At 42.7% G+C, this 1,153,433-nt stretch overlaps 8 protein-coding genes, 3 long non-coding RNA genes and 1 other non-coding gene across 39 annotated transcripts; 6 read left to right on the top strand and 6 right to left on the bottom strand.

Moving 5' to 3' along the window:
* Nucleotides 1-66,279: 66,279 nt before the first annotated feature.
* On the bottom strand, nt 66,280-69,939 carry AMER2 (APC membrane recruitment protein 2). Its single transcript, XM_005286699.5, has 2 exons — nt 69,021-69,939; nt 66,280-68,846 (listed from the first exon to the last, which is right to left on the bottom strand). Exons 1-2 carry the CDS (start codon nt 69,853-69,855, stop codon nt 67,966-67,968), a joined length of 1,716 nt encoding a protein of 571 aa, XP_005286756.2. The 5' UTR covers nt 69,856-69,939; the 3' UTR covers nt 66,280-67,965.
* Nucleotides 69,940-142,264: 72,325 nt separating this feature from the next.
* On the bottom strand, nt 142,265-175,696 carry MTMR6 (myotubularin related protein 6). 2 transcript variants are annotated; one of them, XM_065581439.1, is made up of 14 exons: nt 175,543-175,696; nt 169,503-169,619; nt 166,161-166,323; nt 163,474-163,631; nt 162,603-162,731; nt 159,843-159,977; nt 157,707-157,839; nt 155,081-155,190; nt 149,171-149,296; nt 148,248-148,297; nt 146,405-146,605; nt 145,249-145,383; nt 145,022-145,162; nt 142,265-143,477 (listed from the first exon to the last, which is right to left on the bottom strand). In XM_065581439.1, exons 1-14 carry the CDS (start codon nt 175,564-175,566, stop codon nt 143,471-143,473), a joined length of 1,629 nt encoding a protein of 542 aa, XP_065437511.1. In that variant the 5' UTR covers nt 175,567-175,696; the 3' UTR covers nt 142,265-143,470. The 2 variants fall into 2 exon arrangements, with proteins under 2 accessions (XP_065437511.1, XP_005286754.2); XM_005286697.4 differs by having other exon boundaries at nt 145,036-145,162.
* A 9,424-nt stretch (nt 175,697-185,120) lies between these two features.
* On the top strand, nt 185,121-239,096 carry NUP58 (nucleoporin 58). Of its 2 annotated transcripts, XM_005286694.5 has the most exons (16): nt 185,121-185,367; nt 187,054-187,193; nt 189,091-189,126; nt 193,116-193,268; nt 195,595-195,729; nt 198,466-198,576; nt 201,075-201,099; nt 201,855-201,920; nt 202,295-202,469; nt 207,225-207,304; nt 207,901-208,019; nt 208,951-209,033; nt 211,403-211,604; nt 217,298-217,396; nt 220,669-220,764; nt 238,671-239,096. In XM_005286694.5, exons 1-16 carry the CDS (start codon nt 185,255-185,257, stop codon nt 238,838-238,840), a joined length of 1,803 nt encoding a protein of 600 aa, XP_005286751.1. In that variant the 5' UTR covers nt 185,121-185,254; the 3' UTR covers nt 238,841-239,096. The 2 variants fall into 2 exon arrangements, with proteins under 2 accessions (XP_005286751.1, XP_042698807.1); XM_042842873.2 differs by lacking the exon at nt 220,669-220,764.
* LOC135980904 (uncharacterized) lies at nt 235,614-238,247 on the bottom strand. The gene is made up of 2 exons (XM_065581438.1): nt 236,843-238,247; nt 235,614-236,235 (listed from the first exon to the last, which is right to left on the bottom strand). The coding sequence occupies exons 1-2, from the start codon at nt 237,381-237,383 to the stop codon at nt 235,733-235,735; spliced, it is 1,044 nt and encodes a 347-aa protein (XP_065437510.1). The 5' UTR covers nt 237,384-238,247; the 3' UTR covers nt 235,614-235,732.
* A 22,801-nt stretch (nt 239,097-261,897) lies between the features above and the next one.
* SHISA2 (shisa family member 2) lies at nt 261,898-268,351 on the top strand. Its single transcript, XM_065581437.1, has 2 exons — nt 261,898-262,333; nt 264,663-268,351. Exons 1-2 carry the CDS (start codon nt 262,030-262,032, stop codon nt 265,214-265,216), a joined length of 858 nt encoding a protein of 285 aa, XP_065437509.1. The 5' UTR covers nt 261,898-262,029; the 3' UTR covers nt 265,217-268,351.
* Nucleotides 268,352-294,372: 26,021 nt separating this feature from the next.
* ATP8A2 (ATPase phospholipid transporting 8A2) lies at nt 294,373-925,560 on the bottom strand. Of its 6 annotated transcripts, none has more exons than XM_005286691.4 (37): nt 925,331-925,560; nt 834,181-834,325; nt 803,595-803,694; nt 802,523-802,621; nt 799,138-799,183; nt 794,570-794,610; nt 792,139-792,212; nt 787,786-787,855; nt 783,507-783,634; nt 781,450-781,561; nt 779,047-779,212; nt 774,415-774,542; nt 773,016-773,093; nt 767,904-767,992; nt 766,761-766,805; nt 763,665-763,740; nt 751,883-751,988; nt 749,602-749,684; nt 748,072-748,121; nt 737,689-737,758; nt 735,293-735,377; nt 733,275-733,414; nt 729,326-729,464; nt 720,561-720,625; nt 631,836-632,008; nt 526,298-526,481; nt 519,198-519,308; nt 461,337-461,411; nt 453,191-453,313; nt 451,943-452,021; nt 444,392-444,453; nt 443,985-444,041; nt 438,130-438,237; nt 342,330-342,418; nt 327,818-327,922; nt 309,581-309,672; nt 294,373-294,827 (listed from the first exon to the last, which is right to left on the bottom strand). In XM_005286691.4, exons 1-37 carry the CDS (start codon nt 925,404-925,406, stop codon nt 294,730-294,732), a joined length of 3,567 nt encoding a protein of 1,188 aa, XP_005286748.2. In that variant the 5' UTR covers nt 925,407-925,560; the 3' UTR covers nt 294,373-294,729. The 6 variants fall into 6 exon arrangements, with proteins under 6 accessions (XP_005286748.2, XP_005286747.2, XP_005286749.2 ...); XM_005286690.4 differs by lacking the exon at nt 925,331-925,560 and adding an exon at nt 855,788-856,118; XM_005286692.5 differs by lacking the exon at nt 925,331-925,560 and adding an exon at nt 834,698-834,776.
* LOC135980903 (uncharacterized) lies at nt 486,310-493,621 on the top strand. The gene is made up of 3 exons (XR_010597830.1): nt 486,310-486,924; nt 490,753-490,844; nt 491,537-493,621. It is a non-coding gene; the product is annotated as an uncharacterized LOC135980903 (long non-coding RNA).
* Nucleotides 534,169-534,241, bottom strand: TRNAN-AUU (transfer RNA asparagine (anticodon AUU)). Its single transcript has one exon. It is a non-coding gene; the product is annotated as a tRNA-Asn (tRNA).
* LOC135980902 (uncharacterized) lies at nt 660,569-663,056 on the top strand. Its single transcript, XR_010597829.1, has 2 exons — nt 660,569-661,492; nt 662,487-663,056. It is a non-coding gene; the product is annotated as an uncharacterized LOC135980902 (long non-coding RNA).
* On the top strand, nt 685,074-690,452 carry LOC135980901 (uncharacterized). Its single transcript, XR_010597828.1, has 2 exons — nt 685,074-685,542; nt 688,453-690,452. It is a non-coding gene; the product is annotated as an uncharacterized LOC135980901 (long non-coding RNA).
* Nucleotides 925,561-961,140: 35,580 nt separating the features above from the next.
* RNF6 (ring finger protein 6) lies at nt 961,141-974,420 on the bottom strand. 14 transcript variants are annotated; one of them, XM_042842869.2, is made up of 6 exons: nt 974,001-974,420; nt 973,215-973,439; nt 968,316-968,514; nt 967,570-967,782; nt 966,776-966,883; nt 961,141-963,677 (listed from the first exon to the last, which is right to left on the bottom strand). In XM_042842869.2, the coding sequence occupies exons 4-6, from the start codon at nt 967,760-967,762 to the stop codon at nt 961,912-961,914; spliced, it is 2,067 nt and encodes a 688-aa protein (XP_042698803.1). In that variant the 5' UTR covers nt 967,763-967,782; nt 968,316-968,514; nt 973,215-973,439; nt 974,001-974,420; the 3' UTR covers nt 961,141-961,911. The 14 variants fall into 14 exon arrangements, with proteins under 14 accessions (XP_042698803.1, XP_023961207.1, XP_065437493.1 ...); XM_024105439.3 differs by having other exon boundaries at nt 968,316-968,517; nt 974,001-974,375; XM_065581421.1 differs by having other exon boundaries at nt 967,570-967,777; nt 968,316-968,517; nt 974,001-974,375.
* CDK8 (cyclin dependent kinase 8) lies at nt 970,849-1,129,921 on the top strand. 8 transcript variants are annotated; one of them, XM_065581429.1, is made up of 14 exons: nt 985,781-986,141; nt 1,022,156-1,022,302; nt 1,031,138-1,031,213; nt 1,052,033-1,052,143; nt 1,054,734-1,054,874; nt 1,092,859-1,092,916; nt 1,095,790-1,095,921; nt 1,102,075-1,102,218; nt 1,104,652-1,104,721; nt 1,106,160-1,106,232; nt 1,121,573-1,121,670; nt 1,123,430-1,123,508; nt 1,123,628-1,123,783; nt 1,128,643-1,129,921. In XM_065581429.1, exons 1-14 carry the CDS (start codon nt 986,014-986,016, stop codon nt 1,128,766-1,128,768), a joined length of 1,539 nt encoding a protein of 512 aa, XP_065437501.1. In that variant the 5' UTR covers nt 985,781-986,013; the 3' UTR covers nt 1,128,769-1,129,921. The 8 variants fall into 8 exon arrangements, with proteins under 8 accessions (XP_065437504.1, XP_065437502.1, XP_065437503.1 ...); XM_065581428.1 differs by having other exon boundaries at nt 1,123,625-1,123,783; XM_065581432.1 differs by lacking the exons at nt 985,781-986,141; nt 1,022,156-1,022,302 and adding an exon at nt 970,849-970,869 and having other exon boundaries at nt 1,123,625-1,123,783.
* Nucleotides 1,129,922-1,153,433: the final 23,512 nt, after the last annotated feature.

Here is a 1,153,433-nt window from a genome sequence, read left to right as displayed (position 1 = left end):
ATTATTACACATTTGTTTAGACAACTTCACAGATGGCAGCATTGTTTGTTTAGTAGTTTAGGGATCAACTCTGCAGCCCTTCCTCATGGGCAAATCCCGTTGAAATCACTCAACTACTGAATGCAGGGTAACCACAAAATCAGACACTTATCTGTTCCTTTAAACAGCCAGTATATGGATTGATTAGAATTGCTGGATGCTAAATGTCTGGTCTTGTACCATCTCTTACTCAAAAACTCATCATGGTGCTCTGACATTATTTGAAATTGAACAATAAGTTTTATTTTTATCTGCTCTGAAAAGTATAAATACCGTTTCTTTAAAAAAATAAAATTGTGGTCTGTGATTATGGAAAAAAGTAAAAAGCCTGCAAGTCACATCTTTCATCTCCAAAATCATGGCTGTAACAAATGTACAGGCTAGCAAAGTTTTCTTCCCAAATTAGTAAGGTCTAAAGATGTGAATTTAAATTTTAGTTTAAAAGGCATTGAAATAGTTTCGCTAAGATTGGTAAAGAGTGTGATTGACACTTCCAGCAGATTGTTTCTTTTTGTGTGATTGAAGGATGATGCACCATCAGAACTAATGAATGGTTGAGTTGTGTCTCATTAAACTGGGAAATACAACGATGTAACCAGATTGGACAGTTCATTCCTGATAGGATGCCTAACTCTTATCAAAAGGTTTCCTGTCCTAACATGTTTTAGAAGAGAGGAACCTCACTTATGTGGATGTTTTCCTCCTCTGTGGGAGGCCAATTATTGCCTATCACATCTCAAGTAACTGCTACTTTGCACACAAAAGCCCAGGCAGATGTCACATCCTATTCTCACAATCAAACCAGCCAATCAAGAGAAACATGGAAAATCCAATAGTCCAGCATCTGCTTGATGAAAGAGCGAGTCTGATTTAGCAGCAATAATACTGGTTTTCCCCCTTGGTATGAAGATGCCTAACCAGTCATCGTCAATAATATATCTTCCTGCATGTACAGCCACTGTCCCATAGAGAAACAATAAAATAAAGGATTACAGCTTCATAGTTGTATGCAGGTTATTTTGCTCAGTGTGTGTGTGGGGAAGGGGAGAAAGGATCAGTTCAAAAGTGTAGGGTAATGGATAAACAAAACCCTAGATCCAAACCTTCCCTATTTCTGGGAAAGCTCAGATCCAAGCTTTGGATCTTGGGTTGTCTCTAATTGTAACAGCTGGGTTATTAGAACAGTGACTGATACAGATTTAAGCGTCTGTCATGAATGCTTTTCTCTGGGATTTTCAAAGAGTTTGATTACAGGTCATTAACGGCTTTCAGGATTTAGTTGCTAAATTGTTCCCTTCTGTGGAAAAATCCAAAGAAAGGTTTCTGCAAAACAGCGTCTCACTGTTTAAGATTTTGTTCTTGAAAAAAATAAATGTGTAGAGTTAATGAACTTAGATACATTGACTTTGCCATGTTTCTTCCCAGTTTTCTTCTGACTGGGAGATATCAGCTTCCCACTTCTCTTTCATCTCTACTGTCAGTGGATATGACAGACAGCTAAGCCTGAAACATATGCCTGAAAGATGTGGCCTTCATTACCAGCTTTCTTAAAATCTATTATTAGTTATGCTTTGTATTGTGGTAGTACCTATGGACCCCAATCAGCACAATGGGGACCTGGTTTGTAAGTACTGTATGAAAACATAACCAAAAGACAGTCCCTGTCCTACAGAGTTTACAAGTATAAGATACTGGAGCCATTTGTTTATTTGTCCGTGAATAGACTAATTGCTGTGGTATATCTGTCATATACAGAAAGTGGTAGGGGATATGTTTTGCATAAGAAATGGAAGAAATTCAATTTGTCAGTAAAAATTAAACAGCAAACTCATGCCCCAATCTTGTAAAATATTCCATGCGATCAGACCCTGGCATCCCTGCGCAGCCCATTCATTTCAGTGGTGTTCTATGCAAGTACAGGAATCTCGTCACACAGACGGCTTTCAAAATCAGAGCCTGAGAGATCTGATTTTCAATCCATGTGTTTTAATTTTTCTGATCTTAAACTTTGGATTGTCCCCCAGGGGGCTGAAAATGAAATCTGAGTTGACAAGTGGAATCAGTTGTTGTAAGATACTGGCAGGTTGTATTAAATAAGGGATTCTCTCTCAAGAGTACTGGTAAGTTTTTAACATATGGAAATGTCTGCAATGCATCAAATGGAATTGCTAAATCATTTTTTACACTGGGCCATGATGGTATGTAATGGTATGTAGTGAAGAAAATTTGACAAACCAGCACATGGTGGAGGCTGTGGAGGCTAAGGCACAAATTTAGGAGCTCCATTCCCCATTTCCTCCAGGATCTTCTCAGTATTGTGTTTGACTATTTCTTTTCCCCTAGAAGCCTACACAACTCAAAATGGCTTTATTTAAGCATTTAAAAATATCTTCTAGGTAATATTCCCATAGACTATAATAGTTTGGGTCCTACATGTGTATCTAGCAAATTCATGCAATTTAATAGCAAGACGTTTGTGTCGACGTGCAATCTCTTTAAATACTAAATCTTGAGAATATGAAAAGAGACCATGGTATTAGCTAAGTTAGCACACAAGCTTGACTCCTAGGTGTGTGATCACCACTCATGCTGGAATGGAGAAGTATTGGCATTGAGTCTAGTCTAGTCTTTTGGAAATATCTATTAAATTAGCTGCAGTCTAGTTAACTTTATAGCTAGATAGACGTCCAAATTTCATGATTTGGTCAAGAATTGAGGTCAAGATAGGGGTGTGTTCTTAAGCATCATCAGCATTCAAGTTTTCTTGACAATACAGGATTTTGCCTAATAGTTCCAATGACAATTAAATCAAAAAGGGAGACACCATTTACTGGTACCTCTGCTATGAAGTGGATGTTTGCCCATTTGTTAATACTGATACTAATAAAGAATTATATAGAAGTCTTATCTGCTCAGGATAGTGCTATTGTAGCATGATCCTTCATCTGAGCACGATAAGTGAATGAACAATATTTCTAGTATTGTCTGCTGTGAGTTTTCCTTTCACGAACCCCACCTGATCTTTATGTATAAGGTCATTAAAAATCTAGCTACTTATATCTCTACTGGAATCTTGCATTCTATGTTTAGCTGTAGAGTGAAATTCTCCACAGTTCTGACCTGCCTTGTCCTTTTTGATCAGGATGGTACTTAAGGCACTTTTCAGGCATGACACCATTCTGGCATAGTTGAGAGAGGTAGTTTCCCAGGACTGGTCTTACCTCTTTCCAAAATGTCCTATAAAATCAGCTTGGAATCCAATTGATTCCAGGAGCTTGGGCAGGTGACGAGTGTTGAATAGCCTTTGCTATCTCTTGAGTTGCCCATAGCATTATCCTAATCAGGTTGTCATGTATTAAAGGAATTGATTAAAATCTGCTAATTTAACATCTGAGGTATAAACAGATTTTACAATGCTAAAATCAATGGAGTTGTACTGGTAGAAATGTGTAGTAAGGCAGTGACAAATCAGGCTCTAGGTCTGCATTTCACTGGACCCTGAAGAACCACCACCACAATTGTTTATTGGGTATACCTGTCCTCGGAGGATAGCTATTGGCAAGGGAATGAGCATTTCTTCTCACCAGAAGGCCTGAGACAGTAGACAGAAGCAGATGCATGAACATCCTTCTCCCTGTCTGACAACTGACCAAGACTTACTGCTTTACTGCTTTTTGGAGATCAGTTACAATCTCTATGAAACTAGAAGAGACAGAATTAGCTGTGAGTTGTTGTCATGGTGGATCATAAATTTTTGAATATATGGGGCCAGATTTTCAGCTGGTGGAATCAGCATAGCTTCAATAAAGACAGTAATAGCAACACTGAATTACAGTAGCCAAGGATCTAGATCATGATATACACCACAAATATCCACTTGAAGAAACTTTAATCTGTGGATATAGGCAGGAGCCAAGAGGCATACTTATCAAAAAAAAAAAAGGGAAGGTTACTTGTCTTACAGTAACTGGAGTGCTTTGAGATGTGTGATCCCCATGGGTATTCACTGTGGGTGCACATACACTCCGTGAGCCTGGGACTGGACATTTTTCAGTAGCAATGTCCATCAGTCCAGGCCTGCATGCTATGCCTCCTTATAAGGGCATAAGTGGTGGCACAGACTGACCGCCTCTTCAGTTCCTACTCTGCCATGAATCACTCTAGGACCCAAAGCAGAGGAGAAGGAGGGTGAGGCGTGAGTACCCACACGGACTACACATCTAGAAGAATGTCAATCACTATAAGGTAAGTAACCTTCGTTTCTCTTCAGTGCTCTTTCCTATGGGTATTCACTGTGGGTGACTCCCAAGCAGTGACTAACAAAGAGGTGGGTGCAAGGAAGAGTCTTGAACCACAATGAAGAGAATTGCTGACCTGATGGAAGCTTCCTCCACCAAGGCTTGAATCATGGAAGAGCACCTGGTGAAATTGTGTCTAGAGCTCCAGCCCTTTCAAAGACTCCATGGAGGCTGCCCCTGCTGTGGTCAAATGAGCTCTGATGGATCAAGAAGAAGGAGCTCCTACCATTTTATAACAGAGAAGGATGCAGCTGGAAATCCATTTTGAGAGTGTCTCTGGAAGCAAACTGCTTCTCCTTTCATCCTCTCTGCTGTGGAGATGAAGAGACATGATTGTTTTCTAAAAGCTTTCATCCTAACAAGAGAGAGTGCCTGTCAGGGTTCCACCCCCCAACTCTGAACTCTGGGGTGCAGATGTGGGGACCCGCATGAAAGACCCCCTAAGCTTATATTCTACCAGCTTAGGTTAAAACTTTCCCAAGGCACAAATTTCTTTTTTTGTCCTTGGCCAGTATTGCTGCCACCACCAAGTGATTTACACAAAAATTCAGGGAAGGGTCACTTGGAATCCCTATCCCCCCAAAATATCCCCCCAAGCCCCTTCACCCCCTTTCCTGGGGAGGCTTGAGACTAAACTACCAACCAATTGCCTTAGCAATGTGAGCACAGACCAGACCCTTTGTCTTTAGGACATTAAAATCATTCAGGTTCTTAAAAAAGAACTTTATAAATAAAGAAAAAAAATAAAAGAATCACACCTGCAAAATCAGGATGGAAGGTAACTTTACAGGGTAATAAGATGTAAAACACAGAGGATTCCCCTCTGGGCTCAGCTTCACAGTTACAAAGACAGGAATAAAACTACCTCTGTAGCATAAGAAAATTCACAAGCCAAAACAAAAGATAACCTAATGCAGTGGTTCTCAAACTAGGGCCGCTGCTTGTTCAGGGAAAGCTTCTGGTGGGCCGGGCCAGTTTGTTTACCTGCCACGTCCACAGATTTGGCCCATCGCAGCTCCCACTGGCCGCGGTTCGCCGCTCCAGGCCAATGGGGGCTCCGGGAAGGGCGGCCAGCACATCCCTCGGCCCGCACCGCTTCCCGCAGCCCCCATCGGCCTGGAGCAGCGAACCGCTGCCAGTGGGAGCTGTGATTGGCCAAACCTGCAGACGCGGCCGGTAAACAAACCGACCCGGCCCGCCAAGGGCTTTCCCTGAACAAGCGGCGGACTGGCTTTGAGAACCACTGACCTAATGCATATCCTTGCCCTACTTACAATTTCTGTGGTTTTAGATGGAGTATTTCAGGTATATTTTCAGGAGATATTGTGCCTGCTTGGCTTCTCCCTCTGTCCAGAGAGGGAACAACAAAAGACACCAACAAACAAATCCTTCCCCCAGATTTGAAAGTATCTTCTTTCCTCATTGGTCCTTCTGGTCAGGTGCCAACTAGGTTATTTGAACTGCTTCCCCTATATTCATGACAGTGCTCAAGCTCTCTACACATCTAGCAGCAGAGCTTCATGGCCTCCCTATTCCTGCAAGGCTTCAGGTAAAATACAGGTAAGTGGACTGTCCAGTTTAACTGAAAATCAGAGGGAACCTTGTGAATGAGTTTTGGATGCAATTTCAGGTCTTTGTGAGATGGAATAAGTTGGATCTGCCATGAAGGTCCCCAAGTACTACTGCTACCCTTCTAGCCAAGGTGATACCCATGAGGAAGGCAACCTTAACTGATAAATGTAATAGGGAGCAGAAGGCCAAGGGTTCAAACAGTGGGCTCATTAATGTAGAGAGCACCAGCTTCAGATCCGAAGATGGTGCCAGCCTTGATAATTATGGAAATGTTCTTATGATACCTTTTACAAGTTTTATTGTTATACATGGGTAAAAACTGAACAATTTTCCACCTGGGGAAGGAAGGCATTAAAAACAGCTGCTATACACACACACACACACACACACACACTGCAGTGAACTGAGTAAGAGGGCTGAAGATTTTGAGAGGAAATAGTCCGGCTTGAGAGGAAATAGTCTGGCTAAAGGGGAATTTCAGATTCCTCTGGAAGCAATTGATGCTCAAGGGACCATAGGGAAAAAAAGTGCTTCCATTTGGCTGTGTAACACTTCCTCATGGAGGACTTCCTACTATTGAGGAAGACAGCTTGGACCTCCTGCGAGCAGGATCTCCAAGTCCATTGCCCACCCAAAGCCAGGCTGTCAGATGATGGATGCCAGAGTCAGAACCACTCACCCCAACCTCTTCTGACACAAGAGGTTCAGAGATGTCCATGAATGGGAGGCCATTGGGAGAGCCATCGTGAACTAGAACTACCTCAGACACCAAGGAGCTATTATGATTACTCAAAAAGAAGAACAGGAGGACTTGTGGCACCTTAGAGACTAACAAATTTATTAGAGCATAAGCTTTCGTGGACTACAGCCCACTTCTTCGGATGCATATAGAATGGAACATATATTGAGGAGATATATATACACACAGACAGAGAGCATAAACAGGTGGGAGTTGTCTTACCACCTCTGAGAGGCCAATTAATTAAGAGAAAACAAACTTTTGAAGTGATAATCAAGCTAGCTCAGTACAGACAGTTAGATAACAAGTGTGAGAATACTTACAAGGGGAGATAGATTCAATGTTTGTAATGGCTCAGCCATTCCCAGTCTTTATTCAAACCGGAGTTGATTGTGTCTAGTTTGCATATCAATTCTAGCTCAGCAGTTTCTCGTTGGAGTCTGTTTTTGAAGTTTTTCTGTTGTAATATAGCCACCCGCAGGTCTGTCACTGAATGACCAGACAGGTTAAAGTGTTCTCCCACTGGTTTTTGAGTATTTTGATTCCTGATGTCAGATTTGTGTCCATTAATTCTTTTGCGTAGAGACTGTCCGGTTTGGCCAATTAATTGGCCTCTCAGAGGTGGTAAGACAACTCCCACCTGTTTATGCTCTCTGTCTGTGTGTATATATATCTCCTCAATATATGTTCCATTCTATATGCATCCGAAGAAGTGGGCTGTAGTCCACGAAAGCTTATGCTCTAATAAATTTGTTAGTCTCTAAGGTGCCACAAGTCCTCCTGTTCTTCTTTTTGCGGATACAGACTAACACGGCTGCTACTCTGAAACTTTTCATTATGATTACTGTTACCTTGTCCATCTTGATTTTCCTGAGGATGCGTAGTAGGATGGGGATGGGAGAAAAGGCATGTACCAGTGAGCCTGACCATTGCACTAGGAAGGTATCCCCTCTGGAGCTGTGTCCCTGTGTATTTCAAGAGCAGGACTCTGGCCACTTGTTTGCCTGGGTGGCAAAAAGCTCTCAAAATGGGAATCCCCACTCATGAAAAATATGAGCCATGGACAAGCAGAGCTCCCATTCCTGATCCTCATGAAAATGGCTGCTGAGGCTCTCTGCTAGGGAGTTCATTACCCCAAAAGGTGTACGGCTGAGAGGGTGATCTGATGAATGCACAAATTCCACAGCTGTACAACCTTCTGCAGAGTGGTGTGGACCTTGCTCTCCCATTTGTTTATATAATAAACAGTGGTCATATTGTCTGACTTGACCTGGACATGAGTGGAGCAGATGAAAGGTAGGACTTGCTGGCATGCTGTGTACTGCTTGCAACATAAGGTTGATCTGAAGTGTGGACTTTTGTGAACCCACTATAAAGTGAAGCAACTTCTTGTATGTTGGGTGTGTATGTGCGCACACGCTTGTCTCTTTTAAATCGAGAGCCATCAAATCAGTAATGTTTATTTAGGGTGGGGAACATAGTGACCAGAGTAATCATTCTGAACCTTCTGAGACATATTAGGACATTAAACTACCTGCAGTCCAGGATTGGTCTCTAGCCCCCCATCTTCTGGGGAAGGCGGAGTTGGCGGCGGGGTAGACAAACTCAATGGTATAACCAGTTGAGATGCTGTCCAGGACCATTTATCAAAGGTTAAAGACCACCACCTCAGAAGGAAACAGGCCAGGAGGCCACCAAAAGGGAACAAGAATGGTGATTTGACAACTGGTCAACAGCTCTCAAGCATCCTATCCATACACCTTTATGAGCATCTATTGGGTCTGGAGTGGGGACAGTGGTGGAGCAATATTTGCCTCTCTGCAACCTCTGGTGCTTTCTCAGTGGCTCATAGGTCCTCTGGTCGTAGAAGGCTGCAGAACTTGCCACAGCCTATGCTGTGCTGGTCTGGAATACTTCCTGTGGGGTGTATATTTTCTGGGAACAGAGGGTGACAAGAGAGTCTGAGTGAGTGAGTGAAGTGACTTTTCTGTCTTCTTGCTGAAGATGTTGGATACCTTGAAAAGGGAGATCCTCCACTATCAATTCGATTTCCCTTGGGAATCCCCAAAACTGCAGCCAGGCAGTCCACTACATGATGACTGGGGTCACAATGGAGCGAAAGGCTGAGTCCGCTGCATCCAGTGACACTTGAAGTAATTATCTGGCCACAAGCATCCCCTCATCCAGCATAGCCTAGAATTGTGTCTCACACTCCAGAGGTAGTTCATTGGCAAACTCCAAAGTCTTGTTAAAGTTCATGAAGTCATATCTTGACATGGGTGCCTGGTATTTCGTGATCCAGAGGAGGCGGCTAGCCAAAGAGAAATTCTGTCTGCCACCCAGAGGTCTACCCTCTTGGCATCCTTATCAGAAAGAATGGCTTTCTGTTGGTGAAGTCTGTTCCACTCTGGGACTGCTTGGACAGAAAGTGTTCGGGTGGGAGAATAACTATTTGACCCGTTAGGGGGAATATATATATTTTTGGCCCTCTTTGGGGAATGGGCACAGGTGCCTGGAATCTGCCAAAATGTCCTTGGCTGGTTCCAAAATGGCCTCGTTTGTAGGCAACCATTGACTGGAGGATCTCCAGGAACCTGTGTGTGGGATCCTGACCTCTTTCAGCAGGTTCTGGAGGATTTCAGCAATCCTCCTGAGCAGTTCCTGATACAGACTCTAGTCCTCTGGCACAGTGGGGGAGACTGGCATCACGGCCTCTGGAGAGAATGAAGAGACCATCAGCAGATCCAGCAGTACCAGCTGCTCTTGCTCTTCTAATTGCTCCAGCAGGAACTGAGGCTCTTCCACAGGAGGCAGCCTGGGATAGGGTCAGTGCCCCAGCTGTTCAATCTCTGGAGCTTGCTGGTAGGGATCCCACTGGTCCAGTATTGCCAGAGGGTAGGATTGTAGAGGTAGGATTGTGGACCCCAAATTTATGGGTAAGGTCTTGACCTCCGTGGACACTAGCCTATTGATTTTGGTGAAAACTGGAAAAAGCAGAAGCGAGAAAAACACAGCTTCAACCACCTCTGCAATTGTCTCTAGGTTAAGAACTGGTTGATGGCATCCATTAACACCTTGCACCATAACAATACCTGCCATCTCACCTCAGCCCATCCTCCCAAAAGCTTAACATGTTGACACCCAGAATGACTTCTCTCCCACACAGAAAATAGAAACAATGGTGTGGGAAGAGGAGCAAATAGAGCCTCTGGCATGGAGGGAATGGTGGATCACAAAACCTCTGGTGGTGGGAAGAAGTGAATGGAGGACCTTGGCATGGGAGGGAAGGGGGAAACTGGGGGCATACAGAGCCCCTGGCATTGGGGAGGAGGGAACGGAGGAGAGGTCACACAATCTCAGGCGGAATGGGGGACCCTGATATGGTGAGAAATTTTGAAGAGAGGGTCTGGGGAGGGGCATGAAGATGGGAATTGGGGCCATGGCATCACTGATGACAAGTGGTCAGTACTTTGGTTTTACTTCTAATCCAATAGAGTGCATTCTCAGCTGCGTGTCATGCGGCAGTATTCATAGATTCCAAGGCCAGAAGGAGCCATTGTGAGTGTGGCCTCCTGTATAACAGGCCTTAGAACATCCCAAAATAATTCCTGGAGCAGATCTTTTGGAAAAAACATCCAGGTTTGATTTAAGAATTGTCAATGATGGAAAATCCACCACAACCTTTGGGAAATTGGTCCCATGGTTAATTACTCTCACGGTTACAAATTTACACCCTATTTCCAGTCTGAATTTGTCTAGCTTCAGCTTCCAGCCATTGCACCATGTTATACCTTTCTCTGCTAGACTGAAGAGTCCATTATTAAATATTTGTTCCCATGTATGTAGGTACTCACAGATGCCAGGAATTATTTTGGGAAGGTCTATGGCCCGTGTTAGACAGGGGGATGAACTAGATCACAATGGTCCCTTCTGGCCTTTGAATCTATTCTGTTGATAAATAGTCCTGCTACAGACACCTGTCTCAGACTTTTTGTGGGATTTTCTAAATTAGTCTTCACTGGGACACCAGAAACTGTAAGGCAGCACAGAGTAAATAATGATAATACAAATAAAAAAAATAGAGTTTGGATTGAATAATCACTGACGTTCAGTTACCTTTCACCTGGTTGTTTTAATTGTATATACTGTATAAAATATTTAGAGCAACATGACAACTTTCCTTAAGACAGATAGTACGCTGGTCTCTGCTAATATAAAAACCCACATGATTTTTAAAAGCACGCATGCATACAAGATGCGTTCTACTCTTGATACATACATAGAGCCCATTAAAATGAAAGCAAGTCACACCTGCAGTGACTGAAGAATAGACCCACGATGTTTGAATGCCGTTGACGACATTATATTTTTTTAAAAGCGTACATTTTTCAAAACCAAACGGGTTTTGCAACTTAACACCTGCAGGCAAATCAGACATGAATGATGCTTTACTGCTGCCATCTGCTGGCAGTGAGGATAATTGCAGATTTGAAAGCTTGAAACCAACCCAGGGGGTGAGGGGGAGAGAAGCTTTGTTATATTAGGGTTACCATATTTTGAGTGTCCAAAAAGAGGACACTCCACAGGGCCCCGGCCCTGCCCCCAGCCCCGCCCCCACCCCAACCCCACCCCTTCCCCAAAGTCCCCGCCCCAACTCCACCCCCTCCCCTGCTTCCCGCGAACATTTGATTCACGGGAAGCCTGAAGCAGGCAGCAGGTAAGCGGGGGGAGGAGGCGCGGTCCAGTCTGCCCGCCCCCCCCCCCCCCCCCGCAACTGAGCGGCTCCCTCCAGCGGCCGGCCCCGGCCCCAGCCCCAGCGTCTCCAGCCTGACTCGGCTCGGGCCCTGGGGTGCCGGCCCCGGGTCAGCCCCCGGCCGAGCACCCCCAGGGCAGCACCACCGGTCCCTGGCCCAGCACCGCCGGCCCCCGGCCTGGCACCCCCGGCCCAAGGCCAGCGGCCCCGGCCCGGCACCCCATGTCCGGGAAAATCCTGACGTATGGTAACCCTAGTTATATTTGTCTTCAAATAGATGAATTACTTCAGTGATAAAATGTAAAAGGATTGTACCTGTGTCACAGGATGCCCTGCCATGGAGCACCCCTCCTGTTCTAGTGTGATGCTGCAGGCACTCCCTGCCTCAATTTTCCTTCTATGAGGGGGCCTTAGAAACCCCTCAAAGTCCAAAAGGGTGTAAGAAATTCCCCTCCTGGGCTTCTACTTTATTAAATACAAATACACTTGGGCCCAGGGGTTGAAAGCCCTCCCCTTCGAGGCCTGCGGTTTCTCGAAGCTCCTCACCCTTAGAGGGTGCTGCTCAAGAGCTACTCTTTTGAGTCCTGATGGCCTTTTATCAGGCCCAAGTGCTTATTATTCAAACAACAAACTAGGACTCATTCCCCTTAAATTAGCTCATCACAGGTAGCCTTGGCCCACACTCCCTTTAAGGTCCAGAAACCCCATGACAGCATCATTTTGCATTGTAGGAAACGTTTACAGAGACAAATCATGGCTGCTTGAAGTGTACTTAGATGTCCCAGAGGTACTAGAGATGGGAAAGCTGAAATCTAAATTTGACTCTGAACTTTATGGCCCAGGCTGTTTCTAAGAGGAGCACAAATAAAAGGAAAGGTAGCCATTTAATGTCATTGTTCATGGATTTTTATTCAAGTCAAGATATAACATGACCTTTTGGTAAAGGGGTCAGGCTGTGAAACAACCCTCAGAGGAAATCAGGAAAATCCAGAGTCTATCTTTAGGAGACACTGCAAAGCCTTGCTTTTCGAAAGAGCCTTTTCTCCACGAGAATGACTCACAGCTCTGACACCTCCCCCATCCAATAAACAACCCCAACCCCCCCCTCAGCCCCCCAAAAGAATCTAAAAAACCCCAGAACAAGACAAATGCTACCTCAGCAGAGTTTTCACTCCAAAAAGGGAGAAGAGCCAGAGACTCCATTAAGTAAACTGCAGACTTTATTATTGTTATTGAATTTATATGGACGCTGCACTCAGATACTACAGTGATGGATGGCAGGATAAAACCTTAAGATAGATGTATGTGGTTAGGGCTCAGCTATGTAAGCCAACTAGTTGAATGCAGTTGAAACACCCTTTATTTAATCGGATATTAAAACCAGTAGTTGCCTACAGGCACCGTTGTGTAAATATCTCACAGGACCAGGCTGCCATGTCCTACTCAGATATATGGATTCCAGAGCAATGCTCCAGAGAACAAAGTCTTATGGCAAATACTATTAAAAATGAGGGTGATGTCTGGCATTTTTTAACATGTGCAGTAGCCTAATTCCTTGCTCATTGTGATCTGGGCTGATCCCTTAGCCCTGCAAAAGGCGCACAACTTGCCATCCACAGTTCATGCTTGGCTTTCCAAGTGTTGGTATGACACCTGCATTTGTAAGTGTCCATCAAGTGAGTACATGCCGGGCTTCACTGAACACTTTCCTTCACAGTTATGCCTGAGCCCTGCAATATGCACTCTATCCATAGCTTTACATGTGCACTGGGCACTGAGGCATAGCTAAACGTGACCAAAACCCTTTAAGGCAGACAACCCCACAATGATCCACAAAATGTAACCCTGCCTTTGGGATTTTATCACACTGGAGTTTTTAAATGAAGATTTTCAGTCCTCATGAAACGAGTCTGATTGGTATTCTCCCAGAGGCTGTTATCAACTGCAGCACAGTTTTGCAGGCTTTCATATACTGCCTCTTCAATGGGTCCCTCCCAGTCCTACTGTTTGGGCAGGAAGTGTCCGTTACGACACTCATTACTGGGAGCTCTTTAAAATCGAGGCACTGAGACTCAATAGGAACATTGACCACATTGCACTGTTTGAGTATTCACCCAGCAGTAATTCAACTCCCAAAGTCCTGTCCCAACATGCACTGGGCTTAGCAGAAAACCTGGGATGGACTCTCCAGAGGCAGTCAGTTTCTTGGCTATTCCAAAGTCTTGGTTAGGATATGGAGGGAGTGTCCCCAAGACATTAAAGTAAACCCTTTAGAAAATACAAGACAGGTATGGTTAGACACAACAACGGAGCAGCATCAAGCTCCATCAAAGGATTAAGCATTGATAAGTCATCATGAGGGTTATGCCAACCTAATATTCACAAATGATCATTGCTCATTCCTCCAGAGGAAGGTAAAAAACACAACCTAGTCCCCCATTAATATAATGGAGGAAATGACATCCTGAGTACAAACCTGGAAACTCATCCTCGGTTATCTGAACAACGATCACTTGTGTTAAGTATTGGAGAGAGCATGATCCAGTGTTTTGAGCACAGGAATGGAAAGGCTTCCATTTCTGGCTCTGGCATTGACCTGCTGTGTGTTGGAGTCACTTAACTTCTCTATGCCTTGTTTTTTCCTCTATATGTAAAGTGGGCATAGTCATGCTTACCTGTCTTTGGATAGTCATGCTTACCTGTCTTTGTAGAGTACTTGGAGTTCTATGGACGAAACCATTACATAAGTTCTAAGTATTATTCTTCAGTATCTCACCGACTTTAAGGTCAGAAGTGACCATCATGATCATCTAGTCTGACCTCCTGCATATTGTAGGACACAGAGCCTCGATCACCCATTCCTGTAATAGGCCTATAACCTCTGGCAGCATTTCTGAAGTCCTCAAATCTTGATTTGAAGACTTCAACTTTAACTCAGATCAAGCCTCACACTGCAAAGGAAAGCAAAAAAACAAACAAACCAGGATCTCTGCCAATCAGACCTGGGATAAAATGCCTTCCTGATTCCAAATATGGCAATCAGTTGGATCCTGAGTATGAGGGCAAGACCCACCAGCCAGACACCTGGGAAAGAATTCTTTGTAGTGACTCAGAGCCCTCCCCATCTAGTGTCCCATGTCTGGCTTTTGGAGATATTTGCTAATAGCAGTCACAGATGGGACATATGTTATTGTAGGCAAGCTCATCATAGCATCCCCTCCACAAGTTTAGTCTTGAAGCCAGTTAGGTTTTTTGCCTACATTACTCCCCTTGGAAGACTGGTCCAGAATACCACTCCTCTGATGGTTAGAAACTGTTGTCTAATTTCAAGCCTAAGCTTGTTGATGGCCAGTTTATATCCATTTGTTCTTGTGTCAACATTGGCACTTAACTTAAATAACTCCTCTCCCTGGTGTTTAGCCCTCTGAGGTATATAGAAAGCAACCATACCTCCCCTCAGTCTTTGTTTAGCCTAACAAAACAATCAAGCTCCTTAAGACTTCTCTCAGGGTTTTCTATTTCTCTGATCATCCTAGAAGCCCTTCTCTGTAACTGTTGCAGTTTGAGTTAATCTTTCTTAAAGATGACCAGAATGGCACACAATATCACTAGTACCTTGTATAATGGTAATGACACTTCCCTATGTCTACTGGAAATACACACCTACTATTTGTGCAAAGATCATTAATGAGAATATTAAATAAGATTGGTCCCAAAACCAATCCCTGAGGAACTCCATTAGCTACCGCTCTCCAGCCTGACCATTCACCTTTCAGCATGGCCCACTGAGTCTTTTATCCAGTTCCCTGACCCCCTTACAATTCTCATGAATCCTATCTTCTCCAGTTTAAATTTTTCATGTGAAACTGCACAAAGGCTTTTCTGAAATCTAGGCCAATTAGATCCACTGCATTTCCTTTGTCTAGAAAATTGGTTATTGCAATATTACCCAGGGTACAATGTGGACTGATGAACATCTGTGTCCCCTCAACTTTCCAGTCTGGGGTGCCTTTTACACTGCTTTGCTATGAGAACAACCGCTCCTGACCAGTTCACTCTAGCATGTGAAAAATATCACCCCCTGCTGAATTATGGGAGTGCTTAGAGTCAGCCACTCCTGACTTATATTGCAAAGTGACACCAGCAAACTTATCCCAAACTTGTCCCAGTCCCAGACTTGTCCCCAGAGATGTGGGTCTTGTACTGCCCAGCACCCTCCTGGACAATACAAGCTCATAGAAATTCTGTCATTTCACCCATGGAAAATGATATGCACAAATACTGTTATCTCAAGTGGAGGTTCCCAAACACTTCAATCAAGTACACTGGTTTAGCTAAGACAATAAAGCAAGTTTATTAACTACAGAAAGATTTTAAGTGATTACAAGAAATGAGGCATTAAAGTCAAAATTGGTTACAAAGAAATAAAAAGGTAAAATGCAAACTAATACCTAACTTAACAAAATAAGAAGAACAGGAGGACTTGTGGCACCTTAGAGACTAACAAATTTATTAGAGCATAAGCTTTCGTGGACTACAGCCCACTTCTTCGGATGCATATAGAATGGAACATATATTGAGGAGATATATATACACACATACAGAGAGCATAAACAGGTGGGAGTTGTCTTACCACCTCTGAGAGGCCAATTAATTAAGAGAAAAAAAACTTTTGAAGTGATAATCAAGCTAGCCCAGTACAGACAGACAGTTAGATAACAAGTGTGAGAATACTTACAAGGGGAGATAGATTCAATGTTTGTAATGGCTTAGCCATTCCCAGTCCTTATTCAAACCGGAGTTGATTGTGTCTAGTTTGCATATCAATTCTAGCTCAGCAGTTTCTCGTTGGAGTCTGTTTTTGAAGTTTTTCTGTTGTAATATAGCCACCCGCAGGTCTGTCACTGAATGACCAGACAGGTTAAAGTGTTCTCCCACTGGTTTTTGAGTATTTTGATTCCTGATGTCAGATTTGTGTCCATTAATTCTTTTGCGTAGAGACTGTCCGGTTTGGCCAATGTACATGGCAGAGGGGCATTGCTGGCACATGATGGCATATATCACATTGGTAGATGTGCAGGTGGTCCCACCTGTTTATGCTCTCTGTATGTGTGTATATATATCTCCTCAATATATGTTCCATTCTATATGCATCCGAAGAAGTGGGCTGTAGTCCACGAAAGCTTATGCTCTAATAAATTTGTTAGTCTCTAAGGTGCCACAAGTCCTCCTGTTCTTCTTTTTGCGGATACAGACTAACACGGCTGCTACTCTGAAACTTAACAAAATAAGTGAATTTAAAGCAAAGGTTTTTCTCACCACATGTTTAAGGAAATCTGGCTGGATCTTTCCACCAGGACACCTCTCATACTTCAATTATGCTTTTGTCTTTAAATGTTGTTGATGCCAAGAATAGAGATGAGGGGAGAGAAGTGGTTATTTGGGGCCTCTGTTCCTCATTTTTATATCTTTTCAAGAATAGTCTCCATCTGGGGTTCAGGCAACAGCCAGCCTGTTTAAACAGGAACCTCCAGCTGTTCCATTGCCAATATGTAAAGTTCTCGCTCACGCTTTTCTTCCTGCCAAAGAATGACCGCTTAACCAGGTGATAGTCCATTTGATTATGTTGACACTTGGCTGAGCATCAGTTTGCCTTTTGTCTCTGAGGAACTGGTTTGTGCCTGCTTTTCTAAACTTGGAGCATGTCTCAGTAAAGTCATACAGTAGAATTATAACTTTACATACAACCTTGCCACACACATTTCACCAGAACAATAATGATCAGCAAATTATGAGTTTTCAAAGGATACCTCACAAGACACTTTTGTACAAAATTTATCATAGTCTTGTAAAAAGGATGAACATAATGGTACAGACTGTTTTTGTCATCTCAAACGAGGACCAGGTTGGTCTGGCATGATCTACGTTTTATAAAACCATGTTGTGTTTTATCCCAATTACAATTTACCTCTGTCCTTAACTACTCTTACTTTCAAGATTTGTTCTAAGACCTATCATACAATCGAGGACAAACTAATGGGCCTGTAGTTTACCAGATCACATTTTCCACCTTTCTTAAATATACGTATTATATTTGCAATTCTCTAGTCACAGTGTACGATCCCCAAGTTCATGGATTCAGTAAACATTGTTATTGGCTTGCAATTTCATGTGCCAGTTTCTTTAATATTCTTGGAGGGAGATTATCTGGTCCCAGGGGTGAAAGTAACTTAAAGGACTTGCCGGTACTCTGGAGTCCTGGGGAGAGGAGGGGTCTCCACCGAAAGAGGCATGGCCTCCACCAGAAGAGGTGGGGCCTTTAAATCCCCAGACCCTTTAAATCAGGATTTAAAGGGCCTGGAGCTAGGGCTGTGGTAGCAGCACCTGGGAGCCCCGAGCCCTTTAAATCACCCCCTGAGCTCCCAGCTGCAGAGGTGTCTGGGAGCCCTGGGGTTTGGGGGCAATTTAAACGGCCCGGGGCTCCGGCTGCCACTACCCTCCAGGGCCCTTTAAATCATCTTCGGAGCCCTGCTGCTGGAGCCCTGGGGGTTCTCCGGTGGCTATTTAAAGGGCCCGGGGTGGTAGAGGCAGCGGGAGCCCCGAACCCTTTCAATAGCCACCCGAGCTATCCCAGGGCTCTGGGGGCTATTTAAAGGGCCCAGGCTCTTTAAATTGTCCCCAGATCCCTGGGGTAGCGGCAGTGGGGCTCCAGCGGTGATTTAAAGGGCCCAGGGCAGTAGTGGCGGCAGGAGCCCTGGGCCCTTTAAATCGCCACCAGAGCCCTGCCGCCACTACCCCAGGGCTCTGGCAGTGGGGCTCTGGTGGCAATTTAAAGGGCCCTGGGCTCCAGCCCTTTAAATTGTTGCCTCAGGAAGCCGGTCCACCCCGGTATGGCGCACCAGCTCTTGCCGGCAGGGGCGGCAGGTTTGTAGAAATTTTGGTGGTGCCCAGAACCTACCCCTGCCCAAACTCTGCCCCCCCCAACTCCACCCCCCACCTGCCCAAGGCTCTGGGAGGGAGCTTGGGTGGGGGAGGAGGTCTGGGGTGCAGGCCCTGGGCTGGGGCAGGGGACTGGAGTGCAGGAGGGGTGCAGGCTCCGGGAGGGAGTTTGGGGATAAGAGAGGGTGCAGAGGGAGGGGATGCAGGGGTAAGGGCTGTGGGGTGTGGCTGGGGGTGAGAGGCTTGGGGTGTGGGAGGGGACTCAGGGCTGAGGCAGAGGGTTCGGGTGCATGGGGATGAGGGCTCTGGCTGGGGCTGGAGATGAGGGGTTTGGGGTGTTGGAGAGGCTCAGGGCTAGGACAGAGGATTGGGGTGTGGGGGGGATGAGGGCTCTGGCTGGGGGTGTGGGCTCGGGGGTGGGGCGGGGCTGGGGATGAGTTTGGGGTGCAGGCAGGCTACCCTGGGACTGGAGCCAGAGAGGAGGACTCCCCCCAGCCCTCTCCCTGCCAGCAGCAGCGAGCTCTGGGGTAGGGACCCCTTTCTCCCCTCCGGCAGCACACTCACCCACCTCTCCCCCCCACTGTCACTGCACATGCTCCTAGGGCCCCTCTCAGGTCCAGGAATCCCCCTCGCCTCCCCTGTGGTGGGTGCCATGCTGGGGGGGGGGGGCTGCTATCACATGTCCACGTCCTCCCCTGCTGCTGCCCTTCACTGTAGCCTCTAGCCTCACTGGGGGTGGGGGATGGGGCTGCTCCTTGCCCAGCGTGGGGCAAGAGCAGTGACTGCAGGCAGGGGGGGCAGCTGTGCTGGTGGAGGGTCCCACCGGAAAATGAAAGGGTCTGAGGGCGAAGGGCAGCCTGCCCATGCAGTAATGGAGGGGGGGGCACTAGGACCCTGCGGCAACAGTTACTGCAGGCAGGCAGCATGGAGCTTCAGGGGAGAGACACCTAAGGGAGATACATGGGGGCAGCAAAGGGGGGCCAGCCCACACTCAGGGGAGGCATGGGGGGGTGGGGCCAGGGGTGTAGCCCTGGCCCCAAACATTTGTGGAGCCGGGCCCCCAGACCCTCAATATTGCTGGAGCCAGGAGGAGGAGTCAGAGAGGGAGAGAATGCTCCATTTTCTTGCCGGTATGCTACTGCACCTTTTCTTACTGGTCCTCCGTACCGGCCCGTACCAGCTTACTTTCACCTCTGTCTGGTCCCCTCACTTCGGCCCCATTAAGCTGTTTGAGTTTGGTGCCCACCTCAGATTTGGTAATATCTACTTCCATAGCCTTGGTCACATTAGCCACCCTGCCACTGTTCCCAAGCTCCTTGTTACTCTTATTAAATCTAAGTCAAAGTATTAATTTAGCTGTTCAACCATACATACCTAGATTATTTTGAAACTCTACTGAATTCTCAGTGCTTAATAGTCCTACTTCTTTCCTTGTTTTCTTTTTATTTATATGGCAAAAGAACCTTTACTATTGTTTTTAGTTTTCTTTGCAAGGTCCAACTCTGTTTGGCTTTTGGCAGTACTCACTTTCTGATCTACAAGAGGTAGCTTTCCTTGCTGATCAGTCCCTTCTTGGCTTTCTGCTTTCTCTTAATAAGCAGTTTCAGATGTTTGTTCATCCAGTTTGGTCTGGCATGCCTCCCTGTGAATTTTTTCCCCTTTGCTTGGGATGTAGGCTTCAGATACTTTAAGTCAAAGTTGCAGAAACTTAGGGCTGGATTACCCAATAGGCAGACTAAGCACGTGCTTAGGGCACCAGCAAAGCAGGGGGCACCAAAAACAAAGATTAAAAAAAAATTGATATTTGATATTTCAAAAAAAACATCAAAGTAGTCATCATGGGAAAAATAAGAATTTTGTTAGACTTCCTTACACTCCACTATACACTCTTCCCCCGTTTTTCTGTTATCTTTTTATTACTTATCCCATCTAAACCAGGGGGGCGTCCTACTAACGTAGATCGAAATAATGCAAGGAAATCAGATCCTTTCATGTATTGCAATACATTTATGTTTTATTATTGATATATTCTTCTGAGTTATACGTACTTGATTCGTTTTTTTTTCCTTTCATATCTATATTATATATACACACACAAAAATAGTGTACGTTGTGTAATTTTTTTTTTTTTTTTAAGTTCAGATAACTGAGATAAGGGGCAGGATGAAACGTAACCAACTGAGTGGAGCACAGAAACGTAAACTGGAAGAAGAAAACAAACAAACTAGTGAAATTTTCCAAAATCTTCCAAAGCTGACATTTTTCAAAGCGAATCCATCAGAAGCAACATCTTCTCTCAGTAGCACAGACATCGTTCCAAAACCTGTAGGTGGTTTCAGAGACTGACCCTTCTTCTATTGGTGAAACAAACACCATTCCAGAACATGTGGATGTGTCAGATACTGTAACTGATCATCCTACTCTTGGTGGTAAAACAGACATTGTTCTAGAAGGTGTGGATGTGTCAGAGACTGAACCGGCTCATGCTGTAAATAATAGGAGAAAAGATCCTGGTATGTGGGTTGATTTCAGTACTGATGATGTAGCTTACTGGATAGATCGTGGACCAAATGACTGTCAACACCACACTGGGCCATTTGAGAAATCATGTTGGACTTTTACCAAGTGGCAAACAAACAAGATATTGTCCACAAAAAATATGTTTCAGCATGAAAGCAAATGGTGAGAAATACACTCGAGAATGGCTACTGTATTTACCATCAACAGGGTCTGTGTACTGTTTTGTTTGCAAACTTTTTGCATGTAAACCTTCAACATCCTGGTTTGCTGCAAATGAATTTAATGACTGGCGGAATACTGTTTTAATTGAACAACATGAAAATAGCACTACTCAGAGATTCAATGTTGACATATTTAAATCGAAGACAGGGCTTTGGATTGACACAAAAATTGGAAGAACAAATTAAAGGGGAGTGTGAATACTGGCAACATGTCTTGCAGCGTATTATAGCTGTTATTCAAACATTAGCTGAACGTGGCCTGCCTTTCTGGGGATCAAATGACACATTTGGACCATTGCAGAATGGAAATTTCTTGGGATTGTTGGAGCTTGTGACTCAGTTTGACCCATTTTTGGCATGCCATATCTCAAAATATGGGAATGCTGGCAAAGGTAACCCATCATACTTATCCAAGACAATATGTGATGAACTCATTGGTCTAATGAGTGACAAAGTTCATTCAGCTATTATGGATGAAATAAGTACAGCTTATTCAGTTTATCTGTCGACTCTACACCTGATCTTTCACATATTGATCAATTGAGTATTGTACTAAGATATGCGTCTCCCACAGATGGAAAACCAGTTGAACGATTTATAACATTCCTCAATTTGAAAAGCCACACTGGTGAAGAAATGGCAAATCAAGTACTGCATTATCTGTGCCAAGTTTGCAAAATAGATTTCTCAAAGTGCAGAGGTCAACACTGCCAGCATGTCAGGGCATTATCAAGGAATGCAGAAGAAGCTTTTAGAACAGAACAAATATGCCATATTCATACCATGTGCTGCACACTCTCTCAATCTTGTTGACCGCAGTGCTGTTGATTGTTGTCTGGGGGCAGTAAGGTTTTTCTCAACAGTCCAGTTACTTTATACATTTTTCTCTGCCTCAACACACCGATGGGCAGTTCTTAAAACATATTTGGCCAATGATCGTGTGTTGAAATCTCTTTCTAATACTCACTGGGAGGCACATGCAGCGGCAACAAGTGCAATTCTGGAGTCCTACTCAAAGATTGTGGATACATTAGAAAGTATAGCTGAAGACCAATCACAAAAGGGAGAAACTATATGAGAGGCAGAAAACATTGCAAACAAGATGCAAGAACTAGAGTTTGTATTCATGTTGACCATGTGGAATGAAATTTTACAACACTTTTACCACACAAGTCAAGCTCTCCAAGAAAAAGAATTGGATTTGAAAACATGTGCAGACCTGCCATCTGTGGCATCTGGGGGCTGCAGGGGCCGCCAGAGGTGGCGGGGGTACCCCACAGCTCCTGGCCCCCGCAGGTGACGGGGGACCCTGCAGCTCCCCACCACTGAAGTCATGCAGGTTGCTGGAAGTCACAGATTTCATGACTAAATCGTTGCCTTATTCATGATCACTCAAAGAAAGGTTGTCCTCTACAACTAGTTCTTCCATGAGGTCCTTGCTACTCACTATACTAAATCTAAAATAGCATCACCTCTTGTTGGTCCAGTGACTTTTTAATGAAGAAATCTGTTGACTATCACATATCCAGGAATATTGGTCCCTACCATTAGTAGTAGTACTTGTCCTCCAATCTATATTCAGGAAATTAAAGACTCCTATAAGCACAATTCCCAGTAGTATTTATTTCATTAAAAATACTAAAAAGGTCTCTATCCATATCCAATTTGGATCCTGGTGGTCTGTAGCAGACCCCAAGCATTATCCCAGTGCAGCCTGGAACCTCTCTTCCCTAAAGTAATTTTGACCCAAACAGTTTCCATTTTATCAATTCCATCACTTCTAATTTTTTAGAATCTACCTCATCATTAATATAGAATGCTACCCCCCAACCTTTATTTGATCTAATCCCACTTTCAGAATATGAAGAGGTAAATAGCAGTGTCCCCCAGAAATTTGTACTGGGACCAGTGCTGTTCAACATATTCATAAATGAGCAGGAAAAAAGGGATAAACAGTGAGATAGCAAAATTTGCAGATGATACAAAATTACTCAAGATAGTTAAGGCCAAAGCAGACTGCAAAGAGCTACAAAGGGCTCTCACACAATTGGGTGACTGGGCAACAAAATGGCAGATGAAATTCAATGTTGGTAAATGCAAAGTGATGCACATTGGAAAACAAATCTCAACTATACATATAAAATGATGGGAGAAACATCTTGGAGTCATTGTGGCTAGTTTTCTGAAAACATCCACTGAATGTGCAGCTACAGTCAAAGCTAACAGAATGTTAGGCATCTGTAGGACAGGGATAGATAGTAAGGCAGAAAATATAATGCCATTATATGAATCCATGGTACGCCCACATCTTGAACATTGTGTGCAATTCTGATTGCCCCATCTCAAAAAAAAGATATTAGAAATTGAAAAGATAAGAGAATGGCGACAACAACAATTAAGAGTATGGAACAGCTTCCATGTGAGAAGAGATTAAAAAGACTGGGACTGTTCAACTTGGAAAAGAGACAACTAAGGAGAAACATGATAGACGTCTATGGAATCACGCATGGTGTAGAGAAAAAGCGTTATTCACCCCTTCACATAAACAGGAGTCACCCAATGAAATTAATAGGCAGCAGGTTTCAAACAAAAGGAAGTACTTCACACAACACACAGTCAACCTGAACCTGTGGAACTTGTTGCTAGGGCACATTGTGAAGACCAAGACTTTAACTGGGTTCAGAAAAGAATCAGATAAGTTCATAGAGGACAGGTCTATCAATGGCTATTAGACAAGATGGTCAGGGATGTAACTCCATGTGCTGGTTGTCCCTAAACCTCTGACTGCCAGATGCTGGGCTGGACAACAGGGGATGGATCACCTGACTGGTCCTGTTCTGTTCTTTCCCTCTGGGGCACCTGGTATTGGCCACTGTCAGAAGATAGAATACTGTGCTAGATGGACCATTGGTCTGAACCCACTATGGCCACTATGCCCCAAGAAACACCATCAGTATCTTGGAAATTGTCAGTTATCCATGACACCCAGTAATGTGGATTCTCCAGAGCAGAGAATGTCAAACACGGATTACTCTCCCCCAGGGGAAAAGCCCCTTTGTGTGTTTTATCTACATTTTAGATTTTATTAATTTCCAGGTGTGTTTCCTGTTACTGCTCAGTTGAGACATTCTACTTCCATGTCCTTGTGCCCCCTCTAAATTCTTCCTACTCTGCAGGAGCCTATTTCCCAGTATTTGCTTACTATTTATGTTTATTTTGTTCATTCCTTAAGCACTCCCTATTTTCCAGCAATGTTAATGATACTAGTGAAGGGAAATGAGGCGACTATAGCTTCAGCCCTACTGGAAACTGCTCTCATATTTGCATACACTGGAAGCAGTTATCAATGGCAGTTCTAGAACTGGAGGAAGGTTGCAAGGAGTCTTTTAATATAAAATAAAAAACAAAAACGTAGTATTAATAGTACTTTGCACTTCTCGGGTGCTATTCAGTATTATACACTAGTATGGGAAGCATCATAGTTTTCTCCTGCTGTGAAATGGTGATTAAGAGACAGAAGTAAAATTATTTACCCAAGGCCATGCAACAAATGTGTCCCCAGTTCTATAACACAATCCAGGACTCCTGATTCTGAGTCCCTTGTTCAAGCCACTAGATTCCACTGCCTCTAAAATAAGCATGCTTGTTCAAAAACAGTGGACTAAAAGGGAACAATTTATGGAAAAAGAACATTTTTGCCTTATTCTTTGCAAAATCCTAGGAGAGTTTCAAGGCAGAAACCACCATTGAAAAAGGGAACAGGACACAAAAGGAAACTTTGGTCCCCTTATAAATATCCACGTTTTCCCTCTTTTTCAAATCTCTTGTTAAGGTGTATCTCTGTCAGGAATCTCATAAGAAGTCAGTCATTTAATGAAAGCAAGGCTGACAGAAAGGTGGGAAGAGTTGGCACATACATTTGCAATAAATGTTATCTTTATAATTAGAGTATGTGACTATTGTCTATATTTGATTGGATCCCTCCCACTCACAACTCAAGATGTACCAGGTAGCTCTTCCTACATTGTAAACTTTTTGGTCTTCATATAGGTTTGTACAGCACCTAGCACCCCAAGCCAACTGGGGCCTTTGAGAGTTGTGGTAATATAAATATTAAATAATTAGTAATAGCAATAGTAATACAATTTCCATTATCTTGTCATGGCAGCAGATTTCTTCTGTATGTTTGGTTGCTAGAAAACATACAGGGTTTGCATTGCTTGTATAAAGCAGGAAGTTTCAACAGAAAGAGATAACAGTTCTGCTTGGAGGCAGACACTGTAAAAATGGAATGCACTAGACAGTTATTTCCAAAACAGTGAATTTTACTCTGTGCACAGCAATTGCTCCTGCTGTCAGCAGCCCTGGAATCATCCAATCATAGATGTTAGGGATAAAATAGGTCATGTAGTTAGTCTCTTTGCCAGAGCTGTGTTGTTTCCTGTGCTTTGTCCAATCTAGTTTCAAACAGTTTAAGCAATGGGCTTTTAGCTCTTTCCTTGGGAAACCATTCCACAGTCTAACAGGCTGCACTGTAACATTTACTAGCACTAGAAAGCTTCACAAGTCAAGAGGATTCATGAGAGAAAGATAGGGCATAAATTGTACATAAATGAAACCACCCCTGCATAGCAGCCATCTCCTCAAGTGCTTAATAGGAGGCGCACCAGACTGGGAATCAGGAGATCTGTGAGCTCTACTTTCAGCTCTGGGTAACCTTGGGCAAGTCACTACATCTCCCTATACCTCAGTTTCCTCATCTATGAAATGGTAAATCGTATAAGCAGATTCACTAGCAGGGAGGGAAAATACAGTCCCAACTACAAGGCACCCCAAGTCTCTATCTTCAGGGCTTGCTCTAGTGTCAATGCAAGGTCACAAATCAAGAGCAACTAAATTCAAGATACTGGGTACTACCTCCAGGAGGCTCTCTCACCTTCCACCAGCTGAAGGGAAGAGAAAGGACCTTCCCTTTTCTTAGCCCTTCTTGGGCCTCTGGAGAGAAGCCATCAACTTCCCTGAGTGACCCTTTGTGTTTCCTGTCTACTACCTCCGCCTACCGGGCAAGAAGGCTTATATCTGGCTTCTTCAAGGTCACATGCTCACTCCTAATCGTGTGCCCCACAATACCAGTGCCCAGTTTTTAAGGGCTCAAGGTTCATTGAGATGTGAGCCCACACCCCAGTGCATTGTTACAAATGGAAACAATAATACTTTCCTTCCCTCCCAATGCAATTGCTAGGCTTACTCGTGAACATTATTAAAATCCTTGTATGGCAGGTGTTAGAGAACTGTAAAATATTGTTAAGTTCATTATTGTATGGAGTCCAACAGAGTCGGAAGATAGGCACCCATCAGTGTTGTGTCTACACTCTACAAGTTCCAGTCTGTGATGTACTGAGCACCCTCCCCTCCCAGGGCAACCAGTGGGCATTGAGGGCACTCTGCACCTTGCAGGATTGAGCCCTAATCTCTGGGAAGGGCAGGGTTGTGTAAATTCTATATCTGCATTTAATTATTGCATAGCAACAGTGGTTTGGTGCCCTAATAAAGATCTTATTTAAGAAGTGCTGAGCATCTGTAACTCAGATTGCAGTCAGTGAGAGTTGTGTGTTCACCACCTATCCGAAACAGGATCTGAGACTAAGAATCAATACATTAAATGCGTTCACATTGTAAATGTGAAGGACATGTGCAGCCCTTTAACATGAATCGCACGGATTCTCCAGACACTGAGAATAAGAGTTGGGAGTTGTGTAGAGTTTTTCTGTACCTCCTTCCTGGATTACAGTATACTGAGTACATGCTGTCTGACACCCAGGACCATAGGCAGCTTCCAGATCAGAGGCAGATGGATTATGTAAATGACAACTCAAATGCAACAGATCAGTGGAGAGATCAGATAGAATTTACCCTAGAGCTTTCAGAATTAATAGGCCATTGACAATCATAATGAAAAACTTAGCAAGCAAAGTTTCAGATTGAGACACTCCAAAATGTATGAGAAAACAGCACAAGACTGCTCATTTTTAAATTTATAGACTGGGAAATAATGCCAGTTATACCGAGAACTGTTCTAAAAGAAAACATACCTCTAAATTTATCATGCAATTGTTTCAGTTATTTAAAATTAGAGCCAATTGCCTGTGACACTGTAATATTGTCCAGGATGCTTTACAGAAACAAGGTGTGTGAGGTGATCTCTTTTGCTGGAGCAACTTCTGTTGGTGAGAGAGAAGCTTTCAAGCTTACATAGAGCTCTTCTTCAGGTCTAGAAAGTGTTCTCAGAGTATCACAGCTAAATGCAGAGTAGAACAGATTGTATTGTACTATTTTGTTCCAACATGTATTTACCTGTGAGATTCTAAGAACACTTCCCAGACCTTGTGTCGCTCAAAAGCTTGTCTCTCTCACCAACAGAAGTTGCTACAACAAAAGATTACCTCACCCACCTTGTCTATCTAATGACAGGTTTCAGAGTAACAGCCGTGTTAGTCTGTATCCGCAAAAAGAAGAACAGGAGTACTTGTGGCACCTTAGAGACTAACAAATTTATTAGAGCATAAGCTTTCGAAGAAGTGGGCTGTAGTCCACGAAAGCTTATGCTCTAATAAATTTGTTAGTCTCTAAGGTGCCACAAGTACTCCTGTTCTTCTTGTCTATCTAATATCCTGGGATCAACACAGTTACAACACTACTGTATAGACAATGACATTTAGAAATACTGTACAAATAGTTTAGCCTCTGCTTCTTATTTCCCTTCACTTCTCTTAATTGTAGTCATTATAGCCTTGATATAGGGAAACACTTAAGCACATGCTTAGGTCTCTCCTCACCCAAGAAAGCACTTATGCACACATTTAACTTTAAGCACGACTGAAGTCATTGGAATGTAAAGTTTAAACACATGCTTAAATACCCTCCTTGACCTGGGATGCTTTCCTGAACGAGGGCCTAACCAATGAAGGTTACCTAATGCTTTTAGGTTTTTGTAGGTCATCTAGTGAAGATTTCAGGACCGTCATTCCACGTATGTGTTATTCTGAAGCAGAGGTTGTCTGTTGATTCCATGTGAAGCAATGGGAAGAGGTACAGGCATGGCTGACAGCTCTTTTTGTTTAGAATAATCACCAAGCTAAGTCATCACTCGTATTCGCAGTCTGTTACCATCCAATTTTAAAAAGTCAAGTTGACCCAGGCTCAGGGGTGTGGAAAAGTCAGTGTGGTCAAGCCAACCTAACCCCCAGTGTAGAGAGCGCTAGGTTGATGGAAGAATTCTTCTGGCATCCTAGCAACCGCCTTTAAGGGAGGTGGATTAACTACAGCAGTAGGAGAGCCCTTCCTGTCACTGTACCGAGTGGCTACAAGAGAAGTGCTACAACAGAGCAGCTGCAGCTCTGCAACTATAATGGTTTAAAGTGTAGACCTACTCAGCCATTTTAGGCTTTTATACATATGACTTTATGAATCACACCCATGTGACTGCATGAGCTTTCAGCTACTAGTAGTATGCACACCCCCTCCATTGGTTCATCCTACTATACTTCTGCAGCATACTGCTGCCAGTTCTCATCTCCCACTTCAGTATATCTGCTACTTTAGCTCTGAGCTGTTCCTCCTTTTGTGGGGGTTGTCCCTCATTTCACAGGAGAAATTCTAAAGCAGCTTCCACAAAAGGATCTCAAACTCATTTTACCAACCTTAATGGAAATGTTTAGATTAATCGAATGATTGATAGACTGACAAACATTAATACCCTGACAAACATTAATACCCCCACTTTACATTGGAGGAATATAGAAATTAGATGACTTGCTCAGACTAGCAGATCTATGTTGGGAATAGGTCTCTGGTCTCCTGATTCCCTGCCTTGGGCCAAAACCACAAGACTTATCTTCCTCTCCTATATCAGGCCTACACACGCCTTGCATTTTCTCTTTTTACAAATGAGAAGCCATGAAGTGGAGGACGTAAAAATGCTAGAGATGCTAAAGGATTCTGCAGCATTTCAGGCTTCTTGCGGCATCCCTCAGCTTGGGACATATTTGCATTCCGACAGGGGTTCAATACGTAGACCAGGATGTGGCTGGTAAGTAAATATTCATTTACAGGGAACTTCCTTTACCAAACCTCCTTCCTTTATGAAAGAAATCTCTATAGCACTGGAAGCCATATCTGCCTCCTAGGGCAACGAGGTGATCAGATACTATAATAATGGGTGCAATATAAAAACCTAGACAGAAAGGTTGGACTTTCTCAACCTCTTCTTTTGCTCAGGGGATGGGGCCTTGTGTGGAGGGAGGGGAATGATTTGCAGCAGAGATGTGGAAGAGGAGACAGGAACAAAGCTTGTAGTGTGCTGTTCTGAGGGAGGACCAGGGAGTGATCACGAGGGACTAAGACAGGGAAGGATCCTCAGCTAAGCGGTAATTCTGCTGATATTTTAGTGTGATTAACTAAAAGAAATAAAAATAAATTGTCTATAAACCCATAATTAAGAGCTGGGTCAACAATAAAACCAGACAATATCCCAGAGCTGTAGAAGAATTGATTTTACTGTTAGATGGAAATGGGATACAGACTCAAGCGTACGGACCTATATTGTTCCACTAAGTGACCACGTGGCTGTATCATTGTAACCTTTGCCCTCCCAACCCCTTTCCCCTTCCCTACACCATTTGTTGTTCTCATTAACTATGCCTTGCCTTAGCCTTATTTTTAGATTGCAAACTCTTGAGGCTGGGAACAGCTCTGTCTTGGTGGTTCATGGTGATTTCCTTGTTGTGAATACGTGAACTTAGCGATAGCTCTTTTTTTCTATTATAGAAATTTTATTTTTACCTTGGGGGGGGGGGGGGGAAATCATTTGTCCAACCTACCCTGTCCTCCATTTTCTCCCTAGAATCATCAGCCCTGCCAGAATGGCTAACATGGGGTGCTGCTGCTGCCTCTTTAAGCCCTCATATAGTGTGGGAGGAATAAGGCAAATTAACAGCAGCTGGTAGAAGTGGAGCAGAATAATGGGGCTTTTTATAAATGCAAATCCTATTTTAAATAGTGAACTAGAAGGGAGAACTGTGCTCAGATACCATGCCACAATGATGGATGTATTACAAATACATATGCACGGGAAGTAGGTAGATCAAAAAAAGAAAAGGGGTGGGGGGAAAGAAAATGAGAACCAGTTTTTTGGTGTCCTCCAGTAAACACACCACAAACCACCACTGTCATGACCAAAACACTACAGTAGCACTGCTGGGCAGGCTGCAGCATTTGAGACCATTAGAGCTGAATGCTGGAGTATTTTAGAAAGGATGTTGCTAGTTCTGTTAAGAGCTTTTGGCAATTGTTTTTGCTTCCCCAACAGCAAACCCAATCAGCAAAGTTAAGTCATTACATGTTAATCTGTTTCTGGTTATAAACCAGACCAAACAACAATGCTTATTGGAATTTCTCAAAAAGGCTTTTTTCAGTTCCAGTTAAAAGGTGACCTGCTAGGGAAATAAACAGGGTTTGTGCTCTCTCACTTAATTATATAGTAACAAGGCCTGAAAGGATTTTGCTTAGTTGCAAAATTTTCTTCCTGCTTACTTTACCTGACTGGAGGTCTCAGAGCTGTGGTTACCCAGTCCTTGACTGAAAGGACAGAGAGTTACCAAACCTTTAACCAGGATATCTTTTCTCCCAAATATTATTGGGTGTTAGAATTAAGTGGGTGTAATTAAAAAAGCAAAAAAACGCACCACATTCTTAATAAATCAGGTTTCACTTATATAGTATCTCTGATATCATAATACTCCAGTTGTCCTGGAAGAATCTATGGACAAGCCCTTGATTTTTAATGCAAGAAGGGAAACATTTTTCCCCCACACAATTCATATTTTATAAAGGGGAAAAGAGGACAAACCTGTCTTCTCTCTTTACACATCACATTTAAATGGAGCTCTAGACATTTACTAGTGACATGAGAATAAATGGATCATTGTCTGATTAGTAAAAAAATCAAGAATTCCCAGTTTGGTCTGTACTTCGACTTGTGCCATCTTCAATCTGCTATAAATGATTGGCAGACAGTTCTGCAGTCTCGTTACAGCTATTGATAAAACAAGACCTGGACAGCAATGACCTGTGAACAGAAGCTGTTGCAAGTTAAATTCAACAGGTCATTGATCTTGCTGACAAGTGGCAAATGAGATTGAATCTCAAGTGAAACATGCATTAAAAAACCACACACCCCAAACAATAGATGTACTATACATCTAGAATGAATGGGATTACCACAAAGCATGACAGCTGAAAAGGCCTGTTCGTAAAAGAAACATTGTAAAACTCCCTGTATAGCAATTGACTAACAAAAGCTCAGATACAGAAAGCACAAAAGAAAAGAAGCCTGAGGAAGTTGCAGAATTAAATATAAAAATGGCATTAATGTAACAGCTATGAGAATTATACCCATAAACAAGCAAGATATTCAGCTTTAGTGTTCCCATAGGAACACACTTCTCTCTGATCTCCTAGTTAAGGCAGTGACATGGTTGTAGGTCTTCCTGTTTTTGAAGAATGTTCAAAATGTTCCTTGTTTCACTCTGTTCTCCTGTGTCAGGAAGCAGGGTCAAATTCTGCTCTCACGTAAACAGGTAAGAATCCAGAGTCACTCCACTGCAATCACAGTCTCTCAGTCCTTAATACTCCGTCAGTCCTTAATAATGGAAATCAGCGTGACTCCAGATTTCTATGTAACAGAATTTGACCCAGAGTCAGGGAGCCCATATGTGGATGAAATCTGGGAATATATGTGGGAAATGCTGTATCCATTATGGCACTCAGTTCCACTGGATCTGCCACACCACTGCGTAGAGCCTTACTCCGAGTATACTCCCATTGATTTCAATAGGACTATTTGTGGATTGAGGTAATAGTTAACATGGGTGAGGAACCAGATTCTGGCCCTTAGTGGGATGCTTTCCTGGGGCACCCAGGATTGGGAGGCACCTTGCAACCACTAGCCCTTACTGTGAAAAAGCCTTGCCTGTGTGTGCCATGAGTCAGTTCCCTGACTCCAGTGCTCACAGGCCACACAAATACTCTCTCTGTGAGCCTATGCAGGTCCTGCTATCCCTCTGCAGGTTAGCAATAGGCATGCTCCAACGTCCAAGCCCTCTGAGATTCCCCCTGGAGTGACCAGCCCCTGGTCCACTTGCTGCTCCCAAAGAAGCAATGTATGCTAGTTTACCAGATTCCCTTTAGGTCACTGCTCCCTTTAACACACAGCACTTAGTTTTTTATAGTGGAAAATAAGTCAATTTAACAAAAGGATAGAGACTCAAAACGATAGAAAATAGAAATATTGGAAATAATTAGTTGTCAAACAAAACCATAGCATGCATTCTACAGCCTACACTTAATTAATCAAGATACTTCCCTGTCTAATGAAATTTAGCTTTGCGAAGTTTTTCCAGCCAGATTGGCTGTGACCCTCCTTTCATAAGGCAGAACATGCTAGCAATTCCTTTCCTTGGTGAAGGATATTGTCTCTCTCCTTGCAATTCCAGATATATCAAAACAGTCCTTTGATCTATATTCATAAGCCAGACCCCCTCCTGCTGTGTTCATTTCTGGAGATTTCACAATCTCTTGTCAATTTTGCAATCTTGATTAGTTGGTGGCTCTATGTTGCAAATAGACTTTCAATGTGAGACACACAATACACACCTGACCAGACAGAGAGAGGTGTCTCCTACCCCCTGCCTGAACAGAACCTGTCCAAGACCTGCCACCTCCTGGGGATCTGCTTTTAACTTCAAGTTTCTTAAATGTTATCAGTCTATACATATCACAATGACTATGATGACCAGTAAGTTCCTGACTCTTGGTAGAGACTTTACAGGTTACCCTTTGGTGAATTATTATGCATATACCAGCCCCAAGGGATCCCTGTAAACTCCTAGGAGCCCCGTGCCATCTACCAGTTGATGCCAAGAGGTCCCTGGGTCACAGACAGCAAACAGGAAGCAACACAGCAGGTATTTGATGTCACACACCTAGGTGTAGGTGGTGTGACCTAGAGGTCAGAGCAGGAGTCTGGCCTAGTAGTCAGGGCAAAATGAGAGGACAGGACTGGAGGAGTGGCCAGGAAGGCAGGAGTTCAGAAGTAGGCAGGGACTAGGCTGGCATGGAGCAGGCTATGGGGGAGCCAGGGCTTGACAGGAAGCAGATTAGCACAGCTGCAGGCATGGAACATTGAGCAGCCACAGTGCTGCTGTTGCAGCAGATTCATAGATTCTAGGACTGGAAGGGACCTCGAGAGGTCATCGAGTCCAGTCCCCTGCCCGCATGGCAGGACCAAATACGGTCTACACCATCCCTGATAGACATTTATCTAACCTACTCTTAAATATCTCCAGAGATGGAGATTCCACAACCTCCCTAGGCAATTTATTCCAGTGTTTAACCACCCTGACAGTTAGGAACTTTTTCCTAATGTCCAACCTAGACCTCCCTTGCTGCAGTTTAAGCCCATTGCTTCTTGTTCTATCCTTAGAGGCGAAGGTGAACAAGTTTTCTCCCTCCTCCTCATGACACCCTTTTAGATACCTGAAAACTGCTATCATGTCCCCTCTCAGTCTTCTCTTTTCCAAACTAAACAAACCCAATTCTTTCAGCCTTCCTTCATAGGTCATGTTCTCAAGACCTTTAATCATTCTTGTTGCTCTTCTCTGGACCCTCTCCAATTTCTCCACATCTTTCTTGAAATGCGGTGCCCAGAACTGGACACAATACTCCAGCTGAGGCCTAACCAGAGCAGAGTAGAGTGGAAGAATGACTTCTCGTGTCTTGCTCACAAAACACCTGTTAATGCATCCCAGAATCAGGTTTGCTTTTTTTGCAAAAACATCACACTGTTGACCCATATTTAGCTTGTGGTCCACTATAACCCCTTTCTGCCGTACTCCTTCCTAGACAGTCTCTTCCCATTCTGTATGTGTGAAACTGATTTTTTCTTCCTAAGTGGAGCACTTTGCATTTGTCTTTGTTAAACTTCATCCTGTTTAACTCAGACCATTTCTCCAATTTGTCCAGATCATTTTGAATTATGACCCCGTCCTCCAAAGCAGTTGCAATCCCTCCCAGTTTGGTATCATCTCCAAACTTAATAAGCATACTTTCTATGCCAGTATCTAAGTTGTTATGAAGATATTGAACAGAGCTGGTCCCAAAACAGACCCCTGTGGAACCCCACTCATTATGCCTTTCCAGCAGGATTGGGAACCATTAATAACAACTCTCTGAGTACGGTTATCCAGCCAGTTATGCACTCACCTTATAGTAGCCCCATCTAAATTGTATTTGCCTAGTTTATCGATAAGATCATCATGCGAGACTATATCAAATGCCTTACTAAAGTCTAGGTATACCACATCCACAGCTTCTCCCTTATCCACAAGACTCATTATCCTATCAAAGAAAGCTATCAGATTGGTTTGACACGATTTGTTCTTTACAAATCCATGCTGGCTATTCCCTTTCACCTTCCAAGTGTTTGCAGATGATTTCCTTAATTACTTGCTCCATTATCTTCCCTGGCACAGAAGTTAAACTAACTGGTCTGTAGTTTCCTGGGTTATTTTTATTTCCCTTTTTATAGATGGGCACTATATTTGCCCTTTTCCAGTCTTCTGGAATCTCTCCCGTCTCCCATGATTTTCCAAAGATAATAGCTAGAGGCTCAGATACCTCCTCTATTAGCTCCTTGAGTATTCTAGGATGCATTTCATCAGGCCCTGGTGACTTGCAGGTATCCAACTTTTCTAAGTAATTTTTAACTTGTTCTTTTTTTATTTTATCTGCTAAACCTACCCCCTTGCCATTAGCATTCACTATGTTAGGCATTCCTTCAGACTTCTCGGTGAAGACCGAAACAAAGAAGTCATTAAGCATCTCTGCCATTTCCAAGTTTCCTGTTACTGTTTCTCCCTCTTCACTGAGCAGTGGGCCTACCCTGTCTTTGGTCTTCCTCTTGCTTCTAATGTATTGATAAAGTCTTCTTGTGTCCCTTTATTCCTGTAGCTAGTTTGAGCTTATTTTGTGCCTTTGCCTTTCTGATCTTGCCCCTGCATTCCTGTGTTGTTTGCCTATATTCATCCTTTGTAATCTGTCCTAGTTTCCACTTTTTATATGACTCCTTTTTATTTTTTAGATCATGCAAGATCTCGTGGTTAAGCCAAGGTGGTCTTTTGCCACATTTTCTATCTTTCCTAACCAGCGGAATAGCTTGCTTTTGGGCCCTTAATAGTGTCCCTTTAAAAAACTGCCCAAACTCCTCAGTTGTTTTTCCCCCTCAGTCTTGATTCCCATGGGACCTTACCTATCAGCTCTCTGAGCTTACCAAAATCCACCTTCCTGAAATCTATTGTCTCTATTTTGCTGTTCTCCCTTCTACCCTTCCTTAGAATTGCAAACTCTATGATTTCATGATCACTTTCACCCAAGCTGCCTTCTACTTTCAAATTCTCAATGAGTTCCTCCCTATTTGTTAAAAATCAAGTCTAGAACAGCTTCCACCCTAGTAGCTTTTTCAACCTTCTGAAATAAAAAGTTGTCTGCAATGCAGTCCAAGAACTTGTTGGATAGTCTGTGCCCCGCTGTGTTATTTTCTCAACATATATTTGGATAGTTGAAGTCCCCCATCACCACCAAATCTTGGGCTTTGGATGATTTTGTTAGTTGTTTAAAAAGCCTCATCCACCTGGTTAGGTGGCCTGTAGTAGACTCCTAGCATGACATCACCCTCGTTTTTTACTCCTTTTAGCCTAACCCAGAGACTCTCAACACTTCCGTCTCCTATGTCCATCTCCAACTCAGTCCAAGTGTGTACATTTTTAATATACAATGCAACACCTCCTCCCTTTCCCCCCCCATCTATCATTCCTGAGCAAGCTGTATCCATCCACACCAACATTCCAATCATGTGTATTATCCCACCAAGTTTCAGTGATGTCAACAATGTCATAGTTGTATTTATTTATTAGCACTTCCAGTTCTTCCTACTTATTACCTATACTTCTCGCATTTGTATAAAGGCATCTAAGATACTGGTTTGATCTTGCCTCCCAGTTTTGTCCTGAACCGCCTTTCTCTCTGCCAATATAGCCCATACTCCCTCTCGTTTACAACCCATCTCCCAGGTCTCCATGTTCCCCACTTACCTGTGGGCTTTGCTCACCTGTCCCCGTCAAACCTAGTTTAAAGCCCTCCTCATTAGGTTAGCCAGTCTGTGTCCAAATAGGGTCTTTCCCCTCCTCGAAAGGTGAATGCCATCTCTGCCTAGCAGTCCTTCCTGGAATAGCATCCCGTGGTCGAGGAAGCCAAAGCCCTCCTGGCGACACCATCTTCGCAGCCACGCATTCACCTCCAGGATGCATCTGTCTCTGCCCGGGCCCCTACCCCAAAAGGTCCCTGGGTCACAGACAGCAAACAGGAAGCAACACAGCAGGTATTTGATGTCACACACCTAGGTGTAGGTGGTGTGACCTAGAGGTCAGAGCAGGAGTCTGGCCTAGTAGTCAGGGCAAAATGAGAGGACAGGACTGGAGGAGTGGCCAGGAAGGCAGGAGTTCAGTAGGCAGGGACTAGGCTGGCATGGAGCAGGCTATGGGGGAGCCAGGGCTTGACAGGAAGCAGATTAGCACAGCTGCAGGCATGGAACATTGAGCAGCCACAGTGCTGTTGCAACAGATCTTAAATGATGATCTCTTGGCTCTTCTGACCAATCATTTAGTGAGTTTATTCGGCCCAGCTGAGCTCATTGGGTTACTAAGCAACCAAGCACAGAGGCAGCTAAGTTCCTGACATTTGGCACATCATACCGTTGAGTTCATCCTTCTGATCCCAAATGTCAACAGACCATTGGGAAGCATCATGAGTCACTGCACATCACCCTTCAACAGCAAATAAAAACAAAAAGCAATTAGGATAACTTCAAAACAGCTCAGTTTGGATCAAGTTCTGGGTGAAGAGTCAGGTGGATTCTTTTATCATCCAGATTCGTTCACCCACATCTCTATCAGATCACAGTTCAATATTCTGCATAAATTGGGATAAAATATTAATTTCCAGTCCTGAACACAAAAGACATCTAAGCACTGCCATGTTCCTGCTACCTTTGTATTAAATACTGCACTGGGTATTGGTTTGGCTTGTTGGCTAAAGAACTCCAAAAAGAAAAACGTCTAGTTTCAGCCTACACTAGTGGAGGAAGGAAGTGCTATAAAAGCAGGGCCGGCTCCAGGGTTTTGGCTGCCCCAAGCAGCCAAACAAACAAAAAACAAAAAGCCGCGATCGCGATCTGCGGCGGCAATTCGGCGGGAGGTCCTTCGCTCCGAGCAGGAGTGAGGGACCGGCCGCTGAATTGCTGCCGAACAGCTGGACGTGCCGCCCCTCTCCGAAGTGGCCGCCCCAAGCACCTGCTTGGTAAGCTGGTGCCTGGAACCGGCCCTGTATAGAAGAAACTCACTCAGCACCTGTAGTTAGAAAGCACTTTACAAATTCCTCTAGCTAACCATTTCGATGCCAGACGAGGTACACTGAGCAAAAGTAGTAAGAATACCTAGATCTTATATAGCACTTTTCAAACATAAATCTAGAAGTGTTTGACCAAAAAAAAAAAAAAAAAAAAAAAAAAAAAAAAAAAAAAAAGAGGCAAGCCTCATTATCCTCATTTTATAGACGGGGAGACTGAGGCACATGGAAGTGAAGTGACTTGCCCATCCAGCTACTCAGTGGCAGAGCTAGGAATAGAAGCCAAGTCTCTTGAGTACTAGTCCAGTATTCCATCTACTCTGGCCAACCCCTGAAACTGGGTTAGTCCCTCTTCAAAGGTACCTTTGACCAACGTACAGAAGCTGCATCAAGCAGCAACAGTGAAGGAGTTGTGGAAAGGTGTCAACGTGCTGCAAAGCAAATTCTGTCTGTTTCTACCACAAGAAAGGAGGTCTCAAGAGTGATGGGGTTAAAGCTGAGAAAATTGGATTGATCTGAAAACCCTGTCAAAGATCCAGATTATCAGCCACACAGTCCTGGGACAAATAGAGTTGCCCAGGAGATGCTCTAGTTTATGCCACTAGAGTAAGGTTCCTTAGGGACATTTCTCCAGTGGAGAATGTGTATGGTAAAGCTCCACACCACTGTGCCCTCTTTTCCCCCTTGTTCTGTCCACACACCACCCCCAGGACACCCCTCATGCCCCCTTCCTCCCTTTGTGTCAGGAGCCTGAGGGGTGGCTGTCACAGAAATTCAAAGAGCTGCATCCAAAGGAGCTCTGTTTGGGCAGACTGCTCCACTGCACCAAAGAAAATTCTCCACTGGCCGTCTCCAGCCATTGTAATGCCACTCTGCTGAGTGATTTTAGCTAGGGTTACCATATCTCATAAATAAATAAATAAATAAAAAAAAAAAAAGAGGACCCTCCACGGGCCCTGGCCCCGCCCATTTCCCCACCCCTAGCCCCGCCCCAACTCCGCCCCTTCCCCCACCCTAACTCCACCCCCTCCTCCCTCCCACTCCCAGCCAGGGGGAAAGGGCTGCCCCAGTGCTACCAGCTTCACGGTTTCCCGGGCAGCCCCCAGACCCTGCACCCCCAGCCAGCGCTTCCCCAGCGCAGCTGGAGCCCGGGAGGGGAAGCGCCCAGCCGGGGGTGCAGGGTCTGGAGGCTGTGTCATTTCTGCCCTGTAACCTGGGGTGCCCTTTATACTGCTTTGCTGCTGTAGCCTCCAACTTGGACTGCTCACCAAACATCCTCCAGCATGTAAGGGCTTGTCTACGCTTACTGGGGATTCAACATGCGGTGTTTGATGCATTGGTGGTTAATTTAGTGGGTCTCCTAGACAGGACAAAATATATTAAGTCTGTAATTCCTTTAAAATAATGAGCTGGTGTATGATTCCTTTAATGAGAGTACCCAGACACTTCAATTTAGACATATTGGATTAGATAAAACAGTAAAACAAATTAACTATAAAGAGATTTTAAATGTGTATAAGTAATGAGGCATAAATGTCAAATAGTTACAAGATAAAATACTTATAGTATCTATCCCCAAAACACACAACTCGCCACATGCTCTAGCAGATTACTGAACAAGCTTTCAGGTCAGGACTGCCCCCAGTCCAATAGCTGTTTATTTTTATATTCTCAGGTTCAGTGAATGCAATGGGCAGGGGGAGAGAGGGGTGCCTTGGGTGGTTTGTCCCTCTTTTTTATAGTTTCAGTCTCCCCCTTGAAAGGGATTTCCAGCTGAGACCCAGGAGACAAAGTCTACATGGAAGGATAGTCCCTGATGTTTTCCCCACATCTCTTTGAACTTCCTTTGTCTTCCCTTCCTGCTTGATGACTGTTTACTACTTAAATTCAGATTAAAGGCAAGTATACATTCTTTCCTTTGCTTAGGACAGACCTGGCTTCTGCCTGGGCAAGGCTGTGTGGGGTTTGGAACATGTGTTAAGAGCCTACAGTGGAATCTTAACTTCACATACAACATTGCCACATGTCTTTAGTAAAATGAAACACTGACCAGTAAATGTGTGTGTTTTCAAAGGATACCTTAGAAGGCATTCTTTGTACGAAGATTACTACAAGAGTGTAGGGTGTGAATACAGGGGTGTATTCTGTCATAGTGTGGACCTGGTTACAAAGGGTTAAGCAAATCTACTTAATGAGGATGAGAGACAGGGAACTGAGCAAGCTTAGCCATCCTAGACATCTGCTAGCAACTCCCCTGTGGTGCACAGCCCACAGGTTGGAAACCATTGAAATACATAGAGCATTTTCAAATTAATTATATAGAGAGACAGACAGAGACACACACACACACACACACTATTCATGAAATCCTTAATCCAGATTTCAGATGGGGGAGGGGGGAGAACAGGTTTTTACAAAGGTTCATATAATGAGCATGGCTGAAGGGTATTGAGAAATAGAACCTGAGCTGGCTGAGTGATGCCCCATCACTCCCCAATGTGTTTCAACAATCCCACTGGTTAATGACAGCATCAGTTATTCAAAGAGAAGCCACTAGAGAGAATGTGCCAATGTTTTAAAACTGTGTTTTCAAGTTGCTTTGCTGACAAGAAAAACACTTATTGGAGAAAATTTAGGGCAGGGCTCTGACTCCTCATCATCCTCCCTAGCAGAGCTGGTCCTCTCGAAGCACTCAGACACCCATGAATACGATTTTCCCCTCACTTGAAAATCCAATACTAATTAGATCACAAGACTAATTTTCAGAGGCAGCAGAAGGTGCCCAGATACCCTTTATCTTGTGAGAATGGTGTTCAAAGAAGGGTTTTGTTGCATTTAGATGCGAGTGTCATAAATATACTGTGTTCATGCACTTGTGTATTTAAAACCCTGTGAGAAGGGGAAATGGAGAAACATTTGAAGAGATGGTCAGCCTGTGATGCCTGGCTGCCTCTTCACAGCTGACTGGGCACATGACAGTGGAGTGAACTAACAGATGAGAGCACTAGAGTTTAATTGTTTCTAATGAGCGGCACTACAGCCGGGGAAGGGGGAAAAAAAAAAAAAAAAAGGAGTGCAGATTCTGGGATTGTCTCTGAAATGACAAATACTTCAACCCTTTTGGGTTCAGTTCCCTTCGCTAAAAATCCAATGGGCCAGAAAAGAACACACACACACAGGGACAGAGAACATTTATACTGCAATTAATGGTCTAAAACTGAGCCCTGGATTCTTTAAAAGAGGAATCATTCAAACTAAAGTCAACAAACCTATATAAACAAAGAAACAGTGGCCTCATTGTGGGATCCAAGGCCTAGTGTAGTTTTTAACTGAATCTCTGCTTTTCATGAAGGCTTTGTTTTTTCTTCTCATGTAACCTACCTGTACACTTGTCCTGCATTACTGCAACTACTTGCTAGACCAAGTACTGCTTTCCTAGCAGCATAAATCAAGGGCAACTCCATTGAAGTCAAGAGATTTAGTCTAGATTTACACCAAGGTAAGTGAAAGCAGAAACTGTACCTCCTCAGTCTGGAAGGACAGCACCTTCTCTCTCCTTCCTCCTCCCCCCAAGTTAATATTCTAGCCACATGTTGACTTCAGGGAGGTTGCATGAAGCAGAAGTCAGAGCAGGATTTGGCTCAGTTTCTGCAGGGCAGTTAGGAGAGGCCAGGGAACCCTCAGGGGGGTTGGAGTTCAGAAAGAAGTTCCTGTTTTTTCTTTCCCTGTTCATCCAGCCCAAGTGTCAGTCCCTGCTTGTTGCCTCACACCTTAAACAAGTACAGGATTCAACCCAAGGGGTCACACTTGGAAACGCAGAGCAAACTGGTCTTTGTGCTTTCTTTAAAATCCAGCTTCTTGTCCCGAGGGCTGTGTTCTTCACATACCCTTGTCATAGGTCTTGGATAACAAGTATTAGTCTGCTTCCTTGGGCCTAATGCCTAAATGAATGAATAGTTATTCCAACACCAACTGTCTGTTCTAAGATTTGCTGAAATAAGCCTCCCAGTGAGAGTTGGGGGTAGGGTGACCAGATAGCAAGTATGAAAAATCAGGATAAGGAATGGGGGTAATATGGGCCTTTATAAAGCAAAGCCTCAAATATCAGGACTGTCCCTATAAAAGCGGGACATCTGGTCACCCTAAGTGGGGGTGACACTGCTTACTGCTATCCTTGTCCCTCCCCAGGCCTAAAAGAGAAAGTATAACAGGCAACTGAGGTTTTGTTCTACCTGCAGCATCAAGTCCTAGTCCCGGGGTTTATGTTCAACCAGGGCTCAGGCACCTTGAGGAGATGGGACTCAGCCACCCATGACCAGCAGCATAAAGCAATCGCACAATTTAAATGGCAAAGCTTCCAGCTGCTCTTAGCAAGCAAACAATATTCTTACCCCACACACAGAGCCAGATTCTCTGGTTTGTTAAGGTCACTTAAGCTAGCCTCTATGGAGAATTTCCCCTGCGTACAACAGCCATTCACCAAATTTCAAGATAATGGAAGCTACATGGCCAATTCCTGTGCTAGCCACCCTCGCTATCCCCCGTGTAAGGGGAGGTAGGGTGCATGGGGGGCCATTCTGTGCGACACAGCATGGAAGAGCAGAGTTCCACTACTTCTGAGCTTCTAGTGAGTTAGAATTGCTTCTGTGCAACCAGCTCCTTCTGACACCAGGGACTATGGCCCATATTCAGTCTGTGATCTCCACTCAAGGCAGCAGTGGGGAGAATTCAGCCTACTGACTTCAGGGCACATTAATTAGAGCATCAAAGCACTTACAAGTAGGAGAGGCTGCCCTTCTTTCACTTGGATATATGAAAAAAATTAAGTCCTTGCATTGTAATGTCAGTCAAGGCATCTTCCTCTTTCTCTCTGACCCACGACACACAGCTTTGAATATACATACGGTTATAAGCCCTTGTGGCAGAGCATTTCTGAATCCCTGTGATTAATTTAACAATCTGCTCCAGAAATCCTTCCTTAAGGAGTCTGCTCTGAACAACAGAGCTGGGATTGTTATTGTCTCCCTGAAGATGCTACAGGACATCTCTCTGCTGATAATGGACCTGATCCTGTGGTCCTTATTTATGTAAGCCCATTAAATTCATTCATTTTGTATTGTTTACATTAGCCTGTATCTGGACAGCATATATCTGGATATGTCTTATCCAGTGCCAAGCATTATTAGTAATATTTGTTAGGTGCTGACAATAATAAAGAATATTCTGGGAGCAAAGGTACCAGTGGTCACTATTCAGAAGTCATCAGTTGCCAACAGATCATAGAATCATAGAATATCAGGGTTGGAAGGGATCTCTGGAGGTCATCTAGTCCAACCCCCTGCTCAAAGAAGGACCAATCCCCAACTAAATCATCCCAGCCAGGGCTTTGTCAAGCCTGACCTTAAAAACCTCTAAGGAAGGAGATTCCACCACCTCCCTAGGTAACCCATTCTAGTGCTTCACCACCCTCCTAGTGGAAAAAGTTTTTCCTAATATCCAACCTAAACCTCCCCCACTGCAACTTGAGACCATTACTCCTTGTTCTGTCATCTGCTAGCACCGAGAACAGTCTAGATCCATCCTCTTTGGAACCCCCTTTCAGGTAGTTGAAAGTAGGTATCCAATCCCCCCTCATTCTTCTCTTCTGCAGACTAAACAATCCCAGTTCCCTCAGCCTCTCCTCATAAGTCATGTGCTCCAGCTCCCTAATCATTTTTGTTGCCCTCCACTGGACTTACCAATTTTTCTACATCCTTCTTGTGGTGTGGGGCCCAAAACTGGACACAGTACTCCAGATGAGGCCTCACCAATGTCAAATAGAGGGGAATGATCACATTCCTTGGTCTGCTGGCAATGTTCCTACTTATACAGCCCAAAATGCAGTTAGCCTTCTTAGCAACAAGGGCACACTGTCGACTCATATCCAGCTTCTCATCCATTGTAACCCCTAGGTCCTTTTCTGCAGAACTGCTGCCTAGCCATTTGGTCTCTAGTCTGTAGCAGTGCAAGGGATTCTTCCATCCTAAGTGCAGGACTCTGCACTTGTCCTTGTTGAACCTCATCATATTTCTTTTGGCCCAATCCTCTAATTTGTCTAGGTCCCTCTGTATGCTATCCCTACCCTCCAGCGTATCTACCACTCCTCCCAGTTTAGTGTCATCTGCAAACTTTCTGAGGGTGCAGTGCACGCCATCCTCCAGATCATTAATGAGATACCACTTAGTCACCACAGTTATGTGCTAATCTAAGTACAGTGACACTTATGAGAGACCATTCTTATGAGGGAAACATCTTAAGTAGTCTGGGTCAAAAATGCAGCCTGCCCAGGCAAAAATTCCAGCTCTATTACAGACATTTTACCTATATAGCATCAGGGAAGACATGAGAAGTCAACTAAGGAGAGTTTGAATTTGTCTGTGCTCAGAGACCAAGGTCTAGAGAATGTCAATTATGATTTAGCTCTTCCCCAACACCTTCCATTGGTCACAGCAAACATTGGAGTAAGACTGTAGGGTGGGTCTGGGGAAAACTGAAGGGCAACACCTGAATCTGCCTGCACAAGGTCCTATAGTAATCAATGTCAAAGTTTCCTGACTCCCAATCCTAAGGGATAATCACTAGAATACAATTCCTTCTTTACCAGACAACAGAGAAGCAGTAGGTGAATTATCCATATTTTTTATATATTGTGTGCAATATGTATAAACACCACAATATTATTTCTGCATCTTTTAATCATGTTCATATATAGATGTAGAAATAATATTTTGATCTGATAAGTTAAAATCCAGAAGCAACGCAATTCCTACATGGCGTAATTAAAATATATTTCAAAATGGTTCTTTATTTTAAAAGATTAACTTTATAAATTTCAAGTAAACTTCTTTTTCCAGTGAAAAAAGCAACTAGTTTCTGAATAAATAGGTTTACTGGGTGATACTATTTTGTATGACAAACACATGCTCTGAAGTGACCCAAGCTTGCCCTTATTTTGGTGGGGAGGTATGAGAGAGATTACTACTTACCTTAAAAAAGTCTTCAAAAGCAGTTTATTATAATTTTAAAGTAGAAATATGGATACAAAATACAAATACAAAATGAGCACTTAAATAGATACACAAAAGGAGCACTTAAAGACGATAAAGTCATTGCGGAGAAACTAAATGAATTCTTTGCTTCAGGCTTCTTGGCTGAGGATGTTAGGGAGATTCCCAAACCTGAGCCGTCCTTTGTAGGTGACAAATCTGAGGAAGTGTCACAAATTGAAGTGTCACTAGAGGAGATTTTGGAATTAATTGAAAAACTTAACAGTAACAAGTCACCAGGACCATATGGCATTCACCCAAGAGTTCTGAAAGAACTCAAATGTGAAATTGCAGAACTATGGTTTGTAACCTGTCCTTTAAATCGGCTTCTGTACCCAATGACTGGAAGATCACTAATGTAACGCCAGTATTTAAAAAGGGCTCTAGAGGTGATCCCGGCAATTACAGACCGGTAAGTCTAACGTCAGTACCGGGCAAATTAGTTGAAACAATAGTAAAGAATAAAATTGTCAGACACATAGAAGAACATAAATTGTTGGGCAAAAGTCAACATGGTTTCTGTAAAGGGAAATCATGTCTTACTAATCTATTAGAATTCTTTGAAAGGGTCAACAAACATGTGGAAAAGGGGATCCAGTGGGCATAGTGTACTTAGATTTCCAGAAAGCCTTTGACAAGGTCCCTCACCAAAGGCTCTTACGTAAATTAAGTTGTCATGGGATAAAAGGGAAGATCCTTTCATGGATTGAGAACTGGTTAAAAACAGACAGGGAACAAAGGGTAGGAAGAAATGGTAAATTTTCAGAATGGAGTGGGGTAACTAGTGATGTTCCCCAAGGGTCAGTCCTAGGACCAATCCTATTCAACTTATTCATAAATGATCTGGAGAAAGGGGTAAACAGTGAGGTGGCAAACTTTGCAGATGATACTAAACTGCTCAAGATAGTTAAGACCAAAGCAGACTGTGAAGAACTTCAAAAAGATCTCACAAAACTAAGTGATTGGGCAACAAAATGGCAAATGAAATTTAATGTGGATAAATGTAAAGTAATGCACATTGGAAAAAAATAACCCCAACTATACATACAATATGATGGGGGCTAATTTAGCTACAACTACTCAGGGAAGAGATCTTGGAGTCATAGTTCTCTGAAGACGTCCACGCAGTGTGCAGCAGCAGTCAAAAAAAGCAAACAGGATGTTAGGAATCATTAAAAAAGGGATAGAGAATATCTTATTGCCCTTATATAAATCCATGGTATGCCCACATCTTGAATACTGCGTACAAATGTGGTCTCCTCATCTCAAAAAAGATATACTGGCACTAGAAAAGGTTCAGAGAAGGGCAAGTAAAATGATTAGGGGTTTGGAACGGGTCCGATATGAGGAGAGATTAAAGAGGCTAGAACTTTTCAGCTTGGAAAAGAGGAAACTAAGGGGGATATGATAGAGATATATAAAATCATGAGTGGTGTGGAGAAAGTGAATAAGGAAAAGTTATGTACTTGTTCCCATAATATAAGAACTAGGGGCCACCAAATGAAATTAATGGGCAGCAGGTTTAAAATAAATAAAAGGAAGTAGTTCTTCACACAGCGCACAGTCAACCTGTGGAACTCCTTGCCTGAGGAGATGTGAAGGCTAGGACTATAGCAGGGTTTAAAAGAGAACTACACATAAATTCATGGAGGTTAAGTCCATTAATGGCTATTAGCCAGGATGGGTAAGGAATGGTGTCCCTAGCCTTGGCTTGTCAGAGGGTGGAGATGGATGGTAGGAGAGAAATCACTTGATCATTACCGGTTAGGTTCACTCCCTCTGGGACACCTGGCATTGGCCACTGTCAGTAGACAGGATACTGGACTGGATGGCTCTTTGGTCTGACCCAGTATGGCCGTTCTTATGACAGCTGTATAACTGACTCCAACGTGAAACTGCAGAACCAGAATTGATTTGCAAACTGGATACCATCAGATTAGGCCTGAATAAAGACTGGGAGTGGTTGGGTCATTACAAGACCTAAACTTAAGTTCCCCATTACTAATTTCTCCCTACTGTTACTCACACCTTCTTGTCAATTGTCTGTAAGGGGCCCCTCTCTTACCACTTCAAAAGAGATTTTTCCTCTCTTGGTATCCTGCTGTTAATTGATTTATCTCATTAGACTGACCTCACACTTGGTAAAGCAACCCCCATCCTTTCATGTGTTTATACCCACTCCTATATTTTTTACTTCATGCATCTGATGAAGTGGGTTCTAGCCCACGAAAGCTTATGCCCAAATAAATTTGTTGGTCTCTAAGGTGCCACAAGGACTCCTTGTTGTTTTTGCTGATACAGACTAACATGGCTACCACTCTGAAATCATTCCAAGCATTATTAATAATGGAATGTGTCTTTAAGAAACTGCAGGCTGATCTAGGGACAGCAATAATGTCCTTCTACAGTAAAGGAGAAGTCTCTCGTTAGCAAACTGCCTGAGTGCTACTATCAAAGCACTAGTGCAGCTGGCATAGATTCTGAGAATAGAATTATTCATTACCATGGTTACTGATGTTAGAAATATTATCCTCGGCAATCAATGTAAACAAAGATTCTTTTAAGACAGTATAAAAAATTGGAGCACTTTAAACAATTAATGGAAATTATAAATTGAGCAGAAGCTGAATTCGCACATTGTATGCAATTTGGCTTTCCAGCTCTGAAGGGGAATGGGCGCTCTATTACACCAAGGGTCTGATCATATCGCCATTGAAATCAATTGCAAACCTCACATTTGTGTCAGTGGTGCAAGGTCTGACCCCCATTCACCAGAACTAAAGAGAACAATTGTGAAAGTAGCATGAATGCCTTAAGAACCAACATCACTCTTTATGTGGTCAATAGAAAGAACTGTTTTTAAAAAATGCCTCAAATGAAGCTTTGCTACTATCTTGAGATAACAAGGTGAAATTATCAAAACATGTTGTTCAAGTATGATTGTTGACAAGGTGTCACAGGGTCTACTCACTGTTAGGGACACCTCTTGTTGGCTGCTTTGAGGATTAGCTTCTTCTAGGTGCTGTCCACTCCTCTGGAAGCCTTTCCACCCATTATCCTCTCTGACCAGGAGCTGCAGCTTCTACTTTGTGACTTGGCTCTCCAGCCATGTCACTCCCCTTCCACAGTATCAAAGTATTTTGGGGCAACCTGTCCCAGTTAGTCTACTCTCCTACCTGCCCAGTGGCTGGTAGGGGAACCCAGGTCCACCCTCTACTCCAGGTTCCTGCTCAGGGACCCTTTAATCAACAGCCAAGATCTGTTCCATCCTGGACCTTACTACCTTTTCCCCCAAACCTCTCTTACTTTTCTGGCTGACCTCCCTCGCTGGATTTACCAGCCCAGACTCCCTCCTCCTAGGGAATGGGTGCAGACTACTTCCCCGCATGCCCTAGCTACACTCAGCTCCTGGGCTTTATACAGGCCCCTCCTGTTCAGCTGAGCCTCATCTCTAATTAATCCCTGCTCCCTGGCTCCTCCTCCAGGTGCACCCAGGGCAGCTAATCAGCCCACCTAGCCACTTTAACCCCTTTAGGCCTTGCGTGGGTGGACACCCTGTCACACAAGGCTTCCCTGAGAAAGAATGTTTAGGGATAAGTTATATAGGTTCAGAAAGCCTAATCCATCAGTCTTTTCCCATAAGGATCCATGGGACTAGAACCCAAGTCTGCAGATAGGGTGACCAGATCACACAGGTGAAATATCGGGACGCAGGGGGGGGCAGAGCAAAAAAAAAAAAAAGCGGGCAGTGGAGCAAAAAAAAAAAACGGCTGCCGGAGCTCCACGCCCCACCTCCCGCACCAGCATGCCTCACCAGCATGCCTCTGCTCCGTCTCCACCTCCCCACTCCCTCCAGTGCTTCCATACAGCTGATCAGCTCAAGCCTGGAAGGGAGGTGGGAGGAGGAGAAGGAATCATAGAATCATAGAATCATAGAATATCAGAGTTGGAAGGGACCTCAAGAGGTCATCTAGTCCAACCCCCTGCTCAAAGCAGGACCAATTCCCAGCTAAATCATCCCAGCCAGGGCTTTGTCAAGCCGGGCCTTAAAAACCTCCAAGGAAGGAGACTCCACCACCTCTCTAGGTAACGCATTCCAGTGTTTCACCACCCTCCTAGTGAAATAGTTTTTCCTGATATCCAACCTGGACTTCCCCCACCGCAACTTGAGACCATTGCTCCTTGTTCTGTCATCTGCCACCACTGAGAACAGCCGAGCTCCATCCTCTTTGGAACCCCCCTTCAGGTAGTTGAAGGCTGCTATCAAATCCCCCCTCATTCTTCTCTTCTGGAGACTAAACAATCCCAGTTCTCTCAGCCTCTCCTCATAAGTCATGTGCTCCAGACCCCTAATCATTTTTGTTGCCCTCCGCTGGACTCTTTCCAATTTTTCCACATCCTTCTTGTAGTGTGGGGCCCAAAACTGGACACAGCAGCGTGCTTGGGGAAAAGGTGAGGCCAGGGCGGAGATTTGGGGAGGGATCCAATGGGGCAGTGAGGGAGCGGGGCTGCGGGCGTGGGGCCAGGGCAGGGATTTGGGGAGGGATCCAATGGCGGAAGGAGAGGGCAGAGTCAGGGTGGGGAGGGGGCGCGAGTCCCCTCCGGGCTCTGCTCCGCCTGTGAGCAGAGGCAAAATATCGGGACAATTTGCATCCTGACCGAAGGTAGGTCGGGACGCGGGACAAATAAGCAAATATCAGGACAGTCCCGATTTTATCGGGACATCTGGTCACCCTATTTTTAGTATGCTAGTGCAATCATAGCTAAAACAGGTATGTCTCCTTGAGCTGAAAATTACACTTTCCAGTTCTAATGTAGATATACCCTTAGAGTTTATATGTAGGGCAGAGCTAATTCATAAAGGGAAGCACAAAGGCCATGTGAATCCTTGGTGTAACACCATTGGAGATACAAAAACAGATCCCCAAAACAATAACTTCAGCTGAATTCACAAAAGTTTGTTTCCTACAAGGTCTAATACACAGGGAACATAAATCCCTGCATTTTCCCTTAACTACGAGGGGACAAACAAAGTGCTGGCCCTTTAAAATGTCTGATAAATAAATCAAACTGAGGGACAATCGAAACTAGCAGAGCAAGAAGTTCCACGTGATTTGAAAATAAATTTGTTATACATTAGGTTTCTCATTACGTCAATTCCAAATGTGCATGCAACAGCTATGGCCCCAGAGAGAAAGAGAGCACTCAGTGGAGGAAAGTTCAGATGTGTTCAGGATGATCTCCAATCTGTATTTGTCTGAAAGCCCGGAGATCCCTTCTGTATTCAGACTCACAAACCTAGAAATGAAGTGTTTGATCTTACAGTTTTAAACTACAATGAACTATTCAGCCATCAATACTGAAAACAGCCTCAAACATCGCATTAGTCACTGCTGAAATTTTGCTAAATGATACCTCTGAAAAAGCATTCACAGGCCAGGTCCTGCATCCCTTACTTTTGATTGTAGTCCCCTAGGGTGAAGTTCACCCTGGCGCAGAGGATCAGTGCAAGACCCTCTGAATCAGCTAAGCCATGCATGGGAACTGCCTGGGTGGCCATGCAGGGGCATCCACACCACCCACTCCTCCACCATGGAAAAAGTTTCCATGCTGATTTTACACAGGCTACAGTCATAAGCTACAGTCATGGCTGGGAGTGGTTCAGGGTAGAACAAAAAGGACATCACAAATCTGATGAGCCCTGCAACTGGTACAGAGGGGCTCTGGCTTTTATTTCAGCTCATAGGCTGGAGTAGCAACAGCTGGGGCCAGCATAGCAACCCTTAACCTGGCCCTGGATTGAAGGGTGGATTTCACTTCTCCAGCCACTCCACACCCTAACTGATTGGTGCCTGAATACTTGTGCTTTATGTGGGTGGAGCGAATTTCTTGCACAAACTTTATCAGATTACTCATGTGAGTAAGGGCTGCAGGATGAGATTCTAAATGTGGAGGGAAAATGGACCAAGACTGATGTCAAAGCAGATCAAGTTCCTCATTATATCCTCAATCACCTATGGATCTAAGACATGATGTTAGACTCCCTAAAAGACAAGTGGCCTCTGAAGGCAACAGTGCCTCAGTATAAAATTGGTTTCAAATATAGCCAAGTCCCAACCCATTCAAAGCCTGGAAGACTGATGCAGCATAGGGAAAATAAGTGATGATACTTTTATTATCACACATTTGGGGGAAAACAGTATAAATTACTAGGTGTTCTCTCACTCATGAGTAATGCAGTCATTTCAGACAAACTCCTGGCAATACAAACTTTATAACACACTCACATATCATCAAGCATTCATTCACCATCACATAGACCAGGGGTCAGCAACCTTTCAGAAGTGGTGTGCCGAGTCATCATTTATTCACTCTAATGTAAGGTTTCACGTGCCAGTCATACATTTTAACGTTTTTAGAAGGTCTCTTTCTATAAGTCTATAATATATAACTAAACTATTATTGTATGTAAAGTAAATAAGGTTTTTAAAATGTTTAAGAAGCTTCATTTAAAATTAAATTAAAATGCAGAGCCCCCTGGACTGGTGGCCAGGACCCGGGCAGTGTGAGTGCCACTGAAAATCAGCTTGTGTGCCGCCTTCGACACACGTGCCATTGGTTGCCTACCCCTGACATAGACAGAATGTAATTAGCCACATTTAAATTAGGTCAGTTTCACAAGGGGATGGAAGGCAGGAGAATGGCTATCTAAAATTTTCCCTGCAGTTTCAAGTGTATATTGTGCAATATTATTTTGTGCTGTTCAGCAAATGCCAAATCAAATCCCAGAGATGGTTGCATTTTGGTGGGGTGGTGGGGAAAATGAGTGATCCCTACTGTGACAGGTTGGATCACAGAAACCCCCTTGGGAGCTGCCACCTAATGTATCAAGACTACTTCTGTTCCTGTTTTCCCTGCCAGCTCAGGACTCCGGCACGCTGTCTTGCTGAGCCAGACTCTCCCATCTGCTCCAACACAGACCCAGGGTCTGAATCACTTGCCCCAAAGCTGCAAGTTTACCTGAAAACAGCTCACAGAACTGTGCTTGTCTATAAATCCGTTTTACCCTGCATAAAGCTTATGCAGGGCAAACTCATAAATTGTTCGCCCTCTATAACACTGATAGAGAGATATGCACAGTTGTTTGCTTCCCCCAGGTATTAATACATACTCTGAGTAAATTACTAAATAAAAAGTGATTTTATTAAATACAGAAAATAGGATTTAAGTGGTTCCAAGTAGTAACAGACAGAACAAAGTAAGTCACCAAGCAAAATAAAATAAAATGCGCAAATCTATGTCTAATCAAACTGAATACAGATAATCTAACCCTCAGAGATGCTTCAGTAAGCTTTTTCTCAGACTGGACACCTTCCAGGCCTGGGCACAATTCTTTCCCCTGGTACAGCTCTTGTTGCAGCTCAGGTGATAGCTAGGGGATTCTTCATGATGGCTCCTCTCCCCCTCTGTTCTCTTCCACCCCTTTATATATCTTTTGCATAAGGCGGGAACCCTTTGTCCCTCTGGGTTTTCACTCCCCCCTCACTGGAAAAGCACCCAGTGCTGATGGATTCCAGTTCAGGTGACATGATCACATGTCACTGCAAGACTTCATTACCCACTTGCCAGCACACACATATACAGGAAGACTAACAGGTAAACACAGCCATCTGCAGACAATGGTCCTGGTTAATGGGAGTCATCAAGATTCCAAACCATCATTAATGGCCCACACTTTACATAATAACAATAGGCCCTCAGAGTTATATTTTATATTTCTAGTTTTAGATACAAGAGTGGTACATTTATACAAATCGGATGATCACACTCAGTAGATTATAAGCTTTGTAATGATACCTTACAAGAGACCTTTTGCATGAAGCATATCCCAGTTACGTTATATTCACTTATTACCATATTTTCTAAAACTATCCCAGTTACATTATATTCACTTATTATTATGTTTTTATAAAAACATATAGACTGCACAACGTCACACCCTCCTCCTGAACTTACTGCCAGAGACTTGGACACTGACCATGGCGGAGGCAGTATACCTAAAATTCGCTTTTGGGCTCTCCTATGGGGCAGACACTCCTGTGTACCCCCAAAGGGAAAGAGACCCTGATCCAGCTGTAGGCTCACAGCTACCAGATATGAGAGACCTTTCGCTGGCCAGCAAAATCCCCCCCTTTCACTCAGGTTGGGTTTGCTTCCAGCTAGAGTCCTTGAGGTTTGTTCCCACCGCAGCAGTCATCAGGACCCCAACTTCCAGCTCCAGGATACATGTCTCTGTGCACCTCTTCCACTCCATTACAGCCAGGTCATGCTTCTGGGTCTTAATTGCTTTGTCTCTTAAGTCCAGGCTGGTGGGCAGCCTTTTCTTTTTCCAGGTCAGGCTTTTCCCGGGCAAATTGTATATCAATTTCCATTTGTCTTTCCTTGAGACCATCACTCAACGAGCTGGGATACCACAGAGAACCCCCTCCTGCCAGAACAGGCACCCCTCCACTCCTGTCTTGCTAAGTTAGACACTTCAGTCAGCTTCAGCACAGACAGAGGTTGGGCCACACCCATCTGCAGTTCACTGAAACTGAGATGCACTCAGCTCAGGGGCTTCTTAGTTAACAGAGACTTTCCCAGCACCCAGTGTTCAGTCTTTCTGGGCAATTTTCACCTTGTGTAGTTTTAGCTTCTTTTGAAGCTATATAGACTGCACAACGTCACACCTACCATCAACCTATCTGGAAAGGTGACAGTGATGGAGGAAACAGAACATTAATGAAAACCAGAGAAACATCCAAGCTGAATTTTTCTCTCAATAAAACTAAATATAAAGATAAGGAGGTTGTGGTTTCAAGTCAAAGATCTGCAAAACACAGTAAAATTATATATAGTTTAAAAAAAGAAAAAGAAATCCAAGATCTCCAGCTAGGACTGAAACAGTAACAGGCTAGATATGAGGAAGAAGATACTACTGCTCTAGTGCCTTCCAATGCAAGGATCTCAAATCACTCCACAGACATTGGATAGACTGTTAATGCATTTAGCCTCTCAAAACTCCTCTCAGTTAGGGAAATACTACTATCCCCATTCACAGATGGGGAACTGAGGCACAAAGAGGTTAAGTAAGTTGCTGAAGGTCACACAGGATGCCTGTGGCAGAGCCAGGAATGGTCATCTGACATCCAGCCCTATTCTTTAACCACTCATCTTCCTCCCTATGGAGGCAATTCTTCTTAGACACTGTAATGGAAGGATTGGGAAGCCTAAGGAACCTGTGCTATTAGAATGGAAAGACTTTAGAGGAGAGAGAGTACATTAAATGATATGGATCAAGCCAAGAAAACAATTGGACTGAACAAGCAGTTGCACAGAACAAAGTGATACTTACTTTTATTCTGCTGTTGGAGAGGGGCTGTTACAAGAGGCACAGTACATAACTCCAAAGCACCTTGCTGCAAGCACCAACAATCCATCTGGAAGGTTTGAAACAGGCCGACATATCTGTAGGTTGGCAAGCTCTTGAAGAAGCATTACGTGACATGTCTAATGCACATCATCAGCCTGGAGAAAACCAGATGTGACAAGATGACACTGACATGTATTCCCAAAGGGAAAAGAAAGATTAAGAAGCTTGTTAAGAAGCCCGCTACCATCTGGAAGATGGTAGGAGATATAGATCTGTGAGAAATCTCTCCTGGGAGAAACTAAGTTACTTGCAACTGACAGAGCAAGATGAAAGGATCATGACTACCTTATATGCCTGCCTGCTCTGGAGATTTTAAGGACTAAAAGAGGATGGGAAAGTTGGTCTTCATGTTCATGAGACTGGATGGTATATACTAGTTTCCAAAATGATGACCTTGCAAGCTTTGTAAGTTTATCAAGCTTCTATGTATGTCAAAGGCTATTGACCTTCATATGAACATTAACATAGCAGGCCAAATAACAGCACTGGACAAACAAGAAGGTAACTGAGCACACAATTCAGATTTTAATCTGTTAATAGGAGTCTTAGTGCTACTTATCAGTTTAGAGCCATCTCCTAGAATTCTATCCTTTATTTCTCAGTCATGATTAACTACCACCAGTGACACAAAATGTGTTAAATTTACTGCTTGTGTATTTAAAAACAACAGTAAAAGCACTCTTTCTGGATCTTCTGAAGTTCTGAACTTGGTAGCTGAATCACTGGGTGAGGGACTGGCTGTAACTAAATAGACCTGTGCAGTGCTAACAAATGTTACTTAATAAGTGGTTGGTTTTCTACTATCAGCGGGTCTATAATTCATCCCAAAGAACACGAGCTTCATCCTGGATTTCCCTTTTGGAAACAAAATACAAAAGCCTTTTGCTTTTGGTTAGTCATGTAGATCCTCAGATGAAGGATATGCTAATAGAACTGTAGTAAAGGACTGTGCTATAAATAGTGCCGTGTGTTTATCTGAACTGATGCAGAAATGTAGAGTTTCATAGCTCAGGTTGAGATCTCAGTTCTCTCTGTGCTAGGGGTTGACATTTTGCCCTTATGGATTTGTCCTGTTGTCTGCTTTATTTCCTATATAGTCATTTGCTTTAAGTCTGTCTGAGTACACGTTACATACTGAGGAGTTATGCAGGCAACCTTAACTTAACCATGTAATCTTGTCCTGCTGTTTTTCTTAAAACTTGCAGAATTCTGAGGCACAATCTAGCAGAGCATGTAAAACCATAGACACATTTCACCTAACCTCGTGTCCATACAAACAAATGTCTAAAGCTTCTGAGAAAGCTGCAATAGACAGCTGTCTGAAAGACTTAGGCCCCAATTTATTCAGCTGTTTAGTAAAAGCAATTCCTGCTGATTTCAATAGAAGCTATTCATATGCAGTGGCTGCATAATCAGACCCTAGATGTGGCAAGGTAATGACTGGATACTGTCTAATTGGAAGGATCAAAAGCTTAATTTATTAATCAGAAAAAATACAGATACCCAGGACAAAGGATTGCAGGGATGATTTCTTCCCTTTAAATGATACATTTTTATAAGGTTTGTTAAGTGTCAGCAAACAAAATCTACCAGTGCAGAGGCATGAAGCGGGAGAGCCCAGGGAAAAGATACAATTAGATGCAACATATTCCCATCATAGACTCACACTAATACCAACTGCATCTGAGGAGTCTATTTTCTGTAAAGTAATCATCTAAACAGCCCATTTGATTTTTTTTTAAATCTTCATTTTTACAGTGCTCTAGATTGTCCTTTTCATAGAAGCCTTTTTAAAATAAGCTGTCCATTTTAGGCTGTAGCTTTTATCCAGTTTGTGTACAATCAAAATCAAAGGTATGGCCAAAAAGATTTTTCTCAGCCCATATTTATTAAAACACATTTTATTGTACTGATATGCTTAGTTCTGTTTGCATATTTGTGGTTAATTGACTTAGGTAGGCGAGAATATATAGCACAACATTTGTTTTGCATATCTACTGTATCTACCTCTGGTACTTTCATGGCCCTATTGCTGTAGGATTTGAGCACTTCACAGACTTAAGTATATTTATCCTCACAACAGCCCTGTAAGGTAAGGAAGTATTATTATTCCCATTTTACAGATGGGGAACTTAGGCTTGGTCTACACTAAACCCCCAAATCGAAGTAAGGTACGCAACTTCAGCTACGTGAATAACGTAGCTGAAGTCGACGTACCTTACTTCGAACTTACCGCGGTCCACACCCGGCAGGCAGGCTCCCCCGTCGACTCCGCGTACTCCTCGTGGCAAGCAGGATTACCGGAGTCGACAGGGAGCACTTCTGAGTTCGATTTATCGCGTCCAGACAAGACGCGATAAATCGAACCCAGAAGTTCGATTGCCTGCCGCCGAACCAGCGCGGTAAGTATAGACAAGCCCTTAGAGTACAGAGAGACTAAGTGACTTTCCCAAAGTCACACAGGAATCCCAGACCCAGGCTAACTCCCTACCTGCTGAACCCGCCCTCCTTTAGGTATGGCAGCTGGTTACTAACCCTCCACCTCCCACGTGTTTGCATTGAGTAGTGCTGTGTAGGTGGAGTTTGTGAAGTGCTCTGAGATCCTTCAGGACAAAAGGCTCTAGACAAGTGTAAAACATTTAGTAATAGAAGTAATACTTGTTATGCTACGGACTAGCTATGGGGACCTTGCATCACTGCAGCTCCCCTTTTCCTCCTTGCAGTTGTCTCACTTCATTTACAATTTTCCCTTTAGCATTCCATCATTAGGTATATCTTTTCAAACACAGCCATTCCCAGAGCTGTCAAAAATACACACCTAAATAACCAAAGCACTGCACACACATTATCTCAGTCAGTGCATCTCCTCCCTATACCTCCTAGTGCACAGCGCAGCAGTGGCTCAGCCTCTGTTTCCCCTCCCCCAGCAATACTCCTCCACCAGGCCTCCCTTCCCTCAGCGAGGCCCTGTCAAATAGCACTCACTAGTCTAACAAGCACAGAACAAAAGAATCACCCACTCCTCCCACGCTACGCTTCCATCCTGCTCACTAAGGGTACAGCTACACTGCAAAAAATCCAAAACAAAACCAAAACAAAACAGCAATGGGGCTCAGAGCAGAGGTCAACTGACTCAGCCTTGCGGCACTCGTGCTATGGGGCTAAAAATAGCAGTGTAGATCTTCCCACTTGGGCCAGAGCCCAGGCTCTGAGATCCAGCAAGGGTTTATTAAGGGCTGAAAATGTTCTCTTCTGTCATTTACCTGCCACGTTTGCAGAATGGATGCAGCAATCAGCTCCACAGATACTTCGGAAAGAGTCACATTCGCACTTCCCCACCTGCAGGTACCTTGGGATTCCATTTTCCAGTATCGTGATCCACCAGAATCTTAGAGGTGCTTTGGTTTGGGGTTTTCTTCATTTATTTTAAAGTGGAAGGGAACTATTAGCTCAATGATAAACACTCAGCCTTATTACTTTAGAATTTACTCTCCATCCAGGATTCCTGGTCCTATTGCTACTTCTTCCCCACAGATTCATTCACAACTGTTCCCCCGGGTATTTAATCTGTTTTACTGAACATGTTAAATGCTCCATCAACAGTGTGTCTGAGAGTCATTCAGCTGAAGTCTTCATGAAGCAAGGTTGCCCTACTCCGGAGCAAAAGAGAGTGGCGGCTATGCATAGGCACAAGTAAGGTAACCACCAGGCAGTCATCTGCACTGAGCAGCAGTAAGTCTCAGGTAATCTATTTTCCCATTCTTTTTCTCCCAAGTGCGCAGGACAAAAAGAAAGGATGTGGCGTATGTGAGAAATGGGTAGGTGAGGAGGCATGGGCATGAATATGAGCCCATTGCACAGATAAGGAGCTTAGCTACACATTCATCTCTTAGGCCTTATTACCGCTATCTAATAGGGGAGCAGCACTCTCATGAATGCAGGATCAGGTTACCTTGCACTTCCTGTTCTGCTCATCATTTTTACACTGAGCCTCTTATATGCAACTCTTCACATGCTTGTTGTGCAAGAAGAAGGTCTTAGTATGAATTGAAAATCATTAGGTGATGGTTAATCAGGTGAACATGAGCTCCCCATGCAACAATGTGGCTAAAAGGGCGTACAGGATCCTTGGATGCATAAACAGGGGACTCTCAAGTAGGAGCAGAAAGGTTATTTTACCTCTGAATTTGGCACTGGTGTGGCTGCTGCCAGAATACTGTGTCCAGCTCTAGTGTCCACAGTTCAAGAAGGACATTTATAAATTGGAGGGGGTTCAGAGAAGAGCCATGAGACTGATTAAAGAATTAGACAACCTGCCTTATAGTGATAGACTCAAAGAGCTTGATCCATTTAGCTTACCAAATAAAAGGTTATGGGGTGACTTGATTACAGTCAATAAGTACCTATAAGGCGAATAAATTTTAATAATGGGCTCTTCAATCTATCGGAGAAAGGTGTAACACAATCCAGGGGCTGGAAGTTGAAACTAGACAAATTCCAACTGGAAAGAGGCATAATTCTTTAACAGTGAGAGTAATTATCCATTGGAACAGCTTACCAAGGGTCAGCTTACCATTTTTAAATCAGGATTGGTTATTTTTCTAAAAGATCTGCTTTAAGAATGATTTGGTGGAAATACTATAGCCTGTGTTATACAGGAGATCTGACTAGATAATCACAATGTTCCCTTCTGGCCTTGGAGTCTATGAATCTATGTATCACAGCAGGCTATTTATCCTGATGGGTTTTATTATTTTCTAATTATCCTGTGATTTGTTAATACACTCATTGAAAACTTCAGGAAAGAGTCTGTTTAGGTTCTTATTCTAGTCAGGTCAATATTTCAATGAACAAGCAAGCAAGTTCAGTGGTACTTGAGGTATGTAAGGAAAATGCTGTTTAACCAGTAAAAAGGAGATCTGATGTGACTATTAAAAAATCAGTTTACATTATTGATGCAAAAATAAATTGATCCCAATTCTATTTTTCAAATATTGAAGAATAAGTAGCTCTTTCTAAAACAGAGACTACTCGTTTATTGAGTAAATGAAGATAAGGTGCCACTTTAAAGGAGTACTAGGCCAGTCTGGAATTTAAGTTTGGGAGAAGAAACCTACAGCTAGAGCTGAATGAATAATGGAGGCTGAACTGAAAAATAAAAATAAAAATAGAAATCTGGTTCAAATTTGAACTGAAACTTTTTTTTATTTTTCACCAAATCGAAAAACTCTACAAAAAAAAAATCTAGTTTTGAATCAAACTTTTTAAGTTGACTTGAAATTAAATTTTTTTCCAAGTTTTTCCATTTTGATTTGGCTGTTTCTGGTGTTTTTCACCCTTTTTTTTTTTTTTTAAACTGGCCAAATTTGAAATCAAAACACTGTCTCAAATTGAAAATTTAAAACAAAACCTTTTCACTTTTTCAGAACAAAATTTTCAAAATGAAAAAGTCAAACTGAACATTTTGACTCTTTAGAAAAAAATTTCAACCAAATTCAGCAAAGTCAATCCAAACTGACAAATAGTTTTCAGTCCCCAAAACATGCATTTTTTGGAAAAAACAATTCATTGAAAAAGTTCTGCCCAGCTTTGCCTACCACAAATATTATTAATAATCATAATATTTTATGAGAATTTTTTAAAGATATCAGTGGACATTATTTTTGGCCTGCATTTCCACATACCATTTGCAACTCACATGCTGTGGTATAATGCTAAAACCAGAGAACCAGGAATTGAAATTGACTTGAAATAAAAATGAAACTGCCTAATCTACTTTCATCATCCAAGTGGAGTAAAGGGGGGGAGGGGAATTAAACCAACAGAACAAGTGGCCAAAAATTAATTTGCTTTTTAATTTTTTTTTCAAGTTTTAAGCAATTTTTTTGAAAAGTTAGTTTCATCAATCCAAGTTGTGTTTAGTAACATACATAAAGGCATTTATACATTAAAAATAAATATTTTTATCATGAGTGTGTCATCTTGGGAACTACCCATGTCTTGTTTCAAAAGCATAGTATTTTTCAATTCACTAAATATGTCACTGCTATCATTAATTGGGACAACAATAATGAAAAGTAACAACTGAATTTATTAATTGCATTAATCATGACATATAACATGGCAGTGGATATATTTTTCACGTTAAGGTTTTTGAATGAAAGAAGGAAAGTGCAGTTAGTCAGAGTTCCTTACATTCGTTAGAAGGGTGACTACCAAAACCACCAACATTCACAATGGTACATAAGCAAACACCAGAATCAGTGCCAACACATATACAGAGTACCCAAAATAAATATTTACAAGATTAAAAATATAAACATTAATCAATCTATCCCATTTAACTGTCGGGGAAAAACCCACCTATTGCTATTTGTTATATTTTAAATAAGTTCTTTAACAGTAGATGTATTTTTCAAAGTTTGTTTAAGTGGAAGTGGGTGTCTTAACAGTCTATAAAAATACCACCTAGAAAGCTTCTAAGCTTTTACTGTCTCTGCTCACACAAAGTTAGTGAATTTGAGTTTACCAGATACTCAGAAAACTGATCAATTACATGAAGTGTGGAGTTCTGGTTTTTCTTGCTCATCATCTTGAACAGGCCATACGTTATTTCACTGCAGATGGCTCAACACAAATACTAATGGGAAAACCTGCAGTTAAAAATGAAGTCAGGTATAACATCTCTCGTTTAAAAAAAAAATCAGTATTTTATAACAGTTAAATCTGTCCTATTCAGCACGTAAGAAACAACTTTTCAGCGTCAGATGCAGTGCTGAATACTCTCACCCACTTTTTCCCGAGTCCCACTACTGATATATAAATCAAGACTGGATGTGATGAAAGATTAACACCATCACATATTATTACAATTTTATTAGATTTATTTTTCTTCCCACCAATTTGTTGATTTCCTTTTTAATGTATAATCAAAAATATTTTTCTAGCATTGTATCTGTACTTTCTCTGGGGGGTGGGGCTTTTTTGTCATCAGCAGTATAACTTGTATTCCATAGTTTAAGAAAGCTGGAAGCTTCGAGACTAGCAGAACTTTTGAGTAAGATCCTGCTGATAGATAGAACAGCGCAGATCTAGAGTGCCAGATTCTGATCCCTTTACTCATACTGAGCAGCACCATAACTCCACAAACTGTTTCATTGACTTCAGTGAGACTACTTGTGGAATGAGGTGTTATTTAGTGGGAGCAAGGGTACTGTAGTCTGGCCCAGATCACTGGAGTTACTCTGATTTTACACTGTTTAACTGAGAGTCTAATTTCACTATTCCTCTTGAAAAGGAGAGTGAAACTGTTTAGACTGCAATGCCAGAACAATGTCATATACCTGAGTTTGTCAGCTGCATTATAATTTTGATTTGATGTATCTATGACCATTTACATGTATGTACATAGCAACTTCACTTCTGCAACTCTTGGGCCATATTGTTCCCTCCACTTTTAAGCAGAAGACCACACTGAAGTCACTGATATAGCCCCATTGTTTTAATACAATTTTTTAAAATGAGGGTTGAAATGCAGGAGAAAGTCTTTGAGCAGTGCTGGATCTGTGGAAGTAGACGTGCTAAAGCTACATGTTAAATGAAAGTGTCACATCCTGCTCACCTTACTGACCCAAACAGTTCCATTCCCTTTACAAGACAGCTAAAAATATACTACTGTTAACACTGGCTTCAGTAGATCTATTATACTTCCATGAACAAGGAGAGCAGGATTTGGCTCATAGTTTGGGTGAATATATTGTCACTAATTGTAGTGCCAGTACAATGAGCCAACTCATCCTCCTCAATCCACACATGGAGGGAAGCTTCCACATGTGGCGCTCTTTTCTTTCACAAGGAAGGGAAGTTCAGCCACAACTGCTGCATCATGCCCCCCAGCTCCAGACCACCTGGAAAGTGGTGGAGTAGGCTGAGGGAGGAGTGGGCAGGACAGGGGCATAAGAGATGCACATCATCCAGCCTCCTCTCCCACAGAAATTAAACAGAAAAGAAAATGTGTGAGTCCCAAGAGCAACCAAGGGAAGAAAAGCTAAGATACTGGGGAGAGAAGGGGGCTCTCCATGGGGCCAGAGCTGGTTCACAGAGCATCTGGGCAGATGTTCGTGGCCTCTCATGGATCCCCCAAGATCTGCCCATTTTGAGAGTGAGCCCCACAACCTCTTCCACAAGGGACATGCCTCTCCCTTGTGATCAGATCATTTGGGGGTGGGGAGGAGAAGGCATCCTCCACAAGTAAATCCTCACTATGATTTAGGGTGACCAGATGTCCTGATTTTATAGGGACAGTCCCGATTTTTGGATCTTTTTCTTATATAGGCTCCTATTACCCCCCACCTCTAGTCCCAATTTTTCACACTTGCTGTCTGGTCACCCTACTGTGATTTCCTCCCTTCTGCACGGTGTCCCGTGGGCAGGGATTATCTGGGCCTTTGCATTTACTGCCATTAGCGGAGAAATGGTATCAGACTTGTAGCTCTTTCATTCTAAGGTCAGATTTAATTCAAAGCAGATACAACCAATTTTCTTTTATGGGCACATTATACTCTGCATAGAAAAAACAGTTGAAATGGTTTGATGCTGAAATGGTGATCATTTTAACATAGCATAGCCTGAAGTAATAAAAATCTGTGTGGGTCCTTACAAACCAAAACCAACATCTTGTTTTTGCTAAAAACAGATTTTACTGAAACTGCAATTAGAGTTAAAAGGAAAAACATACTGGTTAACAGATTACAAAACACGGGCAGTGACGCAACAGAGCGCACACAGGATTTACTGCACTTGAATGGATCTGGTCCCACGTCTGCCATCACAAGTTAAATTCAGGATGGCAATGATTGCATTAGCTGAAATTTGGACATGCTGAGCATTGGGGTCAAGCCCTGGAATGGCTGTTGTCAAGATGGAAAAACAATGAAAAGATGTGTTTTGCATTTAGATGAGGGGAAATATTAACACACCAATATAGACGATTGCATGGCTAGCTGTATGATCTTAAAATGTTCACCTTTAAACAGAAAGGAAGTGCACATTTAGGGAGCACTTACTAACTGTTGTACTATTCTGCATGGGCAAATGGGTTATGTCAGCGGAATGAACAATTATAAGAAAAATTGCAGCAACTGTCATGTATAATCTGTGCCAAGACTTAGTTCTGCAGCATCCTTCAGCTGGTATCACTTTGTTTTTCCAAGAATTGAGAAGAAGCAGTAGCATTTCGTATCAATGGCCATGAAAATAAATTCCCAGGCCACCTTGCTTAAAATCCTATACTGTTTGCTGTTAGATAACCATTTGTCTTATAAGTGGTTATTGTTGCAGTGAACTGTCTCCTTCATACCATTAACACAATGGAAAGCCTTTTCAAAAAGCAGTCTATTACAGCAGGCAAAAAAGCTTCAGAGTGAAGCCAGATAGCAAAATCAATGGCTCCCGTTGAGGAGCAAGCTCTGGCAGTACCATAAATTTTAGAACCAACTAGAGTTTTGCTTTGCTAAGCAAAAGCTTGGTAATTTGGCTCATCTATACTTTAAGCACTTTCCTGAAAATGCCATCTCATTCAGACATTTTTTGAAGACTTTGGCACAATATTATTTTAGCCTAGATAAATAATTTAGTGAGATTCATTAAAAAATAATCAGGGAATGCATTTCCATAGGATATGTTTACATACAGAATTCTTCAAATTCGGTCCTCAATAATCCTAAATGATGGCATGGATGTTCATAGGGGATGAAGAAGATAATGATGATATATGGAGTAACAGTGAACATGGATTCACCTTATTAGTAGGTGTGTAGTCTCCTCTTAAATTTGTTGCATGTGTTCAAATCCTATTACTGTCAATGTCTCAGTTGCAGACCACACCTATAGCACAGCAAACTTTACTTCTATTGTGACAAAATGAGTCCACAAAAGACAGCATATCATGCTACTAAAAGAAGATCCTCTGATATTTAGGAAAGAAACACATACCACTGAAGATACCATAGGTAACTATAAAATGTTATGCAATATATAGAAATATCCTAGGGACATATAAAATTTACCAGTAGTGACCTGAAAGTGCAAAGAGTATATAAATGCTAAGATGTGGTCTATTAACCTCTTTATGTGTTATGTACAGGGTCATACCTATACAGCATCATCCCAAGCACAATTCTAAACAAAGTGTTCTTTAAGGAATAAAAAACATGACAATATAGAAGAATGGCATCTTTGGGACCTGGAAGATCATTTCTACCTTGATATTTAACAAGGCCATGAAAACATTTGCTTAAACACAATAATGTCATAAATTAGAATGCAAATCACTACAGAATGCCTCCAAGACTATTACCTCTTTATGTTTCAACCCATTAAATCCAGCAAGTCATCAATTTTTCAATCATTAAGCATATCAGTGTCCCTTACATGTGATTTAAAGGAATTAAATGTACATTTAAAGAAAGCCTTTTAAACTGCCTTTTAGTGTTTTGTTTTAAGCCTTGTGTGAAGTTATAACATACAAATATATTTCTATTATAATAAAATAAGTCCTGGTAACTACTACATTTCAGATTATTAATTTTTGAAATAAAAAACATAATTGGTTTTGAATGTTGTGAATAAAAATGTAGAGCTAATTTAAGTGTTAACTTGTGTTTAAGTTTATTTACTCCCACACAATCGCTGCTCTCAATCTGAATCAATGCCACTGTGTTGTTATGGTACAATAATACTGATAACCTACTACACGTTACTTTCCCACTCTCCTTTTAAGGATATGATTGTCCTTTGTACATCGCAAGCAGTCACATGAATCATTAACAGGTTTGCAAAACCTACTTACATTAGGTATAGGGCATAAAGCTTGAGAAAGTGATTAGTACCTAGTCTCTGTAGGACAAAAGAGGCTAGGCAGGTACCCCTCCCACCCTGAGCACTCTTCCCACGTGAAAGCTTCAGACCTCCTTGCCAGAGAGTAGCTGTTTAGATTGTATTTGCCAGCCAGCACGCAGCAAGAGGAGTAAAAAAAGGATGGAAATGAAATACAGAGAGAAAATGAAGGAAAGGCAAAATATTTTAATGGTGGTTGTTGTTAGTTATAAGTGTGAGGGGACTAATCTAAAATTATTCAACTGTTTCTTGCTATATACAGGCCACAATGCAAACAAAATGCATATGAAGAAAAATTGCCACAAACAAGTACTGTATAGGTGGTAGATCATTTCTCCTAGTGTTTTAAATGATGTACAGCTGCTACTATCTACTCTTCTCACTTTAAAGTATGTCACAAGATCACAACATCCTCTCTCCATCTCAACTTTCAGTTCCCTATACAATCCTTCTGTACAATTTGTCCTTAAAACAAAATGGGCAAACATGAATTTTCTGTATAATCATCATGCAAAGAACAACATGATCCTTACAGTCAGATGGGGGGGGGGGGACAGGATGACTGTTAGTTTTATGGCTAGGATTAAAATTCCATGTTCTGTACATTCATCCTTTTGAGAACTGTAGCTTCTAAAAATACAAGCAGAGTCAGGTCAAATGCAAATCCCTTTCTCAGGCAAAGAAAATAATCGCCAACAAGTTTTGAGATAGATTTACTGTATGTCCCCTCAGTCTGTGCATAGGAATGTACATGCCTGGTAGTGTTTGCATGAGAGTGTGTATGTACGAGTGTGCATGTTCATTTGTGTGCCTGTACAGTATATGTATGATTATCCATGCATATGTACAACTTGTGTGTGTGAGTGGATGTGGCTACAGCCATACATATATATATTATGAAGAAATTACATAAAAAATAAACTTCTTTGAAATATATTGAGGTTGTGACACAAACCAATAAAGCCAGGAAATTGAATGGAAAGGATAACTTTTCCTCCTGGACACCACCATTGAGGTTGCGCAAATTAGTATTAAGTAAAGTGACCATTTCAAAGCTAGATCTCAATTTTACCCTTATTAGCTAAATGGGCAACACCCAGTGATACCAATGGGAGCTGCACTCATGTAAATGGAGGAACAACTGAGCTCTTAAAACTGTATTTCCTAGCTTTTCACAGTTCAAGTTACAACCTTAATATTCTTTAAATTTATATTTTGTATATCTAATTTTCTTTTTTATTAAAAGGAGAAGATAAAGCAAACTGTCACGTAAGATTCACTTACATAAATTTAGGATTCTCTTCATAATATTTTTATAATTTTTTTTAAAATGTGTATTTCCAGATTCATTGAAACATCACCTTCATATCACTTGCAGTCTGTTGACTAAATACAGATTTTAAAATATTTTGCAGATGCATAGTATTTACCCATTAGACTTTAATGACCTTTGGAGCTGTTTCAGAATATCATGAAAATATGTCTTTAGGCACATCATAAAATCCCTATGAAATTTCTTTGAAATGTTGTTAATGCCCATGTACAGTAGCCACTTTTCAAAAAACATCTCAGCCATTAACAATTTTTTCATAGCACCCAGGTTGTCTGGCTATTTCCTGGATCACTAACCTACCATGTCTTTTTTCTTTCTTAAAGTAAAATCACTTGGAAGTTATTAAGACTGAAACTGAAAGTCCAAAACTTTCTTTAAATAGCCAAAACTCATTTTATATATTTTAAAAAATAATAATTTAAAAATGTGTCTCTATCCTAGGTTTCTTCTCAGCCAGGTTTGAGCACAGCATAAGTTGTATAAACCCCTGAAAATAGAGGTTTGCAATGGCAATGCTGTCAGAACCTTGGCTCTGGCATGATGAATGTGTCACTCTAATAAAATTAGCATAATAAACTTGTTATTCTGGGGAAGCAAGAGCCCATATAAAACAGAGTTTTGCTCTAGTTTAAGGTACGGTACTTAAAAGAAGTTCCATAATTTTAGAATTGTAAAATTATCTAGCTATAAAAACTAACTTTTGCTTAAACTCTAGATAATACAGACAGACATTTTTATATAAAAAAATTGTAGCATTGAGTAAAACTGTTAAAATATGCCTCTATCTACACATGAAGAGTAATTTATTGTATAAATGTGAAAGTTGTGTATATATTGGCTTTTAGTAAAATGATTCCCTGAACCTGATTTTTATGCATCAGACAAATATTGAAGTAAACATCTGAACTTTGCCAGATGTCTCTGTTATCCATTTATATTGTAACAGATCCAAAACAAAACAGACAAACAAACAAAAATATCTGTTCTAGTTATAGAAATCCACCTAACTCATTAATTAGCTACTGGACACATAAGTTGAGTCTGCTGCTGACCAGCACTGCTGTATGTACATCAGGTAAATAATTACCTGTTGGGTTGTTTGTTTTTTCTTGGCATTTTTCCACATAATTGTAGAGCAGACACCATTTTACAATTTAAGCAAAAACAAAAAACCAGTAAAAGCTAACTGTATTGGAGAATTCCTGTTGTTCATCTCTTTCTGTATTTCTGTCCCCCTGAAGAACTCATGGCACTAATTTGCATTAGGGGAGATGCTCATTTTACGTTCATAATCAAAGTCCAGCTTCCACAAAGGCATGTAAAAGTGACCTCCTAAGTGTTTAGTGCTTCAGAAAAAAGATACAAATTTTTCAAAGTGCTTGAAAAGAATTTGACTATTTTTGTATTTTTATATACTGTATATCAAGAAGAGATTCAGAAGTGCTGGCCCCCAGAATACACTTATGGGGCCCTTTTAGGTGCCTTTCTTTAGGTGCTGCAAACATTTTTATTAGTGTTTTCCTATAAAGACTTTCCCACCTCTAACTCACTGTCCATCTTTGTCTCCAGATCTTGTTCAACTACTTTTTGGCATTGTCCTGGAATGTGGTGGCTTTAACCACCGTTCCCGCTAAACCCCTATTACTGACCCGGCGTACAAGTACTTTAGAAACAGGGATTTTTGTTCTGGGAATCTCACTTTTGGTTGGGTGATGGTGTGCAATGTGATGGCTGTTACTGGCATCTGTTCCATGGCTGGTGGGAAGCGATGTAAGATGTTTAATGCTGATAGGTATCTTGGAGTCCTTGACTGAACCTGCAGGTGTTTTAAGTGAGCATGTGGTTGTTACTGGAGACACAGGTTTGGAGCGTGATACACAGGTGACTTCTTCATCAGAAGGCACCCCTGTGATGTTTTCATCTGTATCAGCATAAAGATCATAGAGGGCATCACCACTGTAGCTGTCCCTGGGGATGCTCTCTTTTTGGACACTATTGCTGCTATCTTCCTCAGGACCAGGAGTAGTGGAATCCCAGTAGCCCTCATCACTGTTTGGGATGCCCTCTGGCTGCTCATATTCCCTGTTCTTCTGATCCTCTTTGTGGTTGAGATGAATCGGAATCTGGTTGAGACCAATGCGTTTCACCATTGAACCATCCTGTGCCCCCTCAACACACTTGGTCTCTTTTTTAATCTCAGATGGTTTTGTCCCTCCTTCTTCTCCTCCCTGGGTCTCTTGGACTTGCTCCTCTGTTTGTGATAACATATCCCAGAACTCCTGAAGGTAGGTGTCATCCACTTGGTCTGGGCTTGCCATCTCTTCTCCTCCTCCCTGGTAGGCCACCATGTTTGGGTTCTTTTTAGAAGTGCCTGGCTTGCTGGCCCCTGGGGTGCTCTTCTCACAGCCGCCACTGCTGCTGCCCACTTCATCCTCCTGGTCTGCAATAATATCTCCACAGCCTGTAAGAGAGTCAAAGCTTTTCAGTGAAGTCACGTCAGCAAACATCAAACAAATACGATCTATCGATTGCTCTGAGGGTGGATCAATAGAGGAAGGGTCAGGGGCTGCTGCCATCTCTTGACCACTAAGACATTCAGGTTCAACAAGGGGAATAGTCTTTATTGGAATGTCACCTGTTATAGCCGTATCCTTCGCAGTCCCAACCTCTTCCACACACGGATCTGGCAGCTCAGGGCGGTTCTCCTCATGTTGGTTTCCAGCGGCAGCAGGATCCTCTCCCTGTATGCTTTTGTTGTTCTGCATTTCCCCAGCATCTCTAACTTCAGGCTCCTCTGCCGTGGCGTGCACATCTCCACTGTGTTTATCACTAGACAATTCAATGCTAATTTCTTCTGTGGCATATTGAGGCTCAGACAAAGGTTTTGGTGCCTCTTCTTTGATGCATTCCAAGCTGGCAGTCAGAGAACCTGACATAATAAGGCTGGATTGAATTTCTGATGTTTCCCCCCTTTCCTCCTTGCCATTTTTATCCTTTTTATGCCATCGCATACTGCTGAAGATCCCTTTCAATCCTTTCTTTTGTCTGCTGCCCGCCCTCTGATCTGCATTCTCTCCCTTGCCATTTTCTGATTTCCCATTCTTCTTCAACAGAGAGAAGAAACTGTGTGACTTAGCCACGGAGCTGTTTGATGAAACATTGAGGCCGGCTACAGTCCTGGTGTTTATATCCCTGTTCAGCTGATCAACACCACCGCCACCTCCAAGGCTCGATTCTTCCTTCTTGCTGCTTTCCAGCACAACATCAGCTAATCCATCGTGAGTCTTGCTCCTCACCATCCCAGCTTTACTCGAGCCTTTCCCATCCCCGCCTTTGTTTTTCACCCCAAATATGCTGGGCATGGTGCCCCCAGATTTCCTCCTCTTAAATAATTTGAAAGCAGTTTTATTAATCTTCCCGGATGGTGGCTCGACTGCCGGAGTCTCGGCACAATCGCAATGCAAGTCCATGTCTGCTGCCTGCCGTGTCCCTGATCCTGCCTCCTTCCCCTCCTGCAGACCCCCACAGATGCCTGATACTGATTTCCCTCACTGACAGCCTCTCTGCCACTGCTGCCTCCTGCTCATCTCCATGGCAACCCAGAGAGGGATAAGCAGCTTTCCTCAGTCATGGGCCTGCGCCAGGCCACTGTCATCCATTCTAAATCAACCTGAGCTGCAACAGCAACACCAATAGAGTTTGCTCCTCACCCCTCCCTAAAAGGGCTTATGTAACTTAACCCATTTCGTGCTGCTGCTCTTCACTATCATGTGTGCAGTGCAAGGTTTATTTTGGATGAAAACAGTGTGTGCTATTTACACATTCCACAATGGCATTTTGGATGCTGAAATTCAGGCTCAGCTCTCACAGTGCAGCACTGCACTGCCCCAAGACTGATAATAATAATCAATACTAATAATGCACATAGCACATTTCATCCCACTATACACACAAAGCATCATTTTATACCACTGCACATCCTGCACAGCAGAAACGCTCCCCAGTTTTCTGACTTTCTTTGTCATTCTAAAGCCCATTTCAAAATCTCTCTCTCTTCCACTTTGTAATGCTCCTATTTCCTCTCTTCCACACAATATTTTGTTCTCACAGACACACAGATGCCACAGTGAAGGCTCAGATACCATGATTATGACAAGCATGGTATTAAATGCCTGGACAGACAGGCCCATCCATCCACTGTTGACTTGTTTATTTTTGCGGTCAATTATTGCTATGTTTTGCACTGTCTCTGTCATCTTTGCTGAGCACCTTGGAGCAAAGATGTTATGTAAGCAAATAAAATGCAACACAAGAACATACAGCACCACATTTAAGGTGGCATGGGGGCAACCAACTGATGTAACCATCTGTACAGCAAAGCAGGGCTTGTGGAAAATTTGGACCCAGGTCTTAATAATTCAGGCTGACTTTAGCACATGATGGCTTTGTTTAACAGTATGAATGTAAAAGAGGCATGCAATATGCTTACCCCTAGAGACCACTGCAATGAAGTAAGAATGGGAGTTCAAACCGATTCTCCTAGGGCCAGATCCTGGTGTAAACCCTCACATCTCTGTTGATTTAAATTGAGCTCAAATAATTTACATCATCTGGTCCCTGGTATTTAGAAGACTTGATTCTGGACTTCTTAAATGAGCAAACCTAAACAAACCTAAACTGTTTTAAATTGCCTTAAATTTATATTTCATACAGAATTATTAAAGAAGAAGAACATGATCATACTTAGGGCTAAATTCTGGTCCCAATGAAGTGAATAAGAATTTTATCACTGACTTCACTAGGATCAAGATTTGACTCTGTTACAGCATCTTTCATTCTTTCCATTCAGCTATTAAGTTCTTTCTTCTGACTATTTACCCAACGAATTTAACTGTTTTTTTTTTTCTGTTCATGAATTATCCATGAACAAGTTCCAATTTGCATTCATTATTCCTAATAGTTCAATAAACAGGTTACCTTAACATATTTCAACATATACATTTTCTCTCCTCCTTTATTAACAGAAAAAGGTTAAAACAAAATAAACAAAGTCCATGACTGTGACTGGAAGGAAAAGAGAGTGAAATACATCTTACTGTGTATACTTTATAAACATTCCTGGTACAAGCTATGGAGTCAGAGGGCATATAAGAAACTAGAGAGATAGATATGGGTGGCTCATCAACGGTTCCCTTTGACTGCATCTTCAACTATTCATTAATCATGGTATGTGACTGGTCACTTAAGTCACCTGGTATTGTTTCTGTTCTCTAAGTGGATGACTGAAACTTTATAAACAAGGAGGAGAGGAAGATATCAGATGTTTACATACAACTACAGATATTCACACATGGAACTGTCATTTCTTGAAAGTTTGAGCAAACAAAAATTCACGTTTTAAAAAAGTTAACAAAACAGCTCACAAATATGGTTGGATGGGATGGATGAATTTGAACAAATGTTCACAAATTCAACTCAGTATTTTGTAGCATTTCCCCAACTCTACTAACAAGAAGTAAGAACTCAACTGAACAAGGGTTGCACAGATGTAAATGGTAGCAGGTTTTATTGCTTCACAGCCCCATGAAGCAGGTAAGTTATTGTCCCCTCTTTTTTTTATTATTCATGTATCTGTACTATGTGCTGCCATTGGCGAGGGGTCCAGCAGAGCATTATGAAAGGGTGGCCAGCTAGGCAAATGGTTCCTGCCTCTGCTGATGCAGTAGGGTTCCAGGATCTCTAAAATATGTGGTGTTGAGGGCCAAGACCCTTTGCCAACTCTATCACTCCTATTCTCCTCCCACTGATGAGGGGCCTCTCAGGACACTACCACAAGAATCTCTTGGAGGTTCCTGCCCCTTTGGTCCCCATCTCCTAGATGATTTCTCTGGGACCAGGTAATATGGCCCTGTATTTGCAAACTGTAGAAAAGATATGGACTCACTTATATGAGGAATGCAAACTGAGTTCCAAGAATATCCAGATATGTTTCTGAAAGTGGGCAAATAAGAAGATATGATGAAAGAGCAGGAGAATGGAATTGGGATAAACTGAAAGAGGGCAGAGGCTTTTTGACCCCAGTGGACTTTTCAGTTGCTCCATATTTTTACATCCTAAGAAGCCTACACAAAGCCTACATAAGAACTAAGTATTAGTATTATTCCCACTTAAAACCCACCTTAGGGGTCTCTTTATGACTTCCTCACTCATAGGCTTAAAATGAAAGTTTGTCCCTGACTGTGAGACCCATGTAGCTCTCTTCTGGCATGAGAGAGAAAAAGCTCTGATAGACATCTTTTACAGAGAAAACAAATCAGGAGTTAGGTTTAAAAATTATTGTAAGAAATCCCTAATCACCTTGGAATTTGATAGCTATCAAAATGCTGCAAAGAATGGCCACGCAGTTCAACCGCAAGGATAAAACTCAGATCCGGGGCCTCCAAATACATAGGCCCCAACTGGGTTAGCCAAAGGAGAATTTTTAAGAGCCATTAACAGCAGCAGATCAAGTATAGTCAAGCTTATTATAATAAAATAATAAGACAAACAGAATTTGGCCCTCAGTATTTACCCAGTCATTACTCTAGGCAAACTTTCACTGGCTCCACTGGGAATTTGCATTACTTAGGATTTATTCAATTAATATTGAATAAGAAGCTCAGGATTTAGCCTATAGAAATTAGTGATGGAAATGACTGCTAGTAAGTCATCTATTCCATTCTTTTGGCAGAGACTTCTAGGTTCTGTGAGCTTTTCTTTCTATGTCTAGCCTGAGCTCTATATTAGAGCAGAGAATACAGCACAATATGACAGAAGTGTCTGTAAATCCTACTGGGTGAGCAGGAATTTTTCATGTCATACATCGTTTATAAATAGCTGTAGTGAATCCACAAAGTCAGCAGCATACCTCTCAACTTTCCCTCATTACCAAGAACGTGCGTAGTTTCAAACCAAAATGTACCCCCTTTCTGCTCAAGTTGGGTGTTGTCTTGCTTTTTCTGTGGTAAATTATTTACAGTCCTGATTCTGTTCTCATTTACATCATCGTAAATCTGGGACAAATCCACTGAGTTCAGTGGAGTGCCCCCCACAAAAAAACCCCAGCAATAACTGATGCCAGAAGCAGACCCTGTATTTCCAGAACAAAACAGTGAATCTGAGGTTGCAGAACATGTTGTATATGTCAGAGAGGTGAATCTCACATCATATGAACATTTTCCTACATTATGATTTTTCCTGTGCCTGGACATTTGAGGACTTTGGCCAGCATTGTGCCCTGCATTTGGATCCTGGTAGGTTGAGTGGTATGGTCTGCAGACTTTTTAAAAGTTATAAAGCATAAGCATGAAATAATCAGGGATTTAAGATCCAATACAATGAAGTCCAGGGCAATAATAACAGGCTCACAAAGGAAAACATGTTCATTATTTGAAAAGCTGGATCAAATCCTGTGTACTCCCCCTACATGCAGTCAGACGTGCTACTGGACAGATGAGAGACTTCAAAACACTAGGGGATTTGAGAGGCAAGAGGAGAGCATTGGCTGGATCAGAAGGAAAAGACCAGACCAGGAGATGCCCAGGATTTTGCCAGGATCTCAAGATATGCTCAGGGAGTCACTGACATGGCAGCTGAGACCATGGCCAAGTCAGGAAGAGAAATCAGGGGATGAAGGGCCCTCTGTAGCATGTATGCAGTGCTAAACTTCATGACTCTATGACTGGAATATGTACCAATGGGGCTGATTTTGCAGGTGAGGGGGATGAGGGAAGAGTTTCCTGGGTTCTAATATATGCCACCACTAGTGCACATGCAGTCTCACAGAAAGATGGAAGTGGCCCTCTCCCGTTGGGCTCCACCAGTTCCCCTCTTCTCTACATCTGCAGAAGCTGTTGATACCCTCCCTGGACCACCTGGTTTGTTCCACCACCCCCATAATTCCACAGATTTGGCATCCCCCTCTGCAACCTAAGCTCCAAAATCAGCTGCCCAGCTCAGTCTGTGCAGCAGTTGGTTGAACCATGCCATGTGACCAGACTCAAAACGGTGGACAAGCAGGGGAAAATGTTTTTAAAGGCAGCCAAAAATATATCAAATAAGAAATGACATATTGGGCATTACAGCCACTGATGTACATTACACTGTCAGTCTATTCATTGCACCATCATTAGCAACATGTTTTCATCTACCTCCAATCACCATTTCATTCTAGCTTTTATTTAATACATGAAAATCTGTCACTGGCATACTTTTATAGCAATGTAATGTATAAATAACTCAGGCTATGGAAGTTAGGGAATAATAAAAACATGTCCTTCCAGTCTGCTGAGAGACAACAAATTATTATTATTTATTTGTTTATTTGATCTGTGCTCTACTGTGGTAGATACTGTACAAACATATAGTAATGAGAAGTCCCTTCCCCAGAAAGCTTATAATCTAAATGAACAAGAGAGACAAAGTGGGAGGGGACATAAAAAGAGGTAAAATGACTTGCCCAAGGTCACAGGGCAGGTGAGTGACTGATCTGGGACTAGAACGCAGATCTATTGCATGTAAACCCACAAGTGAAGATATCAATTAATTCAGGGTAGCCAGCTACAGAGCAATCTCCTCCTTGGTGAGTGGTGCTCTCTTCATGAGGCTCTGTTTGGCATGCAGCTAGCTCACCAGGTAAAGAAAAGTCTCCCTCCTCCTTCTGAACTTATGGACCCACTGCTTCTCATCCCAAGTCTCAAGAATGATTCGTTCCCACCAGTCTTTGGATGGTTAGAAACCAAAAGCAGCACTCCACCTGCTGAACATCATATTAAAGCACTGAGCTAGCTCCTCCAGTGGCGAGGTATGTGCCATCATTGCAGCAATAATTCCATTAAATACTCATCTCAGTATTTGGTTCTCTGCTCTGTCCAGCACAAGCCTATGCAAGAGCTGAGCATTCATCTTGGACTCCTTTTTTAGAAAAGAACTTGGAAATTATGCCAGCTCCCAGCAACTTATGGGAGGTTGGCCTCTTCTCAGAGAATTCCCCAGTGCACCTAGAAGAATTTTATAAATCTCCCAGGAACCACTGCTTCAGAGACATATATCAGAAACTGTGGAAATGATAATAAGGGGGCAGAGCAACTGCAGCAGCATTGTACAGTACAAATGTGATGAGACACAAAATTGCACCCAAACCAGCACTGCAAGACTGGTGTCACTAAACCACTGGTACACTGGTGCTGACCAAAATGTTAGATTACCAATGGTTCAGTTATCTGAACTGACATAGCACTGAATGCAGTATATTAGACCAAAAACCCATTCTAAAAACTTTACTGAGTAAGCCTTGTAGCATCACTGAAACCCAGACCCTGCAAGCCCTTGCTCATATAAATAGTCTCTTTGAAACCATTGGGTTTACTCATGAAGCCCCTCATCTGAGGTATGGCTTAAACCTCCTCCTTGGTCTCTCCCAGGTGCTTGTTATCACCAATATTTGGAGAGGCTTCTCCCCTATCCTCATATGGGTCAGGTCCTGGGTTCTTTTTTGGCACCTGGTGCCTCCACTCAAACTGATGCCTCACCGCGTTATATACGCAGGGGTGCTTTCCCTTGAGACATCAATGACAATTCTACTAGCTAGCAAAGAGAGTAAACAGGGGACAATAAAGTAAATAAAACATTACACAGGGGACAATAAGGTAAATAAAACAAATGCCAGCAAAGGAATTACACCAAAAATAATAGTGTAACAGAGAAGGTGACTTAACTGAAAACAAGAAAATAGGATCTGGGGAAGGAAGGAGTTCAAGTTAACTAATAATTAATAAACACTTATAAAGAAGCCAATTCCCCATCTCCTAAAACTCACAAACTCCTCCTCCCTGACACCTCCCCAAGGCAAATGGCATGGCCAAGATAGTGTGACCTGAGACGGAGTGTTGCAGCACTGTGGTGTTGGCTGTCTTCAACAAAAGCCACATTACTTTATCTTCATCCCTGGGCAGGGAAAGGTCCTTTCCCAACTTCAACTGGGCTCACTGGTTCTAGTCTGGAATCCTTCTGGGGTCTCAGCTGGGTCTCTTTATCCAGAGCCAGGTCAAATTTCTCTCTGCTCTATGTGGGTCATTGCTAGGGGGAAGGGAGGGAGGGAAGGGGGCGGAGCCAAAAAATAAAAAAGCCGGTAGGGAGGGGGAAAAAAAGCACGAACAAGCGGGAAGTGCCTAGGCTGGTGCCGGCCACACGCAGATGTAAACAGCAGCCCCCGGGTCCCGGGATGCAACAACCCCCGCCCAGAGCCCGATGCCGCGGAGATGGGCACGGACAGGGGGAGCACCCCCGCCAAGTCCCTGCGCGGAGACCATCCTGGGCTGGCCGCGGGCGCGCCAGCATGTGGCAGCCCCTTCCCTGGCAGGCTTCAGCTCCCCGCGGGCCCGGGAGTGCAGAGCTGTAGCTACCTTCGCGCCACTGGGCTACACCCCGCTGGAGAAGCGGGACCTTGCCGCGGCCCCCAGGCCGGGACTCGCCCAAGCATCGCGGGACGGGATCGCCTCACCTAGGGTCGCACACCCAGCCAGGCATGCACTGCTCCCCCCCGCCCTGCCCCCCGGAGGCAGACAGACTCACAGATTCTAATTATCCCCAGCACTGCGGCGGAGCCGCCGCCCGACCGGCCCTTCCAGCCGCTCCTCCGCCTCTCCCTCGCCGCATGTCAGGCAGAGGCATGTGCCTGGCACCCAGCGCCAACTACACCCCTCCGGGGCCGGGGCGCACGTGGCGGAGGTGAAGCCCCGAGGAACCAGAGTCCCCACGCGGACAGCTGCTGCCCCCCCACCCATGGGCGCGTAGGGAGCCGGTTCCCCAGGCTGGACCCGGGGCTGCCCCCCTGCAGGTACCCCCCGCCCTCCTGCCTGCGATTGGGCCAGGGCCAGGCCGGACTCACCCCGCTGTCCCCCAGGCCTCCTCCCTCCAGCGCTTGCCTGGGAGGGAGGAGGAATGCGGCGTGCTTCGGAAAGAGGCGGGGATTTGGGGAGGGATCCAATGGGGCAGTTGAGGGGGTGGGGCCAGGGCGAGGATTTGGGGAGCTATCCAATGGGGGAAGGAGGGGGCGGAGTTGGGGCGAGGGAGGGGGCGCGAGCCAGAGCGGAGGGCAAAAATTGCTTGTTTGTCCAGTGTCCCGACCAAACATTGGTCGGGACGCGGGACAAACGAGCAAATATCGGGACAGTCCCGACAAAATCGGGACGTCTGGTCACCCTAGTCATTGCAGTACTGGAGCTGCCTGATCCATGCAGCTAGATCTCACAGTGGTGCAAGAACTCCCTGGGCAGGGGGTGGGGTTCGGCATACTCCATGAGCTGAGCAGTCTCTCTCTCAGCTTCCAAATTGAAACCTGAAACTAATCTCTCTGTGTAGAGTCAGGTTGTCCCCTTGCTGGGAGCCCTGCAACCCTGGCTTGTCACAGGTCCAGTGGACTGCTCCTCCAGCTCACCCTATGCAGAAGCCTCCTGATTGGCCCCAGTAGGGATTTCTAGTCCTTTCTGTTCCCACTCCTAGCGCCAGGCATGCTGGGAAATGAGGTCAAAGGGTTCTGGTGGCCTCTGACTTGTAGTCCTTTTAATAAGGCCCCCTAGAGGCTGTCTGGAGCTCCAGAAGCTGGAAACTCCAAGGGGGGGTTACTCTCACATGAATAAGAGATGCAGGATCAGGTCATAAACAGACCATGAGTTTCTTGCACCACGGCAATTCCTATGTTCCAGTGCCTCTGCTCCCTACCCGAAGGGGCACTACAGAACGAGGCCCAATTCCCTAGTCAGTCTCTAACTCCCTTTCTAGTCTCTACATAATTTTCTTCCAAATGTAAAACCAACGAAAAATTATAAACATGGAGATACAAAGGATCACCAATGGTGACTAAAACTTGTGCAACTAAAGAACTACTAGTGTTTGTCGTACCAGATAAAACCACTCACCCACCAAGTCCGTGATCTTGCCTTCAGCAATGGCCAATATCTGTTGCCTGAATAGAAAGCCTGACAACTTGATATATCCATAGCAGCACTACAGCTGCTTGAAAATTTTCCAGTGGAACGGTTTTCCTTTGGAAAATGCTGATTTGACAAAATCAAAACATTCCTTTGGAACATAATGATTCCATTGAAACTTCTGGTGGAAACTAGGTGTGGTTTCCTGCCAGCTCACCCACTGCCTGCCTGCCTTGTCAGTTCCTCAGTAGTCCACCTGATGGGCTGATGGGGACAGGAGCGTGGGGAGTCCTGACTCCCAAGCACCCCTCCTGGCAGACTGTCATTGCGCTGGGACTGGAAATTAAAAACAAAAATCCAGCTCTAATGAGAATCTGATGCCACCTCCTTACTACCACTCACCCCATAAAAAAAACATTTCTTAAATGTCTTTAAAGTATACATAGAGTATGTCCCATTAAATATTTATTTGTGTGGACAGAAAACAAGGGTAATTCTGGATATTTTTTTCTCCCAACAGTAATTTGGATCATTACTTGTCTGAAAGCTAAATACAAATTAAAAAGATGTGCAGTTCGTGTAGTTACCAAAGGGAGATATTTACTTCTAATTAATAATATGCTGATACATTGGTCCACTGCATTTAAAAACCTTCTAGATTAATCCTGCTATAGCACTGTTTATGTTGTGGTTAGCCCCCCTAAGAACTACTGAAGTTCAATCCCAGATTTACTTCCACAGTGATTACTGGAAATGTGTGGGATTTAATTTCTTCCATCTACTGGATGGAAAAGAGAAATTGCCAAAAAGAACTGTAAATACCATTTTTTAAATGAATATCCAATAATTAATCTGATTCTTTGTATGTTCACAGATCCCAAGAGGTAAAGAAGCCCCTTTGCCTCTAACTGTGCTAGACAGACTTTCTATTTCAAAAATTAATGAAAAGAAAACCCAGGATATGAAATCCCTGCAGACAGCAGAACAATAATATCGCCAGAAGGATGGGTCTTACCCACAGCTTTTGATTAGAAATCCCAACTAATAAGGTAAATAGGATGCTGGGACCCTGGGGAATATAAGGACTGAATGTCTTTATCAAACAGATCAGAATGCTTTTTGAGGGGGTAGGGCATTTTTACTAGTACAAGTTAAATATTCACATTTGTTTTACAGCTAGCTAGGGGCTGAGTTTCCTCTCACATCAGTTTTACACAGTGCATCTCCATTAACTTCAGTGGAATTATTCCTATTAACACTGGTGCAAGTGAGATCAGAATCAGAGCCCTAATTAAAAATCCAATCTTTTTAAATAGAACACCAAGACCGATCAGACCATGCTTTTTTATTTTTACAAGCAGCGCTTCCCAATTCCTTTGTCAAGAATATTGCTAGAAGCAACTGCTAGGCATAGATAAATCCTCTTTTCATGATGGCTGCTAATGAACACCTGGTTAGCCAGGATTTGGGGACTTTCATCCCACTTTCACCTATCTCCTCCCCCCATACCCATTTTTATATGCCTTTGCCACTGTAAAGGAAATAGCTTGTGGACATATACTGAACCCAGACAGCTTCCCCAGCATTGTGGTAATGGTTGTACATACGGAAGCCATCTGACTCAGTAGAGGCTAAGGCAACATGCAGATTCTTTTTAAGCTGCTTTGTAAATATGGCCCAGTGCAGCTTCCAGGTTCATTAGAGGGGCAGTAAATCCCTATCACAGGGAGGACACTCAAGCTGCAAATATAAATTAGACGCATTGATTAGAAATATATGTCTGGGGAAACAGGGGAAAAAGACTGTGCCAGTTACGATGAATTACCAATACTAATGATATGACTCACCATCTGGGTTTTTCTCAGGTATGTCCCAAAACTGCAACCCTGACTAACGTCAGTAGTTCTTACACACGTATTATTACTAATGCTAGTAGGATTTCATGTTTAAAGTACCACTCAGCAACCCCTATCAGAGTTGAGTGTGAGATGCTGTAAAAAATTCGACCCCAATCCTGCAAATAAACCTTAGGGACGATTGATTTCAATAGAATTAATACCAAAAGTGTTTTGGTGTTTGCCAGTTTTTGACCATCATTTTTCATTTTCAATTTTTCTTTTTCTTTTTTTTACAAAAAAAAAATCAAAATTTTCCACAGAAATCAAACCTTTTCCAACCATCTCTTATATACAAATTCACATTGTTCTCTCTATCTACATTTGACAGCATTTATTTTAGCTTTGATTTCAGTGGGACAGTGTCTGCTCACATGAGCAAGGGTTTGCAGGATTGGGTCTGTGGTTTTGAGTTAAGCCACCAGCGTGGCTTCATACAGCTGCATTTAGTTTTTATCAGTCATTTAAAGCTGTCTGATTTCTTTAGAAACGCTCACATGATTTATTCATTCTAAAATGATTCCTAGATACACACCAGTGAACTCATTAGCTTGATATAATCATAGGAGACCTGGTATCTTGTAGTGAAAAGCATGACTCATTGTGCACCCAGCCATTATCATTGATCTCTGTTTAATATTGATCTCTGACGCTATGCACTTGGTAAAGAGCGCTGTGCAGTAAGTGGTATACACAAAATACCATACTTTTTCTAAGGGCTACCTTTGAGGTATATAAAATCATGAGTGGTGTGGAGAAAGTGAATAAGGAAAAGTTATTTACTTGTTCCCATAATATAAGAACTAGGGACCACAAAATGAAATTAATGGGCAGGAGGTTTAAAACAAATAAAAGGACGTTCTTCTTCACACGGCGCACAGTCAACCTGTGGAACTCCTTGAAGGCTAGGATTATAACAGCGTTTAAAAGAGAACTACATAAATTCATGAAGGTTAAGTCCATTAATGCCTATTAGCCAGGATGGCTAAGGAATGGTGTCCCTAGCATCTGTTTGTCACAGGGTGGAGATGGATGGCAGGAGAGAATCATTACCTATTAGGTTCACTCCCTCTGGGACACCTGGCATTGGTCACTGTCAGAAGACAGGTTTCAGAGTAGCAGCCGTGTTAGTCTGTATCCGCAAAAAGAAGAACAGGAGTACTTATGGCACCTTAGAGACTAACAAATTTATTAGAGCATAAGCTTTCGTGGACTACAGCCCACTTCTTCGGATGCATATAGAATGGAACATATATTGAGGAGATATATATACACACATACAGAGAGCATAAACAGGTGGGAGTTGTCTTACCAACTCTGAGAGGCCAATTAATTAAGAGAAAAGAAAAAAAAAAAACTTTTGAAGTGGTAATCAAGCTAGCCCAGTACAGACAGTTAAGAAGTGTGAGAATACTTACAAGGGGAGATAGATTCAATGTTTGTAATGGCTCAGCCATTCCCAGTCCTTATTCACACCGGAGTTGATTGTGTCTAGTTTGCATATCAATTCTAGCTTAGCAGTCTCTCTTTGGAGTCTGTTTTTGAAGTTTTTCTGTTGTAATATAGCCACCCGCAGGTCTGTCACTGAATGACCAGACAGGTTAAAGTGTTCTCTCACTGGTTTTTGAGTATTTTGATTCCTGATGTCAGATTTGTGTCCATTAATTCTTTTGCGTAGAGACTGTCCGGTTTGGCCAATGTACATGGCAGAGGGGCATTGCTGGCACATGATGGCATATATCACATTGGTAGATGTGCAGGTGAACGAGCCCCTGATGGTATGGCTGATGTGATTAGGTCCTATGATGATGTCACTTGAATAGATATGTGGACAGAGTTGGCATCGGGGTTTGTTACAAGGATAGGTTCCTGGGTTAGTGGTTTTGTTCAGTGATGTGTGGTTGCTGGTGAGTATTTGCTTTAGGTTGGGGGGTTGTCTGTAAGCGAGGACAGGTCTGTCTCCCAAGATCTGTGAGAGTAAAGGATCATCTTTCAGGATAGGTTGTAGATCTCCGATGATGCGCTGGAGAGGTTTTAGTTGGGGGCTGAAGGTGACAGCTAGTGGTGTTCTGTTATTTTCTTTGTTGGGCCTGTCTTGTAGGAGGTGACTTCTGGGTACTCGTCTGGCTCTGTCAATCTGTTTTTTCACTTCAGCAGGTGGGTATTGTAGTTTTAAGAATGCTTGATAGAGATTTTGTAGGTGCTTGTCTCTATCCGAGGGATTGGAGCAAATGCGGTTATATCTTAGAGCTTGGCTGTAGACAATGGATCGTGTGGTGTGTCCTGGATGGAAGCTGGAGGCATGTAGGTAAGTGTAGCGGTCAGTCGGTTTCCGGTATAGGGTGGTATTTATGTGACCATCGCTTATTAGCACAGTAGTGTCCAGGAAATGGACCGCTTGTGTGGATTGATCTAGGCTGAGGTTGATGGTGGGATGGAAATTATTGAAATCATGGTGAAATTCCTCAAGGGCTTCTTTTCCATGGGTCCAGATGATGAAGATGTCATCAATGTAGCGCAAGTAGAGTAGGGGCGTTAGGGGACGAGAGCTAAGGAAGCGTTGTTCTAAGTCAGCCATAAAAATGTTGGCATATTGTGGGGCCATGCGGGTACCCATAGCAGTGCCGCTGACTTGAAGGTATATATTGTCCCCAAATGTGAAATAGTTGTGGGTGAGGACAAAATCACAAAGTTCAGCCACCAGGTTAGCTGTGACATTATCAGGGATACTGTTCCTGATAGCTTGTAGTCCATCTTTGTGTGGGATATTGGTGTACAGGGCTTCTACGTCCATAGTGGCCAGGATGGTGTTTTCTGGAAGATCACCGATGGATTGTAGTTTCCTCAGGAAGTCAGTGGTGTCTCGAAGATAGCTGGGAGTGCTGGTACCGTAGGGTCTGAGGAGAGAGTCTACATAACCAGACAAGCCTGATGTTAGGGTGCCAATGCCTGAGATGATGGGGCGTCCAGGGTATCCAGGTTTATGGATCTTGGGTAGCAAATAGAATACCCCTGGTCGGGGTTCTAGGCATGTGTCTGTACAGATTTGTTCCTGTGCTTTGTCAGGGAGTTTTTTTTTTTTGTCAGAACACCACTAGCTGTCACCTTCAGCCCCCAACTAAAACCTCTCCAGCGCATCATCAGAGATCTACAACCTATCCTGAAAGATGATCCTTTACTCTCACAGATCTTGGGAGACAGACCTGTCCTCGCTTACAGACAACCCCCCAACCTAAAGCAAATACTCACCAGCAACCACACATCACTGAACAAAACCACTAACCCAGGAACCTATCCTTGTAACAAACCCCGATGCCAACTCTGTCCACATATCTATTCAAGTGACATCATCATAGGACCTAATCACATCAGCCATACCATCAGGGGCTCGTTCACCTGCACATCTACCAATGTGATATATGCCATCATGTGCCAGCAATGCCCCTCTGCCATGTACATTGGCCAAACCGGACAGTCTCTACGCAAAAGAATTAATGGACACAAATCTGACATCAGGAATCAAAATACTCAAAAACCAGTGAGAGAACACTTTAACCTGTCTGGTCATTCAGTGACAGACCTGCGGGTGGCTATATTACAACAGAAAAACTTCAAAAACAGACTCCAAAGAGAGACTGCTGAGCTAGAATTGATATGCAAACTAGACACAATCAACTCCGGTTTGAATAAGGACTGGGAATGGCTGAGCCATTACAAACATTGAATCTATCTCCCCTTGTAACTATTCTCACACTTCTTAACTGTCTGTACTCGGCTAGCTTGATTACCACTTCAAAAGTTTTTTTTTTTTCTTTTCTCTTAATTAATTGGCCTCTCAGAGTTGGTAAGACAACTCCCACCTGTTCATGCTCTCTGTATGTGTGTATATATATCTCCTCAATATATGTTCCATTCTATATGCATCCGAAGAAGTGGGCTGTAGTCCACGAAAGCTTATGCTCTAATAAATTTGTTAGTCTCTAAGGTGCCACAAGTCCTCCTGTTCTTCTTTTTGTCAGAAGACAGGATACTGGGCTGGATGGACCTTTGGTCTGACCCAGTATGGCCATTCTTATGTTCTTATGACAAGGGCTGCTGCTCTGACAGCAGATTGCTAAATCAGTTAGAACTGAATGTGAGCCAAAGGACAGCTGCCTTGTGCCTCCCTCCGTCCCCCATAAGAAAAATGAAAGCAGTGGACTTTGATTTTTGATAATCTTGCTTAAATACTCATTGATTTCAATTCAGATTAGGAAGCGATTAGCACTAAAAGGCTGGCCAATGGGCCTGATCCTGTACTCCTCTTCCACTCCTTACTCAGTCAAAAATCCATTGGCTTCAACAGAGGCTTTGCCCAAGTAAGGAGTGATTAAGAACTCTATTTACCAGGCCCTATGTATTGGCATGTGGGATACCCAGGGTCAGGATAGACCTTGGAACAATCATTTCCTAGGTGATTTGGAGCCCGGGATGCCACGGTGGCGATGTTCGTATCCACCAAAGCCAGATCCTGCTTCCTTTGAAGTCAACTGCAAAACTCCCACTGACTCCAATGGTACTGGACTGGGCTCCAAAGGAAGGCAAACTAACACGGAAATCAGGTTTTTGCATTCTCGCTCTTGGTACCAGTGGCTTCTTGGGAAGGCCACTTCCCACAGTGAATGAGGGGCTCTCTTAACATAAATTCCTGCCTTTTGCTTAGAGTCCCCTGCAGTCAGCAAAAACAAAAACAATAAACTCTGAAGTCCAAGTGCTCTACTGATCCAAAAGATGTAAGGATGTCACCTCTGTCCTGTACTAAATGGGATGACCCTACATAGCTAGGCTTAGTCATGGATTCTACCCAGAATACCCTACAAAAATATGTAAATAGGCAACATTAGCAGGTGATATAAGATTGTCTAGAAGATGGTCTGCTTTTTTCCACAGCGGGTGTCCATGAGCAACCTTTCCATTTTTACCAACCCCCACGCATACACACACTCACACACAAATAAGCCCTGAAGCATTGTTTGACAGGGATCCCTCTCTCCCTTCCACATTTTTGTCTCTTCCCCCCATCTCTGAAGAGGGATTCTCCCCCTTCAAATAAAAAAGAATTTTCCACATTTTTTAAAGGACAACTGTTTCTATAGCACACTAGAAGGCAGGAGTGGTGACTGAGCTGCATCCAGCGCTAACACTGATCTCAAATCAATTGGTAATCCTTTGTCAGGCTGATTGCTGTCAAAACCAGGACAGGCAAAGGCATTTATCATTCCCACTATCACAGCTGTCGTCTTTCCCTGTTAGCCTAATTAAGCATAGAGAAAAAGGAAGAACACCATATCAAAGCCAGTTTGTCTTGGGACATAAATTGTCCTCTTTAATTTGTCTGTAAATGACACTAAGAACAACAAAATAATAATATAAACTCAAATATTGTGCTGACAATACAAAGGAACCTTTTTTGGTCTCTGACTGAATGTCGTATCCAGGTCTAACAATCCATGACAGGTGCCCACGTTCCATCCACAACGTTTGGCTTATACACAGTACACACACAACCCCACCTTGCCTGCAGAATGAGGGTATCACACACACACACACCATCCCATTTTGCCTTAAGCTTTAGGCTATTCTGGCAACCTTTGTGCTCTCAGAGACAATTCATAGTCTCTAAATCTAGATCTGAATGAAATCCGACTTCTTTTCCCCCCCAGGAGTTTTAAAGGTTTTTCTACATCCTGTCATCAAAGGTGGTTCCCCCACCCCCATCCTTTTACTTCCCTGACAGTTGGCAACAGACACTCACACTTTTTAGCTCAGAGGACAGGGGATCAGTAATTTTCTCTGCAGTCATTTGCCAAGGCCATTCTGGAAATGAGCCTAGAGCATTACTGTAAGAGAAGCATAACTGGCTCCTGGCAATGAAGACCAAAGAAGCACATCACCCTTGTGTCATGCTGTATACGAGGCAGGAGATGGAGACACCCTGCTGTGTGCTGGATTGTCATGTAAAATCTACACAGATGCAGCCATTTGCTTTAGCAAATTTATGTTTTTTAACTCTGCTTCTGAGCAATAGAATGAATTATAATGAGCTCTTATTAACACAAATAGTCTCTTTCTAACATCAGGATGAGCAGATTAAGTACCCTAGCTCCAAGCTAAATAATAAAATTATATTTAGCACTTTTCAGCTTCACAGCAAATATTAACAAATTAATCCTCATAGCACCTCGGGGAAAGCAGATATTTATTATTGACCTTATACCCCAGAAACTGAGGCTGATAGGTCACATGTCCTCCCCAAGATCATACAGAGGAGAGTCTGTATCAGAGGCAGAATTAGTTCAGTTGGCTCAGTTCTTGGCTCCCAGGCCTATGCAACTGGATAATGTCTCTCCTATTGATAACAATCTTCACCTCTTTATGGCACTCTTTAGGGTGGATTCTCTGGTCTGGGTGGCTTATGTTCAGTACCAGACTTGAGGGCAATACTTCCCCTCTCACAAGTCTGAGTGTAAAAAATAAATTTTTACTAAAAGGAGGGAAGTAACAAGGCAAGAATTTGGGAAAATGCCGCAAGCAGGATTCATAAACATAAAACCACAAGCAAAACACTCACCCTAGAGTATGTTGGGCAGTGTCTTTTGCCTCAGGTTCTTGAGTCCAACAACCAAAAGTTCCTTTAACGTGCCCCTCCCTTGTCCCTTCACCACACCACTCACAGTGGTTGTCCTTGGTTAGTGAAAACCCAGAGTTCATAGGTGCATCTTCCTCGCTCCACTGTCCAGGCCCTGGCCCTGGCATCAGCAGCTCTGCTGACTGCCCTGCCAACCATCACCACTGCACACCATCACCTTCTGCTTCTCTGCAATGACCTCTGGGTCAATCTCTTGAGGATCCACCCAGCTCTCAGTGATTATCAGTTCTCAGTGAGAGAACCTCACTGCTGAAGCAGGCTGGGCAGAAATGCTGTCCCACAACAGATGATTTCAACTCTAGTGATCACTTAACAAAACAAAAACAGAGCCTTAATTAGGTCTATCTTTGAACAGCAGAGAAGGGAAGGTTAAACCATGCCTAGGACTCTTAGGTAGAGCCTAAGCAGGAACACCTATCCCACCCACTCTTGCCCTTCACGGGGGTCTGGCATCTGAGCACACTGCTTAGCAAGTTCCATGCCGTTGAGGGTGACCCCCTCAATCAGGACAGGCTAAGCACAGTTCTGATACCCTTTACTTGTACAGTAAGGATAACAACATTTCATTACCCCAGCAGTCAATAGTGATTTGTAACCCAACATCAACAAAAATTGGTCACTTTGGCAACACATCTCTGTCTGCTGGATACCTAGGCAGAGTGAGTGTGTTCATGTAAATACAGTCTGGTCCTGAAGCCTTTTCCCCTCCCCAACTCATCACTAGCTGTCAGGGGAGAGCTCCTTCAGATCCTGCTTATATGGAGAGTGCATGTAATTCCAGAACAATATTTGAATCTGAATAATTCAAATCAAGTTTTAATTACATTTATTGAGAATCGGTTTAAATCTGTACTCTGTCAGCTGACCCTCGATCTTGGTGGCATGCAGTTTACTATGACAATACTGAGCAGATTTTAAATCCAGATATAGGATGCTGTTAAATTATTACTTCTTTGGTTGGTTAATTACTGGGTACATGTGGAACCTAAATACACTGGCCCAGATTCCGCTCTCACAAAAGCCAATGTCCATTGAAGTCAATGAGCTTGATTCTTATTTACTCAAAGGCCTCTTTACACTTCTCTGGCAGTGTAAATTATGCCCATTTTGGATGCCTTTACACTGTTATAGGAATGTAATTAAGAATGAAGGAGTCAAGTTCAAGGTCTCAGTCTTTATCTTCAATATGCTCAATGACCTGTGCCTGGGATATCTAAAATATCACCAAAACCTTGTGTATGAGGATTGGTGGTCAAGAACCCCACTCCTCTGGTACAATGGAATACTCCTGGGGAAATTCTGAGCTATTGCACACATGCAGAATTCATGCCCTCTGCAGATTTATTTGCTTCCCTGCATAAAATGATGGGGAAGAAAAGGGAAGCTGTGCAGAGTGGCGTGGAGCTGAGGATGTTCGTAGGCATAGTTTGGGGGGTATTGCCCTCCAAACAACAGAGGTGAGGTGTGGGGAGGGGCATGTGGGATCACATGCCGCTGGAGGGGATTTGGAAGTGAGGGGAGGAGGATAGTGGGAAGAGGAAAGGGGAGGGAATGTGTCAGGGGACAGTGGGGAAGGGGGATGGGGAAAAAAGAAGGGAATAGGGGAATTGAGGGGGGGAGAAGCAGAGCCCAGCATGTTGCATCCACTTGGCAGCAGCGGCAGCAGCTGGGGCTTCCCCATTGAGCAGGCCCATCAAACCCTCGCGGATGAGCCCCCCTTGCACCTGGACCACCCCAATGAGCCCCCCTGAACCCATACCTCCACCCCCTTGAACCCCAATCAGCTGCTTCCAGACCCCCACCCCACTATGCGCCAGATCCCCAGCACCCAGACCAGCCTGATGAGCCCCGCACACCTATACCCCCCCACTGAGCCCCAGACCCTCACATCCAGACCCCCCTGCTGAGCACAACCACCTTCACGTGGACCCCCCCCTGCAGAGTCCCATTGCCCCTGCAATCAGAACCCCACAACGAGCCCCTATGCATCCAGATCCCATACACACCCAGACCCTCTACTGAGCCATCCACACCCAGATTGCCCCCCCACAGAATCCTCTTACCCCACACCAGGATCCCCCCCACACTAAGCCCATCTACACTTGGATCTTGCTGGGCTGAGCCTGTCTGCCCACACCTGGTGCACGTGGCGTCGAGGGACAGGGCTGTTGGATGTTTGTGGGGCAGGCCCAGTCCTTGTGCTGTGTCAGTGTCGGGAGCAGCCTCACCCTCCTCATTTATTTATAGATAAATAAAATTTGCAGAATTTTGAAGAATTTTAAAATATTGTAGGCAGAATTTTTATTTTTTTGGCACAGAATGCCCCCAGAAGTAAATGGAACTTTCTTCTGTAAAGATAAAAGCTTATCTGGACAATAGACAAAGCCTTCTTGGGGGCCAGTCCAAGGCTGTGCAAGGAACCAATGACCATAACAAACCTCAGCACCTTCTGCTCCAAGTACAAGGCACATTTCTGTGACCTGCCTTCTCTAACATCAACATGTAGCAGCATATACACTCTTTAAAAACAACCCTATGAAAACAAAACACTTCACTGTGCACATAATTCTGCCCTGATGACAGAAAATAAACCACATATGATGGATGTTAATCAAGATGCTTAATGCTGTATAGAATGGAAAAACAGTGTAAACTGGAGTGCTCCATTACAAGTCTGCTGTCTTTTGAACCCCCTCCATAAACAAGGTGAAGCACTTTAAGAGAATTAGGATTTTTATTAATCATGTATAGCTTTTATAGGGAGTATTTGCTGTAGATTTTGTTTTTGCGCTAAACTATATGGCTCTTTGACTGTGACAAACTGTTACAAAGTATTCGGTTTCTGGAGTAGTTTCCCTGAAAAATGAAGTGTCATTTAGCTTGAAGAAATGCATTAACTTGCTTCCAATTAATGAAGTATATTAACTTCCAAGCGTTAAAAAGCAGCAATCAAATGCCTTAATCCTCCATTGTTTCAAATTAGTAGCACATTTCATTTCCTCATCACATTTGAAAGAGAGACAATTGTAGCAAATGCTATTTAGAACCCCTGTATAATTCTCACTTTTCTCCCAACTGAGGGTTTCCCAGTATAAGTTACAACAACGCAGTAATGGGTGTGTTAAATTACAAAAGCACAATTGTAAGAGAGTAAAATCCAACTGTTTTTATATGTCATCTGACACACAAAGGTCAAACAAAACATTTGGGAGCGGATTAAAGTCTATACAGAGAAGCCTTAAAAGAGCCATAGAAAGCTATATATTCTGGTAATTTACATAGAGGGTTTTCAAAATCACAGGCACAAAGTACCTAGTCTACTTAGATGCCTGAAACTAGGTACCTACATTCACATTTAGGCACTTAAATAAATGGCCTCATTGTCAAAATGCTCAGCACTCATGGCTCCCATCAACGTAATTGGGCATTAGATCAGGCCCCATGAAGCCATCTTTCAGAGACAAGGTAAGTCAGAGAGAGTGAATGTTCAAGTTAATGAGATTGTATTGTAGAAGACACGCTGGATACAGCATAAAGGATAGGTGGTGACTAACCCTTCATGGATGCATAAAGAAGTAATGCACCTGACCTCTTCTCCCAAACCTCATGTTCTCACCCAATCTCTCTTCCCTGCAGACCTCCCGAGGACTATAGGGAAGTGGTTCCTTTTCTACAGATGTTCAGGAGATCGGAAGGTGGCAGCTAGAGAGACCAACAGGCTTGTGGCAGAGGGGTTTCCCTCTTGGTCTGCAGGAGGAGACAGCCTGTACAATCCAAATCCTTTGAAGTCCTTCAGCACAGGGAGTGTGAAAGACTAGTGCCAACCATGGGACTAGCCTCCCCAAAGGGGAAAGGAGAAGGCAGACCCATGATTATGCTCCCTCTGTGTGTAACCCCCAAGGTGATTACCTAGATTCCTGGGACTCTGTGTGCTGGTAGCTCTGGAAGAGATACACTGTCCCTGGTAGGGAAGGGGAGCCAAGGGCAGACTCAGGCCTGGTCTACACTAGGAGATTATGTCGAATTTAGCAGCGTTAAATCGAATTAACCCTGCACCCGTCCACACAACGAAGCTATTTATTTCGACATAGATGTCTCTTTAAATCGATTTCTGTACTCCTCCCCGACGAGGGGAGTAGCGCTAAATTCAACATGGCCATGTTGAATTAGGGTAGGTGTGGATGGAATTCGACGTTAATAGCTCCGGGAGCTATCCCACAGTGCACCACTCTGTTGACGCTCTGGTCAGCAGTCCGAGCTCGGATGCGCTGACCAGCCACACAGGAAAAGCCCCGGGAAAATTTGAATTCCTTTTCCTGTCTGGCCAGTTTAAATCTCATTTCCTGTTTGGACATCGTGGTGAGCTCAGCAGCACTGGCAACGATGCAGAGCTCTCCAGCAGAGGTGACTATGCAATCGCAGAATAGAAAGAGGGCCCCAGCATGGACTGATCGGGAAGTCTTGGATCTGATCGCTGTGTGGGGCAATGAGTCCGTGCTTTCGGAGCTGCGATGGAAAAAACGGAATGCGAAGATCTACAAGAAGATCTCAAAAGCCATGACGGAGAGAGGATACAGCCGGGATGCAACACAGTGCCACGTGAAAATCAAGGAGCTGAGACAAGGGTACCAGAAGACCAAAGAGTCAAACGGACACTCCAGATCCCAGCCCCAGACATGCCATTTCTACGAGGCACTGCATTCCATTCTAGGTGCAACTGCCACCACTACCCCACCACTGTCCGTGGACTCTGACGATGGGGTATTGTCGATGGCCGCTTCCTCGGAGATGTTTGCGGACGGGGAAGATGAGGAAGGAGATGAGGAGGACGAGGCAGTTGACAGCGCTTTCAACGCTGATTTCCCCGACAGCCAGGATCTCTTCATCACCCTCACGGAGATCCCCTACCAACCCTCCCAAGGCGGTAACCCGGACCGTGAATCAGGGGAAGGATCAGTCGGTAAGTGTTTTAAACATTTATTTTGAACAGAATAGGAATGGTATCTTAACAATGGGTTTTTCATGATTAGTTTGCCCTAGGCGCTTTAGTTTTTAGTCCTTGCCAGTGCAGCTACTGGAAAATTCTGTCAATATGTCTGGGGATAGAGCAGAAATCCTCCTGGGACATCTCCACAAAGGTCTCCTCGAGGTATTGTGAAAGCCTTTGCATCAGGTTCCTGGGAAGAGCGGCCTTATTGCGTCCTCCATGATAGGAAACTTTTCTGTGCTAGGCTAGCAGCAAGTACTCCGGGATCATTGCCTCGCAAAGCATGGCGGCATACAGCCCTGGTGCTTGCTGGCATTCACGCAACATGCGGTCTTTCTCTGTCTCCGAAATCCTCATCAGAGTGATATCACTCATGGTGACCTGCTTTGAATTAGGGGAATATTAGTATTGGGACTGATTGCCTGTTCCTTTACATAACTGTAACCGGCCGTTTACAGCCACGCGGTGGAGGCGTGACAGGGGAAGCATGCAGGGATCTTTCCCGGGGACAGCCGCGAGGGGGGTAGGACAGGGGCAGAGTTCATGGTGGCCAGATTGCCGGCAGCAGGAACTGGTCAACGCTAGGAGCATTGCTTGGAACATGAAAGGAGGGCACTGCTATAAATTAAGCTTTAAGCAGCCAAAAGTCTACGGCTTACCATGTCCGCCTGCTAGCTGAATTCCGTTGTCCAGCCCCGCTTATGTGATCTGTACAGCAAGACCCCAGGCACTCAATGGGAAGGCCGAAAATTCGACCTTGTACTGAGTGTGCATGTGATAGGTGCTGTGCATGGTCTTGTTCACAGAGAAAGACTATATTCATTGTTCGCAAAACTGTATCTTTCTGAGGAATTCACTCCCTTTTTCCCATCCCACAGCTGCGAGTGTCTCCCGAGCTACCCCGGCATCCCCCTCCCAGAGGCTGGCGCAGATCAGGCGACGAAAGAGAAGGACACGGGACGAGATGTTCTCAGAACTTATGGGCTGCTCCCGAGCCGAGACGGCACAGCAGACCCAGTGGAGAGAGAACATGTCGCAATACCAGCGATCACACAGCGAACGGGAGGACAGGTGGCGGCAGGAAGACCAGCAGGCGACTCAAACGCTGCTTGGACTAATGAGGGAGCAAACGGACACGCTCCAGCGCCTTGTAGATGTTCTGCAGGACTGGAGGCAGGAGGACAGAGCCCCGCTGCATTCCATCTCTAACCGCCCTCCCCCGCCACAAAGTCCCATATCCCCCTCACCCAAAGTCCCAAGAAGGAGGGGTGGCAGGGGCCGTGAAAACAGTCACTCCACCCCTGCAGACTGTTCATGTAACAGAAGGCTCTCATTCCCAAAGATTTGATAAGTCCTTTCCTTCACTCCAAAAGCATCTCACCCAAGCCCCCGTCCCAGTTTCATCCCCTAACTGTGTAGTTGTTAATAAAAAATACGTTTCTGTTAATTACTGTTTCCGTCATGTTCTTTTAGAGGAGAGTGTGTTTGAAGCGGGGGAAGGGGGTTGGTAATTGGAGAGGACAGTCACCTTTACCAGGGTAAAAAGAAGAACAGGAGGACTTGTGGCACCTTAGAGACTAACAAATTTATTAGAGCATAAGCTTTCGTGGACTACAGCCCACTTCTTCGGATGTACCAGGGTACAGACACGGGGGCAGGTTCAGCAGAAGGTCACACACACATTGCAGTAACTAGGCACCCTGGTCAGTCTGGGAGGTGGTTTTCCTGTTCTGTGTGAGGGGGCTATGTGAGTTTGTGGCGGGGGAGGGCAGTTACAGATCTTATGCAGCGGTCCTTAGCCTGGATGACAGAGCCACGCAGCAGGGGATCTGTAACCGTCCTCCCCCGCCACAAAGTCACATAGCCCCCACACACAGAGTCCCGAAAAGGAGGGGTGGCAGGCGCCGTTGAAACAAACAGTCCACCACTACGGACCACTCTAGGAGCAGGAGCCTGTCATTCCTCGAGTTTAGAAGCGTCCTTTCCATCACTACACCCGCTCCCCACCACAGTCTGCGTCCCAGTTTCAACACTTTACCACGAAATCCTTAATAAAGAAAACGGTGTTAATGAACAAAGTTTCATTTATTTTATTGTTAAAGGTGTGTTGGAAGGGGGGAACGGGGGTTGGTAACTGGAGAGGATAGTCAACATTAACTGGGTAAAGAAACGGGGGCAGGTTCAGCTTCTGTTTAAACAAACTTAATAGTCACAGGTTACCCTGCTCACTCTGGAACCTAGCTTTCAAAACTTCCCAGATGCACAGCGCGTCCTGCTGTGCTCTTCTAATCGCCCAGCTGTCTGGCTGGGCGTCATCAGCAGTCAGGCGATTTGCCTCAACCTCCCACCCCGCCATAAAGGTCTCCCCCTTGCTCTCATAGAGATTGTGGAGCACACAGCAAGCTGCAATAATAATGGGGATATTGGTTTCGCTGAGATCAGAGCGAGTCAGTAAGCTTCTCCATCTCCCCTTCAGATGTCCAAAAGCACACTCCACCACCATTCTGCACTTGCTCAGCCGGTAGTTGAAGAGTTCTTTTTCACTGTCCAGGGTGCCTGTATAGGGCTTCATGAGCCAGGGCATTAGCGGGTAGGCTGGGTCCCCGAGGATGACTATAGGCATCTCCACATCCCCAACAGTTATTTTATGGTCTGGGAAGTAAATACCTTCCTGCAGCCATCTAAACAGACCAGAGTTCCTGAAAATGCGAGCATCATGAACCTTGCACGGCCATCCGACGTTGATGTTGGTAAAACGTCCCCTATGGTCCACCAGTGCTTGCAGCACCATTGAAAAGTAGCCCTTTCGGTTAATGTACTGGCTGGCCTGGTGGGCCGGTCCCAGGATAGGGATGTGAGTTCCATCTATAGCCCCACTGCAGTTTGGGAATCCCATCGCAGCGAAGCCATCTATGATCACCTGCAAGTTTCCCAGGGTCACTACCTTTGAGAGCAGTAGCTCAACGATTGCGTTGGCTACTTGCATCACAGCAACCCCCACGGTAGATTTGCCCACTCCAAAGTGATTCGCGACTGACCCATAGCTGTCTGGCATTGCAAGCTTCCAGAGGGCTATGGCCACTCGCTTCTGGACAGTCAGGGATGCTCGCATCTGGGTGTCCTTGCGCTTCAGGGCATGGGACAGCAACTCACAAAGTTCCAGGAAAGTTCCCTTACGCATCCGAAAGTTTCGCAGCCACTGTGATTCATCCCAGACCTGCAGCACTATGCGGTCCCACCAGTCCGTGCTTGTTTCCCGGGCCCAGAATTGCCATTCCACAGCATCAACATGACCCATTGCCACCATGATGTTCACGGCGCGGGGTCCCGTGCTTTGTGAGAGGTCTGTGCCCCTCTCAGACTTAATGTCTTCACCGCGCTGCCGTAGCCTCCTCGCCAGATTTCTCAGCATCTGCCTGTGAAAAAGGTGGATGATAAGGTGCGAGGTGTTGACAACGGCCATAACTGCAGCGATGATCGCAACGGGCTCCATGCTCGCAGTGCTGTGGCGTCTGCGCTGTCAATCACCAGAAAAGTGCGCGAACTGATTGCCCGCCGGCGCTTTCACGGAGGGAGGGCGGGAGTGAGAGTTGAATGACGACAGTTACCCAAAACCACCCTCGACACATTTTTGGCCCCAGCAGGCATTGGGGGCTCGACCCAGAATTCCAATGGGCAACGGGGACTGCGGGAACTGTGGGATAGCTGCCCACAGTGCACCGCTTCCAATGTCGATGCTTGCCCCGTTAGTGTGGACTCACAAAGTCGAATTACTATCCTTAGTGTGGATACACACGTTCGACTTTATAATATCGGTTCCACAAATTCGCTTTAAGTAAAATCGAACTACTCTCGTAGTGTAGACATACCCTCAGAGTCTGCTCGGCAACCCAGAGGAAGAGAGGAGAGTCACTAGTACAACAGGGGCCATGTTGGTTTGGGGGGAGGATTGCAGACATGCCTGCTCGGAGGAGGGGACAGAGTCCAATGACCGAGAAAGGAAAGCACAGGAAGAGGACCTAGGTTTTTGACCAGAACACCCAGTCAAAAAGGGATCCTGGCAGCTCTGGTCAGCAATGCTGACCGGGCTGTTGACTGTCCGGTTGGCGGCTCCACACAGTGGGGCTGGCAGGCTCCCTGCTAGGCTCCTGGGAAGTAGCTGGCATGTTCCCCCTCCGGCTCCTATATGTAGGGGCAGCAGGGGGCTCCGCACGCTGCACCTGCCCCAAGCGCCAACTCCACCGATCCCTTTGGCCGGGAACTGCAGCCAATGGGAGCTGCAGGGGAAACGCCAGTGGACAGGGCAGCGCGCAGAGCAGCCTGGCCGTGCCTCCGCATAGGAGCCAGAGGGTGGACATGTTGTTGCTTCTGGAAGCTGCTTGAGGTAAGTGCCGCTTGGAGCCTGCACTCCTGACCCCCTCCCAGGCCCCTGCCCCAGCCCTAATCCCCCTCCTGACCTCTGAACCCCTCGATCCCAGCCCAGAGCACCCTCCTGCACCCCAAACCCCTCATCCCCAGCCCCACCCCAGTCAGAGCCCTCACTCTCCCCCTGCACCCCAACCCCCTGCCCCAGCCCTGATCCCACTCCCACACCCCAAATCCTTCATCCCTAGCCCCACATCAGAGCCCGCATCACCAGCCGGAGCCAACGCCTCCCCCACCCTCCCGCATCCCAACCCACTGCCTCAGCCTGGAGCCCCCTCCCACATCCTGAACTCCTCATTTCTGGCCCCACCCCAGAGCCTGCAGCCCCCCGCCCCCGGGGCCTTCACCCCCTCCCATACCCCAGGCCCCTGAGCCAGCACGGTGAAAATGAGCACACTTCAGTGTAGTAGGGTCCACTTTGATGGCATCCTGGAAGCATTATGCCTCAGTCACTCATAATACTACCAGTAGCCTCCTACACCTTGTGTAATAGGGATCCAACTCACCATCAGCATAGACAGTAGTTTACTTTACCTAGACTTGCCCTAATATTAATTAATATCTTAGCTCAATAACGTGGGGAGTAAAGGAGAAATGGTTTGTCTGCCATAGAACTCATGTAAAAAAAGATTAGGACTCTACTATATTATAGTAAGTGTAGTAGAAAGAGAGCCTGAGATATAAGGCCTTGAATTAGGGGCCTTCTATGGGGCCTGAGGCCTGAATTAAAGTAGTGGTCAAAACTTGCTGCTATAAAGCTAAGTTAAGTTGTGAGCAAAAGGTAAGGCCTGCTCACAGAATCTGGCAAGAACAGGGCGGATATTGCAGGAACACATATTCCTAAGTAGTCCTAGGAACAAGAAGACACACACACACATTCCAGAAGGATGGTACCAGATCACCCTGATATCAGCATATTCCCCAGAGATAACAGGAACATATTGACCCACCTAAAGATAAGGTCAGGATGACAGCAAGATAGAAAGAGATGTTTTGATCAAACCAACAGATACAAGGCAATGGGTGGCACTCAGATATGTCAGAGGGGCAATATACAACTTGTTTGTACTGGTGTATAAAAAGATATCTCAGAGGGAGTGTCTTTGGCTGGCCTAGGGGATAATGGAAAGTCCTGCCATTAAGTGCACTAGTCCATTGCAACAGGCATACATGTGTGATATACCTGTAACCAGTGGCAGATTTAGAGTTAGTGGGGCCCAGTGCACACCTTCATTTTCAGGGCTCCCCCCTTGGGACCCAGCCAAGAAAAAGAACATTATCTTATTCCCCCCCCCCATTTTTCATTCTTTTTTTCCTTCATCCTCATCCTATAAGTAATAGGAAGTAAATGAAAATAAAGTGAGGTACTTTGATTGGGGCAGAGGGTTGGGATGCAGGAGGGGGTGCAGGGATCAGGCTCTGGGAGGGAGTTTGGGTGCTGGGTGCGGGCTCTGGGCTGGGGCAGGGGTGTGGGACAGCTGCAGGCTCTGGGAGAGAGTTTGGGTGCGGGCTCTGGGCTGATGCACGGGGCTAGGGTGCAGGAGGGGTCGGGGGGTGGCGCGGCTCCCAAAGCAACCGGCACACCCCTCTGGCAATGGCTCCTAGGTGGGGGGGAGCCAGGGGGTCTCTGTGCGCTGCTTCCCACAGGCGCTGCCCCCACAGCTCCCATTGGCCGCAGTTCCTGGCCAATGGGAGCTGCGCAGTTGGTGCTCGGGGTGGGGGCAACTCACGGAGACACTCCCTCCCCCCAGGGACCGCAGGGACATGCTGGCTGCTTCCAGGAGCAGCATGGTGCGGAGGGAGTGAGGCAGCATGGTCAGGGAGCCACCCTAGCCCTGCTGCACTGCTGCTGGCACGTCTATGCGTGCCCCTTGTGGGGAGCGGGGCAGCAGGTCTCCATGCGCTGCCTGGGGCGGGGACAGCACGCGGATCCGCCTCCCCCCCTACCAGGGGCATGTAGAGACATGCCAGCAGCCGGCCACTTCTAGGAGCTCAAGGGGCCACCGGCCACGGAATGCAGGCCGGCTGCCTGCCTGAGCCCTGCTGCGCTGCTGGCTGGGACTCTGGGGCAGGTCGTCAGATGAGATTTGTCCTGTATTTTGTGGGGGCCCCCTATCATTGGGGGCCCCGTGCCACTGCACAGTTTGTTTCATGGTAAATTCGCCTCTGCCTGTAACCATTGAGCCAGGGCATTAAGACCGTACTTCATTGACAATAAACCTGACCAAATGCCTTTGCTACAAACTGAGTCTGTGGTTATTGGGCAGTTCGATGGAGGTCTGCTGTGCCAACTATCTGCACAGATCCGGGACAGCACACAGAGAAAACCCACACATAGCCATCATCTAGTAACATCTATCTACAGTAAGTACTGCACCAACATGTACTAATCAAATTTTTTTCTCTTAACATATACAGAGAGATCAACATCAGAGAGGTACATGGTGTATAGTGTTCATTGTACAGGACTGAATACTCCTCATTGTAAAGGTGTTTCACCATCAACAACAGATGGCCTCCATGTTCATTTGAAGTATTTAATCTGTAAAAATTCAATTTGGAATTTCCTAAAGAGACTAATCCCACCAAACCAGTTTAATCCATGCTTGCTTTATCTGTATTTCTGAGTCTCAGAATGATTTAATTAGTAACCAGTATTATAGCATAGACAGATTACTGACCTATTAACCTGAAGGTTTTTTTAATCTGATTATAAAAAATGGTTGGAAAACTGATTTGCTTTAGCCATGCCTCAGTGCATTTAATTTGACAAATGATTGTTCTAGAGTTTTTAAAAAGTTCATATATCCAGGAACTTTTCTCCACTATTCACCTAGAAAAGGGTTTTCTATGGAACTACAGACTGGTATTCCTGCACATTCTCATTCTGTTCCTCAAATACCTCCATAGTATACACAGCATCGGGAATCATGAGATATCTATTAAAGAGATATAAAATGAAAGTGGCTGATGTTAATTTTCATAGATTCATAAATATTCAGAAATGTTAAGGCCAGAAGGGACCATTATCACCATTTTGTCTGATCTCTTGCATAGCACAAGCCATAGAATTTTTTTCTACTGAAATCCTCTATTCTTGTCCTTTCAAAGGCCAAGATCATGGCATTTGTTTATTACCTCCCTTTCCCCTATCCTTCATCTGTCTTTTTCCTTTTCTGATTGTACACCCTGTGGGTCAGGGGATGTAGCAATTAACACAATTGCATAATTCATTTTTTTTTTTTGCTACTGTGTAGGGAAAAAACCCTGGAGGATGCAATCCCTATCTTAAGGAGGCCTGTCACCAGGTAAATTAAGGGTTTTTTCCCCCCAGTCAAAAAGCCCACAGGAAGGGTGATGAGTCCCTTTATGTATCAGAGGGGTAGCCGTGTTAGTCTGAATCTGTAAAAAGCAATCTGAAGAAGTGAGGTTCTTACCCACGAAAGCTTATGCTCCCAATACTTCTGTTAGTCTCAAAGGTGCCACAGGACCCTCTGTTGAGTCCCTTTATGTTCACCAGGCTTGTTGAGGGAAACAGTGAACTTCAGGAGGCTCATTTCTTCCCTCTTGCAGACTTTAAGAGGGCCACAGGAAGACAGGAATGGCCCCGACCTCATCACCTTCTACATCTCTTATTCTCGTCCAGTCCCTCTTCCCTGTGGACCTTCTTATATCTATAGGAAGGGGCATTTTCTTGCAGACCCTAGAAGATTAGAGGACGGGGAGGCCTGGGGGGAGTAGGAGGCTTCAATGCAGGGTGGGATTCTCCCTTCCGGTGGACCTTATGAGAGCTGCAGGAGCAGAAAACCTTCCAGTTAGCCCTTAGGATGCTCCTTAGCCCCATCAGCAAGACTTAGGCCTTGGCTACACTTGCAGATGTACAGCGCTGTGAGTTAAACCTGACTTCATGCAGCTGAGTAGGAAAAGCGCTGCAGTCTGTCCACACTGACAGCTGCCCAGCGCACTGTCGTGGCCACATTTGCGGCAATTGCAGCGCTATTGGGAGCGGTGCATTATGGGCAGCTATCCCACAGAGCACCTTTTCCCATTCTGGCGCTGTGGGTTGTGGGAAGGGGGTTTGGGTGCGGGGGATTCTGGCTCCTGTCCCAATGCCCCGTGATGCATCGCTTCGCATCCCAGAAATCCCTTTGTTTCCGTCCACCTTTGGCGCCATCTTTCAACGGTTTCTGTGCAGCGCGATCTGTCTGCGGGAAATGGAGTCCGAACAGCTGAGGCGTATGCTGACGACTCTCGCCAGCACGTCACGTTTGGCTGTCGAACTATTCCTTAAGATCCAAAGTGACAGTGAGAGTGAGGGTGAGGAGTCCAACGATGCTATCGAGCTGCGTAACGCGTACGACACGAAATTGCTTGTGGCATTCACAGACATGCTCAGCACCGTGGAATGACGCTTTTGTGCTTGGGAAACAAGCACTGAGTGCTGGGATCACATCGTCATGGAAGTCTGGGATGATGAGCAGTGGCTGCAGAACTTTCGGATGAGAAAAGCCACTTTCATGGGACTGTGTGAGAAGCTTGCCCCCACCCTGCAGCGCAAGGACACGAGATTGAGAGCTGCCCTGCCAATGGAGAAGCGGGTGGCTATTGCAATCTGGAAGCTGGCAACTCCAGACAGCTACTGGTTGGTCGCAAACCAGTTTGGAGTGGGAAAGTCGACCGCTGGAATCGTGTTGATGCAAGTTTGCAAAGCCATTAATCGCATCCTACTCAGAAGAACCGTGACTCTGGGTAACGTGCAGGAAATAGTGGATGGCTTTGCACAAATGGGGTTCCCTAACTGTGGAGGGGCGATAGATGGGACGCACATTCCTATTCTGGCACCACCCCACCTAGGATCCGAGTACGTTAATCGGAAGGGGTTCTCCAGGCGCTTGTGGATCACCGTGGGCGTTTCATTGACATTAACACAGGCTGGCCCGGAAAGGTGCATGACGCACGCATCTTTCGGAACACTTGGCTGTTCAGGAAGATGCAGGCCGGGACTTTTTTCCCAGAGCGGAAGATCACGGTAGGGGAAGCTGAAATGCCCATTGTGATCCTTGGAGATCCTGCTTACCCATTAATGCCGTGGCTCATGAAACCCTATACAGGGAGCCTTGACAGCAGCGAAGAACGGTTCAACTACAGGCTGAGCCGGTGCCGAATGACTGTGGAGTGTGCCTTTGGCCATTTAAAGGGCCGCTGGCGATCTCTGTATGGGAAGCTGGACTTGGTCGAAAACAGCATCCCCGCGGTTATATCCGCGTGATGTGCCCCCCCATAATATTTGTGAAGGGAAGGGTGAAAGCTTCACTCAGGCATGGACCTCCGAGGCTCAACACCAGGAGGCTGAATTTGCACAGCCAGAGAGCAGGGCTATTACAGGGGCCCAGCGCAGGGCTGCAAGGATTAGAGGTGCCTTAAGGGAGCAATTTGAGGCTGAAAGCCAGCAGTGATATCTGGTGCCCTGCACGGGAGTGAAATGCAGTAGTTCCAATCTTTAGGAATCAGTGTTTGCTAAGCAGACAAACAGACTTGCAGTGCCTGTTTATTTCCTGGGCTAAGGAGTCTTTTACTTTATGCAATAATAAAGAATGTTTTCAAAGCCAAAGAATCCATTTATTGAAAAGAAAAAAAAATATTTACTGAAAAGAAACAAGGGGGTGGAGTGGGGAACGGTACAATCACAGATTCGCATATGTCCTGTCTGGTGTGCTGTGCAGTGAGTGCTGCACTTCAGGACAGCTATACTGCATGGTGATGGGGGTTGAGTGCAGAGGGTAAGGGTCGTGGTTTTCAGGGCTGGGTGGTGAAGATACTGGTGTTGGAGGCAGCCGGTGGCGTGAAGAACACGGAAGTTGGGGAAAGTGGGTTGGAGGTGACAGTGGGGCACAACGGAAAGAGTTTTGGGACAAGGGCTGTAGGGGGGGTGGCATTTGCGATACTGCTCCTCTTTCTGCATGGCTACGAGCTCCTGGATGCGATACTGCTCCTTTTTTGCTTGGCACTCCAAGATGCTTATGAGCCTATCAGTGCTTTGCTGCCGGTGCGTGGTGCTTTGCCACTGGTGCACTGCGTTTTCCTGGCAGATCCTGCTTTCTCTCTCCCTCCAGTCCTGTGCTTTCTCATTCTCTTTAATAGATTGCTGCATCACTTCTTGCAGCATGTCTTCTTTGCTTTTTCACTGTCTCTTCCTGAGTCTTTGCAGTCTCTGAGCAGGTGATAAGAGGGACGGCTGAGGCCTCAAGGTTGATGCAGCTGTATAGGCAAAACGCAACATTTAACAGAGGCAGCATTGTTTATACCAGACAGAGTAATGATTCCCCCCGCACTTAAGGAGTAGAAAACACACAGGGTCTACACAATAGCATAAGTTTCCCGTCCGAAACAGAGCACACATATCCCATGGGAGCCTCAAAATGGTGAGTAAGGGGGACTGATTGTTTCAGGGCTGCACTGTCCTCTAGGTTTCTGTGCTTTGGGGAGAGCCAACAGCTTCAGGGGGCACCTACACTGAACACTGTCCCAACATTTTCCACAGGAGTTCGTCCTGGACAATATCTCACTGCTGAGGGTGACCTGGGAAGCAAGGGAGGGTCTTCTACTGCAATGTGGCTTCCGCCCTGGCCCATATGCAGCTTGCCTATGTGCAGCAATGGTCCCCCCCGCCCCTCGCAGCACAGTGGCATGGACACATTAGCCTGGCTGGGACAAGGACCATAGTGGCTCATTGCACACGTTCTGGATGAGAGATTCGAGGAGATTACCAAGGCTGATTACCGCGATGTGATAAACCACATCAATGCACTATTCCGCATCTAGGCATGCATGCCTAACCCTCCTCTCCCAAAGAGCCCGCACCGAAAAAAATTCCTTCCCGAAAAAAAAAACCGCTTACCGGGAACCTGCTCTTCTGTTTGTCCTCCACCACGTACCGGCCGCTGTGACTGGCTACCTTCCTCCTGGCTCGAGAAGAGCTCCTGGCTGCATGGCTCCAGGGATTCCGGGGTGTCTCCATCTGGCCCACCACCATCACTCCCATTTTCCTCCTCCTCCTCCTCTTTCTCCTCCCCCGCCACACCGGCTCTGAAGTGTCCATGGTGGTGCTCGGAGTGGAGGTGGGGTTAACCCCAAGTATTGCATCCAGCTCTTTGTAGAATCGGCAGGTCGTTGGGGGAGCACCCGAGCGGCCGTTTGTGTCGCGGGCTTTGCGGTAGGCACTCCGCAGCTCCTTCACTTTAATCCTGCACTGCAGGGCGTCCCGGTCCTGGCCCCTTTCCATCATGTCCTTTGATATCTTCCCGAAGGTATCATAATTCCTACGGCTGGAGCACAGCTGGGACTGTACAGATTCCTCCCCCCAAACATTGATGAGGTCCAGCAACTCGCCATTGCTCCATGCTGGGGCTCGCTTGGCGCGTAGAGGCATGGTCACCTGGAAAGATTCGCTGATAGCACTCCACACCATGCCGGGCTGAGCAAACAGGAAGGGGATTTTTAAAATTCCCGGGGAATGTAAAGGGTCAGTCACATGGTTGGTTACCTGAGGCCAGGGCAGTAGAGTTTGAACTGATGACCAGAGTGGCTAGAACAGGCATTGTGGGATACTGCCAAATAATTCTGGAGGCCATTCACAGCGCATTGGGCGGCCACACTGGTGCCGCAGCACTGCAGTGGCAGTGCTGCACTCACTATTCCTCTCGGAGAGGTGGAGTACATGCAGCGCTGCAACCACGGAGATACAGCGCTGCAAATGCCTTGCCAGTGTGGACGGGGAATGAGTTACATTTACAGCGCTGCAACTCGCAAGTGTAGCCAAGGCCTAAGGAATTCACTGGAGGCCTCCCCCATTTTCCAAAACTTAGATTCTCCAGGGGCTCATCTGGGCCTTAGACTCATTGGGGGAGGGAGGGCTCTCCCTGCTATGAGCCTAAGGCACTCATTGAGGCAACTACCATCCCTCAATGGGCCATAGGCTCATTATTTGTTTTGAAAAGGACCATACCTACTTTTGGTGAATAGATTATGAGTAACATTTTCAAAAGTACCTACATGACTTAGGAGTCTAACGACCAAGGGAAAGTCAACAAGACTTAGGAGCCTAAGTCACATAGGCACTTTTGAAAAATGTAACCTAAAATAATGGCTGAGGTTTTTGAAAATGAATAGTAATTTTGGGTGCCTTAATTTTTAACAATCCTATTTCAGACACCTTAAAGGGGCCTCATTTTCAGAAAGGACTAAGCACCCACTCTCTGAAGACCAGTCCTCTTTAAGGAATCTATGTTGGACATCCAAAATCTCTAGTCACGTTTGAAAATCTTGGTCAATTTTATTAGCAACAACCAAAACCACGGGATTGGCTTTAGCGTGGATTCATGGGTTCAACTGCACCCACAGAAATCATGAAACCAAGGATGCAAAATCAGGCAAACATACACTTAGAATCATAGAATCATAGAATATCAGAGTTGGAAGGGACCTCAAGAGGTCATCTAGTCCAATCCCCTGCTCAAAGCAGGACCAATTCCCAGCTAAATCATCCCAGCCAGGGCTTTGTCAAGCCGGGCCTTAAAAACCTCCAAGGAAGGAGACTCCACCACCTCCCTAGGTAACGCATTCCAGTGTTTCACCAACCTCCTAGTGAAATAGTTTTTCCTGATATCCAACCTGGACCTCCCCCACTGCAACTTGAGACCATTGCTCCTTGTTCCGTCATCTGCCACCACTGAGAACAGCCGAGCTCCATCCTCTTTGGAACCCCCCTTCAGGTAGTTGAAGGCTGCTATCAAATCCCTCCTCATTCTTCTCTTCTGGAGACTAAACAATCCCAGTTCCCTCAGCCTCTCCTCATAAGTCATGTGCTCCAGACCCCTAATCATTTTTGTTGCCCTCCGCTGGACTCTTTCCAATTTTTCCACATCCTTCTTGTAGTGTGGGGCCCAAAACTGGACACAGTATTCCAGATGAGGCCTCACCAATGTCGAATAAAGGGGAACGATCACGTTCCTCGATCTGCTGGCAATGCCCCTACTTATACAGCCCAAAATGCCGTTAGCCTTCTTGGCAACAAGAGCACACTGTTGACTCATATCCAGCTTCTCGTCCACTGTGACCCCTAGGTCCTTTTCTGCAGAACTGCTACCTAGCCATTCGGTCCCTAGTCTGTAACGGTGCATGGGATTCTTCCGTCCTAAGTGCAGGACTCTGCACTTGTCCTTGTTGAACCTCATCAGGTTTTTTTCGGCCCAATTCTCTAATTTGTCTAGGTCCCTCTGTATCCGATCCCTACCCTCTAGTGTATCTACCACGCCTCCTAGTTTAGTGTCTTCTGCAAACTTGCTGAGAGTGCAGTCCACACCATCCTCCAGATCATTAATAAAGATATTAAACAAAACCGGCCCCAGGACCGAGCCTTGGGGCACTCCGCTTGAAACCGGCTGCCAACTAGACATGGAGCCATTGATCACTACCCGTTGAGCCCGACGATCTAGCCAGCTTTCTATCCACCTTACAGTCCATTCATCCAGCCCATACTTCTTTAACTTGGCGGCAAGAATACTGTGGGAGACCGTATCAAAAGCTTTGCTAAAGTCAAGGAATAACACATCCACTGCTTTCCCCTCATCCACAGAGCCAGTTATCTCATCATAGAAGGCAATTAGGTTAGTCAGGCACGACTTCCCCTTCGTGAATCCATGCTGACTGTTCCTGATCACTTTCCTCTCCTCTAAATGTTTCAGAATTGATTCCTTGAGGACCTGCTCCATGATTTTTCCCACTTCTCCCACTCATATGGACGGGGGGGGAGAGGGATGGAGTAGGGGTTGGAGAGAGAGCCTGCTCCACACTCGCCCCACAGTGGCAGCTTTTGCCATGATAAAGCAATGGCTGGGCCAAACCTGCGTGGTGCTTCAGTGCAACCCCATGTGCCACGCAGGGCCGGCCGAGAGTGGGTTCAAGCCCCGGTTGAAAAAAAATTTTTCGGGCCCCCCAGCAAGGGCGGACCGGCTAAACAGGGCCGACGGGGGGGAAGCCGGACCCCCTTCCAGACCGCCGGGACCTGGTAATTTGTACCGGCTTCCCCCCGTCTCGTCGGCTCTGGTGCCAGCTCATGATGCCTGGACTTTGGAGCCAGGCACAGCCCACAGACAGGAGCTACTGCTTCAGGTTGAATGTGAAGCTGGAGAGTGAGCCTGCCCCACACCAACAGGGCCTTCCGTCCATACTGGGCTGGGATTAGGATTGCAGTGCCAGGGCAGAGGGTGCTGCCACGGGTGGTCACTGCCCCCCTTGGAAGTTTAGTGTAGGGCATCCATTGAATCAGGAGGCTACAGCTGCCCCTGAAAATACATCTATTTTCTAGTGAATTTAGCTAGGGGTAAAAAGCAGCTACTTCAATTATTTCTCTTATTTTAACAACCAAAGAGGTTCCGTTCTCTTTTGATTTCTTCTAATGTTGGGCAAACCCATAGCTTGTAATGTGAATTATTACTGCAGCAGTTACCACCCCGCTTTTCAAAACAAAATGATCACTAGTTGCAGAGGAGTGAATACACATACTTTGCAGACATTTGTTTTTATGCCTATTCATAGTGGTATTGCTGTAGAGGAACTTGTGTATCTGACACTGCAAATCAATCTACTTTCATTGGGTTGGTGTTAAAATCAGAAATGCAGAAACTCAGTTTGCCTCATTTTGAATCTAGTTGAACATGGGAGGTTTGAAAGCTTAGACCTGAATGTTGTTGGCTTTGCATTCCACTTAGAAAAAACTGAAAGAGGGAAAAAAAGCAGGAGGGGGCACAGAAGGAAAAAAACCACACAGTAGGATCTTCAGCTGACAAATTGTAATAGCTCAGTCAGATAGGGGAACCCCAGGGTTAGGGATTGGATCTCAGGTCCCAGCTACGCACTTCTGCACAAACACCAACTCCCCCTCCTAGAAGGCACCAAACTTAACAAGAGAACACTTTTAGCGAACCCAGGCAAAGTCAGGAGTACACCCAAGTCAGGATCTTACACAGACTCTCTTGCTCCTGCTACAGGATGCAGTGTGCAGCATCCCCACACCTGGCTAGACACACACAGACTCCCTGCCCCATGCCAATGCACCCCTCCACAGACCTTGGAGTCAGTCCAACCTATCCGTGCACTCTGTTGCTGGTGAGCAGTCTGAACTCAGAATGGTGGGTCCTGCTGAGTGGTCTCAGCTGTCCTGTCAGCTCCAAGCCCGTGCTCCAGTAAGACTCCTCTTTTGCAGCTGGCTCTCATCCAAACAGCTCTAGTTCCAACTCTGCACCCCTGCTGTCTCTCTGCCCCAGCTCAGCACTGCAGCTTCTCAGCTCTTTCATTTGTTCTCTCCCCAAAACTTCCTGGGTTCTGTTCCCCATCCCACCTTCCCCACCATCTGTTCATTGGCTTAAACCCTCCCAGGTGGTCCATAGTTAATTCTGTGTCCTTGTTTTGTAGTGGCACTCCAAAGGAATAGGTCATTACATAAGTAAGATGGCTACTATATTGTAAGTAATGCTTATGTGCTGTAGTTGCTAGGCTTGATTTGTTTGGCCTCCGATTGACCTAACCAGGAAGTAGGGGGCACCAGGGAGTGATCAAGATCTGGTTAAGACCATTTCTAACCAGTTTTGCATTTTGGTTCTAGCTTTCATTTGCTCAAGCTGTTCCATCACCTGCTGGGTTACTGATCACTCTGCGTATTAGATCAGATTAAATATGCGGTGGATGTTTATATATCTTGACTTTAGCAAAGCTTTTGATACGGTCTCCCACACTATTCTTGCCAGCAAGTTAAAAAAGTATGGATTGGATGAATGGACTATAAGCTGGCTAGAAAGCTGGCTAGATCGTCGGGCTCAACGGGTAGTGATCAACGGCTCGATGTCTAGGTGGCAGCCGGTATCAAGCAGAGTGCCCCAGGGTTCGGTTCTGGGACCAGTTTTGTTCAACATCTTTATTAATGATCTGAATGATGGGATTAATTGCACCCTCAGCAAGTTCGCAGATGACACTAAACTGGAGGGAGAGGTAGATATGCTGGAGGGTAGGGATAGGGTCCAGAGAGACCTAGACAAATTGGAGGATTGAGCCAAAAGAAATCTGATGAGGTTCAACAAGGACAAGTGCAGAGTCCTGCACTTAGGACGGAAGAATCCCATGCACCGTTACAGGCTGGGGACCGACTGGCTAAGCAGCAGTTCTGCAGAAAAGGACCTGGGGATTACAGTGGATGAGAAGCTGGATATGAGTCAGCAGTTTGCCTTTGTTGCCAAGAAGGCCAACGGCATATTGGGCTGTATTAGTAGGAGCAATTGCCAGCAGATCGAGGGAAGTGATCATTCCCCTCTATTCAATACTGGAGTATTGCATCCAGTTTTGGTCCCCCACACTACAGAAGGGATGTGGACAAATTGGAGAAAGTCCAGTCGAGGGCAACAAAAATGATTAGGGGGCTGAGGCACATGACTTACGAGGCGAGGTTGAGGGAGATAGGGTTATTTAGACTGCAGAAGAGAAGAGTGAGGGGGGATTTGATACCAGCCTTCAACTACCTGAAGGGGGATTCCAAAGAGGATGGAGCTAGGCTGTTCTCAGTGGTGGCAGATGACAGAACAAGAAGCGATGGTCTCAAGTTGCAGTGGGAGAGGTCTAGGTTGGATATTAGGGAACGCTATGTCACTAGGAGGGTGGTGAAGCACTGGAATGGGTTACCTAGGGAGGTGGTGGCATCTCTATCCTTAGAGGTTTTTAAGGCCCAGCTTGACAAAGCCTTGGCTGGGATGATTTAGTTGGTGTTGGTCCTGCTTTGAGCAGGGGATTGGACTAGATGACCTCCTGAGGTCTCTTCCAACCCTAATATTCTATGATTTTATGAGGAGAAGTGCCTTGCCCTCAAAGCTGAAAAGAGGGAGAGACGGAAGGAAAAAGAAAGAACTTTCTCCCAGCAGGCAGCTGACCCATCAGGAAATGTCTGTACCTACTGCGGGTGGATCTGTGGTTGCAGGATCAGATTCCTGAGTCATCTCAGGACCCATAACTAAATCTGGGGTAGAGATCATCCTCGAATTGAGGGATCGCCGATGCTGGTGGTTAGCAAACTGATCACTAGTCCCACCCTGGCGTGGTCAGTGGGGTACATTGAAGGCAGAACAGGAAAAGGAGATGGCGTTGATTCAGGAACCCCCTGAACTTCTGGCAGGTCCCATCAAAACAATTGGCAGGAGGGATAGCTCAGTGGTTTGAGCAGTGGCCTGCTAAACCCAAGGCTGTGAGTTCAATCCTTGAAGGGGCCACTTAGGGACCTGAGGCAAAATTAGTACTTGGTCCTGCTAATGAAGGCAGGGGGCTGGACTTGATGACTTTTTCAAGGTCTGTTCTAGGAGATAGGGATATCTCCATTAATTCTATTACCATGGGAACCTTTTTGGAGGGCAGTGGCCCAACCCGATCCTGGAGCATGGACTTCTTTTCTTGGGACCATGCTAGTTGCTCATAGAGTATCTGATTTTCTGCTAGGAGCCGTCCACTTGGGACAACCACAGCACATGGCTCTTGGTTTGGAGTTGAGCAACCCGCTTTTGCGGATCTGGTACCCAATGGGTTCCGCTGGGTGGTGGTAGACCCACCCCGTTCCATGTCCCTGCTAAGGGGCTTCCATGGAGGGGTCAAAAGTTGGTCTGGGCAACTGTAAAGGACTGGGGCATAGGCAGTCTGGCCTAGTGGTCACACCTGGGCTGGTATCCAGAAGTCCAGGACAGCCATGAGGCAGTAGCTGGCAAGCAGGGATCAGAGTAATTGCTAGGGCTGGGATCAATACACAAGAGTCAGAGTTAGGCTGGGGTCAGAGACTAAGATCAGAAGCCGCGTGTGGTCTGGAGTCACAGCAGGCCAGAAGTCTATGAGAGTGCCCAGACAACTTCCTGGGGCACCTGCCAGGGTTAAACAGTACACTTGGCCAATCAGAGGGCCAGAGGGTGCTGTCACGCTAGAGTCTAGACCCTTTGGCAGTAGTGTTGGAACAATTTTTATAGTGGGGATGCTGAAGGCAGAAGCCACGTATTTGGGTTTTTACAACTTCAAGCCAGGGGGTGCGGCAGCACCCCCAGCTCCAACACCTATGCTTGTTGGGCAGTACATCTTGCAGTGCCTAACCTCCACAGTGCTCTTTGGAGGGGGCCCTATATGCCCTTCTGGTGGTGACAGGGGCATGTCAACTGTCTCTAGCTCTACAGACCCAGGTTCTAGTCTTATGGGCCCTTATGCTGGGACAGCATCAAGATCTGATTAAAACCAGTTCTGTTTGCTCTGTACCAGGTATATTTAAAAAAAAATTACATGTTACTCAGAAGGTCTGTAGAGCACCTTGATAGGTGGTGGGTTGTACTTCCTGCCCTTCTGTAAGTGATTGATCATCACTTATAGTGGTGAAGTGGGGATATTAAATTGATTGTTCTATGTCCATGCTATTGGGCTGATCAACATTTTAATTAATAAAGGCTTTTTCAGTTAACGTGTCAATTCCTGAGCCTCACTGGGGATAAACTGGACACCCCAGGGATAGAGTGGAAATCCAAACACACACACACACCCTCAGCCAATTAGATTTGCACACTTGAGAGGGGAGAAAGGAGAGAAAAGGAAGCTCCATGGAGTTCAGGGGCTCCATGCTAACTTACACTGCTGAGAGTCTGGCTAAGGGAAGGAAAAGGGAGCAGAGAAAGGGCAGAGTGAAGAAAAAAAAAAAAAGACGGGGGGGGGGAGAAGAATAGAAGGCCCCATTGCTGCCCTTGCCTTTCTAGGAGGGGAGAGGAGTCCCAGTCTTCCCACAGAGAAGTGGTGGCAGACCCAACAGATGGCTCCTGTGCAGATAGCTCCTGCCACTGCAAGTAGGGGCTGGCGCCACAGTGCAGGCAGGGCCACGGGAGGCTCCATACCCTGGCATGCCTAGGGTCCTAGATTGCTTGAATCCACCAGTGCTGGGGAGCAGGAAGGGAGCATGCTTTGTGCCCCACCCTGTAGGGGGGTACAAATACATTCCCTACCGTAGCTGGACAGCAAGTGAGGAGGATTCAAGCTCATTACTCCTTTTTGGAGTGGTTAGCAAGCCAGGAAGTACTAGCAATCCCTGCCCTCATGGTTGGCCCCTACATGGGGATGGGTGGGGGAGATGTGGGTGGGGGAAAAGACTTCTTGCATCCTTCCCCCTTGTGATTTCTATGCAAGGCCCAGCCAGAGTCTGGTCATAGTGGTTTCATTGAATCCCCTGTGGAAAGAGGAAATATTTAAATTAGGAGACATGCAGTTCCCCAACTAAAACTACTGTAGTTCAGTGTACTTTGTTAAACCAAAAAAATAGTTCCATTCCTAACTCTACAGGTATCATTACCAACGTGAGCTAGACCAAATCACCTATTACCAATACCCTGAGACATACAGTCACTCCTTACAGGATCTTTGTTTTTTATTGCTATCATAAAGGCAACAGAATGAGGACATGCGTCTGATAGCATGGGAAGGGGAGGTGCTTCAAAGAAATCCCAGCTAAAACCCCCATGTGATTTTTGTTTCTGATCAGTTCATTGGTTGTTTACAGCCACTTCTCAGTTGTCTCCTTTAAAAATTCCTAAGGAAAAATAAACCTGTAAAATTAGAACTATCTTTGATCCTCTTCAAGGATGCACGTGGAACAAAGATGCTATCATCACTTCTCCTCCCACACATCTTGATGGAAGAAATTACTTTAAAAACACAAAGCTTGACATCCTTGCCCCCAAAAGCAGCTGGTAGCTAGGTACTGTTTGACTTGCAGTAAAGAGAAAACAAAAGGAATGTTAAAACACACACACACACACACACACACAGAGGATTTCCTTGAAGGCCAAATGGACAAAGTGCAACTGCATGTGGAGGGACAGCACAGCAGTGCTATGAACAAGAAGCTACAAAGTAGAACAAAGCAGCATTTAAAAAGGGCTGTTGAGAGGGCCAGACCAATAAACAGAAGAGTTAGGAAAGCAGGTGGAAAGCCAGAGTTTGAGGCTAAAAATAACGAATTAGCTAGACTTAAATTCTAAATCCCCCCTCCTTACAAGATACCAGTACCTAGGATGACCCATACAGCATAGACAAAGCTTAGAAGGGCTCAATTAGACAAATACTGGGGCAAGCTCTGTCATTTGGAAGAAAGACTCACTAGACATGGAGTGCATTTTGAGAGCAGAACAGATGAACAAAGCAAATAGTTTGGAAAACAAGCTAAGCACTCAGATACCATGGTGAGGAGCCCAGTGTAGACAGACAGGTGCCATATATTAATTTCCTGGGGCGGGAGGAGGCATTTCTTTTCTTTAAGCAACTGGCAGGTTTATTTTGTTCTTCACCCAGCCATTTATTAAAATTCCACTAGCTATCTATTGGCCAGATCCACAACTGCTGTAAATTGACATAGCTCTATTAGAATAATCAGAAATATACTGATTTAGGCAAGGTGAGGATCTCACTCTGACTTTGTGAGTGATCATGACTGACCAAATTAATCCCTGGTGTAACTTCACTGACACCAGGGAATTTGATGCATGTGTGGTGGACTGTGGGAAAATTGCAAGTGAAATCAGCAGCCCGGCCAGTATGCATGCCGATTTCAAAACTGATGCCTTCACAATACTGGAGTGTAGCTAACAAGACACTTGTTTTCAGATCTGAGGACATGTTATTAAAGAGACAATGAAATTAAACATCCTATATATCAGTGATATTAGTACCATAAGCAGTCTGGAATAGAGTGCAGAGGGCCAGAATGGAATATCTGGAAAATAAAAGGGAAACAGACTACTGGAAAAGATGAAAGCTCAGAATTTTTTAAATGGTCATGACTCTGAGAACTAAAATGGGAATGCAAAGCACCCACTAGAAAGACAAGCAACCATAACAAAAAAATTGGCTTGAATAGATTTGACTTAGTTAATCAAATTGGTGTTTTGTTGCTTGCCCAATGTGATCTTATATGTTTACATGGTAAGTAAACAACTTTCTCTTAACAGGAAACACTAAATAAATCAGAAGACTTGATATGTATCTGTCTTATGTTCCCATTTTTCCCCGCTGACTTGATGTGTGACGTTAGGCAAATCATTTCACTTTCCCGTACCTCAGTTTCTCCAACTGCAAAATAGAATAGTAACAAGGCTTAGTTGGACTCTGTTGCTTTTTACAGATCCAGACTAACACGGCTACCTCTCTAAGGCTTAGTTAACACTTGTAAAGGATTTAAAATTCCTTAGGTTAAAATTTGTTATATAAGGGAAAGCATAATTAGTATGGAAACGCTTTATGCGGACAAAACTTACTGAGGTTGTGTATATAGATTTTTTTCCATTTTCCTTTAGCATTTCTGAGAACTCAGCGTGCCTGCAAGTGACAGCAGCCATGTTGTACGCAGAACTGTTGCAGTCTGAGGACACACACAGACAGTGCTCTCATGGACATATATTTTTGTTCTTTCTTGTTGCCATTTCTTTAATCTAAAACAAAAGCCATTTTAGACTGAAGTTTGTGCATGTATATATGAATCTCTCTCTCAAGCAGATTTCTCACTCTGTGTTTGCAAATATAATAACTGCTAGTACCACAGCTGCCATATTCCTAAGGTTTGATATGACAACCAGCACATTTGTTCACTGATTTATATCTGATTAGTCAGGGCTCAGCATATTCTATAAACAAGGTGTGAAATGGAGAATAAGCCTCATTATAAACCTCAATTTACTAGTATTCTTTTTCTTCATAGACAAAGCTAGGAAACAGGCATCCATTCTTAATTTATTGTTATCTCAACCCTGCATGTTGTCCCTCTGTTCCAATTACTCCCTACCGATATCTATTCAAAAGGCTGGGCAAACAGAAGGAAAACTGTTAAAGCACTCAGAAATGGGTTGGATTTTCTTTCTGTATTATTTGCCATCTGGGAAGGGTCACCCCCAGAAAAAAAATCTCCCTTCGGCCACGGGGTCTCCTGCATGTCCTTCACTTCCATTGAAGCAAAAGAAAAAGCTGCACGCTTACTCTGCTGCAAATTTTCCTCTTTCCACCCCAGCTCCCAGCTTCAATGTTCTTTGTCAGGGCTGCTGCTTTGATGTTGCATCAGGCAGCTTTGAAACAAAAACTTGAAAACGGAATTAAGGCCAGCCAAGGGTAAAACGTGCAGCAGATACAGCAGTTATATCGGCACATGACATGACTACTCATGGAAACTGCACAGGCGTTTGAGATTCCAAGTGAGAGGACCAAATTCTGTTGGTCTGACTCTCATGGGTATTCTCATTAAAGCCAATGGGTAAGATAAGCAGAATTTGGCCCTGTTTTGTAAGCTGCCCTTCATAGTTATGGCTTGCTAATAAAATGGTGTTTGTGTGTCCCAGATGAAACCTGAGTAATTATCATTCTGACTACGGATTGGCAATTATTTAGCTTCCCCTACTACAGGAGTTAATTTAGTTTACCAATTACCCCCACATAGTGGCCCTTTCACAGTGTTCATTTTCCTTGTTTCCCTATGCTGAGTTTGGTTTGCCTGCACTGACTTTGCCCTGTTTTTGTCTTCCAGTTTGGGGCTGTTTAGTTCTCTTAGCTCAAATGATTCAGAAACAGCCCTGCCGGAGTTGTCCTCATATGTTATTTCTGAACAATGGAAGATTGGGAGAATACCACTGATTGTGTGTGTATTGTCAATACGGAGTCTTAAGAGGTGAGCCCTGGTGAGGTACTCAGGAGAATTAAGTGCAGCAGATTTCTGGGTGAAATCTGGTTAGTGTTGATGCAAAAGGTTGTGGGAGGGAGCTTTTCAGAGGCATAAATAGGAGCTAGGAGCTGGGCATCTAAAGACTATTGATTTTCGCTGGGAGATGGTGCGTAACTATGCTTTGTACCTTTGAAAAAAATCTCCCCCTAAAGTACTGAAAGAAGAGAGGAAAGAGACCAAGAGGAGACTGACAGAAGGGGAGTGACTGTGACAAATGCCATCCAGTGCTAACATGAGGGTCCTTAAGCACCTAGAAACACAAAAGACCAGGTTCTCCACTGCCTTGCATCTTATGTCATCATTCACAGCTGTACAAAGTGATATAAGACCTAACAGTCCTGATTCCCCTCACACTTACCCTGTTCAAACTCAATAGAGTCATACAGGTGTAAAACTGGAGGGGAGATCACAACCAGGTCCTATCAGTCCAATTTGGCAGCAATTTACACACACTTCTGCATAGGTACAATCAATTACATGAGGCACAAGGCAATGGAGAACCAGCCAATAGTATGTAGAAATGTGCTATTGATATTAGATATGGTAGGACAAGAGACAGTGTTAGATGGGATAGTTTTAGGGAGGCTGTGAAATGTAGGAGCTACGGATCTTACTAATAGTCAAGAAATGCTGGCTGTTACTCCATAACACATTTTGGTTTTGTTTTTTTTCCCCCCAAAGACGGGGGATGGGGGGCGGGGGGGGGAAATAGGTCACTATTTCATTTGCCAGAGCTCTGATTAAGGACGTTAAGGAAAAGGTGTACAGTATATGCTATGCTGCTCAGGAGGCAGCTAAGGATTCAACATGCAGGACACAAAAAAGCTGGAGTGTTGACCATGAAATGTAGGCATCTCATCTGTATGCTGAAAGAAAAGGAGATGTCATGTGGACTGAGATGTCAGGTTTGCTGAGTATGTGAGCAGAGTTCTAGGGAGACAGGATTTGTTAATTAGATGGTATCAAACTGAAGATGTCAGACACCTAGCTCACAAAAACTGGAGGATGATGTAGAATGGGATGGGCTGCAACAGAGGACAAGAGGAGGCAATTAAACAAATGTGGTCTGATTTGAGGTGTTAGGCATTCACAAATTCTACTGAAGTCAATAGGAGGTCAGTGCATTTAGAAGCCATGCCAATCAGCTCTTCAAAATCATGAATGGAGTGTTTAGAGAGCAGCCTCTAGAAATTCATATTCATTGGATGCAACAAGCATTATCTTATCCTCAGAACATGGGGCATTTTGCCTATCTCTCTCTATATACTGAAATGATAATTATACCCACTAAACTGTTCAGGCATTTCTAGTCCAACAAGAAGGGAGAGAACATTATTTAAGATTGGTTGGTCTAAGTGAGGATTTAAAGATTAGAAGTTCTTAAAATGCCTAATGCCTCAGAATCAGACAAGGAAGCGAGGACAGAGAGGGGAGAAGATTTAACTAAGATTTTTTTTAAATCTCATTTCACGATTTCAGGAAAGACTCCTGGAAACTGGGGAGTGGCTAATATTTTGCTGAAAGGAGTTTGGAATATGTCAAAACTTAATAAACTAGTTTCGTTGCATTTAACTGGCTGGCATTGTTTGCCTGAAATTCCTCACCCTGCTAACAGGTGTTGATGCTGCTGGATTATTCTAAATGAGCTCAGAGGAAGGTGGTTTGTTGCTTCATTTGGATGAGCGTGTCAGAGAGATAGCTGAGATACCAATATTAACAAAAAACAAACCTTTCAAATCTTTTAAAAAGGAGCTACAATCCCCCTCCATCATCAGACTGCCTTCCCCTCTGTCTACACAGAAAGTTCCTCATGAAGCATCAGTAAATAAATGTCCCTCAAAATAGTTGCATGTAGTGTTGCTGTAGCCATGTCAGTCCCAGGATATTAGAGAGACAAGGCGGGTGAGGTGATATCTTTTATTGGACCAACAGAAGTTGATGAGAGAGACAAGCTTTCAAGCTTACACAGAGCTCTTCTTTGGGTCTGGTAAATAAAGCATGATTCACACCCAGTCTATCTAGGCATCTCATTGGATAAAACTCTCACATATCATAACCATCTTACAAAGACAGTGACTAAGGTCAAAACATGCAACAACCTGCCCAGAAATCTGGCTGGTATGACATGGGGTGTCAATGCTCAAATGTTACACACTTCAGCCTTGGCACTCGGTTATTCAGCAGCGGACTATTGCACTCCAGTCTAGGCTCGCTCATCTCACACAAGGATGATCGACGTACAACTTAATTCCACCATGCGTATTATTTCAGGCACACTTAAATCTACTCCTCTACCTACCGATTCTCTGCAATATTGTTCCACCCAGTGTTTGCAGAGAGGAAAGTATAGCAAAGCTTGTGATGAAATTGTGTAATATGCCGCATCTACCATTAAAGACTTACTTAATCCGCCACATGGTCATCTTCCCTCACGGCGCTCATTGTGGATAAGTTTACCGGGTGAGGGATTTACAATAGAGGATGCATGGCGAACTTCATGGCCCACAGAAAAAGTGACAAATAATTATCTTATTTTATATATCGACCCGGGTTTGATTTACCATGAAGGCATGGTAGGCCGTCTCAAATGGTTTTGAAGGCAACGGAGCCGTCTCAAATGGTTTCGTACAGGACATGGAATTTGTGCTGTAGCAGAATTTCAGTGGCATTTTAGAGACAGTTGACTATGTTGATACACATTGTACACATGCTACACATTGTTGAGGACTGCAAAATGACTCAACTTCCTGGGGTCTTTGTGCCTTGAACATTGTTGATAAGAACGCTGTGGATTGGCTTGACCAGGCTGCATACACTACATTAATTAATTCAGGTCTGAGAAACTAACTCAGAGTGTCATAGCTAAATACAAGGTGGAACAGATTGTTTAACATAAATAGTTAACACATAGTTCAAGGAATCATTCAAGGTGAAGTTAACACCTCTCCAGTCATAGGGTGGAAAGGAAGGGAAAGGGGTGAAATGCAAATGTGCCACAAAAGCAGTGACATACCTGAGATACATTGATGATATTTTCCTTCTTTGGACAGACAACTATGACGTTACCTGATTAAAATATGCCTATATAGATCATTGTTGCAACCTCTATAATATATTTGCAATGAATCTTGTACAAAATGTGGCATGTAAGATATCTATAAAAAGATTATGATTTGCTGGTTATGATTATGCTATCTGTATGCATGTATCATTTTTGTATTTGAAGTTATGAATATTGGTTCTATACCTGGATTTCAAATGTTTGCTCCGAGGGTAACACCCACGAAGTAGTTAGGCAGCACATCTTGGAAGGACTATTCAAATTGAGTGACCCATCAAAAGTACACTTAACTCACAATGGACCATGGGAGACGCCCATCTACACTGAATGGACTGTCCTATAAACATGCTGTTGGGAATATAGGTAATGGCTTCCTGTAGTGACTGAGCGAAACTGGGCACAGACATGTGACTTGCCCATGTGACTCCAAACACTATCTGGTCACCTACAATTCTCCACTACCTGTGCTGAGGTTTTTGTTTGAAACAATGGGTTTTCCTCCACATGGCAGAGGGTATAAATGGCCCTGGAAACCCCTCCATTTTGCCTCTGTCATGCTCAAATCTCTGGACTGTGGACTTATACTAATGGGAGCATTCTAACCAAGGAACTGAGGTCCTTCCAATGATCTGGAAGCAACCAGAGACTTATTAAGCCAGCAGTTTATTACATCACTGTTACAAGCCTGAACCAAGAACTTTGCAATTACTGTATGTATTTGATTCCTTTAACCAAATTTTAACTCTCACCTTTCTTTCTTTTGCAAATAAGGCTGTAGATTTTAGATACTAAAGGATTGGCATTAGCATGATTTTTGGGTAAGATCTGAGTTATATATTGACCTGGTTGTATGGCTGGTCCTTTGGGATCAGAAGAACTTTTCATTTGATGAGACTGGTTGTAAAGAACCACTCATATCACCACCAAAACCACTGGATTCAGAGATAAGAACTGGAATGCCCAAGGAAACTGCTTTTAGGACTTCTTGTTAGCCAGTGTGGTGAAACAGAAGTTTACTTTTGTGGCTGGTTTGGTATATCTTTTGAAAGAATAACCACCAGTTTTGGGTTGTGTTTGCCCTATTTCTCAACAGTTTGTCCTGAATTTGGCATCCTCAGTTGTGACCCACTGAGGAACAGATACAACAACTTAAACTCCCTCATAGATTTCAACCACAACTTCAATAGTCACCATCCCTCCATTAAACTCTCTCTGGAACATTCCTACACCAGCATTAACTTCCTGGACACCAGTCAGCGTCAACAATAGAACCCTCCGGATAGTTATATACAAGAAACCCACAAATCACCACACCTACCTTCATAGATCCAGTAAGTACCCCAATCACACCAAGAAATCAGTTATCTACAGCCAGGCACTCAGATACCACAGAATATGATCCAAGGAGAAAGTCCAGGATATACAGTACACTTTAACACACACAAATCTACCTTCACCAAACAAGGACACTCCATCAGAGAAATAGATTGCATCATGGAATGGACCACCTAAATACCCTGAGAGAACCTGCTTCAATACAGAAATAAAAACCTTTCAGACCACACACCCCTAGTTGTCACTTACCACCACCCCACACTGGAACCTATACAGGTTATCAAACAACTACAACCCATACCTAATGGGGACCCCATCCTAAAAGAAATCTTTCCTGAACTCCCTCTTCTAGCCTTCAAACCGACCCCTCAGCCTCTCCAAGATCATCAGAAGCAAGCTCCTCACAGATCCGGGCACACCAACTCAAAGCAGCACCAGACCTGCCAGAAAAAGAGATGCAAAACCTGCAGACATATCTCCACTGCTACAATGATCAACACCCCACATACCACACCTTTAAAGATCCATGGGTCCAACACATGCCTATCACAACATAGGGTGTACCTCATCCAGTGCACTAAATGCCCCAATAGCAACTATGTGGGTAAAACCAGACAATCACTACACTCTCAAATGAACTCACCCAGGAAAATGATAAAAGACAAAAACACCACATCACCTGTGGGTGAAAATTTTTCACAAAGCAATTACTCTATACCTGATCTACCAGTTCTCATCCTCAAAAGAAACCTGCACAACACTTTCAAAACATGAGCCCGGGAGCTTAAATTCATAATTTTTCTAGACACTAAAAATCATTGAGTAGAGACACTGGATTTATGGCTTATTACAACAATCTATAACCCACTAACAACTCCCCCAGCTGCTTCCCTTCTTCCCCACCACCTTTCCTCCCTAAGATTGGAGAGTGTTAACGGGCCACTTCACCTTGAGATCCGTGTTCAATACTTACACTAAACAATCTGTTCACCTTGTATTTAGCTGTGGCATTCTGAGTTAGTTTCTGAGACCTGAAGAAAAGCTCAGTGTAAGCTTGTCTTCCTCAACAACAGAAGCTGGTCCAAAAAAAGATCTCATCCACCTTGTCCCTCAAAATGGTGGCAGTTCCCATGTCTAGTATAAGAGGTAGGGAAAAAAGCCTCAGTACCTACTAAAACAAAGAATGAGAGAGTCAAACTTCCAGAGGTCAAAGGCATAAGTCATCCTCCGGTAGTTACTGTATGATTAAGAGTGACGTTGAACAGATTCATGGCAAGTTTTTCCCCTTTCATCAACTGGTGATTAGTTTTGACATTTAGATGTTTTTGTCGTGTCGTCCCGTTTCCCCCCTCCCCCCGATCTCTGAATGGAACCATCTAAATCTTTCTTGATTTAAAAAAAAAAACATTTACTGTGTTAAACATAATTAATTGACTTTCTAGCCATTTTCATTTTCTTTTTATGAAAAGTTGTTTCTATTGCATCTGAAAGTTACCTCAGAAAATTTCACTCAAAGAGAAAGGACCAGTGAACATCAAGGTATTAAATATTTAGTCTTTATTGTTTTTCTTAAAAAATAGTTTCTGTTGGTACATGTAATACCATAGAACATTACAACCTAGTTTCTACATAAACTGACTTTTCCCTGTAATCTCCTTTCAGAAATAACGTAACATAACAAATTAACAGCCATCCCTAGAACGAAATAGTGCTCTGACATTTCTAAATTCTGATTATGTAGATATGGAAACAACAGTTTGCCAGATGCATAGTAATGTTGCCAGTTAATCTGATGATACTACACAGCTGCATCTTCATAAAGTCCTTGACAGAGCTTGTCAAATAATTCCACAGGAATAATATTCATTGTGAATTTTAGTATGTTTACATTTAATAATTTCTCATTATCCAAACTACCCTATAGTACTGCCTTGAGGCCCCCATCAAAATCAGGACCTCACTGTACCCAAATGTGAGAGACAGTCCCTGCCCTGAAGAGTTTGCAATCTAATCAGGAAATAGCATCTGCATTTTACACATGGGAATGTGAGGCACAAAGAGAGTCTGTGTGATCTTAGGCAAGTCACTTAAAGCCTGTAGCTGGCCCAGGAATTTAACCAGACCTCCTGAGCCCTGTGCCTTAACCCTGAGACCATCCTCCTGCTCATACAATAATAAAAGAGAATTAAAGATAGATAAAGGAATATAGAATTACCTCTCGCTATAATCTGGGAACTACTGTATTGCTGCTAAAAGAATCCACAAATCTTCCTCTAAATCAGACCTCACATGATAATGTAACAGCTTTCCAGAGAGTGGGGTTACTAATAAAGTATACTCAATCTAAAGGCTCTGGTATAAAGGAATATTTATGAACTACTTAAGATACTTTGTTGAAAGTGAAGCACATAGGTCATAAGCATGTCATCATCTGCTTCATTAGACAGGCCATAGGAAACACCACTTTGTGTACTGTTCATTAAATTATTCCACAATTATCTTGAATTGAGTCTCTTTCATGATAGCTGAAATTAATGCATAACAAACTAAAATTCCATGTACGTTGCATTATTATTGGCCATCAGAGAAATGTTGATTTATATCTGCATGCCTCAGACTCTGTATGTGGAGTAGGGAGAAAAGAGAAAGGGGGTCGTTTCTTATGTACTCAAGGGGCTAAAAATCACCCTCATTTTCTACAACAGAAGAGGCATTTTCATAGCTGAGGGAATACAAGAATACATGAGGAACTCATTATACATTCTAATGGAGTCAGCACCTCAACAGAGTCTCATTTACCTGCTCTATTACAAAACACAAACTCTGCTTTTCTACTTCCCAGTGGAATGTATTTAAATACAGGAGTCATTTCCTTGTTTTTATTAAGTCACATTTATCTTGGCAATTTGCTGAAAATACTAAAAGGCTTACTTCAGTGTCATGTCTCACTGGCAGAACAGAAAGCCCTCCACAGGCAAGAAGTTTGCCCACAAGGATGTTGAGAGTATGACAGAGCCCCATCTCAGACCAGGCCCTCTCACCGCACAATGTGGCCCTGGAGTGCTGGGCAAGGTTCTCCCAATAACTCATTCACAGACCAGAGTACTTACAGTAACATGCCACTGCTTGGGGTCCCATTTGTAAAGCCTTTATAAAATGGGGTCTCCCTTGGCCCTTGAGGCCCTACCTCGTCTCCTTTGGGGCTCCCAATTCACCCTGGTTCCAAAGCTTTGGGTGCCCTTTCCCTCCAGTTCCCTCTGATCCAGGAAACTCTCCTTGTCCCACTGTAGACCATGGCCTCTCTGGAAAGTCTTTCCCACAAGTCTCTTTAGCCCAGATCCGCAAGGGTATTTAGGCACCTAAATCCCATTGAAATCCATAGGAATTAGGCACCTAAATACCTCTGAGGATTTGGGCCCTCCTGCCATGGTCTCAGAATGACTTCACCTTGATTAAGGGGTTTCACAGACCTCCCTCTTGGGGCCAGGCTGTGATTTGAGAAGGCTTCCCCAGTCCACCAGTAGCTGGGTTCCAGCTCTGCTCCACAGAGCCATTCTTAAACTCACACACTTCTTCCTCTTGGTTCAAGGGCCCCACAGCCCTCCTTAGGGTTGTAGTGTGATTCAGGCAGGGTTCCCCAGCCCACCAGTCATGCTTCTGGCTCTGGATCCCATCCCAGGCAGCCTCTCTCTTACTTGATGGTCCCCTGCAATTCTCTTCTTCAAGCTGTCCACCCTCTCCCGCTTCTGGGAGTCACTTATGTTCAGAAGGTAGCTACCTAATTAATATCTGTCCCCCATTCCCCAGTTTGTCTGCTCCCTTGAACAGTTGTTTCCTTAAAAAGACCACGTCAAGGAACAAGGGTTGGCTGGCCCTGAGCCCCACTATTCCTTAAAGGGGACAGACTACCCTGTTACACAGGACATAAGGCACAACCTCCATTCCCTGCAGGGCATCTCTCATTTGGCCTCTACAAGATTAGAACTGAGCACTGTTGACTAAGAAGAGGACATAACCAAGGTACTGGAGCAGGCTAGCTGAGTAAGGCTTCTATGGAAACCTCTGTTGTCACTGTAACCACCCAAAGGTGTGGCTCAAGCCTCCCCCTTGGTGTTTGCTTCTCCCCTCTCCTGGAATAGGGTGTGTGCATGTGTGTGTGTGTGTGTGTGTGTGTGTGTGTGTGTGTGTGTGTGTGTGTGTGTGTGTGTGTGAGAGAGAGAGAGAGAGAGAGAGAGAGAGAGACACAGACACCTGGTGCCTTCACACAAGGTGACTCCTCACTGTGCCCAGGACACAAGGGGTGCTGGCCCTTCGGGAAATGAATAATGCTACCACTGCTGGCAAGGAGTATAAAACTCAGTACACAAGAAACAAAGTACACCAAAGCAATCCCCAGCAAAGATATGACACATCCAAATATAACAATAGAACCAAGGGGCACTTTACTGGGAGCAGGAAAAATAGGCTCTGAGGAAGGAAAGTGTTAGGGTGAACTCCTAAGTACTCAAGCCTCAACAAAAATTTCCTGCCTCCCAATACTCACAGCTCTTCCCAATCTCCTTCTCCCTCCCTGGCACCTTCCCAGGCAGATGATATACTGAGGATGAGTCTAGAGAGGAGTGCTGAAGCACTGTGAACATTGGCCACCTTAAACAAAAAAGTTGGGGAGAGCCTTGTACAGTGTGTCTTCACTCCTGCATGGGGCAGGATCCTCTCATGGCTACCTGGTCTGTAGTCCTATGGAAATCTCACCTGGCTCTTGGTAACTATTGCCAGATAGCATCTCTGCCACTCTAGACACTGGTCTCTGCAGGGCTGGAATTTCCTGACCCATGCACTTGATCCCAGAGCAGTTTAAAAACTCCCTTCATGGGGAGTGGGAGTTAATCAGAAACTCCCTGAGCTGTTCTGCCTCCCTCACCTCCCTCTAAACCGAAAATAAACCTTATCTCTCAGTCAGATTGTACCCTCTCACTGAGAGGCTGAATATCCCCAGCTTATCATTGGTCCAGCAAATTGCTTGGCCATATCATCCATGCAGAAACCTCCCCGTTGGAGGAACAGGAGTTCCTAGTCCATTCTGTCGCCACCCCTAATTCCAATCATGCTGTGAAATGGTGTCAGAGGACCTTGGTAGCTATTATTGTTGAAGTCCCTAGTCTAGGACTTCCTGGAGGCTCATTCCAGAGTTCTAGGAGCTAGCAAACTCCAACGTGGGGGGTTACACAATTTTAAGCTGCTCTCCCCAAGAAAGTCCCAAAGGGAAGGTGATCACGTAGTTCCCCAGTACCTATACATGCAGCAGTTCCACTAGCATCCAGGGATAAAAGCTGCATTTACATTCCCCTGAATTAGCAAGGGCGGATTGAGCCCTGGGCACATACAGTCTTACAACACTCAACTTTTAAAATCAGTTAAAAGTGATAAACTCAGGACAGACATCTGCAAGGGGGAGGGAGGTAGAAAACAGTCCCAGAAGATTAAAAGGCCCTCCTCCCTATCTACTGAGGAGGGGTAACTACAGGTCAATCAGGTTCAGCTGAGAAGGGGTTACCAGAGACTCAATTAGGCTCAGCTGAGAGGGAATTACACTGCTCTACAGCCAAAATGCTTCTGAAATAAATGTAGTCAAACTTTACTAATTCTGGGTCACTGAGAACGAAACTGATGCTTAAAATTGTTGATTGGCTCTAGTTTTCAAGATATGCTATTGGGTCAGTATATACGACCCTTGACTTGGGAATGGCGGAGGATAAGTGAGTTATAAAGGGAAGGGATCTCAATATAAACCAGAAATTACTAAAATACATCTTTGACTGGATCTATGAATAAATTTATGACTGGGTTTGGACAGTACTTGCTTTTTAGGCAAAACAATGAATGATGCAATCTGAAGCTGGTATTGAGTCATACATGATATGAATTGCATCATGTTAGAAGTCATGGATGATGCAATCATAATGAAGCTTACATCACTCTGCTGAACAAATTGCCCTATATCAGCTCTAGAAATCATACAGTGTCGTGCTCTCTTATTTGTCAGTGTTTGATTTTGCAAAGGGACACATTTCTGTTTAGCCAAAGTGAGCAGAGATGCCTCGTACTTGTGTGAACAGTGCAGATAACTTCTGCTATGTTTGTGGTGAAGTGACTTTTGCATCACAAAAGCGCAGTATAACCACTATGGTTAAGAAAGCCTATCACCTTTATTTTGGCTGCAAAATTGGAGATCAGGACAAGAGGTGGGCCCCACACATATGCTGCAACACTTGTGCAACAAATCTTCGCCAATGGTTGAACAGGAAAAGGAAATCTATGCCTTTTGCGGTGCCAATGATTTGGAGAGAGCCAACAGATCATACCAGCAATTGTTACTTCTGCATGGTGCCTCCAGTTGGGAAAAGTGTGTCAAAGAAGAAAAAGTGGACAGTGCATTATCCAAACATTCCATCAGCTATAAGCCCAGTACCCCACGGAGAAGGACTGCCGGTTCCTGATGCACCAGAATCATTCTCACTTGAGTCAGATGAGGAAGAGGAAGAGGATGAGGATGAAACTTCTGGTCCTGAACCATCAATGTCACAGGACTCACATTTTCTCCAGTCCTCCTCCTCTGAACCACACCTCATAACACAAGGTGAACTGAATGACCTTGTCAGGGATTTGGAACTACCCAAGAGTAAGGCAGAGCTGTTGGGCTCCAGACTACAGCAGTGGAATCTCCTGGCAGGTGATGTTAGGGTTTCCATGTTCCATGACCGTCAAAAGGATCTTGTCCCGTTCTTCTTCATGGAAGGTGATCGTGTGGCCTGCAACAACATCGATGGTGTGATGGCAGCCCTCAACGTCGTTCACGATCCAGATGAGTGGAGACTGTTCATTGATTCATCAAAGACGAGTCTTAAAGCTGTTTTACTCCATAATGGCAATGTTTTGCCATCAATTCCAGTTGGTCATGCAGTCCATATGAAGGAAACCTATGACAACATGAAACAACTTTTGAGGTGCATAAACTATGACCAACATCAGTGGCAGCTTTGTGGCGATTTGAAGGTTGTTGTTCTCTTGCTTGGTCTGCAGACTGGATACACAAAGTACTGCTGTTTTCTCTGCAAATGGGATAGTCGTGCAAGAGATTCCCACTACATCAAGAAAGATTGGCCACTCCGACAGTCATTGGAGCCTGGGAGGAAAAGTGTTCAGCATCCACCACTTGTTGAATCAAGGAAGATTTTGTTACCATCCTTACACATCAAGCTGGGTCTGATGAAGAACTTTGTCAAGGCCATTGACAAAACACAAGCAGCTTGCAAGTACCTCTGTGGAAAATTTCCAACGTTAAGTGAAGCTAAGATAAAGGAAGGTGTCTTTGTTGGTCCTCAGATTCGTGAACTTCTTCGAGATGATGCATTTGACCATGCACTGCGTGGCAAGGAAAAGACGCCATGGAAAGCCTTCCAGTTAGTGGCAATAAATTTTCTCGGAAACAACAAGGCAGACAACTACAGGTTGTTGGTGGAAAACCTCCTCAAGGCATACAAAAGCCTTGGTTACAACATGTCACTAAAGATACATTTTTTGCACTCTCATCTAGATTTTTTTCCACCGAACTGCGGAGCAGTGAGCGACAAGCACGGCAAGCGATTTCACCAGGACATTGCAATAATGGAGAAACGCTACCAGGGCAAATGGAGCCCATCAATCCTTGCAGACTATTGCTAGACAGTGACAAGAGATGCTCCATTTAATGAATACAAGAGACAAGCCAAGAAGCGCCGAGTAGACACTGAATAGGACTAAACTATGTACAGAATAGTTTTTTGCCTTTTGTTTCATAATAAATTTTATTTATATAACCCTTTTGCTGATTTTAAAGTGTTACATAAACAGGACAGGTGAAATATTATCATGTAAAGCAACCATAAACACATGAAAAGACCTAAGTTTACAATTTATGATTAAAACTCTACTATCTACACAATATACATAGACATAAAATGTAAAAACTTAAATATCTTAGAAACAGTAGCCAATCAGTTGTTTTAATTGTCATATTTGAATTCAGCACATCAAAATACATAATAAATAGCACATTTGATCTCTGAAGCAGACGACTTCTCAAAAATTGTAGACCAGTGTTACCCGAGCTCAATTAGGATCAGCTGATTCCAACTAAGGGCTTCCTGAGATCTTTTTAAACCCTCCCCTGTTGGGAGCAGGGAGGGGAAGAGAGAGAGCGTGAAGGTATAATGTTACCAGTGGACTAGGAGTAATGAGACTCACCAGGAGGGGAGGCTGCATTCCCTTGCATAAGGGAATAAAACAAGCCCAGAAGACTGGTGGAGAGAAGGAACAGACTGCCCCTGTACAGCTAAAAGGGACTGTTTTACCCAAGTCTGTCTCACCAAGGCTAAAAGCAGTGGAGACTGGTGAGACTGAGAAGGTGCCTTGCCACATTGTTATAATCCAATCATAATATTACGGTGAAGAATGTGAGGTGCAACATGGGTGGCACAAGAACTGCTGGTTGGGAGAGGCTAGTCCCCAGCCCTACCCCTTCTGCTGTCCTTCTCTTTCCAGCCCCCTCTTAGAGCCCCCTGGCCACCCCAGGCTAGGCTACCCCAGCCCCAAAGGAGCACTGGGAGGGCAGGTGGCACTTGCAGCCTCCCCAGCCTAGGAGTCCCAGGAAAGTTGGTAGCATGTGGCTGCAGCCTCCCCAGCTCTGGAGCACTGGGAAGGTGGGTGGCACGTGGCCCCAGACAGAGCACTGGGGGTAGGAGGACTAGAGCCACATGCAGGGAGTGGTGGTAAGTAGGGGGCCATGCCTGGCTGTTTGGGGAGGTACAGCTGCCCCCAGCCTATGTGACCAGCCACCCATGGAGTACAGTGTCAGTATCCAATCTTGTTGACCATGATGGGACCTAAAGACAAATGTGGTGCACTGTTTGTGGAAATATGGATTGTTTTGCTGGCTATCAGATTCCCGGGTGGGTGTTTGGGGCTCATGAGATGACTGACTTCCTGTACTCCACTGCTCCCTCACTTGCCTCTACAGCTACTCTGGTAGCTCCTCTTTCTTGGTTCAACTGTCTCATACTTCACAGACAGTGTCCTGCAGTTCCTTACAAGTACTACTGCTTGTCAAGCTATTCAAAATTCAGGTGGTTAGAGAGAGAGGCAGCCAAGGAAGAAAAGATGGACAGAAACTGGAAAATCACCCTTAGCCTTTGGGAAAAATATGGGGCCTGCATGAAGTCTGCATATAGGAGATCCTGCCTTTCCGAGCACGGGACTATACTGCAATAGCCATTCTACTGAGTGAGGGATTATACTCTATGGGCCAAATCCTACATCCTAAGTAAGGGTCATGGAAGGCGCTGAACTAGCTGAACAGGATTTTATCAGGCCTTTTGTCTATGTATTAGGCCAAAGCAAACCCAGGCCTTTGTATCCTGGCACTTTGCAGGTATTCTTAATTTGGTTTCAAAATCTGCAGCTCAGACAGAAAACTAGACTAGGTGGAGACAAAAACCTTTTAGGGTCTCAAAAAAGATTCTTGTTTTATCTGAACCCATTTGCCAATTCCTAATTAATAGTGCTAAACATTTCCAGGTGAATTATACTCCCAGTACACGTAATTCTGAATAACTACATGCTGTGACAGACCAGGACCATATCCTCTATACACAAGGGTCTGGCCATGCACTGCACTTTCCTTCTGCTTTCAACACTGAATACTATACCTTCATGTAGCCTATGTTATCTTTGTCAGCAGGTCAGAGCTGGCTATCATGCCTTTAAAAAAGTGCGCTGCCAAATCCAACCATCCAGAGGGTAGGGATTGGGATTTTACATGAGATTTCCTCCCAGGTTACCTCATCATTACTGTTGATGATTCAATGCTATAAGTCTGCCTGGCACTTTACAGGCATAGCTCCCTACCCCAAGGAGCTTACAGCCTAGGTTACACAGGGAGAAGTGATACTAAGCAAAGAGCTGGAAGGATCTTTGTGGGGATTATATACCCTCCTTGCAAGGCCCTCCCACTCCATCCTGTAGTTTGTCTTTTCTCTCCTGTGGACTGCTACTGCCCATCTCTCTTGTGCTTCCTGTTGGCTGCTATGGAGACAGGACACGCTAGAGACCATGCTCAGGAATGCTTTGAAGAAACAGCTAGAGGGAAGGAGGGCATTATCTAGGGTTACCATACGTCCGGATTTTCCCGGACATGTCCGGCTTTTGGGAGCTCAAATCCCCGTCCGGGGGGAAATCCCCAAAAGCCGGGCATGTCCGGGAAAATCGGGAGGGAGGCAGGGAGGGCGGGCTCGGCCGGGGCCTCTTTGGCCAGGGCCGGTGCGGGGCCGGGGTCGCGGGGCCGGGGGCATGGTGCCGGGCCGGGAGCCGGGCCGGGCGCGCGGTGCCGGGCCGGAGTACAGGGTCACAGTGCCGGGCCTTTGGCAGAGCCAGGGGTTGAGCAGTGAGCACCCCCAGCACATTGGAAAGTTGGCACCTGTAGCTCCAGCCCTGGAGTTGGCGCCTATACAAAGAGCTGCATATTAACTTCTGAAGAGCCGCATGTGGCTCCAGAGCCACAGGTTGGTCACTCCTGGATTAGTACTTTTAATTCTTTAACAATTGAATTCCTATCAGTTTTTTCATTAGTTCTTCCAGCACTGATGTCAGGCTATCCCAGGTCATCCCACTTGCCTTTTTTGATTATTGGCACAAGATTGGCACTTACCCAGTCATCTGGAATTTCCCTGGTATTCCAAGATGGCCGCAGACAACTCTGAATGGTACTGACCTTCTGTGTTCTTCTGACAGCATGGGGAGGTCTGAAAAAGCAAATCAGAGACCTGATCCTCACCTGCATGTGTTTTTCATGAATCCACATTATTGCCAAGCTGACTGTGAACATAAACTTTCCAGGGAATTAGATACCGATGACCCACTGCACAGAATCTAGTGTGTAGTGCAACAAGAGCAGGGTTCCCATTCAGATTGTTTTTTAAAGTGAGACTAAGTGCCCAAGCTTTAACTTAGTAGAATGAAAGACTGATATACCCCACAGATGCAACTCCTCTGGCTCTAATTTTATAAAATCTTACGAGCTAAGCAGAGGCTATACCCGGATGGGAGAACCCCAAAGGATATCCAGCACTGCAGGAAGAGTTCTGATCCATTAAGTGACAACTCAGGCAGAGTAGGTACTCAAACATAAGATGCTGACAAGTTGGGTTTAAAAACACCATAGCACTTTTTTCTATATTGGTAGATGTTAATTTCAAATGGACACAGCACACATGACTTCCTGCCTTAGTTATTGTATAGTGTTACTGGGCGCTTCTCAACAGTTCGCAGGGTTCCGTGGTGAGAGAAATAATTGCTGCATGGACAGTTTGCAAAGCACTTTGGGATCCTTTAGAATGAAAAGGTGCTATATAAATCAAATGGATTTTATAGCAAGGTGAGAAATGATGGTATGAGTGGTAGATTTGCTTGCAAACACACTTTCTCAATACAGCTCTTATTGGATAAAACTTTCACATCTTCAATTCCTTGCTTAAGTTCTTTGGGACAGGAAGCCTCCTTTTGTTCTGAGTTGGTACAACAGATAGTACCATGGGACCCTGGTCCATGACGGGGGCTCCTAGATGCTACCAAAAAAATCCAAATAAATAATACCTGTGATGTTTCACTCCATATTCTTTATGAATATAGGCTTACAATATGAATGACATAACTGAGATATACTTTATGCAAGATGGCTCATGTACAGTATCATTGGAAAGGTTATGATTTACTCAATGTGTTTATCCAATTTGTATGTATGTATCATTTTTGTATCTGAAGCTGGGAATATTGACTATGTCTCTGTATTTCAAATGTACCATGCTGGATGAGGCCAACTAATGTTAGTGGCTTAATGAAGAAATGCATACAAGCATAAGGATTAACCCAGAAACTGTATGCAATAGAAACCTCTCAGAGACAGCACTACACAATGGGGAGCGTTTGACCCAGATCACAGCAAAAAAGCTTTCCAGCAAGTGTGGGGAAGATACAAAAGAGAGACAATGACAATATGAAGGGGCCTCACTGTCTCTACAACAACACATCTGAAAACACCTGAGGAACAAAGACTGAACGGTGAGAAGTGATGGTTCCAGGCTAAGTTCTTTAGCCTGTGTAAGAAAACCTGGGAAAGCCAAAGCAACTGGTGCTTTAAGAATCTGCCAGCCTGTTTATCACCCTGGGTGAGAATTTGTATCTTACCGATCTAGCATGTTAAGCTCAGTCTGTGGCTTTTATTTACTAAGATAATCTGCTTTGTTCTATTTGCTATCCCCTTAGCCACTTAAGTTTATTAACTACAAAAGATGAATTTTATTCCTTGTTTATCATAAAACAGTTTGTAATTTCTGATGGGGCAAGTCGTCATGCATATCTCTCTTCACACTGAGGAAGAGGGTGGATTTTTATGAGCTTGCGCTGTGCAGATTTTTCTATACAGCGCAAGACAGTATTATTTTGGGTTTCTCTCTCAAAAGGGGTATACACCTGAGTGCTGGGGGAGTCCTCTCACACAGAGCTGACTTCAGTCTGTGGCTGCAGCTGGGTGTGGCCGGGTGTGTGTGTGTGTGTGTGTGTTGTGTTGCAAGAGGCCGGAGAGACTAATTCAACAAAACAGGGAGAGGGAACCCAGGCTGATTGAGTAAGAGAGGCTCAGTGAAATCCCAGTACATCAGGTGGTACCGCAGAAGGAGGGTCCGTCCAACCCATCACAATACCAGTAAAGATATTAAATATACATGATGTTAAGGGAAAGCATGGCCCAGTAGATAGAACATCAGATTCTGAATCAGGAGATTATTCCCATCTCTGGCATTGGCTAGCTGTGTGACCTCTGGCAAGTTACTCAACCATCACTTTTGTTCTCAGTTCCCTCTATAAACTGACACTGATAGTACTTACCCACCCTTCTGTATAGACATGGAGATGTGTAGATGAAAAGCACTAAAGTGTTACGTGTCATCATCCCTAAAACAGGATGTCAAGCTATTCCACACTGCTTATTAGGCCTTCCATCCTCCTTTTAAAAACCATTTTTAGATATCATTGTGATTACCATTCTGTCATCACTCCTTATAATTGGTGTTTAGTGAGCAGAGCCATCTAAGAAAGAATGTTTCCAGTGAAGTTGAACATTTATTTTAATTCTTTAAATTGTTTAAAAGACCAATTGGGTTAACATTCCTGGGCTCTACCTTAATAACAAAATATGCATAGTGCTAACGGAACTTGAACTTGCTGCAGGTGTGATTTGAGACAGACAACACTGGTGGGTGTTTATATATATTTGACTTTCATGCTGCTTATGAAATAATTACTGAATAAAAATCTTCCCTTATGTATAAACAGTAGTCATTTTTCTTCCACTAAACATTTACTTTCCAGCATGCCTTCATACAAGCTGTCAGTAGTCTCCTTTGAAATCCCTTCCTACACCCATAATGAGCTTTTTAAAAGTCATTCACATAAATATTTTAAGTAATAACTGGTCCATTTTTCCTGTTCTTACGCAGTCCTTACAGCACTCAAGATCCTAAAATAACCCGTTATTAAACATCCTACACCAGCTTGATAATCACACATTAACTTCCTTTCTGTGATCTCCCTGTTAAGTATACTGCAGACCAATGCTGCATTTACCTGTGAGCCAGATGAGCCAAGGAACAGGGTAACAGTAAATGAGTTTGCTGTCCCCATAAGTCAAGAAATAAAACAAATATTCTATTGATACTAGACAATCTCCTCTTCCACCACTGTATAATTAAAGTAATAACAGATTACTGAAACAGATAAAATAGCTAAATAATATGGGATCAAAGTAAAAGAGGAGGAAGGGTCACAGATTAACATGGGAAATGCCTATGACAAGTGTTACAGACACAAGGTGGGTGAGGTAAGATCTTGTATTGGACCAACTTCTGGTGGTGAGAGAGACAAGCTTTCGAGCCACACAGAGCTCTTCTTCATATCTGTATGGCTGAAAAGCTTGTCTCTCTCACTGACAGAAGTTGGTCCAATACAAGATATTACCTCACCCACTTTGTCTCTCTAATACAGTGGTAACCAACAGGTCAATTGTGATCTCTGGCGGCACAGAGGGGCTGCCGCTAAGACAGGCTCCCTGCCTGCCTGCCCGCCCTGACCCCACACCGTTCCTGGAAGCGACCAGCATGGTTCCGCGGACGGGGGCCAGGGGTCTCCCTCCACGCGCTGCTCCTGCCTGCAAGCACTGCCCCCGCAGCTCCCATTGACTGGGAACAGGGAGCTGCGGCCAAGGGGAGCTGTGGAGGTGGTGCTTTCAGAGATGGTCAGTGCGCGGAGCCACGTGCCACCTGCCCCCACCCCAAAGGGAGCATTGGCCCCTTCCGGGAACGGTGTAGGGTCAGGGTAGGCAGGGAGCCTGCCTTAGCGTCAGCAATGCTGCATCACCAACCAGGAGCTGCCAATGGTAAGTGCTGCCTGGAGGGATGCCATACCCCAACCCCTAGCCCCCTCCTGGAGCTAGCACCCCAACCCCCCTCCTGCATCCCAATCCCTAGCCCTGTGCCCCCTCCTGGAGCCAGCACCCCATACCCCCTCCTGCACCCTGAACCCCCTCCAGCACCCCAAGCCCCAGCCCTGACCCCCCTCCCTGAGCCAGCACCCCATACTGCCTCTTGCACCCCAACCCCCTGCTCCAGCCCAGAGCCCTCTCCTGCACCCAAACTCCCTCCTAGAGCTTGCACCCCTCACCCCCTCCTGCACCCCAACCCCCTACTCCAGGCTCAGTTCCCACATTGCAAACACCTCAGCCCAAGCCCAGAGCCCAGAGCCCGCATCCCCTCCCACACCTCAACCCTGTAACCCAGCCCGGTAAAAGTGAGTGAGGGTGGGGGAGAGCGAGTGCTGGGGGGTGGGGGGGGGAGATGGAGTGAGTTGGGTGGGGCTTTGCGGAAGGGGCAGAGTAGATCCTGGGTTGCCCTTAAATTCAAAATGTGATCTTGGGCATAAAAAGGTTGGAGACCATTGCTCTAATATCCTGCATCTGACAAGTGTTCCCAGCTGCTTTTCAAAAGCAGGCAGGCAGGGCACGTGCTGCAGATGGCCCCCAGAGGAGGGTGTTCCAAACTCTGTGAGCCTCCATAGTAAATGTACAATCACACTTACCTAACCATCAAAGCAGAACTCAATGATGGTAGCTGGTATCAAATCAAGAATAATGTAAAGACAAGGCTCAAGGAAGTAATCTGTAACAGAGCCAAGGCTTACACTGGGCCAGACTTTTACAAAAACAGGGCCATCTCGAAAATCAAGTCTGTCATATTACATATAGGCAGCTAGTTTTCTGCGGGTGGTGCAGAAAATACACAGGATGGGTGGAATATTGTTGTAACTGCTCAAACCTGTGAGAATATCCATTGAATTCTACACTAGCGGCAAGTGGTGCCAAAGCCCTGAATCAGAGTTGCAGTATCAGACCTCCTGGGCACAAGTTGCAACTGCAGAACAGGTAAAACATAAGGGATATATAAATTTTTCATAACATGTTTCTATTTTTGTCTTGATGGGACTGAGGCATGTGTTTTATGTCCCACTCTCTAAGCAGGTGGACATGGTGTCTTATGTATTCTCACAGATGGTTGAAATTTTGTCTCTCTACCAGGTGTAGCACCAATGCCCTAGGCAACTTCAGGTAAGGGACATGTATATTATTTCCTAAATGTAGGCAGCTTGAAGCTAAGGCAATAATTCTATTTGATTGGCCTGGACCAAGACTAAATTAAGCCAGCACAGACCAAAACAAAACAGAAATAGTGGAGATGTTTATCCTTTCCCACCATTTGCACAACTAGCATTAGAATAGATTGTGATAAACTATAAAGGAAAATACAGCATTAATTTTTGAAGTGAGAACTATTTTTCCCACAACCTTTAAACAGAAAAACATTATTGGATAACTCACTAAAATCAATTTTCCCCCACGCACTATTGAATTTGATTCAGTTGTAGACAAATGTGCTGATGCCACATTCTGTGCCCAATTCAAGAATAGTGGGCATGTGCTAAAATTCCAGCAATCAATGAACATGCTCATTGACTTTACTATTCATTTCAGTTAGTTACTGTTGCCATACAGAGAATCCAATCAATGCCTATTACATCTTTTTGTAATCTTTAGTTAAAATTATTTTTGTTTGTTTGTTTTTAGAATGAGTCACCATAGCATCATCCCCTGCAAGGGATGATGGGACATGAGACAAGCTTTAGGAATTGGCATTGGTCTGGGGCTCTACCACAGAGCAGCGCCAAGGGTGAAGCAGGGGGAAATGCTCAAATAAGGGTTTTAAAATAAACCACCACCTTTAATGTTTCAAATCTGGCCACAGAAATCTCCTTGTGTCCCATCTACGGTGGTGACTATGAGCTGATTACAACAGAGTTCTATTTTGTGGCATAGCTTAGGACATTAATTGTGTTACTAAAGCCTTGGATAGTTCAAGGCTTCAGCGTATTAGTTTCTCCATCTGCACTACAAAATGAAGCCATGTTGTAAATAGGTCCCTTAGAGATGTAGACGGGGCTTAAGAAAGAGAATTATATGGGCGACAAGCAAACACCAACAGCTGCCACTGCCAGAAGTCGGTGTGAGTATTGCCAAACAAATAAAATGGTTATCACAGGTGGAGTTGCACTTCAATTTCCTCAACAAAACACATTATGAAGTAATGAATTCAACTATGTTCATTAAATGGACAACAACATTTTCACTTCTATATAGCCTCAAAGCACCATACAAACATTTAATGAATGAATTCTCACAACACTGGAAATCAATATTCTAAGGAGCAAGGCTCACTTTTCAGAAATGGCCTCTGAAAAACAAACTCTTGGTGTCTAATTTGAGCACCCAAAATTTGAAACAGAAAATTCGAGGCCACTTTTGAAAATTCAGGCCAAGTGACACACGGAGTCACGGTGTGATGTTGGGTGTGCACCTAGAAGCTCTCCTCTTCTGAGCCTGTGTTCAACTCACTAGATTAAACTGTTTCTCCATAGCTAACTTGACCAAGATTATGCTACCAATGTAACAGACCCTGTAATACAAATGTGGTCTTCTGCAGCTAAAAGTTTTTGAACCAACCTATATAATGATTGGATAGACTACTGATGTTCTGTATTGTCATCTGGTATAAGATTTTTCCAAAAAGTAATTTTGATCAACACTTAAGACTATTCACTGCCATTGTGTGTGTAGATCTGGAAGTAAATGAACTCGTAATCCCACTGTCAGATTTGCAAGATCATGTTTTTTTTATTTTAGACCTTGTTTATGATTTTTAAAGTACATACAAATAAAATAGTCATTACAAAATTCTGCTTGCTAAATTTTTTCAACTGGTCTACATCAAAGCGTGATTCCAGGACAGAGGTATAAGAGACTTTTACAGGATGTGATATATAGCGCAATAAATAAAGTAGCTGGTCTGTTTGCATGGGATCCTACATATGAAGATAGTTTTCTCCTCCTTAACCACATGCAGTATTTGTTGAATATTTTTCCTTTAATCAGCTGCATCTGACATTAAAGTCTAGAGGCACTAGCTCCTTTAAACTCCAAGCCCTGAAAAGAAAAGGCAAAGCAAATGTTTTTCAAGTTCACTAGTTCAGAGTAAGATCCCTGAGAACTGGAAAAGGGACACTAAGTCAAGTTTTCCTAGAGGGAAACATGTTTGTTAAAGAGGTTACAGGCAAGCTGTTGAAAAGGATCAGACAAATAGATAAAGCAAACAAGCTAGTCAGGGTTGCTGCTTTTGAAAAACATAAGTGCTCTTACCACGAAAAACAAAACATTTACCAACATTGTCTGCTTATGTGCAAAAGAAAAAGAAAAAACCCCGATATGAAGATAAAGGGGAGTAAATATATTCATGTGGCTGGAAAGTTAGCTAGAGATTAGAATACATTGTGTAAGCATCCCCTTTGTCAAAATGGAAAAGACTTTCATAGTAGGTATCAAAATTGTAACCCCCTTTGTTTATAAATGTTGCATAAATGACCAGGATAGTGAAACTGACAGCAAGATTTCAGAAAATACTACACTATTTTGAATGCTGCCACCACCAGAACATACCAAAAGATTTAAGTCATTTTCTACCTGAAGCTAGTAGGTGAAAAAAACAGCTCCATATAGACTTGGAATATAAAGTACTCAACCTCAAGGATGCCTGATGTGCTCTGGGGTCCAATCTGGACTTCCAACCCATTCTCCTCCATCCCTGGGCTACAGGTTGTGGTGGATATTTAAGTAGTGGCGTCCCTTGCTCACATTTCAAGTAAGGTCCCAGCATTTTCCTGCTCTCTATGTAGCTAGGGGGCATAACGAGTGCCCTGGTCAAGCCTCTTTACTTAGGTCTGGTCTATACACAAAAGTGTCATGGATTTGCCTGAAGTGGTGATTTAACGAAAATGGTGCAACTCTATGTGTAGATTGTATTTGAAAGGGAAAACTACAAAGATAAAGCCAGGCTTAAGCATGTTAAAATGTCCAAACAGTTTGCATTAGTGCAACTGTGCGTTTAGACAAGGCATTAAGAGTGCTAGAGTGCATAACTGCAGTGCTTCTGTGACCTTGTGCCAAGCCCCCAAGTACTGGGATGCCCACTGTGCTTGAATGATACACAAATACCAAGCACTGCAGTAAGTTATGCTTTGGGCAGCACTCTCCTCCCTTCTTTCCTAGTCATATTATGGTCACGGTGGGATTCTGCAAAATGCCAGGATCCAGCCCTGAAAGCTGGAATAAAGTACAAAGGAGATCACACTTGGTCCATGGTCTTCCATTTGTGCAGATCTGAATGGACTGCATAGAAGATCCTTAAAGCCCTGAGCACAAAACCTGAATAAGCACTCAGATCGTCACCGAGCTTTAGACAAGTTAGCATTAGAGTGAGCAACTATCCACTTTGAAAATAAGAATCTGAATAATTTAATAGAAACCCCAGGGGTTTATCTTCCATGAGTAGCTCTACTGCCTATGCTATCCTTGTTCGGTGGAGTGAGGCCTTCAGCATCCATTAGGGCCAGCCCCATATGTTCCACAAGCATTCACTTAAAAAAATATATATATCCCACAACTACATGGAATTTCTTCAGATTATTTATGGCACTTTTCATAAGAGGATAGTGGATAAGCCTTGGTGTCCTGGCCTCATTCCCTCTCTTGATAAGACAGCTGTGGGGTCTTTTGTTAAGTCCATAATGGATGCGCAGTTGTTAGAATGTACCAGTGTCAGAGTAATGAGTTATCTCAGAGCTTTACAGATGTGTGTACCACTGTGAGAGTGTGATTATAAAGGCCTTTGAAAACTGCTACAGAAAGGATACATAATAGCCATTTCTTACAATTACTTTCTACTATACATTATCCTGTGCAGTTAAAGCAGTAGCTTATCTTCTGCTTTAATTTTAGTCTTTCATCTGAAACAGTCATTTACATTAGGATGACTGTTCTATGGAAAATACAGGGATGGACAGCTTGGTGGAAGGTCTGCTTTTGCGTATTTTATTTTGTAAATAGACATGCTAGACTTCAGGCTGTTTCCCCCCTAAATTTAGGTCACTAGGAATTGGACGTGTGTGGAAAATGCACAAGCTCAGCTCAGTGTTGCTTAATTTCTTAGTATGCTGATTTGGCAGTTGTCCTACAAAACAGAACAGTTGGATATTTAAAATGGTAATAAAAAGGACAGCGCCACTATAACTAACTTCCACCCCCATAAACCAAGCTCTTTTCGTACAACTGCACCTTCCACCCAAGGCCACTTTAAAATTAAACCCAGTGTCTCGTGACAGAAAGCATTTCCTTCACAGATTTTCAAAGTGGAATTTCTGAGTAACAAAAAAGGACACTACAGTTGAGTCACACTCAGTTTATCTATCATTATTCTACACAGCCAAAGTATGACACCCTCCTTCTCCCCCTCCCCCCCAAAATCACACTCCACTTCTTAGAAGATCTAAAATCCTTATTAACAACTTCCCAAATTGGAACACAGCCTTGACAGACTCCAGCTGCAGTTGCTCCATGACAGATGAAGCAGGACCTGCCAGATCATCCTTACAGTACCTGGGACAAGTTAAAAGTGTGCATGCTGAATTGGTCTATGCACCAACCCACAGGACCAGAGACCAAAAAAGGAGAGATCCAGGGCTCTCTATCCTGAGCATTTCCTGTTGGAGCAGCATTTCTACTAGCAACAGAAAGGCCCATCCTCTTGAATACTGTAAGACAGTAGAATTAAAATCCTTTCCCTTGCTCCTCCTGGAAAACTTCTGTCACAGCTCTTCATACCACCAGTTCCCTTAATTTCTTCTCTAACCTTCCTGAAGGACACTGCATGGCCCCACCAGGCTAACTGGCTAGCTCATGGGAATAGTGCCAAAGTTTATGCTGGAGCTTACTTTGCCATGTTCTGTTTACTTCATCACAGGTCCCATGTGCTTTGGGTGGTTTTGGCATAAATCTACGTGGTGAGAGGAGGAAGAGACAACTGCCTCCCTCCACGGGCTTCTTCAACTGGTGACTCTGGAGGCTGAGCTGACGGGCTTTCAAAAGAGCTATCTGGGCTGAGCAAAAAGCTTCTGTTCAAAACAGCCTAACAAAATTCTATTCATCTACTCATTTGAGGAGAGTAATTTTTGTTTTGGACAGGAAAGTAAAAGATCATGTCTTCACCAAGAGAGTAGTCAAGCACATTTTGTGCTTGAGCATGTAATTTTTAATTATATTTCAAGGCTGACTTAAGATGCCTACCCCAAGATCTAAAATACAGTGGGACATACTGATTCCTTCTGTTCCAAAAGGCGCCCCTTCGACAACAAAAGGCCAAGAAGAATTGGTAACAGGCTGATTTTAGCATCACCAAAAGGAAACAGGTTTGCTCCATGACAGCCATATCAGTACACATGTATTTAAAGATCCTGACTAAAAAATATCATCCCACAATGTTTTCCAAAACAGAGGAGTTTAGTAAACTACAAACTTTAGAGTCTGTTATCTCTAAGCAATAACTACAGAAAGCAACATATGTGACACGCCACCATAAAAGCTGAAAGTAAAGACAAACAGTACAAAGTGATACACATACCCTGGTTATTTTCTAAGTCTTCGTTTTGTGACTGTAATGAGAAACAAGGTTAATACTAGAGATCTGTAATGGGAAACTACAAGTCCGAGATGACATAGCAAATGGGGCTGGCCAGTAAGGCACAAAGCCTTCCTTTGCACATTGGTGTCTTACAGGTTTGCAGCCAACAAATTCAACCAATGGTTGAAATGGAAAAAAATGTGCAGTCTTACTGTTTATATAGAAGGATGTTGTTTTCCCCTTTTACTGAAAAGTGATGGACGACAGGAAGGTCGTTGAGTGATAAAAAGCTTCTGACAAACATTCATTTACACACCAAGTTTTGTTTTGTAATGGGGTGAGTGAAATGAGCAGCTGATTTATACTCTGGCTAGATGCAGGCAAACACGGTCATATTTTTCTAGACAGCTTTGCCAATGCAATTTGATCATGACCTGCATTGCCCTTGTTATTACAATCCTGAATCTCATTTAGGGCAGAGAGAGACTGCCAATTGTGGCAAGCGGTGTGTGGTATGCTGGCAATTTTAATAAGAGAGACGTTAGGAATTAGGATGAGACTAAACTAATTTTCACTTATAGCCAAAAGGGATTTGAACCCAGAAGTACAAAGCCAGTGGCATTAACCTACTATACCACCTAGGGAGTTTAATACCTTGGCTTGTAACGTTTATACGTCTACTTAAGAGCTGGCACTCACATTTCTTCTACTACTGTTTTCAAACCTAATTCTCCTCCTGACCTGGGCAATAGAAACAATTGAGAAAGTGTTGCAAACAACAAGAGACCCTGGCAAAGCCTCTTAATTCAGTTAACATGAAAGGCAATCTAGGGACACAATTTTATTTTACCTCTGTGAGAAACACAGTACGTTCCTTTTTACCAAACCTTCCTGTTAACTAAAGTACAGTTATGTCCCAAGGCTTGTATTCTCTAGATGAAGCTGTTAAGTGGCTTTCCAAAGTAAGTGGCTTCAAAGGGACTGTGCTTCAAATGCCATGACCCTTCTAAAGCCAGCTGGTTTGTAAACCTGGCACTTTCTCCTGTGCTCCCTACTCATGGGCCACAGCAGTTTTTTGACTCTCCCCCCACAATCATCCAAAACTGACCATCTGCAGATTTAGGTAAGTGGGATTGTGTTGTCTTGTAAAGTTAGTCTCTTTAAAGGGGACTTTCACTAATAATTGAAACTTATTGAAATGAAAGACTAATTTAATACAAAAATACCTCGATTTCTCATGAGATACAGATTTCTTATGAAAGGATGGTCTAGATAATACTTAGTCCTGCCATGAGTGAAGGGGACTAGATGACCTCTCGAGATCCCTTCTAGTGCTATGTTGGAATTCTGTTAAAAATCAGCAATTTTGTTTGAAAACTATGCAAATCACTAAATGCTGCTCCTAGAACTTTCCCTTCTGCCACTGTAACCGGGAAAATCTTATGCAGTTGCAAACTCCATAGCAGGTCTAATAGCTAAACAGCCTGAAGAGAACATGACCATTGTTCAGTTATTAGCAATGTGCTAGTTTAATAAAACCTCTCCACATTTTTAATCCTTTGCACTGGTGCCCAAGTAACAAATCTTGCCACAATTCAACATTTTAAAAACTGTACACATGAATCAGTTTCAATTATGCTGTCAATCCATTAATCCTCTAGGTTGACAAAAGTTGGCCAATCTATTATCATTTTAAACAACAAAGGAATAGGAAATATAAGAATAATATTCAGCGTAAGATTTAACATTCTTATAGCTTCATTTGCTGATAGCATCACTGTTTAGGCTTTTTTACATTTCCTAAATCTGATCCCATTTTAAGGAGCAAGAACAATTCAAGCAAATACAAATGTAAACAGAGTCATGTTACAGGCTGCAATAGTCAAGGACAAGAAGGCAATTGATTTGACAAATTTAAGGCCAGCTATTTATAGTTTGAAGTATACTGTACTTTTTCATGGCACTTAAAACACCAAAAGTTAGCAGTGAGAGTCAAAATTAAATAGGAGTATACATATTTATACTGTATGCTATATATACACAACTGGTTTCTAAAATAGAATGTTTGTCAAGTTTTTCCTGCCCAGCTAAAATTGGCTCTGAAAGCCCATTTGTGTTTGGCTTCCATGCACACATCTTAAAGTAATGTCACTGTTTTACTCACTCTAGAGCAAACTGTGACTAGTTAAATCCAAAACAGACCACTCCTTAATTGGTTAAGTCACTAAGGATCATTAAATGCCCCAACGTTTTTTTCTTAAATACAGCTAAATTCAATTATTTCTCAAGAGAACAGCAAACACTTTCGTTAACAATTAGCATGCTGTTCTATTCTACAGCAACAAAGCTCACTATTATACAAATCAGATTTTGGTCATGCAGCAATAGACCATCCTCACAATAATCTGTCTTGTATTTCAGTCAGTATAGAAAAAAGAAGCACTGTTCAATGTTTCACTAACAGGTCATCCTTGCCACTCCATACTCCAAGCTGACAACAGCAGGCTCAGCTTTTGACAACTCCTCCATGTATTCACTGTAGCGATTGTCTGCTGTGTTGCTGCCCTCTATAGTCCGAATGGAGTCATTCATCGGTAACAGAGGCTGCTCCTTCTTAAAGCTTGGAGAAGTTTTAAGTGCTGGTGAAGCAGGATGGACAGACTGCAATGGTTCCTTAGTGAGGAGTTCTTCTGGTTGCCTGTTTCTTTGTTTCATTTTCTGAAATATAACAGGATCTATTAAAATTATTTTTCCTAATACCCATCATTACCTGGGATAAAAATAAAAATTAAAAGCCAAGCTAATTAGACGACTTTCAACACACTTGTCCAAAGCCTCGTCCTGACTGGTTGGTTTGGCCTTTTGAGCAGTATCATAACAGTATACCAACTCCCAGCTACGCAGAGTGGAATTTTCAAAGTCGCTAGAGACACCGATTGTGTAAAAATCCTGCTAAATGTATAACAAAAACTATAACAAACCAACCATTTCTCAACATTCAACCCAAGAATCTGGCCACATAAGGAAGCCAAAACACTCCCTTTCAAAGCAGAGTATAATAAATTAAAATGGGTCAAGATTCAGTTGCGAATTTCCATGCAACTGTGGATAATTACTAAAAAAAACAATCAAGATGTTAGGACATATAAAATATTTGAGATTATGTCTTAGAATATCAAGATTTTAGATTAAATTACAGGCTTTAAAGAGGAGGTTTTCAGATTATTAATCTGAGACATTATGACAGGATTATCCTAACAATCCTTATATTAAAAAGCTTTGCTTCCCAAAGTATCATACATAGGAGGGGAGAAACTTCAATTTGGCATTCCAAGATTTTTTGCTACAAATAGCAACACTGATTTGTTCCTTTGAGAACTTTGGATGGTTAATGACATTTTAATTTCAAGTTTTCAGCATCTTAATTGATCACTATAAAAAAGTTTAGTAAAATATAACTTAAGAATCAATCAACTCTAAATCCTGCTTCACAAGTTTGAATAAGATGACAATACTTGGCTACAATAGACTTGCCAGATACCAATTTAAAGGGCTGCACAAAAAGCGCCGGGTGGTGGTCACACTGTGGGCATGTTGTGGCCCGTGGTAGGCTGACCCATCTCCAGTTGGATCTATTCTAGTCCTTACAAATCCCAGCCATATTTTAAAGAGACATCTTTCCAGAGACATCCTCCCCCCGCATCCCAACTCCCTGATCTTCAGGTTACTGTAATGGTGGAACTAAAGAAGAAAAGGACCAACAAAAGGCAGCAATTGAGCATGAGTTAGATTACCCAGTTGGAAGATCAGGAGAGAATGATGGAGAGAGGAGGAAAGGCACCTGTGTCATATTAACAATGACTCAGGTAATTAAAAGATTTCTGTCTCCTTGGTAGATATTATAGAGAAAGGATGCACAATTGTAAGGATGGGTGATTAGTCACACAGTATATATCTATCTGGGAGAGAATTTAACCAGTATTAAATGAACTGCTCTTCTGGTGTGAAGCTTTTCCTGCTAACAAAGGACAATGCATAGTACAACGGGACAGAATGATTTCAGTTTAAGAGCAAAATGTTTGGAGCCTACGTAATCTTGTATGACTACCCAATGCCAGACACACAACAAAATCAATGCAAACTAAACTTTACTTTAAAAAAGTTACACATAATAAGTGCTGTGTCATATAATAAGGCTATAAGTTTCATTGTTGTAAGATTATGAAAATGAACTTAGATCTCAGAGTAAGTTTATTTCTTACTTTACAATACTCACAGCTTCCAGTTCTTTAAAGTCTTTCTCCAGTTGTTTATTTTGTTCACTCATGGTCATGATGAGATTAAATACAGATTGCCTGGGGTGCATAGTTCGGTCAAACTGATGGTACATATTTCTCCAAAACCTGTGTGTACCAAAACATAAAACTGTTTTAACAAGCTAGTCTAACAATAGAAGTGAAGCAAATATAATGTACTTAATGAAACTTACTTAAAATTGAAGGACGCTGTGTTAGGCTCCAAGAGGACAAGTTTCTGAGAAAAATCTCGATTGTATAGAGGATTAAGATACTTCTTTTGTTCATCCAGAAGGAATGGCCATAAGGAATAAGTTTTCTCTTTCAGTCTTAAGGTAAGCAGAAATGAAAGTCAAGACACTGGGTGAAAAGTAGTAATACTAGCTCTCAGTCTTACAGTTCACCTCAGTCAAAACAACAAATCCAGACTAGACTGTTGCCTTTCACCTCCACAATTACCCGAAATGCAGTCATGAATTTAGAATGAGACAGACTACCCAGTTCTTCTATCTGTCCATCTCATGAATTTATAAAACTCCCTTTCACCTGGGTGGCCAAGCACCAAATATTCTTGGAATAATGGAATTTCTGAAACAGTTCTCACATCACCAACTACTTCGAGAACATTTAACTTATTATATACAATATAGGTAATAAATCTGAGTGATTATTTTAGCCACCACCACATTCTTTATGAGATTTATAGTAAGATGTATCATTGCAGGGTGTAATCTTCCCCCCTTTTAAAAGAAGGCTTAATATAAGGCTCCTTGGACCTCTCTCCAGGCCTTTTGTCATACATCTTGAACTCAATAACACCTATACCTCAGTTTTAGCCATATCCCAGGAATAAACAAAAATACTAATTTTATTATTGGGTTTAGAGCTAAATAGTGCTTTAGGAAACAATGCTTTGCATAGTTGCAAGAAATGACTCTGAGGGGAAGAAAAACAAAAGAACTTGGGCACTTCAGATTACTGGACAAAATAGTACTAAATGTACAAGGAGGAATAATTCTAAAATAGAAGGAGAATGGGCTCTGACTTAAGTTTTTACCCCTCATTAACTTAAATCATTTTTGAAAAAAATGCTGGGGGTGGGAAGTCTAAAAATGCCTTGATTTTTTTCCTTTATGAAATATGGGTATATGTTTTTTCCTTTCAAAATTAGAAAGAGGGTCTTTAGTATCAGACATGTGAGAATCATTGCTGCTTTCCAATGCAGTTCAGCTATTCTTTCCCCATTATAGATCATGTCTAGTTGCTTTTATTGAGAGTCCCAGCTGAAGATTTATACAAGTTCTTAGTTTACTGGAGTAAATGAAGAACATTTGCAATAAGTCAGCTTACTTTAGTTCTTCTCGTTCTTTTTGGCAGTTTCCAAGGAAGTTTCCAAATTGGCATGAATGGACGTGTTCATGGATCTGAAGGAGAAAAGCTTCATTGTATTCAAAGGCTTGTGGAAACTGCTCTGTGAGATGCCACACAGCTTCTAAAAACTGAGTGAACACTGGAGAGATTTCCTTTGGGTCACCATCCAATTGACCACATCTACAAAAAATTCCACAAAGACATCAGGGAAATCCAGAAATTGTTTTAAAATGTGAATAAGCTTTAAAAAACAAACAAAAAACACTGACAAAATCTTCTGCATTTATTTAGACTGGACAATCAGGAAATAAATATGTACCTTATTGAAATGAATGTAAGACCTGTAGGGCAACTCCACCCCAGATAAGTCATGATGTGGAAGGACACTCCAGGACAAAACACCATGTTTCATGGACTTACCTGGCTAGAATGGCAGAGCCACAAAAGAGACAATTTTGTTTTCAATTTTTAATTTAATTAACGGGCTCAGTTTACGCAGCTCAAGAGTAAATGGCCTGGTTTTAGAGGAAAAATGGTGTCAAATTTGGCTTCTAAATCCATGTTGAGATAATGCTTCCTTTTCATCCTGAGTTTTCAGCATCACATTATGGACATACAATTATATTTGTAGTGAATAATATGCAACAGAAGGCTAGTTAAGTAGCTCTTTAACATCTGGTATTGTGATAGGCCTCAGTACTGCACGTTCAGAATCTACCAACTTGAAATAATTGGTAGTCTCCCCACTGTCTTTGTCAGAGCAGATAGGGTATGCCTGCATTGCATCTAGGAGTGAGAATCCCAGTCCAGGTCCAGTGACTTCTGCAAGTGGGGCCTGTGCTAGTATGCTAAAAATAGCTATGTAGATGGTGCTCTGACATTGTGGCTTGGGCTCTGAAGCCTGGGGGTAGGAGGGGGGCTTCAGAGCATGAGCTTCAGCCCAAGCCACAACGTCAAAGCACCACCTATGCAGCTATATTTAGTGTGCTAGCACAAGTCAGTGGACCTCGGTTGGGAGGCTCACTCCCAGATGCAGTGTAGCCATACCACAGGTTTACTATGTGAACTACCACAGCTAGCAGGATTTGCTCCAAAACACCAAGAATAAAAAAAGACCAAAAAGAATTGGGAATTTACAGAACCGATAATAAATTATTAAATGTATATGGAGCTTATCCACCGAACATCTGACAGTTAACAGCAATCATTTAAGTGGTATTTTCAAATTCATTAATATATTTTTCAAGAAAAAAAAATACATTGTAACAAACTCATCAGCTTCCTTAGCCTACAGCACAACTCAGCTTCATATATTCTGAATGGCTGAAGAAAAGTGATGAATCAGTGCTGCAGTCTCTAAACACACACATGCAGCTCCAAGCCATCAAGCTCAATGAGTTAGATCCCCAATTACTGCAGGATTCACAGTTCTAGGGCAACAAAAGTGAGGCTCAGACACCACAGTGATGGACACCCATAGGAGCCTCACTTGCTAACTTTTATCAGTTTTCTCTATTGTCAGCCAATTCTTGGTAGCCCTAAAGTTTATATTTGTGATATGGAAACAATTATCCCATGGCCATTTGAATAAGCAGCAGGTAACAAAACACACAGCCTGTTGCAGAGCTGGCTTACTCAGAATCACAGAATCCTAGCAACACTGCAGCAGTAGTTAATATAAGTATTAGAGGTTCCATAAAATATTGATGCAGAATACTGAGTCCTGTTTAGTAGCATATTTACAACTCAATTGACTGTGTGATACCTTTGCACTAACGGGCAAATCTGTAAAATTCTATGTTAGTTGAAAAATGTTGTCTACCTGTCAGAAAATTTGTGTCCAAAAGCGATCCAGTCCTTCTCTATCAAAACCTAGAAGAGAGAGGCATCAAATGTAAAGAAATTATGAACTTCTAGATCTGTGCATTTATCCTGATAGATGATCTATCTATATGTTTTGTTTTGATTTAAATGTATTCACTGTGTGTTACTGCACTTTACACCACTTTGCATTTCTTTTGGTTTCTTGGCATAGTCTTCAATACCTTCAAGGACCCTCTCAAAGGACAGCTGAACTAATACATTTGTAACAACTCTGAAAACTTTGTTTACATTTTTTTAAAAAGTTTTATTGTTAATCGACTGAACTGTCTGCCTGATAATCATTATAATGGCTATGTTAAACCAACTGCACTTTTTAGAGTAAAAAAGAGCCTCATTAATTCACATAAATGACTGGGAAACAGATTGTTAATAGCTGATGTTTGCAAATTAGTGAGTAGGTGAACAAAAACGCAAGATGAATGTATTACCATATGTAATTCATCAACAGTAGTTTTAATTTATAATACATAACAGTATCAGAATAAAATGTAATTTAGTACATTTGTAATAATAAAATCTTGGTAACGTTAGGAATGTAGAGACTGCCCCATCAGATCAGACTGGCATCCTGCCTGCTAGTGGCCAATACCAAGTACTTCAGATAGTTCAATACATAATTACTTTAAATACACACTTTGCTGCTCACTGACTGTTTTGATTAAGGGTATAGCGCTCTCCTTTAGAAATACATTAAACTATATGGAAAAGAACTGCAAGATTTCTGTGCATCAATCTAATCATTTTGGTTTTTTTTTTTTTACAAAAGGCATTCGTTTATGCTGTTACATTGCATGCTTAGGACTCTTAGATTTAGCGTGTGAAAACAAAAAGAACCATCTAGTTATCCGAGTAGATGCTTACCATGAAGCCTCTGATTGTTCTATAATGCGAATCCAACAAGAGAGATCCAAGGGAACAAACTTGGGAAGTCCTGTCCCAGCCATCAGAGCAATGAACTAGCACAGTCGCATTTTCAACTGCTACTGCCTGTAAAGTGGAAAACAAAGTCTAGTAATGTGTGTTCCAAAAAGAGGTAGGTTCCTAGCATAGCCCATATTTAATAGCAGCACTTGAAACTCATCTGGCAATACACACAGAAATTATTGTATGTGTGAAAATGTGCTGCAGTCAATTAAAGCTGGGATCTCCCCTTTGCAATGCTATAATGCTCCCCATAAAGATCACAAGATCCAGTTTCCTGCTTGCCCACTGAAGGGGCAAGAACTACTAAGGTGGCTTCTCATTTTATTTTCCACCTTCCACCACTTCCAAGAAGTTAAAGTACCCAGAAGCATCTACAGTCTCCATGGACTGCTAGAAAAAAGCCTGACTACACATCCCAGAAATCCAAAGCAAATAAGGACTACTTGGCTCTTTTTTTTTTTTTTTTTTTTTTAATCCTCAGTCTACTCCACCCCTCAAGAATATGGAAGCATGTAGAGCAAGTAGCTTGGACTCAGGGATTGACTACACTACAAGTTATGTCAGTATAACTTATGTTGCTCACCCCCCCCGAGTGATGTAAGTTACACCAACATAACTGCCAGTGTGGACAGTGCTATGTCAATGGGAAACGTTCTCCTGCTGCCATAACTACCACGTCTCGCGGAGGTGGTTTTATTATGTCAACAGGAGAGCTCTCTCCCATTGGCATAGACTGTCTTCACCAAAGGCGCTACAGCTGCACCCCTGTAACACTTCTAGTGTAGTCTAGCCCTCAGTCAAATAGGAATTTATGCCTCATTCATCTAATCATTTGCAGGTCACATTTAAGAGATGTGCCAGCATTCTAACCTCTAAATCGCCTCAAGCACTACTTCAGCTAGGAGAAAGTTTTGAGGCAAGAATTAGTGCTTCACAAAATACAAAGTATTTTCTACTTTTTATGAGCCTCATGTATATGTGATTGTGCCAGATTCACGTGCACTGAGACATGTTTTTCCCCAGAGCTCTATCAGCAGTATCCCACAGTATAAATATAGGTTTCCAACATGCCAAAAAAAGTACACACATAGTGAATTCATCCATAGATGAAGTCATGCATGTTAGATTTAGCAGATAAGAGACAAAACAGCATACGTAAAGAGTGCCTCAAGGTGACAAAGGTTGCAAGGCGTAAACACCTCAGAAAAACACCAGGTACGTTAAGAGCCCCAACACACTGACATCCCTACTTACAGGTTGATACCCCTCTTAAAATGTGACCTGCAAATATTTAGATGCAAAGAGAGCGGCGTACATACAGATTTGTTCTAATGAACAAGGGCACTCAGTATACAACCACTTCAACCTAAACCTTTCCCTGCCCACTAATTCAGGTCCCCTGAAGTCACAATCAGCTATCTACTTCAGTGTCACCCTAACACGTTTCAGAGTAGCAGCCGTGTTAGTCTGTATCCGCAAAAAGAAGAACAGGAGTACTTGTGGCACCTTAAAGACTAACAAATTTATTAGAGCATAAGCTTTCGTGGACTACAGCCCACTTCTTCGGATGCATAGAAGAAGTGGGCTGTAGTCCACGAAAGCTTATGCTCTAATAAATTTGTTAGTCTTTAAGGTGCCACAAGTACTCCTGTTCTTCTTTTTACCCTAACACATGTTGTTCTGTGACAAAGTTATCACAGAACATCACTTGTAGCAGCCTATGAATGAGTCAGGGTTTTAATCAGGGTGGACAGAAATCAATTTTTTTTTTAAATAAAAAAAATATCGGATTTTTTTATTTAAATCAATTTTTTTGATAAAATGCTTGAGGAAAACACCTATCTAAAGATAGTTTTAATTAAGAAACATTATAGCTCAAAGATATCTCCTCATGGAATAGGGATTATAAATTCTATTTCTATAGTATGAGACAATATATTCATGTAATGTTTAAGAAATGTTTTGTAAATGAATTTCAATAATTCATGGATTAGGGGCCCAATCTTATGGGATTCCAGGGGCTTCTGTACAGATTATTTAGGTTAATCTTTCTATCTACCCAATGGGACTCAGTACTCAGTCTAGAAGATACCATCAGAGATGCTTAGTTTTGCAGTTCTCAAACTGTGGATTTGTGTCTCCAGAGATAACATGCTTGTTATCAGCAAAAATGTTTTTAAATAAATAATATATAGAGGTGAAAAATAAAACATCAACCCTATTGTCCCTCTGCAAATCTGTGTACACAGAGTCAATCCCTTTCCTCTCTCTAAAAGTGCAAAGTTTCAAAAAGTTCAATGAATAGAAGATTGTTGGGGGCAGAATAGATCTGGACAAGGAAAAGAAGTCTGGAGATAAATGTGAGAAAGGAGGAACAGGCAGTAGAAACAAAAGTGAAACTGTTTGAGCAGCATATTCCAGAAGTCTTGAGGTCTTTCTGAGTGTAGCCTTCATAGATTTGAGATCTACTATACCATTCTCTCACTAGAAGGAAAAACCTATAATGGCAGCAGGCCGTAAGAGAGACCCACTTTGGGAATATTTTAATGAAGTTCCTCTACCTGTGGGTAAGACAGGCATGCGTGCAAAATGCAAACAGTGCAACAAAGAAATGCAAGGCCTGGTTGCCCGAATGAAATATCATGAGACGTGTTCCCTCTCAGGAGGAAGCTGCAGTGAAGATGATGAAAGGAACATGTCTGAACATGCAGGATCTTCAGGTTGGTAAACTTTTTTATTTCATACTTCATTCTTAAGGACTGCCTGTCTTCCTTCTGGACTATTCTTGAATTCTCATGTTTGAGCAAAAAATATAGTTGTTACTCTATGGTACTATCATTTTAGATGCAGTTGTGATAAAAAATAAATAGCTGAAATAGGCAGATCTTCCTTTTACAATTTCACCTTTACTGAGTGTCAGTAAATGCAATGAGTAATACTAAATGAGCAGTATGTAATAATAATTAAATAACTGCATTGACTTATTTTGTTTAGGAGAATCCATCCTCGACATACAGGATTCTGAAGACTATCCACCTTCAAGCTCATCATCATTTTCTATAGTTTCAGAGTTATCTGCCAATGATAGTGTTTCAGCCACATCATGTATGTCACATAACCACAGTATATCACCTGTAGCAAAAAAAAAAAATCTCCATCATCCAGAAACAACCATAGAGAAGTTTGTGATAAGACCCAGCAGATTAGAGGTAATTGATGAAAAAATTACCTGGTTTGTTTATGCAACAAACTCTCCTTTCCATATGATTGAGAACCCACACTTCATTAACATGGTTCAGTCATTAAGACCAGGATACAGTCCACCCAACAGAGCAGATGTCGCAAGCAAATTGCTGGATAAAGTGTATGAAAGAGAAATTGAGCAGTGTGCAAAACGTCTAGAGGGTGAAATTGTTAACCTGAGTCTTGATGGGTGAAGCAATGTCCACACTGATCCTGTTGTATGTGCCTGTGTGACAACAGAAGAATGGAATGTCATCCTTACAGAAACAATTGATACATCAGGAAATGCACACACAGCAGAATACTTACAATACTTATCCAAGATAAGAAGAAATTTAGAAGAGAGTCCCAAGCTAATAACGTACGGATGCAGTGTTCATTTGATGCACCTCCTAGCCAAAGACTTCAGTGTTCCAGAAAGAAAGGCTAATGTTGTTGAAATTGCAAAATACTTCCGTAACAATCACTTTGCAGCAGCTGCTCTGAAAGAAGTGGAAGGAACCAAGCTAACCCTGCCACAAGATGTGCGATGGAACTCAGTAGGGGGCTGTTTTGAGCACTATATCAAGAACTGGCCTAATCTGATGACAGTTTGTGAACAAAATGTGAAAAAATAGACAGCACTGTCACAGCCAAAGTTCTCAACATTGGGCTTAAGAGAAATGTTGAACACATACTGAGTACCCTGAAGCCTATTTCTGTAGCCTTGAACAAAATGCAGAGAAATAGCTGCTTTATTGCTGATGCTGTTGAAATTTGGAAGGAACTGAATGAGATCTTAAAAAAAGAAATATGCAATGACAGAGTTAACTTACAAGCATTAAAAAAAACAAATGGGACAAGCACTATCTCCAGCTTATTTTCTTGCAAATATTCTCAATACTTTGTATTAGGGTCAAACCTTAACTGCTGAAGAAGAGGAGTTGGCTATGACATGGACATCCAGCAATCATCCCTCCATAATGCAAACTATAATAAACTTCAGAGCTAAGGGTGAACCATTCAAGAAATACGTTTGCTGATGATGTTTTAAAGAAAGGTCACACCAGTGAACTGGGGGAAGTCATTTAAGCACTTGGATTCAGAGACTGTTGAAGTGATAATCTCATTTTTAACAGCAGTAGCTTCTTCTGCCGGTGTAGAAAGAATATTTTCTTCCTTTGAACTAATTCATTCCAAATTGAGAAATCATTTGGGACCCAAAAAAGCAGGAAAGCTTGTTTTTCTTTTCCAGACTATGAACAGACAGGAAAATGAAGGTGAAGACGACTGAGTTAGCTGCAGAAGCGAATATCAAGTTTCTCATGTTGACCTAGCTGACATAGTCGATTTTTTTTTTCAAATATTTCATTTAACTATTTTAGTTAAAAACAATTTTAACAAAAACAAACCAGATTTTAAAAAATTTGAATGTTTAACTAAATGCAAAAATTCATATGCTTGTTTTGTTAAAATATTATGTTTGCTGTTGAAGAAAAAAATCCAGAATACATAACGTTGTTGTTTTAGTTAAATAAAACAATTTAAATGTCTGTCTGGTGATGTTCTCCTCCTAATACAGCATGGCAAGAAAATCCACCAAATATTAATGATTAACCTGTTGAATTGGAGATATTTATGAAGTCATTGGGAGGTGAACTATCTGCTTCAATTACCTTTGGTAAATGAAATAACCAAACAATCATTCATTTTCTGATATAGCTATAAAACTAAATCTGAAAAGTTTTCAAAATAAATCACTTTAAAAATGTATAGTGTGTACTTTCTAAAAATGAAACCTATATCTATCCCTGAGTTGTGAAGAATATGTATTACGGTTATAACAACCAACAAGAATGCACTTTTATGTAGAAATCCATAATTAAATCGAGTCTTCCTGAATAGTGATTTAAATCATGATTTAAATCAATTTGATTTAAATCAAATCCACCCTGATTTTAATTATTATATGATGTGGATTTGCAGAGATTTTATATCTCAAGAGATATAACAAAAATAGCTGTTTAAAAACTGCAAACCACGCCATGTAATAAAAAAAAATTGCTTACCCTATCCCTATAAGTCAGCGCCAGTGCAGTTCTTTGATAGCTGTGTATCAGAGTATGTTGGGGGGGACTCTGAGTAGGAATTGGCTGATTTGATTCTGAAAAGACTTGAACTAAAAGGAAAGAAAGAAGTAAAGTTAGAGTTGTGGAACTGGTCCGCTGCTCACTCCTGCTATGTGGAACACTCAGAACATTTAGCTTCCTCCATCCCCATATTCATATATTTACAGGTCAGGTGATCTCTAAACTACGGCTACGTAGCACAAAACTTGGGTAACCTAACATCCTTTCTTCACACTGGTAGGTGGGCAGCCTTCAAAGAAACCTAAAATATTAGGAGGCACATCTGTTCTCTCTAAATATACAGAAACATGTGCTGTTTACATGCTGATGTACTTGGTGTGTAGTTATTTCTAACATAATTAAGATTAATAAAGAAGCAAAACATCAACCACTGAGATTATAGCAGCAGCCATCCCCAGTTTACACCAGACAGAATGGTTCTGCCTGTCACCAATCACCATCCCTCCCCCAGAGAAAGAAGGAGCATATGAATTACTTTGGCTAAGAAGATAGCAGCATCCAATACAGCTTTGATATGACGCAGCCAGCCAGAGTTCTCCAAACCAGACAAGAAACTGTTGACAGACAAAGCTTTTGTACCACTGACTGAAATAGAAAGAAAAAAGGCGTTAGAACTTTCTATGGAGCTGTAGCTCTCTAGGTGGAGAAAAATAAAATAATTACAGGATAGGCTGATATTCCTCCGAGTTTAAAAATCTATTTGAATTGTTCTCCTCTTTTGGTAAAAGTGTCAGATTCCTAATGTTTCAGAAATGCAAACATGAGTAATAAATAAAATCCTTCAGCTAATATAGATCTTGCAGGTATCTGATCACGAGTTACAGAAGTGAAGAGATACAGTAACTCCTCACTTAACGTTGTAGTTATGTTCCTGAAAAATGCGAGTAAGTGAAATGATGTTAAGCGAATCCAATTTCCCCATAAGAATGAATGTAAATGGGGGGGTTAGGTTCCAGGGGAAATTTTTTTGCCATACTGTATAGTACTATAGTTGGGAGGTGCCCTCACCTTACCCCACACAGGCATAGCCCACTGGCACTGGAGACAATGAGGCAGGCATGGAGGCTGAAGGTGCTGTAGGCTAGGAGCAGCACGTTGCACAGCAGCAGCTTCCCCTACTCTGCAAGCACCGGGGTGGCGGGGCTCAACCCTTGGCCCGCCCACACCTCCCGTTCCCCTAAGCCCCCACCCTTAACCCACCTCTTCTTCCCCGCCCCCCCCCCCCGCACGCCTTTACTCCGCACATCGGTCCTCGCTCCTCCCCCTCCCTCCTCTGCCTCCTGCCCACAGCAATCAGCTGGCTTGCAGCATTCAGGAGGCAGGAGGGAGGGGGGAGGAGTGAGGACACAGTGCGCAAGCTCCCCCTCCCTCCTGAACACCGCAAGCCAGCTGATTGACACAGGCAGGGGAGGGAGGGGGGAGGAGCGAGGACGCGGCGCGCAGTCTCCTCCCTCCCCCCTGCCCAGGGCAATCAGCTGTTTTGTGGTGTTTGGGGGCGGGGAGGAAGCCTGCGCACCAAGTCCTCTCTGCTCCCCGCTCCCTCCTGAACACCTCAAGCCAGCTGATTGCCACGGGCAGGAAGAGGAGGGAGAAGGCACTGATCCGCAGGGTCTGCCGGCGGGCGGGAGGCGCTGGGGTGGAGGGGCGTAAGGGAGCTGATAGGGGGGTTGCCAGCTGTGGACAAAGCATTATAGCAAAGCATTGCACAACTTTAAGTGGAGCATGTTCTGTAATTGAGCAGGGACGTAAGATTGAAACAACGTTAAGCGAGAGGACGTTAAATGGGGAGTTACTGTACTAAGTCACCAGTGTGGTCAAAATGTAAGGACAACATTCAAGGAAATGGGATTAGTGGTGCCCAGTAGGAAGATCTACCTAATTTAACAGAAGAAGGACAGCACAAGATAAACATGTCACAATCCCAACAGCCTATCAAAAATATTTACCTGGGGAGTAAGTCACATAACCAGACAATGTTTACAGTTTTGAACAGTTATCAATGATTACTCCAATAAATCACTTTCTTTAAATAATAAAGTAAATGTAGTGCTTGTATATGCAATGAACTGACAACCTTGGACAGTGAAGCCCTCTATGTATCTGCAGAACAGATGTGCTGCCGCTTCCTTACTGTAAGTTCCTCCATATTGCCTCACTAATGTACCTCAGATGCAATACAGTGGAGGAGGGAAATTAAGGGGAAATCATTAATAGGAGAGGGTAGTTCTCCCTCAATCATTCTAATTTCTCCCATCTTCTGAGAGTATCAATGTGGGTGCTTCATTGCTGTTGAACATGAAGGGCTATTTTTTTTTGTGATGTGCACAATTGTCAGTCCACAAAAAAACAGGACTTCGGACATCAAGTAATCATAAGATGGTAACAGCTTTTTGCCTGTAATTCACTTTGAATCACACACATTACTCTGACTGCCAAGCAACCAGTCTGGCTTGAACCAGGTCAAGTAAATCAAAATAGTTTTGCACTATTGATCCTGGCTGATTGAGAGGTCTGGGCATCAAAATGAAACAGCTACCCACTTGGCTGCTACAAGATCACATGACCATGTGAGTTAAGAGAATTTTTAGTAGAGAGTGAGTGAAGATGTAGCAGTTAGTGCAAAATCAATCCTTTTAGAACTGGTCTCTGATTTCTGAGAGTGAAAGTAAGTGCAGGTACATTTTATAGCACTCAGATGTCAGAGTATTTTATCTGTGAGTGCAATCAAGCATTTCAACATTTAAGTCCTATTGAAAAATCAGGGGTAATACATGCATGTTATAAACCCCAATGGTTTTTTCCTGTAAGCCATCTGACATGCTAACAGAATTTGCCTACTTCCACCCAAGACACATTACATGTTAAACTATTTTCCTTAAGACAAATGACTGACAATTCATGAGAGCTCATTGCCCCAGAATTGTGATTAACACTAGCACCTGCCCCTCAGAACTCAATAACAGACACTAAATTCACTGCTGTCGGTAACAAAGTTTGGAAGTTCCTTGGTGTTTTGCATAGACTAACAATAAAAGACCAATGACATGATAAGGTCACTTATCCTATTTTTAATCATATTCTGTTAGAACAATAAAACATACCTTCTAAAAGTTTCTGCAGGCTGGATCTCATTACGTGAATGTTTTCAATTCCAACAAACTGGAATCTAATGTTAGCATAGTTGTCTTCATTTTCATAGCCTTTACCTGCTGCTCTGTTTGCCATTGCATTAAGCTTAGTGAAGGAAAATGCAAATATTTAAAATCAAGAGTTAAAAAGTAAATTGTAAAATCAAAATATAGATTAAGTAACCAAACATCTTCAGCAGGACACTCAGTTAAACAAAACTAACACATCCATAAAGATGTTTATGGTATGTATATCAGATTTGTGGCAGACTAATCTGAAAGGATTATTCTGACATGAGAATGACACAACATGTGGGGGCATGTGATATGTAGAAGACTATGAAAAGTAAAAACAATCAGATGTTGAGAGCTGACAAACATGTTGAAAGCTGACAAATCTGAATACTATATCCTAATTCTCCTTTTCCCAAATCATAATTGCTTATTTGAAAGATGCCACACAGTAATTAGCCTAAAAGAAAAAGTTAGTACTATGAAGTGTTAAGATACCTGAAGTGTGTAATTTGAAGGGAAAAAAAGATCAGTGTATCCTAAGTAATATGATATCTACAAAATTATGAGATCCAGCTGGGCTGGTTCCATTTCACTCAACAAGCCAGCACTTTTTTCTGGAGGCTTCCTCTTGTGCTCCAGAATCTAATGTTTTACAATTAAAATTTAATCTTCTAGTCCTTATGATCAAATAAATTTTAAAATAAGAACTTTTGAGTGGAACCAACAAATATATCTGCCAAAGTCTGCAACTATGGTCCAATAAGTTTGCACTCTTTGCAGTGCAGTGCTAATGCTGAACTTTAATAGCTGATCAGATATGAACAATTAACTATTTTATTGCTGACCAAAACATGTAAAAAAAGAGATCTACAGTCTACTTTAAGTGACATCTCATTTTGATATCACATATGGATGGAACTTGGTTATAAGCAGAGTTTAGGAAATAATCATCACTTGATATGCCCACCCCACAATCTGATCAGTGACCAAAGAAGTAAAGGTGTAGTAATGTGAAATTGCTTATTAAAATGTGGTATCTAAACAAACTCTAGGGCTTGAACACTGTCCTGCAGATGCTCTCTCTAGGTTTTACAATTTCTGTCTCCTAATTTCTCCATGCTCCATTAAGGCATGCTCACTATAATTCTACAGCCCTCCAGCTCTGCATCCAATGCTATAATAAAGTCCAGATCAATGTTACACATTTCATCCCAGTTAGATAGCTAAAAGAAGTTTTAAAACTCAAGAGTCTAAAGAAATGGGTGCCCAAATTTGACTCCTAAATCTGTCTATGCACCTAAATAAGTGGCCTAATTTTCACAAGCGTTGAACACCCAACAGCTCTCATTAACTTCAATGGGAGCTACTGGGTGCTCAGCACCTTTTAAAATAACATTTATTGCTTGAATATGGAGTCTTGCACCGTAGGCACCCAATTTTAAAAATCTTCACTCAAGTTCATAGGTGAAATGTGTGTTTCTTCTTATTCAGGTAGCTAACCAAAATGAGTTAGCTAAACTCATCTCACATAGACCATGATCATCATAGGAAACAGTAATACTTTTGGTCATTCCCCTGGGACAATTCTGAATCCAATTCTGAATCTAGAGCAGTGGTTCTCAACCTCTCTCTTTATGAGGCCCACCCAATAAAAACTGCATGGCCCACCTGTGCCACAACTGTTTTTCTGCATATCCAGCTGATTAAAAGCCAGTGTCGGCATTAGGGGGTAGCAAGCAGGGCAATTGCCTGGGTAAAATGCCACAGGGGGCCCCGCGAAGCTAAGATGCTCAGGCTTTGGCTTCAGCCCCGCATGGCAGGGCTTGGGCTTTCTGTCCTGGGCCCCAGCAACTCTAATGCCAGCCCTACTTTCTGGTTTATTTTGGCAGACCCCCTGAAACCTGCTCGCAGATCCTCTAGGGACCTCGGACCCCTGGTTGAGAACCGATGCTGTAGAGATTAAACAGCATGATACAGTACACTCCCAGCACCTGAGCCACATAGTGCCCCCAGTAGCACTTCCATATGTATAAAGTGATCAAGTAAAGGAATTTAAGCTGAACCCTAAGCTGCAGCTCTGATAAAGGTACATACCTTAGGTCGAGTGTCCATGACATACATATAGTGATGAGCAGGGTTGGCTATACTGATCGCATGCAGCATATTTTCATCCTCCAGACACCTGGCACTGAAACCTGAGAGAGGTTGACTGCATCTGCAAATGGCAGCCTAGTACAGAAAACAAAGAATCAGGTAGCAACAATATATTAAGTAACACCTCTAAAAGAATGCTTCAGACATATGTATTCTATAGAGCTGAAACACAGTTAATTCTTTTATTCTGCAGACTATGAAGTGAAAGATAAGCTGAAGAACTAAAGCAAAGATGCTCTAACTTTTTAAATCAAAGTACACTTTTATAGTAGACCTTAAATTTAAGTCCCTGACTGCTGTTCATGGACTTAAAAGATCACGTGGCACTTTGATAGTGTAAAGGTTTACCAAATTTTGGAAATATGTCCGAAGATCTTAGACATCTCAGTTTACTTCCTAAAAAAATTAAGTTTATAATACACAGCCATTTTTCTTACAATAAATGCCTGTCGTGTCTCTACACTCTCAGGATGTTTTCTATTGAATTATTATCTCCCTAAATACAAGACGAATCTACATTTATAATGAAGACAGTCATTTTGTGCTCTTCTACACATCACTTAGGGTATGTCTAGGTTGATTTTATAGAAGTCGATTTTTAGAAATTGATTTTATACAGTCGATTGCGTATGTCCACACTAAGCGCATTAAGTCGGCGGAGTGCGTCCTTACTACCATGGCTAGCACCGACTTACAGAGTGGTGCACTGTGGGTAGCTATCCCATAGTTCCCGCAGTCTCCGCCGCCCACTGGAATACTGGGTTGATCTCCCAATGCCTGATGAGGCAAAAACATTGTCGCGGGTGGTTTTGGGTACATGTCATCAGTCGCCCCTCCCTCCGTGAAAGCAACAGCAGACAATTGTTTTGCACTAGACAGGGCGATTAGAAGAGCACAGCAAGGCGCGCTGCACATCAGAGAGGCTTTGAAAACCAGTTTCATGACTGGCCAGGCTTCGGTGTGACAGTTGTGTGTGTTTCTCCTTGATGCAAACCCACCCCCTTTTTTAATTTTAATTCCCTGTAAGCCAACCATCCTCCCCCTTCGAAATAAGGTAACTATTGTTTTGAAACCACGCATTCTTTCTTTATTAATTAAAAAAAAAAAAAGAGAGAGAGAACAGACAAGGTAACCCGGATGGGGTGGGGGAGGAGGGAAGGACAAGGCCACATTGCTTATTGGAGCCACACTAAAAATCAAACTGTTTGAATGACAGCCTTCTGTTGCTTGGGTCATCCTCTGGAGTGGAGTGGCTGGGTGCCGGGAGCCTCCCCCCCTGCGTTCTTGGGTGTCTGGGTGAGGAGGGTATGGAACATGGGGAGGAGGGGAGGCGGTTATACAGTGGATGCAGCGGGGGTCTGTGCTCGTTGGCTTTCCTGCAGCTCTAACAGACGCTTCATCATGTCCGTTTGCTCCCCCAACAGATGCTTCATCATGTCCGTTTGCTCCCCATTAGCCTAGCATCACGTCCTGCCTCAGTTCTTCACATGCACTTAATTCTTTTCTGGCCTCTGCCACTGAATGCCTCCATGCAGTAAGCTGTGCCCTATCAGTGCATGAGGACTGCATGAGCTTGGAAAACATGTCATCGCGAGTGCGTTTTTTTCGCCTTCTAATCTGAGATAACCTCAGGGACGGAGATGATAGGGGAGGGATGATTCTGGGGGGGCTGCATGGTCACCTGTGCTGCTGAGTTCGCCACGCTGACCAAACAGGAAATGAAATTCAAAAGTTCTCGGGGCTTTTCCTGTGTATCTGGCTAGTGCATCGGAGTTCAAAGTGAGGTCCAGAGCGGTCACAATGGAGCACTCTGGGATAGCTCATGGAGGCCAATACCATCGATTTGCATCCACACTACCCCAAATTCGACCCAGCAAAGTCAATTTTAGCACTACTTCCCTCGCTGGGGAGGAGTACAGAAGTCGATTTTAAGAGTCCTTTAGGTTGACAGAACGGGGTTGGTTGTATGGACGCATTCATTTTTAAATCGACCTATATTTGACAGCTAAATTTGACCTAACCCCATAGTATAGACCAGGCCTTAAACTCCAGCCTGGCCAATATAAAAACTGTAATTCTCTCCTTGACAGCAGTATTCTTTGAGGGGTGTAACGCACATTCCCTGACAGGTAACACTCACAAATACATCCACTCTGTGGATACAACTGGCAGTTGCCTATGTGTAGCTTTACAATACTGGCCCTTCAGAAACTGCTGAACTCACAGGAGCAGTTGATATAACTGCTATTCCCTCAGATATATATCAGGATTGAAATGGACTGCTGCTGCTCCATACAAACAACCCTCCTCTATGGAGTCCCACAGGGCTTGATTTTCTCTCTTCCTGCCCTCCTTCCCTCTTTAACAAATTATTTCCATGGTTCATAGCATTTTGGAACAAAAGGATTTTATTCTTGATATTCCAACAAGTACAAAAACACAGAGGATTTGATCATCAGCTGACCTTAAAGGCCCTATTTTTGGAAGTTTTAAGAGATTCAATTGACTAGTGAAGAATTTTACAGTTGGCTAAGCAGGACCTAAGCATCTCATTAGCCATCAGCAGTGTCCGAGATTAAGGAACTAGCATTGTTCTATGAACCTGGGTTATTATACTTACCTCCCTATCTTTCCTGGACCAGTGGCATCTGTTGAGAAATAGTTTTAGCCCACTTGTGCTGAAAAGAAATCAGACTGTACCTCTTTATCTCTGTGATAATATGATAACACTGGGAATCTTCCTTTGCTTCTAAATTTGGAGCTACCAACGATTACGGGCTTGCTTGCAGTTCTGGGAACATAAAGTTCTCTGGGATAGGAGTCACAAATCTGCAGGACAAAATAAATGTACAATGTAAGTGTTTCATTTACAGACTATATCAAATCTGGTGCAAGATTTCTAACAGTGGACTGCTGTCCTTGCATGAATCATGACAGCTTTGTGGATAAGAAGGTGGTTATAGCAGGGCTAGATGACACAGGTAAAAACACTTGCACCTGACATACAGATATATGCCCATAATCCTTCCTAATGTACACACACCAGAAGTGATACATGGATTAAAGGGTATGAAAGAATGATTAAATGAAAATCATACGCTGTGGAAGGGGACTGAGACACCAGTGTACAGTCTATCAAAATGAGATCACAGAGAATAATTCCACAGTAGTAGTATAGAAAGATCACACCCCTTGCACCTATCCCCAACGTCACTAATGCCAGGGTAGGCTTCTCCCTCACTGAAAGAGTTGTTCTGCTGCTCCTTTACAACAGGATTTCCATGGCTTACCCTCAAAATAGGACTGTCATTGAGGGAAAATGAGAAAGAAACCATGCTATCAAAGACTATCCCAACACCAAAAAACCGAACGGGGAGGGAGAGAGTCACAAGTAGGCTCTCCCATCTTCTGCATCCTTTCACTTTAGGCAGCAAACTCATGACTCAAAGGGTATGTGGTTTGCAAGACATTGCAGATATTGTGTTGGACTGGAATCAGAGGTTATAAAATCAAACAGGCATAAAAATAAACATGTTTCCTCCACTGCAACAGATTCTCTATTATCCTTTACCTCATAATCACGATTAGCATCGGACAACTGCCAGTTAGAGTTTGGCACTCCCATCCGCTTATATTCTTCTGCTAGGTCAATGAGCTGCCAGCCTTGCAGCCGCTTCGACTCATTTTGTTTTGGATTGTAAGAGAAGGCATACAGTTCATTGTAGCTTGCTAAAGGAAACAAGAAAATAAGATATTATGCATGGAGTCAGATCCCAGAGTCTTTTTTGTCAGAAAAAGGGCAGGAATAGTTGAATTCATCATCTGATTATCTTTGTAGTTCTGTAACTGGGCAAGATATTTTATAAGTATTCATGGTGGGTAAACTTTTCGAAAATGCCTACGTCACTTAGACTAAGCGACTTTGGTGCTTTTGAAATATTTTACTCAATATGTAACTTCTGCCCCAAAGAGTTTACAATCTGAAGTCACACAGGTACCATACAGTTAACTGACAAAAAAAGATGAATGGACATCAGCACAGGTAAGTTTGGTGGAATGTAGGTTTCAGTATTTTCTGAAAAATAGGGTGGTTCCTAGCCATACATCAACTGTAACATTTTCAAGGTTTAAGGGGCAACATTAAGAGTAGCACAAAGTTAGGAGTGGATTAGAGATAAAGCAGGGGTCTCAAACTCAATTTACCTTAGGGCCAGTGCCAATCCTCAAATCCTCCCAGCAGGCCAGTAATGTCACTCATGCCACCCAGAACCCACCCCCCAAAACTCTGCGCTGCCCCCCCGCCTAAGGCTCTGGGAGGGAGTTTGGGTGGGGGAGGAGGTCTGGGGTAGGGGATTGGGTTGCAGGCTCTGGGCTCGAGTTTGGGTGCTGGGTGCAGGCCCTGGAAGGGAGTTTGGGGGCAGGAGGAAGTATGTGGGGAGGAGGTGGGGTACAGGCTCTGGGAGGAGGTTGGGGGCTGCGGCACTTACCTGGGGCTCCAAGGCGGGGCGGGCTGGGGGGGCCTCCGCGCGCAGCTGCCCCCAGGCACCGCCCCGCAGCTTCCCATTGGCCACAGGGGTGCTCGGGTGGGGGCAGCACACGGAGGCACAGCCCCGCCCCAGGGCCGCAGGGAGGGGCAGGCAGACATGTGGAGCAAGCAGGCAGATGCCGCTCAGCTCTCCTGTGCTGCCGGGGACCCGGGCCATGTAAATCGCCCCACGCACCGCCCCCGCAGCTCCCATTGGTGGGAACTGTGGCCACTGGGAGCTGCAGGGGCGGTGCCTGCGGACAGGGCAGTGCGCAGAGCAGTTTGGTCATGCAGAAGCCAGAGGGGAGACATGCCACTGCTTCCGGGAGCTACTTGAGGTAAACACTGCACAGAGTCTGCACCCCTGAGCCCCTTCCGCCCCCCAACCCTCTGCCCTGATCCACCTTCCTGCTCTCCAAACCCCTCGATCCCAACCCAGAGCCCCCTCCTGCACCCCAATCCCTCATCCCCAGCCCCACCCCAGAGCCTGAACCTCAACCCCCCACCCAACCCCCTGCCCCAGCCCGGAGCCCCCTCCCGCACGCTGAATTCCTCATTTCTGGCCCCACCCTAGAGCCCGCACCCCCAGCCAGAGCTCTCACCCCCTCCTGCACCCCAACCTGAATTTCATGAGCATTCATTGCCTGCCATATAAATTTCCATACCCACATGTAGCCCCTGGGCTAAAAAGTTTTCCCACCCCTGTTCTAGAAGCTGGAAAAATGTATAAAAGAGGGACAGTGACATCACCACTTGGCCTCTCTCCTGCCCTATCTTAACACCTACAAGACTGTTTGGAAGACAAAAGACTCTGAGCTGGGGAGATTGGTCCCAGGCTGAGAAGGGAATTCAGCCTGTGTATTAAGAACTGTAAACTGCCTGGGACATCCAGTGGGGTGAGAAAAAGTTGCTGGATTCAAATCTTGCTTAGTTTGTTAAAGTTTAGACTTTAGACTGCAATTTTATTTTTATTGCCTTATGTAACCTACTTTGACCTCTATGGCTAGCACTTATAATTTAAAACCTATCTTGCTTTAGTTAATAAACTTATTTTAATGTTTTATCCTTACCAGTGGGTTTATCTAAAGTGCTTGGGTAATCTGTTCTGATTACAAAGGCTGGTGCAAATCGTCTGTCCTTTGACAAACTAATCAATGAGATTGCACTGTTCAAGAGAAGATCTTCAGCAGTGTAAGACAGTACATTTCTAGGGTACAAGGCTTGGGGGGTGGAGGAATTGGTTGGAGTCTCCCTCTGTATAATCCATGAATGGCTTAGAGAGCATTCATGCAACTCAGCTGGGCATGTCTCTCCACAAATTGATAGCTGAGTGATCACAGCACTTGGAAGGGTTTGCTGCTTGTCACTGGCATAACATTGTGAGAGACAGCCCAGGCTGAAAAGTTTAAGGGGACTCAGTGGTCCCAGAGTCTAGGTTGTACCCGAAGGGATGTGACAACCAGCAGTGACTTTTATAAATGCGGTTTCACAATCACTTAAGATCTCACCCTCTCCCATACCCGTACATCAGCACACTCAAAACTACACACAGAGTAACAGCTACCAAAACTACGCACAGTAGATCAATGGCTTTCTGTGTTTATGCCGCTCAATTTCAGAGACTTTACAGAAGCCTCACATTTAACAACAGAAATAGCACAAAGTCCAGAGTTGTTTTGCAGAATGGTGGCATAAACATACACTGCAAGGTCTTGTGCACTTGAAAGTCATACCTGGTTTTGACAGTTGCAGCAAAGAGTTGTAAATGTCATGACAATCCCTTTCTCTGGGAACAATAAAGTGAACTACCCTGAAGTTCTTGCACTGGATCACAAGAGGGCAGCCTGAAGTAGTCAAGGCAAGTTTCTCCACTGTAGCGATATGATGATGCAGTATCTATGGCACACAAGAATTCATAATTCAAGTCTTACTGTAAGATGTTAGTTAATAGCACTTTAAAATATACTTTTGAAAAGAGACACAAAGTATATTGTTAAACATAACTGAACAAGCTAGTCAAAAATCCTTATACAATAGGTTTAATTTGTTAAAGAAATTTCCGACACTGGCATTTTGGTCAACCTATCCCAGGAGTAGGCAACCTATGGCACGTGTGCCGAAGGCGGCACGCGAGCTGATTTTCAGTGGCACTCACACTCCCTGGGTCCTGGCCACCGATCCGGGGGGCTCTGCATTTTAATTTAATTTTAAATGAAGCTTCTTAAACATTTTAAAACCCTTATTTACTTTACATGCAACAATAGTTTAGTTATATATTATAGACTTGTAGAAAGAGACCTTCTAAAAATGTTAAAATGTATTACTGGCACTCGAAACCTTAAATCAGAGTGAATAAATGAAGACTCGGCACACCACTTCTGAAAGGTTGCCGACCCCTGACCTATCCTAACCATTAATTTGGAATTATGCTCCTTCTCTTCCGCTAAACTTCAAAGGATTACCAGTATGTCACAAACTTCAAGCGAATATCTTTCTTCACACATAATGCAAAGGTAAATCTTCAAAAAGGCAGGTCAATCACTTTCTATAAAGCTCCGTTGCCTGAAAAGCTGTATCCATTTAGGTGTTGGGAAGATATGTGGTTGGTTGCTTTCCATGTCTGGGAGAGCTCTTAAGTTCAAAGCATCAAAAATAGCAACCAAACAAAACAGCTAAAAGTACAGAAAAAGTTATTTTAGTTAACCTCTTAACTAGATTTAGTTGAACATTTTTCATCAAAATGATTTTCTGGAAGGGAAAAAAAAGTCTTTTTTGCAAAAGTGAAATTAAATTTTGCAAAAAAAAAAAAATAATAATAATAATAATTCAATTTTCTGTCCTGAAAATCAAAAGGAGGGTTTCTCAGCTCCTTGTCCAGAAGGCTTTTGTCAATTTTGCTTTCCTTCTGTAGGCTGTGAAATTGACACAAAATTTTCCAGGAGGGCTGCTTAGGTTGAACACCTTAGCTTTCGGCCTCTCCATCACCAGAGCTGATGGTAGTGAGGGAGAGACAGGAAGGCTGAGCACCCTGCTCTTTGACAGCAGGCCTGAGAGGCTATTGTCAATTTCATTTTCTGCCAGATCCTTCCATGCCAGCAGCTGAGAAGGCTAAAAAGTTTTGGTTCTCCAGAAACAATTTTTCTTGAAACCCCTTTTTGTGAAAGAAAAAAAAAAAAAAAAAACAGCATTTCACCTCAGGTCAGGAGGAAAACATGGAATCTTTTGCAGGAAGGGATTTCCATTATCAGCCATCTTTAATCTTAACACAACTCAGTTTTACTATCCTCAAACTTTAGTTTTAAGCAGTTGGACCAGTACTTGACATGCAGAAGATGGACTTTCTAATGAAGAATGTGAAGGTTACCTTACATTTATGCCTATAACTGTAGTTTATGTTAGTGCTCTTTACTTTTGACATCAATTCCTAGAATCAGCCTCTCTTTACCCACAGTGTGAGCTAAGAGGCAGCATAATCTGTTCATGGGAACAGGATGAAAAGAGAGATGAGAAAGATCTACTATGAATTATTCTACAGCTACTCATCTGGATGATCTAGATGTTATACCCAGACTCCAAAGTCAGTTCCATACAACTTCTCTCCCACCAAACCACCACCTCAACCACAATACATGTCCTTTGAGGGAAGAAAGAATTAACATAGGAATTTTACTAATTTTTTAACACAAACATGTAAACACAACAGACCAAATATGAAAAAATGTATGTGTGATTTAACAGTTGTTTTCCTATGCAGGAAAGCCACAGATACAGTCTGCTTCATCTGAGACATTGAAAGGAACATATTGTTCAGCCCTCTTACTACCACAGTTGTTTTCTCCTCTTAAGACTCAAATAAAATTAGACAGGAGTTTAAGAAAGCATTTTGCAAGACATGTATTTGAGAGGAAGAGACTAGATTTCAACAACAGAATTTTATACAGTGGAACCCAGTTTATCCAATCTAATTGGGACTGGGGCCAAATCAGATAATCAAAAATCCAGGTAATATGGAGAATGGGCAAAGAGGTTCAACCCCTGGCAGCAAGGCCCAGGGCTGAGAGCAGGAGCTGAGCCCCGCCACCCGGAGAGGTGTGATACGGAGAGCCAGATAAATGGGGGTCTACTATACTAACAACGATTAAAGATGCTCTTATATATACTCTGTCTATAAATTTACTTCAGTACAAGTTGTACTGTGGATACAACTGGACTGACTTCAAGGATATTAAAATGAAGTAAAGCACAATGGGAACAATCAGTGCTTTTGAACTTTTTTTTGTTAACATGTACAGCACCTTTCATTCTGAAGAATTCCAAAGCTTCTTCAAAACTATGTACTGTATCCACAGAAACAATGAAGTACAGATTCCACTGAGACAACGGGCAGCAGCTAGCCAAGCAGGTAATCAGGATACAGGACTAAGGTCATAGCTGAGATGCTCATACCTTTTTTAAAAACCTACAAGATCTTCAGTGTTCATGCAGAACTGACACCCTTGGGTTTTGCGGTCTCATTTAAGGCTACAAGGATTTGAACCTCAAGTTCAAGGTAATCTAGATATGTTAAACCTGATGCTTAGAACACTAAACAATCTCTTCCCATCTGATAGCACAGAAAGTCAAAGTGGTAGAGATCTACACAAAGTCACCATACACAAATGAAGAACTAATTGGCATGACCATCTTTTAATAGACAAGAAATGGAAATTAGCTGCATAGTGACTTGATTTTCAGAGATACCAAGCACCCACAGCTCCCACCTTTGAAAATCAGGCAGCTTTTTAAGTGCTTAAATAATATGGATTTACTTTAGACTCCCAAGTTTTAAAATATTAGCTATAATGACAAGATGCAGCACTTAAGCCTGGTCACTGGCACTATAAGAGTATAGATTGTGAATCTATTGCTTATTGTTTGTGTGCATCATGAAGTAGGGGGAAATATTTGAGAAACTATATCCAGTTAATTATTTATCTTTAATTAGACATGCACAAGAAGAAAAAAAAGGAAAAGAAAACACATTTGGAGAAGCTATGCATTTTCAGGCTACAAGATAATGCATCTGATATCCTTACCCAAGTCTCCTTCTGGCTAGAGTCTATAAATAACAGATGCGTTGCTGTAAGGTACAGAGTTCCCATTAACGATTTGTTGCTGGTGCTGAAACGGTCTATTAATTTCACCTGCTCTACCTGCAGGAAGGGGGGAAAAAAAACCACATTTTACAGGAAGTAAAAAATGACTGAACATTGCAGGGAAAACCTTCCCTGACAGTGAGATCTATCAGCCTGTGGTGTAATCTTGAAAGTGGTGGAAGCTCAAATACATTGCACATTTAAAACTACACCGGACAAATACTAGGAAGCAAGCAATAGCAAACAAATCTGATTTGCCAGGAAGATTAACTAGGTAATCCCATTCAACACAATGTACAATAAATACACAAGGCTAGGAACATAAGTAAATTCAATTATCATCTGTAATGTTAAAGTTTTTCAAATAAAGAGTCACGTTCTGTTCTGCTACGTATTAGGGATTATTTTCCACTGGTGTTGATCGGTGCATTTAAGAACCATTTTGAAAGCAAGAGGTATAATTTGCTAAAAGTAGAAAACATGTAGCATCCAAGTCTATCTGAAGTATAGCAGCAAATCCTCAAACAACAGTAAGTATATTATCCTGTTATGTAGAAGTCTCGAGTATTGAATTAACTTTTTTTTTCCTTCCGAGGTTTTCTGTATCCCTGTCAGAGCCCACGGCCCAACCTGTCCTGACTTCATTTTCACTCCCACTTTGTACTGTTCCCACCCTCCAAAACCTAGGTCATGGTGTAATGACTTGCTCTCTGGTAGTGAACTGGAAACTCCCAGTAAAATGGAAACAAGGGCTACTATCAGCAAAAAGACATTCTCCTAAAATAGCAGAGGACTTGTTTTTAAAATAGAGAGCCCTTGCGGGGAGAGATCTCTCATGCTGGCACCCAACCAAAAATCTTCCCATTCTTAACCCCAATAAAGGAATATTTCATAAAAAGGGGTTTTAGATAGCCCACAATTTAGCTGGCATGAACAAAGCCCTTTAAAAACTCCACACAGTTTGTTTTACAAGAAACAAATGTTACATGACCCTATATGTGAAACACCACAACACAAAAGCACGACAGTGAAAGGCTGGTCTGTGCAGTTCTCATTATTTCTTGGCAGGACTGTCTCATTAGTGCCAAGTTAGAGCTGTGTTACTAGGGGCCCAACGCTGTTCCCATTAAAGTCAATGGCACAACTCCCAATCACTTCTATGGCAGCAGGATCAGTACCCAGGAGAGGTGGCTGTGACAGCATAGATAAAGGCCTGGATCAACAAAGCAGGCATCTGCATTTCCTAGATATTACCTCGATAATGCAGGCACAGATAATGGTATCATTCTAGATGACTGGAGCACTGCTTTACCGCATTATATCCGAATTCGTGTTATATCAGGTCGCGTTATATCGGGATAGAGATGTAGTTTGGAAGCAATATTTTGACAAAAAATAACATTGTCTCTAAGAATTGTAGAGAGCTTTCAATAGCAGGATGGAAACCAGTCACCCCAACAATATATGAAATCTATTTACAGTGACCAGAGACACAGAAGAGGACTGAGTACTTGATTGGGACTGGTAGTGATGATCAAAGTCTGCATAACAAAGGACATGTCTTGAATGTTCTCTAGTAAGATGGCTAGTATATCACAGAAGAAAAATACAACAATCTTAAGTCTTGCCTTGCAAGTGTTTAAAAAGCGATTAAACTCTGAGAAGTAACTAAATATTGTATTCTGTCATTCCAAGTTTACTGTCTTGCCATGACTCCATATCAAATTTGTTCAGGTTACAAACAGATTTCCTGCCCCCCAAACCCTTATTAAATACCATGCCTGCAAACTCATCCTGAGATCCAACAGCCAAGTTGTCTCCTTCTGACAAAAGTATTACTAGTAAAAGACCCTACAGTGGAATGGACTCAGAAGTACTGATGATTTTTGAAGCAGAAATTAATCCCATAGCTCTATTGTTTTCCAATAGTAAATAAACTAAAAAGTACTACAATTGAATTCTTTCACTAAAAGAAGATTTTAATTGGAATACACATAAGAAACAAATCTGTGGTGCTCTTTTCTGAGCATAACCATACTATTTCTTTAGTCTAACCAAAAAAAAAAAAAAAAGACTGACAAACTGTCACTCCTGTACAATGTAAGCATCTAAGTACATTACAAAAGCTTGGCCAGACACTTGTAGAGTTCATTTCAGATTTGTTTAAAAAAGTAAAGAGCACCATAACTGGAAAGTCCGTCCACAGGCTGAATACAGTTATGTGTATGGCTTTATAGATCACAAAGTCAGTGATAAGAAGACTGGATGCATGTGTCAACAGTTCTCATTGGTAGAATACTGGGCCCAACAGTCGCTGCTCTTTAAATATTCTGTGACTGTGTGGGTTAGGCTCTAGTGCACCACTGCTAAGGTTCCACTGAGCACTAAAGTGGCACTACTAGGGGAACTGAGGCAGAAGCACAGGGACTGGGCTCTCCTAACCCCACTTCACATAAAATCCATCTCACTCACACTGCCCTTTATCTTTATTTCGCATGTTTAGTTCGAAGAGGAACAATGGATAAAATTTTGAAATGTATGTAAGGATTTAGGAGCGTAAATCTCATTGAAAGAGAATGGGATTTACGTTCCCAAGTCAATTAGGTGCTTTAGAAAATTTTACTCAGTATGTGCTGTAACAAGGGCAACTCCAAAGTTCCAAAGAGAATTTACAATTACAAACTCAATCCACAATAAAATAGCCTCATTACTGAGACTGGAAAGGAAAGGGAAGGAACTTCATGATTACCTCTTCAGGTTAATGTTCTCACTGCCAGCCCATTGGTCTAGATCGGCGTGTCATTGCACTGTTGCCCCTAGACCCCCCTATAAATTTTGCCTTCAAGCCAGGATTCCATTTGCAGCATTCATAGTTTGTTTAGCCATTTACTATACCATCCACGTGGAAAAACAAAATCTCCAAAGAGCAGTCAGATTAAAAAAGTAAATATGCCTCCTATAACAGTCAGAACAAAGTCCAGCCTAAACTATTATGCAGAAGGAATTTGCAAGATATTTATATTTGAATTGCCCCACTTCCCATAATAGATCTGCTTACATTTATTATCAACTGGTATATGCCTGCTTGCCTGCCTTCCTCCACTCCCATGCACATTATATCCTCCAAAGTTTATTTGAAAAAAAAAAATCCAAACAAACAAAGCAAGCACATTAGTAGACATGTTTCATAGTTGAATAGAGTCCTTTCATAGCCAACCTTGGTCATTCCTGACAATTCAATCCCACATTTTAATGTGAATTGTTTCTAGCAGGATTTAAAAATAATATTAGTCTCTGACAGAGCACCCTCAAAAAATTCAGGACATACCATTTAAATTTCCTTTTTAAAAAATTAAATTTCTCTCTCTTTATCTGATTATATTTACAGATAAAGGATTTTTTTGACAAGAGAGAAACTTAGGCCCAATTCCTGCAATTAACTCTGCACAGTCAAATCCTGTACTCATCCTGAGCCTCATTGATTCCTATGGGATTGGGCCTACACAGAGCTAGGTGGAGGTTTGGTGCCAAAATAACTACTTGGAAATCAGTGAACCTAGCTAACCCAGTTTCCTGTCAAATGTAAAGTTAAAAGTAAAACATATCTATATTCTGGATTGCTACTTTTATTTACAGGAGTTAAAATTTGCTGTAGTAAAAACAAAATTCTCAAACATTACTTTAAAAATGACAATGTTTCTTTCAGCCTATTCACTTGTCTCTAGTATGTTAGTTTTGTGTAGCATAGTAAGTCTTAATTTATGTAGCTTTGTTGGCAAGCAGCTGACTGATCAAACCCTCCCCAGCCATAATGAGTTTTATATTGATGCATAAAAAAAATTAAAAACCGATAACCTGCTCCCTTAATTAAATATTGGCTATAACTACAGTACTTTAAAACTGGAACGTGACATCATCCCCTTCCGCCATATGTCTATAAATCTTTATGGTCAGACTGCTTGTGAGGTGATGGCTTCTGGGGAACTGCAGATAATGCAGTCTTCAGCAGCCTTTGCAGACAGCAGCCTCCAGCAAGGAGAGAGGGAGTGCTGAACTGCAACTCATTCTGCATATCAAAAAAACACCAGACACCACAGAAACACAGACATCAAGTAGTTTCAACTAGGAACATTTTTGCTTCTGCCATTTGCTTCTTTATAACATATAAAGAGGGCCTGAACGTTTTGTTTATATTAAATTCCCCTTACTTCTTTTCTTTACCATAGGAAAAATATCAGGAATGTCTACTCTGGCCTAAGTGGTTTTTCTGGAGATGTCTCAGAGAATGCATTCTATTAGCTCTCACACTAACTGAAGGGGCAAGGGTGATGAATCTTTAACAAAGGCATTCTTTCTCCAAAGTATGACCTACCTAAGTTAGAAAACAGATGCACACAAGTTTTAAAAAGTTACTAAAAATCCTCTCGCTCATCCTTCACTCTCTTGATTCGTGATATCATTGGAGTTGTTTTGCAGACATCATCATCTACACTAGGGACATTTTCTAAATATTTCCCACCATAACAACAACTCATGTCAATTTGTGCTTACAATGTTAGAAATAATTTTTTTCACGTCAAGGTCCCAGAAGCAAAGACAAGGTTTTCATCTCGAGGCCAAAAGACCAAAAACAACAAGACACTTGATCACGGCCTTGGATAGACCAAGAGACTACCTACACTTGACCAGAGCTCGGAGAGTACTAGAGTAGACTAGCAGTCAGCACTTCACTCATTGACTTTGCTCAGAACAAATCTAATTGACATGGTATTAAAGATCCTGGCAATCTGTCTACACTAGAGCCATGATCCAGCATGGGCAGTCCCTTATGCCCGTGCAGGGCTCTACTGAAGTCAACTGGGCTCTACACTGGCGGATAGATGGCTATGCATGAATCAGCTTGGACGTTGACTGTTTACAGGCCCCATCAGTTGTGTTCTAGCTCTACTGGGAACCATAAAGAACTAAAAATTGGTTCAAATCCAGTTTTTTCCCTTTGCAGGTCATCTTTAAAGAGGAATCATCAATTTAAAAATCACATTTCTGTATGAATTTTCCCTACTATTCATATAAAAATAAATCATAAAACCAGAACGGGGAAGAGAGTTTCCATTTCTTTGCCTGTTTACTTTGTACACAAGATGTTGTCAGATGCACAACCACTTGCACCATTTCCTCTGCATGACTTCTGTTTGAGTCTTTCACCCAGCAAAAGGAAAACATTTAAAAAAAATTTTTTTTATTGTAAAACCACAGGAACTGACAGAGAAACACACTCCAGGGGAACTTGGCAACTATTTTAACCCCCTTTGAACATAATTATATTTCCAGCTGACATGTATAGTGTGTACACTGAATATTTTCCTTTGGTGGGGTTATATCCTGCTCTAGCTGGGGAAGACAGGAGATGACTTGATCTGGAAAGTCTGCTCTATCTCTACCTTCTGTGATCCGTGAGGCACAGGAGGAAAAATGCGTCCTGTGACCGCTCCCATCGCGGAAACCATATCAGCGCGGAGTGGGGAGAACACAGGCAGAGAGGGGGAGGTGGCTTTGCAGAGAGACTTTCACCACTCCCCGTTTTGTTTGTACTTCACAAACCTGCTGCACCAAACCGGCCGCGACTCCAAAGAGTGACGGGGGGGGGGGATCCTGCCAGCAGAGAGCGGCCCCGGCCCTGTCTGTACCCATGTCCCTCACAGCTCCCCCAACGCAGCAGAGACTCACCTGCCATCCTCCCGGCAGCATCTCCCCAAAGGTCCCCTCTCCTATCGCCCCCCACCGCCCTCCCGCACCCAGCTCCCTACTACCTACAGCCCCCCCGTGACCCCCGCACCCTCCATGGCCTCCCACTTCCCCCAGTGACCCAACCACCCCTATGGCCCCCCACAGTGACCCCCGCACCCCCATGGCCCGCAGCGCCCTCCCGCACCCGGCCCCCGATTGCCCCGCAGCGCGGGGAGGGGGCGGCGGCGGGTACCTTGGTGGTGCGGATGTGCTCCATGGTAGCTCCCGCCGCCGCTCACAGCTGCCACCGCCCCGCTACGCCCGGCGTCTCCCTGCCAGAGCCGCCGTCACCTAGAGACATTTCCGGGAAAGGGGGGGAGTCGGCGAGGGAGCGGCCCAGAACTGCCTGGGAAGAATCCGCGCAGCGCCCCCTGCCGCCTGGGGGACTCATCGGGCTCTTACAGGGCCCCGGCTGCGGGTGGGAGGCTGGATGTGGTGGGTGCTGAACTCGCCTCTGCGTTAAAGGCAGCAGCTCTGTGAGCCAGCCCCCAGCCCTGCCCAGCAGCATCTCGGTCACCACGGTGGGAACCACACAAAACTGTCACTCCTCCTTTGCCCAGCTAACACTAATGGAGAGATTAGCCCCTGTGCAGGGCAAGGCCTAGCAGGTACCAGTTAACCCCACTTCAGACTGGGGATTCTCCCCAAAACCTCAAATAAACCTGAGGCCCCCCTCCATGTTATCCACCCTAGGTAAAATAACCCAGCCCTCAGGGGCTGACACCTTGGAGACAAGAGCCTTAGCCACCCCAACCCACCTTCTCCTTTAAGAGATGCCCCTGACCCACTTCTCCCTGTTTTGGCGCTTTACATGCCATATCACATAGCAAGTCAATATACAGATCACTTTATTTTATGTTGCTGAACATCACAATATAACTGTTTATTTGTTCATGGGAGGTATCTGGCGCATGAGACACATCTTGAAAATCTAAAGAAAGAATTAAGGCCCCAGTCTTACAACAAGCTGTGTGTAGATGCAGGGATCTATCCAGGTGGATCTCAGGGTAGGATCATGGCCCACATTCCCAATCCACCAGCCTACCTCTTCCCAAACAACTGAGGAAAGTGGGGAGCTTTGCAGTGTACTGGTCCAGGCTGTGGTGACTCGGGGAGCAAATTCCAAAGCTGATAATAATGATTATAATAATGCAGATCATGAAAGGCTGTAATAGATAGATAGATAATATCATTTGGACCACAAATAAAGCGTGGTGTGTTGCTTCTTAAAAATAAGTTTTGGCCTTGATCTTCTATATAGAGTTGTCCTTCACTCCCATGAAACACTGCTGACAGCCCTACCTTTAAATCTCCTCTTTGTGTCACACGATTAGTGTTATAGTCACTGATCTATTAAATTCACCAGTTTTAATGTTAAATTTCTCAGCCACAGAGCCCAGTGTTGAAGGTCCCCTGGCGCATCCTCTGACCACCTCTTACCAGGAGGCTTCTATGAAATATAAAGCTGTCCTCCTCTAATAGAACCTCCCTGAGGAAGTCAACAGTGGAAACACTACCTCTCCCCTCCCCAATGAATCAGCCCATCTGGCACAGCAAGTCAGTACCTTCCTGCTCCCAAGAGTGAGTGAATTTGGACCAAAGTTTCTAAAGATTTTTGAGAATGGAAAGTGCAATAAAATTATTATTTTATTAGTTATTTAAACATAGTTATGCACACAGATATGACACAGGATTTCACAGCTGCAGACTGAGGCAAATACTACAGATGGATTTTAAACTAAGATTAGATCATTTTACGTCCATCAATAACATTTGAAGCTCAGTAAGCCAAGGCATGTAATAAAAGTTATCAAAACTCAGACTTCAACAGTGTCTAAGAAAAAGTACTTGAAATTCTAGATATGGAGTACATCACAGCCCGAATCAAACCATCTCAAGACTTGTTTCAAGAAAGATGGGCTCCAGCAAACCAGTTGCTCATGACATTTGAAAATATACCTACTGACAATCAATTATCAACAATACATTCAGGCTCCAAGGTAATGTTGAAAAATGAGGACTGGTCTCTCCAGACTGTCGAAAGCATGTTCTCACACAGACCACTCCACCGGGATCTTGGGGTGTGTGTGTGTGTGTGTGTGTCATGAATCACCAACTTCCTGTAAGTCTCCTTCCTGTGTGATGCCTTTCCACCAAAAGGCCTTATGACTTCATATTTATTTGTAAAAGAAAGTTTAAAATAAAAAATTAACTATTCCAGAACCAAATAATACTCAAAATACCTGTTTGTATACTTCCCAATGGATTTTCAGGGGGCCACCTGAACAAGCACAATGTATGACCCTGCAAAAATCTAGATTTCTGAGTCAGGGGCTGGCAAAAGAGGCTGGGGTCTATAAGCAAAGAAGCTATTTCCTGTTTTTGGTTCCTCCTGCATTCAGAAAAGAAAGACTTTATACATTCCTTGTAATTCATCAAGATTGTATCAAAGAAAATACCTGACTCTATCATTAATTTCTACTCCCAACTGGAACAACCTCAGGTCCTAAAATTTTGACTAGCTGCTAAGATCAAAAAGGGGCAACACTATGTATACACAAAGTATATACTATACCCAAATATATACAAACAATATATAAATATATATCCTTGATGCTCTGGAAGATGTGAAGGGAATAGCTACCAATGGGCTTCCCCAAAGATCTTCTTAAGCTAAAAGAGATGTATGGGCCATCAACAGCCTCCTTCTGAAGATCCCACTATCCCTGGAAAAGGATGTTGAACCTGCCAGTGACATCCCTCTTACAGATATTTTGTGCATAGAAAGGGAAGAGGGACACTGGACAAAAGGGACAGAATCATCTCTGATGATCCCAGTGCTTTGGAGGAAAGGCTGATCCACTGCTCTCCATTCTATAAAGATCCAGGTGTCCCCAAGGGGAAGTGAGCTGCCAGAAACCTCCTCCAAAGTTACTGCTTCAGGAGGGATCAGGCCACCAACAGTTGTCCACTGAAGAGCCTGCTGCTCTATTCGGGGGGTCAGAACACCAGGAACATCGCGAAGATGTACTTGTTTAGGGGTCTTCACCAGTTCACTAGCGGTCATCCAGCTACTGAACACAGCAGCTACCTAAGCTCTTTCCACACTATGTCTGAAACCATAATATCATCAAAGAACATAGGACACAGGACTGAAAGGGCCTCCTGGGTCGTCAAGTCCAGTCCCCTGCTATTACAGGCAACCCCAACATAATCCCATTCACAAAAATTATCAAGCTACATTTTAAAACTAGTTAGGTTGTTTGCCCTCTCTCCCCTCCTCCTCACTCCAATTGGAATGCTATCACAGAACCTCACTCCTCTGATGGTTAGAAACCTTCTAATTTCTGGCCTAAATTTATTCACGGCCAGTTTATATTTATTTGTCCTTGTGTTGACATTGTCCTTTAGGTTAATTAGCTCTTCTCCCACTCCCTGGTCCCTTCCTTCCCTCCTTTTCCTATTTAGGAACATCTTTTCCTATTTTATTACTATAATGACCACCCCCAACATGTTATGACTATGTTTGTCTGGTTTTGTACTGTCTGATCTTGCAGCTTTGATGAGTTGTAAAACTGCATAATTCTATTGGAGACCCTGTGAAGCGTGCTGTGTTCAGAAACATAAACAAACATACATTCCCACTCAGCCTTCATTTTGCTAGGCTAAACAAACCAAGCTCTTTTAGTTTTCTATTGTTTCTATTAGTTATTCCATTTCCATGATCATCCTACCAGCCCTTCTGTGCAGCTTTCTAGATTGAATTCATCTTTATTGAACATGGGTGATCAGAATTGTACACAGTATTCCAGATGAAGTTGTTGGAATTATTAATATTTATGCAGAGTATTACCACAACCCTAATTTAACCATAAATTCCTTTATTAAATCTGAAGACCAAATGGTGTTTATACAATTGCTCTGAACAAGCCTAAATAATAAGCAATTTACTATACCAATGCAGTAACAAAACATTTATCAACAATTGATCAAGAATCAGATACTTACAAATGAGCTAACCCCAGGGGTGTTTAAATCAGGGGTGGGCAAACTTTTTGGCCCGAAGGCCACATTGGGTTTCCGAAATTGTATGGAGGACCAGTTAGGGGAGGCTGTGCCTCCCCAAACAGCCAGGCATGGCCCGGCCCCCGCCCCCTATTTGACTACCCCTGCTTCTCGCCCCCTGATGGCCCCCCCGGAACTCCTGCCCCATCCAACCCCTCCCGTTGCCTGTCCCCTGACAGCCTCCCCGGGACCCCTGCCCCAGCCATGCCCCCCTGCTCCCTGACCGTCCCCGGACCCCTGCCCCCCACTGCCCCATCCAAACCCCCACTCCTTTCTGACTGTCCCCCCGGGACCCCTGCCTCCATTCAACCGCCCTGTTCCCCACCTTCTGACTGCCCCGACCCCTATCCACACTCCGAACTCCCCTGCCCTCTATCCCCTGCCCTCTATCCCCGCCCTCCCCTGCCCCCCTGCTCCCTGCCCCCATCCAACCCCCCCTGCTCCCTGCCCCTTTACCACACTGCCTGGAGCACTGATGGCTGGCGGCGCTACAGCCGCACCACCCAGAGCACCAGGACAGGCAGCCGTGCCGCCCAGCTGGAGCCAGCCACGCCACCGCGCAGCACAGAGCACCAGGTCGGGCTGCGCGCAGCTCTGAAGCTGCCCGGCAAGAGCTCGCAGCCCCGCCGCCCGGAGCATTGCGCCGGCGGCGCAGTGAGCTGAGGCTGTGGGGGAGGGGGAACAGCAGGGGAGGGGCCGGGGACTAGCCTCCCAGGCCAGGGGCTGGGCAGAACAGTCCCGCGGGCTGGATGTGGCCCGCGGGCCATAGTTTGCCCACCTCTGCTTTAGATCCACGTTGGTCAGCTCCAACATGGTCAGGCAGTATTAGCATTATACCCTTCAACAAACAAGTGATGTCATTGCCAAGTACTGACTTCACCTAAAAACCAATTGGAGACAGATCACCCTTATTTCCAGTTTTAATCCCGATAAGATTTACAACCTCCTTCCTTCCCTAGGACTTTCCTCCCCACCTTCTTGCTAACCAGCAATTTTTCCATTGCACTTTGATTCACATAAGTGTTAACACTGGTGTGTGGGATGGGAAGGGTCATGTTGGCTCATTTTAGGACAGATTCTCTTTATTTAAAACCATCTGCAGTCATCCCTATCAGTCAGAGTCCTTCTTTTTAGAAACTTCCCCTTATCTCATTAGTTATTCTTTGAAACAGACATCCTCCCTACTTCATTCCTTCTGGCCTTATAATTAATTATTTTCAAGGCCTTTCCTTCTAATTGCTAGTCAGGGCCTTTCTTTACAACACATATTTATTTCCTTTACCAAACTTAAACTAACTCTAATTCTTAATTTTATATTTATCCTAGAGAGGTCTTACCAGTGCCTTGTACAATGGCATTTAATACTTCCCTATTTTTATTGGAAATACCCCGCCTGTTACATCCTCAGATCATATTTCTATTTAACAGCTGCTTTACATTGGTGGTTCATAGTCATCCTGTGATCAACTAATACACTGATGAACCCTCAGCTCATATCAGAATTTCTTGTTATTAGTCAGTAAGTGCAATGACCTTGCACTTTGTACTATTAAATTTCATCCCATTTCTATTACTACAGTCCTTAAGATCATCCAATGCTTCCTGTATAATATTCCAATTCTCTGTATTGACAATGACTCCCAAAATTGATCTTTGAGGAAATCCACTAGAATCTTCCCCCACACTTAATAGTTCTCTTTTCTGCACAACCCATTATCATCCACCAAATTAGCCAGTTCCTAACCCACCTTACAATTCTTGTGCTAATCTCCATTGTAAGAAATAATTTTTCATGTGGCACCATATCAAATGCAGTTGATTAGATCAACTGCATTTTCCATGTCTAAAAAAATCAGTTAACTTATCACAGAAAGATATCAGGTTAGTCTGGCACAATCTACCTTCAGTAAACCCAAGTTTCAATTTATTCTATTTACCTCCATGTTTTTATTCTTTCTTTCAAAATCTGTTCAATGTCTTACATTGAGGTCAGACTGATGTGTCAGTAGTTGCCTGGATCAATCTTACCCTTCTAAAATATAGGTACAATGTTTGCTATTCTCCAGTTATACAGTACCATCCCTGATTTGACAGATTTATTAAAAATCATTACTACTAGACTTTCAGTTTCATGTGCCAGCTCTTTCCATATTCTGGGATGGAGATTGTCCAGCTCCCCTGACTTGAACACGGTAAGTTTTGCTTCTGTGCAGTTTTCCTGACCAGTGTGCACTGGGATTTTCCCTCTGAGGACCATCTTTATGAAATTATACTACAGACTATTTGGGGTGCCTATGTTGGTGGTCTATAGAATACAGTAGTTCTAAAAAAAAAAAAAAAAAAAAAAATCTGTCCACACTGGTCATGAAAACTGTTCTAGATTACAGTCATGTCTGTCCAAGTCTGGGGATTGCTAGCAGAGTCAATCATAGCGCAGCTAGAACTTTAACATGAAGCTTCCCTGATGTTTGGATTTTGTGCTGATGTACTGCTTACAGACTGGTAAGTACAAATGCAACATTTGTGACATCATGATCCAGTTGGCAAGTCAAGATGTGAATTTCAAACAATGGAAATGCTTAGGGGCATCATCATGTCGATGTCATCTAGACCAAACTAGGAAAAAAGGGGTAAAGGTTAAAAAGCTGAAGGGACTACACAGAATCTTTAAAAAATAGTTGACCTGGTCAAAATCCAGGCAGATAAAAACTGCAACTGCACTACTTGTGGGGGAGACTGGGTCACAGTCACTGCCATGTCAAGAAAGAAGGATCTCTTTTGTCTGGGGCTATGTTGTAAGGGTGTCCCTCAGACTGATTCCACAAGTAGGTAAGAAACATTACTTCAAACTCCATTGTCATCAAGAACCTAACAGGCAATGGCATTTTGCCTTCTTGTGTCATTGACCAGTCTTGTTCAGGCCTCTTCAGTTAGCTGACCTAATGGTGGGTCACTACAGGCCAGGAAGAAAACTCTGTTGAGCTTAGATGTTGGACAACATCTGTGTAAAAGAGGAGTCTATCTTCTTTGTCCATGGGTAGTCTTTTGGATTCCACAGGCTGTGGAGATACAGGCAAGAGCCCCTGAAAGCTGGTGTCACAGGAACCATAAAAAGGCTATCCCTCAAGCATCCAGGTGTAAATATAAGCACAGGCCAACCAAAACACAACCATCCAGTGCAACTACCTAGTACACTCTGCTTTGCAATAAAGACTTTGCAGCAGACAGGGAATCTTCAGTTGCTTGTTTGAGGCATGTTTAAGCCCCCTTTCCACAGGTATGCAGTAACGTTCTAGCCAAGATTCTGGCCTCTGCCTTATATGCATATAGAATCTCAGCCCTAACATTGTATTAATATATTTTTTGCACTAAATATCCTTTCTTTCTTTTTTTAAAGGGCATATGGTTGTTGATTACATGGTACTTTTTTCAATGTTAAATTGTTGCAATACTTTGTATTATGGACCTATAGATATACATGATCATAAACTAAGATAGGTACATATGTTTATTTGGAACTCCATGTCTGTGAATTATAGAAAAAAGGATACCATCGTGGAAGTACGCATCTCTGTGTTTACAAGATTGGAGTGATTGTTGAGGCTGCAATCTAATGCAGATTTCACTCCCACTGTAACTTAAAGTAATAAATAACTTCTTTAACATTTCAAAGTTTGCTGTAAGGTGAATTTTCATATGTAGACTTTTTCATGGACTGCAAGATTATGAATAACTTTATATACTTTCCACCAAGTGGTTTAGACCAAGACCCCAATCCTGCAAACACTTATGCATGTGCAAAAAGAACAGGAGTACTTGTGGCACCTTAGAGACTAACAAATTTATCTGAGCATAAGCTTTCGTGGGCTACAGCCCACTTCTTCGAATGCATAGAATGGAACATATATTGAGGAAATATATATACACACATACAGAGAGCATGAACAGGTGGGAGTTGTCTTACCAACTCTGAGAGGCCAATTAAGTAAGAGAAAAAAACTTTTGAAGTGATAATCAAGATAGCACAGTACAGACAGTTTGATAAGAAGTGTGAGAATACTTACGTGGGGAGATAGATTCAATGTTTGTAATGGCTCAGCCATTCCCATTCTCTATTCAAGCCTAAGTTGATTGTATCTAGTTTGCATATCAATTCAAGCTCAGCCGTTTCTCATTGGAGTCTGTTTTTGAAGCTTTTCTGTTGCAAAATTGCCACCCGCAGGTCTGTCATTGAGTGAATTGATATGCAAACTAGATACAATCAGCTTAGGCTTGAATAGAGACTGGGAATGGCTGAGCCATTACAAACATTGAATCTATCTCCCCACGTAAGTATTCTCACATTTCTTATCAAACTGTCTGTACTGGGCTATCTTGATTATCACTTCAAAAGTTTTTTTCTCTTACTTAATTGGCCTCTCAGAGTTGGTAAGACAACTCCCACCTTTTCATGTTCTCTGTATGTGTATATATATCTCCTCAATATATGTTCCATTCTATGCATCCGAAGAAGCCCACGAAAGCTTATGCTCAAATAAATTTGTTAGTCTCTAAGGTGCCACAAGTACTCCTGTTCTTTTTGCAGATACAGACTAACATGGCTGCTACTCTGAAACCTGTCATTATGCATGTGCGTAATTTTAAACTCGTGACTAGTCCAATTGATTTCAATAAAACTACTCATATGCTTAAAGTTGAGCAATTGCGGAAGACAGGGACTTGTCACCTCAGTCTGTGTTAGGGTGACCAGATGTTCAGATTTTATAGGGAGAGTGCCAATTTTGGAGTCTTTATCTTATATAGGCTCCTATTACCCCCCATCCTCGTCCTGATTTTTCACATTTGCTGTCTGGACACCCTAGTCTGTGTCCCAGGACAGGATGGCAACACTGCTGTTATCAGTGATATTAAGATGTCAGGTTTCAGAGTAGCAGCCGTGTTAGTCTGTATCCGCAAAAAGAAGAACAGGAGTACTTGTGGCACCTTAGAGACTAACAAATCCATTAGAGCATAAGCCTTCGTGGACTACGGAAGTGGGCTGTAGCCCACGAAGGCTTATGCTCTAATGGATTTGTTAGTCTCTAAGGTGCCACAAGTACTCCTGTTCTTCTTTTTATTAAGATGTCAGAAATGGGACAAAAGAAACCAAGGTGACAGTTATATGCTGGGTGGGACATCGTCGCAGCAGTGCCCTGATTTTGGCATCGTGCTTGTCAGAACCCATGGGGCAAATTAGGCGACGGGGGTGATATCGCACCGGGACGCTGCAAAATCTACAGGAGGGGGGCGCAGCGACGCCCTGGGCTGTTACCTCAGCGCAGGATCCCGCTGGAATTTCACGCCAGGCCACGTGCCGGGGCGGGCGGGGCGCGCTTGGGCCTGGTTGCTATATTGGTGAACCGGGAAGTGGGCGGGCTCACCCGCCCACTGCTAAAGGCCCCTCCCCCAGCCTAGCGGGAGGGACCACTGGACCCAGAAACCAAATAATTGCTTGGGACAGCTAATAAAAAAACAGGGAGTCGGGCCTGGTTGCTGCTGCTGCCCCGGCCCTAGGCGCCCTGCGCGGTGACCCGGGGAGCAGAGCCCCGGCCGCCCGGAGCGAAGGGCTCAGCTGGCTGCCTGCCGGCGTTACTGTCCCTTTAAGTAAAGTCCGCGCGCAGCCGGCTCCTCCACTATCCCTGGGTGCATTGCGGCGGGGGGGAGGGGATATTGTCGCTGCGCTGCTGCGTGTGGGGACGGGGAGTTACTCGCCGCGCCTGCTGCCCCGGTTTGAAGTTGGCGCCCGGGAGCGATGCGGCGCTGAGGCGAGGGAGGCCGAGGAGACACAGGCCGCCGCCGCCATGTCTGCGGGATTCTCCTTCGGGGCCGGCACGCTGGGCTCCGCGGCCGCCGCCGCTGCTGGGGCGGGAGGCGGCGGCGGGGGAGGCTTCTCCTTCGGAGCCGTCCAGCCGAGGTAACCGCGGCCCGCCCGCCTGCTCCGGCCCGGGATGGGCCCTTCCCGCGTGGGGCGGCGAGCGCCCGATCGGGCCCTGCCCGCTGCGGCCCCACGTCTCTGATCCTGGCCCCGCTTCCCCGCAGGCGGAGCTGGGCCCCGGGAGCGCCTCCCCATCAGCGTCCGGGCTCGGCCCTCATTTGCGCTTCACGTGTCTCCCCTCCCGGCCGCCAGCGCCGCGCTGCTACGCTCCGTGTGTCCCCGTCCCTAGGTGGGAGTCGTGTGTGACTCGGGGGCCTGGTGGGGTTTCTCCGCCCGCTTCTTCTGCAGCGGCGGCAGAGCGCTCCGGAGGAGACAGGCCCCTAGCGCGGGGCTTTGGGGGGTTGATGAAACGCCCCTTTCTGCCCAGTCGCCCTCAGGCTCCGCTTGCGCAGGAGCGACTAACGGGCTTCATCGAAAGTGGCGTCCGCAAATGCAAGTGTGGGGTTGCATTTGGGGGCCGGGGGCGACGTCCCGTCCAGCCGTATGCTCCAAAAGGAAAAGTGGGAATCAGTAACCAAGTATTTGTATTCTGGAAATCCCCTTTCCGCTCTACTGTGTACCCTGCTACTGCAACAAACAAGTCCGCCCCCCAAAGGCCTAGGCTTGGCATTTAAAATCCAAGATCTGAATTCTGTGTTCATCCAGAGAGAAAATAAAAAATGCACGTTTCTAAGGAGAGTTGAATTATTGTCCCATAGGTCTCCACATGCAGTAGAAATGAGGGGCTTAATATGGAAAGGTGTAAACAATTTTGTTTACGAACTGGCGCAGCTCCAGCCCCTGCAGGTTAGAGTATATTACGGCTTATATTGCTGGGAATGCAGGTGGAGCTGGACTGGTACAGAAATCTGCTTACAAACCATCCTAGTGTAGTTAAAGATTCAGTGAGAACATGGCAGTCAAATTTCATTTGACTATATCTGCGCTTGTACACTTCTCCACAGTGTGTGGCGGCCTTCCCTCTTGCTAAGGATCACTGTGTATAGCCCATTGGAGAACCCTACAATGCTACTTCCTTACAGTTTCTTTGGTGTCTCACACAATTTAAGCATATTAATGTCCTAACTAGTATGTAACATATTATATACTATTAATGATGTACTGAAATACCCTCTGCTTATTGGTGCTTTTGACATTTACTGCAGCTTATTGTTTTACATTAAGGATTTTTTTGCTCCTAACAATACACTTTCTAAAATGTAAATACCAAAAAACCCGTATTATTTTGTAATGCTTATTAGGGCCTGATTTATAAACTGAGTTTTGATGACTCAGTGAATATGCTCACAAGTGGGGATGTGCAGTAAGTTGTCAGGAAAAAAATATGAAGGAATTGGGGGCACAATTTGTTTCCAAGTTGGACTTGCAAAAATGGAGGCTTAATTTGGAAGTGAGGATTTTAGAGTTTAAGAATCCGTGAGTGATCAACTGAAAGTAAATTCACTTTTGTGATGGTTTGGTTATTGGCAGTAAAGTTTGATAGCTATATCTTGACAAGCCAATTACTTTGGAACTTACTTTTAAAGAGGGTGTAGCGTTTTAATGGCTGAGACCTGTTCGCTGTGCTTGGGGAAGAAACGGGTGAAATAATTGCAAATATGGACATATAAAATGGGTTAGTTTGCAAAATAATTGATGCTAATAGTCAGTATTGTCTTGTAATAGCTCAACTGGAGGGCTTAATTTTGGAAACTTGGGCGCCTCGACTGCTACAGCAACTACATCAGCTCCATCAGTGGGCTTTGGAAGTGGACTCTTTGGTTCAAAATCTACCACTGGGCTTGCTCTAGGAGGTACTAATACAGGTAGGAAATGCATGTGAATTTATTCCTTTAATGTAGCAGAAATTTGGGCTTTTGCATAATCTGTGAGTTTCATGAATTAGTAAATGAACAAACACAAAAAGGAAGACTAATGCACCACAAAGTGTGCTGAAATGTTTTTAACTATAGCTATATATATTGTTAGTAAATCTCTTATCTCTTTTAAAAAATAAGATCTTAATAATGCATTACAGCATTACTATTACAGAAAACCCTGATAACTGAACCTTTTAATAGATGAATGTACTTGCCATCTGAAATTTTTATCTAGTCCTGTGTATGAATTTTGTATAGGAGTTGGAATTTTATACTATGAAACACTGATTTTTACGGAGGCTTTGGCCATTCCAACAAGACTTCCCTAAAATGTGGATCTACCTGTATATTTCCTGGAGATTGGGAGAGGCCACCAAAATTTTGTGTGGATTATAGCTTGCAGTTGAATACAATATGGGGGTTCAGTGCAGTGTGGGTTTAAGGTTGTACTGTACTTTGTCTTTAAGGATATTCTGAAAATCATTGCTAAGATGCCATAAACACATTCATTTTCTATGTTGTCATTTACAATGCTATAGTTCTTATTGATAATATGAAGCGCTTATAATAATTTGGCCAAAACTTCCTTTCTAAGTTTGGGCAGTTGTGTACTCTCTCAGGCTAAGAGAGACCTTTTCTTCAGTCTTGTACAAACCATTCTGTGGGTTATTTAACAGGGGTACAGAAGAAAACTTGTACCGTTTTAAAATCGGCCATCACACATGCACAATAGCTAATATTAGTGAATTGTGTTGGTTTTTGAGAATGCTGTCTCTTTCATACACTCTAATGTGATTGTCTAAAGTTACCTCTTACAGGGAATATTTGTAACATTGTTACATCATTGGATATTATAAATAAATTGCCTGGGGAGATTGTAGAATCTATGTCATTGGAGATTTTTAAGAGCAGGTTAGACAAACACCTCTCAGGAATGGTTTAGATGATATTTAGTCCTGCCAGGAGTGCAGGGGACTGGACTAGATGACCTCTCGAGGTCCCTTCCAGTTCTTTGATTCTATGATATGGGTTGCATTATCCCCTTAGCTTGCCTCTCTGTTTGAGTGATCCATTAGAATCATAGACTATCAGGGTTGGCAGGGACCTCAGGAGGTCATCTAGTCCAGTCCCTTGCTCAAAGCAGGACCAATCCCCAGACAGATTTTTGCCCCAGATTCCTAAATGGCCCCCTCAAGGCTTGAACTCACAACCCTGGGTTTAGCAGGCCAATGCTCAAACCACTGAGCTATCCCTCCACCTTTTCCCCATTAGTTATTGTCCTCTAATTGAATTAGAAGTAAGTTTCTTAGAAGCTGAAATTGCATAACTGTAATGAGTGATCAATTATGATTTTAAATTTATATGGGGAAGAAACTAATTTGAGACCCAGTATTCTGCGTAGACCATGGACTCTATAATCCTTTCCACTATAATGCAAAACCACACTGTTGTGCATGTTGGCATTCCTGACAGCATGTAAATCTGGAGTTCAACCCATTTAAAAACTCTGGTGTTTTTAGTGGCTTTAATTTCATTTAAATTGTAGTGTACTGCTTAACTGGCATTTTAATTGCATAGTCACTATTTACCAATGGCTCTTCAACACAAATGAGTTCTGTACATTGTTGACAAGTTAATTGTGCTTTCCCAGGAGGGTTTGTACTGCTAATACTTATTTGAAACCTATTCTTATTTTGTGTTTAAGATTCTAAACCAGAGTAAATCTTTTATGTCCAAAAATACTTTATAAAACTTATTCCACAACTACTAAATTGTGTGTGTGAAGCTTGGTAAAATATGATATAAAGTTGATTATGGATTTTTATTTTGTTTTTCTTGGCAGGAACAGCTACAACTATTGCTACAGGATTAACACTGGGTAAGAGCCACATATTTAGAAGCTATTAGTATTTGGAGACAAACAAATATGCTCTAGACCAGGGGTTCTCAAACTGGGGATTGGGACCCCTCGGGGGTCGTGAGCTTATTACATGGGGGGTCACAAGCTATCAGCCTCCACCCCAAACTCCGCTTTGCCTCCAGCATTTGTAATAGTGTTAAATATATAAAAAAACCTTTTTAGTTTATAAGGGGTTCGCACTCAGAGGCTTGCTATGTGAAAGGGGTCACCAGTACAAAAGTTTGAGAGCTACTGTTCTAGACCCATTGTTCTCGTACTGTGAGCACTTGCTGAGGCAGAGACCTGGTAGCCACATGACATGGGTTCTCCTCATATTAAAGACGGCTAAAAGTATATTACTATTTCTCCATGTAAGGAATTATTGTGGTTGCCACAGGTTTAATGCTGCCATTGATGGGAGATCAGGTACACATGGTTATGAGGAAACTTTTGGCTCTTTTTATGGCAGTGTGCTTAAACTGGTTTTGAAGGATTGATATACTGTTGGCTGAGACTAATGAGGCCATGGGCTATATATGTGGTTTTGGAACAAAGTGCACTGAACTGAGGAACATGGGTGCTCTGTCTAGTTCACATTTGCTCATCCTTAAAGCTCAGCAGGCCCCAGAAATTTAGGAGCCATGTCAATGCTGTTTGAGATAGAGAGAGATATAGAGAGAGAGTTTTGGGGTTTTTTTGTTTTGTTTTGTTTTTTTTGCAGATTGAGGCTCTTCAGGGAAGCATTCATGTTTCTTCACAGATATTCTTTTAGCGATGGTTCCTTCCCATACCAAAGTTTATTGTACATCTATCAACCTTAGATATGGCAATATCCACTCTGGTGTTCTCCAGCAGAACTGCTGCCTCTACACAGTTGAGGGAGTACAGAATCCTTTCAAGACCTAAAATTGTTGACTTCCTGCGTGGATAAACCACTTATTGTATAATGTTTATGTGAATGCATATTGCCTCTGTGGATCATGCACAAAGAGAGCACTGTCTCATTCAGTGTTTCTTCATTCAGTGTCAAGATCCATTTGGTTGTGGAAAGCTGTCTTTTGGCCTTCCATTCAGTATGACTGAAAGGTGTTAGCTTGTTCACCTCAAGTGATATTACTGTCTTTGGTGACGAACTTGCACTGGTAAACTGAAATCAACAAATATTATCATTCTAGTTAGGTTGGGGCCCATTGTTCTGGGCACAGTATATTTTCTGCCCCAAAGAGCTGACAGTCTAAATAGACAAGTTAGACAAAGGGTGCGAAAGGAAACAGGTGAAATAATATTGGATTCAAAGTTTGTAGGTTCAGATCCCCATGGAGTCTCCAATAGAAAGACAAGTGATTTTGTTGTTTAAAAAAGAAATTTGCTGCCTACCCTTCTCTTGAGTGAACCTGGCATGAACAGACTTGTTCTCTAACTCCTTTTGATGGACGGACAAAAAGTGTTGAGCTGGGAAGGAGCCTTCGGAAGGTATTTCTACCTTCATTGTTTCTCTGATGCTTCTTTAAATATTCCATATTTCTCAGTCACGGTGATGGCAAGAAATACAGGTGTAAGGGTACCTATTCCTGAAAGGCAGATAGCAAAGCAAAATAGCTCCTCGCCCAAAGCAGCAGCTGAGTCCTGGGTGAAATTAAAGTAAGCTATACCACCATTCAGAACAGCATGAAAGGGGATACAATCGTATTCTAGCATCAGACAGTTTTGATGCTGTTCTGTGAACAAGTTCAATGAAAGAGGAACAGTGTAATAGAGGAAGATAGAACAAATCAAGGGAAAATCACCTCCAGAACAGACTGCATGATCCCTAGAACACGTGTTTGGAAGTGGTGTCCTCTCCTGTACGGAGAAATAGTCCCTCATTTCATTGGGCAAACTGGCAGTTACCCTCCAGTTACTTAAGTTTAGCTTCCTTAGTCCTGGCCAAAAGACCTTCTCGCCATTACTGTTTCTATCCAAAACAACACAGAATTAAGGAGAGGGCTGTAATGATTCTGGTGGCATCATACTGGCTGCAGAGAGTATGATTGTCAGACCTAATAACATGACACTAAAACCTGGTCTGACAATGAGGTGTGCCCACTATAAGAACCTAGATAGAATCTCAAATGCTCCTGCCCTTCAGAAAGGACCTATATACATACGGTCCCATCGTGTTACCTAATAAAGCTGTCTTCCTGGCATTTGAAAGGAAGCAACTGAAGGAATTATATTTGGGCAGAAAATCTCTATGCTTCCAAATAAATTCACTAACTTAGTGTGCTCCATAATCTGACTAAAACCTAAAAGCTGATGTTCAGTAAGTAGTTACAGCAAGTTTGACAAAAATAGAGAACCTACTAGAGTTCCATCAGGACTGTTTCACTATGAGTTTAAAGGTGCCCAAGTTAAGGCACACATTAAAAGTATCCCATGTAGGGGTGTCCAGAGGGAAGAATCTCTCCATCTATATACTAAAACTTCTTCAATCCGCTTCTCAGATAAACTTCAACAGAACTCTAACCTGGTGCTGTATGCCCTGCACATGACCACACTTTGAACACTTGGTGGACCTTCTTACCAAGTCATTCTTTCAGCCAAGCAAATACTGGATTTGGGAGTTCTGCCTATAAAGGACAGGCACCGTGTTTTTTATTATTATAATTTTTTTTGTATGATCTTGACATTCATCCTTAAAGTCTGCTCCATATGTTACTCTACTACAATCACACGTACAATCTACATGACTGATGGAAAAGCTATGGCACTCCTTTCCATTCTGTATGGATTTTTACATCCTGATGTCTGTGCAGCACTGAAATGTCTAGACAAAACTGAAGCATGTAGAGTACACCCTCGCTGTAACAAAGCCCTGGGGATCCAAGCCATTTTTTCGGTATATCCAGGGATTTGTTCTAGTGATAGGAGGGTGGGGGAGAGGAAGAGATTCTCCAGCCGTGTCTGGGGCAGAGTACTCCTTCAGCCCCGGGGCTGCTGCAGGAGCTGACAGTGTTCCTCTAGCAGCCTCAGGGCCGGAGGTGGGATCCAGCAACTGTATTCACTGTAGCCCAAGTTTCACTATTGCGAAGGGCGTTCTAGCAAGGGTCTACTGTATTCTAACTGTAAGGGACAACAAATACAAGTCAAAGAATTTACCTTATCTGTGCTGAGCACACTTGAACAGGTGTAGCAGTTTTCTGGGTGGATCCATAATTTAAAGAAATCTGCCACATGGATTCGTGTCCCTCCCTGCATTCTGTATCAAAATGCATATCCGCTTTGAAGTAAGTCTCATTCAGTCCTGTATTTGGGATTATAATGTTGCAGGACATAATAAGTATGTCAGTAAATCAAAACAATCTGTGTGCATATTTGAGTTTGCTTATATGTTAAGTTAATTTCTCTTCATAGCTACATGCTGATGGATTACCATTGTGGGATTCTGAGGACCTTCCTTTTATGAAGAACAGTAAAACTTCCTTTCTTCAAGTAGTAATGACCAAACCATCCTGATTTAATAGAAGGATCACTACTCAAGAGATAAATGAATAACATTTAACTCTCAATTTAAATGAGAAGGACACAATTTTCATTACATCTCTGACAGTTGTCAGCTAGTTCCCTCTTCAGCAGAAGGGTATTATCCCTCAGCCAGTGACTGACAGGTCTCGGTTTTGACTGTACAGATACAAATAAACAAGGCCCATTGTAAGATCTGTGGACCTTCCTATTTGAAGAGAGGAAATGCTGTGATCAGCTTTTATACATAATCTTATTGTCTTCCTTGTGTAGAAAGGAACCAAACCAAAATGTGGGATTCCTTCAAGGTCTTTGTCATGGCATTTAATTGGTAAAATTCATTTTGAGGGTGATAAGTTTACTTTAAAATTTTGGTGTTTAGAATGCATGACACCTGGTGACAAAAATGTTAACTTGAGCATTTATGCCTCAACAAAATGTCTTAAGAATGATGTTCATTGTTGTAGGAGCTCCTGCCGCTACATCAGCCTCTACCACAGGTTTTAGTTTAGGGTTCAACAAACCTGCAGGATCGGCCACACCATTTGCTTTGCCTATTACTTCTACCTCAGCAGGTGGCCTCTCACTTTCTTCTGCTCTTACATCAACTCCTGCAGCAGGTAAGGAAATACTATTTTGTACTCCGTGCTGCATTTTGCATTCAGGCATATCAAAGTACTTTACAAGCAGTCTGAAATAGATGAGCATCCTTACTATTCATATTGTCATTGCCTGCCTTTTACATGGGACTAATCTGAAACACAGAATTTAAGTGACTGGTTGAGCTTCACTGGTGTTTGTTAGGAATCCTAGCATAGATGGGTCAGCAGGTATTATCGTTGTTTTAAGCCCAATATTGATTAAATGCTCAGAGTTTCTTTTAAGCACCACATCATCTGGTAGTTATAGGTGATGTCTCATCTACACCAGAGTTTCTAATGTTGCCAATACCAGTGGAGCTCAATTGTGTTGGCAGTGGTGGGAAATCGTTTTAAAAAATGATCTCCCAAGTGTAGAAAGGGCATCATGTTGAAAATGGTTAATGTCTACTGTCAATGAGACAAATGGTTTTGGTACTGTTAAAGCATGATGGAGAATATGTACCTCTGGTAAGATGTCCCATGCTTAACATACTAATATGTAGTTGGCACCTGCTCCATATATGCAGTTTACACAACCATATTTTCCATAATCAAGTGTTCATTGAAAGGCCAGCTACACCAGCTAACCGTATGTGTGTGTGTGTACACCAAAGCTGTTGATCACACTTTCCCACATTCTCGTTTGTCAAGATGCCACTATATTCCACCTCTTATTCTCTGCCTGCTCCAAAAACTCAAATCATCCATTGAAGTAGAAGCTTTAAAGTCACAATTAGCTGTTGTTTTTAGCCTCTACTATGTGAGATACTTTGATGTTCAGCTGGATCTAATCATGTTCACCTACATGCAGAACTAAGACCAAGATTCCACTTAATTTGCAGCAACCAGTGCCTAAATTGTCAGATTCTGCAGCATTCTAGTGGAAATTCTTAAAAATTTTTGGTAGCTTCAAATAAACTTGAATAAAGGACGTTTTGATTGAATTACATTTTTAAATGAATATTACAGTCAGTACAGTTTCCCCCTGTTGGTGATGATTAGGGCCCTACCAAATTCACAGTCCATTTCACAGCCAGCGGGTTTGTAAATTGGACAATTTCACATGTTTACATCTGGAATTTTACAGTGTTGTAACAGTGGGGGTTCCGACCCAAAATGGGATTATGGGGGGATTGCATAGTTGTTGGGGCAGGGGGGTGGGGTGGCAGTCCCAAGATTGCCACCCTCTCTTCTGTGCTGACTAGGCAGCAGCCTCAGAGCTTCCTGCAGTTAGAGGAGGTTCGTGGAGGTGGGTAGGATCTTCCCCCATACTGCTAGGAATGCCCGAGCCAGGGGCTCCTAGCTGCTAGTCCAGGCCAGTGACCAATTAAGGAAGGGGCCCCCTGGAAAAATGGGTGCCCAGCCCCAGAAGACACCCCAGGGTGGTACCTCAAACCATGGCTTGGAGGCCAAATCCCTGAGTCCAGGCTGCCCTGAGACTGGGCTGGAGCAGCAGGGGTGCTGCATCTGCTGAGGAGGGTAGAAGCCCCAAGCCCTGGCTGGAGTGGGGTGGAGAGTGCAGAAGCCTTGAGCCCGGGCTGCCCTGGCAGGGGCAGGGTGGAAGCCCCAAGCATGGGCTATCTCAGCTGCAGCCAGCAGGCGCGGAAGCCCCCTGCCAGCGTTGCTGCAGGAGGAAGCTCGGAGCCGCGGGGGTAGGGGGAGGAGGGGCAGAATTCCTGATTCTGGGCTGACCTGGCTGGGGGGACCGGGAGCAGAAGCCCAGAGCCTTGACTGTGGGGCTGCCCCAATCCTTGACTGGACCAGGGGGAGGCTCCGAGCCCAGGCTGCTCCGGCTGCAGCTGCCAGGAGCAGAAGCCCCCAGCATGGCAGGAGATACTGGGGGAGGAAACCAAGAGCTCGGCGCTCAGAGCTGCAGCAGGAGCTGTGGGGAGGGAAGAGGGAGAATGGAAGCCCAGAGCCCAGCGTCTGGGCAGCTGCAGCGCAGAAGTGAGGGTGTACCACCCTCATTTCTGTGCTGATTCTGGTAGCAGCCACGCAGGGGAAGGACAACTCCTGCCCCTCCCAAGCGTGGCTGGACTAGCAGCTAGGAGCTCCAGGCTCCCAGCATCAGGGGAGATCAGATTTCATGGGGAAGGGCTGATTTCACGGTCTGTGACATGTCCGTGAAATTGGTAGGGCCCTAGTGATGATATTAAATTTAGTTTATTGCTGCAGATTTCATTCAGTGTTAACTCTCCTTTATGATGAATGAGGCAGTTCACACCTGTAAGTAATTATTTTAGGCTGTCTGCAGACTGTACAGTCCATGTATTAAGGATGGTTTCATTCTTTCTTTTAACTTCAGGTTCTACTGGCTTTACATTAAATTTGGGTGGGACAGCTGCCCCAACTACAAGTGCATCCACAGGCCTTTCACTGGGAGGAGCCTTAGCTGGTTTGGGAGGTACACTCTTCCAGAATGCAACCACAGCAGCAACAGGTGAAAATAGTTTTATTCTTTTCCCACTTCTATTTCAAAATGCTGAAACACAAGTAACACCATGTGGTTACTATAAAACTTAAATAATTCCCTCTGAAACTTTTGCATTTTCCCTGAATGTTACTGGTTTTAGCAAGTCATAAAATACCAGACAATACAATTACCATCTAAATATTCTACTTCTTCCACCTTAAATTAATTTAACTTTAGCAGCTTTCTGCAAGAATGTAAGTATTCTTCCATTACTTCTGGGGGAATTCTGCAACAATGCACGTGTGCAGAATTCATGTCTCCCACAGATTTCTTTGCTTCCCCGCAGAGAAATGACTTTCTGATGGGGAAGCAAAGGGAAGCCACAAGAGTGGTCATGCGCCACTCCCCAGCAGTGCAGGTGTATTGTTTTGGGTGCCCGGAGCAGCCAGCAGAGAGGTAAATCACTGAAGGGCTGGGGGTGCTCCAGCCAGTGGCTCCTACCCTGTGCCAGGCTAAGCTGCTCGTCCCAGCTGGGCTGGGGAGGACAGAACTTTCTCTTCCTCTGCAGGGAGCAGCCAGAGCTGGGTCAGACCCACCCCCAGAAAACTCACTGACTGCAGGAATCTCTGCATAATTCCCCCACTTGCTTCCCCCATCGCTCCTCAGCCGGGGGAGGGAGGGGCGAGGGGGGACGGCTCCCACATCTGACCAACCCCCGTGCATCCGGACCCACCTCATACCCAGATCACCTCACCACCTGCACCTAGAACCCCCTCACTGATTTCCCCCCAAAACTGCACCCTAACAAGCCTCACTCTTTGCATCCAGAGCCCCCCTGCACTCAGACCGCCTTGCGAAGCCCCACTTCCCTGCAGCTGGACTCCACCCCTGCACTGAGACCACTCTCCGCACTTGAACCCCCACCCCATCTGCACCTGGGTGACCCTGACTAGCCCCCTGCACTCAAATCCCTGCTCCACTGAATCCCACCAAGCCAGTACCTGGACCCCCCTACTGAGCATTTCACACCCAGACCTCCACCCTGCTGAGCCCCAACCACCTTCACCTGGACTCCCCTGCAGAGTCCCATTGTGTCTGCACCCCAGTTCATCCAGATCTGCCCCTGCACCCAGATTGCCCCACACAGAACCCTATTATCTAACACCTTGATCTCCTCACACTAAGCCCCTCCATACTTAGATCTGACTGGGATAAGCCTGCCTGCCTACATCTAGTGTGCTTGGCACAGAGGAGCAGGGCCCCAGGGTGTTTCTGGGGCAGGCCTGGTCCTTGCAGTGTGTCAGGGTTGGGTGCAGCTTTACCACCAAGTCCATGTTCCAGGCAGAGGGTGAGTGGGAGGGCAGGATTATCTCCCACCTCTGTGCAGTCAGTGGCTTGTGCTCCCTACTGCTATGGTGGAGCCTCCACATTTATTTATTGACAATGTGCAGAGTTTTGCAGGATTTTAAAATATGTGCAGAATTCTTGATTTTTTGGCACAGAATTCCCTCAGGAGTATTCCATGAAGTAGTTACCATAGCTGCCATAGGGGTGTTACGTGATCATAAATGGAAGGGGAGGTGTTCTATAAAATAATCTCTTCATTAATAATGTGGTTTGCACTATGAAATGCTTTGAGAACTCTTAGTATAAAATAGTCACTGGTCCCTTGTTTTAGCAGTGATTTTTGTGAGTGAATTTAGAAAACCTTTGAGCTACAGTAGTGTAACTTTAAATCCCTTTTGTTAGATCGGGACTCCCTCCAGCTCTGATGTCCAGGGACAACAGCTTGGAGAAAAATGTAGTATATACCCCTCTATCCTCTGCTGTTAAAAGGGAGGGTGCTGTTCCTGGATCCAGTGTGGGGTGGAGTGAGGAGCACTCCAATCTTTCATATTGGCCTTAGGTGTCTAATAAATATGGTATTTTTCCTCTTTTTATTATATTGCAGTAGTGCCCTGTGACCTTAGTCAGGCTTGAGCCTCCAGTGTGCAGGGGTTGTAAAAATACAGGAATTCATTTTCTCTATTCTGAAATACTTAGTGTAGTTGCTGTATGGAATGGAGAGCTTTACTTTCTTCCTTTGGCTGATGTGGGAAGGTGAGATCTTTTCATACCCTTTCCTAGCTACTTGGAGAAATGCCTCAAATCGTTACTTTCTCCAAAAAACTTATAGAAACGGGGATGAGAGATTCCCACTGTCACCCTCCTGTTCACACTCCCCCAAAATAATCGTCAGCTGTAGGAAATGGCTAGCTGCTAAGTGATGTTTATAAGAATGTTGTTCACTGCTTCTCAGAGAGCTGGGGACGGCCTCTGTGAAACTAACAAGATCTTTTTGTAAACTCTGGTCAATTGCTGTCTGTTGGCCACTGGCCATAGGAAAGACTAATGGCTCAAATTTTCAATGCTGGCTGCTTTGCATTGCATTCAATGCAATCTTGCATATAAAATGCAATTAAGTGGATATTGCACACTCCTTTCACTGTGTGGAAGTACTGTTGAAAAATAATGTATTAATCCTGAGTGAGGTAACATGACACAATATGCAGTGATGGTGCAAGTGATGAGGCAGGTAAAGATGTTAAAATTAGATATTTAGAACATTTAGTTCATAGAATAAATTGTTTTTCTTCTTCTCTTTACATTATTTTAGCTAAACAAATCCTGAAAACAAGATGACATACATAAATCTAATCACAATATATTGAAGCTAAAACACTAAATTATGTGTTACTGAAATACTTTTTGGGTTATTTGTAGGACTCGGACAGAATGCTCTGAGTTTGACTCTGGGGACGACTTCTGCTCCTTCAACTACTGTTAATGAAGGTCTTGGTGGCATAGATTTTAGTAGCTCTTCAGATAAAAAGAGTAAGTTATTGATACAATATTGTTTTTCTGTAATTTTTATGAAACCTTGCAAAATACTTAACTATAAAAATTCTGTTTGAAAGCACTTAGTTGAAAGATGTAAGTGAGGAGGCATTGATGGCTTGGTTTTTCTAACTCTTAATGGACACCATAAAAATAAAGTATTTTAAAAATGTCTTTAATAATCAAGGGTTGTTTTAAGATTGATAAAGTTAAAAAAGAAATTACGCAATGTAGTTGTTGCCATTTTGGTCTCAGGACATTCAAGAGACATGGTGAGTGAGGTAATGTTTTATTGCACCAACTTCTATTGGTGAGAGAGACAGAGCTCTTCTTGAGGTCTGGGAAAGGTACTCCCAGCATCACAGTAAACTGCATGGTGGAACAGATTGTTTAGTATATGTAGTTAGTACATGTTGTAAGGAACCGTTCAAAAGATGAGCTAGAGGGCTTAAATTCATTACTCTGCTAGACATAGGCACTGATTCGGTGGGAGCTTGGGGCTGGAGAACCCACAGAAAAAAATAGTGGGTACTCAGTGCCCACTGTCGGGCCCCGCCAATCAGCTCCTCCCCCCAATGTCTCCTGTCCACCACAATCAGCTGTTCAAAGGTGTGCAGGAGGCGCTGGGGGGGGAGGGGTGGAGCAAGGGCATGTTCAGGGAAGGGGGCGGGAAGGGGTAGGGTGGGGCCTTAGGGGAAGGGGTGGAGTGGGGGTTGGACCTTGGGGCGGAACGGCGGGTCAAGCACCCTCGGGGAAATTAGGAAGCCTGAGGAAGTGCTGCTAGACACTAAAAATCACAGGTTGAACACTAGATTTATGGCTTATTACTACGATCTGAACCACCTAACCTACTCTTTTTATTCTATAACTGCAGAGGTGTTAACAGGCCATGGTACCTTGAATAGTCCCTTACAATATGTGCATTTTGCGGTGACGCTGGGAGTACCTTCCCAGACCTGAAGAAGAGCTCTGTGTGTCTCAAAAGCCTCTCTCTCTCTCTCTCTCTCTCTCTCTCTCTCTCACACCAACAGAAGTTGGTCCAATAAAATATATTACCTCACCCACCTTGTCTCTCTAAAAGAAAAATAGTAATTTACTCTTTGCACTTCTCTTGCTGTGGCAATTTGACTAAGTTTTCAACTATTTTAACTTGTAGATTCTTCTACATAAATACAGTGCAACAGCTTGCAAACTTGGTGTAATGCAATGCCTCTGGGTGGATTGTTGGCAGCAAGGATCAAACTTGGGATCTCTGAGTCTTAAAGTATGAATCTCTACAGGTCTGTTGCCTCAAAGGCTGTGTCAGGCTCGCACATGTCCACATGTACTCTGACCACTTGGGAGTGCGGGGGAAATAGCGCTAGACTATAAGTGTGTGTTACAAATGCAAAGAACCTGTTTGAAAGCAACTTTCTTTCATTACAATGAATATTAAAAGTCATGGAAGCATTTCTAATCATTTGGGGTTTATGTAATTCTCCTTCAAAGTTGATTAAAATAGTCTGTAATCTTCTTATTGTCTTCCTAATACTTTACAGTAATATACTTTTAAAATAATTCCTTAATAAAATATTATATCAAAAGCAATTACAAAAAAGTACATTAGTGGTTACAGTACACTTTTTGCCAAGTAGTAAGTAAGGTTTATGGTGTTGATATGAGCATACATTAAGGGGGTTTGGTCTTCCATTTCCCGTGTCAGACACTAGCTAAACTAGTTATTCCCAGAATCTTAAAGCAAAGATGATGCATTTTCTTCAGTGTTCACATTATAGTTGAGTAATCTCTTGGTTTTTTGGGGGAGAGGGTAGTTAAGAGCAGTTGTTCAGGGTAGCTATTCCAAAGGCTGAAATAGTAGAATAGCAGGTTAGAAACCATATAAAATCCACCTTTGTGAATCTTACTTGAGCCAGCAGAAGTTTTATATTGTTGAACTATTGCTCTGTGACCCTGGTGGAGGGTATGTATTGCATGTTTTGTGAAAGAAGACTTTGCTAGAGGAGTGTACTGGTACAGTGGGAGATGTGGAGGAGGCCTATCACTTAAGAGCCATATAATTACCTATTACCATAATATCTGAGTGCCTCAGAATTATTCATGAGTTTAAAGTGACTCGCCTATGGTCACATAGGAGGTCTCTGGTGAAGCAAAGCATTGGGCCATAGTTTCCAGAGTCTCAGGGTAGTGCCCTCTATGCCGAACCATCGTTCCTGTTCAGGAGATCCTTGTCTGTAAAGCGCCATGCACCACAGTTATGCTGTCTAAATAAGATAAACTGTAAGTGCTGGGGGGCAGGGAATAGAAACCTGTAATGAAGGAGGAGGGGAAGAGTCAATTAAATTTTCTTCCAAAGGGGCTGACCTAATGCTCTGAGCCAACATGCACTGAGGTGAGTGATAGTCATCAGTCCTTCCCCGAAAAACTTCTTAAGGCTTATTTTGCTTGACAGTTGTTCAAGGTATCAATTCTTATATAAAATTATCTGTATCTTCTAGGTGATAAAACAGGAACAAGACCAGAGTAAGTATGTTTAGTATTCCTCTTTACATTCTATAGGTTCTTAGAAAATAGTGAAGCTTTAAAATGTTTCTCCTGTTTTTTCTTTGGCCTTTAAAAATGCCTATATACTGTGAAGATGCAATTATCACTTTTAAATACATTATGGGAGTTGACTGTTCTGATGAAATTTTGTAGGACTCAAATAGGTGGAGAGGGGGTCACTGTCCCATAAACCACAAAATACAGATCCAATGTTTCTGGTTATTACTAATTAGTTTGTAATAGCACCAAAAGTGTGCTAGATGCTTTCCAGGTGCAGAGGGGGCATAGTCCCTGTCTAGAGGCATATGTAACCTTAAATTTGCTTAGTTTAGCTTCATGTAGAAGGTGGTATTTAGTAGCTGGCATTCAGAACAGAGATAGGACTCCTATGGTCTCTCTGTTCCTGACTCTCTTGCAGACTCATTACGTGGTTTTTGGAAAATCTCATCATACTCATCTGTAAAATTAAACTCTTGCAAAACACTGAAATTGATCTAATCAGATATTCCTTCACCCATCTTACCTCAGTGAAGAATTAAGTAAGTTGGTGCAGTTCTTCACAATTGGTTTTATAAAAGGAAATTCAAATCATTATTACTTACTATAGCATTCATAAATTAGATACAAACGTGAAAAGCAGAATGAATATTTACAGCTCTTTGGCTGTTTAGTAATGGGGTAAAATTGTTTAGCAGTACTGTGTGTCTATGAATGCATATGTTATGTTTTGGCAGAGATAGTAAAGCACTGAAGGATGAAAATCTACCTCTACTAATCTGTCAAGATGTAGAAAATCTCCAGTAAGTATTTTCCTTATACTAGTTGGGATAACCAAATAATTATGTTGTCATGCTTTAAAGTAATGAGTGGTTTAATCACACTTTTAAACATTGTTTTAGATAGTGAGGATACACTGCTTATCTTTTGAAGGTACAAGATAACCCTTCTAAATATCTTCTGTTGAAGTTCCAGTTTTAGAATGTTGGGGGGGATGGTGAAATTATAGTATACTGTAGTTCTATAAAAGAGGCAAACGCTGAAATTATCACTCAGTATTGGTGGTTTGGGATTTCATCAAGCTTAATTTTATTTTTATTAAAACAGTACTCAAGAGGTAGAACATTTGTGTGCTTTAAATGTAACAAATTAAACTTCTACTTCCAACTTTTTTCAGGAAATTTGTGAAAGAACAAAAACAAGTGCAGGAAGAAATTAGTAGAATGTCTTCCAAAGCAATGCTTAAAGTACAGGAGGATATTAAAGCTTTGAAACAGCTTTTGTCAGTGGCTGCTAGTGGACTACAGAGAAACACTCTTAATATTGACAAATTGAAAATGGAAACTGCACAGGTATGTTAACAAACAAGTATGGTTTTATTAGCTCAAATCAGTAAGCATATGATCTCACATAAGGTGAGAGGCATTCAGTGCTGTCAATCACTCTAATATTAGAAGCTCAAATTATTTGTATATTGACCAGAAAATAGAATCATAGACTTTCAGGTCAGAAAGGACCATTATGATCATCTAGTCTGACCTCCTGCACAACACAGGCCACAGAATCTCACCCACCCACTCCTGTATCAAGCCCCTAACCTATGTCTGAGCTATTGTAGTCCTCAAATTGTGGTTTATAGACTTCAAGGTGCAGCTGATTGGCGTGGCAAGCCTGGGGGTGGGGGAAGAAGCTGGGGCGGGGAGCGGTAAAAGCAATTCCTCTCCCTACCCTGATGTAACGCGGTCTGACCTATAACACAGTGAGATTTTTTGGCTCCCGAGGACCGTGTTATATCGGGGTAGAGGTGTACCCTGAGATTCCCAAGAGAAGAACACTTAAAATAGAAATCCTATAATCACTTGTCTAGTCAGATGTAGGGATATTAATTACGAAGTCAGTAAAGCAGCAGTAAAAATTGAATTTTCTTTATTAAAAGCATGGCACTTAAGTCTGGATCTAGTTTATTTTGTCACCTTCTTATATTGCTCACTTGAGAAATATTTCTGCAGGGCAGTCTCTCTTAGTATAGAAGCGGATTAGAAATCGTGCTTTGATTATCCTAAGTGGAAGCAAACAAAATGAATTGAATCTGCATTTTCTTTCATGTTTGACATTTCATAAAATCTAATTATCACTGTAAACATTAGACTTTATTAAATGTGGCCTTTTCAAATCAATCTGGAATGACACAGGAATACCTTATCTCCTGTTTATTAGCAGTTGTGAGAGCTAGAAATAACTTCCTTGCTGTCAGGCTAGTTTGTGGTCTGTTCAATCCCAGCTTACTAGTATCTATTTTTTTCAGTCACTGAAGGTTCTAGGTTGTAAGAAAACAATGAAGTAAACAAACGCAAGGGTTTAGATAGTTTTCACTTTGTCTGGCAATTGGACATGGTTCTATACAACGTACACTTGGTATGTAGCTAACTTTAAGTGGGATGCTTGTCAGTCTAAGTCTTCACCTGGGGAGGACTGTGACAAGGTAAACACTGCTAGCACTTTCTTAAATTCAGAGTTAAAGGACCTATAGCACTTTATTTTCGACTACACTCTTAAGGATTTTGCTTGCTTTGCTACTACTCACTGTGGTATGTAACCGATCACTTAAATCAGCCTCTGTAGCAGATGACTATAGGATAGCTAATGTAGTGTCAATTTAAAAAAACGTCACCAGAGGAAATGCTGGCTGTTACTGAAATTAGGCTTATTTGCCTGTATCTGGCAAATTGGTTGAAACTATAACAGAATTATCAGTTGCATAGATGAACACAGTATGTTGTGGAGGAGTCAGTATGCCTTTTGTAAAGGGAAATGATGCCTGGCCAATCTATTAAAGATTTTTGAGGGTGTCAGCAAATATTTAGGAAGGAACAATCCGTTTCACACATACAGAATGGGAAGAGACTGTCTAGGAAGGAGTATGGCAGAAAGGGATCTAGGGGTTCTAGTGGATCACAAGCTAAATATGAGTCAGCAGTGTGATGCTGTTGCAAAAAAAGCAAATGTGATTCTGGGATGTATTAACAGGTGTGTTGTGAGCAAGACATGAGAAGTCATTCTTCTGCTCTACTCTGCGCTGGTTAGGCCTCAGCTGGAGTATTGTGTCCAGTTCTGGGCACCGCACTTCAAGAAAGATGTGGAGAAATTGGAGAGGGTCCAGAGAAGAGCAACAAGAATGATTAAAGGCCTTGAGAACATGACCTATGAAGGAAGGCTGAAATAATTGGGTTTATTTAGTCTTCTCTTTTCCAAACTGAGGGGGGACATGATAGCAGTTTTCAGGTATCTAAAAGGGTGTCATAAGGAGATGGGAGAAAACTTGTTCATCTTAGCCTCTAAGGATAGAACAAGAAGCAATGGGCTTAAACTGCAGCAAGGGAGGTTTAGGTTGGACATTAGGAAAAAGTTCCTAACTGTTTAACCACCCTGACATTGGAATAAACTGCCTAGGGAGGTTGTGGAATCTCCATCTCTGGAGATATTTAAGAGTAGGTTAGATAAATGTCTATCAGGGATGGTCTGGACAGTATTTGGTCCTGCCATGAGGGCAGGGGACTGGACTTGATGACCTCTCGAGGTCCCTTCCAGTCCTAGAGTCTATGAATCTATGTGGACAAGGGTGATGCACAGGATATATTTACTAGAATTTTCAGGAAGCTTTTAACAAGGTCCCTCACAAAAGGCTCTTAAGTAAAGTAAGCTGTCATGGGATCAGAGGGAAGATTGTCTTATGGATCAATAAGTGGTTAAAAGACAGGAAACAAAGGATAGGAATAAACTATCAGTTTTCAAACTGGAGAGAAGTTAATAGCAGAGTCCTCCCCCCAGGATCTGTACTGAGACAGATGCTGTTCAATATATTCATAAATTATTTGGAAAAAAAGGGGTAAACAGCGAGGCGGCAAAATCTGCAGATGATACAAAATTACTCCAGATAATTAAGTTCAAAGCAGACTGTAAAGACTTGCAAAGGGATTTCACAAAACCGGGTGATGGAGCAACAAAATGGCAGATGAAATTCAGTGTGGATAAATGCAAAGTAATGTACATTGGGGAAAAAATCGCAACTGCACATATGAAATGATGGGATCTAAATTGGCTATTACCACTCAAGAAAGATATGTTGGAGTTATTGTGGATAGTTCTTTGAAAACATCTGCTCAATGTGCAGCAGCAGTCGAAAAAGCAAACAATGTTAGGAACCATTAGGAAAGGGACAGATAATAAGACAGAAAATATCATAAATGCCACTATATAAATCCATGATACACCCATACCAGTGCTAGTTGCCTCATCTCAAAAAAGATAGTTTAGAATTGGAAAAAGTACAGAGAACGGCCACAAAAATGAGTAGGGATATGGAACTGCTTCCATATGAGAGATTAAAAAGACTGGGACTGTTCATCTTGGAAAAGAGATGATCATGGGGGGCGGGGGGGAATATGATCTATAAAATTGTGAAAGGTGTGGAGAAAGTGAATAGCGAAGTGTTAGTTACCCCTTCACATAACACAAGAAGAACCTGGGGTCACCCAATGAAATTAATAGGCGACAGTTTTAAAACAAAAGGAAAATACTTCTTCACACAATGCACAGTCAACCTGGGAAACTTGTTGCCATAGGACAGTGGTCCCCAACCTTTTTTGTCGGGCGGACGCCAGACGATGAGCTACCACGGACTGTGGCCAGCGGATGAGCATCTGCCAAGAAGCAGCAACGTCAATAGGCGTCACCACCAACAAGCAGCATCATCCAGAGGCGTCGCTGCTGATTTTTGGCGGCAACGGCTCTGGATGAGGCTGCTTGTCGGCGGCATTTCGTCGGATGCTCGTTCGCCGGCCAATACGCCGGTGCGCTCAGATGTCCAAGCAGGCGCCATGGCACCTGCGGGCACTGCGTTGGGGACCACTGCCATAGGATGTTTAAAGGATAAAAGTATAACTGTGTTCAAAAAAGAATTAGGATAAGTTCCTGTAGGATAGGTCCATCAATGACTATTAGCCAAGATGGTCAGGGACTCAACCCCCATACTCTGGATGTCCTTAAGCCTCTAAGTGCCAGAAGCGGGGACTGGATGGTGGGATGGATCATTCATTAATTGTCCTGCCTTGTTCATTCCCTCTGGAGCATCTGATATTGGCCACTGTTTGAAGACTGGATACTGGGCTAGATGGACCAGTGGTCTGATGCAATATGGCCGTTCTTATGAAACCAGTCTACATGTGATTTGTACTCTAAAGTGAAAATGATGCCAGTCCTATGTCTTGTAATAAAGTACTTTCTTCAACTAATAAAATAATAGTGGTTTCTAGAAGTTCAGTGGTATGTTCCCATAGAAGAATACAGTGAAGACAATTTTTTTCTTCTGCTTCCACAGCGATGTGTTTTCAGATGTTGACTAGTCAAAACAGCTAAGAATAAACAAGTACAGAACTAGATAACGAGAAATTCTTATTACTACAGTTATTAGAAGGTACTACAGTCAAATCACAGAAGTGTGTATCCTGTGATTATAATACTCTGGGAAGGCCGTCAGGAAGGCTTTAGTGGAAATGTTAAAAATAAATAAATAAATAAATTGTAAACTATTGGCTATGCTCTCTTAAAAATAGACAATTGGGTAATCTGTTCCCTTGTTCCTTCCTTTTAGGTGTGCTATTTCCTCCCATTCCTCTAATCTTCCCTATTGAAGTCTAGAAAAAAAATTAAAATTATTTTAGATGAAGTGTAAATTAAAATTTAGTTGTGATAGTATAGTACAGGATTTCCTAAACTTTTGAAAACTGAATCCCCTTTCAGGAAAATTAAACCAATTGTTCCCTCTTCAGCATTGCTATGTGTTGTGTTAAAGGCCTGCCCATCTTAAAATATATGTCTTTGGCAACCCTAGTCCCTGACATTTCAGGTTTTCTAAATGAGAGATTTTCCAGATTTATGCATCCGTGCCTGAAGGTTTAACATTAAACACTGCATGCCAAAAACACATCCAAGGAAAGAGCCCTCTGTGAAGAAGTAGTAGCGTTAGATTTTTTTTTCTTCAGAATTCATCTTTCTTATAGAACTATAGCATGTGGTCCTTTTTTTATTCACTTCATTTGCTTATTTAGGAGCTGAAGAATGCAGAAATAGCATTAAGAACACAGAAAACTCCTCCTGGTCTTCAACATGAAAATTCAGCCCCAGCAGAGTAAGTTACTGTATCTAACAGAAACCTGTATTAACCATCAAAAATGCATTACTATCTGTCTTATAAATAGATTTGTATGTTGCAATGTGTAATCTATTGCTCCTTTGATAGAGGCATCTGATAACAATATTTAAGTATAGCTATAAAAACATAACACATTAAATAATTAAAATCACAAATTGACCCAGCATCAGAGGATTGAAACATGGTATCCTATCCCCTACATTGGCCAGCAGTGGAGAGGAAACCATCTTCATTTAGTACTCGTTGTCTCCCTTTAAAATGTGAACACTTCTCTTTTATGGTAAACTGTTTTAACATTTTGTTCTATACCTTATTGCATTTACTGCATGTTTTACTGAACAAATGAAACCGTAAAAAAATCAATCTTAACAGATTCATACATCACCTTCAGGCAAAGGAAACACACTTTCTCTAGCATTGGAAGAAGAGTAATATAAAATAGGTTTACTGGAATACTGACAACAGCTTAAAATGATATTGATAAGTCCTGCAATTGGTGTAGACCTAAATAGTAAAAATGAAGTTGCAAAGGAGGGAAATTCAACAAGTGTGATCTGATTCTTCTATTCTAGCTACTTCAGGATCTTGGTTGAACAGTTTGAAGTACAGCTGCAGCACTACAGACAGCAAATTGAAGAACTCGAAAATCATCTTGCCACTCAAGCAAACAATTCACATATAACTCCACAAGGTAAAAAGTTCAATTTTAATGTTTTTACAGAAATCCTTAGTGTGTGTGTGTGTGTGTGTGACATGCATATTAGTTAGTTAAAGAGTAAAGTATCAGGATTCCTTAGTTAACTTTCAGAAATCATTGTTCATATGGATGTTGAAGTCACCCAATACAGTAAGTTTTAGGAACTTAAGCACCAGCTCAGACAACTTGACAGGAAGCCTGGGGCCTGAATTCCCACTTCAATTCTATCTTGGGACTTGCACCAAGTGGATACACTGAAAGCATTTCAGTTTTGTTCCGGAAGAGACCTGCATCTGAAATGTTATGCAAAAACACAGCTATCCTACTTATTTGACCTTTTTGGCTTACTGAGAAGAGTGCCCCTGTGAACAGAGCTAAATTAACATTGGACCAGTGGTTGTATCTAGTCATGTCTTGGAACTACATGCAGAATTGAGGGCCTCCTCTGTGGCTACATCATGAGCGGTTAACTTTTTAGTGAACTTTGAATATTCAGAGTCATGAAATTTTGAGTTTTAAATAAGCATTCCCAAATACAAGAAAATTTGGCTCCTTTTGATGTATCTTTTATTAGTATTGGCAAGACATACTGGTCCAATAGAGTTAAAATTTGGGCAGGTGAAATTCAAGTAAGAGGAGAAATGGGCAAAATTTTGTGAATATCATTCCGAAATTCTGTCGTCCGTTCACTTGTTAATAAGTCCAGACTCCTCTTTAAATAGAAAATATTACTTTATTCCCACACAGCTCCATTTGTTTTACAGGAAATATAGTGCTTTTTTTGTTTTTGTTTTTTCTTCATAGGTTTGCAGCAAGTTGCATCATAGAGCTGGTTGTTTTACCCTTGTTGCAGTATAAATTAATTATTTTGTCTCAATATTGCAGTAAGACTATGAATTTATTTGCTGATATACATGTTTTACAGATTTGTCTATGGCTATGCAGAAAATTTATCAAACATTTGTAGCTCTAGCAGCACAACTTCAATCAATACATGAAAATGTAAAGGTAGGTTATACTTCAAGAATAATATTTTCATATGTATTTCATAACCAAAAATGCTGCAAGCCATTATTCATGTCAACATTTCTATAACACTTCTCCTTTCTGTTTTTAAACAGAGTTGATTTAAACTATTCATTTAAGCTTTTTAAAGTGATGCTGCTAAATAAAAAGTTCATTCTCTGATGTGAGAGCTGGAACATATGATGTTCAAGCAGTGCGATAGGCTGGCTTAAACCACTATTATAAAAGTGGCAGAAGCTGTGACCACTGTATTTAAGGTTACATAATATTTTCCCTTTATTCCACTGTCTCTTCAATTGCTCGTAACTTTCTGAAATTTTGGGGGCTGACATTTTCTATACTTGCTGTTTGCCTAATGAGTGTTTGTTTTTATTTATTTATTTTTTTGTTTGACAATTCAAGCAAAAAATGAGTTAGTTGAATATGAGCAGAATCAGGGGAAGATACCGCTTTCCAGTTATAAAGTAATTTTGCAAAATAGCCCTTGGGTGTTCTGTTGAGAACAGCATTCTGGGTTCATTGCTGATTGAGATTCAATGGCTTCTTTAAGGAGGGCTCTAGTACAGCCTCTGCACACACAAAAAAAGTATGCAATATGGCCTATTCTCATTCTTACCCACAAAAAGATTTTTTTAGATCAGTAGAGAAGTCTATAGTAAGACAATTCTCACATTGTGTAAATTCCTCAAATTTCACATATCCTTGTTGTGATTGGGGCTATGTCTGTACAACTTTTGAACTCGTGTGCCAGGCTGTAAATTTCATTTTGAGTGTGCAGCCTTTTACCTACTCTGTGATCTGCTTGCCTGAATGTTGGGTTGAGATTCCAGAGGTCGGTGGTAAAAGCATAACAAAATAGTCATTGTGCGGAAGTGCTCTTCATTGAAATGTAATTGCTCAATAGGCTAGCTCCTCATACCCAGGAGAACTCCTTTTGTCAAGGGAGATGATGCCATGGCAATGAAATCAGGTGGCAAGGGTTTGTGCTCCAGTTGGGAAGCTGGCAGGGATGTCACATGATAAAGGAGGGGCTAAAAGATTTAAAAGGGCAGAAGCTGGTCTGCTCAGGAGCCATTTTTCTCTAGTCCCTGAGGGAGAGACCAGCAGCTTAATTGCTGATCACTAGAGCCCTGCAAATCCGCGGATATCCTCTTTGTATCCACAGATGCAGATACCCACAGACCGTTTTTTTTTTTTTCAGATCACAGCATGGCTGCAGATACAAATTTTGTATCCACACAGGGCTCTGCAGCACACACTAACCCGAACAGAGCGGCTGTCACCCAGCCTGCAGGCTGTAGCTCAGTTCTCTGAATCATGCAACAGCGTGCTGGGCATTCTGGGAGTTGTTGTCCCCAGCTTGCTTGAAGGGAGGAAGTAAACTACAACTCCCTATTGGGAGTGAGCCAAGCACCATTTTGAGGGTGGGGTTGTTCTTTAAATAAGCAGGCGGCAATGGCTGCATGCATTAGAGGGTGCGGCATAGGGGTGTCCGAGTCCTCCACGGGGAGGGCGGCACTGCATAGAAGGCCCCAGAATTGTAGCCTCCCTGCCCAGAGTGGGGAAGGAGGTATGGTGGGGCAGAGTGGGTGGCAAGGCAGGAAGTCTGGGGAAAAGTGGGACTGGGGGCAAGGGGCAGTTGGGGGCTTGACACAGCCCTGCATCACTGCTGCGAAGTGACCTATGGAGCTGTTTAGAGTCCAGCAAATCTGTGGATATGTGACGCAGATACCTGCAGACCATTTTTGCGAATTGCGGATACACCTTTTTGTATCTGTGCAAGGCTCTATTGATTGCTTGAGCAGATGAAATGGGGGAGGGGTGGGAGTGAATCCCAACAGGACTGGGAAATGGGAGATGCTGTATTTCCTTCAGTACAGAAAGAAGGAAAAACATAGGGAAGAGGGGAAAAAAACAAAGAAAGCAAAGGGCAGCAATAGAGAATTCTGAAGTTCTGCATGTTTTCCCACTCGATGTTACTGAATGCCAAAATAAGATATTTAATTTTTGTTACCACATAAAGATTATATTCTACCTGGGACCAAATCCTGCCCTGATGTAAATCAAGTGCAACTATATGGATTTATACCACTTGAGGATTTGGCCTCGATCTGTGTGGAAAGTCTTTTAGTTGACATCTGTGGTTAGCTCCAGATTGGAGGTAACATGTAGTCAGAAAATTAATTCAATCCTCTCCAAATCATGAGTTTAACACCCCTAAACTAATATGAAAAATGTTTATTTAATTATATTAAAATGTATTTAACTGTTAACTTGCCCCATGACTAAACTATTCAGTGCTTACCTCAGATGTACTGAACTAAAATGACTTCCCCCTCCTTCTCTTTCAGATGCTCAAAGACCAATACCTTGGCTATAGAAAAACCTTTCTGGGAGATGCTATGGATGTGTTTGAGGCAAGACGAGCAGAAGCTAAGAAATGGCAAAGTGCCCCACGTGTTATTACTGGACCAACCCCTTTCAGCAACATACCAAATGCAGCAGCCGTTGCCATGGCTGCCACACTTTCTCAGCAGCAACAGCCTGCTACAGGTCTGAATGCATTCAAGTTATAGATTACTAGTGTTACTACAATAGTCAATTTGTGTAAATTTTTATATAAGGTCTTCCTTTGTGTTGGCTTAAAAATAAAAAAAATTGTAAGTTATCAATACATAGCTAATAAAAAATGCAGGGTAGACTTAGCAATAATTATATACCAGATAGATATTTAATCTTGTGAATTTATTTGTATTAGTGATATTTACTGTATTCCTCTAATTACCCCTTGGAATGTGAGTCTTCATTCTTAAATGACATCTCTGAATATGAGTAATATAGCATCTTTCCAAAATTGTATAATTGTATAGTAAATGATTTTCAAATTGGGGGGGGGGGGGGAGGGAGGAATGAATCCAAATGCATATTGCATTTTTCTTATGTAAAATGAATGATGCATTTTTATATAGCACTTTGGAATTGTAAATTAAAATATGCTACAAAACAGAGGATATTGGAGCTTAAGTATGTAGAGTAGAAGGAAAGAATGCTTGGCCCATTGTTTCTTGTTTTTCTAATTTCTTCGGAAGGATGGTACTAAAACAGTTGCTAACAGGCCATTTGCTGTTGTGACTGAACAAGAACAGAAAAAGTGTGTGTGTGAAACACATCAAGGATGTGTGTTTTGGCCCGATGTACAGGTGAGGTGACTGGACAGGAAAGGAAGCCATTTAGGCTGTCTTAGTTGACATTGTCAAAATGCACTCCTAGTCATATTAACCAAAATTTTCAAAGCTGGGTGCCTGAAGATAGGCATTTTGATAGAAGTGGCCTGATTTTTTTTTTCAAAGGGACTGTGCACCTCACATGTTACCTTTGAAAAATCCAACCATGTTCATGGCAGATGCACAATCCTTTGAAAAAATCATGCACTTTTGTTAAGGAGCCTGAACATAGATTTAGGTGCCAAACTTCAGACACCCAGTTTGCAAATTTGGGATCTACCTCTATTTTACCATTTGATTTCCTCCTGAAATGTTCTTTATCCTAGATGTGCTAATCACCTCAGGATCTTTTCCTCTTCTCTGTGCTCCACCTTTGCTTTCTTTGCCCACAATGCCTTCAGTGCTGGCATCTGACCAACCAAAGGAATATATGGCTTTGCCCAGAGTCATTCAAAAATCATCTGTAGGGATTGTTCTTAAGTAATGAGGCACTCCCTCCCTTATCTATGTAGGTAGAAAGCTCTATATACTTCTAGCCCTGGCCCCTGTGAAGAGTGAGGAACCAGGTCCAATTACATGTAAACCAGAATACATGGATCACAACAAAAGGGAAATATAGATTATATCTAAATATTGACTGTAATCCACTAAGAGTGTTTCTACTGGTGGCTATAACTAAAAATTGTGGAATTCTTCTCTAGATGCATTGACATATACAGTAAACTTTTTTAAGGATGTAACAATCTGAAATGCCTTCCAATTCTCATGGTTTTTTTTTTTTTTTTTTTATAGAGGGATGTGTGGATTGTGCAGCCCTAATAGTTACCAAAAACTGCACCTCTCCACTCACCTTTTTCTTGTCTTTTAAGATCCTTTCATTAGTCATTATAGGATTGATTGTCACACTACTTAAGATGTCCTAATCATGTGTACTCATTACCACTGAGGGGTTTGAAGTTCTTTTTTTGGCTCCAGAGACAAAATAACTACCAGTTATCACATCAATAAAGTAATGTCATTGTTAGAACTTTTTCAGTATGAATGTCCTTTCAGCAGGATGGGTGAGAGAATTGAAAAGTTGAGCTATGCCAACCTCTGTAGGATAAGGCAGTTTATATCTTGAGGTACCCCCAATAACTTTTTTGTGGATAGTAATAAAGTCTTTGCTCCTATTTTGTTGGGTATCTCAGAAGTGCCAACAACTATGCCAACTATTGATGTGATCATGGTCTCTGATGCAGATGGACTCAGGCAATCAACCTTTATCCCGTATGCCACCAAAAAAGAATAGGTGGCAATGACTTTAGGTTATCACTAATGGGGTCAGACTATTACCAAATGCACTCATTGTCTCCCCATAAAACACATATATAGGACTTGGCTGTAAGCAGCTGAGGCGAATAGATGTTTGGATCACTGTCTGTTTAGCAGAGGAAAAGATGCCATTTGGCCTTCTACTGCAATAAGGTTCCAATCTTGCAAAGACTTAAAGCATTCACTTAACTTTACACACTGCGAGTAATCTCATTGACTTCAGTGACTACTCACAGTGCATAAAGTTAAGCAGGTGCTTAAATATTTGCAAGATCAGGGCCCAAAAGAGCAGGAATATAAGGGATGAGAGGAGGGCAGGACAAGTGTTTGACTGTATGTGTGTGTGAGAGAGCGATACCTGATCTACTGTTCTTCCCCGTGATCTCTTCACAAAGACTTTTCTAAAACAAGAAAATTAATCTGGGCTTTTAAAGTTTGGCTAAAAAAAAAAAAGTAACAGTACTCTAAATGTCAAGAGTAAGGACTTTTGTTCTTGTGTCTAAAAATATATTGATGTTTACATGGTATAAGGCTATTCCTTAAAGTTAATTTAGATTTAGCAAGCTACTCATCTTTCTCTGAAGGAAGGCAGAGACCGTAATTTATTTTTAGTTCACATTCAGAAGTCAAGGGTTTAGCGTTAATAAAACTACGCTTTAGCTATGTCTGCACTAAACTTTTCTCTTAATTTCACACTGTTACTCTTAATGCAGCATTACTGTTGGTGGAATGCTGGTTGTGCTAGTTAGATCAGCAGCAAGCGCTTTTACTACCCTCTCATTTAGACCTGCAATGAGCAGTCTTTAACAACATGGTAGTTAAAATGCCAGGGGGGCAGTCTACTCTTAGTGCTACTGGTGGCAGTAGAAATTGTGAGAAACACTAAGGGAAAATAAAAAGCCTCGTGTCATTACAGCCTTACATGCAATAGGATGGAACCGATCTAACATTCTGCTGGTAAGGCTAAGTTCGCTTAACCAAATGAATACTTTCCTTCATTTCCCCCAAAACATTTAATTATTCTTGATTTAGCTGGGGGGGGGAAACTAAAGTCAAAGCATGATTAAGATATTAGCTATGTTTTGACTTCTCAACATGAAATTTAAGTGAGAATGGGATACTTTAATAAAATCTTTACAGCACTTAGAACTTTATTGTATAATTTGACCTTGACCTAGGTAAAATTTCAGTGTATTACACTCAGAATGAAATTTGAATTGTGACACTAAATTTGGTCTTGTGTTTGAACCAATGATGTGATGAACTCTGTAAAATGTCACAAATTTAATCTATGGTATCACTTTGGTAGGGAATCCTGTTGACCTATTGTCTAACTGGGTTCTTAGTAGTGAGTCTTTATTTATTAAACTAAAAATGCTCTACAGGGCAAAAAATAGCAGGTTTTAAAATATTGTTAAAATTATTGTTTTAAAGATTTGTCTCATAACTTATAATAGCCAAAGGTGACTATGTTTGCTGGTACTTTTGGCATGGAGGATCTTTATCACTAGTCTTTTGCTATTGAAAATTATGTATGTTTACCTAAGAGGTTTATAAATTATGACAATGCCTTCAGAATTTTATGGTACAAAATGAACAAATATATCACAGGCCTGTTCAATGAAAAGCTTGTCAGCTTTTGGAATGAAATCCTGTTTTATATAACTTGAATATTATAGGTGTTTTAGAATAATACTGTTTTACTGATCTAAAAAGCATGTTACATTTAAAAACAAGCATGTCTTGGAGGACTCTGGTGTCTTCATTCTATTCTAAGGTCTTCCACCAACAGTGCCTCCTATTAAGGTAGAAAATTGATGCACTCTCTTTAAATGAGAAGGAACTGGACACATTTTTCTGTTAGTTTTTTTAGTTTTAGAGGTCTAACTGACATGGTTTTTTGTTTTGTTTTGAATTTCCTTTGTACTGACAACATTTTTAAAGGAGCTGCTAAGTAGATATTTCCATATTTAAAATAAACTGGATGTAAACAAATTAGTTTGAGATTAATCCATCACTTTTATTGTAGAAAAATACTTTAAGGCCTTAGCTGGTATGAAATACAGTGCATACTTCTTACTTGGAACAATGATAGAACTTGAGTTCCCAAATAGCTACTTAATCGCAGACTGCAAATTCGCAGCTTTAGTTGCCCTTATAAATTTTAGTTTAACACTACTTTGAGTAGGCAGACCTCATTTTGCATTGGATCATTTAAGGGCTTTGTTGTGTTTCTTGCTAAAGTGTTACCACTTAATAAATACAGTGCCTTCTACTTAATTCAAACACTAGTTGATTCTCCATTTGACTTTCTCAATTTCAAGAACCAAATACTTTGTATTCAAAATACTACCACTAGCTTTTTTTATTTTAAATCACTTTAGACGGAAATTGCTGGTTATAGAAACTTTAACAAGTAAGGCAAAAATTCTGAATAAGAACCAAAAGATAACAACAAAAATAAAAGGACTACAAGATCTTACTTGTTCCAACATTGTTGGCAAAGACATTACCACGTACATTGCATTCTGTGCTATGTATGCTTGTGACCATATGGCTTACAGTATTGCCTTTTTAAATTATAAGAATGTACTTAACTTGGTTAAGAGGTAGGCACTGTATTTTATCTTGACAACCCCTTCAACTTTCTAACTAATGCACTGATGACTGTGTTTGAAAAAGACAGGAATATGAAGATTGTACTGTGAAAACTGTTGAATCATTTTCATAAATTATTTATCAGCGTTAATGACTTTTAGATTTTTGTAATGTTAGTAACAGGAGGGGCTAGCAAGGTGATTCTATTCTCCACAAGAAAAACAAACTAAGGCTATAAATTTAAGCTTGGCAGACTGAAAATGGGTTTTTGACAATCCTGCATTTTAGTGTGAACGTGCAGGGTAATTGCTGTCTCTAAAAATTTTTAAATGATGGGACAAACTTCTGAATTTGAAATTTTGAATGTATCTAATTAGTTAAGGTACACAAAATTGTGCCTTTGTAAATGTTTATTTAAACAGGTGGTTGGAATGGTGTAATGTAGCAAAGCTTAACAGAACTCAGTTATTTTGTGTGGAAAAAGTTTGAATTGTCATGTTGTGTAATTGACTTGCTTTAAAATGAACAATAAATTTAATAAAATAAAGTCATTGTCTTGTTTTTTATCTATTTAATGTTTGTTTAAATTTGGAAAAATACTCAAATGAGTAGCTTTGAAGGTTTCTAGTTATTAAATATATTGGCTATTGGTAACACGATGGTTTTTAGTCATGTTAGTGTCAGTTCTCTTCTTTTAATTGGAACTTGATACTAACTATTAAAGTTAGATTTTAAAAAAGATTCTCCTTCTGCTTTCAACAGAATGTGTGTCAAAATAGTGTCACATTTAAGTGTAGTTCTTAAAAGATTTTAATAAATTATTAAAATAGGTTTATACGGTTAGACTGAATTTGTAACAAAAATACTTCACTATATATTGTAACTAGCTAGTTTTAAGTAGCTTCACCTTACATTGTGTTCAGTATTTTCTTAGATTTACCAGGTGGACATAGAGGCAGTTTGGGGAAGAATTTTGAAGAGGTAAAGTTTGGGGGACTTTAATGGAATTTGTTAAAAGCAAATAATGTTCACTTTTATCAAATAATTACATAAAGGATCTCTTTATCATGAAAGAGTAAGGCAAGTTTGTTTTCATTTTTTTTATACCAGGGCCACAGCCATCTCTGGGAGTTAGTTTTGGAACGCCATTCGGCTCAGGTATTGGCACTGGCTTGCAATCAAGTGGCTTAGGTTCTTCACACCTTGGAGGTACACTTTAACTTTTCTAATATTTCATTGAATTATTATACAATACATCTGAATTTATTACAAACTTTAAACTTCACTAAGAGGATGATCTGTTTCAGAAGTAAATCTTCAGTTTGGCAAAAGTAAGGCACTTGAAGGGAAAAAGTCATCTGCATTGTAGAGCGAGAGTAAGATAAACCACAAAGGTTAAATCTAGTGTTGACATTTTTAGTGAACCCAAAGAAGCAAGAGAGATGGGCATAAGATAAGCATGTTGGGGTTGCATTTTTTTTTTTAAACCAGGAAAGTACCAATTATTTTGTAACTAGGACTTGAATTTATTTATAGTTTACTAAAGGCTTTAAAAGTAGGTACCCACAGTTTTAAAGACAATCCCATTTTATTTGGATTTGAAATAGCAGCCAGAAGAATGTATGTTAATCTAATTAAGAAATTTCTCCTGTGTACAATTGAGTTCTAACTCTTAAAACACATTTCAGCTTGTTGATCAGTTCAAGGATTTAATAAGAAACTGTACTGGAAAACTATCTAATTTGCACTTATTCAGGGAACCTGTTTGTCAAAGCATAATTATGTTCTGCTACATAGCTTTCTAGTACAGAATTCAGCTCTGTAAAATGTTTGCCTCTTAATGCTGAGATCCAAAATCCTTTTTGTCAAGCTATTCAACCTCACAACTTCTGAAAATGAGGAAAATTCTCTTTTGTTTAAATCAAATATTTTTTGACTTACTGGAGGGAGTAGGTAGGAGAACCTCCAGGAGAGGAGCTGTGCCTTAAAGAGCAGGTAGTGATGTAAAAAAGATAGTTTAAAATTAATGAATATTGCTTTCTCACTTGAAACATAGGATTATTATCAACAGGTGAACTGTGAACTGAAAAGTGACTATCAACATGTAAATTTCACAGAACTATATAGATATTAAAATTCACTTGCTGTTAATGTTGTGTGGTGCGGTGTATTTACAGTAGTTTGAGATCTTTAAAATGAGTCATTTAATATGAACTACTTCCAAAGATAGTCTTTATAAATTCCAGAATGGTCCTCATCAGCCAAAGTGTAAATTTGACTATCTATGGAAGTAGATTTTGTGTGTACCGATAACAGGAAAAATTACTAATCTTCATAGGTGGACTAAAAGAAGTATGTATTTACATTACTTGTTTTGAGAGGCCCCATAGCATGTTAGGTGCTGTACAAACATAAAGGGAAGGCCTGGTCCCTCCCTCAAACATGTTGTAAACTACAGTTTGTTCAGATACACTTCTTTAGAAATTTTGCTGATGCAAGTTACACAAACTTGTCCTAGCAAGTAAATAGGAGCTAACTACTGGCTAGATCTTGAAGCCTTAATTTTTAAACTTTCTTTAGTAGCCCTTTGCTTAAGAAGGCAATTTTTTAATAACTTTTTGCCATAATTGTATATTATCTTGTAAAATCCTTAACTCCTTTTGTTTGGGTTTGTAATTTATTCTGCAACATACAGACTTACGACACGTGGTGAAGAATAATTTAACAAAGAGAACTTAGTACAGGGGGAAGAAAAAAAAACATCGAGAAATGGGGTTCTTGGAAATAAATGGACAAAGTGAATACTTCAAGGTTTCAGAAAATTAAATACTTAAATCAAGTAGTGTAATCATAATGGGTTATTAGACACACATTCTCCAAATTACATTCTTCACTTGCAAAATTTCTTACTGGTCATATTCACAAGTTAGTCTTAACAGTTGCATGTATAGTTAGTATTCCTGGAGTGTAGATGCCTGCTCCTTCATTAATTAAAACAACATTCCAGTACTAATGGTACTAACACGTATCTGATAATCCATTTATAATTAGATTGGGCAAAAAATGGGAAATGTTGCTCCACTGACCAACCTTACACTCATACAATATGTGGTATTTGTTCACCTGTAAAATAGAGAGATTTCTCTGGCACAAAGGCAAAGTCCCCTTGTCTATAGAATCAATATTTTGGAACTTTACATGTCCTGAATTACTACAATTATAAACCTTAAAATTCATATTTGTAAATTAAGACCTGTAGATCTTACAGTTCTGCTAAAAATGTGAATATTTTTCGTAGCTTTTTAACTAAAGCTTGAAAAGAAGGGTGTCATTTAACAAGTTTGAATGCTGTTATCTTTTAAAAAGGATCAGTTAAAGCTACTGAATGGATTTTTAATCTTTCCTATCCCATAGCCTCTTCCTCAAACATCAAATGTGTGCTTACTTTTCCTTGTATACGTTAATAGTGACCAGTATTTCAAAAATCTTACATTCTAAGCAAATTTTGAATGGTCTAGTCTCAAAATATAAACATCTCAGAACTACTAAATCAAATTGTTCCTTGAGATTACATAATTATAGAGTAAAAGATGGCTGCCCTTTTTCTGCAAGGATGTAGTTGAGTAGTTCTGATGAAATCCTATTTCATACGAACTTAGTAGTTATAAGGTTATCAGAGCCTGGTGACCAAACTAATTTAATGTATTTGTTTTCCTGTTACAGTGATCTCTACCTCTAAGAGTGCCAAATACTTTATTATCTTAATTATTAGAGCTTTTTACCTCATACTTTTCATCTCAGCTAAAGTCTTGTCTACACAAGGAAGTTGCAATTGAAGTGTGGCTTATTTTGATTTATCTTAAACTGATCCCTAATTGATTTAAGCTGAATTGAAATAAGCAGGGTTTAAACCAAATTAAAGGTGTCCATGCAGCCTTTGGCACCCATTTAACTAAATTTGGTTTTAAATATTACCTTTAGTTAAAATGGGGCAATTTTTTATCATGTAGACAAGTCCTGAGGTTACTGGAGCTAGAATTCCTAGCCTATTCATGTAATTTAAGTCTGAATTTGCTTAGGTTTTTAACCTACTGGTGGTGGAGTGAAATTGAACTCATCCTCTTTGTATTTTAATAGCTATAGAATAATGTGACTGACCACAGACATTTCCATTTAACTGCAGTCATTGTTTATAGCTTAATACTTACCATTCAGTATCTGATTTTTAAATAAAACTACTAATAGTTTTCTATGATTCTCAGATGCTTTTCTGTTTGAGCATTGCTGGGGGCAGGGTAGAGGGGTTGTTTTTTGCAGAATTCAGTTAGTGCTGCATTTAGATCAGGACACTTTGAGTAGTGAAATAGATTTACTAAAAAATAATTCTTAGCTTTTAAATTATTGTCTAAAAACTATAAATTGCAGTGTTCTATGTTACCTACATTTTATGTTGTTGCATGTTTTTACTACTCTTCCGCTAGGATTTGGAAGTAGCTCTGCTTTTGGAAGCACTGCCACAGGCGCACCATCGTTCGGATTTGGAACTACAAATAAACCCTCAGGAAGTCTTAGTGCAGGTTTGCTTTTATTTGAATTCAAATTAGTCTTAAAAGTACAAATGTATAATCCAACTGCAGGTTTCACTTTAAAAAAACTAATTGAAATAATATCATGTACATGCTTAAAGTTGCCTTTACAATAAAACTGTTGAAAAACGTTATTTTAACTAAAGAAATATTTGCTTTAAACTAAATTGATTATTTTAGAGGGGAAAAAAATCAACCCCTAAAATGCCCCTTTTTGGATGCTGTCTCCCTAGAAGGGAACTACTGATTTCAATAAATGATAGCTCCCGTTTTTCTAATAATTTACAGTTTAAAAAAAAATTGCATCAGATGTAGTTTGAGGCACAGGAGACACGGCTTGCTATTTGAATACAAGGGAAAGGTAGACTTTTTAAGGTTATTTTAAGTTTTGTTGTTTTCTAAAATGTATTCTGCTTAATTCACCAATAGTTAGATGCTCTTATTTTTTTTAGTCATAATTTACCTTACAATAACTAAACTTTAAGGTTACCTTTGTAAAACTAAATGCCTACATTTTATATGCAGAAAGGCAAATTATGTATGCAATTGTCAGTTTGTACGTTCATAATTCCTATATATAAATTAAGGATTTTATTTTGAAAACTTGTCTCATTCTGAGGCCTCTCGTATAGTTCAACATCTGAATATATTTTTTATTTCATACCGCTGTCAGTTTGGCAACTTCCTACTTATTACTCATTTCATTCTTACACTTTTGTTAGTGATAAAATAGATGTAGAATATTGGACCCATTGCTCCCAAACTTTGGGTATTTGAAATCTGACTCTTTCATTTGGCACCCATGTCTAATTTTGTAATTCGCTTTAGTTATTAGAACATATATTTATCATCACTTTTGCTTTCTAGAAAACTAGAGTAGATGTCTGCCTTCCAGGATTGGTTTATCATAGTATTTTTTTGTTTTTACTTTTGTTTTTCTAATTACAACTGTTTCTAAAAAACAAGCGTTTTCAGTAACGCTGAAATAATATTGCTGATTTTTCCTGTGGACTCCTCTGGCTCATATTAATTTATGTATTACATCAAATAAGGACTGCATTAATTTTGACCTCTATTGTGTAGCATCCGTGCTTTTTCTTTCTTAGTTTAGGATGATTCTTCTTTCAAATGAGACCTAAAGAATGCTTTAGTTTAAAACAGCACATTACAAAATGGAAATAAATATTTGCTTGATTTGGGTGGCTAATGCTCATGAATGCATAACATCTTGGTAAAGTGCATGTCATTTCTGTTGGTAGAATCTGCATATTGCAAAACTGGAACGCTAGCATTCTTTGTATTTAGTAACAAATGCATATTTTTATATAATGCTCAAATCTTTTTACTTTTATAATAATTAAATTTTCTTAAATTCCTGCTGCTTGAACTACATTAAGCCAAAAATAAGTTATTTACTAATTTTTCATATATTAATGATAAAGATGTCAAGTTCTTCTTTGAATGATTGCACATGTGCATTCCACCCTAAGAATGTACATGCCCCAAGCACAGTTGCTGGACATTTTTCCCTCAGTGGTACCCGTTGGGGTGGCTCAAGCATCCTCTGGTGCTGCATGCCTATAGCGCTGGTATAAAGTGCCCAGCCAGCCCCATGCCCTCTCAATTCCTTCTTAACACCTGTGGTGGTCGCTGGAACTGCTATCCTTGCTTTGGCAAGTTCTCTGTGGTCTTCTTTTTCTTATATTTATACATAGTTCATAGAATTGTAGGACTGGAAGGGACCTGTAGAGATCTTCTAGTCCAGTCCCCTGCACTCAAGGCAGGACTAAGTATTATCTAGACCATCCCTGACATCCATTATCCCCTTCCTAGATCCCAGGGACTGGTATGCTGCCCTCAATTTAAGAGATGCCTTTTTACATATATCAATATACCAATATGTCATCAGGTTTCTCAGATTTGTAATGAACCCTCCTATTCGGCCTATCTGCAGCTACACGGATGTTTACAAAATGTCTGGCGGTAGTGACAGCCTTCCTGAAGAGGTTAGGGGTGCAGTTCTAACCTTAACTAGACCACTGGCTAGTCAAGGGCTGGTCCAGGGCTCCGGAAGTGTCCAGCGTTCAGCTTATGCAGTCGATGTTCAAAGCCCGAGACCTTCTGATAAATGTAGAGAAATCTACCCTCGCACCAGCGCAGAGGATAGAGTTTATTGGAGTGGTGTTCGACTCTACTCAGGCCAGATCCTACCTCCCAGACGGTCGTTTCCAGACAATCACATCCCTGATGATTCACCTCAAGAGTCGTCCAGTCACAACAGCCCAAAATTGTCTGAGACTTTTAGGTCACATGGCCTTGTGCACATATGTGGTACAATAGGCAAGACTGCACCTCACACCCCTCCAGACATGGCTGGCCTCAATGTACTCACCAAACCGCTACCATCTGGACTTCGCACTCATAGTACCTCCGTGGGTCCTCATCTCCCACAGTTGGTGGTTGGATCTGCTCACTGTTTGTTTGTGCGGGCGTTCCCTTTTTACGGCCTTTGGTCTCTGGAGGAACTTTCACTCCACATCAGTGTCAGGGAACTCAGAGCAGTTCACCTGGCCTGTCAGGCCTTCCTGCCACACATTATGGGCAGAAACTTGTTTGTTCTTATGGACAGCACTGCAGCCATGTTTTATCTTAACAGGCAAGGAGGAGCTTGCTCTTCCCTCCTATGTCAGGAAGCGATTCAGTTATGGGAATTTTGCACAGCCCACTCAATCAGTCTTGTGGCCTCGTACCTTCTGGCAACGCAAAAAGACCTGACAGATCACCTCACCAGGACTTTCTCCAGTCACCACGACTGGTCCTTTTGCCCAGATGTGGCAAGGGACGTTTTCCAGCAGTGGAGGACTCCCCAGATCTATTTGCAACCTGGTACAACAAAAAGTGTCACCAGTTCTGCTCCCAGCGAGGTCACAGTCCAAGTTTTATTATGGACGCCTTTTTGATATCATGGACAGGACATCTTTATTATGCTTTTAACTCTATCCCGCTCGTGCACAGAGTACTGCTAAAGATCACCCAGGACCAGGTCCGAGTTCTTCTGATGGCCCCAGCATGGCCCCATCAACACAGATTCTCCACTCTGCTAGGCCTCTCAGTGATGACTCCATCCCGCTTCCATTACACCTGGACCTGATCTCTAAGGATAATGATCAGCTGCTCCATCTGAACCTGAGCTCCCTTCACCTAACAGCCTGAAAGCTCCATGGCTAACTCCCAGAGAGCAGGCTTGCTCAGAGCAAGTTCATCAGGTCCTATTAGGTAGTAGAAAGAGCTCCACCAGGGATACTTACTTTTCAAACTGGAAGCGGTTCTCTGTCTGGGCATCCCAATGCAGGGTTTCACCCACACAGTCATTCTTACAAGAAATTCTTGAGTATCGCTTATACCTGAAGCAGCAAGGCTTAGCTATTTCCTCTGTCAAGATTTACCTTGCAGCAAAATCAGCTTTCCACTCTTGGGTGGATAACCAGTCCATTTTTTCAAATGACATGTCTGCTTGATTCCTCAAGGGCCTACAAAGGTTATACCCTCAAGTAAGAGAGCCTGTTCTTCCCTGAGACCTGAACTTGATCTATCAAAGCTTATGGGACCACAGTTTGAATCTTGGGCAACTTGCTGTTTGTTATACCTCTCCTGGAAAGTGGTTTTCTTAGTGGCCATCACTTCGGCCAGAAGGATCTCTGATCTCCATGCCCTCACATCAGAACCTCTGTACACAGTCTTCTTTAAAGATAAGGTGCATTTACGTCCTCACCTATTTCCTCCCAAAAGTGGTTTAGCAATTTCATAGCAGTCAGGCAATCTACCTACCCATCTGTCTTCTACCCGAAGCTGCATGTAAATAGGGAGGAACCACATCTTCACTCGTTGGATGTTAGATGCACTATGTGGCTTTCTACATAGAAAGGACTAAACTGTTCCAATAATTTACCCAACTGTTGTAGCTGTATCTAATATGATGAAGAGTCTCCCAGTCTCTTCACAGACAGTTTCGTCTTGGATCACCTCATACATTCATACTTGTTATGACCAGGCAGGTGTTCTGCTATCAGCTAACCTGACTGCTCATTCCACAAGGTTGCAAGCATCAGCAACAGCATTCCAGTCACAGATCCCTACTCAGGATATTTGTAAAGCAGCAACCTGGTCATTGGTGCACACATTCTCCTCCCATTATATCATCACTCAACAGTCCAGGGATGATGCCAAATTTGGTCGAGCTGTCCTGCAGTCAGTATGTCCATGAATTCTGATCCCTCCACTGCTTTGGAGTCACCCAGAGTGGAATGCACATGTGCAATCACTCAAAGAAAGAAAAACCGTTACTAACCTTCTATAACTGTTGCTCTTCAACATGCATCGCACATGTCCATTCCACGACCCACCCTGCTGCCTTTCTGCATCAGAGTTTTCCAGAAACAACTAACTGAGAGGGTGCAGAGTTGGCTGGGCACTTTATAACGGCGCTATAGGTGCATGGCACCAGAGGGCATTCTAGCTGCCCCGGTGGGTACCACTGAGGGAAAAATCTTCCAGTGAGTGTGCTTAGGACGTGCACACACATGGAATGGACATGTGCAACACATCTCACAAAAACAAGTTACAGAAGGTTAGTAACCTTTTTTCCCATTGAATTACTACAAAGTGCAAAACTTGCTTAATCTTCTTCATAAGCAACTTTTTTGTTACTCTAGTATTAAACATTTTTAAATGAATGGTATAAAAGGCTTAAGGCATGCAGTACTTTAACGTTTTGTATTACAAAGCGGAAGTGTTCATTAAAACCCTGATTCGGCAAGGAACTGAAACATATGCCTAACTTTAAGCATGTGTTCAAAAGCTTTTCTGAACTGGGAGATCGATAAAGAAATGTTATGAATCACTTAAACCATATTGCAAATCTAAACAATATCATTTAAATTGAAGAGATTATGGAAATCAAATCTCCAGATAACTTTGATAGTGTATAAATACGTTAATCTTTGTGTCAGATGGCCTCTGGATTGAATGTGATTTTACAGTATAGATTTACTTTATGGAGTAACTGGGCTTGGACACACTTATTTAAAAAAAAAAAAATACAATCTGTCATTTAAGTCAGTCTTCTTCCCCAGGCACTGTTTGCAGTACTTCAGCACTGAGACCATTGTTTTGTAGAACCTTGTGATTGTCCTAGGTAATGAGAATTGTATTTTGTTTCTGCAGCTTTTTCTTTAATCAGAGTCAGTAGGGTGGTTTGGGTCTAGGGGAGTATGTATGTGTCATTATTGCAGCTCTTGAATTTAGATCTGACTCCTCTTCCCTAAGATATGTTACCATAAATTTCTTTCTAATCTGCCCATGTCAGGGTATACCCCCTCCCCCCCCCCAATCTGAACTCAGGGGTTCATGAGACCCCCTAAGCTTATCTTCTACCGGCTTAGGTTAAAACTCTTCCAAGGCACAGTCTTCTGCCTTGGACAGATATAGCTGCCACCATCAAGTGATTTTCACAAATATTCAGGGAAGGGTCACTTGGAATCCCTATTCTCCCCCCCACACCCCAAAAAAAAGCCCCTTCACCCCCTTTCCTGGGGAGGCTTGAGAATAAAATACCAACCAGTTGTCTTAGCAATGTGAGCACAGACCAACCCCTTGTCTAAGGACTTTGGAATCAAAGGATTCTTTTAAAAAAAGGTAAAATTTATTAAGAGAAACACATCTGAAAACTTAAGCTTTAGGGATTAAACACCAAAAATAACTTTCTTGGGGTTCAGCTTTAAAGGTTACAAGCAAAACAAAAGCACCTGGGGTTAGCACAGAGGAATCCACAAACCAAAACAACCAAAAAGTTTCCTAATCACATCTGTCTTAACTTTTCCTATGCTACTTACATATCTGGAGTTCCAAATTAAGAGTTTTCTAGGTATGATGTTGATGATTTCCCATAACTGGCTTAAAGCTTACAGCTTGTTGCTGCCTTCCCCTCTCTCCAGCCTGAGGGACCAAGAAAAAACCTCCCACACCCAGCAGTTTTTTTCAATTTGAAAGGGTATAGCCTTCTTATTGGTTCCCCTGGTCAGGTGCCAACTCAGGTTAAGCTTCTCTTAACCCTTTACAGTTAAGGCAATTAGGGTACAGCGGCTAAGAAGGATTCTATAGCTACTGACTATGGGTGCCCATAAAAGGGAGCTACCCCCCGTCATTTATTACAACCCATCTCTAGGATTCACAGATAATTCCCAACTTTTGATCTATCCCATGTCCAATTTAATTGTATAGTTTACACTGTCTTAGAATGAAAAATGTAGTTCCCCAAGTTGATCCTTTCTGGGCCCCACTAGCAACTTTCCCTCACTTTAATACAAAAAAATAAATATATATATATATATATAAATATACACATACACACACACACACACACACACACACACACACACACACACACACATTGTTTAATATTTACTCACTGCTTCCAATGGCAGCCAACTTTTTACCCATACAACAATATATCTAGTAATGCAGTATCTTTCTATCTTATTTATATTTTATGCAATATTGTATCAAGTTTTCTTCTTCGATTGTGTCCATGTCGGTCCTACTTCATGCATGTATGCACCGGATGTGCACGAGATCAGAGCTTTGGAATAGTGGTATCTGTTAGGCCACGCTGTACCATGCGTGTTCTCTTGCCCCCATCTGAGAGCATAAAGGGCAGAGCAGCAGGAACCATTCCTCAGTTTCTTCTTAGTACCCCAGCAATGAGATGGAACAAGCAGTGACTACCCACTACCTCTTAGCAAAATTTGCTTCTTTTAGTCAGTCAGTCATGATTAATTCCCCCTCTTTTCTTTGTTTTACTGCACTGTTGCCAAAAGGGGGGGGGGGGGAAGTAACTAACTTTTTTCTCTCCACTTTTTGCTTAAAATGGCAGATTCAAAGCCCTCAGGCTTCAGAGCATGCCCATCTGTGAGGCTCATTCCATTTACAGATGGCCAGAGCCGCTGTCTTTTTTTTGTCTTGGTGGGAGCCATGTTCCAGGCTGCTGCATGGGATACACTTCCTTTTTGGCCAAGACAAGAAAATCCAGGGACAGTTGGATAAATGTATAGCTCCTTGAACAATCCATGAGAAGGACTTCAGGCCATGAGAAGAGACCAGTTCCATCTTGGGAAGGGATCTCAAACTCAAATCACCACGAGGGCCACATGAGGACTAGTACATTGGCCCGAGGGCCGCATCACTGACACCTTTTCATATAAAGGTACAAAACCCCGCTCCCACTCCACCCCTTCCATGAGGGTCCGCCCCTGCCCCACCTCTTCCCACCTGTAGAGGGGCGGACTCACCCCTGCAGTGCCTCCTGCTGGTTGTCTCCGGGAATTAGCTCATTTCAGTGTTGGAGTGCCCCCTGCAGGCCGGTGATCTGCCTGTCCTCTGGCCTCCGAGTCCCTCCCCGTGCCCTTTTATCTGGGGTGCTGCCCCCTGGCAGTACACCCCTTAGTATTAGGGTCTCCCCTCCCTGGGGAACCCCCAACCACTATCCCTACTTCTCCTCAGAATAAGGCCACTGCCAGTCACCAACTAGCCCCCGTTCCCTGGGGCAGACTGCAGTATAGGCCACTCATCACAGGTAAGGTTGGGTTTGGACCTGCTGCCTTGGCCTACCCATGGGCTGCCCTCTGCAACCCCCAGTACCCCTTGGCCTCCTAGTAGGCCGCGGCCTGGGGCTATCCAGGCTGGAGCTCCCCAGCTCCTCAGCCTTTCCCCAGCCCTGCTCCACTCAGGTACCCTGTGTCTAGCTCGCTGCAGCCAGGCCCTTCTCCCTCTGAAGGCAGAGAGAGACTGTTGAGCTCCTGGCTCCCAGCCTTTTTATACAGGCCAGCTGAGGCCTGATTGGGGCATGGCCCAGCTGCGGCTGCTTCCCCAATCAGCCTTGTAGCTTTTCCTTTGCCCCAGCCCTGTTCCCTGGCTGTTTTAAGCCCTTCAGGGCAGGAGCAGGGGACCACCCTGCTGCACCACCCCTTCCCCGCCTCCATTCCAACCCCTTCCCCAAAGTCCCCACCCCAACTCCAGCCCCTCCCTGCCCCTATTCCAACCCTTTCCCCAAATCCCCACTTCAGCCCTGCCTCTTCTCTGCCTCCTCCCCTCAGTTCGTGGCTCCCCATTCCTCCCCCCTCCCTCCTGGAATGTGCTAAGTGCTGCCAAACAGCTGTTTGGTGGTAGGAAGCACCTGGAGGTAGGCAGAGGAGTGGGGAGCGGCATGCTGCGGGAGAGAGGGGGCTGGTGGAGGAAGGGAGCTTGTTACTAAGTCCCAGTCATCCAGTGTCCCTGCCAGCCAGCACACAGCACCCCAGGTCAGTACTAGCAAGAAGTCCACAGCACTGTCAGGCAAGAATATAGGACCATTGAAGACTACCTCAGTATTGGTTACCACCATGGCACTGAAGACTGTTATTGCCTTCTCTAGGGAATGAATATCTAAACAGACAAATGAATATTACTCCCAGCACCAATCCCCCTCTGTCCACAAGGAGACATTCAAAAACTCGTTCTCCTCTGGGACTGGAGGACTGCGCCCAAAGACACATGACACCAACTTAATTTCTGGCTCAGTACTGAAAAGGCACAGGGCACCTTCTGTGCTTACTCATGACAATGCTGGAAGCTATCGACGTTGGCACTCCCAATAGAAGCCTTAATTAATGGTTAAAGGTAGAAGCTAAGTCTCTGGCACCACATTCCACATCAATGTCACTACGGTGGGCACTCGTACACACCTCTGGTCTCTTGGTACTGAGTCCTCCTCAAGATCAGTGCCACCTCTAGAGAAAGTTTTCTCTTTTTCTCCTTCACTGGGGAACACCTTCATTCTGCCGTCTAGCGGTTTCAGTCACAGAAACCAGGAGAAAGCCTTGCTCTACAAACCAGGGATGCTCACTTCAGAGCCTTGACTCATCCATCTCAGGCATGGCAATGGTCTGATCAGCGTTACCAGAGCCAGGTGGATCCCTGTTGGTCCTATTGGGCATACTGACGACCTCCATCTAGAGTATCCAGGAGCTGGTCTCCATCTTACCACTCAATAAAACACAGGTCATGGTCCCTTTCTGAACCACACCCCCATCTGTAGACAGGGAGGAGCAAGAACAGCATTCACAGGAGAAACAGTCAGGTCCCAAGCTTTCAGATATGCTGCATTCTTCTGCTCCTGCCAGAATAGCACTGTCAATTAATGAGGGCATCTTAGAACCAGCTAAAACTCTATCAGGTGTCAACAACTTTGCTTCAGTCTGCTTAAGGAATGGAAAAGGAGTACCAGTTACCCCAAAAGGGACAAATTTTGTAACCACCCAATTCCAGGTTCATTAATGGTCTCTCTTCTGCCCACAAGAAATCTAAACAGTCTAAAAACCCTCCAAAAGACCGAGAACCAAATAAGCCTTTCTTCCAAAAAGGTCTAATTTATTTGTCGGCGTCACCTCAGCTACGAATACAAACCTATCAAGTTGTCTTTGCAAAACCCTGTCCCACATCAGATAACTCCTGACGGCTCCAGAGAAGAGTTGAAAACCGTCATTGCTGAAGGTCACCAGTGATGCCTTACACTCCCTAAGGCCTCCAGGGCCAGACTTTGCTCATTGAGCATCCTGTGCCTCAGCCCCAAATGACAGGCCCTTTGCGATACCAAGGGCAGTCTCAATAGAAGACCCTTACTTACCCTTAGCAACAGTCTTCTGAGTAACTGCCCAGAAAGAAACCAAGGTTCTCTCAGAGGAGCTAATCTTTCTTGGTCTTTGATCAGTCTTAGTCTGCTTCCAGACTGCAGGTATGACACAAGGATTAAGAACCACAACAAAATCAGGCAAGAGTCATCCCCAGATCCTGCCTTCGGATTCTGGTTTGCTTTCCTCCATCAGGTTTGTACTGCAATTACAGCTGAACCAATGGATGCTGGAAGTGGTCTCGTATGGTGCTCCATCCAGTTTGTTTCCTTGCCCCATTACCCTTCCCCATCCCTCTTCATGAATCCTTCTTACAAAAAGCTAAAAAATGGCTTCCCTACTTTGCTTGTGAGCCAAAGAGGAGGTACCTCTAGAGTACAAGGGAAGGGGTTTCTGCTCTTGATATTTTTGTTTCAAAACAAAAAGGGTGTCTTTGTCCTATCCTAGACTCGAGAGGACTAAACATATACACTGTCTCAGATTTAGGATAGGAATGCTCACCTTCTTCATCCCTTTCCTAGGCTCAGGACTGGTTTGTGGCTCTCAACCTCCAAGACTCCTACTTTCATACTGCAGTTCAGGTAGCCTACAGGAAATATCTACAATTTGCAGTGAGTCCCAATCATTACCAATAGAATGTTCTACTGTTTGGTCTTTCCAGAGCAGCGACAGTTTTCACTAAGTGTCTGGGAATAGGGGCAGCACAGCTGAGGAGATGATGAGGCATTCACGTCTACTCATATTTAGATGATTGGTTGATCAAAGACAGGTCTCATCAGGAAGTCACCACAGCCTGGGTCTATGTCCTTCACCTTTTCAGACAGCTGGAGCTCCATTGAGAATTTTTATGAGAAACTATTTCTGTTTATCACAGACAATAAAATTTACAGGTGCCTTAGTCAATTGCAAATCATTAAAGGCATATCTTCCAACAACAGAGTTCTGTCTATCCAAATGATCATTACCAGTATCAAAACAAATCCATCAACTGCAATAAGAAACTGCCTCAAACTTATTGGCCACATATCAGTTTGGCATGTATGGGACACCACTAGCCAAACTTTACCTATGCCCATTACAGTGTTGGCTAAAGTCTGTGTATCACCCCAGGAGAAATAAAATGGGTATTTAAATTATGGTCCCTGCTCACATTTTATCAGCACTGACTGGAAGGTCAGACCTCAAGAGCATTCCACCCCTCCTCCTACAAAGATACTGATCACAGATGCATCAAGAACAGGTGGGGGCACATGTCTTGGCCAACTCCATATACAAGGAACTTGGTCCCTAAAAAGTGTGACTCCACCCATATACGTTTTAGAATTGCAAGCAGTCGGATTAGCGTGCATTGCATTCATACGTATTTTACAGAATTCCACGATTCAGATTCTCAGAGACAGTACCATCAGCAAAGAGGTTCTTGCTTATCACCCCTGTGTCAGGAGGCAATGAAAGTTATGGACGTGGTGCCAACAGCGGATAACCCAAGTAACTCTTCATCTTCTAGGAGTTGGCAATGATTTAGGAGACCTCCTAATCAGCCAATCCATTACCAGCCACAAATGATCTCTGAAGAACTCCATCATGTCAATATTTCACCAATGGGAATATCCCATTATAGACTTGTCATCAAACAGCACATAGTGTCCAGCCTTTTGCTCCAATGGAGACATGAGTCCAGGATTCTAAGACACTTTTCGTGTACCATGGGATCAAAGACTCATGTTTTCACCCATTACTTTGATAACCAAAGTGATATGCAAAATTCATACTGATCCTGATAGCCTGAATTGTCTCGGCCAATAAGGAGCTAACAGATCTCCTCAAGACATTTATTCAGCATCTAATACCACTTTCAGACTGTCCAAACCTAGTATCACAGAATCAAGGTCAAATACTAAATCCAGACCTGAAATTGTTACATCTGACAGCCTGGATATCGGCTGGTTGAGTGCTATTGATTTACTGTTCTCTACAAGTACAGAAGATCCTACTGCAAAGCAGAAAGCATTCCCCAAGAAAAATTTATTCCTGTAAATGGAAAAGATTTTCAGTTTGGGCAGCCCCACACAACCTTGACCTAATGGAGGCTCCTATACCTAAAGACCTTGATTATACTTTGTATTTGAAACACTTTGGACTCTTAGTTCAGTTATGGTCCACCTTATAATGAGCTTAGCATTTTATGACTCTTTTATACTTGTAACTAGTACTGGTTAAACTACTTGTTATAAATAGTGCTCATTAAGGGTTTAGCTCCTTTTCTGCCTGTGAATAGTTTGTGAACCAATCCTAATTTCTGTTAACGTTTCAATTATTTGTGTTCAGTAAATGATTTTTATCCTTTTCATGATTGTTAAATAGATTAATTCACATATTCGTTAACGTGACCAATCACACGCAATCATCATCTCCCTGAAAGTTGTTAAACAGGAGAAGGATGAATAATTAACTTCTGCTGTGAATTGCAGTTACGAATCATGCTAATCTTTCAGGGTATGTCTACACTACGAAATTAGTTCGAATTTATAGAAGCCGGTTTTATAGAAATCTGTTGTATACAGCCGATTGTATGTGTCCCCACATAAAATGCTCTAAGTGCTCTAGTCGGCGGACCGCGTCCACAGTACGAGGCTAGCGTCGACTTCCAGAGCATTGCACTATGGGTAGCTATCCCACAGTTCCCGCAGTCTCCGCCGCCCCTTGGAATTCTGGGTTGAGATCCCAATGCCCGGATGATGCAAAACAGTGTCGCGGGAGGTTCTGGGTACATGTCGTCAGGCCCCTCCCCACCCCCCCACCCCCCGTCACAGCAACGGCAGACAATAGATTTGCGCCTTTTTACCTGGGTTACCTGTGCAGACAACATACCACGGCAAGCATGGAGCCCGCTCAGCTCACCGTCACCATATGTCCTCTGGGTGCCGGCAGACGTGGGACTGCATTGCTACACAGCAGCAGCTGCTAACTGCCTTTTGGCGGTAGACGGTGTAGCATGAGTAATAGCCGTGGGGCTGGCAGCCGTAGGGCTGCATTGCACCAGCCCCTTGCCCTTTGGTAGGAGATGGTATATTATGACTGGTATCCATCGTCGTCGTACTGGAGTGGCTGTCAATCATGGCCACCTGGGCAGACATGCTACTGTTTCGATGATGATGGCTACCAGTCGTAGTATACTATTTTCTGCCAATTGCCCAGTATTGTCTGCTAAGCACCCAGAAGAGGCCGAGGGCGATGCTGGGTGCTGGCGGACGTGGGGCTGCATTGCTACACAGCAGCAGCCCCTTGCCTTTTGGTAGACGATGGTATATTACGATTGGTAACCGTCGTCATCGTACTGCAGAGGCTATCACTCATGCTGCACCGTCGGCTGCCAGCTTAAGATGTAAAAAATAGATTTGTTCTGTATTCATTTGCTTCCCCTTCCTCCGTGAAATCAACGGCCTGCTAAGCCCAGGGTTTTCAGTTTAATCTTTGGGGGGACCATTCTGTGTGACAGTTGTTTGTGTTTCTCCCTGATGCACAGCCACCTTTCTTGATTTTAATTCCCTGTTCCTGTACCTGTATGCCATGTCGTCACTCGGCCCTCCCTCCCTCCTTCTCCTGGTCCATCAGATACTAGTTTCGCGCCTTTTTTCTGACCAGGCGCCATAACTAGCACTGGGATCATGGAGCCCGCTCAGATCACCGCGGCAATTATGAGCACTATGAACACCACGCGCATTGTCCTGGAGTATATGCAGAGCCAGGACATGCCAAGGCGAAACCCGGACCAGCCGAGGAGACGATTGCAGCGCGGCGAAGAGAGTGATGAGGAAATTGACATGGACATAGACCTCTCACAAGGCACAGGCCCCAGCAATGTGGAAATCATGGTGTCACTGGGGCAGGTTCATGCCGTGGAACGCCGATTCTGGGCCCGGGAAACAAGCATAGACTGGTGGGACCGCATCGTGCTGCAGGTATGGGACGATTCCCAGTGGCTGCGAAACTTTCGCATGCGTAAGGGCACTTTCATGGAACTTTGTGACTTGCTTTCCTGGCGTTTCAGGGCAGGGGATACCAAGATGAGAGCAGCCCTCACAGTTGAGAAGCGAGTGGCGATAGCCCTGTGGAAGCTTGCAACGCCAGACAGCTACCGGTCAGTCGGGAATCAATTTGGAGTGGGCAAATCTACGGTGGGGGCTGCTGTGATCCAATTTGCCAGGGCAATGAAAGACCTGGTGATAGCAAGGGTAGTGACTCTGGGCAACGTGCAGTCAGTAGTGGATGGTTTTGCTGAAATGGGATTCCCAAACTGTGGCGGGGCCATAGACGGAACCCATATCCCTATCTTGTCACCGGAGCACCAAGCCACCGACTACGTAAACCGCAAGGGGTACTTTTCAATGCTGCTGCAAGCCCTGGTGGATCACAAGGGACGTTTCACCAACATCAACGTGGGATGGCCGGGAAAGGTACATGAAGCTCGCGTCTTCAGGAACTCTGGTCTGTTTCGACAGCTGGAGGAAGGGACTTTCTTCCCGGACCAGAAAATAACCGTTGGGGATGTTGAAATGCCTATCGTGATCCTTGGGGACCCAGCCTACCCCTTAATGCCATGGCTTATGAAGCCGTACACAGGCAGCCTGGACAGGAGTCAGGACCTGTTCAACTACAGGCTGAACAAGTACCGAATGGTGGTGGAATGTGCATTTGGACGTTTAAAAGCGCGCTGGCGCAGCTTACTGACTCGCTCAGACCTCAGCGAAAAGAATATCCCCATTGTTATTGCTGCTTGCTGTGCGCTCCACAATATCTGTGAGAGTAAGGGGGAGACCTTTATGGCGGGGTGAGAGGTTGAGGCAACTCGCCTGGCCGCTGATTACGCGCAGCCAGACACCAGGGCGGTTAGAGGAGCACAGCAGGGCGCGGTGCGCATCAGAGAAGCTTTGAAAACGAGTTTTGTGACTGGCCAGGCTACTGTGTGAAACTTTTGTTTGTTTCTCCTTGATGAACCCTCCAAACCCCCCTCCCCCCCAGACCCGGTTCACTCTCTACTTCCCTGTAAACCAACCACCCCACCCCACCCTCCCCTCCCCAATTCGAGCACCGCTTGCAGAGGCAATAAAGTAATTGTTTTTTCACATTCATGCATTCTTTATTAGTTCCTCACAGAAGTAGGGGGATAATTGCCAAGGTAGCCTGGGATGGGTGTGGGAGGAGGGATGGAAAAGGACACACTGCATTTTAAAACTTTAACTCTTATTGAAGGGCAGCCTTCTGATGCTTGGGCGATCATCTGGGGTGGAGTGACTGGGTGGACGGAGGCCCCCCCACCGTGTTCTTGGGTGTCTGGGTGAGGAGGCTATGGAACTTGGGGAGGAGGGCTGTTGGTTACACAGGGGCTGTAGCGGCGGTCTCTGCTCCTGCTGCCTTTCCTGCAGCTCAACCATACGCTCGAGCATATCAGTTTGATGCTCCAGCAGACGGAGCATTGACTCTTGCCGTCTGTCTGCAAGCTGACGCCACCTATCGTCTTCAGCCCGCCACTTGCTCTTTTCATCCCGCCATTCAGCCCGCCACCTCTCCTCTCGTTCATATTGTGCTTTTCTCATGTCCGACATTGACTGCCTCCACGCATTCTGCTGTGCTCTATCAGCGTGGGAGGACATCTGCAGCTCCGTGAACATATCGTCCCGCGTCCTACGTTTTCTCTTTCTAATGTTCACTAGCCTCTGCGAAGGAGAAACATTTGCAGCTGGTGGAGGAGAAGGGAGAGGTGGTTAAAAAAGACACATTTTAGAGAACAATGGGTACACTCTTTCATTACAAGGTCGCATATTTCGGCTTGCAGGCAGCCATGGTAGGTAGGCCACAGTGTTTTGGCTTTTTTAACCTTCTTAACATGCGGGAAAGGTTTCAAACAGCAGCGCATTTCCCATATCAAGGATGAATTAGGTTGTCCATTTAAAATGGGTTTTCAATGTAAAAGGAGGGGCTGCGGTTTCCCGGTTAACATGCGGCACAAACCCAAGTAAACCACCCCCCACACACACACACACGATTCTCTGGGATGATCACTTCACCCCTCCCCCCACCGCGTGGTTAACAGCGGGGAACATTTCTGTTCAGAAGAGCAGGAACGGGCGCCTCTGAATGTCCCCTTAATAAAATCACCCCATTTCAACCAGGTGACCGTGAATGATATCACTCTCCTGAGGATAACAAAGAGAGATAAGAAATGGATATTGTCTGCATGCCAGCAAACACCGGGACCATACGATTGCCAGGGAAAATTAATCATTAAACACGCTTGCTTTTAAACCATGTGTAATGTTTACAAATATTTACAAAGATACACTCACCAGAGGTCTCCTGTGTGCCCTGAGGGTCTTGGGTGAGTTCGGGGGTTACTGGTTCCAGGTCCAGGGTCACAAACATATCCTGGCTGTTGGGGAACCCAGTTTCTCCGCTTTCTTGCTGCTGTGAGCTACCTACAGTTCCTCCATCCTCATCTTCCTCATTCCCCGAACCGTCATCCCTGTGTGTTTCTCCATTGATGGAGTCAAAGCACACGGTTGGGGTAGTGGTGGCTGCACCCCCTAGAATGGCATGCAGCTCCGCGTAGAAGCGGCAAGTTTGCGGCTCTGCCCCGGACCTTCCGTTTGCTTCTCTGGCTTTGTGGTAGGCTTGCCGTAGCTCCTTAATTTTCACGCGGCACTGCTGTGTGTCCCTGTTATGACCTCGGTCCTTCATGGCCTTGGAGACCTTTTCTAATACTTTGCCATTTCTTTTACTGCTACGGAGTTCAGCTAGCACTGATTCATCTCCCCATATGGCGAGCAGATCCCGTACCTCCCGTTCCGTCCATGCTGGAGCTCTTTTGCGATCCTGGGAGGACTCCATCACGGTTACCTGTGCTGATGAGCTCTGCGTGGTCACCTGTGCTCTCCACGCTGAGCAAACAGGAAATGAAATTCAAACGTTCGCGGGTCTTTTCCTGTCTACCTGGTCAGTGCATCTGAGTTGAGAGTGCTGTCCAGAGCGGTCACAATGAAGCACTGTGGGATAGCTCCCGGAGGCCAATAACGTCGAATTCCGTCCACACTACCCCAATTCCGACCCGCAAAGGCCGGTTTTATCGCTAATCCCCTCGTCGGAGGTGGTGTAAAGAAACCGGTTTAAAGGACCCTTTAAGTCGAAAGAAAGGGCTTCGTCGTGTGGACGTGTCCAGGCTTAATTCGATTTAACGCTGCTAAAGTCGACCTAAACCCGTAGTGTAGACCAGGCCTCAGAAACTCTTAAGATTCTCTAACACTTTCATAAATATCCAACTATTGTCCAAATACCTATGCATAACTAATGTGACCTCTCAAATCTGAGTGAACAGAACTTGGAGTTTTTACTTGCTTATTATTGCAAAACAGTTAGTATTTGACCAGTTCTATTTTGTAAATTCTTGAACAAAATTTCTCATGTTCACTTTCAGTCTAAAGGAAGATTGATGGATTTCATTTGTTTACTTTAGCAACATCTTCTGAGCTATTCTTTGTTTTTTCCAAAGCTTGCTGTCTTTTGTACACAAATTCAAAAGGGCTTTTTTAAATAGCTAAAACTTGGCATGGATGTTTAGTGTTTACTTATTTCCCTTTTAGGTTAGGACCTGTGTTGCACATATTAGGAAGACTATGTGGTCTTGTTAAGAGGGCACAAGACTGTTAGCTCTCTTCCAGATATGCCATTTATCTGCTGAGAGACCACAGGCCAGTCACTTCACCTGTTTGTGCCTCTACTTCTCCCACCCTTTGTCTGGCTTGTCTAGGTAGATTGTAATGCAGAGACATGGACAGACGTGCACAGTGCCTTGCAGAGTAGGGCCCCAATCTCAGTTGAAAACTCTAGATGCTACTGTAATACAGATAATAACGAAGTGAAATAACTATTATGCTATAGGGTATAGTAACTTAGATGTTACAGTGCAAGCACTGTATGCCTCTGACTCAATGCAGCAAATCTAAAACAATGTGTTAGGAATGTGACATAGTATTGTGGGTCCACTTTGATATCTTCAGAGTAGTGTAATTACTAGTAATTCAATAAGTAACTATCCCTGGTAAATTTGGAGTGAGGGCAAATCTGAAGTTATGATTTAACTGACTTCTAATTTTAAAATATTTTTCCTTCCCATACAAGGCTTTGGCAGCTCAACTACATCTGGGTTTAACTTCAGTAATCCTGGCATCACAGCATCGGCTGGCTTGACATTTGGGGTGTCTAATCCTGCATCTACAGGTTTTGGGACAGGAGGGCAACTTCTTCAGCTGAAGAAACCTCCAGCTGGAAACAAGAGAGGGAAAAGATAGACACACTGTTGGGGAAAGGGGAAGTGAATCAGCTTTGTTCATCCTAAAAGTCTATTTTTCTAAATGAATGCAGTAATTAAATTGCATCCCAGGAGATTTATAAAATTTTGCTACGTTTCCCTATTCTGGAATATGAAATGTAATCATATTGAACAACTATTTTCCTGTGAATAGAAACCCATTTATGTATTTTTATTTTGGTTCTAGTTTTAGAAATGTTCTATACTGCATTATTAAAGAATCTTGTAAAACCATCTATTTAACCTAATGGTAGTAGCAGAATATTTTTTGTTAATAAGCTTTATACCTAATGGTAGTAGCAGAATATTTTTTGTTAATAAGCTTTATACCATATGAATATATGCATATTTGGGTTTTTTGTACAGATAAAATATATTCTAGTACAAATACTAGAGTTCATATCTTCTGTTCCTGGATATGGCCTTTAAATCTACTTCAGGGTGTTTCTTTGTGAATATAGATGTAAATATATATATATATCTATATATACACACAGTACAGTGCACACATTTGTGTGTATGTATTTGTATATATAATAAAAACACGTGAACTTTGCCCCATAGACAAAACTCTCCATCTTTCTTTGCTTTGTGTGTTCCCTTTTCCATGTTGTTTTAGGCTTCCACATCTTGATGCTCATAGGAATATCAAATAGTAGTACCAGGCTGTAATATTTTTGCAGCTTGTTTTTTAAAGACAAGCTGAAATACTGTTCACTATTGTATAATTCTGGCAAATAGTGTTTAATTGCCTGTTTGTCCTCAACACTTTCCTTTCTTCAGCTAGCAATCACTCCAAAGAAGAATCTGGAGAGACTTTCAAACAAAGGTGTTGTCACAGCTGGTGTTGCCAAACAGATCTCTCCTGGGCTGGGCTTCATTTCTGAGGCTGCTAGGCTTCAGGAGATTTCTTGGGGGCAGTAGGGTGACCAGATGACAGAGGTCAAATATCAGGACGCGGGGGGGGGGGGACCGAGCCAAAAAAAAAAAAAAAAAACCTAGTGGGCGGCAGAGCAAAACAAAAAAAAATGCCGGAGCACAGGAAAAACTGAGAACCCACAGGCAGCTCCACACCCCGCCCCCCACCAGCTTGCCCCCCACCAGCTTGCCTCAGCTCTGTCTCCACCTTCCCCCTCGAGGAGGGAGGGGGTGAGCATGTAGGGCCCCCCCCCCCCCACCAGAGGGACATGCCAGGGGGCCAGGTGAGTCCCAGCAGTGCTAGCCTTACCTGGAGTGGCTCCCAGGGAGCATCCAGCAGGCAGGTCCTGTCCCTCTGGCTCCTAAGGTTGCTTGGGGCGGGGACAGGGGCGGGGGGCTCACTGCCGGCGCCTACAAGCCCCCCAAACCCTGCAGCACACAGTGGGGAGACCTCCTCGCCGTCTCTGTGCATGCTTGGGGAATGGGGCTGCAGCACTCTGCAGGCTCCTGCCGGCCGGCGGGCAGGCAGGCGCTGGGAGTTCAGCTGAGCTGCCTCAGGGCCCAAGAAGAAGAGGTGAGCGGCGTCAGCAGTGCCGGTTTGCGTCTTCCACCAGACGGTCCCCTGATATCGGGACAAAGTGCGTCCCAACCAGTGTAAGGTCGGGACGCGGGACAAGTCCCCTAAAATCAGGACTGTCCCGATAAAATCGGGACGTCTGGTCACCCTAGGGGGCAGAGAGTTGTGAAGCCGATGGTCTCTTCTCTCTCTGGGTGGTGGATGCAGACTGTGCCACTCTAATGAAAATTGTAGCTAACCATTCCAAACAGAGTTGATTCACACAGGGCTACTGGCATTGACTCTAAAAAGAGTTGCTTACCTGCTCTTAACACCCGTCGCTGCTAAGAAATAAAGTAAAACAGTATACTTTGAGGGTAAGCTATTGTAACAATAGAAATAGTACCAGTCTTACAAGTGCAGCAAACTTCATGTCAAGCAAACTTGGCACATGGGCTGCATCTCCAGTTCAGAGTGCATTAAAACAGAAACAGCAGAAAAATCTCTTACAGAGTATATATGGAATTTTGGAGATAAGTGTAGCTTTTAATATAGAGGTTGTTTTGTACATAATGTGCATCTAAGTGAATATTCACAGTCCCTTTCACCAACGCACCTTTTTTCTAAAACAGGTATTACGCATAATTTTCTAGTATGAAGTCAGTTGCTTTCAATTGTAAAAGTGTTGTCAAGTACTGTTTTGTATGTTCTGGAAGTAATGTCTGCATACAGCAATTACTGGCCTTTGACAAACATGGGGTTTTCTGTTTGTGTTCAGAAATAAGCATATTAGTTTTGAACACAGAACTTTTCACTTTTGTACACTTGTATGTTACTGCATCTAAGAGATGAGCATTTTCTTTGGGAGGCAATTAATGATGTGTGTGTTTTTGTTTTTTAAGGCAGAATTAAAAGCTTAAAAGTCCATTTCAACTTAAACCTTTTTCAAAACTTGCATTGGGCTGCAGTCAAAATCCTGCTATTTGTAGTTCTTTGTTACTGCTTTTTTTTTTTAAAAGTTAAATTTAAAATGTTGAACCACTGGACTTTCTTGTAATGTATTAATTTGTGAAACTAATTTTTTAAACTGTGTGCTGTCTTGTCCACATGTGCAACCTACCATTGTGTAAAACAATAAAAGAAATGAATGCTGTGATCCTAGTCATAATTATTTGTCTATTTGCAGAATCTGGTCCTGTCACCTTAGTTCTCTTGTATGTCATATTTTTAAAAAAACTGCTGCAAAATCATGTTGATTTATTTTGGATAATGTAGACTTGCTCTTATTAAAAATTGAGTTTTGATCTCTGAATTAAAATCTTAGGACTCTAGTCCATAATCCTTTATCTTCTCCCATATTATGTGAACCCAGATGATACCATACTGCAGCACAATGTGTGCTCTTGCCTTCTTATGAATGGGGGCTTTGCACTGTAAATTTAATTTCAAAACAAAGTGTTAATTTGCATTGGGTACTATAGTCCATTGTCAGCAATAGTTTTGAAAGCTATAGAATTTTGGACTGCACTATGCAAATAAGCTGCAGCACTGGCTAATTCGACAAATGCCATTAAGACATCACGCAATAAGCAGCTGTGCCTAAGTGTCTCTTAAAATGAAATAGTTTGAACATTTGGTCTAATCAATTTTTCTTTTAAAATAAGAAACCTACCAGAGGAAAGGAAAGTATACAACGTTAACAACTGATTGAGCTCTCTACGTATATAGGGCCTGATTTGCATGTATCTTAAGGCCCCTTTACACCCATTTGCACTACCAGAGACCACCATTTTGTCCATGTAACTCTCACTACAGAATAGCTAACTGCCAGAGAGTAATAGAGCTACCACTAGACTGGCCATTTCCTTAGTGTCCTTGCAGTCCTTCCATACTCCTCAGTTTCTGTCTCTTCCCTGTCCAGCTGGGGTCCCGCACCATGTGTGCCAAACTCTCCTGTTGTTCACTTGTGCTCCTGCCAAGCTGGCTTTTTCAGCCCCACCAGTTTTTGTGCTCCCTTGGAAATTGGGGTAGAGGAGGTGGGAGGGAGGTAGCTCTGCACATCTTCCTTCTCACAGGGCCCTCTAGAACCTAGGGCCAGCCCTTTACATATACATGTAAGTCAAATATTTGTTAAAGTACTAAAGTTGTATTTTGAAACTAAATTACTTCCATATTACATTTTTAAAATGTGGTTAAGGTTACGATTATTTTAGCTTTGCTTTTTTATGCTTTTGTCATCAGGGACAACTCTTGTACGGTTCATTTATCCCCAATCTTTCATCATACTGTATCAATATAAATAATCCAGCATCAGTAATGCCAGCTCTCCTATGATTAGTTCTAATATCTCTATAGTGAATGGCCAAATAGGAGCTTTGGGAGAAGCAGCTTCTAGGTTTTAACCTAGGAATTAAAGGCATTTACCTCCCCAGTGTATTTCTGCCTGTATTTGTAGAGTAGGAATCAGCATGACTTAGACCATGCATTGTATGCAGAGCCCCAACATAGCATAAGAGTCAGCCTAGTCTCCCTCTTCCAAAGCGCCTCTTCAAATTTAAAAGAACAAAGATTTCACCATATGGGATCAGATTATTTGTCCATCCTGTCTAGTACCTGCTTCCAGCACAAAAGAATGGTGCTGCTGTTAATAAAATTATTCACCTTTTTCAAAAATTCAGCTTGGGATCACTAATTATGAGCTTGGGGCTGAATAAATGCTGTTTAGATGTTTAAATTTTCCTTATAGCACACAGGAGGTTCTTTGTCATCCAAAATCAAACTAATATGCAAGGTAAGTTTCAGTACTACATTAAGCACAAAATAAGGATTTTAGAAATTTTATCTTTAATGTAGGCTACAGAATGTATTTTTTGTTGTTGTTGTGAAAAAAAGTTAATCACATAGTTGGGGAACACAAAGTAAGTAATAGATATCCTTGTTCTGGGACCATTTTTTCTGTGAAGATCTTTCGTCTTAGCATCTCCCTTCAAGGTTTGCAGCAATTTTGCAATACAATACTTCTTTCGCCAGGTGGCAGGAGACTACTATTTTTCAGTTTGCCAAAGATGTCATTATAAAGCCCTGTATGGCATTATTGCTGCCACATAGTACACTAGCTTTTGTTTCCAGATCGTTTACACAAATAGTTTCTTTGATACAATGGAATTTTGAAAATTTCTACCAGTCACAGAGGGTCGGATCAAGCTGTCCCATGTGAATTCAGTACTTGGGTGCCTTTTACTGAGAGCCCTCCCACCTACCTCTAGGAGTTCAACCCTTTTAGCCAATCACAATTACCATAAAAGGGGGCACAGAGAGAAACCGTTTGGATGTACAATTTAGATACCGAAGATAATCTATCCGAGAGCCTCTAGTGATTAACAAGCACAATTCCCACTGACTTTCAGTTGAACTTATGCTCCTATGTCACTTAGGTTTTTTTGAAAATTCTGCCTCTATCTGCCATTTGGAGGTAGTTTTAATCATTTTCCAAAGATCAAAACAAGGTGGGTATGTTTTTTCTGGGCTGGCTGTTATGATTTGTAGATGCCTGTTGGGCTCAAAGAATGCAGTATTTATGCAGAATTTCTAAGAAGGTTTTTGGTTGAGAAACTTACAGGCAAAGTCTGCAATGTGCTCTGATGTTGTGTCTACCTTTAACAGCTGATACTTTGTTCTCTGACCAGCCTCAAGAACTTTTTTCTGCGATGGTACTAAAATCTCACAATCTGAATTGTTTTCCTCTTTTTCTTTTCACCTCAGGCATCCATGTACAGCATTTACTGGGCCAGCACAAGTACAGTAACATCTTAGAAAGTAGTGAAATTGCATCCAAACTCCGGTTCTGATCAGGGACTAGTCTCTACCTGCTGTTCAAGAAACTCCCTGTTTCTCACATCTGTGTGTTTTTAATATGGCATTGTATTGTGACAGCAAGACGTGCCTCTGAATTGCTTATCTTTTATCATTGTTATGAAAGCAAGCGAGGGTGACTAGATTTTGATAACACATGGTATTAACCCGGAGTAAGCAGAGACGGAAACAAGGACTCAGCACTTTTTCAAGAATCCAGTAGCTATTAAAATAAACCTATTAACACACTGAAAAATTACATAGCCAGGAGATTATAAGTAATCTGGTAAATTCAAAATATTGTAAAACCACAGTTTGAATAATCCATAGTTGGATAGGACTCTAAAAAGAAAAAAGTATTGGCCAAAGGTAACAAACCTGAGTGCCCAAAGCTAACTCCATATTTAGATGCCTAAGTAAAAGCTGCCTGACTTTCAAAGATGCTGAGTGCTTCTAGCTATCTTTGACCTCAGTAGGATTTGTTGCGTGAAAATCTGTCCACCTTTATTTCAGTATGGATAAATATGGATATAGGAGTCAAATTTAGGCATTCAAGTTTGAAAGTTTTGGCTACAACTTTCAACTTCCAAATAAGGATACATTCTCTCTAGGGATCTTTGTTAAAGCCAAACTTTTTTTTCAAGCTTTGGTATTTATACTGTCCATTTCTGTCACTGTTGCAAATGTGGACCCTGGCCCTGCAGTTGGATCTGTATGGGCAGACCCTGGTGCCTGCATGGAACCTCAGTGAATGAAGGTCAGTAGGTTCTGTGAGGGAAGAAGGGTCTATCCACACTGATCCAATTGCAGGGTCAGGAGTTTCACTTAATGTTCTGTTTAAATTATCAAAGTAGTCGTCAATGGCTGTGTTTCATTTAGAACCGCAAGATTATCAGTTACCCTCATTGGAAGTGAAGCATCATATTGGAAAATACTTCTGAATAGAAATATAAGCCCCTACTAACTGTATAGGCTGTGGAAGCAGAGAAAGAACTGACAGGAAGGGGATGCAATGCATGACGGTTCGTTAGCAAGAGTCAGGCTAGCTGTACCCAAACAAAAAGTGAGAACTCTGTTATTCTCCGACAAGGCCAACATTTACAAATGAGCGCTTAAAGTTAGGCATGTGAGAGAGATTTTCCAAAGCGCCTAAGGAGTTTAGGAGCATTTGTCCTATTGATTTTCAGTGGTGCTTATGCTCCTAAATTCCTTGGGTGTTTTTGAAAGTCTCCTAATTCCTTACTAAGTAAGTGGCACTGGACACCTTTGAAAATCAGGCTACTTAGTGCCTAAATCCAGACTTAAAAGATAAATATTAGCTTAACTTTAGCTCTCCCTCCTCCCCCCACCCTGGTATTAAAATTCTGGCATGTACATCTGATAGCTTGTATATATTCAAAAGTCATTTTTAATTTTTATATATAACCCATGGAATATTCTCATTCCTAATTGCACCTTAACTGGAGATAGGTAGACCTTCCCCTGCTTTCAATGTTTTTTGATCAAGTACAGCAGAATTAGACAGGGAGAGAGACCAGGAGTGAAAATTTTGCAAGGTGATCACCTTGGAGAAGCAGAATTACAGGTTAGTAACTGTCCTTAATGGACACATTTATTCCTCAGTGTGATATTGGCTAATTTAATAATTGTAACTGGCAGGAAGCCTTTAAATTAGTTAAAGGAGAGGTAAATTTATGTGGTGTTAATTGCAAACATTTTAAGGCACAGTTCATATTAATTTTAAATTGCAGGCAGTTTTATATTAGTTTATTACCTCTTCTATATCTATGCTGTGGATAAATAGATTACTTTATTTTCCAGTGCTCTCAATTTGGCACTTTCCAGAAGTACTATGGTCACTTAAAACAAACCTTTTTTTTCTTCTCCCTGTTCCCAATCACATCTGCAATCCATGGTATAAAGATTGCCATTGAAAATTAATTAATTAATGCATTAAATGGTTAGAATTAGCGCTAACATGCCAGGTATTAACTTACCTGCAATAATAATTAAAAAAATAGACATTTCTAGGGGAACTAAAAAATTTTCTCCACAAAAATTGGTTTAAATGTATTAATACCTGCACTTTCTCAGTGGTGGTTTTTTTTTTTTTTTTAACCAGTTAATATTACTTCCCCACCTCACCTTTATCTCCATTTCACAGATGGGTCAATTTAGAGAGATTAAGGGCCAAAGGTGTGAGCCTGGCTTATATGAAGTCAATGGCAAAACTCCCATTGACTTCAATGGGTCCAGGATTTTGCCCTAAATTTGCAAAAGGACCTTTAACTTTGGATACCTCACTTACTGGTTTTCTGACTTTAGACATCTTGTGCCTGATTTTCAGAAGTAATGAGCACCTGTTGCTCCCATTAACTTTGCAGTGGAGGGTTCTCAGCACATATGAAAATCAAGCCATAGATGTGTGAAGTTGAGCTCTTCAGAACTGATGCATCCAAAATTAATTATCAGAGGGGTAGCCGTGTTAGTCTGAATCTGTAAAAAGCAACAGGGGGTCCTGTGGCACCTTTAAGACTAACAGAAGTACTGGGAGCATACGCTTTTGTGGGTAAGAACCTCACTTCTTCAGATGCATGCCACAGGACCCTCTGTTCCAAAATTAATTGCTGCTTTTGCAAATGTTGGCCTACAGGACTTGTTTATAGCAACATAGTAAGTCAGGAATAAAACCCAGGTGTTCTAATACAGAGTCCCCTTTTCTAACCACGAGATCAGAATCTTCCCAATTTAAATTCAAATTATTCTTAATTTATTCGTAACATTCAGAGCATGTTAAGCATATTGGACCAGCTTCTCAGCCACAACTGAGGTGTGCTCAGGAGAGGGAGTGTACTCCCCTATTCCTGGGCAGGATCTGCGCTTGGCTAGCTCTCCAACATAAATTAGGGCACTCTCAAAGCTGCTCTAAATTTTATGCCAGCTGCCGGAGGCTAAAGGGGCAATATTGTAGCTGAGGTGTTCAGCAAAAGAGGCTTTTTCCAGCCATGCCTCCTATGCCAGCAACAGGAAGGTCATAGGGACTATGTTGCTCTTGTGTGCTGCAGGCTTCCCATTACACTGGGATGATTCTCTGTGGCCTGCTGTGCCAGCTTTCAGGCATCCACCAGCAGTGTGGCGCAAAGCGGCTGCACGCCGCATCAGAAGATGGACTGTAGGACGAAAGTCTGTATTCTAAGAAAGTAACTCCTTTGTTCTCTCTCAAAGCTTCTGCTTAGTAAAGCACAGTTCCCAGATGCATTGCTTTCTCTTCACAATCAACACTAACACCTGAAGGTAGTTCTAAGTTAGCACTCACAGGGAACAGAACAAAATGCCAGGGATAAGAGAGAGCACAAGAAATGCCCAGTTTTATTGCGATGTAAATGAGTTTTAGCAGTATGTATTATTCAAATCCGTTTCAACTAAGAAAAGTCTAATTGACTGGTTGCATATTTACCTTTAGCAGTGGCTTCTGACTGAAACCATGGGCTGTCTGGAAGAAATAATCAAAACATAAATATTTTAGAGAAACACTGACAACTCTTATCATTATTTCTGCTGCTGCTAGTTCCTGTTGCTCCCATAGGAGCTGACTTCCCCTTTTTCATGTGGGTACTCGATCCCCTGTCTGCCCTCAGCCCTGCCCCATTCCACCCCTTCAATGAGGCCCTGCCCCTGCCCTGCCTCTTCCCACCTTCTCTGCCCCCATTCCAACCCCTTCCACAAAGTCCCTGCCACAACTCTGCTCCCTCCCAGCCAATATTCCAACTCCTTCCCCAAATCCCTGCCCCAGCCCCGCCTCCTCCCCTATGCGTGCCACGTTCCCGCTCCTCCCACTCCCTCCCAGAGTGTGCTAACATTGCCAAACAGCTGTTTGGTGGCAGCCAGGCGGGAAATGCTGGGAGGTAGGCGGAGGAGGAGGTGGGGCGGGGGAGTGAGGGGAACTTGGCTGCTGGTGGGTGCAGAGCACCCACTAAATTTTTCCCCGTGGGTGCTCCAGCCCCAAAGCACCCACAGAGTCAGTGCCTATGGTTGTGTCTATTGCTGTGGCAGACAGAGATTAAACCACCAGGAGAGAATTCAACAAAACAGCCTGTGCTCAGCACCCTTGGCAATCCAGTGAAGAGCAAACCTTGGCTACAATGGGAATGAGACCGGATTTCTGCCATGAGCACACAGCCTCCAATGCTAAAATTCCCATTGATTAGAGTGGGGGTAGAGTGAACGTGACAGGAGTGCTTTTGAAAATCCTATTCTTAGGGTAGACAGGGAAAGCCACAATTTGCACCAGTACCAGTTAGCCTGGTTTCAAGCAGGGATACTTTCTATCAGTGCAAATCACAGCTTTCCTTAGCTATATGTATGGTTTGCAACTAGTGGCTAAAATCATAGAGAAGGCCATAGGCTCTGATCATTAGCATCCTGCAGACAATCTTATTTGCCATAATGGGCTGCAGGATGAGGGCTAGTATTTGAGGGTATATCTACAGCACAAATGAAGGTCAGGTTGCCGGGCAGGTAGACATACCCCCTTGCCCCCAGCTTTAATCTAACTGCTGCCGGTAGCAATGTGAATGAGGACATACTAGTGTGAGCTGGCCACCCCATACAAGTCTGCAAGGGACTCGGGGTATGTTCTTGGGTTGCTAGCCTGTGCCAGGGTCTGTGCTGCCACATCTTTACTGCTATTGTTACCTGCCCTCGTTCAATTATATGGATATGCCTGCCTACCTATGTTGCAATCACACCTTTGACTGCAATATAAATGTATTCTCAGCTGGGGCTCAGCACGAGTGCCTTTTCTTAAAAAACAACTTTGTGCTTTTCCTTATTTGTATTAATGTCTGTTTGGAAGCTTAAAAATGTTTTCCCTACTCGTTTTGTACTTTTGAGTTTAAGAAATATCACTCTCTTCCCCACCCACCTTATTGCTAGTGCAACAGCAGCCAACATAGTCATAGCTTCTTTCTTTGGGTACGTCCAGACTACCCGCCGTATTGGCGGGTAGCGATCGATTTATCGGGGATCGATATATCGCGTCTCATTAAGACGCGATATATTGATCCCCGAACGTGCTCACCGTCGACTCCGGAACTCCACCGGAGCGAGTGGCGGTAGCGGAGTCGACGGGGGAGCCGTGGCCGTCCATCCCGCGCCGTGTGGACCCCAGGTAAATCGATCTAAGATACTTTGACTTCAGCTACGCTGATTGATTTCCACCCCCCCCCCAGTGTAGACCAGCCCTTTGTGTACCTGCTTTACTCCAGTGTTTGTTAGCTAGATACTGCTTCAGAGCCAGCAGGGGGAGAGCAAGAGCAAAAAAAGTCTAGATAAATTCAGGGGATCATAGATAGCAATGGAATTCCAGCTCCAATTCAAATAGTGGTGTTAAAAAGCTCCATTATGGAATGGTGGATTTCTTCGTTTAAAGTCAACATTGAGAATGCAAGGAATATTCCTCTCCACATTATACCATTTTTAAGGTAAATCAAATTTGGAACTATACTATCGATGTTATGTAAAATAGCAGTGCTGAGAATGCAAGATTTTTTTTTGGTCTGTTTCAGCTAGTATTTTCCTCTATTAATGTTAGGTAGATGACCATACGTGTGCTATTTTTGTTTGCTTTCAAATAGGGCTATCGATTAATCACAGTTAACTCACACGATTAACTCAAAAAAACTAATTGTGATTACAAAAATTAATCGTGCTTAATTGCAGTTTTAATTGTACTGTTAAAAATAGAATACCAATTGAAATTTATTAAATATGTTTTGATGTTTTCTACATTTTCAAATATATTGATTTCAATTACAATGCAGAATACAAAGTGTACACTGCTCACTTTATTTTGTTTTTATTACAAATATTTGTACTGTAAAAATGATAAACAAAAGAAATAGTATTTTTCAATTCACCTCAGACAAGTACCAAAATGCAATCTCTTTATTGTGAAAGTGCAACTTACAAATGTAGATTTTTTTTTTTATGTAACTGCACTCAAAAACAAAACAATGTAAAACTTTAAACCCTACAAGTCCACTCAGTCCTACTTCTTGTTCAGCCAATCACTAAGACAAACAAGTTTGTTTACATTTATGGGAGATAATGCTGCTGGCTTCTTATTTACAACGTCACTTGAAAGAGAGAACAAGCATTCTCACGCACATTTGTAGCCGGCATTGCAAGGTATTTATGTCCAGATATGCTAAACATTCGTATGCCCCTTCATGCTTCGGCCACCATTCCAGAGGACATGCTTCCATGCTGATGACATTCATTTAAAAATGTGTTCATTAAATTTGTGACTGAACTCCTTGGGGGGAGAATTGCATGTCTCCTGCTCTGTTTTACCTGCATTCTGCCATATATTTCATGTTATAGCAGTCTTGGATGATTACCTCGCACGTTTGTTTTAAGAACACTTTCACTGCAGATTTGACAAAACGCAAAGAAGATACAATGTGAGATTTCTAAGGATAGCTAGAGCACTTGACCCAAGGTTTAAGAAGCTGAAGTGCCTTCCAAAATCTGAGCAGAACGGGGTGTGGAGCATGCTTTCAGAATTCTTAAATGAGCAACACTCCAATGTGGAAACTACAGAACCCGAACCACCAAAAAAGAAAATCAGCCTTCTGCTGGTGCCATCTGACTCAGATGATGAAAGTGAATATGCGTCAGTCTGCACTGCTTTGGATTGTTATCAAGCAGAACCCATCATCAGCATGGACATGTGTCCTTTGGGATGGTGGTTGAAGCATGAAGGGACATATGAATCTTTAGCGCATCTGGCACATAAATATCTTGCGACACTGGGTACAACAGTGCCATGTGAACACATTCTCACTCTCAGGTGACATTGTAAACAAAAAGCGGGCAGCATTATCTCCTGCAAATGTAGACAAACTTGTTTGTCTGAGCGACTGGCTGAACATGAAATAGGACTGAGTGGACTTGTAGGCTCTAAAGTTTTCCATTGTTTTATTTTTGAATGCAGTTATTTTTTGTACGTAATTCTACATTTGTAAGTTCAACTTTCATGATAAAGAGATTGTACTACAGTTCTTGTTTTAGGCGAATTGAAAAATACTATTTTTTATAGCACAAATATTTGTACTCAAAAATAAATATAAAGTGAGCACTGTATACATTGTGTTCTGTGTTTGTAATTGAATCAATATATTTGAAAATGTAGAAAACATCCAAAACTATTTAAATAAATGGTATTCTGTTGCTTAACGGTGCGATTAATCACACAATTAATTGTGATTAATTTTTTTAATCGCTTGAAAGCCCTACTTTCAAAGTAAAATAATGGAAATGATTTATCAGATAAATAAAAGCTGTGTGAATCAGTGGTACTCGGCTCTACACTGCTGAGGAGCTATTTTGCCTTCCAAGAGAGCTAATTGCAGCAGGAAGTTCTGATGTTGCATAGTGATATTTGCTCAAGATCTTATACTGTAGAGCCTCAACATCATTGTCTCATGTTGTAATGCTTCAATGTAAGCAAGGGCAAGACACTGGACTGCAATTATTTTTGTGGCCCCCCACTCACTACATTTGATACAAAGGTATTGATTGTGATCTCACGTCAGTATAAATTTGAATGAATATCTCTGCTTGAAACTAGAGAGGAAGGCTTGTCGAGTGGTTAGAGCATTAGCTAGGCTTTGGGAGACCCAGATTCAGTTCCTTGCTCTGCCACAGACTTCCTCTGTGATTGAGCAAATCACTTAGGGCTAGATCTACAGAGAGATTTAGGTGCCTAAGTCCAAAATTTAGATAGTCAAAAACCCCTGCTAACTTGCCATGTAACCCTCTAGGCATCTCAGTTTTGGCCAGTAAAGCCCCTATAATTTCCACCAGTGCACATAGAACCATAGAAATGTAGGGCTAGAAGACACCTGCTGAGATCCTCTAGTCTATCCCTCCACCCATCTGCTGAGACAGGTGATTATCCCTGAGAGGTGTCTGTCTAATCTGTTCTTAAAAACCTCCAGTGATGGGGATTCCACAATCTTCTCAGGTAACAAACACCTGTCAGGAATGGTCTAGATAATACTTAGTCCTGCCATGAGTGCAGGGGACTGGACTAGATGACCTCTCGAGGTCCCTTCCAGTCCTATGATTCTATGTTCCAGTGTTTAAATATGCTTATATTTCGAAAGTTTTTCCCAATATCTAACCTAAATCTCCCTTGCTGCAAACTAAGCTGATTACTACTTGTCCTGCCCCTGGTAGACATGAAAACAATTGATCACTGTCCCCTTTATAATAACAACATATTTGAAGATTGTTGTATCCCCTGCCAGTCTTCTCTTGACTAAACATGCCCAATTCTTTCAACTTTTCCTCATAGATCATGTATTCTAAACCTCTTATTTTTGTAGCTTTCCTCTGGACTCTCCAGTTTGTTCACATCTTTCTTGAAGTGCAGTGCCCCAACCTGGATGCAGACTCCAGCTGCGGTATTTCTTATGCTAAGTAAAGACTGGAACCTGGGTTTCCCAGCTGAATTTGCTAACCAGTAGGCTACAGAGTCATTCTCACTCTTTCTCTGGTCCAATGAATATTTAAGTATTTCATGCAAAGTGGAACAGCTTCCCGGGTTTAAATTGCTGCTCTGAATTAGGCAGAGTGGGGATCTGAACTTGCCTCTTGCACATCCTGGGCAAATGCTCTAATAACCAGTGGGCTATTGGCTATAAGGGAGTGGCAGATGGTAGCACCTCAGTCCCCTCTGAGTTTGGGGGGAAGAATTTCAAAAGAAGACTAACTTGGCTTAGGCACCGAACTCCAGGAGAGGAATTCCAAGCAGAGATGGCTGCATCCCTCTGACTCAGACATCTAATTCACCTTGAGGGTCAGGATTCTAGGCAGGAGTGTCAGAACAGGGGAGCCAAGGGGCTATGGCTTCCCACTTTTTACCAGCCATAAAGGTGAACGATGGGAGGGTGGGGGTCTTGGGAAGGGCAGCATGGGAACAAGGCCTTGGGGGGAAGAAGCGGCACTAGGATGGGGGCTCGGAGAAGGGGCAGGGCCTCAAGGGGAATGGGAGGTGCAAGGGCAGGGTCTTGGGGGGGCAGGGAGGCACAGAGAGGTGGGGCCATGGGTCGGGTTGCTGTGTTCCCCCCTCCCCCCCCCCACACACACTTTTAGGACACTTCCACTGCTCCTGGCTCTAGGCCACCCTTTTCTTCAGCATTTCCTCCTGGCTAGTTTCGGCACCTCCTTCCTCAGCATTCTGGCCTCTGTGAATTCTATTCTTAGGCATCTAACTCTCCCCACATGTAGTCTGGGGAGGTAGGCACCTAACTCATGGCTGAAGATTCCACTAGGCAGCAAGGCACCTAACTTTAGTGCTGAGCCTAAGTCACCTGTGTGGATCTAGCCTCAGCTCCCCATTTGTAAAGTGGAGATAATTCCCTGCCTCCAAGGGGTGTTGTGAGGATAAACCCATTAAATATTGTGAGGTGGTAATGGGGGCCATAGAAATACCGTAGGTAGATTGAAAGTGTAAAAATTAAACTTTACTTTTGTTAATGTGCTTTTTTATTGGCTGAGAAACACAGCAACTTAATTGTCAGAGTCAAACGAAACATCTTTTGTATAACCATAGAATATCAGGGTTGGAAGGGACCTCAGGAGGTCCTCTAGTCCAACCCCCTGCTCAAAGCAGGACCAATCCCCAACTAAATCATCCCAGCCAGGGCTTTGTCAAGCCTGATCTTAAAAACTCTAAGGAAGGAGATTCCACCACCTCCCTAGGTAACCAATTCCAGTCCTTCACCACCCTCCTACTGAAAAAGTTTTCCCAACATCCAACCTAAACTTCCCTCACTGCAACTTGAGACCATTACTCCTTGTTCTGTCATCTGCTAGGACTGAGAACAGTCTAGATCAATCCTCTTTGGAACCCCCTTTCAGGTAGTTGAAAGCAGCTATCAAATCCCCCCTCATTTTCCTCTTCTGCAGACTAAACAATCCCAGTTCCCTCAGTGGCTCCTCATAAGTCATGTGCTCCAGGCCCCTAATCATTTTTGTTGCCCTCCACTGACATCCTTCTTGTAGTGTGGGGCCCAAAACTAGACACAGTACTCCAGATGAGGCCTCACCAATGTTAAATAGTGGGGAATGATCACATAATGGTAGAGAACCTAATTGTGCAGTCCCTTTGGTCTGTAGGAATGGGCCCCTACTGAGCAATTCTTCCTCTTCTCCACTGGAGCCTAAAAGATGGTCAGATCTCTCCCTATTTTACTGTTGTTTGGAATCATTTGATATAGCAGAAATAGTCATTGGATCAGGAAGATGCAACTCTGCCACTTTGAAAACAAACATTTTAACTTTGTTTGCCTGCTCTTATGCTGTAGCAGGAGTCTTCTGTGTCCTCAGTTACGAAGAGCACTTTAAATAAATGCATGGAGACTCACTAGTGAAGCCCATAACTATCAGCTTTATTGATTACCTCTGCACTGTCTGAGTAGTCACATCCCACTAGCAAACTCCCAGAGCCCTGTCCTAGCATGCAGTGGTCTCAGTGTAAAAATTGGAAAGGAGTCTCGGGGGGAGGAGGGAGTCCCTTCCTTAGTTGTTCCAAAGTCATTTTCCTGAATCTAGAGGCAGATGTCCCCAAGAGTTTATAGAGACCATTATCATTCTCTTTAACTTACATTTCTTAAGCCCCTTGTTTGACACAATGGTGCATTGCCAGAGCCAAACTTTTGATATTGGAGATGGCTGCATTTACTGTGATAAGCAGGGAGTGCTGTACTGACTACGGGTGTCACTCTTCTATTGCCCATGTACACACAATCAGCTGTGATATTAGAAGCTGAGCATTAGTATGTTACTCTGGTCTGTGCCATTGTAGCCCCTGAAAATAGGCAAGCACCATTATGCTATCTCTGTGCTCACAATAACTTTGTCTCTCCATATTATTTTACAGCCTGTTGACTTTTTGTGGGATTTGTTTTGGATCATTTAGTTTTAAATCTTTTCCAGCCAGTTTGAATCAATCAAAATGCCCCCCAATGCAAGAAAACATTCAGTTGTGAAACAAAAAAGTATATATTTAGAATATACCTTAAGCAGAGAGATCCCATGCTCTGCTTATTAGAATAATGCTGCTCTAACCCCGATATGAACCCCCTAACAGAAGTTAGAAGGCTTATCTACACACACAAGTTGTCCCACTTTAAATATACTGGTAGAGTCCCACTAGTGAGAATGCAGCTATGTCACTATAAAGGTACTTAATATCTATATAGTTAGGAAGGAGAATAAGCTATTCCAGTGTAAAACACCTTCATCCTGGCATAACTGAGTCCACACTAAGGATTACACTGGTACAACTATTTAAGTAAAATGACACCCTTAACTGAAAGAGTTATCCATATGAAAACTCTATACCAGTCCTTAGTAACCTTACTGTTCCTACAAACTTCACATAGGGGGCAGCAACTCCTTGTGATGTCAGTGCTATAGTACAGTCCTATTTTGAAAAGTGACTTTGCAAAATGAATATTTGTTGCCTCAATGATTTTCACATCCAATCCACTCAGTTCATAAGTAAAAATAAAAATACTTTTTTAACTGACATCTCTGCAAACTCAACCTGCAATCTGAAAGCCAAGCTGGGTTCTTTCTGCCTCATGCAACACCAACAACAAATATTCAGCAAGAGGAATCTAGTTAATAATTGTGTTGATAATATCCAAACTGGAATAGAACCTAGCTGTTGTGTTAAACCCTGTCCTGAGTTTGTTTTAAATTGTCCACATAAAAATATGGCAATTAATAATACCTCTCTCCTGCAGCTAGTAGTGGGTGAAAGGTTTTGGGATGGTTGTTTTAACCTATGCACATGTTCTAAAGCTTAATATTGAAAGAAAGCAGAGGGCAGAGAATTATGCTGAGTTTGAACTAAAGATTTTCAAGGCTTCTGGTGAGGTTACAAATTTGTTTTAAGAACAGAATATACTCTGTAGAGGAGAGGAAGAGACATATATGGACTGTAGGAAATTCATCTCGAATAGGTCAAATTTGATGGGTATGAAGTTGCCACCTATTTTGACATTTCTTTTCTATGGAGCACTTGGCAACTTACTGAGAGTGAGCTTTAAGTGTGGGAGAGAGAGCAGAGCATCATTAGCAGCAAAATGACATTGATCAGCATCAACTATGTGCTGGGCTGTTGGGCTTTCCTTTTCCTGATCCCAAAAGACATTTTGGCCAAACCAGATGAGATCGAAGAACCAGATGACACTACCATCTGCATGGCTGTGTCCTGAGCAACTTCGAAGATGTAACCCAAAGGTTTTTGTTGTTCCCTTGTTATCTATTTCCAGCTTCATTTTATTCATCCTATCTTTCTAATTTTTGCTTTCTGTCTAATAAAAGTCTGGCTTATCCCACCAGAAAAATTATATTTTTGTGATACTTCCCTCTCCCCCTTGTCTGTGTATGTATCAAGAGCACAAATACCATGGACTTTTAAAGGGAGTTTGTGCTCCTAAATCACTTAGATACATTTGAAAATTCCACCTTTAAACAAGAGAACCTGATAGATATAATCTAAAATCAACTCCCTTTTTCTCAAGAAGGACATTTAATACTATTAGAAAGCACCCAAGCCAAGATATTCTTCTTGGAAGGATTCTCATTGACTTCAGTGGGCACTGGATCAGACCCAAAATGAAGATTTACTTCATCTTGTGTGTCTTTAATGTTTTTACTAGTACAGTGTGTTTGGTACTCTTCATCTTCAAAATGCTTTTATAGCCATTAACTAGTTTAATCCTCCCCACACTCCTGTCAGATAAAAGGGTAGTTAGTATTTTCATTTTTACAGACAGAAGCTAATATAGACTTGGACTTGCAAAGTGGTGAGAGCCCATTGAGATCAAACTGGAAGTGATTTGCCAAAGGACAGAACCAGTATATCAGCCAAGATTAGAACTCAGAAGCTCCTAGGACTTAATCATGTGTTTGGGTCACTAGATCGCCGCTACAGGTGATTTGAAGCTGGAAGATATTTACTATTTTGATATGACTAAAGGTTTTCACCATGAATGTACAGGGATTTAATTACCTGATAACAAGTAGAATCTTGTGCAACAAAATTACATTACTGCTGTTTAAAGAGATGCAGCGTACTGACAATCAACATGACAAACTAGTTGGAGGATGAGCTGGAGAAATATTTTACTCACTAAAAATGTGAGAGTGAAGGCATTGCTATTCTTATTAAGAAGAGACTATAAGTTCAAGTGGGATTAAAGACAATGGACATGCAGGGAGAAGTTAAATGAATTCAGGGGCATGACAGATGCTATTTTCTCACTCCCAGCTGTCAGGATGACATTGCCACCAGTTACTGATATGAACCCTCAGTTTAAGTCCCTCTCTAGACAGTTCACCTTCCCTTGCCGTGCCTCAAGGCTAGTTATCTTGCATTGGCTACACTATAGTTTTTCACATACAGTTGGCTTGGGTAAGGCTCACCCTGACTGATGTGGATTGCTTGTATAAAGAGAAAGCAGTGTCTCTCACTAGAGATTGCAAATGCTAAAGAATTTATTAAGAGCAACAGGGATGTACTGATCAGTCTTTGAGATAGAACTAACAACCCTCATAATTGAAATCCACACAAATTTCTTCTCTTTCAACTGTACAATTTGAATGCAGCTTAGTTACTATCGCTGGCCATAGAATCTGTCCTACAGGCACTGCAATTCTACCAAATAAACAGCAGCCCTTTGCAAATGTTTACTATGATTCATAATACCCTAATGAGGGAGGTTAGGGTTAGGGATCATTTCTTCACCCACCATGCAGTGCAGCAACTTCTGGAGGGGAACATTGCTATTTTGCAGAAGTCAGCAATACTACTAAACTGTAAGGCAGCAAGTAAGGAAGAACACCGTAGACAACTGAAACCTCAGAAGTAATGTGGGTAGATGGGATGTAATTACCTGAGTTGGAATTTGACTAGAACACTGGGACTAACACCCATCTGGGCGCATGTGTGAGAACTGCTGAAAGTGAGTGGAGAACTGAAGGCTAAAGGGGTTGAAAATGGAGTGTATGAAGCTAGTATAGTATTTCCTTGGTAGTTAAAGAAAGATGATAACTAACAACTTCAAAAGTACTAAGAAAAGCAGAGAATTGAAAAATCTCAGAGATTTATAGAATTTTGCAATCAACTTTATTGCAGTCAGGTAGAACTCTGAAAGAATGGAAATTATCTCAGTTGCTTTCTTTCCTTCTAGTAAAGGACACATTTTTTACTTTAACATCATCTCATAATCAAAATGCACACTGGTAATATCCATGCCAATTTTCTAAAAAATGAAAGAATTAACTTAATGGAACATTGTGTTTCCTGATATATTACCCACTATGTGATCCCAGTGGCTGATCTCCTGACTGCGGCTGGCTCTTGTTTAAACCTGTAATGGATTTGTCAGTCACTCACATAGAGCCACTAACAACTTTCTTTGATTTCACAGCTGAAAGATAAAATAAATATGTGATTATATTATTTGCATCCATTTCATTTTGTTAAAAATGTTATTTGAGCTCTCTCCACTAAAACGCCAGTCACAGAAGCTGATGTACAGGAATGGACGTTTTACCACATGCTGAGCATCCGGCAGCACTGAGGCCTAACTACAATAGTCTTCATCACAATTCCTTTTTTTCAGGGATAACTTATTACTGTTTGTCATGTATTCATTTAAAAACCAAAAGGACAAATAACATACAGAAAACTTTGACAAGTGTACTTGGGGTGGAGAGTAGGGGAGCTGTGGTAATATAAAGAAAAAGGAAAAAAACATCATAATATAGTCATACCCAGATAAAGATATAGATTCTTTGCCATAAAAAATTCCTTCCACTAGAAACTTGTTTTACAGTCTCACCAGAGGAACAAGTGTCTTTACAACTGAGTGTTAAATTATGAAGTGTAGAAACAACTGAATATGAGGGAAATTACCAATGTCAGGTGCTGTTTTGTATGATGGAGAAAAATCAGTCTTTTAATTAAATTAAATATAGATGTTGTAACTCTTTTCTTTATGAACTGATAGAGCCTCTCAACTACAAACTACACATGCTTTAAAGCTTGTCTAGGTATACTGCATCTCAAGTTGTCATCTGCTCAGTTTGTGTACAGGATAGGTGGTTTTGGATGGAAGACTTGAAGGAAAAAAGACTAAAACAAACAGATGCTTAGAAAATAGTATAAGTGGCTTGATACATGGCACGTCTCCTGAATCAGCACTGGAACAATGTCCCTGCATAGCATTATAGGGTATTGTACTGGTGTGCATCTTTCAAAGAAAACATAAAACTGGCACCCTGACTACTTTTGTTCATTAGAAATTCCATGTCACTTTTTTGCAAGACTAGTAGTGTCAATCCCAGTTTTCTAGCCAAATTCCAATGTAAAGTTCATTCTGACTACTTAAATTCCACTGCAGTTTCAACCTGCTAATGGTTGTATTTTATGCAGTGTTGTATACTTGCCAACAGTTATCCTGTTGCACCACAGAGATGGCTTCTTTTAAGATGTAAAGTTTGCAAAGCATTTTCAAAAGGGATCATTCTCCTCACACACTTAGCAGTGGCCTGGTGAAGATATTACTGGTAATTGTGGAAATAACATGCAGGTTGAAATGTTAGGGCATTAGTGCTCATTCAGATTATATCGAATTTGTAATAAAAATAACAATTAAGGAAATAAAACTAAAAAAGGTTAAAAATACTTAACAAACGCTGGTTTTCTTTGACTCCTGCCTAAGGCAGGTGAGTATGAGAGGACAGGGCACTTGAGAATCGCTCTGCAGTAGGTAAACACAAAGCTTGGGTAAGTAACTCACTCTTTGAGTTTCGTACTGTCAGTTTCCCTCTTGTCAGACTTTGAAATTCACTGTAACTTTTTTTGGTGGCTTAACATAAATGCCATTTGCTTTAGTAGCCGATTCTCTTTTAACTGAACGAGCTAGTGTCTTCTTAATCCAGAAGCTGCTAACTTCTTTTTCAGCTAGGTTGGGAAGCAGCTATGTATCCTCTCATGGACTTTGCTGCCTCATTTTTTAACCTTATTTTCGCTTGCTATTGGGTGGCTTGACACTTGAGCTGCTCTTTGATTTAGCAGACTCTGCCTTGCAAATTCAGCTCGGTTCCCCCAGCCGCTCGCTTTCCCCCATCAGACTGAGCATGTCTGGCTAGTGGAGTTGAACTACGACAATCAAACGCTGCTCCCCTGCCCCACTCCTGTCCCCTTGCGGGAGACTAAGGCGAGGGGGCTGGCTGGGATAAGACGCATGCGCGCCTAGAGGGTGTTGGGTGCCTATAATAACACTGAGAAAGCAAGTGCGAGACGCCCGAGCCCTAGTGGCTACTTGTCTCGCCGGCAGAGAGCGACACAGCCCGGGCGCCAGCGGCTGCCGCCCGTGCTTCTGCCGCGCAGCCTGAGGAGCGAGGCCGAGTAGCCAGCGGCACAGCAAGGATCCGGGCGGAGGGCGCCGCGGGAGACACACGCCGGGAGGCAGCTCCGCGCCCCCTACCAGCCCCTCTCCCCCAGCCTGCAGCCAGGAGGGCGCCGCGCTGCCCCGGGGGGTGTCGGCCCGCAGCGGAGGGATGTAACTTGGCGGTGCCAGGCTGGCGGCTTCGGCGGGCGCGCCGAGGTGAAGGAGGAGTCGGGACAGGGGCTTTCCCCGCTGAGCAGCGCAGAGGGACTGAGCCCCGGCACCTCCAGCCCGGCGGTGCCCACTTCGGATGCGGCTTCGAATCATGAAAGGAAAGTTTGAGCGGGATGTCCGGGCCGAGGGAGCGGAGTAACAGCAGCTGCCGGTGCCGAGTGGCTGCCCCTGCGGAGCTCGGCTCGGCTGCCCGGGGACCCCGGGGCAGCCTCCCGCGCCCCCGCGGGCTCGGCCCTGCGACCCGGACGGGAGGTCGAGCTCTGCCGGCGGCGCTGGGACAGTCCCGCCTCTGATGCTCCTGGAGTTTCCTGCCGCATCGCTGCCCCCGCCGGCGTGTGGATCTGCCGGCCGGGCACGGCGCCCCGGGCTGGGGGTGGCTGCCCCGGGCGAGCCGCGGCCAGCTCCCACTGCTCCCCCGCCGAGCTGGTAGCGATGGGGAAGGAAGTCCTGGCTCTGTGAAGCGCTTCGCCAGACCCGCTGCCCCGGCTGCGCGCTGGGTGGCTGGAGAGGGGCAGGCGCCAGCCGCGGAGACAGCCTCCTAGGGCTGCCCGTGGGTTTCCTTTGAGCTGACCAACGCCGGAGCACGGAGCGCCGGGCACTTCGGGAAGAGCCTCCGACTCCCCCTTCCTGGCGGGGGGCTGGCAGAAGAGCCCCGTGGTCTCCCCACTTCTGGCTCCCCTGCGATCAGATGCTTCTCCCCCCTCCACGAAGAGCCGTGTTAGTAGGAGACCCCGCCACCTCCACAGCGGGGTGCTGTGTCCTTAACCCCCCCCGACATAGCGGGGTGCTGTGTCCGCAACCCGCCGCCCCCCCCGGCATAGCGGGGTGCTGTGTCCGCAACCCGCCGCCCCCCCCGGCATAGCGGGGTGCTGTTCCTGTCCTTAACCCCCCCGACATAGCGGGGTGCTGTGTCCCTGTCCTTAACCCCCCCCGACATAGCGGGGTGCTGTGTCCACAACCAGCCCCCCCCCACACACACACACACACCCGGGACAGCTGGGTGCTGTCTCCCCCCCCCCCCCTTGCACAGGTGGGCGCTAGCAGAGGAGCCCCGTGCGTGCTGAGGACACCCCCCCCCCTTTTCTGCCGGGCGCGCTGCTGCCCCGGACGCCGCCGGTGAGCGGTGCCATGTGGAGCGGGCGCTGCTGGCTGCTGCTGGCGGCGCTGGGCTGGCTGCTGCCGGCGGGGGCCGGGGCCAGCGGCGAGTACTGCCACGGCTGGCTGGACGCGCAGGGCGCCTGGCGGGACGGGTTCCAGTGCCCCGAGCGCTTTGACGGCGGGGACGCCACCATCTGCTGCGGCAGCTGCGCCCTGCGCTACTGCTGCTCCAGCGCCGAGGCCAGGCTGGACCAGGGCGTGTGCGACAACGACCGGCAGCAGGGGGCAGACGAGCAAGGCCGGCCGGACAAAGACGGCCAGGATGGCGCAGCAGGTACGCGGCTTCCTCCTACCCCTCCTCCTTACCCCGTCCTGGCCCAGCGCAGCCCCCTCCGGGAGCCCTGGCGGCTCTGCAGCGTGTCCAGCCCGCGCGGGGCAGCCAGGCGAGCAGGCAGTTCAGCCCCTCGTGGGAGGATGCTTATGGGACAGCCAAGCTTAGCCCCCGGGCCAAAGGAGGCTGTAATCCAGAGTGCCCCCAGCCAGTCTGGCTGCCAGGTGTCATGGTGAGCCCAGGCTCTACCTTCACAGATACCCGAACATAGGTCTGAGATCAGCCGCGGGCGAAAGGGCTAAGAAATGCCGATCTAGGGCACCTAGTGCCTGCCTCGGCCCTGCAGGGTTAATGGCGTCAGCCTATTGGCTAATGACCTGGGTACAAGCCCTGAGTGCAGAGACTTCTTGGGAGCAGGGGCTGACTGGCAAACATTCCTACATCTCTGACACATCTTTTAACGAGGGGAGCTGCAACCCCTCATTTTCAGCCCTGCCTATGACAGCCGAGCCTTTAACTGCTACCTGGGATGTTGTTAATAGACCTGTAGGGAGTTTTGCCATTGACTTCGGAGGGACCAAGATTTGGCTGGTCATGGTGAATCCACATGTAGTTATGGGTAATCCCCCTTAGTTTTACAGTACATATTTTTTATTACTAATACTTCTGGCAGTAGGATCAGTTGAAAAATGAGACAAAATAAGAGAATATGTTTCTGCCTTAAATGTAAATCAAACACTTTTTTTTATATAACAACAACAGAAGGACATACACACACATATCCTCAGTTTGTTATCTGGGTAATGATAAAAGTAGGACAGAAATGCAAATGTCAAATCTTTGGATTCCAAATAAGAAACTTGTCAATTAGTCCATCATTTGCAACTATTAAAATCAGAAACATGGAAAAAGCTAAGTTACTGTCAAGGAGTTTGGATACTTTACGAATGACAAAACCTTTGATTGTTTTTTAAGTTCTGCATTTATTTAAATGACAACACCACTTGTCTCCAGAATGTCTTGGACAAGTTGTGTCAGATCGATATAGCAGCAGTATACTTAATCATTCCTTCAGCTTTGTTTGCACTTCCAATTAAAAAGAAAGGGGAAAAAAACTTTGAAAGGGAACAACTGTTTCAGGAAAAGTAACTTCTATTACACAGGATTTCAAAATGACTTCTAACCAATCACGATAATCTAATTGTATACATTCTTCAAGCCTAGATACCACCTTTTAAGGCTGTATTTATGACTAAATGTCAAGGATAAACTAGAGTCTTTTTACTGCTGTTTGGGAAAAGCCTCAGTGGCTCTCTAGTACATTTGCTGGCCATACACTAATACTGAACACACTAGAACTAGCCTGAAGTGGTGTTATAATTAGGACAGACTTGGAAAACTTGTGTGTTGCAGACTGTAGCAAGTGCAGGCACCTGCTAAAGAGCTACAGGATTTGGCCAGTGCAGAAATAAACAATGATACTAGAAACTGTTTGTTAAAAGGTGTTAAAATTGCAAAAAATGATAGGTTAAACAGTCTTTAGTTTAATAATTATGCCTATGTAAGTGACTCTAATGTTAGCCATTCCAGTTTCAATGAAGATAAGACTCTGTTAAAAACAAGTCATTTTTTCTAAAAATCATGTATTAGATTTATTTGCTGCTCACCACGATCTGATAGCTGTCACTAGTCTTTGTGATTGTCTTGTCCTCTTGACCTTGTGTCCTGAACATCTCATTAGTAATCGTTCCAGTTGATGTGGTCAGGTAATGCCATCTCAAGAGTTAGTAATACTTAAGTCTTGGGGCTGACAGTCTTAAATGAAAAGGATGAGTCCCAGCCATGTTGGCTGTAAGAGATGTGGTCCCCCTTTTTGTAGCATTTTGAGCATCTCATAGTCTTTAAGACAACCTGTGAGGAAGAGTAGTAGCTAAGTGGGACACAGAGAGACTGATGAATTTCCTAGTTAATTTCCAAAGATCGCACAAGGAGGCAGTGGTAGAACAAGGACTTAAACCAGGTCTTGGAAGTCCCGGCCTACCACCCTAACCGCTGGGCCATCCTTTCTCTGTGGGCAGAGCTCCAATTTAAGCACTTTGAAAATCCCAACCATTAGTTTTTGCAGCATCTATATTTTCTTTAGTCCTTTTATTAAAAGTAGCAAGTGGAATGTTTAGTTTCCAGAATCATTTCTCCCTGGAGGACTTGAGTATATTAATGCTGAGTGACTGAAAGAAATAAGCATTTTTCTTGTTCTCTTTGTATAACTTTGTTTTTTAGGTTTGGCCTTCGTAGCAACTCCTAATAACAGTGGTTTTGTTTCTCTTTGTAGTGCCCATTTATGTGCCATTCCTTATAGTTGGATCTGTTTTTGTTGCCTTTATCATCTTGGGGTCTCTAGTAGCAGCTTGTTGCTGCAGATGCCTGCGACCCAAGCAAGAGCCACAGCAGAGCCGAGCACCTGGAGGTAATCGGCTGATGGAGACTATTCCCATGATTCCAAGTGCCAGTACCTCCCGTGGTTCCTCTTCTCGTCAATCAAGTACTGCTGCCAGCTCCAGTTCCAGTGCCAATTCAGGTGCCAGAGCCCCCCCTACTAGGTCACAGACCAACTGCTGTTTGCCAGAAGGGACCATGAATAATGTCTATGTCAACATGCCTACTAATTTCTCAGTACTGAACTGCCAGCAGGCTACCCAGATTGTGCCACATCAAGGGCAGTACCTGCACCCACAGTATGTAGGTTATGCTGTTCAACATGACTCTATGCCTATGACCCCGGTGCCACCTTTCCTGGATGGTCTGCAAAGTGGATACAGGCAGATTCAGTCTCCCTATCCCCATGCCAATAGTGAACAGAAGATGTACCCAGCAGTGACTGTGTAACTTAAAAAAAAAATCACATATTTTAGCACCTAAGCAGAGGAGAAATACTTTTGGAATGAAGCTTGTAGAACCTCATTTGTAAATAATTTTGAAAGACTCATGCATGTCAGACAGTGTTTATAACCCATTTCTTTACATTGGATTCAGTTGCCAAAAACTGTGTAATGATATCTTTGAATTACCATTTCCAGATATGCTTCCATTCCAGTCCATGATTAACAGTGGCAATGGATTATGTTGAAGATGCATATGCATTTCAGATAACTGTGTGTGAGAGATAAATTCCTGAGCCATTAAGTGCCCTTCAGGTATGGCACGGTCAAAGCATTTGGCTACTTCATAAAAAGAGTTTTGTTACACTGTACAAGATCACAGTATTTAAGAAACTTCTCTTCTCCTCCTCTCTCCCAACTCCTTTACATTTCATATTGCTTTACAGACAATCACATTGTCACTGGAAGACTAAACCGTGCAATTATTGTAAGTTAGAAACCTGCTACCAAGTCCTATGATTTCTTACTCACCTTAGGTTCAAGGTGGAATGAGGTGTTATTCTTAGTTTTTCACAAGATTATTTTCTTTGTCCCTTATATTTATGTAGGAATTAGAAGTGTGTAAAACATTCAGCTCTAACTTCCAGTGCACTTGGAATCATTCTCAATTTGAGTTTGATTCATGTTCAGGAACCAATAGGGGTTTGCACAGTCTTTGTTTATCTCAGTGAACTGTAATAAAAAACAGATATGAAGTTCTTGCTTTGATCAAAATCTTTGATACTGCCGTTGTCCTGTGCATTTCAAGTTTGAACTGTGCTTGCAGAGAAAGGTCATGTAGTATCTTCAAATAGGGCTACTAATCCCACTTCCTGTGAAACATAAACCTATGTGAATGTGCACAAACATGTCAAACCAAGATCTTACCCATGGGTTTGTAATGCAATTCAACCATGGGAAAATGGGATTCATTCTAACCCAAACCTTTCTGAACTCAAGGGGCTGCTGACCCGTTCTGATGCTAAAATATTGCCAATCCAAATTGAATTTGGAATGATTTGCACAGCTAGACTAGGAGTCAGTTTCTGGAAGAACTATTTTTTTGTTATTTGCGTTGAAAATGAACAAAAGAACAACCAAAACACTCAAGTCCTAATAGCTTTTCATTTTGTATAATTGCTTTATAAATGAAATATTTCTGCACAATGTAGAAATCTTTAAGCCTTCAAGCAGATGGCATGTTGCAGAGGGTGACTTTGCACTAAAACCTTTGATTCCATTTGTGATAAAATAGATAATCTCCTGAATTTAAAGAAGCAACCAATATACAGTAAAAGCTGTGTTATCTGGCCCCGTACCAACCGGAAAGCTCTATAAACCGGCATTTCTAATCTTCATAGAAAGTCCAGTTTATAGTCTGGTTGGCATGGCGCTGGCAGGTTCCCTACCTGGCTCCGTATGGCTCCCCGAAAGTGGCGACCTGTCCCTGCTGCTCTTGGGGGGGGGGCGTGGCTAGACAACTTTGCGCGCTGCCTCCCCCCACAGAGTCCCCCTCCCCAGCTCCCATTGGCTGTGGTTCCTGGCCAATGGGAGCTGCAGTGCCATGCTTGGGACAGGGCAGGGGCAGCGTACAGAGCCACCTAGCTGCGCCTCCACCTAGGAACAGCAGGGACAGGTTGCTGCTGGTGGGGAGCTGCCCGAGGTGAGCGCCCCCTGGATCTGGCACCCTGCACCCTCCTGTGTCCCAACCTCCTGCCCCGAGCCCCTTCCCACACCCAAACTCCCTCCAGGGCCCACTCCCCCTCCCGTGCCCCAACCTCCAGCCCTGCACCCAAACTCTCCCTCTTAGTTAACCAGAATTTTTCACTTACCGGCACCCCCCACGCCACCAACATGCTGGATGAAAAAGCTTTTACTCTACAAGGAATAATCTGTTTGTGTTAATTGTAACATGCATTTCATACTTCTTTAAAACAAAACCCACAATGTCTTTAAGGCTGCTTTCATCGTTTTTAAATTAATCTGCATTTCAATCAATTTGTTCTTTATGTTTGGAATGACAGTATAGTATTGAGGGCATACTGAAAACATTAAATTGCTTTAACCAGACTAGAACTGATAAAATATTTTCTTATTGTCTGATACTGATTCCTTATGTTGCAATGAATCTGATACTAACAATTTTGTTACATGGACTGTATGTCAGATCTAATGGTTTATTTGTAAACATGCAACACAAAAAAGCAAAAGGAAGAGATGTTCTTTACCACTGAAATAAGAAAAGGAGTAGGTATTTTACATCAGGTCTGCTACTGTTGGCTGATACCATAACAGCAGTACAGCATATATAACTTTTAAGAAAGAGGCATCCTTTGAGCCACTTTATTTCTTTTGACTAGAAAAGACTGGGGCTGATCTTGAGAAGTGCTGGGTACCTCCTACAAAGCATTGAAGCCCAAATTTTTAAAGGTATTTAGACATTGCTCTGCTCAGCATTTTAAGTCTTAAGACTATTAGGCACCTAGTGGGATTTTCAAAAGCACCTAAGCACCCAACTCCTATGGGAAGTAGGCATCTAAATAACTTTGAGGAACTAGGCCTTTCAGTGCTGTACAGAGCAACGTCTAAATACTTTTAGATCTAGGCCTAAATGCCCTCAACTTTTGTTGGCTTCAGGAGGAATTAAAGGTGCTCAGCATCTCACAGGATCATGTCCATTGTTTCTTTTCTGGAAGACAGTTTCCCAGAGCCTGATGTTAGCTTTTTCAACTGTGAATAAGTTAGCTCTCTATTTCTCTCTCTCCCAGAATGCACTGCATTCATTGCACATGCCCTGTTAAGGACACCTGCTCTGATTTATGAAATTCAGGTGAATCACTTTGTAAATTGTTTACTTGTTTAAAACTTTTAAGTTAAATTTAAGTATGTAGAAATTAATTTACAACTGTTGGGAAAAAACCAAACCCTGAGCTGTAATAAAAGGAAGTTTGTGAGATGTGGTGTTTTATATCTTGTGTATAATAATGTAAAATCAATGTTAACATTTGGTAAAGTTTTTAAATCTCTTACAGGGCACTTGACATAAAGTGTTTCTTACAAGTGAAGAAAAAACCCTTTGTTTAATAAATATTTTATGCTGTGATTTTTTTGTTGCTGTCAAACTAATAACATATTCTTCAGTTGTTGACTTAGTTTTCTTGACTAAGCACAACTCTCTAGCTCTCTAATGAATAGCGAAATGCATATTTTAGCAAACAATAAGGTTTGATCCTTTAAATTTGATTTAAAAGAATAAAAAATATTGGAAAATGCCATTCTTCCTCATGCTCACAGTGTAACTGAATTAGTGTGGCAGAATCTGGTCCATAATACATGCATTCTGTTACAGAGCAGCTTTAAGTCTGAGAGAAACACCAACTGCAGGTAGTGTGCAGAAACTAAATCAAAGGAAGGACAGCTTTTGTGCCTTGAATTAATTTGAAAATAGTGCTCCCTTTCAAGGGATTCACCAAGGGACTTCATGTGAGTAGTCCCCACTGGTTTCAGTTAGTCTGCTCAGGTACTTAAATTTAAGCACTTGCTTAAGTACCTTGTTGATTAGGGTCTGAGCTGTCTCATGGAAGGGTACTGTATTCTAGTTCCCAACTGCATCCAAGTCATCTAAAATCTTTCATGTTATAATCTACATCTGGCAATATCACACACTGGACCAATCCTGCCTCTATTGAATTCACTGAGCACTTTGCCATTAACTACATCTGTAGCAGAAACAGAGTCAGTACTTTCCTCTCTACAGGGGAAAAAAGTGTGATATATTCAGTTTAAGTTTTGACAGTTTCTTAACCTCTAGTTTGCATGCCCAATTAGTGATGAAGAAACAATAGCTGTTGCTGGTGATATTAATCTCTATAATGGTAGACAATTGCTTCGAGATTAGTTAAATCTACAGATTTTCATTAAAATTACACTTAAAGTAATCATGTGAAAATGATGCAGATGTGTCCACAATTGCTTTCTGTTCCATAAATAACTTACCAGCTCCTCAGAGTTAAAGGGTGGAATTACAGAGCTACCTGTTTCTTGATGGTCTAAAAGTTACCAAAAGGTGGGATGAAAAAGCTTTAATTTTGGGTTATTACCGTGGGTTTTTTTTAAGAGGAAATATTTGTATTATGATCATATTTATCAGCTAAGAATTTATTTCTAATATTTCATGGTAAAATTTTATGCCTTCTCCCTTTCCTTCCTAAACTGAGATGAAGCTTTTCATTCAGGTCAGTAATCCTTTGCCAGTTAAAATATTTTTCCTAAATAAAACAAAAATTCCATTGTGGTAAAGTGGCACATTTCAGTACAGTGGCACTCCAATATCTGAGACTAGAACTAGGATTTTGAATTCCTGGTGCTTGCTACTTCATTCAGTTTCCAGATGTTGGTTAGACTGGCATAGAGATTATTGACATTTGTGATGAGAAGCAGGGCAGATGTTCTGCTGGAAGCAAAGGAGGAAAAAATTGTATTAATAGGAAATTGGACCCTGTCACTGATAAATGCTGTTGACTGAAAAATGGGAAAGAACAGTGTGGGAAAATTTACACAACCATGGTTGAGTGGGTTTAGTATACATATCTGAAATATAAAAGCATTCAGAACTCTTCAGAGATTATAGGCACAGGGTAGAAACATTCTATGTAGGGTGTTACAAAAAGCTAGCAGAGGAGGGAGTGGTGCATGGTTTGTAGAGACCATGTTAGCTTGATGGATGTTCAGAAGTAAGGCTGGCTGAAAATTTTCCATCATGACTTTTTCAATGGAAAATTGGGGTTCTGACTAAACAAAAATGTCAAAAAATATCTGCTTTCTGTGGAAAATTTTAATTCATTAAAAAAACAAAATATTTCAGTTTTTGGCCAAAAAAAATTTGATATTCAAATTACAGCTGAAAAAAAATCAAAATGTTTCATGGAAATGTTAGACAAACATTATATTTTGTTTTGTTTTTATCACAATTTTCTCCAGAAAAAAAACCCTTATTTTTTACTGACTCTACCCAGAACAACAACATACAGACCGATCAATATTTCAATAATTTTTCTGATGTGTAAATTAGATCTTTTCCTGCAGTTAAGAAGTGAGAGCAGAGCAGATGTAAATTGCTTTCAGAATGAGGAGTGAGCACAAATTATTACACTTTTTACTGAAGTTGGAAAGATAAGGGAGCCAACTGTTCTTTAGTGCTAAGCTGGGTTTGTTTACTTATTTAGAGAGTATAAGATATTTATATAGTCAGAATTTGTGTGGTGTTTTTAGTACAGCTCAGAAAGAAGAGCCCTATTTTCAACATTGTAACTTGAAAGAATTTAGAGGATTATAGTAGCTACCAGATATTGATGTGACAAATGTCCAAGAATTTGTGTGTGTGTGTATAATTCACAAACACACTACTGTATTTAGCTAACACCCCTATCATTAAATATCTAAAAGGGATAAAATGTCTCAACTTTGTGTGTGGTTTTAGCCATGTTGCTCCCTTTACAGCTAAAAAGCCAAGCACCACATACAATATTCACACTGAAGAGTGTGACAAAACCCAACTGGGACTAACCTTCTGTCTTTCCCTCTTGTAGGCCTGCGAAGGGGTTGACAGACTCCACACTAAATCACAACAAGGTATTGAGCAGTTCTGGGCTAGCTGAGGTCCTGTGTCTCCCAATAGCTGCAGGGCATGCTCCAGCTGGAGGGAAAGTTAGAAAGGGCTCTGGTAGCACAGATGCAGGAGATACAGGCTGCACCAGGAAGTGAGGCTGATACTTGGAGCTGTGGGATAGGTGATTACAACATTACTAAGGGCCCTTGAGAAGCAGTGATCCATACCCACTCTGGACCTTTTGGAGTTGGGAGCCATGAGAGGCCTTGGAGAATGGGACACTGTCTTCCTGGCAGACTAAACTGATATCTAATACTATGACCTTGCCCTAAATGGAGGAGCAGTAGACTGGTAGGAAGTGAACTGTGGGGATGTAAATTGGGGTGGACCAACAAATGGTCTGGACACTGCAACAACCCTTTAGGGCCTTGTGTCAGGTCCCACTACCCTGATCCTCCTCCTCCTCCTCCTCCTCCAATGGGAGAAGAAGGGACACACAGGAGGGACTGAGGCCTGCCAATGACTCGTCAGGGCCACCCCCTCCAGAACAGACTGAAGAGAACTGTGGAGCCATTGCCTGACCAGTAGGCCAGCTGGATATTGTATTGACCTGCTACAAAGCCCCAGTCCAATTCCCACTGACGTCAGTGGAAAGACTTATTGGGTTGAATTGGGCCCATAGTAAAGATGAAGTGGGCCCAATGGCTTGACTTAAGGCTGAAACATCAGTCCTTAACTTCAAATGTTGCAGATTGATGTCTAGTTTTTCTTTTTTGTGTTGAGAAAGGATAAAGTATTAGGTTTTAAATACAACAGCTATTCTAGACCAACTGTATAGCATGTAAATACATAAGCAGCCACACAGACTCATAAAAAAAATCAAGAGATGGTAAAGACCATTAGGTCATCTCGTCCCTCCTGCCAGTGCAGGATTGCTCCCTACAGTGTATCCTGAAGCATTTGGTTTGGTCTAGTTTTAAATGCCATTCAGGAAATGTCTGAAAGGCAGCCTGCATCTTCGTTTGCTCAGTTTGATCTCATTACTCAGTTTCACCTTTTCAGACCGCCCTAAATAATTCCTCTTTCTTTTATATTTACACCCTTTAGATTTATGTCTTTGCTTAGTCAGAGTTACCAGAGATACCTCTGAAATAATTCTTTTAATCTTTTCTTTGTAAATAAATTGTTACTTGTTTATGTTGCTTTTCTATAAAATTCTCTGTGACATGGCCTCTTTCTGGGGGTGCAGAGATACCAGGTAGTGCAAACCGTATTCTAGATGTGGCCTCACCAGTGATACGCAGGAAGGAACTGTTGCTTGTTCCATGGCATAATGCCTCTTTATATGCATTCTAGACTCATTCTGGCTGTTTGAACTGCTATATACCATTAATATGCTATATACCACTATAAATCCATAGAGTAGTACTTCGGCATTGCCTTTTGAAGAATCTTAAAGCATTTTGCAAGCATTAATGAAGTGATCCTATAATACCCAATGGTACAGATAAAAACTATTAATACACACAAAGTTTAATTGTGAAGCAGTTAGGGTTTCGGCACATGCACCTGACACAAAGCCACAAACATAAAGAAATTAAGAGTTATGCCACCTAACAGAACCCATTCTCTACTCCAGCCCTTGACCATATCATAACTACTGTACACCACAGACACACATCACAACCTTAACTCTGTCCCCCTTTTGCCTTTATGCACATACTGCTTCACTAGATTGTTTGCCAACCCTAGCAGTTGTGACTATTTGGTGTAGTGATTGTGTTGAGAGCGGGTACTTTGGTAAAGGGTGTGTGCAGGACAGTTAAACGGGGTACCAGGGAGCTGAGTTACAGCTGTGGTGCATGACCTGTGGTGTACGGCAGTTGTGGTATGGTCAGGTGTGGGCCTGTGGTGGAGTGTATGTACTGTTAGGTGACTCAACTTTTAATTTCTTTGCTTTTGGGACCTGTGTCAGGTATGCGTGTGTACACCAACACTATCTGCTTCACAACAAAGGGTTAGTGTGTATGTGTGTGTTAATTTCCTAAAAGTTTTAAAGGTTTAATTATTGGTAGCATTTTCACTGAGAGTGGGAGGATGGGGCTAGGTATCATTTTATCCATCAACAGCTACACATGAATCCTTCCTGTTGGAATAAAATCTGACAGAAAAATATAGCTCTTCACACATCAGTTGGACTGGCATGTGCCCAGTACCTCTGCCACCAGTCAACCAATCAGGCTTGCAAGCAAACAGCCTCGATTAATCAGATGTAGAGCATATAAACTTTCAGTTATAATGTGAATAACAGCTAAAAATTATCCTAAAATCCAATATAAAAGAGAACCTCCCCATTGGCCCAAATCTGGTTACCCCTCTATGAAGTTTTGCATAGATACAGAACACGTTTTAAGAGAGATCAGACAACAGTGAAAAGTGGGCCTGCCAAGAACAAATTTCAGCCAGAGCCCAATGCAGACTAGCTATTAAAAATAAATCCTGAGAAATCAAACAAACTACAGAGAAAATTCAAAAGACATAAAAACTAAACCTGTGTGAAATTTCACATTGATTAGCCACTCACTTTTGGAGAATAAGAATTTATGCCCCATTTTAAGTCTATATTATATACAGCTATGGCGTTTTTATGAGGCATCTCCACGTTTTATGGGAAACTGAGGCGCAAAGAGATTAGGTATGTTGCTTAAGGTTTCTGCAAGAAGCCTGTTTCAGAGTCAGGAATAAGCCAGATCTCAACTCCCAGCCATGTACTTTAACCACAGCACCACTGTACCTCTCAAAAATATCCAATTTGCTGTTCACTCTCAGGCCATGTCTACACTACGGAGACTATAGCTGCAGCACTGTAGCTATGCCAGCATAATCCCATAGTGTAGACACAGCCTGCACTGATAGAAGGGGGTTTTCTGTCTCTGTAAGAACCTCCCTGAGCGATAGTAGCTATGTTCATGGTAGCATTCTTTTCAACTGCCAGGGGTTAGGTTGGCATAGTTATGTGGCTCAGGATGTGAATTTTTATGCTGTAGCTATGTTGACCTAAGTTTTAAGTGTCTTTAGTTCTTTTTCAGAATTCCTGCTTTCCAAGTATCTTCCTCCCACTGAATATTTGTTATTAAATATTACTTCCCATATGTATTCACTTGTATTTTTCCAAGCTGAATCTCATTATTTCTGGCTCGGATTTCTCACTTCTCTGTAGGTCCCTTTGTATTATTTCTCTGTCCTCAGTGGGAATTGCAACACTTCTCTGTTTAGTATCACTTGCCAATTGAATGAATGTGCTGTTTAACCCTTCCTCTAGATCACTACAGTTCCGTGCCTAATAAAACCAGGCCCACCACCTGTCACTGGGCTAACTGTCCACCCTCACACAATTTGGCATGGTGCTGCTGGTCAGTGACTGCTGTTTGCAATTCTTTAGTCTGTTTTCAATCCATGTGACAGTGCTTCTGCCCAAGGCAAACGGAAATAATTGTTCAAATACAATTGTGTGAGGCACTGTATCAAATGTCTGCCTATACTACAGCAGAGACTCATTAATGCACACTTTCAGGGGAGCCCCATTGCAGGCTAGTAAGGTCTGTGATTTGGCTCAAGGCTAGTGGAGGTAATGCCATTTGGGAGAATGCCATGTCATCCCTGATCCCAGGAATGGCTGCAGCCCTGACCCAGGCAACTTACTGTGCTCCTTCCTTCTCAGGCGGGAGCTGATTCTCCCTGAAGCTGTTGAGGAACTCAGCAACCACTGTGAAGCTATCAGGAGTGAGAGAGGCCATTAGAAAGGCAGCCTCCGTTGTCCCTCCTCCCCTTCAACAGCAGCTCTTAAGGGAACCACCAGAATTTCAGACCAGCTGTGGGAGTCAGGTAAAACTAGCCACCACTTCCTCCATGCAAAAGGGAAAGGACATTCACAGTCCTGAGCCCTCCTAACCTTTGTTAAGAGAGGAAGAAGAGGTGGCACAAATGGGTTAAGTTCCTTCCCCTCGGGCAAGAGGTGGCAGCCATCTTTAAAATAGAGTTGTAGAATTTAAGGCCCGAAGGGGCCACCAGATCATCTAGTCCAGTGGTTCCCAAACTGGGGTTCGGGAACCCCTAGGGGTTCGCAAAATGTTACAGGGGGTTCTCAGGAAAAAAATCCCTAATTTTAGTGAAAGGGGTTCACAAGTTGTTAAAGTTTGGGAACCACTGATCTAGTCTGACCTCCTGTACATCACAGGCCACCAGCATCCACACACCAAACCCAGCAACCAAAACGAAACCAAAGTATTACAGCCCCCAGGAACCTAGACTGTTAGGAGGGACTGAGGGGCACCAGTGCCTGAGGCCCCCAGTATGGCAGAGAAATGATTGAGAAATACCCAGATAATCCAGTCATGTGACCTGCCCCCACACAGTGCAGAGGATGCCAAACTTCCCCTCCGCCGCAAGGTCACTGCCAATCTGATCCGGGGGTGAGGGAGGAGAATTCCTTCCCGACCCTCACATATGGTGATCAGTTAGACCAGTAGTTCCCAAACTTTAACAACCTGTGAACCCCTTTCACTAAAATGTCAAGTCTCACGAACCCCCTCCTAAAAATGAATATTTCCAGGGATTTTCTCCTTTACCTGAGTATAAATTATAAAAGCAGTGAGCTTGGAAATATACAATTTGTTTTTATGACATGCTTATTACACACTATTTATTATTATTTATCATTACAGTATTTTTATTACATTATGAAAATGGCAACACTCTTCCAAGATCTCATAGCTTTTATTACTTTGAATAAGCCTGTTATAAGACAAGGCTCCTATGTTTGATCAAGGAGTATCAGATGTGAAACAGCATGAAGATATTTAAGAAGCCAAATCAAAAAGTTCCTCCTACACAAGCATTCAGGTCTTGAGCAGTCCGGGCAAACGACACATTACAACAAAGCTTAAACTTGGTCTTCATAATAATTTTAAAAACAATACTAGCTGCCTATTTAATTTTAAAAACAGCAAAAAATATCCACCTCCCTTTCCATTTCTTATACGGAGTCTTGAAGTTTAAATCTCCTCAGTATGATAATTATGCTTGCTTTGATCTGCTTAGCTCTTGGAAGTCCAGAACCCCCTGTAACATTTTGTGAACCCCCCAGGGGTTCACGAACCCCAGTTTGGGAACCACTGAGTTAGACCCTGAGCATGTGAGCAAGAACCAGCCAGCCACCTGAGAGAGAGACAGTTCAGTGGCACCTTAGAACCCTGTGCAGTGTCCCATCTCCAGCTGTGCACATCCCTGATACTTCAGAGGAAGGCAATAATTAATAATTAATATAATATACACCCTCCATGGCTGGACAGAAAGGCAATGACTGCCTCCAAAGCAGCAGCTCTTAAGGAGACAAGTGAGACACCAGAGATGGCCTTTCTGAAGACCCTCTCTACCAGCTACTTTTCTATTCCTATAAAAAGCCTGATCCCGCCAGCTCAGCAGCAGTAACATAAGTAACCTCATCTCAGGGTTTTAACCCGTGCCAGGGCAGGGTTGGGGTGACGTGTCACTCTTCCATTGGCCTGAAGAGAGCATGGAGGTATGTGAACTGTCCCTGCTCCTAGACAAGCCATAGAACTCTGTTGATTATGTTAAAGGAAAGTGCAAACCTGGAAATCTGCTTTCAGCACAGGTTTACCACAGCCTGGATTAGCGAGGTGTTAATGTACATCCACTGCCTTCCCTGCACCCACAGATCTTGTAATTTGATCACAAAAAAGCTATCATGTTTGACTGGCTCAATTTGTTCTTTATATCCAGAAAAATCTCCCACACACTGATCCTGGGCTTTTTTTCATGTTGCTTGTTAGTGGTGCTCATGGGCATGCACCCCCTCATGTCCCTCTACCCCGCCTCCATACTGGGCATCGTTTATTTCCTTCTATGGCTCTTGTTTTCCTGTGTTACCCAACCACTCGGACGTTTGTCTGTTCTGCATTACATAAAACTTTCCAGATCGCCCTCCTTAGTAAGCAAGGGAGTTAGAGCTGGAAGCATTGCAGCTCAGCTGAGGGGAGCTGCTGCCATATGCATCCCCTTGTAGTTGCTCCATTAGCGAACCCTAAAATAAACAAATGGGGCAGAGGCATTGGTTGGTGGTGTTTTATTCAGGTTATCATAGCCAGTGAACCCTATCCTAAACAGCAGTTCAAGTCACTGCCAAACGCTTATAGCTTACTAGAAGTGGCCTTTATATGTGACAGCAGCAATGTGTCCTGGTTTGGGGACATGAAGAAGCTGCCTAAAAAGGGTGGTGTCCTATACAGGTTACACTGCATTGTAAAAGTATGTGCAGACATTCAATACACTAACATTAGACTTTTTATTGTCAAGATTTTCCAACTAGTATTAGCCAAAAACTAACAGCGAGAAGGCAAATGTTTCGCTTGCAATGGCAGAAAACTTACTAGGGGTGTCGCAGGCTGTCTCTGGCTATGCCCTCATTTTCATTTACAAAAAAAATCCTGGCTGTACTAGCACACAGCTGGCAAATAGCCAAGAGACAATGCCTGCAGGATTGTGCTGGACTGGCCAGGGGCATTGGTTAGTTTTATTTACTTTTAGTATTTGCCCTCTCCCCTGGGACTTCTTGATTATGTTTTCCAATGTGCAGACAACATTCCTAACAGCAACTTTTAGGATGTTGCCTTCTAAAGTTCATGATCCTGTGGTTAAAGGTGACCTTCAAAAGGAAAAGGGGTTGTGGTTCCCTCTCCTGCCCCCGCCCCTTTTTGCTTCTTTAGGGTGTGTAATGAAGGAAGGTCTGTAAGGAAAGCTGTTTGTTTAAATAAAAATCTCATTTTTTTTATATCAAGTTTTTTCTACCTCATTTTTCACGAGTGCCTGGAATACTAGTAGGATTATGACATCAGAAGGCAAAGAAAGTGAAGCTTGGTTAAGTAAAATGGTTGGTTTATTTTATTCAGACTTAAAGCTCTGTGTTTTTTTTAATTCCTATTTAATCCAGATGCCCAACAAAGAGTGGGAATAAAAAGCCTCACTCCTTAAAATTCACTCCTTCTCTCTGGGCACCAAGGAAATCTTCAGCAAACCTAAGGAAGTAAAGACTTGATATCTCTAAGGTAAAAATCAAGTAGAAGAATAAATAAATAAATAAATAAATAAATAAATAAATAAATAAATAAATAACCAACCAACCAACCAACTTTTCAGCCTCTTCAGTATAATTAATGCAGAAACATGTAAGAGCACAACCCCAATTATTTTTCCTTTGTTAGACACCTTCAAAACACTGCAATGGGAATAAGGAAATATGTCTTCCATACCTGGCTCTGTGACTTTAGGCAAATCACTTCACCTCCCTGGACCTGTTCTTTCCCATCCATAAAATAGAGATGAAAATGCTTATCAGTCTCCCAAGATGTTAGAAGGCTTAATTCATTAAAGTTTGTCAAGTGCTTTGAGATCTGAGGGAAGGAGCTAGTGAAGTGTTTGAGACTGTTAGACACAGAGCCAAATTCAGCTGGGCAACAAACGCCACTGACATCAATGGAATTGTGCCCACTTATGCCTGGGTTGAGTCTGGCCGACAATTTACAGGATGTAATTGAGGATGCTGATTTATTTTGAAGTCACTAATAAGATTTATTACCCTAAAGGTAAATATTGTCTTAAGCAGCTGCTAATTCCCTCAATATTTACTCTAAGAGAATGACTCGTATTGATTCAAGATACTAGACAGTTTGTGTATTGTTCTGCACATTTGGTTCATCTCTCACTTGCACCAGTGCAGTTCAGAAGCAACTCTGTTGAAGTCAATGGAGTTTTAAAAGTGTAAATGTAGTATAAAGTCAGAATTAGGCTCTACATTTTAAAGTAAAATAGCTACCTTCACTAGATCTATATAGTATTTTATATTCATTGTACACCATTTTTTAATGGCATATGTACAAGATATTCAGAGAGATTAGGATTCAGGCCTAATGACCTGCAATGATGGTGCAGTTTGGTATCAAGCTGCCCTTCAGCCTGTCCTATCAGCTGCATTCAGATATTGGTTTTTGTATCTAAATTCATAGAAAAGTAGGCTCACGTTAATTTTTTTCTGGCTAAAATACTAAATTAATTGCTTAGAGGTAGCTCCCTTTCAAGATCAGCAAGTTTTTTTTCAGCCCCAATTATAAATCCAATATATTTTTTTTAAAAATTCCTTTTCCTCCAGTCGCCTTCCTCCCATAAAAAATGTGCAGGTGGCTGCTGTTATCCACACTGAGGGCTTGTCTACACTTGAAGTGCTACAGCAGCACAACTGCAGCACTGCCACTGTGCTGCCGTAGTACTTCAGCGTAGACCAGTGCAGGAAGCAGGTGCTTGGGGCGGCCAATGCAAAGGGGCGGCACGTCCCGGTCTTCGGCGGCAATTCGGCGGTGGGTCCCTTGGTCCCTCTCGGAGGGAAGGACTGGCCGCCGAATTGCCGCTGAAGAATGAATCGGCGCGGTAGAGCTGCCACCGAAGTGCCGCCGAGCACGGCTTTTTCTTTTCTTTTTTTTTTCTTCTTTGCCGCTTTGGGCGGCAAAAAAGCTGGAGCCGGCCCTGGCATAGACGCTACCCAGGCAGGCGGGAGGGTCAGCGTAGTTAATCCATCTCCCAGAGAGGTGGATAGCTAGGTTGCCAGAAGAATTTTTCCGTCGACCTAGCATTGTCTACACTGAGGGTTACGTCAGCTTAACTATATTGCTCAGGGGGATGGATTTTTTACACCTCTGAGTGAAGTAACTGGGTTGACATAACTTTTTAGTGTAACCCAGGCCTGAATAACAGAGGGAAGAATAGTTAGCTCAACAGCTTTGTTCGAGTCTAATGAACTGTTCCCATTCAACTGACAGTGGGAAGCAACACCCACCATTCAAGATCCATTTGTAGATCAATTTCAGGACTGCGGTTTGCCAGTCAGTAGCACCACATGATGGATATGTTAACTTGTGGCAAAAGAACTTTTAATCCGATAAATAGCCTATTGTGCATAAATTAACTTTTTGGAACTTGGAGGAAAAAGCTGCTTGACATCAGGGGTAATCTGTCTATATAATAAAATGGAAACCTCAATCAATTGGATTGCAACTCAGCAGCACTCAGAAAAACCTCAACACAAACCCACAGAGTAGACAACTTTATGGGGCTGATAATTCAAATACTACACACCACATTTCCAAAGGTGCCAAAGTTACTAGGAGCTTGTCTTCATATACAGTGGCACAGCTGTATTGATAAAGCCTTTAGTAAAGACACTACTACCCCGGCAGGAGAGCATCTCCCATCAGCGTAGTTAATCCACCTCCTCGAGAGGCAGTAGCTATGTTAACAGGAAAAGCCCTCCTCCCTCAGCATAGCATTGTCTACGGGGGGGGGGGGGGGGGTAGGTTGGTATAACTACGTCGCTCAGAGTGGGGATTTTTCACACCCCTGAGCGATGTACCTATACAGATAAACATAGGTGCCAACTACATGAGTGCAAAAAAATAGTGGGTGCTCAGAACCCACTGGCAGCCCCGCTGATCAGCTCCTTCCCCTCCCTCCCAGTACCTCCCACCTGCCACCATCAGCTGTTCCGTGGCATGCAGGAGGTGCTGGTGTGGAAGGGGAGGAGCAGGGGCAAGAGGAGGTGGGGGGAGGGGCAGGAAGAAGCGAGGTGGGGTGGGGGCTTGGAGGAAGGGATGAGTTGGGGGCAGGGGCCTGGGGCAGAGCAGAGGGTTGAGCACCCCCTGGGATCTGAGTAAGTTGGTGCCTATGCCGATATAGGTCTGTAGTGTAGACTTGGCCTTAGGCTGGGTCAGAACTATGCTGACAGTCCTCTTCTGTCAGCATAGCTGTGTCCATGGACAGGTCTACATTACAGCGCTACGTCGGCTATGCCGATGGGCAAGCACTCTCACATCGGCATAATTACTTCACCTCGGTGAGAAGCGGAAGCTGTGGACCGCGTGAAACTTGCGTCGCTGGGAAGGGCTTTTTCACACCCTTGACATAAGTTATATTGACTTAAGGTTGTAGTGTAGATCTGCTCTATGCTGGGGGTTTTGCTGCCATAGCTATGTTACCAGCACTTCTTTCACTGAGACAGCTATGTTGGTAGAAGTTTGAAATGTAGACCAGCCCTAAGGCACTTGTGCCCACATTTTTAGAGGTGTTTCCCATGTAGGCTCCTAAGTGCTTAAATCATTTTTGAAAATGAGCTTTGGGCTCCTAAATCAGTTCAGCATTGCAACACTGAGCGCAGAAATGCCTAAATAACTTTAAAAATCTGGGCCTTAGGGCTTAAGTCTAGGTGCCTAACTCCCCCTGAACGCAATGGAAACCTAGGTGCCTAGGCACTTCTTTGAAAAATCCCACTAGATGCCTGTTTGCATCTTTGGGTGCCGAAGTATCTTTAAAAATCTGGCCCTAAATCCTGCTTACTTTCAATGACTCTCAAGCCTGGTATACCCTGGATTGACCTAGCTATGTCACTCAGGGCTGTCAAAAATGTAGTACACTGTGCAACATAATCAGGGCTACCTAACTCCTGGTGTAGACACAGGTAGCTTGACTGAAGACCTGGCTACCACCACTCGGAGAGGTAGATTGACTACATTGACGGACCAATCCCTTCCGTAAACAAAGGAAGCGTCTATGCTACAGTTCTGCAGTGGCATATCTGTAACGCTATAGCATTGATCAAGGGTTCTTCTCACAACAAAATTTTTGGTGGCCTCAGTGTGTGGTCACCAATTCTTGCTGGTGGCCGCTCTGACAAAGTTTCCTAAAATACTTAATGAGCTTTAGAAAAAACAAATAAATATGCCCTTCTACATGTCCACATCACTGTCATTCATTTAGGTAGGGTTGTTTTTTTCCTCCAGACTCATGAATAAAAATAATGTACAGTTGTATTTTGGTGCCCCTGGCCCCTGCTGCCTGCCCCCGGCCTCCCATTGCCCCCTTGGCCCTGCTGCTTTCCCCTTCCCCACATTGCCCCGAGTGCCCTTCCGTGGCCTTGCACTGCAGGCTCACCCTGCGCCTTGAGTCTGCCCCTGCAGCCCCTGGGCACTGCAGGAAGGGGCTGCTGCTTTACCTCCTCACCCATCTCTGCTGAGGAGGCTGTCATGGTCACAGGAAAACCCCCTGGTAGCCGCATGCAGCCAAGGTGACCGCAATTGAGAAACGCTGGTGTAGATGTACCCATAGGCTGCTATGTCACTTAGGTGCCCTTGGAAATTTTACCTGACGTTCTTGTGTTACATTCAGTTGTAACGCTTTTATTTCTGTCGACTGTGTAGCATTATGGAACCCAGCACCTCCTGGAAATCTTGTAGGTTTTCATTCAAGACGCCCACCATTTTTTAGTGCAAAGAGGAGATAAGGGAGAAGATGGTATCTGGCTAAAAGTCTATGCGAAGACAAGGTTCTAGGATGATAAGATACAGTAGAAATGGATATCAGGGAACGGGATTTTTGTTTCTGAAATCTTAGCAGTCCGAAACTGGACCTTTCTAAGTTATACTACATACATCCGAAGAAGTGGGTATTCACCCACGAAAGCTCATGCTCCTATACGTCTGTTAGTCTATAAGGTGCCACAGGACTCTTTGCTGCTTTTACAGATCCAGACTAACACGACTACCCCTTTGATACTAAGTTATACTGTTTTCATGCTCCTGTCTGAGATCGAGCATGAAGCTGAGGGTGTAGACTTTGATTCCATTTTGGTCTGGTATGAGGCACTGAGAAACGACAGCCTTAACAGCTGCTCCAGCAAATATTTGGCTCCAGGATGTGAATATTTAACACCAACAGCCTTGCAGTAGAGCAGTTTGAGGACTGAAGGGCTTGGCAGTGAGCAGAGGGACTTAACTGATAGAGTTGATAGTTACATCACTTTTGAACATTTTTTTTTACCATTTCAGCTTAAATTTTTTTTTATTTAGTTTCTTAACAGTAGCACCTCTGGACTAACACCCTGTGTGAGAAATGGCAATGCAAGGACTAGGGTTCACTAAGGAGCGAGCGTTAACAGCAATTGTCTTCAAGTTTTACTATGAATACTGTTTATTATTAATAATAACTGAGATGGCACCCAAGTGCGTGCCAGGCACTTTGTAGACAGTAAGCGAGGGGGTAAGGATGCTGCTTGGAGGAGTTTACAATCTAAGCAGACTACATGCAGGTGGGGGAGAGAGAGGGCATGTCCTAAAAAGCAGTGTGAATGAATCAGAGCGCTGCGCATGTGACTTCAGTGCTGTGACTTCTGTTTAGTGTGTTGCCATACGTTTGTTTGTTCTTTGAGCAGGAAAGCAGGTGTTAGAGTATTTTGCTTCTTGCATAAAAGTATTTTAAAGCGGTGCGTCCCATATGGTCGGTCTTCCCACAACAGGGGGGCTGGGTGTGGAGGGGAGTCCCCTGCTTGGAGGGTGATTGGAGAGTGAGCCTTCCCTGCACTCACCCCACAGCAGCAGTTCTTGTCCCATTGGGCTGGGCCCAGCTCCCCTCTCCAGGTGTTGCAACCTAGAACATGAGAGCCCAGCGCCATTCAGGTTTGGCCTGGCCACCCCTCCACAATGGAGGAGTTGGCAAACCAAATCTGAATGGCACTGCACTGCGACCCCTGTGCACCAAGTCACAATGCCCAGAGGAGAAGCTGGGTTCAGCCCCACAGGTCAGGAGCTACCACTATTGGGTGATGGCAGGGTGGGCTCGCTCGCCATCTCCCCTCCCCAGAGACCTCCCTTCTGCACAAGGCTGGGGTTAGGGTTGCAAGGGTAGACGGTGCTACTACGGGTGGTGGGTGTCCCTTGGTAGGAAGAGGTGCCAGCAGCAGAGGAGACGGATGCTGGTCTATGAGTTTGGTGGGGGGCTGCCCCTATGAATTTGGATGTGAGGTGGGTCACCAAGAAGCCAAAATGTAATTGGTGGGTCACTTTAAAACAGTGGTTCCCAAAGTTTTTACTAAAGTGTTTTAAAAGGTGACTTGTTACTACAAAAAAGCGGGGTGGCGTGGGAATTGGGCTTGCAGCCTTTTTTGCTTCTTTACAAAGTCCAGAGAGATTGTTTGTAGGGAAGGCGGCTTGGGCTTTTTGTTCATTTTTAAATTAAAAAATCAGGTTTTGCCACCCCTTGGAAAATCTGTAGTGACTAGAGCTCTAGTTAAATCATGACAGCATATGCGCCTGAACGCTGAGCAACTCAGAGGGGCAGGGATTTTTAGTCACACTCTTTCAAAAATCGTTTGTTTTGGTTTTGTTAACACCTATTTTCATTCTGCTGTCAAATTACAGTTGGGAGACAGGATGGCTTGTTACAAAGCAAACATCAGCACCCTTCAAGGAAGTTGGAGAGCTCACAATATGCGCTCCTCGAGCCCTCCATTAAAACTTGGGAGGGCTAATCTTGACTGCAAAGTTCACTCATTGATTCTTGCTAATGCAAATTCCGTCCGCACACACAAACCCTCAGCTGAAGTGTGGTGGTGCTTTGCACTCAAGCTGGCTGGCCTGCTGTGGGTCAGAGGGGGAGGAGAAGTTTACAGACTAAAGCAGAGGTCTCAAACACAAGTTATTTCCTGCAGCCCGCCATAGGCGCCGACTCCACCGGCAGCCAAGCTCCCCTCTCCTACCCGACCCCCCTCCCCCCAGCGCGCCATGTCCTTGCTCCTCCGCCTACCTCCCAGTGCTTTCCACCGCCAAACAGCTGTTTGGCAGCACTTAGGACTTTCCAGGAGGGAGGGGCGGAGAAGAGGCGAGGCTGGGGCGGGGATTTAGGGAAGAGGTTGGAATAGGGTCAGGGAGGGGGCAGAGTTGGGGCGGGGACTTTGGGGAAGGGGTTGGAATGGGGACGGGGAAAGGGTGGGAAGAGGTGGGGTAGTGGTGGGGCCGCGTGTTTGAGACCCCTGTGATAGACTAGTATCAGGGGGTAGCCGTGTTAGTCTGTATCTACAAAAACAACAAGGAGTCTGGTGGCACCTTAAAGACTAACAGATTTATTTGGGCATAAGCTTTCGTGAGTAAAAACCTCACTTCTTCGGATGCAGTTAGGGGCACAGGGCACCATCCCCCATCACCCAGGGGTCTCTCTGTTAGGGGTGCTGGGCACCCAGAGGTTCCCCCCCCCCATTGGGACAATGGAAAGTGTCTGTGACGAAGTGGAAATTTTCTGTAACATTTTTATAATTCCTAGACGAGCCTCAGTTTCCCTCTCAACTTTGTGCTGTGACCAGGGCGGTGGAAAGGGATACGCAGTGCAGGAGAGAGTCAGCGCCTATTGCAGGCTGCAGGAAACGGCCCGCATGCCGCATGTTTGAGACCCCTGGTGTATGTAGCTCATCATCAGTGTTACTGACCACACAAGGAATAGTTACAGGTGTTTATATTTTATTAAAACCCCTCTTCGCATTGCAGTTTTAAAAAAGTTAATACATTGACTTTTAATAGCATACTATATTACTCTTCTTTTTTTTCATTTTTGACTATACTTTTGTATGGTTGTATGAAAAGGTGTCAGTGATGCGGCCCTCGGGCCAATGTACTAGTCCTCATGTGGCCCTCGTGGTGATTTGAGTTTGAGATCCCTGAGTGAGGCTAACTGGGGTGGAGACAACTTGAGTTAATGCTTCACTGAAGGCACACCCAGGGAAGAGCAGCCTTAATATTTCTGATCAGAAAAAAACCCAACAGACCGTTGTTGGAGAGAGACCCTCTTTGGCCTTCTTTCCACATCATTAAAAAAAACAAGGAAGGGCATAAGCCCAATGTTAAAAACCATCCACTGTTCCCCGCACATGCACATGTCTGTCATTCCAGCTTCTCCATGTGGGTTTGAATATGCTGATGGGTCAGTAAACTGCCTCATCCTCACAGACATCGCTGTCCTTTAGTCAAGGAACCCAAAGGTAGTGGTAAGAGAACTCATCAGGCCGCCACCTAGTTTTGTAAAGAAGGCAGGTTTGCCCTCTGGCTACAGTCAGAGGCCATTTGAATAACAGGTGCAAGCTGCAAAGCAAGCCAGTGCCATTCTTATTTTAATTAGCTAATGCTGACTTTCGGGGCCTGATCCCTTCAATCATTGGGAGCCGGAGCAGCCCTTAAAAATCACCCAGTAAGGTAATGAATGAGAGAGACCACAGCAGATTTGCGGGCTAAAACTTGACTGCATTTAATATTGAACTTCTTTGCTGTAACATTCAGGGTGGTGAAGAAACAAAAAATAAAAATCCCCCCATCCTCCCATCCAGTAATAAAAGAAATATTGTGGCCATACACCAATCAACAATATGGTTCAAAACTACACATTTACTAAGTTTGCCAAACCAGCTAACGGTACAAGTAAATGACCTTCATTTGTATTCACTTTGGGAGGGAAACAAACTCTACTGTAATGCACTGCTGCTGTGTGGAAACTACCAGAGGACATTAATAGAATGTGAAAATGGTAACACTTCTAGAAGGAAAAAACCCACACACCAGCGCAGCTCTTGTTTCTCTGCTGGGAGCCAATTAAACATTCCCCCACAGCATTGCTCCGCTCTGCATATCCAGATTAAAACCTGCCCATCTGAACCAATATTTAAGCAATTGGCACACAGATATGACAGCCAAGAGGGCACACGACTTTGCTCACTGATGAAAAAGATGCTGGTAAAGAGCCTGTCACTCAAATGGCTGAATATTTGACCTCCAGGAACAATGGGCTACACTGCAGTTGTAGAGAGCCAGGTTATGGTTTCAAACAGAATGGAATATCTCCCATTCTTGCACACACACTCACACACACACTCCTGTCTCATGAGGCCTAACTGACTAATTGTTTTGCTTGCTCAAGCGCCCTGGTGTAAAAGGGATGAGGACAATGTCGAGCAGCTTTTCCAGTCTAATACCTGCTGCTGATGAAAGCTGTAAGCATTCACATGCATTTCCTGACCAAAGAGCCAGACCAGTGGGGAAAGCAGAAGTGTACACAACAGCTGTTGAATTCTGTTTTCCAAACATCCCTGCAGATGTTTTGGAATTGCTTCATCAATGCCAAAATGATGTCTGGAACAGTTTCTCCCTGAAACCACCCAGCAAGGTAATCAGGCTTTAAAACACTCACAACCCAGTGCTCGTGTCGGCTTTCTTTCCTTTTGCTTCACCACTTTATAGCTGCAAGTTTGCTGATGTCATCAGCCAAGTAGAGGTGTACTTATGGCAGTCTCTCAGGCTAGCTTTGATCACTGGGTTTTTCACAGGGCATCTCCATACTCAGGCCTGGCCATATGGAGGCTGTCGCTTTTCTGCTTTTTAGTTCCAGCTTGTGCCCATAAAATCCCTTTTCCTGACATTATTGTCTGTCTAGAAAAAAGTGTGGCCGCTGCCACCCAGAAACAGGCCTATCTCCTGCAGTCCCTGCTGAGGTGAGCTGCAAGTGTCTCTCCTGGGCTTATGGCTTCATTGCTGAGTTAACTTGAGTGCTTGGTACGCCAGTGTGTCCGCTTGACTGAGTTCACACAGCGGCTGCACTGTCTCATATGAGGTGCTAGGATTTCTGGGGGCACATCCCATGGTCCTTAGTGCAGCCATAAACTGAGCTGCTTCATGAACCTTTCCCAGAGTATTGTGAGAGAGCTTCTTGTTCGGCCTTCTATCTAGACCCATGGGGGGAGAGGAAATGGTGGGTAGGTACTGGAGGATGTGCTTGGCCTGGTTTAGCCTTCATCCACACTGGCAAGAGGGTAGAGCCCAGCCCGCGTGAAAGCAACACTCAGTCTGTAGCCTCTGGACGGGCCGGCAAGCCGAGGTTGGCAGCACCACCACCCTTGTGACAGTTTTTGTGTGTGGCCGTATCTGTGTCCAGCTGAGAGCTAGGATAGAGGCCTGAGTAAGAGGCCAAGTTATTGCTGCAGTCATGAAGCCCTATCTCTCTTGTCTTCAGTATGACATAACTCCAGAGTTTTCATTCTTTTTGGGTCTACAATGCAAACACCGCCCAAGAAATTGGTCTGTTGCCTACTCTGTCCCAAAGAATTGTGGGTGTTGGCTCACAGGTAGAAACAAGGGGAAGATTTTGTGTGTTGTTGTGTGTGTGTGTGGGGGGGAGGATGACTGGTTGAGGATACTGCTGCAGAGAGCGGGTGCTGGTGGGGCTCTGGCATGGTGCTCCTCTTCCTTTCCCCAGCCCATCTGCACAGTGCTCAGCTCTGGAGCAGCATTTGTTCACAAGGCATTACAGCCAGCGCCACAGCCTCTGGAAGCAGCACATCGCCCATCCCAGAGCGAGCCCTGTGTGCTTGTGGAAAAGAGCAGATGGGGTGTGTTAGCCTTTTGTTTGGAAGCAGGAGGGAAGGAGTTGCTCCTCCCCTTGTGCCCAGCTGCAATATTCTGCCAATTTTTTAACATTCTTGACCAAGTGAGGTGTAACCCACTGGGCCCGCCAGGCAGCCATCTTGAACACACATGCCATGGTCTGATAGACGCCGAGGCTGGAATGTGTTAACTGTGGAAGACGTGACCTCACTTGGGCATCACGTGTTGCCTGGCAACGGACTGCGCCATTCTGATTTTAATCTGGAAATAACAAGGGTTGGGGGAGCTTCCTTGACCCTACAGCACAGAATCTACTGAACTGGCTAGAGTCTGAGGGTACCATCGCCCGAACTGGATGGAACAGAACTAGTCATCTATGTGTCATAGGCTCCCTTTCTCAATGAGAATTTCCTCGAGCTCAGCTGGTAGATGGACTAGCTTTTTGAATCAGGAGTTTCTGAGTTCTGTTGCTGTTGTTCTAAGTGGCCCTAAGGAGCAGCATTGCTACTAAGTCTATTAAATGGCAGTAGCCGCTGGTGTGAGCAGCGGAGGGGCGGGGTTTGAACTCCTAGAAACCCCTGATGCTCAAGGACAAATTTTGTCTAACTATGGGTGTTTCTGAGCAACTGTGTTGGGCTTGATCTTGCAAGATGCAGCGTCCTCTGGGCCTGAGCCAGTGATGTACTTACAGACGTGCTTAATGTAAATATATTCCCACTGCAGACAATGGAACTGCTCCCATGCCTGAAAGTTAAGCTAGTGCAGTGGCTCTCAAACTTTTTTACTGGTGACCGCTTTCACATACCAAGCCTCTGAGTGCGACCCCCCCCCCCAATAAATTAAAAACACTTTTAAATATATTTAACACCATTATAAATGCTGGAGACAAAGCAGGTTTGGGGTGAAGGTTGACAGCTTGCGACGCCCCCCCCCCATGTAATAACCTCGCGACCCCCTGAGGGGTCCCGACCCTCAGTTTGAGAACCCCTAGTGCATTGCTGAATCTGAGCCAAAATGCTCTGCCCCCCCCGCTCTCAGGATTGAGCCCTACATGCACCATGCTCTCCATTCTGGATAGACTCAGATCTGCTTCATTGTATGTCAGGCCCTATTCTGCTAATGGCGCTTCTCAAGGAATTAGGCTCTGTGTTCCTGAAGCAGGATGTTCTAGCTCCACTGTTTCTGGGAATATTCACGTGACCATGGGTTGCAGTATAAATAATAACCATAGTTTCTACGTGGCCGTAGACTTATTAGAACTCAGTATACCAAAGCCCAGCTACCTGATGGTTCACTGGCCCCACCTGACTCCTAAGAAGCTAAATATGGGGCTAGGTCTCCTGTAGAAAGGGCACTTGAGGGAAGTGAGTGAGGGAGGGAGGAGCATGCTATAGAACAGGCCTCTGCTCTTCGGTCATTCATTGGGCAAGTGCATATACACTCTTGTATGATGAGCCTTTCACTACATAAGGGGGTCCAGACTGGTAGATAGACTGATAGAGCGCTGGTAAGAAACCCAGCTGTCATTTTCATAATTATCTGCCAGTCTTGTCCTATCTCCGACTTTGGCTTTGAAAAACATTGGTGTGCACAGCAGTAGTTGCTAGTTGTACTGGACACCCAATCATCTGGATTTCAATTCACAACCCCTCTTTCTTTGCACATCAGTGTGTCAGGTACTGCCCTGGTTACAATGCTCTTTTTCATCACTCTCTCGCTATATATATTTAGGGTCATCAGCAGATGAAGGCCTCATTACAACAGGTGACTGAGTTTTAAACTACTGCCTCAACTACTTCAGGTCTGTGACCTCGCACAATGCGTCAGAACTAGGCTAAAACATTTTGCCATGTTTCAAAACTAGGCGAGAGCTCATCTAACTCCACAGGGTTTCTTGGGTGTGAGTCCCATTAAAGCAACTGTTTCCAGTTCAAATCCCTGAGTGCTAAGCGTAAGGGCAAGAGCACACTCCCCAGAGTAGTTTAAAAATGAAATTAACATGACATCCATGCTAGTTATAAAGCCATGGCTGCTTGCAGAACAGACACCAGAACTTCACTGATTCATGCTGAAGCATGGGAGAACCAGTGCAAATTACTACATTTTTGTGAATTAACCCGTAAGGGTGAAATTAACCTCTGTGACTAGGGTGGCACCAGGCTTATGCCCCACTTAAGTCTTGTGCTGGCCCTCTGTACAGGGCTGAATGTCACCCTAAGTGAACAAGCACAAAGCTGGCATCACAACATGGACTTTTCATGTATTTTGCCCATCTTAGTTTAGTTTTCGTTATTTATGATAATTGATATTCTCCTAGCAAACACAGTGTAATATGTGCTGTAAAAATTATGTAATCTCAGTAATAGGAGACTTCACTGCAGCATCTGCTATTAACTGTTAGCTGAGTAGTGGCGAGAGAATGCACATTTTTGGCAAACATTAAAAAGTGTGTGGTCTAGTGACTTGCAGATTAGTGAGGTTTGACTGTTATCTTAATTTACAGCCCATATAGTTTATGTTAACTCCAGATACATTTTTAAATATATTAGCAACTTAGTTTGACTCAGATACTTTTATTAGTTATTCACTGTTCCTCCTTGACAAGTTATTACTGACTTCTTCTGCTTGCTCCCTACAGCAAGACCTGAAGCTCTTTCAAGGAAACAAAAATGTCAACAGACTTTTCAGCAGCGCTCGGCTCAAAGCCTAGTTCACCGGTTTTAATTTACTAGGCATTTTGTTAAAGAAACAGTCGTTTCCATGGCCCCCTCCGGCTCGTGCATTGTATTGATCCGAAGGGACAAATAATGTCTGTTTTTCACAAAGGAGCCCAGGAAGAGACACGTCAGCTGTCCCCCAGAACTGGCAGATTGGTCAATGCAGAGAGCTGCCAACGAGTCCATTTTCTGGTCAGCACTGAAGTGTTAATACAGACTGTCAAGCCGAAAGCTTTAGCTTATTCTGCTCTGCTCCCCTGTCTAGTTGATAACATTTTCACCGCGTTGTTTCCAAGACTGCTCCTGCTGCTATATGCAGCTCTGTGATTGCACATGGAATTTTGTTGATACAGAGCTGTTGTGCTTCTCTTTTTTGCTAATATGTGCTGGAATACACCTAATCACTGTTCACAAAGACAAGGAACTAAAACAGCCAGGATGTAGCTTACTACAATAGATCAGTGCTTGTAATGACTCCGAAGGACAAGAAGAATGCCAGGTCTTGACCTGGGTGGGTGCTACAGGATTAACCCAGATCCACAGTAAGGTCCTACACTAATGATAAAATTTGACCTACCAGTCCCCATGTCACATACTGTATAGCTGTGTGATCAGGCCCAGGTGTAGTTTTCATTGAGCTGACATTAACGTATGTATCTCAGTTCAATCCACTAGTCACTTTAGTGAGGGTTTGTGTGTGACACTCTCTGACCTCCATGTAGAGCTAGGTCAAAAAGATACAGCCCATAGTCAGTGCTAGTAACATAAATCACAGCAGCTGACAGCTGCTCCTCCACAGCATCCCTCATTTTGCTGTACAAAAGTTTGTTGCATTAAAAAAATAACTGAAGCGAGTACGGGGTCTTTCTATGCTCCCCTAAATGCGCAGGCTTAACTTGCATTACTGTTTGTACAATTTTTATGTACTTTTTCACATACCTTTAAAAAACCCTCTGAAAGTACTTAAATATTAATATTTTCAGTGTAGTTTAGAGTACAAAGGCTTATTTTTGTCCATGTAGGAAGTTAATTTTACTCTGCGGTGTTGGAAAAGGAAGAAACAGCAGCTTTGTCCAAGTGCAGATTTACCTTGTGTAATTCTTAAGCAGGACTAGTTTCTGAATAAAAAGAAAATGTTTAATATGTTGGACTGACACAAAAAGGTTCTAATACGCCTGAGATCAGGTTTTGTCTTTTGTTTATTTGCCCTCTCTGTACTCTCTCCTTTATGCCTCATCCATGTCTCTGTCTGTCTGTCTCACACACACACATATGCACACACACACACAGAGCGAGAGCGAGCCCCTTGACATTTATGCCTGTGGCAAATTACTTGCAAGTTTCCCTCATTGCATAATTCCCTCATTAGCACTGTAACTAGAAGGTGGTGACTTTTCCCTCCAAATCATCACCCTAATCCAAGACCAATCCTGCATGGTGCTGTAGGACCAGAAAATTTACTGTTCAATGTGAGAGAAATCTAGGCCTTAGAGGTGGCACTGGGAATTGAACTGTGGTGTTCAAGTGCTGGAGATCACTCAAGACCCTTAAGTCAGTGAGCCAAGCTAGTGTTTTGCTCTTGCTTGCTGAGCATAAATATTCATATTTGAATTACTTTCAAATAGACTTAAATCAATAAACGTTCTGGATGATGGTCAGTAGGGCAAAAACAGTGTCGGCTTATTAAGTGCACATGTATAGCTTATGCAATAACTGAGAAAGTTGGCTGAACACAAACTGCGCAGCAATATTTACTTTATGCTATTCAAAAACATGGTTTGGTGACTAAAATTAATAGGCCTCGTCTGGAGGACAGTGTTAGCTTTCTAAGGGCTCTATTCAGTTCTTACTTCTCCCCCACTTCTTTCAGATTTTTGCATACTTCCAACACAGGCAATAGCAGGCCTGTCCCATTCAGAAAGTAAGTCAGTACAACCAGGGCTGACGAGAGCTGGGGGGGGAAGCCGGTACAAATTACCAGGGCCCGGCGGTCTGGAAGGGGGCCCGGCTTCCCCCCCACCTCTTGTTAGCCCTGTTTAGCCGGTCCGCCCTTGCTGGGAGGCCCGAAATTTTTTTTTCACCGGGGCCCAAACCCGCTCTCGGCGGCCCTGAGTACAACCAGCATTCCTTCCAGCTTGCTGGATTCAGAACATATCTCAGGAAATCTGGGGAGTACTCAGTTGTTGGATCAGATCTAGGAAGGGAACTGGCCCAGTTGAACCCACAAACAGCTGGCCTTCTCTTCCCATCATGGCTAGTAATGCTTTTATGTGACAACATGAACTGGTGCAATCATCCCTCACTTACTCTAAAGCAGCTGTGGCAGTGCTCGGGGGTGAGCTTTTCAAAAGGCTGAAATGTGCTCAAACAATGTCTCCAAAGCATTGGGCAGAAAGAGGCTTTTTTTCCCCGTTTCAAAGTTGGGTTTTTTTGGGTACGAGTTCCCTCCAGACTCCATGGCCACAGAGAATTTGGTAACGCGCACTGATCTTTTCTACAGCCGTTCCCTTCTTGCGCAGACATTATGCACATTTTGGCATGTGACAGTCCAAAATGTATTCTTGTCCCATGAGTTTACATAGAATTCACCAGCAGAGGATGTAAAGGCACCAGATTTTCAGACATTAGAAAGGAGAATGTGAACCTCAGCACTGGGAGGAAATGTTGAAGCAGTTTCTGTCCCTGCTCACTCCTATGAATCCCAATAATCCTTGCACTACCCAACTCTTTGCTGGAGGTTGCTTCCTTGCTGCAGAATAACATGGAAGATACACTGAGCATTTCAGTTCTTGATGTTTTGTTATATACTCCTCTACCTCAATATAACTCTGTCCTCGGGAGCCAAAAAATCTTACCGTGTTATAGGTGAAACTGTGTTATATTGAACTTGTTTTGATCCACCAGACTGCGCAGCCTCCCCCCCCCCCCCGGAGCACTGCTTTACCACGTTATATCCGAATTCGTGTTATATCAGGTTGCGTTATATCGAGGTAGCGGTGTAGTTTAAAAAGGGATGTCTCGTGCCCAGATTTGAAGTTCTCATCCACGTACAATGCACAAAACTGTTGGAAAGGGTTGTATATTTTTGGATATTCCCTGTGCAGAACGCATGCAATCACTGCACCTGTCCTGCCATGCGACCCGAGGGATCTATAGATACTTTCCATGTGAATACGTTTTTTAAAGAAAGCTAAGATAAAGAATCCTGTAAAAGGTCATGAAATATTTTATAGACTGAATTGCCATACTGTGTTAATTTGTCAAGACTAGGTATGCAAAATAAGCACTTAACTTTTCCAGCCTACCATATACTGTGTTGTTTTGTTCAATCAAAAAGTTTATACCTAATTTGTCCATTTCAAAATTCAATCAGCTAAAGTAAACAGTGAATGTTATAGAGTAAGACTCACATGCAGCTCTGTGTACTTAATCTGTAAGTAACAAAACAGGAAATGTCAGTACCCCATTCCAATTAAGCAAAGGCCAATTTCTCATGGAACATAAATTCTTTACTTTTCTCCCAGAACAATTTATACTGCTGTTTTAAATAGTGGTAAAACATAATGTTTTTAATTTCACACCTCACATAGCACAGTCAAATGCTTCATAACAACATAAACAAAAGTTAGGCGGAGCACTGCGCTAGATTTAAAACAATGATTTCCCCACAATGTGTGCTCAAGGTCTGCAGGGGGAATACATAATAAATGTGTTGGCTAAGGCCACAGAAATGAGTGTTCCGGTGTTTTGGCTGCTGCTGCCAACCTTAGTCAAGGATGCGTTAACAGTGGATGCATTGATCCAAATCTCATTACTCCCACCACCAATCCAGGAAAGAACTGTGTTATTCTACTCCAGCTCTCTGTTTGGTAGTGTCGTAGGATCGAACAACTTGAGACTGAGAAACAACTCCATGTTCTTCTTGAGAAAATGCATACCCATCTGAAAAAGTGAGAACAAAGGCACAATGGAACCAATTAGAGATGATAATCACAGTTAGACATTACTATATTACACTACTGGCGCGGTGGGGGAAGAGCACGTTTGGTTTTACCAGCGAATTAGATTTTTGTGACGTGTCTCCCCTCTTCTGGAACATGGGCCGTGTCACCAATGTGATTAGGACAAGCTGCTGCTAAGTTTTTGTCACTCTTCCCTCGTCTCTAGAGCAGCCCACTCTAACCAGGCGATAACTCTCTTTCTATGACAACCTAACTAATAATATACATCTGTAAAAGGAGGCAAATGATACTGATCTCTTTTGTCTGAAAAGCATTATGTCAGAGCTAGATATTAATTACTACTGAGAACAAGCCAATGGGTTGGTTTCTTGGTGGAGAATCTGTAAAGACGTCACAGAAATAGAATTCTCTGATAAGTACAAATTTGCCTTTCTGCTCAAGTCTCTCATCGTCTGTAATATCATACCTAGCAGAACTTGAGAAACCCAGACTGTGTGAGATGCTAAATCCGAGAGGAGACTATGATTAAGGCTACAATTTTTTCACGGAGGTTGTGGAAGTCACAGAATCCATGACTTCCAGCAACCTCCTCCCAGCTGCTGGGAGCTGCAGGGTCCCCACGCTGCCTGCAGCGGCCAGGAGGTGTGGGGTACCCCTCCCCGCCTGGAAGGGGGTCCCCGGAAATCCTGACTGCCGCGGGGGATCTCCAGAGCTTCCGGCCACCATGGGCAGCAGGGGTACCCCAGAGCTCCAAGTGGCTGCGGGCAGTGGGGGCCCATGTAGCTCCAAGCTCCCATGGGTGGTGGGGGCCCCAGAGCTTGGAGTGGCCCCCATAGCTGCCGAGCAGCTGCAGGCGGTGCGGGGCCCCGCAGCTGAGCTCCCCATTTTGTCACGGATATTTTTTAGTAAAAGTCATGGACAGGTCACGGGCTTCCGTGAATTTTTCTTTATTGCCCGTGACCTGTCCGTGACTTTTACTAAAAATATCCGTGACAAAATCTTAGCCTTAACTCTGATTAGTGTTTCCAGGGGACTGTTCCCACTACATTACAGTTAGCTGCAACATCTGAAGACACTTCTTCATCTACCCTAGAGAAATGGGTGATTGTGTAGATATACAGGTGACAGCCTGACAAACCTTATTGATTTTTCTCAGTCAAGAGGTTAACGTATCCCAAGTGGAGCAAGCTTTAATATTCTGGGGTAAGTCTCCGAGATGCATATCCTTTTGGCCTGCACAAAACGGGAATCCTTCTGACAAACACATTTTGATTTTTTTTTAAACTCTCAAGTTCTGTTGAGAAAGAATTTCAGGTCTCTGACAACACCCAGGGGATGCCAAATTATTGATATAGTAAAAGGGAAGGCTCAAGAACTGACTCCTGTGAAGCCTGGAACTATTTTAAAATGAGGCTTGTCTGGAATATTAGGAATGAGAACGTGCAGCACTGGGCAACAATGTCTTTGACACCTAGTCAGCCCTGGGGCCAGGTGGGGGAGTCCCGCCCAGCTGTCAGTGCCCCAGACTTCGGCTGTCAATGCCCCACTTCAGTCAGTGCAAGGGCTCCTGGTGAGGACACGCACCACCGGCGGAAGGGGGGGTACACCAACAGCTGATGTAATTACCACGGTGGTTGTAGGTCGACCTAACTTAAGTCACCCTTATTTTGTAGTGTTGACAAGCCCTAAGTAACTTCCATTTCTTCTTCGAGTGATGGTCCCCAAATGTATTCCACATGTGGGTGACTGGCAAATGGTGTTCTGACTGGAGGAGGGTGAGGGGAAGCTGGTAGCAGAAATGCTTGTAGTACTGTCATCCTTACAGCTGCATCCGCAGTTGCGGCTTGAGTTAGAGCAGAGTGTGTCGTGAACGTGTGGAAAGAGCTCCAAGTTGCTGCCCTGCAAATGTCCTGCAGTGGAACATCCAATAAGGATGTTGTGGAGGCAGCTTGTGTTCGCGTTGAGTGAGCTGTAATACTAGGGTTACCATATTTAACCAATTAAAAAAGAAGACCCTCCACGGGGCCCGCCCCCCCCCCATTTCCCACCTCAGCCCCGCCCCAACTCCGCCCCAACCCCGCCCTAACCCCGCCCCCTCCTCCCTCCCACTCCCAGCCACACGAAAAGGGCTGCCCGAGCGCTACCGGCTTCACGGTTTGCCGGGCAGCCCCCAGACCCTGCGCCCCCGGCCAGCGCTTCCCCAGCGCAGCTGGAGCCTGGGAGGGGAAGCGCCCAGCCGGGGGCGCAGGGTCTGGAGGCTGCCTGGCAAACCGTGAAGCTGGTAGCGCTTGGGCTTCGGGCAGCCCCTATGCCTCCGGACCCTGCGCCCCCGGCCGGGCACTTCCCCTCCTGGGCTCCGGCGGCGCAGGGTCCGGAGGCCTGGGGGCTGCCCGAAGCCCGTAGCGCTGGGCTCTTAAACAGAGCCAAAGAGTCGGGGAGGAGCAGAACCGCCGCGGCCGGAGGCTCTGCTCCTCCCCTGACTCTTCGGCTCTGTTTAAGAGCCGAGCGCTACCGGCTTCGGGCAGCCCCCATGCCTCCGGACCCTGCGCCGCCGGAGCCCGAGAGGGGAAGTGCCCGGCTGGCGGCGCAGGGTCCGGAGGCAAAGGGGCTGCCTGAAGCCCATAGCGCTCGGGCAGCTCGGCTCTTAAACAGAGCCAAAGAGTCAGGGAAGGAGCAGAGCCGCCGCGGGAGGGGAAGTGCCCGGCCGGCATTTTCCCGGACATGTTCGGCTTTTTGGCAATTCCCCCCGGACGGGGGTTTGATTGCCGAAAAGCCGGACATGTCTGGGAAAAACCGGACGTATGGTAACCCTATGTAATACCCCCAGGCTAAGTTCCCTGTAAGCTGTGTGGCTGCACAGCAGCCTATTTAGCCCTGTGCAGGGTCTCAGAGAACCTGCCTAGGGGCCTGCCGGGGCGCTCCTCCCCCAGCCCCAACAGGGATGCGGCCCGGACCTACTGCGGCTGGGGCGCTCGGATCTTCCGGGGCAGCACGGCCCAGCCCCAGGCACAGCCAGGGCAGCCCCCCCCCCCCCGTCCCAGACCTGCTGCAGATGGGGGAGAGGCGCCTATCCTGCAGCCCCAGTCCCAGACACATCGCAGCGGCAAGAGGCGCCTCTCCCCTCCAGCCCAGGTGCTGCTGTGGGGAGAGAGAGCTGGGGGGAATCCTCTCTCTCTGCTGTAGCCCCAGAGCACCCTCCTGTACCCCAAACCCCTCATCCCCGGCCCCACCCCAGAGCCCACACCCCCAGCCAGAGCCCTCACACACCTGCACCCCAACCCTCTGCTCCAGCCCTGAGCCCCCTCCCAAACTCCGAATCTCTCAGCCCCACCCCCACCACATGAATTTTGTTATGTGCACGGATATGAAGGTGACACATCACCTCCATATCGGTGCACATAACAAAATTCATTCCGCACATGGGTGAGAAAAATTAGAGGGAACACTGCCCCCAGGACAGGGAAAGTTTGTTGCCATGGTAGAAAGATCTTGGGATCAAGCCATATCCTCAGAGAGGATTTCTAAGTGAGTTTCAGGATGCTTAGAATGCTTCAAAACAGCAGAGTCTCAGAGATTGTGTGAGGGGTTTGGTTGTTTGCAGATAGAATGTCAGGGCACACCTGACAATGAGGGAGTAAAGTCTCTTGTCTTCAGCAGAAGCATGGGGTTTTGCGAAAAATACAGGTAAATGTATTGATGGATTGATGTGAAACTCAGCAGCAATCTTGGGGAAGAATTTGGGGTGTAACCTAAAGGAGACCTTCTCTTTGTGAAATACTTGTATGAGGAGGGTCTGCCATCATGGCTCCTAGCTCACTGACTCTTCTGGCCAAAGTGATGGCAACTAAGATCACCACCTTCATGGTCAGGTGGGTTATCATGGCGCATGCTGCCATAAGTTCGAAGGGTGGACTTGTGAGCATTGACCGAACAAGGTTACGGTCCCATTGAGGCATAGGGTTAATGATCGGTGGGAAGGTCCTGCTCAAGCCCTTCATAAATCGCACAGTAGCCAGGTGCATACTGACAGATCATCCCTGCACTGGAGAGAGGAAGGCAACAATCGCTGATGGGTGTACCCAGCGCGAACTGAGGGCCAGATCTGAAGGCTTTAAGGAGAGGAGATAATCTAGGATAACTGGGATGCCCACAGTATCAAGCGAATGTTGGTGATGATGTGCCCAGGCTGAAAAGCGCCATCACTTAGCCAGGTAGCAGGTGCTAGTAGAATCTTTTCTACTTTGGTTAAGGATTTCCTGAACGGGGTGGAACCTGAACATTCGATTTCCGATGCGCTTCCAAACACCAGGCCAGGAGGTGGAGTGGAATGCTTGATTTTCCCCCTATCCTGGGTTTGGAAATCCTGATAAATGGGCGTGCAGCCATCATTAGGAGTTCTGTGAAACAGAACTGTCTGGTCCAATAGCATGCTAGGATGATGGTGGCTCTGTTGCAATGGTTCTTCCAAACAACTTGTAGTAGTGGGGAGATGGGAGGAAAGGCGTATCTGAGGTTGTCCATTCAGGAGAGCGTCGCCTTGGAAATCGTAGCCTGTGGCTCCCATGGAGCAATACATAGGAAGTTTCCTGTTCATCTGAGATGCAAAGAGGTCCCATAGTGGAGTGGCCCATTGTGTGAATGTGTTGGTTAGAACTGTGTCGTGGATCTCCCATTCAAGGTCTACAGAGAAGCTGCAGCTTAATTTGTCTGCCAGGGAGTTATGAACACCTGGGAGATATGTGGCCTGTATTCTAATGTGGTTTCTGATACACCAGTTCCAAAGTCTGACTGCTTCCAGGCAGAGGAGACGAGATCTCACTCCTCCCTGTTTGTTTATATAGACCACTGTGGTGATATTATCTCCACATGGAGCGAGCATATGAGGAGAAGGAAGGTCTTGCACGCAAGCTGGAACTCTCTCAGTTCCAGTAAGTTTATGGGTAGCCTGGCCTCTCTTGGGGTCCAGGTATCCCAATCAATGTGGTAGTCCAAGTGAGCACTCCCACCCAGTAAGGGAACTTCTGTCAAGATGGTGGCCCTTGGTATGGGAGGGCTGAAGGGAATCCCTGCCATGACTTTCTTTGGGTTGGACCACCAAACGAAGGAGGTGAGAACTCTGGTGGGAACAGTCATGGGGGAGTCAATGCGATGCCTGTTTGGTTGGTAGGTGGAGTGGATCCAAGCTTGGAGGCACTACAAGTGAAGTCTGGTGAACGGCACGCAGGTGCATGCAGCCATGTGGCCTAATAGAGATAGACACCAGTGCACCGCAGTTCACTGCCTGCTCCACCAGCAACTTTTTTAGTCAGAGCTCTTGGGCCTCTCTAGTTCTGGGAAAGAAGGATCGACAGATACTGCACTTTGCAGAGAGATCTGCCTCACCCAGACAGTACAGGGACCGTGGATGCTCATCTCTGATGGAGAAGGAGCAAGGGCAGAAGATGCAATTCTTGAACCCTGGGACTCTGGGAATAGTCCTGGGGCCAGGGAGGATTTCCCTTGACTTTGCGGGGGGTGGGGGGGGACGACAGACATGACTATTCTATACTAATTATATACTATACTAAGTATCAGAGGGGTAGTCTGGATCTGTAAAAGCAGCAAAGAGTCCTGTGGCACCTTATAGACTAACAGACATATTGGAGCATGAGCTTTCGTGGGTGCATCCGAAGAAGTGGGTATTCACCCATGAAAGCTCATGCTCCAATACGTCTGTTAGTCTATAAGGTGCCACAGGACTCTTTGCTGCTCATACTATACTAACTATAACTACTACGCTAAGATATAAAACTATTTACAAGGATTTTACTTTACAGGTTATGCATGCATTGAAGAAGGACATGATTCTGACTCAGGCCATATGGCAATAAGAAGGAACTAGAGAAGCATCAATCCGCACTGTCTCTTATATTCTCGGTCGGGAGCATGAGGGAGGCTACTGTGCATGTGCGGGTCAACGGACACGGTTCTGAAGAATTTCCGGACCCAGGTGCATGGCATGCATGCTCATTCACATGTGGGATACACATCGGGATCATCACTTGAAGAAGAATTTAATAGTCATACTCTAAGGAACAATGGGAGAAGGAGTTCCAAGTACTGTAATATGACCTGAAAGTTGATGGGCACTTGGACTTGAGGAGGGTCCCGTTTAATTTTCTCAGAGATCCTGAAACCTCTCAAAAAGAACAGGAGTACTTGTGGCACCTTAGAGACTAACAAATTTATTAGATGCATCCGAAGAAGTGGGCAGTAGCCCACGAAAGCTTATGCTCTAATAAATTTGTTAGACTCTAAGGTGCCACAAGTACTCCTGTTCTTTTTGCGGATACAGACTAACCCGGCTGCTACTCTGAAACCTCTCAGGGAGTCCTGTTCCTAAATCAGGCATTGAAGTGAAACTTGGCTGGAGAACAGTGTAGAATGGCCCCTGTGATAGATGACCAGGTGCTACTGGCATATCTGTTGAGAAGAAATATAGTCTCATTGTGCTGGGGAGAAAATTCTTTTCATTGTGAAGCTCCTTAAGAGCTTGATTCAGCGACTCGCTGGAGAGCTTCTTGCCAATGTGAGCTGCTTGGAAGCAGGAGACGGAAGCTGGCGGGAATAGTGGAGTTTGGAATGGGGGAAGAAAAGCTCATCCCCTGAATTAGCCTTTTTAAGGGTCCATCTCAACAATTAAATGAGTTCAGGGTTGAGACTGGAGGCTCAAGGTTCCTGGCTCTCATAAGAACAGCCATGCTGGGATAGATCAATGGTCCATCTAGCCCCGTATCCTCTCTCTGACAATGGCCAATGCTAGATGCTTCTGAGGCAATGAACGTAGTGTGACCAGACAGCAAATGTGAAAAATTGGGACAGGGGGTGGGGGCAGCCTATATAAGAAAAAGACCCAAAAATTGGGACTGTCCCTATAAAATCAGGACATCTGATTACCCTAAATGAACGGATCAGGGCAATTCTGAGTGATCCACCCCTGTCATCCAGTCCCAGCTTCTGGAAGCTGGAGTTTATGGATGGCCCGAGGATGCGGCTACATTCCTGACCATTTTGGCTAATACCCATTGATGAACCTATCCTTCCTGACCCTATATCATTCTTTTTTTGAACCCTGTTATATTTTTGGCCTCATGACAACAAGTTCCACAGGTTTACTGTGCATTGTGTGAAAAAATATTTCCTCTTGTTTGTTTTAAACCTGCTGCCTATTAATTTCATCAGGTGCCCTTTATTTTTCATATAAAGGCGTAAATAACACTTCCTTATTCATTTTCTCCAGACCATTCATGATTTTATAGATCCCTGTCATATCTCACCTTTGTCGTCTCTTTTCTAAGATGAACAATCCCAGTCTTTTTAATCTCTCTTGGCATGGAAGCTCTTCCATACCCTTAATCATTTTTGTTGCCCTTCTTTGAACCTTTTCCAGTTCCACTATATTCTTTTTGAGATGAGGTGACCAGATGCTAGTAGAAATATTTATTCCAGAATTTGTTGGTTTTTTTTAGTTTGCATTATGTTTGAGAATAGACCTCTTCCCATTGGGGCACTTCCAGAATCCTGTGCAACTCAGATCCAGTAAGATAACATGGCTCACTGTGTTTTAACATAAGCACGGTTACATGCTAATAACATGGTAAACAGAAATACAGGGTGGACTTCCCTGTCTGTAACTGAAGGTGCACAGACTAATTTACAAAGTTTAAGACATCTTTTAGCAAAGAACACATTCATACTGGATGCTAGCAAAGGAAAGAAGATTTACAAAACATTCTTACAAGGGTGGATTCACACTTGCAAACAAATGCTTTAAGTGGCCAGAATCCTGCAATCTTTAGGCAACAATCTCAACGAAAGTCAGCTTGGATAAAGACTGCAAAATTGGCCTTAAATAACTCAAGGCAGCGGCCCATATCCTGCCCCAAATTAGGGCAGCTTTGCATTGCGCCCTGGAGCTATCTTCATTGACTGTAGGATTACCCCATATTGCAAGATCCTCAGGTGGTATCCAGCTGCCAAGCTCCTTCACACTCCAGGCAATTACCCACAGACAATTATCTGTCATTACCCTGGGACTATTTAAATGACACTGAACAGAGCGTCTAGTTACTTTTCAATACTTGACTTTTTAAGATGCATTTAAACAGTAACAAAGTCCTATCCTGCTGCAAAGTCAGACAAAGTACAACAAAAGAGATGCCTGCTTAAACTGTTTCATGCAAGGTTAATGCCTGTGGGACACACCTTGCCTTGGGAACTCCTTTTATTGTGTTTAAGAGAACCAAGGTAGCCATCATAGGGCCGTTGATCCACATAGGGATCACTCCTTGGCATGTCCTTTCTGTGGGCAGATCACGGGCAGGGCACGTCCCCCAGTGTCACTGATACAAACATATTGGTGACATCTACATTACTTTTGTCTACATTACACTTTTGGTACGAGTAGCTAGACGCCACAGTGGGAAGCAGGCTTCATTCACACTGTGGTGTGTAGCTACATGTCAGTGAAAAGCTCTGGCAGGGGGAGGCAGAGGGGAAAGGCTGAGCTGGGTCACAGAGCCTGGGCTCCAGCCTGAGCCCAAACATCCACACCGCAGTTAAATAGCCTCATAGCCTGAGTTCCATGAGCCCGAGACAGCTGACACGCGCCAGCCGCGGGTGTTTAGTTGTGAGCTGAGGGGTGAAAACATTATCTATTATGAACTGGAACCATAAACTCACTGAACGTTTAATCTCACCAAATGAGGGTCAATCCATCCTCATCATCTTATCCAATCATTATACTCTACACTGAACAACGTACCCTAATATCTCAATGTCTGTACTTTGACCCGTCAACCTTTTACCCCCAATCGGGGATATTGCAGATTATGTATTCCTTACGCCAGCCGATCTTAAACTGAACTTCACACCTCTGGATAATCTGTACGTTATTTCCTGATAAACCCAGAAACATCTATGCTTAAACTCTGTAACGTTCACTTTTTAAAAACATCATCTTAATACAATTTTTAAATATACCCTAGGAGGCATGGCTTGGGTGAATGGAGAGCCATGCAGGGTATGTACACACGCACACTCTTCAGGCGTGTCTTTACTCACCTAACCCATGCCGCACCAGCTGCACTGCTATTTATAGCTGTGCTGGGGGGTAGTGGGGGGCTACAGGGATATGCACACCTCCGAAAGACGCGTGCAGTGAAGATGCACCTATTCTCTCCACTCAGCCTGGGCTCAACATTTGACAGTTTATTTTACTTTTACCGTTGATCTCAATAGGCGATGGTTATTTCACACTATGCAGTTCTTTAATCAACTTATTAAAGCTGTTCAGGCAGCTAATTATGCCTCTAGCAGAATCAGAATGTGATTAAATGCTGTTGATTCTCCTAGATCTGGCTAACTGGGTCTTTCCACTATTCCCAGACACCACCCAAAACAATGAAAGTTTCCATGGCCCAGTTACAATGGGACCGTTCGAAAGTCTGAACTTCTCTCAGCTCTGGCTTTTAAAACCACACCTCTCATTCTGCACTGGGAACAAGGCCCCCATTGTTCATATCTTTTCCAGCAGTCCTAGCAGAGAGAGTGCTTCTTTGGAATTTTCAGCGCAGAATCTAGTCTCTACGGTTTCAGAAGTGAGACCCATCGTATTCCGCATTCTGAGCCTTTCAATTATTTGAGACTTTAAGTCAGGAGGATTTTAAAATATCTGATGGCTTGGTTCATTTGCTGGGAAGAGGGGGTCACATTCTAATCAAATATAAGGTTTCACAGATTCCAGATATTATCAGGCTACCTATTGAATTTTAAACGCATCCAGTTTGTTACCTTTCATGTTCTGCTGCGAGGAGATCTGAATCTCGTCTCCCATTACTAAGTTTCTAGTTGAACAGTACCTTTTTCAGTATACTCAGCTGATTATTTTGTTCTATACAGCGCTGTATTAGAGACATAAAGAACTGTAGTCCACATATAGGCCCCAAACCTGCACACCTGGATGTAGGGGTCCACCCACACACTGCAGCTTGCAGAATCCAAGCCTGAGAATGTCCTGAACAATCTGTTTATTTCAGGAAATCCGTTGGGGAAGTTCATGCATTGTTACGTATTTAAGGGATATTCTTTAGCGATCATCTCTCCTCACGCTCTCTTATTTGACAGTTGAGCTCAGGTCCATTGGGAAAGGATGTTCATGGATTTGTTTGGCTGATGGCTGGGGGCAGAGCAGCTCTCAGCAGAAACTTATTAACTCTGGAACTTGCTTCCATGCCTTGGTCCGACATAACCCAATAGTGCAGACCTTCAGAGAATGTGGGAAAGTCTATCTCCAATTACCATTAAACACCAGTAATGTCTTGTCAATGGACAAACTTCACACAACTCTTTGGGTTTGTCTACACTGGGAAAATGAGTAGTGTTATATCATGTTAATTAATGCATTTTAATTAACACATGCTAAAAGACCACTCATTTGCCCAATGCTGACAAATAATATTTTAAAAAGGACCCAAGAGGAAAAAGTATGACGAACATTCAGGTTTTGTTTGGTTTCTCTAGAAACCAAACTATTCACATTCAGGAAACATGAGACCAGTTCTAACATCATTAAGCCCATCTTCTTCTTGCTACTCCTTTTCTTTTTAAGTAAATGTTAAAAGATCCCAACATCTTCATATTCAACTAATATCACTACAGCTACATTTGCTGTATGGAATTTGGCCAGAAAAAGTGCTGAAGCCTTGATACCCAAAGAAAGAAGGTAATGGATTAATAACAATAAAAGAATCCCACGAAGTAACCTGATAGTTTTTCAGATCAACATGCACCAAGAGGAAAGTAGCAGGAAGGCAGCCTCTCTTAGGACACAATAAATGGCAGGATTAGAGCCTTCAGCATGAACACATTATTATTATTTATTATTCTCCAACCCCCATGCTGTGAAACCAACTTGAAATGACAGGTGTTGTTTCTTTATTGATTAACAAGGTATAAAATGTACTCTCTGTGTTAAGGCTTACCCAGTGCAGTTACTTTACACTGTCAAAGGAAGGGGTGATTTCCTCTGCCAGCATAGGAAATCTGGGCCAAATTCTATAATCCCTAGTCAGGCACAGCTCCTCTGGATTTCAGTGGGAGTTCTGTGGGGGGATTAAGGAGCGCAGGATTCAGCCTGCTGTTTTTAAGTACGTGCTAGCTAGGTCAAATGACAGCCCAATGCTGACAGGAGGCAGACGAGGAGTGTTTTGAATTATGTCAGCCACTATACTTGTGGGATCATATGGAATAATCCAGGTTGCGTCCAGGGGCTGAGGGGACAATTGTTCAGTGGATTCCTGGAGCATGTGGGGAATGCCATCTTGGTAACACTGTTCTCCTTTTTGTCTCTAGAAACCTTTTTCATGGGGATTCTGAGAGAGTTGGGGATCCAAGCCAGGGAGGGGAGTAGCCTGGAATTGGGGAGGAGAGCTGCTTTTTGCAGATATCAGGCCCCAATGAGTTCTTGAGTAACTGGCCAGGAGAGAAGTCCTCCACACTGTTGTCAAAGCAACAAGAGAGCTGTGTCATTATGGGATCAGAAGAGGGCAGAGGAGGCAGGGGCTAGAGTGGGTGGAGGTTCAGGAGCCTCATGGCAAAAGCCCTGTTACCAGCAGATTACCTGGTATCCATGAGTTTTAGGAGCCAAACTACTTCTCCTTCCATGGAAAAGCAAATCCCCCTACACACACTCGAGGGAATGATGATAAGCAACATCTGTGAGGGGAACCTTGCAGCATTTCCTGCTCTCTCTGAGAACTATTCCCACTTGTGGGCCAATCTCCCCTCTTAATTAGGGGGTCTTGATGCTTTTTCTATTGCTGGGATTTTAGAAAGCAGATGGGAATGGGAAATCTATCCGCAGACGTTATGCTGAGCTAACCAGCACTGATTTCATACAGGTGTCTCAGACAGGAACTGTACCAGCTCCTAGAGGCTAATGCCGTAATCACTGCACCATCTACTCATTTCCATTAAAACTTTTTGGGCTGCAGAAATGTTCAGCACGTGAGCTTGACAAAAGGCACAAAGCTCTTCTACTAAAAGCCACAGGATAAATGAAATCCTAACTGGCATTTGCATCAAAATCTGAAGGTCAGTGGAAAATCTTTGTTCATTTTCATAAATCTTTCAGAAAGCCACGTCAGTCAGAAAAGAACGATGTGAACCTTGAGAGCACAGTTAAACTATAGAACATCTCTGGCATTTCATCTGACGCTCTCAATTCATGAACACAAAACCATGGCCATAAACAAATTTAAATGGTTTTAGGGGTTAAAACTTCCAAGCTTCCTCCCCCGATCCCTGAGGCCATTAGAAGTAGCCCAAAATCCACTGTTCTTGTGTGTGTTGTCCTAGAACTAATGTCATTCCCATGTGCTTTGAGATCAAAGGTTTTTAATGCAATTTTATAGCAGCGAATCTTTGAACAGTTTTTGCCCTGCCCTTCCCCCCAAGCTACAGTATTGATTCTGGGTTATTTTACAACTTCTGATGGGAAACTGCCTTTATTCTCCCCCTCCCATTAACAGGGCAATGGGTTTGTCTCAGCCTTGTCAACCAGAACAAAATGAATGATCTTTGATGTGTTAAATTCAAGTGTCCCGGCCTGAACTGAAGTCACATGATCAAGTTTTGGGATAGGCTGAACTCTTTGGGTGGGAACTTGGAAGCCCAGTGGAATCACAATGACTAGAGAGCCAGTAGGGTGTGATTCAAAATACATATCTACCAGGACAAAACCACTGCCTTAGCCGCCAGCTGCTTGTTTTGACAATTTTCACTATTTATACAACAGTTGTACAATTTAGGTCTGTGAAACCAGCACATGTGTTCATATGGCCCTGCACATATAGCAGCTGTGCAATGTTTGAAAACAATGTTTGACAAGGGATGACAGAAGTTTTAGAGAATCATGGATCTGCTATAAAAGCCTCTTTTAGTCTTAACAACTTCACAATGAAAATTTACATTCATGTGAAAAACAGACATGTGATTGGAACTTGTCCTGACTGGACTGACTCATTTAGCACTTAATCATTTGTATTTATGGGGAGCCAGTTAACTGAATCAAAGTTTATTTTGATATCTTATTCTTGTTTCCCAAAGCTTATCAGCCAATTAAAAACACAAAGATGCATTCTACAAATTGTGAGCATGTGGTTCAGATCTGACGGGTAACACAAGCATGCTGGTTTTCTGCACTGTCTGCAGACTGGTTCATAGGTTTCCCTGATTCTTTTTTACAGGCTTGTTCTGCCAGTCATCTCCTATGGAATTGCTTCAAAGTGTCTCCATAGATGCGTGAAAGAGAGATAAAACCAGCACCCTTTACCTCCGGACACAAAGGAACAAATCTTGGAAGCAGAGCACAGCCAAGCTGAGCTTCTCTGTGGGGGTGAAGGAGAAAATGGCCTTCTTTCCAGACCTTACAATGGCAGTGGAGCTGGTCTGCAGAAGTTACTGCACTCTCAAGACTGCTCTAGCCCCTGGAGCCAGTGCACTCTCCCTTCTGTGGAGGAGAATGACCCAGTGGATCTGAACAGTAATGGATCTACCAGCCTTGCTCCTGTCCTGCTCTGAATCACCCCTGAGGATCTGCAGGGGATCTCTGCACCCCATGTATGAGATTCTTAAATCCTACCCTATTTCTGCAGCAGAAACACCCCAGTTCTTCTGGGTCAGGGCCTTCTGAGCAGTTATGATTCTGCTGAAGAAATGGTCACAGAGAAGAGATGAAATTTGGCTGTACCCCACCTGCTGAAATCCTGACATGATACCGATCTCACCTTCAAAAACTCTCATGTTAAATGGATGATTTGGAGTGAAATGTGTTTGTCTTAGCGCTATCCTGCAACCAGCACCATTGCTGTTGATGGGGCTATTTCCCTTAGTAAGGTGAGAATGTTGTTGGTCAAAAATCTGACTGCAAAAGACAATCCACCCCAGTAGCAAGTCAACATTTTTCTCTTAACTCTTATTGGCTCATGGCTCCCTGGGGGTTCTGGTCTGTGGAGTTCTATTTTAATGCTAGGGAAGCCCTGATGAAAATCCAGAACTAGCAAGTAGAGATGCCAAAGACGCTGGGCCTGTCTCATGGACTTATGCCGTAGGATAAACTGATGAGCTCAGATGCAGTGTGAGAGATACTGTTCCTTTCCTTTAGCAGCAGCAGGCAGGTCTAGGGTTGCCCTTAACTTCCACAGAAGAGGCCAAGAAGAGGAATACACAGATGGCAGCTACAGGGACCTCCACCTGCTTATTAAAAACATTTAGAACTTTTCTCAAATGGCACCACTGAGCTATTTCTGTATTTTTAAAACCATAGTTAATAGCTATCATTTGAAAACACAGTCACCATTTAAAGCAGAGCTCTATTTCAACATTTTTTTTTTTTTGGTCCTGTCAAATTTTACAAGATCTTGAGAATATCAGGATTTTAAAGTTATGGAATTTCTGCACTGGGATTTTGTCATTGGGACACTTGATTGGGTCCTAGGGAATTATCTACATGCAAGTTCTACAAGCCTGGGGCCAAATACACTAATTCCCCTTCCAAATTTCTGACTCTTGGTTGGCAGCTCAGCCTCTGTACCAGATTATCTCTATCTACAATTTAATTTAAAAAATAATCATCTTTCCCTTCATTCATCTGGGACTGACTGCTGAGAGACACACATCTGATCAGTTACTTACGTGGTACACCATGCTGGACAGAATGAGCTCGGAAAAGGCTCGGAGGAGTTTTTCTGCCGAGCCTTTTTAACAAATGATCACGTTCGTTCAGGCTGGAAAAAAACCAAATAGACACAGTGAGTCCCTAGATAATTTCACTGCATCTCGAGTGTATTTAACGAAGTACTTTTGCTTTTAAAATAAATCAGTTACAGTGTGTAAAAAACAATTCTTTTAACTTTCTTTATAATGGACACCACCATCAGGGATCTATGATGACAGGACTCCTTCTTTTTAAGGCATAGTGGTATACGTGTACATCTACGCTGTCTATCTCTGAGATGACCATCATTGTGGCATCTGGGTGCCTGATATCTTGGCCTTGGACATAACTGTACTGAACTTGGCATCCCATCTTACTTGAAATATATAATAAAAACTTCCTTTGTAGGTCATGCCCAATTCTTGGTTCCCAAAAACTGCCTTAGAGAGAAGGAGCAATGTGTTTTTACTTAGTGTATGGTAAAGGCTTCTATCACACCTGCAGCATTGCTTGAAACGACCAGAGAAGAAACCCACCATAATTCTTTCATGAATACAGCTCTGTTTTTTTCCCAATGGAAACTACAAATTATCTCCCGTTTTTGATAAAAAACAAAACAACAACAACAAAAATCTTCAGTTTCCACAATTTAATTTCTAGCCCTGTGTGGATCTAAAATTAGCTTTTTAAAAGTTATTCAATTTTTACCACATGCAAATGCAAACTAGAGGAGAAAAACAAACACACTGACCAACCAAAAGAGGCAGAGACAAGTGAATAGCTATAATGAATCTCTAGAAAGCTATACACGAGAATCAATAGCTACTATCTGCCATGGATAGTTGCACAAAACTATTATTTCAGTGTTAGTTTTGTGCACAGAATAAAAGGATAATACTGACCCTGTGGCCCTGATCCTGAAGAGCACTTAAGCATGTGCATAATTTTAAGCCCATGATAGTCTCATTGACATCGGTGGGATTTCTTATAAATTTAATATAAAGAATGTTTATGTGTTTTGCTGGACTGGGCCTTAATGATAGGCCTATACATCATTACATAGTGTTCTTATTATGAAATTATATATTAGCATAATCTATTTTAGTTCAAAATGATAGGGGCCCTGTGTTTTCTCTCACACTCACGTAATCGTCCTGTTTGTAAAGTTATTCCTGATTTACACTAGTGCCAGTGAACAGAGAATCAGACTCATTTTTATTAACATGACTCTGTTGGCATGGTCTCCTTCATACCAGCTTTATGCTGAATTTTCAGAATTCAGGGCCTGATTCTCTTCTCACTCCATTTTCCCAACCTCCACTAACTTCAGGGACTGACACTGGTTACACTGAGATCAGAATCAGGCCACGTATAACTGTGCAAACATATCTGGAGTGAGGACCTAGATATCTTTTCTTGCTGACACTTAGGATTTCACATCCATGAAGTATGTGAAATTTGGACTCCAAGGGGCACTGCTGGTATTGCTGTAGACAAGTCGATTGCAGTTTTAACAGGCCACTCTCTTTCACTGAAACAGTTAACTGCTTTAAACAAGAAGATGCCAGCCAGAATTTCTGAAATGTCTGTAATGTCCAATGCCTCTTTGTGGGCTTTCACGCCACCTAGAATTTCATTAGATTCATCTCAAAGGTCAAATCCTCTCACAGCAGACTAAACAGTGGGGACATCCATGGAGGACAAAGGAAATAATCACCTGAAGTCACTTTGTGGCAACTGTTCCAGTCATGTGAAGTGGGGGTCAAATAGCCACTGGATCCTTTCCTAAATCCTTACAGTGCAAAGAGGGCTCAGACCCCACTATGCAGGACCTCAGACTCCCCCTCTTGCACAGTGAAACTACACTTGATGCATTACAAGGTTTCCCCTGAATCCACAAAGGAGGAGGCAAGATTTGTCTCCAAGAACAGAAGTCTGTGCAGCTTATGACTATTAGTCTTAGCCCTGTCTACACTGGGGAGGGGGGGGAAGGGAGGAGGGGATCGATCTAAATTACGCAACTTCAGCTACGTGAATAACATAGTTGAAGTCGATGTACTTAGATTGACTTTTCACCGCGGTGAGTCAACTGCTGCTGCTCCCCTGTCGACTCTGCCTGTGCCTCTTGCCGAGCTGGAGTACAGGAGTCAACGGGAGAGCGCTCGGAGGGTCCATTTATCGCATCTAGACTAGACGCGATAAATTGATCCCCGCTGGATTGATCGCTGCCCGCCGATCCAGCGGGTAATGAAGATATACCAGACATGGGCAAACTATGGCCCGTGGGCCACATCCGGCTCACGGGACCATCCTGCCTGGCCCCTGAGCTCCCGGTTAGGGAACCTAGTCCTCAGCCCCTCCCCCGCTGTCCCTTTTCCCCCAGAGCCACGCCACTGTCCATGCATTACTTGCATCTGAAGCAGTGAGGTTCTTACCCACAAAAGCTTATGTTCCCAATACTTCTGTTAGTCTTAAAGGTGCCACAGGACCCTCTGTTACCCTTCATCTCAGTTTCTTTTCCCGAGGGGGCAGGGATGGAGAATGCTAGAGGCAGGATGCTCAGCCTCTGTAGGAAAAGTGAGCCAAGTGGCTCCCTCACTGGTGTCTCCCTCTGGCAGATGAATGGAGTTTTGGCAATGGGCCAAAAAGTCAGGCACCTCCAGCCATTTTCTGTCAGATGGAAAGTTCCAGCATTGTGAGGCGTTGGAAGGTTGGAGGTAAAGAGGAAATATAGGGGGAATTCTTGGGGCTGTCAGAAACACTTGAGATTACAGTTCCCCTGAGAAGTGCACTGTGTGAAGTACTTCGTCACACAATGCACAGTCAACCCCTGCAACCCATTGCCAGGGGATGTTGTGAAGGCCAAAACTATTACGGGGTTCAAAAAAGAATTAGCTAAGTTCATGGAGGATAGGGCCATCAATGGCTATTAGCCAAGATGGTCAGGGACAGAACCCCATACTCTGGGTGTCCCTCATGTCTGATTGCCAGAAGCTGGGAGTGGACAAGAGAGGATGATTGCCTGTTCTGTTCATTGTCTCTGAGGCACCTGGCATTGGCCACTGTCGGAAGACAGGATACTGGGCTAGCTGATTGGTCTGACCCAGCATGGCTGTTGTTAAGTTCTTATTTAGCTTTTCCTACTGATCACAAGACTTCAGACGTATTTAAACTATGGGTTTTCTAATTATCTATCAGAGCCTCACCATTATCAAGTATAGCAACCACTGAGCAAAGCTGGCATGAGGCAAAATACTTTCTGCATTGCCCTTTGTTTGAATAAAAATATTTTTATATCTTTTTGAAATGGCCAAATTACTTTGTTGTTGCTTTCGAAGAATTCCCACTGACCTACAGATAAAGGCAGATGAGTCATATACCTGTACGGAATAAACCTGCCTGTTCCCAAATGCTGTTATCAAGCCACAGCACCTTCCAGTTTATTATTTTGGTTTCAGAAAGTGGAAACCTTTGTAAATTCTCTCTCATCTCCTGGAAACAAATATAAGGAAAAAATAAAGAGATAATCCTAACAAAGTGCGCCAGGACACCCAGGACAGAGACACAAGACAGTATGAATGGTGTTTTCAAACCATGTGTGTCCAGGAATCATTCTGGACTAGATCCATAGATTCCCACAAACCTAGGAAACTGGCATTTGTTATCCAAGGGAAGGTGGCTATGCCTTGCAGGATCCTTGTCTGTTTTTGTTCAGGTTCCAATGTTGTAGAAAGTCCCATAGTTTGGAAACCCTTTGGCTGCAGAAATATATTTAATTATTTCGGACACAGAATCTTCTCTAATGCATGCTCAGAGGTTTGTATTGTTTTTTTTTAAATGCTACTTGGAAGAGCTTTGGTTTGCATCATTTTGGAAAAGGCTTCCAAAGCTTGAAAAACAATTCTCACCGTATTATTAATTATTATTTATATTAGTGTAACACTCAAGGGCCCCAGGCAGGATCAGGTCCCATTGTGTTAGGTGCTGTATATAGACATAGATAGGAAGAGCCAGTTCCTGCTTAAGGAGCCTATATTTTAAAAAAGACAAGTGACATATGGTGGGTGGGGATCGGAATATAATCAAGCACACATGTTTATATAAACACATGAGAATACCTGCTGCTTCTCTGCCTCTTTCTTTCTGTAGGTGCTGACACCAGAGTCTAGATGTGTCAGGAGCAGCAGAAAAAAGGCTTTTTTGCACTGCTTTCCATTTCTTCCTGCTGTGGTACTTCAACATACACTTACTGAAAGATCACCCTGGGCTTGTGTTGGCCAACTCACTGAGTACCTCTTGGTGTTAAAGGGCTAGATCCAAAGCCCAGTGAGGTCCAGGGAACCATCTACTAACTTACATGGGCTTTGGATCAGGCCCAGTCAAGTACTGAATCATGAACTTCTACATTCCGATCTAATTACCAGAAAGCTCTTTTGAGAGGAATGTGTATCTAATAACCACAACCAAAAACTTCATTTAAAACCAGGTAAGGCTGCTTAAGTGTGACATCACCTGACACAAACCCTTACAAGTAAGGAAATGCCAAGTTAAGAGACACCTCTTTACTGTACTCTAATGCCCACACTGCTATTGAAAGACTCTACACCTCCACAGGGAATTTCTTTCTGCCTCCACAGATAAAGAAAACACCTCACACCATAGCATAAAACCTTAACCACAGTCTCATGCTTGTCCCAGAGACATGCACTATGCCACACACTTAATTTGTGCATGCCTGTCACCACTGAACATTTGCTGAGGTTGCTGGGGTCACAATTGCGGGTTTGTGGCTGTAAATACTGCTTCTGCTTTCAGTGAGACTCTGTGCAGGTGTGTGAATTGACCCACATGGAACATGTGCAAGACTGGGCTACAGACTGCAACGGAAAGTGCATCAGGGGGCAGAGAGATGACAGGTCTATAAACATATCTGGTGAGACCACACCGGGAATACTTCCTACAGCTCCGGGCACCTCAATAACAGGACGACGTTACCAAACTGGAGGTAATCGAGAGAATGCTCTTATGGGGGCCAGAAGGGCAGATTTATGAGAAAGAATTAAAAGAATGAAACATAGAATCATAGGGTTAGAAGGGACCACACAGCTCAATGTGTTGCTTGTTTAAACAATGACTTTGTGAGAGTTGAGGGGGAAGAGATATAATAATTGTTTACCACTATGTGAAGGGTAAAAGTACAAAAGGTATAGAGGAATTGCTTAAAGTGATACAAAGGAGTTATGAAGTAAAACCAAAGCAACGATAATTTAGGATGAATAAGGAAAATGTCCTTAGAATGAAGATGAAGATTGTGGAACAGTCTTACGAGGAAGTGGTACAAAATTAATCATTTGAGTTATTTAAAACAAGACATTTAAAACAAGGGGTCCTTCAGGGATTGGTTCTTGGCCCTATTCTATTTAACATATTTATCAATTACCTGGAAGAAAACACGAAATCATCACTGATAAAGTTTGCAGATGACATAAAAATTGGGGGACTGGTAAATAAGGGGGCGCACAGGTCACTGATACTGAGTGATCTGGATCATCTGGTAAGCTGAGCACAGGCACACAATATGTGTTTTAATATGGCTAAATGTAAATATATACATCTAGGAACCAAGCATATAGGCCATACTAACAAGATGTGGGCCTCTATCCTGGGAAGCAGTGACTCTTAAAAAGATTTGGAGGTAATGGTAGATAATGAGCTGAACATCAGCTCCCAATTTGACGCTGTGTCTAAAAGGGCTAATGCTATCCTTGGATGAGTAAACAGGGGAATCTTGAGTAGGAGTAGAGAGGTTATTTTACCTCTGTATTTGGCACTGATGCAACTGCTGCTGAAATACTATGATAGTTCTGGTGTTCACAGTTCAAGAGGGATGTTGATAAACTGGAGCAGGTTCAGAGAAGAGCCACAAGAATGATTAAAGGATTAGAAAACCTGCCTTTTAGTGATAGACTAAAGGAGCTCAATCTATTTACCACAACAAAGACAAAGTTAAGATCACAATCTGTAAGCACCTACTAGGGGAATAAAAATTTGTTAATGGGCTCTTCAATCTAGCAGACAAAGGTATACCATGATCCATTGGCTAGAAGCTCAAGCAAGACAAATTCAGACTGGAAACAAAGTGCAAATTTTTAAGTGACAATAATTAGCCATTGGAACAACTTACCAAGGGCTGTGGTGGATTTTCCATCATTGGCAATTTTTAAATCAAGACTAAATGTTTTTCTAAAAGATCTGCTCTAGTTCAAACAGGAATTATTTTGGGAAAGTTCTATGACTGGTGTTATTCAGGAGGTCAGACACAGTGGTCCCTTCTGGCCTTTGATTCTCTGAATTAACAATAGAGAATATATTGAATAGGGAATTTCCCTGCACTGGCTGCCTGAGATGGTCAAGACAACCTACTAGGTCTTTACCATTTCCAATGTGTATGATTCTTTTTGGACTATATCAATAACATTGCACTTGTTTGTTATATTTGATAAGGAATTGAAGGGACATCTTAAGGTGATATGTTATCATTTCAAATGATGACTTTTTCTATCCCATGCACAAAGTCACTTTTGCATCCTGGGTCTTAATTGTTCTAAGGTGTCAGCTAAGATGCTTATTAACTGTGCTAAAAAAGTGTTTTTGTCCTTTTTTTCCTCCAACAAAAGCAAACAGGCCCTAAGTATGGGCAACAAACATCTGGCTTTACACATTCAAATGAGGAGCATCAAAACAAACAGAATAATTCACAGCTGACCACAAGGTCCCGCTGGCTCATTTGTTTGAGTAATTAAAAAAAGATGAGCTTCACCACCAATTAACCTACTGAGCACTAATTAGCGTTAATGAGGATTTGAGGTACTTGGTATAGCTTGACCCAGAAAGTCCTCCAGAGTTCACTAATTGGCTGGTGGCAAAAGCAGGGCTCACAAAGAAGTGAAGGTTAAAGTGGCTGCAGATGTCTCACTTAAAACAGAGTCTCCTTGGAAAATACAAGCACTGGTTGGGTTAAACTTTTTTTCAGAATTGCATCAGAATGTCAGTGGTGATGTGCTAGCAGAGCTGCAGAATATAGGCAGGTTATTTATAATGGACAAGATGATTTAGGATTTTTTCTTAAACTAACGTGTTTGGATTATTTAAAATGTTTAGTCCAATACAAACACAAATATATGAGATGGTTTGTTTTTCCCTGCCCCTGCAGTATCCTGCAGGAAGAAATGTAATATTTGTAATTAAAGCCTTGACAGAGCCATAAAATCTGCAAACAAATTGTAAAAATTTAAAAATGTGTGTGTATTCTGGCTGCTATCCCTCTACCCTCTGAATACATAGTAAATATAAGGCTAAAGTATGACCCACAGACTCCTAAATATCATAAAATATAGAGGATTACACACAGAAGTTTGAGCCAACAGGACAGGAAAATGCACAGCTGTTTTTTCTGTGACTTGAATAACTATGAATCCCATTACCCTTCTATCTGCAGGTGCTGCATCACAATTTCTTCTATTCTGTGCAGTAGCAACATTTAAAACATGGGAAAGCTGTGATATAAACCAGAAAAACCTCATAGTTCAAGCTGAAATTCTGCCCCCTTTAAAGGGACTAGTAAGTGGGTCCTGATTTAATATGTTGCTTTCTGCTTGTGACACATCTTGTTACATATCTCCTTGTCTGAGGTCTCTTCCTCGGCTCCGGTCCTTCTCGCTCAGAAATAACTCCTCTGAAGCCAGGGGTGGTACACCAGTGCAAAGCAGGTGTGAGAGGAGAATCAGATCCCCTTAACTTCAGCTAACTGAAGTCTTTGTTGTGAGTCCGATAGTTTCCCTTTGTAGCTTTTCTAAAGTTCAGAAATAATTTAAAAAGTACCTCAACATTTCTGTTGCTAAGAACTTTTGCTATGGGTTGCATGATTTTTAAACCTAGTTATGGGTTTCATCTGCCCCTTCCAACCAATAGTTTAGCCTGGATTTTGCTGTTTCTGTGTTGACATCAGTTCTGTTGCTGAAAATAACATTTCAATACACTGTTAAGAGAAGGAGAAAAGAACAAAGCCTCATGTTGAAGAGGTTCAGGTTTTTCTTCCAGCTTTGGTCATCTCTAACAGTCACTACACCATTTACATGTGGATAATTGTTTTTCATAGGTCCCCTTGCTCCCCTGAATCAGCCCATTTTCTAACAGTAATTTCTACTAAAGGTTAATCAGAGGGTTATACACAGTGAATTTTACAGCAGCACGACCATGGCACATGGGGTTGGTTAATAGAGTCCTACCCAGCTATTAGAGTGTACCAATTATTTTGGAGGATTCTTTCACTTCTTTACCACACTCATCCTCTCCCCCGCCCTAAGATCTATATAAGGTTTTTCTATGTCATCCAGCACCAGCATAGTATCTAAGCACTTATGGTGTCCTGGTCACTGTTGGATCATATCCCCCATTCAGAGCCCATCAGCATTGCTTCCTAACTGGCCATAGGAGACTGATTCACAGGAGGACCCCTCCCCCATATATCCCTGATGTCTGAGTGCATTCCCTCTACACTATCACTAGGCCACAAATGCCAATTTAATTTGTTTTCCTGTTAATAAAGATTTAAAAAATTTGCTGATTTAAAAAAAACAACAACTGTATTATGTGAGTTCCCAAAAGGGGAAAAGCGAAGATGGAGCTATGCAATAGCAAGAGAAGGCTGAAGAAGAGGGGCATGAGGTGGCTTCAGAATGAGTAGAATGGAAAGGAAGGTTCTTATGGACTGCGAACCTAGTTAGATTAAGCAAATCCTGTGAAATTAGTTTAATGTGACATTTACCCTGGTACTGAGGACTCACCAAGACCCTGGGCATTACTTAAGTCCCACGTAAGCCCACAACACGGATCTTAAGAGGAGCTGTAAACTGTGCCCATTTATGAGAGAACCCTGTACAGGTGTGAATTTCACTCTCAGTGAATAGGTGAGTGGGTATTTGAGTACTGATCAGCTGGGTTTTTGGCGTGTCAAGAAAAACAATGACCCTTACACGTCATGATGATACGCACAAGTAGCCAGGGGCTTGTGTTGGTTTGTCTCTCAGTCGCAGTTCATGAAGGGGAGGTGTTATTTTTGGTTATCTTGCATCAGGTTGATGGAATGTTTTACTCTGTGAGATCAATCTGGGTAGGAGGTCTTTTTAATTTTAAAAGCAAACAGACTTTACTGATAATGAAGCTGCTATGTAATCAGCAGAGATCTCCAGAGAGGTTCTTGAGGAAGTCATTTATGGCAGGGGTGTTTGATACCAATATCTGAAGTGTATAATCGAAATCTTCAGCCTTTTCTTTGCAAAGTCAGTCTCTAGGCACATAATCTATATGTCACTCAAGTAGGGAGACTGAAATAAAAACTAGCCAAGTGCTTTCTGTTTCTTCCTGTAAATATGCAATGAACCATCAACAAACACTAAGCACCAGAGTATGGCTGGGGCACAAAGTATAATTGGATAGTGCAGAGAAATGCATAGTGTTGCCCTAGATCAGTAGGTGAGTGATCCAGGAGCTGGGCATTTTTTCTTCTTTACAATTCTAGTAGATTTTTCAAAATTCTCTGAGAATAGAATGACTAGTTATTTTAAACACAAAACAAAGACTTATCAGTAGCCGGAGAGTGTGAGTTTAACAATTGATTGTATTGTTGTCCTCTCCCTCTTTCTATGTACCTTAGAGACCAGGGGCGGCTCTATGTATTTTGCTGCCCCAAGCATGGCAGTCAGGCAGCCTTTGGCGGCGTGTCTGCAGGAGGACTGCCGGTCCCACGGATTCAGCGTACCCGCCGCTAAATTGCTGCCGAAACCGCGGGACCGGTGGACCTCCCGCAGGCTTGCCGCCGCCGGCTCCCTGACTGCTGCCCTCATGGCGATTGGCAGGCCGCCCCCCTCGGCTTGCCACCCCAGGCACGCGCTTGGTATGCTGGTGCCCGGAGCCGCCCGTTAGAGACGATGACAGTGTAGCAGTTAGGTTTCTAGAGGTTAAACATATGACACCTGGGTCAGCTTAGCTCCCATATAGCTTTACCATATGTTTATCCTCATCGGATGTTACGAAGCTTCAGAATATCACACAACGTACATGCAGGTGTTGCAGTAGCAATGCGATTGTTATGGTTTATGAAATAGCTTGGGAACAGGAGGCCTTTGTTTTACTGTATTTCAAATGCTTGACAGTTCCTTTTAGCATTGTACATAACAGTTTACACAGAAACTGTATTATATGAATATTTGGGGCCAAATTCTTCTCTTTTTTCTACCCAGGCAACCACACTCAGGAAAGTCTGCAAGGCTGCATGGGTAGAAGTGATTTTTAGGGTTAGGGTCCTTTTTTTTGTTTCAAATTATGTCTTGATGAAGATAATATTTTCCTACTCATAGCCTTGTAAAGACCACTAGGATCATCCTTCATTTTGCAGGTTGTTATAACTGGAATTGTATTGTAATCTTAACTATAAAGGTACTACCAAGCACCGGCTATAATAAATGTAAGTTACCCACCTAGGAAAAAGAAATAGACAGCACAGATACAAATAAAGCAATAAGCCTGAGATAGTCATAGCACCTTTTATTTCAAAGTGCTTCAAATATTTTATCTACTCATAGGTGTGTGTGTAGGTGGGCACGTGTGCATTACTATTAACTGTCCCAAAACGTCACCAACACAGAGTTAAGATTGCTCCGTGCTGCTTCAGCTAAATTTAAACCTTTGAAAACCAGGAAATGAAGAGTGATTTATTGCTTCCCAACCATCCTCACTTTAGTATCAGTGCCCCCGTTTACTTCTTCTCCCTAAGTGCATCACTTGGCACTTACCATGGGTGCTGGTAGTATCCTCTATAGATAAGGTTGCAATACAGTTCCAATTATAACATGCTTTTCCTACACACTCCTATGTTTCGGACACAGTCACCTTTGAGGTTGAAATTTTCCATGCTTGGTCTCTGCCCAAAGGTGATTTGTTATTGGAAAGTATGAACAAGAGCTATTCAATCATTTTTAACTTTGGTAAGGGTAGGAAATATACTTTTCTTGTTAATTACTCACCAGGGCTGGCTCTACCATTTTTGCCGCCCAAAGCAAAAAAAAAAAAAAAAGCTTGGACTACCAAAGCAAAAAAATAAAGCCACTTGGACTGTGCTGCCCCAAGAATGGACAGAATGCTGCCCCTTAGCATGTGCCGCCCCAGACACGTGCTTCCTCTGCTGGTGCCTGGAGCCGGACCTGCTACTCACCCTCCCCCCAACCCATCCCCAACAACCTCTTTTACCAGATTTTTTTTGAATGCCAGCTGTAAAAATGGCTGAATTTTGACACTGTCTGGGCATAGTTCTCAGTGCAGGCTACGGCATTTGCTTGGTTTGAAAAAAAATCTGGTTTGATTGAGTATTTGGTAACAGCCTACTGAGTATGTATACAGTGTAGTTGTAGCCATGTGGGGCTCAGGATATGAGAGAGAGACAAGGTGGGTTGAAAGCTTGTCTTTCTCATCAATAGAAGTTAGTTCAATAAAAGATATTACGTCACGCACCTTATCTCTCTACTGGGTATGGAGTATTTTCCATGTAGCCTTCCCTTGTTAAATGCAACCCTTAAAATAGCGCTTTTTGTTCTTGTCTACACCACACAGCTTTTAGCAACAAGGCTGTGTTGACACAGCCTTGTCGCTAAAAATCAGTGTGTGTGAACGCTCTCTGTCGGTATTTTGTCAGCACTTTTGCTGACAAAATACTTCCATCCCCGTGAGCGGCGTTAGCTTTGTCGGTAGGAGAGCGCTCCTGCCGACAAAGCCGCGTTCACACTGCCACTTGCATCTGCAAAACTTTTGTCTTTTGCGGGGGGGGGGGGGGGGGAGGGAAGGTGGTGTTAAAGTACCCGTGAAAGAAAAAGTTTTGTTGACAACTTCGCAGTGTAGACATACCCTTTGTTACTAATGTATGTCATAATAAAACATACAGGCTGCAAATTCTCCTCCCTCTCCCCTGGGAGTGGGCAAAGGAGGAACTCAGGCCAAAGAGACTGCTCAAGCCATTAGACTGGAGCTGTTGTTCATGGAGCAGTTCTCCTGCTGTGCAGCCTGGAGGGAGGATTCCTTCCCCTTCCCCCTCGAGATCTCTAGAGCCTAACCCAGTAACTCAGGATTAAGCACTGGGGAGAAGACTAGCCCCTTAATCAGTACTCATTCTCCTTTTGTTCTGTCACCACTGTTCCCACCTTTCCATTTCAATTTGCAGCTTAATTTTGTCCTGTGTGTTTGTACCGCCTTCAGCTCTGAGGCAGTCAGCAAATTTGATCACAGCTTTAAGCCTCACTCTGGATCATTTTTTTTAACTTTATTTGCTATTTTTGAAGGATAATTATTTGATAGGAATTATCAACGTGATGTGATGTGAACCTACTGTACTGTAGAGGGAGCAAGTATAATTCTGTTAGTTTGTTCTAAAAGGCTTAAGCTTGATCTAGCAAATTGTCACTTGGAAAAAAAATCAATCACTATGTTTATCTTTGCCAGGGCTATAGCTGATTTGCTGAGATGCTTCCCAACTGAAAGCAGGATCAAGCCCTGTGATTTTAAATGCCTTATGCAGAGGGGTCGAAGCACCGGAAATTAACAATACATATGAAAATGAAGAAAAACCTGTCATTTCTCTTTACCTACATCCAGATAAAATGAGATAGCATAAAATAAAACAATTATATATATATATATATATGAGAGAGAGAGAGAGAGAGAGAGAGGGAGCATTGATCTCATTTTATATGCATTTTGCTAGTAAAAAGAGTCTAATATCTTTTTGGTAGAAAAACTGGGAGAAAAAAACATAAATGACAGTCACTTTGTTGTGTACGTTGATGGAGAAATCTTTCCTTTCCTTTCCTGAAATGGTATGAAGAACATCTGGAAATTTTGCTAAGAAGCCCTAAACCTCAAAAAGAAAATATACCTCTCAATTGCAACCTAATTTTATGCTCAGCTGCACAAGATGGGCCAGATGCCGATCTCAGAGTTGTGTAAATCTTGAGTAAATCCACTGAAGTCAACATGTAAACAAGATCAGAATTTGGCACAGTGTATACAATGTAATTTACCAGCTTGCAACACAGAAGTGTATTTGTGTTTAATAAGATCAAGACCATAAACATTCTGTTGTTCCTGTTGATCTGAAGTGCTTTACTGAAAAGGTCTCCCTCTCTCAATTGTATGCTGATTGAAATGCATCAATACAAAATGACAAAAGGCTAGTACTCGGAAATATAACGAGCTCAAACCTTGATGTTAATGGAAAAATTCCCATTGACTTCAATGGCAGCAGGATCAGGCCCTTAATTTACGCAGAGGCTTGTTTTAAAATATGTTTGAGCAATTCTATTTTTGCCTTTGTAAGACTGGGGGGTTTACAGCATTAGGCTACAATACACAGGAAGGGGGCTGAGTCAGATTTCCTTGACTCTACTCTTTCTTCTCTCAAGGGGCCTATTGAGTGAGCAAGCCTCCATAAGTTCCTGTGTCAGCTGGCTGAGTACTGATGGGGTCCTACAGCTATCGAAATGACTAGATAGGCATCTGCATTCATGGACTAAGTAAAGCAGAAATGACGATGAACAAGATAGCTTGCTCTAAGGAGGGAAGGCTAGTCATGCAGTTCCTTTTACCAAAGCAACACTGTAAGGCGGACTCAGCAAAAAGCACTTAAATGAAAGAGAATCTTAACCACAATGCAGCTGCTTGTTGGACAGAGACACTACAGAGTGAGGATCTGCTCTTTAAACTGCACTAAAAACCAGTGTTGGTTTCTTACCTGATGATAAAAATAGCTGTCTTTTAATGTGACTTTAAAGAGAGTTTAAATCATAAGAGCCAACATGTAATGAAAAATCCTGCATAGAAATACACTCAAAGAACAGGCCTGTGCCTGGTTGGTTCAGAAAACTATTTTGCCTATTCTCGTGTTATTTTACATAGGGCAAGGGTAATGTTGCATCACAGTTCTAAATGATTTGGGAGAATTCTTTCCCTTTTCTAAATGATTTGGACACTTTGCGGTTATAACCCAGACAAGTCCTTCAGCGCCTTGTAAAGGGTCGAGTAAACTATTAAAGCATCAATATTATTCAGTATAAAATAAAAATCTCCTAACCCCCAATAAATAAACCCTGAAGGAAGTTCTCTATGCAAGCCTGAGACATAGAAACCCTCTTGAATATCAAAATTCACTTTCACAAAGCAAAGTATTGCACTGCTTTATTCACTGCCTATTGGTTGGACACAGTGATAATAAACGGACATAGATTTTCAAGCTAAAAGTCATTTTGGTCCCTAATCAGTCTTTATTCAGGCTAAACTCGCACTGATTTCAATGAGACGTTAGACAGAGAACAAACTAAATATGACCCTCTAGATATGGCCCTTTTTGAGCCATGATTTGGGTATTAAAAAGTTTTAATTCAAAAATTTCTCCCCAGTTATTTTCAGTCACTTATGTATGTGGATCGGTAGAAAATGAGTTTGTTTTCTTCATGTAAATTTCACATAGCTCCTTTGGTCAGGTGTCCATGTTTGCTTTGGCATGTAAATTGCCCCCTCACCTCTCCAAACTCATGTAAATTTAGTGCTAAATCCTGCCTTTTGTTACATGAGTGTGCCAGAGACACTATTTCCTTCCTGGACCAAGGCACATTCACATTGCAGCTGCACTGGATTCCAGCCCAGCAGTCTCTTGAGTGTCAAATTAGGGAGTGGATAATGAGCTTGCAGATCCTCCACAGGTAGCTTGCTGACTTGGGGGCATGGCAAAGCATCCACTCCCACTGCAAGGTTTAGGATGCAGAGTGTGTTGTTCTACTTCCCTGCACAGGCAGGATGGCTCACTAAACCGAACATATGGCTGGCTCTGCTGTTTCCTTAACTCGCCTGCTGTTCACAAAACTGGTGAGTAAGGGCAGAATTTTGCCCTTAGTATTTAGGTCATGAATAAAAATGATTTAGGTTCTAGAAACTAGTCAGATGGGGTTAAGATTAAGATGAGTTTAATGTAATTAATGAAGGGGAGCTGTTTAGTTTTCATTCATCTCAAACATTACAATGACAAGTCTGTTTCGTATAGATATTCTGATTTTGGATACGTGTGCAAGGCTCCCACTGAGAACCTACCCAAGGCCAGAGTGTGGTCCATGGTGCCATCCTACCCAGGTTTTAATAACCAAAACAAGCCCAACTGCAACCCAGAAGATAATTTGTGCCCCACTCCATAATGCCATGTGCACTCATGACTTCATGCGGTTATTGAATCACTTGCTGTTAAGCTGAAAAGTTTGTAACATTCAGAATGTGCACCTCATACTTGCATAAGTGCTCATAAGTCCCTCTCTTATCTTTAATTGAGTGTGAAGTATTTTGTGATACTTTTCTGTGAAAGACACTACACAAAAATAGTGTACACCACATGGGACAGGAAAGCAGATCCTGATGACAGCCAGCTTATCTCCCAGCACTGCCTGAACAAAGCATACATCTAGCGACTATGTTTTCAGAAACACTTCCAACAAGTGCTAACATTTACTTAGAGAGAACTGGCAGTCCTGCACAGTTTTAATATAGCTTTACCCACGGCACTAGAAACAAGTGGATTCTAGTTACTCACTTCCCTTCCTAGGTAGTCCCAGGGTAAACAGAAATATCATGCCATCAGTGGGGGCACCCAGCAGGAGCAAGCAAAGGAGCACAAATCACAGTGCACCTGATTCCCAGCAGCCCTCAGGAAATTTAAAAAAAACAAAACATATAGCCAAATGAGAGAGACTGCAGCTCAAGGAAATTCCCAGTACGCCACTTTCCCATCTCCCTCCTTTCTCAAAGGAACAGCACATGATTTCAAGCAGGTGTGAAAGAGCCAGCAGACAAACAAAGGAGATAAAAGACATAATTCCAAGGAGCACTCAGGAGGCCACATCATAAGCATGACACACCAACCTCTAGCAGACTGAGGCACTCCACCATTATCTACTTCACAGATGGACCACCCAGAAAATCTGGGAGCAATTAGGAGGGAGAAAAAAAATGCATGGGGTGGGGGGTTGGGGTTGGGAAGGAGGGTCAGGAGGATTCCTTACATCATCTCCATGCAAGCGTTTCGAGAATGAAGTGAATCTATATGGAGGAGGAATGCAGATTAAAGTGTTTGCAGTGAGAATGCAATAAAATAAAAGGCTATGAAAACATGCGACATCTGAATGAATTACAACACAGATGTTAAATTTACAAAAAGCCACAACAATGTGTAAACATAAACGGGGAAGCCGATCAAATTCTAGGACACACATGTGCACATAAACTGCTTCTTGATGACTATTCATGGCATTTCCTCCTGATTTCACAACCCAGAGAGGCATTATGCAAAGACAACAGTTTTACTTCCCCCCGCTCTAGTGGTGTCAATAACAGACAGTTAATATTGTCAGTAAAAAACAAACCAACATAACACAGAAATACAATTGCGTATTCTGTACAAATACATGAACCCCCTCACAGCAGATTCCCTAACAGTTTCACAGAACTGAATGCCTGGGGGCTAAAGACTGCTTGTTCTCAGAGGAGTCCTTTGGACCCAATTCATTTCCATTGGTCCAACAGGATTTGAGATTGTTGACTATTAGTTCATGGTGCAAAGCATATATCTTTAAACAAGTTTTTGCCTGATTCTGAACAGCGCTGAGCACCTTCAGCTCCCACTGAACCCAAGGTGGTTGCTCAGCACCACTAAAATTTAGGCCATTCTTATTTAAGCATCTAATTTTAGGTCCTCAAGTTTCAAAATTTTGGTTTGAGCCTTTTACTTTTGTTGACTTTGCTCACTGAAGTTGCTTATTCATTTTAAATGATTCTAGGTTCACCCTAGCACCTTTGCATGTGGCTGCGATTTATAAATAAAACCATATATTTGTAGTACTCAAAAGCAGTAAGACAGAAAGTGACTCACTGTTAATTAAAATGACCTCTACATATTTTTTTCTTTTCTTTTTGTTTTGTACTATTTTTCCTTCGATCTTGATCCCTGAGACTGAGATCTGGGCACTAAGGGCATATTATACAAACATATTAAAATTCATACTAGGGAATCTCTAAAGCTTTTCAGTGTATTAGTCATGGTGGCAAATTCACTTCTTGGCAACTTGTGACTTGGTAGGCACTATCTGTAGAGAAATTAAGCTGAACATTTATTATCCAGCTTGCCTCAGCAGCAGCTACAATACGGCAATTAGTTTACCTTAGAATAGACATCAAAGACTCAAAGGATGACCTTGCCCTGAAAGAATGAAATCTTTTTAAAACCCCCATTCCACTCAGTTTGCTAGTTTATAAGGTTTGCTAAAATCCAGTTTAATGATCATGTAGTTTCTTAGCAGATCATGTGGTGCCATATTGTTTAAGGAACACAAGAATTAGTTATAAACCCTTTTTGAACTCAGAGAGCTTTCCGATTTGCTGAGGCAGAGCCACTTTCTAAAGACGTAAATGAAACTGTCTGAAGGAAAAGCCTCACTATGATTTTCTTTAGCTTCTTTCAAACCAGACAAAAGTTCCCACACAATATATACGCTCCCTTACAATGAAGCATTTAATAACAGCAATACGTTCTGTCCATATGGCGTGGCTAGAAGGGAGAAGCGCAAATGACCATGCTGAGAAGTCTGTACTCACAGCCCTGTAAATTACAGATGAAAAGTGAGAGCACAAAAGCTGCGAGGTCAGACAAACTGGGCCAGGTACCAGTGCAGACCTTATTTTCTGTTTTCCATTCCTCCTTTTAATGCTGGCCTAAAATTGTTCATGTCCGAAGTCATAGCCAACTTTTTTTCTTATCCAAACATTTGATCAAAACCCCTGGTACCATCCAATATAAACAAACTTAGTTTAATCTGCTCTGGTGACCAAGTGGTAGTGGTACATGCCATTATGAAGGAGATTTGAGTTGGAGTCTCAAATTTGGCTTTATGCAGCAATAATACAGGAGAAATGAAGTGGAAAAGATGGATTTAAAAAAAGAAATGTGTGGATAAAATTGAGGAGGATACTTAGGATCCCACCTAGAATTAGGTATGAATGAAAAAAAAAAACTTGGGGGTGGGGGTGAAGGAGGAGAAATATCTGTTCTTTAAATTAGGATGGAATTGCCCCACCTCTTTCCATTACTATCACGAAGCATAGCTTTTCCCAGTTCTTTGGATTTAGTTTCCAGCTCCTGAACCTGCTCCAGCAAAGTTTTATGGTAGGTATGCTTGGCCCTGTATCACAAGGAAAAGACAAAAAAACAAAAACAAAAAACACATAAACGTTCACATGGCTGTAAAAGACCAAATTTCCTTCTCAGACAAAAAAGGCACAGAGCCTTTGATTTGGGAAGATTTGGGAAATAGGGCAATGCAAGAGTGTACAAGCATGGCAATTAGTCCAGATTCATAATATCTGGGTAATGTTACATGAAAAACTCAGTATAGTTCATCTTCTTTAACAGAACACTCTGTCTGTGTAAAACTGTGCAGAGCTGCTGGACTCCGGAGACTTGACACCACTGCCATGGGACTGCTCAAGACCCGGTCATCCAAACAAAAGAGCAGGGTTTCACTGAATATTCATTGAAGTAAAGCATGATTCCATTTTGTCCTTTGAGCCACACATTGCGGTGCACTGAAAACCTGATTACAGTCTCAGATAATCATTGCCATTCAAACCTTCTAATTTTCATTTATGAGTATTGTGACGCTGCACCCCGTATTCTTCATAGTGATATGATTATAGCATAATTATGATGTGTTTTACGCAAGATAAGTCATGTGAGATGTCATTGGAAAAGTTATGATTTGCTGAATATGATTATCCTATTTGTATGCATGTATCATTTTTGCATCTGAAGTTATGAATATTGACTATGTATCTGTATTTCAAATGTAGTTATACCTGGGTGACACCCACTAGACAAGATGCTTTCTGTCTAGATAGCTGGTTGGGAAGGGCCTATTCAGGGCAATGAGCCATTAGGGAAAACAATAGGCCTTAGGAGAAGTTTATCAACCACCTGGTGAGCCTTCCTGGAACACTCCAAACAGCTTGTAAGTAATGGCTGCTATGACTCTACAAGGACATGTGACCAGGCCACATGATTCTAGACTCCATCTTGGGATATCAGTATTTTTCCAAAACTGCTCTGGGAACCAAGTTTTGAAATAAAAGGTTTCCGCCATATGCTAAAGCTATATAAGGCAGGGAGTGACATCATCTGTGGTGCTTCACTCCCCACACTAGAGGACTCCTGAAACATCTGAGGAACAAAGACTGAACTGGGAGAAGTGCTGGACCCAGGCTAAAGGGATTTCTAGCCTGTGTATGAAGATCTGAGAAACCCAAGCTTGTGCAGCTTGTGCCTTAAGAATCTATAAATCTGCCTGTACCATCAGTTATGCTGAGAATCTGCTAATTCATATCCAATCTATTTAGTATATTAAGCTTAGTCTGCGTTTTTTGTTTATTTGCTAGGTAATCTGCTTTGATCTGTTTGCTATCCCTTATAATCACTTAAAATCTCTCTTTTGTAATTAATAAACGTATTTTATGTTTTAATCCAAACCAGTGAGCTTTGACAGGTGTGCTTGGGGAAATCTCTGCTTGGTTACCACAAGTGTGCATTGTCCTCTTCACATTGAGGGAGAGGCAGACCGGGTATTAAACCCATATACTGGCTACATTTGACCAGGACAGGATGGTACTGCTCTGGGGTCTAGGCTGGGAAGCTGGTGGTTAGAGAGGCTGCGTGTAACTGCAGCTGGGTGTGTCCATACCTGTGTGAATGCTGGTGAAAGTGAGGCTGGAGGGCTTTGCAGCTTATCACAGCAGTACAATGTGAAAGGGAGCCCACGCTGGGGGGTCAGAGGGCTCAGTGGTACCTCAGTTTCAGGTGGCACCCCGGGGGGAACCAGTCATAAGTATTTCCAATTTTGCTAGACTTAAAAGATGCTTCCCTCCCCAATCAGCTTCCAGAAATAAAGTAACAGGACTGGCTGTGTCCTATTTCCTTGGATTTGGCATGCAAAGAACAATTTTTGTACCACAGGCATAACTAGAATTTATACATGCTTGGGTCTCTGGAGTAAAGAGACTTGGACTTTGTTTCAGGTCTCACTTACATCATCATTCACTGGCATCACTCCTGAATTATGCTTGTGTAAGTGAGGGGAGAATCTAGTTCTCACAAAGTAATTAAAAAAAAAATCAGGAATATCTTTCTCCAATGGACAGTTTCAGCCTCCTCTTTTATGTCACTTAATGGAGAAAGAGTATCCCAGGAGATAATATTGATTTATATATGACAGCAAAATACACTTGAAACAAAATGGAGTCAAGTTGCCTGAGACACCAGTATAGACTTGAAAAGATAAAGTATTTGCCTCTCAGTATTAAAATGGTATGTTCCAATTCCAGAGATGACAAAGACATCCTAGGCAGACAGAGAGATGTAATTTACACCCAATAATCCAAAACATAGTTTTAATCTGTTTGCATTATGGGGAGGTACTGATTGATGTACACATCATTAAAAGATAACCAAGATACATTCATATTATTAATTCCATGATTTTCATTATTCCTCCTGCTAAAAACCCTCACTACTGTGGACAAAAAGTCCTTGCTGATACTACAGGTACTGTTGTTTATTTATTTACTTATTTTTAAGACAGCATTTTCAAAACTGACCTCTAATTTTGCATACCCAATTTTAGGCACCCACGGTTTGACTAAGCAGCCATAGCTCTCAGTAACATAAATGGTGCAGGATCAGGCCCCAAGTCTCAAAAGTGGAGGCACCCATAGTGAATGGCCACTTTTGCAAATGTGGGCCTAAACATGCACCTGAACATAAAAGAAAAGGCAGCTAGAGACCGAAGGGTTAGAGAGGAGGAATATGAGAGGCTGTAAGGAAAAGGAGACTCACATAGTATTAAAGAATACAGTCCTACCAACATACATTAGCAGTATACTTGAAAATAGAAATAAATACACCCACATCAAGAGAGGGATAAAGCTTGAATGGTAGCATGGACATATACTGATAGGCAATGAAAATAGAGTAACAGGAACATTTTAAAAAAAGTTGTATAGTTTCAAGAATGTTATATTACTTAGAACTGCACAAAAATTAATTAGATTCAAGTTACTGTGGCTACTTAGACTAATAATTAGACTCATCCTCCTCTTTGAGAACTGAAACTTTAGACAGTTTTTAGGAGATAAAGCCTGCTTTAAGCTTTGGGCTATTAACTCTTATAATCTTTCCAATTGACTTTGCTTTCACATTCCTCTTAATTTGACTAAATATGTTAAAACATTGACCTTGAACTTATCTCCTGCCTTTAAAAGAGGCAATATCGAGTACTGTAGACTTGAGGAGTTTTAAAGTCTATATAAATTTGGAACTTTACAAATCCTTCAGATTTACTTTCATATAGAGAGAAATCTGGAAAAGTACAAACTATCCAATCTCTTCGAAGACTCCATGTTCATCTTTTCAAGTTTCCATTCATCATAAGAGATTAGAGAGATGCTTTTCTTTTCTCTCCCCAGAGTGAATACTGAATCCAAAATGTAAACATAATGGGGCCTTAGCAACAGAGAGTCCAATTAGTGAAGTACAGTAAAAGCAAGCAATGCATTGAGAAATTTCACCATATGACAAAATATTGTTGCCTTAAAGTCTGAGAGCATCGAAGTTATTTTTAAGTAATACAAAACGATGGACTATGCGAGTACTGCATCCTGGCTGGGTATCTAGAAAGTACTGATACAAAGCCATGTTGTTGTCATATTATTGGATAATTTCTTGGAGTAAGGACCTCATTAAAACAGACAGTAATGGTGGGAATTTAGTATTTGTAAAACAGGCTAATGATAATCCATCCATGTATGTCTAAAGAATAGGGGCTACAAAATGAAACTCTTATTCTTCAGGGCATTACCCTGCTCCCATTGAATTCAACGGCAAACTTCCCATGGACTTCAGTGGGAGCAGGGAGAGGCACTTTGCCCAACTGCTTTTTTCAGAATGGCAGAAATTAACCTTTGAAACAGGAAAAGAAAGGGACAGGTCCCAGCTGTGCCTTGTACTTCACAAAATATCCTAGCGCTGGGATCATTTCTCATTACTATGAAATCCCCTGTTCCATATTATTGGTTACCAGGCAGTAGAAGTGCTGTAGAAAAACAGGTTTTCTTCAAGAATGTTAAGAGAGTAGAACAGAAAAGCATTCAGGGTTTAACTGAGCATTTTAGACACATCCCCATGTTCAGAGTGGTGTAGAACCGCGCTACCCTAGGGGAAGAGCTGGAGGAATTTTGGAGGCGTATCTGCAGATGCACCCTGGTGGTAGGTGTTCCATATTCCCTTCCTGAACTCCATGCCAGCTCTGCCGTGGCCACACCTTCTTCCCTCTGAGGTGTTTTGTGCCCTAGGGGCACATAGATGGAGCATTTTCTGTGCTCCAGGGATTTGATCTGTGCCCAGCTGCTGCTGCAGAGGGCTGCAAGGAAGGAGGATGCAGAGAGGCTCTTTATGTTCTCCCCTCATCTGCTCCATTGTGCAGAGCAGATGGGCTCAATCTGGCCTTAAGAAGGCCTAGATCTTTTATGCATTTCAAGATTTATTAATTAATGGGTGACTCCTGGAAATTCTGACAACACAACTCAGTGATACATAGTTCAAGAACAATATTAATTACTTTTGTCCTCTTGTCCCAATTCACTGCAACAAATTATTTCATCTAAGGATTCCCATGTATCCTTAAATGCCCGATTCTGCAATCCTTACTGGTGCTGAGTAGCAGTTACTCACACAAGTAGTCCCAGTGACTGCAGTGGACCACTCAACTTAGTAAGTGCTTCTTATTGAAAGAGTTTACTCCTGGGGGAATTCTGCACCACTGTGCATGCACAGAGTTAATTTCCCCCGCAGATTTTTCTTCTCTTCAGAATATAGATTCTGCTGGAGAGGTGCTGCAATTACACATTTTGCCCACCAGGTGCCGGAAGAGAGGGCAGCTGGCCAAAGAAACTGCGTTCCTCACAGCAGGGCCTGGTGAGGAGGCACTGGACGGCCAGAATGGGGCACACAGGGCTGCTGGGGAGGTCACAGAATGGGGTTCAGAAGGGCTAGTGGGGGGACAGACTGGGGTGCAGGCTCAGGAGCTAGTGGGGTGACAGCATTGAACCAGCGGCTGAATGGGAGGGGGGCTGCAGGGCCACAAGGAGACAGGGGCTAGGGAGTGCAGGGACACAAAGGGACAGGGCCAGATGTGCCTGACTGAATGGGAGAGGCATGGGGTCGGCCAATGTCTGCATGGGGTAGGCTCCCCAACTCCCTAATAATCCCTCCCCCCCCAAACCTCCCTGTTCCATACTTCTCCCACCCACACCCAACAACCCTCCAGGTTTGCTCCCAGGCTCCTTCCCTCAACTTCTCCATTACCCTTGACTCTGCCAAGCCTTTTTACTGCTTCTGAGGGGTACAGGAAATATGCTTCTGTATTGTAGTTTAAATGAATTACTCAAAGTTCTGTATTAATATGCCTAGTAAGGAATCTATATGTCAAAAAAAAAAATCCTGAATTTTTTTTGGTCTGTATTGTTACAGACATAGTTGCTGACAGGTATTTTGAAATAAATTACCAAAATAATTGAAACTGACAGGATTATATTGTGTCATTTTGATAAATAAAATACGTAGAATTTTAAAATATTGGATGCAGAGTTTTTAAAATTTTGGTATAGAATTTTTAATATTTTGGTGAAGAATTCCCCAGGGAGTAAGAATTTGGACTTTTATAAGAAAGAAACAACCCCTATATATTTCCCCAAGCTAAAATTGGGTCCAGAGTTAACAATGTGATATTAGAGCCAAGAACTTAATAGTAAGCTTCCTCCTCTTTCTGAAAAGAAAGGAAAATTTTCCACATTTTCTTGATTCAGTAAAGAGGTTTCAGGCACAGAGCTGCAGGGAACATGGGAGATAAGAGGTATGTTGACAACTGTAGCCTACATAACAAAGGAAATATAAAACTAGCTGAAACTTGCCAACATTACAAATTTCTAGAATGGGATAGTGTCCCCGTTTAGAAATAAAAAGATTTGCATGGGTCTGGAAATATACTTGTTCTTGTCCCTTTCAGTATTCTACCAGATGTAAACTGTACTCTGCACTTACTCTGTTCTGGCAGCATTCCGTACTGAAATTTAGCATATGTCTTTTGGGTCACAGGAATGCCCTTTCTGTGGACATATGTTTCATGTCCAAAAGGAACTGAAAGGGGTAAACTCCATGACCATGAAAAGTCAGAGCTTCTGGAATTTTATGTCTGACAATGGATTCTGCTGAATTATAGACAGCAGCATGTAGTCCCTGCTGCAGAAAAAATCTGTCTAGTCCCTCTAATTTCCAGGGGCTTTGGTCATAGCTCAAGTTTTGCATGGCAAGCCTCTTGAAAAGGAAACAGACCTTTACTCCTTACATATGGTAGTGCTGATAGCTGTGTCATTTCATTTATCCTAGTTTAAATGTTAATGGTGTTAATTTTACAGCAACGTCTAAAAAAAATCTTGTTTGGGAGAACAGATTCCTTGCTTAACATTGATAGGGGCCTCCTGTTTAAAATCTGTTGGACAATACCCAGTAAATCAATCTATATTTGTCTAGTGAGCTTCACAATCTATTTACATTCCTGATCTGAACTAGTGAAAAGACACTGTTGCTGAAATCTCACTAAAAAATATACAAAGAGGAATTATTCAGGCTAAGTCAGTAATAGACATTTAATGACTAATAGTTTCTGATGACTGGCCCTTTATAAGATTTTACAATGCTTTAGCCCGAGCACTGATAAGAAGAGAGGGCAACTTGAGGACACAAGTTTGACCTGCACTAACTGTCTAGACAAACATTTTCAAAACTCAGCTGGCTAATGTTAGACACCTAAATCCATATTCAAGACCGGTTCCTGCAAACAGTTACAGACGTACCTTTAATCATGAAAGTAGTCCCACTGACTTCCAAGTGGGTAAAATTAAGCAATGCATAACTCTGTGCAGGATTGGGGCCTTAGTCACACTAATTAACTGACCAGTTTTTCAGAGGTGAAATCAGGCCACTTACATGCCTTACTTTAGGTACTCAAGTTGGACACTTTGGCCTCAGTAATTGTTGGACTTGTTCTACCATTTTCAACAGAGATGTCTCATTGAATACAACAAAAACACTGCAGTACAATGCCCATATTAAATCATATCAGGCTCCAATGGAAATGTTATATTACTGACATTAACGCTAGGCATGGTAATGCAGCTCATGAAAGTTATTCCAATGAACTTTAATGGAGAGAAAGGAAATATTTTTAAAAAAATTGTTATTGACTTTTGGTAGGCAAGTACAACAATTTAATTTTGCATTACTGTCGAGCCCACAGAAAAACACATTTACAGTATTTATACATGTAGCCTGATTTATCCTTTTATACTGACATTTGAGATGTGTGTGTGTGTTGTGGAAGTTGTCTTACTCTCTACTGTATTTTCTCGATTCCTTCTGTACCTTCTACTCTTCCTCCTAAAAAGGAGATTTCCTCAGCTGGCAAGGAGCTTGATCCGGGGTGTACAGATTACAGGTTACGAGGCTTTCACCTTATGGCTTTGTGACAAATCACATATTAACCTTGCTATCCTCCTGTCATAACTATAAAGGGAAGGGTAATAGCTGTCCTGTGTACAGTACTATAAAATCCCTCCTGGCCAGAGACTCCAAAATCCTTTTCCCTGTAAAGGGTTAAGAAGCTCAGGTAACCTGGCTGGCATCTGACCTAAAGGACCAATAAGGGGACAAGATACTTTCAAATCTTGGGGGGGGGGAAGGCTTTTGTTTGTGTTCTTTGTTGGGGAGTGTGTTCGTTCTCGGGACTGAGAGGGACCAGACATCAATCCAGGTTCTCCACATCTTTCTAAACAAGTCTCTCCTATTTCAAACTTGTAAGTAAATAGCCAGGCAAGGCGTCTTAGTTTTCCTTTGTTTTCTCAACTTGTAAATGTACCTTTTACTAGAGTGTTTATCTTTGTTTGCTGTACTTTGAACCTGAGACTAGAGGGGAGTCCTCTGAGCTCTTTAAGTTTGATTACCCTGTAAGGTTAATTTCCATACTGATTTTACAGAGATGATTTTTACCTTTTTCTTTAATTAAAAGCTTTCTTTTTAGAACCTGATTGATTTTTCCTTGTTTTAAGATCCAAGGGGTTTGGATCTTGATTCACCAGGAGTTGGTGAAAGGAAGGAGGGGGAAAGGTTAATTTCTCTTTGTTTTAGATCCAAGGGGACTGGATCTGTGTTCACCAGGAGTTGGTGGGAGGAAGGAGGGGGGATGGTTAATTTCTCCTTGTTTTAAGATCCAAGGGGTTTGGATCTGTATTCACCAGGGAATTGGTGAAAGGTTTTTCTCAGTGCTTCCCAGGGTGGGAATCCAGAATTGGGAAATGGTGGCAGCGGAACCAGAGCTAAGCTGGTAGTTGAGCTTAGAAGTTTTCATGCAGGCCCCTACATTTGTACCCTAAAGTTCAAAGTGGGGATCCAGCCTTGACATGGTGGCAGCGCGGTGGGATCATTTTAAACCCAAAAGCCAGTGAGATTTTTTTTTTCCTTCTAGCTGCTTGGAAAGCCCAGCTGGAGGTAGATAGATGCATATCTTATCTCTCCTTGCCTGAAGGCAGAGGTGTTAAGTTTTTTTAACAAGGTCCTTTGTTAAGAGAAGGGTTCAATTAGCAAACTTGACTGGTAAAAGGACTTTACAAGCTGAATTGTTTTTTTTTTCTTTTTACATCCTCGGGAGTAGCTAGTTAGAAAGTCTCTGTTAACTCAGCAGCAGCCAGAGCTGAGAGCTTCCCAGTTTCAGTCAACTGCAGAGGAGGTGACCCAGCACAAGAAAACAGGAAAATGACTACCAAAGAAGTAGCTAAAAAAATAGAACTGGCCAAACTAGAAGCAGAAGAAAATGAAAGAAAACATCAGAGACTGCTTCAATTAACAAAACTCAAGACAAAGCAGAGAGCAAGAGAAGAAAAAGCCAAAAAGGAGGCCCATAAAAGAGAGATGGAGCTGAAAAAAGCCAAAGAGGAGGCTCACAAGAGAACTATGGAGCTGAAAGAAAAAGAGATGGAGGAGAGAGAAAAAGAAAGGAAACATGAACTGGAACAAGCAAAGGCTAAGCAAGCTTTCACCCCCATCCCTGTTCCTAAGCCATCCACCAGGGCCCCGTCTGGGTTACCAGAGACCCAGACAAAGGTGGTGGAACCGGATCCCCTGCCAACGACTGCAACAGCCGTTGTGGACCCAATCCCAGAGACCCAGCCAAAGCCAGTCCCAGAACCGGAACTGACAACGCAACCAGCACCAGAACCATTGCGAGCCCTGAGTCCAGCGCTTGCAAACCCGTCTACAACTCCAATGCCAGAGGGCACCAGCGAGCCTGACCTGGCGGAAGCAGCAGATAACCCTACCCAAGAGGCTCTGCCAGAGCCTGAAATACCACATAGTGCACCAGCGGACAGCGGTTCACAGTCAATGGAAACAGCCCCAGCACCTGCATCGCTTCCAGAGGGACCAAGCCCCAGTCCACAGTCCAAGGAGGAACTGATGTCTCCAGCATCAAGGGAACAGTTCCAGGCCGAGCAGGAAGCAGATGACAGCCTTCAGAAAGCTTGGGCGGCGGCGCGGCGCACCCCACTGCCTCTCAGCTCTTCTAACCGATCGCGGTTTGTTGTAGAACAAGGACTTTTATACAAGGAGACTCTTTCTGGTGGGCACCAGGAAGACTGGCATCCTCAAAGACAGTTGGTAGTTCCCATTAAGTATCGGGTAAAGCTCTTGAGCTTAGCCCATGATCATCCCAGTGGCCATTCTGGGGTGAACAGAACCAAGGACCGGTTGGAGAAGTCCTTCCACTGGGAGGGAATGGGCAAGGACGTTGCTAATTATGTCCGGTCTTGTGAGGTGTGCCAACGAGTGGGAAAGCCCCAAGACCAGGTTAAAGCCCCTCTCCAGCCACTACCCATAATTGAGGTCCCATTTCAGCGCGTAGCTGTGGATATTCTGGGTCCTTTCCCAAAGAAGACACCCAGAGGAAAGCAGTACGTACTGACTTTCATGGATTTTGCTACCCGATGGCCGGAAGCAGTACCCTTAAGCAACACCAGGGCTAAAAGTGTGTGCCAGGCATTAACAGACATTTTTGCCAGGGTAGGTTGGCCCTCCGACATCCTTACAGATTCGGGAACTAATTTCCTGGCAGGGACCATGGAAAACCTGTGGGAAGCTCATGGGGTGAATCACTTGGTTGCCAACCCTTACCACCATGAAACCAATGGCCTGGTGGAGAGGTTTAATGGAACTTTGGGGGCCATGATACGTAAATTTGTAAATGAACACTCCAATGATTGGGACCTCGTGTTGCAGCAGTTGCTTTTTGCCTACAGGGCTGTACCACATCCCAGTTTAGGGTTTTCACCATTTGAACTTGTGTATGGCCGTGAGGTTAAGGGGCCATTACAGTTGGTGAAGCAGCAATGGGAGGGGTTTACGCCTTCTCCAGGAACTAACATTCTAGACTTTGTAAGCAACCTACAAAACACCCTTCGACACTCTTTAGCCCTTGCTAAAGGAAACCTAAAGAATGCTCAGGAAGAGCAAAAGGCCTGGTATGATAAACATTCCAGAGAACGGTCCTTCAAAGTAGGAGACCAAGTCATGGTCTTAAAGGCGCTCCAGGCCCATAAAATGGAAGCATCGTGGGAAGGACCATTCACGGTCCAGGAGCGCCTAGGAGCTGTTAACTATCTCATAGCCTCCCCCACCTCCAACATAAAGCCTAAGGTATACCATGTTAATTCTCTTAAGCCCTTTTATTCCAGAGAATTAAACGTTTGCCAGTTTACAGCCCAGGAAACAGATGACGCGGAGTGGCCTGAAGGTGTCTACTACGAAGGAAAAAAGGATGGTGGCGTGGAAGAGGTGAACCTCTCCACGACCCTTGGACGTCTGCAGCGACAGCAGATCAAGGAGCTGTGCACAAGCTTTGCACCAATTTTCTCAGCCACTCCAGGATGGACCGAATGGGCATACCACTCCATTGACACAGGTAATGCTCACCCTATTAGAACCCCACCCTACCGGGAGTCACCTCATGCCAAAACTGCTATACAAAGGGAGATCCAGGACATGCTACAGATGGGTATAATCCGCCCCTCTAAGAGTGCATGGGCATCTCCAGTGGTTCTAGTTCCCAAACCAGATGGGGAAATACGCTTTTGCGTGGACTACCGTAAGCTAAATGCTGTAACTCATCCTGACAACTATCCAATGCCACAGATGAGCTATTGGAGAAATTGGGACATGCCCAATTCATCTCTACTTTGGACTTAACCAAGGGGTACTGGCAAGTACCACTAGATGAACCCGCTAAGGAAAGGTCAGCCTTCGTCACCCAGGCAGGGGTGTATGAATTCAATGTACTCCCTTTTGGGTTGCGAAATGCACCCGCCACCTTCCAAAGACTTGTAGATGGTCTCCTAGCAGGATTGGGAGAATCTGCAGTTGCCTACCTCGATGATGTGGCCATTTTTTCTGATTCATGGGCAGAGCACCTGGAGCACCTGGAAAAAGTTTTCGAGCGCATCCAGCAGGCAGGACTAACTGTTAAGGCTAAAAAGTGTCAAATAGGCCAAAACAGAGTGACTTACCTGGGGCACCAGGTGGGTCAAGGAACTATAAATCCCCTACAGGCCAAAGTGGATGCTATCCAAAAGTGGCCGGTTCCAAAGTCTAAGAAACAGGTCCAATCCTTCTTAGGCTTGGCTGGATATTATAGGCGATTTGTACCCCACTACAGCCAAATCGCCGCCCCGCTGACAGACCTAACCAGAAAGAAACAGCCAAATGCAGTTCAGTGGACTGATGAGTGCCAAAAGGCCTTTAACCAGCTTAAGGCAACACTCATGTCTGACCCTGTGCTAAGGGCCCCAGACTTTGACAAACAGTTCCTAGTAACCACAGATGCGTCCGAGCGAGGCGTGGGAGCAGTTTTAATGCAGGAAGGACCGGATCAAGAATTCCATCCTGTCGTGTTTCTCAGTAAGAAACTGTCTGAGAGGGAAAGCCATTGGTCAATCAGCGAAAAGGAATGCTATGCCATTGTGTACGCGCTGGAAAAGCTACGCCCATATGTTTGGGGACGGCGTTTCCAACTACAAACAGACCATGCTGCGCTACAGTGGCTTCATACCGCCAAGGGAAATAACAAAAAACTTCTTCGGTGGAGTTTAGCTCTCCAAGATTTTGATTTTGAAATACAACACATTTCGGGAGCTTCTAACAAAGTGGCTGATGCACTCTCCCGGGAAAGTTTCCCAGAGTTAACTGGTTAACAATTGTTCTTGGAATGAAACATATTGTTAGTTTTTATATAATCAGTAGTATGTCTAAAGGTACATGTGTCTTATTAACTCTGTTTTCTCCTAGAACTCCAGGAAGAAATCACAGCCAGTGTGGAACCGAACATCCAACACTATCTGTGATTTGGGGGGCGTGTCATAACTATAAAGGGAAGGGTAATAGCTGTCCTGTGTACAGTACTATAAAATCCCTCCTGGCCAGAGACTCCAAAATCCTTTTCCCTGTAAAGGGTTAAGAAGCTCAGGTAACCTGGCTGGCATCTGACCTAAAGGACCAATAAGGGGACAAGATACTTTCAAATCTTGGGGGGGGAAGGCTTTTGTTTGTGTTCTTTGTTGGGGAGTGTGTTCGTTCTCGGGACTGAGAGGGACCAGACATCAATCCAGGTTCTCCACATCTTTCTAAACAAGTCTCTCCTATTTCAAACTTGTAAGTAAATAGCCAGGCAAGGCGTCTTAGTTTTCCTTTGTTTTCTCAACTTATAAATGTACCTTTTACTAGAGTGTTTATCTTTGTTTGCTGTACTTTGAACCTGAGACTAGAGGGGAGTCCTCTGAGCTCTTTAAGTTTGATTACCCTGTAAGGTTAATTTCCATACTGATTTTACAGAGATGATTTTTACCTTTTTCTTTAATTAAAAGCTTTCTTTTTAGAACCTGATTGATTTTTCTTTGTTTTAAGATCCAAGGGGTTTGGATCTTGATTCACCAGGAGTTGGTGAAAGGAAGGAGGGGGAAAGGTTAATTTCTCCTTGTTTTAGATCCAAGGGGATTGGATCTGTGTTCACCAGGAGTTGGTGGGAGGAAGGAGGGGGGATGGTTAATTTCTCCTTGTTTTAAGATCCAAGGGGTTTGGATCTGTATTCACCAGGGAATTGGTGAAAGGTTTTTCTCAGTGCTTCCCAGGGTGGAAATCTAGAATTGGGAAATGGTGGCAGCGGAACCAGAGCTAAGCTGGTAGTTGAGCTTAGAAGTTTTCATGCAGGCCCCTACATTTGTACCCTAAAGTTCAAAGTGGGGATCCAGCCTTGACACCTCCTATTCCACTCTAGTGAGGATCTGCAATTCTAGCCCCAAGCCTGGAAGAACCCTGGGCCTTCCTCTGTAGAACATAATGAAACAAGGCAGTACCTTTAATAAGGAACATAATGATAATGCTTTCTTCAGATCATCATTCTTTTTCTTCTTCAAACAGAAAGGAGCTGCTAATATAGTGATACAAAACACTACCTATATTCTGAGTCCAAGAGAATCACTTAATTTAGGCTGAATATCAAGAAAAAAAGCCTAACAGATCTTAACAGTCAGGAATATGACATTTTCCAAGGGAAGAAGTGGAAACCTGATAGCTTGAGACATTTAAAACTAGACTAGACAAAAACATCAGTAATTCTACAATAAAGAACAATCCTGCTTTGCAAGGAGATGGAGTAGATGATGAAATCAGTCTCTTTCATCTCTACCTTCTTTGAGTCTGTTACTTTCCTCAATGCTTCCAACTCAGCTACACTTGATCTTTCTTGTGTGAGGGAAAGAGTCATTAGGACTTTTCTCCAACAGTCAAGTCCCAGGACTATTGTCCTCTGTCCCAACTATGTCCAGGAAGCCTCACTGTAGAAGGAGAGGCCTCAAAGTAGCTGACAAGCCAGTGGGTGTTTGCAAGACTAACAGACTTAAAATGAAACGGACAGACAAAATACAAAATAATTATCTATACAGAGAGCCACTGTTTCTCTGCCTACAAATTAACGTACTGTTACGTTCCACTTTCTGGATACCTAGCCAAAATGAATAAAGTTTTGGTCCCCTTTAATGCAGACAGGACACCTTTGGGGCCTGAAGCAATTGGCCTGTTAGAATTATACAATGCAAATAATCACAACAAGAAAGAATTTTATTGACCACAGTGAAGCATGTATCCTTGGAAAGTACTTCATGGATATCTTGGCTATTAATCCACTTATATTGCTTGTGTTATTACAGATGATGAACTCACACAGCTTTTGAGTTAGATTCTATAAATATTCTTTTATGAATGTCACTATAATTTAGCATTTAGATAAAGTGTTAGTAATTGTGTGATTGAAAGAAACGGAACTGAATAAACAATAGATGAAGAATGATTTCTACAACAAATATAATTACTGTTGTATCCTTTAAACTTACGCTCTCCATGCCACATCTTTAACAAGGCACGCAGTGGGCACCAGAAATAAACCAAGCCAGAAGTATCCACATCTCAGCACCATTCCTGCCTATGAAGAAACAGAAATAATTAAGGGATGGATCAGCTTCATGTCATAGTGAGTAGGTGGTTGTTTGAAAAGAATAAGTAGGTGACAACATTATTAAATAGGCAGACAGAAAATAATCTCATTGACTTCACTGGGATTTGGATCAGGCCTATAATAAATAAATGGTAACGATACCGCTGACCATCTTTCTTGCCCTTTGCCACCTAATCCTTCAGGACTCATTTGAACATTCCAGATCTCTGAGTAGCTTCAAATAACTGTCATTTAAAAACGTCATCAATTGGCCACAGAAACGTTTCAGCCTTCTCCCACTTAAATATGGAATTTCCTCCCAAAATGTCTCCTACCTGAGACCCAGGATGGGCCAGATTCACACCTGTCCCCATGACAAGTTTTTCATACCTTCTAATATCTCACATCCTTGCAGGATTAGCAACAAAAGCATTATAGTTTGGACAGAGTTATTTCCAGAATTCCAATGGGGCCCAGCACTCACGTCTAGCCCCGGAAGGCTCCAAGATAAATTTACTTAAAGTCATGGCAGCGCTATTTATAGACAATCTATTCTAGGTAATATTTAGAGTTTTTTTATGTCTCCCCTCTGAACCTTGTACATTTAGACTAATGGTAACTAGGAGACCTCACTACAGGTTGGAGGGATACAAAAAATAGTTGCTATAAAAATATTTAACTAAATGTGGTTTTTCTATAAATGTGACATATATAGGATATGTGATGGTGAGGTGTGGTGTAAGGGTTTTATCAGAACTTCTTGGGAGCAGCTACAAAACTCATTTGTTCTCTCAGTATTCGTGAATGATGTTCCCATTCCATACTTAATCGTATAAACCTTCATCCCACATTATCTTGTATTCTATGCAAAATACTCACATACACACAAGCGCATGCACACATACAGACAGACAGACAGACACACACACTCCTCTTATTTATTTACATCTCTGCGGCATCCAATGGCACCTATCAGAGTAGGATCTTGGTGTGTATATACACAGACTCATACAAATGGAAGAGCAGGCCCACCACTGAAATGCAGGCATGTTTAATTTAACTATGCAACACCACTGCTCAACAATTTTGGGAAGAAGTGAAGAAGAACATTGTGTGTATCTGAAACATCAGGGGAATTTAGGTAGATGTAGAGAGTGAATTTAGATATGCATGGAGTGTAAAAAGAATATAGACTCTGGAATTTGGGCTTGTGATAAGTACTGTAGGATTTTCAGTTACACTTGGTGGTCAGGACCTTCATTTTACACTTCAGTAGAAAAACAGTCCTCAAACCATGCAGAGGCATTGGATCATTATTAAGAACATAAGAACAGCCATACTGGATCTATCTATGGACCAATGGTCCACCTAGCCCAGTATCCTGTCTTTCACAGCGGCTAATGCCAGGTGCTTCAGAGGGAATGCGCAGAACAGGTAAGCATCAAGTGATCCATCCCTGTCGCCTATTTCTAGCTTCTGGCAAACAGAGGCTAGGGACACCATCTCTGCCCATCCTGACTAATAGCCGCCATGAACTTATCTAGTTCTTTTTTGAATCCAGTATTGATTCTGATTCTGGAGGGAAAACAGACACATTTTCAACTGCTAGTGCAACTTCCTGTAGCACCTGGAGTTCTCCTTGGTCTCTCATTATTTGATTTGTTTACAGGTGGCCATATCACAGTGCAACCATAGTTAGCAACAACTTGTCCCTTATTAGCACTGGTTTTAGGTAGGCATTCCTGAATTCATTCATCAGTTGTTGGATGTTAAATCCTCCACACTATTTCTGGAGAGACAGATTAGTGGTAAACCTTTTACTGCAACAGAGACTAAAATATACTGAGTGCTAAAGAACTTATGGGTTTTATGGATACTTTGCCACCCACTAGAACAGGAAGTAAACAAATTCCAGTCTGAGAATCAGTTCTAGTCTATTTGTGATCTCTCATTCCTGCTTTCAGATTAGAAATGCTTTCATCATATGGCCAGTTTTGATGTGTGATGCTTATCTAAGGAGGGGAAATCTCTATAGCCTATTATAAACCCAAAGGCTGAAATATAACGTAAACAAACAAAAAGTACTGGCAAAATACCCTCCTAATTACCTTGTTACTTTGCCTTGGGTTTGCTCTTTCAGTCCTTGCATGATCCTGCCATCCTTGCACATACTAGAATTCCTTACTTACGTGAATATTCCCAGGGCTGCCCAGAGGATTCAGGGGGCCTGGGGCAAAGCAATTTTGGGGGCCCTTTCCATAAAAAAAAGTTGCAATACTATAGAATACTATATTCTCGTGGGGGCCCCTGTGGGGCTCGGGGCAAATTGCCCCACTTGCCCCCCTTTCCCCCCCCCGGGCGGCCCTGAATATTCCCAGTGACCTCAGCTGGACTACTCACACAAGTAGGGCCTAGTGCAAGCATTGCAGGATGAGGACTCATATACATTTCCTAATATTTGTGCTTTTGATATTTTATGCTGTGTCTTTTGCCTTCAGTGTTGAATTTTGCCTTGCTGAAGTATTCTTAACATACAGAACAGTCTGAGAACAAATTAAATAGAAATTTAAATATAATTATTTTACAGTCTTGTCAATTTAATTAATGGTTATCATAGGCAGCAGGTATAATAGGCCAGGGAAGGCTTCGCAGCCGCTGCCACGGGATGCCAGATTGCAGGTTTTTACTTTTTACTTACTATTATGCGCTATTCAGGTTCTGGGGCAGCTGAGGAGGTGGTATCTGCTATTCAGCTTCCTGGGTTCATCAGTAATCTCTCTGGACTGCAGGAAGATTATTGAAGAACATGGGAAGCCGAGTAGCAGATACTGCCTCCTCCGCCTCCTTGGAACTTGCCTGGCGCATATAAAAAGCTCAGCGTTCTTCCACTGGGAGGCTGGGGGGTCAGGGAAGGGAGGCATGCTGGCACAGCTGGGGTCTCAGGGCAGCTGGCATGGCTCGGGGTGGCCCGGGGCTGGCGCGGCTCAGGCCAGTGCAGCTGGGGCCAACCTGGAGCTCCTCCAGTGGCGGGAAGGAAGGAGCTTGGGCTGACCGGCTGGTGTGGCTGGGGCAGGCCCGTGACTCCTCCGGCGGTGGCGGGGGGCTCAGGGTTCCGACCGCCCCGAGGCTTCTCTGGGAGGGGAGGAGGGGGAGGATTCAGGGCTCTGGCTGCGGGGGGGGCGGCGGGGCCTCCTGCGAAAGGGGCAGGGCTGGGGTGCTAGCCTCTCTGAATGAAGGGCCCACCCGCTGCCCGTGACATTGGTTATGATTAAGTCATCAACCTTATCATTTAAATTAAGGTGAATTCTCTGTATGTTCCCAAGAATCTCAAACTAAATGCTTTTGCTTGTGATTGTGCTCTTTATTTGTTCATTGTGAATAAATAAAATGTGCGATGACAATTGAGTATCAGGGGGTAGCCGTGTTAGTCTGAATCTGTAAAAAGCAACAGCGGGTCCTGTGGCACCTTTAAGACTAACAGAAGTATTGGAGCATAAGCTTTTGTGGGTCAATGCCCACTTCATCAGACGCGTCTCGTCAGACGCGTGGGCATTCACCCACGAAAGCTTATACTCCAATACTTCTGTTAGTCTTAAAGGTGCCACAGGACCCTCAATGACAATTGAATTATTCAGTTCCTCTGCCCCCCTCACTTTGACACTGATCCTATCTGTCAGCCTCTCACACAATTGCCTGCAAGCCACACAGTCGCCTCAGCTTGGTACAACCTCTATGAACCTGTCTGTAAGACCCCTTCCTTGTCCACATTTGTTCCTCTCGGGTTACATCTACATTGCAATAAGAGACCCACAGCCCTGGCTGGCCCAGGTCAGCTGACTCAGGTCAGCTGACTCGGGCTCATGGTTTTTTTTATTGCAGTGTAGACATACCCTTAACTACCCATTTCTGCCATTCTGTTTACAGTGAACCAAGTTGACTTGTATATACATCACCTATTGTTGTTCCCCTCTATTTGTCTGTCTGTCGTTAGGGACAACCATGAATGGAGGGGTGGAAAAACAAAATTCTGAGTTCCTGGGAGGAACATAACATTTCTTATCTGCCCTTTTACAAATTGGCGGTAGGATGGCAGGAGTTTGCCACACAGTCTTTGCTGGACCCAGTAGCACTTCACTAATGGGTAGTGCATTCTGGGTGGGTGATGATTGCACAACGTGCAGGAGATCGTGATATGAGTTTTAACCTCCTCAAGAGGCAACTGGGTGGAGTCCACCACCCTCTTCACAAGGTCCTGGAACTGATAAAAATCATCAGACATCGATGGAGGTGGAGGAATGACTACCTCATCCAGAGATGAAGACAAAATAGGGCTTTGAGGGATAGACTCCTTGTCTGCCCTAGCCTCCTGTTCTTCAAAGGCCTCCTTATGTTGGGGGTTTGGTGGAGGAGACTATGTGACTTTACTTTCATGGTGCAGTGGAGCTGAAGATCTGGCAAATTGCTACCAATATGCTGCCCCCAAGGATCCTAGTATGGCCACTGCGGAGGCACATCTGGGGAGGGGGTGGTACCAGGACTGATTCCATCATCTCTGACTTGGGCAAGGGTCTTTGTCAAAGTATGGGTTGCTGTAATCATAGAATCATAGATTAGGGTTGGAAGAGACCTCAGGTCATCTAGTCCACCCCCTGCTCAAAGCAGGACCAACCCCAAATAAATCATCTCAGCCAGGGCTTTGTCAAGCCGGGCCTTAAAATCAAGGGCATGAGAGGCCCATGTGCACTTAAAGAGGAGCACCCACAGAGACACTACTTGAAGAAAAAGTACATCCTTATGTTTGTTTTAAACCTGCTGCCTACTAATTTCATTAGGTGACCACTGGTTCTTGTGTTATGTGAAGGGGTAAATAATACTTATTCAATTGCTCCAACCTGTTCAAGATTTTATAGACTTCTATCATATTCGCTCTTAGTCATTTTTTTTTAAGATGAACCTCTTCTCATATGGAAGCTGTTCCATACCCCTAATCACTTTTGTTGCCCTTCTCTGTACTTTTTCAATTCTAATATATCTTTTTTGAGATGGGGCGGCCAGAACTGCACACAGAATTCAAGGTGAGGGAGTTCAATGGATGTATATAGTAGCATTATGATATTTTCTGTCTCATTGTTTATCCCTTTCCTAATGGTTCCTAACATTCCATTAGCTTCTTTGACTGCTGCTGCACACTGAGCAGATGTTTTCAGAGAAATCCATGATGACTCTAAGATCTCTTTGTTGAGTGGTAACAACTAATTTAGATCCCATCATTTTGTATGTATAGTAGGGATGATGTTTTCCAATGGGCGTTACTTTGCATTTATCAAACATTGAATTTCATCTGCCATTTTGTTGCCCAGTCACCCAATTTTGTGAGATCCCTTTGTAAGTCTTTGCAGTCAGCTTTGGATTTAACTATCTTGAGTAATTTGTATCATCTGCAAATTTTGCAACCTCACTGTTTACTCCATTTTCCAGATCATTTATGAACATGTTGAACAGCACTGGTCCCAGTACAGATCCTTGAGGGACCCTGTTGTTTATCTATCTCCACTGTGAAAACTGACCATTTATTCCCACCTCTGTTTCCTATTTTTTAACCAGTTACTGATACATGAGGGATCTTTCCTTTTAACCCCTAACTGGTTACTTTGCTTAAGAGCCTTTGGTGAGGGACCTTGTCAAAGGCTTTCTGAAAGTCCAAGTACACTAGAGCCATTTGTTTGTTGATCTTGTCCACATGTTTGTTGAACCCCTCAGAAAATACTAAAAGATTGATGAAGAAAGATTCTTTCCCAAAAAATTGTGTTCATTTATGTGTCTGATAATTCTGTTCTTTCGTATAGTTTCAACCAGTTTGCCTGCTACTGAAATTATGCTTTTCAGCCTGTAATTGCCAGCATCATCTTTGGAGCATTTTTAAAAATCAGCATTGTATGACTCCAGTCATCTGGTAAAGAGGCTGATTTAAGTGATAGGTTACATACCACAGTTAGTAGTTCTGCAATTTCATATTTGAGTTCCTTCAGAACTTTGGGGTGAATACCATCTGGTCCTGGTGACTTATTACCGATTAATTTATCAACTTGTTACAAAGCCTTCTCTATTGACCCCTCAATCTGGAACAGTAGGGTAGCTAGCGGGGTGCAGGGGAATCAGCCGCTTCCCCCGCCTTTCCGAAAGTGGCCGGAGGAGTGGGGGGGGCGCGCGGCATATGGCCTGCAGCGCGGCCCGGCAGCCGCAGCCGGAGGAGCGAGGGGGGGCGCAGGCTGGCGGCCCGCAGCGTGGCCGGCAGCTGGGGGGAGGGAGGAGCGGCCGGAAAGCGTGGGTCTAGTCAGCTCCTTCTCCTCCTGCCCAGCGCTGCCTCCCTCATCTCCGCTGGGGAAAGGCTCTCGGGTCAGCCGCGGGCTCCTCTCCCCGACTGAGCGGCAGAGTCCGGAGCATGGTGGGTAACGAAGGGGAAAGCAAGAGAAGGTAAAAAGTCTCTGTGCGAGGCAGCTCGGCAGTGGGGACTCGCTGTCGCCTCCCTGCGCCCACCGGCTGCAACGGCGGCGGCTGGCAGGACCCCAGAGGGAGGGGGAGAATGGGACGGAGCCCTCCCTGCTCCCTCCTGCAGCTGCACACGGCGTGTGCGGAAGCAGCGGCGGCACGCACCTAAAGAGCGGTTGGACTCTAACGGCCGCCGCACAGTAGCGGTGGTTGGCCTGCCGGGCCAAAGAAACGGGAGCGCGCGCCCCGCCAGCTCTAGTTCTGGCCACTCCAGGGCCGGGGTGTGCTTGAGAGCGCGAATCCCCGGGGGTGGGTTACAGCGCCCACCGGGCAGCGTCTGGCACCCCCTAACTAGAATAGTTCTGCGGACTCCCAGCTCGTTACTCCGCTTTCCCCCTCTCAGTTTCCCCCTCTCCGCAGTGCGGCCGGCAGCCGCGGCTGGAGGAGCGAGGGGGGGCGCAGGCTGGTGGCCTGCAGGGTGGCCGGCGGCAGCCATGGGGGGGCGGTGGGTGCGGCAAGAGGAGCGGGAGGGTGCAGCATGGCAGCCGGCAGCTGCGGCCGGAGGAGCAGGGGGGGCCACGGGGTGGCACGGCAGGGCTGGAGGAGCCATGGGGGGGGAGGGGTGGTGCGGCTGGAGGAGGAGCCAAGGGGGGCACGTGGAGCGGCCGGAGGAGGAGCCAACGGGGTGTGGCCAGAGGAGCAGCCAAGGGGGGTGCCTTTTTTATGTTTGCGCCCCCTCCTCTTAGAAGCTGGCTACGCCACTGATCTGGAACAGTTCCTCAGATGTGTCACTAAACAGTATGGCTCAAGTGTGGGAAACTCCCTCACATCCTCTACAGTGTAGACTGATGCAAAGAATTCATTTAGCTTTTCTGTAATGGCCTTGTCTTCCTTGAGTGCTCCTTTAGCATTTCGACTGTCCAGTGGCCCCATTGATTGTTTAGAAGACTTCTTGCTTCTGATGTACTAAAACAAAATGCTGTTAGTCATGGGATCAGAAAATGGGATAATAGTGTGATTTAATTCTCCCATCTCCCTCAAAAAGAATAAAAGGAAACTATCTCTTAGATTTTCAAGAATTCTGAACTCCTGACTGACAAAGAATTCAACATCTGTTCTAAGGGGCAAATCCCAGTCCCACTGGAGACAGTAGAAGTTTTGCCATTGACTTCAATGAGAGGAGTCTTAAAACTCAAATCCTGCCCAGTCCACCACAGGTGAGAGGAGAGCAGGACTGCTGTGCACTGCAGCTCCTTCGGGTTTCCACTTGTGTCTCCAAATCACCTGGAGTTCCCCAACACCTATCTCAGCTACTCGGGGTGGGTGGTAAAGGTAAGAGTTGGGGCTAACACAAATAAGAAAATAATATCACAGTCAGTTTTTGTCTTCAACCACAGCCAGCCAATTAATTTTTTGGGAAAGGACATGTTAAACCACCAGAACCGTGTCATGATGTCCAATCTTTTCAGTTTGAGAGTCAAACGTATTATTTCAAAAAGGGAAAGGGGCCACAGTCAATACTCAGCAGCAGATTTTCTGCTCTTTGCACCACATCCAACCAGTACTGCTTTAACTTGTGCTGGAGCAGAGAATTAGGGAATCATAACTGATGGGGAGTTCTCAGCTTTTCCTCTCATCCAGGCTGCCTGATACGTCTGTAGGGGAGGAAAGATATTCTTAGCTCATTGCTTCCCTAGGCTCAGGCAGAGTCAGATGTATCTTGCTCTCCTTGGGACTCCCACAGCCTGGAAGAGAAGCAGGAAATGGAGCAGCCAAGGTTATTCTCTCCTCCTTCCGATGTGATTCATCAGGTGGCCACAGAAGGGGATGTGGATAGCAAGGACAGAAGCGGCTAGGTGTGCTCCCAGCTGAAGCTCACTCTAGAGCTGCTCTTGGGACTGAGGAGAAGCAGTGCACCAGCTACTTCATAGCAACAGAGTAAGTCAGACACAGATTTACAATCTCAGGGCATGGCTTAGGCTTGGTCTACACTAGGAGGTTATGTCGAATTTAGCAGTGTTAAATCGAATTAACCATGTACCCGTCCACACAACGAAGCTATTTAGTTCGACATAGAGGTCTCTTTAAGTCGATTTCTGTACTCCTCCCCGACGAGGGAAGTAGCGCTAAATTCGACATGGCCATGTCGAATGAAGGTAGGTGTGGATGGAATTCGACGCTAATAGCTCCGGGAGCTATAACACAGTGCACCACTCTGTTGACGCTCTGGACAGCAGTCCGAGCTCGGATGCTCTGACCAGCCACACAGGAAAAGCCCCGGAAAATTTTGAATTCCTTTTCCTGTCTGGCCAGTTTGAATCTCATTTCCTGTTTGGACATCGTGGCAAGCTCAGCAGCACTGGCAACGATGCAGAGCTCTCCAGCAGAGATGACCATGCAATTGCAGAATAGAAAGAGGGCCCCAGCATGGACTGATCGGGAAGTCTTGGATCTGATCGCTGTGTGGGGCGATGAGTCCGTGCTTTCGGAGCTGCGCTCCAAGAAACGGAATGCGAAGATCTACGAGAAGATCTCAAAAGCCATGACAGAGAGAGGATACAGCCGGGATGCAATGCAGTGCCGCGTGAAAATCAAGGAGCTGAGACAAGGGTACCAGAAGACCAAAGAGTCAAACGGACGCTCCGGATCCCAGCCCCAGACATGCCGTTTCTATGATTAGTTTGCCCTAGGCGCTCTACTTTTTAGTCCTTTCCAGTGCAGCTACTGGAAAATAAGGTCTATATGTTCGGGGATAGAACTGAAATCCTCATGGGACATCTCCACAAAGCTCTCCTGGAGGTAATTGGAAAGCCTTTGCATGAGGTTCCTGGGGAGAGCGGCCTTATTGCGTCCTCCGTGGTAGGAAACTTTTCCGCGCCAGGCTATTATCAAGTACTCTGGGATCATTGCCTCGCAGAGCATGGTGGCATATGGCCCTGGTTTTTGCTGGCTTTCACGCAGCATGTGGTCTTTCTCTGTGTCAGAAATCCTCATCAGAGTGATGTTGCTCATGGTAACCTGCTTTGAATTAGGGGAATGTTAGTATTGGGACTGATTGCCTGTTCCTTTACATAACTGTAACCGGCGGTTTACAGCCACGCGGTGGAGGCGGGAGAGGGGCAGCATACAGGGATCTTTCCCGGGGACAGCCGCGAGGGGGTGGGACAGGGGCAGAGTTCATGCTTGCTGGATTGCCGGCAGCAGGAACTGGCCAACACTAGGAGCATTGCTTTGAACGTGAAAGGAGGGCACTGCTATAATTTAAGTTTTAAGCAGCCAAAAGTCTACGGCTTACCATGTCAGCCTGCTACCCAAATTCCGCTGTCCTGCCCCGCTTGTCTGATCTCCACTGCAAGACCCCAGGCACTGAATGCGAAGGCCGAAAATTCGACCTTGTCCTGAGTGCACATGTGATAGGTGCTGTGCATGGTCTTGTTCACAGAGAAAGACTACGTTCATTGTTCACAAAAATGTATCTTTGTGAGGAATTCACTCCCTTTTTCCCATCCCACAGCTGCGACTGTCTCCTGACCTACCCCGGCATCCCCCTCCCAGAGGCTGGCGCAGATCAGGCGGAGAAAGAAAAGGACACGGGACGACATGTTCTCAGAACTTATGGGCTGCTCCCGAGCCGAGGCGGCCCAGCAGACCCAGTGGAGGGAGAACATGTCACAATACCAGCGATCACACAGCGAACGGGAGGAGAGGTGGCGGCAGGAAGACCAGCAGGCGACTCAAACGCTGCTTGGACTAATGAGGGAGCAAACGGACACGCTCCGTCGCCTTGTGGATGTTCGCAGGAACGGAGGTAGGAGGACAGAGCCCCGCTGCAGTCTATCTCTAACCGCCCTCCACCGCCACAAAGTCCTATACCCCCCTCACCCAAAGTCCCAAGAAGGAGGGGTGTCAGGGGCCGTGAAAACTGTCACTCCACCCCTGCAGACTGCTCAAGTACCAGAAGGATCTCATTCCTAAAAATTTGATAAGTCCTTTCCTTCTCGCCTCACCCAAGCCCCCGTCCCAGTTTCATCCCCTAACTGTGTAGTTGCTAATAAAAAATACGTTTCTGTTAATTACTGTTTCCGTCATGTTCTTTTAGAGGAGAGTGTGTTTGAAGGGGAGGAAGGGGGTTGGTAATTGGAGAGGACAGTCACCTTTAGCAGGGTTCAGATACGGGGGCAGGTTCAGCAGAAGGTCACACACACATTGCAGTCACTAGGCACCCTGGTCAGTCTGGGAGGTGGTTTTCATGTTCTGTGTGCGGGGGCGCTATGTCACTTTGTGGGGGGGGAGGGCGGTTACAGATCTTATGCAGTGGTCCTTAGCCTGGATCACAGAGCCACGCAGCAGGGGATCTGCAACCGTCCTCCCCCGCCCCAAAGTCACATAGCCCCCACACACATAGTCCCAAAAAGGAGGGGTGTCAGGCTCTGTTGAAACAACCAGTCCACCACTGCAGACCACTCTAGGAGCAGGAGCCTGTCAGTCCTTGAGTTTAGAAGTGTTCTTTCCATCACTACGCCCACTCCCCACCACAGTCTGCGTCCCAGTTTCAACACTTTACCGCGAAATCCATAATAAAGAAAACGGTGTTCATTAACAAAGTTCCATTTCTTTTATTTTTAAACGTGTGTTGGAAGGGGGGGAACGGGGTGAGCGGGGTATGTAACTGGAGAGGATAGTCAACATTAACTGGGTAAAGAAACGGGGGCAGGTTCAGCTTCTCTTTAAACAAACGTAATAGTCACAGGTTACCCTGCTCACTCAGGAACCTAGCTTTCAAAGCCTCCCGGATGCACAGCGCATCCCGCTGGGCTCTTCTAATCGCACAGCTGTCTGGCTGGGCATAATCAGCAGCCAGGCGATTTGCCTCAACCTCCCACCCTGCCATAAAGGTCTCCCCCTTGCTCTCACAGAGATTGTGGAGCACACAGCAAGCTGCAATAACAATGGGGATATTGGTTTCGCTGAGATCAGAGTGAGTCAGTAAGCTTCTCCATCTCCCCTTGAGACGTCCAAAGGCACACTCCACCACCATTCTGCACTTGTTCGGATGGTAGTTGAAGAGTTCTTTTTCACTGTCCAGGACGCCTGTATAGGGCTTCATGAGCCAGGGCATTAGCAGGTAGGCTGGGTCCCCGAGGATCACTATAGGTATCTCCACATCCCCAACAGTTATTTTGTGGTCTGGGAAGTAAATGCCTTCCTGCAGCCGTCTAAACAGACCAGAGTTCCTGAAAACACGAGCGTCATGAACCTTGCCCAGCCATCCGATGTTGATGTTTGTAAAACGTCCCCTATGGTCCACCAGTGCTTGCAGCACCATTGAAAAGTAGCCCTTTCGGTTAATGTACTGGCTGGCTTGGTGGTCCAGTCCCAGGATAGGGATGTGAGTTCCATCTATAGCCCCACCGCAGTTTGGGAATCCCATCGCGGCGAAGCCATCTATGAGCACCTGCACGTTTCCCAGGGTCACTTCCTTTGACAGCAGTAGCTCAACGATTGGGTTGGCTACTTGCATCACAACCACCCCCACGGTAGATTTGCCCACGCCAAAGTGGTTCGCGACTGACCGGTAGCTGTCTGGCATTGCAAGCTTCCAGAGGGCTATGGCCACTCGCTTCTGGACAGTCAGGGCTGCTCGCATCCGGGTGTCCTTGCACTTCAGGACAGGGGACAGCAACTCACCAAGTTCCAGGAAAGTTCCCTTACGCATCCTAAAGTCTCGCAGCCACTGTGATTCATCCCAGACCTGCAGCACTATGTGGTCCCACCAGTCTGTGCTTGTTTCCCGGGCCCAGAATCGCCGTTCCACAGCATCAACATGACCCATTGCCACTATGATGTTCACAGCGCGGGGTCCCGTGCTTTGTGAGAGGTCTGTGCCCCTCTCAGACTTAATGTCCTCACTGCGCTGCCGTAGCCTCCTCGCCCGATTTCTCAGCATGTGACTCTGAAAAAGGTGGACGATAAGGTGCGAGGTGTTGACAACGGCCATAACTGCAGCGATGATCGCAGCGGGCTCCATGCTCGCAGTGCTGTGGCGTCCGCGCTGTCACTCACCAGAAAAGTGCGCGAACTGATTGCCCGCCGGCGCTTTCAGGGAGGGAGGGAGGGCGGGAGTGACGGTTGAATGACGACAGTTACCCAAAACCATCCTCGACACATTTTTGGCCCGACCAGGTATTGGGGGCTCCACCCAGAATTCCAATGGGCAGCGGGGACTGCGGGAACTGTGGGATAGCTGCCCACAGTGCATCGCTTCCAATGTCAACGCTTGCCCCGTTAGTGTGGACTCACAAAGTCGAATTACTGTCCTTAGTGTGGATACACATGTTCGACTTTGTAATATCGGTTCCACAAATTCGATTTAAGTAGAATCGAACTACTCTCGTAGTGTAGACATACCCTTAGAGAACACAGTCTCGGTTCATAATTAAATACACATTTTTTTTCATTACACAGTTGCCCCTGAAAGCCTCAAGTGATGGCCAGGCTACAGCTTGGACATCATTGCTATAGATTTCCATAGGCTTCCAGTTAACACTTTAGGCCTGACTTCAATGGGAGCAAGATCAGGTCCCTAAATTGAAAAATCAATCACAAGTGAGTGGAACAATATAGCTGCACAAACCCCTTGACAAGCAACTGATGGATCTACACATTTCTGTAAATCTTCTCGGAAAGGTCTTCTTCCTTTAGGAATTGAATATCTGCAATCAATGCAGCCACCAGATCACACTGCAGCAAGACTGAAAATTCTGTAGCATGAAGATAAAACAACTTCTGTTCAGAAATGTGTACTGAAAGGTTTGCCTTTAATGCCTGCAGAGGCGTTACAGCACTATCCAGATTCTGGTGGGCACACTCTGATTCGCCAAAGAATGTCATATGAGGTCTCAAAGGAAAGTCGGTGTCACAGTGATCATTAATATCATTGTGAAATATATGTAAAGCTACGATGTAAGGAGTTATGTGTGTGTGTACATGTAAAATATGTTTTTAAAGTCCGTAACAAGGTATTAAACACAGCAAAGGTGAAAACCATGTTTTCCTTCAGACAGGAAATATGAAATGTTTATCTGTCAGGATGTAAATCAAGCATCGTAAACTAACACACGGGATGCCCATTTACATATGAAGTCAAATTTTAATGAAAAAATGTGAAGTCAACAGGAGAAAAAAGCCATTGGGGGAGTTATTCGGTCTACGGTACAGACAATGAACTTTAGGGGTATTTCTAGAAGGCAAAGGAGACACCCCATTATCCTGCATCTAAGAAGTAAACAGACAACTTGTTGACATTTATGAAAACAGGATCTCAGGCAACCTTGGTTGAAAATGCTGAAGAGGACTTTGGGTAAGAAACTTTTTTAGACAGGAGGGTAAGCTGTTAGTTAAGTTTAGTCTCTAGAAAGCATGTTATGATTTTGTATTACATGTAAACATTTGTTTCCAATGTCTTACTCAATATCTCCTGAATTTCTAGTCTTTGAAAATAAATATTGTTGTTTTCACTATAAAGATATCTCAGTGCTGTGGTGTTAAGCAAAGTGCTGCTGCTCCTGAGCTGAATCTTACAAGCTAGTATGTGTACTGTTCTTTGGGGACAGCAGATCTGGCATTTTTGTGAGTGTTCAGTGCACAAAGGAATGCTCGCAGAGGGCTCAGGGGTTGATGTGGGCCTGTCATTAACATGCCCAGAGGGAGCGAAGCCTGTGGGGGCCTGGAAGGTAGTGCTTGTGTTGCCAGAGGTTGGTGGATTTATGGAGCTGATTCACAGCAAGCACAGATAAGGTTAATTTATGTTAAGGGCAGGTGAGGTGCCACACAACCCTGGCTACCCCGGGGAGCATCACACCAGTGCACACTGGAACACAAATAGTACTAGCCACAGTCACATTACAAATCAGCTCTCAAACATGACTGTATTTAGGATTTTTTTTCAACTGTTACTGTAGTTAGCTCCATGATGGACAGATTTACTAGCTTCAGTGCTGACAGGTCTGATGAGCAGATTTACTAGCTCCCCTCTCAAACAGATGTGTAAGCAGAAAACGTGCCTGTAGCCTCACTGGCTAGGGTTAGTAATGAAGTGATAAACAATTTGAGGCAGAGGACCTGATTTTCCTCCTCCTTACATCTATGTAAATCAAAAGTGACTCTAATGAAATCAATGGAGATATGGTGCACCAGAGTATTTCCGAAGCTGAAACAAATAAGTACAACTTTTTCAGTAGCGTAAGAGTTCCCATTCTAAAATGACTCGGGTTAAGAGAATGACCTCTGGCTGGCTGGTGGCTTTTACACTGCGACACACCAGTCAGTGCTAATTAGGGTATTGTCTACTCTTTGATCTGGAGGGGTAAATTCCAGCTCAAGGAGACATACCCATGCTTGTTGTGATTGAGCTAGCACATTAAATATAGAGTGTTGCTGGGGTGGCACGAGGAGTTAGCTATCCTACCTACATACCTGTCCAAGATGCTAGGCACGTCTTTTGGATGGCTTGCCCCTGTTGCCACTTGTACCGCTGTGGCTATGCTCTATTTTTAGCACACTAGTTCAATCAAAGCTAGCACAGGTATGTCTCCTTGAGCTGGAATTGATCCCTCCAGCTCAAAGTGTAGACAATACCCTAAGTAGTACTGGTAGGGAAAAATATCGGTAAGATTTTTTTCTGCTATTTTTTCTTTTAATTTTGCCAATTACTACTAAAAAACCTTACAATAGGCTAAAACCAGTAGGATTTCCCAACCCCCCCCCCCCACACACACATCTCTTTTCTTTATCCCCAATGCCTCCTTTCCTCACTGCTGTGGATTTTGTTTTCCATTTATAAAGCTACATAGGAGGCATGGAGCATGCCCCCATCTAGTTCTTGTGATTAAGAAGTAATGTTATAATTGGCCCACCTACAGGTGATTCTCATGAAAAACTGACAGTCACATCATGGTCACTGCAGGGAGATGGGTTCTGAACAGGAGGAGGAGAAGGCTAGAAAGTAGAACAATAATACTAGTATTATCAAGTCTCACAATTCTGTCACGAGTCTCATGATACTTGTGGTTTTCGTAAAGCCCCAGCTTTAGGTATTTAGGTGAGAATCTCGGCTTTCTTTAAAAAAAAACTACGTTTCTAGCTCCCCTGGCTAGAGAAAAGCTTGAAAACATAACAAGTGCACCCTAGAGGCTCAAAAACCAGAAAGCAAATTAAAAACACCCATAATTATTATTTAATAAAATTATCTCATGTCTTTTTGGACCTTCATGATTTTTTAATTCGAGTGGCTGGCAACAGTGCAATACAAAAAACAATTAAGAAATCTCAGATATCTTCAGGAAAAACACACAGACACAGGCCTCAGTTACACTAGTGAAACTTCAATTAAACATTTACTTCTGATTTACACCAGGGTGACAGCAGAATGAGGCCCTTAGATCTTCTTCTCTTTTCTCTTATTCCTTTGTTATGACATTTTTCACAGTGCTAGGATATATTTTACTGACATAACATCATTTTTATTGTATTTTTATTTGCAATTTAAATATCAAATATTAATTTTAAAATTGCAATATCTTGGGTATACATTACTGGGTAAATGTAGCTCTGTTTTGTGTTAACTAGACACACACACATGCATCATTACCCAAGAAAATACACATTGATATGTCTCACCTTTAAATTAATATAAAATACAGAAGCTTCTCTGTGTTACTTTCCTATTATTACTAAGAATGCTAATCAGATTGTGTTTCAATTTGATTTCCTGGTTCATTGACAGTGTACACTACAATGTCATTTGATGCAGAGAATACAATGTAGAAACAAAACAATTCATTTACAAAGTTATTTAGAGGACACTGCTAGGTTACAATCACTTTCTTCTTTTGCTCTACCTCATTAGCCAGGATCAGCAGTGCAGACCCATACAGCATGTGTGACTGGCACAACTTTCACAAAACAACTGGCCAGGTCTGACATTCTTGGTTTGAAATCAGAGTTTTCCTTCCCCTAAGTGGGCTGCTTGCCACAGCCAAAAGCCCCATCTGCCGGACAGAGGCCCAGAGAGATCAAGTTACTTGCCAAAGGTCACCCAGGAGATCAGTGGCAAAGCCAGGACAAAACTCAGCTCTCCTAAGTCTCTCCAACTCCTGTACCCATTCCACTGCAACACACTGCCTCCCTTAGGAGACACCCACACGTATAGTACAATCACATTTTATGTAAACTGGCACCAGTGACATCTTTCAAAGATTTCTTTGCAGCGCGTCTCTTGAGTATATTACGATATATAATATATTATATTTCTACCCTGGATGAGAATCCACCATGTTCCTAGGTAAGTTGGCCCAACCTCACTGTTAAAAATTGGCACCTTATTTCTAGTCCAAATTGTCTAGCTTCAGCTTCCAACAATTGAATCTCATTATCCCTTTTACAGCAAGACTAAACAACCCATCTATTATCAGAAATTCCTTCCTGATGTGTAGGTACTTGTAGACCGTGACCAAGTTACCTCTTAACCGTCTCTTGGATAAACTACATAGATTGTGTTTCCAGACCTTGACTCATTCTTGTAGCTCTTTTCTGAAACCTTTCCAATTTTTCAACCCTTTTCAGTTTTTTATCAAAACTAAAATTATAATAATGCAGACACTAATACAAAGAATGTATTGCAAATCAGAATACAACTGACAATGAGGCAGAGATACTTGTCTTGTTCACATTTTTGTTTGCACACTTAGGTGTGAACTGCTACATTGCATATGATAGTTACACCATATACTGTGCATCTTCAGTTAGTAACTGTTCTTGTTTGGTATCCACACCTTTTTCGATGCAGTTTTTAATAGTAGCCACTCTCACATAGTAGCTTCCCTTGTTTAATAGCTGGGTCTTTATCATGTAAGCTGCAGGGGGAAAATTAAATTTTACAGAACCCATCTTTGAATTAAAGGCTCAGAGGGAGTAATTATGTTTAGCAGAAACCATTGCTTTTCAATGAAGATATATCTACACAGCAATACAAAACACTATATATGCACAATCGGGCTGACTTCTAGTTACAGAGGGAGCCCATAACCTTCACATTTCCTGATTTTTCTGTATTTAGAATTTCAAATGTATCGCTGCATTCGCATTTTTTTGTGCAGAGCAAATCTGTGTTTCAGGATGTCGTTCCTCCCTTCCCTCTCCCCCACGCCAGATGAGTTAGGCTGTGTTACTGAGCGGTAATATGATTTATTGGGAAGAACATAAGGTTTGTAGCCAGGAACTAAGTTACAGTCCCAGTTCTTCCATTGACTATGTGGCACTGGGCATGCTACCTAACTTCTTTGCCTCTACACTCCTTCATCTGTGAAATGGAAGAGATAAATACTTATCAGTCTTACACAAAAGTGTTGTGAAGATGAACTTGCTAATATTTGCATAATGCTTTGAAAATTTAACTTGCTATATCAGTGCTAAGCAATATCATTTTCCTAGTTTCCTAAAACGAATTTTTTGGTTTTCTACCCATTTCTCTAATATCTTTAAGTCCATTTTTATTTCCCCCATCCTCCAAAGCTTTTTCCAATCACTGCACCATTGTAGCATCACCACATTTAAATGTACAGTGAAACCTCAGAGTTATGAACACCTCGGTAATAGAGGTTGTTCATAACTCTGAAATATTCATAACTCTGAACAAAACGTTATGGTTGTTCTTTCAAAAGTTTACAACTGACCATTGACTTAATATAGCTTTGACCCTTTACTATGCAGAAGAAAAATTCTGCTTTCCCCTTATTTTTTCAGTAATTTACGTTTAACACAGTACTCTATTGTATTTGCTTTTTTTTTTTTTTTGGTCTCTGCTGCTGCCTGATTGTGTACTTCCAGTTCCAAATGAGGTGTGTGGTTGATTGGTCAGTTCGTAACTCTGGTGTTCGTAACTCTGAGGTTCTACTGTATGTGCTTTTGTACTGCCTTTTCCAGATCACCGATTAAAATGTTTTTCACAGATTCATAGATTCCAAGAACAAAAGGGACCATTGTGATAATCTAATCTGATCTCCCGTATAGCACAGGCCATAGTACTTCCCCAAAATAATACCTAGAGCAGATCTTTTAGGAAAACATCCAATCTTGATTTTAAAATTGTCTGTGATGGAGAAGCCATCACGGCCCTTGATAAGTTCTTCCAATGGTTAATTATTCTCACTGTTAAAATATTATACCTTATTTCCAGTCTGAATTTGTCTAGCTTCAACTTCCAGCCATTGGATCTTGTTATACCTTTCTCTGCTAGATTGACGAGTTTATTATTAAATATTTGTTCCCCATGTAGATACTTAAAGACTGTAATTACGTCACAACTTAACCTTCTCTTTCTTAAGCTAAAATGATTGAGCTCTTTGAGTCTATCACTATAAGGCATGTTTTCTAAACCTTTAATCATTCTCATGGCTCTTCTCTGAACCCTCTCCAATTTATTAACATCCTTCTTGAATTGTGGGCATTAGAACTGGACACAGTATTCCAGCAGGGGTCGTATCAGAGCCAAAAACAGAGGTAAAATAATCTCTCTATTCCTACTTGAGAGTCCCCTATTTATGGATCCCAGGGTTGCATTAGACTTTTTGACCACAGCTCACATTGGGAGCTCACATTCCGCTGATTATCCATCACAACCCCCAAATCTTTTTCAGAGTCACTGCTTCCCAGAATAGAGTTTGTAAGTATGGCCTACATTCTTTGTTCCTAGAAATACATTGACATTTAGATATATTAAAATTAGGGCTGTCAAGCGATTAAAAAAATTATTCATGATTAATCATGTGATTAAAAAAATTAATCACGATTAATCATGCAATTAATTGCACTGTTAAACAATAACAGAATACTGTTTATTTAACTATTTTTTAATGTTTTCTAACTTTTCAAATATACTGATTTCAATTACAACACAGAATACAAAGTCTACAATACTCACTTTATATTTATTTTTGATTACAAGTATTTGCACTGTAAAAAAAAAAAGAAATAGTATTTTTCAATTCACTTAATACAAGTACTGTAGTGCAATCTCTTTATCATGAAAGTTGAACTTACAAATGTTGAATTATGTACAAAAAACTGCATTCAAAAATAAAACAATATAAAATTTTAGAGTCTGCAAGTCCAGTCAGTCCTGCTTCTTGTTCAGCCACTCACACAGACAAACAAGTTTGTTTACATATGCAGGAGATAATGCTGCCCACTTCTTGTTTACAATATTACCTGAAAGTGAGAACAGGCATTCTCATGGCACTATTGTAGCCAACATCGCAAGATATTTATGTGCTAGATGCGCTAAAGATTCATATGTCCCTCCATGCTTCAACCACCATTCCAGGGGACATGCATCCATACTGATGACGGGCTCTGCTTAATAACAATCCACATCAATGCAGATCGACACATGTTCATTTTCATTATCTGATTAAGATGCCACCAACAGAAGGTTGATTTTCTTTTTTGGTGGTTCAGGTTCTGTGGTTTCCGCATTGGAGTGTTGCTCTTTTAAAACTTTGAAAGCATGGTCCGCGCCTCATCCCTCTCAGATTTTGGAAGCCACTTCAGATTCTTAAACCTTGGGTCCAGTACTGTGGCTATCTTTAGAAATCTCACATTGGTACTTTGCATTTTGTGAAATCTGCACTGAAAGTGTTCTTAAAATGAACAACACGTGCTGGGTCATCATCTGAGACTGCTATAACATAAATATATGTCAGAACGTAGGTAAAACAGAGCAGGGGACATACAATTCTCCCCCAATGAGTTCATTCACAAATTTAATTAACGTGTTTTTTTTTTAACGCGCGTCATCAGCATGGAAGCATGACCTCTGGAATGGCGACATAAGCATGAAAGGGCATACAAATGTTTAGCATATCTGGCACATGAATACCTTACAATGCAAGCTACAAAAATGCCATGCAAAAATGCCTGTTCTCACTTTCTGGTGACATTGTAAATAAGAAGAGGACAGCATTATGTCCTGTAAATGTAAACAAACTTGTTTGTTTTAGCGATTGGCTGAACAAGAAGTAGGACTGGGTGGACTAGTAGGCTCTGAAGATTTACATTGTTTTGTTTTTGAGTGCAGTTATGTAACAAACAAAAAAATCTACATTTGTAAGCTTCACTTTCATGACAAAGAAATTGGACTACAGTACTTGTATGAGGTGAATTGAAAAATACTATTTGTTTTGTTTATCATTTTTACAGTGCAAATATTTGTAATAAAAATAATATACACTGATTTACAACACAGAATACAATATATATGAAAATGTAGAAAAATATCCAAAATATTTAATACATTTCCATTGGGATTCTATTGTTTAACAGCGCGATTAAAACTGTGATTAATCGCAATTAATTTTTTAAATCATGATTAATTTTTTTGAGTTAATCACGAGTTAACTCCGATTAATCGACAGCCCTAATTAAAATGCATATTGTTTGCTTGTGCCCAGTTTACCAAGTGATCCAGGTTGCTCTGAACCAGTAACCTGTCCTCTTCATTATTTACCACTCCCCCTACTTTTATTTTGTGTCATCTGCAAAATTCATCAGTGATGATTTTATGTTTTCGTCCAGGTCATAGATAAAAACGTTAAAAAGTGTGGGGCCAAGATCCGATCCCAGAGGCACCCCACTGTAAACAAATCCACTTGATGATGATTCCCTCTTTACAATTACATTTTGAGATGTGTAGTTAGCCAGTTTTTAATCCATTTAATGTGTGCCATGTTAATTTTATATCATTCTAGTTTTTTAATCAAAATGTTGTGCAGTACCAAATCAAAAGCCTTACAGAAGTCTAAGTATTTTGCGTCAACATTATTACCTGAACCAATCAAACTTGTAATCTCATCATTAAAAGATATCACATTAATTGGACAGGATCTATTTTCCATAAATCCATGTTGATTTGCACTAATTACATTACTCTCCTTTAATTCTTTATTAATCGAGCCTTGTATCAGCTCTCCACTGTCTTGCCTGGGATTGATGTCAGGCTGACAGGCTATAATTACCCAGATCATCATGTTTATCCTTTCTACAACAGCACTACCTGTGCAACCTACTTGGACTGAATGTATCTATAAAAGTGGCACTGTATCTAGTACTTTACTGAAGTACAACTAGTGTCCAGGCACTCTTCCAGTGCAACATCGGCCTTTTATTTAGATTGAAAACTGTGATCTAGGATCCAATATTATAGTCCTTATACAGCAGAGACCTGGCATGAAATCCTGATTCTATTGAAGTCTATGGAAAAATTTCCATTGATTTCAATGGAGTCAGGATGTCATTCTTAAACCCTCAGTTTGCCCAGTATGAGCTATTTTTAATGATGCAGTTGTTCTCTAGGGTCTTGAACCTGTAATTGAGGCAGTGAGCGCAGATACCAGCGTTTGCACAGAGCCCCACTGAGGTCACAGACCTGCATGAAATGAGTTGCAGAATCAGGACCTAAGGCCCAGACCCACAAAGGTACTTAGGTGACCAAGTCCCAGTTTTAGGATCCACAAAATTCTCACCTAACCCCATAGGTGCCTAAACTCACTTGGCACATAAATTTTCACTGTAAAAGTTCCCTAAGCGGCAACATTTTAGCCCTGGTCATGCACACTACTGCCTCACTCTAGGTGTCTCACTGCCTATCTCCCACCTAAACCCCAGAGCAATTAATAAACTGGAGAAAATAGTTATTTACCTGTCTCTCTCTCATGCGGGGCCTGATCTGCTAGGCATGCTCAGAAGCTGCCTACCGGATTAGGTCCCATTCAAAGTCTGTTAGGAGTGATGCCACCCACCTTATAACTTCTAGTCCAGTGGTGAGAGCACTCATATGGGATGTGGGAGACTCACGTTAAATTCCTTTGAACAGGGTAAGTGCTCTAACCACTGAGCTATAGAATAGTCTGATGCAGGGCTCTCTCAATCTCTCCTGTTGAAGCTGTTCCACTTTGTATAAATATTTAAAGCGTCATTGGGCCACAGAAAGAGAGAGAGGAAGAACAATTCTATAGCTCAGTGTTTAGGGCACCCCACATGGGAGACCCTATCCCCTGATCTAATGACTCTTTAATTATTTACACAAAGTGGAACAGCTTCAACAGGAGAGACTGAGGGTACCCCACACCTCAATATCCCATAGCTCAGTTGTTACAGAGCTCTCTGGAGAGAGAAGATTTGAGTAGCAGTCTCCCTTCTCTTTCATTACTTTCTGACAGTGATTGGCAATGGCACAGCATACGTCTCTTCTAATATCCATAAGACCCTGAGATATACATTATTTTGACCTGTTAATTTGGGCCTCATTGCTGAGCAGCCTCAACTCTTACTGCAGCCAATGGGAGTTGACACAACTCTGCACTTCAGAGGAGGTGCTTAGCATCTTGCAGGGTTGGGTACTATATACTTAATTTTCTAAGCAGATCTTTACCTGGTATTGATCCCTGTGATCTAAATCTTCATGAACATAATAGCTATTTCCCTGCACCATATATTTCTTTGATATAATATAGCTGTTCATGATTTGCTTACCCTTTCCATTTACCTATGGATCTACAATGTCTCTACTATTTTACCTAATCTTTTCCTACTGCTGTTAACTGAGCAAAACCTTAATTTGTTCTGTTGGCTCCCTTCTCTCTCTCCTGAAGGCTTTAATTGACTCGTTTTGCCAAATGCATGGCTGGTGTGAGTGCAACTCCACTGAAGTCAATGGAGGTTGTGCCAAAAGTGACTTTTTGCCCTGCGTACAGTCTTCCTGCTTGATTCCCTCCCCATAGGTTCATTTCCAGTGTAGTTTATTCTTTGCTTGAGCTGTCGCTAGCAAAGCCATCTTGGCTTTTTGCTTCTTGCATTTTTCATGGAAGACCATTATTTATACAGTAAATACACACAAGACTCTCCTTTCTTACAAGTTTTGTCACATGCCTTAGTTTTTTTCTAAAATTACAGTCCAATAACTTATGGTTTGCTGTGTGATGTGTAAAAATAACTTATGATAGTCATAGCTGAAGAGGGTCATCCTAAATCAATAAATAGGTAAATAAAATCGAAACAACTAAAAATCTACTTTCCTCCAAATCCAGCCCCTGGTGAGACCCATCACGCCTCATACGTTTGCTGTGATATTGTGGCATGTGGTGTCTGTAAAGAATACCTGGTCCCGTGGCAAAACCCCTATGTTTCTCATGGGGTCATTGATCTGCTACCATCCCAACAGCTCCATGGTGTGCTGATTTCTGAGCTGCTCTGCTTCTTGCTGCATCTGATACCCAACAGAGGAGAGCCTGTTGGAGCAGCTGAGCAAAACATAGGCGCCGACTTCCAGTTTTTCCGGGGGTGCTCCACCCTCGCTCTGCCCCAATTCTGCCCTTTTCCCCAAGGCCCCCCCTCGCTTTGCCTCTTCCTGCCCCCGCTCCACTCCCTCCCCCAAGGCCCCATCCTTGCTCTGCCTCTTCCCACCCCTGCTCCACCCCCTCCCCAAAGCTCCCCCTGCCCTCCACTCATTGCTCTCTGTACTCCCCCAAGCCCCTCCCCGAGCCTGCTGAACAGTTGTGGCTGGTGGGTGCTGAGCACCCACTATTTTTTTTTCTGTGGGTTCTCCAGCCCTTCATATACCTATGAAGGTGTAGATAGATAGATAGATCGATAGATCGATAAAAGACTACTAGCCCTACTCAAAGATGAAGAAGCTCTCCTGGGTGTCCAATCCTCACTACCTGGAAATGTTCTTTGCTCTACCCCCCTTTTTTTTTTTAAACCCTTCCTCCTTCCTAAAAAGGTGGAAGTCAGAAAACCTATGCTTCTGGAGGTTGAAAGTTTTTGTGGCTCTAAGTAATGAATATTTTCAGGCCTTAGTTAAGAAGAATGTTGCAGAAGTATGATAAGATTTTGCTGCACTTAGCTTTATTTTACTGTACTGATTTATGTTTTCCATTTAATTAAAGCTATCAGGAAAACATTTCTTTTATTTTCTGATATGCAACTCCACTGAGACCTATTTCACAGAACTCCTCCGTGAAGGTTCAACAGGCCCTGTCAGTGTCTCTACAATGAATTACTTCCGCAAACACACAGGCCTAAAGCCTCTCTCAATCCTTCCCCATAATCCCCAACATCTGTTCTGTCTCCAATCCAGGCCAACTGTGGGAATCTGCAAGTATCTGCTGTCAGCATTAGCACAGATGAGTAAACATACAAGCGCCTGTGTCAGACTGCCATGTGATTTCAGCTGAAAACTTGGGACAAAAAGCAAGTTTCCCATTTAAACCATTCGTAACGTAAAGGAAACACCTGTTAAGAAACTATCCAAAATAAATTTGCCATGAGTCTTAAAAAAAAAAAGTGTGATTGACAGCAGCAGTTCAAGATACAACAGTAGAAGTCAAAGCACTATTACAAACTCTGGGCTGTAAGTAATACAAAGGGAGTTATCTTCTATCCCAATGATAACAGTTGCTATTTCATTTCTCATCTTTCATTTAAAGGGACACTCACAATTTTGGCAAGCCCAAATTTGACCTAGCATTTCCCCCTCCCCCTTAACTGTACGCAATATACATGTAATGCTTTCTATGCATGTGTAGGTTTTTGACTTCAAAACAAATGCTTCAGTGCCATTACTCTTTCAAGTAACTAATGCTGGCAGTCCAGCCTCCGTGAACAATTTTAAAATAATCAGCATTGGCAAAAAAGGGCACTATGAAGGAGTTCTGTTTCAAGCTTGCACAGTGTTGGCAGCAGCAAGAGCAAAGAGTATTTTCAGAATTATTTACAAAGATGTCTCGTGAGAAATTTTTTGTAAATATACAAAGATTAAAGGGGCGGGACTTTCAAAACCATTTAAATGACTTAAGAGCACAAGTCCCCTTGACTTTCAGTGGGACTTGTTCTCCTAAGTCATTTGGGCCCAGACCTTTAATGGTGTTTAAGTGCCTAACACCTATTGGTTTCAATAGGAGTTGGGTGCTTAAATATCGTTGAGGATCCGGGCCTTGGTTCTTTTGAAAATCCCACCCTTAATCTCTATATATTAATAATATTGTATTTTAAAAATATTATCCCCTTCAAGATTTCTAGACATCTAAGAGTATGTTCTCACTACCGGCCGGATTGGCGGGCAGCAATCGATCCTGTGGGGATCAATTTATCGCGTCTAGTCTAGACGCGATAAATTGATCCCTGAGCACTCTCCCGTTGACTCCTGTACTCCAGCTCGGCGAGAGGTGCAGGCACAGTTGACGGGGGAGTGGCAGCAGTTGACTCACTGTAGTGAAGACACCATGGTAAGTCGATCTAAGTATGTTGACTTCAGCTACGTTATTAACGTAGCTGAAGTTGCGTAACTTAGATCGATTCTCCCCTCCCCCCCCAGTGTAGACAAGGCCTAAGGGAGGGACTGCATCTTGCTTTTCTATTCACTTCTCTTCAATGATCAAACTGCAGTTGCTAATGACACATTACAGTACAGTGAGGGTGGATTTTCAAATGGGCTTATGTGATTTAGGAGCACAAGTCCTAATGATTTTCAATTAGAAAACTGGTAACTAAAATATTAGTAATCGTTTGTATTTCTATAGCACTTTCCACCTGAGGATCTCAAAGCACTGTTCCACTATTCATTAACTTGTACATTGCACCAGGCCTGTGAGGTGGGCAAGTATTATTATTCCCATTTTACAGACGGAGAAGTTAATGTACAGAGCAGTTAATCAATTTGTCCAGGGTCACACAGTAGTTCTGGAACGAAGACAGGTACAGACATCAGATACCCAGGCTCTCAATCATTGATCATACCAATAACATCTGTTTCTCAAGACAATTTACAGTAAACTGCATCTAATTTGTGCACTCTTTCACGGTGCTGTACATACACAAGGTCTTTTGGAATCTTGAGTGACATTATAACGAACACCCTTCATTAACTAAAAATGGTGACAGTGTGTATGATTTACTTGTTTTTCCCTGGCTTCTGCAGACTAGCAGAGACTACAAGGTATGTGCATGTCAGGAACGGGGATTTGACTTTCTTAACTCATTTTCACCAAGACTAGGCAGCTGCCTGTCTCAATGACACTTCAGTCAACATGAGGAACTCTTCAAAGCTTTTAGTTTTGCTTAATAGACAACTTAACTAAACAAAATTGATAGCAAGGCAAAATCCATTTCAATCAAGAACTAAAAGGGAGAGCATGTAGATCTCAATTTGGGCATTAACTACACTGCTGTTTAAAGGACGAAAGTAAGTGTCAAAGTGGCAAACTTCAGGATGAAACTCCCTCAAAATTCACCGTCTTTCAGCTCACAGAGTCACATGTTATGGCAATGCTGAATGCTCCCATTAGGAGAAGTGAAGCTTTAAAAAAAAAAAGATATATATCTCAGTGAGCTAATTCCATTTTACACAGCACAGAAGCCAGTGGAGCTGCAGAGCTATACCCTATGGTAATGTTCAAAAGGATATCAATGCATCTCCACTTTCTTGTGAGTATGCTTTTTCATGTTAGGGGCATGTCAGAGGAAGAGCGTGGACTGAGCCCAAGAAACAAAATCTAAAATCCTTTCCTTTCCTTCTTCAGAGTGGAGGGATGGGAGAGAGCTGATCTGAGCAAGAGACTGCTCACAAAAGAAATCCCACAACCATACATAATTGAATAATCCAGATTTTGACTTATTCAGGTTTTATATGAACCAAAACAGTATTTTATATGCTTATTTTTGCTCTCCTTTAACTTTAATTAGAGTTGCCCTAGGCTCACAAGCCTATCGAATTTGGGAAACTTTTTTTTAAGTACGGTAGCTGCTAGCACTGGTGAGTTTTCCCACCTGGTTTATCCCTAAAGTTTGCCCCAAGCTTTATCATTTTTTTTGTTTACCACAAGCTTATAAGCAATATGGAAATAAATTAAACCAGGGAAAATGATTATTTTTTTACTTGCTGAAAAACTAACCACCAAATACATTAAGTCTCCTTCGTACATTTAAGGGGTTCTCCTAAGATGTTCAAAATTAACTGAGGTAAGACTTGGGGTTTTTTTTAGCCATATGTTGTGATATCCTGTTTCTTCCTCAGAACCTACACCAGTTTTTCTGGAGGACTCCTGGCTCACACAATAAGCCCATTTGCTACAGGCAGCCAAGGCATTATCAAAGATTTCATTACAGTTGTCAAGTTGGAGCGATTCTACAACTGACAGGAAAAATGTGGGTTTACAATACCAGCAAATGTATCCAATAGCTTCCGCCAATCTTTAGAAAGGCTTGAGCTTCACCAGGAATGTTTATGTAAAAGATATAAAATTGTTAAGTCTTTAGGAAATTTTGCTGAGGTGAAAAGATTGATAAAAATTGTATAGCAACAAGATAATACCAAATGAAGGGAGTCATTCTGGTATTGCACCAAAAGGAATACATATCAGTGCAAAGCTATTGATGAAGCAGAGAAAAGGCAAATGATATAAATGTGACTCTGAATCAAACCAAACACCTCTAGCAGAGATGATTCCAAACTTGAACTTTTGCTTTCGTTACAAGAAAGAAAGAAAAAAAATGTATCTGAGGGCACTGCAGTATGGAAGAGAAGGGAATAACTCAAGGAAGATTTCAAGTGCCAATTCCCTATTAAAGGTTAAGATTCATTCAGATTGGATATGATCCTAAAGCTCTAGGGATTTACACATCCCTGCCTCAATTCAAGGAACTAATAACCAATCAGTAGTTTAGATAAGACTCTATAAATATTTAAAATTGTAAAATCTTTTGAGTGCCAAGAATAACATTTCTCATCTTGTCCTCGCCTTTCCCACAGTGACAATGTGGGATTTCTCATCTGGCATTGCTGGCACCAGAAAGTTGTCAGAATGTTTTAATAGTGGGAGTCAGTTAATTTAGAAAGTTATTTCTAATTGATACATTTCCTGCTCAGATTAAAAATCCCTGTAAACAAATACTTTCCCTAAGAAGAAGGGCTTTGTTAAAAAAAAATTGAACAGGGAAAGAGATTGTCTGACTAATGCTAGTCATGACTATGTGAAGGGTTTTATAAATACTGTTGTTAGGGCCTTAAATGGACAATGTGAAATTAAATATAATGGGCTAAATCCATTACTGGTTTAGAACTTCAGTGGGATGAATTTGATCCATCGTATTTTTAAAGAATGAACTTACTTCCCTGCATAACTAACAGCACCTTACACAGTGGTAGTAAAGCTGAAATAATTTTAAAAATCTAATTCTTTTTGTCATCTATTCTGTTTTATTACTTTTTACATTTCATTGAGCCTTGGATCAGGAAGATAGATTAGCCTGTTTCACTTTTATTTCTAGTCAGTTTCAATATCTAGTTCTCATACACTAGAACAAAGCTGTGATGTTTGGGTTACAAACACTGCACAAAAATGAAAAAAAAATCCAAAACATTTTCATTTATTTCTTTTAAATTATGAAAATATTTCTATTAATATTAATCTTTGCAATCCTCAACTTCCTACACTTTAAAACACAAACAACTGACACATTAAACTCCATGACAAATATTCCTCACTGGCTGACACTGGATAAAGAGGCATTTAATATCAGCCTTTGTTTTAGGTAAGCAACAAAATAACATGGGAGATCTGGGTTCAAATCCCTATTCCAAATCAGGCAGAGCAGGAACTTAAATCACCAGACTATTGGCCATCCAGGGGCTCTAGTTCTGCATTTTTCATAAAAAAAATCTCAAAATCTTTCAGTTTTGTTCTTATGCAGAGAAATCACAAAAATGTTCACAAGATGGGAACACTGTTTCCTGCCCAGTTCTAATAGTCACATAATGCTTCAACAGATAAATCAAGTTATCTAAGAAAAAGAACATTAAGGGTTCTTTCTTACTGTCTGTTGCTATGGTTATTTTGATAGCTCCACATAACCATTTGCTCTGACAAATACAGTCATGTATAGTCTATTGCAACAAGTATCATGACAATACAGTTATTGAAAATGAGCCTATACTCATATACAGCTCAATTTTGCCTATTATGTTCTTTGTTCTTGTCCAGTCCAGGATGGGCATCCTAGACATATTTTATCTGACAATTTTAAATGTAGATATCAAGTTACTAGTCTGGATGTGAAAATGCAAATTAAACAAATGATGTAGTGTTAGTATGGGATTGACTATGCTGTTAAACTTCTTGGCATGCTCAGATGAACTAAGTATTTTCTATAAACCCAAGAAGACTTACGTTTGCAGTTTGCGCTGAGTACCCGAACAGTTAACAAAAAGTGCTGAGACTTCTCTCCTGAGAAAACTGATTTTGAGAGCTTTACTAAACACTGCAATAAAATATACCAAAATATTAATGGCTAAGATTAGCATTATCTGACAAATACAAAACCTTGGAGTGCCAAACAGCAGGCTCCAAACATTTTATTCACCGCAAGTCTGAACAAGAAATATTATAGCTGCTGATAAAACAAGAGGTTGGCTTAATTTTGCTCTCTGCAAAATGCAGTGTGGCAAGGTAAATGAAGAGGTAAGAAGATAAAAAGACCAAACCAGATCAAATCCAAGCCCTAAATACGACCAACCACCAGCAGAGAAAGCTTTTAAAGTATAAAAAGGAAAATGAAGACAGGAGGACAGCTGGCAGATCACAGGGCCCATATAGTAGCCAAGGGGTTAGAAAAATTAGCAATAAAATCCAGTGCCACCAGTCTGCAAAACAAGCTAAAAGTGGATCTGCAATTGGGGACATGATCCTTGCTGTCATGTAAAAGGACAATGAGTGAGTGGAGTGTGATATAAACTCTGTTTATAATTTATTAATGTGACTGGGGAAAGAAGGGTCACGACAACCATTTTGAGAAGGGACAGACAAACAGTGAGGAAGTGGGATGATGGCGAGTGAGGAAGGGGACTGGCGAGCAAGGAAGAAGTAACCCTAGAGCATTGAGGGACTAAAAGTAACAAAACCTAGATGTCTAGAAAAGAAAGAAAACCTTCCCACATAAAGATCTCTTCTCCCCCCAAAACGAAGACATCTCAACAAAAGAAGGATAACACCTCCTCCAGCAGACAAACTATGGAGGCAGGAAGAGAGGCACCAGTCACTATGGATAACCTGAAGGATCTCCAAGCAAAAATTAAGAAGATGAATGAAGAGATGATAGAAAAGCACCAGGCCAATATTAAAAACATCAACATGAAATTGAGAGATTAATAAGAAAATAACATAGGTGAAAATGGGATTAGATGAGCAATTGAACAATATTATCAATTTTATAAATATTTACATAATTGAACAGAGAGACTATTATAAGTGGAGGACATGGAGAACAGGGAATATGGAAATAATATCAAGATTAAAGGTATGCCAGAGGACATTGAAGAAAGAAGTCTTCTGGGAATGATGAATGATGTTTTCTAACTGGGCAGCAAGGCATACATTTGTACTGAAAGACCCATAGATTCTTTTTTCCCCAAGCTCCCAGTAGGCTCCAGAGCAAGAGATGTGATTGTCCATCTCCAGTACTACCAAGACAGGAAAAAACACTGAGTGCAATAAGGAGAGATCTGAACCCCTAATGATTCTTCAATCTACCCATAAAAATCTTTCCAGATCTGGCAACTTCAACCTTTAGAAAGCAAAGAATACTGCACTCGGTGACTACAATTCTTAGAAAATACAAATGGGGTTCTCACTTAGACTGTCCTTTAATGGAATTGCAGATATGTGTCTATTTCAGATCCAATGGCAGGGTAACAGATACTTATGGATATGGGACTAGTCAAATCAGCTCAGGAACAATAGACTGAATGGGAACAAAGACATCAGTCCTATCCCTTTCCAACAAACAACTGGGAATCACAGAGACCAAAGAGAAAGAGAACAATCTAAAAAGATACACCACTAAGACAACAGGACAAACCTGAGAGCAGAAGTAGTAGTCCAGAGACAAAAGAACAAGATCAGCATATGGGTTAAGCCATTATACTGAGTAATAGATATATTTCTGTAGGGTTATAGTGATAAACGAATACAATTAAGTGGAAATTGGACTGTATAGCACCCAGGAAACTTCATATGTATACATTTCAGAATAGCAGCCGTGTTAGTCTGTATCCGCAAAAAGAAGAACAGGAGGACTTGTGGCACCTTAGAGACTAACAAATTTATTAGAGCATAAGCTTTCGTGGACTACAGCCCACTTCTTCGGATGCATACATCCGAAGAAGTGGGCTGTAGTCCACGAAAGCTTATGCTCTAATAAATTTGTTAGTCTCTAAGGTGCCACAAGTCCTCCTGTTCTTCTTCATATGTATACAGTATACTTAATGGGTAGATAGTTACAGTTAATTTAATTATGTAGTTTATAGGATTCCCCCCCCCCCCATCTGCAAATATACACAGAATTGACTACATCCTGGTCTCATCATCTTTGGTAGCAGATATTACAGACTGTGATATCATACCCCAAGTATGGACAGACTGTACAATGGTTGCAACCCGATGTAAAATCAACAATGATGATGATCCTATAGAAAAGACTTGGAGGCTAAATAACTCCCTAATAAAGCATTCAGTTACTCTGGATGCTATCAAAACAGAAACTAAGTTCTATTTTGATACTAATGATAAAGGTCAAACATCTAAAAACATTGTCTGAGATGCATATAAAATTGTAATAAGAGGGAAATTAATTAGCCTAGCATCCCAGAGGGAAAAACAAAAGGGAAACAGAATAAGCAAAATTAACACAGGAGATTGGAAAACTGCAAGCTTTGCATGAAAGAGATGGTCTAGAAGTATATTTAAATGCCTCTGCTTTCTCAGAGAGCAACTAAATACTACACTTACAGAGAAAACTGAAAAAGTTCTTAGCTGGCTGAAACAGCAGTGTTATGGGAGGGGGATAAAGCTAATAAACTCCTTATCTACAGAGAAGGAAGAGAGTCAAATACAGGTAATAAAAAATGCCAAAACAGAAGTAAAATTTAAGATTGTTCAGGAGTTCATGACTGTCCCTCAGCTAGGATAAAGATTAATGGGGTACACTCCAGAGAACTTCAATTACAAAGAGGAATCAGACATTGCTGTCTTTAATCCCCCTTCTTCTTCACCCTCTTTACTGAACCCCAGCACAGACACACACACAAAAAGGTCAGAATAACAGGAGTTACAATTAATAAAATGGAACATAAAATTGTGCTGTGTGCAGACAATGTGATACTAACAGTTACCAATCTAGTACAAACTATGACTTACATTCAGAAATAAATTAATGAGTTCAGTGATATATCAGGCTTAAAGTTAATTACTAAATCTGAAATATTAAACGTAGGGCTGGAGGAATCTCTGATTAACCAGCTGCAAGGTACAGTTGAGTGTGTGATCTAAACAAATAAAATACTGAGAGTCCATATTGCTTCCAACTTCAACTGGCTATATGAAATTAATTTTCTGCGTATTATTTCAAAACTGAAAAACGATTTGCTGGATTGGAAAAAGGCTACATTTGTCTTGGCTTGGCTGTATAGTAGGGGTTAAAGTGAACTGGTTGCCAAAAATTAATTTCCTATTTCAGGACCTATCAATATGGATATAAAAAAGAACTCAAGAAGAAATTCAAACAAGAATTATTACATTTGAATGGAACAATAAGTTCCCAAGAGTAAATAAGAAAACTCTTTACAGATCCACTCCAGAAGAGGGATTTGGTAGCACCAAATGTACTAAATTATTATTGGACAAGTCAGATAAGATCACTATCAACTTGGTAGCATGGTGACCCCAGTAAACACTGGGGGGAACTTGAACAACAGGATTTTAAATATAAATTTAATGCATTGATATTTTTACCTAAAAGACTTAGACCAACAAAAAAAAGGAAAACAACAACGTAGGTTTTCATGCAACTTTTCATCCCTGCTTACACCCATCAGAGACATTACAGGATTTCAACTGGGGTTATCCAATCCAATATATAATGCATGGGAGAGAAATGGTATACAACCATTGGGCAGATATTCTGTAATGATAAAAGTATGAAAACTAACAATATCAAAGAACACATAAGGAATATTATTATACCTGTTTTGGCTTATTTGCAACAAAAGCATTCTATCAAATCCCATGTAGCAAGACCAGGCTTCTGGAGACCATCAACAAGGTTAAAAACACTAGTTATGGGAAAGACCAAGACATGATTGATCTCCATGTGGTATAATGAATTGTTACGGACAGATCTAGAAGCTAAGACTATACTTATGGAAAAAATTGGAAAAGAATCTAAAAACAGGTATCACTTTTGACCAATGCAAAAATATCTGGAGGAAGCCCAAAACCTCATGCAATTTATTACAAAATAATTTATCCATGGTACTTCACTCCAATTTAAGAAAAATACATAAAAAGGGAGTGTAGTTGTAGCTGTATCTGTACCAGGATATTAGAGAGGCCAGATGGGTGAGGTAATGTCTTTTATTGGACCAAATTCTGTTGGCGAGAGAGAATCCTGAGGGAAAGCTTGTCTCTCTCATCAACAGAAGATGGCCCAATAGAAGACATTACTTCACCCACCTTGTCTCTCTAATATAAACAAGGAATAATAAATGCTGGAGAGGACATGGAGAAATGGGGAGTCCTTCTGTATATATAATAGTAATGTCCTAAGATAATAGTGTTTTGGAGGAAAATAAATAATAAATTTTCAAGATCACTGAAGTTAGGCTACATTGTCCAACGTTTGTGGCGTGGAGAAATAAGGTATGGGAATTGCTTTCAATGGACAAAATGACAGACACCTTGACATCAGGATCAAATAGATTCTATAATGTACATTTATGATTTTTGGAATTTGAATAAAATAAACAAACAGATAATGACTAGCGGATGACCAAGCACAAATGGGTCTTTAAAGGGAGCAAGTACAGGTTAGCAATAAAATGTGTTAATATGTGTATGGAAAGTTCATATGTGTTAATAATGACACAATAAAAAGTTTAAATAATAATTATAGCTATTAACATCCTTGCTTAATGCCCAATGAATAGGCTCCATCTTTTAGCTACTGAGACTTAGTGGAGCAGGCAGCTGGTTAACAAGAAAACTAAATGCATTGCTACAGTGACTAGAAACACATGCCGCTGTCTGACAGCTTTTCAAAGGGCTGTAATCCCATAACAAGATGCTGTTGTCAACTTTGCGCTACTTTTGCCTAGACTTTAAATAGGCTGAATTTGTTGGTGTTCCTGGCATGCTGAAAGCCCACCTGTTTCCTTGGGCATTTGGAAAAGACAGGGGTATGAAGAGAGCAGTGTTCTGTGGTGGAGTGCAAGAAATATTTACTCCATTGCTCTGATTGAATCTTTCGACTTTCTGGGGTGGGCTGGATGAGAGTGGCTGGTTACCTGAGGCATTTTACTTAATGTAAAGGTGCTTAGTGTTACTGATTAGGTTATTTTCTGTCATAGCTGAAATAAATAAAATTAATAAATCATTACCCTAAATACTTGCAGTTTACCATACAGTTTGAAAGAATGCCATCAAATTTGGCCAGCCACAAGTTTGCTTCTTATTCCTAATACAAGTTCTCAAAGACCATGTTGTCCTTATATGTGGCTTTCCCCTCAGAATACATTATGTACGCAATCTCTCACTCCTGAGTTACACTATAATCACAAAGCAATGGCTGTCTCAAAGGAGGAAAAACAATTTGATTAAGAAATTTCAGTCAGGAGATCCCAAGAGGCTGTTATAAATAAGAGAACAATATGAGAGAGACAAATGGGTGAGGTGTTATCTTTTATTGGCCCAACTTCCATTGGTGGAAAAGATACTGTCTCACTCACTGGTCTCTAATATCCTGGGACTAACAGCTACAACAACTCTGCAAAGAACAACGTGACTCAGACGCCATCCCCTGAGATACTGTGTTCGGTTCTGGTTACCCCAATCTCAAAAGGATATACCAGTAATAGAAAAGGGGGGCTAGAGAGGAGAATGATTGGAAGCCTGGTAAACTTCCATATGAAGAGAGACTGAAGCTTAGGACTGTTTACAGTAGAAATGGATAGGAGGGCACATGTTAGAGATACACAAAATAATGAATGGTAAAGAGAAGGTAAACTGGCCCTGCTATGAACCCTTTCTCATAATACAAGGACAATTGGACAGTCAGGGAAATAATTAAAGAGCAACAAAACACTGAAACAGAGACGTAACTAGGCATTTTGGAGCCCAGGTTGAATAAGCATATTTGCATCCCCTACCAGAGGCAATACATGGGGGAGGGAGGAGCATGCAGTCATGTCCCCCCAGATTTTTTGGTTGCACACTCCCCAACCCATACAATTCAGGAGGCCCGCTGAGGTGAGTCGGGTGTGGAGGGGGTGCTCCCTCCCTGAACCCCTCCAGTTGGGGCTGGCCCCATAGGCGGAGTTTGACTTGTGTATTTGGGGGGCATAGGGCTTCATAAACACATATGTGGCTAGAAAATATGGAAATTAGACACACAAGTGTGTGTATATGAAGTGATTGCACATTTACCCAATCACAGAACAGAGACAATGTGGTATGACTTATCAGGCCATTCATAACTAAATAACAGCTGAGGTAGCTGTCCCAGTACACAGGACTGCTGATACACCACTGGTGGAGGAGGAGATGGCTCAGGGTGGACACTGGCAGCTGGTTACTTCTGGCAGCAGGCAGTGCTCCACCCTTGCTCCGAACCCTCCTGCCGTGGTTATAGGTAACCGTTATGCTCTTCTTGATACAGGAAAGAAGGAATCACTCCCTACAGTAAAGGAGGAGAAGCCTCGTACCCCTAAGGCTGGAAAGTCTGCTGCCACCACTGCGAATAGGAAACGTAGGGTAGTGGTGGTCGGAGACTCTCTGCTGAGGGGGACGGAGGCGCCCATCTGTCGCCCTGACATTTCATCTCGGGAGGTATGCTGCCTGCCGGGGGCCCGTATCCGAGACATTACGGAGGCATTGTCGAGGATTATCCAGCCCTCTGACTACTACCCCATGCTACTCATCCATGTGGGCACAAATGATACTGCGCGGTGTGACACTGAGCGGATCAAGAGTGACTACAGGGCTCTGGGAGTACGGGTGAAGGAGTTTGGAGCGCAGGTGGTATTCTCTTCAATTCTTCCTGTCAAAGGTAGGGGCCCGGGCAGAGACAGATGCATCATGGAGGTGAATGCCTGGCTGCGAAGATGGTGTCGCCAGGAGGGCTTTGGCTTCCTAGACCACGGGATGCTATTCGAGGAAGGACTGCTAGGCAGAGATGGCGTTCACCTTTCGAGGAGAGGAAAGATCCTATTCGGACACAGACTGGCTAACCTAGTGAGGAGGGCTTTAAACTAGGTTCGACGGGGACAGGTGAGCAAAGCCCACAGGTAAGTGGGGAACATGGAGACCGGGGAGATGGGTCGGAAACGAGAGGGAGTGTGGGCTATATTGGCAGAGAGAAAGGAGAGTCAGGACAAAACTGGGAGGAAAGATCAAACCAGTATCTTAGATGCCTATATACAAATGCGAGAAGTATGGGGAATAAGCAGGAAGAACTGGAAGTGCTAATAAATAAATACAACTATGACATTGTTGGCATCACTGAAACTTGGTGGGATAATACACATGATTGGAATGTTGGTGTGGATGGGTACAGCTTGCTCAGGAAGGATAGACAGGGGAAAAAGGGAGGAGGTGTTGCCTTATATATTAAAAATGTACACACTTGGACTGAGGTAGAGATGGACATAGGAGATGGAAGTGTTGAGAGTCTCTGGGTTAGGCTAAAAGGGGCAAAAAACAAGGGAGATGTCATGCTAGGAGTCTACTACAGGCCACCTAACCAGGTGGAAGAGGTGGATGAGGCTTTTTTCAAGCAACTAACAAAATCATCCAAAGCCCAAGATTTGGTGGTGATGGGGGACTTCAACTATCCGGATATATGTTGGGAAAATAACACAGCGGGGCACAGACTATCCAACAAATTCTTGGACTGCATTGGAGACAACTTTTTATTTCAGAAGGTTGAAAAAGCTACTAGGGGGGAAGCTGTTCTAGACTTGATTTTAACAAATAGGGAGGAACTCGTTGAGAATGTGAAAGTAGAAGGCAGCCTGGGTGAAAGTGATCATGAAATCATAGAGTTTGCAATTCTAAGGAAGGGTAGAAGGGAGAACAGCAAAATAGAGACAATGGATTTCAGGAAGGCAGATTTTGGGAAGCTCAGAGAGCTGATAGGTAAGGTCCCATGGGAATCAAGACTGAGGGAAAAAACAACTGAGGAGAGTTGGCAGTTTTTCAAAGGGACACTATTAAGGTCCCAAAAGCAAGCTATTCCGCTGGTTAGGAAAGATAGAAAATGTGGCAAAAGACCACCTTGGCTTAACCACGAGATCTTGCATGATCTAAAAAATAAAAAGGAGTCATATAAAAAGTGGAAACTAGGACAGATTACAAAGGATGAATATAGGCAAACAACACAGGAATGCAGGGGCAAGATTAGAAAGGCAAAGGCACAAAATGAGCTCAAACTAGCTACGGGAATAAAAGGAAACAAGAAGACTTTTTATCAATACATTAGAAGCAAGAGGAAGACCAAAGACAGGGTAGGCCCACTGCTTAATGAAGAGGGAGAAACAGTAACAGGAAACTTGGAAATGGCAGAGATGCTTAATGACTTCTTTGTTTCGGTCTTCACCAAGAAGTCTGAAGGAATGCCTAACATAGTGAAGACTAATGGGAAGGGGGTAGGTTTAGCGGATAAAATAAAAAAAGAACAAGTTAAAAATCACTTAGAAAAGTTAGATGCCTGCAAGTCACCCGGGCCTGATGAAATGCATCCTAGAATACTCAAGGAGCTAATAGAGGAGGTATCTGAGCCTCTAGCTATTATCTTTGGAAAGTCATGGGAGACGGGAGAGATTCCAGAAGACTGGAAAAGGGCAAATATAGTGCCCATCTATAAAAAGGGAAATAAAAACAACCCAGGAAACTACAGACCAGTTAGTTTAACTTCTGTGCCAGGGAAGATAATGGAGCAAGTAATTAAGGAAATCATCTGCAAACACTTGGAAGGTGGTAAGGTGATAGGGAACAGCCAGCATGGATTTGTGAAGAACAAATCATGTCAAACCAATCTGATAGCTTTCTTTGATAGGATAACGAGCCTTGTGGATAAGGGTGAAGCGGTGGATGTGGTATACCTAGACTTTAGTAAGGCATTTGATACGGTCTCGCATGATATTCTTATCGATAAACTAGGCAAATACAATTTAGATGGGGCTACTATAAGGTGGGTGCATAACTGGCTGGATGACCGTACTCAGAGAGTTGTTATTAATGGTTCCCAATCCTGCTGGAAAGGCGTAACGAGTGGGGTACCGCAGGGGTCTGTTTTGGGACCGGCTCTGTTCAATATCTTCATCAACGACTTAGATATTGGCATAGAAAGTACGCTTATTAAGTTTGCGGATGATACCAAACTGGGAGGGATTGCAACTGCTTTGGAGGACAGGGTCATAATTCAAAATGATCTGGACAAATTGGAGAAATGGTCTGAGTTAAACAGGATGAAGTTTAACAAAGACAAATGCAAAGTGCTCCACTTAGGAAGGAAAAATCTATTTCACACATACAGAATGGGAAAAGACTGTCTAGGAAGGAGTACGGCAGAAAGGGATCTAGGGGTTATAGTGGACCACAAGCTAAATATGAGTCAACAGTGTGATGCTGTTGCAAAAAAAGCAAACATGATTCTGGGATGTATTAAAAGGTGTGTTGTGAGCAAGACATGAGAAGTCATTCTTCCGCTCTACTCTGCTCTGGTTAGGCCTCAGCTGGAGTATTGTGTCCAGTTCTGGGCGCCGCATTTTAAAAAAGATGTGGAGAAATTGGAAAGGGTCCAAAGAAGAGCAACAAGAATGATTAAAGGTCTTGAGAACATGACCTATGAAGGAAGGCTGAAAGAATTGGGTTTGTTTAATTTGGAAAAGAGAAGACTGAGAGGGGACATGATAGCAGTTTTCAGGTATCTAAAAGGGTGTCATAAGGAGGAGGGAGAGAACTTGTTCACCTTAGCCTCTAAGGATAGAACCAGAAACAATGGGTTTAAACTGCAGCAAGGGAGGTCTAGGTTGGACATTAGGAAAAAGTTCCTAACTGTCAGGGTGGTTAAACACTGGAACAAATTGCCTAGGGAGGTTGTGGAATCTCCGTCTCTGGAGATATTTAAGAGTAGGTTAGATAAATGTCTATCAGGGATGGTCTAGACAGTATTTGGTCCTGCCATGCGGGCAGGGGACTGGACTCGATGACCTCTCGAGGTCCCTTCCAGTCCTATAATCTATGAATCTATGAATCTATGAAACACATCTTGATTTTTGAATTTTGGGCAATCCAGAATGCAGACATTATAATAAAGTATGTTGAGTTGAATAAATTTGAGGAAATTATAATCTACCTGTCTATATACCACAAACAGAAAAACGTGGCTCCACTTGCTGAATAAGTTATTCACTCAGCTCTATTTAAAATCAGAATTCAGAAGTGGAATAGACATATCAAGTTATTGTGTTTATCCCCTATCAGACCAGGAGCATGACCTTGTTCCGGTGCATTCTTGTGTTCTTTATCTAGTCCAGTTTCATGCGGGGTGGTGGGGCTCTGATCATTGCCTTTTGGACACTATTCAGCAGTATAATAGACCTCTCCAGTCACCCCAAAGTTTCCTTTGCTGAGTTTCACCCCATAACTCTTTATTGTAGCCCACTAGCATTGCCCTCACCCAGCCAATCTCAAACCTTTTCCTGGTGGCCCTCAGAATGAAGCATTTGAGGAAGGACATACTGGGGGGATAGAGCTTTAGGAGCAGAGAGGGTCCCTGGAAGTATCTATTTTGTATGAAGTTGTCCACCTAAAGAAAGAGCTGGAAAACCACTGCTGTAAATTACACCTTGGGAGGGACAAACCTCAGATAGTTCAGAAGCTCAGTTCAGATATTAATCCAAACCTTTGTTCTGCAGAATCATACTAGAAATTTCATAACTACAAGATTTGTGGTGCTTCCTGCCTGGTCAGAAATATTGCAAGAACAGTCTTTCTCCCACTCTTATTTTATCATTTCTATTTCTGGTTCCAGCCACAGACTGGAACTCAGAGGAAAACAAAAATGGAAAACAGAGGGAAATAAATAGAAAATGTTAATCTATCATTTTCCAATGTCAAAAAGTTCTATAGCAAGAGAACTGGGAAAATAATTGTTTTTTTTTGGTTTGGTGGCCCAAACCAAAACAATTTTTTTTCACGTCCACTGAAAGGAAACATTTTATTTCAATTTTGGGTGTTTTTTATTAATCCTTTTTGTGATTTTTGCAGTTTGTTAAATCTAGCTAAATTTCTAAACAGAACGTCATTTTAGAAACAAAAAGCCAGGAGGCTTCCAGAGAATGAAGGAAGGGATTTCGTGGGCTTCCAGCAGGAACCGCAGCAGGGTCTGTTCTCCCTGCACCTGATCCTGCCCCCATATTGTCTTCCCACCCCCCAAGGGGTCTGGCTGCAACTTATTGGCCCAGGGCTTCGGCTCCAGCTTCTGGGCGATGGTCTCCCTGCAGCCGCAAGGCTCCCATCCCGGGGCTGGCAGCCCGCCTGGGGCAGCCTGGGGCTGAGCATTCCCCTCGCTCCTGGTCCCAGGCTGCAGCAGCTGCTCCCCTGTGAGCTCCTGGGATCCTGCCCAGAGTTCCCAAGGAAGCTCTGGCCACCCGGCCCTAGTTGGGAAGTTTCACCCACCTTTTGACACCCCCTCCCCCTAGATCCCCAGAATTTCACCCGGCCGCATTTCAATTGGCGCTTGGTGATGCAGCGGAGTGGGAGCATCCAGCTGGGGGAGGGAGCCCCTGGAGACCCGGCTGCCCTTCCCTCCTGCCACATACTGAGGGGACTCAGCTGTGGCGAGCAGATGCTGTGCACATTGCTGCCGAGGGGGGAGTGACTCTGGCGGGCTCTGGAGCGCCAGGACCAGTATACAGTTTTAGAGAGCAATGCCCCTGCACGCCTCCCCAGTGGGCTGGCCCCACTGACCCTCTCCACACCCCATTTTTCCACCCTCCCCACGGCTTTGTGCCCTGGGTGGCTACTCCTCTCACCCCACCTTGGTTACAGTCCTGCACTGAAACACTTAAAAAAAAAAAACGTAATTAACCTGTGGAACTCATTGTCATAAGACATCACAGAGGCTAAAAGCTTAGCAGGAATTCAAAAAAAGAGTATTCATTATAGATCATTAGAACATCCACAGGTACATTAGAGAGAATAGGGGTTGTCAAACTTCTTAACAGAGAGGACTGTTTCAGTGGATCGACTGTCTCCTGGATGGCTCCATTTTCGATCCCATAATAGCCCTGCACAACTATGCAGTTGCTTTCAAGGCAATGTCAATATTAGGAAAGTATTTGATGTATTTTTAGCTGCGTTTATTGCAATTTAGCAGCTGAAAACAAGAAGACAAGCCAGCACCATGCGACCAGATAGCCCTTTGCAGCCACCAGCAAGTGCTCCAGCAAGCATAGTTTGGGATCTGTAAAATAAGGAGGAGGGGGGATTTTTTTTTTCAGAAGGATATAAACTCTCACATTTCAGGGCATAAGCCAACCTCTAACTGATAGGGTTTAGGAAGAATCTTCCCCTATGAGCAAGTTATTCCATAATTGTATGATACAATGTTTCTTGAATGTTTCTCTGACTCATCTGGGACTAGCCACTCTCAAAGATGGGAAAGGGATTTAGATGCATGACTGGTCTGATCTAGTATGGCAATTACTGTGACTTTCCCAGTGAGTGACAAAACTACCTGGACAGTGTCCTATCAATAATGAACTATCAGCTGTATGGACATACAGAAACCATGGATTTTCCTGGCTTGTTGTGGTAACCAGAGAAAATCAACTATTCTGGACTATGTCTAACCCTTGCATACTTTAGAGATGTTACTGTAGCTTTGCTTTACAGGACTGTGAAAGACACAGAAGAAAACAGCACTGCATTGCTTTTGGTGGAAATTTAATCTGTGCTGGTGATGTTACCAAACTGTGGTAATATTTGATTTAAAGTTATGTGTTTCCATATATTAACATACTTTCTACACTTGCTGACATCTGACCAAATAATCTATGAAATAAATATTTTCCACACTGTAAATATAGTACATATTTCTCATTCTCAGAGATACATCACATAATCAATCACCAGTAGTGCGAGCCAGTTTCTGCGACTAAGCCTTTCATGGTACTGCTTGGCTTGTGGGCAAGTAAGCAAATGAAATAAATTTTGCAGACAGACAGTTTACTTTCCTTTCAGTTTATATTTCTCTTGTACACATAAAATTTGTTTAAACTATTTAAAAAAAATAACCAATATCTACAGCATAACAGTAACTAAAATGTCATTCTGCCGCCAAAGGAATGATTGAAACAAGAAAGGCTATTTCCTCCTTTTCATCTGCGTGCACTACTCTGTAAATATTGATAGCCAGTACAGTCCACAGGGGTTGGTGAGCTGGGTTAGTAGTATAAAGGGTGACCTGCAAAATATTTTTTAAAAATTGGTTTGTTTCTTTATGTTGTATAAAGAAAGCCTGTATTTAAAAAAATAAATTTTTTACTTTAGAAATAACAGCAACGTCATTGTCTGGTCTTCCCTAGTTTTAATAGATACTTGGGTGTCTAAAAGTTTATTGTAGTGAATCTTTAACAAAGACATCCTTTCTCCAAAGTGTTCATTAGGCAATGGAATTAAATAGGGGTTAACAAAAACAAACAGAAAAAGTTTTAAACCGTCTGATTAAAAATCCCTTCTACTCTTGTTTGCTCAGCTTTCTTTCTCTTGTTTTGCCATTGTTTCATTAATTCTCCAGTCATCACAGAATCTACCAGCGTAGACAAGATATGTAGTTTTAACAAACAGAAACCATTTTTAATACCAAAAAAAAAAACCCTTTCAGGTCTTTTTTTTTAATCACAGAGAACCAAAAAAAAAAAAAAAAAATGGAATGAGCTAATTTCCTTTTCCTTTGCAGGTTATCTTTAAAACGTAACAGAAGAAGTAAAGAATGCTGTAAGTTAATAACTATTTTAGGGGGGGAAAATTAGGTTTGTGTTATAATGTGTGCCAGTAGCCAATATTATAGTTAAGGCTGCAAAATAGTTTCAGTTCTAATTTCCTTTCTTATCATACTCATAACTTTACAAAATGTTTATTTTAGGTGCTGAAAATGTCTATCTGCCTTAAGGTGAACTATTTTTAGAAAGTTCAAGCAAAATCCCTTCAGATCTTCTTGAGTTATAGGGGAGTGAAAAAATACTCTTTCATTGTAAAATATATATAAATAAACTTGTAACCACACTATTTTGAAAGAGGCTACTACAAAAGTAGCTGAAGTTTGAAATGTTGCCTGGGCATTGTCCTTAGCGAGAACTAGATTATTTATGTGACTTGGGAAAAAAGTTTTTGAGTTGATAACTGTTGGAAAATTGGCCAGGAGAGATTGTGTATTGATTGCCAGGGAGTGGGGAATTCCTGTGCCCCAGGTGGTTAAGCATAATCAAAAGACAGCAACACTTGAGGAGTGCTGTAAACCTTAAATGTAAAGCAACTGCAGCATACAACATTATGAAGTAATATCAGGACAAAGGGGTTATTCCTTTACCCGAGGTTATGAATTACACTTCTGTTGCCTTTCAGGGCAGAGCAAGTACCCAACCTATCTGGAATTCACATCCTGAGAAGTTGCCTCAGCCAGGGATAACAAATGCCCGAGTTTTACTGTGATAGTCCCAGTTTTATTGGAAACTGAAAGGCAGCATTATTAAATTCTCATGATCCACTCCCTAAAAAGCAATGAGGAAAATGTTTCCCCAGAGGAGAAATAATCATGATTGTAGAGTTATTGTGCATCATCTGTGCTGAAAAAGAAAATAAAAAAGGTAAAGGAGCTGTGATTAAAATTCCTTAATAAAATTACTCTTAATTTTAGGAACTTGATTAGACCTTTGTGCCACGCCTCCTGGTATCTTGCCTCTCACAGTGGTCAATATTAGAGCTAGGTAAATTTTTTCAAATAGTTTATTTGCTGAAAAATGCTGTTTCGGTCTACCCACATCTATTTGTGAATTTGACATGAATTCACTGAACAGTTTGGGCTAAAATATTTTTCTCAGGATTGATTTGCATGGGGCACACAGGGAGAAAGAGGAGGTGATGCCTGCGTCCGCCCAAATGTATAACCTTTATACCATTGGCTAGAGCACTCATCTGGGAGGGACATTGGAGCCCAGCTTCAAATCCCAGCCCTATTTCAGGGCTTTCGTCCCTTCCAGCTGAGTGTTCTAATCACAAGGCTACTCTGGGGTAGGTATCTGCTGAAACTGTTCCACTGTGTATAAATAATGAAACAATCATTGGAGTAGGGATTTGAACTTGGGTTTCCCCTTATCTCCAATGAGTACCTTAACCACCAGGCTATAAATTCATTCACACACATTGCCTCTCACCCAGTGACAATCCAAGTATTTTATGCAAAGTGGAACAGCTTCAAAAGGAGAGACTGAAAAAGCTCTATGCCAGAATACCCAAAAGCTGTGGGGGTTAGGGCATTATCTAGGAGGGGAAAGACCTGGGTTCAATTACATGTTCCAGAGCAGGCACTTCCAGGTGAGTGTCCTAACTAATGGCTAAAGGGGGGTATGGCCCCTACTGCTCCAGGAATTTTGTGAATCTAGCCCCTTAAAAATGTCTGGAAACAAAACATTTCTGGTAGAAAGAAATGTTGAGTTATACCCAAAACAGATGTTCTGTCAACTTTTTTGATTTGATGAAAATTTCAAAAAGGTTCAGATTCAGGTAGACACAAACCAATTTTTTTTTCCTCCAATTTTTCGGTAATGTCAATGGACTGAAAAATCAGCTGTTTGCCCAGCTCTAGTCAACAGTGGTCCTGTAGTGGAAGGGAAGCCAACCCACAAACAAACACTGCAGTAAATGATGTGATAGCCTTTTGTACAAATGGGTGGGAGATAGGGGTGTAGGTGAATGTGGCCTCTGAAAACAATTTATGCCTTAAACCATGATATTTGATTACCCTTATCATCGTTTTAGTTTGCACAGCTACAAACATTTAGTGGTTATACCTTTATCCACTCCATGTTCACACTTAGTATCTGAGCAATTTGCCTTGATGGCCTCCTGCTGCAGAGAATCACTCAGGATGATTACACATGCTAAAGAAACAAGATTCTTCTATTAGATCTAAACTTACAACCCATTCATTTCACCATGTGGCCCCTCGTTCTTGCAGTATGGAACAGGATACAAAGACAGCACTAGTCAGTTTTCTCTGTGCTTTTCCACATTTTGAAATGTCTCAGGCAAGTCCCCTTTAACTTTTCTTCATTCCAGTCTAAATAATCCTTATCTCCAAAACAATCCTTCGATCCCGCAGACCCAGCTACCACTTTATGGTACAAGTCTACGTCTTCTCCACCTTGGGCCTGCTTGCTTCTGTCCAATCTCACATCTCTGCCTACCCGTCCAACACCTCATCCTGGAGGCCTCATTGCCAACTCTTCATGCTACTTGTCTCCCACACACCTCTACCAGCCATGACATCACCACCATCCTCTCTGTCACACAGGTTCATAAACATTTTCCTCTGTTCTCTCCTTCATGTAAATCCAGTTTTCTCTCTATACCATTCTCAAAATCCATTTTGTCCTACCTGTTGCTATTCTTGTCCTTATTCAGGTAATTTCTCACTACTTTAGCCTCCAACTGCAAAAATATAAGAACATTTTCACTTCCTAGTGCCTATTAAGTGCTTAAAATGCAAGCGCTTCTAGGGGTTTTGCCCCCTGACTCCCTCTGGGGTACTTGGCCGTGTCTAGATCGCCAACCATGATGTGTCCCACAAGGTCTCTCTGAAAACTTCTAAGGTACATACGGTATTAGGTCAGAAACATGGGTCACATTGCACAAATCTGCAGGGCTTCACTGGGGCCTGGTGACATCTTAAAAGCAGGACTGAAACTTGATTCATAGGTAAGAAAATAACCACATGTGATCATGTGACAAAAAGTGCAATCAGCTCCCCATACCATGTGTGCTGCTGTGGTGAAAGCCTTTCTTCCTATGAATGGCTCCTCAGAGGGAAACAAAGAGAACTTAAAAAGAAAAGGCTTGGGCTAGTTATAGAGAATTCATCCTCAGACATGCTGAGCTCGAGCTCTCTGGAAACCTGACCAAATTCAGAATATTTCTGAGAGTGGCACCCGGGAACAGAGCGAATTTAAATGGAAAGAGTTTAAGACGATTTATGTGAAATTAATCTATAACATTTTCTCTCCATTCATGCCCAGCTTATCAGCAAATTACTCAAGTATTTCCCCTGCTATGCTAAATCTCTGTTGGATGGCCACAGTTCTTGTTAAAAACCATGCAAAATAGAAAATATCCACTTAAAATATCTGCCAATGTGCTACTCCCTTAGACAGAACAAGGACAAGTGTATTGTACAAAAGGCTGAACAAAAATAATAACGTTAACATTCTTACAGCACACTGATGTATGGTATCTTTGCAATTAATGCCCTCATGACAGAGAATAATGGATGGAATGAAATGAAATTCAGTGCAAGAAAATAAATCTTTCAGGTCTTTCTGGTGACCTTATAAACAAGAGAGAAATTAATGTTATTCTTATTTCACCTAACCCACATCAATATTTTTTTTTCTTTGTGCATTTTTTTTTTGCAGGCCTGACTTTAGTGACCACGAAAATGAGGGACTAAAAAGCATTGATTAGATCCAAGAACAGCTTGGCAGGCGCTGCACAGGGTTCTCCACATCGCTCTGCCAACACACCTCAAGCCAAACCTGCAGGATCCTGACCTTCAGGGATGAGAGCTCTATTATAAATGAAACTGCAAACACATTTCCCCTGGGGATATGCTGTATGCATAGCTTGTTTGCATGATCAGGAGGGGGAGGGGAAGGGATTTTCCATGTCTGTATGTTTTCCATATATATCTGCCAATAGTCACTAGACTATTCCCAGGGTCTAGACTGAGTATTGGTATAACTACTCTGTTGTACACTATATTTTCTTTATAGATAGAGTAAAATGTGCAGGTTATGGGCCAAAGTCTGGTCCCCAAGAAACTCCACTGACATTAACTGAGTAACTAACACCAGTTTTGACAGCAGTGCACCTGAACAGAATTTACCTCTCATGCCTGCAACTTCTCTTGGGAAATGAGTCAAAAGAAAATGTAAATATTAGAATAGATAACATAAAATGGTTTGGGATTAGTTTCTTTAAACTGAGGTGAGTGGAAATTTTATTTATGTTAATGACTCAGAATTCCTACAATTAATAATTTACAGTAATAAAATGTGAGATCTCAGGAGGTCGGTAGGGAAGAGACAAATGTATATAAAGTGAAGCATGTCACCAGTAACACTCCCCACCCCTCCACATACACATTTTCACTTACAGAAATAAAAACTTTTAAAAAAAATCTCCAGTACAACTAAACTAACAGCACTGTCTACTATACAAATGACAGAACCTCTATTTGTAAGCTGCCAAGCTACTAACTCAATCCCTTTTATTTCCTGCTTTGTCATTCTGTGGATAATTCTAAAAGCTTTCAGCGCATTTCCTCCCAGTTAAACTCAAATTAGTCCCCTCGACTGGACTCCTGCTGGGATGCCTTGGTACATCACAGAACCCTCACTGAGAAAATCTCTTTTCAGTCCAGCAAATCACCTCAGTACCTGCTACTCTGACAAGGCCTGTGCCATTATTTATTACATAATAAGCTTTTGCTGTTGAGGGTCAATTATTCCATTGACTGGGCATTACAATAATTCTTAGTAATTAAAAGAGGTACTTATGTGAATCTGGATGCATATTGAAAGAAACATTAGTCCTTTTGTTATCTTGGCAAGTCCATTGTTCCTAGCCAGGCCCAACCAATTAGCATCTTTTGCCAATCCCTGTCAGCTGGGGTTTGGAAAGAGTGAAAAGAGGGTCACTCAGATGCTAATTTAGATACAATTGTGACAGCACAGTTTAGAGGGAGTTGCTCCAAAGGCGCCATCAGGGTTTAATGAAGCAAACAGCTTGGGTCCCAGTGACCCTGCAGGGGTAATTAAAAAAGACTGCTCTGTGTTGCTGTGCCAAATAAGAGAGTGGCATCATGAAGCCCTTCCACAAAAACATTTTTAAAGGACATATAATCATCCATTTAATCTGCTCATTAAACAAGTCTCTCATGCGAACTTAACATGAATTAGCACTTTCTAAACGGCAAAATTTGACATAAAGCAGACGGTTCAAATGATTCTAAAGGTCATGATTCAAATTGGTTTTCCATTATTATTATACGCTCAATTAATGCTAATATATTAATATTTGGGGATATCAACATTTATGGTTGTCCATCACTTTAATACTGCTTTTATACAAAAATATGATCAGCCAGTTTTCAAAAATGAAGTGTCTGTGCTATTGTCATCAGCGTCGTTAACACACTGGGGCCCTGATTCTGTAGAGACCCTTACTCATGCACGATATGCATATCATCCCATTGATGTCAATGGGCCACATTCTGTCTGCTGTCTAGCATCTGCATTTCCCACGTGATTTTTATGGGAACTGAGGGGGCTCAGCACCTTTCAGGATTTGGCCCAACGAGATTCCTCTTATGAGCGTGTGCAGGATCAGTTTCTAAGGCTATGTCTACACTAGCACTTTTGTCGACAAAACTTTTGTCAGTCAGACATGTGGAAAAATACCCCCCTGACTGACCTGAGGCCTTGGCTACACTTGGGAATTCACAGCGTTGCCGCGGCAGCACTGTGAAGCGCGAGTTTAGTATGTACTCCACCTCTCCGAGGGGAGTAGCTTGCAGCGCTGCGAGCGAGCGTGCAGCGCTGCAGGCGCTGATTACACTGGCGCTTTACAGCGCTGCACGCGCTGCGCTCGGAGGGGGGGGGCGTTTTCACACCGCTGAGCGCAGCAAGTTGCAGCGCTGTACAGCGCCAGTGTAGCCAAGGCCTGAGTTTCACTGACAGAAGCACTTGTATGGACCGCGCTATGTTGGTGGGAGACGCTTTCCCGCCGATATAGCTACCACCACTCATTGGGGGTGATTTAATTATGCTGACGGGAGAGCTTTCCCCCATCCGCATAGTGCGGCTACATGGAGACCATATAGTGGTGCAGCTGCAGCAGCACAGGGGTTCCACTGCAAGGTCTGTAGTGTAGACATAGCCTAAAACTTAAGCAATAATATAATTCTTCACATTATATTCTACCTATCCATCTATACGCAGACCCCCACCCCCTCAGCACCTTCCCTGCTGCTGCCCTGCAGGAGGCCAGGCTTTAAGCAGCTGGAACCCCTTCCCTCCCCCAAGTCCCCACTCCTGGCACAGGCGGCAGCAAGGCACCTCCCACTGCTTCACAGGGGAGTGACAGAAATTAAAAAAATTCCTCCCCATTCAGGTCTGGGAACTGTCAAGAACAGAGGGAAGTTAAAGAGGTAAAGCCTACAGGGCACTGGACAGGGAGTCAGGAGACCAGAGGGATTCCTGATTGTGCCACTGTCATACTGTGTCACCTTGGACAAGTCACTTCACCTCTCCGGGCTTCTGTTTCCCCGTCCACAATTTGTCTGTCTTGTCTATTTAGACTATAAGGAGGGACTGTCTCTAACTATGTTTGAACAGTGCCTATCACAACAGGGCCTGATCTCACTTGGGACTTGTAGACACTACTCTAATACAAATAAGCAAGAAGAATTAAAAAGAGGGGGAAGAAGAGGGAGTGAGAAAAGAAGAATGGGGGTGGGGGGAGAGAGGGAACGCCACCTGCTTTCCATCGTCGCCTTTTAATACTGAAAAGCTGACCTCCACCAGCTGCATCTTTTCCCAGAACTTGTATAAATAGTCCTCAGACGGCAGCAATTATGCTGCTCCCTGGATATTTAGCACCCTGATACATTCCATGTAAAGCAGCCTCCCAGCATCAGTCACCCTCAATCCCAGTGTACTAACAAGAAGAATGAAACATCAGAAATGTCATCTTGGACCCAGAAAGAAAATCACAAGATAGCTACATCCACTCAGCAAGCTCAGCCTATAACCTTCCATCACACAGCCCCTAACCTGATCCCAAACACCTACTGTTCAATCCTAGGTCCCTGGTCCACAAGCAATTCATCATCTGCAACCTGATGAGAAACCACAGGCCCATTGCTAGCCCACCTTTTCTTTCTAGGTATATTGCATACACCCCCCGCAGAATGCACAAAACTGATGATGGAGTAGCGATCTTACTCCCACCCAACCAGAGACAAAGAAGAGGTTCCCTTGGAAAAGCAGAATCCTTCAAGTGTATCCATCTTATCTGCTAATTCCTGCTACTCAGCAGTCCTCCAACAGGAAATGCTTCCCAGAAGAGCTGATAGACGTGCTGACTGACATGGTGGTGGGTTCCCCAAAGCCTGAACTCTGACGAACTTCAATATCTATGCAGATAACATCGCTGACACCGAATCTCCTATCAACCATGGATCCTGCAAAAAAGATCTGCAGGCCGCCCTCTTAGCTGATTACATCCTGACAGGATCCTTGGCACAGAAGTGGATGCTAGTCAGTTTACTACCTCCTGCAAGATGATAGCAGAACCCAACTTCACAAGGACACAGCTGAATTCCAGAGCAATGTAAATCTTAACCAACCCACAGGCCAGGGAGAAGTAGTTGTAGTGAAACGTTACAACCACACATCTGGCCACTACTACTGACACTCTAGGTCCTAAATGTGCTCTTCCCTCCCCTCTCCATGCATCAGTCTCCCTGCCTCCCCTCCTCCTCCCCTCCCCCCCAGATGAAGTGGGAAGAAAGGAAACTGGAGTATCATTGGCAGAAAATACAAACAGATGCAGATAAACAAAGATTTTCTTAAATGTTACCCTGCAGCCACATTAGATGTTAAGAGATCCTCCTTCTCATTAGCTGTCAGAACAGTTAAATCCCATCCTACATAAATTTTCTGGACTATACATTGATTTGTTAACCCAAACTCCTCATCACTCAAGAAACCAGTTCTGCACCATGTTAGGGAACAGGTAACATATTTCTCAGAGAAGATTATCCACATATGGGAAGTCTCCTCTGGATAGCAGCAGTTTACACTAAGCCCATGAGGGAATACACCCCACCTCACAGATTCGGCATATGCGTGGTACAAGACACTCTGAAAGTTCTGAAAAACATTCAAGTCACCACCTGTGATCCAAACTCTTGTCCATTATGGCTGAGGAAAGATGCCTCCGAGTAGGGTGACCAGACAGCAAGTGTGAAAAATCGGGACGGGGGTGGGGGGTAATAGGAGCCTACATAAGAAAAAGACCCAAAAATCGGGACTGTCCTTATAAAATCGGTATATCTGGTCACCCTGCCTCTGAGCAACAAGCACCCCTGCTGACACAGATTGTCAACCTAACCTTTGTGAAGGGGAACCTGCTGTCTCTATCTAAAGCACTACATAATTCCACCAAAAACCCACCTAGGGATCTAGCAGACCTTTCAAACAACTGCCTAGTATCAAACCTCCCTCTTTTGAGCAAGTTCCTTGAGAAGCTAATGAAGAACTGCCCACACCTCACCACTGCCAATATCTGGAATCCCTCTCAGTTGGCTTTCAGGTCAGGTCAAGGAACAGACGCAGCATGGATAGCTTGGATAGATGGCTTTTTCTTGTCCATAAACAGGCAGGACTTCTATATACATCCTCTGGGATCTATCAGGAGCATTTGATATGATGACCAGGGCAGGCATACTACTTTCTTGGCTAAATCCCTTCCTCAGGAACAATGAAGCTGTTGACTTCAAGGGTGAAATTCTTAATAGGAGACAAGGCTTTCTTGTCCAATGGACCACATCTTTGAAACTCATTGCTGGAGAAAATTAGAATGATCACAAATCTCACATCTTTCAGAGAGAAGTGTAAAATTAACTTCTTCAGATTACAGTTTCCACAGACACAACTAAAACAGAAGGAAAAAGAAGCACATGCAAGGAAAGAGAGAGAGAGCGAGAGAGAAAGACAGGGAAAACAGAAGGAACAGCAGGAGAAGAGAGAGGGAGAAGGAAATAAATTATCATTAAAAATAATTATATCCCTAAACTGCCTCAGGAGGAAGTAGGGAGGAAAATTAGACAATTAAACCACGGGTCTCCTGTGAGTTTGCTTATTATCTCTTGGGAGGTGCTCAGATATTATGGTGATAGTCACCACTACATGAACGTATATATTCCTGTGTATATAAATAAAGTTAAAACATATGGTCTGTGTGTGTGTGTGTATTATACTAATGAACAGTATCCCACGCAACTTGGCAGTAAATGAGGAGTACTTTATAAATAAAATTCTGATTCTGATTATTCCTATTAAATTGTAGTTTGGTACCACTACTTGGAAATAGCTTTATTTAGCCCTAATTTTTCTAAGTATAGATTCCCACTATGCCCACACACCCAGTAAATTTCTGAACACAGTTGGGGCAGTAATTTAATAGCTGGGCTAGTTACAAGTAAACCTTTAGCTCTATTTAAAACTGCAAAAACAATGTGTTCTTTCTCTTGGGAGGGCTACACTACCATTTGGTCATACAGCAACACATTTTGGACACACTTCTAAAGTTGCTGCCTGAATCACGAAGATTTATGATTGGAAGGGGGTTGGGGGTACAACTCCCTGAAAAACATGTCCATATGGGAAAAAAATTCACACGTTAACTTCCTAAACAACTCTATGGTTCAAGCAGAGGGTGACATTTTGTCATGTTACTTAGGTTTTTCTCAATTATAGTTATATGCTGCAAATGGTTCTGTAATTATAGTGTGATATACAATACTATTAGTAGTGTATACCTCCACTACTCCATCAGCATACGTGATAGTCATTCCAGACATTCCAACCCTTTCTTTTTGTTTTTTTGGGTAATGTTCAGAAGGCTTTTGTTTTATCCCTAGAAAACTTTATTTTTAAAAAATCCTCCGGCCTTAAAGGTATCAACCATACAAGAATTTCTATAAACAAATACAGCTGTATAATAAACAGTAAAAGATTACCATGAGAAAATGTTTTACTAGGTGTCATTCTAGTTTCTAAAGTCATATTAGCCTAACTCTGAATTTTAAGAGAGTTTTGGTACAAAATAAAGTGTACTTAATATCTGTTATACAATGAATAACTTTTAATCAGTGATCCATATTTCATTCAAAAATGAATTGTACTATTAAACATATGAATTACTAATTTGAACACGTTAACTTATAGAAAGTATTCTTTGGGGAAAAAAACATTAAGTTTATTTTCTTATAATAATTAGAGAGTAGATTCAGGCTCATATGACTTTAGTAAATATATTTGCAAATGTTTCATTAAGGTGTATATCTCAATATGTTCCTACCAAATAGTGAATATTCATGACATTTCTGTCTAGTGAATTAAAGAGTTCTTTTGTTTTGTCGTTAAGGTGGTAAAAGGTCTAAAAAATTATTGGGTACTTCATGTTTTCAAGCACATGATCTCACTAAAATGGTTAAATGAAATTTAAAAGCAAACTGAACAGGCATAAAACTAGTCTAAAAATTCACTCTCCGAATGTTTATTTCCCTTTAGCTAAACAACAGTGACAACTGGTATTTGAAATGTTTTCTTTATTTGGAGCTTGTAGCCTGAACAATAAGCCATGACAGCTCCAGCTCAGCCCTCTTGAGGCCTGTACCAAGTGAAGCCTAAACTCACCATTCAGCAACTGCATCAGCCATGGGATGTCTGGAATTTGTTGTGTGCACTCATCCTTAAAATGGAACAGCTGCTGTGAAAGGCCGTTACAAGACACCTATAGGGGCATAAGGCTCCAGTGACACCCTTATCTACAACTTGATATGAAGAGCATTTGCTGCAACACTGCTCCCATCCCCAGGTGTAAAGTTACAAGATACACAGTCCCAGAATACTTGGCTTAGTAAAGTGGAAATACGTAACGTTTCAGTGTTTCTTTTGGTGCCATTAACTTGGCAAGATTTCTGAATGAATTAAATTGTCTATAACAATTATTTAATGTAACACATCAATACACCCATTTTACAAACACACGCTTGTAAATATCCTGCATTGTTCCTACACACCCTTGTAAATGCCACAAAACAGCCATGCTCTTTGGGCCAAGTCCTGCTTGTCTTACTCACTGTCAGTCCTACTGACTACAATGGGACTGCTCCCATGAGTGAAGCGAGCAGGATTTGGCAGAAAACAATAGCAATATAGTAAATAGCTCAGAGAGGAACATAATTTCTGGAAAATATATTTTTGTAAGAAACATGTTTGTAGAATTCTTATTAGCTAAACAAAAGAGGAGAAATGATCAGTGGTATAAAGACCCAATGGCCTGAGCTTTCTCCCACTGGAGACAATGGCAGATTTCCTACTGATTTTATTGGCTGCAGGATCGAGATCTAACGTCAAAAACAAACAAATTGTCAGAAGAGGAGGATCCTGTTTGCAAGCACACTGTGTATCTGCAAAATTTGCACCTACAATTGAATTGTGGGCATGAATAAGATTACTTATAACTCTATATACCTGATAGTGGGTGCCTAACCTGGATTAAAATTAGAACCCTAAATGTCTGTTTGGCCCAACAAGTCCTCTTTTTACCCTTTCTACAGTATAACTTTTAACTAAGTTTGTAACCAATTAGTGACATGATTGACTCTTAACGTTTTTTGTATCTCCCCAACACATTACTAATACTCAGTTAATAACCATGGTAGCTAATCACTGTACCACTTTGTCCAAAGACTTGGCCTGGTATCTAGGTGTCTTCTTTTAACCAAGTCATAACACTGCTATTTTGATATGTGGATGAGACCCCGAATCGTGCCTGGGTACTGGGGCGGTTGATCCTCTTTCCTTGGGTACAACATTCCCAGAGTGCACTGTCCCACATGCAGCTCCTGCTCTATGTACATGTTCTCAGTGACCCTATCTCCTGTTGAGGCATTATAGGATAGCTGCCCAAATTTTCCCAGAAGGCACTAATACATGCACGTTTCGGAAGCATGGTAGGTTTGGATGCCCCACAAACATAGACAGCACCTGGAAAATGCTGTTATGTGGACGTAACTCAACAGCATTTGTTGCAACTGCGTCAGATGAGAGCATCACGACCAGGTTGCATAAAAACAATTGTACATATAGCATACATAGGGCCCACCTCTTTGCTTTATTGTTATATAATCTTCAAACTTCTCCGAAGTGCTTTATTGCAGGCAGTAAGTAGGGAAATTCCCACTATAAACTATCTGTTCGTTGTCTCTTGTGGTTTATAAAGCCATGGCCACAGTAGTCAGTTGGATGGGGCTCTACACCAGCTGCATCTTCTGGATTCAGTTGCTTCAATCCTGAGGGAGGCAGAATGTCTCCAAGAGTGCTGGGGGAGTGCAGAGGAGCAGGGTTTGCACCCTTTGAAAGGATGCAGCATGTGCTCTCCACTTCAGTCCAGCAGCTGATATAGAAGAGGGACAGAGCCAAGCCTTTACTCCAACCTATCTGGAAAGTCTAGTTATGCTTGTGAAGCTCTTACTTTCTAAGCCTCTTTTTTTTGGGCTCTGGGTGGGCAAGGATGCGGACTGTGGCTCTTTCTTGCATAGGTATGCAAGACTGTGGAAGCCTACTTGCACTCTCTCTCACCTTGCACACCCAGGCCAGGCCAGACACAGCACAGTCCTTAATAACTTTATATCTATCCAGGTACTGTAGTCTCCAAAGTATTTACAAAGAGACATAAAAATAACACTCTCTCTAATCATTAATGCACACTTTCTTCTTTCACAGATGTAGGAGACATAGCTTAGCTAGTTTATATTTATTTAGAGTGCGTGTGTATATGTGTGTGAGAGAACGTGAGGGTTTGGCTACACTTCCAGCTGGAGGTGTAAATTCCAGGTCGAGGAGACATATGTGCGCAAGCTCTAATCAAGCTAGTTTGCGCTAAAAGTAGTGCAGCTCTGGGGGTGTAAGTGGTGGGAGGAGCTAGTCGCCCTGAGTATGTCTGCCCAAAATGCATTGTCCAGGGAAAGGAATATTTCACGTCTTCCATATCTTGGTTCCTTCAGGATCCATGTAGTAACTCAGTTATATTATTACTTTGAGAAAGTCTCTGTCAGTATCCAGGTTTCAGAGTAACAGCCGTGTTAATCTGTATCCGCAAAAAGAAGAACAGGAGTACTTGTGGCACCTTAGAGACTAACAAATTTATTAGAGCATAAGCTTTCGAAGTGGGCTGTAGTCCACGAAAGCTTATGCTCTAATAAATTTGTTAGTCTCTAAGGTGCCACAAGTACTCCTGTTCTTCTTTTTGTCAGTATCCAGGCACTTCAGCCTCTAACTCTCAAAGGTCTCTTGAGGACTTCTCCATTGCTCACAGTTTCCTCAGTCACAAGCCTTTACGACTGCCTCAGCTCCATTCCCTTGTTAACAAAAATGGCTTACAAGTCCCCAGCTTCTCATTCAGCCCCAACATACTGAAAATGAAGGACTACACATCTCTCGCAACACAGAATCCTAGAGACAGCTCCCATTTTCAATCACTCACCACTGGCTACCCAGAATTTGTTGTTTCTGTAATCATAGTGGAATGAGTCCCTGGGAACCCCACTGTTATCTTCTTTCATCCAGTTCTACGATCCAGCAATGCATTGTTCAATAATAATATCACTTCCTTTGATTTGTTTTGGATTTTATCCCTCTGTTGAGGTTTCCTGGTATTATTTATTTATTTTTTAACTGCAGAGCTATACTGGGCTGATGGTTTCAAATGCATACAGTAACCCACAATCTTATTCCTGTTCAGTGAACTTCATGACTGCTCCATTTCTGTACTCTCCGTTTTTTCATGGTTGCCACTAGACTTATTGTTTTACATCTGTTTGCATTAAAGTGCACTTTCGACTTAATAACCCAATCACTTAAAAACCCCCAAATCCCTCTGAATCTGACTGCATAAATTCTGAAGTATTTGCCATTCTGTACCTCCAGACTTGGTATCATCAGCTAACAATGAACATGATCTTACATCTGATATTCTCATCCAAATTATGTATGTATGTATTATTAAAAAGTGTGTTCCCCTAGAGTATACCACTGGCAACCTATTTCCAGCAAAAGAAATGATCATTTGCAGATACTAGCTGCATCCCATTTTGAACTAGTTTTCAAGCCAACCAGCTTTTTTTGCTCATTGTACCATGACTCGTTGGCTTAACCAGCATGCTTGGTTGTGAAACCTTATCAGTTGTTTAACTGAAAATAAATGCCAGTAATACACCCCCTAAAATTCCCTTGTCTTCTGTGGCAGTACAAAGAGTATTTATTTACTCCATAACATAAAAAATAAAACACTAGCATAGTGCATCCTGGAAATCCTGAATTCCAGTTGCAAAGGCTTACCATGCAAAATATATTTGTTTTCACAAATAGTCCTGATTTTCTATTAAAAAGTCTTTGTTTTTCTCCTCCTTGACTTAAACAGCAATAAAAAAATACTTAAAAACAACCGCCCTTCAAAGCTATTTTAAAAAATGATACAGACATTTAAATAATTCATTCTTATCCATTTTAGTCTCACTTGTCCTGCTTTTTGGTCCTTTGTCACTTTTTTTCTTTCAGAGTCATCTCTGGTTTCTATGTCAGACAGTTGAGAGGTAGAAAGGGAAATGTTTTTAAAGATCAAAATTAAACAAACCTGACTGCACACTTCAAATTTGCCACGGGACTCAATTATTTCTATTAGAAGCCCTTATTTTTCACAAGTAAGAAGTTATTTTCCTCAGCATCCCAATAATTATTTCTTATAATTTTGAAAATGTTGAGGCAGTTGTTTCCTGAGGGTTTACTAGTTAACTCTTTCACTGTCAGAAACAATGACACGGACACTCTAAGAATAGGATTCCAGGGAAATGGAGACCTGATGCTTTCCATTTTGCTTGGGGACAAACAGGGCATAAAGGACTTTGAAATCCACAGCTGGAAAGCACTATAGATGTGATAAGTATTGTTATTACAATCCATTCGTAATACTTCAGAATAGAATTACTTAAAGTGGACTCAATTCTCCCTTCTAGAACAAGTTCACTTATGGGTGAAATTCATCCATTTGCAGAGGGCTCCCACAGAGATGTGCAGTGCCAGTGTAACAGTTGTGCAGGCAGGGTCTCTGTATCCCTGTTTACACGTCTCTGCAACAGCCCTACATAGGCCAGTTTGGAGGGTGACAAGGGGGGTAAGCTGCGGTTAAAGCCACAGTATCTCTGCCTAGATAAATCCAGGGCCCTAATACCACGGGCCTGATCCAGGAAAGTGCTGCATGCTCTGAACTGCCATTGCACCACACAGGAGTTGCTCAGCACCTTACAGAATTGGGCCAACCCTGCATAAATGGGGCCCAAGTCTTCCAGGTGCTGAGCCTCCTCAACTCTCACTGACTTGCAGGATTGGGTCTATCGTGTGTAGGAAGTCTGGCTGCCATTACAGACCAAAGGCTAAAAGCAGTGCCTGGGGAGGGAGGCAGGTGGGGTGGAGAGGCAGGCTGTACTGGAGCCCTAGCCACTTCAGACACAAGTCCTGCATCTTGGCAGGGGGTTAGACTAGATGATCCTTGTGGTCCCTCCTAACCCTATGAATCATAGAAGATTAGGGTTGGGAAGAGACTTCAGGAGGTCATCTAGTGCAACCCCCTGCTCAAAGCAGGACCAACCCCAACTAGGAGTCTATGATTCTACTGCAGCAGAGTCATGTAATTAGACAAGTCATGGGTTGAAGGGTAGATTTCACTTTCCCAGTCCACCCTTGCCTCACTTAGGTAAAGCCTGATTATTTGGTCTTAATGCATAACAGGAGGTTAACACATTCATAGAATCATAGAAATGTATGGCTGGAAGGGACCTCAAGAGGTCACCAAGTCCAGCAGTTTCATTGTATCAAAGCTCGCTATAAGCTGGTTTCATTTCACTTTTTATTTGCTAGATAAACTTTGTACCCTGTAACTTAAAAGTCCCTTATTATGGATGAATCAGTAAAATACCTGTGCAGAAGCTTCCTTGCAATGGTAGAGACTCTCAGCTATTCCCTGACCTTAATGCACTAGATCTTAATTTTTTTAGTGCGTGGGTTTTGTTTTGTGCTTTGTTTTGATTTTTTTTCCATTTTGGAATGAGGTATGTATTAGACAATACAAAAGTTTCTGGAAAGTTACATAGTAGGAGATGGTATGGAGCTGAATGGGTTAGCTGCGAAGCAATCAATAGGCCTGTGTCCTTTTAAAATATACCAGTTAAATCCTTTCATTGTCAGTTCTTTGCATTTATACAGAGTATAGTTATAACAAGTGTCTTCAGATGACTTTAATTATATTTTGCCTGCAGTAGCATCAGGCAGAAATAAGGTTCTGGGATAATTTTTTTTAGTAGAAGCGTGATCATTTTCTAAGTACATATGAAAATATTCTCAGGTTTTTCAAAGAAAAAATTGTAAAACTAAGCATATGATGTTTTTTTCCGAGAAGATTCTTGCGGAAAGAGTAACACAAAATTAATGTAGACTAGGGTGTACTGATTTAAATCAAAGTGATTTAATCATGTTTTGCCTTTGAACTTTTTAGTTATTTTCCTAAAGGAAGGTTGATTCTTATTATGAAAACATTTTGATTTGCAATTAAATATAGCCTTTACACTAAATGTGGTGCTTCTTTCTGATAATGAAGAGGAGGCACTATCAACACCCATTTATTTAAACACTTATATAGCTTAACAGATGTTTATTCATAATATTTACATTTTTATTATGTTTGAAAATGATGAATGATGCATTTCTTCTGTACTAAATGATTAATTTTTTACTTAGCGAGAAAAGGTGGGTAAACTAATATTTTTATTAGACCAACTTTGTTGGTGAGAGAGACAGGGTTTTGAGCTATACAGAGCTCCAACTCAGGTCTGGGAACGGGTACTCAGAGTGTCACAGCTAAATAGAAGGTCAAACAGATAGTTGTTATGACATGTTTTAAGGGACCATACAAGATGAACTGACCCCTGTAGTCACAGGAAAGTGTTGGGAAGGCTTCCTTTCAGCATAAGGACTGATAGGTCAGAAATAGAGTGATCGCTTTGTGAAAAGTGTTCACTCACAAGTGATATGGTATTTTTATGTTTGATCATTTTCCTGTGTGAGTTCATTTGAGAGTGACAGTGCATCATCAGCAGAATTATTAGTTAAAGTCCTGTTGCAGAATCCATATTCGGAGATGCAGAGAGGTTAACTGCTCAAATGCACCTTAACTACATGTATGATACACCTCAGCTGAGTGAGGGATATTGGAGATGATGCGTGAGACAAAAAGAATCCAGTATGGCTAAAGATCTGAGGTTGAAGTTGCGAAACAAGCAATTAGACAAAACATTTTTACTTGTAAATAGAGCACATTTGATATGGAGTCACTGAGAAACAATAAACTAGGGCCCCATGAAGCTATTTTTAAAGTCCCTATTCAGAGAATCGCTACATTTTATATCAGCAGCAAGGTAATTATTCAAGGTAATGTACATATACCTTTAAAATATACAAATTAATGGCCAGATGCAGTTCCTTGCTGCATGGGTGTGCTAATGAGGAAGTGCAGGGCACCTCTTCCCCACAGCACATTACCCTGATTCCTAATGTAGCATCCAATAGGGTTCTCAGAGGGGGATCTGGGTATCAGGCCTGCTAACATGCCACAGTTCCAAGGGGACAAGGTCTGCCAGCCAGGGCCGGCTCTAACTTTTTTGCCACCCCAGGCAAAAAAGAGGGGGTGCCGCCCCCCCCGCAAGCACCATGCTGCCATACCCCCGCCCCAGCGCCGCCAAAATCCCTGCTCCCGAGCACCACGCTGCCCGAAGTCCCACCCCCAAGCGCCGCGCTGTCCGAAGTCCCCGCCCCCTCTCCGAGCGCCGTGCCAAGCCCCCGCCCTCCTCCGAGCGCTGTGCCGCGCCAGCCCCCACCCCACCTCCGAGTGCCGCGCCAAGCCCCCGCTCCCCCAGCGCCGCACTAAGCCCCTGCCCCCGTCCAAGCGCCAAGCCCCCACCCCCCTCCGAGCGCCGCGCTGCACCGCGCCAGCCCCCGCCCCCGCAGCGCCGTGCTACCCGAAGCCCCACCACCCTGAGCGCTGCAACACTCCAGCGCTGCCCCAATGAACCAATAAATAAATAAATAAATAAAAACCCGAGAGCCGCCCTGCCCCAAGGTGGTGCCCCAAGCACGTGCTTGGTCGGCTGGTGTCTGGAGCCAGCCCTGCTGCCAGCTAGTGAACACATGGTGGAATTTTCAAAAACACCTACACAACTTAGGAGCACAAGTCCCACTGAAAGTCAATAGAACATGTGCTTCCAAATCACTTAGGCTCTATTGAAAATCAGAAATAAGGTTGGAACATTCAAAAGGAGTTGGGTGCCTAATCCCCTCAGGCACCTTTGAAAATCCCAGCCTAAACAGACGATGATAGCTATAGCAATAACAATACATGCTGAAATCAGTAGCACACTCTAGCTGGGGTGGAGAAGAGCTCATTTTCAGAGACACAGTATTGTTTTCCTGGCAGATACCTACCCACCGTGAGCCACTCCTCTGCCCTCACACAGCTCCAACCAACAAGGGCAGGAGTTTGTGCCAAAGCATTAACACCAACAATTTTTACTTATACGGGATAGTGCCTTTTAAGCCAGGGTCTGTGTACTGAGTGGTAGGGAGGCCAGGCTGCAGGGGGAGCCTGGCTGTCATGGGATTCTTCCTGAGGCTCCAGGTGAAAACCTGCTGGAGTGGTAGCACTCTAAATGGGTGCAACCTGCATTCTTCTCATGGCTGCCTAACTCTGCTGGCCTCAGTGGGCGTGTCCCTGCCCTCACTTCCCCATTCAGGAAGCTGGTGTGGCTTGAAGCTATTGCACCCTGTGTAGATTGTTGTTAGCCTTACAGAGGGGCATCTGGGGGCAGGGCTGGTGCAAGGATATTTTGCGCCCCCTCTCCCTCCCCCTCCCTCTGGAGCATTGCTTATTATAAACTTTCAAAAATGAATATTGCATAAATGGCATTGTTCGTTAGAATTAATACACGTTATTGGACCCCATATCTACTCTGGCAACACCATCAGAGGACACAACCACATGAGCCACACCATCAAGGGCTCATTCACCTGCACGTCTACTAATGTGATATGTGCCATCATGTGCCAGCAATGCCCCTCTGCCATGTACATTGGCAAACCGGACAGCCCCTACGTAAAGAAATAAATGGACACAAATTGGACATCAGGAATGGTAACATACAAAAGCCAGTAGATGAACACTTCAACCTCCCTGGACATTCTATAACAGATTTAAAAGTCACTAACCTTGAACAAAAAAACTTCAGAAACTGACATCAAAGAGAAACAGTAGAACTAAAATTCATTTGCAAACTTAACACCATTAATTTGGGCTTGAATAGGGACTGGGAGTGGCTGGCTCATTACAGAAGCAGCTTTGCCTCTCCTGGAATTGACACCTCCTCATTTATTATTGGGAGTGGACTACATCCACCCTGATTGAATTGGCCCTGTCAACACTGGTTCTCCACTTGTGAGGTAACTCCCTTCTCTTCATGTGTCATTATATAATGTCTGCATATAATTTTCACTCCATGCATCTGAAGAAGTGGTTTTTTACCCACGAAAGCTTATGCCTAAATAAATCTGTTAGTCTTTAAGGTGCCACCGGACTCCTTGTTGTTTTTATAAAATTAGAATGGCGGATACTCCATCAGACTGGGGGATCGGGTTTGGTGTGGAAGGGAAGCAGACTGGGTTCGGTCAGTGGGGGTTAGGGTTTGGCTGAAGAGTGCAAGGGGAGCAGACTGGGTTTGGTCACTGGGAGGATTGGGTTTGGCTGGGGAGGGGAAGGGAAGCAGACCAGGTTTGGGTGTGGAGGGGGGAGAGGGCACAATCTGGGTTTGGCCGAGGGCGGCGGGTGGGGTAGGATTCAAAGAGCCGCAAGGTGAAATGGGCGCTCTCCTCTCCAGTCCCTGGCATGCAGCAGCAGGCCAAGTGCAATTGCAACAGGGCAATGAGAGTGTGTCGCCTGCTTTGCCCTCACGAGTCCATCCTGCGCCCGGGCTAGGGAGTTGAATGCTGGGCTCTCATTCCGGCAGGGGGGGTAGGGCAGGCAGGACTGTGAGGCAGAGAGTGCGCGGCCCTCACGCCAAAGCAGGGTCAGGAGGGTAGAAAGCTGGGGCGCGGGGAGGTGGGTTAAAGTGGCTTAGCCGCCCCTCCACGCGAGAGAGCCCACAAAGCTGCCAGCCGCAGGGTCCCTCCCTTCTCTCCCCAGGGAGCAGGGCCTCTGCCTGGAAATCCTGCAGCCCGCTCTCCGAGCATGCCATGTGCAAGCCGGCCCCGGCCTGCACCGCACGGACAGCACAGCTCAGTCCCAGCGGGGGTCTTACACTTCCCACCGCAAACTGCTCCACTCTCCTGGCTGCTGTGAAATCTACAAGACAGAGGAGCTATTACTGTAATATACCTACCAACACAGCAATATCTGTACAATTATCGATTCACAATCAAAGAACTTCGCTGGCTTTCTAAATGGCAGGAGAGCAATTCACTAGGAGTGTGGTTCTTATCATATACGTTCTCCCTAGAGTCTGCGATCTGCAGCCAGTGTCTTGATTGGCGGCGGTGACCCCAAATCTTGGCGCCCTAGGCGGCCGACTAGTTTGCCTAGGAGTTGCACCGGCCCTGTCTGGGGGTGGGGAAAAGAGACAAAGGCTCCTTGCACTTGCTCTCTTTCTTTGTTCATCCACCCAGGACCAGGCATGACAAAATGAAGAAGAGGTTTTAAAACCTGGAATAAAAAGACAAATTCCACAATCTGTTGAGTGACAGAACACACAGCACGTCATAGAATGCAAGGGTCTTTCTCATTTCAAACCCCTATATTCTAGAGTTCATACTTCTGCTGTAAAACTTCCCTCCAGGCCGTGACTTGGCAAACGAACTTTTAACCTGGGAGCAATTTTTTAAACCAATTTTCAAGCCATCCGCTGGGTAGGTTTTATGTGACACAAAGTGCTGCATCTTCCGTTTCCACAGAACCCAAAAATGTCTCTGTTCTTGAATGTAATCACATAGGCCATTTGCCAGAAACAAGGACTGCACAGTGCTAACATTTCAAATAATTAATGGGTGCTAGAGCAGTCTCAGTGTGTCACCTAACCTTTTAACTCTTCAGATACAGGGCCTGGCCAAAATGTGCAGTATGTCAATCAGGGGGTGCAACAAAGGTTAATGAACATTCTGCTTTGCACTTTTGTGATTCTTGTGTTATTCTATGCATGGCTGAACACTCCCTCCCCTCCTCCCCCCAACCACACACATGCACGCCCACACCTGATGGCTGCTCCAACTTACTCTGGCCTTCAACAGCTACAGGGGTTGAAAATGCTTTTCAGGGCCAGCATGATGTAGGGGCATCATGATCAGACTCCCTTTTCTGCTCCCTCCTTGCCACTACACCACCAGCAGGGAAGGTGTGTGAAGTAAGAGCCACATGAACTGTGTGTTAATAGGCTCACACAGGGGGAGGGATAGCTCTGTGGTTTGAGCATTGACCTGCTAAACCCAGGGTTTTGAGTTCAATCCTTGAGGGGGCCACTTAGGGATCTGGGGCAAAATCAGTACTTGGTCCTGCTAGTGAAGGCAGGGGGCTGGACTTGATGACCTTTCAAGGTCCCTTCCAGTTCTAGGAGATAGGATATCTCCATTAATTTAATTTAATCACCTTGATGCTGAGGTGATCCTCCCTGGGTTGGCTAAACTTGGTTTACAGCCAAACTACTGTACTGAGCCCAAAAACTTGTATCTGGCTAAAGCACATCTTTCAGAAAGGCAACCAGTCTTGATTTGAAGACATCAAGAGAATCCACCACTTCCCCTGATAGTTTGTTAATCACCCTCACAGTTAAAGAGTTGTGTCAAATTTCAAACTGGAATTCGTCTGGGTTTAACTTTCAGCCATTGGTTCTTGTTACGCCTTTCTCTGCTAAAGAGCCCTTTAGCAGTATCTTCTCCCCTTGAAGGTACTTACTCACTATAATCAAGTCACCCATCAATCTTCTTTCTGAGAAGTTAAACCGATCAGGCTCTTTAAGTCTCTCACTGTAGTGTAAAGCATTTTCTTACAGCCCTCAAATCACTTTTGTGGCTCTTTTCTGCACCCTCTCCAATTTTTCAAATGTTAAAATCCTTTTAAAAATGCAGACTCCAAAAGTGGATGCAGTATTCCAGTATCAATTTCATCAGTGCCATATAATGCAGGTAAAATCACCTCTCTACTCCTGCTCACTACTCCTATTTATACATCCAAGGATCACATTAGTCCTGTTATTGCCACACCATCACATTGGGCTCTTATGTTCAGTTGTTTATGTTATAGGATATAGTCCCCAACTCTATTCGAATGGTCTGTATTCCTTTTTCCTAAATGTATGACATTGCACTTGTCCGTATTAAAATCCATTTTGTTTGAATGGGGCCTGCATATCAAGTCACCCAGATCATTGTGACTACCCCATCTTCATAATTTTTACCATTCTGCCAATTTTTGTTTCATCTGCAAATTTGAGCAATCATGTTGTTTAGTACCATATCATTGATGAAAATATTGCATAGCATTGGCCTAGTACTGACCCCTGTGGAGCCCAACCAGAAAAACCCTCATTCAATGATGATTCCGCATTGAGAACTATTTTTAAGGTCTCTTAGTCAGTTCTTAATCCATTTAATACATGCTTTATTGATATCGTATAGTTCTGATTGTATTGTTTAATCAGAATGTTCTTCAGTACTGTCAAACACCTTCTTGTTTCTATTCCTGCATCCAGGAGTAAAGCATAAACTAATGGTTACAATTAGCATAGCCAACTATAAACACAACATGTGTGGATCATTTGTGGGGGGGAGGGGCGAATCTAAGACCTCTAGAAAAAGATGGAAAAAGCAAACCCTCGATGACTTGAGATTAAGGTATGTTAGCATGGAAGCAGGAATACAGTCTTAACCCTGATGTGTTCTAGCCACTAGAGGTTGACACAGATCTATATGTGTTAGTGTGGGTTACACCAGCATTGTAATTTGGACATTCCTTCTGAAAGGCAGTATGACAAAGAGCTGAAATTTGGGGCTGTTGTATTAGAAACCTGGTTTCTATTCCCAGCTTTGCTTAAAGTTATCTTGTGCAACCTCTCAGTTACCTTATGTGTAAAATGTGTTCCCTCTCCTAAGTAGCAGTGGTTAATAAAAGCTGAGAAGAGCACAGAAATATTATTAGGAGTCAGTGGAAGAGATGGGGCTACAACTAACAGTGTTTTGGCTTGCAGCTCAGTACAATTTTGCTTATGCTACAGGGCAATGTGTGGGCTCTCTCTTTTTCCAAATCATGAGAAGGCAGGATTTTATTGCAATTTCGCAAGAGCTTCTGCAACAGAGGCCAAATTCCCATTTCTTTCAGTACATTTGTGAAAGTTGGGAACATCGAACTGGATCCAGTGTGCAAGGAGAAGCTTATGGAGGGATCTGAAAAGAAGCGTTGTCTGATCAATAGGATGGGAAGATCATTTTATCTGCTGCATCTTGGGAAGATTGAAGGAGAATGATTTGAGAATTAGGGATACCAGGGAGGAGGAGGTTGGAGTAAATGAGGGGGAGATGATTAACACAGAATGAGCATATTTTTAAAGCAGCAATTGCTGGGTCATATGAAAAATGTTTTGCCCTGACATAGGACTACAGCCAGATTCCTAAAGGTATTTAGGCCCCTAGTGGGATTTTAAAAAGTACCTAACAAGGTTAGACACTTAACTCCCATTGAAAGTCGCTGTAAATTAGTGTGAGGGACCGTACCCCTGTATTCACCTCTTGCACACTATTGTAACAATCTCTGTTAAAATTATGCCTTGTGAGGTTTCATTTGAAAACTCATAATTTGCGGGTCAGTATTGTCTAGCTAAAATATGTGTGGCAACATTGTATGTTAAGTTATAAGATTCCACTGTATGGTGTTACTAACACATGTTCCAAGTCTGAGAAGTGGCCAAACCAGTTCCTCAGAGACAAAGCGCAAGCTGACACCTCAGCCAGGTGTAAACAAGGCCAATGGACCATTACCTGCTAAATGGCCATTCTTTGGCAGGAAAGGGGGCACGGGTGAAAACATCTACATTTTAGCAAAGAAACAGCATGGAGATCCCATCCGCACAGACTGCCTGTCGCCATGCTGCCAGCTGGAAATGCTTCTCAAAGAGGGGAGAGGACTGTAAAAAGGGAGACACACCAAGAACATCTCTCTCATTCTCTCTGCCCACTGCATCCATGACACCTGAAGGACAAAGGACGCAGCGTTGGACTGGGGGAGGGGCCCAGACCTAAGTGTTCGGCCAGTAATCTGATAAAGCATGTGGTAAGAAAACCTTACTTTGAATTTAACAGAGTTTAAATTAGGCATGAGTTAAGTTTTATCTTTATTTTACTTGTAACTATTTCTGATTTCCTCATTACTTGTACTCACTTAAAATCTCTCTCTGTGTAGTTAATAAATTTGTTTTATTGTTGTATCTAATCCAGTGTGTTTGAACTGAAGCGTCTGGGAAACTCCATTTGGGGTAACAGAACGTGTGCATATCATTTCTATTAATTAAATGAGGGGCTTTATATAAGCTTCAGCTTGTATTGCCCAGGAGAAGGTTGGATAGTACGGGATATATGTTTCTGGGGGGAAATCCAGGACTGGGGTGTGTGTTGGGGTCACCCTGCAATATAAACAAGGCTGGTAATAGCCAATGTTTGTCTGTCTGTCTGGAGTTCACACACAGACATAGCTGGGAGTGACTTACGTGCTGGATGCTGTTTGTGAGCAATCCACGATTGGAGCTACAGCAGCAAGGGAGAGTAAAGGGCACCCCAGGTTAGAGGGCAAGTGGACACAGCTACTCACTAGTCTGGACTGTACCCTGGGTATGTCACAGAGTTAGGTGCCTAACTCACTTAAGTGCTTTTGCAAATCCAGTAGGGGCCTCTCTGCATCTTTACATGCCTAACTACCTCTGTACATCTAGTCCAATATTACCACAAATCATTGGGCCTACGAGAGCGAGTTAAGGTCAGTCCCTGACTCTGAATCCATTTGCTTTTGTAGGCTTAAATCCTATTACTACCACTAAACACGGACAATATGTTTGGAACCGTGCAAGACCAATTACAGACAGTCCCTGCCCCAGAGAGTAAAAATCCAAACAATTACTACGACTGTAATGTAAGTGATACAAACACATTCTCGACTGCACACTTGTATGTTAGAAAGGTCCATCAGGTGACAGCTAGCTTGATTTTAAAATTGTCTGGGGAGCAAGTGGGGGCTAATGAGGCCAAGCCCCACCCCTAATGTCACAACTGTGCTTTGTGGTTCATGCACTGTAGGGTGCAGTGGCACAATTGCCACTGGGGCCTCCTGGAGAGTATTATGAGGCTAAGGTCTGTAAAATCCACTGAGATTCTTAGCTAGAGGGGGCTATAGACGTGGAAAGCAATATTCATGTGTATATGCCCATTAATGTATTTCACATAAGCCACTGAATGGCTGCCAGACGGTCGTTGCTGTCCCCTGGATCTGGATTCCAACTTGTTACCCTAAAGCTGAAAGGCAAATTGACGGATGCCCCTTATTTTTCTTGCTTTTACTACCCACAGCAGTGTCTTCTTCACCTTCCGGCTACAGGCATTCATATGGGTGCACAAGGGGTACTGTATGCTGCTTGTGCTGCTACAGTGCTGAACTTAACACCCCGTCTATAAAAGGCATGATCTCAGACACGCAGTGGAGACATTACATGCAAACGGGTAGCCAATGAAATGTTACCAACAGGGATTAAAAATAAAATCCAAAAGAAGTGCTTAATCAGAGAAAAATGCTCTCCTCCAAAGGTATTCACTAGCTTCTGGACTGAAAGCTGATTCAGTACAAAAACCCACAACAGTATCTTTTCTTTTTGACTTTTTTGCTTGTGTGGTTAATAATCATTTGGAAAACTTTCTGGGCATTCCTGAGTGGTTACAGATGCGTAGGGATGCGCACTGTGGGCCACTTCATCAAGAGGATGACATAATACTGCATGCCAGTTTCAAAAGTAGCTCATTTAATACTGAACTTGCAGAGACGACTGTCTCAGTCCCACTGCGCACTTGTTTAAATTGATGGGATTAGAACAGCAGCTGGCAGCATTCGGTTCCAAGAAATCTCACAGCATTATCCAGTCTTGATTTTCCCCTTCCTCTTTGTAAGCATTTGATCCATAATCTCTTTTATGGATTCTTAACCCTTTTGATGTACTTTCCACTCCACTATATATATAAAATGTACTAAATAAATAAATAAATAAAAGTTGATAAATTATATGGACGAGATTGTTAAAAAGTGAGACGCCTGGGGTCATGTGCAGTTGCATGCCTATTTTATATATGTGACTGCAGTCAATGTAGTGTGCAAATCAAATATTTGCACCAAATATCCAACTATGTATCATATGCAAATATGAAATTTGTATTTACATTTACTATTAAAAATAAATTAAAAGTTTCACAGTTAAACACTCAAATTCAAGAAATGACAAAGTTAAGGTTGTACATCTTAACTCTGGCCCCTTGTGGATATGCATATTGTTATTATAATCACAGTATTACAGTAGTGCCCACAATGTGCTATATGCTTCCAAACAGAGTAAGACAGCTCCTGCCCCCAAACAGCTCATAATCTAAGAAGATAATCAACAGACTGGGAGGCAGTATTGTCTAGTGGACTGAGCACTGGACTGGGAATCAGAAGACCTCAGTTCTTTTTTCTGGTCTTCTACTGTCCTGCCTTGGGACCTTGGACAAATCACCTCAATTAGCTGTCAGAGATTTAGGATCGCTGCACCTGTATTCTCCCGCTGTGGTCCCGTAAGAGCACCCACTTAAGGTTTTTGGATCCCATGTCTCTCCCGCTCCTGCCTGGGGTTTTAAGTTTGCACAGCTCCCTGCCTTATACTGCGATATCCCCAGCAAGCCAGTCAGTCTAAAGGCCAGTACCTATGCTTTGCTTTCTCTCTGAGTGCTATGGACAGTGTATTACCAGTATCTACAAGTTACCACATAGCTCTTTCTATGCAAGTATGTTTATTCTTAAGGCAAAAGCATTTCAGAGAAAACAAAACAAAAACCCAATAACCAGATTTAAACATACGTTAAACATACCAGGAGTCACTCATCAGTCTCATGGGGCACTAGTAAGCCAAAGTATTTTCAACCCTTCCGCTAGGGTTGGGGTCTCCTTGGACAGAAGGTCCTGTCTGTTCGCTGAATCAGAAAAAAAAGGCTCTGAAACAGTTTAAATGCACTCTTCTTAAGCCGCAAACCCTTTCTTTGTTTTCCTAGTCTCTGGATATCAAGTTTGAACCAGAATATGTTAGCCTCCCCTGGGGATGGTACCTCTTTGGAGGTGTTTACATTCAGTGATTCACCCTGGTCAACCTCCCGCTGTTTTAGTTCCCAAAGGAGCTGTGGTAACTCTCCCCCCTGGAGTAGAACACAGTCCTACATACAGTACCTGGCCCACAGTGATACATACACTTCATACAGAATGTTCCCCCAAAGATACAGCATGCAGGTACGATATCTCTCACAGTAGTTACTTCAGCATCTCTTTGTTTCTGTCTTGTCTAATCAGAGTGTAAGCTCCTCAAGGCAGGGAGTATGTCTCACTGTGTGTGCTGCCTCAGCTAGTATAATGGGGTTGTGCGCTCAGCTGGGGCCCCCAGGACCTACTGTAATATAAATAGTAAAGGTAATTGAGACTGGCATCCCTTGCAAAGCAGAAGGGGCATGGTATGAGACAAGTGAAGATAAGCAGAGAATGGCAGTTTTGTGAAGGGCCTTGAACTTGTTGCAGCTGAAAATTCAAAAGAGGGGGGTGGGCGGTGAACTTAACAGCCACATTTGTAATGACTGGAAGGGGAGATGTGAGCATCAAGAAGACCAAGCAGGAGGGCTACCACATTCCAGATGTGAGATAACAAAAGTTGTGGCTGTGTGTGTGGGGAGAGGTCAGATTTTAGAAAAGTTTAGGAGGAAAAAAATGGCAAGATTTTGACACAGTCACAACATACAGGGCAAAGGAAAGGAAAGAGTCAATGACAACCGCCTGGTTACAAGCCTGCATGACCTGCAGGATAGTGGTGTTGCCAATAGTGACATATGATAATGGGAGAGGAGTCAGCTCAAGAGCAGAGGTTATGAGTTCAGTTTGGGCCATGTTGAGTTCATGCTGACAGCGATACATTCAGGAGGAAGCCTCAGAGAGACAGCCCAAGAGGTGGGACTCAGGAATGGAGACCAGTCAGGAATGGAGTAGTAGATTTGTGAGTCATTGGCATAAAGATGGCAGTTGAAACCATGTGAGTGGATGAGATCATGCATGGAGACGATGTGAAGAGTGAAGAGGAGGAGCCGAATATAGGGGTTTGAGAGCCCCTTATAGAGGAGTGGGAGAGGAAGAGGAGTGGGACCCACCAAAAGGACACTGAGGGAGTGATCAGAGAGACAATGAAACCAAGAGAGGAAGAAGGAATGAAAGCCAAGATAAGGCATGATTTCAAGGAGCGTATGATTAACAGTGTCAAAAATGGCACAGAAGTCAAGTATGGAGGGGGGGCACTGAGATTTGGCCAGGAGGAGGTCTTTGGAGAGTAGGGAGAGAGCAGTGGAGTGGAGAGTGTGGAATTAGATTGAAGTAATCCAGGACGGAGTTGGAAGAGAACAACTTGTAAAAAAAAAAAAAAAAGGCTTTAAACATTTCCTAAGAGATGAAGGGAAGAATGGAGATGGGACAGTAGTTTGAGAGGGAGGTGGGGCCACGAATCCATTCATAAGATGGGGACACCAAAGCTTGCATGCATTATGAGAGGAAGGAGTCAGAGGAAAGTGATAGGCTAAGGAGGAGAGCCAGGGAGTGGATGAGAGTGGAGGCAAGGAAGGTGAGGAGACAGTAAAGGCTTCTGGGACACGTGGAAGGACTAGAGGAGAGTGGGCGAGAAGCCTCAGTGTTGCTGACAGGAGAGAAGCAGTAAAAGGTGTTAAGAAGGGATGGAGGAAGCATCAGATCCTGTCACTCTTCTCATGAAAAGTTGGTAAGAACCTGCATTGCACTGTAAGGGTGTGGGAGTCAAAGGTGGCAGAGATGACTGAATTTGTGGGTAGGGGAATCAAAGAGGATGGGAAAGTAGTGCTGGTTGTCCAGGAATATGTCAGAATTGGAGAGTGAGAATATGCTAGCTCTGATTTTGCAATGAGGTCCATGGAGAGCAGTGCAGGATCATGCCCTGAATTTGTGATAGAGGAAGTCTGCTGCCAGTATTCCCATGCCATCTTTTGTTATGTGATCATACACCATTTCTCAGATGATACACCAAACTATGCAGTTTTCTACAACCTGAGATTCACGTGTTGCCTCTTGTGACTTTTTTCATTCTTGTCTATTTACATTATTCTCATTGTCAGAATGGTCCAATATATCTTTATTGAGTTAGACTTCTTATATTAAATATTCTCTTCTCTCTAAGGTATGCATTTTAATAATTTAGGCAGCACATCTGTTACTGCATAATTTCTTTACATTCATGGGATGATGCAGTTAACTACAAAGCTAATTCAACTGCAAGTTTAGGTGGCCTTAAAATGACAGCAAATTTTCACCATTGTCCTATATTGTAATATTTAATCTGTGGTATGTTGTATATTAATGTTACCATGTATTTTTCATCTACAAGATGTCAAGGGATTCCTTGTCTGGCAATAGCACTGTAAGGCATTACTCTAAGGTATTACACTGCATCCAAGGTTGATTGTAGAAGAAATGGTATGACATTACAATTTATTTGAGAGGTAGTATGTGATCAAGTTACAGACTATATCATAAGGCATATACATAAAGGCAGAGTTAAGGTTGTGCATGCAAATTTATACCGGCCTGAGACCCAAATGGGTAATATTCAGTCTTGCACCCGGGACACATTTAATACCTCCCCCTGGTACAGGATCTCATATTACTCATTTGTGATCTCATGACCATGCAGAACTAGAAATTGGAGACTTAAACCATTAGAGTGGGGAGAGTCCCATCCTTCCAACAGGACACACAGCTCTGAAAGTTTTCCAGACATTAGACCTTAAAATCAGGCCATTATGATGTGTGGAAAAGCTATTTTTGCTCATTTTTAGAGGTTTGTGAAACATATTAGTCACCTCCATCTCTCTCTGAGCCCTGTGCAGTTGGACTTCTGGTAACAAAGGCATCTGTCTTTACAGGCAGACAGCTACAAACCCCATGCCTAATAAAAATGTTTTTTTTTTAAATTTCTAAAAACTTCTGCACCAGAACATCTGATGATTTGGGCTGGTTAAAGGTTGTATCCGCATAAGTGTGAGATCAGCTGCTGAATTTGAGAAGTCTCATTGCACTGCTGCTCAGAGGAAGGAACTCTCTCGCCAGTGAAGAACAGAGTAAAGAATTATTAAAATTCAAGTTCTCCGAGATTGGTAAAGCCAGCCAGAGGCTACTGACCCAGAGGCAGATATTGAAAGACAGCAGGAGTGCACAGACCTTGCAATTATTCTATTGCTAAATCTCCCATTAGGTGCTGTTAGTAGTGTGGCAGGGAAGCTGGGCTGAAAGGAGAAAAGAAACTGGATATAAACAATAGCTTAAAAAGGGAGAGTGAGAAATGAAATATCAGAACTCTAGGCAACTTGCTCTGAGTTTTGACCCATTCAGTCAGATCCCAGGAAAACAGAAACATATGACAAGTTTGTCACTGAAGTTTCTCAAGGACTAGTAAACTCTCTGTTGTGTACTGTATCAGGGGGTAGCCATTATAGTCTGTATCCACAAAAACAAGGAGTCTGGTGGCACCTTAAAGACTAACAGATTTATTTGGCCATAAGCTTTCATGGGTAAAAAACCACTTCTTCAGATGCATGGAGTGAAAATTACAGATGCAGGCATTATATAATGACACATGAAGAGAAGGGAGTTACCTCACAAGTGGAGAACCAATTCTGACAGGGCCAATTCGATCAGGGTGGATGTAGTCCACTCCCAATAATTGATGAGGAGGTGTCAATTCCAGGAAAGGCAAAGCTGCTTCTGTAATGAGCCAGCCACTCCCAGTCCCTATTCAAGCCCAAATTAATGGTGTTAAATTTGCAAATGAATTTTAGTTCTTCTGTTTCTCTTTGAAGTCTGTTTCTGAAGGTTTTTTGTTCAAGTATGGCTACTTTTAAATCTGTTCTAGAATGTCCAGGAAGATTGAAGTGTTCTCCTACTGGCTTTTGTATGTTACCATTCCTGATGTCCGATTTGTGTCCATTTATTCTTTTACGTAGGGACTGTTTGGTTTGGCCAATGTATATGGCAGAGGGGCATTGCTGGCACATGATGGCATATATAACATTAGTAGACGTGCAGGTGAATGAGCCCCTGATGGTGTGGCTGATATGGTTGGGTCCTCTGATGGCGTCACTAGGGTAGATATGGGGACAGAGTAGGCAACGAGGTTTGCTACAGGGATTGGTTCCTGGGTTAGTGTTTCTGTGGTGTGGTGTGTAGTTACTGGTGAGTATTTGCTTCAGATTGGGGGGCTGTCTGTAAGCAAGGACTGGTCTGTCTCCCAAGGTCTGTGAGCGTGAGGGATCATTTTCTAGGATAGGTTGTAGATCGTTGATAATGTGCAGAAGAGGTTTTAGCTGGGGGCTGTATACGACACCATCAGAGGACATTGTTAAAAGATTATAGTTTGCATACCATATAGCCGTTTGGAACTTGAACTATGCTTGTAATATAGAGGAAATCAGGTAAGCCCAATGTTTTTCAATAATTTAGTTCTAGTCCATTCTAATTTTGCCTCCAGTTCTATACGTTTGGCACTTAGCACAGTTTTCAAATCTGCTTAAAATGATTACATCTTTTCAGTAAATATCTCTCTGATTGTTTCTTCTCCTGGCTGCAAAGCCATCTGCCTACAATTTCTCAGAGAGAGCCAGGTTTTCATGTCCATTGGCCCCTGCATTCCTGCCAAAGCCCTGCAGAAATGGGAGCTGCTGCAGCTGCCATGGTTTATTTACACACATTCCTGCCTCAAATTGAATTAATGAGCATAATTTAACTCAGGCAATGTCCTCCCCGGCTCTTGTTTCTCTTTGCCCCATTTGACATTTCTTTCTCTCTCTCAACTGCTCGTGTAGTCTTAAGGAGAAGTCTAAAGTGACTCTGGTGTAACTCGTTGTAATTACAAATGCACTGCTGAGCCCACTTGAGTCACATAAAGTAAGTTCGCACAGCTCTGCTTAAGGCATGTTTTATGAAACGTCTAGGAGCTCCTTAATGAATACCCAGAGGGCTAACTAAAATTTACCTGCTCTATCTGATCAGTGTTTCTTGGTTTGAGGATTAGCGTCCCATCAGGCTAATCAATTAGATATAAAATATCAACTCCTGTCATCTCAGAAGGCATCCTGGTCCAGAACAACACATCTATCAAATATGCTTCTGGTGCGCTTGATAAATCCTCTCCATGTACATCTCTCAGTCCATTTCCAATCTCTAAAGAAGCATTAGAAACCCTACATCCAGGATTCTATGACTCTTAACTTTGCATGAACAAACCAAGTGGATTCAGCAAGGATTTGGTTCTATGCATGAGGTCTGTTTATTGCACTGAACAGACCAATGAGGAATTTCCTGCATGGGATGTCAAAGGCAAAGTGCAAGACCATTTATCCGAATTCTTTACAATGAAATCAACAGATCTCCTGTGTATTATCACATTATATACCAGTTTGCTTGAAACCTTGGAACAAAGTCAGTGTGATTCTACCAAGGGAGGAAGGGAGAGGAAGAAAAGAAAGAAATTGTACTTATAAAGAGCAGTGTACTAGCTGATGTCAACATTTAACAGACAATACTCCTCATGGACGAGAAAGCTTCAGTAACACCCTTAAACCTTAGATCCAGAAAGAAAGAGATCACTCAGCACGTGGCATCTGAGCCCCCTGAGAAGAGAATTCCAAATGGGTGCAATCATGTTGAATCATGTAGAAGCTTTTCCTTCCCCCAAACCATATTAGCTAAGACCATTAAACATATTTCACAGAGATCTCCATACAATCAAACACTGCGTTTAACGCACAAAAAACACTGCGGGGGCCTGAGTCTGCAACCCAAATTCACAACAAATACCACTTACCCACTCAAGGGGTCCCAATAAAGTCGATGGGATTGCTTGCATGAGGAATTGCTGCTCAGCATAACTAGGGGGTTGCAGACTCTGGGCCCTGTGAGCATATCTTCAGGACACTCTTGCAAGGCTTTGTTAGAAAACTTGGTTCCAGATGGAAATGAGGAGCAGTGTTTAAGATAGACTACAGTGCACTTTCCCCACTTCAATGCACACAGTGTTTAATAGCATTACCCCTTTTGAACTGAGTGGTTAGCCAAAATTTGAGGTCTTGCAGGTTGTTTCTGTTAGGAGGAGAAACTGATGAGAGAGTCACATACACCTCTACCGTGATATAACGCGACCCGATATAACACAAATTCGGATATAATGCGGTAAAGCAGTGCTCCGGGGGGGGAGGGGATGGGGGCTGCACACTCCGAAGGATCAAAGCAAGTTCGATATAACGCGGTTTCACCTATAACGCGGTAAGATTTTTTGGCTCCCGAGGATAGCGTTATATCGAGGTAGAGGTGTATTTCTTTGATGCAATCCTGTTTATTTACATAAAGTTCTAGTTCTCTCAACACAGTAGGAACAAGCAACAGGAGACAGTTTCTTTATTTGCAGTTCCAAACCTCTTTCTAGGCAGCCCTTTCCCCAAAAGTCCTGTCTTCTCAGCTTTTTCTCAGGGTCATACTACAAGTCCTTCACTGGCCACCCTTGGCTTTCTTCTGCCTTCTCTGTAACTTTCTGTGGTGTTTCTCCCTTCCCCTCTCTCTCTCTCTCTCACACACACATACACAGCTGTAATCCAGTCAGTCCCCAGCCCCTTATGTTTTATCATCAGACCCTGGGGAATACCTCTCAGACTACATGGCTCAACTCCTACTCCATCCTTGCATGTGGCCTGTGTTTTGGGCAGAGGCCCCTATTGTTTAGCTATCTATTCTAGAAAGCAGCTCAATTGTTTTTCTACATTTATCCTGAATGAAGGGTAGTTGTTTATCCACCAGCTTCAATGAGCTTTCGCCCAACCTCCCTCCCCCCCATCATAACAATAGCACTTCTCCCAAGTAGAAGAGGAACACAGCCTGAGAGAGCCATGCTGTAATTTTCTGTTATTCCACCAGATATGGCCTCGATACATTTTTATCTATCTGGAGTTTTACTCAGTCACATTGAAAATCCATATATATAAATATATGGATTTTCAATGTGACTATATATATGATCAAATACAGCTGCCAGTATCTTAAAGAGATTCATTAGTGTTTCATCTAACATTTATATCACTATATTGTTAAAAAACCTACCTAGAATTTGGACATATCTTTACTGAATGCAGCTTCTGTGCAAACAATGTTCAACATGGTTATTATTCATGTTCCACTGAAATCATGTGTAATGCACAAACCGAAAAATATTTTTCTTAGTTCATCCCTTTATTACAAAACAATCTCAAACCACCAGAGCAATGATGTTTCCTTCTTGTAACAAAATGACATATGTTTGGATACATCAGGTTGTTCAATTTTTATATACATCTCATCATAAAACATAACAGCATCAACAAATGAATCGGCCACTAGTGTTTATTTGTGCTATACATTTAAGGGATTTTATTGTTTGTTTGTAAAAATGAATGCTCACTCACTCAACTCACTCACTCACTGGTAATGTATATTTTGCCACTACAGCAAAACATATGATGTATTTCTCAAGAGACGTCCCTGCAAAGGTTACACTCACCTTTTGTACTACTAAGTGCTAGATTGTGGCTTCCCCTTTTCCAACCCATCAAACACAACCTTACTGTCCCTCTACACCCTGGCAGGCAAACTGTCAAATACCTATAATACACGGATGTGGAATGCAGACCTCCCTGAGCCTATCTACTGTACTCCATCTCCTCTCCCAACCTGAGCTTCCCATTCACTCTGCATCCCAGCCACCAGACACAGGCCAGAGAGTCACATGTACCCCATGGACTATAAATATATAATACATAGGTCTTCTATAGTGCTTTTCATAAGTAGATCTCAAAGCACTTCACAAAGGAGATCAAAATAATTATATTACAGATGGGGAAACTGGCAGAGCTGATAGTGCTGCCTATTAAGAGTACCCCAACACTTCCCTTTTTAAAGATCCTATTTTCAGTTGCTGGTAACTTTGCCAAACTTTAAAACGTTGGGCTGAGATTTTTTTCCATGCCAGTGTCTGCCATGGGCTGAATTTTTTTAGAATAATTCAGCCAAAACAGTGACATGGTTTTGGAGAGCAATGCTAGGGAAAAATACATTGTTTGAGCACATCAAAAAAATTCTTGAGTCCTTTTCTTTGAAAAGGTCTAGTGCCTCCATGCTTTCCAGAAGTGTCTTCAAATTTGGCACTGTGCTTTCTACTGTCCCAATGAAGTTTCACCCAAGTTTGGCCAACTTATAACCCTCTGAAAAATCTCAGTTCACACATGCTCAGCAGAGACTTGGGAGTTTCTCAGCTAAATTCCCCAAAGATTCGATGCTCACTGAGCATGCTCCAGCCCACAGCTGCAGAAGCCAAGCAGGACTTTCCCTTACTTGCATAGGTGTGCGCAGCACATTTCATTAGGGTGTGCACCCAGGAAGCCCTACCCTAGCCCCGCCCCCACCCTGCCCTAGCCCCACCCCCATCCACTCCCTCCTACTTCCCGCCCTCAACTTCCCCTCTCAGAACCCCCAACTCCCCCTGCTCCTTGTCCCCTGACTGCCCCCTCCTGAGACCCCCCCCCACTGTAACTGCCTTCCTAGGACCCTACCCCCTACCTGTCCCCTGACTGCCCCGACCCTTAACCACACCCCCGCCCCAGACAGACCCCCAGGAGTCCCATGCCTATCCAACTGCTCCCCGTCCCCTGACTGCTCCCAAGACCCTCTGGCACATATCCAACCCGCCTGGCCCAGCCCCCTTACCACGCCGCAGCTCAGAACAGAATACCCACCAAATCCCACCCCCTGGACATCCCCTTGACCAATGGCGTGATGGCACTTACAGGGCGGGCGCAGAGAGCGCCAACCAAGCTGGAGCGCAGTGGTGGAAGAGCGCTATGACTGATGTAAGTCAACAAAGGTCATGTGTAGCACTGAGGAGGCGGTGATTGGCTGGGCGGGGGTAAGAGGGTTCTGTGTGGGGCAGTCTGGGTGCAGGCAGCTCAGTGGGGGATCTGGATGTACAGGGAGATTCCAGGTGCAGGGATAATGGGAGTCTGCAGGGGGGACCAAGTGAAAGTGGTTGGAACTCAGCTGGGGGGGGGTCTGGGTGCAAGAGAGGTGGGGTTCATTTGGGTGGGGGTCTGGGTGTAGGTGGTTGGGGCTCAGTGGGGAGGGTGTCTGGGGGGGCTCATCAGGGTGGTACAGATCCAGGGGAGGTGGGGCTTGTCAGAGTGAGGGTTTGAGGGGCCTGCTTAACAGGGGAGCCCCAGCTGCTGCCAAGGGGATCTGCACGCTGGGCCCCCACTTCCCCATCCCCTTCTCTTCCCCATCCCATGCCCCTTCCCCACCACTCCATCTCCTCTGCATCCCACCCCCTTCCTTCCCAAACTGCCTCTTTCCCCCTGCCCCTGCTTCCCCTATCCTCTTCTCTTCCCCATCCCATGCCTCTTTCCCACAGCTCCATCTCCTCCCCATCCCACCACCTTCCTTCCCCCCTGCCTCCACTTCCCCCATCCCCTTCTCTTTCCCATCACATGCCCCTTCCCCACCACTCCATCTCCTCTCCATCCCACCCCCTTCTTCCCCCCTGCCTCTTTTCCCCTGCCCTGCCCCACCCCACAACTCACTGCTGTACAAAATGAAGGATGGCTCCCAGCACACAGAAGGGAGCTCAACCCGCACTAGGACCCAGAAGGTGGTGTCCAGCCGCAAAGTCCAGAAAGCTGAGCAGCACCTTCTTTTTTCAGCGGGGCTGCAGCAACTCTGTGTTCACAGAAATGGGGGTGGGGTGGGGGAAGTGGCGTGACCCTGCATCCCATGTGGCCCCCCACCCCTCACCTCTATTTGGGGGGTAATGCCCACAAACTATGCCATGAACATTCCCAATCTCCTTCACTTTCTGCGGGGAAGCAAAGAACACTGCAGGAGGGGGACCTGGGCTGTTTTCATTCCCCCTGGGGCCCAGGAGTACCCCACACAGACCCCCACTGCCCAGCGCCCCCGCCTGCCTGCCCCCCAGCCACACGCACCGGCCTGCTGGGTGGGGGCTATTTGCCTTGCCTGGGCTGAGCCAGCGTCACAGCTGGGGCTGGTGGGGGAATCAGAGTGGGGGGGGCCTGCCCACCTCATAACCCCCTTGCCTGGGGCCCAGACGAGCCCTCCCCCCCGTGCTGGCCGAGAATGACCCGGCCCCTGCACTGGTCCCAGGCGGCTCAGCCCCAGGAGGCGGAGCAGGCTGAGCAAGAGGAGCTGGAGCAGCTCCCTCCCCCTCCATGCTGGGGAAGTGTGGTCAGGGAGCTCTAGCACCACCCCCTCCACAGCTCCCATTGGCCGATATTCCTGGCCAATGGGCTGGGAACCGGGTCAGCGCTGGGAGGGAGGCATTGCCTCTGCCGAGACTCTCCCTGCACGCAGGGACGTTGGGGAGGGGGGAGCTGCCCCCGAAGTGAGAGCATCCCACCCCTCGGCCCAACCCACCCTGCTCCCTCTCCCCCGACTGACCCTGCCCCTTGTCCAACCCCCCTCAGGCTCCTAGCGGCGTCTGGCTCAGTGCGGAGCCATACACACAGCCCCGCTCCCCAAGCTCTGACTGCCCTGCATTAGAGTGTGCACGGGCACACGTGGCACACCCCGTGCGCACGCCTATGCTTACTTGCAGATCCTAACTGCTGCAAGATGGGGTGGGGCCAGGCCCTGAAACAGAGAGCAGGGAAACTTTCTCTTGTGTGCTCTCAATGACCCCATTGCTGGAGCCCTGGCAGTGTGGAGAAGGACCACCTGAATTGAATGTAGAAAGGACAAGTACTGGACAGAGGGAGCCTGGGACTGGAGGCTGATGGGCCGGGGTGAAAGACTGGGAACCTTGGGGAGGGAGAGACTTCAACTGGGCAAGGAGACTAACACTGGGAGCTGTGCAGGGGTGGGAAATAGGGTTGCCAACTTTGTAATACAGAGGCCCCCCGATTTACGCAATTGTTCCATGTTGGAAAGCCTTGTGTAACTCGAATTTTGCATAAGTCGGAAACATATGTTACGCAAAAATGTCCGCAACTCGAAAATCATATTTCTGGCTTATGGAACTTTTTCCATAATTGTGAATTTGCATAAGTCGGGTCTTGTGTAACCCGTGGAGCATCTGTATTTAAAAACCGGACAATCCAGCAGGAGTACTGAAACCTTCCCCGGCCCACCTTTTCCCCCAAGGCACCACCCCTGTCCAGCCTCTTCCCCCGAAGTCCCACCCCTTCTCCCAAGGCCCTGCCCCTCGGTTGCTCCTCTCCCACCCCCCGCCTGGGTCAGGAGGGACTCGCCTGCAGAGCTGGGCCTGGGAGCTGAAGCCACCTGATGCAGGTAGTAGGCGGCCCTGGCTGAGCAGGGGGCTGACACGGGTGATAACCTGGCACCTCCCCCGCCTGCAGTAACTGCACTTTGGGTGTTCGGTCTGGTCAGTAGATCAGGCACAATATATTCGTAAAAAATGATACAGATATCACCCACGTTCTTCACAACCACATTGTTATTATGTGTGCACACAACATGGCAAACTGAAGGTTGTTTCAAGTGGTGAATGGTGGGGTGTGGAAATGGAGAGTCAGTGAGGGGAAAGAGGCCAGAGATAAAGTTGGTGTTGGGAACTTAAAGGTGAATTTTCTGACTTTTGAGGGTTCAATTCATTTGAACTGTAACACTCTATTAATGTTACACATTAAAAGGTCAATGTGTTCTCAGTCTGAACTCTAGCTAAAGCTTTTGCCTGGGGCCCAATGATGTTTTACCCTTTTGTCTTTCTTGTATGATGGCCAGCTGAGATGGGAGCACCTTATAAAGGTTCTAGATCCGGAAGAAAGCCCGCAAAACTCATGTATCTTATTGAAACTTTATCAGACATCTCTCAGAACTGGTTTTGCCATCCCTACTTTGCACCTCCGAAGGAGCTCTTTTCCCTCAAGGTAAAAATAAGCTAATTCTTTAAGCTAAAAATAATTAATAACTTATTTTAAAGTTTTAGAGATTGTGTCCCTTGGCCCCTTATCCTCAGTCTGGTCTCCTGTTCTCCAAAAAACAACTCAGACTCCTCTGATCAATAGGCTGAAAGTTATCTGGTATCACTAATGTCTATTTTAGATGTTTATAGACTCCTATTTTAAAGTTCACTGCTAACAGAGTGAATTGGAGGAGGTATTCTATATCTTCCCATAGGAACAGTATGCCCAAGGGACTATTGTTCATATCTCTCACCAGTTTTTCAAGAACAACAGCATCACCAAGCTACTATAAATCACAACTCTAGCCCTCTCTGTATTGACACTGATATGCTCTACAGTGAGAGGCAACTTTCCCCCAGTCATATAACAGGAAAAAGGGACAAAATAGAAACACTTTGCAGTTCTCACATGGATGTGCCCACATCCATCAATTATCCATGGCTCTAGATGGAAGGGGGCGTCGTACAGGAAAGAAAAGGGTTGAGAAGCATGCTTAGATCTTGAGCTTGTCAGGGCTGCTTGTGTTTGTTAGTACAGTATCTAGCACAATGGTGCTCCTATCTGATTGGGTTTTCTTGGCATTGCTGGAATATAAATATCAAAATCAACAAAAATAGTCATGCAAATCTGGGCATCTTATGCCCACAGGCCAACTACACAAATACTGATCTCACACATGTGTGTAGACATGCTATGAGCTTAGGTTGTTCAGTGCACAGCATATTAAGATCACCTCCATTCCCAACATGCCCATCATTATGGGGAAGATGGGAGGCATGAGAGAAGCATCATCACCACAGCCAACTGGGTTAATCAAGAATCAGTGGAGAGACAGATGGGGCTGTCTGACTTACAGCACCATGTGGGATACTCAGGAGGGCTTGCTCTGCTGCCAAGCCCTCTGCTTCTGAAGCCCTTGCACCCATCTTAATGTCAGCCCATTATTATGGAGATTATTTCCACTCCTTGGGGCTTTGGGGTCAAATTTTGTCCTTCAAGTGTAGATTTTTAAAAGTAAAAAACCATCATAATAAATACCATAGGGACGTAAGGGAATAAAGGCATGCTTTGAAATTAATTTGGAAAAAAATTTCCATCTAAAAAATGACTAGAGCTGCCTGCCCACAGAGATCCAAAACATAACATCAGGGAAGGAATGATTAAACATGGTGGAAAGACAAGAAATCAGAAAAACAAAATTAATAAATAAATAACCCCTCCCCCAACAAAACCGTAACACCCTGTTCCCTCTCCCTCTCAGCTCCCAAGCAAAGGAATGAATAAGAAATGGCATCTAAACAAAAAATCAGCAGTATCTCCTAACTATTAGCCAGGATGGGCAGGGATGGTGTCCCTAGCCTCTGTTTGCTAGAAGCTGAGAATGGGCGACATGGGGTAGATCACTTGATGATTACCTTTTCTGTTCATTCCACCTGGAGCACCTGGCATTGACCACTGTCAGAAGACAGGATACTGGGCTAGATAGACCTTTGGTCTGACCCAGTGTGGCCGCTCTTATGTTCTAACTACCCTCTCCTGTTCAGCCACAATGCTGCACAGCCACATTCATAGGAGGACCTGAGGAGGACTCAAGTGTGACCCGAAAGAACCATTTAAATGCTGATTGCAAAAGTCACAGCTGCCCTATTGTGTATTGCCCAGCCTCAGCTGTAAAAGTGTTTCCAGTTTCCAGAATGGCCACAACCTTCCTGCTCTGGACCCCAGATGCACCTTTGAAAGTCTCCCTACACAATGACTTGCCTAACAACACCACACCCTCAAAAATCATGGAACTATCATAATGTTTGCCCCCATCACACCGATCACTCTGTTATACCCCTTTTCCCTACCCTTTGTCTGGGTATGGATCATCTACTACTCTGTGTTTGTGCAGTGCCTGATGGGGCCCTGTTCTCAGATAATTCCCAAGCACTATCATAATAAACATAATATTGATAATGACACTCTTATGGCAAATCAGTGGCAGTGCCAGGAACAGAATCTAAACCCTTTCCGACTGTTGATCCTCTAATGGAATGGTTTTCAACTGTGGTCCATGGACCCCCGTGGGGTGTCCAGACTACGTCTAAGGGTTCAGCAAAAGGTTGTCATTACCATAGTGGTTTTCAACCTGTGGTCTGCGGATTTCGAAAGGGGTCTGCACCTCCATTCAAAATTTTTTAGGTGTCCACAAATGAAAAAAGGTTGAAAACCACTGCTCTAGTGCAGTCTTCTCATCACTAGCCAACAGCCAGCCATTTATTGTTTAGAATCCTCCTTACATGTAGACTGATGAAAATAGATCATAATGGCTCCTCAGGAAAAATTCTAAGAAACTGAAAAGTGGCAAATTCAACACTGATAAAAGAAAATACTTTTTTACACAATGCACAATTTTTCACAAACCACATATTAACCCATGGAATTTATTACCACAAGATGTCATTGAGCTTAGCAGTATTCATAAGAAAATGGACAGCTGATACCCAGCATTACACTATTAAATATTAAACAAACAAACAAACAGACAAGAGTTTTGGAAAGGCTGTTTAAATCCTCTTGCTTCCGGGCATAAACCACCCACTGATAATTGGAGGGTTAGGTGGAAATTTCCCTGAGGACAAGTTATTACTGAACTGCCTACTGCTGGGGTATTTGCATCTTCTTCTGAAGCACTTGGATCTGGTCACTCTCTGACACAGGATGCTAGACTAGATGGACCACTGCTGGGCAATTCTTGTGTTCCTAGGTTCCTTTCCTGTCACTATAGCTCAAAATGCGGGCAGTTTTTCATAGAATTGTAGAACTGGAAGGGACCTTGAGAGGTCATCTAGTCCAGTCCCCTGTGGCAGGACTAAGTATTATCTAGACCGTCCCTGACAGGTGTTTTTGTCTACCCTGCTCTTAAAAATCTCCAGTGACGGATATCCCACAACCTCTCTGGCAATTCATTCCAGTGCTTAACCACCCTGACAGTTAGGAAGTTTTTCCTAATGTCCAACCTAAACCACCCTTGCTGCAATTTAAGTCGATTGCTTCTTGTTCTATCCTTAGAAGTTAAGGAGAACAATTTTTCTCCCCCCCTCCTTGTAACAACCTTTTATGTACTTGAAAACTGGAATCATGTCCCCCCCCTCAGTCTTCTCTTCTACAGACTAAACAAACCCAATTTTTTTTCAGTCTTCCCTCATAGGTCATGTTTTCTAGGCCTTTAATCATTTTTGTTGCTCTTCTCCAATTTGTCCATATCTTTCTGAAATGTTGCACGCAGAACTGGGCACAATACTCAGCTGAAGCCTAATCAGCATGGAGTAGAGTGGAAGAATTACTTCTCATGTCTTGCTTACAACACTCCTGCTAATACATCCCAGAATTATGTTTGCTTTTTTTGCAATAGGGTTACACTGTTCACTCATATTTAGCTTGTGATCCACTATGACCCCAGATCTCTTTCCATAGTACTCCCTCCTAGGCAGCCATTTCCCATTTTGTATGTGTGCAACTGATTGTTCCTTCCTAAGTGGAGTACTTTGCATTTGTTCTTATTGAATTTCATCCTATTTACTTCAGATCATTTCTCCAGTCCAGTTTGTCCAGATCATTTCGAATTTTAATCTTATCCTCCAAAGCACTCGCAACCCCTCCTAGCTTAGTATCATCCACAAACTTTGTAAGTGTACTTTCTATGTCATTATCTAAATCATTGATGAAGATATTGAACAGAACTGGACTCAGAACCAATCCCTGCAGGACCCCACTCGATATGCCCTTCCAGCTTGACTGTGAACCACTAATAACTACTCTCTGAGAACTATTTTCCAACCAGTTATGCACCCACCTTATAGTAGCTCTATCTAGGTTGTATTTCCCTAATTTGCTTATGAGGAGGTCATGCGAGACAGTATCAAAAGCCTTACTAAAGTCAAGGTATACCACATCTATCGTTTCCCCCCATTCACAAGGCTTGTTACCCTGTCAAAGAAAGCTATTAGGTTGGTTTGACTCGATTTGTTCTTGACAAATCCATGCTGACTGTTACTTATCACCTTATTATCTTCTAGGTGTTTGCAAATTGATTACTTAATTATTTGCTTCATTATCTTTCTGGGTACTGGAGTTAAACTGACTGGCCTGTAATTCCCCGGGTTGTCCTTATTTCCCTTTTTTACAGATTGGCACTATATTTGCCCTCTTCCAGTCCTCTGAAATCTCTCCCATCTTCAATGCCTTTTTGAAGATAATCGCTAATGGCTCAGATATCTCCTCAGTCAGCTCCTTGAGTATTCTAGGATGTATTTCTAATGTCAATGTATGTTGCCTTCAGTACAGTACAATACAGCGGCTACATCTCTAAGTTTAAAAACTCAGTTGGTATGAATTAAGAAAACACTTAATAGGACACCTTCAAACCAACTCCGCAAGAACATGCAAAAAGCTTTGCTGCCCACAAAGAGAAACTTCTAAATACAAGAACAAATGATTTGGAGAAATCTATAAAGAACCTTAAGCAACCTCATATTCCAAACTGTGAATAATGATATGATTTTTGAGTATAACCCATTACCACAGGACTATAGTTTATTTCTGAGGGAAAGGGCTGGTTTCTGTTTTCATGAACATAGCTATATACTATTTCCAAGGCAACAAATCTGGATATTTTGCCAATTATCTATAGGTGTAAAGGACCATTACATATGCTGCTTTTCAAATTAAGCTACAGGTATCTGGTTTCTAACCATAGTTTGACGAAACAGTGTGGACAAGGACCAGTCCATATTGGAACAATCTTACAAACCATGGTTAAAGCCCCATGCACACGACCTGCCAGACTCTGTTAGAAATTGATTTACCTGCAATCAAGTTACATTTTGTTAACTGACTGTATGTTTAATATGTTAATCCCGTAGCTAGAGTTCTTGCAAATAAGATACGAAGTCCCAAAGTAAGGATATTCAATCAAGGAAGCTCCTTTTCTTCCATATAATTTTTCATAGCTCCAATTAGCCATTTCCATAAAATATTCTAATGAGCTTAAACACATCAAAATAGGAGAAAGACTCTCTATATTCCTTGTATACTAGCAACTTATTGATTTACATAATTGGTCTGAAATCTTCCCTTCATGATCGTTTTCTAAGGTCCCTCTTTGTCATGATACCAACATTTGCAACCTTACATTTATAAAAAAAAAATAAATAAATAAAATAAAACACCCAAATACCCCCAAACCATCTAACTTGCTGAACCTTTTCAAATTTTATTTTTAAGAAAAGTTTCTCCTAGTTGATCAAGTGAACCACATTTTCAGAAAGTAGCCTTTGATTTTGCATTTGAAAAACCAAGCAAGGAAAATTTGCAGAAGCAAAATTCAAAGTTAGGTTAAGGCTGGCTTAATATTTGGCTGTATATTGCCAATTCTGAGTCCAAGGTGATTTTTCATAGGCAAGGTTTAAACCTGTGAAAACGAGTTCATATGGGAAAAGCTGACACAACCTTAGGTACAGCTGCATGAATGTAACAGTTTTAAGATCTCCACAAGGATTAAGGTCATATGAGCAACAAATTTATTATACAACTTTAAGACATACCCAGGAGAGATTTGCTGATAAGTTGCCTGTAGGCAGAGAGGTGTTCTTGTTTATAGGAAGCCTCTTCATGGCGTACATGTTTATTTAGATAATTTTACATTCACAATATGCCCTTTAAAAAAGATATTCTGTTTCATTTTATTCATTTCTATTTTTTTGTTTTTGGCGCATCCTAAAGCATAAACATCAGAGACCTACAATGGCAGATTCGCTTATGAAAGTCATTCATGGATCACAAAAATAACTAAACCATTTCCTAAACAGATGTGTATAAGAGGTATGCATACTTCATTACCCAACTTTAATTTATCTGTACAAAGCACAGGCCAAAGCTCCAGAAAAAGAATAAGTTCCAAAACCACATCAAGTGCAATGGAGACCCTTTCACATAATTATAAAAATAAACAAGATCAGAAGGCATGAGGACTTCAATCTGCAGGCAGAAGTCTGATTTCTGACTAACATTTGAATGAAGGGTTTCCACAGATTGAAACACTGACATCACAATGTAATGCGCGAGTGAGCGTAGACAAACAAACCACAGTCAGAACAGCCAATTTTCTAACCAGCACCAAACTCTGTGGAAATGAGATGCCAAAAGAACACCGAAACCTCTGGAAAAAAATTTAAAACTGAGGAGAGGAAAGCAAAAAGACCCACGAAAATAGGAAAATATACACTGAGTTGTAGACGTTGTCAACAGTTGTGTGAAAAATGAAAAGAGTAGTAATGTGAAGCATATTTAACACGACCATGGAAATATTGCAGATTATGCTGCACTGAAAACAGGGCTGCTCTTTTGTGTGGGCTCCTCTTTTCACAATCCGTAACATGAATACAGACTCCCTCAAGTAGCCATGAGGTATACTCGGACTAGATTTTAGCCAAAGGACTGGTCACATGACCAGTGGGTTCTTCTAAAACTTTACAGTCCTGGCCAGCCAAACCATTTTTTTGAGGGGGACAAAAATTAAGAGGACTAACGGAAGAGCTGGGGGTAGGTACATCATGCTCAGAGAACATGAACAAGAAAGGAAAAGAAGCTGCCTAGGGCCCTGGGCCAGAATAAGTAGGGGGCCCCTCCCCACTCCTTCTGCCTGTGGCCCCGCCCCGTTCCACACCTTTTGCCTGCGGCTCTGCCCACAGACCCACCCCTTTCTGCCCCTTCCCCAGGGCCCACCCCTGTTCCACCCAGGGTCTGCCCCTATTTTTCCTCACCCTACAATCCCTTTTGCTCCTTTCTGCCCCCACCCCACACTGTGGCCCCAAGACCAGAGAAGCTCTGTCCCCTCGCCATGGCCCTGGGGCGCAAGAGCTCCTCCAGTTCCAGGGCCGCAGCGGGAGTCTGGGTGCTGGGGCTTCCCCTGACCCACCCGCCCAGCACTTCTGTTGGAGAATGGGGTCGGGGGCTTCCCCTGCCGCCCTGCAGCTTCTCCTGGGGACAGACTCAGGCGGCACTGGGGAGGAGCTTCTCCCACCCCTTGGCTTCTGCCAGAGTCAGGGGCCGCTGGGGGGGTTTCCCCCATGCCACAGATTCTGCTGGGGATGGGGTTTGGGACTGCTGGGGCTTTCCCCGCCTTGCCCACCTGGTGCTGCTGCCGGAGAGTGGGGTCGGGGTGTGGGGGCTTCCCCCGCCCTGCCTGCCCAGTGGCTGGAGCTCAGGGCTTCCACTGCCCAACGGCAGATTTTTTCCGTTGGCTGGAATCACTGGGCGTGGGCCCCATTGGTCCAGTGGCTAATCCGCCACTGCCTAGAAAGCCAGGAAGCTGGTAACAGACAGGGACTGCTGCTGGAAAAGGGTAGTCACTCCCTGGGAAGAGGGAGGAGGGTTTGGAGCTGGTACCCCCTCCTCTAGGAAGGTACTAGAAGAGTAGGAAGCAGTCCAGGGAAGGAGCAGTGAGGCTGGAAGAGTCCAGAACTGCTGGGTTGAGGTTCTATGGACTGGAACGCAGAGAAGAAGGTGGGCGCGGGTTCTCCTACCAGCCACTGAGGGAGTGGCACCTGAGGCAGTGAATAGGAAGACTGTCTGGAAGGGGGAAATGCTAAGTGACCTGGCCAGAGGACTGAGTCATGAAGAGGAGGCTGCGGTTCCTGGACTGAGGAGGGGCTACAGACCAGAGAGATAGACCGAGTGATGACATGCAACTGGGGGACGGGGTGTTGACCTGATGAGCTAATCCCCGGAATGGCCAGGGGGAGGCTCCAGACCAGCAGTGAATGGAGCACCCAGTATCAGACACTATCCTTAAACTCTTTCTGAAAGCACTACGTATGAACCAAGAAGCTATCTGATAGACATTTTTGACCTAGGACCGTACTCAACTCAGCCCAAGAAGTGTCCCACTGAAAGCAAAGTAGACAGCGTCAGGAAAGAAAATAAAGCTTGCCATTGGCTGTAAGAGCTAGAAATCATCTCTCAAAATTCACGCAGAAAGTTCACTGGAGTGGCCCAGATCTTTTGCTGTTTCCATTAACCAAATGTAGGGCTGATGGTTTAAAAAAAAAACATTTTGGTTAAGATATCAGTGATTCTCATCTTGACAAAAGAAAAGATAAGAAGAAACTAAGGAGAGGCAAGAGAAGTACTAGAAGCTAGAAGCAGATTTACACAAAAAAACCTTGAAGGTACAGTGCCAACTCTGGCTCTTCCAACCAAAAAGCCTCAAATGTGGAAGACATTAGTAATGCTGATCTATAATCAAAATATTGTGACCAAAACAATACTTAAATCATAAGTCTGGAACATGACTGCATACAACATGTCACCCAGCAAAAAACCCAAAACAAAACCTCACCACCACTAAATGCCTAACACGTCAGACTAACCACAGCACAGGAATTTTTTATTTTATTTTATTTTATTTTTTAAAGAAAAAACAAGACTCAAAATGGACAATGAAGTTTATGTATGATACAAATCACCTTTGAGCCTTCGGAACAAAATTAATGAGGCAAAGACCAACATAAGATGCTTATATAGAGAGGGGGGAAAACAGGAACTGTCAAATTGGAAGAGATCAGTGGTATCCTGTCTCTACCAATGGCTAATTCCAGATGCTCCAGAGAAAAGCATAAACCTTCCATAAAGCATTTAACAATACAATATAACAACATGGGAAGAGAGGGTAGGGGGAATCTTCTTGAGCCCAGCTGGTATTCAGATTAAGACCTGAGGCTCAATATATTTTTATTCTAGTGAGTGCAACCACATATGTTATTGTAATTTAGATAGGGCTAAAGCCTGCCTTGACTTTGTGTCTGGCACTCAATGAGGAGAGGAGGACAAAAACAGTCCCCCAACCCCAGAAACCCCATTTATGTGGCCCAGGTAAGGGACAGGCAGAATTGTAGCCCATCCCTATTCCTTTTACAGTACCATGCACCCCAAAAGGGGTAGGAAATAGGCAAAACTATGGCCCTGCACCCTGATGCTCTGACCAACAGAGCTGGTGGGCCACACAGAGGGTAATTAGCTGCAGCTCAAAAAGGAGTTCATTAGAAAACAAGCAGCCTCTTACTGGGGTAGCAGTAACAGACATTTCCTAATTGCACCATCTCGTCCATATTAGGTACCTTATAATATACATAGTTATATATTGATGTACAAAGCTACTGGGTTCAATAATATCTTGAGGCAATGAGTTCCACATACTAACATGGAGAAGGGATCAGACTGGTGCCCAGTGTGTGCAGTATGCTCTGTTTGCAGAAATTTTTATTCAAAAAAGAGCTAGTCCAAACTGGCACATGTGAACAACTCAGACTATGCAGAGGCAAGGATAGTAGATTCCTTTCTTTCCTCAATACTACCTCCTATGTGAAAAACAACCAAACAAAACACCCAAAGAGGCTCAAGAAACCAAGGGGACCAGGCTGAGGACACCCCTGTCATAGATAATTGTAAAGCCTTCTGGAGGTGTAGACTTCAACTTCTACTTCTAGTACTGTTAGGGAACGAATGCATGGGTTTAAAAAAAGACCACCAAAAAGCTACCGAAGATTTTCTACTTAATTTCCAGTGTGTCAAATCTCTTTTATTATTGTAAAATTTCCATTAGGTTACACTGGGATTTTATCACTGCTTTGTCTTATTAGCAATATGTTTCATTTATTGTATTATGAAATGCATTAAGTGAAACAAAAGAAATATGTTGTCTCTGACAGTAGAGAATAACTCTTTAATTCAGTAGTTACTTCCCTTTTGCCCTGAAGGAAAAACCTGCATTTTTTCCCCATGTAAGAATGCTCCAAACGTAATGTACAAGAGAAAGAAATACTCACTCAATAGTTTAATAAACCCCAGCAGAAACAATACATCTTTTCAGACACTTAAATATCTGAGACTCTCCATGCAGACATTTGGTGAATAGATGGAATAAAATGCTTTACACGTCATATTTTTGACTCATGATGGGATGTGCTGGTTGTTATAGACACTAACTAAGCATTATAGTCATAAGGAACTAGGTTGCTTTTAAGTGCTATAGTATTTTGTGTTTTAGTAGTGTTTAATACATTTTGAAAATTAATTTATTTAAACAACTAGAAACACTCTAATGAAAGAGAGATTTAAAAACAAACTATAAACTCTTCACTGTCCCCACTTCGCTTTTAACAAATCTTGATTACTTACAATTGCAAAAAGGAAAAGAGATGGAATAAAGGAATATTTTAAATACCCTGGAAGAAGAGAGGCAATTCATTTTACAGACTGTAGCCTAGTATGGTCCCTGCTCATTTGACCATGGTTTGGTATTGTGCAGCAAATTATTTCTCGAGAGCCTCTGTGCAAGTTAATGGAAGTTCTACAGAAGTTTCCTCCATCTTAGGGATCTTCCATCATTTTCAAGAGGTAAAAAACTTCTCTTTTTCCCCCTCTCCTCCCCTCAAAGCATACAAACTAAGGAGCAAAAATATAACACTACAACACAGTGGTACTGTTTAAACTAATGTTTATGCTGAAACCATATATTATATTACATAAGACTCCCTTTCCCCCGAAGGCTCTTGTACTTTTGCTAAGATGATGAACAACTCCATAATGTCTTCAATAGTGATTACTGATCCAGGAACAGCTATGCAAGTATTGGACTACATAAATGATCTCACTCAATCACTCAGAATGTAAATGTTGTGCTCTCCACAAGAATAAGTATTGTTTTACCCTCAGCAAGATATTAATGTCATATCTCAAGGCATCGTTTGTTCTGGAAAACCAAAGAGTATAAAATAACATGGCTTAAGGAGAAAAACATTTTCTAGAAAGTATTTAAGCAAAAATAAAATGCTATTTAACATCAGTTACTTTGCTCTGGGACTTGTGGGTTACATTGTGGTTAACATCCACTCCAGTCATGGTGCTTTGGGGGGGGGGGGGGGGTTATTGCAATAAAAAAAGTTCTAAAAAACACTACATTCTGGAACTGAACTTTATAGTCTGAGCCTTCTAATATGTGGAACTAGTTTACCTTGACACTTGTGCATTAAACATGCTGATACATTAATAGCAACATTAAGAGTCTGCTGTTATAGATTGCAAAACCGATTCATGGCTGGGTATGAGACTTAATCAAATTTCAGCCTAATTTATGGAAATGTGAATTAGAGTTGCTGATGCAAATGTGCACTGTGAAACACACTGAGGACATTATGAAATACTATCAAAGGAATTTGGTGTTTGTCTCTGCCAGTCATATGATGGCTGATCCCATCCTGTCAGTTGTCATTCTCTCTCCTTCCTTTAGAAAGCTGTCCATGATAATCTACTAAAATCTCCATTATCCTCTGCATTGTACTACAATCTAATGAAATATTTATTAGACCAGAACCATGCTGAAGCAGAATGATGCCAGAATTACTACATCATAGGTTGCAATTCCCACCGTCTCTCACAGACGAAAGGATGCCAACAACTATATGAAATTATGTGAAAAGTAACCTTATAAATAATTAATTAAGTTCATGGATGCTTTGTGTTTCTAATGTGCAAAGATGACAATGTATAAAAATTAATTTGCTTAGGTCCACTATTATAACCATTCTCATTTTGCCTTTTCCTCTTCTCTATAAACAAAAGCATCTTTAAAGGTAACTCCAAACTTGCTGTAAGAGTATCTTTTCCAGTAACTTACTGCAACAACATTGGAGTTTGCTTGGAGTAGTATTTTATGGTATATTTGCTAGTCCCTCATTTCCGAGGACTCTCATTCAAAATACTCTCATTGAAGGAGTTTTGACAGGCTCATTATTCTCTCTGTGCACCACTGGTTGAAATAATGACAGGGTGAATTTCACCACCTGCAACAACTGACAATGAAGGAACAAATCCAGAACTCCACTAACATTGTCAGGGGACCTATAACGTATAAGCTTCCCTTCTATTTCTGACCATCCCATAAGTTGTTTTCAGGTACATTCTCTGTTTTCTTTTAACAAGTTAGGAGAAAGGAGTAGTAGAAAACTGAGTATACGAACAGAGGAAATACACAACCCAAAGTTTTAAAATATCAAATTTTTGTCTGGCATTTTGTCAAACCTTTGTTACCAAGAAAATCTCCCAAAGCCATTATTAATGAAGAGCCTAGGCCCATTCCCACCCAAATCAATGGGAAAACTCCATAGACTATCTACAGCACATACAGTGACTTACACTGTGAATAACTTTGAGAACCAAGCTAATTGGTTTTAATTACTATTGTAAAACTTTAACATTTGCAGGGTGCAGGAAGGTTTTAACTAAAGCGTAGGTGCACTCACTGAAGGCATTTCCTTTATAGGCACCATCCTGTTGCTGTATGAGCAATGCAGGTAGTATTACTTTCCCAAGGCACTGAAGACAAAGGGCTGCAGTCAGAAAGCACACTCACCAATCTTTCCCATATCCAAGCATGAAAACTAACCTGTCCAAGCATGTCTGGTGCAATGGGAATGGTGGGCCAGATGGCCGAGTAGACTCCGAAGAACACCAACCAGAGCAGCATGCTTCCCCAAACGGCCAGGTGGCTAAACTGTAGAGGTGACAAAAGAGAACACAGTACAGCTCTCTTTCCACTTAATAATGCCCACATTATTATTTTTCTCCTAGGAATCTTCTTCTGTCCAGATCTCTGTCAGTCTCAACTCACAGCTGTCTACTGCAGTTGGTTTTAGGCCAGTGGCACAGACTGGTTTAAACAGCACAGACAGCTCCCCTCTTTAATCTTTTCTCCATGACACAGACAGCCTTTTCAGCTAGTCTATCTTACTTGTAGCCTCAGAAACTCATCAGATTTTCCTTAGAACTCTGAGGTGCCCTCTGACTCCTGGCTCCCATTTTACTCATACTGGGTTAAGTGATGCACCAACGTGGACGTTTTCAAAGGTATGAGTTAGAGATCACACCCACAAAAAGTCCTATTATGCCATTGCATGTATGCATATACGCCACGTGCAACACTAACATAGCCATTACTGGAAGAAGCTAATAGTGTGTTATACACAACGACTACAAGAATAATCACTATTATGTACTGATTATTTTTTAAATATGTGCTAGGTAATTTATGGATATGGAAGACAATCCATGCCCCGAAGAGTCTACAGTCTAAACAACTAAAAGAAATGGATGAGGGAAAAGGAAGAAACATAATACCAAAGTGATCAAGGAGAGGTACTGCAGAAGTTGAATACAAACAGTGTAATGTCATAAATGACTGTACATATACACTATTGCCAAAGGTGGGTTTTAGAGACTTAAGATGGAAAGCGGAGTTTATCTTTAATACTGAAGAAGTGAATGCCATTTTATTTGGGCTCACACACACTGTCATGTGTTATTGCATTTCAAAAAAAGGAGAGAGTGTTATCTAGCAGATAGAGCAGGGGAACTATAAGGCAGGACCCCAAGATTCTGCGCCTGAAACTGTCACTGATTTTTCTAGGTGGCAAATCACTTCAACGTCCAGAGCTGCAATTTACTCATCTGTCAAACAAGTAAAATAATACCTGCTTTGCATGGGTACTGTAAGGCTTAATTAATGCTAGTAAAGTGCTTTGAGATCCTGGATGAAAAGCACGACAGATGCAGGGTATAGTTCTTAATAATAAATACATATTTTAAATGCTGATCACAGACATATATTGAACTTCCTGATTATGTGTTGAGAGAATCTTACTAATCCACATTCTGAAAGGTGAATGCTGATGACCTTTCTGGAGAAAAATATGATGGACCATCAGGTCATTTAACAAGGTCCTATTGTACCAGTTTGCATTCTCATGCATATGTATTTTGACAGCTTGTAGGTGGTTAAAAAAATAAGTAAAAAATATTTAGAATACATACCAGACCAGAATTTTTAAAGAAATAATTTTAATAGTAATAATCTTACTACTAACAACACTTAGCATTTACATAGTTAAGTGTGTTAAAGTTGCTTTATAAAATGAACTTATTAATCCTCAAAACAGCCTGATGGGGTGATCTGGAAATATTAGTGCCTTAATTTTATAGATGGCAAAATATGAGGCAGAAAGTTGGAATGATTTATTTGCTTAGACATACTGCCTCCTGAACAGGCTGCTTGTAAAAAACAACTCATTTTAGTTACTATTTTAAAAGTTTTTCTTACTGTTTTTAATGTTTATTTTATTTTAAATGAATGTAAATAATACAGGGGCAGCTTGTTTCTGTGCTCATTATGGGCTCAATCTCACAAGGTGTTAGTGTCATCATCTCTCACTGACTTTAGTTCTGATTGAGAAAAGCACTTAAAACACGTGCTTAGGTCCTTTCCTAAATAGGGATGGACTTAAGCACATACTTAAGTGCTCTCCTGAATCAGAGACTTCTGTGGTAGCTGAGGGCGCTGAACACCTCCCAGCATTCAGCTCTTGTGGAGCTGCGGCAGTAATTTATATTTAAAGAAAAAATAGAATTACATGAGGAAAAACCCTGCAAAAAGTCTTTCAGAGCAGATTATTGCTCCCTCTGAGCTGCCGCAATTTCAAGCAATAAGCCAGCAGACTCAGCACTGTTCAGGTTGAAGCTTTTGCTACAAGTTGTTAGAGTCACTAAGATTAAAAGTGACAAAAATAAGCGGAGGAAGATCTATAAGGGCTTTTTTTGCTTTTTAACGGGTGTATTTATGGAGAATGAGGGTGAAAGCACATCTTCCTCTCCCCTTGCTCCAACCACATTGCCCCTCTCTGCAAACCCTTCACTAAATGCTTCTCTAATTCTACAACAGCTTTAAGCTCTTCAGCCTCACTTTCATCATGCTCTGATGCTTCCCCTACTTACATCTCTTCTCTCGTGTCCTCCCCATCTTTCTTCTTATGGTTACGTTAATGGCTTCTCCCAACACCTCATACGTGTCCTTTTCCAGCTTTCAGTCATGTGACTTCTTTCATGATCCCTAGGCTTGGAACAGCCTCCTACTTCCTGTATGCCATGTGCCCTCTCTCTCCTGCTTGAAATTCCTCCTTAAACACTTAATTTGGGTTGTCTCACATTGTGGATTTCACACTAAAATGAACTGGCTGATTATTCTGATGCAATAGGTGTAAACCAGAAGTAACCGTTGAAGGTATAAAATCAATGCAAGTCAAAGGAAGATCAGGCCCATAGCGTCTCCAGTTTTCTCTTGCTGGTCTGTGTACCCTAGTAATCTTAATTAATTTGTAAGCTCTTCTGAGGCAGGAAGCTGAGCTACTGTCAGTGTTAGTTGTGAAGAGCATGTTGCCGTGCTACATATAAACTATGTACAGCAGTAAGTCATTCTGAACTGTGCCACTCTAAAGTTTTAGCTGTACATCATGGAACAACCATTGGTCAGACCACTCCCTCCACCCTGCTTACTGGATAAGTCAGGATAGGATCTGCTGTGCATCTGTGTCAGATCTATATTTAGAGCTTTCAGTTATACCTATCACATTCTCTCATGTGGCCAAGTGTATCTCTCACTCTTGAGAATAAACCTGCATGTAACCAATCCATTCGATGATGGAGAAGAGGCTCTCAGTCATACATTTAATACTCTTCAAGTAATACGAATGTTCTCCATGCATTGATTCACTCACAGCTGAAACAATAAGTGTTACCAACACAAGGCCCCCAAGGAGAAGCAAATCACCACAGGGCCCAAGTCAGTGAGTGAGGAATTAGGAGGAACTTTTTTTTACATTATTTTTATATCAGAAAAACTCATGCGACTAATATATAAAAGAAAGGAGGGGAAAAAAAACATGTCCTGCTGACAGGGAAGATTTTTTGCACATGCTGACATTTTATTAATAAAATTCTTGTATCAAAAAACATAGGGATTTATTGACCAGTGTAAGTGCCTTTTTGGCTAAATTCAGAAAGCAGCAGGGTCAGTAATTGGTGTCTTTTCAGTCACATGGGGATAATTATTCAGGGAAGAGGGATAAGAAACATCAAATTATTCTGAATGTTACAGGATTTGAAGAGGCCCCATATGTCTAGGAAGCAGATTTGGATGCATCCACTTAGAGTGTGTGTGGTGTTCATTTGTTTTTAATAAATGTTTTACATTTTAAAATGGCACTGAACTACACATTAAAAAAAATCTATGAACAAACAGCAACAAAAATAGCACTTATGTTCTTTTATATTTTTTAGATGAGGGAATGAGGCACCACATTCAAAATAATAAAGTCAAATAAAATGATCCACTTTTTCATCTTCAAAATGTTGTACAAACATTAACTAACTAATCCTCACGACTCCTCTGTGAGGTATCTAAGTAATTATTGTTACATTTTAAAGCTGGAGGAGCAGAGGCAGTGAGATTAAAGGACTTGGCCAAGTCCATTAAGGGAAGTTAGTGGGGTCCGATGGGATATGAACGCAAGAGCCCCTGGATCACATGCTTGTGCTCAGAACACCTCATTCCATTTATACTAGTAATACCACCGGGTTAAACCTTTATTGTTACTACACAAATAAGAATAAATGATTTGTGAGGAACTTTACCGACACAATAGTCTCTGTTCCAAAGAGTTTGGTATAGTTAACAGTTACAAAAAGAAAGTTATTTGCAGCTGAATCATATATAGCCTGCAGAGTACTCCGTGGCCTACATTTTTAAGTGATTAGTGATTTTGGATGCCTTGATTCTTATATGCCCCACTTAAGACACCTCAAACTCCTATAAGATGTCTCAAATTGGGTGCCTAAAAACTGAAGCACCCAAAAACCACTGGTCATTTTGGAAAATTTAGATGTTAATATTTCTGAAAAAATTCTGTTAAGGAGGCATCAAGAGAGAAAATCATTGGATTTCTTGGATGCTATTACCCTAGATTCTGCCATCAATGGTATGCCTACCTATTGAACAGCAAGTAATAGCCAATCATTGCTGTGAATGACTCATGAATCCGAGGGTCAGAGAATATGTACGGTTTTCAATTATCCCCACATCTAATCAATTCTGTGGTTCACAAAATGCAACAATATTTGAAAACACAAAGAGAGCACTAGTATATAAAAAACTCAGTGTACTTGAAAAATAAAGAATTGCCCAAAAAAAGGGTCTGGCACAAAGCCAACTGAAGTCAGTGGAGGTCAAGCCCTAATTACCTATTGGTTGCTGGACACCTTTTGTTTGGTACTGCATGTATTACTTCCAAAGTGGCTATGTAGTGAATCAGATAATGGAAAAGATGTAGATTACAGCCCAAATTCACTGACTTTAATGGAGTTACTCCAATGATGGCCATACCCAATACATTAATTTAGACTGTTTACAGGAGCCAGGCTAATAAAAATGTTTCTCTTTTCCCACTTCAAAGTTTTGATGCCACGTTCTTGTCATTATATTATGCTTAGGGCCCTACCAAATTCATGCTCCATTTTGCTCAATTTCACGGCTATAGGATTTTTGAAATAAAGCAGACCCTCACTAGAACGCGTGTCTTTATAGCGCGAATTTGGTTATAGCATGGGACCGCGCATGGATCCCAAATTTAATTACCTTCATTGGAATCCATGGTAACGCGGTCCCCACTATAACGAGGTCCCCGCATTAACGCGGGACCGCACATGGATCCAAAACCCCACATTCTAGCGGGGGTCTGGTATAGTAAATTTCATGATTTCAGCTATTTAAATCTGAAATTTCATGGTGCTGTAACTGTAGGGGTCCTGGCGCAAAACAGAGTTATGGAGGGGTCACAAGGTTATGGTGGGGGGTTGGGGGGTTGTGGTATTGCTACCTTTACTTCTGCGCTGCTGCTGGCGGGGTGCTGCCTTCAGAGCTGGATGCCCGGCCAACAGTCACCGCTCTCCGGCTGCCAAGCTCTGAAGGCAGTGCAGACGTAAAGGTGGCAATATCGCGACCCACCCCTAAAATAACCTTGTGACCCCCCTGCAACTCCCTTTTGGGTGGACCCCTAATTTGAGAAACGCTGGTCTCCCCCATGAAATCTACTATACAGATTTCATGGGGGGAGACCAGATTTCACGGTCTGTGACACGTTTTTCACAGCCACGAATTTGGTAGGGCCCTAATTATGCTCTGTCATCTGCAGTTATCCCCTAATACAAACATACTCTACGAAGTGAAAAGCAAGGAAAACAGTGATGTAACTCCAGATGAGAGATAATTGTAACCCAGATGAAAATACAACTACACTACCTCCACTTCAAATCTAAATACAAAAAATTGTAAATTTCTATATTAAAATATAAAACATAAAATATGAAGAGAGATGTGGGCAAGAAAGATACCAAAAAAGATTGAGGACCACTTACTTTAGTCCATGCTGTGGTTTCTAAACCAGCTTTCAAACAAACAGTAACCACAACATACTGTGGAAAGAAAGAAACGGAGGAAATGTATTATATTCAGCATGTATATCCCACACCTAGCTGTTTAATTTTCCCCCTTCTAAAAATAACAATACTTTTATTTATATGCTGTCCATCTCCAAAGGCCTCTGGGCACCTAACAGAACTAAAAGCATAATTTTTACACAATATTGTTCAGTAAATTTCTGAAAGAGGGAATGAAAAAGAAAAGACAAAACATTTATACACACACACACACACACACTGTAATTCTAATCTCACTCATACACCTACTGATGTATACCAGTGTCTGATTGGAAGCAACTCTACTATTCAGCAAAATTGCTAAGATATAAATGCTAAGAACTTACGGTATAAACGATGTTTCCAACAAATAAATAGTCTGGTCCTTGGCCATTTGTGAACACTGCATCTGAAAGAGAGATAACAAAGCTTATCATCATATTTGATAATCAGTGTATCAATAGAATGGAATAAAAGGAGAGAATTTCAAAGACAAAGATTTTCAATAACGTGCTTGAAAAAATCTCTCCTGAATTTGTCTTTGTAGAGTGCCTTTCATACTCTATGCTTCTCAAAGCACTTTAAAAAAGCAATATGTTAGAAATTGGTAATGCAGTGTTGTGTTTATATGCTCAGAAATAGCACTTTATAGGCTCAGAAATAGCACAGTAACAACCTTAGTTGTTAAAAACTATTTTAGTGAGAGAATGAATGTTTGCCAGGCACTAACAAACAAATTGTCTAGAAGAGCTAAGGAATTTTCTGTGTCACTCTGTGCTGCATATTGACACCTCTAATATTTTTTTAAATTTGATATTCCTTCAAAGTCAATAGTTTTTAAACATAAAATGATTTGTAGCCAAATGAGGTTGGTAGTGGATACATGTAACACCTAAAACATCTTAATGGGTGTTAATGTATCAACTGACCGGCATTCAGTCTTAGACACCCTTTCTCCTGGCAGAAAGCGTGCAGAAGGGAGTGAGTACAGGTTGATCTATCATCTGAAAGTGCCAAGCTTAGCAATACTTCAAGTGTCCATTTAGTCATTCTTAGCACTTGCCAACTTAAAATAGAGGTCTATGAAAGAACACATGACAGCCACATGAATGCCAAATGGACTCATAATTATTGGAACCTTCAAGCATTACCCAAGCATGAGCACCATTTATGTTTTCATAGGTTTCAAGATGTCTGCTAGAGAAGTATACAAGACTGGAGTTGGAACAGACCTATGATAAAACCTTGGGCCTGAGCCTATAAACGCTTATAATCTTGGCATAGTGCTTATGACCTTGAGTGGTTTCACTTTTTGAATTTATGTGCAGGACTGGACTTCATATTAGCAAACTGGGATCATTTACTGATATAGCTTGTAGTCTTACATTGAACATGGATCTTCATTCAAGCAGAAGCAGCAGCTTTTTTCAGCTTCCCGACAGAGTTCTGCTGATACAGCTCTGTCCTGCTCGTCAATACCCTCAATTTTCAAACCTTAACCCTCTCCTGAGTAGGAGCTGCCAATCATGCCTACTTTAATTATTCCAAATTGTAGTTAGGCGGAGAAATGTTCATTAAAGGTGAAGGCCTGCTTTCACCTGTGAACTAAACAGCATTTGAACTTAGATTTTTGTAGGTAAAAGTACATTTGCAATCACCTACTGTCCAACCAGTGTAGTTACACTGACCATCCAGTTTGGATTTGCTGCTCAATAATTATATTGAAGTGGTACTGGACATGGCTGCAAAATCCTACCTTAATGCCTCAAAGTGGCGCAGCAGTGACCCTGGCTTGTCTGACAGCGAGGACAGCGGAGTGTATTCTTCAGTAGGTTCAACCATGCTATTAAGGTGTCAGACTACCAACCCAGGGAGAGGACATCTGTCCTCCTTCTTGAGGTTGGGTGCTAGCTAAGTTGAGGAGGTAAACTCGCCACTGACAGCATAGCCAGTGGGTGGATGAAGAAATGGCTAAAACAACATGAATAAATGGGTCCCAGCTCCCCATGCGCGCCTTGATCCGTTCTATGACAGTAGTCAGGAGTTCAGTTGATGAGAGGCTATTAAGAATCTTAGGAGCCAGAAAAAGGACTGCCCTTTCAGTGTGCACCTATTACTGCAGGACACTGATGAGAGGCAATTCGATCAACCATCTAATGGAGGAGAAGGCAAGGACAGCCTGAGGAAACCTTGGTCTCTGCGAAACACAATGAAGAAAGGAGATGGAAGTGAAGTGGAGAGAAAAAAGTACCATCAAGTTGGGAAAAGGAAAAGGCGCAAGAACTGTTGGAGGAATCGGCTTCATCACCAACAAGGAATGGTCTTCAAAAATCATCTCCAGCAAGTTCAAGTCATCACGCATTGGAGTGCCACACCTCCAACAGAACAAGAACAGCACCCTCAAGATTACTCAGAATTATGCTCCCACAAGCACAAGCGAAGATGCCGATGTGGAAGAATTCTACTAGGAGCTCGAGGAAACCCTCGCTCAAAAATCCACATATACTATTGCGAAGGGAGATTTCAGTGCCAAAGTTGGAAGAGGGAAAGAAGGTGAAAAATTAATTGGAAGGTATGGCACTGATGAACAGAATCCACGAGGAGCGTGACTGGCAACTCTGGCGGAGACTAAAGAAATGTTCATTGATAACACCTAGAAGAAGGCCAAGAAGGTGGACATGAATCGTGCCCAATGCGAAGAACAAGAACAAGATTGATTATATTCTGATCAATAAGCGATGCATTATACAAGACATCTCAGTAGTGCCATCATTTAACACCGGTAGTGACCATCACTTGCTCAGAGCACGGCTCAACTTCAACGAAAAGGTGGAGAAGAAAACACTACAGATGGCAAATCAGAGACAGCGACCAAAAATATTTGACAAGGCAATCTTGAAAGTGAACATTTCTAAAGAAGACTGGAGTCTTATAGATAATGGTGATGAGGATTATAAAAACTTCACTGATAAGTTGAGGCAATGCATGAAATTAGTCAAGAAAGAAAGACTGAAAAGAGCGAAAGGAAGAATCTCAGAGGAAACACGGAACTTGCTAGAGAAGCAGAGGAATATGAAGCAAAATGATGTTGACAAACTTGATTACTCCCTCCTCTGCAAGTTGATAATAAGAAGACTAAAGGAGGACTTTGAGAACTACCAAAATGAAAGGCTCTTAAAGATGGCTGAAGATCACAGAAGCCTCAAAAAATGCAAAAGGGAACTGACACTGTACAGGTCAACAATAATGGCGTTGAAGAACAGGGACAGAAAACCAGTAATTGACAGAACAGGGATGGAAGTGGTCTGCAAAGATTTCTACACCGAACTGTTCACGTCTCAGATAAATGTCCCAGTAACCAACACTTCAACAGACCAATGAGCATGTACTCCCAGTTCTTGTCAGAGAAGTTCAACATGCAGTTCACAAAATGAAGGAAGGAAAAGCCCCAGGTAAAGATGGACTGACAATCGAAATAAGAGCTGGGGGCCAAGACCTCTGGGAAACCCTTGCTCAGAGGTTTAGCTGTTACTTGGAAATGCAGAAGATACCATCTAGCTGGAAGGAGGCCAACACCATTCTGCTGTACAAGAAGGGCGACCACGAAGATCTACACAACTATTGTTCAATATGCCTGCTCTCACATGTCTACAAGCTGTTCACCAAAATAATAACAAACCGACTCTCACAAAGTCTGGCCAAGCAGCAGCCAAGAGAGCAGGCAGGCTTTAGAAGGAATTTCAGCCCAATGGATCATATCTTCACTATAAACCAGCTATTGGAACTCTCACGGGAATACAAATCCCCTTTATGCATTGCCTTCATCGACTATGAAAAAGCGCTCGACAGTATAGAGATCAATGCAATGTTGAAAGCACATTGACACAAACGATATCAAACTATTAAAGGAAGCAAATTCTGACTGCACAACAGATATAACCTTGTTTGATACTCCCCTTCGCATCCCAGTTAAGAAAGGTGTGAAACAAGGAGACAGTTTCACCGAAACTCTTCACAGCCTGCCTCAAAATGGTAATGAGGCAGATAAGGTGGAAGGGTGGAATCAACATCAACGGAGAGCAGTTAAACCATCTCAGATTCACAGATGATATTGTGTTGATCGCCGAAAATGCTATCAAACTACAGAAAATGCCGCGAGAACTCAACCCAAAAAGCAGCCAAGTCGGACTGAAAATTAACTGCTCCAAAACGAAATTTATGTGGTCTGACACCTTACCAAAAGCCCAAATAACAAGCAAGGGAGAACAAATAGAAGAAGTTGAGCAATAAGTCTATTTAGGCCAAGAAATTAACAAGCAGCATGATCAGGAAGGTGAACTCTCGCAAAGAAAGAAAGCAGGTTGGTGCACATTCAATTCTATCAAGGATGTCCTCCAAGGAAAAATCAACAAGGCAACACGTGCCAACCTCTTCAACGCAACAGTACTGCCAGCAATGTTGTATGGCAGTGAAACATGGGTACTGACGAAGACAGAGGAGCAGCAACTGTCTGTCATGGAGAGGGTGATGGAAAGAAGAATTCTGGGAATTTCAATCTGTGACCGAGTTCCCAATGAAGTGATCAGACAGCAATGTGGAGTGTAGGACATTGTTGTTGAGAGCAGGCATCGTAAAATGCGATGGGCCGGGCATATAGCGAAGCTCACTGACAATCGATGGACTGCAGCTGTTCCCGTGGGTACCACTTGGCAACTAAAACGACCACTTGACCGACCTCCAAAGAGATAGGAAGATTTTATTGTGAAAAGACATGGCTACACATGGAAAAGGAAGGCCAGGATACGAGAAGAATGGAAGACGTTTTGTGATCAGCACAATCTATACGAGGGCTGAAGGACCAATTGATTAAGGTGATCAAGGTGAAGGTACTGGACAAATGATGGGGGTCAGAACTGTAACTTACTTTTCCCCCTCGGAATCCTTTAGCCTAGGCCTTGCTGTTTGGCATCCCTGGCTGCTGAGAGAGATAAAAGGTATTTACTGAAAGTGTGGTGTGATTTAAAACTGCTTCCTAGCCAGTATGGATGGGAGCTTGTTTGGTTTCTTGTCATAGAAATCTGTAATCACCTTATCTCTTCTATTATCTCCAGTGCAACTTAACAATGCCAATAGAGGCTTAATTTAGTGTCTGCTGCTTAGGTTTGTGGTGAAATTTGTCTATGTTTGGCCATATTGGTTGTCATGGATCTAATGTAATCTGGCCTAGTTACTCTGTACTTATAGTACAGTGTCATGGGAAACACTTAAGTTCAGATATCTAAGTACTTTCTAGATTTTTTTAAATATTCTAACATTATACTGCATTCCATGACCTCATTCTTTGGGAAGTCAGTGGCCCTGCAAAGAAAGTCCTTTCTGTTAATAAGAAAGAATCTGAAGATCTGCAGAAAACAACTATCTTTAGGGATATGCATTCACTGTCTATATGCAGCCTTTATCCTAAGGAACTCAAGTGGGTAAAGAACATCCCAATGTGAATGAAACATTTTTGTCTGAAGCCTTAAAAACACTTTTTACTCCAACATAAAGAAAGTTGAAAACTTTATATTCGCCCCTCTTTGCAGAATAAAAGGAACTGTCTATACTCACATTTAGCATAATTTTTCAGAAATTAAATTATTAATATTGGAGAAGAATGAGCATCATAATCTATTTAATTTGTTGACACCTAAAAGGGCACTTTAAGAGAATATATGTATTTAAGATAATAGTTAGGGACAGATCAAGAAGTTAAGGAAAAAAATATAAACAAACAAAAGTTTCTTAATTGTAATGTCTGGACAGATCAATCTAAAACAGAATTTAGAGAGGAGCTGTTTATTTTAACCCAATAATAGTACTGGTTGTTACGCATGATAAGATATGAGTAATTCTATTTCTTGAGTCAGGTAATAAGTAGACTGTAAGAGTTTGTCTTGTGCATGTATACTCCTGAAGGCATTCTGTGCCAAAAAATTAAAAATTCTGTGCACAATATTGCAAAATTCTGCAAAATGTACTTGTCAAATAAATGTGGAGGCTCCAGCATGGCATTGGGGAGCTTAGATCACTGGCTGCATAGAGGTGGGAGATCACTGTGCAGCTCCCCTCCCACCCCCCAGGACACGGACTCAGCGGTGAGGCTGCATCCAACCCTGACATAGCGCAAAGACTGGGCCTGCCCCAGAAACACCCCAGGGCCCTGCCCCTCTGTGCCTGGTGCACCAGGTGTGGGCAGGCAGGCTCAGCAATGCATGATCCAAGTGTGGAGGGGCTTAGTGTGGGGGGATCCAGGTGTGAGTTGAGAGGGCTCTGTGTGGGGCAATCTGGATGCAATCTCAGTAGGGGATCTGAGTGCAGGGGGGATTTGGATGCACCGGGGCTTGTTGTGGGGTTCTGGGTGCCATGGTAATGAGACTCTGCAGGAGGGTCCAGATGAAGATGGAGGCTCAGCGGGGAGGGGCAGTCTGGATGTGGGGAGGATAGAGCTCAGCAGGGGGATCTGGGGTGCTCAGTGGGGGGTTCCAGTTGCTGGTGAAGTGGAGCTCAGTGGAGTGGGGATCCATGTGAAGCTGGTTGGGGCTCGGTAGGGTGGCAATCTGGGTGCGGGTGGCTTGTCGGGGTGGTCCAGGTGCAGGGGGAGTGGGGCTCATCGGGGGGTTCTGGGTGGGGGGGAGGGGATGAGGCTCGGTGGGAGGGTCTGGGTATGAGGGGGTCTGGATGCATAGGGGTTGGGCGGATGGGGTATCAATTCACTGTACAGTGATCCCTCCCCCTGCAGCTGAGGAGCAATGGGTGCAGGAAGCGGGGGAGGAGTTTGCAGAGCTTCCTACAGCCGGGGGAGAAATCTGGGGGTGGGTCTGACATGGCCCCGGATGCTGTGCAGGGGGAGAGGAAGTCCTGTCCTCACCAGCCCAGCTGGGACTAGCTGCTGAACCCAGCACAGGGTAGGAGCCACCAGCCAGGTCTTCTCCAGTCCTGTCCCCTGCCCCACAGTGACCTACCTCTCTGCCGGCTGCCCTGGGCACCGGAAACATACTGCAGCGGAGGGTCATCTGACCACTCTTGTGGCTTCCTTTTGCTTCCCTGTCAGAAAGTCATTTTTCTGCGGGGAAGAAAAGAAATCTATGGGGGACATAAATTCTGTGCATGCGCAGTGGCACAGAATTCCCCCAGGAGTAATGTTATGTACATTCTGGCTGGGTACAGGGTGGGATTTCTTGTCTTTCTGTAAAGTACCAAGCAATTGCCATTGGCAGCTGCAGGATATCAGACTTGAGGATGTGTCTGTCTCATTTGATAAGGCAAATTCTGTTTTCCTAATTTTTCTAACTCTGAACCTGACCCAGCTTCCACTTAAGTGAACAGAAGCCCTTCCATTGACTTCAGTGGGAGTTGGTTGGGTCACTCTTGGAATTACTCTGCATTTTGTAGGCAATTTGGGAAGAGTCTATTGTAGAATTTAAAAGGCCCAACAAATATAAAGCAAAAGGTTTCCCTATTGTAAAGATATAAAACTCACTATATGAACACTGTACAAGTATGTGACATGAGGAATGAAAATATTTGAAAAGGAAAGAAAACTGAAGATTTTGTGTGTGTGCCTGAACCCATGTTTTATTTCAGAACCTTCAGAAGACATAAGTGTGTGACTGAAAGAGGCTTACTAAAAATTACGTATGGAAGTCACTATATGGAAGATATCCATGTCAAATGCAAGAAGAGTGGCTTCCAAAGGTCAGCGTTGATAAATGGTCAAGGCTAGAAGCTATAACCGGTCCGACTGTCTATCATCATTAGTTTTCTTAGAACCAGTTGTGACCTCCAGCTCTGCAAACACATTGGCACTGGGAAGACTGAATGCTACTTGCTGACATTTGAAATAAAGAAGCAGTTACCATGTTCCAGCACTTTCAGTGGAAACCAGAAAAGAATGATGGAGTGGATCAAGGCGTTGATGCAGTGACCCCAGAAAACCTGAGGGAAAACAAACCAAGCAAGTCAGGAGTCCGCCAAAAATCTTGATCTCTCTCTAACTCCCAACAAATGCTTCATTGTGAAATTTACTGGCAGAGTGTAATGTTTCTCCTAAACTGCAATACTTGAACTTTTCTGAAATATATTTCCTCATCCACTTTTTACGTAATTTCTGTGCTACCACCAGACAACTCTGCTTCAATTGAAGGATTTTTTAAATACAGTATGTCAGATTATACTAGGGCAAAGATACTACCCCCAAAAATCTTCATCAGAATATGAGCAGGTGGATTCACCTTTGCTTAATCGCTCAAATGATCATGATGATAGACAGGACTATTAATGCAATGAAACAGTTACTTTATTTTCTTTTAATGGAGAACAGTACTTTTTGTACCCCACAATGTCCCATTTAAAAGTCTTATGTTTCTCATATGTCAGAGGTTTGCATATTCTGCAAATTTTGTTCTTTGAAATCTTAGAATCCCTCTGACAAAACAAACCTAGGACCTTGCTTTGTTTCAAGAGTATATTTAATTACTCATTAAAAAAAACCCAGAACATCAAATGGTGAAATTTCTTAGCACAAAGAGGTCAGTAAATCAATGAAACAGAAAGTGTAGGATATTCTCCAAAATATTAAAAGAAAATACAAGAGTGTAACTTTATCTGCAAAATTCGTAACCCTCTGCAATGACAGGAAGAATAAAATCATCCTAACTTAAGAAAAACTTTAAAAAGAGATTTAGCAAGGCTGGTAGGTAGGATTATGGCAGCATTTCAATATGAAACTCAAAAACCAGGCACAGCTCATCCAGCTTCTCTGAAAGATGCAGACAGGCCATATACTGCTAGGTAGATCAGCTATGAGTTGCAAAATTCATATTCAGTTATGGGCCCGAATCTGAACGTCCCCAAAATTTGGATGGACTTCAGGACTATCATTCTAGTTCAGGCCTCTCTTCTAGTCAGTACTCTTCTAGTCAGAAACAGCAAATTATTTTTAAAAGAACACAAAATTTTAGGAAGCAAGGACAACCCTGATTTCAAGGGAGTTATGCTGGCATAAAACTGAATGAGGCCTTTAAGACTGAAAAAAACAAGACTTAAAAATATAATGCTAGTATTTTTCTTTTAATTTTTTTAAAAAATAAAACATTTCCCGTTACCCTCGTGTTGAACCCATCTGCATTTTGAGTAATTTTGTAGAGCTGGGGAAATCTAAGCATGCTGTCTTGAGTACATGATCGTTCAAAGATTCCCAGAGTGAAGGGTGGCAATGCTGTGAAAATCTACAAAGAAAACAAACACTAATTAAAAAACACCTATTAACTTTATAAGTAGGTCCAAGATAATATTTGAGATCTAAGGTGAAATCCTGGTGCCACTGACGTCAATGGCAAAACTCCCATTGAGTTCAGTCGGGACAGAACCTCATCCCTAGAGTGTAATTTGACATAATTTTCAATCAAACCAAAACCTGAAATGCAGTGATTCATAATTCTTATTATTGATTGTACTTAACCTAAGCACAAAAAGAAGCCAGAAAAGGTAGTTCTTACTCTTGCTGTTAACTAATAAGCTGAGCATCAGTATTTCATGTCATATTATTAGACAACTAGTCTAGTTACATTAAAATGTATCTAAAGCCTGAAAAAGAAAGGCTGGCATGTACATTATGGAAAAGATTTGAGGTAAGTTGGTTCAAACATAGCTGCAACTGGAGCTGTGAAAGTATTTCATTTGTTTTACTAAAGCAAAGATTATAAAGACATTAGTGCAAGTAAATGTGGAAATCAGACAAAAACTTCTAAAAAATAAAGAACATTCTAGATTCTGTTATTTCTGGCCTTCTGTGGTGTCTAAGCGAGGCATGAACCTTGATAGGAGTTTGCCAACTCAGACTGAATCCAGACAAAAAAGAAGTGATATTGCTAGGTCAGAGGAACATCTAGAGAAAGAAAGAGAGACCAGCATTTTGTTTCTATTTTGTTTCTGCTTTTTCACATGAGATTTTGGAGGAAAGATCTGTTTATGAGATATTTGGAGTTCAGAACTTTGTCTAGTAATTACTGTTCTGCACGTATATACTTTTTGATTGCAGCTACAGAAAATGTTTACACTGAATGAAATAAATATGAACGTATTATTATTTGTATTGCATTAAAACCCAAGGGCCCCAGTCAGGATCAGGATCCTGTTTGTGCTACGAAGGGCACAAACTCATAGGATTCTCATCCACCACAGACATTTCTGTGTGATCTGGGGAAAGTCACTGAGGGTATGTCTACAGTGCATCTGTGGCTGGCCCAGGCCAGCTGACTTGGGCTAACGGGGATCAGGCTACGGGGCTATTTAATTGCAGTGCAGACATTTTGGCTTGGGGTGGAGCCTGGGTACTGAGACCCCACGAGGTGGGAGGGTATCAGAGCCCAGGCTCCAGCCCAAACCAGAACATCTACATCACAATTAAACAGTCCCATAGCCCGAGTCTTGTGAGCTCAAGTCAGTCATGAGTGTTGAACTGCAGTGTAGACATAGGATCAGATTTAAAGGTATTTAGGCCAGGGCGGTCAGACTAGATGATCTGGTGGTCCTTCTGGTCTTAAACTCTATGAGTCTATGACCTAAAAATGTAGATAGGCACTCAGTGGGGCTTTCAAAAATGCCTAGGGACTTAACTCCTACTGGGAGTTAGGCACCTAGTGGGATTTTTAAAAATGCTAAATTCCCGATAACAGGAGTTAGGTACCTAGGAGATTTTGAAAATCCACCACGGCATCTATCTGCATCTTTAGGCTCCTAAATACCTTTCCAAATCTCACCCTTCAGATTTCTGCACCTCAGTTCTCCAACTCTAAAACGGAACAATGGTATGAGATGATGAGTCATCCCTGAACAAAAGCCTGATTAAGCCACATTAGAATGGCCACACTGAGACAGACCAATGGTCCATCTAGCCCAGGATCCTGTCTTCCAACAGTGGCCAGTGCCAAGTGCTTCAGAGGATGTGAGCAGAACAAGGTAATTTATCATGTGATCCACCCCTTGTTGTCCAGTCCCAGCTTCTGGCAGTCAGAGGTTTGAGTCCCTGACCACCTTGACTAATGGTGACTAATGAACCTATCTTCCATTAACTTATCTAATTCTTTTCTGAACCCAGTTATACTCTCATGCTTTACAACATCCCCTGGCAACAAGTTCCACCAGCTGACTGTGCGTTGTGTGAAGAAGTACTTCCTTATGTTTGTTTTAAACCTGCTGCCTACTAATTTCATTGGGTGACCCCTGGTTCTTGTGTTATGTGAAGGGATAAATAATTCCTTATTCACTTTCTCCATACCGTTCATGATTTTATAGGCCTCCATCATCTCTCCTGAGTCATTCCTGTGCTAGGCTTCAGCCAATCCACAAGCCAGGAGCTAGTCTGGTGATTCTCAGGGCAGATATATAAGCCTCATGGGAGAAACAGCAGCTCAGTCTGCCCAACATCAGTTCATGGCTTGGAACTCTCCCCTGCCTGAAAGTGGTGACTGACTACACATGCCTTAGCCTGCTCTAGCCCTGCCCTTGCTCCGGCCTTGCTCCTAGCGCTACTTTTGCTTTGTTCTTAATCCACTCTTGACTCCTGAGTCTGGCTCTGACCTATGGTTCCGGTTCCTGGCCTGGCTGACACTGCACCAAACACTAGACCAGACTGCCTCTGCTCCAACCACTACGCCTGACCCTCCACATCTCAGTTTCTGAGTTTGAGCAGACTGTGCTATCAGGCCCAGTGGCCAAAATGGTTTTTCTATGCCTATAAGTGCCCCCTTACAGTCAAAATGAAATCTGCAGGCACTTCTGCCATTGAGATGGCAGAGCTAGTTCAAACCACCAGAACCAGTGGCCCAGCTATAATGGGAAAATACCTTCCTGCACTCATGTCCCAGCAGTCCTGGGCCCCTCTCACCATTAGCCACGATAGCCCAGGACCTAGGCCTGAAGATCCACTAGCAGAGAGATCTGAATTCTGCTGGGACTTTCAGGAGTTTCTCAATCAATGTCACCTATTGTTCCTGTTTCGTCCAGTGATGTACCTGAATGACCAAACCGAATGACCAACTATACTGTTGAGGAGGATGAAAGTCTCGGGGAAGGAGAACATCAAGCTGGAGCAGAGGAAAGTAATTCCATAGTTGGAACCCTCCTTCCAGATGATGTCACGGTATCCTCTCACATACTGAGGATACCTCTCTGGGGGAGTGGACCCCTGTTATTAGTAAGAGATAGGTAATAGTAATGGGGGATTAGATTATTAGACATGTAGATAGTTGGTTTGTGATGACTGGAAGATCTGCATGGTGAATTGTCTGCCAGGTGTGAAAGTTGCAGACCTCTCAAGACACCAAGATAGACTTATATGCAGTGCTGGGGAGGAGCCAATGATCATGGTACATGTAGGTTCTAGTAACATAGGGAAAAGTAGGAGAGAAGTCCTGGAGGTCATATGTAGGCTGATAGATAAGAAACTCAAGTCCAGGATGGGTTCCACCTAAACCAAAATGGAACCAGATTGCTGAAACGTTAAATTAAAAAGATCATAGAGGAGTTTTTCAACTGCTGAAATGTAAAATTAAAAAGATCATAGGGGAGTTTTTCAACTAAGGGCTGGGAGAAAGCTGACAGGTGCAGAGGAGCACACAGTTCGGACAGCTACATCCCTTAGGGGAGGATTTATTAAAGGGGATATTCTATATCCTGGTAAAGAGGAGACGACAGAGGTTGATAAATTACAGGTAGGAACTGAAGAGAAACAGACAAACAAAAAAGAGTCCCGTTCAATTACATCATACAAAGGCAGACAACTAAATACTGACAAATTTTATAAGTGCTTGTCTACAAACACAAGAAGTCTAAATAGTAAGATGGGTAAACTTGAGTGCCTGGTATTAAGAGGATACCACCATTTTGGAGGCTCAAACTATTCATATGCACACACACAAATTCGGCCAAAAAAAGTAAGAGGACTAAAAAAATGCCACCTTGACTAAGGAAAGTAAAAGAGGTGGTTAGAAACAAAAAGACATCCTTTGAAGTTAAACCCTAGTGAGGAAAATAGAAAGGAACAAACTCTGGCGAGTCAAGTGTAAAAGTATAATTAGGCAGGCCAAAAAAGAATTTGAAGAACAACTGGCAAAAGACACTAAAACTAATAGTAACATTTTTAAAAGTACATCAGAAGCAGGAAGCTTGCCAAACATTCAGTGGGGCCACGAGGTGACCGAGATGCTAAAGGAGCACTCAAGGAAGACAAGGTTGTTACAGAGAGGCTAAATTCATTCTTGGAACTCTCCCCTGTCTGATAGTGATGACAAACTCCATCCACAAGCCTTACCTTGCTCCAACCCTGTTCTTGCTCCAGCCTAGCTTCCAACCCTATTCTTGCTTTGTTCCAAACCTGTTACTGAGTCCAGGTCCAACCTCAGACTTCGGATCCTGGCTCAGATGCCACCACACCAAGCACTATACCAGACTGCCACTACTTCCACCATTAGGTCCCACCCTCCACATTTCGTTTTTGACAAATAGTACCTCACCAAGGTGTTGTGAGGAAAAATACATTAAAGATTGTGAAGTGCTCATACACTATGGTGATAGGGAGCATATAAATAGAAAGATTAGATATGGTCTCTTATGCACCAAAGGGTTTACAATCTAATTAAAGGCAAGGCTTAGGTGAGTGGAGGTAGGAATCAGGGAGGGAGAATGAATATAACAATAACATGGTCACATAATTCCCTAGGTTAACAATGTGCATCGCCTGATTCTTCTGAGGCATTTCAAGTATTGAGGTTTTTAAATGATCACATCTAAAAATTCCCTATTAAGCCACAGCCCCTTGTGCAGCTCCCTTAATATTTGCTTCCACCACCACTCTGGCTGAAAAAGGTGAGCCAGATTTTGCCTACTGTTTGATTTATTTATTTTGAAGGGCTTTATACAGTCTAACTACTCCTCTATCTAGCATCATTAGTGCCTTTTAAAAACTACAAGCTCTCCCCATTCTCCTTAGGACAACGGACCCCCTCTTTTTACATTTTCATTTTTTTATTTCAATTTCTAGAAATCATTAAAAAACCTCCTATATAATTAAATTTTTTAAATTAATGGAGATAACCTATCTCCTAGAACTGGAAGAGACCTTGAAAGGTCATTGAGTCCAGCCCCCTGCCTTCACTAGCAGAACAAGTACTGATTTTGCCCCAGATCCCCAAGTGGCCCCCTCAAGGATTGAACTCACAACCCTGGGTTTAAGCAGGCCAATGCTCAAACCACTGAGCTATCCCTCCCCCCAGCTGTATAAAAGCTGTAGGCACCTTTAACATACCAAAAAAATATCAAATAAATTTGACAACATGTGAGGCTCAGAGACCACTAAGCCCTCAAGGGTTATCCAACTCTCCCTGCTGCATCCAGAGGCGGGGATGGGTCCATGCAGCAGTAAACTACAAGAAGTGAGAAAATCCTGTTCCCCTGCTCAGTTAATTACCTACCCGCTTACCCACCCCTCTTGCACCCAACAGCCAATCTCCCAATGTCATGAAACAGCTCATAGACCAGAATTGCTGACATTATGGGGTTCCTGATGCTGCTGGGAGGAGGGGTTTCTGGGGGGCATGTGCCCCCAAAGTTTTGGCTCTATGGGGCTGGGAGTAAAATGGGCTCAGCTAGCACCCACCCCCAACACCTTGTGCTACTGACAGCTGTGGCTGTGGGCACTGCTGCTAGGCCTCTCCTTTTTGAAGGATGCTCGGTCTTCTCAAAGGAACACTCAGCTCCAGAACTACTGTGGATGGCTCAACCCCACATTGTGGTCCTGAGAAGGGAGAGGGATTGCTAGGGCCATGTACCTTCAGATCCTGGCCTGTGTCAGAGGGGAAAAAAGGAAGGGGGAGACTCTGAAGCACCTTGGGCAGGTCACTTTGGGCTTAATTCTGGCAAACCTTACTCACAATGAAAAGCACTCAGGCATGTGAATAGTTTTGTTGAAGTCAAAAGGATTACTCCCATGAGTAACGGCTATTCAATGTGGGTAAGTGTTGCAGAATTGGGCCCTTAATTTCTCTGTGCCTAAACCTCCTCCTCTGTACCATCGTGACAATCATACCTACTTTACACAGGTCCTCGGAGACTTAATTCATTTGCTGAGTGTGTTGAGAGCCTTGGATGGAAGACACTATAAATTCAAAGTTTTATTATAATGTAGCCTAAAATTATACTCTCTCTCCTTCATCTTCACCCATTTTCTAAACTGACAGTTTCATGCTAGGAAATTAATTTCTAATCCAATTTTCTACAGTTCAGCTAACAATCTCTGATTAGATGCAGTTTTATTTATTATCTTTACAAAATCTCTTGCTTGTATGCTGGATTGTGATTCCTGCCAGCAATGCATACTATGTCTGGAGAGTTTAGGTGAAGATTCAGTTCCACACAGGGCTGGATATTAGCGGGGATCAGTAATTGCAAGCACATTTTCTACATGAATGATGTAATCTTTTAAATTAGTCATAAAGCAACAGGCCAGATGGCTGCAATGGCAGCACTCTCATATGGGATATGAGAGCCAAAACTAAGGCCACTAGTCTAATGCGCTCCATGAAGATTCCACGCTATAGGATGGATTTAGGGTGTCTTCAGGGATTTTTGGTATTTCCCAAGTTTTCTGCAGTGTTTACGTTTTCACTTTAAAAAAAGATCTTTTAGCCCATCTGGTTATGGCTATGCAAGGCCTGAATTCTGGTTCTACCAACCTTTCCCACACTAAGTAACACTGTAATGGGACTACTTACATAGGGGCTGGAACTAGAGGGGGTGGGAGGTGCTGCCGCACCCCTGGCTTGAAGTGGTTTCCATTATATACAGGGTTTACTGTTTGGTTCCATGGCTCTCAGCACCCCCACTATACAAATTGTTCCAGCAGCACCCCTGACTACTTATGAAGAAGTAAAGGATTATTCAGCATTGGTGAGAGTAGCAGAATAGTGCCCCACAGTGATATCCTAAAGCCTAATCCCTTTGAGTTATTGAGTGCCTCCAGCACTCTGCAGGATTCGGTCTTTAGTGACCCTGGAATATATAGACATAATGAAACAATAGCTTTAGGATTAGACTGAACTGCCATTCATCTGAAGAGAACTAACCAAAATGTTAATTCTGAGACCTAATAACAGTAATCAAAGGCAACATGGTTCACTACTTCTTCATTGCTTTCAGCAGCAGTAGCCAGTTAAAGTGCTTTAATTCAGGGTAGTTGGATTAATCTGAAAAGAGATCATGTTAAAAGATTTATAGATGCAAATATGTGAATTGAAGAGATGGAGTGGGGTGCTTTAGGAAAACTTCAAGATCTCTGAGTGAGGGTGATGCAAAGAACTGAGAGAATGTAAAATTTCTGGCCTAAAATCTCCTCTTATTTGACATTGGGTTGTGTGGGATTATAATTTTTAAATTTTGAAACAAGTCCTGGTCAAATAAAAAGTAAACTTTACGTAAAACTATTCATTAATGATATAAACCGTTTATTTGATGACTTTTGGTGTTTTCACATATTTAGAGTAAATTTGTTTTTAAAAATCCCAAAGATTTCCAAAAAAACTCAACACACAATGGGGAAATTTCACACATGTTGGCAAAAGTTCCTGCAGTTTCCCAGTTGCCTTAGTCAAGCTTTGTGGATCCAGGCACCAGACTAGATGTAACTAATAATGTCACTAGTAGATGTCAGTGAATTGATAGACCAAGTTTCTATAAAACCAGGGAACAGAATAAATCTTTAATATTAATTGTGGAAGATAAATGCCTAAAAATGGCCTCCATGGATGAAAACGATAAGGGGCTTTAGAAGCTACCATAATACAATAATGAATGAAGGACAAAATGTCCAAAAACATGATACAAGACAAATATATATTTATGTTGACTAAGAAAAAAGAAGAAAAATAAAAATGTTTAAATATAAAAAATAGCCTGAAATACTTTGAACAATTTGAATTGCATAAACATACAGAGATCTAATGAAAGCATATTATTAAGATAAAAGTGCTAATATTTTCAAGGCACTATTCCAAATACATTTGCTGTGATTAAAAATAAACATCCAGGATCTTTTGCATCTACAGTCTAGGGCAGATCAACAAAGGCCCTAAAAATGTGTTTGTACTTCATGATATGTATGCAGATGGATGGCTGAGATAAACTGCACAGACATAAACAACAATGGAATGTCACTGAGGTTCTGCATACCATCAAGCCGAGACATGGAATACTTACCACATTGTATAAGCCGATGCACCATCGCTCAAATAAAATCTGCCCAGAAAATCCATTAACAAATGCAAACCAAAGCTGAAACAGAAGAAAGTTACACAAAACTTTAGATCAATATTGCGCTGAATGAATATATTGAACGGGAGAGAAGGGTGTGGAATGTGGACCACCATCTGAAGACAGCTGCTTACTGTGCTCTAAAAATAATTATCAGCAGTGTCCCACAGTTGTTTCTTTTAAAGTCCTGCATTTTAAATAGTGCTACAGAACTGCTTATTTAAGTTAGGTCACTAAGTTGATGGAGCAATTTGTAGTATTTGCATCATTGCACTAAAAAAAAGATCCCTAAAACTATTTATAGACTACCGACAAATTGTTAATGTGTGCAAAGTTAACAGCTATCCTGGTTTCCATGACAGCTTGGTAAACATGTTCTGAAGTCTGTAATGTCCCATTTGACACTATCTGGATAAAAACAGCACCACTGAAATTCTAGGAAAGTCTTAGAAACTATTGCAACCAGAATGCTATGTTGCCTTGCAAGTTCTGCTTAAAAATGGTGAGAAGCCAGCTTCCTTGACCTTACTTCTCACATTGCTCAACCAGCTTCTTGACATGTTTAAGTACATATCCCAGGTGCAATGCACAGAGCAGGTGAGGGGGGGAAAAAACATGAGAGATGAAGAAGCATTCAAATTCTCTAATTTCCATAAGCAACACCTCCATTCCATCAGGGCTTCCACTAGCCAATACTCTCCTGGCCTCACATTGAGAACCCACCACACACAAAACCAGCAGAAACCTGCCTCTCCAAGAGCATCCCAGCATGAGAACCCACCCACTGCTTTCGTGACTAAAGGACTGTGGGTAGAATTGCAAAAAGATTGAGACTGTATTTCCAACAAGATATCATAGCTGATTCGGGCGACTCAGGTGGAGAAAGTCTGAGAACCTCTTCTCTTGAGATGAAACAAATACAGCTAATTTTCTGAAACATATTCCCAGATCTTTGGCAGTGGGGATCCAGGTTCCTTTTCTACAGTTCAAAGTTCACAATACAGCAGTTCATCTGCCTACTCAGCAACACAAGCATCCCAGTGTTCTGCTCAGTTCTCTGGAACCCCAATTAACAGAGTCAACTTCAAGGCTTTGGTAACAAGACTGGAAGCTCTCCATGACATTAGCCCAGGCTACTTAAGGAATCATCATGGTCTCTGAGACCATAACCTCCCATGACAACTACAGTCCTTTGGAAAAAATGGAAATGTCAGCCCCCTGTGCAAATGAGAGACAGGGCTTTCTCTGCAGCTGGCCCATGACTAAGGCACTCGCTTCTTGCGGGGAAAAAATACATAGCTCATTTGTTTGATTTAGATTTCCCACAATAAAAAAATTCTTACCAACAAGGGGAGGAAGGAAAACATAAAATCCTGTGAAATATTTAACTTACAAGATACTACAATGCCATGAGGACCAATATAGGATAGACAGACAGACAAACAAAAAGTAACAGATTTTCCATTTAGAAGACAAGCACCTGACCTCTATTACTAACTGCTTCTTACCTAACAATACTGGTCCATGCAAGACTTTTTAAAATCCTCACTAGAAGGATTACGTAGTATCACTGATTAGTTAGACAACTTAGTAGAAAATTGATGTGAGATGTTTCTGACTCTTTCAAACATCTTCCCCTTGAAAAGTTTGTCTCTGACTTTGCTATACAAATAACATTTGTAGCATTTTATTAAGTTTCTCGGACTAAATGTTATAAGTTACAGGCGCTAGACATTTTAGAGGAAAAATCAAAATCTTCTGAAACCTCAAGTATCTTTTATTGAAATAATCATATGTTGGATAATCAAATGCACTTGTTTCAAAGGAAATACTATTTAGATGGGCAAGAATGAACAAAAACACAGATTTAAAAAAAATATTTTGGTACTTTAAAATCCAAACTTGACAGTTTTCCTTTTAGCAGGATCCATACAGTAAAACTGAAGCAAAATGAGAACATGCTGTATTTTCAATGCTTACACAAGCTTACTTGCATTACACTCTTTCTACACATGAGATGGAGTTGTATGGCTATGACATACTATAAAATAATGGTTATGCTTGTCTTTTGCAGGGTTTCACACTAGCAAATGCCAATCAACACAACAAGAATCCACGGTCTATTTCCTTAATATCTTAATGTCAAGGAACACAAATCATGGAGTCTCAGTGTAAAATAATATACAAATATATTTATTATGAAGCTGACATAAGCCATAAATTGTCATGTGTAGTTTGTTAAATACTATTTGTTTTTACAGACTATGTATTACTTTTTGAGGTTATGGAAAAAAATCCTCTGTCTTAATGTTCTTATTAACAAGAAATACTAAATACAATTGAAGCTGTGCAAGCCACAAGTACCCATGCTTGACTCAGACTTGGTGAGTCGCTAGGAAAACTTGCCAAGTCTGCCTGGCTTGCCAAGCTCCTGGGGTTTGCACTGCTTGAGTATAGTCTTGCTAGGAGCAAATGGACCGAATGTTATTAAATGGCTTTTCTGGAAAAGAAACATTCTTTTCAATTTAACTATTGCCTGACTGCCAAAACAGTTGGAACACCTTATTTATAATTCAGCTATAAAAAAAAATATGTCCATGGAACATATGAAGTCTGACTTCAATGCAAGGAAATTCATGACTGAAAACTAAGACTGAAAATCCAGGCTGACACACTATTATTACCTTACTTTATTATGGTTAATACTGCAGATATCTGAGATCTCTAGGTAATATTATGTACTATCTTCCGCAGTATCCAAAAATGGAGCACGTTTGGAAAAATGGAGCATGTTAAAGACAGAGACACAGTCCACAGTTTCGGCCTTTAAGTGTGGTTGCATTCTTTATATGTAATGACCCTCATTTTTGAAAAACTCAGTGCTAACTGTACGTGGGCACTTGCACACTACGAAGTCAGACAACCACCTCATTGTAGAGGTCACTGAATAGCTGACAGATGTAACAACTTTGCCGATACTGATTTGAGCTTGATGCAAGCTGGTAATCTAAAGGGGAAAAGCTCAATATTCCATTACCAATATCCTGAGCCACACAGTCTATCCACCTGGCTTTAGAATGTATTTTAAGAAAAGAACAAGTGACATTTTCAGAAAATGTTCCCACTCCAGTAAGTTTGAAGGCAATTTTAATTGCATTTTATTGCTTTATGCATAATTATTACTTCAACATTAATGCTTGCAACAGTAGGAACTAATTTATTTAAGCGCTCTAAGGCAATGGGATAGCAAATCATCTATTCTAAATGTGTATATTTATGATGTCTTGATAATAGACAACTTAACGAGTACTAGAAATGTTTTCCCAATCCTGCTAAAGGACATGGAAAGCTAATATAATCAGGGTATCAACAATTGCCACAGGCACCAATTACAGCCAGATGCCTTTACTATATAGAGATGAGTTAAATTCTCAAAATATCCTCTCTTAACACACACATTTTGCATGCTCTTACCAAATAAGCTCATTTACAGTTTGCCTAATAAAGCAGGTTTATGTATCTCATATGCAATTCATTAATAATGTATCCTGATTAAAATCCTCTTTGTTCCAGATGTATCTCTCAATGCAAGACTCTAATTCCTGCTCAAGCGCACATAGCCCTAATATAATCCCTTCATTAGAGTATATATGGCACCAATTTATAATATAGCTAGAGAATCTCTTTAATAAGATTTGACAGAGTAGGCCTGGCTTCCTGAAATTCACTTGACTTACCAAGGAATGTTTTTTTGCTATTTTTCTTTGCTTATTAACTGTTAAAAAGAAAAAGAAAATTGTTTTTCTTTCAGTAGTAGAAAAACAATTTTTTTCTAACCCAACCCACCCTAAGCAGATATCATTTAAAACTAAAGGCCTCTCTAACCTTTTCTGCCAATTTCCCAATTATTCCAAGTTTTAATCTGATTTTTTCTTTAAAATTATTAAGAATTATACAGCAAGAGTTGGTCAGATAAATAGCTTATAAGGATATAGAAGCAATCTCAATAGTAGATGTTTCCTAAATTTTAACGCTAATATATTTAAAAAATCCTGAACAGATGTTATTCCTTCTATTGTTGTCTTAATTTGAAGGCTATAGTTGATATTTTAGTATACTGGAATTACAAAAATGTACCATTTTGGTCTTTCATTCCTCTCTAATTATACAGAAAGAGACACCCTGAAATTTATTTTTTCCCCTCGAACATATTGCTTCTATGCCTTCTCTTCAAAACATGAGCATTGAACAGTGTAAAGATCTGGGGCCTATCATCATGGAAAACGTGCACTCACCCCCAAAACCTCATAGAAGTCAATGGGAGTTATATGCCCACATGCAAGGAGATGATCAAGCCTCTGAAGACTCTGCTACTCACCTATGCTATTACGGCTCATTATTATCAAATTGTGATGGTGCCCAACAGCACAGTCAGGATCAGGGCCCCACTGTATGAGACATGACCCCTGCCCAAAAGAGTTCACAATGTAATTCAAGATGAGGTGCAAAAAATCAGTGTAATAGCAGAAGGGAAGGAGGGAGGATGGACAAAGATAACAGAAATGAGATACCAGTTACATAAATTAGCTATTAGCACAGTCCCCACTGGTTTTCTACCCAGATGTTATCACTAGGTAGCACTCTGGCCTCTTGGTTAAAAGGCATCATGCCAGGATACTGTACCCACTGTTGACAATAGAGTACTCAGGGATGTTATCTTGTTAGAGAGGCTAGCTAAGAGGAAGTATTAAACTAAAGTCCCTTCTGGTCATCTCTGATAGCACTTTTTCAAAAACTGGATAACCCTCCAATATCCTAATCAACATTCCTTCTCTTAATAAAAGCAGGTTATAACAAACAAAGGGGTGTTTGAGCTATGCAACTGAGTGCACAATGACTCCATTTGCCTAAACTGAGCCAAATTTTCTAACATGGGCATGTAAGCAAGATGTCCATATGATGCATTTAAGTGCTCAAATCAGCATTTAGGTACATAAATTCTCACTTTAAACACCTGAGGGCTAAACTGAACATGGAATCTGGATGTCTATTACAGTGCGCAGCCAGGTTTGCTTCTGCTTTGGTTCTATGGGGAATGATTATCTTGAAGAGGTGAGCTTACATCGTGAGCTGAAGATGCTAAGGGTGGACATTTTCTTGATCTTCTTTGGTGCAGATTTCAGAGCCTTTGGTCCTAATGGCATAGGCCAGCTATGGAGAAGGTTTCTTCTCTGATTCCCTGAAGTCACTGTCACTAGTGAGTCCACCATGTGAAGACTGTAAGTTGCCTGAGCTATCAAGGGTCAGATTTACTCATCTGACGGCCAGATGGTAGAGCTTGCCAGTTGCCCAAAACATTTCTTCCATACAATTAGCTTCAGTTCAATCTTTTCTGGATTAATTTCTTCAATCATGCTCAAATTTCCGAAGATACCAGGAAACCTGCACTGTCTGTGCTAGATGTGAGCATAGGTACTGGAACTAGGAGTGCAGCAGGGTTTTCCATCATACACAGGGTTTACAGTTTGGTGCAATGGCTTTCAGCACCCCCACTATACAAATTATTCCAGTGTCCCTGGATGTGAGAGATACACAGAACTGTGTATTGTCAGCATATTACTGGCACTGTATCCTGTGTCATAACATGATGTACTCTAATGGCTTTACATACATGTTACACCAGAGTGGCGTCATGATTCACCCACTATGACACTTTTTAGATCTGCTGGAAAAGGAATGAGCAAAGACAACTTTGTTTGACTCAGTCAACTCCAGCCAGGACACACAGGGGTTTGAGCAGTAGCTGGTCAAGGTTGTCTAAAACTGCTGACAGAGCAAATAGCAGCAGTACTGTTGTTTCACCTCTGTCCATCTCCGTGAGGAACTCATCACAAAGGCCATTTCAGTTTCATTATCTAGCCTGAAACCAGACTGAGATGAGTCTAGGATACCAACTGGGATGAGATGTTACAGAAACCAGTCAAATACCAATAATTTTGCCCAGGAATGAGAGACTCAAGTGAATGGTAGTTAGAGCGGTTGTAAGTGTTATGCATTTTGTTTTTGAGGCTAGGCCAGGGTATTACTTGCTTCAGAGTAGTTGGAAGAAGAAATTATTCACCTTGTGCAGTAACGATGGTTCTTCATGATGTGTCCCCCTATGGATGCTCCACTGTACATGTGCTTGTGTCCCTGCGCTGCTGACTGGAGAACTTCGGAAGCAGTGTCCATTATGCCCGCACATGCACCTCCTCAGATCCTTTTCTACCACAGAGTCATAGACAAGCATGCCGAAGCAGAGGGGAGGAGGGTGGATTGTGGAGCACCCACAGGGACACATCACATCTCGAAGAACCATCATTATTGCACAAGGTGAGTAACTACTTCTTCTTCAAATAGTGTTCCTATGGGTGCTTCATTTAGGTGATTCCCGAGCAGTATCCCTTCTGGAGGGCTGGGACTTCGGAGTCATGTCCGTTTCAGATGACAGTACTGTGGAGCCAAAGATGGCATTGGAGGTGGAGTACCCAGTGATCGCATAATGTTCTGCGAAGGTGTGTACCGTCGCCCATGTCACCACTCTACAGATTTCTGAGATATGGTCATTCTTGAAGAAGGTGATGCATGAGGAGATCGACTTTGTGGAGTGTGTACCAATAGTATCAGGAGGGGTCATATTGCAAACTTGTTAACATTGTCTAATGTAGTTTGAGACCCACTTGGAGAGTCTTTGGGCTGATACTGCTGAGACCCTGGATCTTTCCTCAAGGGAGAAGAAAAGCCATGAGGACTTCCTGAAATCCTTCATCCTATCCAGGTAGAAGGCCGGGCTCTCCTGACGTCCAGAGTGTATAATAGAGCCTCTCTGTTGTCTCGGCGGTGAGGCTTGGGGTAGAAGGTTGGAAGATGAATCAACTGGTTCATGTGAAACGGGGAGGTTACCTTAACGATGAATTCTGGATATGGCCTGAGCATAACCTTGTCCTGAAAGAATACGGGGGGATAGGAGGATTGTGTCATTAGGGCTGCTATTTCTCCTATTCTCCTAGCTGAGAACATAAGAACATAAGAAAGGCCGTACCGGGTCAGACCAAAGGTCCATCTAGCCCAGTATCCTGTCTACCGACAGTGGCCAATGCCAGGTGCCCCAGAGGGAGTGAACCTAACAGGCAATGATCAAGTGATCTCTCTCCTGCCATCCATCTCCATCCTCTGACAGACAGAGGCTAGGGACACCATTCCTTACCCGTCCTGGCTAATAGCCATTAATGGACTTAACCACCATGAATTTATCCAGCAACAGAGGGTCCTGTGGCACCTTTAAGACTAACAGAAGTATTGGGAGCCTAAGCTTTCGTGGGTAAGAACCTCACTTCTTCAGATGCCTGAAGAAGTGAGGTTCTTACCCACGAAAGCTTAGGCTCCCAATACTTCTGTTAGTCTTAAAGGTGCCACAGGACCCTCTGTTGCTTTTTACAGATTCAGACTAACACGGCTACCCCTCTGATACATGAATTTATCCAGTTCTCTTTTAAACTCTGTTATAGTCCTAGCCTTCACAACCTTCTCAGGTAAGGAGTTCCACAAGTTGACTGTGCGCTGCGTGAAGAAGAACTTCCTTTTATTTGTTTTAAACCTGCTGCCTATTAATTTCATTTGATGACCCCTAGTTCTTGTATTATGGGAATAAGTAAACAACTTTTCCTTATCCACTTTCTCCACATCACTCATGATTTTATATACCTCTATCATATCCCCCCTTAGTCTCCTCTTTTCCAAGCAGAAGAGGCCTAGCCTCTTTAATCTCTCCTCATATGGGACCCGTTCCAAACCCTTAATCATTTTAGTTGCCCTTTTCTGAACCTTTTCTAGTGCCAGTATATCTTTTTTGAGATGAGGAGACCACATCTGTACGCAGTATTCGAGATGAGGGCGTACCATCGATTTATATAAGGGCAATAATATATTCTCAGTCTTATTCTCTATCCCCTTTTTAATGATTCCTATCAGGAAGGTCGTGGTGATTGCTATCAGGATGGTCGTTTTCATTGAGAGGTATGTAAGTGAACAAGTGGCCATGGGTTCAAAGGGAGGTCTGGCCAGTCCTTTCAATACCAGGTTTAGGTCCCACATGGGGATAGGGAGTCACGGTTATGGGAAAATATTTACTACAGCCCGAGGAATCTTTTTGTGGTTGGGTGTGATAGCACTGAGTACCCCTCTACTGGCTGGTGGAAGGCTGCTATAGCTGCCAGGTGGACTCAGAGAGCTGAGAGAGAGTCCCAATCTTTTCAGGGTCAGTACATAGTCTAAGATCTATGGGAGAGCCATACATATTGGGGAGATTTGTTGGGAAGTACATTAAATGTGGAACCGGGACCATTTTTTGCAGGTAAGTATGGCATGTTGAGGACTTGCTACTGTGTAGTAATACTCTGGTACCTCCTTCGAGCAGGAGTTCTCTATGGGTACGTCTTCACTTACCGGAGAGTCCGGCGGCAGGCACTCGATGTTCTGGGATCGATCCCGGAAGTGCTCGCCGTCGACACCGGTACTCCAGCTCGCCGAGAGGAGTACGTGGCATCGACGGGGGAGCCTTCCTGCCGCGTCTGGACCCGCGGTAAGTTCGGACTAAGGTACTTCGAATTCAGCTACGTTATTAACGTAGCTGAATTTGCGTACCTTAGTCCAAAGTGGGGGCTTAGTGGGGACCAGGCCTTTGTGTTGGAACCATGAAGTATCCATGCTTTGAGGCAAAGAATCCCCAGATTGGGATGTAGGGTGCATCCTCTGTTTTGCGAGAAGAGGTATGGAGTGGATTGGAGAGAGATCGGTGAGCATGTCACAACCTGTGACAGGTAAGGGTACCAGGTCTGTCTCGGCCAAGTGGGAGTGATCAGTATGATGTGTGCACCTTATTTTATTTTCAATAGGGCTTTCAACAGTAGGGGAAAGGGAGGAAAGGCATAGAGGATGCCCCTGTCCCGAGGAGGAGGAAAGTATCGTCCAGGTAGTGTTGTCCTATCACTGCTCTCGAGCAGTAGTGTGGACATTTCCTATTCAGGTGAGTGGCGAACAGGTCTGTGATCAGTGTCCCGCACCACTTGAATAGGTTGTGAAGTACTGCTGGGTCTATCTCCCACTCGTGGTCATGTGGGAATTTGTGACTGAGACTGTCTGAGTTTTGTGTGCCTGGGAGGTAAGCCGGGGATAGTGTGCTGTTGTGGAAGATACATCAGTTCCATAGTCTCATCACTTTCACACAGAGGGAGGACTCCCTCTTGTTGATTTATGTAGTACATACAGGCTATGTTATCTGTTAGGACTCTCGTGTGTGATCCTTTGAACAGCAGGACGAAATGGGTGCAGGCATTCCTGACCACCCTTAACTCAAGGAGGTAGATGTGAAGGAATGACCACCTGCCTCATGTTGTGAGGCCATTTAGATGCGCACTCCACCCTATGAGCTGAACCACATCTGGAGGCATCACGTGTGAAGCCTGGCATGAGGTATTACTGCTGTGCCCGCTGCCATATGCCCCAAGAGTTGGAGGCAGTGTCTGGCTGATATTTGTGGGCTGTTTTGAATGGTCTCTATGAGTGTGGCCAAGAAGAGGAATTTGTGTTGAGGTAGGGGAGCTCTGGCTTGTAACGAGTCAAGGTCGGTGCCTATGAATTCCAGGTGTTGCACTGGAAGGAAGGTTGATTTCTGGGCATTGATCTGTAGGCCTAGTTCTGTGAATAATTCTACTGCAGCTTTGGTGACTTGGTGAGCCTCTTGGAGAGACCAGGCTCTGAGGAGGCAATGGTCCAGACAAGGTAAATCATGATCCCTTGGGAGCGTAAGTGCGCGGCCACTACTGAGAAAACCTGTACTGGTGGTGGTCTTGTCCCAGAGTGAATCTGAGAAATTCCCTGTGAGTCAGTAGGACTGAGATATGGAAGTAGGCATCCTGAAGGTCGAGGGCCAAAAACCAGTCTCCCTATTCCAACACTGAAATGATCATTGCTAGAATGACCATCTTGAATTTTTGAGCTCTGACAAACTTGTTGAGAGCTCTGAGGTCTAGTATGGGTCTCCATCCTCTTTTCTTCTTGGGTATTAGGAAATAGCAAGAGTAGAACTCTTTGCCTCGTAGATGGTGAGGTACTGGTTCTATGGCTCCTAACTGAAGGAGATGATCTATCTCTTATCATAATAAACTCTTGTGAAAAGGGTCCCTGAAGAGGGACGGGGAAGGGTGTTGTGGAGGGGGCAGGGAGGTAAAACGGATAGAGTGAACAATCTCTAAGCCCATCAGTCCAATGTTATGCATTCCCAGGTGCTCTGGAACGTTGCCAGATGGTAGCCAAATGGGTGGATAGTTGTGGTCAGTTGTAGCAGTTGAGAAAAGTGGTCTATCAACGTCTCAACCAACACATCAAAATTGGTGCTTGGAAGTGGATGGCTGGGACGTGGAGGATTGTGGGCCAAATGGTTTACATCTCGTGAACTTAGTTTTCTTTCTCTGTGGCTTGTAGTAGTGCTGAGTCGGGTATTGGGAAGTGCATGGTTTGTGCTGGGGCTGCAGACTAAATTTCCTCTTTTGTCCTGGCGTGTAGATGTCCAGTGAGTGGAGAATGACCCTAGAATCCTTCAGGGTGTGAAGAGAGGCATCCATCTTCTCTGTGAAGAGCTTAGTGCCTTCAAAGGAAAGGTCTTCAACACTCTTTTGGAAAAACAACGAGGAGTCCTTGTGGCACCTTACAGACTAACAAATTTATTTGGGCATAAGCTTTCGTGGGCTAGAACCCACTTCATCGGATGCATGAAGTGAAAAATACAGGAGCAGGTATAAATACATGAAAGGATGGGGGTTGCTTTACCAAGTGTGAGGTCAGTCTAATGAGATAAATCAATTAACAGCAGGATACCAAGGGAGGAAAAATAACTTTTGAAGCGGTAAGAGAGTGGCCCATTACAGACAGTTGACAAGAAGGTGTGACTGACCTCACACTTGGTAAAGCATCTCGTTAGACAAGGATTAATAGAGTATGTCAACGAGTTTGTATTGGGTGTCCTTGACTTCTTCTAGCAGTATCTGAGGAGTATCCACCACTCTCTTCGCTAGGTCTTGGAAGAGAAAGTAATCAGCCAGAGATGGTGGGGGAAGGCATAAAGGCCTCATCTGGGGAGGAGGAGGATATGTTCCTCATGGTCACCTCCTCCTCAACACTGCCGTTCCCGTTCCTCCACAATTTTTTGGAGGTTCTGAAACTCTGGATGCTGCAGCCATGGGGGGGAGGGGGAGGAGGTTCTCGGGTGGGGCTAGAAGCTTGAGAGGCATGGGGATGATATGCAGCCCAAGGGCGGTGGTGGCATAGAGCCCAGTGGTGGTGCCCATGGTTGACCATACCAAGTTGTTGTTGGTGGGCCCATCTGAGAGTATGCTCAGGAGCCCTGTTGGTATTGGACACCATAGGGAGCCTGGGAGGAATATTGCGATACTGCCTTCTCTGGTTTGCTGTCCAAGTTCACACTAGAGAGCATGCTAGTGTTGTAGGGCAGCGGGGAAGATTCCTGTTTCAGAAAAGGACTCTGTGCGGAGGTCCTGGTACTGAGAAGCGGAGACTCCAGTATGTAGGATACACATAGGTCCCTTGAGTGCCGGTTGTGACACACTGGCACCTCTATATTCACCACTGTCATGTAATTAGGATATGTTTTGCAAAGACATGCTCTTAATCGGCTACTGCAGTATTGACACCAGTTCACCATATAAAATGCTCACATAATTCCTGCACCGAGAATCTGTTTGCTCAACTTTTTTCGCTAACAACTGTTGCCTATCAGAGTGCTACTGTGGTCCTCAAAAGAGTACAAATGACTTTCTCTGTTAATAGCTTGGTATATGTTCATGGGAATCTACTGTATCTCCACACTGTGTAATCACTCCAGACTGTGATTTTATGATACATCATACTCTGCTGTCGAACTGATCAGCACTTCACATAAAAAAGACAAAGCTATGCTTGAGTGTGGTTTTAAATGATCTGTTGGCCCTTTTAAAAGTAAGCAATATTTTTAGTGACATTTCCTAAGCAATGAAATGTTTAGCACAGATATGCTCTCTTGCTGAAATAAAGGACAATAGAGCATTAAGCATTTATTAAACAGTTGAATTTAACAGTTTTGATATTAACTTTGTAGCTTTTTATCATCGAGGTTTGTATTTGGTACCTGATCAAGTTTTTAGCTAAGTACATAATATCAGATAATTTGAAAATGTGGATTTCTCACATTCCTAGTCACAGCAAGAGCAGTGATGTCTATAGTAGAGACCAAAGGAGTTATTTGAAAACAGAGCCCTTATCATTAATCTAAGAGCAGCTGCTGTGTGGGAAGGGGAATATAAGCATTGCCATGCCAGGGCAGACCAATGGGCCATCAAGTCTAGCATCCTGCCTCTGGTAAAGTCTAATACTTGATGTATCAGAAAAAACAAAAACACATTTGATAGCTCGCTAGTAGGACTGTATGTTTGGGGTCTATAGGAACCTGAATAAAGTGGAACAGCTCATGGTTCTGATAAACCCAAATATTTCATCTTATCCACTAAGACCAGCAGATTTAGTGTTAGTGTGGTACCAGAAATTGCTCCTTAAAGGCATACAACAGGCGCTTATGAGAAACCAAAAACAATTATATAAACTTTAATACTATGACCTTACTAATTGTGAAAAATTATAGCACAGAGGAAATTCTTGCAAAATCCTGATCGTATACGGCAACCATCTTACACCATGAAGCACAGCAGGGCAGCACTTCTATCAGCTCCAGCTGTACACACTGCTGCCCCAAGTGGTGAGACGGCACCTACTTTAACTTTCTAAGGGTACTACTAACTATATACATCTAGAAAAAATGCTCCACTAGTGAGAGAATGTGAAGCTAAGACCACACAGATCTCTGATTCCAGCCATGAGCAGGGAGAATGAACTGAGGGGGCTCAGGGTGGCGCTGTCTAATATAGCCAGGGGAGGGGCTGTGACAGCAGAGCACGAGCACTGCCCCTCGATGGGTACTGCTAGGCAAAATTCTCCGGCTCTGGTGTGCTGGGCGCGCGCGCGCGCACACACACACACACTGAAGTGGAATACACGGCTGCATCTACTCAAAGAAGAGCTATTAGTGATCAGAGGCAGCATTTAGTGGATGAGGAAGACAAAACAAATACAAATATTTTAAAAAGCCACTTTTCTACCAAAACACTCTGCATGTCCATATCCAGAGGAGGGCTGATTCAGGCCTTCATCCTTCTGCACCAGGTAAGCGGAATTCTGTGGAGTTTACTGTATGTGTGGTAACATGTCAGATAAGATATTAAAAACTAAGTCCTTTGTGCTCTGAATGGCTGTTAAAGACCCTAAGACATGTTTTGTAAAAGGATGGATTTGGTCCAGTGTCCTTGGGCAAAATTTTCCCTTTCCTGGACTGTTGGGAAGTGTGCCAGTTGGTGGCTGCCAGCCAGCATAGATGTAGCTGCAATTAGAGAGGGGCCAATAATTGATTTTTCAGTTTGCTGGCAGTTCTGAAAATAATGTAAAGAAATTGGTTCAAGTGGAACCGAATCAAAAAATCAGTTTCAGGTTGAACAAATCAATCAGAAAACAGGTTTTCTGACAGATTTTTCAGACTCCCTTAAAATTTTCAGCCTAGTGAATAGGGCATTCATTTGGAATGCAGGAGAACTGGTTTAAATCCTCCTGCCACCAATGTGGAAAAGGGATTTGAACTTGGGTGTCCTACATGGTAGGACAGTTCCCTAGCCACTGGGCTATAGGCTATGCTAATAGAGGTAACTCATTTTCCCATGGAAGCTTTATCACCTAAATAAGTAAATAGTCACAACAGAAACTTGAACGTGGGTCTCCTATAGACAAGGAGGTCTAAGTGGTCCTAGCCACCAAATCATTCAGACATACTTTCCTTAGCCCAGTGACTCTTGATTGGCATTCACAGTGGCAATATGTAGTCATTCATATTTGTAGTCAAATTCACAAATAGTTTCAGGTTGACGAAACTGCATTTTTTGGTGAATAAACTATTCAGCTGAAAGAAGAACAGGAGTACTTGTGGCACCTTAGAGACTAACAAATTTATTAGAGCATAAGCTTTCGTGGACTACAGTCCACTTCTTCGGATGCATACCGAGGAAGTGGACTATAGTCCACGAAAGCTTATGCTCTAATAAATTTGTTAGTCTCTAAGGTGCCACAAGTACTCCTGTTCTTTTTGCGGATACAGACTAACACGGCTGCTACTCTGAAACCTGTTATTCAGCTGAAAAATTTCACTCTCTTCTAGCTGCAATTAGGTGGTGAGAGAATTACTTCTCATATGTATGCAAGCATATAATTGTATATACCTGTATACGTCCTAAAATGCTTTGGGATCTTTTGGGATGAAAAGTGATATATAAATACAAAATTAATATTAAATTTAATATGCCTAGACAAAAAAAATCAACAAAGATGATAAGCGATTGTATTTTTTGCATAACTTTAAACTTAGGCAATACATTATATTAATGGAGACGGATATTTAGTTTTTAACTTTATAAATAGATACAAGTTACTGGCATTATTTCCCGCAACTCACTGAGGAATCTGATGGCAAGTGAGTCCTTGACTGCTGCAATCCAGTCACCCATTTCATCTAAACAGAACTCTTCAACCATTTCTCCCCACCTTTATTTGCAGAAGTCCCTCATGTTACTATTATAAACCCAAGTTCACAGCATTCACTTTTCTTGTCATCACATAAAGGAATCCTTCTGTAAGGCTGCTGAATTAAGACTATAGGGGCAGTTCTGTAGCAAGGTCATTTTAGGTCTGGAACAGCTGTCCCCTAAGGATTCCAAAGTGCCAGTTCCCCCTTGAAAGTCTTTTTTTTTTTTTTTTCCTTTTAAATAAAGTAAAATTCAATTTGTGTAAGACCTTGGATTTAGGAGCTTTTACAGAAAGTTTATATAAAGTTTTTTGACAGCTTGGAACCAGTGAAAATAACAAAATTAGTAACAGATAAGCCAAACCACTCAAGTGAACCACAGCTAGGCTCTTCTGTCACACTTGACAATAATAAACCCTTACAGTGGTAATCTCAAGAACAGCCTATAATTCTCATTACCCACAGCTTTATTAACATCACAACACCGAAATTCAACAGTCTGGTTCTAAACCACAAGGATACACAGTCTGATTTAAAGGATCACTAGCAACTCTTTTATCTATGTACTGTAGTTTTGTTTCTGAATACAGTACAAGAATTTTCTTGGTAGCGGGAATGTATAGTATAGGCAAGTCTCTCTTTTGTAATAGTTGTTTAAGAACTGGCAATTTCCTCCCTACCAGCACCAAAGCTCATTAATGAAATGCTCCTCTCTCCTGCTCTCCCCACCATTCCTCCCCTGAAAAATATTCCAATGCAGTGCTGGTAAAATACATTTATGTGTATTTCTATATACACTGGCAAAACCTAAAAGGATAGATTCCCAAACAAATCTTTTGCCAAAATACACAGTGAACTGAAAGCCCACGTAGTCATTTCACTGGCAAAATATTTATTAATGTACTTTTCACTATAAAAAAATTATCTGTTTGGACTTGTTTTTGGAAAATGATTAGCTTTCTTTTGCTGCAACATATAAAAGGAAATTCTTAGTGGCCGGAACATTCCTTTTTATGTGTGTGGTGTTTTCCAAAGGAGTTGAGTTAAAAAACAACAACAGAAATAAGACAAAATGCCTCAGACAAACAAAAGAAGAAATACTCTTGTACCTCCTCGATAAACACATTTACACACTGAACCCTTGTCGCATATCTGCCAGGTTTTGACATGTGGCTTTTGGAGCAGAATATTCAGGATAGTGTGCTCTAAGCAAAGAAAATAGCACAGGTGATGTTTGAAACTACAAAATGAATAAATTCCATCAAAAAGTCCGGGCTAATTATTAACTAATTGTGAAATGACATAACATTAATTTCCTATAGCCAATTATCTTAGTCTCAGAGCATATTTCAGGTAAGTTTTTACCATATTTAGTTTACGTATGCAACAGCCTCTGCATATCTGCTGTGTGCAGAATCTGTCAGTCTCTCCAGAGGGAGAAATACCTCACAGTAAATGACCAGCAAATTGTCTTAGATCTTAGGTCAGGAATATGCCCTCTGGTTTCCATAGCTTTTCACCAGGTTCTGTAGAAATACATTAGACTGAGTGATTATTCATAATGAAAATCTGAGATGGCATCTCAGTATATTTACAAGGAATGGGCTATACCAGGGGTTCTTAAACTGGGGGTTGGGACCCCTCAGGGGGTCCCAAAGTTACTACATGGGGAGTTGTGAGCTGTCAACCTCCACCCCAAACCCCGCTTTGCCTCCAGTATTTATAATGATGTTAAATATATATAAGAAAGTGTTTTTAATTTATAAGGGGGTCGCACTCAGAGGCTTGCTATGTGAATGGGGTCACTAGTACAAAAGTTTGAGAACCAAAGATTAGGTATTCCTAATCTCAAGTCTCAGTAATTACTGTAACTGAGAATAAAGATGCATTTAATGTTCTTTTTTTTTAGGTGATACCACATGATATAAATAAAACTATAAAGCAAAAGTCAGCCAAGAGATGTGTGCTTTTGATTTGATTTTTAATTTTGGCACGTGCACCTAGAACTAGATAGATGGATGTGTAACTATTAAACCCCCAGAGCTATATTCAACGAGTACACTCATATGAGACTTGTGCGCACTGGTGAATTTATGTACTGGATAGTGTTATACATACAGACTGGAACACGTACAAAGGGCTAGATTCTGGCCACCCTTTCCCAAAGTACGCAGTGGGGGAAAGGGAGTAAGCAGCCTTACACCTACTCTCTGCCTTTGTGAGGCCTGTATAAATTTCCTCAGAATTGCATCACTGCGGTCGAGGAAGATCAGAGCTGATTCAGAGATGGCCTCCATGGAGAGAACAGTCCCCCCTAAGGATGCAAGGATGGGTAGGTAACTATACCTCAGTTTTCCCACCTGCTAGCCAGCTGAGCTAAGCTGACAGTGCTGGAGAAACATGCGACACCTCTTAAAAGGTACTGCAGATTGTATTCACCTTGAACATGGGGGAGCTCTATGAGATACTCTGCTTTTCTGAAGAAGTGCTCCCTATAGTGTAGTGTGCTCCCATGGCATCCCCAATGCAAGGCTCTACCCTAAAAGCATTATCTAGCCCAAAATGTTCCCACACATTTTAGCCCTTATTGGTGAAAAAAATATCATATCCATTTTTATTTTATAGTGTTAGGGAATAGTCAGATATTCATGTTACATTATCATCATGTTTCAGCTGGAGACTGGAGGTGAGTTCTGCCACTTAACTATTGCTAGAAATAATCACAATAAATTAGTTTTCATTGACGCTTCAATTCAAATAGAGTGAAATTCAGATTTACACAATGTTTCTACCTCTGCACTATTTTACCAGCACTCTGCAGTTCTGCCTACTTTGGAATCCCATTACAACCTTATGTGCTATTGACGACATGTAAGCATACTTTGATCTCTTAGAAAACGTTCAGTCTGAGTGGAAACAATCATAGTATCAACCCCAACAACACTAATTATTAATATGTTTATCCAGAAAAAAAGAGACTCACGTTTCCCGTTAGTGGTGCTACCCACACTGTTATAACTTCTATAAGTACTAGGCAATTAATAATGCACTTGTAAGGATTCAATAAGCCCCTCCTGAACTTAAAATCAAAAGCCATTTTAATTTAAAATAAAATAATTACAGCTAAATTACAATTACATACCTTTACAATCAAACTTTACTTCCAGATGAATACTCAAATTAATCATTAATAATGTAAATATAACCATTGTAACATGAATAAATAATGACTGATATTATTTTGAAGTGCAATTTGATATTTTACTGTAATTGATTGTACTCAGGCTTTCTTAAATTAAAATGTCCAATTTGTTAAGAAAACTGATCTAATTAATGCAGTTGCAGCCATACCAGTGCCAGGATATTAGCGAGACAAGGTGGGTGAGGTAATATCTTTAATTGAACCAACATCTGTTGGTGTGACAGAGAGGAGCTTTCGAGCCACACAGAGCTCTTAACGAAGAAGAGCTCTCTGTGGTGTGAAATCGCTGTCTCACCAACAGAAATTGGTCCAATAAAAAGTATTACCTCACCCACTTGGTCTAATTAAAATTATGTATTTATACACAATCTGAATGATGTCTACAAACTGACATACATTGCATTATTGAGGCTGAAGATACTCCTTGAAAGCCTGTATTGGCACTCTGGATTTTGGAGGTCAGATCTAAGCCAACCTCAGTCACATCTTTAAACAAAGCAGCAATATAAGACATTTTTTCTTTGTACTATGTTTATGCTTACTAGCAAGATTTATTTCATATAGACGGACATCTGAATTTGGCCCTAAATCAGTCCAGTGATATTTTAGTTGGTTTAACTTTCACTTTCTTGTAGCTCCCCTCCCTTCAATGAGTATTTCACACCAATTTAGACTCCTTTTGACTTATATACAGTTAGGGATTAATTATGCCCTCAGAGATGCACAAACATTGCTCACTAGTTTCAACCAGAGTTATGCAGGTTTATGTGGGAGAAGGGGCTTGCTTGGGGGGAGGAAGAGATTCAGCTCTAAATTCTCAAATCATCAAACCAATGTGAAATTTATTATTTAAAATTTATATTACAGAAGCATCCGGAGATCCCAATCAGGTTCAGGATGACAACACAAAATGCATAATCTAAGAGTTTACAACCTAAGGATTTACAGCCTTTACTCATTTGTACGTCACTTCTGAACCTGGTTCACCTCATCTAACTCAGCAGCCAGAAGAAAGGAGTGTACTAAGCAAAAGCAATTAACTGCACCACCTTACACATCACCTTTTAACCTAGTTCATACTCTACAGTTACATCCTTGTGTTGTTCTTATTAAGGCACTGAGAGCTTGTATTTCACACTTACGTTGTGTATATGTTACATAACACAGCAACGTGTGCTTGCTGTAAGCTGCAGCCAGCACTGTCTGCACTCCCACCAGCAGGCCAGAGCCCCACCTTCCAAAATGGCAGATGATTTTGGTCTCTGCAGGCACCTCCCACATCCTCACATGACACTGACAGCTGCGCCACACAATCATGACACCCCATATATTTTATAATGTGGAAATCCAGATGAGATTAGAATTTGCATCCAGAAAATAATGACTATTAAAAAAAAAACCATTTTGAATGGGAAATGGTGGCAACTTCCAAGATAACTACATTATCCTCTTGACTGAAGCTGAAGTGCTGAACAAAACAGAACATGCTTTTACAAAGCATCTTTCATACTCAAGGTATCACAAAATGTATTGCAACAATCAATAAGAAAACAATAGCAGATGAAAGGCCCTGCCTCAAGTCTGAAAAAACGATGTAAATTATAGGGTTTACAAAAATGGATTCCATCCCTGTACATTATTTGCTAGCAGACTGGCGAGGTAACTGACTTTTGGCTGCATTCCTCTTTGTGCAGACTGGATGGAGCTGTTTTTTGTTGATCAATGCTAATAAATAATAGTGCTGCAAGGCAATCATTTATATAATGTCATAGGCTTGCACAGTGCTTCATACACAGAGATGTGTTGCCTTGAAATGAAGAAAGTACAGTCAGAAGCCAAACCATAGATAGCCATTCAGTGCTGAGATTCCTTGAGACCAGCATTGAACAAGACAAAGAAAAGTTCACACAAAGCAAGACACAGAGAAGGCAGAATCCAAAACACGGGTGAACCTCAAGTCCAGGGAAAGACTCCAGACTATGCTATTCCTGTGATAGAATCAGAAAAGGTGTTGCAGTCCAGGAAATCAATTCACTTACAAATTGCTTCTGAAACCTGCGAATACCCACTCAGAATTCCACTTCTCTAGGAGGAAGAGCAACAGTCGTAACTCAGACATCATGGACCCAATTCTGCCTTTTCTGTAGCTGAGCCATGTTTGGGATAGGAAATGGGTGCACTGCTGGAGAACATGTGCTTGGAGGCATTCTATTGTGAAAGCCTGTTGTGGGTGCCAGGAAGAGGGAAGTTATACGTGCTTCTTGCTACACTTTTAAAGACGTGTAGCAAGTGCTCCCCACAGCAGATCAGAAGAGTGAGGCCATGGTTCCACCTGAGTCTCAACCAGAAACATTCCCTCTGAGGCTGGTCAGCACCACAGGCAGCACTAGCCTGTAGGAATAGCATAGCTCTAACTTTTCTAAAGACTAAAATTCTGTTGACCCAAAACATTTCAGGGAAATAATTTAATGTTAGAGCCAAAAAAACTACAGCAACAAAAACCTAAGGCCTTTACTAACAAATAGAGGGGCAATGTACCATGTAGGAGGAACAGGAACAAATTAGCCAGACACTTGGGAAAACACTAGGAGGAAAAAGAAAGTTAAGTCTATCAGCTGAATTTGGGTAAGTGAAAAAAACAAAAAACCAAGAGAGAAAGGAACTGCACTGGGGGAAGGCATGAGAATACCTCAGATGGAACTAAACTACTGTGTGCTACAACAGTGGTAGTTGAAGAAGCCCAGCAAAATTCTAGTTACATAACCAAGAGAGGAACTGGAAATGTTACTCCTAGTTCAGGTAGGATTGCTCTTACTAAACCAGCCTTTACACAGTGTAGAAAAATACTCTGGTCGTGCACAAACAGCCTTGGACTTTGGAGTTTATTTTGTTCTTGTGGTCAAATCCTCATTCCAATCTTTCATTACCTGGATTGGCAGAAGTAAGGAAAGCTGTGAACAAACAGAACCTAATGAATCACTAGGGAGAGGCTGAGGGACTACCTTACATCCCCATTGTCATGACCCCTCTAGATGATGAACGAGCAGTGGCATGGGATTGCAAAAGGAGCTACATTAGCTGCATTTGGATAAGAATGTTGATGGTGCAACAAATGTAAGACAGTCAAGGTGGCACTACATATGATAGCCTACAAATATCTGACAGGAACCAACAGCAAGGAGGGAGAAGAATTACATAGAGTGGTACAAAAGATATAACTAGGAGATATTAGATGAAGTTAAAAAAGAAAATTTAGGCAAAACGTTAGGAAAATATCTCTGACAGGAGCTTTTAGGCTATGAAGTATCTCTCAAGGGAAGCAATGGAAGCCTGGGGACAACTGAAGCTAGGACATAAAACTGCATAGATAGGGGGATGGATTGAATAAGCTAACAGGTATTCTCTCTCTCTTATGACATCTATGACTCACTGACTCTTATGAATGGGGATATAAAAAGGACAAAACTGAGGCACTGTAAAAGACTTATAAATGGGATGTGGAGGACCAACTGGGCCTTGAAAAAGTAAATAAAGGACCTCTTTACTGCAAGATGGACAATTAGCCAACACACAGGAGTTTTTCTGCAATCATTTCAAATAGTGCCAAGGAATCATTAGATTTCCAGACAGAACTGGTTTAATTTTTTATCTGATAAATGATGCCTTTAATACTTTAATACTTAATATTTTAAACTAATTTAGTGAAGCCAGTGGGAAAGACTGTATGGACTATTATTTCAGTATAAAACAGGCTTATTTTCAACCAAAATAAGAGTGTTCACAGAGCCTTTTGAACCAGTTTCACTAAATCAGTTTAAAATTCTACCTTAAATTAAATCACTGCAACTTTCCCATGTAGACGAGCATCCAGTATGGCAGGCAAGTGACATCCGTTCACGTTTGTTCTGGACCAATACAGAAGGCAAAAAGAGGTCAGAAGGTGCCTTTGCTCTGCTGCTTGGGGATTTCAGACTAGAGATTGAAAAAGTGGGGAAAATACTTTATTATTTTTAATTATATACTCAATTTAAAATATTAGAAAGGATTTAAATCCTCTTCACCCTAATCTCTGCTCCAGCCACTCAATACAAACAACAGACAACACTGAACATGGAGGTTCCAATAATACCTTGGGGACAAATACAACTTGGTTTCCATGAAACTGAATCCAGTACTCACATGTGGGTTATTTCACCCTTTGTAATTTCCATCCAAACATTTGCGGAAAATTAAACTATCAAACACAATTAACACTTTTAATCTCTCTCATTTTTTGCTCCAGTCTAGCTAAATTTCTCCTAATCCCTACAGGCACTATCCAATTCACTTTTGCTGTCACTGTACTAACTACTCAGATAATTTAAAAAAGATGTCAAGTGTTTGTTTGCATTAGTCATCTTGTCAGTCAAATGTTTTTCTTTCTGCCACTGATGTAAATAACATGCACAGCATGACCTCTAGCCTTTGAATTGCCGTATATATGGTATAGCTAATCTCAGGACTTCAGTAGGCTGAAAGTTCACTGCAAGAAACTGACCCTAGAGAGTTGAATCCTTAGATCCTTCAGTTCATTCCCATGGAGTTACTCTCTACCTTATTTGTCTTATTAATGACAGGCTCTAAAATTCCACAAGTTTCTTTTGTTCAGATACTACAATGTCCTATTTGAGGACTACTGAATATTTTTATAGGAGCAAAGAATGATATAGATCACCCCTTTTCTGACAATTTAAGAAATATTTTCTAGAATGAGTTATAGTAGCTGTATTGGAATTGTTTCATTGATCATGGTCAGCTCTCCATTGTGGTCAAAATATTTTGCATCTTGTCAGTGCAAACAGCATGCATCTTTTAAAGACACATTTAAAATACTTCTGTCCATAGGAACTAAAGTGCAAACATTTTACATGTTTCCAGACTTCGATACATAAGATGTAGTCTAATGCTTAAAAAATATAGGAACCTTATTACATTCTGTAAAAGTTTCAATCCTTTGTGTTATTAGTAAATTGCTATGGATGTTGACACCTAAAGAAACTGAGGTGGTTCCAAAACTACTCTTGGGTGACCTTTTTCATAAAACAGGACACCTCCCTATCTAGCTATCTTTTGTTTACCCTATGTTAAGTATCTTTAGAACAGACTAACTGCATGGCAAATAAAAGAGACAACTGAATTTCATTCCAGAAGCTCATTGTACAATACATATCTGAATTTTATGAAACCTTATATCAACTAGTGAGTATTCTCATGGGCAAATCTATAGTTTGAGTAGGTCAAATTGAGAACAACCTGTCATGCCAAAAACACTATTTTATGTTTGCTCCAAAATTACTGGAAGAACATGAAAAAAGGAATTTTATTAGTTGTAGTTTTAATCTGCATACTAAAAGAGGAAGTCAGTTGTTCTTTGAACATATAACATGAAGCCTACGAACAAGTTTCCTCTATCTCACTGTCGCCATTCAGACTTTTTAACGCAAAATTAAAAAAAAGTATTTAAAGTTTCCACTGTAGCATGATGGCTTCTGCACTGAGTGCTAAATGAAGAGCAGCTAAAATAATTTCACTATTTTACAAGGATTAATCATATATCTTTGAGCAAAGCTGGACTCTGTAAAATTACCAATATCTTGGGTAGTTTAAAACCAGAAGTATGTCAATCAGAAGAGAGCCTGCTACAAGCTATTTCTATGTGACTGACAATGTTCTTGTCATGCCTTCCTGCCAGTGGCCATTACAGAAATATTCCTTATTTAGATTGCTGTATGCCTTGCAATCAGCTTGTCAGAACCACAAATACTACAGTCAAGCCAGCTACATCCCAACATTCCAAGAAGCCACAAAAAACAAATTGCCAAAATGGAGCAAGAAATTCTTCTTTTCATGACCTTTCTTGTATTTTTACAGGAATCCTCCACATACGTGAGCCATTTTATTTTATTTTTTGCAGAAAAAGCTCAGGTATCGCGCTCTCTCAGAGTTGATAAATGATTTATTGGGTGGTAACAAGTCAGTTTATGCTTTCTTTGGTCCACAGTACGACAGTGATTGTTTTTCTTATATTTCTGGAATTCTTAAAATATACTGTGCCAACTGTTAAGGTAGTCGTAGCTATAAGAAGGCAAATTTAACTCACTTGAGAAAGCCCTAATCTAAGTCAGAAATAGTTTACCATCCTTGATAGCCAAAAACTATCATTTCACTTATTTAAAGTTACTACCAACACTGCCTCCATACAGGTTACTGTAATACAACAGATATCATGACACAATGGATAGGGCACCAGACTGGGGCCTTGTCTTCACTGCTAAAAAAGGTGTATTTTTTACCTCAGGGTAACTAACACACCTGAGTTGTCCTAAATAAGAACACAGTGAAGACAAAGCGCTCTAAGTTTTACTGCAAAGTAAAGGTCAATAGTGGGATGGGGTGGGGTGGATATAGTGGTGATCTCACCTAGTCTACCTCACAGTAAAAACAAAGTGCCTTGTTTTCACTGTGTTTTTACCTTGGAAATCCTCATGCATGTTAGTTAGGGTGACCAGATGTCCCGTTTTTATAGGGACAGTCTCCTTTTTTGGGACTTTTTCTTATATAGGCATCTATTACCCCCACCCCCTGTCCCATTTTTTCCACAGTTGCTATCTGATCACCCTAATGTTAGTCACCCCAATGTTTTAAAAAAAATACACCTTTGTTAGCAGTGATGACAAGGCCCAGGACTCACTAATGGCTTCTACTGAATTATTATGGGACTTCGGGCAAGTCACCTTACTTCTCTGTATCTCCATTTTCGCATATGTAAAATGGGAGATAATCGTTCTTAACTCACAGTGATAGGGTGCCTGCCCCACACTGGGCTCTCAGGGGTTAACAGAGCCCTAGGGAGGCTGCGCAGAAGGCAGCCAATCACAGAAGGGCTTATAGGAGCAGCCAATCAGGGCCAGGCAGGCCTATATAAGAAGAGCTGCAGTACAGAGCAGCTTCAGTCACTCCCTGGAGTTTGAGGAGGGAGGAGGACTGGCTGCCTTGCAGATGGAGGGCAGCAAGCACCCTGGACATAGCAGTGTTGCAGGCAGAGACCCAGGGAGCTAAAGACAGCTCCTGGCAGGCTGCAGGGAGCTGCAGGTTAAGGCCCTGAGGCAAGGGTAAAGAGGGTGCTGGGGCCACGGGGAAGTGGCCCAGTGAGATCTACAGAGGAGTCAGAGGGGGCAGAGCAAGTGGCGGCCATCTGCAGTGTCCCTGGGCCAGGACCCAGAGTAGTGGGTGGGCGGGCCCGGGTCCCCTCTGCCCCTACTTGCCACTGAGGAAGTGGCTGAACTGAGGGACTGAGATATTGTCCCCCAGAGGGGGGGAACATGGGATCTGGCATAAATGGAGGGCTGTCATGAAGAGGACGCTGTGGTCCTGGGAATGACATGGGTCCCTGGAGAAGAAGTGACTTTGGCAAGATATCAGAAGAGGACTCACTGGCATACAAAGCTAATTCCCATCACAGCCAGCAGAAGGTGCCGCAGTAGTGAGTTGAACCCTGTCAGACTCACGTTTATAAAGTGCTTTGAGATCTATTGATGAAACTTCTATAAAGTGCTAAGTATTACTATTAGCTTTGCAAAGAGGTACAGTTTTCTAATCCAGTTAATTATATTATTGTATTAATTGCATGCATCATAGGTTATCATCGAAAACTGAACAGAGGACCAGATGTCTGGTTTAATACCATTTCTGTTCCCTGCATTTTCAAAACATTGCATGGGGTTTCAGCTGCATGACTCCAATTGACTTTAATAGGAGTCATGCAGCTATATCTGTGGGTGCCACTTTGAAAATATAGAAGTACTGTATTTGTTTTTGTTTTACTGACACTCTTCATGGAGTGAGTTAAAGCCACTTTTTCCTCTGTCTTTTCTCTAAATAACTATACTTCAAACTATAGCCATGTTTGACATAGAAAAATAGCTGAAAGAGCTTCAGTGGTTTTCAGTCCAGTCAGTTATATGTTCAAATGCCCCTGAGCATTCAACAAACTTCTTGTGATGCCATATTTTTTTTAAATTAGCAGAATTGAAATAAACAAACAGTCATTTACAGTTTTAGTAACGGGCGCATATGTGCTCAATTTAACCGTCTTCAGACCAGTACTAGATGGCTGGAACAGGTTTCTCCAAATCAGATTACTAAACTATTGTGCACGTTTATCTGGATTACAATGCTAAATCAGCGTATCATATTCATTATGACTGATTACCTCTTACTGTAAACCATTTTAATACCCAGATGTGATTACAAGGAGTATAGGTGATTCACGTCTGAATCAAAATTTCAGTATGTATAGTAAAGTGTACACCACACAGACAAAAGCTGTTTAGGAAAGCAATGTGACAGCTTCTGTAATTTGAGCAGGAGGCACACACACACACACACACACACACACACACACACACACACACACACACACACACACACACACACACACACACACACACACACACAGAAATACATATACTTCTGCCACATGCAACAGACAATTAGTGTGGACTCTATTTAAAGACCTATTTAGCAGTTTCTGTATTGAAGTAACTACAGAAAAGTTTAAGAATACATTTTTAGCTTTCTCTCATCTTTAAAGGAAGGTGTTAAAAAGGTTTCTTCTCATTCTCTTAAAAAGGGAGGAGTAATCTTTCCCTTTTAAAATGTCTGTATCTCACATGGTCTGAATAGCTCCTATAGTCAGATGGTGATTAGCAACAATACCTTCAGCTCCAAGCAGCAGCTCAGAGTTTTAAAGAAAGAGCTTGGACTTGAATTTAGTCCTGGAATACTACAATAATTCTGTGGGGACAGCCAAAGAACCATTATGCTTGAAAAGGAATAAAGGGATAGAAAGTGCTTAGACACTACACTTATTTACTCTTAGTGCTTACATACTGTGATAAGTGCTATAGAAAAAACTTAAAATAGATTAGACAGAGAGAAAAAAGTGGGTGCTGCAAAGATCCAGGAGCCATTCATACAAGGTAACAGTGAAACACTGAAAAGGCAACAAAATTTCCTTCCATGTCAGGTTCTATGAGTGAGTTTAGTAAAAAAAATTAAAAATCCCCATAAAGTGGTCCTTCCTTTAGCAGTACAGCACAAAGACAAGATAGGTAGAGAATTATTTTGAATGGATGTGCATTGCTGCTGCTAACTATACAACTCATAATTATTATACAGTGATAATTAATGGATAATAAGCCACAAGTTTTATTAAAATGCCCTGCTGCAGTTTCTAAAGATTCTCATGATTCTGAGAGTAAGAAAAGCAGTAAGAGTTTGCCACTATCAAGAATGAGATATGCTGCATCCCTGTAGGGTTTAGCCATCACGTCAGTTTCATCTCACATTTCCTGCATTTCTTAAGAACTCTGGGCTCAAAAGGGACTCAATTCTAACTAAAAATACACACACGACACATCCTGTGTCACTCTGCTGACAATCTGTCATCCTGAAGGCACTCCCCAGCTGTCAGTTTTGAATGGTATTGGAAAGGAACTGGCTAAATGCTCTGTGAATGGGCACATACAGCAGGATAAGATCTTCTCACATGCAAATACATTAGGTTTTGCACTCTTTGTTGTTAAAAAAAAGTTTCTTTAAAGGCAAATATTTAAAAATGGGGTAGAAACAGAAAAGTGCTCTACATTTTCTAGACTAAAAAGCAACAGAGGGTCCTGTGGCACCTTTGAGACTAACAGAAGTACTGGGAGCATAAGCTTTCGTGGGTAAGAACCTCACTTCTTCAGATGCAAGGACTTGCATCTGAAGAAGTGAGGTTCTTACCCACGAAAGCTTATGCTCCCAGTACTTCTGTTAGTCTCAAAGGTGCCACAGGACCCTCTGTTGCTTTTTACAGATTCAGACTAACACGGCTACCCCTCTGATATTTTCTAGACTGTAAGCTTTTTGAGGCATTAACCATCTCTTACAGTGTGTACCTAGCATATTGAAGATGCTAGTGCAAAACAAACCAAGTAATAAAAACACTGTCTCCCAGAATGAGTTTGCACTGCATTTCAGTAGAGATTGTTCAGCAACATTTCCAGAATTGTTCTGCACTTGTTTATTTTATGTCTAGAATAGAGATGGGCTTAAAAAAGAACCACATTTCTGAGCACTCTTGAAAGTGGGAATTGCAACATTGGACTTTGTACTATCTTTACAGTGGGACCAAACCAGAACTAGGGCCAAGATTTTCAAAAGCGACTATAATTTTGTATGCATCAATTTGAGTCACCAACTTAAGACACCTTAAAGAGCCACGATTTTCAGAGGGAGGATGCTCTGTGTTTTCTGAAAATCAAGTCCCTTGAAGGTTCTCAAGTTGAAAACTCGAAAATGGAGTCATGTAAAGTCTCTAGTTACCTTTGAAAATCTGGGCTTAAGTACCTAAACATTCCTCACTTTGGAGAAAGTTTGTCTGAGTCTGAATTTCATGGCTCAGACCTATCTATCTCTCACCTGAAAGGAATCCCTCTATTTCTTCAAGGTATAAACCATACATTAAAATTATCTAATGTAACTATCCAGGCACTTATACAATGCTCATCACACATCTAAGCAGTTATATTTGTGTAATGTACACAGAATGGACTTGTAAATATCAGGGGCTGCATTTTGGAGCAAAGTGGTCATCCTTTCAGTATTGCATGGTGTGAATGGTGGGCATAGCCTGAGCATCCTATGCTGTGCCAGCTGTCATGAGCAGAATACTGTCAATTTTCAACATGCTGGAGATTCCTGGGTTGAGTACAAAGTCTAGGTATCCAATGCTTTCAGCAGGAAGTATTAAATAAAACTGTCAAGGAATCAGCTAGTGGGCATCTCATATTAACAGCTGGACTTCTTCAAGGGTGACAGTAGCATTAGCAGCATTTGCTTATAACTTATGATTCCAAGTTACAGAGAGTTACTCCTTTCAGTTACTTTATCTTGGCTGCCACAGATATGTCAGTGAGTGACACAGTGATGGCACTAGCTATCATTTTCAACATAAACTGATGGATCAGGAACACAGCTCTAACAGACAGGGCCCCCGTAAAGAGGTTGACTTGTTCCTGATCTCCATCACTAGTTGTAAGAATGAAGATGAACACAAATAAACTCCCAGTACATGGGCAAACTAGCATTAGATGGCAAACTAAGAGTTTTGTTAATTGTGGATTCTAGTCTCTTAAGCAACACTTGACTAGATGATGCTCTCCTGGTTCCTATAGTGGCAGGGTATGAAACCCTGTTAATATGCATTTCACTGACTACTGAACAGCTTTCCCAATATCAGCTGCAGGCATTGTTAGGTCATTTAAATTTAGCCACAGTATCTCCTGGCACAGCCATTTGCAGATGGTTGGCAGGGGACCATTGCTAACGTTAATAAGCCACATCATTCTGTAATTCTGTCATTTCAGCTCAAGGAAGACCTCAGGGTATGGAAGTGATTCCTGGATCATAATAATGGGGTCTGATTACAGCATCCTGACTGTGCACAGCCTTTTGATTTGTAAGTTTTTTCTGCTAATGTGTGTGGATGATTTTGTTATTTATTTTGAAGGCTCTTGATATCTAGCCTATCAGTCTGCCAGGGGTACAAATGGGTAGAATTTTGAAAATTGGGGTTGGCTTTTTTGTTTTGTTTTTAGAATTTATCACTTCATAGCAATTTCAGTTTGAGGGCATTAGCTAGTAAATAAACAGACTGTTTTACTCAAGCAAACAAACAAACATAACTAAGTTCACAAAGTCTCTAGTCACAAATGGAAGACTTCTGCATGCATACAAGGTATACAATGGACACACATATATGATGCATATGTGTATTTATTTCAAAAGATCCATGTGAGCTACTATAGTTACATGTGACTACTGCAAAATTTTCTGTTTCAGTATTTAAACAAAGAGTACATTCCAGGGTCACTCTCTCCTTGTTCAGAAGCTGCTATATGTGTGTGCAAGATTTAGAGAAGCCCTAGTGGAAGCAATCGCTGAGAGAAAAGAGCTTTTTATATGTTAAGGCTATAGGCTGGCACAGCAAGAATGTCTTTTAAGGCCTTTTATTTGTTTGAAGGTTATAATATGTTATGACCTATAAGCCCTGTTACTAAAGTTAAAGCAATAACCTGTTTGTAATAAAACTGGAGTTGCAGTCAATTAACAGATATCTTAATCTGCCTCATTTTGTCTTATATAAACTAGACAGAAGCCTGAATGGCTACAATCAGTCAATTAGACTTGGTAAAAAGCAGCTCGTCATCTTCAGGAGAAATGCCAAGAACAGAACTCCAACCTGTATATGACTTTCATTGACCTGACAAAAGCATTTGATACAGGCAGTCGGGAGGACCTTTGGAAGATCATGGCAAAATTTGGTTGCCCAGAGAAATTCATCACAATGGTTTAGGAATTCCATGATGATATGCTTGCTCAGGTTATGGATGACGGTGAGTCATCTGAACCATTCCTGGTCACCAATGGAGTCAAGCAGGGCTCTGTGTTGGCCTCAACTCTCTCCAGTATGATGTTTTCTGCCTTGTTTACAGATGCCTTTAGTGACTGTGACACCAAGATTGGCATCAGATATTGGATTGATGGCAATCTGAGGAGACTACAGGTAAACACAAAGGTACAGGAAGTGACTGTTTGTGATCTTCTGTTTTTGTGATGACTGTTCCCTGAATGCCAAATCTGAGGTCTGACATGCAGCGGAGTATGGACTATTTCTCTTCAGCTTGAGACAATTTTGGTCTCACAATTAACATCAAGAAGACAGAAGTGCTGTACCACCCTGCACCAGGAAAGCCTTATGCAGAGCCTACTATCACAATGAATGGCCAAACTCTCCAGGCAATGGACAAGTTCACCTACCTCGGCAGTATACGGTCATGCACAGTTGACATTGATGATTAAACCAATGCCAGAATTGCCAAAGCAAGTGTGGCCTTTGGCAGACTACGTGCAAATGTGAGGGAACACAGAGGCATTAGTCAACAAACAAAACTGAAGGTCTACAAAGTCATCCTGTTGCCAACTGTGATGTATGCATATAAAACCTGGACACCATGCTGTGAAGCTGAATCACTTTCACAGGGATGGTCTGAGGAAATGGACTGTCTGAGGAAAAAGATGAGGATAAGATGGCTAGACAAGGTTCCAGATACTGAGGTTCTCATACGGGCAGGTATTCCAAGCATCCATACCCTGTTGATGAAATCAGAGAATGGGCAGACCATGTCACCAGAATATCAGACGAGTGACTGCCAAAGAAGATCTTCTATGGTGAGCTAAAGGAGGGAAAGCGTTCTCAGGGAGGCCAGAAGAAATGTTTCAAGGACTCCCTCAAGTTATGCTTGAGACATTTCAGCACTGTCCCAGAGTTTTGGGAAGCTCTCGCTCATGATCGTTCTACCTGGCAAAGCCTCATCCATACTGGAGCTACAGTCTACGAGCAGAGGAGAACTGTTGAGGCGGAGCAGAAGCATAAATCTCACAGCAGCATGTCTGCTGTTAATCAAGTAACCCATAACAGCGTTGCTTGTTCAGTGTGCGATAGACAATTCAAAGCTCAAATTGGCCTGATCAGCCACTCGTGTTCACAGAAACCAAACCATGGCCTGCCCATCTCATTAGGAATGTCATAGTCATCTTTGAACTCGAAGGACGAGTTCTTAATCTGCCTCATTTTCTCTTATATAAACTACTAGACCAGTGGTACCCAAACTGGGGTTCGTGAACCCCTGGGGGTTCGCGAAATGTTACAGGGGGTTCTCAGGAAAAAATTCCCTAATGGCGGACAGAGCTGTCCCTACGGACCCCAAGCAGCACTTTGCCAGCAGCCCGGAGCCCCTGGACTTCCAAGAGCTAACCAGATCAAAGCAAGCATATCTATCACACTGAGGAGATCTAAACTTCAAGACTCCTTATAAGAAATGGAAAGGGAGGTGGATATTTTTTGCTGTTTTTAAAATTAAATAGGCAGCTAGTATTGTTTTTAAAATTATTATCAAGAACAAGTTTAAGCTTTGTTGTAACGTGGGTTTTTGCGTGTACTGCTCAAGACCTGAATGCTTGTGTAGGAGGAACTCTGAGTTGGCTTCTTAAATACCTTCATGCTGTTTCACATCTGATACTTCTTGATGAAACATAGGAGCCTTGACTTATAACAGGCTTATTCAAAGTGATACAAGCTACAAAAGTGAGATCTTGGAAGAGAGTTGCCATTTTCATAATGTAATACAAATACAGTAATGATAAATAATAATAAATAGTGTGTAATAAGCATGACATACAAACAAATTTTATATTTCCAAGATCACTACTTTTATTATTTATACTCTGGTGAAGGAGAAAATCCCTGGAAATATTCATTTTTAGGAGGGGGTTCGCGAGACTTGACATTTTAGTGAAAGGGGTTGACAGGTTGTTAAAGTTTGGGAACCACTGTACTAGACAGAAGCCTGATTGGCTATTATCAGTCAATTTGAGCCGATTAGACTGGATAAAAGCATACAGAACTTAATCAAGCTCACTAAAAGTTGCCTATTGCACAGATTCCTGCCAAGCATGTTCTATACACAGACTCTTAGGCTTAGATTTTTAAAGGCATCCAGCTGTTGCTGCAACACCTAACTGATTTAGGGTCCTAAATGTCATTTTCAAAAGTCCTCAACTGGCAATGGGGTTTTGGCTCCCTAGTTAGGCCTGTAATGTATGATGTAATATATGATACCATTTCCCTGAATGTAAACAGAGTTATTTTATCTGTCACTGCTGTGAAAATAATGATTGGCTAAGTTACTAACACTCTTCTGAGGCAAGGAAAATGAACGAGCACAAAGGGCCAAATTCTGTTTTCAGTTACACCACCCACTTCAAGGGAGTTACTCCAGAAATAAATGGTGTAATTGCAAGTAGAATTTGGCTCTAAGAATGGTTGAGTGAAGAAGAATTTGGAAGGTGACTGGAGGCCACCTAATGTATCAGCTATGGCTGGTTATTCTATTATGAATGGCAAAGTGCGCTGATTCAAAGGACAAGCCGAGGAACCCCGCGACTAGCCAGCCCTAGACTGCCTTTTAAGGGCTGTTCTGTGAGAAGTTTAAGTGTGGTTACAGTAAGGGCTGGCACTTGGGGCACTTATCTCTTGTGTACATACAGGTAAGGCCTTGCTCAATGCCATCCAATACTGTTTTGATGTCATTTTTCATATCTTTCTTTAAGAAAGGAGTATAATGCATCGTTCTTGCTCTTTGTTTCATTACAGCTTTAAGTGGTAATGTTATGTACCCAAAGCTACAGACATTTACTAACACTGTTGTGCCAGAGATTAGGCTTCCCACTCCTCTCATCATGGAGAAATCTCAACTGTCCCTATACAATGGATGGTATAGTAAGCTAATGTTATTCAAGAGCTGGTAAGAGATATATTTCCATTACCACTGACAAATACAAAGTCTTCAACACACTGTAACAAGGTAACAAAAAGCCAGGTTTGGTACAAGACTTAACATTGGCCAATACAAATCTTTGAAAATTAATTTCAAAGTAAAATATTAGTACCATTATGTAGTGGGAAAATGGATTTGCTGGAGCAAAAGAATTTTTGTCATTCTAGAAACAAAGGAAAAACAAAGCAAGTTGGTTAATCTTGATTCTTTATTTACATTGTGTGCCATTTATTTTCTTACATGTAGCTGCAAAGCCAGCTGAGCTGTAATCCTATGAACAGATTCTTAGAAATTCCTCTATCACAAAAGTCTAGAATTAGCTGTAAGATTAGATCCTGCCTCTTGTTTATGGGAAATAACGATCACAAACCCAAATACTGAGCACGTTATTAACTGTTTCCCCAGATCATATCCTTTTTAACTTTTTTAATAATGGTAAACTCTCCTAACTTATTTTAAGATGAGAGATACATTGCTGTAGCTGGTAAACCCCAAGTATGTAGCTTCTATATTGTATACAAAAATACAAACACAATACAAATCTCAAAATTATTTGGGAAACAGGCTTAGCCAAGAGTATCACTGACACCAAAACACTTCCTGTGTGCAGAAATGTATCAAGGACATAGATGGATGAAAGGATATGAATGAATCAGCATGAAATTCTGCACAGGAAATACCTGAGCTCTTAAATGTTTTGGATAAAATTAATGCCCACTGACCATTGCTAGATATGTAATATGAGAATTAATAGCTTAACATAGCTGCCCTAAAATTGGAACTGTTTGGAATACTGCTGAGAAACCTATAAACCTCATTGCATTTTGGTGCTGGTACTATTTTTGTCTAGTCTCACCCCTACAAACCAGACAGAACTTTTTAAGAGAACTATAACTGGTAAAATGTTTACCACCTACTTGGAAACCAACTTCTATCCTTAGTATACTATAGACAGTTGTTTTACTGATGCCTGAAAATGCTAACAAAATATCTTAAATGAGGCAAATTCCAGCTTATGTATGCAGTGTTGTTGTAGCAGTGTTGGTACCAGGATATGAGAGAGAGAAGGTGAGTGAAGTAATATGTCACTGGACCAACTTCTGTTGGTGAGAGAGAGACAAGCTTTCGAGTTTATGTAGAGCTCTTCAGTCTAGGAAACTTACTCACTTTAGCAATGCTTAGATACTAGACAGACAGACCGATCTCTCGGTATGTCTACACAGCAATGTAAGCCCAGGCTTGAGCCCAGATTCAGGCCTAACCCCCACCTGTGTCCACACACCAATTGTATTAACCTAGGGCTTGAACATAGGTCCCCAAACCCTGCAGGGCTGGAGGGTCCAAGCCAATTTTAAGCTGGAACCTAGGCTCAGAGCCCTATTGCTCTCGTGTGTGCACGCGGCCCTGGCTTGACTTGGGTCCCAGAAGTTCTCCATATGTATCCCAGAGCTCCTTGGGGCAATGTCCTTAGTCCTCTCTATGCCAACAATCTGTGGTGCAGTCTATTGCAAACGGAAGCCACACCTCTCCTTGCAAAGGGCAGCCGCTCAGATCAGCATTAACCCATTGTTTGCTGAACACCGGTCTGCAAGCACACTATCAGACAGCTTGCAGGGTTTTCGATGCAGACTGATCAGAAGAAGTGTTTTGCAAAGACAGCTGCTTCTGGTCACAAGAGCACAGCCAGATTTTGGTGAGCACACTGCCCAGGCACCCCTGCACACACAGCCCCAGAAGCAAGGGACTGAGAGCGGAGAGGGGACTAAGCGACTGCCTTGCAGGGAGGAGGAGTGGCAGAGCTCCTTGCTCAGCATAGCCAGTGGAGGATGGCCCCCCAACACCCTGGCCACTCCCCCTCCCTGTGGGGCAGCTGCTTTGTCCCTGCTCTGCTCTCTGGCCCCCCCACCCTCCCTTGAGCTGTGTGTGCAAGGGTGCTGGGCAGTGTGCACTGTCAGGGCAATGAGAGCCAGCCCCAAAACTTCCCTGCAGTCTCCGGCTACTCTTCGCTGCTGTGCAGAGCTTGCCCAGAGCAGGGAACAAAGCTAACAGGCAGGAGGCAGCTCCTGGCTGCAGAATGTTGGGGATCATTCCTCCTCCAGCCATGCTGAGCTGGGAGCTCTGCCACTCCCGCTCCCTACAGGGCAGCTGCTTAGTCTCACTCCGTTCTCAGGCCCTTGCTCCCCCTGCCCTTCCCCGGGGCTGTGTGCGCAGAGACGCCCAGGCAGCATGCACTGAGAGAGCGGTGAATGGGAGCCAGTTCCAAAACTTCCCCAAAGCTAGGGTTACCATACCTCTGGTTTTTCCCAGACATGTCCGGCTTTTCGGCAATCAAACCCCCGTCCGGGGGGAATTGCCAAAAAGCCGAACATGTCCGGGAAAAATACCGGCCGGGCACTTCCTCTCCTGCGGCTGCTCTGCTCCTCCCCTGACTCAGACTTCGGCTCTGTTTAAGAGCCAAGCTGCCCAAGCCAGTGCTACCGGCTTAGGGCAGCCCCCGTGCCTCCGGACCCCGAGCCGCCGGCCGGGCACTTCCCTTCCCGGGCTCCAGCTGCTCTGCTCCGGCGGCTGGGGTCCGGAGGCACGGGGGCTGCCTGAAGCCGGTAGCACTGGCTCAGGCAGCTTGGCTCTTAAACAGAGTCGAAGTCTGAGTCAGGGGAGGAGCAGAGCAGCTGGAGCCGGGGAGGCGAAGTGCCTGGCCGGCGGCTGGGGTCTGGAGGCAAGGGGGCTGCCTGAAGCCGGAGCGCTCGGGCAGCTCGGCTCTTAAACAGAGCCGAAGAGACAGGGGAGGAGCACAGCAGCTGGAGCCGGGGAGGGGAAGTGCCCGGCCGGGGCGCAGGGTCCGGAGGCATAGGGGCTGCCCGAAGCCCGAGCGCTACCGGCTTCACAGGTTTGCCGGGCAGCCTCCAGACCCTGCGCCCCCAGCTGGGCGCTTCCCCTCCCGGGCTCCAGCTGTGCGGGGGAAGCGCCGGCCGGGGGCGCAGGGTCTGGAGGCTGCCCGGCAAACCGTGAAGCCAGTAGCGCTTGGGCAGCCCTTTTCGCGTGGCTGGGAGGGAGGAGGGGGAGTTAGGGCGGGGACTTTGGGGAATGGGCAGAGTTGGGGCGGGGAAGGGGCGGAGTTGGGGTGGGTCCGGAGGTGGGAAAGGAGCGGGGCCGGGGCCCCATGGAGTGTCCTCTTTTTTTATTTTTTAAATATGGTAACCCTACCAAAGCCTCCCAGGGATCCCTTACCTCTGCCTCCCAGGGTGTGGCAGAAATAGGGATAAGGGACCCCTGGGGGGTGCTGAAGCACTGCAAACCATGGGGATGCACTTCACTGCTCCATAGCCAGCAGCAGTCTGTGGGTGGGAGGGTGGGTGGGTGTTTCCTCTGAAACCTACATTTTATGTGAAACCGCACACAAAAATAAATAAAAAAACAAACCAAACAAAAACAGCTTTAAAAATTAAGAATTGCAAAGTTTTGCTGTAATAGTTAGACAGCCCTGGAGACTGATGTCCTAATTATCCTCAGAACAGGTGCACATAGGCCAATGTGACTCAGCCTACAGGTGGAGAGCCCAATTTTCAGGTTAGATATTAGTTCAGTATAAAGCCTTCTCACATTCTGCTGAGACAGCCACCCAAGGAGCTAACTATGTAGTTTAGGTACTCGTGTGCTCCTTATAAGCAGCCGAGTCCCATCAATTGCGCCATCACAATTAGGAAACAGGGTGGGCAGTAGAGTCTTCCTGCATTGCAAAATATTCACAGGGCTAGACTGTCAACACTGGGGAGGTGTGGTATGAACTAGGCATTCTGGTATAAGGTTACTTTGACTTGGGTCTGTGCACTGCAGTGTGGACACCAGAGCCCTAGGTTTGAGCATGGGTCAGAAAATCCTTAATCTAGGTTTAAAATGCAGTGTAGATGCTCAAGTTTAGGGTTTCCTGACATGGGCCCACTCACTTGAGTCTGATTAACCATACTCTTACATTGCTGTGTAGCTATACCCTCGGGGATCACTCTAGAATAGGGTGTTAGACTAGATGGATAGATTAATTTTTATGGGTACATTTTAGATAAATCTTGATTTTTTTTTAAAGGATAGATTTATTTAGTAAGATAGGTGGTTGTTCTACCATTATATCTGATTAATGTATGTTATTTCAATTTTTGTTTTATTTCTGAAAAAACAATAATTAAGGTTTACCAAACCTTGTGATCAGATGCATGTGCACAGCTCCCACTAACATCAAGGTGTGATTGTAACTAGGTTTTATATGGGTGCTTATCATAGAACATCAGGGGCAGAAGGGACCTCAGGAAGTCATCTAATCCAACCCCCTCCTCAAAGCAAGATCAATCCCCAGACAGATATTTGCCCCAACTTTCTAAATGGCCCCTTCAAGGCTTGAATTCACAACCCTGGGGTTAGCAGGCCAATGCGCAAACCCCTGAACTATCCCTCCCCCCAAGCTTAGGAGGAGCTGAGGGTGCCTACAACTAACCTGCACAGGGGCCAGCCACACTGTTGGTCCTTGCTCTTAGGGATACCTCTGCTGTTGGAGCTAGCCCCTCTAGAAGCAGGGTGGGGGGGAAGGCGGGGGAGGAGCTTTGTTCATCATTTCTGCACCAGCCCCAACAGAGCTAGTTATGTACTGTGAGGAATGGACACTGCACTTCATAAAATAGCACCTTAAAGATCAGATCCCTTGATACTCAATAAAGAAATATACTATTGATTCCTAACAGTGTTTTTGATTTGTGAATAAAACAGGGACTAGCTGAATGGAACAGAAGAGCATTTACTTTGACATTCTATAGCATATCATTCTTCATATACTGCTAAATGTAGGTAGGCAGGTACTGAAATCCATTTGGGGCTGGGATGAATAACTATATCAGAAATGGCCTGGGAACATCCCAAATGAACTGTGTTCATTTGTGCCAGGCAGGTAAAACTTTGCCTTGGTCTGTTCACCAGAATTATTTAATAATTGCTTCTTTTCAACCTGTGACAGTCACAGCATAGATATATGCTGCTCCGCAGATTCCTGCCTACCACAATGGCCTCTAGCTATTTCTCGGAATGGGGGCGTATAGTAACTATTTAAAGTTACAGCTATCTTAATTATTTTAATGTAACAGCAGTAGGTGGCCAGGAGATGCTGGTTTTGTATTATTAAAGCTACAATGGCACATATTTGCTTGGAAAAGGAAAATCTAATCAAATATCTGATCACAGACTCAAGATTAATTAATGTTATTTACTGTATAACAGTGATATATTTATTGTTGATGTGCTAGTATAACAGAAAGCTGCAAATGCACTTCTTCATAGAGAAAAAGAGACAGCACTAAACTATGTACCTAATAGACTGTAAATAGTCTAGTTGAAAAAAAAACTTTAATCCTTTGCTGGCAGACCAGGTTTTTACTTTGGCTACTCTCAGAAAAAATAAGCGCCATCCAAACAAATATAAGGCAACATCACATTGTTCTTACTAAGGCTAAACTCCCATTAACTTCAGTGAAAGTTGTGAGTAAGGTTACGATTAGGTCACAGAATCTGTGACTTCCATTAACCTTTAGTCTGTGACATTCTTGCAGCACAGCTCCCAGCCCCCGCCCTGGTGGGGGGGACCCCGCAGCCATCCAGCTGCGGTAGGGGTCTGGCAGACCCTGCAGCCGTCCAGCTGGGGAGGGTGGCGGGGGGACCCCCTGCAGCTGTCCAGCCGCAGAGGACAGCGGGGGGGACCCTGCAGCTACCAGCTGCCTGGGGGAAAGGGGACGCACTGCAGCAGTGGGGGACCCGGGAGCCCCAGCAGCAGTGGGTGCTAAACCCACGTACCCCTTTTGTCAGGGATATTTGTAGTGAAAGTCAGGGACAGGTCATGTGATTCTGTGAATTTTTGTTTATTGCCCAAAAAAACGAGGAGTCCGGTGGCACCTTAAAGACTAACAGATTTATTTGGGCATAAGCTTTCATGGGTAAAAAACCCACGATGCATCTGAAGAAGTGGATTTTTACCCACGAAAGCTTATGCCCAAATAAGTCTGTTAGTCTTTAAGGTGCCACCGGACTCCTCGTTGGTTTTGTGGATACAGACTAATCACTCCTTGTCCCTAAAACCTGCTTTAGGGAGACAAAAATGGTCATAAAACAAGAGAAATCTTACAGCATTTAGGTCAAATCAAAATCAAACAGTCAGGACATGAATACCTTCACACTTTTCTGTGGTTTTCTCACTCAGCATGAATGTGCTTCTGTAAGTAAGTGGAAGAAAACTAAATCATGGGACTGAACAACAATGCCATGAACTAGAGAGAGATTCCTGGGACCAGAACTTTTTGAGCCAGCTGGAGACTCCAGCTAGTAGAAATAGAAGCAGCCGAAGTGGGAACCTCCGGACATTCAAAGAACTTCCTAGAGTTTTAAGTGGACTTTATTTGTCCTATGCTGATTGGCTGTTTGCTCCAACAATTTGTTCCAGCCTCAGTAACTTCACTCCAGACCTGCCTCTTTTCCCTCTACACCCTCTACCTGTCCTCTTCACCCCCCCTTCCCTTTTCTTTCCATTTAGCTTTTCCCTCCAAAAAGAAACTTTACACACACACACACACACACACACCCTAGAAATGGAACTAACGTGATGTTTGTTGCCACCACATTGTTTATTCTGTTTGTGTGTTATACCCTCATCATGTGTCTATCTTGTCTATTTCGATTGTAAACTTGTCAGGGTCATCTACGTGTCTGTTTGCACAGTGCCTAGCACAATGGGGCCCCATTCTTGTTTGATCCTTGGATATTACCCTAATAAACGTGACTAATGAACTAGAGATGGTTCTGGTCCCAGGAATCTATTTAAGTTTCAGAAACTGGGACTTAAAGTTCCCTTAAGGTGAGTATTTGGTCAGTTTCTACATAATACACAGATGGGTAACAGAGAAAATATATTTTACTACAGTTCTGCAACTGAACCCCTATGGCATTACTCAGTCTGTGAAAAAACAAATGCCAATTCACCCCATTTCTTCTACTTCCAGACTTGTGGCCATTTCTGCAGATATGTGGGCAAAAGCCCACTCTAATAGTACAGTACTTGTCATACTGTACACAGTTTGGGGATTTGCCTTCATTTGGAACAGACCTCACATACAGATATTACAAGATTCACCTGTGCACAAAAAAAGCAATTGCTCTCACAACCACAGCTTGGCGCATTCCTCCTAGATAATCTATGTTACTATCTAAGTTTCCTGTAGGGGGGAGGGATAGTTCAGTGGTTTGAGCATTGGCCTGCTAAACCCAGGGTTGTGAGTTCAATCCTTGAGGGGGCCACTTAGGGATCTGGGGCAAAATCAGTACTCGGTCCTGCTAGTGAAGGCAGGGGGCTGGACTTGATGATCTTTCAAGGTCCCTTCCAGTTCTAGGAGATAGGATATCTCCATTAATTTAAATGTAGCTTAATTATGGTTGCTGTGGGAACCGCACCTTTCTGTTTCCCGATTTAGTGGATTTAAATGTTCAGCCATAACACTGCAGCAAAAAGAAAGAAAAAAACAGAGGAGCTCAAAAGGAAGACATTGGTTAATCAGGTGTCTAGTCTATCCACAGACCCACAGGTACTATCAGGCACACAAAGGTTTCTCAGTGGTGTAAGACCATATGTAGTTTTTGAATTTTTTTAAAATGAATGCCAGCTGAAGTAAAGCAGAGACTGTCCATCATGCTGACTAATCACACTAGACATCTGTCATTCTTTGGCAACTAAAGCCTGGTGACGTCATGACACTGTTAGCAAAATTCATCTCCTCTTTGAGTTTACTATCAAGATTGATCCCAAAAGGAACTGTCACCACCAATAGGGTGACCAGACAGCAAGTGTGAAAAAACGGGACAGGGAGTGGGGAGTAATAGGAGCTTATATAAGACACATCCCCAAATATTGGGACTGTCCCTATAAAATTGGGACATCTGGTCACCCTAACCACCAATAACAATAACAAATGACACTCTCAGCATTAATGACTTGTACTTTAACCGCTACTACACTAACTGTTTGTTCTGGTATTACTGACTTGGACTGTATTTGTCTGACTTGTTAACACTGATCCCCTGGCTGAGAAGTAGAGTCTCGGGTTTCTGGATGAGTAGATATGGTATCAGAATAACCAAAACAAACATAAACTAAACTGTTGCCGCTCCCCGAAAAGGCAGGAACCCAATGTCATTACTATGACAGACAAAATTAACACCAATTCATCCCTACTCCTGTTCTTCCAGACTATTGACAGTTTCTACGGGTATGTGGGAAAAAGTCAATGGGAATATACAGTACAGTACCCCCTCTCTGTAAGGCCCTTCATAATAACGGACCTTTGGCTATAATGAACCCAGTTCCTGGATCTCACCTCCAGCTCTGTCCCTGCGGCAGGGGCTGGAGGAGCTGTCAGCCGCTTCCCCCTCAGGAGGCGGGGCTTTCGCTATAACGAACCCCTGGCTATAACAAACAAATGGCTTGGACCTCAACGGGTTCCTTACAGCGAGGGTGTACTGTATTGGAATAAAGAAGACAGAGTAAAATTTTCCATCACATTTCTGTTAGGGCCAGATCTGTCTCCTAATGATGTCAGTGGCAAAGCTCCCATTGAGTTTGATGTGCAGGACAGGTTTTTAAGTCAATAGACACTAAAAATAGGTCAAAACTACAAATTTGGATCTGAAACCAGATCCAAACTTTTCCAAAGTATAAATATGTATGGGGGGTTTGGCATGGTCATAGGATGACCAGACAGCAAATGTGAAAAATCAGGACGGGGGTGGGGGGTAATAGGAGCCTATATAAGAAACAGACCCCAAAATCAGGACAGTCCCTATAAAATCGGGACATCTGGTCACCCTACATGGTCATATCTTTGGGGACTTCGCGGAAGTTACCTGTACTGTATTTACACAATATAAAGGCTGCATCTAACTTACATGTACATCTTGGGCCTGATTCTCCTCTCACTTACACTGGTTTTATACTGGTACAACTTCACTAAATTGTAGATTCTTGATCCCAAAATCTGAAGTGTTACTTCACAGTCAGTGAGTCCTTGATTGTAGTGAAGTCACTCCTTATTTTCACTGGTCAGAGAAGAATCAGGCTCATAATATGTACAGTAAATGATAAAGTGAAGATTATAACCAAATATACCAGTTACATTAATGAAAACAGAGCCATGAGTATAAGAGGGCTATCAGAATTCCTAATATTGGGGGAAGAGCTGGAGTGGTATCCTGGTTTATTGGCAATGTCTATTTTATAAATGTGTGTTGTGTGGTACTGTTTCCATATGCTGTCCCTACATTTTGTAATTTGCTACTTGTATTTGCATTTAATATTATCTTAAAATCTTTAATAAAGAGGGGTTTGTTGCTTTTAAAGATAATTAGATGACAACATGTTTATAGGCCCTGATGCTGAAAGGGGCTGAGCTCCACATGGGAGGTGCTGGACATCCTCAGCACACACTGAATGCAATGAGTGCTCAATGACTCACAAGATCAAGTGGCCTGTCTTTTCCAGACGCTCCTACAGTAGAACCTCAGAGTTACGAATTGCAGAGTTATGAACTGACCAGTCAACCACACTCCTCATTTGGAACCAGAAGTACACGATCAGGGTGTAGCAGAGACCAAAAAAGAAAATACAATACAGTACTGTGTTAAATGTAAACTACTAAAAAAAAGAAAAGTAAAGCAGTATTTTTCTTCTTCCTAGTAAAGTTTCAAAGCTGTATTAAGTCAATGTTCAGTTGTAAACTTTTGAGAGAACCACCATAATGTTTTATGTTTTATAAAGTTACGAACATTTCAGAGTTATGAACAACCTCCATTCCTGAGGGGTCTGTAACTCTGAGGTTCTACTGTATTTTCAGAATGAATGGAGATTTGGGGCCAGATCCTTGGTCTCACTACAACTACTTTGCACTGTTCTGGCAGTATAAAGTGTTCATAATGACAGTTTAACTGGCCAGTGAAGGATTCCCCCAGATTGGAAACATCCCTTGAAGATCATAGAATATCAAGGTTGGAAGGGACCTCAGGAGGTCATCTAGTCCAACCTCCTGCTCAAAGCAGGACCAATCCCCAGACAGATTTTTGTCCCAGATCCCTAAGTGGCCTCCTCAAGGATTGAACTCACAACGCTGGGTTTAAGCAGGCCAATGCTCAAACCACTGAGCTATCCCCCCTGCAGAATGGTCATTGCTCCCTACTCCCCTGCTCAACCTCAGTTCCTTGCATAGGTGTTCCTATGCTCCAGCACTCCCTGGCTGCTGAAGTAGCTGCTTAGGGCAACAGGCAGCCAGTTTAAAGCAACCCTAAAGCTGCTCAAACTTACACTGGGGATCTGCCTGGTACTCAGCCGGTCCCAATTTCAGAGAGGAGGATTATAAAGGTGGCATAAACCATCTCTCCCCCCCACCCACCACCCTTGTAAACTGCACCAAACACAGCTCAGCCCAAGGAACTAACACAAAAACAGTACACTGAATCTCAGACCCCAAATTCTGCCCTCTGTACATATATTATGTATTTTGTTCAAAACTCTGTACATGCAAGTAGAAACTGGGTTATAGATTCCTATTATAAATCCCCATATAAAATAAATCTCTCTGGTGGTTAATTAGTGAGACTGGGTAGAAGTGTTTTATTGTTGGTGTTCATTCAAGTGCACTGGAAAAACTATTTTTCAGTGGTACAGAAAACCTATCAGTGCCTGTATTTGCTCAGCAGATTAATTCACTGTCCTACCGACTTTGTGTCATGATCCTGTCAGGTCTCACAAACTAAGCTGGGCCTGCTAAATTCACTACTTGGATGGGAGATATACAAAGAAATCCTAGATGCAGTAAGTCTTGTCGGCAAGTTAAAGAGCTAGGTCTTTTGCCTCTGAATCCTGATCACACCATTAAAAATCTATTGGCACTTTCTTTCTATTACAGACATTAAAGGTGTGGATGTGCCAACTACATTCCAACACTGGCAACTACAATTTGCTTTCCAACATTTCCCCTGTGGTTTTTGAGTTGTTATCCATCAGCTTATGTTCCAACATTCTTGAGCCTGGGCCAGTATATGTCTATAAAATGAGCATAATACCTATTTATCATACTTTGCAGAGGTGTTGTGAGAATGCCTGTAAAGCACTTGGAGAACTTTCAATGAAAGGTACAATGCTCTAGGCTAGGAGTTCCAAGTTTAGTATTAGATTATCAGTATTCAAGTAACATCAAAGTGCCTGATCCTGCAATATCTTATTACAGGGCATGCAGTTCCAACCAGGAGCAGTCCCATTGACTTCAATTCAGACACCAATGAAATGCAACCACAGGTGGGTTGAAATACCACACAGTACTACTATATCACACAACCTCTTAGGGAATAAGTTAAGACTATTTTGTCTAAAGAAGCTCCTTAGTGAAGCAGAGTAGAGTTACTTAGTTTGCTGTATTCACTGGCTTCAATGAGGCCTGTCATGGCAGCAAGCATTAAACCCACGGGGGTATATGTTTCCAGGAGTGGACCCCAAGACACAATTCAGAATGTTGATTGGATTAAATCAAATTAAAGAAAGGTAGGAATACTTCATGAATAGTCACCTGCAACTAGGGATCTATATTGCTTCTGCACCAGCGTAAGCAGCTGACAAGACACAAAAGAAAATTGGGGCAATCCTTATTGACCTGACAACAGCCTATGACACTGTGTGGCATGCCAACCTGCTGCAAGTTATTCCTTGTAGACAGATGGTGCAGTTCATCCAAGAAATTATTAGTAACTGAAGCTTCATCCTGCAAGGCAGGGAGAAAAACGAGTTGCCTTAAACATCTACCCAGTGGCCTTCCACAAGGACCAGCGGACAAGTATGTGTATGCTGATGACATCTGTATTGCTGTCACTGACAACTTCCACAGAACTGAAGGGAATCTCAGCTAAGACAGAGATACTTTGACCACTTACTTCCAGCAATGATGACTAATTCTCGATGAAACCAATACAGAGGCAACTATTTTCCATCTAAATAATCATCTTGCCAATTAACCCATCCGTGTGTAAGGAAGGCCACTGCCATTCCATCCAGTTGTCACCTACTTGGGAGTAAAACTCGACTGTAACCTAACATCCAGGTCAGGCAGGTAACACCTGAAAATGAAAAGATCTTCCTGTACCAACTTTATACAAAACTATTGGGAACCTCCTGGGAAGCAGACCCTTCAGTCATTCATACATCTGTACTGGCCCTGATGTTTGCTCCAGCTGAATACCAATCTAGTCTAAAGGTGCAGCCACCACACTCAGCTTGTCAACACTGAGTTGAATTCAGCCACTTTTATTATTAGTGCCTGTTTTAACTATATACCAACCTCCAGTCTATATGTGCTAGCACATATAGCTCTGCCAGATCTTCAACAAAATACCACTACAGTTAAGTCTGCTAAGAGAACTGCAAACAGATGAAACCAACCTATTACATCTCTGGATGACTGATGCCCCATTCTCAGACGGGGAACAAACACTTCACCAACTCGAAGGTCTACTCCTACTCAGGGGACTCCTGTGGATGGGGTGATACCACAGCTGATCTCGACACCTCTTTGTGACAGCAGCCCATACACTCTGGGACAAGAGTGCTACTGGCCCTTTACCATGCACAAATGATCAGTGCCTCCAGGGAGCCGAATATTATGTCCTTACACAGTGGAAGCATCAATGGAGAAACAGTGTCTAGCATGCTAAGTAAATTCAGGAATCCATCACTGCACCTGACTTCTTGTCCTGGACAAGGATCTACAGGCTACTCCCTGATTTGACCAGAGTTGCCACAACCATGCGCCAGTTTGGCCTGGGTTCCTCCCCATGCTGGCTTACTGGTTTTCCCTCTGAGTGTGATGGGGTATCCACTCCCCACAAGGCTCCAAAGGGTTAACGTGGCTAGATGGGCCAATTTACTGCATAATCTGCACCTGGGAGGAGGAGCCAGGGAGCAATGAGGATTAATTAAAAAGGAAGCTCAGCTGGACAGGAGTAGGAGGGGCCCATATAAAGCCCAGTAGCTGAGAGCAGAAAGGGGCTGCAGAGAGAAAGAGGAAGGCTGACCAACTGCAGTCACTGTTGGGCTGAGAGGAGGCCACGTAGGAAGTAGCCCAGGGTTACAGCAGTAAGATTTAGGATCATGCAGGCTTTGACTATTAGTTATAGGGTCCCTGGGCTGGAACCCAGTGTAGAGGGTGGGCTTGGGTTCCCCTACCAGTCACCGTGGAAGTGGCACAGTTAAGAGGCAGTGAAAGGGAAGGCTGCCTGGGACAGTAAGTTCCCAGAGATCTGGATACATACCCAACCCCTAGAAAGGGAGAACTACAGTGAACTGGCCAGAGGGCTAAGCCACAAAGAGGGAGCAGGAGAGTCCCGAGAGAGCGAGACTGAGACAGTGATGAAATGCAACTGCAGGAAGGGGCATCAACCTGGCAGAGCTAATCCCCAGATGTGGCCAGAAGGAGGTGTTCCAGGGATGAGTGAAGAGCAACCTGTGATGCTGGGTCTCTCCCCTCAGATCTTCCCCTGTACTCTCTAGCCACCAGGTGCTACTCCACCATCCTAATTGGCAAAATGGGAGCACTTGTTCTGGCACAGGGGAGCTGGATCTATTTCATTTACTGGGGCCAGCCACCCTGTGACAGGGGCTAATTGTAAGAAAGCTATTTTAAAATCCAGCACTATGCATGGAAAGAGGTTATATTTGTAATAGGCTCTTTGGCCCAAATATTGGTTTCACTTACACCAGGTTTATATTGGTGTAATTCCTATGACTGTAGTAGAGTTATTCCTGATTTACACTGGAGTAACAGAGCAGAACCAGGTCCTGTATGGCTCTTGTTCATTGAGGAAGTGTGTTTACATCAGTATTTTTCCTCCTTACCATAGGTTGAAACTATGAGATTGGCATTTAGAGGACAGAGCGGGACTTTTCACCCTATGATTCATTAGTTAGAATAGCTATTTTTAAAATGTATTTGTAAAGTAGCTTCCTTCCTTTTGAAAGTTGTAATATAAACCACTGTCAATGAACTTACTGTCTGACAGAGTATTTGGTGATAGACTCCTGCCAAAAGGATTCACTGGCATAGTGGATCCATTAGTGTGTGATTCTACTTGGGTTTAGAAGCTCTTTGTTGAATCCAAGATATTAGAAACTGCCATGCAAGCATATGCGTTTTAAAATAGGAAGATTTTAGCCTTTTAGTGTGAAACAAAGTCTAGCTATTTTCATGCCATTCATTAGCTGAATGAGTTGCATTAGCTGCCATTTACATGAGTGGGGAAGTTAAACATACAGAGCACAGGTAATATTTAAATACAAAACTAAGGTTAAACATGAGTTTTGAAGCACTTTTCTATGTTTGACTTTTTAATAAAGTGATTTTTTTTAATAGAATGGTGATAAGGTGGTTTCTTGTGTGCAGACATCAGAACTCAATGTCCAGGCTCCATAACCTGAGGATGGCCTCTGAGGAGGCTAAGCATTGTAGACAGACCTCCAGATGCCAGCTTGGGCACTCTTCCACCACGTGAGTTATTGTCTATGATGCTGCCTTGGCTTACCAGGTCTGGGTCTGTCAGGAGAAGAGGAGGCAGCCGGGAGACTGATTGTAGTTCTTGGGAGAAGGCTGAAGACAGAAGCGCAGCAAGAGGGATTTGTTGGCTGGTATCTCCAAGACAGAGAGTCACGGCCAGAGGGCTGAAGGCCAAGAAGCAGCAGAGGCAGTTGCCTGCTGGCTCTAAATTGGACAGTTGGAGCCAAGGGATGGAGAGCTGAAGGCAGGGAACAATGGAGGAGCTTGCTAGGGCTGGAGGGCCAAACCCAGATGAATAGTGAAAGGGCTGCTAGGGGGAGTGAGAGCTTATGTCCTGGTGGGGACGATCTCCTAGCAGAGAGGCTATGGGGGGTCCCATTTGGAAGAGCAGGGAAGGCCTGGAGTGGCTGTCCTGGCAGAGGGACAGAAGGGGACCAACAAGGAGGCTAGGTGGGGTGGAAGACACCAGAGTGTGGTACAGGAGGACTCCCAGCAGAAAAGCTGGTGGGGGTGCCTGCTGGGAAGAGCAGGGTATTAACGACTATATACAGCGGGTGTGGGAAATAGACTACATTTGTGACTTTTGTTAGAGACTATTTGAACTATGTTTTGGTAATAAACTCTGTTGATGGACTAGAGGACAAGTTTACATGCAGTGACTGGGGACTCTGAAAAGGGAAATTGAGGCAGGTGTGCCTATTGTGCCACTGCCTGCCACAGGAGGGCACTCCAGGCAGGGCCATCTTATGACAGTCCCTTTGGTGCAGTAGGATGTATACAGCTAAATTCAGCATGAACTCACTGAATACAGGTTATTCCCTGATCAGGGTTATTGACATGTTCTAATGTTGATATGAATTTACAGTTTGTAACTGATTCTCCTCTAAAACAGTTATAATTCCACTATAGTCACTGAATTGACACCACTGTAAGGGAAAGTAGACTCTCCCACCTTCCCCTTTGTTTTTACTGAAACAGGACAAGCAAAAATTACTGAATTGTTTAAAAAGAATTCTAAAGAATAAAAATAGTTTCAAATTAACTAACTTGTAGTATCAGGAAACAAAATAGGGTTAGAGTCAGTTATAATATGACCTGAAATTTTAAAAAATACTTTTGCTGCACACGCAAGGCGAGATTCTGATCTCCTTTTCACACATATCAGAACATTGTAATTTCAGATATATTTTTTTTAACAAAACAAAAACACCATTTCTACAACACTGGACTTCACTTAATCTCTCCAGGATGATTCTTCATGATCAGAGCTTATCTAGCCTCCATAATATATTCTGCCCTTCTAACATTAAAATGCATTTCCATTGGTGACAAGGATTAACAAGATACTGGAGATGTGTATTTATTTACTATATAGAATTCCTGCTTTGATAAAGCCACAGTTGAAAAGATTGATTACCAATATATTTCATACACAAGAAAAACACCAATTTAACAGGACAGCATCAACATTTTTCTCTTCTTATTAGCCTCCATGTGGGAATCAGAGCATTTCATACAGAATAGAGCAAAAACTTCACACAAAGAGACCCCTCTTTGTATTTGTCATATTCACCGTGTCCTACTAAGGTATAAAAATCTAAGGGATCTTTTAGCTCCAGGCATAATACCTCCCACAAATAAAATATCAAAAGAGATCCTTTCCCACACCAGAGTATTGTGCAATACGCACTGCTACTTGCAGATGTTGCACTAGGCACTCAGAGATTTTGGGACCTAGCCATGGAGCCTAATTTGTCATTCATAATAATAGTACTTTGACTGTTGAAAAATTAACAACTATGCCATCTGTAGGATGTATTCCAGAGTATGTTTAGAAGAAACAAACAAACAAGCAAGCAAAAAAGGTATGTGTTTGATCATTTGTGGTTGAACATTTGAAAAATCTTAAATCTAGCGCTTGAGGCAAAACCTTTTAATAAAGATGGACTCTCCGCTAATGATTCATGTGCAGCATAAATTACTGCAAGGAAAGGAAAAATAGTATGGATTTATCTTTGTGACTGACTCCTTCAAAACTCGTGGGATTAACATACTAAATTAGGAATCCAAAAACAAGAAGTCAATCATGGATTAAAGTTGAAGAAGGGACTAACCTAAGAGCAATTCAAACAATTTCTTTACACAACGGGAGGTTGCAACATAGAATAAACTGTCAGCAGCAGTAATAGAGACTAGCATTTGTACATTGGTACAAGAGGAATTTGGATACATTTTCAAAGAAAAAAAAATCAAAGGGTATAGTCACTTCCTAGACACTTTTGGATTAGGGTGATGTGATATGCATAAACCATATCTCATTTTATTTGAAACAACAATTTGGAATGCCATTTTAAGTATCTGCTTTACGGCCTCCATAATAATTAATTATAGTTTTACTGAATTTTTCTGGTTATTTGTTTGGCTGTATTTTATGCTGACCTAGATCTTCTAGCAAAAGTTTTCTGTTACTCCTGGGTATGAAGCTGATAAAAAGAGATTCCATACAGAAAAGGACAACTCTGAAATAAGAACTTTTTTTTTAAAGTATAAAAATACAAACTGCTGAATTTTATCTACTTAGATTCTTATACTGCATCCATCACCATGGTATCTGAGCTTCTTATGAGGATATGATGCTCTAGTTAAAGTCTATATGCATCCGAAGAAGTGGGCTGTAGTCCACGAAAGCTTATGCTCTAATAAATCTGTTAGTCTCTAAGGTGCCACAAGTACTCCTGTTCTTTTTGCGGATACAGACTAACACGGCTGCTACTCTGAAACCTAGTTAAAGTCTGATTCATATTATTTGGATGTTCACTAATATAGCCATGACACTGAGTTGTTCAGTGCAACTATCCATTGAGAATAACTTCTTTTCTACAGATGGACATTTACCTATATGAAGACATTTAAAGGCCAGATTTTCAAAAGCCCAAAGATGTATGCAAAAATGTGTGTGTGTGAGATTTATGCCTAATTAGTGGCACAACTGCTGCTACAAGTATACATGTAGATTGGGTATTTACACATAAAAACTTAAGTTTCCTAAGTGGTTATTTGTGTGGGTAAATAACAAATTTGTATGCCCAATCATGATAAGGAACTCAATTGTCTGCATACCTTTGTGTGTAGCTCTAGGTTTTTAAGCGATTTTGAAAGTTTGGCCCTATAATTGCATAGCCTGAATATATCTGTATTTTGGATACCTAATAAAATGATGTATTATTATTTAGAAAAATTTGTTACAAAACAACTTCCTATAACTTCAGTTATGACACCTATCACTTGAAAATGTCAGACCTGGGTATTTTGTAGTGTCTTAGGGGATAGGCTGAATCCTCTCCGCCATGTTAGATTCCAAGGATGAAATCCTTATGGCTGCTTCTGATAAAAATTAAGATTTTAAAGTGTTTTTACATCAAAAACAGCATTTTAAAAACAAAATGCTGCTTTAACTATTTCAAATGTGATTACAGGCTACGTGTTCTATTGGACAAGTCCAAAATGGTGGTCACAAGGAGGACTTCACAGGTTATGCGTAACTCAATCTTGTGGGACTCCCAAATCTGACACATTTTTAAAAGTATGTTTATCTAAGCAGTAATAAGTTTAGACTTTTTTTGAGGGCTTAATTGAGTTCCAAATGGGAAAATTATGAGGCTGATGGCTTAGTGCCTTATTCTCCTCTAGCACATTTGTTCACTTTCTCCCTTGCTGCCCTTACATATAGGAAAAAAACCTTATTAAAATATATAAAGCCACCATCGTCAAGTCTTGCCTTAAGATTTATATCTGTATTGACAACAAGAAAACTTGGCCATCTGACAATGGCTAGGCAGATGGTGAGCTGAGAAAAGTGCTATTTATAACTCATTCCTCTTGCTGACACCTCATCCTCTCCTCAGTACCCCCTTCTCAGTTTCTTCCACCTGTTAAGTCTTGTCACAGTCCTCGATTGTGAGACCTCTGATGCAAGCACTATCATTTTTATTTGTTGTACTGTATCTAGTACAAGGGGGCCTTGATCCTTAATTAGGGCAAGTAGGCTTTATTGTACTAACTTAACTAATTTGTTCCAATAAAGGAACCAGCACTCCTTTCCTGTGTAATTCTCTCCGACCTGGTCACTGCCTTCCTATACTGATCAAAGTATCACTCACAAATGGTTTGAACTTTTCCTTGGTATTTCTGATATCTTCTTTGATCTTGCCATGTTTCGGCTTCTAAGCATGACATGAAAGAGGTTCCGGTGTCTTTTTACATTTGAAATCAGCTATATATCTATCATAGCTCTGATATCATCAGAGAGACTTGATATCATCTGTAGTGAAATATCTGTTTCACATCTGTTGGATAGATCTCTTATTTCACAAGCTGGTATAAAGCCAGGTAAATAAATAACTGAATGGGATGGAGACTTGTAATGATGCCCAGCTATTTGTCAGTGGAGTCTGTTTGCTGACTTCATGTTTCAGGGGTGATTCTGGGACAGCATAAAAGTGCAGTGTGAAGATTTAAGTAATCTTCTCCTGCAGACAGACAACAGGAATCTAAGAGTGCACCTGGCAAAAAGGCATTTTATTTGGGTTCTGCTCCTCTTACCATCTTGGTCACTTTACAAACAGAATTACTCTCTCACAGTTCAGTGCCTGGCAGAACTGGGAAACTTCACTGCTGATTTTGCTGAACCTGCTCTATGGATAAAGGGCCTGATTCTCACTTATAGAAAGGTCTCTTTGCACTGCACTGGCAGCATAACTGGGCCTTAAGCAAGCGAAAATTACATTTACATCTTCTTTAAGACACTGCCAGAATGGCACATAGGGGCCTTGGGGCAAAGGAGAATCAGACCCAAAAGACTTTAATTTCCAGGGCTGTCATTCTTGGAAGTTTCATAAGCATTAAAGTTCTCTTCATTTAAAAACAAAAAGCACAAATATTAAATGGGCTCCAATCCAAATCTGCAGAGTACGAGGACTTAATTTTTTCTTGATGTTTTCCCACATTCTCTTTCATCTAAGGGCTCTATACTGCTCCAACATTTTAGACCTCTTGTCACAGGAGACAGCTTTAATATGCTGCTGGAATGTATGCCCAATGAATGCAGCTAAACAGCAAGCTTATGTATTTAGAGAATTTAATACAACCCCATCCCCATTCACCAAAATACCATCACACCCCCACTGAACAAAGAAGTGACCAGTGTCAGCTCAGCAGACTCTAGTACAAGTAACACCTACAGCACAAAACAGGTGAGTGCATTGGATATTTAGACCCAGAATTTTGTTCTTTGAATACCTTTCCAAGAAGTTGGAGGAAATTAATCACAAAGGCGTGGAAAGTCACAGTGTGAGATGATATGGCTAGATTCCTCCTTGTGCTCTCACTAGGTACATTTCTGGGACCAATTTTTAAATCTGCTACTGGTTTTGAGCTATATGATGATCCATGCACCCAGAGATGTTGGAGAAAGGGGGCAGAGGACAACAAGTTTTTCAGACAGTTCTTTATTCTTGGTTTAACCCATATTTGCTCCTCTCCTAACTGAAGCTCTGACTTTCATGTCTGGCTGTACTCAGGCTTCCTCATTGAGAACAATGTATTGTATGAGAGGAGGCAGGAACAAAAAGAATTACAATGAGACTCAGTATTGCAGACCTGTGAAATTCAGTTACATAAAGCTTACTTCAGATGTTAAACCTCCAGTGAAATAAAACACATAACAGTAGAAAAAGCACAACTAACAGCCCTGTCACTCTGACAGACATGCTCTTCAGTTCAACTCTAAAAATATTTACTCAGTAGAGTCTTTTGAAAATTAGCTTGGAATGTAATTCAGGTACAAACTCTGGTTTCACTGTGATGTCGAAGAAAAATCTCTCTGCACATGGCAAGTCAGAACAGACAGTGGGAGATAAAGCCCAAGCTTGTTCAGAGTGTCAGGGAACAAACAATAATACTGCAGCAGCTACTCAAGGGTGTGCACCACAGTAGATGGAGGTGGGAATCTCACGAGCTGTGGGTTTCGTGTCACGGTGGAGCTTCTCTTTTCTGTGATCACCACCCCACATAAAGAGTGAATGGCACTCAAAGGCCTCATGCTAGAAATGCAAAACATCACAATCTTCCTTGTGGAAAGCAAAAAGTTTAATTCTGGTCTGGAAAGTGACTCCAAGGATAATAGCCTGGGGTTCCATATTTGTTGTATCTCAGTTTTCAGGTCAATTTTGCTAAGTTTATAAAAATATTTTTTTCCCAAAAGTGCCAGTGCTGAAAAGTCAACATGGCAGCTGAAAATAAAAAATGAGTGCTCTCAAGGTTGGGTATCATCACTAGTATCAATTCTGTAGGTCAGTTCTTGCCCTCAGTTCAGGGCCGACTCCAGGGTTTTTGCCGCCCCAAGCAGCCAAAAAAAAAAAAAAAGGTCGCGATTGCGATCTGCAGCACTTCTGCCGCCGCTCTACTGCCGCCGCTTCATTCTTCAGTGGCAATTCGGCGGCAGCACTTCCCGCTGAGAGGGACTGAGGGACCCGTCGCTGAATTGCCGCTGAAGAGCTGGATGTACCGCCCCCTTCCATGTGCCACCCCAAGCCCCAGCTTGCTACGCTGGTGCCTGGAGCCGGCCCTGCCTCAGTTACACAGGTGCAACCCCATGGGCTTCAAATTCTGCCTCCACTTATACCCCATTGCCAGCAGCAACTTTCTTGTGAGTGAATCTTACATATATGTAATGCAGATGTACAGGTGTAACTGGGGGCATAATATGGCCATGCAACAGAAACTACTCATTAACAATTCTGTTATGCAGATGCATTAGCCAGAATGGAATCCAGCTCATTCTTAGCTGTACTGGCTCTGCAGTGCCAACAGAACTAAAAAGGAGTAAAAGTTAATTTGTCAGTGAAGCAAGGAGACAGGACTCTGAATACCCAAAGGAAGCAGACGAGGATAGAAAGAAGAGGCCATCTTTACACAGGGTACTTTCACAATAGACATGCATTTTAAGCATCATCTCAGGACATCTTATGGTTAACGCTGCGAGTCTGTCATGGAGGTCACAGAAATAATGGATTCTGTGACTTTCTGGGACTCAGTGACTTCTGTAGAGGCCAGTGCAGCTGACCCCAGGGCTGCTTGGGCCCCAGCCTCCCTGCACCCTGGAGCACCAGCGGCACCCCAGGCTGCCTCCCAACCACTCCCCCCCCAAGTACCAGTGGTACCCTGGGCTGCTGCCCCCTGGGCACCAGTGGCACCCCGGGCACCTGAGCACCAGCAATGCCTGGAGCCCCCCTCCCCAGCCCAGAACACCAGCAGCACCCCTGAAGTCCCCCAGAGCTCCTAAGATTTAGTCAGGGGTATTTATAGAAGAAGTCATGGACTGGTCAGGGGTCATGAATTTTTTTTACTGCTCTGTGACCTGTCCATGACTTTTACTAAAAATACCTGTGATTAAATCTTAGCCTTACTTATGGTTAGGAAGACCCCTCCCTACAACAAGATGATTTAACAGAAACACCTCAGGTCACAAAGTTCACTACCAATCTTCAGCCGTTCCATGAGTGGATTTTTCAGCCTTTTCACATTGGGGTAGTTATAATTTAACCCTATAGTATTATACAATATTTTTATTAGCTGTAACAATTATTGAAGCAGAATCATGTTATACAATAATCTATAAGAATCAGTATTTTTTTTTTAAAAAGTCTATGCAATGGAAATAGAACTCCTAGAGAAAAGTAATTGTGAAGCTGCTAAGGGTATTCCAAACTAAGAGAGGGGAAAAAATGCCTATTTTTAAAAAAATTCGCAATGCTCCATTAATTATTCAGCACTAATGAATACAATTATTCTCATCTCCAGCAACACTTAGATCCTCTTACTGAAAAAAGTTTTGTAAATATGAGCCAAAAAACTGGCTAGAAAAATATTCAATGAGTGAAATCAGGTCATGCTAGAACCCTCCCATCTCCTAAATGCCTTGTCTGAAAACTTTATGAAAATTTCTACACTATGATAAGACCATGCCTGTGAAATATCAGGTACATGGATTTAAGTTTTGGCAAAGACAGAGGACAATCAGAATCTATCTTATAATGAAGGAGAATTTATAACCTTAACCCAAATAAATTTGTTAGTCTCTAAGGCAGAGGTGGGCAAACTTTTTGGGCCGAGGGCCATATCTGGGTGGGGAAATTGTACGCAGGGCCGGGGCAGGGGGTTGGGGTGCGGGAGGGAGTGTGGGATGTGGGAGGGGGTGCGGTGTGCAGGAAGGGGCTCAGGGCAAGGGATTGGGGCAGAGGAGGGCTGCGGAGCGTATGAGGGGGCTGAGGGAAGGGGGTTGGGATGCAGGAGGGGTGCAGAGTGCAGGAGGGGGCTCAGGGCAGGAGGTTGGGGTGCAGGAGGGGTACGAGGTGCAGAAAGGGGGCTTCGGGCAGGGAGTTGGGGGGCGGGGTGCAGGAGGGGTTCAAGCTCCAGTCCAGCGCCGCTTACCTAAAGCAGCTCCGGGGTGGCAGCGGCGCGCACCAGTGCCAGGGCAGGCTCCCTGCCTGCCTGTCCTGTCCCCGGACCCGCGCCGCTCCAGGAAGCGCTGCAGCCCCTGGGGGAGCGGGTGAAGGGGCGGAGGGCTCCACGTGCACTGCCCCTTGACGCACCTCCAGTTACCTCCCCCGAAGCTCCCATTGGCCGCGGTTCCCCATTCCTGGCCAATGGGAGCTGCAGGGGTTGGCGCCTGGAGGCAAGGGCAACGCACGCGGAGCCCTCTGCCCCCCCCGCCCGGGGGCGGCTTCTGAGAGCGGTGCCGGGCCCGCGGCGCCATGGGGGGCAATCCCGTGGGCTGGATCCAAAGCCCTGATGCCCACCCCTGCTCTAAGGTGCAGTTGGAAATGATAGTTTGACTCTTCAATACTATGTAGTAAATAGACTTTGAACTGTATTGGAAATGATGAACTCCAAAAGTAGAGGTCATTCAGATACATATAAGAAAAAATGGAACATGTTTGCTGAGAACTTCTGTTCTCCATGAGAATAATACATGCATAAAAATTAGGGTGACCAGTCAGCAAATGTGAAAAATCGGGACGGGGGTGGGGGTGGAGGGAGTAATAGGAGCCTATATAAGAAAAAGACCCAAAAATCAGGACTGTCACTATAAAATCGGGACATCTGGTCACCCTAATAAAAGATTATCAGACCCTGAGGGAGTCAGATATGTACACAGACCACGGTATGATTTATTGAACAGTAAAACATTTCTGACCTACTGTCTCCTGTAATCTACTCTAAGTGGCTGGCTACTTATAAGGTTCTCATTTTGTTGTTTATTATCCCTCCCTCTTAGCATCTATTTATTGGAAAGAATGAAGAAAAACCTTCAACTATTTTTTTAAAAAGATTTTGAGCACTGGTTCAGCAACACAGAATTTGCCATACCAGATCAGATGATTGATCCATCAAATCTGGTATCCTCATGATGTACAAGGCCCTATGTGCAATAATGTGCATTAGGGAATGATTCTTCCTGACCATTGCTACAATCAGTTTACACCTGAAACATGATATTTGATTTCTCCCAAATCTTAACAGGCATAACTACACATAGTATTTAAAAGGTCATAAATGTATCCAACCTCTTTTAAAATCCAGCTTCACTATGTGACATCTTTTGGCAGTGAACTCCACAAAATGAATACGTGTCATGCGAAGAGAGCATTTTTTTTTGTTTCAAAATTAAATGTTAATAATTTAATTTTAATTTACTAATTGCAATTGTTACTGTTTGCCAAAGTCCATCCTCTTGACTGTTCTTACCTCAATAATATACAAGACCACATTCTTGTAGAAGCAATACAATATGCATTTGGTCACTCGATTGTAACTCCAGGCTCCATGCACTAATAATAGTTTCTCCAAGTAAGAAAACTAGAAAAAGAAAAATGGACATAAGTAAAAATAGCCTCACATTTTGCAACTCTCTATACAAAGTAAATGAAATTTAGATCAGCTATTAAATCCATTCCAAGAACTTCCTTTCCATGAGAGTAATTTTGACAGATTATTACCCACAAACAAAACATTAAAAAATAATCACAGCAAAACATTCCTTTTTTGGAATAAATCTTTTAAACATGATTCCATAAATTTGGTCCTCATTTGCTTTAAACAGGAAGAAGCCTTCAATTATTATTACTATCCTGATAGAAAAATGAGGCAAGGTTAACATAATAGGGTCTACTGGATTAAATATAAATGTGAACTCTTATTTCATGGCAAGAGACGATGACTGTGTTTGAGGGTTTAATGATAAGTGTGTGGTACAAGGCTCTTCTCTGTGTTTTAAAAGGAGCAATGTGGTAATTAGAAATGTTCTGGGCTAAAATGGAGACTCAAGGTAAAGTGCTCAAAAGAAAAAAAGAACACTACCAGCTTTTGAAAGAAGATGGAAACAAATACATTTTTATTAACATTTACAGTTCACTCAATAATAAATGTGGTCATAATATGAGCTTCTAAAACAAGTAGTAGATTCCTTTTCCCCTTAAATAAACCCACTTAGTAAATGAATCTAATGTGTATGGAAATTGGTGCCTAATAATACTGGTTTGAACCACAAAGATGACTCAGTTCTATTCCTATTTAATTCAATGGGATTTCTCACATTGCCTTCAATGAGAGCAAAATCAAGCTCACAGTGTGGGCAGGAAATGTGTCTGTCACACAGGCTCTGTCAAGGAACCCACCTGTGACTGTAACATTCCTTTCAGTTCAGCCTCAGGCCTCCCATGAGAAGAGAATGAATTTCACCTTTGTGTGTGGTGGTTTTGGGGAACCAGAAGGATGCCAAACAACTCACTTCCACTTCTGGGCTAGTGATATGCTGCCTCAAAAGGTTTGGAGTTCAAGTTTCAAATTCTGGTTCAAATTTATTATTCATCCAAAGCCCATTTGAAACTCTGGGATCCCCAAACATGAGCTAGAAATTTCATGATATATAGCCTTTCTCCCAAGATCTCCAGGACTTAATGCATTTGCTGCAAATACCACAAGAACAGGCTCTCTGGTGGTATTTCAGCAAAATAGAAAACAAAGCAAGCCACATTATAATTCAGTTTGGGTTCAGTCTCTATCCAACCTACATCAGGATTGGAAAGTAGATAACCAAAAGTGAATGGCTAATAAATGTACTAACCCATTAACTACCTATCAACCTACTCTCTCTCTTCAGTCCTGCCACAACTTTAATGCTTCCCAAGATTCATCCTTTGACAGTGAGGCATATCGTGTAAACTCCAGCAAGGCTGGCATGTATTCTATCGATATACTGTAGAATAACCCAAAGAGGAAAAGCTGCACAAATGGTGTAGCCATAACTCATACGATTTTAACAATTTAGTTACTATAATGCTACTCACTGGGTTTGTAATCGCTCAAGAAAATGCAAAAGTGCTACCTAAAAGAGCTGAGGAAATGATGCCACTCAGAAAGAATAAGGTTCTGATACTTTAAATACATGTGAGTTGTCCCACTGAGCAGTGACAAGGAATTAAATAAAACGGCCATATTTTATTTTAACAGAGCTCAGTGGAGCTACTGACATGCATTGAGTTACTTACATGAGTAAGTGTTTGCAGGAGGGGGGGGTCTAATAATAAGTGAGATACAGAGTATATGTGGGTGCCAGGAGATTTATAAAAATTGTAAGGCCAAAAGGGACCATTATGATCCTCTACTTTGACCTCCTGCCTAACACAGACCATAGAACTTCTTCCAGCAATTTGTGCATCAAACCATAGCGTCCGTTTGAGCTATAACATATATTCTAGAAAGATAGCCAGTCTTGATCTAAAAATGAGAGATGCACTACCAAATAAAAAGGTGTTTTTAGAGTACCAGTACTCATTATTTATTACAACTGGGTGAAATTTAGGAAAAAGAAAATATCTAGAATACAACCCAGGCTTTCCTAGGAACAAAACTGAACCATGAACCCAACATTTATTTTAAAGGAAGAATTTCCCTGAGCACTTTTCCCCTTTAAAGTATTCAAAAAAGCAATGATCCCAAGACACTCCAGATTCCTCTGCTGCATATAAAGTATCTTCTCAATAAAAAGTTTTATTAAATTTTAGAACCATGTAAAGAACCTCAGTATTTTGGTTTAGGAATTCTTTGAAAATGAATCATGGGGACAAGAACATTTAAAAAAAAAAGAGGATTCAAACATGGTCTCTGTATGAGTGGAAGTTATTCTTTGGGCCCTGGGTCAGAGGCAAACTTCCTTTTTATTTGTTTAGTTCATTATAGGATTCCTCGTGGAATCCTTAGTGAGTCTTTAAATAGAGCTATATTTTTCCATGTGTGCCCACTTCTGGAATCACTGGATTGGAATTATCATTTGGGTATAAGATACTACATTACAGTGGTCTACTTAAATTACTCAGAAGAACGTTCTTCCTTCAAGGCGTGCATATAATTTCCACTAAAGTTCTTCCTCAGTGCAGAAATATATGGTAACAATATACCATATGAAGCCTAAGTTTTCCTTTTGAAAACTATTTAGTGTTATTTTAGCCTAGTATTTCTCCTATTGCAAATAACTCTGTCTCATTTTACTAATCAGCACACAACACAAATTTGATTCACGATAACACAGTAATATACTGTAATCTTTCAGGTAATAAAAACACTCTTCTCCCATCTAAGACAAACAGTTCCATGTGACTTTAAATTTTGTTTCCAAAATTAAAACTGCATGTTATTGTTGCCCGCAACTTAAATAAAAGCATTAACTATAACTAGGGCTGTCAATTAATCACAGTTAACTCACGCGATTAACTCAAAAAAATTAATCGCACTTATAACAATAGAATACCATGTATACACGATCATAAGCTGGTTCGTTTATAAGCTGACCCCTCTCCCCCCAAGATGGATAAGTAAAAATGGAAAATTTTTATAACCTGTTCATAAGCCAACCCTATAATTCAGGGGTCAGCAAACTTTGGCTTCCGGGCCATCACGATAAGCCGCTGGCAGGCCGAGATCATTTGTTTAACTCGAGTGTCCGCAGGCACGGAGGTAAACCTAAGTAAACAAAGTGTCCCGGCGCACCAGCTGCTTACCCTGACAGGCCGGGACAGCAACTGGTGGGGAAATTTTTTGGGGGAGGGAGAAGCTGGGAGTCAGGGGAGTAACCCCTGTGACCACCCCCCACATAACCCCACCCCTAGCCTGGGACCCCAACACTCTCCCCATCCCATCCCTTCCCACCTTATCTGGGGAGGGCCAAGGGAGGATGTCTCTGACCTGGCTGGAACTGCTCCGGCAGGCTGGGCAGCGCGGCTGCAGCCTGCTCTGGTGGGCCAGACTGGGTGGCGCAGCCGCAGCATGTTCCAGCAGGCTGGGCCAGGTGGCACGGGCGCAGCGTGCTCCGGCGGCGTGGCCACAGTCTGCTCGGGGGGGGGGGGGGGGGGCGGGGCCGAGCGGCATAGCTGCAGCCTGCCATTCCTGGAGCTGCAGCTGCTTCGGAGGCTGGGGGGAGAGCAGCATGGCAAGAAGCGGAGAGACTCTGGCCCCGCCTCTTCCCTTCTGGCTGTGCTGCCTCTCCTTGCTCCCTCTGTTGGGGGGGAGGGGTTGTGTCCCACCTCTCATACATACATACATACATACGCCGACCCCCTTCTCTGGTGCTTCCCTTTTTTATTAAAAAAATTTGGCTTATGAATGAGTATATACGGTAAATATTTTTGGATGCTTTTCTACATTTTCAATATTGATCTCAATTACAACATAGAATACAAAGTGCACAGTGCTCACTTTATATTATTATTTCTGATTACAACTATATGCACTGTAAAAATGATAGTATTTTTCAATTCACCTCATATAAGTACTGAAGTGCAATCTCTTTAGCGTGAAAGCGTAACTTACAAATGCAGATTTTTTTGGTTACATAACTGCATTCAAAAACAAAACAGTTTAAAACTTTAGAACCTACAAGTCCACTCAGTCCTATTTCTTATTCTGCCAATTGCTAAGACAAACAAGTTTGTTTACATTGACTGGAGATACTGCTGCCAGCTTCTTATTTACAATGTCACCTGAAAGTGAGAACAGGCATTCGCATGGCACTGTTGTAGCCAGCGTTGCAAGGTATTTACATGCCAGATATGCTAAACATTTGTATGCCCCTTCATGCTTCGGCCACCATTCCAGAGGACATGCTTCCATGCTGATGATGCTCGTTAAAAAAAATAATGCATCAATTAAATTTGTGACTCTACTCCTTGGGGGGAGAATTGTATGTCTCCTGCTCTATTTTACCCGCATTCTGCATATATTTCATGTTATAGCAGTCTTGGATGATGACCCAGCACATGTTTCGTTTTAAGAACACTTTCACAGTAGATTTGACAAAACACAAAGAAGGTACCACTGTGAGATTTCTAAAAATAGCTACAGCACTTGACCCAAGATTTAAGAATCTGAAGTGCCTTTCAAAATCTGAGAGGGACGAGGCATGGAGCATGCTTTTAGAAGTCTTAAAAAAGCAACACTCTAATGCGGAAACTACAGAACCCAAACCACCCAAAAAGAAAAATCAACCTTCTGCTGATGGCATCTGACTCAGAAGATGAAAATTAACATGCGTCAGTCCGCACTGCTTTGGATAGTTATCAAGCAGAACCCATCATCAGTATGGAAGCATGTCCCCTTGAATAGTGGTTGAAGGATGAAGGGACATATGAATCTTTAGCGCATCTGGCACATAAATATCTTGCAATGCCAGCTACAACAGTGCCATGTGAATGCCTGTTCTCACTTTCAGGTGACATTGTAAACAAGAAGCAGACAGCATTATCTCCTGCAAATTGTAACCAACCTTGTTTGTCTGAGTGATTGGCTGAAGTAGGACTGAGTGGACTTGTAGGCGCTAACGTTTTACATGGTTTTATTTTTGAATGAAGGTTTTTTTTGGTACATAATTCTACATTTGTAAGTTCAACTTTCATGAAACAGAGATTGCACTACAGTACTTGTATGAGGTGAATTGAAAAATACAATTTTTGTTTTTCTACAGTGCAAATATTTGTAATAAAAAATAAATATAAAGTGAGCACTGTACACTTTGTAGTCTGTGTTGTAATTGAAATTAATATATTTGAAAATGTAGTAAACATCCAAAAATATTTAAAATAAATGGTATTCTATTGTTGTTTAATCACATGATTAATCACAATTAATTTTTTTAATCGCTTGACAGCCCTAACTATAACATTATCTCTATTGCTATGGTCAATAATCCCCAAACCACAGTTAAACTGAGCACAACCCATTTTCACCATTCTTATATTCATCCAAAAGCCACTTGAAAGTGACACATGAATATCAAATGATTTCATCAGGTTTAAAGTTATTAGAATAAATGCCAAAGGTGTTAATAAAATGTGATAGGCCATCTATGGACAAAACTCTGACTACCTACTTATTCTTTTACACTGCCATTTTAATAAATAAATTGAATCTTATGAAGTCTTGTAAATATGGATTTTTTAAATGAATTGTGCCTCAAAAGTAATATATGGTAGAAGGTTAGAAGATTAGTAATGTAGAGACCACTGCTGGACAGTGTAACCATTGTGATCAAGGCAGTTGAAGGTTGTCCTGGTGTATTACATTTTTGGTGTCATACTGTGTAAGTGTTCTTGCAGTAAACTACTGTCTATTACTGAACTAATATCTGATGAGGTTTTTAACCTGACATTTTAAAAATGCATTTAGTGCTTGTGAAAATTCTCAGATGACCACCCCTAAATATAGAAGCCCTCTGCCTGACCACGGAACACATACACCATGGTAGCAGTGCACCTTTCCTTTATTGCTCTGTCAATGGGTCAACCTGTTCAGGAACAACTGCCTCAAGGAGTAAAAGGGAAGTTTGCCTTTCTGCCCTTCCAGTCCTTCAGCTCTCTGCTGAAATTTCCAATAAGGGTGCCAATTAGTATCAACTGTAAAGGAAGATTTCATAGTGAGTTCATCTGATGGCTGCCTACATGCTTGTGGCATGAAATCCCAACTCATTTCTCACAGGCTACCAAAGAGCCAGCAGACTAATGATTTTTGGTCATTACCCCGTTCTAGATTTGAATCTAACCTTCTTATACTATTACCAAATATTAAAGATTTTCTTATCACAAGTGATAAGTGAACATATATGATACCTTAACTGTAAATAAACAATATTCACATACATGTACATCAGCAAAAGTACTTTTCTTTTCTTTCTTGTGCTGCTTTTAATATGTTTATATTTTGATTTGTTCAATTAAACAAAGACCTTGTGCAATTTGCATGGCTTCGTCCCACTGCCGCCTATAGATAAAGTAATCAGTGCTGAATTTGATGGGATAAGTTGGGAGCATGCACCCTAGTCACTGTCACTGCCTGAATTATCTCAAAATATTGACCAGCTCTTTAATATTTGAATAACTGATTCTTTAGTAGTTTAAGAAAAATGTGGTAAAGAGACTTCAAAATAAAAATGTCCCATCATCATCTGCCTCTTCTGGACATTAATATAGTTCACCAACAGGTGTCAGTGACAAGAGCACACTGAGGAAGATAAATTATAATTAGAAGGGCATTAAATGTAACTGTCATGAATGGCGCCTCTCCCTGCTTACTGAACAGTTTGAATGTTCCACAGCTGGCAAGAAGAAACCCCAAAGGGTACAAGATCAAAACTAAAATGATCCCTAATACATCCAAGGTATCAGTTTTAGATGGCAGTCTCAAAGAGGATATGAACAAAGATTCTCTCGGCTTGAAAGCCAGCAATGAAGCGCTTATGCTGCCACACAGCTGATACCTCCGTCAACAGAACATGGCAGCTGCTTTTTAGTGCCTCTGACCTGTGCTATGGAGTAATCAGAAGAGTTGGTTGCCTGCATGCCCTCATTCCCACTGATCCCGACTCCCACATGCGCGGTCTGGATCATTCCCACGTCATTGGCACCGTCTCCAATGGCTAATGTGATGGCATTTACATGTTTCTTTACCATGTCTACTATTTCAGACTTCTGCAGAGGAGACACTCTGAAAAGGAGAAGAGAAAATGTCAGTCAGTTTCCCACATGCTGAGTTATGTATGCCTTTCCAAAAGGACAGCTGTAATCTCGATTTAGAACTGCTGGAAGGGAGTTACTGGAAAGTTGCCTAATTCAACACTTAGAGTTTAGAACATGTGCCAAATGTTTTCAGAAAGAGAAAGAAGCATTTTCCATTTTTATAAGATAAAATGAATAGAGATCATAAACAAAAACATCAAATTGATTTTTATGTGTGAGAGAATTTAATGTTCATGAGAGATGCCAGATTTAAAGCCTCGGAGACTGAAATCTTTTCTTTATCTGCTACATCATATGCATCAGCTGTGCAAGCTTCCCCACTGGATAGACCACCATTAGGTTGTGAGGATAAGTCAGTCTCTATGATGCTTTCAATACTCAGCCTCTTTTCACAGACTTCAACCAAGGGGGTCAACTGGTGCAAACTGTGGTGGCGGTTTTTGAGGTTGAAGGACAGGGTTGTAGTAGGACAAGCAAGTACCAGGAAGACATAAGAAGGTATAGGAAAAGCCCCTTCTTCCCACCTATCTTACACCTGCTTACTCCCTGCTGTGGGTTGCTTTTCCTCTGTTACAACCCCATCTTTTCACCTCTTCAGTCGGTAAGTTACACCACCTTAATGTTATCTTATGCTGGTTATCTGCATGTAATGTACATCAACATTGAGATCACCTCATAACTTGTCCTAATAGGTTACTCTTGGAACCGGACAGCTCATAGTTAACTGCTGTACCAATATGCTACTAAATCAAATACGAGTCTTCTCTGTGCAGGATGAAGACCCCAAAGCTGCAACTGCTCTGCCTGTAAAACAGCCATAGATGCCAATGGGATTTCTGCATGTGGGCCAGGTCCTTTAGCTTTGGCCATTTCAAAGTGTTGAATAAGGGCTTCACTCTGATATCCACTCCACTTTGACATTTGTATAACTTCATTAACTTCAGTGGAGTTACTCTGCTTTCTGCACCATTATAACTGAGAGCAGAATGTGGCCCTATGGTTCCATAACGTAGTTATCCTCATGTACACTCATATCTATCTTATACGTAGATATTTTGAACCTGAACCTTCTCATTTACATCAGTTTTAATTTGACATGCCTCCACAAAATTCAATGGAGAGACTCCTGATTTATATCAGTGTAAGTCAGAGAAGACTCAGAACCTTTATGTATTACATTGAATCATCACACACTTGAACCAATTTTTATTCAGGTACAATACCCAGATTATTGAAGGGTATTTTGGCAATACCCACAAATAACCAGTCTGAGTATTTTAATTCTAGGCCCATCTGTACAAACAACCTTAATTCCTTTCCACATCACTTTTAGTCAAATGAAGTCTCAGAACTACTCTACATACCTTTCCATAAAGCTTTAGACAAAGCTGTTTCACAGCTGAAGCAGGCACATTCACTCACAAACAAAATATAATTGATACCCAAAGGCTTTACTATTAACATAAGGATTTTTATACACTATTTTTTCAGACCTCTGCACTCAGTGGGAGTGACTTATATTTATCCCTTTTATACATCTGGCTGGATTATAGCTGATCAGGAAAAAGAGCATATGGCTTTTGGTCAGCCTTTCCCTTGAAGGGCTTGATCCTGCCTGGTGTTGAGCACCTCTTAGGGTCAGGCTTGACGAGTAGTTTGAAAGTTGTTTTTAAAGTTACTGTGGTTGATCTTCATATGTTAACAAAAACATTTAGAAGAGCTAGCAGCTGTTGAGTTTCAAAAAAACTGAAAGCAGAGAAAAGTTGACTGGGCCATAAAAAACACTTAATCCCAATGACTTTGTGCATGAAATTCTCATTGGACAGATTTATTAAACCCTCAGTTGCACAGCAATGTAAAACGGTACTTTAGCACTCAAGGGACTCAACTGTACTGGAAACAGAAAATACAGACCATATTACTAATCTATCTTGTAAATGAGATGTTAGAGTATAATTATAAGGCATCTCTGAACTTAATTTGAGTCAAATTCTCACTTTTATAAATGTGAATGGTGTAAAATACTAATGAGAATATGCTCTACCTTCATCTCTTACAAGAGTGTGTCTGTGTATATGCACAGAACATCATTTACATGCCTCAGGTGCATTGGAGGCAAAATGCAAAGCCAAGGACATTTAGCCACATCAGAGGTGTAATTTCTCCATAACTGCATATCCTGCTGTAGCTCTTTTTGTTTACTTATAAAATGACTTCTGATTGTTTAATTTTTTTAAAAACTGATGTTAATTTTTCTACTTAACAATTTATCTGAATTGCCTCAGAGTGTGAAAAATAGCTAAAAAGATGACTCAATTATTAAATATACTGTGTTTAAAAGTACTTAGAAAAAATATGTTTTCACATATGTAGACCCTATTGTGTATTGGAATCTACTAGAGCAAAGCCCTGTGTCCATATAGGGGGTCTTGCTAACATCAGTGGGACTCCAAACAGATGCAGAGATCCATGTTTGAGAATCCTGATAGAAGATCACGGCTATTAATGCATTCTTCTAAGGAGTCCAGACACTGCAACTATAACAAAGATTCTCTCAGGACTTCCCTGGCAACCCCATTTGAGGTGTTTATAACTTGCTGGTATATAATTTCACTCGGGGCTCAGAATTGGTATCCAAGTTTTTCTTCCAAAATTTCATCCCAATCACAGTAACAGTTTTTATGTCAGAGCAGGGCAATAAAAGAAGCAAAATCATATGACAACTAATTTGAAAAATATGACTGAGGTTTGTATTCTTTGACAAGTAATATACACTTATATGCAAAATCAATATTAATTCAGTTCTCAGTTAACCTCTCAAAAGTCAGGAAAGACCAATTTTTTTCTAGATTGAACACACAGGCCCAGATTATCTGGTCAAACCAGGCAGTACAGGATAAGGGCTGTGGTTCACTTGATACTAGATAGCTGAGGGTAGGGCCAGCTTCATCATAAATTAGAGCAATCTGAAGGCTGCTATAACTCATACTTGGTCACCCATGGCCTCAAGGTGCCGTTCTCACATTTTCACTGGCCATGCCTTTTATTCCTTCTGCCACATTCCTGGGTTGAGAGGAGGAACAAGTCCCATAATCTTAACCCCTTAGAACTATGAAACAGGACTGAGTTTTTAATTGAAGCTAATGGGGCTACTCAGAAAAGTAAAGTTACGTACATGAATAAATACTCACAGGATTGGGGTTAAGCTTCCACAAATGTTGATTTTGTATTTAATTATACATTATTTGTCAGTCAATAAAATATATCATAATACAAACTGGATTTTTTTAATTAAACCCTACATACTGTACACGTATTCTATGTACCAACGTTGTACTATTCAGTTAAGGTTGTCAATGAATAACTAATACCCAAAGGTGGAACAATTTTTTCTTATTATTATTTTATCTACCTCCCAATTCCAGAAAAGTGTTTTAATCACATTCTTAGTAATATATATCTATGGTAGATACAGACAAACTATAGTGCATTATAGTTTAATATGTTAGCTGTGGGTATAGTCTAACACCCAAATAAGGCTCTCTTTATTTGTAAGATAGATGTGTTCAATTTCAAATTAAGCCCAATAATAAATGTATGCTTTTATAACATGCATCTTTTCCCCCCTGAAAAGTACATTTCCTAGCTCCAGAGAATATTTCTTGATGCATACAGTATATTAATATAGAAGTTACAACTGGAGATGGTCACTGATTTCTTGAGGGATTTTGTTGTTGTTTTTTAAACTTTTTTTCTTCTCAGCTTCCAAACAGTCTTTCATTCCTTTTAATCTACCTTGCCAGATTGTGCTGTGCTAGATGACATTAATTCCCTTCGATTTAGATGGCATTCATTCCCTTAGAATCAGAACTGAGATTCATTTCTGCACTTCTGATAAGCTATCTACATGAATAAGTAGAAGATTACAGCACAGACCACTCAACTAACCTGAAATTCAGGTGGTATCTTGATCATTTCCCCCCTTTTCCAGTTCACAAAACTTTCTGGATAAATGAGTAGCTCAAAGTGTACTGGAAAGGAACTGACTGCTTTGGAACAAAATTCTGCAATGACATGTAACAATCCATAACTGCCATCTGGCAAGATGTGTCTGCTTTCACTACTTGTCTTACCCTAAAAATAAAACTAGGAAGGAAACTATGCCCCGGGATACATCCATGCACATGGAGATTAAGAGAAGTAGTAGTAATACAGAATGGCATGTTCATCAAAACCCACCTGCTCCGGTGTTCTGAGACTGGCAAAACTGGAGTGCATCTATGAAGGTTCTCAGTGTGCCTGTCTGGAAGACTATAACCCCCAAATGGGACCGACCAAAAGTGAAATATTTTGCACTGGTTATTTATTAATAATAGGCTCCTACATGACCTCTGTGAATTTGTTTGGATGTAAGAGAAGGAAGAATTTGGAACAAACTCTTATGTTAAGGTATCTCTGAGCAAGGGAAGAAGGGATAGGATTCCATTACACTTATTGGGCCAAATCTTCAAGTATCTTCTTATGTCCAAATCATCCTGTCTGCTTCCATAAGTAAACCCAGACTTTGGGGCAGGACTGGGTCATCTTCTGTCTTTACAAAGCCTTTAGCACACTTTTAAGTGCTAATGCAATATACATACACCTCTATCTCAATATAACGCTGTCTTCAGGAGCCAAAAAAATCTTACCACGTTATAGATGAAACCGCGTTATATCAAACTTGCTTTGATCCGCCAGAGTGAGCAGCTCTGTCCCCCCGGAGCGCTGCTTTACCGCATTATATCCGAATTCGTGTTATATTGGGTCACATTATATCGAGGTAGAGGTGTACTATAAATAATCACTATCCAAGTGTGTGTGTTTGCAGAAAGGTAAGTGCTACCAGGGAGAAGTTGAAACAGGATACCTGGGGAAGAAGTGGGAGCAGGGCTGCAGCTGTTCTGAGTCAGGCATCCTCAATGAAGCCAGATGGCTGATTATTCAAACCTCACTTATCTTAACCCCAATGGGGGACAGGATCCTTTGGCATAGAGGGGATTGGGGATAAGTGAGGTTCAGATGTTTTATTATATGCATATTATCACCATCTTGTGAATTTTCCACTTAGTATGAAAATTATAGGTAAATTGCACAGGGCACACTTGTTCATACCAAGCATTTTAAAATAGATTTCCATTGACTTATATTGCTCAGCACCTGCGACTGTAATAAAAGTCAACTGGAACTGTGGGTGATCAGCACCTTTCAGAATTAGGCCCTTAACTGGTAATGAATTTGATAGTTATCTCTCTTGACTAGAAACATCTGTAATTAAAACTATATTTTGCCTTTCCAGGAAAAAGTTGTAGGATTTATTTTTAAAAAATCTGAACCTTGGGGTAGTTCTGCTTAGGTTCAGCTAATCTTTCAGCTACAATTAACATCTAGGGCAATAGCAGCTGCTCTTATAAGCACTTCTAACTGTCCTAGAAGTCAATGGGAATTCTGGATGCTCAGCATTTTCAGGTTCCAGACTAATTATGGCTGCACTGTGTGAGGCATTCAGTGTCTGAAAGTCAAACATAGACATGCAATTACATAATGGAAGATTAGGCTATAATGCAATATAAACAAACAAAAAATTAGAGTCCCAACTAAGACGAGGGCCCCATTAGACGAGACACTTTAAGACAGTCCCTGCCTCAAAGAGTTAAATACACAAGACAAAGAGCAAGATAAATTAAGTATTATTAAACCCATTTTACAGATGGGTGAGCGAAACAGAGAGATTAAGTGACTTGCCCAAGTTTATGCAAGAAATCTGGGATAGAGTCAGGAATGGAACATAAATCTCCAGATTCTAAAGCTACTCACTGAACCACAAGGCTATCCTTTCTCACTAGATTTCACTACACAGACCACAGTCACACAAAGCCTTACGCACTTAAGGCTTTGCTGGCTCTGGTTCTAGCCGTGCACTCCTTTCCTTTCTTCATAAGTAGTATGTAAGAAAACAATAGAAAGAAATGTGACTCATTCTTTGAGATGCATATCACTGTGGGTGCTCCACTTCCAGTGCGCATGAGCCTCTCAAGACCTTGATCAGAGATTTCTAGCAAGCAGTGCCTTTTCAACCAGTGCCCTGTTTAACCAGTGCCCTTTGCCTCCTTGTGGCCGACACCAAGTATATATAGGGATATGCAGGTGAACTGCACTAAGTTTCTTCTTTACTCGTCATTCTCTAGGCCACAACCGAAGCAGAGGGGAAGGGCGGGTAGTGGAGCACCCATAAGGACACACATATCAAAGACCACCACAGTTACTGCACAGGGTGAGTAACGTTTCCTTCTTCTTCAAGCAGTGTCCCTATGGCATCCCTAGAAGGAGGAGGGAGCCTGAGAACAGGATCCAGGACTGAAGATAGTACCAACGGCATGGAGCAGGGCATAATGCTTTGAAAATATATCGATTGAAGACCACATAGCGGCTCTATGTATCTTAAACATTGGAACAGTCTTCAAAAATGTAGTGCATGTCACTTGCAATCTGGTTGAATGCACTCTCCCCACCCCCTCTCGCCCCCGGGTACAGATACAACCCGATGTCCATTTCAAAAGTCTGTCAGCGGAGATGGGAACACCCTGAGATCTATCTGTGAAGGATATATAGGGTCTAGGTGATCTTCTAAAGTGCTTAGTTTTATCCAGGTAGAAGGCTAAGGCCATGCTAATGTCCAAGGTATGGAAATAGGATTCCTGCTGGGAACTGTGAGGTTTCAGGAAAAAAAAATAGCAGTAGATGGACTCGTTGGTTAACATAAAAATCCAAAGTAACCTTGGGTAGGAACCTTGGATGTGGATGTAAAAAGAACTTACTGCAAAAAAATGTCAGGGCGGGGGGGAGGAGGGAGATTTGCCATCAAGGCTCCAATCTCCACAACCTTACAAGCAGACATGATGGCAACTAGGAAGGCCATCTTCATAGATAAATGAAGCAGGGAGTAGGTAGCCATTGGTTCAAATGGAGGTCTCATGAGGTTCTTGAGAACCAGATTGAGGTGCCAGGATGGAGTAGGAGGTCTAATATGGGGGAAAAGATTACTCAGACCCTTTATAAATCTGGACATTACTGGGGGAGCAAAAAATGGAGAATTCCTCAATTGCAGATGAAAGGCTGACACAGCAGCCCAATGTACCTTGACCAAACTGATGGATAACCCAGAAGTCTTTAGATCCAGCAAGTAATCTAGGATGAGGGAAAGGGGAACAAATTCAGACCATAGAATGCAACAGAGAGTCCTGTGGCACCTTTAAGACTAACAGATGTATTGGAGTGTAAGCTTTTGTGGGTGAATGCCCACTTTGTCGGACATTCACCCACAAAAGCTTATGCTCCAATACATCTGTTAGTCTTAAAGGTGCCACAGGACTCTCTGTTGCTTTTTTACAGATCCAGACTAACACAGCTACCCCTCTGATACTTGAGACCATAGAATGTCAGGGTTGGAAAGGACCTTAGGAGATCATCTAGTCCAACCCCCTGCTCAAAGCAGGACCAATCCCCAGACAGATTTTTGCCCCAGATCCCTAAGTGGCCCCCTCAAGGATTGAACTCACAACGCTGGGTTTAGCAAGCCAATGCTCAAACCACTGAGCTATCCCTCCCCTCAGATCAAGTGCCCAATATGGGGCATGAACCCACAACCCTGAAATTAATAGTCTCATGCTCTACCAACTGAGCTAGCCAGCCAGAGGAAGAGACAACCACACAGTGGGTAAATCTCTTCCATTTCTGCAAGTAATGGGGGTTGATGTTTTAACACCCACTACACCTCTGTAGAGCAGGAAACTTCTATTCTGGAGAACCAACCAGGAGCCAGGCTCTAGGATGTAGAACTGCCAGGTTGGGGTGAAAGACGCCAGCTACACCCAGAGACAGGAGATGAGCAATGGTGAGGAGCTTGATTAGCAGAAGGACACAGAACTGAAGCTGGTAAGGGTATCAAGCTTGTCTTGGCCAGGTAGCTAAGGTCCATTGGCTAGAATCTGGGTCTGCAGAGCCTTGGACAGCTGATGTTCCCACAGTGCCACCAGGAGGCTAAGCAGAGCTAACAGGGAGCACTGTGGAGAGTAAGCACTGCAGGAAGTACCACCCAAGGGAGCAGAGGTGCAGACTTTGTGATTTCCCTGGAGATGCTGGACCCCCGCTCTGCCCCAGACCACACCCCACTCCACCCCTTCCTCCAAATTCCAACCACGCCCCACCTCTTCCCACCCACGCCCAGTCCACCTCTGCCCTGCCTCTTCTTGGTCCCTGCTCCACTCCCACCCCGTTCTGCCCCTTTCCCACCTCTTCCTGCCCCCACTCCTTCCCCTTCCCCCAGTGCCTCCTGCACACTGCTGAACAGCTGATTGCGGCGGGCGGGAGAGGCTGGGAGGGAGGGGGAGGAGCTGATTGGTGGGGCTGCCCATGAGTGCTGAGCATACACTTTTTCCCCCCCATGGGAGCACCCACAGAGTTGGTGCCTATGCAAGGGAGCCAGCATGACAATACCCTGTGGCCCTATAAATTGGCCAAGCACCCTATTTAACTCCAGGGGTTGCCCCAGGAAGCTGTGTGAGCAAACACAGAATTCGGCCTGCTGTGACTCCAGATTTCATCTTGTCTCCTGATCTCCAGTCTCCGATCTCAGCCTGACTCTTGTCTCCTGACTCCGGCCTGGTACTATTTTGGTACAAGCACCTTAGCAAAGCCATGCTTACTCTCCTTGGAGCTCTGGGGCTTCACAAGCCTGCTGGTACTGGAGGAAGAATCCCTGGCCTCAACAATACCCACTGAGACAGAGGACATTAACACAGACCTGGTCTTTTTTGGATCTGGCTCTTTAGATAAAGAGAGTCCATACTCCTGTTCTTGGCAGTCTTCCCAATGTGCTCCAAAGACTTCCCTTTCTTGGGAGAAGCTGCTCTGAGGTGACAGGGCACTGATCTGTCCAGGGACAGATGTGTGTGTGGAGGAGGAGAGGGGGTGTCTCCTGACGTGCCTCAGAGGGTTGTTGCAGGGAACATTCCATTGCCAACAGCCTGAGCTTTATCTCCCCGTTCTTCCCAGCCCTGGATTTAAGGGCTAAACAAAAAGGAGCACTTCTGGGAGATGTGGAACTCCCCCAGACAACGGACACACTTGGAGTGTCTGTTGCTCATTGGTATAGCCTCCCAGCAAGAGAGGCAGCATTTGAAGGCTGGTGAACCAGGCAAACCACATCAGGAGAAGACAAATCTCCTGTCAGTCCCCTCATCTAAAACCAACTATATTAACACTAACAACAACTCTAAGCTAAGTAACTTTGCTAGAAAAAAGGTGAAGAGGAAAAGGCCAAGTATGCTCTAGGGAGCAGACATATTAATGTTTCATCTGGGGCCAAGGCAGTAGAGGAGGCACAAGGCACATGCGTGGGTCAAATGGACAGTGCTAGCTAGAAATCTTTATCAGGGGACTCAAGAGGAGCATGTGCACCTGAAGTGGAGCACCAGAGGAAGACACTGCTCCAAGAAGAAAGAAGCATTTCTGTTATGATTTATGCAATTTCCCTCTTCACCGAAATCTACTTATTTTAGTATATTTTCACTCATGCTGTGTAGTCTTTAAAACTTCTCTGTGAAAGGAAGGAGAAGGCAAGAACGGAAGCTGTGTTTTAAATAAGTGATATTATATCCTTGTTTCCATGCTTCAACAGGGATTGAAATAACACATTTAAATACCTTAATGTCTTTAACACGAAACAAGTTAATTTGATACTCTGCTTCCTTGAAATGTTTTGTTAATGCATGCAAACCTCTTAGAAGCCTACCTTTCTTGAAATTAACATAGATTTACCCTGTTCTACCACAAAGTACACTGGTGTTTCAAAATGCCATGCCTGACCTCATCTGCAGAGAAGGTAGGATGGGAAACAGCCCAGAAAGAAAGCTGAGACATATTAAGGTTACTGACATTTAAGAGCATGCAATGGCCCCTAGAGAACCATGCAACTAATATATCACTGAAATTCATGTTCAAAAACTTGTCAAAGTTTTGCTACCAAAATATCATACTTAACAGCTTTTTAATTTGAGTTAGGCCTCCCTTGATACATGCCCTGGAAATCAAAGCAACTAGCCATCTGACTACCAGTTCCAAATAAGAGCTAGACTGTTATTACAGTCAGTAATACAAAGGCTGCTCTAAGAGACATCTTATCACTGACCTACAGCCAAACAAAGGCCTCCACAGAAGACTAACTGACATGAGTAATTGGATAAAATATGGATGTGTCTCGTTGAACCAAAGTATGCATTGTGTCCAATGTATTTTACAGAGTAAATCTCTTAATATTGAATCTTCTAACAACCACCCCCAATAAATATACACTGGACTCTGGTGCACTACTTTAAAAACTTTGCAAACAGCATTGAATCACCTGTTGATGATCTGTATAATATCTGCAATGGGTGCTGTGTTCTTTTAACAAATAAAGAAACAGCCCCAGAGCAGAGCAGAAAAAGACAAAGCAGAGAATAAGAAAACTGTTTCTTTCTTATAAATTTTTGTTTATTAATAATGATTTGCCAAGTTGTGGTGGAATAACTACCTCTTCCTCTCTTCTCTGATGGATGGTGCTGAGTGAACCCTTTTCCAGTCCTGTCCTTCAGGACAATGCTACCAATTATGTCTAGACTACATGTCCAAACCATACACAATTCTTGTTGCATCCTCTTCCATAACATTTTCAAGAGCCAGCCTCTTCTCTACACCCACACAGGTAAAACTCTTACCCAGGCCTTCACCATCTCTCATCCTGAGTACTGTAACCTCCTCTTCTCTGGCCACTCCAACACCTACCCAACTCTCCTAATACCCATCTTTGTCCCCATCTTTCTGGCCCATCACTCAGGTCGTATCGCCCCTTGACAAGTCCCTCCACTAGGTCACACCTTTATTCACCACATAAAATACAAGTTTCTAGTCTTCATCTATGGCAGATTTTTTTTTAAGTAGTTCAGTGTCTCAGCCACTGTAGACTCACCATTCATTTAATCTCTTTTGTCATTTTATTAGTGGCCTCAATTTATCTCCCTGGCATAAATGTGAAGACCTCTCTTAATCCCTTTAAACTCTGACTAGTTGGTAACCTGTTCTGCTTTTCTGTATGATTTCTCTGCAAGCTTCAGCTCACCAGGTATAGTCTAATTGGATGCGCTGGGTTATCTTTATAATGGGAAACAAATAAATACAATAAAGTTGTTAATTACTTCCTGCCTCTTCCATTTTTAGTGCATGACAATACAAGTTTCTATTTCAACATTCCCTAACAAGAACTGCCAATTATGAACCCATACGACTGTACCCATTCTTCTGAACTGGAAACCATATATTGCAATTAGGTTTCAGAGTGGTAGCCATGTTAGTCTGTATCAGCAAAAAGAACAGGAGTACTTGTGGCACCTTAGAGACTAACAAATTTATTAGAGCATAAGCTTTCGTGGGCTAAAACCCACTTTATCAGATGCATGGAGTGGAAAATGCAGTAGGAACACACACACACACACACACACACACACACACACACCATGAAAAGATGGGGTTGCCATACCAACTCTAACAAGACTAATCAATTAAGGTGGGCTATTAGCAGGAGAAAAAAAACTTTTGTAGTGATAATCAGGATGGCACATTTCAAACAGTTGACAAGAAGGTATGAGTAACAGTAGGGGAAAATTAGCATGGGGAAATAGTTTTTAGTTTGTGTAATGACCCATCCACTCCCAGTCTTTATTCAAGCCTAATTTAATGGTGTCCAGTTTGCAAATTAATTCCAGTTCTGCAGTTTCTCATTGAAGTCTGTTTTTGAAGTTTTTTTTGTTGAAGAATTGCGCCTGTATTTTCCACTCCATGCATCTGATGAAGTGAGTTTTAGCCCACGAAAGCTTATGCCCAAATCAATTTGTTAGTCTCTAAGGTGCCACAAGTACTCCTCATTCATATTGCAATTAGTCATTTTTCATCACACAAATCAATGCAATTCTCTGTGAATTCAACTCCTTCTTCTGTACACCACTGGAGCACTCATCCTTTGGCTCTAGTATTGGGCTTTGGCTACACTGGCGCTGTACAGTGCTGCAACTTGCTGCGCTCAGGGATGTGAAAACGCCCCCCCCCCGAGCGCAGCGCTGTAAAGCGCCAGTGTAATCAGAGCCTGCAGTGCTGCACGCTCTCTCGCAGCACTGCAAGCTACTCCCCTTGGAGAGGTGGAGTACATACAGCGCTGCGACGAGAGCTCTCTTGCAGCGCTGGCGACGCGACTACACTTGCACTTCCCGAGTGTAGCCAAGGCCTAAGTCAATCACTTCTCATCACTCTAATTGGCACAGGAAGGATCTTCACAGGGCGTGAACTATGAGGAACCTGTGCCCTGGGCTCAGTGCAGTAGGCAGATTGGTCAAGGTGCAGGGGCACAACCTGTTTCTGGGTGAACAAAGGGTTAATTTGAAATCAGCTCTCTCCCCCCCTCCTGCAAAGGTGAAGAGCTGAGGTGTATTTGCTTAAAATTCCCACCTTCGGCTCCAGCTTCCCCAAAATGCTTTTTGGGCAGAGAGCAAGCATTAAAAGCTAAACCTGAAAGGTGAATCTTTTGAAAAGCAATGAGCGTGTGTAAATAGGGTGCTATACTGGAGCATATTTTGCATACTTATCAATAACGATTGCAAGTGGCAACTGCTAGAATACTGTTTTAAAAGTGAAATTCATGTATCAAGTTAATTTTGAGCTTTCCTCAACTCAAGATGATTAGCATGGAAACAAATGTGCATTAATCAGCCTGAGTGGTTTGCATGCAATACAGATGTCTGTCACTTTCAATGACTGAGCAAAAATTTTTACACTATCTGCACAATGTACAAATTAGTATCTTTACAGTATTAAACACAGTATGGCATATATGTGACTGTTTTATATAGCAAAATTGCTTATAGAATTTTGAAGAATATGGTAAAATTAAGTGACAACTGAAATTGTGTTCATTAACGAATATTTTAACCCACTTAGAGTGGTTCTGCCCTGGGGTGAAGCTGAAGGCTAAAATAGGATAACCATGATGAATACCTGCCTCTGGACTCTGAATAACAATACTATCACAGTGTCTATCAACTCATCTGAGTTGCGTTACCAGATAGCAAGCATTCTGCTCCTTCACACCAAAACACTGCCCCAAAATACTATACTGTAACATGTTAAGATTTTGCTGCTATTCCATGGAACATTCCTATTCAACTCACACCACTCAACAAAAACAAAACAAAAATAGTGGGGGAGATAGGCTTTTAATGTAATTAATAGATTTGAGATTTTATTTGCCCATAGCAACTATCTTGTCATTACAGCAGTACTGTTATTTCTCTGTTCCATTTGAGCTCTAACAATACATTAACAGTTTTCTGTCTCTTTCTGAAAAAAGGCCTCTTGTAGTTTAAATGAAGAAAACAAATGAATGAGCAAATTTTGATTACATTCTGCTATTAGAAAATGTAAATATTTGGTGTGACAGTCCATAAAGAGATGTACCTTAGCAGGGAAGTTAAGCATAAACCATAACTGCCATCAGAGGGCTGTACCATCTGCCAACATATCATATTGACTGTTCATGACACAAATTGACAGGAATGCCTGATTTAGAAGAAATTAAATTTTAAAGTTTTGGAATAGATTAAACAGTACAGCTTAATATAGGTTGATGTAGTGTCATTGGGATAAAATATTAAAATCTATTGCATTTTAGAGCTGATTTGAGCTAGCAGAACAGTTCTCACAAAAAAACAAAAAAACAAACAAACAAAAAACAACCACACACACATAGAAGTCTCCAAAGTTAGGATCCTAATAGGAAGTGGTGTGAACTTTTAAAGCACACAACAGCTTCCGTAAGTCAAGGTGTGTGCCGCACTTTTAAAAATCAGGCCACTTATATAGATGCTTTAATATGGAATTAAGGTGACCAGATATCCCGATTTTAGGGACAGTCCTGATATTCAGGGCTTTTTCTTATATAGGTGCCTATTACCCCCCACCCCCCTCCCAATTTTTCACACTTGCTATCTGGTCACCCTATATGGAATTAGGAGTCTGACCTTGGGCAGACATTTTAAAAACTGTTGGCCAAACTGTCTAACTTGTGCCCAACTGATAACTGGCAGATTATTAAATTATATTATTAATACATATTCTATCAGCACCTACAGCATGCTGTGAACTTTACACAACAAATGGTAGAAGAAGGATACCCCTGAAGTGTTTGCACTCTAAATGTTCCATATGATACAGATAGCAAGGGTAACACACAGTAGGGAGGGGATGGAGAGGAAAGGCAGAGGCCCCTAGTAACAACATCACAGTAACTCAGTTTAGATACATAAATATCTAGAATCACTAACAAATTGTTTTGGGGTATGTTTTTGTTACATTCAATTATCACTTTTCCTGTGAGTAATTATATCTGAGGTAATAGATCTCATACATGATAACTTGTAAGGTACCTTTTGTGATTTTAGTGCAACATTAACAGCCCATATGGGAGTATTAAAATTCATTACCTGATAATATGCTTTGAAAAAAACTGGAAGCTGATAGATTGAATAGCCATAGCCTAGAAACATAACTTTTGTTAATTTGAAACTATTTCCCTTACTTAATCCATGGAATGCTATACCTAATTCTGTTTAGGCTTTGTCTACACTCAAAAGTTGTACAGCTTTAACCCCCAACTCCCATTGTGGACAGTTACATCAGCATAAAAGGACTAAACTAGAGCAGCATAAGCACTGAGTTCATTCCTGAACAGGAAGAGAAATAAGCACTTTAATACCAGTATAACTGCATCCATGCTAGGGGTTGTATCAGTATAACCATGTCGGGGGCAGGGCGGAAATCACATTCCTAACTATACTTATATATATATATATATATATATAAGAAATAATTATACTGGTACAAAATCTGTAAGTTTGAACAAAAGCAGCTCCTGGAAGAAATGAAATGGTTACTCCCTTTACAATGGTAGTGATCGCTGAGCTATATTTGATGTGGCAGATACATTATAGTCAATAATAGTATTTTAATAGTTCAAGAAATATAAATAGCTAACAATTCAATCCTGCAGCTTGTTCTGCATGGCATCTGGGACCCTCAACCTGTGTGAAGTCCCAGTGACTTGGATTTAGGAATTTGGGGCCAGATTTTTAAAGGTATTTAGATGCCTATGTGCAGATAGGTACCTAGTACGATTTTTTTAAAGTGCCTAAGAAGATTAGGCACCTAATCCCTGCACTTCTACTTCACTTAGGTGTTTTTGAAAATGTTACCCATAAATCTAGTTTGCCCTTTCCTATGTTTATCCTTTATCTCAACATCCATCTTCCCTTTGCACAAATACTTCTGTCATTTCAAGTTGCATAGTCACACCCATCTTTTTGTTTGTAGTAGCAGTATTTTACTGACTCTTGATCATGCAAAACTCTCATTAACTTCATGTGGAGCTGGAGGGTGTCCTTGGTATATTAGTAGAATGAAAGTTGTAATGCTATATTTATAAGAAACTCATCAGTGAAAAATATATTCTTAGAAATCCCTATGATGTTTTCAGATTTTTGTAAAATGTTCCAATTTTATGTGATTTACCAAACCCTATCAACCTGCTAACATTTGATAACTCTAAACAGGGATGTGCCTTTTAACTCCATTGAAATTATTTGAAAGAGCTTTTAAGCGGGAGAGTTGAAAAATCAAAATATTTTGCTAAAAAGCCAACCCATCATTATCCTTCCTAAATAGGGGTCATTAGGATGTACACATCTAGGAGCCGATTCTTCACTCTCTTGCCCTTTGTGTAGTAGTTTACATTTGTACAAAGAGGCTGTAAAATGTCGCAATTCTGATTTGGTAACTTTTTGAACACACTTTTCACAGATGTAAATAATTGTGCATGGCGCCAAGCAATGAAGAATCAGGCCACACAGTTTTCACCATTATTTAAAGAATGTTTTTTAAAGTGAAGATAAAACAAGATCTTGCAGACTTCTGAGACTTTTGCTGCAGCCCAATTAAGTCATATCAGTGCTAATACAGTTATGTATTGGGATTTTCAGGAACAAAAGATGGTTGGGTATATTTTTAAAAAGTTAACCTTTTCCTAAAGGCAGACAGAAGGATATTGCCTGAAGGACCCTGTGTCCTGGAGAGAAACTGGCTTTGAAAAGTTTCAGCAGGCAGCATGATAATGAGCCCATTTCTATTGACTTGTTATCTTCAAAGGTGAACTCTTGGGCAGCAAAGAGGCAGCGTTCAGCACCAGGCTGTTACTGTGAAAAAAGTCCTCCTTATCCATTTTCATATCAGAGTGATTTATATTATCAGACAGTCAAGCCTATTACTGCCACAGTGATTTAAAACACCAGACGGTACAGACTGCTAGCATCACAGTGATTTAAAATTTCAGATAGTCCAGATTATTAGCACAAATACTAACAAATACATCCCACCTTGTTGATGTCAAGGTAATTTAAAATACCTATCAGCCTAGGCTACTGGCACACAGAGGTGAAAGAGCTAGACTGTATAAAACAGCTTTTTATAGAAGTGGAAACCACGGAAAATGAAAAAAAGGACTGCCAAAAGTTTTACTGCGTTCATTAATATTTTTCATGACTCGGGCAAGATTATAGGTAGCAACCCTGTGAGGAAAAGGATGACTTGTCCATTGCTGAAATATTCATTGACTTAGTGGGGATCAAGGTTTGGGCTTTTGGGGATTTTTAGATAAGGTACCTTAGGCATGTGCCAGGGCATGACCAAATAGGTTGTTGTTGGGGTTTTTTGTATCCAGTTATGAAAAAGAAAAACAAAAGTCAGCTCACAGGATTCCATCTATCTATCTATCTAGGCGCACATACACACACACACACTTCCCAGGTTATTAAATGGCTATTGCAGCAACATGTAGATTTCTATAAACCAGCATATTGAATGTTACCAAGAACTCAAGTTTGCTTTAAATGTACAGCTGAATTTTGTCAACGGGAGATAACTAATAAGCCAACATTTACAAAAGAATGTGTGCAGAGAAAAAAAAAATCGGTGTGCATTCAGCCCAAGCTATCCTCAAAAGCATGGATCATTAGTGAGGTATAATATATGAGCCCCACATTCAAATACCACCATCTCTTTGCTTTCCTGGCATACCACAAACTCCTTGGGATGATGTGTTGCAAAACATGCTCTGGAAAACTCCTTGGAATGATGTGTTTCAATGTTCAAAATGCTAAGTGACATGGCCAGTACTTCTCTTGAGGGGCTGTAAAAATTAATTTACAAGGCAAAACAAAAGCAGTATCCAGAACAGAGCTCAGCAACAAGGAGGGGCAGCTGTCTCAGACTATAGTTACTAGAATTGTACACCCACAAGCCAGACTGGTTCAGGCCCTGATTAATTCTGTCACATCTGCTGAATATATGGTTTCACAGTGAGATCCCTAAACTGGCACAGCTCATTCACTGAGAGAGATTCTCTTTCTGCCCAGAGATGTGGGCAGTCTGCAATACTGTCACTCTGGCATCTTTAAAAAACACTGAATTCTCTTAAAAATAAGAAATTAAAGCAAATGCCTTACTTTACCTAATCTCATACAGTCTTCTATAATCCAATTGGCAGCATTTTATCATTTCTCCAAACAGGATTAATAAAGAAGGCTCAAAAATGCTATAAGTTGCACTGGCAGTGATATGGAAAGTAATGGGTTTACAACTGCAGAGTTCCACTAGGGTTAGGAACTTTAACATAAAAAGTGGTCAAAAAACTGAATTCAAAGTCAGGGCACTATATGAGCAGCCCTTCCCCAAGCGCACTGGAAAACAACAAGATTACAGTCTACAAATAGCAGCTTTACACTTAGATTTTTGTTAATAATCAAATGCAAGCTAAAAACATTGCGGTCTCAAAAATTCAGATAGGCTGAAGGCATCCAAAAAAGTAAATTACCAAATCTTGTGTTTAAAAAAAAAAAAATCGAAACAAATGTATACAATACTAATATCTGTTTATTCTCGAAATGCCCTTGGGTCATAACATTGGTGCTTCACGGGGTGGTCTTTCTTTTCAAGACTATGGATCTGATTCTCATTTGCACCCTTTTCACTGCCACAGTTTCCATGACCCCATATGACAAGTTTACATGCCACTGCAGTGTGACAGTCTTAGTGTACATGAAAATCAGGCTCTATACATTTATTTTTGGAGTCATGTAAACGCCTAATTTCTTTTAAATGCATCTAGCACAAAATTCTTGCCAATTTTGGGTGAGAAGGCTAGAGGTTAAAAAAAGTACAGGGCGTCATCTCCCCTAATAGGGGCTGATCTAGACTCTGCAAGGGCGGCCATGTCAAGACATAGCTCTGCCGGCCAAACCCCTTAGTGCAGATGCAGCGTAAACTGGCAGGAGTATCTACCCCATTTCCCCAACTTCATTAACTATGCTGACAGAAACAGTGTTTGCCAGCACAATTGTATCTACTCTGTGGGCTTTTCCAGCATAGCTAGGTAGGCTAGGGATATAATTCTTTCCACACTCCTAGATGACATAGCTATGGTGGCAAAACTGTAGTGTAAAACTAGGCCTCACTAGGCAATGGAACCATCTTGGGTCATCTATGCAAGGTCACGCTGGATTGGATGGAGACTGCCCCTTCCTTAGTGTGGAGCCATACTCCACACTCACTGAGGCAGACCATGATTGGTCTGCTGTAGGAGAGAGGCCATGGCATAGATCCTTCCATCCCTCTCACCCTGTGTGTGGGTGATGTCTATACTTTGGACAACATAGCCACTGGACTCCATGGCTGCTCTGCAGATGGGGTGAGACGATTCTTTCTTCTAGTCTTGCCCTGCCAGCCCACTCCTCACGCATGATCTGTGCTCAGCGTCAGAATTGCTTCCCATAACTTTCACTTGTCATCATGTCCTTAGTGTGTAATGGTTGTTTTTATTATAGTGATGTATATAATGATAGATCTCGATTGGAATAGCACTTGGTAACCTTAATGATAAGTTAACAATATGCTTGAGTGGGAATAATTATAAATTTCTCACTCTTTTGCTTTTTAAAACAGTTGTAGGATAAAAAATAAGTATGATTTGTACCCAATCCATTATAACTGTACCCCACTTGGCTAAGTACCCCACCTGAGAGAAATCTAAAGTCAATGTAGACTCGACAGAAATAGAGTGGTCTGATCCTGCAGTCCATACACTGGCTAAACTCCCTCTCTAGGCAATAGTTTTGCCTATAAAGAGAATAAAAGATTAGTCCTATGTGTATATTTCTAATTTAGTTTTTTAAAAGCACAACAATTATCACAGAACATTTCAAACCTATCAAAATTGCATATTTTAACGCTGTCACTAGTGCGTAAAGTCTGAACATCTCTCTTCTTAATTGAAGGGGAAATCAAAATTTGTTGAACCTGTTAACACATTTTTAGCTTCCTTCCCTCACCTCTGCAAGAGAATGGGAAATTGCGAGGTAAACCTACTTCTCCTAATTAAGGAAAATCAATCAGAAACAGCAGAAAACAGTTTCAGGAAATTGACCATTAGTCTCATTTCTACATCACAGCTGCTGAAAGAGAGAGATACAAATAGAAAAGTGGAATCTTTTAAAACTTAATTTCATGATCAGACTTTCTTAAAAGGCCCAAAACAAGACAAGATCGGATCAAAATGAGAAGACGAGGCACTAATAATAAATAAAAGTAAACCCAGTTTTAGGCATGTGCGATCATAAATATGATGATTTTCACTGAATTTTATAGCAGGGATCCTCAGAATTCCATAATGTGAACCACAGCTTGATACACAGATGGCTCCATGAACATCTCCCCTCAAATTCATAATCTTACAACATCCCTATGGCATCTACAGTGATGGCTTATATGGCAAAGTGATATTAGGAAAGTATTAGATATCTTTAATGCAATTTAGCAGCTGAAAAACAAAAAGCTACCAGCACATGCCTGACCCAAAGCCCACTGATATCAATGGGAGCACACTAACTGTAATGGGCTTGAATCAGGCCAATGTGACCAGCCAGTACAGACCATAGTTTGAGAACCCCTGTATAGATATTTTATGTGTAAGAAACAGTTTCCAAAGCAAGTCATTTCTGAAGGTCATATGAGCACACTTTGCACACTTGCAATTAGCAACATAAAACTTTCTCATTACATTACTATTCCCAGCACACAATGTAGCAGCTGAGAAAGAAATCAACTCAATTATGTGTGTTGGGCAATGAATGAAACAAATCTATAGTCGCCTTTTTATAACAAAAAAGCCTGAATAATGAGATACTTGCCTGAACTATCAGTGAAAAAGGTAAAAGGGGAAATGATCTTCTGTTTCTTAAGCAACCTTCTAAGTGCTGCTCACTCAAGAGAAATCTAATGAACTCTGTTTCATTTTTGAAATCTTTACTTTCAGTAGCACATAAAAGGGCACAGGCACATCACATTTCACCCAAAATGTAAGCTTTGTAACAAAACAAACAGTTTACCAGTATATTACCAAAGCCTACAACTACAGGAATGTTTCCATCATTTTTCTATTATTTTAGTATCTAATACACTTTCTTTAATCAAACAAACCTCCTTTTGCAGCATTTGCAGCCTAAACTGTGCTCCTTTGTGTTGGAGCATGAGACTCAAAGTGAAATTGACTAGAAAAATCTAATCTTGACCAATATTGAGAGAAATGTAAAAAACTAGTAGCTCTGGCCCCAGCATACCCCACTCATTCCCTGCCTAACTAGAGTACTTGTATCATGCTCTTATTATAGTATCTGGGTGCCTCAATTTTTAATGTATTCATCCTCGTAACACCCAAGTAGTAAGGAAGTACTGTTTATCCCTATTTTACAGATAGGGAATGGACTTCCAGAGAGGCTAAAATTGACTCATCCAAGGTCACAGAGGAAGTCTGTGGCAGGCACTTGAACCCAGGTCTTTCAAGTTCTAGGCTAATACCCTAATCACTGGAATATCCTCTTTCTTTTTCCTGAAGACTTCCTACAAGGGACTCTTCTGGCTACAGCTTGCTCCAAGTGAGGATCTCCATGGATAAAATAATACAGTCCTAGGATGTGCATCACCTCTGTTCTGCCTACTCCTTCCCCTGGTCTGTCCCATCACCAACCCTTAACTTAGAGCAAATTCCAGACACCGAGCGCCTTCTGGAGGGACTGAAAGAGAGAGAGAGAGAGAGAGAGAGTTCCACAGGAGAAATTTAGCCCAGCCTCTCATAGAAGGGGGAAATCTGAGCACTGCATAGATCTTAGGTGGGATGGGGAAGCAACATGAGCCTGTGGTGTTTAGAGGTTGGGGGCAGGTATAGCTCAGTGGTTTGAGCATTGGCCTGTTAAACCCAGGGTTGTGAGTTAAATTCTTGAGGGTGCCATTGAGGGAGGGAGAAAAGTCAGGGACAGTACTTGGTCCTGCTAGTGAAGGCAGGGGACTGGACTCAATGACCTTTCAAAGTCCCTTCCAGTTCTATGAGATAGGTACATCTCCATACATTATATTAGCTAAAAACCAAAGTAATCTATGATCAGCAATGTGTGTACTCGAGAGAACTTACAATGCAAATGAGCTTCATTAATCATGAGCTAACAGTCACAAGTTCCTTGGCAGCCAGTTTTAGGACCTTTCCATAAATGTATTTTAATTGGCTTTCTACATAGAGAGAGCAGTGCATTTTTTTTTTTAAATATTGTGGTCTGGCAGAGTCCATTCTCAAACCACACCTTGACCTCCTAGATGGAGCTATAGGTAATTTCCAGTGGCAGGAATGAAACTGGTTAACTCAGGAAGCAATTACATTCTTTGCCGATTGTGGCAGTGGAGGATCCCTAGTTAATGACAGCACTTTTTAAAGGAAAAAGTCAATTTCCATCTTTTAGTTTTACTTGTAATCAGCCATCACCATGAAAGCTACTAAAATTTCTCTCTCGCCATCTATACTGCTCTCTTGGTTGCTGAAGATACTAAAGACACAGGATTAAAATAAAAAGGGGAGAAGAAAAAGACGTTCAGAACCATATAATCTAAATTAGAATAATTGCTAACACAGACAGGATCATTGCCAAATGTACATAGGTCAGAAGTAACAGTCCACCTCAAAGCAGCTGCAGTCATACTACTTACTCTCTCTTTTTTTTTTTTGGCTGAATAGCATTTTCCTCTGAGCAGATCCTGAAGCAGAAACATCTAAATATATGCTAATGCCCAGCAGAGCAATATCTTCTTTTGATTGATTCAACAGTACTGAAAGATCAAACCACTTATTATACAAACAACCCAGTCTTCAATATGGTACATGTCTGCATGAAAGCTGGAAGGAAGTGAACAAGCTAGCTACTAATGGCTTACATGGATCTGAAAGTGACAACATTTTTAAATGCTTAGAGATAAAAGTGCATTTTTCTTAAATTGTCACATCAAGCCATAAAGTTCTGGAAAACATGTCATTCTACTGTTAAAGGAAAGAATTTGTAAGATTTATGAAGGGAAAGCACTTCTAGGAACTTCAGGAAAACCATGAGAGTTTAAAATAAACACAGGATAATTAGGTAATTTTCCAGTCAGTTACTCTCCTGAAATAGGGTTAAATCCATAATGTAATGTTACATAAATTCATAAGAAGTTAATGAGTGTCTGCTGCTGGAGCTCAGTGACTAACGCCCTTAGCTGGTAGTTGTAGCAGACAAATAAGCCTCTTATATGGACTTGTCACTAGAGATTCACACTGGAGTCATGTGGGCTACATATGGAAACATCCTACTAAAATGACAATACTGAATATCCTAATAAGAAAAGGCTAAAATGTGGTTCATGTATTTGTCCTCTAGAATTCAGTAGACTCTATAGCTGTCTCCACAGTGGCACCGCAGGATCATGGAACATTGTGCAGCTAAGTGCTATGTAAGTGTCCTCCTAAAGCTTTGCAAATGAATCTAAATCCTGACAGCAGTATTCTTGCTGTTTTACTCATGGGTCTCTCCTGGGCACAGACTGTCAATTGCCCTGAATTATAACACTTTATGATGTGGATAAAGCCCACCAAAGAATGAATGAAACCAAACACATTTTCATTTATGTTCTAATTATTTGAACCCTGAGTTCAGGTGGCAAATAGTGATTGTGTCTTTAATGCAATCACCCACATCCAATACTTTTTTTTTTGGGGGGGGGGGGGGAAATGCATGCTGGAATATTTTATTTTTCATCTAACAATACATTTGTTTGCTTTAAAATTGTGCAATAAGTGGGAAAAATCATATTGGATTATCTTCATGATTGTACATTCTTAGCTCACAGGTTTCACTAATTTCAACTCCCTCCAGGTGGTTCTTTTTTGGGCTTATCCCTATGAAGCAGCCCCTCAAAGTAAACTATCATGTGCTTATGGCTACATTCAAAGGCTCACTTCTGTTCCTATCCTTCTTGATTTATCAGCTGCATATAACAATGCAAATTTAACTCTTCAACTTTAGTATATAGTGCCATGTTTTTCCATCTCATTGCTTTCAGGATTCTCTTCCTACCTCTCTGATAGAAATCATCACCCCAAGAAAATCACTCTCCTTCTCTCATATCCTTCTCTTTCTATTATCCTCTCCTTTCTATGATCCTCTCCACAGCTCTGTTCTAGATCCCCTATTCCCCCACCCCTTTATATTTGCCTTCTTGTGATATATTTGATCATAGTTTATAATGCCATATGTACATTAAAGACACCAGATATATTTCTGCTTTTCTGTCATCTCCTTGCACATTCTTGACTCAGTCTTCTTTTCTGAGAGCCAGCTATCTTAAATAAAAGATGGTCAAGATAACATTTTTTCTTCTCTCACAATTGAAGATATTTTTATTTTGCTAGTCTCTAATGTTAATATCTTAGCTATTACCTTTGGTCAGAGATTCTTTCTGCCACCCACATGTTCCAACATCCTAATTCCTGTTCATATCACCTCTTGAACATCTTTCCCATCACACTTTATTCTTGATACAGATACTACTAGAAATGTAATCCTATGCTGGCCTTCTTGAATCTATCCTTTGGCATCTCCCATCTGCTAAAAAGCAATTGTATCACTTTTGAGTTTTGCTCTGTAACTCTCACAGCTTTCCCTCCCTCAAATGACTTCTTGATTAGCTGCATTGACATTTTAAAATTCTAATCCTTACAATGCTATTGCATTGCACAGGCCCTTCATTCTTCTTATTTAGCCAATGCTTACTCTATGTACTCTCTCTCCCACAGCTCCAACTCATGAAAACTCCCTCCATGCCTTTTCCCCTAAGTGCCAAATCATTAAGCGTGAAAAGGATTGTAATGTACAAGGGAATGTGTTTGTAAGCAGCATATGTGCAGGGAAGTTGTCTAAAAATGTTTAAGACCAGACAGCCTCGTCTAGATAAAGATGATAAACAGGTCCATCCTAGACAAAGGCATATGGGTTTACGTCAATGTACATATTAGCTGTAAACAAAGCTATCAAGCTAAACCAGCAGGGGTTATCCTCAGCCTGAACTCAAGAGACAAAATTAACATAGCTCCTCCACCTGAGAGAGACACAAAGGAGACTGAATCCCCAGGAGGTCTTCCTGACTTGTAAGACAAAGACGTCCCGTTGGGAACAAAGAATGGAGAGAGACTCTCTTTATCCTTCATCTTAAGGAGATAAAGAAACCAAGTGATTTGATCTCTGTGATGGGTCCCAGTCAGTAAGAAGCTGGAAAAGAGACAGAGAAAAACCCATCTTGAAATGCTAGATTATGTTTTAGACGTGTTTTCACTTTTATTTCCTCGTAACTGTTGTTTACTTCTGTACCAGATATGGACTGGTCACAGCTTGCTTATATACACCAGATGTGCTCATTGTAAGATCCTTTAATGCTCTGCCAGGTATGGCTGAGGTTAGCTCAAATAAAGGTATTTTATACCTAGTGCCACCTAGTGGTTCAACAGTCTAATACAGTTTAGACTGCATTCCATTACAGTAACCATCTCTATCTCCATCTCTTTTACTTGATATCACTTAAGCCAGGGGTCCCCAATGCGGTTCCCGCGGGCACCATGGCACCCACCGGGGCACCCATGTGTGCCGGCCTACTGGCCGCCAGAGAAGCAGCCACCAAAATGCTGCCGTGAAGCGGCAAGGTCAAGAAGTGCTACCGCTGAAATGCCGCCGAATTTCGGCGGCATTTCAGCGGTGATGCCTCTTGATGACTCTGCTTCATGGCAGCATTTCGGCAGCTGCTTCTCCGGCGGCCACGGTCCTCAGCGGCTAGTCGTCCGGCGCCCGCCCCACGGAAAAGGTTGGGGATCACTGACTTAATCCATGGTCTTTGTTAATAAAGTTGTTCTACTTTTACTACAAACCAATTCAATGATGTTTTTGAAGGGAAGGATATTTTTACCTCAGTTAAATTAAAATTAAAAAGATGTGATGGACTGACTCTAATAGAGAAGCACACTTGATATCTTCTGTGAATGCACAGTGGTAGGGGCTGTGCAGAAACATCTGAGGAGCTCAAGAGTTCACTGACTGTTACCTGGTAGGCGAGGTCCAAGCTTTGAAGAGTTTGCAGGTGAGGAAGACAGACTGGAATGGCAGGGAGCTGACTGAGTCTAATTGCCAGCAAAACTCACTGTGACAGAGAGGTACAAGGGCTCAAAGCTCTGGGTAACCCCAGCAGCCTGTTACACTAAGTGCAAGACATGGGAGGCTGTCTGGAAGCAGATCTGACTGCTCCTGAAGTCACAGGGGGTCTATATTACTTGAGGTCTAGAACTACATTCACCATACACTTATTTGCTCTCAGAATCCATCGCCTACACCCAGGGTTCTCAAACTGGGGGTCATGACCCCTTGGTGTGTGAGGGGTTGCAAGGTTATTACATGGGGGGGTCCACAATGCCTCCAGCATTTATAATAGTGTTGAATATTTAAAAAAAATATGTTTTTAATTTGGGGTGTGTGTGTCACACTCAGAGGCTTGCTGTGTGAAAGGGGTCACCAATATAAAAGTTTCAGAACCAATGGCCTGCACCTAGAATCAGATCCATGGGGATACTCTGTGCAGTGAATTTGTGATTCTGCTGTTCCTCGCCATGCTTTTACTATAGGGATGATCAACCAGCCCCCATTTCCTCTGTGCACGAGGGTAAACCCCATTCTCACAATGGTATGACACCTTGGGATGACGTATGTCTTCAGACTTGGAGTTTTCTGAGTATCTTATTACTGACCACAGATTTTTCATTTGCAGGGAATAAAATGGGGTTTTTATTTATTTTAAATATCAGATCTAATTCTCCCCCTCTCTTCTTTCCCCGAACTGTTATCCAGTGTAAACCACTCCTTCTTATCTCCATTTTGTAGTCAAGCACTGCATTTATAGTGAGGCTACCAATTGTTAGTCTGGTTCAATTTTTCAGTTTAAAGTACTTGGTACATTTGCCATGATTGCTATATTTTCTTTTTCATCACTGCCTAAACTTTACATTATCAATGGACAGTGGACTTCTCTTGTCACTCAATGGCCACTGAAATGCCCCTCATAAGACATTATGAGCTGTATTTTGTCTTTTGCTGCACAAGTTTTCTAGTGGGGCAGAGAGATTATAGGAAGTCTCTTTCTCTCTCAGTGCAGTGATGTGGAAGCCAGGTGGAATGCTGACCTAGTACTTCCTGATCAACACACCTGTTGATGCTCCATAGCTCCAATGGTCAATGGCACTGCGTGACCAGGCTCCCTCCAGCTCAAGCATACGTGCTGGCACCCCAAGGCAGGCAGTGTGAAAACACAAACTGCTGGTTCCTATACCTCGGCATTTGGCTGAGAATGCTCCCACCAAGACACAGTACGCCATTCTGCCTCTGTAGTCCGTGCTCAGGCAAATGGTTAGGGGTCCACCATAGCTCTTCCCCTGTTCTCTATACTGAAGGTAACAAGCTCTCTCCATTTTCTCTTGAGTTTAACGTTTATATAAGGTACAGATCCCCATGGATTTAATATTTTCAAAGAAAAACGTACAGTGAAATGCTCTTATGAGGATCAGGTTGTGCAAACCCTCTTTTAATCATTATTCTTGAGTAATCACTATATAGTTAGCAAGCATCCTAAATCAAACGTGCACAGAAACCAAATCTCCATCTCAGAAGGACTCACCTCCTGCACACTGCAGAGCACAGAACCTCACCCACTCCTGTAATAGATCCATAACAATACAAGTTCCACATTACATTTAATGCCAAGGTGAGTCAGTCCAATTATACTTGGCTCTCATTTGGCAAAACCATGGGCCAATAAAATGCATCATCCCTCAATAACTCTCAATCAACTCTAGGTAAAGATTGTTCCTGCCTTTGAAAACAGAGAAAATGATGAAAATAAAAGTTTTTCAGAGCAGCACAAGGTGAAACTACACCAGCACACATGGAGATGGACATTTGGAAAGTAAGATTTGATCCATATAGATGAAGGATAGCGAACAGCTATCAGCAGAGTTTTTGTGGGAGTTTGGGGGATGGGTTTCCTCCCCTCCCCTCTAGGTACAGGGTCTAGGTAGAGAAGACAATGATGGTACTGAGGCACCACTAGAAGAGACCAGAGGAGGAGAGGAGAGAAAGAAGATAGATGCAGAAACTGCAGGATGTACATTGTCCTTGAGGGGGCATCTGATTGTATTGTTATGGATCTATTACAGGAGTGAGTGAGGTTCTGTGTCCTGCAATGTGCAGGAGGTGAGTCCTTCTGAGATGGAGATTTGGTTTCTGTGCACGTTTGATTTAGGATGCTTGCTAACTATGGTCGACCCCTAACCATTTGCCTGAGCACGGAATACAGAGGCAGAATGGTGTACTGTGTCTTGGTGGGAGCATTCTCAGCCAAATGCCTAGGTGGAATCCATCAGTCGAGAAGAGTCTTCTTTCTATAAATTCCTCCTAATAGTTGATCATCCAAAATCTTCCTCACACCAATCCTTGACTCATGTGTTGATCTTCATTTATCTTGTCATTTGGAATACTGTTTACAATTCTGGTCATCCATGTCAAGAAAGATAATTTAAACTGGAACAGATGCAGAGAAGGGCTACTAGGATAATCAGGAGAATGGAGGGCTTATCTTATGAAAGGATACTGGAAGAGCTTGGCCCATTTAGTACAGCAAAAAGGCGGCTGTGGGAGGATATGATTGCACTCGATAAATAGATTGGGGGGCGTGAGGGTTAAATACCCGGGAGAGTGAAGACCTGTTTAAGCTAAAAGACAACGCTGGCAAAAGAACAAATGGAAATGAAGTGGCCATGAACAAATTCAGGCTGGAAATTAGAAAGTTTCAAATAATCAGCGGGACGAGGTTCCAGAACAGTCTCCCAAAAGGAGTTATGGGGCAAACAACAAATCAGTTTTGAGAGAGAGCAGGACAACTTTGTAAGTGAAATTGTATGACGGGGATATTTGTGATGGTAGAGGGTGCCACAATGTATGCTTAAGCTGGAAGAAGCCTGGTCACGCTATTGACTATGTCCCTTTGGAGCTATGGAACATCAGCAGGTATGTTGATCAGAAAGTACTAGGTCAGGAAGGGATTCCCCCCTGCCAATGTATTCCAGGAGGGGTTATTTTTTAATCTCCTTCCTCTGAAGCATCAGAAGATGGCCCCAGCTGGAGATGGGACATTGGGGAGGGGCCACAGTTCTGAGGTGGCATCAAGCAATCTCTCTCTCAGATGCTTGTCTGGCTGGTTCTTGCTCAAGTGCTGAGGGTCTAACTGTCATTCATGGGGCTGGGAAGGAATTTCCTCCAGGCCAGATTGGCAGTAACTTTGAGGGGTTTTCACCTTCCTCTGGAACATGTGGGTGTGTGTCACTTGAAATGATTGAGATATATACAGATAATGCTGGCCCTGCCATTGTGGAGGCCTCAGGCACTGGGGCATCAGTCCCTCCTATTCTCATCCTGTGGCACATAACAGTCTAGGTTCCTGTGGGCTGTAATACTTTGGTTTCATTTTGGTTGTTGAGTTTAATGTGTGGACGCTGGGTGGTAGAGGTGGCCTGTGATATATAGGAGATCCGACTAGATGATCAAGTGATCTCTTCTGGCCTTAAACCCTATGACTCTTGGAAGTGATTATTCCACTACATACTATTTAACACCCGATTTCTGTCTAGCTTATGATAATGAATTCAAGTGACACTAACTATGACTACATCCATAAATAAATGTTGGAGTTCGGATTGCCCGTAATGGAGATTCGTCAAGAATTAAATAGTGTTTTACAATGGGTCACTGAGAAAGAATGAAAAGTTTTCTCCACCAGACAGTGAAATCTCACAAAGCTGCAGGGTTCGGTGAGAATGAACTAGACTGCAGGCACATTAATACATAGTTAACTTCCTTCTCAGCATCCTGTCAAATACCACAAGGGTCTGATCTTATTTCATTTGCATATGCCATAAAAATCTTTCCCAAAGAAGAATATTGCATTACCGTATGCAGATTTTCAAACAGGAAACTGAACTCGAGGACAGCACTCAGGAGAATCAGCTCTAAGAAAACAAATCTTATAGGCAAGAAAAAAGAAAAGACGCAGTTAAGCTGGCATTAATTCTTCTACAGAATTTTCACTTGTTTGTTCATAAAGAACTAGCGAATATCTGCACTGAGGAGGGGAGAAAAACACTTAGAAATCTAGGACTGGCTTCTTTTTAGTTTGGTAAATGAATAAGCACAGTTAACACTAAAGTTCTTCACTGAATCATAGTCTTGTCATGCAGATAGCAGCCCTGCCGGTAATCTCAGCTCTGAGTCGATATGAAAGTTAAGCCAAATATCCTAGCTACTTCAGTCCTGGGTCCTGCCGAACAGAGCCTGCCAATTATGCCAAGTTTTGCTAAATTATATGCAGTGCTCCTCTGATGTGTCCCCTCAGCTAAGACTAATAGCTCTCCAATACTTCTTGTTTGTCAGAACGCCAAATGAAACAATTGAAAAACCAAGACAGCAAGTAAGTGTCCCTCTATCCCTTCTGGAATAGATTCAACACTACTGAATAGAATTCCTTAAAGAAGAAATATGTGTTTCCCATTTCCTAATGTGCAATCTCTTTGGACACCAAGACTGCATATTTGGACAGCAGGATTAGCTTCCCATACACTGCTGCCGCTCAACTCAGTCTTCTGGAACAGTAACCTATACAGCAAGTGTCAGGAAGTTCATTATCCCAACAGAAGAAGCAGAGTTATGCTTAATAGAGGCCTACCCTCAGGCTTGAGTGGATGCAAGAAAGAAGTTAAACAGAGATGGAAAATAAAACATGGTATGAAAGGGGAAGGGGAGTGAGGGGAAAGGCCAAAGAGATAGAAGCCCGTGCAAATACATACAAAGCAGAAACAGACATCTACAGCTCCAGAATTTCTAAACAACAGGAAAGAGACACTTCGGGGCCTATGTGAAAAGAAAAGTAACAAGATACTAAAAGGTCATGCCATGAGGCACTGCAGTGTTTAAACACAGACCAAAGCTATTTCCCATTTTAAAATGAAGATAAAGTATCAAATAGGAGCAAGATGACTGATTTATGATAACATATATAATCAAATTCTGTTTTCATGAGTTGAAATGCTGGGGTTGTTCCAGCATTTGTTACACTATTTTCAAGGATTTCACTGGTGTTAGTGTTTTAATAGTTTATTTACATATCTAGACTCAGGTGCCAGTCCTGCTCACCCAAACATAAATGCAAGCTCCAGATTTGCTCTGGTGTAATTGAAATTCTACTTTGCTGCTTTGAGAACTCTTAAACTTGCCGGTCTCCACTAGTTAATTTCCAGAATTTTGATAAGGCCACAAGGGGGTGCTGAGTCAGAAAGGAAGGTACGTCTGCGACCACCAGGAGACAGGACCAAGATTAGAAAATTAGGGTTGGAAGAGACTTCAGGAGGTCATCTAGTCCAACACCCTGCTCAAAGCAGGACCACCCCAACTAAATCATACAAAGTGATTATATTGGACCACTGCCTAAAATGGCCTGAGGAAATCTATGCGCCTTAGTCATTGTGGATGCTTTTCCAAAGAGGTATAAACAATCCCTATAAGGCACAATAAGGCAGCTGCTATGACTTGATCTGCTCAAGTAGAACCTTTTACCAGATGAGACTTCCACAGGTAACGGACTCAGACCAGAGGATGCATTTTCCTGGGGATGTAATGCGTAACACCATGATAATGCTGGGAATATAGCAGAAACATATAGCCTATCATCCACAGTCATCAGGACTGGTAGAAAGAAGTAATCAAACCTTAAAGGTGATATTACTAAATACCTTAAAGAAAACAAAATGAGACTGGAATATCAAATTACTCTTAATACAGATGGCACTTTGAGCTACTCAAGCAGAACAATGATGTAAAATAGTGTTGTGTGAACACCTGCTTCGTGCTGTGCCAGGCTTGGTACAACACACTGTGGTAAATAATCAGTTAAAGGAAGAGTTGAGAGAAGTTAATTGGAGGGCAGCCAAAACTACAAGTATGAGACAGAAACTGCTGATACTTTGATGCCACAACGAAGTTGCAAAAGTGGCAGATAAGAGATGGAGTAATGATAAAAACCTACAGCAAAAAAGGAAACCCTTGACAGCCTGGTTGGGATGGGCCATACTGCATCATAGAAAAAGCAAGTCCCAGTGTTTATTTGGTGCAAATTGATAAGGGCTAGCGAAAAAGGGACAAATGGTTTCATATTAATCAGATGAATTTTTTTAAAGGGGAAACCTGATTGCTTTATTTTGTCTTTATGCAAAATTACTCTATTATTTGGTTTCAGAGTAACAGCCGTGTTAGTCTGTATCCGCAAAAAGAAGAACAGGAGTACTTGTGGCACCTTAGAGACTAACAAATTTATTAGAGCATAAGCTTTCGTGGACTACAGCCCACTTCTTCGGATGCATCTATTATTTGGATATGTGCTGTTTAATGAACTATGGACTTGGACTTATCCTATGTATATGGAAACTGAACCGACTGAAATGCATAACTCATGAATGCCTCCTGATAAACTGTCTATGTGCCTCGTCTTACCTATGATTGGTCCATAGGACAATGCAGAAGACAACAGGAATTTCAGCATGTGCCATATATCAACTGGATAATTGGAGATTAGATGTGATCCAAAGGTTGTGCAGTAGAGATTCAAAATAATTATGCTAGAAATAGTGGAAGATTGGAAGTGAGAGTATTTTCCTCCAAATGTGAAAATGGGGTTGTAAAGTGTTATCTGTTAGGTTTGCGCGCACAGACACCATTCTCTGAATGCTGTAGAAGAAGACTAAAATTTATTTTTGACCAACTATAAGATCTAATACTAAGCAATTCCACGTTAGCTGATGAAGAGGATCCAACAGTCAAATGTAGGAGAGTCCTATTTAAATGTAACACATGAAGGCAAGCAACTGAATACTGACAACATGTACAAGTGCTAACATACATATGCTAGAAGTCTAAATCCTAACATGCGTGAACTTGAGTGCCTGGCATTAAATGGATGATATTGATACAATAGGCATTGCAGAAACTTGGAGAAAGGATTATGACAATCAGTGGGACATGGTACAGAATATATAAGAATGCACTGGTGGGAGTGGCGCTATGTGAAAGAAAGAAAGAATAAATTAAAGTAAAAATCTGAAATGAATCAAGCTGTACCACAGAATCTCTATGGGATAGAAATTCAACAATAAGAATATATAGCAATAAGACTATACTACCGACCAACTGACCAGGATGGTAATGGTGACTGAAATGCTCAAGGAGATTAGAGAGGCTACAAAGGTAGAAATGCAATAGAGGATTTCAACTATCTCCATATTAATTGGGCGTGTGAGGTATCTGGACATCAGAGAATTTCTTTTTGAATTAGCTTCTTCTAGAACTCAAAAGGGAGAGGCTATTCTTGATTTAGTCCTAAGTGGAACACAGGATCTAATCCAAGAGGTGAATACAATTGAACCACTCAGTAATAGCAACCATAATTTAAAATCCTTGAAAGGGGAAAATTGCCAAAGAAACCCAACACAGTAACATTTAACCTCAAATGGGGAACTACACAACAATGAAGCTAGTTAAATAGAAATTAAAAGGAACAATCACTAGAGTGAAATGCCTACAAACTGCATAAAGTCTAATTGAAAACACCATAATACAGGCTCAAACTAAATGCATACCCCAATATATACACATATTAAAACACACACACACACACACACACACACACACACACACACACACACACACACACACCCCAAAAGCAGTAAGAGGACCAAAAAGAAAAAAAAAAAAGCCACCATGGCTAAACAGTAGAGTGAAAGAGGCAGAAACAAAAAGGCATCCTTTAAAACCTGGAAGTCAAATCCCACTGAGGAAAATAGAAAGGAGCATAAACTCTGGCAAACATGTAAAAGTATAATTAGGTAGGCCAAAAAAAAAAAAATTGGAAGAGCAACTGGCAAAAGACACAAAAACTAACAGCAATTTTTTTTTTAAAACAACACCAGAAGCAGGAAGCATTCAAGACAAGGCCATTGCAGAGAAGCTAAATGAATTCTTTACATAGGTCTACACTGCAGAGGATGTGAGGGAGATTTCCATACCTGAGCCATTCTTTTTAGGTGACAAATCTGAGTAATTGTCCCAGATTGAGGTATCAAAAGAGAAGGTTCTGGAACAAACTGATAAATTTAACAGTAGTACCAGGACCAGATGGTATTCACCCAAGAGTTCTGAAGGAACTCAAATGTGAAATTGCAGAACTTCTAACTGAGGTACGTAACCTATAGCTTAAAATCAGCCTCTGTACTCGATGACTACAGGACAACTAGTGTGACACTAATTTTTAAAAGAGGTTCCACAGGCAATTACTTGCCGGTAAGACCGACTTCAGTACCAGGCAAACTGGTTGTAAACTATAGTAAAGAAACAGAATTATCAGATGCAGATGAATACAATAGCTGGGGAAGAGTCAACAGGGCTTTTATAAAGGGAAATCATGCCTCACCGATCTATTAGAATTCTTTGAGGGCGGTCAACAAACCTGTGGACAAGCGTGACCCAGTAGATATAGTGTACCTGGACTTTCAGAAAGCCTTTGACAGGTCCCACACCAAAGACTTAAGCAAAGTAAGGAGTCACGGGATAAGAGGGAAGGTCCTCTCGTGGATCAGTAACAGGTTAAAAGGTAGGAAACAAAGGGTAGAAATAAATCAGTTTTCACAACGGAGAGAGATAAATACCAGGGTTTCCCAAAGGATCTGTACTGGGACCTGTGCTGTTCAGCCTATTTATAAATGATCTGGAAAGAGGGGTGAACAGAGAGGTGGCAAAATTTGCAGATGATACAAAATTACTCAAGGTAGTTAAATCCAAAGAGGACTGTGAATAGTTACAAAGGGATCTCACTAAACTGGCTGACTAGGTAACAAGATGGCAGATAAAATTCAAAGTAATGTGCACTGGAAAAAATAAATAATCCCAGCTATACATACAATATGATGGGGTCTAAACTGACTTACCACTCAGGAAAGATCTGGGAGTCATTGTGGATAGTTCTCTGAAAATATCTGCTCAACATGCAGCGGTAGTCAAAAAGGCAAAAAGGATGTTGGGAACCATTAGGAAAGGGATAGACAATAGAATAGAAAATAGCATAACGACACTACATAAATCCAAGGAAAACCCATACCAGTTCTGGGTGTCCCACCTCAAAAAAAAAAAAAAAGATATTAGAATTGGAAAAGGTGCAGAGAAAAGAAACAAAATGATTAAAGGTATGGGACAGCTTCCATATGAGGAAAGATTAATAAGACTGGGACTGTTCAGCTTAGAAGAGAGATGGCTAAGTGGGGGGACTATGATAGAGGTCTATAAAATCATGAATTGTATGGAGTAAGTGAATAGGGTAGTGTTGTTTACTCCTTCACGTAACACAAGAACCAGGAGTCACCTGATGAAATTAAATAGCCAGCAGGTTTAAAACAAACAAAAGAAAGTACTTCTTCAAACAGTGTACAGTCAACCTGTGGAACTTGTTGCCATGGGATGGTGTAAAGGCCAAAAGTATAACCAGGTTCAAAAAAGAATAAGGTAAGTCCCTGGAAAATAGGTCCATCAATGGCTATTAGCAAAGATGGTCAGGGATGCAAACCCATATTCCAGCAGTCCCTAAACCTCTAACTGCCAGAAGCTGGGACTGGATAATGGGATGGATCACTTGAAATTGCCTTGTTCTCTTCATTCCTTCTGAAGCATCTGGCACTGGCTACTGTCAGAGACAGCACATTGGGCTAGAGGGACCATTGGCCTGACCCAGTAGGGTCAATCTCATGTTCTTATTAAAAGGGGACAATACCAATAACAACACAAGCATTAAAATGCAAAAGGAGAAACTGGGGAACATACATCATGAAGGAATATTGAGAGAAAGTGTAGAAGGGATTAACCAATACTTATGATAGTACCTATGATAGTCCTAATCACTCGAACAATATAGTTTTAGAATCTGAAGGGCACAATATAACTCTGCACTCTATTTTAAAAGGAAAGGCAAAATCTGAGTTCACTCTTTGTAACATGGAACTTCATTTCAAATGGTGTAAATGTGGAAATGTTAACATTCATGTATTCAGGAGAGAAAAAGTATGGGCCATGCTCTAATGAAGAGAGAATGTGTTTATGGAAAAGATCATGAGCACAGCAAAGAACAATTCGTAAACAAGGATGTAACAGGGAGATGTTTCTACGGTAATTCAAGATGTTCAGATCATTGATACTGGAACATATCGATGTACATATCGATTTATTGATTTATTATTTATTTTTATTTACAGTAAGAGAAAACTTCCAGAAATGGGAAAAGTAGAGGTAGAATTAGTAGTTACAGACCAACAAACTAAACCAACTATCCCCCTCTCCCCCATTATCACAAACACAAAAACATATCTGAACTGAACCTCTGACGTTTCCTCCATGTTCAGTAATAACACCAGGACCAGAAAATGAATTAAGATTTTCCCTTATTAGAAGCAAAACCAGTGCCTTATATAATAAGGTATGCTGGTTCCTTCAATTATTCTGAATATCACCCAGTGGGATTTCACAATAATTAAGTTTGTCAAGGTAGTCAAGTAGGGGGATTATACAGAGAATTTATGAAACAACTTTGGGATAACCTGAGAAGCAAAGGAACAGATATTAGAAGGAAGAGAGATAGGAGCCATTAATGGGTTGTTGGGGACAGGGATGTCCATAGTAACTCAAGGAGATATAGATGTACTGCAAAAACAGCTGAACAAATTAAAACAAAGTATAAGAAATAAAATACTCCATCCCCTTGCTAACATAGAGGGTGGATTAAGTGAGGCAGAATTACTTACAAATAATAAATGTGCATGTTGCTGCTCAGGCAGTAAGGGAAACCCAGGAAAGTGCTAATCAGTTAATTAACCACAATAATGATGTGAAATCATACTACAGGTAAAGAAATAATATGCAATGCAATGGGTACATACATATTCATAACCATTCGAGAAGCTTTGTGTCATTATCAACTAATATTTTCTGGATTGGTACAGGAATGAAACAACTAGTCAGAGGTTGATATCCTCCAGAATCTAGCTGTGGTAAAAACATTACCTCTTGATTACAGTTAATTTACAGAAGACATGCAAGTCTATTTTTCACTTTCCCCACCAATAATTGAAAAGAAGGATGTTTATGAGACAACACTACATGTTAATTAAGTAGGGGGTCCTTGAAGACTCCATTTTAAGGAATGTGTCCAGGTCTCTCGGATACTGGTAAGACACTCACATGGATGGTGGCAGGTACCCCTTCTGGGCTGCGGCACAGAGGTGCACAGATGGATGTGCCAGTGAGAGGCCACAAGGGCCATGTAAACCCTCTGTGCCATAGATAGATGGAAACCCAAGAAAGAACTGTGACCCTAACAACTGCCCAATGCCAGATAGCAAAAGGCCCCCTGGTATGTAACCGTAAATCCTAGCAGGCCTGGCCAGCTCACTACACCTCACACACTGTTGTCAGGGTATTTATTCAATAGCTGTCCGTAATATATCATTTGGAAACTTGTTAGACATTGGCCATAACACCACTGGATTCCGGTGATACCGAGGAGGTTGGAGATCTTGCTGGCACTCATCGCTCCAGGGGCATCGATGACGGTGCCGATGGTACAGTGAGTACCGGCGGAGTCTTCTTAGTGGTGTGCTGGCTCCTGTCTTTGTCCTTCGGTACCGCTGACTCTGTGCCTATGCTCATCAGGTCCTCAGGTGCGTCAATGGCACTTGCCAATCCAGATTTTCTTGAGCTCTGGGTACTGGGCTGGGACTGTCTTGGTGCCAACAGTACCAAGGATACCGAGCGTACCGGAGATCTTTTACGGCTGGCTCGGGACTCACCCGGGGGACTTCCCGTTCTCTCTTTTTTTGATGACTTACGAGAGGGGTCTGTGGCTGATTTCTTCGACCCACAGTCCTTGAATGGTGAAGGCTGTGGGGAAGACTCACGTCTGCCAAGAAACTCAGTTCAGTTCCGGGGAGGGTCGGAGGGATGCCTCCATGAAGATGATCTTCTGGCTCAACTCCCTATCTTTTTGGGACATGGGTCTGAGTTGCTGGCAGAGAACACTTCTGTGGGGTGTGGCCTTCCCTGAGGATGTGTATACAGCGAGTGCGCTTGTCTGCCACAGGGATGGCCCTTTTGCAAGAGAGGCACTTCTTGAAGCCCGGTGAACCCAACATATCAAGTTGGAGGGAAAAACAGGGGAGTGTGTGTGGGAGAAAATAAAGCCTTTGTTTTTGTTTGGGAAGAACATAAAAGAAGAAGAAAACTACAACTAAGGCTGGGGAGACTAACTATAGAAATCAAGTATCAGAGGGGTAGCCGTGTTAGTCTGATTTGTAAAAAGCAACAGAGAGTCCTGTGGCACCTTTAAGACTAACAGATGTATTGGAGCATAAGATTTCGTGGGTGAATACCCACTTTGTCAGACGCATGCTCCAATACATTTGTTAGTCTTAAAGGTGCCACAGGACTCTGTTGCTTTTAACTATAGAAATGCTAATGAAGATAATAGTCACAAATGGACTGCTAATAGGTCCATCTCTAGATGGGGCGGTTGAGAAGGGGATTAGCCCATGCACTGCTGGCCTTGTGGCGAGGCACTAGGAGAGACAAAAAGAAGAACAGGAGTACTTGTGGCACCTTAGAGACTAACAAATTTATTAGAGCATAAGCTTTCGTGGACTACACAAGTACTCCTGTTCTTCTTTTTGCGGATACAGACTAACACGGCTGCTACTCTGAAACCTGTCATTAGGAGAGACAGCGTATGCGCAGGCCTAAAGGACACCGCTACCGAAGTTCTCCGATCAGCGGTGCAGGGATGCAAGCACACCTACAGTGGAGCACCCAGAGACACTACTCAAAGAAGAAAATGTTATTGCGGACACAAATAAGGTAAAATGTTGTGCTGGAAGATTTTAAATAAGAAGTACACAAGCCTGTCATGACAAGAAGCGCCTTTACTGGGAAAACCCAGGAGCAAGGTGACAAAATGAAACAGCAAGAAATATGTAAACTGAAGCTTGTGCATGCACACTGTATGGGTTACCTAAAACAAATGCTTAATGTGCTCAATGCTGATTGGAGAAAGGTTAAAAAATATGCAATAAGGAAATGTATAGAAATGTATATAAAAAGACTCAAGTGGACAAGGAACAATTGGAGAAACACCAGACCAAAAACTGAAGGAATAGGACAGAAGGACCCGACCAGAGGTGGTGATAACCATCATGAAGTGAAGGAGAACTTCCTGGTATCCCGGAATGCGATAACTTGGGCCCCCTACATATTCCATCTTATCTGTTAGTGGTCTGTCATAAATAACTGTTCAGACACTAAGTGAAAATAATGGTCTGAAATTGTATAAAAGGCAAAAATTGATTAAGCCTAAAAATTGTGTAGACTTGTGATTCAGTTTCCTACCTTACACTCACAGCATTACAACGCAACTATGCTTCCATTTATATTGTCAAAGTTATCTTTGCAAGCAGAAGGGGGGGCGGGATCTTTATTTGTTTTTAAATGAAAGCTTAGATTCTGGAGAATAGGACAAAATCCATCTGTATGCCCTAATTCCATGAGTCTATCCATGTTTCCATGAACACAGAGAATCTGTGTCCCTGATTATCATGTACATTTTTTATCAGTTTTCTAGGCAAGAATATTAAGTGTTGCTTAAAAAAATATTCTAGACTCTAGTCAATTGAAGATGTTATTCATGCTTAAGGAAGACAACCGTATAAAATATTGCATCATGTCTGAACAGCACAATAGGTAGATTGGCTTAAAGATCTCAATATAAAGTAAGCGCAAGTTCAAATACTGTATGACAACTAGATTTGCAGAATAGTATTGGATGCCTCCACAACTCAGAAGTGTAACTGGTAATGTAGTTATCTAATTATCGTAGCATAGAGCAAAACACCAAGGGTTTGTTTCTCCTTCTCACCCCCTAACCCCCAACCCAAGAAAAATATGCAAAGTTATTCCAAAGAGCTTGAGCAACTCGAAAGGAGAGAACCCGGTTGATTCCTGGGGCACTTCCTGGTACGCAAACAGCAGGTGGGGTAAATACTTGTCCCAGTCCTGTGGGTGCTTGTTCATAAAGATTTTCAGCATCATCTTTAGTGTTCCATTGAACCTCTCCACCAGCCCGCTGGACTGGTCTCAAAGCCGCTTTCCCCTTGTCCCAGGCCTTCCCCACCCTCTGGCAGGGGTTGCAGGACCTGCAGTATTGCTGGACGTCAGCAAAGACCCCGGGCCAGTAAAAGTTCTGTAGCGGACTCTGCCTGGTGCATGGGATTCCCTGGTGTCCCGAAAGGGGGACATCGTGGGCCAGGTACAGTAGCCTGCGGCGGTACTTCTGGGGGACCACCAGCTGTCTCCTGATTCCCTACAGTTCTAATTCCCCTTGGGGAGCCCATTCCCGGAACAGGAATCCCTTCTCCCACAGGAATCTTTCCCAGCAGCCTTCCCCCAGGGGTTTTGCCATGCCATGGCCAGCAAGTTCCCTCAGCTTCTCTACGGAGGGGTCGTTCCACAGCTCGGCCTGGAATTCAGTGGCTGGGGAAGGGATGGGGACCTGCTCCCTCTCAGTGACTGGGTCAGAGGCCGCAGCCCCGTCAAGTCCTGTCCCGAGCAGGGCACCGCTCCCAGTGTCAGGGAAGAGTGCCCTTCGCTGGCTCTGGCTATGGGTGACGACTAGGGCGCTCTGGGGGCTGCCTGGCCAATCCACCAGGTCACCCCCCATAAGCACCTCTGTCGGCAACGGATGGTGCACCCCCACATCTTTGGGGCCCTCCTTGGCCCCCCATTTCAGATGCACCCTCACCACGGGTACCTTAAACAGGGGCCCGCACATGCCCAGCAGGGTCAGATAGGTGTTGGACACCACCCGATCTGGGGCCATCACCTCAGGCCGGGCCAGCGTCACCTCAGCACCCATGTTCCAGTACCCAGTGACCTGCTTCCCATCCACCTCCAGGAGAATAAGGCACTCGCTCCTCAGGGGCCGCCCCACCCCCACTCTGTAGACCAGGGGTAGGCAACCTATGGCATGTCTGCCGAAGGCCGCACGTGAGCTGATTTTCAGTGGCCCTCACACTGCCGAGGTCCTGGCCCCGGTCCGGGGGCCTCTGCATTTTAATTTAATTTTAAATGAAGCTTCTTAAACATTTTAAAAACCTTAATTTACTTTACATACAACAACAGTTTAATGATATATTATAGACTTATGGAAAGAGACCTTCTAAAAACATTAAAACGTATTACTGGCACGCGAAACCTTAAATCAATCAGAGTGAATAAATGAAGACTCGGCACACCACTTCTGAAAGGTTGCTGACCCCTGCTGTAGACTGAGAACTTTGAATCCCGAGCATCAAGCCTCCCGGAGGAACTGGCCTGAGAGGCTCCTCCCTCTTGGGCCATTGCTAAACTGCCAGCCCCTCCTGCCTGGGGAGCCCACGCTTCCTATGGCTGGGCTCCCACCCAGTTAACCCTGTGAGGGCTTGGTTTGCTCATCCTGTCCCTGAGATTTTGGCACCAAGCCCATCTGTGGCCCCTCTGTCTGCAGTAATTACACCTCAGGTCCTGTTGGTCCCATGGGGTTGGTCGGTCAGCTCTGGTATTGGCTGTGCCTCTTGGGAGGGATTTATCCAAGACTCCCTTCAGGGAAGCCCCTGGGTGACCCCCCTTCTGCACTGATGTGGGCCTGTCCCCCTGGGACTCCATTCCATATCCTGACCTGCTGTCTACAAACTCGTCAGCCAGCAGCCCGCACGGCACAGGTCCTTCAGCCTCTTGTCCGTCAGCCAAATCCTCAGTTCAGGGGGACAGAGTTCATATAGTCGCTCCAGCCCCACCAGTTCAATCATGTCCTCCTTGGCCTGGGCCCCGGCCCCATTCACCCACTTCTGGGTGTATTCTCCCATCAGCGTGACCAGGATCAGATAGGTCATCCCCTGGGTCTTCTGCATATTCCGGAACCTTTTCCTGTATGCCTCGGGGGTCAGCTCAAACTTGCACAGCAGGGCTTGTTTGAACAGTTCATAGTGCCCTGCTTCCATCTCATCCATCTGGCTGAACATCTCTATGGCTTTGGGACCCAGTAAGGGGGTGAGATGCCGAAGCCTGTCTGCAGGGTCAACCTGGTGCACATTGCAGGCCTTCTCAAAGGCAGTGAGGAAGGCATCTATGTTAGCCCCTTCCTTAAACTGAGGCAGCACTTTTATATCAGAGTTCCTTGTGGGCTTAGCTGCCCTGGGCCCATCCCCACTCACCACGGTAGGGGTCTCTCTGCTTCTCAGCGCCGCCATCGCCAATTCATGCTACCTCTGTCTCTCACAGTCCTCCTGTTCCTTCTCACAGTCCTCCAGCTTGCAGTTTTAGTTCCATTTCCAACTCCAACTGTCTCAGCTCCACCAATGGGGAACTCGGTCGGGAACACCCCCTGCTGGTCAGGTAGGTGGGTCCTGGGGCTGCCTGGCTGCTTTCAGCCTCTCTCGCGACCTCAGCTGGGTCAGGAACTGACTCCTTAGAGCAATCATTCTCTTCCAACTGGACAATCAGCTGTGCCTTGGTAAATCATCCAATGCAAAGCTCTCTCTCTTTGCACAGCTCTACAACATCCTCCTTAAGGAGATGTTATAGGCCATCTCCACGCTGTTCCCAAATGGTCACAGACTCACAGGCCTGTGCTCTCTCCGCTTCCCATGGTCCTTGGGAGGAATCCCTTCAGTGCAACAGCCCTTCTCAGGGGTCCACTCTCTCAGGGTTAAGCTGTAGGCTCCTCTGCCTCCTGGAACCGCATCTCTGAGCCTCCAGCAAGCCTGTATCTCTGGCTAATTCCCCTTCGTTTTACTGCTCCCCAGTCACTTACTGCAGGATGTGCTGTCCACGGGATGCAGTAGATCCCACCACTGCCACCAGTTGTCAGAGTCACCGGGAGATGCTCTGGAACTACTCCATATGAAGCCAGTCAAGATTCTGGGGTAGCATGCCTCCTCTCTCTGAGCATACTGTCTCCAGGGCAAGAAGCTTACACAGACAGGACGCTTATTCGTAGACAGGACCAGAGCTTGTTATTACAGACATCAGTGACTTTCAGCCAAGTCCATCTTGGATATCCTGGACCAGACACCCTGGATTCCCTCTCTTCCAGTTCCCCCGAGCAGACTGCTAGCTTCCAGCCACCTGACCTCTGACACCCCCTTCATGCCCCTCCTCCTTCTCTTTGTCTCACTTCCCAGGCTAAAGGTGTCACCTGGTCGCACTCCCCTCCTGGGCCTCAGGTTACATAGCTGTAAATAGCTGGGCAGTCTCACCTGCCCCGAGGGCCTCAGCAAAAATCACACACCCAACTCCCAAGTATTGGTGCAGTACACAGGGAAAACTAAGGTACACACAGTATTAGTATAGGACAGTAAGACTCATATGCAACATAGCAAGACGAATAGCCCCCCACCCCCCTTAATCACACAGGTCTACACTACTGCTTAAGTCGATCTAACTTATGTCGCTCAGGGGTGTAAAAAGCCCCCACTGAGCGACATAACCTTCATGCTGTCCACACTGGCACTATGCTGGTGGAAGATGCTATCCTGCCAACATAGCTCCCACTTCTCACGAAGGTGGAATAATTATGCCAACAGGAGAGTATAGCTCTCCTATCGGCATAGTGCATCTTCACCAGAAGCACTACAGCGGCACAGATGCATCAATACAGCTCTGCCAATGTAGCACTGTAGTGCAGACTTGCCCTAAGCTTTCCATAGCATTTATTAGAAATAGGGCAGTAGCTGGCCTAGCAAACAAACAAATCTGGAAGAGACCATTTTACACCTACTTTCTTTGCATTATGTTGACTTAAATGTGGGGTTTTTTGGTTTTCAACATTGTTATCCACATTTGTCACTAGCCACTACTATGCCATAATATTCCCTTTGCTAAATCCCACAGAACCTTGCTGTGGGTGTCAATGTGTTTGAAGATAATGGTCTTAGACAGATGTCGGTTCTCACATTTGTCAAAATTTGCAGCTGGCACTGAGCACCTCTCCCCCCGATCTCTGCTGTGTTTCTCCACACCAGTGGCTGACTGAAAAAAGCCTAGACAGAACCTCCCATGTCTGAGAACGTGAATGTCAGAACCAGGGCAGAAGACAGACTTTAGGTTGCTTTGTGGTAAATTGATCAAATTAGTAAGTACAAAATTTCTGCTGGGGATTGTTTCCCTAAAGGTAACAGCACAACTTCCACATTCCAAAAATAGTTTTAATCTCTCTTGACCACATCTAAAACAGTCAGATACAGTTCCATTGTTATAAACTCAAACTGAAATACTTGTTTTCTTGGATTAAAAGAGAAGAACTGTCTAGTATTTCAGAGTCTGGTGTACACTCTGAATTGCAACTAAGAAAAAGCAAAAGTATTCCCTCCCATCGAAGTCACTACTGCAAGAAAATTCAAGTGAGAGCTCTACATTTCATTAGGGAGTTCAGCATTCAGCTGTCCCTACTGCATATAAATGGAATTCAATGTCTTCCTTCCCACAGAATCCAGACATGTTTTAAGAATGACAGATATTCTCAGTATACAGTGTTGTGGAAGAAGTGCTCTGTGTAAGCTCAAAAGCTTGTCTCTCTCACCAACAGAAGTTGGTCCAATAAAAGATATTATCTCACCCACCTTGTTTCTCAGATATGAAATATTACTACAACAGACCTACAATATGTGAATTTACTGAAGAGCCCTGATCTTTTTCTTTATAGAGAGAAGATGGGATATGTTTGCTCTGTTCTTAAGAGAGAGATGGGCTTTACAGGCAGGATTCATTTACACTATATTACAGGGGTAGGCAACCTATGGCACACGTGCTGAAGGCAGCACGCGAGCTGATTTTCAATGGCACTCACACTGCCGGGGTCCTGGCCACAGGTCCGGGGGCCTCTGCATTTAATTTAATTTTAAATGACACTTCTTAAACATTTAAAAAACCTTATTTACTTTACATACAACAATAGTTTAGTTATATGCTATAGACTTATAGAAAGAGACCTTCTAAAAACGTTAAAATTTATTACTGGCACGCGAAACCTTAAATTAGAGTGAATAAATGAAGACTCGGCACACCACTTCTGAAAGGTTGCTGACCCCTGGTATATTATAAAACACTGCAAAAACTTTTGTAATTTGATGCAATACAATTTAGCCAATGCCAACAATGAATAAATCAACTATTAAAAATGAAGTATGGATCCCACAATACCACACTCCACCTCATTAGTTAATACAGGTTTTCATAACTAGTTAACATTGTTATTGGTAAAAAAGTCAAACAGGTGAAACTGATCAATCCATTACTGAAAACTGCCGAGCAAAATCATTCTGAGTGGGCCGGTGATTGTTCTCAAGTCATTTATGCACAACATTTCTCTCATCACCTCAGTCAAGCCAAGCACATTCTGTGCTACAATTTATGAACATTTACGAAACGTGATGAAAAGCATAAGTATTAGAGGCCATTTACAAAAAAAAAAACACCCAAAAAAACAAAAAAAACCCCACACAACCATTAATTAGATCGATTTGCTTCAATTTGTAGGTATTACTTCAACATTATAATAATAGTAAATCTGGGGAATTAACTGATGCAAATAATTTTCGGATGAACAACAATTGTGGTATATCATGGGGGATATTTCCTATCATGTATGCTTTTACAGCGGTGACCACAATGGAGCTCTGGAGTGCTTGCCTCTAGCTGCTAAGACAATCTAAATGTTAAATAAATAAATAAATAATGAAGCTTTTGCAGTGTGTTGAAAGTAGAGGAAAGTCAGTCCTGCTGTGGCTATAAATTAAACTTTTATATCAAGCTTTATCCAGAAATTTCTTATATCCCAGAACTGAATCTAACCTATTTTCAATTATACCATACAGAACCTTTTTCCAACCAAGTTAGACTGCTGGGTCTCTTTATTTAAAAATAACTGTAAGATTGTTTCTGACTGGGACAATTTCTTTGATGTGACTTTAGAATTGTAACTGTTGACAGAACATACGCTTCCTCATTGTCTGTCAATCCCGTCCCATTCATTTCCAAAATACACTGGTCTATTTTCATGTATAAATTCCATTTAAAAGCAGTCAGACATTCAAAGCAGCGCCTCTCATGGAGATTACTACACTTGGGTGGTTGCAGTTACTTGGCCTTTGGCCTAGTCTCTTGTAACACCTGGGGCATGCTATAATTGTGCAGAAATGCTATGCCGATCACACTTGTATACTTACTTGCGCAGTAAGTAAAAACAACCAGTACTTTTATTGATGGGTTGCTTTCAGTTAGGCTGAAGCACACAAGAAGCCTGTTCTTTAGGCCAATTAAAATGAAGATATTTAATAATGGCAAAGTGAGGAACTATCACTCCATTTTTCAGACAAAATGACTACAGCTGTACCAACCCTTTGATTGAGAAACAACGGGTCCAATCCTGCAAGGTGCTAAGCTGCCTCACCTCCCACTGAGGTCAGTGGACATTGAGCATGCTCCAGTCCTTTCAAAGGGTACTCAGCACCAGGCCTGGTCAGGCCCAATGTCACTAGACTAGAATGCTGTCATACATAGCAGCAAAGTCTCAGGCATTTTCTAAATACACTTCTGGGATTTCTTTCAATATTGTGTTTTTGATACAAACCTTCGCTTTTCTCGAGAGGACCATTATTTTGAGACAGTCCATTTGCTCTTATTTTAAATCATACTGTAAACCAACTCTCAGCCAATCAGATTACTCACTACTATTCTGATTTCCTGATAATTTAATTACAACTCAATGTGTGAACAACATATTACGTGGCTTCATACAATTAGGGCCAGATTCTGATCTCACTTTCATCAACATAACCCCAAAGAAATTACTCCTGAATTACATCAGTATAAGTGGAATCAAATCAGACCCTTATCGGATAGCTATATAGTACTTTGAAAAATGTAGAGCACTGGATAGGTGCTAGCTTATTAATTGCTAGTACTATTAGTGGTGGCATCACAGCAACCTAAAAATTCATGTATGTAAATTTCACTTAAGAGCCTAATCTCAGAAGCTGCTAAGCACTTAGCATCTAGTAGCAGCCACCCCAGCACCTTGCAGAATCAGGCCATACTCTAATTAAACTGCTTAAAAAAAATCTTCCTATTTGTTAAACCACACTTATAGCCCAACTGTGCTCTCAAGTTGTGTTTGGGTAACTCATATTGACCTCAACAAGAGTAGCACCAAAGTGTCGAAAGCCACAACTTGGCTCTTAAATTTTGGTTTCTTGCTGTTGACATGGGTTAAATCAAACAACTGAAACCTATGGAAAAGTGCGAGCCAACCAAACTTATTATAGGTGTGATGCTCGTTTCAGTAATTTACAATAGCTTCCAAATGTCTTCTTTCCCCGGTTTCTAATCATACCTCAAATATAATAGGGGCAGGCAATAGAAAGGATGTATTCTATGTCTCAGCACTAGTCCAGTTCCCTTGCTGGGATTAAGTACTAAGGCTTTGTCCCAACACTTTATCCACTTGGGGACTAGATTATTGCCCCAAACAAAGAGTCTAATCTAATCACATAGGTTTAAATCATGCTATTTGCATGAGTCCCAGTGGGAGCACCTGAAAGCCTCAGAGATGTAGCACTTGGAGCAATAAGTAATTTGCAAAACCCCTTATGGGGTACAACATACTTCTTGTCTGTGCAGCCATCCTTCTCTGCTTGCTAGCATGGGGTGGGGGAAAGCTGAAGCAACAGCTCTGCCTACTCTTCATTCTTCCATGCCTTATTGGTCTCAGTGGGGGAGCATCTGGTGCAAGGCCCACATGCTCCCCTGAGCTCCTGGAGTTGTGGTATGAGTAGCAATGTACACAGGACATCATCCCTTCCCCCTCCTACATACTTTCAAGGAGGCATAGAAGCTAGGCACAGTCCAGCCCTTAATAAGAGCTGCAACAACTGCCCACTACCTATGGTAAATACACCTCTACCCTGATATAACGCGACCCGATATAACACGGTAAAGCAGCGCTCTGGCAGGGGAAGGGGAGTGCACTCCGGTGGATCAAAGCAAATTCAATATAATGCGGTTTCACCTATAATGCGGTAAGATTTTTTGGCTCCCGAGGACAGCATTATATCGGGGTAGAGGTGTATTTAAAAGCATGTATGCGTCCAAATAAATAAAATGCTTGCATCTTAATGTAGCAAATAGTTCCCCTGGGGACCTTTCAAATCACTACATGTAAACTACAGCATTTTGATATGCAACCTCTTGGGAAAGTACTGAAATTTAGTTTTATGAGACGCTACTAAGATAAATCAGAAAATTATATTGGTTCAGGAGCACATCAGCCATTGATCACATGTCTAGAAAATGGAGTTTAATTGCCATTGTTAGCAGCCATTCCAGTTACACACCAATATTTTTGTTTAAGTGATTGTTCATTAGGGATCACTTCAAAGTAGCCATGTATTAGGATACACTCTTTAGAGGAAATGTACCAGGTTAATATACTGAAGGATATATACAGTGCCAACAAATCTGTAGGGTTTTAGTTTATATTGCAGAGACACTGATCATCATGAACATAAGCCACAGTACAGAAAAACTATTCCTTATTTGTAAATTTCTTTTATGTGAAACTGGATACCTGGCAATTCTGTACAAATTAATAGGTTGCCATCGTCAGGGGAATTGGAAGTAGTTGCAGCTGACTTCCAGAAAGAGGCACTAGAACTTGACACCCACTCTACAGCTACTCTGAATGGCTTACACAAAAAAGCTATAAAAACATAAGAACTGACTAATAGCTAGACACTGAGGGTATGTCTGTGATGCACTATGCCACGAAGTGGCACCCTGCAACCCCCATATTCATCATTCATATATGGTTGTGATATTTCATACAAAGCATGTAAGATATCATATGAAAGGCAGACTGGGTAATAAACTTACACTGGTCAGGCTTCTGACCAGGGCAAGATGGTATATTTCTGAGGTGCAAGACTGGGGGCTTGGGAGATTTGCTGGTGCCTCTCTCCTGTGTGATTCATGAGTGGCTCAGGGAGCATTCATGCAATCTAGTTGGGTGTGGGGCTCCACATGCTGTTGTGCTAAGTAATATCAGCGCCTAGAGGGGCTTGCTGCTTGTCACTAGCAAAGCACTGTGAGAGAGCCGAGGCTGGAGAGTTAAGGGGCAACACTCAGATGCCCAACTCCCAATGGGGTCTAAACCCAAATAAATCTGTTTTACCCAGTATAAAGCTTATACAGGGTAAACTCATGAATTGTTCGTCCTCTATAACACTGATAGAGAGATATGCACAGCTGTTTGCCCACCCAGGTATTAACACATATTCTGAGTTAATTAATAAGTAAAAAGTGATTTTATTAAATACAGAAAGTAGGATTTAAGTGGTTCTAAGTAGTAAGAGACAGAACAAAGTGAATTACCAAGCAAAATAAAATAAAACATGCAAGTCTGAGTCTAATACAGTAATACAACTGAGTACAGGTAAAAATCTCACCCTGAGAGATGTTTCAATAAGTCTCTTTCACAGACTGGACACCTTCTAGTATGGGCACAATCCTTTCCCCTGGTACAGCCTTTGTTCTAGCTCAGGTGGTAGCCAGGGGATTCCTCATAATGGCTGCTTCCCTTTGTTCTGTTCCACCCATTTATATATCTTTTGCATAAGGCAGGAATCCGTTATCCCTCTCTGGGTTCCCACCTGCTCCTTCTCAATTGAAAGACACCAGGTTAAAGATGGATTCCAGTTCAGGTGACATGATCACGTCACTGTCAGACTTCATTACCCACTTGCCAGCACACACGTATACAGGAAGTCAGAGCCATCTACAGACAATTGTCCTGGTTAATGGGAGTCATCAAGGTTCCAAACCACCATTAATGGCCCACACTTTGCATAATTAGAATAGGCCCTCAGAGTTATATTTCATATTTCTAGTTTCAGATAAAAGAGTGATACATTTATACAAATAGGATGACCACACTCAGTAGATTATACGCTTTGTAATGATACCTTACAAGAGACCTTTTGTATGAAGCATATTCCAGTTATATTAGCATATTTTTATAAAATCATATAGAGTGCAACGTCACAGTATTAGTTCTGCAAACTGCATTGGTGAGACCATTACTGGAATACTGTGTCCAATTCGGTTGTTCATAAATGTAAAAAGGATCTTGAAAAATTGGAGAGGGTTAAGAAAACAGCTATAGGAATAACCTGAGATCTGAAAAACCTGCCTTACAGTCAGAAACTTAACAACCTCAGTCACCTCAGAGAGAAGGATATGACTTGATCATATATAAGTACCTACATGGGAAAAAACATTTCTAACAGAAAAGAGGGCTTTTTAATCTAGCAAAGGCATAACAAAATCCAATGGTTGGAAGCTGAAGCTAGATATTCCTAGTATGAAAGTAAGGCACTTTTTTTTAAAACAGTGAGGATAATTAACCGATGAAACAACTTACCAAAGGATAAGGTGGTTTCCTGGTAACTTGGGTCTTTAAATCAGATTGTGTATCCTTTAAAAGATATACTGCAGCTCAGCCAGATTTATAATCTGGATGTAGGAATTACTGGATGAAATTCTTCGGCCTGTTATGCAGATCAGACTAGATGATGATAATAGTCCCTTCTGCCCATGAAATCTATGGGTGAAATCCTGGCCCTACTTTTATCAAAATCAACAAGATTTTTGCCATTTTTTAGTAGGGCCAACATTTTATCCCATGACTCAGTGAAGCCACACTGACTTTCGTCCTTAGGGCTAGGAACAGAAACAACATCTAATACAAAGTTTATGCCTGTATGCTCTTGCGGTTGGCTCCTGGAATAGCACGTCCTAGGAACAGTGGCATGGTATATTCCTCAGAGGTCCCTAGCTTGTGGAAACTGCTACCTCTGATGACTTGGCAGAGCCAGAATCTGCAATTCTTCAGGCAATAGTGGGAAACTCATCTGGCTCTAAAAAACCACTATAACAAGGTATGGGTTACACACAGTATTGTGCAGCCCCAATTGGGAAATTCATATCTATTGATTGTAGACGATTAAAGCAGGAAGGTAAGAGGTTCTTGTACTACTGAGCTTTTTCTAAAACTGGATGTTGGAAACTAAGTGAACCATGGAAACAAGGAGCAAGTGAAAGAAGATCCTGTCCTGCTACCAATCAGGACCAGAGATAAGAGGGAGCGCCCACTCTGTGATGTTTGAGGGTATTGTTTCTTCAGATAAAGGAATCAAGCAGAGTTGCTCAGCAATTAATTACGTTTATTCAGAAAGATCCAATTCTCTGTAACTTAAAGCTCTACAATCCTCAGAGTCAAACTTTTCAAGCAAATGCAGACAACAATTAAGAGGACACAGATAAAGACAGTGAGCTGAAGGCTCAGATAGAATTCATCATGAAAAGGCAAGATATTAGAGTCATGACAGTCACAGGTGAGAAGCATACAAAGCCAATTAATTTTTCCTCGGGGGGAGTAATTGAGGGAGCATCTTGTCTAGCACCTGTGCAAACTTTGGCCAATTTATAAAAATTAGGGTGACGAAAGATGGACACTTAAATTCACGGCCTGATTTTCAGAAGTGCTGGAAATCCACAACTCCCACTAGGGGTCAGTAAGCTCTTCAAAGCAGGAACGGGTCCTTTTTTAGGTGTGTTCATTGTGGGTTTGGGCCTCTAGGCAGTACTATAATACAAATAAATAAAACAAATCTGTTAGCTATCAGCTTAAGCAAAACAGATCTCTTAATCTTAAAGATTCTGTCCGGCCCTTGAACACACACGGAAAACACCATTTAGTAGAACAAAGCAGCGTCCTCTGACCTGTGTAACCTCCCTCAATGGACGTGTGAGGTCACGCCACATGGAGGATGACATTTTGTGGAACAATCGATAAAAAGGCATGCAAATCTAGAACTGAATACACAAGGTCTGAATGGGGACTTGCCATTATGCAAGTATAGAAGGGAACATCTCTTTGCACTACTCAGTGATTCAATAATTGTTAACCAGACATCATGCCTTTGTACATTTCTGGCAGATGAGTACATTAAGTGCATTACAGAAGTTTAACATCTCTTTGAGGTTTGCATTTGGATACCAAAACTTTAGCAGATAAGATCAGATTATAGCTATAGGGAAACATGAAGTTCTTGAGGTGAATCTATTCAGTGCATTTCTGCACAGAGGACTAAAAAGGCATGCAAGTGTAGAACTGAATAGTTCGTGACGGAGCAGAGCTAGCAGCACAAACACTTCATCGGGATGGTAATTTAGTGCAAAATTGATTAATTAATTCATTTAGTGAAAGAATATATTTGGTGTATTAATTGCTACGTGCATGTTATTTTAAAAAAATAAAAAATAAACCACACACTTTATCTCCAATAGCTAAAAAGTTTTTGTGTGCCTTAGGCTCAGGGGTGAAAGTAAGGCAGTACGGGCCAGTACGGTGTACTGGTAAAAAGTGGCCGCCTGTACTGGCCCGTTCTGCAGACTTTAAAGTGTGGCAGCACTTCAACGTCCCTGCCCCTTTTGTCCCCCTCCCCTCCCCCCGGCTGCCGATGAGGAGAGGGGGCACAAAAGGAGCAGCTACCCCGGCGCCGGTGATTTAAAAAGGCCTGGGGCTCTGGTCACTGCTGCTACCACAGCAGTGGCCGGAGTCCTGGGCCCTTTAAATCGCCTCTGGAGCCCCGGGCAGAGTGAGCGGGCTGGCTGGCTGGCTGGGGGACGCTGAACTCCCAGCTCCACCCCTTCCGCCTGAGGCCCCATCCCTTCCAGGGGGACGGTGGTGGGGCAAAGCTGCCCCCCCCCGTACTGGTAAGAGAAGTTTTACTTTCACCCCTGCTTAGGCTTTGTCTACACTACAGAGTTTTGTTAACAAAAGTCAGCTTTCATCAACAAAGCAGTGGAGGTGTACATAGTACAGTGTGAGTTTTGCTGACAAAATAAAAACCACTTTAATGAGAGGTGCAGAACTTTTTGCGGTAAAGTTAAATTGACAAAGTGTCAGTGTAGACACTGCGCTTGGTTTTGTTGCTGTAAATGTCCTCCACGAGGTGTACATACTGACTGCTCTGGTCAGCAGTTCAAACTCTGCTGCCCTGCACCCCGGTAATCTGCCCCTCCCCCTTTAAAGGCCCAAGAATTTTTGAAATTCCACTTCCTGTTTGCTCGGTGTGCAGAGCTCACATTGCATCTTCTCTGCTGACCATGCCAACTCTACGCAGCAAACGCTCTCCCGCTTGGAGCACACCTGAGCTGTTGAATCTGCTGAGTATTGGGAAGAAGAAGCTGTCCAGTCCCAGCTGTGGTCCAGTCATAGGAACTTTGATACCTGTGGGGATATTTCTTGTGGCTTGTGTGATAAGGACTACGAATGGGACACAGTGCAGTGCCAAGTGAAGATAAAGGAGCTGAGGCAGGCATAACAGAAGGCAAGGGAGGCAAACCATTGCTATGGTGCTGCTACCAAAAACCTGCTACTTCTATAAGGAGCTGGACGCCATCCCTGGTGGCAACCCCACCTCCACTGCTAAGAGCCCAGTGGATACTTCAGCGGGGCTGGAGGCGGCGAACAGTGGACCTAAGCCCAAGGATGAAGACGTGGATGAGGAGGTCAAGCTGGAGGATGATGTGGAGAACACAGCAGGATCATCCGGTGGCATACCAAGTCAGGACTACTTTTCCACTCTGGAGGGATGTCCCAGCAGTCTGTCTCTGGCATGCTGCATCATGCAGAGGAGAGCCCTGGTAAGTGATCTTTTTTAGTTGATGCTGCTCAGTTATGAGGTACAGCTTTCCTTTGCTCTGTATATTGTAGAAGTGGGTGAAGGGATAGAAATGTGCAGGCTGTGTCTGAGTGTGCTCCACATTCCTGGGTGCACCTAAGCTGTGCAGCAGAACAGTGTGTTAATGCACACCAAGATTTCACAGCAATCTTCCAGAGAGATTTCTAGGAAACTTTCCTGGAGGTACTTGGCAGAGCTGCTTTCTTCCTTCCCCCATTGTAGGAAATTTTCCTGTGCCTCTCAGCCATCACTTGCGCAGGGACCAAAGCAGCACACGTGAGCAGCATAAGGACCAATTCTGCAACCTCATGCATATGGTAGATGCACCCTTGCATCCTTGCTTACCCTCACGAGATAGATATCAGATCGATGACCTCCGCCTATGGAAAATGGTGGCAGAATTTACAATATTGGCCCTAGTTACCGTCACTGATCCCCTGAAAACATCACCTACACCCTTTGCCCCATCTTGAATGCCCACCTCCCACCCAAGCTGAACTGTTCATCAAGATGTGTGCTTGCCAAGGATCAGTGAGAAAGTGATTGGTATGGTACAAGAGGTATATTTTACTGTAATGATTGAATACTGTTTGTGAACCAACGCTCATGCTTCTATGTATTGTTTCCAGTGCTTCTGCAGATGTGGCCTTTGGGGGAAACCCCCTACACACTGGCAGAATGCCTTCGCCAGATAAGGAAGTGACCAAGAAAGAGCAAGGAAGACATGTTCTGAGAGGTGCTCCAATCCTCATAGGGAATGGAGAGAAAAGGAAAGTAAGGACAGAAAGGAGATTAAGGAGTGCATTCTAAAGGGCCATGAGTGGCTGATAAAAGTGATGGAGGAGCAAACAGAGATGTTGAAGTCCCTAATCACACTAAAGTCGGAACAGATGCATGCTCACCCCTGCCCCCCATAGCTGACACAGAACTGTTTTCCATGTCCTCCCCAAATTCATTCCTTGCAACTTCCTAGCATGTCTTGCTACCCCATTCACTCTACCACTTCGGCCAGCTTCCAAAATGATAGCTGGACTTACACACAGCTCTGAGAGCTTACACTGCCCTTCACTGATATCTCCCTTCCCACCAAGCCTTGTGTGTGTTAATAGGTGTTTAATATAAACACACTGTCTGAAATAGAACCCATCTTTATTTGTGTCCTGCACATAATGATTGCTGCTGGTAGTAATTCATAGATGCAGTTTAATCATTTGCTTAGTACAAATTCCACTCAGAAATCATTACAATTTTTAATCAAAACAAGGTAACTGAAGTTAATGAAGCATGCGAGATTGCTGTATAGAAGTACACATCACTGGTGCTCATTATCAAAATGTTGCCTCAAAGCTGCCTGCCCCTTGAATAGTCCTGGTATCTGGCTGCTTAAAATCAGCAGCCAGGTGATCTGCCTCAGCTCTTCATCCCAGGGGAAACTTTTCACCATTAGCCTCACAAATATTATGCTGCGCACAGCAGGCTGCTATGACCATGAGAATATTTTCTTCATTTAGGTCTAACCTGCCAGCATGCCTTTAAACTGCCAAAGGCACATTCCACAGTCATTCTGCACCTGCTCAGCCTATTGAAGAAGTGCTCCTTGCTGCTGTCCAGGTTTCCCACATAAGGCTTCATGAGCTATGGGAGTAAGGGGTATGCTGAGTCTCCCAGAATTTATATGGGTATTTCAACATCCCCCACAGGAATCTTCTGGTCTGGAAAAAGAGTCCCTGCTTGCACCTTACTAGACCACGGTGATCCACAAGCGCTTGCAATACCATCGAGAAGTACCCCTTTCTATTGATTTACTCTGTCACAAGATGATCCAGGGCCAAAATTGGAATGTGTGTGATACTGCACCCCATATATTATTATGATACGATTATGACAGTTATAAGAATTTTATGCAAGATAAGTCATATGAGGTGTCACTTGAAAGGTTATGATTTACTGAATATGATTATTCTATTTGTATGCACGTATCATTTTTGTATGTGAAGTTAGAAATATTGACTATGTATCTGTATTACAAATGTGTTTACACCTGGGGAACATTCACTAGACAAGATGCTTTCATTCTGAAAAGCTGGGTGTGGAAGGGCCATTAGAGAAAACAATAGGCCTTTGAAGAGGCTTATCTCCCACCTGGGGGCCTTCCCAAGGACACTACAGACAGCTTCCGAGCAATGGCTGTGGTGACACTACAGAGACATGTGACCAGGTCACCTGGTACTGGTCTCCATCTTGGGATATTAGTACTTTTCCACTGGGAAAACAAAGGGTTCCTGCCATATGCAAAAGCTATATAAGGCAGGGGAGTGACATCATCGTGGTTCTTCACTGACTCTCCACCCAAAGAGACTGCTGGAAACACCTAAGGAACACAGTGTTCCCCGTGCAGCGCAAGATGGTATAATTTTCAGTTTACACTCCAGAGGGGGTGCGTGCCTGGGGAGCTGGGAAGTTTCTTAGCTGGAGCCTTCCCATGCAGGGCTGGTCACAGCTGGGTGTGTCCCTCCCTACCTGTATGTGGGCTGGGCAGCTTGCCACAGCAGTACAGTATAAAGGGAGCCCATGCTGGTGGAGCAGTGGCGCTCAGTGATACCCCAGTTCCAGGTGGCACCCTGGGAGGAACCCAGGACAGCATGCCATCCATCACCCCACCGCAGCTAGGGAATCCCATTGCCACAAAGCCATCCACTATTTCACGCACATTTCCCAGAGACAGTCCTTCGTAGCAGAAGGAGATTAATGGCCCTGTACACTTGCGTTAACACAGCCCCAACAATTGACTTCCCTACTCTAAACTGATTCATGCCTGACTGGTACAGCCATCGCTACTCTCATTCTGGGGTCCTCGTTCCGCAGTGCTGGGGCAAGCTCCGCACACAGTTCCAGGAAAGTGGCTTTCTGCATCCAAAAGTTCTGCAGCCACTCCTAGTCATCCCAGACCTGCATAATGATGTGATCCCACCACTCAGTACTTGTTTCCCAAGCCGCAAAGTGACGGTCCACCATGTGCAGCTGCTTCGTGAATGCCAAAAGTAATCTGGTGTTGTTTCTTTTCATTGCCCACAGCAAGTCAGACAACTTGGATTCCTGTTCAGATTGGGAGCGCACGATATACTGCAAGACTATTCACGATGTGTTCATAACAGTGACCACAACAATAGAAAGCAGTGCAGGATCCATCCTTTCAGAGAGAGATGGCGGATGCATAGTAAACAGGGGCCGTTAAAAATGCCACGAAATGCAGTCGGAGGCCCATGGAATGCTGGGACTGAAAGAACTGCATCATGGGATATGATTCACTGCGATCCACTCTGCCTTCCCACAACTCCTAGCTGACCACCATCCACTATTTCACTTTTAAGGCCCTTCATGGCCTATCCCCATGCTACTTTTCTCACCCATTTTCAAGACATCAACTTCCACCTGCCAATGATGCCAATTTTTATCTTCCACTTGGCAAATTGTCCAACAGGAAACTTTTGCACTTTCTCCCATATCGCTTTCTACACGTAAGTGGGGTCTGAATGACCCTTCCCCATGAACCAAGGGAAAAGACTTCAGGAGCAGACTGTATTTACATAGACACACCTACTGTGCCTAGGTGTTCAGCAGACGGAGCTGGTTTGCCAAAGTGATCAATTGGGCTGCTTTTTGGTTACAATTCTTTTAGTATTAAATGTGGGTCACATTACTTAACCTCACTTGCTATGCAGGGACTAGGGATGCCAAATCCCAGTGAAAGAGTGAAGGGGTGGGCCTGGTGTACCTACCTGGAGGTGTAGACTCTGCTTAACAAGAACCCTAGACACCATTTGACCCAGATTACCAGCTGGGGGCTCAAACCCAGGTCTGTTTTATATTGAACCCAGCCCTTGCTGCTGCTGACCCCACCTAGCAGAAGGGTTACATACGCATGGAAGGAGTTCTCTGTAAACATCCACAAAGACATTCCATTGTCTCTTAAAACTTAGGTCTGCTATGATACCTACAAAAATCTTGACAATAGTTAAGCTTATAATGATGTTCATAAACATCTCATTGCTACCTTGTGCTTCCCATAGCTGTTCATCGTATCCAGCAGTTTTGTCTCTTCTTATAACTAGATAATGAGCTATTTGGATCAGGGACTTTTTTATTATAGGACTGTACAATGCTTATCACAAGGGGTCCCAATATGGAACCCCTTGGCATTATCCTCAATTCAATTAATAAATATTGGAACAACTCACATTTTCTCCATCTGCAAAATTAGAGCAATATTTCCCTTTCTAAAAAGAGTTTAATGGGGTTTACTCACCTCTCATTGGTGCCCACTTGGTCAAGTGTGCACACCTGCATCCTCTCTTTGATTGTGCCTCCTCTGGCATTAGGGTGACCAGAGGTCCCGATTTTATAGGGACAGTCCCAATATTTGGGGCTTTTTCTTATATAGGCTCCTATTATCCCCCACTCCCTGTCCCAGTTTTTCACACTTGCTATCTGGTCACCCTATCTGGGATAGAGCAGCACCCCAGGGCTCCCTCCCTGGAGACAATGTATTTACCCTCTTGGGGCTTCCTGGCTATAGCTCTACAACTGCGCCACTATAGTTCTGTTCCCCCTCTGGGGTGCCTCAGTGTCCAGGCCACTTCCTCCAGTGACTAATGATGGGGGGGAGGGGGGACCTGAGCCCACTCACTACTCCAGGTCCCAGCCCAGGGGCCCCATAACTCACAGCCATCTGCTGTGTCCCTTTAACTATGTCACATGGCTTCTCTAATTCCCTGGACCACTTCCCTGCAGCCCCATGCCATCTTCACCCTTACCTCAGAGCCTTGTTCTAATGGAGTCTCAGCAACCAGCTCAGGGCTCCTTTTCACTCTCCCCGGCTTCACTCTCCCGCTGTCCTGTCCAGGGTTCTGTAGCTCTATCAGCCATCCACACTCCTACAGCTCCAGCAGGGAACTGAACTCCCTCTGGCCCTGCAGCTCACCTTATACTAGGCTGCTGGGCCCTGACTGGTTGTGTCCCATAGAGCCCTCTAGGCAGATTGGAGGACCCTCTCCACTGCCCTTTATTTTTGGGTCGGGGTGTGGCAGGGCCATGAGGCCTCCAGCAGGGGGCCTCAGAGGGTCTGGTATAACCCATCACAGGAGTGTTGTGAAGATTAGATAGTTTGCAAAGTGTTAATATTTATGTATTATTAGTGGACAGACATTCTATGTAAAACTGCTAGAGGCACTTGCATCAGCAACAAAGAGGTTAAGAACTACCTCAAATAAGATATGTATTTTTAAAAAGTTTGACAGGAATGCACAGTACAGTAAACTCATTAGCTTAGTTACTTGACGTGACAGTTGGAAGGTTTGAAAAATTCCTTGAAAAAATCTTTCAAGGAAGAAAGAAATGGAAAATTTTGCGCATCTCTGTTACACATTGCATAAAAATAAATAAAAAAAAGGTAATGTTAAAATTCAAGCCAAAAACATCAGTAGAGAATTTGGATAAAACTTGGTGTCTGAGATTTTCCATTAGAAAACTTCAGAGTAATCGGTTTTCTTTACAATGCACACAACTGATATTTAACATTTCTTAAAGTAAGATCCCTTCGTCGTTACATATGTTATTAATGTAATTTGTAAAACAATATGTTTTCCCCAAATTGTAATAATATCAAGCACTAGTTACAGCAAAATCTAGTAAAACCGTTTTTGGCAGTGATTTTGAATATAGCACTTTCAGACCCAGAATGGCTCTGCTCCCTGCAAACTAATGAAGTTTTGAATATAATATATCTATTCAAAGAATATCATAGCTGTGAGCTTTACTCAAAGCAGTGTTATAGCAGAAAGGATGTTGATGTCAGCTACTTCTTGCCTACAAAACTTAAAAAAAATGTTTTAATGTAAAAATACACTGGCAGTCATTCACTTGCTTCTCCCCGAAATACGTCATGGGCAGCAGCACGTCTGGGGAGAAGTTGAGGGGATACAGCTGAAGTCTCAATCTGTCCCAGTGAGTGCTCTACATACTGAGTTGGAGAAGCTTTTCTCATTGACAGTGTTACTATGGAACATTTTGAGAGACAGTACTTTGTATACACACCATTTACCAATAGTTTGTGCTATAGTATAGCTCAGGGCATTGAAGCTGTGTGATAGTTGTACGTCTTTACTGGGAGAACTTTTTAAAAACAGTTGGTTTGATCTTCTGAAGTGCTGTGTGCCCTCATTTCTCATATGCCCTGGGAGTTGAGGCCCCTCAGGAGCTAACAGAATCAGACACATTATTTGTGGGGCAGGGGAAAGAAGTCTTCTTCTTTGTTTCTGGACTTGCCATGCACTAATTTGAATACTTACCCTGGGTCTTTATTAAGAATAAAAATTCAGCAGTAACTCTGGCTCCAAAAACATGCCCGCTAATACACCTCTACCCCGATATAACGCTGTCCTTGGGAGCCAAAAAATCTTACCGTGTTATAGGTGAAACTGCGTTATATCGAACTTGCTTTGATCCACCGGAGTGCGCAGCCCCGCCCCTCCGGAGCGTGGCTTTACCACGTTATATCCGAATTCGTGTTATATCAGATCGCGTTATATCGGGGTAGAGGTGTATTACACAGTACCACGCAAGCAATGCAGTCAGTGAAGGGAGCCACAATCCCCATTTGCAGACTATGTCTGTCAGACCTCATTGCTGGGAAATATTTTCTTATACTTAAAAATATTTTTGCTCAGCTTCATTCCATTACTTCTGCTTAAGCCCTTTCTTGGGTCACCCTAAACAATTCTTCTCCGTTGAACCTTATTTTGATATTCCCTCCCTATACCTCTAACTTCTTTGAATGATTTCGCTCTTCAGTTGCATTTGCAGCACCTCTCTATTTAGAATTATTTGTAAATTTAATTGATGGCCATTTCCCTCCTCTTTCAGATAATTTATCATAGAATAGTAGAACTATTAGGGACATCGAGAGGTCTTCTAGTCCAGTCCCCTGCACTCAAGGCAGGACTAAGTATTATCTAGTGATGACAGGTATAATGAAGACGTGTTAGGTCTGGTTCTATTGCACATAACTGTTTCCTCACCATTGAGTCGCAATTCAAAATAATATCATTTACCATTACTTCAGCACATTTTCATCCCATGTGATATCTAAGCCAATACAAATTGATTTTTCAAGTATAATTTCATGAGCCGCTTTTTTGAATAGCTTTCTAAGGTCTAACTGTAGTGTATTTACAATATTCCCTTCATCTACTAACACTGTAAATTGATTACAAAAAAGGAAATAGTTATTTTTGCTGATTTATTCTTTACAAATCCATGTTTACTACTTATGGTTCCATTATCTTCTAGACCAGTGTTTCCCAAACTCGTTCCGCTGCTTGTGTAGGGAAAGCCCCTGGCAGGCCGGGCTGGTTTGTTTACCTGCCGCGTCTGCAGGTCCGGCCGATTGCGGCTCCCTCTGGCCGCGGTTTGCTGCTCCAGGCCAATGGGAGCTGCTGGAAGCGGCACGGGCCAAGGGAAACACTGGTCTAGACAATTACCAATATTTCTTCTAGTTTTTTTGTTGAAGAATTGCCACTTTGAGGTCTGTTACTGAGTGACCAGAGAGATTGAAAAACTTCAAAAACAGACTCCAACGTGAAGCTGCAGAACTGGAATTAATTTGCAAACTGGATACCATCAGATTAGGCCTGAATAAATTGGAAGTGGTTGGGTCATTACAAAATCTAAACTTAATTTCCTCAATACTAATTTCTCCCTACTGTTACTCACACCTTCTTGTCAACTGTCTGTAACGGGCCTCTCTCTTACCACTTCAAAAGTTACTTTTCCTCCCTTGGTATCCTGCTGTTAATTGATTTATCTTGTTAGACTGACCTAAGACTTGGTAAAGCACCCCCATCCTTTCATGTATTTATATCTGCTCCTGTATTTTTTACTTCATACATCTGATGAAGTGGGTTCTAGCCCACGAAAGCTTATGTCCAAATAAATTTGTTAGTCTCTAAGGTGCCACAAGGACTCCTCTTTTTTCTTTTTTTGCTGATACAGACTAACACGGCTACCACTGAAACCTGAGGGCAATATGTGGTCCCCATTTGGGTACACCCATTAGCAATCAGAAATACAAATTCCTGTTTTAATTGTCTATATGCAGAGTTAAGTGCCAAAATAAAAGATTTAAAGGCCTAGTTTAAGAAGGCTAGTTTGAAAACAGAAGTCTCCTGATTAAATTCCTGATGGGAACTCATACTGCCCATATTTAGAGCAGAGTACTGAGAATCAGTGTTTAACTCACAATACGGAGTTTGCTATAGCTACTAGCTATTGGAGACACCCCTGAAACTCAAGTGTTATAGACCCCTACTTAGTAAAGAACATACAGGTTCAAACCCCACTGAATACCTTAGTCCAGGGCTGTTATAAATGCAGTAAAATATGAGGCCTTTCTGATTTCTGATCTCAATTAAATCAGCATCGATACAGAGTAACTCCATTTTCTTCCAGGGTATTTCACTACATTTATGCCTGTGTAACTGAGATCAGACTCTAGCCATCATCAGTAAGATGAATCACATTGTTTGTAACCTCCTTTTACTTGAATATTCTTCACCTTTTGTTTGTTTTTATGGCTCAGGGGAGAATATAATTACCCATTAGTAAACAAAGCCTAGATTTTATTCTTGGATTCACACTAGAATATAAAGATGGATCCAGGGGATCTAAATCTTAACTAAGCATGTTTGTTAAGGACCAGAGAAATTGATCCTTATGTGATGCTATCTAAGCTGTAATTCAAAGAGACTGAGAAAGTCAGAAGTCTCATTTATTTTAACCACTAAAATGTACAGTAACTGAAGTCCTCTTTTGTTGTGCAGCTTTCCATTCAATAAGATTCCTCATTTGTCTCCCCTCTCCTCACTCCCGCCCCGGACTCCTTTTCCCTTGCTAATCAGTGGCAGCCGCCAATTAGGACTGACAATAGAAGAAAGTCTTATGAGCTTCAGTCATCACGATATAAAACAAAGACTACACAGTTCTTTCCAGTTGTTTTTTTAACAGCACCTTAAAATATTTTGCTGGTGTTTTCATCTTATTGTTGGGCCCCAAAAAATTCTTTATCATTTCTCCCATTCTGGGCTCAGTCTCTGAACACTGAGCATGTACATTTGTCTAGCTGGCTGCAGCCTCTGCTAAATTGCTGCTGCCGCTGTTATTCCTATTCTCTACCACCTGGTAAAATATTGATTTCTACAGCACACATTAGAAAAAAAAATCAATATTTCCCTAGACACAGCAGATTGGCAACAACATAACAGAGATCAGCCTGGTGTGCAAGACTAGCATCCAAAAATGAAGTGAAGTAGCAAAATGCGGGGGGGGGGAGTGGGGGAGTTTGGGAGGAGAAAGGGGTGAAAACAGAAAATGCAAGCAATGTGGTAACCTGGGAAGAGAGGCCATGGGGGATGGAGACAAGGAGTAAAATAGGGATTGTGAAAGGGAGCCTAAATGCAGGGTTTGTTGTGCTTTTTAAAATCATTGTTACAGAGCTTCTTATTGCACCTCCATAGTCCATCACCATTTCCCTACAATACTCAACTGTCAAGTCTATATAATTCTGCCACACAAGTCTGCTGTGAGCACACAAGGCCTCTGCCCTGTGTATTCTTGTTGTTTTTTCAAAATGCTGCTCTATATGTGTCTTTCACTTGTATTGGTGAAAAGCAAAAAGAAAGCTAACGTCAGAGGTTTGAATCCGTTTTACTCTTAGAAATGTCTTTGATTGAAAAAACCTTAAGTGTGTCAAGAAATGAGTGTGTAATGCGAGTATCTGTATAAAATGGCAGGAGGACTGCAGTATGTGGCAATGTGCATCAGCTACTCAAAGATTCCTACCAGAAATCCATAAAATGCAGACTACTGTTCAAAAAACAAACATTTGTCTACAAGCACATGCTGTGGGCAAGATTGGCTTGATAACCACTGCCATGTGAAGGAGGGATGCTGAGATGCCCAATGCTAGCAACAGTGGCTTAAAGCATTAGTTGTGTGAAAGACAAAAGAGTAAAAAGGAGCAGCAACTGTCCACGGGGCCAGATGCGCTGCATCCGAGGGTGCAGAGGGAATTGGCGGATGTGATTGCAGAGCCATTGGCCATTATTTTTGAAAACTCATGGCGATCGGGGGAGGTCCTGGATGATTGGAAAAAGGCAAATATTGTGCCCATGTTTAAAAGAGGGAAGAAGGAGAACCTGGAGAACTATAGATCGGTCAGTCTCACCTCAGTCCCTGGAAAAATCATGGAGCAGGTCCTCAAGGAAACTATTTTGACGCACTTGGAGGAGAGGAAGGTGATCAGGAACAGTCAACATGGATGCACCAAGGGCAAGTCATGCCTGACCAACCTGATTGCCTTCTATGATGAGATAACCGGCTCTGTGGATATGGGGAAAGCAGTGGACGTGATATATCTTGACTTTAGCTTTTGATATGGTCTCCCACAGTATTCTTCCCAGCAAGTTAAAAAAGTATGGACTGAATGAATGGACTATAAGGTGGATAGAAAGCTGGCTAAATGGGGGGAGGGATAGCTCAGTGGTTTGAGCATTGGCCTGCTAGACACAGGGCTGTGAATTCAATCCTTAAGGGAACAATTTGGGGATTTAGTTGGAGATTGGTTCTGCTTTGAGCAGGGGTTGGACTAGATAGCCTCCTGAGGTCCCTTCCAACCTTCATATTCTAGATTGTCAGGCTCAACGGGTAGTGATCAATGGCTCCATGTCTAGTTGGCAGCTGGTATTAAGTGGAGTGCCTCAGGGCTTGATCCTGGGGCTGGTTTTGTTCAACATCTTTATTAATGATCTGGATGATGGGATGAATTGCACCCTGAGCAAGTTCGCAGATGACACTAAGCTGCGGGGAGAGGTAAATATGCTGGAGGGTAGGGATAGAGTCCAGAGTGACCTAGACAAATTGGAGGATTGGGCTAAAAGAAATCTGATGAGGTTCAACAAGGACAAGTGCAGAGTCCTGCACTTAGGATGGAAGAATCCTATGCACCGTTACAAGCTAGAGACCGACTGGCTAAGCAGCAGTTCTGCAGCAAAGGACCTGGGGATTACAGTGGATGAGAAGCTGGATATGAGTCAGCAGCCACATCTGGAGTACTGCGTCCAGTTTTGGACCCCCACTACAGAAAGGATGTGGACAAATTGGAGAGAGTCCAGTAGAGGGCAACGAAAATGATTAGGGGGCTGGGGCACATGACTTACGAGGAGAGGCTGAGGGAACTGTGCTTGTTTAGTCTGCAAAAGAGAAGAATGAGGGGGGATTTGATAGCAGCCTTCAACTACCTGAAGGGGGGTTCCAAAGAGGATGGAGCTCGGCTGTTTTCAGTGGTGGCAGATGACAGAACAAGGAGTAATGGTCTCAAGTTGCAGCGGGGGAGGTCTAGGTTGTATATTAGGAAACACTATTTCACTAGGAGAGTGGTGAAGCACTGGAATGGGTTACCTAGGGAGGTGGCAAAATTTCCATCCTTGGAGGTTTTTAAGGCCCGGCTTGACAAAGCCCTGGCTGGGATGATTTAGTTGGTGTTGGTCCTGTTCTGAGCAGGGGGTTGGACTAGATGACCTCCTGAGGTCTCTTCCAACTCTAATCTTCTATGATTCATATACCCTTTAAAACAGTGGTCCCCAAACTGTGGGGCATGCCCTCTAGGGAGGCATGAAGGAACATCCAGGGGGGCACTTCAGGGCACTGCAGAGCCTGGCACAACCCACACGAGGAGCGGAGAGGGAGCGCCACCCAGCCCTGCTCTTCCCCCAGCTCTTCTCCGGCCCTGCCCCCCCCCCCAGCTGCAGCCCTGGCTTATAGCCATGGCTCCGCTTCCAACCCCACCCCCAGCTGTGGTCCTGGCCTCAGCCTCTGGCTCCCAGCCTAGCCCCGCTCCTATCTGCAGCCCCAGCCCTGACCATGGTCCCGCTCCCAACTGCGGCCCCAGCCTCAACCACGGCCCCATTCCCGGCCTCCAACCATGGCTTGGACGGGGGAGGGGTGTGTGTGCAAGGTAAAATGTTTGGGGACCACTGTTTTAAAAGGTTCTTTGCTTTTTCTAGACTGCCAGCCATTGAAGAGGAGGCAGGGACCTTGCCCCTGTCCCAATTGGGACGTCTAGGATTACTAATCCCCTTGAACCGAGTGCAAAAAATTATTATTTATTGCTTCCTATAAAAGGGCATGTGGCAGGAATAGCTTCCTGAATGCTCTTCCCTTTGCAAACCCCGGAACCGGCAGCCGGAATCTGACCCTTTGATGATCACACGTCAGCTAGCATGAATGTGTGTTAACAATTTGGTTCCAAACCAGTGGGCCTTTGCACAGATTGTAACTGGCCCCAACTGTATAAAAATATAGCGTACTACTGAGCTCCCAGTGCTCAGTAGTACTGCGGATATCCAAAGGATACGGTACTGGGTCCAGAATACATATTTTTAAAAGGCCCCTAAATACACATTCATATAATAAGCCACAGATGCTCCAAAAAGCTGTTACCATCTGTTCTGTTGACTTTCAGACACTTCCGTAAGACTCTCCCCCTCACCCATATCCACTTTCTTTTTCCTAAAATACTATCATACAAGGGAAGGGGAGAGGAAAAGAAAAGGAAATAAAAATGCAAGAGCTGAGTCCTTAAATCACAACACTGTGCCTGGGTATTGTAGGGACTTCTAAAGAGTGAGTAACCTTTTGTGTCATAAGTCCAGCAATAAAAATGTGGGTTGTCGACAGAATTTCATCCCTAACTCAAAATTTCCTTGCTTTTCCTATATAAGTCAGACCCATAACTTTTTTTTGTATGCAGCTATTTTGTGGTTATACATTCATTTATTACTTCTAATTTGAAACAGACTTTATATTCCCTTGTTTTAAAACTAAGGTGTTTTTAAAAAAGTGTGTCTGGCTAAATTTTCCTTTAAACTTTTCCTCAGCTCTTCAATTAACAGACACAGCAATGGTGTACAGTAACCCTGCTCACCTTGTGTGTGTCTCCCCCCCCCCCCCCCCCGATTCTAAAACATCACAGTATCACATACAATTCCAAACTCAGGTTTAAATGATGTCTATTCTGTACTAGCAGGAAAAAGTACACACAGTGCAGCTTAATATAATTGACAGTAACTGTGAGAATACATTATTAGAATGAAATAGTTTTCAAGGAGCTTCCCTGAACTCCAGAAAACATTTGGATTCACTCTTTAGTACTAAAATCTGAAAGCAAAGAGTGGGGGAGGGTGGGAACAGGTGAGACAGTTTCAACTTTTCACCCTCTCTAAAGAAATTGAGATGTTAAGTGGATGCTTTACAAGCTCAATTCTGAGGTACTCACTCAATGTATATTCAGAGCCAGACTGTGGCTGGCCCTTATGTAGCTGCACTGTGTGTGAGGAGGGAGAAAGAAAGGCTTCTTCCTCCCACAGGGCTTGCTTAATGGCCAGCTGAGTTCAAGAAATACAGAGACTACTAGTAAACTGCAATTTCATGCATATCCTCAAAACATTGTGCTCAAAAGGGGGCAGAGAGAAGCAGAGTGATGGCTCTTCTTCTATGCACAGAGTGGGCAGCTGTGGGGGGAGGAGGGGGAGAGAATGGTACCTCTTGATGTTCCCAGGGTGGAAAAGCTCCACACTGCCTCTAACTATAAGCTGTGACTAAAAATGCCAAATCCAGCCCTCTGTGCTTACATAGGCAAACTCCTGTATAAGTTAAATAGAGTTTGTCTGAGTAAGCACTGAGTGATTTAATCCTGTTCTGAAAATCTTAGATTGGCCCCGTCCATGCTGACTGCCCAAACAATGTTTAAAGAGAACTTGGAAACTGTTCTAACCTATGTTTTAAATTAGGCCATTAAATCTACTTCCTGGCCCACTGCAGATGGGATCTAAGTCAATCAAATCAAGTTACACAACCCAACCTATATAACATTTTTTCTTTTCTGTGGCTTTACATTCCAGGAGACAAGTGGCTACACTGGAATTTTGAGCAAGAAGTCTCTGCTCTGTTCTTTTGACTGGGACAACATATATTTGAAAGTAGGGGACTGGCTGATGGAAACTTGAGGAGCCAGGAGCTGCCTTCTAATGTGCTATGGCCCAATAAAATGACTGTATTTTCTTGGAGTAAGAAATAATGAGATAGACCAACAAACTCTGAATTGTGCTCACCAACTTTGAAAAGAAGGCACAAGACAAGATTCCGGACTGTAATTTTAAACAAACAGAAAGTTTGTACCAGTTTTTAACAGGGGAAATGAGGAATCCCCCATTCAGCATAGGTAGATATTTTGATACTTACATTACATTTAGGGATAATTTTTGAAAAAGCTAGGTGAGCAAAATGCACAAATAATTGTGCACAGTTAACATAAACATGCATACAAATCAGGTAACTGTATGCAAATGAATATAATTAGCCCACAGTTTGCAGTCACACAAAGTAGGCATGTAATTTTGGTGGACAAATATATCCCTATTTTTTTTAAATTGACATTAAATGTAGTAAGCACAAGTATAAAAACATTCACCCTACAATGCATGGGAAGCTCTCAACCCAACTCTACAAATGTGTGTGCAATTACACACCAAACCTTTCTGAAAATCTGATCCTTACTGTGCTGCAGTTTCAGCCTTGATAGCAGCTCCTCTGAAATAAACTTTACAATGTCTGTAGTATACAGTATCTGCAACAATAAGGTGCTGCTTATTATCCTTCTGGTATTGCACCAGAATCTGGTGGTGGTACTTCTGGAAAAGACATTAGCTAGCAAGCACGTGCTCTTCAGAGGCCTGTGGTTATATGTGGGTATTGACTAATCTAATACCTACCTCTGTTGTTTAATTATTTTGCTAGAAGTCAAAAAGCTGTTTTTATAAATAGGATGCTAATTGAACAAGTGTGACAGCCAGGCTTCTGAAGATGTTTTTGCCTTCTTAAACTGATACATCATTAAGTGGGCTAAAACAGCAACTAATTTTCCTTTTATCATCCCCTTCTACTCCGATATTCCTATCCATCTATCTATCCAGAAAGAAACCTGACAGGTTTGGAGGATATGTTAAGATCCCCAAAGATAGTGATTGTTGTCAAAATGTTTACTGAATTCTTATACTTAGCCAGGAGAAAATTCAGTTCTCCGTCTCCTTTTTAAGGAGAAGGACTCTTCCCTTTCTCCTTCAAACACACAATAGTCCAGCCAACACTGAAGAAACTCACCCAGGACATCAGTTCTAGCTAACAGCCAAGTGTCAAATTTCCAATACCTGAACAATCTCAGACAGAGAAGTTATAAACTCATCTAATTTAAGCTAATTATTTTAGACCTGGCACAATCTGGATTCAAGCCAGATCATGAAACTGAAACTACTTTTGTGACACTGATAGATAATCTCCTGCTGTCACTGGATAGAGGACAGACATCCACTCTCATTCTCCTAGACCTCTCTGCAGCATTCAACAATGTTAACCATGAGGTATTTTTGTCCTGCCTAAGAGTGGTGGCAGGGGTCCCGGGGAATAAGCTAACATGGTTTGAATCTTTCCTAGAGGGACACACTCAATAAGTAGTGATGGGAAACTGCATCTTGACTATTAAACCCCTGACTTGTGGAGTCCCACAAGGAACAATTCTCTCTCCAGTGCTATTGAACATATACATGCAAGCATCAGGTAAACTGATCAGACAACACGGACTCAAGTGTAAACTACATGCAAACAATTCACAGCGCTGCCTATCCACCAGTGTATACGATTGTACCATTACCACCAACGTGGCCCGGTGCTCAGATGAGATCAGCTCATGAATGAACAGCAGGTTGAAGTTGATCCTCAGCAAGATGGAGATTATGCTGGTGCGGAGTGGTGTGGCGGTGGGCATTTTGAAGAGTTTACCATCAAACAAAGACGACAGCACCGTGACTACATACGCCCACAACTGGTCAGTTCAGGACGTAATTTAGGAGTGCTTCTGGAGTCCTTGCTGATGCTAAGCTCTCACATAGCAGCATCCACAAATAACACTTTCCATCATTTCCACTTGACTAGGAGACTCTGTCCCATCCTGGTGAACAATGACCCCAGGCCTCAGTTTTTCGTTCCTTTGTCACCTCTCAGTTGGGCTACAGCAATGCAATATGCCTGAGCACGAAACCTTCAGCACTTAAGAAATGCCAAGGAGTAAAGAATGCTGCAGTTTTTCCTTTCAGCAATGCAGACCACCACCAAGACATCATACCTGCTTTCCATTCCTTACGCTGGTTTCCCATAGAATACTGAATCAAGTTCAAGGTCTCAGTCCTGATCTTCAGGGTACTCAATGGTCTGGGCTCCCAAATTGTTTAAAAGACATGAATGCCGGCTTCACTCCTCTGGCACAATGGAACTCTCTACAATAAGGGTAAAGTTCATAGTGCGGGGGAGATAGCTTCCTCAGGGCCAGCCCCAGACCATGGAATGAGCTCCTAAAGGAAATAAGGACCATCGCAAACCTCACCTCTGCTCCAAGTGCATGGGTGAATTTCTTTGACTTTGCCTCCTTCTCTAACACATAAAACTACACTTCTACCCCGATATAATGCGATCCGATATAACACAAATTCAGATATAACACGGTAAAGCAGTGCTCCGGGGGGCGGGGCTGCGCACTCCGGCAGATCAAAGCAAGTTCGATATAATGCGGTTTCGCCTATAACGCGGTAAGATGTTTTGGCTCCCGAGGACAGAGTTATATCGGGGTAGAGGTGTACCTATCTTACATAAAACCTACCAAAACAATACACTCCACTGCACACACTTCTCCCCCACAGGGAGAGGATGAGAGAACTAACAACATATGATAGATGTTAGTCACATCACTTAGGGCTTGTCTACACTCGCACTTTACAGCATTGCAACTTTCTCACTCAGGGGAGTGAACCCCCCAGAGCACAGCAAGTTTCAGCGCTGTAAAGCACCAGTGTAAACAGTGCACCAGCACTGGGAGTCGCACTCCCAGCGCTGGTAGCTATGCCTCTCTTGGAGGTGGGGTTTTTTAAGAGCACTGGGAGAGCTCTCAACCAGTGACTACACAAGCCATGCTTTAGCGTTGCCAGTGTAGACTAGCCCTTAATGAACTACAGGAAGGTGACCATTAGGGTGAGGAGCATGGTATAGGAATCCTACCTAGAACTGAATTGCACTCTTTCCTCAGGGCTGAGGCTATAGCTCTCAACCTGTATGCACAGCATTCAGGACAGGTGGTGCCTTACTGCAGGCCACGCTCAGTTTGCAGCTATCCCTCACAAGTTCATACAGGTGGTTAGCTGTCTAAATTCTATTTAGCCCCCTTTTTTATTTGTATCCATAGTTGATTGTTCTTGCAAAACTGTATAAACAGGTAAATAATTTCTGATGAAATTTTAGTGCTGTTTAAAGGAGATTTTTGAAAATTTCCCAGTAGGGACTTTTGCACTGTATACGTTGTATGTAAATGACTATACAGCACATTATAAATATATGCGTGCGTACATACACACGCTTACTGGATTTTATAATGTGAGTCACCTCTCAGGAGACCTGTGAGATGGAAGTGTCTGCAATCTGGGCACAATGAGAGTGAGAAAGAAACACTAGGGAAGGGAAGGAAAGCACAGAAAGACTAGGGTGGCAGCATTATAATCATGTAGTTATTCAGTACAGTCATGTACAAGTTGGTAGAGCATCAGGTTTTATCAGAAAAATAAACATCTGAATTAGGGACCACACTGAATCATTTAATGTAGGCATCACAGGAGAAGTGAGTTTCCAAGAGGGCTTTAAATTAGAGGATAGTGACTTACATGAAGTCTCTTTGCTTAATAACTTTAAATATTTTATCATGTTCATTATAATTTTTAGCACTCAAGAAAATCTATTATTCTTATAATTAAAAGTAGAAAAAAACCTAAGGCATGCAGGCAGTGAAAAGTTACAATATAAGATCAGCTTCTCTGGGCCATGCCATAGCTAGGAGGGGGTGCTAAAACTGAATTTTAAGACAAGGCACCAGAAAGGCCTAAGGCCAACACTGAAACTAACTAGCTGCCACCAATTCATAAATTCTGTTTTTACCCTAATGGCTTTTTGACAGATATTTCCTTAGAAAGCTGCCCTGTCTTCAGCTGAATGATAGCTTGATTTAGAATGCACAGTGCACACCATAACTCTTCTGGTATATCCCAGAACGCACCTCTTCAGGAGAGATTTCAAAAGACACTTGTTGCCAAATGTGTCTCCTGAAGAAGGAAGAGTGGTATGTTTTTGTGGGCAGAAGTGCCTCAGTATCACCAGCAAAAGGGTGTTTTTCAGTGGAGGGCCTGAGTGTTACTCTTCAAGAACATGGGAGTAGGCACTGCCTATTGAGTGCCGTCAGCTGTTGCCAGACTTTGGATAGTCCAGAACCCTGCTTGCACATGAAGAATGTCACACTCCCACTCCCTTAGCAAGTATGGAACAGCCAAGAAAAGGAATCAGCTTTCTAACAAAGTTACCACCAGTGGTGCAAGTAAAATTCATTTCTTACCGGTATGCTGCACCAGCTAAAGGGGGGAGGGGAGGCACGTGACCTTTCACATGACCCCACCCCGCCCCCAGCCCGGGGCCCCACGCTCTCCCCCACTTCTCCCCATGATCCATCCCACGTTACCTGGAGAGGTGGGTCTGTCCTCCTCCCGCTGGGCCAGACACTTCTGAACTGTAGCGGCGAAAGGAGCAGAACGTGGAGCCACCTGAGAGCTCAGATCTCAGTGATCCCAGTGGATGGACATGGCACAGCTGCTGTGTGGGCTGCTCAGAGAAGAGGAGGGCTTGCTCTTTGGAACAGTAGCAAGTTCACTGTCACATCTGCTTTGGGAATTGCTAGCAGAAGAGCTTCAAACCAGCTCCCTCTGACAGCAAAGAATATTTTTTTCAGACACGCTGGCAACTGAGCCCCACACCGGCAGCTCCTCCGGCACGGCTGTACCACCCCCAATTCCACCCCCAGCCCTTCCACGGAGCTGCATCTCCTGAGTCCTGTCTGGGGTCTGTACAGCAGCCCCACCGGAGGACAGGGCTGGGGGAGTGAGGCTGGGGGCAATACAGCCGTGCCGGAGAAGCTGCTGGCGTGGGGTTCTGCTCCTTTTGCTGCTGCAGTTCCCAGGATAGCCCTGAACCACAGGGCTCTCCCAGGAAGCACAGCAGTGAAAGGAGCAGAACGTGGGACTGCTGGGTGGCCTCAAACCAGCAGCTCCTCTGGCACGGCTGTACTCCCCCTCCCCCCCCCAGCCCTGTCCTCCGGGGTCTATACAGCCCCGCCGGAGAGTAGACGCAGGCAGGCAGCTGCGTGGAAGAGCTGGAGGCAGTTCAGCCATGCTGGAGGAGCTGCTGGGGTGAACTGGTCAGATAACATGGACTCAAGTGCCATCAATAAGCAGATGATACACAGATGTACCTACCCTTTATCACCTTTGACCACACCACTCCCACCAAGACAGCCCAGCGCTTGGATGAGATCAGTTCTTGGATGAAGAACAGCTGGCTGAAGCTGAACCCAAGCAAGACAGAGGAGATGCTGGTTGGCAGAGGAAATTATTTTGAAGAGCTTGCAGCCACAGTGCAGTTTCTGTTGGTTGAAGATACACACCCAGAGCTGGTCAGTTCACTCCTTATTCCAGGAATACTCTTGGATTCTTCGATGACGCTGAGCTCCCACAAAGGAGACTCTGTGAGTAACGTTTTCTACCATCTCCACTTGACTAGGAAACTCCATCCCATTCTGGCAGACAAAGACCTGACCTCAGTTAGACATGTCTTCACCAGATCTCAGCTTGATTACAGCAGTGCAATGGATATGAAGCCTTCAACGCTTCAGAAATTGCAACTATTTCAGAATGCTGTAGCATGCATGTCTCTTAAGCAACGCAGGCTACCACAAACAAATCCAACCTGTCCTCCGCTCTCTACATTGGCTTCCCATAGAATTTCCAATCAAGTTCAAGATTTCATTCCTCATCTTCAAAGTGCTCCACGGCCTAGGCTTAGGGTATCTGAAAGACTGTCTAAAAGTCTGGGACAAAGATGGTGGCTGATGACTACACTCCTCTGGCACAATGGAGCTCACATCAATTTGAGTAACATTCACCTATGCAGGAGACAGAACTTTCTCCAGGAGCTGTCTAAGACTGTGCAATGAACTCCCTGTGACAGTGTACCCCATAAGGCTTTATGGGGAGGGGGTGCTTATAAATGTATGTATGACATAACTGGAATATGTTTTGTGCTGCCTATGCCATGTAACATATCTCCGTAAAGGTTACGGTCTACTATATCTATTCATCCTATTTGTACATATATATCATTTTCTACTTGAGGTTAAGAATATGGACTGTATGCTTGCTTGGTTTCTAAGTAAGCTTTGTGAGGCATTTGGTCAGCTTCTTTAGGAAGGAATTCGCCAGGTTAAGTACCTGATCAGGAAATACTTGGGGAACAATGCATCTTGGAATGCTCCAATCCACATGAGAAGTCTTCCTGGAGACATGCAAGATACCATGTGGACAATGGCATCGGCTGTAAAGACTGAGTCATGCAGGGGCATGTGACTTGCCAAGGTGACTCCAGAACTCCATTTTGGAGCTGGACTTTGCATAGGAGGGAGGAGGGGGGTCTCCACCCACAAGAGTCTATTTAAACTCGTGGGAGACCCCTCCATTTTGTCTTCAGCTGGCTAAAGAAGGAGCCTCTCCACCCCCCACCCCCCAGGATACTTGAAGGAGACTGAAACAAAGGACAGTAACTACAGGGGGTGTGAGTGATTGCTGGACCCAGGCTAAAAAGAGATTAGCTTGTAAAAGGGAGCATTCTGGAACTGGTGAGGAACTTATCTGTATTTAGTTTGATTAGACACAGATTTGCGTGTTTTGTTTTATTTTGCTTAGTGACTTACTTTGTTTTGTCTATTACTACTTGGAACCACTTAAATCCTATTTTCTGTGTTTAATAAAATCACTTTTTATTTAGTAATTTACTCAGAGTATATATTAATACCTGGGGGAGCAAACAACTGTGCATATCTCTCTATCAGTGTTATAGAGGGGGAACAATTTATGAGTTTACTCTGCATAAAATTTATACAGGGTAAAACGGATTTATTTGGGTTTAGACCCCATTGGGAGTTGGGCATCTGAATGCTAAAGACAAGCAAACTACTGTGAGCTGTTTTCAGGTAAACTTGCAGCTTTGGGACAAGTGATTCAGACCCTGGGTCTGTGTCTGGAGCCAGACGAAAGTGTCTGGCTCAGCAAGACAGGGTGCTGGAGTCCTGAGTTGGCAGGGAAAACAGGAGCAGAGGTAGTCTTTTGCACATCAGGTGGCAGCTCCCAAGGGGGTTTCTGTGATCCAACCCGTCACACTCCCCTAGGAACTAAGGACCATAACAAACCTCATCACTGTCTGCTAGGGTGACCAGACGTCCCAATTTTATCGGGACTGTCCCGATATTTACTTGTTTGTCCTGCGTCCCAACCGACATTTGGTCAGGATGCGAATTGTCCAGATATTTTGCCTCCGCTCCGGCGCACAGGCGGAGCCCGGAGAGGACTCGTGACCCCCTCGCCCCGACTCCGCCCCCTCCTTCCCCCATTGGATCCCTCCCCAAATCCCCACCCTGGCCCCGCCTCTTCCGCAAGCGCTGGAGGGAGGGGGGAGGTGGAGACGGAGCAGAGGCAAGCTGGGCGGGCCGTGGAGCTTCTGGTGTGTTCTCAGCCCCGTGGAGGGTGATGGGAAGCTCGCTCTGCGTGGTGGGGATGGAGAGTGGGAGGGGGTTAGCTATACAGGGGCGGGAGGCCTCAATGAAGTTGGCATACAGAGGGGGGGGCTGAAGAGTTGGGCGGCAGCAGGCTGGCTGTGCCTCAGGGCTGGGTTTAGGTGGAGCTGGATGCACAAGGAGTGGGACGGGCACGAGACGTGCTGCATGAGCGACCCTGGCCTCCCCTGCTCAGCCCCTTCTGTGCGCACGGGCCAGAGCGAGCCCCATTGCCTCCCGCACTGGCCGCTCAGACGCGCGCATGTCCAACGGCCGCTTCCGTTGGTTCCAGCACCGCCCTGCGGCAAAGGTTGCCACAGCAGCACGGTCCCGCACCCCCACGCACCATGGTGGAGGTGAACACCGGCTACCCCCGCTCCCTGCCGGGGGCGCTGAAAATCGCTCGCCTGGTATGAGGACAGGCTGGCCGGGCCGGGGGCGGGCTGTGTCGGCGCTGGGCCGGGTGGGCTGAGAGGTCCGCAGCGCCCCACTGGTCGGAGCACCGTCTGCTAAAACCCACTGAAGTAAATGAAGTGTCCTAGGGGCTTTAATGGGCTTTAGGTCAGTCCTTGAATGGGCAGAGACGGGGCCAATGTGGCCACGGGAAGTTTTGCAGAAGTACATTTTGGCATGGAGAACATAGCAACATGTTTAGGGTTACCATATTTCCACAATCTAAAAAGAGGACACTGGGGGTAGGGGGGAGGAGCCCGCTCTAGCCCCGCCGCGCCCCCATCCACTCCCTCCCACTTCCCACCCCCTGACTTCCCCCCTCAGAACCCCCAACCCCCCCCCGCTCCTTGTCCCCTGACTGCCCCTTCCTGGGACCCCTGCCACCTAGATCCCCACCCCCTATCTAAGCCTCCCTGCTTCTTGTCCCCTGACTACCCCCTCCTGAGAACCCCCCACCCTAACTGTCCCCCTAGGACTCTACCTATCCCCTGACTGCCCCGACCCTTATCCATACCCCCACCCCATATTCACACCCCCGCCCCCTGACAGGACCCCCAGAACTCCCGCCTCATCCAACCCCCTCTGCTCCCTGCCTGTCTCGACCCCTCTCCACACCCCCAGGACTCCCACGCCCTATCCAACCACTCCCCGCCCCCTGACAGGACCCCCAGAACACCCGACTGATCCAACCCCTGCTGCTCCCTGCCTGCCTCGACCCCTCTCCACACTCCTGCCCCCCAGACAGACCCCTCAGAACTCCCGATCTATCTAACCCCCCCTGCTCCTTGTCCCTGACTGTCCCAACCCCTCTCCACACCCCTGCCCCCCTGACGCCCCCCCCCCCGAACTCCCAAACCATCCAGCCCCCCCTCCCTGTCCCCTGACCAGGGCCGGCTTTAGCAAGAGCCCAGGAATTGGGCTGCGCTCTGGCCGGAGCTCCAGCCAGGGTAGCGGGGCTTGGGGCCGGGCCGCCGCCCTGGGGCCGGAGCCGAGCCGGGCTGGGCCGGAGCCGCTGGGGCCAGGGCCGCTGGGGCCAGGGCCAGGGGTGCTCGGCTGGCGCCGCTCAGCCAGAACTGGGGCCAGTGCCCCGGGGCCCGAGCCAAGCTGGGCCAGAGCCGCTGGGGCCAGGGCCAGGGCCAGAGCCGCTTGGCCGGGGCCGGAGGGAGCCACTCGGCCAGGGCCAGACTGGGCCGCGCCTCCCCGGAGCCCTCCTCCTCGCATCCCCCCCCCTGCCCCAGCTTACCTGCTGCTGCCCACCTGCCCCTGCTTGTTTTCAGACTTCCCGCGAACATCTGATTCGCAGGGGAGGGGGAGGAGCAGGGGGGCGGAGCATTCAGGGGAGGGTGGAGGGGGCAGTGAGCTGGGGGAGGGGTGCACAGCTGCGGGGCCGGGTGGTGTGCTAAAGCTGCAGGGGATGGGGGAGCCGGGAAAGGGCTTTGGCTGCCAAGCGGCACTTGGCTGTCGCTTTTCGGTCTATAAATAGATGACACGGGGGAAATCCCGGACATTTTTAGATTTTTAGAAATCCCCCCCGGACGGCTATTTTTTAAAGAATGAAAAGCCGGACATGTCTGGGGAAATCCGGATGTATGGTAGCCCTAAACATGTTGACCACATGCTAAAATGACAATGGAGCCCCACCAATTTTTCCTATGCTCCGGCGGCTTTTTTTTTTTTTTTTGCTCCGCTGCCGGCTGGTTTTTTCTGTTTTTTTTTGCTCCCCACCACGTCCCGATATTTCACCTCTGTGATCTGGTCACCCTACTGTCTGCTCCAAGTGCAAGGCACATATCTTTGACCTTGTCATCTCTAACTTAACCAGATAGCAATAGGTATGGTTATATTTTTTAAAGTAAGACACACTAGCAAAACAAGACACCCCATGGCAAACCCTTCTCTCTTTGGGGATGGGATGAGAAAATACATGACAGACAGTCACACTGCTTAACCCACTACTGGAAGGAACTCAGATACTACATTGATGAGTGTGGTATGAAAATCTGAATAGAACAGAAGTGTCATGGGGGCAGTTTATGAAGCCACCTCCATGATCCTGGTTTCTTTCTGTCTGAGGAAGTTCCTTTTAAAATCTTAAACCTTGTCCTGCATGCTAAATATTACGTGCATTGAGGTGCTTTCCATGGGGACACAAGTCTTGAGGTGCAGTAAAGGAGCTGACCAACCAAAGGCAGGGTTATTGGCACATACATAGAGCCCTTCATTTTCGGTTTTTATTTTAATTGTTCCCAGGAATTTATTGGTTTTTATTACTACAACAACAAAAACAGGTAAAATTCAGTGGAAAAAATTAAGAATTTTTCTGGGTAAATATCGGGGTTTATTTTGGTGGACAAAAGGACAGGAGGAAAAAAGTATTGAGTAGATTAATGCTTTGATGAACGGAATTCAATGTGGTTTGCTGCAGAACTAAAACTGAACTCAAAACACAATGCCAGCTCTGTGTTTAAGTAAATAATACATCTCTAATCCCCAAATAAAACTTTTCATTTGAAAAAACAGTTTACTTTTGTAGACTTGGAACTATTCATCTATAAATGTTTACATTTAATAATTGGGCCTCACTATTTGCAGAGCATACACTCAACTTCATCCCTTTTCCTGTTTTGTTGTGAACTTTCAAATCCTTCCTTGTGTTCTGAAATGTATTCTGATACAGATTTTTGTTTTCTTCCAATTTTAGTGTGTCAAGTCTTTAAACTGTTATCAGCTTGAAATATGTACATGGTAGGTGTGAGATTCATCAGTATGTTCAGATGCGCACGCAGTGCCTGTTTATTGTGTGCATCTTCTAAACTAATACATAACCTCCAAGAGGCAGCTTTGCATATATATACAGACTAATATATTATCATAATACATGTATCCTATGCAATGTATTGTATTTTCCTAACAAAACAAGTTATTTTTATATATTTGAATGATACAAAAGTAGGGTGAAAATCAGAAAAAAATAACAACACTTTTTGTAAAACCTGGGATTTTTTTTTTTTTGGTAAAAACAGGTTTAAACTGAAAACAAAGGGACTTACACATACAGAATATTTATATCAGACTCACCACACATCTAGGAGAATCTGGTCACTAAAACAGCACAAACTACCTTACACTTATACTTCCACAAATACCCTGGTAACCATCCACATAATCTTTTTCTCTACACAGGGTCCCTATTCTCACCCTCAGACATTGATTTATGCTGCAACCGCATATTAATGAGAAATTTCTCCATCTGTTTTCCCTCCCTGTTGTATATTAGTGTCCTAATCTCCTAGAATATTAAGTTATCTAGTCAAGAAGACATTATTAAATACATAGATTTTCAAAATGGATGGGACCATTATAAGCATCCACTTTAACACAGGCTATAGAATTTCACCCAGTGATGCCTGCAGGTAGCCCAGTGACCTGTGGTTCAACTGCAGAAAATTACTTACAGGTAGGTGTTCTGATTTTTGGTAGTAACCAATAATCCCTCCCCATATGGAAGTTATTTATCCAGTAAACACCAGAAAAACACCAGAATGATTACTTGGATATAAGGGCTTGTTTACAGGGAGCAGTAATGTGAATTACAGAGGGTGTGATTTCTAAAAAACATTAAAGTGTAGAGTACTAACTGGTCTGTGTAGACCAGGCTGGTGCACACTAGAGATTCCCTAGTGCACTTCAAATAACACTAAGTTAAAACAGAACTATGTGAAAGGGCATTTGGGAACATTACAAAGAGATTATTCACTATAGTATATACTACTGTAATGATTATATATAACGTACATTACACATTACAGTATATAGAAACAGAAAGCCCCAGAAAACTTCATTTTGGATATCTACACAAAACTCAAAACATTGCTAAAAATTAACTCCCCCCTCCCCAAATTAAATTAATAAATCCAGAAAACCTACCTATAGATTGCTTTTGTGTAAACCTAGGAGCTTCTGCTAACATTTTATATAAGAGCTTTTCATTTCACCCATCACTTCTGATAAACACACAGTGAGTCTTGTTTTGGTATAGCTCTTAGCACAATGGTGCCTTGACCCTGGTTTGATTTACCATAATAAAATATTAACACTTCTATAGTATCTTCCATTGGAAGGTCTCACAGCACTTTTATAAACACAATAAATTAAGCCTCACAATACTCCTTTGAGGCTCTCTCCTTCTGTAAACAAAAGCAAAGAGAATTTAAGTGTCTTGCCCAAGGTCACATAGCAAGCTTAAACGAGACTCAAGAATAAACCTTGGATGTCTTATTTTCATGCCCGTGACTTAATTGTTAGATATTATTTTTATTTCGAGATGTTTTGTAGTTTCCTGGTAAAAAGTAGGAAAATGCTGAAAGGAAATTTGAAAAAAAAATGAACATTTGAACTGAATACATCTAGTTGGTCTGCTTAGCAAATACAGAATGTGCAAAAGAATGAAAAACCAATATATAACCTTTCCGTGAGCCATGAGCTTGGATAAGCAGAAAGCAGGCTTTACACAATTATTTGATTTACATTTAGATTGTTTGCATTCAACATCTGCTTGCCTATTTACATCATAAGTCTTTGAAGCCATTGTCTGGCCAGGTACTTAAAGTGTTTGACAAACAAACCATATAAAAATGTAGTTGAAGTTATATTCGTGTAATTTACAGACCCAAACCAGCATATGAAAAATAAGATTCTTGGCTTCAAGGCACAAAAGATTCTGTAGCTGAGACAACAAACTGCATCACTCTTCAAGCCTGAATCATGCAAAGAGGACACTGACAACCAAGAAGAGTTGGTTGGTAAGATCTTTTAACTTGCCCTGAAGTATTACAAAGCCAGATATAAGTGATTTTGTTTGAGGGTCCTCTAGGCAGTAGGGGACGTGGAGAGAACATCAATTGCCGCTTCAAAACACCTGAAAAAGGGTGGCACCTGATGCATTGTTTTCCTTTGTCCACTTAAGAGTGTGATAGCCAGAAGCAGAACACATTATCTCATATATTACCCTCAAAGCATACAGGACACAGAGACAGAAAAGCAGTAAATGAATGGTGTTTGAGAAGTAACTCTAAATCACAGTTACCTTAGGAGCAGGCCAGCTGAAAATAATCTTTTGCCTCTATATAGCACTTTATATTATCAGAGTGCTGCAAACAGTCCAGTTGTAACTGCATGTAAGCATATAAATACCATATAACATACATTCTCAGGCAAAGTTCAGAATATCTGCCTACCACATACATAAGTTAAAGAAATAAAAAAGTTAAGAGAACGCGAAAGACCTTTTTTATTATATCGGGGGAAATGGTTACTCACACTGATGTGTTGTATCAGATGACAATCCACTGGATTTTAAGAAATGTATTTCAGGTTAGAGTAACTTCCTTGTTATCAGATTTTCTGTCTGTTACACCAGCAAGTCAGAGAATAAATAACTCTCAGCTACCAGTGCTTCACCTCCATTTTTCTGCCCTCCTCCCGTCATCACACACATAAACTCAAAGTCCTTTTCAGTATCAGGGCAGAATATTGCTCAAATACGAGTCAAGCGTAGTTCAGGCACTGTATTTTTTTTAATGACCATGATTTGAAAAAGATAAACAGTAGGAAAAACATTTAAACAACCAGCTTCTGAAATATGTAGGGTGGGATTTTTAAAAGTGCTAAGTGTGGGCCTGTGTTTCCACTGAAGTCAAAGGTAGAGCTCCCATTGGCTTCAATGTTAGGGTTACCATACATGCAGGTTTCCCTAGACACAGCCACTTTTTTGAGACTCTTTTCTGTCTGGGGAGATTTTTGAAATAACAGAAAATGTCGTGGGTTTTTGCAGAACAGACAAGCTGCAGCTCAGAAAGTGCCCTGATTGGTCTGTTTCCCGATTGGACCCTTCCCTGCATCCGCAGCTGATTGGTCCATTCCCCTGCAAGCTACAGCCCCTTTCAGCATTTTATTGCCGAATCCCACCCACCCAGGCCCCAGCTCCCAGCCCTGAGAAGAGGGTTCCGGAGGAAGATACTGACTGACAGCTGTCGCTGCATCCTGGGCAGCGTCCTCTTTTTGGAAACCTGAAATATGGTAACCCTATTCAATGTAAGCAGAACCAACTCTTCAGTCGAATGCCTTACATACTATTATTATTAAGGTTAAGATTTTGTCATGGTTATTTTTAATAAAATCCATGAACAGGTCATGGGCAATAAACAAAAATTCAAAGAAACCCACAACCTGTCCATGGAGGGAAACTGACAGCCCAGAGTCCCACCATGCAGCTGAAGCAGAAGAAGTCACAGAGGTCCGCTAAAGTCACAGAATCCATGATGAAATCGTATCCTTAATTATTATTAGTTAGTTGTATTGCACTAGTGCCCAGAGGCCCCATTGGGATCAGGGACTAGGAGTCACGCTAACACATGGGATTACGTTCCCCTGCCCCAAGGAGTTTACTCTCTGGGCTTCTGGATTTAAGTACAGTAGTGAGAAATACAATACTTTAAAGCTGGCAATGTGAGACAGTGCAGGATTTGCTGGGTCCTGCCAAAGAAATGAAATCTCAGCTGTTTTGAATGTACTGCCTCTGAATGAAACTCAGCAGCCACTGTTAAACCTTTAAAATCCCCTTTTCTCTACAATGGCACATTGAAACATAGGTAATTTTAAAATAGATTTTTGAAAGCAAAAACAAATCTTGAAATCTTAAAAGAGAGTTATGGGTGTTATCTTAGTTGGATTCACACCTCTGAAGGAAAGTTGTAAAAGTCTTAAGAGCTTTCTTGTCAGAAGAGGCAAATTCAAAATACTACCTGCAAGCTGGGCTGCAAAGATTTTTCTACTTTCTTTACACCACATAACAGTCATTAGAACTCAAAGAAGAGGGAAAGAACATAGGGATGAATACTGGTGAGCAGATGATTAAAATCCTTCTCTGTGTAGCCAGAAGCCCCTATAGCCAGTACCAGGATAGTAGAGAGTAGGAGTCACTCCATACTTGGACTCACTCCAGCCTAAGTGAACAACAGGGAGTTCAATGAGGGAAATGCTGAAGAGTCCAGCTGGCAGCCTACACTTGTTCCTAAAGCTTGTGGGGAGTTTGGATGGGATATAAACAAACAGCAGGGAAGAAGCCAAAGGGAAATAGGAATAGCAGGCTGGAGGAAAGCACTTGTGTATTAAGGGTCTGGTTGTACTGTCACTGAAGAGAATGTTAATACTCCCATTAACTTCAACAGTGCAGCATCAGGCCCTAAAGCTGTTTGGCAGAGAAATGCTTCATCTTTACTTTAACTCTTGGCTGAGACACAGGACAGAGTGCACTTCTTTAATGCTTAAAATACAGTGAAAATCATTAGAGCGCAACCTTATAGCCACCCACACATGGCCGGAGTAGAACTCCCAGCTTACCTGATTTATCTGGCATGTTTGGAAATAGTGTACCAGCCAGTGATATATAGTATGTACATGAGGTGATGCTTTAATTTTTTTCCTGTCGATGATTACATCATGTTAAATATATATATAGCATAATTCATCTTAAAGGAACTCAAAGCACTTTATTGATATACAAAGTACATCATGTACAGTTTAGGGGTAACTGCACCTGTATTTCCCCCTCCCTGGTCACTCACAGGCACTCACTTAAAGGCTTCCAGCTCCCAACCATCACCTCTGTTGGGCAGAGACCTGAATCTCACTCACTCCTGATGAGAGGGGTTTAAGACCGCTCAGCTCCCTGGATTACACTGAGATATCCCCAGCAAGCCAGACTGCCTAAAAAGGCCAGTGTCTCTGCTTAGCTTTCTCTCTGAGGGCTATGACTAGCCTAATTAGCAGCAGTTACAAGGTATCACATAGCCCTTGTAAGCAAGCATTTATTCTTCAGGTAAAAGCATTACAGAGAAAACATAAAAACCATTGTGTTCCTATGCATATGCTAACAGCTTACCAGAGGTCACCCATCAGTCTTCTGGGACCATAGTAGGCCACAGTCTTCCACCCCTTTCACAAGGGGCAGGGTACCCCTTGGACCACAGGTCCTGTCCCTTTGCTGGATCAGACAGAAGACTCTGAGACAGTTTAAACTCAGGCTATTTATCCAAATGTCCCTTCTTTGTCTGTTGGTCTCTGGAGAATCCAGTTTGACCTAGTATATGTGAGCTTCTCTAGGTGGTGGTACTTCTCCGGAGGTTACAACCTGAATTAACACCCCCTTCACCCCCCACATTGTTAGTTTCTGGGAGCTATGCTTACCCTCCCCTGTGGAATTACATACTGTCCCTGCCCCACAATGATATCTAAACCCAATACAGCAAAATCTCCCACAGATATAGCAGGAAATTGCCAGATCAGTCACACACTATTCAGAGAAGTTAATTCTTCCAACTCATTAATGAGCTGAAGCAGACTCATGTAAACCCTTTGATAACAGATATGACCTTTGGGCACCTGTAACGGGGTGGTCACCCCGCTCATGCCCTGAAAGGCTTAAAACAGCCCTGGGAGAGGGCTGGGGTGGGGGAGGGGAAGCTAGGCTGATTGGGGGAAAGCAGCCACAGGTGGGGCCATGCCCCAATCAGGCCACAGCTGGCCCTATAAGAGGGCTGAGGGCCAGAGACTGGGAGAGATACTCACTCTAGCTTCAGAAAGAGAAGGAGCTGGCTGCCTGGGAAGCTGAGAAGGGTATCTAGGGTAGAGCAGTGCTGGGGAAGGGCAGAGGGAGCTGAGGAGCTCCAGCCTAGCAAAGCCTCAGGCTGCAGGCCTAGTTAAGGGCCCACAAAAAGGGTACTAGGGCTGCAGAGGGGCAGCCCAGATATAGGCAGAGGCAGCTAGTCCAACCCCCCTTGCGCATGATGAGTGCTTTACAAACTGCCATCTGCCCCAGGGAGCAGGGGCTAGGTGATGACTGGCAGTAGCCACTGAGGCAAGGTGGGGATAGGGGGTCGGGAGGGGAAACCCAGAGTGAGGGGGTACTGCGGTGGGCAGAATCTCTGGGCAAAGGGCACCGGGGTCCAGGAGGGACATGGGGGGGGCCAGTGGCAGGTGAGACATCAGCCAGCAGAGGGCGTTCTGGAGCTGGAAAAGAGCTAATTCCCTGAACAAACTATGTTTCCACCCTTTTTACTTGCAACGATAACCTTGAAAACGTAAAGCTGAAAGGAACAAGGAGCTGGGTTTCACTTCTGCAGCCGGTGTGTGTGTGTGTGTGTCATACCTAAAAGCCCACATCCAAACACACTGTTTGGGTAAAAGGAGTCAGTCAAGCTGGTGGTGTCCCAAAGAACCATCTGATAACCCCACCCAAATCCCTAGCCAGGCTTGTTTACTGTGATATGAGAACAACGAACAAGAAATGAATATGTTGTACAGGAAAACCAGCACTGGAGGGGAAGGGTTCAGAGATTGCGATAGGCCTACATCATGCCATACCTCTTCCACAAACAGACTGGTCTGAGACCTGTTGTTAAAGACCAGGCTGTGGACTGTCTCACCTATTGGTCAGTGCAGGAGGCTTGCCTAGCGGCTGGAGCAGAGGTGACCAGGCCTAGCAGCTAGAACCCTAATCAGGAGCTGAGTTACCAAGTCCAGGGAGCGAGCCAGCACCAGGAATCAGGAGTCAAGGCTCAGAGTCATAGAAGCTGAATACCAAATCAAGGAGCAATCCAGAACCAGTGGCCATAAGCCAGAGGTCAGAGCCAGAGCCAGGAACAGGAGTGAGATCAGAAACAGCTATAAGCATGGAGCACTAATGAGGAGCCAGAGATGCAGGCCTGCTGCAGGTTTTCAGAATGTGCCTGTTGGAAGCTTTAGCCATCGGGGGGCCAGGTTCATTAGATGAATCAGGTGAGGGTAACAAGCCATATCTGGGTTCAGCTATGGTGGGTCCCTGACACCTTGCTTATAAACAGCAGCATGTACTTTATTTACAATGTCTTAACCTCTCCACCACTACTTATCAGTGCAGCCACACCTTTGCACTATTTTCCAACTTTCTGGCCCCTTCTCCCAGGGAAGCAGGGGCTGAAGTGTCAAATCAGAGAACTCCTCGGATCAGGTAAACACTCATTCCTGCCTCCCCCAGGCACTTCCCTCCTGTGCTCTTTATAAATCACTTGCCTGTTAATGGCCTAATTAGCTCATTAATTCCTAGACCCATGGCCAATTAGGCCTTCTCCAGGGAAGCTAATTAGTGCGAATAGTGACCAGAGTGCTGGCTCAAGATCCATCTCTCAGCACTATCACAGAGGCCTACACCAAAATATTGAGGCTGGCTCAGCTTGTTCACATTTTCAGCCCCATTGCGTCTGGGACTGAGCTGGCTGCAGTTTAAGCCATCACCATGCTGCAGCACCCTCTCCACTCAGGGAGGGCCTGCACCCTGTTGGCAATCTGGGGGATAGGAGCATATTTTAACCGGAAACGTTACCTGTATTGGCAACATAGGTAGAATTTTTTTGAAGGAGTTCATTGTTGAAATATTGGCAGCACATTACTGAATTACCTTTGGACTGAAACCTGGCAACTGTTGGAGTTCAGACTGACTACGCAACAGTTTCAAGCAGGAAGTGAAGAAGAAAACCATATCCAATTGACAAGGCAAGGGGAATTCAGGTGGGAAGAATGTAATTCTCAAAACTAGAATCTGGCCAGCACACTGAGAATAACACATTTCTTCTTGTGACACTACCCCACTCAGCACCAGGGGGTTTTCAGTCATCAAAGAGGGTTCCAAACCACTGTTTTATATCTCTTCTGAAAAACAGCACAAGACACCTAACATCATATCTGAGAAGACAATAGTTTTAGTTTAGATACAACCTGGGAAATATAATCCTAAAGGTAGATATTCAGTGCAAGGTAAAGCATTGATGCTGAAAAACAGGTAAGGGTGATTGCGGACAACAAATTGGATATGAATATGAAGAATAAAAACTAAACACTATTTTAAACTGCACATGCAGAGGTAGCGCATAATTGCCAAAGGAGGTGACAGACCCATTATATAAAGCATTAATGTGAACATACCTAAAATATTGCTCATGATTTTGAGCACCTCTGTACCAGAAAGATGACGACAAATTGAAGGGAATTCAAAGAGAGCAACAAAATAACTAAGTGGCTGAATGATGTGACAAAGAAAGCTTTAGAAAAATAGCATAGCTTGCTTAGATTATACATAAGGGGGAAAGTGATAACTATCTACAGAGATTTGAAGCACGTACCTTCAACATTTTTCCTATAAACACTGCTTCAAATTTAAAAAAATGAATATGCTTTGGCTATGTTAGCATCACTTTTCCAAAAATATTCTAGTTACTGGCAAGAATGTTCACAGAAACAGGGAATTTTAAATGAATATTTGAGGAAAGTAAGTGTTTAATTCAGAACCACACATTTGCATGAAAAATCAGGTTCTAAGAGCTAGCTCATCCAGTAAGGAAACAATGCTATGCATTCTGTGTGTCCAATCAAGACTGAACAACACATTAGGACTTTCAAATGTGTGCAATAAACAACCTGTGTCCAAACTACAGATTTATTAATTTATTCAAAAATTATTCATTAAAAAGTACATAGTGAATAATTTCAAAAGCATATAAATTCTGCAAATTGTAACCAGTTTTGTGACCATGAAAAGTGGCTGAATTCATCATAAAAATTGTTACAATTTTTTTTTTTTTTTTTAGAATATCAGGGTTGGAAGGGACCTCAGGAGGTCATCTAGCCCAACCCCCTGCTCAAAGCAGGACCAATCCCCTAACAGATTTTTGCCCCAGATTCCTAAATGGCATCCTCAAGGATTGAGTTCACAACCCTGGGTTTAGCAGGCCAATGCTCAAACCACTGAGCTATCCCTCAGCTTTCATGTAAACACTAAGCAAGGGGAGGAATTATTAAAAGTATATTTAGGGCTATAATCATGGGATGAAATTAAGCAAAGGAAACATTCAACCAAATATCAGGAAATATTTCCCGTCTGTGTGGTTCATAAGGCTATGTCTACACGACCACTTACGCTGGCAAAACTTATGTCGCTCAGCAGTGTGAATATTCCACCCCTCCAAGAGACATAAATTATGCCACTCTTTGGGGGGTGGATTAATGATGTTGACAGGAAAGCTCTCTCCCATCGGCATAGAGTGGCTACCCTAGAGCTCTTACAGCAGTGCACTTGCGTCGGTACAGCTGTGCTGCTGTAAGCTCTCTAGTGTAGACATGGCCTTAGACAGTAGAATAGTTATCCAAGGGAAGTAGTGAAAGCCTCTTCACTTGAGTAATTAAAAAACTAAAATAGACAAATCACTTGAGAATATGCTGTCCTGAACAATTACTTCACAGAGAGATGGACAATATCACCAAATAGGTATTTTCTCTAATTTCTTTTACCTCCTAGGAATGTGTGGATCTGGTGTGTGCCATACTGAATATAAAGCCTGATTATTGATCTGTTGTTTTGGTTGCATAGTACTGTTCTCAGGTTAATATGGATAAGACACTCTGAGAATATTTACTTCTTGTAATATGTAAGAGATAATGAATTAACACTATTTAACTCTTCTAGATTTACGAAAACTTTATGGGTCCTAACCTTACTTTTATAGCCATCTCAGACTCTTCCATTTAAATATAAGAAGTGTTCAACTCCATTCGGTAAGGTAGTCAAGTTGTATGTCCCATTCCCGTTAGTTTTAATAGGAGATGCACAAGCACACCCAGAAGTGAGTACTGCTATTATTTGATGGAAAGATAGCTGTTGTAAAGTACATTATTAAAAATATTGTAGTACTCAATTGCGTAAGAACTGTGTGTAAATGCCCTTTAGTGTCTTTAAACAGTTTTTTTCCCAGTAAAACTGTGAAAATAAATGCTAGAAAAGTGAACAAATGGTTCACAGATGTTTTTGACCCGATAAGCATGGATTTCTTTATAAGAGGATTATTCTAAAACTGGGATGTTTACTTTGGCCTTCAGTGGTTAACATATCCAAATGATACAGCAAAATCATTGAGAACCATTAATACCACTTACTATGAGAATAAATGTTCACGCACTGGGTTCTCAGATAACTCGGATAGGTGACTGGAATTAATGTTAATTTTTTTCTTTAAACACTAGCTATTGTGGTAGAATGAGCTAAACCACCTGAGACAGTGAGGCTCTGGAACTCTGTCATAGCTCAGGAAGCTGATTAACAAGAATGAACACAAGCCAGATCATTCAGCAGAAACTCACTCTTTCTGCTGACCCTGCAAAGCTTTGCAGATGACAAGGATAATAAAGCTTAGAAATCACCAGTCATAAAACTCAAACACAAACCCAGCTTTTTCCTAAAGATTACGTATTTGGGATTCAAACAATATTATCTGTTTTGCAACTTTACCAATATCTCTGAAAAGCAGTCAATAGAGCTTCTAAAAACTGGACTGTAAAATATAAATTGCTGGAATGGTCACACACACACATACTCTCTCTCTCTCATATACACTCATTTTGGACAGATCTGTTTCGATGCCTATTTCCAATGATGTGTGCCCACATTGTATGCATGCACACAAGCATGAGTACACGGATGTACCAAGTCTGACTGCAACTCCAAACCTTCCTCCCACTTCAATTATCTGCAAACATTAAAGCTGCCAGAATGATTCTTCCCTTATGGTTTTCAAAGTCATGAGATGAGTGTTGAGCTGTCATGAGTTGTCAGAGGTAGAACAAGAGAATATGCATTGATAATTCAGTAGGTGATAGATGAAGGAAAATGTCAGATGTGTATACAGGAAAATGGAGCACATACATAATTTTCTTTGGGACCAATTAATGTTAGAACTGGTTTGCATATTCTTAATAAAAAAGGGGTTGTAATTTTCTTGTCATGGGAATGGGGATCTTTTCTAATGAAAGTCAACAAGACACTTTTTTGTTTTAATAAATAAATACATTCTGAACTACACCACAGTACAATCACTTTGTCAAGTACTAACACCAGCAACAATATGGGACTTAAAGGCATAAATATTTAAGATCTGTTCCAGATGTTCATTTTGTGCGCTATATTATTGATGTTTCTTCTGTGTGGTGACGGAAGACTAGAAGCATCAAACTGTGGTCCAGTACCTTGGCACTCTGGGCTACTTCTTCCCCCCCACCCCACACACATCTACACTTCTATTATTTAGCTGAAAAATCATACCACAGATTACCCAGCAGAAGGCAGGAAGTGGGGGAAGGGCAGAAAAAAAGCAATTTCTTCAGTGGTGTTGCTAACACTCTCCTCTCGACACTGCAACACACCAACCTGAGTACCTGTCTGTATTACAACATTCAATACCTGTTTTCTAGGAACAGTGTCAATACAGTTTAGGCATTGTTATCACCCTACCATGAATACCTCACTTGAAGTTGCAACACGGCTTCACTTTCCAATGAAACATTGATGGGGCACTGATGATAACAGCTGTTCTCTTGACCTGTTCTGAACAGGGGATTCAGATGATTCAACGACTGGTCTACATTAGCACTCCCACCATTGGTACTGCTGGTGGAGCTGCACTGGTAGTAACAACAGTGGCTTGTTTTACATAAAAAAATAGCATAGGTATTCCACTGAGAACAGCAGAATGATTGGGAGTGCCTGGATTTATTCACCTTCTGTTCACGCTGCAATGCCCACATTTTTTACGGGCCTCTGGCGGAAGAAGAAGGTTGATGGGATGGGGATATGGTGGGTATGTTGATGGGTTTACTGTTAATGAGGAGGCAGTTTCATTGTTATTTCTATGACAGTCAATTAAGTGTGCTATACAGCAGTGGTTCTCAACCAGGGGTACGTGTACCCCTGGGGGTACGCAGAGGTCTTCCAGAGAGTACATCAACTCATCTAGATATTTGCTTAGTTTTACAACAAGCTACATAAAAAGCACTAGCAAATTTCATACAATGAAATGTTTATACTGCTGTCTATACTATACATTGAAATGTAAGTACAATATTTATATTCCAGTCTATTTATTTTATAATTATATGGTAAAAATGAGAAAGTAGGAAATTTTCCAGTAATAGTGTGCTGTGATACTTTTGTATTTTTATGTCTGATTTTGTAAGCAGGTAGTTTATAAGTGATGTGTAACTTAGGGGTACAGAAGACAAATCAGACTCCTGAAAGGGATACAGTAGTCTGGAAAGGTTGAGAGCCACTGCACACAGGTGTTTTTTGTTTTTTTTGTAAACAGCCCAGAAACTAGGATGGCACTAATACAACAAAATAAAAATAAAATAAAAAAATTGGTTGCAATAGAGATGTTTTATGAATTTAAAAACAAAAGATTATGGGGCAGATCTTCTGCAGGTATAAATCACCATAACTCCATTTACTCTAAGAGCACATCTACACTATGGGCGCGACAGTAGGAGAGATACAGCACTCTAGTTTTGCTGCTGTAGCGCTGTAGTATATATACTTCCTACATCGCTGGAATGCAGTTTTTGGTCAATGTAGCTAACCCACCTCCACCTTCCATGGACCTAGCTGTGAGTACACTGGGGATTAGGTTGGCTTAACTATGTCACTCAATTAGGTCTATCTAAATTTGAAGTGTAGACCACAGCTAATAAATTTATACTTATTTACATCAGGTGAGGATCTGGCCCAGTGTCTTCAAGTTCAGAATAAGCAGCAGGAACTGCTAAATTCTTAAGTAACAAAAATCTTGTTTTCACACATAAGAATGGCCATATTGGATCAGACTAATGGTCCACCTAGCCAGGTTTCCTGTCCTCCAACAGTGGCTTCAGAGGGAATGAACAGAACAGGGCAATTTATCAAGTGATCCATCCCTGTAGCCCAGTTCCAGCTTCTGGCAATCAGTGGTTTATGGACATCCAGAGCATGGGGTTGTGTCCCTGACCATCTTGGCTAATAGCCATTCATGGACCCATTCTCCATTAACTTATCTTTTTTTAACACAGTTGTAATTTTGGCCTTCACAACATCTCCTGGCACCAGGTTCCACAGGTGGACTGTGTGTTGTGGGAAGAAGTACTTCTTTATTTTTTTCTAATACCTATTCCTTATTAATTCCACTGGGTGATCCCCGGTTCTTGTGTTATGTGAAGCGGTAAATAACAGTTCCTTATTCACTTTCTCTACACCATTCCTGATGTTATAGACTCCCCCTTAGTAATCTCTTTTCTAAGATGCACAGTCCCAGTCTTTTTAATCCCTCCTTATATGGAAGCTGTTCCATACCCCTAATCGTTTTTGTTGCCCATTTCTGAACCTTTTCCAATTCCAATACATCTTTTTTGAGATGGGGTGACACTGTGTGGCAGTGTTGAGAGGAGTTTTAGTTGGGATTATGCTTTCCAGTGTGCATTACTTTGCATTTATCAACCTTGTCACCTCACTATTTAACCATTTTTGCAGATCATTTATGAATATGTGAATGAATATGCACTGGTCCCAGTACAGACCCCAGGAAAAAGGGGTAAACAGTGAGGTGGCAACAATTACTCAAGACAGTTAAGTCCACAGCAGACTGCAAAAAGTTGGGATCTCACAAAACTGGGAGACTGGGCAACAAAATGGCAGATGAACTTCAATGTTGATAAACGCAAAGTAATGCACATTGGAAAACATAATCCCAACTATACATATAAAATGATGGGATCTAAATTAACTGTTACCACTCAAGAAAGAGATCTTGGAGTCACTGTGGATAGTTCTCTGAAAACATCCACTCAATGTGCAGCAGCAGTCAAAAAAGTGAACAGAATGCTGGGAATCATTAGGAAAGGGATAGATAATAAGACAGAAGATATCATATTGCCTCTATATAAATCCATGGTACGCCCACATCTTGAATATTGCGTGCATATCTGGTTGTCCCATCTCAAAAAAGATATATTGGAATTGGAAAAGGTACAGAAAAGGGCAACAAAAATGATTAGTGTTCCAATTTTGAAGTTTAAGAGGATTGTGGTTCCACATCCCAAAATGTACTGGACTCCAATACGTCTGCAGAGCCAGAGCTTTCCTGGCTAGAGGAAGGAGGTGCACTGCCCAATGTTCCGAGCACCGCTGTCTCCTATTATGCTGTAAGAACGCACTGGATAGGGATGCTTTCTACATCTGTACCACAAAGCATAGTCAGCGCTCCACCCAGCACAGCCCAGCAGGCATTGATGGGGGGCGGGTGGCTCATTGCCCCCACCCTCAACATGCCCCTCCAGAGACACTTGTGCTGCCAGCACCTGTAGCCAAATTACACATTTAACATGGGAAGGTTCACAGGAAGGGCTCATTGTGTTCTCTAACACCCCCCCTCTCCCAGGCACCTATGGTACAGCACCAACAAGTTACTCAGAAAATGAAAGGTTTCAGAGTAGCAGCCGTGTTAGTCTGTATCCGCAAAAAGAAGAACAGGAGGACTTGTGGCACCTTAGAGACTAACAAATTTATTAGAGCATAAGCTTTCGTGGACTACAGCCCACTTCTTCGGATTATTTTTAAAAATTCTACAAAAGTTGCTTTCTTTCTATGAGCTTCTCTCTACCCTAAATGCTGCTAGGTTGGCTCCAGCTCAAAGACTAGTGGAAGCAGCTTCAGTGTAAACCTGAATAGAAGTTCTGCTAAACAGACAACAACCAAGAACCTCTCTCATTGCACAGGCCTGATTTCAAACCCATGAAATATGATGCCTGTGCATCATGATGTCTTTGTATACAAATATCTTTGTACTTGTTAGCACTGCAGTGTGTTTAATGGCTTTCACCAAGTACTTCACAGCATTCCATTTGCAATTTTCATATTCAAAGCATGCCACGCGTTCAGCTTTCCTGCAGATTAGTTTGCAATCATAGGTATAGCAGGAGACTAGTAAGCCAAACATTACAGTACAAACCCTGACAAAAAAATGTGTCTGTAGGAAGAACCACTTCTAAAAACTTGCTTCTTCTGCCAAACCCAGAAATGCTAACCCATGATAATAGTCAATATTGTCACTTACTCACCCTCCCCGCCCCCCACAAAAAATATAATGTTCTTCTGGCAAAATTTAGCCCATAGTTAAAAATAACCAAGTGAAATAAATATAATAAAATTATTGGAAATATAGTCCACTCAGTAGTGAATTTCTGTTGGATATCTCTCCAACTCATTTTTGAACAAATCTTACCCCATTGAATAGCACTTTACTCCATGAGTAACCCCATTTACTTCAATGGACTACTTGTAGAGCAACGTGCTATTCAGTGTGAGTAAGGGTATCAGGTTTTGACCTAAGTCTGAGGAATGGTATTTCTTACCAAGCCTATTCTTTAAGCTTAGAGTTGCTAACTCTCTGGTTTTGCAAGTTTATCCAGTCTGGAGGGGTGTATTTTACAACTAATCCTCTTTTTGGAAACACTAATAGTGCAAAATTTAGCTTGTCAGACGATACCATCTTCCTCTTTCTTACTACAAAATGGGGGCAAATTTACTATAGTTTCATTTTAAAAGATTATTCCTGAGAGCCAAGTTCAACTACAGTTTATGTCTAAAGCCTAGCAAGTGATTATACACTATATCTTAAATATGTTTTAAAAATGTCATTGAATGGGAAATGCACCTGAAATGCCCCGGTGGGGATGAAAAGCTTGTACTGAATTTATGTTATATTAAGTCCCATGAATTTATGCTATGTTAAGTTGAGAACAGCAATGTAGCTCTTTCTAGAGTGTACCATCAAATTAAAAAAAAAACACCCAAAAAACCAGATCCCCTCCCAATTAATGTTTTTGTTTGAAGGCTGTAACTCTATTTAATTTGAAATTTCCTTTTGCTGTGCCAATTATATTTTAAACTTCTTCCTGTGAAGTTTTAAAGTGCACTGTCTTATTTGACACACAGAGTACTATTAAAATGGCCCAGAGCGGGATAAAAATGTTTTTCTTTCTTTAGTATCAAGCACCTGGCAAATAAATGGAACATTTCTGTAAAGCCTTAAAGGCTATTAAAGGCATTCCTCTTTTTCCCTGGGGATTCAAAACCCACTTATTTTTATTTCCTGTTTTAAACCTATGAAATTACATCACTTTTTTCCTTTGATTTAACATTTTGCAGTATTTTTCCACATTGTTCCTTAGTTTTTTAACCCACTAATAATTAAAACTGCTGTTCTGCTAGACCACCAGAGATAGTGGGAGAGGAGATGACTAATATTAAATTAGTCTTGGCAATGGGGGAAGAGCATTGACTATTTGCAGTAAGTCATATGACTTAGGGTAATTTAAATTAAGGTTTTGCTGATGTGAATTGCTTTGGCTATATAGGCCTTTGGGCTAGCCCTCTCAAACCCTGGCGGAGGGGGTGAGGGGGAGTGGAGCAATCAGGGCTGAATTCTGGGTTTATAGGATCCATGTATTCAAAATAATGTGGCAAGTATCTAAAACTAATAACTTTATTGAAATAAATTATAATGTGGGAACCCAACAAAGGGGTTAACAGGTACTGCACATATACTTAATTCTGAAGTGAGATGAGTATTTAGGAGGAATAACATATGTCATCAAAATGGATGGATAGGCTGTAAACACCCAGCGGACACATGAGACCTTGGGTCAAATTCATCCCTGGTGTAACTCCACTGGCTGCATGATGAATTTGGTCCATTGTGTTTAGGAGGCAGGATCATTGCATTTGAGTGGTTTTTCTATTGTATTGCAAAACACCTACAAACAAAGAGGGCAACCCACTTCCCAGGCTCCCAGAACCATATGGCCAAAGCATGCTCAGCATTTAGAAGAACTAGAGAAAACATCATATGCTGCAGAAGGGATGGTTTAAGATTAAAAGCTTCTACAATTGAGAACCATTTGGAATAGCCTTTGGGAGAAGCACAAAGAGAATACTGTCTGGCTGGAAAACTGAGAAAGTTCTGATGTCTGCAGTACTATGAGTAGCTGCACTTGGAATAAGTATCAAATCACAGATGGAAAAGACCTACAAGAAGCATCTTGCTCCAATGCAGGACTGCTATTGCTTTTGCCATCTAATACCTCTACACAGGTGTGCACGTATTGGTCGATAAATTAGACTAAAATATATTATTCTGGTGTATGAGAGCATTCATTTCTCTTACCAAGCAAATCTCCTCCTGGAGTCCGAATACATTTTCTTGTCCAATCAGAAACTGTCACAATACCTTTTGCGCCCTCACCTTCCCCCATTGGCCAAACTATACACACACAAAAATATAAAAAAAATATATGCCCTTGAGGCTACACAATCTTTTTGAAAGTCTAAGAATGATGCAGCCTTACTGCTGTGCAAAGCAAACCCGACTGGTCTTTATATTTTACTTTACTGGGGCTCCTATTTCTTTCCTTCCTGAGAAGTCATGACATGGGAACATGTTTGTAAGGCTAGATACACACATGGACCAAATTCTGCTGTGAAGTAATGAGATAAATAGTGGTGTAAGTTATATATCTGATGGGATGATCACAAAATGGGTACAAGTGATAAAGTAGTATGATTTGTGCTGATTTGGTTGTAGAGGTACAAAAGAGGAGGTTACTGTAACTGGAAGTTCTTCGAGATGTGTGGTCCTTATGTGTATTCCAAACATGTGTGTGCATGCGCACCATGCACTGGAGCCGGAAGATCTCTGTAGCAGTATCTGTCGTATCGCATGTGCACCGCACATTGCATCATGTTGCCGGTGAGGTTATATGAGGCTGTGCAGGATGACGCCCCCTCTTTCACCCTCTCACCACCAAGCAGTGGACTACAGCAGAGGAGATGGAGTAGTGGGTGGTGAGGGTATGCACGGAACACCATGTGTCTGCCTGGAAGATGTCATGCCAGTATACATCTACAAGGAAGACGGAGATGGCCATCTGCGCCCATGTTGAGTGTGCCATAATCTGGTCAGACGGCGGGATGTTAGCACGTAGCACGCTTGGATGCAGGCAGAGACCCACTTTGAGATACACTGGGAAGAGAGGGCTTGAACCCAGAATCTGTCCACAATGTCCAGAAGTGGCATAGGCTCTGTCGAGGTAGAATGCAAGTGCAAGGCAGACACCAAGCGAGTGTAGGGTTCTGTCCACAGAAACAGCATGTGGCTTAGGATGGAAGATCAGGAGGTGAATAGACTGGTTGAGGTGGAAGTCTGAGACCACCTTTGGGAGAAATTTGGGGTGAAGGCATAAGGAAACCTTGTCCCTGTGGAAGACTGTATAAGGGGAACTGGCCATCATGGCGGCCAGTTCGCTGACCTGCCGAACAGAAGTGATAGCCACAAGGAAAATGACCTTCATGGAAAGGTGGGAGAGGGAGCACATGGACAAGGCTTCAAAGGGGGGTCTGGTGAGAGCGGAAAGCATAAGATTGAGGTTCCAGGAGGGTGTGGGCACAAGCATTGGCAGGAAGGTTTTCAGCAGCTCCTTCAGGAAGCAGGTAGTGGTGGGATGAGGCAAGTGCTGATAGTAGTGAAAGGCGATGATGCCAAGTCCAGGAGGTGAAATGCGTCCATTTTGCTGTGTAGCATGCTCTGGTGGAGGTGCATCTACTGCATGTAAGGATGAGTCCCACCAGTGTCAAACAGGCGTTGTCTGCACGCAGGCCCCATCCAAAAACCAGGCAGTGAGGCGAAGGGGGCTGGGATTCGGGGGGTGGATTTTGCCCCGGTCCTGGGTGAGGAGATCCAGGAGCAGGCGGAGGTGGAGCGGGGGGCAGGTGGCGAGCCAGAGGGTGGCCCTTGAGTCCTTCAGCCTGTGAAGCCTTGTGCCTGTCTGCTCCGAGAACTGTGAGGAGCCTTCAAAAGGGAAATCCTGGATAGACTGCTGGACCTCGTGAGGAAGTCCTGAGAACTGGAGCCAAGAGCAATGCCTCATGGTGACAGCTGAGGCCATTGTCCTGGCTGCCATGTTGGCTGCATCCAGAGCCACCTGGAGATTGGTCCTGGCCACATTCTCACCCTTCTCCAAAAGGGCAGTGAATTCCTGCCTTGAATCTTGAGGCAGAGAGTCTTTAAACTTGGCCAGGGAGTCCCACCGATTGTAATTGTATCTCCCCAGCAAAGCTTGCTGGTTAGAGACACGCAGTTGAAGGCTACCCATTCAATAAACCTCTCTCCCAAACAGGTTCAGTTTTTTGCCTCTCTTTGTTTAGGGGTAGCACTCGTCTGGCCTTGCCTATCCCTCTTGTTGGCTGCTAACGCAACCAGGGAACCCGGGTGTGTGCGCGAGTACAGGTACTCAAACCCGCTTGCTGGCACATAATATTTCTTCTCTGTCCTCTGAGGGGGAGGGGGACAGAGAAGAAGGAGTTTGCCAGAGGGCCTTGACCAGACCCATTGCAGACTCATTAATGGTAAGGCCACTGTGGAGGGAGCTGCCACAGCCAGAATGTCAATAAGGCTGTGGGATATTTCCTTAAGATCCTCAATCTCCAGCCCCAGGTTAGGTGCTATCCTCTTCAAAAGGTCCTGTTGGGCCCTGAAGTCAACAGATACAACCTATGGAAGCAAGCTACTGGACCTTGAGACAGCCTTGTCTTTAACACTGTGGAACTCCTTGACAGAGGATGTTGTGAAGGCCAAGACTATAACAGAGTTCAAAAAAGAACTAGATAAGTTCCTGGAGGATAGGTCCATCAATGGCTATTAGCCAGGATGGACAGGAATGGTGTCCCTAGCCTTTGTTTGCCAGAAGTTGGGAAAGGGCGACAAGGGATGGATCACTTGATGATTCCCTGTTCTGTTCATTCCCTCTAGGGCACCTGGCATTGGTCACTGTCAGAGGACAGGATACTGGGCTAGATGGACCTTTGGTCTGACCCAGTATGGCCGTTCTTATGTTCCTATGAGGAGGAGGAGGAGGAGGCTTGCACCGAAGGAGGGGCTCCTTCCTCTTTCTCAGCCTCAATGCCGTCCATGGGAACCACATCTTGGATGTTGGTACTGGGGTCAGTACCAGAGTCGGGGTCCAGTGCCGAGTAGGAAGGGATTGTAGCCCACCTCTCTGAAATCACCGAGTATGATCGATGGGAGGGAGAACATAAGAACGGCCGTACTGGGTCAGACCAAAGGTCCATCTAGCCCAGTATCCTGTCTACCGACAGTGGCCAATGCCAGGTGCCCCAGAGGGAGTGGACCAACAGGTAATGATCAAGTGATCTCTCTCCTGCCATCCATCTCCATCCTCTGACAAACAGAGGCTAAGGACATCCTGTTTGCTTTTTTGACCGCCTCTGCACACTGCGCAGACATCTTCAGAGAACTATCCACGATGACTCCAAGATCTTTTTCCTGACTTGTTGTAGCTAAATTAGCCCCCATCATATTGTATGTATAGTTGAGGTTATTTTTTCCAATGTGCATTACTTTACATTTATCCACATTAAATTTCATTTGCCATTTTGTTGCCCAATCACTTAGTTTTGTGAGATCTTTTTGAAGTTCGTCACAGTCTGCTTTGGTCTTAACTATCTTGAGCAGTTTAGTATCATCTGCAAACTTTGCCACCTCACTGTTTACCCCTTTCTCCAGATCATTTATAAATAAGTTGAATAGGATTGGCCCGAGGACTGACCCTTGGGGAACACCACTAGTTACCCCTCTCCATTCTGAGAATGTACCATTAATTCCTACCCTTTGTTCCCGGTCTTTTAACCAGTTCTCAATCCATGAAAGGACCTTCCCTTTTATCCCATAACAACTTAATTTACGTAAGAGCCTTTGGTGAGGGACCTTGTCAAAGGCTTTCTGGAAATCTAAGTACACTATGTCCACTGGATCCCCCTTGTCAACATGTTTGGTGACCCCTTCAAAGAACTCTAATAGATTAGTAAGACACGATTTCCCTTTACAGAAACCATGTTGACTATTGCTCAACAGTTTATGTTTTTCTATGCGTCTGACAATTTTATTCTTAACTATTGTTTCGACTAATTTGCCCGGTACCGACGTTAGACTTACCGGTCTGTAATTGCCGGGATCACTTCTAGAGCCCTTTTTAAATATTGGCGTTACATTAGCTAACTTCCAGTCATTGGGTACAGAAGCCGATTTAAAGGACAGGTTAGTTAGTTAATAGTTCCGCAACTTCACATTTGAGTTCTTTCAGAACTCTTGGGTGAATGCCATCTGGTCCCGATAACTTGTTAATGTTAAGTTTATCAATTAATTCCAAAACCTCCTCTAGTGACACTTCAATCTGTGACAGTTCCTCAGATTTGTCACCTACAAAAGCTGGAGGACCTGGTACTGGGGGAAACCCACAAGGGTTCCAGTATGGCCACTGCATAGGCCACTGAATCATTGGCCAGGTGCCTGCTGAGGTCTCATGGCGCATAGGCTGGGTACCAGTAGTGACTTTTAAGCTGCACATAGGTTTCCCCTTCGGATTCTGATGAAGAGTCCTCCCTTGGTGACCACACTGGAGTGATACCCCTCTCTGCCTCCATACAGTGCCGAGGATCTGGGGACTCGCGGTGGCCTGGAGATAGCCGTGATGACAGGATTGGTCTCAGTTTGCTCCTAGAGGGTGCTGGGGGTGCCTGGTACCAGGAAGGAGTTTGATGCTTCCTGATCCTTCCTGCTCCTAGTCATCGGAGCCAGCAGCTATCCCATTGGAGTCAGGGAGACCAGGAATGATAGTAAATCCCCATGCATCTGACGAAGTGGGCATTCACCCACGAAAGCTTATGCTCCAATACATCTGTTAGTCTTAAAGGTGCCACAGGACTCTCTGTTGCTTTTTACAGATCCAGACTAACACGGCTACCCCTCTGATAGTAAATCCCTGGCCACTGCAAAGGCCTCCAGGGTCGATGGAACAGTCAGACCGCTGGTACCACGGTGGCTTCTGGGTGTTGGCAGAGGGTCCTGCACCAGACTCAACACTCTGGGCAGAGTTGATAGTGCCAACATGGGATCGGGGGTGGAGGAGTGGCCCAGCATAGGTCGCACTGTGCTGCCTTCCCCAGGCTTGTCCTTTTTCTGCACCATCGAGCGCCCTCTGTCAGTGCGCTGCTTTTTGTGCTTCTCCTTGACACTGGAGATGGTGAATAGTGCCAGGAAAAGTGTGGTGCCAGAGGAGGGCTTCGTATCGAAGCCAAAGTGCTTGGTACACAATTGGAGCGACTTGGCTCTGAGGCTGGTCTGAGAACGGCTTCCATTAGGATAGCCTTCAGCCTTATTTCTCTGTCCTTTTTGGTGTAGGGTCTAAAGTCCCAACAAATCTGGCACTTGACCCTCACATGAGTTTCCCCCAAGTACTTCAAAGCAGCTGGAGTGCAGGTCACTCATGGGCATACATTTTCCACAGGAGGCACAAGGTTTGAAGCCAGGGACAGGGGCATGCCTGGCCTCTCGGGCGAAAGGAGTCCCTCAACGATAGGGACTATCTATCTACGCTGACTATTTACACTAACACTAATTACAAAATCTATGTACACTAAAAATTATTTATAATGGGAGTAATACTGTGCTACCTCCTAGGAGTGTTCCGAAGATAAAATATTACAATGATGAGCAACATAAAATATCCCATGAGGAACCTGATTTTTGTGTTCAGTGCAAGGTTTGGATGGTGTGCAGTAAATAAGGCTTAAGACTAGACACTGAATGATGAGCATACAAAGAAATATTGAATAATGACCCTTTCAGTGAGGAACATCCAACCTGTGCACTGAATGAGGGGTTCTGTGATAGCATGTAATCATGTAATTAAAAACTATATCATATAATGCACACACACACGAGGGGTGTGATGGGGTCCCCAGGGTGCAACCTGGACTGTGGAACTGCTGAGCCCTCCAAAACCAACCCGACTGAGTATTCCTCACACTGCGATGCTGATGTCAAGCTACAAACCTCTGATAGGCACTGCACTTACACAGACATCCACAGGCAGGGACACTCCCAACAGTGTTACATGAATGATCACCCAGCCACTCGTGAACCATCAATAGGGAGGCTCCAGCCAATTCCCCCCAGCTCCCTCGTCTTGCACCCCAGAACTGTACCATCTTGCACCGGTCAGAAGCTGGGCCAGTGTCAGTTCATTACCTAGTTCGCCACTCCAACAGAAAGGTAGTGGACGTGCAACAGCTCTTGTTAACCTGAGCTGAGATTTCCCAAGCTCTTCAAACAAAACACACTGTTTTAGGTAAAATATAAACCAGATTTATTAACTACAGAAAGACAGATGTTAAGTGATTATAGGTGGTAGGCATAAAGGCCAGAGATAGTTACCTTAAGAAAATAAAAAGTAAAGATGCTTTCTAAATCCTAAGCTTTTAGTCTGAGCAAGAGTTGAATCAAACAGCTTTTCTCACCCTGACAGATGGTAGAAGCAGATTACAGTTCCTCAATACACAGACTGGACCCTTTTCCAGCCTGGGACCAAACTCCCTCAGTTCAAAGTCTTTGTCCTCCAGATGTTGAGTTGGGGGAGGGGGGAAGGGAGAAGAGGCCAAGTGATGATGTCACTTCCCCTCTTTTATACTTTGTTCCAACTTGTTGGAAAGATCTTTGACGTGATGTGGGGATCAGGCCGTCCCCACTGGTCTGATCCTTCCTTGGATCTTTCCTTTTCCCACTGCTTCCCCTCTTCCAGAGCCTCTCACTGCTCCATGCGCTGCCCCCGCCCCGAGCGTCCTGCCCCAGCCCTGAGCTCCCTCCCGCACCCAAACTCCCTCCCTGGAGCCTGCACCCCACACCTCCTTCTGCACCCCAACCCCCTGCCCCAGCCCTGATCCCTCTCCCACTCTCTGAACCCCTTGGCCCCAGACCGGAGCCCCCTCATTCCCCCAAGCCCTTCATTCCCAGCCCCACCCCAGAGCCCACACCCCCAGCTGGAGCCCTCACCTGCTCCCACACCCCAACCCCCTGTCCCTGCCCAGAGCCCCCTCCTGCACCCTGAACTCCTCATTTCTGGCCCCATCCCAGAGCCAGCACCTCCAGCCAGAGCCCTCACCCCCTCCTGCACCCTAGCCCCCTTCCCCAGCCCAGTGAAAATCAATCAGGGTGGGGGAGAGCAAGCGACAGAGGAAGGGGGTGGGGTCTCAGAAAAGGGGCGGAGCAGGGGGAGGGGTAAGGGTGTTCGATTTCGTGCCATTAGAAAGTTGGCAACCCTACCTTGAACCCTGGTCTCTCATGTGAGTGGCCGAACCACTGGTCTATTCTGGAGCAGGTCTCTCTCAATGTCTCTTGTTTAAGCTGTTCCACTTTGTATAAAAACACTTACATAGGCACTGGGCTAGAGATACAATGACTAGTCTATAGTCTAGTGGCTAGCACACTCTCCTGGGAGACCTAAGTTCCAGTTCCTGCTTCAATTAATATTTAAGTGTTTTATACAAAGTGGAATAGTTTCAGCGGGAGAGAGTGGGCTCCACTTGAGAATATTCATAGCCCAGCAGTTAGGGCATCTCACCTGTGAGGTAGGAGACCTGGGTTCAAGTCCCTGCTCAAGTCAGGCAGAGTAGGTATTTGAAATGGGACCTTCCACATTGCAGGTGAGTGCTCTAACCCCTGGGCTAGCGATTGGGTAGAAGGGAAGCATAGTCACCTCTCTCCACTCAACGTGAGTAGGGCCTGATCCAGTAATTATACTCTAAGGGGGCCTCTGAAAATGCCATTAGATTGGGCACTGCAGGCGAGATAGGTGGGAGAATGCCCAGGTTGAGGATCCCACTGGCTTAGGCATGAGGTAGGTGCTACAAAGCTGAATGGCCTCAGGACTTAGGTGATGGTATGTATGTACACCAGCAGAAATCCAGGTGCCTGGGGGACTTTACCAGTGGAAACAGGTGCCTACAGGGTTAGGCAAAAACAAAGCAGGGGTTCTGAGGATCTAAATTTTGAACTTAGGTCCTTAAATCCCTTTGTGGATCTAGCCCTGTGTGTCTAAGGTTAGCCACTCAGAAATCAAAGCACCCCAAATTAGAGGCCAATTCTGAAAATACAGGTCTTAATTTTGCTGTTTCTTTCTGTCTCCATCTATAAAATGGGGAAATATTTTCGCAATTACCAACAGTATTGTGGGAATTAATTAGCTAATATTTGTAGGTTGCTTTGAATACATATGTGAAAAACTTTGCACAACAACTCCGACCATGCAATCAGGCTCTGCCCCCCACTTACAATGAAAATATTATCAAATATTACCATTACTACTTCTACCAGGGAAATTTCTTTCATTACTCAGTCTTCTGAGTTCCCTTTTTCTTCCAAAAAAGACTCAATGAAAACAGCCTAGTAGTACAAACACTCATTGCCTCAACTCTTCTATTTTCATCAAAAGATTTAAACTCAGCAATGTAATTTTCACAGTGTTCTGTGATTACAACACAGACAAATGCTGAACACTAAACCCTGTCAGAGCTCAAAGCCATCGCAGGAGACTACTCAGCAGCAGAACATCATAGATGGCTACCCTCTAGGGAAGGCCACGCAAATGAATTCCAATCTAATAACATATACTATTGGGGTTTCTGTACCTGCTAAGATATTTAATATTGTTTCCTTGCCTCTCTGTGCAGCTCTGCTTAATGAAGAGCTGCCGTACCAAGTGGAGGCAACCTCTGGCTATTTAATTCCCACTGCTTAAGCATGATCACAGGTGTAACATCACAGCTCCTATTCTTCAGTGTCTCCTATAATCAAGGGGTCAGGGAGGCCTGTTTCCTCATTATCTCCTATCACTTTATAAAAAGCTATCAGGCTCAATTTGGGGGGAAATCTGCATAATTAAAAAGCATTTCTATTTTTAAATAGGGGAGAATCCTGCCTGTTTGTCTGCAGCCATGACATTTTCTATCTATCTTTTAAATACCATGCTCATCACTATAGTACAGATTTTGAGAACCAAGATAGTTCCATTGCTGGGGGGCATTCAAGACACGGAGAGTCCATGAAAAGGGTATGCATCCCTGGGGCACTGAACAGGGGCTCTTTCTGTCTTCTGACTGCAGGATTTGGGGTTCGTAGAGGGGAGAAGTAAAATCCAAGACTACACTGATCCGCCAGTCACTCACACAGTCCTGCAGAGTGTGGGAGGAGCGGGGCATAGCTATGGTAGCTTCAACAGCTGCAGCAACCACAGAGAAGCCATTAGAGGGGAAATACTCCTTGCACTCAGCCCTTGTGGGATATTCCCAGTATGCAGCCCTGCTTCCCAATAATTGCTCCATAACAGATAACTCACAACTGTGTTTGAATAAACAGGCGACTTACAGCAGACAGCTCAGCTCCTCTTAAATATTAACCTGTAAGTTTCCTTCTTTTACATTTCCTGCATGTGCTGTAAGCCTGAAAGGGATAAATGGCAGGAGAAGACGAAGAGTTACACCAGCTGCACACCAACTTCTCACTGGAGAAAATCCTGACATTTCTTACCTGCAACAGATGACTGCCTTACAGGACAGTGCTAGGTCCAGGAAGCACTGCCGGACTTCAAACGAGAGAGCATACTTCAGAGTCTGGCCATCAATAATGAGAGCTATATCATTTTCTTTCCCCAGTGAATCTCCCAGGTTTGTACAGTGATGGGTCAGGGTTGCTCTTGTTGCCTAAAGTACAAACACACAGACAAAAAAGAAAGAAATGTTTCTTTCCACTGTACTCCAACCGTCTCTCTAAACTGACGTTAGCATCCTTGACACATTCTCAGATTCAAAGGTGGGTTAGAATAAAGGGGCCTGGTGCTTCCATGGCTTTTGCCACTGCTTCCCCCTCAAAATATTATGGATTTTTTGAATTTCCTTCCCAGTGCCTACTCCAAAAACACTTACATTTGGAAAATGCTTTGAGATCTACTGTTGAAAAGAGCTACATATTATTATTGTTTCACCATCCTCCCAAATGACTCAATCTTCAGCTCTCAACCTTTTCCTCAGACTTTTAAGGTAGGAATCGCAAAAGTGCTTACACTGGCCTCTCTTCCCATTCAAGTCAGAGTTTTACCATTGACTTCAATGGAAGCAGAGTTAGGCCAGTACTGAACATTTCTGAAAACGTTAGTTTCTCAGGACCAAATTTTCAAATATGTGCATGTAAGTTGTGTGTATTCTTTTGTGTGTGCAAAAGTGCACGCATAGTTTTAAAATGAGGCCCTCACTGACTCACTCCTGGTTCAGGCTCTCTCAGGCCATCAGACTTGGATAACAAAGACTTTAATTAACCCCTACTCAAGCATGGTACTTTGATAAAGAAGATGCTCAGTAACTGACCGCTTATTAATCTACTACTAGATTCACAGTTCTCTTCTGTTTTTTTTTGAAAATCGATGGGGTTATGAATTGAAATTCAGAGCATGTTGTTTCACCAGATTTACTCTAACAAAACAGCTCTCCAAAAGTGTGTCTACATTATCTACTGGTTTGTTCAAGTTTTGGGGAGGGGCTTTTCTGACATATTTGTAAAGTAAAGGAACAAAAATTGCCCATGGATCCTGGAAATCTGTGGGGGAAGGACTCTTCAGAGACTGAGGCAGTCCCCTGGAATGGTGCTTGCCTACATGCTTCTCCTTTAGAAGCAAAGCTGATTTACCCCCTGCTTCCTGGTAGAATGGCTCAGCATATATTTGGTCTATCCAGGTTCCCAGCTGAGAACACAGATGGCAAAGCTGAGTGCCTGACTATGCAGCATGGACTACATTGTTATTGCTTTTTTTGAGGATAGGATGGGGCTTCCCTTGCAGCCTGTAGCCTAGAAGGAAGGACTTAGAGTTGCCAACTCTCACGATTTTGTTGTGAATCTCATGATAATTATTCTTTTCCTTAAAGTCCCAGCTCCTGGAGTCAAGTGAATATGTGAAGATTTCAGTCTTCATCGTTCAAGAAAAAGTAAGTTTCTAGCCTTTGTGTCTGTGGAGAAAGCTTCCAAATGTGATCCCAGTGCACCCTAAAGGCTCAAAAAGCATATGGCAAATAAAAAGAAAACCAAATCTATTATCTGTACATAATCTCATGATTTTAAAGTTAATCTCATTATTTTTGGTGAGCCTGACTCATGATTTTTGAACATTTGGGGTTGGCAGTACTGATGGTTTGCTGCCTCTATTGCCTCCAGGGGGATTTCTAGCACCAACTGCATCTCACATTTTCTGTAAGCAATGTCCATTCTGGTATGATCTCCAATACACAGTGTTGCAAAACAAAGTATCCTTTTTTGCTCATCCCAGAGCTATGAAACTTTAAAAACTGGTGCCAACTTAACTGTCAAATATGTGTCTCAGTGCTTAGATGTGCTTCCTTTCTTTGTATGCTGGTCTACAGTAAAAGGTACCGTTTCTCTCTATCTAATATGAACAATACTGGAGCAGGATTACATCTGTCAAATGAAAATACTATATTTATGTCTCATTGTAATCCATTCATTGTTTTATGAACCCACATTTCTCCAGGGAGAGCTACAAATCCACAAGCAGTTGCTGAGTGCTGCATTTTCAATTTCCATCTCTGATTTAACAGACAGATGTAAAAAAATAAATGTAACCAAACTGCTCCCTACAGACTACACATCTGTTGGTACTGAAGAACACAAATTACTCCAGTTAAGTTCAGCATTAACATACAGTCAGGATTTCCCCTACACATTCACCTTATGGGATAATATGGCTTTGTGGTTGGGGTTAATCAAAACATATGGAGACCAGAACATCCACACCTTTTGGAAGATGGAGACATACCAGCAGACCAATTTTCTACAATAGGAGGTAAAATCAGTAAGACTCCATCTACGCTACAAATTCAACTGAGGGTATGTCTACACTGCAATCAGATGTGTGACTGTAGCACATGTAGACATATGCAAGCTAGCTTTGGTCTAGCTACCTCAGATAATAGCAGAGAAGCCACAGCAGCACGGGCATCAGCATTGGCTGGACACTTGAGTACCTACCCAGGTTCCTGGGCTGGCTTGCATAAACTGTACTACTGCCTATGCAGTGTGCTGCCACAGCTTCACTGTTATTATTATTCAAGCTAGCTAGATCGAAGCAGCTCGGGTATGTCTACATGTGCTAGAATTACACCTCTGATTGTAGCGTGAACATACTCTGAGTTAGGGGCCCAGGTACACCATAGAACACCATTGAAATCAATGACTGCTTAAGTGTAAATGAGGGTAGAATTGTCTTCTATCCCTATTATATATGCCCCAATGTTTTCTCATGCATGTTGCCACCAAATAAATAAAAAAACATTGACACAAGTATGAGGGGGTTTTATGTATTACGGATTCTTCACTTCCTGTCCTAAACTGTTGCTAAGCTTCTGTGCACCGTGAAAACAGTTGACAAGCTTCACCCTAGAGGCTGGTGTGTTTTAGAGATGAATTAAGAGATTCATGTGTATAATTTATACATCAGTTCGTTGTAGAATGCTGAGAGATCCTCTTGGATGAAAGGTGAAGAATAAATGTAAGACAGTCATCATTACATGCATACAGTATACACATATTGGCAACCACTATGATTTTCTGTGGGATTGCTGAGATTTTCAAGTTCCCAGCTAGACAAATAGATTGCAAATGTAAATTTCTTCAATATTCTGAAATATCATATAAATCATTTTCTATAGAGATTTCACTTTCCAACTGAAAGCCATTCTGTATATATGTAAACACATTCATTCCCACACAGTTTGCCAGACTGCTAACAATCCTGCAAAAGAGGAAAATGCCTGCACTGCACTTTAGAATAGTTTGATGCAAAATGGGGACATCTTCTATTTCACGGATCTTGCCATAGAATCAAATATGCTTGTAATATAGGGTTTTTTTCTTTTAGGGTTAGTGTAGGATTCACATATTTCACTCCTGAGATGCTTAACTGAACAGGACAAAAGTTATTTCCACAGCAATCTAAAACAGAAACAGCCATGCTACCATTACTAATGAAAATCTATTCTGGGGTTTTGTTTTTTAGTTTTGTTGCAACACTAATTTTCAGGACTTTGGCTTTGCCACAATTTACGGCTAAAGCTTGAACCATTTTCCAGGTATGTCTACATATGCTAGAATTACATCTCTGATCATCGGAGCCCTGGGTGCATAGGACCCCAGTAATGAGCGAGTGTTGAGAGAATATGGAATCGGTCAATGCTACACTCGGCTGATGCGGCAACTCATGGTGTCGGACGCCATCACATGGTTGAGGGACCTCTACCTAGAACACATCATCGGACATCGACAATACCAGGAGGGATGAGCTGGAGTGCCGATGAGAAGCGCAGTCAGGAAAGTAACTGAAATACTTCCCTGATGGATTGTATTTTCTAATTGGACAACCTACCCTAAATTCTCAATTACTGAGGGACAATCTTCACTCATTGATATATGTGCTTTCCACAACGAACTCTCTGTATAACTTTTCATGAGTGATGTACCCAAATACTTGGATGCTAATATCTAAACTGTATTGTTAAATTTATTCATCTAAATTTGGGTTACTGGTGATTATGCACTATATGTATCTTATGACTTTTAAAACAAACCTTGTATTTGTGGATAATCTAAGCACTATACTCCGATATACAGACACTCTTTTCTTAACCTGTGTATTGTATAATTTTTTAACATTAGTTTTAATAAAATATTTACACTAAAAAGATTAAATGTAATAGCAATGGGAAAAGTGAGCATTTTGTTTATTTACCTGTGGATCTCTTTATAATTTACAATCTGTTATTTTGAGTTAAAAATGTTTACAAATTAATAGTTTCCATTACAGCACCTTTTGTTCAAAGGTTTCTAAGTACTTTTAAGAATCCATCTGTTACTTCAGAACAGAAAAACGTGCTGTTCATTCCATCTTAAATAAGGTTGGCCTTTTTTAGTCAGAAGAAAATACACCAAGGTTTCAAGTTCTGTACTTTCACCAACTGATTATTTTCATTCACAACACTGAGTGACCTTGATATGACCTTCCATGGAGACAGATAGCAAATACACTATACTTAGTAGCAAGAGAGATATGGATGCTACATACTGTTGCTTGCCGGATGAGTAATGAGAACTGCCTGAAAATTAAGGCAGTATTTTGAGTCATCTCAAGTTCACAAAGTGCCTGCTTAGTTAGCTCCTAAATGTCAGTGATTAGGTCAACAATTTATACAAATAAAAATGACCTGAAGCGTAAACATTTCCAGAAGTCTTGCCAAACTGTACCAGCCAATTTGCTGAGGTAATACTATCAAGGGACAGAGACATCTGTCTCAAATGGTTTCTGAATCTTAACTTAAAGCAATCTGAACCATAATAAAAATTGCAGAGTAATTGCAGTATTAGCACATTTATATTTCTTTTTGTGTACACCTTTAATCGAGTCTGAAAAGTGATGGAGAACAGCATTTCACAGTTCAAGGGCCAAATACATCCCTGCTGTAATGCCACTGAAGTCAGTGGAGTTACACTAAGGGTGAATTTGGTCTTATGTCTTGAATGAACTTCTTGAAGGTTGTTAAAACAGACAGGTAAACATAGTCTGTGACTGCTTGTAACTTACAGGCCCTAGCCTGGTATGTGTTATAAATTCTGTTTAATCATACCATGTAGGATGGACTAGCTTCCCCTACTTCGGTTTATTATTATTATGCACCACGATTAAAAGATGTGATCAACTGGGTTAACAATAGCCCATCCACACACTCAGTAAAACTCAAACAGCACTGGAGCCTAAATATAGCTATTTATAGTAATCGTTACGTTAAAAAGAAATTTAGGTAATCAAAAAATAAATCACCCATTCATCCAGACCACTTTAGCAGTTCTGGACAAATTTTTCAAATTCCTGCTACCTAGCCCTTCTCCCTTAGCCACTGTCTTTAATAATCAGGAATTTATCTCTAGGAAATATCAACATGACTATTCATTGTGAGTAAGAGCTGTGACTACTCAGTTTGGACAGCTATTCCTGGGTCCTGATTTGAAATCATATCAAGAGATATGTAATAATGTAAATAATTTAAAGCTCCCATATTTTCAGTATTTACAAGTCAAACATTTTATGGTGAAATCTGGATCGCCTATCTAGACCTTTAGCCACGTTTGCGGAGTTGACCCAGGAGCAAGCTAGATCAAAGGGTTTAATTTCTAAAACATATGCAATTTTGACTGAAAAGATGTTGATAAGAAAACTCAGATGAAAAGATGGGAGAGAGATTTGAATAAAGAAACTGATAAGGAACAGTGGGTCTCTATCTGGGAAAGGGAATAAACATCTTTAATTTGCGTCACTCATGAAGAATATTCTTATACGTTACTGTATAGATGGCATAGAATACCAGTAAATATCCATCATATTTTTGCTACTAGAGAGGTGCTCTGTTGGAGGGTTTGTGAGGGAAAAGGAACATACTTGCACATGTGGTGGTTGTAACCAGGAATTAGACAGCTTGAGGAAGAAATTATCAAAGCAATTCATCTTATAACAAAATGTCAGCTTCGTAGAGATACCCTGACCTGCTTACTTAATGCTTCAGTAAAGGATCTACATTTTAAACAGAATGACAAATTAATTTCTTTTTACTGTTAGGAGCAAGATTTTGTATTGCATATAATTGGAAAAATGTGACTCTTCCTCCTTGGAATTGTAATATAGTAAAATATGGACTGTCCTTGTAACCAAAAAGCTTTCATACTAAGTATGTACACAACAGAAGTGCCAAAATGAGAATAAAATTCAGAAATGTGGTCACCCTTTTTAGTGTACTCAGAGGAGGAGGGCTCCCCAGCCAGCAAGCCATTATCTTTAGTCAGATTCTTTGAATATTAACCGGATCCTGAATAAGTAATAAGAAATGTATGATAAGAACATAACATAAGAACATGACGCAGTATGTTACAGTTTTATTGTAACTTAGACTTAATAAAAAGTTTAAAAATAAAATACAAGAAAGAAAGATAATTTCTCCTCTCTCTCCTCCCATCCCGTCTCTTCCCCCACCTCCCTCTAAGCTTTCTCTTGCTCCCAAATACAGAATAGGACCTCTTCCACCCACTTGACCCACCTGAAGGGCTGAAACTGATTTCTACTCCCCTAAATGGATGGAGACAACCTCCTGTCCCTGCCCATTGCCTAGTTCTCTGCCAAGAAGTCCTCTCTTCCTGTCCTCTGCTGTCAATTGATGTCACCAGTACCATAGGTGCTGACTCCATGACAGATGCTGTGACTCCTCCTTTATCTCCTTTCCTCTGCTAGCTGGTCAGTGCTCCCTCCCATTTGCTCTTTTCTTCCTCTCCCCCTCTGTGTTGTTAGGAAAGGAGGACCTGAGTACATGGCGGGTATTGACTGGCTAGTAAGTGAAGATGAGGAGACAGACTCAGCCACTAAGCTTAGTCAAACATGGAGAAAACAACAGGGAGTCCAGGGAGTCAAATAAGATGCCTGAAAAGTGGAGCCTCATGCCAAAAGCAACAAATCAGCCAGGCCTAGTATCAGCCACTGAGAGACAGCACCAGGAGTCCTACCCAACATTTCAATCCCTGGCCACAGAGCCTCTTTCCTCCCTTTGTGCAGCAATCCCTGGGGCAAATGTTCAATGAGCCAGTGTCCTATATCACAAGAGGCCATAAATCAGAGACATCTTCTCACCTAAAGAATGCTTCAGGAAACATTTTATGTGGCACATTCTCCAACATCTAATGATAATCCTTAACCCAGCAATTTACACAGCGAAGTGGCACTAATTCTCACAGCAGATAAACACACACCCTGGAAAGTGGTATACTCCTTTGTACACAATTTGTCACTGATGTTTAAAAAAGTACAGGTGATTCCGCTCACATATCCTGTTTTTCTTCTACACTCATCAACCGGAGACCAGTCTTCTACTTTTGCTTAATGCTTTAAAAGGGCCAATTTTACAAAGCTGAAAACAATTATGAGTCAAATCAGTTGGGAAGAAGAATTTAAACAGCAAAACATGAATGATAATTGGGAATTGTTTAAGTACATTTTACTAGATGCCCAAAATGCTACAATCCTACAACTGAGAAAGAAGGCTGTGCTGTTAAAAATCTCTGATGCGGTTGGAAAGTCACAATCCTTTGCTAGAATTAACTCACTACTGTTAACACGAGGGAGCAGCAAGTAAGAGGAATTGCAAGAAGACATTTGACCTGAAAAAATGAACCTGAACATCCTGAAAGATTTCAGTGCTATCTTTACAGTTCATCCACAAATAGGGATTGGGGGTAAGGGTGGATCTGAAGAGGGAATATATTCAGAGCTCTCCAGCTATCAGTCACTAACCTAGTTTTTCTCCTTCATGAAATTGCCTGCACAGATCCCCACTCTTGGAGATTACCTATCAACCTATCCTAGGAGAACTGAAGATGGGATGCTATAATAAAATGTCCCTGAAATGGGCGCCAGACCTAACATTTAAATTAAGACCTTGATCCACAAAAGAATTTGTGCAGTTTCATTCTAAAGACTGGTCTACACAAATGCTGTAAGTCGACCTAAGTTATGCTACTTCAGTTACATAAGTGATATAACTAAAGTTGATGTAATTTAGGACTTACAGCAGTGTCTACACCATGCTTTGTCAACAGGAGATGCTCTCCTGCCGACTTACCTTCTGCCTCTTGGGGAGGTGGAGTACAGATGTCAGGAGAGCGCTCTGCCATCGACTTAGCTTGTCTTCACCAGAGCTGCTAATCGACACCGCTGCATAGATCGCAGCAGTGCTGAAGAAGTATGGACAAGCCCATAGACTCCTACTGAAGTCGATGGAACAGCACTCAAAAGTAAGTGTTCCCTCCCCCTACAAGGTCCTGATTCAGCAAAGCACTTAAGCACCTGATTTCAATGGGACATAACGAAATTCTTAAGTGTTTTGTTAAATCAGGGCTAAAGTTTCATTGTTTTAAATGTGAGCATAAGAATCCTTTCATGCAGCTCCCTTTGCAGGATCAGGGCCCGAGAGTGTAAAATTAGTAAAGATGTATCTTAAGCTACCAGGAGTGCATCTGTAAGTCTCACACATAGACAAGTTATACATATATGGCTGCGGAAGCGATCTTTGGTGGCATGATCACATAGAAAAGAAGCTTTAAAAATCAAAATCAATCAGACAGAAACAATACCTAAGTTTCAGGTTTTAGTTTCACTGCTGGGAACCTATGTATGTGATTTCAATAATTTCTCCTGTGGACTATTCCCTTCCATAACAAGTCTACCCAGCAGACATTTTTCCACAGTTTTAATTTTCCTACTCCTATTTCTCATTTTAACAAGTGATTTTGCTCAAACTCTTGGTAGACCATTTAGTTGCAATATTGCTCTTAACATTTTATTTACCAAGAAGAAACTTCCTGAGTTTTGTACACTGTGTAAATGTAGTTTCATTCTGCAGATCACCATATGTTGAGGAACACTAGGGCACTGTTATAAATCTTAGCAGCAGAGTATAATTTGTTGACAGGCAGAGAATTAGAATATCCTGAAGCAGAGTTCATGTGTGGTCTTCACTCTAGACCACATCCTGCCGTTCTGTATGAAACCTTGTAATGGCTTGTTTGTATTTTGTCACTTTCTAAAGACTCACAGAAGGACCCTGCCTTACCAGGGTCACACAGTATCTGAAGGATAAAGCAGACACATTAACAACCCATAGGGTTCTACACAGATTATTAAAAAGAAAACGGCATTCCATTTTGGAATTTAGCACTGAAAGGAATGTTATATAAAATTTCACACACAACTCCTCCATGGACCAAATTCAGACTTGATGTAAGTGAGTACAACTCCACTGATTTCAATGGAGTTATACGTACTTACACCAAATCTGAAGTTGGCTCATTACCTATAATTTTAAAAAGTCAAATAATAAAAACGTTAGAAAAAACAATAAAAGTTTAAAAAAAGAAATGATATGGACTTTGTGGCTTGGGAATTTTTAGCAGCATCATTTTGTGTAGCATGAATGACAGTAGAAAAACCTGGTCCTATCTTCACAGAGACTATATTCACATTTCACACGCAGTTTAAGGCTCAGTATTGCCCCAGGTGAAGCAAAAGATCTGGAGAGAAAACCAATATTGAAATAGACTGGTTATGGTGGGTATCAGACAACAAATATTCTTTTTCTAGTTAAGATGGACAAAGAAAACACTGACTGTTGGGATCTGTGGCATACATCAAGCACATTGCTTACTAAAGTTGAGAGCAACTATAGGGTTGCATTTTGGCCACTCCTGCTTTAATATTTTGGATGCCATTATCACATGTTCCTTTTTTTATCTCAATAGAGTTAATGTAAGAGTGATCTTCCAGGATGAACCTCTATAATAGCTATTAAACTTGAGTTCCTAAAGTAAACTGTTTATATCGGTACCTGTTTACAGATCACCTCTATTATAAATCTTGGAAGTGTTGTTCATTTGCTGTAGTAAAAAGATTAAATGGTTTCTAAATTCTAATGCATTTTTCTATCACCAGACAATTCACTCCCAGAACTACTGTCATATTTTGTATGATCATATAAATCACACAGAATCTGCTAGCTCATTGTTCCAAAGGACACTAAACTGCCAATTGGACATATTTTACCAATATGAGGTATTTATTTTTTACTGCATTTGATGTTTCCTTCCTACATCTGGATAGTGTGAACAGTTAAATGTGATACAATTGTTTGAATTTATTGGAAAAGTGAAGTTTATTGGGTTTGTTTTTGTAAGTGAAATGAGTCTTCCACAGAGTGCTGTGAAGAACAGAGGACTTAACTGAAGAACCATATTCAGGGAGACACTTTGCGGCGAGGTTTGAAACTCTTTCCACTGTACCTTAACCATGGTTTAAAGGGTTCACCATCTGTTTAGTGAAGAGCATTTCACTTGAAGCTGTCTAGTTCCTGAGCCCATGGGACCTGTGGACATCTGGCATAACGCAGTGTACAGTAGAGAAGGGATAATGAAAATAACAAAGGAAAGACTAAATAATGTTTAAACCAAAGCTAGCTGAAACAGAATATAAGTATTCAGGGCAGCACCTGTTGAACTGAGGATGCAGGGGAAATATTTCTTGCAATAAACAGCACATGTTCCAATTTCAGCCCAGAAATAACACCTCCACAAAACTGAAGTACAGTTAACTGCAGGCACAAATGACCCTACCTGATTTGCAAGAATAACCAAACCGTCAGATGTCTAAATTCTATAATTCCTGCCTGGCACCTAGAATTTGTTTGTGAAAGCAAAATTGCAAATTCAAAATTGCAGGCAAATTTCTAAAGTGTAGTCTTAATTTTTGATAAATAAAGGGTGGAATTCACATCTCTGCAAAGGCTGAATAATTGCAGGGATTGCAAAGAATAGGCCTCTCCCTCATACCTGAACACACGCCACAAGGTCCATTGGCCAGGCTCTTTTGCTCCCCTTCCAAAGTGTCTTATTACAATCTTCTTATGATCTCTCGCAGAGTAAGCCACCTCAGAGCTTGATTCTCCAAGTGATGGTTCTTGTGCATTTTAGTCTTTCTGCCAAACTCAGGTTCCCTAAAGTCTGTGAGACCCTGTGTAATATGTATGTAACATGTTCTACTGCACTAGTCTTATGTAAGCATTCCTGTTATCTTTCTACTTGATCTGTAAGGTAAGGAAATCCTGTGGCCTTATTTTAACTTTAGAAGTCTGTCTGGACCTGTAAATGAGTTTTAAAACTCTGGTGCTTGAACGTAAAATTATTACCCAACAAACAATACTATCTTTTAAAATATGCAATTTATTATGTTACGTAACATTGAACTTAAAGTGGTGGTTTGCGTCACACTAAATGCAAACTCTCAACAGATAGCAAATTCTACTGATATATTTGCTAGATACCAGGAATAGTGAATCTACCTGTTATTCTATATGCATCACTATGGTATCCAAGATACACCCCCATCTCCCTTTCACCTCGAGGTTCATTTACACACCGTTCACAATCACTCTCCGAAGTTCCTCTCTCCAGTTCCATCCATTCCTTTTCCCTCTGGCTTCCATCCCTTGCACTCCCCTGAAACCACACTTGCCAAAATCTTTAATGGCCTCTTCCTAGCCAAAGCTCAGAACAGTGATCCATTCTCATTCTGTCAGCCACTTTCCACGCAGTTGGCCATGCTCTTCTTGAAATCTTCTCCTCGCTTGGCTTCCGTGACTCTGACCCCTCCTGGTGTCTCTTTCGGAGGCTCCTCCTGGTCTCCTTTCTGTGGTGGTCCCTCGGAGCTCTGTCCTCGGTCCCCTTCTCTTCTCCCTCTGTGCCTTGCCTCTGGGTCATCTCATCCACAAACATTAATTCAACAACCATCACTATACAAATGATTCACAGATCTACACTCCAGACCCATCTTCTTCTGACCAAACTAGAATCTTGGCCTGTCTGACAACTCCTCAGATGTCAAATTCAACAAGGCTAAATAAAGCTCAGTCTTCCCCCACAAGCCTTCCCCTTTACCTCTTTTCTTTATCACAGTGGAGAATTCCACCATCTCAGGCCGATAATGAGGTCCCGTTTTCATCTCGGACTTCTCTCTAGGTCTTCATATCCAGACTATGTCTAAATCTTGCTGATTCTTGCTGATTCTCTGAATATTGTCTTTCCCATCTGTCCAAACAGCAAAAACTCTCTTTCAGGCTCGCATCATCGTGCGTCTTGATTACTGCAACATCCTTTTCTCTGGTCTTGCAATCATTTTCATTCAGAATGCTGATATAATGATCATTTTCCTAGTCCATCTCTGACTATGGCACGCCTCTCTTTCCTTCCCTCCACTTCTCTACCACATCAAACATAAGCTACTTGTCTTCACTTTCAAGACTCTTCACAGCCAGTCTCTCACTATTAAGATGTCAAACTCTGCCTCCAATCAGCCCATGATGCCAGCCGCCATTGTACATTTGTTAAATTTTCAAACAAGCATCTTCATGCTTTCTTTCATGCTGCCTCTCATGCTTAGGAAGAGCTCCCCTAATCATCCGCAAAGCTACCTCATTAGCCTCCTTCAAAACCATTCTTAAAATTCTCCTTTTCATTGATGCCTACGAAAAACTTGACAATGGTAAGACTGCAGCTGTGCCGAGACCACTCCCTGTCATGTTGCCCAGTACTCATTGTTTCTTTGTAATCAGTTCTCAGCCCATATGTATCCATCTGTTCTCTCTTTTTTTTAATACTTAGATTGTGAGCTCTCTGGGGCAGGAACTGTCTTTTTGTTCTGTGTCTATACAGCACCTAACACATTGGGGTCCTGGTCCCTGACGAGGGCTCCTAGGTGCTACAGTAATACAAATAATAACAAATAAAATAAGTATATCTGAATGCCAGTTTATATACAAACAGTACACAAAGGATCTCTATTTCTTTCCCCTTCCATCATCAAGTTAGCTGGAATTTTCCCAGCCATATAAGATACAATCATCACTGTAAATTATTACTGATAATTACTGTGTATTACACTAGCATCCAGAAGCACCAATCAGGATCAGAGCCTCCATTGTGATGGACTCTCTATGAACATGGAACAAAAGACAGTCCCTGCCTCAAAGAGATTAAAGTGGAAAACTTCAGTCCTGGAAAGATTTATGCTGACTAGAGAGAAGTCAGAGATGAATAACCCATTGACTTTAGTGTTCACACGAGATCCTTAAAGTGAAAAAGGTCCAGTTTTCAGATTTTTCTTTCACAAGCAGGGCTTTCAAACTGTGACCATTTAAATAGGTGAGTGAGAAGAATTTGGAGTCAGATTTTAAATGTCTCAGTGAAACATAATGCAAGACTCTTTAGCACGAGAGAGAGAGAGAGAGAGAGAATGGAAAATTTCTAACCAATAATTTCCTTTCTGCTAGCAGCATCTCCTACAATTCTTGACATCTGGGCTGTTCGCCTCACTCTGCAGCTTTATGGAGGCAGATTAGTGTTTTTGTGCCATCTCTTTGGCAGGGACAAAGTAGCTTCTCTTTGCCCTCTTAGGTGTGGTGGTGCAGAGGCAGTAGTGTGCCAGACCACTCTGGCTGTCTCCATGGTGTCCTCATTAGCCAGGAGTGCCACCTTCCTCAGACTAGTAGTCTGCAGAGAAGGGGCTACTAGGATGATTTGAGGAATGGAAATTCTGCTTTATGAGTGGAGACTCAAAGAACTTGGCTTGTTTAGCCTAACCAAAAAAAGGCTGAGGGGAGACATAATTGTTCTGTATAACTATATCAGAGGGATAAATACCAGGGAGGGAGAGGATTTATTTAAGTTAAGTGCCAATGTGGACACAAGAACAAATGGATATAAACTGGCCATCAACAAGTTTAGGCTCGAAATTAGGTGAAGGTTTCTAACCATCAGAAGAGTGAAGTTCTGGAACAGCCTTCCAAGGAGAGTAGTGGGGGCAAAAAGCCTAATTGGCTTCAAGACTGAGCTTGATAAGTTTATGGAGGGGATGGAATGATGGGCAACTGCCTGTAGCAAAAAACCCCAACGGCTGGAGATGGGACACTAGATGGGGAGGCTCTGAGTTACTACAGAGAATTATTTCCCAGGTATCTGCCTGGTGGGTCTTACCCACGTGTTTGGAGTATAACTGATTGCCATATTTGGGGTCAGGAAGGAATTTCCCCCCCAGGTCAGATTGGCAGAGACCCTGGGATTTTTTGCCTTCCTCTGCAGCATGGGGCATGGGTCACCCGCAGGTTTAAACTAGTGTAAATGGTGAATTCACTGTAATTTGAAGCTTTAAACCATGATTTGAGGACTTCAGTAACTCAGTCAGAGGTTAGGGGTCTATTTCAGGAATGGGGGGGGGGTAGGTTCTGTGGCTTACAATGTGCAGGAGGTGAGACTACATGATCACAATGGTTCCTTCTGACCTTTAAGTCTATGAGTCTATGAGACTATCCAGGAGCCAATGTTCGGACCTCCTCCAGTGGTATTGGAGGTCTCTGGCAATTCTCTAAAGCAGCTCCTGGTACTCCCTATAGTCGTCCGATGGAGATGGTGAGGATGGAGTGCCTGCTTCATCCAGATGCAAGGATGAGATACCTACCGGTACCTGTGGATACAGGCCACGTCCTCCTCCTCATACTCTGTTGGATCTGGTGGGTGCTGAGTAGAAGAGGTGTGGTAAGATTCATGGATGAATCTGGGGCATCTCCCATACGGGTAACAGGGGCTCCAATAGGGCCAAAAGGAGGGACTGACCAGATAATGATAGTAATCTGGAGAATGAAGTGAACTACTGCACATGCATGGGCCAATGATCACTGCTTGTTAGAATTTCCAAGCTCAAGCATGTGGCATGCATACACACATAGAGCACTCAAAGAGGGACCAGCGATGGCATGGTCTGATTGGTATGTGGAGGTATCTGCCAGATCCACTGAAATCAGAAAGTACCCTTGGGACAGGAATCAAACTGTAGAGATTAGGGTCTCCATCCAGAACATAGTTTTCTTCATCTACTTGTTGAGCCTTTTGAGATCTAGAAAGGCTCAGATTCCCACTGTATACTTCTGAATGATAAAGAAGATGGAGCAGAACCCTAAGAATCTTTCTTCTGAGGGAACACTCTCTATTAGTCCCATATCCTGGTGTTGAGAAATATTAGACTGTGCCCAATGAAGTTGTTTGAGATAGGGGACTGGATGAAAAAAATGATGGCATGGGGTCCATAACTCAAGGGAGTATCCCTGATTCACTATCTCCCTGACCCACTAATCTGTGGTCAAAGCAACCCATTCCTCCGGGAAATGGGAAATTCTACCCCCAAGCTTCAGCTCCAGGTGGAGATCTATATAGTGTTTGTCATAAAGAGTTCTCTCAGGACTTTCTTTCCAAGCCCTAGTTCCATGCATTCCTCTGGAGCAGGGTTCTCAACCTTTTTCTTTCTGAGGCCCCCCGACATGCTATAAAAACTCCACAACCCACCTGTGCCACAACAACTGTTTTTCTGCATATAAAAACCTGGGCTGGCATTAGGGAGAGCAAGCAGGGCAACCGCCCAGGGCCCCACACCACAGGGGATCCCATGAAGCTAAGTTGCTCAGGTTGCAGCTTCAGCCCCGAGTAGCAGGGCCTAGGGCAGCGGGGCTTCGGCTTTCTGCCTTGGGCCCCAGTGAGACTAATGCTAGCCTTGCTTGACGGACCCCCTGAAATCTGCGTGTGTGCCCCCCAGGGGGCCTCAGACCCCTGATTGAGAGCTGCTGTTCTGAAGAACCTGTTGGCCCTTTGCTGGTCTTTCTGTAAGAATGAGGGCCGAAAGGAACATCTTTGTCTAAAGGCCAGCCTGTACTCTCTCTTAAAGGCATGGTGTGCCATCGGAAGGGATTGTTTAGATTTTGCAGCACCCTAAACCACTACCACGTTTAGCTTCTCTCCGAAAAGCAGGACTTCTGTGAATTTGGCAGAGTACAACACCTGCTTTGAGTGGCTATCCACCTTCCAGGGACAGACCCATAGGAGGCGCCTGGCCACTAAGCAGGAGGCCATAGCTTTGGCTGAGAACCTTATCACTTGGGCCCTCTACCAAATTCACGGCTGTGAAAAACACGTCACAAAAAGTGAAATCTGGTCTGTTGTGTGCTTTTACCCTGTACTATACAGATTTCATGGGAGAGACAAGCGTTTCTCAAACTGGGGGTCCTGACCCAAAAAAGGGCTGTGGGAGGGGGGTGAACCACAGGGTTATTGTAGGAAGGTCATGGTATTGCCACCCTTACTTCTGCGCTGCCTTCAGAGCTGGCTCACTGGGGAGTGGCGGCTGCTAGCCGAGGGCCCAGCTCTGAAGGCAGCAGCACAGAAGTAAGGGTGGCAATACTGCGACCCCCTTACAATAACCTTGTGATCCCCCCACCACCTCCTTTTGGATCAGGACCCCTACAGTTACAACAGTATGAAATTTCAGATTTAAATATGTGAAATCATGAAATTTATGACTTTTTAAATCCGATGACCATGAAATTGACCAAAATGGACCGTGAATTTGGTAGAGCCCTACTTATCACATCCACTGAGGTATCAGCAATGAGTGCTGCTGCCAGGAAAATTTTCTTTAAATTAAATCAGGATAATCTCTATTCTTCAGGGATCTGAGATCTTCAAGTAAGCAGTTCTGAGGGTCGCCCTAGGAGAGGCTGTGGAGGCCTCAACGTCTTTTTTGAGAGTAGCCTCCATTTTTCTATTTGTGGGGTCCTTTGGATAGAACTCTCCTTTCTCAGAGGATAACCACATCTTTAGCCAGGGGCACTACAGCAGAATCAACCTTTGGTATCTCCGTAATCAGAACCTTTGGTTCCTGTATCCTATAGAACCTGAGATCATTTCTGTTAATGTGCTTGCCCTTGTCTGGCTGGTTCATCCCTGGTTATGTCTTTGAAGGAGGAGTATGGGGTAATCACAGCATCAGGGGAGGATTTTGAGGAAAGACATTTGCTCAGAGGCTAACTCTCAGTGTTCTGTTTGGGTGGAATCTGAATAGGGGATACAACCTTGTTGCACATGGTCTTAAATTTCTCAGTTCTTTGATGAGTCTTTCCCTGCACCTGATCGGAATCAGAGCCCGACAATTCACCATCCTCTGTGGAACAGGAAGAGGAGTTAGAGCAGGGAGTACTCAGAGGTCTTCCAGGGGGTACATCAACTCATCTAGATGAATGTTTCTCAACCTGGGGGTTGCAGCCCCCAGGGGGGTCATGGGATAGGTTTGGGGGGATGCAAGTGCAGGGCCAGCATTAGGGGGTGGCAAGCAGGGCAACTGCCTGGGGCCCAACAAAGCTAAGTTACGTGCTTCAGCCCCAGGCAGCAGGGCTTTGGCTTCAGACAAGGCTCCTAAGTGAAAAACAGGGTCAAGTATCACACTGAAATGTAAATACACTACTTATATTCCAATCTATTTATTTTATAATTGTATGGTAAAAATGAGAAAGTAAGCAACTGTTCGGTAATAGTGTGCTGTGACACTTTTGTATTTTTATGTCTGATTCTGTAAGCAAGCAGTTTTCAACTGAGGTAAAACTTGGGGTACACAAGACAAATCAGACTCCTGAAAGGGGTACAATAGTCTGGAAAGGTTGAGAACCACCGAGTTAGAGGACTCAGACCTCCTACAAATGTTTTTGCATTTTCTTCCCCTTTTTTGCTTTCTTTGATTTTTGAGGGGTTTTTTGCTTGCTTAGAGAGTGTACGAACTCTGTCATGGATCTGGTGAGGGCTTTTGCAGCTAGCTTTGCTGAGCGCCTGAAATCCTCTTACAAGATCTCTTTCTGAGTCCTTGCCTGATGGGTTCTATTTCCCCATGGACTGGTGCGGGGATGCTTTCAGGGCCCTCCTGGTTAAATTGGGAAGGAGGGGGGTGATTATGAACTCTGTTTCTTTTCCCATTTTAGGACTTGGAAGGGATTTGTGACCCTGCCAGTCTGCCCCCTGTTTTCCAGGGGCCCTTGGGACTTACTCGACTGACCGACATTCTCCTGGTCCTTGGAGCCTCTCTCTGCTCCACCCATAGACTCCTGGTTCATTGTTCCCACGTCAGAGTCATGGCTGCTCTGGTGGGTAGAGGATCCCGCATGCCTATCTGACTTATAGCCCTGGCACCTAACAGAGTGAGGGATGAAGACTGGGTGAAGGCTGGGCACAACTCACTGTCCACTGAACCTGGGAGGGCAGTCTCATGGATGGAGCACTTTTTGGATTTCGCTCAGGGGTTTTTAGACTGCTCTGCCATACCTGGAAGATGCAGAGGTGCAAATGGGGAGGCACTGCAGCTGAGGCTCCGGGGATTCCAACAACCAGCTAAAGCTGGCACAGGAGGAAGAGGAGCTGGGAGGAAGATGACTGCTTACCACTTGCCCCAAATTTGAACAAAAAAACAACAACCCTTAGGCAGATGAAGGCAGGAGCCTTTAAACTACTGTCCTCATGTTGACATGCAGGCAGACAAAACTGGCTGCAAGCAGGAGCAGAGAGGGTGTGGCAAGAGCAGAGGCCCCAAAACACTGATCTGCCTCAGAGAAGCCACAGATTGAGGAGAGCAGCCCAGCCTTCAAGAATTGTAGGAGACACTGGGCTACAGAAAGAAAGAGAGAAAGCGACTCTAACAATGTCTTAAAATTAATACTAAATGTGTACATTTCATATTCCATACGTGGAACTTAGCAGATCTGAAATGGGGATACATTTTTTTTAATTCTCCTTTCCAGCTGAAAACATTTTCCAAAATAGTTTAATGGTTTTATTCATACAACTCTTCCTATTAAACTATCCAAGGTGTCTAACAAAGTTGAAGTTGCAGTAAATGAATACAAAGGTGCAAGAACAAAACAATTAATCACAGGCCACAAATGAAGTTCATAGTGCTGTGTAAAGGCCTTGGGAAATAAAATGGTTTTGAAACCTGATTTTAAAAAAGATTAGTACTGTTGTCATCCTTAAGCAAAATAAATAAACAAATAAATAAAGACAGTACATTCCCCAGCTCCAACACTATAGCAACGGTACAAGGAGCTCCCTTGCCTCTGAAAGCTGCAAACAAACCCTTTGGGCTTTAGAGAACTCCCATAGATGGTACACAGATAGAAGCTCAGAAAGGCATTCAGAACCCTGTCTCTTAAGGGCGTTGTAAGTTAAAAATCAATATGTTATATTCACTCCATATGCACAAAGGCAGGCAGTGAAGGGAACACAGTAGTAGGAAGGTACTGCCCCTTTGTCCATCCTCAACAGTATTCAAGCTGTGACATTCTGTACTACCTGCAGGCAGTAAATCAGCCTTTTGGGTAGCCCCATGGTAGACAGCATTACAATAGTCAACTTGTGTGTCACATCTTGTCAGATGAGCATGTGAGCAATATGGGAGCACTCTGGAGACATTTTTAAGATGATAAAAATCAGTCCTGACCACTCCTGATACTTGATCATCAGCCCCAATCAAGAGCTACTCCTAAACTCTAGCCCTTTGAAGTGATTCACCATCAAAGGTTGGAAGGCCTATCAAAATGTCTCCTTCTCTCTTTAATGCAATCAGCAAGATTTTAGTCTCACTTCAATCTCATCCAGTTTTCAACCATCCAGTCTCAGATTTCTATGACAGCACTGCCAAGACAATTTAAGGTCTTTGGAACATGGTGAGATCATAAATTTGTACATCTGATAGCTGGGGATCTTTCACAAAGTTCTCCTAGAGGAAGCATATAAGAATTTTAGAACATCTGAGCCAACACTGGCCAATGCAAAACTCTTCACATAGTCCCATCAAGACCCAATGAGAATTCATCCAGTGACATAAGCTTAATTAATAGATTTTGAGGCCAGAATTATGTTCATCTAGTCTGATTTCGTGCATAACGCACCCCACAGAACCTCGCCCAGTAGTGTCTGCATTTGCATCAGGTAAAAATAACACAAATTCAAATATTCCCAGTCTCAAACAACCAATCCAATAAATCATCCTGTGGTCCAAACTAACTCAGTTACAAGGGCAGTCTCACTACTGTGTTCATCTGAAACAGACTGAAATGGATAATCAGTGCTATGTAAGTGTTACCTTAGCTGTATTGCTAGGACCTTCTCCAGAGCTTTAGCTAAAAATGGCAGGCTAGAAATCAGTAGGTAATTCCTAAACACATATGCATTGAGCAAAGAGGACTTTGTGACAGAGGCTTCATTGCCAGCTTTTCAAAACAATATGAATATGTATATCTAATAACATCTCAATTATGCCTGAAAAGACAGACATCCAACTTCCCAGACCTCCAAGACATTATGACATAAGGACATACGGATACTAGATGAGCCTACTCGCACTATTTTCACAGTTTTGAATCTGAAACTATCCAGAAATTCCTTCCCAGAAAGGCAAGTAACCTGAGACCTCAAGATGTAGCAAAAACTCCTTAACCTGAGACATGCTATGCAGATTTTCACATATGGACTAAATCTTGCTTTCAAAAAATTAGATAAATAGATCATATTTTTATCCTGTTGTCATCTGCAGTGGCTGCTGAAAGTCCAGATTAATTAGACCATCAAAAAACATAACGAGAGCTGTGGACAATTATTCAAGGATGCTTTATCAGTCCTGAAACATAAGCTCATTATGCAGAGGTCATAGTATCCTGCTGATAGGAAAAATATACCCTCAAGGCAACTCTGCCCTGTATGCAATGTATTTATCTGCACCTAATCCAGTTCAGGCTAAAATAAACTACAGAAAAATATACCTCTAGTAAAATTACCTAAAAACCTATGGAAACACATATTTTCTTTTATTACAATATTTGAAATATCATCTGAAAAAATACCAGTCAAGATATCCACACTGATCTCTGGCAGATAGTTTGTAAAGTCATAGAGGTAACTATAAAGACCTGCTTTTGATACCTGAAATTTCAACCAAAAAAGAGATGGTTACTTACCTGTAAATGGAGGTTCTTTAAGATGGGTGTTCCTATCTGTAGTCCACTGTTATGCATGTGCACCATGCACCTGGAATCAAAGAATTTGAAAGTAGTGTCTGTTGGTCTGTGCCTCCACCCTGACTGGCCTAGTGTTTCCATCTGAGGCAATAAAAGGTGGGGCAGACCGACCTCGTCTCCAGTTCCTTCTCAAATGTGGATCTAACAGATCCAAAGCAGAGGGGAATGAGGGCAGGTAGTAGAATACACATAGGGATCATATGCCTCAAAGAGCCTTCAGTTACAGGTAAGTAACCTCCTCTTCTTCTTTGAGAGATGGTCCCTGTTGTATTCCAATGTGGATGCTTGACAAGCAGTACCTCAGTAGGAGGAGGTGAGGAGGAGGATGGAAGGGTTTTGCGGAGAACCGCCGTGCCAAAGGAGGCACCCACCATCGGGTCCTGCACCAGGGCATATTGTGTTGTAAATGTGTGGCCAGAACTCCACACACTTGCTCTACATATGTCTTGAACACACACATCTTGAAGATATACTGTGGTCACTGCTTGAACTCTATTGGAGTGAGCCTGCATCCCAGTGCCGGGAGGTAAGTTCAACAGCAGGTAGTAGAGTTTAATGGAGCTGGAAATCCATTTGAAATTCTCCAGGTGGAGATTGCATGTCCTCTGATTCTCTCTGCTACCACAATAAACAGTCTAGGGGACTTCCTGATTGTTTTGTTCTCTGTAGGTAAAAGGCCAAGACTCACTGAACATCTAGGGAATGGCGTCTGTGTTCTGCTGCAGAGGTGTGTGGTTTCCGGAAGAAAACAGGTAAGTGAATGGATTGGCTAAGATGAAACTGTGAGACCACCTTTGGTAAAAATTTGGGGCATAAAGAAACTTTATCCTTGTGGAATACCATAAATGGTGGATCTGCCATCATAGCACCGAGTTCACCATCCCTTCTTGCTGAAGGGCTGGCTACAAGAAAGGCAACCTTCATGGAGAGAGGAAGAGAACAGGTCACCAATGGTTTGAATGGGGGAGGTTGTTAGTATTGAGAGTATCAGATTCAGATCCCATTGGGGCATGATCTTTTGGAGAGGTGGGAAGTTTCTTAGGAGGCCTTTCCAAAATCTAGCAGTTAACGGGTGTGTAAAATGGAGGAGGGAACATGCTAATTGCCATGAGGTGGATCCGCAAAGAGCTGAGAGTGAGACCTGATGTCGTCAAAGATAGAATTTGGTCCCTGATGAGAGGAACTTCTGTAGTTTCCGGTATAACACCTCTTTGTTGGGCCCAAGATGAAAAGCATTTCCATTTAGCCCGGTAACATTACCTAGTGGAGTCTTTCCTTCTGTTAGAGAGACTGTCCTATACAACTGAGGAATGTGCCCATTGTAAGCTTGATGCCCATCCAAATACCACAGTTTGAGGTGGAGCGGTCCTGGATTGGGATGTTTGATTCTGCCATTGCACTGGGTCAGAAGACCGGGGAAGTTCGGGATGGTAAATCAGTGGACGGGATGACGTGCAGTAGGTTGGGGAACCAGAACTGTCTGGGACAGAGGCGGGTGATCAGGATGACCGTCACTTTGTCTCATTGGATCTTGTGTAGCTCTCGAGGTAGGCGCAGTAGTGGGGGTGGGGAAAGCACAGTTGAGCTGATCTGACCAGGAGAGAAGAAGACCATCGCCCTGAGAGCAGTAACTGAGGGCTCCCCGGGAGCAACATCCATTTGTTGTTGGCCTGAGAAGTGAATAGGTCTCTGGTTGGAGTTCCCCACTGCATGAAGAGGTCCTGTAGTACTCCGTCATGAAGTTCCCACTCGCAGTCGATTGCAAAGTGCCTACTGAGTGAGTCTGTGAGCACAGTCTGAGTCCCGAGAAGCTAGGCTGCAGCTAGCATCTGATTGCTGATGCACCAGTTCTAAAGATTGACCACTAATGTGCCTGGGGCAGTGTGTTCGCTCCCCCGCGTTTGTTGATGTAGAAAACAGTGGTCATGTTGTCTGACATAATCAGGACATGATGGGAGCAAATGAGTGTAAGAAAGAACTCACATGCCTTCCTTAGTGCTCCAAGTTCCAGAATATTGATGTACATCCTGGATTCTTGAGGTGGCCATGTCCCTTGTGTTGTGCAGTTGTCCGTTGTCCACCTGTGGTGAATTAGAGCACACGTGTGGACCAACAGACGCTATTTTCAAAATGTCCGACTCCACAAGGAGCATGGTGCGCATGTATAAACACAGTGGAAAACAATGGAGCCATCACTCAAAGAAGAATGTACATGTTTAAGGGCTTGTTTAAAACTGATGGCATGAGTCACGGTTATTTTGGGAAAATTTAATATGTCTGGCACATATAGGGTGACCAGACAGCAAGTGTGAAAAATCGGGACGGGGGTGGGGGGTAATAGGTGTCTATGTAAGAAAAAGCTCCAAAAATCAGGACTGTCCCTATAAAATCGGGACATCTGGTCACCCTAGGCACATAATTGTAAAGGGCCCAATGCTGCACTTCTTTCAAACCCAAAATTCACACTGAAGTTGTCAGCTGGCTTTTTGGGAACGTAAAGAATGTAGGATTGCTTCCAAAGCAAGGGGTTCTTTTTTCCTCCTTCAATTTTTCTGGAAATGCTAATTTGTCCAATTTTTCATTAACCAATCCTCATTCCATTTAGCAATACTGAACCCAGCAGTGATGTAATTGCCAGAAAATGTTCACTCATTATAAAGCTATTTAGGGTACAGTACGTGAAGTATAGATACAAAATTAGTTTGACAGTACCTCTGTTTTACAAGAACTAAAGAAAACAAATTAAAAGAGTAAAAGACAGGAGTCCACCACTCAATTTAAAAGAGCCACTCTCCATTGTGAAAACTCAACTGTAATTCTTCAGACTGGGGCTAACCTCAGTGCTTACTGCTCCAGACTACCAAACCAAACCTGGCAACTTTGAATGCGCATTAGAAGTTTGACCACAGAACAGTTTATGATGCATACCATGGAATATTTTACAATATATACCAAGGAATGAGCATTAAAAAAACACTTGTTCTGGAAACATTAACATGTCTATGTAATTATAGAAAGCAATGGTACTGCAGCCAAGAGGAAATGGTCCACATTAGTTTTGCTAATGAGCTGGAATGCCTCGACATATTTAGATTTGATTATATAAATAAAATGGGTTTTGGTTTGGTTTTTACTTCTCCCTGCTTTTGTCAAAAACAAAAATTCAAAATGCGGTTCATTTCTTTCCAATACTGTAGTTTGACTTCATTCAACACTGTATTATTGACATGGTATACCAGCCTGCCTGCAGTGGAAGCAAATCATTGCTTAGAACTCCATGGTGGTTTTACATCTCTGCCAATTAATTTCTCCAACTAAAGATAAAAATAACATTTCAGCCATCTGACTGGAATGTTGGCAGAGTATCCTCTGTGTGAGGCCAGGAATAACATCAGGGCTCCTTACTACTCTAGCTCATGGAGATTTAGGTTCCTGCTCATCAATATTTTATTTACTCATATGTATCTTTCTAGTTAGGAAATTTAGCACATCCAGATGGCCATGTAGTCTGGATGATAGGAAAAAAGAAATGCTGCATGTGGTCACCACTGTCTTACTCAGATCCTAAATTCTCTGAAGCAGGAATTACCTCTTATTATGCATTTATATGGTGCTTTTGGGATCCTGATCTTGGTTAGGGCCCCCATAATACAAGTAATTGCCCAGATTCAGGAAAACACTTAAACACATGCTTTAATTTAAGCATATACTTAAATCTGATTTACTTTAATTCAAGTTATTCACATGCTTAAGTGATTTACTAGGGAAGGGTACTTTTCTGAATAGGAATCAATAACAAAAACAGCCAATAACAACAACATAGGCAATTACATATTTGCAGGAGTTCATCAATACTAACAGGTAAACACATTTCTTTGGTTTAATAAAATAACTGCATAAGAAGTTAACACTAATCACTGTGATTAGTGCAGTCTAAATTAGTCAGTACATCATTTCTCAAAATAAAAGAACTGCACATGGGAAACATGTACAGGTTAGTTCAATGCCACAGAGCAACAGGACTGCCTCATGCAGCAGTACTCTAATACTACAGTGATGAGCACTTCAGAAATTCAAAACTGAAAACGTTTGAAAAAAGAAGCTAAGGTTGCTAAGTGAAAACACTGTAATCACCTAATTGCACCATTTGTAAAATTTAGGTACTCAAAAGGAAGGAAATGGATAGTTAGGGACACTGTAATGGAATTTATAAACCCAATACTGAGCATAGGCAGAAGAGGGAGGACAGTCTGCCCTGCTTACAGGCAATCAAGCTGACCACGCCCCGGCATAACCACCAGGACTGCCAATCATGGAGACATATCCACAGCTGAGACCAACAAGGAAAACAAGCCCAACTAGAAAGGAAGGAGAACAGTGAGAGAAGGAGGTACAAAGGCTGGGGACAGCAAAGGGGAAACACCCCTGCGCCTGATTGCCTCTAAGACACTGACAGGGAGACAAAGGGAGACGGCAAGCCCTGGAGTTTAAGGGCTGTGTAGGGTGACCAGACAGCAAATATGAAAAATCGGGATGGGGGGTAGGGGGTAATAGGAGCCTATATAAGAAAAAGCCCCAAAAATCGGGATTGTCCCTATAAAATCGGGACATCTGGTCACCCTAGGGCTGTGTGATGAAGCAGAGCACCAGCCAGCAAACACATCAGGGGTTAAAGACAGCCTCTGGGCCCAGCTAGCCCCGCCCTGTTATACCTGCAGCCAAGGCCATGCCTGGAGGGAGGAGAAAAGGAAAAAGCCTGGCTCAGTTTGAGGCTGGCTGGTGAAGGGGCAGGAGCTAGCTGCCTCTCTAAAAGGGGAAGGAACACTAACCTGCCCGCCAAGGCAGCCACCTGGGAGTAAGCACTGGCTCTGCAGCCAAGGGGGAGTGTGGGAGGAGACCTAGGAGCCTCCAGCTCTTTAGAGGCAACTGAGTAGGTGAAGCCCTGGGACATTGTGGGCTCATCCCCCCCCAATTTGCAGCTGCCACCCAAAGGAGCTTGGGACCAAGATGAGATGCTGCTCAAGACCCATGAGAAGGACCCAATGGGAAGCAGGTTGCCCAACTAAGCAGACTAGAGGGGCCATGCCACAAACCGAACCTACTGGTAGGAAGTAGCCTAGGGCAGTGAATTTAGCCTGCCGGTAAGGCTTCCCCTGTTCAGGGGTTCACAAACACAGGGCCCTGGTCTGGGATGCAATAAAAAGTGAGGGCCTGGGTCCCCCTACCTCCTCCCCATAGGCCCCACAACCAAGCAGGGGGCTGAGAGTCACACTCTCTAACCACAAGGCTGTCTGGCCGTCTAGGCTGCCCATTACAGGCCGATTGACTCATTTGAGGTCAAGTTAATGGACTGGGCTAACTGGAAAGGACTAGAGGGAGACCTGTTAGGAGAAAGCTGGGATCTCTAGAGAGACTGCCCCAAGAACAGTTGACAGACACCATAACTCTTAGAGTGCCCATATGATGAATGCATTCATTTTTATCTTTATATAGTCTTACCAATATTAAGGGTTAAGGGTTGAAGTTAAGGTTGGATAAACAGGATTTTCCCCTTTATGAACATATATATTTTGAATGGATACTTACAGATCAACTTTGGTCCAAAAACAACAAAAATTATTCAGTTTATATTTTTTCATAATTTTCATGAAGAATCATTTTGCCCAAAACAATAAACACTCTCCTGCTAGTGTTTTCTACTCAAAAATTACAGCAAGTATGCTAATGTAACAAAGTGGAGTGGCGTGAACAGGCATTGAAGTCATTAGCAAGGAATTAAACCCAGGATCTTCATAGCCAAAAAGACAGATTCTACTACTTGAGAAAAAGAAACTGCTTTTAAGTAATGAGCTAATAGCAGGTTAAATTCCCACTGGGGTGGGAGACACAATCTCTTGCACTAAGCCAGTGTTTTGTTCTAGTGCATGAGAATCTGAGTGTGAAACTAACAAGTCTTACCTGAGAATTGCAGAGAGTAGCTGAGTAGTGAAAAGTAAATTATATTTTCAAATTATTTCAACATTCATATTAGAAGGTGTTATTAATCCCCTACTGTATATAAGGAAAGTGGCTTTTTAAAGTGTGTGATTTTTGATTAATCAGTTTTGCTTAAAAAGTGTGGCTCTGGATGCATAATACAGCTACTGCAGAGCAATACTGAACAGCTTGCAGTTCCTGGAATTCTCCTTGAGATTTTTCTTTTTAAAGCAAGATATGAACACCAAGAGCTACTCTTGCTCCTTAGACTTTTTCCCCCCACACCCAGTGCAGAATGAAATACTAAAGTTAAATGCTAAAGTATGTTTTCAGGAGGATGTTATGTCTGAGTTGTTTTTGCATAGTCTTATCTTCATTTTCAAAAGGCATCGTGGGAATACAGGTGATGTACTTGCCAAATGCCCTGGTCCAGCTAGAACTGTTCTCTGTGTTTATCCTGTCTCCCAGGAGCTCACAGACTCAGCTAAAATCCCAGGCAGCTGACGTGTCTCATTTAAAAAAAAAAAAAAAAAAGCTTCTTCTGGCACTCGTAGCTTCTACAGAGAAGAAACAGGATGCCAGAGGCTACCCAAATTGTTTTCTACCCACCTCATCAACATCTCTGCACTCCGCCCAGCCCCTTGGGTGAATGATGAGAAAGTGTGGCTCAATTCTGATGCCACTTTTTTTTTAAATGATCCAGTATCATAGTAATCTAACTGGGGACCGTAATGTGTAATTACTAAATGTGTAATCTAACTGGGAACAGTAAGGAAGACACAAAGCACTTTGGGAGACATGGGTGGAGAGAAAGTGGGGCATGCACACACACTAAGAGACAGACACAGACACATGCATGAAGGTGGAACACTTCCAGACACTGAGGGATAATGAGGGACACAGAGAGGAGGAACATGAGGGAACACACAGTGGGTGCAGGGAAACCTGGGGGGATTAGAAAAGTCGCAAATCTTCCCAATTACCAGAAGGGATAATGAAAGCTATAGGTATCAATGAAAAAAAAATCAATAGCCACAAAGAATAAATGTCTTAAATACACCAGGAATAAAAGGAATCCTAGCCATTGTCCATTAATAGATGGAGATGATAAAATGGTCAATAATGATGCAGAAAGGGCAGAAGAGCTCAATAAATATTTCTGTTCTCTGCATTTAGAAAAACTGGGTGATGTATTCATGTTCTTACAGTCATAACGAAATACTTTATATTCCAACAGTAACTAGGAAGGTATTAAACAGTATTCTACTAAAATTGGACATTTTTACATCTGCAGGACTAGATAACTTGCATTCAAAATTTTCAAAAGAATTGAAAGAGGCGCTCTATGAACCACTGATGTTGATTATTAATAAATCTTGTAATAATGGGGAAGTTCCAGAGGCCTGGGGGAAAAAGCTAATATTGTGTAAATGTAAAGTGAGTAAATGGGGTGATCTAGTCCAATTAGCCTGACAATGATCCTGGGCAAAATAACTTATGGGGGATTCAATCAATAAAGAATTAAAGGATGACAGTATAATCGATGCCAATCAACATGGTTTTTATGGAAAATAGATCTGTCAAATTAACTTGATATAATTTTTTTGATGAGATGAGAAGTTTGGTCAATAAAGGTAACTGTGTTGACATAATATACTTAGGCCTGGTCTACACTAGGCGTTTATGTCGAAGTTAGCGCCATTACATCGAATTAACCCTGCACCCGTCCACACTGCGATGGTATTTAGTTCGACATAGAGGTCTCTTTAATTCGACTTCTGTACTCCTCCCCGACGAGGGGAGTAGCGCTAAATTCGACATGGCCATGTCGAATTAGGCTAGGTGTGGATGGAAATCGACGCTAATAGCTCCGGGAGCTATCCCACAGTGCACCACTCTGTTGACGCTCTGGACAGCAGTGCGAGCTCGGATGCTCTGACCAGCCACACAGGAAAAGCCCCGGGAAAATTTGAATTTGAATTCCTTTTCCTGTCTGGCCAGTTTGAATCTCATTTCCTGTCTGGACATCGTGGCGAGCACAGCAGCACTGGCAACGATGCAGAGCTCTCCAGCAGTGATGGCCGTGCAGTCTGGGAATAGAAAGAGAGCCCCAGCATGGACTGATCGTGAAGTCTTGGATCTCATCGCTGTGTGGGGCGATGAGTCCGTGCTTTCCGAGCTGCGATCCAAAAGAAGGAATGCAAAGATCTACGAGAAGATCTCTAAAGACATGGCAGAGAGAGGATACAGCCGGGATGCAACGCAGTGCCGCGTGAAAAATCAAGGAGCTGAGACAAGGCTACCAGAAGACCAAAGAGGCAAACGGACGCTCCGGATCCCATCCCCAGACATCCCGTTTCTACAAGGCACTGCATTCCATCCTCGGTGCGGCCGCCACCACTACCCCACCAGTGACCGTGGACTCTGAGGATGGGATACTGTCCACGGCCGGTTCCTCGGAAATGTTAGGGGACGGGGAAGATGAGGAAGGAGATGAGGAGGGCGAGGCAGTCGGCAGCTCTCACAACGCTGATTTCCCCGACAGCCAGGATCTCTTCATCACCCTTACAGAGATCCCCTACGAAGCGTCCCCAGCCGTTACCCCGGATACAGAATCTGGTGAAGGATCAGCCAGTAAGTGTTGTAAACATCTAAACATTTATTTTTAACAAAACAGGAATATTAACAATTAAAAGAATGGGTTGTTCATGATTAGTGTGCCCTAGGCGCTTAACGGTTTAGTAATGGGCAGTGCAAGTTTTGAAAAGAAATCTAGCAATGTCCGGTTTTCAGTGATTGTCCTGCACAAGCCGCTCTACTGTTTATTCCCTGCTACTGCAGCTACAGTAAAATGCGGTCTATGTGTCCGGGGATAGAGCAGTAATCCTCCTGGGACATCTCGATGAAGCTCTCCTGGAGGTAATTTGAAAGCCGTTGCATGAGGTTCTTGGGGAGAGCGGCCTTATTGGGTCCTCCGAAGTACGACACGTTGCCGCGCCACGAGATTATCAAGTACTCGGGGATCATTGCTCTGCACAGCAGGGCGGCATACGGCCCTGGTCTTTGGAGGCTTTCCCGGAGCATTCTCTCTTTGTCGCTCTCGGAGATCCTCATCAGGGTGATGTCGGCCATGGTGACCTGCTTTTAATTAGGTAGGGGAATGTTAGTGTTGGGACTGCTTTCCCGTTCCTTTACAGAACTGTAACCGCTGGTTTGCAGCCACGCGGTGGAGGCGGGAGAGGGGCAGCCGAAAGGGATCGTTCCCGGGGACAGCCGCGAGGGGGTGGGACAGGGGCAGAGTTCCCGCTTGCCGGATTGCTGGCAGCAGGGACTGACATTGCTTTAAATGTGAAATGAGGCCAGTGGTAATATAAAAGTTTTAAACTGCCACAAGTGTACGGCTTACCAGGTCTGCCTGCAACAGAAATTCCGTTGTGCTGCCTCGCTTCTCAAATGTGCTGTTCAAGACCCCAGGCACTGAATGCGAAGGCCGAGAATTCGACCTTGTGCTGAGTGCGCATGTGAAAGGTGCTGTACATGGTCTTGTTCACAGAGAAAGACTATGTTCTTTGTTCACAACTACATTTATCTTTCTGAGGAATTCACTCCCTTTTTCCCATTTCCACAGCCCCGTCTGCGACTGTCTCACAACCTAGCCTGGAATCACACTCCCAGAGGCTAGCGCGGATTAGGCGTAGGAAGAAGAGGACACGGGAGGACATGTTCTCTGAGCTTATGGCCTGTTCCCAAGCCCAGGCAGCACAGCAGACCCAGTGGCGGGAGAACTTGACCCGAATGCACCAAGCCAACATGGATCGGGAGGAGAGGTGGCGGCAGGAAGACCAGCAGGCGACTCAAACGCTGCTTGGACTACTGAGGGAGCAAACGGACACGCTCCGGCGCCTTGTGGATGTTCTGCAGGAACGGAGGCAGGAGGACAGAGCCCCGCTGCAGTCCATCTCTAACCGCCCTCCCCCGCCACCAAGTCCCATACCCACCTCACCCAAAGTGCAAAGAAGGAGAGGCGGCAGAGTCCCTGCTAAGTCTCACTCCACCCCTGCAGAGAGCTCTAGTAGCAGAAGGCTCTCCTTTCCCAAAATTTGAAAAGTTCTTTCCTTCCCGCCTGACACAAGCCCACGTCCAAGTTTCACCTCCCAATGCCATGTGTAGTTGATAATAAAAAATTCGTTTCTGTTAACTACTGTTTCAATCATGTTCTTTTGGAGGAGGAGGGGAAAGGGGGTTGGTAATTGGACAGGACAGTCTCCTTTGGCAGGAAGAAGAACAGGAGTACTTGTGGCACCTTAGAGACTAACAAATTTATTAGAGCATAAGCTTTCGTGGACTACAGCCCACTTCTTCGGATGCACTTCTTCGGATCCTTTGGCAGGGTACATAGTCGGGGGCAGGCACAGCAGCAGGGCACATACACAGTGCAGTGATGCAGTGACTAGTTACCCCGGTTAGTCTGGGAGGTTGTTTTGATGTAATGTTGGGGGGGAGGGGGGTTGCTCTGTGACTTTGTGGCGGGGTAGGGCAGTTACAGATCTTAAGCGCCGGTCCTTAGGCAGGATCACAGAGCCACACAGCATGGGATCTGTAACCGTCCTCCCCCTGCCACAAAGTCACATAGACCCCCCATACACACAGTCCCGATCAGGAGGGGTGACAGGCTCCGTTGAAACAAGCATCCCACCGCAGCGGAGCCTGTCAATCCTTGAGTTTAGAAGCTGCATTCGCGTCACAACACTACACCCGCTCCGCACCACAGTCTGCGTCCCAGTTTTAAAAAATTCCCGCGAAAATAGTATTAAAGAAAACGGTGTGCTTTAACAAAGTAGAACTATTTTTATTTCGACACGTGTGTTGGAGGGGGGGTGAAGGGGGTATGTAACTGGATAGGATAGTCAACATTAAGTGGGTAAAGAAACGGGGGCAGGTTTAGCTTCTCAGTACACAAACTTTAAAGTCACAGGTTACCCTGCTCACTCAGGAACTTTGCTTTCAAAGCCTCCCGGATGCACAGCGCTTCCCGCTGGTCTCTTCTAATCGCCCGGCTGTCTGGCTGTGAGTAATCACCAGCCAGGCTATTTTCCTCAACCTCCCACCCCGCCATAAAGGTCTCCCCCTTGCTCTCACAGAGATTGTGGAGCACACAGCAAGCTGCTATAACAATGGGGATATTGGTTTCGCTGAGATCACAGCGAGTCAGTAAGCTTCTCCATCTCCCCTTGAGACGGCCAAAAGCACACTCCACCACCATTCTGCACTTGCTCAGCCAGTAGTTGAAGAGTTCTTTTTCAGTGTCCAGGGCGCCAGTATAGGGCTTCATGAGCCAGGACATTAGCGGGTAGGCTGGGTCCCCGAGGATGACTATAGGCATCTCCACATCCCCAACAGTTATTTTGTGGTCCGGGAAGTAAATACCTTGTTGCAGCCGTCTAAACAGACCAGAGTTCCTGAAAACACGAGCGTCATGAACCTTGCCCGGCCATCCGACGTAGATGTTGGTAAAACGTCCCCTGTGGTCCACCAGTGCTTGCAGCACCATGGAAAAGTAGCCCTTTCGGTTAATGTACTGGGTGGCCTGGTGGTCCGGTGCCAGGATAGGGATGTGAGTTCCATCTATGGCCCCACCGCAGTTTGGGAATCCCATCGCTGCGAAGCCATCTATGATCGCCTCCACGTTTCCCAGGGTCACTACCTTTGGCAGCAGTACATCAACGATTGCCTTCGCTACTTGCATCACAACAACCCCCACGGTAGATTTGCCCACCCCAAACTGGTTCGCGACTGACCGGTAGCTGTCTGGCGTTGCAAGCTTCCAGAGGGCTATGGCCACTCGCTTCTGTACACTCAGTGCAGCTCGCAACCGGGTGTCACTGCGCTTCAGGGCAGGGGACAGCAACTCACAAAGTTCCAGGAAAGTTCCCTTCCGCATGCGAAAGTTTCGCAGCCACTGGGATTCATCCCAGACCTGCAGCACTATGCGGTCCCACCACTCAGTGCTTGTTTCCCGTGCCCAGAATCGCCGTTCCACGGCATCAACATGACCCATTGCCACTGTGATGTCCTCGGCGCTGGGTCCCCTGCTTTCTGACAGGTCTGTGCTACTCTCAGACTTCAGGACATCACCGCGGTGCCGTAGCCTCCTCGCCTGACTTTTCTGCATCTGCCTCAGGGAAACCTTTATGATAAGCTGCGAGGCGTTGAGAGCGGCCACAACTGCAGCGATGGTCGCAGCGGGCTCCATGCTCGGAGTACAGTGGCGTCCGCGCTGTCAATGACTGGAAAAGCGCGCGAACTGATTTCCCGCTGGCGCTTTCAGGGAGGGAGGGCGGGAGTGATGGACGGATGACGACAGTTTCCCAAAAGCACCCTGGACTCATTTTGTTACCCAGAAGGCATTGCCGGCTACACCCAGAATTCCAATGGGCAGAGGGGACTGCGGGAACTGTGGGATAGCTGACCACAGTGCACCGCTTCGAATGTCAACGCTTTCACCGTTAGTGTGGACGCACAAAGTCGAATTACTGTCCTTAGTGTGGACACACACGTTCGACTTTGCAATATCGATTACAAAAATTCGATGCAAGTAAAATCGAACTACTCTCGTAGTGTAGACAAGGCCTTAGACTTCTGTAGGGCATTTGACTTTGAACCATATGATATTCTGGTTTAAAAATTAGCACTATGCAAAATTAATGTAGATGGATTAAAAACTGTCTCATTGATCTCAAAATGCAATTGTTAATGAAAAGTCATTATCAAAAGGTGATGTTTCTAGTGCAATGCCATAGGGATCTGTTCTGGACCCAAAGTTATTCAATAGCTTTACAAATTATCTGGAAGAAAATATAAAATCGTTGCTGGTAGTTTGCAAATGATGCAAAGATTGGTTAATAATGATAAGCACAGATCAATTATACAGAGTGATCTGGATTGCTGGGTAAACTGGGCTCATTCAAACAATGTGCATTTTAATACAACCAATTGCAAGGTCATTCATCTAGGAGCAAAGAATGTAGGTCACATTTACAGGAAATGGGCCAGTATCCTGAAGAGAAGTGACTCTGAAAAGGACTTAGAGGTCACGGTGGATAACCAACTATAAACAAACTCCTAGTGAGATGCTGTAATTAAGAGAGCTAATACAATCCTGGGCTGTATAAACAGAGGACAATCCAATCCAGTATGTGTCAGGAGGGGGTATTACCTTTGTATTCAGCATTGGTGAGACCTTTACTGCAATACTGTATCTAGTGGCCAGGTTTTAAAAAAGATGTTAGAAATTTTAAAGCGGTTTAGAAAAAAAAAGAGACAAGAATGACTCAAGGTCTAGAAACTCAATCTATTTAGTTTTTCAAAAAGAAGGTTAAGAGGCGAGTTGATCATAGTCTATTAGTAGCTAGACAATAAGAAGGTTTTTTGATAGTAGAGAGCTTTGCAGTCTAGCAGACAAAAGCATAACAAGATCCAATGGCTGGAAGTTGACGTTAGATAAAGTCAAACTGGAAATAAGGCACAAATTTTTAACAGTCAAGATAATTAACCACTGGAGCAGAAGGTAAGTTGGCGGGAGAGAATCTCTCGTCAACATAGCGCAGGGTAGAAACCACTGTAAGTCAATCTAAGTTACATTGACTTCAGTTATGTACCTGACTTCAGTTATGTAAGGTCAATCTACAGAGTTAGTGTAGACTAGCCCTGAGACACACAAACTGAACACATACAACAGTTCAGTTTTCTGGTATCTGTTTGGAAAATTTCAGTGCTTGCTTCAGAAGACATGCTGGTTAAACATACTGCATAGCCCTCAAGACGTATGTACTGCTCATCCAGGGGACCACATGTCCACAGGTCACAAACAAACCTGTTATCTTTGCTTAAACTGGGTTCTACGCAGCAAACATCAACATTGCTTCTGCTCTGCTTGGTGCTATTGAAAAAGATCATTTGCCAGTGTGCACATACAATTTGAAATTTAAATGTAAAGTTTAACTTCTTCAAGTATCAAAACACCCAACAATTCTTAAGGTTCTCCAAAAACTAAGTGTGAACTTCTGAAGTGACTAGTGTTGTGCCAGTTTGCAAGGGGAACAGAGAGACTGAGTTTCATGTCCTCTCTCCCCTTTGTACAGGCAATCAAAAGTACAACAATAGTGCCAATCCAGCATCACCTGCAACTATGGCCATGCCTCCTTGCCACTGCTCAACAGAGCCAAGTCAGCAGGGGGGTGGGTGGGGTGCTCACTGTATCCTTTCAAAGGGTTTAATCAGGAGCTGAGCTGGCCCACACTCCCAGAGAAGACATGTCAGGCACAATGCCTCTAAGGAGCCCCTGCTAGGGCAATAAACCTCTGCACCTACTCTACCTTTGGGCAGAGGCCAAAATGCCACAATTTAGCCTTAAGTGGCTTAATAATATACAATATGTAAGAGAACGGGGGAGGGGGGGAGGGAGGAAACAAATCTTTCAGCCTTTGGCTTATGCAGGAGTGGGTACTAAGCTGGGAGCAGAATGAACTGGTACCTATCTGTACAATGTACCAGCACCATTCACTGCCCATCTGCCCACACATACACATTCCCCAGCTGGATGCAGAGATGTGAACATGACACAGAAGTCCATTGGTGCCAATGGGCAAAGGGTTCACTATTCTGTGTCAGCAACTCCTGATAGGCTGACAAACTCACTAAACCCAACACATTGCTTTCATAATATGTATCCAAAGACGGTCAGGCTTATGTCATACTGATTTTCATAGCTGTTGTGAGATATATGTACAGCTGTGTATATGTACTGAAAATACTTTTTTAAAGTCTTCAACAAGGCAGTCTTTCCTGCCAGACCAGAGATGTGTATCCATCTCTCTGTCAAATGTAAATGTAAGCCAGCACAATGGAACCCCCATCTACATACCAAGTCAGAGACATGTGAAGTCAACACGAAAGGAGCACACAGGAAAAACAAGCAACAGGGGAGAAGTGTCTTATCTGGGGTGGGGGCATATCACAGATTTACTGGACTGTAACTGCGGGACAAGTAAGGCACCCTGTTATCCATTAACTGAGGAAACCTCTTGAATAGTAGGGGGCGTTCATGAATGATTAGATCCTGTTTGATTGAAAACTAGCTAGCTCTGCAAAAGACTGACTCCTTGGGGGAGGGGAGGGAAATCTACTGTATTAAATAGGAAAGGTAACCATTGAAAAGTGTAGACCCAGGTTTGCATTTGCATTTTATGTTTTTGTTTTATATGTAACCATTCCCCTTGTTAACTATCTCTTAAAGCTCAGCCTTTGATAATAAACTCATGATTGTTTTCATTATAAATGTATCTTAGTGCTGTGGTGATATATTGGAGCTGAGCCAAACAAGCTGAGCCAAACAAGCACTGTTCCTTTGGGGACAGCTTACCTGGTATTTTCTGTGTCCAGTAATTTAGGGCTAGACAATGCAATGAGTTCTCTGAGGACTCCGATACTAGTGTATGCCTATTACTAGCCTGTACAGACAGAGCAAGGCCTGCGGAGACCTGGAAAGCAGAACTTGTTTGGCCAGAGGCCGTTGGTTTCAGGGAGCTGAGCTTCAGAACGCACTGCAAAACTGCTTCATGCTAAGGGCAGGTAGGGGTGAGGTACCTAACAACCTTGCATACCTCTGGGGAATGTCAGAGTGAAAGACACTAACAAACCTGAAACACCTTAGTGCTACAATTTCAGAGGTAGTTTAATGACGCCGTTGCTTGCTCTACTCCTCCCCATTCCACAGCTCCCTTCTGCCAAGGGAGAAACTGAGAAGGTGGAGGAAGGGGCAGGGAGCTGTTGCTTATCTTCATTTAACACACAAGCATTCAAATCCCACTAGGTTGTGGAACAATGGGAGCCAAAGAGAGACAGGAGCAGCAGCGCGAGCTGACAGGAGAAGGCACAGGAAAGCAATCAGGTGGAAGATGCAGAGCAACAACAAAAGTAGACAAGTGAGAAATACAGAATAAAGACAAAGATAGAAAGAGGGAGGAAAGCTATGATAGAGAAGAAGGACCAAGTGTGCATCACGGGGAGTAGGAGGAAGAGTGGCATCTGCAAGGGGGTTAAAGTGACAAGATAAAACTATATTTTTCATATAATAATGATGTTATACATTTTAAATGATCTGACATAGAACCATATTTGTAATAAACATAAATAACCTCAAAAATTCTACATTTTATAAATGAAAAAATTACAATATGCTCCTGCTGAAGTCAACAACAGCTTTGTCACAGACTTCAATGGCAGTCTTAAATACGAAATAATTATGTCCAAATATTAAATCTGTAATGGTGAATTTTGTAGCTGTGTGTGCGGTGCATTGAGAATTTTGTAATTGTGGGGTGCCTGACTGGAATATCTCTACTTTTCCTATCCCCAGCTGTACTAAGTATCTCTTATTGCTTAATCATCTGCCCATTCTACTGGAAGATTATCAACTACTTAAAAATCTATAAGAATCCATAGTTTTAAAAAGCAGCACCCTAAAGATTTGCAGAGCTTCTCTCATCAGTATTGAGTAATACACAATTAAGGAAAGCCATGCATCACAAGTCCAAGAATAAATTATTAATCGTTAAATCATATAGGCTGCCTATTCTTACCATGTGAACTGAAATCCCATCAGCTGGGAGTTAGGGATTCAACCATGCACTGAACATGGAAATTAGCTATTGCAGAACATTGACTTTTAGAAGTTCCTGACCTGGCAGGGCTGAGTAGCAGAGCTCTTGGTCTTACATGAAATGTAACAGCCATATAATCAGTGGTTTGGCCAGTGGTCCTCATTTCTGCAGTGACTGCATCTGTACTTTTCTGCCCTGAGCCTCCTTCAGGTCCTAGTTAACCTTTGCTCATAAAGCATCATGTGTTCCAGAACTGTTTAATGGGAAAGAATCTTGTAGCCAGTACTTGGTACATGGGAACCCAAACTGCAGGAGGTTACTGAATTTATTAGGCAATAGATAGCTTAAAACCACACTGTCAGCTTTTCAACAACAGTTTTTGTTTCCCCCTTTTAAGACAATTGATACTGTAGCTAAACTGATTATTTTAGTCTATTTCCTTTTAACTCTGGTCTTCTGAAATACAAGTTTATGTGTCAAAGTTCCCACTAACTTAAACGGCTACAGTAATACAAGTAGGGACATATGTTACTATTTATTATTAATATTAGAGTAGCATTCAGATGCCCAATTAGGATTAGGCGCCTCTGTGCTAGGCACTGTACAAACTCAGAGATAGACAGTCCCTTATAAGTCCATTGGTTAGCTAAAAATCAGGAACTATTCATGTCTTTGCATTATTGTTTATACAAATGTCACAGCTGAATATTTATCATCCCTTACACTTCAATATTAAGGTATTTAGAATTCTTCTGAAATCAAATTTTAATTCCAGTTTCAGCTGCATTGTGAAATAAGTAGAATACCTTATAAGTGAGCACCATGAAAATGAACTCTGTCATGATACAGAGAGCTTTATGGAACCTAATAATAAAGAAACATCTTCTGCGTGATGCAGCCTTTGCTCCTGGTGAGCCCATCTCACTATGATGCTGCACTGGTTACAGCAACAGAAACTCTACTTGAATTCCTTGAGCTCAGCTCTCTCATGACACAATACAAAATAACTGCTACTCACTTAAAGTAGAATTACTCATATTCTTGGAAGACAAGGGCCCCAATGTTTTCCCCAGAATTAACCCTCAGTTTTGCAGGCTCGTTTGCATTTTCACTCTCTCTCTTTTTGGCCCAATGATTCTTTTATTATTTTATCCACAGTGGAACAGCTTCAACAGGAGAGTCTGAGATAGCCCCACATCAGAAGGTGTTATAGCCCAGTGATTTTGGCACTCACTTCAGAGGTGGTACAGCCCTGTGCAAAATCCTTCTCCCCTCAGGCGGAAGGGGGAATTGAACTTGGGAGGAGGAGGGGTGTCTCCTACATCCCAGGTGTTCACTAACCACTGGGCTAAAATAGATGAGAGAGAATTTCCTTCATCTTGCTTTCCTTGCCAGCCATTTTGTGTAAACTCATCAATAGAGGCCTGATCTGGTAGGAGAGCTCTGAGTATGGCTACTGGATTAGGCCCCGCAGGTGAGTTATGGGAAGGAATTCCTATCCTATCATGAATTGCACTGGGGTTTAGGCTTCCAGACACCTGACATGAGGCAGCAGTGCACATGTTCAGAGGCAGAAGCATAGTCATCTAGCAACTTTTACTGCAAAAACTTATGCGCTGAGCGAGTTTAGGCACCCACAGGGTTGGGTGGCAGCTGAGCAGGGGTTTCATGAATTCCAGTCAAAGTGGCAGTTAGGCACCTAAATCCCTTTGTGAATCTAGCCCATTGGCTCTTCCCCTTCTCTGTTCCTCACATGTCCCCCACAAGTCTCTGTCTCCTCCTTCATACATTCTACTCCCCCAAGGCTCTAGGTCTTTAATCTTCCATCCCCTCCCCCTGCAGTAGACTTCTTCACCCCATCCTTCCTGGACACAGGCTCAGTACAAACAAAAGTACAAGGATAAACAAAATATTACAATAAATATACCAATTGTTTAGAGCCACTCATTGATGACCTGCCAGTAATGACAAGCTAGTTTGTATAATACCAACAATGGTATAATGGAAGAAGTAACTAACAGTTATTGTTCTCTAGTTAGGATTGATTATTTCACATTAAAAGGATTACAAGTGAGTTTACAAAGATGGGGTTGGAATGTTGCAGGATCTGGGATAAAGCAGCACAGAGCCTCTTCTTAATGCTAAGCCTAACAATTTAGAATGGTTTTCATGTGTCACCAGGTACAGCAGATACAAGCTGGCATTTAAGCCTAACACCTTTGAGGGACTAGGGAAGCAGTGTTGAACCTTTGGACTGATAGCTCTGTACTGTGGGTTTATTTGTTTGTTGAATAGGTTTGCCTCTGTTAAAATGTTTTTAGTAGAACCCTTCAGACAATTATTTAGACAACAAAACCATGTAGACAACTATTCTGGATTTTCAGAGAGAACTTTTTTACAACATTTTCATAGCAGAAACACTGAGTATCCATGTTAACACAAGGAGATGGACTCACTTGCTCCTCTTCCATCCTTACAATTTCCTGTATTTTTTGGCCAAGAATTATGGAGTATTTATGTTAGATTTTCAGGTCATACTGTTTAAAAAGCTAACTTCCCTTTTCCAGTCAAGTATGTACATTACTTGACAAGGTCCCTAGCTTTTAGAAAGACTTTTACTGTAAAAGAAAACAGAAACATTCAGTTTCATGTCAATTTACTTAAATGTGCCCATCTTTCTAGAACGTTTTTATTAAAGTTTATCTAATAAATGTGATACCCACATCAATTACTGACAAATAATTTTAATAAGAAAAAACAAAACCATCAAGATCAAATTTAATTTTAAAATTGAACTACTGAAGTCATTTCCCTAAAGACCACAGCTTTACAATAGCTTTCTTTTATTAATATTTACTAAACCTATTAACTCCATCCACTGAACTATGAAGTACTATAATTTCTCCATCAATAGCATGACCACATAACTCCTTGGAACTTGATAATATTACCATTCTTGGGTGTAGTAAATCTAATAGACCTGGCAATTAAATTCTAATAACTTTAAAAGCTCAGTGAAAGTTTTCCAAAACCAACCTCCTATACCTTTGACCCAAGTCTCCCTTCCTTATTATATTAATGGATATTTCCCAATTTATCTGTGAAATAATCATTACATCATAATATTTTTCATTACAGTACAAACCTAATTTACTAAAAAACCCACTTAACCAATTTATTTTATCCACCCAAGTTGCACAGGAGAGACCTTTGCTCCTACAAAGCTACTAAGCTCCACAGGAGAATTTAAATGCCCTGATGACCCCCTCTTCCACTGAGACAGGTGGATTGTTGAAGTCAAACAATTTTGGTCACAATTAGCTAGTAATATGTATGGTCCCTTTTATTATTGCGAAATTGGATCATTTGGGTTTCTACAAAAGGTGAAGTTTTATAACTCCACACGTCAACTAAGACACCCTAATTAATAACAAGGGCCAAATTCTGCCATCCTGAATCCTATAAAATTCCTTATGACTCAAATGAGAGTTCTGCTTAATTATGGGCCACAGAAATGACCTTTGTATTTACTTCAGTCAGATAAGTACACATCACAACAATAGAAGCCTTACAGTATTTGCAGGCATTGAAGTTGGTTTTCTAATTATTATCTCATTACCACTCCTTCTGAAATGATTAGGGTTACCATATTTCAGCAAGCAAAAAAGAGGACGGGAGGAGCCCCACCCCTGTCCTTCCCTAGCCCCGCCCCTGTCCTGCCCTGGCCCCGCCCACTTCCCGCCCCCCTCAGAACCCCCAACCCTCCCCCCCGCTCCTTGTCCCCTGACTGCCCCCTCCTGGGACCCCTGCCCCTAACTGACCCCCCAAGACTTCACCCCCTACCTAAGCCTCCCTGCCTCTTGTCCCCTGACTGCCCCCTCCTGAGACCCTCCCCCCCCATCCTAACTGGCCACCTAGGACCCTACCCCCTACCTGTGCCCTGACTGCTCCAACCCTTATCCACACCCCCACCCCCAGACAGACCCCTGGGACTCCCATGCCCCATCCAACCACTCCCCACCCCCTGACAGCCCCCCCCCCCCAGAACTCCCGACCCATCTAAACCCCTCTGCTCCCTGTCCCATTGACTGCTCCAATCCCTCTCCCCACTCCTGCCTCCTGACAGCCCCCCCCCAGAACTCCCAACCCCCCCCCGCTCCTTGTCCCCTGACTGCCCCCTCCTGGGACCCCTGCTCCTAACTGCCCTCCAGAACCCCACCCCCTACCTAAGCCTCCCTGTTCCTTATCCCCTAACTGCCCCTTCCTAAGACCCCCCACCCTAACTGCCCCCCAGGACCCTACCCCTACCCGGACCCTGACTGCCCAAAACCTTATCCACACACCCCTCCCAGAAAGCCCTCCCCGATCTCCCGACCCCCCCCCCCCCCGGTCTCTTGACTGTCCCCTCCAGAACCTCCCTGCCCCTTCTCCGACCCCCTGGCTCCCTTGTCATTGGCCTTCGGTTCGCCTAAGGTCTCTCTGGGAGCTTGCTGAGTCTGAGCCATTCTCCCGGCACGCTGGGCAGCAGTGGGGGAGAAGCTCCAGACTGCCGGAGGCGAATGCAGGGAGGGAGGGAGGGAGTGAGCTATGCTGCAGGGGGAGGAGGGGGAAGTGGAGGAGGGACTCTCTCTCGCTGTCGGAGCCCCATGTAAGTGGCACCATCCGGCTGCCCTGTTAGCCGCGCGTGCTCTGCATGGGGGGGGGGGAAGTCCGGACATTAACAAATTCCCCCCGAACGCTATTTTTAGTTAAAAAATCCGGACATGTCCGGGGGAATCCGGACGAATGGTAACCCTAGAAATGATGCCCAAGCATTATTTTCTAAGCAAAACATGGACTGTAAAAGAAACTTATTGACATAGAATCATGGAAATGTAGGGCTGGAAGGGTTCTTGATAGGTCATCAAGTAAACCTAAACCTTTCCTGACAAATGGTTGTCCAACCTATTCTTAAAATCCTCCAGGGCTAAGAATTACACAATCTCCCTTGGAAGCCTACTTACCTAGCCTTCTAGTTAGAAAGTTTTTCCTAATATCTAACCTAATTCTTCATTGCTGCAGATTAAACCTATCACTTCTTTTCCTACCTTCAGTAGGCCTGGAGCACAATTGATCACTGTCCTCTTTATAACAACCCTTAACATATTAGAAGACCGTTATCAGGTTTCTCCCCACCCCATCTTCTTTTCTTAAGTCTAAGCATGTCTAGTTTTTTAACCTTTCTTCATAGGCTATGAACCTTTTGTCATTTTACTGCTCTCCTCTGGACTCTCATCAATTTATCCACATCTTTCCCAAAGTATGGAGCCCAGAATTGGCACAGTACTCCAGCTGGGACCTGACCAGTGCGAAGTAGAACAGGACAGTGTCTTACATATGACACTCCCATTTAATACACCTCAGAATGATATTAGGCTTTTCCCCCAACTACAGCACATTGGTAATTCATTCAATTTGTGATCCATTATAACCCCCCAGGTCCCTTTCAGCAGTACTATCACCTAGGCCATTTTATAGTTGTGCATTTGATTTTTTCTCCTTCCTAAGTGAAGTACTTTGGATTTGGCTTTATTGAATTTCATTTTATAGGTTTCAGACCAATTCTCTAATCTGTCAAGGTAGCTTTGAACTCTAATCCTGTCCTCCAAAGTGTTTGCAACCCCTACCAGCTTGGCGTCATCCACAAATTTTATAAGCATACGTTCCACTCCGTTATGCAAGTCATTAATGAAAACATTGACTAGTACCAGATGGAGAGCTGACCCTTATGGGATCTTACTAGATATGCCCTCCTAGTTTGACATTGATAACTACTCTAAATATACTCTTTCAACCAGTTGTGCACCCGCCTTATATTAAATTTAAATTTATTTTAGACCACATTTCCCTGGTGGAAATGATTCCATCCTGCCCGACAATATCACCAAAATCCATTAAAACACATTTTATAATTACAGCACATCTTGAAAGTTCTATTAAACTATACACTGTACACCAATAACACAATGTATCTATCATTTTCTACCTACTTTATGCACTTATGTGGTGCATCTCCATTAAGATAGTAATCAAGTACTTCACACTCTTTAACATATTTACCCTCTCAACACCCCAGTACAGTAGGGAAGTGCTATTATTCCCCCAATCTTATAGATGGAAACTGTGGCACAGAAAGGTTAAGTAGTGCCCAGGTCACACAAGAAATTTGTGGCAGAGTAGCATGAGCAGCAAGTATCATAAGCAGGTGGAGGCTGCACCTTCCCAAATAGCCTGGTGTGGCCCCGCCCACACTCCGCACCCAGGTCCCCTCCTGCAGTTCCCAGTGCTCTTCCATGGCCCAAGCTGGTTGGGGTGGGCAGGCCTGCCACCGGGACTCGGGAGGGCTGATGCTGGGGCCTGGGCAACGCTGCCCGCCCGGCGCTCGGACTGCACCACACGGCCACCTGGTACTCCAGGCTGGGGACACTGGGACTGCGCTACCCAGCCACCCACCGCTCCGGGGCTGGGGGTGCTCGGGTGGCCCGGGGCTGGGGCAAGGGCTGCAATGGGGGTGCTCTGGGTTCCTGTAGGGGAGGGGGGCAGAAGGGGAGGTGGAGGGGCGGGGCCTTGGACAGAAGGGGAGGCCTCTGACCTCCTGGTATTCTGATCCAGCGTGACTCTGGTTACTGACTTGTGGTTCTGACCTCCAGTTTGTCTCCTGCTTTTGACTTCCCAGTATCCCAACCCAACTGACTCCTGACTGAGGATTCCAGCTCTGACCACTACGTCTGACTGCCCCCAACACAGCCCTGACAGCTTGTTCAGACCACAATAACCCTATGAGACTGAGCCCAGTACGAGAAGGATGGATCGAGCCACACTGCCACCCCCACCACAAGCATTGGATTCACCCAATTGGGCCCTCTGCCTGCAGGTGGATAATCAAGCTCTGCAGGCCCAAGTTGTGCAGCTGATTGGGAAAAGCAAGTGAGGCAGTTCATTGCTGAGAACACCATACTTGAGCACTGCTTGCAGTGCCTTTCCCCAAACAGGGTCCTACGATACCCATGCCTGAAAGGTTCAGTGGGAACTACCGGTGGTTCTGGGACTTCATGAACCAATACAGGCTTCTGTTCCTGATGCACCCCCAGAATGTATGCCTCTGATCAGTCCAAGGTGGCTTTCGTAATCAGCCTGCTGACAGGAGATACATTAGACTGGGCCTCCCCACTGCTGGAAGGCCATAGTCTGGTGCTGTCAAACTGGGAGGCCTTCCTCTGGTCAATATCAACCATCTTCGATGACCCGCACCAAGCTTGAACAGCCGACGCTATCATGAGGAGACTCAGGCAGGAGTCAGGTACAGTTGCCTCCTATGCAGCTAAGTTCCACTGCTTCATAGTAGATACTGAGTAGAATGAAGCAGCACAACTATACCAGTTCCAGTGGGGCATGCAGGAAGAGAGCAAAGATGAACTGGCCCACGTAGAGAGACCTATGGGCCTGGATGCCCTTGTGGACCTTGCCATCTGCATCAATGATTGGCTATAAGAACAAAGAGAGGAGAAAAGAGGTTCCCTGCAGTCCTGCTACCCGTGTACTGGAACCTCGCCTCCTGCATCACCCACCAAACCCACACAAGCCAAATTGCCTCATCAGTGGCTCACCCCGAAGAAAAATAACGGCGCTGTCAGCTCCACCTGTGCTTCTACTGTGGCCAACCTGGATACGCCATCTCGAACATCAAGGAGCTTGGGGAACCAAGCCAGTTCAAACATGGTGGGGGAAACCAATGTGGTCTTTGAGGAAAATGAGTTTCCTTATACTCCAGTCCTCGCTGAGATACACAGAGCCCCATCTGGGGGCTTTCCATTTACTGGTGCCTGTCCAGCTGCACATCCCAGGGGACCCCCAGTAGATCCCCCTACAACAGGCACTCATCGATTCAGGAACAACGGATAATTTTATGCGATCACTCAGGCCCTACAGATTCCCCTGCAACACCGGAAATTGTTGAAACTATTGATGGCTCTCCACTATCTTCAGGTGCAGTTGTGGAGGAGACTGTCCCCCTGGAGGTCATTATTCAGGGACACAGAGAGATAATTCAGTTTGGCATATCCATTCCTTATATTTTCCCCTGATCCTTGACAACTCCCGATTAGCCTTTCACAACCCCATCATTCAGTGGTGAGAACAGAAGATCACTTTCCCACTGGAATTCTGTCAATGGCATGACCAGGGGCCAGTGAAGGTTGCACCAAGGCCCAAGAAGGGCCAAGTAGGTCTAGTCACCCACATCAAAACCCCTACCAAGGGGACTATCGAACTCCTCCCCCCCTCCCCCACGTCACAAGTACTGTGACTATGTGGACATCTTAGAAAAGAAGAATGCAGAGAGGCTCCCCACAGATCAGGACTATGACTGCCCCATAAAACTCCAGCCAGAGATGAAGATACCATTTGGGCAGATCTATGCAATTTCAGAGCCTGAACTGGCAGTGTTGCGGGAATAACTTCAGGAGAACCAGGCCCAGAAGTTCATCCACAGGTTCACCTCACCAGTCGGTGTCCCAGCTCTTTTCATAAAAATGAAAACCTTCCATCTCTGCGTCGATTACCAAGCCATAAACCAGGTAAACCGTTGCCCACTATCGCTAATCCCCAAGTTTTTGGATCCACATATTCATTAAACTGGACCTCTGGGGAGCTTACAATCTCATCCATATCCGAGAGGGGGGATGAGGGCAAGGCTGCCTTCCAAACCTGCTATGCCATTTTGAATATTTAGTCATGCCATTTGGATTGACCAATGCCCCAGCAACATTCCAGCACTTTACTAATGACGTGTTATGAGACCTGTTTGGATCATATATTGATTTTCTCAGATGACTTGGACCAACACACCATTTACGTCTGCACAGTTCTGGAGAAACTATGGCAACACGGTCTCTATGCTAAACTGGAAAAGTGTGTATTCAATCAGACCACAACTGAGTTCCTGGGTTTCATCCGCGGAAGGAATCAGGATGGACCCATGCAAGGTAGCCAGGCAGCCCCTCACAATGTGTGGAACCTACAAAGTTTTCTAGGCTTTGCAAATTTTTAATTGGAGGTTCATCTCAAATTTTTCAAAACAAATAGAGCCACTCATTGCCCTACTCTGGAAGAATGCCCAATTCCACTGGTCGCCCAAGGCCCAGCACACATTCCAACAGCTAAAACTTGCCTTCACCACTGCTCAAGTATTGGCCCACATGGGTGGTGGGTATCACAGACCAGGGGACTGAGGCTCCCCAAACAGCCCGGCATGGCCCCGCCCATGTTCTGCCCCCAGGACCCCTCCTACCTGCTTCCAGTTCCCACTCTTCTGCTGGCGCTCAGACTGGGGTGGGCTGGTCAGCAGCTGGAATTTGGGGCAGCGGGGGCCGGAGCACGTGCCAGTCTGTGGCTGGGACTCAAGGTGGCTGGGGCCGCGCTGCCTGCCCGGCACTCCAGGGCTGGATGCACTGGGGCCACACTGCCCACCCAGTGCTCAGGGGCTGGAGGCAGTCCTCTCCCAGAGTAACGGACCCAAGCAAGTACTGCACCTCATCATCTATTACTTGAGAAAGCTTACCCCTGCCAATGAAAACTATGAAATCCTGAGCAAAGAGCTCTTAGCAATCAAGACTGTCTTTGAAGAATGGCAACATTACTTGGAAGGGGCCCATCAACCAGTCCAAATGTTTACGCATCACAAGAATCTGGAGTACCTGTGTTGGGCCAAGGCCCTAAACCAATGACAGCTTCAGTGGGCCCTGTTCTTCTGGTTTCACTTTACCTTGACCTACCACCCTGGAACTACAAATGGCAAGGCTCTGCCTTGTCCTGAAGGTATTGCCCTGATCTACAAGGCCCCAGTCCGGAACCAGCCCACATTCTCAAGTCCCATAACTTTCTCAATGTGACTCACCACCACGACCTGCTCACACTCATCTGCTCTGCCTCTGTCATTCCACCTGAAAAGATGGCCATTATCAGCCAAGACACCCATGATACTCGGGAGGGGATCATGTTCATAGGGGACCACATCTATGTTCCCCCCAGATCTGTGAGAGTGGCAGTTCTTCAACTGTGCCACGACTCCATCCTGGTTGGACACTTGGGGCAACATAAAACCTGACAACTAACATTCGTACTTCTGGTGACCCTGTATGAGCCCCACAATGAAGACCTTTGTTGCTTCCTGACAGGTGTGTGCTTGCACCAAGATCCCATGCCAGAAACACTGTGGCCTCCTCCAACCCCTGGACACCCCATCTCGGCCCTGGGAGGCCATTTCCTTGGACTTTGTGATGGAACTACCAGAATCGAGTGACTTCATGACCATCCTGACAGCGGTGTATTGCTTTTCAAAGATGGTCCATTTAATTCCCTACAGGGGTCTACCCTCTGAAGGGGAAACCGCCCAGCTCTGGATAAACAATATAGTCCATTTTCATGGCTCCCAGATCACATCACCTCCGAATGGGGGCCCCAGTTCTCTGCCCACTTCTGGCATGGAGCCCTACTCTTGTTAGGAATCTCTGTGTACCTGTCCTCTGCCTACCATTCTCAGTCAAATGGCCAAATGGAAAGAATCAACCAGTTCCTAGAGCAATACGTATGATCCTACACCAACCATCACTAGGACGAATGGTCTGCACTATTACCATATGTCGAGGTCTCCTATAATAATGCAGACCATGCATCCAAGGGTCACCGGCCTTTCTTTGTTAACTATGGGTACAACCCGCAATTTCACCCACAATTACCAAAATCCTCCCCAACCCATTGACCTTGGACCTAGAACAGCACATCAATCACACCCAAGAAGTAGTGAAGGAACATCTGGAGATGGCAAGGGAGGATTATAAAAAGGATGCAGACAAACGTAAGCAACAAGTCCCAGCCTACTCTGTGGGACAAAAGGCGTGTCTCTCTACAGAACTCCTCCACACAGACAGACCCTCTCAGAAACTATACCACTGGATCTTTAGCCCATATTGGATTAACAGATCAACCCCGTCACCTTTGAGCTCCAGCTCCCTTGATCATTTATAGAGTCCATCCTGTATTCCATGTCTCACTCCTAAAACCCCATACTGAGAACACATTTCCCCATAGAGCCCAATCTTCACCCCCCACCAGTGCAAGTACAAGGTCAGGAAGAATACGTTGTCCACGAAGTCTTTGATTCCAAGGTCGGGCGAAGTACATTGTGGTACCTGATTAACTGACTGTGAAGGTTATGGCCCAGGCGAACGCATCTGAGAGCCAGCAGAAAAATGTTCAAGCTCCCACTTTTGATTTGGGCCTTCCATAGGCACCCCTAGGGGAGGGGAGTAGTGTCATGACCCACAGGCTGGGCAGCCTTCTGACAACAGCTGACTCAGGATCCATGAAGCCTAGCCCCAGTCTGAGGATCCGTCCCCGACATCCCATTGGCAAAGTTCCAGAGCAGCCGATGGGCCTGCTGCCCCCATCTAAACCAAGAAGAGGAACAGGAAGCTGTCAACCCTGCTCTGAACTGTGTACCTGGTGCCTCCCCTCATACTCTCCTGGCCTGACTTCCCGGAAGCCCGACCTGGCTTGGCTCCACACCTCTAACTTGTGGTTCTGATCTCTGCTTTGTCTCCTGCCTCTGACCTCCTGCTATCCTGACACGAGCTGACGCTGGTTACTGACTTGTGGTTCTGATCTCCAGTTTGTCTCTTGCTTTTGACCTTCCAGTATGCCAACCCAGCTGACTCCTGACTGAGGACTCCAGCTCTGACCACTAGGTCTGATTGCCCACAATTTGGCCCTGATACACACCTTTCAAGGACCATGAGTCCTACACATGCTTATCACAACATGTGGGATACCTCAGCCAGTATCAAATGCCTCAACAACAAGTACCTAGGGGAATCTAATCACTGTACTTTCAAATGAACTCACACATAAAATTGATAAAAGGCAAAAACACACCATTACCTATGGGTGAACACTTTTCACAAAGCGATCGGTCCATAACTGACTTCTCAGTCCTCATCCTCAAAGGAAGCCTCACAACACCTTCAAAAGACAATCCTGGGAACTTCAATTTATAACTCTGCTGGACACTAAAAATCATGGATTTAAACAAGGATACTGATTTTATGGCTTATTACAACAACTTGTAATACACCCTACTGCCTGCTAACCCTTAACAGCCCACTTCACTTTAAGTGGTCTCCTACAGCATGGGTGAACCCCTTATGCTTAACAATTTGTCCCACCTTATATTTAGCTTGGACACACTGTTTACCTTCCCCAGACCTGATGAAGCGCTATGTGAAGTTTGAAAGCTCATCCCTTCCACTAACAGAAATTGGCCTAATAAAAGAGATTACCTCACCTACCTTGTCTCTCTGTGGACATTTGCAAGGCAGCATTCATTTGGCCTTAAGAAGTCACACAGTATGCCCTTGGGGTGTCCTGAATTTAATTTTGACACATTAAAATTGCTTAGTCAAAGGGTGAGAACAACTGCAAATTCAGGTACTCAAGAAGTTAATTCAGTTAGAATAATTTATTCAAAAAAATCTTAAATCCAAGACTCAAGACCCCAATTCCTAGATTCTGGCTATGTTTATAAGATCTAGACCTGTGTTGTGTTGAATGCCTTCATCTCCCTCTGAAGTCTGTGGAAGCTGAAAGTGTTCATCACCTTTGAAAATCAGGACATTATTGGACAACTGAAGCAAGTTCCTCTACTCAACTTGTTGGCATTTCTGTTTGTCTGTAACACAATAACTTCTTAATCCCTTCCAAAATTTCAGGATGTTCCAGGCATCAGTGGGCAGACCCCTATTGATTTTGGTGAAATTCAGAAAACTGGAAAGGTGAAATGGGAGACACAGATCCCTTGGCCTGGGCAAGAAGGGAAGACCGGGATATGAAGGATATGTGTCCTTAGTCAAGTGATGGAATTGGGGGCACACAGAGTCCCTGCATGAGGGAGAGGTGAGGGTTGGTGGAAGTCCCTGAAGAAGAGGATGTGAGGACGCTACACAGGGAGCTTGTGAGGGGAATTGGAGGACTTCAAGGAGCTCTTGTGTATGCAATGAGTTCAGCCTACAGAAGCTATTAAGTGCGCAACCCCTAGTTTAAGTATCTAAACATGGATTTCGGTGTCTCACAAATTACACAAGTTTTGAAATTTTGGCCTAAGTATTTTGAAGTATTTGGCCTCACAACCTACCATCTTGACCTGCTACATACAAATTCCACTCATTTAGACGATAATTGTATATGAGTCTATCAGGGCAGAATTGGCCCATATTGTTATATATTATAGGCCAAATTCTACTTTACACCTGGCTATATCTGCAAAATTTCCATTCATTCCAGTGGAGTTACTCTGGATTACTGTGAGAAGAATTTGGGTCAGTGTCTTAACCCTTGAAGTGAGGAATTGTTGTCCACCTTTAATAAAAGAAACTGATATTTTTGTGTAGTTCTGATGCGTTACACTAAGCAGTTGTCCTCTCAACTATCAAAAGGTACTAATGGATTAGCATGAATCTATCATCCAGAAGAGATCAAAACTATCTAAATGTAGCAGCACCATTACCGGTATTTCACATTTTTAGGCTTACGTGTCTTGTTATAAATAGTAAAGAATTAACCACAATGGACAAAAAGAAAAAAACAAGAATGCTCCAGATTCATCCCTGGCTTAACTCCCCCGCCAAGCTGACCCATTATATCCACCTACCATCCAGTCTGAATTACTACCTGCACAATTTACCACAGCACCTTTTTCTTGTGCAGTAAAACCTGCTTTAGAGACCACCTCTGAAGAGAAACCACCTGTTACAAGTGACTATTTGCAGAGGCCCCGGAACATCCCGCTTTCGGGTGTGCAAACCTTTCAAGAGAGTCCACCCCTTACAAGTGACGACTTTTGCTAACTCCCATGAATGGTCGCTCTTGGCAGGTTTTATTGTACATTATTCATATTCCATGTTTTATGAGCCCTGTGCTGCTCCCACTGAAGTTAACAGCAAAATACTTATTCTTAGAGACTTTTAAAGTTTATCCTCTGAAGACAGCTCTTATTGTGGTTTACTACCAGTTGTCTACAATTGACAAATAGTTAGCTATTAAATGTATTCAATAAAATATGTACTTATGCATATATTCAAATTAATCACTTTTTAAAATAATCAGTTAAAGAAATTAACTTTCCTTTCCACTGATCAATATTTCTTAAAAGGACAATTTTGTACCACCCAGCAACAAGAAACAACATTACATGTGTACATAATGCTGAAGTTTTCATTGGGAAAGCGCCAGAAGTCCAGTAAGGGGCCTGGATGAATCGTCTTCTGATGCATTTCACCTCTAGCTGTAAATATTTCTTCCTAGAAATTAACAAAAATGCCTGTGTTCCAATACCACTCATTGTATGTGTCTGAGAAGCTACCAGCAGCCTCCAATCAGTAGATGTATTGGCATTCTGCTACCCTCCAAAAGGTCCATTGTGGCATGGCCTGCATTTACTGTACGGTTGTTTGCATGAAAAGGGTGGGGTGGGGGTTAAAAATGGAAAGTTTTAGCCCTACACCCCAATTATTTCCCTAATCCTGCCTGAAACTAGAACATTTGGGTCACATGCCAAGAGCTTGTACTTGCTCGAATAAACAACATACATGAGCAGCCTCCAAAATATATTCAACAGGTAACAGTGTGCCTACATGTGATTTTTACTGTTCCTTCAAAAAAATGCAAAATCCAGAACTCCCAGACATCACATGGATTTGTGTTATTTTTGGAGTACCACAAGTTCGTAAAATAATGAATGGATTACACTCTTCGACACAGGTAGTCTTCCACCTATGGTTTTGAGAAATATAACATGAAGAATAGTTTTTATTTATAACAAATAACCCCAAGATAATTCATCACAAGTTGCCAAAATACATTAGCACAATTCTTCATTTTATTCAACTGTTTCACACCACCACAATTGGGAGAACACAAATAAATGAAAATTAACCATACAAGATGTGGGGTAGAGGCTGACCCATTTGGAACACTGTGCATGTCTCACAGCAAAGTGAAAAGCCTGAAACATGACACGTTGGATTTGCGACTGTAGTATGCTGCCCGGGCTGTAGTATGTCAGGTTCAAAAATCCATTTTATAATGTGCCTTTCACTTTGTTGACGTCACTAGGCCTCACCCTAGGTAACTCGGGAGGGTGGAAGGCCACTAAATGTCAATGAAGCTTCCTGCACTAGGCCTAAGTGAACCAAACGCTATCCTTCCATGTTTAAACTCTAATCAACCTCAAAAGCCAGGTGCAATTGGAATATGTAAGCAACCAGTTATCTGTGTGCAACCCCCTGCTCAAGCAGTAATAATGAGGCCTGCATGTTTCTGGATGAAGGGAAAAAGGACAAGATAACAGTTTAAAGAGGTTGCTAACAAGCTAGGCTTATAGCTGCCAAGAATGACTTAACTATTACCAGGGATGGGAGGGGTAGAGGGAGGAATGGGGGGGAGGGCTAGAGGGGAAAGGGGGGGGGGGGGTGAGGCTTAACTGCAAAATGTATAAAAGAAGAAAAACTGTTCCTGTTAACGTGCTTGATCTGAGATGTGCCTGTCTCCTTGCACCGCTTTGGGATCCCAAATAAACTTTGTTTGCTTCTCCCCCTGGTGTGTTTATTGACGCGAAGCACACCGGGCAACGGACCCGCTGTTGCTTTGCCTTGGGCACTCTGTGCTGGCAACAGTTTTGGCGCCCAACGTGGGGCACGAGGCTGAAATTTAGCCTTGCCCGGACCCCTCTCGGAGGTCGACAGATTGCGGCGACGACCGACGCCCAGCGCGCACCGGTGACTTTACCGGGGGCCTCGGCGGAGACGTGGTTTGGTTGACCCCAGAGGGCACAACGGTGCAACGCACTCGAGTAGTGGAGAAGCAGCTGCGGGCGACGGTGGGGAACCGGTCCCGTGGATAGGGCGACGGTGCAGAACCGGACCCTTGGATAAGGTAGGAAAAGTCCAGTGGGGACTTTATCTGTCTTGACCTGGGGACGCCCAGTGTCTACCTGTTATGACCTGGGGACGCCCAGTGTCTCCCTACGGGGCAGGGACAGAGTATGGCAGGCAGGGTAAGGTGTACACCCTTGGAATGCATTCTGGTGAACTGGAAAGTGTTTGGATCGGATCCGTTGGTTAAAAGTAAACTGAAAAGGTTCTGTACAGTAGACTGGCCTCAATATCAGCTAGAGGACCAGGAAAGGTGGCCACCGGAAGGATCACTTAATTATAATACAATCCTTCAATTACTTCTGTTTTGTCAGCAAATGGGTAAATGGAATGAACATATGTATGTACAGTTGTTTATGTTGTTAAGAGATAGGTTAGATATTTTGCAAAAGTGTAATTTGACTCCGACAGGTTCGGTAGTAGCTACTGTTAGTTCCCAGAACCCCCCCACAGCTGTAATGGCAGGTCCGGTGTCCCCTTCGGCTATCACACCCCCACCATATAAAGACAAGGTGTCTCAGGTCCCAGAGATTGCCCCCTCGGTGGAATTTTATCCGTTGGTCACTGAGACCGTGGTGTCCAGACATGGCTCAGATAGGAATCAGGCCACTACTATGCAGGTTTACACCCATGTGCCTTTTAACCCGGTGGACCTAGCAGCCTTTAAGGCACAGGCAGGGGAATTCTCTACGAACCCAATCAAGTTTATCTCGGTCTTTGAAGGCTGCCTGGCTAGCTGTAACCCTGACTGGGATGATTGTAATGTCCTTATGCAGACCCTGCTGTCTGAGGTGGAGCATAATCAGGTTGTGTCTTAAGAAAAGGAAAAGAGGCAGGCGAAAATGATGGTCACAGCAGTACAGGCCGGTGGCAGGGGAAAATTCCAGGAAGGTGGAAGGGGCCAGGGAATAAGAGGACGTGGGCGCCCTGGCTCACAGGAAAGGCGTCTGGGTTGCAACCAGTGTGCCAGATGCCGAAAGGAGGGACATTGGAGAAATGAGTGCCCCGAAAGGGAAGCTACCCCTATAATGACAGCGAAGGATCAAGAATAGGAGTGTCAGGGGAGACGGACTATCCTGCCCCTGGAACCCCGAGTAAACATGCGGGTGGGAGATTCGGACATAGACTTTTTAATAGACTCTGGAGCTGCACGAACAGCCGTAAACCAACCTCTGCAGCTGCCTGTGTCAGAGTCCCTCACTGTGGTGGGTGCCTCAGGGAAAGGAATCAAATGCCCAGTATATGCCCCAGCGGAATGTGCTTTGGGAAACAGAACTCTATCTCACAAACTGGTTTACCTCCCTGATTGTCCAACGCTTCTACTAGGACGGGACCTGCTTTGTCGCTTAGGAGCCACCCTGCATTTCACCCAAGATGAAATAACCCTCACCTTACCTGCAGAGAATGCCTGGATAATGACCCTTGCAATTAAGCCCTCAGACATGCAAGCCCCAGAGTGGAGCAAGTGGGAAGACAAAAGGAGGGTTAAAAAGCAGCTTTGCTGGACAGTGTTGGCCCAGGGATTTAAAAATTCCCCCACCCTTTTCGGCCAGGCCCTGGCCAGAGACTTGGAGGAGTGGGACAATGAGGACAGGGTCCTCCTCCTGCAATATGTGGATGACTTGTTAATGGCTGCTGTGGGTCTCATCCCTTGCCTTAAAGCCACTGTGAGCCTCCTGAACTTTGTTGGACTCCTCAGAAGTGGGTGTGCTCGTCCTGGTTTGTTGCTCCAAAGCTCTGTATAGAAGTTATTTTACTGGAAAAGTTCATAATGGCAATGTGTATGTGTTCACTGTTGGGAAAAGGTGTATGAGTGAAGAGTGGAAGTTTCCTTTGTAAGTTAAAAGAAGCCAAGAAGGAGAGAAGGAAAAAGAACAGAACGAGTTAACTGAGGGAAAAAATATAGCTAGCAAGCTCAGTCCAAAGATAAGATGCTGGCACCATCCAAGGACACTGCCCAGAGCTAAGACTTGGCCGACAGCCAAGAAAAGGGGGGGCCTGAATGGGCCCAAGCAACTATGAGATCTGCAAAACACTGTCAGGCATTAATGAAATGTGTTAGGTTTCTTTTCTCACAGATAAAAGAAGTGCTACCCAAAGACCCTAGCAGCCCTGCCATTCATTGAAACAAGGAGACTGAGTCTACGTAAAGTCCATCAACGAAAAACTTCTTTGGCTCCACACTGGAAAGGCCCTTTCCAAGTCCTGTTAACCACCAACACCGCTGTGAAGTACCAAGGACTGCCCACCTGGACCCAGGCTTCTCACTGTAAAAAGACCCCTCCACCTCGGGAGGATTCTCCGACTGATGATAAGCCTATTTAAAGACAGGGTGATGTGCTAGTAACCTCTCCCCTGTATGATGCTGAACCACACTGTTTCAGGAAAAGAGAAGAAGGAACACTTGCTTCACTGAAACCACAAAGTCCAGGAATTCCTGACTACAAAAGACATTAAGAACTGACCCTGGTGAAGAAACAAAGAATTATACGCTGGCAGGGAGGCTGTTAGACCCCTGGCCTCCCAGGTACAGGCTGAATGTCTAGTCTGCCAAAAGAACAACCCTCGACCAGAAGATATCGGATGCCCTGCAAATCCCCTGGAAGCTCCACACTCCATGGCGACTGCAGGCCAGTGGAGTAGTGGAACGCACAAATCAGACACTTAAGCGGCACCTCTCAAAGGTCTGCCAAGAGGCTTCCCTTAAGTGGCCTGATGCCTTACCCCTTGTTTTGCTCCGCATTCGCGCTCTCCCAAAGGGCAGGTTAGGGCTCAGTCCCTTCGAGATTATGTTTGGAAGGGCATGGCCTATGAACGGTACACCGGTTCTGGCAGGGAAGTGGGAAATGGGGTGTGGCTTTTTATCTCAGTATATGTGCTCTCTGTCTGCTGTTCTCTGTTCTCTCCACAGGTATAGCAGAGATTTGCAGCCTCTCCCACTGGATGCCCCGTCCACTCCTTGCAGCCAGGCGATTCCATTCTCGTTCGGACCTGGAAGGACTAGCCTCTCCAAGAGAAGTGGAAGGGACCCCACACCGTCCTGCTGGTCTCCCACACAGCAGCAAAGGTCAAGGGACACAAGAACTGGATTCATCACTCCTGTCTGAAGGCAGTGCCCGCTCCTGAACGGTGGACCGTCCAGCCTACGGAAAAGGACTACCAGCGATGACCTGGGACTTAAACTGTTATTCAAAAAAACAATAAGATCTGCTGGGAATGCCCTGTGGTCTCTTTGGACAGTCGCAGCGCACTCCCCGTGAAAACTCTAAGCGTTGGTTGTGTTTACTCTCACAGGGCCGGCCTAACCTGGTGGCCTGGTCCTTTTGTTTTTAATCTGCCTACTATTAGTAATTGATATTTTGTAAGTATTTAAAAAATTGTAATTGTTAGGCCCTAGGGTCACCTGCCCAGCATGAGTTCAGGTCCAGGGTCTGCCACAGTGGTACTCTTTGCCATAGGGACACTCCTTTCGTTACCTCCCGTTCCCCCCAGGCACATGTGGGATGGAAAGGGATCCCTACTAACTTAGAAACAACACATATGAGTCCTTGAAGGTTTGCTTTGCCCAAGAGTTTAACCTAACTGCTAAGTATGCTCCCAAATCCTGCACCACGCAGCAGGGTTACCCTGGAGGATGGTCCCCCAAAATTGGTCAAATATCTGTTGGGGATGGTTCAGTAGGGGAAGAAATACCTCGGGTACCCCCTTGTGACAAAACTGTACCATTAAATCCCAGTATGCATTAAGGGACAACCCCTGGCCGCCCCAGGCAGCGTTAATCTTTGTATGCCACCTCAGAGCCCATTAAGGAAGGAGACAGGTTGGGTATAATCCTCCTCCCATCCCATGGGGTGGGACGACTAACCCAATTTTATCGCAGGCTCTCTGTGTTTCTCACCACATTCGCCAATGAAACCTTGGCCATAGAGAAGAGCCTTAACTCAGAGCTATACCAGCTCCGGTTGCTGTCCCTGAAAAACAGACAGGCCTTAAATTATGTTTTAGCCTCCCAGGGCGGGGTGTGTGCCTTTATTGGGAATGAATGTTGTACTTAGGTCCCGGAAAACTCACAGGACATTAACAAGCACATCCTGTCGGCCAAACAGGCTTTCAAGCAGTGGAAGGCCCAGGAAAGGAAACCCACAGTTTTCAATTCCCTTTGAAGTTGGTTGCCCAACCTAGGAGGACTGGGGGGTGGCCTTGTGCGTCTCCTCCTCACCGGTGTGGTATTGTGCCTGGTCACCCTCCTCCTAATTGCTTGTTTTAAAATGCTCCTCCGTAAGCTTTGTGCCCCCCGTTCCTCAAAAATCCCGGCATACCCTCTCATTGAAAACCCCAGCTTCATAGCACTTAATCATATCTTGTCCACAGAATATGAGAAAACTCAGCCAAAAGCTTGTTGAGTATTCTCAAAGGAGGGAGTTGTTGACGTCACTAGGCCTCACCCTAGGTAACTCGGGAGGGTGGAAGGCCACTAAATGTCAATGAAGCTTCCTGCACTAGGCCTAAGTGAACCAAACGCTATCCTTCCATGTTTAAACTCTAATCAACCTCAAAAGCCAGGTGCAATTGGAATATGTAAGCAACCAGTTATCTGTGTGCAACCCCCTGCTCAAGCAGTAATAATGAGGCCTGCATGTTTCTGGATGAAGGGAAAAAGGACAAGATAACAGTTTAAAGAGGTTACTAACAAGCTAGGCTTATAGCTGCCAAGAATGACTTAACTATTACCAGGGATGGGAGGGGTAGAGGGAGGAATGGGGGGGAGGGCTAGAGGGGAAAGGGGGGGGGTGAGGCTTAACTGCAAAATGTATAAAAGAAGAAAAACTGTTCCTGTTAACGTGCTTGATCTGAGATGTGCCTGTCTCCTTGCACCGCTTTGGGATCCCAAATAAACTTTGTTTGCTTCTCCCCCTGGTGTGTTTATTGACGCGAAGCACACCGGGCAACGGACCCGCTGTTGCTTTGCCTTGGGCACTCTGTGCTGGCAACAACTTCACTGGGAGGCATGTGACGAAATGCTGACACCCTCACAGCAATATATCTGCAGTACACGTTAGTGAGGTATATAGCATTGCTTGATTATAAGAGTTTACAGTATATTCTTTCCTCATGAAAAAACGCAGGAAATGAAAAGGTAGTCAGGAATATTCCAGGGCATTTGAGCCACAGAAAACCTGGCAGATTCTCTCTTCCGGGAGGAGAGGTTAGCAACGGCACAGTGGGGATAAGGGCGTGGCTCTCTAATTTCACATTCTTCTAAACAGATTATACCAGTCCCAAAGCTCTGGTGAGGAAAACTGTCTGTTTTAAGATTAGGAAGATGGTACTCCCTCACTACTTCACCAAGGTAGCGTGGAGCCCCCAAAAAGAGGAAGGAAGGACAGAGAGTAGGTGGCTTCACCCCAATGAATTGGCTAGCAAAGCTGGCTGGCTGCACAGAGAAGAGAATTTGACAAGCAGTGCAGCAGCACACATTTATTTCCCCTGTACTGTGGGGAAGCTTCAGAAGGCCTTTGGTCTCCCTGATTTCCTATGTGACACTCCTGAGGCAGGGTTGTGGTTAAAAAGCACAACTGAGGCCTTATGTAGGTCTGCAGAATATGCCCTCTTTTTAGAAGGCTGAAGTATTGTTTGATCATATTTTATGACAACATCAACTCCAACAGGCTAAGAAGCCTCTGGAAATTTCCTGGGACACTTTTGTAATTTCCGAGCAGGATTAAAATGCCAGTTTGTTCTTCTAAATTCCTGTGTGTGTGAAGAAAATGAATTCCTTCCCTGGCCGGTGGGCAAGGAAGCTTGAAGCTGTAAATCAGCTTTTAGCTAAGGCAGAAAGGTGATCCCACTCTAAGATTTGAGAAATTCCTTCTCAAAGAGGAAAATAAGGGGCCAATCTGCCAGAAAGAGAGAGCACACTTAGAAATGCAGATCTGTATTTTTGTCTTTCTGAAGGTCCAGTCACGCTCAAATCCTGCAAGACCTTGTGGCTCCAAATCACATGCTAAATCCCAAAAGATCTCAAGCCTACCCCCTAGGGTTACCATTCGTCCGGATTCCCCCGGACATGTCCGGCTTTTTAAGCTAAAAATAGTGTCCGGGGGGAATTTGTAAATGTCCGGACTTCCCCCCCCCCCATGCAGAGCACGCGCGGCTAACAGTGCAGCTGGCCGGATGGTGCCACTTACATGGGGCTCCGACACTCAGCCAGAGAGAGCACGTCCTCCTCCTCCCCCCTGCAGCAGAAATCACTCCTTCCCTCCCTCCCTGCATTGCAGATCGGCTCCGGCAGTCTGGAGCTCCTCCTCCACTGCTGCCCAGCGTCCGATGAGCGGCTCATGCAGTTCCTGAGCAAGTTCACCGAGACATTAGGCGAAGAAAGGCCAACAACAAAGGGGCTAGGGGGTCGGAGAAGGGGCAGGGAGGTTTTGGAGGGGGCAGTCAAGAGACGGGGGGGGCCGGGAGTTCGGGGTGGCTTTCTGGGGGGGGTGGATAAGGTTTTAGGCAGTCAGGGTACAGGTAGGGGGTAGGGTCCTGGGGGGCATTTGGGGGGGGGGGTTTAGGAGAGGGCAGTTAGGAGACAAGGAACAGGGAGGCTTAGGTAGGGGGTGGGGTTCTGGAGGGCAGTTAGGAGCAGGGGTCCCAGGAGGGGGCAGTCAGGGGACAAGGAGCGGGGGGGGGGTTGGGAGTTCTGGGGGGGGCTGTCAGGTGGCAGGGGTGGGGAGAGGGATAGGAGCAGTCAGGGGACAGGGAGCAGAGGGGTTTAGATGGGTCGGGAGTTTTGGGGGGGGGCTGTCAGGGGGTGGAGAGTGGTTGGATGGGGCGTGGGAGTCCCAGGGGTCTGTCTGGGGGTAGGGGTGTGGATAAGGGTTGGGGTAGTCAGGGTACAGGTAGGGGGTAGAGTCCTAGGGGGCCAGTTAGGATGGGGGGAGGGTCTCAGGAGGGGGAAGTCAGGGGACAAGAGGCAGGGAGGCTTAGGTAGGGGGTGGTGTCCTGGGGGGCAGTTAGGGGCAGGGGTCCCAGGAGGGGGCAATCAGGGGACAGGGAGCGGGGGGAGGGTTGGGGGTTCTGAGGGAGGGAGTGGGAGGGGCAGGGGCGGGGCTAGGGCAGGACAGGGGCGGGGCTCCTCCTGTCCTCTTTTTTGCTTGCTGGATTATGGTAACCCTACTACCCCCGAAGTACTGTGGTAGTGGGATATCTTGCAGGACCTGGCCCGTCTTGTCCTTTTTGCCCTCTCCAATTGTGAGAGCCCCCTCAATTCTTACAAAGTTACACCAGTTTTTTGCTGACTAAAGCACTCTACCCTAGCAGAGCAAATGAATCACAGTAGCTTAGCTTCTGTTTGGCCTGGCTAGGCCTGAAGCTAGGGAACATTGTGAAATTCAAGCCAGAGCCCCAGCAAAGCTCAATTCTCAAACAGGCTTTTATACAATTTATAGAAAAAACTCTAATGAATGCAAAGGAATCAGGTATCAGAATAAAGCTATCCTGATATAATGAAAAGTCATTAGTTAGTGTGTTTTGTGGTTTCTTCCCTTCCCTGTAAAACAAATATTTGAGTTGTTACACATCAGCTGTAAAAACAATTAAGCTACAACCAAAAGGCACTGTACCCAAAATTCAGTAGGTACTCTGATCGTAGAGGCAAACAGATATTCTTTTCCAAAAACAACATTTAAGAGCATGCATTTCTGGGGTGCCATTCTTACTGAAGGAGAACCTACTTTAACTTAGTTATATGTCCCAAGTATCTTTTCCATGTGCCTATTGAGATTCTTTGTGACAGTGAAACTAATACATTACTTGTCACCTAGTAGTAGTGCAAAAAGGCACCTTCTTCTTTGCCCAGTTAGAGACCTTTTTATTTTTGTTAGTTATGCAAAGTAAAACAAACCTGTACCAAACCCAAGGTGATCTATTAAAGGTAAGCATTCATGTACGTAAGTGTCTGATACTTCTGAGAAAACAAACAAAATTTGATTTCTATAAGAAAACAGAACCAATTTTTGTTTGTTTTCTCAGAAGAATCAATGAATTATTCTACTTTTGCATATCAGATTTCTTACAAAACCATAGTAGATTTCAAATGGAATTTAAACAAAGCAAACCATTCATTTCTCTTTCTTTGATATGATTAATTCAGTAATACGAATTGGTGAAAGATGAAAATGGGGTTCATCCTCCTGATGTTTTAGTCAAATGAGATAGAAATCTATGGCATAAACCTGAAAAAATCTTTCAGTCAATGGGTGGCCTTTTCCTAAATTTGATCACTAATGTTAAAGCTAAAGCAATAAAGGCAACAAAACAACTCATAATAATGTCTTTGTATCCATGTATATGTTACTATTTTTATTTTGCTGTATTCTCCTGCGATAGAACTCTAAATTCTTTGCAGAGATAACTTTTGAACTGTTAGAGGTCTTTGCTTTCAGAGGCCCATTGGCCCCCTTCTCTACCCAAACAAATGTTGAAATCTATATTGTCATCTTGCAATAGAAGTACAGGAGCTACAGAACACTGAGGTACAAAAGCACGAATGAGATAAACAAAAAAGCCCAACCAAAAACCAACCCATCCACAGTTCACAGCTCAAATCTATTACTATTACTTTCTCAAAGAAATGGTAACTTAACTATTCGAATTATCCAATCCAGTGTACATTTAAACCTGGAGACTCAATTAGCAGCTGGAATTCAATAACTATACTCTTGCTCATGTAATTTCATAGATTCATATAGGACTGGAAGGGACCTCGAGAGGTCATCGAGTCCAGTCCCCTGCCTGCATGGCAGGACCAAATAATGTCTAGACCATCCCTGATAGACATTTATCTACTCTTAAATATCTCTTAAATATCTCCAGAGATGGAGATTCCACAACCTCCCTAGGCAATTTATTCCAGTGTTTAACCACCCTGACAGTTAGGAACTTTTTCCTAATGTCCAACCTAGACATTTAGACAATGGTTTCAGACTGAGAAGAAACTTCTTGAGGTAGAGAGCTGTATATTTCATTTCAAATTTGTACTACTACTTTCCTATACATATTATTGAGTAGCTAACTAATGCTTTGAAAGGGTACAGCTGTTCCACAAAAAGAGAGTAACAAAAGAAAGGATTTCTCTCTATTTAACAACACTTCTTGAGTTTTACCTGATTATTGGACACAGCTCCTTTTGCAACTACTCATTAGCCTGATGTCTTTGAGTCTCTATATGATTACGAAAATTAAAATCCTAGAGCAATAAAAACTGACAGTGAATTTGACCTCAAATGTATTCTCTCTCCCCCAATTTTCCTAATTAGTTTCCATTGCTAACTCCCACTACTGGGTACAATAATGGATCTCAATTCCTGCCTGCCTGGTTATTAAGATAACTACTCAGCCACAAGATACTGTCTGGCTGCATGGCTGCCTCCCTCAAGGAGAGAGTTGAAGGCTTTTAAAAGCCGAGTCTATACCCTGCTTTTCTCATGTATTTATATCACCATTTTCCAAATCACTGTCTTTGTATGTTAAAATGTTTGTGCAGATTATGGAAGGTGGGGGAAAATCACATCATTTGCCTCCTACATGCAAAGTACATGATATCAGCACTAACATATCCATAACGAGTCACTAAGCTGGTAAGTGGCTACAGTTTGCAAGGCTGAAAAGCAGAAGAAGACTAGAGGGGGAAAAAAGAGCAGCACTAGCATAATTGCACATACCACAGTTCATGAATAAAACAAACTAACGCATTTTCTGAAAAGTTGGCTGCATAAGCCAGACTAGCCCCCGGGCAAATCTAACTTAAACAACCAGAAATCGCTCAACAGATATACAAACCTCTCACTAATTTTATAAACAGATCTATGCATAGAATGGAATGCCCAGACATTTCTATGACAGAGAATACAGCTAAAATAAACACCTTTATTGTGGTCAATGCAAGGAAATAGCCTTTCTCCACTTGTGGTTGAATTTCTCCTGGCCCATTTACTTTATAATATCACAGGGCATTAAAGTAATACAGGATTTTTTCCCCTTCTGCCAATCCATTGCTGTGCCTTTTAAGCCTGACTTCAAAGCTCAACTGACACCAGCAGTTCATAGTTGTATGCAGTGTTGTAGTCCTGTTAGTCCCAGGATATCAGAGAGACAAGGTGGGTGAGGTAATATCTTTTACTGGACCAACTTCTGTTGATGAGAGAGGCAAGCTTTCAAGCTGCACAGAGCTCTTCTTTAGGTCTGGGAAATGTAGTCAATGTCACAGGGCAAGTTTATACTACAAACTTGTATTGGTATAACTACGTTGCTCAGGGGTACGAAAAATCCACACCCCTGAGCGATGTAGTTATACCAACCTAACCCCCAGTGTAGACAGCACTATGTCGAAGGGAGAGCTTCTGCCGTGAACATAGCTACAGCCTCCTGGGGAGATGGATTAACTACGCCAACTGGAGAAGCTCTCCTGTGGGCGTAGCACCGTCTTCACTAAAGCGCTGCACCAGTGCAGCTGCGCTGCTGCAGCACTGTACATGAAGATAAGCCCTCAGCTAAACACAAGGTCAAACAGATCATTGAGCATAAGTAGTTAATTTATTTCAAGGGACCATTTGAAGTGAAGTGGTCCATTAACACCTCTCCAGTCATAGGGAGGAAAAGAAAAAAAACAACCACCGCACGACACCCACACATCATCAATTTATCAAGACTACCCCTACCTGGAGCTCAATTATCGGTGCTTTCCAAGAGACTCAACTTCTGCCTCACCATAGCACCTAATACCATACTAACATGGAGAACTAGAAAAATTCTTCTGCCGACTCCACCTCAGAGAATTCTTTCACAATAGTGACACCATCACCCACAATTACCAAGGCCCCACCGACAGTCATAAGAAAAAAAAGAATCACAGTGGAGAAACTAAACTCTGGATCATTACATTGATGCTTCAGGACAAAAAACTGTGAAATCCGTAGCAAACATCACATCCACCACAATCTCTCCACCACCAAGAGGATAGTTATACATTCCCTGAAATCCAACCACCAAAGTGATCAAACCAACAGACAAAGGGGGGACCATCATAGTCCTCAACAGTGATGACTATGTTAACGAGGCCAACTGACAACTCTCCAACATCACCTACTATAAAGAATTCAAAGAAGACCCCACACCACAATTTGCTCGGGAATTTAAGGATATCATCAAATCCTTCCACAAACAGCTCCAAGAGAAACTCTACAACCCCATGCCCCACAAAACCAGCCCAGGGACCTTCAATATACTTCAAGATACATGAAGAAGAGAACCCAGGCAGACCCATCATATCAGGCCAAGGCACTTTTATTGAAGGAATATCAGGACTCTTTGAAACCATCCACAAACCACTTGCCACACAATGGGCCAGCTTCCTCCAGGAAACAACACACTTGCTCCAGAAATTCTGCAACATTAACAACCTCCCTCAGAACACCATTCTTGCTACAATGGTTTTCACCTTCCTATACACCAACATCCCTCACAACGATGGCATAGCTGCCTGTCTCAAATGTTTACAACTTAATGGAAAACCCTCACATATCCACCCAAACATATCATTTTACATTCAACACCAAACATTTTTTCCAAACCATGGGAACACCCATGGGTACTAGAAAGGCTACCCAATATGCTGACCTCTTCATGGGCCACCTTGAAGAAGAATTTCTGAACAAATATGCACCACAAAACCAACGACATACCTGAGATACATGGATGATATTTTCATCCTCCGGACAGACAACTTAAACTCCCTCATAGATTTCAACCATAACTTCAACAACCACCACCCATCCATTAAACTCTCTCTAGAACACTCCCACACTAACATTAACTTCCTGGTCACCACAATCAGCTTCAACAACAGAACCCTACAGACAACAATATACAAGAAGCCCATGGATTAATAACTTTTATTTAGCTGTGATACTCTGAATATATTTCCCAGACCTGAAGAGTTTTGTGTAAGCTCAAAAGCTTGTCTCTTTCACCAACATAAGTTGGTCCAATAAAAGAGCAGCAGTTCATAATTTATTAACCCATATTGGACAGGGTATTTTTAGCTTATGAAAAACCAGAAGGTGCTTTCCACCTATTTCTCGTGTCTGTGAAGTGATGCCAACAAAAAATGGAAGCCTCATTTTTTCCCCCCCAACAGTAGAAGTTGGACAGCAGAAGTATCAGTTTAGTAAAGCAACTTACCCAATGTTCCCTCAGGACTTCGATGATATTATGTACAGCACCTAGTATATTCAGAGTGCAGTACTGTATTTGAAATGCATACTTAAATGAAGACACTTAAATACCATGCTGACGAGTGCCAAAGAAATGACTATAGTAAACCTAATAGATACCTTTTGGAAACCTTAAGCAGATAAGTATGTAGCACATAATTCAGATTCTGTGCTATCAGAACAGTATCCTTGGATGGAGGAGCTCTACAGAACTGAGAAGAAATAAAATTTGTTTAGTTTTTAAATTGACTCGTTTTGCAATTTTCATCCTTTCTGCAACTCCACTTAGTTTCTCCAGTAGTCATTAGCACAAAAGGCTTCAGCCTCCAATCCAGAAAAGCATGTGCTCAGTTTTCAACAGGTGATTTCAGTGGGAATACTGGATTAGAGCCTTAAAACCGATTTTGATGTTTTTTAAAATAGAGGCATGGCCACCTGATATGGATCTTCAAATAATTTAGTGGTTAAGTAAAACAGTGTTGTTGATGTTAAAATATGGCTTAGTAACACCTATTCTTCTACTCAAAAGGCTGGGGAATTAAGGCTGGTGTCTGCAATCTGAACCAGAGGCATAATCAACATTAGTTATATTTGATAGTAATGTCATTCTGCTTTCAAAGTTCCAGCCATAGGTTAGATGACCTCCCTGATACGACATTACAGAATAAATGAACAAAAACAATAGAGAAGGCCAGGCAACAAAGTTTTCCAACTTCTCATTCATTACTGAAATGTGGAAATAAAATAAACGAATAATCCCTTTTTAATATTTTCCTGTAGAATAATGTGAGCAAGTTTAGGATAGCAACACACTAATTATGAGCTCAGAATGCACCTTTTTAAAACTTGGCTATTTTACAATCTTGATGCTGCCAATAACCAGCAAAGTTCATTTGAAGGACACATTGGTGATGTAAACAAACAAATAGGTTATCACGACTAGTACTAATGCACAGCATGTCCAAGCTGCAGCTGAAACAGAGACATGATACCACAGTTCATTCAAACTGCAGAACACAAGCAAAACAGGCCAATAAATGGAGCAAGAACAGTAAAATGAAGCATGTCAATCCCTATTTGCATTCCTTCAAAGACAGACTATAAACAAGGATTTGAGTGGACACTGATGTACTTATTTGTTTAAAAAATGGTTGCCAGTTTGTTGTTTATACATGCATATATATTGCACATATTAATATATGTACCTACAAACACACATACATATATATGCACTAGCCTGTGGACATGATATATTACTGGTACCAATGATGTAGGGATGTGTAAAAGAGGGATCCTGGAAACTCAGTTTAGATAACTAGGGGAATAAGACAGATAACAAGTGGGGAAACTGACTGCAACATGCAAGCAAAGTGCTCACTGTGACAACAACTGTTATGAGTTTGATTGTTCTATATACTTTTTAAAAATCCTTAGTGCAATCTGTACCATTTTTGCACAGTAATTTGGCATAAACGAGCTAAGTGTTTCAGCAGATTTTTATAACAAAAATGCAACTATTAGTGGTGAAGAATGGTGCCCAAAATAACCATAGAGCAGTTTCCTCTACATACATCTCTACCCCTGCAGACAACCACTTAGGGTCAAATCCTGACCAACTAACCTGTGTCCAAAGGTGTTAAACAGCATCTATCTTAGGTCCTAAGTGGTGTTTAAAATGGGAGTAGCAGCAACTAACACAATAATTATGGTGTCACATACTCACTTCCTGCACAACCAACCAGCCATCTCTGCTATGTCTCCACCCACTCTCTGCACTTCCCTACCAGCTAAGGTGACCAGACAGCAAGTGTGAAAAATCAGGACAGGGGGAAGGGGGTAGTAGGAGCCTATATATGAAAAAGACCCAAAAACCAGGACTGTCCCTATAAAAATTGGGACATCTGGTCACCCTACTACCAGCTGTAGAGCTCAGTTCAGCCCCAGGAAAATATGGAGATAGGAGTCTCTTGCCTCTTCTTTAAACACATACTGCAAGGATTAGGATCAGATTTCCTCACAAAATTTTGAGACTTATGCCAGATTCACAATAAATAAATCAGTAGCAGGACTATCCTCTAAAAATACCTCTTGAAAGGGAAGTGGGAGGTCGACTTGTTTTTCACTGTTTAGCGGCCTGAGAAGCCTCTCTGTACTTTTCATCAGTCTGCCATTCTTAATTACAATGGAATATGTTGTGCCGATTAGAAGACCTAAAGGCTTATCATAATAAAAATACTGAGAAATTTAAAATCAGTCAAGATGTCAAAACATTCAACTTCTAAAAACAACAAATCTAATATCCTGTTTCATTCAAAGTCATTTGACTAACTTAATGAAAATACACAAGAAAAATTAAACAAATGATTATAAAGAAATTGTATACAGCCACTATATAAACAAACTAGTATAAAAATGACTGTACTAGCTTTGAGCATTCACCTTGGCATAAAGGAGCTAGTTGCTTTCACAAGAAAACAACTAATCTTTCTGTCATACAATAATTGAGCCTAGCATTTTAGAACTTTACCTTATTGGTTTAACATCATTTGTCTTTTGTTAAAACTAAAATTAAAATATTCCATAAGCCAGATTTACATTCACAGTCATTTCTGATTAGGTATCCCCTTCCCTTAGCTTTGTTTTGAAAAATCATGATCTATTATTTTATTTAAATTTTACATCATGTTTTGACTTACAAGCATAGGCACCGACTCCATGGGCGCTCCAGGAAAAAAAAAATAGTGGGTGCTCAGCACCCACCGCCAGCCCCACCAATCAGCTTCTCCCTCTCTCCCCCAGCACCTGCCACCCGCCATGAATCAGCTGTTCAGCAGCGTGCAGGACGTGCTGGGGGACGGGGTGGAGCGAGGGCAGGGCGCGCTTCGGGGAGGAGGTGGAATGGGACGGGATGAGGCATGGTGGGGATGGAATGGGGGCAGGAAGAGGTGGAGCAGGGGCAGAGCAGGGTAGGAAGAGAGGGGCCAGGCCTTGGGGGGAAGGTGTGGAGTGGTGGCAGGGCCTAGGGCTGAGCGGGAGTCAAGCATCCCCGGGGGAAATTAGAAAGTTGGCATCTGTGCTTACAAGCATAAAACAGGAGCGCTCTGATTCTTCACAGGCTTCCTTTTGGAAAAAGCAATCAGCAGACACAAAATTTGTAAACACATTTTGTAACTGCAAATAAGGAATTACGGGTGCTTATCAGAGTACTTGCACCTGAAGCCAGGTGGTTGAAGGCTAAAGTACTTGGATTTGTACCTACAATTAGTGTGCAGGAGTAAATTTTAAAAATGTGGCCCAAAAGTGCACAATCTATTGACATTAATGAGAATTGTAAATGTGTATCACAGACATATCTTGGGGTTCATATTATATCCACAAATCAAAAAGGAAAGTAGTAGATATTGAATGACTGGCCAAAAAACTAAAATGCCAGCCCAAATTCTGCCCAAATTTTGAAACAAACAAACCAAATTATTAGATTCATAAACTTTTAGTCTAGTCCCCTATTTTTGATGAAATCCATCTAAGGGTGTCAAATCTGACAAGCTGTTCTCTTCAAATCTAGAGTGCTCTAGGGTTAAATGGTATTTAACTCCTCCAAACTGGAATTATATACAGGAAAACAGCATAGACGGGCTGACATAGCACATGCCTAGTCCTTTATGGTGGGTTCGAGGTCCAGCTCTGCCATGTTTCCAGTTTCCATCCAGAACTGAGGGATTCTAAGCCATAATCCTGAGGAACCATCAGAGTTTCATAGAGTTTAAGCCCAGAAGGGGCCCTTAGATCATCTAATCTGTCTTCCTGTAACACAGAGGTCATTACATTTCATCCAGATACCTCTATATTGAGCCCAATAACTTGTCCTCTGGAAACTAAATTGTTGTGTGCCACAGGAGAGACTGAGGTGCCACCAATGCCTGAGGCCCCTAAAATGGATTAGGTGGGATATACTCACATGAGCCTAACAGATTATCCATATGCCATGCTGAGAAGGAAGGTGAAAAAAAACCCAAGTTTTTCCTGGTGGAAAATTCCTTCTTAACCCCGAATCTGGTGATCAGGTTGATCCTGAGCATTTAAGCAGCCATGCTTCTAGGAAAGAGGATTCGCTGTACCACCTCAGAGCACTGGTCCACCCTTTTTGGTGTCCCGTCTCCAGTTATGGCCAATCCCTGATGTTTCGGAGGAACATGAAAAACAAGAATACTCCTGGCTAATTGAGTTTTGGGGAAAGAAAAAATCTTCCTTGGCTTCTTCAGGTGACCATCTGAAGCATAAGATTTAATTATAGTTATTGTCATAATGAAGAGCTGCAAGTGTTATGAGCATGCTGAGGGCAATAGAGAGCTTCCTGTTCTCCCCATGGCCCATGGAGGAAGAGGAAGAACAAGGGAATTCATAAATTCAGACTTCAAAGCCAGAAGGGACCAGCATGACCATCCAGCCCAACACACACACACACAAACAGGCTGCAGATTTTCTCCCAGAAGCTGGATTAAAGCCTATCTTTTGAAAGATATCTAATCTCACTTTAAAGACTCCAAGCAGTGGTGAGTTCACCACCTCCCCTGGTCAGCTGCTCCAATGTTTAATTACTTCCCACTGCTAGGAAACTGCATCTTATTTGAAGGTTAGATTTGTCAAACATCCAGCCACTGGATCTTGTTAGGCCTTTGCCAGCAAGGTTGAAACCCACCACCCCAACCCCGCAAGAGATATCTTTTCCATGTGTATGTACCTACACACGGTGATTAAGTAAAAAAGAGACTTACAGGCTGGCAAGGGATGCTGGGGTGAGGGAGGCTATATATACGTAATTCCCACTGCCACAGTAAAATGAGTTTGGAAGGGAACTGGTTGTGGGTCTCTCATGCTCTTCATTAGAGAGCTGAGTGGCTGTTGAAGAAAAGAGCTGGCCAAACAAAGAAGGAAAGCTAAGTTTTGTATCTACATAGGGAATAAGTATTTAAAATGGGCTCTTCAATTTAGCAGAGAAAGGTGTAACACGATCCAATGGCTGGACATTGAAGGCAGACAAATTCAGACTGGAAATAAGGTATAAATTTCTAACGATGAGAGTAATTAACCATTTGAATAATTTACCAAGAGTTGTGGTGAATCCTCCATCAAGACTGGATCTTTTTTTAAAATACTTTCTCCAAGAATTACTTCGGGCAAGTTCTATGGCCTGTGTTATACAGGAGGTCAGACTGGATGATCACAATGGCCCCTTCTGGCACCAGAAACTATGAATTGCCCCTCAAGATTTTGCCTTAGTCCTTTTGTCCAGAAGTTCCCACTCTTTACAACACTTCTTTCAGGGGTTCACAGCCGAGCTAAGGCTCTTCCCCATCTGGTTACTGCTCTCTGGAGATGTGTCCCTCTCTGGCCTAACAGGTGCAGAGAGCCCCCTCCAGGTCCTTCCCTGCCTCTGGGTTTCTCCAGGCTCCTTCCCTTGCCTAAGCAGCAGGACACAATTTCTTATAAAGCACATGAGTAGGAGCAGACCTGTGACCTACAACTACAGATCCCAGTTTTAAAAGGCCCCAAAACCATAACAGGTGCAATGGGACATGCATTTGCACCACAAGGCCTAAGGCTTGCGAGACATATTGCCCAGTATGCTACCAATTAATCCCAGATACAGAGCCACAACACTTACTAACTAAAAAATGAACACTGATGAGCACCAATCTGAAAACAAACAAGTTTTAGAAGATTCACTCATCGTATTAAATTCAGCCATTCCACAAATATACAGCATGTGCCAGTGGTCCCTCATATGTGTGAGAATATAAGCATTTACTGCTGCCCAGGCCAACCTAAAGGGGCTTGCTCTTTACTCACATGTAAATATCATCATGAGCCTAGAAAACTTTATACATGTGATTAATCTTTACTTGCATGAGTAGCCCCACTCAGGCTACTGGAACTAATGGCATGAGAAAGGACTACTCATGTGAGTAACGGTTGCAGGAATGGGTTATCCAAGTTTGTTCCTCCAATCATTGTCCCTTCCTTTCTTTAACTCTCATTTTTTTAATATATTACCTCAAATTAATATGTAACCTCCTATCCCATACTCCTCAAACAGGCAAAGCTATTCAAATCAAGGGGAATTCTGCCTGAATAATGAGTGTAAAACTTGGCCCCGAATACCTTTATACTGACAAAAGAAAATATTACTTCATTCATACCTAATTATGTTCTCTAACCCAAGAACTGATAAATGTTATTCCAGCTCTCCCTTCTGCAGCTTTTAAAAGTAGAAAACTATGCTGTATTTCTTACCCATAACCTTATGTGCCCATATTATGGGTTTTTCACGTCCTTTACTTTGGTTATCCGATAGATTTCTTTTACCTTTTTCCCTATTCTCCCACACAATTCAGGGTCTACACTGAGGCGTCGACAAAAGCGATTTTTCCAGGTCAAAAAGCAGCAAAATAAGATTATTTACAGTGAATTTTCAACCTAGTTAAAAAAAGAGAAATGGAATCTAAAAGAGACTCTCAGTGATTTCAATGCCTGAAGTATTTCAGGCTGAAAAACTCCATTAGGAAAGTGTGAGCGAAAGTGAGCGAGTACGAGTACATATGTGTGTGTGTAGTCTTAAATCTATAAGGCATCATAAACATTTGCAGATTAGTATGGTAAATTTCTGGAATTCAGTTCAATTAAGAACAGGATTATTCTTTTCAGAGAGCTACCGGGAATGGAAAAGAACAGAAGTGACTGGGTTTTTTTTCCCCCTCAACTGTATGATTTTAAAAAACCGCACCCACTCAACAAGTAAAGACAGTTGTTCAATCACATCTCATCTACTGTCACATGCCAAGGAATAAAACAGAAAGTCACACAAGGGAAAGTATATCCATTTTTAAAAGCTCAACAAGGGTCTTGTAAGGATTCCGTTTTAGATTAATGATTTTGAAGGTAGAATACATGAAATGTACTTCCAATTCATAGGATTTCAATTTAAGATAAAATGTATTGATACTAGATTCAAAACAGCTAAACTACAATAGTATCCATATGTTTAAACCATTTCTACTACTGATACAATACACACAAATTAAATAATTAATATTATTTCTGTTAAGAAACCATTAAATTTAAAAGAATATTAGGAATAAACTGTTCACCAGTCAAGAAGAATAGGACTTACTTTCAAAATAAAGGAAGTGATGATAATCATTATTAGTCAAGTATACATAAAGTTTTTGTATTGGATGCATTTTAGTAGCCCTGCTTGATTAAAAATAGAACCAGGTCATTGGAAAAGTTTCATGTATAATGAACCTAACTCACTGATAGCTGCCCTTGGAAACTTGACCACAGAATAAACTTTATTGATGAAGAAATTCAACTGACTTAAGCCTCTGATGTAATGATAACTTCTTTGATATACTGCTTCAGTAGCTCTGCAACAATAAACTTGCTAGCTTGTTATGGTGGAGAAGCTTGTTATCTGAGCTCAAGCACCACAACCACCAAAGATATTAGATATTTCTCATGGCATACATTCATGACGTACCATGTAATCACCAATTTTCTTCACTTAGGAGGCCAGCAGTTATAAATCAACAAGTTCTTTGGTTGTCTGACAAGCTATGGATCTTTCCAAGTTTATCTCACTGTATGCCCTTAATGTTTTCAGGGTTCCCATTAGTTCTGGTGTTTATGAAAGACGTCTGATGCTCCTGTATCACTTTTTCCTCTATGCATCACTACATAGCTGGATTTCATAACCATCCAAAATCTGCTATATATAAAATCAGGACTATCAAGTGATTAAAAAAATTAAGCACGATTAATCGCGCTGTTAAACAATAATAGAGTACTATTTATATAAATATTTGTGGATGTTTTCCATATTTTCAAATATATTGATTTCAATTATAACACAGAATACAAAGTGTACAGTACTTACTTTATATTTATTTTTTATTATAAATACTTGCACTGTAAAAATAAAAGATAGTACTTTTCAATTCACTTAATACAAGTACTCTTTATCATGAAAGTTGAACTTACAAATGTAGAATTATATACAAAAAATAGCTGCATTCAAAAATAAAACAATGTAAAACTTTAGAGCCTACAAGTCCGCTCAGTCCTACTTCTTGTTCAGCCAATCGCTCAGACAAACAAGCTAGTTTACATTTGCAGGAGATAATGCTGCTCACTTCTTAATTACAATGTCACCTGAAAGAGAGAACAGGCATTCTCATGGCGCTGTGGTAGCTGACGTTGCAAGTTATTTACGTGTCAGAGGCACTAAAGATTCATATGTCCCTTCATGCTCCATTCCAGAGGTCATGCGTCCATTCTGATGACAGGTTCTGCTCGATAACAATCCAAAAGCAGTGCAGACCGACGCATGTTCATTTTCATCATCTGAGTCAGATGCCACCAGCAGAAGGTTGATTTTCTTTTTTGGTGGTTCAGGTTCTGTAGTTTCCGCATTGGAGTGTTGCTCTTTTAAGACTTCTGACAGCATGCTTCACAATCCGTCCTGATCAAATTTTGGAAGGCACTTCAGATTCTTAAATCTTGGGTCAAGTTCTGTAGCTATCTTTAGAAATCTCACATTGGTACCTTCTTTGTGTTTTGTCAAATCTGCAGTGAAAATGTTATTAAAACGAACAACATGCTGGGTCATCGGCAGAGACAGCTATGACATGAAATATATGGCAGAATGTGGGTTAAACACAGAGCAGGAGATATACAATTGTCCCTAAAGGAGTTCAGTCACAAATTTAATTAACGCTTTTTTTAAAACAAGTGTCATCATCATGGAAGTATGTCCTCTGGAATGGTGGCCGAAGCATGAAGGGGCATACAAATGTTTAGCTTATCTGGCACATAAATACCTTGCAATGCCAGCTACAAAAGTGCCATGTGAATGCCTGTTCTGTAACACTGTAAATAAGAAGAGGGCAGCATTATCTCCTTTAAATGTAAACAAACTTGTTTGGATTAGCAATTGGCTGAACAAGAAGTAGGACTGAGTGGACTTGTAGGCTCTAAAGTTTTACATTGTTTTGTTTTGAGTGAAGTTATGTCACAAAAAAAACCCTACTTTTCTAAGTTGCGCTTTCATGATTAAGAGATTGCACTATGGTACTTGTATGAGGTGAATTGAAAAATACTATTTCTTTTGATTATCATTTTTATAGTGCAAATATTTGTAATAAAAATAATATAAAGTGAGTACTGTACACTTTGTTTTCTGTGTTGTAATTGAAATCAATATATTTGAAAATGTAGAAAAACATCCAAAATATTTAATAAATTTCAGTCGGTATTCTTTTTTTTAACAATGTGATTAAAACTGTGATTAATTGCGATTAATTTTTTTAATCGTGATTAATTTTTTTGAGTTAATCGCATGAGTTAACTGCGATTAATCGACAGCCCTACATAAAATCCATTGAATATGAAGCACCTGTTTATTATATGTGACAACTGAGGGCGACAGTGGAAAACTGAACACTGTATACTGTCTCTTTGCAAAAGCATTTTTGCATTTACAAGAAATTCTAAGCAAGCAAAATAGGAATAATATAAAATATTAGATTAACATACTGTTTTAGCTGAAGATTTCAAGCTTGTTAGTAGAAAATGCCTGCTCTCATTAAGCAGATTCTTACTGAGGAATATTCCTTGCTTTAAAAGTGTCAACAGGGGGGTACATTTTGTGGTTTCTTCGAATTATAAAACTAGCACTTAATGCTTAAATACTCTGAGAATACTAATGAGTAGGGTCTCTGAACAAAATTCTTCACTAATCATAGTGAATGTTTGACAGAAGTGACTATCATCCTCCATACTTTAATCACTTGGAGAGCTATTACAACCCCATTCTTAGGATCTAGACTGAAGACATCTATGGCTGAAGATTTAGTTTGTCATTTCTAAGTCTGATTTATCTAAAGTTACAGGCCAGGAAAAGGTAGAGGTTAATCACATCAGCTAAAATTTGTAATTATAAAGAATTATTTTAAAGCAGCAAGGCTAGGGGAAAGAAAAGCACAAAGGATGAAGGCACTGACCTTTCACACCTTTAAAATCGTAGTAGTCTCTTTGTCCATGTACATTTTTAAGGCTCGTGACAGTGTGCACTTGCATAACTGGCTGAAACCAGTAGAAGATAAGCAGGCTCTCTGAAATCATCTTGCTATGAATTTAACCTCTCCAAGTGATTTTTTTTTTTTTTTTTTTTTTGCCTAGGCTTAATCACCTAGGACTGGATTCTGCAAAGTGTTTACCTTATGCGAGTCCTCAAATTCAATGGGACTGGAGGTCATTCAGCATTTTGCAAGATCAAGTTCTTAACCAAGATCACAGCTACCAGGGCAATCTACTGCATGTCGAGAGCCAAAAACTCACAGCTTCTTTCAATGGGTTGAAGTCAGATACTGTGGTTTTCCAAACTTCCGCTGGCATCTGAGATAACTGGGTGGGCTACGGGAACATCAGTGCACCGTACAATGGTTTATCTTTTATCTTCTAATATTTTAATTAATCACAAACTAATGACCAAGAGTAATATAAATAGAGGATTTACGATAGCCAAAAAATTGGCATAAACACTGACATTTATGGTGATCTTCTCTAATTTTATTTCCAGATTTATTTCCGTATAATTTACAAAACAATAGCGCTCCCCAGACACCTTCCCCAAAATACTCAATAACCTTTAAGCAAAACAGCCACTGCAGCTCGTATGTAAGGTCAACAAACTCATGTCATGACAGATCAGTGGAAGGGGGGATGACAGTATGTCTGGGTACTTATACAGTACAGTACTCATCACCAGTATCTTTGCACCCTACAGAATGATACCATTTAAATTGCAATTGCACTAACTACAGTTTCCAAGTAGTTTTCAGGTATAGAGTGCATTATAGCACTCCAATCTCCAGGTGATAGAGGCAAGAATACCACTGTGGATATCTACAACTGAAAAAAGGTTGAAAACTCCTTTCAGGGGTGCTGCTGGAACAATTTGTATAGTGGGGGTGCAGAGCCATTGAAGCAAACTGTAAACCCTGTATATAATGGAAACCACTTCAAGCCAGTGGGTACAGCAGCACCCCCAGCACTGTAGTTCCAGCATTTATGTCTCCTTCCCAAATGTAGCTGGAATAAAAAGCAGCAGAGGATCCAATATGACCTCAAGATTGCCCAAATTTTTTAATTGATAAATTTATATCAATTGATATTTATAAATGGATAAAATTAGGGGGGAAATTGCTTCTTTTCCCTGGGGCAAAGGAAAATACACCTAGGTAAGACAAACCCCACAAAGGTTCTATTAAATAAAACAAAAAAGTGATAAAATCTGAAAGCATGTTTCTCTTTCTCAAACACAGAAAGACACATGTTGTGCAAATGAAATGCTTTCAAATTCTGTATGTAAAACAAGAACACAATCATCAAGTCCCTGGTCTATTAACTAGTTAGGCCTACAGTGCTTGTTTTTGCCTTTAAACAGCAATACAGATTTATCAATTTAGCTTTTCAGCGCAGACTGTTATGAAGTTTTGAACAAACCAATCCACTACAATCAAGTCGTATTGTCAGTGACCTGGCTAGAAAGGAGTGCAGAACTTATGCAACGTGACAAATTCTGAATTAAATTATCTTGCTTTTTGTGATTTTAATGCTAGGATTTACTACTATTTTAAAGCAACAAACTGTGATGTAACCTCCTTGACAAACACAGATTTGGGATACAGGTCTGTATCTTTAGTTTTACAGGGTAAAAGAGATGGAGGGGAACTCAACACATTTCATCAGCTAGATTTCAGACTCTTCTTTTCTACTGTGGGCCAGACTCATGACCTTTATATTTGGCATCAGTCATGTTGGTTAAGTAACAGGAAAGTTCCATAGCTTTTCTGAATACTTTTTTTTTTAATGTCCTTGTGTGGCTCCAGTTCATGTTGTTAATTACATCAACCCAGCATTCCACAGAGACTGCTGTAGCAGTGGCATCAGCCTGTAATCTGTCAAATTCCTTTGAAATCTCCTTCAACTGCTTTTGTAATTTTTGTGCCTTTCCAAAAGTCTCTATTTGTGTAAAATGTGTGCAATGTTTTGATCAAAATCCTCCCTTGTGCATAGCGTAAATGTAACATTTTATGGGTAGTGGGATGCAAATGAAGATTCACAATTTTCCTGAGAGTGCCCTTGATTGTTTCAAGAAGATGGGATATCAATCCTCCTTTTTCAGAAATTTCTTTCAGCTTCCAAAATTGGTGTTACAACTGTTAGTTGATACTCCTTTTTCATGGCTTAAATAAATAGTGCTCAACACCCATATCAGGGGTGAAATCCTGGCTCCACTGAAGTCCATGGCACAAGTCCCACTGACTTCAATAGAGCCAAGATTTCATCCCAGAAATTTACAAATATTTGTGTCCAAGAAGTTCCCACCCTTTTTTATTTTATTTTCCATTGTCCAAGCAAATGGGGAAAACCTCTTTGCCATACCTTTCTCTGCATGCTTGAATCACATTTTCAACAACTTGGACACAAAAGAGTCTGCATTTTTCTTTTCAGACACAGAATAAATATCAATAAGAAGGAATGCATCATTCCCTATACAGATTCTTATAGCCATTATTTGGTAACAGTCTCATGCCTGACCAACTATTCTGCATGAATGTTGATTCTTTTAATTCTTCCTCCTCCCCCACATTTCTTCACTTGCAGCACTCAGCAGTGGGCCCATAAGTTTAAATTGGTCTATCCTTCCAGGATGAAGTGTTTCAGCCATTCCTTTAAATTGCTGGTTTTGTGACACATTGCAGGCGACATTAAAAGAAGTCTGAAACTTTCTCAACAAGCTCAAGTCTTTCAAGTTGTTTATAGCATTGCCACAGCCATTTTTTAAAAATGAACAGAGACTGCTCTTCAATAAAGCTGCTGATGAAGAGTTGCTAGAAGACTTGGGACAGAGGCCTTTAATTATCATTACGTTTATGTTTCACTGAGGACAACAGCATTGAAAATTGTTAATTTTCAGAACAAGGTAGGTGAGGTAATATCTTTTTATTGGACCAACTTCTGTTGGTGAAAGAGACACGCTTTTGAGCTTACACAGAGCTCTTCTTCAAGTCTGGGAAAGGTACTCAAAGTGTCACAGCTAAATACAAGGCGGGATAGATAAGGAGTTCACACATGTTGCAAGAGACCATTGAAGGTGAAGTGGGCAGTTAAGACCTTGACTGTCATAGGACAAAGGAGGGTTATAGTGGGTTATAGATTGTTGTAATGAGCCATAAATCCAGTGTCTTTATTAAGTCCATGATTTTTGGTGTCTAGCAGAGTTATGAATTTAAGCTCCAGGCTCATCTTTTGGAAGGGTTGTGCAGATTTCCTTTGAGGACAAGGACAGAAAGATCAGATAAGGTGTGATCAGTTTGTGAAAACGTTCGCCCATGGGTGAGATGGTGTTTTTGTCTTTTATCATTTTTCTGTGTGAGTTCATTCAAGAGCATAGTAATTGTCTGGTTTCACCCACATAGTTATTGGGGCAGTTAGTGCACTGGATGAGGTACACCCCATGTTGTGATAGGTCAGTGAAGGAGCCATTGATCTTGAAAGCTGTGTTTTGGGGGGTATAGATAATCATAGCAGTGGAGATATGTCTGCAGGTTTCACATCTGTTGTCATGGCAAGGGCTGGTGCTGCTTTGAGTTGGTGTGTCCTGCAGTGTTCCCTCTAATTTTTTACATCCATGTGCAGAATAAATTTTGTTATTGGGGTGTGGGTTGGATGCAGGAGGGGGTTCAGGAGTGGGGCAGAGGGTTGGGGTGCAGCGGGGTGAGGGCTCTAGCTGGGGGTGAAGGCTCTGGGGTGGGGCCGAGGATGAGGGGTTTGGGGTGCAGGCTGCCCAGGAGCTGTGGCAGGGAGAGACGACTCCCCCCAGCCCTCTCTCGCCACAGCAGCTCGGGGCTAGGGGAGTCGTCTCTCCCCGGCTGCAGCAGCTCCAGCAGGGCTGGGCTGGGCCGGGTGCGCCTCTCCCTTGATAGCCTCTCCCTTGATAGCCTGTTGCGCAGCCGTACAGTTTAGAAGGAACTTAGGTGTCCTGGTCTATTGTCTGTGCTTGTGATGATGACCTTGGCAAGGTTGGGGGTTGTCTGAAGGCCAGAAGAAGGGGTTCAGGAAAGATTTCTTGCAGGATGTGGTCCCCACTGAGTATGGATTGTAACCAGTGATTTCCCTACACCCCCCCGAATTTCCCCAACACCCCCACCCCAGTTTTGTGAACTTTGCGACTTTGTCCTCACCCACAACTATTTCACATTTGGGGACAATATATACCTTCAAGTCAGCGGCACTGCTATGCGTACCCGCATGGCCCCATAGTATGCCAACATTTTTATGGCTGACTTAGAACAACACTTCCTTAGCTCTCATCCCTAAAGCTCCTACTCTACTTGCGCTACATTGATGACACCTTCATCATCTGGACCCATGGAAAAGAAGCCCTTGAGTAATTCCACCACGATTTCAACAATTTCCATCCCACCATCAACCTCAGCCTAGACCAATCCACACAAGCGGTCCATTTCCTTGACACTATTGTGCTAATAAGCGATGGTCACATAAACACCACCCATACCGGAAACCTACTGACTGCTATACTTACCTACATGCCTCCAGCTTCCATCCAGGACACACCACACGATTCATTGTCTACAGCCAAGCTCTAAGATACAACCGCATTTGCTCCAATCCCTCAGACAGAGACAAACACCTACAAGATCTCTATGAAGCATTCTTAAAACTACAATACCCACTTGCTGAAGTGAAAAAACAGATTGACAGAGCCAGAAGATTACCCAGAAGTCACCTACTACAAGACAGGCCCAACATAGAAAATAACAGAATGCCACTAGCCATTACCTTCAGCCCCCAACTAAAACCTCTCCAGCGCATCATCAAAGATCTACAACCTATCCTGAAAGATGATCCCTCACTCTCCCAGATCTTGGGAGACAGGCCTGTCCTCGCTTACAGACAGCCCTCCAACCTGAAGCAAATACTCACCAGCAACCACACACCACAGAACAAAAACACTAACCCAGGAACCTATCCTTGCAACAAAGCCCTATGCCAACTCTGTTCACATATCTATTCAAGTGACACCATAATAGGACCCAATCACATCAGCCATGCCATCAGGGGCTCGTTCACCTGCACATCTACCAATGTGATATATGCCATCATGTGCCAGCAATGCCCCTCTGCCATGTATATTGGCCAAACCGGACAGTCTCTACGCAAAAGAATAAATGGACACAAATCTGACATCAGGAATCATAACATTCAAAAACCAGTAGGAGAACACTTCAACCTCTCTGGCCATTCCGTAACAGATTTAAAGGTGGCAATTTTGCAACAGAAAAGCTTCGAAAACAGACTCCAACTAGAAACTGCTGAACTTGAATTAATATGCAAACTAGATACAATCAACTTAGGCTTAAATAGATACTGGGAATGGCTGAGCCATTACATACATTGAATCTATTTCCCCATGTTAAGTATCCTCACAGCTTCTTGTTAAACTGTCTTAAATGGGCTGTTTTTTTTCTCCTGCTGACAATAGCGCATCTTAATTAATTAGCCTCTTAGAATTGGTTGGGCAACGCCCACTTTTCATGTTTTCTGTATGTATATATATCCTCACTATAAGTTCCATTCTATGCATCCGATGAAGTTGGCCCACGAAAGCTTATGCTCAAATACATTTGTTAGTCTCTAAAGTGCCACAAGTACTCCTGTTCTTTTTGCGGATACAGACTAACACGGCTGCTACTCTGAAACCTGAAAGTATAATAGATTTGAAAAGTATGAACATAGACTAGCTTCCTTATACGGGTGTTGTTTTTGATGACAATGTCAGTGCATTCATTTCAGTGATGTTGGCCAACCTAATAATTTCAAATGATAATTTGTAAGCAAAGTCTAAATGAGCTCTCCCTGACAGCTGATGATGAGCCGGGGGGAAAGGCTTCAGGACCAGATTGTATTTACATTCACACCTAATCTACCTAGGTATCCAGCAAACAGAGCTGTGTTGCCCAAGTGATAGATTTTGGCTGGGGTTGGGTTACAAATCACTTGAATGCGGGGTGGGGTGGGGTTGGGGGGGGATGAAATGTTGTTGTTCTTATTGTATGAGTAAAGGGCAGTAGAACTGTACTTAGCCTGTGCTGACTGATGGCATCAAGAGAGAGGGTGGGGACCTGTCCCTCTCCACTGTTTAAAGACGGAGCTGATTAGGCTCCATAGATAGTCTTTTGTTCTGTTAAGTGACCACTGCAGCTGAAATCACTGATAATCAGGTCTAAGTGCTTAGTCCTGCTGTGGGGACAGTGTTCCTGTGGGTACAGTGTTTTTGTGTAAAAGACAGCCCAAACTGCACTAGCAGCGAGGTTCCCCCACTGAGAGCTCAGCTGAAATCACTGAGAGCTGGGTGGAATCTCAAGAGACCAACTAGCAGAGGTCACAGTGGCAGGTGGCAGCAGAAGATGACTGCGCAGGGCCATTGGCAACAGAGTGGTGGAGTGAACGGTGGCACAACGAACAGCCGTGGCCAGAGCGAACAGTGAGCAGCTGGAGGAATGAGCAAGGTGCCTTCTTGCCCCCCATCTGGGAGGTATACTCACGTGACAGCACCTCTGAACTCTGAGTCTCCACTGACCAAGGACAACCTCGGTGAGTGGGGTGCAGTGGAGGGGAAAAGTGAGGGGCACGTTAAAAAAAACATTTGTTTTTTGGACTATATTTTAGTGACTTTGCTCCAATATGCTAGATTTGTGACTGGGAATGGAAACTTATATAAATAAGTTTCCTAGTAGGCCAAGATTTTTAAAATGCATTATTTGCCAAGGTTGTTATCTCACATTTTTGCTATCTTGAGAGGTCATTATGTTGGGGAGTTTCTGTACTAAACATTTTTATTATTATAATTAATTTTCACATAAGAATGGTCATACTGGGTCAGACCAATCGTCCATATAGCCCAGTATCCTGTCTTCCAACAGCGGTCAAGGCCAGGTGCTTCAGAGGGAATGAACAGAACAGGTAATCATCAAGTGATCCATCCTCTGTTGCTCATTCCCAGCTTCTGGCAAACAGGCTAGGGACACTCAGAGCATGGTGTTGTATCCCTCCCCATCCTGACTAATAGCCACTGATGGACCTATTCTCCAGGAATTTATCTAGTTCTTTTTTTAATCCTGTTATAGTTTTGGTCTTCACAGCATCCCCTGGCAAAGAGTTCCACAAGTTGACTTTATGTTGTGTGAAGAAGTACTTCCTTTTTTTAAAAAAAAACCTGCTGCCTATTAATTTCATTGGGTGACAGCTAGTTCTTGTGTTATGTGAAGGATTAAATAACATTTCCTTATTCACTTTCTTCACACCAGTCAAGATTTTATAGACCTCTATCATATCCCCCCTTAGTCGTCTCTTTTCTAAGCTGAAAATTCCCAGTCATTTTAATTTTTCCTCCTGTTTCATACCCCAATCATTTTAGTTGCCCATCTCTGTACCGTTTCCATTTCCAATATATCTTTTTTGGGATGGGGTGACCAGATCTGCACACAGTATTCAAGGTGTACACGTACCATGGATTTATATAGAGGCAATATGATATTTTCTGTCTTATTATCGATCCCTTTCTTAAAAAAGCAAAGGTTTCAGAGTAGCAGCCGTGTTAATCTGTATCCGCAAAAAGAACAGGAGTACTTGAAGCACCTTAGAGACTAACAAATTTATTTGAGCATAAGCTTTCGTGGGCTACATCCAATGAAGTGCGCTGTAGCCCACAAAAGCTTATGCTCTAATAAATTTGTTAGTCTCTAAGGTGCCACAGTACTCCTGTTCTTTTTAAAAAAGCAAACAGAATGTTGGGAATCATTGATGGCCGCTGCACATTGAGTGGATGTTTTCAGAGAACTATCCACAATGACTCCAAGATCTCTTTCTTGAGTGTTAACAGCTAATTCAGACTCCTTCATTTTGTATGTATAGTTGAGATTGTTTTCCAATGTGCATTACTTTGCATTTATCAACATTGAATTTCATCTACCATTTTTGTTGCCCAGTCACCCAGTTTTGTGAGATCCCTTTGTAACTCTTTGCAGTCTGCCTGGGACTTAACTATCTTGAATAGTTTTGTATCATCTGCAAATTTTGCCACCTCACTGTTTACCCATTTTTCCAGATCATTTATGAGTATGTTGAACAGTAATGGTTCCAGTACCAACCCCTCAGGGATACCACTATTTATCTCGCTCCATTCTGAAAACTGATAATTTATTCCTACCCTTTGTTTCCCATCTTTTAACCAGTTACTGATCCATGAGAGGACTTCCCTCTTATCTCATGATGGCTTACTTTTCAAAAGTCAATTTAAATTAAATACATTTTTTTTAATTTATATTTTTTTAGTAATCTAGACCTGTTATGTGTTTTGGTGTAACTTGCATTATCCTTATGTTAAATTTGCATTATCCTAACAAAACATTTACTTTATTCATATCTCTTTTATATATCTCATCGGTCCTGACACACACACCCCTGTAAATTTGGACACCTTCCCTAATTTCAATTCCTGGGGAAACCACTTTTTAATGAGACCCTCATGGGTTCTGGCGTGGGGTGTCAAGTGACAACCAGGGGTGTGTGGTCGGAGGATTTATTTTTCCGGTATTGAAGCAGGTTTTCTGGAGGTATCTGGATAGCCTGTTCCATGATGCAATCTACTTCTCTGGTGGAGTGTCCTTGTTTGATGAAGGTGGTTTTAAATGTGTTATGGTTTGTATCCTGGACTTTCTCCTGGGACCATATTGTGTTGTAATTTGCAGGATCATCCAGTTTATCACAGTTCTGTGCTTCCACTTGAATAAACTGTTTTATTCAATGGCATATTTGATCTTGATGAATCCAAAGGGATCTGTTTTCTGCACTTTTTGAGATGAGCACAAATCCTCTCTCTTTCGTGCTACTTACCAACTCTTGATAAAATTTACATTTTACTTCAGAAGAATTATCTACTTTCATTACTTCAGTCTATTCAGTTACTTGTTTCCTACATTTCGTTCAGCTGTAGACAGGCTGAGTCATACTAATGCATATACTAAACCATACTAATCACTTCTTGGCATTATTGTTCAGTAGCTTTCAGATTTACAGCAGTTAGAATGAGAAACAGCCACCTAGTGAATTCAACACTGTGAAAGAGTTGTTTGCCAATCTTATCAAGAACCATATTATCAGATACCCTGTCTACCTTCCAGAAGTCTCTAGGTGCTAGCAAGCCAACTTCCATGATAGTTAAGAACTCCACTCACTGCCCTCTTCAAATCCAGTGACAGTTGATTCTAAACATGCATCTCTCTCCAGTCATCAGTGACTCCTCCCATTTCTCCTTCAGGCTTGTAGACAGAGCTATGAACATTCTTACTACTTTCAAAAGACATGACAAAAACTTTAATGGTCTTATCACTTTTCTTTTAGCATACAGAATACTTAAAAAGCTTGAAATTAGAGACTCATGTTTCTAAGATAAACAACTTCCAAATTTCTGTATTGTTCATGTAACTACTTCAGAGTAACACAGAAGTTTAAAAAAAAAATGAAAAAAGCCAAACCTCTTTTATCTCACCAGGGTTAAAGATTTTTTCAGAAACAAAAGTTAAAACGTTGAAGACTTTCTCGCAACCCTGGATTGTACAGTTTACTATCAAATCTGGCGAAACACCCTATATCAAGGAGGCATACAACTGTTATTTCTTCCAGATGTGTCCCCCCTCCCTTCTCTGGACTGAACCCCAGCTGTCAATCCCTCTACAGTCATCATTTTCAGTTAGTCAATGGGAAAGCCAAGACAGTGAACCGTTTATTTCCAATGAAAAAGAAACAGAGTACTCAAAGGGCCTAGGAGTTTTGTCTGTAATTTTGATGGGTTGGGAGTCTTATAGGTTGACACTGTGCTGATTTGAATCTTTTTGTCTCTACATAAATAATTAATTGTATATGTACATTGAGTCTAGAATGGGCACATTCTATGGATTTAATAAAGAAATAAAATCAAAACAATGTAAATTCTTTTTTCTTGTATAGACAGGATGATTCAAACATTAGACCCCCTAATTATGCGGTCAGACAGGGCACAATGCTCCCCACTAGAGATATTTTACCAGAAAAGATAATGTAACCAGAAGACATGATAAAAACATATGTGATCTTTATACCTGTAACCCATATATTAGTGATGACAAGGTAATATAATGCACTCTGATATCAACAGAAGCAACAGCAGAATTCAGACAAAGCCTTTTCTCCATCAGGGGCCTCATCCTTTGTCAGCAATGGGAATTATTTGTACCCTGTAAGGCAGCATTGGGCCACAGGTTGGCACAGCTGTATAAAAGGATTTACCGAGTCTGACCTGAATACAATGCAGTCACATGGATGGAGGAGGATTATAACATAAACCACATAGCAACAGCCCTTGCGACAGATAAGATGACCTTTTTGCTACAAGTCTCCCTCTTCTAATCACCTTACCCTACCTGCCAATCCCTCAGAAATCAAATAATTATTCTGGTACACGCAAGCAAATGCAAGCTTCACATCTCTGCCATGCAGTCAGACAGGATGAATTACCCATTCCCAAAGTTACAAAGCAATAAAAGTGTAGGAGGGAATGAGACCATCTCTCTGGCTTTGTCTACCCTGGCAGCATGTAGGACATGGGCGGCGTATAATGGGGAGGATGGGGAGCTGTGGCAGATTACCACACAGGCCTAAGGGGCCCATGCCCAGGGGCCCTGGTCAATTTGGGGGGCCCCCAGAAAAATCTCCCTCTGCAACGGCCCCAGGGATGGGGGGAGCCCTTGCTCCCTGCCAGGGCCGAGGCGGGGGCACAGAGCTTTCCTGGTCTCGGGGCCACAGCTGGGGCAGGAGGGGGGTGGAAAGGAGTGAGGGGGCGGGGCTTCAGGGGGAAGCGGTGGAGTGGGGGTGGAACAGGAGCGAAACCACAGGGGAAGGAGCAGAATAGGGGAGGGGCTCCAGGCTTGGAGCTCCAACACTGCAGCGCCCAGCTGGGAGGGGATGGGGGAAGATGCTCTGGACTCAGAGCTCTGGCCAGGGCCGAGAGCTCTGCCATGGTCCCAGCTGGGGCTGAGAGCTCAACCCCGGCCAGGGCTGAGCTCTCAGCCTCCCGCTTGTGGCCCAGACTGAACTCTCAACCCCCCCTTGCCCTGGCAGGGGCTGTGGAGGGGGCTGAGAGCAGTGGGCATTGGCCAGAAAAGGCACAGCAAGGGGCTAGCCTCCCCAAGGTTAGGATGTAGGATACATGTAGCTATACACCACAATGAAAAACAGGCTCCATCCACCCTGCAGTGTAGCAACGTGCAGCAGTGAAAGGCTTGGGCAGGGGGGAGGCAGCAGGGAAAGACTTTCGCTGCCGGCAGGACATTAAACTGCTAAAAACAGCAGAGTAGACATAGGCTGCACTGCTTCGTTGTGTAGAGAGCCATGCAGGGTACATATCCTAAGGCTCTGACATGTCTTTACTCACCTAAACAGTGCCTCTCCATCTACACTGTTATTCACACTCAAGCTGGGGGGCATGCAGTTTACGTACTCTACACGCCACCATAAGTGTAGACATAGTCTCTATTAGAGATCTGTACATCTCTCCCAGCTGGCTCCTTTTGGAGGTGCTCTCATGAGCTGTGTGGCAATAGCAAGAACCAATGCTGATGTTCAAGCCACACGTGAGCTGTTTTTGGAATTGGCGAGAAAGCACAGGCATCATCATTTCATAAGAAGACAAGATCTGTGGATCACCTCAGCACATAACAAATTATTCGGGTACTACTGGAGGAAAATTCCATTCACTATGCATGGGCCAAGTACTGACGACATGAACAACTACAATGCTCTTTTAATGTTGCTTACATCTCAAAATTATATACACCACACAGTGAATTTACATATGTGTATTTGCCCCGCCTATTTCCAACCATCTTAGATGTTGCCCAAAACATCTAACGTCAGATACAGCTTTAAGAGAACAAGAAACATTTTGATTAACTTGTTTTCCCTTAGCAGGAAGGCTACTCCTAGTGGAATTGAGGTGTGCACAATAAATGTTATTTAAAGCCCAGCCCTGTTCCTACTGATCTGTTGAATCATAGAATCTCAGAAGATTAGGGTTGGAAGGGACCTCAGGAGGTCACCTAGTCCAACCCCCTGCTCAAAGCAGGACCAATCCCAACTAAATCATCCCAGCCAGGGCTTTCTCAAGCCAGGCCCTAAAAACCTCTAAGGATGGAGATTCTACCATCTCCCTAGGTAACCCATTCCAGTGCTTCACCACCCTCCTAGTGAAATAGTTTTTCCTAATATCCAACCTAGATCAATGCAGTCAGTATCTAAGTAAAAAGCAAAACTACTGACATAATGAGCCAATGATCATGATCTCCATGTTTTGATAGTTTAGTGAAATAATTCTACAGCTCTATGATGAAAGACCACAGACACACAGCTTAGTACACCCCAGCCTTTTTTCACATAGCTGAAAGTTGCTGACTGGCAGCTTTCTAAAATGAGCTCTGATTTTAAACTATTCCTGAAGCAGAATGAGGAAATAAAACAAATGCAACCCAAATAAAGGACTGAACCAAGAACTTCCATGGAAAAAATTACTTACATCCAACGAATCTTCATTCACTAGGATGAGAGACATATTCTGAGAAATAAGCCTGCAGGAGTACCCTGTAAAAGATAAAAACAAGGGTTTCCTTGTAAAAATTACAAATATTTTAATTTCACTTTTGATATAGCACCTTTTATTTGAGGAGCTCTAAGGACCAGATTATGATGGTGAACAGTTATTTACAGGAGTAGTCCGTTGTGAGTAACTGATCAGCAATATGAATAATGAATGGAGTGGTTTTTTGTTTGTTTTTGTAAGGGTGGCATAGAGAGACACACATTAACAGCAACGTAAGTCATTTAGTCAGACTACAAGATTTTTCATTGCGCTAGTATATTTTATAGGAGTTATTGAAGACTGACATATGAAAGAATCACTTTAACCAACAACTGAAATGCAGCCTCCTCTTGAGTGGAAAATAGCAGCTGTTTAGCAGCATACGGCTGTAATGCACAACATTTAGGTCAGGAAGTAAAGAAGAATTTTGAAAATTGTGATTATTATTATCAAGGATGTTTCTGCCTGATGCTCTTAATAACTTACGTTAAGTATAATTATGGCCCATGATAATATGGCTTTGCAATAATATTTTGGGCAATATTTTACAATGAATACATTTGTGTTGACTAGATAAGGATTACTTTCTACAAATAAAAGAGGTTGGGGGCCAGCAGTGAGACTGTATGCCTCTGTTGAGAAAATTATGAAGCATAGCTAGTAAAACAGAGTTCACAATAGGAAAGCTGCACAGTCCAGGACTTTCTGTGCTATTCCACCCAAAGAGACTCACTATCAGAGAGAGTAATTAAACCTTTTAGTGGGTAATGACAAACAAAAAACAGACTTCACAAGAAAAAACACATAAGGATTATTTCGGCTCCAGTGTAATTCCAGCCTACTACTTCCATTAAGGGGGGAAAAAAGTCCCACATGCTGAATTTAAGGGGGAAAAATTGGAATTCTTAAATTAGCTCCAGACTGAAGAGCTACATTTTTTATTTTCACTGAAAAAAATGGGATATTACAACTTTAATAATTTCCCTCCATGTCAGACTTATTCTTTCCCCAGGGAACGGCTGCAGCTTTATGCAGTAGACTGTTACAAATTCAGTATAACTAATTCAAAAGGATTTTCTAGTAGTTTTTGATTGGAACAACAGCTGCAACAGTGAGCAGTAATTTTGAAACTGCTGCTCGCTGTTTTATTTTACATCTTTCAAATCAAGCAAGACGCCATTTGACAGCTGGAGCAGGATGAAGAAGTTCTGGAGAAAACGTTAAGCAGTTCTGCTATATGTCTTGGCAATTATGAAGTCAAGAGGGCCCAATCCTGCAACCAGTGAAGTCAATTGAAGTTTCATCATTGAGTTAAATAGGAATAGGATAGGGCTCAGAAACAGGGCACAAAACACAAACCAATCACCATTTTATAAGATTCTTATATATTATGCACAATTTTGGACCTCTAACATCTTAAAATATAACATCAGTGTGTTAAAAGTATAGTAATTTGCACTTAAAGTTGCCAAATGATGTTTATAACTATATATTCTATACAAATGGTTAATATAGTTACTTCTGGCAGTTCTAATATGGCAAATTAAAACTAAAAGTTCAGACACTCCAGTTTGGTAAAATGAGATCAACTTCTGGATCAAAGCTAGGTATAAAATGTCAATCCACACTTGTAAATTGGGGTCTAGATCCTTAATCCAAAAATGTAACTAAGTCCATAAAATGGCTGAGACAGGCACCTCCGGGACTTTTATTTACCTGAAATTAACCATTAAATTAAAGCTAGAAGGGTGCCAGAAGTTATGCACAGTAGTTGTAAACCTTTTTACTTACAAGGGAACTTCAAAATGTAATTTAAAACAAGCTTTACAAACATGATTCAAACTGTACACAAAATGTTACTGCTGAACATTAGACTGACTATAGTGATCATTTAAAGGCACAGTTTTAAAAAGGTATCCCTCTGCATCCCAATATTTGCTTTATTTTGAGCATGTGTACAAATTTCAAAAAGATATGAATTAGTGGGAAACAATGCCAGATAAGATTCAGTCAGTCACAGAACAAGCCTATGTAAATCATATGACTTCACTAATTAACATAGACACTATTCTGAAAGGTCTATACTTACATCTGTTGTTTCATTTTACTAGCTATGGCAAATAAAAAGAGAGTGCTTTTGTGGTTGTTGACTATTGTCCTTTGAGGAGCAAGCTGAGATCAACAAACTGATTTTACAGAAGATTCACACCAGATGCAGTGGTAAATGACTCTTAAAAATATTTAGATATTAAGCCATCCACCCTATTTCTACTAGAAATACTACCACTTCAGAAAATTCTGTTTAATCCATTTTAGTGCCTTTGAATTCTACAGGTACATTGAGACCTTACACAAGTCCAGTAAGCAAACAATAACTATATGAGTCATGCAGACTGCATCTGAAATTTCACTTACACTAACTGAAGCCAATTTTAAAGCTAAATAATGAAAATTACCGAGTGTCTGAAACTTTGCTAAAGTAATGCAAGTTCGGTCACAGAGTTCCAGAATTTTGGCAAAAGGCCACTCAGAAAATTACTAACAGTCTACCTGCAGATCTGTGTACATAATGGCTCATAGGTCACTTTTGTTCAAACAGCTAAAGGCCTTAAAGTCAGAGCTAATTTGAGGATGCTAAGAAAGTATCTGCTTCAACAAGAAAACAGCACATGTTACTAAGATAGGTAATTCCTAAAGGAAAAAAGCTAATGGCTGTTAGTAAAGATTTGTAAACCCGCAAAGAAAGAAAGGCAAGTGTGAGTGGTGCTTTATACAGGCTAACTCTAGCTTTCTTTGAGGACTTTTTGGTAAGGATGATGGTTGCAGACTTTGGCAACAAGATAACACCGGGACTATGTATGTATATATGTGCATGACAGCCTGTCCATTCACAAGACCAGACTGAGTGAAGCTCTGCTTCTCTTCGTCTGATAAGAAGGGCTGAAGGACTTTAGGATTAAGTAGATAGGCTCTTATGTAGTTGCTTGTCCTATATGATATGGTGGCACATCCGTAAGCATGAGAGACAAGTAAACATGTGGGCACAAGTTCCATAAAATAACAGACATTTGCTATGGGATAGAAATCCAAATTAGGAAACTTGGTTCCAATTCCGTTCTGTCTTCCACCGAACTTCCTAAAACTGTTTGGTACTTCAGGATCAGGATTGAGATGCGTGCATTGCTCATCAGCCTTACCAAGAAAATAATTCAAGATCTGGAGAGATGCTGTTCCATTTGTTTCAAACTCATAGGCTGTGTTTTCAAAGAGGCCTCTAAAAATACACCTAAAATATATATTCTTTAAAAATCCATATTTGCAATGCAAACCAGACAGAGAATCAGAAGAACAGCTGCTCCTTTTATTATATTATTACTATTTATTATTTGTATTGTAGTAGCACCTAGGGCTCTACTCTGGACCAGGACCCCACTGGGTTAGGTGCTGTTCAAGCACAATAGGCACGCATGCCTGCTTGCTCAGATAACTGAAGGGTTTTTCATAAGCAAGTTCTTGCACTTGCATACAGTGCAGGCACTTTTTCTAGATGGTCATGGAAAAGCTGGCCTCCTCTACCACGGCACTGGGAATGAGACGGGCTTTTTAAATTTCTTACTAATAACTAGTTGTTTATTTTTGCTGTAGGCTTTCCCTTCTTGTATCTCATTAGAGGGCAGTGCCACATCAGAATAGTCTGTCACAGCATGAAGAGCGGTGAAGTAGAAGCTGGCACCCAGAAAGTTTCTGTAACATCCATTGATGGGTCTCAATGGCATGAAGCAAGACCAACTCTTGCTCCCTCTTATGGGCACGAAGCTGTGAAGCGGTCAATCTACCACAAAAGCACTTTCTTTTTATTTGCCATAGCTAGTAAAATGCAACAACGGATGTCAGTACAGACCTTTCAGAATAGTGTCTATGTTAATTAGTGAAGTCATATGATTTACATAGGCTTGTTCTGTGACTGACTGAATCTTATCTGGCATTGTTTTCCACTAATTCATATCTTTTTGAAATTTGTACACATGCTCAAAATAAAGCAAATATTGGGATGCAGAGGGATACCTTTTTAAAACTGTGCCTTTAAATGATCACTATAGTTAGTCTAACGTTCAGCAGTAACATTTTGTGTACAGTTTGAATCATGTTTGTAAAGCTTGATTATACACCTGTAGGTGAAGACAAGTTTGTCACACAGCACAAAAACTATCATTTTCACATAGATGAAGCTGTAGAGGGCTGAGCTGGATAGGTCCTTCCTGAGGACTGTGTTGGTGCAGTCAGTTTGACTCTGCTGGCATGGTGGCAAGGGCTAAGGAAGAAGTGACTCAAGAGATGTGACATTTTCAACATCAATCTCCAGAGTCATCTGAATTCCAGCCAAAAAGGTCATGTGACCATTTATAGACAGATGGAAAACAACATCCATAGCCCATCCCCCCACCTATTCTGTATTGTCCTTACGGTGGTATTTTAGCGTCTCTGAAAGTTCTCAAGGAAAGGGCCACCACCACTTTCCTGAGGCTCGGTCTACACTAGGAATTTATGTCGGTATAACTACGTCACTCAGGGCTGTGAAAAATCCACACCCTTGAGTGCTGTAGTTATACCAACCTAATCCCTGGTGTAGACAGTGCTATGTCGACGGGAGGGCTTCTCTCGTTGACGTAGCTACCACCTCTTGGGGAGAAGAAGCACCTGTGCCGTCGAGAGAAGCTCTCCCATCAGCATAGATAGGACTTCTTCACTAAGTGCTACAGAAGCACAGCCGCACTGGCATAGCTGCACTGCTGTAAGTGTAGACAAGCCCTTAGAGTATTTACTCCACTATCTAATATGTCTCACTGCAGGACGGTTCTCCTGATATTTCTCCAACATTCTTCTTTCTCTAACTTCATACCATTACTTCAAGTAGTTCCCCTTTGTATCATGCTGAAAAATTCCTCTCCCTCCTTAGTGTACACACTCTGGTAGTCATGACTTAGCCAAGATTCAGAGATTTAGGGTGAAATCCTGGCTTCATTGAAGTCAATGGCAAAATTCCCACTGACTTCAATGGGGCCAGGATTTAACTCATAGTTCCTTTAATCTTTCCTCATATGTCAATCCCTCAGACAATTAATCTTTTTTTTTTTTTTGTGCTCTTCTCTGAACTCTCTCCAGTTTGTCCATATCTTTCTGGAAATAAGATACACAGGACTGAATGATATATTCCACAGAAGTCTTTCCCCAGTAGAAATCAATATGATATTTATATATATACACTACACAGGAAAAACTACAATAAAAGAACATTAAGGTTGAAAAGCCAAGCATTCAGATGTTAAGAAATGCCAGAATAAAGGTTCCCTGTGCAACTTTATTTCAGCCCCAATTGTTCATATGCATTATCAAACAGTCTTCAGTCACATCTCATATTTTCCACAGGACCCCTGCCTCAAGATGGACAGTGCTCACTTAATGAGCAGCTATTTCCCCCCCCACACACACACACACACATTGTTCAATGTGTAGCTCTATCCCTTAGTTACTGCAAACTATTCAAACCCTGCTCTGAAGACAAATGAATTTCCTCATGGGCTTTTCTATGGTGCTCATCATTATAGTATATGAGTGTTTCACAATTTATTTTCGGAACACCTCTGAGACGAGGAGGTATTTATTTGCTCTGTTTTACAGATGGAGAACTGAGGCAGAGAGAGAGATTCAGGTCAAAAGTATTCACTAATTTTGGGTGCGATACCTAGGATCTGATTTTTCAGAGTACTTAGCATCATATAGCACTTTATATGCACAAGCACAGCTCCCGCTGCCTCCAATTGCAGCTCTGTGTTATCAGCACTTCTGCCAATCAGACCCCAGGATCTCAAGTCAGGTACCTAGAAAATGAGAAACACACAATTAGGGTTTGCCTACACAACCCTCAGCAGTGAGCCTATAAGCCTGGGTCAAAAGACTTCCTAAAAATAGTCACCACGCTACAAATAGCTGTGTAGGCATTGCAATTCAGGCTGGAGCTTGGGCTCTGAAGCCTAAAGCGTGAGCCGCAAGTTAAAAGCACTGTTTATACAGCTCTTTTTAGCATGGTCGTGTGAGCCCCGCAAGCCTGAGTCTGTCAACTCAGATTCGGAGGTTTGCTGCCATGGGCTGCTGCCGGCTGTGCAGACATACCCTCATTGACTACTCTGAAAAATTTGGTTTAAGTGACTTGATTAGCATCACATAGGAACTAGAATCCAATGTACCAGGGCAGCATTCAACTGCCTTCTCTTTCTGTAATCCCCTGGCTCATTCACTACACATCTCCCAACTGGTGCAAAAAATTAAGCAATGGCCCGACAACAGACTCCTTCAGTACACAACCGATTCATCCTCAGAGCAGGTCTGTCCTATGCACTGAATGAGGCAGATATTCTGTGGAAGAAATTGTATATGATCATGTAATTGAAGACAGTATCATAATGCATACGCACCTGGGTCTGAATTAAGGTTTCACAGGCAACCTTAATTGTGGTATTTTCTAAGTTTTAAGTGCTTGACTTTGCAACTTTGATAATGTTCTTTTAACGGATTTTTGTGTATACTTTTCTATACTGAAAAAACCAGCTGAAAAAAAAACAAACTTCATCATATGCATCATATTGACACCCACATGGGTCACCAGCAGGGTTGAAACCTTTACAACCATAGCACAGCTCTCTGCCACTTGTGCTAATGGAGTAGGTGACAGCAGAAGTTGTCATTCTCTGTGTGGACAAGCACTAACTAGAGGTGATACACACACACTTTGCAGAGGGTTTCACAGATATTTGCTGCAGCAGAGGAATGGTGAGACTCAGGAACGTTGGGTTGCATTCCAGGCTCTGGAGGGGAGTGAGCTCTAGTGGGCACAGGTTCTCCTACCTGTGCCCCCCAAGCTTGACCCTTTCTGTCACATCCCTTCCAAACTGGCCCTGTCCCAACCTTGTCTTCCCCACTTTAGCTCCTCATCCCAGTCCCAATCTCCCTGATTACCCAGCCCCAGTCTCCATTCCTCAGGTTCCTCATCCCAAACCAAGTCTCCTTTGCCCAGTAAATCCTTGCCTCGCCCCCTGGATTTTAAAATCCGAGTCTTCTTGTACAGCTATTCCCAGTTCCTATCCCCACCCTCTAGCTCCTGAACCCTAGTCTCTTTGCCTAGCCAGTCTCTCCTTCCCTCCCACTTCCTCATCTGCTCTGTCTCTCTTCCCTCCAATCTCCAGATACACTCCAGATCCCCATGTTCCCTATCCCTCCTGACTCCCATTCTCAATCTCCATCCCTAGACTCCTTGTCCAATCTCAGTTCCCCTCTTTCCCATCCAAGCTCCTTGTTGAAGTCTTTGCCCAGCCAATCACAGTTCTTCCCCCTCACCTCAACCACTCAACAGATCAGTTGTTGCTCCTTCTCCCAACTTCTTCCCACAACGCCACTTGTTCCCAGTCCAGTCTCCCATGGCAGGTTCCTTGTCTCGACCTATTTGCCCCCAGAACCAATTCTTGCCCCTTTGCCTTCCAATCAGGCAGCTTCCTCCTCCACACTGCCTGGGCTCAGAAGGGGGGCATTAGGAAAACAAGAGAGCAGCTTCCCACCCTCAGTTCATGTGCCTGCCTGACCCTGGCCCAGCCACAGGTGCTCAAAGCTGCAACTGCAGGTAAAGTCCTGCTTAGCCCTGGGCTGTAGCATGGCCAGTGTGGATGGAATCTTTGGAGAATTAGCTCCAAAGCTCTAGCAAGTCTCTGGACATATGCAAACGGACTTTTCAAAGGCTTAGGGCTGGTCTACACTAGAAACTTACATCAGCATGAATTCAAGAGCTCTGAAGGACCTCAAGAATTAGGTGGCAGACCAACTCTCAAAAACATATGGGAAAGCTCATTAAAACGAGCTATGGTGTCCACCCTTCTCCCATTACTACCCATCTGTGATGGGGTGCACCGACCCCATGCTAGGCTTGAAGGGATTAAAGGACAATACTAGGTCCAGGTAACCCCACCCCTCCACACCTGCAGAGAATGCCCCAACTGGAGAAGGGATCAACTCAGCTCGGAAGGCTGGGGAGGAAGACAGACCTACTGGAAGGGCTCCTGGACAAAAGCACCGGAGAAGTCTGCTGAGAGGAAGAAGACTGTATGTTGAGCGCAGTTGGGGCTGAATATTTACTTATCTTTTCTTTTTACCTTATATTGGACTTTGAGCTGGGGGAGAGAAGCAGATGGTAGGAAGTGACCAAGGGAGAGTAACTCAGGGGGACTCAGGGTCAACAGTGTCTGGCATCCTAATTAGGGCCCTGGGTCAGAGCCCTGTGGAGTGGGAGGCCCCAGGCTCCCCCACCAACTGGCCCCGGTGCAGGAGGGGCTTAAGTCTCATGCCCACTTCATTCCCCATCTGGTAAGAAGAGAGACTGGACTGAAAGACTTTCCCACTGGGAAGTGGCACTAGGTGTCAAGAACTTTTTCATACAAGCTGATTTCCCCCTACTGCTGGAATGCCACTTTCACCTTCAAATATACAAACTAGACTGCACCTTAAACTCTAATTAACATTTTTCATTCAATGGAGGTTACAATGGCTTCTTAGTCACTAACACCAGTTACCTTAACGCACACATTTGCTACATATCTTCATAGTTCTGTATCAGGTGAATTCAAAGCAAAATAAAATATGAAGGTTGCTGTTGCTACCTATGTTGAGAGCTGTTTCCTGTTTGTCCCCTGTCAGGATCCATATCTTGATTTCTGCTTTCATTAGTGTTGCTATAGTTTCTGGAACACCTGCTTGAAGGCGGTCCTCAATGGCTGTAGCTCCAAGAAGCAGTAAATCCTAAAACAAACATAAGAATTTGAGGGGTTGTTTTCTTTAGGCAAATATCAGCTTAGACCACACTTAAAAGGGAATTAATGCCTGCATGCTGCACCTCATCACTAATACAGTGTTTTGACAAGAGATGAAGAAGTTACTCACCGTGTGCAGAAACAATGGTTCTTCAAGATGTGCCTCCCTATGGGTACTCCACTGTAGGTGTGCCTGCATCCTTCTGCTGCTGATCAGAGAACTTCAATAGCAGTGTCCAGTAAGCCCACACATCCGCTGTCTCTCCTCGTGCTGTGCCCGAGGCTAGTCAGTGCGTGTGGACTAACCCCTCTAAGTTCCTTCTCTAGCACGGAGTCATTGACAAGAACTCCAAAGTAGAGGGAAGAGGGTGAGTTGTGGAGGGACACACATCTTGAAGAACCATTGTTACTGCAGAAGGTGAGTAACTTCTTCTTTGAGTAGTATCCCTATGGGTGCTCCACTGTAGGTGACTCCCAAGCAGTATCGTTTCTGGAGGGCCGGGACTTCAGAGTCTGGTCCATTACAGATGGCAGTACTGTGGAGCCAAAGATGGTGGTGGAGTCTCTGGTGATCACATAGTGTTCTGTGAAGGTGTGGGCTGACACACATGTCGCCGCTCTACAGATCTCCGAGATAGGAACATTCTTGAAGAAGGCAATGGATGAGGAAATCAACCTTGTGGAGTGTGTACAAACAGTCTGGAGGGGTCATACTGCAAACTTGGTAACACTGTCTGATGCAAGTTGAGACCCATTTGGAAAGCCTTTGGGCTGATACTGCTGAGCACTTGGATCTTTTCAAAACAAAGAGGAAAAGCTTAGGGGACTTCCTGAAAGCCTTAATCCTGTCCAGGTAGAAGGCCAGGGCTCTCCTGACATCGAGGGTATGCAATATAGCCTCCCTGCTGTCTCGGTGAAGCTTGGGGTAAAAGATTGGAAGGTGAATCAACTGATTCATGTGAAACGGGGAAGTAACCTTAGGGATGAATTCTGGATGTGGCCTAAGAGTAACCTTGTCAGTGAAGAATATATAGGGGGGATGCACCATCAGAGCAGTTCTCTATCCTATTCTCATGCACAAGGAAATCACTATCAGAAAGGCCATTTTCATGGAAAGGTATGTCAGTGAATAGGTGGCCATAGATTCAAAAGGAGGCCTAGTCAAAGCTTTCAGTACCAAGCTTAGGTCCCACGTGGGAGTCAGAAGTCGAGGTTGTGGGAAAAGGTTTATTATACCCTTGAGGAACCTGGATGTGACAGCACTGAGTACCTCTCAACAGGGTGGTGGAAAACTGTTATAGTTGCTAAGTGAACCCTGAGACAGCTTAGAGATAGACCCCATTTCATTAGGGTCAATTCATAGTCTAGGTAGGATATGTGGAAGAGTCACAGATGTTGGGGAGATTTGTTAAGAAGAGCACCAAATCATGTTTGCCAGTAAGTATGTCAAGTCAAGGACTTTCTGCTGTGCAACAGAACCTCTTGTACCTCCCTTAACAGGAGCTTTCTAGATGTTGGACCCAAGCAGAAGCCATGCCTTGAGGTGGAGAATCCCCAAGTCGGGATGTAGGGTACGTCCTCTGTTCTTTGAGAGGAGGTTCAGAATGGCTGGGAGAGGGATTGGTGGGCACGTTGTGAGCTGTGACAAGTAAGGGTACCAGGTCTGCTTTGGCCAAGTAGGAGGAATCAGAATGACGTGGGCTCCGTCTTTATGTTCTGCGGGACCTTCAATAGTAGGGGAAATGAAGGGAAGGTGTTATTATACTGACAGATGAAGAGAAGGGAGTTACCGTACAAGTGGAGAACCAGTGTTGACAGGGCCAATTCAATCAGGGTGGATGTAGTCCACTCCCAATAATTGATGAGGAGGTGTCAATACCAGGAGAGGGAAAGTTGCTTTTTGTAGTGAGCCAGCCACTTCCAGTCCCTATTCAAGCCCAAATTAATGGTGTTAAATTTGCATATGAATTTTGGTTCTGCAGTTTCTCTTTGAAGTCTGTTTTTGAGGTTTTTTTGTTCAAGTATGGCTACTTTTAAATCTTTTAAATCTGTTATAATGCCTGCATCTGTAATTTTCACTCCATGCATCTGAAGAAGTGGGTTCTTTACCCATGAAAGCTTATGCCCAAATAAATCTGTTAGTCTTTAAGGTGCCACCGGACTCCTTGTTGTTTTTGTGGATACAGACTAACAAGGCTACCCCCTGATACTTGACATCAGGCCTGAGAGCCATCTTCATGAAGATGGTCATCTGTCAGAGCTCTCTGTGCTTACGAGATCGTGGAGTGAGTTGTTGGCAAAGACCACACTTTTGCTGGATGTGGCCTTCCCTGAGACAGTGAATGCACTGGGAGTGCTTGTCTGCAATCGGGATCGCCTCTTTGCAAGTAAGGCACTTCTTGAAGCCTGGGAAACCAAGCACACCCCATTGGTGGGGAAGGGTCCCCAGTGGGGGAGAAAAGAGAGGGGAAAAATAAAGTATTTTTTAATTATTATTTTCAAGGGTAAAATAAGAAAGGAGAAAAAAACTAGAACTATAACTAGGAGACTAACTAGCTATAGATATATAAAATAAAGCAATAGTCTTATAATAGCTCTGTCTCTAGCCATGGGCAGTTGAGAAGGAACTGAGGAGGGTTCGCCCGTGCATGCTGACTAGCCTCATAGCGCAGCACGAGGAGAGACAGCACATGTGCAGGCCTAGTGGACACTGCTACCGAAGTTCTCCAATCAGCAGCGCAGGGACACGAGCACACCTACAGTAGAGCACCCTTAGGGTCACTACTCAAAGGAGAAAATACAGTACGGTAATTTTGTGTGTGGTTCTTCTATTTCCTCTGCGTACAATCCACATTTTAGAGGTGTATAATGGAGCCAAATGTTTCTGATCAGAAAAATGGCAACATTTCAAAAGCAATTAATTGAAGTTACACAACTTTAACATTAACCAGTGGATGAACATACATACTGGAGCATTCATTAATCACCATAGCAATATGCTTGAACGGTCACAATCTGTATTTCTTAAGCTCACAAAACAGAAATCACCTAGCGTCACATCATTTAAACTATTTCCCCTCCCATAAAATGTACACACAGCCTGCATACAATCACTCAAGGCTAAAATTATTGCAATTATTTACGGACATAATCACATCATATGTAACACAAATGGAATGAATATTGAACAATCCAAGTATCTGTACTGTATATATATATACCATATTCCTGGAAAGAAAAAGAATGTCTCATACAACTAGTTAGTGCTACAGAGCTTTGCATATTTTTCTGAAATTTTAGGGCCACTGCAGGAAAAGATTTGGCCATGTTACAAAAAATATGGCAGACAAAATGCTGCAGAAGTAAAAGCAGCAAACTCTGCCAAATAAAGCCGCAGTCCTATCTGCCAGTTTTAACCCTGAAAGCATTTAAGTAATTCATCAGCCAAAGGAGAGGAGATTTTTTATACATTTTGTAATCATTTAACTTAGTTATTTGTAACTTTACAGATATTGTACAGGAAAAATTTCAGCAGCATAGACTGAAAAAAGTGTCTTTTGGATTGAAAATTAGAAAAATAAATATGAAAACTGGAGTGGATACAACAGTAGAAAAGTGAGAAAGAGCGAGAGTGTGCATATGTGTGTGTAATATATACATATATTCCAGCAGCTGTATTTATTAATTCAACATGTGATACATTTAGCAAAATAATCCTGCTTGAAGACTATGAAACTATTCACATGCATAAGGTAAGCAGGATTTAGCCCTCAGCAGCATAAACGTCTGCAGTTGTTACCTTTTCAATGATCTCATAGCACTCCTCCATCTTTTGAGTTCTGTCTTTCAAAATTGTGCTGGTTTCATTATAAACATTTAACCACTCTCGATAAGAATTTTCTGACAGGTCTGCATATGCAATGCACAGAGTCCTCAAACCTACAAAACAGAATATAGATGTTGCACACATTAACCTACTGATGGGGAGGATCGCATCATTAAAATCCTTCTATTGAATGAACCAGCTGATGCTAAACACCTGGTCCCCTCACTGGAGTCACTGAAAGTTTTGCACACATAAGTGCAACATCGAGCTCTAGAAAGGCAAGACAATCTCCCAGTAAATTTTGGAAACATTTGGGTTTTTCCACCAACTTCACCCAAATGGGGCAGATTATGAATTTACTGACACTGGCATAAATCTAACCAATTACATTGACTACCCTGGATTTACACCAGTATAACCAAGATCAGTAGCTGGCCTAACATGCACAAACTTCTCCCTAATTTTCAGTAATCTAGTAATACTGGAGCAACAACTGTGTCATCTTTCATCTAATTTTCCATTTGAGGCTGAAAGTGATTTGTTTTAAATGTTAATTACTATAAGTTACACAACCCCAATGAGGTTGGTAAATATGATCATTATTATATTTTAACAGCAGGTATTTCATATATGCAATGCTACTCATCCCAAATTATTGCTCATCGCAATACTTCCTTTCAGAGAAGAGAATGTATTCTCCCCCTCCGTGCATGCATATAACTCATAGCTATATGAATGGGAGTTACACCTACACAATACATAGAGAATAGGCCCCTTGGAGTATGAAAGAGATCGTTTTATTAGACGGCTGATCAAGTTTAACATATATGAGACCATGTCTACACTACAAAATAAGTTAACCTAATGTACACTGGCATACAGCTATTGCAATTATTAAATTGCTTGTGTGTGTGTGCACACGTGGCACCTTGTGTCAGCACGTGGCACCTTGTATTGATTGTACTGTCGGTGTGGGGCATTGTGGCATGGCTCCTGAAAGCCAGCAACAGTTGATGTAAGCGTCAACCTAATTATAGAAACTGTGACTCTACGCTGCTCAGGGAGGTGGTGTTACTGAATTGGCATAGAGAAGCACTTATGTCAGCGGGAACCAAATTTAAATGAAGACTCTTCCACAGCTAGGTCAACACAAGGCATCTTACATCAACCTAACTGTGTATTGTAGATCAGGCCTAAGTAATGATTTTTATTCTGGCATGGGTCAGTCAGCAAAAGGAGGAAGCATGCCATATAAAATAGAAAGGCTTTATTATTTGGGGTTAGGGGAGTTCAAAGAACAAACTGGAAAAAATAGGACTTAGGAAAAAATAACCATCAATTCATGTTTTTACAGTAATAAAGTAAAAGGTATATAAAATGAACAAAGCCCATATCCCTTTTAGCGCTTCCTTGTGAATGAATGTGTCATGGATTTGTTACCAGTAAAATAAAAAGTTGGCATGTTTGATTTTAGATTGTAAGCTCCTAGGGGCAGTGCCAGTGAGCCAGATTCAGACATGAATCTACATGAGTTGAAGTTGTAATGCACATCTTTTTCCCGGCTCTTTCAGCTTGTATGTTACACTAGTTTAGACACTTAGGGCCTAATTCTCATCTCTTCTGATTTTACACTGCTATAATTCCATTGATTTCAGTGTAGTTACTCCTGATTTACACGTGTAAAAGTGAGATCAGAATCAAGTCCCTACTCTCCCTTATTCTTATGCAGGACTCAGTACTGCTCCCACTGAAATCAGTTTCACTATGATTTCAACAGAAGCAGGATCAGCTTGTAAACTCCTTTTTTAGACTTACACATGGGTAAGTGAGTTTACCTTACATATACGACACATCACCCTATGAATTTGTCTCTGTGTCTTTATTTTTGTCTTGTTCAGCACTGAACAATTTGTTGGCATTTAAAAATTAATACATAAAGTACTAATAATAATTCAAAAAATTGATTCATACTTGCATGTTGTTTCACTTACCTTCTGTGGCAAAGTATTCAAGATGCAATAGTGTTTGCTCCATATACTGGGAATCTTTTGAAAGTCTCTCAAAAATAACATTATCCTGTCAAAACCAAATTAAATATAAAGAGTAAATTCACATGTAAACTCTTCACTCCTGTACCTATAATGCACAAGTGTTCAACCCCTCTATATCTAACTGATGTGAGGTGCCTAAAGTGGACTTGATAATATCTGAAAATGAAAATACATACCATAATGAATTTTGGTTTACCTATGAAATGGATCTAGCTGCTTAGAAAACCAAAGCTGGAATGTTACAGTTTCTACCACCATATATGAACTCCAAGCAGAAGTGAAAAGGGGTGGGATACTGTAATTGCTTTGCAAATACAAAAACACACATTGTTTCTTTAGATTTTTCTTCCCTTACCCCAAACTTGTTACACTGTTATTTAAATTTAGAATACAGTGACAGCAAAGATGGAATGCTCCATTTTGAATTACTGAAGTGAGACTGGGTTTTCCAAGAACAGAAGAGTCCTGAACAATAAAAAACACAGTTCCAACACAGATCCATACTTAAGAGTTTATCTTGTAATTCTTACTCAGGCAAAACTCCCATTTATGTCAACAACAGTTCTGCCTAATTAAGAAGTCAGAACAATAAGCAACATAGGTTGGATTCCGTTGCTGAGAATTGCCTTAGAAGCACCATCCACCACTGCCTGTGGTTATTTCTGGGACTGATAAAGGTCTAGGGTGGAGGGGAAATGAAGAGAGAAAAGTTGCCTGAGAAATCAGGAACAGAAAAAAGGTGTAAAAGACATAAAAGAAAAGGAACTTCATTTTTAATATCTAGATGAACTTCAAATATAGCTGTACATAAATAATTTATAATATCACTTTCATTATTTTATGAGACAAAGACAGGAATATATTCAGGGTTCTGCCCAATAAATGCAAACTCACTTTCAAAAGTTATGGCAACTATTTTTCTTAAAACAAAACAAGTTGATTTTTGGTGTCATTCTTGCCTCCCCTGATCTTGCGATTGTTGCGGCCCCTTTGCTGCTGCTAGAGGGTATTCTCCTGTTCCCACTGAAGTCAAGGCAAAACTTCCACTAACATCTATGGAGCAGGATCAGACCCACAATATCTCTCCTCTTTCTTCTTCCCAATGCTAGTTCTGTGATGGGTAACAGCTGTAACATTCAGCAACACAAAACTGACAGAAAGAGGAAGAAGGAGCACAGCAGTGTGAAAATGCAGATGTCAGACATGGTCAGTTCTGTTGGGTCCAGATTTGTGTGTGACTTTCAAAAGTTTTAAGCAATGTATAATTACAGTGGCCTTGATTCACCTCTGTTATTCCACTTTCGTGTTGGCATAACTCCACTGAAATCAGTGGAGCTACGCTGGAGTATAGTAGAGATACATCCAGCCCTGTATTTCAAATGATTTTTTAAAAGTGTGTTTAAAAAAGCACACACACTGTAGTAAATTAGAGCCTTACGGTAAAACGTCACAGAAGTAGCACTGTTAAAATAACAGAGATTTAATTCCACATGATAAAACTGAGCCACCCTCCATCACTTTCCACTGAATTTAAAGCCATACCCTGCTGAGGTTGTTGATGCCTCTCATTTTTTACAGTCGTTTCATTTTGATACATTATCCCTCCTGTTGGTGAAAGTAGAAGCACAGCATATTATGAGCAGGGACAACTAGCAGCAGCAGCAGTTCATGAGACAGGCAGGGCTAAATGCTTGAGAACAGACTCCAGTTTTGAAGGTTCAGACCACAGTGTTTAGATGTCTAAGTTCCTGACTGTACCTGCACATCAGGGGAGACATCCTGCCTGCACTGAAGTCAATGGCAAGACTCCCATTGACTTTAACGCAGGCAGGATTTCACTTCAGGCACTGAGGGTACATCTACACTACAGGGGGGAGTCGATTTAAGATACGCAAATTCAGCTACGTGAATAGCGTAGCTGAATTCGACGTATCGCAGCCGACTTACCCCGCTGTGAGGACGGCGGCAAAATCGACCTCCGCGGCTTCCTGTCGACGGCGCTTACTCCCACCTCCGCTGGTGGAGTAAGAGCGTCGATTCGGGGATCGATTGTCGCATCCCAACGGGACGCGATAAATCGATCCCCGAGAGGTCGATTTCTACCCGCCGATTCAGGCGGGTAGTGTAGACCTAGCCTGAGAGTCCTAAATACTATGTGTGCCTGCGAACAAAATCAGAGAATAGGTTAAGGTTCCTTAAAAATTTGGCCCCTAATATGTGCAGCTAACAGATATTCATTAAAAGGGACAACATTTCAACATTCTAAAAACCATGTGACTGCTGCAGCAGCTCGCAGTATTGCCACTATTCTCTGTTAGTAGTAGCGGATTACTTACAGCCCCTTTGCAGTACAGACGTAGTCGCCCCGTTGGAGTTCGAACTATTACAGACATTCTCTTTCTGTTACTATGAGAAAACAAACAGTCATTTTGAATTATTTTAATAATAATATAATATATGGAGATATACTGATCTCATAGAACTGGAAGGGGCCTTGAGTCCAGTCCCCTGCTTTCACTAGCAGGACCAAGTACCGTCCCTAATAGTTTTTTTTACCCCCCTCCCCATCCCTAAATGGCCCCCCTCAAGGATTGAACTCACAACCATGGGTTTAGCAGGCCAATGCTCAAACCACTGAGCTATCCCTCCCCACAATTTTCTAATCAGATCTATGGTTCTAGGAGTAAAAGCACAGTCTGATCCACAAGTTTTCTTCCATACGCTTGGCACATTATAAACCAGGTCATACAAAAACACTCGTAAATGTACAATACATAACAATCTTACACATGCCATTTCCATCTTCCGATCCTATGCTTCTTTAATCAATATGAACATAAATGGCCTGATTTATAGTAGTTTATGGCATACAGATGCACACCCACATTTGCATTCCTAATGTACACGGGCAATTACTGGGACTGCCTAAACTAATCTGGTATTTCTGAAGTTGGTAATCTGCATGCACAGATATTGGCTCATGCAATTAATGTAATTACACACACACAAATTAGGCATGAATTGCCAGTCAGAGTTTCTATGCCTAAAACTTTTGAAAATCATGCCCCAAATAATTTACCATAACTTTTCAAAAACAAAGATAAACTCACTGAACACTCCAGTTCAAAAATACAACTGATTATCATATAGAAACGTGTATTTTGTTGAACCGGATACCTTGCTCCCAGTGCTGACACACTTCAAGATTGCCAGGGTAGAGTGCTCATCCTCTGAGAAAGAGGGAATGCTTTGCACTGCTTAACTTAAGAGAATTTTTTCACTTGACCAGAGCTCAAAGAGCCGGTATTACCACTCCTCTAGATCTTTCTTAAGGAATAAAACTAATGGGCTCCCATCAGGGTCCCACCTAATACAGAAGGATGGTGGCTAAGAAGTGTGTCCTGGAAGTTCAAGGAGGGAGAAGATTTTGTGGAGTGTTGTGTCCAGTTCTGAGTTCCACATTTCAGGAAAGATGTTGGCAAATTGGAGAGAGTCCAGAGAACAGCAACAAAAATGATTAAAGGTCTAGAAAACATGACCTATGAGGAAAGATTGAAAAAATTGGGTTTGTTTAGTCTGGAAAAGAGAAGACTGAGAGGGGCATGATAGCAGTTTTCAAGTACATAAAAGGTTGTTACAAGGAGGAGGGAGAAAAAATGTTTTTCTTAAGTCTGAGGATACAACAAGAAGCAATGGGCTTAAATTGCAGCAAGGGAGGTTTAGGTTGGACATTAGGAAAAACTTCCTAACTGTCAGAGTGGTTAAGCACTGGAATAAATTTCTAAGGAAGTTGTGGAATCTCCATCTGTCATAACTATAAAGGGAAGGGTAACAGCTCTCCTGGGTACAGTACTATAAAATCCCTCCTGGCCACAGACTCCAAAATCCTTTTACCTGTAAAGGATTAAGAAGCTCAGGTAACCTGGCTGACACCTGACCCAAAGGACCAATAAGGGGACAAGATACTTTCAAATCTTGGGGGGGGGAGGAGGCTTTTGTTTGTGCTCTTTGTTTGGGAAGTTGTTCGCTCTTGGGACTAAGAGGGACTAGACATCAATCCAGGCTCTCCACATCTTTCTGAACAAGTCTCTCATATTTCAAACTTGTAAGTAAACAGCCAGGCAAGGCGTGTTAGTTTACCTTTGTTTTCTCAACTTGTAAATGTACCTTTTACTAGGGTGTTTACCTCTGTTTGCTGTAACTTTGAACCTAAGGCTAGAGGGGGGGGTCCTCTGGGCTCTTTAAGTTTGATTACCCTGTAAATTTTCCATCCTGATTTTACAGAGATGCTTTTTACCTTTTCTTTCATTAAAAGCCTTCTTTTTAAGAACCTGATTGATTTTCCTTGTTTTTAGATCCAAGGGGGTTGGATCTTGATCCACCAGGAGTTGGTGGAAGGGAGGAGGGGGAATGGTTAATTTCTCCTTGTTTTAAGATCCAAGGGGTTTGGATCTGTATTCACCAGGGAATTGGTGAAGAGTCTCTCAAGGCTACCCAGGGAAGGGAATTAGCATCGAGAGTGGTGGCAGCGGACCAGATCTAAGCTGGTAGTTAAGCTTAGAAGTTTCATGCAGGCCCCCACATTTGTACCCTAAAGTTCAAAGTGGGGAAGCAGCCTTGACACCATCATTGGAGATTTTTAAGTGCAGGTTAGGCAAACACCTGTCAGGGATGGTCTAGATAATACTTAGTCCTGCCATGAGTGCAGGGAACTGGACTAGATGATCTCTCAAGGTCCCTTCCAGTCTTATGATTTTATGTCTGTGTGTGTGTGTGTGTGTGTGTGTGTAACAAGGCTGGAGGTAATATCACTGTTGTATATGGAAGGCAATACCTTTAACTCTGGACAGCAAAAGATACTAGAAAAACATCAACAGTTTGGAGGGAATTCAGAGAAGAGCAACAAAAATTATTTTAAAGATTTACTTGCAAAAAAAGAATAAAAGCGTATGAGGAAAGAGTTAAATTACCATGGATATGCTAACACTCTATCTTATGCATTTTTGACCCCAAGAAGAATTGGTAGAATTGTTTAAGCAGGTATAACTAGGAGTAATGGGATAAAAATGAAAAAAAAATTAGGCTGAATGTTAGGAAAACTACGTTTGGGGTATATTAGATGGCAGAACAGTCTCCCATAGGAAGTGGTGGTAATCACTTGAATCATTTCTAACTGGACACTCAAGAATATACTGTAGGGAACAATCCTGCGCTGGCAGGGGTATCAATTAGATGACTTAATGGGTGTTTTTCACTTCTAAGTTTTATGTATGTTATTAAGGGACCTAGGCACTGTTCCCACAGATGAAGCAAGAGGGCTGATTTCATGAACCCTGGCAACATGCCAATAAAAAGAATACTATCAGCACACTATAAACTATGCAAACAAACCTCCTGCTTTAGGAGAAATTATTCAACAAATGAAAGCAGGGTTCTTCAAAACATACAAAGGGGTGAACAATGGGGACTTTCATGTTCCTCTTAATTTTGCCTTACTAGTAAATTGCATTTTGTGAGTTTCCCCCCAATTTCTAAAACATGGATTGGTTCATCTGACATGCTACGAAGCGAGGCAGAATCTCTCACCACATGGAGTTTTGTGCCTTTTACCGGTAGCAATCTGTGCACTAAAGATTCAGAAAAAATTTCCTAGCAAATAATTAGCTTTATTCTTACATTCAAAACAAAACAAACTACATAAAAAGAACAGTAGGATTTCACAGTAGAGCATACACAAGTCAGGAAATGTCAAAGTTAAGATTGGTCACACAACCTTAACTCTCTCTGCAACTTTAACTCTGCCCCTTGTGCACACACATTCAGTACCGAGTTTGAGTCTCCACTTCTCTATAAGACTTTTACATCAGTCTAAACCCAATGAAATCAAACAAGTTAGACTGGCATAAAACAGAGCGTAGAATTGGATCCTGTGAATGAAGCAGGAGTACATAACAAATAGGGCCCTACCAAATTCACAGTCCATTTTGGTCAACTTCACAGTCATAGGATTTAAAAAAATCATAAATTTCATGATTTCAGCTATTTAAATTTAAAATTTCACAGTATTGTAATTGTAGGGGTCCTGACCCAAAAATGAGTTGGGAGGAGGGGAGGTCACGGTATTGCTGCCCTTACTTCTGTGCTGCTGCTAGTGGCGGCGCTGCCTTCAGAGCTGGGCAGATGGAGAGCGGCGGCTGCTGGCCAGGAGCCCAGCTCTGAAGGCAGAGTTGCTGCCAGCAGCAGCACAGAAGTAAGGATGGCATGGTCTGGTATTGCCATACTTCTGCACTGCTGCCTGCAGAGCTGGGCCCTCAGTCAGCAGCTGCCACTGTTTGGCTGCCCAGCTCTGAAGGTATCAGCACAGAAGTAAGGGTAGCAATACCGCGACCCCCCTAAAATAATCTTGCGATCCCCCTGCAACTCCCTTTTGGGTCAGGACCCCCAATTTGAGAAACGCTGGTCTCCCCTGTGAAATCATTATAGTACACAAAAGACCAGATTTCTCAAGAGGAGACCAGATTTCACGGTCCATGACATATTTTTCATAGCCATGAATTTAGTAGGCCCCTAATAATGAATGAGACATGGCTTAGTTCAGAGCCTCAGTTTGGTTGAAATTCTGAGGATATTTTGGAAATAACAGAATGCAATGGTAGAATTAAAGTATATTGTAAATATACAGGCACAAGGGGACACAGTAAAGACTTTTTGAGCAATCTTAGAATTGGCATGTCCTGACTTTTCGGTACTTCACTTTACAACCTTTTTAAAACAAACCAAAAAACAAACCAAAAAAAACCCAGTTTTTTATAGAACTTTGGTTCCTTCTGTGCGCACCTTCAGTCACCATATAGAATGAAGCAGGACTCCTGGTAAGTCCGATAAGATAAAGTACATGGGAGAGCATTTGTCTTCCTTGTCTTTTGGACTGAACTTTCTCCTGACAGGCTCTGCCCTGTTGAGTCTCCTACTCATAGCAGATATGTAGGACACTCTTTTATCAAAAAGAGTCCAGAAGCTCTGCAGCAAACTAATGAGCCAGGGGAGCTTCCACCCTCTCCTGGGTCCTGGAACTGTGTAAGCAACCTCATCCTCTTTGCTAGAGTAAGATGCTACTATGGATGAGGGAGGGACTGGATAACAACAAGAGAGACTTCTATCTGTGGGCCCAAAGAGAATCCATGAAGGGCCAAAAAAGATCCCTGTTGTCAAAAGATGCAGTGAATTTCTGTGACCAGAAACCCTTCTACTCCCAGTGCTTGGGTTCCTGGATGATGACTCCACTCCCTTTATGGAGGTTGCAAAGCAAGCCCAGACATCCACAAGACCCAGTGAGAGCCATGGGGGCACATCTGAGAAGGCAAGGAAGAGGGAAACACAACCTAGACAAACCTTCCCCCTCACCATCCTCTTCCTCTTCAGCAGGCCAAGTCAGCTTGCCACAGAAATAGGCAACAAAGAAGGCCCAAGCAACAGCTGAGTCAAACCTGGCCTTGGTCCACAGAACTGAGGGGGGCCAGGCATTAGAAGTGGCAGAAAAGCCCAGTCTGACTGGTACAACCCAAACCCAGGTGCAAAGCACAAAACATCTCCATCTTCTCAGCAGAGGGAGACTCTATGGGCCTTACCCTGTTATGCTAAGGTTCTCTTACACAGCCAGAGTTGTGCAAAGGATCCTTACTGTAAATGAGAATTAGGCCTGAAGTGGTCTCCTGCTGGGAAGCAGAAGGGACACTGGAATTTGGGTGGTCAGGCTGCTCCCAAAAAAGGGCATGACATTTCCCTCAAGTGGGAGATTCCCTCTACTTGTGTGGAAATCATGAATTATATTTTGCACTTATACAGTGCTTTTCATCTGACATTCTCGAAGCATTTTATTAAGGCAAGGTGAGAATCATTAGCCCCATTTTACAGGTGAGGAAATTTAGGCGCAGAGAAGTGAAGTGATCTGCCTAAAGTCACACTGAAAGTCTCCGACAGAGCTAGAACTAGAAAAGATGTCTCTTGACCCCCACTTCCATGTCTGACCACTAGACCTCTAATTCCCATTTGTAAGAAGGAGCAATTTATTCACCCCAGATTGAGGGAAATGGCAAATCTAAAGGAAAATGGATGATTTAACTAGCCAACCAACTATAATTTCTTTAGATTTCAGTGAACCTTTTTTTGTGACCAGGGGCTGCTAACAGGGAGTTTCGCAAGGGAGTTGGGAAGGGGAGTGGGAAGGGGGTGAGAGTCCCTTGCCGGTTCTATCTGTTTTCCCTTTATTTCCCTTAAAACCTATAAACCAACTGCATTCAAAACTTCTTGCTTAAACAACCCTTTCAGCGGCCAGCGGGCTGCAGACGGGAGTTTGAGAGGGAGTTTGACAGGGGGAGGCTTACGATGGTTAGGAAGACCCGCAACACCTGTGCCAGCACTGCTTCTGTTTCCTCCACCTGTGCCTGTAGCCAGACAGAGCACCTGAGCATGGATGCTTCTACCCAGATCCTGGTGTGGTTTTGCAGAGACTGTAACTTGCAATTTCCACTTACTGATATCTAGGCTGGGGGGACCATCCAATGTGAGAGGTGCCTGCTGGTGGAATCTCTCAGGTAGCAGGTGGGGGAGCTGCAGGAGGAGGTGGCTAGATTAAGGAGCATCAGGATCCACGAGCAATTCCTGGACAGTTTCCATGTGGAAACAGCTGAGGTAGCTGTCCCAGTACACAGGACTGCTGACACACCACTGGTGGAGGAGGAGATGGCTCAGGATGGACACTGGCAGCTGGTTACTTCTGGCAGCAGGCAGTGCTCCACCCCTGCTCCGAACCCTCCCGCCATGGTAATAGGTAACCATTATGCTCTTCTTGATACAGGAAAGAAGGAATCACCCCCTACAGTAAAGGAGGAGAAGCCTCGTACCCCTAAGGCTGGGAGGTCTGCTGCCACCACTGCGAGTAGGAAACATAGGGTAGTGGTGGTCGGAGACTCTCTGTTGAGGGGGATGGAGGCGCCCATCTGTCGCCCTGACATTTCATCTCGGGAGGTATGCTGCCTGCCGGGAGCCCATATCCGAAATGTTACGGAGGCATTGTCGAGGATTATCCAGCCCTCTGACTACTACCCCATGCTACTCATCCATGTGGGCACAAATGATACTGCACAGTGTGACACTGAGCAAATCAAGAGTGACTACAGGGCTCTGGGAGTACATGTGAAGGAGTTTGGAGCGCAGGTGGTATTCTCTTCGATTCTTCCTCTCAAAGATAGTGGCCCAGGCAGAGACAGATGCATCCTGGAGGTGAATGCCTGGCTGTGAAGATGGTGTCGCCAGGAGGGCTTTGGCTTCCTCGACCACGGGATGCTATTCCAGGAAGGACTGCTCGGCAGAGATGGCGTTCACCTTTCGAGGAGGGGAAAGACCCTATTTGGACACAGACTGGCTAACCTAGTGAGGAGGGCTTTAAACTAGGTTCGACGTGGACAGGTGAGCAAAGCCCACAGGTAAGTGAGGAACATGGAGACCTGGCAGATGGGTCGGAAATGAGAGGGAGTGTGGGCTATATTGGCAGAGAGAAAGGAGGGTCAGGACAAAACTGGGAGGAAAGATCAAACCAGTATCTTAGATGCCTATATACAAATGCGAGAAGTATGGGGAATAAGCAGGAAGAACTGGAAGTGCTAATAAATAAATACAACTATGACATTGTTGGCATCACTGAAACTTGGTGGGATAATACACATGATTAGAATGTTGGTGTGGATGGGTACAGCTTGCTCAGGAACAATAGACAGGGGGAAAAGGGAGGAGATGTTGCCTTATATATTAAAAATGTACACACTTGGACTGAGGTAGAAATGGACATAGGAGACGGAAGTGTTGAGAGTCTCTGGGTTAGGCTAAAAGGGGTAAAAAACAAGGGTGATGTCATGCTAGGAGTCTACTACAGGCCACTTAACCAGGTGGAAGAGGTGGATGAGGCTTTTTAAACAACTAACAAAATCATCCAAAGCCCAAGATTTGGTGGTGATGAGGGACTTCAACTATCCAAATATATGTTGGGAAAATAACACAGCGGGGCACAGACTATCCAACAAATTCTTGGACTGCATTGCAGACAACTTTTTATTTCAGAAGGTTCAAAAAGCTACTAGGGGGGAAGCTGTTCTAGACTTGATTTTAACAAATAGGGAGGAACTCATTGAGAATTTGAAAGCAGAAGGCAGCTTGGGTGAAAGTGATCATGAAATCATAGAGTTTGCAATTCTAAGGAAGGGTAGAAGGGAGAACAGCAAAATAGAGACAATGGATTTCAGGAAGACGGATTTTGGTAAGGTCAGAGAGCTGATAGGTAAGGTCCCATGGGAATCAAGACTGAGGGGAAAAACAACTGAGGAGAGTTGGCAGTTTTTCAAAGGGACACTATTAAGGGCCCAAAAGCAAGCTATTCTGCTGGTTAGGAAAGATAGAAAATGTGGCAAAAGACCACCTTGGCTTAACCATGAGATCTTGCATGATCTAAAAAATAAAAAGGAGTCTCATAAAAAATGGAAACTAGGACAGATTACAAAGGATGAATATAGGCAAACAACACAGGAATGCAGGGGCAAGATTAGAAAGGCAAAGGCACAAAATGACCTCAAACTAGCTACAGGAATAAAGGGAAACAAGAAGACTTTTTATCAATACATTAGAAGCAAGAGGAAGACCAAAGACAGGGTAGGCCCACTGCTCAGTGAAGAGGGAGAAACAGTAACAGGAAACTTGGAAATGGCAGAGATGCTTAATGACTTCTTTGTTTCGGTCTTCACCGAGAAGTCTGAAGGAATGCCTAACATAGTGAATGCTAATGGGAAGGGGGTAGGTTTAGCAGATAAAGTAAAAAAAGAACAAGTTAAAAATCACTTAGAAAAGTTAGATGCCTGCAAGTCACCAGGGCCTGATGAAATGCATCCTAGAATACTCAAGGAGCTAATAGAGGAGGTATCTGACCCTCTAGCTATTATCTTTGGAAAATCATGGGAGATGGGAGAGATTCCAGAAGACTGGAAAAGGGCAAATATAGTGCCCATCTATAAAAAGGGAAATAAAAACAGGAAACTACAGACCAGTTAGTTTAACTTCTGTGCCAGGGAAGATAATGGAGCAAATAAATAAATAAATGGAGATATCCCATCTCCTAGAACTGGAAGGGACCTTGAAAGGCCATCAAGTCCAGCCCCCTGCCTTCACTAGCAGGACCAAGTACTGATTTTTGCCCCAGATCCCCAAGTGGCCCCCTCAAGGATTGAACTCACAACCCTGGGTTTAGCAGGCCAATACTCAAACCACTGAGCTATCCCTCCTGTGATGTGGAAAGGAAATCATCTGCAAACACTTGGAAGGTGGTAAGGTGAAAGGGAACAGCCAGCATGGATTTGTAAAGAACAAATCGTGTCAAACCAATCTGATAGCTTTCTTTGATAGGATAACGAGTCTTGTGGATAAGGGAGAAGCTGTGGATGTGGTATACCTAGACTTTAGTAAGGCATTTGATATGGTCTTGCATGATATTCTTATCAATAAACTAGGCAAATACAATTTAGATGGGGCTACTATAAGGTGGGTGCATAACTGGCTGGATAACCGTACTCAGAGAGTTGTTATTAATGGTTCCTAATCCTGCTGGAAAGGCATAACGAGTAGGGTTCCGCAGGGGTCTGTTTTAGGACCGGCTCTGTTCAATATCTTCATTAACGACTTAGATATTGGCATAGAAAGTACGCTTATTAAGTTTGCGGATGATACCAAACTGGGAGAGATTGCAACTGCTTTGGAGGACAGGGTCATAATTCAAAATGATCTGGACAAATTGGAGAAATAGTCTGAGGTAAACAGGATGAAGTTTAACAAAGACAAATGCAAAGTGCTCCACTTAAGAAGAAAAAATCAGTTTCACACATACAGAATGGGAAAAGACTGTCTAGGAAGGAGTACGGCAGAAAGGGATCTAGGGGTTATAGTGGACCACAAGGTAAATATGAGTCAACAGTGTGATGCTGTTGCAAAAAAAGCAAACATGATTCTGGGATGTATTAATAGGTGTGTTGTGAGCAAGACATGAGAAGTCATTTTTCCGCTCTACTCTGCTCTGGTTAGGCCTCAGCTGGAGTATTGTGTCCAGTTCTGGGCACCGCATTTCAAGGAAGATGTGAAGAAATTGGAGAGGGTCCAGAGAAGAGCAGCAAGAATGATTAAAGGTCTTGAGAACATGACCTATGAAGGAAGGCTGAAAGAATTGGGTTTGTTTAGTTTGGAAAAGAGAAGACTGAGAGGGGACATGATAGCAGTTTTCAGGTATCTAAAAGGGTGTCAGAAGGAGGAGGGAGAAAACATGTTCACCTTAGCCTCTAAGGATAGAACAAGAAACAATGGGCTTAAACTGCAGCAAGGGAGGTCTAGGTTGGACATTAGGAAAAAGTTCCTAACTGTCAGGGTGGTTAAACACCGGAATAAACTGCCTAGGGAGGTTGTGGAATCTCCATCTCTGGAGATATTTAAGAGTAGGTTAGATAAATGTCTATCAGGGATGGTCTAGACAGTATTTGGTCCTGCCATGCGGGCAGGGGCCTGGACTCGATGACCTCTCGAGGTCCCTGCCAGTCCTAGAATCTATGAATCTATTAGTAATGTTACTAGCACATTTTCTCTCTTATTTGCTGCCTTGCATTTATTTAATATCTGCAGAAGTAACTTACCTAGAAAATTCCAGCACATTAAGAATTTCAAAGGCTTCCTCTTTCCCCAGCTGCAGAAAAATACATTGTACAGAAAATTAAGATGATGTGAACGATGCATATATGTATAGAAGGATCATGATTTCAAATGTGATGTGATGATAGCGCCCTCTCCTGGTTAAAGAGGTATACTGTCCTATTTCAGTCTAACTGTGAAGTGGCAAATTCAGCCCTCATTTGCACTTGTACAACTCCAGTGACTTTCAATTTCTCTATTACCTTACGAGCCTGCAGTCACTGATTTTAGTGGGGATGCATCTATATAACAGAGGAAATTCTAGCTCCCAATCTTTGCAAGCACATAAGTATGCTTTAAAAAAGACTAAACATTTAAACCTGCTAAGTAAAGGCCGTTGACATAAGGAAAGGGTTCAAATATGGTCGTAGACATAATAGATAAACAGTGCACCACCTGAATAAAAATCTTCCAGCAGAAGCAGAAACATTATTGTGATAACAAATCCTAACAGGCCTAATAAGCAGGATTCCCCCAAAAGTGTGGGCATTTATTTCATGTGTCAGACAGCAATGTACGGGACCAATATGCAAAAGAGACTAAGATTTTCTGTTGAAAATTGCCGCATTTAGGAGCAAACCCTGGTATTACCAACAACCCTCCCCTCCACAAGAACAACGTTTCAGAGATGCAGTGAAACCTGTTTGATTCTACTGCACTGGAAGCAAGTGCTGAGGGATCCAATGAAGGGACTGGTGGAGTTGAGTGTGGGTGGGCTGAGGGAAGAGAAATGAAGGGTTTATGGATCTACAACCAATCCTGTAGCAGAGCAGAGGTCCAGGACCTGACTGTAGCCTCAGAGCTGCACTGGCAGCTGCAGAGCTTGGCCTAGGGAGGGAGGATTCCTTACCCATAGAAGTGGCATCACACAGCCCAGATACAGTACTCAAGCTGTGTGCTAGAGGCAGGATTTGTCTTGTGGTGCTCAAATGGGCTTAGCTATTTTAGCGATAACACCAGGTGCAGAGTAGGTGGGAAGGCCCTGGGCAGGTCCAGACAACACTGAACATCCAGGACCTCCAACACGCTTTTTAAACCAAGTAACAGTGTTTTGAAGTGAAGAATAGAGATTCAGCTCTAGCACATGCCAGGACTTGGAAGTTAAAGGGACAGTTACATATGGAATTACACTAAAGTATATATTCGTTCCAATCTATGTATTTTGTTTTCTCTTTGGGGGAAATCTTCTCCCCATTGCCCATCTCAAATTAATGTGCTTCCCAGAGCATCCCATAGGGGCAGCTTCAATTTACTGCCTCGATTAGTATCTTTGCTCTTTGCCTGTTCCACTGAGGAAGGACCCCGGGATTCACCTCTAGCCAGATCCTTGGCTCTGCCCATCCCACTCTGCCAAAACCTGTCTGCACATGGCCTCAGAGGGAGCCCTGTAGAGCTGCCCGTGGACCCATACAAAGGGGATGTATCCCATGCACATATCCTTGAAAGCTACTGTACACTACACATGCTCTACTTACCGCATCAATGATAACTGAATGTGGAGTTCTTCCTGTGAAGATATAGCCAAGCTTTTTTGCTCCTTTTACTAACGCCCCTTCATCTGTCAATACAAGGAGCTTTGCTTTATTGGGGACTAATCAGAAATATAATCAGATGACCATGGAAAAAAACTACTCCCATGAGCATTGCATTGGCAGGATACAGGCAATGGGCAGCCACTGAATCAGAGATGTCTAAAATCTGCTACCGAGAGGAGCTAATCAGCAGCAATTAAAAAGTTTCCATCATAACCCTTAGATAAAGCATGCTTGCACTGGCATTCCTCCTACAAAACTGCATACAGGTTAACAGGGCTGCACACATGTACTTTATACTTGGCATTCTGTATATAATGCATTGTATTTGTTGAAGCATTAACCTATCCTAAATGCTCAATTACTGAGGGACAAGTTATACTCATTGCTATATTTGCTTTCCATGACCAACTCTTAGTATAAACTTTCATGAGTGATGTACCCAAATATTTGGATGCTAATATCTAAACTGTATCATTGAATGTATTCACCTAAATTTGGGTTATTGCAGATTATGTACTATATGAATGTTATGACTTTTAAACCAAACTTTGTACTTTTGGATAATCTAAGCACTATACCCAGTAGGGATGTAAATAGCAGTTAAAAAAAGGAATCGTAACTGATTAAAATTGTATCGGTTACATGGTTAAATGTTTTATGCAGTGCTCTGCTGCCGGCCCCTGCACCCAGGGATCCTGGCCACAGACCGCGGCCGGGGATTCCGCCACCCACAGCTGGGGACTTCACGGCCAGCTGCCAGCCCTGCCCCCAGGGTGGCAGTGGAGTCCTGGGCAGTGGAGTTTAATCATTAACTGTTAACTGAAACCAGTAAGATTGATGCAAATCAGTTAACTGGTTAAACATTTACATCCCTAACACCCAGATGTACAGACACTCCTTCCTTAACCTGTGTATTATATAATTGTAACATTTGCTTTAATACAAAATTTTAAATCTGTTCCTATTGAAGAGCCATAGTTTGTCTGTTCGTGTGCTGTAAAGTTTTCTTTAAACTTGTCTGGAAAATTAGGACGATCAAAGCTATTTACGTCAATATTTATACAACATGCATTTAATCCAACTTCTGCTGAAATGACTCAAACTTTTTTCCACACAAAAATTCACCATATTCTATTGGAGACTGGGGAAAGTAATGAAGAGCTCAAATAATTCTGCAAGTTAGAACTCAGAGGCAATGCCTCAGGCAGTGGGATGTACCACATACTTAGAGAAAGACAAGTGGCAAGGTCTGAATTCCCCTGTATCGGTGGGGTTTGCAATGTCCAATTCCATTGATCCTGGTATATCCATGAGGAAAGCCTTCCCACATCCTGAGAGCAGAGCTCACAGCTGAGCCTTCCTACTTGCTCTTCACCCCACTCCTGTACCCAACCCTCCCTGAAGAGAGGTAAGAGGCACAGAGAAGAATTCATGCTCCTTGGACCACATTAAGCACTGAACAAATCTCCACATGGTAGGATAAAAAAAAAATCAAGTTATATACAAAAAAAAAAAACAGTCATTGAGGGGAGTTTGCCACAGAGCTACTGCCCCACCCCAATCTGCGGGGCATGTCTGTTCCTTCTGGTCTCCTTTGTTCCCTTCAACAGCACAGAATGGAGGGGAACATGGGCCCCAATAAATTCTGGACCCAATTCTTCATTGTCTCATGTCCTGTGTAGTCGTTTACACCTTCATAAAGTGGGTGCAGGATGCTGCCAAAGTAGAACAGTGGCAGTGTTTGCACTCATTTCGCACAGGCATAAAGGACGACACAAAGGGCAAAGCAGTGGACAATCGGGTACTGCTAGCTCGTTGACAGGGCTAGTTTGTGATTGGTTGCTGCAAGGATACAAAAAGGGGATAAGGAAGTCAAAAATGGAGTCTCACCTTGCTAGTTGCCTCAAAGGGGTGGCAAAAGTCTTGGGTTGTGGGCCCACCCCACCCCTCTACATAATCCAGCAGAAGCAGCTGGTAGCAGCGGGGATCACCTCTGAAGGATGAAGCAGTGGCTGTGCTCCCTCTGTACAGTGGGGAGCGCCAGGAGATAGTGTACCCTCTGTGCACGCTGGTGTCTTGAAGGCACCATAAAGCCCATTATTAGTCATACATGAAAGGAGATTTTGTTTGCTTTTAAATGTGTTTTTTAATTTAAGAGCATTTTTTAAAAAGCTCTTGGCTTCTCTCTCCCACCCCACAAAAGAAGGAGAAAATGACCAACCTGGTGAGGAGGCCTGGTAGATTATTGTATTTCCATCTCTCTCAGGAACAACAGTGTGACACACGGCCAGCAGAGTGAGGAACTCCTGTATGTGAGCAGCTGTGGGCTACATAGAACATCACCAAGTTAGTGTGGTACTTTCATTACAAGGAGACTCAATGTATAAGACATAGGCACGTTCTGGATTTTAAAACAGAACTCGATCCGTTTAGATGTGCAACACCCACTTCTCTAACTCAGTGTATTGCCTCTCACCTCTCAGCCATGTAGAATATTGGAGATATCAAGAGCCAGTGCTAATGAACTCTCATTCTGTGTGCAGCACTCGATATACAGGTAAATTATTTACACACACACACAGTTGGAAAGCCAGAACCATTGTCCTTCCACTCAAAAAAACAAAAGGGGCTTGATTTTGTACATCCCTGCACCTTGTGTAGTCATTTACATCTTTGCAAGGTAAAAGCAAAGGAATTAGTATAAAATGCTACCATTGGTCTAGTGACTGGAAAAATTGAGATTTGGTAGCATTTATACCAGATTTACACAGGTGCAAATGACCACATAAGGAGCAATGTAGTATAAGATTAGGTCCAGGTGCTCTGCTAAAAAGACTTGTGGAGACAAACAGCTTAATTAGTTCTAAGAGAGCTCTTCAAATTTATGAGTGGGATTATATGACAGGGTTGCTTGTGATGGTTGGGAGCAGGGCTCGGCAGCCGTGGGGCTCACTACTGAGGTCATGCCAAGCATTTTCTCTCTCTCTCTCGTGCCTGGTTGGCTAGTTCTTACTCACATGCTCAGGGTCTAACTTATTGCCACATGTGGGATTAGGAAGGAATTTCCCCCCAGTCAGACTGGCAGTGACTTCAGGGGGGTTATGCTTTCCTCTTCAGTGTGTAAGTGCAGGTTACTTGCTGAGATCATCTGTGTATCTCTCTCAATCAATTTCCTGCCATTGCTGGGGCCTTGAGCATTGGTGCACCTTGGTCTCTCCTATTCTCTGCCTGTGGCACACAATTGTTTAGTCTCCTGTGGGCTGTAATACTTTGGTATAATTTCAGTTGTTGGGATTAGTGTGTGGATGCTGGTGGCCTATAATATACAGGAGGTCAGACTAGATGATCTCATGGTCCCTTCTGGCCTTAGACTCTATGACTATGACTTGAGCTAAAGGTGAAATCATGAAGCTGACAGCAGTAGTAAGTTCCTTATCCTCTCTATGGGCTGGCCAGTAGAGGACAACAACACTCACTCATCTTGTAAACCTCAGCATGAACTTTACACAGCCAAAAATGCACAATCAGCTACTATACTGTCCTGCTAGTATAACCCACACAGCTTCTGGGTGTGGTGTTCAGTCCCATCTAGTAGCACCGAGACCACTTAGAGAGAGAGAGAGATTAATGAGTTTGCTCTACAGCCTTAGCTAACAGGCAGCTGGCTTTTAGCTCATGCGGTAGAGGTTCATGCCCTAAGCGCCAGAGGTCCCCGGTTTGATCCCGACGACCGGGGTCTGTCGGTATTACAATAGCACTGTAGCTGGTCTTGTTGAATAAGAGATGGTCATATAAAAATGATCTGAGATTTTATTAAAAAAAACGATTCCAAGATTTCCAGTACTCACTCATAGATTCAAAGTTTAAAAGGGACCATTGTGACCATCTAGCCTGACCTTCTGTATAGCACAGGCCACAGAACTTCCTCAAAATAATTCCTAAAACAGATCTTTAGAAAAAGATCCAGTCTGGATTTACAAATTGTCAGTGATGGAGAATCCTCCATGACCCATGGTAAATTTTTCCAATGGTCAATTACCCTCACAGTAAAAAATTTACACCTTAGTTCCAGTCTAAATTTATCTAGCTTCAACTTCCCGCCATAGGATCGGGTGATATCTTCGCCACCAGACTGAAGAGCCCATTATCAAATATTTGTTCCACAGGTGGGTACTTATAGAGGGTAATCAAGTCACCCCTTAACCATCTCTTTGTTAAGCTAAACAGATTGAGCTCCTTGATTCTAATCACTATTAGGGTTACCATATTTTAATTAAAAAAAAAGGAGGACACTCCATGGGGCCCCGGCCCCGCCCCCACAGGAAGCCTGAAACAGGGAGGCAGCAGGTAAGCTGGTGCTGGGGCGGGGGGGGGGGGAGAGGGGCGAGGAGGTGCGGCCCAGTCCGGCCCCCCCGGCCAAGAGGCTCTGGCCCTGGCATCTCTGGCCTGGCTCGGCTGGGGCCCCGGGGCGCCGGCCCTAGTTCCAGCCGAGCGCTCCGGCCCCGGCCGAGCATCCCCAGCCCTAGCAACTCCAGCTCGGCTCAGGCCCCGGGGCACCAGCCCCGGCCCAGCACCCCCAGCACCAGTCCCAGCGGCTCTGGCCAAGCAGCTCGGGCCCGGGCCCGGCCCCGGCCCGGCACCAGCCCTGGTCGAGCGGCGCCGGCCCCAGCAGCTCCGGCTCTGACCCCAGCAGCTCCAGCCCGGACCCAAGCCCCAAGACCTCTCTCTATTTTCCCGGACATGTCTGGCTTTTTGGCAATTCCCCCTGGACGGGGATTTGAGGACCAAAAAGCCGGACATGTCTGGGAAAATCCAGATGTATGGTAACCTAATCACTACAAAGCATGTTTTCTAATCTGTAAATCATTCTCATGGCTCTTCTCTGAACTCTCTCCAATTTATCAACATCCTTCTTGAATTCTGGGCACCAGAACTGGATACAGTATTCCAGCAGCAGTTGCTCCAGTGCCAAATACAGAGGTAAAATAACCTCTCTACTCCTATTTGAGATTCCCGTTTATGCATCCAAGGATCACATTAGTTCTTTTGGCCACAACGTCACACAATGAGCTCATGTTCAGCTGATTATCCATCATGACACCCAAATCTTTTTCAGAGTCACTACTTCCCAGGATAGATTCCTCCATCATGTAAGTATGGCCTACTTTCTTTGTTGCCAGATGTATACATTTACATTTAGCCATATTAAAATGCATATTATTTGCTTGTGCCCAGTTTACCAAGTGTTCCAGGTTGTTCTGAATCAGTGACCTGTCCTCTTCCTTATTTACCACTCCCCCAATTTTTGTGTCTCTGCAAACTTTATCAGTTATAGTTTTATGTCTTCTGTCAGGTCATTGATAAAAATGTTAAATAGCATAGGGCCAAGAACCAATCCCTGCGGGACCCCACTGGATGACGATTCCCCATTTACAGGTACATGTTGAGGCCTACCAGTTAGCCAGTTTTTAATCCAATTAATGTGTGCCATGTTAATTTTACATCATTCTAATTTTTTAATCAAAATATTGTGAGGTACAAAGTCAAACACCTTTCAGAAGTCTCAGTATATTATATCAATACTATTGCCTTTATCAACCAAACTTGTAATCTCATCAAAAAAGATTACCAGTTGGTTTGGAAGGCTCTATTTTCCATAAATCCATGTTGATTCACATTAATGACTCTACCCTTCATTAGTTCTTTATTAACAGAGTCTCATATCAGCCACTCCATTATCTTGTTTGGAACTGATGTCAGGCTGACCGGCCTATATGTATCAGGTCATCCTGTTGATCCTTTAAAAAACCTGGTACAAAATTAGCTTTCTTCAAGTGTTCTGGAACGTCCACAGTGCTCCAAAACTTATTGAAAATTAACACTGACTGTCCAGTGAGCTCCTCAGACAGCTCTTTTAAAACTCTTGGACACAAGTTATCTGGGTCTGCTGATTTTAAAATGTCTAACTTTATACCTTCTATTTAACATCGTCCCGAGACACTAGTGGAATGGAAAGAGCATTGTCACTCTACATCATCTGTTTTTCCCCCAAATACAGGACAGAAGTATTTATTGAATATTTCTGACTTTTTTGCATTATTATTGATATTTCTACCATTTCCAGCTAGTAATGGACCAATTCCATTGTTAGCATTCTTTTTGTTCCTAATACATTTTAACAACTCCTTCTTATTGTCCTTAACTCTGCTAGTCATAGAGTTCTACTTGTGTCCCTTGGCTTCCCTTATCAATTTTCTACAATTCTTAACTTTTGATTTATAGTCATTACTATCAACTTGCCCTTTCTTCCATTTGTTATATTTTTTCACTTCCCCTCTAATCTAGGTTGGTTTTTAACCAGCACAGCCTTCTTCCTCAATTGTAGGATTGTGGCTTTTTGGGCATCTAGTAAGGTGTTCTTAAAACAATTATCAATTATTCACCTTTTTGATTAAATTCTTCCTGCCCAGCTGATCTGGCTCATAATTGTTTTCAGCTTTGTGAAATTGGTCCAATTAATTGCCGTATGTGTGTGTGTGTACGTGTGTATATATATACAGAAAGAGAGAGAGAGAGAGAGAGAGTTGGACTTTATTCTGCTTACACATTATAAATGTGATCAAGTCATGATCACTTGTACCTAAGCTACCATTAACTTTTAGTTCTGTGATCAGCTCCTCTTTATCTGCCAGATTCTGTGAGCAGGTCGTGCCTCATACCAGCCCTCTAATACAAGGGCTTATGTCTCAGGCTCTCTTCCTACTACAAGTGACAGAGCCAAAATTAAAACTCTGGAATTCCTGTCTCCTAGTCCTGTAATTCAACTACTATAATTTCCCTTCACCTTGCCCCTTTTTTACCATTAAAAAAAATAAGTTTTGTGCAGCTTCAGAGGTAAGGTTAAAAACAATTCTGCTTCAAACTGCAGTTCTACAGTAAGGACAACCTATATAATAAAATTCTAGGACTGTCAGTCTTTGAAGCCTAGAATGTCTGCTGAGTCAGCGTGAAGCAACAGTAACAGCTACAAACATTGTTGAGTGCTCTTTTTGTTTAGAATATCACCAGGTTGAATAATCCCAGAATTCACTGAGAACAATTTTTAAGTTCTCAGCCATTTTGACTTTACAAATTACAAATCATGCAACAGCAAGACACGTATTTATGCCAAGCCTAGAGTCCTAGATAGCATAGATAACTCACTCAATTACCATCCCTACTCTACAGCTAATTTGCATGCAATAATTTCATTGGTTGTATGAGGGAGACTGCAAAGATGGTGGCATACTTGGCCCAGCTGCCACAGTTCTTCAAAACCACCCACACAGCACCAAACCAGTACACGCAATAACCCCAAATACATAGAGCCCCTGACGGCAGCATGCATCACTCATTCCCCACCCACACAATTCAACACAATCTCCCAGCACAACACAGTCAACACACAAATCAACACAACCATCCACTCAACAATACAACCAGCAGACACAATAACCCCAAACTTCTCTGAAGCCTAGAATGCCCTGAGTCAGTGTGAAGTGATGGAAACAACTACAAGTATGGTTGAGAGCTCTTTTTGTTTAGAATCTGAGCAAGTTCACTCCTCCGTGGGATTCACAGTCTGTTACTGCCCAACTTTTAAGTTCTCAGTCATTTTCAGATTTTATTTTAAAAGCCACACATGATTTTACTAATTATACCCATGCAAAAGCAAGGGCTTGCAGCTACTAGTAATGCGTAACAGCCCACAGTACACTTCAACTGTAAAATCCACTGCCATTGGCAGGGTTTCTGATTAACTCTTTTTTCACAATACTAAGGCCACAACATCTTGCAACAGCTACTGCATAACACTTCAATTAAAAACTAAGTAAGCTCAAAAATTGTTGGGAAGCAGATCTCTTAAGATGTCTTTGAAAAAGAAAACAATACACCTAGTACATAGATGGTTAGTTTACTTTGTATATTTGTTTTATACTGTGAATATTTTAATAGTTAAGAATGGAATTTGGCTCCCATCATTAGACCCCTATGGGATTGCATGGGTACATCTTAGAGCAGAATTTGGATCCATCCTGAGCAAATACCAGTAATCATCTAATTTATTATTACACCGGAGAGCAGAGACTACATTCAAGGACATGAACAGATGGTGTATCATCAAAAAGAAATGTGAGAAATGGAAATTTTATTGTCCAGGAGGTTACATGCAGTTGCTGTGTTATTTCTAATGAAAGCGGTGAAACTTATACCCCCATCTCCACAAAATATGCAGCCTACTGGATTCTCATTTCAGCATCTGTTGCTGCAAGCCTTTGATGTCCACATAACAAATATATTACCTAGCCTATTATACATTTTCACAATTTCTTTCCATCTGAACCTGCCTTCCCCCGCATCATAGGTTTTAAGTGCCACCTCCTCCTCTATTTGGCTTGTATGAAGCCAATTTAATTTGTTGCTGTCTTTATGTTTTCACAGTTTACAATGGATTACATGGCAACCTCCCAATTCTATAGCAACAGATCACCAAACAGTGAGGCCTATCGCTTCAGCTCTTTCACACAGCTGCCATTTGTTTTCTTGCTATATTGTTCCAGCACTGACACAATAAATAAATGAAGACTGAGACAGAATCAAAATACTACCTCAGAATTATGTGCAAAGATCCTCATGTTCATTAACAACTTCTGTGGTTAGAATTCTGATTCTCCGTTTGAAGTGTACCCCCTGCCCACACAGACTATCAGATTCTGCATTATTCGTTATGGTTTTCATTTAATAGAGGAGAACCCAACCATTCTGTTGCTGAAATTCTAACAGCCCCTTGAAATTCCTTGTTTAGCCCTTGGGCCATGCCCCAGCACAGATGCCACCACTGCTTTAACTCTTGATTCCCCCCCCCCCCCCGCCCTCCTGCTGCCCTCACCTTCTTTTAGTCCCATTTTTCTTTTTTATATATCTGGACATTTTTCTACTTTTTTATTTTGCCCTTTATCTTGTTTTGCTCCCCATCTGCCCACTAGTAGCTCCCACTCTTACCAGCACCATTGCTTCCAACCTTCTTTCTCCCAGGCACCAGTTATTCCTATCCAATCATGTTAACCCTAATTTTAATGTTTGTGCTTAGAAGTAGAAATCTATTTCTTTTCAAGTTTCACCCTAAAAAGAGACACCCCCCTATGGTATATGCAATCCTTACCAAAGCACGCCCGGGCCCAGATCCTCAGCCCATATACATTGCATCCAATGCACACATGCAAGTCTGGATTTTAAAACACATGTAGAAACATGCTCACAAAAATCCAAATTTGCAAGTATGGTGATGCCTTCATTGGGTTATGTGTGGGGAACTGAACCCAGGACCACCTGATCTAAAAGCATGACCCTTTACTGCTTGAGATAAAGGGCAGGGTCTGTTAAATTAGGAGGCAGCGGCAGACTTACAAAACCTCATTATGTTGTCTGGCCACTAGAGGGGGAACAAAGACTCAGGCTTTGTTAATACTGGGTCCTCTCTGCCAGCAGAGCGGGTGCTGCGTACACAATTTAATTGTTGTGGATTTGGAAATCTGCACCTGTATGCCACAGCGGGTAGAGCACCATTATTTCTATCCCCAAGAATCTCCAGACAGATACAATGACAAAAAAATGTAACAGAAAAAAGACTTTAAAATGCATCTCTAACTTGGTAGTGACATTTAATGTTAGATCAACTCCACGGTTCATAACATTTCCAGAAAGGAAGTAGATTGACTTATTTTTCAGTCAGTTTGTTCATAAAGACTTACAAAACATTTTGCAGGGTCACATGATATGTATTTACTACCCACAAGATAACAGTTCTACCACCAGCACAGCTAGCAAAATAATTACCCATTTTAGTCCCATGTGGGCTTGGGTCTCACCATTGCTAAATGCCTTTGAATCAGTGGTTTTCAACCTTTTTTCATTTGCAAACCCCTACAAAATTTCAAATGGAAGTGCGGACCCCTTTGGAAATCTTAAACAGTCTGCAGACTTCCAGGGGTCCATGGACTAGAGGTTGAAAACTACTGTTCTAAATGCAATATGACAAGAACAAGTATTACTTCTCATGTCTACCACACTTCTTTGAGGCTCAGTCCTGTAAAATGCTGGGCACCCCTGAAACATGAAGTCACTAGGAGTTGAAGGTATTCAGCACCCTTCAAGCACAGACATAGAAAGAATTCATATCTGACCTTTCTCAACATCCAAACAAAACTCATTTTCCTCTAACTGTCATGGTCTGAAGGTCCCACAAACATGGGAGAAGATGGTTTGTTTGTTTAACAAATTGCCAGCCGTTACCGAATATCTGTTGTTTTTTTTAAATTGCACATATCAATGAGAAGGAAGTGGAGCAGGCGTGCGGACAACCAGCTTTTTTGAAAATTATTCTTTTTCCTCCCAAACCATGGCAATTTCTTATTGTTTGTGTGCTGATGAGTGGGTAAAGTTTGGGCTGAAGCAGTTATTTCCTGAAAAGTGTCTCAGTCCCCTGAAGCCTCCTACAGACTCTTAAAAACTGCAGTATATCCGCACCTGTGTGTTTTATTGAGATGAAAGTCTAGAAGTGTAGAAAACGATGCAGTATTTTTTTATGCCTGTGATAAAACAGAACAGAGTCAGGGCATGGGGGCTAGTTCTCAGCTCAGCGTTGTGGGTATTTACTGTGCATGTGTAACGCCGACAGACCCCAGTCATGGGTGGGTGGGATGGGACCTCTGGAGCTTAGTGCATGAGCCTCTACCGCATGAGCTAAAAGCCAACTGGCTGTTAGCTGAGGCTGTAGAGCAGAGTCATTTTATCTCTCTCTCTCTCTCTCTCTCTCTCTCTCTCAGTGGTCTCAGTGCCATTAGGTGAGACAGAACAGCACACCCAGAAGGTTTGTGGGTTACACATACACAACTTTGAAGTTCCATCAATCGATTTTACCCAGTTTATAAACAGTTTAACATACTCAGCAAACATTATTTTAAGTCCTTGAAAAGTCAGCTACTTCCATTCTAATAAGAATTTAGGGCTTTCTTCCTAAGGATACAGCCTGTATAATCTCCTTGATGCTGTGGCAAAAAACATCCAATGGAAGCAGCTGTGAAAGGCAAATATGGGCATTCTTCCCCCAAAACCTAATGAAGAGGTCATGCGAATCCTTCCATATATGTCAAGTGACAGTGAATTTTTTCTCCCAGAAAACTTTCTACAGAATAATCTTTCTACAGAATAATCAATCTAATTGATTGACAGTCAAAATTGGATTTGTCCATCAGTCAATATTCAGAGTTAGCAATGGACCAAAAGAGCTAAGAAATTTAAAGAAGATGCACGTGGACAGCAATGTCCCCAGATGATGGAGAACATTCTCCTGGGATATAAGATAGACTTGCAACCTTGGACTGGGAAGTCTGTGTGAAATCAAGGGCTATGCTAATGAGTGAGCACATGTGTATATAGTGTTTGTGAAAAGCAATCACAGATTGCTGTAGAGACCAAGGTCCACAAGTTATGCACAAAACACATACAGCACAGGCAGACAATACCAGCTTCCCCATAATGCTCCATCAGTGTTGCTCAATCCTTAGTTTAAGGGACCACTTCTAAGGTTGAGAGAGTAATTCAGTCTCCCCAATCCATTTGAATTGGCCTTTCCTCAAGGACTACTAATGAAGGCACCAATTAGTGTAAATTGTGGCATCCACCGAACGATACATTTCTCATAGACCATTGAGCTGCCATCAGATGGCATACACTCATTCCAGACTGACACCATGTCTACACTACAAAATTAAGTTGATCTAACTTATATCAGCGTACAGCTGCTGCAGTAATTACATCACCTGTGCGTGTCTACACATTGCTCCCTGTGTCAGCAGAGTGTGTCCTCACCAGGAGCACTTGTATTGACTGTACTGTCACTGTGAGGCCCTGTGGAACAGCAGGGGTGGGGCCATGGGGAAGAGCCAGGGAGCCCCCCCCCCCGCGGCAGCTCCCCACCTCCCCTCCGCCCGGGGAGCCCCCCGGCGGCAGCTCCCCACTCCGCCCTGCGGTGCCCCTGCGGCAGCTCCCCGCCCCCCCTCCGCCCAGGCAGGCCCCCCTGCGGCAGCTCCCCGCCCCAGCTCACCACCGCTCCGCCTTCTCCCCTGAGCATGCAGGCGCCGCTCCACTTCTTCCGCCTCCCAGGCTTGCCGCGCCAATCAGCTGTTTGGCGCAGCAAGCCTGGGAGGAGAGGAGAATTAGAGCAGGGGCGGCGTGCTCAAGGGAGAAGGCGGAGCAGAGGTGAGCTGGGGCAGGGAGCGGTTCCCCTGCATGCTCCCCCCCATTACTTGCTGCGGGCAGCCCTCCCCATTCTCCCCTACCCCAGCTCACCTACACTCCAGTCCACTGCCTTCCCTGAGTGAGCTTTTTGGCGCCTCCAATCACTTGGCGCCCTAGGTGGCTGCCTAGTTCACCTAGTGGTTGCACTGGCCCTGGATGCAGCATGAGAAAGGGCACTAAACTGTGGGCTTCTATGGTAACAACACTTCTGGGTTTTGCCCTGTAGGTGGAGGTATTCACATACTTTTGCTTGATCAGAAAAACTGTATGCCTTTTATGGGATCTGAAACTTAAATTTGTATAGTCATTTTTTGCAGACCCCTTAGACATAGTCTGCAAACCCCTAGGGAACAAGAGACCACAGGTTGAAAACCACTGATCTAATGAATACAAATCAGAAGAATGTAAAGATACCTAAACTGGGCTGTGGTGATGTGCATGGGACAGGAGCTTTTCTTGATGCAGTTTACTGCAATGCAGGGTCAAGTAAAAGAATAAAATATATTCTGCTGGCTGGATTACCTCTCTGATGAATAGATGGAAACTGAAATCCACAAACATCTGCAGACTCCATGATAATACATTATGCCATTGATCATTATTAAGTCATTAAACCTTCAGGCATTCATATTATGTTGTAATTATAGTTCTGAAGTATTAGAAGGTGTAAACAGAAGAGAAAGTCATGCAGTTGTGCACAATGTCTCCTTAAAGCTTTTTTTAATAAAAAGATTCCTCACCAAATAATACTTTAAATACTGTACTTTAAATATTGTATAATTACTAATACTAATCTGACCATTTTTATTTTTTTAAGCTTGGCACCCATTAGTTTACAAAACCAAAACCTAGTTAGAGTGGTAGCAGTCTCTGAGATACTAAAGAGAAAGGCAAGGGCCAACATTTTCAAAAATGAATTTGGGTAACTCAATGTTTAGATTTCAGAAAGTGCTGAGTTACCACCTGAGGAAAAAAGGCCCTTTCAAGACACCTCCAGTTGGGCACCCAAACCTGGGCCACCTAAATCACTAGTCACTTTTAAAAGAAAGTCTTAGCCTAAGTTCATTTTGTTATTAAACTTCCTCTCACGCAGGTCCATATAAGTTAATTCCAGAGTCTGCCTTTGGGATAGTGCAGTATTTAGTGAGACCTGCAGAAAGCACCATGCTGCCAGTATCAAGGACCAATATTACAAGAATCAATACTTCTTTCAATGGAAGTAAATTGTTTCTGATAGCACAATATCTATGGAACATCTCTGAAAAATCTAGTATTACTGAACCTATAAAATCTCTCTCAGTGGTTAGAATTCTTACCATCCCATATTATAAAACTACATCTGTTAACAGAAACTAGCTGGTACCCATATAAAAGTCACCGTTTGGTCAGAGTTCAACATCAGAAGTAGCACTCCCTCCTCTTTTTTACTCTTCCCCTTTAGTTCTCCATTTCTTCTCCCTTCTCATCTCTACTCAACTACTTTTCTCCCCCACCTTCCTTTCTTTAGGTGCTTCTATCCTCGGTAGAATGCACCAGTAGTAGGTGACATGATCATACACACTTGAGCAAATCTGCCAGTGACCTTCCATCCCAGGGAGAGCAGACAGAAAGACCTAGCATATTTTTGAGACATAAGTTAAGTAATATTTGAGAACTAGACTTACATGGTCACTTTCAATATTCTGCAACAGCCGTGGGTCATCAAATTCGCATGATTCACTGGTAGAAGGAGGTAACTGGCTGTGGAGCAAGAAAAGGGATTATTACATTTAACACTACAATGGCAACATTTTCTTTCCCATTATTAATATAGACCTCATCAGGAAATATTAAAGGGACAGCATCAACTAAAAAAAGAAAATCACATTACTGTCTAAAAACATATTATCTACTATTATTACAAGTAGCACCTAATATTATTGTAAGTGAAAGGGAGAAGCAGGGAGAAATACTTGTCTTTATTTTCAGTTTATTTTGTTCATTTTACAGCAATTTGCCCATCAGCATTTTCACTCTTTCTCCTGTATAGTCAGTGCTCCCTGTTTGTGGGTCTTTCACTCATCAACAGAAGAAAGAAAAATGTTTTAAAAAACAGGAAAAATGTAGCTGTAAAACCTCAGAAATTGGTAGGAGACACAAGGCAGGTGTAGTATCAAATGTTACTTTTAAATATGTGTGACAGACCCAGACCAGTGGGGTACAGGAGTCTAGAAGAGGGCAAATATACTGGTCACTGGATGAGTAGTTTTCTGTTCCCTGAGTGACCAGAGCAGGGGCTGCACTAGAGTAATCAGTAACCTGCTAGAACCAGTTAAAGCAGGCAGGCTAATTAGGGCACCTGGAGCCAATTAAGAAGAATCAATTAAGGCAGGCTAATCAGGGCACCTGGGTTTTAAAAGGAGCTCACTTCACTTTGTGGTGTGAGTGTGAGGAGCTGGGAGCAAGAGGCACAAGGATCTGAGAGTGTGCGGGTGTGCTGCTGGAGGACGGAGGAGCACAAGCATTATCAGACACCAGGAGGAAGGTCCTGTGGTGAGAATAAGGAAGGTGTTTGGAGGAGGCCATGGGGAAGTAGCCCAGGGAGTTGTAGCTGTCATGCAACTGTTACAGGAGGCACTATAGACAGCTGCAGTCCAAAGGAGCCTGGGCTGGAACCCAGAGTAGAGGGTGGGCCTGGGTTCCCCCCAAACCTCCCAATTGACCTGGACTGTGGGTTCTCCCAGAGGGGAAGGTCTCTGGGCTGTTCCCCAACCCACGTGGTGAATCTCTGAGGCAAGAAAATCTGCCAATAATTATAAGTGCAGGACCCACCAAGATAGAGGAGGAACTTTGTCACGCATGTTTGAGATTACTAGATTTTGTTTGAAATGGACTAGATTTAAAGTTGATTGTGTTCCTTTGAATTAGGTTGCTTTGTTTAATTTAAAAGTTTTGATTTTTAACCATCTCAAAATTTATCATTTCTCTCTCTCAATCTCTACTCCTCTCCATCTATCTTTACTACAAACAGTCTCTTTTGGGATGTTTCATATCAATAAAACCTGCCTGAACTTTTCAAGTTGTCCTGTAGGCTCATGCTTATGCAGTTGAATGATGCTAACACAGTATAGCACTGCCCAGCACACTTTCAGTAAAGAATCCTCCGTGGTGCTGTAAAGCAGAGGCTGGGAAACACTGTGTTGATTCAAGATGCAGCTTTCCCTCCTCTCTTGTAGGTAACACTGTGTCGTGTGTACTACGGTAGCAGCAAGAGAGGGCACATCAGAGAGATGGAAGGGAGCAATTGCAAGGGGGAGTGGAGAAAAGTGTAAAAAGGTGGTGGAGGGGAAAAAACTTGTAGAGAAAGGGGGGGGGGGAAGAGAAAAAAATGCAAGAGGAAGGTAAGAAGGAAGAGCAGAGGAAAAGGAGACCATGGGGGACGGGGAAAGAAACAACAAGGAAAGAAATAGGATGTGGGCAAAGAAGAGAAAGATGGTGGAATATTGATGGCAAAGAAATGAACAGAGGAGGAAATGGAAGGAAAAACAGAAGAAGGAGAGGCAGAGACAGAAAATCCACCCCACCAAAAGTAGCACCTCATGTCAGTTAGACAGGAAGTGCTTCTTCCTTCCTTAGAGGCCACTTCAGGACCTGGAAAGAGGCAGGATCAATAGGGAAACCCAACTCACTTGGCCAAAGGTAAGAAAAATTAAATCAAAATGAAACCAACACCAGTAAGGAAAGAGGGAAGAGGCTCAACATTTTGGGCAGAAAGGGAATTGCATCCTGTTTTCAACTGTTTCCTCGGACAGAAACTCCAATGTACACCTTCCTCATCGCTAACCTATATTTGTCATTAACAGCCAGTTCACACCCTTCCTCTGGCATCTCTTCTTTCCTGCCTCATTTCAATCTGAATCAGTGGCAGTGACAGTTCTTGCCTAAAGCTCCCTGCCAGGGTTTCACCATGAGATCACTCTGGAGGCCTACACAGACTCCTGCTTCCTATTTTTTTTCTATTAAAAAAACCTCTATTTTAAACAAAAGACAGCCTCTTGTCATCTGCCTAGATATTTCCATTCAGACAGTTCTTGATCAGATTGCAAGTTAACATAAGAACATAACAGCCATACTGGGTCAGACCAAAGACCCATCTAGCCCAGTATCCTTCCGACAGTGGCCAATGTCAGGTGCCCCAGAAGGGATTGAACAGAACAGGTAATCAACACGTGATCCATCCCCTGTCGCACATTCCCAGCCTCTGGCGAACAGAGGCTAGGAACACTATCCCTGCTCATCCTGACTAATAGCCATTGGTGGACCTATCCTCCATGAACTTATCTAGTTTTTTTAACACTGTTATAGACTTGGCCTTCACAACATCCTCTGACAAAGAGTTCCACAGGTTGACTATGCGTTGTGTGAAGAAATACTTCCTTTTGTTTGTTTTAAACCTACTACCAATTAATTTCATTTGGTGACTCCTAGTTTGTGTTATGAGAAGGAGTAAATAACACTTCCTTATTTACTTTCTCCACACCAGTCATGATTTTATAGACCTCTAGCATATCCCCCCTTAGTCATCTCTTTTCCAAGCTGAAAAGTCCCAGTCTTTTTAATCTCTTCTCATACGGCAGCTATTCCATACCCCTAATCATTTTTTGTCATGCCTTGGGCTTTCCCTTTCTGGCTCTAAACTTTGGACAAACGATCTTTCATTTATATGTGTTAGCTGTCTTCCTTTGTATAGTCCCAAACTAGTTCCAGTCAATGATTATTACCTAAAGTCTTCTGATGAACGTTCTCTTTCCAACTCCGGAAAGTGACTAAAAGAAGGAAAAAATGTATAGTTATTGTCTAGTTTGATAAAAGAAAGGGAGTACATGACAACATAGAACTAAGTGGTTAAAAAAATCAGGTTTGAAACACCAATACCCTGGAAACATGTTCATCATCTTGTAGCAGAGATTTAACCTTCCTCCTTCCAAAGATTTCAATTAAATACCATGTAACGTAACCTGAAAGGCTATTTTGGATGGGACCTTAAATACTGAAGACACTTCCTGCTTTCCATCGACATTAAAGGATAGATTTTTAAGGAATCAGAATGCTAGGGACATGCCCCAAAATGCACTAGTAACGGTAGATCTAATTTGTACAAGCAATTACCATGACAACATGTACAAATGGCCAGATAAGCAACTGATATCAAATGGGGCAATTCATATACCTTCACAAGAGCTTTACAAACTGGCAGACCACATAAAGTATAACCAGTTTTTTAGGAGAAGCAAAATAGAAGAAATTAAAGACATAATATACTTTGTTATAAAAACGTGGCCACAGAAGATTCCATACTGGGGATTATGCACCCCTGCACAGGTTCCCAGGAGCTAGAAACCAAATTGATTCTTTGTATTAAAAATAAACAAACCCAACGATTTAAAGCAGACAGCATAAAAATGAGAAGTAGTTGCCCTTTCTGGGGGAGTGTTACCAGACAAAAGAATGAAGAATTGGTCGTCAAATATGAACTATGGGCTAAATCCTAGTTCAGCTGAAGTCAATGATTTTAGTTGGATATGGTCTTGACCCAACATTTGGTTCCCCTAAGGAAAACCTATGATGAAAGGCCTGAAACTCATTTAGCACCACTTGTTTCATTCTAACCAGTTAGGTAAGAGGAAGAAGAGAACACCTTATTCAAACAAACCTTTCCACCATCACATTTAAATTATTTCAACCTCTGCATTCCATAATTCACGCTGCAGGAGAAACTAACAATTTATTTTATGGGCACAAAAATGAATTTCTATTAATACAACCAAACAGTTAAATTTAATTTTGTTACAGAACAGAATACCAATTTGCAGAATTAATAAAATTAATTATTAAACTATGGAGTTTATAGAAATAGTACCTACCCGTATGTCACTCCAGCAATACTACATTTCTTGAAGTTCATAATATTGCATGTTAGAGTGCCTGTTTTATCAGAAAACAGGTATTTTACCTAGAATACAAATGAAACAATTGTAGCAAGTTCACAAGATTAACTTTCATAGAAGCACAGTCCAAACAAAAGGAAAATATACATTAAATCGGGGAAAAAACACAAGAAAGTATGCATGTTTAGGAAATACAGCAGTACAAGCCAATGCAAACTTGTTGCAGTTTGTCAGAGATGATTAGTTCTATCTTACAAAAGCTACAGGCAAATTCCCAGGAAAAACATTTAAAATAAGAGTTAATATTGGTAATGTAGTTCCTCTAAAAATAAGTAAGGACCAGATCCTGAGTGGGTATAAATTGTCAGAGCGTCACTATAATCAGTGGAGCTATGCTGATTTACAGCAGCTGAAGATATAGCGCTAGAAGTTTAAATGAACAAAATGCTAAAAAAAAAGTGTCTATAAATTCTCAGTTAAGGATCCAACACCAATTTTAATTAAAAAAAATTCTGCATGAGGTCCTGTGAACTGCAAATCCATCCATCGCTTACAGGCTGGAGACCAGTACGTCCTCACATTCCTGGTTTGAATCAGAGACCACACTGTCCCATTGCTCGTTTTCCACATATCTGACAGATATTTACCCAAGTCTTGTTTGTCACTTGGCTATGAAAGGCTCCACTGACACCCATCCACACCTTCAATACCACCCTGGAGATCCCACTGTACTCCACCAGCCCTCCAGATGTGTGTTAACCTCCCTAACTTCCAGACACAAGCCAGGCATTCACCTCTACACCTTTATAATAAGGGTATTAATTCCCCTGTACCCAGGGGCGGCTCTAGCTTTTTTGCTGCCCCAAGCATGGCAGGCAGGCTGCCTTCGGCGGCATGCCTGCGGGAGGTCCCCAGTCACGCGGATTCGGCGTACCCGCTTGGAGCGCTGGTGCCTGGAGATGCCGCTGCCTGTACCAGATATAACCTGAAAGGGTCCTACCTTCATACAACAAAAGTCTTATGCTGTTGTGACTTACACATTCAACAGGGCAAACTTAAGTTTCTTTCACAGGACCTTGGCCCTGGATCCTTAACACAATTTCCAGATTTCTGAACACTTCCTTATTTTGTTATTTTAATTTTCCTATGAATCTTGTATTAAGAAAGATCTATTCTCAGCCTTAACTCTATTTTAGCAATGCTTTTGTACTAGGATTTCCTTTAGGTTTATTTAAAAGTAATGTATCAATCCTTTTATACTTATCTTCATGAAGCCTCAAAAGGGGCCTCTAGAACAGACCTGGGCTAATAATGAAAATATATTCATTGTATTAATATCATTTCATATAATTTACATTTCTTGACTATTCAAGAATTATCATGAAATACATAAAATTATTCCATGGATATTATCTGATCAGCCCTAGTTATATGCTCACCAATTACAACTTGTACCTTATGTAACCCTCTTTGGCTTTGAACAACTTAACTGGTAAAGTAAACATTAGAAAGTAGAGCCAGTCCATTCGCACAAGTTTTTATGGAGTCCTAGTATGGAAGTCACATCTGTAGATAAGTCAAACTGTTGATTTAAACAAATTATAAAAATGTCCCTAAGAAGAAAAAGCATTCATAGAAATGGAGGGCTGGAAGAGACCACAACAAGTCAGCTAGTCCATCCTCCCACACTGAGGCAGGATTAAGTAACCCTAGACTATCCCTGACAGGTTTTTGTCTAACCTGTTAAAAATCTCCAGTGATTGCATTTCCACAACCTACCTACATAACCTGATCAATTTGAAAATATAAAAAAAACAAGGCAGTCTTACTCTAAGAAGGAAAAACAGTGTCAACCAATCTGTTTTAAAAACTGCACTTTCAGTAAATCTGTTATGCACAAGCCTAGGACTCTGCTGGGAAAGGGCTTTAGAAAAAAAGGTTCATTATAAATTTTCAATGTAAAGATTTGGCATGTTAAAAAGTAGATAATGAATATACATATCTAACAGTGATGATAATTTTCGAATGCTACAATAGAAATTCTGCCTGTAAGGTCTCCACATTTTCTGGAATTTTATTTTGGGAAAGTTGACTGGGAAGTTCCTTAAGTCTGAAAAATATTCTATTTGTTATTCAGAATTGTACAGAAAAGTTCTGAGCAACCACACATTTTATACTTTAATTAGAACAGGTTGAGACATTATTAATTATTATTATTACTAATTATTTGTACTATCATCGCACCGAGGAGCCCTAGTCATGGACCAGGACCCCAATGTGCTAGCTCCTGTACAAACACAACAAAACAGATGGTCCCTGCCCCGAAGGACTTACAATAAATGCTCTTGCAAGAATGCAAGTGTAATGACTCCACAGGTTTCAAACCTGGGCCAGCGAGGTTCATGGAAGCAGCTTCATACCAGCTCTTCACTTGGCAGTTACTGGCAACAGCTTACCTGAGATCCAGGAAGCCCAGCCCCAGTGGGAGGCGCCATCCCTGAGGCTGGATTGGTGGAGTCCTAGAGCCGCTGATTGGCCTACTGACCCTACTTAAGCCAACAGCAGGACCAAGAAGCCATCTGAACAAGTGGGCTCTGCCCTGCTTTAGACTATGACCTTGTGCTTCCTGCTACCAGCTCCTACTACCTGCTCATGCTTCCCTGGCTTGATCCCTTGGCATTCTGACCTGTCTTTACTCGGGGCATCTGACTTGTGATTTCTGACTTTCAGTTTGTTGCCTACCTCTGACCCATTGGTATCCTGACTTGACCTGTCTCTTGTTCTGATTGCCAGTTTGTCTCCTGCTTCTGACTTCCCAGTATTCCAAACCAATTGATTCTTGACTCCTGTCTCGTGACCATGGACTCTGACTCCTACTATTAGGTTCAGCTGCCCACGACCCAATTGTGACAGTGACTTGCTCTCCACCCAGTTCAGGAATGACTGAATTGGATGAAGAGAGATTCACTAATGTCTTTCTATTTTCCTTGTTGCAGAATAAAGAGTACAACATTTGCACTTGGTGTTATAGGGAGTTAGAAGGTACAGCTAGGATTTAATGAACAATTTAATTAGAGATCCAGAATGCTGAATTAGAATGAAAGCTTTGGGATAAAATCATGCATCTACTGACCTGCGATTAAAAAGCCACCATCGTTCTAAAAACATATGCTGTTGTTCAACTGCAAGTTATGGTGCTTGATGCAGGAATTACTGGGTGAAATTCTATGGTCTGCATTACACAGGAGGTGGAACTAAGATGAGCATAATGGGTCCTTCTGTCATTAAATCTATGAATCTCTCATCTCTAGCAAATACTCTGCACGGAGGTCAGTGAGGGAAGAAACAGCTTCCCACCCCCCAACCTGGTTTCCAAAATTGAGAGCTGTTAACCACATTCACCAGTGTTCAATATCTCATATCTCAATAGACTGCATGCAATCGGTGTGTCGGTAGGACAATGGAGGCACATGTACAAGCCTGCAGACTCAGAGTAGGTTTATGATCTTCTAAAACAGACCTTAATAAAAATTGAGGCAACACTTTAGACCAAACTGTGCCCTCAAATACACTCCAGCAGCTCCTACAGAAATTAACGGGAAGAACACTGACTGAATGCACCCCTGTATTAAAACCCTTCACACTACTGTAACAATCTTTGTACAAAATACACTTTGAGAGATATCATTTGAAAGCTAATAACTCACTGGTCAATAATACTGTGGTGAAATGTGGGTAGCAACATTATATGTAAAGTTATGAAGATAAGCTAAGATGATGATGGAACTGTGTTTATCAGACATGTCTGGGGAAGGGGTAAGCCTGTTTATCAAAGACAAAGGACAAGCTGACACCTCTAGCCAGGTGTCAGCAAAGTTAACCAGTCAAGTGGCCATTCTTTGACAACAAAGGCAGGCAGGGACAGATTGATCTGCATTTTAACAAACAAAAACATGGAACCTCTTTCACCACCAGACTCCATGTCTTTATCCTCAGAGTGGGAAGGAACTTTATCTAGGGGTAGCCATCAGGAAAATGCATTTAAAAGACAGACTGGACTATAAAAGTGAGGGCCAAAACCACCCCAGATATTATTTCTTTCTATCTCTTTCACCCAAGATGACAAAAGCATCAGCTTTTTGGGGAGGGATCCTAACATGAAAATTTGGCAAGCAATGTTGCTGGGAACATGTGGTACAGATTTTACCTAGAACCAAGTCTAGCTCGGAAAGTTTTAGTTACTAGAAAGCGTTTTATCTTTATTTCTCTGGTAACCATTTCTGACTTTACTGCTTTGTACTTGTACTCACTTAAAACCTATCTCTTTGTAGTTAAATAAACTTGTTTTAATCAAAACTATTCCAGTGTTGTTTAAACTGAATGATTTGGGTAACTCCAGTTAAAAAGCAAACTGTTGAATATTGACCCCTTGCAAGGGCAACAGACCTCTGATATCTATACTGTCCAGGAGTGGGTTGGACAGTGCAGAACACACATTTTTGGGAAAAGTCAGGGCAGGGTGTGTTGGGGGTCACCCTGCAAGTGGTAACCAAGGCTAGTGGGAGCTAGGGTGTGAATGGAGTTTTGCTAGTAGGCTGCAGCTATACACAGATACTCAGGGGGTGCCCTGCATGCTCTTTGGCTGGTTGTGAAGGGCCCAGGTTGGGAGTTAAATCAGCAAAGAATTGGGAGCACCCAAGCTTGTAGGGCAAGTGGGGACACAGCCCCTAACTGGTCTGAACTACACCCCAGAATGTGACAAACATACACATTCCAGGGCAGAATTTGGCCCCTTAGACGAGGAAAGATGGTCTTCTGGTTCAGGCACTGAACTGGAACGTAGGAGATTTGGGTTCAAATAGTCTAAGTCAGAGTCAGGAATTAAGTGACTTTGGACAAGTCACTTAATTGTGCTGCACAGCAAGATAATCTACCTGTAAAATAGAGCTTCCTTATCTCAGGGTAAGAGGTGGACCAGAGAAAAGCCTGTAACTATTATAAGAAAATCATTGCCTTTGTATGGTACCTTTTCATGTGTTTCTCCTAAGTTATATGACAAGTACGATATTCCCAATGAGGTTCTCTCACCTGCCCAAGCTCCTCATTAAGGTTTGAAGTTCTGGCCATTGCAGGTGTATCTGTTTCTTGATAATACATATCTATGTCCTGAAAGAAAAGTGAAAACAGACCTAAGATATACAGTTTAATCAACAGTTTAAGTCTCTTCAAGCAACATACTGCATTTGCTGCCCACATGACTTCCAGCCACACTAATGGGAGTGCTGCTGCAGAGCAAAGGCAGAAAATGGTCCTTTGGAGAACAACAGTTTCTCTCAAATGTATCGGTGTAGTAGACATCTTGAAAATGACACCTATTAAAAAACCACTGGCATTTCCTTTGCTGCATGTTCAGCTCAATGCACAAAAAGGGTCAGGAGTCTTAACACAGGGAAAATTCTTTTACAGGATATCAATAATTCTACCCAGAAGACAAATAGTTAAGTCACTGAACTACTGTAGTCCAGACCTCACTTCTAAACAGAAAAACTGCTCACTTATACTACAACCAGTTTTGTTTATATCATTGCATTTAATTGGAATACATTGCAAAAATAGCTACTGCATGTGCCAGTAATCCGAGAAGTAATTTTCCAGATGACTCAGCTTGGAAATGATTCAGTTATACTCACATAAAAATCTCATAGGCAAAATAAATGTAACTTCATCTGGGGTTATCTTTTTTTAGGGGTCTTCTTCTACAGCCACGTTGAAGCCCTGAGGTTGTACACATGCACATATCCAGGCAGATGCATTTTCCCCAACTATACACCCTCCAGGCACATCACAGCCATCATCTTTATACCCAAAGGGACTGAACGGAAATCCATATGAAAACTACCACTTCAGTTCCTTACCTGACCAGAGAAGTCACTATTTAGTGACATGAGCCACTCCCAACCTGCACTCTGTGGACAAACATTGCAGCTCAAGCATCACCAGAGTGAAAGTGACCTGACCATTTTACTTTCAGTGGCCCCCAGGGTTCTGAATAGGATAACTGAAAAAATGACAAGATACTGGTCATTTTTCACTCTGCTGAATCTTAGTAAACCTATAAGTTGCAGAAGAGTCACTACAGCTGTTTGCCAAAAGGCTCAGGAAGATGACACTACCTGTTCACACTCATTTCGTGTTCAGAAGGCTTCCCTAGCAACCGAAAGCGCTAAAAGCTATTCTTAGAAACTGCAGAAGTGGATGGCATTCATGTACGGAACCTTTCTACAGGCAAGTGGTGTTTTCAAGCCCTGGTAACATGGACCAGTAAACTAGCATTGAACAGATTCACTGAACTATTAATTGGTCTTGCCAAAGGCAATAACTAAAGAGACACTGACAAAAAGGTGAAAACCCTTAAAATTAAATTTGTCCACTAATGTGACATTCAAAACCGCAATTTATTATCCAACTTTTTGTTCTTGCAACTTACCCAGTTTATAAAAAGAGCCTGAGTAAACTTGACGACTTCCAGGGTCACCAGCAGACTGATGGGAATGAGGTTGTTGTACAAGATTATGAATGTCAGCAGATTGTATCCAAAATTGACATAGAGCTCTTCTGTGGACCGAAAGGTATAGGATAAGGTCACTAACAAGGCACGTGTTTGTATTCAATCATGCATGCATTTTTACAGTGTTAATACGGTGGAGAGTTTCCCATTTTAAACCAATGGCATAAATAGATGAACATCTATTTTCTCTCCACAAAACAGACCTTTTCAATTTATTGACTTTATTCAATTTATTGAAAATGGCTAGACTGTGTCTACCCTCATGTGGATAGGTGAGGGCTCAAGGCATTTTCCTTCTACCTTGAGCCCCTACACAGGAGACAAACAAAATCTTGCTTCTTGCTTTCATGGCACACAAGATTCCAGTGCAGAAAGCAATGCTAGCAATAGGTAGGGCAAAACTAAATCCAGGTCATGGCCCTGCCCCACTCCTCTCCTGCCAGCATGCTTCATTCTTTTGAAGGTTGTAGACAATGCTGTTTGTGTGCACTCCTGGACACCATGGTCCTTATCCTGATCTCACTTACACCAGTACAAATTCAGGACAAACTCCAGTTAACTTTCTGCAAAACAATGTAAAAAATGGTTCAACGGAGATCAGAATCAAGCCCATTATGACTGCCTCAGACACAATGCCCCCAGGAGCTGTCATGGCGCACAGAACTTCTTTATCCCAGTTCCCCTGCCATAACAAGTGCTCAGATAGCATGGTGTAAGAACCTGAATAGAATAAAATAGAACTGAAAAGTGAAAATCTCACCCAATGTTTGTTTTAAAAGATGATAAACAAAAGAAGACTTTTTACCTAAAATGTCTAAATATGGGACAGAAGTTATTTTCTACACCAATAAAAGATCAAAGCTGGTTTGAAATTCTCCCAATATTGTAACGAAGTATTCATATATGACGGGGCTGCTGGCAGGGCATCTGCTGTAAGACCTCCTGAATTTGCTCCCCCTACTTGATCCAAAACAGCCTGAATCTGGTGACCTTCCAGGCACACTGCAAAACACTTCTGTTTGAGGGCATTTGGGGGAAGGGCTGAGGATAGTCTTCCCAGAGTGACAAAGAGGTGAAAAGGTGGCTGACTGGCAAAGTTCCTTGTTGAATGATTATTCTAATGCTGCTTGGGTTTTACTGTAATATTAATTACACGTTAGGGTGCCTAGAACTTGTAGAGGTGTTTTTTAAAATTGATATATACATGCACATATTTAGTGTCCTACCAAATTCACAGCCATGAAAAACGTGTCACGGACCATGAAATCTGGTGTCCCCACTGTGAAATTTGGTCTTTTGTGTGCTTTTACCCTATACTATACAGACTTCATGGGGGAGACCAGTGTTTCTCAAATTGGGGGTCCTGACCCAAAAGGGAGTTGGAGGGGGTTATTTTAGGGGGGGGGGTCATGATATTGCCACCCTTACTTCTGTGCTGCCTTCAGAACTGGGTGGCTGGAGAGTGACGACTGTTGGCCGGGCATCCGACTCTGAAGGCAGCGCCCCACCAGCAGCAGCGCAGAACTAAGGGTGGCAACAGCATATCATGCCACGCTTACTTCTGCGCTGGTGCCTTCAGAGCTGGGCGGCCGAAGAGTGGCGGCTGCTGACTGAAGGCCCAGCTCTGCAGGCAGCAGCACAGAAGTAAAGGTGGCAATACCAAATCCAGATGCCCAGCTCTGAGGGCAGCGCCGCCACCAGCAGCAGCGCCGAAGTAAGGGGAGCAGTACCGCAACCCCCCCCCACAATAACCTTGTGACTCCCCCCCCCCACACACACACACACAGCTCCTTTTTGGGTCAGGACCCCTACAATGACAACACTATGAAATTTCAGATTTAAATAGCTGAAATCATGAAATTTACAATTTTTAAAATCCTATGGCTGTGAAATTGACCAAAATGGACTGTGAATTTGGCAGGGCCCTACACATATTACATCAGCTTCAGAAAAGGGGAAAGGCTAGCTGTGCTATGTGCACACTGTGTGAAACATGAGATTTAGATTTGTGAGTAACTGAGTTTATTCTCAGTTCTGTAAGCAGGTTACTAGAAGTGCAATATTCCATATTACAGTCCAAAGGGATCTGGTAATCCTGTATACATGCCATCTGTCCCCACTGAAGAACTACGGGTATTATTTCTAGCAGCACATTTTCACTCTGACTCTCCAAAAAGCTGGTTTTGTTCCACATATTTCAATAGAATGAGAAGGTGTGTCCCAATTATTTTCACCAAACATCTGTATTTATAGCTTCCAGTGTTGGCAAGTTTGGTAAACTATTCACTCCGGTGAGAATTGAAAAAAAGATCACAATCAAAGAGATGTGTAATTAAAACTAAATAAGGTATCTAAATAAAATGGTTTTACCAGCAGTGAATATGCTAGATAAGTTGCCCAAATAAATGCAAAGAAGTAACAAGTACAAATGAGCTTAAGAAAAACAGTCATTTAAGAGTATGGGAACTGAAGAATCCAGGCAAATGAATCTGAGAAAAAACTGAAGAGGCAGAAATGAGAGCCAGAGATGAACACTCCTGAAGCTTTGAAACCTAGTTTAAATCTAAATTTGTAAATGGCTCAATATTTATGCCAGGCTGAACCAAAATCTGGGTCCAAATGCTTCTGAACTTGGGAGTGTTTAAAATCCAGATATGGAGAAGAATTTTCTGCAGCTTGGATCAGTCTCTAAGGAAAACCAAGAGGCAAGCTGAATGGGCAAAGAAACTTTTTTCTACCCAGACATTTGTGAGAATTAGGCACTCTGGTTAGGCACCCAGGTTTGAAGTTTTGGTTCTGAAAGAATGAAGTATACTCCCTTTTTCTGACAATAAGAAAGAATGACTGGTTCTGTGTGTGTAACTCACGAGACTGCTTTGAAAATGCATCTCCCTAGGTGAGACAATACTTGTGGGCGATATCTTGACTTCAGGAATGATACTACATTGATTTCAGCAAAGTTATTCTCAATTTACACCAGTTTGTGAGATCAGTCCCTATAACTTTTGAGTACTCTCCATTACAAATCATATTCCGTTTGTTTCTCTTCATCACTGCTTCTTCCAGTCATTTACATATCTTGTGTTTCATATTTTTCCTGTGTAGAATTTTTATTAAATCTGGCAACACAATTTTTTTTTAAAAAACAATCTCTAGTAGCAGTAACAGTGATTAACATGGAAAGAACATGATTGACATAAACTGAAGTCAAAGCTAGTCCAATGAAGAATGGGTCTTGAGATCTATATAGCCTGCTATCAATACCACTCCACTCCTCCTCAGTAAAGGTAGCATAATTGCAGTTCATCTGAAACAGATGACAGCTCAGCCATTGCTAGCAGTTTTACCACTACCAGTAAAAGATTTACACAATTCCAGTGACATTTATTTATTTAGGTCTGCATCCCAAGATAGTGCCAGTAACACAATAGCCACTGTCTGACACATTTTCTAGGTGATTGTAATATAAATGGAAATGCCAAAAATCTCTCTCCTGCAGAATGACTTATATTCTGTCTTGATGTGTTTTCACAATATCTGTATCTTTGTGTTACTATTTAATCTCATAAGTAAATACAGGTAGCAAAAAGGAAGTAAAATGGAGTCCTTAAATAAAACACACACACTATACAGGATCAGAGTTTTGCAATTGCAAAATTACCCCTCTCTGTTGTAAACTAGAACAGCCTGGTCCAGCAAATACAAAGACAGCAATAATACTTAATCTGTGAACATTAATCTTCAGGATATCCATATAGGGGAGCTCATCAGCTCCAATTTATAGATGGGCTAACTAAAACACAGAGAGACAGATCCTCAGCTGACATAAATCAGCATTAAATTAAAGTCAGTGGAGTTGTGACATTTTACACCAGCCTAGGATCTGGTGAAAAGAGGTTGTGGCTGAAGTATGTAGACGAAAGGATTGATCGACGGAAAGGAGGCTGATACCACAAATCCTGTACCCAATTCAGTAAGTTACAATGCCCCAAACAATTTCTCATAATTGAAATAAGGAGCCTTTCGGTCATCTTTGAGTGGCATTTTGCACCACTGTATGAGGCACCTGGTATTTAACTCTCCATCAGTGGTTTGAGCATTGGCCTGCTAAACCCAGGGTTGTGAGTTCAATCCTTGAGGGGGCCATTTAGGGATCTGGGGCAAAAATCTGTCTGGGGATTGGTCCTGCTTTGAGCAGGGGGTTGGACTAGATGATCTCCTGAGGTCCCTTCCAACCCTGATATTCTATGATCCCACTTTATTTTTGGACAGCTGCCTAGCAGCATTCTCAGACCTTGGGAGGGGGGAACATCTTGCATCCCTCAACAACACATTCGCAGGCAAGCTGGGCTCCATAGTTACTGCAGTCTGTTTCTAGAATACATTGTCAAATAAAGTTAGCTGCTGGCTTTGATTTTTATTTATGGGCCTCCTTTCTGCATTTATTTGGCAAAGATAAATGGCCTGGCATGCTCTGTAGAATCCTCGAACTTTATGAGCTCTCACTGTTTTAACACACAGACAATGGACCACCTGCAATCAAACTCTCACCATTTGAGCCAAGGTACCAGATGACTTCACCGTGTGTTCTGTTCCATAGTAAGGCACCCACAGAACTCACAAGGGCCATGACCAGAAGGATGCAGAATAAAACCAGAATCTGCATGTTGGTCACCTTCTCCACATTTGATCTCTTCAAAGGGGCTTTGGTTGAATTCTGAACAAAAGTAGAAACAGCCTTGAGAACTGATTTAAGTATGGCGATAACAATAGCAAATGGTGAGAAAAACTGCTAAATAATATTACAATAACTACAAAGGTGGGACTGTTCTCCTTAGTTCTTCTGTGCACAGTTCATTTTCAGAGTCTTAAAACTGTGGATTTAGCTACTTTGTTCTCAAACTCCATCCCCAGCCAGTTAAATATATTATTTATGCAAAGTCTATGACTAGGGCCCCTAGCCACTATGGTGGTATTATACACATACACACAGAGACTAACAGACTACTGTTGTGAGTCAGACTTAGGGGACATGTACTATACTCAATCTCTTCTGGAAGCTGAGCATACTCCCTCCAGCCTATTCATCCCACTCTGATGGCCAAGGCAGGTAAAGAACAAGGCCATGTCCCTGCCTCTGAGGATCTAGCTCAGGGGTGGGCAAACTTTTTGGCCCGAGGGCCACATCTGGGTATGGAAATTTTATGGCAGGCCATGAGTGCTCACTAAATTGGGAGCTGGGATGCAGGAGCGGGTGAGGGCTCTGGCTGGGGGTGCGGGCTCTGGGGTGGCACCAGGAATGAGGCGTTCAGAGTGAAGGAGGGTGCTCCGGGCTGGGACCAAGGGGTTCAGAGGGCGGGAGGGGGATCAGGACTGGGGCAGGGGGTTGGGGCACAGGAGGGGGTCGGGGTGCAGGCTCTGGGTGGTGCTTACCTCAAGCAGCAGAGGCACGGCCAGGCGGCTCTGTGTGCTGCCCTGTCCGCAGGCGCCACCCCTGCAGCTCCTATTGGCCACGGTTCCCATCCAATGGGAGCTGTGGGGACAGCACTTGGGATGGGAGCAGTGTGCAGAGCCCCCTGGCTGCCCCTATGTGTAGGAGCCAGAGGGGGGACTTGCCGCTGCTTCTGGGAGCTGCGAGGAGTGGGACAAGCCCCTGACCCCGCTTCCCAGCTGGAGCATGGCAAGCCCTGGACCCGGCTCCACGGCTGGAGCACCAGAGCGGGCAAGCCCCAGATCCCGCTCCCAAGCGGGGGCTCAAGGGCCGGATTAAAACGCCTGGAGGGCCAGATGCAGCCCCCACGCCAGAGTTTGCCCACCCCTGGTCTAGTTCCCAGGGGAACACTAGCAGAGACCAGCAGTTACTGCCCTCAAAAGAATGCAAGGATTGCAATTTTCTCTAGTTTCTGCACAGGGCTCTAAGGGGGAAAATGCTCCCTACATCCTCCCCTCAGCTCTTGTGTACTGCAAGTTTTTAGACACAGTTCAACAGCAGCCAAGTATAGTTCTCTTTTACAGCCTTAAAACTTAAAAGAGCCAAACTAAAGTCTGATGGAACCTGGCTGAATAGAACTACTTGCAGGATCATTAATGCATGGAAAGATTTTAACTGGATTTATTGTTCTAGAAGTAGATAACTTCTTCCAGGATTACAGCCCACAGAAGATTGCTTGTTCCAGAAAGTGAATAGGAGTGTAGTGCAGAGTCACAGTTGACATTACTTCTCCTTAAAAAGAAGAACAGGAGTACTTGTGGCACCTTAGAGACTAACAAATTTATTAGAGCATAAGCTTTCGTGGACTACAGCCCACTTCTTCGGATGCATACTTTACTTCTCTATTCTGCGTGAGAGTCATGGAAAAGCTTGCGTTACCATGGTGTTCTGGGAAGGCTGCAATGGCACTTACTTTATACATTTAGATTTTAAAAAGTTAGTTCTATATATCATGTATAAGGATACGAGTCTGTCACGGAGGTCATGGGTTCTATGATTTTTGGTGATCTCCGCGATTTCAGCCCCAGGCAATGGGACTTCGGCTGTCAGCTCCATGCGGCAGGGCCATCAGCCCTTTGCGGCACGGTGAGCCCTGGGCAGCGGGGCTCAAGCTGTCACCCCCCGCCCTCGTTGGGCCGCAGGGCTCAGGCTTCCATGAATTATTGTTTATTGATGCGACCTGTCTGTGGCTTTTACTAAAAATAACTATGACAAATCTTAACCTTCATCATGTAAAAAATTTATGTTGTAAGCTCTTCCTAGCAGGTACTAAGAGCACATACTGCACCCAGCACTGTGGAGTCCCAATCTCACTCGAGGCTTCTGGATGCTACTGCATTACAAATATAATGACCGACACTTTATTTTGCATAATCAACAAATAAGGACAGGCAGAATACAGAAATAGAGACTACCGATTTCCATCAAAACACACACGAGATTTTATTTCCAATCCATTTTACCTGCATGAGCTTTGTGTCATGTCCTGTGTATACAACAATTCCTAGGACCCATTGGGTGTTTCTAAGCTGTGCACCTCTCAGCAAGATCTGGTCAGGCCCAATGGGAACCGGACTAGAAGCCAAGAACAAAGAAAAAATAAGTACAGATATTTTAAATGACTCTGAAGATATTCTAACCATTCAAGGAAGTTATTTTTCATTATATGAACACATGCTTCTTTTCTTGGATACTCCCCTTTCATATCATTTACAAAACCCAGCACTTTGAAGGAAATTAATATTTAGGGACCTCCAGCATAAATCTGCCACTGCCCACCCATAAATAAATACATTGAGTTCACTCCTCAATTGCATTCCAGTCTCTGCACAGTGCAGCAAGGTGGGGAAGGCTGCAAAGGAGCTGGCTACAGTTCCCAGTTTGGCATCCAGCATGTTATAGAACAGCCTCAAGACTGCCCTAAATAACACCCCAGCTAATGTGATTTCTGTTGAGCAAACGGAGGGACATAAACAGCACAAGACAATTGGCAAACTTTTCAAAAATGAGCCACTAAAAAGACTTTTAATCTCAAAAAGTACTTAGTCACTAAGTAATCAACATTTTCAGAAAGCAGCAGGATCCAGTGGACTGTCAGAGGGGAGTCAGGTGCTATTCTCAACTCTGCCACTAGTCTGCTGTGTTACCTGGGCAAGGCATTTCATCTCTCTGCGCCTGAGGGCGTCTACACTTGAAATGCTACAGCGGCACAGCTGAATCGCTGTGCTTCAGTGTAGACACTATCTGTGCTGATGGGAGGGGTTCTCCCATCGCTGTAGGTAATCCACCTCCCTGACAGGCAGGTAGCTTGGTCAATGGAATAATTCTTCCGTCAACCTAGCACTGTCTACACTGGGGCTTAGGTCAGCTTAACACTGGATTATAATACTTGAATTTATACGACTGAAGCAGGAAACTTTTTCTTTTAAGAATTACAAGAGTGATCTCAATTACTCTTAAAAAGGAACTGTGGTTGCAAGCTCAACTATGAAGGGGCTATTACTTCTCCCATAATAAACAATCATCATTTGCAAAGGTGGGACTGGATTCCTGGCTAAATTCCCTGTAAGCTGCACGGCTGAGCAGCAGCCTATTTAGTGCGGCGCAGGTGCTCAGGGAACCCGTCTGGGGGGAGGGACCTGCTGTGGCCGGGGGAGGGGCGCCCCTCCCCCAGCCCCAACCTGCCATGGCCAGGACGGCCCCCCCATGCTGCAGCCCGGACCTGCCGCGGTTGGGGCACCCATGCCGTGGGCCAAACCTGGCCAGCCCTGCCCAGCCCTGAACCCAGGCAGCCCTGCCCGAACCCAGATGCAGCCTGGACCTGTCACGGGACAACCCTCCCCGAACCCAGCCCTGGCCCGGACCTGTGGGGGCCGGAGGAGGGGTGCCTATCCTGCGGCCCCAGCTCCAGAGCTGCTGTATCAGGGAGAGGCGCCTCTCTCCCGCCAACCCAGGTGCTGTCACGGGGAGAGAGAGCTGGGGGGAGTCCTCTCTCCCTACCATAGCCCCGGAGCCCGCCCTGCACCCCAAATCCCTCATTGACGGCCCCACCCCAGAACCCGCACCCCTAGCCGGAGTCCTCACACCCCTGCACCCCAACCCTCTGCCCCAGCCCTGAGCCCCCTCCCACACTCTGAACCCCTCGGCCCCACCCCCACCACATGAATTTTGTTATGTGCACCGATATGAAGGTGATGTGTCACACATCACCTCCATATTGCTGCACATAACAAAATTAATTCCGCACATGGGTGTGAAGAATTAGAGGGAACACTGAACCCAGGTCCTCTAGTTCCAGAACTCACAGGCCTCTACTACTTCAGGTAAAGACTGTCCATTGAAGTCAATAGAGCTATACCATTTTACACTAGCTGATGATCAGCTCATGCACCAGTTAGTAGTCACCCACAGAAATACCTTTATGTTCTTTCTAGGTTGCCAGAGAAGCCACGGTGCACACATACACATAAGACATATTTCTTAACGGAAGACAACTATCGTTTTTCAGTAAAGTTGATACCTTTGGCCATCTAAGCGCAAGTTTCCAATGAAGTCATAGAGGTGACGGTTGGGTCCTTCACATTCTATCTTCCCAGACACTTTCATCAAGTCTTCTCTCGACTGCAGACTAGCAGTTTGAGTCAATCCCTGCAAGAGACCAAGCCAGAGGAGATGCCTGTCAAATCAACTTTTCTTCTTAGTTTAATTTTCCACATGTGGTTCTATAATGTATCCCAACAAATGAGAGACAGAGGCATAGCTGAGTACATTGACTTAGGACTCGAGCTTCTTCTGCTGCTTATGGGATTCAGGGGCTCTGTAAGCCCCACAGAAATTGTTTACTTAATAAGGACCAGATTTTGCCCTAGCTTGCATGAGCACTCAAGGCAGTAAAGTGGAATAAGGCACCTCCTCACTAGTTTGCGCCAGCTGCCTCTACAACCATTCATAGCGCTGGATGGAAAATGGGCTTCACAGAACTGTTACGCTCCCCCACTCGGCACAAGCGGGCAGGAGGGAGCGGGAAGAAACAAGGAATGAGAGCAGCTTTGGTTCTGCCCTCCTCCCACATGGGGCAATGTAGCTTATTGACACATGTATGCTACGTCACTCTCCCTCCTGGGCCGCTCCTGGGGCAGTACAACCATGCTCTGCCCTTGCTCGGGGTTGATTGCTAACTCACCACAGATTAATAGATTCCAAGGCCAGAAGGGATCATTGTTATCTAGTCTGCCCCCCTGTATAGCACAAGCTGTAGAACTTCCCCAAAATAATTCCTAGAGCATCTCTTTCATGAACACATCCAATCTTGACTTAAACTATGTTTAAAGCTGGGTGCCAAACTAGTCCTCTCTTGCCCCCAGGATTGAGGAACTGCATCCAGCTCCTTTGCAACTCCCCCATCCTATTGCACTCAGTGCAGACTGCACACGCAGCCAAGAATTTAACCCAATGTATTAATTTATTGGGAGGGCAGTGTAAGATTTATCATATGTATCACTAGCCTACTCAAACATGCAATTTTCTGAAATTTAGAAACCACATGCCTGATTCTTCACTGCTTTTTACCTAGTGTCATAAGTTACCCTTGAGCGAAGGGAGTGGAAAGGGAGTGTAAATTACTGCCATATACCCATTTTCCATCTTGTTTGCTCAAGTGAGACTCCATGTTGTAAGGCAGTTGGAGAATCAGGTCCACATTTTTTAAATGCAGTGACCCATATATAAATAAAATCTGCAGAGGATTCCGCCCCAGACTACTGTCCTTGGTATCAGACCTACAGATACAATCACATTTCCTCAAACAAAATTAAAATGGAGGCAAATATAAATGTTTTCAAATATGAATTGTAAGTTACAATGGCATTATTATGGATGCATTTTGTACAAGATGGGTCATATGAGCGGTCATTGGAAAAGTTATATGATTTGCTAAATATTTGTATGCATGTATCATTTTTGTATCGGAAGTTATGAATATTGACTGCGTATCTGTATTTCACATGTAATCACACCTGGGTGATACCCACTAGACAAAATGCTTCCAGATAGATAGTCGGCTATGAAGGGCCTATTCAAGGTAATGGGCCATTAGGAAAAACAATAGGCTTTAGGAGAAGCTTATGCTCCACCTGGTGAGCCTTCCTGAGAATGTTCCAGACAGCCTGTAAGTAATGGTTGCTATGACTCAGCAACCTATGCAAGGGCATGTGACCAGGCCACATGACACGGAATTTCATCTTGGATACCAGTGTTTTTCCACAAACTGAGTTTGGGACAAAGGGTTCCTGCCATATGCTAAAGCTATATAAGGCAGGGAGTGACATCATCTGTTGTTCTTCAGTCCCCCACAGCTGAACATCAAAGAGAAGCTCCTAAAGAAAAGGACTTGGAACTGGGGTGGGGATCCGAAGCAAGTGCAGCTTGTGCCTTGAGAATCTGCAAGCCCTGCTTGTACCATCAGTCAGGGTGAGAGATTGTTAATTCAAATCCTATCCTTCTAGTACAGGGATAGGTAACCTATGGCATGCGTGCCAAAGGCGGCACATGAGCTGATTTTCAGTGGCACTCACACTGCCGGGGTCCTGGCCACTGGTCCAGGGGGCTCTGCATTTTAATTGAATTTTAAATGAAGCTTCTTAAACATTTTAAAACCCTTATTTACTTTACATACAACAATAGTTTAGTTATATATTATAGACTTATAGAAAGAAACCTTCTAAAAAGGTTAAAATATATTACTGGCACGCGAAACCTTAAATTAAAGTGAATAAATGAAGACTCGGCACACCACTTCTGAAAGGTTGCCGACCCCTGGTTCTAGTATGTTAAATTTAGTTTGAGTTTTTGTTTATTTACTAGGTAAGCTGCTTTGATGTTTGCTATCACTTAAAATCTACCTTTTGTAGTTAATAAACTTGTCTTTGCTTTATCTAAACCAGTGACTTTGAATGAAGTGCTTCAAAATCTTAGCTCAAGGGGCAAAGGTTGTTGCCGAACTGGAAAATAAATTCATACTGGTCGGGGTTTTGACCAGGGCAGGACGGTACAGCCCTGGGGTCCTAGGTTGGGAAGCTGGTGGTTATTTTGGCTGTAGCCTCTCTATTGTTGGTTCATGCAGTGGGTGGCCAGCCTCCATGTAACTGCAGCTGGGTGCATCCTTGCCTGTGTGAATGCTGGTGGAAGTGTAGGACCAGTAGTGGGTCTGCAGCTTGTCACGGCAGCACAGGGTGAGAGAGAGCCCAGGCTGGTGAGTCAGAGGGCTCAGTGGTACCCCAGTTCCAGGTGGCACCCCAGGAGGAACACATTACATCCTGCACCTCTTGTAAATGAAGAAGAGTGTCAACAAAACTGGGTCTCTACTTTGGGCAGCTAAATTCCAACTCTGACCACAAGCATAGTGTGTAATAATCAAATCATGGCATTTCAAATACACTTCTCATGGCTTATTGTGCTTGAAACCCAGCACTTTCCTACCTTTGATAGTTCCTTTAGTAAACCATAATGGTTTCTTTGATTTGTTAAGCATCTGGCAGTGAAGTACACAGGTTTCCAAGTGCTGCTTTGATACTATCAGGGGTATGCTGCAATCACATGCAATTGCATCTTAATGTGCTCAATGCCCTGATTCTCCTCACACACTAGTTTTAGATTTGAGCAAATGCAGTGACTAAATGGAGTTACTCCCAATTGATACCGGGGTAAGTAAGAGGAGAATCTCTAACTCCCCTTCTTTGATAACTTTACATTTCCCAAACATTTAAAATACAAACTTATTTTCTCACCTCTAAACTTCTCTTATATTTTACAGATATATTTGCATAACATAAAATGTGTCCTTCTGGGTGAAGTTTATCATGGGCACAACATGACTGACACCCCCGGTACAGAACAGCCACCGTATCCAGGCTGTACAAGCTATGGAGAGGGCATGGAAAGGGACGCCACGTTCCAAGGGTTCTGCATCAGCTCTGATAAACCACTGCAGGGGATGTTGGGGATGGGCAGGAGGATGGTGGGAGCTTGGCCTCTGGCTCTGTGATTACAGGGATCCCCTTAAGTAGGATGTACATAAGAGTCTCAGTTAATTCTTTTTACTCACACAAAAGTACCAATCTCAGCGCCATGCTGCTCCCCACCCAAAGACTGAGGTACTCACACTTAGGAGTCGGAGAAAGCATGGGTAAATACACAGGCCCTGATTCACCTTTACACCTCTCTGGCAGTGTAAAGAGGCCTTGAAGTGGATACGTCTAATTCACACTCTTTAAAGGTCTATTTATGCTGCCAGGGTGGTATAAGGTAGCCTCAGTGTAAATGAAAATCAGGCCCATATGCTTTGCAACATGACCAGAAGGTTATCAAATGCAGGTCCTGTCAGATCAAGAGAGAGTAAATTCATGTTTAAAGCACGTAACAAGCATGTAATTACAGCAGCCCTGGGAATAATACTGCTGTTATTAGAGAGGGGGGAAAGTGAGGCAGAGAAGTTAAATATTTGTTTGAAGGTCACACTAGACATAAGCTTCATAGCCAGGATCTTCCTGATGTCCATTCCCATGTTTGAATCCATAGGAACATGCCTCTCTTTAATTTAGTCTCTCAACAAATCTGTACAGCAATTATTACCACCTCCATTCAACAGATGCAGAAACTGGCAGCGAGAGCATAAGTAACTAGTCAAGAGTAATACAGCTGCATTTAGAATCCAGATCTCCTCACACCCAAGTCCCTTTCCTAACTGCTAAACAGGACTTCCTAGTTAACATTATACACTAACAAAATAAATGTAATTTTACCTGTCGTATTTTAAGATTAGTCTCCCCATCAAGATTAGATGTTTCAATATAGCACATTGCCTGAGGTTCACTGCAGAAAGCACAGTAAAATTTTCATGATTAAACATTTTATAAAACAATTATATTGAGCCTTACTTGTGCTTTGAAAGTACCCAACTATAACTATTCTCAGTACATTATATGGCAAAAAGTTAAATTCTGAGGGTGAATGACAGAGTGCCATTTTTAAAAATCCCTTTTAAAATTACTTCCCTTAAAAATGACTTAAATGGTTTCTTAAAAGAACACTTCTATCTGAATCAGTACAGATGTTATCCAGCAAAAACAAGGAGCTTTAACATAAGTACACATCACTTCTAGAAAATATTAAAGAACCTCTGCTTCAATTCTTCACATTATTTAATAACTCAACTGTTTCACTTTTGACAGGTTCTCCTTCTAGAATTTTTCTTCCCCAAATTTGTTGAGCAAGAATGCTGGAAAATCATAGCAACATTAAAACAGGGGAGATTTTCAAAGTACTAAGGACAGTTAGGCACCAGCTCCCTTCATACCTTTGTACATTTTTCCCCATAGAGCCAAATCTGGCTATAGGTTGCTCATACAAACCACCAAAAAGCCATGGCTGTAAGGGCAGCAGAAGATGTTAATGTTCCACCTCCCTGATTCTAGTTCCCCCCAAACTTGCAGAGGCAACTCTGCAGGTGTCCTGTGGTTGGAGCCACAGAGAGGCATTCTGGAACCAGGGTTAGACTCCAGGGGTGTGCTCTACTAGAGTGTTTGTGCTCTTACACATCCCCACACAACCCTGTCTTACAGAAATTACTCCTCTTCCTGGCTGGAATAGTCTGTCCGAGGGTGGGAGAGAGCTAAGTATGGGTCAAATTCAGGTGCACAATGATGCTGCTTTCACAGAGTGCCTACTCTCAGGGCACACCTGAGGAGTATTAGAATCTTGCCCAGGGTTTGTACCCATTTATCATGCTCTGTAGTTCATAAATTCATAGATTTCAAGGCCTGAAGGGACCACTATGACCATCTGATCTCCTTTATAACACAAGCCATAGAACTCCCCCAAAATAATTCCTAGAGCGTATCTTTTAAAAAGACATCCTCACTTATGGCTATGCATCACAATGAAGGAATTCACTGCCTACTTGGACCCAGATACACATTTCATCTTCCAGTTTTTACAGACTATTTTCTATACATTGAGATGCTGTTAGAATCCAGATCTCCTCACACCCAAGTCCTGAAGCAATCAGATTTAAATTAACCCTTGTATTGCTGCCATTTTCCTGACTGCCAGACACCTGAATGCCAGACAGATGCAGGTATGCAGATCTAGCCATATACACAGATATACATGTGGTCTCCAGAGAAATAAATTTTCTTTCAGAAGTCAGACAGCAATGGGAGCTGGCACACAGGTTCCCAGCTTCCCACATATGGGCAAAGTAACAGATCAAATCCAATGGACACTACAGACTCTAATACATAAACCACAATGGTCCATATTTTTGGTTGTATTATGAACAGCAAATTCACTGTAATCTAGATGGTGGATCAGAAGCAGCACTTGTATCACAGGCCAAGGAAGTTTTACACACAGTCCTTCACATCTGTATATATACACACCTGAAAATGTCTCTTATACCCAGTGCAAATGAGATCCAAATATGATCTTTAATTGCTTTTGGTCTTTTTTTCTGCCTTAAGAATTTCTGCTGTCTGTAAGATCCCTTGAATGTCATCTTTATGTGAATAATCAAAATAATAGACAATGATGCCCTAATTTATTTTTATCAGTCAAAACAATATACCTGTACACACATACACACAATACCTTAATACAGCACATACCATATACAAATCAAACAATCCATCCTTGCAGAGCATGCAAAGCTTTCTGGTGAACTGAGGGCTATTTTATTATTATTACCATTTCAAAGAAGCGTTATGTACATAACAAAGCTACCATGGTAAAAGCAAAACCACAACAGAAATGGCCAATACTAAAAGCAAAGCATTTTGTAAATTAAACAGCATACGCAGGGTCAAATTATGCCCTTAATTATACCAGTGTAACCTCACTGACATCAGTGGTGTTATTGGGGTGGTACTGACAGAATAATTTGGCCCATGTAGTTTAAGAACTAAATCCCAATGAAGCAGGTAAGTGGGAAAAAAAGTTTAAATATAAAATGTTGGGGGAGAAATCCCAAAATGGAATGATTATCCCTCAAAACTGGAAATTGCCATTCTGATTAGAGTGTGGTTGTATCCTCTACCTGCACTTAAATTTGGGAGTCACCTGGCTAGTAATAAATAATCAATAATAATTTTGGGCTTTTATTTAAATAAATCGTATTTTTAAATTTTTACCTGAATCCTAGAACCAACTAGGTATTTGAGGTACCTCAGTTTTTGGGTGCTAAACCAAGTCATGATTAAAGGGACAATATTTTTCAGACTTACTGAGCACCTTCAGGACACCTTATGGAATTTCAATTGGGCACCGTAAAACTGCAGCACCCCCAAACTCTAGTCAATTTTGAAATTTCAGATCTTCATTTTTACCTTTTGCTATCTCCACTGCTTCTCTTGGTGACACAAGAATGAGACAGGAAGTGAGGGCAGGGCAGGAAATGTAGGCCAATAGCTCAGAAAAGACATTTCTCAGAAGGTTAGTCATCTGTTTCCCTCTCCAGGAGGGAATTTCAGGGCCTGGGGATCAGGGTGACCTGTGGCCATTGGTAGTTAGAGAGAAGAACACCCACAAGATCCCTTGCTTGATGTTTGGGTGGTGAAGAGAAGACCTGCAGTCTTAGGATTTGTCTTCACTGCAAATTTAACTCAAATTACAACTCAAATGTTGCTCCTAACTAAAGTATAGTGCTGCTTTTAAACACAAGTTGGCTGGCCCATCAGGGGGTACAGGCTAAAACTTCAGAGAGCGCAACTCAGCAGATGCTAGCATGACCACTCTAGAGTGTGGCCACAAGCTAGTTCCACTCGAGTGCTGACAGTCCTCCAATGCCTTCTCACAATTCGCTCCCATGCACCCAGAGAGGACAGACAAGTCCTCCCATAATTTACTAAGAAAGAATTTACAGAGCAGCTCATCTAACTGCACTGCAAAGACCCATGAGATATGCCCCCAGAAGTCCCAGGGCTTGTCTACACATACAGTGCTGTGGCACTTAGTGAAGATGTTACCGGTACCAAAGAAGAGCTTCTCCCATCAGCGTAGGAGCTCCACCTCTCCGAGAGGTGGTAGCTATGTCAACAAGAGAAGCCCTCGCACTGTCTACACCATGGGTTAAATTGGCATAACTAGGATGCCCAGGGGTGTGGATAAGTTTGTAGTGTAGACTAAACTTTAGTGACACACAAGAATAAGTGAAGCACCAGAGCAGTGGACACAGCAGCTCAAATGTTATTCTGCAGTGTGACTGCTTTCTCTCAAGCGAGGCTAACTCAAGAGAAGTAACTTGAGCATACATAACTCCAGTTAACTCTGCAGTGGAAGAAAGTGGCACAAGTACTTCGGGGCGGGGCAACAAGTGGGGGGGGGGGGAACTGCTGGAATTTTTTTCAATTGAATTAATACAAGGAAACAAAACTAAAGATAAGTTCTTTTGATCACCACCAAAAATCACTTAGCTGCAAAATCCTCTGAAGGCTTGTCTTCGCTATTAAAAAGGGTGTGTTTTATACCTTGGGGTGAGTAACATACAGGAGTAGTCCTGAGGTAAAAAACACAGTGAGGACAAGTTACATCATAAGCTGAACAGCTCTCCACCCCCTTGTCCTCAGTGAATTTACCTCACAATAAAACTAAAGTGTTGGGTCTTCATTGTGTTTTTACCTCAGGACAGCTCGTGCTTCCCAGTTACACTGAGGTAAAAAAATTGCACCTTTTTTTTTTTAGCAGTGAAGACCTTTTAGAAATGAGAGGCCTTTCAAAAATCACTGAGCAATTTGACTGCACTCACCTTTTGTCATACCAAATCCCCTCCCTACAAATCTGCCAGAGTCAATTTCCCAAAATGCTACAGTGAGCTCAGTTTCAAGCACCACCAATTTGAACACCATCTTACCTGGCTGCTCTTGAGAAGTTATTCACAATGCAAATGAAATGAGAGTGCGACTGGATAGGATCATTTCTTTCCCTGATAAGGCAAATATATCTTTTTGATGTAGAAATGTTGTTATCCAGTTCACACTGCGAGGAAGAGAGGGGATTGGCATCTAAAATCTTTAAGTTTACACTTCCTAATGATAAAAATAATTTCTTTAAAACCTCAGTTCAGCAGAAGCATCATGTCACACCCACTCAGTATATCTGACCTGGAAGATACAATGATCATGTCTGCTGGAAGATGCTGCCCATTGGTGACCTTCACAATGTCTCCTACTGCCACCTATTGATACAGGGGCAGGAGTGCAGCAGCAGGGAAGAAGAGAAAATGAACACAAGTTGTTCATCCGGATTATTAATTTGTTAACTATTCCCTTCACAAAGAGAGGAAGAGTTCTGTATCTTACAAAGAACATCTACAGTGATGCTTTGAATTCAGTCTGGTTATAAACCATTGAGAAGGTAAAAGTTCAACGTCAGGGCTCATGTCACACATTTAATGAAGGGAAACACTGTCCACCACAGACAAAAAATACATAACTTCAGAAGTAAGTTTCAAGTCTCAGTTTTTCCTTACTTTAAATAAGGTAATTAAGCCCCTCCCTTCCACTGCCTGAACTAGCTTGTCTGTAGGCAGTGGCTCTTCTTGACAGCTGATAAGAAATGCTTTCCCAGGTGACATAAGTTTTCTTATCTTTGCTTTTGTCTCTACTCATCTGTTTAATGTATCGTCTGTTTTACTCTTCCTCTGACCTCTTCTCCTCCCTTTTCTTTCTCGGTTCCATGTTTTCTCACTACTCACCAGCTTGCTACTCTCCTTTTACTTGAACTCTTCCCACATTAGATGCTTTTCATCTTAAGCACTTGTAGCATTAAACATCAGCAGGTGCTCTAGTACGTAGCGACACAAACTAGTGGTAGATGCTGTGAACACGACCAGCAACTGTGTTTCACTTCTCACATCTTACCTGATTAGATGCTCAGTGGCCTGTTCCTAGAGATGCTGAGCACCCACAACTCCCATTACCTTCAGTGGGAGTTGAAGGTGCTCACCAGCTCTCATGCCTAGACACAATGGAATCATTTAGGGGCCCGCACGTCATCTGTCCTTGTTCATACAAATTATGAACTGCTGGATTGAGATTGAACATCAAGACATAATCCTAATGTCGGAATGGACCCTGAAAAGTCAAGCAGTTTCCAAAAGTAGATGGCAAGTTTGTTTGATATAACCGTAAACTTCATTGGAGAAGACAAGCCTGACTGACCCTGCTCCCACTGAAGTAAAATTCCCAGGGACCTCAATGGTAGCAAGATCAGGTCTAATAACTTCTAATAAACCAGCTCTGATATTTTAAACAGGTGATATGCTAAACACAGCTGAGTAATTATGACAAAATAATGGATAAACTGGAATCCTCGTGACTCAAAATGAAACACATATAGTCAAGGATCTTTGTTTAAATGTGAAGACTAACACAATGTGAAAACATTCCATATTCAGCCTTATGTGACATCTCTAATTCACAATCTGGTAGAAAAATTAAGAGATAGTGGCATGTCTCAGCATCAGCTTTACATTTCCTGGGATTCATTGGTTTTCATCAGAGCCTTACTGTTGTTTAAATATAATTTTAAGGGTTTAATTTCTTCGTTTGGTTTTCAAAGTCCTCCTCAGAAAGTTACAAGGGATGTACATTATTTATCACTGACCAGAATGAAGCTCAAAGAGCTATTTTGGACTTTCTGGTAAATATAGATTTATAATAAATTCTCTAAGAGCCACAGGCCTGACCTGAAAAATCTGTACTCACATGAGTAACCTCATTAAATACGATCAGAGTATTCACCTGGGGTTAAATTCACAATTGTGGACAGGGTAAGAACCAGGCTTATGCACCACTGAATTCCCACTTAAATCCTAAAAAAAAAAAAAAGAGTTTAAGTGGGATTTACATGGCTGTGCATAGGCCTTGTGCTGGCTCTGTCTTCACAAGGGTTCATTATACCTGTACAGATTATCCTTGTGATTGAGGGTTTGTAAAACCTGGTCTCAAAAAATCTGAACTTCTTATAGGGAAAAGTTTTCATTGATTGGGCCCCAGAAATTACCAAAGTTAAATAAGTCTTTAACTAAGGCCCAGATCCTTGAAGGTATTTAGACTCCTAACTTCCAAAGCCTAAACACCTTTGAAGATCTGGGCCTAAGACTTCGGAGAAAAAATTCCCATAGATCTGCGGGGAACATATAAAGTTGTTATAAACAATATTAATATAGCTGTGCCATTGCAGTGAAACTAATTTAACTTTTATTGGAATAAAAGCAATGTGCTACAGAGAAGCAAACAGCACAGGGTTCTAGTCTCTATGGTAATATCAATAATATTTAATTGTTATTATAAAAGTTACCAATGGACAACTGTTATTCGAAAAACAGATGAATTGGACACAATCGTGAGGCCCAGATCTGAGAGCTCTGCATTGCTACCACAGGGCAAAGCAGCCACAAAAAGCTGCCCTAAACAGGCAGCCAAGGATCCCCCGGGGACTGTAAATCCAGTGTCGTTGGCTCTGCGCCATCCTAGAATCATTCCATCAAAAGTAATTCTTTTCAAAACATTTTAAAAATTGTTTTTTTACCTCTTTCCACATAATGGTCTGCCACATTCCATTTCTTAAAACTGAAATAAAAATCATCAACTTTAATTAATTTTTATTTATTACAATGCATATCAAAGATCAAGATGACTTATACTATCCAAACAACTTAAAATACAGGAAGTATATATGCCAAGGTCCAAATTAACTCATGTGCAGGGATACAATCCTAAATATTTTTCAGAAGTTGGGATCAAATTTCATCCTCAGATGTGTGCGAGTGCACACATGAATCAGTCAGGCACACACGTCCCAGGGCAGAATCTGGCCCTCAGTACATACTATTTCTATGAAATCACCCCAACATTCTGATGTTGGTTACACAGCCAGAAACACTGCTGTTACAAAGAACAGTAGGTGGCCCACTATCATTCAATTTCCATTATTTTAAACTATAACATAGTCTTATCTCCCATTTGAGATATGAAAATGATCATTCCTGAAACACATTATGTTGGGGGGGGGATATGTTGTACATTACTGGGCAATGGCAAAGAAGTTTACAATGACTTAATCACACCAAATGATTTATCTAGAATGTTTTCATTCTTTTTTTTTGTACTTCACTCCATGGGAGGAGGCGGGGGGGGGGGGGGCGGGAAGGTTAGGTTAAAAAGGTACATACTGTATTTGTAGGTTTAAAAAAAAATTAATTCATGTCACTTCTACCCCAAAACCAACCTCAATATAGCGCAACCTGATTTTCCTAAATTCATTTTGCTGAAAATCCCAGTTAACCAAAAGTCACTTCTGTCATCGGAGGTTACACTAGCTAAAGGTCCACTCCTGCAGATCTCTATGGAGGTGGTGATTCAGTTTTACAGAGTTTTAAGTTCCACAGGGCTGAAGCTAAACCCTTGTGCAGCTACTAAACCCCACAGGACTAGGTAGCTTAGCTTCAGGTTTCCTTGTCAGGGCATTCCTAAATTCTCAGTGCTGATGTTAAGTTCCTATAGCACTGAAGACCTCTGGTAGGCTTGATGGTACTAATTATCTGAAGCCCCACTTTTAGGTAACTTTTTGAGTGTCCTCTATGATCTTAAAAAAAAAAAAAGATCAGGGTTCTATTGTGTTAAAGAACAGACATCAACAGTGATGCAAACGTGGTTATTAATAATTTTATTATAATTATATGTCGGTTTAGGTTATTACATGCTTGCCTTCACCTTTAGTGAAGATAAGGAAATATTTCCATTAATTTCATACACATGATGAGTGAAGAATGATCATTTGCGTACTTATTAAAAATTGATCTGGTTGCTAACTAAAATGTTCGCGCTAATTAAAGAAATTCCTAGGAAAGCAGAGAATCATCACCAAAAGCGTCAAAGAGGGTGACATCTGTTTAGCCATGAAACCATATTTGTTGCTTCTAAATGTGTTTACACAGATTCTTTATCTCATGAAAACATTCTTAGGATATTTAGGTTTTAGAAAGAGACCTGATTATGCAAAAGGACATGAGGATGTTCTTTATACAGGATATAATAACATTCCAGGCTAATGTACCCCTTTCAGTAGTCTAATTTGTCTTGTGTACCTCCAAGTTTCACCTCACTTAAAAACTATTTCTTTACAAAATCAAACATAAAAATACAAAAGTGTCACAGCACACTATTACTGAAATATTGCTTACTTTTCATTTTTAAAATAAATCAATTGGAATATAAATATTGTGCTTACATTTCAGCATATAGTATATAGAGCTGTGTAAACAGGTCTTTGTATGAAAGTTTAATTTGTACTGACTTCACTATTGCTTTTTATGTATCCTGTTCTAAAACCTATATGACTTGATGTACCCCCTGGAAGACCTCTGCGTACCCCCAAGGGTAATGTACCCCCGGTTGAGAACCACTGTGATACCAAGGATGTGTTATCAGAGCTCTAAACTAAGTCATAGAAGTGGACGTCTTTACTCCTCCTCTTTGCAAAGAGATAAGCCTTAGTTTAAACCCACAAAAAGAATTATGAAAATATTCTTATTGAAAAAACAGATTTCTTTTACAGGCACTTTGAAGTTTCATTCTTCAAACTTCAAGGGTGGGAAAATTATGGTTTGGAAATATTTTCCAGATGATATTGATTACTTGTATCTAACTTGGGGTTTGTCTTAAAGGTTCTCCCTCAAATGTTTAAGATGGTATAAGCTTCCTTTGAGATGTTTATTTCCAAATATTTTCTATTGAAATGTAAATACTTCATATAATAACAACAGCCAGATACCATTGTTATGTGAATAGTCAGATGTTTTATATATAAATATAGCAAGGTCTTTTAATGCTATAACTGATGACTAACACAAGAAGCTATTTAAGTATAAAATAGTTATATTAATTGGGGAAATAATTAGTTATCTGATAATGAATCAGCAACTCCTTATTCAGAAATCCCCTCATGGGAATTTGTGCTGACAAAGTTAGCATTAACTCCTGCCAAGTCCCTTTTCCATGACGTTGACCTCCCCATGAAGTTTTGGAGGGAGGAGGATGCAGGTACAAGGAAGACACTTCCAGTTTGGCTGCTGCAGGGGGGAAGAGTTGGGAAACAGTAGGGAGAAGCTGTCCAACATACGAATATACTGAAATCCATTGGATTTCCCTGTAGATCCTGGAACATTCATGCTATTTAAGGAGGAGAACTCCTCCTAACCTGCAGAGCAGCAAACCCATCCTCCCACCTTCCCAAACAGGATTCTTGGTTGTCTTTGCAATTGTCAACTCTTGGAGTTTTCCATGAAACTTTTCTATTATTATTTTTTTTATTTTTCAAAAAAACACTAACAATTTATAGTCTACAGAAACAAGAAATGATAGGCCAAATCTTAACTGCCTCTCTTAATGCTAATTCAGGGATATGACCACCACTATTTTAGTCAGACAGGGTTCTTACTGTGCCCTAGGGGACACCACAAGACAAGCATAATACTTATTTTATTAATTGAATAATTGATATCGTTTAATTATTTATAAATTTTATAACTAAAGAAAGGAAAATAAAACAAAAACAGAGCACTAGCTAAAAGTGAATAATGGTTACTTCAGTTATAATCTCTTCTGTGTGTCTTTCTATGGAGAGCTTTCAACAGATTATACCTTAGAGGGGGATCACTCTTCTCTAGGTAAAATAAGACCAAAGTACATTAATCCCAAAATAAGTAGTCAATCCTGCTTCTGTGCATCTGAGGTGAAATCTTCACTGCAGAGTTAACTAAAGTGTAGATAACTCAAGTTAACTTCTCTCAAATTAGCCTAGATTGAGTGAGAGTAGTCACACTGCAAAATAACTCTTGAACTACACAGTAACTGTATTAGCAACACAGAGTGATTGTGTTTGCAGCTGACAAGTTGTGCTCACTCATGTTGCAGACTATGCCCTTTGACTGGTAAACACACCACCATTCTCGAGTTAAGGGTTTGTGTGTATGGATGGGACTTGAGTTGGGGCAACACTTGAATTACAACTCAAGTTAACTTTGCCGTGAAGGCAAGCCCTAAGATGTCTCTTCTCCAGTATTTTCGGGCTCACTATGACAGGATTCTCACTAATCACATCTTTGCTGCCCCATATGGATGAAGGGATGATATTGCCCTTTATTTCTAAAGACTACATTAACCAATACATTCTCATGAACTAAATGCACTTGAGAGCCACACAGAAGTTGCAATGAGTAAAAAGACTATTCTGTATTTGAAAGCCACAGCAAGGAATGCCCTTGGTCAAAATGTGGATGTAAAGAACCAAAAGTCAAACTCTGCCTTTGGATTCACATAATAAATTCCCCTTGAAATCAGTAGGCTGTACGTGCAAGTATATGAGAGAATATTTTGGTCCTACAGAATGTCAAAAGTATGGAATAATAGCAGACCATATGTGGTTTGGTAACACATTGCTTTGAGATCAAAACCCCAATGTGCAACCAACCAACAGTGTTATATTAAACTGCACTTAGGTCATGCAAACACCTGCAAAGATCACACACAAGTAGATCTTCAAAATTTTAGCAATTTGCTCTCCAAAGTGTTTTTCTGGAGGCTAAGCTATTTTTTTTTAGAGTGATGAAACTATACCTAAAAACACAGTGATTTCACGTAAAGCATTTCTTCCATTTGAAAGATTCTAAGTGCAGCCAAAGTACTAATCATATTTTTTCATTTTTTAAAAAGTTATGGATGAACTGATATAGCAACAGTAAGGCTTGCATTAACAAAGAGCAATGCCTCCATGCAGTTATTCAGTAAGACTGGTGTCCTAGGGTTCAAGAGAAGCAGAGGTCTCTATATCCCAGGACATCACACCCCTTATCCCACCAAGTTCTTCATATCATCATTCATAATGAGACAAAAAATTTCAAATGACTAATTATCAACACCTGGCATTCAAACAGTCATGCATGTACATCTTCCTCTAGTTCTTTAGAATTTATAGAATCAGAAGATAATACATGATTAGTTTTAAAATAATTATTCATCTTTACAATACATTTGCATCTGGCCATTCCTACTGCATAATATTTAGTTTAAAAAAATGAAACTACATTAGGATCTTACCTATTGTTTTCTTTTTGTTTACTGTACTGTCTGCCTTATGTCGTTTCTGTCATGAAACAAAAAAAAATAAAAAACATTTAATTACACTCAGGAAGATTCCACATTAGTAACCCATGTGCTGAATGAACAAAGCAAAAACTGGAGGAGCAAAGAACAAGGCAGAGATCTCTCTTTTGTCAATTAAATTAGATTGTCTATGCTGTTTTATGCACCTTTTTGCTTAGAATTACAAAAGACCGATATCGACTTTTTGCATCTAAATTAGGAGGTGGTATTCACTATGCTGAAAATGTACCACTTATACTTTGCTCAGTAACAACAGATAACAAGGCAAGGTAAAAGCTGCCTCCAAAAATGCAATGAGAGCAAGTGAATAATTCTACATGATGTGTGTTGCCTACACATATTCTATGTGTAATTTGTGCTAGCATTATGTATTCAAAGCTTCTTAAAATACAGTAAAAAAACTGACATAATTAATTCAAGAGCTGACAGGAGACAGACCTTTTGACTACAATAACCCTACTTTCCTGGAATCCGGTAATACTTATTTTACAAAACAGACTGCTCACCTGAGCAGGAATTTTTTTTCCCCCTTGTATTTGTTAATATTTCATCTACACTTGCCAAGTGTCAGAATTTGTCTGAAAGGCTTTGTCTTAAGGTACTTTACAATCGTAGGGTGCTGAGTACACTTATACCTAACTAAGAAAGCAAATGAGGGTGCCTTTCTAGGTAGGGAGTGTGGATGAGAATGCTAGGAAATACCATTGAGAAAGGATGGGAGAAAATCCTCTTACTTCCATTTTTAATTTTTTCCATATCCCTTCCCTGTTTACCATATGTCTGGAATGGAAACTTTTTCTAACTTAGCTCACTTAGCCGCAGGACCTCAATTTGAGTCAGCAGCTTTGAATGTCAATTAAAATAGTTGGTATTGTTTTGTCTGATGTGAGAATATACAGCCTGTGCAGTGAGAGCACCTATTAAATGACCAGAATGAGATGCACAGCTTTTGTTAGGTCTTCAATTCTTTTTATCACCCTGGGTCATTGTCACAAGGTAGCTGGTCCCTGCGGATAGACTGAGCCCAGCTCCCCTTGGACTGGAGCAGATGAGCCCAATCCAGTTCATTAAAGAAGACTTGGGCTACACCTGGGCCTATAAAGGGCTGCTAGTAGGCAGCTGAGGGAAGGTAGGACTGAGACAGCTGAGCAAAACCATGCTAACTCCGGTGGTGGGTCCCTGGAGCAAGGGGGCCAGGGGCTGAAGGAAGCAACCCGGCGGCTGCGGCTTCAACGGGTCCATCTACACAGCAAAGAAAAACCCTCAGCTGGCCCATGCTAGCCGACTCAGGCTTGCGGGAGTCAGGCTGTGGAACTGTTTTATTGCTATGTAGATGCCCAGGCCCATGCTCTAGGACCCTGTGTGGTGGGAGGGTCCCATTGTTCAGGCTCGCGACCGTGCAGAAGTCAACACAGCAATGAAACAGCCCTGCAAGCCTGAGTCCACTGGCATGGGCCAGCCATGAGTTTTTCTTTGCTGTGTAGGCATTCCCAGAAGGGGAGCAGAGCTGTTGAAGGAGGAAACTGCCAGGAACTTGAGTGCCAGAGACCCCTGGGACGAGTGGCTTAGAAACCAGAGGGCCAGGTATTGATTTAAGATGGTCTTCTGTTTGTTTGGTAACCTTTGTTATAATAGAATTATAAACCTCCTTGACAGAGACTGGGCGTGGCAGTACACAATTGGAGCTGGGGAGCAATAGTGTCCCCCGGTGACAATCATCCTTTACATTGTCTTCCAATCTGCTTGTCAGGAAAAGTCTCTTGGCTACTGAATTTACCTACATTTCAAAGACAAAGGACTAGATTATGCTGGCTTACTACAAAAGAAAGTCAGTTCTGATTAGGGATGTCTTTTTATTTGTCAGATGAAAAGGGGATGTTGCTTTCAGTTTTCCTTTCTTTTTGGCAGAGATTTATTGCTAAGCAAAATGCTGTTTTCCCGAAGTGGAATCTAAATTCCACTGAGGGGCCAGCTTCAAAAGATTCAAAGGTTCTGTTCAGAGAAAAATCCAAAATTTGGATGTGTAACCAAAGTTTATCCAAACACTGGAAGGTTCCCTAGCGATCCATCTCAGTCATGTGCCAACGGCCCTCAATATCTTCCTTCTGATATTCATCCACCAGTGACATTATTGCTAAACAAATTGGGCATTTTAGTCTCTTTGATAATAAAATGTACAACTATACTTTCTCCTTTTCTTAAAGAAAGGGCAGAATTAAAGGCTCTAGAGACCAGACCTAAGATACTGTTCAGGATGGCAAAATCTAACTTTTGACTACTTAAAGAGAACATGCTACACTTGAGTTTAGAGGAAAAGAAAACAGAAACAGCTTTTTTTCCCCTTTTTTTGCTACCATATGTAATTAAAGATTCAATTTCTTGGCCACAAATAAGCAATTTTGTTTCTACTCAGAGAAGCCTTTGGGCCAAATTTTACAAAGCAGCAGCTAAATTAGCACAAACAGAACTGCACTTAGTTCTTTTTACACATGTAATTTTAGGCAAAGATTTTTTGCACCCTAATCCTGCTGGATACAAATGTGCAAACTGGGATACTAAATAGTTAATTGCTCTACTTGTGCAAGAAATATGGAGCTTTGAAGTGTGCAAAACAAAACACTGCAAGCTAAAATTTGGGTATGCAAATTCACATTCTCTGTGGAAGCCAATTTGAAAGTTTGCCCCTTTATGTGCAATTATTGTGCTACACCTATTAAAAAGTGAAAAGAGATGAGATTTAGTGAGTGTGATTATTCTTGCAAGCACTGAAAGATATTTACATTTCTCACGCTTCCAATTAAAAATATATGTATAGCCTCTTCAAAATTTGCTTTTCTCAATATGTTTTAAACTTTGGAATTCTCTTTATAAAATAAATTCAAATATTTTTATTATGGGGCAGATTCTCCGCTGATATAAACAGATGAAGCTCCATTTGTTTTAATATTGTGTTTTTGTAACCCAGTTCAAAGTTCATCTGCATTTCCTACTGTACATACACTTTCACATTAACACACCAGCCCAGATCCATTCAATTATTCAAAACAGACAGCACACCTACTGAGACATACATATGTTTAATAAAGTACTATTAAATAATGATAATGAGCCGACTCCTGAGGTCCTGTCTCAGGCAAACTCCTCTTAAAGTCAATGGACTATTTACCTGACTAAGGGCTGAGTAACAACTAAGCAAAGATCTCAGGATTTGATCCAACAACGGTTACTTCGTCACTCTTGAAGATGCATTTACTAAAGCTGTATGTGTTTCATTGGTGGGAAGCCTACCTGTCTCCCAAATTAAATAAATTATACTCACATAGTCTTCTATAATCTCTTTGATGCCAGCAACGGTTAGAATAAATAGCAATGGCACCAAGGTGGTATATCTTCCTGTTGGAGAGACATCTGGAATTTGCTGTAAAGGACAAAATAAAACAGTTTTATGCAGCAAATCTATGATTTATATAAGGTAAATTTTAGAATTTTATGAATGTATCAAGTGAGAAGTGGAACTAGAGCAGCAGCCATAAGGGATGGAACCTTAATCGTCTCAGCTGCACTCTGCCCTCTACCCCACATATACTGGGGCTTATTCTGACATCATAAACTTTGAGATTATTCAAACAGATCCATTTTCATACCAATTAAAAACAACATGTCAGAGAAATGTTTCCTTCTTCCCCTCCCACCCAAGTGTACAAGTTTCCCCTAAAAATGTATTGGTCAGAGGTGCAGGATGGATCATAGTAAGTCCTGTATCACTGAGATATTTAAGATTCAGGACCAGAAAGGGAAGCTTTATAAACAGTAGAAAGCGGAGATTCCCAGCTTCTCAATGGTTTATACGCACTTGCTTACAGCTCTGAAAGGCCCTGAGATACCAGACCTTTAAATCATAGCATTATTTCGCAAAGGAAAGCTATCATAGGCCATTTTCGAATTTCTACAGTTCTTTTACTTATACATTTCTCTCTCCCTCCCAGGCCTAGACAGTTGAACTCATTCAGGTGGTGTAAATCAGCAAACCTGCATTTTCTTTATTTACACCAGATGAGTATCTGGCCCATAGTAACTAAGACAACCTGGCTTTACAAGCACATGTATGCAAAAAAGGAAGCTTTTTTAGTCTCTTTGGTTAGTTTAAAAGTAATTTATGGTGAAATTAGCAACAAGACTTCTTATTAAATTGGAATTTACTTTGCAAACAACTTTCAAAATCTCCAACTACCCTTTAATTTCCTGTTTAAAGTTATGTACTTCACATTGTGATAATGGTGACTACTTTATCAATTAATCTATTGAGACACACTTGATTTGTTTTTCTTTTAGTTACTTTGTAATTACATTTGAATTTCTTTTGAATCAAAGGTAAAACAATAAAACCGTACCTGCAGTAAGGCAATGAAGAGGAAGAAAGCATTAGCAGCTTTTCTAATCTGCTCATAGAGGAATCGAGGTAGAAATGTCACCACACTGTACTTGGCTGTACTGTAGGTTCAAAAAAAAAAATTTGGTTAAAGTACAATACTGTAACAAAAAAAAAAAAAAAAACCTGCAGAAAAATGATGGTGCCTCAAGAGCTAGCAATGACTTCGTTGTTCAAAGTTAATATAGGAAGTGGTGGGTAAACATTAAGGAGATGTATAATGTATAGAAATATATTGTACTTCTCCCTTCTGAGGGAGCGCATATTGGACCCTGAAGGCTCGCAGAAAGGCAGGATCTCTGATCATTACAACAAATATCACCTGATGATACAGTCAGAAGACAAAAATTATCTATTTAAAATATCTGTCCAAACTCCAATACTATGGGCAGTTCTCTCTAACACTTACATTTGTACTTCATTAGGAACCCAGTTCAGAAAACCACTTAACCACATGCTTAAAGATAAGCACATGCTTAAGTCCAATTAATACTACATTTGTTATTGTTATAGCCTAGAACTGTTATAACCAGGCTATAGGCTGGAAACTCCACAATGCCATTTTTTACAGAGTGATTTACAGCCACACTTTAAAGAATTAACAGCTATTGTAATTATGGAAATGTGCCACACAATTTACAATCTGCCTTTTATTTCGTAATCTGAGTCACTTCTTGGCTCAGAACTGACCTAGTATGCTGAACTCAAAGCCCTCGTTGTGAGCATTAAGCTACCAAAAAAAAAATAGATAATTTCAGAATTAGCCTTGCTGATCATTCTGTGTAATGATATCTTGAGGTAATTACACCACAGGAAGAGTAATGCAAAAGGTGATATACATCTAGCCGTACGGACAGATTAGGAAGAAAACTCATTTCTCAGATAAATTGTGTCGTTTTCTCTGCTAGCTGTACAATGGACAGCACAAGTAACAATAGATGTTGTGATACAAATGAAAACATGGTCAATTTCAGGAGAAAAGTCTATAAAGCTCAAGACATTATATTGTTCAGTTTTGTAATGAGCCATGTCCCCGTGACAACACAAACCTGGCTGATAGGTGACCAGTGCAAGCATAAACATGAGTACCAAATAGAATTCCTAGGCTCATGAACCTCTACAATGTATAGAGAACTGGAATGGAAATATGTTGGGCCAGATCCTGCAGTATGATGCTTTCACTTTGTGCCGCTCGGGCAGTGGAGGCTGGTTGTGTTCTGCCCATAAGTGGCCAGTGAAGATTTATCCTTTGAGAAGCGATTTCTCTGTTGGCATAAAGCTAATGAAATAGGTAGAGCTGGCTCCCGTACCAGCCACCCCTTCACTCTACCTTAGCAGAGCTCTACTACACTCCACTGGAAGAAGATATCTAGTGGTATAAGCTAGAGTAGCACCTGGGCTACTCTAAGGAATGTCAGGGCCAGATTGGTGCTGAATGAGGGAGCTAGCTGTATCTGGCTCCCTAATGGCCACCTCCTTCCCCTCACAACAAGAAGACCCCGGATGCAGGGGAGAATTCAGCTCTTTGTTTTTAAGTAATAAATTGAGGTAGAGACCTCAATATTAATGCAAAAATTATATTAATACACTATTTTAATATTATGCAATTAAGCTTCCCTGTGCCTTTACTGAAGATTAGTATATATTTATCATTACTCTCATATATATGGTACATGGAGAAAAGTACCTCACATATATATGTTTTTGTTTATTCAACTGCAGAAAACATTCAAGCTAAGGAGAGGAATTCCAAGGGCTTCTGCTTTCTGTCACCCCAGAGACAAACAAACCAGAACACCTCCCTTTGTATAAAATACCAGTTTGGTACAAATGTAATCCTTGTCTCAAGAAAACACATCATACAAAAAACATTCACCTTTTAGGAAAAGACCTGATTTGTGAAAAGGAATGTAGGATTACGTTATCAAAGAATAAATCTAGGTGTAAAGTGGGCTTTTTCACCAAGAAAAATTTCAGAGTAAACCCACACAAATAATTCTAGAAATATCCTTGTTGAATTTTATAATTACTCCAAAAACTTCATTCAAAAGTATCTAGGAAAAACATGTGTAGTTGGAAATGTTTTAAACCTTTGTTTATTTCTTCAGTTGTGAAACGGCAAATCATTTTGAACGGCATATTTGCAAGTATTTTAACTAAATGGAAAGCACTAAATTAATTTCCTAATATCATTGCTATGTAAATAGTAAAGTGCTCATGTACTAACAGACTCTAATGATCTTGCTAAACTAATTATTGATGTAAAAAGCTATTTAAGTATAGAATATTTATATTAGTGGAGGATTAATTAAATTGGCATGCTTAAATAGCTCCCTCACTCAACTCAAGATGACAAGAAAAATCATAAACTTAAACAACAAAAAACTTAAATAATTACTCAAGGAGGAGGTTGTTGTTTTTTTTAAATGGAGATATCCTATCTCCTAGAACTGGAAAGGACCTTGATAGGTCATCAAGTCCAGCCCCCTGCCTTCACTAGCAGGACCAAGTACTGATTTTGCCCCAGATCCCTAACTGGCCCCCTCAAGAATTGAACTCACAACCCTGGGTTTAGCAGGCCAATGCTCAAACCACTGAGCTATCCCTCTACCAAGAATGGTTGATTCTTAAACTAAAGAAGTTCTAAGAATTATTTAATTTTAAACGACTATTTTAAAAACTAAAAAGATTTGTAAAAAGAACAGGATTGTTTGGACTTTTTTCTTTAAAAAAATTCATTTCCTGTTGAACTCTAAATAAACTTAAGGACTATGTCAGACAATGGATTGAATAAAAATAAAATGTTAAACTCTAACTTTAAAAGGTTATCTGGGATTTTCCCAACACAAGAACACAGGCAGTTAGAAAGTCCAGCATATTCATTTAATGAAGAAGCTCCTACAGAAAACCCATAACGGTACTGAGCCCAGTGAAAGGATGATAGCAACCAACTTGGAATCTACACAAGCCTGAAAGAGGTATGTTTTCCTAAATCTTCATGAAAATAGAAAGAAGAAGGGTATAAAACTCCAAATGGAGCACCCTTAACACACACACATCTCTGCTACCTTGCTTAAACAGCAAGCACTCCACAACTCATCCTGTCCATCTCTACAAGCAAGCTGCCACAGTCAGATAAGAAAAACAGAGAAGCCTCAAAAGGAAAGCAACCCAAGGAAAGCCTCCCCAGGACTTCAACACGGATTGGTGAGAGGAAGTTAACTAAGACACTGCCAACTGATTAAATTAAAACTCTTCTGAATATTTATTGGGATAAGGAAATGCTTTTGTAACTTAAAAATATTAACAGTTTCTCCTGTTAATCACCAAATGGTTAGACCAAATACTCTTGAAGAGGTAACAGGGGCTAAACATTGGTAAACAAAAAAATAGTGGGATTTAATTGTATGTAAGTTTCTTAATATTCATAATTGTCGCATCTCAAAACTGTTCCTTAAATGGCTCCTTTTAAGTAACTGGTTTAAATATTTTCTTTGATTTCACAGGACTTAGTTAATATTACTTACCGTACTTTGCCCAGTGATCAACTTTAGGTTATCAATGATATACCAAACAGGCCCCACCTGCTCTTAAATTCTTTTGTCCAATTATAAACAGTTTAAATATCTATGAGATACTAAGATGGGCTCACAATAAATTTGGAAAACAGTGAACTTTGGTCTTAACTTACCAAATGAAGAACACCCTTCAGACGCAGTCCACTGGCAAAGGTTTAATCTCTCCTAAAAGCTCTCCGCAGGGAAGCATACAGAAGAGATTGTAACTAAAGTAACCAGTTAATCACTTGTTTGTTTCAGAGTAGCAGCCGTGTTAGTCTGTATCCGCAAAAAGAACAGGAGTACTTGTGGCACCTTAGAGACTAACAAATTTATTAGAGCATAAGCTTTCGTGGACTACAGTCCACTTCTTCGGATGCATATAGAGTGAAACATATATTGAGGAGATATATATACACACATACAGAGAGCATGAACAGGTGGGAGTTGTCTTACCAACTCTGAGAGGCCAATTAAGTAAGAGAAAAAAACTTTTGAAGTGATAATCAAGCTAGCCCAATACAGACAGTTTGATAAGAAGTGTGAGAATACTTACAAGGGGAGATAGATTCAATGTTTGTAATGGCTCAGCCATTCCCAGTCCTTATTCAATCCTGAGTTGATTGTATCTAGTTTGCATATCGATTCAGGCTGGTGTCTCTCCCTGCTCAGGGCTTTGGGGTCAACCCGCGAGTGGCCTGTGCAGCTCTGGTCTCCAAGTCCCGACCTGATGGGGATTCCCTGATCCTTTGTTCCCACCTTCAGGACAGGAAGAAAACACCACACAGCTGATCTAGAAACCCCCCTCCGATCTGGCTGGGGGGGGGGGGGAGTCTCTCCGGTACCAGCCGCGTTTCGGCTCCGTTCCCCCCGGCTCTGCGAACATTTCCCCAGGCAGCGATATACTGCCTCGGCGTCTCTCCGGCGCCCCCACTCACCGCCCGGCCAGCAGCAGCGCTCCAGATGCCTGGGTTCCGAGCCTGGCTCGCAGCACCGTGAGGGGCGAGTCCCAATCTGCAGCCAGCGGGCCCAGGAAGGGCTCGCCCCGGCCGGCCGGGCGGTGAGTGGGGGCGCCGGAGAGACGCCGAGGCAGTATATCGCTGCCTGGGGAAATGTTCGCAGGGCTGGGGGGAACAGAGCCGAAACGCGGCTGGTACCAGAGAGTCTCCCCCCAGCCAGATCGGAGGGGGGTTTCTAGATCAGCTGTGTGGTGTTTTCTTCCTGTCCCGAAGGTGGGAACAAAGGATCAGGGAATCCCCATCAGGCCGGGACTTGGAGACCAGAGCTGCACAGGCCACTCGCGGGTTGACCCCAAAGCCCTGAGCAGGGAGAGACACCAGCCTGAATCGATATGCAAACTAGATACAATCAACTCAAGGATTGAATAAGGACTGGGAATGGCTGAGCCATTACAAACATTGAATCTATCTCCCCTTGTAAGTATTCTTACACTTCTTATCAAACTGTCTGTACTGGGCTAGCTTGATTATCACTTCAAAAGTTTTTTTCTCTTACTTAATTGGCCTCTCAGAGTTGGTAAGACAACTCCCACCTGTTCATGCTCTCTGTATGTGTGTATATATATCTCCTCAATATATGTTTCACTCTATATGCATCCAAAGAAGTGGACTGTAGTCCACAAAAGCTTATGCTCTAATAAATTTGTTAGTCTCTAAGGTGCCACAAGTACTCCTGTTCTTTTTTCACTTGTTTGTGTCATTTGTGGTTTTTTGTTTAACGTTTTCTTTCCCTTTCTTTAATAATAAAATAGCCCTGGTTAATAACTATGATTACTTTGCTTGGTTTTAATCCTGGCATCCCTGAAGGTATGTAAAAGAACCCCTGTTACTAACATAGTGGGAGTCACATCACCTGAAATAGTCTAATGAATAGCCTGTATCAATAATTCCATCTTTTTACTTTGGTTTTCCCTGATTTGGCAGCAAGAGAAACAAGTAGTAAGAGTTGGCCAGCCATTTCTTGTTTCTCTGGACTAAATATTTCTAGTAATTTTTACCATAAAATTACTTGGCATCCAACAATTTAAAATTACTCCCTTCTGCCCCACAAAACCTGTGTGTGTGTGTGTGTGTGTGTGTGTGTGTGTGTGTGTGTGTGTTCTCTTCCATACCAGCAGCTTTCACCATGACACAATTTCAGCTCTTTCCAGAGATGCTAGTATCATTCTTTGGGACAGCCTGCCCACAGCTGTACTAGTAATGCAGTACTCATAATGCAGCTGCCATCCCCTGGCCCCCTGAAGACTGAGACTATAATCTTTACAAGAGCCAACAGAGTATCTGGGACAAACGGATTATTTTTAACCAGGGGTGGCTCTATGTATTTTGCTGCCCCAAGCACAGCAGTCAGACAGCCTTCGACGGCATGCCTGCGGGAGGTCTGCCGGTCCCGCGCCTTCGGTGTACCCGTCGCCAAATTGCCACCAAAACCGCGGGACCGGCGGACCTCCCGCAGGCATGCCACCGAAGGCAGCCTGACTGCCGCCCTCACGGCAACCGGCAGGCCGCCCCCTGCGGCTTGCCGCCCCAGGCACGCACTTGGTGCGCTGTTGCCTGGAGCCGCCCCTGTTTTTAACTAGCTGTTTTCCCAGGGAACCAGCCTCTATAGCACTCTTAATCTAGAGGGGTTAGATTGTTTTCTCCAATCTCCTGCCTTAGGATCCACGCCGCAGGACCCAAGATACCACCACACCCGAGCTCCCGCATGCACATAAGGAAGGTGCAGACTGTACCATGACAGTAAGCCCAGCCTTCTCTGTGGGATGCACCAAGTGAGCATTTCCAGTCCTCCCCAAGAAGTCTTTTGGCCAATTTCACTGCACAACAGCACTGATATCCAAACTAACAACAAGGTTCAGAGTAAGACTGAGACATACATAATCAAATGTTCTTTTAAAATCCAAACACATTACACCTACCATGTGCCTTTGATTCACTAGTCTATGTCGCCATATTAAAACAGGTATTCACAAAAAGTCTGTTTTTTCCATTTAATTAATTGCCATGCATAATGATTAACTAATAAAATATAAGTCTCATTACATACCCGATTCTGCAAATGCTTATGAACATGTTAACTTGACTTATAGAGTAAATGGGACTTCACATGTGAGAAAACTTAAGCATGATTAGCAATCTGTTATCCTTCTACTTTAACCATCTTTTTTCCCAACTGTTAATGGGATTTTGCTGTATCTAAGTATGAATAACAAAATTATGAGCGGTACCAGCATATTTTGGTGCTTGGAGCTGATTCTATCCCACTGATGAAGATCTGCCATTCACTACAATGGCAGCAGGATCAGATCTTTAGTGAGGCACATAAAATTAGAACAAAGTTAAATAAAAAGTTAATTTTAAAATTGTGGCCTGTACACAATTGTTAACACTGATATGATGTAATTAATTTGTCATTTCAGTTTTACAGCTCCATTTAACTTACTTTGTTTGTTTACTTTGTGTAACCAGAGCCTCTTGGTGTCGGGGTGTGTAGCCTACCTCACCCTCTCTCTAGAGAAGATAACATTCTTTACAGTCATACCCAGCATTTAGATGTTATACTGCATACAGAGAGTCAGGGGGAGACCACACATTGTGTACTAAATGTGACACTTCAACACAATCACAAGCGGTCACAAAATGTCATTGTATTTAATGAATCATGACAATTAACAGTATTTAGATTATTTTCATATATTCATGCTTTCAATATAATGAAGACATCCCTGACGATGTGGAATTTTCAATAAATTATTTCCCCCTAAGTTAATGTTACTTTAGTTGCCATCAACTGTGATTACTTGAAAGGATTCTCATCTAGTTTTCATTCACATTTCTATAGTCCCAAGTGTAACACGATACTCTTGTAATGCAGACTGTAATTAAACACACAGATCTCTCTATGGTTTTCACATACTTTAAAACAGTGGGGAAAAATTAATTGTTTAACCAAGTTAACATTTTAGACCATTGCAGTCACTTCTGTAACAAAGAGATTCCCCAACCCCAAGTACTGTTTTATTTATAAGTACAGTAGAACCGCAGGAATGGAGGTTGTCCATAACTCTGAAATGTTCGTAACTCTGAATAAAGCACAGTTCAGGCTCCAGATCCAGCAGCTGATACTCCGTGCCAGGTTTGAACAGCAGTTGAGCTCTTTACTGAGTGCCCCACATGAGTTTGCAAGCTAATCCCCCTCCGGGCAGGTGGGGTGTGTGGGTGTGTGTGAGAGAGAGAGAGAGAAAGCTGGCAGCCCCAGCGTCTTGTTGTAAGTGGCTGCCCAATGCGCAATGGTGGAGGGGTGGGGACAGGCAGCCCCGATGTCCCTCCCTTTAAGATATAATACAGGTACAAGTATCAGGCGCTAGCCGTGTTAGTCTGTATCCACAAAAACAACAAGGAGTCTGGTGGCACCTTGAAGACTAACAGATTTATTTGGGCATAGGCTTTCATGGGTAAAGTGAGGAATACAGGCACAGTACATTATTTGTTTGTTTGTTTATTGGTTTGTTTATGGTCTGATTGGTTACTTCTGGTTTCACATGGTGTCTGGTTGACCCGCCAGTCCAGTAATTCTGGTGTCTGTATCTTTGATGTTCTATTGTATATTGTGGTAAACCCAGGACAAACAGCTACGGGGGGGGGGGGGGGTGTAGTAATTAGTCCCAGGGGTTAAAAGGCCTCTCCCTATCCACTGAGGAGAGAGAACCACGGGAAAATAAGGTTCAGCTGGAAAAGGGGTTACCAGGGAATTAATTAGGTTCAGCTGACTCCAACTGCTTGAGACCTTTTTAAACCCTCCCCTGCGTGGAAGGAAGGTGTGTGAGAGAAGCAGGGAAGCTGCCAGTAGACTAGGTGCAGCAAGACACTGAACCCTTCCAGGAAGGCTGCACTCCCTCCCCAGAAGGGAAGGAAAACAAGCACAAGGGACTGACTAAGGAAAGGACTAACCGGACCCTGTGGTACCTATAAGGATTTGCCTTGCCCAAGCCTGTGTCTCCAAGGCTAAAAACGACAGAGGCTACTGAGAAGAAGGTACCCTGTTTCCCCGAAAATAAGACATCCTCCGAAAATAAGGCCTACTTACAGTTTTGCCTCTCGTTGTAATATAAGGCATCCCCCCGATAATAAGACCTCCCCGATAATAAGGCATCCACCGATAATAAGGCATTTTTCATTTCTGAAAAATAAGACATCCCCTGAAAATAAGACCTAGCGCATCTTTGGGAGCAAAAATTAATATAAGACACTGTCTTATTTTCGGGGAAACAGGGTACTTTGCCACAATATGTATGCATTGACAAATGAATGTTTTCTAAATATGCCTCAGGATCATCACAGAATGCTGGTACCAAAATCATCTTGAATTCCATTTTTCTTTGTGCTCAAATAATACAAAGCATCTCACATACACACTTTCATAACATATGAACTCTAGGTGAAGAGGCATAACTAAAAAGGAAAAGCAAAGTTTTACTGTCATATTATTAATGGTTTGTATTAATCGTAGCATCTAGGGGCGCATTGTGCCAGGTATTGTACAAACACAAAACCAAAAGACAATCCCTGGTCCCACAGACTCACAATCTAAGCATAAGACATGAGACCACAGATGGATACAGACAAGTTGAAGGGGGAGTACAAGGAAGCAATGGGACAATACTGGTCAGCATGATAGGCAGTAGTGTCACACACCAGCAGACTAGCCTAGCTAGTCAATTCACTAGGATTAAATCATTGAACAACAATATCATCACATAAAAAACTGCATTAAAACTCTGAAATATGCACAGGGTAACCACCACCACAACCCTGAAATATATTTCGCTGCCCCACTGTTTCTGAGCTCCAACAGGCTTGAAATACAGTAGTCTTTTTCCAATTATTGTACAGTACTATGCCTCGTACAAAGATCATGCCATAAAGCTTCTCCCGAACGAACTTTCCACATTCCAAATCCCACTGGTTAAGCATCTTATTTCCCCCAGTACCATATGATGTGTATCTGTGGTGGGGCGGCTGCCCCACGCCCAGAGAGGGTGGACTGCGGCAGGCCTAGGCGCCTGCGTAGACGCGCAGCCAATTAGAGAAGGACTTACTGGGAGCCAATCAGAAGGCAGATTGGGGCCAGCCAATCAGGGCTCGGCTTAGCCATATAAAAGGCCGCTCAGAGTGAGACCAGGCAGTCTGTCCCAGGCCTTCAGAGGAGAAGGTCTGTCTCCAGAGCTGGGAGGCCAGCACCACGGACAGCGCAGTGCAGGCCAGCTTGAGGGAGCGGGAGAAGGCCCTACTCCATAGCCTGCCAGATGGCCGGTCTGGAAGGAGGAGGCCTAGCATAGAGAAGGGCCGTTGGGGAAGCAGTCCAGAGGAGTAGTCAGAGGAGAAAGGAGAAGGAGGACAGCGAGACTGCCGCCAGAGGGCCTCTGGACTGGGACTCAGAGTAGTGGGTGGGCCTGAGTCCCCTCCTCCCCGCTTCCCCTTTTGTGTTCTGTGGTGCCCTACGCACAGCCATAGGCCGCAGGGAGTGGCCGGCCAGAACCACGCCAGACCCGGGACCCCAAGGATTGGGTTTGAAGGTGTAGGGCTGTCGATTAACCACCCCCTGGAAGGGGGTGTGAATCGACAAAGGGACACTGTGGGAGGACAGTGTTCCGGAAGAGGACGCCGTACGTTGGGAGCAACGCAAGTCCGCGCACCTAACAAAGGGCGAGATGACAGGCGGGACGCCACCCGAAGAGGACACTCTACTGGTTTGAACTAATTCCCCGAGATGACCAGGAGGGGGCGCCGCAGCGGTGAGCTACTACCCTGTCACAGTATCTAAGCTGACAGCAGAATGGTTCTATGCACAGAGGGGCAAATCCAACCTCCTACCCCTGCAGCCATGGAGGTCTCTCTGGAAGTAGGAACCATGGGGTTATGAGGATTAAGGAAGTATGTTGGATTTCAGAGGGGAGGGTTCTCATTTAAGGGGTTGCATACTGCCTGTACAGAGTGGGACCCAGCTCAGTGGTAACTCCCTGAATGGCAACGCTCAGGACGGAAGCTGTAATATAGGCAGGTCTCCCCCAAACGGAGGAGGAGGAGGGAAGATTCTTCCTCTTTCCCCTGTGCAGCTATTTGGGCTTGGCATTCAGGATTTAATGTCTTTAAATCCAAGTTTATGGCATTTAGGACTCAGTTCTGCCACTCTTACCCATGCTATATAGGATTTTCTCATCCAATACTATTAATTTTTGGTATCGGGGGAAAAGTTTAGAAAAAAAAATCAGTGCAGAGTTATGTCTTCCCTTTGTAAGTGGCAAATCCTTCAATGGGACTACTTGGGTGAGTAAGACTAGCAGAATCCCAGTGTCACCAATTTGGTGACACTAAGGGGCAACCATTTTGTAATTTAATACTACTTTTTGACCAGTAAACCCTCATACAGTGAAAATGAGGAATGCTGAGTATCCACATGACCCATTTCCCTAGATACTGCTCTGTCAGGGCCAGAGACCCATATTCTGGGGTAATTTCATCAAATGGCATTAGTTCAGATTTACCATGGGCCCATGATGTTTATGAGAGAACACCAAAATTCATTTTTCTCCCCCACCCATCATGATGTTTTCTGAATCTCAAGGTTTTTAAGTAGCTGCTGGGGAAACCTCTTGAAATTATGTCAGTAAAGCACAAGAAAGAAGACAGGAATTTTGTGGTTGAGGTTTTGCCATAAACACGCTGTTTAAATAATACAGATTCACATTTGCAAGGGCTAAGCTCTACCCTGACTTCAACCTGTGCAATTTCATTATCTTCAATGAAGTGCCCTGACATGCAAGTCAGAGCAGAATTTAAGAGTTGCAGTCCAACAGGGAAAAATCAAAGACAATTTAAAAAAATACTAGCACTAAGTCAGTGCCTGTACAAGATAAATTACTGTCTGGATCAGTGGTCAACAGCATTTAAACAGGTAGGTGTTCAAATATTCCACTGGAAGAGATCTGCCTCAACATCTGCTACATAATTTAGGACCAATTATGTTCTGAGCTATTCCACTGGAATTACTTTGGATATACTTCAGTGCAGCTGAAAACAGAGTATGGCCCATTGTCTCCACAACAATGCACTAAGATTTTCTAAAAGCAACTCCTATATAATTTCAACAAATTACTTTCATTCATCTAGTTCCACTCATTACCATGTTACTCTTAAGCACTAATGATGAGTCATCATTGTGATAATATTCATATAGATACTAGCAAACATTGTAACTTTTTTTCCATGCAAGAATGATTCTTCATTTTCCAACCTCAGTATATTTTTTGTATAATTAAACAAATTTCTATTCCAGTATTTCCCACCACCTCTTCCCTCCCCACAAAATAAACATCCTGTGCTATGGTATTGCAAAACTTGGCTGCACTGAATTATCCTGCAAATGGCCAGGAAAGTTCCCAACAACAAAATAAGTGCATGGAGATTGCTCCTCACATTTCAGGCAGGTGGATCTGGAGGTAAAGGGGGTTTGTTTTTTAAAAACAAATCATATTTACAATGGCAGGGACATCTGGGATCCATCTTTCTTCCTCACTGGTTGGAAGATTTTTATTTAAAATATGGGCTAGTTGGAAATTCTGGACCTGAATGTTCTTTAAATTTGTCTCCTACAGTCTTCAGTGAGAGAAAATTAAATAAGAGCTATACTGGGACACTTGTGTTCATACCTACCCAGTGCTGATTAGCAGTCACATATCGACCTCTTGTCACATTCACCCCACTGCTGTCTAATCGATATTTCAGGATCCATTCTTGTATCTGAACATACTATTTGTATATTTTAAATATAATACTTTGTGCCCGTAAATTAAATCAGTACTGTGCTGCAGCAGTGGCAGTGCTCAGCACTGTCATTCAGAAGATCCGGATTTGATTTATGTTAGCCTCCCTCCAGTGTAAAATTAGAAGATCCAGTTTGTAGCCTCCAGGCTCAGTCCCCTTTGTTTCTAAAGTCCAGTGTCAGAACAGCAGCTCCTGCACCATGGTACACAACCAGAAGCACTGGCAACATGCTTAATACTTGGCTTCCTCTCTCGTTAGGGGTTCTATTCTGAAAGGAGAACTTGGTACAAGTTCTTTATTCACTGAAGACTATGTAGAACAGACTTCCCCACTCTGCTCAACCAATACGCCTTGGTAGAACTGGAGAGACAGCTTCTAAGGATGAGAGGATAATTCAGTCTCCATGCTCATTTAATCATTAGCCTCTTTGCTGAAATTTGGAATTGGACTGAGCCTGTCAACACATTCACACAGACCTACAGCTAGTCATGAGATAATGATATTAAGTAGCTACTAATTAGGGCTGGGTATAAACAAGTGTCCCAGAGATGGGAAGCTTTGTATTCCGTTAGCAGGCCTAAGGCACAGTCTTGGCAGGCACAAAATCTATGACTGTTTTGTTTTTTCAAATTGGGTCACAGATGGCTACCTCTGCTCCATGCTATTCCCCTAATGCCTTGTCTGACAATATGGTTATCATCTGAATTATGGTAGTAGCTTCTACAGGCCTAACAGATCAGGTCCTGGCTGTGCTAGATGCTGTACAAACACACAGTAAGAAAGAGCTCCTCCTCCAAAGAACTTACAGTCTAAACAGGCAATATAGGCATAGGATGGGAGGGGAAAGAGGCACAGAGAGGTGAAGTGACTTGCCCAACATCATACAACAGCTCCATGGCAGAGTTGAGAATAGAATGCAGGTCTGCTGAGTCCCCATCAAGTACTCTATCCACTGACCTGCACTGCCTCCCTGATTTGCAAACAAGGCAAGTCACATCGGGCTCTCATACATCCCTGTGCCAAAGAGAACAATGAGGCCATGCCAGAAACAGCAGCCCCTCATCCCTTCCCATTTCACCCCTTGTAACTACGGAGGAAAACTCCGTGGCAAAGCCTCAGCCTTGCCTATTACCAATCCCTTGAGCTCACTACTCCTATTCGCTGCTTTAGAATTCAAACTATTTTTTAAGGGAGGAGAAAAGCGGAGGTTGCGGAATCATTAGAAAAACGAGTTCCTATTTTACTGATGGTAGCAAGGAATGATAAAGTAGCAAAAGTAATGAATCTAAAATGCTGGCTCCATATTTGAAATGTACTTTACTAAATGATGCCTCCACTATATATATAGTAAGAGCTTTAAAGAGCATGCAAAGCAACTTGGGTGGGGGGGAAATCAATCAAATAGAATTTATTGTTAGGAGAGTACTTAGTATTACTGTTTTATCCTTAAATGGAACACAAACCTAAGCATGAAAGGTTTCATTTTAAGACCATTTACGTGCATTACCCAAATAATTATTTGGGGCAATGCTTATTTTGCATTTTCTTTATACCTGTCATGTTATTTTGCATTTGATATAGAGATTGGCCAAGGTAGCAATGAAGAAGGCATTGAAGTAAGAAGCACTCCAGAAACCAATCTTTGTTTGAAACGTCTGCATTCACATCAAGTCAGTCAGTTGCTAGTTGGTATTTTGGGGATGAGGACAAATTTAGTGGCCACAATTTGGAGAGACTAGTGGTAGGGAAAGGAGAGGACTGTGGGCTGGATTAGGAGGCTACAGTAACCAAGATGAGTGACGAGGGCTTAGACAATTTTTTTTTTTTTTTTGTGCATGCTAGACAAGCTTTTTTACAATTGGAACAGACAGGAACAGTCAGATTTTCAAAATGTTGTGGAGAAAGTATCAGCAAGATTCAGGGAACCTTCCTCTTCCAAGAAATGTTGAGAAAATTGTGGCTTGGCAGCTCTGGCATTATCTGGGGTCCTGGGATACTTTTGTAACCCACACACCTCCTGGATGTGATGTTCTGTCCCATCTAGTGGCACCGAGACCACTTAGAAAGAGATTTATGAGTTTGCTCTACAGCCATAGCTAAATGCATGAGCCTCTATTGCATGAACTAAAAGCCACATGGCCTTTAACTAAGGCTGTAGAGCAAACTCATTAGTCTCTCTCTCTCTCCCTAAGTGGTCTTGGTGTCACTAGATGGGACAGAGCACCATACCCAGGAGGTGTGTGGGTTACACTTTATTTCAGCTTCCCCATTTATATCAGCTGCTTAGAACCAGCACATTCTTCACAATCATTTCCCCTAAACAGCACTACTTCTGAACAGGAACCTCTACTACCCCCTTTCCTTACAACGGTTGACCCCTCATTTGGGAACCTCTCTCTCTGCTCTGGACACCGCTCCTGCATTTCTCTTTGTGGCCCAACCATCCCGAGTTTCATTCCCGGTGTTAATCTACTGGACTCAGTGGAATTATTTATATCCGGGAATGAATTTATAACTGACAAGGTGTTAGAAGAAGAGACAGTGGAGAGCCCGATAGGAATGATTTGATCATAGGGAGAATTGCCTTTTGCAATATCTTGTACTATGATGACTCTGTGTGTTGTGATTTTCAGGGCTTGGCCCTATGAACCTAATCCAGGGGTGGGCAAACTACGGCCCAGGGGCCGCATCTGGCCCTTCAGACATTTTAATCCAGCCCTTGAGTTCCCACCGGGAGAGTGGGGTGTTCTGGGGCTTGCCCCGCTCTGGCACTCCAGCCGGGGAGCGGGGTCGGGGGCTTGCCCTGGTCCGTGCGTGCCATGGCTCTGCACGGCTCCCGGAAGCAGCAGCATGTCCCCTCTCCGGCTCCTATGTGTAGGGGCAGCCAGGGGGCTCCGGTCCACAGGCTGCCACAGCCCCAAGCACCACCCCTGCAGCTCCCATTGGCTGGGAGCCACGGCCAATGGTAGCTGCAGGGGCAGTGCCTGCAGACGGGGCAGTGTGCAGAGCTGCCTGGCTGCGCCTCCACCTAGGAGCTGGAGGGTGGACATGCCTCTGCTTCTGGGAGCTGCTTGAAGTATGCGCCACCCGGAGCCTGCACCCCTGACCGCCTCCCGTGTTCTAACCCCCTGCCCCAGTCCTGATCCCCCTCCTGCCCTCTGAACCTCTTGGTCCCAGACTGGAGCACCCTCCTGCACCCCCAACCCCTCATCCCCAGCCCCACCCCAGAGCCCGCACCCTCAGCTGGTGCCCTCACCCCGTCCCGCACCGCAGCCCCCAATTTCGTGAGCATTCATGGCCTGCCATACAATTTCCATACCCAGATTTGGCCCTCAGGCCAAAAAGTTTGCCCACCCCTGGCCTAATCCCATACTCCTCATGCAAGAAAAATTCCCACTGAAATCAATAGGGGTTTTCTTCTGTAGGGAGTATGTAGTTAGGCTCCTTGTCCTAAGGATGCACAAGAACAAAGATATCTCAATTGCAGAATGAGCTAAACACACATTTTTTAAAGTAGCTCAGCGATAGGACAAGATCATTTTACAGAGTGCCCTCCCAAATATTCTGAAGCAACAGTCCAGAAAAGCCCAGAGCATGGTGCTGTCCATTTTCATGGAATTATAACTAAATATCATTAGTTACCAACAAAAAAATTATAGAGCGCTAAGGTTAAAGGTGTTTCAATGGAATCCATCTAAAAACAACACTACACTTCAACAAAAATTTTACACCTTTAAAAAACAAAACATAAGCAAGTCTTGAAGTGAACAAATAAAGGATCCAGCTAGTTCCCTGCTACAATATGCTAATTTCCATCACTTACTACTACCCCACCCAACTTGCACCATTTGTCCCCTTTCATTGGTCCTTCAATAGAAATGTGCTGTTGAATGTATACTACTGATTTTTATACATAGCTTATAAATAATGTTTATTATATGTGTAGTAAAGATTTCAAAAATAATACAGTCCCAAAGCACACTAAGTTATGTCAGTTTTCCCTAGCATGATACAGATCATGAAGTATTCTGTCATAATCAAGTGTCAGCATACACAAACCTCACAGGTTTGGATATTTAACTGAATATTATTTAGCAATCAGTATTTTGGTAGTTTATATCATGTAGATGATAATATTCTAGTATTTGGGAACTAGAACCTTGAATAAGAAATGGGATTTTTATAAAATCAGTAATTTATTGTGTGTTCATTTTTCAGATTTCAATGGGAAATTTAAGGGTAGGTGAGTAGCATAAATCACGTGGAGTGAGAGAAGGATGAAGGACTATAGGGCAGTGGGAAAAGTCTGGAACTCTTAACTGTTCCCTTCATAACATTTGGGTTTTACAAAAAATGTAGAATAATTTTAAATAGGGTTGGTATTTAAGTTTCCTACGAGGGAAGCTCTGCTCTGACAATTCTTATGAGGCCCATCAAAGCAGGCTTCTCCGCCTCCAGACTTCAGCAAGTCCACAGGAGGTGGGTGGTGGAGGGGAGTTATACCCATGTGGGGTATTGGGGTAGTGGAGAAGAATGGAAAGGAAGCTTTTATCCATATTGAAAACTAATTGCTTTAATTAAGTTTAACATAGATAAAAGCCTCTGCTTTTCCATGCCTCACTCTGTTCTCCTGTCCCCCTGCCCAGGATGTGTACACACATCCTCCAGACCTTCCCCAGTTTCATGTATTTCCCCACTACATCCCCTTCCTATTCTGCCACTCTCCCACTTCCTGTACCTGTTACTCCCCAGATTCCTGCATTCCCAGGCTCCAAGCTACCAAGTCTCCTAGTCCCAGTCCTCCTTGCCCTCCATGTCCACCTGGACATCCCCTTCACATTTCTCACCCCACTCACCAGTTCGTGCTTGGATTCAATTAGCAGGTCAATTTTAAATATTTCTCTGTATACAACCAAAAACACTCTTGTGCAAGGGTAACCCTGGTCATTGTCACAGGCAACAAAAGCAGAAGAGAGTCCAATGGGGGAGTAAAGAAACATAATACTGGATCCTGCCACTTGATGGGACACGGAACTCTGTGCAATTTCAAAGATTGGCTTCTTTTTGGGGTAGTTGTGGGTGAAATTGGGACTTGGAAAAAAAAATCAGGCTTATCAGGGACATTAGCCTTTGTTCCATAATGCAATCCTGGCCAGATCCTAATTATCTAGGCCTGATCTTGCAACACCTATACATTTATTTAATGTTATTGACTGCAGTGAGACTACTCACGTTTAAAATGTCTGTATAATCGGGGCCGCAGCACACAAACCCATGCCATTTATTTCAAAACCAAAACTCCCATTTAACTTCAGTGGCTAAAGATTAGGTCCTCAGAGAGCAGAGCCAACACAAACTTACGCTACTGTCAGATAAATACTGTTAGAGTGGGGAGACACAGCAGGCATCTCTCAAATGACATTTAACTACATCTTACAAGCGTAAGGCAGCAAGAGATATTAAAGCACTCGGAGAAGGATCTGAAGGTGCCCCCTTTACAACAATGCCTCACTAATGAATACCAGGAATGCTCCACATTCCAGGATTACATATCTTCAGGTCTACAAATTATTTTGTACAGAACAAACTTTTTGGCAGTCAGTGTTTCATATTTATTCATATGTAGACAGCATTTGTCGTTAGCTAGCTCATGTAACTCTTTTTGCATAAGTAGCAAAGATGACATTTTGGGCTTTTTCGTGACACTTCTTTTTGTCTCACATAGAGATTGGTTACATAAACAAATTCAATCATCCAGGGCAATAAACATTCTGGAAACTTACAAAAAAGAGAAGGCTCTGCTTGTATCACATAGCATAATATTTTCATATCAATCATTAAGATATTATACTTCAATGTTACATAATTATGGTAGATGTAAGTAGCACTTAATGTCATTAATGTTGAACCCCATTTTTCAGCTGATTCTAACTTTCTCAGATAAATCCCTTTTGGAGTGAACTATTCCATGCATTCCCAATGGTTATTTTTAAAAGGAGAAAATGAGTAAAATCAGTTCTGCTACTTCTGAATTATTCAAATATGCAAAAAAATACACTTTTCCATATGCTTTGAAAATAATTTTAATGCTGTAACTCAAAATGGCTATAGGTACGAACTTCAAACTTGTCATTTTGTAGATCTAAGAGGTAAAGAGAAAAATAGGCTAGGCCAGAAGAAAATCAGTTATGTGTTTTTGAAGTGTTTTTAAGTTGTGAATTCAAATATGACCATTAAAACAAGATTTCTTGCTGAACTTTTTAACTAGAGCAGTTTCTAATGCTGTACGCATACACAAATTAAGGATACTACGGTTAAGAATGTAGTTAAACTCTGTTCCTGCAGAGCTCCTAAACTGTGCAAGACTGCAGTTCTGGTCCAGACCAAGGCAATGCAGGAAAAGTTTGAAAATTTCCCAAACTGAAAAGCTCCAGATTTTTTTTCATTTTTCTTAACACCCTCTAATCCCACACCTCTTCCTTCCCCATAGCTCCCCAGGAAATTAAATGCAAAGAGGAAAATACAAAGTTATATCAATGCAACAATAAGGACTGAAAAAAATCTCACACTCAAAAGACAGGAAACTCCAAACGCTGACATTGCTCCTGAAACTCTAATTTAACCATGTTGCATCTATTCGTATTTTCTATTCTTCCTTCCCATGTTCAATTTAACATGTAATGTATTGCATGTATTATAAATGTGCATACCATAACAAATATAGGACATATAATGTGGCAATGTTAACTTTGCTAGACCTAGCATTAACCTGCGGGTATTTCTGACATATCAGTTTTACATTTCCCATCCTTAATTATGCATAAACCATAGTTACTGTATTCACAAATAACTATCTTTTGCTTTCCTAAACCATCTTTTTATCTAAGGATCTCAAAGTACTTTCAAAAACTGAACTTCATTTACACCCTCAGGTGCAGCATGGGGCAATATGCAGTGGGGGCCAACGTGCCTTGGAGCAATTCATGTACAAAAGTTTAAAGCTGACTTGGTGGTGCAAAGGGAAAGAACATAAACTCTTCCTCAGTTCAAAGCTCCTCCATAGAGCACCACCTGCCACATCTCTCCCCTGAGTAGTGCCCCTCTTTTGAAGCCACACTGGCCAGCTCCATGCTCCCCAGCAGAGCAAGTGTTTTAGGTGCCAGGCCCCACTGCAATTCCCTTCAAGATGGGCTTACCACCAAGGGACCCTGCTATCCTGAACAGAAACAGTCACAGCCCAGGGCTGAATTTAGTCCATTAATAAATTAAGCCCCACCATGCCGCTATGATACCCATTTCCTATGAGTTAAAATGAGGCACAGAAGTTACGGTCATACAAGTAATTAGGAATGGAATTGGGAATAGAATCCAGGAGTCCCAGACTCTTACTGTAAATCACCAAAGTCAGTGAGGCTGATTCTCTTTTCCAGCTGCAGGAATAGGGGGGCCCCTATCCTCATGTTATCCAGACCCCAGTTCTGTCTGCTTAAGCTGCCTTTTTGCTTCCCCTATCCTCATGTTAGCTGGACCCCATTTTAATCTGCTCTAACTTATGTCTGGCTGCTCATAGCCCTCTGGCTCTGAATAGCAGAGTGCAGCAGCACTCCATGATGGGGTGGCAGGCCCAGAACTTCCTGATGCTTCCACTGAGAAGAGTCAGCCCCCTACCTCGCTCAATGCAAGGATGTGCTTTTACAGGTGTGTTCATTCCCTAAATGAAGGCAGACTCCAACTCAAAGCCCAAAATATGAAACTACCAAAGATGCTTCATGATGTAAGGCCCTATCCAGCAAATCCTTTTATTCAAGTGAGGTGTCCTACTGAAGGCAATGAAAATAAAAACCAAGGTGAAAGAAAATCAAAAGTCCTATACAAACATATCGGCCAATTCTCAGATCAAACATATTGGCCAAATTCCACTCTCATACAGTGGCGTTGGAACAATTTTTTATAGTGGAAGTGCTGAAAGCCCTTAAACAAAACTGTAAACCCTGTATATTATGGAAAGCACTTCCAGCCAGAGGGTGCTACTGTACCCCCGGCATCCCTAGTTCCAGCACCCCTGCTCTCAGCCTGGAATAAGTCTAGGGTACTGAAAACTCCACTGATTTCATTATTGAATTGTAACATATTTCCCTTCCCACTCCACATACTTTGCTTTTAACAATAGTCCTCATGCTGACAGGGATGAATTGAGCTTCCTGGGAAGTGCACCTAATGCTAATAAATTAGCAGGTATCACTGCAGAATATCCCAAGGCTAATCCCTCTACTACCCCATAAGTGGAGCATGCCATTTTCACAGCACTCAAAGCTCCCTTTCTATGTCAGTTTAAGAACAGAAAAAATGGAATGCATAATTCTTACATCATGATAGCATCAAACAGAAGAAACTGGGAGTTACACTTGGGATGAATCTGGCCAAAGATGGTTATGTTTGTTGAGATTTTTTATGACAAATTTTAGTGCAGAGAATTTGGGGGGGGGGGGGGGGGGGGGTGAGAGGTAACATTTTCTTCCAATTAACATTTTAAAACAGATAAATGGGCAGTTGCCACTGTAATATATACACACAAGAGTTAATGTTTATCCCACTTAAGCACAGCATTTCATACAGAGAAATGTAATGTAGAGTGTGATAAATTAATACTAATAAGATCAAAAGAACTATTTCCTTCATATTACAAAGGTAATGCACCTATTAAATATTAATACAAACTTCATGAAATCCCATTAGACTGTGAAAATGAAGAGGCAATTACTACCTCATTTACTGATTACCTTTTAATTTTTATTGAAGTATATTATTTGTCAAATAAATAGATAACAAGCTTAATTTCACAAATAGGACACAATAAAGTTTATAAGCCGAATTCATGCCTGGTCTATGTCCATATCTCAGTGGAGTTATGCCAGGAATTAATTCAGTGTTCTTGCATCTTTTTATTGTTACAGCTTAATCAACTTTTCTTACTATTAAATGTTATCTGCCAGTTGCTAAGATAATGGTATGAAAGTGTCACATGCAAAAATGTGCTTATATGGGCTATCATCCACTGAAAACTTGAAAAAAACTTCAAAAACAGACTCCAACAAGAAACTGCAGAATTGGAATTAATTTGCCAACTGGACACCATTAAATTAGGCTTGAATAAAGATTGGGAGTGGATGGGTCATTACACAAAGTAAAAACTATTTCCCCATGCTAATTTTTCCCCTACAGTTACTCACACCTTCTTGTCAACTGTTGGAAATGGGCCATCCTGATTATCACTACAAAAGTTTTTTTTCTCCTGCTGATAATAGTCCACCTTAATTGATTAGTCTCATTATAGTTAGTATGGCAACACCCATTTTTTCATGTTCTCTGTGTATATATATCTTCCTACTGTATTTTCCACTACATGCATCTGATGAAGTAGGTAGCCCACGAAAGCTTATGCCCAAATATCTTTGTTAGTCTCTAAAATGCCACAAGTACTCTTCATTCTTTTTGGAGATACAGACTAACATGGCTACCACTCTGAAACCTGAAAACACATGCTAATCCTATAAATAATCCATACATTAACAGGAAAATTAATCCCTTTAACAAATAACGGCTCCCTCTACAGGGCCTAATCCTGCAGTCTTTACTTCAAGCAAAACTCCTATTGACTTCAATGGGAGTTTTGCCTAAATGTGGATTGCAGCGTTTTGCCCATATTTAGGAATAAATTATAGAATTAAGAGACTGTAACATTACTACAGAAATAAAAAGTCTATCACATGAAAATAATTTCAAAGCTTCCTCTGGTAGTGTCCAAGAAGACAGTTACAAAATAAAAAGGGTTGTACTGAATATATACTCCAGACTAGTGTATAGCTAGGTATCATGGGTATCAGGTTTTTGAGAAAGAAATGACAGTATATTTTACTCTTAACTTTGCGCATTTTGGCTATTTGGTTAAACATTCTGCCATCCAAACAACAGGAGAGTCCTTGCTGTTTGTTCTCTTTATTTACACAAACCCTCTACAAAAAAACAGATGTATAGTTGATTAGTATTTTCAATTCTGAAAATATTGACAGCTAAGATGGTTTATGAACCAGAACGACCAGGAAAAGCTGCACAAACTGCACAGAAACATGGTATTGTTTATAACTCAGCCCCATGTTAGCAATGTTTCACTGAAAAATGTCATTGCCACAGTAACACAAACATCTCGCTTCCAACAGAAGTAGTGACGATGTACCTAATCCTACAGTCAGCTGGAAATTTTTAATAAGAAAATCAAATATAATAATTGGTTGTGGTCATTAACTGGAAAATACTAACTGTCCAACAAAGGAAGGGTAGCAGTAACTGAGGTCAATGGATATAGCCTGCTCACCTACCTGTGTGCTAGAAATAAACTGTCAGTTTCTTGCCAACACTCGTGTGTCAGACCCTTATTACAATAAAGGTAAAGGAGCCACATTAGGACTAATTAATGCAAAATAGCTAACTACATACAGTATTATAGACTTCTAGAAAGAGATCTTCTAAAAATGTTAAAATGTATTACTGGCACACAAAACCTTAAATTACAGTGAATAAATGAAGACTCGGCACACCACTTCTGAAAGGTTGCCGACCCCTGAGCTAGAGTGATGTCATATAGCTTTCTGCAGGCTCTCTTTCATCATGGATGAAATTCACCCATAATAAGAGTGATCATTTCACCCACCACTGAAATGCTTCCACCTCTAGAGTGAAACATAGCAAGTGTTTAACAATAATAATACATAAGGAAAAAACCTTGAGGAATATTTCTTCTTTGAGGAATGTCAATATCTGCAAACCACTCTGAAATAGATTAAAGACCTCCGCATAGTTTTTTGTAGTGCAGGGGTCGGCAACCTCTGGCAGGCAGAGGCCCAGGAGCCGGGCCAGTTTGTTTACCTGCCGCGTCGGCAGGTTCGGCCGATCGCGGCTCCCACTGGCCGTGGTTCACCATCCCACCCCAATAGGGGCTGCGGGAAGCGGTGCGGGCAAGGAATGTGCTGGCCACAGCTTCCCGCCACCCCCATTGGCCTGGGACGGCGAACCGCGGCCAGTGGGAGCCGCAATCGGCCGAACCTGCCAATGCCGCAGGTGAACAAACTGGCCCGGCCAGAGCTGCGTGCCAGAGGTTGCCGACCTCTGTTGTAGTGTATTAATTTTTTATCACAAGTGCCTTTCAGAACCTGTGATCAAAAAAGCAGCACTATAATATTTCAAAATGTAATGTTGTTCTGAACCCCAATCAGTGCTCTATTCTCATATACTTGCTTGGCTTTATTCTGTTCTCAGCAGTACACAAACAATACGACTAGATATTGTTTCTAACAATAACTAAGAATATTATTCATTTATTGGAAGCTTAATAACAAAGTCACACATACAAGCACAGAGCTGTTTATTGATGCAGCATTGCACTTTAAGAGGTGTGTTGATCAACAGTACATGGAGTACTGCACATATTGACTTTTTAATCACATTTTCAACCACAAATCCAGAGCTCTTTGCTACATCAGCATTGGTACAAGTAACATGGAAAATACATAAAGCTACGGACTCAAGATTTTCAAACATTTTGAGAGTATGGACCACATTTTAATACACAGTTTGTCTTCATGACCATCTTCCCCCCATTCACAATCACGTAGACCACCTCCTCCCATTTGCAAGTGCATAACATCCCTGTGGCACTTACAGCTCTTGTTTATATGGCAAAAATATACTATGAGTATTTAATATATATTTTATTTCTTTTACTGCAGTTTAGGAGCTGGAAATAAGGAGTCAGCACCATGTGATCAACCTGCTCTGTGTCCATCACCAGCAAGTGCTCTGTACACCACAGCTTGAGAACCTCTCTAAGACAGCATTTTTCGAAGTTCGGGTCACGACCCAGTACTAGGTTGTGGCATGTCAGGCACTGGGTCGCTCTGGTCAGCGCTGCCAACCGGGACGTTAAAAGTCCCATTGGCGGTGCTGCCCAGCTAAGGCAGGCTAGTGCCTACCTGCTCTGACACCATGCTGGGCCCCGGAAGCAGCCAGCAGTAGGTCGGGCTTCTAAGCGGGGGGCCATGGCAGGGCTGGCTCTAGGGTTTTTGCCACCCCAAGCAAAAATTTTTTTAGCTGCCCCCCACCCCAGCCCTGGGCTCCCCTCGCACCTCCCTGCTGCCCCAGAGCTGGGTTCTCCCCCCCACACACTCCCTACTGCCCCAGTGCCGGGCTTCCCCCCACCAGTGCTGACTCGGCCCACTCCCCCCTCGCCTCCAGCCAGTCTGGCGCTAGCAGGGTCGGGGTAAGCAGCGGGGCTCCCGGGCCGCGCCTCAGCCCAGGGTCCCTCCAGCCGGGGCTCCCGCCTCCAGGACCGGCCGGGACCCGGGAGGGCAGAGCCGGGGGACCGCCCGGCAAAGGGCTGAGGAGCCGGGGCAAGGCAGCCCCAGAGAGCAGGACGCGGGCCCCGCATGGCAGCGCCCCGGGCACCAATACCCACTATGGCCCCACTGCTGCTGCTGCTCCTGGATGCCCTGCCGCAGTCCCTGGGTGGCTCGGGCCGCTCCACCCAGCCCCGGCTGTGGCACTGGAGGGTGGCTGCAGGCGGCTCTGTGCGCCCCATGGGGTGGGCCCCAGCCCAAGTGTCCCGCGCTCAGAGCCCACCCAGCCATAAGGTGCGGGTGCTGCTCCCCGATGCGAACCGCAGCAGCCCCAGGGCGCCCCCCCATGCAGAACACGCTGCTGCACCAGGCCCGGCTCTAGGCTTTTGCCGCCCCAGCACAAAAAAAAAAAGTGGCTGTAATGCCGCCCCTGAAAATCTGCCGCCCCAAGCATGTGCTTGGTTTGCTGGTGCCTGGAGACGGCCATGGCCATGGGTCTCTACGCACTCTCCCCACTCCAAGCACCGGCTTCCTGGCCAATGGGAGCTGGTAGGAGTGCTGCCTGCGGGCGAGAGCCAGATCTGCTGCTGGCTGCTTCAGGTGCAGTGCGGTCTGCGGTGCCAGGACAGGCAGGAAGCCTGCCTTAGCACCCCCGCTGCAGCGCTGACCTGGCATCACCCGAGATACGTCCACACCCCAATCCCACGCACCAATCCTCTGCCCCAGCTCTGATCCCCCCAAACCTGGAACACCTTCCTGCACCCCAAGTTCCTCATCCCCAGCCCCATCCCAGAGCCTGCACCCCCATCCCAGAGCCCTGACCCCCTCCTGCACCCCAACCTTCTGCCCCATCTCAGAGCTCACTCCCACACCCTGAACCCTTCATTCCCAGCCCCACGCCATAGCCCTCACCCACACACCCCAACCCTCTGCCCCAAGCCTGAGCCCGTCCCACACCCCAAACTCCTCATCCCCAGCTCCGTTGGGTCATAGGCATCAACAATTTTCTTCAACTGGGTGCCCAGAAAAAAAGTTTGAAAACCACTGCTCTAAGACATATGGATGGCCTTTTGGCTGAAGCACAGAACTTGTAATAACAAGATCTCTAGCTCTGTCTGTGCCAGAGCCTTCCTGTGTGAAAGTTACTTCACCTCTCTGGACGCTAGTGTGCACACCTGCAAAATGGGAATACTTCCCTGTCTCACAGGGCCCCTTGAGGCTTAAGCCATTGTTTGCAAAGCACATTTTTAAGGTAAAACTGAAGGCTCCTGGTCTATTCTCTTCTTTCCTGGGATGATTTACCTTTTGTCTGTTCAGAAGATGACCATTAATCTCAGTACATAAGAAAAATCTCATCTGCAGAATACCAAAGAAGTTCCACAAGATTCATGTTCCAAGACTGTAAGCCCAAAATTCTGCTCTCGGGGTTGTTGATGGGAGATTTTTACAGGCAGAATGAGCAAAATACTGGAATCAAGATCCACCATATGTAGTAGAGAGCAGAATTCTGCCCTTACGGATAAAGCATTTTTTATACAACTACTTGCAGAGGCTGAACCTGACACAGGCAAAATCATGGAACTGTGTCCAGGCTGCAGGATCAGGCCTACAGTTTGTAAGTATCAATTTAAACAAAGACCGCACCAGTTATAATAGCTGTTGTAATCAGAATTTAGTACTAGAACTTGCAATCAGATCCAAAAATATGGCTTTGATCATCTGTTATTTAGTTATCTGGCTGCATCATGGCATTGTTACCTAATCTCTGCAAGAAGTACTACTAATTGCAAACCATTAAAAATTGCATTATCTAAAGAACTGGGAACTCAGCATAACTGCTTATTATATTTATTTGTTCTCACTTCAGAGACAGTGGATTTATAGCACTACTTCTTTCTTTTGCTGCTCCCAAGACACACTTGGAAATGAGATGTTTCATCTCTAGGGGTTTGTCCTGGTAAAATACTCATATAAATCATTAAAACAGTCAAAGTGGTTTTGATTTTATTTTTGTAGAAACAAAAGAGCATGCCCTTCCTGAGATTTCACTCAGTCCCTACTCAAACTCTCACTGAGGTTAGCCCATAGACCGGCCATCATCTAGGACAGTAGTTCTCAACCAGGGATCTTGGGGCCACATGGGAGGCCGTGAGCAGGTTTCAGGAGGTCCGCCAAGCCTGGCCGGTGTTCAACCCACGAGGGCCCATGGCAGAAAGCCGAAGCCCTGCCGCAAGGAACTGCAGCTCAAGGCCCTGATCACTTCCACCCGGGGCTGAAGCCAAAGCCTGGGCAACTTAGCTTCGCAGTGCCCCCTATGGCGTGGGGCCCTGGGCAACTGCCCTGCTTGCTACTCCCTAGCACTGGCCTTGGCTTTTATATGCCGAATAACAGTTGTGGCACAGGTGGGCCATGGAGTTGTTATAGCATGTTGGGGAGACCTCAGAAAGAAAAAGGTTGAGAACCCCTGCTCTAGGACAGTGGTTTTCAACCTTTTTTCATTTGCAGACCCCTACAAAATTTCAAATGGAGGTGCGGACTTCTTTGGAAATCTTAGACATGGTCTGCAGACCCCCGCCTGGGGTCCACAGATCACAGGTTGAAAACCACTGCTCTATGGAGCCCAACTGGACAGTGGTGTGATACAGAGCGACACTTCCTCAAAGGGAGCTCCTAGGTGACCAAGGGAAATGGGACTGTGCACCCCCCTTAGGATGGTGCAGCGGGCTCTTCTGCCTGTGTATTTTGCCAGCTCTGCCCTTGTGCTCCTGTGCAAGGGACAGCCACAATCTGAGGCACAATTTCTCCTCACGCTTCTCCCAAAGTCCTTTTACAACTGGAGGAGAAGGCATCAAACCCAGAAGGCAACAAGGAATGTGACTGCACTTGGTGTGTTTGTAGAGGAGGTAATGAACAGTGGCTGTAGGCATCCTCCTAAACAGGGGAAAGAACCTACAACATGCCTTAGCCAGGTCTGTAATAAAGAGGGGTATAATCTGAACCCAGGTGGCTCAAGTTATCACAGCAGAATTCCAGTCAGTCAATGTGTGGCAGACACCTCATGGAAAGGGAGCATGAGCTGTGAACACCAAGCTAGCATTTTGACTTATCCCTGGTGCGGTAGTGCGCCTATAGCAGTGGTTTTCAAACTGTGGGTCGTGATCCAGTACTGGGTCGTGGAATGTAAGGCACTGGGTCACAGTGGCTCTGGTCAGCACTGCCGACTGGGCCTTCAAAAGTCCCATCGGCGGTGCTGCCCGGCTAAGGCAGGCTAGTCCCTACCTGTTCTGACACCATGCTGCGCCCCAGAAGCAGCCAGCAGCAGGTCCGGCTCCTAGGCGGGTGGGTCACGGGGCTCCACGCGCTGCCCCCGCCCCAAGTTCCTGGCCAATGGGAACTGAAGGGGCAGTGCCTCCTGGTAAGAGCCGCATGGAGCTGCTTGTGCACCTCCGCCTAGGAGCCACACCTGCTGCTGACTGCTTCTGGGGTGCAGCACGGTCCACAGTGCCAGGACAGGAAGGAAGCCTGCCTTAGCAGCCCCGCTGCAGCGTTGACTGGGAGCCGCCCGAGTGAAGCCCGTGCCCCAATCCCCTGCCCCAGCCCTGAGCCCCCCCATACCCAGAGCCCCTTCCTGCACCCCAAACCCCTCATTCCCAGCCCCACCCTACAGCCCTCACTCCAACCCTCTGCCCCAGCCCTGAGCCCCTCCCACACCTCAAACCCCTCATCCCCAGCTCCGTTGGGTCACGGGCATCAACAATTTTCTTCAACTGCGTTGCCAGAAAAAAAGATTGAAAACCACTGCAATATAGCCCGGGAACTCCGTGTCTGAAGCAAATAAAGAAACAGACTGGAGAACTGCTAAATCAAAATCTCCCTGGGCAGTACTGTGCCTAAACAACCTTTTCAACATGTACTGGATGGCTCTCAAAAAGCAACTATGGGTGTGCAACAGTTCCCCAACTACCAGTAACATAGTAACAGGAACTGATCTCTTATTGTTTATTTTAACCAACCCTCTCCCCTCTCCTCCCCACTCCAGGGTATTTCCTTTTTGCACGCAATTTAAGACAGCCTAGGACAACAGAATCTGCCTCTCAAAAACCTGTACACTTTGGTCAATGTTCACTTTCTGCCCTTCACCCTGCAATGGTCTAAGGGAGAGAGAAAGGAGCACAAGTGCTCTCGATAAATAAAAACAACATTCTCTCAGCCCACAAACAGGCATTGAGCAAGAAGGAAACAGTGAAGTGGAGAAAGTTACAGAAAAGCTAAAGATCTGCAGCATTCTACACCAGTTCATCAGAAAGCTTATAGGAAAAAATATCCATTGGAAATATTCCAAAAGGAGGGATTTCAAGCAGGGGAAAATTGTAACCAAGCTGTTCAACCCATATAAGATCCTTTCAGGATACAATGTACAATATCCAAGCTGTGGATAAGTCCAATATAAGCATAGTGCTGCCCTGTTCAGAACACCAACATTCTCAAAACAATTACCATTGGTAACAGACATACTAGAACAGCAAATAGAAAGTGCCATTCTAGGTATGCTTTGAAATTCCTTATTCTTCAGGAAGATATTAATAAATTATTGTATAACAAACTAATCTCTGACCAATGAACCAAACATCAAGATTAAAACAGCAGAAAACCCGCTAGACAAGAAGCTTCCTTAAATTATTGAGCACCTGTCTCTGATATTCAGCACCATTCCTACTATCCCCCCAAGTAACCACTCTGAAACTAGCCCATGTCTCATAACTTCACATGCACTATTTCACACATAGTATTTAGGTTGCCAAACTCAATAGCCTGGTAGGTATTAATCTTTTCCACGGAAGATTTTTAAAATACAGAAAGCGTTTTAAGCAATTACTGTAACAAATTCCTACTGATCTCCTTCAAAGATGCACAATAACTCATTGGCCATGATCTTTTAATTATTTGGGCTTATGTCCCACACAAACATATATATAACTGGCTAGCCCGGTTAAACTTGTATTACTTCCTATTACTATTATGTCATATTTTAAAAAAATCTAGTATGTCTTTGAAAACAGTAACAAAATGCAAAGATGTAGACTCTGCGAGGCCTCTTCCAAACAGTGGGTCTAATTCTGACCTCTCTTGCACCGGTTTTGCCCCTGAGTAACTCCAACAGAGTTGCTTCTATTTTACATCAGTAGAAGTGAGATCTGATTTAGACCTACTATCTCTACATCTCACCCGCTATTGCCTTTCATCATTGGAGCTGCAAACAAGAACCTTGGGTATAAATATCACCTGTGATTAGCTCTCACAATCCTGCTCCAAAGAGTCTTGTAATTATCTCTCACTACTGTGGGACTAAGAGTTTATCACCTGTAACTGACTCTCTCATTTTTGTGCCACAAAAGTGATTCCATTGTACATGACCTGCGAGTGACCTGCCTTTCACTCGTCTCTCCCTCTGCTTGCAACTCCCTTCCGGGGCTGCAGCCACCTTGAGTCCGCACGCCAGCTACTGACATGACTACACTGCGACACATGGGTGTCCAAGAGGCAGAACTTCACCAGCAGAGAGCCGGCTGAGGTATTGCCTCGGCCCCAGGCTGCAAAACAAAAACACTCTCCCCAGAGGCGCCGGCGGCAGCAGCAGTAACACAGGGACTCGCAGCGTGCAGGGTTTTCGCGGGCTGGGGATTAGCGCGGAGCAGCAGGTGCTAGGGCAGGGTGGAGGAGGCGGGCGGCACCTGCCCTAGGCGGCCGCGCGCTCTTACCTGACCCGGTTGTCGCGGAACTTGCTCTGCTGGGGCTGGTTCAGGTAAATGGTGCGGGCTGCTGCCTCCGCCTGATCCGCTGAGGACGTGGCTCCGGACATCTCATCATCCGCCTTCTTATAGCCCGAGGGGGAACAAACGGGTCCTGCAGGGAACAGCAGCAGAGAGAGCCCGAGTCAGCGAGCAGCGCGGGAGAGACTCAGAGCAGGGGCAGGGAGATGCTGCACTGGGCACTGAGCCCCCCCATGCAGCTCTCTGGCCCCGCTGGGCTGCAGCCGCTGCCTCTGGCGGCCGCCAGCTCCTGGCTCCGGAGTAGCTGCAGCAGGCCGGGTGTTGCACTCCCCCGTGTCCCAGCCCTGTGTGTGCAGAGCCGCAGCACAGCGAGGGAAGCTGCTGCCTGAGCGAGGGAGGCGCAGACCCTGCCGTGCTCTCGCCGAGGCCGCTAAGCATAAACACAGTAACAGCAACAAAAGGAGACACCCCTCCCTGCCCATCACAGCCGGTTAAACCCACCCACCTGTCCGCAGCAGCCTTTGCCGGTCCCCAGAGCCCCTGCACATGATGGTGCCTTACGGGGTGGGGTATTTGGGGGGCGGGGCGGGGTTATTTTAATGAGTACGCGGATAGATGTGAGTGAGAGTACATGAGCTGGGATTGTCCCTGGCAACGGGAACCTCTGTAAAACAAAACACCCTGGGGATTAAAGGGGTGAGGGTATGGTAGACTGAAGCGATCTTGCCTTTAGGAGTTTCCTCCCTGGTGTTTAGCCAAAGCAATGGCTGATGATGAATAATGCAAGCGCCAGTGGAAAAAGCGCTCACAAGCACCAGTGGAAAGGAGGATAACCTAAGGCGATGTCCTGGGAAGAGGCTGCAGCAGCGGGTTTCTTGTCAGAGAGGGCTTCCCAAGTATATGCTTCCTGGTGCCGTTCATTCACTTTAGATAGGGTGACCATATCTCCCGTTCTGGCCAGGCCATCCCTTTTTAAGCCCTGTCCCGGCCGTCCTAACTTTTTTGCGGGGCAAAAGTGAGCATCTGTCCGGTTTGTCTTGCAGACTTGATCAGTTTTGTCAAAAAAAAAAGTGGGGTGCGGTGCAGAGGGACGTGCGTGGGGACGAGCGGCGATACCAGCCCCGCACGGGCAGGGGAGAGTTCGGGCCAGCCCCACAGGGTGTCCCGTTTTCCCTTTGGGAAATATGGTCATTCTAGTTTTAGGAAGAACACAAATATGAGGGGAAGGAGGGTCCTGGGCCTGGATCAAAGGAGTGAGTGTCAGAACACCTGGGTTCTGTGCTCATCTCTTGCTACCGATTTCCTCTGATGTCAGAAAGTAACTGACCCTCAGGTGCCACAGTTCCCCCCTTTCTTACAAAAAAAAATGATGTCACCACACCCATCTCTCTGGCAGGAAGGTTGTGAGGTTTAATGTTTGCAATGTGCTTTGGGATCCTTAGGTGGAAAGTGATACAAGTGTACAAAGTATTTTATATCACATATTACCATCCAAATAATGTTTCACCTATATAGTGCCTGAAGCACCAGAATCTGAAAGCATTTTCACAAAGGTGGGGGTTACTATCCCCATTTTACAAATTTCATTGAGTCTGCACTGGGCTGTTTTTCCCCCCCATTTCTCTGATTACAACTGTCAGTTCAACCTGGTTCTCCAAAGGGTCCCATAGCCTTATATAGACTAGCACTCATGCAGCTAAACTGTTGGAAGCTTAAATTCACGAAGAGAGGCGAGGTCACTGACTTCAATAAGAGCAAGTTCAGCTCTCATAAAAGAGAAAGGTTTCCAAGCACACAACGATAGAAAAATTACAGGTAAGGTACAAACAGTCACAATGTCAGCGACACTATGTAGCTCTGTCAGTCAAACCAGCCATTCTAGATAAAAGATTCTTTGCCAGACAGTGAGAAGTTATTTCTGAGACACCTTGGCTTCCTGGTGAAGAGTCTATGCCTTTCAACACATGCCAGCTTGAGCATTGTGAGCCTGACCAACGCCCACTTAAGTCAATGGAAAGATACTCACTGACTTCAATGAATTTTGGTAAGGCCCCATTTATGCCTTGATCCTGCAAAAACTTCCCCACAATTTGCTTTAGATATGTGAGTAGTCCATCCAGTGATATGTTGTTCTGTCAACGGGACTATTCATGAGGCATGAAATGAAGCATGCCCATAAGTTTTCAGAGGATCATGGCTGAATTGTAAAGATGAGGATTCTGTAAACTGGGCTGATGAATATGAATAAGGTTAAGATTCAAACTCAAATCAGATTCAAAACAAAAATGAACCACCACCCGCTTTATGCTCTGAGCTTCATAATCAACATCCGTAGCCCTTAGCTTAATTTTACAATTTTGAAACTTGAAAAAGGTTTTACCATCTTGACCTGTAATTACAGAAACATTTCACATGATAGCTGTATTTCCGAAAGAATTCTTGTGAATCTCTGTGTATTAACTACAGATAAGACAAAAAAAAATATGTATGGCAAAAATTCATTCATTTGTTCTGTCACACCTCAAACCTGATTTATAGCAAAACTACGGGATGTATACATGTCTGTGTGTCTTAAGTTGTTACACACACTCGTAGCCAACAGCCCTCCACCCCACCCCCCCACACCCCACCCACACATGCAATTATAGCCAACAGCCCAGTGGTTAGGGATGTAGTAGACCCAGATTCAAATTCCTGCTCTGCCTGATTTATAGAAGGGACTTGAATCCAGGTCTCTCACTAGTCAGAAGAATGCCCTAACAGGCTATTGGATATTCTGATGCTGGTGGGGAGGTCTCTCAATCTCGCCTGATGAAGTTCTTTCACTTTGTATACACAATTTCATTATTTGTTGGAGCAGCAACTTGAATGGGACACTCCCCTATTCAAGGTGAGTGCCATAACCACTCACCCATACAGTTATTCTCTGTCTGGCCCAATACCTATTTCATACACAGTGGAACAGCTCCAGCAGGAGGGACTGAGAGAGACCAATCCCAGAATACCCAAGTGGTTAGGGCAGTTTCCTGTGACATGGGAAATCTGCTCCAAATCAGACAGAACAGAGATTTGAATCTGGGTTTCCCACTTTCCAGGTGAGTGCCCTAGCCCCTGGATATTCTGGCCACACATACACCCCAAAATTCCCAGCCTGCCTGCCCCCGACTCCTTTGAGTGGGAGGTCTAATCTGGTAGGCATGCTCTGAAAACACCTGTGACGGGTTGGATCACAGAAACCCCCTTGGGAGCTGCCACCCGATGTGCAAAGACTACCCCTGCTCCTGTTTTCCCTGCCAGCTCAGGACTCCAGCACCCTGTCTTGCTGAGCCAGACACTCCCGTCTGGCTCCAGACACAGACCCAGGATCTGAATCTCCTGTCCCAAAGCTGCAAGTTTACCTAAAAACAGCTCACAGAAGTGCGCTTGTCTTTAGCACTCAGATGCCCAACTCCCAATGGGGTCTAAACCCAGATAAATCCGTTTTACCCTGCATAAAGCTTATGCAGGGCAAACTCAGAAATTGTTCGCCCTCTATAACACTGATAGAGAGATATGCACAGTTGTTTGCTCCCCCAGGTATTAATACATACTCTGAGTAAATATTAAATAAAAAGTGATTTTATTAAATACAGACAGTAGGATTTAAGTGGTTCAAAGTAGTAACAGACAGAACAAAGTAAGTCACCAAGCAAAATAAAATAAAATGCGCAAATCTATGCCTAATCAAACTGACTACAGATAATTTCCTCACCCTCAGAGATGTTTCAGTAAGTTTTTCTCAGACTGGACACCTTCCAGGCCTGGGCACAATTCTTTCTCCTGGTACAGCTCTTGTTGCAGCTCAGGTGGTAGCTAGGGGATTCTTCATGATGGCTTCTCCCTCCCTCTGTTCTCTTCCCCCCCTTTATATATCTTTTGCATAAGGCGGGAACTCTTTGTCTCTCTGGGTTTCCACCCCCCCTCACTGGAAAAGCACCAGGTTAAAGATGGATTCCAGTTCAGGTGACATGATCACATGTCACTGCAAGACTTCATTACTCACTTGCCAGCACACACATATACAGGAAGACTCACAGGTAAATACAGCCACCTGCAGACAATGGGAGTCATCAAGATTCCAAACCATCATTAATGGTCCACACTTTACACAATTACAATAGGCCCTCAGAGTTACATTTTATATTTCTAGTTTTAGATACAAGAGTGGTACATTTATACAAATCAGATGATCACACTCGGTAGATTATAAGCTTTGTAATGATACCTTACAAGAGACCTTTTGCATGAGGCATATCCCAGTTACTTACATTCACTTATTACCGTATTTTCTCTAAAACTATCTCAGTTACATTATATTAACTTATTATCAAGTTTTTATAAAACCATATAGACTGCACAACGTCACAACACCTACCAGATTCCCCCAGATCAGGGAAGAAAGACACAGGAATGCCTAATTTGACAATGCTGCTAGTTTTGTGAGATCCCTTTGTAATTCTTTTCAGTTAGCTTTGAACCTAACTGCCTTGAGTAATTTTGTATCAGCTACAAATCTGGCCACCTCGTTGCTTACCCATTTCTGCAGATCATTTATGAATATGTTGAACAGCACTGGTCCCCGTACAGATCCTTGAGGGACCCCACTATTTACCCCTCTTCCACTGGGAAAACTGACCATTTTGTTTCCTATCTTTTAACCAGTTATTGATCCATGAGAGGACCTTCACGCTTATCCCATGACTGCTTATTTTGCTTAAGAGCCTTTGGTAAGGGACCTTGTCACAGGCCTTCTGAAAGTCCAAGATCTAGATCCACTAGATCACCCTCATCCACGTTTGTTGACATTCTCTAGATTGCAAAGGGAAATCATGCCTCGCCAAAAGCTGTGTTGGCACTTTCCCAAACATGTTATGTTCATGTATGTTTCTGATAATTCTGTTCTTTAATATAGTTTCAACTAATTTGCCTGGTACTGAAGTTAGGGTTACTGGCCTGTAATTGCCAGGATCGCCTCTGGAGCTATTTTTAAAAATCATTGTTGCATTAGCTATCCACCAGTCATCTGGTACAGAGGCTGATTTAAGCAGTAGGTTACATACCACGGTTAGCAGGTCTGCAATTTCATAATTGAGCTCTTTCAGAACTCTTGGGTGAATATTATTTGGTCCAGGTGACTTATTACTGTTTAGTTTATCGACTTGTTCCAAAATCTCCTCTATTCAGTTGCCCAGCTTTGTCATATAAAAGAATTGCTCAGGATTGGGAATCTCCCTCACATCCTCTGCAGTGAAACCAATGCAAAGAATTCATTTTGCTTCTCAGCAACAGCTTTGACTTCCTGGAGTGCTCCTTTAGCACCTTCATCATCCAGTAGTTCCACTAAAACAAGAAGGAGTCCAGTGGCACCTTAAAGACTAACAAATTTATTTGGGCATAAGCTTTTGTGGGTAAAAAAAAGCTTATGCCCAAATAAATCTGTTAGTCTTTAAGATGCCACCGGACCTCCTTGTTGTTTTTGTGGATACAGACTAACACGGCTACCCCCTGATACGTGACAGAGTAATCCCACTAAAGCTACGTCCTCACTACGGGGGGGTTCGATTTCAGATACGCAAATTCAGATACGTGAATAGCATAGCTGAATTTGACATATCCGAGCCGACTTACCCCCGCTGTGAGGACAGCGGCAAATCGACCTCCGCGGCTCCCCCCGTCGATGGCGCTTACTCCTACCTGCACTGGTGGAGTACAAGCGTCAATTCGGGGATCGACTGTCGCGTCCCGATGAGACGCGATAATTCGATCCCCGAGAGATCGATTTCTATCCGCCAATTCATCAGGCAGGTAGTGTAGACGTAGCCTGATTCTTTGGCAGGCTTCCTGCTTCTGATGTACTTACAGCAAAAATAAAATAAAATAAAATAAAAAAAGTTAGTTTTTGTGTCCTTAGCTAGTTGCTTTTCAAATTCTTTCTTGGCCTACCTTATACTTTTACACTTAACCTTCCAGATTTCATGCTCCTTTCTATTTTCCCTCACTAAGATTTAACTTACAATGTTGAAAGGATGTCCTTTTGTCTCTAACAGCCTCTTTTATTCTACTGTCTACCCATGGTGGCATTTTTTGGTCCTCTTTGTGTGTGTTTTTTTATTTCGGGTATACATGTAACTTGAGCCTCTATTGTGGTGTTTCTAAATAGTCTCCGTGCAGTTTATAGGCATTTCACCCTCATGGCTGTTCCATTTAATTTCTGTTTAACTAGCTTCCTCATTTTTTGTGTGGTTGCCCTTTTTGAAGTTAAATGCTGCTGTGGTGGATTTTTTTGGCATGCCCCCATCCCAAACCCTTATAAGGATGTTATATTTAATTATATTATGGTTGCTATTACCAACCAGTTCAGTTATATTCACCTCTTGGACCAGATCCTGTGCACCACTTAGAACTAAATCAAGAATTGCCTCTCCGCTTGTGGTTCCAGGACTAGCTGCTCCAAGAAGCAGACATCAATGGAGAAGTGGTCTAAGAATTTTATCTCTGCACTACCCATACAGATGCTACAGAACACTGGGAATACAGCATATGAGCTTCGTAGGAAAAAGGCTAATAACTTCTCTTTGCCTAAGGTGAAACTCAGGTTTAAGTCAGGCATAACAAAAAAGGAGCTAACTACACTGACCTACATTCAACTGTGGAGCCTATCCCCACAAATCACCCCAGACTTGCTCAAAATCATCTCCCCTTCACCTTGGCCTAGAAGATGCCTTCTGAGACATTGCTTTCACTTACTCCTCACTAAACCGCAAGACCACAGTCATGTACACCAGTAAACTGACAATCTCCACGGCAAAAGGATGCCCTCCTACACCTCCATGGCCAAAACTGACAAAATTCTGTGCCGAAATGAGGCACACATGCACCTTTCAACACATCACACTAACAGATCTGCCAAACTACTCCCACAAAGCCTTTCCGTATTCCATACAGTGAAGGCAGTTGGAGTGCATGCAGATAACTGCTGGAATTCAAATCTGTGGTGCACAACACATACAATGGCGTCTTCTCTTAAAACTTTCTCACATCTATCTATTATACCACTCGTACCAAACCATTTCCAATGATTACTGCCAGCTCTAAGGGGCAGAGTCCAGGTGCAGGGGTGGCGTGTACCTTAACATTGTATTTCTTGGTTTTCAGAGATTTAAGCTTAGCCATTCTCGACATTCGGGAGTTCCACTGGACACCCCTGGGCAACATTAACTCTGTGTTAATCAAATTTTGGGGCATCATAAGCTCTTTGTGGATAGGGACTGTCTTTTTGTTCTTTTTACAGCCCTAGCACAATTGAGTCTTGCTCCATGACTGAGGTGCCTAGGCACTATGATAATATAAATAAATAATAAATTAGACTAAACGTTCAGCATGTTTTTTCACTTGCAGATTCTGGGCCATTTTGGGACAGAAAAGAAGCTGTACATACCTGACCTGTGGGGAAAAAATCTTCTGAAAATTCTGATGATTGGGATCCTGTATTTTCAAGCTGTCACACTTGAAATAGTTCGTTTCATTTCAAACAGTATCATTTTACTCCCTTTTTCTTTATAAATATCAGTGCCATAAAGCAGCTGTGTATGAATAATATAGTTAATTAAGTAGATTATTTCCAGGATAGTCACATTTTACAAATACTACAAATTGCTGTAATGAGCCAGAAGGCCAGTGTCTCTTAGACCATGGTTTTTAGTATCTAGCAGAGGTATGAATTTAAGTTCCCAAGCTCATCTTATGAAGGTGTTATGTAGGTTTCCTTTGAGGATGAGGACTGATAGGTCAGATGCAGAGTAACTGCTTTGTGAAAAGTGTTCGCCCATGGCTCATAGGGTGTTTTTGTCTTTTATCATTTTCTCAACAGAGACACTATTTTTTTGGCTCATTACAATTTGTAACCTACTAACCCTCCTTTCATCCTATCACTGCAGAGGTGTTAATTTCCCCCTTCATTTTAAGTGGTTTCTTGCAACATATGTGAACCTCTTATGCTTAACCATCTCTCCCACCTTGTATTACCTGTGATACTCTGGTTACCCTTTCCAGACCTGATGAAGAGCTCTGTGAAGCTTTAAAATTTGTCTCTTTCAACCAACAGAAGTTGGCCCATCTCACCCACCTTGTCTCTCTCATATCCTGGAACCAGCATGGCTACAACAACACTGCAAATTACAAATGGAACTGGACATCCAGTACTGTCTCCAATGATGTGCTAGAGGAGGTTCCTAGTAATCTGCTTTGTTCTGTTTGTTACCTCTTTTACCACTTAAAATCTCCCTTTTATAGGTAATAAAATTTGTTTTGTTTATTAAACCCGGTTTCTGTAATTTCTAACTGGGGAGGAGGGGAAGAGCCTCTTGTTAACTTTTCCACAGCAAATTCAAAAAAAGGTTGGGCTGATTTCCTTGCCTGTGATGGAATTTACCCTTGGCTCAAAGGTGCTTTTGAGGAATATTTTTAGGATTTTGGAATGGAGCAAGCTGCATCCAACGGCAGTTATTTTCAGCAAAGGCCTAGGGAAGTATACTCCACTGGTCCCCTCTAGTTTTTGGTTTTAAAAAAAAAAAATACCTCAAACCCATTTCAAATTATACATGTATAGATTTTTCTGATTTGGTTTCAGGGCAATTAAAACTCCTTAAAGAGAAAGAAAGTGAGAATATTAAGGGCTAGTTGATCCACTCAGGAGGCCAAATGCAGGTAGCTGAAGCCTACCTCTGGAAGACTGGAATGCTAACAACCTAATGCATCTCAGTAGAAGCTAATATTGAGGTCCTGGTGAAAGACCCCAACACTGGTATTAATTTTAGTGCAAAAAGATGTTATTTATTAACTTGAATAGTTGAGATAATCAATACTCAAACAAAATTCGTAGTAATGAAATTGCAGTCATTAAGCACATGTATGCATCTGAGGCTGCTTACAGCACACACTAATAAATAATCAGAAAAGAGCTGAGAAGCATTTTTGCTAAAAATACAGTTCAGTATATGTCAGTGATTAAATATTCAGTCTTTCTTGAAGTCATCTTCATTCCCATTCAGAGCACATTCCTCAAACTATTAATTAAAGGAGTAGGGCTGCCAAGCAATTAAAAAAATTAATCGCAATTGTCACGGGTTGGACCCCTTGGGATGTCACCTAGTGTGCTGGGACGCCACTGAGTCAGCCTATTCTGCCAGCCTGGGCCCCCTTTTACCTGGTCTTGCTGGGCTGGGCTCCCCAGCCTTTTCCAGCCAAGCACACAGGTGGGGCCACACCCAGCTCCACAGAGAGACAGAGATCCGCTCTGAGAAGGCTCAGCTTAAGGGGCCTGCCACAGCACCCAGCTATCCAATTCCATTTGGGGTACAAACCCAAAATTATATGAAATTCACCCCCTCCCTCAATGTGGAGAGAGGTGTGCACATTTCTCCCCCCCCCCCCCCCCCGCTAGAAATTACAGAAACTGGGTTTAATAAACAAAACAAATTTTATTACCTATAAAAGGCAAATTTTAAGTGGTAAAAGGGGTAACAAACAGAACAAAGCAGATTACTAATCAGATGAAATCAAACACACAAACTACGCTTAATATACTAAAGAAACTGGTTACATGTAAGTTCTCACTCTAAATGTGGTTTTAATAATCTTCTTCACAGGCCAGACACCATTCCAGCCTGTGTCCGGTTCTTTCCCCCAGTTCAGTCTTAGTTGTTTCCAGCAGTCATCTTGGGTGGAGTAGCAGGGGAGAACTCACAACCAGGATTACCTCACTCCCCACCCTTAAATAGGATTTGCATAAGACGAGAGTCCTTTGTTTCCTAGTTTGACACACACATCCCTCAGCTTCTCATGGAAAAGTACAGAATTTAAGATGGGATCCAGTATCAGGTGACATGGTCACATGCCTCTGTAGGGCCCCTAGAGACATTCTTCACAGACTGACCCACATGTTCACAGGAAAACTAAGCTCTTTTGCAGTCCATTGTCTCTTGCCAATGGGCCATCAGCACTGTCTGGCTTTTTCATTGTTGTATCTGAAGTGTTAGCAGGGGGCGTCACCCAAAGTAACATAGTTGAACTATAGATACATAGTCAATACTCCTAATTTCAGATACACAAACGATACATGCATACAAATAGGATAATCATATTCAGTACATTATAACCTTTCCAATGATACCTTACAAGAGTTATCTTGCATAAAACATACCTTAGTTATGTCATATTCCTACCACAAGCATCTTTTCAAAAGAATATGGAGTATAATGTCACGGCAATTAATCACACTGTTAAACAATATGTTGATTTCAATTACAGTACAGAATACGAAGTGTACAGTGTTCACTTTATATTTATTTTTTATTACAAGTACTTGCACTGTAAAAAAAAACAAAAGGAATAGGATTTTTCAATTCACCTAATACAAATACTGTAGTTCAATCTCTTTACCATGAAAGTAGGACTTAAAAATGTAGAATGATGTAAAAAAAAACTGCATTTAAAAATAAAACCATGTAGAGCATGCAAGCTGTAGAGCATGCAAGTCCACTCAGCCCTACTTCTTGTTCAGCCAATCACTCAGACTAACAAGTTGGTTTACATTTCCAGGAGATAATGCTGCCTGTTTCTTGTTTACACTGTCACCTGAAAGTGAGAACAGGCGTTCTCATGGCAGAATTGTAGCCGGTGTCGCAAGATATGTACATGCCAGATGCGCTAAAGATTCATATGTCCCTTCATGCTTCAACCACTATTCCAGGGAACATGTGTCTATCCTGATGACAGGTTCTACTCGACAACAATCCAAAGCAGAGCAAACTGACGCAAGCTCATTTTCATCATCGGAGTCAGATGCCACCAGCAGAAGGTTGATTTTCTTTTTTGGTGGTTCAGTTTCTGTAGTTTCTGCAACGGAGTGTTGCTCTTTTAAGATTTCTGAAAGCATGCTCCACACCTTGTCCCGCTCAGATTTTGGAAGGCACTTCAGATTCTTAAACCTTGGGTCGAGTGCTGTAGCTATGTTTAGAAATCTCACATTGGAACCTTCTTTGCGTTTTGTCAAATCTGCAATGAAAGTGTTCTTAAAATGAAAAACGTGTGTTGGGTCATCATCCGAGACTGCTGTAACATGAAATACATGGCAAAATGTGGGTAAAACAGAGCAGGGGACATACGATTCTCCCCCAAGGAGTTCGGTCACAAATTTAATTAACACTTTTTTTTTAACAAGCGTCATCAGCATGGAAGCATGTCCTCTGGAATGGTGGCCAAAGCATGAAGGGGCATACATATGTTTAGCATATCTGGCACGAAAATACCTTGCAGTGCTGGCTACAAAAGTGTCATGCAAATGCCTGTTCTCACTTTCTGGTGACATTGTAAACAAGAAGCAGGCAGCATTATCTCCTGTAAATGTAAACAAAGTTGTTTGTCTTAGAGATTGGCTGAACAAGAAGTAGGACTGAGTGGACTTGTAGGCTCTGACGTTTTACATTGGTTTTGGTTTTGAGTATAGTTATATAACAAAAATATCTACAAAAAGATTGCATTACAGTACTTGTATGAGGTGATTTCTTTTATAATTTTTATGGTGCAAATATTTGTAATAAAAATAATATACACTTTGATTTTAATTACAGCACAGCTAAATCATCCCAGTCAGGGCCATGTCAAGCTGGGACCTAAAAACCTCAAAGGATGGAGATTCCACCACCTCCTGAGGTAACCCATTCCAGTGCTTCACCACCAGTGAAATAGTTTTTCCTAATATCCAAACTAGACCGCCCGCACTGCAACTTGAAACCATTACTCCTTGTTCTGTCATCTGCCACCACTGAGAACAGCCTAGCTCCATCCTCTTTGGAACCCCCCTTCAGGCAGTTGAAGGTTGCTATCAAATTCCCCGCTCACTCTTCTCTTCTGCAGACTAAACAAGCCCTGTTCCCTCAACCTCTCCTCATAAATCATGTGCCCCAGCACCCTAATCATTTTTCGTTGTCCTTCGCAGGACTTTTTCCAATTTCGTCCACATCCTTTCTGTAGTGGGGGGCCCCAAACTGGAAGTAATACTCCAGATGTGGCCTCACCAGTGCCAAATAGAAGGGAATAATCATTTCCCTCAGTCTGCTGGCAATGCTCCTACTAATGCAGCCCAATATGCCGTTAGCCTTCTTGGCAACAAGGGCACACTGTTGACTCATATCCAACTTCTCATCCACTGTGATCCCCAGGTCCTTTTCTGTAGAACAGCCGCTTAGCCAGTCGGTCCCCAGCCTGTAGCAGTGCATGGGATTCTTCCGTCCTAAGTGCAGGACTCTGCACTTGTCCTTCTTGAACCTCATCAGATTTCTTTTGGCCCAATCCCCCAATTTGTCTAGGTCACTCTGGACCCTACCCCTACCCTCCAGCGTATCTACCTCTCCCCCCAGCTTAGTGTCATCTGCGAACTTGCTCAGGGTGCAATCCATCCCATCATCCAGATCATTAATAAAGATGTTGAACAAAACCGACCCTAGGACCAACCCCTGGGGCACTCCACTTGATACCGGCTGCCAACTAGACATCGAGCCGTTGATCACTACCTGTTGAGCCCGACGATCTAGCCAGCTTTCTATCCACCTTATATTTAATCTAAAATATTTAATAAATTTTAATTGGCATTCTATTAATAGTGTGATTAAAACTGCAATTAATCGTGATTAATTTTTTTTAATTGCGATTAATTTTTTTTTATTTAATCGTGTGAGTTAACTGCAATTAATCGACAGCCCTAGAAAGAGGAAAGTGTCCACAAATCCAGTAACACTACGATGCAGCATATACAACACTTCTTGTGCTCTATTGTACAGGCTGCTAATGTCCCATTTTTAGTTTTATTACCTTATAAATCCAACACATACCAAAAATAGAGCTTATATATTTTTAAAAATATTTCAAGCATTTAACTGCATAATTCTCCCTCACCTATTTTGCATGAGTCTTCACTGTGAGGGGAGGAGCTCCATAATTTAAGTAAAAAAATATTTATTAGAGAGAAGAGTAACTACTGTCTGGTTTACAGCTCGGGCTGAGCCAGAGTACTATTAGCACTGTTTTTAAAAAGTCCAAAGCAACAAAACATAGCAACCAAATTAGCATCATGTCCACCAAAGACGTCCACACCAGTGCCTCTGTAGGATGCCCCAACTGTTGTTACTAATTTTATTTCAGTAAGATTCAAAAATCATTTTTTCTGTCAGCAGAAAACTGACATAACAGAGGACAATCTAAGATCTTATTTATATAAACAGAAAACACAGAAGTTCAAGTCCCACTTCCCCATAAACTGATTTAAAATAACATTGTGCTATTGCAACTGTGAAGATACCAAAACAGCACAGTTATAAATGAAAGCTCAAAGCTGCAATTTCTATTGTCAGACATGCACTCTCAGATTCCTGTAAAATAAGTGAACTCAATAAAAGTTAAATTATTCATATAAATGTGCTCACTTCTTTGGACAGAATTACAATATTACCGGATGAAGGAAACTTAATGTAGTTGGGGGGAAATTAGATGAAGTTTTTCATGAAATCTTTGTTTACAAATTAATCCAAATTGGTTTGGCTATGATCCCTATTACATGGGATGCAAAATGCCTGAAAGGCAACACAGACAACAATGATAAGGGTCAATATTTCAAATTATGGTAAGGTGTCCATTAGGCTGCCACCTGGATATGTGATCAGCCTAAAATTCTTAACCATTTAATTACTGATCTAGAAGAGATGAGTACCATGGTAAATAATGTGGGTCCACCCCCATTGAGTCAGTTGCTGGAGCAAGGCTTAAAATAGATGTTATTTTCAACACAAGGTAAGACCAGAGAAACATTACAGATGGACTTAAAATGGAAAGTTGCCAAATAAGATTTAACCTAGATGGTAATGTATATGAGGGGAAAAAAACAAAACCATAGATTTAATGAGGGAAAGTAATGCTAACAGGTCTAGTGGTGGTAGTATAAGAGATACAATGCAATATAGTGGCCAAAATACCAATGCAATTTCGACCTGTATACACCATGTTATGCCTTCATGTAACAGGGAAGTTTTAGCTTTTCTCTACATGGCTCCAATGATACAATTAGAATAGTCTTTAACTCTGAACAACTCCCCAGAAAAAAGAAATTACTGGGAATTCAAAGAGCAACCAAAATCATTAAGCAGTTTCAGGGATTCATTAAAATAACTAAAGAAATAGCTTAACCAAAAATATTATTCATTTGGAAGGTGCTTATGACAACTGTCAACAAGTACTTAAGTCTGAAAGATTGCAGATTTTCTGAGGCAGGGGTTTATCTACCTAGGGCTAATGGGGAATCAGTCAAAAAATTAGGCTAAATATTAGGGAAAAAATGTGTAAATGATGAAATCGAATAGGTTTGGAACAGCCTCCTAAAGGAGGGGGCAGAAGTTCTATCACTTGAGCAGGAGCGGCGCCAGGATTTTTGCCGCCCTAGGCGGCAGCGCTCCTCCTCTGAGCATTCGGCAGCGGGGGTCCTTTCGCTCCACGTCTTCGGGGTACTTCGGCGGCGGGTCCCGGAGCGAGTGAAGGACCTGCCGCCGAATTTCCGCCGAAGACCCGGAGCGGAAGGACCCCCCCCGCGCCGAATTTCCACCGAGGGCGGCAAAATGCCGCCCCCCCCAAATCCTGCCGCCCTAGGCGACCGCCTAGGGTCGCTAGTGGAAGCGCCGGCCCTGCACTTGAGGCATCTAAAACTAGACTGGAGAAAAGAGTATAGACTATGCTGAAGCAAGAAGTCCTGCACTGGTTTGTGAGGAATGGATGAATGAGTTAATACTGCTATTTTCCATCCCAGGCAAATTCTCCCCATCTGGTGTCCCATCACTGGCCGTTGGGGATATTTGCTGCTAGCAGTCGCAGATTGGCTACATGCAGTCATAGGCAGTCCCATCATACCACCCCCTCCATAAACTTATCAAGCTCAGACTTGAGGTCAGTTAGGTTTTTTTTTCCTCCCACTGCTCCCTTGGAAGGCTGTTCCAGAACTTCACTCCTCTGATGGTTAGAAACTTTGCCTAATTTCAAGCCTAAACTTGGTGATGGCCAGTTTATATCCATTAATTCTTGTGCCAGCATTGGCACTTAACTTAAATAACTCCTTCCCCTCCTTAGTATTTATCCCTTTGATGTATTTATAGAGAGCAATCATGTCTCCCCTCAGCTTTCTTTTGGTTAGGCTAAACAAGCCAAGCTCTTTGAGTTTCCTCTCATAAGATAGGTTTTCCATTCCTCTGATCATCCTAGTAGCCCTCCTCTGCACCTGTTCCAGCTTGAATTCATCCTTCTTAAACATGGAAGACCAGAACTGCACACAGTATTCCAGATGAGATCTCACCTGATATATCCTAGGACTGCATTTGTCTTTTTCACAGTCACATCACACTGGCAGCTCATAGTCATCCTGTGAACAAACAATACACCCAGGTCTTTCTTGTCCTCTGTCACTTCCAACTGATAAGTCCTCCGCTTATCGCAAAAATTGTTGTTAGTCCCACTCTCCCACCTCACAGGGTCCTAGAGCCCGGGCTCCAGCCTGAGCCCGTACCTCTACACCTCAATTAAACAGCTCCTTAGCCATGTGAGCCCAAGTCAGCTGGCATGGCATGTAACACAAGTTACAGTAAGAAAATACCCAAATTCGGCATCACTGATTTCTCCTCCAACATGAAACCAACCTGCAAGGCCCTGAAATCTACTGCCACTTAGCAGAGGGGTGACAGAATTTAGAAACTAGCTACTTTACCAGAATATACCAGAAACAGAAGAGATCCACAAAATGTAAACAAAAGCATTTTTGTAACAGAATGTATTCAGAGTTGATCTAAATGTCAGCTGATTAACAGCCAGAATCTTCCCCTTTATGTTCTATCCCCAGTGTTTTGAAACACCACCTGTGTTTCAGCAATGTTTAGGAACTGCACTAATCAACTAGAAAGAATCAATTCAGCGATGATCAACATAGATTACAGTCACAGGTGCCATATAAAAACCTAGGTAGCTAGAGTGGCTGGATTTATAGTGCAGTTATATTCTGAACAGTAACATTTTGGGGGTCCATGTTTAATCTTCTTTACAGATTGTTACAACCTGGCCCAATCCCGCTCTAGAGGGTCACCAGTCTGTTGTAAATAGATTCAAACACTGGATCAGACATGCTTTCAAGTCAACTAGATTGGTGTCTAGTCACTATTTCTAACTTTGGGTTTCTAGGGAACACCTCCAAATTCAGACTTCTTGTCTGAGCCCTTCTTTGGGTCCTGGGACTCTGCAGTTCAGCTGCCCTAGTCCCCAAAACCAGCGCCTCAGACCTCCCAAACCCCCTATTTGCTACCAATGGTCCCTCAGAGTTTCACCTGTGGACACAGCTGTGGACACACTGGCTTCTAGCTTAACCCCTTCGGAGGCAACATGGTGGAACACAGGTTTAGTATGGAATTTCTTAACTACAGTCACTTCACTCTTAAAAATCAACAGAAATGTACAAATCTTTGCAAAATAAAAGCCTTGGGATGTACCCTTCCCTAGTCTGATCTCACCATCTCCGGAGATATTTAAGAGTAGGTTAGATAAATGTCTATCAGGGATGGTCTAGACAGTATTTGGTCCTGCCATGAGGGCAGGGGACTGGACTCGATGACCTCTCAAGGTCGCTTTCAGTCCTAGAATCTATGAATCTATGAATCACCACGTCTAGGAGTCTGAGGTTTGTCAGCATTACAGGCTAGGAAGAGTCTCTCCTCCAGGCTCTCTCTCAAGCCTGTCCTTCTTACATGAGGCAATGTGCAGTCGCCCCTGCTCAGAAAAGCACCCTCTTAAATACAGTTTGTCTCTTTTTGCCACATGACGTGGCTGAAAAGCTGCAGATCCACCAGCCACCCTGAGGCCTCTGTGTAGAATAAACATTGTTCCATGGGGTTGGGCCAGCAGTTGAGAAAATCAAAGGTGATGGCTCCAGATTGTTCTGTGATGGCTTCTCAGTGTTAGTCCTTCAAGGAGTCTTTCCTAGGCAGGGAAGCTGGCTGGACTACATTACAATAGGAAAACAACAAGGAGTCCGGTGGCACCTTAAAGACTAACAGATTTATTTGGGCATAAGCTTTCGTGGGTAAAAAACCCACTTCTTCAGATGCATGGAGTGAAAAGCACAGATGCAGGCATTATATAATGATATATAATTATATATAGGTTGTGTCATTATATAATGCCTGCATCTGTAATTTTCACTCCATGCATCTGAAGAAGTGAGGTATTTTACCCACAAAAGCTTATGCCCAAATAAATCTGTTAGTCTTTAAGGTGCCACCGGACTCCTTGTTTTTGTGGATATAGACTAACACGGCTATCCCTGATACTTGATCACAATAGGCTTGCTTTGGGAAAGGTTAGACATGTGTTCAATATATAATACAAAATGGTGGTCCTAATAAAAAATACAGTTTACAATTTCATATAAATATATCCCACTCTGTCACAGATTCCATATCCAATTTGCTCCGTTTACACCAGAAGATTATTTTTCCAACTGCTCAACATGCAAATTCAACCTGGGATCTGGAAATCAAGTTATGTTCTTTCCTAGATCATCATTAGTAACAAAGATTCCTCAATCAAAACCTGGCAATTTTGTTGATGAGGCACAAGGAATAGAATCCAGCTTATTCCTCCATAGCTGTATTGGCTCTCCATTGCTAAAACAGCGGTAAAAACTTCCCTGTGTCAGTAAAGTGAGCAGCTATGGCTCAGAGATACACAGGCTAGGTCTACACTACAGGGGGCGGGGGGAGGTCAACCTAAGTTACGCAACTTCAGCTACGTGAATAGCGTAGCAGAAGTTGCATATTTTAGGTCGACTTACCTGGCTGTGAGGACGGCGGCGAGTCGACCGCTGCTGCGCCGCCGTCAACTCCGCTTCCGCCTCTTGCTGCGGTGATTTCCGGAGTCGACAGCAGAGCCATCGGGGATCGATTTTATCGCATCTTCACTAGACGCGATAAGTCGATCCCCAATAGATCGATTGCTACCCGCCAATCCGGCGGGTAGTGAAGACATGCCCACAGAGAGCCAATCTGGTGAATAAAGTGTTGCCATTTTTACAGTCACTTTTCTGGCTATATCATACTTTAAAAGAAAAAAAAAGAGGTCATATCCTTGTTACTCCCATATACCTCATGATATATCATGTCATGTCACACAACTCAATTTAGGGCCGGAACCTGCTCCCATTCAAGTCAACAGTAAAACTCCCACTGACATCAACGATGCTATGTCAGGCCCTAAGTGCACTCTGATTTAGAACTGCAATTCTATTATTTTGCAGATTCCATGAATACAGTGGTGCTATCAAGTGACACATCAGGATACCTAGACTTAAAGGAAACATACAAAGGGGGAAAAATTGAATTTGTGCCCTTTTGTGTTTCTTTATAATATTTTTTCTACTTTGCATTTTACATTAGAAATATCATGAATGTCAAATCTCATCTTCCCTGGTTTTGTTAGAGGACTTCTTGGAGGTCTGAGCTGTGGATTGTGTTCAAAACTGAAAAAGTGTTGTGGGGGAGAGGAACCTTTAATAAAGTAATATTATTGCCCAAGTGTTTTTGAGTTCAACAGACATTGACAAAAAAAATCACACACAAAAACAAGTGTTAAACAATCTTGAGTAACAAATACTTATTGTGGCAGAGAATCTGACCCATAGAGCCTAACTGCACAAATTGTGTAGCACCTTCTGGGAGTTCTGTGGGCCCTCAGTTCCCACTGACTTAGTAAATGCTTTAAGTGCCCATGATTGTACGGTGTCCTATAATGCCCAAGATTGTAGGATGTCCTATAAGGCCCAATCAAAAACTTTGCCTTGAAATATTTTCTTTGAATACCACACAAACAAATAAAAGGCACATTGGAAAGAGAACAGGTAGGGTGGCTTTCAGGATACATAGGACATTGTTTCTGAAGAGACCATAAAAATGCACTGGGCTACAACACTGATTAATATTTCCACCCATAGTATAGCTCAACTGCATCTTACAGAACTGCTATTATTGTATGTCCCCATCTAACCTCAAACCGCTTGAAGTTCCCACAGTATTTACAATTCTTTGGAGTGAGTGTTTTTCTTGACTTTGCTTCTCCCCTAACTCATTCCTAGTTTTCATCTTTCCTAGTTTTCGTCTTTTAAAATATTTTAAATTATCTTTGCTCGTTACTCAGTTCATGTATTTTTAATTACTTTGGCCTGCCAATTTTAGGTTTGAGACATAAGTCATGTTGCGTAAAGATTAGAATAAAGTTGCATACAGAAAATGTTCAATATTTCTCTGAAATTCAAATTTAACAAAAGATATACTCTGATCCTTCATATCTTCACACACATACATAGAGCACCTATATGACAACTAAACATGTGACAGATGAAGACTGTGTTGCTAAAGCAAAATAAAAAGCAAGCTGTGTACCCCTCACACCCACCCGAGCCTTATCCTAGACGGTAGTGGCTTTTGTCCATAGGAGATCATTCTGCTCTAAATTTTACGCTCTAGGCATCCTCCCATTCACAGTATACTCACTAATTTATAACAGCAACTATATACTTTTCAAACTCCATGCTTTAAAGTCTTTCTTCCTTCCCTTTTACTAGTTGGAGTTTCAGAGTTTTATTAGATTGATCAAAAACATGTAAATAAATTAGGGCTGCCAAACTATTAAAAAAAATCTCAATTAATTGCGAGATTAAAAAAATAGTCATGATTAATCAGTTTTAATTGCACTGTTAACCAATAATAGAATACCAATTTAAATGTATTGTAAATATTTTTGGATTTTTTTCTACATTTTCAGATATGTTGATTTCAATTACAACACAAAATAAAATGTGTACAGTGCTCACTTTATATTATTATTTTTTATTAAAATATTTGCACTGTATAAAAGATAAAAAAATAATATTTTTCAATTCACCTCATACAAGTATTGTAGTGCAATCTCTTTAGAATAAAAGTGCAACTTACAAATGTAGAATTTTTTTTCACATAACTGCACTCAAAAAAAAAATTTAAAAATTGAGCCTACAAGTCCACTCAGTACTATTTCATGTTCAACCAATCACTAAAACAAATTTACAGATGCTGCTGCCCACTTCTTATTTACAATGTCACCTGAAAGTGAGAACAAGCATTCAGATGGCACTGTTGTAGCCGGCGTTTCAAGGTATTTACGTGCCAGATATGCTAAATATTATTATGCCCCTTCATGCTTCGACTTGTAGATTGCACTTTCACAAAAATAATAATATTAAGTGAGCCCTGTACACTTTGTATTCTGTGTTGTAACTGAAATCAATATATTTGAAAATATAGACAAATATTCAAAATATTTATAATATAGCTCAGTGGTTTGAGCATTGGCCTGCTAAACCTAGGGTTGTGAGTTCAATCCTTAAGGGGGCCACCTAGGGATCTGAAGCAAAATCACTACTTGGTCCTGCTAGTGAAGGCAGGGGGCTGGACTCGATGACCTTTCAGGGTCCCTTCCAGTTCTATTAGATAGGTATAATAAATTTAAAACTGGTATTCTATTATTGTTTAACAGTGGATTAAAACTGTGATTAATCATGACTATTTTTTAATCTAGTTAATTTGTTTTGTGTTAATTGCTTGAGTTAACTGCAATTAATTGACAGCCCTAAAATAAATCCATACCTCTTATGTCATCACATTTCAAATCATTAAGAGCCAGGATTCTGAAGCCCTTATTCATAGAGTATTTCGAGTAGTTCCACTGATTTCAAATAAGATACTGTTCTAGGTGAGTGAGGGTATCAGAATGTGTCTCTAAATAATATCACAGATCAATAATGCCTATTACAGTTAGCTAGTTAGTTATTCCTGTCATTTATGAGTCATGGAGGTAAAATTAATAAATAACATGCATAGAATAGATCTAATAGGCTGAATAAAGAGAAATATTTGAAAACATACTTGTCAGATATTTCCCCAAAACAACGCCAGAAAGAACTAATCTTTAAAAGAGATGAGCAATAATGTTTCTTTCTGTGCCTTGTTTCGCTTTATTAATATTGGCTGAGGCTAAAAATATCCTTGGCTCATACTATCTCTCTATTAATATTCCAGCACACAACTGCTATTTTTTTCTTACTGCAATGTATCCATTCCTGTGGAATTCATTAACTGCTCTCATATTTGTCAGACTAAGGTACAAGAAGCTATGATCTTGCTTTCTAAAAAGCTAACACTTTAAACAGAAAATGAAAAACAAAAACCAACGCTATCATTTTGTATATCTAAAATTTAAAACTATCTGTATTCTGGTGCCTAGTAAAAGATGAGGCCTACAACCTACAGCTTATAGCTAGTAGCGGATTAAAGATTTACTGAATACCAACTGACTTTCTGCTCAAAAACATTGATCTTATTATTTCTGTGTTCACCCACACTTACATTACAAGCACAACAAAAGCAGCTGACAACTGTACAATTACCTACTGAGACGAATCTCTTCCAGCGCTGGACTATCAGAAGCATGGTGTTCAGTCTGGCTTTTGCACTGGCTGCATGAAGATGAAAACAGCAGCAGTGCTTGAAAGGTTTCTTCAGCATTAGTGGGCTCAAAGCTGATTAAAATGATCCCTCTGGTAAATCTGTGAAATATATGATTTGCACTTTCAAACTGCTCTGTGTTTGATTTACAGAAGGAAGGTATAGAGTATGTGTGTACATAGAGAGAGGACTGTAGCTCTGACTGGAACATTCTGATAGATTTCAGCTTTAAAAAACATTACAGGCACAGTTCTGCACTTCAGTTTTTAAAATAACAATCTGAACCATTTACTCCCTCTCCCCCCACCCTCTCCGTTGAGTTTTAAAGCAGCATAATTCTTAAACAAAAGGAAATCCAAACAGAATTTAAGCCCAGACCTTTTAAGAGTGCTGACATTCGTTTAACTGGGGGTGGGGTAGGGTTACCACGTGGCTGGTATTTGACCAGCCTGGATGTTTTTTTTAATGGATTTTTAATGGATTTGCCAGTTGCCAGAAAAATAATTTAATCTGCCATTTTTTTCTTGGGTCTAAAGATTTGCACTATTATCACAATACACTAGGACAGGGATTCCCAAACTTGGTTCGCAGCTTGTTCAGGGTAAGCCCCGGGAGGGGGCCAGGCCACCGCTTCCCGCAGCTCCCATTGGCCAGGAACAGCAAACCGCAGCCACTGGGAGCTGCAAGCAGCCGTATTTGCGGACGCTCAGGTAAACAAAGTGTCTCGCGGCCTGCCGGGGCTTACCCTGAACAAGCCACGAACCAAGTTTGGGAACCCCTGCATTAAGATATCTAATGTTAAAAGTTTGTGTCCCACTAAAGATGCTGCAGTGTTCCTATTTCCAGAGTTTAAGTAAGAAAATAATGTTATCAATCTTATCTATATGTGTTATCTCTCTAGATACTAGTAGCTGTTGAAGAGGAGAGGGGTTGCGGAGTTCCCTTGTGGTTGGGATTGCTGAGAGCTTGCCTTGTGGGAGGGTGTAGCGGGATGGTCACCCGCTCTGGCTTGGAAAGGGTTAAAGCCAGCCCTGGGAGAGGGCTGGGGCTGTGAGTTAAAGGCTTGCTGATTGGGGAAACAGCTGCAGCTGGGCCATGCCCCAATCAGGCCACAGCTGGCCCTATAAAAGGCCAGTGAGCCAAGAGCTGGTAGTTTCTCTCTCTAGATGTTGAGAGGGATGGGCCTGGCTGCTGAGCAGGGTCTCTAAAGTGCAGCAAGCTGGGGAGCTCTGACCTGGAAAACCCCCAGGCTGCAGGCCTTGCTCAAGGCTGGAGAAGGTACTGGGGTTGCAGAGGGGTGGCCCAAGGGGAGGCAGAAGGTCCAAACCTTCCTTGCTGATAATGAGTGGCAATTATACTGCAGTCTGCCCCAGTGAGTGGGGGCTAGATGGTGACTGGCAGTAGCCAGAGACTGAGGCAAGGTGGGGATAGGGGTTTGGGGGGTTCCCTGGGGAGGGGAGACCCAATGAGACTGTGGGGTTCTGCAGGGGGCAGAACCCTGAGAAAAGAGGCTTGGGAGGGACATGAGGTGCCAGCAGCAAGGTAAGACACTGGCCTGCAGAGGGTGCTCTGGAGGCTGGTGAGCTAATTCCCTGGATGACCAGCAGGAGGCACTGTGGCAGTGAGTTGTCACCCCTTTACAGAGGAGTGCCAGTTTTTTTGCTTTCAAAGGTGGTAACTCTAGAGTGGGGTAGAGATTTTTAAGTGCTTTTATTTTTTTTACCTAGCTTTTTTTCCTCATTTAGCTTTTGAAAGCTTAATTGATACTACACAGCAGAGTATATGTTTGGGATCTTGAGTGACTAAACAAACCAACCAGCTGAAAAAGCTGAAATATTCAGCTGAGACAAAGTGGGTGAGGTAATATCTATAATTGGACCAACTTCTGTTGGTAAGAGAAACAGAAGTTGATCCAATAAAAGATATTACCTCACCCACTTTGTCTCTCTCATATCCTAGGACCAACATGGCTACAACACTGCATGAAACATTCAGCAATCATTTGAACTGAACCAAATCTTTTCTTCTGAGTTCAGAATGGCTGGGAGAAGGTCCTGCCCTTATTCCTTGCTTCCACTGCTTCCTTCCTCCCCAAGACCTGTGATAGCTGCCTGCTCCATTGTGGGCCCCATTACTATCATAGCTGAACACCTCACAATTTTTTCAATATATTTATTCCCTCAGAAGTGTGTATATTATCCTCCTTTTATAGACCAGGAACTGAGGTAAAGAACAGTTAAGTAACTTGCCCAAGGTCATATAGGAAGTCTCTAGAAGATAGTGACTCAAATGCTGATCTTCTGTCTCTGATGCTACCACTCTAACCACTGGATCATCCTTCCTCAGTACATACTCGCCAAAGGATTCCCTTTGGAATCTGTGGTAGCCAGGCCCAACATAGTGGCTGCAATACAGCTAGGCCTCAGTGGCATATTTGGGGTTGGAAGAGGTTGATTGCAGGACTGTTGTGCAGGAAGCAGTGCTTAATTTGTGCCAAAGTGAGCCCCGGCACCTCTAGGCTTGGCAGTTTATAGCTCCAGCACCTTTGGGCTTGCTGCATCAGTAATGAATGTTAAATTGTTTGAGCCCCAGAACCTCTTTCATTACCAATTAAGCACTTGCAGGAAGGTAAGGCTGTAGAATCTATAAACCAGGAGTGGGTACTGAGAAAGACAACTGGAGATTGTGAACTACTTGAACTTGCACCAACTTCCTTAGTGGCTTTTCTTGCGATAACTGCCCTCCTCTTCTGCACCCTGAGGTTATAGACCGAGGGAGGTGGAAGGAGCTCCCAAAAGTTTCAACAAGCATCTGAACTTTCAGATGCTTATCCAAACCATATCTATAGATCTTTTCAGATTTTCCCTTTGGCGGGATGGATTAAAGCAGGATCCAGTCCCCATGGTCAGAGGGAGACTGGATGGAACAGTGAGTCAAAGGTATAGTAGTAGATTAAATTAAATTTTAAATTAAATTAAATTATAGCAGACTGGCTGATTGCTAAGGTGGAGTGAGTAGGATTGTCTCACCTGAGAGTAAGATCAAAGATCCAGGAGTGAGAAGATAAGTCGGGTGGTGGTGGGGGGCAGATGTTGAGGAACAACCTGCTGGGGGTGGGCAATAAAAGGTGTCCCTTGGAGGGAAGAAGCCTGAGGTTTTAAATGCACCAGCTCCCATTTGGCCTTAATTCACCTCTGCCCATCACTAAGAAACATTACTATTGCATAACGCATGAGGGAGATCCTAGTACAAATATGAGGAATCCTCAAATTCTCAGGAGCATTATCCATCCTCTACAGATGAATCCATAAGCACAATAAAATATAGCCATTTGTGTGTGCTTTCAGTAATGCTGCTGTCAACTATCATCACATTAAAGCCAGCAAGAGCCAGCCTGTTCAGTGGTCTGGTTGTAGTACCCTGCTGTATGTCATGTGGGAGACCTAGTTTTGATTCATAGATTACAATCCCAGATGGGATTATTATGCCCATGTAGTCTCTGGCCTGTGCAATACAGGAGGTCAGACTTCCCCAAAATAATTCCTAGAGCAGATCTTTTAGAAAAAATCCAATCTTGCAGTGGCATTGGAACAATTTTTATAGTAGGGGGTGCTGAATGCCATTGAACAAAACTGTAAGCCCTATATATGTTGGAAACCACTTTAAGACAGGGAGTACTCCCGCAACCCCAGCCCCCCTACTTCCAACACCCCTGCAGTCTTGATTTAAAAATTCTCAGCGATTGAGAATTCATCACCACCCTGGATAAATTGCTCCAACGGTTAATTACTCTCTCCATTAAAAAAGTTATGCCTTATTTCCCATCTGAATTTGTCTAGCTCCAGCTTCCAGCCATTAGTTCACACTGGCTTTCTCTGCTAGACTGAAGAATCCATTATTAAATGTTTGTTCCCCACACAGATACCTGTAGACTGTAATCAAGTCACACCTTAACCTTCTCCCTGTGTGACGTTATTGACATAAACTGGGAACATATAGATCATTGTTGCAACCAAGGTCCTGTAGTGGCACCCAAATCTTGTATAAAGGGGGTCAAATGGGGTGTCTAGGACAAGGTTATGGTTTACTGGTTACGATTATGCTGTCTATATGTATCAGTTTTGTAGTCGAAGTTATGAATATTGGCTCTATACTGTCTGTATGGCAAACTTATGCTATGCTTCTGGGTGACATCCCAGACAAGCTGAGATTAGCTCTGCCTAGCCTGCTTGATGGCCCATTAAGGACCATCAGCTATACAATGGACCCATTGAGAGAAGGCAGATACGCCTTGTACCTCAGCAAAGTATGCAGGGACTGGCCCATGTGACTCCAGACTCCATTTTGCTGTAATTTTCCACAGTAAGAACAAAGAGGTGATCTTACACCTGGAAAAGACTATATAAGGCTGATGCCTGATCTCCATCTTGTCTTCAATCCTGCTTCTTACCTCTGGAGGGACTTTGCTACAAACTGAAGCTCTGAACAAAGGACTGAATGACCCATCCCAGCTGGGGATGTATTCCAGAGACTTGATTTGAACCTGCAGTTTATTCCATCGCTGCTGCAAGCCTGAACCAAGAACTTTGCCATTACTGTATGTAATTGATTCCATTTAACCAATTCTAACTCTCATCTCTATCTTTTTCCTTTTATGAATAAACCTTTAGATTTTAGATTCTAAAGGATTGGCAGTAGCGTGATTTGTGGGTAAGGTCTGACTTGTACATTGACCTGGGTCTGGGGCTTGGTCCTTTGGGATCAGGAGAACCTGTTTCTTTTACTGGGGTATTGGTTTTTATAACCATTTGTCCCCATAACGTGTGGCACTGGTGGTAATACTGGGAAACTGGAGTGTCTAAGGAGATTGCTTGTGAGACTTGCGGTTAGCCAGTGGGGTGAGACCGAAGTCTTAGTCTGGCTGGTTTGGTTTGCCTTAGAGGTGGAAAAACCCCAGCCTTGGGCTGTAACTGCCCTATTTGAGCAATTTGTCCTGAGTTGGCACTCTCAGTTGGGTTCCGCCAGAACCGCATTGTCACACCCTGTCTCTCACTTGCCATGCCAGCAGCACCTGAGATGACTGTTTGTGGAGGCAACATCTGTCACACCTGGATAGGTGTAAGTCAGTGAGTTAACTCACCAGCCTCTGCACCAAAGAACACATTGCACCCACCTCATTTCAGTCCCTTTCTCTTAAGGCCTTCAGCTTTATTTCTTCAAAATAACACACATTCATCATATCGGTAATGTACCTTTCCTGAAACAGAGGCCCCTGCAGTGGCCTATCTACGCCCCACAGGATTACGCTCTGCAGATAATCTTCCTAGAAGCCAGGAAAATCTCTCTGCTCCCTTCTACTTCATAATATGCTCCCTGCATGATCATGCTCAGCACGCCATCTGCTTGAGAATCACATATAAACTGGAACCCAGATCCCCAAAGGGACTTAGGTTTAGGCAGATTTAGGCACCACTGCAATCCACAAAACCCTTGCTCGGCTGCTGCCTAACCTGTAGGAACCCAAGATCCTGCCTCTGGACATGTGCACTGCAGTCTCATTTTCAGATCCTAGACATCTAAGCCCCAGCATGATCCTCAAACCAAGGGAATACAGGCACATACCTCCCAACAGTCCTGGGTTTTGTGCAACTGTCCTGCTTTAACCCCATAAACCATGTGTCCCAGCTGAAGCAGCTCCTGTCCCACGGGGCGGGCTGGATGGCTGGCCTTGGCTCCCTGCATTACAACCTAGTCCCTGACACAGGAGGTTGCAGAGCCACTCACTCAAATTTGGCTCAGCTACCTCCTCACTCTGCAAATCTAGGGAACCAGGCTAAACCTGAGTCTTTTAAAAGGGAAGAGGCCAGTGCACCTGTGACTAATCAGTTCACTTCAACTGGACTGACAAGGGAGCAGGCGAGAGCTGCCTGAGAGGTTCCTGGAGGAAGACAGGAAGGGGCAGGTAAGAGCTGTTTGAGCACATGAAATACACCTCTACCCTGATATAACGCTGTCCTCGGGAGCCAAAAAATCTTATCACGTAATAGGTGAAACTGCGTTATATCGGACTTGCTTTTATCCACCGGAGTGCGCAGCCCTGCCCCCTGGAACGCTGCTTTACCACGTTATAGACGAATTCGTGTTATATTGGGTCGCGTTATATCTGGGTAGAGGTGTAGTTAGGAAAGGGGCAGAGAGAGCAGACGTGGTGCTGTCACTGCCTGAGAGAGGACTCTAGAGCAAGAGGAAGCCCCAGGGGAGTGCCCTGTGGCCACTGTCCTGTACAAGGGCCTGGGAGCTGGGAAAAGCCCAGGATGATGTGAGATTTTTATTAAGCCCAGGATGGGTGGACATTGTATTATTGTTTCATTTGAGCTTTTGACTTTAGTAGGGAGCTCTGGGGGTAAGCCCAAGAGCCCTCCAGTCTCAAGGATAATTGAGACTGATGAAGAGCCTGGTGTCACAGAAGGTGGCAGAGCCAGAACCCTTTGAGTTCTGGTATATTGAACTTTATTTTGTGATTTGAGGTGTCCATATTAATAAATTAAGCTGTTGCACACTTCAGTCTGTGTTGGAGAAGTATTCTTGAGACGGGAAACAGGGTGGGGCACCTGCCGGGTCACCCCATGCCAGAAGAGAACACTCCCAAGATGGTGACCCTTTGACAATGGAGTAGAGACTGAATGACAGCTTTTATGATTACTAGGTTTTGTTGGCATATTGTCAGAATCTTTTTATTGAATGTATCTGTTATGAAATTCTGGAAGTTGTGTGTATTTTTCTTACATCTTTCCTGCTTTAATGGGGAGTTCTTCCATGTCATTGGCTCTCCGACAGCCCATAATTCAGATTAATTTCTGGGTGCTTAATATGAGGGTGCCTTTCCCAAACTACTCTAAAATAAAATCCATACTTAGTCAAATCTCATAGCTCCCCACTCCCATCCCGGGGTGTGGTTTTCTTACGAAACTAGCTGTAAGGCCCAGATCCACAAAGGGCCTTAGGCATTGTGACATGGAGCACTACAATACCTATCTTTTAGGTCCCTAGAAAATCACAGGAACAACACTGTGATCCACAAAGCCTGGGCTAGTCACCTAGGTTCCCTGTACAATGCACGGAGAGAGGCGCCTAAGAATGCAATTCACAAAAGCCAGTATGGTAGTCAGGGAGCTGCCTAAACTAGCCAATGGGAGATGCTAGCGAGAGGAGTGTGTGCTAAGCCCCACCCCCTCACAAAGATAGGCGCCTAAATCCAAGCTGCAGGGAGCCGCCTAGCTCGGTTTACGATCCACAAACCAGGGGAAGATGGTGGGGAAGAGGAAGATGAGAAGCTCCCTTATAACCTTTAGCCCAGTAGTTAGAGTTCCCACCTGGGATGTGGGAGACTCCAGTTCAAGTTCCTTCTCTGTCTGATGAGACGGGAGTTGAACAGGGATCTGCCACCTCCCAGCTGAGTGATCTAACCACTAGGCTTTAAAGTGATTCTCACTCTCTCTGGCCTATGTAATTCAAGTGAAACAACTTATTTGGATAGACTGGGGAACCCCACTTCAGGATATCCTATAGTCCAGAGCACTCACGTGAGTGGTGGCAGATCCCTGTTCAAATCCCTTCTCCTCATCCGCATCCCAGCTGAGTACCTTAACCACTGGGCTAAAGAGAGGGCTTTTCTCCTCCCCATACCTCAGCGGTTTTGTGTGGAACTAGGGGGCCTCTAAGCATGCCTACTGGATCAGGCCCCACATGCAAGTTAGGCAGAGGAATGCCTGTCTTCCCTATTTTGCAGATCGCTCTGGGGCTTACGTGGGAGATAGGCACCCCAGTGCCTAGACTGAGGTGCACATGCTCTGAGGCAGGAGCATAGGCACTGTGATGGGGCGGCTGCCCCTCACTACAGAAAAAGGGTTAAAAGCAGCCCTAGGGAGGCTGCGCCAGAGGCAGCCAAGCAGGCCCATATAAAAAGGGAGCTGCAGGGCAGATGAAGGCAGTCCTCTGCTGGGAGCCCAGGGAGGAAGGATGGACTGACGGACTGTGTTTCTGGAGGGGCTGCGAGAACTGCCAGCACCCTGGACAGAGCAGTGCTGCTAGCGAGGATTGGGGGAGCAAGAGACAGTTCCTGGCTGGCTGCTGGGGTTTACAGGCTGAGGCCCTGAGGCAAGGGCAAAGAGGATGTTGGGGCTATGAGGAAGTGGCTAGACAATTCTCAGCAACCACTAAGGGAGGTGGCTGAGCAGTGGACTGCAGGTCCCCAGGAAGGGGCGAGCACAGTGTGTGGCATTGCTGGAGGGCTGTTGCTGAAGAGGATGCTGTGGTCCTTGGAGTGACAACGGCGGGGCACCACCCAAAGAGGGTTCACTAATATGCAGAGCTAATTCCCAAGACAGCCAGCAGGAGATGCCAGAGTAGTGTGTGAACCCCATTACAGGCACCTAGAGAACTTTTGCTACCAAAACTTACCCACTGAGTGAGTTTAGGCACCTACTGAGTTGGGCAGCAGCCGAGTGGAACTTTTGTGGATCGCAATTGTGCCTAAAAACAGGACTTCGGCATCTAAATCTGGGGGTTAGGCACCGAAGTACTTTTGTGGATCCAGGCCTCAGATGACAAAATTCAGCTCAAGCCTTTGCCCAACTTGACTGGTTCCAGGGTTTCTCTCTCCAGCCTGCCACACTTTTATGGAACTTTTTTCTAGCCCTCATGGTTATGGAGAAAAGCCTGAAAATATGGCCTTGAGTGTACTTTAAAGGCTCAAACCACAAGGCAAATAAAAAGAACCCAGAGTCTTTTTTGTTTTTTTTAAATCTCATGATTTTTAAGCTAGTCACATAATTTTGAGATCAGACTCATGATTTTTGAACACTTGAAGCTGGCAATAGTGAATTCCTAATAACCAGCACTGAAAAACATTCAGTCTGCAATCATCAAAACTATATTAATAACAAAGAACATAAACAATGCCACTGTAACAGGCTGGCAAGTGTTTGTCTGAAACACCCCCTTCTGTGAACAGGTGTTCATCCTTGTGGGAATGGCTTACATGGGTTCTGCTGATTCTGAGACAGACGGCTCAGGGATGGGGCAGGGGGTTGGGGTGCAGGAGGGGATTTGGGGTGTGGGCTCTGGGCGACGCTCACCTCAGGTGGCTCCCGGAAGCAGCAACATGTCCCTCCAGCTCCTAGGCACAGGAGCGGGCAGGTGGCTCAGTGCACTGTCCCCCCACGCAGCTCAGGGAAGCATGTGGCGCTCCCTGGTATCCTGACATCTGCTTAGGAGCCAGAAGAACATGTCACCAGTCTGAGAGCTGTGTGGAGCCAGGCAGAGAGCCTGTGAACCCCGCTGCACCGCAACTGGACTTTTAACAGTCCGGTCAGCGGTGCTGACTGTAGTTGCAAGGGTCCCTTTTCTACCAGGTATTCTGGTCGAAAACCAGACACCTGGCAACCGGAGCCCCCTCCTGCACTCCAAACCCCTCATCCCTGGCCCCACCCCAGAGCTTGTACCCCCAGTGAGAGTGAATGCTGGAAGGAGGGGGGATGAAGTGAGCAGGGGGTGGGACCTCAGAGAAAGGGTGGGGCAGGGGCGGGGCCTTGGGGAAGGGGGCAGGGAAGGGTGTTCGGTTTTCTGCAAATAGAAAGTTAGAACCCCTAGCAAATAGGGAGAGCACAATTTTTTTCTGCAGATCCAAAAGAATGAAGGGTTCTCTCAACCAATTTCTAATTTCCGTAACTGGGCAGTTATGCCACACAGCCTATGGAATGGCTTACTGGTATGTCTACCTCTCTACTTTCATGTCTGACCAATGTAATGTAAATTAGCTGTGGTGTGCCCTGACTGCAATTAACACTGATTGACGCAGTCACAATGGCCAACTGATCTGGGCCAAAGTCCTGAAAAAAGCTGATAATTTACTCATTCTTCTTTTTATGTCTCTCACCCATTATGATTTATTAAGATCCAACTGTGCCAGAAGTCTCATTGCAAGCTTAGACATGCAAAACATTAAGTTGCAGCTCTCAAGCAGTTATTTTTGTATATACCAGATATTAAACACAAAAAATTGTGTTTGCAAATTTGGCACCTGGCACAAATGGCAGACAGGATTTTGTTTTTTATATCTATGCAATCACAAAGTGTTGTGTGTTGGGACAAACTGAAAACCAAGGATGCATAGTGAACCAACACTTGCTTAGTGTATCTCTTGTTTCACTAATATGACTAATAAATGCATATTTATTCTTATGCTGCACTTTTTATCTGGGAATCTTAAACCACTTGGTTTACAAACATTAATGAATTAAGCCTACAAAACCCCTATCAGACAGATATTGTTACCTCATTTTGCTGATGCAGATCAAAGGCACAGATAGGGTTAAGTAATTTGTCCAAAGTTATAGCAGTTCAGTGGCATAGGTTGGAATAGGGCTCGTGTGTCCTCCAGATTTCCAGACCCCTTCCTCTACTCTCTAGACTCCACTCCCTCTCTTTCATATCTGAAAGCCTAATAGAAAGAGGTGGGTATCAGGATATTCCAACTTGACAGAGTTTTGTCAGAGATAATTTAAAAATGCTCTGTATACAACTTAGTAGGGAATCACTAAACACATCAGAATTTGACCAACTGTGACCAACACAGCATTGTGGTGCATTTCTACTGTTCCTTTCCCAGAGTACAGGAGTTCTGGGAAAGCGTCCAAGAATTTATTAGAGGAATCATTGGCCTTTCCCTGGCCGTAATTCCTTTTGGTAGCTATCCATATGCCATATTCCCCTGAGTAATAATTACTGTGAGCTGTGTTCCCTTTTGTTAAAAGATGCCAAGAAGCTAATTGCCTGAAAGAGGAAACTTCAAGAAGATATAAATATGCAGATTATGTAGATCCTGTTTCACATGTAAGACAGCAAAGTCTAGAATAGAAAAGCGAAGTATCTTTCTCCAAGGTATATACAATATGTTCTTTTGGTCCATTGTTCCCTATTCTCTAGCCATATTTAACTACTAATGCACACTTGCAAAAATATAACATTTATGAGCCCACACACAAATTGTACTAGCCCATTCTTTACAATTATGATGATAATGAAAAAACAAACTATTTACTCATCCTCCAAAAAAAAAAAAAAAAGTTGTCCCAGGACAAATGGGTGAGAAGAATTTTGTAAGGCTGCATTAATGATAAGTGTTGGTGAAACCAAAGGTCATTCTGAGCCCCAAAGTTCCACAAAGCAGGTTATCTAAGCTCAGTCTTACGTTGTGATTATTTTCTCTTCTCCACTGACTCCATATACCATACAGAAAGTGCACTTGGCACATTATAAAAGAAAATCCCCATGTATAGCACTGTAAACACAGCTGTCATATTCAAGACACTTAGACCTTCAGTTAGACTTGCTCCTCTGTGCCACTGTACTCCTAATGAATGTAGTTTACTCTCTTGTGTGCCCAACATTTGAACCTATACAATGAATACAAAGGTACAGGATATACTATGTTCAATATACCAACAAAATAAAGAGAAAAATAAAACTATTACCAGATCAGTATAATCCCTGGATAGGTTAACTTGGCCTCACTTCCCCAAAATCCCCTAGGGAAGAGTCAAACATACATATCACTGAGTAATAGATGTTTTTGTATGTGCTGTAGATCCCTGAAATCTATGAAAGGTGTTTAAACACCCGCATAGTAGACAGTTTATTGTTTCCTGAAGATTGTAAGGCTGCTCAAAAGGTTAAGGTGAGCATGAGTGGGTTGAAAACTGATTAAGAAATAGAGAAGCAGAGGAAGAACTTACGTTCTTTGCTAAATCTGCCGATTTTGGAAGAGATTCACCAAATGCAGAAGGAGTGTGGCTCTGGAGAGTTATGAATTTCAGAGAAGATAGAACAGGAGTACTTGTGGCACCTTAGAGACTAACAAATTTATTAGAGCATAAGCTTTCGTGGGCTACAGCCCACTTTTTCAGATGCATCCGTTGCAAGTCCGATTTTCTCTCAAGGACCTCCCCTGGCAGCCTCCAAATCTGTGCAGAGCTCACTGTAAAAATCTGCAAGACTATTGTATTGTCCTCTTTCAATCTCTGTTTCAAACTCACCTCTGCACTGATGCCAGCAAGACTCTGGACACGAGATAGGCAGTCGGTGCAGTGATTATTATGCCAAAATCAGTTCACTGACACCTTGTCCCCCTCTCTCTTCACCAACTCATCTGTTTGTTTTTCTCTGCCTGTTGTCTCTACTCAGATACAGAGAGAAACTCTTTTGGGGGCAGAAACTGTCTTTTATATGATCTCTGTGCACTACACCAGAACACTGACCTTGATCCCTGTGATGATTCTTCCTTTATATGAGGGGCTGCTGTGTCGCCACCTTTGTGCTCAGGTGGACCCTCATCTTTCTTTTCCACTTGGTGCTCTTCTGGTGGTGCCAAGCAGGGAGATGAGGGGAACAGGCTGGGCGGACAGAAATGGGGTAATAGGAGCTCAAGGGGAGGCAGGCCAGGGCAGTAGGGGGTCCCTGTGAGCCCCTGTTCTAGCCTTCAGCCCTTTTGTCCCCCCAGGTGCTCTCCCCCTTGAGCTCTTGTTCCCCTGGGGACATTCTCCAGTGTCAGTTTGGCATGACCTTTCCATGCAGTGAGATGAGCTCTGTGCATGGAAACCAGCTCTTGCATCCCATTGAAACATGCCACGGCCAAGCTATTAGAATTGCATACGTGTTTGTATTCCAGGATTGCATTAACAGGTTATAGCATTATTTATTTCTTTATTTGTATTGTGGTAATGCCTATAGGTGTGTATTAAGATGTTATTGTATCAGGGTATAACAGGATTATACTGGAAAAACTGTTTTGTAACTGCAAATTAGTACAAATTAAGATTTCTGGAATGCTCTCCAAGGTTTCTCATTTTAGACCCAAATTTACCTCCATCTCTCCCTTTTCAATTCATACACTCAGACCATTCCCCCACTTTATATTATTTACATTAGAAATGCCTCTAAATGAGGTTAGAAAAACAGTGTTTATGTTAGAGAGAAGAATCTCAAATCATATTAAGACTTTTTAATCTAATCTGACTCTGTTGCATTACTGCAGAGTCTAGGTGCCATATACAAAACAAAGATTTGCATTGCATTTATCTATTATGAATCAAGTATGTTTCATGTGTCTCTCCTTTTGGATCCTTGTACCACCCAAATTACTTTCCACGTTTAAGCAGGTTGACTGTTCTGTTTCTAGCAAGGAGTGATGTCAATTCATTAATTTTTGGAGACTTCAACCAGCAAAGAAGTGTTACCTAGACATAGGTCCAGATCTTGCACCACTGAAGTCAATTGGAGTTTGGTCATGCTTTTCATTTATGCTCTGATAGTATACAGTTGGTATTGTGACCACGTTAACATTTACAGAGGATTCTAAAAATGATTTGTTAAAACTCCATTCTGTGAACAATGTTACAAGCAAATAGCACTATGAGACCAATGTGTGATGTTACATTATATATAGGCTTGGAAGGATTCAATTTTTATTGGTAAATGTCAGTAAATATCAATTTCACCATACACACAAACTGCTGAAAAAATATCTCCACTAAAAATAACTGAAATTTACAGACAGGTAAAGTAAGGGAAAGGTTGCTTGAATACTTATTAGGATTTAAGAATATTATCTTGTATATTTTACTATGTGATGTTGACAATTTGTGTTTAGCCAGTATAAAGCTTGTACTTTTTGAATCACGTCTGCTGTCATTAAATGTCTGACCCCCCCTTAATTTGCAACTGTGAAAATGAAAATAGATAAAATTAAAAAATGCTTTAAAATGAACATCAATATTATCCAATCATGATAAGAATAAAAATCAAATTCTGCCACACCTAATTATATATAAGCTATAAATTCTAAGCACAATGGAGCAAATTAAATATGGAATATAATTTAAGGGACAAATTCTGCCCTCACCTGCATTGGTGTAACACTGTCAAAGACCATGAGGCAGAGACTGCAGAGGAAAGAATTCATTCCGCTGTCCAGACACTTAGCATTTTAGAACAGCTCACTGAAACTATATCTGGTAAAGTCAACATTCTGTCAGCATGCATTCTTCCACCTAGCTAATCATTAGCTCCTTCCATCCAGTCATGCTGTGAACTCAATTTGCAGTATATGTCTGGAAAGGGCTGGGAACAATATTCAGACGTACATGTGGTAATTCCATCTATTGCAGACAAAAAGGGTATCTTATATTCTTGATTTAATGTCATTTTTCAGAACACAGGTGTGACAGATCACACACCAGAATGGAAATTGCTTATACAAAATCGTACAGTGAATAAGATCAGGTATATCGTATTGGGATATGTATTCTGGGATTGTAAGTCACAGAGCTGGATCATGACTTGGACTGTTCCCCACAACAGGGAGTAAGAGGAAACAAAATTCCCCTTACTCCCCCTACATAGGTTATATGAACCTTATGTCTAAGCTTGCATGGATAAGTGGATACAGTACATCCACTACTCCCCTCCAATAGAAGGCAGGTGGAACCTTTGTTTTACTTCCAATGTACAACCAACACAGTTTGGCATACAAAAGGGGTAGGAACTTGCTGCTGGTATAAGTCAATAGGGAATTACCACCACCTTGGAGCCAAGTGGGAGCAGGGAGGAAATTGTGGTGTCCTGTGTCACTTTCCTTCCCTGGAATGCTCCTGGTTGACATGGCAATGTGGCACCCCTTACAATGGACTGTGTCCTTGTGACAAAATCTACCCCTTAATCAGGCTAGAGAGGTAACAGATAGAAAGCTCCAACTCCCTACTTTTGTCACTTCCCCTTCCGCCTTCAATGTTTTTACACTGTCTATCTACGTTTTAGTCTCTGGAACCAGTCTCCATTGCCATCTGCAAACCATCTAGCAACTTACTAATTAATTGTAACAAATATCACAGGTCAGATTCTGCCAACCATACTCCTGAAGAAGTAGCTTATTACTTGAGTAGTTCTGTAGGTTCTACATGAAGACTGGTACATGAGTAAAGGTGTTAGAATCTGGCCCATAAAACTGTGGTTTGTTTTACGTCTGAATCCTCTCTGGTTCAAAATGGATTTACTTACGGAATTTTTTTTCTCTTAGTTTTCTTCCTTTCTTTAAGAATGATCTTTTATCTGTTTCACAGTCCGGATAGCTTTCTATCTCCCCTCAGCCTTGTCAGCACACCAGTACCCCTCCTACTCAGCCCTGCCTCTCCCATCGCAGTTTATTACATCAGTTCCAAAACTTTCCATAATGCTCTATAAACATGTTCTGAACTGCAAAAACTTTCCAATCTGCCTCCATTTACCAGCCTCTACAGTGTGTCTCTTTAGTAATTTGGGAGGAAACTAAGCTCAAGAGCCTGCCCATAGGCTTATTTCATAATTGTTTATGTGCATGATCCTGTTCCCACTGAAGTCAACAGAGCCCTAAATCTGGTTTGCAAGACTTCCGCTCTAACTCTGCTCTCCAGTTCTCCAATGTGCACACAAGAAATCAGTCAATAATTACTATTACAAATAACAAAATAACCAAACATCTACTTTTTACCCTTGCTATACAAAATCCCCAAAATTCTACAATATATAGACAAATGGACTAAGGATACAAAATTATAAAGAGGCAAAATGACTTTGAAAAGATTAGAAGGGGAGAAGAACAGCCATGCATTCAGGAAGGCTTTTAAGTAACTGAAATAGAAGAGCTTGCAGACACTAAGGGTGAGGTAGAACCATCCTGGCTCAAAATTAGAAGCAATACATAAGCAAATTGGTGCTAAAAAAAGTCTGTTGACCACTTATCAGAAGGAACATGTTGAAAAATCATTAAATGTTGTTTGAAAACAAATCAGCTCTCAGGAAATCAAAATCAGCCTGTCACTTATACAACAGTCCCTTAAAAATCATTCCTAACCGCAGTAAGTGCAAGTTCTTTGTGGGATTATCTATCCTTGGTTTGGCTTTCATTTATAAAAAAACAAGTAATTTACTGTGCATCAAGAACACTTTTTCTTGTCTCCTTCTTTAGCAGATTACAGTATAAGAATCACACATCTTTGTAGTGCAGCCCCTTTTGAGGTAGCAAGTGGCAATTGTTTAGCAGCACACACAACACTGCTTGATAGTTTAGGTCAGGAAGTGATGAAGAATCGTAAATCCAAATTAAACCATAAATGGAGCTTAGGAGACAGAACATAATTACACAAACTGGATCTGGCCAATATCACTACAGTTAGCACCTCTTTTTTTTGCAAAAATGCACTGGGATCTCTGACAATTACAGGTAGTCAGGAGTCATGGTTTAACTCTCATCCAATGACTGCACACACCTTCAACAATATAGTGCCTCCATCACCAGACTGGGACAATGTACCTGTACTGACTCAAAGGGAATTGTAACCTACTGAATCACCAGTAACACCACGTAGGCTTTTCTAGGAGATCTCCCATCAATTACCAGCAAGGCTTTGACCCTGCTTAGTAAGGATGTTCTGAGCACCCCATATAGGGGTATGGCTGCAGACACAGACATGTTCAATGCACTTGCACAGGTCTTTGGATATTTTTAAATTACTTTCATATTTTCTAATTGCTGTAGCTGGATGATATGTTGATTTATGCTTCAGTGCAGCTGGATTTTACTGATGACCAAAACGATTTTCTTACTGAATATTTATTTTGCATCACATTCATGCTTAGAACAGCAGCTTGGCCTATTATCAGGTTTTCCATTTGTAAGAAAGTCACTAAAAATGTTAGCAGAGATCTCTCCAGTAAATGCTCTATTACGAATGTATCCTTTTTTGCAAATCATTTTCCAGTTTTTTTATGCTGTATAGGACCAGATTTTTAGAATTGATCAGCATTCATAATCAGTTGCAGATTTTCAAAAGAGCTCAACACACTGGGTGCTGAGAATTTCTGAAAACCAATAGCCTGTACTGAGCATTTGAAAATCTGGCCCTGTACTCCTGATCATCAGCTTCGCCAATATGTAATCGACAAGGAGAAATACAGAGTATTGTTGCAGAGCAGCATAAAGCTTATGGAGTACAGAGCTTTGTTTGAACTGTATGAAATTTTAATTTGCAAAATATCAGCTAGTCAAATATTATCTCAATTTCAGGAAGGCTTTACTAAACTAATACACAATAATAGCAGGCATTTTTAACACTTTACACTTAGCTCAAAATATTCTGAAGCTAGGAGTCAGTCTAGTGATATAAAGCAGAAATTAATGAAGAACTGCCTGCAGGGCCAGCGCAACCCATTAGGCGACCTAGGCAGTCGCCTAGGGCGCTACAATTTGGGGGATGGCGACCGCGGCGGTATTTCGGCAGCGGGACCTTCCGCCACCTCTGTGGGGGGCGGCATTTCGGGGCGGGACCTTCCGCTGCCTAGGGTGGCAGAAAAGCTGGCGGTGCTCCTGACTGCCCCTAAGAAAAAGAAAAGCAATTGCACATAGTGTGGGCATTTACTTCTTCTCTGGGTCTTGATTTAATTTGAAGAGACCACAAACCTTACCCTGTATTTTTAGCAGGATTACTCCAAGGGACCATGTGGTTTGGAATAAAGTTCATTGTTTTGCATAATGTAACAATGGAGACTTTTACAATAATAAATTAATTCATAAAAAAGATGAATGATTTATATATTATAGGTTATTATTATTATTATCAGTTATTTTATAGGAAGATAATGTGCATTTACATCCTAACTTAGGGGTGGATCCTGCACCAGTGAAGTCAATGGGAGTTTTACCACTTATTTCAATGGAAGCAGAACCATCCCTCTGATAAATTCTATTTAGCTGTTTATAAAACAAATACAAATATACAGTTTCAATAAAGGAGTCTACTTTCTAATGCTTGCTTTATCTGCATATATTTAAGTTCTGGGTTGGCTTGGGGTATTTTTTCCCCTTCCCTATTTTCACCTCCATTATCAATATTATTTCCTTTTTTCTTCTTTGTCTTCTTTCTATCAACAAGAAGAGAGAAATAACAAGTATCTGCCTAGTCTGAGACTTTATTACACAAAAGTCAAATCAATTATTACAGCCTAGTGTACTGAAGGGACAGTTGCATAGTAAGAACAAGGCCCCATGTAGTGTGCGGCAAGCTGGGCCCATATTCTGGAGCACAGTCCCTGGGTTCTGCAGGCTCTGGTAGAAATTCTGGAGATTGTGTGGCAGTTTCAGATAAATTTAAACAATTGAGATTTTTTAATTAATTAAAAATAAATAATAGGAACATAGGAATAGCCAGAGTGGATTAGCCTCAAGATCCATCTAGTCTAGTATCCTGTCTGAGAGGAAGATGTATGAACCTCGCAGAAGCAGATGTGGGATAATCGGCCCCCCACATCTGGTCTCATCCCACTCTTTAACAGAGAGTGGCTTAAGCCCTGATGTCTGAGGTACAGTGTACCTTCCAGAATTTGCATTATGATAACTCTGGGTACTCATGTTATTCATATACATGTTCAATCCCTTTTTTAAATCTTGCTAATTTCTTGAATTATACAGCTGTTAGAGTAGCCCTTCTGTTACTTATTTTGATTCAACTTATTTTATGCTGTCCTCACATTTTATGTTTTCAATATGCCACAGATTTTTGCATTGACAATGCCTAAGTGCACCATAGAAGTTTTTAGGAGGAAGCGGGAGACTTCTGACACTTGGGAAGCATGGTGGACAGTTTGAGATTATGAGATAAATAGACTGGCAGGATATGTCTGCTAAAAGGATGAGCCATGAAATCATGAACAGTTGGGATTCACCATGCCATCTTTAGGTTTCAGAGCGAACAACTTGTTTCAGTGAACGGGGCCACTCACATCTCTCAGAGCCATTGTTTCACACTGTTTGAAGATTACTTTTTCATGATTATCTTCACAATCATGAGGGCTATGAAATAAATTCATAATCTGAAGCACAAAACTGCACCCAGGGTTAAATTTATAGCAAATTCTGCAGTCATGGAATCCACAGGGGCCCTGATTAAGAGCCTGGCAATCTTGGTTGCATCCTGCTAAAAAAACTTTTAAATAAAAGTTTATTGATGTTAATAACTTAATTCCAACTAGAAACCATCAATGGCCACTAAAACTGATTCTCTGAATCTACTCGATGATGTGTTTTAAATAAGAAAAAAAATATTACTGTGCTTTTATGTTATTTGTTGAAGGTAAAGGCAATAATTAAAAACAGTCAAAGACTCTCTGTTTATGGAAAGATTATGTATAATTAACAACAACTGTGCACCAAAACCATATTGCCACAACATCGAAACAGAGGACTTAGCAGCTGCTGAACATATAATCATGTTATTATATGTTTCTAAGATCAACAGAACATGCTGAATCTTTTATAAGGGAGGCCTTACCTTCACTCACACTTTCATCCCTCATATGACCCTTCATAGGTCATTTTCCTTCAGCATTACTGGTTTTCTTCTTTACAAAAGACTAGTTACAGCAACTCCTGTTAGATCTTGCAAGTTAAGCAGTGTCAGTGCTAGGTTGGGAGACCGCCCAAGAACACCTAGGTGCTGCTCGAAGGGGTGTTGGTGGTTCAGTTGGTAGCGCTCCTCGCAAACTTTCCTTCTGTGTCAGTATTGAGCATTCTAGCCCTGCACATTGTTAGCAGGCCCTGTGCTTTTGGAGCGTTATTGAAAAGGAAGCAATGCATAATTTAAAAACATTTCTCCCTACCTTAGAGGATTGATTTCCTCCACAATCAGGACCATAATTTCACTCTAGAAAATGACACTCAAAAATAAAACCTGGGATCTTAGAACTGAGCTAGTCAAATAGTGATGTAATCTTGAATGTAAAATTAATTTGCTGCAGGAACTTTTCTCCAGTCTTTTATTTTAATTTTACTTTCACTAAAATTAGCTATTTGGAAACAAGCCATGTGACTGTCGAAATTTCTTCTTTTTCAGTGCTACCCTGTAGTGCCACATCTAAATCTTAGACCTTTCTACACAAAAACTCCTTTAATTACTAGCATTTAAAAGGCTAGATAAATGAAGACTAAGAAAGGAGTTGTGTTCTCCTGAACCCAACCTTGCCAAGTTTCAGCTCCAGGGAGATTTGCATGCTGCTGAGGGAGACTGGGAGTTTGTCTCACCCTTCACTTCTCCCCTCTTGGTGTCTCCTGCTTTGCTCTCCCCATGTTTTTGTCTCTTAGCATTTAATCTCCCTCCCTCCTGCCCTACATCTTCCCCTTCTTCAGGCTGTAAGTTGATTTCTCCTTCAGCCATTGATCATCAGCTCTCCCTGACTGCCTCAATGAAGTGGGCAGACTCGGCATCTGAGTGCTGACCAGAGGAGCCGTAGCAGGTGTTTTCCTCAGGTATATAAGAGCTAAGTGTTGTTATGTCTCAGAATAATATATTTCATACAGTATTATACATGCCTATTCACACTCCATTACAAACCTGATTTCCTGGCAGGAGTGCAACCTATCTACAAAACTATAAACCTCAAAATAGGCACATGAAATGTGCAAAGATTGGGAAGGTCTGTTAACCCATATGTGGTGGCTTGATTGAGGTCATAGCTACCTGCTATAAGGTCAACACCCCACTTCCTGAAAAATGTCTTATTCAGATTTACCAGGTAATTGGTTTCAAATGTACCAAATTAATCATAATGGTTGCAGACAATAGGGCACAATCTATCAACTCAATCCTGCAACCCTGACTCACATGAGCAGCCCCTTTGACTTCTATGGATTGCAGGACCTGGACTGGTGGGATTAGCAATACCCATACCAAAACACCCCGCTCATGAGATAAATGATAATGTTTTGAATAATATTTCAAAGCATAATTATTCAATCCTGGTATATCTTTGTATTCACACTCACACACCTCGATAAAACACTGGGTGCTTTTAAAAGCTTTTTAAATAACAATCTGTCTTTGACACAAACCAGTAAGAGCAAAGGAATTCAGAGCTGGCAGAAATGACATCTTTTACCTGTCCCGTTGTGCCTAGGAGATCCAGCAAATATGATATGTGAGGTCAACTGATGCTCGGAGGTGCCTGCAAAATCTTGGCAAAACAGACTGGATTAAGGATGGCTTTCAGCCCAAACTCTGAATTTCCTTGCTTTCCTCAGTATATTTTTCCGCACAAACGTTTCCTCTCTTGACTAATTTTTTTCATGTATTTATTCATCACAAGATAAAATAACTGAGAATATATCCTTGTAAAAACACTGGGGAAATTAAATTGGGACTATATCATGCACAATGGTTTGCATCACTCATGAAGCTTGTGTGTGTGGATTTAGTACTTGTGAAAGCTGCCCGAGCGGGGAGGGAAGCACTTTATTTATAAGATCAAGTATACTCTGAATAGCAACAGTGTAAACTTTTCTCACTGACGTGCCAACATGGCTCAAACCTTAATAAAGGTAGGAAACCTGACCTGGTAGGAAAACCTCTAGATGTGTTCAGTCTAGAGTTGCCACCTTTCTAATCGCACAAAACCAAACACCCTTGTCCCGCTCCTTCCCTGAGGCCCCACCCCTTCTCTGAGGCCCCATCCCTCGCACACTCCATCCCCCACTCCCTCCATCGCTCCCTCTCCCCCATCCTCATTCACTTTCACCAGGCTGGAGCAGGAGGTTGGGGTGCGGGAGGGGGTGAGGGCTCCAGCTTGGGGAGCAGACTCTGGTGTGGGGCCAGAAATGAGGGGTTCAGGGTGCAGGAGGGGGCTCCGGGCTGGGGCAGAGGGTTGGGGTGTAGGAGAGGGTGAGGGCTCCAGCTAGGGGTGAGGGCTCTGGGATGGGGGACTTGGGGTGCAGGAGGAGGCTCAGGGCTGGGGCAGGGGGTTGGGATGCAGGCTCTGGGAGGGAGCTCAGGCCTGGGGCAGGAAGTTGGGGTGGGAGGGGGCTTTGGGAGGGAGTTTGGGTGCGGAAGGGGCCTCAGGGCTGGAGCAGGGGGTTGGGGCATTGGGTGTGGGCTCCAGGAGGGAGTTAGGGTGCGGGAAGGGGTTCCGACCTTGGGAAAGGGGTTGGGGTGAGGGAGGGGGGTGCAGGCTCTGGCCAGGCGGTTCCTGGAAGCAACCAGCATGTCCAGCTCCTAGGCAGAGGGGGCAGGGGGCTCTGCGGGCTGCCTGCGCCCACAGGCACCACCCCCACAGCTCCCATTGGCCGCAGTTCCCGGCCAATGGGAGCTGTGAAGCCAGCACTCAGGACAGGTGCAGCATGCGGAGTCCCCTGGCCCCTGCACCTAGGGACCAAAGGGAGATATTGGCTGCTTCTGGGAGCCATGCGGAGCCAGGGCAGGAAGGAAGCCTGCCTTAGCCCCGCTGAGCCACTGACTGGATTTTTAGCGGCCTGGTCAACAGTGCTGACCGGTGCCGCCAGGGTCCCTTTTCAACCGGGCATTCCGGTCAAAAACTAAACACCTGGCAACCCTAGTTCAGTCTCCAGGTCCTTTCAGTTCTTGCCCTCTGTGCTGAACTGCTAATAAGTATGCAGACAGTGCCAACTGGGGTGGGCTTTGTGATGTGGCTGCCTCTTCAATGGGAACTAGACTGCACCTTCCATTGTTGTATACAGTGTTGCTGTGGCCATGTTGGTCCCAGGATATTAGAGAGACAAGGTGGGTGAAGCAATGCCTTTTATTGGACCAACTTTTGTTCGTGAGCGAGACAAGCTTTCAAGCTTACACAGAACTCTTCTTCAGGTCTGGGAAAACTACCATCTCATTCATGAGACTCATAACTTTACTTCTCAGGAGTTATCTGGGAAGGAATTTTCCCCTGGTCAGATGGGCAGGGACCGTGCAGTCTTTCACCTTCCTCTGTGGTATGAGGCACAGGTCACTTGCTAGGATTATCTGAGTATATCTCACTAAAATAATTCCCTGCCACTGGTGTACCTCAATCCCTCCTGTTCTCTGCCTGTGGCACAAAATAGTCTTCTGAGGGCTGTAATACTTTGATCTAATTCTGAATGCTGAGGGTGGTTGCGGGGGCTAGTATGGGGGTGGCTGGGTGGTGTTTCGTGGCCTGTGATATAAAGGAGGTCCTACTTGATGATCTGGTGGTCCCTTTGAACCTTGAATTCTGACTCTATGGCCTACCTGTGATGATAAAAGTCAGAAGTACGCTGCTGCTTATTGTATGTATGGGTGGAATTCAGAGGTCCTGCAAAGAATGCGGTAGAACTGCCAGGGTCATGCTCATGAGAGGCTGTGCAGCAGGTTCTCCACACTACTTCTGTAAGAGGGCTCCACATCAGCCTCACATAAGCTGGCATGGAGGGTAATGTTTGGGGGTGGGTCAAAAGATTGCTCATGGGATCCATGATTATGCAAACCTGGTGGTCCCAGAATCCTGGCCAAGCAGCACAAGCCTGGGAGGTCTTTGGTACTGACCCCACAGGCTTAAGTAGTGGGTGTAAGTGGTCTAAAGGCAAGCCTGTGATTTGGCCCTATGTAGGAGATCCACACGCATGCACACACACACTTCATCCAGCTAAAGTTCAATCATTCAGCCTAAACGAAAGTAAAATGAATTTCACTTTCAACAACTTTCCATGTTTTAAGAGCTCGATGAGGCCTCTGGCCCCAATCCAGCAAGGCACTTAAGAAGGCAATTAGCTTCAAGCAGGTGAGCAGTCCCACTGTCATCCAGGCTTGACGCCAATCTGAAGCTTATGTGAATGTATCCTGTCTTTATATCCTGGAAATCTTATGAGAACAGACTTTGCCATGACATTGTCAGTACATTTTAGTTTAAGTTAGGCAGAGTATACCTAAAGAATAGCATTTTTATGGTATTATAGTTCTGCTTCTGGTCTCTGATAGAATTAGCTGCGTCAAGACGGGGGGGAAATCAAAGCAATAAAGTAAATATTTAAAATTCAAAGACTTCCTTTGCCAAAGGCAGTTACACTCCAGAGCAAATATCCCAGAGAGGTAACTGGAGGTAGAAGTAGTTTGCTTCGTTTTTGGAAGCTGGCACCATAGTTCGACATCTGAGAAAAAAATACATGTTAAACACAATAAAAAAGGTGTGTCACGGTATGAAAAGCTTTCCCCCATAGAGCACACTATTCATGTTTAAGCAATTCGGTGTTACTACCCCAGTCATTCTATGCTATTGAAAGATCAAGAATTCAGCGTGTTGTCTCTTGTCTTATACTTGGTTGTAAGCTCTTTGGGCAGGAACCATCCTTTTGCTCTGTGTTTGTACAGCACCTTGCACATTGGAATGATGGTTGGTGACTGGGAGCTACAGTATTACAATATAATACAAAAATAATAAATAAAAACAATTAATAATTAAGAAATTTGAAGCAAAAAAATCACAAACATCAATTTGATGTTAAAAACACCTGTCTGGGGCTTTGACCTGTGTTTTTTTTAACCTGTCTTACAGAAGAGAAAAACCATGTCCACAATCCTTGGTGACAAGACCAAACTTGTCAACAAGTCAGTCATATCATGGAACCCAATCCTGCATTCTTCACAGCCTTCAACGGGAATTTTGTCTGTCAAAGAAATGTAAAATCAGCCCATTGTTTGTATTTTTAACAGTGAGATTCAGGACAGGTCTACACTACGGGGTAAGTCGACCTAAGTTATGCAACTCCAGCTATGTGAATAATGTAGCTGGAGTCGACGTAGCTTAGGTCAACTTACTGCGGTGTCTACACTGCGCTGGGTCAAAGGGAGAAACTCTCCCATCGACTTACCTTATGCATCTTGTTCCGGAGGAGTAGGAGTTGACCGGAGAGTGATTGGCAGTCGCAAGACCTGCTAAATCGACCCCTGATGGATCGATTGCCACATGTCGATTCCCCGGTAAGTGGAGACAAGCCCTCAGATGTTTGTAGGACTTGACTATCATGGCAAAAGGTATCTGAATACCTTGTCCTCATCCCCAACTAACCTGGCCCCCATCTGCACAATTTAGAAAACATGGGGCAATTCTGGCCTCACTTATGTCCAAGAGACTCTATTGATTTTTAGCCCTGTATTTTCATTGTCTGGGGGTTGCATGGGTATAAGGGAGAGTGGAATTTGGACCCAAGCATAGCACTACATTGCCAACTCTCACAACTTTATCATGAATCTCAAGATATTTGGTGTTTTATTTAAAACCCCAACTGCAGAGTCCCTCACTGAGAAGAAGAAAAGCTTAAAAATGTGAACTCTAAATGCTTCAAAACCTGGAAGCAAACAAAGTCCAAAACTTTAAATCTCATGATTTTTAAGCCAATCTTATTTTTGGGACTTGACTTGTGATTTTTGAGTGCTTGGGGATGGCAGTATTAGGTACATTTGTGCTCCAGTTTCCTGCACCACCCTTATGGGCCAAAGTCTATCTTCAGCTGCATCGCTGCAACTCCAGTCAGTTCATAGGAGTTGCAGGGGTAAAAGAGAGAGGAGAATTGGGCCCTTAAATAGGAATTCTGGGTGCAGTTCACTTATAAATGCTTTCGTGTCCTAAAATGAGGTAATTGGTTATTTTAATGTGGAAAAAACTTTTCATTTTCATCTACATCAATATATTAGTCTTTTAAAAGGAGGAAGTCTCCACAAAAGATGTAAAATTACCAATAAATAAATTCTCTTTACTCCCTGAGACACTAAAAGGAAAGGAAAGGAGACACAATGTAGACAACTCATAAATATTAATTATGTTAAAATCCCTCTGGTTGGGTTATTTTAAGTGGTCTGTGGCCATTACAGCATTTTGTGTTTTTACTGATGTATTGTATTAGCCTAATAGTGACAGTACTAGTACAAAGCTAATGTTTCCAAGAGGATTTGGTTGATTATTTCATTTTAAAGACAAAGATCTTAAGGTTTCTGTAAAGAAAATGAACATTTAAGATAGCAGAATCTCTGCAGGATCAATGACATGCCATGTAAGTTTGCTATCTAATGGACAATATAGCACCTGTGGCACCAGCACTTAACTGGTCTCCAAGGCCAACAGGAGGAGGTCATTAGCCAATACAGGACTTTTATCCAATAGGTGAGAAATAAATTTTAGCATAGGCTGTCAACTAATTCTGGACAATCCCCTAAAAAGAATTAGTATTGTACCACTTAGCGATAGTTCTCCTGCCTAACAATGCTATGTGGCAATGTTGAGCTATCCCTCCCCTTGGGGGGAGGGATAGCTCAGTGGTTTGAGCATTGACCTACTAAACCCAGGCTTGTGAGTTCAATCCTTGAGGGGGCCACTTGGGGATCTGGGGCAAAATAAGTACTTGGTCCTGCTAGTGAAGGCAGGGGGCTGGACTCAATGACCCTTCAAGTTCTAGGAGATGGGATATCTCCATTAATTATTATAATGTTTCTATTCTTTATTATAAAGCCTGCGTACTAGACTAAGGTTCACAAATACTGTAATTCCTGAAGAATACACATACACAAGGCCTGATCCTGTATTCTTCACGAGTTCCCAAACTGTGGAGATTCGGTGTATACACACACACACCAAACTTCAAATGGAGTTTTGTGTATTCAAGAAATACAGTATCAGGCCCCACACAAAAACATGACAGATACACAGAGAAAGGGCTGAACTGGGCAAAAATCATAGACACTATTAAATCTGTCACAGCTACATTGTGGTGATTGTGAATTATCAGTGTTCCCACAGACTATGGGCCAGACCCTAACCTCAGTTACAGCAGTGTAAATCTGGAGTAATTTGACTGAAGTCCAGATTCTCATCTGAGTGAGATAACAACGTGGCTTTATGCATCCTTCAACATTTCAATAAAGCTGCAGAAGGAATCTTCTCATCTGCTACTAGTTAAGCATATGAGAAATACACGTGCCCTGCTGGTTAATTATTTACAGAGCACACCTGCTCTACATGACCTTACTCTGTCAGGACCTGACATTATCAGGCATATTCACAATGTAATGAACATATGAACTGACAAGAGAAGGAAATGGAGAAAGATCAAATGCAGCAAGAAAAACAAATGTAATACTAACATTATGCTGTTAACTAACCAAATTGGGCTGCCTTGTTATTTATTACTTCACTGGTTTTGTTACAAAGTCAGATTAAACCAGCCATTTGTTCAGTAGGTAATCTTGGAGAAAAAAAACACAATTTTATTAATGAAACTCCTAGATAGAATTGCTTCTGCCTTTGGGGCACTGTAGCACAGGCTACATATGATGAGCATGATCTATAAAAAGTCACTACTTCCCCACCAGCCAATGAGAATCTAGGATTCTGCAAATCAAAGCATCATTCCAAGAAGCTCTCAGAAAGCTGGGGAACCCTGACTGGTTGGCAAGGTCAGTTTTCCTCATGAAGGAACAGTCCATTATTAGAGGAGTGTTTTCTCCTCAACAAAATGTCTTATTCATGATATGGATAGCAGGACCTTGCATCTTTACTTTCATACACACTGCTCGGGAGAGGTCTCTCCTATATCATAAGAGGCATTAACTTCAGGTTGCAGGTATGCGCATCATAGTCCAAAATAATACACACAACAAAAGGCATTGGTTCATAATAACTTCATTTTAGCAAGCAACATTGCTGCTTTCCAGGGCCCTGTCCCACTGGGAGCAGAGCAGCACTCACAGCTGAATTAAGTCAATTTGGGGCCCTAAGCACACCTAACATGGTACCCACATAGGCTCCCCCACAAGCCATGGCCTCATCCCTCCTCGAAGTTGCAGCAAATTTCAGAGTTAAGATAGGTGGGTCACTTCAGTCCTCTTGAAGCTATTGTTTCAGGCTGTTGGTAGACTCAAAGAGGCATCACTTATGCCTGAGTCTTGTTTTCAAGCTTTTCTTTGCATCCATGAAGGACAGAAATGTATTGAGAGTAGGGCTGTTGATTAATCGTAGTTAACTCGTGCAATTAACTCAAAAAAATTAATCATGATTAATCGCAGTTTTAATTGCACTGTTAAATAATTGAAATTGAAATGTATTACATACTTTGGATGTTTGTCTACATTTTCATATATATTGTATTCTGTGTTGTAATTGAAATCAAAGTGTATATTATTTTTGCTTACAAATATTTGCACTGTAAAAATGATAATGAAAAGAAATAGTATTTTTCAATTCACCTCATACAAGAACGGTAGGGCAATCTCTTTGTCGTGAAAGTGCAACTTACAAATGTAGATTTTTTTTTTTGTTACATGACTGCACTCAAAAACAAAACTGTAAAATTTCAGAGCCTACAAGTCCACTCAGTCCTACTTTGCTAAGACAAACAAGTTTGTTTAAATTTAAGGGAGATAATGCTGCCCACTTCTTATTTACAATGTCACCTGAAAGTGGGAACAGGCATTTGCATGGCACTTTTGTAGCTGGCACTGCAAGGTATTTATGTGCCAGATATGCCAAACATATGTATGCCCCTTCATGCTTCGGCCACCATTCCAGAGGACATGCTTCCATGCGGAAAACGCTCATTAAAAAAATAAGCTTTAATTAAATTTCTGATTGAACTCCTTGGGGCAGAATTGTATGTCCCCTGCTGTTTTACCCGCATTCTGCCATATATTTCCTGTTATAGCAGTCTCGGATGATGACCCAGCACATGTTGTTCATTTTAAGAACACTTTCACAGCAGATTTGACAAAACACGAAGAAGGTACCAATGTGAGATTTCTAAAGATAGCTACAGCACTCGACTCAAGATTTAAGAATCTGAAATGCCTTCCAAAATCTGAGAGGGACGAGTTGTGGAGCTTGCTTTCAGAAGTCTTAAAAGAGCAACGCTCTGATGCGGAAACTACAGAACTTGAACCACCAAAAAAGAAAATCATCCTTCTGCTGGTGGCATCTGACTCAGATAATGAAAAAGAACATGCGTTGGTCCGCACTGCTTTGGATTGTTATTGAGCAGAACCCGTCATCAGCATGGACGCATGTCTTCTGGAATGTTGGTTGAAGCATGAAGGGACATATGAATCTTTAGCGCATCTGGCATGTAAATATCTTGTAACACCAGCTACAACAGTGCCATGAGAATGCCTTTTCTCACTTTCTGGTGACATTGTAAACAAGAAGCAGGAGTATTATCTTCTGCAAATGTAAACAAACTTGTTTGTCTGAGAAATTGGCTGAACAGGAAGTAGGACTGAGTGGACTTGCAGGCTCTAAAATTTTACATTGTTTTATTTTTGAATGCAGGTTTTTTGTACATAATTCTAAATTTGTAAGTTCAATTTTTATGATAAAGAGATTGCATTACAGTACTTGTATTAGGTGAACTGAAAAATACTATTTCTCTTCTTTTTCTACAGTGCAAATACTTGTAATCAAAAATAAATATAAAGTGAGCACTCTACACTTTGTATTTTGTGTTGTAATTGAAATCAATATATTTGAAAATGTAGAAAACATCCAAAAATATTTAAACAAATGGTATTCTATTATTGTTTAACATTGTGATTAATCGCGTGGTTAATCGCAATACATTTTTTTAAATTGCGCAATTAATCGTGATTCATTTTTTTAATCACTTGACTACTCTAATTGAGAGGATTTTTTTTTAATGAAAACTGAGATTCTGATGTCACACGACTCCAGGAGCAGGAACCTAGCTACAATTTTTTAAGATGCAGATTGACCCTAAAAAGATCTGTCAGGTGGCAGTCCTAGCTTCATTGTCACCATCTGATACTTCTCCTAGCAATCTGCTACACAGTAAATGTAGTATATTTTAGCCAAATCAATTGGGAAGAATGGAAGTGTCTCAGGCAAGTCTCTCTAGAGTGGCCAAGAAAAGAAAACATTTAAAATGTTCAAAAATTCCCTAATCCTGTCAGCCTGGCTCTTCCTCACCCCACAAACTGCCCCCTCCTTGTCATCCTCTCAAAGGTCCACAGATTTAATGACATGTTCCCCATCTTTGTTACAGTTTCTGTATGCCCATTCTCATACCAGAGAAAACACTAGATGACTCTTGCAGTCCCTCAAGTTTTAACCCTATGATTCTATCGTGTGATCAACAGGGCCAATCGTGTGACCAAGGTGGGTCAATTTCACAAAGCTGAAAACAATTATGAACCAACTTAGCTGGGAGGAAGAATTTAATCAGAAAAATGTGAATTATAATTGGGAATTATTTAAGAATTCTTTACTAGATGCCCAAAAAGCCACGATCGAGGAAGATGAACATATTGGTTATAAAACAATTTGGTTTAGAGGGGAAGTGAAGGCAGCGCTAAAAAAAAAGAAGAAAAATAATACATAACAAATGGAAGAAAGGGGAAGTTGATAGTCATGAATATAAATCAGAAGCTAGGAATTTTAGAAAATTGATAAGGGAAGTGAAGGGACACAAGTAGAAATCTATGACTAGCAGAGTTAAGGGCAATAAGAAGGAGGGTTTTTAGCATACTAGGAACAAAAAGAATCCTGACAAAGATATTGGACCATTACTAGATGGAAATGGTAGAATTGTTAATAATAATGCAGAAAAAACAGAAGTATTCAATAAATATTTCTGTTCTGAATTTTGGGGGAGAGGAAACAGGTGATAAAGTCATATCCTATTATGATGATGATAGTAACACTCTTTTCACTCCACTAGTATCTTAAATTAGCAGCTTAGCAACTACTGAAGTTAGACATTTTAAATCAGCAAGTCCAGATAGCAAATCCAAGAGTTTTAAAAGAGCTGGATGAGGAGCTCGCTGAACAAATAAGTTTTGTAACATCAGGGAAGTTCCAGAAGGCTGGAAGAAAGCTAATGTTGTGCCAATATTAATAAAATGTAAATAGGTTAAGCCAGGTAATTATAGGCCTGACAACTTGACATCAATCCCAGGCAAGATAATGGAGCAGCTAATACAGGACTTTATTAAAGAATTAAAGGAGGGTAATATAATTAATGCCAATAATAGAAACATAGGACTGGAAGCGAGCTCGAGAGGTCATCTAGTCCAGTCCCCTGCACTCATGGCAGGACTAAGTATTATCTAGACCAGGGGTTCTCAAACTGGGGGTCAGGACCCCTGAGGGGGTCACGAGGTTATTACATGGGAGGGTCGCGAGCTGTCAGCCTCCACCCCAAAGCCCGCTTTGCCGCCAGCATTTTTAATAGTGTTAAATATATAAAAAGTGTTTTTAATTTATAAGGGGGGGTTGCACTCAGAGGCTTACTATGTGAAAAGGGTCACCAGTACAAAAGTTTGAGAACCACTGAACTAGACCATTCCTGACAGGTGTTTCTCTAACCTGCTCTTAAAAATCTCCAATGATGGAGATTCTACAACCTCCCTAGGCAATTTATTCCAATGCTTAACCACCCTGACAGTTAGGAAGTTTTTCCTAATGTCCAACCTAAACCTCCCTTGCTGCAATTTAATCCCATTGCTTCTTGTTCTAACCTCCTTGTAACAACCTTTTATGTACTTGAAAACTGTTATCATGTCCCCTCACAGTCTTCTCTTTTTCAGACTAAACAAACCCAGTTTTTTCAATCTTCCCTCATAGGTCATGTTTTCTAGACCTTTAGTCATTTTTGTTGCTCTTCTCTGGATTTTCTCCATTTTGTCCACATCTTTCCTGAAAAGCAGCGCCCAGAACTCGACACAATATTCCAATCAAGGCCTAATCAGCATGGAGTAGAGCGGAAGAATTACTTCTCGTGTCTTGCTTACAACACTCCTGCTAATACATCCCAGAATGATGTTTGCTTTTTTTGCAACAGTGTTACACTGTTGACTCATATTTAGCTTGTGGTCCACTAAGACCCCCAGATCCCTTTCCTCAGTACTCCTTCCCAGGCAGTCATTTCCCATTTTGTATGTGTACAACTGATTGTTCCTTCCTAAATGGAGTATTTTGCATTTGTCCTTACTGAATTTCATCCTATTTACTTTAGACCATTTCTCCAGTTTATCCAGATAATTTTGAATTTTAATCCTATTCTCCAAAGTACTTGCAACCCCTCCCAGCCTGGTATCATCCACAAATTTTATAAGTGTACTCTCTTTGCCATTATCTAAATAATTGATGAAGATACTGAACAGAACCGGACCAAGAAATGAGCCCTGCAGGACCCCACTCGTTATGCCCTTCCAGCATGACTGTGAACCACTGATAACTACTCTCTGGGAACGGTTTTGCAGCCAGTTTTGCACCCACCTTATAGTAGCTCCAGCTAGGTTGCATTTCCCTAGTTTGTTTATGAGAAGGTCATGCGAGACAGTATGAAAAGCTGTACTAAAGTGAAGATCTACCACGTCTACCGCTTCCCCCCATCCACAAAGCTTGTTACCCTGTAAAAGAAAGTTACCAGGTTGGTTTGACACAATTTGTTCTTGACAAATCCATGCTGGCTTTTACTTATCACCTTATTTTCTTCTAGATGTTTGCAAATTTGCTTGCTTAATTATTTGCTCCATTATCTTTCCGGGTACAGAAGTTAAACTGACTGGTCTGAAATTCCCCGGGTTGTCCTTATTTCCCATTTTTACATATGGGCACTATATTTGCCCTTTTCCAGTCTTCTGGAATCTCTCCCGTCTTCCATGACTTTTCAAAGATAATTACTAATGGCTCAGATATCTCCTCAGTCAGCTCCTTAATTATTCCAGGACGCATTTAATCAGGCCCTGGTAACTTGAAGACATCTAATTTGTCTAAGTAATTTTTAATTTGTTCTTTTCCTATTTTAGCCTCTGATCCTATCTCATTTTCACTGGCACCCACTATGTTAGGCGTCCAATTGCCACCAACCTTCTTTCCTACACAGTGAGATAGTTTGCTCTTGTGCCCTTAATAATGTCTTTGAAAAACTGCCAACTGTCTTCAATTGTTTTTCCCCTTAGACTTGCTTCCCATGGGATCTTACCTACCAAATCCATGAGTTTGCTAAAGTCTGCCTTCTTGAAATCCATTGTTTTTATTTTACTGTTCTCCCTCCTATCGGGTTTGCAGATGACACAGAACTAGGGGAGTGGTAAATAATGAAGAGGACAGGTCACTGAGACAGAGTGGTCTGGATCACTTGGTAAACTGAGTGCAGGTAAAAATATTCATTTTAGTACAGCTAAATGTAAATGTATACATCTAGGAACAAAGAATATAGGCCACAAATACAGGATAGTGAAACTCTCCTATGAAGCAGTGACTCTGAAAAAGATTTGGTGGTCATGGTAGATGAGCTCCCACTGCAACACTGTGGCCAAAAGGGCTAATGCGATCCTTGGATGTATAAACTGGAATACTGAGTAGGAGTAAAGAAGTTATTTTACCTCTGTACTTGGCACTGGTGGAATCACTCTTGGAATACTGTTTCCAGTTCTAGTGTCAATAATTCAAGAAGGATGTTGAAAAATTAGAGAAGGTTCAGACAAGAGCCATGAGAACAATTAAAGGATTAGAAAACAGTAATAGCCCAAGGAGTTCAATCTATTTAGTTTAAGAAAGAGAAGGTTAAGGGGTGACACAAATATTTGATAATGGGCTCTTTAACCCAGCAGAGCATAACTCGATTCAATGGCTGAAAATTGAAGATAGACAAATTCAGACTGGAAATAAAGCATACATTTTTAAGAGTAAGGGTAATCAACCCCTGGAACAGTTTGACAAGGGTTGTGGTGGATTCTCCATCACTGCCAACTTTTACATCAAAATTGGATATTTATCTAAAAGATCTGCTCTCTGAATTATTTTGGAGAAGTTCTATGATCTCTGTTTTATGGGAGATCAGACTAGATGATCACAATGGTCCCTTCTGGCCTTAGAATCTATGAATTATACAGTGATTATAATGAAAGGCAAAGTTTGCAAACAACCCATACCATTAATTTGTTTATATAGTTTGTTTGTCAAACAAGAACTAATATTTAACAGCTGGCAGATTGTGACCCTAATGCCAGTGTAACTGGTCACTGGAGGATTTCCTCCATATAGGGGGATCAACTGATGGCATAGACTCAGCATAGTGTCGCCCATCTCACCAGCTCTACCTGCTCTCTGCAGAAAGGGCATGGTCAGCATGAAGAAAGTATGGCTGGGGCTTCTCTGCATCCCACTGATCCCCTGCTGCCATATCAGCTCGTTGGGGCCACTGGTAGCCAAGATAGTCTAGGTCAGCTTTCAGGATGCTGTTTTATGTCACACCGATGGACTGGTCCTGCACAGAGTGTGCTCATTGGCCCTAGCTGAGGATCTAGGCCCGGAAGGAACTAATACAATAGACAGAACAGAACAGATATGGCAGCGGAGTATTTTGCTAGTCTGCACCTAGACTTGTTAATTTCCAAAAATTAGTACATGAGGGAAAAGAGGGCTTGAGAGTAAAGATGTAAATAAAGTGCAAAAACAATAACCGTGTAATTGATTAAAATTCTATCAGTTACATGGTTAAACGTTTAACCAGGGAACTAGGAGTGCGGGGGGTGCTGCAGAACCCCCATGTTTTAGGTGGGGCTCCCCACTACCAGATCTGTGCCTGGGGCTTCCTGCTGCCGGCCCTGAGCCCACCATCCCAGCGTGCTCAGCATTCCAGCTGCCGGCCCCAAGGCCAGGGTCCCGGCTGCTAGCCCTGCGCCACAGGTCCTGGCTGTCAGCCCGCCCCCAGGGCTCTGCGCGGGGCAGCAGCAGATCCCTGGGCACCCGGTGGCAGCCGGGACCCTGGGTGCACTGGGATGCCAGGCGCGGGCAGCAGCAGAGCTCTGGGCACAGTGGCAGCTAGGGCCCAGGGCCGGCAGCCGGGACCCCAGGAGGACTTTGTTAACAAAAACTGATAAGCATCAAGTTTATCGGTTAACCATTTCAACTTTTACATCCCTACTTGAGAGGAAGCAACATAGGAAGGCAAGGAGAAAAAGCACTAAGATATCGTGAGCAGAGGAGGGAAAGAGAAGATGAAATGAGAAAATACAAAGAGACTAGAAAAAAGGAGAAAGATCTGTAGAGAAGAACGTCAACGAAAGACAAACTATGTGGGGCTTTGAAAAAAATTTGAAGACACCAAAAGTTATGGATTATGCAATTAAAAAAACCAGACCCCAAAAACACATCTAGTTTTCTAAAGATGGCACCAAGAAGAAATCAAAACAAAATGGGCTCCAGTAACTTTGGCCCCTGATTCTTAGCTGTGGCTGGGCTGAGCTGAGCTTAAAGATGAGATAAACTAAGATCTAGTGAAATGGAGGTGTGCACCATCCTTGGGGGCTCCGCTCCCATATTTTGGAGCCAGCCAGAGATCTTAGGGTGCTCTAATTTATGCTCCCTGGCAAGAAGTTGCTTTGGCGGCTGAGAATAGCTGAAGCACAGGGGCATTCCATCCATACTCCTACACTAGTGTTCAGCCAGCTCTATACCACTCTTGTCTGTACAATCCTTTTATGCCAATGAGCCGTCGTAAAGAGGCCATAGCAGAGGCCAGAACTGAGGCTCTTGTCCTCTCCCCTTCCCTCCACATAGTGGCAGGCTTAAATGTATGCAGTTGCTTAGGGCCCTGGACTGCTGCTGAAGACAGCTAACAGGTGGCTCTAGAAACAAGCCACAGAGACTGTCTGCTTTCTGAGTGCCCAGACACTTCTCCTTGCTGTCCAGATTCTGTTTCCTTCTCAATCACCTTCAATCCAGTGCCAGAGACTAGCACAGGTCTTTCCTACAAATGTCCCTCCCCACTTCTCCTGTGCTCCTGATTAGCCTTTATACGCCCCAGCAGCCTTTGTGGTGCTTAACAACCGTGGCATGCATATTACTACTCCTGGGGGAATTCTGCATCACTGTGCAATGCAGAATTTTGCAGAAATGAACCTTGTGCGCACAGAATTTCCCTTCCCCCACAGAAATGGGCTGCAGTGCTGCTAGGCGCCACTAGGGGCCGCTGGCCCCGACAGAGCCCAGCTTGCACATAGAAGACACTGCTGGGGGGAGGGAGCTAGAAGGTTCCTAGCAGCTGCAGTTCCCAGCATGCCCTGAGGGAAGGAGAGGGCGGCGTGCAGGAAACTGTGCAAGCCTGGGGCCGAGCATCAGGCTGTTTCTCCCTCTGGATCCCTGGGCTCGGGGGGGGAGTGGAGGGGGAGTGAGGGGCAGAGGGCGGGTGTCTGGGCTGGGGGCCCCATGACTGAGCTCTGGGAGGGAGGGCGTACGGGTATCTGGGCAAGAGGGGCCCTGCGGCTGGGCTCTGGGGGAGGGGGGGGGCAGAGAAGCAGGAACTGGGTTGTCATAGGGGTTTCTTTAACTCTCTACTCCTGGGGGGATTTTTGTGTGTGTCCATATTGTTATGGACATACTTGCAGACAAGTATTTTGAAATAAATTACCAAAATAATTGAAACCGGCGCAATTATGTAGTGTTATTTTGACAAATAAAATTTGCATAATTTTAAAATATTGTGCACAGAATTTTTAATTTGTTGGCGCAGAATTTTTAATTTTTTGGCACAGAATGCCCCCAGGAGGATGCAGAGGATGTTGACATGGAGCAATCACAGGGGTGGCAAGAGATTAATGGGACTCTGGACATCTTACATTGGATAGGCCTTTGCAAAAACCAGGGCTGTCTCTACTGCCATGAAATCTTGCTACAGTGGGTATAAGTGCCACAGGATCTACTGTCTGGACCAGCCTTCCTGGATCTCTTCACGTCATCACCTTAGAGGTGTGCTATGAACATGGGTCTGGCAGGCAGGAACTCCCACCTTCCAATCCTGGTTGAGATGCTGACAAGCTCCATGGCCTTGGGCAAGCCGCTTAGGCTCTGTTTCCTGATCTGTAAAATAGGAACAACACTTGCCTTGCTCATAGGTGAGTTCTGGAGAACGTGCAAAGCACTCTGAAGATGAAGTGCACTATTATTCAATTCCAATCTTATCTGAAAACAGTTCATTCCTCCCCTACCTATACCACTTAATTTTGCTTTCCCTGTGTGCTTATTCATTATTTAATTCCATTTCTATATAAATTAACTCTCTAAAATGTTTTAGGATACAGCATATATGAAAGTTGCTACACAAAACAAAGTGGAGTTCTATACAATATTTACACATGCTCCTAATATCCTCTCACCCTTTTTTAGAAACAAATTCTTTGATCTCATCAGTGACTGGGAGAAATGGCATATAAATAGATTAAATAATGTACTGTATGGCACCTCTACAATAAGTGCCATGTACTGAGTTATACATGCTCGTGCAGAATGAACCTTGGCTAGCTCGTAGCAAGTCCGGATGCAGGACGTGATCCACGATGAGATGAGACCGGGAGCCCTTTCATCCAGTCCGCAACCGCCACAAACAGCTGATTTGACTTCCGTAACGGCTTTGTGCGCTCAATGTAAAAGGCTAGTGCCCACCAAACATCCAGTGAGTGGAGCCTCTGTTCTCGGACATTAGCATGAGGCTTAGGGAAAAAGACAGGCAGAAAAATGTCCTGGTTGGTGTGAAAATGTGACGCCACCTGTGGAAGGAAGGCCAGGTGAGGTCTCAGTTGTACCTTGTCCTTATGGAAAATCGTATCGGGGGGGGTCGGAAGTGAGGGCCTTTAACTCTGACACTCTCCTTGTTGAGGTAATGGCGACCAGAAAGGCAACCTTCCACGACTGGTAGAGAAGGGAGCAAGTCGCCAGTGGTTCGAAAGGGGGCCCCATTAGCCTGGAGAGGACCAGGTTAAGGTTCCACGCAGGGAGTGGTTGTCTAATTTGTGGGTATAACTGCTCCAGGCCCTTGAGGAAATGGGCAACCATAGGGTTGGCAAAGATCGAACGTCCAGCCACTCCCAGGTGGAAGGCCAAAATGGCTGCAAGGTTCACCTTAATGGATGACGCTGTGAGACCGTGCTGTTTCAGGTGCAGCAGGTACTCCAGAATAAGAGATAATGGCACCTGGAGTGGAGGTGTGTGATGCTGAGCACACCAGCATGTGAACCTTTTCCACTTTGCTAGGTATGTGGCCCTAGTGGAGAGTTTTCTGATACCGAGTAGGACTTCTCTTACTGGTTCCGAGCACAGAAATTCTATGGGGTTTAGCCATGAAGCTTCCAGGCTGTGAGATGGAGAGACTGGAGGTCAGGGTGATGAAGATGACCATGGTCCTGAGTAATCAGGTTGGGGAGGAGTGGCAACGTGATCGGGGTGTCAACTGACAGCTCCAGGAGCATGGTGTACCAATGTTGGCAAGGCCATGCTGGTGCCACCAGAATTAACTCCGCCTTGTCTTTGCAGACCTTGAGTAGTACCTTGTGCATGAGAGGGATTGGGGTAAAGGCATACAACAGGTGGCCTCCCCAGGGTAGCAGGGACGTGTCTGTGATCGAACCTGGGCTGTGTTTCTGGAAGCAGCAGAACATTGGGCACTTTCTGTTGCTCAAGGTGGCAAATAGGTCAACCTGGGGACACACCCACCTTTGGATGATGGAGTGTATGATATCTGGATGGATGGACCCCACTCGTGATTGCAGAAGGATCTGCTGAGGTGGTCTGACAGTTTGTTCTGAACTCCTGGGAGATAGGATGCCTCCAGGTGAAAGGAGTGGGCTATGCAGAACTCCAACAGCCAGAGGGCTTCCCGGCATAGGGGAGAGGAATGGGCTCCACACTGCTTGTTGATGTAAAACATGGCAGTGGTGTTGTCGGTCATAACTGCCATGCACTGTCCTTGTAGTCGGGCCTGAAAGGTTTGACATGCTAGCTGCACCGCCCTCAGCTCAAAAAATTGTTTTGGTCTGAAAGCAATCTTTATTCCATTAATTGAAAGCAAACAGAGCCCTGCAAAGCAACAGGCAATTTTCATACACCTTCATAGTGCATTGTCTGCACCAATCACAGTCACCTCCTAGCATTACAAGCACTGCACTCCTGAGAATAGCAACAAATATTAGTGGCTTTCAGCTTCAAATTCCTGCCTCAAGACCTCCCTGATCCTTATGGCCCCGTGCTACGCCCTTCTAATAGCTCTAATAACAAATTCAAATTCAGCCTCCAGTCACTGAGCCTCAGCAGTCCAGTCCTGAGTGAAGCTTTCACCCTTCCCTTCACAAATATTATGGAGTGTACAGCACGTGGCTATAAGCATAGGAATATTGTCATCGACCAGGTCCAGCCTCACATACAGACATTGCGAGCGGGCCTTTAAACGCCCAAAAGCACACTCAACAGTCATTCTGCATTTGCTCAGCCTGTTGTTGAACCACTCCTTGCTGCTGTCAAGGTGCCCCGTGTATGGCTTCATAAACCACGGCATTAAGGGGTAGGTGGGGGTCTCCCAGGATCACAATGGGCATTTCAACTTCCCCTGTGGTGATCTTCTGGTCCAGGAAGAAAGTCCCTGCTTGCAGCTTCCTGAACAGGCCAGTGTTCCAAAAGATGCGTGCGTCTCGCACCTTTCCACACCATCCTGCGTTAATGTCCGTGAAACAATGTTGTGATCCACAAGCGCCTGGAGAACCTTAGAGAAATACCCCTTGCAATAAATGTACTCGGTGGCTAGGTGGTCTGGTGCCAGAATTGGAATATGCATGCCATCTATCGCCCCTCCGCAGTTAGGGAAGGCCATTTGTGCAAAGCCATCCACAATGTCACGCACTTTGCCCAGAGTTACCGTCTTTCGGAGCAGGATGTGATTAATGGCCTTGCACACTTCCGTCAACACGAGTCCAACAGTCAAATTTCCCACTACGAACTGGTTAGCGACCGATCGGTAGCAGTCTGGAGTAGCCAGCTTCCACAGTGCAATCGCTATGCTCTTCTCCAACAGCAGGGCAGCTCTCATTCTCGTGTCCTTGTGCTGCAGGGCTGGGGCGAGCTCATCACACAGTCCCATGAATGTGGCTTTCTTCATCCAAAAGTTCTGCAACCAGTACTCATCCCAGACGTGCATGACGATGTGATCCCACCACTCAGTGCTTGTTTCCCGAGCCCAAAAGCGGCATTCCACTGTGGTCAGCACCTCCATGAATGCCACAAGCAATCTCTTGTTGTAGCTACTACATATGGCGAGATCAATGTCACATTCCTCTTGACTTTGTAGTTTAAGGAATAACTCCACTGCCACTAGTGACATGTTAGTCAGAGCGAGCAGCATATTGGTCAACAATGCAGGATCCGTTCCTGCAGACCGAAGAGACAGTGCGCACAGTACACAAACCGTTGAAAGATGGCGCCAAATGCGGACAGAAGCACAGGGATTGCACTACTCCAAATAGTGCCGCAGGCAAACGACAGTGTCATTCAAAGCTTCTGTATTCAAATGTATGTAACTTTGTGGGTGCAACTTTTTAGGCTGACATATTTCATGATGATTCTCTATAGAAAGGTGAAGTTTTCCTGTTTTATCTTTTCCTCGTCTTGTAGCTGCTGTCTAGCTACCAAATTACTCACTGGCATTTAAATACTCTTTTCTTTAAAACAACTATTTGTTCCTCCCCCCTCCCCCCATGAAATTATCATAGCAGAGAACAAAACTGTAGGTATCAACATTTTGAGACTATGACCTAAAACATCCCTTAACTTGTTATTTCAATGCTCTTTCTGGTCTTGAAAGCTTGTGGGCCAGATCCTCAGCAAGTGTAAATTGGCAAAGCTCCACTGAGTTAATGGAGCTACGCTGACTTAAACCAGCTAGGGATTTGGCCCTGTAGGTCTAGTGTGAGCATTAATGTAATGTTTATCTTCTTTGTAAGAGTGTTGTGTGCCTGCCATTTTGTTTTAAAATTCTATCGTCTTAAATATCAAGCAAATGACTTCATCCACCATCACTGAGAATTAAATACATCCACACTGTCTCAGTCTGAGTTTAATCATATTATCACTCCCCCTCCATAATAGCAACATTGGTCTAGTGGACCTACTCCCAGTCTTAGCTTGTTCTGGTACAACAAGGGCTCTTCAATACAGTGTTATCTGCCACTGCACAGGCTACAGAGGATTAGATGAAATGCCACTTTTCTACTTCAGTGCTGCCGTAGGAGTCGGTCCATCAATGCAAGCAAGCACAGAACAATGGGAAATTATTTCTTGAAATTACAGTGTCCTCACCTATCTACCCCATCTGCTCTGGCCATATTATATCGTATGTGTTCATTCAATTGTGGGGTCTACTGCTGTTACATTTCATAGAAATAATTGTCTGATTCTGTTTTCAATCTTCTTTTCTTGAATACTAGAGACAGGTCTGGATTGCAAAGTTTAACTTTCCCAATTTTGATGGATGGTCAGGCACTGCGGGGAGGAGTGAGTTGGGCTAATCTCCACTGGATACAGCCACACTCCCACACAAAATGTGTATTGCTCCACTCTAAAGGACGGCAATATGCAGCCCTTTGTGAAAGGAATAATTTGAGGAGTGCACCTGTGCCAAATGAGATCCTTTCATTCAAAGCAAACAGGAATATTGTCATTGGTACCTTTGTTTGCAGGTTTTATTTCTGTCTCAATGGCTACAGACATGTCTATTTTCTTTATTTATGAGAACACCTAGATGAATCAACCAACATTTAAAACCTCTATTAAGGATACTACCCAGCAGTCATTTTAAGCAACCATTTTAAAGATTTTAGTACAACTCTGTTCAATCTTTAAATAAAGGCTAGGTATTCGGCAACTCGTTCTTCATGGTCTCTTGGTTAATTGTTTATGGCAGGTTTCCCTGTAGTAATGACTCTGCACCCTTGAAAGCCCAGCTAGTTGTCTTTATTATTATTATTCTCAGTCCACTATGATAGTTTCCTATTGTCACAGTCGCTGGGTGGGCTGCCCCACTGAGACCCTTTTCCAGTCCCCCCAAATGCACTCACTTCAAGTGACTGGCCTGTGTCTCCACTTCTCTTTGGGGTGGGATCAAGCAATCTAACCACTCCCCTTGTTGCCAACTGTGTCACTTAGCAAGATTTGGCACCTGCAAGAGTTTCCCTCCAGGAGCCAGTGGACAGTAACAGTTTCCAGTGATACAGAAGCAGCTTCTCCAAAACAAAGTAGGATTTATTTTGCCAAAAGTTGCACAACACTATGAAAAATTGATTAAAAGAGCGAAGAGTTCTAAACATATTCTGTCTTACCCACACTTGGCATTTCCCGTGAGCTCCCAGGGGTACATCTACACACTGCAAAAAAAACCAAAACCAAATCTGCGGCAGAGCCCAGGTCAGCTGACTCGGACTCATGGGACTCAGGCTACCGAGCTAAAAAAAGCAGTGTAGATGTTTCTGCTTGGGCTCTGATACCCAGCAACGGGGAAGGGTCTCAAAGCCCAAGCTCCAGCCCTCGCAGAAACATCTACACTGCTATTTGTAGCCCAGGAGCGCGAGCCCCACAAGTCTGAGCGGTTGATCTGGGCCCTGAGACTTACTGCTGCATGGTTGGTTGGTTTTTGCAGTGTAGACATAGCATAGGTGACATGATTCAGCCTTGGAGCCTCTCCATTCTCCCTGAGCACCAAGCTACAGCTCAGACTGCCTGTATGTCAGGTCCACAGCATGCTGACCACTTCCCCCCACCCTCTCTGTAAGTCAGGGTCTTTTGATCTTGCAATTCTCATCCTAGGCAAACAGTCATCCTCCAGACTGGGGCTGAATAGTCCCCCTTCATAGCTACATACCCATCGTGCCTGAGGGAATGCTCCTTATCTAGGCCATTGTTTTACCTTTCCTGCCTGATTTATTTTGATAACCCCATTTGATCCAATGATGCATTCAGGCAGGGTAGTATCACAGAAATATGCTATGGGGTACCTGATATTAATAAAAAAACAAAACAAATATTTCCCAGTTCTCTCACATTATCTCCTCACGTACACACAAGTCTCCATATATAATTCTTAACTTCAATTTTCCATCTACTACAAGCCCAGAGAATTTCAGTTACTCCTTTCCGCCCCTTTCCTACATAAGTCTTCCACTCCCTTCTCACTAAGACTGTGCGATAAAGATATTAATTCCAAATATCACTCCAGTTGTGCACAGTTTCTAGATATTTCTTTATAAAACAGGAAGTTAAAACCCCTAGCCCCCGGTCTAAGTATCACCTTTCCCAACCATCCCTTAGCAACTCTACTGCTAACTTGGAAAGAAAAGCACAGGAGTAACCATGTACCTCATAGTTTTTTCCCCGTACACTTAACTTGTTGCTTCCACCCATATGAATATGTAACTGCCTTTCTTCTTTGCCAAAATACTTGTATACACTCCTTGATGTGCTACACAATGAAGGGATGCACACGCTCATAAGATGGGATCTGTCACTTTTATAGCATCCTCCTTTTAATAAGAAATAGAATTATACAACCTCATGTACATGTTTCCCATAGCCCCAAACCATTCCCCTTCACTCCATATTGACAGAATATTTTCCTAGACTTAATTAATTAATGGAGATATCCCATCTCCTAGAACTGGAAGGGACCTTGAAAGGTCACTGAGTCCAGCCCCCTGTCTTCTCTAGCAGGACCAAGTACTAATTTTGCCCCAGATCCCTAAGTGGCCCCCTTAAGGGCTGAACTCACAACCCTGGGTTTAGCAGACCAGTGCTCAAACCACTGAGCTATCCCTCCCCCAAACTGCTTATTGTGCTCTTTCTAGGAACTGTCCAGTCATAGGTAGATGGATGCTCTTTTGGTTAAGGTACTGCACAGGAAGTCAGGATGCCTGGCATTTATTCCTGGCTCTGCCACCAACTCCCTGGGTGACCTTCAACAAGTCACTTCACTTTTTTCTGCCTCACTTTCTCCCTCTCTAAAATGGGGCTAATGATGGATGCCTGATGGGTTGTTGTGAGCTATGACAACTTACATCAACAGAGGATTTGCCCCCATTTTTCTAGACACATCTTCTGCCAAACAGTTGAAACATGACATGTTCAGCTCCAAGGATACCTATGTTCTCTGGGCTGTTCTCTTAAACAGGTCACTCATCTTTTATTTATTTTCTTTTTACTCTCATTGTTCCTAATTTTAGTGTATTTTGCTCTCATGCTTCCCCCCCCCCCCCCAGCCCCACCCCAATAATTTCTTTGTATCTCTCTCTAATCCTTCTGAGCTGCCTATAATTATCTCTCATATTTCAGAGCTTGGTCCTTGATCCCTTAATTGGCTTTTTGCTCTTTGATCCCTTTGTAGCTTCCTCTGTGTCAATCCATTTTCCATTTCACAAGTAGACAATAAACAAACTCTTTCAATCTACAGCTTCACCTATTTTATTCCTTTTTTACTTTTTGCCCATTAGACCTTTCCAGATTGTCTCCCCCACCCACTGCCTCTCCTTTGACTTTATTCCTGATTATTTACTTCCCATGTTCTGTTCTCTCCTACTAATCCAATTCTATTTTTGGCTCATGGCTGAAGCATCACCAAGCTTCTTAATGAAGTCTCCTCGCAGTTAATTTATTAACAAATACAAGGATGAAAAGAAAGGTCACTTCTGCTCACCTCACCACTCCAAAATAACCACAATGGGCCTGAGTCACCTCTCACTTAACACTGATACAAATTGGGTGTAGAGACACAGAAGTCAATGGAGTTACAGTAGTGTCATAGAGAGAAACATTAGGCTTAAGAGCTTTCCATAGCCACACCACTGAACAGGCATTAACTAACTAATCCTCACAGCACCCTTGTGAAGCCTGTAACTATGTATTATTATTCCCATATTACAGAGGGGAAACTGAGGCAGGGAAGTGAAGTGCCCTGCCTAGAGCCAAACTGCAAACCAGTACCAAAATCGTGATAACAATTAAACAGCTCATTTTTTGCAGCCCATACTGCCTATAAAAAAAGGTCACAGAAACTAGCCTGTAGCCATCTTCTTTGCTTTCTGTGATTCAACAGTTATTGTGGCCCGTGGCTTAGAGCATTAACCTTTTATCACTGTGAGCCCTGGTACATGCACCAATTCTGGTCACAACTGAAAATAAGTTAACTGCTCTCACTCTGGTCTCCATTTGGCACAGGTCCTGGCAGAAACTGCACCAAGGAAGGTTATGATGGTTCAAAATGAAAGCAACATCCTTTCTATTGGGCACCACAGGGGCCAGCGTTGTCCTAAAGAGTGGCAATACTGGCTGGGTATGGGTGAAGTTGGGGCAGCTTGGAGGTTTGTTAATTCGGGGCATCCCCCTCCATCAAGAAGGTTCCTCCTATCATAACTTAAAGCTGCTCCTCCTCAAGGAAATCAGTGGGAGCGTGGGCTCCAGAACACCCCCTCCCCCACGTTGAATTTGCCCAGGAGATGTAACTTGCACCTCTCAGTGCCATGTAGGGCAAAACTACACCCGTGAGCTACACAGCACAAGAATGTAAGTATATGAAAGTTCTTCTGGACCTTTCATAGATTCATAGATTCTAGGACTGGAAGGGACCTCGAGAGGTCATCGAGTTTAGTCCCCTGCCCTCATGGCAGGACCAAATGTTGTCTAGACCATCCCGGATAGACATTTATCTAACCTACTCTTAAATATCTCCAGAGATTGAGATTCCACAACCTCCCTAGGCAGTTTATTCCAGTGTTTAACCACCCTGACAGTTAGGAACTTTTTCCTAATGTCCAACCTAAACCTCCCTTGCTGCAGTTTAAGCCCATTGCTTCTTGTTCTATCCTTAGAGGTTAAGGTGAACAAGTTTTCTCTCTCCTCCTTATGACACCCTTTTAGATACCTGAAAACTGCTATCATGTCCCCTCTCAGTCTTCTCTTTTCCAAACTAAACAAACCCAGTTCTTTCAGCCTTCCTTCATAGGTCAAGTTCTCAAGACCTTTAATCATTCTTGTTGCTCTTCTCTGGACCCTCTCCAATTTCTCCACATCTTTCTTGAAATGCAGTGCCCAGAACTGGACACAATACTCCAGTTGAGGCCTAACCAGCGCAGAGTAGAGCGGAAGAATGACTTCTCGTGTCTTGCTCACAACGCACCTGTTAATGCATCCCAGAATCATGTTTGCTTTTTTTGCAACAGCATCACACTGTTGACTTATATTTAGCTTGTGGTCCACTACAACCCCTAGATCCCTTTCTGCTGTACTTCTTCCTAGACAGTCTCTTCCCATTCTGTATGTGTGAAACTGATTGTTCCTTCCTAAGTGGAGCACTTTGCATTTGTCTTTGTTAAACGTCATCCTGTTTACCTCAGACCATTTCTCCAATTTGTCCAGATCATTCTGAATTATGACCCTATCCTCCAAAGCAGTTGCAATCCCTCCCAGTTTGGTATCATCTGCAAACTTAATAAGCGTACTTTCTATGCCAATATCTAAGTCGTTGATTAAGATATTGAACAGAGCCGGTCTCAAAACAGACCCCTGCGGAATCCCACTTGTTATACCTTTCCAGCAGGATTGGGAACCATTAATAACTATTCTCTGAGTACGGTTATCCAGCCAGTTATGCACCCACCTTATAGTAGCCCCGTCTAAGTTGTATTTGCCTAGTTTATTGATAAGAATATCATGCGAGACCGTATCAAATGCCTTACTAAAGTCTACGTACACCACATCCACCGCTTCTCCCTTTTCCACAAGACTCGTTATCCTATCAAAGAAAGCTATCAGCTTGGTTTGATATGATTTGTTCTTTACAAATCCATGCTGGCTATTCCCTATCACCTTACCATCTTCCAAGTGTTTGCAGATGATTTCCTTAATTACTTGCTCCATTATCTTCCCTGGCACAGAAGTTTAAACTAACTGGTCTGTAGTTTCCTGGGTTGTTTTTATTTCCCTTTTTATAGATGGGCACTATATTTGCCCTTTTCCAGTCTTCTGGAATCTCTCCTGTCTCCCATGATTTTCCAAAGATAATAGCTAGAGACTCAGATACCTCCTCTATTAACTCCTTGAGTATTCTAGGATGCATTTCATCAGGCCCTGGTGACTTGCAGACATCTAACTTTTCTAAGTGATTTTTAACTTGTTCTTTTTTTATTTTATCTTATAAACCTACCCCCTTCCCATTAGCATTCACTATGTTAGTCATTCCTTCAGACTTCTCAGTGAAGACTGAAACAAAGAAGTCATTAAGCATCTCTGCCATTTCCAAGTTTCCTGTTACTGTATCTCCCTCCTCACTGAGAAGTGGGCCTACCCTGTCCTTGGTCTTCCTCTTGCTTCTAATGTATTGATAAAAAGTCTTCTTGTTTCCCTTTATTCCTGGAGCCAGTTTGAGCTCATTTTGTGCCTTAGCCTTTCTAATCTTGCCCCTGCATCCTTTGTAATCTGTCCTAGTTTCCATTTTTTATATGACTCCTTTTTATTTTTTAGATCATGCAAGATCTAGTGGTTAAGCCAAGGAGGTCTTTTGCCACATTTCCTATCTTTCCTATTCAGCGGAATAGCTTGCTTTTGGGCCCTTAATAGTGTCCCTTTGAAAAACTGCCAACTCTCCTCAGTTGTTTTTCCCCTCAGTTTTGATTCTCATGGGACCTTCCCTATCAGCTCTCTGAGCTTACCAAAATCGGCCTTCCTGAAATCCATTGTCTCTATTTTGCTGTACTCCCCTCTACCCTTCCTTAGAATTGTGAACTCTATGATTTCATGATCACTTTCACCCAAGCTGGCTTCTACTTTCAAATTCTCAACAAGTTCCTCCCTATTTGTTAAAATCAAATCTAGAACAGCTTCCCCCCAGTAGCTTTTTCAACCTTCTGAAATAAAAAGTTGTCTGCAACGCAGTCCAAGAACTTATTGGATGGTCTGTGCCCCGCTGTGTTATTTTCCCAACATATATCTGGATAGTTGAAGTCTCCCATCACCACCAAATCTTGGGCTTTGGATGATTTTGTTAGTTGTTTTAAAAAAGCCTCATCCACCTCTTCCACCTGGTTAGGTGGCCTGTAGTAGACTCCTAGCATGACATCACCCTTGTTCTTTACCCCTTTTAGCCTAACCCAGAGACTCTCAACACTTCCGTCTCCTATGTCCATCTCCACCTCAGTCCAAGTGTGTACATTTTTAATATATAAGGCAACCCCTCCTCCCTTTTTCCCCTGTCTATCCTTCCTGAGCAAGCTGTACCCATCCACACCAACATTCCAATCATGTGTATTATCCCACCAAGTTTCGGTGATGCCAATAATGTCATAGTTGTATTTATTTATTAGCACTTCCAGTTCTTCCTGCTTATTCCCCATACTTCTCGCATTTGTATATAGGCATCTAAGATACTATTTTGATCTTGCCTCCCAGTTTTGCCCTGACCCTCCTTTCTCTCTGCCATTATGGCCCACGCTCCCTACTATTTCCGACCCATCTGCCAGGTCTCCATGTTCCCCACTTACCTGTGGGTTTTGCTCACCTGTCCCCGTCGAACCTAGTTTAAAGCCCTCCTCACTAGGTTAGCCAGTCTGTGTCCAAATAGGGTCTTTCCCCTCCTCGAAAAGTGAACATCATCTCTGCCTAGCAGTCCTTCCTGGAATAGCATCCCGTGGTCGAGGAAGCCAAAGCCCTCCTGGCGACACCATCTTCGCAGCCAGGCATTCATCTCCACGATGCACCTGTCTCTGCCCGGGCCCCTACCTTTGAGAGGAAGAATCGAAGAGAATACCACCTGCGCTCCAAACTCCTTCACCCGTACTCCAGAGCCCTGTAGTCACTTTTGATCTGCTCAGTGTCACACCTCGCAGTATCATTTGTGCCCACATGGATGAGTAGCATGGGGTAGTAGTCAGAGGGCTGGATAATCCTCGACAATGCCTCTGTAACGTCTCAGATATGGACCCCCGGCAGGCAGCACACCTCCTGAGATGAAATGTCAGGGCGACTGATGGGCACCTCCATCCCCCTCAGAAGAGAGTCTCCGACCACCACTACCCTACGTTTCCTATTCGCAGTGGTGGCAGCAGACCTCCCAGCCTTAGGGGTACGAGGCTTCTCCTCCTCTACTGTAGGGGGTGATTCCTTTTCTCCTGTATCAAGAAGAGCATAACGGTTACCTATTACCATGGCGGGAAGGTTCGGGGCAGGGGTGGTGCACTGCCTGCTGCCAGAAGTAACCAGCTGCCAGTGTCCACCCTGAGCCATCTCCTCCTCCACCAGTGGTGTGTCAGCAGTCCTGTGTACTGGGACAGCTACCTCAGCTGTCTCCACATGGACACTGTCCAGGAATTGCTCATGGATCCAGATGCTCCTCAACCTAGCCACCTCCTCCTGTAGCTCCCCCACCTGCTGCCTGAGAGATTTCACCAGCAGGCACCTTTCATATTGGATGTCAGTAAGTGGGAATTGCAAATCACAGTCTCTGCAAAACCCACCAGGATCTGGGTAGACGCATCCATGCTCAGGTGCTCTGTCTGGCTACAGGCGCAGGTGGAGGAGACAGAAGCAGTGCTGGCACAGGTGTTGCGGATCTTCCTAACCATCGTAGGCCTCCCTCTGTCAAACTCCCTCTGTAGCCCCCTGTCCGCTTTCAGAAGAGTGAAGTAGAGATCTGGCAAAGTGCTGAAGGGAATGGGAGTGGGGGGTATTTGACACCTCTCAAAATAGGCTCAGAGGAGCAAGCCATGTATGTCTCCAGGTTCAACAGTAGAGTAGCCATTCATTGGGTATATACTGTATCCAAGAGGATAATTAATGTACTTCTGTGTGAGATGTGAGAATATTAAATGGGTTGTAGGAATTTAAAGACACTGGACCACATTCTATTCCCAAAAACAGTGGGGTAAATCAAAGTAAACCCACTGGCTTCAGTGGAGAAACTCAGGATTTACACCAGTGAAAGTGAGATTTCAATCTGGCCCACATTCTTCAGTTAGAACAATCAGTCAGAAATCAGCCATAATGCATAAGGTGTGACAGAAGGATTTATCCCATCCACATGTCTGAGAAAATCTGGAAGGGGACAACATGAGATCATATGCAGTGCTGCTTTCTGACCTCAGAGCTGCTCTAACCCATGTCGGTGTGGACAGCCCCTAGAAGCTGTTCTGTGGGCCAGGGATTACCAGAGCGAAGTACACTCTGGCCACACTCCCTCCAACCCCTTCCATGCCCCCTCCTGGCCCCCAAGACCCTCTATACCAGTGCCATGTAAGAAGGAAGTATAGACCTGGCTATTCCAACTCTTCACCTATCAGGGTTCCCCTACATAAGGAAATGCATTGCTTTCTGGCCCCTTTGCACCACAGAAATCAGGGCACTAAGAGGCCAGAGAGGGAGTGAGGATCTGGCCGACTAACTGCTAGGGCAGCAGTACAAGGAGTGTGCAGTTGTTTCTTGGGGGCGAGTTAATCCATGTGCTGTCTTCTACCCAGCACAAAGTTGCATTGTATTTGCCAAATCTTCCTCATGTAAGATTTATCGTTGCTGCTATTCTAATGCTATTCCATTTTAATTGTAATTCTTTTTGCTATCCTTCCAGAAAATACTTTAAGTAAACAGCCAGGCCAAATGCCACATAAACCCTGCCCAGTGCTCAAGACGGCAGAATTGTATTCTCCTAGGAGCTTACGTTTGTTCTTTTTTGATAGTGGAAGTTGTTTAGCACTGTTGAGATCATGATCTAAAATATAAGTCCAATATGTTCATTGCTTTATCCTGCTATGGGTCCAAATCTGGGTCCTTACTCAAACTCCCACCAAACCAGTTTTACCTGAGTAAATCTGATTAAGATCTCATGCTGAGGGACCACTGTGGAGGCTGAGAATATGGACACTTCAATATTTTTGGAATATAAGATGTTTTAGCTTTTCCATTTCCCCCTCTCTTTATAAAACTGACTGGCACTAAACTGAATGGACTTCAAGAGATATACATGTAACCCCTTTGGGGTTTAGAGAGCATGGCCCCTTTAAATCTTTTTCCTAAGGGGGGAGGGGGAGCAGTAAGAGAATGGAGGGAAACTCCAGGGTGTGGCTCTGGAGCTCCACAGAGAGAAGGGCTGCAGCCCGCAGGCCCTCACAAAGTGAAGCAGCAGAGAACCTGCCGGAAGCCTGGGAAGGACAGGGCGGCCGATCAGGGACACCCCAGGACAGGAGCCAGGAGGAGTACTATGCCAGGGAGGAATTGCCCGAGAAGGACAGACCAGAGCTGGACCCAGTATCCCTGCTGCCCAGAGCTGCATGGGGCTGTGAGTACTGGGACTTGTGACTCTGAATTGGGAATAAGGAGGGAGGCTGCTAGCTAGTGAAGTGGGGAGGTAGTTGTGATGGTGCTTCGTGGAAATATGCTTCTGAATGTATATATATGACATAACTGGAATATGTTTTATGCTACATATGCCATGTAACATATCTCTGTAAAGGTTATGATCTACTGAATACATTCCTCCAATCTGTACGCATGTATCATTTTTGTACTTGAAGTTAGGAATATTGGCTGTATATTTGCTTGATCTCTAAGTAGCCTTAGTAAAGCATTTGGTCAGTTTCTTGAGAAAGGAATGTGCAAATTAAGTGCCCAATCAAGAACCACTTAAGCCAACAATGAACTTGAAGACGCCAATCCACATCAGAGCTTTCCCAGGAATGTGGCTTGGCTGCTAAGAAACTCAGTCATGCATGGACATGTGACTTGCCCATGTGACTCCAAAATTCCATTTTGGAGCTGGACTTTGCATAGGAGAGAGGAGGGGGGTCTCCACCCACAAGACAAAATCTATTTAAGCCTGTGGGAGACCCCTCCATTTTGTCTTCAGCTGGCTAAAGAGATAGCCTCTCCAACTCAAGGATACCTGAAAGAAACTGGAACAAAGGACAGTAACTACAGGGTTGATTGCTGAACCCAGACTAGAAGGAGACTAGTCTGTAAAAGGAAGCTTACTGGAATTCCTCTGAGGGTGAGATTTTATCTGTATTCAGTTTTATTATTGTACTAGGTTAGACTTGCGTGTTTTATTTTATTTTGCTTGGTAATTCAGTTTGTTCTGTCTGTTACTACTTGGAACCACATAAATCCTACTTTCTGTATTTAATAAAATCACTTTTTACTTATTAATTAACCCAGAGTATGTATTAATACCTGGGGGGGCAAACAGCTGTGCCTATCAGTGTTATAGAGGACGAACAATTTATGAGTTTACCCTGTATAAGCTTTATACAGGGTAAAACGGATTTATTTGGGGTTTGGACCCCATTGGGAGTTGGGCATCTGAGTGTTAAAGACAGGAACACTTCTTAAGTTGCTTTCAATTAAGTCTGCAGCTTTGGGGCACGTGGTTCAGACCCTGGGTCTGTGTTGGAGCAGACGGGCGTGTCTGGCTCAACAAGACAGGGTGCTGGAGTCCCAAGCTGGCAGGGAAAGCAGGGGCAGAAGTAGTCTTGGCACATCATTTGGCAGCCCCAGGGGGGGTTCTGTGATCCAACCCGTCACAGTAGTCGCTCTGTGTGGCTTCGCAAAGAGCGGCAGAAGAGGGTCATCGGAGGGGTTTGTTCGGGAAAGTTTACTGGCGCCGAAGACTACCAGGAACACCCAAGACTCACCACTGGACTGGAACTTTGCTCAGGACTCCTGAACTCTGTGTGCAGACACATTGCTCAGTGTCTGCCCTTTCAGACTGTGCTACCACTGGGCCTGTGGGGCCTTGGTTTGAATGCAACCGTTTTACCCTCCCTTATATTTCCTCCCTTGTTTTTCTCCTCTCATCCCTCTGTAAATAAATATTTCCCTTTCTTATATTCATTGTACTTTTCCTGTGGGTGTGTGTATTCACTCTGAGGGGGTTGGAACAGGTGCCCCTGGGGTTGAAGGGATTTTTCCTGCTTCATTCCTGCGCGCGCTTTCTCTTGGCCAGAGCTGTCGGCAGAGCAGACTCCATCTTGGCTACGAGGGCGCTAAAGTTACATACAAATACTGGCCCAGTGCACCTCCTCCCAGAGAAGCACGAGGGAGGAAGAATCCTCCATGGGGATCTCTATATGGGCTTCAGGACCTCCAGTAAGTCCCCTCAGCTTCCTAATAGCTCTGCTCTAAGGAATCTGTGTTACATGGGTCTCCCTTGGCCATGAATCCCAGCAGCATCCCCCCACTTACAAGGTGTAGGCAGTTCACAGCACTGAGATGTCTATGAGGAGAATAATCCAGCCTGAACAGTACCTTTTCCTCTGTAGGGCAAGTGGGAGGGACAATACAGGGTGACTTCAGAGACTCCCACACTCCCTGTGGAGATCTTGAAACTGAAAAGCCCTCCTGTTCTTCTATAGGGTGTCAGGAAGAAGATATGGTGCCAGAGAGGCAACTGGCACCACTTCCATACAGGGCAGGGGAGATCTGTGTACTGAGAACCTCCTCTACACATAGCTGTTGAATGCATTAGCTAGAGAATTAGGTGGGCAATGTGTTGTGACAGACCCAGACCTGGAGAAGGTGGAGGCAGTCCTTGATACCTTCAGGCGAGCTGGACTTACAGCAAACCCTGCCAAGTGCGCTGTAGGGTTTACAGAGGCCAAATATCTTGGCTACATTGTGGGAAAAGGTCTGGTAAAACCCCAAGTGAACAAGTTAGAGGCCATCCAAAATTGGCTCTGACCAAGTCACAAGAAACAAGTCCGGGCGTTCCTAGGTGTGGTGGGGAATTACTGACAATTTATCCCACACTTTGCCACAAGGACAAGCCCCCTGACAGACCTAGTGAAAGCCCATGGACCTGATCTGGTGAGATGGTCTGACGCAGCAGAGGAAGCATTCACAGACCTACGGACTGCCCTCTGCAGTAACCCCGTACTGATAGCCCCTGATTTCACCAAGGAGTTTATCCTGCAGACGGATGCATCGGAAGTAGGGTTGGGGGCCGTTCTATCACAGATGGTCGGCAAGGAGGAACACCCAATTCTATACCTCAGTTGGAAACTCCTTCCAAGGGAACAAAAATATGCAGTGGTGGAGAGAGAATGCCTCGCTGTAAAATGGGCCATGGAAACATTGCGCGACTATCTGCTCAGGCGCAGATCTGTCCTCGCGACCGACCATGCCCCTCTTCAATGGATGCAGCGGAACAAGGAGAAGAACACAAGGGTGACCAGATGGTTCTTATCCCTCCAACCTTTCCAGTTCCGTGTGCAACACAGAGCAGGGAGCCGTCATGGCAACGCCGATGGCTTGTCACGTGTGCACTGTCTGGCGTCCCAAGCTGCCCAACCCCTTGGCGTTGAGCAGGGGGGAGGGATATGTGACAGACCCAGACCAATGGGGTACAGGAGTCTGGTAGAGGGCAAATATACTGGTCACTGGATGAGTAGTTTTCTGTTCCCTGAGTGACCAGAGCAGGGGCTGCACTAGAGTAATCAGGAACCTGCTAGAACCAGTTAAGTCAGGCAGGCTAATTAGGACACCTGGAGCCAATTAAGAAGAAGCTGCTAGAATCAATTAAGGCAGGCTAATCAGGGAACCTGGGTTTTTAAAAGGAGCTCACTTCAGTTTCTGATGTGAGTGTGAGGAGCTGGGAGCAAGAGGTGTAAGGAGCTGAGAGGGTGTGCTGCTGGAGGACTGAGGAGCACAAGTGTTATCAGACACCAGGAGGAAGGTCCTGTGGTGAGACTAAGGAAGGTGTTTGGAGGAGGCCATGAGGAAGTAGCCCAGGGAGTTGTAGCTGTCATGCAGCTGTTACAGGAGGCACTATAGACAGCTGCAGTCCACAGGGCCCTGGGCTGGAACCCGGAGTAGAGGGTGGGCCCGGGTTCCCCCCAAACCTCCCAATTGACCTGGACTGTGGGTTCTTCCAGAGGGGAAGGGCTCTGGGCTGTTCCCCAACCCACATAGTGAATCTCTGAGGCAAGAAAATCCGCCAGTAAGCGCAGGATCCACCAAGATAGAGGAGGAACTTTGTCACAGTGTACTAAGAATTATGGCAGAGGAGCTCTCAATAATAATCAGATAGACATTAGCAGGATTGCAGGGCTTGAGGAAGTGTAAGAAACTCTCCCATTTCTGGTCACTGATCATCAGCTATATCATAAAATTTAGACACCTGCCTACACCCCAAACACCAGTGAATAGCCTGCTTGTGTTTCAGAGTGTCAGCTGGAGCATTGCAGACAGCAGCATATTATGCTTTCTTCTGCGCACTCTGTCATTATCACAAACAGAAAAGACGTGGACTCCCCGTTTGCTCTTGGACTGAGTGAAGTACACCCGGCAGGGATGTACAAATGTTCTTTTGTCAGCCTGGACCAGTTCTTCAGATACACTAAATTATAGCTGCCTTCCATAGTCTTCAAGAAGAAAATATGTTGCTCTTTTCTAGGACATATGCCAGCCAGGGACTGTGATTATACAAGACAACAATCTTCACCTTCTCACAACTTTTGGAATAAGACCTGATTTACACCTATGTAATCATGCATAAGGCACTACATCTGCACTTCAGAACTATGATGATTACTGTATTTCGTATTCTTTTTCTTCTTTGTTACTCCTCCTAAATAATAATACTAAACTGCTTGTATTTTACAGTTATCACAAGGTGGCATTGATTCTGGGTGTAGTCTTTGAACACAAACACAATACCACTATAGCTTTTGTTTCAAATGCTCTTTGTAAATCAAATCCAGGCCTGAACCATTAGAGGGGTCAGTTACACACTATATAAGATTTATGTGCCTCCAGAGGGTTTGAGGTGAATGAGTAGATGAACACTGGGTTAGGAGATAAAACCTGAACACTCCTACCATCTGAGGCAAAGTGAATGCGTGAAGCCATTATTCTCTAACAAGCTGCATTCGATAGATTAGGAATTTAAAAGCAGAGTTCCACAGGTTAATTTTCTCTACAGAGTTACAGGGCCTAATTCTCTTCTCCCTTACACCAGTTTTACAGTGACTTCAGTGGAGTTAATCCTGATTTACACGAATGTAAACGAGAGCCAGATCCACTGGGGCAGATCCTCAGCTAGTATAAATCAGCACAGGATCACTGAAGTCAATGGAGCTATGCTCAATTAGCACCAGCCAAGGATCTGACCCAGTGTCTTGAACATCATGGCTAAATCCCCACTCTGCTTTGGGAGGTAAGGTCCCATTCACCTCTACTTCAGAGTGACATCCTGATCCAATGGTTTCCATGCTCTTAAAACTGGACTTAAAAAAAAAAAACTTTTGAAAACATAGTACATGGGGGGGGGGGGGGAGGAGAGGAATGGAAATATAAAAATAATTGACAAACCTTTTTGCTGTTGAACCAATCGTGATTTGATGGTGTTCAGACTGTTCTCAGTAGCAGTCCAAGCAATCCGCCATAGGATATATGGAAACCGATTTTACCTCTACTTTCTTTTCTTATTTCTTCTGGCTGTAGCTGTTATTATTGCTGAAGGCAGGAGCTACTACACTTCAACACCAAGGGCTACCTAGGAAATTTTCTAGGCACCAGAGGCCTCATCTAAGTAGCATACATATGTACACTGAATTTTAAATAGATACACTCAGTTGTATGATTGTTTCCTTCTTCCCTGAGACATTAACAGTAATATATTGTTGTTTGAGTTCCTCAACAATAAAAGCTGTATTTGATCAGCTTTGTCTTCAACCTGTAGTTGCAACCCCAAGCCACATTTTAGGACAGGGTGGGCTGCATTTGGCAGTTCTGCCACTGACTTCAATAGAACACTTGCTTCCTGTCTTCTACTTCCCTGAACTAAACACTATATCTCCTTATTAAAAAAAAAAAATCTGGCTCGGCAACATTTACTGATTCAAATAAAGTCTGGGTTCTCAACCTGGGGGGGTCACAATGCCCTGGGTTTTTCACAGAAGTCCAGGGGATGGGGATGACCCTCCATTTGTTGATGGCTGAGTAAGAGGGGATGTCCTGAAATATTTTTCTGTAGTGAATGGGGGGCACAGTATGGAGAAGGCTGAGAACAGGACTGGCTGAAAACTCCAAAAATAATTTTACCAAAAAAAAAAGTGGAAATGTTTAACTTGTTTTTGATTGAAGTGTTTAACGCTGAAACATTATATTTTTTCTGTGAATTTTTTTTTTGCAATTTCTAACTAAAACCTTATCCAAATCACTAGACAATATTTTATTTACAGAAAAGCAAAAAAAGTTAACCATTTTGATATTTTCAATGATTTTTCTTAAACTATTGAAAAAAGGCACAACACTTCAAATCAGCAATTTTTCACAGAAAATTATCTTGGGGAAAAAAGGCCATTTTTCAATAAAACAAACCAAAAAGTTTCAACCAGCTCTAGTTGAGAACCGCTGATCTAAAGCTTTCAGCGGTCTCATGCTCTCACATAAATTATCATCTGCAATCCCTCTGAAAGGCTCAGCCAGGTAAGAAATAGATTATGCAGTAATTGTAAACTGAAAGGAAAACACTTTATATATGTTGATCAAAAGGACAGGTCAGATCTAATTAATGACTGATCCTGGAGAAGAAAGCTATTGCTGCTGCAGAGATGCCCAACTGACTTTTCAATGCCTTTTTTAGATCAGTCACTCAACTTTATCAGCAACATTTATAGTGCTGCTGAGAAGGGCAGTGATTAACCATTCATTCACAGAGATCAGGCACTACAGCAGCTGTTCAAGTTCTGCAGATAATTGTCAGTAATTGGTATTCTAGCATTTGCATTACCACATATTAGTGAAAATTAATTCAAATATGCCACAGTGCAACATGATACAGGAAAAAACGAAACATCAAATACAAATTTCTGTGACAATGCAGCTGTCCTAAGAGCTTAAGACATTACTGTAAATTAGTAGGTTGGCAGCAATAAAAATTCTCTGGAGAGAGCCATTTGGAATGTAGTTCACAGGAGAAAGGTCAAAGGGAAAACAGACTTGGCTAAGAGTGCCGACTTCTGTAGGCTGCACAGAGTACAGTTTTAGCTAAACTCTTCAGCTTATCAGATACACAGGAAGAGGATTCTCATCTTCAATGGACTGAAAATGGCTGCTATGCTGGTACAGTGGACCATATGTCTCAGCAAATTTTCACTACAGTGCAAAGATCTTGTGTAAAAGCTGAAATTTCAGACATGGTTACTAGTTCTGGGTGCTCAACTTGAGACACGTTGGGGACAATTTTCAGAAGTACTGAGTACCCAAAACTCCAATTGAAGCCAGTGGAAGTTGCAGGAGCTCCGCAAACCCAAAATGTCTCGGGTTGGACATCCAAAAAAATTAGGCACACTGGCTTTTTTGAAACTTTGGGCCTTTACATATAAAATCCTCACTCTATTGACAGCCAGGGTGAATACAACTTCTTTCAAACCTGCTTACAACGAAAAAGCTTACAACAGTTCTACAATGAAAACTTCCTTAATACAGTTTCCTATTCTCCTAAGATCTTTCTATAGGAAAGAATGTTTTCCATTACAGAAAATGAATTGTTATTTGGCAGTTTTAAATGGCTGACATTCTAGGTACTTATACGGAGATGCAGGGCTCCTTGGAACCATCCTACTGTCAGGTGCTTGAACCCTTCATGAAGATAAACTCCAAAGGCCTACTAGCAGGTGGGCCTTGCTACCTCTAACCAAAATATAAAGGCATTGAATTATCAAGCTTGACATAAGGAACTGGGGCCTGGGACAGAGAGGTCCTGCAGGAAAAACAATTCCTAGGAACAGCCAGTCTTAGGGGAAAAGCTTATGCTGTGGTACATCTATCTGGCTGTTTATATCTGAGTTACTAATAAAGCCAAAGCAGAGGAAGGACTATATAAGGTGTCTGAATATTCTATTCAGAGTTGTGTGGAAATTATATGTACGTACTTATCTATCTATGGTACTTATATAGCCCCCATCACCGCAGTATCTGAGGACCTCATAGTCTTGAATGTACTTAACCACACAACACCCCTGTGAGGTAGGGAAGTACTACTATCCCAATTTTACAGGTGGGGAACTGAAGTACAGAAAAACTAACCCACAGTTACACAAGAAGACTGTGGTGGAACTATGAATTGAATCCAACCCTCCTAAGTTTTAGGCTGGTGCCTTAATCACTAGACCAGGGGTAGGCAACCTATGGCACGTGTGCCAAAGGCGGCACACGAGCTGATTTTCAGTGGCACTCACACTGCCCGGATCCTGGCCACCGGTCCGGGGGGCTCTGCATTTTAATTTAATTTTAAATGAAGCTTCTTAAACATTTTAAAAACCTTATTTACTTTACATGCAACAATAGTTTAGTTATATATTATAGACTTATACAAAGAGACCTTCTAAAAACGTTAAAATATATTACTGGCACACGAAACCTTAAATTAGAGTGAATAAATGAAGACTCGGCACACCACTCCTAAGGTTGCCAACCCCTGCACTAGACCAACCTTTCTCTCCTTATAGTTACAATTGTGTTAACTCACATGTTGCATGAGAATGGACTTCACTGTGTTACCCTTTGTGATATTATAAAACAAGACACTAGTGTGCACCATTACAACACCCTAAGCAACATATCATATGTTAATTTACCATCAGTTATTACTGAAAGTAGGCAAGACTCTCATTGATCTTAATGGAATAGGGGTCAGGCCTTTGATGTAGATTGAATAAGCTGCTCATCATATTAAATAATGTGCCAGTTAAACATGAATAAAAAGAAGAAGAGTTCAATAACACTTATATAATTGCCACCAGACAGCTCAAGCATATGTGTGTTCACGTGTATGTGTGTTCTTCCATTTGGGGGCGTTATTTGTCTTGAATTTCCTTGCCAAATTATGTGTCATCCCTAATTATTTCTACTCGACCTATCAGTGTGATAGGTAAGCAAAGTGGATACAACAAATTCTTCTCTGGATGTGCACCAGTAACTCTTGCTAAGGAAAACCTACACCCCTAATTTGGACCCAGCAGTCACAAAAACTGGCTGTTAACGTTCAATCACAAATTAAAGCAGTGCCTGTGGTTAGGAGTTTAAAATGCTAACCATTTTAGGAGCCTGTTCCTGCAGTCAGTCCATATGTGAAATTCCCATTGAGCTGTTCACTTGAATAGCAGTGAAGTTCACACTCCCATTGGTGCTCCTGCAGACCCACTTTGTAAGGATTTGTCTATGCTGCAGCTAACTTAAGTTACAACCTGAGTCCCATCCACACACAAAAATCCTTACTTCAAGCATGCTGGTGCATTTCACTCCAGCTGGCTAGCCCCACCAGGGGATACAGGCTACAGCTCAAGAGAGCACAACCTATCAGCTGCTAACACAATCATTCCGGGCTGCTCCAGCAGTGGCTCTCAACCTTTCCAAATTAGTGTACCCCTTTCAGGAGTCTGATTTGTCTGCGTACCCCCAAGTTTCACCTCACTTAAAAACTACTTGCTTACAAAATCAGACATAAAAATACAAGTGTCACAGCCACACTATTACTGAAAAATTGCTTACTTTCTCATTTTACCATATAATTATAAAAGTAATCAACTGGAATATAAATATTGTACTTACATTTCAGTGTGTGGTATATAGAGGAGTATAAACAAGTCATTGTCTGTATGAAATTTTAGTTTTTACCGACTTGACTAGTACTTTTTATGTAGCCTGTTCTAAAATTAGGCAAATAGCTAGGTGAGTTGATGTATCCCCTGGAAGACCTCTGCGTACCCCCAGGAGTACACATACCCCTGGTTGAGAACTACTGTGCTAGAGTGTTATTTCACACTGGATATGTCTACACTGCATAGTTAACTTGGGTGATTGGCACCAGGGTTAGTCTAGCCTAGGTGTGAGTGTTCCCACAGCAAAGCCCTACCCACATTACTGTGTCCTCACCATTTCTGCACTTGCCTGTGTGCATCTGGGGTGGGGAGAGGCATATCCCATGGTTCTTTGTGCCAGATTCCTCCAGGAATCTTGTATCAATTGCAAGAGAACTTGTTCTTCCTTCAGGAGGAATTTTGGGAAGGACATTAGAGGACTAACAGCACTCAAGTAATTTCATCTGTGTCCTCACTGCAAAGTGGATAGTTTCCAGTTCACATTAAAGTGGAGTCTGGGATCTACCCACACCTCCAGCTGGATAAACTAGCCCAGGCTTAAAGCAACTTCAAGCCCAGGGTTAACTGAGCAGTACAGACATACCTAATGTGGCTGCTCTCATTCATCATGCTTATTTCTGAAGCTTATTTCTTCACAATAAAAAGAGCTAGTGAGGTCATTTCCTAAAAGGGACAACATCAACCTAAATATCATACCCCTATTTGAAAATATTTTACCTACTAGAATTACAAGTAACTTGTATGATGACCATAAATGAAAGCAATTAGAGGAACAAAGTTTCTCTATTTCAGCCTTTTACTATGTGCATTTAGCAGAACTTTGTGCATAATTAGAATTAATTATTTGTATTATGGCAGTGCCAAGACCCCACTGTGCTAAGTGCTGTACAAACACAGAACAAAAAGATAGTCGCCAGCCCAAAAGAGATTACAATCTAAGTATAATCAGTCTCAGCATTTCTCTTGTGAAATAAAGAGCAGCAACCTTTACCAACCAGAATGTAGTAGGTTTCTGGGCCACTGTATTAAGAAAGACCAAATTCTTCACATGAACAAATGAAATAAATATTTAGAAAAGAAATTTAGGAAGAGGGGGGGGAAAGTATTTTCAGTAAGTATGATGGTTTTGTGCTACAGATCCAAGATTTATAGTTCGGTTCTCAAAGTCTTAAGAAGAGATACTGTAATTACCTCTCTATCAGAGTATATTCCAACTTTGGTTATACCCACTGAAGATTGTGGGGCTAGACCACAGAGGATGATAACAGGATATATATTTTTAATCCATTTTATCTCTACATTTTACTGACCTAAAAATAAAAATCCAAAACCCTGTTTTGCAACCATCTAGTGCATTATTGACAATGGCTTATTTTTAGTGAACTTAAGGAGCCAGGAAGGAAAGGAAGAGGTACATCTTTTGATGTCTGTGGCTCCAAAAGCAAAGAGAAGGAGGCTTCTTAGAGAATAATTTAAATCTAATCAATCTGATCTAACTGGTATAGCATCATTGCAATTAGGGTTTAGATATGCAAAGTAAAAAAAAATAAAAAAATCAATGAAGAAATGCATATAACTGGCCAACAGGACTAATTGCTTGAGTGGCAGGAGGGGCTATGCACTCATGGGCCCTGACCCTCCACTGCCTGGCACTGTGTAGTTATTTGCATCTGTGATACTACTGCTACCAAATAGATTGGTTGTGCTTTACACCCACTTAGCACAGGTGCAAATGACTATACACAATACAAGGCAATAGTGAATCAAGATCAAGTTATTTCAATTTAGAGTAGTATGGGCACCTTCTATTAATTCAAGTACATGTACTTGATTCACACTGTCCAGCTACAAGTCACTGAAACACTCAAAAAAAAAAAAGAGAAATACTTTACGAACTGTAAGAATCAAAATAAGAGTATTCTAGACTAAAAGTTAACTCCTTAAAATAAGTAAAGTCCCCTTAAAAATAAATCGGGCTAGATTTTTACCACCAGGCAAATAAAAATCAGTGCTTTTTAGGTTGGAAACATTCTGTTATCAAAGCTGAACTGTGAGAGGGAAAAGGTCTGAAATGTGATAACTAAGGAAAGTGTGACTAGCAATGGATCAAGACAGGGTTACCAGATCCAGACCATATATTCAAAAAGACACACCCACACACACATCCCATCGCTTCTGAAAGGGTCCCTGCATTTTGCAATGCCATCACACAAACAAATTTGAAATTCAGTTAATCCTGACTCTGTGTAACCTCAGACAGTTCCTGACTGTGAAAACGCGTAGCTGGTTCCATTCAGCAGAGTTAACTTTTCCTGGGCAAATTGTCTAGTCCATTTAGTGAAAAAGAGATGCATGTGGCTACTCAAAGTTTTCTGTCATCCTCCAGATAAATACTCAAAATAAAAAGTCATTGACCCGTTCACCAAGCAGTTATGATAGTAATGCTTTGTAACTCTTCAGCAAGCAACCTTTGTGTCACTTTTCTAAATAGCATCTAAGGTCTTGTCTACACTACAGAGTTACACCAACAATCAAAAACTGGCATAATTACATCACTTATTCATGTTCACAGAACGCTTCTTCTGTCGGTGGAGCGCGTCCACAGTTGGTGCTCTAGCATCGACAGTGAGAGTAGTGCATTGTTAGTAGCTATCCCACTGTGCAAATCACTACCTTCTGCAGCTAGGAGCTGTGGGAGGGCAGAGTGGATCGCAGTGCATCACGGGTGTGGGCTCAATGTCCCATGATGCAGTATTTTCTGTCTCATCATTCCATGGGCTTCGGACTACGTTTCATGTCACTTTTCAGCAACCCGTTCACTGTGCGCCCACCATCTCTGCCTGAAAGGATGGATCCTGCACTGTTCTCTACTGTTGTGGTCACTGTTAGGAACACAAAGCGGCTGATCGTACAGTATGATGATCAGGTAGGGTAGGGTAGGGATAGGGTCCAGCATGACCTAGACAAATTGGAGGATTGCCCAATAGAAATCTGATGAGGTTCAACAAGAACAAGTGCAGAATCGCATGCACTGCTACAGGCTGGGGACCGACTAGCTAAGCTGCAGTTCTGCAGAAAAAGGACCTGGGGATTACTGTGGAAGAGAAGTTGGATATGAGTCAACAGTGTGTCCTTGTCACCAACGAGGCTAACAGCATATTGGGCTGCATTAGTAGGAGCATTGCGAGCAGATCGAGGGAAGTGATTATTCCCCTCTATTTGGCACTGGTGAGGCCACATCTGGAGTATTGCATCCAGTTTTGGGCCTCCCACTATAGAAAGGATGTTGACAAATTGGGGAGAGTACAGCAGAGGGCAATGAAAATTCTTAGGGGGCTGGGGTACATGACTTATGAGGACAGGCTGAGGGAACTGGGCTTATTTAGTCTGTAGAAAAGTAGAGTGAGGGGGGATTTGATAGCAGCCTTCAACTACCTGAAGGGGGGTTCCAAAGAGGATGGAGCTCGGCTGTTCTCAGTGGTGACAGATTGGGGGAGGTTTAGGCTGGATATTAAGAAACACTATTTTACTAGGAGGGTGGTGAAGCACTGGAATGGGTTACCTCAGGAGGTAGTAGAATCTCCATCCTTAGAGGTTTTTAAGGCCCGGCTTGACAAATCCCTGGCTGGGATGATTTAGTTGCGGTTGGTCCTGCTTTGAGCAGGGGGTTGGACTAAATGACCTCCTGAGGTCACTTCCAACCCTAATCTTCTATGATTCTATGATATCATGGGCTCCCAATCTGAACAGGAATCCAAGGTGCCTGACCTACTGTGTGCCATGGAAAGAAACAAAACCAGATTACTTTTGGCATTCACGGAGCAGCTGCACACAATGGACCGTCGCTTTTGGGGCCAGGAAACAAGCACTGAGTGGTGGGATCGGATCGTTACACAGGTCTGGGATGACATGAAGTGGCTGCAGAACTTTCAGATGCAGAAAGGTACCTTCCTGAAACTGTGTGTGGAGCTCGCCCCAGCACTGCAGCACAAGGACACCAAAATCAGAGCTGCCCTCTCAGTGGAGAAGTACGTGGCAATCACTGTGTGGAAGCTGGTGACTCCAGACTGCTACTCGTCAGTCACAAATCAGTTTGGAATTGGGAAGTTGACTGTTGGGATTGCGTTAATGTAAGTATGCAGGACCATTAATTGCACCTACTACAAAGAACTCTTGGAAATGTGCATGAAATAGTGGATGGCTTTGCAGCAATGGGATTCCCTAAATGCGGTGGAGTGATAGATGGCACACATATCCCAATTTTGGCCCCAGACCATCTTGCAACGGAGTACATCAATAGAAAGGAGTACTTCTCTATGTTATTGCAGGCACTTGTGGATTGCCGTGGTCGTTTCACTGATATCAATGTGAGGTGGTCAGGGAAGGTGCATGACGCAGGCATCTTCAGGACCACTGGCCTGTACAGAAAGCTGCAAACAGGGAATTTCTTTTCAGAACAGAAGATTCCAGTGGGGGATGTTGAAATGCCCATAGTGATCCTGGGAGATCCAGCGTACCCCTTATTCCTATGGCTTATGAAACCTTACATGGGAAACCTGGACAGCAGCAAGGAGCACTTCGACAATAGGCTGAGCAGGTGCAGCATGACCATTGAACGAGTATTTGGCAGTTGAAAGGCATGCTGGCGCTGCCTTTATGGCAGGTTAGACCTAAGTGAGGAAAATATTTCTATGGTCATAGCAGCCTGCTGTGTGCTGCATAATATTTGTGAGGCTAACGGCGAAAAGTTTCCCCCGGAGTGGAGTGTGGAGGCAGATCACTGGCAGCTGATTTTGAGCAGCCAGACACCAAGGCTATTAGAGCGGCACAATAGGGGGCTATTTGAATCAGGGAGGCTTTAAGGCACCATTTTGACAATGAGCTCCAGTAATGTGTCTTCCTATAAAGCCTTCTGCTATGCTTTGTTAACTTGCTGCCTTGCATGAAAATTCTGATGATTGCTTCCTGCAATTTGTAGTCTGCAAATCTACCAATTGCCACTGTGTATTAATTCCTGTAGCAACCACTGTGTGTAGGAGACAAATAAAGATTGATTATCTTTCAGAGAGTATTTTTTTATTAAATACCAATTAACAACACACAGAAAATGCTTGCTGGAAAAGGAGATAACAGTGAAGGGCACTCTCCTGATGGAGTCTCTCATAGCTGTGTGTAACTCCAGCTAGCATTTTGGAAGCTGTCCGAAGGGGTGGAGTGAACAGGGTACTGGGACAGGATGGGAAGCTGCAAGGAATGTGTGGGACAAGTTTGGGGAGGGCATGTCAAGCAGTTCTGGATGGGCTGTGGGGGTGAGAACTCACGTATTCTGCCTGCAGCGCGATTAGGGCCTTCAACATCTCTGTTTTCTCCTCCATCACTTTCATCATCTGCTCCTGGCCCACTAAAATTTGCTTCTGGCTCTCCTTCCTCTCCTGCCTATCTATTTTAAAATTTTCATTAACTGTCTCTCTCATACCCTGTGTTCTTCTTTTGCATCATCAGAGGATTGGAGCACCTTCTGAAACATGTCCTCCTTGTTCCACCTCGGTCACTTCCTTATGTGGCAGAAGAGCTCCACCGGTGTGTAGGGGGTTTCCCTGAAGGCAGCATCTGCAGAAGCACAAGAAACAATACATAGAAGCATGACTGTTACTGCACTCACAGCATCGAATGATAATAGTAAAATACACCTCTTTCTCACTGTCCTTTGGCAAGCACACAGCTCAGCAAACGCCCTACATATGGTGAGTTCGGCCGGGGGTGGAGGAGGGCCTCAAGATGGGGAAAAGGGTCTTGGTGTTTTTTTAATAGGATCACTGCAAGCGACTAGGGACAAAATTGTAAATTCTGCCACCATTTTCCATGGGCAAGGGTCCTTGAAGCCAAAATCTCAAGCCTGAGGATAAGCAAGGATGCAAGGGTGCATCTCTTGCATGCATGCGGCTTCAGACCGGGTCGCTATGCTGTTTGCCTTTGTGCCACTCTGGGCCCTGCACAAGTGATTGCCAATTGGTGCAGGAAAGTTTCCTGCAACAGGGACAGGAACAAAGCAGCTCTGCCAAGGAACCTTCGGCAGAGGATTGGTGAGTACCTCCAGGAAAGTTTCCTACAGCAGCGGTTCTCAAAAATGCATCGTCACCCCCTTCTGACAACAAAAATTACTACACGATCCCAGGAGGGGGGACCGAAGGCCGAGCCTGCCCGAGCCCCGCCACCCCGGTTGGGGGGCCCAAAGCTGAAGCCCAATGACTTCTGCCCTGGGCAGGGGGCATGTAACCTTAGCCCTAGGCGGTGGAGCTTGGGCTTCAGCCCAGGGCAGTGGGGTTGTGCTTCAGACTTGCTGAGGCCCAGGGTCAACACCAGCCTTGGTGACCCCATTAAAATGGGGTCATGACCCACTTGGGGTCCCAACCCACAGTTTGAGATCCACTGTCCTAGAGAGATCTCTGGAGCATTCCCATTGTGTTGTGCATTAACACATTGTTCCGCCCCACTGCGTAGCTGCACAGGGGAATGTGAAGCACAGGCAAACACAGCTAGTCTTGTACATTTCTATCCCTTAACCCACTTCTAGCATAAAACAAAGGACGGCTCTACCTCATATAATCAAGCAGCATCAACTCAAAAAGATAACTTACCAGAGCTCCCCTCTCCTGCATCATGCACACCAGAAACAGACTGTTGGGACTGGCTCGAACCCTCCAGGGTCAAGAAGACGTCCTGGCTCGTCTCAGTACTGGACGACCCTGTCACCTGTCCCATCTTGTCCTCCAACTCCACTTCCTCATCCACCACTTTGTCCTTGGAGTTGAGACTGTTGTCCACTGTCTCCAGCCCTCCTGAAGTATCCCTGGGGTTCTTGACAGTGGAGGTGGGGTTGCCACCAACTCCATCCAGCTCTTTATAGAAGCAGCAGGTCTTTGATGTAGCACCAGAGCTACGGTTTGGCTCCCTTGAGTCTCCTTTATCTTCGCACGGCACTGATGCATGTCCCGTCTGTAGCCCTTATCCAACATGCCACAAGAAATCCGACCATCGGTATTGTTCCTACAGCTGGAGCAGAGCTGGGATTGCATAGCCTCCTCTCCCCACAGAGCGAGCAGCTCCAACAACTCAGGTGAGCTCCAAGTGGGAGAGCGTTTGCTGCGTGGACCCGCCATGGTCAGCTGGGAAGATGTGATATGAGCTCTCCACGCCGAGCAAACAGAAAGTGGAATTTCAAAAATTTCTTGCCTTTTAAAAGGGATGGGGCGGATGCCTGTGACCTGGGTGCAGTGCAGCGGAGTTCAAACTGCTGACCAGAACGGTCAGGATAGGCATTGTGGGACACCTCCTGGGGGTCATTTACAGCAACATAATCAAGTGCCTTGTCTACACTAACACTTTGTCTATCTAACTTTGCCGCAAAAAGCTCTATACCTCTCATCGAGGTGGTTTTATTTTATCCGCAAAGGAACAGACTTTTGTCAACGGAGAAAGCATTGTAGTGTGTCCACCTCCACTGTTTTGTCGATGAAAGCTGACTTTTGTGAACAAAACTCTCTAGTGCAGACAAGGCCTAATTCTGCTCTCACACCAGTGTAAAGCCTTGTCCTGACATAAAATTTGCAGCAGTTTAAACCTGGGTGTAGACAAGGATTAAATCAGAAGTACCTCCACTGAGGCTATTGAAGTTATATAATACAGTAAGACTGGCATAAGTGAGATCAGAATGGGAATCTTTTCATTGGATTCCATTGAGCCAGGATTTGCCCCAAATTATTCAAGTTTCTCTACTTTCTTATGAAGCAGATTGAAGGAATTCACCTACATGGACATTTTAGAAAACAGCCTCCTGGACATCACAAGACAGCTGATTGGGAAGTGCGGGGAGGGAGGGACAGGGAGGCGCTGATTGGCGGAGATGCCCGTGGGCGGGAGGCACTGGGAGCCGGGGGGTGGTGGGGAAGGGGAGATGCGGGCTACAGACGTATTACTATGGCTCTTTGGCAATGTACATTGGTAAATTCTGGTTCCTTCTCAGGCTCAGGTTGGCCACCCCTGTGCTAGACTAAGGCACAAGTGAAGTTCCCGTAACTGCTGTCCCTTCCCTTTATTGACCAATGCCGGCATTAAGATTTCTCCAATCATGATCAAAGTTTCAATGCAAGCACATTCAATTCCGCTCCAGACTCCAGGAAATAAAACAATTTTATAGGTGCATAAGGAATTCCTCTGCCTAAAACAAACCATCAAAAACAAAGGAGAGCACTGATTACACAGCTTCTGAACCTCGAGACCATGGAGACCCTAGAGGGCAGCACCCTTTCTAAGAGCCCCAGATTTTCTACACTCACTGCTTAACTCAGGTTTCATAGTGTACACGGGGAGGGATCATCGTTATGAAAGACAATTCTTGTTACCAAAGCTCATATGCATCATGCGTACGTTTGCGTAGACTTTGTGTGGTGCAGATGTGTTGTTTGTGTGATTTTGTGTTCGTATGTACGATTTACGCGTTCTCGGTATGCGAGCGCCAGTGTATTGTTTTGTGTAGCGTGTGTATTTGTGTGTTGTGCAGATCTGTCGGAGTGTGTGTGTGTGTGACGTGTGTGTTCATACTGTGTGCAGTGGGGAAGCTATTACACACCCGAACCTGCAGCGCAGTGACCTGCTCGTAGATCTGCAGACTGCAGCAAGCCCTTGCACAAGTCCCATATGCAACAACACGGCATAAGACCAAACAAAGGCACCCAGCCGGGAGATGGCATTAAAAGCAAACCACGAAATCGCTGCTCCGGGGAGAACTGTGGCTTCTCCCATCCTTTCCCCCAACAAAAGGGGAGATGATTGTACCCCGAATCAATGCCCTCATTGGCTGCCGGGGGGTGTAGAAGGGGGTTGTCTAAGCCTGAACAGGATTCCCGCTGCTGCTGTGTGTCATTAAATTTGCAACCGCTATACATTAGCTTGACAGCTAGCGTCAAGCAGCAGAATATTAAAAACAAACCAACCCCCCATCGGCCAAGAGAAGGAGGACAAGGCAGCTGCTGCGCGATGGGCGGGGAGGCGTTAGGTAACATGGGGAGGTTCCCCCTCATCCGCCAGACCTGGCCCCCCAGGCTACTGGGCATCCTCCCTCCTCCGCCCCCGTCCCTCCTCCCTTACCAGCCGCGGAATGGATCCTGGACTTCCTCTGCAGAGACATCCTCAGCGCCTTGCCCAGGCCAGCCCTGCTCGGCATGCTGCCGCCGGGCGCGCACAGGGGCGCGGGCGCAGCGCGGGGGGACACGCGCCGCCGGTCGGGGGCGAAGCCCGCAGGCCCCGGCGAAGGCAGCGGCCGGGGCAACACGCGCGCCGCGCTGCTGCTGCTCCCGCCACCTCTGGCCTCGCAGCACGGGAGGGGAGCTCGGGCGGGGGAGCTGAGCTGGAGGCGCGAGCCCGCAGCAGGGCGCAGGGCGAGAGATGCCTTTGCGTGGGGGCGGTTACTGCCAGGGGTTGCTGCCTAGTGGCAGCGGGTGGCAGGGGCTGGCCGTGCTCTGGTCAGGGCTGGAGCCCCCAGTGACAGGCATTTGGCAACGTGGGCCTGATCCTGCCCCCATGGACTTCAGTGGGGACAAGACCAGGCCAGCAACATGGGGGAAAGGCTCTTGTCCACACATAGTGTGGCTGGGCACTGTGGTGAAAGCAGCCCCCGGGGGATCCTGGCCTAGAGAGAGGCCTGCTCCTGGCAGTGAGATAAAACTATCAAGTGCCTGGGTGAACCTCCCACCTTGGCTGGGCATGATTCACTCTGCTAATGCAACAAAGGCATTTGCCTTTTTTTAAAAATAATTATTTTTCGAAATATAAGCGCTGCATTATCACAAGCAACATCACACTGTTCACCAAGGTCAGGCGCCCAAGGCAACAGGAGCTTTGTGGAAAAATCGAAGGCAGGATATGGAGCCAATTCTTTACAACCCACGCTATTGCTATTAATAAAAATAATGTATAGCACCTGTCACAAGAAGCTCAGGATGCTTTGTAAAAATACCCAGTTACTGTGCTCATCACCATGGTAGAAGAATCTAATGCTTCACAGCAATATAGGGAGGTATGTATACATTATTGGCCCATTTCATAGATAGTACACAGGAATCTGACTCTGATTCTCTACTGCCTTGCACCTCAAGTAGCCATTTGTGCTTGAGCAAAGTACTACTGTTGTGATCTCATATCAACTTACAACTTAATTTGCACAAGGTTCAATTCAGTGGAGAATTATCCCCACATAGAAGTAAGTGATTGGCCCTAGATTGTACAGGAAAGTCTATAGAAAGCCAGGCCTAGGACCCAGATCTCCTGACTCCTAAGAATGTACCTTCAGTCATTAGACCATCCATCTCCTGTGCAGCAAACTGCACACTGCCTTCCAGTTTATAAACTGAGTTGATCCAAAATATGTAGTTCTTACATAGATTTAACCACCAAGTAAATCAAGGATAAATAAGAAATTAAGAAAAATATTAATCCTAATATTGCTTACCTTTTACAGTACATAACATTTTATTTCTTCAGTATGCTGTGCAAATGTTTACAGCAAAGAGGTACCAAAGATAACCAAGGCTAGAAGGAAAATAAAAAACAATGATAAATCAGAAAGAAGCACACCAATCTTTACACATGCTACCCTTGATCAGCATAAGTCAGGAATGGTTGTTACCCACAGGTGCTAGAACTAGGGGTCTGAGGGGTGCTGAAATGGCCTCCATTATATACAGGGTTTACAGTTTGGTTCAATGTCTCTCAGCACCCTTGTTGTTACCTCTCACAGAACCTGTCTTGCCTAGTAGGTGAGCTTTTACAAGGGTCATATATACTTCCAGTTCTGGTAACCCAGATTTAAAAGAAAGGAAAACATATTTTAGGTAAGAAGAGATTGTGTTTGAGGGGGACCTCCTGCATAAGCATTAGGATTCATTTGAATACCTGAGCATCCCTGAGAATCAAATGCAATCTTGTCCTTTAAGCAGCTGATTGGTCACAATGGAGATGGTGTTACTCCGTGATTAAGTAGAGGACTGGGAGTCAGGAGAATTGGGTTCTTTTTGGATCTGTTATGAGACTAAATCAGTAAATCTCTCTGTTCCTCAGTTTCCTCTTCTGTACTATGGAGATAATGATAGGTTCACAACAGGCTATAACTAATGAGTAAGTTCATTAATGTTTGTAAATCTCTCTGAGCTCCTCAAATGCAAGGTGCTATAGAAGTGAAATGTGTTCTATTGGCGTCACAGGTTTAATCCATCTGGAAAAACGAACTCTTAGTCCAATACTTCTGATATAAATTCTTAGCCTGTAAGAAGCATTTTCTTTTACTGAATTTAACACTCCTGAGAATTAACTCTGAGAGTTAAGCCAGGCTGAGCTCTCAGGAGAATGAAATCATGTGATTATCCCCAGAAGAGGTACAGAACAAGCAGTGGCAGTGCAAGCTTCCCCACATGACCCCCACCAGTGTCCTCAGCCCTGACCTGAGGAACTGCTTTAAAGGGTTAGAGGGCAGTTTACTCTCATTGCCTTCTCTTTTTGGCTTTCTGCAGATAGTGTCAGTTATTTTCCTTTGAGACAGGCTTTTCTATATCCACTAGAAACTATATTGAGGACACAAAACCATTTCACATAGGCCACCCGACAGCTAGAAAATGGATTGGGTCATTTAGGATTTGAGCTGGAAACATAGAGGTATGTAAAGTTTAGTCTCCCATTCCCAGTCCCTCAATTGTAATCTTTCCACTGCAGTTGTAGTCTGAAAAGCAACAAAGTAAAAATGGCACCAATAGGTTCCATGTTTATTTTGTTTCAATTAAAAAATGTTCTGCATTTACAAGTAAAAGCATGGCCTTTCAAACCACCAGCCTTGTAAGCTGATCCCAGAATCTGAGTTAAGTTGGATTCTTTCCTTCTACTGTACCATCATCAGTAGAAAAGGTTCTGCAGGCCAAATTGTAACCTCAGTGGCCCCTGTACAACTCCATTGTCTTCAAATTATGCCCTCAATAACATCTGTGCAACCCCAGGGCCTTCAGCTAATTTGAACAGGTGTGTAACTACTCTGACCATAGTGAGCAATTCTTTTGCTGGTGCCCAAAGAGGAATATACAGTAGAAATCTCAGAGTTACAAACACCAGAGTTACGAACTGATTAGTCAAACACACACTTCATTTAGAACCGGAAATACGCAATCAAGCAGTGGGGGAAAAAAAAGAAGCAAATACAGTACAGTACTGTGTTAAACATAAACTACTAAAAAATAAAGGGAAAGCAGCATTTTTCTTCATCATAGTACAATGTTCAGATGTAAACTTTTGAAAGAACCACCGTAACGTTTTGTTCAGAGTTATGAACATTTCCGAGTTACGAAAAACCTCCATTCCTGAGGTGTTCATAATTCAGAAGTTCTAATGTAAAACAGCTCCTTCATCTTGTCTCTGCAGCACTAACTAGAGTAAGAAGTTATTTAATAACTGTTTTCTGCTTCATTAACTACTAACTTTATTAGAAAATATGATCCCCTTTTTAGTCTTCTTGTGTATGACTCCAGTGCTGTAAATTTCTGGGGACTAATTCTAAAGTGAGTGTTTAATTAATACAAAAACAAACACACTGTAGTGTCAGAAGGTGCAAGAATATGGCATAATAAAAACAATAGTTTCTGCATTGCAATTGTTTTTTAAAAGGGTAGACTTTCAGCAAGACTTTTTGATCTCTGCATGTCTCCATTCACTGCTGTGCTCCCCTCTGAAAGAGACTAGAAATCTGAAGCGGAGGACAATCTCTCTTTGAGGTAATTGCAAATTAATATCTGTGCAGCATGGCTTACTTTGTGGAAACATTAAGGAAATACTTATATATAAACAGTAGGGCTGTCGATTAATCACAGTTAGCTCACGCAATTAACTAAAAAAAGTTAATCGTGATTTAAAAATTAATCGCAATTAATCGCAGTTTTAAGCGCACTGTTAAACAATAGAATATATATATTGTATTCTGTGTTGTAACTGAAATCAAAGTGTATATTTTTATTATAAATATTTGCACTGTAAAAATGATAAAAGAAATAATAATTTTCAATTCACCTCATACAAATACTGTAGTGCAATCTCTATCATGAAAATGGAACTTATAAATGTAGATTTTTTGTTACATAACTGTACTCAAAAACAAAACAATGTAAAAGTTCAGAGCCTACAAGTCCAATCAGTCCTACTTCTTTTTCAGCCAATCATTAAGAGACAAACAAGTTTGTTTACATTTACAGGAGCTAATGCTGCCCTCTTCTTATTTACAGTGTCACCAGAAAGTGAGAACAGGCATTTGCTTGGCTCTTTTGTAGCCGGCATTGCAAGGTATTTATGTGCCAATTATGCTAATCAGAAGCCTTAAAAGTGCAACACTCTGATCCGGAAACTACAGAACCCGTACCATCAAAAAAGAAAAACAACCTTCTGCTGGTGTCATCTGACTCAGATAATGAAATTGAACATGCGTCGGACCGTAATGCTTTGGATTGTTATCGAGCAGAACCCATCATCAGCATGGATCCATGTCCCCTGGAATGGTGGTTGAAACATGAAGGGACATATGAATCTTTAGTGCATCTGGAACGTAAATACCTTGCGATGCCAGCTACAACAGTGCCAAGTGAACTCCTGTTCTCACTTTCAGGTGACATTGTAAACAAGAAGCGGACAGCATTATCTCCTGCAAATGTAAACAAACTTGTTTGTCTGAATGATTGGCTGAACAAGAAATAGGTCTGAGTGGACTTGCAGCCTCTAAAATTTTACATTGTTTTATTTTTGTACATAATTCTACATTTGTAAGTTCAACTTTCATGATAAAGCAATTGCACTACAGTACTTGTATTAGGTGAACTGAAAAATACTTTTTCTTTTTTTTTTTACACTGCAAATACTTGTAATAAAAATAAATATAAAGTGAGCACTGTACACTTTGTATTCTGTGTTGTAATTGAAATCAATATATTTGAAAATGTAGAAAACATCCAAAAATATTTAAACCAATGGTATTATATTATTGTTTAACAGTGCAATTGTGATTAATTTTTTAATCACTCAATTAATTACGATTAATTTTTTTAATCGCTTGACAGCCCTAATAAACAGTAATAAAAATCAATGAATTTTGTTCCCATAAAAAGAAAGGAACAGTTTTCATTATAGCTGGGAATAAGCCTCAAAAATTAGATTCAATTTCAAACATTCCCAAACTTGAGAGAGGGGAATTTAAATCTGAAGTTTTGTTTTAATTAATAAAGATAAGAGCCAATCATAAAATTCAGATCCAGGTTTGGATTTCAAATACCCCAGAAATTCAGGCAGTGTTTAGATTAGGAGTTTTGGTTTAGGCCCATCAGTGGTCAAAAAGCACAAGCGCTCCTCCCTTCAAGTGGCATATTTGACAACTGCATCTGAAGTAGGGCCCTAATGATTCTATTGCATAATGATGTCGTTTACAGCATTCTATGCTCTCAACATTCAGCACCTCAATTCACTTTCATAATACGGAATTGCACAACAAGATCACTAAAGCAGCATTACTGAAATGTTTCCAAAACTCTGACCTCCATATAGGACCATTCACTTCAATGAGGAGTCATGGCCAGAAAGGAAAAGCAGTATTCATGTCCCTTCTAAGAGAGCAAAACTATTTTTTCCCTTACATGACTACATTTAATGAATACATAACAGTGATGAATTGAGCCAAATATCAGTACTGCAACTATTTATTTATGTTGGTTGAAATTCAGCCCCACGCAAAGGTCCCCAGCTAAGGATTGGATGGGAAGTTAAGTGTACAGGCCTCTGCTTGAGGTGAATTTCAGATGAGTTACAGAGTGTTGTGATTCTGAAGACTCATTCCCATGTTCATTAGTTAGGAACTACATTGGAAGGGAAGCGGAGCTCTAACATGTTACGTTGCTTTTTATCATGATAAAATAGGTAGCAGGTTATCTGAAAATAAAAGCAATGTATCATTCTCTTATACGGTGTCATGTCTGTGTCATTCTGCTGACGTATGCTAAACTGTATTGCATATTATGGAACCATGAGTCATGACAATATTAATTTCTGAGGCCTGTCATAATGGCTCCATGGTATTAATTATGTATTACAAAAAACCCATTAAGAAAGTAGTTTTCTTTTTACAGTCTACCCACTTTTCTAACAATTATAGCAGAATACTTTCAAACAGAGAGCTCAGTTTACATTGTGGGCTGCTTGCAGTATTTCCAAGGACAGGAAGGATGGCCTTGTGATCAAAGCACAAGACTGGGAGTCAGAATCTTAGTTTTATTCTTGGCTCTGCCACATATGTCCTCTGTGCCCATGAGCAAGTCACTTAAGCCCAAATTTTCAAACTAGACACCTCAATCCATATTTAGTCACCTAATCACTAGCCTGATTTTGAGGGGCTCTGAACCCACATAACTCCCATTGGCGTGACCTCACTCTCCTCAACACTAAGAGATAGTGACTGTCAGTAGCAGTTTTCAACAGAATCTACATTGTAGGGCCAAATTTCACTCTCAGTTACAAGCTGAGCTCAAAAACAGCATGCTGTAAAGAATATGTAGGAGTAAACAAGAGGTACCTGTCAAATCATTCATCACCCACTTTAAAGAGATCAAAAAGGCATCATTTACTAGTTGTAGCATCCTAGAGAAAACTACTTCGAGATTATTTACTGGCGGTATATTTTGTTAAACTTAAACAAATGTATAAAATAGCTATGGTCTCATTTGGAGGAACATAGAATCTTTATACACTGATGGTGGACCTGCTCAAAGGTATGCAATTTCTGGGCATCAGTAAAATGTTAGAGCCATACACAAACACTGATAGATACATACACCAAATGCAGTCTCTCAGATGATCCAGTAGATGCCTCATAGATTTGTCTATGCCTATGGAGGTCTTTGATTCCACAATAAATCAGTCTCACAGTTATTTGTAGCTGTGAGACTGATCTTGTCTTGAAGCTTGAAATAAAGAAGGTATGCTACTATGGTAGTATGCGAGTTGTAGTGGAAATGGAAAAACAAAAATACCATATTGAACTAAATGATGGAGACAAAAAAAAAAGAGACAAATATTTGGAAACTTAGGTGTCTTTTTAATTTTTTATTTAGGGCCTGTTCAAAGCCCATTGAAATCAATGCAACTTTTTCAATGGACTCAAGCATTCATCAGCAGTCGAACCAAGACATTTCAGATAATTTTTGAATAATGAAGAATAGGCATGTGGAGGAAAGTATTGTGAGTATAATAAAGGTGAAACAGTGAAAGAATAGGAATCTATGCCTGGGAAACCTGAAAGAAAATAAGGACAATGCTTATGAACACGGTTAAATTTAACAGGTAGAAATTATTAATTACATGTATAAATAAGGGGAAACACAAGATGGGAGCTACATGAATTGAGTTATATGGTTGCTGGATTGTATGCTGCAATTCACTGAATTTTGTGAAATACACAGTGTGATGCTGGCAGACCTCGTGTCAACTCTTGCCAAGGCTTTAGGCCTCAGCTAATACTGACAAATTCATTGCTGGAAACCAGTCCAGGTCACCTGTGTGTTAGTATGGTTAAAACAGGTATTGAACTTATAACATGTTTAGAATATGAAATAAGTTGATGCATGCATTAGTCTCACTTATAACATCTTTATCACAAGCTATAAGATAATATTTAATTTTTTTGCTTTATGACTTTAAAAAAATGTTTGCTCTGAACCTGTGAACCCAGTCAGAAGGGATCATCTAACCATCAAGAAGGCCTATCAAAACTAAATGGGCCATTGTGGGACACGACTATGCTAAATATTAAGTATAGTAAAACTTTGCTAATTGCCCCACATGCCATAAAGAGGCTATGTGCAAAAGGGCTCATCCCATCAGCCTGAATTCTGGAAGAAGGAAATAAAGATAAGGGACAAGAAAATTTTCATCTCTTTTGCTGTTTGGTCTCTCACTGGGCTGGGGCTGTGAAACAGAAGCAGAGATCCCCAGAGTCAACCTTGGTTAGCCTTAAAAGACATTCAGTGCTGACAGATTGTTACAATTCTATCACCTTTTGGATGGTAACTCATTTGTGTATATATGTTTGCTTGCTTTAACCTGTAAATAACTTTCATTTCTTTTTCCTAGTTAATAAATCCTTAGTTAGTTTACTAACTATATATCTATATCTATATCTATATCAGATATAGATCTGAGGTACAAATTGACCTGGGGTAAGTGACTAGTCCCTTGGGACTGGAAGCAACCTGAATCCTTTATGATCTTTGGTGTATAGCAACCAAATATCACTAAGTTCAGCCTGCCTGGGTGGAAAGATAGACTGGAGTGCCCAAAGGGACTGTCTGTATCTCCATGGTAAGACTGGTACAGTGCTTCAGGCGTTCACATTTGTTAGTGGGTTAGTGAAATCTAATTATTGGACATACCATGAGTTTGGAGTGTCTGCCCGGCTTTTTGACAGTCTGCCCTGAGGTTGGCTTTCATGGTCATAAATCACTCCAGACAGTGTGACACACAGTTATACCAGTTATTTATTCAATAAGAAAGATGTAAAACATGAGTTAAATTTAAATGTAATAACCTCAAAATATGTCTGCTCATGTAAAAAAGCTAAGTAAATGTAATGAATGGCTCACTAGGCTTTCCTTTTTATTGATGTCAGCAGTAACAAAGAAATGCTTTGCAAAAATCACTTTTAATGGAAAGATTATATGATGCATTTTCCAAGGCAGAGCAACAAATAACATCCATAGCCACATATAATTAGGCTTGGAAGGGTTAGATTATTGTCAGTAAATGTCGATTTCACCATACACACACAAACTGATGAAAAAATATTTCCATTGATAACAGTTGGAATTTAAAGATAGAAAGAGAATGAAAAATGCTTCTTGAAAACTTAGTTTGATTTAAGGATATTTACTGTGTACATTTTGATGTGTGATGTTGACAATTTGTGTTGTACCAATTATAAAGTTTAATTTTTTGAATCTCAACATCTGTCATTAAATATTTGTCTAGTATCAGGGGGTAGCTGTGTTAGTCTTTATCCACAAAAACAATGAGGAGTCCGGTGGCAACTTAAAGGCTAATAGATTTATTTGGGCATAAACTTTCATGGGTAAAAAACCCACTTCTTCAGATGGATGGACAAATATTTGTTTGACGCCCCATAATTTCCTGCAAATATGACATTTAAATTGATAAAAAATAAGGAAAATGCTTAAAACCCATAATTTTGCATATGTGAAAAATTAAATAAATAAAAAGCGGGGGAAATGCTTAACAATACATTATTGAAAAACAGTTGAACTGCAAGTTTTCATGACATGATGAAAAAACCCCACCAAAACTCTGACCTCTTTCTACTCTAGCACTTGAACAGTGCAACCACACCACTGTTGAATAACAGGTACTATTTTTTCAAGTGTAGTCAGGGTCTTAGATACTGCGGTGGTGACTCTATCAGGGATTGTGTACACAAGAAGGTTAATTTGGATTAAGATGGGAGATGAATTTAAAGCATACTAGTTACTCTTAAATAACTCCATGTGTAGACAAGCCCTTAGAAATGGTTTAGGCAGAGAGCTATATATAATACTGAATAAGAACTGCAGGAAATGCCTTCTAGGTCGCAGGATTCTGAATTGTGCATATAATTTTATTTTTTAAATGTTTATGTTCTGAAGGGTGTTAATGGCTTGTTTTAAAATCTGTTTTATAAGTAATATGAGATATAAACTTGGAATGTTGAAAAGCATAAGAACTGAGTAGTACTGAAGAAAAAAATGAATTACCTGGAAAAAAAATAAAAGGGCTAAATAATTGAAGAATTTAAATAAAATCATAAGTTTCAAAGTAGCTTTGGATTTTGTTAGATAATTATGGTGTATTAGATGTGTTTTCACCATTTCCAGTCATTTTCTTAGACCTCTATTAAAATGCAAGAAATACAAGTGTGAGACTGCCTTATATGTTGTGTTATCATTGACACCAATGCAAAGGGAGTGCAAAGCAGATGTAAAATGCAACCATTCTAATTGGTTAGATATTGTTGTAGAGGACTATACAATAACAAGGCAAAGGAAAAGTTAGGGCCTTCATATATTACATGCTTAAGAGTGACTATAAAGCAAGTAATACTAGAAATGCAAGTGTCACTGTATTCAATTTTTATATAATCAGACATTCAAAACATGTTTTAGTGAGTGTAGCGGGGTGGTCACCCGCTCTGGCCCAGAAAGGGTTAAAACCAGCCCTGGAGAGGGCTGAGGCTGGGAAGGAAAGCCGGGGCTGATTGGGGAAGGCAGTAACAGCTGGGGCCATGCCTCAATCTGGCCCAGCTGGCCCCTATAAGAGGCTATGGGCCAGAAGCCCAAGCAGTCTCTCTCTGCCTTTAGAGGGAAAAGGGCCTGGCTGCTAGGGAGCGTATGTGGGTACCTAAGGTGGAGGAGGGCTGGGGGAAGGCAAGAGGAGCTGGGGAGCTCCGGCCTGGAAACCCCCCAGGCTGCAGGCCTAGGATAAGGCCAACTGGCTCCTGGGGATGCAAAGGGGCAGCCCATGGGTAGGCAGAGGCAGCAGGTCCAAACCCCTTTGCCTGTAATGAGTGGCTGATACACTGCAGTTGGCCCCAGTGAACGGGGGCTAAGTGATGACTGGCAGTAGCCAAGACTGAGGCGAAGTGAGGATACTGGGTGGGGGGTTCCCCTGGGTGGGGAGACCCTGAGACTGAGATTGAGGGGTTTTGCAAGGGGGGCAGAAACCCAGTGAAGGGGCACCGGATCCTGGGAGGGACAAGGGGGCCAGAGCAGCGGTAAGGCGGATCAACGGCCTGCAGAGGGCACTCCAGAGCTGGGACGAGCTAATTCCCACAGACAACCAGCAGGAGGCGCTGCAGGGGTGAGTCCGCACGCTTACAGTGAGTTACTAACTTTTAAATACAGACATATTCAGAGAAAACTACATACTGCAATAAAAGTAATTGCTCTTCTCTAACTGTATGTTCAGAATTGTTCAGAGCTGTCAGGTTGTTGGCACTAGAGGTCAGTGTAAGTTAAGAGTAAAACAATTAGTTACCATTATTTTAAGAATGTATGCACATAGGAAAATTAAAAATGTAGTGTTTCACATAAGTTGGTTCATTGAAAAGCATTTTATAAACCACTAGGCTAATACATGGTTTTAATACAACTGAGAGGTTCCCGCCCCCCATATTCTACCAAGCCCAGTTCATTGAACTGCCTTTTTTCAGTGTTTTGGATTACTTGGGAACAGTGTATAGTGATCCCCCTCATCACTGCTATATGAGAAACTGTTATGAAGTGACTCTAGTATATGACAGTGAAATTATTTTCATGTCTGAGAATATCTACTGCACGACAGGGGTTTGTTAGACATAGCAAGACTACTGCTCTCAGACTCACAGTGTTTACAAAGGAGGTAGGTATCATTGCTTCCCTTTTTGCAGTTGGAGGGGGGAAGCATACAGAGAGAAAGTGGCTTGCCCTTCGTTGCCCAGAGGGCCAGTGACAGCTGAAAATAGAACCCAGATGTCCTGAATCCCAGTCCAGTGCTTTATCTCCTGAGTTACCTGTGTCCCATATAGTATACATTATTGCTTTTATGAGTGATATCAGGATGAATGTATTATGCCCATACAGTCCATAGGTACGAAGGCCTGGTCTACACTTCGAATTCAGGTCAACATAGCTGTGATGCTCAGGGGTGTGAAAAATCCATAACCCTGCATGACATAGCTATGCCAGCCTACCCCCTATATAGACACTGATAGGGAGATTGAAGAGTGCTTCTATCGACTTAGCTACTGTCACTCAGGGAAGTGGTGTTCTTACACCAACAGAAAAATTGCTTCCAAGGCTGTAGTCTGCATCTGTGCTACAGGCCTATGCTGCTATAGTTCCCATGGTGTAGACATGGAAGAAAATAGAAACACGAGTCTATATGGCATCTACATGTCTTCTGTATGAAAACCAAGAGAAACTGCAGCACCATGGATAGTTCCACAGTGTATGTACCCACATACTCTCTCCCTCTGCATCCCCCACTACCAGCTGCCGGCCTGATTATGTAGCCATAGCACTTCAGTGCTTCCTAAGTAAAGTACAAGTGAATCTGAATCAGGATTTTGAGATTTGGTCCAATTTGTTGTCTAGCATGAAGAGTACAAAGCTTTTGGAACAAATCAATATATTGTGCACATCTGAACATTTCACAATTCTGATAATGGGAAGGATAAGGGAGTGAAAAAGGAAGATATGGTCAGTTTTATTTGCACTTACAATCTTTATATAGCTTACAGCAGCAGTTCTCAAACTGCGGGTTGGGACCCCCAAAGTGGGTCATAGACCCCATTTTAATGGGTTTGCCAGGGCTGTCTTAGACTTGCTACAGTTGCTGGGGCTTGGGGCTGAAGCCTGAGCCCCACTGCCTGGGGGCGAAGCCAAAGCCTGAGGGATTCAGTCCTGTGTGGCAGGGCTCAAGTTACAGGCCCCCTGCCGGGGCTGAAGCCCTTGGGCTTCAACTTTGACCCCTTCCCCGCCCAGTGCAGTGGGACTCGGATTTTGACTTTGGCTCCCCCACCCCCATGGGGCAGTGGGAATCAGGTGGACTCAGGCTTCAGTCCCCCCTCCTGGGGTCATGTAGTAATTTTTGTTGTCAGAAAGGGGTCATGATGCAATGACATTTGAGAACCCCTGGCTTAGAGAATCATTTAATTTTCCATCTGATTGATTTTAATGTTCACTTCTATAAAGAAATGGAGAGGGGAGGAGAATCCAGTTGGCTAAATCCTGAAATTCTTACTCCATCTTCACTCAGGAATCCCTCATAAGTTTCAATAGAAGCATTTGCTTGAGGATGGTGTGATGTTGCACTCCATATTCTGTATGAAAACATGCTTATGATATGAATATGATATAACTGAGATGTATTTTATGCTAGATGGGTCTTGTAAGATATCATTGGAAAGGTTATAATTTACTGAATGTGATTATCCAATCTGTATGCCTGTATCATTTCTGTATCTGAAGATAGGAATATTGACTATGTATCTGTATATCAACTATGATACTTTGGGTGACACCCACTGCTAACACTTCAGGTACAACAATGGAAAAGCCAGACAGGGCTGATGGCCCATCAGTGAGGTCAATGGACTGTGAAAAGGTTTGGCCGCCTTGTGGACTCTCCATACTGCCACTGACTCATGGCCGCTGTGATACTACAGAGTCAGGTGACCTGGTCACCTGATACTAAACCCCATCTTGGACTGCTGAACTGGGAGATGGAGAAATCCTATATAAGGCGGGGGAGGAAAACAATCAAAGTCTTCAGTTCATTACTCCTCTGCCTCTCTGCCCAAAGAGATACTTAAAAACACCTGGAAACAAAGGGACTAGAACTGAGGGGAAGGGGAAGAACTGCTTGACCCAGGTGGAAAGATATCTGGCCTGTGAAGGAATCTACCTAAGACAATAGAATCATAGAATCATAGAATCATAGATTATAGGACTGGAAGGGACCTCGAGAGGTCATCGAGTCCAGTCCCCTGCCCGCATGGCAGGACCAAATACTGTCTAGACCATCCCTGATAGACATTTATCTAACCTACTCTTAAATATCTCCAGAGACGGAGATTCCACAACCTCCCTAGGCAATTTATTCCAGTGTTTAACCACCCTGACAGTTAGGAACTTTTTCCTAATGTCCAACCTAGACCTCCCTTGCTGCAGTTTAAACCCATTGTTTCTGGTTCTATCCTTAGAGGCTAAGGTGAACAAGTTCTCTCCCTCCTCCTCATGACACCCTTTTAGATACCTGTAAACTGCTATCATGTCCCCTCTCAGTCTTCTCTTCTCCAAACTAAACAAACCCAGTTCTTTCAGCCTTCCTTCATAGGTCATGTTCTCAAGACCTTTAATCATTCTTGTTGCTCTTCTTTGGACCCTTTCCAATTTCTCCACATCTTTTTTAAAATGCGGCGCCCAGAACTGGACACAATACTCCAGCTGAGGCCTAACCAGAGCAGAGTAGAGCGGAAGAATGACTTCTCGTGTCTTGCTCACAACACACCTGTTAATGCATCCCAGAATCATGTTTGCTTTTTTTGCAACAGCATCACACTGTTGACTCATATTTAGCTTGTGGTCCACTATAACCCCTAGATCCCTTTCTGCCGTACTCCTTCCTAGACAGTCTTTTCCCATTCTGTATGTGTGAAATTGATTTTTCCTTCCTAAGTGGAGCACTTTGCATTTGTCTTTGTTAAACTTCATCCTGTTTAACTCAGACCATTTCTCCAATTTGTCCAGATCATTTTGAATTATGACCCTGTCCTCCAAAGTAGTTGCAATCCCTCCCAGTTTGGTATCATCCGCAAACTTAATAAGCGTACTTTCTATGCCAATATCTAAGTCGTTGATGAAGATATTGAACAGAGCCGGTCCCAAAACAGACCCCTGCGGAACCCCACTCGTTACGCCTTTCCAGCAGGATTGGGAACCATTAATAACAACTCTCTGAGTACGGTTATCCAGCCAGTTATGCACCCACCTTATAGTAGCCCCATCTAATTTGTATTTGCCTAGTTTATCGATAAGAATATCATGCGAGACCGTATCAAATGCCTTACTAAAGTCTAGGTATACCACATCCACCGCTTCACCCTTATCCACAAGGCTCGTTATTCTATCAAAGAAAGCTATCAGATTGGTTTGACATGATTTGTTCTTCACAAATCCATGCTGGCTGTTCCCTATCACCTTACCACCTTCCAAGTGTTTGCAGATGATTTCCTTAATTACTTGCTCCATTATCTTCCCTGGCACAGAAGTTAAACTAACTGGTCTGTAGTTACCTGGGTTGTTTTTATTTCCCTTTTTATAGATGGGCACTATATTTGCCCTTTTCCAGTCTTCTGGAATCTCTCCCGTCTCCCATGACTTTCCAAAGATAATAGCTAGAGGCTCAGATACCTCCTCTATTAGCTCCTTGAGTATTCTAGGATGCATTTCATCAGGCCCGGGTGACTTGCAGGCATCTAACTTTTCTAAGTGATTTTTAACTTGTTCTTTTTTTATTTTATCCGCTAAACCTACCCCCTTCCCATTAGCATTCACTATGTTAGGCATTGCTTCAGACTTCTCGGTGAAGACCGAAACAAAGAAGTCATTAAGCATCTCTGCCATTTCCAAGTTTCCTGTTACTGTTTCTCCCTCTTCACTAAGCAGTGGGCCTACCCTGTCTTTGGTCTTCCTCTTGCTTCTAATGTATTGATAAAAAGTCTTCTTGTTTCCTTTTATTCCTGTAGCTAGTTTGAGCTCATTTTGGGCCTTTGCCTTTCTAATCTTGCCCCTGCATTCCTGTGTTGTTTGCCTATATTCCTCCTTTGTAATCTGTCCTAGTTTCCATTTTTTATATGACTCCTTTTTATTTTTTAGATCGTGCAAGATCTCGTGGTTAAGCCAAGGTGGTCTTTTGCCACATTTTCTATCTTTCCTAACCAGCGGAATAGCTTGCTTTTGGGCCCTTAATAGTGTCCCTTTGAAAAACTGCCAACTCTCCTCAGTTGTTTTTCCCCTCAGTCTTGATTCCCATGGGACCTTACCTATCAGCTCTCTGAGCTTCCCAAAATCTGCCTTCCTGAAATCCATTGTCTCTATTTTGCTGTTCTCCCTTCTACCCTTCGTTAGAATTGCAAACTCTATGATTTCATGATCACTTTCACCCAGGCTGCCTTCTACTTTCACATTCTCAACGAGTTCCTCCCTATTTGTTAAAATCAAGTCTAGAACAGCTTCCCCCCTAGTAGCTTTTTCAACCTTCTGAAATAAAAAGTTGTCTCCAATGCAGTCCAAGAATTTGTTGGATAGTCTGCGCCCCGCTGTGTTATTTTCCCAACATATATCCGGATAGTTGAAGTCCCCCATCACCACCAAATCTTGGGCTTTGGATGATTTTGTTAGTTGCTTGAAAAAAGCCTCATCCACCTCTTCCCCCTGGTTAGGTGGCCTGTAGTAGACTCCTAGCATGACATCTCCCTTGTTTTTTGCCCCTTTAAGCCTAACCCAGAGACTCTCAACACTTCCGTCTCCTATGTCCATCTCTACCTCAGTCCAAGTGTGTACATTTTTAATATATAAGGCAACACCTCCTCCCTTTTTCCCCTGTCTATCCTTCCTGAGCAAGCTGTACCCATCCACACCAACATTCCAATCATGTGTATTATCCCACCAAGTTTCAGTGATGCCAACAATGTCATAGTTGTATTTATTTATTAGCACTTCCAGTTCTTCCTGCTTATTCCCCATACTTCTTGCATTTGTATATAGGCATCTAAGATACTTGTTTGATCTTTCCTCCCAGTTTTGTCCTGACTCTCCTTTCTCACTGCCAATATAGCCCACACTCCCTCTTGTTTCCGACCCATCTCCCCGGTCTCCATATTCCCCACTTACCTGTGGGCTTTGCTCACCTGTCCCCGTCAAACCTAGTTTAAAGCCCTCCTCACTAGGTTAGCCAGTCTGTGGCCGAATAGGGTCTTTCCTCTCCTCGAAAGGTGAACGCCATCTCTGCCTAGCAGTCCTTCCTCAAATAGCATCCCGTGGTCTAGGAAGCCAAAGCCCTCCTGGCGACACCATCTTCGCAGCCAGGCATTCACCTCCATGATGCATCTGTCTCTGCCCTGGCCCCTACCTTTGACAGGAAGAATTGAAGAGAATACCACCTGCGCTCCAAACTCCTTCACCCGTACTCCCAGAGCCCTGTAGTCACTCTTGATCCGCTCAGTGTCACACCGTGCAGTATCATTTGTGCCCACATGGATGAGTAGCATGGGGTAGTAGTCAGAGGGCTGGATAATCCTCGACAATACCTCCGTAACGTCTCGGATACGGGCCCCCGGCAGGCAGCATACCTCCCGAGATGAAATGTCAGGGCGACAGATGGGCGCCTCCGTCCCCCTCAGCAGAGAGTCTCCGACCACCACTACCCTACGTTTCCTATTCGCAGTGGTGGCAGCAGACTCTCCAGCCTTAGGGGTACGAGGCTTCTCCTCCTTTACTGTAGGGAGTGATTCCTTCTTTCCTGTATCAAGAAGAGCATAACGGTTACCTATAACCACGGCAGGAGGGTTCGGAGCAAGGGTGGAGCGCTGCCTGCTGCCAGAAGTAACCAGCTGCCAGGCTCCACCCTGAGCCATCTCCTCCTCCACCAGTGGTGTATCAGCAGTCCTGTGCACTGGGACAGCTACCTCAGCTGTCTCCACATGGACACTGTCGAGGAATTGCTCGTGGATACGGATGCTCCTCAACCTAGCCACCTCCTCCTGTAGCTCTCCCACCTGCTGCCTGAGAGATTCCACCAGCAGGCACCTCTCACATTGGATGGTCCCCCCAGCCTGGATATCAGTAAGTGGAAATTGCAAGTTACAGTCTTTGCAAAACCACACCAGGATCTGGGTAGAGGCATCCATGCTTAGGCACTCTGTCTGGCTACAGGCACAGGTGGAGGAGACAGTAGCAGTGCTGGCACAGGTGTTGCGGGTCTTCCTAACCATCGTAAGCCTCCCTCTGTCAAACTCCCGTCTGCAGCCCCCTGTCAGCTGAAAGGGTTGTTTAAGCAATATCTAGGATGAAGAATTACTATTTGTAACCAATTTCTGTAGTGAATCAAGCTTAGTTTCTGTGCTTTGTTTTATTTGCTTGGTAATCTGTTTTGTTCTGTTTGCTACCTCTTTACCACTTAAAATTCACCTTTTGAGTTAATAAACTTAAACTGGATTATATTATAAACAAGAAATATTTAATTTCTAATGGGAGGGAGTTCTGCATATCTCCCTCCACATTGAGGGAGTGGGTGAATTTCATAAAACCTTTGGGTTTGTACCCCTTAAATGGAGTGGGCACCAGAGTGCTGGGGAAAGCCCTAAGGCTGAATCTTTCCAGAGCGGATCTCTGTCTCTCTGTGCAGCTGGGCATGCCCCTGCCTGTGTGCTTGGCTGGAAGAGGCTTGGGAGCTCAGCCCAGCAAGGCCAGAAAAAGGGGACCCAGGCTGACAGAATAGGCTGACTCAATGGCATTCAGCACATCTGGTGGCATTTTGGGGGGGGCAAACTGTCACAGATGGGGTAAGAAAAATATTACTAAAGGCTTCAGCTTTGACCCACTGACTTAACTGGAGAGGTAAGTGCTTAGCATCTGGTAGGATTTAGCCCATTTATTTCATGTGAGTTTTGCCTAAATAAGGAAATCAGGATTTAGCTCTGAGTTAGTAAAATAAAAAAACAGTGCAGTAAGGGACACAAATCCGGAAATACAAAAGTTAGGGCTGAACAAGCACCATTAATCCTTGCACTATGATACTATTCTTGTAATCACATACCTTTCCCTACATAATTCAAAGCAATAAAATGCTATTTTTCAACAATATTAGATACTCAATTCATACAATGAAATCCTGTAATTAAAGACTGTACCATAGTACATACACCCAAGTTAAAGTTGATTGCTCAAATGCAGTGTTTGCATTTTCTGTCCCTTGAATGCTTCTATCTGCAGCCTTAGTGTTGCCCTAACACATGAACTTGCAAGCAAAATTGGTTTTGTGGGGTTTTTTTTCTTTCTTTTTTTTTTAATAAGGCAACCAAGCTGTCCTATCTGTGGATCAATTGTCAGGGTAAGGGCAGGATTCCCACACTGAAATAGCAGCACCGGACACTTTCCTGAGCATCCATGCCTAAGGTTAAAGGGATGAGCCACCATTAATCTAGCTCAGAGCTGGATTAAATTCAAAAATATCTCACATGGCTGCATACGGTGCGTTTTGGGGGTGTTTAGCAACGTAGAACTAATGTTGCATAGGGAGAGAGAGATTATATTGAGGATTATCATGGACAAAAGTTTAATAGAGATGGGGAGCAAGCTAGAGCTGAGAAGGGAGGATCTTATGATAAAAATTAATGGGCTTTTTGCAGAGCCTTTAGTAGTAACAAATGTACCATTTCTATCCCAATCTACCAAGAACACACACCGGCTGTTTGTTGTAAAGCCCAAGATTCTACATGCTTAAAAATAATAGGCCAGATTAATCCCATTCATCCCATTGTTAAAGATGTAGAAGAAAATTGATTTTTTTTTTGAATGATACACATGCTTCGTACTTGCCTTTCAACCCCTTGACGTGGGCTAAATTCAGTGGAAAAGCAAGTGGTGGTGTAAACTACTCAGAGAATGGGTGTAAACGGCAAAACAGTGTTACTTACACAGATCTGGAACACAATGAGTCTCATTCACACTCGTCTAAATCAGGAATAAGTCCAGTGAAGTCAATGGAATTATACTTGTAAAACCAGTTCAACTGAGATTTGAATCAGACCTGAGCTATTCTTGGCACAAGACCCAAGAGGCTGGTGGAAAACTGGCTTTAAGCCAAATTTGTGTTCCCCTGATCCTGGGGCCAGCGCCAATCCTTTGGAAATTAGACCAGCCTGCAGGAGCTTCAGTAGTTGCAGGGGGAGATCACAGCAATGTAGCCATCATGTAATGCATTTCCCTTCGTGTCAGTTACCTTATGCTAGTTGGGAATGCAATCTGAAGCCTGAGCAGCAGAATGGTGTATGGGGAAGAGCTTTGCTAAGGAAATGAAGTGAAGTGTTATGTGTTAAATATAATGGGCGCAAATGAGTCTTCTTTCACTTACACTGATGTGAATCCACTGAAGCCAATAGAGCAGCTCTGGTGTTCTTATGGTGCACTCAAGAGGGGAATCAGACCCAATGTCCTCATCCTACAAACTCTGTGGACACAACCTAATCTCATTAATGCCAGTGACTTCACCCTCTCCCTCCCCCCCAATGGCAGATGTCTGAAAGAAATAATATCTTTGTGTCTTGGATTGCTGTTACTCCCAGAGATTTCTGAGACCTCTCTGGATCAATAGTTCATTTCCAAGGACACTAGACTTGAAAAATAGTTCTTATCATAGAAGGGAAGTAGGAGGTTATGACCTACAGCAGAAATAAGGGAGATAATGATGCTGAGTCACTCGGAGGCACTGAGTGTCCTGTGCTCCCACTAAGTCTCTCTGCGTTTGAGGGTGCTCAGCAGCTTGAAGGATCAAGCTCATGATTCGTAATCTCTCACCTCCCCCCTGCTCCCCCCGGCTATGCATATATGTGAAGTCAAAGCAGAAATCACACTGCAAACACTGTTATGTTACAATACAGTATCATTATGGTGCGATACAACATAGCCTTGTCACAATATAAAACATTCAATGCCATTATATTGGTCCAAAAAAGATTTTGGGACACTTTCAGTGATTAACAACCCTTGAGACTAGGACTGAGCTCTGAAGATGGGGATATGTGACTATCATAGTTCCTGAGGTAACTGCAACTCTGATTCCTTTATGACCTCTTTAAGAGCACCCCCACCTAGGTTTCAGGCCTCCAGCAGTCACCTTTCTTGGGGTGGGATCGCATGATTCATGATTTAGGCAGCCGACTCCTGCAATTCATTGTGATCACCTCACCAAGTCTGACTTTAATTCAGCACCAGCAGTCCTGTTCTTTCAGGGGCAATGACAAGGTTAACCAGTCACCAGCTGGCCTTCATAAAGCACACTATTTCTTAACTGGAACAAAAGCATGCCAGTGGAAACATATTTTGAAAACAATAAACAGTCTATATTCATTCCTAGATTGCCAGGCATGACCTGTCTTCCAACTGGAGACCCTCGAAGGTTTCAAAGTACTTCAGGTCCTCTCACGGGGCCTGTCCCTCTTGGTTACAGTGGCAAACCTCTTCTTCCCTTCATACACTCAACTGATGCCAGTTCACCTGGAGTTCTTTGGCAGTGCCAGAGGAAGGCACTTTTTGGAACACAGTGTGCTTCTAGGATGAAGGAGTGAATGCTGCTGTTAGAAGCATGACAAGGCTTAGGATATGCCATGACAATAGCAGGAATGGAAACTTGGTGGCTTAGAAACAGGAGGAGCAAAGAGGCCATGGAGCTGAAACAAGCTGTCCAAGATTTCTGTCCAAGTTGTGGTTATATGACTTTATATCAGACAGCAGGAATCTATTTCTGGGTTCATGAGACATCAAGAAACCATTAGAAAGAAATATAGAACAAGTAAACCACTTAGAAAGTCAGTCATAGAGATTAGAGATGGAAAGGGCCTATTAGATCATCTAGTCTGTCTCATTGAGATTGTTCTATATGTTTCCTAGAGCTCTGAAAATCTAGTTTTCTAGGTCTGTTTCAGCATTACAGCTTCCCAAGTTTGTCCCTTTCTTTGCATACATTAGTTTGGATTAGTTTTCCCCAGATGACTTAGCTTGCATTTTCCAACTAGAATCTCATTTTATTATTTTCTGCCCATACTTCTAACCTCTAGGCTCTTTTATGTTATATGCTTGTTTTGAATAGTGCTCACAGCTCCTTAATGTAACATTTCTGCAAATTTAATGAACATCCTATTTACCCCTTCTTCCAGATCACTAATTAAGATGTCAAGGCTGATAGCAATACCAATCCCTGCACCACCCTACTAGATGCTATCTCCAACTTGATGGTATATTGTAATTTATTAACATTTATTATATAGCAGAGCTTAAATTCTTATAGAGTATTTCCTGGAGTCCTGGGGCTTCTACCCCACAGGGTGTAGCGGGGTTCAGGGCTTCTGCCCTGCAGGTTTGAAAATATTTACCAGAGCTCTGCTCTGGACAGCTCTGGCTGAATTTAAGACCTGTTATTTAGCCAATTTTCAATCCACACAGTTGTGTTTATGGTTTACACTTATGTAAGCCAATTTGAATTAGTTGTTTAAGTAGAAGGTATCATATCACAATGCCACTACATAAATCCATGATATGCCCACATCTGGAATATTGCATGCAGTTCTGGTCACTCCATCTAAAAAAACCCCAACAAAACAAAAACAAAAAAAAGCCTCTTAGAATTGGAAAAAAGTACAGAGAAAGGCAATAAAAATGATTAGGGGTATGGAACAGCTTCCATGTAAGGAGAGATTAAAAAGACTGGGACTGTTCATCTTAGAAAAGAGATGACTGGGGGGGTGGGGTATGACAGAAGTCTATAAAATCATGAATAGTGCAGAGAAAGTGAATAGGGAAGTGTTATTTACTCCTTCACATACCACAAGAACCATGAGTCACCCAATGAAATTCATAGGCAGCAGGTTTAAAACAAACATAAAAAAGTACTTCTTCATACAACACACAGTTAACCTGTGGAACTCATTGCCAGAGGATATTGTGAAGGCGAAAAATATAACTTGGTTCAAAAAATAATTAGATAAGTTCATAGAGAATACATCTATCAACAGCTATTAGCCAAGATGATCAGGCATGCACCCCATGCTCTGGAGGTCCCCAAACCTCTTACTGACAGAAGATGGGATTGAACAATGGGATGGACCATTCAATAATTGCCCTGTTCTGTTCATTTCCTCTGAAACCTCTTGCACCAACCATTGTCAGAAGACAGAATACTGGGGTAGATGGACTATTGGTCGGACCCAGTGTGGCCATTCTTATGTTCTTAAGGTGCTCAGATACTGTGAGGATAAACACTGGTATAAAACCCCTAGATAGATAAATAATATTTCTAAACTTTCATTAAATTTCAAAAATATGAAAGCAACTGCCTTTTAGTTTAATATCAGATATTTAATTTCTCTCTCAGTATTTGTTCTTTCATCATATTAGCAAAATAAGTTAGATTTATTATATAATTGCCAGAACTGCTTTGCTTTCTCTGTTTAAAAATTGGGACAATATTTGCTTTCTCCATATTTTCAGAACCTTGCTCCCTTAGCCATGAGTTTTAAAAATAATTGTCAGTAATAACCCTGAGGCCTTGTCTACACTGGCAGCTTCAGGGAAATCTCACACTAATGCAATGCACCAAGGCAACTCCATCAGTGGGCTAATTTAAGTCTGCCACTAATGTTTTCACCACTGCTCTGTACAGACTGGCTCAGAGCCTGTCAGTATTGTGTCAGTTTTTATAGCTTCTTCCTTTGCTCTATTGGATCCTCCCAAGGATTTACTGCTGTTCAAGCCTCTTGTACCTTTTCATCCTGAAAGGAAACCATACATCGTTAATTCAAATGTACCCCATCAATTGAGGAAAATTAACTTTAAACAACATCAGCACCAAAGGGTCCTGTCAGGATCTGTGTCTAGCCGTGCTAAGTGCAACACAAACATACATGAACCCTGCCCTGAAATACTTCCAACCTAAGGGCCAGCTCTCACGAAGAGGAGTGCAAGGGGGAACCTGTATAGAGACGTTGGGCTAGATCCACAGGGGGGACTTAAGCTCAACATTGCAATGACTTAATTTAGGCATCGTGACACTTAATGGCATCCTCAACTATGGGTGGCGGGTATAATAGGCATGGGGAGGCTCTGCCTTCTCCAGCCGCCAGACCCCCAGTTGCGGGGTTTGGCAGAGAAGTTTTTGCTTATTATGCCCCATGCAGGTTCTGGGGCAGCACTGAGGAAGCACATAGAATCATAGATTATTAGGGTTGGAAGGGACCTCAGGAGATCATCTCGTCCAACCCCCTGCTCAAAGCAGGATCAATCTCCAACTAAATCCCCAAATGGCTCCCTCAAGGATTGAACTCACAACCCTGGGTTTAGCAGGCCAATGCTCAAACCACTGAGCTATCCCTCCCCTCATAGCTATTCAGCGGGATGTGGGAGGAGGCACACATACCACACATACCACCTCCTCAGCTGCCCCAGAACAGAACCTGCATGGGGCATATCAAAAGTGTCTTCTAACAGATGCTTTCCCCCTGGGCGGGTTGGGTCCAGGGAGAGGAGGTGTGGCACGGCTGTCATCAGCCCCGGGCTCCTCTGTGGGAGGGGTTATGGGGGTGGCTCAGGGTTTCAGCGGGCTCAAGGCTCCTCCAGGCGGTGCGGGGGGAGGGAGGCTTGGTGCTTTGGCCAGCCCGGGGCTCCTCTGGCCAAGGGGGGGGAGTGCGCTCAGGGCTTCAGCTGGCCGGGGCTCCTGCAGCCGGGTGATGGGGATGCTCAGGGCTTCAGACTGCCCGGGGCTCCTGCAGCCAAGGGGGGGTGCTCTGGGCAGGAGGTGGTGGAGGGATAGCAGGGGGTCTCGGGCTCTGGCCATGGGGAGGGCGTGGACAGAAGGGGCGGAGCCAGGGGCTAGCCTCCCCAAAGCGGGGCTTCACCTGCCGCCCATGTCCTCAACTCTACATTAGGTACCCAGGCTCCCTATACAAGGCATGGGGAGTTAGGCCCTTAATAATGGGAACCACAAAAGACAGCATGCTGAGTTGGGAGCTACCTGAGATCGCCAATAGGCCACATCTCTGTCCTTAGCATTTCCTAAGCACCTCTTCTCCAGGGGACCTAAGTTTTTAAATCCAGGTCAGAGGAGATGGTGCCATCTCTCCTTAGAGCACTCACTCAGCATTTGGAGACCCCCCGCCCCTGCCTGATGTAGAGCAGGGATTTAAACCTATATCTCCCACCCCTCAGGAGAGTGCTCTAAGCCATGGGGTATTCTGGAGGGGGTCTCACTCTCTCCTGTTGAAGCCTTCCACTTTATATAAAAAGACATTGGAATAAGGATTTGAATGTGTGTCTCCTCCCACATCCCGCCGAATGGCCTAACCACCAGCTTATATAGTCAATCTCGCTCTGCCTGGCCCATTCACTAAGTACTTATGCAAAGTGGAACGGCTTCAGAAGGAGAGATTGAGACCCCCACCCCATAACAGCCCGCAGGTTAAGGCAGTTTCTGGAAAAGTGAGAGATGTGGGTCTAAATCCCTGCTCCACATCAGGCAGAGACGGGAACTGAATCTGGGTCTCCAATACCCTGTGTGAATGCTGTAACCACTGGGCCACAGATTACAAGAAAGGGCCAGGGGTGTACCAGCACCAGTGTTTGGGGTGGGGTTAGGGTCCTCTAAGGCCATCTGGGTCCTTCAGTTGCAGATGGTTTTGGGTTCTGAAACATGGCTCCCTATCCCTGCCCTTGGCTAATCCATGCCCTTCCTTCCTAAACTTCCTGAGAGTCCATCTCTCTCTTCTACCCTGTGAATCTTTATTGAAGCCGCTAATTGGACTCACCTGGCTTCCTTTGTTCTGCTCCTGGTAAATTCCTCTCTCTACTTCCTGCCTCCCCTCAGAGAGAGGGTAACTGTTTTTTCCTAGGCCTACATTCACACATTGTTCCAAGATGTTATCACCTGAATAGGGTCATTGAGTTCTAATGATTTTCCATTGTATGTGGTCTAGTGACATAGCCCATAGCTGGAGGAGCATTCATGCTACAGCAATTTTCATAATAACTTCATTATCATCACCCAGAACTCATAACTTGTACAGGCAGAATCCCCAAGTCATCCCAGAATATACTTTATCATTTCCCATACACCAGACCCAAGAAGTTCCTTGGTTTTTCTCTCCCACCCTTTTTCATTGATCCACTTTCTTACAGCGACAATTCAGTTCCTTTGCCCCTATTTGTGCAACAGTCTCTAGAGATGCAACCAAAACTGTTTAAAAAATGCCTGAGCATTTTAATGGCGCTAATAACTAAATCTGTTGGGAAACCCTAGACTAATTTATGTTAATCCTTTCTGTACAGTAACTAAATGTTAAAGGTCTGTTAATTACTGGTTGACAATTTAAATTCAGCAATTCAGCACGCTGTGTTACTGATGTGATAAAATTTAGGAGCAGCTACAGCCTGAACTAATTTATGAGGTTACTTCTTTCTAGGTGTACTTCGTCTGGCCTCAGCAGAGGGGATGGACTTGATGAGCTCTCACAGCCCTTTCCCGTCCTACATTTCTGGGATTCTGGGTTAATGATGGAACTGCCTAGATTCCTAGAATTAATTTTAGTACAATATGGAAGTGTAGTGATAAGTCTTCAGGGAAGAGTGGTTATATTTAGCTGTCCATTTACTTATTTTATGCACTGCAGGCACTTCCGGCACCAGTGGAGTTCTGATATTTCTAGGTCTCGCTGCTTGTTTGGAAGTCATATTTTATACCAGCCTGACAACAGCAGCATATTTAACTGCCTGTAACTGACTGGCAGCTATTGTATTTGATTTCCTGCCTTACTGTGTCTCCAATATGTGTCAAGGGTTAAGCCTTACTCATTACATTCCTGTGTAAGGCCCTCCCCTATGCTTTAACCTTTACAATGAGATGGGTTAAGCAGGCTACATGTAGGGCTTGAAAAACCTTGGTCGCCAGGTTTTGGTTTTATGGAACTGGATATGAACCATCCCTTGGTTTCTGTTATATCCACACAACCAAAATATAAGTTGGAGTAGAATTGGGGGTTGGATAAAAAGTTACAGGCTTAGCCCATTATATGCTTAGGATTCCTCATAACAAGTATATTCATTCTCCAGAAATTGTACTGACGTCAAGTAGAATCATCCTGACTAGCTTGGCACCCCTTTGGCTGCCAATGCAAGGCCTCTTCTGCACAGCTCCTTCGCTTCAAAATGAACACACCCATCTTCCCACATCTACTTCTGTAACTGCCAAAAAGCTTCACTCTTCCCAGCTGGCGGTACTCACTAAGTGGAATGGCCCATTGAGCGCTGCAATTTTTGCTCCCTCACTGTGGCAAAATCCTGCATGGGAAAAAGGCCCAGTGAATCTCTCTTCGCTCTTACTGCATCCATGCACAGCAGCTGGCCAGGATTCCAACCTAGTGCTCGAGCAGTAAGTGGAGCAGCTAACATGATTGCTAGTGTCACCATGACCTGAGGGGCAGCATGCAGCTAGGCCTCTCCCTCTTCCTACTACACCCAGACATATGTCGTTTTTGGCAACACAAATGGGGCTGTGAGGGTGAGCAGTACAGTATGCTAGTGTGTTCTGCGAACTCCCCAAACCATAAGTCACCCTGCCCTGTGCTGACAGGATGGCTGTGGAAACCTCCATATGATCTGGTCTGCTCTCTTATATGCCCCCATACAGTAAGAACTCTAGTTAAGAACTACATTTGAAAGCATCCTGATTACCAACAAAGCACTGGTAGGCTTTGCCAGGTCAGATCTCCTCTCCAAATGTGCCACTTGGCTCATTAGTGAGGCTGCTTTCAATTTTAAACTCTTAAACTAAAGTTCTTATTGCACAGGGGACTTATGAGTAGACTGGGGAGAGGTATTAGGCACACATATTTAGCTGCTGAAGTTGATAGCATTTAACAGAAATAAGGGAAAGGAAATATAATCCAGTGCTGACAGTCACATTTAAATCCCACACATTTTAGTAGGACTAGGATGGCATCAAGGAAAAAGAGGAAGGACTTCTTTCAATAATTAGTGTCCAAAATCACATTATGGCAGATTATATCAAATTCTTATATGGCTAAAACACCTCTATATTTCATCAGGATTCTACAAAAGAACTATTTATGGGAATAAAATAGAATAGCTTAAGTTTAATTTGTGAAAGCCAACCCTCCAGTTCTTAGCAATTACTAGAAATTTCATCTCTTGCAAAATTAATAGCAGTTATATTACAGCTCTTAACACACAGTATTCAATGGTAACTATCTCGAAAGACGATGGTGTAAGCACGAAAGCAGTTCAGTTACTGTGTGTCGGACAGCAGCACAGTGAGTGGCTAAAAGGTCTAATTCTTGAGAAACAGTTCTGGGCACAAACAATGCAGGCATAAAGCGCAGAGTCAGAAGATGGAACCAGTGCACTATTAGTGGTTTAGACCTGCTGTGCTTTCCTCTTCACTTTTCTCTCTGTCAACCACCCCTCATCAGCCTCTGGCTCCTTGGTGCAGCCCAGTCCTCCAGTCCAGTGTAACGTGTTGCTAGCTACATCTTCCCAGCTTGTGGTGTCAATATTGAAAGTTTTCAAGAACCTCTTGCAATCTAGACAAATGTCATAATTAGACCGATCGTTACTCCAAATACATCACAATATAGCAATAGCCAAGCTGATGCTGCTCTTCACTATGTGCGACAAGCACTTTGTCATCAGTGAAAAGAAATTCTGTTATCTGCAAGTGATTGACTTTGCTTTTTGCTTGTAGATGTGTAATATTGAATAGTTTTTCATCTGATCTTGTATGGAGATGTACACCCTGGGTGCTTGATGAGAAAACATGAGAAAGCCTCAAAGAGGAGAATATACTGAAGAGTGCCAAAACCACAGCCATTTGACACCAGAGGTTTAGAAACCTGTCAGACTGAGCATTGTTATACTGGACTGTAGCCTTCATTCAATCCTTCAATGATGATGACATCAGATTGAGGAGAACTGGGGAGCAACCTCTTTGCTCTAGCAACTGGAAAAAGCCCTTTCCACTGACCAGGTCAAACACCTTTTTAAGATCTATGAAGGCTATGTAGAGATGTTTTCCTTGTTCTTGACATTCTTCATGCGGTTGCATTAGTGAGAAAACCATGTTGATAACTGATCTATCTTAATGAAAGCCATACTGTCTGTCTAGATATACATGTTCTGTAAGAACTTGCAGTCTTTTGAGAATGACCCGTGCAAATGCCTTGCCGGCAAAGCTAAGGAGAGAGATTCCTCTGCAGTGGTTGCAATCACTTCTATCTCCTTTGTTTTTATACAACCTTATGAAGCGGGCATCCTTCACATCTTGTGGTACCCTTTCTTTCATCCAGCAGGTAAGCAGACATTGTGCTGATGGTTAAGCATAACCTGTCCTCGGGGCTGTCCCTAGCTATTCTGGGGCCATACGCAGTCTAGTGGGGGGGCTGTGTGAGGCCCCAGGCCTCCATGGGGGGGGTGAAGAGGCTGGCCCCAGGCCTCCGTGGGGGGTGCGGGGCTGGCTTGGGAGACAGGGGAGAACCACCCCCCAGCACTCACCAGTGGCGCGGCTTGGGCCAGACCACTGCACTTCCCACCACCAGTAACTGCAGGCCCAGCCCTGCTGCACTCCTCAGGGGAGTGAGGGTGGGGCTGGGGCAGAGCAGGGTCAGGAAGAGGCAGGGCTGGGGCGGGGCAGGAAGAGGGGGGCGGAGCAGGGGCAGGGGGCTTTGGGGAAGGGGTGGAGTGGGGCAGGACTGGGGCGGAGCAGGGGCAGGAAGAGGTGGAGCAGGGGCTGGAGCAGCATGCAGCTGCGCAGGGACTCTGGTGCCCTACACAGCTGCGTACTTTGCGTATGGGTAAGATAAGGACTGCCCTGCCTGTCCTCTCTGTTTCAGTACTTCAGCTGAAATTCCATCTTTACCAGTAGCCTTTCCTGGTGCTACGGAGATGATTGCCTTTTCAGGTTCATTTATAGATGGTGCTATATCAAGCTTTAGACAGTCTGGAGCCTGGAGGGTTACATGTAGCGCTACTTCAGAAACAGTGGTTTCAGATTAACAGAGTTTGAGGTAGCATTCCCCCCAGTGTTGCATCAGTTTGCTTTTGTCAGTGGTGATGTCTCCTATTAAGAGAAATTTCAGTGGGGTAGTCTTCTTGGCTGAAGGACCGGTAGCTTTTTTGATGACATCATACATACTTCTTAGATGTCCATTCTCAAATACATTTGTACCTTCTTGCACTCATTGAGCAAGCATGACTGAGCTCATTGCCTTGCTGTTCATTGCAATGCACTTTCGGACAATGTGAGGTTATCGCGTCTCAGGAGTGAAGTTCATGTTATGGCAGAGACATGCTATTCATTTTCATAATTAGAAGCATTTCTTCAGTGTATGCTGCAAACCCCTCTTTATCTTGTACAATCTTTTGGTAAAAAGCTACGGTTGCAGCTACATGTATCAACATTCAAGGAAGCCTTATTTTGAAGCATAGAAGTGCATGGTCTGTGCCACCGTCTGCACTGTGAAAATGCCAAGTATGGAGAACATCTTGTAGGTGTTTTCTATGGAGGACAGTTAAATCCAGTTGGTGCCAATGTTCAGATCTGGGGTGTCTCCAGGAGACCTTTCGGCAGTGACCACCCTGGAAGTAGGTGTGGCTAATGCACACTCCTCCTTGGGTCCAAAGCTCCAGTATCTTTGCCCATTGTCATTCATTGGCCACCATGGAGTGGGAAAAATGCATAGTGGCCACATCTCATGATCTGAGCCAACTCTAGAGTAGATAGAGTATCCCAATAAAGAGTCACTTAGCTGGTAGTAGCTTACTGATGATACTGTTGAGTTGCTGATGCAACAAGTCCTTCTCTCAGAGATGGAGGGAAGTGTTGGGACACATGTACTGAGGATGTTGGCAAAGCCACCTGTGGTTAATATTCTTAGTGATGTATGTTCTAATGTTGCAACGGGACATTTGACTATGGGTGCTAATGAGTTGACAGCAAAACCCATCCTGTGTTTATGGTGGTAGTGTTGTTTTTTTCTATGCCAGAAAAAGGCATAATGCATCTTGTGTAGAGAGCTTGTACACACAGTATATAGTTTAATTTACAAGATTTCTTTGCGAGTTGTGCTAAGGTAAAGTGCATGAGATTTTAAAGACTTTCTGGAAGCAGAGAAGAGATTAGTGTAACTCTCCTCACTTTAAATATGTCTAAAACTATATATAAATGTTGTTATACCACCTTTCCCTGAGTTATCTCCTTGTTCAGACTAAGAAATAGATTTAGGCCATGTCTACACCTAAAACTTAGGTTGACCTAAGTCGATTAAGGATATGAATAATTCACACCTGAGAGACGTAGTTAAGCCAACCTAAGCCCCAGCATGCACAGTGCTAGGTCAATGGAATAATTCTTCTATCAATCTAGCTACGGCCTCTCAGAGATGGATCTACTACAGAAATAGAAGAATCCCGTCCGTCACTGTAGTAAGTCTACATTACAGCACTGCAACTGTGCTGTTATGGTATTTCTAGTGTAGACGTGCCCTAAAATTCCAGTGCTTCATACAGACTTGAAAGAATTTAAAAAATAAGCCAGACCTGCTCTTAAATGCACATTAAAGCTTCCATTAAAGTCAATGTACACATATGCCTATTCTGTTACAGTTGTATATGTCTACACAGACCTGGAACAAAGGGAGGTAGGCTTAACTTCAGTGTAACGGTCATACATTAGGAATGACATCTTTCTCCCAGCCTATAGAACAGTGGTTCTCAAACTTTTGTACTGGTGACCCCTTTCACATAGCAAGCCTTTGAGTGCGACCCTCCTTATAAATTAAAAACACTTTTTTATATATATTTAACACCATTATAAATATTGGAAGCAAAGCGGGGTTTGGGGTGGAGGCTGACAGCTCGCAACCCCCCACGTAGTAACATCGGGAACCCCTGAGGGGTCCCGACCCCCAGTTTGAGAACCCCTGCTATAGAATATGATGCAACAGTGATTCACATGAAGCCTTCATTTTGTTTTGTTTGTTTGCTGCAATTTTATAACTTTATAAGTTACTGGTATAAATTTTAAGGTCCAATTATACAGGATTTTTGGGAGGAAGCTTAGATTTCTTTTTACTCTTAGTGTCTTGCCATTTGGTCATCAGTGAGAGTTAACTTTAAGAGGACTAATATTGTAAATCTTTGTGTTTTTATATAAAAACACAATAAATCTGTATTTTCAAGTAGGATCTAGAAATCGTGCCTGTTATATAAAGTACGATGTTCAAGGAGTTTTTTCCATCTTCAAATTAAAATGTCTTAAAAAGAAACATTAGCGAGGTGTGACACTGCACCCCATATTCTTCATAGTGACATTATGATATGATTATAGCATAATTATAATGTATTTTATGCAAGATGGGTCATGTGAGATGTCATTGGAAAAGTTATGATTTGCGGAATATGATTATCCTATTTGTATGCATGTATCATTTTTGTATCTAAAGTTAGGAATATTGACTATGTATCTGTATTTCAATCGTGCTTACTCTGGGGGATACCCACAACTAGCCTTTCTAGTACAACAATGAAGAAGCCAGACCGTGCTGATGGCCCATCAACAAAGACAATGGACCTCAGAAGAACTTAACCTTCCTGTAAACATTCTAGACAGCCTGTAAGTAATGGCTGCTATAACTCAGCAAGGTATGCAAGGTCATGTGACCAGACCACATGTCTCTGGACTCCACCTTGGAATGTCAGTATTTTTCCACAAACCAAGTTTTGAAACAAAGGGTTCCTGCCACATGCTAAAGGTATATAAGGCAGGGAGTGACATCGTCTGGTGTTCTTCACTCCCCACACAAGAAGACTCCTGGAAACACCTGAGGAACAAAGACTGAACTGGGGGAAATGCTGGACCCAGGCTAAAAGGATTTCTAGCCTGTGTATGAAGACCTGAGAAACCCAAGTTGTAAAGCTAATGCAGCTTGTGCCTTAAGAATCTACAAGTCTGCCTGTACCATCAGTTAGGGTGAGAATCTGCTATTCATATCCAATCTATCTAGTATTAAGCTTAGGTTGTGTTTTTGTTTGTTTGCTAAGTAATCTGCTTTAAGTGTGTTTAATCACTTAAAAGCTATCTTTTGTAATTAATAAAGTTTATGTTTTAATCTAAATCAGAGATTTTGGAGTAAAGTGCCTGGGAATCTTAGTTCAGAGATGCTGTTGCATATTCCTCTCCACATTGAGGGGGGAGGGGGAAAATTCTATGAGCTTACGCTGTACAGTTCCCTGTGCAGCGCAAGACAGTATAATATTGGGTTTATGCTCCAGAGGGAGCACATGCCTGGAGAGTGGAGAGTTACCTTGTGTGGGGATGTATCATCCCTACACCAACCTAATGAAAAGTTCCATGAGGAGGTAAGGGTCACGATGGGACACTTGCCAGGTAAACAAATCATGGCCTTATGTAAGGCCCCCTGGTGGTCTAGGATTATATAAGATGATCATGGCCTTATGTAAGACCCCCTGGTGGTCTAGGATTATATAAGATGATCATGGCCTTATGTAAGGCCCCCTGGTGGTCTAGGATTATATAAGATGAGGTAAACAAATCATGGCCTTATGTAAGGAACGGTTGAACCAATTGGTGTGGGGCTATACATGTGATAAACACATGATTCTCCTTCTTGTCCAATCCGTAGATGTGTGATTATAGCCTAATTGTGTTATGTAATGTAGAGAAAAACTATAAAAGAAAGCTTGCAATAAACAGGATTCGGATTCAGCCTGCAACCACAGTGGTCGTGTGCTTTATCTGCTCCGCATGGAACCCCACAAATGGTGACCCCGACGTGATTCAGCTTGGACATCAAGGCAGCCAGGACTTTGCCCAGAGTGAGCTAGCAGAGATCATACTAGACACAGCCGCCAGTGGAGCAGGGATCAATGTTCTCAGACAGTAGACCCAACAGGTGTTGTCTCAGAAGCTGAGCAAAGAAAAAGCAGATCCAACCAAAAAAAGGATCTGAGTGGTCAGACTCTATGTCATCTCTCATGAAGAAACTGGAACAATTGAATTTAGATATTGAAGAGGCTCTCAGTGCTGGCTCTTCTCCTTCCAGCACTCCTTCTACCAAAAAGCGCAAACAGCTGTGCTCTGTTAAGGTGGAGACAGGCCTTCTTCACAAAAATCATCAGAGAAAGGGAATCTGTGGGAATAAGAGGGCAGGCTACCAAGATTTAGATGGTTTGCCAAGCTCAGTGTCAACTGGAACACGACCAAAAACTGAACATGGTTTGAGAAAAGGCAGAGGTGGCAGCCGCGGCAGGAGGTACTGGAGGATACCGGCTCCTGGTCGTCCGAGAGAGACGTTCGTGAGCTCACAGCCGACTGAAGCGTTCGGTGAGAAAAGGCGGAGGTGGCAGCCGCGGCAGGAGGTACCGGAGGATACCGGCTCCTGGTCGTCCGAGAGAGACGTTCGTGAGCTCACAGGTGAGCGGCTGCATTTGATAAAATGGGCTCTGCTTTGTCTGCAGAGGAGGAGACGGTGCATGATTTTTTATTACGCATCGCTGAAAAGTGGGGAGAGAAGCTTCCCTCTGATGCGTTGTCCCGTTTGTTGAAATGGGGGCAGAAACGCGGGTTTTTTGTTACTCCTGATACTGTCTTTGATAAGGCAGTCTGGGAAAGTCTAGGCTCTGACCTCTGGGAGTCGGTCTCTCACGGCAACAAGGAGGCCGTGTCATTGAGCCAAATATGGTGCAAATCTAAGAAACTAATAGAGACGCTTGCGGCAGAAGCCGAGGTCCAGTCGGCCATTAATGACCTCTTTCGGCCAAAAGAGGAGCCGCCTTATGTGTTGCCGGTGGGAGCCCGTAAGTTCTTTGGGGGTGAGGACACTATCATACCACTCATCCCCAGTGCACCCGCAGCTGATCCTAGTATCGTCCCGTTACCGGATGACCCCGCGGATAAAATGGAGGTCTCAAGCCCAGAAGGGGATAAGTTACAAAAATTTCGGGCGGAAATGTACAAACAGGGCCTTCAGCTACAGGACATGCTAAATCAGTTGTCCCATTTGGCCGGTAAGAGCCATCCCCCGCAGTCCCACACATTGCGAGCCCTAAACCAGCCCGGCTTTCCTGTCACCAATAATGTTTGTACCCCAAAGTTCCGGGCGGAGTTCCCGGGGCAGGGTGAGCAGTTGCGGAATAGGTTAAAAAGAATGGCAGAGCTAGGCTTATCTAACTTTGAAAGGACATATAGGAAAAAACCACCGAATAAGATCCCTCCGGCCGTGGCTCAAGACACAAATTGCTAAAAAGCCCGACGCCGCCACGCAGAAGCCGGAGGACGACCCTGCGGCACCGGACCTGCACTTGTTGTTTGTCACAGCCTAAACACCTAATAACGCTGTACTTCTATTTGTTCGGACTCCTTATTATAGGAGCAGGGGTCTTTGTATGTCCAAACTCTGTACCTTTTGTTAACCCACAACAAAATGTTTGGGTCACCTGGGCGAACCAGACTGGCCAAGAAGCCCTTTTTGCTTGTCCATGGCCACCCCATCGGATCCCTTTAAAACATGTCTTATTGGCTATCCTTATTTACACCCCAATGATTTTCGTGGGTATTTATGTAATGTTATGTTTTTTAATAGTTCTCCATATATTTCCCAGTTGCTAAATGTCACCTGTCGTCAGTTTTATAGGTTCAAAAAAAGTAGTCAGGTGGCTAGTAATTGTCCTAATGTTAGTTGGACCCTCCTATAGGCCTTATTTAAGAAAAAGGGGGGAGGTGTGGGGATGTATCATCCCTACACCAACCTAATGAAAAGTTCCATGAGGAGGTAAGGGTCACGATGGGACACTTGCCAGGTAAACAAATCATGGCCTTATGTAAGGCCCCCTGGTGGTCTAGGATTATATAAGATGATCATGGCCTTATGTAAGACCCCCTGGTGGTCTAGGATTATATAAGATGATCATGGCCTTATGTAAGGCCCCCTGGTGGTCTAGGATTATATAAGATGAGGTAAACAAATCATGGCCTTATGTAAGGAATGGTTGAACCAATCGGTGTGGGGCTATACATGTGATAAACACATGATTCTCCTTCTTGTCCAATCCGTAGATGTGTGATTATAGCCTAATTGTGTTATGTAATGTAGAGAAAAACTATAAAAGAAAGCTTGCAATAAACAGGATTCGGATTCAGCCTGCAACCACAGTGGTCGTGTGCTTTATCTGCTCCGCATGGAACCCCACAACCTTGGCTTTAGCCTTTCTACTGCTGATTTGTGCAATGGCTAGTCAGAGAGCCTGCATGTAACTGGAGTTGGGTTTGTCCCTACATGTGTGTATGCTGGTGGAAGTGTAAAACCAGGAGCATGTCTGCAGCTTATCACAGCAGCACAGTGTGAGAGGGAGCCCAGGCTGGTGGGTCAGAGGGCTAAGTGGTGCCCCACTTCCAGGTGGCACCCCAGGAGAAACCCGTCACACTAGGATTAAATAATTTTGAGTTGCATAAAACCTCTTAAAATGTTTATTTTTTCAACAAGTGTTTATGTTCAAATGAGGCAGGCATTCTTAGAATTGTCATTTTGACTGATCTGACTGCCGTCTATTGAAAGACAGCGACTGTCAGAGACACTGCATAGAATTATGTACATTTCAAAATGTTACTAATCCAATCCACTTTCAAATAAGAACTTGTGAACATTAAGCATTGTGTAAAACCACATGCAAAAATTGCTATAAAGAAGCTTAAATAGAACCAAACTTGCAGGTTTTCAGAAAGGATATTTCAATATTAAAAAAATATACTGTGTATTAAATTGAGCATTTCAAGTAACTTAAATATCTTTAGCAAACAAAGAAATTGTTCTTAGAACAAAAAGCTAATGAATGGCTATTTAGACACCAATTTCTCAACACAGTAGTTAGCCTGTGTGAAACCATGTGTAATCTAAATAAAGTGAGTACACCATTAAAAACAAACATACATTTAGCAGGACTGATTAACTATTACATTTCTATATTTACAAAAGTGCTTAGCATAAAAATATTACCTAAAAAAATATAAATTTTATTAGTATCATTTGGCTTTACACATACTACTAGATCTGCACTTTGGAAGGAGAAACATAGTATTTACACTAAGTTTAGGCAACTTTCCTATATCTTTAAACAAGTCTAACAAATCTCCACGCAAATGTACCCTTATCCAAATTATAATTTATCCTATTTGGCTCACCATAAATATAGCAATTCATTAAATACTAAACAATATAAATAACTTTATCCATTGTCTACTGCGTTAGTCCCTAATACAGGCTGCCGACAAATGGGGCAAGTAGAATTTTCAGAAAGCCAGCGATCAATACAATGAATATGAAACTCATGCATGCATGGTAACTGCCTTAGCTTGTTCCCTGTTACATATTCATTGATACAAACACTACATGTTTTACTTATTTCACTCTCTGTGTGGCTGTCCCCATAGTTACGGGTAGACAGATTGTCAATCTGCTCTTTGGTTAAACCTCTCAAGTGCTCGTCGTCGTCATCTTCATTTAGCAAGAAGAAATGTGCAAGACGAAGAATAGGCAGTGTTCCATTTTCAACCAAGTTGTTTGCCTCTTGAGACTGTCTGCTCTCCCGATTTTCATTATTGAGACTATAATATTGAGTCCCATCATTCTCTCCATTTGTTTCACTACTGTCTTCTTCAACATATCTATGCCTAATTGAAGTCTCACTTAATTCACTATTATCATTTACTGTGTGAAAGTTATTCAGCTCTGATTGCATATCTGATAAGTGCTGACTGCCCCTCTGAATTTCTGAATTCGATTCAGTCTCCATTAAGGAGCTTAGTTCTCCAAAACCAGTCATAATTTGCCTTAGAATTGACCGAAGAGCCACTGATGAAGGTTCACCAACCCCAGTTTCTGAAATCCTACGAAGAGGTATCCGTATAGTGCTAACGTAGGTTCGTATACCTGCACGTTCTGATCGGGAAATTGTACGACGAAATCCACCACTATCACTTTCAAAAGTAACTGTGTTTTCTGCCATTCCCACTCTAGAGCGCGTTCTACTAGCAATACTATCCCGATCTCTATTTTCCCCAGGACGAATTCTTCTCACCTGAAGATCTAGTGTAATAGTTGGATGTCTTCTAACGGCAGCTGTTGATCTACTAGATTCATCCTCTTCCAATGTTATGCCCAATGTTGGGGCTGAATTAAAAAATTGTGGCGTCTGTGTACTACCTACTGTTTGTTCATCTGGCTCAGAGGGTGGCTGAGCTGTATATCTCCTAGTAGACCTTCTAGAGATTTGCTGTAAATTCCTACTTTGCCTCAGACCAAGCTCCTCAGAATTAGTAGAGCCATCTTGTCTTTGCAATGGAGAACGGCTTCGACTACTCAAAGTAGATCTTAACCTTAGAATTCCTAGTCTTTGTCTTGTATTCATTTGAACATTAGCTCTAGCTCTACCTCTCTGGAGACCAGTGGATGTAACTGTTTCTTGCATTTCCCTTCGCCTAACAACATTGTGTTCACCAGTGTCTGAAGAAATATTACGTGCAGTGCTTCTTGTTCTGTAAAGGCCTGTTGACTCCCTAGTTCTGCTTCTGAGCCTTCCCAAGACAGGAGAAGAGGTTTCTTCAGCGCTTTGTACCACTGAATTTCTCACAGTTCTGGTCCTTGCAGTGTTAGAAGTTTCACCATTAGAATCTCTTGAGGTCCTGCTCCTAGTTCGTGTAGCTACTGGACTGACTGCTCTTTGATGTCGATTGTCCATATGCATTGTGCTAGTATCCAAGTGTGAAATGTCCATATATTCATCACCAGAAGCTTCAAAACTAGTATGTTCATGATTTATGTTGATTTCAAGACTAAACCGGAATTCCCCACTATTTGGATTTGTCCGACTCACAGCTCTCCAAGTTTGGTTCCCACTCTGTCCACTGCGAGTAGCATTTCCTGTGCGACGAAAGGTGTTCAGCCACTCTAGCAGAGAGTCACCATTTGAATTTTCCCCAAGAACCTCTGAATCTGTAAGCAGATAAAGAACTCTATTATTTTTCTAATGTTTAAAAGCTTACACATTTTGCATACCATGATGCACTCTAAACCATATATTACCTATAAGCCTTTTTTAAAGCTCTCTTCCTGTTTCAGTAGTATGTGAGATATATGGCTATATTGATGCTGTTTTGCTGAAGATAAACCTTTGCCTTTAGTATGCAGTGTAATAGATTCCAAAGGTCAGAAGGGACCATTATCATAATCTAGTGTGACCACCTGTTTAACACAAGCCATAGAATTCCCCCAAAATAATTTTTAGAGTATATATTTTAGAAAAAATCCAGTCTTGATTTAAAATTGCCAGTGATTGAGAATCCCCCACAATCCTTTGTAAATTGTACCAATGACTAACTACCCTCACTGTTAAAAAATTATGCCTTATTTCCAGTCTGAATTTATCCAGCTTCAACTTCCAGCCACTAGGTCACCTTATATCTTTCTCTACCAGACTGAAAAGCCCATTATCAAATATTTGTTCCCTGTGTAGGTACTTATAGACTGTAAATCAAGTTGTCCCTTAGCTTTCTCACTGGCAAGATAAATAGACTGAGCAATTTGAAGGGCATGTTTTCTAATCCTTTAATTATTCTCATGACTCTTCTCTGAACCTTCCCCAGTTGATCAACTTCCAAGCTGAAAAAAGGTAATTAAAGGAGACTAGGATTTTACTGATTTACAAAAGGTGTAGTCATTATTAGATGTCACAAAATAGATTCTAATTCCATTCATATGATGCTGAAAACGCAATGTAATCATGGTTTTCAACAGCCTCTGAAGATTTAAATGAGATCCATAAAGATGCTCCACATTGGATTTATTTGTAACATTTTTTAAGTCCAAGTTGTAATTATGGGTAAGGAGAAAAAGGCACTGTGTTTTCTGCTTTACAGGTGTTTCCATTTGCTAGATTTTAGTATATATGCAGTACTATAAAGAAGAGTTCCCGACGCACCCATACCCATTGATTAAACAAGTGGTCCCCAAACTGTGGGGCACGCCCTCCTAGGGGGCATGGAGGAATGTCTGGGGGGTACGGCGGGGCCCGGGCCTGTCCCCATGGGGGTGGGGAGGGACCACCACCCAGCCCTACTCTACCACCAGCTCCGCCCTGGCCCTGCCCCCACTCCCGGATGCTGGTCCTCTGCCTCCACTCCTGGCTGCAGCCCCTGGCCCAGCTGTGACTCCACACATGGCACGGGGGGCACAGGCACATTCCATTACTTCTGGTGGGTGGGTGGATGCAAGAGGAAAAGTTTCCTCTCGTACCACTGGATTAAATTGTTTAAAAAAGTGGGGGGAGAAGTCACATGGAATCATCAAGCCCACACATGTGCACTGGGGATTATATACAGATAATCAAATGTGATTAACTGATTTTTAGTTTTATAAGATCAAGGCTATAAATATAAACAAAACAATTCATTGCAAATAGTTTAATTAGATTATAAGATATCACTTAGTTGTTGATTAAGTCATCACATCCAGTCATAATACAGGATGAAAATTTATGGAGTATAAATCCTCATGCGTCAAGGCACAGGCCAGCCACTAACTGCCTGGGGTTAGGAAAAAAAGTTTCCATTTGGACAGGTTACTTAATAACTGGGTATTATCAATTTTCTTGCACCTTTCTCTGAAGTATTGAACACTGGCCACTGTCAGAAACAAAAACTTTGGATTACAAGGACTAATGGCTCTCAAGTATACAAAAAGCATACATGAAAGATATATGCACCACAACATCTATGATTTTGCTTTCCCAATCAGTTACACACAATGACTTAATCAAGGTATTTCTCCTACAAGCTGGGATGGAATAAAGACACTTATTTTTAGTTTAATTTGGAAAGCATTCATATGCTATGGGGATGGAATCAATACAAGCATTTGTTTTCTGATTATGTGAATTTATTCTACTTGATAGCTGCTAGGTAGCTGGTATGCTGAGATGACTGCCTATTATGTATTATATACTATTCTCTCTTTATGCTTCCTCACTTGTCTGTATCTACCTGTTGTCTTGTCTTACCTTTAGATTGTCTATTGTTTTATTGTGCATTTGTACAGTGCCTAGCACAATGGGATTCTAAGTCCATGAGTGGAGCTCCTGGCTGCTACAACACTAGAAATACTACTGCAACTTATAGTCTTCATCAAAAAAAACCTGGCTAATCATTTGGCGTTCTCTCAATGGTTAATGAGAACACAGACAAGATATTTCAATTTTAAAGTGCCACATTTTTACTGCCTACTTAGAATTATCCCTTGGACTCTGGAAAATTAAGTCTGTTTCCCTGCCCAACTCTTTTCTTCCACCCATTTATATGTACAGGTTTCCTTCCTGCCCACAGAGAGGAATGTTAAGTTTTTGCAGAACTGTTTACAGAAAGAAAAAAAAAAACGACTCCCACGCCGAAAAATAAAAACCCCTCGTCCCTATTCACATAGAGCAAGATTTTGGCCCAGTCAGATTCATGAAGGGAAGAAGTTAATCAAATGTTGGGCCATTAATTTGGGAATATCCACTTAACTACTGATAGTCTTTTTTAACCTAAACATCTATCTAGGGAGATAATATTAATTTCAACATAGAATTTACCTTGTTTTAAAGAAAGGAACTTTTTTTTTTTTTTTTTTTTAAAAGATTAACTTTAGTTTTTCAGATGGATATCACTTCTCTCCTTATGTTAGCTGTTTTGACAACTTCTATAATAAATAAGAATATAGCTTAATCTATCCTTATTTTTAAAAGGCAGAAACAAATAAGTAAATTATTTCTGTGCAAATATTGCGTTTTGGAGGGGAAGGGTCAGGGTAAGTAATTTGTTGCAAATCTAAATCAGTTATTGTGAAGTACTATATGTTAATTTACTTTCGCATCATTAGGATACATTCTATTCATTTTGCTACTTGGAGAAAAAGAGCTACATAGAACAAAGAAACAACAGACTTAGCATGGATGTCACTTGAACAGGCCAGTATTTTAATATACCAAAAAAAAAAAAAAAAAAAAAAAAAAAAAAAAATCAATGCTTTATGCATAGAAGTAAATGACGAAGGCTTACCTCCAGCAGTTTCTCCTTCACCTTCCCTATTTTCTACATCAGTTTGGGATGCTAGATGCTCCTTTGCCCCCTCTAAACGTTGCTGTAGCTCTTCTGCTGTTATTTCTCCTGAAATAGTTCACATATTTAGGTAATATATGCCCTCAGCCTTTCAGTAAGATATTTTGATTGTCTCAAAAACGTTTGCATATTACTTGTTTATACAAGCATAACAATGAAACTGTTTCCTATATTTTTTGTTGTTACTGACAATTTTCAGAAATAAAGTAAAAACAGTAAGACATAGGAGAGACACCAGCATGATTATAAAATTACAATCAATACAAATATAGACAAAAGAATAAAAAAGTAGGCACCAGAAACAAAGAAGCTACATGAATCTAAGCAGAAGACTGCATGTCATTATAACCTGCCAACCTATTAGCATCAGTATGTTCTAAGAATTCAGATGCTGAAGAAATTCTCTTCTATACGAGGTGTACTTTAAGTATGATATTTGTAAATAAATATTTTAATGATTGTATGTGTGCCCAGAGGTTGTAACTTAGAGGTGTATTATAAATCTAAACATTATGCTGTGAGGATGAATTTTTGTTTCACAAGCTTTAATACCCATTTAAAATTGTTCATTTTTAAAGAGCAATGCCATCAATTTTAAAAGAAAAAAAAATCTCACTTTTCAGTCATTCCCCAGACACACAGACTAAATTGTACTTTCAGTTACGGCTGGCATAACACCACTCCAGATTTATACTGGTGTACTGTCTCATCTGCTGTAACCATCCATATCTTACCAGGAGTGCCAAGAAGATTGTGGTCTCTCATTAACCTGTAGTCTTCATCACTGAGTTCATTAATGAATTGGTAATAGGCCTCCTCTCTGCTAAGGCGCTCCTGCTGCCACTGTCTCTCATCTTCACCATGACTGTGTTCTAGGGGAGAGGCTTGTTCATCACCTCCCCCCAAACGAGACCTAGATCGATCCATGCTGAGATAAACAGGCTGTTCTGAACAAAACCAAAGATCAGTACAGTGAAGTATAACTCCGAGTTATCAGTTGCTCAGTTTCTCATTTAACCTAGTTTACCTATTAATATGAATTTGACATGAACTAGGTTGTATGTCCCTATTTGTCTGGTCAATTCACCAACAAAGAGTTTACTGGGCAAATATCTTGCTTCTTGGCTGTTTAAAACAATAATGAAAGTCACCCTCTCGGTGAAAAGACAAATAAGTTGACATACCAACTTCTTAAAGATAAATCAAATAATTACTGTTTTATTCTTAGCCTTACAAGAATACCTTAAAAATATAAAGAAATAAACACAAAAGTTTGTTTCCTTCCTCTCACTGCAATAGAGCCACTCTGAGGTGAATCACAGCAGTGGTTTAGGAGTAAGGTGAAATAGCATGGGAAATATTGGTAAATCAAATGTAATTACCCAGCATAGAATTCTGATGAGATAACAGAGTTATTACTATAGAGAAGAGTACTAGCCATTGGATCTTTAATGACAAATAGTTAGGACTGCAGTTTTACCTCACATGTAAGGGATACCACTTCCAGCAATATAAGCCCTATAGACCATGCTGGGGAACTGCTTCACTTCTGATAGTGTTTTTAGGTTTTTCTTCCAAGTCTCTAATCCAAACTGCAGACTGACAAAAGGATGCATAACTATGTCAAGCTCAGAATCAGAGAGGAAGGACTGGACTCTCACACCCACTATTTGTTCCTTCTGCTGCCAAGAAAGACAGGAAATCAAGGATACATTGATTGCAAACCTTATTAACAAAACATGAGCAAGCCCCCTTATACTGACAGATCAGCATTTTAATAGTCTGCTTTTACTGGTTACAGGTTAATTAATATCCCCTTCTCACACTCTCTGGTGGATAGTCCCTTATTGTCCCATCCTTGGTCTCCTCACTTTACACTCTTTTCTTGGGTAATTTTATTTGCCCCCAGGGCTTCAGCTAACTATCTTTCCAATCACTTCCAAATCTACCTTCTCACTGACCTGTCTCTCTTTATTCAATCCTGCATCTCAACTTGTCTCTCTAACATCCCCTCCTGGATGTCTCATCAACTTAAACTAAAAATGGTCAAAATGGAATTTCTTTCTCCCCCAATCAAACATTGCCCATTGAGCCCCTATTAGCTGTCTCTTTTGACTGAAATACCATCCCTTCTATCACTCACGCCCAAAAGCTTGGAGTCATCGCTGACTTCTCTTTCTTTCATCCAGGCTGTGGCCAAATTTTGTTGCTTCTTTCTCCACAATATTTTTATGATTAAACACCTTATTTATATCCACAACCAAAATTTTAGTCCAGGCCCTTATCTTCCCCACCTTGCTTATTGCATCCTCTTGAACAATACACATTGCCCCTTTCAATCCGTTCAAAACATAGCTGCTAAGTCAATCTTCCTGACCATATCACCACTTCTAAGAGCCTGATCTAACTTCCTCTAAGAAAGGTCTCCCCCACTGACTAACAGGAGCTGGATTGGGCTGTAAATTCCTCCACTGGCTCCCTTTTGTCCACAACATTAAGTTCAAACTTCTTGTTATCAAGGTCCTTCAGAGCTCTGCCCCCCTCTCTACTTATCTTATTTCTTGTCACATTCACCCAAGTTTCCACACTTGCACTGATGCTAGCTTTCACTAGCCCATCATGTCTGCTTCTGCCACAATTGTCTTTGCACCTTCTTCCATGCTAATTATTGTCTGGCAAGTAGAGCTATACAAAGACTTAATCAGACCCAAAAGGTTTGTAATCGAAAACAACAAACAAACAACATATATAGCAGAGTCACTGAGTCCAGTTCCCTACTATCTCAGGCAATCCAGTCAGACAATTCCATACTTTAAATTTATCAAGCTCCACCTTAAAACTAGGTAGCTTGTTTGCCCCCACTACACCTACCGGAAAGCTGTTCCAGAACCTCACTCCTCTGATTGTTAGAAACCTCCTTATAATATCCAGCTTAAATTTATTCATGGCTAGTTTATACCCTTCTGTTCTTGTGCCTACATTGTCCTTTGCCTTAAATAGCTCTTCTCCCTCCATGGTGATTGCCACCTTGATGTATTTACAGTTAACAATCATATTCCCTCTCAGTCTAAATTTTGCTACACTAAACAACCCAAGCTCTTTTGCTCTCCTTTAGTAAAATAGGCTCTCCATTTCCCGGATTATCTTAGTAGTCTTCCTCTGCACCTTTTCCAGTTTGAAATCATTTTTCTTGAACATGGGTGACCAGAACTGTACACAGTATTCCAGCTGAGATCTTGCCAATGCCTTGCACAACAGCATTAGTACTTTACCTATCTCTATTGGAAATAGCTCACAAGTTATTGTAGGATTGTATTTGACTTTTTCACAGCCACACTACACTGGTAGTTCATACTCATCTTGTGATCAACTAATGCATGTGGGTCTTTCTCCTCTGTTGTTTCCAACTGCTGAGCCTCAAGTTTAAAGCAGAAATTCTTGTTATTCCCTAAGTACATGAGCTTGCACTTTGTATTATTAAATTTCATCCAATTTCTATTAGTTCAATCCTCTATATTACCCAATTCCTCATATATAATAGTCCAGTCCTCCTCTGTACAGAAGATGCCTCCCAACTTTTTGTCAACAGCAAATTTCATTAGCATACTTCTACTTTTTGTGCCGCGGTCACTAATGAATATTAAAGATTGGTCCCCAAATAGATCCTCAAGGAACTTCACTAGTAATCTCCCTCCAGATGGATAGCTCTCCTTTCAGCATAACCCTGTCTCCCTGTGATGGGGTGTACCAGGACCTTTGAGGCCCCCTGTTGGAGGCCTGGCAGTCCTACCACACTCCACCCCAGAAAGGGAGCAGTGAAGGTGGGTCCTCCATGCTTGCGTAGAGAGGCTGTGGTAAAGTGGCCAATCAGCACACAGCAGACCCAATTAAAAGGAGCTGCAGAGCCTACACAGTTGCTTGTTGGGACCAGGGAAGTGAGGAAGGTGCTCTTTGCTGGATGTGAGATCTTCAGCCCTGAGGTCAGGGTGGAGTGAAGTGTGTGGAAAGTAGCCCAGCATCTACTACAGAAAGCAGTAAGTGGTTGCTTTTTATAGGCTCCCTGGGTCTGGATCTGGAGTAGTGGGTGGGCCCAGGTCTGGCCACTGGCAGAGTGGCCAAAGCCTTGAGAAGGGGGACAAGTGTTGCTTAGAGGCCCCAGTGAAGGCCAGGACTCCATCTCCAGAGAGAAGGCCATGGGAGCACTACTCTAACAGGCAGGGATAGATTTTAGGCTAGCCCAGAAGTGGCTGAAAACTGAGCCCAGAGACATGGCTCAATACATTCCGAAGGCACGGTGACTGGCCCTGTTGGATTTTTTGTTTGCGTGTTCAGACGTGTAGACTATGCATAGCTTAGCTGGAGTGATGAGCCCCTGAAGACCTGCCTGTCAAGGTTAACTGTAAACAGGGACACTACAAGCAGAAAGCACAGATCTGCACCCACCTGATGGAGGTGTGCATTAGAGGTGGGTGGTCCCATCACATACTCTAATAGTCAGTTCTTTACCCAGTTACAGATCTTGTACTAATCCCCATTGTCTGCATTTTAACTAATTTCATGTGTGGGACTATATCAAATGTTTTACTGAAGCCCAGGCAGATTAGGTCTCCTGCATTTCCCTTGTCTAAACATATCAGTTATCTAATCAAAGATATCAGGTTAGTCTGGCAATATCTACCTTGGCAAACCCATGTTACATTTTATTCCTTTTTCTATTTACCTCCATGTAAGTCTCTTCTTCTCCGTCCCCCATCCCCCCCCGCCATGCAAATTCCACATGGAATTTCTTAAAGCAAAAACTAAGCTTCTTCCACATTTAAGTCCCTGAGCTCTTCAGTCCAGATGACTTTATTAATTAGTTCCCTTATTTTCCCCAAATCTGCCCTTTTGAAATCCAAAAATCTTATAGTTACAACCTGGTTTTGACTATTCTCCCAATAATTTACACTGAGTCAACTAGGGGTCACCTGATCCAAGGTTTTTTTTATGACCAGCTCTTCTATAATGTCTTCTCTACTCACTAAATCAAGTCCAAAACAGCATCACCTCTTGTTGTGTAAGTGACTATTTGCTGAAGAAATCTGGTCTGTTATACCCACAAATAACTAGGCCTGACTATTAACCGCATTCGTTCTCCAATCTATTAACTGGGAAGTTAAAATCTCTCTCAAAGACAATTTCTGGTAGTATTTTTCTCTCTCTAATATTAGAGATCTCTATGCACCTACAAATCTGAACCTGTCTACAGCAAAAGGGGAGATAAAAACAAATTGTGAATTTATATGAAAAACTAGATATATTTAAAATGAGAATAACTATTCCTGCCTCCCCCTCAACTTTGTCAGCTAATTGATTTATTTAATGTAGTCTCATAATGCCCAGGAAGATGCATATATAAATCCTTATTCATTAAGATGAAAACTGTCATGTCAGCTAATCTTTCTTCATTCAATTTAAGCTCTCAAAGAGAACTCTCCTTTTCCCCACTCCCTTTCTCATGCACAACAACAACATATGAGCCCTTTTCCTTCTTTAAAGCATGTATGTGGTAGAAGAAAACAATTAAATGGCCCTTTTGAGTCTTCTGGTAGGATGGTTAAAAACAGGCTCTAAATGACTCCCTTAAGAGCATGCAATGTTGTGTTGATCCCAGGGTATTAGAGACAAGGTGGATGAGGTAATATCTTTTATTGAACCAACTTCTATTTGTAAGAGGAGCTTACACAGACCTGAAGAACTGTTTAAACTCAAAAGATTGTCTCTCTCATGAATAGAAGTTGGTTCAATAACATTCTTTCTCACTTGGGAACAATAAGTATTTATATGTGTTAAATATTTAGTAACCCAGTCTGTTTAAAATAACCGTAAATGGCATCCATGCAATCTCATATTTAACATTATTGACCATCATCAAAACTAAGGGCTGGTCCACACTTGAAAATAAGATGGACCCAGCTATGTCGCACACAGGGTGTGAATTCGCACCCCTGAGCGATGTAGTTAAACTAATCCAACCTAAGCACTTGTGTGGGCAGCGCTAGGTTGACAGAAGAATTCTTCTGTTGGCCTACCTACAGCCTCTCAGAGGTGAATTACCAATGCTGATGGGAGAACCCTTCCCATTGATGTATTGTAGATAGTCTCCATACTGAAGCGCTACAGTTGTACAGCATCAGCCCTAAATGTAGACTAACCCCTAAATTAAGGGGGTTTATTAACTATTAAATAGAACAATGGCAAGAATAATCCAGGCATAACTCAGAATTCTTCATTTGCAATTTTCCCCAGAGTTTGAGAAATTACACATGATTTTATTCTATACATTTCTAAATCCAGAACCAATACAATAACCCTCTCATATCAAAGAATGTGCACTCACTTTAATCAAAGCGCTATATAGATTATTTTCCCTCTTGGCCTCTTTCCATTAATTTGTATCTAGGATTCAAATAAGTGATCATTTTCTGAAAGGCCCTCCCGTGGCTGCCAGGAGGGTGAGGGCTGAGTTTAGCAGAGGAGGCCTCCCTTGCAGACAGGCACACACGACATTGCTGTCAAATCTGACCCTCCAGGCGAGACGAGGTCCCCAGGCTTTGAAGAAAATCTGAAACCAACGGAAATGTCCAAGTAACTAAAGACGCAGCGCCAAGAGCTAGGCCCGCTGGCCTGGCCCCACGCCAGCCCCAGGGAAGCCCACGCAGACACTACGGCCAGGGACTACTGACCCTTCCCCCCCAGCCTCGGGGCCCGACCAGGCGGGGAGGCTCAAGGCTGCTGCCCTTCCCCCGCACTCCCGGGGGCCGGGGATCGCTCCACTCAGCCCGGGCTGCGGCTCTGACGCCCGTGGGGCGGGCTCCCCGCGCTCCCCTGACCGGCGCCTGTTAGCAGACCCAGCGCTGCGGGTGACTGACACCGTTCCTCTCCAATCACCTGTCACAGCCGCGGCCAGACACCAATTACGGCAGGGCGAGGTGGGCCCGGTCTCTACTCCCCAGCCCCAGTTGGGACCCTGCTCACCGCGGGCGCCGCAGAGGGGCCCTGCCGGGGCGACGCCCCCTCCCCGCTGCGCGGAGCCGCCCTCTGAGCCGAGGGGAAGAGCCCGGCGGGAGGGCCGAGGGCCCAGCGTGGCGGGGGGGGGGCGGTGGCACGCACCGGCCCTACTCACCCCTCACCTCCGAGCAGCCAGCGCCGGAAAGAAGCGGATTCCCCAGCCCCGCGCGCTGGAGGCGGAGCGGTGATTCCCGTCCGGGTGGCCGCACTGAGCAGCGAACAAATGTTCCGCAGTCAGACGGAGCCGCCGTGGGCATGCGCACAGGTGGCTCTCTCCTCCCGCTGCGCATAGCCTGCGGCTGGCCCGTCTAGCACGTGAGGGAGTCTGAGGGGCCGGGGCTGCAGCCGGGACGGAGGCGAGGGTAGCATGGGAGCAGGGCGGAGGGGCGCGCCTGAGCGCCAGTAGCTTCCTTCCTCTGGTCATTGCAGTATTAGTAAGCTCAAGAGGTAGAGTTGCCAACTGTCTAATCACACAAATCCAAACACCCTTGACCCGCATCCTGCCCCTTTCCTGAGTCCCCGCCCCTTCTCTGATGCCTCGCCCTGTTCATGCTAGCCCCCCCTCCCTTTGTCGCTCACTCTTCCCCACCCTCACTCACTCTCCCTGGGCGGGGGTTGGGGGCTCTGGGCTGGGGCTGAGGCGGTTGGAGTGTGGGAGAGGGCTCCAGGCAGGGCATGGGGTGTGGGCTCGGAGGGAGTTGGGTGTGGGAATGGGCTCAGGGCTGGGGCAGGGGGTTGGGGTGCAGGAGGGTGTAAAGGGTGCTGGCTCTGGGATGGGGCTGGGGCAGATGGTTGGTGAGGGGTGTGGGCTTTGGCTGGGCGGTGCTCACCTCAGGCAGCTCCTGGGCTGCAGTGCAGCGGGGCTGAGGCAGGCTTCCTGCCTACCCTGGCCCCACGCCACTCCTGGAAGAGGCTGGCAGATCCCTGTGGCCCCTGGGCGGGGCAGAGGGCTCTGTGTGCTGCCCTGCCCTGCCTGCAGGCACTGCCCCTGCAGCTCCTGTTGGCCACAGTTCTTGGCCAATGGGAGCTGCAGAATCAGTGCTCGGGGCAGGGGCAGCATACGGAGACCCCCTGCTCTCACTCAGGGGCTGCAGGGACATGCTGGCCCCGGCCACTTCTGGGAGTGGATACCAGACCAGATCAGACCAGATCACCTGCATGTTAGTATTGTTCAAGATAGGTATTGTACTTATTAGAGTGTGTTTAGCATTTAGACTCTCTGGAATGTTTGTAAGTTGCTGCATGAATTAATTTCACTTGTAATGTCTGTATCATATGCTGTAAGGTGATATGTAAGTTTTGCTTTATAACTATAAAAATGCTTGTGAACCCAGTCAGGAGGAATGGTCCTCTGCCCATCAAAAAGGACTCTCAAAATTAAATGGGCCATTGTGCAATATAACCAAGTCTTTGTTTAGTGAACAGCCCTCACACCCATGAAGGTGCTACTTGCAAGAAAGCTCACCCCATCAGCTTGAATGCTGGAAAAAGGGGATAAATCAGGGACAAAAGAAAATTCTCTTTGCTGTGAAACAGAAGCAGAGATCCCTAGGGTCAACCTGGATTAGCCCTAATAGATATTCAGTGCTGGCAGATTACTATAATTCTGTCACCTTTTAAAACCATAGACTGTAACTAATTTGTGTATACATGTTGCCTGCTTTAACCTATAAATAACACTAAATTCTTCTTCCTTAGTTTACTAAACTAAGGATTATTATAGGATTGGCTACAAGTGATGTCTTTGGTGTGAGATCTGAGGTAGAAATTGAGCTGGTCTCCCGGGACTGGAAGCAACCTGAATCTTTAATGTATAGCATCAACTATCACTAGGTCCAGCTTGCCTGGGTGGAAAAATAGTCTGGAATGCCCAAGGGGACTATCTGTGACTCCATGGTAAGACTGGTACAGTGCTTCAGGAATTCACATTTGATACTGGGTTAGTGAAATCTAGTTATAGAACATACCATGTGTTTGGGGTGTGTGCCCTGCTATTTGACAGTCTGCCCTAACGTAGGCATTCACAATCACAAAGCAGTCCAGACAGTACGACACATTTCCCCTCCCACCAAGGGAATCTACTGGCAGCAGATGGGATGTGGCACTTCATAAACCATATTTATTTTCCTCACCACATTCAGTAGCAATTTGCCACCCTCTCTCAATTTCCTGCACCTGTCGACGTACCAAAATGTATCATTCATGAGAATCAATTTTCCATCCAGAATAAAAATCAATGTACCTGCCTCAACATACATAATCAGTCCATTTTCTCCCAGTGTGAATCAATTCTACTTGAAATTCATTACCATCAGTTTTTTCCCTGCAATCAGTTTTTCCACACATCAATTTCCCTTGGTCAAATCAAAATGTCTCCTTCCCTCAAACTCACCCTGGGGGTTGCTCCTCCAGAAGATGGAAGAGGTATGTTAGAAGGGTACAGTGAGGAAGTGTAAAGTGTTCCTGGATCTGTCCTGCTTCCTCTCCTTACGCAAAACTCACATTGAAGTAGAAAAGAAAAAGCTACTAAGAAAATTAGTTAAATTATCATAGTTCTATCCCCAGATTTACTGCAAAATTTTCAATTAATTTCTTAATCAGACTGATATCTCCAACAATACAGGAAAATTTACAGTATTCTCTTCCAATATGCATATGTAGTTTTAGTTATTAACAGAGTTGTTGTAGCTATGCTGGTCCCAGGGTATTAGAGACAAAGTGGGTGAGGTAGTGTCTCTTATTGGGCCAGTTTCTGTTGATGAGAGAAACAAGTTTTTTGGGCTTACTCAAAACTCTTCTTCAGAGCCTGAAAGTTCTTCAGTGACCTGAAGAGCTCTGTGTAAGCACAAAAGCTTGTCTCCTTCCGCAACATAAACTAAGCCAATAAGACACTACCTCACCCACTGTCTCTCTAATACATCCATACTCTTTCCCCAGATATTTACTGCAGTGATATTTTCCACAATACAGTACTTTATAGTAGGAGCCTTGATTTTTTTTATTTATTATTATGAACAACAAGTTACACTAACCATTTTTCCTGATTGGAAAAAAGTCACCTAATGAAAATTGATGGAAAAACAGACATTTACTTCCCATTTCAATGCCTTCAGTGCATTGGAGATCACTGAAGTTCCAGAAAGTGATAGAGCAGTATACTGCAATTTATATGCCATGCCTATTGTAATTTTGAGATGTTCAATTTTATGAATTTCTCAATCCCCAATTAGTTTGTAAAATAGGGGTTCTACTGCACTTGGAAAAATAAGTAGTCTATAGAGGGCAGCAAAACTCAGATAATTATGGAGTTGCTGTAGATAAACACTGTAAGCAGATCTTGATTTCCCCCTCCCATTCCTCAGAAGGGCGGGGCATGGGCAGGGCAAGGGTGCTTGGTTTTCTGGGAGTAGAAAGTTGTTAACTCTACGCGTAATGTGGAGCAGTTGACGAAGACCAGAATCAAAAACATCAATCTGGTTTTCTTCAACTTTTGTCAGTACCCAGGTTTCATTGCTATTCATTAGACTTGTAACCGTGGTTCTATAGATTTGCAGCTTTATAGTAAGCTTGATGTCATAATGTCCTCCCAGAATGCTAAGATCAAGTCCATCAATAGTCCCATCGACATCAGTGAGACTACTTATGTGTAAAGTGAAGCACATGGATATGGGCTTGCAGGGTCTGGACCTAAGGCTTTGTCAATAGCATTGTTAAATGTTGTTCGTATTCAATTCTAGTATTTCTAGATGTCTGTTACAGCTGTCCCCCTGCTGGATTCCTTTGTTGAGTGGCTGCCCCCCCGCCCCCCGGCCATGGAACTGACCAAAGTCACAGCCTGGCCCTGCTCATGGAAATGGCTTGTGCAGACTGACTGGAGCCATTGCTCTGCTCAGGGAGGTGGGGGCTTTTTCGCTCCTTTGTCTAGCTTCTTTGTTCGGACCTGGCTTGGTGTAGGGTGCTCTGCCCAGGTATGCAAGACCTAAAGTGGCCACATAGCTGAGCATATGAGTCATACCTGTGACTCAAAACTTGCCCAGACATGTCTTGTGCCTACCTGCAGTTTTCCCCGCCTTCTCTCCTCCCTTGGATTAAGGGGAACCAATCAAAGTTACTAGCGGGAAACTGCCTGAATTTGCCCTTAAAACCAGACATTTTCTGATCAGACCCCCAGAGAAGGTCCTTGCTTTGCCACCTGGTCTGATCAGCTAGGGGTCTTTGGGGGGCCCTCTCCCCACTCTCGTTTGTTTTTGAGCATACCCCCGTTTTAAACTCCCCTCCCACGAACAACAAATTTGTGCCTGGAGATCTCCTGATTATTGTAAGCGAATTGAGTCCTCTCTGCATCCTCTGATGCTGAAACTGCTGTTCCTGCTGCTGCTTTGGGGATTGGTAAGGGAAAAACCTCTTGCACACTCCCCTTGTTCTGGCTGCTGCCTTCCTTTCCCAAGCAGGCAGACCCAAGCTAACTCCTTGGTCTGTATCTGTAATCTGCTTCTAGAAATAAGCCTGCTTGCAGCCACCACTAGTTAAACACTCCCCCCGCCCCCCCCGAAGCTGTATCCTGGGCACACACCACTCTGCCCTCTGGAACTACCCCTAGTATAAGGTGCACCCATTAGGTTAGGTTTAGCCTTTAGTCTAGAGAAGTTGTAATTTCATTTTGCGTAGCTGTGGTTAAGTCAGGTTTAGAAAATTGCTTGCATTGTACTCTGTAAGTCAGGCTTAAAGAATTGTTGCATTGTGTTTTGTTACTTGCTAATTTGTGTAGTCTTGGTTAAGTTAAATCATAGATAAGATTTTGCCGTGTTCTGTATAATTGTCTCTCTGCTGTTTAAACTTGCAGCCTGTCTGCTCTGTGTCTCCTTAAGTTTAAATCTCCCTCCTCCCTCTCTGCTCCACCACAGTGCTCCTCTTCCCCCATCCCCCAACCTCACTCCTCTACCACTGCTTTTCTCTCTCTCTCAATCCCTTCCCCCACATGCTCACCCCGCTCCTGCTGCTGCCAAACCTCAATTGTATTACTGAAGTCTAGCATAAAACCCCATTGGTCACCCTTTTTCTCTCTAACATCTCACATTTTACATTTAACCACTGACACATTTTTACCTAGAGTTGTTGGTTATTTAACACATTTTACCCATAACTGTTAGTTGGTTATATGCTGCTGTAACACACCCTTTACATAGAAACTGTTAGCTACCTGTTACAATTATACTTCAGTGTTAATTGGTTACCAACTGTATTGTACCCCACTATTGAAACCCCCTTTCCTATTTACTAAAAGAAACCTCTCCCCAATTGTCTACCTTAACAAACCCCATACCCCTCACTATTGAATTTTCCCTGTTTCTGCATTTTCTTAATAAAGTTTATTTTACACCCCACCAGTGCAGTAGTTGTCCCCCAAGATCCCCTACCTGCTGGTAGGGACACTAGAAAGATGCTAAATATATGCAAGTATCAGTCTGATATGAAGTGCAATATTTTTTTCTGTACACCAAAAAATGAGTGAATGATCGACTGAGGGCCCTCAACTTCCACTGATGTCAGTAGGAGTGGAGCGTGTGCAGCACCTTGTAGGATTGGTGCTTAATCACTTAAGGCCAGATTGTGCATTTACTCACATGAGTAGTCCCACTGACTTCAATAGGACTACTTTTATGAGTAGCTGCTTACCAATGTAAGGAGCTCCCAATTTAGTCCAGGGATAGTCTTAGTGAATCATGGGCTAAAGCCGGACTGCCAGCAGCTTTCAAATAGACCCTGAAATCTTTTTATTTTTTTAATTTTCTCTGGAGTCTGGACCTTGACCAAGAAATCTGGACTTTGACAAAAACTAATTGACTACCTGTGATCTAGTCCTTTTGTATTTATCACTACAAAGTCATCAGAACACTCCAGTAAAGGAAGTAGAGAGCATTGGAAGAGACACTGGATACAGTATAGGGTTCACTGTGCTGTTAAAGGTTAATTATTTAATAAGTTTAAAAAATGCTTAATGTGAGAGGAAGGATACTCTGTGGTTTAGGCACAGCAGCAGATGTGGATTATATTCCCAGTCCTGCCACTGGCTTGCCATTTGACTTGATTTACTTTGCACCCAGGTAATTAGTATGATAAATATTTGACAAGCCAGAGAGATAGGCAGATGGGCAAATTGTGTGCCAGAGGTGGCCTTAAAACAGGGGTGGGCAAACTTTTTGGCCCGAGGGCCACATCTAGGAATAGAAATTGTATGGCAGGCCATGAATGCTCACAAAATTGGGGTTGGGATGAGGGAGGGGGTGCAGGCTCCAGGTTGGGGCCAGATATGAGGAGTTCAGGGTGTGGGAGGGGGCTCTAGACTGGAGCAGGGGGAGTAGGGTGTGGGCTCTGGCTGGGGGTGCAGGCTCTGGGGTTGGTCTGGGGATGAGGAGTTTGGGGTGCAGGAGGGTGCTCTGGGCTGGGACCAAGGGGTTTGAAGGGTGGGAGGGGGCTCAGGGTAGGGGGTTGGGGTGCAGGGAGAGGCTCAGGGGTACAGGCTCCGGGCGGCACTTATCTCAAGCCACTCCCAGAAGCAGCAGCCATGTCCCCACTCCAACTCCTACATGGAGCCACAGCCAGGCAGCTCTGTGAGCTGCCCCGTCTGCAGGCGCCACCCCTGCAGCTCCCATTGGCTGCAGTTCCTAGCCAGTGGGAGCTGCGGGGGTGTCGCTTGGGGCAGGGGCAGCCTGCAGACCAGAGCCCTTGACTGTCCCTACACATAGAAGCAGCAGCAGTGCCATGCTGCTGCTTCTGGAAGAAGCATGGAGTGGGCCCCCAACCCTGCTCCCCTGCTGGAGTGCCGGAGTGGGGCAAGCCCCAGACCCCGCTCCCTAGTGGGAGCTCAAGGGCCAGCTTAAAACAGCTGGCAGGCTGGATCAGGCCTGCAGCCCGTCGCTTGCCCACCCCTGCCTTAAAGTCTATGGGAAGCAGTGCTTTGTTGATGCAATGTCACAGGGCGTACCTGCCTTATCACACCTCTTCTTGCCAAGTGTGTGGCACTGCACTTGCTTCCTGCTTCAGTACTTCTGACTTATTGCAGTAGTGTAGACATAGCTGGAGTTGCATAGCATAAGTTGACTTAGGCTATGTGAATAACGTAGCTGGAGTTGACGTACCTTAAGTCGAGTTACCACAGTGTCTACACTGTGGGGGGGGTCAACAGGAGAAACTCTCCCATCAACTCACCATACTCTTCTCGTCGGGGGTAGAGTACAGGGGTCGACTGGAGAGTGATCTGCTGTCGATTTGGCGGGTCTTCACCAGACGCACTAAATTGACCGCTGGTAGATTGATCTCAGAGCGTCGATCCCAGCTGTAGTGTAGATGTAGCTGAGTTAACTCCCCACAGTCCAAAAGTGAGACAAATCCCCATCTGCGATCTACTTTAGTTGAGTCTAAAACTGTTTCTCCTCTCTCATTTTCTCCATCTGTAATGACTGCAAAATAGAGGAAATAACTCAGAAAGCTAAATGTTGGGTTGTAGTTGGTTGTCCGAGTTATTTGCTCTATACTTAAGCACATTTAACATCCTACTGTCTTTCAAAATGTGTGTGTCTAGTACTGCTACAATTCAGATCCTTCTTTGTTTAGTGTCCTACTCCAACAGTTAGCATGTACAGGCTGCTAGAGCTCAGCCAGGCTTGTACGCTTCAGGACTTGTGCTTGTAATACAATTCCCTACATTCAGAAGTCGTTAATGATAATTCCCTGTGACCTCCCTGCTCTGTTCTCAGAACAGAAACTGTTCACTTTGGTACCTGTCTCCACTGATACACTTAATTCCATGATCAATGCTAAGATTAGTCACTTCCATTTGATAATTAGCTTTATTTAGAGGTGTTGGCCTTTCAAGGAAGGTAATAGGAAGAGGTTTACAAAAAGAATGTGGGGATGAAAAACACAGTACAAGCCTGGAGTAAAAAGATCATGGGAAGGAGGTTATGAAGAATGGCAAAGGATGGGAGTAGAAGAGGTATGAAGCCCTAAATTGAGCAAGACAATTAAGCACTGTCTTTAATACTTTGCTGAATCCATGTATGAATGACAGCAGGGAGGAGAGAAGACAAAGAAACAGAAGTGGTAGAGACAAAATAAAAAAACCTTGTAAATCAAGGGAAGCAGCAATGTCCTCAGAGAAAACATTTTAGACATTGAGTTTTGGGAGCATAGTCATCTCTCCTTAAAAATGGGGCCAAAAACGCCTTTTCCCCCTCCCCTTTTTTGTCCTTAGTAGAACTCTGTTGCACTTGACACTTTTCTGTGGTTTATTTCAGAAATTTGTCTTTTCCATGAACTATATGTACTCAAATAAAATTGAAAGGTGACCCTGAAATGTCAGCAGCAATTTTTTATTGTTAAAAAGATTAAGATATTCTTTCCAATTTAGCTCTCTACTGATATCATTAGCTCCATTTTACAGATCAGAAATTGAGGCACAGAGATGAAGGAGTTAGCCCATGGTCCTCCAGCAGGCCCGGGAACAGAGCCCAGGTCTTCTGAGTCCCAGACTGGTGCTCTGGTCATTGAGCCTTGGGTTAACACATTATGTGTTATCCATTATGAGCATCTGGAAACCAGCGCAAAGAGCCCAAAGGTTATAGTGATGATTGGGCAATTTGGATACAAATATTCCAACTACTATGACACTCATGCAAGAGAAACATTTGTAGGAAGACAATATTCTAAACATTCTTTTGGATTTTAATCCTTTGTCAGAACATAACCACATTAAAAACAGAAAGCTTTGACTCCTGCGATGATGATTGGCTCATGAAAGCGTTTCCAGCTTTAGTGTAAATAAGTAAGACATGGTGCAGATCCTCAGAACTCTATTCTTGATCCTATATCTGTGTTCATTTCCTTCTGTACTAAGCATTTTTAGTCAAGGTCTATACTACAAACTTACATCGGTATAAATACATCGCTCAGGTGTATGAAAAATCCACTAAGCAATGTAGTTATACCAACTTAACTCCTGATATAGACAGTGCTCTGTCAGCGTCTCCCATTAACATAGCTATCGCTTCTTGCAGAGGTGGATTAACTGTGCTGATGTGAACTCTCCTGTTGATGTAGTAGCATCTTCAGTAAAGTGCTACACCAGCGTAGCTGTGCTGCTGCAGCTTTAAGTGTAGAGCTGCCCTAACTCGTCTCCTTTTACAGCTCCTTAGTTTTCAAAAACCCATCTTTATGCCTGGATAACTTAAAAATGAAGGGTTTCAGAAGGTTACAGAAAATCTAGTGAGTTTTTTTTTTTTTTTTTAAAGGATAGACTCCAGTGTTGTCTAATGGATTTTTTTTGAACTCTTGAGTTATACTTCAAAATGCATTATAACCAACACGTATACTAAACATAAAATGTGGGGGGACAGTATTATATGCATGACCAGTAGAAATGCCAGAAGAGTGGCTAGACTGGGTCTAGTGCCTATTTGCCATATTCTGATATTACTGAATTTACATAATCCCATCAAAGCCGGTAGAATGAGAGGCTATCTGTGAAGTAAATTTCTACTCAGCATGAGTAAAGGAATTGGGAAATGGCCCTTCATTGGCCGAAAAGGCACAGATTTGCGATTAAGCATACTCAGGGCCATCCTTACCCATATGCAAAGTACGTAGCTGCGTAGGGCACCAACTTTCCTGGTGCTCTGCGCAGCTGTGTGCTGCTCCAGCCCCTGCTCCGCCTCTTCCCTCTAGCCTCTGCCCCACCGCCATTCCACCCCTTCCCCAAAGCCCACGCCCTGCTCTGCCCAGCCCCGCCTCTTCCCACCCCTGAGGACTGCAGCAGGGATGGGCCTGCACTCACTGGCAGTGGGAAGTGCAGCAGCCTGGCCCCAGCTGTGTTGCCGGTGAGTGCTGGGAGGTGGTTTTCCCCCCCTGCCTCCCAAGCCAGCCCTGCCCCCACCCCCATAGGGGTACTGTGTAGGGCCCCAGAATAGCTAGGGATGGCCCTGAGCATACTGCTGCATTTTTTTGGTTGAAACCAGAGACTGTGGTCCAAATTTACCTATTCATTTACACATAGAGGTTGTCTTCATTAAAAAATTTAGGTTGTGTTAGAATACAACCTTGAGGAATTGTATGAATGAAAATGTTAAATATGACTTTATGATTAATATTCATGTTTGACATCTTCCCAGCTGGTGTGGGGTAGATGCTACTGAAACCCTAGTTAACCATAACTAAGCTGACAATGTTAAATATGATGGCCCCCCCACCCTGTCTATGCTGACTGCAAAATCAAATTTATCATGCTAGTTAACATGACTCCTCAAAGTTGTGCTCTCACACAATCTAATTTTGCAGTGAAGACAAGTCCTTAGAGCCCAGTCCTACACATAACAGAATTCATGGGCCGTCCTATTGTCCCTAGCCTGCAGCACTCCTCCAATTCCTTGCTGACCCTTCCCCAAACCTTAAGGGGAGGCAAACTAGGAAAGGCCCCACCCACCAAATCCCAGAGTATCCACAAACCTGAATCTGCAGACCTTCTTCCCCATCTCTGAGGCCCCCATAGACTCCGCCTTGCAGATCAGAGCTCCGAGTAAAAATGGGGTGTGCATGTGGGCATTACTGCCCAGCCCACTCCTCACTGGCCTGGGCTCTGCCAGAGGAGTGCTCTGTGCCCCACATGCCACTGCATAGGCAGTGAGCCCAGGGAGCCACAACAGGCCAGCAAGGACCTGCTGACTATGACTCCTACATTCCAATACTTGATTACACTCTCAAGACTTCAGTGCACTGCCTACATGTCTGAGACACTTTGCGCTTGGTTCTTAGACTACAGCCTTAAGCGTGCAGCACCTCACTGTGACCTGCCTTCCAAACTGAAGCCTCTGGCATGCACACCTGGCCATGATCCCTTTCCCCCTGTAAACTACAGTCCCTACCCCCCAGCCTGCAGGGCCCCACCTTGACCCCACCCTCCAAACTACAGTCACCAGTGTACAGCACCCCACTGCAACCCCCCTTACAAAAATCATAGACAATTAGGGTTGGACAAGAACTCAGGAGGTCATCTAGTCCAACCTTCTGCTCAAAGCAGGACCAACACCATCTAAATCATCTCAGCCAGGGCTTTGTCAAGTTGGGCCTTAAAAACCTCTAAGGAGGGAGATTCCACCACCTCCCTAGGTAACCCAGTCCAGTGCTCCACCACCCTCCTAGTGAAATAGTGTTTCTTAATATCCACCCTAGACCTCCCCCAGTGCAACTTGAAACCATTGCTCCTTGCTTTGTCATCTACACCAATGAGAACAGCCGAGCTCCATCCTCTTTGGAACCCCCTTTCAGGTAATTGAAGGCTGCTATCAAATCCCCCCTCACTCATCTCTAGACTGAAAAAGCCCAGTTCCCTCAGCCTCTCCTTATAAGTCAAGTGCCCCAGCCCCCTAATCATTCTCATTGCGCTCCGCTAGACTCTCCAATTTGTCCACATCCTTTCTGTAGTGGGGGGCCCAAAACTGGATGCAATACTCCAAATGTGTCCTTACTTGTACCCTTCCAAACTGCAGCCCTAGCAGGCAGTGCTCCACTGTGACCACTCTTAAATAAACCCCCAGTACTACACCTTGATCTACCCTAGCTCCTCCCCACTCCAATTACATCTCCTGCTATAATTCACCCCCCAGACTACAACTCCCAGCATGCAAAGCGGGGCACTTAACAAATTCTGTACTACAACTCCCAGCAGGCAAACCCCCTCCTCCAGCCCCCCGGTGGCGCAATGCACGCCGGCCCCGGAGTTGGACTGGGCGCTCTCAGCCGGCTAGATTCCACGTGGTGCGTTAATCGCGGCTGCTGGGGAGGCGTCGCTGTGAGAGCGGCTTGCGACGCTTTTTCAACAGTGCGGTGAAGCGGGGCTGCCGTATTCCGGGTGAAATACCGGCTGTTGTGCCGTTGCCTGGCTGAGGCGGGGAGGGAGCGGCAGGAGACGGGGCGAGAGAGGGGAGGGAGTTGCCCTCACGCCTGCCGGCTTCCCCCTGGATGGTCCGTATCGCTGGTGCGGGGCCTCCTCCTCCTCCCTGGTCCCTGCGGTGTCCGGCGGCGCGGCGGGCTGTGAGGCGGCCGGAGGCGGCGGGTCCCGGCGGTGGGCGCTGAAGATGGACTATGACTTCAAGGTGAAGCTGACCGGGGAGCGGGAGCGGGTAGAGGACCTGTTCGAGTACGAGGGCTGCAAGGTGGGGAGAGGCACCTACGGGCACGTCTACAAAGCCAAGCGGAAAGACGGGTGAGTGAGGCGGGGGCTCCCCGTGGGTCAGCCCCGGCCCCCTGGTTCTTGTCATCCCCGGGCCGTGCCTGCCGCCCCCCTCCTGCTGGCCTTCCTGCCCCGGCCCTGCTGCCTCCTTAACTCCCGGCCTTTCGCCCTGTGTCTGCGTCCTGCCCCGTCCTTGCTGCGGTATTACCCCCCTCCCCGCACCCGCTACCTTGTGTCTGCGTCCCTGCTGCCTCATTGACCCCCGCCACATCGTCTGCGTCCTGCCCCGTCCCTGCTGCCTCATTGACCCCCGCCACATCGTCTGCGTCCTGCCCCGTTCCTGCTGCCGTGTTACCCCCACTCCGCGTCTCCGTCCTGTCCCGTTACTGCTGCCTCATTGACCCCCGCCACATTCTGTGCCCTGACCCGTCCCTGCTGCCATATTATCCCCCCACTGCCACCTCCCCAGTGTGTGTGCCCTGCCTCGTTCCTGCTGCTGTAGTATTCCCTGCCACCTCTCCTGTGTCTGGAGTCTGCCCCCATCCTTCCTGCCTCATTGCCCCCCTTGTCATCCCATGTGTCTGCACCCTGCCTCTGTCACCCCTGCCTCATTGTCCCCCGTCCCTGTACTGGCTACCTCATTTTCTCCCCTCCCCCCCCCCATCACCTTCCCCTGGCTATGTCTGTGCACTGCTTCATTGCCTCTCCCCCCGCCATGTGTCTGTGTCCTGTCCCAGTCCCATGTTGCCTTTCTGCCTCCAGTTCATTGGACTCCAGTCCAGCTCCCTGAGCTGTGCCCTTCCATACGTTGTCCTATCACATCTTGCTCCTCTATACCCTTTCCTACACTGCCTCCATCCCATGCTGCCTCACTGTCCCCCTCATATTGTCCCCCCACACCGATATTCCCCCATGACTTCCATATCCCAATAGCCCTCTGTTTGTGTGCCCTATCCCCTCTTCTCTGCCTTGCACCCTTAATATTGTTTCCCCTCCCTCTGTGGCTGTATCTCTTTCCTTTGGCCTTAACCATCTCCTTGTTCCTTACTCTGTCTCCATCTGTCATTGTTAGGAACAGTCACAGATGAAAATGCACTTTCTCCTAACCTTAATGCTGGTGTCTCATATTAGTACTAGCAGCTTTTGAGTGGAAAATTTACTTTGGATGAAAAAAAATCCATATAACTTGAAGGTCTTTACTTCAGGATAAATGGCTGTACATTAGAAAAGCCTTAGTCTGCCACCATCTCTATTGCGGGATTGGATTTAATTTTCATGGTGGGTTTGTGTCTGATTTATTATTGCTAGTCACCATTTTGAGTGTTCTTGCTGGTTGCTCCTATGATTGAAATCTTAGTCTTTGAAGGGTTTTAAAACATTTTTGAAGATCTATTTTTATGGCTGATTCATAGTACAGTTTTTGGGAGATGGAGGTACAGGAAAATGGAGTGATCTGTAAAAATTGTTGAAAGAATACATATGGCAAACTCATTTAGATTTATTAGCATAAGCATAGCAAAGCATCACTTTTTCAATAGCACAGCAGTAGGAAGTGGAGAGCAGGAGATATGGGAAATGCAGAGCTCAGTATTCTCGCTGTTCCCCTAAATTTTAGCAATGTTTGGGTTGTTCGCTTTATCTTAATTCTCATCTCTGATTTTCTCTTTCTCTTCCTCCACCCCCTGGGGATAACTTTATTAGTCTGTCATTGGTAATTTTCCCATGAATGTTATGATGGTGCATTTTAACCATTTAATGTGGCAATGTTTTTATATTCAATAAACTAACTGATAAAAAAACTTGCTTGCCAGTTATGGGTGAAAATTTATTAGGCTTGGTTTTATGTACTTGTACCCTCATCTGAATGCTAATGTCATTTAGGGTGACCAGAGAGCAAGTGCGAAAAATCGGGATGGGGTGGAGGGTAATATAAGAAAAAGTCCCAAATATCGGGACTGTCCCGATTTTATAGGGACAGTCCATCTGGTCACCCTACTGTCTTTATTACATAGAGACCTTTATGTAAGGGAAACTGCTCACTCTCTAATTTAATTTTAAAGAGAATTTTAAGCATGCTTAAAACGACCTTGGCATAATCATTACAGTATCTGTTTTGTTTTCTGGTGTGGACCACCTAATAAGTTGGTTATTTATTTTTTAAATTAAAAGTCTGATCCTGCAACTCCATATTACTCGCAAAAACAATCCTTTCTTGTGGCATTAGTTTTACTGGACTTTGGAAATAAGGGTCAGGAGGATCAGACTCTATGTTCCTAGTCCTCTAAATGTGCACTTGCTTAATGTTACTAAGATAAGTAACTGTTGACTTCAGTAAAGTTAACCATTAGAGCCTAGGAATATGTGGTGAAAATTTTACTATGAAGATGATTTGAAAATATTCAAATCCAGAAACAATGCAAAATCTTGACAGCTGTAGTGGAAATATAGGTGAAAATTATTTAACAAAGTTTTAATGAAGTGCTGTTCCACTGTTTTGGATATGTATTGTTTAGCAAACATTTCTCAAGTTGGTGGTGTGTGTTCTTTTCATGGATATTTTTAAAAGGAATGCCAGTCTGTAGCCTCAAGAACAGAGCCTCAGGTGTTGAAGGGTAATTGTAACTAGCTTCTGTGTTTACTTTGGAATTTTTTTTGTAGTCTTTAAGCATATTGGAATTCTGCAGTGATAGGAAATTTAAAATTTGATACTACTTGTGATGCATGTTTTAAAAGTAGTATTTTCAGCAGAATCCTCAGTCGGTGTGATGACACTTAAGAGATTACTGTCTGGAGTTACTGCTGGCTGTAATATCATTTGTCTAATTACATTTGTCCTGAAATATGACTCAGAATAAATGTGCATTTAAAAAAAAGTCTAGCTAATTTTATTCAAACATGGTCTTTAAAACAGGATTTTCTTCATGACTGTTTATACTTGTATACACTTTGAAATTCCCAGTCCTCAGAAGAAAAATATAAAGGTATTTGACGTATTGCTTTATACATTTTTCTAGCTTGTTCTATTGCTGCCTTTTTTCCTTTCTTTCCTCCCTTCTCCCTCAAAAGAAAAAAAAGCCTTTGAAGTGGCTCATTGATTTGCTTTAGTTGCTTATCACATGGTAGAATTATAAATATTCAAACCAATGTGTAATCAGTGTTCTTCTTTGCTGGGATTTGGGAGAGGCAGGGATTAATTTAAATATGAAATATGACTTTTTTGTTGTATTAATTTAATAAAAGGAACATTGTTTTACTGGCATAAATGTGCAATTGTAAGAATCTCAGTATTGTTAACTCTGGGCATTTTCTGAAACTAAGAAAACTAAATATTTGGGAACTTATATATATATAATTTTTTTTTTAAAGATGTCTAAGTTCTCTGCATATGGATGCCCAGTATTTTCATGAGTAAGTACGTTATAAAAACAGCATGAACACATTAAACAGAACTAATTTTAATAAGCCAACATATAATACTATACATTTGAAGGCTCTGGCTTGAGTTTTTGACATCAATCTAGTAGTAGCAAAAATGATCTGTTATATTTAGGGCACCTTTCTTCTAAAATGCTATGACAGTTGCTTCACCAATCATTCTTACTGACCGCTTTCACAGTCACTTCTGAGGTGAAAAATACAGTTTAAACAGCAATATACACAGCCATAGGAAAGGAATTATAAAATAAAAATCTAGTCGGATCTAGGATCTGGATCAAGGAAATATTTTTTAGGTAGGCAGAATGTAATAACCTTGGTGTCCTAACCAAATGCTGAACTTCTCTACACTCTGAAAAGTGTCATGGGCTCTCTAGTGAACTTTATGAGGTCAAGTTAGGTTTTATGCCACATCCCAGAGACAGCTACTCTGGCTGTGCTGTGCCCTCTGGTATAATGTGTGAGGGCTTTTGTTCAGGACTGAGTCAGTCAAGAGATTATCATTTACTGAATCACCAGCATCTAGTTCCATGGAGGTTTCTTACATAAGTACTGACACAACCTGAACCTGCTTAGTTTGAGATCATCCAAATAACAATCTATGGTGGTACAGCCAGAATTCCAGATATGCCGTGGAATCCATTGTCTGCTGCAAAATTTGTATTCAGAACTGAAATTTTCATATTAAAAAATAAGTTTGCAGCTTTCATGGCTGCAAGAAATCTTCTGACTATAAACCAAAACAGGGTTGTTTTCCTGAATTTTCGAAGCTACAAACAGTTATGTTTTTGTTAACTCTGAAATCCAATGATAGCAATTCAAATGTAAATATTAATTGTTTCTCTGCTAATGTCTTAGCAGAAATAACAAAATACAAATATTGGGTTGGGAGGCATGGGGGGCATTGGATTGCTAAATTGGGGATCAGACTTCAAGACACCAAAATTTTAAACTTCATAAATTAGGTATAATCTGGTATGAAGTACATAGAAAGCTATGCAGGCTCCTTCTTTTCCAAAAATGTCCCCAGTTCCTAATAAACCTAAATCCCTCCTCCAAACACCATCATCTCATCCACACATTGAGAGAGGCAGAACTGCAGGGTATGTGGCTCTGTGTGTGTAACTGGAAGTATTTCAGAGAATGCTACCATGGAGATCCTGGACTTTAAGCCCTTTCCTAACAGCTTGAATTTGGTCTCTGGACCCTCTCTTCTGCCTTTCCCCATGTCACTGTTACCTATGTTTATCATGACCACCAATCCTCCCCAGCACTGCATATCTTTCTAGATGTTTCAAAAGGTCCACCGTCTTTGCACCTGGTAGGCAATTCACCATGCAGTTCTCCTGGTCATCACAAACCCAACTATCTATATTTCTAATAATCAAATCCCCCATTACTACTGCCTGTCTCTTCCTAATAACTGGGGTTCCCTCCCTCGGAAAGATATTTTCAGCGTGGGAGGATACCCTGACATCATCTGGAAAGAAGGTTCCAACTATGGAATTGCTTTCCTCTGCGCCAGCTTGATGTTCTTCCTTAAGGCTTTCATCCTCCTTAGCTCCTGCAATTCAGCCACTCTGGTCTCAAGAGCCCGTACTCAGACTCTGAGGGTCATGAGCTACTTGCCCCAAATGAACTCATATGTCCACAAGGCAGAAAATCATACATTCTGCATTTAGAGCAATAAACTGGTTAACCCTCATTCTGCTGCTGGAATTCTGCCTGCTTGAATTAAACTCTGTTTTTCCCCTCCTTTTCCTCAAATTTTTTTAGGCTCCTATAGTATATGTATGTCTCTTTCAGGACCCTGAAAATTTCTGAAAGCCTATTCTGTGTGGCAAGGCACAATTATGTTTATGTAGCACTTAATGAAAATGTTTCTAAATAATCAATTTACAAAGAGAAAATTTGTTTATGATTAGAGTAAGAACTATGAAATATAGTCATTAGGCTACATGTAGTAATTACCTATTTAAGTGTAACAGCAATGAAATCCATTGAAGGCAGTCTTGAAATAAAGCAAAATCTGGTGTTTTTATTAACTGCTTTCTTTAGTCCTCTCTTTTTGGGGAAAGAGATATATGGTGAGTGGAGTTAAGCAACCTAACATTTTCTTAATCATTGTTCTAATTTAGGACTTGCAGTGCTACTCCTCCCCCCCCCCCCCATGGAGGCAGCATAGCAAAATTTTTGTTGTTGTTTTGTAATAGTTTAATAGTTTCAGCAGCTGTAACTTCCAGCGTGTATTAGATGTCATTTATCTTAGGAGTGTTAACTTAACTAAAGTTAAAAAGAGAGTATCTCATCTGGGTATATCAAACTTTGAAAATATTACCAATTGTTTCCTGTCACCCAATCAAATCCAATATAAAACTTCTTCATGAAGGTCTGTAGGAATTGCATAAGGAATGAGATGGTGAATAATATGAAGTATTTCTTATTATTTGTATAAATCAGTGGTTTGGCCTCATTGTAATACTGTGTGCAGTAGTAGCCATCCCATCTCAAAAAGGATATTGGGGAATTGGAGGGAGTGCAGAGAAGAGCAGGAATGTTGGAAAGCACGGAAAAAACTCTTGTATAAAAGAGTGAAAAGATTGAGATTGTTTACCTTAGAAAAGTGATGAATGAGGGGACATAATAAAAATGAATGAATGGTGTAGAGAAGGTTACTTGCCCTTACTGACACAAATTTACTCCTTATTTCCAGTCTGAATTTGTTTAGCTTCATCTTTCAGCTGTACCGGGAAGGTGAAGATTTATTTTGAAGTATAATTGTTGATGACAATGAACAAGTATTCTTACACAACCTGGTAGAAAAGAGGCTGAATTTTCAGTTAAATGCTTCACGTACAACGTCTGTAATTGCTGAACTAGAGCAGTTGAGACTGCAAATTACAGATTGCAAGCAACGCATGGAAGTTATAAAGTCAGCAGGCAAACCTGCAGCATTTATAACTGCTGTGAACCAGAGTATAGAATTTACAAATTCCACTTGTTTTGCCTGCTGTACATGTAAAATGTACATCTCTTCTAATTAAAATTAGAATATTTGTCATGGGTTTTTCTGTAATGTCTGTTACCATAATAGCTAAACACTTCCCAGTTAAACTAGCTTTGCATAATGAGGATCCTAGTATATTTCATGGAGCTGTCTGCTCTCCAGTAAGAGGCTGTGCTCATGATATACTACTTTCTTCTTCCTCACATCCTCTCATCCCATTTATTCTGTTTACAGAGTTTTTCTCAAGGAGGGTCCAAAGGCACTCACTCTGGATCAATCTGATCTTCTCTAGAAACTTGCCTACAGCCTTGCTTCCTTACCAAGAATTTGTATCTTGGTCCCTCGTGTGGTTCATTTTGGCCTTTTTGGTTTGTTGTCCCAGAGGAGTACAGCTGTACATTTGAATATTACTTCTGGACTAGGGAGTTTTAAAAAAAACTAGAGTTTAATAAAACTGGGTGTCAAAGAAACACAGCTTTTTCAGTCCCTGTTGTTGTTGAGTCCTTTTGGAACACCCCAAACTCTGCTGCTGCAGTCATACCCCCCTCTCTGGGGCTGTTTCCTTTGACCTCCTCAGATGACCTTAAGGGACAGGGGGGACACAAACATAATCCTGTCATTCACTTATGAGTGCCTCATGTATAGATGAAGAGACTTTTGATGCAGCTTGTTCCTGGTTTGAAGTTCATGATCAAGGACTTCATCTGGTAATGGAAGCCAGCATAGAGAGAGGAGTATGGGGATGATGTGTTGAACAAGAGCCTCAAGTACCCATTTCTACTTTGTTCCAGATGCATTAAGCTGAGTAATTCAGTCTGGAAGTTACAGATGCATTGACCACAGTGACCAGATTCTCCTGTGGGAAATAATGGACAAAGTTTGCTAGGAAGAAGTCAACAATCCCCTTGTTGCTGCTTGGTATTCTAGGTCAAGTTTCATTAACAGGGGTTTGGTGTATTCAAAATCTACTAAAGGTTGCTCTCTAAACTTTCATTTAATAATTTAGGGTTTTGTTGATTGGATGGTAGGAATATTGTAACTGATGCAGTTCTTGAACATTGGCTTTTGTTTCATATGATTTTTTTAAATCACGATCCTGATTGTGTATAAAACAACTTTTTGGGGCACAGTGATGTGATTTATTTGTCAAGGCCAAAGTGCACAACTGTAACCGTGGTTAAGCAGTTTAGTGCTTCTACAGCTTATTAGCAGAGAAGGTAGCGACCACCAAACTCCAGCATGTGTTGTGACATCCATTGACATCTTGGATACCTCACATTTGGGGCAGGACACAGCACAGAGACAGCTCTATTGGCAAGAAAAAGAACTCCTTATGACTGTGGACACTTGCAGGATCTCCATTCTTGTACTGCTTAAACTTCTCTGCAGCTTTTGTCACAGTAGACCACAAGATGCTGCTAACCCACCTATATGATTTAGCAGGAGTAGATGGCCCAGTACTACAGTGGATGCAATTGGCTCTTTCCAGAAGAACTCAAAGTAGGGATGGGTAGTAGCTCCTCTCTGAAGGCTCTCATCGGTGGGATCCTGTAGGGATCTTACTAACCCTATTTCTCTTCAATAGCTAGATGAAACCACTGCGAAAGATAGTGAGACTCCATAAGCCGTGCTGCCAACAGTATGCTGATGATTCTCGACTGATGCAACCACAGCCACTATTAAAATGTCAGAATGCTTATAAGAAATCAAGCCGAATTTGGGCAAGACTGAAGTGATGCTGATTGGAAAGAGGAAATGTCTCCAACTTCTACTGAAGGCATACAGCTCCCAATTGTCAAAGTGGTATGAAGCCTCAAGGTCCTGTTTTGACACTCCTTACTAAGTGTAAGTGACCAGGTAGTATATCTATCTATTAAAAAAAGCCTTTTTTCCATCACCAGGTTGCTAGGAAACCTTGTTCCTTCCTCTTAGTGAGGCGCGAGCCTCAGTGATCCGTGTGTTCACCACCTATGTAAATTTACTGTATCTGAAGCTGAATGTAAGGACTAAGCACAGGCTTCAGCTGATACAGGATGCAAATGCCCACCTTCTCCATGGTTTATGCCGCTGAGAGCATATGAGGCCTATGCTCAAGTTCCTCCACTGGCTCCCAGTCAGCTTTTGTTACTAGTTTAAGGTTTTGGTTCTAGTTGTCAGAGCAATTAATAGATCAAGCCCCAGCTACATCAAAGATGGAATTTTGATTTATGAACCTCTGCAACAGCTGTGCTCCTCTAGGATGATGCAAATTTTAAAGCCCAGGACAAAACTCCTGAGAGCTGGGGATAAAACTTTCTCAGGTGACGGAACTGTGGCTTTGGAAGAAACTTCCAGAGGAGTTCAGGTGAATCCAGTGTCTGACAATCTTCAGGAAATGCTGCAAAATCTCCTTGAAAAAGCCTTTCTACAATAAGAATGACATTCAACACTGACACTCCCGTCTACCCAATAAATCCCTACCAACCTTCACCCCCCCACCCCATCAGCTAAAAAATTAAAATCCAGCCCTACCCCAAACAGATACTTCTCCCTTGTAAGGGTAAAGTGACAGAGACTCCAGGAAATCTGTTGGGAACTTGATTGTTGTTATTGATTTTATGTGGAAGTTGCTCAACCACTGCAATAAGTGGCAATATAAAATGCAAAGATAGATAATTGTCAAGGTAAAGAAGATCTTCTGGAAAGACCAGGTGTATCAAAAAATGAGGTAGGAGACTAGCTATAATTCTCTAGCAGGCTTAGGGCTTGCCATCCCTAATCCTTCTATTCTGTATAATCAAAAGAGCAGTACGTATTTATGGTACTTTGGAAAACAAAGTTAGCTTCCAAATTCTTGGCTCCAGAATCAGAGCACTAAATTAGACTGTGATGAGCACTGAAAAGCAGGATCATGAGTATCAAGTATCTTGTCTAATGCAAATATTGGAGAGTCAATAACTGGTTTGAAAATCATCTAAGTTAAATATGAATTAGGCTAATGTGCCAGCACTCGGGTGATATTACATTAGCAATACAAAGTATAACTTTTAAGTTCTGTGCCTAGAAGATGGGACCTCACTTGTACAAACCCCAGGCAAAGAAACTTCCAGACCACGTTAAGTCATGTAATCTTGCACTCTAGCAATGTCTGACAAGCACCAGTTTTTTGCACTTTTCTTTAAGTGTTGTATGTGAGCCATGTGCACAGTAGGAAAATGAACCAATGCGGGCAATATTTTTTTAGCAGTAGTTTCCTCATTTCTTTGTTTTTCAAAAGAAGTAAATGCTAATGTTAGTTGGACAAAATGGTCTTAAATAGTAAAAAAAAAAAAAAAAATTACTTTGATATTCTCAATAGCTGTCAGATACTTTATAAGCCTTCATCTGATGATGATGATGACTTTAATCTGCTGACTTTTGTTATGAAGGTCAGATTATTTTGATGAGCATCCATGAGCTTTGCCTATGATCATGGTCAGCCTTTAAAGGTTCAACACCGTGTCAGAGTGGATAGTGACATGCAGGTCAGGTTGGCAACTCACAAGTGGTGGGCCACCTGGATACATTTCTACTTTCAGCAAGGGTTGACTCAGAAGATACAGGTGTATTAGATGGTAGGTTAGGAGTGCTATCAAAAGAAAATGGAAAAATGGAGCTCATGCCTTACTATGCTGTCTTATCTGGAAGACTGAGTTAGATACAGAGATGGGTGTATCTACTCTCCGCTAATATACTGGCAGGATTGTGGCAGTTGGTTAGGACGGATGGGGTATCTGAGAAGGCTACTTTGCATGAAATGTCTTTAATTTGACATACCTGGTGGTGTCCTTGGGATGCGTGTTTTGCACTTTGCTGTCAGCTACTTCCTTGGGCATGGCTAGATCTAATTTTTTTTTTTTTTTTTTTTTTTAAGCACTCAGTATAAGGTGGACAGAATTTGAGACTTGGCATTGGGAGCTAGCAAGGAGTCCATTCAGACACAGCTAGGCTTCTGTAACCTTGGTTCTTGACTGTTTAATTTTTTTCTCTTACTTCTGGGGGCATTCTGTACCAAAAAATTAAATTCCACTAGTTTTATTTGTCAAAATAACACTACATAAATCACGCTAGTTTAAATTTATTTTGGTAATTTTATTTCAAAATACCTGTCAGCAAGTATGTCTGTAACAATACAGACACACACCCAAATTTCCCCAGGAGTAGAGAGTTAAAGAAACCCCTATGACAACCCAGTTCCTGTTTCTCTGTCCCCTTTGGGTGTATTGGCTCGGGGGGGGGGGGGGCAGACACCCACAACCCTCTTCCCCACAGTGCACCTGCAGGGGCCCCCGAGCCAGTACACCTGAACCACCCTCCTCCTCAGAGCCGAGCTGCAGAGCCCCCCCTTGCTCAGTCACCTGTCCCCCCTCCACCGTCCAGGGATCTAGAGGGAGAAAGAGCCTGATACTTGGTCCCAGACTCGCACCGTTTCTTGTGCGCGCTACCCTCTCCTTCCCTCAGGGCATGCTGGGAACTGCAGTTGCCAGGAACCCTCTAGCTCCCTCTCCCTCCCCCCCAGCAGTCTCTTCTGTGGGCAAGCTGGGGTCTGCTGAGTCCAGTGACCCCTAGTGGTTGCTAGCAGCACTGAAGCCCATTTCTGTGGGGGAAAGGAAATTCTGCACGGACAACATTAATTTCTGCCAAATTTTGCATTGTGCAGAATTCCCCCAGGAGTATTCTTTCTACTTGGTGCAAAGCAGTTAGCACCATAAACATCTAGGTATGTTGTGGGGTGTTGAGGAATTTACTCTCCTCCAACTGGAGGGCAGGTGTGAACTCTCTCAGAACTTGACCTAGTTCTGTATTGGAGACCACAATCTATGGTGTCATGGGTATGCGGTGGGCAGGCATTATATGCTATTTTGGGTCATTTATTGAGCAGTGTGCTTTGCAGGAGGTTATACTGGGCTACCGGAACCCTAATAGCAGGTTTTAGTTAGGGCTTTGGGAAGTGTGGTCTCAGTCAGGGCTGTTTAAGAGGTTAGCAAAGTAGGATTTAGATCGGGATTTTGAGGTTAGGGATCTGCTGTGGAGGGATGGGAGATGGGTAGAGGATGGAGATTAGTCTAAGTGAGACTAAAGTGTCAAAAAACAAAAATCACTATTAAGGTATGGCAAAGTGAGTCCTAGTATTACAAGAGTGTGGGGAGAGTGGGATTTGCCCAGTCAATTTATCTATTTGCTTAGCGCAGAGGTCTGCTAATGTGAGGCCACTCTTTCTTCATGGGGAAGAGAGTTACTTCTGAAAAAGAAACTTTTCATGGTGATGTTGAAGAAGATGTATTGAGGTTCCTATAGTGAATTGGGATCTCATTTATTCAGAACTGGAATGGCTACATCCACAGCAGAGCTTGGAAAAGGAGCTGTGATAAATGAAGGGAGGGGAGATAACTCTCTTTTATGGATGCCCAGCCAACCAGTAGCTATAAAATCCTTCTTAGTAGCTGTTCTCTAATTAATCTATCTGTAAAAGGTTAAAAAGTCTCACTGCTATGCATAGGTAAAAGGAAGTGAGTGGGCACCTGTTCAAAAGAGCCAATTGGAAGGCTTGAACTTTTAAAAATTGAAACAAGACTCCCCTTTTGTCTGTCTGTGGTTGTTTTACCGGAGAGAGGGGACAGGGCAGAGCTCTGCTGTGAGAAGCTTGGGGCCAGGTATGAAAAATCCTCAGTATCATACCTAGAAACTACTCATTTAAACCCCATTTATGTAAGTAGATCAGGAAATGTCTAGGAAGATGCGATTAGGTTTATCTCTTTTTATTTCTTTATGGCTTGTGGACTCCTCTGTGCTTAACCCCAAGTGCTTTTGTTTTGCTTGTAATCTTTAAGTTGGACCTCAAGAAAGCTATTCTTGATGCTTAATCCTTGTAGTTTTTTTTTTTAAATCTAGCAAAAGCCTAAGTTCCCAGATGTATTTTCTTTTTTTATTAATAAAATTTACCTTTTTTAAGAACAGAATTGTTTGTGTCTTAAGAGGTTTGTGCACATGTTATTTAATTAGCTGGTGGCAACAGCTGATTTTTTTTTTCTCAGCTCTTCCCTGGAGGGAGGGTGAAAGGGCTTGAGGGTACCCCACAGGAAGGAATTCCCAAGTGCGCCTTCCTGGGCTCTCAAAGGGTTTCTGCATTTGGGTAGTGGCAGCGTCTACCAATCCAAGGTCAGAAAGAAGCTGTAACCTTGGGAGTTTAATACAAGTCTGGAGTGGCAAGTATTCATTTTTAGAGTCCTTGTGAGCCCCCACCTTCATCACTCGTAGTGCCAGAGTGGGGAATCAGCCTTGACAGGAGCTAACTGGATTCTATCAATAGTGGCATCTGAATGCATACAAGGGTATGGAGACCACTGTTTGGGATGATGATTCAGTGGTATAAGTGTGCTAAACTTTTCCTGTTTGTGCCTCCATTCAGGTTCAAGAGGATGGGATACAGGCATTGGCATCTGGATGTATGGGCATAGTATTGTGTATTTGGCTCAGTCAGCCAGCCACTTACCCTGGGTTGTTCACAGCTAGGCCTTAGTGGTGAGGCAGCTCTAAATTGGCATGGATGGAGGGGCATGCTTGGGGGGATTAATGGATGCCCTTTTATATTTGGCCAGGCAGTGCTCACATGAATGGATCATTGTACCCAGGGGGGCAAACTATTTTGCAGATTTAGTAAAAGGGTGGAGTAAAGGAGTAGGTCAAAGATTAGAGGTAGAATCAGGTCCTTCTTTGCGGGGGTAACTGTAACCTGGTTTTTTGATTTGGCTGGGAAGCTGCCTGATCTTTGTGCATGGACAAGGCCAAGAAAGAGGTAAAGCAGCTGGTGGCTAAATTATGTGAGCAGGAAACATTGCTTGTTGATCATGAAATTGCATACTCTACCTGAGTAATTCAGGGAAGAGGTGGTACACTTCTATGACAGGGGAGTGGATATGACTTCTAACCCTTAATAGGGAAGGAAGAATTCATCTGGGAATCTGGGAGGGTGAGGAGAGGCAGCCAAGCAAATTGTTGGTGTCGCCTGACAGCAGGTGCCCAGTGAAGGTAATTGTTCAATGGGGTGTTCAGTTCCCAGATAAATCGGAAGTGGAGAAAGCATTGGGGAAAGGCATGTTCTGAAGAAGGTGGAGCGTGGCATTGGAATGCCTAATGTCTGGTACAGTGGGGAGACAACTCCCTCTTCCCCACCACTTATACCTAATATGAGGGGAGGGTGGTGGGGTCCCAGCAATAGTGTTGGTACCAGGTGGAATGGAGACTGGGGGGTTGGTCGTGGGGGCTGAGACAGCCCTCTACCAGTTGGAACAGATTATAAAGGAAAGGCCACCTGCAATGGACAAGTTATTGCTGGCTATTTCCCACATATTAGAGTTGTGGCCTAGTTAAAACACATTCCTGGCATTTTGTCTGTCTTCCTGCAGTGCAATAACTGTTCTGTGAAATGGGTATTTAGTGATATTCCTACAAAAAAACAACTGATCTTTACCTATGCTAGACTGGATATCTTTTACCTAAAGAGAATAGATGAGTTCTAAAGCTCAGAATAAAAGTGAAAATGTTGTTTTTAACAATTTATGGACTACATAATTTGCTGCTGTATAGAGAGCTCAAGCTGAGAGATTTGCAGAGTAAAATTATTCTAGAGGCTTGAAATTGCAGCTCTGTGATCAGAAATTCTTGCTCAGAAGAACTATTAGGCTGAAGGAACCCACATGCGTCTTCTGAACAATCTCATAAATTGGTGGCCATTTGCCAAAATTAATTGAAAGGTAGAACTAAATCTTGTCATTCTAGAGCACATTAGTTAGAACTTGGTATACAGTGGCTAAGGGAGGAAGTTACTTTTCAGCAGAGTTTACATGTTGCAAATATAATGTGCTATATTGCACAACACTGCCAATCTAACTCTGTTTTAAAAGTGAACTTCTTATGGTAGTTTTAGCAGATTTATTTGGAAACTAATAAAATTAAAGCCACAACTAGTCCTGTTTTGTTCTTATATTTTATAGATATCTAATTTTGCATGCACTGACTTGTCTTTATATACACAGCCACTAATAAAATGACCAAATGCTACCCTCTTTTCCAATTTAATTTGCAGTTTTATAATGGCTCTGGATAAAACACTTCAGCTATGAATTTGTTCCCCTTGAGAAATGTTGAAGAGTTTGAATGGTGAGGCCATTATGGGGCAGTCATTAAATATAAACTACAGGAAGAAATACAGTAACATCTATTTATGCAAATATATTAAATGGTCCATTGATCCACAACATTGAATATTCTTGACTATGTTCTGTCCATTTAGTTTGTGTTTTGGCAAAGGCATTTAGTTTTCTGTTTTATTGAAATTTTCCCTTATGTCTTTTAAGATGTTGAAATCTGAACTTTGCCAAATTGCTGTCTTAATGTTAAGTACTTTGCACTTCCAAGCAAGTGACTAATTGTTAGGTTTCCATTCTTAGGGTATGTCCACACAGGGGTAAAAGAGCTGTGGCTGGCCTGAGTCAGCTGACTCAGGCTTGCATGGCTAAAAATTGCTGTGAGGATCTTTCCAGCCTGAGCTTTGGAGCCTCCACCCTCGCAAGGTCCCAGCTGAACCCATACACAACATTTTTTTGAGCTCTGGAGCCCAAACCCCACAAGTCTGGTCAGCTGACCTTGGCCAGACATGTTTTTTTTTTATCCCCATGTAGATATAGCCTTACACACACTCTCTCAGCTAGCAGGCTGTCATGGGGTGCTCCACTCACTGATAGTTTGGCATTTCCTCTTGTCTGGTCTGGGGATTAGATTTTGCATGCCACCACTCTGTCTGTCTGTCTCTGGTCTGGTCCCCCCTCATTCCAAGAACTGCAGTGTTCTTTTCATGACTCTGACCAGGTCACACAGCGTTCCCCCTTTCTGGGATTTATTAAAAGCTTTCCTTCAGCCATCCCATTCACTGCCTCAGGTGCCACTCTTTCAATGGCTGGTTGGGGAATGCAGGCCCACCCTCAGTCCAGGGACCCTCAGCCCAGCAATTCTGGGCTTTGCTCTTCCAGCCCTCACTGCTCCTTCCCTGGACTGCTTCCTACTCTTCTGGTACTCCTCCCGCCCCGGAGTACCAGCTCCAAACCCTCCTCCCTCTTCCCAGGGAGTGACTGCTGCCCCAGTCTGTTGCCAGCTTTCTGGCTTTATAGGCCCAGTCTCTTCCTTCCCAACTGAGCCTGCTTGCAATCATTCCTTGTTCCCTGGCTTTTTCTCCAGTTGCAGTCTGTAGAGTTAATAGGTCTACCTGGCCACCTTAACCCCTTCCAGCCCTGTGTGGGATAGACACTCATCACACAGGCATACTAGGAATCTTCAGAGGTGATATGTAATATTTAGTGCACAGGCTTATTCTGAGTCAGCAATCTCCATCAAATTGCGTCTTAAGCAGCCTGGTCACCAAGTGCTAGTATAGCAAAACTACATAGCTTCTCAACTCTGGTACCCAAGGAAAAAATGTTAAGCCAGAGTTAAGGCTGCTAATATCAGTTATTGAAAGGGTAAAATCCTTAAGAGAACATAGTAACTCTATCAAACAACAAGTGAAAGACTAAGTATTCAAAGCTAAGGTTTGAAAAAACCACATGCACCCATTGAAGGATGTGGAAATGCATAGTTAAGGTCACCCAAACAAATGTAATCTCTCTTCCAAAAACATTCCACCCTGTCTACCCTTCACACCTCATGTGCAAAACAGTGATATTAGAATAAAGTAGTGAAAAGAATGAGTTAACTTAGGGCTTGTCTACACTAGCAATTTACAGTGCTGCAACTTTCTCGCTCAGGGGTGTGAAAAAACACCCCCCTGAGTGCAGCAAGTTTCAGCGCTGTAAAGCGCCAGTGTAGACAGTGCACCAGCGCTGTTAGCTACACCCCTTGTGGAGGTGATTTTTTTTTTTTTTTTTTTTTTTTTTGAGTGCTGGGAGATTCTAACCCAGCACTGTGCCGCGACCACACAAGCCATGTTAAAGCGCTGCCAGTGTAGACTAGCCCCTCAGTTAAGTTGATTTGTATAACTTATAGAATTAAAGAAGTCCAGAGTCCAAAAATGTCTGATAATCAATGATATCACTTGGCACCACCTTTTGCCCCCTGGTGTGTAGCTACCTTTTTTTTTCTCTTTCAGGGTTTTGCAGCCCTAGAAAGAGCCACTTACGTCTAAGCTAAGGCTCAGTCTGACAGCATTCTTACATGTTTGAAACCGTATATGCTTTTGAAAAATTGTGCTGACTGTACCAGAAGTATGAGCGAAGTAAACTATGCCCTCAGTGATACCTTTGCAACCTCATTGTCTTTGATGTCTTTGCACAGGTGTAATTAGCTCTAATTCCAACTTTACAAACAACTGTGATACATAAGAAGGTACAGAATATGTTAGTGATGTAAAAGTCTGCCGTTTTGCCGGTTTGGGAGTTGTCTTAAAGTGTGGTTGTACTCTGAAAAATAGCATAATCTTTACACAGAGAACTGTCTATTGGTTATCTGGCCATATCTGCTTACATTAGTGAATAAAGTAAGACTTCTACTTTTTTTTTTTTTTTAACTGCAGTTAGCTGTGTCATCTGTGCAATATGAGACTGAGCCAGATTCTGTTCCTTCTTATGTATCACGGTTGTTTACCAATGACCAGTTAGAACTACTTATACTTGTGCAGACTCATTCGATACAAAGAGATTGCAGAGGTATTACCAAGGGCAAAATTGTAACACACTGGGGTTGCAAAAAGTATGAGGATAGAATTTGGCTTACAGAACCTGTTTGTGATATCTAGTAAGGAAGGTAGCTTATTTCTGAGCTTATAGAACGTTTGCTGTGCTAGCACATATGCCAAAAGCCAGGCAGACTATTTATTTATTTATTTTTAATTTTCCCGTTTCAAGACATTTGGGATGAATCTCTCTTCCTGCAAGTACCCTAGGTGGTTATTAAGACTTGGCTTGGCCACATCCCTTGGTCATTGCCAAATTCAGTATCTGGCAGAGTGAGATGGATAAGGCCAGGGTGATAAACTGTTCTTCCAGTTCACCACTTTTGTTTTAAAGGTGGTGGGTGCGGTGCAGTGGGGAAACATGTAGCCTCAAACAATCATTCCCCTACTTTCTCACCAGAGCATTATCTCCAGGAATATTCCATAAAGTAATCTAGAACTACAATGTGTGTGGAAGTGACTAATTGGAGAAAAGATGCATTGGAAATCTTCCCCCACCCCAATAGTAATAGTACTGAATTCAGGGTAAGAAGGTGATATCCCCTTTTATGTATGTCCTCTGGTGAAGCAGGGCTAACACTGTCACAAGCTGAATGTAACATCTATACCGGGGTCGGCAAGTGATGTGCCGAGTCTTCATTTATTCACTCTAATTTAAGGTTTCGCGTGCCAGGAACACATTTTAACGTTTTTAGAAGGTCTCTTTCTATAAGTCTATAATATATAACTAAACTATTGTTGTAGGAAAAGTAAATAAGGTTTTTAAAATGTTTAAGAAGCTTCATTTAAAATTAAATTAAAATGCAGAGCCTCCCGCACCGGTGGCCAGGACCCGGGCAGTGTGAGTGCCACTGAAAATTAGCTCGCGTGCCGCCTTTGGCACACCTGCCATAGGTTGCCTACCCCAGTCTATACAGAGAAGAGTAGAATTGTCACTTCAGACAAAGTGATTATTTTTTAAATAGCTGGAATGTTAGAGAAAACTTACCTCTTTTATTTTTCACTATGCAGCTCTAACTCCTCCAACTCCCCCCATCCCATCCCCCATTCTGAAGGATATCTAATTACTGGCAAAAGTTCACTGTATCCCTTCCATCCCTGCGCCCCATATAATCTTCCTTTCTTTCTCAGCTGAGCTAAGAGGAGTGAGAAATTATTTCCTTCCTTGGGTTTCTGGTAATACTAACCATGCAGGAGTTCTAACGTGAAAATAGTTGACTTCTTATATTTTTAATTAGTGCATCTAGTGTTTGGTTTTCTAACTCATTGCTCTCAAAATTTCTTCACATTATCAGGTGTTCATTCATCTAACAACATCTTAAGATACTCTTTTCGCTAAATCTTATTCAAAGGGCTTAGTGTTCCGAGAGTATGGTGGTGAGGGTTGTATATATGTTGCTGTTATATTTGAGTGCACTTCGTGCACGCTTACTCGCAAATATAACTTTTACATCCCTTTTGGGGAAAGAGAGAGACCATGTGGGTCCCCTGCCCTTGGGAGCAGCAGTGAGGTTCCATGACCCTGACCTGCTGGGGATGGAAGTGGTTGGGAGCACAGTTTTGGCAGGCTTTTTAAAAATCTTCTACAGCCAGAGTGAGGCTGAGTTGGGTGCAAAATGGGAGGACACTTGGGGGTAAATCAGGGCTATGAAGTAGATTGATAGAAGGGCAGAGGAGAATGGAGGAGGGGGTAGTTATGAGGGTGGTAAGTATGGAGAAATTGTACAGTACTTGACTGGTTGCTTATGTTCGTCTCTTTAAATTGCAAGCCCTTTAGCACAGGAATGCCTAATGCTTTGTTAGTATAGTGTCTGGCACAACGGGAGTCCATTCTTGATTGAGCATTATTGTAATAAACATTACTAAAAGTGAACCACACTTAAAATTATGCAGTGTTAGCTTTCTGAGTCTGCATATAACTTGAAGCAATAACTTTGAGGATATTGTCCCAGTCTTTTTTTTTTAATCTCCAATTGTTAATTCTGAAGTCTAATTATATTTGAAATGTCATATTGACTGCTTCAAGTCTAATCATGTTAGCAGAAACATCCAGCAAATGTGCTTATCCCATAACTCCAAACCGCCTTCCACACCTTCCTGGCTCCTAAGAATTCAAACTGTCCCATACTTGGCTGGTAAGACCTCCAGTTTACCCCTTCCCTAACTTCTCCAGTGAATGTTAGGCACTGTCCAAATAAATAATCTGGGACACAATCTGCACGTTTAGGGGCAGAGTAAAAAAAATTGTTTTAATACTGAAATAAATGCACAAGTAATCTTTACAGATTGTATTCTTCACTCTTATGTTAACTTTAGTTTTAAAAGTTTACCTGAATCTGCTTCAGTAAAGTATCACAAAAACCAGCAGGGTCAAGCATAGCAATCCATCATTGCAATACTACCTATTCCTGTGGGTTATATAAAGTAAGGAGGAGAGGAAAATTACTCTGTACATTCAGTTCCCATTGGTATCAAGTGGAAGTTCCTCTGTATATCAAGTGTATATGGAATTAAGACTGCAGCTACACTTGCAAGTCTCATGATTAAAAAAAAAAGAAAAGAAAAAGGGACACCACTTTGTCAAATAACTGAGGCAAACTTCTCCTTTAGAAGAGCACTAAACTGAACAGTAGCATGTTGGCAGAGTAACATTTTAAAACTTCTGATTTTTAAATTCACTAATGAGAGCCCTTTCTTTAAAGCATAAACTTGCGGTTTTCTCCAATATGAGTAAAACACAGGATAAATAAAATGGGTTTGGAAATTACTAGTGGGGAGTGCATTTAAATACAAATAACCCGATAAATGTTTCTAAATCTTTTTACTAGCTTGACTTTCTTTCAGAGTTTTTGAGCTTCGTGCAATCCTTATACAACTTTATTTATATTCTCCTCCAAGTTTCTGGAGTGACTGCTATAAACATGTAATGTTTTTGCAACTTATAAGCTCCTTGAGGAAGGAAAACTGAAACCACTAATTAAATGCAGCAATATTTTCTCCTTATGAAAGACATATGGTTATGTAAGATAGTTATGTATTACTTTTGAATGAAAATAGTGCTAAAACTGTTGTGTGATTTAATAAAGCAACCTGGAGCTTGTTTTATCTAGTAATCTGCAAAGTACTCAAATAACTTAATACCCTATTGGGAAAATACACCTCTACCCTGATATAACGCTGCCCTCGGGAGCCAAAAAATCTTACCGCATTATAGATGAAACTGTGTTATTTCAAACTTGCTTTGAACCGCCGGAGTGTGCAGCCCCGCCCCCTGGAGCACTGCTTTACCACGTTATGTCCGAATTTGTGTTCTATCGGGTCGCGTTATATCGGGGTAGAGGTGTATTTTCAATTGTTGCTATGCTTCTAGTGAAAACAACTCTAAGTTGGCTGTTTCAAAAATCAAAGTATTTTTGAATCTGAATCTTTATGCTATGTTTAAAAAAAAATAGTAACTAAGAGTGCAGGTGAAATATCAAAATGCTTTGATAAGAAGTGTCGTCGTAGCCATGGTCCCAGAATGTTAGAAACACAAAGTTGGTGAGGTAGTGTCTTTTACTGGACCAACTTCTGTTAGTGAGAGAGAGAGAAAGAAACTTCCGAGCTTACAGACTTGAAGAGCTCCATGTAAGCTCAAAAGCTTCTCTCTCCCCAACAGAAGTTGGTCCAATAAAAGGTATTATCTCACCCACCTGGTCTCTTGATAAGAAGCTTAATTCAGCTACAAGGAGATGATGTGGAATGTTTTGGTATATTCCAGAACTTCAGCTCAACACTCCTAGAATCATGAGTGATAACCTATGCAACTAATGATGACGTTTTTTACCTCTGACTCTCATGGCTGATCAGTGATCCTAATGACAGGATACTATTACAGCTCTACCTCGATATAACGTTGTCCTTGGGAGCCAAAAAATCTTACCGCGTTCTAGGTGAAGCCGCGTTATATCAAACTTGCTTTGATCCACCGCAGTGCGCAGCCCTGCACCCCCCCGGACCATTGCTTTACCGCGTTATATCAGAATTCGTGTTATATTGGGTCGCGTTATATCGGGGTAGAGATGTACTTGTCAACTTAAGAATTGGCTTACCCTCTTTCGAGTGTTTCACCACACATCTAGAAATTGATTTTTAAAATACTCTTGTATGATAGCAAGCTTTCCTTACATCTCATGTGTTGCATGTGCTCCCATGCTATTGCTTCAGAGGAACTTAAGCATGTGCATAAATGCTTGAGTGGATGGGGCCAGGATGTCCAGCATCTGGTATGATTGTCCTCAGAGAGTAGTGTATAGGCACTTCTCCTAAATGTAGAAGAAAACAGTTTGTCTCAGTTAGGTGTCTTATTTATATGTACTATGTTGGTACTGCGTGGCAAAGTGACTCACCATCTGGTGTGCTGCCTTGAAGCCTACAGCAGCATTTCATGGTTCCATTCTTTGTAGTCCTGCTGCCCAGGCCTGCTAGTGGTCCCCTTTTTGCTATGTGACTTGGCCCTCTGGCCAGGGCATCTTTGGTCTCGGACCCCTTTTGTGGCAAACCATTGTTTTCACAAGTAGTCTCAGGCCCTTATACCAGGTTGATGGTCCTGGTCCAGGCCCAATAATCCTGCTGACCCTTGGGTTTGGGGGGTCTTCTGGCTAGTCCTCCTGGTGAGGCTGAAGGGGAGCCAGTCCCTCCCTCTGCCCTGGATTCTAGCTCAGGGATGGTTGTGGCAAGTTAAGGTCTGTCTGGTCAGACCTCACTTGCTTCCTAAAATGCAACCACCTTTTCCCCCAAGGAACTCCTATTCTCAGTTGGGTGTGGGGTGGGGAGTCCTGCACCAGGGCCTAGCTAGCTTGGTTCTCTACTGTGCTCCTCTCCTGGGAACTGAAGATAAGAGGTATGTCCACCTCCCCAGGCTGGGCCCTTCCGCACTGAGCTTCTCCCTTTTTAAGGCTCCTCCAAGATTAGCATGCCTCTCCGGTGTAGCAGATGGGGCTGTGTGGGCCCAAAGTTGCTCCTTAATCCCTTCTTTCCTGGTGGTGGGGGGGTTTATACACACTGTCACAGAGGATATTTATTATTTTCTCTTTGCTCTAAAAGAGAATCAAAGGTGGGCAAGTGGTTGTCTTCAAACACATGGCATGACTGCTGTCTCTGAAGAGCTAATAAGTTCCAGTTTCTCCTCAGAATTTATCAACCGTGGATAAGCATCATACATACTCACTGGTTTGTTACTGTAGTGTTTCTCACAGATTGTAGGCATCAACCTTCTCTTTTTGGGTATAGAGATGAACACTAAAGCATTTGATTTGAAGGAAAGATACTCCAGTTACTACAGACCTTGCAACCTGATAAAGAGAGAAATAGATTATCTTGATGATCTAGGGAGAACTTGAATTTCTTGTTCTTGGTCTTTAATTTATTGGTTGAATTGACAATTCACTTAACTTTGTCTTGTCTTGATGTGTTTTTTAGACTTTCTATTTCTGATGGGTCATCTAACAATTTTTACTGGAGTTTACAGAAATGACCACTTGAAATAACAGAACTGGTAGTTTTATGAGCAAGGAATGTTTCATTCCTTTGATTCATAAAAATTAAGTTTTGATTTAAAAAATTAAGGATTTTTATGCTAATCTTTTATATAAAATCTGAGTTATATTGGAAGAGAAGGCTTTCTATAAGAACACTTTGATCTTCAGATCAGAGTTCCTTTGGGATGTCTTATGTTAAATTTGAAAGTGACTTCATCTCTTCTAAGATGCTGAGCCAGAGACTGTGTGAGCCAAGAATCAGCTTTTTTTCAGTTGCCCATTGAATTCATGATTCCTTTTGCTGGCAGAGCTGATAATGCACTACCTGTTCCTTGCTAGGTGAACAACTGTGGACAGCTATTCTGCTGATCATGTCCAGGATGTTTCATATTTTCTATTTAAGAAATATTAATATTTAGTGCTTTAATAATTTCTTGTGTAGGGAGGGGATGGTTTTTTAAAAAAGCAAACAAACCCTCACCCTAATACATGCCTGTTTGACATAGTCCAGCCAGCTTGTTTAGCTATTACGAACAGTCAGTTGTTGTCCAATTAACTTCAAAGATTCCCAGTGGAATGACTCAATTGTCTTCCTAGTTCAGGTTTATCTTAATTTCACTCTGACTGGCATATCAATTACTTATTAACATGTTTAAAGCAAAGTTCTTAAACTAATATTTAAATGCATCGAAGTCAGAAAATTTGTCTGATACACGCTGAAGAAACTACAGTTTTGTATTGGTATATCTGATAAACTCTTGTGTTCACTGGACTCTGACTATTTAAATGGTATTGTAAACCAATTTTTATCATATTACAACTTAAAGTACTAAAACTGAATATTTCAAAAGTCTCCTTCTCAATATTTGATATTTGCCTATGCAGAGGAAAAGTAAAAAAGTAAACAAAGAAATTTTGCTTGTTTTACTCTTAAGTGTCTAATGATTAAGTACTTGGTTGCAATTACTGTAGAGAAATGTTTAAGAAAGTCAGTTGAAATTTAAATCCATGGAAACTCTTGTTTGATACTCTGGTAAAACCTTGCTTCTACAAAATCTGAATTTTAGAACCGTTTGAGATGACTGGTGTCCCTCTAGCATGGCTAAATTCTGAGGCTCTTCAAAAAGTCCATCCTGTAGATCTTTTTTTTTCTTTAAGGGCTTGTATATGTCCATGATGCTGTAGGGTGTGTGTGTTTGTTTTGTGCAGTGGTGCTGGGGAGTTTTCCCTAGTGGTACCAAGAGGGCCTTTATGTGCTCTGGCTTCCTTATGCTCTCAGCTGAGGGTGTAATGGGTGGAACAGCCCCACCCATCTATCAGTTCCTTCTTACAGTTATCTGTCAGTAGTTGTAGCGTTTGTCTTTTACAGTCTTGTTCCTCTCAACAAAGTTGCTTATAGTTAGCTTTTTTCCTAGTGAAATTTTTGTCTTCTGGACATTTTTTTTCTTATTTTCCCTGGATCTGGCAGACCTCCAGGGAAAGTACCTTGCCTGGTACTGAGGAACCTTGGCATAGGTTCCCCTGGTTTTAAGCTCTGCTGTCATAAGCTGATGCCTGCTTGTGATCCTGACTCTTGCTGTTTAATGTGACCTTCATCCATACGCTTTAGAGACAAGTGTTTGATCGGCTGGGGTTTCAAATTTACAATGAAGAAGCAGAGACGAGCACCTTAGATATATTTTCATGGAGGCTATTATTCAACTGGTTCTCCTTTGTTGGTAAAAGGGAGTTCATCAACCACTCCTAGCAGTGCTCCCGACTATGCCAGCCTACAGAGGCTGTGGGAAATCCCCCTTCCCTGGGACCATCCTCTTTGAGGCATAAGAACTCGATCCGTTCTTGTCCTTTGAAACTTATAAAAAGAAGAAGGCATTGACTCTTTTGAGGCCTTCGGTACAGGACTCCTCTGCAATGACAGGCCACTTCGGCTTGCAGCTCATTGGTCCTGGCTCACAGTAGCTTTCAAAGGGTGAGCCGTTGACTCCAATTCCCACTCCAGGACCATTGAGGCTAGCTACTTCATCGGAGATGGCAGTAGATCCGTCATTGCTGCTTACAGTGGGAAATCTTCCTCTTCAGTGCCAACAATGCCAGAGGCCTATGTGGCTACAAGAGATCTATTGTGCCTTTCATTATTGCCATTGCTGCAGATTCAGGGTGAAGGCCCTCTACCAGAACTGTTGCATGTGCCTTGGTCATCGGCACCAGCTTCTGGGTCTGTTGTGGCCCCATTAGTCTTAGGACCGGTACAGCACTCATCAGCCTCTTCAGTAATTGTCTAGTTTCAGAGTAGCAGCCGTGTTAGTCTGTATCCGCAAAAAGAAGAACAGGAGTACTTGTGGCACCTTAGAGACTAACAAATTTATTAGAGCATAAGCTTTCGTGGACTACAGCCCACTTCTTCGGATGCATATAGAATGGAACATATATTGAGGAGATATATATACACACATACAGAGAGCATAAACAAGTGGGAGTTGTCTTACCAACTCTGAGAGGCCAATTAATTAAGAGGAAAAAAAACTTTTGAAGTGATAATCAAGCTAGCCCAGCACAGACAGTTTGATAAGAAGTGTGAGAATACTTACAAGGGGAGATAGATTCAATGTTTGTAATGGCTCAGCCATTCCCAGTCCTTATTCAAACCGGAGTTGATTGTGTCTAGTTTGCATATCAATTCTAGCTCAGCAGTCTCTCGTTGGAGTCTGTTTTTGAAGTTTTTCTGTTGTAATATAGCCACCCGCAGGTCTGTCACTGAATGACCAGACAGGTTAAAGTGTTCTCCTACTGGTTTTTGAGTATTTTGATTCCTGATGTCAGATTTGTGTCCATTAATTCTTGTTCCATTCTATATGCATCCGAAGAAGTGGGCTGTAGTCCACGAAAGCTTATGCTCTAATAAATTTGTTAGTCTCTAAGGTGCCACAAGTACTCCTGTTCTTCTTTTTGAGTAATTGTCTAGGCTCCCAATACTAGTTCAAACTCCTTGCATGTTGCCAATAGCTAGAAGCCTTTGCTGCTGCTGGCACTGCAGTCTTGACATAGGTTCAGGTGCCAGTCTCTGAGTACTTGTCCTGTTACTGCACCACTCTGGCCTCTGGAATACTTTTTTTTTTTTTTCTCCTTGTCAGAGCCTGAAGTGGGTTCCTGAGTCTCCCACTTCAGAGAGTCCATGGCCTTCTTCCAAAATCCATTTCCATACTTTCAGAAGATGCTCTGTCAAGAACAAATCCAGGAATTCATACAACTGGGCTCCGGTACCGTATCGGCCTGCTCACTGGCTGTATTGGATGCCTTAGGGGATGCCTCCGGCTTTGAGATTGACATCTCTGCTTCCTCATAGAAGCTGGTAGCCAAGAAGGGAGGCTTTCCTGCTCAGTTATGAGAGACCACAAGTGTTTGGTACCAAACAGTCTCCAGACACAGATTTGCTGGACCTTCCCTCACGTGCCTTGGAACAACTGTCTACCTCTGCAGTGCATGATCAGCCTCCACTGAATATCATCCTCATCACTGGATGAGGCTTTCATATCGGAAGCTTCCTCCCTGGTACAAAGTCTATCAAGAGCTCCTGAAAAGGATGGCTATATCTCTTGGTATTCAGAAGTTAGTGCTACTACTCCACAAAGAACTCCATCATAGTCTACATCACTTGGTGTGCCTGCTACTTTCCTCCTATCTACTGGAGGAGGAGGTATTGGAGCCTTCTCTGCCTCCAATAATCAAGGATTTTGGGAGTGCCCTTCACTCCTACTCCCTGCCGTGTTCTCCCTGTCCCCACAGCTCCAGCAGCTGATTTGCCTTATGCTGTGAGTTCTCAACCTGGGGTTTGTGACCCACATGGGTGTGGCAAATTGGTGTTGAGGGTCAGGACCATCTTGTCTTTCCCTTAGTGTAAAATGGGTGGAAGGGTCCTGGTGTGGGGAAACCCTGAGAACCTTATACAGCTCAGCCCTGCTGTTTCCCTCCTCTTAAAATTCTGCATTTCCATGCTTTCTGATTTTGGGTCTCAATTTGGCTTAATTTACTGATACTTGTCTACCTACTGGCCTTGTCTAACTCATGAGTAGTATCCTGTTCATTCCATCACAATAGAGGCAGTTTAGGCTACCTCACTTCTCCTTTTGAAATCAGACTTGGTTTTTCTGCAGCACCATATTGTGACCCCAATCTGCTCTGCCTCTATCCAAAAGAGCATGTTTTGGTGAGAATATGAACTTCGACAGTTTTAAGAGTGTGAAAGTTTCCTCCCATGTGCTTCTCGGAACTTTTAATTAATTTGATTTTTAGAAACTAGAACTTTTGCTTTTACAGTAACGGACAGACAGTGTTTGCTGAATCTGCCTTCCTACTGGCTTCTTCAGTGTGGCTTAGTCCAACCTGTCACTTTACCATTCCTTTAATAGCTTCTCTGTTATGCAACCAAGTGGTCTAGCTTTCTGTGTCTATCAGTGGATATCTGTATTCTTGACAGCTCTCAAAATGTGTCATGGTGGCCAACCTGGCTATTTCTCCATACCTCAAAGGAGAGAAGGTCCAAAAAAAGCCAAAGCTGTTTTGTTTTGGAATGAGTACATCTAATCTAGTGGGTGCTCTCCATTTGTGTCTGTCTAAATATAATTATGGCTAAAGAAACTTACTCTAATTCACTTCAAACATCAGTATTAAAATACAACAGTGCTGTTTTTTATAGTAGTGCTTAGGGGATACCAGCAGATTTGGGGGCACCATTATGGTAGATGCTGTTCAGACATACTGTCCCTGCCCCATAGAGCTTATAATTTTAATTTAACTAGATGTACCAGATGGGGTAATAGTAATACATGCATGTTTTAAGATAAGGACTGCCATATTGGTAAGACTAGTGGTCCATATAGCCCAGTATCTTGTCTTCTGATAATAGTTGGTGCCAGGTGCTTCAGAGGGAATGAACAGGACAGGGCAGTTTATCAAGTGATCTATATGCCATCCAGTCTTTGCTTCTGGCAGTCAGAGGTTTTGGGATGCCCAGAGCATGGGGTTGTATCCCTGACCATCTTTGCTAATAACCATTGATGGACCTGTCCTCCATGAACTTATCTAATTCTTTTTTGAAATCAGTTATATTTTTGGCCTTTACAGCACCCATTGGCAACAAGTTCCACAGATTGACTGACTGCATTGTGTGAAGAAGTACTTTCTTATATTACAGTAGAACCTCAGACTTACAAACACTGGCGTTATGAACTGACGGGTCAGACATACACACCTCGTTTGAAACTGGAAGTATTCAATCAGGCAGCAGAGACAAAAACAAATTACTGTACAATTTAGTCAAGGTGGATGTTGTCCACTCCCAATAATTGATGAGGAGGTGTAGTCAGGGTGGATATTGTCCACTCCCAATAATTGATGAGGAGGTGTACTCCTCATCAATTATTGGGAGTGGACAACATCCACCCTGACTAAATTGGCCTTCAACATTGGTTCTCCACTTGTAAGGTAACTCCCTTCTCTTCATGTGCCAATATATATTTATGACAGTATCTGTAATGTTCACTCCATGCATCTGAAAAAGGGGGGTTTTGCCCACGAAAGCTTATGCTCAAATAAATCTTAGTCTTTAAGGTGCCATTGGATGCCTCATTGTTTTTGTAAAATATTTGGTTGCTTATGAGCAAGCATGCTGTTCTGATCTAAGTGTTTTGTTTTCCTGAATGGGGTTTGAATGTTTTAGCTGTCTATCTTCACTGATTTTCTACTTCTGCATTCCATGTTTCCATTTGTTATGGGATTTGAGGTTTGCAAACTGTTTCCAAAGGAGGTTTGGTAAGTGCATAGTCTGCTTTGGGATAAGTGTGATTGTAGCATTGAGTAACATTTTTTCTCCCTGCAGCATTTAGACTGTTGTGTGTATTTCTTTACAGAAATAAGCCATTTTTGTAGCAGTTACCAATTGGTATCGTAAAGTGTGTGTGTGACTAATGTTTTAAGCTTCTGTGTTTTTTTTTTTTTTTTTTTTGTTCAGACTTTTAGGTTGGTACCTGCATGATCAGGTCAAGAAATTCATGACTTGCAACTGGAATGTGAACTGTTCTTTTCTGCAAGTACAGTATTTCTATGGCATTTATTACTGAAAATGGATTCTGAAAACAGTCTTAATAAATTATATCACAAAAAGCAGGGTAACTCAGCATTAAAGATATCACCATGTCCTTAATTCACCCTGTTGCTTATAGGCATTGCAGCAAACTTAAACATCTTGGATAATCCTACATATTTAAAGGATGGAGTGACGGACTCGGGTCTGAATGCCTTTACTCATATAGATTTATTAGCTCATTCACTTTAAGAACCAAAATGTCTGTCAGGCAAATATGATCTATACAAATGCACTAAGGGAAAATAAGACCACAGCCCCCACATAAGTGAAATACAACTAGATAAGCAAAATGGCACACTTAGAAATATGAATGAAAATAATCAGCTTTCATCACTCCTCCCCCTCCCCCCCTTTCCACCCTTAAAGCATTGTAGATTGGGATGGGCTTGTTTTCTGGAACTTTTTATTCTGAGCTGCCAGTCTTCCCATTGCCCAATCTTATTTTATCCATTGTTCATACCAGCAGGCATAATGCTTGCATTTGCTATGGGGAGAAAAAACGGGACAGCAACTGTACTTGTAGTACATCACTTGTTCCCAGGATGTGCAGCAATGCATAATCACAATATCCCATCTCTTTCCAGCCAAATTCAAGAAATGTGGCTGAGACTTCCAAAGTAGTATAAGGGATTTAGCAGTAGTAGTTCTCCTACTCGCTTAGAAAATCTCGGGCCAACCCTGTAATGCATTCCAATACCAGTACATTACGGTTATTCTTTGGGTTAACATTTAATAAAATTAAACCGTTCTATTTTGTAACTAAACAATCTCAAATACATTTTTTATCTCGTTTGAGTTTTCCTTATATCAAGCCATGTAGTGCAACACATTTACTAGAACGAAGAAATTCCATTGTGCTTTTTGCTGAATGGTATTCAAGTGGTGAACAAACTTGGATACTGAATTGCAATAGTGTTTCCATGTTCTCTAAGAAAGCTGCTATGTCTAAGTCTGATATTTATTTTATTAGGTTTTTTCAAATGTGCAGTACACCATGTAATACTTTTGTTTATATCAGCATGAAGTGTTACTTTAGCACTACAGGAGTTAAGAATCTGCTATCTATAGTTGAATCTCTTTACAGACGTTTGAAATGTGTAATTGCTGCACCTGGCCTCTGGAACATATAAATTGCCATACCGGTTCAGACTGATGTCCATCTAGTCCAGTATCTCGTCTCTGACAACGGCTGGCAACAGATTGCTTCAGAGGAAGGTATAAGAATCCCACAACAGGTAGATGTGGGATAATCTGTCCTGCACATTAGGTCTCACCCTGATCTCTATTATTCAGATATTGGCTTAAGCCCTGAAGCATGAGGTTTAATCTTTTTCAAAATTTGTTACCATTAATATCTTTGGATATTATTGTATCCATATGTTTCCAATCCCTTTTTGAATCTTGTTAAGTTCTTGGCCTCAATAACTTTGTGACAGTGAGGTCTAGAGTTTAGTTCTATACTGTGTGGAAAAAATATTTCCTTCTATCAGTTTTGACTTTGCCACCTTCTAAATTTCACTGACTGTCGTCGTCGTCGTCTTGCATTATGAGATGGGGGAAGAGAAGCTTCCAGTTGACCTTTTCTACCATTGTTTATTTTACATACTTTTATTGTGTGTCTGTTTTCTAAGGTGAACAGTTCCAGTCTTTTCAGTCTCTCTTCTTCTGAGTTTTTCCCCCCCATGTCTTTATTTCATTTTTGTCTCTAACCCCCCTCTAATTCCTTTGAGTGTGGGATGAGGAGGCAACACTACTCAGTATATTACAGATGAGGCCACGCCATTTAAGTACCGAATGGCGCATTTTCTATATTATCCATCCCATTCCTTATGCATCCTAACATCGTGCTGGCCTTTTTTGGACCACTACTTGCACCATGAGCAGAGGTCTTTATTGAGCTGTCTACACTGATGCTAAAGTCCCTTTCTTGAGTTGATACACTTCATTTAGAATAGATCCTTGTGAGGTGTATGAGTAGCTGAAATTTTCCACAATGTGCACTACTTTGGATTTATTAACATTGAATTAAATTTGCTATTGTTACCAAAACAAACTAGATATAGGAGTATCTCTGGAATTCCTCAGTCTTTCTTGGTCTTGACTAACCTAAATTACATGGTAATCTGCCAATTTCGCTACCTCACTACTTTGCAATCCACTTTCCAGAACACTTGTGCTTTATCAAGCTACCTCCCTTTCTCTGCTGTGTCTGTCTTTTAGGCTTTGATCTTGAAAACTGATTCATATGAGCAGATCTCTGCATTCAGTGATGCTCTGCAGGTATACATTTCTGCTTGTACAGGTCAGATTTCAGGATTTGGGGCCTTGGATTATAAAATGTTCGAGGCAGGAAAGGTTTTTTGTTTTGTACAATGCTGAATACAAGAGTTTGTGGTATCCTTGGTTGGTTTGGGTTTTTTCAGTTTAGAACTTTTAAAATTACTAAAGCAGTTCGTTTCAATTTTCTTTTGGGCTTAATTTGTTCCAGTTTTTTCTTTCAAGGATTTAATTACTTCTTTACGGTTGCTTCGCCCCCTCCCCTTTGCAATTGTATCCAAAGAATTTAGTAAAAGATGTACTGTTGCCATCATAACCGTGGACACTTCAAGTGTTGGATTTAGCTTTAAAAATATAAGTATAATGCAATTTAGTTGTAGAGCTGTTTGTATACACATGTAAAAGTTTAGGTTTAAAGTAAACAGTGTGGTACTAAAATTAATTCCATTTATACTTAACTCAGTATAACAAATTAAAGCTAAAAGTTATTCAGAACCTACTGCATCAGTGTTTTTCTTGGTTTTTCTCTCACCAGTGAGCCTGTTCAGTAAGCTCTGTTCCATTGTGGATTGTTGCTGGTTTGATCACATATCTTTCCCACTCACTTCTGCCCTCAATCTTGTAATAATTGACTCTCCGTCACATACCGCATCATGTTTAAACTTCTTGTCCTTTGAGGCCACACAGAACTCTGCTGCAACCTGTATCTGGACTGTATCAAATCATTCTGTGTTTTTCTGAGCTACACCGCATTTGATCCTTCCATTCCAGTCTTCGTGCCTTCTTCCATGCTGCCCCCTGTGGATGATACAACTTTTCATCCCAATTCACCACACTGCCGCTTTCTTCTTATAGTTTATTAAAAACTTTCTGCTTCTGCAATGCCCACAAGAAATGAGTTTGAGGTTAAAAAAAAAAAGTTCCATATTCTTCCCATTCTAGAGTTCCCACTGAATCCTATTTCAGTATGTCCCTCTTAAACTGAAAGCCCTTAGATTTGTGTTCTGTATAATACTAAAGACTGCCAGTGATTAACAAGGGAATATGTGGTTCTACCACTTTGTACGTATAAGAGTGAACAGTGGCATTCCGTACATGATAGAATCTAGAGAGTTGGAATTTGGAAGTTATGGAAGAGGAAGTTGCAATGGTTAGGACTACAGAAGATGAAGGTATGAATTAAGACTTCAGCAGTAGACAACATTGGCATATACAGGAAATTCTGCAAAGTAGGTTTGTTGCAAAATATATGGGATGAAGAGGCAAGAATGAGTTCATGGTTCTGTACTGTGAAGGCACATGGAAGGTCTGAATCAACGGAGTTGGAGGGTATGGATATGTGAGTGAAGAATGTGGCAAGAGAAGAAATTCTCATAGACATAGCTAAAGGAAACCACAAGTTACTTGATTACTGAAGATGATTGTTAAATTTCCTCTTTATAGCCATTTTCATTGATATAGTTTTGATGTATTTATATAATGGGTGACAATGAGATATTAATTTTATATCTGCCAGTGTATCAATGAGGATCATAGATTTATACTTTCATGAGCTAGGTCTTCCTTTCAATAGTGAACTAGAGAAGCTACATTTTTCTCCTGTTACATGTTAAGTGATAGAATAAAATTACACCACTACTAAAATAAAAACAACTTGTCAATAACACTTAGTATTTTATTATTTAACTCAAAAATGCTTTCATTTTTTTTTCTTCCACTTCCTCCTTTTGGTTTAAATGTCATAGTTACTCTGAAACAAATATAGGTGTGATTGGATTAAACCCTGGGTTGTGAGTATGGTTTCAGCTGTGTGTAGTGAGAGGTGCAGTAAAGGTCAAACTTACTTCCTTCTTACAAATAAAAATACCTCAATGTTGAGTCCATGGCAGATTGTTTAAGAATGACTGTTAAGGAAGTAAAAAGAGCAGCTCTGTTCAGCAAGTGGTCTTAAATTCATACTGCTGTTTGTAAATGAAATGTCTCTTTAGAAAGCTAAGAGAACACTTTTTATCTAATGGTGTATTTTGCAGTGATGGAAAAATTTGTATATCAACAAGCACTGTTGGATAGAAGTGATTATGCGATGTTTAATCTCTTGAGAGGTAGAGCCCAAGATGAGTGCATTGCATGCACACACAAATCAGGCTGAATTGCTAACCATTTCTACTCCATTTTCTTTGGGGTATATTTAATGCACACACTGAAAATAACTAATAGAATATAAGAACATAAGAATAGCCATACTGGGTCAGACCAAAGTGCCGTCCAGCCCAGTATTCTGTCTACCGACAGTGGCCAATGCCAGGTGCCCCAGAGGAAGTGAACCTAACAGATAATGATCAAGCGTGTTCTCTCCTGCCATGCATCTCAGCCCTCTGACAAACAGAGGCTAGGGACAACATTCCTTACCCATCCTGGCTAATAGCCATTAATGGACTTAACTTCCATGAATTTATCTAGTTCTCTTTTAAACCCTGTTATAGTCCTAGCCTTCACAACCTCCTTAGGCCAAGAGTTCCACAGGTTGACTGTGCGCTGTGTGGTACACACATTCCAGCCCTCAGTGCAAGCCTTTTTCTCCAGAGGTCTAGGAAAGAGAATGGCTTTGCAGCATGCTCTGAATCTTGATTGAATATTGGCTGCTTTTGGACTGGGTAGGATTCCAAAGTTAAGGGAGAATGCCCTGTCATTACCTCAGATCCTTTTAAACAAAAGGGACTATGGTGTGAGCTCCTCTGTGGACTGCAATTATGGCAGTATTACTAGGGGAGAAAGACAGTCCCTCAAATAGGCAGGTCTCTTTAAAATAATTAGCTCAATAGTTGTCTGGACCACTGATAATGAAAACTGGAGAAGTTCCAGAGGACGGGAAGAAAAGCTGGCGTTTGGTCAATGGTGATTTGGAGAATCTGTACAACTTAAGAATTCTGTTTGATATTGAAGTATGTGTATGCAGTGTTGTAGCCATGTTAGTCCCCGGATAATAGAGAAGGTGGATAAAATAAAATCTTTTATTGGACCAACTTATGTTGGTGAGAGAGACAAGCTGTGGCACTTACACAGAACTCCTCAGGTCTTGGAAACTTCCTGTCACTTCTAAATACAAGGTGGAACAGATTGTTTAGCATAGGTAGTTAACACACATTTCAAGAGAGCATTCAAGGTGAGGTGGCCCATTAGCACCCCACAGCTGGAGGGAGTTGAAAATGGGTAATAGATTGTAATTAGCCATAAATGCAGTGCCCTTATTCAGTCCATGATTTTTAGTGTCTAACAAAGTTATGAATTTACACTCCCAGACTCATGTTTTGAAGGTGTTGTGCAGGTTTCCTTTGAGGATGACGACTGATTGGGTCAGATATAGAGTGATCGAAAATCACCTTCACCAAACAAGGATGCTCCATCAAAGAAGTAGATTGCATCATGGAACAGGCCACCCAAACATCCTGAGAGAACTTGCTTCAACACCGAAATAAAACCCCATACACATCCTCAGTGGGGTGGTAAATGACAACATTGGAACCCATATGGGATAGCATCAAACAATTACAACCCATATTCAATGGGGACCACATCCTGAAAAATCTTTCCTGAACCCCCCTATCTAGCCTTCAAACAACCCCTCCCCACTCTAAACTCATCATCAGAAGCGAGCTCCCCACAGATGAAGACACCAACGCTATTTTGGCCGGAGAACTTCTCCTCTTGCTGCTCATTGGGGGTGGTTTAATTATGTCGACAGGCGAGCTCTCTCCCGTTGGCATAGAGTGGCTACACAAGATCTTAGTGGCGCAGCTGCATCAGTACAGTCATGCTGCTATAAGCTCTCTAGTGTAGACCTATACATACAGATAGGTGAGGTATGGGGTTCTTTACCTTGTCGGTTACTTCTTATCTCCATGTTGGACTGGTATTCCAACAGGATAGGGCTGACAGAAGAGGGTTGTGAAATTTGGATGGTTTATCATTTCAAATACAAATGACATGGTCAATAGACTGGGATACTGCTTTGGAGAGCTGGTTTGTCGGGGGAAAGGTTGCCTGACAGTAGTGTCATCTGATAGGACTCTGGTCACCTGTTAAGACTGACCACAGACTGACCTAATAAAGAAGACTGGAAGGTTATAAAGGACAGGATCAGCTTTACTTGTGCAATCTTCAATCATTTTTCATGCAGGAGCTTGATGCAGTGGGGAGTGAGGGGAGGGGCAAAACCCTGCCTGCCTCAACACAAGATTCCTGAAGTAAGGGTGGTGAACTAGCATGAGGGGGATTGTGTTCATGATGTATGTTTTCTATATGATTTGTACTTCCTGTATTTAAGTAAAGAACAATAGTGTGTTAGACTTCATTGTAAAATATCTGTTACATGCATCACTTACCACTTGTAGAGGTAAATCAGAAGGCTGGTGCTATGATGGAATTCTTGCGGATGTGTGGTGTTGAAGCTCTGAGAGAGTCTGAAAGGTCAACACTAATAAAGCACTGTCTATACTGGCACTTTTCAGCGCTAAAACATTTGTTATTCAGGGGTGTGTTTTTTCACACCCCTGAACAATTAAAGTTTTAGTGCTGAAAGTGGCAGTGTAGACACAGCCTAATTCCAGGGACTGGGCATACAGCCATGTGGTCTAAACTCTCAGTATCTGCACCCTGAGAGTGTGCCTAGGGCTCCCAAGACAAGAACTGGGACTACACTCTTTTCAGACTCCACGGGACTTAAAACACTGAGGGATAGGGTTACTATACATCTGTGTTTTCCCAGACAGAGAATCAAAAAATAAGCAATGTCTGTGTGGATATTTCAAATAAGAGGCAATGTCTGGGGTTTTTGCCGAGCAGGTGTTGCAGCTCAGAAAGAGTCTTATTTGGTCCACTTCCCAATTGGTGCCTCCCCTATATCTGCATCTGATTGGTCCCTCACAGTTGCCAGATCCCGCACACCCAGCTCCCAGCCCTGAGGAGGGAAAAGCCCCACAAGGAGGTGCTGATGGACATCTGTCTCTGCTGCCCTGATCTGCGCCAGCTGCCCTGCCACCATGACGGGAGCAACACTGGCCACCCACCTCAAGAGTGAGTCACCAGGTACCTCTTCCTGTACACACACAACCTCTCCAAATACCCTTTCTCCCCCTCCAGCAGTGTCCTCTTTTTGGGAACCTGAAAAATGGTAAACCTACCCAGGTATCCCGTGGTTAAGCAATGTGGTGGGCCTTCAGGAAGGGGTACTCCTGTGGGCATTCTGTGCCAAAAAATTAAAAATTCTGCACACATTATTATAAAATTCTGCAAATCTTATTTAACACTACATAATCACGCCAGTTTCAATTATTTTGGTAATTTATTTCAAAATACCTGTCAGCAAGTATGTCTGTAACAATACGGACGGACACGCGCACGCACACACACACACACACACACACACACCCCCCAAATCCCCCCCCCCGAAGTAGTTAAAGAAACCCCTATGACAACCCAGTTCCTGTTTCTGTGCGCGCCCCCCTCCCCCCCCGCCAATACACCCAAACCTGCTCCCCTCCAAAGCCCAGCCACGGTGCCCCCCTTGCCCAGATACCTGCACCCTCTTTCCCCCTGAGCCTAGCCATGCCCACGGTCATGAAATGGGGATGTTTCTAGGGGGTCATGCAGGGATCTGTTTGCTTAATGTTAGTGGCTTTTAAGGTTGAAAATGGAATGTGTATCTTTATTCAGGCTGACTTGCTGTTTATTCCTCTCCTCCTTCTGCTGTAAATGCAAGGCATGTTTCTTTGATCGTGCCTTCTCTAACATAAACATACAGCAGTAAAACACTCCATGTCCACTGCATGCATTTCTCCCCCTGGGAAGAGGATGAGAGAACAAACACTTGACGTTATTACCGTAGTCATATTGCTTAATGCACTACTGGAATGTGGAATGGACATTCCAGTAGTGCAGGGAATGGAGCGGGTGATCTGCCGGTCCTGCGCCGTACCCGCCGGTCCTGCAGCTTCAGCAGCAATTCAGCGGCGGGTACGGCAAAGGCGCAGGACCGGCAGATCACCCGCTCAGATACTACAGTGATGAGCATGACAGAAGAACCTATAGAGAATAGAATAGAGTTTATAAGATCAGAGTTCCCCTTCAGGGAAGACTTGTAGGCTTGTTGTTCATGTCAGGAAGGGTTTCTCTGAGCATGGCTCTTCAGGGAGTGCCGGTGTCCGTTTTAGGTGCCTGGTCTACGTATATGGTGTGCTAGGCTAAGACTTTGAAAAGCCTAACTAGCCTGTTTTGGTTACTTTTAAGCATAATATATTGGCCCTGGCCTGTGGTTAGCACAAAATAGAAGTGCCAAAAATTGACCATAAGTGTTCCTATTTATGATTTACAGAAATCTTTTTTTTTTTTCTTTTCAAATCTGCAGCCACTTTCTGACACCTCCCCCTCCCCCACCACCTGTCCTTTGTAGGTGCTTTATTTCAATACATTACTTTGGGAAGTACCAGTAGGCAGGGGCGGCTCCAGGCACCAGCGCAGCAAGTGCATGCCTGGGGCGGCAAGCCGTTGGGGGGCGGCGTGCCGGTCGTCATGAGGGCGGCAGTGAGGCCGCCTTCGGTGGTATGCCTGAGGGAGGTCCGCCGGTCCCATGCAGGAGGTCCGCCGGTCCCGCGGCTTTGGCAGCGGTACGGCGAAGGCGCGGGACTGGCAGATCACCCGCAGAAACACCGCCAAATCTGTGTGAGCAGTGGACCGCCTGCAGGCATGCCGCCGAAGGCCGCCTGACTGCCGTGCTTGGGGTGGCAAAAAACATAGAGCCTCCCCTGCCAGTAGGAATGCTGTAGTTTAATTCTGTATTAATTTCTCCATCATTGTATTGAAGATTTGATCTTTAGACCTTGATGTATTGTGATTAATGCGTATAAATAAAATATAATAAAAATAAACAAAATATTTGTTTCCAGTTTCATTATTCAAAGTTTTGTGCTTTTCAGTGTTGAGGGGAATCATGGCTATTAATTGTTTTTCCCTTATCTGGTTTCCCAGTGTTACTGAAAATTGAAATACCTCATAATTACTAATTTACCCCTAGTACTTGGTGTTTTAGTATTTCATTGTTAGTAACTAAACTGCTATTGATTATACAGTTTTTGGGGAGGTGGGTGTACTGCACTAGTCTGAGTTAATCATGCAAAGATAAAATAGCTTATAGCAGAGATTCATTTCTAATTGGATGAGTAAAATCCAAATTTGACAGTAGCTTAGAAGGAAGCTAGATAAGGAGAATTTTAAATTAGTACTGCTGAGACTAAATTACTTTGTCATTAATAATTGTATCTGCTCTTTAGCATGTTTTCATTCTAATACTGTTGATGTTAATGGTGTACTTGAGTAGAATTTAACATACATACATACATACATATATATGAAAGAGAGAGAGTGTATTGGAATATTTTATCTTTTAATTATCAAGATTTCTCTGTTCTTTAGGGGAGTGAGCATCTTAGATAATTAAACACTTCATTAGAGTTGTTCTAGTGCAGACATTTCAGAGGGAAATGAGAATGAAGTCCCTTTGATAGGTTTAAGACAGAGTATTCGTCTATCAGATATGTAGTTGAAAACATGTGGCTCTGTTTTAAGAAGGTGTCCTTAAAATGTGACTAATTTAATTTAAATTCCAAGAGAACTTTTTACTGTAACTTAATATATGTTTTAGTTGGAATAACCACACATGATATTGATGTTTTTAAAGCTTCAGCACAATATTTTGTCTCTGGCTATTTTTCGACTTTACTTAATTTGACATAGATGATCAAATTAATTTAAATAAAGGCCACGTAGTAATACAGTGTCCTGGGTCCCAGTCAGGATTGAGGCCCCATGTGCTGGGCATTGTACATACATATAGAAGACCAGTCTATTCACAAGGAACCTAATGTACAAAAGGTGAGATCCTACAAAGTTCTAAGCAATTCCTAGAGGTGCTTAGTACTCCATTCCTGTTGACTGCAATAGACTTTGGGGGGTGCTTAGCACCATGTTAAGTGGGTACTCAGCACCACCTGACAAGGCAGAATCGTCCCTATAAGATGAACATGTGGGTGTAGGAAAACACTTTGGGAACTGGTAAGAATCAGTTTTGTAGATTATCTACATGGACAACTTTCAGCTTTGTATGCTTTTAAGTAAGTGAATAGTAACTTTAATGGATCTCTTAACAGGCTAACGTAACAGCAATATGTATGTTGGTACATTTGAACTCACTTTTCTTTTCTTTTTCTTTTCCAGTGTTTGGCAACTATTTTGGTTACGTAACATTCTTTAGAAATATAGCTTATGCTCTTATGCCTGTGGTAAAATATTTACACAATAGTATAATACACAATACAAAATTACATTAAAATAGAGAAAAATGGATGTGCTGTCAATACTGTAGGATATTTCTTTAACTAGTTCACCAGTCACTAAATTTTTTGTTCTATCTACAATCTCTACTAGCACTGTCATTACTTAAGTCTTTATACGGGTGGACCTGGTAGCACTGCCTGTACTTAAGTTTGCCTGACATTTTTGATTTCAAGACCCTATTTGGTTTCTTATGTGCTGTGTGAAGTTATTTTTCAGCAATTTTGAATTTGTCACATTTTAATTTCATTGAATGCCCCTTTTTTCTGTTGAGATGGGAATAACAGAAGCTGTTGATCTACCTTCTCTAAACCAGTCATTATTTTACATACTTGTATCCTATCCCCTCTGTATTCACCACCTTCCTAAGGTAAACAATCCCAATCTTTTCTCTATCTCTTCATATGAGTGCTTCCATTATACTAATTTTTGTTGCCATTTTCTGAACCCCTGCCAATCCTAAAATCTTGTTTTTAGACAGATAACCAGTAATACACACACAGTATTCTAGATGAAACCTTTGGGTATGTAGTGGACCAGTGTTAACTAACATTGAGATCTTGATGATAGAGTTGTTTACATTAAGTATCAAAGATATGAAACGGGGAAGGTCTGCAAAGTGTATGGTTGATAACCAAATGATGTTAATTAAATTGCTAACCTTACAGTTTTAGAGAAGGAAAGCTTATTGGTTTTGCAAGTAGACTTACTTGCTCTATATGGTAATATATGCGTTAGTAGTAGTTTCATAGCAAGTGAAAATGAATATTTTAAAAAAAAATTCCCCCTAATGTGCTAGCTTATGTGCTTCATACCATTATAACTGTAGTAAACACTTAATACTCTCAAGACCAACATGGTAAGTGAACTTCCGTTATTCACATCAGAGTCTACCAACTGCCCATCACCAGCGAGGACATTTCTTACAGTTGTGTTGAAAATGCAAATCTATGAAATATTAAAGAAGTCATGGTTAGTTTTGTGATTTGTGGATTACAAAGCTATTGGTAAGAGTGAAAGAAAATTAGGTCACAAATTACCTCCTTTGATAGTCCTGCTACTGGATGGAGGATTGGTGTGGGGAGGGAGAGAGAGGGAGAGGGGGAGGGGGAGGGGAGGGGGAGAGAGGGGGAAAAAAAAAAAGTTAACCTACCTCAGAGCCCCACTGCTACAAGAGGGAAATGTAGTTGACAACATTTGTGAGCCTGCCAAGAACCCAGGGTTTGGGTTGCCAAGCAATCACTTGTACTGCTTCTGCTTATACTTGGCTGTAAAAGTGAGTTATAAACTGATTTCCAATGACTTTGATTGTTAATCTTTTATATAGCTCAATTTCTGTAAAATATTGTTTTTCTGCTTTTTCCTGCCAATTAAAGGGTGGCTACCTTTCCTCTTATTTTAAAGGCTGTGTCTTACTTTGTGTCAGATAGCCCAGGCCCTGAGCAAGCCAGTATATAAGGTACTTTGGCCCATATTTCAACAAGGTTCATACATTGTGATAAAAACTTACCCTGAGTAAAACATTGTTGGGTGCTGTTCTTTAACCTAAGTTTGGTAATTTTTCACGATTGTCCCTAATTTCCTTCTCACGTAGGGACCTGCATTTGAAATTTACAATCTAAATTAGACCTTGCACAACAAGGAAAGCGGATCCAAAAAAAAAAGGGGGGGGGCAGGAGGAGGAGGAGGGGTTATAGAACAAGTGTTATCACATTGAAAAATTGAGGTAAACTCCTTTTTATGAATCTCTCTTGATACAGGTACTTTAAAAAATGTATCAAAATTTGAGGAAATGTATTGAAATACATGGTGGCAGCCAGAGATGACCATTATTATTTCTTCTTATATTTAGAGACACACAAAAAGCTACATTACAAGAAAATTACATTTGCAAAGTTAGGCTTTCAAATTGTGTAATATGTGAATTAAGATTGCTCATGTAATCGTAAGACCCCTGGTGCATATGCATTATGATAGTCTTTAATTACATGATCATGTACTATTTTAGAACTCTTGTCTCATTCACCGAGCGGGATGCACAGTGCTCAGAGTGGGTAGCTATTCAGTATTGCTTTTTCTTGATTGAATGTGTGGCCCCAGGACATGTTTATTGCACACCAGTCAAATCCTGCACTCAATACAGTTTTTTCTTATGATCTTTTCCATGGCAGTATTACAGTCACTGGGCTAACTGTGCCTCTAACTCCTCATCCAGTCTTTGAGTGCACGGACTCTGATGCCTCAAGCTGTCACCTCTCAGAGTGGAATCAGGTGAATCTCCCACTCAGACTGGGCTTTGGGATGCAGTCCCTAGGTACTAAATGAGATTGCCTCATCAGGCCCAATTTAATACCTGCAGTTCTGCTCCTCTGGAACTACGCACAGTGGCATCCAATGACCAGACATCCTTTGAAAGCAAAATATTGTTTAGAACCAAAGCAATCAGAACTAAAATAAAAATAATAAACCGTCTGTACACATGCTTGCCTTCCCTAAGGCTTAATATCCTCTGCAAGCTTGGGAAGTCCCCAACTGTTCGGACTGTCCCACAGAACCTGTCTCTGTCCATGTCAGTCTGTTTCCCCAGAGAACAGTTCACTGACAGTTCTCCCTTCCCCCTTTCAGAAAGCCTGTTTAACCATTTAGTGTTCCTTTGACCTCTTGGCTCCCAGCCTTGGCAAAACAGCTATAAAACTTTGGATGGGTGTGGAAGTAGCGTTTTCATTAACAGCCTGGCAGTTGTCTTGTTTATTGGGAGACTGCTTTTCTAGAGCTATGGTGTTGTCTTCCTGCTTGTTTTCCCATTAGTTCCCATTAAACTAAACCAATTCTACTTTGGGTAATGGTCCCTGTTGTATTCCACTGAGGCTTACGTATGCGTCTGGAGTTGGAGAATTTGAAAGTACGGTCCATTGGTTTGCTCAGGCGCCCTGGCTCGCCTTGTGTGACTATCTGAGGCGATAAAGGGCAGGGCAGACTGACCACACCTCCAGTTCCTTCTCATCGCTGCGTGGTCCGGGTTGGAACTTTGTCATTGTTTCTGATGCACTTCTGATGCAAAATGGTAGTTGTACAGAGTTTTATAGTAGTTTTACCAGTTTTATTTTTCTTAGTTTTAAGTTTCATAAAATCATTATATAGCAACAACATGTCTGCCACAGACACTACATTAAGGTATCTGAGTGTTTCACAAACAATTTTTTTTTCTTTACAGCATCTCTATGAAATAAGAACAGCATTTCCCCCCATTTTACAGGGAACTGAAGCACAGGAAAATTGTCCACTAATTTTAAGAGTCCAACTTGAGATGCCTTGGGCTTTATTTTTATTTCAGAATATTTAGCATTTGTGTAGCATTTTATATGTTCAGAACATAGCTCCTAGTGACTTTATTTGCAATTGTGAGTGCTCAGTACTTCTGCAGATCAGGCCCCAGGTGTCTCAGGGCATGCAGAAAATGAGGAACATACTGTGACCACCTGTGAAAAGTTTGGAGTCGGTGACTTGCCCAGGACCACCTACAGATTCAACCACCTACAGATTCTGTTGCAGAGGCAGGAATAAAATCTGGTTCTCCGGGGTGGATTTGACTGCCATAACCACCAGACCATCCTTTTTCTTCCTGCAGTCCTCTGCCTCATTCATTACATACTTTCCAACTTTTGTAATACAGTAGAACCTCAGAGTTACGAACACCAGAGTTACGACAAGCTGACCACAGTCCTCGTTTGGAACCGGAAGTATGTAATCAGACAGCAGCAGAGACCAAAAAAAGCGAATGCAGTACAGTTCTGTGATAAATGTAAACTACTAAAAAAAATAAAGAGAAAGCAGTTTTTTTCTTCTGCATAGTAAAGTTTCAAACTTGTATTAAGTCAATGTTCAGCTCTAAACTTTTGAAAGAACAATCATAATGTTTTATTCAGAGTTACAAACAACCTCCATTCCTGAGGTGTTTGTAACTCTGAGGTTCTGCTGTATAGAAGTAACTGTATCACTCACTCTGCAGTCTTGACTAATTGCTTGAGTATCGTCCCTCCTATGCACTGAATAAGGTACAGGTCCTGTGGAAACAGTATAAGCTAATTTAATTAAAGACTGTCATAATATTTATGAGCAAGGGGGCAAATTAAGGCTTCACAAGTGCTGCAAATAACTGAGGCATGTTGAGAGTCCTGAATTCTGGATTCTATTCCAGGTTTGAGAGGGGGGCGTTCTGTAGTGGTGTCTTCCTTCCTTCAGCATGTCCTACTTTTGCCTTTATCCCCTAGCTGTCCCTCTTTAGCCTGTTCTCCTCTGCTGCTTTCCCTCCTCCTCTGTCCTGCCTTAGCTTGCTGCTATCTACCCCAGCCTGCCTTTGTCACTGTCTTTTTTGAACAAGTCAGGTTACTCTCACCTTCTCTGTATTACTTGGGAGCATTGATAGCACAGGAGAGACAGTCTGTTTGTTGTCGGTTCCAATTCCCAGGGCCATAGTGGCCCTGGCTGTTGGAAGGAGTGGTTGAACAAAAAGTCCTACTCAGCTCTGGATTGGAGCATGCTTACTAGCTGGGTGCAGGTGGCGCATACTTGGGGTAGACAGAATCTTCAGAGACTAATTTTCTAGCCTGTTACAAACCCTTATGAAGCATGTGCAAACAGATTGAAAACATTGTTTTACTAAGTGTCCTGAGTTCCACCTCATAGAGCTCCTGGGACAGGAAAGACTCTGGTGGTGTATGTGCGGCTAAAGACCTGGCTTCCCAGAGGTCCAAGACAGGTAGCCCTTTCCTGCCATTGCTCCTTGTAGCTGCAGCTGTTAACAGGCTTCAACACCAAATGTAATAATAAAATAAATACCCCCCTCCCCAATATTCCCACAACTTCTAGTTTCAGATATTTCACATTTATTAATGGTGAACTAGAAGAATCTTCAGTTTGCAGGGCTGAACAAAACGCTGAAGTTACCGCTGGGTTTTAAACTGCTTCAAGGATTTGATTGGTAGGAACAGGTGTTTCAGTATGAAATTTTAGTTTTTGAGGTTTGGAGGAAAGGGAAGATAAGTTTCCTTACATACAAGTTTTAATGAATTTAATGTACCTCTTGGGATATACAAGTATGCATGATTGTTCAAAATCTGTACTGTGAGTGTTCCAGAGTAATACATTTTATTTCTATGTAAGCTGATGTGCTTGTAATTTTATCATCTTACGAATTGTTTATACCCCAGATTTCTTCACTGAAAGACTAACTTCTCATATGTGATAAATGTAAAATTATGTATTCTTGAAGTCATTGTATTGAATAGGACCGAAAAATGTTTTCTAATATACTGACTACTTGTATTTGAGGTTATCAGTCCAGGTGCTGGTAGTTAATACAGCTTAGCTCTCATTTCTAAGGTAGCAAGCAGGGCATTAAAAACTATCAAAAGAACATGATTTACAGAACTTAAATGGATTGGAAGCTGTTATCTGAGTAGTGCATAAGTTTGCCTTAATGCACATAGCAGTGTTTTAAAAACTTCTTTTCTTCTTTCACAGGAAAGATGATAAAGATTATGCTTTAAAACAAATAGAAGGTACTGGAATTTCTATGTCTGCATGCAGAGAAATAGCAGTAAGTAACTGTCTTTTTTATTATCAGTAAGATTTTAATAAAGTATCTTTTAAGTGAATACATCTTAATTTAATGTTTTAGATTCAATAAATCTACCTTTCTAAATACAGAAGAAAATCTTCAATTTGAGGTTTAAAGTAAATCTAATTCCCTTATATAAGAGTTTAACTTTTCGCAGAAGAATGATGCAATTCCTAAATTACATTTTATTATTGCATATTTAAGCATAAATCATAATTATCTATACCTCTGAATGCATATTGATTAGTACTGGAAATAAATGTATGATTTTCTCTTTATTAAAATAGTGACCGTCTAAACTCTGTTATATTTGTCAGCACTGTTCATTACAGTAAGTTTGGGTATAATGGTTTAATTTTAGTTTACAATTAATTTCCTTTCCCATTCAAAGACTTGTACCCTTAAAAGTAATATAGCCATATCTGATTGCAAGGGGAGAGCTCAAAACAAATTTCCAATATCTTCAGTTAGCAGATATCAAATGCAATATTGTGTTTGGATATTATCTCTGTTCTGTTGTTTGTTTGTTTTGTTTTGTTTTTGTTCCGGTCTAATATTTAAAGAGGAAAATCATATAAATACATTTTAATGCAAATAGTTAATATAAAACTTCAGTGTAAGACAGAATGTATACAGCCTGTAAATATTCTATTATTCATATAGAACATTGATTATTAATTTTTTAGATTTGCCAGTGCAACAGATCCACTTGGTGATATTAAGACCCTTAATTATTTAAATGTCAAGAATTTGGTGATTCACTAATCTTAAATGTTTTTTTTCTTTTGGTTAAATGAGTTGTCACTTCTTCGTAAAACATAAACTCATGAATCTTTAAATATATGTTTGTTCAGGATCATATTTGTGTGGATCCTTTGAATTCTTATTTTGTTCCCAAATGATTTCTTAATGGTGCAGAAACATTCTGTTTGTGGATGCAGATAATTGACAGTTCTGGTAGAAGCATCTTCCTGAAATTAATACTTAGATTTTTTTTATGAAACATTGATACGAGAGGGGTGAGGTGCGATGCTTTAGATTTTGATAATTTTGTTACTTTATTACCAATGAAATAGATAATATAAGATTAGAATTGTATTTTAAAGACCTAAGCCAAGACTTTGAGACATGACTAGTGATTTTTGGATGCCTAGCCTAAGACATCTTAAAGGGTACAGACTCAAAAGCAGTTCCCGAAAATCGGTCCACTCTACTGCACCTTAAGTTAGGCACCAACACTGAAGGTCTCCCTCCCTCCTCCCCAAAAAAATCTCCAGTCACTTTTGGAAAACTTGACCTTTTCTTAAAAGTGGAAAATCCTAGGTGTGTTTTTGTTTGTTTGTTTTATTAACTTGTTGTGGATATGATAGTGTGACATAGAACTGTGTAAGACTGTGAAGGTCCATGAAAGTTTTGGTGAGAGAAATAACATTTTATGAAATAACATTCTGTACATACTTAGAACGCTGCTATTTAAGGTTTCTTGACACTTCCCGTTATAAGACCCTGTCCTTAGTTGCTTATAACTTTGCCAAACTCTAGCCATTTGGGCTGAAATTTCCCATACTGGGTATCTGCCTCAGGCTGAAGTTGTTTTGGAAAGTTTCAGCTAAAACAGTTCAGATGTTTCAAAGAAAGATTAGGTGAAAATAACTTTTTTTTGCCAATGTTAAACAATGCTCATAACAGTTGCACCAAGAAGCTATAGTGCGTCCCTGATTTGGAGCAGGGTCTTCACATTTGGTGGAGGGAGTCACCCTTGTGTTAGGAATGTGCCTTTTGCTGTGCCCATGAAAAGCCATCTAAATTTGGCCAAGTTATGAGCCTCTGAAAATGTCAGTTTGCACAATAGACTTGTTTGGCTACCAAATTCTCCTAAAATTCTAGTTTTGAACATGCTCCGTCCCAGGGCTGCAGGGACTGAACAGGACTTTTCCTGGAATTGCTCTTGGACACCAGGGGCCACTGTAGTGCCAGCTGTTTGAAACTGAGAGTGGCGAGATGCTCACAGTGCTCTTGCTGACTGGATCCAGGAACGAAGGAGAAAGTACTGCAGAGGGGTCAGGGAAAGGGGTGGGAGGGTGAATGGATTGTAGGAGCCAAAGGGTCAGGAGGAGCAGAAGGGGTAGGCAACAGGAGCTAGGTGGGTGGGAGACAGGCAGTCAGTAGAAGGGAAGAAAGATCTTTGCCTCTTCCTTACAGAACTTGGAATTGAACCTCAAAGTCATCAGTTGCTGTATTCCTTTGATGTCAGCAAATAGCTGTGAAACCTACTGGCAAAGTGTCTCATCCTTCTTCCAGGGATTGGGTCACATAGAGAATAACAGCCAGCTGGGGCTTCCAGTAACTCCATTTAAATCAAATGAATTAGAAGATTACTGTTAGCAGTGCCTACAATATGCTAGGCACTGTCTAAACACACAGGAAGAACAGTCCCTGCCACTTTTTCAGCTCCTCCACCCCACCCCTTCGCCCTTCCAAATGCTATCGTGGGGTATCCTGTTTGGTTTTGTGCACTGATGTTTGTTTAATTATCCAGCTGTGGATCTAAAGGTTCTAACTCTTCTTATGATCCAAGCTGAGGAAGTATGGTTCCACAGTTTGGAACTTCTGTTTTTCAATTAAAAAAAAAAAAGGAAATTTCCTTAAAATTACCTTTAAAAAAAATATCCAGAGAATCCAATTCTCCAGGGTAGCAATCAGCTGCCTTAAGTGTGAGACCGTTCCTTCCTGCAATCCACTGCCTCATTCACTACATTCTGTCCAGCATTTGCAGCAAGTGAGACGGGGTCCTGTAGACAAGTCTCCTTCAATACACAACCCTTATTCATCCCCAGAGCGTCAACCATTGCATGCATTGATTGGGTCTGGGTTCCTGAGAGGGGAAAAATAGTATGTGACCAAATTAAAGACTGTGCTGATACATGCACACAAGGCCAGTGAATTCGGGCCTTAATTCTGGCATTTCTTAACTTTTGAGTTCTTGACCTTGCAACTGAATGCTCTTTTATTGTAGTATTTTTTGAAATAATATTATAGATTGTCCTGAAAACTGGATTATTTTAATTGTTTTAAAAGTAATAGTAATAAAAAAATGCCTGATATTTCACAATGGAATGGCGAGACAGTTATAGAATGAAAGAAGGCCTGTAAGATGTACTGGGCCAGAGTGGGATCTGTGGTTCCTCTCCAGCTTGTCTATTTATATTGTTTGTATCTGTGTTGTGTGTGTGTGTGTGTGTGTGTGTGTGTGTGTATAGACACACAGCTTTATACCTAACAGCAATGTTATATTGTAAATAAGCTTCCATCTGTACATCTAATTAATACAACTGTTTGATATAATCATGTCATGAATTTTCAAGGCAAAATTAATAAATGCCAGTCTTGTTAATTTAAAAAGAGATCTTCTAGAGTATGTTTCATTATATGCATTTGAGTGCTGGAGTAGTCAGAGGAAGTAGGAAAGCTTGACTTGCATGTATAATGAATTTCCATTTCAAAACATAGTTTCCTCAGCAATTGAAACTCCTGTATTTCATCCATCTGGGTAGCTCTTCACCTGGAAAGAATACATTTTGAAGTAAATCTTCATTATTTGTGAGCCAAGCATCTCTGTTTTGACAACTCTGCAATAACACCTGTGTTTGTGTATGACAGATTAAATTCCAGTTTCAAGCTTCCAAAGAGTTGTATCTCAATAACTTATTTTCAGTACTCTCAGGACTCCCTTCATCTAGCACCTATTGTATCCAGAGATCTGAGCTAAAGACTGGATTGATAGGAACTGCCTGAAGAAAAAAAATTGCTATTGTGCCCTGGATACAGGAAAGAGCTATGAAGTGAGGTGGGGTCTGGAGCTGGAATGTAGGCTGTCACTTGCTGTGTGTGCACTCAAGTTATTTGTTTTTCAGGCTTGCATGTGAGCATTCTTATATTTTGTTATAATTCTTCTTCAACTTGAGTACCTTGACTGAACAAGTCTGTTTTGATCAAACCAACTTCCCCATTTATTTTGGTAGAATAGTTTCAGTACTTATGTAAAATTGAATTCTGTTATATCATGTTAATTGAAATACTTACCCTAGTAAGAGATACTATTGAAACATTCTCCTCTTTGCCTTTCACTGTCTCTTTCACTCCTTCCCCTGACCACCCCTACACTTCTCCAACATAATAAACGTTTGTGAAGCCTGCCTCTTACATAATTTTGGCTGAATGTTCTACTGTATTGATCCTTTAGTTGAACATTGTTCTGTATAATTATCCAGTGATGTACACTGCCTTGCTTTTTCTTATTTTTTTTCCTGTTGAATTTACTTAATGATAGAGGTAGAGAAGAAGCATGTGGTTCACTTACAGTAAGATTTCATGCACTGAAATATCAGTTTGTAATATTTTGCATTTATATAGAACTTTACCTCTGAGGCTTCAAAGTATATAACAGACATGAAAAAACTGAACCTTTCCTCAGCCCTATGAGACAGGTAAATTTCAGATGGGAAAACTGAGGTACAGAGAAGTGAAGTGTCTTGTCTAAGTTACACAGGAAATCAACCCAAAACTCCTGACTCCCAGTCCTGTAACTTAAATACAAGAAAATCCTTCCTCCCTTTTTAGATGGGGTATTGCAGGAAACTATATCAGGTAACTGTTCTGAGTACTTGAGGAATAAAGGAACTTTAGGGAGGAAATAGGGGGCTAGTACCTGCCCTTCAGTTAATCCCTCTTTAAAAGTGCATTGGATTGAGTGTGTTTCAGTTTAGGGAAGGTTTTGTGTATGAGTCCTATCAACTGGTTAAAAAAACCCCAAACAAACCTATATTACATTGACTTTATTAGCTTGGAGCCAGCTGATGCAATGAGTTAAAGGATCATTGCACCACTATGCTAAACACTGTCCAAAAACATAGGAAGACAATTCCTCTCCCCCCTACCCTCCCAGTCTGTATTAGGGCAGTGTGTTTTAGTGCATTGCCATTTGATTTATTCACTTTGTTGCCTAACATTTTTTCTTTTTACTTTATCAATTAGCTTTGTCATTAGATCGTCTCTTGACTTTGTACTTACTTTGTAATATTTTCCAGCACTTCAGTAGTAAATTGCGCTTTATTAATGTAACATAGCCTAATTCCTTCTGGAATTTTATGTGCACTATAACCACCACAGTTTGCTATGGGTAGTAGGCTGTGGAAAATCCTTGTTCTCTAAATATGCACAGTCTATCCACGTTTTAGCATGAGATCAGATTAGGAATGTTCCATAGATGAAATTCAGAATCATTAAAGTACCTTTTTTTTTTGTGTGCAGTTCCTTTTCTTTTGGGGTTTGGCTCTGGGATAGGGTGGAATGATATAAGCTAGTGATTAAATCACTGATGTAATTCATTATTTAAATCAGTAAGCAGGAAACCTTGATTTAAGTCATCTATGTTAATTGTTTTGCATTTATACTTATTTTCCTAAAGAGCGGTTCATTCCCTTTGTTTGGTGTAACCATTAACGCAGGTTGCTTAGCAACTAAATATAGCCTCTACACTAAATTTGGTATTTCTTTTTACTAACCAGGAAGATACACTATATCTATACACACTTAAGCAGTTTTATAATTGAACATACCTTTATTCAGATTCTTAACTTTTACTTTTTCATGTTAGACAATGGTGACTGACACGTTTCTTGGTGTGTGTGTGTTTTTTTTTTTTTAAACTTGTGATTTGTGTCAAACTGCATTTGAATGGAAACTGGAATTCAATTAAATGCGCAACAGCATTTAAAAAATTGTATTAGTTAAATAGAACTAAGTTGAATGTGCTAGATACATAAAGAAAAAAGTTGATCAAAAGATATTTTGCATTTAAAACTGAATTGTTAAACAAAGGAAGTATTATCTGTAGTTTGAATTTTAACTGATACCTTCTGGTCACAAAATCCTTCAGGTTTTGAAAACTCATAGGTCTCATCCTCTCCCACATTGTTTGTATTCATAGATTGGAAGAGGAAAACAAGCTTTTACTTTTTCAACTCCCATTTGGTATCTTAATTTGGAATGAACTAATCCAAATTAAGAAAATATTATCTCGGCACCTGCAGAAAAGGCTACTGCTGCCAAAAGCTATTTAGTGCGTCTTCAACAAATGTTGGTTCTAGGGCTTAGCCCGTGATTTCCACCAGTTCAGTAGTTTGCCTTTCTTAAAAACTTTGGCAGCAAACTTATACTGCTTGCATGGTTCACCTTCAGCCTTGAAATTCATTGCAGTTGGCATGATTATTAGATGCCAATGCTATAGCAGCATATTTTTTTCAACTGTTAAACATCTATCCTGGTACATTGTTGAGAATATTGTCATGAAAATGAGGCAGAGTAATTGCTTCTTCATTGCCTATAATTTAGCTTTGTTGATTTTTTTTCTACAGTTTCTTGAAGTTCTTTCAAATTTCAACAATATCAGCAGTAGTAATTTATCCAATGCTATCAGTATGTTCAGCATATTTTCCGCATTTCTCTTCAGTCCAGTGTTGATTGGTGTGGCATATTATTTTATTTATTTAAATGGTTTCAATAGATTATAAATTTAGACCTTAACGTAGATTGTCATAATTTCACATTTAATTTTAAATAGGTTTATTTTGAAATTAAATAGATGTTTTTGATTAAAAAAACCACACCACAATCTTTTTTTAATATATATATTTTTTAATCCATTGTCCTGTTGGGAGGAGTCGCTCAAGATGGTGGTAGGAATTGTTCTAAGTCGTGAAAGTAATAAGTTCTTTTCCATATGTAAGATAACTTCCTGGGAACTCCTTCTCTTAAGGATGATTGATCAGTCAAGCCAAAGGATAGTTCAAGTCTGGAAGGGTATTTCGTTAACCCTGTTGGTTGCGTGAAGGAAACATTTTCCACAGTAATGAATTCTTGTCTGGGTGGTTAGGGAAACCATGTTAGCACCACTCTTATAACCTTAGTGGTTCTTGTCAGAAGGTACTGATATTTTCTTAACAAAGGTAGTCAGAAACCTTTTGAACGAGAGTCAGATTCTGTCCTGCTAGAGAGTACAGAGTAGTGGTGTCTGACTTTTTTTTCAGCTTGGGTGTTGAACATGCTTTATAAAAATCTGGGGGGCCATAATCATAATAAATTGGGGCAGTGGTTCTCAAAGTATTGGGCACGCCTCCCAAGGGAGATGCGGGAATGTGTAAAGGGAGGCTGTGGCACTCTGTGCCTGAAAGCAGCACCCTAGAACCCCCATATTTACCACTGTCATATAATTATTTTATTTGTACAAAGTATGCCTTCTGAGGTATCATTTTAAAAGTCTTGATCTGTTGAACATTAATATCCTGTTGGATTGTATGTGCTATCATTGTGTTTGAAGTTATGAAGTTTTGCTATATATGTGTTACTGAACTATGTTGGAAGTTGGAAACACCCACAGCCACCCTTTCAGGTACAACAGTGGAGGAGCCAGATGTGCTAACGGCCCGTTAAAGGGAATACACACTCACAAGGACTGTCCCAGGAACCGTATGCAATGGAGACTTCTCAGAAATAGCAGGTAGACAATGGAGACTGATTGAGCCAGGAAACGAGCATAGATGTTTCCAGCAAACTGAAAGAAGCTATAAAAGGGGGAAGTGACATCATTTGGCCTCACTCCCCCCCACAACTCAACACCTGGACGCACATCTGGAAGACAAAGATTTTGAACAGGGGAGGCGGTCCCAGGCTGGAAAGGAGAGTCCCAGCTTGTGTATTAAGGAACTATACCATCAGGGTGATAAACTGCTTGATTTAAATCCAGTCTAGTTTTTAGAACTAAGACTGCAGATTTATTTTATTTCTTAAGTAAACAACTTTGAGCTGTATGCTTATTACTTATAATCACTTAAAATCTATCTTTCTGTAGTCAATAAATCTGTTTTATATTTTACCTTAAACAGGGTGTTTTGGTTGTAGTGCTTGGGAAATCTGCTCAGTGTACAAAAGCTGATGCATGTGCTCTCCACATTGAGGGAGGGGCAGACTGGATAATAAACTTGCACTGGTCAGACTTCTGACCAGAGCAGGACAGTACAGTCCTGGGGTCCTAGGCTGGAGAATTGGGGGAATTGGTTGGAACCTCTCTATTGTTAGTTCATAAGTGGCTAGGAGAAGCATTCATGTAACTCAGCTGGGTGTGTCGCTGCCTGTGGGTGGCTGTGTAAGTGCAGTACCTGGAGAGGCTTGCAGCTTGTCACAGCATCACTGTGTGAGAGGGAACCCAGGTTGGTATGCCAGAGGGTTCAGCAGTACCCCAGTTCCAGGTTGCAACCCAGGGAACCTGTCACAGAGGCGTGAGCGCTGTGTGTGTGTGTGTGTGTGTGTGTGTGTGTTTTTTTTTTTTTTTTTTTTTTTTAATAGCTTTGGCTGTCAACCCTGGGCAGCTGAGGCTCATGCAGAAGGGCCATGCAAACCCGGGGTTAGAGATGAAAGGGGACAGCTGGAGCCCAAGCTGCCCTGTTCTGAGAGCCAGAGCCAGAGCCTGCCCTGCTCTGACAGTGGGAGCCTGGGCTGAGAGCTTAAGCCACAGCCTGTCCCGCTCTACAGCAGGAGCCGCAGGCGCTGCAAAGCTCTTCACTAGCAACTGTGACAGGTCAGACCTCATTGCGTGGTTCCCCGCCTAAGAAATTAAAAATGTTAGCAGCAGCGCGCAACAGGTGACAAACAGTTTATATGAGAAATGGATTGTTTTTGTTACAAACAGAGAAAAGCAAATAACACAAGCTGAAGCCAAAAATATGATGAAGCTTATTTCAAACTGCGCTTTACATGGAGCGGGTCAGGCGATGCACCAAGGTCTCAATGTGTTGTGTGTGGCGAAGTACTGGCAAATGACAATATGAGGCTCTGCAGGCTACACTGGCATCTTAAAATAACTACTTTAGTATCTAAACCCATAGTGGTTTTTTGTTTTTTTCAGAGGAAGGACAATGAGTTAACAGGACAAAAGAAAGTTGTTGAAGTATACAGCACTGTTAACATGAAGGCTACTGAGGCTTCTTACCATGTGGCTTTGCGCATTGCCAAAGGTGGTAAGCTGCACAACATATGTGAGAAACTACCACTTCCAGCTGCAAAGGATATGTTTGCGGTGATGAATGGAGAGAAATCAGCATCACAGCTAGATGTGATCCCACTTTCTAATGACAGTTTCATACCACATTGCAGAGATGGTCACTGATATAAAAGAGCAGCTCCTAGAAAGTGTTTGTCAGAGCCCATATTAAATTCAGATAGATGAGTCTACTAATATATCAAATGCTGCACAGCTACTGGTATATATTTGTTTTGCTACAGCCACAAAGTTAAGAGGAATTTCTGTTTTGCCATCGACTTCCAACAGGAGGAACTGGTGAAGAGTTTTTTAAACTATTAAATAATTTTGTCCAAGACACAGGCCTTGATTGGGGACATTGTTTTGGAATTTGTAGCGATGGAGCACAGTCTATGACAGGACAGGGTTGTGAGAAGGGTACAAAAAGTGGCCCCTACAGCAACCTGGAATCATTGTATTATCCACAGACAGGCAATGGCTGCTAAGTAGATGCCAGAGGAACTCAGCAATGTTCTTTCAGATGCAGTAAAAATTATAAACTTTATAAAGTTGCACCCGGTTAATTCAAGGGTTTTTGCCATTTTCTGCAAAGTGTTGGGGGGCAAACTTCATACAGTTGTTACATGCAGATGTTTGTTGGCTGTACTGGGGCATGGTGCTGAAAAGATTGTGAACTGCGTGAGGAAGTCCGTATTTTTCTTGCCGATAGTAACTCATACAGCATTTCAGTGACACTCAGATATCCTTGTCATATCTGGCAGATCTATTTGAGCGAATGAATTCCTTGAATGTGTCACTTGAGGGACGAGATACAAATGTTTACATTGATAATGATCGGATAGCTGCATTCCCTAACAAACTTGAATTGTGGTCTTCACATGTGCAGGAGGGATCTATTTCCATATTTTCAACAGTGGAGAGTGTTATGCAACAGTGCGGTGATCTGTCAGTTGACAGTATCCAGGATGTAATTGTTGAGCACTTAAGCGGGCTGCAGGAACAGTTTTGTGAATACTTTCCTGAAGTGGGTAAAGACAAATGTAATGAATGGGATCAGGAACCCATTCCGCTTTAATCCGAACACAACAAATATGCTGTCTTCAGAAGAAGAGGAAAGCCTTATGGACCTGTTAAGCAACAAGGAACTGCAGCACAAATTTTCACAAATGCCAGTTGCAGACTTTTGGTTATCAGTGGGATCTGAGTTTCATGTGATAACACACCAGGCTCTTACAGCCCTCATTCCTTTTTCATCCACCTACCTGTGTGAATGAGCCTTCTCAGCATTAACCACAAAGTATCTCTCCCAGCTTGTTGTTGAAGATGACTTGCATCTCTTCCTTTCTATGCTGCAATTCCAAATTCCGCTACTTTGGACAGTGAGGAAATAAACACACCTCTCTCACTGACAAGATAGGATAGATGGCTATTGTACTGAATATGTCATTGTTTAGTGTCATGTTTTCTAAAATGTTTGTGGAGTTTTATTTTAGCTGCTTCCATTTGTACATTCATTTTTGCAACATATAGGATTTTTGTTTGTTATATTGTGTTAGTAAACTATGGGGAGGTGCAGTAATTTTTTTCATAGCTCAGGGAGGCTCACTATGACAAAGTTTGAGAACTCCTGCTTTGAGGCATATTCTCTGTACTGTTGCATTCAGTAGCGTAGCTGGGGGAAGGGAGGGGGGAGTGGGGCAGCGGCCACTCCCCCACTGAGCATCTTGGCACCTTTTTCATTATTACTCGCCCAGCGGCACTCCGGGTCTTTGGCAGCACTTTTGGCGGCGGGCCCTCTCTCCCTCTGGGTGTCTTCGGCGGCATTTCCTTCAGTGCTGCCGAAGACCCGCGGAGTGAGTGAGGGTCCCGCCACCGGAGACCCGGAACGCTGCCAGGTGAGTAAAAGCACTGCCCCATTAGTAAAAGCGCCGCAGCAGGTGGCGCCTTTTTTTTGATGCTCCCCCTGTTCCCTCCAACTGGCTATGCCACTGGTTGCACTCCCTTTGTTTCACTTGAGCAGCACATAAGAAGCAGAAACCACATACCGAGAGCAAGACTATCTAATTAAGAGATGATGTATCTGGCTCCTATGCATCCCTCCCCATAGCTTCACATGAGGTGAGGAGGGAAGTGGCTGGGAGCATGATGAACACTGGTTGTCTTCATTGGTGTATGGTTCCTTGGGGGCCATAGCCAGCTTCTGTGAGCAAGACTGCTCTGACTGGGTAGGGACTGGAACAAGAAATCAGGGAGCCATAACTGGGTGACTTCTTCTCATTTTCCACTCTGTTGGGCTGCCCTAGCTGGAGGGGAGATGTCCTTTGCTAGGCACTCTCCTAGGCTGAGACAGAGCCAACTGAGATCCTATCCTGCTCCCCTTAGGGCTTCCACAGCCTGCCAGAGAGAATAAGCAATGAAGTTTCTACTTTGCTTCCTTCCATGTGGTGTAGCAGGCAGCAGTAGGGGAGCTGCTGCAGTGCTATTCAGTCCATGCACTCCAGTCCATGTTAGAGTTGACTGCAAAAGCTAGTGGGAAGCAGCTGGGAAGGCGATGCCTCCTATCTTCATAACAATGGGCTGATTCAAACACTTCTGTTTAAAAATTGCGATGTTGACTCGTTGATAAGTATACATTTTCTTAGCAGTCATGCCGAAGGACCACAAAACATAGGCATGGGCATTGACAACTTTTTTTTATTTGGTGGGGACTAGAGTTGGAGGAAAAAAGAAGGTATCTGAAGCCAGGCATGCTATCTTTTTTGTTGTCTTTCCTCGTCAGAGTTTCTGGATGAAGTAGAAACCCAAGGCGGATACATAAGCAAGTCATAAAAGCAATTGTTTTCTAGTGTAATCAACAAATCAAGTGTTGCCTTTCTTCATCTTGCTACAATAGAGTGTTCTACAAAGAACTCAGTGACTTTAAGCCATTACCTGTAACAGGAATTAAATGTCAGTTGCCTGATACCGTTAGCATTTTTGTGACACCTGATCAACCATTACTTTAGTCTTTCCCTGTGTGTAAGTTTGTGGAATAAGGCTGTTTTTTCTGCTTATCCAGTTTTGATGATTTTCAGTGGCTGTTATTCTGAAGCTAGTGACAGCATACTTGTTTCTACCATTGTACAGCTTTTAGGCACAAACTGCTTTTGACTAAGTACTGTGGCAGAGCTCTGACCTTGTCCCTGTGGGTCCCGTGCTTCTAGGCAGTATATGCTAGCCTCAGTGGCTCACTGCGACCCTCCACGTAGCCCTTCTCTCTCTAGGGCCAGGGTTACAGTCTGAGCCCTTTTCATCATAAGCCAGCAAGGAGGTTGGTGAGAGAACTCCCACAGTCTCTGTTGTCCCTAGGGGCTTGTTTCAGAACAGTTTAGCCTCCTGTCCTGACAGGGGCCTGACTTCCCCTCCTAGAAGGTGTTCCTGTAGTGGTGGGTTGGGGGGAACTCGGGCCCACCCTCTACTCCGGGTTCCAGTCCAGGGACCCTAATGGTAGCAGCTGTTGGCAGCCAACCTTTCACTGCCAGAGTTGCTACATTTCCCTGGTCCACTTCCCCACAGCTCTCCTGCTTCTCCCTTCTTCACCCTTACCTTAGGGCTCCCTTACCAATGACTTGAGGGTGTCTTCATTAACCAGCCCTTCAGCTGCACTTCCCCTCCTCTGGCTCCCCGGCTCTCCTCTGCCTGACTGGAGTGAGTCCTTTTATAGTATCAGAGGGGTCTTAATTAGTCAGGTGGTCACATTAGCTTAATGGCCTCACCTGACTCTTTGCAGGTTAATTGGAATCAGGTGTTCTCATTAGCCTGGAGCAGTCCCTGCTCTGGTCAGTCAGGGAACAGAAAACTGTAATCCAGTGGCCAGTATATCTGCCTTCTGCTACTCTGCTGTACCCAACTGGCCTGGGACTATCACAGTACACTGATGAAGCTTTCAGACCATCTAGACTTTCTTAATATGAAAAAGATGAGAAAAATTTAAGAGGTAACAAGCTTCTTCATGTCACCACAAAGCAATTGTGTTTTTCAAAAGACCACAAAGAACTTAGCATGTCACCAACATTTTCAGTACTCTTGGAAGAAAAAAGAAAATAGATAATTTATACTATTTTCATTAGGATCTATCTTGCCAGACAAAGACTTATTTGCGAGGCAGTTATACTGAACAAGCTGAAAATATGCCCTTATGTGGCGAGGTTGAATGCAACTTTATTCAGCTGCTTTGTTTGCAGGCAGAATATGATCTTGATATTTCAGGGTATCTGAAAGAGTCAAAACAAATTCACAAGTCCAATTATTCAGAAGGAGGTAATCGAAATCATGGCTCTTAAAATCTTGAGTGATATTTCTGAGAACATTTCTGGAGAGGGAATTATGCTTGAGGAAACAGACTTCTCCAACAAAGAGCAAGTGTTATATTGCAGGCAAAACGTGGATGATAACATGAAAGTTCATGAAGAGTTCATTGAGTTGCACAATATTGCCTGTACATCAGTGGAGGAAATCGTATCAGTAATTAAGGTATATTATTGCATATAAATCTGAGAATCAAAAATTGCAGACAATGCTATGATGGTGCTGCTGATGTGGCAGGCTTAGTATTAAACATAGCAGTGTTTCTCAACCTTTTTGTGCTGGTGACCCCTTTTGGACTTATGACCTCCCCCGCCCCCCCCGCCCACACTAAGACTGGAAAAAATTGTGACTTCCTACCTTAAATATCATTAAGCAAATTATGAATAATACTGGCCCACCAGCGTTAATAAGCTAATGTTTCAAATCTACACACATATATTGAGTAATTTCAGTTCCTATACTTTTTTTATTTTAGCAAAGAGATTTCTTACCCCCCAAAATATGCTGTCATTAATAGTAACAGGCTTCACACAACCATGTGATTTTACTGCTGCTTCCTGTCTAGACAGTGGTGGTGGTCTTCCCGGCTAGCAAATAGTGTATGCACACTTTTTAGCGAGGTCATCTTGTGCAGTGGATAAACTAAGAAGAGCTCAACCAAGTACTTCACAGAATGAATGCGTGAAGACGGTGAAGTGCAGAAAATACGATTGCAACTGTTTAATGTATGGCTTTACAGCGATCGAAAATAAAGCTCATTGTATTGTGTATGGTCAACTCTAGAATGCTGATAATTTTGAAGATTTCATGCTAATTCAGCATTTGGAAAGTAAATATTCACAGTTAAAGAACTCAAGAGGCTTGTTCTTTAAGGAAAAATTGAACAGTTTGAATAGCCAGCAAACACTGATGTTGAATATAAGTAATGTCAGTAAGAATGCTCTTGAAGCTTCATATCTTGTGTCACTTCGTATTGCCCAAAGATGTAAGGCACATACAATAACTGAGAATCTCATAATTCCTGTGGCATTAGATATGGTTACAAGTGTGCTTGGCCATAAAGAGGCAAATAAGGTTAAAGCTATTCCTTTATCAAATGATAGAGTTTTGAGGTATATTAATGAAATGGTTGACATTTGTGAGCAGTTGGGAAATTTTTTTTTTAAATGGTGTGAATTTTCTGGCTGTTCAGTTTGATGAATCAACAGATATTTCAGGCTCAGGGCAGTTCTTAGCTTTTGTTCAATGTAGTTCATATACTACTGCTGAGGAAAATATGCTCTTCTGTAAAGTGCTGCCTAGTCACACAACTGGTGAATGTCTATTTAACATGTTTGAAGCTACCGAATATTTTGAAATTGATTGGGGACAAATCTGTTGCTATATGCAGTGACAGTGCCAATACAATGGACTGGCAAGAACAATGGGCTTGTTGGAAGATTAAAAACAATTATGCCACATGCAATTTGGATCCATTGCTTCTTACATCAGCAAGGACTTGTTGCAAAAGGAGGAATGCCTTCTGAGTTGCATCAGGTGTGTGAGGTGTCTGTAAAAGTTGTGAATTTCATAAAAAGTCGGCCTCCATCAGCTCACCTGTTTGCAGCTTTATGTGATTAAATGGGCACACGTCATAAAAGTCTTCCCTTGTATGTTGAAGTGAGGTGGCTCTCACGGGGAAAAGTGTTAGGCAGCCTTTTGAATTGCAAGCTGAAGTACTTGTGTTTCTACAGGATCAGGGTTCTTCTTTTGCTAAATAGTTCAGTGACCCATCACGACTTCTTCAGTTGGATTACTTAGCCAGACGTCTTCAGTCATCTGAATGAGCTGAATATGAGTTTTTAAGGATGACACAAAAACATAATTGTGCTGGGAGACAAAGTGAGAGCCTTTGGAAAGAAACTTGGAGCCTGGTCTGCTCAGCTTCAGAGTGGAAACTTTGAGTCATTTCCTCCGAGTTGCGAGTTTATGAAATTGATTGCCGATGCCGAGTGTGAAACAATTAAACATTATGATTGAACATATTCTTGAACTTAAAAAGCAGCTGCAGGATTACTTCCCACCTGACAATGAACTTGGCGGTAGGTGGATAATTAATCTGCTCAACAAAAGAGTAGTTGAGTCTGCCGAATTTACAGGAAAACTACAAGATAAACTTATTGAGCTTTTATCTGATAAAACACTTCAGTGTTTGTTTTCTTCAGAAGACATGTGCATGTTTTGGATGGCACAGAAGCATGAGTATCCCGAACTTGTAACCGAAGCTTTGAAAGTTTTTAATTCCATTCACAATGTCCTATTTATCTGAATTGGGATTCACATTGATGGTTGCGATTAAAAACAAAGCAATGAAATAATTTATCTGTGGAGAAACACCTGCTGCTGAGCGTTTATTCAGTTCAACCCAAAGTAAAAAAGAAAAATTAGCTGGTACAGAATGAGCACAAGTGCCTGATTGAAGGACTGTGTAAAAATGTTTGTTTTTGTCAAAGCAAGCAGAGTTTCTAACTTGCAATTTGTAAAAAGTGAATTTACAGTTTTTTCTGTGTAAAAATGAACTTTGATCTGGCGCACACAGGTTTTTTACTTACCTTTGATTATGACCCCCGCCCCACCAACCTGTCCCTCAAACCCCCCTCCCTTTCCCAGGGATTATGACTCCCAGGTTGAGAAACACTTGATATGTAGCAACAGATTGCAGCAGGAGGAACCATGAGCTATATTTACTTATTGCTATAGGCATGCCTTGAAGTTGGTATGCCCAGGATGTGTTAAAAATAATACTAACCTAAGAGATATTGGTGCAACTGTTTATAAAATCACAGAATTAATGAAAACCTCACCCAGATGAGATGCTGTGTTTCGGGACATTAAACCTGAAGTGTTAAGTACATTAACAGGCATCTGTGTCCTCTGTCCAACAAGATGCACTCTGTGCAGTAGCATTAGATTCAGTTTCTGAGAACTACCTTGCACTGTTTGCAGCTTGGCAGGCTACAAAGGATGCAATGAATCCTTAAAGGAGAGTACAAATTGGTGGCATTGCACCTAAAATGGAAAAGTTTTTAATGTCCTCGTTATTGTGCTAAGCTGAAAAATCCTACCTATGATAGACAATCTGTTCAGCCTCTGCAGGGTCAGACATTTCAGCAACAGAAGGTGAATTTCTTACGAAAACAATGTTCACTTCAGTCCATCCGATCAGATGAAAGCCGCCACTTATTCTGGGAGAAGAGTTTAAAGATAGTTGACATGTCTGAGCTTCCAAGGAAGAGAAATCCTCAAGAAAATATAAATAGGGACAGGTGACCTCAGCTATCCAAATACAGCAAATGTCTTTTTTAGAAGAACATCTGCTTTACCGTAATTGACTTTTTACAGTGTCCAGCATTCAATCAAGATTTGAACAGAGACTACAAAATTATTCAGCCTTGAAACTCTCTGCTCGAAACATGAAAAACACAGGTGCAAGATGTGGTTGTTTGGTTCTGATTTCAAGTAGGATCAGCTGATTACTCAGATTTATCTATTGCAAACCAACTGTCAGCTTACAGAAAGATAGTTTGAAGTCAGTTCAAAAATATGTTTGCTCAGCCAGATTGAATGTCAGCTGTTTTCCAAGGTGATGAAGTTGATAACAATATTTTGATGGTATTGGCAGCCAATGCTATACGTGAGTGTAGTTTCAGGGCTCATCATTTTAAAACATGGTTTCGATCTATAATGGGACAATCATGTCTCAACTGGCATATGATTTTATATGTACACAAGAACATAACTCACTCACAGCTTATAGGTGTTGCCAAAGAGGTAATTTAATGAAAACTAGGGTGAAGGTTGTTGTCTGAAACTGTCAACTTTGTAAATAATTTTTTTTTTTAAATTGTGTTTTAAAAATAAGGCTTTGGATGAGTAGTTTTGTGCCTGAACTGAATTTGTCCACCTTTAATAAAGATAAATGAACTTTTTGTTTCAAACTCACTGTTTCCTTTATTTATTAATGCAAACTCTACATATTTTGGGGGGTCAGGAGGAAGCTATAGCTCCCCTCCCACCGCCCTCATTATCTATTCCTGTGGTTCGTCTAGAGTAAGTCTGTGGGTAGGTAGGATAGTTAGTATGTTTGTTTTTGTCAAAGCAAGCAGAGTTTCTAACTTCAAGTGGGATTTTTTAAAAGAGACTTAAAAATCATGAGACTTTTTAAAATAAAAAAGACCCAGAATGTTTGGGGAGGGTTTGGTCTTCTGGTTCGAGTGTTTAGTTTTCATGTTTTTAGCTCTCTTCCCCCTCTCTCCCCCCCCTCCCCCCCTCATTAGGGCTAGAAATTTCCTTTTCTAAAAAATGAAAGCTGAGATTCTCATAATTACCCAACTCCAGGAACTGGGGCTTTAGGAAATATACCGAATACTATAAGGCTTGCAATAAAATCATTAGAGTTGGCAATATTGAATAATCTTTCTTTATATATTGGCTTTTCTGTTGCAAGCTTCCTTGTAGAACACTTTCAAATAATAAAGCAGCGCTTTGTTTTCATCATATCTTTGCATTTTGGTCTCCACTTTTAGTGTTGTGGAGCTGAATATTTGGTTCATAAGAATACACAACTTTAAGAAAGTATATCTACATAAAACCAAACTTGGAATGGAAAATCTGATATGAAACTCAGAAAATTTGTGGATTGAGAACCTGCGTATTAAAATGCTTCTGTTTTTGTCATATTTGCACTATGTTCTTAAAATCAACTTTCAGTTTTTTAAAAAAAAAGTCATACCAGTGTTTTTGGATGGAGCAATAAGTGATAATTTGCAAGGTGGTTTGAAAATTTCTTTTACTTTATGAAGCATCTGTTATCAGACCATGTGTGTAGTATGTTTTTTTTTTTTAAGATAGTACACAAATGTATTCAAATATCTATTCTTCTATCACCATTTCAATCAGAGCTAGAATTGTCATTGTACTTGATTAATAAAGGACTGATAAAGTGGAATGGAGCTGGCTGGCGTAAGCTATAATTTTCCCTTTGTTAGTTCAGCAGTATATTTCCAGTTACATCAGAATCTTTCCTTTGAACTCCCACTTGCAGGGAAAACAGTTTATTAGAAGCAGGTTTAATTTTAGAAATAGAAAATGGTAATCTGTTTATTTCTTCAACATTTTATATTCAAATACTATTTTCATTAACTGTGCTTATGTTTGTAAACTAGCCAGATGCTGGTGTGTGTGTGTGTGAGAGCGAGAGAGAGAGATCTTCTCTGGCAGACTTAATGTATTATCTTGTAATGAGACCTCTTAAATACACGTTGAAAATTAAATCTAAAGTTAGCCATGGCTTGTCTTAATAAATGTTCCATTTGCAGCCCACAAGTTGGCAAAATATCCATCTGTTCTACTTTCTTAATAAGTAGGGATGCAATTTGGTCACGGATTCCATGGCTGTGTCTTCCTCCCTTCCCCTCTCCTCCCCCCCCCCCCCCCCCCACCGCCCCCGGTGGCTGCAGCCAGAGCCAGGGCTGTGTGCCCGTTGCTTTGGCCAGAATCGGGGCTGCGACAGGGGCTGAAGCCAGTGCTGTGTCCCCCTCCATGGTGGTGGCCTGTCCATGACTTTTACTAAAAATAACCATGACAAAATCTTAACCTTAATAATAAGCAACACTTGTTAAAGAAACATTGGAGCAAAATATTTTAAAGTAACATCTTTACAAACCATATGATTTTTGAATGTGCCTTAATTGCAGAGTTGTTGACGTGAACGATAGAACCCCAACAGGCTTGTTCTGCCTACTGTCCTGGTCCTGTAGACTTAGGTCTCATACTTTTTTCACCTAAACTCATCAGGTAGTTGCTTACTCCTTCCAGTTGTATGTTATTGACAACCTCTAAAGGAGTCCCATCCTTAAATGACTGTAAAGCTTTGTCTACACTGGAAACTGAACAACACAACTTCTGTTGTTCAGGGGTGTGAAAAAAACCGCACACCATGAACGACAAAAGTGTTGCCGATGAAAAGCGCCGATCTGAACAGCACTTTGTCTGCAGGAGTGCTATCCACCGCTTGTTGGGGGTGGAATTTTTTTTTTGTTGGCGGGAGAGCTGTGTCCCCTGGGCTCACTTGCTGCCCCTTCACCGCCCCGGAGCCTACAGCTGATGCTGACTCCACTCCGCTGGCTTCCAGCATCACCTGCTGCCGCAGGGTCCTAGTGCCCCCCTCCACTATGGCCAGGGCAGGCTGCCCTTCTGCCCTACTCCTGAGCCTCTCCAATGCCCCGAGCCCCTCATCCCCAGCCCACAGCCCTCACCCCTGCACCCACTCCTCTCCCCAAATTCCATCCCAGAGTCTGCACCCCAGACCCCCTCCCCCAACCAAACTCCCTCCCAGAGCCTTAGGCAGGTGGGGGTGGAATTTGGCGGGGGGGCAGGTTCTGGGCACCACCAAAATTTCTACAAACCTGCCACCCCTGGAAGAGGCAGAGCAGGGATGGAGTAGTGATGCAGCCCAGTGCAGTGGGGGTGGCTTTAACAGAAGTAAATCTAACTAAGTGCGTGTTTTGTCCTTTGACTGAGGTGCATTACTGTTGGTGGCGCTTAGCACTTTCCAGGAGGGAGGAGCAGGGAGCCACACGCTCACGGGAGGAGGTGGAGAAGAGACGGGGCAGGGGCGGGGCCTCATGGAAGGGGTGGAGTGGGGGCGGGGCTGGGGGCAGTGAGGGGGGTGTCAGTGATGCGGCCCTCGGGCCAATGCACTAGTCCTCATGTGACCCTCTTGGTCATTTGAGTTTGAGACCTCCTGAGCTACACTGTGTACCTTTTAGCGGCATTGCCGTGTTGCTAAAAGGTACATCGTGTAGACAAAGCCTTAGAGTAGTTATCAGGATGTAGGGCTTTGAGGTGGTTACGAGCTGGTGAGGAAGGAATTGGGGAATCACAAAGGCTTTTATCAAGTATGGGAACTGATGAGGAGGGAAAATTTGATATGAAAACTCACAGTTCACATATATTTGTAGAGAACTGTGCTGATCCTATGAAAAAAGTTATAAAATTTTAATTAAGTAACTTCACTGTTTAATTGAGGTAAATGCTCAAAAAATGTATACTTAGGATATAGATGGCCCTATTTTAAGGGAGATGTGTGACCCAGTTTAAATCTATTTTCAAGTTCACAGTAGAAAAAACAAATAAAATGAAACATATGCTGTTTTTCTGTGGATTAAAGGCCTCAAAGATTAATTTTTTTTAAAAAATAGGCTTCTTTACAAGGTCTTAAATTACAAACATATTATTTGGCCAATCCCACCCCATCCTATTGCAGACTCTGGTGGCATAGATGTTTCTGTAATGGATTTTCTTTGTTTTGCAGCTGCTGCGAGAGCTCAAGCATCCAAACGTCATTTCTTTGCAAAAGGTGTTTTTGTCTCATGCTGACAGGAAAGTGTGGCTTCTCTTTGACTATGCTGAACATGACCTCTGGGTAAGATGAATTGCTTGTAGATAATGGGTTTTAGGTTTCAGTCAGGAACAGATAAACTGATAAATGATAAGTGTACCACAACTGAAAAACAATGTGTGTGGGGGAAAAGATGTCTCATACTTATATAGTGTTTGCTACATTGTTAATCTTTATTTTCAGAAATAGTATTTAGACCTGCATTCTGCAGTGATATTTACAAAATTAATTACTGTAATATTTGTTCAGCTATAGTGTATACCTTTCTAATCATTATTTTATTAAAAAGAGCTTTTGTATTTTAGTTGGATTGCTGTATTTTTGTCTGAAAATACCGTTTGACATCCTTTGGAATGTAAGGAAAGACTCTGGGACACACAGCATGCATCACAAACTGAGATCAGTGGTGAAGTGCACTGGAACATGCCTCATGCTAACTTACACTATATCTGACCTGTGAATAAACCAAATAGGCTCAATCAAAATGTACAGACCTAAAAAGTTCATTGACTTACTTCAGAGTTGGGGTCTTCCCGCTGATCTCATGTTCTCCCTCTACGGCTTCATCTTTTTTAAAATAACTAACCTTTTTAGTTGTGAATTAGTGTTTTTTTTTAAATATAAATGTACTGCATCCAGAGAAAATAAAATAGTAATGCCAACAGAAGTGCCAGGCTCCCCTGTTAATTTCTTGTCATTAACTGGAAAATTTAGCTGTAATGTTGGTAAACAAGTACCCAAACCACCATCATTCAGCTTGATTTCACTGAAGTTTAATTTAAAGGGACACAATCTATTTTGTTTTGGATTCTGAGCATAGCTGTCAAATCCTTTGACCTCCTGTGACAATAATAATAATAATTAATAAAAAAGTGTTACGAGGTTTCAAAAAGAGGGACACAATGAAAATATCAAAGTTTGATGTGAGATGGGATTTACTTATGTATATATATAAAGATTTCTATAACCCCTTCCATGATTTAGCATTTCTGCTCTCTGTAACTTATAATAATGGACAGTGAGATAAGAACAGGTATCTCTTGGATGGAAATAAATTTGAATCTAAAATGTGTTATGTGCCTTATAATTAGGTATAGTTTAGTAGGATATGACTAAGGACTAGTGCAAAGAGAAACCATCCTCAACTATAATTTGACACAGGTGTTCTCTTCCAGTTTAGTACTTGTTATATTGCTGGTATTAAAATTTAAAACTTTAAAAATTTAAAAGGCTTACCTTTTACATTGGTATAAAAGTGGCTGTAATCATGGTATTTATCTTGCAGACTGCTAAGTTCTGGAATGTAGAGAGCACAAGGCTAATGTGGCCCCTTTTTCATGTTTTGCCCATGTTCATGAAATGATAAAGTACAGATGTTTAGGAACACTTGAGTAATGTTTTATTATTATTTTGAAGATAGAAAGTTCTGAATTAGCTCCGAACATTGTGGTGGACAGTTATGACCCAAATAGCAGCAGCACATGAGCAACACCCAGCTTGAGGTCCTTGCATTTTATGTAAACACCTGAATTCCATAGCTGTTTTGTCTTCTGAATGATGATAGTACCTGCATGAAAACAGTCTGGCTGTGTTATGGTAGTGCCTAGAGGAGACTCCGACATGGATCAGGCTCTACCATGCTAGGCACTATACAAACACATAACAACCCCCTGACCCCAAGGAACTTGTAGAAAGGAGGAAATACTTGAAGTGGTAGCTAACACCATGACACAGCCTCTTCTGTTGAAAGTGGTAGCATCGGACCTTTAGGCATCACAGTTTACAGTCTAGAAGTCCTCTTGGACTTCATTGGTTCTGGGTATGCAAATAAGCATAGCAATAATAAAAACTTTCTACCTATGACTTACCAGATGATTATTAACTTTGGATGGATGGATGGATTGTGAACCTGACAACGTTCATGATTTCTTCCAACAATTACTTCTTAATTTTAGGGTTTCCTTTTTCAGAAGGGTGGAAGCAAACAGCTGCACACACATGCATTTCCTCATCAAACTACTGTAAAAGAGAGTTTTTAAAATTCCGAAGGAAAAAGTTTGATGCAAATATTCCCTTGCAGTGATTGCAACCCAAATATTGCATTGTGCTAGTGCAAGAGAACCTGAAAGTGATACGGACTATAAACTGACTGATTTATTATTATTGTGCTGAGATGCAAAAAATAAATTGCATGTCTAATGAGAATAGATTAGAGTTGTATTCTTTTCGTTTTAATAAGCTACCACGTTAATGAGGGATTGAGGAAATTGTTTTGAAAACTGACTTTTAAACTGGTGGTAACCTTAAAAAAAATTTTTTTTTTTTATTTTGGTAATTTATATAAAAAACTTCCTTGGGATGATATCTTTCATTTTAATTTCCTTTAGTTTTTACCTGTAAATGAGTGTTTTGTATCCTAATCCTTTAGATGCTATTATTCTTGTAATAACTTTTAAATTACATGGTTTTAAAAATGTATAGCAATAAAAAAAGATTAAAAAAGCAACTGACAGGGCTACGTAAGGAATCACTGGAGATTTCTCTTTTTGTAAAACATTATAGATCAAAACATTACATTTTTTTTCTTGTTACTATTGATATTTTTCTCTTCCAGCACATAATCAAGTTTCACAGAGCTTCTAAAGCAAACAAGAAACCAGTTCAGTTACCTCGGGGAATGGTGAAGTCACTATTGTATCAGATCCTAGATGGTATTCACTACCTGCATGCTAACTGGGTGTTACACAGGGATTTGGTAAGTTGACCTGCAGTGGGGATTAACACGGGGTAGAAGATTTGAGAGCAAAGATTATTGTCTTTACCAGTAGTCATTAGCAAATAGACCTTTATGTGCTAAGAATGTAAAACATATGTGTAAAGCCTGCTATTATTTGACACGCATTTGATGATTCCATTCTTATAAAAATGACACGTCTGATTGGTTTTTATTTTGTTAAGTCATTAGAAGTTGCATGTGTATGTAATTGGGGGTGGATATTTGGCTGTCAGCAACTTTTAAAGTAAAAAGGCATGCACACAATTAAATAAAAAATTATCTGTTAAAAATGTTAGAGGAGATACTAATATATATACTTTAATACACTGGAATAAAAACATGAGAGGTCATTCAAAAGCTACCAACGTTATTGCTCTGTAGATTTCTTTGAAGGCCTTTTGCGAATAGCCTTTGTTTATTATAAATACATTACAAGCAAAACTTTGACTGCCTGAGCAAGTGTTTATTAAAAATCCAAGTAAATTGCAGTTAACATGTAAACTTGATAAACACTTTTTCCAATTCACTATATATTTAGTTGCCTCTGGAACATATGCTCATGACTTTTTGCATAGAATAATAATAGATGGTGTGTCTGACTGTTCCATCTTCAGAGTTAAATCCTAAATTGCCCTTTCTTACTGCACAATTATCTGTAGCTTTTATTCTTTTCTTCTAAAAGCCAGTAAATATAATGAGGTTTTTAATAGCACATTCTTTTCAAACTATCTCTGAACATAATGCTGTAAATGATAATTTAGCTCCTAATCACTGAAATTTCAGTAATGCATATAAGTAGCGTATATAGCTTCTGATGTAGAGCTAGTTTGACCCTTCACATGCGCATGCCTGCAGTGCTAGTGTTGATTTATACTTAATGCATTAAAGCCCATATTAGCTACTGCAGTGTCAGTTTTTAGGCCTTTCATCTAGTTTAATGATCCTCCTTGAAATGTAGTTAATGATGGTTATTTTATCTTTCATGTTCATGCCTAGCAAATGTTAAAATAGTGCCCATAGTACTGTGTAAATGGATGAAACAGTTTTATCCTCTCTGTAAAATTGAATTTTCAGAGAACTGAAAATGTAAGGAAACTTTGTTCATGAAAATAAATAATTGTACTGCGTGGCTATTACTTATAATTCTCTGACAGTGTTATAAACTTGAAAAAAAGAAGCCTCAACCACTCAAAGGAAAAGATTTCTTTTGTAAAATTTGTGGTTAATATTTTTTCATTACTTTTTTTATGAGCTAGAAGAGTTAACTTCAAAAGTATGTAGAAATACATAGGACATACGTTCTTGTAATTGTTTAGAAACATCTTGTTTCAAACCAAAATACGCTGTTGAGTGGTTTTTTGCAACTTTATGCCTGCTTCTTTATCTTTCAGTATATTTGTTAGAGTGGTAAAGAAAGCAAGAGAACTGTCCTCAAGAAGCTAAATGTTGCTACTGTTTGACTTCCTACAGTTTCAGAAAATTTATGAACACCTTTAAAAAAAAAAAAAGTGATCTAATCAGAGTGCAAAAATTAATCATACATTGTGAACTGGATGGCTCGGGAGATGGGTAATTTATGATAGAGCCTTTCACATCTAGGACTGTGAGTTGAATATGATCTTAAGTTGGTAGTTGCCAAAATCATGGCTACTTGGTGACGTATGTGAAATGAGTTGGTGGGTCTCAGTCCAGCATGCAGGTTTGCCCAGTGCAAATTGGCAGCCGCCTTTTAGTAGTTTGAGCAAAGAGCCAAGAATCGGTATGGAGACTGAGCTGCCTTTTCATCCTAAGAAGCTGTCCTTGCAGAACACTGATGAGGTTTGTTGGCCAGAAAGTTTATTATTTAATATGTTTATTACAGTGGTACCTAAGGACCTGATGAGTCTTGGGTGATATTGTGCTAGGCACTATACAGATAAAGAGCAGTAGACGGTCCCTGCTGAGCTGAGCTGAGAAGCTTATAATCTAGACAGAGACCAGGTGAGGGAAGGGATATAGCACACAAGCAGAGTGAACAATGTGGTGGCAGCAAATGTCATATTAGGGGCCACAATTTTTGTGTGGGGAGATTTAGTTCAGAGGGTATAAGTTAAATGAAAATAAAAAGGGAGGGGAATGGGATTGAGGGGGACAATACAGGGAGAAGAAGGTAAGAGGAGAGGGTGTGGAATGAAGCTGAGGTGAAGAGACTGTGAGGGAATGGGAGCAGCAGCAGGACAGTTGGAGCAAACAGCTGATCAGCACAGGGCACAGAATGTCCAGTTAAAATTGTAGAAAGTTGTTCACATGCCTAAAGGATCAAAGGCCCTTGCTTTGACTGCATCTGTCCCTGCTGGCTGGAGTCTCTGCCTGGCTCCTCTCTGCAGTTTTCTCCCAAGCTCACTTGATGGGGAAAGGGGAAGGATCACCTGGGTGCAAGTGCTCCCAGAGTTCAAGGGTCTCCCCTGCTCAGTTTTTGGACCAAAAGGGTGTTGGGGGGGGGGGGGGGGGGGGGGAGGAGTAGCTGTAGTTGGACCCCATTTTACCCTCTCCCCTCCAGTACAGAAGCTTGTTCTGTGGCTGTCCATGCTATATATGTTCACACACAACTTCTGTTTCTGGGTTGTCAATCAGAAACATTCACCAGCAGAGAAAATCACTCAATTTAAAATGTATTTAAGTTACACTTTAGGGGATAATAGTGTATATATTAGAGGTGTTTTCTTTAGTTATTCCAGGGCCATTGGAAAATTGTTTCTCTTCTGTGGAGATTGTCTGTCTGTAAAATACTTGCTTGGTTCCTTTTTTGAATCAATATTTCTGGCGTTTAATGAGGCAGTACCATACTAGAGCAAAATGAGTTTGCAAAACAGAACCTGGGTGGGCCTGTATCTCTAGCTATCAAAGGCAGGGTAGTAGAAGTTCATGCTTAATTTGGGAGTAGAAAATTGAATCCAAATGTAATCTATTAAAAAAATGTCTTTTGCCAGGATATCTGAGTGTGCAGGGCTAAAATACCAGCCTTATAACTCTCCAGCAATCCATTAACTGAGTAAAATGTTGCTACTCTGTTCCCTTAAAAACTCTCCTTGTCATTGTAAGTCAAAATGCGTTCTCTCTTTATCGCAATTGTAGGTATGTATAACGTGTACAGTAATGTGCAACAATAGCTTAATACATTTATCTTCATTTTAAAACTATGTAGGAGAGATGGGAGAAATTACAGGAGAGAATTCCAAGGATAGAATCATAGGACTGGAAGGGACATCAAGAGGTCACCTAGTCCAGTCTCCTGCACTCATGGCAGGACTAAATATTATCTAGACCATCCCTGACAGGTGTTTGTCTAACTTTGGTCTTAAAAATCTCCAATGATGGAGATTCTACAACCTTCCTAGGCAATTTATTCAAGTGCTTAACTGCCTTGACAGGAAGTTTTTCCTAGTGTCCAACCTAAACCTCCCTTGTTGCAATTTAAGCCCATTGCTTCATGTCCTGTCCTCAGAGGTTAAGGAGAACAATTTTTCTCCCTCCTCCTTGTAACAGTCTTTTATGTACTTGGAAAACTGTTATGTCCCCCCTCAGTCTTCTCTTCTCCAAACTAAACAAACCCAGTTTTTTCAATTTTCCCTCATAGGGTCATTTTCCTATAATAGACCTATAATCATTTTTGTTGCTCTTCTCTGGACTTTCTCCAATTTGTCCACATGTTTCCTGAAATGTGGTGCCCAGAACTGGACACAATACTCCAGTTGAGGCCTAATCAGTGTGGAGTAGAGTGGAAAAATTACTTCATGTGTCTTGCTTACAAGACTCCTGCTAATACATTCCAGAATATTTGCGTGCGTGTGTGTGCGTGTGTGCGCGCGCAACGGTGTTACACTGTTGACTCTTTCTTAGCTTGTGATCCACTATGACTCCCAGATCCCTTTCAGCAGTACTCCTTCATAGGCAGTCATTTCCCATTTTGTGTGTGCGCAACTGATTGTTCCTTCCTAAGTGGAGTACTTTGCATTTGTCCTTATTTAATTTTATATTGTTTACTTCAGGCCATTTCTCCAGTTTGTCCAGATCATTTTGAATTTTAATCCTATCCTCCAAAGCACTTGCAACCCCTTGCAGCTTGATATAGTCCACAAACTTTATAAGTGTACTCTCTATGCCATTATCTAAATCATTGATGAAAAAAGTGAACAGAACCCAACCCAGAATTGATTTCTGTGGGACCCAACTTGATATGCCCTTCCAGCATGACTGTGAACCACTGATAACTACTCTCTGAGGACAGTTTTCCAACCAGTTATGCATCCACATTATAGTCGCTCCATCTAGGTTGTATATCCCTCGTTTTGTTTATGAGGTGGTCATGCGAGACAGTATCAAAAGCCTTACTAAAGTCAAGATATACCACATCTATCATTTTTCACCCATTCACCAGGCTTGTTACCCTGTCAAAAAAAGCTCTTAGGTTGGTTTAACACGATTGTTCTTGACAAATCCATGCTGACTGTTACTTATCACCTTATTATCTTCTAGTTGTTTACAAATGGATCGCTTAATAATTTGCTCCATTATCTTTTCAGATACTGAAGTTAAGATGACTGGTCTGTAATTCCCCAGGTTGTCCTTATTTCCCTTTTTATAGATGGGCATATATTTGCCCTCTTCCAGTCCTCTGGAATCTCTCCTGTCTTCCATGACTTTTCAAAGTTAATCACTAATGGCTGAAACAAAAAAGTCATTTAGCACTTCTGCCATTTCCACATTTTCTTTTATTGTTTTTTCCCCACTCATTGAGTAATGGGCCTACCCTGTCCTTGGTCTTCCTCTTGCTTCTAATGTATTTGTAGAATGCTTTCTTGTTACTCTTTATATCTCTAGCTAGTTTAATCTTGTTTTGTGCCTTAGCCTTTCTGATTTTGTCCCTATATACACCGCTACCTTGATATAACTCGACCCGATACAACACAAATTCGGATATAACGTGGTAAACCACTGCTCCAGGGGGGCGGGGCGGCGCACTCCCATGGATCAAAGCAAGTTCAATATAATGCCGTTTCACCTATAATGCGGTAAGATTTTTTGGCTCCCGAGGACAGCATTATATCGAGGTAGAGGTGTACTTGTTTGTTTATATTCATCCTTTGCAATTTGACCTAGTTTCTACTTTTTATAAGACTCTTTTTGGGGTTTCAAATCATTGAAGATCTCTTGATTAAGCTTGGGTGGTCTCTTGCCCCACTTTCTATCTTTCCACGCAGTGGGATAGTTTATTCTTGTGCCCTTATTAATGTCTCTCTAAAAAACTACCAAATCTGTTGAACTGTTTTTCCCTTTAGACTTGTGTCCCATGGGATCTGATCTAACAACTCCCTGAGTTCGCTAAAGTGCATTCTTGAAATCCATTATCTTTATTGTGCTGTTTTCCCTCCCACCATTCCTGAGAATTATGAACTCTATCATTTCATGACCATTTTCATCTAAGCTGCCTTCCGCCTTTCAAATTCTCAACCAGTTCCTCCCTATTTGTCAAAATAGGTTTGGGCAATAACCTAACTTCTGTTTATGCAGTAATGTGCTGAGAAAATCACCTTTTATTTTTGTAAAAGCAGCAAAGAGTCCTGTGGCACTTTATAGACTAACAGACGTATAGGAGCATGAGCTTCCGTGGGTGAATACCCACTTCGTCAGTTGCATGTCTCATGTATTCACCCACGAAAGCTCATGCTCCTATACGTCTGTTAGTCTATAAAGTGCCACAGGACTCTTTGCTGCTTTTACAGATCCAGACTAACACAGCTACCCCTTTGATACTTTTATTTTTGCTGATTGCCAAACTAGCCAATCCACAAAAATCACTGGGAGTCCTAAAATGGCTATTTCCCTCGGAAATCATGCAAGAATGGGAATTTGCATTTAGAATATAATCAAAACTGTATGTGTATACACCCACTTATAAACAGGAGTATTTTATTGTAATATGTTTGCCAAATCTGTGAAATTATAAAACCTTTTTTTGTTCCTTTTCTTTCCTTCACTTCTATTGTATAGCTTCTTAAAGTTTTATCTTAACCTTTCAATGTCTGTTTTATCTAATTCTTTTCTTTAAATACTACTAGTTTTGTTTTTGACTGTCCTTTTATATCTCATCTCAAACACTTCTCTGATTTTCCCTTGTTCTTAATTTTCCTTCTGCTGTCTCTTCCCAGGTTACTACTTTCTCTTCATTGCATTCCCCCTCTCCCCTTATTTTCTTCACTTTTGTCTTCACTTCTTCCTCAGCATTCTTTTCTGATGTCCCTCCTCTCTTTCCCATTGTTACTGTAACCCCGTTGTTGTCTCTTCTTTCCCCTTCTTCCACAGTACAATGGAGGGGTGTGTGTGTGTGTGTGTGTGTGTGTGTGTGTGTGTGTAAAAAAAATAATACAGGAACAGCAGGTTTTTCTTCCTTCTTGTGGAGGTGGGTGAGAAGGAGGCAAAGCAAATAGCGGATCAAAGGATGCCAAATCTTCACACTAACAGTATGAGCCAACTGTCCCTTCTCTGAACTGAGAACCTGAGCTCTGAACCCAGCAGCATAGTAAAGAGACCAACAATGAGCTGCTGCTGCTCCTGTACTGTGGTTTGGCTGGGCTACTAAATCCTGAGGAGGACATCCTTGGAGCTCATGGTTCCCTATCTTCTCTGTTCAGGGGTACTCCAGAATTTTGATGCTTTATCCTGTTACAAGGATGCATCACTAATTTTCTCCTCAGATTAAAATGAAAAAATTCTTTTCATAGAACTCTACTGAAGAAGAGAAATTAGTGATCTATCTCTGATTTGTAAGCAGCTGCTTAAATACACATTAGTAAAAGAAAACTACATTTTCTTCAAACCTATATACTTGTGCATGATGGTTCCTGTATAAAATACAATGTATAAAAATATTTTGATTCTTGAGTAGTCTGAAGTTTAAAAAAAAAGAAATTTTTTTTTGTGTTCAAAGATTGGAATCAACTTTTAGTAATCCGCACACTGAAAATACAGTACACTCACTTACGCCTTGTCTACACTAAAAGGAAAAGTCGATCTAATCTACGCAATTTGAATTGTGAATAGCGTAACTCAAATTGACATAGCTTAGATCTACTTACCATGAGGTCCACACTACGCGATGTTGACGGGAGACACTCTCCTGTCGACTCCCCTTACTCTTCTCGATCAAGTGGAGTACAGGAGTCAACGGGAGAGCGATCGGCCATCGCTTTAGCCGGTCTTCACTAGACCAGTTAAATTGACCACTGATGCATAGATTGCGGCAGCGTCAATCCTCCGGTAAGTGTAGACAAGCCCTTACAATTGGCTAGGGATTAAACTTGGAGTAAAGCATTTCAGTGAATCTAAGCAATGTCTAGGGTGTTTAAATGGCATGCTTGGTGTTGCCTGCAACCTATTCATAGTAAACCTCAGGTAGTTTACAAAAGTAAAACTTAGTAGCATTAAACTTAAGTACAATTAGGTATGTAAGCGCACCAGAATAAGGAGAGTGGACTTCAAAAAAGTAGACTTGAACAAACTTGTAAGGTCCAGTGAAAAGAAGATCTAAGGGACGAAGGAGCTCAGTGAGCTTGTATTAGTGTTGTAGCCATGGTGGTCCCAGAGTATTAGACGGGGTCTGACCTGAAGAAGAGCTCTGTGTAAGCTCAATAGCTTCTCTCTCACCAACAGAACTTGGTCCAATAAGAGATCGTACCTTACCCTCCTTGTCTCTCAGGAGAGCTGGAAGTTTCACAGACACAATATTGAAGGCACAGTAGCAAACTATTCTGATATGAATGCAAGATATGAAGACTAGTAAGAGGCCAATCTAGCTCCATCAGGAGCTCTTTAATGACCTGAAAGTCAAAAAGGAATCCTACAAAAAGTGCAAATATGAACAAATTGCTAAGTATAAGTGCAAGAGAACAGCACAAGCATGTAGGGACAAATCAAAGGCTAAGGCACAAAATGAGTTACACCTAGCAAGGGACATAAAAGGCAACAGGAAGAGGTTTTATAAATATATTAGGAGCAAGAGAAAGACAAAGAAAAAGGTAGGGCCACTACTTAGTAGGGGAGGAGAGTTAATGATGGATGACATCAAGAAGGCTGAGGTTTGTCTGTTTTTTGCCTCTGTTTTCACTAAAAAGGTTTATTGTGACCAGATGATTAACACAGTTAATATTACCAAGCGGAAAGGAACACAAAACAGAATAGGGAAAAAACAGGTTAAAGAATATTTAGATAATATGGGTGTATTCAAGTTAGTACCCCGGGGTGCTTAAAGAACTAGCTGAAGCAGTTTCAGAAACATTAGCAATTTATTTTCAAGAACTCCCAGAGGGTGGGTGAGATCCCAGACGACTGGAGAAGAGCAAACACAATGCATACCTTTAAAAAGGGAAGCGAAGAGGACCCATGAAATTATAGATCAGTCAGCCTACCTTTGATACCTGGAAAGAAATTGGAACAAATTATTAAACAATCAATTTGCAGGCACCTACAGGATAATAGGAGAAGTAATAGCCAACATGGATTTGTCAAGAACAAATCATGCAAACTAACCTAATTAACTTTAACATGATTATTGGCCTACTGAGTAGCGTGGAAGCAGTAGATGTGATATATCTTTTAATAAGGCTTAAGTAACCTGTGACATTCTCATAAGCAAACCAGGGAAATATGGTATAGTTGAAATTACTAAAAGGTGGTGAACAATTGATTGAAAAAACTGTACATAGGCTGCCTCTAGACTACAAGCTAAAGTTGTGATTCTCCTGCTTGTGTACACATCTAGTGGAGTCCCACAGGGGTCAGTTCTGGGTCTGGTATTTAGTCAACATTTTCATTAATGATTGGGATAATAGAGTGGAGAATATAAAATTTGGGGATGGAGACAAGCTGGGGAAGGGTTGCTAGCACTTTGGAGGACAGGATTGGATTTCAAAACAACCTTGATAAATTAGAGAGTTGGTCTGAAATAATTATAAAATTCAGAAAAGACAAGTGCCAGGTACTATTGTTAGGAAGAATAGTCAGTAGTACTGCAGTAAAGAATCTGTGGGTTATAATGGTTCACAAATTGAATAGGCGCCAACAGTATGGTGCAGTTGTGAAAAAAGCTAATATTCTGAGGTGTATTAACAGGGGTATTGTATGTAAGACACAGGAGAATATTGGCCCATTCTATTTGGCACTGTTGAGGGCTCAGCTGGAGTATTGTGTCCAGTTTTGGGTGCCACACTTTAAGAAGGATATGGACAAATTGGAGAGGGTCCAGAAGAGAACAAAAATGATGATAGGTTTGGAAATCATGACCTATGAGGAAAGGTTGAAAAACTTGGCATGTTTGTTCTTGAGAAAAGAAGACTGGGGAACGGGGATCTGATAACAGTCTGTAATAGCCCTTAACATATTTGTAGAGACAACTGTAGCTAATTTTTCTCCATGTCCACTGAAATTGGGACAAGCAGGAATGGGCTTAATCTGCAGCAAGAGATATTTAGGTTAGATATTAGGAAAAACTTCCTAACTATAAGGGTAGTTAAGTTCTGGAATTGGCTACCAAAGTATGTTGTGGAATCCCTGTTGTTGGAGGTTGTTAAGAACAGCTTAGACAGATAACTGTCAGGGATGGTCTAGGTATACTGGGTACTGCCCACTCGAGGTCCCTTCCAGCTCTACATTTCTGTTTTTCTCTGTGCAAGTAGATTATAAATGATGTAGTGTTGGGTTCTTTTCTAGGACACTAGTGACATAAATTCAAAAAGTCAAAGCATATTTTGGTAATGGTATTCTTTAATTCTCTCTGTAGTATGGAATCCGTGGAAGGGGTAATTGGAAGAAGCAAGCTAATGTGAGGGAGATGCCTACTACCTGAAGAACAATATTTTTGAAAGAACATAAATGTAGTTTCACCTTTTTGTAAACTTTTATTATGCGTACCTTTAAATTACTTCAGCAAATAAATGCCAAAGTTCACTTAGAGGTCAAATCAATATATAAACATTTTACACTCTGCTTTTGATGTCATGACTGACAGCAATTCAAAGTCATTTGGTTTACTATTGCTCGGTCTGTAGTTCTCAGTGAGCTTGCCTTAAAGTACCTCTTATCATTTTAATACCATATTGCACTTAAATTTGATGATTAAGAGCACATTTATTATAACAATGCAATTAGGTGGCATAAAATGTCTAACATAATTATAGGTGCCAGTCCTGTATCAAAGAGCTAATCTCACACTTTAAAGTCACAAAGTAAGAAAAGGACTGACCATAGATATACACTAGAATCTCAGAGTTACGAACCCCTCGGGAATGGTGGTTGTTTGTGTCATAACTATAAAGGGAAGGGTAACAACTCTCCTGTGTACAGTATTATAAAATCCCTCTTGGCCAGAGACTCCAAAATCCTTTTACCTGTAAAGGATTAAGAAGCTCAGGTAACCTGGCTGACACCTGACCCAAAGGACCAATAAGGGGACAAGATACTTTCAAATCTTGGGGGGAGGGAGGCTTTTGTTTGTGCTCTTTGTTTGGGAGTTCGTTCGCTCTTGGGACTGAGAGGGACTAGACATCAATCCAGGTTCTCCACATCTTTCTAAACAAGTCTCTCCTATTTCAAACTTGTAAGTAAACAGCCAGGCACGGCGTGTTAATTTTACTTTGTTTTCTCAACTTGTAAATGTACCTTTTACTAGAGTGTTTATCTCTGTTTGCTGTACTTTGAACCTGAGGCTAGAGGGGGGTCCTCTGAGCTCTTTAAGTTCGATTACCCTGTAAAGTTATTTTCCATACTGATTTTACAGAGATGATTTTTACCTTTTTTCTTTTAATTAAAAGCCTTCTTTTTAAGAACCTGATTGATTTTTCCTTGTTTTTAGATCCAAGGGGGTTGGATCTTGATCCACCAGGAGTGGGTGGGAGGAAGGAGGGAGGATGGTTAATTTCTCCTTGCTTTAAGATCCAAGGGGTTTGGATCTGTATTCACCAGGGAATTGGTGAAGAGTTTCTCAAGGCTTCCCAGGGAAGGGAACTAGCTTTGGGAATGGTGGCAGCGGACCAGATCTAAGCTGGTAGTTAAGCTTAGAAGTTTTCATGCAGGCCCCCACATTTGTACCCTAAAGTTCAGAGTGGGGAAGCAGCCTTGACAGTTTGTAACTCTGAAATGTTCATAACTCTGAACAAAGCGTTATGGCTGTTCTTTCAAAAGTTTACAACTGAACATTGACTTACTGGAGCTTTGAAACTTTACTGCAGAAGAAAAATACTGCTTTTAATCATTTTAATTTAAATTAAACAAGCACAGAAACCATTTCTTTACCTTGTAAAGTCTTTTTTATTAAACTTGCCCTTTATTTTTTTTAGTAGTTTGTTTAACACAGTAATATACTGTACATTTTGCTTTTTTTTCGTCTCTGCTGCCTGATTGTGTACTTCTGGTTCCAAATGAGGTGTGTGGTTGACTCGTCAGTTTGTAACTCTGGTGTTCTACTGTACCTATTCCAGGCTATACTCTCCTTAACAGCCTTAGAGAAGAGAGACAAAAAATGGGCTTTGCAGCATGCCTGGAAGACTAATGTTCTGGACTCTGGTAGACCACAAGAGGTGGAAGTGAGTTCCAAAGCAGGAGACCCGCACACAGAGAATGCTCTGCCAGCATCTCTCTCTTACTTTATTAAGGGAGCTTGAGCTCAAGTGCCCCCTGCTGATCTCAACACTAACTAATATATTATGGAAAGAGATGAATTCTCAGGTAACCAGGTCGCAAACAATGGTTTAAAAGCAGCCCCTTGAATTCCACCCAGAAACTTATTGGAAATCCGTGTAGGTCACAGTACACTGGTCTGATGTGTATCTCAGATTAAACAGGCTGTAACATCCTGCACTGTATTCAGTTTCTGAATGATCATAAGGTGTATCTCCTGTAGAATGTATCACAGCAATCTAATCTCAAGGTGACAAAAGTATGGCTATTTGTGAGAAGGTCTCATTGCAAGGCACAGATGGAGAAAAACACTCTTGGACACAGCTGCTACCTGGGCATTGAGGAGCAGCCCCAGATCAAACGCCAAGTATGCTCTTCTCTTCCCAAATAGTAGCCATACTTACTCAATAAGGGCTGCTGACATAACTCTTATAGCTGCTTCCCCAAGGCCATCCATATTGAGTCACATCCAGCTAGTGATAGTCTAGACACTGGGTAGTTTGTTACTACTACAGCTCGGTCAGAGGTGACAAAGATGTAGAACTGGGTATTAGCACACTAAATGCATTGTAGCCCTTATCTTCTCACTGGTTCTCTGAGGCCTCATGAACACATTGAACAAGAGCAATGACAACATAGACCATTGTGATGCTTGACCAGAGAGAACCCTTGAGCAAGGGAAACAATTCTCCACACCTACCCGTAGGTTTATCTCAAAATGACAGGAACAGAGCCACTCAGCAGCTCCATCCATTTCTATTTGTGTCCACTAACTAGACAACCTTTTTTTCATTGTCAGTGATACCAAAGGTTTCAAACAGACCTAAATGAATCTACAGAGACACTTTATTTTTGCTCATTTCAAGGAAGAAATCAACGTACACAAACCATTTAGTTTCTATCCCATATTAAAACCTATAACCGGATTGATAGGGGGTTCAAAGAAATCTGAGGAAGCAAGAAACTGCCCAAGTTGTCTTGCCATAACCTACAAGTGCACAGTTCGTAAAGAAAGCTGGAGGAAGCATGTGTATTTTTAGTTTGTTGTGAAACTACAAATAGAGAGAAGTGTTACCTTGGAATCTAGTACAGTACTTGACAATTAAATCTATTTGAATGATGTAAACCGTTACCTTCCTATCTGTCCTTGTAAGAGTTCATGCATGTGTTTAGTAAAGGGTTGTTTTCTTGTTTGGTCTGTTAGAACCTTTGTTTCTCTTTAAAAATTAGAATTAATTCTAACACAAACACTATTGTCAAAATAATATCTAGTGAATGGCTTTTTAAACGTTTGTTAGTGTCTTCAGAGAGCAGAGCCTTGTTCATTGCCTGTCTTGCCATTCTGGAATACTGTCTCACTTTTTCTTTTTTGAATGAATTTAATGCTCATAAGATCAGTGTTCTTCTACACTGAAAAATAACTGTAAAAATGACTTGATAGGGTTCCATTCTATCAGTTATTCTTTATAAAAAAATATTGCTTTTGCAAGTAAACACTTCCCCCTCCCCCAACTTCCAGCCATACAGCTCAATCAAAGATTTAAGTCAAACTATTTCATTTCTTCTTACACATCCCCATTTTGTAGGCCAAACCCTGTTCTCAATAATACCCATGGAACCCTCTTTGAACTGGAGCTGATTAGAATCTAATAACACATTCTGTTGATGAACAGGAAAAAATATGTAGCTCAGTAATCTCTGTAATGTGAATAGGAGCAAAGGTCTATGGGGGGGTTGCATCTATACAAATTCTCCTGAAGTAATAAATATACTACAGTAGAACCCTTACTTTATGAACTAATGTGGGATTCAGTTAATAAAATTGAACAACTCAATTACATGAGTTGTAGTGTAAAATTTGTAGTGTGGTGCACTACGTCACTTGTCCTTCAAACCACTACAAAGCAATTTCCAATACATTGAATGCATCAGAATGTTAGGGGATGTTGACTTGTTCTTCACAGACATTGCTTTATGTGATTTTTATGTTTTTCCCTCATCAGGAAAAATTGTTTGTATAACTGATTGTAAGATTGGTGTCTGTAAAATCAAGGTTCTACTGTATTGCAATACTACCAGCCTTCAGATAAGCAATGCTTAAAAATATCAGAGGTAATAATTATCATTTTTATATATAAGGGGTGATTTCAACTAGGTACATGTAAACCGGTTAAGTGCCTGAGAAAGTTAATTGACAATTTAATCTCTGTTCCAAGAAGCAAATCATTTTAACAGACTCAGAGGAGACTTTTCAGAAATTGGAAATCCAGCCCAAGATAAGCTGATAGACAACTTCTTTGCTTCTATCTTCTCCCCAGGATCATTCTTTCTAAGTGATAAAGGCAGGCCACCCCAAGACGCTGTTAAGGAAGCTAAGTGGTCATGGGGTGAGATAAATTACTCTTTTGGATTATGAAGTAGGACAGTTAAATGAAGTAGGGTAAGTACTTTCTGAGAATGAAAGAGTTCCCCTTCTGAATCAGTTCTACTTCCTGCAGTGTCTGGGGGTTCCTTTAAGGTCTGTTATTTAAACTTTGACTCAGTCTGGCCGTACTTAACTGCAGATGGTGGCTCGCAGCACAGAGTTGAAGTGCTGGAGTCCAGAGCTCTGATTAACAGCATGTAGAAACAATCCCTATGTCATCCCCTTTAGGACACCAAGTGTATTTAGTACAGGCATCAGAATAGTTTAATTCTCGATGATTTTGATTAACTCTCAATGCAGAAACATTCCATCTTTCTGTAGCTACTTATCTCTGTATTTTTTTTTCTCACCTTTGGAGATGGGGCACTTCCATAACCACAGTACATCTGAAAGGAGGTGTATTTGAGCTTGCAGTATTGAAAATGAGCTAATCCTATATTGCCTGAAATGTTACCTCTCACATACCCCCTTGGATTAGGACTGTTCAGCACCATGGTCAATCGATTTCATTAGCTAAAATACTGGGAAGTGATATTTTCCAGTTGTGATTTCATTGTAGACAGACTTTAGCTCTCTGAAAATATAAATTAAAAACTATTAATCTGATATACTTCTCCAGACATAATATAGCTTTACAGTATTTTATTTCATAGCCTTCTGATGACTTGCATGTTAACTTAACCTTAAAAAAATAAATAGTATGCTAGGTGTCTCTAAACCTGCAACTGCTGGAAGTTGGGACTGGACAATGGGGTGGATCACTCAAAATAGCCTTGTTCTGTTCATTCCCTCTGAAGCATCTGGCACTGGCCACTGGGAAGACAGGATACTGACCCAATATGGCCATTCTTATGTTCTTATTTAGCTGACAAGAGAAACGCTAATATCTGAAAAGCTTATTTTAAGTCTTCACTGGTCATAGTTACAAATCTTTAATAAAATTTTTGCATTTTATCGCCTTAACTCTGAATTTCCTCTACCCAAATGAAAAGTGTGTGTGTGTGTGTGTGTGTGTGTGTGTCGGGGGCGAGGGGTGGCAAGCACAGGTTTTATGAGTAAATAGGTGACTATAGGCAATGGCAGAATAAAAATTCTCATATAGACACATTGAACAAGTGAGGCAAGCAGGCCTACCGGGGAGTCTTGAATAGAGAGGACTTTGCAACCACAGGAAACAAATCCAAGAAGCTCAATAAATGCAATATTTTTTACAATATAATGCTGTTTAATAATTGATTGACCTTCGTGAGTAGGTAATGTTAGGAAAAGGAACTTGAGCCAGTTCAGGAGTAATCTCTATTGATTGAATCTTTCCTGAATGAGTAAAATTTAAGCAGTACTGCAGAGAAAAATAAATAAATTGAATCTTTCTAAGAATAATCTCCTTACTGGCATCTCAGTAGTATGGACTCTTTTGTTCCAACTCACACTTTTAACGTCCCAGCCTTATGCAGGTGCCTTAGGGGAGGACAAATCAGACTACTTATCCTCATGTCGGCTTTTAAAGAAATTTCTAAAAGCAACAGAACTGATCAGTCTTCCTCCGACTTCTAATTTGGAACCTAAGTTCATCAGTAGCTTGCCTCTTAACTGCTCAGACAATATCACTATTTCCTTTCCATAAATGTGGGTAGTCTCAAAACAGTTACATCCTTGAATTATTTCTGAACTAGGAACAATGTCTGTCAAGCCCTAATACTGTGTTTTACAATGACAAGTTGGTGCTGAGGACAAATTTTCCTTCATTCACAAAGATGTCTTTTTGACAGATTGCAAGACATAGCTTTACTATTTCTGCCTGAAGCTTGAAAGAGTGAGAGCAGCACAATCTAGATGACAAAAGAACATTACAAATTTACTTAGCAAGAATGTAACTAGTCAGAAAATCAAGCTTCCTGTTCATTCTTTACTGTTTAACAGCACAAGAAGGGAAGGCTTCTAAACTTGACGCAACCAAGTAAATCAAATTTTCCAGAGGCCTATAGAGTGAAAGGCAAGAGTTTTTGAAAAATGTTAGAGGTCACTTTGCTAAATGGGTAGAAAAATTTATTCTGAGGGGAAGCTGAAGTGAAGTAGCTAGTTCATCCATTTTCAAACCACTGCAAGTGAGGCTTGCAAATCTCATTTGATGTACTCTGAGTGAAGAGCGGTGTGTGTACTGCCTTGATTATTATTAAATCACTTCCCAAAGTGAGACCTGTGACCTGCACTTCTGTATGTACTTACTGTAGTACTGGCAGAAGTAAGAACTAGAGAAGAAATGATCCAGTCAACAATATTTTCTCCTGACAATTTGTGCATCCATATAATCCTTTTATATGGTTAAGAAACACACTGCTGCAAAGGAACCGTGTTTTGCCTTTTCACTTTCTTGTATCAGCAGAAGACTTAAATATTATAGTGTATGTCTCAGAAATGACCTTGATAGAGACTTGTGGCCTCTGTCATCTTGCAGTGAGGCACTCAAAGTATGCTTCTGTGGTGTTTTTCTTTAAGAATAAAGTAACTTGCCTGGATTAGCTTTAAAGCATTTTAGCTTTTACCCCATACAGTGAAACCTGTCTGAAGTAACTGTGCAAGGGATAACTGACCATTTGTTTTCTATTAATGGCTGATCTTTAAAAGGACAACAAAATTGTACAGAAATTTTGGTTATTACATCAGTGATATCTTAGGAGGTGACCTGCAAAGGAAACAAAATTTGGCTTGAATTTTTTTGCTACTTTATGATAAAAAACCAGAAAAATGTTCTGTTTTGCATTTGGTTTTTAAACTCTGCTTATTTTTTTCCCATTAGAGATTCAGGGCCTGTATAGTCTGAAAGATTCTACAATAACTGGAGAATAAGTGACCTGGTGACATCACTGAGAGTGAAAGTTGAATTAAGAGTTTTTTTTTTTAAAGTCACTGTTTAAAATATTCTTGTTTTTTTTTTTTTTTTTGTTACTACCTGTTTAAATTAAATGACTACCATTTTGGATAAAGGAAGCCTTTATTAAAGGTTCCATATCTTTGCCCTTCGGTTAAGGTGCTATGAGCTCACAAACGTCTCTTTGACCTTCTGCAGATCTTCAAAAAAAAACCAGAACAGACCAGCTTTACATTCCTAATATTTCTAAGATTTAAAAAAAAAAACTTTTAAAAGCCTTCTAGAACTTCTTTATTAATCATAAAAGGCGCAAGCCCCATTTAAAAAAAAAAAGTTTTGCAGGCCATCTTTAAGAAGGGAAAGTATTGCCTATTGAAGGTGCCCCTTAGTGCAGGTTCACTATATTTAGCATGTTTTGCATCTGGAACATTCCACAAATTAGATACAAACTGAATAGTTTCTGTATTAATAAAGTGATTGTAGAAGTGTCAGAGCCTTGTTGATTAAGCATGGTTTCCTAGATGTTATCACATTTCTCCCTTAATTTACAAAGAAAACATGAAGAGTTCTTCTGGTATACATATTTTTAAAGGCCATGCATAAGAGAGATGGGAGGGGTAAAATAGGGGAAGTGTTGGGTTTTTCATGTCATTGCTTGCAACAGCAAACTTCCTTCCAGGGTATTTCATTATAAATGGTAATGCCTATTGCTAAGTCCTTGTGTAAGAAAAGTATAATTAAATGGTTGGAAGGTTGCAGGGGTTTGCTTGCATCTCCCTTGGAAGAAATTGGAGCTTCCTTTGAAAGTTGGCCTCATTGTTTGCCTAGCAGGAATATATGCAGATTGTGTTAATAGTTACTTATTAAAAGGTTTACACTTGAAAAACTATTTCCAAAGTGTATAGATGTTAGTCTTAAATCAATTACATATAATTGCCTGATACATTAATGGGATCTCATTATCAGTTTTTACTATTGTAAAATAAATAGATGAGTAGTTTTTAGTGTATTTGAACTACATTGAATAATTTTATACTTAAAAAATTATATATAAACCATTCAAATATGTATAGTAGTAGTCTTGTATTGCAGCCATCTCTATTGCTGTTGTGAAGATTTCATGGATAATTTGGGGGGAAATATTAGATTGTTTCTAAAGGGTAATACAGTAAATCTTCAGTGTTAAGTTAGGAGAAATTTGGTTTGGAAAAGTACTGCTATCTGCTTGTCAGTGAGATTTAAAAAAAAAATAAAACTTGGTCTAGCATTCTCAGAAATTGAGGTATCTGCAGAATGATAGTTTGATGCCAATACTTTTTCTCCAGCTGCAATCCTTTTTTCTGAGGTTACTAAATATGGCAGAAAGCATATGATTTTAAAATGTCCTGCTCAAAAAATGAAGATTTGAACAAGGAAAAGCTGACTTTCACAAAGAGTGTAAATTTTTGCTGAAATATTTGGGGCAAGTGCGGTGCTAGAACATTTTGTTCTTTTTCTAGCCACAGTAGTTGATACTATTTTAATTTTGCTAAGAGAGAGCCTAGTTTAAGCAAGAATGGTTCCTCATTCTGTTCAGAGTCACTGTACTTTCTGGGGAAAAATGTAAAACAATCAGTTTGACTTTTTCTTGTTTGTGTCTGTGAGAAGTTTAGTACTTTGAGGTGCAGAATCTGTATCCCTAGAGCAGGGGTGGCCAACCTGAGCCTGAGAAGGAGCCAGAATTTACCAATGTATGTTGCCAAAGAGCCACAGTAATACGCCAGCAGCCCCACATCAGCTCCTCCCCCACCCTGCTCCCTGCGCCTCCCACCCACCAGCAGCCCTGCCAATCAGTGCCTCTCCTTCCCTCCCAATCAGCTGTTTTGTGGAGTGCAGGAGGCTCTGTGGAGTGTGGGGGGGGGGGGAGTGAGGGCACAGCAGGCTGAGGAGAGGGGATGGGAAGGGGTGGCGTAGGGTCAGAGCCAGGGGTTGAGCAGTGAGCATCCCCAGCACATTGGAAAGTTGGTGCCTGTAGCTCTAGTCCCGGAGTCGGTGCCTATGCAAGGACGTGCATATTAACTTCTGAAGAGCCGTATGTGGCTCTGTAGCCACAGGTTGGCCACCCCTGCCCTAGAAAGTGATGCCTTCTATATAAGAGGGAACATTGTCAGGTCAGATTTGGGTTTTGTAAAAATAAACCTTCAAGAAACCTACAACAAATAGAAATATTTTAAACTCCAGTAATTCCAAATGAAAGGTTGTTTAAAGTAAAATGACCCTAGCATTGTTTAAATAATTTAAGGTGTTTAAAACATAGATTTGAAAAAAGGAAAGTTTTAGAATTACTTTTAAATCTTAGTTATCTTAGCAACAAAACAAGGTAGTGTAGGATGCGTTGCCTGTTTTTCCTCAAATCTGATCCAAAAGGACCACCTTGAGGGGAGTTAGCTGATGATAAGCTCCATGCCCATTCAGTCCTTGGTCTCTTTGCTCAAAGCACAAGGATGCCAGCTACTGGGTTTTTTTTATTCTGTTTGAACACCTGCCCAGTGGGAGTTACTGGAATGAGATCATTATGTTTAAGTCACTGAACTGTTGTCAGGTAACTTCTTAACTGGGCTGGATTAGAATTCATGGTATACAGTTAGTGATAACCAGTTTTAATTGAAAGAGCCAAAATGTATTTGGAAAATTATTCACTTTTATTTTAGCTGAGCTGTTCTAGAGTTTTATTCTCTAGGTCCTCTTCACACATACTATCTCCCAAAATTGTTAAATGGATTTAAATTTATTTTCATACTTCAAAAAGAGTAAAATACCAGGCTTAGACTTTCTAAAAATATATCAAATTTAGTTTATTTTGGTAAATGGACTACTCTGATCTCAAACAGGGAAAGGGAAACAAAAAGAGACACTAAACTTTCACTTTAGCTGAAGCTTTCATTTAAAATAAACAAAGTTTGTTAATTTAAAAAACGAATAAAGTAGTTTTGGGTGCTGTACCAACCCCTGACTATCTGCCTATTTGGGGAGTTTACAACCACATTTTCCTATTCCTTAATGTTGTTCTGTCCCTTGTTGCTATATGAAAGATTTGCATGTAGACTGCACATGTAGCTGTGACTAGAGCCACAGGTTCTCCCATGGCAGCAAGTCTGTATAATTCCCTAGTGAAAGAGAATACATTGCCTTTCTTGTTTGTAGCTTCTACATTGTTCCTTCACCTGTCTATCCATTCCTTGATGTTAGGGATTTTGTACTGAGCATGTTTTTTCTTCCTACAATAAAACTTATTTTTTCTGTATTGCATTAAAGCTTTGACTACTTTGGTTACATTTGTTAAGCATTTTCAAATCTTCTGGGTACTTATTTGCTAATAACACTGCTCTACAGCCAAAATGCTTCTGAAATAAATGTAGTCAAACGTTACTAATTCTGGGTCACTGAGAACGAAAATGATGCTTAAAATTGTTGATTGGCTCTAGTTTTCAAGATATGCTATTGGGTCAGTATATACGACCCTTGACTTGGGAATGGCGGAGGATAAGTGAGTTATAAAGGGAAGGGATCTCAATTTAAACCAGAAATGACTAAAATACATCTTTGACTGGATCTATGAATAAATCTATGACTGGGTTTGGACACTACTTGCTTTTTAGGCAAAATAATGAATGATGCAATCTGAAGCTGGTATTGCGTCATACATGATATGATTTGCATCATGTTATTCCTAGAAGTCATGGATGATGCAATCATAACGAAGCTTACATCACTCGGCTGAACAAATTGCCCTATGTCAGCTCTAGTAATCATAGTGTCGTGCTCTCTTATTTGTCAGTGTTTGATTTTGCAAAGGGACACATTTCTGTTTAGCCAAAGTGAGCAGAGATGCCTTGTACTTGTGTGAACAGTGCAGATAACTTCTGCTTTGTTTGTGATGAAGTGACTTTTGCGTCACAAAAGCGCAGTATAACCACTATGGTTAAGAGAGCCTATCATCTTTATTTTGGCTGCAAAATTGGAGATCAGGACAAGAGGTGGGCCCTACACACATGCTGCAACACTTGTGCAACAAATCTTCACCAGTGGTTGAACAGGAAAAGGAAATCTATGGGTACATCTACACTACAGGGGGGAGTCGATTTAAGATACGCAAATTCAGCTACGTGAATAGCGTAGCTGAATTTGACGTATCGCAGCCGACTTACCCCGCTGTGAGGACGGCGGCAAAATTGACTTCTGCGGCTTTCTGTCGACGGCGCTTACTCCCACCTCCGCTGGTGGAGTAAGAGCGTCGATTCGGGGATCGATTGTCGCGTCCCAATGGGACGCGATAAATCGATCCCCGAGAGGTCGATTTCTACCCACCGATTCAGGCAGGTAGTGTAGACCTAGCCTATGCCTTTTGCAGTGCCAATGATTTGGAGAGAGCCAACAGATCATACCAGCAATTGTTACTTCTGCATGGTGCCTCCAGTTGGGAAAGGTGTGTCAAAGAAGAAAAAGTGGACTGTGCATTATCCAAACATTCCATCAGCTATATGCCCAGTACCCCACGGAGAAGGACTGCCGGTTCCTGATGCACCAGAATCATTCTCACTTGAGTCAGACGAGGAAGAGGATGAAACTTCTGGTCCTGAACCATCAATGTCACAGGACCCACATTTTTCTCCCATCCTCCTCCTCTGAACCACACCTCATAACACAAGGTGAACTGAATGACCTTGTCAGGGATTTGGAACTCCCCAAGAGTAAGGCAGAGCTGTTGGGCTCCAGACTACAGCAGTGGAATCTCCTGGCAGGTGATGTTAGGGTTTCCATGTTCTGTGACCGTGAAAAGGATCTTGTCCCATTCTTCTTCATGGAAGGTGATCTTGTAGCCTGCAACAACATCGATGGTGTGATGGCAGCCCTCAACATCGTTCACGATCCAGATGAGTGGAGACTGTTCATTGATTCATCGAAGAAGAGTCTTAAAGCTGTTTTACTGCATAATGGCAATGTTTTGCCATCAATTCCAGTTGGTTGTGCAGTTCATATGAAGGAAACCTATGACAACATGAAACAACTTTTGAGGTGCATAAACTATGACCAACATCAGTGGCAGCTTTGTGGCGATTTGAAGGTTGTTGCTCTCTTGCTTGGTCTGCAGACTGGATACACAAAGTACTGCTGTTTTCTCTGCGAATGGGATAGTCGTGCAAGAGATTCCCACTACATCAAGAAAGATTGGCCACTCCAACAGTCATTGGAGCCTGGGAGCAAAAGTGTTCAGTATCCACCACTTGTTGAATCAAGGAAAATTTTGTTAACACCCTTACACATCAAGCTGGGTCTGATGAACTTTGTCAAGGCCATTGACAAAACACAAGCAGCTTTCAAGTACCTCCGTGGAAAATTTCCAAGGTTAAGTGAAGCTAAGATAAAGGAAGGTGTCTTTGTTGGTCCTCAGATTCGTGAACTTCTTCAAGATGATGCATTTGACCATGCACTGCGTGGCAAGGAAAAGACGGCATGGAAAGCCTTCCAGTTAGTGGCAATAAATTTTCTCGGAACAACAAGGCAGACAACTACAGGTTGTTGGTGGAAAACCTCCTCAAGGCATACAAAAGCCTTGGTTGCAACATGTCACTAAAGATACATTTTTTGCACTCCTATCTAGATTTTTTTCCACCCAACTGTGGAGCAGTGAGCGAGGAGCACGGCGAGCGATTTCATCAGGACATTGCAACAATGGAGGAACGCTATCAGGGCAAATGGAGCCCATCAATGCTTGCAGACTATTGCTGGACAGTGACAAGAGATGTTCCATTTAATGAATACAAGAGATAAGCCAAGAAGCGTTGAGTAAACACTGAATAGGACTAAACTATGTACATAATAGTTTTTTGCCTTTTGTTTCATAATAAATTTTATTTATATAACCCTTTTGCTGATTTTTAAAGTGTTACATAAACAGGACAGGTGAAATATTATCATGTAAAGCAACCATAAACATGAAAAGATCTAGGTTTACAATTTATGATTAAAACTCTATCTACACAATATACATAGACATAAAATGTAAAAACTTAAATATCTTAGAAACAGTAGCCAATCAGTTGTTTTAATTGTCATATTTGAATTCAGCACATCAAAATACATAATAAATAGCACATTTTATCTCTGAAGCAGACGACTTCTCAAAAATTGTAGACCAGTGTAATCCAGTGAGTTGTGGATAGACCATATAGGAGTTAGTCGAGAGAAGGGACATTTGACTGTGCATCTCAAAGGGGAAGGTGATTTGTGAAACTCAAGCTCAACATTAGGACACAGGAGAACAAGCCTCCCTGACAGACACATTGAGCACAGATGGGGACTGGTCAGAGGTATGACTTCTAGGTATGATAAAGTGCATGTATTTTGCAGCACAGCTAAACATGTGACAGTCAGAAGAGGTATGCATATTTTTAAATAAAAAAGGCAGTGGGAAGGCAAGAGGAAGTATAGTATAGTTGTGGCAAGGACAAGAAGCTATTGAGCTAAACTTTCAGAAAAATGGAAATTCAGCTCCAATGAATCAAAAATGTAGGCAACTCAATCATAAGTAAATAGTCAAATACACCAAAAAATAAAAATCTTTAAGCATATTAGAGGCAAGTAGCCTGTCCGGGAACTGCTGGGTCTCCTGGACAACTAGTGGGTAAAGAGAGAAATTAATGAGGGTAAGCAGAGCAGAGAAAACAATCTTTCATCTGTCTTCACCCCTGATAATGTTGGTAGGATACATATCATTTTTGAGTAATAAAATTACCAAGTGGCAAATCATGGTGCTGGAACAAAGCGATACAGTAAAGCAAGAAAGCTTCAACAAAACTGAAGAAATAAGAATGAAGTGGCTAAGATGCAGGTCATTAAAATAATCTTCTATACTAGAAAACTAAACGTTAGTACATATACACTTAAAGAGCTAATGGGTTGATCCTGGATATTAAACTAGGGTGCTTCAGTTCAGTGCCAGGTAAACTGGTTGAAACAATTATTTATGAAATACCTAAATGAGCATGAGATTAGGACAAATAAGCAAGGCTTCCATAAAGGAAACTTTAGAGAGTCTCCGTTCCATATTCTCACTTCTGCCTCTGAACAGAGTAAGAGACCAGATGAACTGGAGCTGCATCAGTTAAAACAATTGATGTCTGGAAAATTCCTAAGGCTCTAAGCTATCTGTGGTGGAGCATGGTCAGTAAAACTTAGCCCTAGATTAGAGAATGCCTTCAGATTCCTCTGTGGATAAAAATCTTAAGTGGTAGCAATGAAATTAATAGGTGCCAGGTTTATAAGTAAAACAAGAAAGTATTTCACATAACACACAGTCAACTTGTGGAACTCATTGCCAGGGGATGCTGTAAAGGCTAAAAGTAAAACTGGGTTCAGAAAAGAATTAGGTGAATTCCTGGAGGACAGGTCCATCAATGGCTATTAGCTGAGATGGCCAGGGATGCAAGCCCATGCGCTGGGTGTCTCTAAACCTCTGACTGCTATAAGCTGGGACTGGATGACATGGGATGGAGCACTTGAAAAATTGCCCTATTCTGCCCTGCGAGGTGGGAGGGTCAAATTCGGGCTGCAGCTAGAGCTTGAATGTCTACATTGCAGTTAAACAGCCCCTCAGCCTGAGCCCCAGGCACGGGCCAGCCGCGGGTGTCTAATTGAAATATAGTATCAGAGGGGTAGCCGTGTTAGTCTGAATCTGTAAAAAGCAACAGAGGGTCCTGTGGCACCTTTGAGACTAACAGAAGTATTGGGAGCATAAGCTTTCGTGGGTAAGAACCTCACTTCTTCAGATGCATCTTTTGTTTTTTAATTGAAATATAGACATACCCTCTGAAGCATCTGGTGCTACCCATTGTCAGAAGACAAGATACTGAGTTAAATGGACCACTGGTCTGACCCAGTGTGGGTGTTCTTATGTAAGTTGTTGATTCTTCATGGCAATTTTTTGAAATATGATTTTTCTTGTCTTCCTGACATGGGTGAGGGTTTGCCAAAAATTAATTCCCCATTAATATGAATGTTTCCATATTTAAATGGCTTCTTATGGTAGTTTAGCAAAGTTGTTACATTCCACATAGGTACATTAAAGCATTTTACCACTTACATAACAATGATATTAGGAGCAATATTAGGAGCTTTGCATTTAGATAACATATTTGCCCGTCTCCAGTTCACAAAGTTTTTTGCCACTTCAGCATTTAAGAAATAAACATTTCCAAGTACACATTTTCCTCTAAAGTTTTTAAGAATGAAAGCAGGTTTTCTTGCAAGAGGGTGGGAATTGGTAGAGCCCTTTATCTAGATTTATTGCTCTGATAACACACCCTGCATTCCTTTCACAGACAGACCTCTTCCTAAAACGTGAATGTTTTACATGGTTTGTCATCTTGATGTTTGCTTGCCTTGGGAGATGGAAGCAGAAACCTAGAATTGCTTTGATTAGCTTTAATATTTTGTAACATACCTAGTTAGACATGTGTATTATTTCCAAACATACTGGCTATAACATAGATTCATAGATTCTAGGACTGGAAGGGACCTCGAGAGGTCATCGAGTCCAGTCCCCTGCCCGCATACTTGTAGCTACATCTTAACATTCAGGTGCAAAGGTGAAAAACAAGTTTGCAACAACCTAATAAGTTACAATAATTTTATTAATTATTTTTGAATAAATATGGAGGTCTCCCCTACAATTATATGATGGTAGTCTTTTCCTTGAAACTGATAATATAAAGATGTATTTATGCTTATTGAAATCAATTCCTTGCCTCCTTACATATATTTAATGTAGAAAAGCAATTTTTCTAGCTTAGGTCTTGATTTCATTTTTTTTTTTCAGGCCTGAAATGTTTTAATTACCTAGTGTAGTCATGTTTTGACCTATTTCCTTTCAACTGTAATCCAGCCCAGATCAAAGTGACAGGAAGCCCTAGTTTTAATACTTTATATTGCCCCAAGTTGTCAGTAATTGAGTGACAGTAGCGCAAAGAAGCTATAAGACTGTGTTCAGAGCATAAAAATGTAAGAATGAAGCCAAAAGCTTCTGTCTGGCTGAAGCAGAGATGCAATAGGCTGATGTTAACTAGCAGAAAGCTGTCCTGAATGGCAGAGATGTGACATTCTTGCGCCTCCTTTCTTTCCTGAAATCAAAATACTTTGAAAACATTAACAAACTTAACTTGTTATATACTTGGATAATGACTTAGCATTTTGGTTTTGATAGACTTTAAAGATTGTTTTAACAATCCTTGTTTTAAATAGGACCCCCGCAGTGCCAGAGCCACCAGCTCCCGTGGGCAGCAGGAGCTGGAGCGTTCCCCTCTTCCCGCCACAACAGGGCTTGAGCTCTCATCCTCCGTGTCGGGCTCAGGCTTCAGTTGCCCTCCTTTCCCCCATCATTTTTTAGTAAATGTCACAGGCAGGTTACCGGCTTCTGTGAATTTTTGCTTATTGCCCGCGACCATCCATGACTTTTACTAAAAATAATTATGACAAAATGTTAACATTACTCATCAGGAAAATCTTCCCAGTAATCAGTGGTGAGTACATTTTTCAAATCATGGTATAAGGAGTAAAAACTTTCTTTATAACTAACCTTTTAACCATAACCATGATGTCTAAAAATATGATTTGATTTAATTTATAAATAACTTCATACACAAGCAGGTAAACATTTTTTTTTTAAATAATCTCTGGGTTTGGCATCTAGGGGTTCCTCTTAACAATACAAAACAGAACCAGCTCAAGCCCCTACCCAGTAATCTAGGAAAATTAACCGCCATCACTAGGCTCTTCTAAGAGCCAATATTTCAGCCTTGCAATCATTGAGTCTGTGTATAACAAAGGAGAACTTTCAATAAAAGGGAAAGGGAGCCAAGAATTAGTTTGAGAAAACACAACCACATTCATAAGCAAAACCTGACCCCACAGTGCTTTGGGCAGTGTCCTTTGCCTCAGTTTCCCACTTGTGGTGGGAAAGTCCAATGAATGAATGTCCATTTAACACATCACTCCCCTTTCCCCATTCACTGCACCCCACTCAGTTGGTTCTCCTTGATTAGCGAAGACCCAGAGTTCAGAGATGTATTCACAGGGGTTCACCTTCCACCCCAGAAAGGTGGGGAACATGTTGAGCAATGACACTGTGGTTGCTGTGCAACTCTGCAGCTGGCTGTTTGGTGCTGCCTCCACTGCTTTTCTCTATTGCTGCTGGTCGCTCGCTGCCATTGCTTTACTCTGCTGCTGTTGGAGCTCACGGCTGCTTCTGCACTGGCACGTTCTGAGGTTCCACTGCTTAACCCAGGTCTTTAGTGATTTCACTGGGTAGCAGGGAAGCTCACTGCCAGTATAGCCTCTGCACTATCTTTCCTTTCACCACTGTCCCTACACCAGGTCTAAGGTGTAGCCGTTAGGCCTGCTTATCAGTGATTCAGCCCTGGTAGTCTCCTGGACAGAAACAGTGACTCTCAATTGAGTTTAATTAGCTTTGTCTTTAAATACTGGAGAGGGAAAGGTCAAATGGTGTCTGCCTCTTTTTAGGCAGAGTCCACACCAGCAGGTAGAAACACCTGTCCACACTCCCTCTCTTTCACTGGGATTTGGTATCCCTCCCTGCTTAGTGAGTAAGGTTGTTTAGGAAGATTCCCTCAATCAAGGAAGGGTAAGTGCAGTTCTGCTGCCCTTTACTTATACAATAAGGATAACAATATTTCATCACCTTTGCATTCAATATTTAAAGGGATTTGTAACCCAACACCAGCCAAACGAGAGCATTTTATCAAAGTAGCTCCATCCTGTTGCGTGTCTAGGAGAGTAGGCATGTCTAGGCAAACATGGTCTGTCCCTGAAGTCTTTTCCCCCAGCTCATCACCAGATGTCAGAGGAGAGCTCATTCAGACCCTGCTTACATGTATATACTCAGACAAAAAGGCTGAAAGTATATAACACTAATTGAGAGCAAAAACATCCCAGGGATGTTTTAACTATCCCAGAAACAAGCATTATAAACCCAGGAAAATTCTAAGTTAAAGTTATTGTTAAATCATAGAATATCAGAGTTGGAAGGGACCTCAAGAGGTCATCTAGTCCAACCCCCTGCTCAAAGCAGGACCAATTCCCAGCTAAATCATCCCAGCCAGGGCTTTGTCAAGCCGGGCCTTAAAAACCTCCAAGGAAGGAGACTCCACCACCTCCCTAGGTAACGCATTCCAGTGTTTCACCACCCTCCTAGTGAAATAGTTTTTCCTGATATCCAACCTGAACCTCCCCCACTGCAACTTGAGACCATTGCTCCTTGTTCTGTCATCTGCCACCACTGAGAACAGCCGAGCTCCATCCTCTTTGGAACCCCCCTTTAGGTAGTTGAAGGCTGCTATCAAATCCCCCCTCATTCTTCTCTTCTGGAGACTAAACAATCCCAGTTCCCTCAGCCTCTCCTCATAAGTCATGTGCTCCAGACCCCTAATCATTTTTGTTGCCCTCCGCTGGACTCTTTCCAATTTTTCCACATCCTTCTTGTAGTGTGGGGCCCAAAACTGGACACAGTATTCCAGATGAGGCCTCACCAATGTCGAATAAAGGGGAACAATCACGTTCCTCGATCTGCTGGCAATGCCCCTACTTATACAGCCCAAAATGCCGTTAGCCTTCTTGGCAACAAGAGCACACTGTTGACTCGTATCCAACTTCTCGTCCACTGTGACCCCTAGGTCCTTTTCTGCAGAACTGCTACCTAGCCATTCGGTCCCTAGTCTGTAGCAGTGCATGGGATTCTTCCGTCCTAAGTGCAGGACTCTGCACTTGTCCTTGTTGAACCTCATCGGGTTTTTTTCGGCCCAATCCTCTAATTTGTCTAGGTCCCTCTGTATCCGATCCCTACCCTCTAGTGTATCTACCACGCCTCCTAGTTTAGTGTCATCTGCAAACTTGCTGAGAGTGCAGTCCACACCATCCTCCAGATCATTAATAAAGATATTAAACAAAACCGGCCCCAGGACCGACCCTTGGGGCACTCCGCTTGAAACCGGCTGCCAACTAGACATGGAGCCATTGATCACTACCCGTTGAGCCCGACGATCTAGCCAGCTTTCTATCCACCTTACAGTCCATTCATCCAGCCCATACTTCTTTAACTTGGCGGCAAGAATACTGTGGGAGACAGTATCAAAAGCTTTGCTAAAGTCAAGGAATAACACATCCACTGCTTTCCCCTCATCCACAGAGCCAGTTATCTCATCATAGAAGGCAATTAGGTTAGTCAGGCACGACTTCCCCTTCGTGAATCCATGCTGACTGTTCCTGATCACTTTCCTCTCCTCTAAATGTTTCATAATTGATTCCTTGAGGACCTGCTCCATGATTTTTCCAGGGACTGAGGTGAGGCTGACTGGCCTGTAGTTCCCCGGATCCTCCTTCTTCCCTTTTTTAAAGATGGGCACTACATTAGCCTTTTTCCAGTCATCTGGGACCTCCCCTGATCGCCATGAGTTTTCAAAAATAATGGCTAATGGCTCTGCAATCTCACCCGCCAATTCCTTTAGCACCCTCGGATGCAGCGCATCCGGCCCCATGGACTTGTGCACGTCCAGTTTTTCTAAATAGTCCCGAACCACTTCTTTCTCCACAGAGGGTTGGTCACCTTCTCCCCATGCTGTACTGCCCAGTGCAGCAATCTGGGAGCTGACCTTGTGCGTGAAGACAGAGGCAAAAAAATCATTGAGTACATTAGCTTTTTCCACATCCTCGGTCACTAGGTTGCCTCCCTCATTCAGTAAGGGGCCCACACTTTCCTTGATTTTCTTCTTGTTGCTAACATACCTGAAGAAACCCTTCTTGTTACTCTTAACATCTCTTGCTAACTGCAACTCCAAGTGTGATTTGGCCTTCCTGATTTCACTCCTGCACGCCTGAGCAATATTTTTATACTCCTCCCTGGTCATTTGTCCAATCTTCCACTTCTTGTAAGCTTCTTTTTTGCGTTTAAGATCAGCAAGGATTTCACTGTTTAGCCAAGCTGGTCGCCTGCCATATTTACTATTCTTTCTACACATCGGGATGGTTTGTTCCTGCAACCGCAATAAGGATTCTTTAAAATACAGCCAGCTCTCCTGGACCCCTTTGCCCTTCATGTTATTCTCCCAGGGGATCCTGCCCATCTGTTCCCTGAGGGAGTCAAAGTCTGCTTTTCTGAAGTCCAGGGTCCGTATTCTGCTGCTCTCCTTTCTTCCTTGTGTCAGGATCCTGAACTCTACCATCTCATGGTCACTGCCTCCCAGGTTCCCATCCACTTTTGCTTCCCCTACTAGTTCTTCCCTGTTTGTGAGTAGCAGGTCAAGAAAAGCTTTGCCCCTAGTTGGTTCCTCCAGCACTTGCACCAGGAAATTGTCCCCTACACTATCCAAAAATTTCCTGGATTGCCTATGCACCGCTGTATTGCTCTCCCAGCAGATATCAGGGTGATTAAAGTCTCCCATGAGAACCAGGGCCTGCGATCTAGCAACTTCTGCTAGTTGCCAGAAGAAAGCCTCGTCCACCTCATCCCCCTGGTCTGGTGGTCTATAGCAGACTCCAACCACGACATCACCCTTGTTGCTCACACTTCTCAACTTTATCCAGAGACTCTCAGGTTTTTCTGCAGTTTCATACCGGAGCTCTGAGCAGTCATACTCCTCTCTTACATACAACGCAACTCCCCCACCTTTTCTGCCCTGCCTGTCCTTCCTGAACAGTTTATATCCATCCATGACAGTACTCCAGTCATGTGAGTTATCCCACCAAGTCTCTGTTATTCCAATCACATCATAGTTCCCTGACTGTGCCAGGACTTCCAGTTCTCCCTGCGTGTTTCCCAGGCTTCTTGCATTTGTGTATAGGCACTTAGGATAACTCATCGATCGTCCCTCTTTCTCAGCATGAGCCAGGAGTCCTCCCCTCTTGCGCTCTCCTGCTTGTGCTTCCTCCCAGGATCCCATTTCCCCACTTACCTCAGGGCTTTGGTCTCCTTCCCCCGGTGAACCTAGTTTAAAGCCCTCCTCACTAGGTTAGCCAGCCTGCTGGCGAAGATGCTCTTCCCTCTCTTCGTTAGGTGGAGCCCGTCTCTGCCTAGCACTCCTTCTTCTTGGAACACCATCCCATGGTCGAAGAATCCAAAGCCTTCTCTCTGACACCACCTGCGTAGCCATTCGTTGACTTCCACGATTCGACGGTCTCTACCCCGGCCTTTTCCTTGCACAGGGAGGATGGACGAGAACACCACTTGCGCCTCAAACTCCTTTATCCTTCTTCCCAGAGCCATGTAGTCTGCAGTGATCCGCTCAAGGTCATTCTTGGCAGTATCATTGGTGCCCACGTGGAGAAGCAGGAAGGGGTAGCGATCCGAGGGCTTGATGAGTCTCGGCAGTCTCTCCGTCACATCGTGTATCCTAGCTCCTGGCAAGCAGCAGACCTCTCGGTTTTCCCGGTCGGGGCGGCAGATAGATGACTCAGTCCCCCTGAGGAGGGAGTCCCCGACCACCACCACCCTCCTCCTCCTCTTGGGAGTGGTGGTCGTGGAACCCCCATCCCTAGGACAGTGCATCTTTTGCCTTCCAATCGGTGGAGTCTCCTTCTGCTCCCTTCCCTCAGATGGGTCATCTAGTCCACTCTCCGCATTAGTACCTGTAGAGAGAACATGGAAACGATTGCTCACCTGTATCTCCATCCACACACATTAACATATAGGAATCAGAATAGGTAAAATATTTTTAAATAAAATAAAGTGGATTGTTTTTAAATTAAATACAATTTTCTTTTTCAAAATACACCTATTTTAAAATTATGGACAACCATTGTTAAGGTCTAACCTTACTATAGTCTATTAATCATTTAAATTTAAATAAAAAAAAAATCAAGCAATACTTGTTTATTTCTGGACTTTTAAAGATGGCCAAACCGCTGTAGTAGTGGATGTCACTGGTTAAGTTCCTGGAACTGGAGTTTGTTGAAGTGCTTAAGCAGCTTTTGACAGCAGTAGCCTCTTCTGCAGGGGCAAAGAATATTTTCTTCATTTCAATTTAATTAGTTCAGCTCAATGACTAGTTCATTCAAAGTTGAAAAATCAACTGGGAGTCAAAAAAGCAGGAAAGCTTGTTTTTCCTTTTACCAGATTCTGAATAAAAATGAGGTCCAAGAGAATGAGATCTACTTTAAAATCTTGAAGGACACTGTGACCATAAACAATTTGCTAATTACAGATAATACTTTTGTTTAATTAATTAGTTACCTTTAAATGCAAATCATATTTTGAAAAGGAAATTTTATGTATCAAGCACATTTAAGGTAGTTTTATTTAATAAAGCATTTTGAAAAGTTTCTGTGCATTTTAATTGAATTCCAATCTCCATCCAAATGCAGTTTGACACAAATTGCTAGTAAAAAAATAATCATAATCTAGTAAATAAGAGATGTTCTTAACTATCTTATAACATAAAGTAAAAATCAGGAATCTGAATATAAGTATGTTAAGCTACGTAATGTTTAAATAAATGCATATAGATATAACATATCCTTCTTCTGAGCAAAAAACCCCACATTTGATTTAAATCAATCTACGCTCATGGAAATCCTCAGTTCAGGCACCCAAACAACCTTATATCAGCTATGTAGAGATGTCCTACAATAACCGTACAATTGTGATATTAATGCTGATGGGCCCAGATTAGGTTAAACTGATTTTTAAAGACATTAGATTCTTTTGGGTGTCTTAATTGTGCATTTCCATACCTAATACATTCGGATATCTTTTTAAGTGTAACCGTAGTTCTGAATTTTCCTGGATATTTAATGTTTGTTTGTGGAATAATTAAAACATTCATATTTTCCCTTGTGTCTGCTAACTTTTCCCTCCTCCACATCCCATTACACATATGCAAACAAAAACCAGTTCATCTCTCCAGTCCTTCACACTACCACGTGCCTGCATTTACAAACCGGTTCTCTTCCCCTTGCCCTCTGTGTTTAGTAGATCAGGTGCAATGGGGAGTTTATGAAAATAAATATTTAGGATTAATGGTGTTTTTCTGTTCTTCATGACTGAAAGTTTCTCTGTCAGCAGAGGCTAGCACATAAAATCGTCTCTTTCAAAGAAATCCACAAAGAATTGCCCTTTTTGAGTGTCCATCTGCCATTGTTCTCAATGGGACTGAAGCTGCAGGCTGAAAGATGGCAACTACTTCACATTGTTCCCAATCAGGGGGAAACAAAACTGTCATTGGAGAAGATGCCCCTTGTGTACTAGGTAGCAGAGATGAGCATTATGAGCAGTTACTGAATGGAGGCAGTGGCCATCTTTACTTAAAGGCAGTTCATGGTCTGAGTTCCGTTGAGAACAACGGAAGATGGTAGTCATTTTGAAAGAGGGGTAATTCCTTATGAGTTTCTCTGAAGGCCTATCTTTACCTTTTGCTGAAGGAGAAACTTTCACTTGTGATGAACTATGGAAAAATTGATCATTAAATTGAAAAATTAACCATAATCTTAAAATTATAGTAAAAACTGCCCATTGTACCAAATTTACTGAAGTTTCACCTCTTTGCCAGTTTTTGTGCAAATACTTTACCTGGGATTATTTGTGGGTGGGTGGGGAAAGGGGAAAATGGTCTGACATCTGGTGTTCAATTTCTTAAGTGATCCATTCTAAAATCATTCACTCAGACTTATTAATGTACTCGTAAATTCTGAAAAAAAAAATCATATACTCACTAAGTGTTAAAACTTTGGGAAGGATAGATGCTGTATTCTTTATACATAACAAAGTGGCTAAATCCTAGTTTTAATGCAAAACTGAACTCAACATTAACTATTCAGCTGTGATTGGATGCTTCTTAATATTCTGGAGATATGGTCAAATTTAGATGTGGAAGATGAAGACCAGAGATCTACCACTATCCACTCCCTGCAATCCTTGGTATTCAGTCCTGTGAATTTAACTGTCTTGCACATCTGGATGATGGAGGGCCCCTACCGTAAACTCTCCAATACCAAACAGATTGCCCACCAATTGATAACAATCTGGGGTTGCAAGTTTACAGGTGGTGATTGACACCCATTTCTCCATTGTAAAAGCAGCTTTCATCGTGGTGTCTGTGCACTGCATGGCTGGGGTGAATTTGGCACACAACTCCAGAAAAGTAGCCGTCTGCATCCGAAAGTTCTAAAGCCACTACTGATGTTCCCAAATTTGCATTGTGATGTAATCTCACCACTTGATTCTTGTTGTACAGACCCAAAACTGCTGCTCCACCATGTACGGTTTCTCCGTGATTTCCTGCAGCAGTTGGTCAGCTTCATTTGTTATCTATCATCCACTCATCCTCAGTATATCCCTGCTATATGTCTGGCTGTTACGATTTTGCACAAGAATGATTTGTCCTGCCCTTTAAATGGACACGAGAACTGCAGTGATCTGTGCATTCATGTGATGAGATGGAAAATGGCATGAAAGGGTAGTGTATGGGATGGAACCGAGAGATATATGGGAATTTGATCCCAAACTTCTACAGTTCACTGATAGGAGTGATGATATCTCACAATACAGTACAAACATTTCTTACAAGGTAATGTGCCAGATGGTGGCATAGAGGACATCAGGATGCCTTCCTACAGTGTCACATATCTTCTGCTGATACAACCTGATGCTGTAAGGACATGCTACATGGCAAAGGCAACCAAATATAAATGCACTCCACTGAAATAGCTATGGTGATAACAGTGTGCAGACAGAACTTTTGACAGTAAAACTTTCAGGTGCAGACATGGCTTTACGCTTACCCAGTCTTAACACACAAGCTCTGATCAATGATCCACAGAAATGCATGATGGGATGATTTTAAAGTTCCAGGACTATAGTTTGAAAAAAAAAATTCAGCAGTGTTTAATACTCCTTTTTGAGGTACTTACACATTGCAGTAATGTAACCCACATACCTTCTCCTTATACAAGTTTTTCTGCATATTATTATACCAGTATAGCACTAGGTGATTTATAGTGTAAAAGTTTTTCTTGCTGTTAGAAAGGTAATGGAACATACCTCACCTCATTGAAAATTTACAGCTTTATTACACTCCTCAAAGAACCTCTTCTTTTTTAACTTGTCCGAAGAAGTGGGCTGTAGTCCACGAAAGCTTATGCTCTAATAAATCTGTTAGTCTCTAAGGTGCCACAAGTACTCCTGTTCTTTTTGTAGGAAAAAAGATGTAATCACTCATTCCTGCAGTATGCTGATACCTTGCATGCATGATTACTATGCAGTTACACTAATAAAGCCTTGTTGGAGCCTTTTATAGGAAATAATTATTACTCGTGCAAATAAATAGCCTTGAGGTACTTATATTTTTAATGTGCCTTATTTTATATTATTCTAATATTTTATGAACTGCTGCTAAAAAATCATTTAAAAATCATAAATATGTTTTTACACAATAGTGTGATAGCTCCAATATTCTCAATAACGAAAATTTTAAAATGTGCCTAAAAGCATGTTTATGTGATAAATTGTAGTCCCTTCTTCAGAGCTATTGGGAACAACCATATTAATTCTTATACAGCTAAGATTTCCTTTTTGGTGTAGGTGGGGGGAAAAGTAGCAAAATAACTAATAATTGTCCTCTTTGCAGTGGCTTAAATCAGGAAATTCAAAGCGAGAGCTCTAACTGTTTTATTTACCACCTTTTGGCTAAGTATTGCAGTTTAAGTGCTTATATAAAATCACCCACTATTAAGGGACCCCATTAAGTCTTTATGTTTTTGGGATTTTTCTCAAATCGTGTAACACGTTTTTTATTTTAATGCAGCTTTGATTCACCCACAAAAAATGTTAGCATTTGAGGAATCTGTGCCCATCTGATTGCAAGGCAGAGGCTAGTTTATAAAACACATTGTTCTTATGAAGACCTGAGAAAATGGTGGCAGAGACAGGAAAAAACTACCGGGATTAAGAATTGAAGGGTCATAATGATGAGCAGCCCAATTCTGTGGCTACATCTAGTACTCCTGGGGGAATTAATTGGCAGCTCTAGTAATAATTCATTTAAACTACAATACGGAAACTTATTTCCCAGCACCCTTCAGGAGCACTGCAAGGCTTGAGGGAGTCAGGGGTAACGGAGGAGCTCAGGGTGAGGGAAGCAATTATTGGGAAGGATCCTGTGAGTGAACCTGGAGGGTTATTGGTTGTGGGTGGGAGAAGAATGGAACAGGTTTTTTGGGGGCAGGGGAATTGTTAGAGTTTGGGAGCCTCCCCTATGCAGACCGGGGCAGACTCCTAGCCTTTCACATTCAGTAAGACACATCTGCCCCTGTCCCAGTGTGTCCTTGCAGCCCCTCCTCCCCCATCCCCATATGGCTCTGCAGCCCCTCCCCCCCATTCAGCACTTGAGCCCGCACCCCAGTCTGTTCCCCCCCCCACTAGCCCTTCTGAATCCCGGTCTATGACCCCCAGTAGCCCAGTGTGCCCCTCTCTCTGTCCCATGCCGCCTCCATCTGGCCCTTCTGTGAGGGATGAATCCTCTCTGCGAGCTGGCTGTTCTCTTTTCTGCTGTCACAGCAGCCCCTGGTGGGCAAAAAATGTAACTGCAGTTCCAGCTCTGGAGAGAGAAAAAATATCTATGGGGGACATGAATTCTGCGCGAGCGCAGTGGTACAGAATTCCCCCGGGAGTAATCTAACTTCACACCATTAGTGGCAGCATATAGGGTATGTGTAACTACACACCATAGTGAATAGCAGGCTGCTTCTACAGTGTGGTGTGTAGCTACACACATCAGTGAAAGGCTGTGGAAGGGACCTGGCTGTGTGGAGCTGCTGGAGTCTTTCCCTGTTAAAAATAGCAGTCTAGATGGGATAGCACTGCTTGAGCATGTAGGGTTCATACCCACTTTTGTTCAGGTGTATCTTTACTCACCTAAGCAGTTCCTCACCACCTACACTGCTGCTTATACCCATGCAAGGGCTGTGTGCAGAGTATGTACTCTGCATGCCACCAGAAGGAGAGTGAAGTGTAGATGTCCCTATAGGTCTGTTATCAGTGGTGTAAAACAAAACAAAAGCGTGAGTAAACTAACCTAAACTTAACTCTCTATTTCCCAAATTAGAAGTGGGTAGACTCAGGTACACTAAGTTTACGCTCGACTACGCTACTTTTGTAGTATAATGTTTTAATTCATTTCCTTGCTATAGAGAAAAGGAAGAGAAGAGTCCTACTTCTTAATATTTGGTAGCCATTATAGCAGTGAGAGAAGAATTTAGCAATAGTTTTAAGGATATGCTTTTATTTTAAGTCTTAAAGCTGGCTGAATTAGTCTACCATATCAATCTGGGATAGTAAATTTAGATGGGTTATGTAGATTTTATGTAGAATATATATTTATATAGTGACTGATATTCAACCTGTATTTTGAGATTTTTCTTGTTAATGTAAAATGTATGTCTGAAGATGTGCCTAATGACCCTTGGCCAAACATATGTTGCAGAGATGACATCTTACACCCGGGTTCTTTGTTGTTTTTTAAGTGGGATGGGGAACAGGCAGTGAAGTACCAGATGTGCACCCTGGTGAGCTGACCAGTTCATAGAGTGATGTTGCTGGAAGTCTTGAAGGCGCTTGCTTGCTTGCTTGCTTGCTGTTGCGGGTGGAAGAAAGACACCACAATGGCAGTTAGTCTGGGGAGCATAATTTAAAAGGCCCTGGAAAAAAGAGATTGTGAGGGAAAACCTGAGAGGGAGAGGTAGCAAAGGAAAGCCTGTGTTTTGGATACTTCCACAGCTTTATCACAAAGTAAACATCTATGACGTTATCATGCTGCATTTGGTTTAAAACTGGTGAAACAAAGCTAATGTATTGTTTCAGAGACAAATGTTATTTAGGTTTATCTTGGTATATGTATTGTATATTTATTTTTTTTCCACAGAAACCTGCTAATATTTTAGTTATGGGTGAAGGTCCTGAGCGAGGAAGAGTAAAAATTGGTATGTTATATCTTTGATAAGTCCCAGTGTAGCATTTAAGTTAGAATGTTCTGAAGGTGCAGTTGCATCACTTAAGATAGTTACTTAAAATAATATTAGTATGTGTCTGGAAACTTTATCAAAAGCTATTTTGAGTGACTGGCTTTTTGATATCAGACCTGTGCACCAATTCCCAATGGTGCACAGCTACAGCCTCATCAATGAAAAGGGGGGGAAAAAATCCCTATGCCATTATATTATATGGGTGCGTGCTGGGAGGGGGATTAATATGGGACAAAGATAATGGTCAGCTTGGAAGAGTGAAGGAAAATAAGTGAGATTTTAAATGACCTATTTTTACCACCAAAGTGCCAAGACACTAACTTGCTCCGTATTATAAAATCTAAATAGGGAACTGTTCATTATTCCGAATATTAAATTTTATAATAAAAGTGAGAGTGACTGTTGATTTACGAACTGCCCTTGAAAGGGTAGCCAGATTTCTGGGAGACACAGGAAGCAAAAGGAGACTTAAAAAGTGCAGAAAATGTTGATTAAGAGAGAGACATTTGGTAAGAACTAACACTAAATATATTCAAAATGGTGAGGGGCAAGTAGGGTGGGGGGAAGAAACTGAAACTTTCCCACTATTTTATCTTCTGGTGTGAACCACTTTTCTCAGTGAAAGGATAATTTGCAGAATCTCCAAATCGTTCTATAAAGTCTATTTTAAAAAGTAACTAAAAATAATCTAACCATAGTCTAACAATAATGAGCCACACCGTGGCATGCACTAGTTCATCATTGATGCACCAATAGCTTTCTAATGCACACCCTGTATTGTTATACTAATATAGTCAGGCAGTCCAGTTTGGCAGAATTTTTTTTTAAACAGATTGTTTTTCATTTCCCTCTGACTTTTTCTTTTATGAGATGATTCTTCCACAATGTCACTCTGTATTCTTTGGTGTTTTTGTTTATCTGAAACACCAACTGTTAATCACTAATTTGCTAATCAAGAGTGGAATTTCCCTGAGGTGTTCGGCACTGCCCTAACTCTGCTCCCATTGAGGTCAATGGGAATTGACTTCAGTAGGAGTAGAATTAGATCAGTGCTGATCATGTCAGAAAATCCCACCCTTTAAAATTTTAGCACCCTTTAGAGGTGTAAGATTGATGATAGAGACCAAGGTCTTCTATCTGCAAAACAGCATGGACAGCAGAAGTGAACATTTCTTCCCATTACCTTAATCTTCATGGAGCATGCACTTCCAAGAGTGAGCGTGTAGGTCAGTCTCCAGGCACATTCAGTGTCAATTGTGTTGGTGATTTTTGTGATGTAGACAATTATCCATTAGTATTTGTTCACAGACCACCAACTTATTTCGCAAGTCATTTGGTAATAACTTGAGATTTCTACTAAATTTGGTCAGACATTGCTGATGGACAGGTGAAAGATTCTGCATCCGCCCACCAGTCCTCTGAGCCATCCAGTCCCAACAGTAGAAAAGCCTTTATTTCTAGGTGTGTTATCAGTTTGAAAAAATTGCAATTTTTAACATGTTTTTGCAACAGTAGGAAAAGAATGCATACGTATCCCCATACCAAGGGCTTCCACTCTTCTAGTATTAATACTTTTTAAAAAAACACATAACTGGTATATTTAACATAAAATAAGCTTTATAGGCTTTTTATGCTATTTTGACTCCACTTTTTACTGGATATTTTTCCACATTTTTTTCATAGATATCTATGAATTCTTCATATCATGGGTTATCTTGATTTTTAATATAGAAAATTATAAAATGTCTCTTTTTAAATGCAATAAAATAATTTAAAGTAGGGAGGCACGTAGAGGCAAATAGTTACTTTAGATTGTGGAGCAAAATTAGATATGAGTATTTACTCTGCAAGTTTTCCTCATTAGCTGAGTTATTACATGTGGCATGGGTTTAACCCCTTCTCTCTCAAAACTGCTATAGGCCTCACACTCCTCCCCAGTCCTACTCAGTATATATAGGCTCCCACTCCACCATACCAAATTCTTCGGTGTTTGGGACTTCGAAAACCTGATTTAGTGGGAATATCCACTTCTCAATCCTCTGTCCATCTTGTCCTATACCATCTAAATTCTGGTCAGTTCAGATAGCTCTGTGAGAAACTGTAGATTACAAATCCCAACAAGCAGTTTAGACAGAATATTTTTCTTAAGGTTTTATTAGTAAAGGGAAATTTCCCCAAAATGGAAGACATTTTAAAAGCATAGCTTAAATGGTTTCATCTTGGTACTGGTGATACTTTGTGACCAATTTAAATTGAGAGGAGGCATTCAGGGAAGAAGATACCCTCATGATTGGAATCACCTCTTGTTTGGGGCGTGAAGGAAACCCTGCTTCAATTGCAACCAGCTTTTCATAGGTAGTTCTTGTGTCATACGTGTATGTATTATAAATCATTCTAACATTTACAGAATTACTATTTCACCTATTTTCCCCCCTTTAATGTTTCCTGAACAAACAGCCCTGTGATAATAGAATATTCCACCAGACAGAAAACTGACCCCCTGGCTAGCCAATAAGGACTTACCCAGTGTTCTGAGAGCTACACGAGTTGACATGCTTTTTTCAGAACAGTGGTAAATTCTTGATTCTAAATGGCTTTCTTTAGTAATGATTTATAATGATATACTTCATAGGTGATGATGCTGAATAATTGCAACATAAACTATAAGGAAATGGTAAAGTTAGACTGTCAGGATTTATATTTACTACAGTGTGTTTGCTTTTTAGCACAATTTTGGTAGATCTAACAAATGAGCTCACTCATTTCATTTGATCAATGTGAAGTTTCCTTAACTTTTTAAAGCTTTTTTTTTTTTTTTTTTTAATTTGCAGCTGATATGGGCTTTGCCAGATTATTTAATTCACCTCTGAAGCCTTTAGCAGACTTGGATCCAGTCGTTGTAACATTCTGGTATCGAGCTCCAGAATTACTTCTTGGAGCAAGGCATTATACCAAAGCTATTGGTAAGTAAAATTAAGTACCAATTTATTAATGTGTTACTTAGGCAAAATATACCTGAATTACTGAAATGTTGGCATGTGAATACAAGTATGGGAGAAACACAGGTGGAAAAGTACACCATTGAATTACTTGAAGAAACATTAATCACTGACATTTTATTTACTTTAAATACTATTTTAAAACCCTTTCCTGACTAGTAAACATAATAAACTCAGATGTCCTTGATGTATAATTTTATATAGTTTCTTATCACTAGAAATTTCAAAAAGAATATTACTACTTGCAATAGAATGAAATATTGACACACCTCTTAAAATTGTCAAAATCCAGAAAATGACAGCATGGAACAGAGTACTTTAGTTTTATTACTTTGGGTTTTTACTACTTAGATTTTTAACAAATACATAAAGCAATATTTCAGTTTATGAAATGTATAGACTGGAGACAGTATTAGCTGCACTGAAACTATGCTGCAGCTGTCAAGACGGATGTGGCTGTGACACACCTTTCATTTACTATTTTTTGTTTTCTTTTCCCTGAAGAAACCTTTGCATTTTCTTGTGAAAAATGAGACTAGTTTAAACCTGCTATTCAATGGGAGGGTTGTCACCCAGAAGTTTTAACTCAATGCAATTAAAGATAAGTTATTAGCAATAAAAAGATAGACTTGAATGGAGGAAGAACCTATCTAGAAGAAGCACCTAAGTTGGGGGAAGTCACTTTCCTCCTAGTATTGCCCCTGCCGGTATTGATCTGCTTTGAACAGCTCCAGCATGGCACTGCTGAATCTACTCTGCCACAGTCAGCACTTGCTGTCAGTCCGTGAAAAATGCCAAACGTAAGAGAGAGGAGACTGTGTGTGGCAGTGGTACAAACTATCACAGAGCAGGCTTGACAGCAGTATGAAGTTCTCTTTAGTGCCTTTAATAGCTTTTAAAAAGAGTGATAGAGGCACAGAAGAAAAAAAGGGGGGGTGGGACTGGAATTCTCCATTCCATGCTGTCTTTGACTACTTGGCTTGCTAAAGGGAGTTGCCAAAGGTTGCAACCCTCTTAAGAAGGACTTCTTCAAGTAGTGTCCCGAGAGGTGTTCAACTCTAGGTGCGTTTGTGCCCCACATGTTTCAGATTGGAGATTTTAGGTAGCAATGTCCATTTGGCTCATGCATGCAACCCCTGCAGCCTCGTTCCCTGCACTGTGGCTATATAGAGCTGCGTGGGCAAACCGCCCTCAAGTCTTTCTCAGCTGCCTCGACCTGAGGTGGAGTCTCAGCAGTATCTGAGTTCCCCGTGCCTCTTCAGGGACCCCTCTCACAAGCACTTTTTGCAACATGAAATTGACACTCTCCTAAATCTGGGTGCTATAGAACCAGTTCCCATGCAACACAGAGGGAAAGGATTTTATTCCAGGTACTTCGTGGCTCCAAAAAAGAAAGGTGGTTGAGACCTATTCTAGATCTAAGATTTCTCAACAGATTGTAAAGATTCAGAGGTTCAAAATGGTAACTCTTGCAGCAATAATTCCGTCATTGATTGGTGATTGGTTCTTGGCTTTCGACCTTGAAGATGCTTACTTCCATATAGCGATCCACCACAGCGCAGAAGTTTCCTACACTTCACTCTGGATCAAGAGCACTTTCAATACATGGTGCTCCTGTTCGGTCTCTGGTCTGCACCCAGAGTGTTCTCAAAAGTTCTTTCGGTGGTAGCGGCTCATCTTCACAGATGAGGAACTGTGATTCCCCCCCTCCCCCCACCTTGACGATCGCCTGTTCAAAGAGCGTTTTTTTAACAGTGCTTCAACAGCCACTCAGAGGGCCATAGACCTGTTTCTCAGACTGGGACTACAATTAAACATCCAAAATTCCACCCTAACTCTGGTGCAAACTCTGGAGTTCATAGGAGCTTGCTTTGATGCTGTAACGGCCAATGCATTCCTCCCTTCACACAGGTCCATAACCAATTTAGGCACTATAGTCCAAGTCAGCCCTGAAATATCAGCCAAAAATTATCTCCAGTTATTCGGACATATGGCAGCTGGCACTTCGTAATAAATCATGCAAGTCTTCACATGCACTGTCTCCAAGGGCTGGCTCAGAAGTGTTGATTCATCAAGCAAACAACTCTCCATGCCTTTGGCAGGAGAAAAAAAAATCCCTCAACTAGTGGAAGAACCCACATAATGTTTGTTCATGGATCCCCTTTGCTCAGCCATCTCCAACATCAGAAATAATAATGGATGTACCCTACTGGGATGGGGAGCTCACCTAGATTCTGCTCACACTATTCAAGGCAGGTGGTCTCCTCTCGAGTCCACCCTTCACCTCAACTTGCTGGAAGTCAAAGCCATCAGAAATGCCTGTATCCATTTCCTCCCGCTGACGGGGCAAATGCCTAAAGATCATGATGGACAATATGTCATACATGTTTTACATAAACTGTCAAGGGGGAGCAAGATTGTCTTCCTTTTGCACCGAATTGGTGCATATGAAACTAAATCAACATTTCAGCAGCTTACCTTCTGGGCATACAAAACAATGCAGTGGATGCTCTCAGCAGACACCTCTCGTAAGATCATGAATGGGAGATAGATCCCACTATACTCCACCGCATATTTTAGTGTTGGGGCATCCCACAGATAGACCTGTTCTCCCCAGCCAAGGACAAGAAGCTCTTGAAGTCTGGATCACCGCTCCCTGGGAGATGCCTTTCTCCTTCGTTAGAGTCAAGCCTTCTGTATGCATTTTCCCCGACTTCCTTCATATCCAAAGTGCTGTTCAAGATAAGGAAAGCTAAAGCCAAAGTTATTCTCTTTGTTCAGACATGGTCAAGACAAACATAGTTTCCTTACCTGTATCAGCTCACTGCTTGTCAATTGATCACTCTCCAGACTGTCCTCCATCTTCTCTCTCAGGATGCTGGTCAAATCCATCATCCCAAGCTTGGGGTTCTTTTGATCAAGGCATGGCTGCTAGATCAGGGGAGGGCAAGCTACGGCCCGCAGAATTGCCAGCCCCATGGTGCAGCAAGGCTAAGGCAGGATCCCTGCCTGCCCTGGCCCCGCGCCGCTCCCGGCACCAATGGGAGCTTCGGGGGTGGTACCCACAGGTGAGAGCAGCGCACAAACGAGCCACCTGCCCCACCCCATCCCCAGGAGCCACTGTCGGACATGTTGCCCGCTTCTGGGAGCGGCATGTGGCCAGAGCAGGCAGGGAGCCTGCCTTAGCCCAGCTGCGCACCACTGCCACCCCGGAGCCACTTGAGGTAAGCAGCGCCAGGTCGGAGCCCACACCCCGAACTCTCCTGCACCCCGCATCCCAACCCCTGCCGCATCCCTCCTGCACCCCGCACCCCCTGCTCTAAGCCCCATACCCCCTCCCTTGAGCCCCTTGCCGCACCCCTCCTGCACCGCTGAACCCCCTAACCTTCTCCCTTGAGCCCCTTGCTGTACCTCTCCTGCACCCCAATGCCCTGCCCTGAGCCCCCTCCTTCACCCCAACCCTCTGCCCCAGCCCTACATTCATGGCCCTGCATACAATTTCCCCACCCAGATGTGGCCCTTGGGCCAAAAAGTTTGCCCACCTCTGTGCTAGATGGTTTGCAGGGTTAGAAACAACCCGTTCTGAGGATGTAAAGAGAGTGCTGTTACATAGCAGGAAACTATCTACTTGTGACGCATATACTCAAAAGTGGATGAGATTCAAACACTGGTGTGACATAAAAACATCTTTCACCTCCATCGTCTCTCTTATCATTTGTACTAGATTACATCTTAGAGCTAAAAATGAGAGGATTATCTTTAAACTCCATAAACATGCGTTTGGCCGCTATTATGGCCTTCCATCATATGGTAGAGGGTTTTTCCATCTTTGTTCATTCTACAATGAGGAAGTTTCTCAAGGGACTGGACAACATCATCCCACTAATCAGATGCCCTCCACTGGCATGGTACCTCAACTTGGTACTCAGATGTCTTACAAGGCCTCCCTTTGAACCTATGGCCACCTGCTCCCTTCTACGCTGTCACTCCATGAGATCCCTCTCTACAGGCTTTCTTAAGAACGTTCCCAGTCACAGAAATATGTACAGCTGCGACTTGAACATTCATTCATTCGTTCATTTGCTGACCCCCGTGCAGTCGCACATGCCTCAGTTTCTCATGCCATATTTGGTTCTACTGTTCTACCTTCAATCTTTGACTTGACTCTGAAGCCCCACCCCTCCGTAGATAGTACTGCTCGATAGTCACCTAGAGTGGAGCACACAAAGGGACACTACTCAAAGAAGGAGACTCACCCTGTGCAATAACTCTGGTTCTTTGAGATGTATCCCCCTATGGGTGCTCCACTACCTGCCCTCCTCCTCTCTGCTTCGGAGTTCAACAGGCTTTGCGGTAGAGAAGGCAATGAGGGAGGTTTGCCTATGCAACTCTACATAGACTCGTGCAGGGCACAAGACTGCAGGGGGTGCGTGCATGGGCTGAACAGACACTGCTACCTACCCATTGGGCGAAAGCTCACCTAGAGTGGGGGCACCCATAGGGAGGACACATTTCAAAGAGCTATAGTTACCGCACGTGGTGAGTGATCTTCTCTTCTTTCACTAGTGCATTTTAATCCTTCTGTGAACCACATGGATATTGTTCTATACTGCAGTAAAACACCCATTGTTGGCCCAGCCGCTGGCCCAGCCTCTGACCCTCCCGACTTGCGGGGTCCAGTCTAAGCCCAAACATCTACACTGCAATTTTATAGCACTGCAGCCCATGCCCCGTGAACCAGGCCAGTCACATGTTTTATTGCAGTGTAGACATACTTTAAGACACTTGTGCATAAATTATTGCTCCTGTAAAGCATTCTCTTATACCTCACCCTTGTGTAATTCCAGTGGAAAATGTTAATTATTTTACTGCCTTTTTAGGTTGAACACCTTAAAAAAAAAAAAAATCCACCAACTATTACTGCCAACTTTTTTACCAAGAATATTCTCACCATTAAATACAATTTTTAACCTATTAACCTCTTCTCTTTTTCTCTAAACCTTTGCTTGTCCTCCTATTGTTTCCTCCTTTTACAGCAATGTATCAGCTATTTTTCTGCTTGCAACACATGGAGCTGCAGAGAAACTCATGGGCTTTAGCTCATAACTTTTTTCAGTATAGATAAAAACTCACTTTATGTGAAAATTGAATGGTGAAATTACGCTGTGTACATCATTTGGTTCCATCCTTGTTCATGACCTTTTATTACTCATTCAAGATGCTGCTGACCACAATGGTACATTAGTTAGATATCTTATAAATGCACACTATAGCAAATGTGATCTAGAAAATGCAATGTGTCTACTGAATTTACAAACTAAGGCATAACAGGAAGATTAAAAGTTTTTCCTAAGCGTGTCTTGATTTTGGAAAGTATCTTAAATATGTATATAAGCAGTACATATATGTATATACTCTTAATTTTAATGCTTTTGAAAGGGGCAATGTGACATGACATTCTAATAGTGGTTAAAAAGGGGGATTGTTCCTTATTTCTGTCACGTTTTTCTGTTTGGGAGATGAAGTTTTGAAAGTGAGTTATCTCTGAGCTTTTGTAGAGAAAAGTCAACATTTTTTCCTTATAAAAAATTCTTTTGAACACATACCTTTTTAGGAATTTATTTGTATATAGGAGCACCTATGGGCCTCTGAAGTTTTGAAATGTAAAAAAGGCAAAGGGCAGGGGAAAGGGATACAACATAAAAGTGAAAGGGCGAAGGTGAAAAGTGCTTAAAATCAAGATTTGATTTGTTTATTTAGTTAAGATTTATAGACCGTTCCCCAGTTGGTCAACTAACTTCTAGTCCCAGTGACTAGTAGTTGCAAACTTAAGATATTGCATGCTTTCTCAGCTCTCATCATATAAAATTACTGTGCATTCTGCAAAACGAATTACTTACTGTGCTGTACACAGATGATTGCAGCCTAAAGGTAAAATTTGAAGTGTTGCAATCTTGTAATAGAAATCTCTAGTTCCACATGAATACTTGACATCCAGGAGCCTTATTTCTTAGAATTTATAAAATATTTAAGAATTATACTTCTACCTGACAAAGATCTGTGTTTTCTTTTGGAAAAATCCATTTGATTTTATTTCTTTTCTCCTTTTTTAAAAAGATATTTGGGCGATAGGATGTATATTTGCAGAGCTGTTAACATCAGAGCCAATATTCCACTGTCGACAAGAGGACATCAAAACTAGTAATCCTTATCACCATGACCAGCTGGACAGAATATTCAATGTAATGGGATTTCCTGCAGGTACATATTGTGTGTTTTTTTTTTTTTTTTTTAATTACTCCTATTCAAACCAAGATACATGTATTTGAAATTGTTGCTGTCTTTGCATATGAAGGTTGCAGCTGATCAAAGCAATAAAGCTGTTCAAATATAATCTTTGTTTCATGAATTGCAAAATCGAGTGTGAGTCTAAACATAGTGCTGCTACCAAGTGGAATTTTATATTACTACTACTACTACTACTACTAATAGGATTGACTTTGTAACATCTGTATGTATATTCAATATTTTACCATATTTAAAAGGACCGAATTTTCTTACCCAGAAATACTGCTAATGTTTTTGTTTCCCTGTATCTCCGCAGTGTTGTTTCTTATATACTTTAAACTTTACAGAGGACTGGCAGATCTGGGCAAAAAGTATTGCACCTACTGGTAAATCTTTTGCAAATGTTTAATTATTGCAAAAATAAACTATTTTGCATTTTCATTTTCAGTTTTCTGTTGTGGCAGAAAATATACTAGTGTGTCTTGATTTGGAAAAACTGCTTTTGTCTAACCAGAAAACTGAGGGCCACGCCTAAGCCCAGACCCAAAGCAAATTCCGAACAGTGAGCCTTTTGCTACGCCTTTCCCTCAACCCTTGGTAGTACCTTGTTTAGATACCCCTGAACATCTGTTGGGTTAGTGGGATGTCTTCTGGTGTTTATGTGGCTACTGGTGTGTTGTCAAAATGATAGAGGCCTTATTTTAATATTTGATCCCTCTCTCCTCCATTGTGTTTATTCCCTCCATCATGCAGAGTCCATTCAACAGGCTTCTACAAATAGTCTTGTTCTTCCATCACCTTGTTAGAATCTCATTGACTTCCTGTCTCTTATCACAAGAAGTTCAAACTCTTTTCCCCACCTTCATATTCACCCCCTAGTCACTCTTCTGTTTTTTTCTGAACACTTAATTTCCATTTCCCACTTTTGGCTTCATGCCTTCTATCATGCTACTCCCAACTTGTGGAACAATCTTCCTTTCCCTATCTATCTAGTGCTTTCTCTTTCCTCCTTCAAAAAATTGCCTTAAAGCGGATTTCTTTAAGCAGTCCATTCTTCTCTCACTGCTAAACTTTTTTGTGTGTGTCTTTAGAGTCTAAATAAAGCAAGATAAACTTTTTTTGGGCAGAGATTGTCTTTGTGAAGTTCTATGTAAATATATAGTACTGTGTTAATGTTTTGTAAAAAGTTTGGATTGCATTGTGTGAACAGTTGATCTTGGTGTGAAGGTCCCCACTTCTTACCCAAGAATATAATTGTTTACCATTTTATTACTTTAAAACCTTTTCTTGTATCATTTGCCATTATAAAACCATTAATCTGGTGCAAAAACAGACAAATATGAGAGGGAGGAAAAGGAAATAAAGATAACATGCAAAGCAGGAAACAATTAGATAAATTCCCTCCGTAGTTGGTTCTAGATTTTTGACCTCATCTTCTATCTAGATGGACCAGCAAAGTCCTCAGTTTTTCAGGTCGATGTCTATTCTCTGTCATTAATGCTATGCAATTATAAACAGTTGTAAAGTTCTGCAGCTCATAAAGTTCCAGGAGTACAAACCTAAATTATACAGATGGCTAGATTTTTCAAATCCACAGGTACAGGAGAATGTCATATAGTCTCTACGCCAGAAACACGGTACTTTGTCTGCAGGAAAATGGTAAATGCCATCCCAGAGAATAGGAAAAGAATTTAGAAGAAAAAGAGGCTACTGACTTGGAGCTTTGGGATTGACTATATGCTTAAAAATTACTTACAAAGTGAAAGATACATCACAAACTTCAGGGTCACATTAAAATAGTTTTAACAGTTATTTGATTTTTTTTGCCTTGTATATTAATAACTTGAGAAATAGGTTCCTTATCCATAGTCTGCACTTGATAATATACCTTAATCATTGCTGACATACATCCTTTAATTACAGCATGTGTCTGGGGTAGAATTGGCTAAAACTTTTATATTTGTTGAGCGTGGATGCAGCTACAATGGCTGCTGCAAATGATGGGTAATGCCATCCCAAGCACCCTAATGGCAAAACAGATCACGCAGAACCACTCCACTAAGCCATTAGGAACTTGGGGTAGTTAGAACAGGAAAGGCTGAGAGGAGGAAATGATACCGCCACTGATTTCCTTTTGGGTTCTCTGATATGGTGGTTGAGCTTGATCATGGTGGGTTTGACTTGGTGTGAATCACTTGTCCAAGGCAACTTTTTAGGAGGAGTGGAGTATACTGCATCGTTGGGCCTCATTATCCATCTTAGTGAGCAATGAAGGTAATTCCTGTGGGTTGGGATTGACTCAAGCTGGCTTGTCAGTTTGTGATTTCCTGTTGAACAAATTGTCACCCTGATACAAATGCCTTAAAAAGGCATATGAGAAAGTACTAATGCATGTTGATCTTGCAGATAAAGATTGGGAGGACATAAAAAAGATGCCTGAACATTCAACATTAATGAAAGATTTCAGAAGAAACACGTAAGTTAAAGTTTTGCTGAGCTTTTTTGAGAGATTAGTTGTCTATTTTATCTTAATTATAATTTACCTTATTAAAAATACTTTGCTATAGTAGGCACCATCTTATAGTCATATGGTAAAGGATTAATATGGAATTATTATGGCTTAGATGATGGAGGAAATAAGGATGCTTAAAACTCAGTGTACTGTGGCTGTTCAAGTTAGAAAATGTTAGAAGCCAGATACTGGTTATCCAGAAAGTACTGTATAGTGAAATGAGAAGTAAAGTGGCAGATGTGAAATTGATGATGTACGTGAATGGAACTGGATGACTCTTGAGGTTGCTAATCGCAGCCTTTCATAGATGTTACAACTTCAGATTTGTGCCAAGTCTACGGTAATGGAAAATTGTTCCTTTGTGATAAATATGTGAATAGAGTTGGTGGCCTGACTCTACTTCCACACAAACTGTCAGCATAATTGGCAGTCTCAGGCTTGGTGTACACTAACGAGGTAAGTTGCATAAATGATGCAACTGAAGTCGAAGTAGCTTAGATGGACTTACAGCGGTATCTGCACCACACATGCTCTCCCGTCGACATAGCTTCCGCCTCTTGGAGAGGTGGAGTAGGGAAGTTGACGGGAGAATACTCTGCCATCAACTTATCACGTCTTCACTAGACTCATTAAATCGATGCCTGCTGGATCGATCGCAGCAGTGCCGATTTACCAGTAGTGAAGACAAACCCTCAGTACATGGGGCAAAGCTAAATGGGGAGGTGAAGGCAATGGGGTCTCTTAGAAGTGCGTTTAGTCACCTTGACAGAGTAGTTTGGCTTTGTCTGCAGTAGAGAACTGAACTGTTCCTACTTGAACCTGTTGGATAGAAACAATTTAATACAAATGGCTTAATATGTCCACACTCACCGGGCAGATTCGTGTTCTGACCTGTTGCAGTTTAGCCTTGCGACTAAACTACTGTGTTTTAAACAATAGCAGTTGCATTGCCTCTGGGCGCCTATCCCAAAAGCAGTGAATTTTGGGAGATTCTGAAAGGCAACCAGTGTATTGTTAGGACAGTGTTGAAAGGGCTGACTAAATATTTAAGTTCCATGCATGCTGGCACTAAAACAGTACAGACTGATAAAATGATATTTAAACTTGCTGAAAAGGAAGTCTAATCCAAATGGTACTTGAGACACATGTAAATCATTCAGAGAACTTTTGTTTGTGGTCGTTTTGTATGTTTTACAAGCATGCTAGGAGGACAAAAGTGTTATTTCTCTAATGTCAACAAGGAAGCATCTGGTGCTGGTGCCTGTGCCTTAGCTATTCAGTGGACAAAAATGGAGCTTTAGTCTTAGAGCTGTCAGTCAGTATCTTTCATAAGCACTAGGTTAACTTTCTCTAAAAATGCCCAGTACTGATATTGATGTATATAATACTTTTTTTTTTTCAGGTATACCAACTGCAGCCTTATCAAATATATGGAAAAACATAAAGTTAAACCAGATAGTAAGGCATTCCACTTGGTAAGCTTCTGGTAGTTATATCAATTGAAAAAGCCACATATATGTTAGCAGTGGTCAAATTGGGGGCTGGGCTGGTGCCAAGTGCTTTTTCACTGAATTTATTTGCAGTGCTCCAAACTATTAACGTATAGTTTCCGAACTGGAAACACTGCAGAGTACTTCTCATTTATTGCTCCTGACTAATAGAATGATTACATGAAGAATTTAACTGGATTGGCGTTTGAATACAGTACATCACAGGTTTTCTACTTTTAGTAATCATGGTAAATTTGTGGTTTTATTTTTGATACTGCAGCTCTGTTTTTAATGCACTTTACTGCTTTTACATTTGTGTGTATTTTAAAAAATCAAATTAAAATCTATTTTTGATAAATACAAAAATCATTAATTCTAGAGGATGCATATTTGATTTGAACATTTTCCTTATTTAATGTATCAAATATGTACTCTGGGAAATATTGTATTGAACTTTGAAAGTTTAGTTTATAAAATTTAAAGAGCCTGCTTCCTAGATGCACAACTCTTTTTTTAATGGCTTATTTATAGATGCTTCCTAGTAAAAGGTTCTTCTCATAAGTTATGATAGCTGCATACCAAAATGTTTCCTTGCTAAAACTCTGATTCAGCAACGTACTTACATTTTTGTATAACTATAAGGACATAAGTAGTCATATTGCTTAAATAACTTGCTGAATTAGGAACTGATTTTTGTGTGTGTTATGTTAGCAAACTGATATATTGTAGAATTGTTGATACATTGCTTATTTTTAAAGAGCATTTAGGCAAATTTAAAAACCTAGATATAAAGTACTGCTGACCTCTGTCAGCAGGTTTAAAGAGAAACAAGTCTATCAATTTAACTTGGAGAATTCCAGCATCTTATTTCCAATGTAAAGATATATAGGAACAAGAGGTTTCATGACCTTGGAAGGAAGAGGAGAACTTGAGATGGATGAGAGAGGAAGGAAATGAGTCAAGGGGGCCTGATTGTCTCATAGGTTGCTTGAAACTCCCATTGAAGTGGCGCTTACAACTAATGGGATAATCAAGCCCAAGCATTTTTACTCTTTTTGTTTTTAAACCAACACACTTTTGGCAATTTCAGAGCCCCGCTTTCCTTGCTCTTTGGTTTTTTTGTTTGTTTGTTTGTTTGTTTGTTTACTTTCATGATAACTGTGGAATTTATTTGCTTCAGCCAAAGGTTGAGTGAATCCAGGCAGCATTTTAGTTGATGATAAACAGCATAAAATTGTGAGAACAGGAGTTAATTGCAGCAGATGGATTACAGTAGCCAATCTGAGTAGAGATGTTCATAAGCACAGTACAGTTAGTTGTTATTTTTTAAATACAGTGACTATGCAAATCAAACATCTAATTAAAGTGCAAAGAACTACATAATTGAGACCTCTGTCATTATGCATTATTAACTGTGAAGTATTCCTACATTCTGCCATTTGATATAATACCTGATAACTGTTCACTGTCAGGTTTCTTATCCTCTTTGAATTGGAAATCCACTTTTGAAGAAATGAGTCAAACACACCTCTAGGTGGCTTGTGTAGTGTAGACATTTGTACCCAATACATACAAAGTCTGTAGTGTTATGCAAAACACTAGGGAATCTTTGTACATAAGCAAAGCAGCCAGTGCCTTTTCCCACTTTGCTCATAATAAAATGAACCCAACTTTTATCATATCAGGAATGAGAACAGAGCATCATAAAATGTGGTTCTTGTATTAATTAGACAGTTTACATAGTGTTTTATTGCAAAAGTATACATTATTTAAATTAAATACATATTTGGCATTGCATGTAAATAAAATATTGTATATTTTTTGATACAAAATATCTGTAATTTTTGTGAGGATGATACCAGTAAGTGATTCTATAAGTAAGGCTACGTTTTAGTCACAGATATTTTTAGTAAAAGTCACGGACAGTAAACAAAAATTCACAGCCCGTGACCTGTCGATTACTTTTACTAAAAATACCAGTGAATAAAACTTGGGGGAGGGCAGCCTGAGGCAGGGGGAGGGGGCAGTGGCGCATGGCATGGTACCCCTGCTGGTACTGGGAAGGGAGGTGGGGGGATTGGCAGGTCCAGCAGGCTCCGTACCTGGCTCTGCCTCCCTCCCCCCCCCCCCCCAAAAGCAGCAGCAGAGTTTGGGTGCGGGAGGGGGCAGGGGGTTGGAGCACGCATCGGGGTGAGGCGGGCTCTGGGCGGTGCTTACCTGCGGGACTCGCCGGAAGCGGCAACATCCCCCTCGCTCAGCTGGTAGGTGGTGGCGTGGCCAGGCAGCTCTGCGTGCTGCCTCTGCCTGCAGGCACCACCCCTGCAACTCCCATTGGCCGTGGTTCCGGGGAGCCCTCCAGGTGAGTGCCACCCAGAGCCTGCCACACCCCGTCACGTGCCCTAACCCCCTGCCTGCTCCCACACCCGAACTCTGCTGCTGCTGGTAGGGGGCAGACATGGAGCCAGGTAGGGAGCCTCCCGACCCCACCAATCTCCCTCCACCCCACCCCCAGCGCCAGCTGCCTGACCACACCTCCGCCTAGGAGTTGAGGGAGGGAGATGTTGCCACTTCGGTGGAGTCCCTAGGTAAGCGCTGCCCAGAACCTGTCTCACCCCATCCTGTGCGCCTGCCACCTCCCACACCCAAACTCTGCTGCGGGGGGGCGGCCACAGGAGCCCAAGACTATCCCAGCAGCGGCCAGTGCGCCTGGCTGCTACGGAGGTCATGGAAAGTCATGGAATCTGTGACTAACTTGCAGCCTTATCTATAAGTGAATAATACACCTTTGACAAGTGCTGTTGGACATGAAGTTTTAAATGGTGATACAGACAATACGACATCACTTTTGTACTTCTCTCATTATTGTGATTTGAAATGGGGTAAATTGTAGTTTATAGAATTTGGAGACCAAAGATGCTTCCAATAATTCCAACTGCCTTTTTCTTCCTTTAAATCAGTGGTTCTCAAACTTTTGTGCTGGTGACCCCTTTCACATAGCAAGCCTCTGAGCGCAACCCCCCCACCCCCAATAAAGTAAAACACTTTTTATATATTTAACACCATTATAAATGCTGGAGGCAAAGCAGGGCTTGGGGTGGAGGCTGACAGCTCATGACCCCCCAGGTATAACCTCGCGACCCCCTGAGGGGTCCCGACCCTCAGTTTGAGAACCCCTGCTTTAGTACAGATGTGCTGCCTTTTGCCTGCAAGTTTGACTACATTTGACACTATTGTAGGCCAAAGATTTCACTGCTAGCTCCGCATGATAATACAAAATCTTAGAGTAGCACACAATTGCTAGTTAAGAGTTACTGAAAAATTTCTCCTCCCCTCCCGCCCCATACACCATTTTATCCTAATTCTACAGTACGTAAAAGAGGTCACTTTATCATGTTTTCAAATCTCAATTAGGCAATCTAATAGCAAATCCGATTATGCAAATTTTAGTGTCAATCCTGGTAACTGATTCATTACTGATCACTTCAGCATTAGGTAATGCGCTTATCATATAAACCCAAACTGCTTTTCATTCCTTGCCAGGAGCCAAAAATCCCTACTTTTCCCTACCTAACTGCCAAAATCTCTAGTTTCCTCCTGATAGCTTCTATAGTACAGTTAGGCATTTCCAATACAAAATTCTGGAACACTTTGAAAATTAAGATTAAAAATGTATGGGCAGCATAACATAAATTTAATATCAAATTAAATATCACTGGGAATACTGTAGTGATTCTATTATTCATTTTCATATTTAATTCAATAACCTCAATTTTTTAATTTATCTGAAGCTGCTACATTTCCAGTCTGCTGCAGGGGTCTTGCTACAAAATGTAGGTCAAGCTTGCCATGTAGTATAGGTCTTGATAATAAGCACTTTTAGTATCCCACACAATAAGACAATGGATCACTTTGGTTCAGAGCAAATTAGCTTCATTGAAGATGGGTGAATGGTCTGGCCAATTTGGTCTGAAAACTTCTCCTTTGTTTTCCAAATCTTGAAGGCCTGGAGATTCATTTTTCTGTTCAGTGGAGACAGCCAGTCACAAAGTAATCATGGATAGGATGTGCTAACAAAATGTTTTATATTTGTCCTCCCTCTCCTCCCCCCCATGGTATCACTACAGGGCAGCAGTTGTTTGGATACCTTAACTGTGTATTTCTTACCTCTAATGTTTTTGGATTTCCACCCCAAAAGAAGGGGTTAAATCAGGGTACAAGATCAGGGATATCCATATTAATTCCACCAGAGCTTTTGGGACAAGCCCCAGGGGGAAGATTGAGTCTGAAAATGTTCATGATATTGCACATTGATTTTTCCCTCTTGAAGTTGGCAGAACCCAGATTCTTCTTCGAGTAGTGTCCCTATGGGTGATTGCGTTCCTGCACTGCTGATCGGGGAACTTTGGTAGCAGTGTCCGCTAGGACCCGCACATGCGCTGTCTCTCCTCATGCCTCGCCACAAGGATAGTCAGCATGCGTGGGCTAACCCCACTCAGCAGTCCATTAACGACTATTATCTCAGCCTTACTTTTGTAGCTTAGAGCTTAGTTTTTAGTAGGAGTTATTGCAGTGTGTCTTCTTTTCTCAAAAATAAATAAATAAATCTATACATATAAAGAGATTTTATTTGTTTTTCTTCCTGCCCTTTCTTGTTGGGGGCCCTTCCCCCCCAACAGGGTATGCCCAGGTCTCTTGGCTTCAAGAAGTGCCTCTCATGCAACAAGGCTATCCCTGTCGCAGACACGTATTCATGGTGCTTTCATTGCCTCGGGAAGGACATGTCCCTCAAAAGTGTGCTCTTTATCAGTAGCTTAGACCTCGGTCTTGCAAGGACAGAGCTCAGGCAGAAGATTATATTCATGGAGGCAGCCCTCACACCCTTTCTGGACCCGCAACAAGAGTCACCAAGCAGGTGAGAGTCTTCCCCACACCCCTCAACATCCAAGGGCTATGGGGTGATGACATCAGCTGCTGATGTCTCTCATAAATCAAAAAAGAGATCTGGAAGTCCCCAGAGTGAGCCACAAGCTAGCCACAAACAATCCCCAGCATGGTTGGTATCCTTGGTACTGTCTGCACCAGGACAGATCAAGCGCGGTACCCATGGCTCAAGACAGTCTACAACGGCAGGTACCATTGACACATCTCCAGATCCAATGGGCATGGGCACCGAGTCAACAGCGCCGAGGGAGAAGGACAGAAGCAAGCACTTGAAAGCGCTATTGGTACTGACACCCCCATCTGGCACATGAACATCTGGTGTGGGCAAGATGTCCATCCTCCCTGGCACCACCAGTGGCACTGAGCCAGTCAACACTGCTGCAATTCCAGCAATCAAGGGACCTCCGTATAACCGGCGTGCCAGAGTCTCCTCTCCTCAGTACGGGGACCTGTGCACCAAGTCTTTGTCCAGCACAAGAGTCTTCCCTGCTGCCTTGCCACTCTCCCCTGCTCTTTAGTGCAGACTCAGATAGTGAACCAGAGGATGGAGTATCTCAATACTCCTCCCACATTCCCTGCAGTGCCAGATATTAACAGGGCCCCGGGGCATATCCTCGTATGGCCCCACCACTGTTATCCTGGTACGGTCAACCATGGGCACCATCACCAGGCTCTATGCCACCACCAGTGGCCCATACTGGGACCCCTGGGCTCTACATACTGTCCCCATGCCTCTCGGGCTTCTAGCCACCTGAGAACCCTGAGACATGCTCCCTCGGCCACGGTGTCCAGGGCTTCAGAACCTCCAGGAGAAATCCTGGAGGAGCATAAGAGCAATGTCGAGGAAGAGGCGACCCCAAAGACCATATCCTTTTCCGTCTCAATGAGGCTGTCATGCCTCCCCCACCATCCCTGGCTGATTATTTTTGCTTCTTCCAGGATCTCGCAAGGAGAGTTGCAGACTCTCTCCAGATACTGCTGGAAAAAGTCAAGGACACACACCACAAGCTCCTTGACATCCTCCATTCATCTTCCTTCTCAACAGTTGCCCTTCCTATTAATGAGGCTCTCCTCAATCCTGCGAAAACAAGATGGTGTACCCCCAGTTTTGGTCACACTGACATGCAAGCGGGCGAACAAAGAGTATTATGTCCCGGCAAGAGAGAGAGAATTCTTCTCCCACCCAACTCATTGTGGTGGATGCTATAAATTCATTGTTTTAATGTAATTTAGATGGAATGTGAAGATGTGACTTCACGCTTCTTAGCCAATGGTTGCTGATAAAGGCCTTAGGCCTTACAATATGGCTAAAGGAAAAGGCCTTATCCTTACAACATGTTGGTTGAGGTGCTGCTAGATCACTTCCCGAAACTGCTACAAACAACCACCGCTTCCCACCCATTAGGCCACCGTCTGGCAGCGTTCTGCAGCATCTGGGAGCACACAACATCGGACCGATGGGTCTTAGAGATTGTTTGTTTGCAAAGGGTACTCTACCCGTTTTACCTCCCTGCCCCCTCCACAACACCCTTCCCTGACCCTCTTCAGACACCCTTCTCACAAGAGTTCTCTACAAGAGGTAGATAGTCTCCTCATTAGGAGCCATAGAACCAGTACCTCAACAGCTATGAAGCATAGGGTTCTACTCTTGCTATTTCCTAATATTCAAGAGGAGGGGAGGTTGGAGACCCATATGAGACCTCACAGCTCTCAACAAGTTTGTAAAAGCTCAGAATTCAAGATGGTCATCTCAGCATTCACCATTCAATAAAGCATTAAGTTCCAAATTTTTATCTTTATCTTCTAAGCTTGCTGTGGGATTTGCCTAGGTATGTGAAGGACCATCTCATTCTACAAAACTTCCCCTGTCACAGCTACATTCCACTATATTAATGGAACTGTCAGAGAAGGTGAAACTCTCATGTGTGGAAAGCAGGGTTCTTGGTGTATGGCACTTGGTCTTGAAACTACAACATATTTCACCGCTTTTAGATTGAGTGGAAACCCCACTACTTTGACCTACTCGTCTCTCAATAAAAGAAGAAAATATTGTGTGAGAGCTGGAGAAAATGAGATAATTTCTAGGCCTTGTCTAGAAATGTTGCATCAGAGTAACTGTAGTTAGTTTGCCTTAAAGGGCCTTGTGTCCACTCACAACTTGTTTTTAAACCAAATTATTTGGCGTCTTACATTGCAGTAAGTAATCCTTGGAATGGAAGCAACTCTACTTCACACTGAGTTTGTTTGCTTTAATGTTTGTGTGGAGCATTCCTAGCTACTCCACTTCTGGCAGTCGTCCAACTACTATACCCCACACTGCATTGCTTCACAGCTGGATGAGCTTGTCTCTGTGCCCTCCACTTTTCTGGGGTAAGCTTGACTGGATTAAAGGGTGGCAAGCAGCCAGGAGTATTTTCCATACCAGTATTCAATAGTAATGACTTTGCACACCAGAGTATCCATATCCATTATAACAGGCATGCTCCTCCTTCCCCATGGTTCTCTGTAAACCCGTGCAGTTCTGGACTTGATTGCTGTCTTTGGAAGAGCTGCATGTCTAGTCCCATCTGTAGAAGAGTCACTGGAATACAGACATCTACAAGATACTATTAGAGCAAATAAAGAAGAGGGGGCTCTCCTGGAGATGTCCCAATGCCTAGTCAAAACAAAGGAGCTCTGGCAAAAGTACCTAAGCACAAGGGACCTCTGGAAACGCTCCCACTACCTGCCCATATTCTGAGGATCTTGACTGTTTTTTGCAAGGAATGCCATCACCAAACCTGAGAATTATGTGGTGGATAGTTATCCACAAAAGACCCCAGACAAAACAGCAAGCATCCAAGACAACATGGCAAGCACCCCAAATCCTGCCACAAGCCTGGACCCCAGGTTTGCCATGGGCTCCAACCAGAAGATGATTTATCAGGGCAGCCAAGAACTATGAAACAGCAGATTTGGACATTATATGAGAACCTCATGTGGACACACTGATGTGGAAAAAATCTCTATCAGCAGCCAGACTGAAATTGCTGCAAAGGGGAGCTCTACTAGTAAATATTGTGTTCTGTCTTATGACATAACTGCATTGGGTGATTTAAACTACTTTTCCTTTCCTGACACCATACTTGACAGAGCTAGGAATCTTCTTCTACCTACTTGGCATTTAACATCTCCCTCCCCAGCATGCTCAAAATGATATCTAAACTGGAGACGTATGGCTGTTAAGTTTTCTTTCTCTACAGTATGAAATCCTGCAACCACTAGCCACACTTACCACCTCCATACCACCCTTCTCAAGCTGCTTCCCATTCCCTCTCCCTTCCTCCCATTCACCCCTAGGTCAAAAAGTCAGCACCAGAGGACCTTTAAAAAAAAAAATGCTTGCCTTCCAATGTGTTTGATTTTTTATTTTAGAGGCAGATCCAGAAAGAGGAAAAAATAATAGAAAAAGTACATTGGCTCATTTTCATCATTGCATTCAGTTTTAGTAAAGTTGAGATTTCTTGAGGTATTTGGCCCAAAATAGGTGATAGAGACATTTCAGAAGGGATAAGACATTAAAAGGCATTTGGCTTTTAGAACAGCTAGTCCAGAACTCTTTTAACTTTGAAGTGTACTTTACGTAGGTGTTATGAAAGAGAACTTAATGCAAAGATAGTGGTGTGTCTTGTCATGCACCACGCTGGAAGGCACAGAAGCTCTCTCAGGATTGCCCATATATCTAGTGTTTCTGTTCCACTCCTGCCCCAGGTGTGAAGTAAATAGAAGTGTTGGTAAATAGGAATGTTGTGTATCTTCCTGGTTTGCCCATTGCTTCAGGATTTGCCTCAGGGTTACATCTTCCAACATGAGGATAAGCCTGCAAGGTTGCACATGGAATAACTAGCTGGCTGACTGCTTCCCCCATTCACCCATCCCTGTAGCCCTCCACCTACCTGAAACCAGCACAGGCAATCAACTATCCTCACACCTACTCAAACTAGCACAGTTACTCAACCTTTGTTATAGAGGGCCTATAGTAGAGGGAAGTAATTTGACAAAACAATTTACCATTTCAAAGGGAACCTCTGCATGGGAGGAGAAGATGGGAATGACATTCCAAAATTGTGGAAAAGAAACATTTGATCATTGTTGGCCTGGAGACTAGAATTGGCGCAATAAGTACTTGTGCTTTTTCTGAGTTTCCTTAGCGCCTGTAATGCCATGGTGCTCACAAAGAGGGGAGATATCACCCACAGAGAAGGTGACAAATCTTTGAATGGGGGGTAGGGAGAGGAAACAGGAGAGGATCTGTTCCAGGAACTATTCAGTTCATCCCAAAAGAGGACTATGAAGGCAGAGTTGTGGAGGGATGGTTTTCTTGGCGCATTCTCTAAGGATCAAAAGAGAACACATGGCCCTGGAAAGGGAATGATGCAGACCATGTACAGGCAAACACCTGCGATGGAGCACCTTTTGTTACAAAGGTCAAGCATTGCACTCTAACCGTCCAAAATCCTCTAAAATGAGTTCAGTCAACCTAATTATAGGCCATTCCCTCAACAATCAACCCCAGGAGATGGAGGAAGAGAACCCTTTTGAGATCATCACCTACAGCACTCCTTGACCATGCCTCCATTCCATTGGTCTTAAGTTTGCAGCACATTCTTGTTTAATTGTTTTTGTTTTTATTCAAGATGCAGTTTACCTGTGTTTTTTGTTAACCCAGTGAATTCATTTTGGCTGAAAAATTTCATGGAGGTACATCTCCATCCATAAATGGCATAGTATCCCCCATACTGACAATTCCTAATAAAAACAAACACACATTTCCTTGGTTCCAGTACATTCATTACCATCAATTACCATCAAATTGATTTAAATCATGATTTAAATCATTAGTCAGGAAGACTCGATTTAATCCTGGATTTCTACATAAAAGTGCATTCTTGTTGGTTGTTATAACCTTAATACATATTCTTCACAACTCAGAGATAGATGTAGGTTTCATTTTTAGAAGGTACACACTATACATTTTTAAAGTGATTTATTTTGAAAATTTTTCAGATTAGTTTTACAGTTATATCAGAAAATGAATAATTATTTGGTTATTTCATTTACAAAAGATAATTGAAGCAGATATTTATGAAGTCATTGGGAGGGGAACCATCTCCAGTTCAACAGGTTAATCATTAATATTTGGAGGATTTTGCTGTATTAGGAGAAGAACATCACCAGACAGACATTTAAATTGTTTTATTTAACTAAAACAACAACGTTATGTATTCTGGATTTTTTTCTTCAACAGCAACCATAAAACACTTTAACAAAACAAGCATATGAATTTTTGAATTTAAACATTCAAGTTTTTTTAAATCAGGTTTGTTTTTGTTAAAATTGTTTTTAACTAAAACAGTTAATAGAAATATTTAAAAAAAAACAAAAAAAATTAAATCAACTATGTTAGCCAGATCAACATGAGAAACTTAAAATATTGGCTTCTGCAACTAACTCAGTAGTCTTCACCTTCATTTCCTGTTTGTTCATAATCTGGAAAAGAAAAACAAGCTTTCCTGCTTTTTCAGGTCTCAAACAATTTTTCGAATTTGGAATGAATTAGTCCAAAGGAAGAAAATATTCTTTCTACACCGGCAGAAGAAGCTACTGCTGTTAAATGTGAAATTATCACTTCAGCAATCTCTGAATCTGGTTCACTGGTGTGACTTTCTTTAAAACATCAGCAAACATATATTTCTTGAATGGTTCAACCTTAACTCTGAAGTTTATTATAGTTGGCATTATGGAGGAATGATTGCTGGATGTCCATAGCCGCCAACTCTTCTTCAGCAGTTAAGGTTTGACCCTGGTACCGAGTATTGAGAATATTTGCAAGAAAATAAGCTGGAGATAGTGCTCGTCCCATTCATTTTTTTAATGCTTGTAATTTAACTCTGTAATTGCATATTTCTCTTAAGATCTCACTAAGTTCCTTCCAAATTTCAACAGCGTCAGCAGTAAAACAGCTATTTCCCTGCATTTTGTTCAAGGCCACAGAAATAGTTTTCAAGGTACTCAGCATGTGTTCAACATTTCTCTTAAGCCCAATGTTGAGAACTTTGGCTATAACGGTGCCATCCATTTTTTCACCATTTTGTTCACAAACTGTCATCAAATTTGGCCAGTTCTTGATATAGTGCTCAAAACAGTCCACTACTGAGTTCCATCGCACATCTTGTGGCAGGGTTAGCTTGGTTCCTCCCACTTTTTTCAGAGCAGCTGCTGCAAAGTGGTTGTTACAGAAGTATTTTGCAATTTCAACAACATTAGCCTTTCTTTCTGGAACACTGAAGTCTTTGGTTAGGAGGTGCATCAAATGAGCACCACAAGCGAATGTTATTAGCTTGAGACTCTCTTCTAAATAATTTCTTCTCATCTTGGATACATTTGCAGCATTGTCTGTGACCAAGCTGCATACTAGATATTTGAATTTTTTTTCACAGTTTGTTATTGCTTTTACTGCTACTTCTAGTAAGTATTCTGCGGTGTGTGCATTTCCTGATGTATCAACTGTTTCTGTAAGGAAGACATCCCCTTCTTCTGTTGTCGCACAAGCATATACAACAAGATCATTGTGGATATTGATCCACCCATCTAGACCTTGTGCACACTGCTCAGTTTCTCTTTCATACACTTTATCCAGCAATTTGCCTGTGACATCTGCTCTGTTGGGTGGACTGTATCCTGGTCTTAATGACTGAGCCATGTTAATGAAGTGTGGGTTCTCAGTCATACGGAAAGGAGAGTTTGTTGCATAAACAAACCGGGCAATTTTTTCATCAAGTACCTCTTTTTGTAATCTGCTGGTTCTTATTACAAACTTATCTATAGCTGTTTCTGGATGATGGAGATTTTTTTTTCTTTTTGCTACAGGTGATGTACTGTGGCTATGTGACATACATGATGTGATTGAAACACTATCATTGGCAGATAACTATGACACTATAGAAAATGATGGTGATCTTGAAGGTGGATAGTCTTCAGAATCCTGTATGTTGAGGATGCATTCTCCTAAACAAAATAAGTCAATGCAGTTTAATTATGATTAGCATACTGCTCATTTAGTATTACTCATTGCATTCACTGACACTCAGTACTACTTTAAAGGTGAAATTGTAAAAGGAAGATCTGCCTATTTCAGCTATTTATTTTTTATCACAACTGCATCTAAAATGATAGTACCATAGACTAACTATATTTTATGCTCAAACATGAGAATTCAAGAATAGTCCAGAAGGAAGACAGGCAGTCCTTAAGAAAGAAGTATGAAATAAAGTTTACCAACCCAAAGATCCTGTATGTTCAGACATGTTTGTTTCATCATCTTCAACACAGCTTCTTCCTGAGAAGGAACACTTCTCATGATGTTGTTTCATTCGGGCAACCAGGCCTTGCATTTCTTTGTTGCACTGTTTGCATTTTGCACACATGCCTGTCTTATCCAGAGTTAGGGGAACTTAATGAAAATATTCCCAAACTGGGTTTCTTTTACGGCCTGCTGCCATTAATGGTTTTCCCTTCTAGTGAGAGAATGGTATGGTAGATCTCAAATCAATGAAGGCTACACTCAGAAAGACCTCAAGACTTCTGGAATATGCTGCTCAAACAATTTCACTTTTGTTTCTACTGCCTGTCCCTCCCTTCTCACATTTATCTCCAGACTTCTTCTCCTTGTCCAGATCTATTCTGCCCCCAACAATCTTCTATTCATTGAACTTTCTGAAACTTTGCACTTTTAGCGAGAGGTAAGGAATTGACTGTATGTACACAAATTTGCAGAGGGACAATAGGGTTGAGGTCTGTTATTTCTCACGTCTATATATTAATTTAAAGCATTTTTGCTGTTAACAAGCATGTTATCTCTGGAGACACAAATCCACAGTTTGAGAACTGCAAAACTAAGCATCTCGGGTGGTATCTTCTAGACTGAGTACTGAGTCCCATTGGGTAGATAGAAAGATTAACCTAAATAATCTATACAGAAGCCCATGGAACCCCATAAGATTGGGCCCCTAATCCATGAACTATTGGAACTAATTTACAAAAACTTTTTCTTAAACATTACATGACTATATTGTCTCATACTACAGAATTTGAATTTATAATCCCTATTCCATGATGAGATATCTTTGAGCTATAATGTTTCTTAATTAAAACTATCTTTAGATAGGTTTTTCCTCAAAAGCATTTTATCAAAAAAATCCGATTTAAATAAAAAAAATCTGTTTTTATTTTTTAAATCATGAATTTTTATCCACCCTGCTCAGCAGTGTGTCCTCCATGCTGCCTGACAGCAATTCGAAAATAGCACTGACAAAATTAATGGATGCCAGCAGAGAAATACAGGGAGTTTGTTAATTTGACCCACCCCCAAATTTCCTGCATTTTCCAATAGGCATCCACCTACTGAAAAATCATCCTGCTGAAGAGGCATCCACAACAAGAAAAATCATATAGCATGGATCTTTGTGGTGGAACAGTGCACCATGGGATATCTACCCAGAATACTGAGCAAATAGTGCAGAGCTGTGTGGATATAATGAATAACAGATAGAGGCACCTTAGGCTGACATGACAAAGTGGTGGGGATGCACTTCATTTTGATGTAGTTAAATTGTTGCACTCACAGTGAACAAACTAATGCAATGTAACATCTCTGTTTCAACAGGGCCCTAATGTGTTCACTTCCGAATTTGATATGGGCTGAGGATGCCATAGTGATGAATGCAGTATTAATGCCCAGACAGCTTCTGCAACATTACTGTGTTCCTCTCATAAAATCAAGCTGGTTGAGTTTAAGAGCAGTACCATACTTGGATATTTTAAGGGTTAGATCAATTATTCCAGCTTAGATTGAATTTACACCTAAAGAGTTTCTGTATCTCTTCCTATACATTTGAGATTATGTAACAGTCATCTTTAAGATCAGTTTCTGCCTGCTGGCTAATCATTCCCACAGAGCACATAACTTTTTCACTGTGATTAGGACAGTCTTGTTTTTCCCCTCCCCTCAATATATACTGTTTAGGATTTTGTACTGCTACCCATTATGTAAGTATCTGAATGCCTTCTACGTAAAATAGATTGACAATAGCAAAATCCGTAGAGGACTTCTTGGAGACACTTGCTCTACTATCTTTTCTGGTTATAGAAAGCTCTGCTTGGGTTAGTGCTGTTTTGACTGCGGGGAAAGGGAAAGAGAAGGAGAGAAGTGGGTTAGTTTTTAAAGTTATTCTGGTTATGATGGAAAAACTATATAAAAGGGGAAGGTTTTGTAGTATTTCCTGAAAGTGGTCAGGTTAAATTTCTCTGATTTCCTCTGGAAATATTCTTATACTTTGCTTTGTCTTGGTGCTCTCATGCTTTGTGATCTGCATTGTCCCAGAGGAGCATCACTTTCTTGGCGGCATTGGATGAAATATGAAATATGGTCTGTAATGCAGCTGATACCCGATCTGTTAGTTAGTATGAAGATTAAGACAGTGACCTTCAACTGGCTATGGAAGTGGACTCACACCCAGGGGAGGGACTAGAGCACAGGCTTGATGTGCTCATGGAGGAGGCAGACAGTGCATTTTGTACCTGCTGGAGCCTTTCCATTGATTTCACTTATGGTTTGAGATCAATAAATAAAGTAAGATCTAAGATTTTGCTCATCTCCCTCCTCTGAATGCCATTCAGACATTTAAAATACAGTGAGCCTACTATCCTCATAATTAGTACATGCACATTGGATCCCACTGTTTGTGAGTTACTTGGGCAGGGGGCGTTTCCTATCCCATCTAGACATGCATTACATTATGATTGCCACTTTCTGTGGTGGGTATTCAATGGTGCTATATAAATAGTACTAATAATGGGGCTGTAGTAAATGTGGGGTCTTGGTCAGAATATTGGTTTTCTATAAATCAAATGAAAATTCCTGAAAGATAATTTCTTCCAAGTAAATGTGCATGTCAGTGTGACATAAAAACTCAGTTAATGTGTGTGAATCAATTTTAAAATAAAGCTTCTTCACAAAGAAAGGACAGACCAGCAAAACTACAGTATATTGATTTATTGGGGCAGGGGGAAGTTTCGAGGATTTTGTTGGTAGAGCACTTATGGCAAAGCTAATTATTTGAGTGAGTTTTAAGTTTTATAGGTAGAAACAAGTGGTTATTCAATAACAAATTCAATTAATATTTAAAACATGAGGGGAAAATATGGTTCATATTTGCCATTAGTGATTGGGGGTCTAGAAATTACATCATATGGGTGGCAGTTTGTCATGTCAGAATACAGTGGGACAAAGGCTTTCAGTAATAGTTTTCATAATTTCTGAACTTTTTTTTAAAACTCTGCTTAGCTTCAGAAATTGCTTACTATGGACCCAATAAAGAGAATTACCTCAGAACAGGCTATGCAGGATCCTTATTTCTTAGAAGATCCACTTCCCACATCTGAGTAAGTGGTCAGTTTATTAATCCATTAGCATATTCATATATTTTTTAATGTATGCTCTGTTTACTTCTTACTATAAATACATACCTGTGTGTGAATAATGAATTAAATACTTACTGTCTGACAAGCAAAGAAAAAGGTATACTAACTAAAATGCCATTTGAGGTTTTTAAAATTAAGTAGCATTTCTATTAATCTCTTGCTTTATGAAACTTTGATCCTGTTTGTCACAGCACTAATCCTGTTATTCACTGACAGGTTGATTATGCATGCTACAGATCTTTGTGGACAACTGCTAAGTGCCTGCAGGTCCAGTTCTCTGTTCTAGAATGCTGATGACATTTACTAATTAGTTTACATTTTTCCATCTTACCCTTTGTTGTAAATTCAGGGGATGGGGGGGAGGGAAATAGTACAGGCTCTCTGTACTTTCATACTTCACAGCCTAAATCCATTTTCCGTAGACACACTTTCTTTTCAACTGCACAGGGAGATTCTAAACATAAGAAAGCTTACAGACAAAAAGTGTGAACAGTCTATGATAAAGCATCCTAAGATGGCCTGCCAGTGCTTGAGTGGCCTTGTTTTAGAAAGGCCAGTTCACATGCTGCATATCATTCCTTTTTTTCATTATTAAGGGAAGAATTTATAAAATGTGTTATGTATATTTATAACAGTTAATTAAAATGAAATTAATTCAACTCAGCTTAGTGAAATATTTATAGCAGTTCCTGACCTCTCTTTATATTCTAGTGCTGTCATGCAAGTGGTTTGGTTTTGCAGAATCTGCTCTTAGGTCAACCTTACATTGACAGCATTTTAATACAAAATTAATAGCATGTTCGCAGGTACAGAGGCTAGTTATAAATAAAGGTATATCCATATGATTACGAGTGGAGAAATCTTAGCTTGGGTTAGCAGTAACAAATTCATTCATGTATGTCCATAAGTCTAAGGTGAGAGACCACATACCTCCAAAAGCTTCCAGGTCTTGTCACAGTTAATGTTTTTTTATTTGGTAATGGAGTTTTTAACCATCTGGACCATAATTATTGATGCCCTTTATTTAGTTCAACATTTTATGAATTTCTGTATAACTGGATGAAGAGACCTACATGGTGCACTTATAGAGGAATTCAGAGTAGCAGCCGTGTTAGTCTGTATCCGCAAAAAGAAGAACAGGAGTACTTGTGGCACCTTAGAGACTAACAAATTTATTAGAGCATAAGCTTTCGTGGACTACAGCCCACTTCTTCGGATGCATATAGAATGGAACATATGTTCCATTCTATATGCATCCGAAGAAGTGGGCTGTAGTCCACGAAAGCTTATGTTCCATTCTATATGCATCCGAAGAAGTGGGCTGTAGTCCACGAAAGTTTATGCTCTAATAAATTTGTTAGTCTCTAAGGTGCCACAAGTACTCCTGTTCTTCTTTTTATAGAGGAATTGACTCTGGTATCTAACAGGACTCTTCCATTTCTCCACCTCCAGTCTGGTCACCATATTACCCATAAACACTGACAGATTGGTGGGAGTTGGGAGGAGAAGAATAGAAATGACCAAAAGGTTAAAACAAATACATGTGAATACCTAGGCTAAGTAAATGATGTTATTAAGAAGGGGTAAACTACTTGACAGATATATTAGGCTGTGGCTCAGGAAATTTGAAACTAGACTGGACAAAATATTAGATCTTCATCTACGACTAACCTCTCTGATTCTAGGCAGATATACCAAGACTGCTAACTTGTTTTTGCAGTGTTTTTGCAGGTTGTCAGATCCCTTACCCAAAACGAGAATTTTTAACAGAAGAAGAACCCGATGATAAAGGAGACAAAGTAAGTATTAAAATACAGTGTCGTCTTGTCTCATTGAGTTTTACCTCAGTATTTCACATTTGCTGCTCTTGTACTGCTTCTGAGTTGAAATTTTTCTTTGTGTTTAACCAATTGAGAAGAACCAGCAGCAGCAGCAGGGCAATAACCATACTAATGGAACTGGTCATCCAGGGAACCAAGACAACAGTCATACACAGGGACCCCCATTGAAAAAAGTGAGAGTTGTTCCTCCTACCACTACCTCAGGTGGACTTATTATGACCTCAGACTATCAGGTATCTCAACTTCAATTTTCCATATATTCTATATTTGGCTCTTGTGTATTGTAACTTAGAAGAAACTACTTATAGTGCAACTCTACTCTAAAAATGATTTTGTATAATGGCATGGTGGGGTTCCGTATTTATTGTATCTCAGCTTCTTTCAGATCAAGTGCGCTCAGTTTAAAAAAAATAAGATTTTTTTTTTCTAGCTATCAATCCTGCAACTTTAACTTCTGAGGCGAGTCAAGTTAGGAGTGGCAAGGAAACAATAACTTGTGATTAATAACTAAATAATAATAATAATAATATTTATTATTTATTAGTATTACCTTAATACCTAGAAGCCCTAGTCACGGAGCAGGACCCCATTGTGATAGGCACGGTGCAAACACAGAACAAAAGGATGGCCCCTGGTTCAGAGAGCCAATTATAAAACTAGAGACAACAGATGGATACAGACAGATCAGGGAATATAAGAAAATAATGAGACAATATTGGTTAGCATGATATAGGGAGTGGTCTCTGGACAAGAGCGTCCTAACTCTTGTCAAGTTGGAAAAGAAGAGTTTCAAGGAGGGTTTGAAGGATAGTATGGGGCAGCATGGGAGGAAGTATGAAGGTGCTTGTTTGAAAATTTAACAAGCAGGCTAGGGAGGCAGGAGCTGACATTTCAGTAGTGAACAACAGATGATAGCTAGGGTGGGATGGGCAGTGAAGAGCCTTGAAAGTAAAGAAAAGCAGTTTGTTTTGTGATAGAGAAGAGGGAGCCAGTGGAGGGATGCTAAGCGGGGTGGGATGAGGTGGTCAAAGTGACAGGCTAGGAAAATAATTTGAAGCAGCATTCTGGATACGACTTGGGCAAAGTTGCATTTGCTGGGGAAAAGGACATTGCAGTAGTTGAGATGCGAGATGAGAGCCTGGAAGTGAGTTTTAGCTGTGTGGATGGATTAAAAAAAGGCCATACTTTAGAGAAGTGATGCAGAAAAATTGGCTAGATTTAGACATAGGTGAGGACCTAGAGAGAGGTCATAGTCAAAGCTGATGCCTTGATTATGGGTCTGAGTCATAGGCAGGATGGATGGTGGTGTTGTCCTCAGTGATTGACAAATGAGGTAATAGGCAGGGCTTGTGGGGGAAGATTAAGAGCTCTGTTTTAGCCATGTTGAGCTGAGCTGAAGTCCAGCAATAGACAGATTTTGATTTGGACAAAAGTAGACCTTTCTGAAGTAGAGAGGTAGATCTGTGAGTCATCAGTGTAAAGATGGTGGTTGGATTTGTATTTGTGGATGAGATTACCCAGAGATAAGACATAGAGGGAGAAGAGAAAGGGACCAAGGTGAGAGTCTTTGGAGTAGTGGAACAGCTACAGAAAGTTGGAGTGAAGATGTAGAGGATTTTCCAAAGGACATGCTGAAGGAGCAATTAGAGAAGTAGGAGAGGACAGAGTCATGGATGCCAAGTGAGGACAAGATTTCAAGAAGAAGAGCATGCTCAACAGTGTCACAGGTGGCTGACCAGGATGGAGTACTGATTTTGAGTTTTGCCTAGAGAATAGGTCATTAGAGACTTCGAGAGTCTAGTTTCAGTGGACTGCAAGAGGCAGAAGCTGGATTGGAAGGGGTTTAAGATGGAATAGGTGCAGAGGAACTCCAGACAGTGACTGTAGACAGGGAAAGGGAGATGGGTGGTTAGGTGGAGAGGCCAGTAGGGTCAATGGTGGGTTTTTCAAAATGAGGGACTAAAGCATGTTTATATTGTGAAAGATATAACAACACTTTCCTCAAGTGAGAAGTTAGATCCTCTGTCTCTATAAGATAGCTGCTGTCAGTTTGCTTGCCATACCCCCTGTGTACTACTTCATAAAACAAGAATGAAAGTCCAATAACTTTGAAATAATTGACTTTTAAAACTGGTTCTTGGGATCATTGACTAGATGCACTCAGGTAGCCCAGTGGGTATGGCCCTGATCCTCATAAAGCCTATAGTTTTTCCCCTGGCTCTGCACACATAAAGGTATAAGAACCTAAAAACATAAAGGCAGGTCATTTTGCAGGAGCTGAATGTCATGAGCTCCATAGCCAAATGACCCCAAATTTTCTTCACTAACTCTACCCCAGGACTTCAGCTAGTGTATCGATTTTCAGGTCCATTTCACTATGCATGTGGGTTTTAAAGCACTTTGAATAATCCGTTCTAAACAGAAAGCTCTGTTCAACCTTAACCACTGTGCAGCAAGGGCTGTCTCAGAATGTAACTGTAATAGTCTCTCCCTCAGTGGAGTGTGCATTCACAAAATATTTTCCAACACGAGGGTTGATCCCTCTTAAACCTGCAGGCAGCTAAGTCAGTTGCTGTCCAGAGTTTGTTTTGGCATCATTTCTGCTAACTCCTTTCTGCCTGAGCCTCTGAAGAAGGCAGATGCAGCAGAACCTCTTGTCTCTCTCCCATGCTGACTGACATAGCTAAGGAAAAGAGGTGTAGGGCTTGTGTGTTGGGGCAGAGGATCTCCACTTGCTTGCACTATTCAGATGCTATTCACCCCACTTCACAGTGGCAGCTGACCTGAGAGCATGAGAATCAGAGCAAACCCAAGCTACCTCTCCTGTGAGCATGGATTGAAGTCTACAAGCTGGGAAATCAGGGGGCTCTGAATCACCCTCCGTGTACGCAGGGATTGCTTAGGGAGTCCACCCGTCACCTTCATCTAGGTTGAGGAAAGCTGTGCTCCTGCCTCAGCTTTCTCACTCCACTAACATCCCTCCCAGGCTTACTGCCTGTTTTTCAACAAGGGCCATATAGGGCTATTTTTGCATGGAGTAGCGGTAACTGCCCCTTCACCGTCTCAGCAGCTCTTGCAAGTGCTTTGGCTCCTCCTGATTGCTCATCTTTTTGCCATGCCTTTGAAAGGCATCATGTTTGACTTTAAGAAATTCAGTCTATTTTCCCCAGACTTTTAAGAAGGCAAGGATGATATTGCACTCATGAGTTTACATATAGTAAATAAGGCAGATGGAAGGAACTCACATGAGCATGACAGCACTGAGGCCAAAGCAATTAAATGCCACCTACTGATTGGGGCACATCTCTCTGAATCTCCCCCTAAGATTCTTCAACCCAAGGCGGAAGGAGAAAAATTTAAAATACACCATTGTTTTGACCAAACACCTGTCCCTTGATTCTCTCATACTGTTACATCTGAGTCCTCTGAGGGAAATAACCATCCCTTGAGGAGCTTTACTAAGACATCCCCTCAGTAGCTAGATCCTTTGTTTAATCTCTCTGAAGCAAGCTGGCCTATTAATTCTCCCCCTACACAACCTTTTCTGTCATGCATAAAAGCAATTAGGTAAGGATTTTTACAGGTATATAGATTTCCATGTCCCTTGGTTTCAGAGGTTTCAACTTGCACATTTAATGTGACAACACTGAAATGAATTGGAGCAGTCCTGTCCCCGGAGGATGTAACAAGCTTTTGTCTTTTGAGGAGCGGGTTAGTGGTGTTTGGAGGTAGAACAGGCTGGTTGTTTGGGATTTTAACTTTTGTTTTTAAAAGTCACTTGTTGCTCTACATGATGTGACTGCACTGAGTCATCTTGTAATTGGCCACATGAAATAAATAAGCAACACTTTTCAGTAGTTAGGTTGTGGAAGCCTATTAAGTATATTACAAATAAAACATTAATGGCTAATTTTAAACTTCAATTTTTTTTTCAGTTTCCTGCATACTTGAGGCACGTTTTACCAAAAAGTACACCCAGAGATTTTTGCACTATTAAACATACCCTTTATTTATTATACAGAACTGGATCATATGATGGCTGATCTGTTACTCTGACACTTCTCATTAAGTGTGTAGTGTCTCTCAAGAGTGAAGGTAAATGTCATAACAGCTCAGCCATCATGTGAGCTGTGATGTACAGCAATGCTAATTTATTCCTGCTGGCTGGAAGTACTGTTATAACTATTTCTTTTCCCCTCCACATCACACACCTAGAGAGTGATTCAGTCCCTTAAATGCATGTGTGGAGAGTATCCACCTACCTTGCTTTATAAAGGTCATCCCTTTATTTTTATTTCCCCAATATGTAGCCATCTCAACACATTTATTGAATCTAACTTAACTTCTGATCTAAATGAAGACTCATGAAGAGGAAAGTTTAAGTGTTTAAGCTAAAGAAATAAATCCCACATCAATTACAGCTTTTTAAACTATAACAATTAAACAAATATGTCTTTATTTTTTTTATTTTTTTTTTGTATCCCACATTTGGTCCTGGCCAGGTTATACGGATACAAGATTTTGGCTTCTTAGTCCCTGGCCCAAAGAGCTCACAATCTCTTCTTGACTGTCTAGAAAATGTCTACCTTATAGTGAATGCTCCAATAAACCAAAATTAATCTCATATGCATAGGTCTCCCAGAGAAATTTCCTTGAATTATCATTGATATTAAATACACAACAAACCTTCCAAATATGTGCTCTTGGAGGGGGAAGAAAACCCCAACGGAGAGCACCTAGGATATTTTTGGCTGGAAGTTTTTTTTAACACACTGATGTACCACAGTGGTAAGCATAAGATGTCTCGATAGTTGAAGTGGCATTGGTGACATGACAGATATGAATTCAGAATGGGTAACAAACAGCATTACTTGTTACTAGCTCTCAATCAAATATTCCTGGTGCTCATATGCTTAGTTACGGTAATCAAAATAAGTAGAACGCTGTAAATACAAGTGATATACTGTGCTGTAGTACCTGTTAATTATTGCCCCACACAGCACAGAGACCTCAAAAAATTAATGGGTACTGTATTTGTATTATAAATGCATCCACTGTAGGAATCAATTCTCTTCTCCTTCATGGTTTCCAGCGTTCCAATCCCCATGCTGCGTATCCCAACCCTGGACCAAGCACATCGCAGCCACAGAGCAGCATGGGATATTCAACTACCTCCCAGCAGCCTCCACAGTACTCACATCAGACACACCGGTACTGAGCTGCACCTGAATAACGTCAATGCACTGTTGCTAATGCTGTAGGACTGGTCATGCAGCTGTCTGCCTGGAACCTGGCTTGGGCCACAAGAATGTACTGTACAACCACACCTTCAAAATGTCTGATAGCCAAGTTCCACCACTTTTCACAGAATGGAGTAGTGGCTCCCAAATTGTACCTGTTTTGGGGTTAGACTTGAAAAGAAAGTGCTAGCACAGTTTGTGTTGTGGATATGCTACTTCCATAGTTTACTTGACATGGTTCAGACTGACCAATGCATTTTTTTCAGTGACAGTCTGTAGCAGTTGAAGCTGTGAAATGTGCTAGGGGCAAGCATTTTTTTATTGTATGTGGTGAATTCTCTTGATGTAACAACATTATCTGACCAATAGTACACAAAATCCTTTAACTGGTACTTGAAGCATACAGTATATGTTAACATGGCAAAAAAGCAAAATAACCATGACTCTAATTGAGATAATTTTGATATACATTTATTTTTAGTGACTTTTGTGCGTTGGTTCATTTTCCACATTGATCAATGTTTTATGACCAACAAAATTGCTACAATAAGATTTTTTAAGAAAATGAAAACATTTGCATTTTTCCAGCAGATTACAAGCCTCCCAAAGATTAATTTCCAACATATAGATTTGTTTTTGTTTTTAAATCTATGACTTGACTGGTATTAAAGCTGCTATTCGATAGTAAAATAAGTATGTTGTCATTGATATAAACATGTTTGGTTCAGCAAACAAACTGAAATGATTGTCATAGACAGTGTTTTATTTTTCCTATTAGTGTTGCTGATTTGTGAGCATGCTTTGGGATTAAAAAAGCATGAATGATATTTCCTTAAAAGGTGCGGCATCCATTCAGATATTTCGTCATGATTTTTGAGAGATGGATTGGTGTAGTGGATTTTAAATTTTGTTCAGTTAATTATTTTTAAAATATTTTCGCACGTTATTAGGGATGCCCTTATTACAGCAAAGGATGAGGTGTTAGGAGAGCCTTAGAATTTGAGGAAAAACTATAACATACAATGTACTGTATCAAACTATTTTACATGAATGACGCAAGTATTCTGAATAAAAAACTGAACATTGTTAAAAACAAGGTGTTATGTAATAAATTTATTTTTCATAAATCTGCATATGAACTTTGCTTGTATTCCTTTTTATCAACAGACATGAAATACATTAATGCACTAACATCCATATAGGCACTGTCTGAATAATCAGTTCAGTTTCTTAATTCAACAGTAATTTCTATTGCAAGTAGGGAGGTTCCTCTTAACTGCTGCATGTCATCTATAAGTACTACAAGAACTACTATAACCCTCTTACTGATTACCCTTTTATAACAGTGTGCAGATAATCAGCTATGCTGTACTGAGTTACAAAATATTAATTATATTTTATAGATGATGCAACTGGTCCTACACAGAATCTAGAGATACTAGTATCTATAAAACCACATCTAAGGTTTTCCTTAATCATTTGTCATGTTGGTATCTAATCTCACAATGCTATTTCATGAGGCCAGCATCCCCCTCTTTTTCTACGGGTTAAAGCGTTCAATATTATTACAATGTGATGATGCCATTACATTACATGAAGGCTTATTCATTGAGATGCCTATGGTAGGGCAGAGGAAAGTTTAAACCACAGGTAAGGTGAGGAATGGACCAAGTATCAAATTGGAATAAAGGATATGAGTAAACAAGACAAAATGGATGTGTTCAAAATATGTAATGTGTTTATATGTTAATGTTGATTTTTCAGTAAGTCTTGGTTTTCTGGGGAAGTTCAGAAGACTGGAAGAAAGCTAATGTTGTGCCAATATTTAGAAACGGTAAACAGAATGACCCAGGTAATTATAGGTCTGACAGTCTGACTTTGATCCTGAACAAGATAAGGGAGTGGTTGATATGTGACTTGATTAATTAAAAAATTAATGTAAGGTAATGTAATTTATGCCAGTCAACATGAATTTAGGGAAATAGATCCTGTCAAACTAACATAATATCTTTTTTTTTTTTTACATGAGATTACAAGTTTGATTGACGAAGGTAATAGTGTTGATATAATATACTTAGACTTCTGTAAGGTGTTTGACTTGGTACCTTGACATTTTGATTAAAAAACTAAAATGATGTAAAATCAATATGGCACACATCAAATGGATTAAAAGCTGGCTAACTGATAGATCTCAAAATGTAGCTGTAATGAGGAATCATTGAAAGGGTGTGGTTTCTAGTGGGGTCCTGCAGGGATTTGTTCTTGGCCTTATGCTATTCAACATTTTGTCAATGACCTGAAAGAGAATATTTTCAGATGACAGAAAAATTGGGTGAATGGTTAAAAAAAAAAAAAAAAAAAAACGAGATCACTTAAGCTGGGTGCAAGCAAACAATGTGTTTTAATATGTCTAAGTTTAAATGTACACAGTTGGAATAAAGAAAGTAGGCCATGCTTAGAGGATGGGGAACTCTACCTTGAAAAACAGTGACTCTGAAAAAGATTTGGGGGTCATGATGGCTAATCAGCCGAACAGGAGGTCTCAGTGCCAAGCTGTGGCCAAAAGGGCTAATACAATCCTTGGATGCATAAACAGGTTATTATAAAATAGGATTAGAGAAGTTATTTTGACATTGTTGCGACCGCTGCTGGAATACTGTGTCTAGTTCTGGTGTCCATCATTTAAGAAGCATGTTGATAAATTGGAGAAGGTTCAGAGAAGAGCTACAACAATGATTAAAGAATTAGAAACCATACTTTCTTCTTCAAGTGCTTGCTCATGTCTGTTCCATATTAGGTGTGTGTGCTCACCACATGCACATGCATCAGTGGTGGAAGTTTTTCCCTTAGCAGTATTCGTAGGGGACCAGCTCAGATCAGCTCATGGCATGGTATAAGGGGTGCTGCCAGCTCCTCCCCCCACCCTCAGTTCCTTCTTTCCACCAGTGATGGTGCTGGAACTTCTGCTGCTTCAGCTAGCTTTCGCTTAATTCAGTGTGACTCTCAAACGTTTTTTTGTAAAATAGTTGTATATAGTTTAGTATTTACCCTTAGTATTAGTTCTAGTTAGTTGGTCCCAGATGGGACACAGCCTAGGGATGGGGCATGCCCCAATCCCCAGGCTTTAAACCATGTGATCATTGTAAGCGGCCCATGCCCATCAGCGACCCACACGTTAGCTGCTTAAGGTATGTAGGAGAAGGATACATAAGCGACAAGTGTCCCATCTGTAAGTTGTTCAAACCCAGAACAAAAAAGGAGAGACATCCATCTCAGGGCACTCCTGATGGAGTCGGCACTGACCCTGGCACCGGAGCAGAGGTCCAACTCAGCCCCGAGCACAGCAGTGTTGGTACAGAGCGCCCCACCGGTGCAGTCTACGAGCTGGCACTGATCCCCAGCCCTGGCCAAGAAGTCCGCAATGGGAACATCTCCCACTTCCCGTAGGGAAAGGAAGGGCCCAGAGGAGAGCCAAGACCTGTGCTGGGCAGCTCAACACCTCCGTCAGGGAGTGGGGCCCCAGCTCGTGTCGAGCAGTTAAGCCCCTCCTGTACTATGCCTGCCACACCGGACAGTGATGAAGGCCTCTGTCAATTCGAAGTCCCATCGATGCCCAAACCCTGCAGGCAGTGTAGGAGATCCTGATGCTACCGGTGCTGCCCACGCTGGCTCCGGTGATACCCAAGCTCAGGGGTTAACCCATCTTGGGACCATTCCGAATGTCCCCACCTCAGCACTGCCTCTCCCCAGTGTGGGGGACATCCCGTCAGCGCTCGGCCGCATGGAGCTGTCATGCCTCGGACTTTGGGAGGCAAGCTCAGAGAAGCCCTCATTGGTCTCCGGACCCTGGGCACTAACAGCGGGATTTGAGGCGCGGCTCGCCGGTAACCTAGCACAGGCCTGCGGAGGCACACGCCCCCCAGCATGAGCATCGAGACCGACCCATTGGGTCTCCAATGTCTCGGCACTGGTCCTGCGACCGATCGGCGGAATGGGGTCACCAGTCACATGCCCAACGGCACCCGTCGCCAAGATGCGAATCCCCTCAATCGGGGCGATTCTGTCAATGACCAGCCCGCTCCAACTCCCAGTCCCACTCTAGATCCCGGTACAGGTCAAGCAGTCTGAGGCATAGATCTCCAGTCTACCGATGCAGATCCGCCAAACGCCGAAGATCCCTGGGTCCCGCGGGAGGAACTTATCCCCAATGGACAGGTTGGTGTCGAGGCACAGTGGCCAGCACCGCTGTGAGGAGGGCTGCCCGGCCAGCCGGTCATGGTCACTCTGCAGCATCCGTTCCGCTTATGACTCTGGTGCTGATCAGGAGTCCCTGGTAGCATGATAGGCCCCGGCACCAGTGGTACTTTCGACCTCATCAGCACCACAACCGACCCCGTGGCCGCCGGGCGAATGGCCGGCAGCTTGGTACCCCTGGAATCCATGGAGGTTCACCCAGCCTTCCCAGGCTGCCCAATTGGTGGCAGGGGCCTCAGGCCATCAGCCGCAGCATCCCACTCTCCTCCGAAGGTGGAGGCCGCACAGGGGAAGACCTCCCAGGCCCATGAGGAACTAGGAGAGCAGCCAGTTGGACTATCAGGGGATGACTTCCTCGGCGCTGGCTTCCTCCTCCTCATCGCTGGACAAAGCAATTACGAGTCCCCCTCACCCATTTCTGCAAGATGACACCAAGGCTCATCAGGAGCTTTTTGAAGAGGGTCGCCTCTTACCTGGGGCTCCAGGCAGAGGAACTCGAGGAGCTGTTGGACTCACTGTTTGAGTTCTTTGCTCCATGGTACCCGCTAGAGTGTCTTTACCCCTACACAGCGGGATATCTAAAATAATGAATGCCCTATGGCAAACCCCCTCCTCCCTGCCACCCATGTCAAAAAGGGCTGAGTGCAAATATTTTGGGCCAGCTAAAGGCCATGAGTATCTCTATGCTCACCCAGCCCCAAACTCCCACATAGTTGAGGCCGTTAACCAGAGGGAGAGACAGGGTCAACCCAGGGCTACGCCCGAGAATAACGACACGAAGAGACTGGATCTGTTTGGGCAAAAAACCTTCCAGCCTTCAGTTGAGAGTAGCCAACCACCAAGCCCTCCTTGGCCACTATGACTACACTACGTGGCAGTCTATGGCCAAATTCCAGGTCTTGCTGCCAAAAGGGTCCAGGAAGGAATTCCGGGCGATCCTCGAAGAGGGCACAGCTGCAGTGAGAGTGGCCCTCCAGGCCACCTCGGACACAGGAGACTCTGCAGCTCACACCATGGCCTCAGCCATCTCCATGCGAAGGGTGTCCTGGCTGCTCCTTTAAGGTCTGTCAACTGAAGCTCCGCAATCGATGCAAGACCTCCCCTTCGACGGCCAGGCCCTATTTGCAGAGCAGACGGACAGTAAACTGCCTGGATTCCCACATTACCCTGAAAACTCAGGGCTGTACGTTACCAGTCCAGCCTGTAAGTGGTTCAAGCCACAGCAATCTCAGGGCCAAGAGAATCAAACCCTCCAGGAGCCCCCCTATAAGAAGAGTAGGGGCTACAAGTGCTGCCGAGCCACCCACCTCCTCCCTCTGCCCAGTTGGGCTCAACCTGCAATAAGCGGGGGGGGGCAAGCAAGCGTTTTGAGGGTGTGCTCAAGGGCTTTATCCCGGATCCATCTGTCCCGCTGTTCTCCAACTGCCTTTCTTTTTTCCTCTCCGCATGGACAGCTATAATTTCAGACTGCTGAGTCCTCAATACTGTGGTGGAGGGTTATACCCTACAGTTTACTTACTCCCACTCCCTTTCCCCATCCCTCTTCAGGGACCCTTCTCATGAGTCTCCTCATGCAGGATCATAGAATCATAGAATATCAGGGTTGGAAGGGACCTCAGGAGGTCACCTAGTCCAACCCCCTGCTCAAAGCAGGACCAATCCCCAGACAGATTTTTGCCCCAGATCCCTAAATGGCTCCCTCAAGGATTGAACTCACAACCCTGAGTTTAGCAGGCCAATGCTCAAACCACTGAGCTATCCCTCCCCCTTCCCCCTTGGAGGTAAAAGAGTTGCTACAATTGGGTTTGGTGGAAGAATTTCCTCTCGAGTACAGGAACAAGGGGTTCTGTTCCCGGTACTACTTAATCCCAAGGGCAGTCTGCAGCCCATCCTGGACCTGAGGGACCTCAACAAGTATCTAAAGAAGCTAAAGTTCCTCATGGTCTCCTTGGCTTCTATCATCCCCTCCCTGGATCTGGGAGACTGGTATGCCACCTTTGACTTGAAGGATGCATACTTCCACAAAGCAATCCTTCAAGGTCACAGACGCTTCCTCCGGTTTACGGTGGGGCCCCACCACTACCAGTTTGTGGTCCTCGCGTTTGGCCTGTCGACAGCACCCAGAGTGTTTACCAAGTGCATGTCAATGGTGGCTGCTTACCTTCGGTGTCAGGGTATCCAGATCTACCCATACCTCAATGAGTGGCTAGTCAAAGGCAACTCCAGGTCTCAGGTCCAAGAGGATGTCGCAGTGCTGCAAGCTATGTGCCACTCGTGGGGCCTACTGGTGAATGACAAAAAGTCTACGTTAGTTCCAGTGCAAAGGATAGAGTTCATTGGAGCAGTGCTCGACTCGACCTGCACCAGAGCGTTCCTGCCACTGAAAAAGTTCCAGACGTTGATGGACCTCATCGCGGAAGTCTCCGCATTCCCACTGACTACGGCCAGGGTTTGTCTGCGCCTGCTGGGTCACATGGCAGCATGACATACGTTGTTCACCATGCCAGGCTCTGGATGCAGCCCCTGCAGCAATAGCTGGCAACGGTCTATTCCCAGTCCAGAGATCACCTGGACAAGATTGTTATAATTTTCCTGGATGGTACTCGCCTTGCTGCAACGGTGGACCGATCGCACAACGGTCCTAGAGCGGGTTCCGTTCAACACACACCCCCCCCCCCCATCGAGTTGGTATCAGACTTCAACTGGGGCGTGCACCTCGGCAACCTCTACACCCAGGGTATGTGGTCCCCAGAGGAGATGATGTTACACATAAATGTCAAAGAACTCAGGATCGTCCACTTGGCATGCGGAGTCTTCCTACCTCACCTGTCGGGCAAGGTGGTGAGAGTCCTGACGGACAACACAGTCTCAATGTTCTACATCAATAGGCAAGGGGGAGCACATTCGTTAGCTCGCGATCAAGAGGCACTCTGTCTCTGGGACTTCTGCATCAGCCACGAAATCCATCTGGAAGCTTGTCACCTCCCTGGCATCAAGAACACTCTAGCGGATCACCACAGCACGGACTTCTTTCACCATGAGTGACTCCACCCAGAAGTAGCCTGCATGATCTTCCAGAGGTGGGGAATTCCCCAAGTGGACCTGTTCGCCACCAGGCTAAATAGGAAATGCCACTGGGTTTGTTCATGACAAGGTCTGGGCAAGGACTCCCTCTCCAATGCCTTCCTCCTGTCGTGATCAGGGAGCCTGATGTGCTCGTTCTCTCTGATTCCTCTCATCAGCAGGGTCCTAGCAAAGATCAAGAGAGACAAGGCGCAGGTTATCATGATTGCCCCAGCGTGGCCTTGCCAGCACTGGTTCAGAACACTCATGAACCTGGCAGCGGGCCCCTCCTTGGCCCCTGCCCAAATGACTGGACCTGCTGTCACAGGACCACAGTCGGCTCCTGAACCCCAACCTCATGTCCCTCCACCTCTCTGCATGGATGCTGCGTGCCTGAACCGGAGGAGCGGACCTGCTCAGATGAGGTCCAACAGGTCCTCCTGAGAAGCAGGAAGCCCTCAACCAGACTGACTTACTTGGCCAAGTGGACAAGATTTTCCTGCTGGGTGTCCGAGCGTGGCATCTCTCCCTCACGCTCTTCTGTACAGTCTATCTTAGACTACCTGCTTCATCTGAGGAACTAGGGCCTGGCCCACTCTTCCATTAGAATGCACCTTGCACACATCTCTGCTTTTCACCCACCAATCCAGGGCCAGGCGGTGTTTTCTCATGGCATGACAGTCAGATTCTTGAGAGGCCTGGACAGACTCTTCCCACAGGTACGGACTCCTGTCCTGCAATGGGATCTTAACTTGGGCTTGGTCTACACTAAACCCCCAAATCGAACTAAGGTACGCAACTTCAGCTACGTGAATAACGTAGCTGAAGTCGACGTACCTTAGTTCGAACTTACCGTGGTCCAGACCCGGCAGGCAGGCTCCCCCGTCGACTCCGCGTACTCCTCGCGGCGAGCAGGATTACCGGAGTCGACGGGGAGCACTTCTGAGTTCGATTTATCGCGTCCAGACAAGACGCAATAAATCGAACCCAGAAGTTCGATTGCCTGCCACCGAACCAGCGCGTAAGTATAGACAAGCCCTTGGTCCTCTCTAGGCTCACTGGCCCACCCTTTGAGCCTCTGGGTTCCTGCTCCCTTTCCTACCTATCATGAAAGGTCGCGTTCCTGGTGGCGGTGACATCGGCAAGATGGGTCTCTGAAATTAAAGCCTTGACCTCAGAACCGCCGTACACGGTCTTCTACAAAGATAAGGTTCAGTTGCGTCCCCACCCTGCCTTCCTGCCAAAGGTGGTCTCCACCTTCCATATGAACCAAGCCTTTCCAAAAATGGACTCAACTCTTCATCACTACAGTGGAGAGGATGAAGGGTCACCTGGTGTCCTCTCAGAGGATTTCTAATTGGATCACCTCATGCATAAGGACCTGTTATGACCTGGTGGGGGTCCCGCCACCACTGATTGTTAGAGCCTACTCGACGAGAGCGCAGGTGTCTTTGGTGGCCTTCCTGGCGCAGATCCCTATCCAGGACATCTGTAGAGCCGCAATGTGGTCCTCTGTCCACACATTCACCGCTCATTATGCCATCACTCAGCAGGCCAGGGGTGACTCTGGGTTTGGCAGAGCTGTGTTGCAATCTGCATGTCTGTGAACTTCTGCCCACCTCCAGGGGTACTGCTTTGGAGTCACCTAATATGGAATGGACATGAGCAAGCAATCAAAGAAGAAAAGACCGTTACTTTTCCGTAACTGGTGTTCTTCAAGATGTGTTGCTCATGTTCATTCCACAACCTCCTTCCCCACTGTTGGCATTTCCGTCAAGAAGGAACTGAGGATGGGACGAGCCGGCGGCACCCCTTATACAGTGCCATGCGGACGCCACTCCAGAGGGTGCCAGAGCCAGTCCCCTACGGATACTGCTAAGGGAAAAACTTCTGGCATTGGTGCATGTGGCGAGCGCACACACATAATACGGGAATGGACATGAGCAACACAGCTTGAAGAACACTAGTTACAGAAAAGGTAACTCTCTCTCTCTTTTATAGTGAGCTCAGTCTATTTAGCTCAGAAGAGAGATGGTTAAGGGGAGACTTGCTTCAGTCTATAAGTACCTATGTAGGGAACAAATCTTTAATCATGGTATAACAGGATTGAATGGCTGGAAGTTGAAGCTAGACAAATTCAGACTGGAAATAAGGCACGAACTTTAACAATGAGGATAATTAACCATTGGAACAATATGCCAAGAGCCAAGATTGATTCTCTGACACTGGCAATTTTTAAATCACCATTGGATGTTTTTCTGAAAGATATGCTATATGGGTATTATTCTGGTGAAGTTCTCTGGCCTGTGTTATACGGGAGGTCAGACTAGATGGTCACAGTGGTCCATTCTGGTCTTGGAGTCTGAGACTCTAGAATTTGTTTAAATATAGTTTCTTTACGTTGAATTTAGATGTAATGCCCAGTCCTCTTCTTTGTAGGGGAGTTTAGATAAGTAAAGTAAGTAGATTTCCCTGATATTTGGAATAAAAGCAGATATAGTTTATAGAATACCCTACACATAGCTAGTATTTTTCTTTTCATTCATATATATTCATATATTTGAGGCGGTTATACTTTTTTCATGTCTCTAGACCTCTAGCCTGGATAGAAACTGCAAATAAGATGATTAATTTCAACAGAAGTTTTATATTACCCAGAATATTGCTTACCTAGCTTTTTGGTTTATTTAGCAGTTTTTTAAACACTAATGCAGGTTATATTTGATGTCAATATATTGTGGAAATTTCCCAAACTTTAAACACTTGAAGTAATGGGTTTGACTAAAACTAATAAGTTCTCTAAAGAGAAATACTTTTTTTTCCCAACTAACAAAAAAAATTGCTGTTAATTTGCGCTTGAATTTAATTTTCTTATTAACAAACATGTCTGAGATGAAGAATTTCAGCTGATAACATCATTTAGCTTTATATTATAAGTAGGGCTGTCAAGCGATTAAAAACATTAATTGCGATTAATCGCACTGTTAATAATAGAATACTATTTAAATATTTTAGATGTTTTCTACATTTTAAATATATTGATTTCAATTAGAACATAGAATACAAAGTGTACAGTGCTCATTTTATATTTATTTTTTATTATAACCTAATATAAGTTCTGTAGTGCAACCTCTTTATAATGAAAGTTGAATTTACAAATGGAAAATTATGTACAAAAAATAACTGCATTCAAAAATAAAATAATGTAAAACTTTAGAACCTACAAGCCCCTTCAGTCCTACTTCAGCCAATCACTCAGACAAACAAGTTTGGTTACAATTTGCAGGAGATAATGCTGCTCACATCTTGTTTACAATGTCACCTGAAAGTGAGAACAGGCTTTTGCATGGCACTGTTGTAGCCTGCATTGCAAGATGTTTACATGCCAGATGCGCTAAAGCTTCATATGTCCCTTCATGCTTCAGCCACCGTTCCAGAAGACGTGTCAATGCTGATGACTGGTTCTGCTCGATAACAATACAATGCAGAGCGGACCAACGCATGTTAATTTTCATCAGCTGAGTCAGATACCCCCAGCACAAGGTTGATTTTCTTTTTTGGTGGTTGAGTTCTTAGTTTCTGCATCAGAGTGTTGCTCTTTTAAGACATCTGAAAGCATGGTACACACCTCATCCCTCTCAGATTTTGGAAGACACTTCAGATTCTGAAACTCTGGGTCGAGTGCTGTATCTATCTTTTAAAATTTCACATTAGTACCTCCTTTGCATTTTGTCAAATCTGCTGTGAAAGTGTTTTTAAAACTAACACGTGCTGGGTCATCATCTGAGACTGCTATAATATGAAGTACATGGTAGAATGTGGGTAAAACAGAACAGGAGACATACAATTCTCCTCCAAGGAGTTCAGTCACAAATCTAATTAACACATTTTTTTTTAACGAGCATCATCGGCATGAAAGCATGTCCTCTGGAATGGTGGCCGAAGCTTGAAGGGGCATATGAATATTTAGCATAACTGGCACATAAATAATTGCAACGCCGGCTACAAAAGTGCCATGGAAACGCCTGCTCTCACTTTCAGATGACATTGTAAATAAGAAGCAGTCAGCAGTATCTCCTATAAAAGTAAACAAACTTGTTTGTCTTAGCAATTGGCTAAACAAGAAGTAGGACTGAGTGGACTTGTAGGCGCTAAAATTTTACATTGTTTTGTTTTTGAGTGTAGTTATGTAACAAAAAATCTACATTTGTAAATTACACTTTCATGATAGAGAGACTGCACTACAGTACTTGTATGAGGTGAATTGAAAAATAGTATTTCTTTTGTTTATCATTTTTACAGTGCAAATATTTGTAATAAAAATAATATAAAGTGAGCACTGTACACTTTGTATTCTGTGTTGTAATAGAAATCAATATATTTGAAAATGTAGAAAACCATCCAAAAATACTTAATAAATTTCAATTGCTATTTAACTTCATAGTGGTTTCATTATTGCCCTCTACTTTTAGTAGATATATTGCAATTTACATCAACAAACCAGGATCCTACAGGGGAATATCTTAATAGCTTAACTTGTCTTGACGTTTTATTCAGTTTTTTGGGGGTGAGGGTTTGCACTAGGTCTTTTCTTGCAATTTGAGGAAAACAATAATGTTTTTAAGTGCTTTATGTAACCTCTGATATCCAGTAATATTGAGTTTGGTCAAACTAATTTTAATCTTATCCCTGACAGTCATAAATGATATACAAATATGAGGATCTTATTTTCACTTTTAAAATATTGAGGCTTTAAAGTATTCATTCCAAATTATAAAATTGTTCACTGCTTTTGTCAGACCTTGAAATATAGAAAAATCTTTGTTTAGACACATTTTTGGTTGGGGGAAAAAAATTTAGTCAAAATACTCTGCTATATAATGACCCACTTTTCTAGAAATGACCCAAATTCACCGCGTCGTAAGACTCCAGAAGTCAGTGGAGTAGTGCGTGCTCCCTGGGACCAGGATTTTACCATATCAGTTGTTTCGGCATGTTTCTATCCCTAATGAACATCCTTTTCTGTTGGTTTGTTTGTTTGTTTTCCAGCTGTCCAATACATACCTCAGGCAGATAACCTGATAAATAGCTATGAATTGATCAGTCTTGTTTCCTTATTTTTCAGCCAGGTTTGTGTTATATATTTTTAAAAAATAGCTTTCAGCATGCTGACTAGAACACTTAAGAAATATTATTAATGTATTTTTGAGAGAAATTGTGTTGATTTGGAAGATAAACTAACAAATTGCACCCCCACAAAGTATCTTTCTTTGTAATTTAGAGCTTTGGCATGAGGGATGGGCATTTCAAAGCTGTTTACTTTTCAACAGCTAATCTGGGCCAGTTTGAGCTTATTCCTAAAAGCAAGCAACTTCATGGAGGTTTTGTTTAGTTTAGTCTTATTATTCTAGAAATTATTCTTGCTTTAATGTCATGCTGAAAATGGACCATAAGCTTATAGCACTGATCACCAGTTTAAATATGCTATTTGCACTTTAACCTTGATGGGGGGAGTGGGGGTATACTCTACGGCAAGGTGACAACATTTTCATAGCAGAGACAGTGCTATGTCTGAATGTACCAGACCCGGCAAGGAGCAACTAGTAAGTCACTTTTTAAAGAAACTGTCAGCATGAAGGATGTGGAGGGACCAATCTGTTGTAAGAAGGAAGATTGGACTCCAATATTCTGCCCTTTATTGGTTTCATTTTTGCTCGGTGTGTGATGTAATTATAGATTCACACTCATCATTTGGGAAATGGAAAATCAAATTAACTTACTACTCTAGTGCCAGAGCAATGGCCTATCATGCAGGAGATCAGAGTTCAGGTCATGGTCACTCTCTCTCTTCCTGGATGGGTCTGAGCCACTTAGAGGGGGAACCCATTTAGTTCACAGGGTTGTCGGCACCTACATTCAGTCCTACTCAGCAGGAGGAATAGTCGATCAAATGGGGTTTTTGAGGAGTACAGTGAAAAACTGAAGCGAAATTGTGGGAATATTGAGATACAAGTACAGGGGCTACTTAAGTGCCTTCTATCCTTCATATACAAATGAAGTAACTTGTGTTTTTCTATGATATTTGAACCTTTGGAAATACAACTATACCTTTCCTTCCCTGAGAAGATGCTTAATGGCAAATGTGTATTTGATGTCAGCATTATCTATTTAAATCATGTGGAAGAACACTACCCCCACTTACTTGTTCCAGGTCCCTTGGCAACATGTAAATATGGGTCCCCTGCATCTCACCAGTACTCTTTGACTGCATTGCATAAGCAGTCAATAATTTTCCTGTTCCCTACAACAGATCATACAGAACAGGATTCCCTCTGCCAAGGAGTTAGAAATAGTAGCACTCTGTTCTCTGTGAGCCTGCCTTGCTCACTGTGTTTCTATCTGTATTTTATAGAAGAATAAGTATAAAGCCTAATAGCTAAATTGTGCTCTTCTTACTGGAGAGAGAAATCCCGTGAAAACTACTCTTGTGAAAAGACATGAAGATTTGGCCTTGTATTGTTTCACAAAAAGCCGGTTAAACAGAGCACTGTTATAGCTATGGTATCTAAGTGCTAAGTGTAATATAAAAATCTTAGATAACCAGCACTATAAAGTCAAGTTCCCTCTCACTTTCTCTCCATCTATGTCTCTTACCTATTCAGCTCCCTCTGGGTCCAAGCACAAATTGCAGATATCAGTGAGAATAAAGACTCTATCAGAAACTATTCTGAGTGTGGTTCTACTTGGAAAAATTACGCTCGTAAAAATGTCTCAGTGGAGCTCCATGGGCTTATGTTACTGATTCTTATCAGATCTGCCTAGCTAACCAAAAAAAGATGTTCTCTTTCTCTCCACCCTGGCTTCTCTGAACATTGAGCTATGGTTTTTCCTTCTCATGCATGACCATATAGTTCCATACCATTCAATAGGGTAATTGAGGGCAGGGGACCTGCAGGATCTTTATTTATTATTGATGATCAATACCAAATTCACGGCCATGAAAAATACATCACGTACAATGAAATCTGGTCTCTCCTGTGAAATCTGGTCTTTTGTGTGCTTTTACCCTATACTATACAGATTTCATGGGGCAGACCAGCATTTCTCAAATCGGGGGTCCTGACTCAAAAGAGAGTTGCAGAGGGGTCACAAGGTTATTTTAGGGGGGTCACAATATTGCCACCCTTACTTCTGTGCTGCCTTTAGAACTGGGTGGCTGGAGAGTGGCGGCTATTGGCCAGGCACCTAGCTCTGAAGGCAGCGCCCTGCCAGCAGCAGCACAGAAGTAAGGGTGGCAATACCAGACCAGAACACCTTTACTTCTGTGTTGCTGCCTTCAGAGCTGGGCAGCCAGAGAGAGGTGGCTGCTGACTGAGGGCCCAGTCTAAAGGCAGCAGTGCAGAAGGGTAGCAGTACCATATCATGCCATCCTTCTGTGCTGCTGTTGGTGGCGCTCTGCCTTCAGAGCTCCCCACCAGCAGCTGCTGTTCTCCAGCTGCCCAGCCCTGAAGGTAGCATCGCCACCAGCAGCAGTGCAGAAGTGAGACAGCAGTACCCCAACACCCCTACAATAACTCCTTTTTGGGTCAGGACCCCTACACTTACAACACTGTGAAATTTCAGATTTAAATAGCTGAAATCATGACATTTATGATTTTTAAAATCCTATGACCGGGAAATTGACCAAAATGGACTGTGAATTTGGTAGGGCCCTAATCATGTGTGAGAAGGGAAGAACCCAGATTGATTCTCAGAGCCTCAGGTAAATTTGCAGGGCTGTCAGTTTTGTGTTTTAAATTGACAATGTAAACTGAGCAAATTGTACATAGGATCAAGCAGCCACATGGGAATCACATGATGCAATTTTTAGTCAGTTTTTAGGGGGGAAACAGACTTTTTTTTCCCCAGCTAAGTGGTAGAACCATCTCAGCAACAGCACCACCTTACAGCTGGGCCAGACAGAAACCTGTAGGAGGCTAGTTTAGAAATGAATGAAATAGATTAAGTGATCTAGTATCAAGCCAAGTAATATTGAAGGATAGCTTGATTCAACACAATTTGCCTGACATACCAGCCCCCTGATGCACAAATACACTGCGAGCTAGGGTGATGAAAGGCTGAATAATGGGAAGGAACACACTGTACCCATGTAATATGATATACAAAGGATTATTCTTGTAAACACAACATACATTGATTAAACAAAACAGAACAAGCAAAAGATCCAAAGACCAAAGCAACTCTCTTCTATCAGGATTTCAGTGCTAAGCTCCTCTTTGCACCATTTTTCATTCCAGCCTTGTCACAAACCTTTACTTTGCTAGGTGGTTTATTTAAAGAGCAGCCCTATCTCCAGCAGGGATCCTATGAGGCTGCCTTTGGTTAAAATCACTTCATTTTAATGGTGAGACCTTGGCTCTAGCATACTACTAGTGAAGTCTAGAAGAACCAGGAGGAATTCCCCATTGACCATAAAGAGGTGGCCAGTCAATGAAAAGAAAGGAAAGAGGAGGTTTGATACCAACCCCATTCCTTTTAGTTAGCACCAACGGAGGACATGAAGGTGGAGGAACACCAATGTACCTTACTCCAAAAACTCCCTTTTTAGAGACCCTTTAAAAGGAACTAGTGTGGCTGCTTCTTGCCACAAGTGGAGTGTGGTTCTCATGGCAAGAATGAATATCAGTCCCTTAAAGGCTACTCTTTATACTTCCTCTCCTACTTAATTAGGGATGGAGCATGTGCCCCCTCACAGGCTGGGAAGATGTGAGAAGTAGAATGGAAAGAGCTTGTCCTTGAGCATAATGTGTGGTCATTGCAGTGCTGCCCTGGAGACAAAGTTGCTTTGGCTTATCCTGTTGCGTAAAACTGAAAAAAAAAAATTAGAACAAAGATGCGGTGTGCAGAATAAGCTTTAAAAAGGTAGTAGTAGAGAGAGACCGCTTGGGTGGTGGAAACCCCAAGCAGGATACAGAAACTAATGTAAATAGGTTGAGTGATTTGTTCAAGGAGACGCAGAGCCCACCTCAGAACTGGCGTTCGAAGTCACGGTCCAGCATTCAGACCATATGCCATAGCTATCTCTCTCAAAAAGTTAGTTGAAGAGCTGAAGGAACGTTGTGTGTTTATATTGAGAGTAGACTTAGAGTTTGTCTATACCACACAGCTTTTAGCAACAAGGCTGTATCGACATAGCCTTGTCGCTAAATGTCGGTGTGTAAACGCACTTTGTTGGCACTTTTGCTGACAAAATACTTCCAGCCCTGCAAGCGGCGTTCGCTTTGTCAGCAGGAGAGTGCTCCAGCCGACAAAGCCGCATTCACACTGCCACTTGCCGTGGCAAAACTTTTGTCTTTTTTGCGGGGGAGGGGCTGTGAAAGACAAAAGTTTTGTCGACAACTTGGCAGTGTAGACAAGCCCAAAGTCCAAGCTACTCAGCTCAAGGGTCCATTCTTTCTTGGGACTTACTGTGCCAATAATTGACTATTCCCTTTCAATATGAACAAGCTGGTCACCCTGAGTAGCTAGCAGCTAGAGTCTTCTCAAGAGATGCTTGGAACCTGTGGGTGGAATGAATTTTGTTTTCTGACTTCTGTTTCTTGAAGCTCTTCTAGTATGTTTCAGGAGTTCTTGAATTTACACGTAGGGGTCTTTAAGCATGTGTCCTCACCTCAACACCCCCTTGCACCTGGATTTCAGTGTTGCAGGTGTAACGCTGACAGACCCCGGTTGTCAGCGGATGGGATCGAACTTCTGGAGCTTAGTGCCTGAGCCTCTATCACGTGAGCTAAAAGCCAACTGGCTGTTAGCTAAGGCTGTACAGCAGACTCATTTTTACCTTTCTCTCTAAGTGCTCTTGGTGCTACTAGATGGGACAGAGCACCACACCCAGGAGGTGTGTGGGTTACACAGGGGCTTTATCTCTTTCCCCTCCCCCTCACAGGCCTGCAATGGTCTTTCTCAGTCATCTCCTGATTCCCGCTCTGGGTACTCCATGGCTTGCCCTCCGCTCAGGTCAGATAAAAGTCTAAACCCCTTCCAGGATACACAAACAATTCCAAATACAGATTCAAACAAGTCTTCAAATGTATAGCCCGGCCATCCCTCCCAGGCTTCGCTGTAGTTCCCTTATTGTATCCTGCCTGTTAAGCCCTAGTCCAGGACTTCTCTCCATCAGAAAGACCTGTCTCCTCTGCAGTCTCTCTCCTCAGCTGAGCATCCTTGTCTACTTACTCGACTTAGCTCTGCCTCCTCCAGTTAGTCCCCCCCGATTCAGAGCATGACTAATTGGGTCCGTTTCCTTGCCTCGCAGGTGATGGAGGTTAAGCCCCATCTATACTCCTCTTGCTGCAAACTCCAGGTAGCATTGACAAGACTTCCATATACATGCTGAGGAAAAGTTATACTCATTGCCCATAACATTTAAACCTTGTGACGACCATGTGACACCTAGTGACTTTAATGGGAATCATGTGACTAAGACTTCTTGTGAGCTTTTGAGAACATAGGTCACTAGGGCTAAAGTCTGCATTTGGATGCCCAAGCAAGGCTGCTATTGTTGCAATGGGAGGGGTGTGCATCTAAGGGTAAAGTTCATCTCAGTGCAGAGAGCTAGCATGAAATCTGTCCATTACTTACATCCCACTGAAAATGAAACTTAATGTGTGCCCAGACCTTGTCCTGGCCCTCGGCATAGGGGTTAATGTCTTGGCACAAGAATAAAAAATGTAACCAGAATGTAACGCTGCAGCGTAGAACCTAAAAATGTTTTCAACTTTTATATTGCACCAGAATCTTTTCCTTCCTATATATTTTTTAAAAACATACATTTACAAAATAGCAATTTTAAAGTGTGTGTGTGTGTGTGTGTGTGTGTGTGTGTGTGTGTGTGTGTGTGTGTGTGTGTGTGTAAAATACATAATGTGTTTTAAAACCTCCTCGGGTGTGCTGTGGACTTAAGATCAGAATTTCCTTACTTGAAGAGCAGTATGTGTCTCTGAATAATAGGTGGACAGAAGCCATCCTACATTCAGAGCCTGATGGCTGATTAGCAGCTACTTTTCTTTGTCAGATCTCAACAAGCCTCTGCCACATCAATAATTCTGCTTGAGCAATGATGCTGTCATTTACAATCATGTGCTTTTCCAGTTCACAAGGAAGCATACAAATTGTTGATCCGCTCAGATGACAGGAAGCGAAAAACCACCTAAAATGAAGAGATGCTAATCAACCGACCAGCTGACTCTTCATACCAGCCTCATTGCTGCTACTGCAATGGTGGCCATGAAGAAAATAGTTTTTAACACTTCATGAGTCAAGTGTCATACAAACCTATTTGCAAAGGAACCTGTTCCATCCTGCTTTGAAAAACTGGATAGTCAGATAATAAAAGATTCAGAGCACTTGTGCGGGTGACACCTGGCAACGGATCTAATTGCCTAAGCTGAGATGAGAGAGGGAGGCAGATGTATGTAGCACATATGCCTGATATAGGACACAATCATCTATCTCACTGCATCCCGAATACTTGCTGGGTGGAGTAGACGTGTTCTCAACCCTCTAGGGGTTTGTTGTTGCGCTTTTGCCCTGGGGATTTTGAAGAGTACAACGCTACAAATGTATAGTATAGTGAAATGAAACGAGGTTACTAGGCACCTGATATGATTCACTTCAAGGATTACTTGGTGGAATGTATTCCAAACCACTGGCTGGACTTAATGCCTTTGTTTATTTATACTTATGGGGGTACACCTTTGACCATCAGATCACAGAGCTGTGTATGGCCTTTACTCTGTCTATAATATCCATTTAGTATGAGCTCGGTACATGACCCTAATAGTTTGTGAAGTGTAATTTCATTCTCCAAAATAAAAGAAGAAAATATATTCTGAAAACAAACTTGAAAATCAGTTCTCTGTCTCCTGATACCTTTTCTGGCTAGGAAAGACACCGGTAACAATAGGTTATAATACATTGTGAAGAGCTACTTTAAACAAAATCTCCTTCAGTTATAAAGATCAAGCACTCTCACTCTTTCTCTAGTATCAGAGGGGTAGCCGTGTTAGTCTGAATCTGTAAAAAGCAACAGAGGGTCCTGTGGCACCTTTAAAACCAACAGAAGTATTGGGAGCATAAGCTTTCGTGGGTAAGAACCTCACTTCTTCAGATGCAAGTCCCTCTATTACTCTTTCTCTAGTTAGCCTGTTTTTTCTAAATGGTTTACTAGTATTTATGGAAGCATCTGGGCTCAGATTGTAGTCTACATGGAGTCAGGCTATGAAGGTGTAGGGAAAGAAGAGGTAAGTCTCTTTTGCCTGATAAAAACAATCTACTTTCCAGCTTGCCACTGAAAATGGTGGCAAAGGTGGATGGTAAGCAAAGAACATTTATGCAGAGATTTCTCGCTGTGAAATACCTGATGAACTAAAACCAACACTGCTTCTCTTACAATTGCAGGGTCAAGATCACAGGACATTGATACTTACCATAAGTTACATACTCAGAAGAGGCAAACAAAAATGGATGGATTTTGCTAAAATGTGATGCATATTTTTCACCTTAAAAATAACGCCTACAAGAGACTCGTTTTAACAAAGCCACAAGGGGAGCGAAATTAGGCCTTTACCTCACAGATCTTAGGCTTAATGCTCTGTCATGCAACTATGGTGAGCTTACAACATCAATGATTCAGAATCCAACACTCGTTGGAGTTAGGCTTCCAAAATATTTAAAAAAATAAAAAAAAATCAGCCTCTCAAGCATAATGATGCAATAGCAAAAATTGTCAAAGAATCATTGATGTCTAAACAGGTGTTGCAGAACTAGTTGATGAAAATGGCAGGGATGAAATAGGAGCTAAGAGAAATACTAGAACAAAAGGTAATTAAGGAGAAAAGCAAATCATTGGACAGTAAATGGTCTTGAACCAAATCTATTCCTGGTGTGACTCCATTTCATGTAGTCAGAGGAGTATCCTAATGATCCTTTGAGACTGTTTCAAATCCGGGAGTATGCGAGACTGGAGTTTCCAGCTGCTCAAGTTCCATTGTTGATGTCTAAATGGGAGGTGAGCAGGCCAGGATCACATCGGGCCCAGCAGAGAGGCTGGCCCCTCATCCATGGTTAAGACAGAAATAGATGGAAAGACAAGTGACCAATGGGATGGGAGGTCAGGAGGGTTGGAGCCCCCCCTCCTTGTTCCTCTACCATGGCAAGTCTGTTGTGCGGGATGGCTCAGAGCTGTATTTAGTCACTCTTGCTGAATGTGCATGTGAGAGGACTTGGAAAAGTGAGTCACTTTGGCTGCCATGGCACCAGGCACACAGATGATACATAGCCCTACATCTCATGTCACTGGACACTGATAGAAAGGTATCCTTGTGTTTCCAGCATCCAGACGAGACAGCAGTGTGGATGAGAGAGTGTTGGCTGAAGCCACACCTGAACACATACTGAGATGATGCTGCTGGACTTAGGGAGCCATGTACAGGACATGGTGTGTGTACTTTTTCTCCTCTCCTAGAAGGCATTGTCCACCTCTTCTTAATTAGAATCACAATGTATCTTGGCACCGTTATTCATGCCCCTGTTACTTCCACACTGCTTTGCACTGCAGTGTGCTCTGCTCCAAGTTACCTGGGAAGACCAATGTGCAGAATTCAATGGCCTGCTCGCTTAGTGGTGTTCCATCTACACAGAACACATTACACCTGGACAGGCTACTAATTTGTTCCTAGGTGCAATTCAAGGTGTTTATTTGGTTCAATGAAGCCTTGTACAGTTTGGGTCCCACCTATCTTAGAGATCCTCTCTCTCTATGAAACACCCAGGCAGTTGAGTTCATCTCGGATACTCTGGCTAATTGGCCCAAGATTTGAACTACAGAAGACTGGATACAGGGCATCCTCAATGGGATGAGGGGATGGAAAGGGGATGAGGCAGTCCTAGACTCTGGAATTTGCATCCCCTGCTGCCCCAGCAAAGCTGGACCGTACAGCCATCCAGGGCACATTAGACCGGGGGTTCTCAAACTGCGGGTCGGGACCCCTGGGGATTGTGAGCCCTCAGGGGTTTGTTAGATTATTACATGGGGGGCTCGCAAGCTGTCAGCCTCCACCCTAAACCCCGCTTTGCCTCCAGCATTTATAATAGTGTTAAATATATAAAAAAGTGTTTTTAATTTATAAGGGGGGGTCGCACTCAGAGACTTGCTATGTGAAAGGGGTCACCAGTAAAAAAGTTTGAGAACCATTGCATTAGATGTTATGTAGTCACATCAGGTATTGCTGGAGTGAGTGGAGTGAATGAGGGGAGCTGCCTCTGTGGCTGGGAAGTTCTATTTTAAGTTGATTTTTGTCAGTCTGCCTACTTCTATTGTAAGATGTTAATGAGTGTTTGTGTCCTCAGAGGTTAACAAGGTCATAGAAACAACAAATACTATGAGAATAATCAATACACGTTAAAGTTCTCATCTTGGTTTTCATTTCTCTTTTTTCTCTCTCTCCCTTTTAATTATTTTTGTTTTGCTTGTACTATCCTCAGTCCTCTGCCCTGGTGTGTATCTGGGCTGGACATTGTGTGCGGATGCCAGACTCTTGCCTCCCAAAACAAGTCCTCTACTCTCAGCTCACCCCTCGTCAGAGATCTCGTGGTATCAGAGGAAATGCTACAAAAACACACTAAAAACGTATCTCAAGAAAACTGATGTGGACATCACAAGCTGGGTGGAGCAAGCCACCAACCAACCCCAATGGCACCACATCCTCCATCAGGCAGTGGGCCAAGAAGTGCCTTGCTCTTGAAGCTGAAAAGAGAGAGAGAAGGAAGGAAAAAGAAAGAACTTTCTCCCAGCAGGCAGATGGCCCACCAGGAAACGTCTGTACCTACTGCAGGTGGATCAGTGGTTCCAGGATCAGACTCCTGAGTCATCTCAGGACCAATATGTAAATCCGTGGTAGAGATCATCCTCGAATCGAGGGATTGCCAGTGATGATTTGCTGTCATTGCCCCAGCTATTGGATCAGTCAAATCCTACTGAGGAAAATAGAGAGAAGCATAAACTGTGGCAAGTCAAGTGTAAAAGTATATTTAGACAGGCCAAAAAAGAATTTGAAGAGCACCTAACAAAAGACACACAAACTACCAGCAAACATTTTTTTAATGTACATCAGAAGCAGGAACCTTGCCAATCAATCAGTGGGGCCACTGGCTGATTGAGATGCTTAAGGAGCACTCAAGGAAGACAAGGTTATGCAGAGAAGCTAAATGAATTCTTTGCATGTGTGTACATTGCAGAGGATGTGAGGGAGATTCCAACACCCGAGTCATTCTTTTTAGGTGACAAATCAGAGGAACTGTCCCAGATTAAGGTGTCAATAGAGGAAGTTTTGGAATAAATTGATAAACAGTCAAAAGTCCCCAGGACCAGATGGTATTCACCCAAGAGTTCTGAAAGAACTTGAATATGAAATTGCAGAACTAATAACTGTGGTATGTAACCTACAGCTTAAATAAGCCTCTGTACCAGATGACTGGTGGATAGCTAATGTGACAGCAATTATTTTAAAAGGCTGCAGAGGCGATCCTGGCACTTACAGATCAGTAAACTAAACTCAGTACCAGACAAATTGAACTATAGTAAATAATAAAATTCCACACAGATGAACATGATATGTTGGTGAAGAGTCAACACAGTGTTTGTAAAGGTGAAATCATGCCTCACCAATCTACTAGAGTTCTTTGAGGGGTTCAACAAATGTGCACAAGGGTGATCCAGTGGATATAGTGTACATGGATTTTCAGAAAGCTTTTGACAAGGTTCCTCACCATAGGCTCTTAAGCAAAGTAAGGAGTCATGGGATAAGAAGGAAGGTCCTCTCATGGATCAGTAACTGGTTAAAAGACCAGAAACAAAGGTAGGAATAAATGGTCAGTTTTCAGAATGGAGAGAGGTAAATAGCAGGACTCCCCCAAGAATCTGCACTAGGACCAATTCTCTTCAACATATTCATAAATTATCTGGAAAAGGGGGTAAACAGTGAGGTGGCAAAGTTTGGAGCTGATACAAAATTTCTCAAGATAAGTCTAAAGCAGATTTTGAAAAGTTACACAGGAATCTCACAAAACTGGGTGACTGGGCAACAAAATGGCAGATGAAATTTAACGTTGATAAATGCAAAGTAATGCACATTGGAAAACATAATCCCAAGTATTCATACAAAACACAGAGGCCAAGCAAGCCAGAGCCCCTTCTCCCCCTGCCATGCTTCCGGCTCGCTCACCCAGTGTCCCTGGCAGCTGGGGCCTGGCGGGAAGTAGGCAGGATGGGGCGGGCCACCGCCCCAGCCAGGCTCGCTCTCAGGCAACTGCTGCATTGCACAGAGCAGTGACCTGGAGCAGCCAGTGTGAGAAGTGGCTGGTCCGGCCCCTTCCACTCCCCACCCGTGCCGGGCTGCCAGGGACAGGGGCTGAGTGGGCCAAGGAGCGGATGCAGCTGGAGAAGGAAGCCCCTCTCTCTCCCACCCTGGCAGGCCAGGCATTTGAGCCTACATGCCCTCCCTATGCATCACCTATGGGACATGCTTGACCTGGTGGACTCCTGCAGAGTCCCATATCGCCAGGAACTGGAACCTGTAGGCAAACTCCACATGCTTAGTGTAATATCCTGGGGAGTTCCCTGCTGATTCTTAAGCAAGACTTTGGGGCATCCATAGAAGAGACTGCCCCACTGAGCCCAGTGTGTGCTAGGACAGGACGCAGGGGAGGGCAAGCAGCCTGCATGTGCTGTGCAGATACAGTCAGTAAAGCTCATTCTTATGCACTTCACTACTGGGGCTCAGTTTTGATTTGATTCACCAGTAATCTGGGACAAACATGCAAGTTCCCTTGTTCCCGAGCCACAACTGCTCCAAATGGTCCATGCAAAGGGAAATTAAGCTGTAGCATTCAGGAATGTGAATTTTCCTGTAAAATTTGGAAACAACTAAAACATCAGCTCACCTTCCCCTCTCACAGTTACCTTCTTTCCCCAACAGTAAACATAGAAAGCATATTTTGCATGAGAGAAGGACCCCTAGTGCCATGATACATTTTAGCTCCGTTCAAAGTACAAGTTGGCCATGTAATGTTGCGTTGCATGAAAAAGAATCTGCTATGCAAAAATGTATCTGAAAACCTGTTTTGGGCTTTCAACTTTGAAAACTCACATAGAGAATCTCATGACTAATAAATCTTTTAGACAATTGCACTCCAGAGATGGTTGCTGTACTGCTGTGCAGTGTTTTCTAGCTGTAAGAAAGCAGCTTGGATATCCAAACACTTGATATAT

Source organism: Chrysemys picta, chromosome 1, assembly GCF_011386835.1.
Source record: "Chrysemys picta bellii isolate R12L10 chromosome 1, ASM1138683v2, whole genome shotgun sequence".
In the NCBI taxonomy this organism is placed as follows: Eukaryota; Metazoa; Chordata; order Testudines; family Emydidae; genus Chrysemys; species Chrysemys picta.
This window is presented reverse-complemented; position numbering and strand designations above follow the sequence as displayed.

Coding starts and splice junctions, on each gene's coding strand:
- ATP8A2 (XM_005286690.4), bottom strand. CDS start 855,905: ATGCTGAAGAAACCTTTCAAGCACTGCTGCTGTTTTCATCTTCATGCA. Junction 783,635..787,785: donor CTAATCTTAAAATACGACAG/GTAAAATTACAT, acceptor GGTCTCTTGCAG/GGATTGACTCAAACTGCTAG. Junction 733,415..735,292: donor TGAATACTTTGCCACAGAAG/GTAAGTGAAACA, acceptor TCTGTTTTGTAG/GTTTGAGGACTCTGTGCATT.
- MTMR6 (XM_005286697.4), bottom strand. CDS start 175,566: ATGGAGCACATCCGCACCACCAAG. Junction 163,632..166,160: donor GCTGCAACTGTCAAAACCAG/GTATGACTTTCA, acceptor TGTTTCCTTTAG/CAAGCTACAATGAACTGTAT. Junction 157,840..159,842: donor TCATGGACACTCGACCTAAG/GTATGTACCTTT, acceptor TCCTTCACTAAG/CTTAATGCAATGGCAAACAG.
- SHISA2 (XM_065581437.1), top strand. CDS start 262,030: ATGTGGAGCGGGCGCTGCTGGCTGCTGCTGGCGGCGCTGGGCTGGCTG. Junction 262,334..264,662: donor CGGCCAGGATGGCGCAGCAG/GTACGCGGCTTC, acceptor TTCTCTTTGTAG/TGCCCATTTATGTGCCATTC.
- RNF6 (XM_042842869.2), bottom strand. CDS start 967,762: ATGGATCGATCTAGGTCTCGTTTGGGGGGAGGTGATGAACAAGCCTCT. Junction 966,884..967,569: donor CAATCTTCTTGGCACTCCTG/GTAAGATATGGA, acceptor GAACTATTTCAG/GAGAAATAACAGCAGAAGAG. Junction 963,678..966,775: donor TGAAGGAGAAACTGCTGGAG/GTAAGCCTTCGT, acceptor ATCTGCTTACAG/ATTCAGAGGTTCTTGGGGAA.
- CDK8 (XM_065581428.1), top strand. CDS start 986,014: ATGGACTATGACTTCAAGGTGAAGCTGACCGGGGAGCGGGAGCGGGTA. Junction 1,052,144..1,054,733: donor ATGCTGAACATGACCTCTGG/GTAAGATGAATT, acceptor TTTCTCTTCCAG/CACATAATCAAGTTTCACAG. Junction 1,106,233..1,121,572: donor ATAGTAAGGCATTCCACTTG/GTAAGCTTCTGG, acceptor AACTCTGCTTAG/CTTCAGAAATTGCTTACTAT.
- LOC135980904 (XM_065581438.1), bottom strand. CDS start 237,383: ATGGAGTCCTCCCAGGATCGCAAAAGAGCTCCAGCATGGACGGAACGG. Junction 236,236..236,842: donor GGGCACACAGGAGACCTCTG/GTGAGTGTATCT, acceptor CTCCTCCACCAG/CTGCAAATGTTTCTCCTTCG.
- AMER2 (XM_005286699.5), bottom strand. CDS start 69,855: ATGGACTTGCATTGCGATTGTGCCGAGACTCCGGCAGTCGAGCCACCA. Junction 68,847..69,020: donor GAAGGATACGGCTATAACAG/GTGACATTCCAA, acceptor ACTCTCTTACAG/GCTGTGGAGATATTATTGCA.
- NUP58 (XM_005286694.5), top strand. CDS start 185,255: ATGTCTGCGGGATTCTCCTTCGGGGCCGGCACGCTGGGCTCCGCGGCC. Junction 193,269..195,594: donor TACATCAACTCCTGCAGCAG/GTAAGGAAATAC, acceptor TTTTAACTTCAG/GTTCTACTGGCTTTACATTA. Junction 211,605..217,297: donor GCAGCAACAGCCTGCTACAG/GTCTGAATGCAT, acceptor TTTTTATACCAG/GGCCACAGCCATCTCTGGGA.